Raw genomic sequence first — 1,153,433 nt, forward strand, 5'->3', positions numbered from 1 at the left:
TTTTCAACCGAGAATTTATTATTGTTTTAAAAATCGCCGTTTCTATGTGGTCAGTTACGACAGTTCGATTCTTTGTATCAATTAACTGCAGAAAATTGTGGTACTGTTTCAATAAATAAGTTACACTTCTAGTTTTAGCCCGATATTAAAAAGCTGATTACTTTCCTACGGCGTTTAGCTCAAGATTTCTTTAAAGTATCTACATTAAAATTTATATCAATGGCAAAATGGGTTAAATGTGTTTTTTAGGAAAAACCACGTAAGCTTAATAGTTTTGAATATATTGTTTCCAAAGCTTGTACTGAATTTTAACAAATCGTTTTATAACATATACGAATTCAAGAAAACCGTTTCAGAAACGTCAGCTCGTCAAATATTAGAATAAGGAGCCTGTAGAAATTAGATATGACTTGGTCTGTCAGATGTAATGATTCCCGTGCAATGTAAGCATCGCTGAAGTGAATTCAATGAATGCTTTTATCACGCGATGTTATGTTGTTGAGTAGTAATCCATTACCACAATTTAGTCGCAAACAAAACTTGACTGAGTTAGTTACTTAGTAGATAACTCTGTCATATGGACGAGGCGTGCCGAGTGACAGCCACAGCGTCAGCAGCGGGCCATAGTTGCGATTATAGTGAGGTGACTCGAACTGAATGTTGTCCCACCGACTGAGCAGTGAGGGGAGACGGTAGTTCACTTCACAGCTGCCTGGGAGCGCCACAGCGGGCCACAGTTGCGATTATAGTGAGGTGACTCGAACTGAATGTTGTCCCACCGACTGAGCAGTGAGGGGAGACGGTAGTTCACTTCACAGCTGCCTGGGAGCGCCACAGCGTCAGCAGCGGGCCATAGTTGCGATTATAGTGAGGTGACTCGAACTGAATGTTGTCCCACCGACTGAGCAGTGAGGGGAGACGGTAGTTCACTTCACAGCTGCCTGGGAGCGCCACAGCGTCAGCAGCGGGCCATAGTTGCGATTATAGTGAGGTGACTCGAACTGAATGTTGTCCCACCGACTGAGCAGTGAGGGGAGACGGTAGTTCACTTCACAGCTGCCTGGGAGCGCCACAGCGGGCCATAGTTGCGATTATAGTGAGGTGACTCGAACTGAATGTTGTCCCACCGACTGAGCAGTGAGGGGAGACGGTAGTTCACTTCACAGCTGCCTGGGAGCGCCACAGCGGGCCATAGTTGCGATTATAGTGAGGTGACTCGAACTGAATGTTGTCCCACCGACTGAGCAGTGAGGGGAGACGGTAGTTCACTTCACAGCTGCCTGGGAGCGCCACAGCGTCAGCAGCGGGCCATAGTTGTGATTATAGTGAGGTGACTCGAACTGAATGTTGTCCCACCGACTGAGCAGTGAGGGGAGACGGTAGTTCACTTCACAGCTGCCTGGGAGCGCCACAGCGTCAGCAGCGGGCCATAGTTGCGATTATAGTGAGGTGACTCGAACTGAATGTTGTCCCACCGACTGAGCAGTGAGGGGAGACGGTAGTTCACTTCACAGCTGCCTGGGAGCGCCACAGCGTCAGCAGCGGGCCATAGTTGCGATTATAGTGAGGTGACTCGAACTGAATGTTGTCCCACCGACTGAGCAGTGAGGGGAGACGGTAGTTCACTTCACAGCTGCATGGGAGCGCCACAGCGTCAGCAGCGGGCCATAGTTGCGATTATAGTGAGGTGACTCGAACTGAATGTTGTCCCACCGACTGAGCAGTGAGGGGAGACGGTAGTTCACTTCACAGCTGCCTGGGAGCGCCACAGCGTCAGCAGCGGGCCATAGTTGCGATTATAGTGAGGTGACTCGAACTGAATGTTGTCCCACCGACTGAGCAGTGAGGGGAGACGGTAGTTCACTTCACAGCTGCCTGGGAGCGCCACAGCGTCAGAGCTTGTCGTGTGCCGTGCCTCGATTTGTAGCACTGGGCAGGTTACCTCTTGTGTTACCAGTACTATCATCATAGGTCACTTTCTCCCCCATGTGAAACACCATGTGTCATCTACGTGTTTGGGTTCCAACAAAAAACCATAGGTCGGAGAAAATAGTGGAAAACATTTTTTACCTAAGGTTGAGCGTTTTGCGTACAGAACGTGTAAAAAGTAGCATAAAAACGTAACAGTTGTGCATTCATCCTCTCCCTTAATGTTTTGTATCTTTAGCTATTCTTTGCAGTTTTAATCATCATTGATAATGTGTCAACATTTTATCTTTTTTTTCAGAAAATATTAAAGGAGTTTTACAGGACTTACTATTAGGAGACAAAATCAGTATAAAATAAATTGCCACGTAAGGCAGAAAGTAACACCCTACAATTCTTTGCCGCGCCTAGTCAATATTCTACCAATTTTCATTGCAAAAATTTGCAGATGCTTTCATTGCAATTTTTTTAAATGTTTTACGTAATAACATAAAAACAAAACAATTAGTAAGAATTTTAATTTTTAAATTTGGTAAAAATCGAAACAGAATTCATTTGGTACGTTGAAATTTCTATTATTAACGGTTCCTCTAACTTTGAAAATGTTTCATGCAAATATAACACATTATTCAATATTTAAAAAATGTACAATAAGAGGAGATGTTTGTTATAGTTTACTAAATAACTATTCAACTGCGGCAAGCCAGCAGATTTCTATATATTAAATTAATAACAGATGTTTGATAACCTCGTATATCTCGTATCTGACTATATGAAATGTAATTAGTGTAATCAATAACCGGAGGAAATATATACTTCAACTGAACTTAAATAATATTAAATTGTATTTCGCTAATCAAATAGTAACATCGTGTCTATATTGTTGCTAAAAGAAGTATATATTCATTAAATTAATTCTTATACATTGGCTCAAGGTATAAATAAATTATGGTTTGTGACATTATGACATAGTGAAGTAGAAAGAATTTTAATTATTTATTTATTATGAAAAAGACTTTGTACCCGCAACTTGTGTCATAGTTATTTTAATGATACAAATATCTTTTTTTAATTTTTAGCTATATATTTTGAATTTTCATGCATAAATGAATTTTTCTATTCGATTAGTGTCTAGTTGTTTACTTTCCAACTTTCCGAAATTCAACAAAGAAACAATGGGGAAACTGTTAAAGTATATTTTTATCAACATTATGTAATTGAACAAATATATGTGTTTTTAATTCTCCTGCTTCAAAGGTGTATCTCTCTTTTTTCTCTTCCATGGATTTCCACGATAAATTCGTCTTTTGTTGTGTCTGGCTAGAGTCAAGTACCTATCTACTCATAAAGAAGAATTTGTAAGTTAGACGATCCCATCCACATGAACGATCCGAGATCAAACTTAACCCGTGCAATATCTTATTGTGAAGTTGTGCAAAATCTACTACCACAAGTAATGTTACCACCTCCTCCACTGTAGATGTTTTTACTTGTAAAATTTTTCTTATTGTTGTACTAAATATCCACTCTATAACGACCACACCTGCTAACTCTTTTGTCAGGGAGTACATAATGTACATAATTTTAGTAATAAATGAATTTATATGACGCGTATAGTGCAAATTGGTTGTTGGATTAGACAATTTTTAATTTGTTCTGTTTTGAATAAAACACCCTAACAGATTAATGTGTAGGGTATTGTATTACGACATGGACGTCCTCCAGGTACAAGACAGACTTCTGAATACCCATATATGCCCTTTATGCTATATCACGAGTTTAGTAGTCGAGTTTAAAAACTATTATTTTAGATGTAATAAAAATAATCCGTAAATTCTTGTAATATTAAGTACATCTTTTGTGAGCCAATACTTGGGAAGTCCACTAACCTCACATAGACGTTTAATGCTGCACGATGTTCTTTTATTTGCAACATTATATCCTTTTAATCGATGACTGATAACAAACAAATACCATCCAAATATCAATTTTTAACAAGTTATTAATTCATACATTTATTTTGAATTTAGGCGTAATGTTGCACAATCATAAAAATGTATTGCCATAAATAATAACAGTATGTCTGAAATAACATAAACCATAAATGTCAAGAAAATATTGGCAAAATATCTGAAACATTTGAGTTTAAACTATAAATAAGCTACAATTATTAAATATGATTTATAAACACAACTGGTAGTAAAGCGGGAGCATTTAATTCTCACCTTTCGGCAGAGTGTTTGATTATATTATTATAGTAGAGATCTTTTGTAGAAATCTGCATTCTATAGATATCAGGGTCAAACCAACCAATTCTTCTATTGGCGATGTTACTCTAAAACAGTTTTCGATGATTTTCAGTATCGAGAACTCTTCTGAGATAACAGTGACAAGACAGGTAACAGCGACCCTAAGAGCTGTAAACAGGTTGAGAAGTTTTCTTGAAGAGAAGATGGCATTAAGTAAGTACCTTAACTCTTCCACTGGTCTTGACGAAAAGCCTTTTGACAAAATAGAGTCTAGACCCATCAGTTTGCTGTTTAGCTAGTTATCACCAATATCTGCATGATTTTGACCGGTATTTTAAATTTTAAAATTAGCTAAGATAATCAAAACTATTTCTTTTCTTCATTTTTCAAGTTTTAAATGAAATAAAAGAAGTCAACTCCAGTTCACCTTCATCTTAGTATGATATCCGAGATATGAAGTTGTCGCAAACTTGATTCCTATAATCTGGAACCATGTTTATCTGAAAAGATAAAAAATGACCCAACATTAACATTGAATCAATCCCACAAAGCTACTTTACGTGTAGAAAACTCGGTTACTCCACCGTGCTTACAGATCGTGTCTGTCACATCGTAGTGCACTCAACTGTGCACCTCTTGAGACAACGAGAATACCTCTTCGCCTAGATATATAAATAGTGTATAAATCTAGGTGTCTGATGTCGAAACGATGTGAAGAGTTAATTTTGAGCTTCTTCGTTGCTGACGTTGTACACTTTTTTTATCTCTTCAGACGAAAATGACATCTAATTCCAGAAGATAAACTGAATGAATCCTTCCCACCAAAGCTACTTTATTGTGGAAATCAACGATGTTGCTGTGACTTTGTAAACTTAGTGATACGTATTGTATTGGGCTCTTCAGCTTGCCAAAAAAACAGTTACATTTTGGAACTCTGTGTACATCTCCAAATTGCACTGTTCAAACAGTAATTTGCATTTTGAATCAAGAACTGTGCAGATGTTCCTATACGCTTATGACATGTTAATATTGACATGTCAGTGTTAACGTATATGTCAGTTAATACGACATGTTAACATATATATATATATATATATATATATATATATATATATATATATATATAATTTCAATAAACAATGAATCGAATTGAACTGAAAATTGAAACATTGATTTTATATATATATATATATTGAAGAGAATAATTCGTACACTGTAATGACCCCTGTTAACTTCCACACATTAATGCTTTGTAATTTTACAACATTTAATACTATTTCGGTAAAAAATTTATAACGTCCACACTAAAGTTTCCACACTATTTCTCCAGCTAAGTATTACTTGAGATGAAAATGTTTCGAAATAAAACTTTCAAGCAAAATAGGTACGTCTCCCTCTGTGCCAGTATTTCGTACAATTGTCAATTGTCACTTCTATGCTGTGTAAGTCCACAAATCTTCTCCTGAAAGAGTTCTCCATGGCGAAACATATTTAAAGTCACACATATTATAAAGTTATATATAATCAAATTGATGTCATGCTCAGTACTTTATTTTATAAGATTAACAAATAGAATATCTTAAGCTTGTGGGAGATATGTGGGAGATATTAATGAAAATAAATTAACATTGATTTACTAAACGTATTATCTTAATTTTAATACATAATATTTTATCACAGTAGATTTTTTTCAAGTTAGAATAGAAAAAGTTAACAAACTCTGGAATGGTCGCTTCATCCTTTGAAAATAAGATAGCCCCAGCAATCAAGAAGAGAGAGTTGTTCAGTAAGGATACATGGGATGGTTGAAGTACTTTTATACGGCCAAAACCCTCCCCCATCACTATTCTCAATCCAAAGGTTTGGAAGAACTTATCTTATGTTGTGCCACAATTGAAAATCACCTCCATTAAATCCACAGAGATGAGCCTCAGAAATCGGTTTAGAAGCTTCCTTTCAGATCCCAACTCTTTCAGGAGAAGATTTGTGGACTTACACATCATAAAAGTGACAATTGACAATTTTACAGAATACTGGAACAGAGGGACACTTACCTATTTTGCTTGAAAGTTTTATTTCGAAATTTTCATCTCAAGTAATACTTAGCTGGAGAAATAGTGGACGGAAACTTTAGTGTGGACGTTATAACCTTTTTACCGAAATAGTATTAAATGTTGGAAAATTATAAAGCACTCATGTGTGAAAATTAACTGCGGTCATTACAGTGTACGAATTATTCTCAGAATATTCTGCTCAATTTACATATGACGGCACAGTCAGACACAGAAATGTAAACTAATCGATGAAGAACTAAACATAACTAACCTAAACCAAACATTTACGATATACACCTATCTATGAAGATATATCAAATTATCACAGCAAAGTTCTTAGGTGTGTTTCAATATGAATTGGTTATTTCAGTTAGTCCCTTAATGCGTACATTGGAAAATGTGAAATAAATTTATAATCTAAAATACACCAAGAAAAAATTATTGATGATGTTGTCTTCAACAGTCGTTGAACTGTAAAGTACGGGCACTGAGTACTGATTACAGTATCTATGAAGAAAAATTGCTTACAAGTGATTGTAATAACAAAAATACGTGTTTCATTCAGAAGAACGTGTAGATGAGAACTAAAAATACTTCCAAAAAATTGCAACTCCAAAAATGTTCACTCCAAAATTTGTTATAAACCTCAATATTTGCAGTGAAATGCATCAGAGCGTACACATGTCTATTGTACTGCTATATGGGAGATTTGCAAGCGATAAGGAAGCACGAGGAGAGATGGTCACCTAGTGTCATACTCATCGTACAGGGGAGCATGAGAAACATGGAACTACGTCACGTGATGTCCTTTGAAAGCTTTATTGCACTGAAGAATTTCTCATAAACAAAGAATCTGGTTATTTGGCGAAAAGAGCGTTAGAAACATGAACAAATAATCGCGTAATCTGTCCTTCGCAAGGTTTGCATTATATTTGGTGAACAAAGGAATAAAAATTGTTCATAACTGTAACAAAATTGTCTAGACTTGAGCTCGTTTATAAAGTATACAACAGTTTAAAAAATAATTAAACTAATTTTCATAAATAAATCTATCAGAGAATGCATAACGCCTATCCGTGGGCAGTACGTCTTAGTATTTGGGATGAACGTATACTAAATTAGTCGCAATATAATAAATACGATATCTCTGCATATCAATTTTAATAAGCTGAATGTTAAATTAAATTGGTTAACTGTGGAAAAGAAAGGAAGTGAGGAAAATTAGGAAGAAAAAGAATACACTGTTTAGACTCCAGCCTCATTCCAATGTACTTTAACTACCACACTTGTAAGTTTGATACATGAAAGGCGACAATCGATATATTGTTTCTAAGTAGAAAGAGATTACAGCAATTTAAAATATATTTCTACCATAACGAAACCAACAATGCAAGAGAATATTCATATTAACTAAATCAGTAAAAAGATTTCATGAATACTATATTCACTATTTCAGTGATTCACAAAATGTTAAAAAACGGTAATTACTTGAGGGACTGTTAAATTCAAATTCTAATGAAGTATATTTGCTTATGTTAAGTTTATTTAGGAGCTTCATTTAATTAAAATGTGTACAAACATACGTCATGATGAAATGTCTCTAGACGTACCCTACAGCATTAGGGTTGCAATTACAGCAATACCTTATTGAAAGGATAATAGGATTTCGGACATTTTCCATCGGTATGTTACAAAATGTATAACATATTGTTTATTCAGGCATACATTTTCTAACATATAACGGTGGAAAGGCCCGAAATCCTAATATAGTTTCAAACCTTCGAACGCCAATAAAAAACGACACTAATAATATCCTATTAAGTAAAAAGAACAAAATAAATTGTGAACGATTTGAACACATACATTATCAAGAAGTTTGTTTATTGTACTGAGATCGATGGCAAATTACCTCGTTAGCAAAGAAATATTGGTTCGAATCGTTTTCGCAACATAAATCTAACAAAGAATCGATCATTCCGAACGACTCATGTATATTACACCATCTTCCGTGTCCAATATACATTTATTACTTATCAATCAATACCCAGAGATTCCGTGAACCTGGAATGTTTCTGTCTACCAGTATAACCAGAGGACGATGGTAGGTGACAGACCTGAAAGACAGCGTGGTGAGGGGTCGGTAGGACTTGTGACTACGAGGGTCGCTGAGCGCGGTGCCCCAGAAGTCGTTGGCCAGCAGTTGTCCCAGGCCGGAGCTGCCGAGTACGTCCGGGTTACGAGAGACTGCCACAACATCGTCGTGCACGAACTCGCCGTACAGGGAGTTGGAGTAGCACGCGATGGCCAGACCCACCACTGCGAGGTACGGTGCCACCATCACTGACTGAACGTCGCGACGGCACTGCACCGGCTCTGCCCGGCGTCGTGGCGCATGTGGGACCACCCCCGCCTCACCCCCTGACCTTGACACACAGCGGCTCTCGCTCCGATCCTGCACCGATAAATGCCGATAAATACTATTATCCATTTTCGGAAAACAGGAACGAAGAGAGAACAATACGGTGTGAGTTCACTAAAAGTATGAATACACTCTGTTTAGTTTTGGATAGATAAAGATGGAGGGATGAAATTCAGGAACACCTTTCTAGGAAATACAAGTGAACTTTTTAGTCACCGTTACAACTTTGCTCATTTCTCCAAAATATGTTGGCTCAAAATGTTTAATGTAAAGACCCATTAAGTGATACATCATTTGAAAGTTCTTTACAAAAAGAAGAGAACTCTTATTCTATTAGAATACTCAAATTACTATAGAATAAAGTGCTTGTAATATATACTATACTCGTATTAGTATATACTACAATATTTTTATAGTAATTTATAAAATTATGAGACTGTCATATTCGCATAATCATAAATAACAAATATTTAGCAAGTTTAACCTTACTAAAGTACAAGTATAACCAAAACACATAATGATGGAACGCAATATCAATAAGCCACTGATTTTGACAATTGGTTACAGATACAGCCACCGCCGCGTCACCCATCGCCCAGCTGCGACAGTAGCGTCGTATCTAATTCCCCTAGTACAGACTGTGTGTGCTCACCCCCTTCGCGCTTCCACCGGTCAAGCTATAACTGACGCACAGTACAGAAGAACTCTTTCTCGATATATCTTGCCACGCGATACATACACGTTTTTTTTCATTAATTTGTATATTTATTTATTATTCTATTTTATCGTTGCCATTACAGTTTCCCATAAGACCGATATCAAAATGTTCTCTTACGCTCAGCCAAATCCTATAGAGTGACTGCACCATAGTTGAACTCAGTATTCCCTCTTTAGAAATAAAACCTCATGCAACATTTCAAGACTCAAGTCAGCTCGTTTTTGAGACATCGTGTTAATAAACAGATAAACAGACAGACCGACAACAGAAATGATTGTCCAACCCTTCCAGAGACAGAATTCCAATAATTTCATTGAACAAAATATTACCTAGTACTAAAACAGTGCTAAACAGAATATGAGACTATAATATAAGAAAATTGGCGGTAAGTTTATTTATTAGCGCTGACCTCGAGTGTAGCGGTAGTCCTTCAATAACATCCTGCTTCAATGTTGGAGTTCCGCACAGGACCTAAGATAAGGCTTAACACTGTGAACCTCTTAAGCCACATGATATTGCAACATATGACTTTCCCCTGTGGGGATGTCATAAAAAGTTTTGTATTCCGCCTTTGCACATTATATCAATGAGCTTAAATGAGAATATCAGCTCCAGCTTTCGCGGAAGAAGACACCTTGCGAACAGTTTTGTAAGAAGTTAGGAATTGACTAGACGCCATCAACTGCTGGAGAATTTTAGTACATTTATGGTATACTGCGAAGTTAAAAGTATTTTCCGGATATTTTTCATCGTTCAGTGATGTCACACAATACGTTTCGATATCTACAATCTGATCTCTTCCTCGGGCGAATAAGTAACGTAACACAAAATTACAATGTAGATTAAAATAAATAAATCATACCAGAAAGTTGTGACATGCATAAGTGAGGAATCATAACAACCACGTTTTGTGTCAACTCCATGTAGACTAATACTAAAACATGCACTTAATAATTAAAAAAAAACACTAATTGTAACTAAACTACAGGCCACAGTATGTCTGCACTCACCGACCTACCACAAAGAACTAACCAGAGGCCAATAGTATATGGACATTGGCACAGTAGTAACGTATGATATACTGCTGAAACTTTATAACATTGTGTCAACTCCATGTAGACTAATACTAAAACATGCACTTAATAATTAAAAAAACACTAATTGTAACTAAACTACAGGTCACAGTATGTCTGCACTCACCGACCTACCACAAAGAACTAACCAGAGGCCAATAGTATATGGACATTGGCACAGTAGTAACGTATGATATACTGCTGAAACTTTATAACATTGTGTCAACTCCATGTAGACTAATACTAAAACATGCACTTAATAATTAAAAAAACACTAATTGTAACTAAACTACAGGTCACAGTAGGTCTGCACTCACCGACCTACCACAAAGAACTAACCAGAGGCCAATAGTATATGGACATTGGCACAGTAGTAACGTATGATATACTGCTGAAACTTTATAACTTTGTGTCAACTCCATGTAGACTAATACTAAAACATGCACTTAATAATTAAAAAAAAACACTAATTGTAACTAAACTACAGGTCACAGTAGGTCTGCACTCACCGACCTACCACAAAGAACTAACCAGAGGCCAATAGTATATGGACATTGGCACAGTAGTAACGTATGATATACTGCTGAAACTTTATAACTTTGTGTCAACTCCATGTAGACTAATACTAAAACATGCACTTAATAATTAAAAAAACACTAATTGTAACTAAACTACAGGTCACAGTAGGTCTGCACTCACCGACCTACCACAAAGAACTAACCAGAGGCCAATAGTATATGGACATTGGCACAGTAGTAACGTATGATATACTGCTGAAACTTTATAACTTTGTGTCAACTCCATGTAGACTAATACTAAAACATGCACTTAATAATTAAAAAAAACACTAATTGTAACTAAACTACAGGTCACAGTAGGTCTGCACTCACCGACCTACCACAAAGAACTAACCAGAGGCCAATAGTATATGGACATTGGCACAGTAGTAACGTATGATATACTGCTGAAACTTTATAACTTTGTGTCAACTCCATGTAGACTAATACTAAAACATGCACTTAATAATTAAAAAAACACTAATTGTAACTAAACTACAGGTCACAGTAGGTCTGCACTCACCGACCTACCACAAAGAACTAACCAGAGGCCAATAGTATATGGACATTGGCACAGTAGTAACGTATGATATACTGCTGAAACTATATAACTTTGTGTCAACTCCATGTAGACTAATACTAAAACATGCACTTAATAATTAAAAAAAAACACTAATTGTAACTAAACTACAGGTCACATTAGGTCTGCACTCACCGACCTACCACAAAGAACTAACCAGAGGCCAATAGTATATGGACATTGGCACAGTAGTAACGTATGATATACTGCTGAAACTTTATAACTTTGTGTCAACTCCATGTAGACTAATACTAAAACATGCACTTAATAATTAAAAAAAAACACTAATTGTAACTAAACTACAGGTCACAGTAGGTCTGCACTCACCGACCTACCACAAAGAACTAACCAGAGGCCAATAGTATATGGACATTGGCACAGTAATAACGTATGATATACTGCTGAAACTTTATAACTTTGTGTCAACTCCATGTAGACTAATACTAAAACATGCACTTAATAATTAAAAAAAACACTAATTGTAACTAAACTACAGGTCACAGTAGGTCTGCACTCACCGACCTACCACAAAGAACTAACCAGAGGCCAATAGTATATGGACATTGGCACAGTAGTAACGTATGATATACTGCTGAAACTTTATAACTTTGTGTCAACTCCATGTAGACTAATACTAAAACATGCACTTAATAATTAAAAAAAAAACACTAATTGTAACTAAACTACAGGTCACATTAGGTCTGCACTCACCGACCTACCACAAAGAACTAACCAGAGGCCAATAGTATATGGACATTGGCACAGTAGTAACGTATGATATACTGCTGAAACTTTATAACATTGTGAGTATTTCAAAGTTCATTACATTTATGTGAAACTATTTTAAAAATAAATATAGCAGTCTAAAAACCGCAACATGCATTTGAAAGATTCTACAGAACACCTTCGTGGATGCGCGTGCAATATTTTCAATAGTTATTTCTGTAATGAGTTACGTTCAGTGCCGCATTTCCCTATAGGCCCACTAGGCCCAGGCCTAGGGCGCAAAATTTTAGGGGGCGCATAAATTTTAAAATACACAAAAGAAAAAAGTTGCGGCGGCGGGTGGTGTTGGCGCTCGGCGGGGCGGGTGGCCAAGGTCAACTAGGTCCGGGGTGCGACGTTGACTCATTCATTGGTTTATTGCTTTTATTTATTCAAAACACTCCTATATATATATATATATATATATATATATATATATATATATATATACTATTGTAATTATCTTTCATCAAAATTACGTAATTAAGAAATTTACTGGATTTCTACGTCAGTGTAATCAGAGTCCTCTGGGGGGGGGGGGCGCTCTTTGGTCTGTAGGCCTAGGGGCGGCGAATTTGTAAATGCGGCCCTGGTTACGTTAGGGGATTTTGCAACACGAGAGAATAAGTTGCGTAACGAGGCGAGGTAGGGTTGCAGTAATTACTCTGAAGGTTTAACTCCAGGAGCTGAACCTCACCGCTGGAGTATATCGCAGACGTGTGGAAGATTAACGATCATGGCTGTGGGAGAATTGTCTTCAATTCACGTTCTATATACTGGTTATTCCTCAGCCTCACAATTTAAAAATATTGAGGAATGAATTATAGTAAACTACTTAAATTGGCAAGAAACCGGCGTTTTTTTGTAATATTAATGTTATAATACCCATATGACTAATACAAATAATACCTTTTTTACACCCCATTAATAACGAAGGATGATCTGGTAAAGATAAATGAGATCTGTTCTCATTTCCAGGTCCCTTGGATACTATTAAACGTGCAAGAATAATTTATAGGATGAATAATAAAAAAGCAATACTCCTAGCAAAATGTATTGTAACAATCAGATCCGTTTAACTCTTAAATGTTATCATTTTTAAACGTGTTTAGCCTTTAGCAATATATACGCTAGAGTTTGAAACGTGTAAGTACTAAAATGTATTTATATTTATATATTATTAAGTGTACAATAATATTCTGCCAAAACAGAATGCCATATATACTGGCGGTGTTAGATATTAAAACACTATTTATGTTGATGAAATACGACAGAATAGGGCTTGTATTTGGAAGTAGGCAAGGAAGTTTCCTTCCACAGCAACTATGGGGTAAATTACCCTGACTTGTTGCTCCAGGACGGATTTATTATACTTCCTCCAATAGAGACGTCATCCTGAAGCCAAATACGAAAACAGACGTGTCCTGACAGATCTAAGGTAAACTGTAGTAATTTTAAGAAAACTGCGTACTGCATCTGCAATTTACTTTAGCTTTATATATGAAAGCTCCAAATTGTTTTTCTTGGTTAAATACTTCGACTACTCGGGCCCACATTTAAAAATAGTACTTCGGAAATTTTTAATGTGCGAACATTTAGAACATAAACAAGTGGAATTAAAAAAAATCCTTCTTTTACATAAATATAGCCTAGTTTACAAATTCATTGTGTGAAGTAGATTCAAACTCGTATGAAATGTTCTGTTACTTGAACTTATCAAACTTATCTCTAGCAACCAAAGTAATACGTATCGAGTACAATACCGTCCAGGAGTTTATTCCAATTATAAATAAGAGCTCGTTTTAGTTTAATGACACAAGAAATATCTGCTAAAAGACAATTAATACTGATGAGAAGTTAAAAAATCATACTTTAGAGGCGGGAAGATTTTAAACTCAAAATAAATTTCCTCCTGTATTGTTTTGACAAAATTAACTTATTTACTCACATTTTTAGTCTTAACTTTAAAACATTTTTAGATCAATTCATCTTGAATACATTTTTTAAATATAAACATCTAAGCGATAGAGAGAGAAAATTAGCCTTATTCCATTATATATAATAAATATCAGTGTATTATATTATAAAATATTTTAAAAATACCATGTTGTTTTGCCATAATTGTTTTAAAAATAAAGTGATTTATCAAACGTATATGGAGGTTTTTGCCATAACCAATAACAAGCGCGCGCCTGGCCGCCTAGTACCCTGTTGATAACCAAAGTTACAGCCAATTTTATCGTTTCAAATCCGTTTTTCCTCGCGATCAATTACACGTTGGTGTTATTTGCTCGCCTAACCGCCCACCCTACCTCCTAGTACCCTGTTGATAACCAAAGTTACAGCCAATTTTATCGTTTCAAATCCGTTTTCCTCGCGATCAATTACACGTTGGTGTTATTTGCTCACCTAACCGACCACCCTACCTCCTAGTACCTTGTTGATAACCAGACTTACAGCCAATTTTATCGTTTCAAATCCGTTTTCCTCGCGATCAATTACACGTTGGTGTTATTTGCTCGCCTAACCGCCCACCCTACCTCCTGGTACCCTGTTGATAGCCAGAGTTACAGCCAATTTTATCGTTTCAAATCCGTTTTCCTCGCGATCAATTACACGTTGGTGTTATTTGCTCGCCTAACCGCCCACCCTACCTCCTAGTACCCTGTTGATAGCCAGAGTTACAGCCAATTTTATCGTTTCAAATCCGTTTTCCTCGCGATCAATTACACGTTGGTGTTATTTGCTCGCCTAACCGCCCACCCTACCTCCTAGTACCCTGTTGATAACCAAAGTAACAGCCAATTTTATCGTTTCAAACAGTTTTCCTCGCGATCAATTACACGTTGGTGTTATTTGCTCACCTAACCGACCACCCTACCTCCTAGTACCTTGTTGATAACCAGACTTACAGCCAATTTTATCGTTTCAAATCCGTTTTCCTCGCGATCAATTACACGTTGGTGTTATTTGCTCACCTAACCGACCACCCTACCTCCTAGTACCTTGTTGATAACCAGACTTACAGCCAATTTTATCGTTTCAAATCCGTTTTCCTCGCGATCAATTACACGTTGGTGTTATTTGCTCGCCTAACCGCCCACCCTACCTCCTGGTACCCTGTTGATAGCCAGAGTTACAGCCAATTTTATCGTTTCAAATCCGTTTTCCTCGCGATCAATTACACGTTGGTGTTATTTGCTCGCCTAACCGCCCACCCTACCTCCTAGTACCCTGTTGATAGCCAGAGTTACAGCCAATTTTATCGTTTCAAATCCGTTTTCCTCGCGATCAATTACACGTTGGTGTTATTTGCTCGCCTAACCGCCCACCCTACCTCCTAGTACCCTGTTGATAACCAAAGTAACAGCCAATTTTATCGTTTCAAACAGTTTTCCTCGCGATCAATTACACGTTGGTGTTATTTGCTCACCTAACCGACCACCCTACCTCCTAGTACCTTGTTGATAACCAGACTTACAGCCAATTTTATCGTTTCAAATCCGTTTTCCTCGCGATCAATTACACGTTGGTGTTATTTGCTCGCCTAACCGCCCACCCTACCTCCTAGTACCCTGTTGATAGCCAGAGTTAAAGCAAATTTTATCGTTTCAAATCCGTTTTCCTCACGATCAATTACACGTTGGTGTTATTTACTCGCCTAACCGCCCACCCTACCTCCTAGAACCCTGTTGATAACCAGACTTACAGCCAATTTTATCGTTTCAAATCCGTTTTCCTCGCGATCAATTACACGTTGGTGTTATTTGCTCGCCTAACCGCCAACCCTACCTCCTAGTACCCTGTTGATAACCAGACTTACAGCCAATTTTATCGTTTCAAATCCGTTTTCCTCGCGATCAATTACACGTTGGTGTTATTTACTCGCCTAACCGCCCACCCTATCTCCTAGTAACCTGTTGATAGCCAGAGTTACCGCCAATTTTATCGTTTCAAACAGTTTTTCCTCGCGATCAATTACACGTTGGTGTTATTTGCTCGCCTAACCGCCCACCCTACCTCCTAGAACCCTGTTGATAACCAGACTTACAGCCAATTTTATCGTTTCAAATCCGTTTTCCTCGCGATCAATTACACGTTGGTGTTATTTGCTCGAATAACCGCCCACCCTACCTCCTAGTACCCTGTTGATAGCCAGAGTTACAGCCAATTTTCTCGTTTCAAATCCGTTTTCCTCGCGATCAATTACACGTTGGTGTTATTTGCTCGCCTAACCGCCCACCCTACCTCCTAGTACCCTGTTGATAGCCAGAGTTACAGCCAATTTTATCGTTTCAAATCCGTTTTCCTCGCGATCAATTACACGTTGGTGTTATTTGCTCGCCTAACCGCCAACCCTACCTCCTAGTACCCTGTTGATAGCCAGAGTTACAGCCAATTTTATCGTTTCTAATCCGTTTTCCTCGCGATCAATTACACGTTGGTGTTATTTGCTCGCCTAACCGCCCACCCTACCTCCTAGTACCCTGTTGATAGCCAGAGTTACAGCCAATTTTATCGTTTCAAATCCGTTTTCCTCGCGATCAATTACACGTTGGTGTTATTTGCTCGCCTAACCGCCAACCCTACCTCCTAGTACCCTGTTGATAGCCAGAGTTAAAGCCAATTTTATCGTTTCAAATCCGTTTTCCTCGCGATCAATTACACGTTGGTGTTATTTGCTCGCCTAACCGCCCACCCTACCTCCTAGTACCCTGTTGATAGCCAGAGTTACAGCCAATTTTATCGTTTCAAATCCGTTTTCCTCGCGATCAATTACACGTTGGTGTTATTTCCTCGCCTAACCGCCCACCCTACCTCCTAGTACCCTGTTGATAGCCAGAGTTACAGCCAATTTTCTCGTTTCAAATCCGTTTTCCTCGCGATCAATTACACGTTGGTGTTATTTGCTCGCCTAACCGCCCACCCTACCTCCTAGTACCCTGTTGATAACCAGAGTTACAGCCAATTTTCTCGTTTCAAATCCGTTTTCCTCGCGATCAATTACACGTTGGTGTTATTTGCTCGCCTAACCGCCCACCCTACCTCCTAGTACCCTGTTGATAGCCAGAGTTACAGCCAATTTTATCGTTTCAAATCCGTTTTCCTCGCGATCAATTACACGTTGGTGTTATTTGCTCGAATAACCGCCCACCCTACCTCCTAGTACCCTGTTGATAGCCAGAGTTACAGCCAATTTTCTCGTTTCAAATCCGTTTTCCTCGCGATCAATTACACGTTGGTGTTATTTGCTCGCCTAACCGCCCACCCTACCTCCTAGTACCCTGTTGATAGCCAGAGTTACAGCCAATTTTATCGTTTCAAATCCGTTTTCCTCGCGATCAATTACACGTTGGTGTTATTTGCTCACCTAACCGCCCACCCTACCTCCTAGTACCCTGTTGATAGCCAGAGTTACAGCCAATTTTATCGTTTCAAATCCGTTTTCCTCGCGATCAATTACACGTTGGTGTTATTTCCTCGCCTAACCGCCCACCCTACCTCCTAGTACCCTGTTGATAGCCAGAGTTACAGCCAATTTTATCGTTTCAAATCCGTTTTCCTCGCGATCAATTACACGTTGGTGTTATTTGCTCACCTAACCGCCCACCCTACCTCCTAGTACCCTGTTGATAGCCAGAGTTACAGCCAATTTTATCGTTTCAAATCCGTTTTCCTCGCGATCAATTACACGTTGGTGTTATTTGCTCACCTAACCGCCCACCCTACCTCCTAGTACCCTGTTGATAGCCAGAGTTAAAGCAAATTTTATCGTTTCAAACAGTTTTCCTCGCGATCAATTACAAGTTGGTGTTATTTGCTCACCTAACCGACCACCCTACCTCCTAGTACCCTGTTGATAGCCAGAGTTAAAGCAAATTTTATCGTTTCAAACAGTTTTCCTCGCGATCAATTACACGTTGGTGTTATTTGCTCGCCTAACCGCCCACCCTACCTCCTATTACCCTGTTGATAACCAGACTTACAGCCAATTTCATCATTTTAAATGCGTTTTCTTCACGATCTAAATTACCTTGGTAAAAAATTACATTAAAAGTTTTGAGAAAATTTAGAATTTAGTACCTGTAGAATGCATGCTGAATCATTCGAGAATCATGTTGACTTTTGCTGTATCCTGTGAGATGTTCTGGATATAAATAATTTATTTTATATATTTTATATGTTTGTTAGTAGTTCCCAGCTTTAACCAAAGCATTAGTGGCATCTTGAAATAAGATAAATCTATAGTGTGTAATTTGTAACGGTGAGATTAATTATGATGCCCCATAGTACAAGACCAATACAGCGGAATTAATTTGACATTTTTACTCTAAAACAGAAAACCAATACAGTCCCTTCTTGAACAAAGAGAAACCAATGTGCCAAGTTTCAAGTCTCTAGGCAGACTTGTGAAACTGAGTAGTAATTGCACAGATAAACAGACGGACGGACGGACTGTCCTTGGATCTTTTGACTCCAAAGTCGTCTTGGACCAAGGTGAAACTAGTTTCCAGAGTTTGTCACCAGTTATCGCGTAAACGGGCGGACTGCCATCGGACCTTCAGATCTCAAACTCAATTCAGTTTTTCCTAGTCTTTAAAACCCGTGACTTTAAAACAATCTGTACTCGAGGTTATTATCGCTGATCACATTGCACTCTCCTAGCCCGGAAATTATTTTGATGGTGACTGCAGATGCTTATTTATCTTTTGGGAATTAATTGCTAATAATTCACAAAAAATAATGTAATTTGATTAGTTTATTATTTTTTTACACCCGATTCTAGAGGTTGTGATCGGTTTCCGATGTCATCCTGCGGGCTTCGATGCCATTTCAGAGGCACCCGCAGTAGCTCAGTTTTCATATGGGAATTAATTGCTAATAATTCACAAAAAATAATGTAATTTGATTAGTTTATTATTTTTTTACACCCGATTCTAGAGGTTATGATCGGTTTCCGATGTCATCCTGCGGGCTTCGATGCCATTTCAGAGGCACCCGCAGTAGCTCAGTTTTTCATATGGGAATTAATTGCTAATAATTCACAAAAAATAATGTAATTTGATTAGTTTATTATTTTTTTACACCCGATTCTAGAGGTTATGATCGGTTTCCGATGTCATCCTGCGGGCTTCGATGCCATTTCAGAGGCACCCGCAGTAGCTCAGTTTTCATATGGGAATTAATTGCTAATAATTCACAAAAAATAATGTAATTTGATTAGTTTATTATTTTTTTACACCCGATTCTAGAGGTTGTGATCGGTTTCCGATGTCATCCTGCGGGCTTCGATGCCATTTCAGAGGCACCCGCAGTAGCTCAGTTTTCATATGGGAATTAATTGCTAATAATTCACAAAAAATAATGTAATTTGATTAGTTTATTATTTTTTTACACCCGATTCTAGAGGTTGTGATCGGTTTCCGATGTCATCCTGCGGGCTTCGATGCCATTTCAGAGGCACCCGCAATAGCTCAGTTTTCATATGGGAATTAATTGCTAATAATTCACAAAAAATAATGTAATTTGATTAGTTTATTATTTTTTTACACCCGATTCTAGAGGTTATGATCGGTTTCCGATGTCATCCTGCGGGCTTCGATGCCATTTCAGAGGCACCCGCAGTAGCTCAGTTTTCATATGGGAATTAATCGCTAATTATGCGCAGAAATAATGCATTAATATTTAATTTCTACATGCAATAACAAATAGAAAATAAATAAAACTGACATCATGATGTAGACAGGAAATGTAGCCCAAGACATCGACACTACTGACTGTTTACCGTTTAATTAGAAATCTCTTTATCAACCCACTAATTGGTTCTCTATTTAAAGTTCGTTATTGAAGATGGTTAATTGAAAGGATGACAAGAATACGAATAAGCAAACTAATTAGAACTAAGCAAAGGAATCTGTACTTTGTTTAGTTAGAGTTGGGTTATTAAAGAGTATGAGGTACGATATTGGCATTGCACAGTTTGACAAAAGAGTCGTTTTATGAAACTCCTTTTACCCTGCCTTAAACATTTCAAAGACCGTATTATTATATTAAGTTATCGATTTTAATTACTATCCAATAAACTAATAACAACGTTCAAGTAATGATGCATATTAAAAGGAGATCGGTAAACAAAATATGACTGAATAATACGACTAACGCAATAAATATAGTTTCGTAGTTATTAAACTAGTAGATATGAATATGGGGGTTATAGCGCACTTTTGGAGCTGACCGAAAATCAATGTAAAGTCCGGTTCAATGTACCATAAAGGGAGCTGAGAAATGTCACAGCAAACCTCAATGAAAAATTAACCGAATCTACATCCGTTCATCTCCAAAAGCAATCCAGAACCGGCTTATATACATATCTACTGACCATAAAGGAATCTGTAAATCACGAATGAAAAATTAACCGAAACTATAGCTGTTTGCTTCTACTTTCTTAAGCTGTTTTAATGTAAAATCAACTTAGAATCATTGTAAAATCTATCGAAATCTTAATCGTTATTCTACAAAGATAATTTAACACATTCTTTGTCTTTTATTGTCTTTTTCCCAGTAACAATAAAGTGTAATTTATCACTTTTATTCAATTCTTTAATCTTTTGGTATCAATTTACAATAACGTGACCATGGAAAGGTATGTTCATTTTCTTTTCCTGAAAACTACAATTTTTCCTGAAAACAATAGTGAAGAAAAAATTCGTTGGCAACGAAAATCAAAGGAGTTACGATTTTTTGAAATCCTCTGAAAATTCCGTTTTTGACAGTACCTCTGGCAACACTATCCATATTTGACAGTTTGGTATTACTCCGCGGCTCTCTCAAATAAAGAATGGACGCCATTTTGAAATATTTTGTTCCTCCGTGTCTATTCTTAACCTCCTAGTTCAGTAGTGGATGTTCCTACCTTTGTGTTGGATGTTCATTAAGGTAAGTGATAAGTTACTGAAATGATGCTGACTAGTACGTTAATCCTGTCAACGATGCCTGCCCGCTGCGCAGTGCTGCGCACTGCTTGCTCTTTTAGAAAAAGAATTAACTCGAGCTTGAAAAAGTCGAATCCCAGATCACGTGATGCCCCTGCTCCTTAACGCAATAATGCCCGAAAGGCATCAATATAATACAATAATATACTTTCCTCCCCAGTTTATATGCACCTGTGATAATTATACTTGGCTATAAATGGCCAACCCATGAAAAAAGTCCATTTTCCATGGTCACGCTATTGTAAATAAATACCAATCTTTTTTCATCCAAAACAGTCAAAAATCTATTTGGCAAATGTACTTTGAAAGCTTCCAATTCTGCTATGATTGTAAGCCCGAATTTATCTTTCATTTTCTCCAATTTCAAAATTATATATTTCTGATTTTCTTCTAATTCCATTAATTTCTTATATTCTTTGAACTTCAAATCACCAACCTCATTTAATTCCTTTAGTAGCTCCATTTACATAAAAAAATATCTTATTTTATTTCAATTAATTTTTCGAGGCAAACTCACGAAGCTCTCGAAGCCAGCTCACGAAAAAATTCGTGCCATGAAGCAAGACCACGAAGCAAGCTCACGAAGCTAGACCACGAAGCAAGCTCGCGAAGCCAGCTCACGAAGATAGAGCACGAAGCAAGCTCTCACGAAGCCATGAACTATCTATTAAAAATTATGTAAAATCTGTTTGAAATCAATGTAAAATTTGTTTGGAAGAAATGTATTATCTTTTGGAAATATTGCCAAATCCGCTTCGAATCAATGTAACGTAAAATATTGATAACATGAACGTAAAATAAACGTGAATTTTGTGTTTTATGTTGTATTTAACGTGATTTGCATGTGAGTTCTTATTTTGAGCGCTCTACCTTCGTGAGCTTGCTTCGTGGTCTTGCTTCATGGTCTAGCTTCGTGGTCTTGCTTCGTGGTCTAGCTTCGTGAGCTGGCTTCGCGAGCTTGCTTCGTGGTCTTGCTTCATGGTCTAGCTTTGTGCTCTTGCTTCGTGGTCTTGCTTCGTTCTCTTGCTCACGAAGCAAGCTCTCACGAAGCCATGAACTATCTATTAAAAATGATGTAAAATCTGCTTGAAATCAATGTAAAATTTGTTTGGAATAAATGTATTATTTTTTGGAAATATTGTCAAATCCGCTTCGAATCAATGTAACGTATATTGTCAGTGTTCTTATATCTGCTTTGAGCTTATAAAATTGTGTCCATCAAAAATTTTGCTGTTTGTTTAGAATTTAAGATTTTATCTTATTCCACAACCGTATTTTGGTCTAAATCTAGTTAACTGTATTTCTTTAACCATTTTTGAACTGTATTTCTACAAGCTCTGGTTTAAATTTGTCATCTAGATGATTGTATATGTTTTTCTCAAATCCTTAAGGTTTGCTTCTGCATTTTGTATTAATTCCAAGATTTTTTAATTTATTTCTTCTTCTATTTTTTCTGTTTCGCTTTTTAATAATATTATTGCACTAGCCATTTATTTAAGAAATATATTGACAAATTTAGTGATCTATTTAAAATTTTAAGTTTCCTCTTATAAAATAACCTGATTCTCTATATTTTTTAACAGATTTATACCTTGATTGGTATGCAACTGTGCGCGTCTGCGATCAAGACTGTTATCGTTTTTATCATAAAATTCCAGGTCTTTGTTGTCATTTTTATTTTTATAATACCGATTTAATAGTTTTTTATTTATACATTTTTTACAAGATGATCTGATTTTTTCGAGTTGTTTTCCAAATTCTGCAATATCTTTTACTATGTTACAAGTAGAACATTTTTTAAACAGTTATCCATTTATTGATAACAAAGTTGACAACATGAACGTAAAATGAACGTGAATTTTGTGTTTTATGTTCTATTTAACGTGATTTTGCATGTGAGTTCTTATTCTGAGCGCTCTGGCTTCGTGAGCTTGCTTCGTGGTCTATCTTCGTGAGCTGGCTTCGCGAGCTTGCTTCGTGGTCTAGCTTCGTGAGCTGGCTTCGCGAGCTTCCTTCGTGGTCTAGCTTCGTGAGCTGGCTTCGCGAGCTTCCTTCGTGGTCTAGCTTCGTGAGCTGGCTTCGCGAGCTTCCTTCGTGGTCTAGCTTCGTGAGCTGGCTTCGTGGTCTAGCTTGGTGAGCTGGCTTCGAGAGCTTCCTTCGTGGTCTAGCTTCGTGAGCTTGCTTCGTGGTCTAGCTTCGTGAGCTGGCTTCGTGGTCTAGCTTCGCGAGCTTGCTTCGTGGTCTAGCTTCGCGAGCTTCCTTCGTGGTCTAGCTTCGCGAGCTTGCTTCGTGGTCTAGCTTCGCGAGCTTCCTTCGTGGTCTAGCTTCGTGAGCTTGCTTCGTGGTCTAGCTTCGTGAGCTGGCTTCGCGAGCTTCCTTCGTGGTCTAGCTTCGTGAGCTGGCTTCGTGGTCTAGCTTCGTGAGCTGGCTTCGCGAGCTTCCTTCGTGGTCTAGCTTCGTGAGCTGGCTTCGTGGTCTAGCTTCGTGAGCTGGCTTCGAGAGCTTCGTGAGTTTGCCTCGAAAAATTAATTGAAATAAAATAAGATATTTTTCTATGTAAATGAAGCTACTAAAGGAATTAAATGAGGTTGGTGATTTAAAGTTCAGATAATATAAGAAATTAATGGAATTAGAAGAAAATCAGAAATATAGAATTTTGAAATTGGAGAAAATGAAAGATAAATTCGGGCTTACAATCATAGCAGAATTGGAAGCTTTCAAAGTGCATTTGCCAAATATATTTTTGACTGTTTTGGATGAAAAAAGATTAAAAAATTGAATAAAAGTGATAAATTACACTTTATTGTTACTGGGAAAAAGACAATAAAAGACAAAGAATGTGTTACAATTAACTTTGTAGAATAAAGATTAAGATTTCGAAGATTTTACATTGATTCTAAGTTTATTTTACATTAAAACAGCTTAAGAAAGTAGAAGCAAACAGCTATAGTTTCGGTTAATTTTTCATTCGTGATTTACAGATTCGTTTATGGTCAGTAGATATGTATATAAGCCGGTTTTGGATTGCTTTTGGAGACGAACGGATGTAGATTCGGTTAATTTTTCATTGAGATTTGCTGTGATATTTCTCAGATTCCTTTATGGTACATTGAACCGGACTTTACATTGATTATCGGTCGGCTCCAAAATTGCGCTAGAACCCCCATATTCATATCTACTAACATATATTAACACATACAAAATTTAATCGCTTCATTAAATGTCATAACTGTCAGATGTAAGCGCACGATACGGAACACATATATATCCACCGTACGTGATCAGTGAGTGCCGTACATGTCACAACTTTGCAGTGAGTTGTAACGACGTCTGTAGATACAAACAGTCATACAAACTTTTATCGCTTCATTAAATGTCATAACTGTTAGATGTAAGCGCACGATACGGAACACATATATATCCACCGTACGTGATCAGTGAGTGCCGTACATGTCACAACTTTGCAGTGAGTTGTAACGCCGTCTGTAGATTCAAACAGTCATACAAACTTTTATCGCTTCATTAAATGTCATAACTGTCAGATGTAAGCGCACGATACGGAACACATATATATCCACCGTACGTGATCAGTGAGTGCCGTACATGCCACAACTTTGCAGTGAGTTGTAACGACGTCTGTAGATACAAACAGTCATACAAACTTTTATCGCTTCATTAAATGTCATAACTGTTAGATGTAAGCGCACGATACGGAACACATATATATCCACCGTACGTGATCAGTGAGTGCCGTACATGCCACAACTTTGCAGTGAGTTGTAACGACGTCTGTAGATACAAACAGTCATACAAACTTTTATCGCTTCATTAAATGTCATAACTGTTAGATGTAAGCGCACGATACGGAACACATATATATCCACCGTACGTGATCAGTGAGTGCCGTACATGTCACAACTTTGCAGTGAGTTGTAACGACGTCTGTAGATTCAAACAGTCATACAAACTTTTATCGCTTCATTAAATGTCATAACTGTCAGATGTAAGCGCACGATACGGAACACATATATATCCACCGTACGTGATCAGTGAGTGCCGTACATGTCACAACTTTGCAGTGAGTTGTAACGACGTCTGTAGATACAAACAGTCATACAAACTTTTATCGCTTCATTAAATGTCATAACTGTCAGATGTAAGCGCACGATACGGAACACATATATATCCACCGTACGTGATCAGTGAGTGCCGTACATGTCACAACTTTGCAGTGAGTTGTAACGACGTCTGTAGATTCAAACAGTCATACAAACTTTTATCGCTTCATTAAATGTCATAACTGTCAGATGTAAGCGCACGATACGGAACACATATATATCCACCGTACGTGATCAGTGAGTGCCGTACATGTCACAACTTTGCAGTGAGTTGTAACGACGTCTGTAGATTCAAACAGTCATACAAACTTTTATCGCTTCATTAAATGTCATAATAATAATAATAATAATAATAATAATCTCTTTATTGCATTCTTTTAACAATGTTTACATCGTATCGCAATCGTCAACAGTTTTTATAAGTCCATTTACACGAGATCATCCACACATTCACACAACCTCACACTCACAATTCTTGCAATCATTCAGGTCACAATCGCATTGACCTCAGATCCAGCAATCTTAAATATCCCAGCGGCTTGACATGAATTCATCAACAGAGTAGAAAGCCTTGGACTCCAAAAGGAGCTTTAGACGCGTTTTAAATTGATTTTGATTATTGGAAATTTTGATTTCTTCAGGGAGCCTGTTGATTAATCTGACACCAACTTCTTGCGGTAGATTTTGCGCTAATGTCAATCTGTGTTGATGCGTGCGAAAGTTGTCCCTGCCTCTAGTTTCATATTGATGAACGTCCCCGCCACGAATCAAAGTGCACCTTGATCTGCAGTACACGATCACCTCAAAAATATAGAGGCAAGGCAAAGTCAGCAATCTCAACTCCCCGAAAGATTCCCTACACGACTCTCTATAATTTAAATTTTTAATGATTCTGACAGCTTTTTTCTGGAGTCTAAAGACGCGCTCCATTTTGTTTTTTGCACAACTTCCCCAAAGTCTTATCCCATACGCAAAATGAGCATGGATTAGGCCATAGTAGGCCATTTTTAAAACTTCTGGGGAACAAAATTTTGCTACATTGCGCAGAGCATATATACCTGAGGTAGCTCTAGCACAGACCCTGTCAACATGATCGCTCCAGGTCAGTCCTTTGTCTAGAATCATTCCCAAAAAGTTTGTGGAGTTATTTTCTTCGAGAAGGTCGTCATCTATAAATACGGCCGGACGCACCACTCGATCATGCTGACGAAGGCCGAAATTTACTACGATTGTTTTTGACTGATTTGTTTTCAGATTCATTTCAGTGAAATACTGAATGCAAGTGTTCAGTTCCATGAATGAGGTGATTTCTAGTTCTTCTATTGATTTACTTTTAAAACAAAGAGTCGTGTCATCGGCATATTGAACCAGTTTTCCATGCTGGATAACTGAATTCAATCCGCCGACATAAATTAAAAACAGGAGAGGCCCAAGGATAGAACCCTGAGGAACACCGTGGGCTATTTTAATTTTATTTGAAATGACGCTCGAAATCTCCACGCACTGATGTCGATCCTTAAGGTAAGAACCGATCCATAAGTGCGGGACACCCCGAATGCCACATTTCTCCAACTGGTGCAACAGTGTCTCGTGGTGCACGCAGTCAAAGGCTTTGGACAAATCGAGAAATATACTAAGCACATGCTCTCGTCTATCCAAACCATCGACAACATTGTCCAAAAGGTTGTTCACAGCGTCAATTGTGGATTTGTTTTTTCTAAATCCAAATTGTTCTGGATTCAGAATTTCGAATTCTTCCAGAAAGCTTTCAAGCCTTTCGTAGAAAAGTTTTTCAAAAACTTTACTGAAAACTGGAAGAATTGATATTGGACGATAATTGCTTGTAAGACAAGGATCGTCCTTTTTGAAAATTGGGGTGATCTTGGCCGTCTTTAAAAGAGATGGAAAACTTCCAGTCTCCCATGAAAAATTGATCAATTTTGTTAGAGGACTCAAAATATGCTTGAAGCATCGTTTGAGTAGCCATACTGACATCCCGTTGGCGTCACCGGTCTTTTTTGATTTCAGTCTCTGTATGACACGTGCTACCTCCTCTTCACACACAGGAGCCAAAGCCATGGACGCAACTGGTCCCCCAGTCTCTTCTCCGTGAGACTGAGCATTCTTAAATGACGAATTCGTAAAAGCAACGGTTGAAAAGTATTTGTTGAACTCGTTTGCCACTTTTAATTTATCTTCAACAATTTCATTATTAATTTGGATTGCAATAGATTTGGAACACTTCTTGGAACCTCCATCTCGAGAAAAGTTATTAATTATTTTCCAAGCCGTTTTGGAAAAATTTTCACAGGTACCCAAGGCTCTATTGATGTCATAGGCTTTTGCAGCTCTTATGACCTTCTTATAGATTCTCCGAAACCTTCTAAAAAACATTTTGAAATCATAATTTTGAGTATTGGTGAAGATTTTATAGAAGAATTGGAGCCTTTCTCGAGATATAAGAATTCCTTTAGTTATCCATGAATTTTGCAGCTTTTTACTGTTTTTTGTTTTCCTGAACGGGCATGCAACATCCAGATAGTGACTGAAGGTGTCACTAAATGACTGATACATGTCATCGACATTTCCACACCCACTTAAAGACTCCCAAGACTCGGTTTTTAAACATCTATTCAGGTGGCAAATGTTTTGGGAAGTAATTGCCCTAGTAATTTTAAATTTTGGATTTTGATTTTCCAGTTTGCATCCATGAATCACGACTTCCTGCGCAAAGTGATCAGAGATCGCAGAACTTAATACAGAGACTGTTGTGTTAGGAATATTGGTGATAACATTGTCGATGGCAGTACGCGTCGTGGCTGTCACTCGTGTTGGCAAATTCACGGACCAATTTAGATTGAAAGAATTTAGAAGATCGCGAAGCCGCTGGGTAAGGGGGTCGGTGTGATCCAAAACATTAATGTTAAAATCGCCAATTATTACAAACCTTGTTGATTTAAAGGAGAGACCACTCAGAAGGTGTTCCAAGCTTTCGAAAAAAAGAATCTCTAGAGCCATTGGGGGATCTATAAAGCCCAATGATAGTTATTCTTGTGGAAGAGTTGGACAAGATTGTGATGCCTTCAGCTTCAAAATTCATGTCCGAACTGTTTTTAATTTTGAAATCTTCAAATTTAGAGGAATTTTTCATAAAAATCGCCACACCGCCCCCTTTACAGCTGGTTCGACAAAAATATTTAGCCAATTCAAAATTTTGAATCTTAAAAAGATGTATTGAATCGGATTTGAAACCGTGTTCTGAGACTATAAACACATCAGGTTTAAGCTCTTCACACATGATCTCTAGCTCTTCAACCTTGTTGGTTGCAATTTGGGCGTTTTGGTGAATCAATTTTATTGTTTCAGTTGCCAATTTAAAATTTTTGATGTTTTTTAAATGTTGATTTTGAATTTTGTTGCGTTTTGGAGCTGGATCTGAAGTCATCCCTAGGTCGGCTTCACACATGTCTGACCAGAACAGTTTTTTGACATAGGAGAGCCTTCTTTTCGAGAGTCTCTGTCAGGTGTAGTTGACGCCCTAGCTGCCTCCGCATATGAGACAAGCTGGAGCCTTGGAGACCGTTGAGAGACAGCAGCCGGCTCCCAGGGGGTTGCAGCAGGTGGCGGCACGACGGCTGGAGGGACGGCGGTCACTAGGAGTGGCTTCTCGGGTTCCGGAGGGACAGGTCTCAGCAGAGCGAGGCTCTCCACAATCATTCCAGCCAGTATCCGCTTTCCCCGCATTGATAGGTGCATACCGTGTCTTGTGAAATGCCTGCGACCGATCCTATTGAAGTTTAGGACCTTGATGTTGTGTCGGATTGCGAGCTCTTCAATGTAGGCATTTACAAGTGCGGTCTCATCGTGAATAGAGTGGTCCGGCTCCAGATCGTGTCGGTGTGGAAGGGTGACAAGAAACGATGTCAGTGTTGATTGGTCTGGCCGTGATGTAGGTCTCCAGGTGACTGTAGATTTTGTTCTGTTTTCCCACCGCCAGGTCGTTTGTGCCAGCCATCAGCACCTCGCAGCGGGTTCCGGACTCAGTTGACATCTGCCTTGGACCCACGACATCAAGCAGCCCGGCGCCAGGCAAGCACACACCGCCAACCGAGATCGTAGGGCCAGTTATGCTTCGTACAAGGCCCGCGATGTGACGGGCATGGCTGTCACCTCTAATAAAAATACTTGTGAAGTGGGCATTTTGAGGATATTGCTGGTTTTTAGGGAACTTCGTTTTTTTTCTTTTTTGTTTGGGGAAAGCTATATCCTTTAGGTTTACGTGCAGTCGGTGTTTTGAGATTAACCGACAGAGTCTGGAAACTATTTTTTGTAGATACTGGAGATGGGTGTTTTTTATTTTTAACTTCGGTCCATGGCTGACCAGAGTTCAAACTCGCGCTCTCACACGTATTTTGCTGCTTCAAACACTTATTTTCAGCCTCAAGAACCTCTATTGTTGTTTTGAAGCATCGAAGAAGCTCAGTGTTTTCCGCACACAGCTTACACTCCGAAGATTGTTCCCGCAGGTCACACTGCACACCAGAGTCTACAGTAGCGGGCGCGGGGTCCCCTGGTGGGCTGGGGTTAGGCTCGCACTGAACGCCGCAGTCCACTGTCGCGGATGCGCGGGCGATCTGGTTGACGCGGGATTTGTTTACTGGGAAGACTTGATCAGTGTACTCAAGTAAGCGTGTGTGTCCGACTCGATGGTATGGTCCAGCAGCTTCTGAAACTCGTTTTCCAAACGCTTGATCTCTTGTTTGAGTCTAGAGATCTCCGCTGACGGGTCCTCAGGTGTTTTAAAATTATAAATTGAAGCGGTGGACGAGGTCAGGTCTACACCGGGTGTCGAGCAAACTGGCGGTGCAGGGAGAGCAGAAGTTGTTGTGGGTGTAGACAGAATAGCGAATGCAGGCGGAGTAACGTGAGCAGGGGTTGCGGCGAGTGCAGGCGGTGTAGCGAGTGACGCGCCAGTCGCAGACACAGTTTTGGTCAGGGGTGATAAGAGCGAACGCATTGTCACAGGGTGTTCGCCACTGTGCTTCTGATTGCACGCAACCACTCTTGTCAAACTCGCATCAGTTTTAATTGACGCTCCACAGTTCTTCCCCAAACAGCGCCAAGACACCTCTCCATTTTTCAAAACTCGGTGTTGTCTATATTTAACATCGTCCAAAATGATGCAAGGTTTACCAGTCTTTGTTTTTGCAACAGTAAACGACATGTATGTAACGGTAAATAAATAATTAAATAAATAAATAAATAAGCTAAAATAAAATAAAAATGTCCCAATAGCGAGTTGCAAATGAGTAAAATTAAATAACAAGAAGTTTAAAAACACTTAGATTAAAACATTAAAATTATTTACAGAATTGTTAAAATATTAAACGAGGGATTTGTGTAATAAAAAGATAATGCGGGCATTTGTATTAGAACCAGCGATCTCTACTGTTGGAGATTGCGACGTTATCGACTACGCCACTGAATGCGATAAGAGATATAGATAGCTAACTGGTTGATAAGGCGCGGCGCTCTTGGTTACGTTAAACGTGGATTTTATTGCTGTATGCAAGTCTAACCTTGATTAGTCCGGTGGTTAGATATACAGCTAGTCATTACTTACGAAAGGAAAAAACTGCCAAATTACTGTAAGTTCACACTTTTGCAGGTTAAATTAATTCTATTCCAGAGTCAAAATCTGTTCTTGAAGTCACAAAACAGTGTAAAATTAAATTAAACCAGGGAGCGTCGCGGAGCGTGTGTTGATCAGATAGGATCAGTCCTACCAATCATAACTGTCAGATGTAAGCGCACGATACGGAACACATATATATCCACCGTACGTGATCAGTGAGTGCCGTACATGCCACAACTTTGCAGTGAGTTGTAACGACGTCTGTAGATTCAAACAGTCATACAAACTTTTATCGCTTCATTAAATGTCATAACTGTCACATGTAAGCGCACGATACGGAACACATATATATCCACCGTACGTGATCAGTGAGTGCCGTACATGTCACAACTTTGCAGTGAGTTGTAACGACGTCTGTAGATTCAAACAGTCATACAAACTTTTATCGCTTCATTAAATGTCATAACTGTCAGATGTAAGCGCACGATACGGAACACATATATATCCACCGTACGTGATCAGTGAGTGCCGTACATGTCACAACTTTGCAGTGAGTTGTAACGACGTCTGTAGATTCAAACAGTCATACAAACTTTTATCGCTTCATTAAATGTCATAACTGTCAGATGTAAGCGCACGATACGGAACACATATATATCCACCGTACGTGATCAGTGAGTGCCGTACATGTCACAACTTTGCAGTGAGTTGTAACGACGTCTGTAGATTCAAACAGTCATACAAACTTTTATCGCTTCATTAAATGTCATAACTGTCAGATGTAAGCGCACGATACGGAACACATATATATCCACCGTACGTGATCAGTGAGTGCCGTACATGTCACAACTTTGCAGTGAGTTGTAACGACGTCTGTAGATTCAAACAGTCATACAAACTTTTATCGCTTCATTAAATGTCATAACTGTCAGATGTAAGCGCACGATACGGAACACATATATATCCACCGTACGTGATCAGTGAGTGCCGTACATGTCACAACTTTGCAGTGAGTTGTAACGACGTCTGTAGATTCAAACAGTCATACAAACTTTTATCGCTTCATTAAATGTCATAACTGTCAGATGTAAGCGCACGATACGGAACACATATATATCCACCGTACGTGATCAGTGAGTGCCGTACATGTCACAACTTTGCAGTGAGTTGTAACGACGTCTGTAGATTCAAACAGTCATACAAACTTTTATCGCTTCATTAAATGTCATAACTGTCAGATGTAAGCGCACGATACGGAACACATATATATCCACCGTACGTGATCAGTGAGTGCCGTACATGTCACAACTTTGCAGTGAGTTGTAACGACGTCTGTAGATTCAAACAGTCATACAAACTTTTATCGCTTCATTAAATGTCATAACTGTCAGATGTAAGCGCACGATACGGAACACATATATATCCACCGTACGTGATCAGTGAGTGCCGTACATGTCACAACTTTGCAGTGAGTTGTAACGACGTCTGTAGATTCAAACAGTCATACAAACTTTTATCGCTTCATTAAATGTCATAACTGTCAGATGTAAGCGCACGATACGGAACACATATATATCCACCGTACGTGATCAGTGAGTGCCGTACATGTCACAACTTTGCAGTGAGTTGTAACGACGTCTGTAGATTCAAACAGTCATACAAACTTTTATCGCTTCATTAAATGTCATAACTGTCAGATGTAAGCGCACGATACGGAACACATATATATCCACCGTACGTGATCAGTGAGTGCCGTACATGTCACAACTTTGCTGCGAGTTGTAACGACGTCTGTAGATTCAAACAGTCACACAAACTTTTATCGCTTCATTAAATTTCTTAAATTGTCAGTGGTCTCAAACCAGCACGGGACCCAATCATACAAACAACAATCAGAAACACAAAGCCCTCAAACATTGCTCTTCTAAACTCTTTTCTTTCGAGAGAGAGTTGGAACTGCCTAAATTTTAGAGATCCCGTTGAATTACAATTCAAAAACTTTGAAGACACTTTTATTTTCCATCTGAACGTGAGCTGTCCCCTAAAAACAATCCATCAAAAGGCTACAATACAAAAATGTGAATGGATTACAAGAGGCATTTTGGTTTCAAGGGTGAAATTACGATTTTACTCTGAAATCAACAAGCACTCGAGTGACGAGGCGTTCAAAATTTTTTTTACAAATTACAAGCGGATTTATAAAAAGGTGATCAGAGCTGCAAAAGCATATGACGTCACCAAAAAATTGCTCACGTCAAACAATTTTTCAAAAACGGCATGGGCTATCATTAAAAATAAAAGTCCACCAACTGAAAGACAAATTGAGCTTCAGATTGGAAACGATCAAGTCAGCGATGCAGCCAAAGTCGCGGACGCTTTCAATAATTTTTTTGCCTCGGTTGGTGCTGACCAAGGATTCAGTCCAAAGCAGCATCAGCCACATTCCACTTTGGTACGGAGCCCAGCAGCTTCTATGGCTCTGGCTCCTACTACAGAAGAGGAAATTGCCAGAGTGATGAGAGATCTTCCTTCAAAAAAATCAAACGATTTAAATCATGTTTCAATGTGGCTTCTTAAGCAATGTGCACAGCACCTGTTCAGGCCGCTTGAACATTTGATAAATCTCTCTCTCCGCTCAGGAATATTTCCATCCTCTCTGAAAAAAGCCAAAATCACCCCGATATTCAAAAAAGGTGACCCCAAATTAGTTCAAAATTATCGTCCCATCTCAATTTTACCAGTTTTCAGTAAAGTTTTTGAAAAGATCTTCCTCAGTCGACTCTTGAATTTTTTGGAAAAACACAACTTACTATCATCAAACCAGTTCGGTTTCCGAAGTGGGAAGTCGACAATAGACGCAGTCGTTGGGCTGGTCGAGATGATAGTAGAAGGAATTGAAAGTCATAGAGACACACTTAGTGTGTTTCTTGACTTATCTAAAGCATTTGACTGCGTTGATCACAACACCCTAATTCACAGACTGGAGTATTACGGGATACGAGGAGTGCCACTCTTGTGGCTTGAATCGTATCTCAGTAATAGAACACAATTCGTAAAAATTTCTAACGTACGGTCGGAGGGGGGTGAGCTGGGTTGTGGTGTTCCTCAGGGCTCCATTCTCAGTCCGCTACTCTTCCTATTGTATGTCAACGATGCTGGCTCATCTTTGCACCAAGGACGAATAGTCCAGTATGCCGATGACACGACTCTCTGTTTCAAAGAAAAATCAAACACACAACTTGAAATGACAACATTCACTGAGCTCAACAACTTAATTCAACATTTCAATGAGCTCAATCTTAAAACAAACCCGTCAAAATCGGTGTTTGTTCAATTTCGTTTGCGGCCGACCGTCTCTGATCAAAGTCCTATAGTGATGTTGGAGGAGACTGAGATCGAAGAAGTCTACTCGACTAAATTCCTTGGAATACACCTTGATCGAGGGTTGACATGGGATAGTCATGTAGACAACGTTTGTTCAAAATTGTCCTCAGGCATTTATGTTTTGAGGCAGCTATCCAAATACTGCCCAACTCAGGTACTGATGACGGCGTACTATGGATTGATATACCCCCACCTGTCATACGGAGTGGTCTTGTGGGGAGGCTGTGCAAATACACATTTCTCTAGAGTGTTTACACTCCAAAAAAAAGCCGTTCGAACAATTGCAAAACTACAATGGAGAGAGTCGTGCAGACCAGCATTCAGAAAACTGAAACTGTTGACATTACCCTGCCTCTACATTCTAGAGACGTCTATGTTTTTCAAGTCAAAATGCAATCTCATCAGAGGTAGTGATATACACTCATATGAGACTAGAGGCAGGGACAACTACCGAACTGGGAGACACAGGACGGTAGTACATGAGCGCTTGCCTTCTCAGGCAGGAGCTCAGTTTGTCAACAAACTGCCAAATTTCATAAAAAGTGCCGCAATGCCTAAGGCATTTAAAACTCGTCTGAAAAGTGCATTGCTTTCAGAAGCTTTTTACAATACAGACGAGTTCATGGCACATGTTTGGGTGACCACATAATTAGCTGACTGACGCTGGTGCTAGAGTGGGAAATTCGAATAAATGAGCAGTAGGATGGATGTAATAAATTGTATGTACGAAAGTAACCTAGATGTAATGTATGAATCCAAAATTTTAGCTTATTTTCTTCTTTGACAATTGCTATAACATGTACATGTTCTAAAGCAATAAAATTATTATTATTATTATTATTAACTGCCACATGTAAGCGCACGATACGGAACACATATATATCCACCGTACGTGATCAGTGAGTGCCGTACATGTCACAACTTTGCAGTGAGTTGTAACGACGTCTGTAGATTCAAACAGTCATACAAATTTAATCGCTTCATTAAATTTCATAACTGTCACATGTAAGCGCACGATACGGAACACATATATATCCACCGTACGTGATCAGTGAGTGCCGTACATGTCACAACTTTGCAGTGAGTTGTAACGACGTCTGTAGATTCAAACAGTCATACAAACTTTTATCGCTTCATTAAATGTCATAACTGTCAGATGTAAGCGCACGATACGGAACACATATATATCCACCGTACGTGATCAGTGAGTGCCGTACATGTCACAACTTTGCAGTGAGTTGTAACGACGTCTGTAGATTCAAACAGTCATACAAATTTTATCGCTTCATTAAATTTCATAACTGTCACATGTAAGCGCACGATACGGAACACATATATATCCACCGTACGTGATCAGTGAGTGCCGTACATGTCACAACTTTGCAGTGAGTAGTAACGACGTCTGTAGATTCAAACAGTCATACAAACTTTTATCGCTTCATTAAATGTCATAACTGTCAGATGTAAGCGCACGATACGGAACACATATATCCACCGTACGTGATCAGTGAGTGCCGTACATGTCACAACTTTGCAGTGAGTTGTAACGACGTCTGTAGATTCAAACAGTCACACAAACTTTTATCGCTTCATTAAATGTCATAACTGTCAGATGTAAGCGCACGATACGGAACACATATATATCCACCGTACGTGATCAGTGAGTGCCGTACATGTCACAACTTTGCAGTGAGTTGTAACGACGTCTGTAGATTCAAACAGTCATACAAACTTTTATCGCTTCATTAAATGTCATAACTGTCACATGTAAGCGCACGATACGGAACACATATATATCCACCGTACGTGATCAGTGAGTGCCGTACATGTCACAACTTTGCAGTGAGTTGTAACGACGTCTGTAGATTCAAACAGTCACACAAACTTTTATCGCTTCATTAAATGTCATAACTGTCACATGTAAGCGCACGATACGGAACACATATATATCCACCGTACGTGATCAGTGAGTGCCGTACATGTCACAACTTTGCAGTGAGTTGTAACGACGTCTGTAGATTCAAACAGTCATACAAACTTTTATCGCTTCATTAAATGTCATAACTGTCAGATGTAAGCGCACGATACGGAACACATATATATCCACCGTACGTGATCAGTGAGTGCCGTACATGTCACAACTTTGCAGTGAGTTGTAACGACGTCTGTAGATTCAAACAGTCACACAAACTTTTATCGCTTCATTAAATGTCATAACTGTCACATGTAAGCGCACGATACGGAACACATATATATCCACCGTACGTGATCAGTGAGTGCCGTACATGTCACAACTTTGCAGTGAGTTGTAACGACGTCTGTAGATTCAAACAGTCATACAAACTTTTATCGCTTCATTAAATGTCATAACTGTCACATGTAAGCGCACGATACGGAACACATATATATCCACCGTACGTGATCAGTGAGTGCCGTACATGTCACAACTTTGCAGTGAGTTGTAACGACGTCTGTAGATTCAAACAGTCACACAAACTTTTATCGCTTCATTAAATGTCATAACTGTCACATGTAAGCGCACGATACGGAACACATATATATCCACCGTACGTGATCAGTGAGTGCCGTACATGTCACAACTTTGCAGTGAGTTGTAACGACGTCTGTAGATTCAAACAGTCACACAAACTTTTATCGCTTCATTAAATGTCATAACTGTCAGATGTAAGCGCACGATACGGAACACATATATATCCACCGTACGTGATCAGTGAGTGCCGTACATGTCACAACTTTGCAGTGAGTTGTAACGACGTCTGTAGATTCAAACAGTCACACAAACTTTTATCGCTTCATTAAATGTCATAACTGTCAGATGTAAGCGCACGATACGGAACACATATATATCCACCGTACGTGATCAGTGAGTGCCGTACATGTCACAACTTTGCAGTGAGTTGTAACGACGTCTGTAGATTAAAACAGTCACACAAACTTTTATCGCTTCATTAAATGTCATAACTGTCAGATGTAAGCGCACGATACGGAACACATATATATCCACCGTACGTGATCAGTGAGTGCCGTACATGTCACAACTTTGCAGTGAGTTGTAACGACGTCTGTAGATTCAAACAGTCACACAAACTTTTATCGCTTCATTAAATGTCATAACTGTCACATGTAAGCGCACGATACGGAACACATATATATCCACCGTACGTGATCAGTGAGTGCCGTACATGTCACAACTTTGCAGTGAGTTGTAACGACGTCTGTAGATTCAAACAGTCATACAAACTTTTATCGCTTCATTAAATGTCATAACTGTTACATGTAAGCGCACGATACGGAACACATATATATCCACCGTACGTGATCAGTGAGTGCCGTACATGTCACAACTTTGCAGTGAGTTGTAACGACGTCTGTAGATTCAAACAGTCATACAAACTTTTATCGCTTCATTAAATGTCATAACTGTTAGATGTAAGCGCACGATACGGAACACATATATATCCACCGTACGTGATCAGTGAGTGCCGTACATGTCACAACTTTGCAGCGAGTTGTAACGACGTCTGTAGATTCAAACAGTCACACAAACTTTTATCGCTTCATTAAATTTCTTAACTGCCACATGTAAGCGCACGATACGGAACACACACACACACACACACACACACACACACACACACACACACACACACACACACACACATATATCCACCGTACGTTATAATAATGATAATCTCTGTATAAAAAAGTAAAAGTAAAGAATGTCTTATTTTACCAGGCGAAGTTAGGGCTAAGAAGCCCTCTCTAACACTTAACCTGGGGACCAACGGCTTAAAGGTGACTTCCGAACCACCATCAATGGCCGGGCAGGCGGCCTGTTTGCAAGGACAGGATCGCTCAGCGGTCACCTATTCAAGCAGAGGCCACGCTCGACGTTGCTTGAACTAGTTATCTTGCGATAACCGCCGTACCCGCTACACTGCGCCATTGGCATTCTTGCATTCTTTTAACAATTTTTACATCGTATCGCAATCGTCAATAGTTTAAGTCAATTTACACGATTTCATCTACACATTCACACAACCTCATACTCGCAATTCATACAATCATTCAGATCACAATCGCATTGACCTCTGATCCAGCAATCTCACATATCCCAGCGCCTCGACATGAATTCATCAACAGAGTAGAAAGCCTTGGACTCCAAAAGGAGTTTGGCAATAACACAACAAACTAGTATGGCCATAGTGTCCCTGTGAACAAGTAAGAACTCATTGTGTTGTCGAGAGACGTTATAAACGTCTTCCCCATTGACTGGCGGTTAGCCCCCTGTCTCAGTACTTGGTGATGCTGATAACACAACTAAGTAGTATAGCCATAGTGTCCCTGTGAACAAGTAAGAACTCATTGTGTTGCCTTGAGACGTTATAAACGTCTTCCCCATTGACTGGCGGTTAGCCCCCTGTCTCAGTACTTGGTGATGCTGATAACACAACTAAGTAGTACGGCCATAGTGTCCCTGTGAACAAGTAAGAACTCATTGTTTTGCCTTGAGACGTTATAAACGTCTTCCCCATTGACTGGCGGTTAGCCCCCTGTCTCAGTACTTGGTGATGCTGATAACACAACTAAGTAGTATGGCCATAGTGTCCCTGTGAACAAGTAAGAACTCATTGTGTTGCCTTGAGACGTTATAAACGTCTTCCCCATTGACTGGCGGTTAGCCCCCTGTCTCAGTACTTGGTGATGCTGATAACACAACTAAGTAGTATGGCCATAGTGTCCCTGTGAACAAGTAAGAACTCATTGTGTTACCGAGAGACGTTATAAAAGTCTTCCCCATTGACTGGCGGTTAGCCCCCTGTCTCAGTACTTGGTGATGCTGATAACACAACTAAGTAGTATGGCCATAGTGTCCCTGTGAACAAGTAAGAACTCATTGTGTTGCCTTGAGACGTTATAAACGTCTTCCCCATTGACTGGCGGTTAGCCCCCTGTCTCAGTACTTGGTGATGCTGATAACACAACTAAGTAGTATGGCCATAGTGTCCCTGTGAACAAGTAAGAACTCATTGTGTTACCGAGAGACGTTATAAACGTCTTCCCCATTGACTGGCGGTTAGCCCCCTGTCTCAGTACTTGGTGATGCTGATAACACACAACTAAGTAGTATGGCCATAGTGTCCCTGTGAACAAGTAAGAACTCATTGTGTTACCGAGAGACGTTTATAAAAGTCTTCCCCATTGACTGGCGGTTAGCCCCCTGTCTCAGTACTTGGTGATGCTGATAACACAACTAAGTAGTATGGCCATAGTGTCCCTGTGAACAAGTAAGAACTCATTGTGTTACCGAGAGACGTTATAAACGTCTTCCCCATTGACTGGCGGTTAGCCCCCTGTCTCAGTACTTGGTGATGCTGATAACACAACTAAGTAGTATGGCCATAGTGTCCCTGTGAACAAGTAAGAACTCATTGTGTTACCGAGAGACGTTATAAAAGTCTTCCCCATTGACTGGCGGTTAGCCCCCTGTCTCAGTACTTGGTGATGCTGATAACACAACTAAGTAGTATGGCCATAGTGTCCCTGTGAACAAGTAAGAACTCATTGTGTTACCGAGAGACGTTATAAAAGTCTTCCCCATTGACTGGCGGTTAGCCCCCTGTCTCAGTACTTGGTGATGCTGATAACACAACTAAGTAGTATGGCCATAGTGTCCCTGTGAACAAGTAAGAACTCATTGTGTTACCGAGAGACGTTATAAACGTCTTCCCCATTGACTGGCGGTTAGCCCCCTGTCTCAGTACTTGGTGATGCTGATAACACAACTAAGTAGTATGGCCATAGTGTCCCTGTGAACAAGTAAGAACTCATTGTGTTACCGAGAGACGTTATAAACGTCTTCCCCATTGACTGGCGGTTAGCCCCCTGTCTCAGTACTTGGTGATGCTGATAACACAACTAAGTAGTATGGCCATAGTGTCCCTGTGAACAAGTAAGAACTCATTGTGTTACCGAGAGACGTTATAAAAGTCTTCCCCATTGACTGGCGGTTAGCCCCCTGTCTCAGTACTTGGTGATGCTGATAACACAACTAAGTAGTATGGCCATAGTGTCCCTGTGAACAAGTAAGAACTCATTGTGTTACCGAGAGACGTTATAAAAGTCTTCCCCATTGACTGGCGGTTAGCCCCCTGTCTCAGTACTTGGTGATGCTGATAACACAACTAAGTAGTATGGCCATAGTGTCCCTGTGAACAAGTAAGAACTCATTGTGTTACCGAGAGACGTTATAAACGTCTTCCCCATTGACTGGCGGTTAGCCCCCTGTCTCAGTACTTGGTGATGCTGATAACACAACTAAGTAGTATGGCCATAGTGTCCCTGTGAACAAGTAAGAACTCATTGTGTTACCGAGAGACGTTATAAAAGTCTTCCCCATTGACTGGCGGTTAGCCCCCTGTCTCAGTACTTGGTGATGCTGATAACACAACTAAGTAGTATGGCCATAGTGTCCCTGTGAACAAGTAAGAACTCATTGTGTTACCGAGAGACGTTATAAAAGTCTTCCCCATTGACTGGCGGTTAGCCCCCTGTCTCAGTACTTGGTGATGCTGATAACACAACTAAGTAGTATGGCCATAGTGTCCCTGTGAACAAGTAAGAACTCATTGTGTTACCGAGAGACGTTATAAAAGTCTTCCCCATTGACTGGCGGTTAGCCCCCTGTCTCAGTACTTGGTGATGCTGATAACACAACTAAGTAGTATGGCCATAGTGTCCCTGTGAACAAGTAAGAACTCATTGTGTTACCGAGAGACGTTATAAACGTCTTCCCCATTGACTGGCGGTTAGCCCCCTGTCTCAGTACTTGGTGATGCTGATAACACAACTAAGTAGTATGGCCATAGTGTCCCTGTGAACAAGTAAGAACTCATTGTGTTACCGAGAGACGTTATAAACGTCTTCCCCATTGACTGGCGGTTAGCCCCCTGTCTCAGTACTTGGTGATGCTGATAACACAACTAAGTAGTATGGCCATAGTGTCCCTGTGAACAAGTAAGAACTCATTGTGTTACCGAGAGACGTTATAAACGTCTTCCCCATTGACTGGCGGTTAGCCCCCTGTCTCAGTACTTGGTGATGCTGATAACACAACTAAGTAGTATGGCCATAGTGTCCCTGTGAACAAGTAAGAACTCATTGTGTTACCTTGAGACGTTATAAAAGTCTTCCCCATTGACTGGCGGTTAGCCCCCTGTCTCAGTACTTGGTGATGCTGATAACACAACTAAGTAGTATGGCCATAGTGTCCCTGTGAACAAGTAAGAACTCATTGTGTTACCGAGAGACGTTATAAAAGTCTTCCCCATTGACTGGCGGTTAGCCCCCTGTCTCAGTACTTGGTGATGCTGATAACACAACTAAGTAGTATGGCCATAGTGTCCCTGTGAACAAGTAAGAACTCATTGTGTTGCCTTGAGACGTTATAAACGTCTTCCCCATTGACTGGCGGTTAGCCCCCTGTCTCAGTACTTGGTGATGCTGATAACACAACTAAGTAGTATGGCCATAGTGTCCCTGTGAACAAGTAAGAACTCATTGTGTTACCGAGAGACGTTATAAAAGTCTTCCCCATTGACTGGCGGTTAGCCCCCTGTCTCAGTACTTGGTGATGCTGATAACACAACTAAGTAGTATGGCCATAGTGTCCCTGTGAACAAGTAAGAACTCATTGTGTTACCGAGAGACGTTATAAAAGTCTTCCCCATTGACTGGCGGTTAGCCCCCTGTCTCAGTACTTGGTGATGCTGATAACACAACTAAGTAGTATGGCCATAGTGTCCCTGTGAACAAGTAAGAACTCATTGTGTTGCCTTGAGACGTTATAAACGTCTTCCCCATTGACTGGCGGTTAGCCCCCTGTCTCAGTACTTGGTGATGCTGATAACACAACTAAGTAGTATGGCCATAGTGTCCCTGTGAACAAGTAAGAACTCATTGTGTTGCCTTGAGACGTTATAAACGTCTTCCCCATTGACTGGCGGTTAGCCCCCTGTCTCAGTACTTGGTGATGCTGATAACACAACTAAGTAGTATGGCCATAGTGTCCCTGTGAACAAGTAAGAACTCATTGTGTTGCCTTGAGACGTTATAAACGTCTTCCCCATTGACTGGCGGTTAGCCCCCTGTCTCAGTACTTGGTGATGCTGATAACACAACTAAGTAGTATGGCCATAGTGTCCCTGTGAACAAGTAAGAACTCATTGTGTTGCCTTGAGACGTTATAAACGTCTTCCCCATTGACTGGCGGTTAGCCCCCTGTCTCAGTACTTGGTGATGCTGATAACACAACTAAGTAGTATGGCCATAGTGTCCCTGTGAACAAGTAAGAACTCATTGTGTTGCCTTGAGACGTTATAAACGTCTTCCCCATTGACTGGCGGTTAGCCCCCTGTCTCATTACTTGGTGATGCTGATAACACAACTAAGTAGTATGGCCATAGTGTCCCTGTGAACAAGTAAGAACTCATTGTGTTGCCTTGAGACGTTATAAACGTCTTCCCCATTGACTGGCGGTTAGCCCCCTGTCTCAGTACTTGGTGATGCTGATAACACAACTAAGTAGTATGGCCATAGTGTCCCTGTGAACAAGTAAGAACTCATTGTGTTACCGAGAGACGTTATAAACGTCTTCCCCATTGACTGGCGGTTAGCCCCCTGTCTCAGTACTTGGTGATGCTGATAACACAACTAAGTAGTATGGCCATAGTGTCCCAGTGAATAAGTAAGAACTCATTGTGTTGCCGAGAGACGTTTTAAACTTGTGCTGAAACTTGGGGCCGCTGTTATTAGCGCCTTGAGCAATAACATCTTGTCTAATTATATTAAAAGTTTCTACCAAAACTTTTTTTGTACATGAGTCATCATCGTTGTATTGTGTTTCGAAAGAAATTAACTTCATTTAGTCAATCATATAAAACATGTCTTCGTTTCGGTTTTTTGTAGTCTATGTCTATAATTTTATAGGTTCTACTATAAAAACAAGTGGCCAGGTAAGGGACTTTGAAAATATTTCTTAATTATTCTATCAACATATCTGGGGAGATATTTTAAGCCTGTTTCACGTTAGTTTCTTTTGTTTGCGTCGTTAGATTCCTTCAAGAGTAAATCAACTAAGTTGTGTACAAGCCCTAATTTTGTTTAGTAGATGTTACGTTATTTTATAGTTATTCTGTTTCATACATTTTTATTTTTGTCTAGTTTTCATCCATTCTTGTCAGTGTTATTTAATTATAGTTTAAGTGCCATTTATTGTTATTTTTCGTTTATATTAAAAAATAATTGTTACCGCTGGAAGATAAAAAAAAAACATAATACAAGTGAAGATGTTAATATTTTCACAAATCACTTAAAGTCACTTCAATTTGTCGCATTAATTTTGTTCTTTTCATACAAAACATTTCACAGGATTGGTAAATAAAGGTTAATGCTCCTATTTGGGCGTTAAAAAGTAACATATATGTTGTAGGAATGTTTTACCTTATTCGATAGTCAAAGGAAGTCTTGTGTACTAATTTAATAAATAAATAAATAAGGTCTTCATTTAGCAAGCGTCCATCAGTACAAAAATTGTTTTTCATGAAAACTCTTGTCAGACATATAGAATACATGGAGAACAATAACGTAAACCATAAAATAAACGTAAAACACTAAACTAAAAAAAATATGCATGGGTCAGGCAAACACCACCTTCAACACTCCCCTTAAATTTCTTACAGCTATAACTTTTTAAAGTGGTTGGCAAAGCATTGTATTTCTTTGATCCAAAGTAACTAAAACCCTTTTTCCCCGTTTCCAGCTTTGTCTTTGGTAGGTGCAATAGGCTGTTCTGACGGGTACTACGCACATTAATTTCTTGCCTGAATACCAGCTTATTCCCTGAGGTATTCAGGTTTTCCCGTCTGAAAGAATTTTTGTGGACCAGATTGACGGTTTGCAAGTCGGAGACATCCATGATAGACAACACCTTAGCATTTAATCTGTACTCGCTGATGTGGTCGAATTTTTTCAGATTGTAAACGAATCTCAGTGCTCTGTTCTGCAGACGAGTAAGTATCATCAAGTTTTCCTGAGTCCCAGACAACAAGCAAAAGCTGGAAGAGCATAATGTATAGCAGGAAATATTGTTGACCGAACAATTTCCAGCTTGGAAGATTCTGGCAAAATTGTGCTTAATCTGTAAAGGGCCTTTAATCTCATTGTCACTGTTTTACATATATAGCTTTGACATGATTGGAAAAATCGAGTTGGGGGTCAATAGTAACACCAAGAATCTTTAGACTATTACTTGCCATCAAAAGCTTACCGTCCACAAATATACACCGTTCAGCGCAGCTATTCACAGACTGACTACTCGAAGATAACCGGTCTACAAAGCATCACAGAACATTTATTAGAATTCAATAGCAAACCATGATCGTCCTGACCATTTCTTTACACTCACTAAATCAGTATTGACATGACGGACAGCCTCAGCCGTTTCAGAGGTTTAAAAGAAATCAATAGCTGTGAATCATCCGCGTAGGAATGCAAAGAACAGTGACTTAAGTGATCTTTCAAATCTGCTGTGTATATAAGAAAGAGAATCGTCCTAAGCAACTGCCTTGAGGAACACCGACGAACCTAGGAAGTGCTGTCGATAACTTCCCCGTTTACCTTTGTACGTTGCGTACGCCCAGACAAATAAGATGAAAACCATCTAACTGAGATATCATCAAACTGGTAAAATCTTAGCTTTGCTAGCAACAAATCAAAATTCACCGAGTCAAAGGCTTGGCAGAAGTCAAGGGAAGTAATCACACTCTCTAGGCCCTTATCTTTAGCTGAAATAATTTCATCAATGACATTGAGAAGTGCTGAGCAAGTGCTAAAACCCTGCCTAAATCCTGACTGTGTTTCAGGAAGTAATCCTTCAGATTCTAAATATAAGACTAGTTGTTCTGCCACAACTTTTTCCAGTATTTTGGAGATAACAGGAAGGATTGAGATAGGTCGAAAGTCCTGAAACTAAGGTAGGAATTGAGATTCTTTGGCAGAGGAACCACCACGCTCTGCTTCCAACTAGAAGGGAAGTTGCCAGTTTTCAATGATACATTGAGACCAGGTGAGAAACTGCTCCAATGCAAAAGGGACTCAGGCCTCTAACCATTTTTATGGATATTCCATCCACACCAAATGCAGTCGGATACAGGAGAAAAAGTGAAAGTAGAATCTATCCCTGCACATTTGTTACTGTTAAAGAATTTCAGTTTTTCTGTGCTCACTGTCCCCGTTATAACCCATAGTTGAGAAGTAATGATGTAAATCTTCTAGTTCAACAGAATGGTCCTTTTCTTCAACTGACCTCATCAAACCACCATCTCTTAAAGTAGCCCAGAAAGTTTTAGAGTTTTTTGTATTCAAAGTATCAGTAAAATACTTCCTTTTCGCTGATCGTATGGCCACATTGAGTGCGTTACGAGCCCTGCAGTATGCATTCCTAGAAACCTGTGTTTTCAGAGACAAATAAGTATGTTTACAATTATTCTTCTTTTTTGTAAGGTATGCTATGTTTGAATCTCTCCAAGGAGCTTTCTTTCTTGTTATTCTTTTTCTCACCAAGGTGCACATTCATCAAACACTTGGTCTATTTTTTGTTGTTAACACATTAGCGATATCATCCACGTTTCGATGAGTCATTATGTTATCCCAGTGTATATTGGAAGCAACATCAATAAACGTATCACTGTCAAAATCTCTAAAATTCCTATATGTAATAAACTTTTCTTTGGATTTGGATTTTTTGCAAGGCACGTCACAGTAAGTCAACCTCCGTCTACCATTGTGAGTAAAAATTTTGGAGGTATCAACCATTCCTACGTCAAGGTAATGGGTCTTGTCTACAATTATCAAATCAATAAGAGAAAATGAACTTTCTGTGACACGTGTGGGCTCCTTAATAATCTGAGAAAGGCCCATTGATTGAAAAATTCTTTCGAGATATTTTACATCTGCCCTCTTTTGGTTCAGAAGATTCACATTCAAATCACCCAGCAAAATCACTGAATCAACATCTGGTGACTCGTCGATGTACAGAGCGTGGATTAAGGAGCTCAAGGTTGAATAAGGAACGTCTGGGGGCCTGTATGCAATGCAGATAAGTAGCTTCAAACCTTTAAGATTAACCACACCGCTGATGTATTCAATACGGTTGTCAACATTTTGAAGATAAAGACGAACAAACTTAATTTCTTGTTTTACATAGAGAACTATACCTCCACCACCATCTCCCAAACCAGTGGGTCTATCACAAAGATAGAGTGAATAGCAAGGGACATCAAAAACATGAGAGGGGTCTCCGAAGATAACCATGACTCTGTGATTCCCAACAGGTCAAACTGGAAGTCCTCAATCACCGAACACAGCTCCTCAAAGCCTGTATTCAGTGATCTAATATTAACTTGAGCTACTCTACAACTGTTGGTAAAGTCTCGGTGCCGTTTTCCCGACAGGTTACTAATTAAAGAAGGGGAAACTGAATCATCAGTATGGGATATCTGAGGGCTGGGACACACACCTTTTGGCTCAGCAGACACAGCCTCATAAATTATTTTCAATGAGTGAAAAATAAGATCACCAAAACAGTCATTTCCCTTCCGATTCAAGTGTGTCCCATCACGCGCTAGATGATGATATTTAACCACAGCGCTAGTGTCAAGGAACTCTTATTGATTGGAACTAATATTGTTTGAAGCATAGATAAATTTTCTGATAAGAAGTCAAACTCAACGATTTGTTGGTAAATGTTGTTTATTGAGCGTTTAATTCATCAATTTTAAATTTATCTGAGACAGAAAGTACGAATAAATACTAAGAGTTTTAGTAGACATTGTTTCAATAATTAACACGCGAGATAAAATCCTGAAATGTTAGAACTTGTAATAAACTGTAAATATAAAAACTCGCAACACCCAACCCTCGTACTCGTAACAAACGACGAGGTTTGAAAGACATTGTATTGTGTATGGCCCTCGGCTTTCGTCTTTCCGTTTTATGATATTTATTCCGGGATATTGCAATTTTCTTGGTGGCGGTATATTAGATATGAGGGTGCTACTCCAATAAAGGATACAAGTCGGACGTCAGAGAGAAGCAGAGATGTCTTTCTCTCAACGGTTTGGGATTTAGATCTGGTTATTGTTGTTAGAGTCGACTAAAAACGTTGTTTCTTTGTTTTGTTTTATTTCTTCCGTAATATACAGAATATACGATTGTTTATTTTAAAGAGGAGTTGGTGGAAATATATAAAACCTAATAAATAAATTAAATTAAATTTTACTCATATTTAACCCTAAGCAGGGAATAAACCTTCCGTTCTCGGATAAATTAACTAACGTCGTCAACATCAAATTAGTTGTTCCGAGTTTCTATTCGTAATGTCGGAATTAAAAAGCATCATAAACAGGGTGTTATGGATTCTGGATTAAAACCTTATTGATGTTTTTTTAATCCTAAAATTAATGATAGATTTTTTCTTGTATCACTTTGGTTGGGCATGAACACTTGTCTTTGTGTTTATAAGTACTGTATCAAGTAACAAACATCTTCGATAACACGCTTGACTATATAACGTTGAATATATAACGTTGGAGTTTTGCGTAATTGTTAATTAAAACCTTTGTACCGAATTACTTAAGAAATTACTGCAATATTGCGGTTCATTTTAAATATAAAATGTTTTGGAAATTACGCGCGCAAAAGATAACATCTGAAACGTCTAGTGATCAATATTTATAAAAAATATTCGTAATACTACTTAACGTACCAGTGTTAAATATATTGATGTATTATTCGTGAGATAAAACGTTCCATGTATAATTCTTTTGTGGTACGCCTGACTTGAAGTTCCAGAGAGACGAGAAATAGCAAGAGGATTCGGTGGAAAATTAGTGTTGCTCTTGCATTAAACTGTTTTTGTACAGCGTGGGAAAGAATTCCAAAGCTGTCATGTGGTAATAACAATCCATCATTGCTACATTGGGGTGTTTATAAAGGACTTCTGTTGCGTTTGTGTTCTTAAGCGTTTAAAGATTTGTGCAGTAGCCCTCTTAGCGCTAAAACTAAAATAAAATTTGTAAAATGTATCCATAATGAAATGAAAGGTTAGTCCATTAATTTTAATTTTTTCCTTTATTTGTTGTCCTAAAATATAAAAATTCTTAAGTACCCTTTTTTATAGCATAGCCAACTAAAACAAACGCTTATCACGTGTCTAATAAGCTCTTTACCAATTATTTTTATTTAGGTTTATTACAAATCCAACGTACATTTTGTAACCTTTGAAACTATATAAGAAGTCTCTTATAATGCAGTTTAATTATTGTTACAATATTTCCATCACATAAATTCCTTACTTAGCACATTTACTGCAGCGGACGCACAATGGTACTACCCCACCGTTCTATAATAATAATAAAATCTTTATCAGACAATATATCATTGTATCGCAATCATCAAAATATTACCGCAGTTAATCCAATACAACCATTTACACACATACATTTTCTACATTCAAGCAAATACAGCCACACTGACTTCAGATCCAACAATTTTAGTAATATAATCGTTTTAATATCCCAGCAACTCATCATGAATTCCTCGACAGAGTAAAACGCCTTTGACACCAATAAGCGTTTAAGACGAGCTTTGAATTGTTTTTGGTTGTTGAGATTTTTTTTTTTACACCAACATGAAGTGGGAGGTGTTGAGGTAGCGTCAGATTGTTGTTGTACTGATTTAATACATTGTGCAGCACACAAATGATTGTATGTTGAAGAGATTTAATACATTGTGCAGCACACAAATTATTGTATGATGAAGGGATTTAATACATTGTGCAGCACACAAATGATTGTATGATGAAGGGATTTCGTACATTGTGCAGCACACAAATGGTTGTTTGACGAATGGATTTAATACATTGTGCAGCACACGAACGTTTGATGAAGGGATTTAATACATTGTACAGCACACAAATGATTGTATGACAAAGAGATTGAATACATTGTGCAGCACACCAATGATTGTTTGACGAATGGATTTAATACATTGTGCAGCACACGAACGTTTGATGAAGGGATTTAATACATTGTACAGCACACAAATAATTGTATAATGAATGGATTTGATACATTGTACAGCACACAAATGATTGTATGACAAAGAGATTTGATACATTGTACAGCACACAAATGATTGTATGACAAAGAGATTGAATACATTGTGCAGCACACCAAGTACATTGTGCAGCACACAAATGGTTGTTTTACGAATGGATTTAATACATTGTGCAGCACACGTACGTTTGATGAAGGGATTTAATACATTGTGCAGCACACAAATAATTGTATAATGAAGGGATTTGATACATTGTGCAGCACACAAATGAATGTATGATGAAGGGATTTAATACATTGTGCAGCACACAAATGATTGTATGATGAAGGGATTTAATTAATTTTGAACCACACAAATGATTGTATGATGAAGGTACATAACTTAACGCTCGTGCCTCAGTTACTGAGACTTACAGTTAAAGTAAAGGAGTTGCTGACGGCTTTCTCGCTAACAAGGAGGTGAGTGCTGACTTGCCTACCTTTACTTTCTTTGGCTCTGTGTTGTCGTTGCTACGGTAATCAAATGTTGACGTAAAGGCAGTCCTTTCTACAAGTCGACAGAGGAGCATTCCGTGTCTTTTAGATTTACCTATTGTATTGTAACTATTGTAAATGAATAACCCTTATAGCTCAACCGTCGAAATTATGTCATCCTTAAGGCATTTTATAAAAAATTAAAATAAAATAAGTTACTAAACCTTGTTGAGGTTTTGATGAGGTTCGCTTGTAGTGGCTTCACCAAGGGTTGTTAATTGGAAGGGACATTTGACAAAATATGCATGGCGCCTAACAATTACGCATCGTGGTTGGCGGGGACTTACATGTCACATATTATAAAAATACCTATTTATCTCCTATGACGTTCAGAGTTTAACTTTTCTTAAAAAATCGTAACACAACTGTCACAATTATTTGGAATATTTTTACAAGAGTTATATTTGTAAAAGAACTACACACAATGTGTCCTTCGAAGAGGTTTACGCGATTAAGCTCCTATGCGAAGTGCTCATTAGCATACCTTATCTTCTTTATGATGTCTGAACCGTTTGTATTATTACTACGCCGGTTGTATATCTACTAAGTCCAACAATTAAAGATATATCGATCTGAATGTTTGGCAACTGCATTGTCTTTGATTCAAACGATCAAAGCTGTATTGCTTACTCACTCCAGCAATACTTCACACCCTCAACTTTGTAACAATACATTACACTATCCCTAACGATAATAACAATTAGTAGATAATTTAGAGCGTGATGCAATAATCAATCAGGTGTAGAGAGCGTAGCAGAGAGGGTCCGTGTAGAACGTGCCCCAACCCCTACATCCCGGCTAAGTGTGAACCGTCAGCTAGCAGATAGAGTAAACAATCAGGTGTAGAGTGTGTAGCGGAGAGGTTACATGTAGAACGTGCCCCGACCACTATATCCCGGCTAAGTGTGAACCGTCAGCTAGCAGATACAGTAAACAATCGAGTGTAGAGAATGTAGCAGAGAGGTTTACATGTAGAACGTGCCCCGACCACTATATCCCGGCTAAGTGTGAACCGTCAGCTAGCAGATACAGTAAACAATCGAGTGTAGAGAATGTAGCGGAGAGGTTACATGTAGAACGTACCCCGACCACTAGTACATCCCGGCTAAGTGTGAACCGTCAGCTAGCAGATACAGTAAACAATCGAGTGTAGAGAATGTAGCGGAAAGGTTACATGTAGAACGTACCCCGACCAGTACATCCCGGCTAAGTGTGAACCGTCAGCTAGCAGATACAGTAAACAATCGAGTGTAGAGAATGTAGCGGAAAGGTTACATGTAGAACGTACCCCGACCACTACATCCCGGCTAAGTGTGAACCGTCAGCTAGCAGATACAGTAAACAATCGAGTGTAGAGAATGTAGCGGAAAGGTTACATGTAGAACGTACCCCGACCAGTACATCCCGGCTAAGTGTGAACCGTCAGCTAGCAGATACAGTAAACAATCGAGTGTAGAGAATGTAGCGGAAAGGTTACATGTAGAACGTACCCCGACCAGTACATCCCGGCTAAGTGTGAACCGTCAGCTAGCAGATACAGTAAACAATCAGGTGTAGAGAATGTAGCGGAAAGGTTACATGTAGAACGTACCCCGACCAGTACATCCCGGCTAAGTGTGAACCGTCAGCTAGCAGATACAGTAAACAATCAGGTGTAGAGAGTGTAGCGGAAAGGTTACATGTAGAACGTACCCCGACCATTACATCCCGGCTAAGTGTGAAACCGTCAGCTGGCAGATACAGTAAACAATCAGGTGTAGAGAATGTAGCGGAAAGGTTACATGTAGAACGTACCCCGACCACTACATCCCGGCTAAGTGTGAACCGTCAGCTAGCGGATACAGTAAACAATCAGGTGTACAAAGTGTAGCGGAGAGGTTCCGTGTGGAACGTGCCCCGACCACTATATCCCGGCTAAGTGTGAACCGTCAGCTAGCGGATACAGTAAACAATCAGGTGTGTAAGTGTGTAGCGGAAAGGTTACATGTAGAACGTGCCCCGACCACTATATCTCGGCTAAGTGTGAACCGTCAGCTGGCAGATACAGTAAACAATCAGGTGTAGAGAATGTAGCGGAAAGGTTACATGTAGAACGTACCCCGACCACTACATCCCGGCTAAGTGTAAACCGTCAGCTAGCAGATACAGTAAACAATCAGGTGTAGAGAATGTAGCGGTAAGGTTACATGTAGAACGTGCCCCGACCACTACATCCCGGCTAAGTGTGAAACCGTCAGCTGGCAGATACAGTAAACAATCAGGTGTGTGTAGAGAGTGTAGCGGAGAGGTTCCGTATAGAACGTGCCCCGACCACTACATCCCGGCTAAGTGTGAACCGTCAGCTAGCGGATACAGTAAACAATCAGGTGTAGAGAGTGTAGCGGAAAGGTTAATGTAGAACGTACCCCGACCATTACATCCCGGCTAAGTGTGAACCGTCCACTGGCAGACACAGTAAACAATCAGGTGTAGAGAGTGTAGCGGGGAGGGTCCGTGTAGAACGTGCCCCGACCACTATATCCCGGCTAAGTGTGAACCGTCAGCTGGCAGATACAGTAAACAATCAGGTGTAGAGAATGTAGCAAGAAAGGTTACATGTAGAACGTACCCAGACCCACTACATCCCGGCTAAGTGTGAACCGTCAGCTGGCAGATACAGTAAACAATCAGGTGTAGAGAGTGTAGCGGAAAGGTTACATGTAGAACGTACCCGACCATTACATCCCGGCTAAGTGTGAAACCGTCAGCTGGCAGATACAGTAAACAATCAGGAGTAGAGAATGTAGCGGAAAGGTTACATGTAGAACGTACCCCGACCCACTACATCCCGGCTAAGTGTGAACCGTCAGCTAGCGGATACAGTTAACAATCAGGTTGTAGAGAGTGTAGCGGAGAGGTTCCGTGTGGAACGTGCCCCGACCACTATATCCCGGCTAAGTGTGAACCGTCAGCTAGCGGATACAGTAAACAATCAGGTGTAGAGAGTGTAGCGGAAAGGTTACATGTAGAACGTACCCCGACCACTACATCCCGGCTAAGTGTGAACCGTCAGCTGGCAGATACAGTAAACAATCAGGTTTGTAGAGAGTGTAGCGGAAAGGTTACATGTTGAACGTACCTACCCGACCATTACATCCCCGGCTAAGTGTGAACCGTCAGACTGGCAGATACAGTAAACAATCAGGTGTGTAGAGAATGTAGCGGAAAGGTTACATGTAGAACGTACCCCGACCACTACATCCCGGCTAAGTGTGAACCGTCAGCTAGCGGATACAGTAAACAATAAGGTGTAGAAAGTTGTAGCGGAGAGGTTCCGTGTGGAACGTGCCCCCCGGACCACTATATCCCGGCTAAGTGTGAACCGTCAGCTAGCGGATACAGTAAACAATCAGGTGTAGAGTGTGTAGCGGAAAGGTTACATGTAGAACGTGCCCCGACCACTATATCCCGGCTAAGTGTGAACCGTCAGCTGGCAGATACAGTAAACAATCAGGTGTAGAGAATGTAGCGGAAAGGTTACATGTAGAACGTACCCCGACCACTACATCCCGGCTAAGTGTGAACCGTCAGCTAGCAGATACAGTAAACAATCAGGTGTAGAGAATGTAGCGGTAAGGTTACATGTAGAACGTGCCCCGACCACTATATCCCGGCTAAGTGTGAACCGTCAGCTAGCGGATACAGTAAAACAATCAGGTGTTGTAGAGAATGTAGTGGAAAGGTTACATGTAGGAACGTACCCCCGACCACTATATCTCGGCTAAGTGTGAACCGTCAGCTAGCGGATACAGTAAACAATCAGGTGTAGAGAGTGTAGCGGAGAGGGTGGAAACCCGTGTAGAACGTGCCCCGACCACTAAAATCCTGGCTAAGTGTGAACCGTCAGCTAGCAGATGCAGCAAACCATCAGGTGTAGAGAGTGTAGCTTATAATGTTTACGATCTTTCATCCAACATATTAAACTTTTAATCTTACAGTTTCAATTTATAATATTGTAATCTTTTCGTTAACCAGTAGACATATTTTTACTATACATTTGTACAATTCTTAATAATATAGGTTTAAATATACATTTTTCATTTAATATTACATATTTTTATGTATAAAACATTATGGTATGGTCCTGTATATTATGTATATATATATATATATATATATATATATATATATATATATATATATATATATTCTCCTGAAAATTATTTAATTTTAATATCGGATTTTTTGAGAATTCGTTTAACACTTCCCATCAGTTTATCTCTTTATAATTCTTGTTTTTTTTTAAGAAAACTCCATCTTCTTCTTTGAGGAATTGTTTACGAGTATATATATTGTTTTCGATTTTTCATCCAACATAATACACTTTTAATTTGACAGTTTTAAACTTATAATTGTAATCTTTTTCTTAACCAGTAGATGTATTTAATATATATATATATATATATATATATATATATATATATATATATATATATATATATATATATATATTACAACATATATATTGTACAATTTTTAATAATATAATTATAAATATACATTTTTCACTTAATATTAAATTTGTTTACGTATAAAAAATTACGGTATGGTCCTGTATACAATGTATATATTTATGTTCCTGAAAATTATTTAATTTTAAGCTGATTTCTAGTTATATTGAACATGTAGATTTGTGGATGTGTATCATGCAATATAGATAAATTATTGCTTGGTCGCAAGCATTTTGAACCGCAACTGACAAGTACGGTATGAGATTATATTAATTATTTTATTTTATTATTTTAAACAAGGAAATTATTTTCTTGAATCTTTGATATCTATTAAAATAATAAGTTATATTTCCCAGGAAAGGGATACGTTTCTGGAATGTTCCAAAGAAGAAGACGGGTAAGGTCTATCAGAGTACTGATGTATTATGTGCTTCACTATGATAGTCTCAGAGTGCATGTTATTTGTTGGAATATCATTGTTTGATTGATTGATTATTAGGTAGTGATGAGTTGAAAAAAAAACAAAATATATATATACATATATATATAGTTTAAGGTAAATATTCTTTGGGAGTTTTATCTTAGTAAGTATTATAAGGGTTGTTTGAGTTTTTATTTACTTCAATTAGTATACTTCCATGTACTGTATTAACAGGTAATTGTGTGGATAAGAGTCAAGTTTGGTTTCTGATGTTTTTGGTAATGTTTTCAACACTTCCCATCAGTTTCATCTCTTGATAGTTATTGTTTTGTAAGAAAACTCCGCCTTATTCTGGGAGAAGTTATATACATGTATTTATAATGATTTTAATCTTTCATCTAACGTATTTAATTTCAAGTTTTCATTTTTAAATTTAGAATTTTAATATTTTCCTTAACCAGAAGACCTATTCACATTATAAATTTTGTACAAATTTTTAATAAATTTTCTTAATTTACACCCTTTATGTACGTGTTTTTAAAAAAACAAACCGAGCAGATTATGCTAAAGATGAAACTAAATACAACTCTAAACACAGATATACAAAGTTTCTTATGTTTCTACAAATTTGATTTGTATTTAGTTATAGTTTTTTTTTTTTAATTTTTAACTTCACCTTTACTACTTGACGCTTAAATAAAAGAACACACACTTTTTAAAACTCGTGTTTATAAAATTTAAAAATGTGACTTACGAAGACATTTGCAAAAGTTATTCTGACTAATAAAAAGAATAACATTTATAATTTCTTCATAAGCTAAATTTTGTACTTAGTTCATTAAAAACGTTTCACATTAAGCTCACTGCGTCTTACTGGTGTTCTCTTCTTTTGTGCTTGTCCTGTGTGAGATCACTCGGATGGTAGACTCTTCCGAACTCTCACTTCTCTTGGCTATAAACTCTCGACCTAAGGAATGAATCATTTGTTGGATGAATAATATTTATGAACAATGAATAAATGATAAATATTAACAATCGGCGATGGAAGTTTGTAAAGATCATATCATATTTGGCAATCATTCATCAAAAAAGTGAACTCCTTATTATCTGTACCTCGCTATAAACAATAATTATCAATCCTCCTAAATTCTGCACCAAAGGAATTACTCATCATCACTCAGTGGAAGTAAAACGAGTTATATGGATAATATATTTAGTTCCAGGAAACTAATTACAATTATGATAGAAACAGCGACATGATTGCCTGGCTGTACTCAACAGGTCTGCCATAGAATAAAGCACCACACATTTACCCGAACCTCAGCCATAACCAGGAGCGTTATTACAGCCCTGAGCGAGGTTATAAGTGCTGAGGTCAGTTATTTCAAGTAATTTAAATTGCCAATTTTGGTAATAGTTCAATGTGCGTGTTTCTCCATAATCACGGCCTATTCTGAGTTTTGATATCTACGCTACTGTTTCCGTTGTCCCAAACCGTTTCCGTTTGACGCCCTCGGTATCGATGTCAGCCGGTTCATGAACACACTCTCCGGAGTAGAGTTACCTGTTACGTAGTCTCTCGAGAGATAATTTCTGTTTGGCGCCCTCAGTATCGATGTCAGCCGGTCCATGAACACACTCTCCGGAGTAGAGTTACCTGTTACGTAGTCTCTCGAGAGATAATTTCCGTTTGGCGCCCTCAGTATCGATGTCAGCCGGTCCATGAACACACTCTCCGGAGTAGAGTTACCTGTTACGTAGTCTCTCGAGAGATAATTTCTGTTTGGCGCCCTCAGTATCGATGTCAGCCGGTCCATGAACACACTCTCCGGAGTAGAGTTACCTGTTACGTAGTCTCTCGAGAGATAATTTCTGTTTGGCGCCCTCAGTATCGATGTCAGCCGGTCCATGAACACACTCTCCGGAGTAGAGTTACCTGTTACGTAGTCTCTCGAGAGATAATTTCCGTTTGGCGCCCTCAGTATCGATGTCAGCCGGTCCATGAACACACTCTCCGGAGTAGAGTTACCTGTTACGTAGTCTCTCGAGAGATAATTTCTGTTTGGCGCCCTCAGTATCGATGTCAGCCGGTCCATGAACACACTCTCCGGAGTAGAGTTACCTGTTACGTAGTCTCTCGAGAGATAATTTCTGTTTGGCGCCCTCAGTATCGATGTCAGCCGGTTCATGAACACACTCTCCGGAGTAGAGTTACCTGTTACGTAGTCTCTCGAGAGATAATTTCTGTTTGGCGCCCTCAGTATCGATGTCAGCCGGTCCATGAACACACTCTCCGGAGTAGAGTTACCTGTTACGTAGTCTCTCGAGAGATAATTTCCGTTTGGCGCCCTCAGTATCGATGTCAGCCGGTCCATGAACACACTCTCCGGAGTAGAGTTACCTGTTACGTAGTCTCTCGAGAGATAATTTCCGTTTGGCGCCCTCAGTATCGATGTCAGCCGGTTCATGAACACACTCTCCGGAGTAGAGTTACCTGTTACGTAGTCTCTCGAGAGATAATTTCCGTTTGGCGCCCTCAGTATCGATGTCAGCCGGTTCATGAACACACTCTCCGGAGTAGAGTTACCTGTTACGTAGTCTCTCGAGAGATAATTTCCGTTTGGCGCCCTCAGTATCGATGTCAGCCGGTTCATGAACACACTCTCCGGAGTAGAGTTACCTGTTACGTAGTCTCTCGAGAGATAATTTCCGTTTGGCGCCCTCAGTATCGATGTCAGCCGGTTCATGAACACACTCTCCGGAGTAGAGTTACCTGTTACGTAGTCTCTCGAGAGATAATTTCCGTTTGGCGCCCTCAGTATCGATGTCAGCCGGTTCATGAACACACTCTCCGGAGTAGAGTTACCTGTTACGTAGTCTCTCGAGAGATAATTTCTGTTTGGCGCCCTCAGTATCGATGTCAGCCGGTTCGAAAACTAGAAAACGTGTTTTTTTTATAAACGATCAAAGACTGAGTTTCTTGATTTATATTTCGACTCATTTTTTTAAATTAGTAGAGAACAATATACAAGATTTGCTTCAGGTACTGTAAATAATGCTCAATAGGTGTCGTAGTTGACTCAGTCTATCTTGGCACTTAATTTTTTATAATTGATTAACATGACCGTTGCATATCGTTTTTGGCACTTGAAACGCCGGTGATGAGTATCTAGATGTATATTCCTTCACTAATTACATCGGATTATAGCAGATAATGAATGTGTTTTTCAGCGATTTTATCTTTGCAGGTGTGAACTGATAAGGTGTGCTTCTAGTTCATCTGATTTCACCTTAATGTCGAGAGTCATTAAGGTGGTCATCGTAGGTTTTAACTGCATCTAGGAAACGATAGATTAACTGTTTGAACTTATCAATTTGCCTGTAAGTTTTAAAAAGGCTGTAAGTAGTGTTGTATTTTGACTTTAAAAGTTGTAGATAAAACAATTAGCTCTATCTAAGACTATTATAATAGTTAATTAATATTAACAACTTGTTCTCGGAAACGTGCTACTACGATTTACAAAGTAACGTAAAAATTAGGAAGTTGTTGTACACGTACTTAAAACCTGCAACCTAACACTGTAAAATAAACTGATACAGTGAAATTGTAATTGTCACCTGATGCATATTTGTTTGAAGAGATTTGCTACCTTTTTTACAATCCTTTCAACTATCCAAACACTTGTTAAGAATTTGGAATTATGGAAAGTGTATAATCGTACGTGTGAAATCGTAGTAAAATTGTGAAATTTTCATACGAGATTATTGAGCATAACCAAGACGGTGGATGATTTTTGAACTGCAGAGAATGTCTACCTATCGCTTCCGGTTTTATAATTAAAATTGGCCGGCCGGCGTCGAAAATAGTTGTGCTACCATTGTATTAGAGGAGATGTCAAGGGTAAGGAGGTAAATGTATCTTAAGGTAATAACAATACTAAAGTAATGGTTTTAAGTACAAAGTGTTTTTAATGGTAGGATTGATTAAAATAGTTTTCAACATTTTTATGCGTATACCAAGCATTTGATACCTGACAGGTACACGTCACACCAATCGTAGCATAACAAAAGAGCGTATGAAAAATGTATAGTCTACAGCTCATTTTACAATGGTAGCCTACTACATGTGTTGCTGTTACATCTTAGAATGTCACATGATTGTACTCAGATTGTTTACACATTTATTTATTCTGCTATTATGTCGTTGCCATCATGGTTACCAATAAGACCAACGTAACAATATTTGTTAACACTCACTTAGATCCGCCATGAAGTGATATGTCACATGATGATTGTACTCAGTTTGTCGTACACATTTATTTATTCTGCTTATTTTGGGTCGTTGCCATCATGGTTACCAATAAGACCCAATCGTAACAATATTTGGTTTAACAACCCCTCACTTAGATCCCATGAAGTGAATATATTACATGATTGTACTCAGCTTTGTTTACACATTTATTTATTTCTGCTATTTTGTCGTTGCCATCATGGTTTACCAATAAGACCAACATAGAAATATTTGTTTTAATTAACGCTCCACTTACTAGATCCCATGAAGTGATATATTACATTGATCGTACTCAGTTGTTTACACATTTATTTATTTCTAGGCTATTTTGTCGTTGCCATCAATGAGTTAACACCAATAAGACCAACGTAACTACAAATATTTGTTACTAACACTCACTTTAGATCCCATGGAAGTGATATGTCACATGATTGTACTCAGTTTGTGTACACATTTATTTATTCTGCTATTTTTGTCGTTGCCATCATGGTTCCATTAGAGAATTGGGAAGACCAACGTAACAATATTTGTTAACACTCACTTAGATCCTCATGAAAGTGATATATTACATGATTGTACTCAGCTTGTTTACACATTTATTTAGTTTGCTATTTTGTCGTTGCCATCATGGTTTACCAATAAGACCAACATAGATAATATTTGTTATCACTAACTTAGAACAAACGCTCCCATGAAGTGATATACTCCTCTATAGGACTCATGATCGTACTCAGCCTTGTTTTGACACTCACGATTATTTATCTGCTATTTGTCGTTGCCATCATGGTTACCAATAAGACCAACCCCGTACCCTACATACAATATTTGTTAACACTCACTTAGATCCCATTGAAGTGTTATATTACATGATTGTACTCAGGCTTGTTTTACACATTTATTTATTCATGCTTATTTTGTCGTTGCCATCATGGTTACCAATAAGACCAACGTAACAATATTTGTTAACACTCACTTAGATTCTCCCATGAAGTGATATATTACATGATTGTGTGACTCAGCTTGTTTACACATTTATTTATTCTGTCTATTTTGTCGCGTTGCCAGCATGGTTACCATAAGACCAACGTAACAATATTTGTTAACACTCACTTAGAATCCCATGAAGTGATATTCACATGATTGTACTCTGACAGTTTGTGTACACAATTTATTTATTCTGCTATTTTGTCGTTGCCATCATGGTTACCAATAAGACCAACGTACAATTATTTGTTAACAACTCACTTAGATCCCATGAAGTGATATATTACATGATTGTTACTCAGCTTGTTTACACATTTATTTATTCTGCTATTTTGTCGTTGCCATCATGGTTATCCAATAAGACCAACATAGAAAAAATATTTGTTAACACTCACTTAGATCCCCATGAAGTGATATATTACATGATCGTACTTCAGCTTGTTTACACATTTATTTATTCTGCTATTTTTGTCGTTGCCATTCATGGTTACCAATAAGACCAACGTAACAATATTTGTTAACACTCCAATTAGATCCCATGAAGTGATATGTCCAACATGATTGTACTCAGTTTGTGTACACATTTATTATATTCTGCTATTTTGTCGTTGCCATCATGGTTACCAATAAGACCAACGTAACAATATTTGTTATCACATCACTTAGATCACCATGAAGTGATATATATTACATGATTTGTACTCAGCTTGTTACACATTTTTTTATTCTGCTATTTTGTCGTTGCCATCATGGTTACACAATAAGACCAACATAGAAATATTATCTGTTAAACACTCACGTTAGATCCCATGAAGATGATATATATTACATGATCGTACTCAGCTTGTTTACACATTTAGTTTATTCTGCTATTTTGTCGTTGCCATCATGGTTACCAATAAGACCAACGTAACAATATTTGTTAACAATCACTTAAGATCCCATGAAGTGATTTATTACCATGATTGTACTCAGCTTGTTTACACTCATTTATTTATTCTGCTTGTCTTATTTGTCGTTGCCATCATGGTTACACAATCAAGAAACCAACGTAACATTAATTTGTTAACACTCACTTAGATCCCATGAAGTGATATATTACATGATTGTACTCAGCTTGTTTACACATTGTTATTTATTCTGCTATTTTGTCGTTGCCATCATGGTTACCAATAAGGACCAACGTAACAATATTTGTTAACACTCACTTAGATCCCATGAAGTGATATATGAAATGATTGTACTTCAGCTTGTTTACACATTTATTTATTCTGCTATTTTGTCGTTTATCCATCATTGGTTTACCATATAAGACCAACGTAACAATTATTTGTTAAAACTCCACTTAGATCCCATGAAGTGATATATTACATGATTGTACTCAGCCTTGTTTACACATTTATTTATTCTGCTATTTTTGTCGTTGCCATTCATGGTTTCCAATAAGACAACATAGAAATATTTGTTAACACTCACTTAGATCCCATGAAGTGATATATTACATGATCGACCTCGGTGTTATTCATTTAGACATGAAGCGTCATGCAAAATTTCAAGTCTATGGAACGATTTGTTTACTACACATCGAGCACACAGACAGTCTGAAATTAAACTGTTCCAGCCCCTCATTTTTTAAGGCTTCGATAACGCTGAGCCAATTAGGGTCATCACCAAACATAATGTTTTTTATAAAATTATATAAAATATATGATTTTTTAACTATTACAATTTTATTCCTATATACAGAATTTACACATATCTGCCAGAATGAAGTAAAAGTCATAGAATTAATTAAAGTTAAAAATACAAATTGGAATTGTAAAATTAATGCTAGAAATATTTTACTCCGGTTGCAACGCGGTTTTTTTGATTTGCTACTTGACACAAGATTTGTATGGTAATGTATCATCTAGAAAGAGGAACAACGAAAGGGGATAACTTTGTATATTCTTTAGTTGGCCAATGAGAAGTCAGAACATGATGTAGCCGTGAAGGGGAGAGAGTATTTATATTAGGAAGAGAAACTACAAAACGTCGGGGGACCGCATTTTCGCCAGTTTATATTGTTTGTTTGAAGAGGGAGAGATCGTTGGGCAATAAACAAATTGTACCAGGAACTTTGCGTGAATGCTCTGTAGAACTAATTTGATGATTAAAATTCACTACTTTATTTGCAGAAACTTCAACAATATATTTGAATTGAAGATAAATATTTATTACGAATTGATAGAATTCATTTTAAGATTTCATGTTAAAGTACGAATACCTTTCGGTTGTATTGTTAATCTTAAGAAATTAAGAGTATTTTGAAGATTAAAGTTTGCAGCAATAACAGCAAAACATTACGCAAAGTTTTTCCTGCATAATGTACATAATTGTATACCTGAGAGTCACGCAAATAAACGGTATTTAATTTTCATTATGTAATGTTGTCGTTGTACATAAATATTTTGAATTTCGTTTGATACTCTATACGATATTTTCCGTAAAATATATTTTACGTGTAAAAACATGTCTGCGATTTTACAAACTTTATAATAAGATCTTATGAACTTAAAAAATTTCATACTCTGAAAATTGTACACTGTATTATTATAAGCAACTTTGAAGAGCATTGAAAACACGAGTAAAACAAACATTGATGATGTGATCCATTCATAAGAAAGTCACTCATATTACTTTTGACTTACCTATAAGCTTCATACTCTACAAGGCCTGCGAGACTCAATTTTTTATATCCTTCCCCACACAACGGTCTATAGGACTCTGCCCGTTTACGCCCGACGAGAGAACGAACTCACATTTCTGTAGAATAACAAGTTTTTCAAAGTTGGCGACGCTTGAGCATCCCCAGAACAATATCCTGTACCTCTACATGGATTTCAGCAGCAGGAAGTCAGCAAAGTACATGGTACAAATCAACATAGAGGCCCAGAAGTTTCTATGACGTAACCTGCTAAATTATATTACCCTCGAGTTTAATTTGACTATAAAGTTTTGTGGTTATTCTTTAATTTACACTGGTTTCTTTGTATTTAAGACAGTATGACTCCATCTGTAAAGGTCTTAAGACCACAGACGATTCGGATTCATCTGAAATAAGCAAGCTGCAATAGTCTGCAAACATGACTGTGTTACGAGAAACATTAGGCAGATCATTTATATATAAAATATATATATACGTGTGTGTGTGTGTGTGTGTGTGTGTGTGTTGTGGTTGCTGATATTTTTCTTCCGGTCTAAGACACTACTACTAGCCAAAACTGGACTCACGTTGATGTAAGGGATGCTCACTCATGGAGTGTCAGGAGGTGCGGTAGACCCAGCAGAGTCTGAAGACAGAAGTGTATGGTCCGAGTGCGTGTTGTAATATTCCTAACCGTAGTCTGTTACAGTATATAAACCGACCGATCCGTCACACAGAGAGCGATCATTCGGCTAATCTCTTCTTTGCTTGCTCTAAATAAAGGCCATGTCTTATAAAGAAGCATCTGCTAAATCAACTCAGGTCCACCACCTTGTAAACCTCCTTTCCACATTGCCTAATCTTGAAATTTACCGACCTTATCTGCTTGTTTATGTAACTGTCCCGTTGTAGGTCATGTCTATGCAGTACAGGCACTACGAGTACAATCCAGTTGGTGTGATTGCTTGCTCTGACAAAACTCGTTATTGCTCCAGGAAGAACTAAGGCCGGTCGATTGGTTCTCGGAGTGCAGATAGACAGGTAATTGTTCTCAACAAAAGTGACAGCGACATCACTCCGTGATAGCGTAGAAGCCATCTGATGAGCAATTTTAAATATATATTGAGAGTTAGTTGGAATTGAGTAAAAAGATTTCAGGAACTTTAGTAGTGCCCCAGAGTGCTTTTACAATTCCTTTAAGCGACTTTTTTTCTATCCGGAGGATGAAATCTGGGAACCGATCACAACCGATAATCGGGTTTAAAATAATAATTAATTAATTAAATTGCATTTTTTCTGAATGTTTTGAGCAATCAATTCCTACAAGATAAATAAACTTCTGCAGTGACCTTTTAAATAACGTCCAAGCTTGGAGGGTGAAATGTGACACCGATAACAACCTCGAGTACACGTTGTCGGGATTTTAAAGACAAGGAAAAACTGAATTGAGTTTGCGATCTGTAGGTCCGATGGCATAATGCGATAACTGGTGACAAAACTCTGGAAACTAGTTTCCCTTTGGTCCAAGACGACTTTGGAGTCAAAAAATCAAAGGACAATCCGTCCGTCTGTCTGTTTATCTGTACAATAACTACTCAGTTTCACGAGTCTGTCTAGAGACTTGAAACTTGACACAATGGTTTCTCTTTATTCGAGAAGGGACTGTATTAGTTTTGGGTTTAGGGTAAAATCGGCAAGGAGCTCCGCTGTATTGGTCTTTAATTATGAGTTTCATAATTACTTAATACTGTAATCATAGTAAATAAAAAAGGTAGATAACGGTAACAAATATCACTTTTTATTGCTGTTTAGAATATAATGCGGTATGCTGATGTGGATAAGTAGTCAACTGAGTATTGCTGTTATAAAAATAATTTCTTATTGCGCTCACTTAATAAATGCAACATATAAGTAGCGAGTTAAGGAACACCTTCAATACTTTTTCTATGTGTGTTTGTAAATTACAACCACTGGAAAACGAATACAGTTACATTATTGTAATAATGTATGTTATTTCATCGTTTACAGTTAGAAAATTTAGATTTATAAAATTTTTTGCTTAAAGTTACGAACTACTTATAATATATATTTAATCAATGGAAATGTTGAGTTTAGTTCCAGTTCACCTACCTCTTACGAAATAACCAAAAGAAAATTAGTTATTTATTGCCAGAAAATCTAAAATAATGCAAGAAAAGTCAACAAGATTCATATATTCCACAGGAAATCCCATTCAAACCTAAATATTCTCAAACATTTCAAGATGGGTGACACCTTAGTTGACCGATTATTTGAATAAATAATGTATTCCGCTGAACAAATTATATTTCCGTTCAAAGATGATTAATTTCTGCACAAGACATGAGGGGTCACTATCACCAAACCGTAACAAGAAGACGAATAGCGCGGCGCCATAACGCATCCTTGGGTTGTTGTAGGTTAAGTTACGTGAGATTATGGGAGGTTATGTTAAGTTCAGTAGTGTTCGTTTATGTTGGGTTAGACTCATTCAATTACGATTGTGAGACCGTCTCTCGGTTCAAACTGTCCAGGAATTTGAACGCATCATGCACTCACCTTAACTTCCTGACCTCTGGCTAACGAGTTTGGACTGCTTAAAATAGCGACGGGAGTTAAGCATTTGACATACGATTAGGAATTCAAAACCTGTGAATTAGTGGCTATCTGACTGAAAAACGTTTTGCATGTGGTATCTATCCACCTCCAAACTGATAAATACTTAAATAATACGCCAAAAAAGATTATTGGAGTGAATGACGTGATTTTTCTGGACATTTCTCATCATGTACTGATAAACCAGTAACACTACGTTTCGAGATTTGCAATCTGATGCTCTTCTTCAGGTGTATAACTAACCTGACATATAAATACTACCTAGGTTAAAATAAAATAATAATACTAGAACGTTGTGACACACATAAGTTAGGTATTTCAACCACCAAAAGTTGTGTATCAAGTCAATTGACTCTAAAAAATTAAATTAATAAAAACAAAACACTAATTATTAAAACTAAAATACAGAATACAGGCCACAATAACCTTAAACTTAACCTTGTTAGTAATTTTGTGGAGTAGTATAAGTGTTATTTGTCACGTGGATCTACTGAAGAAAACAAGATTTGCCATCCACTATCAATAACTTGTTGTTAATATGTTCACATTCGAATACTGGCATGATCAATCACCACTTACTACCGGCCTCTGGAATACCGTTATCGGCTATAATCCATTATGATGTATGTTATAATATTCATCTTGATATTGTCACAATCAGCTGAACTGCAGCATGATCAATCACCACTTACTACCGGCCTCTGGAATACCGTTATCGGCTATAATCCATTATGATGTATGTTATAATATTCATCTTGATATTGTCACAATCAGCTGAACTGCAGCATGATCAATCACCACTTACTATCGGCCTCTGGAATACCGTTATCGGCTATAATCCATTATGATGTATGTTATAATATTCATCTTGATATTGTCACAATCAGCTGAACTGCAGCATGATCAATCACCACTTACTACCGGCCTCTGGAATACCGTTATCGGCTATAATCCATTATGATGTATGTTATAATATTCATCTTGAAATTGTCACAATCAGCTGAACTATGAATTGTTTGTTTTATATTTTTTAACGAATTTCTTAAAACCATACCATATATTTAATTTGTTTTTTGAGAATTGGTAATCAAAGCTGCCTGCTTTCGACTGACGGTTGACCGATCGGTTGGTTTGCCAAATTAATGTATAAAACTTCGATTAGCACTGTAATAAGGAAATGGGGTTCCTGATTGCTCGAACAGATAGATTAGGCAATTAAAATAATTTTCTAAGGACTGGTATGGCACTACAATGGCGACCGCGATAACCAAACTTCCCGCAATACGATTAGAATCAACAGATATCAGGATAAATGCGTTAGATAATGATTGAGCTCTTCCAAGACTTGCCAGAAAGGGAAAGGTGTTTATTTTAACTCTACAGTTTGCAAGACTTGTTAATAATTAGTTTACAGCGGACCTCGGCCCTTTAACTATTCATCACGATTACGCCAGAGTTTGTCGGGCCCAACAATTACCTGCCTTGTATAACTATTAAAACAAATTACTAACTTCTGGCAGTTTGTTTTACTCGCGTTTTAAATACTTTTCAAAGTCGCTTAATAATAGAGTGCACAATTTTCGGATTCTGAAACTGTTTTAAAGTACATCAGACCTCATTGTAAAGTTTCAAATCTCACAGCCAAGTTTTTGCACTCATAAAATCTATTTTATTGAAGTTTTCGTGTTCAATATCAAATTAAATTTACAATAGTTCTGTAACAAGACTACACTATTCATAGGAAAGATTTCAATCTGATGATAAATGTGAAATACTGTTTACTTGAGACACTTTTAGGAACATAATTATATACACATTAAGCTGCAAAAACTTTGTTTAATTAATGTTCTGATGTTATTAACATAAAATTAATCTTCAAAATAACTTCGTAAGTAATTTTGAAGATCACTGCACCTCTTAGATATTATTACTTTGACATGAAATCTCAAAATGAATGCTATTAATTCTAAATAAATACTTATCTTCAATTAAAATATGTTGTTGAAGATCTCTACAAACAAACAAATGAATTTTAACCACCAGATTAGTTTTACAGAGCATTCATGCAAAGTTCTTCAAACAAACAATTTGAACTGGCGAAACTGCGGTCCCCCGACGTTTTTCAGTTCTCCTTCAATAAACATATACTCTCTACCCTTCACGGCTACATAATTTTCCTTGAGCAGCCATGTTGAAACGTGATTTTGAGTCGTTAGAAGGGAAGTCTCTTATCAATTTCCCTCTCTGAGACCGGAGCCAAAGCTATGGATCTTGGTACTAATGAAGGGGGTGGCTGACTCTGAGTTGCTGGGCGGAGCCCTTGGTCAATTCCTACCGAGGAAAAAAAATGTTGAATTCATCTGCAACCCTAGAAGGGTCATTGATAAGTTTGTTGTTGACGTTGAGTTTTATTTGTATGTCAGTTTGTGTCTAATTTGCGAAAAAAAGAACTATTTTTCTCTATAAATTAAGAAGCCTTTTGTTATCCAAGTGCACTTTTGTTTCGTCGGGTTTTGTTGCTCCTTAAAACAAGTTCAGGTGGCCATGATAGTCTGATATCGCGGTGTTGACGACCGTAACCTAACGATATTGTCAATAGCTGTCGTTGACTCGGTCGTTGCTCTCGTTGGCGAGTTAACTGACCACTCAAGGCCAAACGACCTTAACAGATCAGTGAGTCTTTTTTGGGGGGTTATCAACATCCAAAACGTCGATGTTAAAGTCCGCCATTACAATAAAATCGTGGGTTTCTTTATTAAATATGACAAAGTCTGTTCAAAACTTGAAAATCCTTTGTTGGCGTTGGGAGTTCATCGCATATGAGAGAAATTCCAACAATTTGTACATTTTATGAATTTTGATAATTGAAACTTAATTGATTGTCACCTCAACGAACTCTGCAGATCCACCCTGAGGCGCGTTACTACAGCTATGAGTGTTGTGGTTAGTTATTTCAGTTTGTGCAATAGTATAACATTACTGTTCTAAAGTTTTAATTACTTGTGTTCACGGTTTAGCAAACACATTAACACATTAGTAAGTCCAATGCTTGTTTTGTTTTCTTGAGTTTACTGAAATTGAAACCTCATCATAAGAAAGTCCTAGGGTTTCATTAAAAAGACTGGTTTTATCTACAAGATTGAATAAAAAGGAACAATTAGTACGACTGTACTTTCCATATATGAATTAATTAGTTCTGACTCCACAGTCGGTTAACGTATATCGAGCTTCCTGATAAGGATATGTATAAAAGCGTAAAAAAATTGATTCCAATATTATGTGTAATGTATTCTTCATTAAAATAATAAATTCTGGCTTGCAGTATGTGTATTTTATCACAATGAAGATAGAAAATATTCCTCATACTGACATATGACTATTAAAGAAATCGACATGTCTTTAGAATATGACATCGTCTAGTCTTTATTATGAGAATTACAGATTTTTCATCCCAAATATAATACCAAGTGATGAAAGCAAGAGGCGGAGGGTCAGTTAATCAAAACTCATGTCAGGATTTTTAATTACGTAAAATGAGCGGACTCTTATTTAGTCTGTGAATGCGAGAGTCCGCTGAATTAACGAGATTTATTTGCGCTGTGCTGTTTTAATGGCGTGTACAACACTACGTCTTCCTTGAGTTATTATCATTGTACTATCTTGTGTAGCAGTTAAACAGAATTAGGGAATTACACTCAGGCTCTAGTAGTAGTGATAGAAATTACAAATAAATGAACAAGATAATAAAGTAAAATTACGCAACATAAAAATGAATACAGAATATTCTTAGGAATCATCGGTTTGGTAAAACTATTCTCACCACTATATAAATTTATCAGTAATCCCTCTACATTTAAATAACAAAGCTATTGGCGCATGTTTCATAGTTATGTTACAAATATATAACAGTCAGTTTCGAGGAGTTGAATCTCTCCTCATCATTTAGTGCCAAAAAAATCTTAAGACTTCACAGTGTTAAGAATGCATAAAAGAAAATAAAAAATCTAGTAAATACGTGGCGGTATACTCACCGACGTCATGTATAACAATAGATATGAAATCATAATGACAGCGAAAGACCTAAATGCAAACTTTGTAGAAATATTTTTAAGCATCTACACATATTTATTCTAGAAATATTTTTATTTATACAGGGTGTTTACGAACTCTCTGGCAATCGTTTTGTGAATATGTTCTTCATGTTTATGCAAACGAAAAATTACGTATGAACATGTGTCAAAATTAGTCTGCTTGTATGTATTTGATTTAGTTTATTTCTTTTATTTCAGAGGCCAGTAAAGAGAAAAATCAATTTATATTAACATATCACGTTTGAAGAGTAGCGGTATAGATTTTTATAGCTTAATACAATGCAAACTAATAAAATTATGTAAATGTTTAAGAAATAATTAAGAATCGCCTAAAAATCAATGTAGATATTAGCTATTATCTTTTGTACTGCACTGAGTCATCAAAGGAAGAAGACGGGTTGATGACTCAGTATGATATCGTATCTCAGAGTGCATGTTAGTTGTTGGAATATCACTGCTAGATTGATCATCACACAGTGATGAGTTGAAAGACATGTTTAGTTTCAGGTAAATATTTTTAGGGTGTTTTTTTCTACGTGAGTATACGGATTGTTTGAGTTTTTATTTTCTTCCTTCTTCAAGTGGTGTACTGCCATGTACTGTATTAACAGGCCATTGGGTGGATAAGATTCAAAATTGGTTTTCTGATATATTTGGGGATTTGTTAATCTTCCAACTAGTTTCTTCTCTTGATAGTTCTTGTTTTGTAAGAAAACACCTTCTTCTGAAAGGAATTATTTACGTGTATTTATAATGTTTTAGGTCTTTCATCCAACATATAAAAGTTAAAACTTTTAACTTTACATTTTAAACTTATAATTGTAAATGTTTCATTAACCAGGAAACATTATATAAATTATTAGTCCATTCCAAATAGAGAACGTGGTGAAGATTTACCTTATTTTACACTTGTCTTTAATATTTAAATTATACAATGGAACTCGAGAATTAGACACTCTTGGAAATCACTTGAGTGCAGATCAACACAAAACAGCGACCTGTGGCTTATTATAAGAACAATTCCTGTTCCAATAAAAATATAATTTTATCGTAAAAATTAATTTCTTTTACCATTGAGCCTCTTAGAATTAGAGCAACGCTTACGAAGATTTATAGACAATGATAACGTCAATACTCTGTACGGCCTGGTCAGAACTTGACTACCGAATTGATTGTTGCCGTATTACCAGTGGGGCTTACACAGACTGTCTTTGTAATGCTGCTAATTGTTGAAGAATGAATCTGTTAGTATTAGTAGGTTTGAATATGTTGTTATGTTTTATGTAAAGATTTAATGTGTTAAGAATGTAGACACCAAAACATGTCAAAATATTATGATTCGAAAAATCCCCTCAACAGGAATCAGATAGACAAGGTGTTACGGATTTTCCAGAATTTAAAATAGAGTGACTGAATGAAGTCCTTGCGCAAACAATGGAAAGATAGTAGTAATACATATTTATTGTGTTTCCTTAGTATTCCGGAGTGCTAGTAATGGCACAAAGTATTGAAAATCGCAACTATGAACCATTGTGCCATATTTGACACAAAACCATATTTCTTAAACCGAAGTTATTAAAATTCATATTTTAATTCTTTGTGTCGGGCAATTGGAAGTTAACATGAAATCACTTCAGTATCCTTATTTTAACATGAATTCACTGCAGTATCCTTACTTGAATACAAAATACTATAGGGAATGCTAAGAATTGTCAATTAATATTTATCTTCAATGAAATTATATTGTTGAAGTTTTCTGCAAACAACGCAATGACTTTTAATCATCAAATTAGTTCTGCAGAGCATTCATGCAAAGTTCCTCGTAAAGCTTGTTTATTGCCCAACAACGATCCCTCCCTCTTCAAACAAACAATATAAACTGGCGAAAATGCGGTCCTCCGACGTTTTTCAGTTCCCCTTCCTTGTATAAATACTCTCTACCCTTCACGGGTACATCATTTTCCGAGTTCTCATTCGCCAATCAACAGAGAATATACCAAGTTATGTTTCTTTCAATGAATTCAGACTGGCACATCATTACAAACACCTTGTATCAAGTAGCGAATCAAGCAACGTAGAGACCAGGGTGCAATATTTCTTAGCACTCATTCGCCAATCAACAGAGAATATACCAAGTTCTGTTTCTTTCAATAAATTCAGACTGGCACATCATTACAAACACCTTGTATCAAGTATTCGCCAATCAACAGAGAATATACCAAGTTATGTTTCTTTCAATAAATTCAGACTGGTACATCATTACAAACACCTTGTATCCAGTATTCGCCAATCAACAGAGAATATACCGTTTCTTTCAATAAATTCAGACTGGTACATCATTACAAACACCTTGTATCAAGTATTCGCCAATCAACAGAGAATATACCAAGTTATGTTTCTTTCCATGAATTCAGACTGGCACATCATTACAAACACCTTGTATCAAGTAGCGAATCAAGCAACGTAGAGACCAGGGTGCAATATTTCTTAGCACTCATTCGCCAATCAACAGAGAATATACCAAGTTATGTTTCTTTCAATAAATTCAGACTGGCACATCATTACAAACACCTTGTATCAAGTATTCGCCAATCAACAGAGAATATACCAAGTTATGTTTCTTTCAATAAATTCAGACTGGCACATCATTACAAACACCTTGTATCAAGTATTCGCCAATCAACAGAGAATATACCAAGTTATGTTTCTTTCAATAAATTCAGACTGGCACATCATTACAAACACCTTGTATCAAGTAGCGAATCAAGCAACCACGTAGAGACCAGGGTGCAATATTTCTTAGCACTCATTCGCCAATCAACAGAGAATATACCAAGTTATGTTTCTTTCAATAAATTCAGACTGGTACATCATTACAAACACCTTGTATCAAGTATTCGCCAATCAACAGAGAATATACCAAGTTATGTTTCTTTCAATAAATTCAGACTGGTACATCATTACAAAACACCTTGTATCAAGTATTCGCCAATCAACAGAGAATATACCAAGTTATGTTTCTTTCAATAAATTCAGACTGGCACATCATTACAAACACCTTGTATCAAGTATTCGCCAATCAACAGAGAATATACCAAGTTATGTTTCTTTCAATAAATTCAGACTGGCACATCATTACAAACACCTTGTATCAAGTAGCGAATCAAGCAACCACGTAGAGACCAGGGTGCAATATTTCTTAGCACTCATTCGCCAATCAACAGAGAATATACCAAGTTATGTTTCTTTCAATAAATTCAGACTGGCACATCATTACAAACACCTTGTATCAAGTATTCGCCAATCAACAGAGAATATACCAAGTTATGTTTCTATCAATAAATTCAGACTGGAACATCATTACAAACACCTTGTATCAAGTATTCGCCAATCAACAGAGAATATACCAAGTTATGTTTCTTTCAATAAATTCAGACTGGTACATCATTACAAACACCTTGTATCAAGTATTCGCCAATCAACAGAGAATATACCAAGTTATGTTTCTTTCAATAAATTCAGACTGGCACATCATTACAAACACCTTGTATCAAGTATTCGCCAATCAACAGAGAATATACCAAGTTATGTTTCTTTCAATAAATTCAGACTGGCACATCATTACAAACACCTTGTATCAAGTAGCGAATCAAGCAACCACGTAGAGACCAGGGTGCAATATTTCTTAGCACTCATTCGCCAATCAACAGAGAATATACCAAGTTATGTTTCTTTCAATAAATTCAGACTGGAACATCATTACAAACACCTTGTATCAAGTATTCGCCAATCAACAGAGAATATACCAAGTTATGTTTCTTTCAATAAATTCAGACTGGCACATCATTACAAACACCTTGTATCAAGTATTCGCCAATCAACAGAGAATATACCAAGTTATGTTTCTATCAATAAATTCAGACTGGAACATCATTACAAACACCTTGTATCAAGTATTCGCCAATCAACAGAGAATATACCAAGTTATGTTTCTTTCAATAAATTCAGACTGGCACATCATTACAAACACCTTGTATCAAGTATTCGCCAATCAACAGAGAATATACCAAGTTATGTTTCTTTCAATAAATTCAGACTGGTACATCATTACAAACACCTTGTATCAAGTATTCGCCAATCAACAGAGAATATACCAAGTTATGTTTCTTTCAATAAATTCAGACTGGCACATCATTACAAACACCTTGTATCAAGTATTCGCCAATCAACAGAGAATATACCAAGTTATGTTTCTTTCAATAAATTCAGACTGGTACATCATTACAAACACCTTGTATCAAGTATTCGCCAATCAACAGAGAATATTCCAAGTTATGTTTCTTTCAATAAATTCAGACTGGCACATCATTACAAACACCTTGTATCAAGTAGTGAATCAAGCAACCACGTAGAGACCAGGGTGCAATATTTCTTAGCACTAATTTCACACTTACAATCTGTGTCTTCAAGTATACTTAATTCTATAGCTTTTGCTTAACTTGGGTAGCGGCAGATATGTAAAACTTCCGTGTATATCGGAAGATAAAAATAAATTGGAGCAGTTAAAAAAGTTGTATAATAATAATAATACTTTTTATTGTGTCAACAATTATAAAAATTGCATACAATCGTCAAATTAGATTATTTTGAAATATGTACATCTATTTTAAATTGCACTCATTCATACCCGTTCATATACAGTCCACATTCATTCCTAAGACTCATACTTACAGCCATACGTTTTAAAATCTTCTAAATTTTACCACCAGAAATAGAGGATGATCCAATTACTTTAAATTTCATCCCAGCGGCTCATCATGAACTCTTCCACTGAGTAAAACACCCTCGACACCAAAAAGTGTCTCAATCGAGCTTTAAATTTTGTTGGTTCATTCAAATTTTTGATTTCATCAGGGAGCTTGTTGATCAGCTTAACACCAACCTCGGATGGCAAACGTTTGAATGCGGTTGTTCTGTGAGGATGTAACCGAAGGTTGTCCCTGCCTCTTGTCCCGTATTGATGGACGTCCCTGCCCCGGACCAACTCGCACTTAAATCGGCAGTACAGGGCGACATCGAGGATGTAGAGACAGGGCAAAGTTAGCAATCCAAGCTCCCTAAAGGCATCTCTGCATGAATTTTGGGATTTCAATTTGAAATGATGCGGACAGCTTTCTTTTGACTTCTAAATACTCGCTCAAATTTGTATTTAGAACAGCTGCCCCATAGCCTCAACCCGTACGTTAGATGGGGGTGTACAAGGCCGAAGTAGGCCATTTTTAGTACATCCCGGGAGCAAAATTTTGAAAGGTTCCGTAGAGCATAAATGCCGGAAGAAACCTTTGAGCAGGTACTTTCAATGTGATCGTCCCAAGTCAGACCTCGATCAAGGTACATTCCGAGGAACTTGGTTGAATCAGTTTCCTCTATGAGGACATCATCCGCCATCACAGCAGCGCGATCCTCAATCTCTCTTTGCCGCAAACAGAAATTTAGTGCATTTGATTTGGAGTTGTTGGTCCTCAGATTTAATTTAGAAAAAAACTGAATGCACGAATTCAGTTCTAAAAAGGAAATTATTTCTAATTCATGTTTTGTTGGAGCTTTAATACAAAGCGTTGTATCGTCAGCATACTGGACCATTTTCCCTCTCAGGAGCGATGAGTTCAGCCTGTTGACGTACACAAGGAACAAGACTGGTCCAAGTATAGATCCCTGTGGGACTCCATAGGCCATTCTAACTTTTTCTGACAGGGAATTCGCAATCTGCACACACTGGCTTATATCCCTGAGGTAAGACGAGAGCCATTCATGTGGCAGACCTCGAATCCCGCACTTCTTCAACTGGTACAACAATGTATCATGATGTACACAGTCAAATGCTTTGGATAGGTCGAGAAATATGCTTAGCACATGTTCTCGCTTGTATAGTTTTTATGTAGAAAATATTCCTTCCCTTTAATTAGCTGAACGTTATCGAAGCCTTGTCTCTTAAACATTCCGTATAGATTTGAAATTGTGCATGAAGCTTAATTTCTAAATAAGCAACACTGAAGTCGATAATGGAGCATGTCATTTCCTGGGACCTTAGTAAGTGATAACCGTGATAGCAACGATAATATGGCAGAATGAATAAATTTGAAAATAAACTGAGGATAATTATATAGACATTTAACATGTTGAATAACATGTTAACATTAACACATTAACATGAATAATGGCTTAACATTAAAAGCCACAAAACTAAAATCGAAGTTGTTTTCAGATATGTGAGTCTGACGATGTTTCAATTGAAAACAAAAGGCCTTACACAAATAACATTTCAATATTATTGAAGTGTTTGTTTTCAGATATGTGAGACTGGACTATTTTCTAATTTAAACTACATACAAGCGGCATCGGTTTACGAGTTGTACGTCACCGCCCTTAGTAGCAATCCTTTGATAGGGGGCGTCCAAACTGTACTCTGGTGGTACATCTTCCCTTCGATTGTGAAGGAGAGGCCACTAGGATGCCGGTATATATGTTAGGACATTCCCTCGCCACAACACCACTTTCTTTTCTCCTTTTCTTCCTCAAACAGAGGTGTTTTGCAGTGAGAGCAGATAAGAACATTGTCATCCCAAAGACAAGTTTTCTTTAGTTTGTAAGCGTATATATAAAAAAGTAATACACCATTCCAATGCGCCATTGGTCCGTGCGCAACGATGAGTCGAGCAAGTGCAATTGACGAAGTTCAGCTAGTTTAAGATTATCTAAACGAAAACCTTGAAGTATGTTTTGCGACATGCGTCAGCATTGTGTATGACGTAGCGATGAACAGCTTCTGTGTGAGCCTCACGATGCGGTTGTTGGTAGCAAAGAACAGCAACTCCATAAACCTCAGGATGAAGTTTGTCGTATCCGCGAACATCATCTCTGTGGATTTGAGTATGCTTTTGGCTGTAACGACGGACAGACTCCCTGTAGACTTCGGGGTGTTGTTCAAGATCTGGCCAAGTGTGTCACGACTTATTTTGGGATTCCACTGAACTTATCTTATACTCGACTCTCTAACTTGCTCGTCTCTCGTTGTTTTGGGCGACCACAGCGTACTTTCTTCGGTCTTCCAAAAGCTTTGTCTTATTAGACTTTGTAAAGGGGATAACATTAATTTAGAACCTTTCCATACTCGGATCTTCAAAATCGTATTTTTTTTTTTTTATCTCTTGACAATGTATTACTTGTACGTGGCACAATTTCAAGTGAGGAATTGGTTTGGTCAAGTTCACTGTTATTAATGGCCGACAGACAAAGTCTCGGTATAGTAACAGTAAACTGTCTCACTGACCTGTCAAGAGCAGCGTTTGTCAACAATAACGAGGCCAGTGCAGAATAGTTCCCGCACTGATCAAGTTATTGTTGCCATCGGCTAAATCGTGAAGTCTGTTCCCGTTCACTGGATGAGGATCAAACAAGTACATCTGTTCCTGGGAGCGCCAGAAGGCAAGTGTCACTGTTCGTCCAGTTAAGAGAAACCCAATGTCTTGGACGTCTTCAGCCATCAAACACTCCAAAACATTAGAAAGAGACGTAATAGAGTCGCCCATTCTTCCTACTTCAAAAGGATATAAGGCGTCGTGCACAAAGTTATGTTCTACAACGAAATGCCCCTGAATAATAAAATCAATCGGGAGTTCGTCATAGCACAAATACCGGTTTCCACACATACTATTCTCATACCACAATGTATTGTAAATATGATCACCAGTGATGAGAATAGTTTCGGTGGCTGTAGAAAATTCCAACCCAAAGCCTTCCATACAAGGACACAATAAGATATTGCAGTGCTTTGAGCGTTTTTGCTTCTAGGAAACAGTTGCTCAATCCCCTGATGGAAAGAAACCTTAGCAACACGACAAAATGACATGGTTTGTTCCGTGTTCAATAAAAATTGATTTTTAAAAGTATCATATATTGACGATATATTTTACTAGAGAAAGAATACAACACTGCACAACAATGTAATGACTGGATCAGAAGGAATAATTGTTGTTTTATACGATCTAATATAATTCGTTATGTTCCGTACAAAGCTCGCCGGGTTCTGAATTCCACCAAAGTTTGAATCTGAACAACATACAATTTAATCCGTCCCTATCTACTAGTAACTTTTAAAGACAACTTCACTCCTTAAGAGGCTCTAAAAATATTTTTCAGTTTTAATCAATCGCTCAACAACTATCTTGCTAAAAAGCTAGAAACGAAGAAACCAAATGAAAAGACACAAAATAGTTAATAAAATCGTGTTTTACACGGCCTAAGGTACCTGGCTACGTACCGTACAGAGCTCGGCAGGCTGTGGATTTAATTAAAATCTATTCAGTCTCTATCTACTACATTTACATATTATACCGTGATTTGGCTTTGAAGGCATTTTGTCGCTTAACCGCTGGAGATGAAATAAAAAATGACTGGTCAAATTTTGTAGGAAATATAATTTACTTTGAAGGTTCTGCCCTCAGATTTTAGCTGTAACGTCTAGTTCGGCTACTATTATTTATTATTTACGAAAACTCTGCAAGGTATCAAATTGATTCTGTCCCTATCTACTATCCTTGTGAAATGAAATATGCCTTTATTCAAGAGGCGGAGTTAGGGCTATTTAGCCCTCTCTACCACTCAACCTCACATAATATACAGATATATATATATATATATATATATATATATATATATATATACACATATTTACATTTAATGACCTTAAAACTACAACAAATTCCATTTTAAATTTAAATTTAACCAAAATATATACTACTATGTAATAATTAAAAATCAAATTTATCAGCTGAATATGTAGAAAATTTTCAAACAAAGATAAATTAAAACTTAAATTAACAATTTACTTTTAAATAATTTCTTGTTATTGCTACATTCATTCTCTCAAACACACAGCCTGACCACAAGCACCGCCATCCGCCACCCCTACAGACCGCGCAGCAACAAGTCCCTGACCCCCGCCCCAAAACGAGCCCGACCTTCTATAACACGAATATCATCAGGAAGAGAGTTCCAGAGGCGACATGCCTGAACAGTGAACGACCTACTGAAGAAGTTCGATCGATGAACAGGAATAACGTGGATCCCCTTCTCGTAGGTGGCTCACTTATAATCGGAAATAAATTTGAAATTTTCGGACAGGTAAACAGGTGACTTGTTTCTGATAACTGAATGTAGAGTTGAAAGAATGTGAAGTTGGCGAAGTTGTTGAAGTTTCAGAAGCGATAGCTGTTTGAAAAATGGAGTCACATGCTCATAACGCCTGAGATTGAAAATAAATCTGATACAATAGTTTTGAGCACGTTGAAGCCTGTCCGAAAGCTCAACAGTCATGTCACTGATCACAGCGTCACAGTAGTTGAAGTGTTGGTAGTATGAGAGTTTTAACCAGCATAACCTTGACACTGAATGGTAGATATAAAGCAAAACGCTTTAAACTGTGAATGCCAGCAAATACTCTATTACACACACTTTGCACTCTATTGTGCACTGACTTTGAGAGCGTTTTGGCGGTTTTTGCGGGCAAACCAATGTAGATAGAGCAAAAAAGTCACTGGAGCTTTTTTGTAATTCACTTCATTCCTGACTAAATATTTTTCAGCAGATTTGATCTAGCTCTAACGGTTTCGCCCGCTATCGGCCTTACAAAAAAGGCTTGCAAGGGTTAAAATGCACGATGTTTTCTAAGGGGTTTAAAAGTAAACATTCCCGGTTTTTAGACTTTTCCTGTGGGTTATATTGCAAAAGGTACCAGCGTGCCAAATATCAAGTTTCTAGCACTTCTAGAAGTACGTTAGAATTTGTATCTATATATCAGTGAGTGAGTCAGTCAGTCAGTTTCACAGACGGTGTGTTTAGATAGAGATTTAAAAAGCTCGAGCTGATCATGGAATACTTGGTGATCTAATGCAACACGGACACATAAATTCCTGCCCTTATATTATCTACATATGTACTCGAAACGGAAATCTATGTTGAGGAGTTAGCCAAGCTAATTTTGCTGGATGTCGAAATGAGAGAGTAAAAAGAATGTATGGCATTGTTTCATCAGAATGCAGTTTTCTTACCCAGACATACTTCAGTAACTGTCAGATACTTAAATAAATCAAAGTTTCAGCGTCAACACCCACAGCATTAAAGTAAGACTTTCACTATCTTTTGTTTAGCTGCCAGACTGGGATATAATGTTGTTTGTGTTTTTGCCAATTTTGAAATCAAACAAAGTTAGCGCGACTGACGATCGATAGCTTACTTAGGGACAATTCCTCAGTCCCTTTCAAGAAACCCGTGTTGTGTGTTAACACTGTAATTGGCTAATTGGCTGCAAGCTCCTAGACTGCAAGGGTTTGTGGTGAAAAGTTTGGCACATCGGAAACAGTAGCGTAGATATCAAAACTCAGAATGGGCCGTCCGTGATTACGGAGAAACACGCACATTCATCTATTACCAAAATTTACAATTTAAAATTCTTGAAATAATTGACCTCAGCAACTTATAACCTCGCTCAGGGCTGTAATAACGCTCCTGGTTATGGCTGAGGTTCGGGTAAATGTGTGGTGCTTCATTCTATGGCAGACCTGTTGAGTACAGCCAGGCAATCATGTCGCTGTTTCTATCATAATTGTAATTAGTTTCCTGGAACTAAATATACTATCCATATAACTCGTTTTGCTTCCACTGAATGATGATGAGTAATTCCTTTGGTGCAGAATTTAGGAGGATTGATGATTAATGTTTATTAGAGTAGTACAGATTTTAAAGAGTTCACTTTTATGGAGAACGATTGCCAAAAATTATATTATTCTTTTTAAAAAAACACGTTCACTAAATACAAAGTCATATTTGTAGAAACAACAGAAACATTGTATATCTGTGTTTAGAGTAGTATTTCGTTTTATCTTTAGCATAATGTTTTGTGCTTGTTTTTTATACACTCGTAAAAACAAAAAATCTCAAACAGTATAAAGTTTGGTGAAGAATGTACATCAATCTGTTTGGAATATATCTAGGCGTATCACTACTTAATTTACATCCTGTACATTTGTAACACTATTGTTTCAATTACTATAACGTATTCTTAGTGAGTATTTTAAATATTTTTATCAGCGTATGGTACCTGAAGAAGAGGTAAGATATCTGACGAAACGTTACGTTAAGACTGTATTTTCATTATGTGAACAAATTAGTTCTAAATTTTTTTTGTGGGAAACTGATCCCCTTTTAAGCCTTAATCTGCCCGTCCTCTTGGACCACTGGCCTGTGCGAGGATCCTATCAAACATAATAACTGACACATGCCTATTAAAGGTTTTAATTTTATAGTCTTTAAAACGACCAAACTATGAGAATTACATATTTTTTCATCCCAAATATAATACCAAGTGATGAAAGCAAGAGGCGGAGGGTCAGTTAATCAAAATTCATGTCAGGATTTTTAATTACGTAAAATGAGCGGACTCTTATTTAGTCTGTGAATGCGAGAGTCCGCTGAATTAAAGAGATTTATTTACGCTGTGCTGTTTTAATGGCGTGTACAACACTACGTCTTCCTTGAGTTATTATAACTGTACTATCTTGTGTAGCTGTTAAACAGAATTAGGGAATTACATTCAGTCTCTGGTACTAGTGATCGAAATTACAAATAAATGAACAAGATAATAAATACAGGATATTCCTAGGTGTCGTCGTTATGTGAAATTATGCTTCCTACTACATAAATATATCAGTAATCTTTCAAATTTAAAGGATAAAAGGATTAGCATGTGTTTCATAGTTATATAATACAAAAATATAACACTAAGTTACGAGGATTGGAATCTATTTTTCCATTTAGTGTCAAAATAACTAAAGACCACAATGGAAATAATGCACAATAGAATTTTTTTGAATCTAGTGAATATGTGGCGATGAAATCACCGACGTCATGTATAACAATAGATATGAAATCATAATGACAGCGAAAGACCTAAATGCAAACTTTGTACAATTCTATGTAAGCATCTACATGTATTTATGTATACAGGGTGTTTACGAACTCTCTGGCAATCGTTTTGTGAATATATTCTTCACGTTTACATAAACGAAAAATGACGTATAAACATGGGTAGATGTATAGTTTCAGATAAAGTGAGTATAAGGGTTGTTTCAGTTTTCATTTTCTTCAAGTGGTATACTACCATGTACTGTATTAACAGGCCATTGGGCGGATAAGATTCAAGTTTGGTTTTCTGATGTTGTTGGGATTTGTTAAACTTCCTACCAGTTTCCTTTCTTGTTTATAATAAAGTTCAAATAATTTCGTCGGTTGAGCTATAAGGGTTATTCATTTACAATAGTTACAATACAATAGGTAAATGTAAAAGACACGGAATGCTCCTCTGTCGACTTGTAGAAAGGACTGACTTTACGTCAACATTTGATTACAGTAGCAACGACAACACAGAGCCAAAGAAAGTAAAGGTAGGCAAGTCAGCACTCACCTCCTTGTTAGCGAGAAAGCCGTCAGCAACTCCTTTACTTTAACTGTAAGTCTCAGTAGCTGAGGCACGAGCGTTAAGTCATGTACCTTCATCATACAATCATTCGTGTGCATCACAATATATTAAATCACTTCATCATACATTGATTTGTGTGCTGCACAATGCATCAAATCCCTTCATTATACAATTATTTGTGTGCATCACAATGTATTAAATCACTTCATCATACATTGATTTGTGTGCTGCACAATATATTAAATCCCTTCATCAAACATTCGTGTGTGCTGCACAATTTATGAAATCCCTTCATCATACAATCATTTGTGTGCTGCACAACGTATTAAATGCAATACACAACAATTTGGATTCTCTCTAATAATAATTAATCTATAATATTCAATTATTACTTTACACATCATAAATGTTATAGTATCCAACTATTGTGTAGTTTTTTAGGATTTAATTAGTTACTATTGTATGTTTCTACTTATACAAAATCACTACTTTCGGTTTAAATTAATGTTACAAACAAGACATATGTTGTTTGTTTTTTATTTAAAAAATATTTCTTGCTTATTCTAAAGACTTCTAAAAAATACCCAAATAGTTCGGGAAATACCGTATCAAAATAAATGTATACCAAGCTCTACGACAAATGTTCAACGTTCAAGTTAAAACATAAACTTGCTTTCAACCAAAGCCGAATACAAATCATCATTGAGCCTAAAGCTATGTTTAAAATTTGTACACAAACGTTCCAACATTTCGGATGTAAGACATTTGACAACCAATGGCAAATTATATAAGAAGCAACCTTGAAACAATTTTACAAAAAAATCTGTTGAGAATGTCGGACTTCGTTCATGAGTATTTAAAAGGGTATTCATTAAGCCATTCAGTTTTTAGCTTGTAACTTTCTCTTGTTCTTATTGTTTAGGACTGTCTGAGTTTTAAATAGTTATCGCTCGTTGATCTCGTCTTACGATAACAATTTTTTCCCCATTACAACAAATGTGTTACACAAATTTGTATGTATGTTGGATAGTCTTATATTATTACAATAAAGAGATCTAAATACAATTTTTATTTTAAATAAAGCACGAATCATGTAACGACTTTAGAACGGTGGGGTAGTACCATTGTGCGTCCGCTGCAGTAAATGTGCTTAGTAAGGAATTTATGTAATAGAGTTATCGTAAAAATAATTAAACTGCATTATAGGAGACTTCTTATACAGTTTTAAAATTAAAATTTGAATACTAGATTTATAATAATGTTGACCAAAATAATTGGTAAATAGTTATTAAAACACTTGATTTTGAATATTATTCGCACGTTGATTTTGATTGGCTATTCTACACAAAAAGGGTTAAGTAAGATTTTTATATTTTACGTCGATAAATAAAGGAACAAATTAAAATAAATGGATTAACCTTTCATTTAATTATGGATATATTAAACAAATTTCTCTGAGTTTTAGCACTGTGTTCGTGAATACACAAATCTTTAAACGCTTAAGAACACAAACGCAACAGAAGTCCTTTATAAACACCCCAATGTAGCAATGATGGATTGTTATTCCCACATGACAACTTTGGAATTCTTTCCCACGCTGTACAAAAACAGTTTAATGCAAGAGCAACACTAATTTTCCACCGAATCCTCTTGCTATTTCTCGTCTCTCTGGAACTTCAACAGACATTCAATTATTTTTCACGTCAGGCTAACCGCACATAAGGGAACTGTACTACATACAGAAAGTTATTCACAGAATAATACATTAAAACATTTAAGACTGGTAAATCAATTAACATTAATAATACTTTATTGACGTCTAAATAAAAAATTGCATCGGTTCAAAACTATAATACACTTTAACACAATGGTTTTAATATAGAAGTTTGTAACTAAAAGAAAAGTGTTTACTCTCTGAATTCTAGTATCCATTTAGGAACTTGGATATTTATTGGTTTATATTTTGTTTACCTGTTTGTTAAAATGGTACATTTACTTTTTGCTGTAAGTTTAACATTATGTATTATTATAAATATATCAATCTTCAATATTCTGTAAAGTAACAATTTCCTGTCTCAGTTGAGTAATTGTTATAATCTGTGTATTTAAATTGCAACAATTAAACCAAACTAGTTTTTATTTATAATATCTTTTCTGTTGTTAGGCCGAAATATTATGATGTGAGAGTTGGTTTGAATCTTTCAGGTGGTTATATTAAGTATTAAAAACATATTACATTCAATTAAAATAAAGTATTATTAAAAGGCGGAGTTAGATCTATGTAGCCTTCTCTACCACTCAACCTCATATCAATAGAGAAAATTAACAATATTTTAATACATTTTAGTAAAGTACAGTTATTAAAATATCACACTTTATAATCGGAAGTTAATAACATTACTTAATTTACTGTTAATTATGAACTTATTAGGCTAAAATATATTACTATATAAAGTATGAATATTTGTTATCATCAAGTTTGTTCAGGTCTTTGATCTATACTCGTATTATTATTATGACAAGTAATTATTCTAATTTGTGAATTTAAATTTTGTGATAAAATATTGTTAATTTGAATTTTTATAATTTACGATGTTTATTTCATTTAAGGCTTTTAAACTCATTACTCTACAAAATATAAGTAGTATGTATTTTAATACATACACACAAAAATCATTTGTTAAAACATTCACAGCGATACGAGTCACGTACCGTTTTTAGAACAGCCGGGATACTAGTAAATTGTATCGGTCGCAGTCTTTGTGTTAGACTATGATACATCTCTAGCTAAAGAACACGTTGTTATGAGTAACACATGCAGGAGGCATTCAACACATTACATCCGACTATGTAACACTGAGGGACCTACTACTTACACTACTTTGTGTTAGACTATGATACATCTCTAGCTAAAGAACACGTTGTTATGAGTAACACATGCAGGAGGCATTCAACACATTACATCCGACTATGTAACACTGAGGGACCTACTACTTACACTACTTTGTGTTAGACTATGATACATCTCTAGCTAAAGAACACGTTGTTATGAGTAACACATGCAGGAGGCATTCAACACATTACATCCGACTATGTAACACTGAGGGACCTACTACTTACACTACTTTGTGTTAGACTATGATACATCTCTAGCTAAAGAACACGTTGTTATGAGTAACACATGCAGGAGGCATTCAACACATTACATCCGACTATGTAACACTGAGGGACCTACTACTTACACTACTTTGTGTTAGACTATGATACATCTCTAGCTAAAGAACACGTTGTTATGAGTAACACATGCAGGAGGCATTCAACACATTACATCCGACTATGTAACACTGAGGGACCTACTACTTACACTACTTTGTGTTAGACTATGATACATCTCTAGCTAAAGAACACGTTGTTATGAGTAACACATGCAGGAGGCATTCAACACATTACATCCGACTATGTAACACTGAGGGACCTACTACTTACACTACTTTGTGTTAGACTATGATACATCTCTAGCTAAAGAACACGTTGTTATGAGTAACACATGCAGGAGGCATTCAACACATTACATCCGACTATGTAACACTGAGGGACCTACTACTTACACTACTTTGTGTTAGACTATGATACATCTCTAGCTAAAGAACACGTTGTTATGAGTAACACATGCAGGAGGCATTCAACACATTACATCCGACTATGTAACACTGAGGGACCTACTACTTACACTACTTTGTGTTAGACTATGATACATCTCTAGCTAAAGAACACGTTGTTATGAGTAACACATGTAGGAGGCATTCAACACATTACATCCGACTATGTAACACTGAGGGACCTACTACTTACACTACTTTGTGTTAGACTATGATACATCTCTAGCTAAAGAACACGTTGTTATGAGTAACACATGCAGGAGGCATTCAACACATTACATCCGACTATGTAACACTGAGGGACCTACTACTTACAACTACTTTGTGTTAGACTATGATACATCTCTAGCTAAAGAACACGTTGCTATGAGTAACACATGCACGAGGCACTCAACACATTACATCCGACTATGTAACACTGAGGGACCTACTACTTACACTACTTTGTGTTAGACTATGATACATCTCTAGCTAAAGAACACGTTGCTATGAGCAACACATGCAGGAGGCATTCAACACATTACATCCGACTATGTAACACTGAGGGACCTACTACTTACACTACTTTGTGTTAGACTATGATACATCTCTAGCTAAAGAACACGTTGTTATGAGTAACACATGCAGGAGGCATTCAACACATTACATCCGACTATGTAACACTGAGGGACCTACTACTTACACTACTTTGTGTTAGACTACGATACATCTCTAGCTAAAGAACACGTTGTTATGAGTAACACATGCAGGAGGCATTCAACACATTACATCCGACTATGTAACACTGAGGGACCTACTACTTACACTACTTTGTGTTAGACTATGATACATCTCTAGCTAAAGAACACGTTGTTATGAGTAACACATGCAGGAGGCATTCAACACATTACATCCGACTATGTTACACTGAGGGACCTACTACTTACGCTACTTTGTGTTAGACTATGATAAATCTCTAGCTAAAGAACACGTTGTTATGAGTAACACATGCAGGAGGCATTCAACACATTACATCCGACTATGTAACACTGAGGGACCTAATACTTACACTACTTTAAATTATGGGAATATTTAAGGGTCTTTGGATCGGCCGTTCCTTAGTTTTGCTCTACCAGAGACTATAAGGCTTCTGCACCGGCAGCAGGGTATGCGGAGGGGCTCAACTTCATGTTAGTTGCATATCCAAACTCTGGAAGATACAGCGCCTGCAGCAGGGTATGCGGAGGGGCTCAACTTCATGTTAGTTGCATATCCAAACTCTGGAAGATTCAGCGCCTGCAGCAGGGTATGCGGAGGGGCTCAACTTCATGTTAGTTGCATATCCAAACTCTGGAAGATTCAGCGCCTGCAGCAGGGTTTGCGGAGGGGCTCAACTTCATGTTGGAAGGTTAGGCCTGGTCCCTACATCGTGTACACGCTGTTCACGAACGATCCATATCAATCTTAAATTTAGGACCAGTCTTTTCAATTGATCGGGACGCATTTTGGTGTGAACACTAAATTTTACGATATCGACATAACCACAAAGCATTTTAGTGATGTAGAACACATTTTTAATTTTCTGAAGTAGTTTATAAAACAGTGTAACAGCTAACCCACCCTAACTAATTCGATGTTTTAACATGCAAACTGAAAAAGCAGGCACTTGTCGACGAAACAAGGAGTGAACGCGTCCTTATCAACAACAGATAAGCAACAAAGGTCAAGTCAGATAGCGTGGCTTCAATCGGTAGCAGTACCGCTTTCCCCAAGTTTCAGAGATCACCAGTTCGATCCGCAGAGACTATCAATATTGCATCTTTTTGCCCCAAAAAAAAAAAATCACCACGTTATACATAAAGTTGTTTATTATTTTACTTATCACAAATTTTATAAGTATCAACGCCTGTACCCAGTTTAATATTTAATATATATTTTAAAATTTTATCTGCTGTTTAATTATTTATTTATCCATTTATTAATTCTCTTATTTTGTTTAACAAACATGTCTATTGCAAATTGGAGAAAACGAAAACAGGGAAAGCCATGTATCGTTTATTAACAATGTAAAATACAGACACAGAGGAATTTTAAAAAAAATAAAGACGGTATCGTGTCGCTGTCTTGGGAAGAGATGTGGAGCATCAATCAAAACAGATGCGAAAATGCCACAAGTGACGGTGTGGCAAAAACCAAAAACACACTGGAGAGCAACCCAGTCACCAATGCGGTCGCTGGTCATCGGTTGCCGTGCTGACTAAGACTACACCGATCGTCCGGCGCCAATCCACGTCCACACTACCACTCGGCTTGCACCGCCGCCTGCGCCCGCACCACCGTGCACCTTCCACGTCTACGACCAGATCGGGAGCCATCTGCGGCCTGGAGACCTCGACAGCGGAGATTCTGCGGCTGAGGAGGGAGATTGAGCGCCTAAAAAAAGAGTATGACATCTGCTAAAACATACTATAGAGTCAGACAACCTATGCTGTTACAGTATACACAGATCAGATCCGTTCATCACGGCGAACACCACACGACAACATAAAACACCCCGCCCACGAACAAACCAACCCAACTCACCACTGGAAATACACACATCCGAACAAACCAACAAACACCCCCCTGCACAGGCATTAAACAAGCTAAACACGTACCGCGCGCCCAAACCGACCACATCAACCACCCACCGACCCAAACCGACTCAACCAGGCCGACAAAATCACACTCCACACCAACTACCCTAAGTCCAACACTTTCTACACCATCCCACAACCTCAGCCCTCTCACCCATGCCCCAACCCCCCCCCTCCCACGAACACCTCCCATCCCTCCGCGGCCACCCCCAGCGAACAAACGCCCAAACAATAACTCCGCATACAAACCCAACCCAAGTAACAGCCACAAGAACCAGCAAACACTATACCCAACGGCTCGTCACACGTGACCGCGAAAAAGAACCAGCACACCACCATACCACATTCAAAAGCACAATGTCAGCACAAACCTCAACTGCCCACCCACCCTCATTCCACCAACTATCAACCGAACACAGACCGCCACGCGTAAACACTGAAACTTCACTTTTGAATCGGAACAGCCCTGCGCCACCGACCTCCCACAACCCGCCCCCTTCCCCCCCTCCCCACCCCCCCCCCACCCCCCCCCACCTCCGCACGCCGGCAGCCCATCACCTTCGCACCTCAAATACACCTCCTCGTGCCTACCATCCACAATCAACCCCCCCACTCATACCCGGCCAAACCCTCACAACCCCCCCCCACCACACTCAGCACACTGCCACCAGCGGAGATGAGGTGCAAACAAATCGATTTCAGCACACAACGCCACTTCCCACCACCAAACAACAACAACACAACAAAACTAACACAGCAAACCCTGACCCCACAAGGGAAACAACACAACAACCCCTCCACTCAACAAACTCCAGCCACCCCCCATAACGACACCAACTCCGAGCATCAGACAACATGTAAACGAACCTACGCAAACAAACCCCCATCAACGCCAAACAAACAGCCAAACAACCTAAGAACCACAACAAAACACACAAACCCTCAGAACACACCACACGACCTACTAACCAACCGCTGCCACTAACACAAACGCAAAGCGCACAGTAGATACCAACTTAGGACAACTAACACAAAAACACAATCAACCACCAGATTTACCCCCAAAACTAAGCGGCACGACCCGAAGCCAACGATGTACACAACCCCTCCCTCACCCGAAGCACCACAGCCACACCTGAACAAAACCGAGCACCACCCTTACACACATGCCGCACCCCCCCTCTCTCTCATCCAACTCCCAAATAAGACCAGTCAAACACACCCCACCAAACATTCACAACCCCACACCTGCCGTACACCACGCAGATACAACACGCCCCGTCCGCACAAAAACCAACCTCACCCCACAACAACCCGCCCGGGCTCGATCAATAACGCGGTCAACCAGAAGGCCAACAGAACGTCCAGACCGAACACAACACAACAACAACCACAACCAAACCTACAAAACGCCCCAGGAAAAAAACCCAACAACGACAACAAAACCATACGTACCCTACAGACAACAAGCCTTCGACAGCAGCCCCCCCCCACACACACAACACAGCACCCACCACCAAAACAATGCGCCCAACCATATAGCACCTACAAACACACCAACAACACTGCCCACACACCCTCAACCACTACACCAAAGTGCAGCATACCAACAGCACGACACCCCACAAACCTCCCTGTCCGTCTACCAATCCTCCCCCCAACCAGAACGATACCCCCCATCAACGCGTCGACACAGAACGACCCGTGCTTCGTGATGGTGGACTGCGGGGTCCAGTGAGACCTACCTACAACAAACCACCATTTGATACAATGCATCTCGTGTACCGAACGCCTGAACTCTATAAAACTTAAAAACCACTTCGGAAGATCCCTTGAGCTGATCACCACATATCGTACGCTTTTAGTATGCTGTGTCAAGTATTGGGATGAACAGGCAATGGAACGGAAATTAAAAACAAAAATAAATATAAAAAAAACCAACTGGACAAACAACTATGAACCGACATCATAACGCCAACCAACCAAAACATTACATCCAAAACCCAAAGCTCCACACCATCCCAAGAAGTGAACGTCACCCCATAGAAAAAACAAAACAAAAAACATCCGTCCCAAAAATAACCGAAAACCCTTCCCAAACATCTATCCCCTTCATCCACAAAAGTCCACATCAATGGTGACAGCCACACTCGGAGCCGGCACAGCGCCGAGCTTGTAAGACCAACTGACCTTGGCCCTGCTACATCGGTTGGAGGGCAAGTGCAATGCCCGGGGCCCCGCCTGCTGGAATGTTTTTGAAAGCCGACCCCAACATTCCCTGAACCATGGCCTACGCTGCGAGTGCTCATCGCCGGCACCAATGACCTGGCCCGTTGGCACCAGCGAAACATCTACCGAACACTTAGCCCTACAATAACATCCAGAGCCAGCAACAACCGAGCCTCCTCTGCCATATTACCTGCACCGACGCACGAAACCATGCATCCAGCCCACCCCATCCATGACGAGAACGTGCTCGTGAAGCCTATATAGAAGAACTGGCCGTTCGGCACAACTTTTGGGAGCTGAGAGTTCCACGATTAAGACTGAGGTATTCACGAGGGCACGGTCAACACCTCTCCATGCGAGGTAAACGGGTGCTGGCTGAAATTATTGTGAAGAGCCTCACAGCCACTCAGATGGCCCCGTGAAGACTGGTGCCGCCCACCTTCGAGCCCACTCGGCAGCCACCAGACAACCAGCCATCAGAGGTCTACATCGAACCACCAGGACGGTCCTATGCAGAGGCTCTCAGTTGGAGCTGCTGCCTTCGGCCGACTACGCGAGACCCCTGCCATGCATCTCACCTGGATGAAAATTAACACTGGCAAGAATTTTATTTAGGGACCCCAATCATTAGCACCGCTCAAAATTTGACCGGAACAAAACAAAAAAATCAAAAATCCAATCTGAAAAGCCAATTATCCTCAAAGAATACACACTGGAGCACCAAAACGCAGCAAGTGGCTACAAATAAGGGAGACGAACCTGTCACTCATGTGTGAAGAACTGCAATCCCGACCTGCTGATTATAACCGATACACGGATTCCACAACAGCAACATTAGACAAGTTTCAAATTCAAAATTACCAATTGGCAAACTCTTTCAGCCGTCAACTCCTCCAAAGGAGTAGGTTGTAGCAATTTTTTTTGAGAAACAACTTTTCCTTTACCCCTCGCACGTTTTGGCACATCGTATATAAACATTTTTAAGTTACAGGGGTAAAGATAAGACAAGTCAATCACAATTTGATTGTGATTGGCTTGTACAGGGTCTCCCAACGGAAACGATGATCTTTTTTTTTCAAATTTCGAACAAATTTTGTCTGACGTGACGAAGAAAAAGCGCAATTTCATTGTCATGGGGGACTTTAACCATCACATTTTAGATGATAAAAGTTAAGTCCAAAGACAGAAAACTCTGCTTGACTTGTTTGGGGTCCGTTTTGGCCTTAACTGTCGATCACCCCTCCCCACGAGAGTTTACGACCACCACTTCGCGACTGCGATTGACAATGTCGTCCACAAATTTGTCCATACACCGAGGCTTTAGTGGTTCAACACAGCCATTTCCAGATCACTATGGCCAACAGGTCACAACAAATGGTCCAATGAACCCAGCAAGGACCATCAACAAAAAAACAATCAGAAACACAAACCCGCAAAATATAAAGCTCTTAATTTTTTCTAGCTCATAAGTGAAAATTGGAGCATTCCTAAATTTTGGAGATCCCCTTGAAACACAATTCAGTAGATTTTGAATCGACCTTAACTACCAACTTAAACGTGAGACTGTCCCTGATACAAATTACAACAAAAAACGAGGCAAAACAAAATGCACATGGATCAACCAAAGGTATTCTAATTTCGAGAGAAAAATTATTGTTTCTCTCAGAAATTAATAACACTCATTAGATGAAGAGTTTCAAAATCTTTTTTCAAATTACAAAAGAAATTACATAAAGGTTTATCAGAGCTGCGAAAGCTTATGATGTAAACAAAGCAATGCTCACGTCCAAAAATGTCTCAAAAAACCGCATGGGCCATAATTAACAGATAAATTCGCACTGATCGACCAAGAAAATCGATCTCCAAATTGAAAATGAACAAATTAGATGACCCAATGAGGATCGCTAAGGAGTTCAACAAATTTTTTGCCTCGGTTGGGACTGACCAAAGACTTAGTCCGCATCAGAACCAAAAATCCCCATCATTGATACCAAGTCCAGCAGCCTCATGGCTCCTGACCCCCGGTCACAGAGGAGGAGATCGCCAGAGTGATAAGAGAACTCCTCTTCGAAAAAATCGAATGATTTCAACTATGTCCAACGTGGGCTTACTAAAAAACTGTGCTCCAAGCATTTGTTTAGGCCACACGACAGCTGATTAATCTCTCTCTCTTTCACTCGGGAACGTTTCCACCCCTCCGTCAAATTCGAAAGTTACCCCAATATTTTAAGAGGGCGACCCCCTTTCACCTTTCAACTCAAAAATTATCGCCCATTTCATTCTGCCGGTCTTCATCAAAAAATTATTTGAAAAAGTATTTTTTACTCGAATGGTGGAATTTTTTTTGAAACACAACCAACTATCAGCAAACCAATTATTCGGTTCCGAAGTGGAAAGTCAACAACTGACGCATTCGTTTCGTCCTGGGGTCGACATGATAGTCAGAAGGAATGAAGATCGAGGAACACGTTGAGTGTATTTCACGACCCTATCGAAAGCATTTGACTGTGTTGACCACCATTTCCCTCATCTCTCAAATTTAGGAAACATTACGGTGTGGCGAGGAGAGTGCCACACACGTGGCTCGAATCGTACCTTAGTGATGAGAAAACAATTTGTTGGAATATCATAGAACGTTTGATCTGAAGGAAGGGCTTTATAATGGAGTTCCCAGGCACCATCCTGAGTCCTCTACTCTATTTGATTCTAAGTCAATGATGTTGGTTCATTCGGAAAGCCGCGTAACAACCTCCGTCCAGTATGCCGATGACACGACTCTATGCTTCAAATGCAAATTCAAGAAACAGAACTCGAAGAGATTACATCATTGAACTCAACAATGCGATCCAGCATTTCAATGATCTCAACCTCAGAACAAACCACAAACGAAATCAACATTCATTCAATTTTGCCTGAGACAAACGAACTTCAGGCTCTAGTCCCACAGTCATGTTGAATGAAGACTGAGATCGAAGAAGTCTACTCAACAAAATTCCTTGGAATACACCTCGATCAAGGGTTTGTACATGGGATTTTCATGTAAGACAGCGTTTGTTCAAGGTATCCTCAGGCATTTTATGTTTTGAGGAGACTGTCCGAGTATTGCCCCGACTCAGGTGCTGATGACGGCGTAAAATGGACCTAATCCTACCCACACCTCTCCTATGATTGGATTTGTGGGGGGTTGCTCAAAAACAAATGTTTCCAGAATCTCATACTGCAAAAAAGAGCAGTCAAATCCAATTGCCAAACAGCAAAGGAGAGAGTCGTGTAAGCAGCATTCAAAAATCCTGAACTGTTGACACTACCCCTGCCTCACGAAATAGAGACAATGGCCTTTTCTTCATGACAAAATGCGAAACCATAAGAGGTAGTTAACATACACTCTACGCAACAAGGGGCAGGGAGAACTACCGAACTGGAGACAGCAGAACGGCAGTTCATGAACGTTTACAGTCACAATAGGCGGAGTTCAATTCGTCAACAAATTGCCAAATTCAAATCCAAAATGCCCCAACGCTCAAAGCATTTAAAAACCCGTCTGAAAACTGCGTAGATTGCAAAAGCATTCTACAGCACAGAAGAGTTTCATGGCACACCATTGGGAGACCACCGAATTGGAAGACTGATTAAGGTGAAAGAGTGGGACAATTCGAATGATTGGGAATAATAATGTTGACAATGTATGTCTAAAAGGGATTGAGATTAAGAATGAGTGGAAAATTTTCAGTTTAAACAAATATAATGACGATTGCAATACAGTGTTATATTGTCTAACGCAATAAAACATTTATTTTATGTTAGTTGCATATCCAACCTCTGGAAGATTCAGCGCCTGCAGCAGGGTATGCGGAGGGGCTCAACTTCATGTTAGTTGCATATCCAAACTCTGGAAGATTCAGCGCCTGCAGCAGGGTATGCGGAGGGGCTCAACTTCATGTTTAGTTGCATATCCAAACTCTGGAAGATTCAGAGCCTGCAGCAGGGTATGCGGAGGGGCTCAACTTCATGTTAGTTGCATATCCAAACTCTGGAAGATTCAGCGCCTGCAGCAGGGTATGCGGAGGGTCTCAACTTCATGTTAGTTGCATATCCAAACTCTGGAAGATTCAGAGCCTGCAGCAGGGTATGCGGAGGGGCTCAACTTCATGTTAGTTGCATATCCAAACTCTGGAAGATTCAGCGCCTGCAGCAGGGTATGCGGAGGGGCTCAACTTCATGTTAGTTGCATATCCAAACTCTGGAAGATTCAGCGCCTGCAGCAGGGTATGCGGAGGGGCTCAACTTCATGTTTAGTTGCATATCCAAACTCTGGAAGATTCAGAGCCTGCAGCAGGGTATGCGGAGGGGCTCAACTTCATGTTAGTTGCATATCCAAACTCTGGAAGATTCAGCGCCTGCAGCAGGGTATGCGGAGGGGCTCAACTTCATGTTAGTTGCATATCCAAACTCTGGAAGATTCAGCGCCTGCAGCAGGGTATGCGGAGGGGCTCAACTTCATGTTAGTTGCATATCCAAACTCTGGAAGATTCAGCGCCTGCAGCAGGGTATGCGGAGGGGCTCAACTTCATGTTAGTTGCATATCCAAACTCTGGAAGATTTAGCGCCTGTATACTCTTAACAGGCATTACAATTTAATTTAACATGCTATGGTGTTATTTAAAATTTATCAATTGATACTTAATTTTTAATATTAATAATATAATACAGTAAATAATATAATTTAAGTGAAAAGTATTATTACTGCATTCTTTTAAGGAGCACGAAATCGTACAAAATAGTTTCTAATATTCAAATAGATAAAAAAATGTATGTATCAACTATTTCAGTTTAATGTTTCACACCAACACACGGCATTTAATCTATTTTTATTTTTATATTTTATTTTATTTTCAACGGATCAACCATTACAAAAGCGAGCATAATAATTTATAATTATAGTAATAAGTTAGCAATAATGACTAACACAAAACTAAAAAAGAAATGAGGCAACAATAATAAATATCAACAAAAGGCAACAAGGAACAGCCTTAAATACAAATAAAAACAACAAACAGAAACAGATAAACTATATGAGCAATATAAAAATGGTAAATTGGATATACTAACAACAATATAAATAAGTAATTAACAATAACAAAACAAAAATGCCCACTGCCAGGCAATAAAGCACTTATGGGTATGGCCCCCTAAAGGCACCATCAAAAACCAAACACGAGCACAGGTGTGCGTGCGCGTCCGCATGTGTGCGCGTGTGTGTTTTGAAATTCATAGTTGAGTGGTCAAGCACTGAGAAGCACATAGAGCTCTCTTGAAGGAAGCCAAGGAAGCGCAAAAAAAGTCCATGTGTTCTTGTAGCAAGCATCCAAGTCTCTGCATCCTAATCACAGGACTGTTGGCTGCATAGGAAGTTGTCACCGAACTTTTACTTAACTTTAATTATTTAAAAAATACAAACCTTTATGCAATCATCAGTATTCACTTGACCAGATTATTTAATTAATGTACTGAAACGCTTCAGTTAAGTCTCCAAATAGTTAAATGGCGTCCCTAGAGCGTACACAAGCGAGGGTTCGAGACATTGGAATGGCTGGATAAAGCGTAATTAATTAAGTGTGCGTTAATAACGAAACACAAGCAGGAAGTGGATTCCCTAACTAAGCCGATCTGCCTTTGTCTCATGTTTACTTGAGTGTGACAGTACACAGGAAGTGGGGAGGTCTCTCACAGTTGACCAGACTGTACAGGCGGTGGTTCTACAATAACAGGGTGTTCACATATTGTCCGATGAACATGTGCTCACGAGTTCATGCACAAACAGAACAGAACAAGATTATTTTATCCCTTACAGTATTTAGCACAATTATAAAATCAATCCCTTTTGTTACTGGGCAGTGATGTGGAAGGTCATCAATAATAAATTATATTCGGTGAGTTTCTAGTTATTCTTACACGAGTAACAATCATCAATTTAAGACAATTTCACATCCAACTATTTTAAGACGAACCTCACATAACCGAATACTGCCGCTATTAATGAACAGACCGAAATCCACAAGATATCCTTAAATACACCTTGCAACCTCATTTTTGATCAGACATATTTATAATTATCATCACTTCAGGAAAGGAATCTTATGGAATTATCAATAAACATTTCCTTTTGATAAAAATATTATTATAAATTCTACAAGGTGTATTTTAGCCCAACAAAGGAGCGAGCGTATTTTAAATACGCTGCAGGAGGGGTGGGATGATGAATAACATTTTGTATTCTGGATTTACGCTCAGGCGTGTTACAGCCTAAACGCAATCTCTTCCAAAATGTGATATATGACAATTTTATGATATCTAAACAAGTAAAATAAGCCAGTTTCATATCATTTAGGACTGTGACATTTTCAGCGCAGATTCCGTCAAAGTGAAGTTGACGTAAATTGATTACGTTCTCCTCCCGAAGACGCTGAGCCAAGATATTGTAGATCCGCTTGACGACTGCCGATGTGATTCCAATGGGCCGAAGGTCGGCTGACTTGAGTTTTTAAAATCCGCTTTATTTATAGTATAAGACTGTATTTGTATTTTTAAACGTATAGTTAAACGTTGTAGCTTGTTGTAAGGTGTAAGTTTATCTGTACGTGTTTTTATACAATATAACGCTAAAATATTATTGTTATACACAGTGGTCATTAAACGTTTTAGATACTGTCATTTCTCGCGTAAATCTATGAAAAATGTTATGTTTTAAATGAACCTCTATATTGAAATCAGTGATTTTATTAAGTAATTCAGTACCAAGGTTTTAATGAACGATTACGCAAAACTTCAACGTTTTATTGGCAAGCATGTTAGTTTCATTGTTTGATAGTTGACGTTTTCACACAAAGACAAGTGTTCATACCAAACCAATGTGATATAAGATAAAATAATACGTAATTAATTCATAGGTCCTCCCCTAAAACATCAATAAGGTTATATCCGTACCACCCTGACATATATTTTGTTAAATCCCGACATTATGGAGGAACAACTTACCCGATGTTCAGGACGTTGGTTAATTTATTTTCGAGAACGGAATGTTTATTTCCTGCTTGGGTAAAATATGAGTAAAATTTAATTTTATTTATTTATTAGGTTTTATCTATTTCCACCAACTCCTCTTTAAAATAAACAATCGTATATTCTGTGTATTACGGCAGAAATAAAACAAAACAAAGAAACAAAATGTTTAGTCGACTCTAACAACAATAACCAGATTTAAATCCCAAACCGTTGAGAGAAAGACATCTCTGCTTCTCTCTGACATCCGACTTGTATCCTTTATTGGAGTAGCACCCTCATATCTAATATACCGCCACCAAGAAAATTGCAATATCCCGGAATAAATATCATAAAACGGAAAGACGAAAGCCGAGGGCCATACACAATACAATGTCTTTCAAACCTCGTCGTTTGTTACGAGTACGAGGATTGGGTATTGCTGGGTTTTTATATTTATAGTTTATTACAAGCTTTAACTATTCAGGATTTTAACTCGCGTGTTAATTATTGAAACAATATCTCCTTAAACTCTTAGTATTTATTACACTTGACATTCTTCGACTATTGAATTAGGTAAAAGATACATACAACATAAAATATGTTACTTTTAACCGCCTAAATAGGAGCATCAGCCTTTCTTTACCAATCCTCTGAAATGTGTTGTATAAAAATAAAAAGAACAACAATGTCACACAATAAAGTTACATGGGGAACAACAGCGAATAGCCATTTAAAACCAAATACTAAATTTACAAAAAAGGATGTTTAAGGGCACTCTAACGGATATGAATTGGACCAGGATTATAGTTTAAAGGGACAAACTAACACCAAAAGGATTGCATAAATTTAAAATTTTAAGGATATATTATTAAAGCAAACAATTTAAAGAAACCCTGGACAGAAGCCATAATACTAGGCATTTGGCTAAGTACAAAATACACACCCCAAGGACAGACTATGGGCGCAGGCTACCAGAATATTTAGTACTCAATCTATTTAATCAACTTCCTAGTGAAATAGAACATTTACCAAATCTAAAAAAGTTTAAATCGGCAGCCTACATTTGGTTACGTACAACTAGACCTCTATATCAACTATAAAGACAAAACTTGCCATTTGTAGATGTCTTAGGAATAGGCCTAGCCTGGCCCAATCTCCACTAGCCTGCCCCGACATTCCACTACACTGCACCACGCTAAAAACTATTTTCATTACACAGATTTACTCTCAATGTACTAGGCTTTTGTTTATTCACACTACGTTATCCACTGACCACGAAAAAGCCACCAAATCTACTTCACTCAGTGAGCAAACATTACATAAACATAACCTAACTTCACACGATCAGCAGAAACTGTTTCGACCAGACGACACTACTGAACACAACTGGAGACAGACAAAGAGGAACAGAAACAGACATGTATGCACGTATTTCATAACACTGCACTCCTAGAAGAATATATTTATTATTATTAGAAGAAGAATTATTTTCAAATATCAAAACGTTATTTCAATTTATATTGTTTTCGTTATGTAATCGATATATTATTTTATTGTTATTGTAATTGTTATATTTCTAACCGTCTAAGTTCTAACCGTATTCATACAATAATTGCCAAATATAAATAGAAACATGATGCCTGCCCTAAACCGAAGATAAATAATCATTAGTATTTTCATTTATTGAATTGATTTAAGCAATACAACTTATTACACACATTATTACCAGTAGAAGTGGAACAGTAGAAGTAAGGAAATATCGCTGGACCTCGCCGACAAGTTTTTTATGTAACTTGGCGAGGCAAAAGCGTTAACAGTGGCCCAGGTTTCAGCACACCGAAAAGTACTTAGATTTATTACTATTTTTATTTTATTTTGTTCGCGTTATTTATTCTGTCTAATACCCAAATAAAATACATCGTTTGGAAGAGAACAAGTACGTACAAGAGGGTATTTGCGACAGTCATTACGCCTACGCCACAACCAGAACTTACGTATTTATTGATACTAGTTACTGGTAGTTTGACCACAATATCCATAAATATACAGCACATTTGTTTTTAATATATGGAAGGTTTGTTAGGTATAAAGTATTAATGAACTATATTTTGAATATATACTTATCAAGCTTACTTAAATAGCATTAGTTTTTAATTTGTAGGAAGTTTTAACTGTATTTTTTAATTGTAAAAAACCAAATTACATGTATACTCTGTCCGGAGAACGATGGACTATGAAATATTACGGAATGGCACAAACCCAGTCGCTCACACACGCACATACACAGCCTTAATCACCAGGTTGCCCTGTCAATCATCGATTGTGTTCCCATTGCTCATTACTTATTTGTATTTCACAACACAGCTATGGTGGGAAGGGACGATTATTTGTGAATTTTGTGGTTCGCTCAATTTAGCGTCCGCTTAGTGCAGCGTCTGAAATATGACACCGTTACAGAATTAACTCCTGGAGTCAGGTCCGTCTGGAGAGATGCAACCACACAGAAACAGTGGAACACTATGGCCATACTACTTAGTTGTGTTATCAGCATCACCAAGTACTGAGACAGGGGGCTAACCACCAGTCAATGGGGAAGACGTTTATAACGTCTCTCGGTAACACAATGAGTCCTTACTTGTTCACATGGACACTATGGCCATACTACTTAGTTGTGTTATCAGCATCACCAAGTACTGAGACAGGGGGCTAACCGCCAGTCAATGGGGAAGACGTTTATAACGTCTCTCGACAACACAATGAGTTCTTACTTGTTCACAGGGACACTATGGCCATACTACTTAGTTGTGTTATCAGCATCACCAAGTACTGAGACAGGGGGCTAACCGCCAGTCAATGGGGAAGACGTTTATAACGTCTCTCGACAACACAATGAGTCCTTACTTGTTCACAGGGACACTATGGCCATACTACTTAGTTGTGTTATCAGCATCACCAAGTACTGAGACAGGGGGCTAACCGCCAGTCAATGGGGAAGACGTTTATAACGTCTCTCGACAACACAATGAGTCCTTACTTGTTCACAGGGACACTATGGCCATACTACTTAGTTGTGTTATCAGCATCACCAAGTACTGAGACAGGGGGCTAACCGCCAGTCAATGGGGAAGACGTTTATAACGTCTCTCGGACAACACAATGAGTTCTTACTTGTTCACAGGGACACTATGGCCATACTACTTAGTTGTGTTATCAGCATCACCAAGTACTGAGACAGGGGGCTAACCGCCAGTCAATGGGGAAGACGTTTATAACGTCTCTCGGTAACACAATGAGTTCTTACTTGTTCACAGGGACACTATGGCCATACTACTTAGTTGTGTTATCAGCATCACCAAGTACTGAGACAGGGGGCTAACCGCCAGTCAATGGGGAAGACGTTTATAACGTCTCTCGGTAACACAATGAGTTCTTACTTGTTCACAGGGACACTATGGCCATACTACTTAGTTGTGTTATCAGCATCACCAAGTACTGAGACAGGGGGCTAACCGCCAGTCAATGGGGAAGACGTTTATAACGTCTCTCGGTAACACAATGAGTTCTTACTTGTTCACAGGGACACTATGGCCATACTACTTAGTTGTGTTATCAGCATCACCAAGTACTGAGACAGGGGGCTAACCGCCAGTCAATGGGGAAGACGTTTATAACGTCTCTCGGTAACACAATGAGTTCTTACTTGTTCACAGGGACACTATGGCCATACTACTTAGTTGTGTTATCAGCATCACCAAGTACTGAGACAGGGGGCTAACCGCCAGTCAATGGGGAAGACGTTTATAACGTCTCTCGGTAACACAATGAGTCCTTACTTGTTCACAGGGACACTATGGCCATACTACTTAGTTGTGTTATCAGCATCACCAAGTACTGAGACAGGGGGCTAACCGCCAGTCAATGGGGAAGACGTTTATAACGTCTCTCGGTAACACAATGAGTTCTTACTTGTTCACAGGGACACTATGGCCATACTACTTAGTTGTGTTATTAGCATCACCAAGTACTGAGACAGGGGGCTAACCGCCAGTCAATGGGGAAGACGTTTATAACGTCTCTCGACAACACAATGAGTCCTTACTTGTTCACAGGGACACTATGGCCATACTACTTAGTTGTGTTATCAGCATCACCAAGTACTGAGACAGGGGGCTAACCGCCAGTCAATGGGGAAGACGTTTATAACGTCTCTCGACAACACAATGAGTCCTTACTTGTTCACAGGGACACTATGGCCATACTACTTAGTTGTGTTATCAGCATCACCAAGTACTGAGACAGGGGGCTAACCGCCAGTCAATGGGGAAGACGTTTATAACGTCTCTCGGTAACACAATGAGTCCTTACTTGTTCACAGGGACATTATGGCCATACTACTTAGTTGTGTTATCAGCATCACCAAGTACTGAGACAGGGGGCTAACAGTCAGTCAATGGGGAAGACGTTTTATAACGTCTCTCGACAACACAATGAGTCCTTACTTGTTCACAGGGACACTATGGCCATACTACTTAGTTGTGTTATCAGCATCACCAAGTACTGAGACAGGGGGCTAACAGTCAGTCAATGGGGAACAGGTTTACAACGTCTCTCGGCAACACAATGAGTTCTTACTTGTTCACAGGGACACTATGGCCATACTACTTAGTTGTGTTATCAGCATCACCAAGTACTGAGACAGGGGGCTAACAGTCAGTCAATGGGGAACAGGTTTACAACGTCTCTCGGCAAACACAATGAGTTCTTACTTGTTCACAGGGACACTATGGCCATACTACTTAGTTGTGTTATCAGCATCACCAAGTACTGAGACAGGGGGCTAACAGTCAGTCAATGGGGAACAGGTTTACAACGTCTCTCGGCAACACAATGAGTTTCTTACTTGTTCACAGAGACACTATGGCCATTCTACTTAGTTGTGTTATCAGCATCACCAAGTACTGAGACAGGGGGCTAACAGTCAGTCAATGGGGAACAGGTTTACAACGTCTCTCGGCAACACAATGAGTTCTTACTTGTTCACAGAGACACTATGGCCATACTACTTAGTTGTGTTATCAGCATCACCAAGTACTGAGACAGGGGGCTAACAGTCAGTCAATGGGGAAGACGTTTATAACGTCTCTCGGTAACACAATGAGTCCTTACTTGTTCACAGGGACATTATGGCCATACTACTTAGTTGTGTTATCAGCATCACCAAGTACTGAGACAGGGGGCTAACAGTCAGTCAATGGGGAAACAGGTTTACAACGTCTCTCGGCAACACAATGAGTTCTTACTTGTTCACAGAGACACTATGGCCATTCTACTTAGTTGTGTTATCAGCATCACCAAGTACTGAGACAGGGGGCTAACAGTCAGTCAATGGGGAACAGGTTTACAACGTCTCTCGGCAACACAATGAGTTCTTACTTGTTCACAGAGACACTATGGCCATACTACTTAGTTGTGTTATCAGCATCACCAAGTACTGAGACAGGGGGTTAACAGTCAGTCAATGGGGAAGACGTTTATAACGTCTCTCGACAACACAATGAGTCCTTACTTGTTCACAGGGACACTATGGCCATACTACTTAGTTGTGTTATCAGCATCACCAAGTACTGAGACAGGGGGCTAACAGTCAGTCAATGGGGAAGACGTTTATATAACGTCTCTCGACAACACAATGAGTTCTTACTTGTTCACAGGGACACTATGGCCATACTCCTTAGTTGTGTTATCAGCATCACCAAGTACTGAGACAGGGGGCTAACCGTCAGTCAATGGGGAAGACGTTTATAACGTCTCTCGACAACACAATGAGTTCTTACTTGTTCACAGGGACACAATGGCCATACCACTTAGTTGTGTTATCAGCATCACCAAGTACTGAGACAGGGGGCTAACAGTCAGTCAATGGGGAAGACGTTTACAACGTCTCTCGGCAAACACAATGAGTCCTTACTTGTTCACAGGGACACTATGGCCATACTACTTAGTTGTGTTATCAGCATCACCAAGTACTGAGACAGGGGGCTAACAGTCAGTCAATGGGGAAGACGTTTACAACGTCTCTCGGCAACACAATGAGTTCTTACTTGTTCACAGGGACACTATGGCCATACTCCTTAGTTGTGTTATCAGCATCACCAAGTACTGAGACAGGGGGCTAACCGTCAGTCAATGGGGAAGACGTTTATAAAGTCTCTCGACAACACAATGAGTTCTTACTTGTTCACAGGGACACAATGGCCATACCACTTAGTAGTAGTAACATTACGAACACTTTCGCTATAGAAAATACCAAGTGATTTTGCAAATGTAAACGGGACTCGAGCAACTTATTTCTTACCTTTTAAGTAATGCTTGTACGTGAAGTTGACACTAACACAAGGTTCCACATGGTCACAGTATAACAACACGTTACTATTCTTTATCGCGGAGTGCCAAACCTTATCAACAAACTCTACATCTTCTTATCACAAACGCTGATAGCAGAACCGGTACAGTGGCAGCCTTATACCCTGGAGGTCATTAGATCAACTAACGTTCACGGAAAGTACTTTTTGCCTCAGATTAAAATTATAAATAGAAATAATTTTAATATATCTCTTCCTTTTTAGTTAATAGATTGTTATTTATTGTTGATATTTTAGAGCACTACTGTAATAATTAAAATTTAACGGTGTAGTGGCTTAGAATCAAACCGATTCTAACATAATAATTGTGACGGCGTGCAACGAAAAGCACAGTGGAAAGCACCCGGTTACTGTTTACATTCCACCTACATTCAGATATATTTTACTACAGGTTTACGAAATAACAACTTTTTATTTTGATAATATGGAAATGTCCTTACCCTCAGGAAAAATCAATTTCCAATTATTCATCGCGATTCACTCCCAATTCAATTCGGGATGACACGACGATTTTTAATCTCCCATTTTCGTCTGTACAATAAAACACTGCGGCGGTTAGCTCGGAATTAAAAAAAATTGGCGCCACGACAAAACTGGTGCTATCGGCGAGTACTGTGTGGTCTAAACTTTTGTTAGTACGCAACATTTACGTGCCCCGTTAGGTAGTTTTTAACTACATAATTACAACTGGCGTTCCTGCTCATCTTACCTCTTATAACTGGTGAAGTCGAGCTACACGTTCTGGATTAGTATTTCTTTTCAGTTCCTTCTGTTCATTTTCATGTCACGTTACCTTACTTTCAATACTATATTTGTATGCAGATTAACCGACTATTGAGTGAGATACTCACTTGCTCCAGAATTCGGACGAGATATTCCTCATGAATACAGCACCACGTGACAACCGGGTCTCCTGCGGTGTACAGTGCGAGTTGTTTCCTCTGCCCACCCATGTACAGTGTGCTTTGCCGGTGTAGACTACTGCTCCCATGACTCTCGATGTGACCATCAACCACCTGTCCAGACCCGAGTAGTTTGAGTAAATTTAATGAAGCAACTACAGTTTTGTGCTTGTTTTGTACAAAAAAGGTCACTAAAACTGTTTTACCAGGCACTAGGAATATTTTAGACAAATGTGCAGTGCTAGCAGCTAAACTTAACATACCTCTTCGGTTATAATTTTTTTTAAACGTTATAAGCAGAGTTTGTATTTTACAAGAATTATACGACCTATGACAAGGCAGTGTAACAAGAGTTTTATCAGATGAGATTTATGTCGAGGTGTACAACGCCCATGCCAAACGACTTACTCCTTAATAAACCATCGTCTAACTAAACATGTCTTTGTAAGATACTAATTAGTTTGTATTTTACAAGAATTATACGACCTATGACATGTTAAGGCAGTGTAACAAGAGTTTTATCAGATGAGATTTATGTCGAGGTGTACAACGCCCATGCCAAACGACTTACTCCTTAATAACCATCGTCTAACTAAACATAGTACAGATGTCTTTGTAAGATGCTAATTAGTTTGTATTTTACAAGAATTATACGACCTATGACATGTTAAGGCAGTGTAACAAGAGTTTTATCAGATGAGATTTATGTCGAGGTGTACAACGCCCATGCCAAACGACTTACTCCTTAATAACCATCGTCTAACTAAACATGTCTTTGTAAGATACTAATTAGTTTGTATTTTACAAGAATTATACGACCTATGACATGTTAAGGCAGTGTAACAAGAGTTTTATCAGATGAGATTTATGTCGAGGTGTACAACGCCCATGCCAAACGACTTACTCCTTAATAACCATCGTCTAACTAAACATAGTACAGATGTCTTTGTAAGATGCTAATTGGTTTGTATTTTACAAGAATTATACGACCTATGACATGTTAAGGCAGTGTAACAAGAGTTTTATCAGATGAGATTTATGTCGAGGTGTACAACGCCCATGCCAAACGACTTACTCCTTAATAACCATCGTCTAACTAAACATAGTACAGATGTCTTTGTAAGATACTAATTAGTTTGTATTTTACAAGAATTATACGACCTATGACATGTTAAGGCAGTGTAACAAGAGTTTTATCAGATGAGATTTATGTCGAGGTGTACAACGCCCATGCCCAAACGGACTTACTCCTTAATAACCATCGTCTAACTAAACATGTCTTTGTAAGATACTAATTAGTTTGTATTTTACAAGAATTATACGACCTATGACATGTTAAGGCAGTGTAACAAGAGTTTTATCAGATGAGATTTATGTCGAGGTGTACAACGCCCATGCCAAACGAACTTACTCCTTAATAACCATCGTCTAACTAAACATGTCTTTGTAAGATACTAATTAGTTTGTATTTTACAAGAATTATACTATCTATGACATGTTAGGCAGTGTAACAAGAGTTTTTATCAGATGAGATTTATGTCGAGGTGTTCAACGCCCATGCCAAACGACTTAGTCTTTAATAACCATCGTCTAACTAAACATAGTACAGATGTCTTTGTAAGATACTAATTAGTTTGTATTTTACAAGAATTATACGACCTGTGACATGTTAAGGCTGGGTAACAAGAGTTTTATCAGATGAGATTTATGTCGAGGTGTTTTCAACGCCCATGCCAAACGACTTACTCCTTAATAAACCATCGTCTAACTAAACATAGTACAGATGTCTTTGTAAGATACTAATTAGTTTGTATTTTACAAGAATTATACGACCTGTGACATGTTAAGGCAGTGTAAACAAGAGTTTTTATCAGATGAGATTTATGTGGAGGTGTTCAACGCCCATGCCAAACGACTTACTCCTTAATAACCATCGTCTAACTAAACACAGTACAGATGTCTTTGTAAGATACTAATTAGTTTGTATTTTTACAAGAATTATACGACCTGTAACATGTTAAGGCAGTGTAACAAGAGTTTTATCAGATGAGATTTATGTGGAGGTGTTCAACGCCCATGCCAAACGACTTACTCCTTAATAACCATCGTCTAACTAAACATAGTACAGATGTCTTTGTAAGATACTAATTAGTTTGTATGTTACAAGAATTATACGACCTGTGACATGTTAAGGCTGGGGTAACAAGAGTTTTATCAGATGAGATTTATGTCGAGGTGTTTTTCAACGCCCATGCCAAACGACTTACTCCTTAATAACCATCGTCTAACTAAACATAGTACAGATGTCTTTGTAAGATACTAATTAGTTTGCTATTCGTATTTTTGTCATCCTTTCAATTAACAATCTCCAATAACGAACTTTAAAGAGAGAACCAATTAGTGGGTTGGTAAAGAGATTTCTAATTAAACGGTAAGCAGTCAGTAGTGTCGATGTCTTGGGGTACATTTCCTGTCTACATTATGATGTCAGTTTTATTTTTTCTATCGTTGTTATTGTGAATATAAATTACATTTTTAATGCTTTATTGGCGATTAATTCCCATACGACAACGAGCTACTGCGAGTGCCTTCGAAACGACATTCAAGCCCGGAGAATGAAATCTGGCAACCGATCATAACTTCTACAACCCATAATCGGGTTTCGAATAACAATAAATAAATTAAATTGCATTATTTCTGAGAATTATTAGCAATTACTTCCCACATGATAAATAAGCTTCTGCAGTCACCTTTAAAATAACGTCCAAGCTTGGAGAGTGAAATGTGACACCGATAACAACCTCGAGTACACGTTGTCGGGATTTTAAAGACAAGAAACACTGAACTGAGTTTGCGATCTGTAGGTCCGATAGCAGTCCGTCCGTTTATGGGATAACTGGTGAGAAAACTCTTGAAACTAGTTCCCCTTGCTCCAAGGAAGAACTGTATTGACTTTGGGGTCAAAAGATCAAAAGGACAATCCGTCCGTCTGGCTGTTTATCTGTGCAATAGCTACTCAGTTTCACGAGTCTGCCTAGAGACTTAAAACTTGGCACATTGGTTTCTCTTTGTTCAAGAAGGGATTTTATTGGTTTTTTGGGTTTTAGAGTAAAAAAGGTCAAAGGAACTCCGCTGTATTGGTCTTTTATAATGAGATTTATAATTAATTATTGCTGTTGTCAGAGTAAATAAACAAATGTATATATCAGTGTCAAATATTGCTTTTATTGTTGTTTTGAAATAAATAAAATGTGCTGATGTTACGACGTAATGAACTGACTATATTGCTGTTACAAAATATGTTTTTATTGCGCCTTCTTAATATATTCAGCACATAAGCAGCGAGTTAAGAAACGCCTTCAGTTTTTTCTTTTTAGAATCTCGCCCAGTGTAAAAAATAAAATTATATTTTGTAATGATTTATGTTATCTAACCGTTCCACCAATAGATTTATTCCATTTCAAAATTCCGTTAATGCCTTGTTTAAAGCTAGGAACTACTTGAAGACTTTTAAATCAGTTATTTATATCCAGAAAATTTTACAGTACACTGAAAAAGTCATCATGTTTCTAGAATGATTCAGCGTGTATTCCAAAGATACTCCCATTCATTTCTAAATGTTCTCCAAACGTTTACTGTAATTGTAAATTTTATAATATCAAGTGGGTGGCACCTTAGTTAACTGATCATCAGGGCATTTCCCTTCACTGTTACAAAAACTAGATTGGATTTTGCGTTTTGAAATTTGCAATACGTTCTATTCCTTAAGTGAATAACTAACACATAACTATTATCGAGGTTAAATAAACAAATCATACCACAGCGTTGTGACACGCAAAATTCAGGAACCACAACCACCATGTTGTGTCAACTCCACTGATTCTAAAATATGAACTTAATAAAAATACGACAGTAATTATTAAAACTTATATACAGAATACAAGCTACAATAGGTCTGTTGCCGACCAACCATCTAAAACTGACTAGAGGCTAATCGTAAATGGCAATAGTTTCGGCAGAAACAGGATAACGGCGGAATGGAAGGAACGGGAGTGGGGTGGGTTCATTCTAGATATACTTCATAAAACTATAGAGTAAACTACCCATTGATTTATTACAAATCATTAGTCTGTTTTATATTTTAGGTTTCCTTGTTAGTCATTTTTTTGGAGAATTGGCAATTAAAGCGGTCTAATTCGACTAACGGTTGACTGATCAGTTATCTGCCAATTTAAAAAATGAACCCTCGATTAATTCATTTTTAAAGAAATGAGGTTCCCAATTACTCGGAAAAAACGATTATGTAGTTAAAATACTTTTCTGATTTTTGGGATGAAATTACAATGGTGTCGGCGATAGCTGAAGATCCATACTTTCCTGTAATACGATTAGAAGTAACAGAAATAAGGATAAATACACTCAAAGTCAAAATCTTGTATTGTCATCCGACTATATACATAGCATTGACAATAGTCCATTCAATATTATTTATCTATAAATATAATTGACATAAGAATCACACCATAAAGCACCTGCTTAAAGTGTAAATATATTAAATATCAGATATGATAATTATTTATTAAATATATTGATATACGAGTAGTATCACAGGGCATAATTACTCTCGGACACTAACATTCCGAAGTCCCCACCCCCCCCCCCCCCCACCCCCCCCCCCCCCCACCCCCCCCCCCCCCCACCCCCCCCCCCCCCCACCCCCCCCCCCCCCCACCCCCCCCCCCCCCAGCCGGGATCTGAAAGGATGTAAAGGACAGCTGTGACGACACAAGCCGCCATATCGGACTCCGGAATTGTGTCTTTTATGAATATTACAACTCATTTTGCGTTACAAAGGGTGCAATATTCCAAGCATTGGCATTTCATATTGAAAAAGCCTAATGTTATTAAAGATAAATCAAGCTACTTTATTGCCAAAAACTGCCTTATTAGCTTTTCTTATTTTCTTTAACTGTAACTATATTAAAGGTGGAATTCGTGTGTAAACAATATACCTGCTGGGAAAGTGACCAGATATCGACTACCATTAGAGCCGGTTCTGACTCAGGAGTATATCTTCTCGTCATGAATGATCATAGACGGGGGAATATATAGCCTCGGAGAGAGGTGTTCTTGGTCAGTGATTGGTCTGATATCTCAACTGCTTGACGAAAGGCGATTATACTATTAGAGCCGGTTCTGACTCAGGAGTATATCTTCTCGTCATGAACGGTCATAGACGGAGGAATATATAGCCTCGGAGAGAGGTGTTCTTGGTCAGTGTTGGTCTGATATCTCAACTGCTATGACGAAAGGCGATTATACTATTAGAGCCGGTTCTGACTCAGGAGTATATCTTCTCGTCATGAACGGTCATAGACGGAGGAATGTATAGCCTCGGAGAGAGGTGTTCTTGGTCAGTGTTGGTCTGATATCTCAACTGCTTGACGAAAGGCGATTATAACTATTAGAGCCGGTTCTGACTCAGGAGTATATCTTCTCGTCATGAACGGTCATAGAACGGAGGAATATATAGCCTCGGAGAGAGGTTGTTCTTGGTCAGTGTTTGGTCTGATATCTCAACTGCTTGACGAAAGGCGATTATAGTATTAGAGCCGGTTCTGACTCAGGAGTATATCTTCTCGTCATGAACGGTCATAGACGGGAGGAATATATAGCCTCGGAGAGAGGTGTTCTTGGTCAGTGTTGGTCTGATATCTCAACTGCTTGAGTGGCCTACTTTCATGACGTTTTGCGATCATGACAACGTAAGGATTATAAAAGTGATCATACGAAGGTGATGGCGCTATAATAGGGAACACATGAGGAGGAGAGCAGGGGGGTATGGGTATTAAGAGTGGTCACGAGGAGGTGAGAGCTGCAAGAGTGGTCATTACGAATGTGAGGGCTATAATCGCAATCATGAGAAGATAAGGCTTGTAAGATTGATTCATATGAAGGTTTAGAGCTACAATTGTGAACATGTAGAGGTGAGGGTTTTAAGAGTGATCATCCATCTCCTCCCTCTATTCCTAATAACCTATATCATTGTTTATTATTCTGTTGATGTGACGTACTCTTCCCTTACATTTTTTTCTGTGTTTTTAAAGTCAAGAAAATACAATTAAATAATTATATTTATTTATTCTTCTTAAAAACTCCAATGTCACTGAAATGTTTGTATAAAATTTGTTTGATTCCCTTTCATGATTTTTTCATCAGTAATACATGTTTCTTCCCAATCTGCGCCCCTACTGTACGCTAATTATGTTTAGCAGACGTAAAGTTATAGTAATATAATTATAATATATTATTATATATAATAAAATCATAATAAATAGCCTTTGCGTTATATAAGTTTTATAAGTAAGAAATTTACATACGGAAAATAAATTTATATAAATTTATTGATGTAAATAAAATTATATATGTGTCTGTGTGTGGGTGTTTTATAAAATAATAATAATACAATTTAATCGTATCCGCTTATTCTATTTTTAAAGTAAACGCTTTTAATGTTTCCTATTAATAAGGAAACATCTCTGAAATCATGAGAAGGAAGGACTAATGAAGCTGGTTGCTTTCATTTAAAACTATTTTATTTCTCGTCTTAAAAGGAAACAGCTGGTATCACGTTTTAATTTCTTTGGCTGAGAAAATATTCTCTAATGACGCATTGTTTAAGCTGCAGTTGTAAGCTATGGATAAGAATATAAATTGTATTAGGATTTTAAATGTTATTTTGATATATTTTTAATGCTTAACTATAGATATGTAAACATCATAAAAACTAACAAGTTGCGTAAAGCAGATATTTCGTGTATACTTCAGATTACAGAAAAATTATCATTTCTTAGCAGCATAAATTATGTATAGCATTACAGAATTCCAAATGTAATAAAAACAAGTTAGGGGTCTGCCACCAGGCTTCGCTGAGGATGCTTCCAAAATTGTAAATTGAATATTGTGAGTCTAGCGCTCATTTCATTAGGTCACGCATGTTAATACGTTATATGTTACATTGTTTCATGATTCAACTTAGTTTTATTTGAAATCTTATTTCTTCTGCTAGCTCAATGCTGCCTACATAGGATTGAAGCTTCATATAAACTTTTAAGTCTATAGACGTTAGTATTTTTAGATATTGCGTGAACAGACAGATATGAATTACAATTTCCCAGCTGTAGAGTGATTGCCAAGGCTTAGCATAAAGTGATCGGATGCATGCAAATATACAGTGTTTTCAGACCAGCCGCATCAAACGTATAATGACTACTTGCAGTGATTTAGTTTAAAACGATTTTCCCACTAAATTCACCCTAAAGAATGTGTTTGAAAATAATTTCAAATCTGTAAAAATACAGCTTGTCCCAAAAATAAAGGGTTCCATGTTCCAACACGTCATTTTGTACACACTTTCAAAAGCATTTGCATTCCTAAAATTTCAGCGAGGAAAAAGTTTTTTTTTTTTAATTAATAATACGCTTTAGACCGCTAGGAAACCAGTTTTCCCAAAATTCGTATCTCACATTAGTAGACCTCCCGCGCGTTGAGCGCTAACATGGGCTCTTATGGAGTTATTTTAACACGGGCTCTTATGGCGATATTTTAGCATTGTCTCTTATGGGAGATACATTTCGGTGTTTCCTAACCACAGACTTCCTGTTTCCGGCGACTTATCTCAACCTAGACTTCCTGTTTGTCACACACCTCTGACTTTCCGTACTGCTTAACCACCCGTCCACAGGTCCCGTGTCGACGCCTATTGACACTCACCTTTTTGAGTACCTGAGAGTCTTAACACCCGCACCCGCGTATCTGATGGCTCCTACCGGAGTCCGACACTATCCTACTACCCCCGTACTCGGAGCCTGGCGTAACGCCTATACCCGGATTTTGACCGCCTAACCTTTAACCGGCCATGCACGACATATTCCGTCACCCATCTTTTTTCGAGAGTACCGGAGTGTATGAAAAAACTGCACCCACATTTCTAAACGGCCCCTGCCCAAACATTTCAAATGCCTCCAATACTTAGGGCTCTTAACCACATATATTGCCCACACTGTTATTTATAACACTCCACTCCAGGACCTAGCCGCCCATCTATACCCCCCCCCCCGTCTCTTACAGACCCACACCTGAACAGTCCCTCACAGGGTTCCAACTTATACCCAAATCGGTACTCTGACCGCCTACCTCTTATCCTGAAATGTCTACATACAAAATTTTAACCGTGTGCTTTCACCCTGCCGAGACCCTACACCTTTCGATTGCCTCCAGTACTCCTAGCCGAGCGTATCGCTCTTACCCGAATTTTGACCAATTTACAGTCCAATTTACCACATAAGCCTGCAATCGCCCGTCTCCTGGACCTGCACCTGCATTTCTAATGGTCCGCTACAGAAACCTCACACTACCCTATTACCTCTCATACCTTGGCTCTTAACCACGGATATTGCACATACTACGATTTCTAACTCCCCGACCTTTACATGTGTATACGCCTACAGCCTCCCACCTCTCTCGTGTACCCAAGCGTCTTCGGCCCTCATCCGCACCCTGCCAGGGCCCCATACTTTCCACTCCTAGTCAGGCGTAAACGCCTATACCCAGATTTTTACCATTTTACCGACCAATGTATCGAGTAGGACTACAATCGTCCGTCTCCTGACCATGCTAAGACCTACGTTTCTAACGGATCCTGTAGAGGCTTCACACTTTCCTATTGTCTCCCATACCTCGGCTCTTAACCACGGATATTGCACATACTAAGATTTCTAACTCCCCGACCTTTACGCGTGTATACGCCTATAGCCTCCCACCTCTCTCGTGTACCCAAGCGTCTTCGGCCCTCATCTGCACCCTGCTGAGGCCCCACACTTTCCACTCCTAGTCAGGCATAAAGCCTATACCCAGATTTTGATCATCTACATTTTTTACCGACCAATGTACCACATAGGCCTGCAATAGCCCGTCTCCTGGACATGCTAAGACCTACTTTTCTAACGGATCCTGCAGAGGCTTCACACTTTCCTATTGTCTCCCATACCTCGGCTCTTAACTACGGATATTGCACATACTATGATTTCTAACTCCCCGACCTTTACGCGTGTATGCGCCTATAGCCTCCCATCTCTCTCGTGTACCCTAGCGTCTTCAGGCTCTCACCCTCACACTGACGGGACAACACTTTCCAATTGCCTCCCGTACTCCTACCCAGAGGTATCACCCATACCCAATTTAGACCACCTACACATTACCGACTAGTATCCACAAAGTCCAACAGGCATCCATATAATATGTCGTACACCACGTCTCTTAGCCCTTACACATACTCCACGACTCCACACTCACTAACGCGTAGCGTCACATTCGAAAATTGTCTTCCCACCATTAATACCCTGTACTGGTTCTCACACATATAGTTAACACCTTTACCGTATTAATCTCCATATACGAGTATTTACCGAGCATATCGCACAATCTTAGTTAGCCTTACCTTCGTAGGGTTTCAAACTTGCATTTCGTTCAATTTCTAACATACTGAGGTCCCCATTATAAAACACCAGGCCTAACACGGCACTCTCATTTTACTGACAAATATTCATACATTACCTGAAAGTGTAATGCAAATATTTACCGAGTACTTTCCCAACAGGATATTCTCATCCCGAGGTCCTAGTCTCAAGCTAACAGCTTATAACACGAGGCGTACCTTCTGAGCGACTACTATTTGCCGATCAATGCCCGTGCATATGTTTCAATACCTGGACACCTAATGTCTACGAAGTACTTCATATACTCTTATCCCACGCAACCCATCACGGGACCCTAATTTCTGTTACCTTTCACTTGGATGTCTATCACTTCATTCCGGGACCCAACTCTCAAGCAGACTTAACGGTAATTAAAAGAACCGTATTTCATTATTAACAAAGCACCATACATTTTATTTCAACTACTGCTTAGACATTTAGTTTCCATATTAATCAAGTATTTTGTTTTCACTTAACCCACGCCTCCCTTTACGGCACTCCAACTTTTTACCACATTAAATCCACCATCACTTTCTAACGGCCAGGTTCTCATTTTCATAATATCAAGCGAGCGTAGCTTAATACGGAGTACCATCCCATACAATTTAAGCTTTACCGTGTGTAAATTATATATGTCGCTTATACTTGGACATCTAAAGACCCATCATACCTCACTCTGGTTTCCTAGCTGTTCCCTTACTTTAATTTATTTATAAAGAGACGCATACAGAGGTATTAGTCCAATCGTCTCGAGACCGCGTTATACTAATGTTTATATTATAATCTATACTAGCACTTTATTAAATCTCGACCACAGTGACTTACCCATTGCACCGGCTCATGACACTGCTCGTAACGGACAGTTTGCGGTTTGCGGTTACCTGCATCCTCGGACTCTGATAATTCATTCTTCTACAACTAATAACTATTATAACATCTTCAGTACAGCACGGGATATCTGCCATCCTGAATACAGTCGGAATAATACATAGGTACTGCATTCGGTGTGTAATAAGTTTTAATTTTTCTCCCGAGTGTGATGTAAAGAGCTTTAACTTATTTATAGTCTATTTTCAAAAACGTATACCGCTTCGTATACTTTGAATTTAGTTAATCATACCGGACGCAATGATTGAGGTTTGCGGTTACATGTAAAAACCCAGACGAGTAACGGTACAGCTGCAACCGCAATTTTAAGAGACCTCATTGGTCGGAATAAACGCGTCTCTGATTGGTCTAAAATAGCCGCCAAGCACTCTGATTGGTCGGTGTTCTACACAGTCGGCAGAGATTTCCCGTCTCGTCAGTCTGGAGGTGGACGTCAAAGAGGTAAGACCTATGTCGCTCTGTTCCTTGATATTGCACAACATAATATCGATATCAAGACAAGAAAACCTCGCTAATTACTAATATAAAATAAATAAAACATTGCTTACCTACCTAGTTACCCAGATATTATTTTTTAATATATTACTGCTGCAATGGAATCTCAGCCTATTGAAGTCGGATGGTCCCAGAGCCTCTCATTGGACGGCTCCCTATAATAGCGGCAACATTCTTCTCTCTCGTTAGTTTTTCAGTGGACGTCAAAGAGGCAGGACGTGTGTTGAGTGCTCTGCTCAGTGTTATCGAGTGGTTGAATTTTAAATGCTATATTGACGCTTTCTTAGAGTGAGTCAGCGGTGTTAGTGTGTTTTATATTTATTAAGTGCTTTTTTACTATCATAGTAATTTTATAAAAGTAAATTAGCTTATAGGAGTTTATTACATTTTCAATTTATTAAGTGCTTGTACTTTATTTAGCGATCACAGACATTAAACTCCTTTACACTGTGTGTGTTTTTAAAGTGTTTTATAATATTGCTTCTTTAAATCTAATACAGTGTTATTGTGTTTTTCTGAAAGTGAACAAGTTGATTCGTTGTGTTACTGTGTTTGTATCGTAGTGACAAACCCAACATAGATTTCGTTCATTTATTTGTGTGTCGTATTTATAATCAAGTTTTGTGTAATTTATTTCGGTTATTACATCATACCACAGTGCACTGTAAAAAAAGTTTACTGCGCATGCGCAGCTCCTACACTTATTTAAGCGCGTAACGTTGTCATTCTTGTCATTCTTAGACGTGACGTTGAACAGTCAACAACCTATTCCAAAAGCTTGTATCAAAGCTGCTTGCTGGTATTATTTTAGAGCTAATTACATACAACATGGATCCCGTAAAAGTTTTGCATACCGGTGAAAACCTACTGTAGAAGGTTTAGAACATATGGGTCAGAAACAGTTTTCAAGTTTAACCCAGTACCCAAAGGAGTGTCCGAACTTGATTGGATTAAAAAAGGGTTTTGGGAGTATTGTCGAAAAGGCGAAAGCCGGTACTACCGAATATGACTACCTAGGCTTCACTTTAGATTCTCTGAATTTTAAAACCAAAGATTCCGGATATATCGCTTATAGACCTGCAAATCAAGTTCACGGGGATATAATTTGGGATATATTTGGGAAACTTATCCAAAGTAATACGGATTCGATTAAGTCCATGGACACATTTAGAGTTAAGTGCACCCGCACCAATATTCCAGTAGGCAGTGGTGGCCCCAGAAGACCTGGTTTTTATAATAACTTTGAAGAAGAATGTAAAGCACGTAGAGGTATCGTAGTCATTAAGAATAGCGATAATCTGTGTCTGCCCCGAGCTATAGTGGTAGCAAAAGCCTATGCCAAAAAAGATCCTCAATTCAAGGCTATACGTGAAGACAAGGGTAAGCGACAAACTCTTAGAGCCCAAAAATTGATGACCAAAGCCGGGGTCCAAATTTCAGAACAGGGAGCTGGGATCCCCGAACTTTCAAAATTTCAAGACCACCTCAAAAAGTACAACATTACAGTTTATAATTACGATAATAAGGGTCGAGATGTGTATTTTTCAGGTAGTAACGATGATGCTTTGTACAAAATTAACTTGCTGTATCATAACCATCACTACAACGTAATCACATCCCTCACCGCAGCCTTTTCATGCCATTTTTTCTGCGAAGCATGCCATGTCCCTTACGACCACAAAGGTGAACACAGGTGTTCAAATATCTGTCCTGCGTGTCAGACCCTATCTCCACCGTGTAAAGAGGAGCATGGGGGAATTTTGTGCCCTGACTGTAACATGACCATGAAAAATCAGAACTGTTTTTGCGGCTCATAAGAGTGAACGTTGTAAGTCCGTAAAAAAATGCTTACAGTGCCAAAGACTTGTGTTTTTGAACAACCGTAAATCAAAACATGTGTGCGGTGAAGTCTTTTGCAAAATCTGTAACGAATTCATGCCCCCAAACCATCAATGTTACATGCGGGTCGACACAAACAAACCAAAAACCAAAGACTTTCTTTTCATTTTCTTTGATTTAGAGACCCGTCAAGATGAAATTTTAACGGAAGAATCTAGAGTTCATAAAGTTAACCTTTGTGTTTCTCAACAATTTTGTTGGAAATGTATTGATGGTAAATCTTGTGAAATGTGCAAAGACCGAACAAAGATCTTTGATAGTGATCCTGTGAATCAATTTATGAATTACGTAATGGAGGAGAGAAAAAAATTCAGAAATATATGTGTAATGGCTCATAACGGTCAGGGTTTTGATTTTCAATTTCTGTTAAAGTACGTTCTCGAACAAACAAAATTCACTCCAGAGCTAATTATGCGTGGCACTAAAATCATTCTTATGGAACTGGATAACGTCAGATTTATCGATTCGCTAAATTATTTCCCCATGGCCCTCTCTACACTACCCAAAGCCTTTGATCTACCCCCAGAGAAGAAGAAGGGTTACTTCCCTCATCTTTTCAACACTTTGGCAAACCAAAATTATGTAGGCCCCATACCACCCAAGGAGTACTATTGCCCTGAATCAATGTTTGAAAAGACTTACAAAGATTTTGAAAATTGGCACAACGACCAACTTAACCAAAATGTAGTTTTTGACTTTCAAAAAGAGTTGGTCGAGTACTGTATCTCCGATGTGGAGATACTGGCGCAAGCGTGTATTAAGTTTAGAAACATGTTTTTGAAAGAATGTAATGTAGATCCGTTCATGGAAGCCGTCACCATTGCCAGCGCCTGTAATCTGGTGTTTAGACGGAATTTCTTAAAACCCAACACTATTGGCCTTGTTCCTAAAAACGGATACCGTATGGTTGATAACCAATCGCCTATTGCTTTACAATGGCTGAGCTGGGAGGAAGAACAGCGTAGTGTCCGCATTCAGCATGCGGGGAGGGACAGAGAAGTTAAAATCGAGGGATTAAAAGTAGACGGTTTTGACGGAGAACGAATCTATGAATTTCAGGGCTGTTATTTCCATGGGTGCCCAAAATGTTTTCCATTTAATAGAGAAGAACCACTCAAAGAGGACCCTTCCGACTCCCTGCACTTAAGGTTCGAGAGAACCAAAGCTAAAATGGCTCGTCTCCGAGCATCTGACTATGAAGTAATTGAAATGTGGGAGTGTAAATTCAATCATTTAAAGAAAGAACAAAAATTGGATTATCTAAATTTTCTCCCCATTCTAAGCACGCTCCCACTCAACCCCAGAGATGCCTTCTTCGGGGGAAGGACAGGCAATGCAAAATCTTATCACAAGTGCGGGGACGGGGAAACAATTCAGTATGTAGACGTTTGCTCCTTGTACCCGTTTGTCAATAAGTTTTCTCCTTATGTTTTATCCCATCCAAAAATATATGTAGGGGACAAGGAGTGTAGAGAAAGAGGCATGGAGGCCGAAGGTCTCATGAAATGTAAAGTATTGCCTCCACTAAATTTGTACCACCCCGTCCTTCCAGCACGCATGAACAATAAATTAATGTTTGTTTTATGCCGTACATGTGGTCTAGAAATGCTAAAAACAGACTGTAACCATAACATCGAAGAAAGAGCATTGACAGGGACATGGACAATGCAGGAAATGAGAAAGGCCGTAGAGAAGGGGTATACCATTTTAGAAATGTACGAACTTTGGGATTATAAAATTATTACTTACGAAGACGGTGGTCTTTTTACGGATTTTATTAACAAATTTCTCAAGATTAAACAGGAGGCATCGGGCTACCCCTCTTGGTGCCTCACTGAAGAGGACAAGGCTAAGTACGTTCAAAATTATTATGAACACGAAGGTGTCAGACTTGACCCTTTCAAAATTGAAAAGAACGGAGGTCTTCGCTCCCTTGCTAAATTGATGTTAAATTCCTTCTGGGGTAAATTTGGTCAAAGGGAAAATCAGACAAAAACATCAATCATAAGAGACCCTTTTGAATACTTTCAGTTGCTGTCCAACCCTGAAATAGATGTAAATACTACTCAAATTATTAACGATACTGTACTAATTGTCAACTGGCAGCATATTGAAGAAGCCGCAGAAGCCCTAAGGACAGTGAATGTTGTGGTTGCAGCATTTACAACGTCACATGCTCGATTAAAATTGTATGAACACTTAGAAAAGTTAGGGAGGCAAGTTCTTTACTATGATACAGACAGTGTCCTTTACGTACACAGGGAGAGTATGCACAAGGTCCCCACAGGGGACTACTTGGGCGAAATGACCGACGAGTTGGCTGACTACGGTCCAGGGTCATACATAGTAGAATTTGTTTCCGGAGGACCCAAGACCTACGCCTATCTTGTCTGGTCAACAAATAAAAACGCACTAGTTGAAGTTTGTAAAATAAAAGGCCTTACTCTAAATTTAAAAACTAGTGAAAAATTAAATTTCGAAACATTGAAAGCATTAGTTCTGAGTAATTCATTTGACTCAGTGGACATAGAAGAGAACAGAATAAGACGAACCAAGGACAAAGACATTGTTACAGTCAAAGAAACGAAGTCTTTTAAAATTACAGGACCCAAAAGGAGACTCGAAGGACCCTACGATACTGTACCGTTTGGGATTTAAGAAACAAAAATTAATACTCTAACATGTTTAAAAAACTACATGTTCACCAATCACAACGTTAAAATTTCATTACAAATCCTGAGACATACATAGAGAGAAATTAAATGTAATTATAACCCACCACATCCGTTGGTTGTGACCGAACGTTCGTTAAACCGCTTCCTTCAGATGTGTACTAGTATTGAATTATGTTATGAGAGCTGACCACGAGTAAAAATTTGAGATTATTTTATTATACAGGTATTTCAATTACGTACAAAAGAACTTTTTAAATACTAGATAATTGTACTGTATTATTACAGCCATTACATATAATTTTGCACTCCAGACCCTTCTTTGGGTGGTTGGCCGAAAGTGCAAAATACAAGTGTTTTGAGTGTATATCTGCCCCCGTCATCTTTACCTTCAAATGTCACGTTAGTGTGAATGTTTGATCACCCTCGCGTCAAGGGAGCGTCTGCTTGTAAGGCCGGCGTAAAACCCGTAAGTCCTGGAGCAGTTCGACCTCTTTCACGGCCGGCTTAAAACCCGTAAGTCCGGGAGAGGTTGACCCTTGGACAGTGTGGAGGGTGAGCCTGATTCGAAGGAGTGAATGTGGGAACTCAGTAGGATGCGTGGACTTGGGCATGGAGATGAACAAGTCTATGCTCTGAACGGCTCAGCATGAATGAGGTCTCTAAGGCAAGCCTAAACCCTGTAAGTCCTGGGACCGTGATTGTGTAATATAGTGACCACATTGAATGTGTACTGATGATGGAGCCGATATACGCTGATTCTCCTCTTCTTAAGCCCTCTGATGCAGCAAACTGTTAGATACGTCATTACATAGTTATTTGCTCGAATGTTAGCATTTTATATTATTTGTTTATTGTTTTTAATAACATAAATACCTTCCAGTCTATGGATAAAATCAATTATCACAAACATTTTACTATATCGATTTTTCTACCTCACTTAAATATGGTCTTATGTGTGATCTCAGGTCAACTTCAATACATACACGCTGACATATCCATCAAACAATATTCACTCTGTAATTTCACCGCAAAATCAGAATGTCTATGAGCTTTAAGTAATTATGTCCCTTATGATAGTTTCCAAATATTGTGTAATTAACAGTACTAGTACTAAAACAGACTCTGTCATAGCGCATACGCATGTACACACACGCAAACACCCACATGCACTACACAACCTTACAGGTGGATACCAACAGTTTTATTTATAAAATTTGTAGATGACTCGTCTCATGTTCATTCGCAAATGAGCACTCAGAGCGTTAACATGGCAACCTTCCTTAAGCTTGAATCTAGAAATGTGGTTAACAGAAGTGAGAGGTTTCGTACCACACGTGAAGAACTAACGTTTATACTGACCTCTCCCATTGACTCAATAGATTGGTCCCTGGCATTTTCAGAGTACATTGTCGATCATGTAAAAGATGGAGCCTCACCTACTGATCACTTTGGAATTACAATTAAACATCAAGGTATAGCCAAAGAAGGGATTATACCTTTTATGGCAGCATCTAAATTAACCTCTTACGTGTTTGATGATGCGTTTGAGAAGACATTCGTTAATGTGGAAACATTGATAGGGCCTTTAATTGTGACAGCAACTATAGTAAAAGTACCTGAGCAGTTTCTTCAGTAATAGGCATTTAGTATATCTCCTTGTATTATTAGTAAAGAGACAGAGAGAGGTTAGGCACTGAGTTGAGGATCACTTTGTGTTTGCTTTGAATAGGTACACGGAGGAGGAATAAAAATAAGTACAAAGACCCATTTTACGTTTTTTAGTAGAGTGAATTGAAAGACTTCTCCGAGTATAGTGAACTGTTGAACTTGCAATGGATAAAATTAAAAAAAAAAAAATAAAAAATAAAGTATAAAATGTATCTCACCGAGAGGTGAGGTACAAAAAAAAAAAAAATATGTTGGGAGGTAGCAGATTTGTCATGGAATGGCTACCACCGTAAAGAGCGATGGTTGGGGCTCTTTACACACGTGGATAGGCCTACTGGGGAAGGAGCCACGTAAAAAATCTCCTAACGCGCCATGGTCCTACGCCCTGGTCACGCGGCAAGCACGTGTGTACCTAGCGTGGTGGGGAAAACGTGACCACTCGCCACAACACGGTTGTTAAAACATATAGACCTTACCGAAACATACGAGTATTTCTAGGACGTCAGATGAACATATATAGCGACACCATTTAATATACATACCAATAGCATGTCTTGACTGGTTCATCCGAACCCTCATCTACACTCTGCGTCTAACATTGTTGGCAGTTTTACCTGTAGTGAAAATTATTGGTCTCTCTCAACATGTGTCGCAATAAACAAACGTTATCAGCTGTTACCGTAAACAAATAAATGTACATTTGATTTCACTCATCTATTTTACATTCATATACATCCAGCAGAGCCAGTATGTGACCATATCCAGGTCATAACGGGATCAGCTCGTGATCAGCATAGATATGGCAACATCATCTCAAATGTCATTTGACTATTTTAGTGCAGAATGTTTTAAATGCTTAAACAAATGGGTAAATAAAACAAACATTTCAGAAAATATTTTGACAGTAAGAGGTCCTTTACCCACAGGTTAGTGAGGCGGTAGAAGGCATCCAGCGAGACGGTGCAGTTGTTCATGTGCAGTTCCTAGAGTAGTTGCAACTGCTTCCGCTAAACCGTCTAAGCAACAAGGATGGGACAGTATTTGATCACCGGGCAACAACCAATCCAGAAGTAACTGGTTGTCGCCCGGTGATCAAATACTGTCCCATCCTTGTTGCTTAGACGGTTTAGCGGAAGCAGTTGCAACTACTCTAGGAACTGCACATGAACAACTGCACCGTCTCGCTGGATACCTTCTACCGCCTCACTAACCTGCGGGTAAAGGACCTCTTACTGTCAAAATATTTTCTGAAATGTTTGTTTTATTTACCCATTTGTTTAAGCATTTAAAACATTCTGCACTAAAATAGTCAAATGACATTTGAGATGATGTTGCCATATCTATGCTGATCACGAGCTGATCCCGTTATGACCTGGATATGGTCACATACTGGCTCTGCTGGATGTATATGAATGTAAAATAGATGAGTGAAATCAAATGTACATTTATTTGTTTACGGTAACAGCTGATAACGTTTGTTTATTGCGACACATGTTGAGAGAGACCAATAATTTTCACTACAGGTAAAACTGCCAACAATGTTAGACGCAGAGTGTAGATGAGGGTTCGGATGAACCAGTCAAGACATGCTATTGGTATGTATATTAAATGGTGTCGCTATATATGTTCATCTGACGTCCTAGAAATACTCGTATGTTTCGGTAAGGTCTATATGTTTTAACAACCGTGTTGTGGCGAGTGGTCACGTTTCCCCACCACGCTAGGTACACACGTGCTTGCCGCGTGACCAGGGCGTAGGACCATGGCGCGTTAGGAGATTTTTTACGTGGCTCCTTCCCCAGTAGGCCTATCCACGTGTGTAAAGAGCCCCAACCATCGCTCTTTACGGTGGTAGCCATTCCATGACAAATCTGCTACCTCCCAACATATTTTTTTTTTTTGTACCTCACCTCTCGGTGAGATACATTTTATACTTTATTTTTTATTTTTTTTTTTTTAATTTTATCCATTGCAAGTTCAACAGTTCACTATACTCGGAGAAGTCTTTCAATTCACTCTACTAAAAAACGTAAAATGGGTCTTTGTACTTATTTTTATTCCTCCTCCGTGTACCTATTCAAAGCAAACACAAAGTGATCCTCAACTCAGTGCCTAACCTCTCTCTGTCTCTTTACTAATAATACAAGGAGATATACTAAATGCCTATTACTGAAGAAACTGCTCAGGTACTTTTACTATAGTTGCTGTCACAATTAAAGGCCCTATCAATGTTTCCACATTAACGAATGTCTTCTCAAACGCATCATCAAACACGTAAGAGGTTAATTTAGATGCTGCCATAAAAGGTATAATCCCTTCTTTGGCTATACCTTGATGTTTAATTGTAATTCCAAAGTGATCAGTAGGTGAGGCTCCGTCTTTTACATGATCGACAATGTACTCTGAAAATGCCAGGGACCAATCTATTGAGTCAATGGGAGAGGTCAGTATAAACGTTAGTTCTTCACGTGTGGTACGAAACCTCTCACTTCTGTTAACCACATTTCTAGATTCAAGCTTAAGGAAGGTTGCCATGTTAACGCTCTGAGTGCTCATTTGCGAATGAACATGAGACGAGTCATCTACAAATTTATAAATAAAACTGTTGGTATCCACCTGTAAGGTTGTGTAGTGCATGTGGGTGTTTGCGTGTGTGTACATGCGTATGCGCTATGACAGAGTCTGTTTTAGTACTAGTACTGTTAATTACACAATATTTGGAAACTATCATAAGGGACATAATTACTTAAAGCTCATAGACCTTCTGATTTTGCGGTGAAATTACAGAGTGAATATTGTTTGATGGATATGTCAGCGTGTATGTATTGAAGTTGACCTGAGATCACACATAAGACCATATTTAAGTGAGGTAGAAAAATCGATATAGTAAAATGTTTGTGATAATTGATTTTATCCGTAGACTGGAAGGTATTTATGTTATTAAAAACAATAAACAAATAATATAAAATGCTAACATTCGAGCAAATAACTATGTAATGACGTATCTAACAGTTTTCTGCATCAGAGGGCTTAAGAAGAGGAGAATCAGCGTATATCGGCTCCATCATCAGTACACATTCAATGTGGTCACTATATTACACAATCACGGTCCCAGGACTTACAGGGTTTAGGCTTGCCTTAGAGACCTCATTCATGCTGAGCCGTTCAGAGCATAGACTTGTTCATCTCCATGCCCAAGTCCACGCATCCTACTGAGTTCCCACATTCACTCCTTCGAATCAGGCTCACCCTCCACACTGTCCAAGGGTCAACCTCTCCCGGACTTACGGGTTTTAAGCCGGCCGTGAAAGAGGTCGAACTGCTCCAGGACTTACGGGTTTTACGCCGGCCTTACAAGCAGACGCTCCCTTGACGCGAGGGTGATCAAACATTCACACTAACGTGACATTTGAAGGTAAAGATGACGGGGGCAGATATACACTCAAAACACTTGTATTTTGCACTTTCGGCCAACCACCCAAAGAAGGGTCTGGAGTGCAAAATTATATGTAATGGCTGTAATAATACAGTACAATTATCTAGTATTTAAAAAGTTCTTTTGTACGTAATTGAAATACCTGTATAATAAAATAATCTCAAAATTTTTACTCGTGGTCAGCTCTCATAACATAATTCAATACTAGTACACATCTGAAGGAAGCGGTTTAACGAACGTTCGGTCACAACCAACGGATGTGGTGGGTTATAATTACATTTAATTTCTCTCTATGTATGTCTCAGGATTTGTAATGAAATTTTAACGTTGTGATTGGTGAACATGTAGTTTTTTAAACATGTTAGAGTATTAATTTTTGTTTCTTAAACCCAAACGGTACAGTATCGTAGGGTCCTTCGAGTCTCCTTTTGGGTCCTGTAATTTTAAAAGACTTCGTTTCTTTGACTGTAACAATGTCTTTGTCCTTGGTTCGTCTGTAAGCCCTCCGATATTAGCCAGAGAGGCTCATGGTTAATAAAAGGGATAGCGTTTTGCTGCCACCACCCTAGCTCGTAGGGAAATTTAGAATAGTGGTTGAGAAGGGTCTTGAAATAATTACTCACGTTTCTCCTTTGTTTGAGTCCAATCTATATTCAAAATGCACTAAAACACTCGTAGGCGCACCCAAACTACTATATGTGTACCGGTGTGTTCGCATCTCACTCCACCAAAATAAACTTACTTCACCCACTCTACATTGCCAATCCCTCCGCCTACCTCCGAGCCCTCAACTCGACTGCCGACTCGTGCTGACGAGTGCTGACCCTTGCATTTCCTCAGCACGGCCAGTCACCTCACATCACGCGGTTAAAGGGACTTGGGTTAGTCCAGTTAATTTACACACTGTGTAATTACTAAAATACCATCTAAAAATTACTATATTAAAATAGTAGTGTGCGTGCGCGCTACATCACTCTCCCTTTCAGGAAAGATGGATCATACAGAATTTTCATGGTGATACATCTTAGATTCTCAGAATATAACAAACATTTACAATACTTCAAAAAAAAATGTATAGGATAACATTTTACATTACATCATTTTTTCACAACTTAAAAGGACAAAATAGTATTTTAGGCTGCGTAAGTTCTTATAATCTACAATTTAATTCTACTTGACATTGACAATCACTTAAGATATATGTCCTCCTAACTACATTACATTTCTTGAGCTTGGCAAGTCCCCACATATTTATAACAAATATAGTCTTTGCAACACTGACCTGACTGGTTCAGCACTACAATGAATTTCACAATACCGTACTTCAAGGCGGGCTTGGTGTATTGAATTGAACAAAGGAAGACTCCTGAATAATTTCTGCGAGCGGAGTTCCATGTTCTACTCGAATGGTTGGGGCTTGCCGCTCAGCAACTGAGGACATCCTCGCACAGGTTGGCATTTTCCTGTGACAAAACAAAACTACGCAAAGTACACTATTCAAAATGAACAAAATAAACATTGAAACTATGATAATGTAGAAATAGTTCAGTGGGGTTTCTATACTTTCTTTGATACTAGGGTACAAAACATGTGTATCATTTAAAAGCTTGTTAAGGTCTAGTTCTATGTGATTATCTTTAAGATTGTCCTTGACTTTTTGCATTGTTTTCAAATAACAAGCTACTGTTTTTAAAGATTAGATTTTCTTCGTGAGATAGCAACAGATTAATCTTTGGGATGTGCAAATGGTTAATGTCAAATTTATATTTTATATTTCCTTGAGTCCTCGAGAATAACTTATTATATTTACCAAAGATAGCGCAACTTGAAGCCTGTTTTAATATTCCAGACTTGTTTTAAAGTTAATTCTAAATAACCTAGATGTGGTGGAGAGATAACTGAGTTTTCTCCATCAGAACTCCTCATACAGTTAAGTATGACTTTATATGGTTCCTTTAGGCTATAGATCCAATCATTGCCGTTTTGGATCCATACAGGTGAAGTTACATTTATGGTTAAGGTTCGTGAACATTTTTCTGTGACTAGGTTAGATCCCATGAATAGAGCGAATATACAATCATTAACGCTATGATGCAATACATTTATAGAGTTAGGACACAAATAAAAATGACTTAGTCTACACTGACTTAGTGTGTTAAAATCGATAGGTGCATAATACTGTCTCTCTTTGGAGATCAACAAATAATCAACTTGTACATTCCATTTTAACCAATGTTGAAGGTTTGTTTGGTACAATGGAATAACTTCTACTTTATAAAGTTCAAGACGTCTGTCTTGCGAACTTAAAGGTACAGTTACGATCAATCTAATTCCTGTCTTGGTGGCTAAAGCATGAGCAGTGCAAAAGGTGTAATACATAAACACGTCCTCTTCATTAACTGGTATAATTAGTTTCAAATGACGAGGTATGACTTTTCCTATGTCAAGCAATATGTTTACAAACTCATGGGGTGGTAGTAATTTGCTGCTTATTCTACCTGTGTTTACTAATTCTAAAGCTTGCCTAAACTCAACAATTCTTAACTTTGCTTCATCTATGGTTTGACCTAAATGACGTGCTAGACTGACAGATTTTAAATGTTTTGTTAATGAACGATGTAGCATAATGTTTTCTTGTTCGAATCCTTGGAGTGAAGTGATTAACGTGCTATTTGAATGAGTAAGTTTAGTCATTATCTCTGATATGGCTTTAGTATTTGTTACCATCTTTTCATTCATGTCTTTCATTAAGGTGATTTGGTTTTCTCTAGAACTCAACAGTGATCCGCTAATCTTTTTTATCTCTTCAACTTTACTATTAACTTGTTCCATATCTTCGCTAGTGGGCACACCAAACAACCATTTCAATGCATATCCTCCTGCATCAACTAGTCCTCGCTTGGAGCGTTCTGTAGGTAGAAGTCTAAATAAGTCACTTACATCGGATTCATACTGGTCTATCCCGGTCTTAATTCTACTATATTCGAAAGCAAAGTCCTCATCCCACACATTTACACTAGTGTTCGTATAATAAACTAAGTCTGTGCACAATGTCTTAAGTGACTCAAGTTCGTCTCTTATTTCTATCATATTAAAATCTAATACAATCTTCCATTCATCCTCGGAAATAATTGTGTCATGAAGTTTCTTGAAAACGATTCCCTGTGTCATTTCATTCTCTGCCATTCCTGTCTCGACAAAGAGTACAAGTATTCCTGAAATCATCATTTAGATCCTAATAATTGTTTACTTCATGAATATCCTGACTTATTCGAATTTATTTTATTACGTACAGCTTGATCTTATGTTTCTTATCTTAACCTGCGTAGATATAACTTCTTTCCTTATAGTGTACTCAATCACACATTTGAATTGTTTGGATCCTTTAATTTGGCTTTTATTCACACACCTTGCATACCCATTCATCAACATTCGTTTCACAGTCATACAACATTCATACTCACGCATACAACCCATTCAATTCGGAGTAACTATTGCATTCTACTTTGTACGTGGTACTCTAAAACATCTTTTACTTACACATCAGACAAGAAGCATAACATACTAACGAGGAATATTTTAGTGTATCATATAACATCCTCAAATAACAAACAATACATAATTATTCAATACATTGCGTTTACTTTTAACTACTAAATAAACGATGCAATACACGTTCACTGTCATAACAATATGTATATACATTCCTATTATTTAATAAACTTCATAGTCTTTGAATCTACACGGTTTTCTTCTATCTCTTATGGATCTAAAAGGGCCTGGTCGCTCTTCTGCGGTTCCTGGGCTTGGTTCTCTCCTGTCTTGTTTCTTCATTTTGTCCGGCTACTCTATTGAATGCCTCTTCATGGTCTTCGGTCTCTTCAATGATTTCTTCCTGTTCTTCTTCTTCTGCTACCTGAGCAGCTTTTGGATCATTTTGGCTACTTCCTTGTTCTTGCAACTTAAACTCGGTGACAGGTTTTACTCGATTCACATGTACAGTTACATTCTTCCTTTTAATTCGGAGTACGACATTCAAATCTGATATAACCTTGACAATTGTGTATGGACCTTTCCATGGTCTAGACAACTTCTTCACTCTTCCTTTTTTCACTTGGGGCACGTGAAGGTATACTCGTTGGCCCTCTTCAAATTTATTTAGCTTAGAATTCTTGTCGTATTGTCTCTTTTGCTGGGTTCTTGCATGGTCTTGGCATTGTTGAGACAAATTCCTTACGGCATTCAACTTCATCTTAAGATCTTCGACATAATCAGGGTAACCATCATCTTCTTCTGTGATCAATAGATCATCTTCTAAGGGAGTCTTCATCTCTCTTCCAAAGACTAGCTCAAAAGGAGAAAATCCTGTTGAATCATGCACTTGAGAGTTATAAGCCATATTTACCATTGGTAGGAGCTCGTCCCAGTCTGTTTGATTTCGGTTGACATAATGACTTAGCATCTTGGGTATGGATCTATGAACTCTTTCTGTTCTACCATTGCTCATGGGATGATATGCGGTGGTTTGAAGTTTCTTTATTCTTAGTAGAGCACACATGCTTTTCATTATTTCGGATGTGAAATTTGAGCCTTGATCAGTAATTAATTCACAGGGTACTCCCATCTTCGTAATGACTCTCTGCACAAGTGCTCGGGCTATTGTTTCTGCAGTTTGGTCTGGCAATGCAATAAACTCTCCGTACCTTGTAAAATGATCTATAACTGTCAGTATGTATTTGTTTTTGGAGCTTGTTAGGGGTAATGGGCCAACAATGTCACACGAAATCCGGTATCCAAATTCTGTACTTTCTTGAAATTTACCTAAAGGTGCTTTAGTTTTTCCGTAATCCATTCTTTTATTGCATGGATCACATGCTCTGATAAAGGAGACAACATCTAATTTCATTTTCGGCCAATAAAACTTTTCTTGGATTCTTAACATCGTCTTCTTGATACCTCCATGACCTGCTGTCGGGATATCATGGTGTAAACGAATAACCTTCTCTCTTAACCGTCTTGGAACGACTATCAGTTGTCTGTCCTGCCTCTTTATATAGATGACTCCTTGTGGACTTGTTTTGAACTGAGGGTATTTTTTCAATCTCTGGCACTCTTCATCCTTACATTGATTTTCTTTAATGCTGTCCACATCCAATATAGGTAGACTTTCCACAGTATTCTTGCACACAATTCTGCTCAGACAATCAGCGTTTTGATTTTTTATCCCTGGTTTATGGAATACCTTGTAGTCATATTCAGCCAATTTCAGTGCCCATCTAGTGAGTCTACTCGAAGGATCTTTTAGCGACAGCAGCCATCTGATTGCGCTGTGATCAGTATACAAGGAGAATGATCGTCCGTACAGGTAGCATCGGAAATACTTTACTGCCCATACAACTGCTAAAAGTTCTTTTTCTGTTACTGTATAATTCTGCTCAGCAGAGTTTAACTGTCTTGACGCATAGGCGATAGGGTGTTCTATTCCATTAATCACTTGTCCTAATACTGCGCCAAGTGCAACATTACTTGCATCAGTGCTTAAGACGAATTCCTTGGAGAAATTTGGATACACTAATAAAGGTTCAGTTACAAGGATGGTCTTCAATTTTTCAAATGATGTTTCCGCTTCTTCGTTCCACTCAAACTTTTGGTCTTTTTTGGTTAATTTTGTCAGAGGTTTAGCGATGTCGGCAAATTTCGGTACATGCCTCCTATAGTAACTACATAGTCCTATAAATCCACGAAGTTCCTTTTCATTCTTGGGTCTTGGAAAATTTTTGACAGCTTCAATCTTATTCTGACATGGTTTGATTCCATCTCTCGATACAACATGGCCTAGGAAGTTAATTTCAGACTTTGCTATGTGGCATTTCTTCAACTGGATACTCAAATTTACCTCTTGAAATCTCTCTAGAACTTCACTAAGATCTTTAGCGTGCTGATCAATACTCGAACTGAAGATTAGGATATCATCCATGTAGGGCAAGCATGCTTTTCCTTTCAGACCTGTGAGAGTAGTATCAACCAATCGTTGAAATACAGAAGGAGAATTGATCAATCCCATTGGCATGCGTGTATATTCATAATGACCATCAGGAGTACTGAAGGCCGTCTTCTCTTGACTTTCAGGGTGCATTTTTTACCTGATAGAAACCTGAATTCAGATCCAGTGCCGAGAAGTACTGACTGCCTCCTAACATGTCTAAAGTTTCATGTATATCTGGAAGGGGATATATTTCCGGAACTGTAATTTTATTGAGTTCCCGATAGTCTACACATAGACGATAACTGATGGTACCATCAGAGCCTGCTTTCTTGGGGACAATGATTACCGGTGCTGACCATGGGGAAGTACTGGGTACAATTACACCTTTATCTAATTGTTCTTGTATCAAATTTTGTAGAGTACCTCTCTGTGATTGTGGCACTCTGTAAGGTTTCTTATTGATCGGAGGATGTTGGCTCGTGTTGATTTTGTGAGTAACTAAAGAAGTACACCCCAAATTCTCTATTCCTCCTAAGCTGAATAGACGCTTGTAGCGTTGGAGAACATTTTTTAATTTATTTTGGTCTTCAGTTGGGAGGTGCTTTAATTTTTCTTCAAGTTTTCCATTGAATTCCTCTGTCCTATTTTGTGTTAGATTTACTCGTTTCCATGCTCCTTTATTTGCTTCACTGTGTGGCTCTTCTATTTTGCAGAGCAGCGTATTCTTGTATATCACTAAATTTTCAGAGGTGATATTTATGATTTTGGTCCAACACATTCCTTTATTCACTTTTGAAAGGCTTCTAGCGACATTGATGCCATGAACTTTTACTAACGCTGGTTCTGTAATTACTGTTTTTCCTTCCATTTGTTCCATTTGATCCTTTTTGTTTTTGCTTAATTTTACTTGAATAAGCATTTCTGAACGGGCAGGCACGTTGATGTTTGTGCGACTATACGCTAAAATGTCAGGTATTTCTTCCTTCAGGATTTGTTTTGGTGGATTAAGGTTTGTTGAACTTGTTTCGTGGGAACATTGAACAATGCCAATGCCACTTCTCCTGCTTCGAGTTACAGGGGATTCTCTTTCATGGAAACTGCATGCTATCTTGTTTCCAATACTCAGAGACTTATTCTCAAGGTCAATCACAGCCTTTTTTCGTTTCAAAACATCGTATCCTAGGATAGCAATATAATCTTCAGGGAGATCTGTTGCTACGAAGTCACATTTTAAATCAAGTAACTCCAGTTGCAAGGTCTCTGTTACAGTGCCGTAAACGTTCATAACAGCACCAGTGATACCTCGTATTTGGATTTCAGTTGGAGTTAGCTTGTTCTGAGCCATTGTCCTATCGATCAGTGATACTTGTGCTCCTGTATCGATTACAATGAGACCGTTCACTCCTCCTATGCACCCTTGTACAATTAATTCACTCACATTTTCTTGTGTCAAAGTGGCAACAGCTTTGAAATTCAACTTCGCCTGTCTGAGTCCCGTGTGGTTCAGATTTAATGATTTCTGAGGTTCCCAGCGGCGTGCCTGGGTCCCTCGTTGTGGTTTAACGTGTTCGAAGCTGATCCACGTCCTCCATGCTGATACCCTCTGCTCCTGAAGGTTCCTCCTCTAGCTGCGCCTCTTCCTAATGCTGTATTTCTCATACCCCAACAATTGTTTGCTGTGTGTCCAGGTTTTCGGCAATTTTCACAATAATAGGTAGTTGTTTCACTTTTACTTCTACAATCCCTCTCTTTGTGACCTTTCTTCTTACATGTATAACATACAATATCTACTCGCCTGGATTGGCATTCTCTGGCTTTATGGCCTGGTTTCCCACAAGTGTAACACGTAGTATCGGTGATCGTTCCAAAAACTCGCCTTGTCTTCTCCTCAAATTCGGATGGTCTTTTCTCTAAGTTGTTTAGAGCTATCGCCGTGGTTACAGCTTCTCTGAATGTTTTAGGGAACTTGATCCTGGTCTGCCGTCCTATTTCACCATTTAATCCTCTTACAAAGGCATCCATGGCTCTTCTATCGGCCTCTTCTCTCAGAATTTGGTTTGCTTCAGCGTTGTTTGTAACTCTTAGAGTTTTATCACTGACCCTTTTTACTCGGTCAGAGAACTGCTCAATAGTTTCTCCTCTGTTTTGTCGTATGCTAGCCAATTGCTCGAAGTAGTAATGATCTGGTAGGCTATCGCCGAATCTTTCCATAAAAGCAGCTTTTATTTCTTCTAAAGTTGTTGAGTTTTTACATTTTTCGTCTGACTTTGCAAACTGTAGAGCACTGCCTGTTAGTTTAAGTTTTAAAACTTGAAGTTTTTGAGCTTCACTCCAATTGCTGAGCTCTCCAATTCCTTCGATGTTGTCAAAGAAGGGGCGACTAGATCTGCTTTCTCTCCATCGTAATGGGCTATACTTGAGACAAGCTCAAATGACGGCTTGCTGTCTGCAAGGGTCATGTCCATCGGGTACGGAGATGTTTCAGTTTTGTTCACCGCGGAGGTAGAAGCGTTGGCTAACGTTTCATCTAGTGTTACTCGAAGCGACCTCACTTTATTCGATATGGCATCAAAGGCGTCTTGGACCTCAACGGTCTTCCCTTCTAGGTGTACAGTGCCCATCGTTAATAATTTAAAAAAAAAATTTGGTTTTCCTCTTTGGAATACAGTAGCTATACAATTCTCTAGGTTATCAGTGATATTCAATAGTTAAACTTAAACGCTCTAAATGAAATCCCTAAAAGACATTGACAGCAACAATGTGAATAACTAGTTTCCCTATTTTTCAGTAAAATAACTTTCCCCTTTTTTTTTTCAATTTTCGATAATGGATCAATCAAACAATAAAGTTTTTCGATTTCCAAATGATACCAATCACTAATCGGTAGTATTGAGTTATCAATGGATCAATAGTCTAACAATGCCTCGATATACAAGTATATCAATACTGTAATGTGACTCAATACAGCTGCAATAATATTAAATAATCGTATTTGTTATATGATATACTATGTGCTATTACTTATATACTCTAATAGTTAATCACATTAACTGATATCACTTTGTTTTCAGTATAATTCGAAATTTACCCTTTTTATAAGTCAGCAACAAGTTACTTCCAACAATTATTGCTATTATACTCTTTTACACTTATATTAAAATTTCTACGGGTTTCTTTTTGTATACAGATATTAATGAATTATCAATCAAATTGAACAGTAAGCTAATATAGAATCATTGGCATATCCCTATTTCCGAGCAAATGATTTTAATCAACACGTTATTCTGCTTATATTTACGCTGAAAACATGATGGACTGAATGCCCTGGAGGTGACGACCTGACATGGAGGCTTTGGCAAAATAAAATACTAGGATGTTATCCTTTTAATTTCTCTTATTTAAATAATTCTGAATCTGTTTGTCAATAAAGAAGTTTAATGCTTAAAGCCTGGCCTCAATGCTGCATTCACCATTTATTTCCAAAGCATTTTGAACCATATTATTTAACCAACTATTTACTAATAATACGTAGTCTAATCTTAGGTTTCGCCAATGATTTAATTTAATTTAATTTAACAAAGTTCCCACTGCTCACCAAATAGTGACAGGGCTGCCATCTCGAAGGCTGTGGATGATCGTGACTGCGTTGACGGATATGACAACATCTGCGTAGACAGTGGTCGGCAGTTGGTAGTTCCGGTCTGGATCACTGGATGTCCGGTGACGTATGCCCTCCTTGTTCCTTTCTATGTTCTATGATGACGTATGATGATGGCGTCCAACTTCCGCTTCATAGTGTAATGGCGTTGCACATGGTGTAATAAGCACACAGAACTAATCCAAGTCCATCTTCGTTCATATAAGTTGAATTTACTCGAAATTTAGAAATATAACATTGCAATTAATTTGTAAATGAATTTAGAATAATAGTTATTTGGATAATGGAGTGTAAACTGAAATGTTCTAATAATTTTCTCAACCACGTGGTACACTTCTTTATTTCTTTTAGAGTTCTTTTAAAGTTTTGAAATCATTTTGAAATAATTTGCTGGTTTAATTATCGGATCCCACCGCTGGTCACCACTGTAAGCCCTCCGATATTAGCCAGAGAGGCTCATGGTTAATAAAAGGGATAGCGTTTTGCTGCCACCACCCTAGCTCGTAGGGAAATTTAGAATAGTGGTTGAGAAGGGTCTTGAAATAATTACTCACGTTTCTCCTTTGTTTGAGTCCAATCTATATTCAAAATGCACTAAAACACTCGTAGGCGCACCCAAACTACTATATGTGTACCGGTGTGTTCACATCTCACTCCACCAAAATAAACTTACTTCACCCACTCTACATTGCCAATCCCTCCGCCTACCTCCGAGCCCTCAACTCGACTGCCGACTCGTGCTGACGAGTGCTGACCCTTGCATTTCCTCAGCACGGCCAGTCACCTCACATCACGCGGTTAAAGGGACTTGGGTTAGTCCAGTTAATTTACACACTGTGTAATTACTAAAATACCATCTAAAAATTACTATATTAAAATAGTAGTGTGCGTGCGCGCTACACGTCTTATTCTGTTCTCTTCTATGTCCACTGAGTCAAATGAATTACTCAGAACTAATGCTTTCAATGTTTCGAAATTTAATTTTTCACTAGTTTTTAAATTTAGAGTAAGGCCTTTTATTTTACAAACTTCAACTAGTGCGTTTTTATTTGTTGACCAGACAAGATAGGCGTAGGTCTTGGGTCCTCCGGAAACAAATTCTACTATGTATGACCCTGGACCGTAGTCAGCCAACTCGTCGGTCATTTCGCCCAAGTAGTCCCCTGTGGGGACCTTGTGCATACTCTCCCTGTGTACGTAAAGGACACTGTCTGTATCATAGTAAAGAACTTGCCTCCCTAACTTTTCTAAGTGTTCATACAATTTTAATCGAGCATGTGACGTTGTAAATGCTGCAACCACAACATTCACTGTCCTTAGGGCCTCTGCGGCTTCTTCAATATGCTGCCAGTTGACAATTAGTACAGTATCGTTAATAATTTGAGTAGTATTTACATCTATTTCAGGGTTGGACAGCAACTGAAAGTATTCAAAAGGGTCTCTTATGATTGATGTTTTTGTCTGATTTTCCCTTTGACCAAATTTACCCCAGAAGGAATTTAACATCAATTTAGCAAGGGAGCGAAGACCTCCGTTCTTTTCAATTTTGAAAGGGTCAAGTCTGACACCTTCGTGTTCATAATAATTTTGAACGTACTTAGCCTTGTCCTCTTCAGTGAGGCACCAAGAGGGGTAGCCCGATGCCTCCTGTTTAATCTTGAGAAATTTGTTAATAAAATCCGTAAAAAGACCACCGTCTTCGTAAGTAATAATTTTATAATCCCAAAGTTCGTACATTTCTAAAATGGTATACCCCTTCTCTACGGCCTTTCTCATTTCCTGCATTGTCCATGTCCCTGTCAATGCTCTTTCTTCGATGTTATGGTTACAGTCTGTTTTTAGCATTTCTAGACCACATGTACGGCATAAAACAAACATTAATTTATTGTTCATGCGTGCTGGAAGGACGGGGTGGTACAAATTTAGTGGAGGCAATACTTTACATTTCATGAGACCTTCGGCCTCCATGCCTCTTTCTCTACACTCCTTGTCCCCTACATATATTTTTGGATGGGATAAAACATAAGGAGAAAACTTATTGACAAACGGGTACAAGGAGCAAACGTCTACATACTGAATTGTTTCCCCGTCCCCGCACTTGTGATAAGATTTTGCATTGCCTGTCCTTCCCCCGAAGAAGGCATCTCTGGGGTTGAGTGGGAGCGTGCTTAGAATGGGGAGAAAATTTAGATAATCCAATTTTTGTTCTTTCTTTAAATGATTGAATTTACACTCCCACATTTCAATTACTTCATAGTCAGATGCTCGGAGACGAGCCATTTTAGCTTTGGTTCTCTCGAACCTTAAGTGCAGGGAGTCGGAAGGGTCCTCTTTGAGTGGTTCTTCTCTATTAAATGGAAAACATTTTGGGCACCCATGGAAATAACAGCCCTGAAATTCATAGATTCGTTCTCCGTCAAAACCGTCTACTTTTAATCCCTCGATTTTAACTTCTCTGTCCCTCCCCGCATGCTGAATGCGGACACTACGCTGTTCTTCCTCCCAGCTCAGCCATTGTAAAGCAATAGGCGATTGGTTATCAACCATACGGTATCCGTTTTTAGGAACAAGGCCAATAGTGTTGGGTTTTAAGAAATTCCGTCTAAACACCAGATTACAGGCGCTGGCAATGGTGACGGCTTCCATGAACGGATCTACATTACATTCTTTCAAAAACATGTTTCTAAACTTAATACACGCTTGCGCCAGTATCTCCACATCGGAGATACAGTACTCGACCAACTCTTTTTGAAAGTCAAAAACTACATTTTGGTTAAGTTGGTCGTTGTGCCAATTTTCAAAATCTTTGTAAGTCTTTTCAAACATTGATTCAGGGCAATAGTACTCCTTGGGTGGTATGGGGCCTACATAATTTTGGTTTGCCAAAGTGTTGAAAAGATGAGGGAAGTAACCCTTCTTCTTCTCTGGGGGTAGATCAAAGGCTTTGGGTAGTGTAGAGAGGGCCATGGGGAAATAATTTAGCGAATCGATAAATCTGACGTTATCCAGTTCCATAAGAATGATTTTAGTGCCACGCATAATTAGCTCTGGAGTGAATTTTGTTTGTTCGAGAACGTACTTTAACAGAAATTGAAAATCAAAACCCTGACCGTTATGAGCCATTACACATATATTTCTGAATTTTTTTCTCTCCTCCATTACGTAATTCATAAATTGATTCACAGGATCACTATCAAAGATCTTTGTTCGGTCTTTGCACATTTCACAAGATTTACCATCAATACATTTCCAACAAAATTGTTGAGAAACACAAAGGTTAACTTTATGAACTCTAGATTCTTCCGTTAAAATTTCATCTTGACGGGTCTCTAAATCAAAGAAAATGAAAAGAAAGTCTTTGGTTTTTGGTTTGTTTGTGTCGACCCGCATGTAACATTGATGGTTTGGGGGCATGAATTCGTTACAGATTTTGCAAAAGACTTCACCGCACACATGTTTTGATTTACGGTTGTTCAAAAACACAAGTCTTTGGCACTGTAAGCATTTTTTTACGGACTTACAACGTTCACTCTTATGAGCCGCAAAACAGTTCTGATTTTTCATGGTCATGTTACAGTCAGGGCACAAAATTCCCCCATGCTCCTCTTTACACGGTGGAGATAGGGTCTGACACGCAGGACAGATATTTGAACACCTGTGTTCACCTTTGTGGTCGTAAGGGACATGGCATGCTTCGCAGAAAAAATGGCATGAAAAGGCTGCGGTGAGGGATGTGATTACGTTGTAGTGATGGTTATGATACAGCAAGTTAATTTTGTACAAAGCATCATCGTTACTACCTGAAAAATACACATCTCGACCCTTATTATCGTAATTATAAACTGTAATGTTGTACTTTTTGAGGTGGTCTTGAAATTTTGAAAGTTCGGGGATCCCAGCTCCCTGTTCTGAAATTTGGACCCCGGCTTTGGTCATCAATTTTTGGGCTCTAAGAGTTTGTCGCTTACCCTTGTCTTCACGTATAGCCTTGAATTGAGGATCTTTTTTGGCATAGGCTTTTGCTACCACTATAGCTCGGGGCAGACACAGATTATCGCTATTCTTAATGACTACGATACCTCTACGTGCTTTACATTCTTCTTCAAAGTTATTATAAAAACCAGGTCTTCTGGGGCCACCACTGCCTACTGGAATATTGGTGCGGGTGCACTTAACTCTAAATGTGTCCATGGACTTAATCGAATCCGTATTACTTTGGATAAGTTTCCCAAATATATCCCAAATTATATCCCCGTGAACTTGATTTGCAGGTCTATAAGCGATATATCCGGAATCTTTGGTTTTAAAATTCAGAGAATCTAAAGTGAAGCCTAGGTAGTCATATTCGGTAGTACCGGCTTTCGCCTTTTCGACAATACTCCCAAAACCCTTTTTAATCCAATCAAGTTCGGACACTCCTTTGGGTACTGGGTTAAACTTGAAAACTGTTTCTGACCCATATGTTCTAAACCTTCTACAGTAGGTTTCACCGGTATGCAAAACTTTTACGGGATCCATGTTGTATGTAATTAGCTCTAAAATAATACAGCAAGCAGCTTTGATACAAGCTTTTGGAATAGGTGTTGACTGTTCAACGTCACGTCTAAGAATGACAAGAATGACAACGTTACGCGCTTAAATAAGTGTAGGAGCTGCGCATGCGCAGTAAACTTTTTTTACAGTGCACTGTGGTATGATGTAATAACCGAAATAAATTACACAAAACTTGATTATAAATACGACACACAAATAAATGAACGAAATCTATGTTGGGTTTGTCACTACGATACAAACACAGTAACACAACGAATCAACTTGTTCACTTTCAGAAAAACACAATAACACTGTATTAGATTTAAAGAAGCAATATTATAAACACTTTAAAAACACACACAGTGTAAAGGAGTTTAATGTCTGTGATCGCTAAATAAAGTACAAGCACTTAATAAATTGAAAATGTAATAAAACTCCTATAAGCTAATTTACTTTTATAAAATTACTATGATAGTAAAAAAAGCACTTAATAAATATAAAAACACACTAACACCGCTGACTCACTCTAAGAAAGCGTCAATATAGCATTTAAAATTCAACCACTCGATAACACTGAGCAGAGCACTCAACACACGTCCTGCCTCTTTGACGTCCACTGAAAAACTAACGAGAGAGAAGAATGTTGCCGCTATTATAGGGAGCCGTCCAATGAGAGCTCTGGGACCACTTCAATAGGCTGAGATTCCATTGCAGCAGTAATATATTAAAAAATAATATCTGGGTAACTAGGTAGGTAAGCAATGTTTTATTTATTTTATATTAGTAATTAGCGAGGTTTTCTTGTCTTGATATCGATATTATGTTGTGCAATATCAAGGAACAGAGCGACATAGGTCTTACCTCTTTGACGTCCACCTCCAGACTGACGAGACGGGGAAATCTCTGCCGACTGTGTAGAACACCGACCAATCAGAGTGCTTGGCGGCTATTTTAGACCAATCAGAGACGCGTTTATTCCGACCAATGAGGTCTCTTAAAATTGCGGTTGCAGCTGTACCGTTACTCGTCTGGGTTTTTACATGTAACCGCAAACCTCAATCATTGCGTCCGGTATGATTAACTAAATTCAAAGTATACGAAGCGGTATACGTTTTTGAAAATAGACTATAAATAAGTTAAAGCTCTTTACATCACACTCGGGAGAAAAATTAAAACTTATTACACACCGAATGCAGTACCTATGTATTATTCCGACTGTATTCAGGATGGCAGATATCCCGTGCTGTACTGAAGATGTTATAATAGTTATTAGTTGTAGAGAATGAATTATCAGAGTCCGAGGATGCAGGTAACCGCAAACCGCAAACTGTCCGTTACGAGCAGTGTCATGAGCCGGTGCAATGGGTAAGTCACTGTGGTCGAGATTTAATAAAGTGCTAGTATAGATTATAATATAAACATTAGTATAACGCGGTCTCGAGACGATTGGACTAATACCTCTGTATGCGTCCTCTTTATAAATAAATTAAAGTAAGGGAACAGCTAGGAAACCAGAGTGAGGTATGATGGGTCTTTAGATGTCCAAGTATAAGCGACATATATAATTACACACGGTAAAGCTTAAATTGTATGGGATGGTACTCCGTATTAAGCTACGCTCGCTTGATATTATGAAAATGAGAGCCTGGCCGTTAGAAAGTGATGGTGGATTTAATGTGGTAAAAAGTTGGAGTGCCGTAAAGGGAGGCGTGGGTTAAGTGAAAACAAAATACTTGATTAATATGGAAACTAAATGTCTAAGCAGTAGTTGAAATAAATGTATGGTGCTTTGTTAATAATGAAATACGGTTCTTTTAATTACCGTTTAAGTCTGCTTGAGAGTTGGGTCCCGGAATGAAGTGATAGACATCCAAGTGAAAGGTAACAGAAATTAGGGTCCCGTGATGGGTTGCGTGGGATAAGAGTATATGAAGTACTTCGTAGACATTAGGTGTCCAGGTATTGAAACATATGCACGGGCATTGATCGGCAAATAGTAGTCGCTCAGAAGGTACGCCTCGTGTTATAAGCTGTTAGCTTGAGACTAGGACCTCGGGATGAGAATATCCTGTTGGGAAAGTACTCGGTAAATATTTGCATTACACTTTCAGGTAATGTATGAATATTTGTCAGTAAAATGAGAGTGCCGTGTTAGGCCTGGTGTTTTATAATGGGGACCTCAGTATGTTAGAAATTGAACGAAATGCAAGTTTGAACCCTACGAAGGTAAGGCTAACTAAGATTGTGCGATATGCTCGGTAAATACTCGTATATGGAGATTAATACGGTAAAGGTGTTAACTATATGTGTGAGAACCAGTACAGGGTATTAATGGTGGGAAGACAATTTTCGAATGTGACGCTACGCGTAGTGAGTGTGGAGTCGTGGAGTATGTGTAAGGGCTAAGAGACGTGGTGTACGACATATTATATGGATGCCTGTTGGACTTTGTGGATACTAGTCGGTAATGTGTAGGTGGTCTAAATTGGGTATGGGTGATACCTCTGGGTAGGAGTACGGGAGGCAATTGGAAAGTGTTGTCCCGTCAGTGTGAGGGTGAGAGCCTGAAGACGCTAGGGTACACGAGAGAGATGGGAGGCTATAGGCGCATACACGCGTAAAGGTCGGGGAGTTAGAAATCATAGTATGTGCAATATCCGTAGTTAAGAGCCGAGGTATGGGAGACAATAGGAAAGTGTGAAGCCTCTGCAGGATCCGTTAGAAAAGTAGGTCTTAGCATGTCCAGGAGACGGGCTATTGCAGGCCTATGTGGTACATTGGTCGGTAAAATGTAGATGATCAAAATCTGGGTATAGGCTTTATGCCTGACTAGGAGTGGAAAGTGTGGGGCCTCAGCAGGGTGCAGATGAGGGCCGAAGACGCTTGGGTACACGAGAGAGGTGGGAGGCTATAGGCGTATACACGCGTAAAGGTCGGGGAGTTAGAAATCTTAGTATGTGCAATATCCGTGGTTAAGAGCCGAGGTATGGGAGACAATAGGAAAGTGTGAAGCCTCTACAGGATCCGTTAGAAACGTAGGTCTTAGCATGGTCAGGAGACGGACGATTGTAGTCCTACTCGATACATTGGTCGGTAAAATGGTAAAAATCTGGGTATAGGCGTTACGCCTGACTAGGAGTGGAAAGTATGGGGCCCTGGCAGGGTGCGGATGAGGGCCGAAGACGCTTGGGTACACGAGAGAGGTGGGAGGCTGTAGGCGTATACACATGTAAAGGTCGGGGAGTTAGAAATCGTAGTATGTGCAATATCCGTGGTTAAGAGCCAAGGTATGAGAGGTAATAGGGTAGTGTGAGGTTTCTGTAGCGACCATTAGAAATGCAGGTGCAGGTCCAGGAGACGGGCGATTGCAGGCTTATGTGGTAAATTGGACTGTAAATTGGTCAAAATTCGGGTAAGAGCGATACGCTCGGCTAGGAGTACTGGAGGCAATCGAAAGGTGTAGGGTCTCGGCAGGGTGAAAGCACACGGTTAAAATTTTGTATGTAGACATTCAGGATAAGAGGTAGGCGGTCAGAGTACCGATTTGGGTATAAGTTGGAACCCTGTGAGGGACTGTTCAGGTGTGGGTCTGTAAGAGACGGGGGGGGGGTATAGATGGGCGGCTAGGTCCTGGAGTGGAGTGTTATAAATAACAGTGTGGGCAATATATGTGGTTAAGAGCCCTAAGTATTGGAGGCATTTGAAATGTTTGGGCAGGGGCCGTTAGAAATGTGGGTGCAGTTTTTCATACACTCCGGTACTCGAAAAGATGGGTGACGGAATATGTCGTGCATGGCCGGTAAAGGTTAGGCGGTCAAAATCCGGGTATAGGCGTTACGCCAGGCTCCGAGTACGGGGGTAGTAGGATAGTGTCGGACTCCGGTAGGAGCCATCAGATACGCGGGTGCGGGTGTTAAGACTCTCAGGTACTCAAAAAGGTGAGTGTCAATAGGCGTCGACACGGGACCTGTGGACGGGTGGTTAAGCAGTACGGAAAGTCAGAGGTGTGTGACAAACAGGAAGTCTAGGTTGAGATAAGTCGCCGGAAACAGGAAGTCTGTGGTTAGGAAACACCGAAATGTATCTCCCATAAGAGACAATGCTAAAATATCGCCATAAGAGCCCGTGTTAAAATAACTCCATAAGAGCCCATGTTAGCGCTCAACGCGCGGGAGGTCTACAGGTAATGTATGAATATTTGTCAGTAAAATGAGAGTGCCGTGTTAGGCCTGGTGTTTTATAATGGGGACCTCAGTATGTTAGAAATTGAACGAAATGCAAGTTTGAACCCTACGAAGGTAAGGCTAACTAAGATTGTGCGATATGCTCGGTAAATACTCGTATATGGAGATTAATACGGTAAAGGTGTTAACTATATGTGTGAGAACCAGTACAGGGTATTAATGGTGGGAAGACAATTTTCGAATGTGACGCTACGCGTAGTGAGTGTGGAGTCGTGGAGTATGTGTAAGGGCTAAGAGACGTGGTGTACGACATATTATATGGATGCCTGTTGGACTTTGTGGATACTAGTCGGTAATGTGTAGGTGGTCTAAATTGGGTATGGGTGATACCTCTGGGTAGGAGTACGGGAGGCAATTGGAAAGTGTTGTCCCGTCAGTGTGAGGGTGAGAGCCTGAAGACGCTAGGGTACACGAGAGAGATGGGAGGCTATAGGCGCATACACGCGTAAAGGTCGGGGAGTTAGAAATCATAGTATGTGTAATATCCGTAGTTAAGAGCCGAGGTATGGGAGACAATAGGAAAGTGTGAAGCCTCTGCAGGATCCGTTAGAAAAGTAGGTCTTAGCATGTCCAGGAGACGGGCTATTGCAGGCCTATGTGGTACATTGGTCGGTAAAATGTAGATGATCAAAATCTGGGTATAGGCTTTATGCCTGACTAGGAGTGGAAAGTGTGGGGCCTCAGCAGGGTGCAGATGAGGGCCGAAGACGCTTGGGTACACGAGAGAGGTGGGAGGCTATAGGCGTATACACGCGTAAAGGTCGGGGATTTAGAAATCTTAGTATGTGCAATATCCGTGGTTAAGAGCCGAGGTATGGGAGACAATAGAAAAATGTGAAGCCTCTACAGGATCCGTTAGAAACGTAGGTCTTAGCATGGTCAGGAGACGGACGATTGTAGTCCTACTCGATACATTGGTCGGTAAAATGGTAAAAATCTGGGTATAGGCGTTACGCCTGACTAGGAGTGGAAAGTATGGGGCCCTGGCAGGGTGCGGATGAGGGCCGAAGACGCTTGGGTACACGAGAGAGGTGGGAGGCTGTAGGCGTATACACATGTAAAGGTCGGGGAGTTAGAAATCGTAGTATGTGCAATATCCGTGGTTAAGAGCCAAGGTATGAGAGGTAATAGGGTAGTGTGAGGTTTCTGTAGCGACCATTAGAAATGCAGGTGCAGGTCCAGGAGACGGGCGATTGCAGGCTTATGTGGTAATTTGGACTGTAAATTGGTCAAAATTCGGGTAAGAGCGATACGCTCGGCTAGGAGTACTGGAGGCAATCGAAAGGTGTAGGGTCTCGGCAGGGTGAAAGCACACGGTTAAAATTTTGTATGTCGACATTCAGGATAAGAGGTAGGCGGTCAGAGTACCGATTTGGGTATAAGTTGGAACCCTGTGAGGGACTGTTCAGGTGTGGGTCTGTAAGAGACGGGGGGTATAGATGGGCGGCTAGGTCCTGGAGTGGAGTGTTATAAATAACAGTGTGGGCAATATATGTGGTTAAGAGTATTGGAGGCATTTGAAATGTTTGGGCAGGGGCCGTTAGAAATGTGGGTGCAGTTTTTCATACACTCCGGTACTCGAAAAGATGGGTGACGGAATATGTCGTGCATGGCCGGTAAAGGTTAGGCGGTCAAAATCCGGGTATAGGCGTTACGCCAGGCTCCGAGTACGGGGGTAGTAGGATAGTGTCGGACTCCGGTAGGAGCCATCAGATACGCGGGTGCGGGTGTTAAGACTCTCAGGTACTCAAAAAGGTGAGTGTCAATAGGCGTCGACACGGGACCTGTGGACGGGTGGTTAAGCAGTACGGAAAGTCAGAGGTGTGTGACAAACAGGAAGTCTAGGTTGAGATAAGTCGCCGGAAACAGGAAGTCTGTGGATAGGAAACACCGAAATGTATCTCCCATAAGAGACAATGCTAAAATATCGCCATAAGAGCCCGTGTTAAAATAACTCCATAAGAGCCCATGTTAGCGCTCAACGCGCGGGAGGTCTACTCACATTTTAACTATCCAATCTTAATCCTCAATAAATTATCAATGCAAGTTCACCATATCTCTTATAAAATTAAAATATAAAAATTTAAAGGTTTCATTTTGCATTTTAAAGAATGTATTTGAAATTGTTACAATCATCTTTCAAGAATATGTCCAAATGTTTTCAGTAAGATACAGACATTTTAATATAGCTTGATATACAGCTAAACTTATTTATATCTGTTAAACTGGTAAGAGTGGAGATGCTGATCATCATGTATTTCGACTTTTATTAACAGATTTGGTTAAGCATGATAATCAATGGATCCACAGGGTTGACATTATATCCATGTTCTCTGTCACTTAATATATATATATATATATGTTTATAATATTCTGTAACCTCTTATCTGGTGATATCTCAGGAGCTCGAGATCTTTACCACTCTTGTGAATGTTAAAAACTAAGTGGATTAAATTAACACTGATGTCGAAAGCAACATGCAAAATGTAACAATCCAGACCGCAGAGATCGATAATAGTTTTCTGACACCAAAAATAAATAATGAAATACTTTGTTTGGGATTGTATCCTATATACGCACTATTGCCAACGTTATCGTGGGTCTCTTTTGTCATCAGTAATTCAATTCCTTTCTTCTGAATGGAATGTACTTAATCTGCTGTGGAAATTGTGGTTATAAATAATAAATGGACTGGGTGAAATTGCCTCTGCAGTATAACTATTGCTCGTTCTGACGAGCAGGCGCCGGCTACTGTAAATTAACAAAACCAGTTCAATTAAATCAGTGTAAAAATTAAACTTTTTTAAATAGTGGATAAAAAATTACACGCCCGATAATAATAATTATACAGCTTCATAACTTGACATATGCCCTCTTTTCAAGAATAAAACTTAAGATTTAATAAAAATATTTTTGTCACATAGTCCTATACTTCAGTACTTACAATGAGTGCACACTTCTACTTTCTCGTATAAGGCATTTTATCATCAAGTCACAGTTTATATATGTTTAAAGTTTTAGTTTGGATGAGGAGCATCAATAACCGGTACTGTTTTACGTTGTTATCGTCATAAAGATTGGAATTTGTTGTTTAGAAATGATAAATTTATATGGCTAAACATAAAGAAACTACATTTTAATGTAAATCTCATTATTCTCGTTCTACTGGTTAATTTGTGGTCAATTTTCAAACTTTTTTTATTCTAAAGCAGATTTTAACTACTAAATTTCATCAGGAAAGTTTCCTACTGCGGAACACAAAAGAATAATTTGCCGATGCATAAAACAATGAAGGAAGCGAAGACACGAAATGGTAATGACAGGGTTAAGCGCTATCTTAATGTGACCATTGCAGCTCTCTCCTCTCCGCTCCAACTTTCTCAACTCGTTAAAGAAAGATCTTTGTCAACTCTTTGCCGTTCTATTGATTACGCTGTCACTAATTTCAAAGTGTTCTCAAAGCTGAAAAATTAATATTTTGCCAGATGATGAGTTATGAAAAAAATTTATAATGCCAGGATGAGGATAATTGACTGAGTGGTAGCGAAGCGTACATGGGGAAGGCGAAATTTCCCACGGTATCTCGAGAACAAATTGACCTACAGATTTGAAATTTTGCATGAACCTACTTTTCTATAAAGGCAAAAGCGAGTTTTTTATTGATAGTTCAATCATTTCATGGATATTGGCTGAGGGTTAGCAAATATTTTTATATTCATATTGTAATCTTGATAGGAGCTAGAACATCGTGAAGAAAATACAATCAAGTTGAGAAAGTATAATCAAGTTGAGCCATATAGAATTAGTACAAATGACATAGATAATACATTGAATAAGCGATAAACCTGAAATTTGCATTAAACTCTAGTAAAAGTCGTTTCGTAACATTTGGTGTGACAGTAATTTTCGTCATTATACGAAATATTTGTAAATAAAAAAAAGAACTCAAATTATTTTAATGACTTACATGAATATGCAGCTTTACAAAAACAAGTGTAACACAATTAAAATTAAATAAACTAATAAATACTGTCCTAATGTATGTCTATAACTAAAAATCTTTTATGACGTATATTTAGCTTATTACTTTTAACTTTATCCTAACTTAGATTGTTAACAAAATTTTAGTATAGGGAAATTAAAACCTATAAGTATGAAATTTTGTAAAGTATACTATTTCGTAATAATTATTTTCGTACTTGTTTCATATTTATTATAAGTAGTATCAATAGATTTTAACATCGTAATTAACTATGAAAATAACCTCTATTCCAGCCATCAAGTTTTCTAAATAAGAAGCTCAATTGAATGATTAATTGATATTGTATAATTAAATTGAAATATGAAAATTAGGCGTCACTAACGCTCAACCAATTAGTTTATTTTCAACTTAAAATATATTTATTGGTAAGTAAACATTTTTTAGCTATTAGCATACAAATTTCAATCACACGGCGGAAAAAACAGCAAGACCTGTGATCACCGAGGGCGCCAGTCAGTGAGTAAAAGGTTCCAGCATTGAGCATTTGGTGTCGGTTAGTTTTATCTTCGTCGGCGAGTGTGGAGTGCAACACAAACATCGGCCTTCGGTCAATAAAATACGAGCGAAACTCTTGACTTAAGTTGTCTCTTGGTCGCTTGGGCCCTTTTACTGTTCATATTTCCCTCTTTGTTTATAGGAGCTGCTAAATGTCGTTAAATATTTGAGATACATTAATTGGATATACACTAAGCGAAATGACAATTACTGACCACAGCTTCTATCGCAATGCACTTCCGTTTTAATTACATTTTAATGTAACCAATCAATTGTTCATTAGATTATTTGAAATCAATCGGTGGCAATTAACCCAGTGTGAAATGGTCATAAACAAAGTGTTAAGTATGTTCGCTCTTTTAAAGGGATGTAACGGTAATTGTAATAAATAATTAATAATACTAGTTTTTTACAACGAGTAGACTACTGTAATGTAAACAAGGCTTTTATTCACTACAAACAGGTCTGTAAAACTATTTTAAATTCATGGAATAATGTATAATTACTACTAGTTAGAGGTAAATGTTTTCAATTTCGAGTAAAAAAGGCAAGAAAAAAGAGTAAATTGTAACAATAATATAATTACTAGTTATGAAGTATAAGTAAATGAAAATACAATTTACAAAATTACAACACTGCTAAAACAAAAAAACTGGCAGTAATTGAAGAATGAACATATCACCTCTTATATTTATTAGCTATTAAAAACCTCAAGATGTCAAAATGTTTTAGTAATTTTAGAACGGATTTTAAAAAGTATTTTATCAGTGAAATACAAAAATAAGTTAATTAAACTAAACAATATTTGTACATTTACTTAGTTAATTATTTATTTAGATAGGCTACTTGTTATGTAGCCAACGATATCCGATCTTACATAGTTGTTCTATTTAAAGTCAGTTCTCTAAAATTTGAGTTTTACATTTGCCAATGGTGCCACTAATGACACGACTCATCATATTCACTTCAAACTTTAAAATTTATGAAATTCCTAAATAAATGTATTAACTAACTGTTTGTATTATTGGGTCTTTCGCTTCAAATGTTTATTTACAGTAATCAAGAGAAATATTATACTTTGGCCTGTTCTTTATAATTGATACTAGACTACATTGGTAGAGCTGTTGTCCTGTCACACGGCTGTTTGTTGCCGGGTATTCGGTTACACAGAGGAGACAAAGTTTAAATATGAAGTTCCAAGTACAATACTACGTACTTCGATTACAATAGTTAGTCTCATATGGAATATGAGAGATCTTAGTCACAATAATAAGAAAGATAACCTACCCTAGTGTTTCACAATCAATAACAATATATAGATACTTCAGTTAATTAGCAGTACATTACTCAGTCATTCTCTAATGTGTTTCTTTCTTAAGGGTAATCCTATATTGTCTTCACAAAAGCTGTGCCGTACAAAGTAAGCTTGTATCATGCAAGTCGGCTCTCAACTCGTGAACTATATACATCTTTAGTATAACCTTGAAATAAGAGCATTTGAAAAAGTCCGTGACTCCTTTAAACAGGGCTTTTACCGGCCCACGGTAGGAAGCAGTGGCCTGGTGAAATATTCAGGGAAAGGCCGCAATACAAACAACCGACTGCTGTCGTGGATACCGGGTCTATTGTGCGATGTCAGCTCAACAGTAATTACGTAGTTTCTTTCTATCCACCGGAAAATACATTTAATTTTGGATAGTATCTATAACTGTGACCAGAATATTCATATCTAGAATTATAATAACCTCTTTACATTGCAATATTTGCATTATAATCTGAATGTTCTTTGAATATCATAAAGACTAAAGAATATCATAAACTACGTACTAGTTGTTACAAGCGATTAAATTGGTAATTAAAAACGTGAAATATATAAATATCAATTCCTAGTGAAAAAAAACTGTGTGAATAGCGGACGAGGAATTGACGTTATTTGTACTTCAAATTTAGATGTATCCTAAACCCTATAAGCAAAATAAAATCTTCTTCTGAGGAGAATAAATATATCAGAAAATAAGAGAATGTAACTCCATTTCTTTAATAGCACAACCCTTATAAAAGGCATTGTGATGCAGACCAAGCAACTTGTTGAGAATAGAAATGATTCCATTACCCGGTGTAGAGCTCGGAGAAGAGCAGTGATTGATCGTCAATACTGACATGGAGTAATTGATGGAATGATTGATTGACGCTACATTCACGTGCATCTGTGCTACCTACTGCTGCATTCTGTGGATTGGACCTGCATTACCTGAAACTAACATCCTAATTCCTACGCCTTACACTTCTCTGTAACTGGCTCTCTCAGCATTTGAATTGAATTGAAGAGTAGATTTTAATTACGATATTTCATCAGGAAAGTTTCTTACTCCGGAACACAAAAGAATAATTTGTCGATGAATAAAACAATGAAGGAAGCGAAGACACGAAATGGTAATGACAGGGTTAAGCGCTATCTTAATGTGACCATTGCATCTCTCTCCTCTCCGCTCCATCTTTCTCAACTCGTTAAAGAAAGATCTTTGTCAACTCTTTGTCATTGTATTGATTACGCTGTCACTAATTTTATAAGTTTTCAAAAATTAAAATGTAGCCTAATTTATATTTAATCTCAGGACAAGTATATTTGACTGAATGGTAGCAAAGCCTATGACTCATGAGACTGGAAAAATGTAGTTTATCTTTGAATATCTGTCGCACGATATCTCGAGAGCAAATTGATTTACTAATTTTAAACTATGAACGAAGATTTATTTCTGTAAAGTCAACAGCGAGTTCAGTGAAGGTGCATATCACTTAATGGGAGTTGGTTGTGTGTGTTAGCGTACTGGTCTTATAGGTAATCATGATAACAGCAAGAACATCATAGAGGGAATATATTTGTAAACAAACCAAGTATACTCAAACCAAGTAACATATTAATGCTAAATAGTAAAATGAATTGGAAAAAATCTTAAACATTGTTACGTAACTCCAGCGAAGAACTTTACGTGACATTTGGTTTTACAGTAGTTATCGTGATCATATGAAATTGTAAGATTTTTCAGAAGATATATATATATATATATATATATATATATATATATATATATTACAATTCAACAGAACATATATATATACAGGGTGATTCATGAAGTTCTCCCCCCACTTCTACAGCACATTGTACTAGTAAAAATAATGAAAAAATGTTATATAAACATAGGTCCGAAAAACGCTTCGTTAGCGAGTTACAGCTAGCGAAAGATTTCGCCTGAATTCCTGGGTAAAGAGTAAAATAAAGCCATACTGAACTTTTGGAAAGGTTAATTAAGTAAGAAATATCGTGGATTCTTATGTATTTTTACCTAATAAAGCTAATAAAATAGGTTTCAGAACTGTACCTGTAGTAGTTTTTAAGGGATTCAGGGTTAAATGCAAAAAATTGGGGCACGAAACAATGTTTTTTTTTAAGTTTGATGTACAATAACTTTGTTAAATTGGTAATAAATACATAAAATCAACAAACATTAATTGTAGAGAATTTAATTCTGAGAAAATTGATATAATCAAAGTCTAAAATAAAACAGAAATAAGTACCAAAAAATCGATTTTATTCAGTATAATACATTACTAGCTGTAAAGAAATACCGTACGATATTTAGTTAAAATAAAACAAAAACAAAATGTTTGTTCCTTAATGGTAAAATGATAAATTGAGAAAACAAGATTAACTGTTAAATAAATTTGTTTGTAAATAAAAATATCATGTTTTATTACGTTGTATTTTTTTTTAAATAAAAATTTACATCAAATGTTCAAAAATAAATGAAGCAAACATTTTCCCATTATTGTTTACTAATCATCGAAATGCAGTTTTTTGTTTTATTAATTTCTAAGTTGGTAACGCACGAATAACAGCTGATTAACGATGGTATTCTGTACTGTTAAGTTAGAACTGTGTATTAGTGGTGTTTTGCAAGCTACAGCAGGAGATCGGGTTCTGTGAATCGTGTTATTAAATGCAATTTTTCTGTGAGTTATAATTCGATTGTTTATTCAGCGAAAAAATGCCTTACTTATTTACGTCAGAGGAATACGCTGATATGGTTTTTATTTTGGGTTACTGTAATGGTAATGCTAGAGCTGCTGTAGAAGAATATGAACTACGTTACCCTAATAGGAGGATTCCAGATACCAAAACAATTTCAGGAACTTTTCGTACTCTTCGGGAAACAGGATCACTACCAAGTACTAGAACCAATTATGAACGAGCTGTCCAAATTGATGATGATATTGTTATTAATGCTGTTCATCGCAGTCCAGGTGTAAGTACACGACGTATTTCTAGGTGGATAGGAGTTTCACAGTCAACGGTGTGGAGGTCACTTAATCGAAACAAATTTTATCCGTTTCATAAACAAAAGGTTCAACAACTACAGCTAGGGGATGGTCCGCTTCGCTTGGAGTTTTGCAACTTTTTGAATATTAATAATCAACTCTACAAGCGTATTTTGTTTACGGATGAGGCACAATTCACTCGGGATGGTGTCAATAATTTGCACAATGAACACTCATGGGCAGAAGAAAATCCACATGAGGTAGTGGAACAGAACTGTCAACACCGATTTAGCGTCAATGTCTGGTGTGGCCTTTTGCACAATCGGCTGATTGGACCTTTCATATTACCTGGACGCCTAAATGCTGAGTTCTATTTGCATTTCCTTCAAGAAGAGTTGCCGCAGCTGTTAGAGAATGTTCCTTTACATCTCAGACAAAATTTGTACTTCCAGCATGACGGAGCACCTCCCCACTTTTCACGTGCCGTTTCTGCTTACTTAAATCATCAATTTCCTGGACACTGGATTGGTCGTGGAGGGCCTCACCCTTGGCCACCAAGATCACCAGATCTATCTCCATTGGATTATTGCATCTGGGGATGGATGAAAGACATTGTATACAAGACAAAAGTGAATTCTCGTGATGAATTAATTGCCCTTATTATGGATTCGGCTGTGCAGATACAGAGAAGTCCTGAATAATTAAGAAACGCAACAAAAGCAATACACAAACGTGCTGCAAAATGTATTGATAATGATGGCCTCATTTTCGAACATCTATTATAAAAAGGTGCGTACGGTTGGCCCAACCTGATTAATTTCGCTTCTGTCTTATTTTAATACACAGGGTAATGTGAGAGGACAGCTGAAGTGTTCGCATTACAGACTCGGGTGAATCTTGTTTTCATTGCCAACCAGGGCTCCTCCTGCACTGGGTAATGTGAGAGGAACAGCTGATGTGTTCGCATTACAGACTCTGGTGAATCTTGTCTACAATGCCAACCGGGCTCCTCCTGCACTGGGTAATTGAGAGGACAGCTGATGTGTTCGCTTTACAGACTCTGGTGAATCTTGTCTACATTGCCAAGCGGGCTCCTCCTGCACTGGGTAATGTGAGAGGACAGCTGATGTGTTCGCATTACAGACTCTGGTGAATCTTGTCTACATTGCCAACCGGGGCTCCTCCTGCACTGGGTAATGTGAGAGGACAGCTGAAGTGTTCGCATTACAGACTCTGGTGAATCTTGTCTACAATGCCAAGCGGGGCTCCTCCTGCAATAAGTAATGTGAGGGGACAGCTGATGTGTTCGCATTACAGACTCTGGTGAATCTTGTGTACATTGCCAATCGGGGCTCCTCCTGCACTGGGTAAGGTGAGAGGACAGCTGATGTGTTCGCTTTACAGACTCTAGTGAATCTTGTCTACATTGCCAAGCAGAGCTCCTCCTGCACTGGGTAATGTGAGAGGACAGCTGATGTGTTCGCTTTACAGACGCTGGTGAATCTTGTCTACATTGCCAAGCGGGGCTCCTCCTGCACTGGGTAATGTGAGAGGACAGCTGATGTGTTCGCTTTACAGACGCTGGTGAATCTTGTCTACATTGCCAAGCGGGGCTCCTCCTGCACTGGGTAATGTGAGAAGACAGCTGTTGTGTTCGCTTTACAGACGCTGGTGAATCTTGTCAACATTGCCAACCAGGGCTCCTCCTGCACTGGGTAATGTGAGAGGACAGCTGATGTGTTCGCTTTACAGACGCTGGTGAATCTTGTCTACATTGCCAAGCTGGGCTCCTCCTGCACTGGGTTATGTGAGAAGACAGCTGTTGTGTTCGCTTTACAGACGCTGGTGAATCTTGTCAACATTGCCAACCGGGGCTCCTCCTGCACTGGGTAATGTGAGAGGACAGCTGATGTGTTCGCTTTACAGACGCTGGTGAATCTTGTCAACATTGCCAAGCTGGGCTCCTCCTGCACTGGGTAATGTGAGAGGACAGCTGATGTGTTCGCTTTACAGACGCTGGTGAATCTTGTCAACATTTCCAACCGGGGCTCCTCCTGCACTGGGTAATGTGAGAGGACAGCTGATGTGTTCGCTTTACAGACGCTGGTGAATCTTGTGTACATTGCCAACCGGGGCTCCTCCTGCACTGGGTAATGTGAGAGGACAGCTGATGTGTTCGCTTTACAGACGCTGGTAAATCTTGTCAACATTGCCAACCAGGGCTCCTCCTGCACTGGGTTATGTGAGAAGACAGCTCTTGTGTTCGCTTTACAGACGCTGGTGAATCTTGTCAACATTGCCAAGCTGGGCTCCTCCTGCACTGGGTAATGTGAGAGGACAGCTGATGTGTTCGCTTTACAGACGCTGGTGAATCTTGTCAACATTGCCAAGCTGGGCTCCTCCTGCACTGGGTTATGTGAGAAGACAGCTGTTGTGTTCGCTTTACAGACGCTGGTGAATCTTGTCAACATTGCCAACCGGGGCTCCTCCTGCACTGGGTAATGTGAGAAGACAGCTGATGTGTTCGCTTTACAGACGCTGGTGAATCTTGTCAACATTGCCAAGCTGGGCTCCTCCTGCACTGGGTAATGTGAGAAGACAGCTGTTGTGTTCGCTTTACAGACGCTGGTGAATCTTGTCAACATTGCCAACCGGGGCTCCTCCTGCACTGGGTAATGTGAAAAGACAGCTGATGTGTTCGCTTTACAGACGCTGGTGAATCTTGTCAACATTGCCAACCGGGGCTCCTCCTGCACTGGGTAATGTGAGAGGACAGCTGATGTGTTCGCTTTACAGACGCTGGTGAATCTTGTCAACATTGCCAACCGGGGATCCTCCTGCACTGGGTAATGTGAGAGGACAGCTGATGTGTTCGCTTTACAGACGCTGGTGAATCTTGTCTACATTGCCAACCAGGGCTCCTCCTGCACTGGGTAATGTGAGAGGACAGCTGATGTGTTCGCTTTACAGATGCTGGTGAATCTTGTGTACATTGCCAAACAGGGCTCCTCCTGCACTGGGTAATGTGAGAGGACAGCTGATGTGTTCGCGTTACAGACGCTGGTGAATCTTGTGTACATTGCCAACCGGGGCTCCTCCTGCACTGGGTAATGTGAGAGGACAGCTGATGTGTTCGCTTTACAGACGCTGGTGAATCTTGTCTACATTGCCAACCAGGGCTCCTCCTGCACTGGGTAATGTGAGAGGACAGCTGATGTGTTCGCTTTACAGACGCTGGTGAATCTTGTGTACATTGCCAACCGGGGCTCCTCCTGCACTGGGTAATGTGAGAGGACAGCTGATGTGTTCGCTTTACAGACGCTGGTGAATCTTGTCTACATTGGCAACCAGGGCTCCTCCTGCACTGGGTAATGTGAGAGGACAGCTGATGTGTTTGCTTTACAGACGCTGGTGAATCTTGTCTACATTGCCAACCAGGGCTCCTCCTGCACTGGGTAATGTGAGAGGACAGCTGATGTGTTCGCTTTACAGACGCTGGTGAATCTTGTGTACATTGCCAACCAGGGCTCCTCCTGCACTGGGTTATGTGAGAAGACAGCTGTTGTGTTCGCTTTACTAACTCTGGTTTATCTTGACTACATTGCCAACCGGGGATCCTCCTGCACTGGGTAATGTGAGAGGACAGCTGATGTGTTCGTTTTACAGACGCTGGTGAATCTTTTATACATTGTCAACCAGGGCTCCTTTTGCACTGGGTAATGTAGGAGGACAGCTGTTGTATTCGCTTTACTGGTGAATCTTGCCTAATATGTGCAGGAGGAGCCCTGGTTGGTGATGTAGACAAGATTCACCAGAGTCTGTAACGCTAACACATCAGCTGTCCTCTCACATTACACAGCGAAGCTCCGGTCGGCGCTTTTATTGCAGACCGTGGTTTGAATATTTTAGGCCTCCCTCTCGTTTGTCTCGTGTATCACGTCCTGCCCAGTACTAAAAGAAGATCCTTAATGAAACATGCTACCCTAAACGAGACGTTTGATCGTTTTTATTGTATTTAATTTTTTATCTAGTAATTTTAACCTGCTTTTTGGAGTCTTAACATGCAATTAACATATATCAAAATTATCGAGATTATTATGTTAAATTTAATTATGTGCAGCATAAAATGGTCTTGCTTAGAGTTAATGACCAATAATTTAATTGACAAAAAATCGTTCCAGCAGTCTCTCAGAATTTAATCAACAAAGAATTACTTATTTTTAATAATTTTGAATAATAAGTTTATTATTGTTTAAAGCCATTGATTGATCCCTATTATTCTAAACTAACAAGTTTCTGTTACTGGTGAACATGAGTAATTTTTAATGTAACATGAGTAAAATTTAACATTTCCGTTATAGGTCACCAATAATTTGAGTTAAAATTAAGGTAGCGTAAATGTTTGAAGCTCTTTTCTCAGAAGTAGATATTTTACACATCGGAACATATTCAAGCCATACAACTTGTATTTTTTTAAACTGCTATTTGACAGAGAGTAGCTATTGATGTTTACTTACATAAACAAGATCAATGATTAGTACGTGATAAGGACAGATGATAGAAGGTGAAAGAAATTAAAAATACGTAATAATGTTAATAATTGAACTATTTATAACAATTGTTATGTTATAGAATTATAGCTTTCCTCTTTCTGTTCACAATACTCATAGCTATAATGTGAATATGAAAAATTAAATAATAAATCAGTAGATGAATATACATATAACCATTCAGATGACTCAAACGTTGTGTAAAATTTCTTTTTAAAATAATGGTAGACTCTTTAAAGAAATATACATTCTAAAGTAGGCGAGTTTATCATGTTGACCCCTTACTATCATATACAACAACATATCATCATATGTTGTCCTGCATATATGACAGGTTACTCGCTCGATACATAATCCCACAGCCCACAACTGAAAAACTTGCACAGTTGCACAGCAACGAGCAATAACAATAATATTCCGAAATATTGAGTCTTCTCATCAGCTTTAATATAATTTTAACACGCAATGATAACCTATATTTTGTTACTTTTATATGATATGTATAATTTTTTGTTATTATTTCATCCAGCAACATTAATTTAACATAGAAATTAAGGGCAAATCTCATATAGTACAAACGTACATTTTGTATTCTACAAAATATTAAAAAATGTATAATTGCAACGTATATTAAAGTCTTCATTACACTTTTAGTACTACGAAATACATTCCAAACGTATTTCTGCTACAAACTAAATGAAATATGTATATAATCCCAGTTTGCCTGAATAAATAAGGGTTTCGAAATGGTTCAAAAATGAATTAATACGGTCAGCATTAAAAGAATAAATTAATTAGACTTACTGTAATTAACCGGATCATACAAAACTCCCGAAACTGATTTTATAGTGAATAGGATAGGATAAGCCTGTCAGGTAGCAGTTGACAGCCAATTACGGTAATCCTGCCGGCAACACGTTGTGTTGGCAGCCACAACAGCCGGGTTGTGTAGCACTAATCCCAGTCTCCAGTGTGTGATCGACATTTCTCTGTTTATATTGTCATCACTACACGCCGAAGCCCGCTGTCCACCACAGTGAGTGGCGTGTATAGCCACAACAGCCGGGTTGTGTAGCACTAATCCCAGTCTCTAGCATGTGATCGACATTTCTCTGTTTATATTGTCATCACTACACGCCGAAGCCCGCTGTCCACCACAGTGAGTGGCGTGTATAGCCACAACAGCCGGGTTGTGTAGCACTAATCCCAGTCTCTAGCATGTGATCGACATTTCTCTGTTTATATTGTCATCACTACACGCCGAAGCCCGCTGTCCACCACAGTGAGTGGCGTGTATAGCCACAACAGCCGGGTTGTGTAGCACTAATCCCAGTCTCTAGCATGTGATCGACATTTCTCTGTTTATATTGTCATCACTACACGCCGAAGCCCGCTGTCCACCACAGTGAGTGGCGTGTATAGCCACAACAGCCGGGTTGTGTAGCACTAATCCCAGTCTCTAGCATGTGATCGACATTTCTCTGTTTATATTGTCATCACTACACGCCGAAGCCCGCTGTCCACCACAGTGAGTGGCGTGTATAGCCACAACAGCCGGGTTGTGTAGCACTAATCCCAGTCTCTAGCATGTGATCGACATTTCTCTGTTTATATTGTCATCACTACACGCCGAAGCCCGCTGTCCACCACAGTGAGTGGCGTGTATAGCCACAACAGCCGGGTTGTGTAGCACTAATCCCAGTCTCTAGCATGTGATCGACATTTCTCTGTTTATATTGTCATCACTACACGCCGAAGCCCGCTGTCCACCACAGTGAGTGGCGTGTATAGCCACAACAGCCGGGTTGTGTAGCACTAATCCCAGTCTCTAGCATGTGATCGACATTTCTCTGTTTATATTGTCATCACTACACCCCGAAGCCCGCTGTCCACCACAGTGGCGTGTATAGCCACAACAGCCGGGTTGTGTAGCACTAATCCCAGTCTCTAGCATGTGATCGACATTTCTCTGTTTGTATTGTCATCACTACACCCCGAAGCCCGCTGTCCACCACAGTGGCGTGTATATACTTATGTTTGCGTCATTTATATATTTATAACTTAGTTTAACTTTTGATCTATACATTTGTATTCAAGTATCTTATTATTATTATAACATATTATTATTACTTTACATATTGAACATTTATTAACTTTCTACAACATTGTTTACATGAGGAAGCTTAATTATTTTGTCTTGTTCAATTTTTAATAGTGTGACCCTTTTTCCTTCCTGGGATTTATGTGAAAAGAATTTTTTATAAATTGTTACCTGTAAAATAAAACTAAAGGTACTCAAATATTAGTAAGCTACAGATAAGTAAACTGTGTCTATATATTTGTATTTATATAAATACAGTGTGACAACAAAACTGAAATAATCACTAACCTTTAATCAATTACGACAAAGTTTATAATTATTTTTCAAGGTGACAATTCGAATTATTGCAAGGATTTGAATATTTTTAAATACGTCAATACCTTGTAAAAAAGGAAAGTACCTCAAAATTTGGGCCAGTTCCATCAAAACTGTTTTACTAGTTCACTCTTCCCTTGTGCATAGTGATAGTTTAGATGACTATATGTGGAATTTTACTTTATTAATAACGAAACATACTCAAGTTAAATGTGTGAGATGAATAGGGATACTTGGGAAAGTGCAAAAGACTGAAGACATGTAATTAATCCAACTCCAAGCATATGATACAAATTGACTCTTGAAAGGCTTCTACAAGCCTCCCAAGAGGACTCATTTCTGACTCTTTTATACCTTCCAGTTGAACCTATAAACTTAAATCCGAGCAACCTTATGAATATCGAGGAGCGTCGCATCACTAACTGCACTTGAAAGGGTGGATTGTTAGGTCCAGACTGTTGCGTGGATGGCTGTTGGAGTTGGTCGGGCTCCCTTAGTGTTAAAGGCAGTAGCTAGACATGTCCTCTGCACTCTTTGTCTGGAGAGGCTGGAACAGTGCTGGCCTCTCGCTCTTCCAGAGAGACATGATTGAGGTTCTAAATTCTTCCTCATGGGCCTCGACAGGAAGCGGCCCCTACCCCCAACCTTACCCATCCAGTATATCCTATCACTCTAGAAGCAGCGCAAAGTATGTGCAATTTCTTACCCTGGCAACTTTCTTACCCTAAGAGAACAGAAAAGAGACTCCTAAAGCTACGATGGACATCTTGTTCAACATACTACACTTGGAACATCCTAGTTGTGAAGGTCAGCAGAGTTCACCCAGGCTGAGTGTGTTTAGTGTGGGGAATCTCTGAGTCAAAGCCCGTTCATAGAACTGTGTGGCTGTACACTTACACTAGAGGTACTTTATAAATAATTGCTCTCGACCATCGCTTACCAGTCGTAGCAATTTCAGGACATTCAAAATCTACCTCAATTTAATAAACATAACTGGCCAATAATGTCATGTAAACACGTTAGTACTATTTCTGTATTATATTTTATTTGGATCAATTATCTATACAGTGTCTAACGTGTTCACAACCGGCGTTGTATTAAACAGACAATTTGTGTTTGTTTGTTTAAATTTTAATGCCCTTTAAAGCATATTAGTACCGGATTAATCTTGTATATATGTGAAGGAGAATGTGTGCACTAGGCCACAAACAACCTCTAGTCCACCCACAAATAAATCAAGGGACAATGTGCGGACACCCCATTAATGTCCACATTTATCAGGTGAATAAAGAGTCGGGAAGCCGCCCATTTACTACATTTTATGCAACGATACATTCTCTTGTTTTCTGTCTCGAATTGTTTACACATTATGCAGCTATATGTTTTCATTTCAATAAATTCCCATTTTCCATAACCTGATGACGGAGAGTTAGATATACAGGGCGTTCAGAAATCATCACTATTTGATTTGTCAGGTAATAATAAGTATTAAAAGTCACATAAAGTATTGTGCTATCTTGCTGATTCTGTTTGTATGTTTTAGGAAAACAGGATATATTTAAATTGAGCAAGTTTTAAATTCAAACTCAAAATAATGTTAGTCCAATTAGACCTGGGGGTTTCAAGCTTTAAAAAATATCGTCTAAGGTTTAAAAATACAGGCAGCACACTTTTTTGTAACTGTATTAACTAGCAAAATAGGAATTTTCTGGGAAATGTATAAGAACGGTGAAAAAAGGTTACTTTTAAACGTGGTCAGTTTTATTACGCTACAGCAAAAATAGCGAGGAAGGAAAGGTTTTCCTCAGCGCCATACCTCACTTAAAATACACTAATCGATTTATTCATTTTGTTCAACTGCCAATCTAATTTTTAAATTTAAATTATTTTCTCATTGTTGTAATTCTATACACATCTTATAAACATTTGTTTGGAGGAAATTGCATGTTGTTCGAACGGCAAAGTTTAATAGAGTAATTTATGGACTTCCTCTATAAATGGGAAGTATCTCGTAATTTACGTGCCTACATTGATAAAATAATTAAACACTTTTCAGGACTTATCCTATATCTATACTGCAGCCCTAAAGAATAGGGTTATACATGTTGGAAATATGTTATCTATGTTAGTAGTTTAATTAAATAATTGCTTCCTCTATAAATGGGAAGTATCTCGTAATTTACGTGCCTACATTGATAAAATAATTAAACACTTTTCAGGACTTATCCTATATCTATACTGCAGCCCTAAAGAATAGGGTTATACATGTTGGAAATATGTTATCTATGTTAGTAGTTTAATTAAATAATTGCTTCCTCTATAAATGGGAAGTATCTCGTAATTTACGTGCCTACATTGATAAAATAATTAAACACTTTTTAGGACTTATCCTATATCTATACTGCAGCCCTAAAGAATAGGGTTATACATGTTGGAAATATGTTATCTATGTTAGTAGTTTAATTAAATAATTGCTTCCTCTATAAATGGGAAGTATCTCGTAATTTACGTGCCTACATTGATAAAATAATTAAACACTTTTCAGGACTTATCCTATATCTATACTGCAGCCCTAAAGAATAGGGTTATACATGTTGAAAATATGTTATCTATGTTAGTAGTTTAATTAAATAATTGCTTAGTCCTAATATTTATAATGAGATTGTAACATCGTCAAAACAACCGTCTATAATCCAACGATTTGAACCTAAAATATCCAATATTTCACGAGTAATAAAGTTGTAATACAAGAGCAGTACCAGAATGATTACAGTAGATACATAAAACATATAAATGAGTATTGAATAAGATTTACCCATTTACAGTATGGGTAGAACTATAAGTTTACCTATTTTGTTTTCGTGCCCTGCTACAAATCTAAGATTTGAGTTTGTACCCGCGATAGTTTTAATTCAACGGTTAGTAGTTTTAGTAGCTTTTGCAAGTTCCAAGTTTTTACAACGCCTGCGGGTGGAAGTTGTAGAACAGCATTCACAGGACGCCAGTTTACAGTTTGTTCTGGACATTGACAGCTCCCACGTGTATGTGTGCTGGCTCTTAAACAAACAAACATAATGACCACCAAAAGTAACCATTCCTCAAATTACATTGTTTTGAGTGCCGTTTTTACATAAGCTAAAATCTTGTAATAATTAGTACGCTTCAAAACTATTTTTAATACTTATAGCAATAATGGAGAAATACAATATTCTGAAAACTTTAAAGTTTATTAATACATAGTACACTCAAAAATAGTATGTATATGATAAAATTAAAACTATATTAGTTGGAACGTTACATAACATGTGTTTATGGTGTTTTATATATTGAGATTATAAACACAGTTGTAATTTAAAATAATTAAGTTTTAATTGAATATTTATTGGAAGCATACATAAACTGAATATGTAAAGCGCTTCATCCTATAAAATGCGTAAACAAGAGAGGATAATATACAACGTCCGACACGTACTGACCCTTGACATGCGTCCATCAACACTTCCTCCACAGTAAATCCTCTAAGCTCTCTCTAGACCTACAGCGTGATGCCACATAATTGTCATGCTACTCTATACACGTACTGACGCTTGACATGCGTCCATCAACACTTCCTCCACAGTAAATCCTCTAAGCTCTCTCTCTAGACCTACAGCGTGATGCCACATAATTGTCATGCTACTCTATACACGTACTGACGCTTGACATGCGTCCATCAACACTTCCTCCACAGTAAATCCTCTAAGCTCTCTCTAGATCTACAGCGTGATGTCACATAATTGTCATGCATGCTACTCTATACACGTACTGACGCTTGACATGCGTCCATCAACACTTCCTCCACAGTAAATCCTCTAAGCTCTCTCTAGACCTACAGCGTGATGCCACATAATTGTCATGCTACTCTATACACGTACTGACGCTTGACATGCGTCCATCAACACTTCCTCCACAGTAAATCCTCTAAGCTCTCTCTAGACCTACAGCGTGATGTCACATAATTGTCATGCTACTCTATACACGTACTGACGCTTGACATGCGTCCATCAACACTTCCTCCACAGTAAATCCTCTAAGCTCTCTCTAGATCTACAGCGTGATGTCACATAATTGTCATGCTACTCTATACACGTACTGACGCTTGACATGCGTCCATCAACACTTCCTCCACAGTAAATCCTCTAAGCTCTCTCTAGATCTACAGCGTGATGCCACATAATTGTCATGCTACTCTATACACGTACTGACGCTTGACATGCGTCCATCAACACTTCCTCCACAGTAAATCCTCTAAGCTCTCTCTAGACCTACAGCGTGATGCCACATAATTGTCATGCTACTCTATACACGTACTGACGCTTGACATGCGTCCATCAACACTTCCTCCACAGTAAATCCTCTAAGCTCTCTCTAGATCTACAGCGTGATGTCACATAATTGTCATACAAAACCTGCAAAAATATACACGTAATGACCCTTGACATGCATCCATCCACACTTCCTCCACAGTAAATCCTCTAAGCTCTCTCTAGATCTACAGCGTGATGTCACATAATTGTCATACAATACCTGCAAAAATATACACGTAATGACCCTTGACATGCATCCATCCACACTTCCTCCACAGTAAATCCTCTAAGCTCTCTCTAGATCTACAGCGTGATGTCACATAATTGTCATACAAAACCTGCAAAAATATACACGTAATGACCCTTGACATGCATCCATCCACACTTCCTCCACAGTAAATCCTCTAAGCTTTCTCTAGACCTACAGCGTGATGTCACATAATTGTCATACAAAACCTGCAAAAATATACACGTAATGACCCTTGACATGCATCCATCCACACCTCCTCCACAGTAAATCCTCTAAGCTTTCTCTAGACCTACAGCGTGATGTCACATAATTGTCATACAAAACCTGCAAAAATATACACGTAATGACCCTTGACATGCATCCATCCACACTTCCTCCACAGTAAATCCTCTAAGCTTTCTCTAGACCTACAGCGTGATGTCACATAATTGTCGTGCAAAACATGCTACACTATACACGCACGACACGTACTGACCTTGACATGCGTCCATTAACACTTCCTTCACTGTAAATCCTCTAAGCTCTCTCTAAACCTACAGCGTGATGTCACATAATTGTCATGCTACTCTATACACGTACTGACGCTTGACATGCGTCCATCAACACTTCCTTCACTGTAAATTCTCTAAGCTTTCTCTAGACCTACAGCGTGATGTCACATAATTGTCGTGCAAAACATGCTACACTATACACGCACGACACGTACTGACCTTGACATGCGTCCATCAACACTTCGTTCACTGCAAATTCTCTAAGCTTTCTCTAGACCTACAGCGTGATGTCACATAATTGTCGTGCAAAACATGCTACACTATACACGCACGACACGTACTGACGCTTGATATGCGTCCATCAACACTTCCTTCACTGTAAATTCTCTAAGCTTTCTCTAGACCTACAGCGTGATGTCACATAATTGTCGTGCAAAACATGCTACACTATACACGCACGACACGTACTGACGCTTGACATGCGTCCATCAACACTTCCTTCACTGTAAATCCTCTAAGCTCTCTAAACCTACAGCGTGATGTCACATAATTGTCATGCTACTCTATACACGTACTGACGCTTGACATGCGTCCATCAACACTTCCTTCACTGTAAATCCTCTAAGCTCTCTCTAAACCTACAGCGTGATGTCACATAATTGTCATGCTACTCTATACACGTACTGACGCTTGACATGCGTCCATCAACACTTCCTCCACAGTAAATCCTCTAAGCTCTCTCTAGACCTACAGCGTGATGTCACATAATTGTCATGCTACTCTATACACGTACTGACGCTTGACATGCGTCCATCAACACTTCCTCCACAGTAAATCCTCTAAGCTCTCTCTAGACCTACAGCGTGATGTCACATAGTCCAGCTCAGTCAGCCGAGCCGATAAGAGCTCTCCGTGTAGTGCTCGTACCGAGTCAAGGTCAAGTCACCGCGTGCACGTGTTCTGTACACTCCGTGCGTGTTTTAGTCTGCCGAACAGTAACTTTTATTCATTTTATTGTGAAAATGGCACTCTGTGGCGTCTGCGGTATTGTGTGTAGTGATGCTAGCAGCATTAAGTGCACCGCATGTGAAAATAGTTTTTCATCTTCATTGTGTGAAAACTGAGAGCGAGGAAAAAATCAAGCGGAATACCAAGGACTGGAAGTGTGCTTCGTGTAAAGGTAAATCATCAACCCTTGGAAGTGTGAAATCAAATATATCAACTTCTGATCCCCTTGACGAAGGGACTTCCTTATCAGTGTCATGGAGAGTTTCAAAAAAGAGGTTTTAGTGAAATAGCTGTTTTCAAAAATGAAGTAACCGAGCTTTCTACATCTGTGCAGTATGTTTCCAATATGTTAGACGCATCAAACCTATTGATGGAGGAGATTAAAAAGAAGCTGACAGAAGTTCAAAATGAAAACCAGGCGCTGAAGGCAAATAACCAGGCCTTGAACAATGAAGTTGTGGGACTGCGGGAGAGGATGCGAAACCTAGAGCAATACACCAGGGTGAACAACATAGAGATCAGCGGTGTGCCACAGTCGAGGGGTGAGAATATCACAGATCTGCTGACGGATGTGGGAGCAGCGCTTGGTGTGGAGGTGAAGGAGACAGATGTGGCCGCTGCGCACCGGGTGCCCTCCTACAGAACCGACCGGGAGCCCTCCGTCATCGTCCAGTTCACGGCCAGGAAGATTAAGGAGCAGTGGATGGCAGGGTTTCGGCAGAGGAAGAGTCTGACGGCTCGAGACATCAACCAGCACTTCCCAGTTCAACGTGTGTTTGTCAACGACCATCTCTCGCCGGAAAACAAGCAGTTCTCCTCTCCAAACTGAAGCAGAAGGGCCGAGAACTCGACTACAAGTTCATCTGGTGCCGAGACGGAAAATTTTTCGCCAGGAAAGCCGAGGGTCAGCCAGTGAAGAAGATCAACTCCTATGAGGACATGGACAGACTCAGTTAAACTTTTAAGTTGCACCTAAACGTACCGCATGTTCATAGATAAGTATTAACTAACTTAAGTAGTATGCATAACAACAACAAACTCAGATCAGATCGGCTTCAATAGTTTTTCTTTTCACATAATAATGTAAACAAGAATTTAATTTATGCCAATATACGAAGTATGAGGCAAAATTTTGATAGCTTTTTGTTAGTCCTAAACCAAATTAAGCAGCAAATAAGTTTTATTGTTCTTAGCGAAATTTGGATTGGCAGTGACGAGGTTGAACTTTACAACATCCCGGGTACAATGTATTCCACTGCTGCAATAATAACTTCCGGTCCGGAGGGATATTTATGTTATGTTTTATCTAACATCAATGTATACAATTAAACTTAAATTGTACAACAGCTGATACTTTACTTTTAAAAATTAAATTTGACGAATTATTTTTCAACATTTTTTGCATATATAGATTACATGGTTATTCTGAAAACGATTTTGTTGTTGAATTAGGCGATAAATTAGAGTCAGTCGCTAATTCTACTATTCTGATTGGTGACGTTAACATGAATATTTTTGATAATACGCCAAGTACAAATAATTATTTAAGTTTGCTGAGCAGTAATGGTTTTGTGCAGTTTATAGATTCCCCTACTAGAATAACAGCTAATTCCCAAACTTGTATTGACCACATTTTTTATTAGACACCGTTATATTTCTATGTTCAAGAGTAAAATTTTTGACGTAGGTTTGACAGATCATTGTATGTTAGGCTTAAGAATAGTTTTTCAGACTTTACAAAATCAGTATAGTCGTTTTAATGTAAACAATAACAATAACTTTCCAACCCTGGTAGATTTTTTGAACAGTTTTCGTTGAAGCTTGGTAATGTTGACTGGAATGTATGTTTTGCCTCACAAGATGTTGATGATAATTTTAATTGTTTTCTCGATATTATGAGTGATGTTATGGAAAACTGTACAACAATTCAAAACTCAAAAAAATTGTAAACTTAATAAGGCCAGGTTAAGAAGTCCTTGGATTAACTCTAATTTAATTAATAAAATTAACAGAAAAATTAAACTTTACAAAATGTTTAAGTCCAGGCCAGGCCATATGATAGGAATTTTTCTATTTTTTACAATAGGTTCTGTAATAATTTAAAATTGGAAATCAGTGAAACCAAAAATAGGTACTATTCTGCAAAAATTGGCGAAGCTAAGGGAGATACAGCCCGTCAATGGAAAATTGTAAACTCTCTGAGCGGGTCTAATGGTAAAACATCTGTTGATAGAATAGAACTAGATAACGGAGTAATCTTATCTGATCCTCGCATAGTAGCCGACACAATCAACAAATACCTAATCGAAGTACAGACGAGCAAATCGTCAAACGATGTCAAATGAAACTTAACTTAACTCCTAGACTTTCATCTTTTTTTTATTCTTCCAACAAATGAAAACGAAGTGTTGCTAATTATAAAAAATTTAAAAATAAAAAATCGTCAGGTCTTGATAACGTTACTGTAGCATTAATTAAACACATCGCCCATTTAATTTCTCATGTTCTTGCCACAATTATAAATTTAAGTTTCGTTACTGGTAAATTTCCAGAAAAATTAAAGTCCAGTGTAGTTTGTGCCAATTTATAAGAAGGGGCGCGTCTATAAAAATTGGACAACCTTCGCCCAATTAGTTTGCTTTCAGTATTTTCTAAGATTTTTGAAAAATTAATGAAAATAAGACTACTTAGTTATTTAAATAATATACATTTTTTTAGTGAGAACCAGTATGGTTTTAGGGAAGGTAGATCAACTGAAGATGCCCTTATTTATGTTACAAACATGATCTATTCTAGCTTGAACGAGGGTAAAAAAATCTACCGGCCTATTTATAGATTTTAAAAAGGCATTTGATTTAGTGGATCACAATATTTTACTATTAAAGCTGGAGTCGGTGGGAGTGCGGGGTGTAGCCTTGAGCTGGTTCCGTAGCTTCCTCAGCGGGCGGGAGCAGCGGGTTGCGAGTTGGCCAGTCGGGTCAGCTCTCCGCTACTGTCAAATCAGGTGTGCCACAAGGCAGTGTCATATCTGCCATTTTGTTCCTAATTTTTATTAATGATTTATTAGAGCTCAAATTCAACGGAAGGGCTAGCGCGTTTGCTGACGATATTGCAATCTTTTATTCTAAAAAAAATTCAAAATTTTTTGTGGGACGAAATTAATGAGGATCTTTTAATTTTAAGACGATGGTGTAAAGTAAATAGAATGTTTGTTAACGTTGATAAAACTAAATACGTAAATTTCGATTTTAATGAGTTTCAACTTTAATCATGATTTCAAATTTCACGAATTAAGCTGTACAGGGAGCATAGATAATCTATGTGATTGTAAGTGTATAAAGAAGGAAACTCAATTTAAATACCTTGGAGTAAATTTTTGATTCGAAATTAACTTGGGAAAAACATATTACTCTATTGCAAAACAAACTTAAATCGACTACTAGAAAATTTTATTTTTTGCGAAACTTCTGTGATGAAAGCTTATTAAAAACTCTTTATTTTGCTCTGGTAAATTCTAGACTTCAATATGGAATCGTTTGCTGGGGAGGGGCTTTTAAATATTTAATAGAGAGGCTAAGAGTAATACAGAAATCATTTTATGAGAAATTATAACATACAAACGAATACGGGGATAGCTCCTTTTCCCATTTTTTGTCAATTAAAGATAATGCCACTACAGCATTTATTTATTTTTAAGGTTCTGAGACTATTTTACATTAAAAGTGGTAACTTGGGAACAACGGACCTTAATTATGCCACCAGAAGCATAAACCGTCGAATGTTCAGAACACCAAAAGTTAATAAATCCATTTTTAAAAAGATCATTTCTTTTATAAGGGTCCGAGTTTTTTTCAACAAATTGCCTTTCGAAGTCAAATTATCTGTAGAATAGTAAAATTTTAGTAACAAGCTTAGAACTTTATTATTTTTAAATGAAAACTGTAACTCATTTTACGAATAGTATACTACATAATTAGGTATAGGCTATATTTATATAAATTTCCAATAATGTAGGTAATGTTTTATTTCACTATTCATATGTATATAGCTTCTGTAGTCTTTAGTATATATAAGTATAATAATTTGTTTATTAACCATTTGCTCTTGTAAATAATATTAAGCATAGCAGTTGTGTGCAGTGAAAAGTTTCTGTTGAAACCATATCTAGTGATTAGTGTTTAGACGCCACGGAGAGCAGCCAGGCTGATAACAACTTGTACTGTCTTTCTGGACTCAGATAACAATCATGTTTTGTATTGTTGTCCACTGACCACATTACTTGTAGAAGTGGTCAGTTAATTCCAAGTCAGTCTTATGTTTTGTACAATGTACTATTATGATGGAATAAAATTCATTTATCATTTATCATTTTATCATTTATCACATAATTGTCATACAAAACCTGCAAAAACATACACGTAATGACCCTTGACATGCATCCATCCACACTTCCTCCACAGTAAATCCTCTAAGCTCTCTCTAGATCTACAGAATGATGTCACATAATTGTCATACAAAACCTGCAAAAAATACACGTAATGACCCTTGACATGCATCCATCCACACTTCCTCCACAGTAAATCCTCTAAGCTCTCTCTAAACCTACAGCGTGATGTCACATAATTGTCATGCTACTCTATACACGTACTGACGCTTGACATGCGTCCATCAACACTTCCTTCACTGTAAATTCTCTAAGCTTTCTCTAGACCTACAGCGTGATGTCACATAATTGTCGTGCAAAACATGCTACACTATACACGCACGACACGTACTGACCTTGACATGCGTCCATCAACACTTCCTTCACTGTAAATCCTCTAAGCTCTCTAAACCTACAGCGTGATGTCACATAATTGTCATGCTACCTCTATACACGTACTGACGCTTGACATGCGTCCATCAACACTTCCTTCACTGTAAATCCTCTAAGCTCTCTCTAAACCTACAGCGTGATGTCACATAATTGTCATGCAAAACCTGCAAATATACACGTACTGACGCTTGACATGCGTCCATCAACACTTCCTCCACAGTAAATCCTCTAAGCTCTCTCTAGACCTACAGCGTGATGTCACATAATTGTCATACAAAACCTTGCAAAAATATACACGTAATGACCCTTGACATGCGTCCATCAACACTTCCTCCACAGTAAATCCTCTAAGCACTCTCTAGACCTACAGCGTGATGTCACATAATTGTCATACAAAACCTGCAAAAATATACACGTAATGACCCTTGACATGCATCCATCCACACTTCCTCCACAGTAAATCCTCTAAGCTCTCTCTAGATCTACAGCGTGATGTCACATAATTGTCATACAAAACCTGCAAAAATATACACGTAATGACCCTTGACATGCATCCATCCACACTTCCTCCACAGTAAATCCTCTAAGCTCTCTCTAGATCTACAGCGTGATGTCACATAATTGTCATACAAAACCTGCAAAAATATACACGTAATGACCCTTGACATGCATCCATCCACACTTCCTCCACAGTAAATCCTCTAAGCTTTCTCTAGACCTACAGCGTGATGTCACATAATTGTCATACAAAACCTGCAAAAATATACACGTAATGACCCTTGACATGCATCCATCCACACTTCCTCCACAGTAAATCCTCTAAGCTTTCTCTAGACCTACAGCGTGATGTCACATAATTGTCATACAAAACCTGCAAAAATATACACGTAATGACCCTTGACATGCATCCATCCACACTTCCTCCACAGTAAATCCTCTAAGCTTTCTCTAGACCTACAGCGTGATGTCACATAATTGTCGTGCAAAACATGCTACACTATACACGCACGACACGTACTGACCTTGACATGCGTCCATCAACACTTCCTTCACTGTAAATCCTCTAAGCTCTCTCTAAACCTACAGCGTGATGTCACATAATTGTCGTGCAAAACATGCTACTCTATACACGCACGACACGTACTGACGCTTGACATGCGTCCATCAACACTTCCTTCACTGTAAATCCTCTAAGCTCTCTCTAAACCTACAGCGTGATGTCACATAATTGTCATGCAAAACATGCTACTCTATACACGTACACGTACTGACGCTTGACATGCGTCCATCAACACTTCCTTCACAGTAAATCCTCTAAGCTTTCTCTAGACCTACAGCGTGATGTCACATAATTGTCATGCAAAACTGCACAAAATATACACGTAACTGACCCTTGACATGCGTCCATCAACACTTCCTTCACTGTAAATCCTCTAAGCTCTCTCTAGACCTACAGCGTGATGTCACATAATTGTCATACAAAACCTGCAAAAAATACACGTACTGACGCTTGACATGCGTCCATCAACACTTCCTTCACTGTAAATCCTCTAAGCTCTCTCTAAACCTACAGCGTGATGTCACATAATTGTCATGCTACTCTATACACGTACTGACGCTTGACATGCGTCCATCAACACTTCCTTCACTGTAAATCCTCTAAGCTCTCTCTAAACCTACAGCGTGATGTCACATAATTGTCATACAAAACCTGCTATACACGTAATGACCCTTGACATGCGTCCATCAACACTTCCTTCACAGTAAATCCTCTAAGCTCTCTCTAGACCTACAGCGTGATGTCACATAATTGTCATGCTAAAACCTGCTATACACGTACTGACGCTTGACATGCGTCCATCAACACTTCCTCCACAGTAAATCCTCTAAGCTCTCTCTAGACCTACAGCGTGATGTCACATAATTGTCATACAAAACCTGCAAAAATATACACGTAATGACCCTTGACATGCATCCATCAACACTTCCTCCACAGTAAATCCTCTAAGCTCTCTCTAGACCTACAGCGTGATGTCACATAATTGTCATACAAAACCTTGCAAAATATACACGTACTGACCCTTGACATGCGTCCATCAACACTTCCTCCACAGTAAATCCTCTAAGCTCTCTCTAGACCTACAGCGTGATGTCACATAATTGTCATACAAAACCTGCAAAAATATACACGTAATGACCCTTGACATGCATCCATCAACACTTCCTCCACAGTAAATCCTCTAAGCACTCTCTAGACCTACAGCGTGATGTCACATAATTGTCATACAAAACCTGCAAAAATATACACGTAATGACCCTTGACATGCATCCATCCACACTTCCTCCACAGTAAATCCTCTAAGCTCTCTCTAGATCTACAGCGTGATGTCACATAATTGTCATACAAAACCTGCAAAAATATACACGTAATGATCCTTGACATGCATCCATCCACACTTCCTCCACAGTAAATCCTCTAAGCTCTCTCTAGACCTACAGCGTGATGTCACATAATTGTCATACAAAACCTGCAAAAATATACACGTAATGACCCTTGACATGCATCCATCCACACTTCCTCCACAGTAAATCCTCTAAGCTTTCTCTAGACCTACAGCGTGATGTCACATAATTGTCATACAAAACCTGCAAAAATATACACGTAATGACCCTTGACATGCATCCATCCACACTTCCTCCACAGTAAATCCTCTAAGCTTTCTCTAGACCTACAGCGTGATGTCACATAATTGTCATACAAAACCTGCAAAAATATACACGTAATGACCCTTGACATGCATCCATCCACACTTCCTCCACAGTAAATCCTCTAAGCTTTCTCTAGACCTACAGCGTGATGTCACATAATTGTCGTGCAAAACATGCTACACTATACACGCACGACACGTACTGACCTTGACATGCGTCCATCAACACTTCCTTCACTGTAAATCCTCTAAGCTCTCTCTAAACCTACAGCGTGATGTCACATAATTGTCATGCTACTCTATACACGTACTGACGCTTGACATGCGTCCATCAACACTTCCTTCACTGTAAATTCTCTAAGCTTTCTCTAGACCTACAGCGTGATGTCACATAATTGTCGTGCAAAACATGCTACACTATACACGCACGACACGTACTGACCTTGACATGCGTCCATCAACACTTCCTTCACTGTAAATTCTCTAAGCTTTCTCTAGACCTACAGCGTGATGTCACATAATTGTCGTGCAAAACATGCTACACTATACACGCACGACACGTACTGACGCTTGATATGCGTCCATCAACACTTCCTTCACTGTAAATTCTCTAAGCTTTCTCTAGACCTACAGCGTGATGTCACATAATTGTCGTGCAAAACATGCTACACTATACACGCACGACACGTACTGACGCTTGACATGCGTCCATCAACACTTTCTTCACTGTAAATCCTCTAAGCTCTCTAAACCTACAGCGTGATGTCACATAATTGTCATGCTACTCTATACACGTACGTACTGACGCTTGACATGCGTCCATCAACACTTCCTTCACTGTAAATCCTCTAAGCTCTCTCTAAACCTACAGCGTGATGTCACATAATTGTCATGCTACTCTATACACGTACTGACGCTTGACATGCGTCCATCAACACTTCCTCCACAGTAAATCCTCTAAGCTCTCTCTAGACATACAGCGTGATGTCACATAATTGTCATGCTACTCTATACACGTACTGACGCTTGACATGCGTCCATCAACACTTCCTCCACAGTAAATCCTCTAAGCTCTCTCTAGACCTACAGCGTGATGTCACATAATTGTCATACAAAACCTGCAAAAACATACACGTAATGACCCTTGACATGCATCCATCCACACTTCCTCCACAGTAAATCCTCTAAGCTCTCTCTAGATCTACAGCGTGATGTCACATAATTGTCATACAAAACCTGCAAAAAATACACGTAATGACCCTTGACATGCATCCATCCACACTTCCTCCACAGTAAATCCTCTAAGCTCTCTCTAGATCTACAGCGTGATGTCACATAATTGTCATACAAAACCTGCAAAAAATACACGTAATGACCCTTGACATGCATCCATCCACACTTCCTCCACAGTAAATCCTCTAAGCTCTCTCTAGACCTACAGCGTGATGTTACATAATTGTCATACAAAACCTGCAAAAATATACACGTAATGACCCTTGACATGCATCCATCCACACTTCCTCCACAGTAAATCCTCTAAGCTCTCTCTAGACCTACAGCGTGATGTTACATAATTGTCATACAAAACCTGCAAAAATATACACGTAATGACCCTTGACATGCATCCATCCACACTTCCTCCACAGTAAATCCTCTAAGCTCTCTCTAGATCTACAGCGTGATGTCACATAATTGTCATACAAAACCTGCAAAAATATACACGTAATGACCCTTGACATGCATCCATCCACACTTCCTCCACAGTAAATCCTCTAAGCTTTCTCTAGACCTACAGCGTGATGTCACATAATTGTCATACAAAACCTGCAAAAATATACACGTAATGACCCTTGACATGCATCCATCCACACTTCCTCCACAGTAAATCCTCTAAGCTCTCTCTAGACCTACAGCGTGATGTCACATAATTGTCATACAAAACCTGCAAAAATATACACGTAATGACCCTTGACATGCATCCATCCACACTTCCTCCACAGTAAATCCTCTAAGCTTTCTCTAGACCTACAGCGTGATGTCACATAATTGTCATACAAAACCTGCAAAAATATACACGTAATGACCCTTGACATGCATCCATCCACACTTCCTCCACAGTAAATCCTCTAAGCTTTCTCTAGACCTACAGCGTGATGTCACATAATTGTCGTGCAATACATGCTACACTATACACGCACGACACGTACTGACCTTGACATGCGTCCATCAACACTTCCTTCACTGTAAATCCTCTAAGCTCTCTAAACCTACAGCGTGATGTCACATAATTGTCATGCTACTCTATACACGTACTGACGCTTGACATGCGTCCATCAACACTTCCTTCACTGTAAATCCTCTAAGCTCTCTCTAAACCTACAGCGTGATGTCACATAATTGTCATGCTACTCTATACACGTACTGACGCTTGACATGCGTCCATCAACACTTCCTTCACTGTAAATCCTCTAAGGTCTCTAAACCTACAGCGTGATGTCACATAATTGTCGTGCAAAACATGCTACACTATACACGCACGACACGTACTGACGCTTGACATGCGTCCATCAACACTTCCTTCACTGTAAATCCTCTAAGCTCTCTAAACCTACAGCGTGATGTCACATAATTGTCATGCTACTCTATACACGTACTGACGCTTGACATGCGTCCATCAACACTTCCTTCACTGTAAATCCTCTAAGCTCTCTCTAAACCTACAGCGTGATGTCACATAATTGTCATGCTACTCTATACACGTACTGACGCTTGACATGCGTCCATCAACACTTCCTTGACTGTAAATTCTCTAAGCTCTCTCTAAACCTACAGCGTGATGTCACATAATTGTCATGCTACTCTATACACGTACTGACCCTTGACATGCGTCCATCAACACTTCCTACACAGTAAATCCTCTAGACCTACAGCGTGATGTCACATAATTCTTATGCAAAACATGCTACTCCTTCTTGCGGTGGTAGCTCTACCTACCCGTTAGCTTGGCGCAGGGATATATTTGGTCGTCACTGACAAACTGACTCACTGATTAAAATATAATAAATTATATTCCGGGTTATAACTATTACAACAATTTAAATCACTTATACAAATATCGTCTTTAAAATATAACAACCTTGTTTCAAAAGTATTGTTTCGTTTGAAACACACACGTCGTGTTTTCATTCGTTATTCTATACGTTGCGTCGCTGTATCTCGCTTCAATTCTAATATATTAGACTTTCAAGCTCTCACTAGAAGAAGCCGGTTTGCTATCCAACACACCGGTATTTTATTCGTAGACATTAAACAATTGGAGACGTTTCCGTATAAGAGAATATGACCTCTTCTACTGTCAAATCTTGCATCAGGCGTTCTTCAAACAGTTTGAAATCTTTTGCCTGCATTACCTTTGCCATTCCAGTTCAAGCGAATCGATGAGTAAGACGTAGTAAATATAAGAAGTACAAGTAGGACCAATGTCACGTGACATGCTTCGTTGAGGTTGTATGCAAACAGTCTATAATACATTTGTTAGTAAATAACATGATAGAATTCGGTGTAATTATTCTGTGTTTTTGTTTTTACAAATTTATTTCATCTACAATTTCCTTTTTTCATCATAGATACCCATTAAATCGATGTATAAATATTTACTAAAGCTCAGCCAAATTCCATGGAGTGACATTCGTTATCTTCAAACTTGATTTTACTTATATAGAAATTAAGCTTCATGAAAACTTCTACGGGTCAATTCGTGCGTATAGACGGACACATATTTTTGAGACAGAAAGGAAATTTGTCTCGACTTTCAAGTGATAGGCTTCAATATCCTAGACAATAATGTTAAAATCGCGGTTACAGTTCTAAGGAAACACAAATTTACATCGTGAGAACTGTTAGTATTTAAGTCGGGTTAAAGATTTCTTTACTCTTCTATTGCCTAAAGACTTGAGTAAAACTCATTATTTAATATAATCATCATCAGCAAAACTGCGCTTATTAACGACTAATAACTGCAAATTATGGCTGTTTTAATATTTTAAAATTACTCAATTTTCTTACGAGCTTGTAGTGTCAGTGTAATAAATAGCATGATTGAAAACCTACAGGTTGAAATATAACTATTTTAATGTATAAGTAAACAATGCACTTTGAAAGTAGGTCATCCATTCCTATCTAGTAGCCACGTGTGGTTCTATCCGTCGTAAAAAAAGTAAAGTAATATGGATGAAGCAAAGTTTTAAGATCGAGACGTACGTTATATTATAATTTCACCGCCGTGTCTGACGGTAATAACTTTGCTGCGTTAGTTCCTGTAAATAACAAAGCTACCGTATACTGCGTGTTTGTTCTGCTCATTCTTCCACCTGTGCAAGAAAACCTCATAATTTGTTTTAAACATGGTAAATATTTCTACTTCTTTGTAGCTAAATTAAGTAATTTGCTTACTTTGCTTATTGATGGCTGCATTGTAAACAGAAGGAGGATAATTACTGCTTTTGACTCAGATTGGTCAATTACTACCTACAAAAAGTATTTATTAACTTTTGACGAACAACTCTAACTTAATGGAAACACTTCGTTTGCGAATTCCAAGAGAGTTCTAGGAAAAATTCAAACATAGGTGTAAGCTAAAGCCAACCTGATTGAAAGGTAGTAATTTAACAATTTAGAATTGTATCATATACAAGGATCATATAAATGTAAGAACATTTAAACTTGTATTCCATTAAAAGTCTAAGTAAACCGTAGTCGATATACTTGACATTTGACTTAAAATTTAGTTCCTTTACAGTTTCTGAGCATAATCTACCAGTGCTATTTCTGTAGGAGTTTGCAACATTGGTATTTTATAATAGTGTATACAATTTCATATAGTTTTTACTAGCTCACATATTTGACAATGTGGAATCTGATGTCAGGTTCCAAAAAATCCAGGAAATGTTAGTGACTAAGAACACTTTGGATTGCTTCGACATCAGAGACACCCAGCCTACAAATAGATGTATAATAATGTACGAGAATTTTCTGCCATTCTGATTGTCTCGTCAGGAGCACGATTGTATGCGTTACGATGTTGTAGACACGGCCCTAGAGCACAATTGCGTGCGTTACGATGTTGTGGACACGGCCCTAGAGCTCGATTGCGTGCGTTACGATGTTGTAGACACGGCCCTAGAGCACGATTGCAGTCTCCAAGAATCAAGTCTTTGACAGCAACATACTTCAGGCGCTTGCACCATGAGAAAGAATTCAGCATTTACAATAATGTGCTTTTAGATAAGTGTTCAAAGTAGTCACTATATGCAATAGTATCCTGTATGTAATTATTTTGAAGAGGCACATAGTAGAAGTATATTTCACGAGATAAATAATTTTTCAGTTTTAATGGTTTTATACTGTACACAACTTTTGTAATTAAACTTTTTGGTACGTCTTTTACAAATTAAATATTGAAAAAACTTTAATGATAAAAGTAGAGTAGCAATATATAAGGAATGAACAAAGATATTATCGCAAGATATCCGAGTCCAGCAGCTTCAAAACGAGGTTATGCTTGGATGAGTGACCGCTGAGTGATCCTGTCCTTGCAAGCGGGCCGGCCGCGGCCGGCCGTTGGTTTGAGGTCGGAAGTCATGTTTAAGCCGTTGACCCCCAGGTTAAGTATTGCAGAAGGGTTCTTAGTCCTAACTTCGCCTGATAAAATAAGACATTCTTTGACTTTGTATTTTAGATATTAAATTTCGGCTAAATATAATATTTAGCGGTGGTCCGGTGTATATTAAGAAATGTGAGAAGGAAGTATGAGGGAGGGGGTCATTAAAAATTCAACCTGTGCAATAAATCCACTTATACATTAAGATTAATAATAAGAATAAATACCGACAGTTTCAGTTTGTCGACAGTGAATCATTCTTCTGTAGGCGATTTTCTTATTTGAATTAACACTTAAAGGACAATACTGAACACTTGACGGCTGGGCTCTGCTCACCTTGGAGCTTAACTTTAGCGTAATGAGGCCGATGCACAGCTGCTTTGTGCAGTTTTAAGTTTCTAAGCAAAGGGTTAAATTTTGAAAATTTTATTTTGTACGAAATCCAAGCCAAATTTATTCTTGTGTAAAGTACAGAGATCTTATGCTGGCCTACTTTATTATTAACTTCTATAAAATAGTTTTATTTGAAAATTTAAAATTTCTGAATTATATATATATATATATGTTTATTTATTATATATATATTAACATATATTTATTATATATATATATATATTTATATATATAAATATATATATATATATATATATATTTATAAATAAATATATATAAACATATATATATACTCTCTTCATACAAAATAAAAAACCAAATATTGCTAACTTCTTTATGAATTTTCGTACGTCTCAGCGTACTTCTTCAGACGTAACATTGTATAAATATTTACAAAATTGAATTATTAAACTAACTAAAAATAAACAAGAAAATGAAAATGGATTTTTTCAAGTTTTTCACGATACTTTAACTTTTTGAATGTATTAATTAATTTGTTAAATCAAACTCTTTGCTACATAAATACTTAACTCGAATGACTAAATTTTTTGGAATACTTTTTTTACATGTTTAGGATCGAAGGTAGTATAATTTGGGTATTTGATAGTAATGATATCTTTAACATGAATTTTTGTTTTAAGAAAGCCTTCTTCGATAAACATCTAGGAAGGTAATGGTTGTGTGGGAAGTAACTTCCAAGTGAAATTTAATGTTGAACATTTGTTTAAGGAATTTGGAAAATCTTAAAGGAGATCTTCATTATGTTGCCATGTAAATAGAATATCATTAATGTAACGATACCAGATATCAGGAAGTTTATTTTGGGAATTTTCGTTCAAATAAGCACCTAAAAAGATTTGCATAAGAGGGTGCCATTCGTGTTCCCATGTAAATAGAAATTATCTTTGAATTTAAAACAGTTCATTGTTAGGATAAACTCTGTAAGTGTTAAAAGGAAAGGGGTAGAAGGCTTTGAATGTGCGGATCTGGTATCAAGGAAATGTTTAGTTGCGTTTATAACTTCATCATGTGGGATGTTGGTATACAGTGATGTGACTAAGTTTAAATTGTTTGGTAAAGGTTGGGTAATTTTAGAAAGTTTAACAGTAAAATAATTAACATAAGATGGAAGTAGTTTCACAAAAGGCAGCAGGTGGTCGTCAATATAACCTGATATTCTTTCAGCCGGGCTCCCATACCTAGCAACTATTGAACGTCCTGGTAGCGTTCTGACATTGTTGTAGTTCTGGGGAATTTTGGAGTTTAAAATAATTATTTTAAAAATAAATCTTTCTTTAAAATGATTAATAAAGAAATAAATAAATAAATAAATAAATATATATATATATATATATATATATATATATATATATAATATTAAAAGTGTACCATTGTAATGAATATATACACGTAATATTCAGATTCCATTTCCCAAGTTAATTAAGTTTTCAATTGGATTCCAATCTGCTACGTTCTGTGTGAATTTAATTGTGTGTGTTAATTTAATTATAGGTTTCCCAAAACAAACTAAAAATATTTACGAAATGTTCTCTACATCCTGGTTTAGCTCACAACAATGAAGGTTATAAATAAATAAATGTTATGGTTTGCGGCTAACGCCCCATTATGATCTAATAAAAATACCTCTAAAATTATATGCATATTTACTTAGACCCACATGTGTATCTGTTATAGTTTAAAAAAAACGTGTACATTGTCTGGAACATTGTTGCGCACTCTACCAACTAAAATCTACGGTTTTCCAAACAGTAGATGATATGTGATTCATTAGTAAGGGAAATACTGTCCATTAAGAAAGATGTGCTTGCCAACTACGTCTTCTATCCGTGCACTAACCAGAAGTACAGTTGTATTTTTCAACACATATCATTCATAAATTGGAATAACATTTCAACATTACCAAATCGAAGCAGATTCTGTTCAATGTAAGATGTAACATTACCTAGAGTCTTCGCCGCGGTTATTGTCTAATCTGTGCACAGATCCACCAGGCAATAAGGTGTCATGATGCAAGTTTTATCAGTACAGTATTATTTGGAAATAACGACCAATCCTAGAAGAACTCCAAATAGGAAAATAATTCTAGATGTTATATAATGCCAAAATTTCATTTTTTTAACCTCTGACACTTACTATAATAAAAGTTTGTGATTCCCTTCATGTAATTTTACATACATTAATTAGATTTTCAATGTATTAGGTTTTGCCAATGGTGCAGTCTTCCTTTTGGTGTGTATAGTAATTATCACAAACAAAAGTCAAGTAACGTCGAGCGTGGCGGCTACCTAGGCTATGTCTTACTAGAGCCTACGTATCGATATTCACTCATCGATCATCGATAATCGCGGTGCACTGCTTGTATGATTTGTTATGGCCTCATTTTGATGGACGCGACTTCTGTGAAGTCGCTAGCGTCGATCTCCGGCGGCTGGAGCTGGAGTTGTTTAAATCGCAGTCGCTGAGTAAATTGAACGAATTAGAAATTATTTATTAAATAAGCGTTTCTTCTTTTTATGCAATGACTCATTTACCTGAAGATTCGTAAAAATAAAGTTCAACTTCAATTACATAATTGTTTTATCCCAGGAGGGTTCACTTCCAGTTGAACGTACACTAGGTGCAGCAATTGTCACTTATATCTCGGCAATGCTATTGATGTCCAGGATGTCCAACATTACTAACCGAAAACCTAGACACATTTGGGTGGAAAGGTGGATCGGTAGATCTGGTCCTCTGTGGAGGGTGAGTGTTGTGATGTCGGAGGATCTCCCTGAGTGTTAAAGGTTGATGTAACTCGCTACCCCTCCTCACAGTATCTCGGCAGGAGGCGGTCAACCCGTCCTGAATATTTTTTGTCTCCGGAGGGAATAGCAAAGATCCTTTTAGAACTAAACGAAATGACAGGATTATCAACTTCTTCTAATAAGTGAAAAATTGTTTAGCAAAGTTTTAAAGTATCCTTTTTCTTATCTTCTCTTATAAATATTAATTCTTTTTGTAATTGTAATTTCATAGCATTTGAAACGTCTGTTTTTAATCCAATTTTACTAGCAAACATTTTAGTAATATATTGTACTCTTGCTTGTCACGGTACCAAAACACCATTTTTAGACACTTTCCTCACCATGGCTTCAGTAAAAATACCATAATCACGGTTATCGCCAAACAATTAGTGCCGCTGAACAATCTTAGTCCTAGCAAGCAGACTGCCTGGCTGTTGGCTGTAGTTTGGAAACAATCTTTAAGTTGGTTACTAGGATACATTTTGGCGAGGGCTTCTTAGCCTTTCTTAACGTATGTTTTTCTGTTCCAGGTAAGATTAATTACTACTGCTGCTTATTGCAGTAATGTAAGTACATAGTGTTTAACAAGAGTGCGTGTATAGCACAATTTAAATCTGCTGATATGTTGTAGATTTTCCAATGTTTATTATAAATCTACGACAAATTGAACTAGCAAATGCGTTCAATTCATTTCCTGAGCAATCGGTTAGGTGATTATTTTGTTATGTGGTTGATGGTTTGTGGAGAACCGCAGAGGTTTTACTGAACGATATTGCAAAGGTTTATTTGAATTGGTTTAACGATATTAAAGTCAGTAGATTTATTTACAAGATTCTAATAAACTCGTTTAGAAAAAAATAATTGGTTTTGAATTTATAAAATATTCTATTGCCATAGAAAAGGGTTATAATGCTTACGAAATATTTCGTTTGATCACAAATGTTGGATTACATAACTTGGATTCCATAACATTGTTGGAATACTTGGTTGATTTTAAATGATAAGTATTTGAAACAGCTGTCTAATCGAGAAAACCTGGAATCATGTTTATTATGATAAAAGGTACACAAAGAGCGATTATTTTCTATGCCATGACTCAACAATAACTGTAGGAAATTGAATTTTAGTTACTACATGTTAAAAATAGCTAAAAACTGCTCAACCTTTCAATATGTCAGAAAACGATTTGATTTTTTAAATGAGTTTGCACGCCTATAAGAAAATTCAAGCTATTAACTTGATTAAGTACGAGTTACCCAGTCGACACTCATTGAATTGATTACATTAAATTTGACTCGGAGAGGAGGTAAATAACCAATCTGTTGAAATGTTCAATTGCCTTTCTCAACCACAAACAGTGCACGGCTGTGGAGAAGGGGCGGAGATCAAGGACTTCCCTCTCCCCTCTTAGCTTCAGGACATACATCCTCTCCACCGGCAGCGCACACAGTCTTTGACTTGGAACTGGTAATTAATTTTCTTTACAATCAATTGGAGTTTCGGGAAAATTCTTTCGAGGATACTATCGGTATTCTATATCTTAATTATCCGGCCTCACTATCCACTTTACCCAAGAGAATTGTCTCGCAAAATAAGAGTAGGCACACAAGTTACTTATTGGCAGTAAATAATAATGGCATTCAAGAAGAGCATTTATTGTAATAAGTAATAATTAATAGTTATAAATATTTATTACATATAAATTTATAAATATATTTGTTTAGATAACTTTAAGTAATAAATATACAATCTGCTCCGTTATTGTATACAGTTTTGGTACTATTCGTACTGTTTGATTGGCATGTTTGCTGTACATATTGGATATTCAAACAAATATAACTTGTTGTACGAATATAACAACAAATAAAGACACACAGAGATTATCGAATTAATTTATTAAAATACGGGGAAAATTACAATAAGATTGTAATATAAGTTAAACTTACGGCATACATTCGTAAAAAGACGTAGATCTACAGCAATATAAAACAGCACCACTTGAACCAGTGAAGTTCCGCATGGACAGTAACAGCTCACGTGCTTCTTCTGTTTAGACGCTGTTTCATAATAAGACGTAGAACCACGGCAATAATCCCAGAACCACTTGAATCAGTGAAGTTCCGCATGGACAGTAACAGCTCACGTGCTTTTTCTGTTTAGACGCTGTTTCATAATAAGACGTATAACCACGGCAATAATCCCAGAACCACTTGAATCAGTGAAGCTCCGCATGGACAGTAACAGCTCACGTGCTTCTTCTGTTTAGACGCTGTTTCATAATAAGACGTAGAACCACGGCAATAATCCCAGAACCACTTGAATCAGTGAAGTTCCGCATGGGACAGTAACAGCTCACGTGCTTTTTTCTGTTTAGACGCTGTTTCATAATAAGACGTAGTAGAACCACGGCAATAATCCCAGAACCACTTGAATCAGTGAAGCTCCGCATGGACAGTAACAGCTCACGTGCTTCTTCTGTTTAGACGCTGTTTCATAATAAGACGTAGAACCACGGCAATAATCCCAGAACCACTTGAATCAGTGAAGCTCCGCATGGACAGTAACAGCTCACGTGCTTCTTCTGTTTAGACGCTGTTTCATAATAAGACGTAGAACCACGGCAATAATCCCAGAACCACTTGAATCAGTGAAGTTCCGCATGGACAGTAACAGCTCACGTGCTTTTTCTGTTTAGACGCTGTTTCATAATAAGACGTATAACCAGGCAATAATCCCAGAACCACTTGAATCAGTGAAGCTCCGCATGGACAGTAACAGCTCACGTGCTTCTTCTGTTTAGACGCTGTTTCATAATAAGACGTAGAACCACGGCAATAATCCCAGAACCACTTGAATCAGTGAAGTTCCGCAATGGACAGTAACAGCTCACGTGCTTTTTTGTTTAGACGCTGTTTTCATAATAAGACGTAGAACCACGGCAATAATCCCAGAACCACTTGAATCAGTGAAGCTCCGCATGGACAGTAACAGCTCACGTGCTTCTTCTGTTTAGACGCTGTTTCATAATAAGACGTAGAACCACGGCAATAATCCCAGAACCACTTGAATCAGTGAAGCTCCGCATGGACAGTAACAGCTCACGTGCTTCTTCTGTTTAGACGCTGTTTCATAATAAGACGTAGAACCACGGCAATAATCCCAGAACCACTTGAATCAGTGAAGTTCCGCATGGACAGTAACAGCTCACGTGCTTTTTCTGTTTAGACGCTGTTTCATAATAAGACGTATAACCACGGCAATAATCCCAGAACCACTTGAATCAGTGAAGCTCCGCATGGACAGTAACAGCTCACGTGCTTCTTCTGTTTAGACGCTGTTTCATAATAAGACGTAGAACCACGGCAATAATCCCAGAACCACTTGAATCAGTGAAGTTCCGCATGGACAGTAACAGCTCACGTGCTTTTTTCTGTTTAGACGCTGTTCATAATAAGACGTAGAACCACGGCAATAATCCCAGAACCACTTGAATCAGTGAAGCTCCGCATGGACAGTAACAGCTCACGTGCTTCTTCTGTTTAGACGCTGTTTCATAATAAGACGTAGAACCACGGCAATAATCCTAGAACCACTTGAATCAGTGAAGCTCCGCATGGACAGTAACAGCTCACGTGCTTCTTCTGTTTTTAGACGCTGTTTCATAATAAGACGTATAACCACGGCAATATTCCCAGAACCACTTGAATCAGTGAAGCTCCGCATGGACAGTAACAGCTCACGTGCTTCTTCTGTTTAGACGCTGTTTCATAATAAGACGTAGAACCACGGCAATAATCCCAGAACCACTTGAATCAGTGAAGCTCCGCATGGACAGTAACAGCTCACGTGCTTCTTCTGTTTAGACGCTGTTTTCATAATAAGACTTATAACCACGGCAATAATCCCAGAACCACTTGAATCAGTGAAGCTCCGCATGGACAGTAACAGCTCACGTGCTTCTTCTGTTTAGACGCTGTTTCATAATAAGACGTAGAACCACGGCAATAATCCCAGAACCACTTGAATCAGTGAAGCTCCGCATGGACAGTAACAGCTCACGTGCTTCTTCTGTTTAGACGCTGTTTCATAATAAGACGTATAACCACGGCAAATAATCCCCAGAACACTTGAATCAGTGAAGCTCCGCATGGACAGTAACAGATCACGTGCTTCTTCTGTTTAGACGCTGTTTCATAATAATACGTATATACCACGGCAATAATCCCAGAACCACTTGAATCAGTGAAGCTCCGCATGGACAGTAACAGATCACGTGCTTCTTCTGTTTAGACGCTGTTTCATAATAAGACGTAGAACCACGGCAATAATCCTAGAAACCACTTGAATCAGTGAAGCTCCGCATGGACAGTAACAGCTCACGTGCTTCTTCTGTTTAGACGCTGTTTCATAATAAGACGTATAACCACGGCAATAATCCCAGAACCACTTGAATCAGTGAAGCTCCGCATGGACAGTAACAGCTCACGTGCTTCTTCTGTTTAGACGCTGTTTCATAATAAGACGTAGAACCACGGCAATAATCCCAGAACCACTTGAATCAGTGAAGTTCCGCATGGACAGTAACAGCTCACGTGCTTCTTCTGTTTAGACGCTGTTTCATAATAAGGACGTATAACCACGGCAATAATCCAGAACCACTTGAATCAGTGAAGCTCCGCATGGACAGTAACAGCTCACGTGCTTCTTCTGTTTAGACGCTGTTTCATAATAAGACGTATAACCACGGCAATAATCCCAGAACCACTTGAATCAGTGAAGCTCCGCATGGACAGTAACAGATCACGTGCTTCTTCTGTTTAGACCGCTGTTTCATAATAAGACGTATAACCACGGCAATAATCCCAGAACCACTTGAATCAGTGAAGCTCCGCATGGACAGTAACAGATCACGTGCTTCTTCTGTTTAGACGCTGTTTCATAATAATAGTATAACCACGGCAATTAATCCCAGAACCACTTTAATCAGTGAAGCTCCGCATGGACAGTAACAGATCACGTGCTTCTTTGTTTAGACGCTGTTTCATAATAAGACGTAGAACCACGGCAATAATCCTAGAACCACTTGAATCAGTGAAGCTCCGCATGGACAGTAACAGCTCACGTGCTTCTTCTGTTTAGACGCTGTTTCATAATAAGACGTATAACCACACGGCAATAATCCCAGAACCACTTGAATCAGTGAAGCTCCGCATGGACAGTAACAGCTCACGTGCTTCTTCTGTTTAGACGCTGTTTCATAATAAGACGTAGAACCACGGCAATAATCCCAGAACCACTTGAATCAGTGAAGTTCCGCATGGACAGTAACAGCTCACGTGCTTCTTCTGTTTAGACGCTGTTTTCATAATAAGACGTATAACCACGGCAATAATCCCAGAACCACTTGAATCAGTGAAGCTCCGCATGGACAGTAACAGCTCACGTGCTTCTTCTGTTTAGACGCGCTGTTTCATAATAAGACGTATAACCACGGCAATAATCCCAGAACCACTTGAATCAGTGAAGCTCCGCATGGACAGTAACAGATCACGTGCTTCTTCTGTTTAGACGCTGTTTCATAATAAGACGTATAACCACGGCAATAATCCCAGAACCACTTGAATCAGTGAAGCTCCGCATGGACAGTAACAGCTCACGTGCTTCTTCTGTTTAGACGCTGTTTCGTAATAAGACGTATAACCACGGCAATAATCCCAGAACCACTTGAATCAGTGAAGCTCCCGCATGGACAGTAACAGATCACGTGCTTCTTCTGTTTAGACGCTGTTTCATAATAAGACGTATAACCACGGCAATAATCCCAGAACCACTTGAATCAGTGAAGCTCCGCATGGACAGTAAAAGATCACGTGCTTCTTCTGTTTAGACGCTGTTTCATAATAAGGACGTATAACCACGGCAATAATCCCAGAACCACTTGAATCAGTGAAGCTCCGCATGGACAGTAACAGCTCACGTGCTTCTTCTGTTTAGACGCTGTTTTCATAATAAGAACGTATAAACCACGGCAATAATCCCAGAAAACCACTTGAATCAGTGAAGCTCCGCATGGACAGTAACAGATCACGTGCTTCTTCTGTTTAGACGCTGTTTCATAATAAGACGTAGAACCACGGGCAATAATCCAGAACCACTTGAATCAGTGAAGCTCCGCATGGACAGTAACAGCTCACGTGCTTCTTCTGTTTTGACTCTGTTTCATAATAAGACGTAGAACCACGGCAATAATCCCAGAACCACTTGAATCAGTGAAGTTCCGCATGGACAGTAACAGCTCACGTGCTTCTTCTGTTTTGACTCTGTTTCATAATAAGACGTAGAACCACGGCAATAATCCCAGAACCTATTAAAAACCGTATTAAAACAACAAAGAGATAAATATTTTTATAATCTCTCATAGACAGGCAGACAAGCAGACAAAAAGTATGATATACATAATACAGTATACATTATAGGATAAAAAATGTTTGTAGCCTAATGAATTCCTGGTAAAATCTTGATCAGCAAAAACACGACACCCTGTGTATTTATCAACAATGCAGTATTCTTTACACATAAGTGACGTCAGAACTATGTAAACACAGCAATAACAGTATAAAATTTCAGCACTGGTACTTCTCTACTTTTTAATTGGAACGGAAACACTAAATATTCCTGTCCGATTATACAATATTGGTTAGACTGCAAAACACTAATAAATTAAAGACAGCTATTTGTACTATTTCTGTGCTACTTTCTTACTCATCGTTTTTTCCAAACATATACGGTTGATTCATTATTGGATAATAGGTAAATATATAAGGTTTGTTGTTTGGAAAATGTATGAATAAAATCTCACAAATAATACAGAGTTTTGTAAAGAGGTATCATTCCGTATAATAATTGCAGATGTTTTTAAATTGTAGAATTCCTGAATTTGTTTTTTTGTACTTAAATAGTTTAGACAGCAATTCATTTTTATGTAAAAAAACCGTAAAATGGTTTTGTTGGTTATCAGTTACTGAGTTGTTTTAATGACAAGAACCGAATTTAATGCATAGAAAAAAAGTTTATGACTCCTTCCTACTAATCCACGCCTTCTTTTGACATTTTGCGAAATGATGTGTAAAATTTTCAACATTATGTGCATGAGACAAAACGACTGGCGAATAAAGTAAAGCAATTTTACGAAAATTTAAAATACTTGCTATACTGAAATATGACTAAAATTATTAATTAGATGTTTAAATATAATGCCTGCCTGGTTAAAACTTACCGCAACTATACTGAAGAATAACATCATTAGCCAATTACTGTATCAAACTAAATTTCTGTAAATAAACTTTATTTAAAATCATTTTTGTCGACTGTTGCACATTTTCTGTATGTAGGTATTGCGCAGTTTTAGTTTTCACAGAGTTTTTTCAACTTTATTAGGAGTTAAATTTTTAAGTGACAGTGGAGGGATGAGCAGTAGGCAAAGTCGTATATCCCTTATTGGAATACTCTGCAAGTATACACTAGTGTTATAGATGTAGAGAGAGAAGCAGACTTGTGAGTACAACCCTATAAAAGTCGAGATAAGAAAGGCTCATGATGACCTCTGGTATGGAGCGTATGTTGGTAAGTGACGCCATCATCAAATCCGTCATCTTGGATTGCGGTAAATTGCGTTAAATGGAAAGGAACTCATGAGACACAACTGTTAACTGCACCGTTCTCAGGAACACAAATATGACATTTATTTAAACTATAAATCAAAAATGTAATTGCTAACAGTTTTTCTGTTTACATATAATTGTAGTTATTCCCATTTCCTGCAGTAGCTGATAACACAAGGATTGGGGTATATGTGAAAGACGAGAGATAAGGGAGTTTTACGTTAACACAGAAGACATTTCCGACACAATATTCTCTCGCGTCTCACATTTAGCACGTAAATATCTCCTTATAGACTCACAATGGCGGGAATATAACTGCGTGTCACGAACCATTCGCAACGATCTTTCACTATCAATTCATTCTCACAATATTCCCTCGCGTCTCACATTTAGCACGTAAATATCTCCTTATAGACTCACAATGGCGGGAATATAACTGCGTGTCACGAACCATTCGCAACGATCTTTCACTATCAATTCATTCCCACAATATTCCCTCGCGTCTCACATTTAGCACGTAAATATCTCCTTATAGACTCACAATGGCGGGAATATAACTGCGTGTCACGAACCATTCGCAACGATCTTTCACTATCAATTCATTCCCACAATATTCCCTCGCGTCTCACATTTAGCACGTAAATATCTCCTTATAGACTCACAATGGCGGGAATATAACTGCGTGTCACGAACCATTCGCAACGATCTTTCACTATCAATCCATTCCCACAATATTCCCTCGCGTCTCACATTTAGCACGTAAATATCTCCTTATATAGACTCACAATGGCGGGAATATAACTGCGTGTCACGAACCATTCGCAACGATCTTTCACTATCAATCCATTCCCACAATATTCCCTCGCGTCTCACATTTAGCACGTAAATATCTCCTTATAGACTCACAATGGCGGGAATATAACTGCGTGTCACGAACCATTCGCAACGATCTTTCACTATCAATTCATTCCCACAATATTCCCTCGCGTCTCACATTTAGCACGTAAATATCTCCTTATAGACTCACAATGGCGGGAATATAACTGCGAGTCACGACCCATTCGCAAAGATCTTTCACTATCAATTCATTCCCACAATATTCCCTCGCGTCTCACATTTAGCACGTAAATATCTCCTTATAGACTCACAATGGCGGAAATATAACTGCGAGTCACGACCCATTCGCAACGATCTTTCACTATCAATTCATTCCCACAATATTCCCTCGCGTCTCACATTTAGCACGTAAATATCTCCTTATAGACTCACAATGGCGGGAATATAACTGCGAGTCACGACCCATTCGCAACGATCTTTCACTATCAATCTATTATCTTCCATTCAACAGTAAAAGTTTAATTTTAACTTTAGTTTGGTTATTACAATTCTGAAAGAGAATACCTTGGTGATATCTTACAGTTATTTATTTGGAACTAAGGTAAAATATTATACTGAAATTATATAAATAAAAGAAAAGCAGTCCGGTTTCAGGATGTTTCAACACGTCTTTAACTGGCAATGAACTCAGATCTGCTTTTAAATACGAAACGTCCGTGGAGCTGATACTTTGAAAATAAAAGATTAGGCTTCCATTGAAGATTCGTTTTACCTGTGAATTACTTGCCCACAACTGCCAGATGGGAATCTACCATTTTGAATTGATCAAGCGTAACAATAAACATCGTCATCAGGACTGCCATAACCAAAGATCTCAATTCAAATATGTTATTTACTAATACGAGTCCATGAACTGATATAATGAGTAAACTCACTTTACAGATTATAACGCAAACCGTTTCAGGCAAGTTGTAAAGGTTTAACAAACTAAGTAATATTATATCTTTCTTATATATGATTGCAAACATTGCCTCATTAATTAAAACCTATAAATGTCTTTAAAATTCTAAAATATTGTTTACTTGTTAGTTCAATAAAAGAGTATTTTAATATCATACAGTTGCACGTTTGCACAAATTTAAATATAAATGGGTGGGGGATTGAATAAGTTACCCATTTATAATATGGGTAAGACAATACATTTACCTATTTTCCTTAAAAACAAAAAATTCCAAACAGATTTACTGTGTTTGTACCCGCGATAGTTTTGTTTCATCGGTTAGTAGTTGTATAGCTTTGCAAGTTCCAAGTTTTTACAACGCCTGCGGGTGGAAGTTGCAGAACAGCATTCACAGGACGCCAGTTTACAGTTTGTTCTGGACATTGACAGCTCCCACGTGTATGTGTGCTGGCTCTTAAACAAACAATAGAGAAATGACCACCAAAACTAAGTCTTCCTCAAGTAACAGAACTTGTTATGAATATCGATTTATATAAGTTATTGATATAATAGCTTCTATATAAGCTGATAATACAGAATACGTTTAAATTATTTATAGTATTTAAGGGAGTACTACGATATTTGGAAACTTTTACATTTTACTGATAAATAGTAAATTCGAAAATATTATATTTATTTGTACAAATTAAAACAATAATGGTTATAACGTTACATAAGAAGTAAGTATGTTTATGGTATTTTATAAATAATTTCCTTTAACAATTTTAATGTGAATTAAATAAATTTTAATAGGATTTTTATAGCAAGGATAAATAAACTAAATATCTTATAAAGCGCGCAAACAAGAAAGGATAACATACACGTACGTAACGTACTGACCCTTGACATGCGTCCATCAACACTTCCTCCACAGTAAATCCTCTAAGCTCTCCCTAGACCTGCAACTTGATGTCACTTAATTGTCATGCAAAACATGTTACACTATACACGTACATCACGTACTGACCCTTGACATACGTCCATCAACACTTCCTCCACAGTAAATCCTATAAGCTCTCTCTAGACCTACAACGCGATGTTACATAATTGTCATGCAAAACATGTTACACTATACACGTACATCACGTACTGACCCTTGACATGCGTCCATCAACACTTCCTCCACAGTAAATCCTATAAGCTCTCTCTAGACCTGCAAACTTGATGTCACATAATTGTCATGCAAAACATGTTACACTATACACGTACGTCACGTACTGACCCTTGACATGCGTCCATCAACACTTCCTCCACAGTAAATCCTCTAAGCTCTCTCTAGACCTACAGCGCGATGTCACATAATTGTCATGCAAAACATGTTACACTATACACGTACGTCATGTACTGACCCTTGACATGCGTCCATCAACACTTCCTCCACAGTAAATCCTCTAAGCTCTCTCTAGACCTACAGCGCGATGTTACATAATTGTCATGCAAAACCTGTTACACTATACACGTACGTCACGTACTGACCCTTGACATGGGTCCATCAACACTTCCTCCACAGTAAATCCTCTAAGCTCTCTCTAGACCTACAGCGCGGTGTTACATAATTGTCATGCAAAACATGTTACACTATAAACGTACGTCACGTACTGACCCTTGACATGCGTCCATCAACACTTCCTCCACAGTAAAACCTCTAAGCTCTTTCTAGACCTACAGCGTGATGTCACATAATTGTCATGCAAAACCTGTTACACTATACACGTACGTCACGTACTGACCCCTGACATGCGTCCATCAACACTTCCTCCACAGTAAATCCTCTAAGCTCTCTCTAGACCTACAGCGCGGTGTTACATAATTGTCATGCAAAACATGTTACACTATACACGTACGTCACGTACTAACCCTTGACCTGCGTCCATCAACACTTCCTCCACAGTACATCCTCTAAGCTCTCTCTAGACCTACAGCGCGGTGTTACATAATTGTCATGCAAAACATGTTACACTATACACGTACATCACGTACTGACCCTTGACATGCGTCCATCAACACTTCCTCCACAGTAAATCCTCTAAGCTCTCCCTAGACCTGCAACTTGATGTCACTTAATTGTCATGCAAAACATGTTACACTATACACGTACATCACGTACTGACCCTTGACATGCGTCCATCAACACTTCCTCCACAGTAAATCCTCTAAGCTCTCCCTAGACCTGCAACTTGATGTCACTTAATTGTCATGCAAAACATGTTACACTATACACGTACGTCACGTACTGACCCTTGACATGCGTCCATCAACACTTCCTCCACAGTAAATCCTCTAAGCTCTCTCTAGACCTGCAACTTGATGTCACTTAATTGTCATGCAAAACATGTTACACTATACACGTACATCACGTACTGACCCTTGACATGCGTCCATCAACACTTCCTCCACAGTAAATCCTCTAAGCTCTCTCTAGACCTACAGCGCGATGTTACATAATTGTCATGCAAAACCTGTTACACTATACACGTACGTCACGTACTGACCCTTGACATGCGTCCATCAACACTTCCTCCACAGTAAATCCTCTAAGCTCTCTCTAGACCTGCAACTTGATGTCACTTAATTGTCATGCAAAACATGTTACACTATACACGTACATCACGTACTGACCCTTGACCTGCGTCCATCAACACTTCCTCCACAGTAAATCCTCTAAGCTCTCTCTAGACCTGCAACTTGATGTCACTTAATTGTCATGCAAAACATGTTACACTATACACGTACATCACGTACTGACCCTTGACATGCGTCCATCAACACTTCCTCCACAGTAAATCCTCTAAGCTCTCTCTAGGACCTGCAAACTTGATGTCACATAATTGTCATGCAAAACATGTTACACTATACACGTACGTCACGTACTGACCCTTGACATGCGTCCATCAACACTTCCTCCACAGTAAATCCTCTAAGCTCTCTCTAGACCTACAGCGCGATGTTACATAATTGTCATGCAAAACATGTTACACTATACACGTACATCACGTACTGACCCTTGACATGCGTCCATCAACACTTCCTCCACAGTAAAATCTCTAAGCTCTTTCTAGACCTACAGCGTGATGTCACATAATTGTCATGCAAAACCTGTTACACTATACACGTACGTCACGTACTGACCCTTGACCTGCGTCCATCAACACTTCCTCCACAGTAAATCCTCTAAACTCTCTCTAGACCTACAGCGCGATGTTACATAATTGTCATGCAAAACATGTTACACTATACACGTACGTCACGTACTGACCCTTGACCTGCGTCCATCAACACTTCCTCCACAGTAAATCCTCTAAACTCTCTCTAGACCTACAGCGCGATGTTACATAATTGTCATGCAAAACCTGTTACACTATACACGTACGTCATGTACTGACCCTTGACATGCGTCCATCAACACTTCCTCCACAGTAAATCCTCTAAACTCTCTCTAGACCTACAGCGCGATGTTACATAATTGTCATGCAAAACATGTTACACTATACACGTACGTCACGTACTGACCCTTGACCTGCGTCCATCAACACTTCCTCCACAGTAAATCCTCTAAACTCTCTCTAGACCTACAGCGCGATGTTACATAATTGTCATGCAAAACCTGTTACACTATACACGTACGTCATGTACTGACCCTTGACATGCGTCCATCAACACTTCCTCCACAGTAAATCCTCTAAGCTCTCTCTAGACCTACAGCGTGATGTCACATAATTGTCATGCAAAACATGTTACGCCTTCTTAAGGTGGTGGCTCCACCTAGCCGTTAGCTTGGCGGAGGGAAATTTCTGGACTTTCTTCGTTTAAAATTATAGCGACTTACAGACTCACTGATAAAAATATATTAATAAATTATATTTCAGCTTATAACCGTTACAACAATTTAAATTACCTGACGGTAAAATAATTATAAATCGTTATTCAAAATTAAAAGATAAACAAGAATACTATTAAAAATACAATTAACATCGTTGGAGATTGTATTTTTTATCGTTTTGGTGACCGATTTTAAGTCTACACGCCACTTAGCTTGATATAACAATTTAATTCTACAATATTAGACACAGAAGATGGAGTGTGTTTGCTCTGCAATACACTTCCTATCTTTAATTAGATATTTAATAATTAGAGATGCTCCATAGAGGGAAATATGATTCCAAATATTCCAATATCAAAAACGTACGTCAGGTGTTCTTCGTATAAGTTTGAGATATTTTTCCTAAATTACTTTGGTGATTGCAGTTCAAGCGAATCTATGAGTAATACCTAGTACATATTAAAACAAGGTACGAATAAGTGCGCGTATAAGGATGTTCAAAGTATTTACCGACACCTTAACAGTAATATATCTTCTACACAAATGGCTTTACATCTTAAAGTGTTCTGAAGACACATACTCGTATAGTAGAAGTACTATATCTCACAAAACAAATAACTTTGTAACTATGAATTCTGTATGCCTTGGGCAATTTTTCCAATTAAAATGTATAGCACGTCTTTTGTAAATAAAGATATTTACAAACATTTCACATATGTAATGATTAAAGTACCAAGAATAAGGAAAAATATCAAAATTTGGATAAATATGAAATTCAGCAAATGCTTGAAGTTGACATGAAGAAATGTGGGAAATAGTATGAGGGGGAGGGCATTTCAAACTCACCCTGCATAATGAATCTACTTATATATTAAAGCTAATAATGAGGATAAGTACTGAGTTTCAGTTGTACGTCAATTAATCATTCTTGTATACGCAATGTACTTGTTGGCTGGACACAGTTCACCTTGGGGCTTAACTGTAGCGTAATGAGGCCGATGCACACTTCTTTGTGCAGTTATAAGGAATGGTTTATATTGTAAAAGTGTTCTTTATCTTTTATATATATATATATATATATATATATATATATATATATATATATATATATATATATAACGCGAGATTACTATATGAATTAGAACACTTCAACAATTTAATCTAACAGTAAACTTTTCGCAGTTCTGACCACACTTAGAATATGAGAGCAAAATTATACTCCAAACTGGAGAAATAAAACTTTAATGGAAAGATGTTTATAAAACCAAGAATAAACCCCTTTTATAACAACTTTCCTCAGGATAAACCAATTGAAGTGAATGGTGAATAAAATGAAAGGAATGTTCTTTCCCTGAGTGTTCTTGTACTAAGCATTTCATAATTAGAGTTCAGTTGTCAGAAATATAAATATCCAGAGTAACATATTTCGAGAAGAAGAGTTACGTTTATTATATTTTTTTACAGTTTTCAGCTATAAATTGGATAACAAAACAGACGCATCCGCTATCAAACATGAGAATGTAATATAAGTTAGAAGAACTTCAACAATGTGTTTCAAAAGTAAATTTTCCTCAGTTCTGACCATAATTTTTAAAAACAACTAGAATGAAAGAACAAACATTGTACCGTAGTGGAGAGATATTACCATACTGAATGGGAAAATATAAAAAAATATAAAAGACGTCGACCTTATTATCTTTCTTCGGAGTAAAAAATTTAAGTGAACAATGAATGAAATGAAAGGAGCGTTCTTTCACTGAGTGTTCTTGTACCAAGAATTTCATAATTACATTTCTGTGTTCAAAATATAAACATCCAGAATAAGATATTCCAAGGAAAAAGTTACGTTTGATATAATATCATCTATTTACCACTTCCTATGATTAATTAAATCATTAGGATTTACATTCAAGTACTTAAATGAATAAACAAAATTGAAGTATATCGTCTGAAAAACCTCGATTTATTTTGTATATTTTTCAATATACTACAATTTAATCATCAAATGTTCTTAAGATCTTAATATAGCTTGATTCCTAAGTTAGGCTTAGCGTGAGGTTTATGTGTAAGCTGTTGACATTTTACATCAATGTTGCACACTTCATCTAACTCCGCTATTTCCAGATTCGTTAAGTTCTTAGCTGTATAACGGTACGAAATGTTACGGTGAAATAAAATGATAAGCGACGCCTACTATTTTGAAAATTTAAATACATTCGAAGTACATTTGGTTTCGCTGATCGCTACCGAACGGCACTACATCTTACTTTTAGTAAAACCATGGGGGGGCCGCAGGTCGGGTCTTTTCTTCTTGATGTACGCTGTACGAGAGTCTAAAACGCGTAGGTGGTCGCAAAACCTTAGTCGTTACTTCGGTTATTTCTACTGACACTGCTTCCATAGAGCGCCGTAGGTGACTTGAGGTGGTTGATGATTGGGTTAATTCCTCTGACACTTCTCCGGCAGTGTCTGGAGCGTGTAGGTGGCTTGAGGTGGTTGATGATTCGGTTAATATCTCTGACACATCTCCGGCAGTGTCAGGGCGTGTAGGTGGCTTGAGGTGAACGATGATTTGGTTAATTTCTCTGACGATTCTCCGGCAGCGTTTAGAGCGTGTAGGTGGCTTGAGGTGGTTGATGATTCGGTTAATTCCTCTGACACTTCTCCGGCAGTGTCTGGAGCGTGTAGGTGGCTTGAGGTGGTTGATGATTCGGTTAATTCCTCTGACACTTCTCCGGCAGTGTCTGGAGCGTGTAGGTGGCTTGAGGTGGTCGATGATTCGGTTAATTTCTCTGATACTTCTCCGGCAGTGTCTGGAGCGTGTAGGTGGCTTGAGGTGGTTGATGATTCGGTTTATTCCTCTGACACTTCTTCGGCAGTGTCTGGCCGTGTAGGTGGCTTGAGGTGGTCCATGATTTGGTTTATTCCTCTGACACTTCTTCGGCAGTGTCTGGCCGTGTAGGTGGCTTGAGGTGGTCGATGATTCCGTTAATTTCTCTGACGATTCTCCGGCAGTGTTTAGAGCGCGAAGGTGGCTTTAGGTGGTTGATGATTCGGTTAATTCCTATGACACTTCTCTGGCAGTGTCTGGTCGTGTAGGTGGCTTGAGGTGGTCGATGATTCGGTTAATTTCTCTGATACTTCTCCGGCAGTGTCTGGAGCGTGTAGGTGGCTTGAGGTGGTTGATGATTCGGTTAATTTCTCTGATACTTCTCCGGCAGTGTCTGGAGCGTGTAGGTGGCTTGAGGTGGTTGATGATTCGGTTAATTTCTCTGACACTTCTCCGGCAGTGTCTGGTCGTGTAGGTGGCTTGAGGTGGTCGATGATTCGGTTAATTTCTCTGACACTTCTCCGGCAGTGTCTGGAGCGTGTAGGTGGCTTGAGGTGGTTGATGATTCGGTTAATTTCTCTGACACTTCTTCGGCAGTGTCTGGCCGTGTAGGTGGCTTGAGGTGGTCGATGATTCGGTTAATTTCTCTGACGATTCTCCGGCAGTGTCTGGAGCGTGTAGGTGGCTTGAGGTGGTTGATGATTCGGTTAATTTCTCTGACACTTCTCCGGCAGTGTCTGGAGCGTGTAGGTGGCTTGAGGTGGTTGATGATTTGGTTAATTTCTCTGACGATTCTCTGGCAGCGTTTAGAGCGTGTAGGTGGCTTGAGGTGGTCGATGATTCGGTTAATTTCTCTGACGATTCTCTGGCAGTGTTTAGAGCGCGAAGGTGGCTTTAGGTAGTTGATGATTCGGTTAATTCCTATGACACTTCTCCGGCAGTGTCTGGAGCGTGTAGGTGGCTTGAGGTGGTTGATGATCCGGTTAATTTCTCTGACACTTCTCCGGCAGTGTCTGGAGCGTGTAGGTGGCTTGAAGTGGTCGATGATTCCGTTAATTTCTCTGACGATTCTCCGGCAGTGTCTAGAGCGCGAAGGTGGCTTTAGGTGGTTGATGATTCGGTTAATTCATATGACACTTCTCTGGCAGTGTCTGGTCGTGTAGGTGGCTTGAGGTGGTCGATGATTTGGTTAATTTCTCTGACACTTCTCCGGCAGTGTCTGGAGCGTGTAGGTGGCTACAGATGGTTGATGATTCAGTTTATTCCTCTGACACTTCTTCGGCAGTTTCTGGCCGTATAGGTGGCTTGAGGTGGTCGATGATTCGGTTAATTTCTCTGACGATTCTCCGGCAGCGTTTTAAGCGCGAAGGGGGCTTCAGGTGGTTAATAATTCGGTTAATTCCTCTGACACATCTTCGGCAGTGTCTGGAGCGTGGAAGTGGCTTGAGGTGGTTGATAATTCGGTTAATTTCTCTGACACTTCTCCGGCAGTGTCTAGAGCGCGAAAGTGGCTTCAGGTGGTTGATGATTCGGTTAATTCCTCTGACACTTCTTCGGCATAGTTTGGCCGTGAAGGTGGCTTGAGGTGGTTGATGATTCGGTTAATTTCTCTGACACTTCTCCGGCAGTGTCTGGAGTGTGTAGGTAGCTTGAGGTGGTTGATGAGTCGGTTTATTCCTCAGACGACTCTCCGGCAGTGTTTAGAGCGCGAAGGTGGCTTCAGGTGGTTGATGATTCGGCTTATTCCTCTGACACTTCTCCGGCAGAGTCTGGAGCGTGTAGGTGGTTTGAGGTGGTTGATGATTCGGTTATGTTCTCTGATACTTCTCCGGCAGTGTCTGGAGCGTGTAGGTGGCTTGAGGTGGTTGATGACTCGGTTAAACCTCTGAGACTTCTTCGGCAGTGTCTGGCCGTGTAGGTGGCTTGAGGTGGTCGATGATTCGGTGAGTTTCTCTGACGATTATCCGGCAGTATTTAGAGCGCGAAGGAGGCTTGAGGTGGTTGATGATTCGGTTAATTTCTCTGACACTTCTCCGGCAGTGCCTGGAGCGTGGAGGTGGCTTGAGGTGGTTAATGATTCGGTTAATTTCTCTGACACTTCTCCGGCAGTGTCTGGAGCGTGTAGGTGGCTTGAGGTGGTTGATGATTCGGTTAATTCCTCTGACACTCCTCCGGCAGTGTCTGGAGCGTGTAGGTGGCTTGAGGCGGTCGATGATTTGGTTTATTCCTCTGACACTTCTCTGGCCGTGTCTGGAGCGCGTAGGAGGCTTGAGACAGTCGGCTATTCGGTAATTTACCCCAACACTGCTTTGGTTGTGTCATGTCGCGTACCTAAAATAGCGGCACTTCCTATATTTCTTAATCTTTAACTACCTCTGCTCGGGGTGTAGTACGTACATCGGAGGTGTAAAAGTTCAATTCACTAGAAAATGTACGCAAGCGACAATTGAAAGTCGGACTGTTACCATATATCGAAGCATATTGTTTCCTGCTTCTCTCTCCGGTAACGACGGCGATGTTTGTAGGTTCCTCAACGAATACCTTAGTTAGAACTCCAGGAGAGAACGATCCTCTTGTACGATGGATAAGAAGCACTGTAAAGACGTGCTGGTAGAAATAATGACACGTTATTAAATTCATAACTGTAGGAGACACGGAAAACGAGCTTCGTAAAACTTTTGTTGAGTAGGAGACCATCCGATACTCGACAAAAAGAGAAATACTGTGATACGTTGTAGGTTAGCGCGAAGCATTTCAATTCGACAAACGCACTTCTCGCTATCCCAGGAGAAACCACTTTACAAATTGTAGAGGAAATGTTGTCTCAAAAATGCTAGTAACGAGATTTTGCGATGCATGAACTCCTTCCGGCAGAGAGTAAAACGTGACCTCGCTGAACTGATAATTGCAGCATGGAGATGACAAACGGGAGCGATGGAGAGTAATAGATTACAATGATCCGACTACGGATTGTCCTAGAATGGTTTATAACCAGGCGTTGACGCCCCCTACTACCAACGCGAGGAAGGAGGAGTCAGGTCTACATTTACGATATTGATTGTGACCTAACCTTCCACGCAATTATTGGCAACATTTATCCTGCCCGTAATTTAAAGAGGAAGTGGAACCTTTCACTCTAGGAGTACATATTCAGACGTAATACACAATTCATCTCACCAGCTATAGTTGAACCGACGTGCTCGCGTGTTTAGCTCTGTGAGGGCAGCACAAACACGGAACACAAAAGCGGACTGTGGAGTGAAAGTCTGAGTTTAACGCTTAGCTATAACTTCCCTGTAATTTGATACTAATGAAACAGTGACTAGTACATATTCAGACGTAATGCACAATTCATCTCACCAGCTATAGTTGAACCGACGTGCTCGCGTGTTTAGCTCTGTGAGGGCAGCACAAACACGGAACACAAATGCGGACTGTGGAGTGAAAGTCTGAGTTTAACGCTTAGCTATAACTTCCCTGTAATTTGATACTAATGAAACAGTGACTAGTACATATTCAGACGTAATGCACAATTCATCTCACCAGCTATAGTTGAACCGACGTGGTTGCGTGTTTAGCTCTGTGAGGGCAGCACAAACACGGAACACAAAAGCGGACTGTGGAGTGAAAGTCTGAGTTTAACGCTTAGCTATAACTTCCCTGTAATTTGATACTAATGAAACAGTACCTGGTGCACATTCTTGCCCTTTACTGCTTTGTTAATGTGTGTGTTACCGTATAATACAACACAGCTAAGTTTAAAACTCTGTTACACGATTATAAAACAAAAGCCGTAAAGTTATTGTAAATAATATTCTCTTCTCTCGTATAACAAATAGAGATTGGAAAAGATGTCATGAAACTGACACCGTGATTTCCTTGCTTGCAGAGACCTAATGAGTATTAATTATTAAAAGGGTTCTGGTTATATTCTTACGCTCCATAAGAAGTTACAAGGGCATTGACATTTTTTCTATCAAACACTTATCTTATACTAACTATGAGTAAGCTTATTCTTATCCCGATACAAGAATTGTCAAATGAAATAATATGAGTCTGGTAACTACTACAAATTATTTGCACTTTTACGCGTATAAGACCAAGTGGATAGAATGAATTTTATTTTCGTTAAAATAATTCCGTTTCTTTTGTTGACCTGACCAAGAAAATAGATACGTACTACTTAGGGTTTAAACGTCTACTTCGGCTGCAGAGCGTCTACTGCCGGTCTAAGGACTGAACAAATATTTTACTTATTGCTTAAGCGTTAGAAAATTTAGCTTCATCTATGTATAGGGCAACTTTGAGTTCGATCAAGGTACATTTAAGTCTTATGAGTACCCATGATAGAAAGAAAATAGCGATCAGTAAATAAATTTGCAAACAGCATAAGTACAATCATATGCAACTTTAACACGTGACATGTTACAACATGTAATATAAATAGCACACCACATGCAAACTCTTTCAGTGACTTGGTGTGTAGTGTTTTGTTATTTAAACACTGCTACGAAACCAAATGTAGTCAAAAATATTATTGCATCTCGTGGCATATTATTTCAAAAATACGTTATTACTTGTAGAAGAAGCAGATAGAAGAGCGATATTACGGAGCATGTTCAAGCATGTAATGTGCTGAGAGTTACTGAAGTCTATCACTAAGTAGGCTCATACAATGTCTCTTTGTTAGCCAAGGGTGATGTACATTAAATTTTATATAATATTGTTAGTCTGCCTATCTACAAGACATCTCAACAATAACATTAACTGTTAACAAGAAGTGTTGCACCGCCCATCCTCAGAGAAGCCTGTTTGGTGACATATGGTGTGGGTACTCTTACCTTTTTTAGTTATAAAATAATTGTTAATTATTTATATTTAATATCCATCTCTTATTAAAGGTATATTTTTGTTTATAGTATTAGATTACTTACAAACATGTACGAACTTGTATCGTACGAGAACTAATGAATATATATTGAAGGAAAGTACAATATAGAACAGAAACTAATTAAATACACTGTACAAAGACACTGTTCTTGTCCCAAATGGCCGAAGTTATAGGGAAAAGGTGCGATCTCATTATTGCCATTGTCAACCCCCGAGCTCAGTTACCCTGTCACACCTGTCCCAGCCCAATTATACTTACATAATGTGATTTCTCCAAGGTCAGAGAATATTTTGATTGCTTTAATAAAGCATATTTCCAAAAAAAGTAAATTTTATAACGGTTTAGACCGTTTTATATTGTTATTTAGAAGGGTAAATTTTGTACTGAAATACTTGGAAAATCATACTACGCTCAGAACGTTACTATTAAGATTCATTAAAGTCCTTTACATAATTACCGTCCACATACTTTTTAACCAGACAAATTCTTTCTAAAATGCAATTAAAAAGAAATTAATAGAAGCCTTAAGATTTATTAAAGTTAATTTTTGCAATAAAAGAGTTAACTGTGTGGAGTAACGGCTTGATCCGTTTTTATTATGAGATCCATTATATTCAAGTTTCAGTTTCCTGTCATACAAATCATGAAAGTGTACTTTAATTCCTTTATCTATGTCCAACACTTTAACTGAAATAAAATTAAAAGCAAATCAAATCAAATTACTCTTTATTTTCAAATATGCAATGATTACAATGACATGATTATTATTATGAAAATACCGTCACATGGGCCGAGGCCTGTGCGTGACGGCAATAAGGCTTTATGAATGATAGTTTGAACGTGGTGGGAAATTATTTATATCTTTTATATCTACTATCTTAGAGAGGGATGCTGATGGCGGAAAACAAATTCCTTCGTCAAAACCCCGCATATCACGTGACAGGTACAATGATACACGATGTTGACTCGTAGTACTCAACATAAATGAATGTAAACATTTACAATTAAACATGATTCTTACATTATTTAATCATGTATATTTGGTAAATTCTTATTTTCTAGTTCCAGTTACAGTACAATTAATATTCAGTTTACATAAATTGCGTTATTCATTCACTGGGGATATACAAGGGAAAGTAGTTGAAAATTTGATAAAAATAATAAAGCAGATTTTCAATTTTATTTATTTCCCAACATTTCTACATTTAGTACTCGTCCTAAAATATAAAAGTATGGTATAACAAACAATATGTTAATATCAATTCGCATATAATATTAAGTAAGATTTCCCGAAATTTTTGAAAATTTTGAGGTTGAGTGAACGCGTCTACAACTCAATACTTTATTAAAAATTACGAATATAGAAATTTATCTGACTTGTATGTTACGGAGATACTGAACTTAAAACCTTTGTTGTTGCTATTGTACAATATTATCTATATTTCCACGCCGTCTATTTCCATTCAGTATTATGACGTTATCTGACTTTCATGTAGTTATTAGTCATCTACCGATGTTTTCTACCAAAATAACCAGAAATTGATTTGTTGGCAAAACAGCCATTTGAGTTTTAAATTGAAATCATTGCATTTTTAATAAGCAAATTCGGAGATTAAACAAATATTATAATCCATATATTGAGAACATCGGCTGAAAATAAATACGTTTTCGATATCTAGAACTTAAATAGAGGGTAAACTTGATTAACACACAATTGGAAGCTTGGAAAACGTTCCACTTTACTTTCTTATCAATACGTTATGTACAATATATACGTAATACAGTTATGTACTTTAGAATAAACTTGATTAACACACAATTGGAAGCTTGGAAAACGTTCCACTTTACTTTCTTGTCAATACGTTATGTACAATATATACGTAATACAGTTATGTACTTTAGAATAAACTCCTCTTTTAAAAGATAATTTCCAAAAACCGTAACCGATCTTGTAAGTGAATTAGATATTTTAGAATAAGCTATACATTGAATGTTGACCCAATAAATAAAAAATAAAAATGCAGTAGTCGCTTTAAACCCGTAGTGAATTTGACGCATTTAACACAATGAAATAATATGATAACAACCTCTGCTTACTTTACCCACTCGACCAAACTAACTGTCAGTTAACCTAAACTCTGGGATCGATAAACTCCCTTGTCTACTGAATCCTTTTATTAGTATAATCACCGTGTACAAAACTATATGGTCAATTGATCTAGGTGGTTGTAGTGTCTGTAGAGCTGAACTGGAGCTAAACTCCTAATTCAACTTTTACTAGTAAAAAAATCCCCAGACGACCAGAAAAACAATTTTGTTTGAAAGACGTAGGAAACCGAAAGTCAAAGAGACAAATATTATAAAATATTAAGAATCTTATGTCGTAGAAATTTCAATAATACAACTGCCACACAATGGCTACTGAGACAGCCTCACAATAGTGGCGGTCGATAGCTTTCTACAGCACAGCCCGGCTCTCTGCCACCGCTCTCTGTATCGGAGTAATTCCTGCTCTATTGTATACCGATAAATGGTCAAGTTAAGCTCTTTAACCATCATTACCACGGACAATAATACAACCGCTATATAATGGCTACTGAGACAGCCTCACAATAGTGGCGGTCGATAGCTTTCTACAGCACAGCCCGGCTCTCCGCCACCGCTCTCTGTATCGGAGTAATTCCTGCTCTATTGTATACCGATAAATGGTCAAGTTAAGCTCTTTAACCATCATTACCACGGACAATAATACAACCGCTATATAATGGCTACTGAGACAGCCTCACAATAGTGGCGGTCGATAGCTTTCTACAGCGCAGCCCGGCTCTCCGCCACCGCTCTCTGTATCGGAGTAATTCCTGCTCTATTGTATACCGATAAATGGTCAAGTTAAGCTCTTTAACCATCATTACCACGGACGATAATACAACCGCTATATAATGGCTACTGAGACAGCCTCACAATAGTGGCGGTCGATAGCTTTCTACAGCGCAGCCCGGCTCTCTGCCACCGCTCTCTGTATCGGAGTAATTCCTGCTCTATTGTATACCGATAAATGGTCAAGTTAAGCTCTTTAACCATCATTACCACGGACAATAATACAACCGCTATATAATGGCTACTGAGACAGCCTCACAATAGTGGCGGTCGATAGCTTTCTACAGCGCAGCCCGGCTCTCCGCCACCGCTCTCTGTATCGGAGTAATTCCTGCTCTATTGTATACCGATAAATGGTCAAGTTAAGCTCTTTAACCATCATTACCACGGACAATAATACAACCGCTATATAATGGCTACTGAGACAGCCTCACAATAGTGGCGGTCGATAGCTTTCTACAGCGCAGCCCGGCTCTCCGCCACCGCTCTCTGTATCGGAGTAATTCCTGCTCTATTGTATACCGATAAATGGTCAAGTTAAGCTCTTTAACCATCATTACCACGGACAATAATACAACCGCTATATAATGGCTACTGAGACAGCCTCACAATAGTGGCGGTCGATAGCTTTCTACAGCACAGCCCGGCTCTCCGCCACCGCTCTCTGTATCGGAGTAATTCCTGCTCTATTGTATACCGATAAATGGTCAAGTTAAGCTCTTTAACCATCATTACCACGGACAATAATACAACCGCTATATAATGGCTACTGAGACAGCCTCACAATAGTGGCGGTCGATAGCTTTCTACAGCGCAGCCCGGCTCTCTGCCACCGCTCTCTGTATCGGAGTAATTCCTGCTCTATTGTATACCGATAAATGGTCAAGTTAAGCTCTTTAACCATCATTACCACGGACAATAATACAACCGCTATATAATGGCTACTGAGACAGCCTCACAATAGTGGCGGTCGATAGCTTTCTACAGCGCAGCCCGGCTCTCTGCCACCGCTCTCTGTATCGGAGTAATTCCTGCTCTATTGTATACCGATAAATGGTCAAGTTAAGCTCTTTAACCATCATTACCACGGACAATAATACAACCGCTATATAATGGCTACTGAGACAGCCTCACAATAGTGGCGGTCGATAGCTTTCTACAGCGCAGCCCGGCTCTCCGCCACCGCTCTCTGTATCGGAGTAATTCCTGCTCTATTGTATACCGATAAATGGTCAAGTTAAGCTCTTTAACCATCATTACCACGGACGATAATACAACCGCTATATAATGGCTACTGAGACAGCCTCACAATAGTGGCGGTCGATAGCTTTCTACAGCGCAGCCCGGCTCTCTGCCACCGCTCTCTGTATCGGAGTAATTCCTGCTCTATTGTATACCGATAAATGGTCAAGTTAAGCTCTTTAACCATCATTACCACGGACAATAATACAACCGCTATATAATGGCTACTGAGACAGCCTCACAATAGTGGCGGTCGATAGCTTTCTACAGCACAGCCCGGCTCTCCGCCACCGCTCTCTGTATCGGAGTAATTCCTGCTCTATTGTATACCGATAAATGGTCAAGTTAAGCTCTTTAACCATCATTACCACGGACAATAATACAACCGCTATATAATGGCTACTGAGACAGCCTCACAATAGTGGCGGTCGATAGCTTTCTACAGCGCAGCCCGGCTCTCTGCCACCGCTCTCTGTATCGGAGTAATTCCTGCTCTATTGTATACCGATAAATGGTCAAGTTAAGCTCTTTAACCATCATTACCACGGACAATAATACAACCGCTATATAATGGCTACTGAGACAGCCTCACAATAGTGGCGGTCGATAGCTTTCTACAGCGCAGCCCGGCTCTCTGCCACCGCTCTCTGTATCGGAGTAATTCCTGCTCTATTGTATACCGATAAATGGTCAAGTTAAGCTCTTTAACCATCATTACCACGGACAATAATACAACCGCTATATAATGGCTACTGAGACAGCCTCACAATAGTGGCGGTCGATAGCTTTCTACAGCGCAGCCCGGCTCTCTGCCACCGCTCTCTGTATCGGAGTAATTCCTGCTCTATTGTATACCGATAAATGGTCAAGTTAAGCTCTTTAACCATCATTACCACGGACAATAATACAACCGCTATATAATGGCTACTGAGACAGCCTCACAATAGTGGCGGTCGATAGCTTTCTACAGCACAGCCCGGCTCTCTGCCACCGCTCTCTGTATCGGAGTAATTCCTGCTCTATTGTATACCGATAAATGGTCAAGTTAAGCTCTTTAACCATCATTACCACGGACAATAATACAACCGCTATATAATGGCTACTGAGACAGCCTCACAATAGTGGCGGTCGATAGCTTTCTACAGCGCAGCCCGGCTCTCTGCCACCGCTCTCTGTATCGGAGTAATTCCTGCTCTATTGTATACCGATAAATGGTCAAGTTAAGCTCTTTAACCATCATTACCACGGACAATAATACAACCGCTATATAATGGCTACTGAGACAGCCTCACAATAGTGGCGGTCGATAGCTTTCTACAGCGCAGCCCGGCTCTCTGCCACCGCTCTCTGTATCGGAGTAATTCCTGCTCTATTGTATACCGATAAATGGTCAAGTTAAGCTCTTTAACCATCATTACCACGGACAATAATACAACCGCTATATAATGGCTACTGAGACAGCCTCACAATAGTGGCGGTCGATAGCTTTCTACAGCGCAGCCCGGCTCTCTGCCACCGCTCTCTGTATCGGAGTAATTCCTGCTCTATTGTATACCGATAAATGGTCAAGTTAAGCTCTTTAACCATCATTACCACGGACAATAATACAACCGCTATATAATGGCTACTGAGACAGCCTCACAATAGTGGCGGTCGATAGCTTTCTACAGCGCAGCCCGGCTCTCTGCCACCGCTCTCTGTATCGGAGTAATTCCTGCTCTATTGTATACCGATAAATGGTCAAGTTAAGCTCTTTAACCATCATTACCACGGACAATAATACAACCGCTATATAATGGCTACTGAGACAGCCTCACAATAGTGGCGGTCGATAGCTTTCTACAGCGCAGCCCGGCTCTCTGCCACCGCTCTCTGTATCGGAGTAATTCCTGCTCTATTGTATACCGATAAATGGTCAAGTTAAGCTCTTTAACCATCATTATCACAGACAATAATACAACCGGCATGCCCAATATGCTTTACCCTCCACAAACCTATTATTGTTATTCTATTATGAAATAGTTTATAGAAAATACGTATGCAATATCAAAATATAACAGCATGTCAATAAAACATAGTTATCAGAATAAATTATTAGTTCAACTTTCAAAATCTGAATTCATCCTAATATAATACAGAAAATATCATTTGGATTACATTATGTTCAGTTTTAATGGGGTTTAAGATCGTAACTACCACAATAGAGAAAGAGCAATCGTACAAGTATTTAATTTTAACATTTGATTTTGAGCAACGTTTATATTGAAATTATTTAATAAATTCTAGACTTTATCACAAGACGCTTTTCATTTTTAATGGTCTGAGAAGCACAAGAAGAAACCCATTTCTTGCTTCTATTTGAATTTACTATTCCCCACATCGTCATGAAATCATTAGAAGAATTTTGTATTTCACAAGCATTTCGATAACCTAGTGACTAATACTGGCCCTATACTGCCGCTTTAAGCTTAAAGAATATGGTATTCTTGCGTCAAAAGTATCCAAACCTTTAGTTAAATAATACGACTGGACAACTTCCGTGAAACACAATTGCCTCAGATTAAGTTGAAGACTCCCTTCTGATTTGCGACAGCAGGATACGATGCTATTAAACAAGTTTAAGGATGTAATTTCAAATTTAGAATCTTTTAAATAGCGTTCTGTTACATACAATATCCTGATCCTCGGAGTCAATAAAAAGCTGTGAACTATCAATATTACTAGAAGGCCCTGCACCTTATGTCTGACCTTGTTTAGTTTGCATGGATAATTGCGAGTAGCTCTAGAAATTCTAGACTATTCAGATTGAATTGCTTGGTTATTGAACTCGGCTCTAATGGGTAAGACAGAGACATTGCTCTCATTGCTATAGGTTAAACTACCAATGTCACAAATCTGCTCTCGGCCAAGAATTGCAGCAATTTCATCCGATAATAACCTTATGTAATAACGTGTTCTCTGTTCCAGGTAAGATGAACTGCTGCTCATTGCAATATCGTAAGTGCATAGAATTCAGAGAGATTGCATGTATAGTATAATTCAAATCTGCTGATATGTTGTAGATTCCCAGTGTTTATTGTAAATCTATGACATACTGAACTGGCAAGTACGTTAAATCAATTTCCTGACCAATCAGTTAGGTGATTATTTTGCCATCTGGTTGATTGTTGGTGAAGAACCGCAGAGGTTTTACTGAACGATCTGCTGGTCAGTCTGCAAAGGTTCATTTGCAATGGTTTAACGAAATAAAAGCCAATACCTGTACTTATGAAATTCTAATAGACTCGTTTACAGAAAAGTTACTTGTTTTGATTTTTATCTTGTGAATGTTTTAATGTGTACCCAACAGATAGAATATGAATCAAATAATTCAATGCGTAAACCTAATATGTCGCATACAAAATTTATGTCTCATAATGAAGAACTAAATAAACTTTGTACCTGTTTATTGCCATAGAAATGGATAATAATGTCTTAAGAAATGTTTCGTTTCGTCACAAGTGTTGGTTCTTATTAAATGATTTTAAAGGATAAGTGTTTTAAACCACTGTCTAGTGTAGAAAAATTGGAAATATGGTTATTATGATGATAAGTAAACAAAAAAGCCATTATTTCATTGCAGTCACTACAAATTAAAAATAAATACAAGCAGCTCAATCTTTAGAAAATGTCATAAAGCGAATTAATTTGTAAAAAAATGTTTGTGCACCTATAAGAGTATTCAAGCTATTAACTTGATTAAGTACGAGTTACCCAGTCGACACTCATTGAATTGATTACATTAAATTTGACTCGGAGAGGAGGTAAATAACCAATCTGTTGAAATGATCAATTGCCTTTCTCAACCACAAACACTGCACGGCTGTGGGGAAGGGGCGGAGATCAAGGACTTCTCTCTCCCCTCTTAGCTTCAGGACATACGCGTACATCCTCTCCACCGGCAGCGCCCGCAGTCTTTGACTTGGAACTGGTAATTAATTTTCTTTACAATCAATTGGAGTTTCGGGCAAATTCCTTCGAGGGCACTATCGCTATCCTATCTCTTATTTTTCCGTCCTCGCTATTCACTTTACCATAAAGGTATATCTCGTGAAAGAAGAGAGGCACAGCAGTTATATAACGTCATTAAATTTCAGTCAAACTCAGTTATCCTGATAAAATCTTTTATATTCGATTAAAACTGAAGAAAAGTAATTACTCTATGTTTTGTATAGTAACTATTCAAAACTACCGAGTTATAGCATAAATTCCTTTCGGTTAAGTTTGATTTTCATGGTAAATGTACATAAGTAAGTTTTTTTACATCGCTAAAAATTATTATTTTTAGGACATCTATAAACAAAATGAATAAGAGATTAATTAATTGATTACAATACGGAGTAACTTATACTACAGTACCACAAAAGTAAAGTAGATTTCCAGCAATAATGCCAGTACCACTTTGTTCTTTTTAAATATGTTTTATAACAGCACAACCATATGTTTAATTAATTTAACCACTATTGTTTGATTTTTCTTACATTTGAGTCTTGTAAAAAGAGACCTATCAAGTTCATAGTAACAACACTTCTTATTTCAATTTTTTTATAGTTAATGAAGTCCCGCTCAGAAAGATGCCGTTTACGTGGTTCTTCTCCTTGACTCTGTTTCATCAAAGAATTTTAGATGGAACCACAGACTATACTATAACTTGTCTTTGGTTGAAACTTAGCACATAGCACTCTTTAATTAAATCCCGGAACGCTTAATATTATTTTAAACATTATAAATAGATTAAATACTCTTTTGTTTTTTTTTAGGACAAAACAAAACCTTTGAAACACGTCATTAGTAGATCGCTATGTCATAGGGAGTTCGTCAAGGAATAAGAAGAAAAGTTTTACTAAATGCATATATCCGTTTTTAACTTTTCAATCTTGAATTCGCCTCTGGAAGATGCATTCTTCATTATCTACTTGATGAGGTTTATTCAAATCAATCAATTTTTGTGGTGTTATCACGTTTAGAAGTAACATTTAAAAAATTCACACACAACCATACATACGTTAGTATTTATTTTGTATAAGCGATAACCACCACCATCCTGCAACTGTTTGTTAATTTGAACTGAATTACAAATGTAATGTCTGAAACCTAACGTAATTTCTAACACCACATCTCGTCTGGTAAGGATCAATCAAGGATAACGAAATCAATATGAATCGTGTAAACCTTTTAAGCTTATATTCTTTTAATTTTTAAACTCTTATATAACCATCTTACTGTCCGCAGGCTAAAAAGTAATAGCTTTACAGTTAATCATCTACAGTATATATTGTAATAGGGCAGTCATCGTCAATAAATTATAGTCCCAGATTACAGATGTGAATGTTTCACAGCTAAGCGTAATAAACAATTCGGTTGAGGGGAAGACACCGGAGTGTCCCTCACTGAGAACTTTATATTGAGGTGCTTCAAAGTCAGGCCCAGCCTGTAGTTATGTGCACGCAACGAAATACAGTAATTGTCCGGGGCAGGCTGAAATCTGTATTGATAAAAATAGTACAGTTTGGTAGGTTTTGTAACGGTGCTTTAGTGGCAGAAGTGCGTTACGTAGATTTATATGCAATTTTTTAACTGCACTGTAATCTAATAGAAACAAATCTTATTTTATATTTATAAGATCGACTACAAATCGACAAAGGTATGGTTTTAAAATGTTTAACTTTCTGTAAAAATAACTACTAGAAAAACCTTATTGTATTTATTATCTACTGTATATTCTACCAGCTACACGGGATCTTTACTGTCCTATTATTCTTACTTAATCAGTCATATATCCGTTTTGGGAGATCGAATTTTGTGTAGTGAATTCTATTAAAATTTGTTACACCATCATTCAATGATTTAGTGCGCCGATCAGAGAGAAGATATTGATGTATTGAACGAATGAGAATATCAAATACCGATAAAAACCAGACACCAATAACATATCTTGATCCTGATAAGACCTGCATACGCCAACATCCTGCAGAGCTACAAATATAAAGTAAGTACAATAGTAATATTTTGAGAACTGCGTATTATGTTTTTTAACTCATCCACAATTCTATTAGTTGCGTTATCCAGAATACTTCAATGTTAGAATTGTAAAATGTATCTCTGTTATAGTAGGAGTTACAAAGTACCATAGATATGGATTTTCTAACTTTCTTCTTTCTATGTTGCCTGTGTCAATGATTGTCTACAGGCAGGGGATATAGCCAATTATTGAGAGAAGTTGTTGGGAAAGCCGAAGGTCTCAGATTCTAAAATGTCTGATCTCGGATCTGAGTGAGAGAGAGAGCACAGTTTCATTAATTGATGAATATGTGTTGTCTACAGGCGGGGGATATAGCCAATTATTGAGAGAAGTTGTTGGAAAAGCCAAAGGTCTCAGATTCTAAGGTGTCTGATCTCGGATCTAAGTGAGAGAGAGCACAGTTTCATTAATTGATGAATATGTGTTGTCTACAGGCGGGGGATATAGCCAATTATTGAGAGAAGTTGTTGGAAAAGCCAAAGGTCTCAGATTCTAAGGTGTCTGATCTCGGATCTAAGTGAGAGAGAGCACAGTTTCATTAATTGATGAATATGTGTTGTCTACAGGCAGGGGATATAGCCAATTATTGAGAGAAGTTGTTGGGAAAGCCGAATGTCTCAGATTCTAAGGTGTCTGATCTCGGATCTAAGTGAGAGAGAGCACAGTTTCATTAATTGATGAATATGTGTTGTCTACAGGCAGGGGATATAGCCAATTATTGAGAGAAGTTGTTGGAAAAGCCGAAGGTCTCAGATTCTAAGGTGTCTGATCTCGGATCTAAGTGAGAGAGAGCACAGTTTCATTAATTGATGAATATGTGTTGTCTACAGGCAGGGGATATAGCCAATTATTGAGAGAAGTTGTTGGAAAAGCCGAAGGTCTCAGATTCTAAGGTGTCTGATCTCGGATCTAAGTGAGAGAGAGCACAGTTTCATTAATTGATGAATATGTGTTGTCTACAGGCAGGGGATATAGCCAATTATTGAGAGAAGTTGTTGGGAAAGCCGAAGGTCTCAGATTCTAAGGTGTCTGATCTCGGATCTAAGTGAGAGAGAGCACAGTTTCATTAATTGATGAATATGTGTTGTCTACAGGCAGGGGATATAGCCAATTATTGAGAGAAGTTGTTGGGAAAGCCGAAGGTCTCAGATTCTAAGGTGTCTGATCTCGGATCTAAGTGAGAGAGAGCACAGTTTCATTAATTGATGAATATGTGTTGTCTACAGGCAGGGGATATAGCCAATTATTGAGAGAAGTTGTTGGAAAAGCCGAAGGTCTCAGATTCTAAGGTGTCTGATCTCGGATCTAAGTGAGAGAGAGCACAGTTTCATTAATTGATGAATATGTGTTGTCTACAGGCAGGGGATATAGCCAATTATTGAGAGAAGTTGTTGGAAAAGCCGAAGGTCTCAGATTCTAAGGTGTCTGATCTCGGATCTAAGTGAGAGAGAGCACAGTTTCATTAATTGATGAATATGTGTTGTCTACAGGCAGGGGATATAGCCAATTATTGAGAGAAGTTGTTGGAAAAGCCGAAGGTCTCAGATTCTAAGGTGTCTGATCTCGGATCTAAGTGAGAGAGAGCACAGTTTCATTAATTGATGAATATGTGTTGTCTACAGGCAGGGGATATAGCCAATTATTGAGAGAAGTTGTTGGAAAAGCCGAAGGTCTCAGATTCTAAGGTGTCTGATCTCGGATCTAAGTGAGAGAGAGCACAGTTTCATTAATTGATGAATATGTGTTGTCTACAGGCAGGGGATATAGCCAATTATTGAGAGAAGTTGTTGGAAAAGCCGAAGGTCTCAGATTCTAAGGTGTCTGATCTCGGATCTAAGTGAGAGAGAGCACAGTTTCATTAATTGATGAATATGTGTTGTCTACAGGCGGGGGATATAGCCAATTATTGAGAGAAGTTGTTGGAAAAGCCGAAGGTCTCAGATTCTAAGGTGTCTGATCTCGGATCTAAGTGAGAGAGAGCACAGTTTCATTAATTGATGAATATGTGTTGTCTACAGGCGGGGGATATAGCCAATTATTGAGAGAAGTTGTTGGAAAAGCCGAAGGTCTCAGATTCTAAGGTGTCTGATCTCGGATCTAAGTGAGAGAGAGCACAGTTTCATTAATTGATGAATATGTGTTGTCTACAGGCAGGGGATATAGCCAATTATTGAGAGAAGTTGTTGGAAAAGCCGAAGGTCTCAGATTCTAAGGTGTCTGATCTCGGATCTAAGTGAGAGAGAGCACAGTTTCATTAATTGATGAATATGTGTTGTCTACAGGCGGGGGATATAGCCAATTATTGAGAGAAGTTGTTGGAAAAGCCGAAGGTCTCAGATTCTAAGGTGTCTGATCTCGGATCTAAGTGAGAGAGAGCACAGTTTCATTAATTGATGAATATGTGTTGTCTACAGGCAGGGGATATAGCCAATTATTGAGAGAAGTTGTTGGAAAAGCCGAAGGTCTCAGATTCTAAGGTGTCTGATCTCGGATCTAAGTGAGAGAGAGCACAGTTTCATTAATTGATGAATATGTGTTGTCTACAGGCGGGGGATATAGCCAATTATTGAGAGAAGTTGTTGGAAAAGCCGAAGGTCTCAGATTCTAAGGTGTCTGATCTCGGATCTAAGTGAGAGAGAGCACAGTTTCATTAATTGATGAATATGTGTTGTCTACAGGCAGGGGATATAGCCAATTATTGAGAGAAGTTGTTGGGAAAAGCCGAAGGTCTCAGATTCTAAGGTGTCTGATCTCGGATCTAAGTGAGAGAGAGCACAGTTTCATTAATTGATGAATATGTGTTGTCTACAGGCGGGGGATATAGCCAATTATTGAGAGAAGTTGTTGGAAAAGCCGAAGGTCTCAGATTCTAAGGTGTCTGATCTCGGATCTAAGTGAGAGAGAGCACAGTTTCAATTCTTGCCAGTGACCGTTACGTCACTAAAGTTTGATAAGATCCTTGCACAGGTCCATGATCCAGAAGATAAACAGAATATGACTATGATTATGAAACGGGTTCCCTCTGAAATATAACTCAAAAAGTTTATTTTTATTTTATAATTGTTATAACGCCACTAAAACTAACTATACTTATTGAGTTAAATCATTTATCCATACTGCATTTTATTTTTTTACATACACATTTGTACTGATTTGAAAGTAGAAAGTAGTAGCGTTGTGATTTGTTTTTTATTAAGGGCATGTTTTAGAGTTAGTGCAGTTGACACATAACATGTTTTGTATGTGTTTTATATCATGTACTTACTACTGGACCAATTTCACTGAAATTTCACACGGACATTCTTGGAGTCCCAAGTTAACATACAGATCTATTTCTATTTCGATAACTCTTCCAGGCTACGGTTCACTGATCTTTAAAGTTCCGAAAAATCCCACCTTGATCTCAAAAGTTGCGAAATATTAATGGAAAGAGCCTTTTAAATGTAATAAATTGTTCTTTTTAAATATGTTTTATAACAGCACAACCATATGTTTAATTAATTTAACCACTATTGTTTAATTTTTTCTTACATTTGAGTCTTGTAAAAAGAGACCTTGATAGGTTCATAGTAACAACACTTCTTATTTCAATTTTTTTATGGTTAATGTTGTGCATAAAGTATAAATGTATACAGATAAGAGAATTAAGTTTTTGTAAAAATAAAGTTGTAAATGTACTTATCAGAAAATATGAATTATGCAGTGCTTGGTCAGTACTATAATGCAGTTATTAAATAAAAATGTATTATATAACTTTGACTATATATTTAAAGGCAAAACACATCTTGGTTGTTTTTTAACGGACGTAGGCTTCTGAAAACTGCTTAGTATATTTTGTAGTATTCTATATTCCGTATTACTAGCTAAAAATTCGTTTGATTAGTAATAATTATTAGTATATATTTTACCTGTTGATTTTGCATTTTATATTTTAAATGTGGATCCTAAGGACCGTCATAACCATATGTACTATTTGGAAACGACACCTTATATAGGACTATAGTTTACCAAGTCTAGGGCTCAGACATGACGACGGTGTAAAGGGATGTCTGACATCAGAGATGTTTGTCGACATCTCAGCTCTCCTGTAGCTGTCCTGTTGGAGGCTGCCCTCCTTCTGTGTTACCGTACTCGTCTTTAACATGTACTCCAATACTTGTAATGGGAATGAACAAGCAGATAACATTTTGCAAATCTGATCATAGTTACAAATAGTTTTTGTGATAGCTATGAGCAGTTAAAGTGTAACCAGCATACATTTTTTTCATATAAAATATAGTACTATTTTGCTAAGTTTTCTGTCTGTCTGTCCAAGTAGGGTTGTAATAAATAATTTATATCCCAGTGCCGGTTTGTCACTACACTGATATCACTGAAGTGCATCTAGCATGGACCAATAATAAAGAAAGGTGACACGAATTCAGTAGTTCAGTTGTAATAATTAGTGTTGTGATTTTTATTAAGTGCATGATTTAGAGTTAGTGAAGTTGACACACAACATGTTGGTTGTGGTTTCTGACTTACGCGTGTCACAACGCTCTCGTATTATTGGTTTATTTAACCAAGATTGTAATTATGTGATAGGTCATTAACCTGAAGAAGAGATCAGATTTCAGTTCTAAAAACGTAGTGTTACTGATTGTTTGTATTACTGAACGTTGTTGCAAATGTCCGAAAACCCTTTTCCTTCACATCGTCATAAACCAATTTCAAACACACTGATTGTTTGTATTACTGAACGTTGTTGCAAATGTCCGAAAACCCTTTTCCTTCACATCGTCATAAACCAATTTCAAACACACTGATTGTTTGTATTACTGAACGTTGTTGCAAATGTCCGAAAACCCTTTTCCTTCACATCGTCATAAACCAATTTCAAACACACTGATTGTTTGGACATGGCGGGTATATAAAAATTACCAGTGAGAAATCGTTTCCCAAAACTTTGTACTGGTTAAACTGTTCAACGTTTTAGTTTGATACATCAACCCACCAAAAAGATAATTTTGTTTAATCCCATATGGACAGGCAGGCAGACAGAACAATAAGTAAGATAGAAGTATACATTTTATGACAAAAATAGTTTGTTACTATTGAATCTTTGGTCAAAGTTTGAGCAGTGATACCGGGGCACTCTGTATATTTATCAACAGAACAGTATTTGTTACCAAAGAATTGAATACGTAACACTCGCCTTCGGCTCGCTGGGGGCTACGCCCCCAGGCCCTTAAGTAGGGTGTTAGCAAATTCGAGGATAAGCGTGTTTCGGGAACAGGTTACGTCCGAGCATTCGATGAGGAATCTGGGCAACATTTTAAAAGAAATAATAATCTTGCCGGAATTTTGTTCCTTAATTATTTTTGATACGATTATGTCATAGTTATCTTGGGAATAAAATAAAGTGCAAAAATTTCATTTCCACAGGTCAATCAGTTCACGAGATATCGTGCGGCACTTAGTTTAAAGGGTTAACACCGATTAAGCTAATAAAGGGACAAGATTTTGCGTTTTTTGTTGTAGTTTTATGAAGAAAGAAAGTAAAGTTGATCTGAAGAAAAACTTACCAAATGAATTGTACAACAAGAAACTAAGATAAAGTGTCATTTGCACAGCAGGGGTTAATTTGACCAGATGTTTATTACTGTGTTCTAAATTGAGGCAAAAGATATATTGCAGATTCATTAACGTATATTAAAAAAATAGTTTGCCATAGATCATTTAATATAAGAGAAATTGTCTTGTAAGGCTATTGCAGTTTCAAAAACTACGTAAGTATGAGCATATATAGTTCGACATCGTGTACACACGTTACTGAGACTTTCCTAGAGATACACATATATCTAATTATTGAATAACATGTGCGTGGTTGTAAGGTTCATTCTTAATAACTGTAGGTGAGAAAACTTATTCGTACGTTGGTTAGCGGATGATGCATTTAAAGTCACACGAGGTTGGCCGCTTATTAGGAATTTGTGATTAAAATTATTCTATTTATGCGTTGGTAAAAACACGTATTTATTTAGTATCCTCTATTTGTTATCGTCACAGATAAGCAGGCAAATATAAAATAATATAATAAATAAATTAGAAGTAAGGCAATGCTGAGAAAGATGGAAATAATAGATGGTTTATCATGTCTCGCCTCAAGTTAAAAATATGGGCAATTAAAGAGAAACATATAGGCCGTTGGAATAAAAAAATCAGATAAAAAGCAATTTGAGGCAAAACTTTTGTTTTTGCACCGTGGTTGTCCAATGCTTCTTACAATAGTATATAGCCGGTCTCAATACAGAGAGTCCGGATAATACTTCAAAATATTTAAAAATTCGGTGGTTAAAGTTGATACCTCTTAGTGGAACAATTTCGTTGGCAATTAGAAATATTTAATGGTCTATTATTGTGTATGGATTGGTATTAAAAGTTGTTATAATTTTGATTGCGTGTTAGTTCTCCAATGGTTTCAATTTTTGCGTGGTTTATTCAGTCTCATTGAGACAATATATTATTACCACATTAACTAATATTGTTCTCGCATAACGTGTGCAAGTTCGTAGATTTAGCGGTACATATACTTGTGTCAAATTATTTGTTAGCAACTTATAGTCAATAAACTGTTGTTTGCCCGTTAGTTTGTCAATGCTTGAAATGCAAGCATAACGTATCCAGTCTCGCCACGGGGAGGCCAGCAAACACGGAGACCATATACTATTAACAGAATTACATCTATCGTTGGTTAATGATGTTCACTCATATCGTGTACAAATTTGCATATTTAGTTGTGTATATACTTGTGAAAAATGGTTTGGTAATAACTTATTGTTGTTGAAACTGTTATTTTCCCGTTAGTTTGTCAACTAATCGCGTCTGCTAGGTCACCGGGGCGGAAAAATACGTGTTGCCGCCCTTCAAGATGGACTGGTACACTCGACCGTGGGCTCAGATTTAGAGATTGGGAAGTCTAAGAGACGCCAACACGCATCGCTTGCACCTACCATTCTCTTCGTCACGTAGTGTTCTGCCTCGTCCTCTTGTTTTCCCAAAGATGTGACGGTGACATTTTGAAGAGATCCACCCTTCATCAGATATTTAAATAAGTATTTGATGACACGACGAGTAGACGCAAGCTCCAAGTTAATATGTGCCTCGTATTTAAGCAGAGCTGCATTATACGGTACCACCCAACCGTCATGGACCGTTATCGATTTGTTACGAGATGTAATAGTACCTGTGTTTTTATAATCCCGTCTGTATTGCACGTAGCCTCTGTCGTCAACGTGTGTGGTCTGCCAGGAAGGCTTTGGGAAATGTTTAGTGCAGTGACCTTTCGTGGAATCCCAGCAGGGGAAGTCGGTGCGATATTCTGTACCACAAGGGCCGTGAATCATGTGTTGCAGCACCAACTTCCTGAGTCTCCCACCAGCCTCTTCAACCGAGGGAATGTCTGCACGAATCACGGAATCGATTTCGGGGGCCTGAACGGGACCGTCTCCGTCAATCTTGAATACAATGTGGGCGTGGGGAAGGATCCTCATTTGCATCTCGATGACATAGACGATATAGATCGTTCGGCCAAACATCGCTCCGCTGCGCAGATCCCGCAGAAGCTCGAGGAGTTTGATCTGGAAGACTCTGCAGGCTGTACTTGGGTCACTGCGACCACTGCCGTGGGGACAGGCTCTCTTATTTTCCTCCCAAGTCGCGCTGTAAATGAATGTAAGAAAATACGTCGATGAGCCCAGACGTGTTACGAGAACCATTGCATTCTCGTAATGAATCTTCATGTATCTGGACCCACCGGTAAACGAACTTGGGAGATAAATTTTGTCAGGCTTTGCACCACCCTCGCCTTGTACGGTTTCATCACGCGTGAAGTCTTCCCTAACCTGTCTTCCTGCCGGAGCGTTGCGTTGAGCATTAAGAAGTTCGTTTAGTTGGCCGCATGGCATTTTGGACTGACGACCTTTACTGTGAGAATTCAATAAACCGCAGTCGCTCTTCTTCATACCTCGCAAACATCTCGACCTGCCAGGCCTGCGATAGACGGCCGAGATATGAAAAGCGAGGACTGGACAACAAGAGACAACGCGTGTAGTTGTACTGCGAAAGCTTTTTCCCGTTGTTATCAAGATGGCCAATTTGCCAACCCAAAGTGCCATGTGGATAGAGCAGTGGGTACTGGAAGGGCTCCATCAGAGGACTGAACAGATCAATCGTTGACGGCCTTCCAGCTTTCACTTTCCAGATGGTGAGTCGTCGTGGTTCGGTCACTGCTGAGCACAGCGTGCACCTCAACACCCCTATTCCTGTCGCCAAGAACATTACCATGAGTAGCTCGACTTGTTACCTGGAACTCCAAATGAGCGTTTACCGATGGCTCATTACCTAATCGCCGGAAATCACCGATGAAAGGATTGATCGAATCCAAGTAATTGGCAATGGTGTCAATAGTTCCAATATCAAGTGATCTACCCATGGCAATGTTCCTGCGCTCTTCGCCGTCGTCAATGTAGAGGCGGCACCGGTTAACAAATTGGACGTATCCTAACTCAGTAGCAAACCGTTGGCCGGGGGCGTCCAAACTGTACACCTGATGGTACATTCTTCCTTCGATCTTGAAGAAACAAAGTCCACTAGGATACCGGTACCCACCAGAAATTTCGAGGGCGCAAAAAGAAAATAGGTAGTTGTAGGCGCGCGCTCTGTTGCGGAAATGTTGATCTGAATAAAATGGTGCACTGAGAGGGGGCAAACGTGTTACGTTGTATGCACCTTCACTACAACACCATTTCTTCCTATCCTTTTCTTCCTCGGCAGACGTGCTTCGCAGTGTGGACATACAAATATATCATCTTCAAAAAGGCAGGTTTTTCCAGTTTGTATGCATTTATGTCACATAACAACTTTCCGCTCCAGTGTGCCATAGGCCCTTGTGTAACAATATTTCGAGCAAGTGAGTTAGGTAAATGTCGAAATTCGCTGATCTTTGGTTTCATCAGACGAAATACCTGAACCCTGTCCTGACCTGCGCCGGCATGTCGATCTTCGTAGCGCCGAACTGCGGCTCTGTTAACTTCGGGATGTTTTTCGGTATAACTACGAACAGTGTCACGATTGGTTTCAGGAGTTTGCTGAGAGTATCGCTTTTTCGCCTCTCTCACTTGCTCTTCTTTAGTAGTTTTCAGTATTTTCGGGCGTCCAGGTTTTATTTTTTTGGGTCTTCCAAAAGCTTTAGGTTTTGTTGCGGAATTGTTAGCGGTTTCGTGCATTGTGATGTTTTGTATATTTTCGCTGAATGTTGATGATCTAAATGTGAGTCTAGTAATAGAGTACTGTCTTACAGATCCATCAAGAGCAGCCGGCAGCGTTGGACAACAACAACGAAGCCAAAGCAGGAAAAGTATCACACTGAAAGAGCCGTGCCAGGTGGTTGATATCATTTTCCAAATCATTTGTTCGATTTTCGTTTACTGGATGTGGATCAAATAGGTACAGTTGTTCCTGAGAGCGCCAAAAAGCAACTGTCACTGTTTGTCCAGTAAACAAAAATCCAATGTTTTGACTTTCCACGGCCATCAGAGATTCTAAAACATTGGACAGAGAGATAACACTTTCGCTTACATCCTCCTCTGTCACAGGATATAAGGCATCGTGCACAAACACATTTTCATCAACGGCTACGGTTTGGCCCTGGATGGGGAATTTGCCTAAAAGTTCATCAGTGCACAAGTACCGATTTCCACCCATACGATTCTGATCCCTTAATGTTCTGTAAATACAGTCACCAGCGATAAGAACCGTATCGATGGCCGTTGAAGAAAACTCAAAGCCAAGAGCCTTCCATACAAGGGCACAAGAAGAATTCGAAGTGCACTGAGCGATTTTGCTCGTAGGAAATATCTGTTCGTCTCCCTGATGGAAGGAGCCCTTCACAACACAAGAGAAAGACAGTGTTATGTTAAATAAACTGTATTACAAAAAATTATGAAGAACTGTAGTGTTTGTAAAAAGCGAGAAAAGAAAACGGAAAGGAGGGCAAATATCGTACATGTATAGGTAAACCAAGAGGTTAATTGTCAAGTGAAAAGAGATTCAATCTGAAACCAATAAGAAAGTGAGAAAATTTAAACAAAAGACGATGTTCACTCTTTCCCTATCTACTAATGTTACTGTCACACACCTATTGCAACTGAACCGTTCAAGGTGGAATAAAAGTGATCGTGATAGTTATCAACTTAGCATAGTATAAACACCAATAAATAAAACGAATCAAAAACACGTGAAATAATATAAAGCTTTTCCTTTCCAGAGCCGGCCTATCTTGCTTTGTTACGTAACTTATATTTAAGTGTATTACAACTAAATAATTCAAAAATTAAAAGGAACTGTAGTGTTTGTAAAAAGCGAGAAAAGAAATCGGAAAGGAAAGAAACAATCGTATATGAACAGGTTGATCAGTTAATACATATTTAATACATAGATAAAAAGTTCATGAATTTACTACTTTCTCAACTCCTCCTCCAAACATTTTGAGTCAGATGTTCTGTAAAAATTGCAACGTTCTGATTTGCAAAGAGACAAAGCGACTGCCCAAACAAATTTGCTGTATTCCAAATTGATAAAAGATTACTGATTAGACATTGAAATATAATTTGTTTGATTAAAACTTAACGCAACCGCACGGAAATTTAAATTCATTAACTGATTCCTGTATCAAATTATATTTCCGTATAAAGTTAATTTTAGGCAAACTAACTTTATTTCAATTTTTTGGTAACTGTTATTAAACTGAGTTCTGTCTTCACGTATCACAGTTTTTACAACTTTATTAGGAGCTGTATTTTGAAGGGATAGTGGACGCATGAGCAATAGGCAAACGCGTATATCCCTTATTGGGACATTCTGTATGTATACACGAGTGGTATATATGTAGAGGGAGAGGCAGAGTTGTGGATTGAACCCTATACAAGTTGGGAGGAGAAAGAATTATGATGGCCATCTTGAAATCCGTCATCTAGGATTGCGGTAGAATGTTTTAAATGGAAAGGGACTCATGAGACACACAACTATTAACTGCACCGTTTTCAGGAACATGGATGTGATATTTATTTTAATTTGACTTTACAAGTAATGACGTAGAAATAAATGCAGTTAAAGTTAAATTATCAATACTATTATAAACACAAATTGAATTGCTAACGGTTCTCCCTTTACAAACCATTTTAGTTATTGCCATCTCCTGCAGTAGCTGATAACGCAAGGATTGAGGTATATGTGAAAGACGAAAGATAAGGGAGTTTTACGTTAACACAGAAGACATTTCCGACACAATATTCTCTTGCGTCTCACATTTAGCACGTAAATATCTCCTTATAGACTCACAATGGCGGGAATATAACTGCGAGTCACGTACCATTCGCAACGATCTTTCACTATCAATCTATTCTCACAATATTCTATCGCGTCTCACATTTAGCACGTAAATATCTCCTTATATAGACTCACAATGGCGGGAGTATAACTGCGAGTCACGAACCATTCGCAACGATCTTTCACTATCAATCCATTCTCACAATATTCTCTCGCGTCTCACATTTAGCACGTAAATATCTCCTTATATAGACTCACAATGGCGGGAATATAACTGCGAGTCACGAACCATTCGCAACGATCTTTCACTATCAATCCATTCTCACAATATTCTCTCGCGTCTCACATTTAGCACGTAAATATCTCCTTATATAGACTCACAATGGCGGGATATAACTGCGAGTCACGAACCATTCGCAACGATCTTTCACTATCAATCCATTCTCACAATATTCTCTCGCGTCTCACATTTAGCACGTAAATATCTCCTTTATAGGCTTACAATGGCGGAATATAACTGCGAGTCCCGAACCATTCGCAACGATCTTTCACTATCAATCCATTCTCACAATATTCCCTCGCGTCTCACATTTAGCACGTAAATATCTCCTTTATAGACTCGCAATGGCGGGAAATATAACTGCGAGTCACGAACCATTCGCAACGATCTTTCACTATCAATCCATTCTCACAATATTCCCTCGCGTCTCACATTTAGCACGTAAATATCTCCTTATATAGACTCGCAATGGCGGAAATATAACTGCGAGTCGCGAACCATTCTCAACGATCGTTCACTATCAATCCATTCTCTTCCATTCAAAGAACAGTATAATTGACATTTTGATTAACATTCTGAAAAGAACAAACCTGAGCTTTTTTACGGTAAAACGAGAACTAAAACAGACTTCTCGAAATCATCCTAAGGGAGTTTCAAACAGATTTTCAAAACAATATATTTTAGCTTAACTGCAGTCTAGGTTATTATTGACAACTGCTTTCATGTATTAAATATGCTCTTTGTTTATTTAATTTACTTCTTAGTTCATTTCAAAAACAATTATGCAATAAGACTCGCATTACACATTTTATTGCTGTTACTAAAAAAACCAATATGTTTCAACAAACAAAATCTGCAATATTATTGGATTTTTTTATGAAATAACTAAGAAATGTCTTTAATTGTAAATTCCCATAAGCAAAGAGGTGTGTACAATATTTTATTAAATCAAATTTTGACTAGTAATACTTAAAATTAAATGTAATTTTATCCATTTTTCCATTTATTAAAGATTTATATTTCAGCAGTTTATATTTCTTAGTTCCTATCCATTATATCATATTTGGAATAACTGAAGATTACTCTTGAATTTCATACTTTACTTCTCCGAATTTTTAATGTATAGAAAACCTTTAACTCGTACACTTACAAAAACAGATGAAAAGAATGACGTCTTTAATTATTGCTAGCGATTGTTATTGATATATGAATTGTTTCATATATCTGAGAAGTGTAGTCGATGAGAACAGATGCAGTTATATATCATCAGTATTCTGAGCACATGTCTCCGTGTTCAGCAGCACATGTGAAATGCTTACAAGATTTGTATTCAGCATTCTTCAACAAGACTATAACTGGTAATGGACTCAGATCGTCTCACATATCTGAGAAGTGTATTCGATGAGAACAGATGCAGTAACATATCATCAGTATTCTGAGCACATGTCTCCGTGTTCAGCAGCACATGTGAAATGCTGACAAGATTTGTATTCAGCATTCTTCAACAAGACTTTAACTGGTAATGGACTCAGATCGTCTCACATATCTGAGAAGTGTATTCGATGAGAACAGATGCAGTAACATATCATCAGTATTCTGAGCACGTGTTTCCGTGTTCAGCAGCACAAGTGAAATGCTGAAAAGATTTGTATTCAGCATTCTTCAACAAGACTATAACTGGTAATGGACTCAGATCGTCTCACATATCTGAGAAGTGTATTCGATGAGAACAGATGCAGTAACATATCATCAGTATTCTGAGCACATGTCTCCGTGTTCAGCAGCACATGTGAAATGCTGAAAAGATTTGTATTCAGCATTCTTCAACAAGACTTTAACTGGTAATGGACTCAGATCGTCTCACATATCTGAGAAGTGTATTCGATGAGAACAGATGCAGTAACATATCATCAGTATTCTGAGCACATGTCTCCGTGTTCAGCAGCACATGTGAAATGCTGACAAGATTTGTATTCAGCATTCTTCAACAAGACTTTAACTGGTAATGGACTCAGATCGTCTCACATATCTGAGAAGTGTATTCGATGAGAACAGATGCAGTTATATATCATCAGTATTCTGAGCACGTGTTTCCGTGTTCAGCAGCACATGTGAAATGCTGAAAAGATTTGTATTCAGCATTCTTCAACAAGACTTTAACTGGTAATGGACTCAGATGTTTCACATATCTGAGAAGTGTATTCGATGAGAACAGATGCAGTAACATATCATCAGTATTCTGAGCACATGTCTCCGTGTTCAGCAGCACATGTGAAATGCCTGACAAGATTTGTATTCGCATTCTTCAACAAGACTTGAACTGGTAATGGACTCAGATCGTCTCACATATCTGAGAAGTGTATTTGATGAGAACAGATGCAGTTATATATCATCAGTATTCTGAGCACATGTCTCCGTGTTCAGCAGCACATGTGAAATGCTGACAAGATTTGTATTCAGCATTCTTCAACAAGACTTTAACTGGTAATGGACTCAGATGTCTCACATATCTGAGAAGTGTATTCGATGAGAACAGATGCAGTAACATATCATCAGTATTCTGAGCACATGTCTCCGTGTTCAGCAGCACATGTGAAATGCTGAAAAGATTTGTATTCAGCATTCTTCAACAAGACTTTAACTGGTAATGGACTCAGATCGTCTCACATATCTGAGAAGTGTATTCGATGAGAACAGATGCAGTAACATATCATCAGTATTCTGAGCACGTGTTTCCGTGTTCAGCAGCACATGTGAAATGCTGAAAAGATTTGTATTCAGCATTCTTCAACAAGACTTTAACTGGTAATGGACTCAGATGTTTCACATATCTGAGAAGTGTATTCGATGAGAACAGATGCAGTAACATATCATCAGTATTCTGAGCACATGTCTCCGTGTTCAGCAGCACATGTGAAATGCTGACAAGATTTGTATTCAGCATTCTTCAACAAGACTATAACTGGTAATGGACTCAGATCGTCTCACATATCTGAGAAGTGTATTCGATGAGAACAGATGCAGTAACATATCATCAGTATTCTGAGCACGTGTTTCCGTGTTCAGCAGCACAAGTGAAATGCTGAAAAGATTAAATTTGTATTCAGCATTCTTCAACAAGACTTTAACTGGTAATGGACTCAGATGTTTCACATATCTGAGAAGTGTATTCGATGAGAACAGATGCAGTAACATATCATCAGTATTCTGAGCACATGTCTCCGTGTTCAGCAGCACATGTGAAATGCTGACAAGATTTGTATTCAGCATTCTTCAACAAGACTTTAACTGGTAATGGACTCAGATCGTCTCACATATCTGAGAAGTGTATTCGATGAGAACAGATGCAGTAACATATCATCAGTATTCTGAGCACATGTCTCCGTGTTCAGCAGCACATGTGAAATTCTGACAAGATTTGTATTCAGCATTCTTCAACAAGACTTTAACTGGTAATGGACTCAGATGTCTCACATATCTGAGAAGTGTATTCGATGAGAACAGATGCAGTAACATATCATCAGTATTCTGAGCACATGTCTCCGTGTTCAGCAGCATATAGGGAATGCTGACAAGATTCGTACTTAGCATTCAAAACAACTGTTTAACTGGTAATGGACTTAGATCGTACTAACTAACTATAGGCTACTGATTGTTTTTAAGTTGATTTTGCTTTTCAATTATTAATCAAAGTTCTTTGAGCTTTTAATATTTACTTATATTCTCTCTTTTTAATTTTAATTATTTTAAACGGAATATATTTATATCTAAGGCACAACGCGGGTCTGCGAGGCTTGTAATGGCCGGGTGTAGTTCCTTTTCCATTGTACACTGGTAATTAGTAGTCAGTGCCGCACAATACTAGTCGCCAGTAACTCTCTACGGCACAGCCCGGGCCTGTCAGGCTTTGCAATGGCCGGGTGTAGTTCCTGCTCTATTATACACTGGTAATTAGTAGTCAGTGCCGCACAATAACAGTAGCCAGTGGCTCTCTACGGCACAGCCCGGGCCTGTCAGGCTTTGCAATGGCCGGGTGTAGTTCCTGCTCTATTGTACACTGGTAATTAGTAGTCGGTGCCGCACAATAACAGTAGCCAGTGGCTCTCTACGGCACAGCCCGGGACTGTCAGGCTTTGCAATGGCCGGGTGTAGTTCCTGCTCTATTATACACTGGTAATTAGTAGTCGGTGCCGCACAATAACAGTAGCCAGTGGCTCTCTACGGCACAGCCCGGGCCTGTCAGGCTTTGCAATGGCCGGGTGTAGTTCCTGCTCTATTATACACTGGTAATTAGTAGTCGGTGCCGCACAATAACAGTAGCCAGTGGCTCTCTACGGCACAGCCCGGGACTGTCAGGCTTTGCAATGGCCGGGTGTAGTTCCTGCTCTATTATACACTGGTAATTAGTAGTCGGTGCCGCACAATAACAGTAGCCAGTGGCTCTCTACGGCACAGCCCGGGCCTGTCAGGCTTTGCAATGGCCGGGTGTAGTTCCTGCTCTATTATACACTGGTAATTAGTAGTCGGTGCCGCACAATAACAGTAGCCAGTGGCTCTCTACGGCACAGCCCGGGCCTGTCAGGCTTTGCAATGGCCGGGTGTAGTTCCTGCTCTATTATACACTGGTAATTAGTAGTCGGTGCCGCACAATAACAGTAGCCAGTGGCTCTCTACGGCACAGCCCGGGCCTGTCAGGCTTTGCAATGGCCGGGTGTAGTTCCTGCTCTATTATACACTGGTAATTAGTAGTCGGTGCCGCACAATAACAGTAGCCAGTGGCTCTCTACGGCACAGCCCGGGCCTGTCAGGCTTTGCAATGGCCGGGTGTAGTTCCTGCTCTATTATACACTGGTAATTAGTAGTCGGTGCCGCACAATAACAGTAGCCAGTGGCTCTCTACGGCACAGCCCGGGACTGTCAGGCTTTGCAATGGCCGGGTGTAGTTCCTGCTCTATTATACACTGGTAATTAGTAGTCGGTGCCGCACAATAACAGTAGCCAGTGGCTCTCTACGGCACAGCCCGGGACTGTCAGGCTTTGCAATGGCCGGGTGTAGTTCCTGCTCTATTATACACTGGTAATTAGTAGTCGGTGCCGCACAATAACAGTAGCCAGTGGCTCTCTACGGCACAGCCCGGGCCTGTCAGGCTTTGCAATGGCCGGGTGTAGTTCCTGCTCTATTATACACTGGTAATTAGTAGTCGGTGCCGCACAATAACAGTAGCCAGTGGCTCTCTACGGCACAGCCCGGGCCTGTCAGGCTTTGCAATGGCCGGGTGTAGTTCCTGCTCTATTATACACTGGTAATTAGTAGTCGGTGCCGCACAATAACAGTAGCCAGTGGCTCTCTACGGCACAGCCCGGGCCTGTCAGGCTTTGCAATGGCCGGGTGTAGTTCCTGCTCTATTATACACTGGTAATTAGTAGTCGGTGCCGCACAATAACAGTAGCCAGTGGCTCTCTACGGCACAGCCCGGGCCTGTCAGGCTTTGCAATGGCCGGGTGTAGTTCCTGCTCTATTATACACTGGTAATTAGTAGTCGGTGCCGCACAATAACAGTAGCCAGTGGCTCTCTACGGCACAGCCCGGGCCTGTCAGGCTTTGCAATGGCCGGGTGTAGTTCCTGCTCTATTATACACTGGTAATTAGTAGTCGGTGCCGCACAATAACAGTAGCCAGTGGCTCTCTACGGCACAGCCCGGGCCTGTCAGGCTTTGCAATGGCCGGGTGTAGTTCCTGCTCTATTATACACTGGTAATTAGTAGTCGGTGCCGCACAATAACAGTAGCCAGTGGCTCTCTACGGCACAGCCCGGGCCTGTCAGGCTTTGCAATGGCCGGGTGTAGTTCCTGCTCTATTATACACTGGTAATTAGTAGTCGGTGCCGCACAATAACAGTAGCCAGTGGCTCTCTACGGCACAGCCCGGGCCTGTCAGGCTTTGCAATGGCCGGGTGTAGTTCCTGCTCTATTATACACTGGTAATTAGTAGTCGGTGCCGCACAATAACAGTAGCCAGTGGCTCTCTACGGCACAGCCCGGGCCTGTCAGGCTTTGCAATGGCCGGGTGTAGTTCCTGCTCTATTATACACTGGTAATTAGTAGTCGGTGCCGCACAATAACAGTAGCCAGTGGCTCTCTACGGCACAGCCCGGGCCTGTCAGGCTTTGCAATGGCCGGGTGTAGTTCCTGCTCTATTATACACTGGTAATTAGTAGTCGGTGCCGCACAATAACAGTAGCCAGTGGCTCTCTACGGCACAGCCCGGGCCTGTCAGGCTTTGCAATGGCCGGGTGTAGTTCCTGCTCTATTGTACACTGGTAATTAGTAGTCGGTGCCGCACAATAACAGTAGCCAGTGGCTCTCTACGGCACAGCCCGGGCCTGTCAGGCTTTGCAATGGCCGGGTGTAGTTCCTGCTCTATTATACACTGGTAATTAGTAGTCGGTGCCGCACAATAACAGTAGCCAGTGGCTCTCTACGGCACAGCCCGGGCCTGTCAGGCTTTGCAATGGCCGGGTGTAGTTCCTGCTCTATTATACACTGGTAATTAGTAGTCGGTGCCGCACAATAACAGTAGCCAGTGGCTCTCTACGGCACAGCCCGGGCCTGTCAGGCTTTGCAATGGCCGGGTGTAGTTCCTGCTCTATTATACACTGGTAATTAGTAGTCGGTGCCGCACAATAACAGTAGCCAGTGGCTCTCTACGGCACAGCCCGGGCCTGTCAGGCTTTGCAATGGCCGGGTGTAGTTCCTGCTCTATTATACACTGGTAATTAGTAGTCGGTGCCGCACAATAACAGTAGCCAGTGGCTCTCTACGGCACAGCCCGGGCCTGTCAGGCTTTGCAATGGCCGGGTGTAGTTCCTGCTCTATTGTACACTGGTAATTAGTAGTCGGTGCCGCACAATAACAGTAGCCAGTGGCTCTCTACGGCACAGCCCGGGCCTGTCAGGCTTTGCAATGGCCGGGTGTAGTTCCTGCTCTATTGTACACTGGTAATTAGTAGTCGGTGCCGCACAATAACAGTAGCCAGTGGCTCTCTACGGCACAGCGCGGGACTGTCAGGCTTTGCAATGGCCGGGTGTAGTTCCTGCTCTATTATACACTGGTAATTAGTAGTCGGTGCCGCACAATAACAGTAGCCAGTGGCTCTCTACGGCACAGCCCGGGCCTGTCAGGCTTTGCAATGGCCGGGTGTAGTTCCTGCTCTATTATACACTGGTAATTAGTAGTCGGTGCCGCACAATAACAGTAGCCAGTGGCTCTCTACGGCACAGCCCGGGACTGTCAGGCTTTGCAATGGCCGGGTGTAGTTCCTGCTCTATTATACACTGGTAATTAGTAGTCGGTGCCGCACAATAACAGTAGCCAGTGGCTCTCTACGGCACAGCCCGGGCCTGTCAGGCTTTGCAATGGCCGGGTGTAGTTCCTGCTCTATTATACACTGGTAATTAGTAGTCGGTGCCGCACAATAACAGTAGCCAGTGGCTCTCTACGGCACAGCCCGGGCCTGTCAGGCTTTGCAATGGCCGGGTGTAGTTCCTGCTCTATTATACACTGGTAATTAGTAGTCGGTGCCGCACAATAACAGTAGCCAGTGGCTCTCTACGGCACAGCCCGGGCCTGTCAGGCTTTGCAATGGCCGGGTGTAGTTCCTGCTCTATTATACACTGGTAATTAGTAGTCGGTGCCGCACAATAACAGTAGCCAGTGGCTCTCTACGGCACAGCCCGGGCCTGTCAGGCTTTGCAATGGCCGGGTGTAGTTCCTGCTCTATTATACACTGGTAATTAGTAGTCGGTGCCGCACAATAACAGTAGCCAGTGGCTCTCTACGGCACAGCCCGGGCCTGTCAGGCTTTGCAATGGCCAGGTGTAGTTCCTGCTCTATTATACACTGGTAATTAGTAGTCGGTGCCGCACAATAACAGTAGCCAGTGGCTCTCTACGGCACAGCCCGGGCCTGTCAGGCTTTGCAATGGCCGGGTGTAGTTCCTGCTCTATTATACACTGGTAATTAGTAGTCGGTGCCGCACAATAACAGTAGCCAGTGGCTCTCTACGGCACAGCCCGGGCCTGTCAGGCTTTGCAATGGCCGGGTGTAGTTCCTGCTCTATTATACACTGGTAATTAGTAGTCGGTGCCGCACAATAACAGTAGCCAGTGGCTCTCTACGGCACAGCCCGGGCCTGTCAGGCTTTGCAATGGCCGGGTGTAGTTCCTGCTCTATTATACACTGGTAATTAGTAGTCGGTGCCGCACAATAACAGTAGCCAGTGGCTCTCTACGGCACAGCCCGGGCCTGTCAGGCTTTGCAATGGCCGGGTGTAGTTCCTGCTCTATTATACACTGGTAATTAGTAGTCGGTGCCGCACAATAACAGTAGCCAGTGGCTCTCTACGGCACAGCCCGGGCCTGTCAGGCTTTGCAATGGCCGGGTGTAGTTCCTGCTCTATTATACACTGGTAATTAGTAGTCGGTGCCGCACAATAACAGTAGCCAGTGGCTCTCTACGGCACAGCCCGGGCCTGTCAGGCTTTGCAATGGCCGGGTGTAGTTCCTGCTCTATTATACACTGGTAATTAGTAGTCGGTGCCGCACAATAACAGTAGCCAGTGGCTCTCTACGGCACAGCCCGGGCCTGTCAGGCTTTGCAATGGCCGGGTGTAGTTCCTGCTCTATTATACACTGGTAATTAGTAGTCGGTGCCGCACAATAACAGTAGCCAGTGGCTCTCTACGGCACAGCCCGGGCCTGTCAGGCTTTGCAATGGCCGGGTGTAGTTCCTGCTCTATTATACACTGGTAATTAGTAGTCGGTGCCGCACAATAACAGTAGCCAGTGGCTCTCTACGGCACAGCCCGGGCCTGTCAGGCTTTGCAATGGCCGGGTGTAGTTCCTGCTCTATTATACACTGGTAATTAGTAGTCGGTGCCGCACAATAACAGTAGCCAGTGGCTCTCTACGGCACAGCCCGGGCCTGTCAGGCTTTGCAATGGCCGGGTGTAGTTCCTGCTCTATTATACACTGGTAATTAGTAGTCAGTGCCGCACAATAACAGTAGCCAGTGGCTCTCTCTACGGCACAGCCCGCCTCAGGCAGGCTTTGCAATGGCCGGGTGTAGTTCCTGCTCTATTATACACTGGTAATTAGTAGTCAGTGCCGCACAATAACAGTAGCCAGTGGCTCTCTACGGCACAGCCCGGGCCTGTCAGGCTTTGCAATGGCCGGGTGTAGTTCCTGCTCTATTGTACACTGGTAATTAGTAGTCGGTGCCGCACAATAACAGTAGCCAGTGGCTCTCTACGGCACAGCCCGGGCCTGTCAGGCTTTGCAATGGCCGGGTGTAGTTCCTGCTCTATTATACACTGGTAATTAGTAGTCGGTGCCGCACAATAACAGTAGCCAGTGGCTCTCTACGGCACAGCCCGGGCCTGTCAGGCTTTGCAATGGCCGGGTGTAGTTCCTGCTCTATTGTACACTGGTAATTAGTAGTCGGTGCCGCACAATAACAGTAGCCAGTGGCTCTCTACGGCACAGCGCGGGCCTGTCAGGCTTTGCAATGGCCGGGTGTAGTTCCTGCTCTATTATACACTGGTAATTAGTAGTCGGTGCCGCACAATAACAGTAGCCAGTGGCTCTCTACGGCACAGCCCGGGCCTGTCAGGCTTTGCAATGGCCGGGTGTAGTTCCTGCTCTATTGTACACTGGTAATTAGTAGTCGGTGCCGCACAATAACAGTAGCCAGTGGCTCTCTACGGCACAGCCCGGGCCTGTCAGGCTTTGCAATGGCCGGGTGTAGTTCCTGCTCTATTGTACACTGGTAATTAGTAGTCGGTGCCGCACAATAACAGTAGCCAGTGGCTCTCTACGGCACAGCCCGGGCCTGTCAGGCTTTGCAATGGCCGGGTGTAGTTCCTGCTCTATTGTACACTGGTAATTAGTAGTCGGTGCCGCACAATAACAGTAGCCAGTGGCTCTCTACGGCACAGCCCGGGCCTGTCAGGCTTTGCAATGGCCGGGTGTAGTTCCTGCTCTATTATACACTGGTAATTAGTAGTCGGTGCCGCACAATAACAGTAGCCAGTGGCTCTCTACGGCACAGCGCGGGCCTGTCAGGCTTTGCAATGGCCGGGTGTAGTTCCTGCTCTATTATACACTGGTAATTAGTAGTCGGTGCCGCACAATAACAGTAGCCAGTGGCTCTCTACGGCACAGCCCGGGCCTGTCAGGCTTTGCAATGGCCGGGTGTAGTTCCTGCTCTATTGTACACTGGTAATTAGTAGTCGGTGCCGCACAATAACAGTAGCCAGTGGCTCTCTACGGCACAGCCCGGGCCTGTCAGGCTTTGCAATGGCCGGGTGTAGTTCCTGCTCTATTATACACTGGTAATTAGTAGTCGGTGCCGCACAATAACAGTAGCCAGTGGCTCTCTACGGCACAGCCCGGGCCTGTCAGGCTTTGCAATGGCCGGGTGTAGTTCCTGCTCTATTATACACTGGTAATTAGTAGTCGGTGCCGCACAATAACAGTAGCCAGTGGCTCTCTACGGCACAGCCCGGGCCTGTCAGGCTTTGCAATGGCCGGGTGTAGTTCCTGCTCTATTGTACACTGGTAATTAGTAGTCGGTGCCGCACAATAACAGTAGCCAGTGGCTCTCTACGGCACAGCCCGGGCCTGTCAGGCTTTGCAATGGCCGGGTGTAGTTCCTGCTCTATTGTACACTGGTAATTAGTAGTCGGTGCCGCACAATAACAGTAGCCAGTGGCTCTCTACGGCACAGCCCGGGACTGTCAGGCTTTGCAGTGGCCGGGTATAGTTCCTGTTCTTTGTACACTGGTAATTGGTTCTGTCCGCTACTTAACGATGATACCTCTGCTTGTCTCAGAAATATTGCCTGTGATTGTCATCTATTTACAGTGGTATAACAGTTTTAAAGTGTTATAGTGAATAAAATTGCCGTATCGAAACAGAGTATTTGAACTACAAATCGAATAAAATCTATATTTTATTGTCGGGCAATAAAACTCCAGTTTTGTCCAAGCTTTGTTCGGCCCTAATGATTGAAATATCTCATGTTCTAGTTTTATATTTGTGTTATACTCTTCAGAATATTGAATATAATCACTTATATTCAAAATAATTAATATAAAGCATATAATATAACATTATTTTATTAAAATATTTTTTCTTAACAAAGGTAAACCTCAAACACCGTCGATAGGTAACAGTTTTCAGGATTTTTTTGTATTAAATTTTAAATACATGAAAAACGCATTGGTTTTTGATGAGTAATAATCATAATCAATTGTCATAGATTGAAGTGTTGTGTTAATAGCGAATTGTACCGTTATTAAGATTGAATATTCAAGCATTCAAAATAAAATTGTGTATAGGAATGCCTATTTATGTAAATTTACAAGTTACTAACGTCTTATTATTACTTAATAAGATACCGAAAACTAAATTTCAAAATGAATATTGATTAATTTTAAATATAAATAATACAATTGTTGAACGTATACAAAGCTTTTTAACTTGGTCATGAACTTAATTTAAATGTTTATATTTTTGTTTGATTAGTCAAAGATAATAATACTTAGATATATAAAAATTGACATTTTCCCAAACTTTCAAGAGATGTGCCTCGCTATTGATCAGCCAATAAATTTCTCGGTCCGGAAAGAGTTAGTGTGGATTGGGCGAGAAATAGACTGTACATTAATATATTGCAATTGAAAAAGAACGTGTAAAATTAAATATTTAAAAAAATAAATGGTTGTTCTTAAAGTATTATTCAGCCTCTGAACCCGTTTCAAAACACGCCTTAAAATTAAATAAAAACAATACTTGTCATCAGTATCACTTCCAACGTTTTAATTAAACACATTCTTGCTTAGGATATGATGAAAATTTATAGTTTTATTAAGGACTAATAATTAGTTTCACATCTCAGACAGGGTTTTGTGAATAAATAACGAAGGAAAGGCCTAACGGTAAAACATGTGATATTGTCCAAGGAACTGATAAGGTTTAAAATATAAGATTAATCTTTTATTAAAGATTCATTATGCAGTGAAGTAATAGTCTACAGCTGCTGGAGGGAAAGAATTCCCGCTTTGAATTGATTAACCAAAACAATACCAATCGTTAGCAAGACTGCCATAATCAAACTTTTCAATTCATAAACAGTATGTATTCGTATGAGTTTATGATCTGATATAATTAGTAAATTCACTTTACAGGTTATAACGCAGAACATTTTAGTTTAATTTCAAAAGTGTATAAAACTACTTTAATCTGATAGTGAACTTTTTTTTATATTATTTTATTTATTATTTATAATTCCGATTTATACTGATACCTCTATGAACGGCAGTGAGCGAAAAGAAATGAGCGACCTTATTCACGATTCTTGTGACGTAGCAACAGTTTTGTAAACTGGTAGGCAGGCACACTCAGTTTCACATCCAGTAGAATTTCCGTGAATAAAATCACTATATCGCTAGTTTTACGTATCACCCAAGAAATATCATTGTTGATATTGTAGATTTAAATTACTAGATAAGCATTATTACAGTAAGAAAGAAACACAAAACACATTTTTGGAAATTCATATAAGGATATGTATATCATACATTATCAAAATATTACAACTTTTAAAATATAGAATATGAAGAAATTAAATCTAAACTTAGTAAGACGATGAATATTAGGATACCAAGTATCAACATAAGTTGGAGTTTGGTTTTGGACAGCATAACCGACTAATGCAGTAATTGAAAAGTTATTACGTAAACACATTTAAAAAATGATGTTGTTGGATACACAGACAATATCTAAACTGAGGTCTTTGAGAATAAAGTATTATTATACCTTTTCAAAATATAACTGTAAACATTGTCTCATTTATTATTACAACACACGAGTGTCTCTAATATCATAAAATATTTGTACTTGTCCGTTCATTAAAAGAGTACTTAAATATCATTCAGTTACACGTTTTGTACACATTTATAAAGCATTGTTTCAATGTGTTTGATTTTAGGAATAAACAGCGAATCATCATTAGCTTCATTACGTACTCATCTGAACTCTAATAATTCACTAAATAAATACCTAAAATTCCTAAAAAGGGCTTACAGATCCATAAGTGGGCCGTAATCTTAAAGCAATCACTTGGGGCCTCTCTGACAAAACAGACAACAGTTCCAAATCGGTTATCTAATAAACCTACGAGCATTCGAACGTAGAATGAATAAGCCATCATATCTGTGTGTACGTGTGAAATAACTACAAATATTTTATATAAAATATTATTCAGGAATTAAAGATGCAAAACGATTGGGTGGAATTATGTTGGAAATATACAGACCTTCTAAAATTAATTTTTACGTAAGTACGACTTTGGTAGAACCCTATTATTATAATCATTTCCAAAGACTACTTAACTTCGGGATTTCTTTTCCATTTTCACTTAGTATAATTACTGTTACTCAACTTCCACTGAAAGGCAATGATTACATTTACAGAGTACACAACTTTCAAATCGTCTGTGATGTCTAGGTTGCAGTTGATTTGACTCAAAGAGATTGTTGTATTGGAAATCTGTTGAAATGCTCAATTGCCTTTCTCAAGCACAAACACTGCACGTCTGTATGGCGTGGTAGGGAAGAGGGAGGGGGTTGGAGATCAAGGACTCCCTCTCAGCCCCGGGGCAAACATCCTCTCTGACAATCGACTTTGGCATCACTGGCAGTCTCTGACTGAACTAGTAATTAATTTTCTCTGCGATAGACTGGAGATTGTGGCCGGAACATTTACTGGGATTATCCATTATCTGTATATTTATTTTTTCTTTAATATTTTTACGTAGAAAAAATATTAATTTTGTAATATAAAGAGTGTCCCAGAACTTTCTACCAACCTTTTCAAATATTATTGACGAACCAAATACGAACCAGTTTAAACTTTCGAAAAATGCATAAGCACTCGTACAGCCGCCATTTTGTATTTTTCAGCTTGTGTATATTTTTATATTTCAATATTCTTTTAAGAAAGAAACTTAAATCTTAAAATAGATGAATATACTATGATTAAAATCCAAAAATGTAATGTAACACTTAGCTTATTAAGGCAGATAAAACGGAAACATCTAAATTATGTGGTTTATTTGGTTTGTGAATATGATCTATAAATATTGGTAGAATTCTGAGAGATCGTGTAGAAAAAGATTACCATTAGTAGTAAAATAGACAATTAAATTACATCAGACTGGATTTTTGTAAATTAGTACTCAATCATTGCATAATATAATCATAGTATAATAATTTTAAGACATTATTGGATTTTTTATAATATAGAATAACTCGCGTAACTCCGTGTTTTCATCAATAAAACTGGTGAGTTTTTAACAAAAAAGCTCCAAGATAAATTTGAACAAAACTTTGGTAATTCTGATCCAAAGAGCGCCGATTCACGTCGTTTAGAATTGTGTTTTAGTGACCAACAAACACGAAACCAACAATTAAAGCGGAAAGAATACAACACATTCACAATTTGTTATGATTATTATGTTTATCTACGATTATTATTAATGTTATCTACGACCAAAATCTTAACCTACATTATTATGTCACTGTATAGAATCTAACGTGTAAAATGAAGAATCCTAGAGATATGTGATAAAAAGACGAGGAGCGTGTCTCGCTGACAATCCTAGCACGTAGTTACAAAACTTACCTTTCCTCTCATTGTGAATGTGTTAGTGTATTAATTTATAGAATTCTAAGTAACGCTTAGATAATGAAGTACAGTGCCATCATCCTTAAATAACATCAAATTTCATTAATTTGTACTAATATAAAATGTATCCTAAAGATTGTAATATTAAGTTTTTCATTTTTATTTACTTATTTATTCTATACAATTTTTTACATACAATAGCATTATTGTGTAGTTACATTAGCTGCTTTTATACGAGGTATAAGTGAAATATACACAATAAGTAAACAATGAAATAAGTTATGTTTGGACAATATATCGGTAACTAAGTTTAAAGCAAGCGACGGATGAACAGTATATATACTGTATAGAGTATTACAAGATTCAACAACAAAATAACAGGATTACATAACATTAACCAACAACAAAACATGCAACAACGTTGTCATACTTTTAGCGATTTACATTGTAGATGATACCCGATAATTTGCTATAAACAAAGATAAAAATGTATAACGAGGTATAAGTGAAATATACACAATAAGTAAACAATGAAATAAGTTATGTTTGGACAATATATCGGTAACTAAGTTTAAAGCAAGCGACGGATGAACAGTATATATATACTGTATAGAGTATTACAAGATTCAACAAAATAACAGGTTTACATAACATTAACCAACAACAAAACATGCAACAACGATTTACATTGTAGAGGATACCCGATAATTTGCTATAAACAAAGATAAAAATGTATAGTCTGAATATAACATAGAATATACTGATCACCACGCCTCTACATTCCGTGCCAAGTGTAATAAGAAAATATTTTATTTTTAATTTAGTAACATATCTTTTCACGAATAAGATAACAGTGCAAATATGAAGACTTTAAGCTCCTTCAAATAAACTCAAGCAGAAATTTATAATTTTCTTTCAACTTATATTCACACCTATTGTATAACATGATAATTTTTCTAATGATAATAAGTTATTTACACTAGCTATCATATAAAACTAAAAGTAATTAACATTGAGATTGGCAGTCCCATAAAGACAACCGATGTTTATGGTAATAACGTTCACCTACAGCACATCTGTGAGCTTACCATGCTATGTCAGTTCATCATTACTTAATTTAATGCAATAAATATAAAAATAATAGGTTTCAGTCTCAAGTGGCTGGTGCCATGTTTTCAGGTTCATATTTACAGTGTTCCAGTAGTTGAACTGCGATCTCCAGATATTAGTTTGACGCAGTGTGCATCAGATAACGTAGACGATATTAAAGGACGGAAAATAATGAAATTAATAGAATAAACATTAAAATTAATCGGGCAGCGCAACCTGCCAAGAGCTCCCTACGTTTACTACAACATGCGTAAACTGGCGTTGTGCAGTGCGTTCTACGTTTATAACAAACATGTGACAGAAAGTGGAATATGAAGGCAAAATTCAAAGCAAGTGAAATAAATAGTGATATTATTGTTGAGTTGAAGGGGAATTGTTCCAGAAAATTCAAAGCCAATATAGGAGGCAAGACTACTTGTTGTAATTGTTAATGTTCAGCACTTTCTTGTTGATCCTAATATTGACTTCTTATATAAGCCAATTACTGATATAGGTCAATGAACTCTGACAAATTAGTAATTGAGAAAATAGATCAAGTTGAAATTAAAACATACATTTTTAAAAAGTGCACTGTGGGAGACGGACGTGGTCATTACGGTTCAGAATGCATGCATTACAGTTTAACTGCACTCGTAATATGGCTCTCAGTAACCAAGTGGACTGCACTGCTATTGTGACCATACTTGAGTTTTCTAGAGCGGAAGCGATTGTCTGGATAACATTACTACTTTGGGGCTGCACTGGTAGCGAATACTATTAATGTAATAGCGCCACAAAACTGGCTAAAGCTTCCTTACGTTCAATTCATAAATTTGTAAAAAACCCCTTTATTACAACCAATGAAGTGGAGAGTTTTTCGTGTGTCTGGCAAAAAGCCATTCTTGTAATAAAGAGATTACATATCTAGCAGAAATACTATAATGAGAAGCTTCGAACTGAGATTGTACAAGTAGATGAAGGATACATCACCTCGAAGCCTCAGTTCTACCCACCCACTCGTCACCTGCCGTGATGGATTACAGAGCCCTTTGAAATAACGAGACTGCTGCAGTTACATATCTAGCAGGACTACTATAACTAGGAGGTTCGAACTGAGATTGTACAAGTAGATGAAGGATACATCACCTCGAAGCCTCAGTTCTACCCACCCACTCGTCACCTGCCGTGATGGATTACAGAGCCCCTTGAAATAACGAGGCTGCTGCAGTTACATATCTAGCAGGAATACTATAACTAGGAGGTTCGAACTGAGATTGTACAAGTAGATGAAGGATACATCACCTCGAAGCCTCAGTTCTACCCACCCACTCGTCACCTGCCGTGATGGATTACAGAGCCCTTTGAAATAACGAGACTGCTGCAGTTACATATCTAGCAGGAATACTATAACTAGGAGGTTCGAACTGAGATTGTACAAGTAGATGAAGGATACATCACCTCGAAGCCTCAGTTCTACCCACCCACTCGTCACCTGCCGTGATGGATTACAGAGCCCCTTGAAATAACGAGGCTGCTGCAGTTACATATCTTGCAGGAATACTATAACTAGGAGGTTCGAACTGAGATTGTAGAAGTAGATGAAGGATACATCACCTCGAAGCCGCAGTTCTACCCACCCACTCGTCACCTGCCGTGATGGATTACAGAGCCCCTTGAAATAACGAGGCTGCTGCAGTTACATATCTAGCAGGAATACTATAACTAGGAGGTTCGAGCTGAGATTGTAGAAGTAGATGAAGGATACATCACCTCGAAGCCTCAGTTCTACCCACCCACTCGTCACCTGCCGTGATGGAATACAGAGCCCGTTGAAATAACGAGACTGCTGCAGTTATATATCTAGCAGGAATACTATAACTAGGAGGTTCGAGCTGAGATTGTAGAAGTAGATGAAGGTTACATCACCTCGAAGCCGCAGTTCTACCCACCCACTCGTCACCTGCCGTGATGGATTACAGAGCCCTTGAAATAACGAGACTGCTGCAGTTACATATCTAGCAGGAATACTATAACTAGGAGGTTCGAGCTGAGATTGTAGAAGTAGATGAAGGTTACATCACCTCGAAGCTTCAGTTCTACCCACCCACTCGTCACCTGCCGTGATGGATTACAGAGCCCCTTGAAATAACGAGACTGCTGCAGTTACATATCTAGCAGGAATACTATAACTAGGAGGTTCGAGCTGAGATTGTAGAAGTAGATGAAGGTTACATCACCTCGAAGCTTCAGTTCTACCCACCCACTCGTCACCTGCCGTGATGGATTACAGAGCCCTTTGAAATAACGAGACTGCTGCAGTTACATATCTAGCAGGAATACTATAACTAGGAGGTTCGAGCTGAGATTGTAGAAGTAGATGAAGGTTACATCACCTCGAAGCCTCAGTTCTACCCACCCACTCGTCACCTGCCGTGATGGATTACAGAGCCCCTTGAAATAACGAGGCTGCTGCAGTTAGATATCTAGCAGGAATACTATAACTAGGAGGTTCGAGCTGAGATTGTAGAAGTAGATGAAGGTTACATCACCTCGAAGCCTCAGTTCTACCCACCCACTCGTCACCTGCCGTGATGGATTACAGAGCCCTTTGAAATAACGAGACTGCTGCAGTTACATATCTAGCAGGAATACTATAACTAGGAGGTTCGAGCTGAGATTGTACAAGTAGATGAAGGTTACATCACCTCGAAGCCTCAGTTCTACCCACCCACTCGTCACCTGCCGTGATGGATTACAGAGCCCTTTGAAATAACGAGACTGCTGCAGTTACATATCTAGCAGGACTACTATAACTAGGAGGTTCGAACTGAGATTGTACAAGTAGATGAAGGATACATCACCTCGAAGCCTCAGTTCTACCCACCCACTCGTCACCTGCCGTGATGGATTACAAAGCCCCTTGAAATAACGAGACCTTGATAAAGCCAACTGAAAATCCAAGCTAATGTATAAAATAAGAACACGTTAGTTTGAATGTATCAACAAGGCGTTTTTATATCTAATTTTCAACGAATACAACAACCAACGAATATGTGGATAATTCGTAAAAACAGGAATCCCAGGATCACTTAGTCGATGTATCGGTTTCATTCCGGCAACATGTTACATATCTCAAAATAATTTTCAGCCGTTTAGAGAAATACAAAGTGCAAGGATTTCAGTGTGAGTTTAGATGAGCTGTTATTTCCAGAAAGGTAAATTCATAGAATGATTCTTTACTGTTTTTGATGCAGTCAAAGTTGTGGAGATCATACTTGGCTTATGATGAATTATATGGTCTCTGAATGGACATAACATTATCCTTACTCAAAAATGGAAAACTCAGAAAGTATTAAATTATCTTGCAATCTCCATGAGCTGTTTATATTTAAAATTTAAATTCTATGTAAAATAATATTTTTTAAAGGGAATAATTGTAAATACATACAAATCATAAATAAATTAACTTATCTTGCTTACATAATATAGTAAAGTAATGAAGTAAAAATGCTCTGTTATTTCTGATATTACTATGTAACAAACTAATTTTTTTTCAACCGTATATATGTCTTTACTTATAATATTCTTGTCTTCTGTCAGATGCTATGTAAACAATAAGATACTTATTTTATGTCTTTGACAAACTTCTGCCTTTTCATATCAGGAAATATAAATAATTTATTACTTGTTGTTTACTACATAGCTACGTTCTGATAATACAAACATCCTCGGAAAAATAAAATCATGTATCGTAACATTTTTATGAGTTAAGAACTCTTAAGCGAAATACAAAGTGACACAACAGAAACGAATTAGACATAGATGTTTTGTATTATATGTAACTGAAAAACTAAACCTCTAACTTGTACCTAGAAGTAAGTAACACGCGAATTGATGTAGAAAATAATTATCACCTTTTTATATGTAACGTTAATAACCTGTTAGTATGCAAATCTGATAGAATTCAAGTGTATTTTTTGTATGATTGTTCCTAGGTTGGACGCGGGTTACATTTGTAAAACTTGTAAGGATTAATTGTATTTAAGTATTATTATACTTACATATGTTTCAGGTATTCATACATGTTTACAGCAATAAAACGTAATGATTATATGATCACAATTACTGTTTATGTTTTATTTGACTTTGTCTATATTATCCTGAATCAATCAATTTAAATTGATTATATATATAAAATCAATTTATTATCTTTTTCCAAATAGTGTAGATTTAGAAAGGATAAAGATATAGAATTTAATTATAACGGTATTGTGTACCTAAATAGTTATAAATTTGTATTGTTTAATAGTTAATACTGTAAGTTATACACATACGAGTATATCTGAGGGGTGGTGCTGACGACGACAGCAGCTTCAATATATCATCAGTATTCCGAGCACGCGTCTCCGAGCTCAGCAGCATATGTGAAATGCTGACAAGATTTGTACTCAGCAACCCTCAACACGTCTTTAACTGGTAATGGACTCAGATCGTACTCTTTAGCTATATCAGTCTTTAACTGGTAATGGATTCAGATCGTACTCTTTAGCTATATCAGTCTTTAACTGGTAATGGACTCAGATCGTACTCTTTAGCTATATCAGTCTTTAACTGGTAATGGACTCAGATCGTACTCTTTAGCTATATCAGTCTTTAACTGGTAATGGACTCAGATCGTACTCTTTAGCTATATCAATCTTTAACTGGTAATGGACTCAGATCGTACTCTTTAGCTATATCAATCTTTAACTGGTAATGGACTCAGATCGTACTCTTTAGCTATATCAATCTTTAACTGGTAATGGACTCAGATCGTACTCTTTAGCTATATCAATCTTGTAATGTGGACGAACTGCGTCATATAATATACCTATTTGGAAAAACTCCTATAGGAAAATGAGGTATCACAGTCTCGCCCGAACAATTACCAGATGGGTGAACTGTGGACACATCAGGGTCTGAGTTTATAAAAATTGTATATGTTTATGTTGTTGTATTGTTTGTGTTGGGCTTGTTGTTGTATGACTTTTAATGGAAATACAAATCATGCTGAGATTTTTAAATTGGAAGTTTTCGAATCGCTTACTGTTTCTTGTAAATTTCTACTATTGTTGAGCCTATATTCAATGTAAAAACCATTATTAGTCAGATACTGTTCATAAATTATGTTACATGGCGCTTGAGAGGATATGGATATATTAAGATGCTGAGTTGTATGAGAATGATAAGTACCGTTAATGTTCCTCATGGGTAGTGTAAGTGAAAAGTTCAATAACTCTAAATACACTACTAATTTATGTTAACGTTTTTTACGTGTTTTCTATTTTGACAGTAAATAATACAGTGTATGGTCAGTATTCAAAGCGGTTAATGCTGAATCAAGGACAATTGTAACAGTGAAGGCCTTGAAGCTATTGTGTATAGAAGTCCGGACACACAATGGGTATTGAGACTGCGGCACAATTGTAGTGGACGATGATTTTCTACAGCACAGCCCGGCTTCCCGCCACGCCGCGCCGCTCTCTGTAGGGCTTTACTGTTCTTGTATCGGAGCAATTCCTGCTCTATTGTAGGCCGATAATGGCCGTGTTCAGCTCCACACCACGATTGTTCAAGGCTTTATAGATCACGGTTCTATGATTATCACGGTACTGAATATTGGTTGTAATTATAAAGTTAATAAACAGTGACTGCGTCTGTGGCCCAAGTAGTTTTACTCCAATACACGCGCAGACCTCACACACATAAGAGCGAGGGATTAGGACTGAGGGTATTTCGGCCCTAATAATTACCTAGTACACCAAACCAACCAAACAAAGATTTTAGTTATTTGTAATTTTATCCTAAACCTAAATTGATTTGATTAGTTTTAAAAGATGGTAAACATCACACCAGGAAAAATGATTTCAAACAATATATAATACAATGGAATTGTCACAGAGTATTTCTTAGCCTTATGTCTAGGATGTTACTGAATAAACCCGCACACGGCAGTTCCGGTGTTGGCCCCAACCCTCTGCGCTCGTGAGTGTGAGGGTGCGTGCGTGCAAGGCCACTACCTGGCACTTCAGCAACAATCCATAATTGGTAATATTGTAAAAATACATATAGTACACAAATCAGTTATAGTAGGTACAATAAGTTCGTTGAGATTCTTCCATAGTGCACTATAGTATAAAATAGGCAACATTAAGCAAACTGCTTTTGTATGCAATGTAACAACGTGTAACGTCCTCGTTAAATATATATATCGGGTTTGAACTTTGACAACGTAATTCAATATTATTTTTATAATCATAAAATATTTTTTCTTTTAGATCCTGTTTGTCTGATACATATTTTTAGTATTTATCCTATATAAAAGTGGTCCTTTTCATTCTGAATGAGCAGGAAAAGTCAATCCGATGATTCGTTAATAGTTTGGATATTTAACTAGAGTTATTAAAATTAATTATCTTGCTCTTTCATAATGAAAAGGACAAGTGGTCCTAATTGGGTTATAGAGTGAAACCAAATTAAAACTGTATTTTATAAGCTCTAAGACAAATATATATTTTTTTTAATTAACAGGATATATATACTTTCCTTTCATAAACATGTAAAAATAAACCAGCGCATTAAAATTTCTGTTAAATTATTAAATAACAGATACAGAACTATATTTATTCTAATATATTTTATGTGAACCTTCTAGTGTATAAGATAATAAATAATTACGTGCGAATAGAGATAATATATGTAGCTTAACTATAAAATTGTATGCATCAAATTCTATTTTATGAACACAGCGGTATTATCACCGTAAATAACTTCAGATGGCTTCCAAGACTTGGCAATAAAATAGGTATTGTGTTCCGAGATTGGCATTCTTCCTCTTTTACGCTTTGAACGTGAAATTTATTGCATAATATTGCTGATAAATTATAATTTTTGAAAGAAATGTATTTTTATAATAGATACGATAGTAACATTTTATACATATCAATCCAACCGATAAGTTTGAACATAATTTGTAACTACGCCGAATAGTTACATTAAATAGTACATTAAATTTAACAATCACATCTCTGAGTTCATGGCCTACCTTGTTTATCTAGCAACAGGTTGTTTGTGATTTGTCATTAAAACTAATTGCTTTAAGTTAAACATTGTAATTTTCCCTCTCCTTTAACTTAATTAACATAAAATGAAACAAATATTCGTTTCAATATTTTGATACATGGGAAGCACCCATGTTCTCAAATCAAAATCGATAAGCCAAGTTTGAGAAAACTATGAAAAACGAAATAACATAACTTAGCTTAGCACCGGGAGAGCCGATGGCCGAGCGGTCTAAGTCGTTGGACTTTGGGTCTGAGTTATACAGATAACGCAGGTTCAAATCCTGTCAGTGACCATTGCAATTTTTATCAGTACCATTGACCTTGTACTGTATCGACTCTCCCCCTTATTCGGTTTGATAAGATTCTCGCACAGGCCAGTGGCCCATGAGGACGGACGTAATAAGGCTTAAAAGGGGATCGGCCTCTCCTTTTTATAAAAAAAGCTACACCGTATAGAACATACCATAGTGTCACCTTACATTTTAAAGCTAATTATTTAAATTTGAAAATTAATATTTATAATAGATAGTGTTACCACTAAAGTTCATATATTAGGTTAGTAATAAATTTAGAAGGAGAATTAGGTTCAGAAATTTTTATTTTGAAAAATTTCAATACCTTTCCTATTTAATTTTTCCCCAACTTCGAATTTATAGCTATCCATTATGTTTAGGCTGATTCGTCAAACGGTATCCCACCGTAAGTTTTGAAGGAACTATAATAATTTTTGGAATAAGTATTGTTTCACATTAAAAAACATTGGAAAATTGGAAATGTTACGATAGTTGCTTTTTTAATGCCTATTATAAACACGGTGAGAGCATGCGTCGCCTCACGTCGGGGCTCAGGCTACAGCTACATGTTCTGTTATGTCACATGTTATAATTACGAGTACATATTATAACCAAATGACTTGGAGAGACAGGCACCGTAGTGAAACTCTATGTTTCCTGTATAGTAATGAAGATTCATGCAACTTGATTCTGTGATTTAGTTCACTCCGGAAATATAGTGCGACAAAATCTTTCCAGCCTTCGAGAAATAATATAGGCTAATAAAGAAATAAAATTTGGTTCTAAACAGAAAAACACTTCTTCGTGCATTTTAAAACAATATGATTTCTCTACCTAGGAAAGGTCATTATCATGTATACAAGTATGTGTTACTATTTTACTTATATTGGCTGGAATAATACGTTTCTGGCATATTGGGTTTTAATATAAATCGTAGCAATCCACTCATTGCCCCACTCAACTACATAAGAAAGGGATAAGAGAAATACATCGAGCAATTCACTCCATCACTTCCGCTCTAGAAAGCAGGAAGTACCGTCTCAATATCTGCAGTCTGAGCGCTATTTGGCGACAGCCATTGTATATTGTTTTCATCGCACTTTTAATGAAAATATTTATACATTTCATTCTCTTTGATTTCTAATCGTCTCATCAGAGCGTATAGTATTACGGCAATAAATATAGGAGTTTACGAAACTGAATATTTGTTATCAGAGGCCGATTCCCTTTGAAACCTCACTCTATCCGTCCTCATGGGTCACTGGCTTGGGTGAGGATCAGGATAATGGGAGAGTCTATTCAGTAAAAGATGGATGGTACTGATAAAAAGTTTAACGGCCATGTAAAGGATTTGAATCTTCGCTATATATGACTCTGATCTAGAGTCCGACGTGGAAGTGATTAAATATTGATCACTTTCTCCACTTTTGTGTTTGAATTATATAATTATTGACGATTCGTGAGTTTAAATTATGGCAGGATTCTGAGGATTTGTCACGGTTATATGTTAGACAAATAAAGCAGACGTGCTGGTTGCAAGGACAAGATCGCTCAGCGGTCACCAAAACAAATGGCAGCAACATTCGACGTTTGTACGATTCACTGTTAATAACAGTAAATTCTAATACTCTAAATAGCTCAAGAAACATCGTGTTTACAATGTTTAAACCTGAAAAAACATTGTTTCTGTGAAGTAAGTAAATATTTAACTATTTTCGTAAACAGTTAACAGTTAAACAGTACAACAGGAAGAGGAATATTTTTTAATATCCTACATGTACGCCGTACATTGGTTCTCTTAAGTTGAAGCATTATATAATTACAGGATTATTTCGTGATTTTCAGAGACGATCACTTTAAATTCTAACCAAACCGTTTCATAATGAAAATCGAAAGAATAAAAATAAAATGAATAAGATAAATGTGCGGTAAAAATAATCAGCAGGAACAGACTGAGTAACTGAACTTTTATAGCTACAGACGATTGACAAATTATATAAAAAGAGAGAGAATTGAAACGCCGCCGCACACCTTCTACATGGGAGAATGAAGGCTTTAAATTCCATTACACAGTAAAGACGTTTGTAAGGGAAAATACACTGAAACAATAGTAATCTCCACGTAAAAATATGCAATAATTAATTGGCTATATCCGTTACATAAAAACAAAACTTAAAATTACCTTAATTTGTCTTACATGCTTTAATCAATTACTTGTCGTTAACAAAAATAGAAATCTGCTACTCATACTAAATACCATTACCCAATTACAAAACTGTACTCCAAGTCATAGTACAAACAAAATGTGCTCTTGTGTTTATTCCATTGTACGTTGCTAAATTCTGTATTTTTAGCGTACGAATCTGGGTATCTGAGATTCGCAGCTGAGTTTGATTCGAATATTAATAACTTTGATACTAAATATATTATGTCACTGACACTCACATCTGTCTATGTTATTTGTCTGTAATTCAATTACTAAATCACACAATTGTTATAATACTTTTAATGAAAGTGGATAACAATAAACACTTCTGTCATGTACTTAATGAAATGATTTATCCTGATAAATTCACTCATGTCGCCGCATTATAGTTACGACCGTGTTAATGTTAAATCTTCGAAACCTAGATTATCAACCACAGGTTCCTGTACGGATGGTTTTTCCACCGGCACGATGTTGTCTTACCTAATCTACAACAAAATACAGCACGGGATGTTGAACATCAAGACCGTGTCTATGTTAAACCTTAGTCTGCTTCACAATGTCAACCACAGCGGTTTCCCTCGTGGATAGATTCTGTCATAACAATCAAATACTGACTTTCTTGTCTGAGCTAATCTACTCACTGGTGGTTACTCAATGACATGCCGCACAGGATACCTAAAATCAAGTTCGCGTGTATGTTAAACCCTAGTCTGCTTCACAATGTCAACCACAGCGGTTTTGCCTCGTGGATAGATTCTGTCGTAACGATCAAATACTGACTTTCTTGTCTGAGCTAATCTACTCACTGGTGGTTACTCAATGACATGCCGCACAGGATACCTAAAATCAAGTTCGCGTGTATGTTAAACCCTAGTCTGCTTCACAATGTCAACCACAGCGGTTTCCCTCGTGGATAGATTCTGTCATAATAATCAAATACTGACTTTCTTGTCTGAGCTAATCTACTCACTGGTGGTTACTCAATGACATGCCGCACAGGATACCTAAAATCAAGTTCGCGTGTATGTTAAACCATAGTCTACTTCACAATGTCAACCACAGCGGTTTCCCTCGTGGATAGATTCCTGTCATAACAATCAATACTGACTTTCTTGTCTGAGCTAATCTACTCACTGGTGGTTACTCAATGACATGCCGCACAGGATACCTAAAAATCAAGTTCGCGTGTATGTTAAAACCCTAGTCCTGCTTCAACAATGTCAACCACAGCGGTTTGCCTCGTGGATAGATTCTGTCGTAACGATCAAATACTGACTTTCTTGTCTGAGCTAATCTACTCACTGGTGGTTACTCAATGACATTGCCGCACAGGATACCTAAAATCAAGTTCGCGTGTATGTTAAACCCTAGTCTGCTTCACAATGTCAACCACAGCGGTTTCCCTCGTGGATAGATTCTGTCGTAACAATCAAATACTGACTTTCTTGTCTGAGCTAATATACTCACTGGTGGTTACTCAATGACATGCCGCACAGGATACCTAAAATCAAGTTCGCGTGTATGTTAAACCCTAGTCTGCTTCACAATTTCAACCACAGCGGTTTCCCTCGTGGATAGATTCTGTCGTAACAATCAAATACTGACTTTCTTGTCTGAGCTAATCTACTCACTGGTGGTTACTCAATGAGATGCCGCACAGGATACCTAAAATCAAGTTCGCGTGTATGTTAAACCCTAGTCTGCTTCACAATGTCAACCACAGCGTTTCCCTCGTGGATAGATTCTGTCATAATATCAAATACTGACTTTCTTGTCTGAGCTAATCTACTCACTGATGGTTACTCAATGACATGCCGCACAGGATACCTAAAATCAAGTTCGCGTGTATGTTTAAACCATAGTCTACTTCACAATGTCAACCACAGCGGTTTCCCTCGTGGATAGATTCTGTCGTAACGATCAAATACTGACTTTCTTGTCTGAGCTAATCTACTCACTGGTGGTTACTCAATGACATGCCGCACAGGATACCTAAAATCAAGTTCGCGTGTATGTTAAACCCTAGTCTACTTCACAATGTCAACCACAGCGGTTTCCCTCGTGGATAGATTCTGTCCGTAAACGATTAAATACTGACTTTCTTGTCTGAGCTAATCTACTCACTGGTGGTTACTCAATGACATGCCGCACAGGATACCTAAAATCAAGTTCGCGTATATGTTTTAAACCCTAGTCTGCTTCACAATGTCAAGTTCGCGTATATGTTAAACCCTATAGCGGTTCCCTCGTGGATAGATTCAATAAGCAATAGCCTTATTTAATTTCAATAAACATTGAATCACAAAAAGTACTTGCTCCGCCGGGAGTCGAACCCGGATCTCTCTGCTACCATTACACCACAGAGCGCTTACTTTTTCCGATTCAATTATTTTGTATTTGGCCGTATCTGTAAATATGGGTTTAAATAAGCAAACTAACATATGATCGGAAGACCAAATACCTGTCAAACGACATATATATATAAACACGTGTGTAAAATAGCAATAACCTTCATAAATCGCTTCTTGAACGTGACAAATCAGATCACACCTCTTTGTGTGACGTCTCCTACAATAAAGAAATTTTCTTCTGAAACCTGTATCCTTTATTTGCAGTAAAACACAGTTCACTAAGGATTCGCTAAGATTATGTTTGATAAGGACCACTTTTAAGAACTAAATCAAAAGCTCTCCATCGTCCGAGAGGAAATTAATTACTAGCTCTGGTCAAAGACCGAGAGTGATGCTGAAGTCGATTGTCAGAAGATATTTTCCCGAGGGACTATGAAGGCTGAGAGGGAGTGGGGGAGGAGAGGAGAGACAGAGAAGGTTTGATCTCCGCTCTCCAGTCTGTAGGCTTTCAATCTGCTAGTGTTTGAGTTATACCGAGCCAATTGGGCGATTTTACAAAGTTTCTCTGTACAGTTGATGTTCGAAAGACGAGTCTCAGTTACATATTATAGAGTTTTATTCAGAATGGTCAAAATTACATTGTTACCAATTTTCAGTTTATTAATTTTATTTAGCACTTAAAATGAACTTTTTTTAACTAATAAGGTACAAATTATTCTTTATTCTCTATTTTACACAGTGGTGTCATTTACATCGTATATTTTTTTAAGTTATTACAATTTAAGTAAAAAATTTCAATATTTAATTTATTTTACATCTCACGAAAACATAAAATTGTGATATTCACTTAAGGATACCATTACTAACGTAAAAACTGCCAATAATATATTAATACAACCCTCACACTTAAATACGAAAAACAAAATAATATATTCATTTATTTATTTTGGAATTTTTCTAACGACGACGTTCAAGGATAAACTGTTAAAGTTAAGATGATGATGTTTTTACAGCATTATATAAGACAGGAAATGACGACATGGTTTATTTAAATCTAATTTAAAGATTCGAATTCAGTGAATTCTATTTTTTATAACTAAATAGCATGTCACATTCTCTCATTATATTTCTTGAACTTGTGAATCTTATTTGCATAATCTTCTCTTTGCCGTTAATCAGTTCACCTGATTTGAGATAAACCAATTACTAATCAAAGTGAGCAATCAGCGATGAGCATGAACAATTAGTGATCAACATGAGCAATCATAAATCTAAATGAGCAATCAGTGATCAGCATAAGCAATCAGCGATCATGTAAGCAGTTAGAGATTAATATGGGCAACCGGCGATCAATATGAGCAATTTTAGATCAAAATGAGCAATAGGTGATCAAAGTGTGTAATCAGCGATCAATAAGAGCAATCAAAGGTCATGTAAGTAGTTATCGATCAGTATTGGCAATCACCGGTCAATATGAGTCATTGTAGATCAAAATCAGTAATCAGTGATCAATATGTCTAATCAGTGATCAGTACGAGCAATCAGAGATAAATATGATCAAGCAGAGGTCAATATGAGCAATCAGTGAATACTGTGAGCAATCGTACAGGGTGGCGCATAAATTGGGATATTTTGTTTCGATAGGTTGGTAACTATGTTAAGTTGGCCACAACACGGAGTTAGTTCATTGTTCTCTGTTCCAGTGACTATTGTAAAGTGACGCCCATTTGCATCTGTTATTTGTGTGTGTTTATTTTTAAAATGTTTACAACCCAACAATGAGTTTACATACTCCAGTTGTGGTGGAAGCATAATAAAAATATTGCTATCATAATTGAAGAATTTAGTGGTAAATATCCAGGTGTCGCGGTACCCACTCGACAGTATATGCGGAACACAGGAAGCGTTTTAAATGCCCCGAAGTGTGGTCGTTCACGATCAATTTGCAACGAAGAAAACCTGCAGGCAGTTGCTCATGCTTTAGTAGCCTATCCCGGTAAATCGACTTGTAAGGCATCTGCTGAACTAGAAATATCAAGAAGAAGTGTACAAAGAATGTTAAAGCAATTAAAATTTAAGCCATACCGTCCTTCTTCACTCCAAGTGCTTCACGAGGATGATTCAGATAGGCGATTGGATTTCTGTGAGACAATAATTATCCGTTCAGAGGCTGATCCAAATTTCTTGCGATCAACTATGCGGCATAATGAGGCATGTTTCAAATTAAATGGACGCGTTAATTGATATAACTGCATGTACTGGTCGGATGCAAATCCTCATAACGTAATCTAGGCAGAACCCATGTGCCTGGTGTTATGGTATGGGGAGGTATCGAAGTACAACACTGACTGGTCTTTATTTACTTCAAGGAAATGTTTACTCAGAAAGTTACTTACGGTTGCTGCAAAAAACTAATATTCCCAAGCTCAGACACAAACCTGTTTTCAATATTCATTCGCTAATCTGATATCAAGATGGTGTCCCAGCACATTTCGGTATCCAAGTTCGAGATTTTTTAAATAACACATTTAATGCAAGGATTTAGGCGCCGTGGTACGATCGACTGGCCTGCGCGCTTGCCACCCACGTGATTTTTCACTGTGGGGTGTTACAAAGGAGACTATGTATGCTTCAAAACAGTAAAATCTTGACGAATTCAGGAACCTAATTATAAATTCATTTGAACTTGTTTATAACGATTAAGCTTTATTGCTAAAAATGTATTATTCTGTTCTTAGTCGTTGAATGAAGTGTATACAAAATCATGGTGGACATTTCGAAAAACTGTTATAACATTATATGGTAATATGTGTCATTTCACATAATTAATTTGCTTTCTTGCCTAAAAGTGTTTTATTCGATTAACCTATAACGCCCTTAAGTTTTTCTACTGGGGAACCTGACATATGCGCTAACCTGTACATCAATATGAGAAAACAGAGATCAATAAAACGATTGCTATCTAATTTTTACTGTATTAAACATTAAATTTTAAGAAACATTTTATAAAATCCAGAATGTACGAGTTATTAAGAGTTAACTTTTTATGTGTTTGTTAGATCATCGTCAGACTCAGAATGTCAGCCAAAGATGAAACCCTAGCGGATGGGTTCCCCCGGAGCGAACAATAGCTAACATTCTTGCCTGATCTAATCTACTTACTTGGTATTTACTTAATGAAATGGCGCACAGCATCAATCTAGTGTCTACGTCAGAGCCAAGACCGGGTGTATGTTAAATCCTCGTCAACCCCCTAATGTCAACCACAGCTGTTCCCCTCGCGGGTTGATCTTCCGCAAAGATCGATACTGACATTCATGTGTGTGCTAATCTACTCACTTTGTGTTTATTTAATGAAATGGCGCAAAGGATAACTGCAGTGTCTACGTGACAGCCAAGACCGCGTGTATGTTAAATCCTCGTCAAACCCCCTAATGTCAACCACAGCTGTTCCCCTCGCGGATGGATCCAACGTTCAATACTGTCTTGTCTGAACTAATCTATTCACTTGGTGTTTGTTTAACGAAATAGCGCATATTATAAATACAGTCTCGACGGGACAGCCAAGACCGCGTGTATGTTAAATCCTCGTCAACCCCCTAAATGTCAACCACAGCTGTTCCCCTCGCGGATGGATCCCCCAGAAACGTTCAATACTGTCTTGTCTGAACTAATCTATTCACTTGGTGTTTGTTTAACGAAATAGCGCATATTATAAATACAGTCTCGATGGGACAGCCAAGGCCGCGTGTATGTTAAATCCTCGTCAACCCCCTAATGTCAACCACAGCTGTTCCCCTCGCGGATGGATCCTCCTGGAACGATCAATAACTGTCTTGTCTGAGCTAATCTATTCACTTGGTGTTTGTTTAACGAAATAGCGCATATTATAAATACAGTCTCGACGGGACAGCCAAGGCCGCGTGTATGTTAAACCCTCGTCAACCCCCTAATGTCAACCACAGCTGTTCCCCTCGCGGATGGATCCCCCTGGAACGATCAATAACTGTCGTGTCTGAGCTAATCTATTCACTTGGTTTTTGTTTAATGAAATGGCTCACAGTCTCGACGGGACAGCCAAGGCCGCGTGTAAATCCCCACGCCTGGAATGACAGCCACACCTGTTTCCCTCGTGGATATATGAGTCTGCCGTAAAGATCAATAACTAAATTATTGTATGTGCTAATCTACGCACTTTTTATTTTGCTCTAATGAAAATTTTGTCCATAAAATTAAAATTTAATCTAGGTAAGCAACTAAATTTTCTTATTACATATTCACCTTTTTCCTTGCAATTAAAATAGCATTAAATGTTTATGCACTGTTTAAATTTTACTTCAGAAATGTTAACCAATGATTGTATGTAGTAGAATTTCAATAATATCACCAAAGCATTTAATACACTCTTAGCTTTGTGCAAAACATATATCGATTACAACAGTTTAGTTTATTACTTGTTGAGTACATTCAGAATACACAGATAGTGAGACGGAGTGAGGAAAACTAACCCGTGTATAACTGTATATTATTAACACTCGCCTTCGGCTCGCTGGGGGCTACGCCCCCAGGCCCCCATTTGGGTATTGGCCAAATTCGGGGATAAGCGGAATTCGGGGACAGGAGCGATTTGGTTGTTGGTTCAATTCGGACTTGATGTTTTCAAGTTACGTGTCCCCTACTGTGTCATTTCTCGTGGTAAAAACACATTATTAAACAGTATTTAGTGTATAATGTTGTCTACAAAAAAACTAAAGTAGTATTTTGCCGTATCTACCTTGTTCAGGCACGTAAAACGCGATTACGTTTGAATTCTTGTAAAATTTACGTGAAAATTGAGATTTCGGGTCCGATAGCGGTCAAACCGTTACTAATAATGTTTACGCATCACGTGTGCAAGTTAGGAGATTTATCGGTACATATATTACTGTCAAATTAGTTGCAAGTAACTTTTAGCTCACAAAAATGTTGTTTGCCCGTTAGTACGTTGGTTAATGATGTTCACTCATATCGTGTACAAATTTAGTTGTTTATATTCTTGTGTCAAATGATTTGGTAATAAATTATTGAATATTGGTTACACATCACGTGTGCAAGTTGGGAGATTTATCGGTACATATATTTCTGTCAAATTAGTTGCAAGTAACTTTTAGTTAATAAAACTGTTGTTTGCCCGTTAGTATGTCATGTAAGCACGATGCATCCAGTCTTGCCTCGGGGAGGCCGGCAAACACTGAGGGACCATATATTATTAACAAAATCACAGCAATCGTTGGTTAATGATGTTCACTCATATCGTGTACAAATTTAGTTGTTTATATAATTGTGTCAAAATGATTTGGTAATAACTTATTGGTGTTGAAACTTTTGTTTTACCCGTTAGTTTGTGAAAGCTTTAACTGTGACCTTTCTCGTGGGAAACACATTATCAAACAATATTTAGTGTATAGTGTGGGTCTACAATAAAGATAAAATAATATTTTGCTGTATCTCCCTTGGGTAGGCCGTAAAACGCGATTACGTGCGAAATTCTTTTTAATTTTTACGTGAAAAATTGAGATTTCGGGGTCCGATAGCAGTCAAATCGTTACTAATAATGTTTACGCATCACGTGTGCAAGTTGGGAGATTTAGCGGTACATATGCTTGTGTCAAATTAGTTGCTAGTAACTTTTAGTTGATAAAACTGTTCTTTCTTTGCCTGTTAGTTTGGTCAATGCTCATATACGGAGACCAAAATAAATAAATAAGATAAATAACAATTTGAAGCAAAAATTTTGTTTTTGCACCGTGGTTGTCCAATGCTTCTTACAATAGTGTATAGCCGGTCTCAATACAGAGAGTCCGGATAATACTTCAAAATATTTACAAAATTTTTATTATTCGGTGATTAAAGTTGATACCTCTTAGTGGAAACAATTTCGTTTGCAATTAAGAAATATTTACTGGTCTGTAATTGTGTATTGATTGGTATTAAAAGTTATTATACTTTTGATTGCGTGTTTAGTTTCCAATGGCTTCAATTTTTTCATGGTTTATTCTGTCTCATTGAGACCATATATTATTACCACATTAATTAATATTGTTCTCGCATAACGTGTGCAAGTTCAGAGAATTAGCGGTACATACGAGTGTACTTGTGTCAAATTATGTGCTAGCAACTTATAATCTTTAAAACTGTTTTTTGCCCGTTAGTTTGTCAATGCTTGGAAATGTAAGCATGACGTATCCAGTCTCGCCACGGGGAGGCCGGCAAACACGGAGACCATATATTTACATATTTACAGGAAACCTATTTACATCGACGAGGAGTTTTGTTTTGGCAGACCCTCTAGGCCTACTGCCTTAGGAATCAGAACGGGGAGTTTTGTTTTGGCAGATCCCCTTGCCTACTGCCGTATCAATCAGAACGGGGAGTTTTATATATTCACAGAAAACTTATTTACAACGACGAGGAGTTTTGTTTTGGCAGGCCCTCTAGCCTACTGCCTTATCAATCAGAACGGGGAGTTTTGTTCTGGCAGGTCCCCTAGCCTACTGCCTAGTCAATAACGACGGGGAGTTTTGTTTAAGGCAGGCCCCCTAGCCTACTGCCAAGTGTTAATCACGACGGGGAGTTTTGTTTAGGCAGGCCCCCCCTAGCCTACTGCCAGTGTTAATCACGACGGGGAGTTTTGTTTCGGCAGGCCCCCTAGCCTACTGCCAGTGTTAATCACGACGGGGAGTTTTGTTTCGGCAGCTCCCTAGCCTACTGCCTAATCAATCACGACGGGGAGTTTTGTTTGGGGCAGGTCCCCTAGCCTACTGCCAGTGTCAATCAGGTTTACTAAAGAAGTTCGCTGTACACTATGTTCTTCGCGTAGGCGACTTCATCGCATACCCTATCTGGACGGACAAGGACCACGACGTCTTCTGGGCGTCGAACTCTACTTAACAGGACGTACAACTGGCCGTGGGTAAAACAGTCAGTGCGAAGATCGACTCCGACAAGATCGATTGTCTGACCTTGGCTCTTTGTGACCGGTCATCGAGTATGCCAGCATCAGAGGAAACTGACGTCGACGGACAAGTAACGGCGAACCTTCAACGATCGCGAACCTAAACATTATTCTAGGAATGCCGATAGGTTGCGCGTCGTGAGGGCGTCTGACGGTGACCAAACCGGTTGGTTATAGCCGTCACAATGACTTTAGTGCCGTTAACGAGTCCGTCGGCGATGTGAAGATTCCTAACGATGAGACACACTGAACCGATCTTTAGTCGCAGCAACGTGATCTGGAATACCCTTGCCTGTAGCCTGGTTTAGTAGAGGAACTTCGACGCCAAGATGATCATCGTTCTCAGTGTCCACAGAGTCGGCGCTTCTCAACTCATGAAGGGCGACCGTCAACGGAAGTCTAGGATGATTTCGTTGATTTCCTTGACATTCACATTCATGGTAGAGAGGATCGCGCGACGAGCACACTGATCGGGATCGCGGAGGACTTCGACAGGGAAGACTTTGGAGATTAGGGCTTGTAGAGAAGTAAACGTAATTTACTCCAGTCAGAGGAATAAGACTCTCTTTGCCCTCCCCGAAAGTTGTGGAGGGAACAGTGCCGTTGCCTAATGCAAGAAGGAAATCAGAATAGTCAACGGAACTGCTCGTCCTGTGCGGTGTGGTCAGAGAAAAAACGCGGAATAGTCGCCACAGACGCGAGTCCCGAAGAGAAACGCACGCAAACGGCAGCTGCCGTCCGTGCTTTTACAACAACGGGGTGCGATCTGCCGGAAGTCCCCAGAGCACAGAAAGATCTTTCCTCCGAATGGCTCATCGCGGTTCATGAGATCTCGAAGTGAGCGGTCGTCGAGGATCTCGAAGATGTAGCGATGGGCCATCGGGGCCTCGTCAAAGGACGATGAGCTGTGCGGCTCTGATCAGTTCCGCGCGCTGGGATCCGTTGGTTTATGTTCCACACGCCAGTTCCGTCGCCGAGATCGAGCGGAAGCCGGAACATGTTGAGCCACCCGGCATATTCCCGGCAGCAATGCCCGAACTGGCGACGGCTAGTGCAACCTGCCGACCACTACGCACGTGTGCCAGTAGGACACGAAGGAGGGACGTTTTTCCATATCCCCCGGGACCGTCGAGGAAGATGACCCTCGAAGTTCGGCGGTCACCGGGGTTGTCGAGAAGGGAACGAATGTGTTGTAGGAACGCGTCTCTGGTCTTGTGAGAGCTATGGTGGCATCAAGTGATCTACTCATGGCCATGTTCCTGCGTTCTTCTCCATCGTCTATATACAAGCGGCACCGGTTTACGAGTTGGACGTCACCGCCCTTAGTAAACAAACTTTTGACCGGGGGCATCCAAACTGTACACTTGGTGGTACATCCTCCCTTCGATTTTGAAGAAGGAGAGGCCACTAGGATGCCGATATCCGCCAGATATTTCGAGGGCACAGAGTTGCAAAGAGGTCGTTGTAGGCTCGTGCTCTGTCGAGGAAGCGTCGGTTAGAGTAGAATGGTGCATTAAGAGGTGGTAAACTGGTCACATTATACGCTCCCTCGCCGCAACACCATTTTCTTCTCTCCTCTTCTTCCTCAAACAGAGGTGCTTGGCAGTGAGAGCAGATAAGAACATCGTCATCCCAAAGACAAGTTTTCTTTAGTTTGTAAGCGTAAATATTAAAAAGTAATACACCATTCCAGTGTGCCATTGGTCCGTGCGCAACGATGAGTCGAGCAAGTGAAATTGGCAAGTGACGAAGTTCAGCTAGTTTAGGATTAACTAAACGAAAAACCTTGAAGTCTTTTGCGACTGGAGTTCGCATTTTGTGTGTCGTAGCGTTGAACAGCTTCTCTGTGAACCTCAGGATTTTGTAGGTTGGTAACGACAAATTAGGATCTAAAAATCTCTTCAAACAAACTGTGCTTCCACCAAATGTTTCCTTGATTTTCAAAATCTGTAGAAGGCTGCATGACGTAAATAAAACTACGCTCACAAAGGCTACAAAGCACACAAGCACGTAATCCTATACTCTTCAAAGTAAATATATAGGAAAACTTCCGACAAAATTATAGAACCTCTATGGAATTAGCCTTCCTACAATAAACTACTTTGCCTGCGAATTTCCTGAAAATGGAATCGTCTGATCGTCAGTTGAGAATTATCTGGGCAAATTAAGCCTTAAACATTTCTCGCATACACTATCATATAAATGGTGGTTACTTTTAAAGATAAAAAATTATGGTTGCCTGTAAAGTCGGTTTTACGGGCGAAGATTTTACGTGACAACGTATTTTTCTCGGTAGAATATTTATTGATATGAATATTATTAAATTGCACAATAGGAACAAGGAATTGAATGAAAATAAGAATTGCACAAATTTTAACTATAGAAATATATTTTGTTTACTAAAACATTGTACATAATTTGAAATTAATTAAAATTTGTTATTGTAAATGGTAAAGTTGAATAAAACATTTACTAAAATTGGAATTTGAAATTCTTGCTAAACACAGTTAAATTCTAACTCCGCGCGTGGTGATTGGTCGGTTTAGTTCGTTTGTTTGGTCGCACTGTTATGACAGGTTAGAGGTTATAATTTGTTATTTTAAATGTTTGACTAGCAATACGCGCTGTTTCTTCTCAATCGACTGAATTACGATTGATTGCAGAGTTATTTAAACTAATAATTTACTTAACACTATCAACATTTGTCAATAGTATGACATAACCTATAAACTCAGTTTCTCAACTTTTGTGTCAATCTAACAATTAATCAATCAATCATAGTTTACGATAATGAAATATCAGTGTACAATTATTTACCTTTATTGTTGTAGTTGTTGTAAATGACGAATCTAAGCACTCCACATTTTCACGAATAAACATAGTTATCTGCTTTATCCCATGCGGCGGACCCACAGTTATCTGCTTTATCCCGTGCGGATCCCGTGCGGCGGACCCACTGGACGGGCATCGTAACGTTACCGGGCGTTACACTTTTTCATGAGTGACTCCGAGCCGCAAACCTAATTTAAGACGTTGTCACGTCAAAAACATATTTGCAGACCGGAGGTTTCTTTAGAATTGTCTACCGAGTGGAAATTATTCCTTTTTTAAAAATACTGTTCTGGACATTTTGACAAGGAAAGTAATGACTCTAACACTTGAATCCCAAACACTCTGGACCTTGGATATTCTTTGATACTCAAGGCAACATGAAGGCCAAATACTGTTAATATTTCATCAATCCTGCAAGTCTTTAAAATTGACATTTCCATTTTGAATGGCATACATGTTAGTAAACTTGCAAGCGAATTCGAAAACAGACTGGAGTTGCACTTAGAAATATACTCAATAAGAGGTAAAATTTTATCAAGTTGGGGTTCAGGATACAGCAAATATGGAGGTATTCTAAAAAAAATTTTGCTTTCCACTGAGTTTAGTGTGGGTTTTATTACATCTTCATATCTATGTGTTCCGGTACGTTCTGTATCTCATGGCCAATTTCATTCTGTCATCATTATACATGGTGTGTAACTGGAAATTACACTCTATGGAATGAATTATCCATAACTGTTTCTTTCCCTACAACAACTACTCTACGAGCTTGAACAGACTCAATTACATACAATTCATCTTCACAATCGTTTTCAATTTCCGATAATTCCTTACCAGCATGAATTGTATCATCATCATCATCATCCTCGAGGATGTCATCTATTTTTAGGATATTAAAATAAAACCTGGTCAGTTCCTAACGTCATATTGTACACTGTACTGCACATTTAAATAATAACTGCTCTCAAAGTTTATTTATTGGTAAAAACAAATGACAACACAATTCTTAACCTCCCTAGAGTTTACATGTTCAAAATATGTCGAAGTACGTTGAAACAAATACTCGTAAATAACTGCAATAACATAAACAAATACTGCTGTCTTAGGCATGCTGAACGGCAGTTTTGAGGGTTATAAACGAACAGGGCAACTAGTTCCAGAACTCTCCACCAGGGAGAAGCACTAAATACAACTTATGTCACTACCATGCACACCAACGTTTCTTAAAAAATAAATACTGCCATAACTGTAGAAAAATTTGGTTTTTTTCTGTAAAATATAGTGCAATATCTTGAAATATTTAATCAAAATATTTGGAAAAGTCAGGTCGGAATAGAGTAAGACTCAGGTCATGATAACGTAGTAGATTCGACAATGATTCATCAATATGATAATTTTATTTTAATGTTATGATAAGAATTAATTTTGATACATTTAAAATCAGGATTTAACATGACAGTATAATTAACTAAGGACAGATTACCAACACTACAACTGCACTTACTTGAGCTTAACAGCTGACTGAACACCTGAGACTTTTTCACATAGTACAAACTTATATATTAGCATTCGTTTAACTAAGATACTTGTTTTCATAACTTCAAACTCTAACTTCTCATCCCTGGTTACTTCAATCCAATTATAAAACTATAGTTAGTCTTCTATCAGTACTCCTGTGAAATTCCTGGATGTATTTGAATCAATTATCCTTAACAAATAAACCAGACAGTAAACAACTGGGCAGAGCTTGTGTATTGCACAGTATTACTAAATATGCATAACTTGAATCAACACTGATTTACTATGCTCAAACACGATCAAAACAAACAAACATTACATCAAATGGCTACTAGTTGAACTCATTCATAAACAATGAAAAGTACAGAAATACGGTGGTAATTTGAAATGATGCAGAATCTATTCAATCGATGCTAAAAATACAAAATAATTTTATTTTTTGTTGCCGTTTTATTTAAAACAAAAAAGATTTGTATAGTTGACAACACTTTATTTTTATATGATTCACTTTTATTACGCGTTAGTTTATTAAATTCATTCTTTGTAGTTTATGGATGATTGATCGCGATGGCCAATCATCCATATTTGAGAGAACCGTCAATTGAGATGTAACTGTCACAGGGTCGTTTGTAAACTGTTCTAGATTGCTCGATATTATCGATTGTCCAGTTAAAATTACAAAGTCCTCTCTGCTCTGAACTTCTCGTTTTACTACCACTCACTTTCACTGAATGTTGAGAGAACCGTCAATTGAGATGTAACTGTCACAGGGTCGTTTGTAAACTGGTTAAGTCAGGTGAAAATATGAAAGCAATGTTATAGAAAGTATTTTTTATCTTGCTTTATTTATCGTCTGCCTGACTTTTATGGTAATAAGAATATTATATCTTTAAATTTAATAAAGTCATAAAGTTAAAATTTTCAAACTATTTTGCCTAATTAAAGCGCGGTTTGAAAAAGGTTAAAGAAACATTTCATTTTAGGCTTTAAAATGATACCAATAGAAAAATTTTAATCTGTAATAACTTAAAAACTGGAGATTTTATGTAAAGTTTATAAGAATAGTGAAGTATGAGTTATTTTCATGAACATGTAAACGCCAAATTTATTTCAGTATGACAAATAATAAATCAATATTAAATGCATTACTTATCGCCATCGCCTTAAAACACACTAACTGAGTTATTGTAACTTTTGTTCCAAAGGTTTTATTACCTGAACTTTATTTTTTATAGTATATAAGAAATTATATACAATTTTGCAACAATTTACAACAATCTTCTTCTGTTATGGTTCATTAAAAGGGGGTTGTACAGAGCTTTCCTTGTACAGAGCTTTTAGGAGTCTTACAACAATCAGCCAGCACTCTAGAACTCCATTCCTCATGATATGTTTTAACATACTTAAAATATCGCGATGGAAAAGTTTTCCCTGGTAAATGTTAGTTTAGCATGTATTTTCCGAAATTAATTAAAAGTTACGTTTAAACTATTAGATTAGTTTAACCTTGCGTGTTAGGATGATTACGATCAAAAATTTTTAATTCTACTCATAAAAATACATAACGTTTTATGACAATAATACATGGGAAAGTACAACATGTGTTGTTTAGTGTATGCAGCTGATTTAATCAATGGAAATTCGTTAATCTTAAAACACTAATTCGTTTATTTGTTAATGTAAGGATTGGGCAGTAAAGGACTCCTGATCTGAAGATATTACCATTCATTAATTATTTATTAAAGGCAATAGTAATAGTATTGGTACTTGATCTGCAGATAGTGATTTGTTAATATGTTACTTTAAGCTAGTGGTAGTTGTCATTATTTTGTTACCCAAACACTGTAATTCGTTAATTTATTAATTTCTAATAATGGTAGCAACAATTGGTTCTTGGTAAGAAGACAGTGGAGTGGGCAAGCTACGAACCTCGGTCTTGCGGCCGACTTGAAGGAATATTTGGGGAACAAGTACGTGTACTAAGAACACCACTTTAGGCTCTTATGTCCAATTATTTGTGGAGCAGATTCAATATATCATCAATATTCTGCGCACGCATCTCTGAACTTAGCAGCATACGTGAAACGCAGACGAGAATTGTATTCAGCAAACCTCAACACATATTTAACTACTGATAATACGATAATACCTACTTTAACTACCGTCTATTCCGTTAGTATTTATAAACTGTACAAATATTTAACTTTTTGTGTATTACATCAAATTTAATCTGCTTTTTTTTAAAAATTTCATCACAAAAAGTGTCATAACTGTCGCTCCTATAGTAAACTGTATAAGGTGTGCTTAAGTCTTGTGTGTGTTTTAAGTGTTATCGAACGTATTTTAGTTTGAAATTTCCAATAACAAGTGGATAAGGATATCTATTATACCGGGAAAAAACTCGGTTCTGATTACAATAAATTTAAATATTTCTTTTTCTAGTTATAGATAGTTTCAGCCATGAATAGAATAGTTTTATCAGTTGAATATTTGTTATTATTTACTGAAGTCTCATAAACTACAGAACTTACTGACATGAACTACACACTAAGATTAGTACAAGGTTACGGAGCACACACCGTGACTGTTCCAATAGCAAATCCTGTAATCTTAGCTTTAGCTTAACAAATGTCATGTTATCTTGCATACTCATCAGGTGGTCATTACAAACGTATTAGCTTTCCTACTTCAGAGCACTTACCCACCATTATCGCTCGGTGACTCAAAAGGGGTTTTGAATATTAGAAAACATCCCAATTATTTTCTGTTCACTTCAGACGAACATGCCTCCAGATTCCAGGAGTCAAGTATGTAACAGCGTCAGATTCCAGACGCTCCATTATGAGGAAGATGAACTGGAGCTAAACTCAACATTCACATTAAAGCAATCCTTTCTCACCATATCTACCTCACGGGGTTTCTTGATACACAACATTATTTTCTTAACATCGTGTTTAAATGCTATCCCCGTTTTAATTTTAAATGTGTTTTATTACATCAGAGGAATAGTTGAATTGTTACAACCGACTATAGAATTGATAGATTTCTGGATAGTTTTGACGTGTAGTCAATTCTTCTTTACTATTGTAAGGTTTTGTAGTTTGGTTTACTTTAAGATTAAGTTTGTGACATATTGTGAGCAAGAGTTGCTGTGAGAGGATTTAATAATAGGTTAGATTGGCAGTACAATACCCTCACATGAACCAACACATATTTTATTTTGTGACAACATCTTATTGAATTGATTAAAAATTTTTATTAACAATTGATTGGGTCAACCGATATATTAAGCACAAATTTTAATACCTTAATACTTTGAAGACATATTTAATATTAAATTACTCATTACAATGTATTTTAAATTTAATTCATTATAACATTTACTAGTAATTTTGTAGTGTTACAATAATTATGAGTTCATGGACTAACGTGAGAAACTTTCTTTTAAATAGCTAAACATTTACATGAATTTACATTTTCGAAATTGTAAACATTTAAATAGATATGGAATTGAAAATGATTAATGAACCCTAAAATATACTAAGTTCTTAAAATTACTTACATTTTATTCCACTTCACACTTATTACGCCTAGAGATATTTTTCCGCACACGAACACCAACACTAGCACTCCCGAACCTCGCTTTTCGACTTCCCGTCCTCGACTTCCTCCTCTCCTCCTTGTTCTTCAGTTTTGATGTTGTTCTTCTCCCGCCAGCTCATTGACCACGCCTCTGCCAAATCTCTCCATCATAATTGGTGAGTAACAATTTTTCATATCAGCATGGCTGTCCCTTACATTGTCGCACGGTTTTTTTTATAAATAAGCATTTCCGCTGCTTGAACAAGCATTTCCTGTTTGTTCACCATCGGTGTCTGGGCGGATGTGCGTATCCACTTACATCCGGAGGATGTTTGTCTCGAATTGTAATACAAGACTTCCTTTCCAGCAACTATCTGTACATTGATTCTATGAATTTTATTTTACTAATAATTACATATGTCTTACACTATCAACTATCAAAGTGTATAGTCTGTATTCAAAGCGGTTAATGCTGAATCAAGGACAATTGTAACAGTGAAGGCCTTGAAGCTATTGTGTATAGAAGTCCGGACACACAATGGGTATTGAGACTGCGGCACAATTGTAGTGGACGATGATTTTCTACAGCACAGCCCGGCTTCCCGCCACGCCGGGCCGCTCTCTGTAGGGCTTTACTGTTCTTGTATCGGAGCAATTCCTGCTCTATTGTAGGCCGATAATGGCCGTGTTCAGCTCCACACCACGATTGTTCAAGGCTTTATAGAACATGGTTTTGTGATTTATAGAGAACTTAAATTGAATTTAGTTAAACATATATGTGCGTGTACAAAACAATAAAATAAATAGTAATAGGTACTTTGAATTTCTACCATGGTGTACAATGAGATCGAAAAAATTGAGGAAATCTATTATGTATCTTGTATTTTTTACATCCACATAGAGTTGAGGATTAACTATTTCCTTAATTGGTATTATAGCTAAAAGATACACATCCATTTCTATTGGCCAAGAATGAAAAACATAATTAAAAAATAATACCACGTTAGCAATCGCATTATAAACAGAAACATTAAATCGGTTGCAAGCTAAGCAGCTACATGCAAATATTCATGTGATGTTGTATATTTGTATTACTTTCAAATTACTAATTGATGTTGTAACTTAGCATCTGATAACAATCATTCCATATTATTTCACAGTCTTTTTTTAATTCAGGTTACAAAAGTTTCCTTTAAGTGTGTACATTGCTGCAGCTATATATAAAAATTTCCACATAACATATTAAAAAATGTATTAAAATTAATCGTAACTCTGTAATTATGTTGAAATATACGTCAAAATATTCAAGCAAACAATTTAATTTAAATGTGTAAATTATTACTGAGTCTACGGAATGGATTTGAGTTCTTCCGATAAAAAAGCTATTTAGAAAATGAAAACAAAATAGAACTAATTTGTTAGGCCTTGAAAGAAAAAAAATCTTAGTATTAAACAAAATAAGTTTGGGTCCTACGCGCAGCAGAATCAAAGAATAAAATAAGCGACCGAAGTAAATCAACCGTTAATTTAACCTGTGATAGATGGAGAGAATTGTTTATACTATTGAGTTAAAACCCTTTGGTTACTTAAATACACATACACTTTAAATCTGTTACAAAAAATAATAAATACGTTTGTGAAAATTCACTATTACTCAAGAATTTCAAATTAATATGTAAATCTAGATGAAATATTCAACTTTACCATAAATTTTATGCAATAAAATATTTACATAGAAACTTGACAGTAATGTCACCGTAAATAAGTTCAGATGGGAATCGATACTTGGTAATAAACTATTTACAAGAGTTATGTCTCCCAGGTTTGGTATTTTAGTTCCTCAGTATTTACACAACGAATCGACGTAAAGTTTGTCGCTTAACTTGTCAATTAATATTAGTTTCTTAAGGAAATTTCATTCAATGAATTATACTGTCATTATATTGATATAAAATAATTATAATTATTAATTAGATTCCATTGTTTTAAAACAATATTGAACTTGGGAAAAATCATTAAATCAATTAAAAACTGTTAGTTAGAGTACGTGTCCCACCGTGATTTGAATAGATTTTTAAATTTATTGCGCACGATTTGTTATAAAAGTTGTTAACTCATTAAAGGTTTAAGTTACAAAATATTTCATGTGACAACATTTGCCCTCTCCAATAGAGATAAAAAGTTACGTGTATATTATTAGTATAAGATACGGCCCTCTCCAATGTGTCATTTTCATAATTGATTTAACGGTTTTTCTGAAATTCAACCTGGAGAATATAGATTTTTACGAATATAATACTCCATATCGTAATTGAACCATTCTCAATAAGAAGCGTACCTTTGAAATGGTCGTGGTCGCTTATGCGTTACGGATTTCGTTAAAAGATGTACCGTTGGAATTTGTAAAAAAATACCAATTAATTTGGTATTTAGTCAGTTTCTTATAACTAAACTGGGCTTTTGTTATTTTAAATTAAAAATGTTCAAGATGCTCCAATTTTTTGATATTGAAACAAATCACACAACTATTTGTTGGATTTTCCCTCTTGTGTGTCATAACCTATTTGCAAAGTTTTGTATCTGTAGCTTGATGAGCTCTTTATCACTTATAACCTATTTCTTTAATTAGTAAGAATTATGTATGTGTATATATATATATATATATATATATATATATATATATATATATATATATAATTTCAATAAACATTGAATCACAAAAAGTACTTGCTCCGCCGGGACTTTATATATATATATATATATATATATATATATATATATATATATATATATAAAGAATATTTGTACTGATTATTCTTAAAACGCAACGTAAGAATTTAAGAAGGAAATACATCGAGCAATTCATTCCATCACTTCCGCTCCAGAAAACCGGAAGTGCCGTCTCAATAACTGCAGTCTAAGCGCCACTGGATGCAATTACATGACACTAATTGTATATTAACGAACAATTGTGTTTTAAAACGAATTTCAGATGAAAATAATAATTAATTCAATTAAAAATAACAAGCTGTCTCACTACGATCGTGAACGTTCTAGTATTAAGATCCTCCTGCCATACAACTTATAGTTACCATTAAACCACAGTATTGCAGTTTGTATTGCTTTGTATTCTGAATGGTCATGTATATTAAACGGTATATCAATGTAGTCACAACATAGTGTCCCGGGATATCATGTTTGAATAACATGCACAAACATACCTAAAGAGAATATGTTTTAACCAGAGTGGCAGAGTAAACAGATCTCAGTCGAACTCTAAAAACTTTGATGTATATGACTTTTTGCTTTAAATAGGTAAGCTCCATTTTATTTTTACATTGGTTTGATAAAAAATTTAAATTTTACATGAATAATAATATTAAACGTGTTCTTCATTTAAAATGCTCATTTTTGTAGCACATATACAAGAATTTCTAATAATTTTCAGTGTTTGTTGAAAAAAAAAAACATATTTAGACTTATATTTCTGACTTATTGCTTGAAGCCATCCTTTGATCATCAGAAGACTAATCAGTAATCCAGTAACCGGACCAAGATAGAAACAATCCACAGTTGCATTTAGACTGTATATAGATCTTCCTTAACATGCATTAGGTTTAAGAAAATGAGTCAAGTGCTCTCCTCGTTCAATAGAAAATTAATTACTGTCTCTGGTCAAAGACTGAGAGTAATGGTGAAGTCGATTGTCAGAAGATATTTGCTCCGGGGACTATGGAGGGGTGGAGGGGTGGAGAGAGGGAAGGTTTGATCTCCGCTCTCTAGTCTGTAGGCTCTTCATCTGCCAGTGTTTGAGTTGTACCGAGCCAATTGGGTGATTTTATCCCTCTCCAGTTATTTTTGAAAAATCAATTCCTTCTTAAATATATATTTAACTAATTCCAAACTGTTACCTATAAATCCAGACCACGAGACGTTTCTTTGTTCTAGCACTCAATATAAATATGAGGCATTAATAAAAGGATCTCATAAAAATCTACAATGTTTCACGAAGTGGTGGTACTATGAGTAATATATCTCTTTGCAAAACTGTAATATTAAAAAATTAAATAAATTGTTATAAAATTTATTTTAATCCTTTTAATGACAGTGGATAACAATAAACACTTCTGTTATGTACTTAATGGAATGGTTTATCCTGATACATTCACTCATGTCGCCGCATTATAGTTACGACCGTGTGAATGTTAAATCTTCAAAACCTAGATTATCAACCACAGGTTCCTGTACGGATGGTTTCCACCGGAACGATGTTGTCTTACCTAATCTACAACAAAGTACCGCACGGGATATTGAGTATCAAGACCGCGTCTATGTTAAAACCTAGTCTACTTCACAATGTCAACCACAGCGGTTTCCCTCGTGGATATATTCTGTCGTAACAATCAAATACTGACTTTCTTGTCTGAGCTAATCTACTCACTGGTGGTTACTCAATGACATGCCGCACAGGATACCTAAAATCAAGTTCGCGTGTATGTTAAACCCTAGTCTGCTTCACAATGTCAACCACAGCGGTTTCCCTCGTGGATAGATTCTGTCATAACCATCAAATACTGACTTTCTTGTCTGAGCTAATCTACTCACTGGTGGTTACTCAATGACATGCCGCACAGGATACCTAAAATCAAGTTCGCGTGTATGTTAAACCCTAGTCTGCTTCACAATGTCAACCACAGCGGTTTCCCTCGTGGATAGATTCTGTCGTAACAATCAAATACTGACTTTCTTGTCTGAGCTAATCTACTCACTGGTGGTTACTCAATGACATGGCGCACAGGATACCTAAAATCAAGTTCACGTGTATGTTAAACCCTAGTCTAACTTCACAATGTCAACCACAGCGGTTCCCCTCGTGGATAGATTCTGTCGTAACAATCAAATACTGACTTTCTTGTCTGAGCTAATCTACTCACTGGTGGTTACTCAATGACATGGCGCACAGGATACCTAAAATCAAGTTCGCGTGTATGTTAAACCCTAGTCTACTTCACAATGTCAACCACAGCGGTTTTCCCCTCGTGGATAGATTCTGTCGTAACAATCAAATACTGACTTTCTTGTCTGAGCTAATCTACTCATTGGTGGTTACTCAATGACATGGCGCACAGGATACCTAAAATCAAGTTCGCGTGTATGTTAAACCCTAGTCTACTTCACAATGTCAACCACAGCGGTTTCCCTCGTGGATAGATTCTGTCATAACCATCAAATACTGACTTTCTTGTCTGAGCTAAATCTACTCACTGGTGGTTACTCAATGACATGGCGCACAGGATAACCTAAAATCAAGTTCGCGTGTATGTTAAACCCTAGTCTACTTCACAATGTCAACCATCACAGCGGTTTCCCCCTCGTGGATAGATTCTGTCGTAACAATCAAATACTGACTTTCTTGTCTGAGCTAATCTACTCACTGGTGGTTACTCAATGACATGGCGCACAGGATACCTAAAATCAAGTTCGCGTGTATGTTAAACCCTAGTCTGCTTCACAATGTCAACCACAGCGGTTCCCCTCGTGGATAGATTCTGTCGTAACAATCAAATACTGACTTCTTGTCTGAGCTAATCTACTCACTGGTGGTTACTCAATGACATGGCGCACAGGATACTAAAATCAAGTTCACGTGTATGTTAAACCCTAGTCTACTTCACAATGTCAACCACAGCGGTTTCCCTCGTGGATAGATTCTGTCGTAACAATCAAATACTGACTTTCTTGTCTGAGCTAATCTACTCACTGGTGGTTACTCAATGACATGGCGCACAGGATACCCTAAAATCAAGTTCGCGTGTATTTTAAACCCTAGTCTACTTCACAATGTCAACCACAGCGGTTTCCCTCGTGGATATATTCTGTCGTAACAATCAAAATACTGACTTTCTTGTCTGAGCTAATCTACTCACTGGTGGTTACTCAATGACATGGCGCACAGGATACCTAAAATCAAGTTCGCGTGTATGTTAAACCCTAGTCTGCTTCACAATGTCAACCACAAAGCGGTTTCCATCGTGGATATATTCTGTCGTAACAATCAAATACTGACTTTCTTGTCTGAGCTAATCTACTCACTGGTGGTTACTCAATGACATGGCGCACAGGATACCTAAAATCAAGTTCCGCGTGTATGTTAAACCCTAGTCTACTTCACAATGTCAACCACAGCGGTTCCCCTCGTGGATAGATTCTCTTCGTAACAATCAAATACTGACTTTCTTGTCTGAGCTAATCTACTCACTGGTGGTTACTCAATGACATGGCGCACGATACCTAAAATCAAGTTCGCGTGTATGTTAAACCCTAGTCTACTTCACAATGTCAACCACAGCGGTTCCCTCGTGGATAGATTCTGTCGTAACAATCAAATACTGACTTTCTTGTCTGAGCTAATCTACTCACTTGGTGTTACTCAATGACAAGGCGCACAGGATACCTAAAATCAAGTTCGCGTGTATGTTAAACCCTAGTCTACTTTCACAATGTCAACCACAGCGGTTCCCCTCGTGGATAGATTCTGTCGTAACAATCAAATACTGACTTTCTTGTCTGAGCTAATCTATCTACTCTCTGGTGGTTACTCCAATGACATGCCGCACAGGATACCTAAAATCAAGTTCGCGTGTATGTTAAACCCTAGTCTACTTCACAATGTCAACCACAGCGGTTCCCCTCGTGGATAGATTCTGTCGTAACAATCAAATACTGGACTTTCTTGTCTGAGCTAATCTACTCACTGGTGGTTACTCAATGACATGGCGCACAGGATACCTAAAAAATCAAGTTCGCGTGTATGTTAAACCCTAGTCTACTTCACAAGTCAACCACAGCGGTTTCCCTCGTGGATAGATTCTGTCATAACCATCAAATACTGACTTTCTTGTCTGAGCTAATCTACTCACTGGTGGTTACTCAATGACATGGCGCACAGGATACTTAAAATCAAGTTCGCGTGTATTTTAAACCCTAGTCTACTTCACAATGTCAACCACAGCGGTTCCCCTCGGGATTCTGTCGTAACAATCAATAAATAAGTGACATTCTTCTCAGTGTTGATCTCCTCACTTAGTGTTTACGGACCCCCCCCCCCCCGGAAAGATCAATAACTGACATTATTTTCAGAATTAACTTTGTCACTTAGTGTTTACTCAATGAAATGTCAAAGTGAATAATTTAAATAAATACCGCGGGTATGATAAGTCCTAGTCAGCCACAGAATGCCAACCCCAGCTGTTCCCCTCGCGAACGGACCCCCCCACCGGAAAGATCAATAACTGACATTCTTGTCAGAGTTAATCTACCCACTTATAGAGTGTACTCAACGAAATGTCGCAAACGATAACAATAGTTTCGATGCGACAGCTCAAGCCACGTGTATGTTAAATACTCTTAGGCCCACAACGTCAACCACAGCTGTTCCCCTCGCGGATGGATACCCTCGGAAAGATCAATAACTGTCATTCTTGTCAGAGTTAATCTACCCACTTATAGAGTGTACTCAACGAAATGTCGCAAACGATGACAATAGTTTCGATACGACAGCTCAAGCCACGTGTATGTTAAATACTCTTAGGCCCACAACGTCAACCACAGCTGATCCCCTCGCGAACGGATCCCCCTGATGGATCAATAACTGACATTCTTGTCAGAGTTAATCTACCCACTTACAGTGCACTCAACGAAATGTCGCAGACGATAACAATAGTTTTGATGCAACAGCTGAGGCCGCGTGTATTTTAAATACTCTTAGGCCCACAACCTCAGCCACAGCTATTAGTTCCCCTCCAGAGGAACATTCAATATCTTACATTCTTCTTTGAGCGAGGCTGACATGTTGCTTTTACACAGTTTCGAATTTTATTAATGAACATGTAATTTCACTTTAAAAATTAACAGCTCTGAGTTTTTTTGGCAAATTTTCGATATTTCGATAATATTTGAAGAGATATAAACAGTTGTTCCAAAATAATTAAAATAATTGTTTATATTTAGATGTGAAACGTTGATATTTTTTACGATAGCCGTAAATAGTCATGTTTCATTGCATTACGCAGTGTTCTGGAAAGAACAGAGCAATTGACATTCGGATTCGTAAAAATAAATCATTACTAATTATTAAAAAGTAGTACACGAGTATACGCAGATTTTCCTAAGCTACATAACCCTGTAATTTTTAAAACGTTATAAAAATCGAGAATACTTCAATTTTGAACTTTGCCTTCCATCTAAAAATCATGATAAAATGTTAAATTCACAAGTAATCGGATTTTATAGGTTGGATTAACTACGTATATTTCACTCTGGTGATGGAAAACTATCTCCAGTATAGCTTTAATCGTATTTAACACGAATCATACCAGATTAACATGGGATATCATTGCGTTTTAAATTTAAAATATTTGACGAAACAAAGGGTCTTATTTCATAGTTTCATTTTAAAACTCTATTACTCAACAATATTTACGAGTATTTCATTCCAGTGATTAAATTATCTAAACAGTCCCCTGCATTTATGGCAAAACAATCCTGAATGTAGATCCATGATTTTTCTTAGTCTAATAATAGATTTAACTAGGAAGTTAGCAATAGTGCAAAGCTCATGTATTATATGTACTAAATATACATAACTTGAATCAACACCAATCAGGTTCCAATACTCAAACATGAGAACAACACACAAGTATAATCACATACGACTACTAACCCAGCTTGCTCTAAACAACGTATATTACATAAATGTACTGATAGTTCCAAAACATGAGCAGTTTATTTAATAGTTTCAAAACTAGAACAAATATCTATTCCTGCTCCTCCCACTATTAAAACTAAAGTGACATTTTTATTGTTCACGTTTTATTTTGTATGATCGAAACACTCCTAAATCAACCAATCATTATATACAAGAATTAAAATTGTATAGAGTCAGCCTGTTCAAGTTAATAAGGACGGCCGATCTTTGTAGCAATCATCCATCATTGAGAGAACCATCAATTTAGATGTAACTGTCTAGTTAGAGAACGCCAAAGGGTCGTTAGTAAACTGTTCTACACTCCTTGATAACATTGATCGTCCAGTTGAAAATTTCTCTAGTATGAAGTTTCTCGACTTTTACTTCTGATGTTTAGATTAATCCTTAGTAAATGTATTAGGGTTGTTCTGGAGAGAATTTGAATAACAAAAATATCATTTACACGTTAAACATTACGTTTCAAAAAACATTACTTGTTACATTTAAGATTACTCGTATAGCGACTGAAATGCTTTGGAAGAAACATATGTAGTAAGTGAAAAGCACCTAAAGCAAACAGTTATCTACCAACGGCAGGCTTAATATAGACAATCTCTAGCCTCTCGCTTGCAAAATTCCAGTTGATTGGCATTGTAACAAAAGTTATTTTGTTATACTGAGTACAAATGTTAAAGGATAACGGTTAAGTGCGTTTTTACTATTCAATGGTAGTGATATTGATAGTGATATGAGAACCCAATAACTCATTTCCCATCCATTTCATTGCATTACATTTTGAAAAATCATTTGAAAGAGTATTTCCATCAGTCCATACAAATTTATTACAAAGCTTCGTAATGCCATTTATTTTAAAGAGACTTTGACAGTGTACAAAACCGAATCAAGTTACAATGGTGTAATGTTCTCCTGAAGATACAATCGGTAGAAGCTGAATCTAAGTTGGAAGTCTGTGGAAGTAAACGTCTACTTATTGTATGCGGTATGGGTACAATATGTCCTTATGCAATACCACCGTACAGTAGAACGTTCAACTTGAAGTATAAATGTTATTTGCTGAGTACTTACGTGTTACATCGATTCAGAATATTGTCGTCGCAATCAATTATTTGCCTCTGTCTTCCTGATGGTCTAACTTTATGTTGAAAGACTTAGTCTATGGAATATGAAGTGAGTATATCATGAGTCGGTTTTTGTTACTCTGGGAATATTTTCTTGCATAGGCTTTGCTGACATTGATGAATATATATTCCTTCATGACCGCCTTGAGTTGTATCAACGACCACAGTTTGCTGTTATATTCGTGGAAACCTTATCCACAAAGTTCACTAAATAAAGTCTGTGTCATTTTATACCACAATTAAAAATACAACTTGGGTGCCTTCAATTCCTTCGATATTGTGCGCAAAGAACAGTTGGTTGTAACTTGACTCTGGACTGTAAATATCATTAAGTGTTTGTTATAACAGCCGCTGTTATGTAATTGGTTTTTAATGAGAGAAATAAAATAGCGTACATTATTGTGTTGTTAAATTAAAAGAACGGTGCCATTTAACTATGTTTCAATCCTGAATTACAGTTAAAATGTTAAAAAATTAAATAACGTACTTGTGTCATGTCGAGAAGTTTGGTGGCCTGTTTTAGAAAATGATTTTAACTTTGTGACGCTTTGTTAATTGACAATTTTCCGTGTAACAAGTTCCAGAAAGATGTTATAACTTTTTAAAACTTTTGGCTATTTCCTGAATAATAATATGGTTTAACATTATATTTATAAAACGTTTTAGTTTATAAGATTCCGTCGTTTAGACAAGATCAAAATGTTTTCTTATTTCAGTAGTAAGCCGTTAAAGTATAGCACGCGTAGAGGTTTACCGATACCTTTTTAAAGCATTATAAATTAAATAACTAAAAAAGACAGACATAGTAAAAACAAAGTATTTTGAGAATTAATTTATAGGAATTTTTCTAAACTTTAATGTATTTAACTGTTTGTATGTTTATATGCTTGATTGGGAATCGAACTACAGGTGTAAAAATATAATTATAATATTTTTTAACTAATTTGCTTGATAAAGAATATTTTTAAGATTCACACATACTATTATGCTCGTAATTTCATTCAGAATAACAGCTGCCATTGTATCATTAGATGTCTAACGTTATTATTTTTTGGCTTAAAATATTATTAAAATTGTTTATGTTACAAAATAATAAAAGTTTGGATGGTTACGAATTACAAAAAAGCCTAACTTCGCTTAACTAACATTAACACGAACCCCTTATTCCATAAACTACATTTTTGTACCTTATCTTTAATATGAGATAGAATTAGATGAACAGTGGATTTAATTGTTTCTTTTTTTCAAACGCAAAGTTACGCTTTGTTAGCTATTTTCGATCTGAACTTAATAATTAAGACTCGCGTTCAGCTGGCGGGATGTCACTCACTCAGGCGCCGAGTGGGGTGTGATGTGTGATGGAGAGTAAGCTAAGGAGCTCGTCAGCATAAACAAGTTTCAAGATTTTCAACTTATAAATATGAAAAAACTTAAATGCAAGAAAAAATGTTCACATGCGTAAGTGAGCTAACTTTTAAACACAATAACTGTTATTTTCTTTAAAAGTTAGTTAACAAATCTTTATAATGTAGCAGAGTATGTGCATTGTCTGAAGGATGTGTTAATAGAATGTTACATATTATCTTCAAAGACGTAGACCATAAGGGTAGGGATAGAAACCATAATTCCTAAATAGCCGATGACACTTTATCTTTATCTTTATTCAGGAATAACACACAATACATTTTTCTATAGTTCCCATGCAACTCATAGGTTGCGCGTGGGATTGAAGTAATTATTATACATGTACTATATAAACTATTAATTTATACAATGTCCTTACGACAGTAATGGCGTGATTTACAACAGCTATAGCATGATATACAAATAATTATTATATTATATAAAAAATATAACATGGTAACAGCAATTATAAACTTCATAATCGATAACAAATAACCATAAGGTTACACAACAAATATATCTTTATCAATAGTGTAACAATAAACTTCCTCAAGTAGCCTACACAAAAATATATATTATATATTTTTAAAAAATATCTGTAATAAATAACAGTATAACAAACAAAACAACAACGCCAGAGTGAACAACTCAAAAGAAGGGTAACAGTTTTCCTTCTTCCCAGGCTTTGTTTCTTTTTGATCAGACGCACTGATCATCAAGTTGAGAAGAACTGGTGTTCTGTCTATCTTTCTGACTGCCCTATTAGCCTGGCCTATTGACGTAGAATCGTACAGGGAAGCCATCACCCTGGGATGGCATAGAACTAATAAAAATAAGAGATTGGAGAGCCCAGTCTGTGAGAATTCTGACTGAATCGGACGTTGTTTAAACAATACTTATTAATTTCTTTTAATTCGATTTTTTTGAATGTTATTTTTGGTTTTAGCAAATATGGAGGACTTGAACAATCATCGTATCGCTGTTAATTATACCATTTGTAAGTTGTGAATTTTAAATAAACTCCCCCTTTCCAGTTTAATGTAAGGAAAAACACTTTCAGAGTTTTTGTGATATTTTGTTTTTAATTCTGTTCAATTACCAATCTCCTAAAGTATCTGACTAGAATTCTTAAATGCAGTCCAAATTGTACTTTTGTGTAGTTTATTATATTAGTTATAAAACGCTGGTGAAATAAAATAGCCCAATGTGTCTAAAATGGACCGTTACTAATTTTAACGAGGTGATGCAGCTCACGAGCAATAAATCTCCTTCGTATGTTTTGAGTAGTTTCCAGAGAGAGTTCATGTGTATGGGAGGCAAGCCGGCCATCAATCATAAGTTCTTCAGTCGAGAGTCTCGGGTAAGCCAGGAGAATATACTGTACTCAGGGTTCCCTTCGCAGCACAGATTTATTCCTTCTCTAAATATTCCAGCTACGACAAATAATTATAGAGTTTACTGCTTTTTAAAATGATTTTTACAATAAATACTGGTATATCTAACTCATTTGGTTTTTATTCTTACGTAAACACCACGTAGCGATACATACTTATATACATGCTTATTCAGGTTGTTGTGTACCAGCCTTACAAGATAAACTGTTATCGATAGACAGATTAAACAGTCTACTGAACGTGTAAAAACTCACACTTTTCAAACGGTATAAATATATACTAGCAGTTGCCCACGGCTTTGCACGGAATATCCGATTGAATAATAGGGACTCCTTGCATATTCTTTATAAATCCCTCAGTAAACGCTTCTGAGATAAATTATGGTCACTGGAAGATTTTCCATTCTCATGAACCATTCCAGAATAATTGAATTTAGTTTAAAGTACTGTGATTTTTGGATCTAGATTCACAGAGTGTAACGGGTTTCATAAGTACCAATAGTATTTTGGTATAAATTAAATACAATTCCACTATAATATTCCATAACATTTTATAGAATAACTCTAACGACTTCTATAATACTTTAACTATTGTAGGTAAAGGTCAGAACCCGCCGTTTTACTATTGAAATAATGATGTAATATTCTGACGGCTATGATAATTTGGAATCGGAAGTAGGCATATGTAAGGAACATACTATCTCAGTGTTCATAATTAAGAAAATCAACGTTACAATACAATTTCTGCTGGCTGTTATTTCATATTTTGCGATTTTGCTCTTCTGTTTCAAATGAATTATATTATATTAAATCAATTATATCATATTATCTCTCTTTGTGATAGTAGAATTTCCCTTGTTCTGGCGATGCTCTCACGATAAAATGGATATGTAGATGTGAGAAGTTAAATGAACAAGTTTTAACTTTAGATCGTCGTAATAAATATGTCCAGAAACATCCAGTCTTAGGTGATTTCGATTCCACCGTAATATTAACACTTATCAAGAAAGCGTACATGAGTACGTCTGAAAAGTTTAAATCGGTGAAACAGTATCTACTTCCTTATATATCATAATAATTTCATTATATATTTATTCATCCTTCATGATACAGGTAAAATTATAAACATTGATCAATTAATCAATATCATACGAATGTTGAAAACAAAGACAACGATAGCTCTTCATGAAAATCCTTGACTTTGATGAGGGAATAAGGCACAACTGAACCAAATTCCATCTTTCTAGGACATATGGAAGTTGAAAATTACAAATATAGTTATTTTATGGGTTGCATCCTCTTTGAACCCGTACACACGAGCGGACTTCATGGTAACGATTCTTTCTCTGTACAGGTCATACGGCATACGAGTGCTAAATTTTAAGTTATTGAGTTTTTGGGAAGTTTGAGAAATTGAGGAGTAAGGAAGTTTTCCCTATAATTTATATGTATGACTACTCACTAGTTAACTACTCAGAATTTTAAAAATCTTTATAACCATTTATGGTTATAGATTTGCAGTCCTTTTATTTATTTGCTTTTAACTTAGTCTTTAATAGTAATAGTCAGTCGAATTAAGATTTAAATCAAGTTTCTCTACGTAACAAATATCAGTGTGCACGTAGAGTTAAGCGCACGCTCAGTTTTACTAATGGATTTTCGTCGAAAAAATACAATCGTCTGTGAAAGAAGGAACGGTCTTGTAGAAATATCTGAGACATAAATCACTCACTTGCTACTTGACATTTTAATGACAGACACAGCTGTACCAGTTGGCAATATAAGATTATAAAACGATTTGCCTTAAATCAAAGGTCAGGGCAGAACCTAAGGACGCCCCACGACCGACATTACCGCTGATAGTATCTGAGTGCGCCGCTTGTCGGCCTCCCTCCCTCTTGATTCCTTCCGACACGGCACGAGTCCGCAGCACGACACGCCACTCTGTCGTCACGGCATCTCACCATGACATCGTATAAATCCATCACGCACATCGGTGACGTCCTGTCATCGCGAAACTTGGACCACCTTTGACCGACCGAACACGGAATGCTGTTTGATCAAAGCGAGGCCGACAGGCAATTTAACCGTATGAAAGCCCTCTACACAGACACTCGACTCTGTGTAACAGCATTAATGGCCTTCAAGTGACCTACAAAGCAGAGTACAACAGATCAGTCAGTCGCCGTGATTACTCTGTAATAAACTGTTGTGACAGCGATTTTGTTTTACTTAAAACTCTAAAGAGAAATGTATGCATTCAGTATACATTCTGTGTATGTTGCGATTTAAAATAATATCGCCTTTTTTTATTCAAAAAACATTTTATAATATAACTATAGAAATTCCACCCAAGATCCATTAATTTAATTATTTTTATAATATGAATTGTTTGCTTAAAAACTGTTTTAGTACAATTTTAGTTTTCTAAAAATTTGTAAATTTTTGAGCAAAATAAAAGTGCTTAACAGCTGCAGTACCATAAATAATACCAAATAAATAGAGTTTTTAATTTAATATCCTTGAGAAATATTCTTTCTTTTATATCATTGTTATTCTTTGCGACTATGAACAGCTTCTTCACATTATTAGCTGAGCCTCAGCGAAGCCTGTCACTCGTGGAGATAAAATTGTTACATTTTTAACAGTTTTTGTCAATGCCTGTTGAGATTTTAATATTATGCACTTTCTAAATGTTTGGAAGTGTTATAATTACATTAACATGCCAACATAGAAAATTATTGTCCCATCAGTGTTTTGCGAATCAAACGTGTAAACTAGTAATGAATCTTCAGATTGATATTTCGAGAGCCAGCTTCATGTGAAATCTACCTTTCTTCTGAGTGAGGCAGGAAGGATATTTTGTAATTGAGAGTGGTCATTTACCATACAATATGGCTTTAATTTAAACTTGCTTAAATTAGTTTTCAGATGGACACTTTCCTTAGTAATCCTATTCAGCCAACATAAAAATTGAAGAATCAAGTAGTTCAGAACGTCTTTTCCATTTTTTGCTCGTGAAGGTTGTTTTCCAATACGCCATTTCTATATTCAATTCAAAGTTTGATAAGCAGTATTAGTCATTTAACGTTTTAGTAAAGCACTGATGCCGATTTTCAGTTCACCAAAGTTTAAATTAGGACAGTTTGCTCATAGCCTTTTTAAGTGACAACAAACATGTATGTGAGATTCCACACTCAGATGGATCGTGCAGACTAGTCGCGTCACCAGAGCAGCATTTATCACTAACAGTTCTACAGCAGCAGTAGAAGGAGATTCCACACTCAGATGGATCGTGCAGACTAGTCGCGTCACCAGAGCAGCATTTATCACTAACAGTTCTACAGCTGCAGTAGAAGGAGATTCCACACTCAGATGGATCGTGCAGACTAGTCGCGTCACCAGAGCAGCATTTATCACTAACAGTTCTATTGCTGCAGTAGAAGGAGATTGCACACTCAGATGGATCGTGCAGACCAGTCGCGTCACCAGAGCAGCATTTATCACTAACTGTTCTATTGCTGCAGTAGAAGGAGATTGCACACTCAGATGGATCGTGCAGACCAGTCGCGTCACCAGAGCAGCATTTATCACTAACAGTTCTATTGCTGCAGTAGAAGGAGATTGCACACTCAGATGGATCGTGCAGACCAGTCGCGTCACCAGAGCAGCATTTATCACTAACAGTTCTATTGCTGCAGTAGAAGGAGATTGCACAACCAATTGACTCGACCCTTGAATGGGAGTGAGCTCAAAACCAAGAGGTTAATGCGAAAATTTACTTCATTCAACTATCAGACTGATAGGTGAATCCAAAGGAAGGAGTTATGATAGAATTTTAATTCCAAACAGGTAACCTAGCCAATCATATAGATTGTAAAATGCATCGCTTTCCTTATATTTAATACCTCTATATTTATGTCAATTACGGCATTGCAATGTCAACAAATCATGGAAGATTTGTTAAATGGACTATCGCAGAACTTGGTATATATCAAATAAATACGAAATGTTCTGATGACTTGAAAGTTATATGTTGTGTTAACAACCAAACTTTATCTAATGTTATACAAGCATAACAGACGTTATTTAAACAAATTGTAGCAAAACTTATTAAATATATGTGATTGGGTTCAAACTGAAGTTACTTATACACTGAATTACAATTATAAAAGCATTTATAGTAAGAGAACTTGCCAATTAAAAATAACATAGACATCAGTATTAATCTAAATGAATAGATTTGACGAAGAAAAATATTTGTAAAAGCCCGACAGGGCTATGTGAGTTCGTCTGTACCCATAACAGGTTCCGTCGTCAACCCAAACCCTAAGGGGAACGTTAAAGTGTTTACTTTTATACGTTTAACCATAAAACATTTACTACTCGTTTGTTACTTTAGAGCACAATTCTATTCCTCAAACGGCGCGGCAGTTCAAGTATTAAAATGTTTATCGAAGCGTGAACTTTTCTCTCATCTGTCCAGGAACATTTAACTAAATAACGTTTCTAATACAAATAATAAAAACATAAGACTACGCCACACCTCTTGTCGCGTAACAGGTTTTGCTGAGGTTGCATGAAAAATTTCAAATCTATATCTCACTGCATTCTGGTGATATCCTGCGAACACAGACAGGTCTCTCACACAGAACAGAAACTTGTACATTCCCCGGCAGACAAAAGGAAACGTATCCCAGCCTACTGGCTGATAGGCTTGAACTTAACTCATTTCTAATTCTTGTCTATGTAGAAATGTGTTAAAAAAGATTCATAAATAATTTAAAGTGTACAGATGAAATTTTTCTAAAATTACATTGCCAAAGAATACGTTTACATTTTTATTCATTAAGTTACGTTTCATAGCACTTTTCATGTAGTGAAAGTTCCTTAGAATTAGGTAAGGTATTACAACGCAAGAATGTGCTATAATAAAATCTTGTTGCCAACTTTATCATTGATGTTTCAAACTATTCTGTTTTCTTATGAATAAAAATGTAACATATTAAAGCCTCTTATGACTGTACTCAGTTTGTGTACACATTTGTTTATTCGGTTATTCTCACTTTTTCGTCATAATTTCTCATAAAATCAACGTAGAGATGTTAGCAAATGCTCGAAAAAATCCCCTGGAGAGTTATCCACCATGATCTACCTCGATGTTGCCTTTATAAAAAGCTTCATGCAAACTTTTAAGTCTATAGGTTAGCTCTTCATCAAGATATCGTACGGATATAAACACAGAGAGACAGCAGAAATAACAGACACTAGACTGGTAAGGTTTCGCTAAAGCTCAGCCAGTTATTATGTCTCTATCTTTGTACACTGTCTCTATATATTCAAGTGTTTACCATTTGTTAGGTTGTTAAAGCAGTCATCTTGTTTACAGCACACAGACCCCACTGGTAGAAGACACGGTTATCACCAAGTATGTGGCAAGTATTATACAAATAGGGGTAGTCATGACGTAAATTGACGACAGCAAAACGAGCAATTCGCCCTAAATGCTACAATGTCGGTGGGTGGATAGGGAAGGGGAGGTGATGATGGTTGGAGGCGGGGAGGCGGAAGTTCTGATAGCATCTTACACCGAGCTTGCTGCAGAGCTTTAATCGCTTCTGGGCTCAATAAACACATTTCCGGAATGTACTTTCCTTCTTTACCTCCGTTGTAGCTTTGAATGTTCTATATTATACTTCATTGAACGTGTTTAATGAAATTATTTACTTATGATAACTTCCGCACTCTCATATTCAAGTTTTTCGGGTTTTCAAGATCGTAACTCTAAGTTACGATAGATCTTAGTTTTAAAATACTTAACATAAAGCACATTTTATATACATACAAGTTTTCAACTGCGTATTTTATAACCAAAACCTTTTATGACATTGATCTTTTAGATACTAATTGCATTATAAAAAAATCATTTGTTAAAAATGTTTCGTGTAAGTTGGATAGCACCATATTTACACTTAACTATGCAGCATGCTGGATTTATTAATATAAATTTGGTTAATGGTTTTGGTTGTTTGATACAATATTCTGTTGATTACAAATTTAGTATAATGTACATTTTGGAATTTGTCTCAAATTTGCTGTGAAGAATAAATAAGATTATACACATGTTTATTAGGATCTAAATTATTTCACAATACAAGGGTTAGTAGAATTAATAGGGAACAACAAAACATTTTTATTCCAATTGAGTTGCAGTAATAAACATTTATACATAACATGTATGAAGCTATATATTTGTATATTAATATTATAGCTAACCAAGATGGCAACGGGGAAATAAGTGAATAAATAAATGTGTAAAAATAACGAGTACAATTATGAGAGATTTTAAAATATGACATTTTTTAGTCATATTGGAAAATAAAACAAATTAAACAGGAAAATTAATGCTAAAAGTTGGTGAAAATGTAATCAATTGACGGCACCTCACTTGATTCAACTGAACTTCAATTATTTGAACACTGCTACGGAACGTAACATGAGGAGTGGAACAGTATAGGTCCAAGATAACTTCCCTGAGGCACACCTTACCATGTGACAAGTAAAGTTGACGTCTCACTTCCCATTTTTATAACCTGACAATTTTACTCACTCGATTGAATTATCACTAAAGTCAAACAAATCCATCTTAGCGCGTAACAGTTCATGGCTGGCGGAACCAAATGCTTGAGAGTAGCCCAGCATTACCAGTGAACTACAGAGCCTTTTATTTCATATCAATTAAGTTAATGCACAGATTTAATTATGCCACCTTATAGTACTTATCTAAAAGAAAACCCAAAATGTTTATAATCTGGCAATCATTAATTCATAAGTTTATATTTTATTGTTACAGTAGGGCCCTACTTATATTTTCAATGTATAACGAAACCGCTCATACTTGCAAAAATACCTATAATATGAAAGAAAGAATATTCGTGTAACATGATAGTTTAACAAAAGCTTCATTATTATGAATGTTTATTTTAACACATACATTTTTCGCTATTGCGTTTGCAACCACGTTTCTTTGCTCTAACACGTAATCAATTTTATTAATGCTAAAAATTTGTCAAAATATTGTTATATCAGGCAAACTAAAAGAAATAAAAATAATTAATGAATGAATTTTATGCTAGATTCCACAGTTAAAGTTTGAAGTTAGAATCCTTAAAAAATTATAACTTATATCATGATTTTTTTTTAAACAAAAGATATGAATTAAATTTTTGAATCGCAACATACTCACGATTTACACTGTAAGTACATAGGCGTTCAAGTAAAAAGATATCGTCATTACAACAGTTCATTATAGAGTAATCACGGAGCTTAGAATGTTCGCTGGATAGGGCGACTGACTGATCTGTTGTACTCTGCTTTGTAGGTCACTTGAAGGCCATTAATGCTGTTACACAGAGTCGAGTGTCTGTGTAGAGGGCTTTCATACGGTTAAATTGCCTGTCGGCCTCGCTTTGATCAAACAGCATTCCGTGTTCGGTCGGTCAAAGGTGGTCCAAGTTTCGCGATGACAGGACGTCACCGATGTGCGTGATGGATTTATACGATGTCATGGTGAGATGCCGTGACGACAGAGTGGCGTGTCGTGCTGCGGACTCGTGCCGTGTCGGAAGGAAACAAGAGGGAGGGAGGCCGACAAGCGGCGCACTCAGATACTATCAGCGGTAATGTCGGTCGTGGGGCGTCCTTAGGTTCTGCCCTGACCTTTGATTTAAGGCAAATCGTTTTATAATCTTATATTGCCAACTGGTACAGCTGTCTCTGTCATTAAAATGTCAAGTAGCAAGTGAGTGATTTATGTCTCAGATATTTCTACAAGACCGTTCCTTCTTTCACAGACGATTGTATTTTTTCGACCAAATCGATTGATTGGTAACTTAACGAACGTCTAACTCTACATGCACACTGAGGATTGTAATTTAAAGACAGTTGTTTCAATTATAATCCGTGTGATTAATTACGAGTTCGTAAAGTTTAAATTTGACATTTTGTGACACTATGTATGGAACGAATCCTATGAAAAACTCTCTCGTGGTCATAAATTAAACGTAAATAACTAAACATATCTACAATCTATAATAATATATGTCTATGAGATGTTTAGGATTCTTATTAGTGAATGGTGTTATGGCATGCCCAGATCCATTTCTAAATACATAAATCAAAGACCTCACAAAGATCGATCACTCGTCACTAATTCTCAGACTTCCCAATAACTCACAAAGTTGAAATTTGGGTCGCGTATTCCTTGTCACCTAAATAGGAAAAGAAAAAACGTTTTCACGAAGACCACTCATCTATCGGGTAATGATGGGTTTATAGCGCTTACAAGAACTATATAATATGTACTTTCCATATGCACATTAGTTGTCTCGTCCTAATAACTAATGTTATTGAGGAACTTTAAATTTTGATTACTGGTTCGTTTATACAGTGAAATTTATATTTATCTGTACGCAGAGATTAGTTAAAATCTTTCTTTAACCCCAAATTTGGTGGCAATCAACCAACACACGGCATAAGTGTAATCATCGTTTTAGCTACACTTCAACAAAATCTTAAAAACTAAAATAATTTTCGAAAACATAAAATATTTTATTCTAATTTTAATATTAAATTAATTTTTGACATTGAACGTAAATTCAAGTTCATATTACGTGGGCAATCGTTAACTTGTTATATTTACAGTAGGTGCGTATGTATTGGCCTACTTATATAGCCTAACAACAATAGTAGATGGGCCAGAGTGGCCTCTCTCGCCTTCATCGCTTCCTTTGGGAGGCAGAACATACGGCTATCTAATCACTATAATGACATGTAATTTTTACAGCAAGTCTGTTGTTTTTTATGATCGGGGTAAGAAAAACGTTTCCAAAATATTGGATTTGTTATTGTTTGAACATTATATACTGTAGCTCTGGGGTGATTTTAACATTTAAGTGCTCAACATATTTAGCCAATTTAAGTTTATATATACGGATAGTGCATGCGCTTAAACCACTCACATCTTGAATTTGTTCAAAATTTGGTAGTTGTTGACAAAACAAGTGCAATTTTAAAACAAGTTGTAAATATATTGTTTTGCCTTTTTAATGTGTGGAGGCCATTCCTAACAAGCCTTGCGTGGCTTCATGTGCCAAGTTTTTGTTAAAGAAAAAAATAAAATAAAAAAAATACTATACTAGACACGTTTATTAATAAAAAGCGAAATTAAGATATCCAAAATTGATTTGCGTCTCCCTTGCATACAGGCCATCATTCCCCCAAGTATGTCTCAGTTTTAGCTTGGTTATTATCCGGGCAAGAAGGGAATCGGATTTTGTAAGAGCAGCTTCAGGATAAAGTAAAAACAGTAATCCAAAAAATACCCAATCCATCAGTTTTCTAAATCCCTAAACTTGAGGATTTGCAATAGTAGTTTAACGCATGGTACACCAAGTAATTTCTAGGTAAATATGATAGTGGAGTCAAAAGAGATGAGAAGAAAGCCAACAAAGTCTTTATACGTCTTACACATCGCTGAATATTCCATCTCCGACCGAGATTGACTGACGTCGGCTGTGGGCGCATGGAGGCGAACATACAACACTTGAAATGTCGCGTACTGTATTATAAGTCACTCTTTGCATCACAAGCGACGCAAAGTAGAGCTGTAAGTACATTTCAACATAGAAATCTTGTTTGGTTTAACATTTCGTTTTTTACACTTTCTGTAGTGTATTCAAACAAATTCACTTGTAGTATAAAATTATGGGAAACACAATATCTACTTGTAAATTGCTTGCATATGGCTTTGCAGGGTTTTGGTAAAGAATAAAACAATAAGTACATATCCTTTCTCGAACTGAAAAAATTAATAATGACAGTTGATTAATAATAGTAATAGACGTCATACGTAACGTACTCGCGTGTGATGTACGTTAGTACGGATCAAAAGCATAACTATACAATTTGAATTATTCAAAAATGTTTTGATTGAAAAGTAAAATAGCGTGTTTAATCAAATGAAGGTGACTATCCTGACTTGTCTTTCCATTTCCTTTTGAAATAAAAAAAACAACAATCATATTTTTCAATTCTTTTTTAAGTTTGTTATTGACGATGGAAAATTTCACAGGATTACAGGATTTCGGACATTTTCCATCGTTAAATGTTACAAAAGGTATAACAAAACGGTGTTATACCTTTTGTAACATATAACGATGGCAAAAGTCTAAAATCCTGTTATATTTTTTTTCAATTCAGCACATGGTAATTTTGTAAAGATAACCTGGTTTCCTTAATTTTTATATTTTCTCTTTTAAAAATGAAAATAGTCCCTCTTTGTAAAAGTGCTTTTAAAGTTGAAAATTCGTATATCGATATTTTATTTTTTTCCTACCTGTTCAAACGAAGTTTATAATGTTAAAATATAGTGTTGACATCAATAACGATTCTCAATATGTCCGAAACAAATGAAGGCCAAGACCTCTGGATTACACAAAAATTTTATTTTTTTTTCGTAACATCACAATCACAAAGTGGGGGTTTTCAATTTGAAAACTTTGAGTTGGTAGCGCCTCACCTCTCCCCCCTAACCAAGGAAAATTTTTAAATGCTCAAAAATAGTTTATATTAGTTCAGCAACATTCCATGAGTTTCATCTCTCTATCTTAAACCGTTTAAAAATTATTAGGGGCGAACTTCGTCATCACTACGTATGGATTATATTCTATACTCATGAGAAACTTCCATGCAGTGCCATAAAGCTTACATTTATTAAACTATTTAATCCTACATTAAATATATAGTCAGCTAGCAATATCAATAGAAGTGGGGTTAGCTCAGTCATAAATAATCTTTATAATGAAATTGTAAAATTTTGAGGACAATAATTATTATTATATTTTATGTCAAACATTTTTATTGGGGTAGTACTTGTAGTCGTTTTCGGAAGAGTCATATCCCATGATAGCACATTTTAGAGAAATTCTTTCTTTCGACCCGAATATGAAACTGGCCGCTTTTTCTAAAGATATATGATAATAGTTATTTATGGATCCGAAGGGAAGGAGACTCTTTCTCTCGGAATGAACAGTTCGACCGCAAGAGGAGGAGCCGGGAACAATATGTTTCTTGATAATGGCAAGGAATTTTTGTTATATGATACAAAAATAACTCGTCTCTCAGATACATGTTTAGTAAATACACTTAATAATTATACCTTTGCTCTGAATCACTGCCCATAACAAAATATCAATGACACTCCTATCTACAATATATTCTATACGTAAAAGTTATTTATTTTTAAGTTAGTTATTTTTCGCAATACCATAACTAGAGCAACAATAAACGGCTGGAGACAAATTAACTCAGTCTCTCTCGGGTGAAAAGCACGCCTTTACTTCCTATTTAGAGAGACTGAATGGTACTTTGCATAGAAAGTGGAGGAAACCTTTATTCTTGTTTGATGGGAATAAATAGCTACTTTGCAAGTAGAGGAAACTTTACAAGTAAACTGCGTCAACTTTTACATTTTCGTTCCGTTATTTAATGAATCACAAGTTTATAATTGGAATTTGATCATTTTTATAGTTTCTGACACCTTTAGTTAGTTTAAAAGGGTAAAGCAAAAAGATTATGAAATAGTCATTTCGGTTGAGCGGGAAAGGAGTAGGTAGATGTTATGGCTGAAATAAGTTATTATGAAATACAAGATGTCAACTTCGTTACAATAATAATTGCTCTCTGGGCCCGCCAATACTGGAGTTGGTACATTCTTAGTTTTAAATTTATTGGAACTAAATGGCGTACCAACGAACTAAGCCGATATATTTATTATATCAATTTTTGTACAAAGTTTCAATTTTTTGGCCTTTTTTGGGATTGTTATAGAGTTTATAAACCGATTAATATAACAGAAATATTCATAGACAGATGTATAAACTTACTTATGGAGCTGTACGTGGTGTAATTTATAGGCCTTTTGTACAAAATCTACCTAATATAATTATTATAATTCAACTTTCATTATTAAGGAATTTAAAAGAGGAATGGGGTTATTTAATTTCCATTCTTTTGGAGAGCGACGTATACTAATGTTTTGAGGGGTTTTTTGGGATTGCGTTAAATTTAATTGAATGTGTATGATCTAAAATAATGTTGAGAACATTGCGTCTGTATAATATAAACAGTTAAATAGGTTACGGTGCCTAATCTTAAAAATAAGACTTATGTAGGAGGCAGTGTTGGCAACGTTTGTAACGTTCGAGAAATTTGCTTAGACATCTGAACTAAGAACTAAACTTCTTTTTCCCATTGTTACCGAAGTTTGTTGCCAAGACAAGTTTTAACAATGCCGAACAGAAATTGTAAGATAAGAAATCTGTCATGGCCCGGGAAATCCGGTGGGTTGTGTACGAAACTTCACTAAATCATTCCAAACTTATACGCTCTCGTTAACGTGCATAGTTTAGACTTTTACCTGGGTTTTGTCCTAAACGACAGCTAATTTCGATAACAGTTTTAATTAATTAGAGAATGAAGACGTCTCTAATATTTTCGTAAATAAACAGCCATTAATCACTTAAATATAAACCCTGGTTTAGTTTAGGTGGTTTTAAATATTCTATGAAAATATTCAATTCGATTTATTTACTCTTTTCTCGTATTAGTATTCATTAGGATGAATGATAGGATTTATCAAATAGGAAATAAAATACTAAAAAAAACATATTTCATAAACAGACTCTAACATTGGCGCTTCTTTGGTTTTGGTATCGTAGGATTGCAGGAACGCTGATTATCAATCAATTACTTTATATTTGTTGAAGGAATTTACTTACCCTATTTCAAGCCCTATTCTGCCCATCTGCTTAGTCACTGGCCGGTGAGAGGATCGAATCACATAAAATAAGGGAAGATTCTATCCTTAGGTCAATCGTACTGATAAAATGTGTTACGGTCACATACATGAGTCTAACTTGCACTATCTCTAGCCCAGATATCAAAATATCTGTAAATATATCTGTCTATCAAAGTCCCACGTGTTACATCGCTCTGCAATTGGCTACCCCATACGACATCATAGTCTTGAGGTTGAGTGGTAGAGAGGGCTAAATAGCCCTAACTCTGCCTCTTAAATAAAGGCACATTTCATTTCATAGTTCATTCATGCCAGTTTTACAACTCATTCTCTTCATTCATGAAATCATGAATTTTGGAAATAATGTGTCTGTTTTACAAAAATACACAACACTAAGCAGGAATTTACCTACAATAATTATACAACGATTAACTGTTATTATGTTCATTTTAAGGTTTTCCAAATAGAGTTTGTTTTAGATTTTTTTGCAGTGACCTACTGATCGATTGAGAGGAAATATGTCGACTAATTTGTTGTCCTACAAGCTCATCAAGAACATTTAACAAGATACTGTGCAGCCCGAGATTAAGCAATGAATATATTGGTATTCTATCAATGTATGTTTGATTTTATCTTGATTAAGTTCAAAGCACGTGTATTTATTTAGTACTAATGGTTTCATTATTAATATTAAAATTGAATTAAAAAATAGATTTCGCTACGATGAATTAGCTAATTATGATTTCTATGGAGGTTCGGGATGAAAACGAGGTAAAGTTCAGTTTACAATGTAATTGTGAACGACTCGTGTGAGTTTACACAATTGGGCTAAAACAAAACTGATTGCGGTTACACGGTAATGTAGGCCATCGTTTAATTAAGACTGTGCGAGATTACAATGTAATTGTGAACGACTCGTGTGAGTTTACACAATTGGGCTAAAACAAAACTGATTGCGGTTACACGGTAATGTACGCCATCGTTTAATTAAGACTGTGCGAGATTACAATGTAATTGTGAACGACTCGTGTGAGTTTACACAATTGGGCTAAAACAAAACTGATTGCGGTTACACGGTAATGTAGGCCATCGTTTAATTAAGACTGTGCGAGATTACAATGTAATTGTGAACGACTCGTGTGAGTTTACACAATTGGGCTAAAACAAAACTGATTGCGGTTACACGGTAATGTAGGCCATCGTTTAATTAAGACTGTGCGAGATTACAATGTAATTGTGAACGACTCGTGTGAGTTTACACAATTGGGCTAAAACAAAACTGATTGCGGTTACACGGTAATGTAGGCCATCGTTTAATTAAGACTGTGCGAGATTACAATGTAATTGTGAACGACTCGTGTGAGTTTACACAATTGGGCTAAAACAAAACTGATTGCGGTTACACGGTAATGTAGGCCATCGTTTAATTAAGACTGTGCGAGATTACAATGTAATTGTGAACGACTCGTGTGAGTTTACACAATTGCGCTAAAACAAAACTGATTGCGGTTACACGGTAATGTAGGCCATCGTTTAATTAAGACTGTGCGAGATTACAATGTAATTGTGAACGACTCGTGTGAGTTTACACAATTGGGCTAAAACAAAACTGATTGCGGTTACACGGTAATGTACGCCATCGTTTAATTAAGACTGTGCGAGTGGTCGGTCCTGGGCGAGATTAAATGGGCTGTAGAGGCCAATAATGGAACCAGTCAATTGGATAAAGTGGCTCGGCTGATGATGAAACACCGTGTCCGAAAACATTAACAAATAATAGTCAATTTGATCTGTAAATGAAAACAGTGATATTTCACAACACAGTTATGATTAAGTTCACAATTTTAGGAATAATAAACAAACATGCCAAATACCTCGTTAGATCGGATAGTCCAAGTGTTGCTCTTTATTATCAATATTATTAAATAAAATTAAAATTTACATTAACATACAACTGTACCAAAATTTTTCTTTTTTTCAACCAATTGAGTAAGTTGCAAAAATGAAGTCTATAAGAAAGACATGTATAAACCATAACTTAAATCATCATCATCAAAATGTTGTTAGAATAACGTGTAGGCAGACATACATACAGAGAGGATGTTTAGGTCACTCATGTTTGTTGAAGCTGAATCAATAATGTATCATATACACTTTTGCGCAGGATTGTGACCAAAGGTAAATGGCCGAAAAAGGACAAAATATTTTGTATTCCCGTACAAGAATTTTTGGAACTTGATTGCAATATTTAATATAAACACAATTAGCTAATATATATGAAGCTTTCAAGTGTGATACTATGACGTTAAATAAATTAATATCTCGTGGAACCTAAATTTAGTGTTTCATCTTTTCCGTAAGAAATGCATTGTGTTACTTCAACGCGGCTAACGCTCGGGATCCAATAAAACCTTAATCTGCAATTTTCATTTCATTTCATTGTAAATAAGTCTGTCATTATTAGTTAGTTGTATTGTTGTCATTCTTTACCTGTTAAATGTGTAACAATCCTCCAAGATATAGAATTCTTGGGTCCTCATAATTCCTAGAATTTTTAATATCGTTTCAAAACAAAATCAGTTTTGATATGAAACATAAAAAAGGTAAGTGATGGACGTACTAGATCTGCAATCACAAATAAGAATTAAATAGTAGATTTGGTCTCAAGCTAAGTTCATAATTATTTTGTTTACAAAGAAACATATTTAAAAAGTTAAGTGTCAAAAGATCCATTGCCCACTTCTGGAAGTCAATACAGATAGACAGTATGTTATATTCAAGAATCAAAAGTCACTGCTACAAATACCGCTATGAATTATAAAGCTAATTTTCTTGATGCAGTGTTACTTTTGAAATAAAGTTTGTAAACTGTACGGAAAACACAAACACAATTTATAATTATATAAATAAAACTCTACCACAAGTTGGAATTTGGTTAAAAATTATAATATATTTAAGAACCTTGTCAGATAGTATTTTCCAGACAAAATGTTGATGAACTCCAGCTGAGGAAAGGAATAAACACAGAAATAGCGATAACTGATTCACTTGTGATGAAAAATGTAGGGCAATAAATCTTGCAGACTGTATGAGTCTTGGGTTCTCGATGGAGGACTAAACGACATCAGTCAATACGAGGAGAATGCCAGTATTTGAAAGACAGCCCAGTTCGAATAACAACTAACAAGATATTGTGCCGTGCCAAATTAAAACTTGACGAATAATTATAAAAATCATCACAAGGGACCGGTGAAATTCTTCCGGAGTCAAACTACAGTTGGAATTAACCATTTAGAATAATCTAACTCATTGTTTCTGTGAAGGGGCTAGAAGAAGAGATACATGATTGTGTATCAAGGTAAGATGTCGTTTTTATAACAATTTCGTAAAATTAGACTTACATATCTGCAAAAGTATTCACAGATGAAGCAATAATATTCTGGAAAGAAAAAGATTTGTTAGGATACAAACATTATAAAAATGATTTAGCATATTTTTAGTTTGAGGTTAGTTTATTAATCTACCTAGCTTCAAAGTATACTGTACAAGAATTATCAGAAATAGCAATGAGGAGTAAGTTAGCATTCTATTTATCACATGCAGTCTATGTGTATGTCTGGGAGAGCGGGTTGCCGGGCGATCTAGGTTGTCTGATTTTGGGCCTAAGTTTCAGATGGCGCAGGTTCAATTCCAGTTCCACTTTCTGTCAGTACTAATGAGGTTGTACTGAACCGATTCTGGGTAGAGTGCGATAGGCGGAGTTTTGGTATCGATAATGCCAAATGGTATTTCATAATTGTACCAATCAATATAACCAATCGATACTGATTATTAATCTGAACAACTTAAATCATCTTTCTGTAAACACATCTTCAGATTATTCACAAATATTGGACTTTTTAGTAAGTGACCATCGAATTCTAAACGGAAGTTATATTTATAAAACTTAATGAATTTGTTTTATTAGACGATAAAACGCATTTTCTTGGCTTCATCTGGTGCCGAAATATATAAAATTTGCGGGAGAGATACAAAGTCAGTTGTGAGGGGAGCGAATAGGGTCTACGGACAAGTTCAGGTGCACACACAAGGTAATGGTGGATATTATTTTAGTAAAAACGCACTGGAGAACTCTTTATCGAAGATTCTAACTTTGGACTATGCAACATTAAATGGTGTACTTTTCTTCAACAAATCTGAATTTTGTTTATTTTAATTACCTGCCTGGATGTCGTTTTGTGACGTCTGCCACTTTTATTTTGTTGGCCGGTGGTCGGGCCGGCAGCCACGTGGTTATAGGTGGTCTTGTCGTCTGCCCAGTCTAGTTTTTTAAACTACTTTCTGGATGTTTCTTTTAGACTTACCTGTCTCTACTTGATTGTTGCTAGGATCACGAAATTAAACATTTCAAATGAACTACTCATTAAACCTTATCGTTTCAACGAAACACAGTTAAATATACGGTAATATAACATTAACAGCAATTATTAAGTGACACTATAAGCGAATACACAGCTATATATATATGAGTAAGTCCACTCCTGTGGCAAGTGACTGCGGGTTCTGCCCAATATCAAGGTAACAGTTGATCAATATGTTGCCTTCGTGTATGATTGGATTTCTCGGCTAGTTGACTGTCCGGGGTTTCATCGTCTCTTTAGTTGTGACCACTGACTTCAGCCACACTTCGGTTTCTTGTGTAAATCACGATTATGATTGTAGAAGAATTCATCATTACAACTGGAGTTCGGTTCTACGTAAGAACAGGTATTTCGTTAATCATTTCACGTTGGAAGATAGATGAATTGAGTTTGTGAACTTCATATTTCTCAACATATATACGGAAGGTGTTGGATGGTTTTTATTCCTCAAGTGGACCTCAAGTTTTCTTCTTACAGATGAGACAAGTACAATACACATTTTGCAAAACAAAGATCGGATTTCTTCAGCACATGCAACTTTTTGGAAGCTTTTAATATCATGGTTTATAGGTTTTACCATCTTCCCATATCTATGATAAGTTTTATATCACCAGTTGTCCCACACTTTCACCAATTTTATATCCCAATTTTTCATTATTTCATTGTTATTTGCCTTGATTATAAATCTTACTATTAGGGCAATATATCTTTTAATGTTTTCTGTTAAACTTGTCGGATAGCATGCTTATATGTCCATCCATGCCTTAGGCTCAGGAGCAGGAGTGCCTGAACTGTGGTAGGCTTAGAACTGCGCGCCTTGATGTACTCGAATATAATGCTTCTATGTGATCTGCGAGTATTAAAAATTCGTGTATTTATATTATAATGATAGTTTTACAAGAATATTTGCAACAATAAAACAAAACAACAAAATTTTGGATGGAGGAACTCCTCTGCGTATCTGTACAATATCCAGACAGCGAGTGTTGAGTTCCGCTCACTCTGCAGCGGAAGGTGAACTGGAGCTCAACTCAACATTCACATTGAATCCCTTTCCATCACAGCTACGTTATGGGAATTACTTCAGGTGTTGTACGCTCATAATGTGCAAAGCTGGAAACTAATATTTACTTTGATAAATAATAGGTATTTTAAAAATTAAGGATAGGCTTATACTTTTCCTAGATAAATATTGATAGAAATTAGTTTTTTACGTTTTAAGGGTCGCAAATATATACGGAAGATTTATAATTTTTCACCATATTAAAACATATAACTTTCGGACTTGACCTTAACTTAAAACAGTGAACTCCGTTAGTCTGCAATAATATCACTGATATTTGGAAGATACAAATTTAATTATTGATATTTTTATGAATGTTTAATATTACATGTAATATTTTCAAAAAATATTACATTTGACAGTTTATTTTATTGCTACTTTTATAAAGTGTTAAAGATTGCGTTTGAGGTTTCAAATTTTTACTATATTTATAACAGACGAAGTCCTCACAGGTCATTATCAGTTATTGGTAGGTGGTTAGCTGTAGTATGTATTGTTAATATTTTATGATTTTAACCAACCATAAAATAGTCATTTTCTTCAAAGAGCTCATTTTTGCTGGGATTAAGAACCGAATGTTTGATGACAGACCATCGCGTCAGACCCGGACTTTAGTCCAGTAATCAGTAATCAATTACCTAGGAAACTAAATATCAAACTGGATTAGTTAAACTCAAAAATTTTGGAAAAGTGAATAAATCTAATACTTATTATTCGCCTTATTGAGTACACTTGTACACAAACTTTCTGTAAATATTCAAACTTGCTGACTTTATTAAATCTTCATCAGGGGATATTTTCAATGGTAACGATGGTCACGTGTAAAACTATTCGTTATGAAGTGAACTTACCTATTATGTGAGGTCATGAATATTAGAAATAAGCAAATAAGAGGATAAATAATTTGTATAGTAAAATTCAAAATACTGCATAAAGTCTAATAGGCGATTTTCAAAGATTAAAAGTCACCAAACTTAAGATGAATTATCTAAAACCATTTGTTTTGTAATTAAAAAGTTAGATGCAATAAATTTCACAAAATAACAAAAATCAAAGCATTTTTTCTTTGTAAATATCTTCAAACGTGATTATAATAAATCTTTTACAAGTGCGATTATCTCATAATAACAATACAAACTGAACTCTACCATCTGAACTGCCTCTCAATCTACAAGTTTTATATTAAAATGACGACTTTTGACTTTGAAATGATATTCCATAAATAAGTTCTATAATGTTCGGATATCTTGTATGTTACAAGACAGTATTTACGGCTCTCGCAGACACTGAACTATGTTTCTTCTGGCCAAGTTCCAAAACAGGACAATTCTTCAGTTTTTATGGAAACATTAATCTTCTTAATGATGGCTAATCTTGCTGATTGCACTGCCATGTGGCAAAACACCAAATATTGTTTTACGATATTCTCCTCCTTCTATTAAAGTTTTGTGAGAAAACTATAAACAGATTTGAACTATGAACAGATTTTGTTTTACATTTTTTAGTTGATGACTTACGTGTATAATTTTGGAAGGAGTTCATAAGTATCACAATTTATGAAAAAGTAAAAAGAATCTGGCAAGGAATATATATGTTAAAGGCCTAACATATAGATTTTATGGTATTTTGGTTCTAATGTGACCACATAATAAATGAATAACTATTTTTATTGATGTATGTATCTAATTTGGAAAACGTTCGGCCTACTTTTCAAGTAGGAATGCCAATTTTATATAATGTTTGTATTTGATATAAATCTTTATAAATGAAACTGCGTTAAAATTAAATTCTGAAATTAATTTTTAAATTGACATGACATGACATGCGATTTGAAATATTAAATATAAATATAGTGTACTACTTCCATTTCTTGTTGGATATGTAAGAAAATACCAACTGACTTCTAATTGATCGAATTCCAGATTATGTCGTAGTACGCAATTATTTCAAACCAAAGTGTGGATCGTAATCTTAAAATAAGAATCTAAAGCCTAAAAACGCATTATGATACAATAGTATGACGAATTGCTTAGAAAATACTTTAAAACTTACCAAATAACGAATTTAATATGGTTGAAAGTATGTACCATTTTAATAATCTAATTTGTGGGGGAAGGGGAATGTAAATGTTTCAAAATAGTAAGAAATTTAACAGGACAGATTTTGTACATTTCTTTATCCTATACGATGGTTATGAAAATACCTTATTTTAGCTATTATAGAATTTCTGATTAAATATTTAAAACACCTGAAGTGAAGGCATGTATATTTTAGGAATCCGTGCGCTAAGGATAACATATATAAACAAAAAATTATATTCTATTGCGTTTATTTATTTCAAAAAAGTTTAGAAATTTAAGCTATTAATTTTAAAAGGGTTATATTGCGCCTGAATATAGCACAGTTTGAATAATTTTTCATTGTTATTTATAAACTTAGCCTAAGTTTGATACGTCCCTTAAGTGTACAAAGCTTTTTTAACTTAACACTTCGTCACTTAGTTAATCAAGGTCGCAATACTTGAGATCTACACTACAAGCAGTCGTTGTTTGAGGTCAGGACGGTCCATCTAATAGCCTAGGAATGTGGTGCATACCAATCTTTAAATTCTTAAGGACAACTTTGGACTTGTTCCTCATATTGTACAAATATAAGGGTGTCCATGTCGAATAAGCTGATAATCAATGTTTGCAATGTTGAGATATATGCTCACAGAGGTAGAGGGCCTACATCATGTGATAATGTCGTACAACTCTTAACCTTCAATGATCTATACAGTAAACGTATCTAAGAAAATTTCCCCACAACAACAGTTGGGACACCTTACAAAGCTATGTATGTAAAACCCTGTTTCTTCAAACTTTACGTTGTTTTTGAGAGAATTTATACAATTTATCTACACTCCAAACGAAGCAGCTATTTTGGAAAGTAGGAATCTCATAAGAAATATTCTGTTGGAATTCAGTGAATTCAAAATATTTTACACCCGACAACCGAATCAAAAGAAATGTGTTCAAACTGAAATTTTGACCATCGTGCCAAGCACCACTGTACATTTTATGAATATCAAGCTTATAAAAATATAATAACAAATATGCTCATTAAGAACAAGCAATCCGGCCCTATAAGCCAAAACGACAAATATTATAACAATCCTGTTTATTCGGTAACACTATCATATTTGTAACAGGTTTGTATTCGGTTTCCGTAGTCAGCAGCAATAAAAGTGTTGAAATACCAATTGAGTATCATAATATATAATTAAAGGTGTCATATAAATATTTGTTTCTTTAAGAACATTATACATGTCATTTCTAGCAAGAATTTGAGATAGCAAAATTGTTTGTGCAACACGTGTACGAGTACGTCTATTACGTTATGTGATGCTTCTTAAGTCGATTTAAGATGAGGCACTATTATCTCAAACACCACACAACTTGTGATATATTAACTTTGATCAGAGATTATGAGTTGCAAGATGTTGCAATCTCTCTCCACCTATTGACTCATAGAACTCACACACGATGTGAAATCATTATGTATTGAGGGTGGTTAATGATGTGACTTTACAAATTAATATATACATGCACATACTCACGCTGATCGCAAATAGGGCGGCAGCTTGACTTTGGTTGTGCATTAGGAGTTGAATATGTATTTAACCTCCTCTATCTATAAGGAATTAATACAGAAAACCTGTAGTGTTACAGTGTAAACCCTGGAGAGTGTATTAATTGAACGTTACTATTAAATACGAGAGCGGTTTGATAAGTCAGTGACCTTTTGAATTTCCCGCGCAATTATTTTAAATGCAACAGTGATATATCAGAGGACTACCTTCTAATTTTGAGAAAGCTGCGTCGTGCAGTTGGTGTTTGATAGCTGTTCGAACCTCGTGAATTTTCACGAAAATGGAAAAAAGTGAATTTTGTGTGTTGATTAAACATTACTTTTTACGTAAAAACTCCATCGCTAAGACAAAGGAAAGGGTTGATAAATACTACGGGGACTCGGAACCTTCAATTCTAATGATTAAGAAGTGGTTTACAGAGTTCCGTTGTGGTCGTACCAGCACTAGTGATGCTGAACGTTCAAGTCACCCAGAGGTAGTGATCACGCCGGAAATCGTAGATAAAATCCACTGAATCCTATTGGACCATCAGAGAATGAAAGTGCGTGAGTTGGCTCATGCTGTAGGTGTATCAACTGAATGGGTATATAACATTTCCCACGAATATTGGACATGATAACACTCTCAGCGAGATAGGTACCGCAATTGCTCACACTCGACCATAAGCGCAACCGCGTCACTACTTCAAGTTTTGGCGCAGTTTTGTAACTGTGGACGACACATGGATCCATCATAACACGCTAGGAACCAAGGAACAGTCAAAACAGTGGATTGCTCGGGGTGAACGTGGACCAAAGAATGCAAATTGAGTCTGTCAGACAACAAGGCCGTAGCCACAGTTTTTTTGGGATGCACGCGGTGTCATTCACATCCATTAGCGTCGCATTTGACAAAGAAGAAAGTGCAGCTCCGTCAAGACAAAGTACGCTGTCTAGTCACGATGGCACAAATCCATGAATTGGGCTACGAACTGCTACCCCATCCAGCATACTCTCCAGATCTTGTCCCCTGCGATTATTTCCTGTTTCCAAAACCTACAGAAATGGCTGGGCGGCAGAAGATTTGGATCGGATGAAGAAGTCATTACTGAAAGAAACACCTATTTTGAGAGCCTTGAGAAAACCTATTACCTGGAATGAATAAGAAAAATTTTAAAAAACTATGGATTATTTTTACAAAGATAAAAAGTATTAAATCAAAAAAATGCTTATTTTCCAAAAAATCTTTTTAGTTCATAGCTAAATATTCGGGCTTATAGTAAAACATGAGGAAGCTTACCTTGGTTGGACTTAAGTTCAGTTGCTGTGCCTGATATTCAAGATATAATAAATTCTTTTAACGAAAAATGCTCTAATTTTGAGAATGTTAGTTAGTACCACACTTCAAGCTCTATGAAGTCTCAATATAACCAACCATTTGCATCAAAATTGACAAACAACGCGAAGCTCTCCCCCAGAAAATGGCACTCAGGGAACAAACATGTAGCTCAACATTCTACACCCACTTGTTCTAAACACCCATGTTTTGTCTGTGGGGATAATGACCACAAAATCTATAATTGTCAAGCGTTTAAGACCAAAACTCCTGAAAAACGACAACAACTTGTAAAAATATATCAACGCTGTGTCTTGTGTTCAGGAAATTATAATCTTAAACAGTGTAAATTCTAGTTAACGTGTTCAACTTGTGACAACATCACCACAGTTCGTTACATTTTCAAACAAAGCCGTCTCAAGAGACTAGGCCCTCTAATGCCACCAACAAAAATACATCCTTGGTATTAGCGTCTCAATCTCAATCTCAGCCCTCTACTGGTCACTCTAATGTTCTTCTAGGCACGAGTCATCTGTTGGTCCGCCGTGTCAACATCATGTTGACCTCTCTGTCTTTAATCTCGAAAGTGCTTTTGAATTAATGTTTGTACCGTTAGTTAGTTCCATTTTATATAATGTAACATTTCACAACCTAGTTAGCCAGTACAACTTAATATTATTTTTATCCAATGTTCCGGAACTATATTATCGACGGACTAACTACCTAATTGGCACGCGTATGAATATTTTATTGTAACCCTTCGTAGCAGCCCAACTACGTGACCGTTTTCACCTCGCGCGCTATGTCCGCGAGCTCACGTATTATTTGAGTAGATGGCTACCACTTTCATAACTTCTACTCCTCTTCTAGTAATTACCGACTAGAAATAACCGTTCTTAGACTACAGCTTCAATGTCTCGTGCCAAGACGCCGACGCCCGGGTTGTGAGTCTACATATTGCGAAGGGAAGTTAAATCTTTAAGTTTTAAAGATAAAGTAAAATATCGTAGGCATAATTCCATAGAACATTGGATATTTTAGGCCCACCTATCAGATATACATTTTTAGTTCGTGTACTCTAATTGGCAGCAACGTGGCAAGGTATACATTTAATTTACCAACTAAAAGTGGTGCTTGTAAGTTTCTTTAATTAAATTGAACTTATAAGTAAACTTTGCAATTCGAGTATTTATTACTACGACCTCAGAAGTCACCACCCCCTTGTGTTATCGTCATTCGGTACATGTTCTACTAACTCCTAAACTCTAAATGTTCTAAAATACTACCACCATTTTTTGAGTTTATGAAGGAAAAACACGAGAATACTCGCAGTGTCATTGTTAATGTACTTTTCACTGTACGTTTTAAGCAAATATTATGTATTAGATATAAAATACGAAGTAACTATCTAAATTTTACTATACATTTAAAGACTGTTTAAAACCCCATCTTAGTTTTCTTTTAAAAGAAGTAGGGTTTTCTAATCTGTTTCCTAATATTTTCTTGATTGGAACACAAGGAAAAATACTTTGGAACAAAAAATACTAATACATTTAAATGGCCATAAATATACACTTTTGATGTATGTTCTTGATCGTGGCACATTGGCGTCAGAAACCACTGTCACATGTCACTCGAACCAGGAGTACTCGTACAGGTGCAAAACCTACGAAATTGCGTGCAAAAGCTCCAGGTGGCTGGTAGTGCGTATATATAGTAAGTCTACTCGTTGTATAACCATATTTAAATGTATATATATATATATATATATATATATATATATATATATATATATATATATATATATACATTTGTATAGTAATAATATGGGAATCTGTGAGTTCCAACTTTACGATCGATTGTAAGCATGTCTGTCCCGAGAGCGAGAGCCGCTGTGTGTCAAGGTCAGGGGGTGAGGCGGGGGTGGTCCCACATGCGCCACGACGCCGGGCAGAGCCGGTGCAGTGCCGTCGCGACGCTCAGTCAGTGATGGTGGCACCGTACCTCGCAGTGGTGGGTCTGGCCATCGCGTGCTACTCCAACTCCCTGTACGGCGAGTTCGTGCACGACGATGTTGTGGCAGTCTCTCGTAACCCGGACGTACTCGGCAGCTCCGGCCTGGGACAACTGCTGGCCAACGACTTCTGGGGCACCGCGCTCAGCGACCCTCGTAGTCACAAGTCCTACCGACCCCTCACCACGCTGTCTTTCAGGTCTGTCACCTCTACATAACAGGTCCTAATCCATGCTGCAGACCTTTATCCTGCTACATTATAATTATGTTATACTCGCCAAATAGAAATATTTTAAATCTTCAAGAAAAAAATAGTAAATTTGATTCAAATCCTCGTTTTGATCAGTCAATTAACATCATATCGTAAGAAATAAGCTTATCCATTAACCCTGTAGGAACGTGATAAATGATTTCGGGCTAGAGTTCTAGATTATAAACGTTGTGTGTTTATTTATTACTATCAGTAAGGTTTACCGGTTTACAACACTCAGAAACATAACAAATACCATTTAATTCTTTAAATATATCAGCCACGCTGTAAAGTCAACAAACTCTTTTTGTCCAACATATGTTGTCTGAGCACGGCAGTTCACAGAGAGGGCAACATATTTCAATACTTTAATTGTGTTCGATGAGTTTGAATCGGAAACTTCTGATAATAGTCATGATATAGGTCGCGTAATCCTAAAGAATTAACATTGTTTATGTTGCAGCCACGGATAGTCGAAGTAAAGCTACTTCTAAAATATTTATTTGTCTGATACGATTATTTCCCAGTTAGAACATGAAACATGGAATATTAAGAAGATGAAAAGGCTTCAAATTTATAAATGTACATAGTTTTTTTATGTAACGTTTTTGTACAACATTGCGAGAGTTACTATCGTAATTTTGATCGAACAGGGTAGCGGGACTGGATTTAGAAACAAACTCCGCCCTAACAATTTTGAATACATGAAATATTTTCATTAAAACTGTAGAGGCTGGGGGCGAGGCAACCGCGGGCTCGACTGCACATTTCATGAATATTCAATCGTTTGTTTTTGTAAAACTCATAATTAAAGCAATACATTACGAGATGAAACCCATCGTGGGTCTACATACGCGATGCGGATATATAACGGGGGGCGATAAAACTACGCAGAGGTTGGAAAGTTTAAAAGCTTGAACAGTTTCATAAATTAAAAAATTGTCCTGTAATAATACTGATATCTACTCATTAGGAGATAATTATGTAAATTAAAGAATAGTCCTGTAGTAATACTGATATACTCATTGTGAGATAATTTTGTAAATTAATTAAAAAATAGTCCGTTAATAATACCGGTTTCTACTCATTGTGAGATAATTATGTAAATATTGACCGCTGAAAAGTTTAGTTTTCCTTACATAAAATCCAAATAAATTTATACTAATTAGCAAGTTTTACTGGCGCGCACATTTATACAAGATGCAATAGTCTATCTTGAATGTAAAAAAGTGATAGAACAAAGATAACAATTTATAATACAGTAGTCCAAAAATAAACCGAGGTAAACAGATAAAATTGCGCGCAGTTATCTTCTGAAAGACTTGAGACATGAAAATCTACATAGAAGAGGAGAAACGGTTCGTCTTGAACATTGTTCTCAGAGAGAAACTAATGTTGTATTTAGATTGTTTAAGACTGTCTAAAGTTTAACAAAAGACAAGAAAATTTAGAGAGGAATATCTGCGGTTAATATTGTAACACTGTACAGGATGATATTTTACACTGTAATTATTCGAATAACAGTTATTTTTAAGCATAGAATTAAAATATAGAGAAGACGATTCAACAATTCCACATAACGTCTGAAAGTTACAGAATGACACTATGACAAATATAAGGATAAATGTCAAGTTGATTAAAAAGTTAGAATAATTTTAAAGTACAATTTTACTTGTTTACTGATATGATGGTATTTGGCAAATGACAGTTAGTTTTGAACTGAACGAATGAATGGAAACACAAATATTATGAAAGGCGAAAAACCTTTCCTACACAGTTTCTTAAATTGAATAAATATTTTAAACTTTTATAAAGAAACACGTTTGTTAGGGAAAATTGTATTATATTACGCACGATAGTAATTATTTATGGCTTTTCACAATGTAAAAGCCATTGTGAAAGACAAACTACCTCACACAGCTTTTCTTAATGTACGTAGTGTTGAAACAAATATGTTTGTTGTTATTTTGGTTTATTACAATTTTAATCTCGTACAGTATTACAATTCTCCACACATACACACCCGATGGACGACTGACAGTTAATATTGAACTATAGAAGGGAAAGGGGAAAATTGATTGTGGAGTACGAGTCAAACACTCTATGAGCTCTAGTAAATATATTGTCTCTTACTAAAAGTTTAAATATGGAATTAGGAAAAATACTCAGCTGATTATCATATCCGGTAATATTACAGTTTTCTACGGATATGATATATTAGCGATAGTATTTGAAACGATTGTAAAAGACGAATAAATTAATCTAAAGAGCCAAGTAAATTTACAAAACGTTATAAAATTTATGACAAAAAAGTGTTTGGATTAGTTTACTTTTTGAACAATTACCCGCATATTATTATCTGCCACTTGTCGATCTTACAAGTGACAATTAATTTGGAACAGTACAGTGAAAATAAAACACAACTGTGCGTAAAGTATGATAAAACTAACCTTATAAATTTATTTTTGTATGAGATATATAATTGTATGCCAGGCTGTATTATTTATAATAATGTAAATTTATATCAATTAATAATTTTAATACTAATTGTATCGCAAGAAAGTTATCTTCCATACCGATGAGAAGTTTAAACAGTATGTCTCAGGCCTAAATACATTAAATCAGTTTTTGTAACAACCCAGGCTCGAAATCGTACGTAATAAAAATATAGAAAATGTGATACAAAGACTTAATTTATTACAATTTTAATGTTACATGGCATTTAAGTTCTCCGCCAACGGTAAACAAGTGACAGTATTGAATTGTACAAGTGAAAGTAGAGGCAATTGTGGAACACGATTATAGCAGCCCCACAGTCTCTTAATGTTCACTTAAGGGACTGCAGTAGGAAGCTGGGGTTAATATTAGAGGTCCCAAGTGGGCGAAAGAAACGTCTCTGGCATACAGATAGATGGGCGGGCCTAGTACAGGGGCACGCCAACCTGCCCCAGCCCCTGCCCCAGCGCCTGCCCCAGCGCTACTTTCTCGATACACTCTCGGGGCTTTGAGCTGCGGAAATGTGTTAACCTTACTGCCGGCTGGCACGCGAGGCACCGCACTGTAACACAGCTGATTCTCAACTAGGCGGTGGGTTCCTCAATCATCCGAGATCTTTGGCATCAGTACTGTGGTAAGAAGTAATAACTGAATAGGCGATTTACAAACATACTCGTAAACTACTTTATCTCACTCAGTAAGGTTTTGTATAAGATGTAGTTCCAAGAAATTATAATATAGTAAAATATTTATTCTAATTTACATATCCCACAGTATTTTTGCCTCATTCCGTAGATCCGTTATGTCTTTAAAATGCAATTGCAATTAAATACAGTGTAGTTTCAAATACACATTCAAATAGTACTGTTTGCTCAACTTAATCTAGAATGCAACTCTATGTCAACTTTTCAAATTAATCCAAGTTTAAATCTTATAAGCAAGTCAACTCGGAAATTGCTTCAAAGTAGAAATCAGCTGATTAAATTTACCCGGCTTCTGTATGTTTCAGTTAATGTCTTATTTGTAGCTGCGAATCAGACGGTTTTCCTCATTCATTAATATTAACTTTGTATCCTTTCCTGTTATATGAAGGAATTTCTGGTTTCAAATCAGTTTTATTTCTCTGTTTTCATAAAGCAGATTGCAGTCAGCTCTTTAGTGAACTTAAACTCCGACAATATGCTGCTCTTAGATCCATTAATGTAAATTATAATTGTACAAATTATGTATATTTGTCAGCTCTCGTAGATACAGCGTGTACGGTAATAATATCCAAATAGCAACCAAAATGATGTTTGTACTTCAACAAAACAAATTTAAGAATTTGCAAACATCTTTTATAAAAAATCCAAAGTGTTTAAATCTCGTACAATAACTCCTTAGTTTAACATTCTCGCCCAGGTTGCAAAAAACCATTACTCACCCGACATCCAGCAACACAAAACGCTGTACTTAAAGTTATGAAATGTTTTTTATAATATTTTCAAAATAAATAAATCAGAGAATAACTTATTCGCTCCAAACCAAACTTTAATAAATGAGATGACATAATCGAGATATTTTGCATAAAACAGAACATCAAAGGCAAATCGCCCTAAGTACATTTCACTGAAGGTAAAAGATTCCGTTTGTGAGCTTCAACATAAAATATTCATTACATTTACTTTACCAGCACTTTTAAAACATCCGGCGAAAGTTTTATTTCAAGAATTCGAATTAGAGCTTTTTGCTATGAAATGTGTCCTTGCTACAATTGAGTAATATTAAAACGAAGCGTATGTATGAACAAGTTTGAACCTTTATTAATTAACAATACGTGAAGTTCTGTACAACAGCTTGTTTAAAAAATGTCTCATGCTGCATACAAACATTGTCTATAATAACAGCTTATCGACGTTAGAAAAACATATAAACCCATAATACTTTCTGATGAATATAAAGGACTGGTTTACATAACCTTCATTAAATCCATCCACAAAACCACCTTCCCCTCTTTGGTAAATTTAAATGTTTAATGTAAATAACCTATTTTGTAAACGTAAATCCATAGCTGCCCGATTTTTCTTAGTCAACCCAACACATCGGTCAACTTTGATTTGATAATTTTATAAACTTAAACTAAATACCGCAGTTAAATACTTTAGTGAACTAAACAAATGGATAACATACTGATATATCTTATCTACTAATAATCCTCTGATAAATTTTATAAAAACCCTTGTAGACACGACCCTGAAAGATATGCAACTCCTTGTCAATGTAACACTTTTTTAACTTAACCCTTTGATCAGATTTACGTAATTTTCAGCCAACTAATATGGAACTGTATGATCCTTATAATTTTAACACCTGATTGATTAAAGCCTCAATTTAACCACCCGGTCAATTAAATGCCTCAATGTAACCACCCGGTCAATTAAATGCTTCAATTTAACCACCCGGTCAATTAAATGTCTCAATTTAACCACCTTGTCAATTAAATGTCTCAATTTAACCACCTAATCAAATAAATATCTCAACGTAAACACCTGGTCAATGAAATTCGCTCAACTTAACCACCTGGTCAATTAAATGTCTCAATTTAACCACCTGGTCAATTAAATGTCTCAATTTAACCGCCTGGTCGATTAAATGTCTCAATTTAGCCATCCGGTCAATTAAATGTCTCAATTTAACTACCTGGTCAATTAAATGTCCTAATTTAACCACCTGGTCAATTAAATGCCTCAACGTAACCTCGTGCCAAACTTATCCTCTCACTAACTTTACTCGCATGTTCCCTCAACTCTCTAATAATTTGAGTTTCCTGGTAAGCCAGGACCAGTTGACCAGAGTAGTTCCTCAGTCAATTTGTACTAAGTTAAACGTAATGCCTTGGTTAACCAAATATTCTGTTAATTTAACCTGGTCAAATTTACCCTTTGTCAAATGTTATCCCTTAGTTAACTGAACTTTTAGGTCAGGTGAGAGATTCGGGTTCGAGTCCCGGCACAGTAAATATGATTCATTCTTTATTGAAATTATATTTATTACAATACAAGCGTTTGTTTATACGTTTTCCTTGCCTGTAACAATTAATTAGTTCATTTTTGGCATAATTAAACGAGACAAGGCTATCTAGTGTTGAACCAAACATAGAAATGTATAACTTATGTTATGTACTAATTTCAACGACAATATAACAAAAAGGACTTTAACATAGCTCAAGCATGGTTTTATTGAGCTTAAATTCGATGTGCAATACAGCACGGGTTTTATACGAACTTGTTGACTTGTTAATCTTCACAAATTGTCCTGTTCTGGAACGCGGGAAAATGTATATTATTGTTTAAAAAAAGAATTGTTAGGAGTTATAGAATAAAATAGTATCTTTAGTATATATGTATTAGTAACAATAAATATAGTGTAAATCAGTATATTTTTACATTTTGGTACTTTTTAAAGTCGGTTGGTCGTAATTAAAACAAAGTTTTTAGCGAGTCAGAAATACCATCTCCAACGACATAACTCTTGTTAAGAAATTGAGATAGTACAATTGAGTAATACGACGCAGTTATCAGAGAGCACTGCAATGTTAATGAGTTGCTGAGATTTTACAGAGAAGAACAAACTGAAATAGGTTCGAGCCAGAGAACAACAAACCCAGCCAGGGGTGTACTGGTATAAGTGGCTCAATTAAGTAAGTACTCACCGCGCTGTAGGACGACGGTGAGTGAAAGGCGATGTGAGGGGGGTGGTGAGGGGGAGGGGGTGTTTTGACAAGCTTCTCACCCGTAGCTGCCATTCAGGACCCACTCATCTGGGAATCTTATTACTTCTTAAGAATATTACTCGTTCCTCAAGAAATTTTCTTTTTCATAGAATTTTTATTAATCCTTGAATCTAAGCTAAATGTGATTACAGTAATACAAAATAAATGCTGAAACCGACAATTGAAACTCTTCCACAGACTGTAAAATTATAAAATAATATTTTTATTAAGAACCGGACAGGGCCTTTTTAAAATAGTGCAGTGGTCCATGTATATGTCCGCTTATGCGATAACCCTTGATATAGCTGAGTAACTTAAATACTTGTAGATTAAGTCTGGGCACAAAGTTTATTTTGAAGTGAAAAGATAGCCCGTCTGTCTGACTGTCTGTACGTCTGCAATATAACTCTTGATAGAAGAGCACTAGAGACTTGAAACTTGATTCATAACTCTCTTGGAAGAACTGAAGAGATTTTGGGGTGAAAGGTCAAAGGGTAGTCCGTTTATCAGACTGTGTGTCTGTCTGCAATATAACTCTTGATAGAAGGGCACTAGAGACTTGAAACTTGATTCATAACTCTCTTGGAAGAACTGAAGAGATTTTGGGGTGAAAGGTCAAAGGGTAGTCCGTTTATCAGACTGTGTGTCTGTCTGCAATATAACTCTTGATAGAAGGGCACTAGAGACTTGTAACTTGATTCATAACTCTCTTGGAAGAACTGAAGAGATTTTGGGGTGAAAGGTCAAAGGGTAGTCCGTTTATCAGACTGTGTGTCTGTCTGCAATATAACTCTTGATAGAAGGGCACTAGAGACTTGAAACTTGATTCTTAACTCTCTTGGAATAACTGAAGAGATTTTGGGGTGAAAGGTCAAAGGGTAGTCCGTTTATCAGACTGTGTGTCTGTCTGCAATATAAATCTTGATAGAAGGGCACTAGAGACTTGAAACTTGATTCATAACTCTCTTGGAATAACTGAAGAGATTTTGGGGTGAAAGGTCAAAGGGTAGTCCGTTTATCAGACTGTGTGTCTGTCTGCAATATAACTCTTGATAGAAGAGCACTAGAGACTTGAAACTTGATTCTTAACTCTCTTGGAATAACTGAAGAGATTTTGGGGTGAAAGGTCAAAGGGTAGTCCGTTTATCAGACTGTGTGTCTGTCTGCAATATAACTCTTGATAGAAGGGCACTAGAGACTTGAAACTTGATTCATAACTCTCTTGGAAGAACTGAAGAGATTTTGGGGTCAAAGGTCAAAGGGTAGTCCGTGTATCAGACTGTGTGTCTGTCTGCAATATAACTCTTGATAGTAGGGCACTAGAGACTTGAAACTTGATTCATAACTCTCTGGGAAGAACTGAAGAGATTTTGGGGTCAAAGGGTAGTCCGTTTATCAGACTGTGTGTCTGTCTGCAATATAACTCTTGATAGAAGGGTACTAGAGACTTGAAACCTTGACTCATAACTCTCTTGGAAGAACTGCAGTCCGTGCTTCTCTTTGATAACACACCCGTTAAGTTCTGTCAGGTCCTTGAATAATTGGTTGTATCAGTTTATTAAAGTACATGCAAAAAGGATAATATTTTAATGAGTATAAACGCTTATTTACATACAAATATATTTCTTTATTACTGGCTTCACTCTGGATATAACATGACCATAATAATCTAAGTATTTTTGTTTAAATTTATGATGTGCACTGCAATTTCTATTTGTAAAATAATCTGAAATGCTACATGTAGTCATGTTCATTTCAAAATGTTTAGTATTTGAACAAAGAAATCAATATTTTTCGTAACTTAATTAATTTTCAATTAGATGGTTTTCACTAATAATTTACCTAAACTATCAATCTACTACAATAGTGTCATGGGGAATTCTCGTGTCCCTGACTGTTAGTACAAATTTTGACAATGAAATTACTTATTCGATTATATTGAAGTACGAGTTGGATTGAAATTAGCTCAGTTATATTTATAATTATATAATATTTTATTAAATTGTGGGAAAATGAAAAGAATGTGAAATTAATAAAACTATGGCTTCGCTAGATATATCAGGTTTATAAATTTTAATTAGAAACAAAAATATTAAATAATTTGTTTCGAGATATTTATGCAGCGTAATGAGATTTTTGTGAGTGTTTTGTAATTTTATTAGCTGTGGCTACGTCAAACATCGCCTCTATTTCGTAACACATCACTAGGTTCATTCATTCAGCTGAAGGTCCTACTTGTAAACGATTTATGCAATTACGCAGTGCTGATATTGCGTAACATAACACTAGCCTCAATCATTCAGAAGTAAGTTATATTTGAAAAACGGTTTATGCAAGAATGCAGTGCTGATATTGCGTAACACATCTCTAGCCTCATTCATTCAGAAGTAAGTTATATTTGTAAACGATTTATGCAAGTATGCAGTGCTGATATTGCGCAACACAGCACTAGCCTCATTCATTTAGATGGAGGTGATATTTGTAAACGATTTATGCAATTATGCAGCGCTGATATTGCGTAACACATCACTAGGTTCATTGATTTATGAGTAGGTGATATTTGTAAACGATTTATGAAAGTACGCAGTGCTGATATTGCGTAACACATCACTAGCCTCATTCATTCAGCTGAAGGTCCTACTTGTAAACGATTTATGCAAGTATGCAGTGCTGATATTGCGTAACACATCACTAGCCTCATTCATTCAGCTGAAGGTCCTACTTGTAAACGATTTATGAAAGTATGCAGTGCTGATATTGCGTAACACATCACTAGCCTCATTCATTCAGCTGAAGGTCCTACTTGTAAACGATTTATGAAAGTATGCAGTGCTGATATTGCGTAACACAGCACTAGCCTCATTCATTCAGCTGAAGGTCCTACTTGTAAACGATTTATGAAAGTACGCAGTGCTGATATTGCGTAACACATCACTAGCCTCATTCATTCAGCTGAAGGTCCTACTTGTAAACGATTTATGAAAGTATGCAGTGCTGATATTGCGTAACACAGCACTAGCCTCATTCATTCAGCTGAAGGTCCTACTTGTAAACCGATTTATGAAAGTATGCAGTGCTGATATTGCGTAACACATCACTAGCCTCATTCATTCAGCTGAAGGTCCTACTTGTAAACGATTTATGAAAGTATGCAGTGCTGATATTGCGTAACACATCACTAGCCTCATTCATTCAGCTGAAGGTCCTACTTGTAAACGATTTATGAAAGTATGCAGTGCTGATATTGCGTAACACATCACTAGCCTCATTCATTCAGCTGAAGGTCCTACTTGTAAACGATTTATGAAAGTATGCAGTGCTGATATTGCGTAACACAGCACTAGCCTCATTCATTCAGCTGAAGGTCCTATTTGTAAACGATTTATGCAAGTATGCAGTGCTGATATTGCGTAACACATCACTAGCCTCATTCATTCAGCTGAAGGTCCTATTTGTAAACGATTTATGCAAGTATGCAGTGCTGATATTGCGTAACACATCACTAGCCTCATTCATTCAGCTGAAGGTCCTTATTTGTAAACGATTTATGCAAGTATGCAGTGCTGATATTGCGTAACACAGCACTAGCCTCATTCATTCAGATGGAGGTGATATTTGTAAGATATTTATCTGCCCGCTGTAAATGACCGCATTCCTTGTGTAGCGGATTCTGTCCCCACGCACGACGATATAGATCACCACATATTCCAGGTTGGTGTGAGAGCGGTTGCGTGGAATGTCACCGCGCCCTGGACTGCGGAAGAATATTAATGCACCATTAAATCGTGTGTAACAAATCGATCTAAAATTAAAACTGTTTGAATAAATTTATGTAATTCAAAATTTAATTTCATTGCTATTATTTCAAAATCTATACTAAACCGTGAAATTCATGATATAAAATGAACTATTTTTTCATTTATATATGGTTCGCATAAGTTTGTAATTAAATATTTCATTCTGAAATTGATAGCTGAAAAAAGTGGTATTGAGTAAAGTATTTATTTATTAATAGATTCTGAATTTCTGAATCTTCCCAAATCACGCCAATAAAACACGTTATTGAAGAAACTCAACTAAGAATATTATAAATGATCTCTTGCAGATCTAAAATGACTTCTCATGGTATTTCTAGGAGTATTATTTGTAATCCAATTTTTAAGGAAACTTAATTGGTTTTAATAATTGTGACATTATGAATAATTAACTACCAACAAAGCCTGTCCAGACAGAATTTACACGTTTCTAAGGTAAATTAAACTTACTAAAAACTCCACACGGTACTTTATTCTTTAAACTTTAATATTCAGTGAGAACTCTAGTTTATACGCAATTTGAACCGTGACAAAGACGGCTTCCTATTTGGAAATAAAGCCTTTTGGCCGAGACGCAGTCACTGTCTCTGTAAGTTGACATACGCAGTCACCCATACTCCTGATGATGAGTTTGAGAAGCAATTTTCGTGGGATAACCCAACAAAATGTATAAGTTTCCAAAAGAGACTGTATTGATTTAATAAAACTCCTTAAGATATAATTTTAGCCTCTAAGAATGAGATGATATTTTCTCACTCCTTTTACCAGTTAGAATTAGTTAAGTTAACTATTTATATATAAAACTGTTTACATTCTTTACAAGAAACCGCAAAAATTTTAGCACAATAAAAATGTACTGAAAGCATTTAGTACGCGGTTTAAATTCCGTTTCAGTAATCGCTCCTACACTCCCAACATCGTGTGTTACATTGTTCTCGAATTGCAAGATAAATCGTGCACTGCAACTCTGTTTACCTTACGTGATATGCACATTAGGTTAAAATGCCAAACAAATAGATTTAAGTAAATGACATAACAACCTACGAGTTTTCACCATTTGGAAGAAGATGCCTTTAAATTGATGAAAGCACTTCCAATGCACCTCACTTTACTTTACTTTATTCTTCGCTCATGCTTAATAAACTCAGTGTATTAGAATATTTAAGCCTTATTCAAATTACCGTATGGTAGTAATATTGTGTTACAAAATAATATTTAGTTAGTATAATGTATGATTTTATAAGTATATAATGGATATTAATGTATTAGTATTGTTACTTAATTGCTGCTTGTGTTTAAAAAAAATTACATATCAATTTAACAGTCAAACAAACGTATGGTGGGTTGATTTTATCTAATCATAATCTTATTCCTGTATGGTAGATTTATTTATGACATTAAAATCATATTTTGAACTTGAACAATAGATTTTCTTCCTGTAAAAGGCGGATTCTCTTCAGACATTCTTAAAGAATTTAACTCAATCAATAAACACTGATAATTTTTAAAATACTATGTATTGTTAATGTTTTTAAGGCACATCAATATCTGTTAGTCATCAACACCAACTCACTACAACATGATGAAGTGACAATTCTAATGGTATTTTACACTTTTAGTCTAGATATGATGTTCTAATTACATCATTTATTCGCTTATGATCAAACGCAACATTGACGCTTCAAGCAGCACATTCTGCTAAATTATTCAATAACCAAGACTACCACAATAAACTTTATATACGTCTTTAATACTCAAAGTTAAATTGTGTTTTTTGGTAGAAATCAAGAATTCCCCAAGAACACCCAAATCAAGGTTTGAGATTGATAACTTTTTTTAAATTATCACTCTATCTTACCAAGGTTAGTATAAACTTTCGAAAAAAAAACATATATAAGCTATACCATCGATGATTTCCTTTTCAATTCCCAAGACTAAACCAAGACTAATTCAAAGCTTTATTATGTGAATATGAACCGTGCTTTTGAAAGTGACTATACATTTTTTTTACTAAATATTTCCAGAACCTCTACTAGAAGGGGTTTTTATAGTAAAAAAATAGTATCCTTAAGTGGTTTATTTAAATGTTGTTCAAAGGTTCTACTAACAACTTCTATTCGTCAATGCAGTACTACACCGTCATCGGCATACAACTGTGTTCAAGGTTCTCACTGCACTGGGAGAGTGGGAGGGCTCTCAGAAGCCAGCAAAGGTACATACATTTGTTCATATATTCAGTACACAGAGTGGATTTTTTAACGGGCCACCAAAGTTTTCATCGTTTACATGTTTACGGCACCATTAGTCGTCACTACAACCTGTTACAAGCTTACAGGTATATCTACATTATTTACTTACCGATTGTTATGACTTAGTAGTCAACATGTTGTTCATTAGATTTAGCAACATTTATTATTCTGTAAAAATGTTCACAATCTCATTAGTTTTTACGGTATTAAACCTTAGAGAATTCAATCATCAGCCATCGTGAAACGTGGTATGGTAATATAAATTAACGTTTCTCTTCATTTGAGTCTGCAAGAAAAATAACTGCATCAAGTAATAGTTTCCATCTTTTCTAATTTATGAAAGGAGTTACACATTTAATTTAAATTTATTAATTAAAAAGTAAATTTAATCAGGTAATTTCTACTCTGAGCCAATTTCCAAGTTGACTTAGTTATTAGATTTAAACTTTGATTAATTTGAAAAGTTGGGACAGAATTGCATTCTAGATTAACTTGAGCAAAGAGTAATATTTGAGTGATTTGGATTTGTAACTAAACTGTATTTAATTGCAAATGGATTTCAAGGATATTATAGAATTATGTACCGAGACAAAACGTTGTAGGATAAATAAATTATTGTAAAGTCATCGTGCTTTATTACATAGTCGTACTGTCTTTTAAGACGTTTAAACAAGATTTTTAACTGTATATTGTTATAGAGACAGTAAATGTATCCTAGAATGCGTAATTGATTTTCAGTTCTGAAAATATACTGGCATTAACTGCAAACATCTTCCTTTTATAACAAGGCAAAGCTTCTTACCCGCTCGCATTTTCCCCAAGTATCAGCGGCTTTTTTCGTTTGAAACAATAATAAAAAACCTTGAAACTTTGTTATTCTTTCTGTAAAAATCTTATTAAATGGACAAGACTGCGTGTTATGTTACATCTGTTATAACGCTTTATTGCTCCATTGACCAAGAGGAGCTAACACCTAAATGCAAGAAATGCTCTATCTGTATTCATTCACCGTCTGTCTGTATGTATTTCCTTTACTTTTTATTTCAGTTTATTGCATATTGTATTATCATTCACGTTTCAACATAGCCCACACTTCAAGTCTCTAAAACCTAAAACAATAATAAAAAGCCTTGAAACTTTGTTATTCTTTCTGTAAAAATCTTATTAAATGGACAAGACTGCGTGTTATGTTATATGTTATAACGCTTTATTGCTCCATTGACCAAGAGGAGCTAACACCTAAATGCAAGAAATGCTCTATCTGTATTCATTCACCGTCTGTCTGTATGTATTTCCTTTACTTTTTATTTCAGTTTATTGCATATTGTATTATCATTCACGTTTCAACATAGCCCACACTTCAAGTCTCTAAAGCCTAAAACAATAATAAAAAGCCTTGAAACTTTGTTATTCTTTCTGTAAAAATCTTATTAAATGGACAAGACTGCGTGTTATGTTATATGTTATAAACGCTTTATTGCTCCATTGACCAAGAGGAGCTAACACCTAAATGCAACAAATGCTCTATCTGTATTCATTCACCGTCTGTCTGTATGTATTTGGTTTACTTTTTATTTCAGTTTATTGCATATTGTATTATCATTCACGTTTCAACATAGCCCACACTTCAAGTCTCTAAAGCCTAATACTGTAAAAACTAATAAGATTATAAACATTTTAACGAAATAATTAAAGTTGAACAATTTAATGTAAAATATTCATAAAACTCGGTTTGTAAATAATGTAGAAGTAAGCTTATAACGGTTGTAATGCATAGTTAATGTTGCCGTAAAAATATAAATGAAAACTTTGGTGGCCTATTAAAAAGCCACTCTGTACACGGAATAATGAACAAATGTGAAAGAATAATAAAATACTTCATCGTTAACTGTGCTGGCTTCTGAGAGCCCCCCTTTCTCACAGCCACTATAGCATTGAAGTATTGTATTGGCGATGGAAATACCAGAAGTTATTTGTAGTACCTCTAAATAGTATTTCAATTGAACTGCTTAAGCAAACTAAATTGTACTAAAATAAATCCATTATAGAAGAGGTTCTGCAAATCTGTAATAACACAATTTTATAGTTATCTTCAAAAGCACGATTCATATTCAGATAGGCTAATAAACCTTGAATTATTCTTGGTTAAAGATCTAATGTGGATTGAAAAGGAAATCATCGGTAGCATTAAAAAAAATTGACTAATTTTGGAAAGATAGGATGTTAATTTCTAAGAAGGTTATCCATAGATTTGTAAGAGAAGCCTCCATTTTCGGTGAATTCTTGTATTTCTGCTCAATGAATTAGTTTACTTTTCAACATTTCAATATAAATTTTATTTCGAAAATCATGATTATTGCATAACATGCGCCATAAGTAGAGCCAAAGTTTTTTAATCAGCGAATACATAGTTTAATAAGATTAGCATAACTTAATTGTTAGGTGAATATTTTCCGCCTATATAAAAGGGGCACTTACCGTGTTACCATTATCATGTTTTAGTTGAGGGTGATAAAACACAACATATATTGGTATGCATTGACACCATTCACATACATACTATTTCTTTTAAGTCAGCAATGTTTAGTGATTTCGTTACATTTTTTGAAATTCTTGAAGAGAATCTGCCACTAAGACAACAGAGGTTGCCAATTCGATAGGAAAAATAAATGTCTATTTTTAAAGTTCCAAAATATGGATTTTATTGACATAGTAAATCCACTCCACTATGCGTGGATAATATCAACTAATCTTTCGTTTTTCGACTGTGAAATAATAAGTTATTAAAAAGTACAAGCAGTTATTATTTAATAGAGTTATAAATACTGATATCTCAATTTTCCTAAATTTATTAAAACATACATCACATTCACTACAGATTATTCATATACAATATTTGAATCACAAGTTGGAATACATATTGCAATGCACCGAAGAGTTTTCTAAACATGAATGTAAAACTTATGCAGATAGGCAACACAAAGTGGGGATTATGGAAAGTAAAGTGAGGTGCATTTGAAGTGCTTTCACCATTTGAAAGTAATTTTCTTGCCAAGTGACAAAAACTCGTGGTTTTAAGTTATCAAAAACAATTGTATAACTTGTAAAGTACTTCGCTTGATTTTCGTGTTATATTATTAAATCTCTTTGTTTGCCTGGCTAACCTTATGTATCTATAATGAATTAATAACAGCTTAAGTGCACAATTTATATTTAAATTCATGAAGAATGTAACATGCAATTATAGGAGGATATTGTAGCGATTATTAAAACTCAACTTAGATAGAGTAATAAATATTTTCAGTACATTTTTAATCTGTTTGCCTACTTACTATTATTTCATATTTATAATTATATACTGAGGAATGTTATTAAATAGGTGAAGCCTCAAAATGTTGTTGGTTATCTCACGAAAAAGGCTTCTCAAACTCATCACCAGGAGTACGGGTGGCCGGGTATGCAAACTTCAGTCTTTAATAAAGTGACTGTGTCTCATTGTAAGGCTGTGTCCAAACAGCAAACCGTGTTTGTGTAAAGCAGTTCACAGTCCGTATAAACAAGGGGTTTCACTCAAATTTAAAGTTTTCACCTTGTACGTTTTAGAGGTACTCAATGATAAAGTACGGAATCGAATTATCAGAAAGTTTGATTTACCTTTGGCAGATGGCATACATTTTGTGCGGAACAGAGTTGGTTAGTTCTTAACGACTCATTACGTAAGATAAACTGTAAACCTATATCGGGTCAATGATGATTTTATCCTATCATCTGTATGTTATACTCTAAACCTATCAAGATGACTTAAAAACTGGATTTGCAAGAAATGCATCTGGAAATAAAATGAAAACTTATTTAAGATATAAAATAAATTAAATATGATATTCTCAAATGAGTTTTGTTTTCAAAGTGTTTTATTGGTATGATTTGGGAAGATTCTGAATTTATGATTAAATAAATACTCAATACCACTTTGAAAATCCTCAGATTTCAAATCTCAAAACGTAGTGTTACTGATTTCTAGTATCAAAATATCGAAATAAGTCCAGTTATCTTTACAATCAACGAGTAAAAAACGAACTCTAAAGAAATAAAAGTAAAGGAGTTGAGTAAAAGTTAAATTACAATAGTGGTTTTTCTTTTAATAAGCACGACATTATCAGTCTACCTTGGACTCGGACTTGGTACTCAAAGTACAAAGGTTTCCGATCTATTCAGCCAGATGATGAGGAATTATAAGTGCATATTTCACCATTCTGCTGTTCTCTGTGAGCACAAGAACTTGCTTGTTTGAATTATGTTACACAGCACAGCGTATTTCCTATCTCTTGCTGATATTTCAGGGTTTGTTCCCTGGTATTGAAACACCGGAAATTTCATACAAGCACTTCTTAAAAAAAACTGTTGTTTTATAGTTCTGTACATCTGTACTCAGAAACTATTTTGAAAGAGGAAGTATTAATTAACAAATATTTAGAAAAAATATATGTCATAAGCACATTCCGTGTTAATAAGAAAAATATCCGTTAAAATAAATATGAACCGTGTCTTAAGATTCAGAAAAGAAATATTCAGGTATGTAGTAATATACTTAATATTCTATATTCTATAACACCCTTCAGAGGAAGAAGTGTTACATTTCCGGCATTCTAGAATAAACAATGTAAAAATTTAAAAGCAGTTTTTTTACCACTGTAGGTCTCCATAATTTATAATTTTTACTATGGCGAACCTTACCAATCCAGTCACATCAGCACAGCGATAGATTTCGCTCTTAGGGGATTTTCAGGATTTAATATTTCAACAACATCAATATAATCTTATCATAGTACTGACAAAATAACATCGACACCTAGTAAGATTCTTAAGAGGCGATGACTACTACTCTCATTGATTAGATTTGTAAAGTAAAAGAAGCGATAATACAAATTATATAAGGATGATTAACTTTTATGACATTTTAAAAGTTGTATACATCCGTTTAGCTTAACTCTCTGGCAAACATAACCTTCGCGTTACGAATTAATTAGAGGTGCTGGAAACTTGAAATTTGGCACGGATTTAATCCAGACGTGTATTTCTGAAATTTGAACACTTTCATTGCTGATTTTTTGTATAAAAAAAACAAATTAGATAAAATTGATGAGTAAATTATAAAATAAATTACTCAAATAGAAGTATTTATAGAAGAAACTGACATAAATTTTAAATTAAAAATTGATGAATATGCTATAATTTTTTGAATAGATGATTGATTTAATGCAAATAAGGAACCTTCCTCCAAAAAACCAATTATCAGACTGTAGTCTCGTCTTCCATGCGTTACAGTCTGCTCGAATTCGAATTCTTTACAGATTTTAATATAATACACTAAAAATTTTAGCAACCTTTTGTAATATCTGTAACGGTTAAACCAAAAATTATTCTCAATGTCAAACATTTCAAAAATTCTGATTAAAAAAGTGGCGGTCCCTGCAGATGATTGAATTGTCTCAATTCAGTCATTCAGAAATTTTCGCTTTGTCTGAATTAAGCAAACACGCCACGGGCTCAAGGGGCGTAGCAGAGAGCGAGTTACTGATCTACGGACCTAAAACTTTATGCAGATCGTAATGTAGAACAAACACTTCAACTGCGAAATGCATCACTTATACTTATATGGCAAATAATATCACACTGTTCAACAGTAATTAAGTTTTGGCTTGCAGATGCCAAACTTCATTTTCACACAGTAGGCCTACTAATAAATAAATTAATCGTATCTCGTGAATAATCGTCTAGTTATCCTAAAATATTACAAATGTCTCTTCAATTGACAAATGAGACTTTCGTTAGTAGTAGAATTTTAATATTCCAATAATCATTTTAGGTTTATTTTCATTTAAAATCTTTTTAGAAATCCGCCAATACACTCCTCCTTAAATTTGATTACCTGCAAAAAGTTTACATATTTTTTCTGATATTTAAATGGAGTCAGATTATAATTATCATTTTTGTTTTAGTTTATATATCGACTGGTAAAAAACAACCAGTATTTTTAATATTGGTCATAAATATAAAATTTTTTATACAAACGTCACATTTCTTAATCATTTAATGGGCATAAAATATGTATACTTATTAGTCAGAAAATTTTCAGAATTCAATTTTTGTCTAGCTCGAACTGTTAATGTGACTAATGTACATCACGGGTTCTCTCAAGCTGGAGTTCAACTCTATGTTAAGTTTGGAAATCAATCCAAGTTTAGACGTTATAAGTAACCCAACCTGGAAGTAGCTGCCAAGTAGAACTTCACTGATTTAAATTTACTTCGGCTCCTTGCGTTGTTTTGTGTAAAGAAAAATTACCTCTAAACTCTAGCAGAGAGATCTCTTTGCTTCATTTCAGGTATAGTTTGTTACATTTCTTTTACTTATACCTTTTATAAACAAAATATACCTAATACTGAAATTCTAATTCGCCGGTGGTAATATTTAAGAATATCCTCAGATAGGGATGCATAGTCATAAACATAAAATTTTACGTTTTGAATATAAATGAAAGTATTTTTATAAAAAAGTAGTATGGTTAATTTAGAAACTCGTTTAACAACATCAGCTACTCATGTCTATGTTTGATGTGTAGGAAATTGTATACCAGATATTCCACACTCTTTGATGTTCTAGTGTGCAATCACCTTGTTCACATACAATCAAACAGATTGTATTCTCTCATGTTTTGTAGAAAAGTGTTCACAGTGTGTTTACAATCTCGTTAGTGATATTTTCAATCATATTGCTTAGTTACGATCATATATATCATTATATGGTTTTATGTACAGGAAAGTGTACACATTGTGTTTGTAATCACGTTATTTATATTTTCAATCTCGTTAGTGATATTTTCAATCATATTGCTTAGTTACGATCATATATATATATATATATATATATCGTTATATGGTTTTATGTACAGGAAAGTGTACGCATTGTGTTTGTAATCACGTTATTTATATTTTCAATCTCGTTAGTGATATTTTCAATCATATTGCTTAGTTACGATCATATATATATATATATATATATATATATATATATATATATCGTTATATGGTTTTATGTACAGGAAAGTGTACACATTGTGTTTGTAATCACGTTATTTATATTTTCAATCTCGTTAGTGATATTTTCAATCATATTGCTTAGTTACGATCATATATATATATATATATATATATCGTTATATGGTTTTATGTGCAGGAAAGTGTACGCATTGTGTTTGTAATCACGTTATTTATATTTTCAATCTCGTTAGTGATATTTTCAATCATATTGCTTAGTTACGATCATATATATATATCGTTATATGGTTTTATGTACAGGAAAGTGTATGCATTGTGTTTGTAATCACGTTATTTATATTTTCAATCTCGTTAGTGATATTTTCAATCATATTGCTTAGTTACGATCATATATATATCGTTATATGGTTTTATGTGCAGGAAAGTGTATGCATTGTGTTTGTAATCACGTTATTTATATTTTCAATCTCGTTAGTGATATTTTCAATCATATTGCTTAGTTACGATCATATATATCATTATATGGTTTTATGTACAGGAAAGTGTATGCATTGTGTTTGTAATCACGTTATTTATATTTTCAATCTCGTTAGTGATATTTTCAATCATATTGCTTAGTTACGATCATATATATCGTTATATGGTTTTATGTGCAGGAAAGTGTACGCATTGTGTTTGTAATCACGTTATTGATATTGTCAATCATATTGCTTAGTTACGATCATATATATCGTTATATGGTTTTATGTACAGGAAAGTGTATGCATTGTGTTTGTAATCACGTTATTTATATTTTCAATCTCGTTAGTGATATTGGCAATCACCTTGTTTAGTTACAATCAAATAGACCATTCTCAGATTTTATTTATATTAAAGTGTACACAGTGTGTTTACAATCTCGTTAGTGATATTTGCAATCACCTTGTCATGTTACACTCACATGATTACCCTGAAGATTGTTGTATAAGAGATATTGTCATATATAAGCTTTTTTAGGTAGTTGACTTTTGCTGCAGCTCAAAAAACTATAAGGTATAATGACTATTAAAATCTGATTTGGCACATAAATATTTACCATTTTTACAAAAATCCATTTCATGAATGTTCGGTAGAATCACAAACATACCTCATTGTGATGAAAATACGATGGTAACACCAACCTGAGTAGCTCAATAACGCTAGTATTTCCTTATTATAGTTACAGAGCTATACAATTTTCCAGGTTCATTGGTCTAGTCTCCTCTGTAAAATTAGGTTTAACCTTTGAAAGAAAATGAGATTTTTCTTCGAACAAGATTTAATTGTTATCAGTTGATTGTTTTTCTACATCATTGTGGTGTGTCCCCGCTTTGTTAGTTTCTGCTCTACCGTCACATATGTGGGGAACAGACTGTATTTCTACATCATTGTGGTGTGTCCCCGCTTTGTTAGTTTCTGCTCTACCGTCACATATGTGGGGAACAGACTGTATTTCTACATCATTGTGGTGTGTCCCCGCTTTGTTAGTTTCTGCTCTACCGTCACATATGTGGGGAACAGACTATATTTCTACATCATTGTGGTGTGTCCCCGCTTTGTTAGTTTCTGCTCTACCGTCACATATGTGGGGAACAGACTATATTTCTACATCATTGTGGTGTGTCCCCGCTTTGTTAGTTTCTGCTCTACCGTCACATATGTGGGGAACAGACTATATTTCTACATCATTGTGGTGTGTCCCCGCTTTGTTAGTTTCTGCTCTACCGTCACATATGTGGGGAACAGACTATATTTCTACATCATTGTGGTGTGTCCCCGCTTTGTTAGTTTCTGCTCTACCGTCACATATGTGGGGAACAGACTGTACCTTATAAATGACAATAACAGTGACAAAGGGGAGGAGAATACGTAAGGGGAAGCGTATCTGATTACATTTAGGTAATAAATAGGCAACCATCGATATCATTAGGGAAATTGAAGGTTCTAAAGTATTTAATGCGTTACTTAAAACGATAGTAACAACCGGCGCAGAAGCATACGGTACACATATTCAGTACGTACTCAAAATAATGAAGCTGTTAACGGGCGGACTCGAGCGTAAAAATATCTCACCATCCTATGCTGATAGGTCTTTTGTATTAGCCATTATGAATCAATTCCGGACTGATCAGTGCTTTACACTGAAATACAAAGGTTACAAAAGAGGTCTTGTTACCATATTAATCAAAAATAATTTAAATATGTTTCCTAAAATGTATAACTGCATGTGTACGATTAAGTTAATTCCTTTCCAACAAACATTATTATACAGGGCCAGCAGCTGCCTGGCAGAGTGCCGCGAGAGGAGGATCCTCTCAATCATCAATTACCTCTCCCCTCCCACATTCGTATTTAACGGCCAGTAAATATTTGTGAATTAAAGCGTTAAGTCAAGTTTTGGTCTATTGAAACACAGTAAAGCGATGTTGAAATCTACCTTTGGAAACTATGGTGTATTTCCACAGCGATGGCTATATTATAAATGTACTGTAATGTTATATTTAGCATTCTTTCATCGAGCATTTTTATTTTTGTATTCCAAAATACAACACTTAAGTGAAAAGAACCGTGTGTACCGTAACACTCATTTCATTCGTTTACAATGCCGACACATGTTTTCAGAACATCAAAGCATTGAGTAAAGTCATGTTTTCAAAATTGTCAAAGGGAATATAAACCTTCCTACATCCCTAATTACAAAAAATAGTCTTCCTGCGACTTTGTGGCCTAATCTCCCTTGATCCTCTCAGACCCGATTTCTAAAGTTCAAAGGAATGTTACACTCGGCAGCTGGTAGATTCATATTTAATACTCTCCACAAGAATAATACATGAGTTACTTAAAACACAGTGTTTAAATGAATGACTTTTAATGATTAATCAACCGAGTAACAATTGTTTAACCATCCTTACAGGAGGTAGTTTTATCTGGAACACAAAGTTCGTTGATGAGGCCATGAGAAACTGAACCTCCAAGTAAGTTATCCAAGCACTTAAGTTTCTAAATATCGATAACTAGGTTCTGGTGCCTTTCCAGTTAGTTTCTAACTTGATATTGCCTCAGTGTGCCTTCTCTCTAACTTGAAGAATGGGCATGGCAAATATATTGCCAATTAGCACCAATGCTCTGCTATTGGTAAATATAGTAACATTTATAATTTTGAGTAAAAATAAAATTTTAAAATATGATGGATCAACAACTCAACACAATTTTATAAAATGTATAATTTTAATGCTTTAAGCTTACTCAAGATCAGTTTTAATAAAAAGTGTAATAAACTCAAGATAAAAGTAACGAAAGAACTTGTAAAGTCGGGCTAAACATACAAAAATAAATAATTATCAGAGTATATAAATAGTAGAGGCTAATATTATTGACTCAATCATATGCTTTCCATCTACTAGTTGGTATTTTATGGGGACATATAAGTATACTTATGAGTATACTTTTGTCTAAATATTGTAATCTTGAATCTAAATGAACAAGAAAAGTCAAAATTATTTAAATTGAAAATTACTTTTATGTTATGGAAACACACTAACAATAACTGTACATTTTACATCACTGTTAAGATTTTTCACATACTTTACGGACCAATGTACATTTGCTTCAATGTCAGTAATAACAAGTAAACTTTTAGAAGAGAAGAGGCAGACTTTGATCTCGGAATATCCCAGGCACTTGAGTGAACACAAAGCTACCGCCACTTGAGCTTATCACCGAACCACATCGCTGACACAACCTTCCTTACCTCTCCACCAGCAGTTCGGTCGAAGACTGGGGGAAAACTACAGCCACTTGAGATTATCTCTGCATTGTATCGCTGATTCTACTTACCCTACAGCTTAGCCAGTGAAGTCCAACCATCAGATTTTGAGGGTTTTTGGTTTAGTGCACGAAATAAAGATTGTCTCTCCTCTGATAATTATTAACTAGGCACTAAATGATCTTGAAAGAAGTATATTTTACCATAAGAGCGTGAGATTAATCTCCGTCTCTTGTTTACTATAACATCAAGTCTACCGTTTCCCTATAGAAAATTCTATTATTGTTAACATTCAATGATAATAGAAATGTGTATGTATGCCTGCATGAAAAGATCTGTATACGCGAATTAAGAAAAACAAGCGAAACATAGGTAGTATTAGGATGCATTAAATACATAAAATATGATAGCCAAAATAACTTAGTTGTTCCTCTTAAAAAAAGGATGGCAACCGAGTATTTTATATCAGTAAAACCTATCCAGCATTTATAGCGTCTTACGGTATTTGGAGTTATTGCGTTAATGCATATTTGATAAGGACTTACTCGCAGATTACCAGATAGATTTATCTGAGTATTCTGGTGTATCTCCGTGTTGTTTCCAAAGACCAAATGTATTCATTTTGCACTATTGTTGACACTTGCCTTCCATAAAGAAATCACATTGATTTAGGTTTTTGTACTTTAATTTGATCATTTAACATAAAAAATAATTAAATATAAATAAAAATTGAAAAAATGGATAATTTCAAATACGAAACAAGCATAAGAGTTTTTAATATATTGTTTAAAATTATTTTCCTGGAAAGATCGGTTAATCTGCAAGACTGTTAGCAGGGAGTCTACTGTACCTCAATATTCAGAAGTGCCACTTGCTCTGAGGACATTTCTTTATAATTATTGTTTCCCTATCCCCAGTACCCAATGTTCTTTATAAAATTTAAATATCACTGAAGTAAATAAAATTAATAATTTGGCAGGGTCAATTCTCATTTTACTCTTGGTAATGTATTATAGAATTCACCCAATAAGAACATTTATAACTATAAAATGAATTAATTTGTATCACACTTGTAATGTCATTTCACTTTTTTTCTATACGACATTTAATATAATAGTAAAATTCCTCTCCGTAAAATCGGGAGAAATGTTCAACTGAGGAAAATAAATCAGATATTCCTTGTTTCGAAACATTGATGAAAATAAGATAAACATATTTTCTTTTCTCTGTAAAGGCGGGCTTGTTTTTCTTTATATTCTAAACTTTTATATTCGAAAAGTTTCAACGAGTCGTATATAAAAGGACTATATCTACCACTATTAAAAACAATTAACACGTCATAGTTTTTCCTACTAACAAAAAAAGTAATATTGAATAAAGATACATTGGTAAAAAGACCACAGGAACAAATATCAAGTGTACAAAGTCTCGTGTATTTCGGCTACCTTGAACACGAAATGTTCCTGTATTAAATAAGTAAGCAAACTAATAAAAGTTCCCTTCCCATAACGTAGGATGACTCACAACATTTGTCATCAAACGGTTTACACTGAAAATAGCTACTGAATCCTGACAAGGCAAATCAAAGACACGCATTGGTACGAGCTTAAGCTACACGGGTTAATAAAGCTGTACACGTGGGTATTTAACGTAATGATATAACATATTTCTTAAATCATACTTATTTATGAATATAATTGCTGCAAAGTTCCTTTTGGAAAGTTTGTACCTTAAACAATTAATGAACTAGGGGTTTTGTTAGAAGTAGTAATTTTTAAATCTTACACAAAGGTATAAAATCATGTTAGTACGACTAAGTATTAAGAAATTGTAACACAATGTTACTACATATTGTACATCGGTTTGACAGGAACCACGGGGTTATTGTGACTTCAAGTCTGCTGGGTAATGACGTGCTATTAATCTCAACTCTAGCGTACTAAGTAAAGTCCATTTACACAATGTTACTACATATTGTACATCGCTTTGACGGGAACCACGGGGTTATTGTGACTTCAAGTCTGCTGGGTAATGACGTGCTATTAATCTCAACTCTAGCGAACTAAGAAAAGTCCATTTACACAATGTTACTACATATTGTACATCGGTTTGACGGGAACCACGGGGTTATTGTGACTTCAAGTCTGCTGGGTAATGACGTGCTATTAATCTCAACTCTAGCGTACTAAGTAAAGTCCATTTACACAATGTTACTACATATTGTACATCGGTGACTTCAAGTCTGCTGGGTAATGACGTGCTACTGATCGCAACTCTGGCGTACTAATTAAAGTCCATTTACACAATGTTACTACATATTGTAGAACGGTTTTACGGGAACCACGGGGTTATTGTGACTTCAAGTCTGCTGGGTAATGTCGTGCTATTAATCTCAATTCCTGTCGTATTAATTAAAGTTTATTTACACAACGTTACTACATATTGTAGAACGGTTTTACGGGAACCACGGGGTTATTGTGACTTCAAGTCTGCTGGGTAATGACGTGCTATTAATCTCAACTCTAGCGTACTAATTAAAGTCCATTTACACAATGTTACTACATATTGTACATCGGTTTGACGGGAACCACGGGGTTATTGTGACTTCAAGTCTGCTGGGTAATGACGTGCTATTAATCTCAACTCTAGCGTACTAACTAAAGTCCATTTACACAATGTTACTACATATTGTACATCGGTGACTTCAAGTCTGCTGGGTAATGACGTGCTATTAATCTCAACTCTAGCGTACTAATTAAAGTCCATTTACACAATGTTACTACATATTGTACATCGGTGACTTCAAGTCTGCTGGGTAATGACGTGCTACTGATCGCAACTCTGGCGTACTAATTAAAGTCCATTTACACAATGTTACTACATATTGTACATCGGTGACTTCAAGTCTGCTGGGTAATGACGTGCTACTGATCGCAACTCTGGCGTACTAATTAAAGTCCATTTACACAATGTTACTACATATTGTACATCGGTTTGACGGGAACCACGGGGTTATTGTGACTTCAAGTCTGCTGGGTAATGACGTGCTAATTAATCTCAACTCTAACGTACTAAGTAAAGTCCATTTACACAATGTTACTACATATTGTACATCGGTGACTTCAAGTCTGCTGGGTAATGACGTGCTACTGATCGCAACTCTGGCGTACTAATTAAAGTCCATTTACACAATGTTACTACATATTGTACATCGGTTTGACGGGAACCACGGGGTTATTGTGACTTCAAGTCTGCTGGGTAATGACGTGCTACTGCTCGCAACTCTGGCGTACTAATTAAAGTCCATTTACACAATGTTACTACATATTGTACATCGGTGACTTCATGTCTGCTGGGTAATGACGTGCTATTAATCTCAACCCTAGCGTACTAACTAAAGTCCATTTACACAATGTTACTACATATTGTACATCGGTGACTTCAAGTCTGCTGGGTAATGACGTGCTATTAATCTCAACTCTAGCGTACTAAGTAAAGTCCATTTACACAATGTTACTACATATTGTACATCGGTTTGACGGGAACCACGGGGTTATTGTGACTTCAAGTCTGCTGGGTAATGACGTGCTATTAATCTCAACTCTAGCGTACTAATTAAAGTCCATTTACACAATGTTACTACATATTGTACATCGGTGACTTCAAGTCAGCTGGGTAATGACGTGCTATTAATCTCAACTCTAGCGTACTAAGTAAAGTCCATTTACACAATGTTACTACATATTGTACATAGGTGACTTCAAGTCAGCTGGGTAATGACGTGCTATTAATCTCAACTCTAGCTTACTAATTAAAGTCCATTTACACAATGTTACTACATACTGTACATCGGTTTGACGGGAACCACGGGGTGATTGTGCCAGAGTCTGCTGGGTAATGACGTGCTATTAATCTCAACTCTGGCGTACTAATTAAAGTCCATTTACACAATGTTACTACATATTGTACATCGGTGACTTCAAGTCTGCTGGGTAATGACGTGCTACTGATCGCAACTCTGGCGTACTAATTAAAGTCCATTTACACAATGTTACTACATATTGTAGAACGGTTTTACGGGAACCACGGGGTTATTGTGACTTCAAGTCTGCTGGGTAATGTCGTGCTATTAATCTCATTCCTGTCGTATTAATTAAAGTTTATTTACACAATGTTACTAGATATTGTACACGGTGACTTCAAGTCAGCTGGGTAATGACGTGCTAATAATCTCAACTCTAGCGTACTAAGTAAAGTCCATTTACACAATTTTACTACATATTGTACATCGGTGACTTCAAGTCTGCTGGGTTAATGACGTGCTATTGATCTCAACTCTGGCGTACTAATTAAAGTCCATTTACACAATGAGGTGGGTTACCTTGAACAAAACCACTACAACCACAACCACCAGGCGCCCTACCGCAGTGTTCACATAGTAGTGAAACAAAGGGCCTGGCATTTTCAATACGCTTGGGACTTTGTAAGTAGTTTGAGTCAGTTGCTTCATGTTATTATATCTTAAACCGATCTAAATGTGTTAGTGGTTTATAAAAGCAACGACATATGCCAAATGGAAGCCAGTTCCAATCAACGTGGCTCACCTAACCCTACTTCTGATACAAATTCAATTTGTCCTTTATAGCGAACTTCATCTTTCAATCTAAGAAATTTTAATAACGTAGAATAAGGCAATAAAAGTAATATTAACCGTACAATTATAAATCAAGTAAGAAATATTTAAAAACTGTTAAATTACTGTGTTTAGTTTCTATGTTATTCAAGTAATAGATATGGCGAAGAAAATAAGGAAATGTAAAGAATATTTCAGAATGCATCATATACAAGAATGCATAATACTTATAACACGAGAAATAAAGATGATTGTATTATTGAATTCCATAGAAACGAGTCAATACAAATTTTGGATTACACAGCACCTAAAACTTCAAATTAAATGCCAGAAATTAAAACACAAAAATAATTAAAAGCCTGTAACACATTTAGTAAAAGAGTAAGGTTGCAAAAATGAATAATTTATTTCCCACTTTGTGAGAATCTTATACTGAGCTTTCAATGTTCGTCAGATCAGATAGTAAAATAAACATTAGCTTCAGATATGATCAGCGAGTTCACACAAGTTGGCGGCAAATCCTGATAGAGACTTTGAAAGCAGCAAGTCAAACGTTGAAAGGTAAACATAGCATGAACGCCGACAACTTTGCTCTCGACCCCACATTCATGCTGTATCTCGTGTTATAATCTCAGTTCCTAAATTGCAGGATCAGATCGTTTCTGATTAAAGCTGAGCATTAAGAAATTCTGTATTTTCCGTTCACGCGACTATAATTTATGTCGGAATAAACTCTGGTGACAAAGAATACATCCGATGTAGCTTATATTCACTTTGTGCAGTTGTCAAGCGAGAAATGCTTTTTAAAAGCATTATTTATAAAAGCAGATTTTACTTTTCAGTGGGTTATTCGTTCACTGAAGGATCGCGCTTGTCTTTGATATACAGGATGCTATTAACATGTTAAGCTGGATATTAGAATTCAAAACTTAACATCGACGAAGTAATATTTTTACGTATTTAACAGATTGACTGCGGTGGACGTACATTACCCTTCACTCGCTTCTAAATATATAATTATATATTCAAATATTTTAGAAACTCCTGCGCGTGTAGAACCACTAGACAAAAGTTAGTTGTCAAGAGCGACTGAAGTATCAGACATTATTATTAATTTATTATTACTCACGGAGTCCTTACATGAATGCGCTCTGGATGATTTACCCCACCTTACACCTCTACCAGTGGAGTGGAATTGTGGGGTGCCAGTGCAAACAACCAGTTGATGAAAGTGTTCAAGATGCAAAGTGAGCGATACGAATAATCGCTCATTTGAATTTCAGAAAGTCTTGTAGAGAAATTTTAAAAAATTGCAGCTGTTGACTCTGCCAAGTTTCTACATTTTCGAAACAACTCTGTTCTGTATGTCTAGATGTGCTACGAGTACTGGCCAAGACGTTCATTCGTATGAGAACAGAGGCAGGGAAACTACTGAACTGGTAGACACAGATCTGTAGTTTACGAACATGTGCCCTCACAAGCAGGTGTTCACTTCATCGGCAAGCTGCCCAATTGGATAAAGAATGCCGTATCATCCAAGGTGCTCAAAATTCATCAGAAACGCTTTCAGCTTCGCAAGCTTTTTACAATGTTACCGAGTTTCTGGCACTCCTGTACCTATCTTTTTAGCCATTAACACGCCTGTTAGTTTTGTTTCCAGGTATTGGATATGAAGTACTTCCAACACTAGAGGGACATCATCTCGAATCAAGAAATTGGCAAAACCAGAGTGTACTTTTCAATCTAGTTGCAACTCTTTTAGTGACAGGTCTTATTTTTTGTGAATTTCAAGAACAACTATAAGTTATAAACATCCAGAAGCGGTAAGTTCTTCGTCCGAAACTGTACTGCAGATATAAGACAGGATGGAGGGAGAGTATTTATATATACATCCTGTATTAAACTTAAAACATTGTACATGGAAACTAACTGTAGAACACCAAAATGTTGAAATAAAAAATATATTAAGAATTAAAGTAAAGAATGTCTCTTCCTTGCATTCAACCTGAAGACCGACGGCTTAAAGGTGTGTGACTTCCGAGCCACAACCAATGACTGGGCAGGCGGACTGCTTGATAGCTCAGTAGTCACCCATTGATAAGTACCATTTGCGACACGATAACGTTAAAGCCAAAGTGCTTAGTGCCTTATCTCTCATTATCTCTCATTCGTGGCTATTCAAATATGAAGTTCAGTTAGAACTGAGGCGGATGCGAAAAAACTGTCTATTACAAATGGAAGCAGTTCGTGGGATAGAATGTCTGTACGTTAACGTGCGAAGTTATAAGACTCGTGAATATATCAGGTTGTTCAAGGTCTTGTGATGTAGACTTCGTGGCCATTTATCGTAGCATAGAAATTTAAATTAATTAAATATCTCAAAAACGACAGCCTAAACATGAGCCCTAGCCTTGCGGACTAACTAATCGGACTTTGGCTATGAGTAGACGTAGCGCATCTTAACGTCCTGTCTGGGACCGTTGCTCTTATTGTCATTATCGCCGACCTTGTAATTTACCGACTCTCTACACCTTATTCTGGCTCATGAGGACATGCAGAGTTTGACTATAAAGAGGATTTCTTAAAGAAGAATAAATTGTTATGGCTTTTGGTCATTTGTTAGGCGCTAGCAGTCAGTGTCTCATACGCATGACACTGTTCAGCTACACTTTTAGGAGAGAATTTGGTTCATCAACTGTTTAGACCCTATCTTAAATGATACAAGAAACTACACTACTAAGTATAATTTATTATATCTAGTAAGTAGGCTGTAACTTCTTCAAATATAATAATCCAACATTCACGTTCACCGCCAGATACGAATATAAGTGTGCCAGCGTACGTGACATCAAATATAGTCAAATATCTAACTTTATATTGGTTATATAAAGGTAATAACAAAAGTAATAAATAATTAACCAACATTCACGTTCACCGCCAGATACGAATATAAGTGTGCCAGCGTACGTGACATCAAATATAGTCATATATCTAACTTTATATTGGTTATATAAAGGTAATAACAAAAGTAATGAATAATTAACCAACATTCACGTTCACCGCCAGATACGAATATAAGTGTGCCAGCGTACGTGACATCAAATCTAGTCAAAATCTCTAACTTTATATTGGTTATATAAAGGTAATAACAAAAGTAATAAATAATTAACCAGCATTCACGTTCACCGCCAGATACGAATATAAGTGTGCCAGCGTACGTTGACATCAAATATAGTCAAATCTCTAACTTTATATTGGTTATTATATAAAGGTAATAACAAAAGTAATAAAATAATTAACCAACATTCACGTTCACCGCCAGATACGAATATAAGTGTGCCAGCGTAAACGTGACATCAAATATAGTCAAATCTCTAACTTTATATTGGGTTATATAAAGGTAATAACAAAAGTAATAAATAATTAACCAACATTCACGTTCACCGCCAGATACGAATATAAGTGTGCCAGCGTACGTGACAATCAAATATAGTCAAATCTCTAACTTTATATTGGTTATTATATAAAGGTAATAACTGAAAAGTAATAAATAATTAACCAACATTCACGTTCACCGCCAGATACGAATATAAGTGTGCCAGCGTAACGTGACATCAAATATAGTCAAATCTCTAACTTTATATTGGTTTATATAAAGGTAATAACAAAAGTAATAAATAATTAACCAACATTCACGTTCACCGCCAGATACGAATATAAGTGTGCCAGCGTACGTGGACATCAAATATAGTCAAATCTCTAACTTTATATTGGTTATTATATAAAGGTAATAACAAAAGTAATAAATAATTAACCAACATTCACGTTCACCGCCAGATACGAATATAAGTGTGCCAGCGTACGTGACATCAAATATAGTCAAATCTCTAACTTTATATTGGTTATAATAAAGGTAATAACAAAAGTAATAAATAATTAACCAACATTCACGTTCACCGCCAGATACGAATATAAGTGTGCCAGCGTACGTGGCATCAAATATAGTATAAAATCTCTAACTTTATATTGGTTATATAAAGGTAATAACAAAAGTAATAAATAATTAACCAACATTCACGTTCACCGCCAGATACGAATATAAGTGTGCCAGCGTACGTGACATCAAATATAGTCAAATCTCTAACTTTATACTGAAGGAATAATTATAATTAACCAAACATTTCACGCTTATATATAAGGTAATAACAAAAGTCAAATCTCTAAATAATTAACCAAACATCAAATCAATTAACCACGTTCACCGCCAGATACGAATATAAAGTGTGCCCAGCGTACGTGACATCAAATATCAAATATATCAAATCTCTAACTTTATATTGGTTTATAAAGGTAATAACAAAAGTAATAAATAAGTAACCAACATTCACGTTCACCGAACAATACTGGAATTAATAAGTTGTGCCAGCGTACGTGACATCAATATTATAGTCAAAAATAATAATTAACTATTCTATATGTTATAAGTAAAGGTAATAGTGTGCAGCAGACTAGAATAAAAATATGCAGTAAAATCTAACATTCTATAATAACGTAACCAACATTTACGTCACACACCGCCAGATACGAATATAAGTGTGCCAGCGTACGTGACATCAAATATAGTCAAATCTCTAACTTTATATTGGTTATATAAAGGTAATAACAAAAGTAATAAATAATTAACCAACATTCACGTTCACCGCCAGATACGAATATAAGTGTGCCAGCGTACGTGACATCAAATATAGTCAAATCTCTAACTTTATATTGGTTATATGAAGGTAATAACTGAAGGAATAAATAATTAACCAACGTACACGTGAACAATCTCTACTAAGGATTTCCTAAAGGGTATAAAAGTAGAAAATCGTATTACGTAAGTATAATTGGGTTGTGTCAGGTGTGTCTGGGGTACGGGAGCCTCAGGGTTGACAATGACAATAATGAGTTTACTCCCCCTCCCACCCTCTCTCCCAACTTTGCCCGAGCCTTACCCAAACTCTATGGCTACAACCGGCGTTCCTTTGGGACATACGACTAGACCTGACCCTTTACATTCCATACAATGTGGCTTCCGCTGTCGCACCCCTTTTCGTTCATCCTACTTTGATACGCCCCAGGCATCCTACTTCGGTTGGAAAGTGGAGTAGTAAAATTATCATTTTATGTTTGTTAATATTTTATTTCAAATACTGATGGTGTGATTGCATGTATACAATGTGAAGAAATTTAATATATATTACACGATATATTACTGAGGATGCTTTGGTCTATTTTACAATGATACAAATTGTAGAAATATATTTTGTCCAATTCTATAAAACAACAGGATGACCACTAACATTAAAATTTCTTTCTTACGGTATTTCCTGAACCTGAAGTTACATCTATCTTCTCTTTTTGTAATATAGAGATAACATAGTTTGACCTTTTGTGGACCTGTTCTTTGAATCAAGACAAGCACGGTATTTAGTGTGACAATAGGTCAAACAATCTTCATTTACAGTATGAATAAGTTGTTTTAGACCATAGTCCTCCGGTTATCACTGTAAGTGTAGGATTGTAACTTTACATTCCTGCTGAGTTCGTCTCGGAGAAATATTTTGCAGACAACAGAATACAAATCAATCATTTTTTAAAAAACGCTGCATTTAAAAATTTACAGTTTCCGTTATCAGTAACAAGGTAATAGCAAAACAAAATGGCCAGAAAAATCTTCTGTTTTTTTAAACAATAGATGAAATACTTATGATACAATGCCCATTTTATCAATACAGGTTTTATCACCAGGCAAGCATTACTTACACAACGCATTCTCGAAGTACCTTGTCAATATACAACGACAAATTAATTGGAGTTTGTAGAAATCGGTGAATCAAGATCAATAATTTACTGAACAGTTCACTATGGCGACTAACGTGGCGAGTAACGTGGCGAGTAATGTGGCGAGTAACGTGGCGAGTAACGTGGGAGTTCTATAATATCACTGCCCAAGTTAAATGTTGGCTATAAATTTGTTGCTGGTCAAGATAGAACTTTCTGAATTTTATTGACTATCCATCATGCCATGTATTGAAATAAGGATTACCAGAAAGATGCAACTAAAACCTTGCTAGCAGTGTCTTCACGGAATTTAAAGTAATCCCTATACGCAAAAGTTTTGCCTAACGGAGGCAGATCAGGTAACAAGGAAGAGTAACTCGGTTTGCTGCACTATGTTTTAATATTCATGAGATAATCAATGGGAGAGAGGGGCGGGGAGAGCAGGGGAGAGAGACAGAGAGAAGGAGGGAGAGTCACTACTGGCACAGCAGCCTAATCCCTGGATAACGAGATACTCTCTCAACATTTCTAACAGCTTCATTATGGCCTTATTTCAGCATTGTTTATGCGACAATCGCTGTATTATTTTTATATTCGGAAGTGAATGTCTTGCAGAATAATTGAGAGCATTATTCAAGACGGAATTACGACAGGAAAAGCTAGACATATAACCACACAAGTACGAGGTTATTGCATATGGGTAATACTCACGTATAAAATATATACACCTGAAATCCGAATAAACTACTTCAGTTCCGATTGACTGAAGATGCTTGTTTACAGCGAGGTACGAGTGTTTGTACAATTTAATCTTTTAAACCATATTTCGGCTCGGTGTGAACAGGAAATATGATCTTATTAATGCAGATTTAGCAGTACAAAATAATACATAAAACACATACATTATGATATTTATTAGGCTTTTAGACTTTTTATAATATTTGTTATCACACATAAAAAGATTTTGTCGCCAAATTTTGTAAATTGTATTGTAATAAATATTTTACTAAAATAATTCGCTATTAGATAAATTCAGCCATCGATTTTGAATGCTATAACATAAAACCTTCCTTTTCATAATAAATGGAAATAGCATTGTTGAGTGCACCACTGGTGGTACACCGGGCATACACAAACTAAGAATGGTTGAGTGCATCATCGGTGGTACAATAGGCCTACGTCATATAGGAAAAGTTGAGTGCATCATCAGTGGTACACTTGGCCTACGCTAATCAGGAAAAGTCCAGTGTACGCTTGCTAGTACATGTACAAGTGCTTTTGAAAGTCAGCGTGTATCACCTGTAGAGCGTTACGTCATAAACGTGTTTTAAGCCTCTTATGGCACGGGAAGAGACATCTACTGTATTAAAAAAAACTTTTAGTGAAACTAAATATTAAAAAAATGCACCTGTTGTCATATTATTAGAAGGAATTAGGATGTTGACTTTATCCAGAAAGCCAAACTAGCACGGTGGCTGTGACATTATCGTATGCCTTGTATGTAGTAACTGGTCCGATACAGCCCGTCTGCTTCATCAATACGTAACACTCAAAGGGGATAACATTCAACCTAACATGAACATAATATTGCTGTATCATACCAGGCTGAGCTGCCGTGACACGTTTCCTGTAAGCTCAGTCTACGCTAGCGGAACCTGAACACAGCGTCCTTATTATCTTATGAACCGTAACAGATTCGTTCATAACTACCTGATACCGACTACACTCAAATGATCGTGCAGTGCAAAATAAATTTAAATAGACTCGGCCATTTGCTTTATAGTGAGATTAGATAACAAATAGTTTCCTTGTATGCACAAAATAATAAAATATTATAGTAGTCCCACTTTGTTCACCAGATTGTCTAAACCACACGTTACAAGGATATTTGTGTAATTCTCACATTGGTTCATTATCAGTAAAAATGCATTACTTGCCTTTCACACAAAACTGCATGGTAATAACATTGCAACTACGTAATTAAACCAGAGCTAATACTTGTACTCCGGTTGACTTGTCATCGTGTCGTCCTAGATGTGTTTGTTCTGTTGTATATAGAAACTAAATTTCCACACACTGTTGGTAAGTGGTTCACTGACATAAGAGGTACATTAATATTGTATTGTCTGTTTCAGGTAAGCACCGAATGATCTACTTGGCGCAACCAAATTCGTAAGTTAACCGTAGTGAGTTATACATATATGGTTCCTATCTACAGTTTACTATGTCTAGTTTACACGGTTTATTCAAGAAATATCAGGTCTGAAGTTAGAAGAAATGCAGACTTTGAACGAGCAAATTTGATGCTAATTAACTCTACAAAATAACTCTCTATTGATGCTACACGATTTCCCCAGGCTCTATCTTCGCCAAAGAAAATAAAATATGAAGTTACCTTTAGAAAAAAACAAAATCATCCCCCATTGTCATCACTTCGCCTCTATAAATAAAGGAATTTTCCATTTAATTTTTTCATTATATCTCTATAATCTCCGCTGTCTTGAAAATTTGAAAACCAAAATAACCTTTTCATTTTTAATAATAATATTATAGGAGATAATATTTGTGCTGAAAAATATTGATTTTGTAGTATTATTAAAGATACTAATAAGAATACACCTAAACGTAATAAATATCAATTTGAATCATTATCTCATTTTATTTTTACTGTCACAAATATAATTAATTTTCTGTATTCTTCAAAATCTGACGTGATTGCACCATAAATTTTAATACATTTTAAATGAAAATGATAGTACACACGAGACATGAAAGATATTTTTTGCTCCTCTTTATTTGATATCTTTTTTTAATACAATTTATATAGTATAATTTATTACGACCGTGATTTTCACATATTTTAGAGCTTAATCAACAATTAATTAGAAAAATGCAACGTAATACAATTTTAATTGGCTTTAGCGAAACCTGTCACTCGGGGGGATAGAACAAATTAATGTCTCTCTGTCTGTCCGCACGGTATATCGAACACTAACTGACGTATGGACTTGAAATTGTGCATGACGTTCCAGCATCGAGTTCGATGAAAGTCTATGTTAATCCATATTATTTGTTTGAGCGTTAGCGAACATCTTTACAGTTGTCTTACAGACGATTTATGAGGGCTAAGAGAAATCAAAGAATAAATAAATTTGCACACTAACAAAACATTTTAACAAGTGAAATATTATTACATGTAGCCTAAATATCCTAAAACACACACAAAAATATCATTTTATGGTGACTTGATGTGTAGGCGTTTATTATTTAAGCAGTGTTATTAAACTAAATTTAGTGAATAAATTCGAACGCACCAGGTGGCAAAATATATCAACTTAACTGGCAAGGTTCCATTTTTAGACTTAAAATTTTGCATGAAACTTAATTTCTAAGTAGAAATTAAGTTTCATGAAGACAAACAATTAATTTAATTAATTGTTTTCATTAATTGTTTTGTTAATTAATGAAAACAATTAAGTTTCTAAGTAGACAATACTTCATGTTACAACATGTCCGACCGTGGAATTTGACTGATCGTCGTTCCACATTTCATACAATTTCTCTTTAGGTTACCCCAGGAAAGAGAGGGGAGTAAAACTTTCCTTTCAGTATTATTGTCTATTGCTCTAACTGTCAATAATGAAATCAGCTACAGACTTGAAATTTTGCATCTAACCTGAGCTAAGTCTGTTACGCGACACGTAATCCTACCTTGTTCAAAATGTTAGAACACAGATATTCTGTGATAAACGGCAGAGGCGTGAATATTTCGATAATCAAGAGTGTTTTTAACAAGTTGATAACTAACTATCGGCACCTCCCGCTAACTATATTGTATTGTGAGGCACATTCCACGGAGCATGAACTTCAATGGAACAGTTCCCCGTCTCTCGGCATAACTTCGCCAAACCTGACAACAAAGCCAATTGAGTTGACTAGAATTTAGCAAGTTTCACGGCTATCCCCGAGTCCGAGAACAATTAGTCTGCAACAGACAAAGTATTCGATCAATATACATCCGATCCGAGATCAGAGCCTATCCGACGCCTTTGATAGTGATAGCCAAAATTAACGGTTTATTGAAATGTGCGATTGTAAGAATAATTATAAAATTAGCACAATCGGGGAACTTATAATTGGTAAATATTGAAAAGATAAATCTTGTAACAACACGTCCGGAATATTGTAATCTATCCTCTCCTTCAGGTATCAGAAACATAATACATATGGTTAAATAGACACAAGCCAATATATGGTGATGAATTGGCAATGTGAAAAAAAACAAGTTGTGCTACTAATAAAATTACATACATTTGATTTATTTTACATTATAATGACGGTAAATGTTCAAGATCCAGTTATTCCTTCAAATAGTACATCATCAGTTAAATCTTTAAATGGTTTTAACTGATAAGAACTACGATATTATAAAAATTAAACAACATTTACTAACAATAATATTGTAAACTACGATATATGATTCTTATTATGTAAAATCGGTCTATTTATGTAATATAAGTTAATTCTTATGGAATAATAGATTTTTACATAATTATAAATGTAATATACTGTAGCGTATAGATAATTAAAGATATTAACATAAAAATATCTGCAATACGCTATATTGCTAATGTTACCTTATCTTACTGAAAATCTAAACAAATATGATAGCAATATGATGTTTACGTAAGTCCCAACGTTAGCTCTGGCGTTGTTCAATATTGGCTATTACGTTACTTAGACTACAATAGAAGTTTCTCGTTGCTGAGATCGTTTTACTTGTTGGACCTATGCTTTTCGATGATAGGGTTACACATGGTAATACACATTTTCGATGATAGGGTTACACATGGTAATACACAGTTTTGAATTACTGGTATACTTTTAATATTACTTTATTCCTGTATTTCTCAACAATCAATATAATGACGATCAATAAAAATCAATGAGATTATGCAATCACAATAATAAGATCTGTATTATCGTGGTGAAAACTAAATCTGATTGTCGTCCTGACGTCCTCAGAGGGTGCCTGAATGTGTTATTGTTCTAGACAATCCAGATTAACAGAATAACATTTCTCAGTCAAAATATAATAACAGTTCCTACTCGAAGTTTAAAGCACTTACGTTCGAAGTTCAGATCCTTTCTGACACTCCTGTTATCGAAGCTCAAATACATGGCACTGTAACTCCACTAGGCAATAACTCTCAACGTTGGACAACTGTAGAAGGATGAAGATCTATAAGCCATAGCTAGCACCCCTTGCAAATACATGGCACTGTAACTCCACTAGGCAATAACTCTCAACGTTGGACAACTGTAGAAGGATGAAGACCTATAAGCCATAGCTAGCACCCCTTGCAAATACATGGCACTGTAACTCCACTAGGCAATAACTCTCAACGTTGGACAACGGTAGAAGGATGAAGACCTATAAGCCATAGCTAGCACCCCTTGCAAATACATGGCACTGTAACTCCACTAGGCAATAACTCTCAACGTTGGACAACTGTAGAAGGATGAAGACCTCTGAAGCCATAGCTAGCACCCCTTGCAAATACATGGCACTGTAACTCCACTAGGCAATAACTCTCAACGTTGGACAACTGTAGAAGGATGAAGACCTCTGAAGCCATAGCTAGCACCCCTTGCAAATACATGGCACTGTAACTCCACTAGGCAATAACTCTCAACGTTGGACAACTGTAGAAGGATGAAGACCTCTGAAGCCATAGCTAGCACCCCTTGCAAATACATGGCACTGTAACTCCACTAGGCAATAACTCTCAACGTTGGACAACGGTAGAAGGATGAAGACCTATAAGCCATAGCTAGCACCCTTTCAAATACATGGCACTGTAACTCCACTAGGCAATAACTCTCAACGTTGGACAACGGTAGAAGGATGAAGACCTATAAGCCATAGCTAGCACCCCTTGCAAATACATGGCACTGTAACTCCACTAGGCAATAACTCTCAACGTTGGACAACGGTAGAAGGATGAAGACCTCTGAAGCCATAGCTAGCACCCCTTGCAAATACATGGCACTGTAACTCCACTAGGCAATAACTCTCAACGTTGGACAACTGTAGAAGGATGAAGACCTCTGAAGCCATAGCTAGCACCCCTTGCAAATACATGGCACTGTAACTCCACTAGGCAATAACTCTCAACGTTGGACAACTGTAGAAGGATGAAGACCTCTGAAGCCATAGCTAGCACCCCTTGCAAATACATGGCACTGTAACTCCACTAGGCAATAACTCTCAACGTTGGACAACGGTAGAAGGATGAAGACCTATAAGCCATAGCTAGCACCCCTTGCAAATACATGGCACTGTAACTCCACTAGGCAATAACTCTCAACGTTGGACAACGGTAGAAGGATGAAGACCTATAAGCCATAGCTAGCACCCTTTCAAATACATGGCACTGTAACTCCACTAGGCAATAACTCTCAACGTTGGACAACGGTAGAAGGATGAAGACCTCTGAAGCCATAGCGTGCACCCCTTGCAAATAAATGGCACCGTAACTCCACTAGGCAATAACTCTCAACGTTGGACAACGGTAGAAGGATGAAGACCTCTGAAGCCATAGCGTAGCACCCCTTGCAAATAAATGGCACCGTAACTCCACTAGGCAATAACTCTCAACGTTGGACAACGGTAGAAGGATGAAGACCTCTGAAGCCATAGCTAGCACCCCTTGCAAATACATGGCACTGTAACTCCACTAGGCAATAACTCTCAACGTTGGACAACGGTAGAAGGATGAAGACCTCTGAAGCCATAGCTAGCACCCCTTGCAAATACATGGCACTGTAACTCCACTAGGCAATAACTCTCAACGTTGGACAACTGTAGAAGGATGAAGACCTCTGAAGCCATAGCTAGCACCCCTTGCAAATACATGGCACTGTAACTCCACTAGGCAATAACTCTCAACGTTGGACAACGGTAGAAGGATGAAGACCTCTGAAGCCATAGCTAGCACCCCTTGCAAATACATGGCACTGACACTCCACTAGGCAATAACTCTCATCGTTGGACAACTGTAGAAGGATGAAGACCTCTGAAGCCATAGCTAGCACCCCTTGCAAATACATGGCACTGTAACTCCACTAGGCAATAACTCTCAACGTTGGACAACGGTAGAAGGATGAAGACCTATAAGCCATAGCTAGCACCCTTTCAAATACATGGCACTGTAACTCCACTAGGCAATAACTCTCAACGTTGGACAACGGTAGAAGGATGAAGACCTCTGAAGCCATAGCTAGCACCCCTTGCAAATAAATGGCACCGTAACTCCACTAGGCAATAACTCTCAACGTTGGACAACGGTAGAAGGATGAAGACCTCTGAAGCCATAGCGTGCACCCCTTGCAAATAAATGGCACCGTAACTCCACTAGGCAATAACTCTCAACGTTGGACAACGGTAGAAGGATGAAGACCTCTGAAGCCATAGCGTGCACCCCTTGCAAATAAATGGCACCGTAACTCCACTAGGCAATAACTCTCAACGTTGGACAACGGTAGAAGGATGAAGACCTCTGAAGCCATAGCTAGCACCCTTTGCAAATACATGGCACTGTAACTCCACTAGGCAATAACTCTCAACGTTGGACAACGGTAGAAGGATGAAGACCTCTGAAGCCATAGCTAGCACCCCTTGCAAATAAATGGCACCGTAACTCCACTAGGCAATAACTCTCAACGTTGGACAACGGTAGAAGGATGAAGACCTCTGAAGCCATAGCTAGCACCCCTTGCAAATACATGGCACTGTAACTCCACTAGGCAATAACTCTCAACGTTGGACAACGGTAGAAGGATGAAGACCTCTGAAGCCATAGCGTGCACCCCTTGCAAATAAATGGCACCGTAACTCCACTAGGCAATAACTCTCAACGTTGGACAACTGTAGAAGGATGAAGACCTCTGAAGCCATAGCTAGCACCCCTTGCAAATAAATGGCACCGTAACTCCACTAGGCAATAACTCTCAACGTTGGACAACTGTAGAAGGATGAAGATCTCTGAAGCCATAGCGTGCACCCCTTGTAAAAACAACCAGAGTGTAAGTTTTTATAAGTAAAAAAGACTAAGTTTCCAAACTATTTTCATGTTGTGTAAGATTTAGTTAGTTATGGAATGATCCTATTTTAAACACATTTGCAAAACCAATCGCGTTATAGCTTGTCGGTTCACCAAATTACTAACAAACGTGTCTCTCATGTGTTCGTATAACTGTTCTAAGTAACGACGATCTTCTCATTGCAGCTACGGATGGTATAAATATCATTTGCACTATGCTAATTATTACAAACTATTCCAAATATATAGTTTTAATGCTGTAAAACACTCCAATAATAATTCAATGTTATTCTTGTGAGCTGGTTCTACTCGTATTTATTATGTGGAACTGATAATGTTTTTACAAAAAAAAGGCCTCAAATAAATCAAAGTGATTTATTAGTGAAGTGTTTGTTTATAAACTAAGTATTTACGTTTTATTAATTTCAAGTATAATTTAATAATGTTGGTTTGTGAAAACACAAAGTTTTGCATAGTGTCGGACAAATTGTAGAGGAATTATTCTTGTCTTCAAGCAATGATATAACTTATGATAATATGTTGACAGTGTACTCGTAGTATGTTACGATTTTGTTAAATCGCTTGTAATGCATTGAACTCCGCAACTGAAATACTTCCCGATTTATCTCCAACACCTGTATTCAAGTGAGAAATATTTAAGGTTACAAAGTGTGAATTAAAACGCAAATATAATGCAAGAGGGGTTGAAACATTTTGTGATCTTTTTGTGTATGCAAATTCCACACGGAGAGAAATTCGTTATCCGAGTTACAGCGACTCTGTGACAGTCATGAATATTGATGTTATTGGCACGGCTCTGTGACCTGTCTGGTAAATCAGCCTTCTGCTACCACCGAGACTCATCTTTCTGGCACCAATAAAAACCGAGAAATGTTGGACAAAATCTGTGAGGAATATTCCTTTTTTATTTATTTACGGGTGAAAATCAAGAATTTCAAAATTCACCTGTAAGGAAATAAAAATCAAACCAATAGTACATGTACAGTAGTGACATACATTAGTACTCAAATTTAAGCAGTTTAATGTTATTAAAGTTTCCCAGAATCTCACATCAATGGTAGGTATATCTGCTACCCGATGTATGTCATGTAGAATTAAGCAATTAAAAGGAAAATATATAATTAAAATTCCTCTGAAAGTCCAATCTCAGACCAATGTTAAACTCCATTAGCCAGGGGCTTCTTGTTCAACCTCTCGACATCTCTGCCAGGAAGAGGGTTTTTTTCAAATGGCGATCGTTCACCTAGACAATGTTTGCAAACTCTTGGCATATTTTTGAGTTGGAAAATTTACTTGTTTTTACAACCATGAAAATAAAACCTAGTGCACCGAGATAGAATACAATGCCAGGATGAATATTATTTTAAATAATAAATAAATAATACTGTCTACTAACCTCTAGGTATTTATGATAACTAGGCCATTTAATATCTAAAAATGTAAATGGATATGACTTAAAGAATAGAATAATGAGATATTAACTAGTGGAGAAGTTTTCAGTTTCACTCATCACGTGGAATATGTGTAGTAGTGCGATAAATAGCTATCAATATCACTTTATTGATTATGAGATGGAATTCATTCAAAGTTTTCAGTTTCACTCATCACGTGGAATATGTGTAGTAGTGCGATAAATAGCTATCAATATCACTTTATTGATTATGAGATGGAATTCATTCAAAGTTTTCAGTTTCACTCATCACGTGGAATATGTGTAGTAGTGCGATAAATAGCTATCAATATCACTTTATTGATTATGAGATGGAATTCATTCAAAGTTTTCAGTTTCACTCATCACGTGGAATATGTGTAGTAGTGCGATAAATAGCTATCAATATCACTTTATTGATTATGAGATGGAATTCATTCAAAGTTTTCAGTTTCACTCATCACGTGGAATATGTGTAGTAGTGCGATAAATAGCTATCAATATCACTTTATTGATTATGAGATGGAATTCATTCAAAGTTTTCAGTTTCACTCATCACGTGGAATATGTGTAGTAGTGCGATAAATAGCTATCAATATCACTTTATTGATTATGAGATGGAATTCATTCAAAGTTTTCAGTTTCACTCATCACGTGGAATATGTGTAGTAGTGCGATAAATAGCTATCAATATCATTTTATTGATTATGAGATGGAATTCATTCAAAAGTTTTCATTTCATCAATCAGAATGAAGTAAACCAATATGTTGTGTTTAATACTCCTGATATTTGCAGCCAATATACATAAATCTTATTATTACCGATAATTAAATTTGACTTTGTTAACCACGCTTGTTTACTTCAAAAATATATTGAAGAAGCCAAGGTTAAACAGTTATTAGGATGTATTTAAGTGCCGCCAAAAGAACCGTATTAGCCAAAAGATATGTATACTTTTAAAGCCAGTTTTTTTTTTTAGTTTTATTACTACCAAATAAATAAGCATATACAAAATTTCTACATGTTTTGAACTGTTGCTCATTTTTAGCAAGCTTCCGAATAAAAAAATACCAAATTAAAAAAACATATATCAACTTATATTTTACGTTTTAAAAATTAAAGTATTTTTCTTACATTGTCATTAACAAAATACGGTTTGTTCTGGTTACGTATAACGAGCGAGTAAAAATAATTTAATGAAATACTTAAAAATGGTGTAGCTAACTCAAACAATTTTTGAAATTAAACTCGCCCTGCGTAAATTGTACAGTACTTTCCAAGATTACTGTATGAAAATAACTACAAGAACGTGTTGTGTACCTGCTTTGTCCGTGTTAATTAATAAGCCAATTGTGTTGACAAGCAAGCGTTAATCTCCGGCTTAGTGGCGAGGCCCAAGCCAGATTAGGAGCAAGACGTCATCAACCATTAGACATCCCTTGTGGCACCATTAGCCCGATGCTATTACAGGCTTCTTGACCAATGGCGGTGACATGTTAGCGTTAACCTACGTCACAGTAGAGAAGTTCAAGCCAGATTAGGAGCAAGACGTCATCAACCATTAGACGTCCCTTGTTGCACCATTAGCCCGATGCTATTACAGGCTTCTTGACCAATGGCGGTGACATGTTAGCGTTAACCTACGTCACAGTAGAGAAGTTCAAGCCAGATTAGGAGCAAGACGTCATCAACCATTAGACGTCCCTTGTTGCACCATTAGCCCGATGCTATTACAGGCTTCTTGACCAATGGCGGTGACATGTTAGCGTTAACCTACGTCACAGTAGAGAAGTTCAAGCCAGATTAGGAGCAAGACGTCATCAACCATTAGACGTCCCTTGTTGCACCATTAGCCCGATGCTATTACAGGCTTCTTGACCAATGGCGGTGACATGTTAGCGTTAAAATCCGGCTTAGTAGAGAAGTTCAAGCCAGATTAGGAGCAAGACGTCATCAACCATTAGACGTCCCTTGTTGCACCATTAGCCCGATGCTATTACAGGCTTCTTGACCAATGGCGGTGACGTGTTAGCGTTAAACTCCGGCTTAGTAGAGAAGTTCAAGCCAGATTAGGAGCAAGACGTCATCAACCATTAGACGTCCCTTGTTGCACCATTAGGCCGATGCTATTACAGGCTTCTTGACCAATGGCGGTGACGTGTTAGCGTTAAACTCCGGCTTAGTAGAGAAGTTCAAGCCAGATTAGGAGTAAGACGTCATCAACCATTAGAGATCCCTTGTGGTACCATTAGCCTGATGCTATCACAGGCTTCTTGACCAATGGTGGTGACATGTTAGTGTTAACCTACGTCACAGTAGAGAAGTTCAAGCCAGATTAGGAGCAAGACGTCATCAACCATTAGACATTCCTTGTGGTACCATTAGCCCGATGCTATCACAGGCTTCATGACCAATGGTGGTGACATGTTAGCGTTAACCTACGTCACAGTAGAGAAGTTCAAGCCAGATTAGGAGCAAGACGTCATTCAACCATTAGACATCCCTTGTGGTACCATTAGCCCGATGCTATTACAGGCTTCTTGACCAATGGCGGTGACATGTTAGCGTTAACCTCCGGCTTAGTAGAGAAGTTCAAGCCAGATTAGGAGTAAGACGTCAGCAACCATTAGACATCCCTTGTGGTACCATTAGCCCGATGCTATCACAGGCTTCATGACCAATGGTGGTGACATGTTAGCGTTAACCTACGTCACAGTAGAGAAGTTCAAGCCAGATTAGGAGCAAGACGTCATCAACCATTAGACATCCCTTGTGGTACCATCAGCCCGATGCTATCACAGGCTTCATGACCAATGGTGGTGACATGTTAGCGTTAACCTACGTCACAGTAGAGAAGTTCAAGCCAGATTAGGAGCAAGACGTCATCAACCATTAGACACCCCTTGTGGTACCATTAGCCCGATGCTATCACAGGCTTCTTGACCAATGGTGGTGACATGTTAGCGTTAACCTCCGGCTTAGTAGAGAAGTTCAAGCCAGATTAGGAGCAAGACGTCATGAACCATTAGACATCCCTTGTGGTACCATTAGCCCGATGCTATCACAGGCTTCATGACCAATGGTGGTGACATGTTAGCGTTAACCTACGTCACAGTAGAGAACTTCAAGCCAGATTAGGAGCAAGACGTCATCAACCATTAGACATCCCTTGTGGTACCATCAGCCCGATGCTATCACAGGCTTCATGACCAATGGTGGTGACATGTTAGTGTTAACCTACGTCACAGTAGAGAAGTTCAAGCCAGATTAGGAGCAAGACGTCATCAACCATTAGACACCCCTTGTGGTACCATTAGCCCGATGCTATCACAGGCTTAATGACCAATGGAGGTGACATGTTAGCGTTAACCTACGTCACAGTAGAGAAGTTCAAGCCAGATCAGGAGCAAGACGTCATCAACCATTAGACATCCCTTGTGGCCCCATTAGCTCGATGCTATCACAGGCTTTTTAATCAATGGCGGTGACATGTTAGCGTTAACCTCCGGCTTAGTACAGAAGTTCAAGCCAGATTAGAGGAGCAAGACGTCATCATCCATTAGACATCCCTTGTGCCACCATTAGCCCGATGCTATTACAGGCTTCTTGCGCAATGGTGGTGAGTTGACAAATTTGCTCACTAAATATTCAAATAACTTAAATATATTAGTGCAAGTTGTCTTTGACAAATATAATACACCAGAGTTAGAACAGTATATAAATTAGGTAAACATGTAACGACTTTCTAAAGTGATAAATTTCATTCCTGGAATAATTATCAAGTATAACTTCCTGCATAAACCTATGTATCAGAACTACGAACTGACATGGATGATATATTAAAACAGAGCGTAAAAGGCCATTCTACCATTGTTACATTAAGATACCATTTGGTCTTTTTCGATATTCTTCGTTCAGCTTTCATTAACCTACTGGTACCTATATATTATCTTACCTTGGTGTCGTATATGAACTCTTTTTATATATCATAATTGCAATACTCTACAGTAAGATGTGAGTTTTAGTAGTGCATGTGAACAATGTTATAGCTTAAGAATTTAAAAATACCTTTTCGAAAGACAAGTAAAATAATTTTTGAACAATTATTCTAGGAAATGTACAAATTTGAGGTGGTTCTTTGTCTATATTTGTAACCAGTCTTTGCGAGTAAACAACTGAATATCACTTTTTTACTTTGGCTATGAATTATAGGACGCTTTCCAACGAAATATGATTTAGGAAAACAATGGTTTATATAACATGTTAGCGTTAATTTAAGATAATAATTAATAATTTAAGATAATTTATTAATTATCTTAAATTAATTAATTAATATTTTCAGTATTAAAATCTTTTGTATAAGTAAGCCTTCAGAATAAGCTTTGTTGCCGTGAAAAGTAATAAAACATTGAGTGTGAGTGTCGATTTAATTTTTCTTTTGGTGTAAAACTACATCATTAATTAATTATCTTAAAAGTAGAAGCTAAACTTACATGATAAAACAAAACATTTAATATCCATACTGCATGGTGAATACATTATGCACATTAAAAAGGAGACAGAACAAAGCTATATCAAAGTAAATACAAAACCAGTAATTCAACAGGATGCAGGAAAAAACTCGGGGAATATTTGAAAATGTGCCCAAAAATCGTCTAATTAAAATAGAAATCGCTTTAAAAATAGACAGAGTTACATATTGGATAAGGAAAAAAGTCGGATAAGGAATCATATTGATAACTAAATGGACATATTAATCGCTGATTGTTTGAGCTTCAACCAATGAAGATTCGGCTGTATTTACGTTATAAGCTTATGACACTACTGGCTCTACCAATTTAAGTTTAACATCCACAAACTTAGATCGAATGACAAATATTTAAAAAGTTTAATAATTGTATTATCAACGTACGTAACTGTATTTAAATATGTATTTCCTTATCTACTCTAATATATAAAATCTTAACCTGAAACGTAACTCAAATAGTTGCTCTCAAGCAAAAAAACCGCAAGTTTTAGCTAGTCAATGTGTAATATTATATAGGCCATATCACTAACAGTTCAAATAAATAACGCATTTAATTAGTCGCGTTACTTTAGTCGTGGATGAGAGTCTAGCATATTTTATTAATTTCCTTTCTCTATACATGCACTTCATAATTTTTCATTACATTCATTTTCAGTATTAAAATCTTTTGTGTAAGTAAGCCTTCAGAATAAGCTTTGTTGCCGTGAAAAGTAATAAAACATTGAGTGTGAGTGTCGATTTAATTTTTCTTTTGGTGTAAAACTACATTATTGACAGTTTTTATTAATTCTGTATATGTGTAAGTATGACATTGTAACATATGAATACCGCAGACTCTACAGTATCTTGTGAAGAACTTACTGGTTATGGAGTCAACCTTTCTACTATTGAAAAACTACCTCACCTAATTTTTAACCTCGTAGAACAGTGTTAAATGAATAGTGAATAGAATAATATGAATAGAATACTGAAACGAAGACCTAAACTTATGATACATAATTCTCTAAGCCTGATGAAAACTATTTTTCATTGTAAGTCGTAAAGTCGTATTATAACTAATAATTAAACTGACAAAACATTAATTTCGTAGTCTTTGAATATATAAAGACATGATGACATAATGGCCGGTGCTCTTAAATAAAGAATGCAAAAACGTAAAGGCCCTAAATGAGACTTATTCGAAAAATTAAAAGTTAAAGATATGAAAAAGCAGATCATTTTAAACTCTCCATGTACGTAAATGTGATACAAGAATGATAATCTGCAACTAATATAATTGTTTGTACCTAAAGAAACCTTATAAATAGCACTTTATTTTTTTATCATAACTCCTGGGAATCAAAAGCTTTATTTTCTGAAACTAACAAATACTGTGGTTTAAAATACATATTTAAAATTTAAGAGGATCGGCAAGACGAAAATGGGGAAACTTATACAATAAGAGTTACCGGAATGATGTAGCACTCACTGCTGCAGATTTATATGTACCTCGGTGTCAAGTAGTGCCTGTAGTCCGTGATTTATATGCTGGAAGACTTCTCTTACTGTATTTTGCACTTTGGCTTTGCAGAAAAATTGCACCGCACAGTCGGTGATTTATCAGCTGAACTCTGTTCTTGCGTAGCAGATGTACAGAGTGTGGCTCCGCATTCCCTGACAAATGACGGGTTTTTGTAATTCTCCTACTCGTGTTCGTCCTACTCGCTGCACCATTTCCTGTTCGAAGTATCATAACTTATATCAACGAAGCAGATGTACAGAGTGTGGCTCCGCATTCCCTGACAAATGACGGGTTTTTGTAATTCTCCTACTCGTGTTCGTCCTACTCGCTGCACCATTTCCTGTTCGAAGTATCATAACTTATATCAACGTAGCAGATGTACAGAGTGTGGCTCCGCATTCCCTGACAAATGACGAATGATGTTGTACTCTCCTGACAAATGACGATCCTACTCGCGTGTTCGCTCTCCTGCACCGTATCGATATCATATCTGATATAACAACAAGTACAGATGTACAGAGTGTGGCTCCGCATTCCCTGACAAATGACGGGTTTTTGTAATTCTCCTACTCGTGTTCGTCCTACTCGCTGCACCATTTCCTGTTCGAAGTATCATAACTTATATCAACGAAGCCGATCAGAAAGCTCATTCTCCGTTTTCAATACTCACTGAAATATTATCCTCAAGCTCCACAAACAGTACTCAGTACAATGTACAAATGGAAATGATTTGATTAGCACAATGTTACATGTTAAATATCGGGCATCCGTAATACAATACTATTAGTTTCCTAACAATGGATATCGCAAGTAGTGTATCATAAATAGTGTAAATATTTAAGGAATATTATTTAACAAATAACTGAGAAACATCATTGAAATAAAACATATGAAAAACACTTTAAAATGTTTGCAGGTTTCGAGAAACCATAGCTGTTTTAGAGTAAACATTATTAATATTTTAAACAATTAAAAAATCTTTTTCTAACTTACTGATTGTTATAATGTAAATTAAAAATATGCAAATTTATGCGATTTTTCAATGTGTTCAAATTGAGTAAAAATAATTTTCAAAATGTTAGATTTCAGAGTTTGTAATACATTGGCCAAGTTTCATAGTTTCAAAATGGTGTATTACTGCCAAACTAAGTCAAAGTCGTAAAAACATGTCACTGAAACTTTTCGACCCTTTGCCACCTGTATATGATTCTGGATAAGTTTTTGAGACACCCTGTATAGATCATGATATTATGATTTGCAAAATTCTTAGCTATTCGTTTACATCAGAAACCAAGTAAATTGCTTTAGAAATGTATGACTCCCATCCTTCATCTAATATAGTATACATTTTTGCACTATCACAAAAACGTGAGTGTTTGAACAGTTTGACGCTTCAGTTTCAGATAGGTGTTTTACGGGTGTTTAGGAAGTCTTTACGCAAGAGATTTCTCTATAACCGAAGGACTTATAACATACGTTTGGAAGGATTGCAGGATTTAATACACTTACCATCGTAATATATTACATAAGAGAACTCTTAACTTTCAAGGACTACAGTATATACTTTTCTTCAGTTGTTAAAGAAACCGACCCTTTGAAAAGAGATGTTGTATTTCGTAACATATAACGATGGGAAATACCAAATTCCTGATATCCTTTCAAATAATCCATTTCCGGTAACAAAATTAAACAGAAGAAATTACTCCGGATTGTGAAACGTTTTCTACATCACGTACGCAATATATAATGGTGTTGGATTTAGTATTATTCTATGTGATATTTTAATCTGGAATTTTGATTAAATATAAATGTCATTTAATTACGAAAATTTATATAACTCATCCAAAAAATATTATAAATATTATTGCTTGGAGGCATGATTTATTTTGTTAATCAGCGCTACTACTGTCGGGAAATAATAAATCTCTCAGAGTAAAATGTACCTCGCGGCCTACAATGCAACGCGGAAACTTAGTTTCTCATTTAATATTGGTAAAAGTTTGCAAAAGTTACTTTCTTTTGTAAGTGAATAATTTGTTTTGTTACACTTTACTTTCCATATGTGTGTGTGTGTGTGTGTGTGTGTGTGTGTGTGTGTGTGTGTGTGTGTGTGTGTGTGTGTGTGTGTGTGTGTGTGTGTGTGTGTGTGTGTGTGTGTGTGTGTGTGTGTGTGTGTGTGTGTGTGTGTGTGTGTGTGTGTAAATTTCTATAAGCTTATATTTATACAAACTACTATAATTATAGTTCTGAAATATTTGACTTTTATTATCTGAACACTTCAAGTAGTGTTAGCTCACTGTGCTATAATTTTAGCAGTATCGCACGTTTCTTTATAGTTCGTTAATTATTTTAATTTGAAAATTTACTAAATAGTTTCCTCCTAACATATTCACTACGACACAATCCACTTAGTTCGTAATAAACACATTTTAACAGAAATAAAATAAGATTAAGTAATATGGCGATTAATTTATACATTACAGTAATTAGTTTGAATTACACATTCTTATACTTTGCTATGAAAAACTATTACGTAGAATCAAGTCATAAATGAGATGAAAATTCTCAAGGGATGCTCATTAAAAGTTGCAGTATTTAATTAAAATGAGCTGGAAGAAATAGCTAACTTATTTAGTTATTAATTTGCAAGTGTTCTAATTAACTCGGGGATTATACATTTATTAATTTCTTTACTTATCTTTACAAATAAACATAAATAAAATAAGCTTAGTTGTTTTAAGCTTACGGCAAATAGTTTAACATTATGTAATTATGAAATAATTATTCATATGGCTGTGATGCGAAATTTATAAAATAGTAGCTAAAGGCATTTAGTTTAACATACCTTACATGAATAATTTCGACCTCTACCCCTAACCTTACTTATTCCGAATGTCCTGTCACTCCGGAAACAGCGCAACGGTCCTTATAGGACTAGGTGTAATCTAAGCTCCTTGTCCTGAGAGAAAAAGAACTTTCAATACATTTATAGATATTACATAAAATTGTTTTAAACAACCATACCCGATCTTAAATCTTACAACTAAGAATTTTAATACTAATACTGGTATAATTATAATCAATTGTATTAAGGATGGAAATAACCTTAACGGTTTTTCAAACATTGTTTATGAAGCTTGGCTACTTTAGTGTGGACTAATTGAGGATAAACTGAAATTCATTAATACTTTCTGCTTTTGAAGCTATGGAAAATAATATTTCGTGTATGTACTTTATATGATAAGTACGATATTATATCTATCTTCCTGTAAAAATATAGGGTTTTAAGTTAATTAGTTGCTGCAATGTATAACATTGTACTTTTATTGTTAAATTGGTTGAGTTTAATTCTCTATTTAATTTATTGATGAAACATCATGTGCGCAAGAACTCCTCGACGGCGGTAATGGCGCGTGGAGGTAATGGATAGGTAATGGGGCGTAAGAGAACACACACACTACAGTGCGCGCTCGCGCGTGTGTAAAGAAATAATTGATTTAACCGGATCCATCTCAACACGCCACAGTGTACACCACATGTCACGTGCACGATCTGCAACACACACACACACACACACACACACTGCGGTGCGCGCTCGCGCGCGTGTGTAAAGAAATAATTGATTTAACCGGATCCATCTCAACACGCCACAGTGTACACCACATGTCACGTGCACGATCTGCAACACACACACTACGGTGCGCGCTCGCGCGTGTGTAAAGAAATAATTGATTTAACTGGATCCATCTCAACACGCCACAGTGTACACCACATGTCACGTGCACGATCTGCAACACACACACACACACTGCGGTGCGCGCTCGCGCGTGTGTAAAGAAATAATTGATTTAACCGGATCCATCTCAACACGCCACAGTGTACACCACATGTCACGTGCACGATCTGCAACACACACACACACACACACACTGCGGTGCGCGCTCGCGCGTGTGTAAAGAAATAATTGATTTAACCGGATCCATCTCAACACGCCACAGTGTACACCACACGTCACGTGCACGATCTGCAACACACACACTACGGTGCGCGCTCGCGCGTGTGTAAAGAAATAATTGATTTAACTGGATCCATCTCAACACGCCACAGTGTACACCACCAGTGTACCATTAAATCATTATCCAAAATTCAAAATTACTAGGGCAACTACTTCCCAAAACATTTGCCACCTGAATAGATGTTTAAAAACCGAGTCTTGGACGTTTTTGAGCGGGTGTGGAAATGTCGACGACATGTACCAGTCATTTAGTGATACCTTCAGTCACTATCTGGATGTTGCATGCCCGCTCAGGAAAACAAAAAACAGTAAAAAGCTGCAAGGTTCATGGATAACTAAAGGAATTCTTGTATCTCGAGAAAGGCTCCAATTCTTCTATACAATTTTTACCTAATACTCAAAATAATGATTTCAAAATGTTTTTTAGAAGGTATCAGAGAATCTATAAGAAGGTCATAAGAGCTGCAAAAGCCTATGACATCAATAGAGCCTTGGGTACCTGTGAAACTTTTTCCAAAACGGCTTGGAAAATAATTAATAACTTTTCTCGAGATGGAAGTTCCAACAAGTGTTCCAAATCTATTGCAATCCAAATTAATAATGAAATCGTTGAAGATAAATTAAAAGTGGCAAATGAGTTTAATAAATACTTTTCAACCGTTGCTTTTACGAATTCGTCATTTAAGAATCCTCAGTCTAAATGTTGCGTTCATGGCTTTGGCTCCTGTGTGTGAGGAGGAGGTAGCACGTGTCATAAAGAGACTAAAATAAAAAAAGACCAGTGACGCCAATGGGTTGTCAGTGTGGCTACTCAAACGCTGGTTCAAGCATATTTTGAGTCCTCTAACAAAATTGATCAATTTTTCATGGGGGACTGGAAGTTTTACATCTATTTTAAAGACGGCCAAGATCACACAAATTTTAAAAGGACGATCCTTGTCTCACAAGCAATTATCGTCCAATCTCAATTCTTCCAGTTTTCAGCAAAATTTTTGAAAAACTTTTCTACCAAAGGCTTGAAAACTTTCTGGAAAAATTCGAAATTCTGAATCCAGAGCAGTTTGGATTTAGAAAAAACATCACAATTGACGCTGTGAACAATCTTTTGGACAATGTTGTCTGGATAGGCGAGAACATGTGCTTAGCATATTTCTCGATCTGTCCAAAGCCTTTGACTGCGTGCACCACGAGACACTGATGCACCAGTTGGAGAAATGTGGCATTCGAGGTCTCCCGCATTTATGGATCGGTTCTTACCTTAAGGATCGACATCAGTGCGTGGAGATTTCGAACGTCATTTCATACAAAATTAAAATAGCCCACGCTGTTCCTCAGGGTTCTATCCTCGGGCCTTTCCTGTTTTTGATTTAAGTCGACGGATTGAATTCAGTTATCCAGCATGGAAAACTGGTTCAATATGCCGATGACAAGACACTTTGTTTTAAAAGTAAATTAATACAAGAATTGGAAATCACCTCTTTCATGGAATTGAACACATGCATTCAGTATTTCACTGAAATGAATCTAAAAACAAATCAGTCAAAAACGATCGTAGTAAATTTCGGCCTTCGTCAGCATGATCGAGTCGTGCGTCCGGCCGTATTTCTGAACGACAACCTTCTCGAAGAAAATAATTCCACAAAGTTTTTGGGAATGATTCTGAACGAAGGACTGACCTGGAGCGATCATGTTGACAGGGTATGTGCTAGAGTTACCTCAGATATTTATGCTCTGCGCAATCTAGCAAAATTTTGTTCCTCCGATGTTTTAAGAATGGCCAACTATGGCCTAATCCATCCTCATTTTGCGTATGGAATAAGACTTTGTAGAAGTTGTGCAAAAAACAAAATGGAGCGCGTCTTTAGACTCCAGAAAAAAGCTGTCAGAATCATTACAAAATTTTAATTACAGAGAGTCGTGTATGGAATCTTTCAGGCAGTTGAGATTGCTGACTTTGCCCTGTCTCTATATTTTTGAGGTGATCATGTACTGCAGATCAAGGTGCACCTTGATTCGTGGCAGGAACGTTCATCAATTTGAAACTAGAGGCAGGGACAACTTTCGAACTCATCAACGCAGATTGACATTAGCGCAACAACTACCGCAAGAAGTTGTCAGATTAATCAACAGGCTCCTTGAAGAAATCAAAATTTCCAATAATCAAAATCAATTTAAAACGCGTCTCAAACTCCTTTTGGTGTCCAAGGCTTGCTACTCTGTTGATGAATTCATGATAAGCCGCTGGGAATATTTTAGAGAGCTGGATCTGAGGTCAATGCGATTGTGTCTTGTATGATTGTATAAATTGTGAGTATGAGGTTGTGTGAATGTGAAAATAATATCGTGTAAATTGACAAACTATTCACGATTGCGATACGATGTAAAAAATTGTTAAAAGAATGCAATAGAGTGATTATTATTATTATTATTACTACACGTCACGTGCACGATCTGCAACACACACACTACGGTCCGTGCTCGCGCGTGTGTAAAGAAATAATTGATTTAACTGGTTATCTCAACACGCCACAGTGTAAACCACACGTCACGTGCACGATCTGCAACACACACACTACGGTGCGCCTCGCGCGTGTGTAAAGATATAATTGATTTAACTGGATCCATCTCAACACGCCACAGTGTACACCACACGTCACGTGCACGCTCTGCAACACGCAAGCTAAGTCAGAGATATACCTGTACTGTGTAGATTGCGAGATCCTTGACATGTCTTGTTTAGACTGTTTTATAATGACCATTTGCACAGATTATTTCTACTTTTCACTAAAGCTGTCCCCGTATTTTCTCCATGGTAAGTACGAGTAATTACTTGAATCACTGTTCAATGAAAGTGAGTAATAGGTTACTAATGTCTCTTTTTATGATAATTGAAAAGCTTTACATTAATGGCATAACGGACGTAAAGTGTTCCATTTTATATTAGCGACGTTTATGGCGGACATACAAGATATGTCTACAGCAACACACTTATAGCGTAAGTTCCTTCCCAAAAAATAATCAAATTAAAAACATATTTAATTTCAAATACTCTGACTCCTGTACTAAACAAAGGAGTCTTTGAACTGCAAATCACTGTGCAGTTCACCAAGGATGCACATATTTATAACCGATAACACATCGTTATTGCAAAATAATGCTAGCCCTAGACTATACACATGTCCCAGATATCAATATCAATAAGTTGTAATTATACATTATTTATTCGTGTAGTAAATGGTAATAGAATTTTTATTCTTAAGGGTAAAAATTACGGTTTTACTGTTTGCTGACTAATTTATATTCCTTTTGTAAATTTAACTGAACCTCTTATAAAGCTAATAATGACTTAAAGGTACTATATTTGTCAAATTCTTTTACTGAAATTTTTTGTTTTGCTTTTTGGATTCACAAACTTATCTAAAGAAGCTATACTTGTTTTTAGTAAATGTTTATTATTAATAGATTATGTTAAAAATAGTCAAGTTCTGTTCAATTTCAATTTTAGCAAACCACCAAACGAATGGAAACCGTAAATCTATTAGCAACCATTTTTACGTAATTTCTAAGTTTGTTTGTTACGTAAGTAATCTGTGTGAGGTTTGGGATACTAACGTCTGTAAAATGTTACTTTTATTAACCTATACAGAACAATAGATTTACCCCATTCCATATAGTGCTATTTTTTCGTCATTTTATACCTTAAGACTTAAATGGATTTTAAACTTATACAAGAGTAACTACAACAATGATATTGTAACACCTGTCACGTGATATATATATATATATATATATATATATATATATATATATATATATATATATAGACTAATACTTGATGTTTAATTAGGTTGAATTGAAAAAAGTTAAATTTTTTAATTGTATGGGCACAGATGTTCTTATTGAAAATTAAAAACAAAAATCAACATCAATAATACTAACACACAATAATTACATTGAGATAGTCGTAATCCACATGTAAAAATGATTTACGATATAGTAAAGTAAATTGTCTTGTTTCCCAATCCATTTTTACTGCACTGTACTATTTCTCCAGCCCAGTCTAAAATTGTGTCAGTATCTACATAACTAATCAGTATCGTACACCTTATCACTATCACTAGTGAGAAATGGAGAAAGTGGAGCAATGTCCCCAGACGATATTCTGTCATAAAAAATGCATTTAGTGTCTCGTGTATTGTTTTGTGATTCCACTTGCTGTAATCAGACTCACTGCGCTCATTTCCCCTCAAATCGCAGTCACAGAGGTAATGGTTTGTTGTATCAAGCTAATCCCCGGCCCCTCTGTGTTTGTTCCCTCAGTTACTGTAAATATGTCGTCCCACAATATCTAAGGAAACCAAATTAAATTCCTTACATGTACACATTACCAATTAGTTCATGAGGTAAAACCCAGACTATATTGACTAGTTTACCTTGTTTCCACGATTTAGAAATAAAAAGTGTTGTTATTTTTGTTATGCTTTAATTCTATAAATTTAAACCAATTTAAAATAGTGGTTAAATTAATTAAAAGTATGGTCGTGCTGTACAATACAACGTTTACACAGAATCACAGGGATGTTCGAAATGTGAATAAGCCTATATGCTTTCAAGGAACCCTAATTATTATGCAATACAATACGATATTTAAAATATCCAGACTAAACTTGGTTCAAAGTTAGTAAGTAAACAAGGCCTGGATGAATTCCTTAGTCCTACTTAATTAGTTTCAAGATGGCGGCTATTTGCATTGGAACAAAATGTTACTCGACTAATTTCTAACAGGGACCCAAAAGTGTACTTTTTGAAAATATATTTATTAATTATGAATAACGTTTATTTCTTAACTTTGTTCTGTATCTCTTAAAGTTTAAGTTAGCGACCATGTAATGTTTGAAAAAGGAATGTTTATATATATATATATATAGTTTATAGTTTTATATATATATATATATAGTTTATAGTTTTATATATATATATATAGTTTATAGTTTTATATATATATATAGTTTATAGTTTTATATATATATATATATATATATATATATATATATATATATATAACTTATTATACATTATAGATCAAAATAAAATAGCATATAGCTTATAACTAACTTTACATTTAAGGGTTCAAGTTTCTAGAGTTTCTAAATGATTTTCATCCATGACAAAATTGAAAGTTATTGTCCCATCAATGTTGTGCAAATTACAAATCTTATTTTATAACATATTTTCAGTTTTAAATTTAGAGATGACGGATAAAAATGAAATCTACCTTTGTTTCGTGTGAGATATTTTAGTTATTTTGAATGATCTGAAATATGTATAACAACCCTGCCCATTAGCAATGCTAAGGGCTTAGTTATCCATTAAAACAATCTTACCATCGAAAAGGACATTGAAACTAGATATTCTCGCAAGATTGTGAAGGCCAAAGGACAACATTAGAGGTACCGGTAGACTTTATTCTGATATAATCTCTACACAAACCCACCCACAGCACGTTTATTTAAATTACTTGTGTATTTCAGCGTTATCTTACCGTATGAAACTCTCATGAATTTTTCAAACACATTTAAAACTGCAATTAAAAGTCAACTGTTTATCGCCTGTAGTTGTTGTGAGGGTCTGTCCTTGACTGTGTACAGCCGTACAGTATAATCCCTTGACTGTGTACAGCCGTACAGTAGTATCCCTTGACGGTGTACAACCTTACATTAGTATTCCTTGACTGTGTACAGCCGTACAGTAGTATCCCTTGACTGTGTACAGCCGTACAGAAGTATCCCTTGACTGTGTACAGCCGTACAGTAGTATCCCTTGACTTTGTACAGCCGTGCAGTAGTATCCCTTGACGGTGTACAACCGTGAAGTAGTATCCCTTGACTGTGTACAGCCGTACAGTAGTATCCCTTGACGGTGTACAACCGTACAGTAGTATCCCTTGACTGTGTACAGCCGTACAGTAGTATCCCTTGACTTTGTACAGCCGTACAGTAGTATCCCTTGACTGTGTACAGCCGTATAGTAGTATCCCTTGTCTGTGTACAGCCGTACAGTAGTATCCCTTGACTGTGTACAGCAGTACAGTAGTAACCCTTGCATGTGTACAGACGTACAGTAGTATCCCTTAACTGTGTACGGCCGTACAGTAGTATCCCTTGACTGTGTACAGCAGTACAGTAGTATCCCTTGACTGTGTACAGCAGTACAGTAGTATCCCTTGACTGTGTACAGCCGTACAGTAGTATCCCTTGACTACATCATTCATAAACCCGAGCGTGTATGCCTGTATCCTCTCAGGTATACGTACATTACGTGTGTAGAACTCATTATAGAATAACGTGATGAATATTAATTATGAATAGGTGGAGAGAAGATATGACAATACAGTGAGGTAAGTAGAGCCGATCTCGACCGAAGAGTAGTTCTGAAAGCGAGGTAATATTTAGTTCTTGAATATCGTTCTACTGGAGCTATCTCTAGGTGGGACATATTACTCGTGCATATGTAATACCAAAGGAAAACTTAATTTTTAAACGAAACATATCAACTTATTATTACTGACGTACACATAATGTGGTTTTGCTACTTACAATCTAATTAGGTATATTAGCCTGGTAAAACAAATATTCAGTGGTCTTTTCCGAGCCCTACAGAACATTGATTTAAGTACATTACAAACAACAAAAATAATTAAATTTTGAAATCTTAACTTAATCGCCGCAGGATGTATTCGGTGAAATAGAGCAAAGAGGCACTAGAGTTAAAAGTTGACTCCGTGATCTGACAAGCAGTATGCACGATGGCATCCGAAATCGACTCAGGCTCAATGGTAGTGATCGCATTGTCAATACAGGAACCACCGTTAACCGAACGGCGAGTTATTCGTTTAAAGATGATCCTCAAAGAGAAACTATTAATAATCTAATTTATAAAAAAGGAATTTTCCATCTAACTTCTCCCATTGGACATTTAAATCACCACAAACAATGGTTTGCTGGTGATAAAGATGTGAAAAGCGTCCTCTAATGTGTCAAAGAACAGCTCAGAGTTCCCATCCGGTGGTGTATAAACAGTCATGACATACAGGTCCAGAGCAGGAACAGATTTCACTGAAGAGTCGGAGTGCTACAGATCAATCGGGAAATGACTTCGCGTGCCGTTACAGGATAAGAGGAGTCCTCATTGACAATAACACATACGAGGATACCACCACCTCTCGTCCTTCTCGACCTGCACTATGTGGCAGCAGTCTCGTAGCCCTCAACACACAGTCCGTCACTAGAATCTGGGGTGAGCCAATGCTCAGACAGGCAAGCCATGTCAATACCGAGACTGTGTAGTACTGCTTCAATTGGGCCGATTTTATTTGTAACTAACTGCACATTTTAATTAAATATATTTATTCATATATTCCAGTTGATAACTTTGGGAGCATTCATTGCAGACCACTTCTCACAAAATGTTTTTATGTAAGAAAATTATTTAGAAACAAAAAACGAGTTGAGCTGTTGACTGACAGAGAAAATATACTGTTATATGCACTGTTCTCAAACCGCTTCAATGACGTTAGCTTCCATAAAAAGGTACTTCTGTTCATACGATTTTGCATGTCCATTCTTGCATTTTGCGATCCAGACCCTGCAGTATTGTAGCTCCAGGGTAACAGTGTTCCAGAACCTCGTGATTGCACAAATGTACGTGGCTACATCAGGACTTCCTAGTCTCTTGCACGACTATCATCACCACACAACACCAGTTTATGTTTGAGCATGACTTGAGTATCTTCCGCTGTGTTCCCGATACGTGGTAGATTCACTAGCGAGGAAACAGATTTAGTTTGCTATTTAAAAGGGTACAATTTTTTTGAACTATTGCATTTTGTATTACCTCATACCCAAAACTGAATCTATCTGATTGCTGGTTACATGTTTTGGAGCGCAGGTAGAGTTTATTGAACTTCAATATGCTATTCATGTATAATTTATATTTAGCGATGTATAAATCATTTAGTAGGATTAAATAAAAAATATAAATATTGTTAGTTTTTATGTTATATTTTACATGTTTACAATTCACCATAACAATTATTTCAAGAATTGTAAATTCCTTTAAAATAAAACATGCCAGTACGATACACGGCCGTATTACGGTCTGCCCAAGGGTCTTCCTGGTGGCCGGACAGTGTATATGTATATACAGGTTGTGTCGCGATAGGTTGGCACAACGTCCGGATGTGATATTAGACACAAAAGCAAACAAAAAAGTTGATATGAACATGTATCATACCTCCCTTAGTTTAGTATATGTATGTCCATAATTTTTTTATTTTTAAAAGCCATATCTCAGAATCCGTTAGAGAAAATAACATGAAACTTGGCATGTATGTGAAGGAAATTAAAGGGAAACTAACAAAAGTAAATACGAGCATTGCCAGTTTCTATTTTTAAATTAAAACATTAATAAAAGTGAAAAGTTTAAAAATTTCGATATTTCAAAAACTGGCAATCCTACGTAACAATTTAAAGAATAATTATTTATTGAAAACCTAATTACAAAACTAACAATACTAAATTTGTTAAAATCTGTTGAGAAATAAAATAATTACATTAATTTTAGTTGGTGTGTTCATGTTTTCTTATACAAGAAAAGTATATTCTTAAGTACAAGTCCTAATTGTTTGTCATTTAAGGTTTCGTATGAAATCTACCCAACACACACACACACACACACACACACACACACACACACACACACACACACACACACACGTATATACATTAATCAAATTTGTGTAAATGGCGAAGTTTTCCGGTACACTCCACTCGAAATACTACTTATACAGTTAAACCCTGAAGTATTTAGGCCTCGGTGTCGATAGGAGAACTATGTTCAGTCGAAAAAATATTAAACAGAAAATTCCAACAATAGAAACTCGTCTGCAAAGGAGAATTGAAAGGTTCTCATCCTTATTGTAATTAGCTGAAGACCAACAACTGATTGGTTTTATCAGTGATTTTGATTATGATTCCCTTATTACAGACTACCAACTTTTTAAAACTTTCACACTATCTTTATTGTTGAATTATTCCCTTTCTTGATTATCCTAGAACTTCCTTTCCTAGAAAGAGTTTCTTTTGTTACCCTTGGTACTTGAAATACGCAATTAGACAAAGCACAAACGATTGCGTCACAAGCAAATACCTAAATCCACTCTGGACATCCAATTACGGCAGGTGCTGTAATTGGACGAAGCGGCCTAACGCGATAAGTCAATCGCCGCGGTACGATAAATCAAAATACGCACGGCCTCAACACGATCGCAGTCCCATTATAAGACAAAAGTTACTGCTCTTTGCTAATCGTTGCATTGTGCTTTAGGTTTTATTAAAATGTTAAAATGATCACTATTTTTTCTAAAATTGTTAGAGATTATACCAGTAACAGTACTAGAGTAAAACATAACCAGCCTGCAGACCAAATGCTTGCATATACATCATGTGATCTAAATGTATAAAGTGTGAGTAGGAGCCGCGTCACAGAGTGAGAAGCAGGAAAGATGTGACAGGAAGATTTGGAGAGACTTTTGCAAATGGCGGACTCATGTACACAAACATTGACATCATTTCCGCTTAGGGAAATCCTACCCACGGCATCGACGTGACTGCAAGGTTAAGGCAGTCTTGCGTACACCCTATCATTTTCGCTGAATATACAAATAACAAAAGTCATAATGTTTGCGTTTAAACAATGTACTCGTATGTTCGCAATATTAACAATATTTTGACTGTATAATACGCCATTATAAATTAAAGTTAATAACTATAAATCGCCATATAGGTTTATTAGAACACAATTACTTGAAATCATTTTGAAAATATCATTTTTTAATTCTTATTCACATTTTAAACCTTCAGGCTATTTGAATACCCCACCAACTAATGATAAACCAACACGTAATAATTATTCAAAGCAATATGTCAACTTCTTTAGTTTGATCCGTGATTAACTTTAACTGGAGTTCAGTTACAAGATTAATGTAACTGTGTTAAATAACATTTTTTTGCACAATACTTTATAAATAAGCTGCAAATGTAACAGTTGATCGACTCTTCATTGCTTAAGTAACTGTCACACTTGTCCCAACACCAGTAACAAAAAGCTTGTACAGATTGTGTTTATTTAAAGTAACAACCATGAAGTGTGTGGTTTCCGTTAATTTAAAGTAACAACCATGAAGTGTGTGGTTTCCATTTATTTAAAGTAACAACCATGAAGTGTGTGGTTTCCATTTATTTAAAGTAACAACCATGAAGTGTGTGGTTTCCATTTATTATGTTTTAAAATTCAAAGAACATCCGCCACACAAAGTAATTATCTGAGTAATTTCCTTGGGGATCTTGTAACAGTCCGCGTTACCTCAGCGACACTTTCATTGTCTGTAGAGATTTCTCCTCGCTCATACCGATCCTTAATTGTTTGTATCTCTTCAATGCTTTCTGCGTTTGAGTGTCTAAAAGATCCTGCAATTCTTATGTTTACATAACTCATATAATTTCATCTCTTGCACATTGTACGTCATTCAGTAATAATTATAGTTATTGATATAATGAAGTATAATAAATACTATTTGTGCTCAACATTAATAACCAAAAGTGAAAAAAAAACAAACATAATATTTACGTTTAGGCTTTTACCATGACATACAGCGATATAAAATTGTTGAGCGATTCTTGGTAATTTTGTATACCGTACGTTAATGTGATGCACATCTCGTCATAAGTAGATCCGATAATACAAAAGATATTTTAATAATAACTCTATTTATATTTCCCTTCCACTTGTCACATTGTTTGAACGATTTTAGTTGCACATGAAATATTTAATTTAACTTATTTAATTTAATCGCTTAATCACACTATTCAGTGACAAAAATAACAAATAATTCCAATAGATGCTAATAATAATTATTATAATTATGATTAGACGTGCTAGAACAAATAATATTGTATCACAATTATTACAAAACAGGGGGAAATTCTGTTTTATTATAATGCATAAATAAGAGTTGTTTTTATTGAAGTTCGCCCATAAAGTAATTGTTCTGTGTTGGCATACAATGTACGTATGTTTAGTACGCTAAAATAATTCTTTGTTTTTTATTTAATACGAATAAATGCAAAATAATGATATATTTTTATATGCAAACATGACAGCTGAGTTATTATGAAAAAAAAATTAAATAGAAGGTGTAAGTTTAAATTTATTACTGTATGATCAAAACCGTTATTTATCACGCGAAGCGATAGTGTCTTTGGACCCTTCATCTTATGTCCGACATCGTCTTCGCCTTGTTCGCAAAACACAATTACGCTTCAAAACAACAACTTTTGCACATAGTGAAGGAAAGTGCTATTTCGGTATTGAATTCAGCCTCATAAAAAGACGCGCTGCGTTGAGTGCTTATTCTCTAGAGTGTTCATTTATTACAATACATTTGGTAGTGGAGTGTGGCACATAGAAGAGATCAACTAGGCACTCTCAAGGCTAATCATTGACAATACATAAATCATGTACTATGTTGTACATTCTGGGTGTATAACGTTATCGAACAGTCAAATTGTAATTGATCCATCCGTATTTTTGTGTTAACTAACAGAGTGAAACTAGCATGGGTTGATTAACATATGTAGAAGTTTAATTAAACGTCAACTTGTTGTTCCCTTTGATGTGTGGATTTTCCTAGATTGTTATTTTCATCAATTTTTTGTTGTCGCGTTATTTCTATGTCGTTCTCTATCTTGACGCCTTTAATTTTTTACTTGAAAATGGTAATGTTTTCATAGTTTTTAGATTGATCACGCGTAATATCGTTAAAATTCTATTGTTCTTTTAAAATTCTAACAATGCCAGTGCATTTAATTTTTAGAAATCCTCTGTCTTTGTAAAACAACTTTAAGCATATTTTCTTTTTTTTGTCTGTCTTAACTGAAATACATTGAAATTCTTAAACAATTAATATTTTCAAATTTCTGCCTTCATTAGACGCATGGCAATAATGAATGCAATTTACCTAATATTTTATACAAAGAATGATTTCAAAATACAAGAATATATAAATGTATCTAGAATATGTTGATACTCTACAAAATGTTTCACCATCGTACCTCTTCCGTTCCTCTTGGAATATCCAGTTTTGTGTCTAAAAACGTATAAAAAACTAATTTACGGATGCTTTATTTATAAAAATAAATCGCGATTTTTGTATGATCTTAAATTAAATTGAAGTGTTATTAAATATTTAAACATTCTAAAATTACGTACGTGTATCATCCTATGCTATCTTATATATGTAAGTCTACAACGTTTTAAATACGAGAAAATACTTAGAAGTTTACTTCGATGACCATAAAAGACAATATTATTAACGTGTGGGAAAATTCCTTTCATCATCTAAACTGTTCCTCAAAAGTAAACATGAAACAATTTAATCGGCTCAGCGGGGATTTCCTTCCTTCTTTGTTTTATTATCAAAGCGCTCTTTATTAATTACGTTTTAATCCCATGATTTGTTACACAACCCCAACCCCCCAACCCCAACCCTTCAGCCCACTTGAATTATTTACAATCCAGAGCATTCCAAGGGTCTGTATTAGCTGAACTATGCGTACACATACACAAATGATATTTTAACGTTATTTTACGTTAAAAAAGGAATATATTGTGATTGTATAGTATTGACAGTGTGTTCTAGAGAAATATTTATTCTCAGTTTAATGGACAGATTAAGGTATCAATATTAATTGTAAAAATATATATAGGAGAGCCCATGAAACTTTTAAATGGGAAGCTCAGAAGAGTATGCCAAGGATATACTTAAAAGGCTAAATTATTTTTCAGGTTGGAGAGAGCATGATGCAACAGCCACTAAGCTGCAGTAGATATAGAACGTATTAACCAGTGAAATATCTTAGCCAGCCTCAAAACTGTATAGTTATAGACAAGCTTCACCGGTGACAATATCTCTTCGGCCTCATAATGGTATTGGGTATAGATCGGCTATAGCGGTTACATTAACTCTGGCTTTAGTAAAAACGCAATCTTTCCAACTTATAAAGTGATAAGAGGTCGGTCGGTATTACTGGTGACATCAAAGAGGCATAGTGTAAACATGAAATTATTACCGGTTACACTATATTGTTTAAAACACTTTAGGATATTACTGTTTCACGAACGAAGAGGAGCAAAAACAAAATTCTGATTATCTCTTTTAACCGTACCTTTTAGCTAATACTAAGTATTACATATAGATAAAACACATATTAGTTGTTTTTTGACAGAAGTAGGATTATCAGACCTGTGTTATTCATATACACATATTTTTCTTGATAGAACTGGCCTAAACTACAATGACCATAAATGTACACTATTGACATATTTTCCTGATTGTGGCAACAATGCAAACTAAAGATAGGTGTCGGAAATGTAACTCATTCCTACCAGTGTTCATACACGAGTGAAGAGTACGAAATTGCGTGCCAAGCCGCAGGTAACTGTCAGTACAAAATAAAAATTAAGTATGAGAAAATTTTCTTCACGTGAGGAATTTCTTTGGTGTCTGGATGGGTGATAGTCAAATAATACCACACCAAGGAAAATCAACCTTGTCATCCTGATTTGTATCGCCTTATCTGACAATGGATGCAGATCTCTCGACTTATAGTAGCAGCCGTCCCAAATGTCCCAACCTTCCATTGCTTTTTAAACAGAAATATATTTTATTCGTGTTATATGAACTATATAAGACTAAAAATCACGGTTTTGGGATAAATGACAACTTCAACTCAAACCCTAAATGGGCTATTAGGCAGTATATTAAACTTTATAAATTTAGACCTCCCCTTGAGGGTACACTCTCGAGCGAGTACTACGTACATACTCTCCGACACATAAAACCTATATTTTTCAATACTATTGTTTTTATTTATTCCATATTTCAGTATGTATGTATTGGCAGGTACTCTATAAACCTTTAATTTTGTACAGGATGATCAATGTTTTATTGGTGAAGATTTCATTGCATTGTCACAAGAAATCAAAACTCAAAACTCAAAGTATTCCGTTTATACGTGTTGTTGAAGAATAAAATCTGTTTAACACTATTAGGAAATGTAAGCATGTTAAGTACTTGAGGAGTAAATATTTCTGGGATAAAGAACTAAAACAATTCTGACCTCGGAAATATAAAGTTCCACACACAATTTAGACAGGCAATCTCCACACACAAGAACGAACGTCAAACATTCATTTCGCTTTACCTGTCACAACAATAAAAGATGTAATCATCAAACGATGTCTTTTTAAAATACAATGCATTTCAAACCATTCAATATTAAACATGTAGAGGTTAACTTTACTTCACTTGCTCATGTGTCGACAAAAGCTTTAGACAGCAAAAAAAAAAAAAAAAAAAAAAAAAAAAAAAAAAAAAAAAAAAAAAAAAAAAAAAAAAAAAAAAAACATAGTTCAACTTACGGCATAACACTCGTATATTTACTTTCCAAATTTGTTCACATTGTACTTTCAATTGTTTACTTTCGTAAACGTGCATAAACATTTAACAATTGATGTTTACATTACTTACACATTTTATTACTGATTATTTCTTCAAACGTTCTTTAACAACTTTTTAAAATTTATAAAATGAATTTTTAGAAATTATAAATTGAAGGGAAAGTTTTAACAAGCATCATTGGCATGCATCTCATCAACATCAGAAGTGAAGTACAGAGGGTCCATTATAGGTTTATATTCGAGAGAAATGTATTATTTTCGTGGGAATATAATTCTAAATTCGCGTATGCAGTCTTTGACTTACGTTCTCAACTCCTGCAGAAATATTTAACAATAATCACATTTTTATTATGATGTTGAAAATCCTTTGATATTATAAACCTAACCTATGAGAACGTGGTGAAAATAACTGTTTAGCAGTTTAATCTGTACAAGAACCAAGGAAAGAGAAGAGAACCCTACAGCTCTTGTCTAACACGCAGAGCACAGCTGTTCTGCGACATCTGGTGTTGTTAATTGGAACAATGTAATTAGAGAACAATTCAACAATGATTGCTTGTTGCCGGACCCTGTTACCACAAATCCCTCCTGTTCCAATACTTCACTTCTCTTAGTTCAAAAATAACATTATTTTAGAAAAACAAGCAGCAGTATTGCAGTGTATACATGTACTGCTACTGTTTCTATTCGATTACAGAATTAAATAACGAGTACCTGTCATTCAGTACAACTCCATATATTTTAGAAATACAAGCAGCAGTATTGCAGTGTATACATGTACTGCTACTGTTTCTATTCGATTACAGAATTAAATAACGAGTACCTGTCATTCAGTACAACTCCATATATTTTAGAAATACAAGCAGCAGTATTGCAGTGTATACATGTACTGCTACTGTTTCTATTCGATTACCGAATTAAATAACGAGTACCTGTCATTCAGTACAACTCCATATATTTTAGAAATACAAGCAGCAGTATTGCAGTGTATACATGTACTGCTACTGTTTCTATTCGATTACCGAATTAAATAACGAGTACCTGTCATTCAGTACAACTCCATATATTTTAGAAATACAAGCAGCAGTATTGCAGTGTATACATGTACTGCTACTGTTTCTATTCGATTACCGAATTAAATAATGAGTACCTGTCATTCAGTACAACTCCATATATTTTAGAAAAACAAGCAGCAGTATTGCAGTGTATACATGTACTGCTACTGTTTCTATTCGATTACCGAATTAAATAACGAGTACCTGTCATTCAGTACAACTCCATATATTTTAGAAAAACAAGCAGCAGTATTGCAGTGTATACATGTACTGCTACTGTTTCTATTCGATTACCGAATTAAATAATGAGTACCTGTCATTCAGTACAACTCCATATATTTTAGAAAAACAAGCAGCAGTATTGCAGTGTATACATGTACTGCTACTGTTTCTATTCGATTGCTACTGATTCTAAATGTTTAACGATAACGAGTACCTGTCATTCAGTACAACTCCATATATTTTAGAAATACAAGCAGCAGTATTGCAGTGTATACATGTACTGCTACTGTTTCTATTCGATTACCGAATTAAATAACGAGTACCTGTCATTCAGTACAACTCCATATATTTTAGAAATACAAGCAGCAGTATTGCAGTGTATACATGTACTGCTACTGTTTCTATTCGATTACCGAATTAAATAACGAGTACCTGTCATTCAGTACAACTCCATATATTTTAGAAAAACAAGCAGCAGTATTGCAGTGTATACATGTACTGCTACTGTTTCTATTCGATTACCGAATTAAATAACGAGTACCTGTCATTCAGTACAACTCCATATATTTTAGAAAAACAAGCAGCAGTATTGCAGTGTATACATGTACTGCTACTGTTTCTATTCGATTACCGAATTAAATAATGAGTACCTGTCATTCAGTACAACTCCATATATTTTAGAAATACAAGCAGCAGTATTGCAGTGTATACATGTACTGCTACTGTTTCTATTCGATTACCGAATTAAATAATGAGTACCTGTCATTCAGTACAACTCCATATATTTTAGAAAAACAAGCAGCAGTATTGCAGTGTATACATGTACTGCTACTGTTTCTATTCGATTACCGAATTAAATAATGAGTACCTGTCATTCAGTACAACTCCATATATTTTAGAAATACAAGCAGCAGTATTGCAGTGTATACATGTACTGCTACTGTTTCTATTCGATTACCGAATTAAATAATGAGTACCTGTCATTCAGTACAACTCCATATATTTTAGAAATACAAGCAGCAGTATTGCAGTGTATACATGTACTGCTACTGTTTCTATTCGATTACCGAATTAAATAACGAGTACCTGTCATTCAGTACAACTCCATATATTTTAGAAATACAAGCAGCAGTATTGCAGTGTATACATGTACTGCTACTGTTTCTATTCGATTACCGAATTAAATAATGAGTACCTGTCATTCAGTACAACTCCATATATTTTAGAAATACAAGCAGCAGTATTGCAGTGTATACATGTACTGCTACTGTTTCTATTCGATTACCGAATTAAATAATGAGTACCTGTCATTCAGTACAACTCCATATATTTTAGAAAAACAAGCAGCAGTATTGCAGTGTATACATGTACTGCTACTGTTTCTATTCGATTACCGAATTAAATAATGAGTACCTGTCATTCAGTACAACTCCATATATTTTAGAAAAACAAGCAGCAGTATTGCAGTGTATACATGTACTGCTACTGTTTCTATTCGATTACCGAATTAAATAATGAGTACCTGTCATTCAGTACAACTCCATATATTTTAGAAATACAAGCAGCAGTATTGCAGTGTATACATGTACTGCTACTGTTTCTATTCGATTACCGAATTAAATAATGAGTACCTGTCATTCAGTACAACTCCATATATTTTAGAAATACAAGCAGCAGTATTGCAGTGTATACATGTACTGCTACTGTTTCTATTCGATTACCGAATTAAATAATGAGTACCTGTCATTCAGTACAACTCCATATATTTTAGAAAATACAAGCAGCAGTATTGCAGTGTATACATGTACTGCTACTGTTTCTATTCGATTACCGAATTAAATAATGAGTACCTGTCATTCAGTACAACTCCATATATTTTAGAAAAACAAGCAGCAGTATTGCAGTGTCTACATGTACTGCTACTGTTTCTATTCGATTACCGAATTAAATAATGAGTACCTGTCATTCAGTACAACTCCATATATTTTAGAAAAACAAGCGGCAGTATTGCAGTGTATACATGTACTGCTACTGTTTCTATTCGATTACCGAATTAAATAATGAGTACCTGTCATTCAGTACAACTCCATATATTTTAGAAAAACAAGCAGCAGTATTGCAGTGTATACATGTACTGCTACTGTTTCTATTCGATTACCGAATTAAATAATGAGTACCTGTCATTCAGTACAACTCCATATATTTTAGAAAAACAAGCGGCAGTATTGCAGTGTATACATGTACTGCTACTGTTTCTATTCGATTACCGAATTAAATAATGAGTAATGAGTCATTCAGTACAACTCCATATATTTTAGAAAAACAAGCAGCAGTATTGCAGTGTATACATGTACTGCTACTGTTTCTATTCGATTACCGAATTAAATAATGAGTACCTGTCATTCAGTACAACTCCATATATTTTAGAAAAAACAAGCAGCAGTATTACAGTGTATACATGTACTGTACTGCTACTGTTTCTATTCGATTACAGAATTAAATAACGAGTACCTGTCATTCAGTACAACTCCATATAATTTTTTAAATCACCATAACATTTTGAGCAATAAAATTTCATTAGTGTTTAGAAAATCATTCATAATTATAACCTTGTGTAAATTTGTATGAGCCAAATCCGCTTGAAAATTAAATCTGAAACAGACTTTAGAATTTTCATAAGCCATGTGCCTAAATGGAAACCAATTTTTACTTCATTTTTGGATCGATAATTAAAATTTTTTTAAACCAACAAAGTGACATACGCCCTCCCCCCCTCTAGATACGGTTTTCCTCCTTGTAGTTTGTTTATACAATTAATTTTTTTAATGGTTTAGTTTTTAAACAACCAATTTTATTCATGACGAATAGGTTAACGTTTAATATATTAGTACATTTCAAATATTATATCATATAATTATTTTCAAATCAATTTGTTTGGATATAATTATGGATGTTGGTGATATGGAGAGAGTATGATATATGCTGCGGGTAAAACCGGGTTGTACTTTCAAACACACCATTAAGCTGATGAGGTGCTTATCTCTATGTGAATATGACGAGATAGGACTGTTCGTGAAGCCTGCGTATTTCCAATCGCTCTTTGAGGATGGAGAGATAATATTGGTGAGGTAAAGCCGATCTATATCCAATATAGCTTCGAAGTGAGGTAATGGTTATTAATAACGATGCATATATATATATATATATATATATATATATATATATATATATTTTCTGAAATTTGTAATCGTCAAGTGGTGGGATCTATCGTCTTATTCAGATGTCAAAAATACATTAAAGGATATGGTTTAGTATACAGTACATTATAATTGATTACTGTATGGAGATTTATTACCTAAATCGATGTTACAACAAATTAAAGCATACTTATTAGAATAAGTATTAATTTCACTGGAAATTGACCAAGGTAGTTTTTTCGGAAAATTTATCTGACTAAGATTACTTTGATAAAACATAACGATGCTGCATCGTGTATCATTATTATAAATACGTTAAAAGGTATAATACGTCAAAATCGGACTAAGATTACTTTGATAAAATATAACGATGCTGCATCGTGCATCTTTATTATAAATACGTTAAAAGGTATAATACGTCAAAATCGGACTAAGATTACTTTGATCAAATATAACGATGCTGCATCGTGCATCTTTATTATAAATACGTTAAAAGGTATAATACGTCAAAATCGGACTAAGATTACTTTGATCAAATATAACGATGCTGCATAGTGCATCTTTATTATAAATACGTTAAAAGGTATAATACGTCAAAATCGGACTAAGATTACTTTGATCAAATATAACCATGCATCGCTAAATACGTTAAAAGGTATAATACGTCAAAATCGGACTAAGATTACTTTGATCAAATATAACCATGCTGCATCGTGCATCTTTATTATAAATACGTTAAAAGGTATAATACGTCAAAATCGGACTAAGATTACTTTGATCAAATATAACCATGCTGCATCGTGCATCTTTATTATAAATACGTTAAAAGGTATAATACGTCAAAATCGGACTAAGATTACTTTGATCAAATATAACCATGCTGCATCGTGTATCATTATTATAAATACGTTAAAAAGTATAATACGTCAACATCTGAATAAGATTACTTTGATAAAATATAACGATGCTGCATCGTGCATCTTTATTATAAATACGTTAAAAGGTATAATACGTCAACATCTGACTAAGATTACTTTGATAAAATATAACGATGCTGCATCGTGCATCTTTATTATAAATACGTTAGAAAGGTATAATACGTCAAAATCTGACTAAGATTACTTTGATCAAATATAACCATGCTGCATCGTGCATCTTTATTATAAATACGTTAAAAGGTATAATACGTCAACATCTGAATAAGATTACTTTGATAAAATATAACGATGCTGCATCGTGCATCTTTATTATAAATACGTTAAAAGGTATAATACGTCAACATCTGACTAAGATTACTTTGATAATACATATCGATGCTGCATCGTGTATCATTATTATAAATACGTTAAAAGGTATAATACGTCAACATAACTGTCGAGCTCCACACAAGTTGTAATATGAGAAGAATGTAATCGAAGTGCAGCGTCCAACAGTGAACCTGAGAGGAAATACTTTGTCTTGTCTCGAGGTTCAAATTCCAACTGATCGACAATCTTGGGTGCTTTTGGCATTACGAATTGAACAAAATACTGTGCAAATTAGGGAACAAAAAAATAATAGCACGATCAGAAGTCAACCACCAACTAATAGAATACTGGGATCTAGAATATAAAACTTAACAGTCGTCAACAAGGCAAGCGTATTCTCTACAGTGTACAGTATTAAAGGTGATTAGTTGACAAGTCAATGATACACAATGAGTCAGCTGATACTGATACTGACGGCGTAACCGAAAACAAAAGTATTGAAAAATAAAGGTTTCATATATCAGAGAGTATGTTGCACTCCACAGTAGACCCTCAAGGGGGTGGGTTTACATTACAAAATATTAAAAGTTCTCATATATCCCTAAAACCACGATTTTCAGTCTTACGCAATCCTCTTATAGATATTAGTTGAAATATTTCTGTTTAAAAGTTAATGGAGGGTTGGGACTTTTGAGACGGCTGGTACCTATGAATCGAGAGATATGCTGCATCCATTATCGGATGACGTCACAATAAATTATCTAGATGACAAGAATGATTTTCCTTGTTGTGGTATTAATTTGCTATAAACACCCAGACAGACAACAGAGCAATTCCTAACCATGCTAGGCTATTATACTATAAATAAAAAGAAGCAAATTTCAAGAGGAAAATTTATTTAATGATAGATTTTGTTACTTTGACGACATAACAATTGAAAAAATCGTAAGATTCTGCGATCCGACAGAGTACACAATTAAGAAGGATACTCAAATAAAAATGTGTTCTTTTATCTTTGCCGATGATAGTTATATATCTATAATGTACTGTGTGTGTTATTAAATGCATGTACATGCATTGTGTAATAGTGAATTTGTTTAAATAGCACTTTGATATTTCTATGACAGAAGTTATTTATATGTTTGTAATGTTGATTTGTTTTTAATGTACTATGTTTGCTGCTATGTTTTATAATTTGTTTGTTGTTTTTTTCTTAATTCGAATTTTATAAAGAGGATACTAATTGTTATTTTGTTTTTACTGTTAATATTGGATAATATTTTATTCTGACATTATATGGAAAAGTAGATAGAATTATCCTTATATTGGTAATGTTTTTTTGTATTCTTATTTTTCGTTCATTTTGTAGTTTCAGACACCTAAGAGAGTGGTCAGCATTTAATTTAATGTAACTGAACTCAAAAAGTACTGTATTAAGTTTATTTTATTTTGTTAAACCTAATAAAACTACTGGACATGTGATTAGGCTATTCCTAAGATTTTATTTTTGTAATGTTTTTGTAATTTTTTTAAGGAATAAATAATTATTCTCATTATTCTCAGTTAGATGTGTATAACTCAATTCTAGCACACGGGACTATATAATGTTAGGTGTCAAGGAATCGTAACTGCATGTTTCATTTTTTTAAAGTATTACACTGATGGGTTACTATTGTATTAGCAAACAGTGAGTGCGGCTGGATGCTAGATATACGCCTCGCACGCACGCACTCCCACATTCACGAGCGCAGTGTGTTGTAGCAAGCCCAGCACATGGGGTTTACCGTCCCGGGGGTTTCAGTGATATGTTAGATTCAACAGATAAGCAACAATACCCTGTAACAATTCCACTCTGCTACATGTTGTTTGGTACCACTTACCTCTAATTCCATTCTCTAATTAATAATACTACATTGACCAATGCATGCAGCCTCAAGGCGCCTCTCTTCAATCAGCACTCAATTCTGGGATTTCTTAGAACACTTATCAGAGTTTCAAAACTTTCTGACTGACATCGTTTAACGAAATAAGAGTTGAAAACAGATCTTAATTGAAGCTTTTTTATATACATGAATCTTAATCTTTCTATCTTTTAAGTAATGATACTGCAGGCTCGAAAGTTGTTTGAAGATAACGCAGAAGTTTTCCAACAATAAAATACAATTAATACAAACAATCGTTGATATGTAAATGTCAAAATAAGGAGTAATAAGAAAATATTATGACAGATAATGCGAATGACTGAAGAAGCTTTACAAAGGTTATAAATAGAAGTTCACAAATTCTTGGTGAGGACGATGATCTTTCACCGTGATGTACGGGACCATTTAACCGCTGTTGTACTACTGAACCGACATCAATATCTTGTGATAATGAAACAACCCACACGTGAATTTAGATGTATATTTTTCTTTTTCAAGTCACCAACAATATTGAAGCGACCACTGTGACGCAAACGAGATCTGTGAAATCGACTGAATGCAATGATGAACCAAGCTTTTATCTACTCAGTTTACAATATATACAAGATAATATGACGATTGGTGTACAGTGTGATTTAAAACTATGGATGCACTCAATTTAGAATGGATTACATTTAAAATTTTTAAACTGGCTCCCAGAAAACCCACTTTGGGGAAATGGTTTGCTTTTGTTTCCTAGAGGGGTGTACTGAGTTTCATTTTTATATCTTTGTCCACTGAAGGTTGGTTGAGCAGTTAGCTGCCATTTTGTACTGGGTCGAGATATAAAGCTCTAGTTTCCACTGGTATTCTTCTTTTATCAAGTCCTTTCAAGAGGTGAAACTTTATGGGTATTTACATTTTAAAATGTTGAGACTTCCCCCTCCCAAAATCCCATTTTGGGGAAACGGTTAAAGTTGTATTAGTGACTAAATAGTTCACTTGTATTTCCTAGAAAGGTGTCCGAGTTTATCTTACAGTTAATCTAACACTGCATGTTAGATTAGGTTTCGTCTGTATTATATTTTTGATAAGTACTTTTAATTATATCAAAAGATACTGGAAATCACAAAATTTTATTTTAGAAATAACTCTAACTCGTGATGCTGTATATCGTAAGTTCCTTGTAAATCATATCAATTATGGATAGAGCAGTGTCGTTCGAGACCATCGGAACCACAAGACGGCTCAGTGTATGGTGTTACCGTTTGTTAAGAGCCAACAGTAGTCAAGCGATTTTGAGTTTTATTCCCGTAAAAACATTGTTAAACCTCATGAAATTTTACGTCCTTATTTTAGGTCGTAGCGTTATGTAAGATACTTCATTTTAAAGATATAATTAATACGCATCCTAAATATCTTTTTTATTTCTTTTGTAATATTTTTGCAAAGAAGTACATCAAAATTGGATGTTTTTGTTGGATAACCTATAATAATATCGACAAAACTAAAAACATTGTAGATGTTTATTAATTATATCTTTAAAATGACACATCCCGCGTATTCTACGACAAAAATAAAGTCATAAAAATGTTCTATTTTTAACATTGTTTCTATGGTCCAAATTTCAAGATCGTCAAATTATCATTTACGAAATTTCAAGATCGACGATTAAATTATCAATTTACACATATGAGGGGCCAGAGAGGCTAAAAACGCAGATAAGGTTTAATTTCCTTAAACATCATTAACATCTAATTTTCCTCGTGTGTGAAAAATGTATCTAAACCTTGGCAGTTATCAATTTTTTAAATAAAATAAAATGGTATAATAAAACGTTTATACGGTTACAACTGTTGAAGGGCCACAGTAGTTGAACTATAAAGCTCCCTATTTAATAAGCGAAACTGTTGTGTACATTGCAGTGTTATTTCACTGGACATACAAGTCCCAGTGAATTATTTATTATCCATCTCATGCTCTTGAGATAAGGTAGAATAAATTTTTACGCTTTACTCCTAATTTAGATTACTTAGTATACTTAAACGTGGTTTTTACATACTTAAGAATATTCATTCTCATTTATGACAGTAGCATGATGATAGAATACTCTTAAAAACTTTTCAACTATGAATCTTGATTATTATTTAATTAAACACAAATCGTTTCTTTGATTAAACAGCATCCACGTTATGTAGTGGCAGAGCAGCGGAAGTGCTGTGATTGGTGAAGGAACAATAAAACAGCAGCAAAGGAAGATTTCATCTACGTTGTGTAGTGGCAGAGCAGCGGAAGTACTGTTATTGGTGAGGGAACGATAAAACAGCAGCGGAGGAAGATTTCATCTACGTTGTGTAGTGACAGAGCAGCGGAAGTGCTGTTATTGGTGAGGGAACAATAAAAAGCAGCGGAGGAAGATTTCATCTACGTTGTGTGGTGACAGAGCAGCGGAAGTGCTGTTATTGGTGAGGAAACAATAAAACAGCAGCGGAGGAAGATTTCATCTACGTTGTGTAGTGCCAGAGCAGCGGAAGTGCTGTTATTGGTGAGGGAACGATAAAACAGCAGCAAAGGAAGATTTCATCTACGTTGTGTGGTGAAAGAGCAGCGGAAGTGCTGTTATTGGTGAGGAAACAATAAAACAGCAGCGGAGGAAGATTTCATATACGTTGTGTAGTGACAGAGCAGCGGAAGTGCTGTTATTGGTGAGGGAACAATAAAACAGCAGCAAAGGAAGATTTCATCTACGTTGTGTAGTGGCAGAGAAGCGGAAGTGCTGTTATTTATGAGGGAACATTAAAAAGCAGCGGAGGAAGATTTCATCTACGTTGTGTAGTGGCAGAGCAGCGGAAGTGCTGTTATTGGTGAGGGAACAGTATTCCAGCAGTGGAGGAAGATTTCATCTACGTTGTGTAGTGGCAGAGCAGCGGAAGTGCTGTTATTGGTGAGGGAACAGTATTACAGCAGTGGAGGAAGGTTTCATCTACGTTGTGTAGTGGCAGAGCAGCGGAAGTGCTGTTATTGGTGAGGGAACAGTATTACAGCAGTGGATGAAGATTTCATCTACGTTGTGTAGTGGCAGAGCTGCGGAAGTGATGTTATTGGTGAGGGAACAGTATTACAGCAGTGGAGGAAGATTTCATCTATGTTGTGTAGTGGCAGAGCAGCGGAAGTGATGTTATTGGTGAGGGAACAGTATTACAGCACTGGAGGAAGATTTCATCTTTGTGTAGTTGTAGAGCAGCGGAAGTGCTGTTATTGGTGAGGGAACAATAAAAGAGCAGCGTGTAACGGGATCATCAATAGAGAGACAGCGCGCGGCTGTGGATTGGCGCACAGCTCATGGGCGGCTTTATTGTTGTATATATTGTTCATGCGTTTTAGTTTGGCCCTTACATAACATACATTCTTTTATTAGAGCATATCACCATTGTTGTACTAAAGAACAAATGGCAGCTTTCTGGTCAGAATACTGCAGTATTTTATTTATTCCGTACACTGGTTCCTAAATGAGCCAACAAAAACAAGAATAACCACCAACAGTAAATTCTTAGGCGAGTTTTTGTACATTAACACAACAATCCCTTTTTGGGTCGATCTAAATATAATTATGTGTCATTTACACTTGTAGCGCGATCTGTATTAAACAAATGTAACTTTAAAATATTCACATTACACAGAGCGCATTTGAGCTTCTGTTAGTCTCTTGATTAAAACCAATGTGAATAAGAGTACCTGATTTATGCGTTCAGATATGACAAAGTTGCAATTCTACAAAACTATTTGTAGAAATAAAATATTATTTACCGTTATTAATAATAAAATATCATCCGAAAATGAGGAGAAATACACATTCATAAAAATATCTGACGAATCTAGTAAAGTCAAGTGCTAAGTAAAAGTGCAGAGTAAAATGTAATACTCTGTTATATTACAGGAGATTTATACCTTTATTTCCTAAGTTCGAGTAATATATCAGAAAAATGAATCTTTACTGTTAAAATAAACATAAATAAAATTATATGTAATATAACTGTACAATACAGGTAAATTTAACCCTTTTGGTTATGTTGTACCTGATCATAAAGAAATAATACAATAGTATTTAAATTTCGCGAAAATGTGTCCTCTTTTGTTATTTGTTGTCAAATTTGACGAAAACCTAAACAGGGCTAGTATTTTAAAACTATCATAGCTTTACAAATATTTTACTAATAATATATTTAGACCAATAGTTCGCATAAAAGGTAAAATGTAACATGATGAAATTTTAATTACTAAAATCTGTTCCATTGGCAAAAATTTCTCTCAATTTCGAGTTTAATGAATAATAAAACTTTCTAATTTAATTTGTGGAAATTAATTAATACTTGTGGAAAGTTTTATTCAATTGTTTACTAAATATGACAAACAACTCCGTATCCACGAAATCAGTTCAAATGATTATATAACGCTTAATAGTGATTGTCCTTGTCCTGTGAGCAATAATGTGGCTGTTGTGACTGCTAGACACATATTACAGCAGCTGACTTAATTACCTCTGTCACAGTAACACAGTCACCGTGTGTTTGTCCTTGTTGTCCAGTCCTGTGAGCGACAATGTGGCTGTTGTGACTGCTAGACACTTATTACAGCAGCTGACTTAATTACCTCTGTCACAGTAACACAGTCACCGTGTGTTTGTCCTTGTCCTGTGAGCGACAATGTAGCTGTTGTGAATGCTAGACACTTATTACAGCAGTTGACTTAATTACCTCTGTCACAGTAACACAGTCACCGTGTGTTTGTCCTTGTCCTGTGAGCAACAATGTGGCTGTTGTGACTGCTAGACACTTATTACAGCAGCTGACTTAATTACCTCTGTCACAGTAACACAGTCACCGTGTGTTTGTCCTTGTCCTGTGAGCAACAATGTGGCTGTTGTGATTGCTACACACTTATTACAGCAGTTGACTTAATTACCTCTGTCACAGTCACACAGTCACCGTGTGTTTGTCCTTGTCCTGTGAGCAACAATGTGGCTGTTGTGACTGCTACACACTTATTACAGCAGCTGACTTAATTACCTCTGTCACAGTCACACAGTCATCGTGTGTTTGTCCTTGTCCTGTGAGAGGCAATGTGGCTGATGTGACTGCTAGACACTTATTACAGCAGCTGACTTAATTACCTCTGTCACAGTCACACAGTCATCGTGTGGTTGTCCTTGTCCTGTGAGAGACAATGTGGCTGATGTGACTGCTAGACACTTATTACAGCAGCTGACTTAATTACCTCTGTCACAGTCACACAGTCATCGTGTGGTTGTCCTTGTCCTGTGAGCGACAATGTGGCTGTTGTGACTGCTAGACACATATTACAGCTGCTGACTTAACCCTAATTAGTGCCCAGTGCCCACTTTTGTGGGCGCTGCATTTTAAAATACGTTCACAATACACCTAAAAAATTTATCGGAGGGAAATTTGGTGCTGGACATATGTCTGGTTGGCCACTCTGCACCTCAACTAAAGCAACCTGCGTGAACTGTAGTCTGGCAGTTATTACAAATGAACATGCTCTTGTTTTGTTGAGAATTCTAACCTCAATGGATAAAAACAACTGGGTAAGTAATTACTATAATATTTTCAAATTACAAATTCTTATTAAAACTCATAAGGTTATGTTTGCTTTTACATAGACTTAAAAACCTAATATGTTTTTATAATTTTAGCCCTTAAATTCAAATAATTGTGAAGGAATAATTTGTTAGTTAAAGTGAACTGCCCACTTTTGTTGGCAGTGGGCACAAGAGAGTAGGGGTATTTTTTCATCAATCTGTCAACATATGTTGGCACTGGGGCCATAAATGCTGTGGGTGTTTTGATTATTATTTTTTTTAAGAATGGTATATAATAACATGAATCACAAACTGGTAAAATTTAATGATTCACTGCCCCCTCCGGGTAGTAAAAAATAGAGGCCTATGTAAACTGGTAAAAATGTGACTAATTTTATTTTTTTTAATACGTAAAAAAACTAAGATTGATCAGTGGGATTTTGAGTTTCTTTGAATTCAAGATCTAATTGTTTTATGCCATGGATATCAATTTATGGTTGATATGTAATTATGTTTTGCTCCTTTACAGGTTAAAACGGTTTGAAGAAGTCACTGCCTTATTCCGATGAAGTAGACTTTCTGGAGGCTGATGTTTTTATTCAACCGCCTGAAAACCCTCCTTATTGATTGAAAGGTTATTTTTGACGATGGAAAGGATTGTGAAGGAAACAGGATTTTTCCGGACATTTGCCATCGTTAAGTGGAAAACAAGAATAACAGTAACACTACCATGACTTCCGACGTTTCGAGATCTGCAATCGGATCTCTTCCATTCAGGTTAAAGAACTAACCTAATACACATAATTAACAAACCTAGGGTTAAAATAAACAAATTCTTACTAAAGCGTTGGTGGCACCCTAAGTCAGGGAAATCACAACCTACAAGTTGTATGTCAACTTGCACTAACACTAAAGTTAACATGCACTTAATACAAAAACTATACAAAAAACACCTAATCATTAAAAACTAAACTACGGAATAACCGGGTCGTAGATGGTTAGTAGACGAGTGAAGACGTATTGTGACCTGTATTCCGTAGTGTTAGTTTTAATGATTAGTTTTTTGGTATACGTTATGTATTAATTTAGTGCATGTCTTTTGTGTTAGAGAAGTTGACATACAACATGTAGGTTGTGATTCCTGACTTAAGGTGTGCCACAACGGCTTTAGTAAGATTTGTTTATTTAACCTAGGTTTTGTAATTAATGTATTAGGTTAGTTCTTTACACTGAAGAAGAGATTCGATTGCAGATCTCGAATAAACGTAGTGTTTACTGTTTTCTTGTTTCACTTAACGATGGCAAATGTCCGGGAAAAATCCTGTTTCCTTCACCCTCTGATTGAGGTTTATGAGGAATAGCTGTGACGATGCGACACCGACTTCACTCACTTCACAGAAATCAACTGTCGTGGATCCGCAGAGTTTAAAGGCATAACAGTTCACAAATTGATGGTAATTGTACAAGTAGATGTAATGTACAGAACAAGACAAAGTTTGATTAACAATCTAAGCGGCGATTCTTTCCATTACATATAACTGTTAATTCCGAAAGCAAAAACCTGGGTGTCCTAACATTTTAAATCGGTACAATCCAGACTCTTATACAAAGAACAATTACATACCTACAGAACCAAGCACTTCTCCAATCTTTTACAAAGGTGAACAATATAAATCAATCACAATACCTTCCCATCTCAGTCCGCTCCCAAGTTTGAAAAGAAAAATTAAAACAAAACCGGAGGGGGGGGGGGTGGGGGGGAAAAGTTCCACAAGTCAAGATGCAAGAAAAAAAGACTCCAAAAACCAGATAAACAAAGAAACATGGAATAATGTTGAACATTCCTAATAAGCCTGAGAGGGAATTTGAAAGGCCTTCGTGGCTCTAGAAAAATAGATTTCACTCCAACAGAAAAATTGTTTGAAAAACTTTTAAACTAATGAGATTATCGAAACATGTTGTTGGAGAGATACCTAATATTTATGCCTTGCAAAGTGGGTAATGAATCTTTTAATGGTTTTCAATAGAAGAAATGGGGGGCGCCATTATTTCATGGCAATTATGTGTTTCTGAGTGGATATTGGTATCTGTACCACGGGAAGAGGATCTTGTTACTGGGAATTATTCTCCGGACACTCATCATGACACTGTGTCAAAAGCGTATGAGCAGAAAACTTGAAGTCCTGAAGAGATTCTTCGATATTTTTCATGTCTGTGATAATTGCAAATTTAGATGTCCTCCGATAAATTTTGCCAAAAATACGTCACTTTGTGGAATATGTTCTAGAATGAACGATGGCTGTTCAAGCTTACCCTTGGCGATGCAAATTATAGGAGCATCGAAGATATTCAATGGTTTCCATACTTTGGGACGACCAAGGTGCTAAAACCAGCAATATACACGGGATACCTATTACGGATTGGGTACAAATTTTTGGTGTGTATGTACCCAGCCTGGGGGTATTTGATTCAGGCTGAACCATTACCCAAGGGTAAGAAAACAGGTAAACACCATCCCCTGAAATTGGAGTGGGTGGTTCAGTTGTAATAGAATATCCTTAGTGAGCTGCCTCAACAACAAGACCATAACAGTATTTATATGGAATAACATTTTTTACCTCTTTAAAACTACTAGATTAATTTGTCAGAAAAGGGGCACGATGCTACAGGCACAATAAAGGCTAACCGAGTTGCAAATATGCCCCTACTCAGGAAGTAACTGTTTTGAAAAAGGAATCACGAGGTTCATGACGAATCAACTTCCTGAACACAAAAAAAACAGGTATCACCCTTGGTAAGGTATAATGAACCAACAATGGTTGTAACTGTTTTCTTCAAACAAGATGTGGCGCTAACAGCCCATGGGTAAAGGGCCAAGAGTATGGTTGTCGTGTGGTCAAAGCGTCCAAGTTGATGTTCAGACAGCCTACCTGTATCATAAATTTACAACACTTTACATGGGTGGGGTTGATCCAACTTGACCAAATTATATCAACCTATAGAATTGGCCATTAGAAATCGGAAATGGTATTGGGCACTTCTAGCGTACCTTTTAGATTGCTACAATGAATAATGCTTCGGCAATTATACAGGCTTCACCCCAAAAGGAAGAGAAGATCCCAAAGACCTACTGTCCTTTATAATGACATTATTGTGCAGGACATACTTCCAGAAATAATACCCACAACGTCATAGAAGCTTCCCGTGATGTCTGTCACTGGAAAAAGACACGGAGTTTTTGAAGAAAGTGTTGCGGCTTATACAAACAGTCTTCATGTCCTTTGGAAATAAACTAACCCGACACAAATACGATGTGGCCTCTGTAGAAAGAAACACATGGAATAACGTCGTAAACAGGGTCTTGTTGGATGTCATAAAAAAATGCTTTGAAAAACTTTCACTCCTTTGAACTTGACAACATGTAATGTAAATAGTCCTGACATTTTGTAAACATTTTTTAATTTTTCTTAATCCTTAATGGTTTTTATATAATTTTGTAATAAAATAAACAGGAATTATATTGATACAATTGTAGTGGGTTATTTACCTAACCTAAACCACTAACTCTGTATTTTTTTAACAATGTGCTTAATAACTATTGACCCTACCCATGTATAGCCCAGTGCCCACATTTGTTGGCAACCTTCATAATTATAGCATTTAAGTATAGACTGAGCCTAATACACATATATTTTGGTGTTTTATAGGACTTAATGTGTTACAATATTTAAAGAAAAATCTAAATTCAGAGAAAAAAAGTTCCTGGGCAACTAATGGGTTAATTACCTCTGTCACAGTCACAACAGTCACCGCGTGGTTGTCCTTGTCCTGTGAGAGGCAACATGGCTGTTGTGACTGCTAGACACTTATTACAGCAGCTGACTTAATTACCTCTGTCACAGTCACACAGTCACCGTGTGGTTGTCCTTGTCCTGTGAGAGACAATGTGGCTGTTGTGACTGCTAGACACTTATTACAGCAGCTGACTTAATTACCTCTGTCATAGTCACACAGTCACCGTGTGGTTGTCCTTGTCCTGTGAGCGATAATGTGGCTGTTGTGACTGCTAGACACTTATTACAGCAGCTGACTTAATTACCTCTGTCACAGTCACACGGTTGCCCTTGTCCTGTGAGAGACAATGTGGCTGTTGTGACTGCTAGACACTTATTACAGCAGCTGACTTAATTACCTCTGTCAAAGTCACACAGTCACCGTGTGGTTGTCCTTGTCCTGTGAGCGACAATGTGGCTGTTGTGACTGCTCGACACTTATTACAGCAGCTGACTTAATTACCTCTGTCACAGTCACACAGTCACCGTGTGGTTGTCCTTGTCCTGTGAGCAACAATGTGGCTGTTGTGACTGCTCGACACTTATTACAGCAGCTGACTTAATTACCTCTGTCACAGTCACACAGTCACCATGTGGTTGTCCTTGTCCTGTGAGTGACAATGTGGCTGTTGTGACTGCTCGACACTTATTACAGCAGCTGACTTAATTACCTCTGTCACAGTCACACAGTCACCGTGTGGTTGTCCTTGTCCTGTGAGCGACAATGTGGCTGTTGTGACTGCTCGACACTTATTACAGCAGCTGACTTAATTACCTCTGTCACAGTCACACAGTCACTGTGTGGTTGTCCTTGTCCTGTGAGCGACAATGTGGCTGTTGTGACTGCTCGACACTTATTACAGCAGCTGACTTAATTACCTCTGTCACAGTCACACAGTCACCGTGTGGTTGTCCTTGTCCTGTGAGTGACAATGTGGCTGTTGTGACTGCTAGACACTTATTACAGCAGCTGACTTAATTACCTCTGTCACAGTCACACAGTCACCGTGTGGTTGTCCTTGTCCTGTGAGTGACAATGTGGCTGTTGTGACTGCTAGACACTTATTACAGCAGCTGACTTAATTACCTCTGTCACAGTCACACAGTCATGTGGTTGTCCTTGTCCTGTGAGCAACAATGTGGCTGTTGTGACTGCTAGACACTTATTACAGCAGCTGACTTAATTACCTCTGTCACAGTCACACAGTCACCATGTGGTTGTCCTTGTCCTGTGAGCAACAATGTGGCTGTTGTGACTGCTAGACACTTATTACAGCAGCTGACTTAATTACCTCTGTCACAGTCACACAGTCATCATGTGGTTGTCCTTGTCCTGTGAGCGACAATGTGGCTGTTGTGACTGCTAGACACTTATTACAGCAGCTGACTTAATTACCTCTGTCACAGTCACACAGTCACCGTGTGGTTGTCCTTGTCCTGTGAGCGACAATGTGGCTGTTGTGACTGCTAGACACTTATTACAGCAGCTGACTTAATTACCTCTGTCACAGTCACACAGTCACCGTGTGGTTGTCCTTGTCCTGTGAGAGACAATGTGGCTGTTGTGACTGCTAGACACTTATTACAGCATCTGACTTAATTACCTCTGTCACAGTCACACAGTCACCGTGTGGTTGTCCTTGTCCTGTGAGCGACAATGTGGCTGTTGTGACTGCTAGACACTTATTACAGCAGCTGACTTAATTACCTCTGTCACAGTCACACAGTCATCATGTGGTTGTCCTTGTCCTGTGAGAGACAATGTGGCTGTTGTGACTGCTAGACACTTATTACAGCAGCTGACTTAATTACCTCTGTCACAGTCACCGACGTGACGTAACGAACCCTTTACTGCAGATGTACGGAAGTTAATTAATGGCCACTGTTACAGAAGTCGTTTATAACGTCTAAGCTTGTTTGATGTTTTGGATTACAAACATTAATACGTAAATTTTAACCCATCAAATAAAGTATTATTGCGGTGCAGATCTAAAGTATGTTTTTTAGATGAGCATAATTTGTTACGATAATTGAATTAATTATTTGTCAAACAAAACATTTTATGTCTAATGAACCACTTTAGAATAACATTTTAATAGTTTCATTCGGCTTCAAATCAAGCTCAGTAATAATAATCGGTTTTGTTCTTTACAAATTAAAATTAAAATACAGCGCACATATATATTTTTAAATAAGATAAACTATTAATCAGTTTACAATTTGTATGTGATTATTTGCATTATGAATACTTAAAAAACTCCTTACACGTACATCATATCTGAGTAGACTATCACATACTTGGTAATATAAGGCTCACTAGATACAAAGTTATAATATTGCCAGTGTTAAGATGCATATACATACACTTCTGTGATAAAGATGCGTTTCCAATTTAACAAAGTATACTAAAAAAGACCTTGAAGAACTAAAGCGTGCCATTCTTACCTAGGGTAGGTAAAATTGTTGTTGTACACACGTAATTTATCTTATTAATGAGGTGTGATAATATAAACAACGGATATTGTTACTTTAACAGTTCTTTTTATATTTTTTGCTGGAGCTACAAATATTTAACCTCTAGAAATGTGTCGCTTTTTCAGTCCATACCACAAAACATTCTCACGTGCAACTCTACGAATTTAATTCAAAATTATATATTATACTTACAAGTATTGCACATCGCCCAGTATTGGTTAAAGTTTGAGTGTGTTTTGATTTATTGTATAAACGTATACAAACATTTTTTTCGAATACCAGTAAAATCTATACTGAATTGCTTTTATGTACACAACTTTCCTTCAAATTAAAACCGTAGAATTATATTACTATTAGTTTCTTAAAATATAGTTAAAAACTGTATTATTGATTCATATTATTAAAAAAGGGAAAGTTATCATTTCTCTTCATAGTGTGCAGTTGAGATAACATCCTACCAAATAATTCTCTTAGAGCATAAATTAAAAATAAGACATTTGTTATTTTATGTACTGATGGACCAAACGAACTATAAATAAAATCCATAGAAATAAACAAGGCGGTTTTACGTCATTCTTGGCATTTGTTTAAAACAAAAGTGAGTAAGGACGGTTAATAGTACTTTAAAAAGATAAAAAGTTAATTTCATAAAATTTTTATGAGTATTTAACATTGCACATTCTTCAAATTTTTAGTGATAAACATAATATAGGCATAGAAACTCTGTAAGATAATTCATATAAAAGAGATACTTGAATGTGAGTTCACAAAGTCCGTTGATTACAGCAGCTAACTTAATTATCTCGTTCACAGTCGCACTCTACTGCCCCTGAAGTAACGAGCTCTTCACTGAAGCACCGTGGTCTAATTTTCCCCAATGACATGTTACGTGTACGATGAGATGAAACACTTGCCAATGTTACAGTCACAGTCGCACTCTACTGCCCCTGAAGTAACGAGCTCTTCACTGAAGCACCGTGGTCTGATTTTCTTCCCCAATGACATGTTAAGTGTACGATGAGATGAAACACTTGCCAATGTTACAGTCACAGTCGCACTCTACTGCCCCTGAAGTAACGAGCTCTTCACTGAAGCACCGTGGTCTGATTTTCCCCAATGACATGTTACGTGTACGATGAGATGAAACACTTGCCAATGTTACAGTCACAGTCGCACTCTACTGCCCCTGAAGTAACGAGCTCTTCACTGAAGCACCGTGGTCTGATTTTCCCCAATGACATGTTACGTGTACGATGAGATGAAGCACTTGCCCCATACTACATCAGTAGTACAGCTAGATGAAATGCATGCAGCTTTAAGACCTTAAGAGATATTGACGCAGAAACATTTATAAATATTGAAACCTTACGCCCTAAGACCAAAGCGTTAAATTATATACAAAGTACTAATTATTTAAAAGGATCTCTTTTTCAATTTTACTGCCCATTGATCACTATGATTTCCAGTACTGTTATAAAAAAGAACGTAGTCGTATGATTCAAAAGATAGTACGAAATATTCTTTGTTAAAATTTGTTCCAAAAGACGACTACAAAGATTTTTGGTTTGAATATAGTTACTTATGCGAAGCAAATTTTGGATCCAGAAGCGTTTTTCTAACTCTTCAAACGTCTCTAATTTATTATCAAGCAATCATGAAAATTTAAGTTAAAATCTATAAATTCTTCTAAGGGAAATAGTTGTTTTATATAGTACGGTCTTGACTCTGGGGCTTCGCCATATGACTAAAGCCAAGCATTATCGTCGATTACTATTTATTCCATGTTACACACGTTTGTCGATTTGATATAACACGTGTAATAACGAAGCGTTTATAGGAGAGCAGCAAATGGTTTTGTTTTCGTTGTTTCGCTCTCCTTGACCCGATTCATCCCAATAACGACCTTGATCGTGCCAATTTCCATACCGATCCTCAAGAGTTATGAGCTTTATTGTGATTATATCTTGTGGTTAAAGGTTTTTGCACTCACACAAGCAAGCGCTAAATTAGATAAGTACCTGACACTAGTATTACAATCAAATTGTAAACTAGTTCGATACTCCTAAATTATTCACTTTCAAATAAAATATTTTCACTAAGACGTGCGGAGGATTCGAGTACCTTTTTTCCTTTAATAATAAATGTTTTGTATTTAAATATGTATAAGAAACATATCGCAGTAGAGGAATGTAGCTTGGCAGGGGATTAATCTCTTCTACGGATACTAAACTTCAAGAAAGGTTCTATATCTAACGAAACATAATATCGCAGTAGAGGAATGTAGCTTGGCAGGGGATTAATCTCTTCTACGGATACTAAACTTCAAGAAAGGTTCTATATCTAACGAAACATAATATCGCAGTAGAGGAATGTAGCTTGGCAGGGGATTAATCTCTTCTACGGATACTAAACTTCAAGAAAGGTTCTATATCTAACGAAACATAATATCGCAGTAGAGGAATGTAGCTTGGCAGGGGATTAATCTCTTCTACGGATACTAAACTTCAAGAAAGGTTCTATATCTAACGAAACATAATATCGCAGTAGAGGAATGTAGCTTGGCAGGGATTAATCTCTTCTACGGATACTAAACTTCAAGAAAGGTTCTATATCTAACGAAACATAATATCGCAGTAGAGGAATGTAGCTTGGCAGGGGATTAATCTCTTCTACGGATACTAAACTTCAAGAAAGGTTCTATATCTAACGAAACATAATATCGCAGTAGAGGAATGTAGCTTGGCAGGGGATTAATCTCTTCTACGGATACTAAACTTCAAGAAAGGTTCTATATCTAACGAAACATAATATCGCAGTAGAGGAATGTAGCTTGGCAGGGGATTAATCTCTTCTACGGATACTAAACTTCAAGAAAGGTTCTATATCTAACGAAACATAATATCGCAGTAGAGGAATGTAGCTTGGCAGGGGATTAATCTCTTCTACGGATACTAAACTTCAAGAAAGGTTCTATATCTAACGAAACATAATATCGCAGTAGAGGAATGTAGCTTGGCAGGGGATTAATCTCTTCTACGGATACTAAACTTCAAGAAAGGTTCTATATCTAACGAAACATAATATCGCAGTAGAGGAATGTAGCTTGGCAGGGGATTAATCTCTTCTACGGATACTAAACTTCAAGAAAGGTTCTATATCTAACGAAACATAATATCGCAGTAGAGGAATGTAGCTTGGCAGGGGATTAATCTCTTCTACGGATACTAAACTTCAAGAAAGGTTCTATATCTAACGAAACATAATATCGCAGTAGAGGAATGTAGCTTGGCAGGGGATTAATCTCTTCTACGGATACTAAACTTCAAGAAAGGTTCTATATCTAACGAAACATAATATCGCAGTAGAGGAATGTAGCTTGGCAGGGGGGATTAATCTCTTCTAACGGATACTATAAACTTCAAGAAAGGTTCTATATCTAACGAAAACATAATATCGCAGTAGAGGAATGTAGCATGGCAGGGGATTAATCTCATCTACGGATACTAAAACTTCAAGAAAGGATCTATATCTAACGAAACATAATATCGCAGTAAGGAATGTAGCTTGGCACAGGGATTTAATCTCTTCTACGGATACTAAACTTCAAGAAAGGTTCTATATCTAAACGATAACAATAATATCGCAGTAGAGGAATGTTAGCTTGGCAGGGGATTAATCTCTTCTACGGATTACTAAACTTCAAGAAAGGTTCTATATCTAACGAAACATAATATCGCAGTAGAGGAAATGTAGCTTGGCAGGGGATTAATCTCTTCTACGGATACTAAACTTCAAGACAAGGTTCTATATCTACGAACGAAACATAATATCGCAGTAGAGGAATGTAGCTTGGCAGGGGATTAATCTCTTCTACGGATACTAAACTTCAAGAAAGGTTCTATATCTAACGAAACATAATATCGCAGTAGAGGAATGTAGCTTGGCAGTGGAATTAATCTCTTCTCCAACGGATACTAAACTTCAAGAAAGGTTCTATATCTATACGAAAACATAATATCGCAGTAGAGGAATGTAGCTTGCTGGCAGGGATTAATCTCTAACGAAACATTCTATCGACAGTAGAGGAATGTACTAGAAGGGGATTGATCTCTTCAAGAAAGGGATTCTATATCTAACGAAACATAATATCGCAGTAGAGGAATGTAGCTTGGCAGGGGATTAATCTCTTCTAACGGATTACTAAAACTTCAAGAAAGGTTTCTATATCTAACGAAACATAATATCGCAGTAGAGGAATGTAGCTTGGCAGGGATTAATCTCTTCTACGGATACTAAACTTCAAGAAAAAGGTTTCTATATCTAACGAAACATAATAATCCGCAGTAGAGGAATGTGGTAGCATTTATTTTGGGCAGGGATTAATCTCTTCTAACGGATACTAAACTTCAAGAAAGGTTCTCGATATCTAACGAAACATATCGCAGTAGAGGGATAGAGGAATGTAGCTTGGCAGGGGATTTAATCTCTTCTACGGATACTAAACTTCATGAAAGGTTTCTATAGTCTAACGAAATCATAATTATCGAAAGTAGAGGAATGTAGCTTGGTCAGGATTAATCTTTTCTACGGAATACTAAAACTTTCAATGGAAAGGTTCTATTATCTAACGAAACATAATATGCAGTAAGAGGATGTAGCTTTGGCAGGGGATTTAATCTCTTCTTCAACGGATAACTAACTTCAAGAAAAGGTTCTTATATCTAACGAAATACATAATATCGCAGTAGAGGAAATGTAGCTTGGCAGGGATTAAATTCTCTTCTAAGGATACTAAACTTTCAAGAAAGGATTCTATCAATTCTAACGAAACATAATATCGCAGTAGAGGAATGTAGCTTGGCAGGGGAATTAATCTCTTCTAACGGATTACTAAAACTTCAAGAAAGGTTCTATATCTAACGAAACATAACATCGCAGTAGAGTGGAATGTAGCTTGGCAGGGGATTAATCTCTTCTACGGATTACTAAACTTCAAGTGAAAGGTCTATTTCTAACGATTAACATAATTTCGCAGTAGAGGAATGTAGCTAGGCAGGGGGATTAATCTCTTTCCTACGGGATATAACTTTCAAGAAAGGTTCTATATTACATAATACAGTAGAGGAGAATCGCAGTAAGAGGAATAGTAATGTAGCTTGGCAGGGGATTAATCTCTTCTACGGATACCTAAAACTTCAAGAAAGGTTTCAATATCTAACGAAACATAATACGCATAGAGGAATGTACTTGGCAGGGGATTAATTCTCTTCTAACGGATTTACTAAACTTCAAGAAAGTTCTATATCTAACGAATACATAATATCGCAGTAGAGGAATGTAGCTTGGCAGGGAAATTAATCTCTTTCTACGGAATACATAAACTTCAAGGAAAAGGTTCTATATCTAACGAAACATAAACATTGCAGATAGAGGAATGTAGCTTGGCAGGGGATTCATCTCTTCTACGGATACTAAACTTTCAGGGGATCTATATCTAACGGAAAACTTCGCAGTAGAGGAATGTAAGCTTGGAGGGGGATTATCTCTACTTCAAGAAAAGGTCTATATCCTAACGAAAACATAATATCGCAGTAGAGGAATGTACTGGCCAGGGGGATTAATCTCTTCTACGGATACTAAACTTCAAGGAAAGGTTCTATATCCTAACGAAACATAATATCGCAGTAGAGGAATGTAGGCTTGGAGGATCTCTTCTTACGGATACTAAACTTCAAGGAAAGGTTATAAATCTAACAAACATATTTCGCAGTTAGAGGAATGTAGCTTGGCAGGGGATTAATCTCTTCTACTGGATACTAACTTTAAGAAAGGGTATTGAATATCTCAGGGGATTAATCTCTTACGGATACTAAACTTCAAGAAAGGTTCTATATCTAACGAAACATAATATCGCAGTAGAGGAATGTAGCTTGGCAGGGGATTAATCTCTTCTACGGATACTAAACTTCAAGAAAGGTTCTATATCTAACGAAACATAATATCGCAGTAGAGGAATGTAGCTTGGCAGGGGATTAATCTCTTCTACGGATACTAAACTTCAAGAAAGGTTCTATATCTAACGAAACATAATATCGCAGTAGAGGAATGTAGCTTGGCAGGGGATTAATCTTCTTCTACGGATACTAAGTAACTTCAAGAAAGGTTCTATATCTAACGAAAATCAATAATATCACAGCTAGAGGAATGTAGCTTGGCAGGGAATTTAATCTCTTCATACGGATACTAAACTTTAAGAAATGTTCCTATATCTAACGACGAAACAATACATATCGCGCAGGTAGAGGAATGTAGCTCTGCATGGGATTAATCTCTTCTACGGATTACTAAAATTCACCGAAAGGGTTCTTATCTAAACGAAAACATTATTATCGCAGTACCGAGGAACATGTAGCTTGGCAGGGGTTAATTCCTCTTCTAAGGGATACTAAAACTTCAAGGAACAGGTTTCGATATCTACGAAACATAATATAGCAGTAGAGGAATGTAGCTTGGACAGGGGATTTAATCTCTTCTCCGGATTTACTACAACTTCAAGAAAGGTCTCTATATCTAAACGAAACCATAATTTCGCAGTAGAGGAATGTAGGCTTGGCAGGGGATTGATCTCTTCTACGGATACTAAACTTTAAGAAAGGTCCTATATCTAACAAAACATAATTATCGCAGTCTAGAGGAATGTAGCGTGGCAGGCGGATTAATCCTCTTATACGGATACTAAACTTCAAGAATGGTTCTATATCTAACGAAACTAATATCGACAGTATAGAGGAATGTAGCTTGGCAGGGGGATTAATCTCTTCTACGTGGTTTACTAAACACTTCACCGAAAGGTTCTATATTAACGTAACATAAGAATCGGCAGTAGAGGAAATGTAGCTTTGGCAGGGGAAATTAATCTCTGTCTACGGATACTAAACTTCAAGAATGGTTCTATATCTAACGATACATAATTATCGCAAGTAGCTCTCAGGTATGTAGACTTGGCAGGGGATTAATCTCTTTCAACGTATTACTAACTTCAAGAGAAGGTTCTATATCTAATCGGAAACATATTATCGCTGTAGAGGAATGTAGCTTGGCAAGGGGGATTTAATCTCTTCTACGGATATAAACTTCAAGAAAGGTTCTATATCTCTATCGAAACATATAATCGCAGTAGAGGAATGTAGCTTGGCAGGGGATTAATCTCTTCTCGGATACTAAACTTCAGAAAGGTTCTATAATCTTAACGAAACATAACATCGGCAGCTAGAGGAATGTAGCTTGCAGGGGGATTAATCTCTTCCTACGGCTACTTAAACTTCAAGAAAATGGTTCTATATCTATACACCGAAACAAATATCGTCAGTAGAGAATATAGCTTGGCAGGGGATTAATCTCTTCACGGATACTAAACTTCAAGAAAGGTTCTATATCTAAACGAAACATTCATATCGCAGTAGAGGATGTAGCCTTGGCAGGGATTTTTTAATCTCTTCTAAGGATAACTAAACTTCAACGAATGGTTTCTATATCTAACGAAACATAATATCGCATTAGGGAATGTAGTTTTGGCAGAGGGATTAATCTCTTCTACGGATACTAAACTTCAAGAATGGTTCTATATCTAAACGAATACATAAGAGCGCAGTTAGAGGAATGTAGCTTGGCAGGGATTAATCTCTTCTACGGGATACTAAACTTCAAGAAAGAAAGGTTCTATAATCTAACAAAAATAATATCGCAGTTTGGGAATGTAGCTTGGCAGGGGTTAATCTCTTCTTCGGATACTAACTTCAAGAAAGGTTATATATCTAACGAATACATAATATCGCCATTAGAGGAATATAGCTTGGCAGGGGGATTAATTTTATACGGATTACTAAACTTCAAAGAAAGGTTCTATATCTAACGAAACATAATATCGCTGTAGAGGAAATGTAGCTTGGCAAGGGGATTAATCTCTTCTACGGATACTAAAACTTCAAGAAAGGTTCTATATCTAACGAAACTTAATAATCGCTGTAGAGGAATGTAGCTTGGCAGGGGATTAATCTATTTATACGGTTACTAAAACTTCAAGCAAGGTTCTATATCTAACGAGACATAATATCGCAGTAGAGGTATGTAGATTGGCAGGGGGGGTAGTAATCTCTTCTACGGATACTAAACTTCATGAAAGGTTCTATATCTAACGAAACATAATATCGCTGTTAGAGGAATGTTAGTTTGGCCAGGGGATTAATCTCTTCTACGGATACAAACTTCAAGAAAGGTTCTATATCTAACGAAACATAATATCGCAGTTGAGGAATGTAGCTTGGCAGCGGGATTAGATCTCTCTGACGGATACTAAACTTTAATGAAAGGTTCTATATCTAACAAAACATATATCGCAGTAGAGGAATTGTAGCCTTGGCAGGGGGGGGATTTTATCTCTTCTACGGATACTAAACTTCAAAGAAAGGTTCTATATCTAACGAAAAACATTATATCGCAGTTAGAGGAATGTAGCGTGGACAGGGGATTATCTCTTCTACGGATACTAAACTTCATAAGAATGGTTCTATATCTAACGAACATTAATATGCAGTAGAGAGAGGAATGAAGCTAGGCAGGATTTAATCTCTTTACGGATACTAAACTTCAGAAGGTTCTATATCTAACGAAATACATTTACAATGGTGCAGTAGTGGAATGTAGCTTGGGGTCAGGGGATTATTCTCTCTACGGGATACTATACTTCAAGAATGGGTTCTATATCTAACGAATACATAATATGCAGTAGAGGAATGTAGCTTGGCAGGGGATTAAATCTCTTCTACGGATACTAAATACTTCAAGAAAGGTTCATATATCTAATCGAAAACATAATATCGCAGTAAGAGGAATGAGCTTGGCAGGGGATTAATCTCTTCTACGGATATAAAACTTCAAGAAAGGTTCTATATCTAACGAAACATAATATTGCAGTAGAGGAATGTAAGCTTGGCAGGGGATTTAATCTTTCTACGGTGGAGACTAAACTTCATAGAAAGGTTCTATATCTAACATAATATTAATATCGCAGTAGGAGGAATGTAGCGTGGCAGGGGATTTAATCTCTTCTACGGATAATAAACTTTTAGAAAGGTTCTATATCTAACGATACATAATATCGCTGTAGCGGAATGTAGCGCTTGGCTGGGGATGATTTCTCTTTACGGATTACTAAACTTCACGAATGGTTCCTCATATCTAACAGATATACTTAATATCGCAGTATAGTGGGATTGTTGCTGGGAGGGGGATTAATCTCTTCTACGGATACTATAACTTCAAGAGAAAGGCTTCTATATCATAACGAAACCATTTATTTTTGCAGTAGAGGGAATGTAAGTTTGGCAGGGGATTACTCTCTTCTACGGTATACTAAACTTCAAGAAGGTTTCTCTATTATTCAAACGAAAACATATATTGCAGTAGAGAGAATGTAGCTTGGCAGGGAATTTAATCTCTTCTACGGATACTTAACGCTTCAGAAGAAAAGGTTCTTTATCTAACGCAAAACATAATATCGCAGTAGGAGGAATTGTAGCTTGGAGGGATTAATCTCTTCTTACGGATACTTAACTTCAAGAAAGGTATTCTATATCTAACGAAACTTAACATCGCAGTAGAGGAATGTAGCTTGGCAGGGGGATTTAATCCTCTTCTCACGGCATACTAAACTTCAAGGAAAGGTTCTATATCTAACGAAACATAATATCGCAGTAGAGGAATGTAGCTTGGCAGCGGGATTTAATCTCGTCTACGGATACTAACTTTCCAAGAAAGGTTCTATATCTAACGAAAAACATAATATGCAGTTAGTGGAATGTAGCTTGGCAGAGGGATTAATCTCTTTACGGATACTAAAACTTCAAGAAAGGGTTCTATATCTAACGCGAAAACATAATATCGCAGTAAAAGGAATGTAGATTGGCAGGGGATTAATCTCTTCTTACGGTTAACTAAACTTCAAGATAAGGTTCTATATCTAACGAAACATAATATCGCAGTAGAGGAATGTAGTTGGCAGGGGTTTAATTCTCTTTCTACGGATACTAAACTTTAAAGAATGGTTCTATATATAACGAAACATAATATCGCAGTAGAGGGAATGTATGCTTGGCAGGGGATTACATCTCTTCTACGGGATAATTAAAATTCACGAAAGGTTCTATATCTAACGAAACATAAATATTCGCAGTAGTGGGAAAGTGCTTGGACGGGGATTAATCTCTTCTACGGGATTCTAAACTTCAAGAAAGGTTCTCATATCTAACGAAACATAATTATCGCCAGTAGAGGAATGTAGCTTGGGCAGGGGTTAATCTCTTCTACGGTACTAAACTTCAAGAAAGTAAAGGTTCTATATCTAACCGAAAACATAATATCGCAGTAGAGGAATGTAGCTATGGCAGCGGATTGATCTCTTCTATCGGATACTTAACTTATGAAAGGTCCTTTATCTAACATAAAACATAATATCGGCAGTTATATAGTGGGAATGTAGCTTGGCAGGGGAATTAATCTCTTTCTACGGATTACTAAACTTCTAGAAAAGGTTCTATATCTATCGAAAACCTAATATCGCTCAATTGGAGGAATGTAGCTTGGCAGGGGATTAATCTCTTCTACGGATACTAAACTTCACGAAAGCCGTTCTAATCTAACGAAACATAATATCGCAGTAGTGGAATGTTGTTGGCAGGCGGTTTAATCTCTTTCTACGGATACTAAAAACTTCAGAAAGGTTCTAATATCTAACGAAAACATAATATGCAGTTAGAGGATTGTAGCTTGGCAGGGGGATTTATCTCTTCAACGGGATACTAAACTTCACAAGAAGAAAGGTTCTATATCTAACGAAAACATAATATCGCAGAGAGGAAATGTAGCTTGGCAGCGGGATTAATCACTCTACGGATACTAAACTTCAAGAAAGGTTCGATATCTATCGAAAACATAATATAGCAAGTAGAGGAATGTAGCTTGGGCAGGGGATTAATCTTTCTACGGATACTAACTTCAAGAAGGGTATATATCTAACGATAAACATAAAATCGCAGCTAGCTAGTGGATTGTAGCTTTGGCAGGGGATTAATCTCTTCTACGGATTACTAACTTCAAGAAAGGTTTTTACCATCTAACGACAAATAATTTTCGCAGTCGTGGAATGTAGCTTGGCAGCGGGATTTAATCTATTTACGGATACTAAACTTCAAAGTAAAGGTTCTATATCTAAACGAGACATAATATCGGCAGTAGAGGAATGTAGCTTGGCAGGGGGGAGTAATCCTTCTACGGATTACTAAGACTTCAAGGAAAGGTTCTATATCTAAACGAAACATAATATCGCAGTAGAGGAATGTAGTTTGGCAGTCTGGAGATTAATCTCTTCTACGGATACTAAACTTCAAGAAAGGTTCTTTATCTAAACGAAACATAATTATCGCAGTAAGCAGGATGTAGCTTGGCCAAGGGGATTGATCTCTTCTACGGATACTAAAACTTTAAGAAAAGGTTCTATATCTAACAAAAATAATTATCGCAGTTTAGGAGGAATGTAGCTTGCAGGGGATTTAATCTCTTCTACGGATTACTAAACTTCAAGAACGGTTCTATATCTAACGAAACATAATATCGCAGTAGAGGAATGTAGCTTGGTTCAGGGGGTTAATCGCTTCTAGGTACTAAACTTAAAAAAAGGTTCTATATCTATACGAATCATAATATCGCTGTTAGAGGATATGTAGCTAGGCAGGGAATTTAATCTCTCTCTACGGATACTAAAATTCGCAAGAGAATGGGTTCTATATCTAACGAAACACTAACATTGCAGTAGAGGAATGTCGCTTGGCAGGGGATTTTTAATCTCTTCTACGGTTACTATACTTCAAGAAAGGTTCTATATCTAACGAAACTAATATCGCAGTAGAGGAATGATAGTTGGCCAGGGGATTAATCTCTTCTACGGGATACTAAACTTCAAGAAAGGTTCTCTATTCTAACGAAAACATAATATCGCAGTTAGTAGAGGAATGTAGTTTGGGCAGGGGATATTTAATCTCTTCTACGGATACTAAAACCTTCAAGAAAGGTTCTATATCTAACGATAAACATTATATCGCAGTAGAGGAATGTAGTAACTTGGCAGGGGATTAATCTCTTCTACGGATACTAAACTTCAAGAAAGGTTCTATATCATAACAAAACCATAATAATCGCAGTTAGAGGAATGTAGCTTGGGCTAGGGGATTAATCTCTTCTACGCGGATACTAAACTTTCAAGAAAGGTTCTATATCTAACGAACACATAATATTCGCAGTAGAGGATATAGTTGGGCAGGGATTAATCTTCATTCTACAGGATACTAAACTCTCAAGAAAGGTTCTATATCTAACGAAACATAATTATCGCAGTAGAGGAAATGTAGCTTGGCAGGGGATTTCAATTCTCTTCTACGGATACTAAACTTCAAGAAAGGTTCTATATCTAACGAAACATACAAATCGCAGTATTTAGAGGATGTAGTTTGGCAGGGGACTAATTAATCTCTTCTACGGATACTAAACTTTCAAGAAAGGTTCTATATTTAACGAAACATATATCCAGTAGAGGAATGTAGCTTGGCAGGGGGATTTAATCTCTTCTCACGGGATACCTAAACTTCAAGAAAAGGTTCTATATCTAAAAAACATAATATCGCAGTTAGAGGAATGTAGCCTTGGCAGGGGATTAATCTCTTCTGACGGTATACTAAATTCAAAGAAAGGTTATATCTAACGAAACATAATATCGCGTAAGGAATATAGCTTGGCAGGGGTTTAATCTCTTCTAAGGATTACTAAACTTCAAAGAAAAAGGTTCTTATCTAACGAAACATATATCGCAGTAGAGGAATGTAGCCTTGGCAGGGGATTAATCTCTTCATCGGATATACTAAACTTCAAGAAAATGTTTTTATCTAACGAATCATATGATCGCAGTAGAGGAATGTAGCTTGGCATGGGGATTAATCTATTCTACGGATACTAAACTTCAAGAAAGGTTTCTTATCTAACGTGACATAATATTCGCTGTTAGAGGAATGTAGCTTGGCAGGGGAGTAATCTCTTCTACGGATTACTAAAACTTTCAAGAAGGGTCTATATCTAACGAAACATAATATCGCAGTTTAAGGAGGGAATGTAGTTTGGAAGGGGAATAATCCTCTTCTACGGATACTAAATTCAAGAAAAGTTCTATAGATCTAATTACGAAACCATAAATATCGCAGTAGAGGAATGTAGCTTTGCAGGGGATTGATCTCTTCTACGGATACTAACTTTAAGAAAGGTTCTATATCTAACAAAACATAATTGCAGTAGAGGAATGTAGCCTTTTGGGGGGGGGCAGGAGGCATTAAATCTCTTTCTACGGATACTATACTTCAAGGAAAGGTTCTATATCTAACGAAAACTTAATATCGCAGTATGAGAATTTAGCTTGGCAGGGGATTAATCTCTTCTACGGATACTAAACTTCAAAGGAGAGGTTTCTATATCTAACGAAACATAATATCGCAGTAGAGGGAATGTTGCTTAGGCAGGGAATTAATTCTTCTACGGATATAAACTTCAGAATAGGGTTCTTATATCTACGAATACATAACTTGCAAGTAGGGAATGTAGCTTGGCAGGGGATAATCTCTTCTACGGTACTAAACTTCAAGAAAAGGTTCTATATCTAACGAAAACATTAATTATCGCAGTAGAGAATGTAAGCTTGAGCAGGGGGATTAAATCTCTTCTACAGGATACTAAACTTCAAGAAAGGTTCTATTATCTAACGAAACATAATATCGCAGTAGAGGAATGTAGTTTGGCAGGGGATTAATCTCTTCTACGGATACTAAACTTCAAGAAAGGTTTATATCTACGAAACATAATTTAGCAGTGAGGAATGTAGCTTGGCAGGGGATTAATATCTCTTCTACGGATACAAAACTTCATGAATAGGTTCTTTCTATATCTAACAAAACATAATATACGCAGTAGAGGAATGTAGCTTGGCAGGGGAATTAATCTCTTCTACGGAACTAAACCTTTAAGAAAGGTTCTATATCTAACGAAACATATAATATTGCAGTAGAGGGAATGTAGCTTGGCAGGGGATTAATCTTCTTTACGTACGATACTAAACTTCTCGAAAGGTTCTATATCTAACGAAACATAATATTCCAGTAGGAGGAATGGGGTAGCTTGGCAGGGATTAATCTCTTTACGGTACTAAACTTCTCAAGAAAGGTTCCTATATCTAACGAAAACATAATATCTGCAGTAGTGGGGAATAGAATGTAGCTTGGCAGGGAATTAATCTCTTCTACGGTGATACTTAAACTTCAAGTAAAGGTTCTATAACTAACGGAACATAATATCGCAGTAGAGGATGTAGCTTCGGCAGGGGATTAAATCTCTTCTACCGGATATAAACTTCAAGAAGGTTTCTATATCTAACGAAACATAAATCGCAGTTAGAGGAATGTAGCTTGGCAGGGGATTAATCTCTACGGATACTAACTTCATGAAGGTTCTATATCTAACGAAACATAATATCGCAGTAGAGGAATGTAGCTTGGCAGGGGATTAATCTCTTCTCTACGGATTACTAAACTTCTAGAAAAAGGTTTTCTCTATCTAACGAAACATAATTATCGCACGTAGTTAGAGGAATGTTGCTTGGCAGGGGATTAATCTCTTTCTTACGGGATACTAAACTTCAAGAAAGGTTCCTATATCGAACGAAACATTAAATATCGTAAAGTTTAGAGGAATGTAGCTTGGCAGGGGATTAATCTCTTCTACGGATACTAAACTTCAAGAAAGGTTCTATATCTAACGAAACATAATATCGCAGTAGAGGAATGTAGCTTGGCAGGGGATTAATCTCTTCTACGGATACTAAACTTCAAGAAAGGTTCTATATCTAACGAAACATAATATCGCAGTAGAGGAATGTAGCTTGGCAGGGGATTAATCTCTTCTACGGATACTAAACTTCAAGAAAGGTTCTATATCTAACGAAACATAATATCGCAGTAGAGGAATGTAGCTTGGCAGGGGATTAATCTCTTCTACGGATACTAAACTTCAAGAAAGGTTCTATATCTAACGAAACATAATATCGCAGTAGAGGAATGTAGCTTGGCAGGGGATTAATCTCTTCTACGGATACTAAACTTCAAGAAAGGTTCTATATCTAACGAAACATAATATCGCAGTAGAGGAATGTAGCTTGGCAGGGGATTAATCTCTTCTACGGATACTAAACTTCAAGAAAGGTTCTATATCTAACGAAACATAATATCGCAGTAGAGGAATGTAGCTTGGCAGGGGATTAATCTCTTCTACGGATATACTAAACTTCAAGAAAGGTTCTATATCTAACGAAACATAATATCGCAGTAGAGGAATGTAGCTTGGCAGGGGATTAATCTCTTCTACGGATACTAAACTTCAAGAAAGGTTCTATATCTAACGAAACATAATATCGCAGTAGAGGAATGTAGCTTGGCAGGGGATTAATCTCTTCTACGGATACTAAACTTCAAGAAAGGTTCTATATCTAACGAAACATAATATCGCAGTAGAGGAATGTAGCTTGGCAGGGGATTAATCTCTTCTACGGATACTAAACTTCAAGAAAGGTTCTATATCTAACGAAACATAATATCGCAGTAGAGGAATGTAGCTTGGCAGGGGATTAATCTCTTCTACGGATACTAAACTTCAAGAAAGGTTCTATATCTAACGAAACATAATATCGCAGTAGAGGAATGTAGCTTGGCAGGGGATTAATCTCTTCTACGGATACTAAACTTCAAGAAAGGTTCTATATCTAACGAAACATAATATCGCAGTAGAGGAATGTAGCTTGGCAGGGGATTAATCTCTTCTACGGATACTAAACTTCAAGAAAGGTTCTATATCTAACGAAACATAATATCGCAGTAGAGGAATGTAGCTTGGCAGGGGATTAATCTCTTCTACGGATACTAAACTTCAAGAAAGGTTCTATATCTAACGAAACATAATATCGCAGTAGAGGAATGTAGCTTGGCAGGGGATTAATCTCTTCTACGGATACTAAACTTCAAGAAAGGTTCTATATCTAACGAAACATAATATCGCAGTAGAGGAATGTAGCTTGGCAGGGGATTAATCTCTTCTACGGATACTAAACTTCAAGAAAGGTTCTATATCTAACGAAACATAATATCGCAGTAGAGGAATGTAGCTTGGCAGGGGATTAATCTCTTCTACGGATACTAAACTTCAAGAAAGGTTCTATATCTAACGAAACATAATATCGCAGTAGAGGAATGTAGCTTGGCAGGGGATTAATCTCTTCTACGGATACTAAACTTCAAGAAAGGTTCTATATCTAACGAAACAACATAATATCGCAGTAGAGGAATGTAGCTTGGCAGGGGATTAATCTCTTCTACGGATACTAAACTTCAAGAAAGGGGGACTTTACGATTAATCTCTTCTACGGATACTAAACTTCAAGAAAGGTTCTATATCTAACGAAACATAATATCGCAGTAGAGGAATGTAGCTTGGCAGGGGATTAATCTCTTCTACGGATACTAAACTTCAAGAAAGGTTCTATATCTAACAAAACATAATATCGCAGTAGAGGAATGTAGCTTGGCAGGGGATTAATCTCTTCTACGGATACTAAACTTCAAGAAAGGTTCTATATCTAACGAAACATAATATCGCAGTAGAGGAATGTAGCTTGGCAGGGGATTAATCTCTTCTACGGATACTAAACTTCAAGAAAGGTTCTATATCTAACGAAACATAATATCGCAGTAGAGGAATGTAGCTTGGCAGGGGATTAATCTCTTCTACGGATACTAAACTTCAAGAAAGGTTCTATATCTAACGAAACATAATATCGCAGTAGAGGAATGTAGCTTGGCAGGGGATTAATCTCTTCTACGGATACTAAACTTCAAGAAAGGTTTCTATATCTAACGAAACATAATATCGCAGTAGAGGAATGTAGCTTGGCAGGGGATTAATCTCTTCTACGGATACTAAACTTCAAGAAAGGTTCTATATCTAACGAAACATAATATCGCAGTAGAGGAATGTAGCTTGGCAGGGGATTAATCTCTTCTACGGATACTAAACTTCAAGAAAGGTTCTATATCTAACGAAACATAATATCGCAGTAGAGGAACTTGTAGTTTGGCAGGGATCTACTATACGGATACTAAACTTCAAGAAAGGTTCTATATCTAACGAAACATAATATCGCAGTAGAGGAATGTAGCTTGGCAGGGGATTAATCTCTTCTACGGATACTAAACTTCAAGAAAGGTTCTATATCTAACGAAACATAATATCGCAGTAGAGAATGTAGCTTGGCAGGGGATTAATCGTAGTAGAGGAATGTAGCTTGGCAGGGGATTAATCTCTTCTACGGATACTAAACTTCAAGAAAGGTTCTATATCTAACGAAACATAATATCGCAGTAGAGGAATGTAGCTTGGCAGGGGATTAATCTCTTCTACGGATACTAAACTTCAAGAAAGGTTCTATATCTAACGAAACATAATATCGCAGTAGAGGAATGTAGCTTGGCAGGGGATTAATCTCTTCTACGGATACTAAACTTCAAGAAAGGTTCTATATCTAACGAAACATTCTCGGCTCAGGGAAGATGAATGATCTTATTAATTCATTAGAGGATATTGTTCCAAGAAGGAAATACAAGTATTGAGTCCAATTACGTACAGACTAATTATTCCGGTGTGCAGCAGAATTTGATGCTTTAATGAAGCCATGAAATTAAAACTCAATTCTATTGCCAACTTGTAAACGGAAAATTGCATTAAACAAATTAAATCAATATCTTAAGGATTTCAATAAAGTTCATTTATAGGCATGCACAATAGATTAGCTTTAATTTGAATTTTTAATTTATTTTAAACACGTGTGACACAAGGCTCATTGTGAAATGTATGCAAGTTGTTTTTAAGTTACGAGTCTAAACAATAAGACGTGAATTTTTTATATTCCATTGGATTTGATGTAAGTGGCCGCGGTGGTTTGAAGTATGAAAATGAGGGTTAAATAGAAGTAAAACTATCCTTTTTTTTAACCGAATTAGAAATAAAAGGTCTAATAAGGTGTTTTAATGTTTTATATTATCAATGTATCCAAAAAATAAATTGATAATAATTTGTTCGTAACTTCGAGAAATTAAATATACGTATATGTAAACAACTGTTAACCTGTCAGTAACTTTAAAATCTGATGGATCAGTAGCGAATGTAAGAATGAAATTAGTAATTAAACTTTCTTGTGTCATATATTACGATACTACAAAATAAGAACTGTCAATGACATTCATAATAAACTTACGAATTGAGCAAAGCTGTGTGTATTGACACGTGCTACCACAGCCTGCCGGGGTTGTCGTGTGGAGCAGTTCTAGCTGTCCTATAATGACAACTATACCTTCAAATATGTTTAATCACTTCTCATCAATAGCAAAATTTTGGTTCTTTAACTACTCCCCTTACTGTATTATTAAAACATTGCAATTTCGTTAATAAGGAAATATTCACTTTATAGTAAATAATGTTGGTCTAGCACGTAGTTATCTTTAATCGTGGTTGTGTAATAATAAGTATGTTTCGTGGTTGAATAATGAATTTCGTGGTTGTACTGACCCGAATATATAGTTTAATAGCGTTAAAAATGAGCAAATCGCTTGAAAAAATTCGAGAAGTGTGAGTAAGAGAAAAATACTTTTAAGATTTCAGTTACTTCTGTTAAAATATCTTAAAAATAAACTCTACAATATTGACAAACTATTGAGTTTAATTATAACATGTAAATATTTTAAGTGAACAAAGCACTTCCTATGTTTAAAATAAACTCTAATTTACATTGCTAACACCCGCGGGTTGATTTATCTGCAAACAAGAAGGATTTATCTTCTCTCTGCTGAAAATTTAATTAATTTCCTCTTGAAATGTCAATAACATTCGTCCTGGCTGTAACTTCTTTACATTTCCAAAAACATTTTTATTGTCTGGCCTATCACGTTTATTATATATTATGGAAATATAACAAGCCATACAATATTATGCGATATAATAAGCATATTTTCACTAAACTAACGCGTAATGATAAAATAATAGACTGTACACGATGTGACCAATAAAATGCAACTAACCTAAGTCATCTACAGGATACCAATTTCAATAGATTTTATGTACTGTATGTGAAGGCTCAAAACTTAAAATGTCCAATTATTACAATTACCTGGATAAGTAGTACATAGTTTCAGGCTCTGGACAAAAGAAACATTTTCATTCTATATTTTTCGTGGTTTTAATATAATAAACTAGCATATACCCGCGGCTTCGCCCACAATTTCTATGCAACAACTCCTTGTTTTGATTGAATAGCTCCCACGATTTCAGCAACACTTGCAACTATTTTAGACCAATGTAGAGAGGCTCCCAAGTCGAAATTCATAGCTGTCTTACTGGAAGTGCTTGTGATGTGACATGACAGAGTCGCATGAATTAATAAGGAGTTAGTCATATATCATGCATAACTTGTCAGTGTTCATGATTACTAGGACCGAGCTTAAGCACAATTGTGAGTAATACTTATTTCAGGTTATAACTTGTCAGTGTTCATGATTACTAGGACCGAGCTTAAGCACAATTGTGAGTAATACTTATTTCAGGTTATAACTTGTCAGTGTTCATGATTACTAGGACCGAGCTTAAGCACAATTGTGAGTAATACTTATTTCAGGTTATAACTTGTCAGTGTTCATATTACTAGGACCGAGCTTAAGCACAATTGTGAGTAATACTTATTTCAGGTTATAACTTGTCAGTGTTCATGATTACTAGGACCGAGCTTAAGCACAATTGTGAGTAATACTTATTTTCAGGTTATAACTTGTCAGTGTTCATGATTACTAGGACCGAGCTTAAGCACAATTGTGAGTAATACTTATTTCAGGTTATAACTTGTCAGTGTTCATGATTACTAGGACCGAGCTTAAGCACAATTGTGAGTGTATAATGTCAGTGTTCATGATTACTAGGACCGAGAGCACTACTTGTCAGCTTAAGCACAATTGTGAGTAATACTTATTTCAGGTTATAACTTGTCAGTGTTCATGATTACTAGGACCGAGCTTAAGCACAATTGTGAGTAATACTTATTTCAGGTTATAACTTGTCAGTGTTCATGATTACTAGGACCGAGCTTAAGCACAATTGTGAGTAATACTTATTTCAGGTTATGCACTTCTAATTCAAATTTAATATATTTCCAACACATAATTGAATATTTTAATTTTTCCCTGATATACAATTTATATAGACCCACATATAAAATTGTGAAATGAGGTTGAATTTAAAACAGTACAGTTTTCTAAATTATATAGATATTGTTATTGAAAACTAAAATCAACATCAATAATAATTACATTAAGAGATTTGTCATCTATATTCACAGGTGATATATTATACAGTAAACCATATGTTCTTGCTTCCAAACCCATGTTCCCAAAATCGTACTATTTCCTCGGTCCAGACGTGGAATTATATCAGTATTTATATATCTAATCAGTATCGTATAACTTATCATTTAGATATGGATGCGATGTTCTCTCGATGATTTTCTGTCATAAAAATTGCATTTAGTGTTTCATGTAAGCAATACATGTGATTCCACTTGCTATAATCACAGACTCACTGCGCTCGCTTGATTCCTATAATTGTAGTCAGAACGCATGTTTTTTTAATCATAATAACGCCGGGTATGAAGTTGTGTTACTATTTTTATTTCACTGTAAACGTGTGAAAAAACGTGTACACAGAAAAGTTGATTAAGGTTTACAGTCTCTTTCCATTAATATTTATCAACTTTCGATACCAAGATTAATTTTCAACTGCTTTAGAGACCAGTTAGGTAGACCAGAAGTATTAAAAGCAATAAGAGTAGGTCTATATTCATCTAAAAGAATATTCATGTCAAATTTTACTACAATCGGTTGAATATTTTACGTGTGAAAGCACAAAAACAAACAAAGGCATTTTCGCATTTATAATATAATTAGGATATATATTTTATATACAGGTAGAGATATTTAGTTTACAATTAAGCACAGCATAATACCTTCCATTTACACTTTTAAAGTTACAGGATCTCTATTTGAACTTTTTCAAAAGAGTAATTTTTAGTAGCACATATTTTACATACTTTTATGTGGCATAACATTTACAGCGCTTTCATTGCAGGTTTAGAATGTTCTTGTTTCGCTATTTTGTTATTACAGCAAAAAGAAACATCGGGGATTTAGTAAAATCCAAATTTTGCTACGTCTTGACTATCATTTTGAAACTGGTAAACAGTTTTATAAATTAAACAAAATAAGCTTTGTAATTATGTACCACGGGTCACAGTTTTCATTGGATAACTATAATCAGTTCATCTATAAGCTACCTAATTGATTTTATTAGATGGTACTTTTATTATTTATTTATCAAGAGAATTCGAAACTTCTAAATACTTCTATTTTTATTTCATCTTATTTCAACGACACGTACAGAGGTCGATTCGTTGGCACACAAACATAGTTTACTGTTAAAATTCTGTACGCTATAAAATTTCATATGAAAACTGAGGCAATGGATTGTTACTAACAATATTACAATATATACGAGAGAAGTCATGTAATGTAATCTCCTGCATTCCTGATACAAAGTTAAATCTCATTCGGTATAGTTTATAACTATGTATGAGTAAGTAAGTATAAGTACGTTTTGTAAATATATACGAGAGAAGTCATGTAATGTAATCTCCTGCATTCCTGATACAAAGTTAAATCTAATTCGGTATAGTTTATAACTATGTATGAGTAAGTAAGTATAAGTACGTTTTGTAAATATATACGAGAGAAGTCATTTAATGTAATCTCCTGCATTCCTGATACAAAGTTAAACCTCATTCGGTATAGTTTATAACTATGTATGAGTAAGTAAGTATAAGTACGTTTTGTGAATATATACGAGAGAAGTCATGTAATGTAATCTCCTGCATTCCTGATACAAAGTTAAATCTCATTCGGTATAGTTTATAACTATGTATGAGTAAGTAAGTATAAGTACGTTTTGTAAATATATACGAGAGAAGTCATTTAATGTAATCTCCTGCATTCCTGATACAAAGTTAAATCTCATTCGTTATAGTTTATAACTATGTATGAGTAAGTAAGTATAAGTACGTTTTGTGAATATATACGAGAGAAGTCATGTAATGTAATCTCCTGCATTCCTGATACAAAGTTAAATCTCATTCGGTATAGTTTATAACTATGTATGAGTAAGTAAGTATAAGTACGTTTTGTGAATATATACGAGAGAAGTCATGTAATGTAATCTCCTGCATTCCTGATACAAAGTTAAATCTAATTCGGTATAGTTTATAACTATGTATGAGTAAGTAAGTATAAGTACGTTTTTGTGAATATATACGAGAGAAGTCATGTAATGTAATCTCCTGCATTCCTGATACAAAGTTAAATCTAATTCGGTATAGTTTATAACTATGTATGAGTAAGTAAGTATAAGTACGTTTTGTAAATATATACGAGAGAAGTCATTTAATGTAATCTCCTGCATTCCTGATACAAAGTTAAATCTCATTCGGTATAGTTTATAACTATGTATGAGTAAGTAAGTATAAGTACGTTTTGTAAATATATACGAGAGAAGTCATTTAATGTAATCTCCTGCATTCCTGATACAAAGTTAAATCTCATTTGGTATAGTTTATAACTATGTATGAGTAAGTAAGTATAAGTACGTTTTGTAAATATATACGAGAAAAGTCATTTAATGCAATCTCCTGCATTCCTGATACAAAGTTAAATCTAATTCGGTATAATTTGTAAACACAATAAAAATAAGTGAAATGCCGTGTTTATAGCTTATGTACAAACGCAATAATAGAAATATAGAGTTGCAAAGAAACTAACTTTATATACAGGGAGTCCCGTAACTATCTGGGTAAAGGTATATGACAGGTATTATTTATCAGGTCAAACATATTTCACCGTATGAAGATGGGTCTCAGATGTTAAGTTTTTCGTATGTGTGTTTGTTTGTAAGCGTTTTTACAAAACCATTATTATTTTAAAAACTAATAAAGTAAATACAACTAAATTTGAAATAAAATTTTTGATGTATTCAAAATTTCAAGATATTACGGAGCTCTCATTTGTTTCTTTTTGTTATTGTTGCCTATTCGCCGAGAACATCCGTATGCCGTTTGTTTAGTCACACTAAATGTGATAAATCAGTTTTTATTCTTCAATTTCAATAATTTTGATATTATACATGTACAATATAATATGATTGTAATTATTTTGTGAATTCTAGGTTTTTAAGATAATTAGATAATTAACAAAGTTAACAGTCCTTACTGGCCACAATTTAGAAAGATAATGCCATTATATAATTTAAGTACCCATTTTTGTACAATACACATTTGACTTGATGTTTTTAGAATATATTTATTAATTTTCAAGATAATAATGTTTTAGTCTACAACTTGAGCAATCATGTTATACACAGAGTTACAGACACCCTGAAAAGCTTATAAAGTACATTACAAACATTATTATTTTGGATGGATTCCATTATTTGCCTAAAATATTTTTCCTGCGATATTATGTTTCGGTGAGTTAATATTTGTTTCTCAGGTTTCCGTGATCATGCGCTCTGGAACTTTGACCTCTTACGTGACAAGTACGTATTTCAAAGACAGTAGGTAGAGTGCCCGCAGTCTGTGGGCCTGAGTGCATTCTCCCAAGGCATCGGTATTTGTCAGTTCGCAAACTTGAAATAATTGTAATCTTTTATAAACTATCGTAAAAACTTGTTCTTCTTGGTTTCCATTTTTATTTTTATAGTTGATTAAGATAATACAACGTTTAAGCTTTGAAAGTACGTAGCATTATTTAATAGTTATTGTTATAATAAAGTCATACTGAGTTGCTCGGACGACGCTTTTTATTTCATTGCAAAATACAACTTATACAACCGGGTGCTGGGCATTTTGTGGACAAGGGAGGGTGAGTGGGATGAACTGTCTGATTTGCCCTTTTTAATAAAACAGCCTCCACCTTTGTTACTAGGTTTTACTGTTTATATGGGTTCAGTAACCTACGACAACTCTGTCCTGGTATTTGTTATTTATTTGGTACCCAATTCCGAACGTTATTTGTATGCATACTATAATGTTCTGTCAAATATAAGAAGGTAGCTCTAACAGGAAGGTTTGCTAGTTTCACTTATTTCATGGTATTTCATCAACCATTAAAATAAAATATTTATCACACATTTATTAGTTGTCGTTTAGATCTATATAATCCATATATTTAATCCAGCCCAGATAACAAACGATAGTTTGCGAAATTTCAAACTGTAATTTATTTTCAATTCAAATTTATCAAAATCGAGCTCATGTTATCCTCGGTATAAGATGCGAACAGACAAACAGCCATACACTCGTACAGGACAGAAATTGTAAATGCCCCGTCACACAAAAATGAAATTGTGTCATCCTACTGAGTGATAGGCTTCAATGACGCTCAGGTTTCATAGCAGTACAGTATTGAAATAATACAAATTTCAATGATTTAGGAATGGGCACTAAAACATAAGTGTGCGCCGAAATAAAATCTTGACAACAACTTTAAAATTATTGATTGATTGATTTTCCACTCTATTACGTTTTTACTTTTACTCTATGTGCAAATTATATTCATATAAAGTCCTACCGCCAGTTGCTTGCAGCTCGCCTGTTCCATCCGATTCCAGAAATTGGTTGAATAAAATTATGTACAACAATTGTTAATTTTAAAAATGTTTTACAAAGATTTAACAATAATTATATAATACTGAATATCTTTAAACTTTCAACAAATAACAACATCTCCAACAACAAATTTAATTAATTATACAAAAATAAATTTTATATGTTCCATAACAACAATAATGTTATTACAAATAACAGCATATCAAATTTAACGTAGTGAATAACGAAAACAGAGTAACAGTACTTAAAATTTACAAACAGAAACTCTGTGTGTGTGTTTTTTTTGTAAAGTAGAATCGAATTTAATAAATAAATTTCAGTACCTTCTATCGTATATTTAAAAAACACACAGTGCTAAATACAGTTATTTACACATATAGATAAGAACTTTCACCCCTATTTTATCTACGTAGTACGAATTTCTGAGTTATCTAAACCTGTAACGTAACGCACAGTACGTTCCCTAATACAAGTCAAGTACTCATATAATGGCTGTAATGAAACAGTTAAATTTTCAAAAATAATAAACAGTGTTCTGTTACTTAAATATTATTTGTAACCCAGTTATAAAATGATCAGTCCACAAGTCCCTGTACTTCCAAGCATATTTCGACAATGTTAAGTGATATAAATTCTAAATTCAATTTCATAAGGAAGTTTTATTGAAAGAACCCACAAAAGAAGAGAAGACGAGATATTTACGAGGCCGAGGAAAACTTTGCCAAATGGAATTTCCATGTATTCAAACATCTCTCGGCCCAGCCCCTGCAATCACAATCGTATGAGACTTTGATTTGATTTACGTTACGTTTACTCTGTCGTGAACGCAATACTATGACGATCTAGACGATTGTTGTTACAACACGTTTAGACATGTTTACAACACAACGAAATACCAGCTTTCTCTATAAATAGACAGAGCAAAATCTTAACGATTGGGTTATTATTAAAAGTTACAATTCAAGATAAAAATGTAAAATTTTCCACTAACGACAAAAACTAATTTCTTATATTATGACAGGGTATTATTATATTACTTTTGGATTACCGAGTACGCTCTTGGATGTTTTGGTTGATTATTATTTTACCAGGCAGTAGTAGTTTGGACACCTATCTGACTACAAAACTAACAGTTTTCGCTGTTTCCCGGACGGCAGAATGTCTTAGTCGGGATGTAAAGGTGGATGTGGATGTAATTTTTTCTGAACACCTCTTGCATATGATGCATACTCGGGTATCCCAAAGACCTGGGAAGATATGCAAGCACATGACGTATAGCAAAAAAAGTTCTAGAATACTCATGTCTAAGCTTCTTAATAGGCTTTGCTTTTGAGGGAAGTCGTGCTATCCTAACATAGCAACTTATTTGTAAGTGAAAATCCCTCCCCCCTGGACATTAAATTGGTTCTCCATAAATACAAAACACCGTGAATTTTGTCGCACCAATATACAGGGTAGAGAAAAATATAACTATTTTATCTGTTTAACTGAAAGATTGAAAGAGCTTTAACCTACGACAAGGTTTTCATAAAACGCTGTATACAATTTCAGTGTATGATTTGTTAAGCCAAAATAAATAAGAAATGTAATTTAGAGTCCCGTATTGCTTAGTTTACCGTACGTCTGTGTGTTTATTACAAAACATATTTTGAAATAAATAATTCATACTTTTAGTCTATTAAAACTTGAATAACGTTAGAATTATCAAAATAATAGTACCCTATTGGTTACCCTTAGACATACATTGAATATACCAGGTAAAATATAATATAACAGGGTATTGTATAGTATAGGCAATGTTTTACACACTTTTTGTGTTCAAATGGAAACCTTGTCATTAATTCGTAGGTAATGATAATTTAGTTCGAAATGGAAGGATTTTCAGCTGTAACAGACATTTTACGACGTTTCAATGGTTAAATACATTACTATGGATGAGAATAAAAATTGAAGAATATTTACACAATTTAGTAAAATATTATATCAATTACAATTTAAAGTGTTCATAAAATATGCAGGTTATCTCGTAAAATAAAATCAATGTTATCAAAGTATTAGTTAATATATAGGGTTAAAGTAGAAGGAACCTGTAAACTATCTCAAAAATGTATTACTGTAATGTGTTAAAATGAATATTAATGTTCTGAAATGTATTGGTTTATGAGAAGCATATCAAATTTATACGTCTAAAGCTTTTTGTAACACGAGGAAGAGTAAGTTTGCACATTTTCCCGTAAACGTGCATGCTAAATTTAGGCTAAAGCTCATTTTATTACGCTACAAGAGTTAATACTTAACATGATATAATTTCACATGATTGTACTCAGTTTCTTTAGATTTTCTCGTTGCCATCATGGTTACTTATAAGAACAATGATAAAATATTCGCTAACGCTCAGGAAAATACCAATAATTAATAAGCAATAATATCGAACTCGATTTGTTTATACAGGGTGGTTCAGAAATCTTGTCGTATAGTTAAGTGGATCGTTCCCTTGGTAATAGTAAACTTATTTTTAACAACAGTTGGATTTCTTAGTTTTTGGAAGTCATTCTGTATCTATACAATTTTTTATTAAAAGCTATTTCCTCTAAAGCCCTTACACATGCATCTGTGCATGGATGTTAACACTAAAAACATTCTATCAAACTATTCACAATGAAAATTTCAAATTTATACGTTTTAATGTGGCGGCAATTTATAAAGTTTAACCTTAAATTGCCAAATCAAGCATTTCAAAAATATTTCACAAGAAAAACTTTTTTACGAAATGTTATATAAATACATCGACAACTCGTTTACATAAATCGAGAGATAAACAACCTACTTGGGAGCAACCAAAACTTTAAAATATAACTGTAATGTATTTACTAAGTCTGACAATAGTTCTGAAATACACTGAAAAGAAATGAAGCTTCACACGAAATTTTAAACTTGTTCCTAGAGTCAAACAGGAAGTAAATGTTTCCATCACCTAAAGTGAGATTTATTGTTAATATTATTTATATTGGTTTATAAAAATAAATATTTTGCAGTCTCACGAAAATAAATCTATCACTGCACCTATGAATAACACAGGTAAAGAATCTTTTCTTTAAACACCTCTTTAAGTGACCTATTTATTGGAGAAAGTTATGTGTATTTCATTAAAAATAAAAAAGCTTTTTTATAATGTTCAGGATTCTGTACATTGCCTTGGACGTGTTCGTGTTGCCTTATGGTCGTATACAGTATGTGAGGCTAACACTTGAAAGATACAGCGTTTTCAAGTTTCTACTACAAGTCGACACAATATAATATTCTACTCTGCCATGCTCTGTACATTCTGCTGAACAGGTTTTAAACCAGACGGATCTAATAATTACTAGGAAACCTACTTAATGTTACTTACTCTTCACTAAACGCCGATAATATCATAATAGCGTTACACTAATGCGCTAAGTGTTCTTGTTATTTTTATCGTTAAGAAGCGCTCAATGGCTGAACGTCGATTCTAAGAAACAGTTGTGATCATGTTTACCCCGGATTTTATACTTTTTAACAAAGTTATATTTATGTTTTTAAAGTTATATTACTAATAAAATACAAATTGTACAAATAGGCCTATAAACTAATATATTTTTTTCAATGTCTAAAATTAATTCTTTACATTAAACTAAATATTATTGATACTATATTGCAATAGAAGGAAAGGTTATACTACGGGTTATACTAAAATATAGTAATAAGTAATGTTTTAACCACCAATACATTAACTTACATTGCAAAGAGTAACTATATTGTAGTGCAGTAAGCTAGTAAATCATTATTGTTTTAATGGTTGAACCATTTTAATACTTAGATAGGTTAAAACTACTAACTGTTAGTAAAAACGATAAAACACTTGAAAATATGCTTTAGCTGTTTCTGAAAATGGAATCGTGATTTATTTTAGATGTAATCCGTGAAAACATCAATATTAATGTAGAATATCTTTGTTTCCAAGGATTATTCTTTTTTACTTAAACAAAACTGGAAACAACTACAATGTTATTGTTACATTACTACGACGAACATAACACAAACGATTAAATACTTGGAAATAAGCTTTAGCGGTTTCTAGCAAAGGAATCGTGCATTTTTTTAGATGTAATCAGTGGAAACGTTAATATTAATGTAGAACATCTTTGTTTCCAAGGATTATTCTTTTTTACTTAAACAAAACTAGAAACCACTACAATGTTATTATTACATTACTACGACGAACATAACACAAACGATTAAATGCTTGGAAATATGCTTTAGCTGTTTCTAGCAAAGGAATCGTGCATTATTTTAGATGTAATCAGTGGAAACGTTAATATTAATGTAGAACATCTTTGTTTCCAAGGATTATTCTTTTTTACTTAAACAAAACTAGAAACCACTACAATGTTATTATTACATTACTACGACAAACATAACACAAACGATTAAATGCTTGGAAATATGCTTTAGCGGTTTCTAGCAAAGGAATCGTGCATTATTTTAGATGTAATCAGTGGAAACGTTAATATTAATGTAGAACATCTTTTTTTCCAAGGATTATTCTTTTTTATTTTAAGCGAACTGCACATAACGGCATACTACATTAACATTTTTACGTCAAATATCGGTAAAAACGATCAAATACTTGAATATATGCTGTAGCTATTCCAAAATTGGAATTGTGTACTATTTTATATTTATTACACGAAAACGCCAATAGTAATGTGAAGAATCTTGGTTTCTGAGCAGTATTCTTTTTTCTTAATGTGAGATAGTACACAAATATATAGTGTCATACTACATTACCATTACTACGTCAAATGTCGATACAAACCATAAAATACTTGAATATATGCTGTAGCTATTCCAAAATTGGAATTGTGTACTATTTTATATTTATTACACGAAAACGCCAATAGTAATGTGAAGAATCTTGGTTTCTGAGCAGTATTCTTTTTTCTTAATGTGAGATAGTACACAAATATATAGTGTCATACTACATTACCATTACTACGTCAAATGTCGATACAAACCATAAAATACTTGAATATATGCTGTAGCTATTCCAAAATTGGAATTGTGTACTATTTTATATTTATTACACGAAAACGCCAATAGTAATGTGAAGAATCTTGGTTTCTGAGCAGTATTCTTTTTTCTTAATGTGAGATAGTACACAAATATATAGTGTCATACTACATTACCATTACTACGTCAAACGGCGATACAAACCATAAAACACTTGAAAATATGCTGTAGCTATCCCAAAAAAATGGAATCGTGTATCATTTTAGATTTAGTCCGTGTAAACGTAAAAGATGATAAAGAACATATTTATTTCCAACGATTATTCTTTTTTATTTTGAGCGATCTGCAAGCAAGTATTGCGTTATTACTAAGGGATATTACCACATCGAATATAAATAAAAACACAATATTGGATTAGGATGAACCATTAGATTGAAGCCAGCATGTTTCATCTTGGTTTTAAAATAGCAGAGTACAATTCATTTTCAAAAGATTTTCTGTTAATAAGATCTCATTAAGGTATGAGTGGAAATAACGTCAAGGAACCGTAGTACAGAAGGTTAGAGTAACTGTTCAATGTGTGTGTCAAAAGCCAGTCTACTCTTATATGAGATCGATCGTGCTATTCCCCTGAGAAAGTAATCGATTATCAGTTGCGTAAACAAAACAAATTATAATTCTTTTCACAAGCATTATTTTGTTTTACAACATTTAAAACTAACTGTCAGATACACGAACAGTTTAATCAGCGTCATTCAATCGTATGAAGACCGATTATTTTACTGAAAACAGCATTCAATTGTTTTATCTCTTTGGCTAACGATGGTGAAAATAATATTTGTGTAACTGACGTTTGATTTAAACCGTGTCAAGTTAAAAACGTAACCCGGGGAAATACAGTATATTGTTTCAAAAATGTTTACCCTTTCAATATTTTCCTATTTCTAGGAGAAACCGGTTTCTCGGGAAAAAATATGACATGTGACGAGTGTTCAAGACTATTGTGATCATTACAATCGAATAGTGAGAATATTCCATCTCTTGTTTTATAATAATGCACAAAATTAATTATATTCGGTGATAGTAACGTTCAGTATTTAAGTGACTAGTAATTACAAAAGGTAGTTAATTACAAACTTTCCCGGTTATTTATATGCAAGAGACACTTGATAACTTGAATTTGACTTTACAAAGTCAGTTAATTACAGCAGCTGACTTAATTACCTCTGTCGCTGTCACAGACGCACTAAAGCAACGAGCTCTCTGCAGCAGAACCGCTGTCTGATTTTTCGCCCAGTGGCAGTAATTTTCGCATACGCCGGTACAATGTTGAAGTATGCTGACACTGTAGGAGGAGAACACGGGTAGCTTTTCATGGAAATTTACATGAAAAACTTTATTTTTACTGTGGAAAATCTGTTATTGCACCATTCGGTATCGAATTTAATATAAATTATTATTATCATTTACTTCAAATTTCTAGAACATAAATTACAGTCTAGTTGAGCTACTATTACTCACCTTTCTGTAATACCAAGATTATTTATTTTTGAGTAAACTAAACAAAAATAGCACAAAATACCGGGAACTGATTATATTAGTGAAACGATAGTGTCCCACGCAGTTTTGAGGTCAGTTTCTGCTACTTTTTACCATATTATATTAGTTGTGGAACGATAGTGTCCCACGCAGTTTTGAGGTCAGTTTCTGCTACTTTTTACCATATTATATTAGTTGTGGAACGATAGTGTCCCACGCAGTTTTGAGGTCAGTTTCTGCTACTTTTTACCATATTATATTAGTTGTGGAACGATAGTGTCCCACGCAGTTTTGAGGTCAGTTTCTGCTACTTTTTACCATATTATATTAGTTGTGGAACGATAGTGTCCCACGCAGTTTTGAGGTCAGTTTCTGCCACTTTTTCAGCATATTATATTAGTTGTGGAACGATAGTGTCCCACGCAGTTTTGAGGTCAGTTTCTGCTACTTTTCACCATATTATATTAGTTGTGGAACGATAGTGTCCCACGCAGTTTTGAGGACAGTTTCTGCCACTTTGCATCAAGGTGAGTTCATTGTTGCTCTTCGAAACGTACTTAGGACTTAGGCAAATGTTTGTGCGCCCTCCTACTAATGTTGTGTAGTGCTTGCGTATTCAATTCAATTGCGTTTATTATTTATCAATTGTTTTGTCATGATCTTTAACTAGTCACGCAGGCTTAAGGAATACTATTTAATACTTATTAATACTTATTTTGTCTGTGTTAACCACTGATACTACCATCAACACGAATGTAGAGAAAAAAGAGAATTAATTTTGTGTAATTTATTAGGTACGAAAGAATAAATGTTTGAAACAGTTCAGTTTTTTTATACCGGCCCAAATTATATTCATTCATTATATTTGTTGGTCAATTTGAGATTTTGTAACCAGTAACTTTGTAAAAAGCTATTAGTATGTGTAACAAACATGTAAACATATACGTGAAACGTATTATAATACTGTTTATATCAATCTATTAAATGCAATTATTACCTTATAAATAAATTCATATTTCAAATATTTAACTCTTAGCTAAAACAATTTGTATGATAAAATTAACCCTTTTCTGTTTCAATTCACTATGAGTGATGGGGCTTTTTTGTAAACATAACAGGATTTCAGACATTCTAGATGGTTATGTTTTGTATGAATATAAAGCTATGTTTCAATTCACTATGAGTGATGGGCTTTTTTGGAAACATAACAGGATTTCAGACATTCTAGATGGTTATGTTTTGTATGAATATAAAGCTATGTTTCAATTCACTATTAGTGATGGGGCTTTTTTGGAAACATAACAGGATTTCAGACATTCTAGATGGTTATGTTTTGTATGAATATAAAGCTATGTTTCAATTCACTATGAGTGATGGGGCTTTTTTGGAAACATAACAGGATTTCAGACATTCTAGATGGTTATGTTTTGTATGAATATAAAGCTATGTTTCAATTCACTATGAGTGATGGGGCTTTTTCGGAAACATAACAGGATTTCAGACATTCTAGATGGTTATGTTTTGTATGAATATAAAGCTATGTTTCAATTCACTATTAGTGATGGGGCTTTTTTGGAAACAACAGGATTTCAGACATTCTAGATGGTTATGTTTTGTATGGATATAAAGCTATGTTTTGAGGATTGGAATCTTTCCTATTCGTCAGGTGTTGTAAAAACTTATATTATAAGATACCAAAAATCAATATTTGGCGATGAACTCACTAAGTGAGAACTGTGAAAACCCAGTAAGTTTCAAGAAAACATTCCTCAAAACTCCTCAAAAATAGAAGTTGTTATACCTAAAATGCATTGTAGATAAAGCCATGGATAAAAACATATAAATTGAATTCTAAATGTTTTGGTAATAACTCGTCTAATCACGATCTAATAACTAGTCTTATCTACTATGGCTGAGCGTTAGAAGCTTGATCCTTTATTTATCCAGCACAGCTAAGAGGACGTCACTTAGCTACAGCATTGGGCAAGTCTTATCACGGTCTTGCTGCTCATCACTAATCTTCTACGACTGAGAGTTAGAAGCTTCATCCTTTATTTATCCAGCACAGCTAAGAGAACGTCACTTAGCTACAGTATTGGGCAAGTCTTAACACGGTATCTTGCTGCTCATCACTAGTCGACTACGACTGAGCGTTAGAAGCTTGATCCTTTATTTATCCAGCACAGCTAATAGAACGTCACTTAGCTACAGTATTGGGCAAGTCTTATCACGGTATCTTGCTGCTCATCACTAATCGACTTCTACGACTGAGCGTTAGAAGCTTGATCCTTTATTTATCCAGCACAGCTAAGAGAACGTCACTTAGCTACAGTATTGGGCAAGTCTGAACACGGTATCTGGCTGCTCATCACTTATCTTCTACGGCTGAGCGTTAGAGGCTTGATCCTTTATTTATCCATCACGGCTAAGAGGACGTCACTTAGCTACAGTATTGGGCAAGTCTGAACACGGTATCTGGCTGCTCATCACTTATCTAATACGGCTGAGCGTTAGAGGCTTGATCCTTTATTTATCCAGCACAGCTAAGAGGACGTTGTTCTGGCTAAATACATTGTGTAGCTATGATAACCGCGCCAACAATTGGAATTGTTATTGAAAACCCATGTGCCTGTAATGATTGAAACTGTTATTTTAGACGTACTCTTGTGATATTATTTTATAACAATTAATACAACATTGCACATTAAATAAAATTCTTACAACTTTTCTAAGCAATACTAGGAGCGTTGTAAATGATATTTCTTTTATATCTTGATATGATGACAGTTTATATTTTTTGGAATAAATAAATACTGTGCTCCGTTACGAAAAATAAATACAAATAAAATACTATCTATAAAAATGGACTAAGCAAATTACATAATTGCAATTTTCTAAACGTATTTGCTGAGGATTAAAGCGAGTAATACAAGAACTATCTGAATCAGTTAACTGTTTTCATCTGTGTAACTTCTGACCGGATATCAGTAGGAAGGGATTTATTTCAGCGTGTACGTATTATTAGCGTAGTAGTGAAGCTGTAAGAGTTTATACCTTTAATGGTGTCTGATCCGATCTATAAAAAGTAGTAAAACAATAAAACCATCCATGGACTGCCAGACCGTCAACAGTCACTGCCTGTTTTATTGATGACACTGTTACACGCTCCTATTTTATTGTTTTGTGACCAATAACAGCATTGCCGCTACACTGGCTCTAAATTATGGTCGATAAAACCCTTAACCGCCGCCTTCTCAAATTTAGGAACATTTTGTGCGAAGTACTCGAATAAAACCTTTTATAACATTTTACATTTTATGTATCGTGTCATATGTACAATTACAAACTTTAAAACTGGTTGATAAAACTATACTTCAACCTAATATGGAATTAAACAATCAGTTTTAGTAATACAAGTTTATATCTTGATGTGTTATAGTAAATCATAAAGTTTATAATTAAAAATCATTATTTAACATTACAAAACAAAAGAAAAGATATATGTAACGTTTAAAATAACGGGTATTTAATGTTTTTAGAATATTTTTGGCACAGAAAACACTATACGTAGTATATTTACTGGGTAAAAAATGTATACCACGTTCAAATTTTATTTTATGCTATTTTAAGATAACATAAATTAAATTATTTAAAATCCACAAACATTTGTAATATTCAAGTATAATATAACGGGCTTTTTTATTTCGGTGTAAAAATAACTGTTTAGAAAGACTCCATAAAGTTAAGAGAAACTCTGTTGACATTTAGGTTCCAGTCAATGTATGAGTTATCAGTTTATTCATTGTCAGTCGATTGCCACAATAATACATAACGCCAATAAGTAAGAGGGATTAGAGACGGCCTTCTGTAACACGATATTGGATTAAAACGTAATTAATGAAGCACCCGTTAATAATAAAGTAAAATAAAGGAGGAAAGTTCTAAGAGAGCCAACTGGATTAATTTATGTTTATTAGTCTGGGAACTGTTTATATACGAGGATAGAGATGTTCGTACAAGACAGGAAGTATCCTTAGTTGAAGACCCAGAGCTTAGCTCTCTCTTCAAGTACAATCCCGGCGGGTGTTGGAGACTAAACACAACAACTAACACAGGAAGATTACGTATTACAATGATCCATTGCCCTTAGTCGTTTATTTCATTGACAAAATAGACATATATATGTGTAATAGGTTATTTTCTAAGTATAGTTCATTTATTCTTTTTTATATCCTTTCAAATTTTCCTTTATATATCCTTATTACATAATTACTGTTGCGACTTTCAAGTGAGGTTTTTTCCTCCATCAAGTTCAGAATCAGGGACAACTTATTGTGCAGTCAGTAATGTAAATCTGAATAGTATATAGTACTAATATTGATGGGGATTGTAAACGACAAATTGTTAATTACCTCATGACATTACCCATATATACTCAGAATAAGGATATCAATCAGCTAGTTAACATAACTCTGTACTACTAGATGATACTAATATTGATGGGGATTGTAAACGACAAATTGTTAATTACCTTATGACATACCCTTATATACTCAGAATAAGGATATCAATCAGCTAGTTAACATAACTCTGTACTAGTAGATGATACTAATATTGATGGGGATTGTAAACGACAAATTGTTAATTACCTTATGACATACCCATATATACTCAGAATAAGGATATCAATCAGCTAGTTAACATAACTCTGTACTAGTAGATGATACTAATATTGATGGGGATTGTAAACGACAAATTGTTAATTACCTCATGACATTACCCATATATACTCAGAATAAGGATATCAATCAGCTAGTTAACATAACTCTGTACTAGTAGATGATACTAATATTGATGGGGATTGTAAACGACAAATTGTTAATTACCTCATGACATTACCCATATATACTCAGAATAAGGATATCAATCAGCTAGTTAACATAACTCTGTACTAGTAGATGATACTAATATTGATGGGGATTGTAAACGACAAATTGTTAATTACCTCATGACATTACCCATATATACTCAGAATAAGGATATCAATCAGCTAGTTAACATAACTCTGTACTAGTAGATGATACTAATATTGATGGGGATTGTAAACGACAAATTGTTATTTACCTTATGACATACCCATATATACTCAGAATAAGGATATCAATCAGCTAGTTAACATAACTCTGTACTAGTAGATGATACTAATATTGATGGGGATTGTAAACGACAAATTGTTAATTACCTTATGACATACCCATATATACTCAGAATAAGGATATCAATCAGCTAGTTAACATAACTCTGTACTAGTAGATGATACTAATATTGATGGGGATTGCAAACGACAAATTGTTAATTACCTCATGACATTACCCATATATACTCAGAATAAGGATATCAATCAGCTAGTTAACATAACTCTGCACTAGTAGATGATACTAATGCCTTGAGGTAATCTGTCCCAGGAGTGTTTACTTGTGGCTGGTTTAAACCATCCAGTTGAACCTACACTGGGTATAACAAATACCATTGAGTTACTTAAAGCTATGCAACTCTATGATACATCATTAACTGAAAATGTAAAGATGTTTTAAGGCAAGGGTAGATCGATATATCTACTGTAGAAGATGACTGTTGGAATTGGTGAGGTACCCTAAGTGTTAAGGGATGTTTCTAGCCTAACCACAAGGGCGTGCCAACCCCTGCACGCTACTATCGGAGAGGCTGGTACAGACCTGACTTCCCCTTCTTCCAAGGAGACATGGCTGAGATTTATGACCAAAATCCTTCCTCATGGATCTTGAAAGGATCTACCCCCAAATTCTATCCAGAATATCCTGTCACTCAGGAAGCAGAGTAAAGGTCTTTTTACGGCAAAGTTCAATGTCTAAGCTTCTAATCCTAAGAGAACAAAAACCTCTGTGGGCTTGTACAGGTTAAGGGTTATTGGCAAGGAGAGCATAAATTCCAATCATCGAAACATACAAGTACAAATGTTTGAAATTCTGCTGCCCTTTTAAAGCAGATAATATTGTTGTTAAAATTAAATTTATAATTTATACTTTATTTATATGTAAATGATATATTTCATAAACAAGAAACCTAAATAAATACATAACTGGTATTAAGTTGTCTAAGTTTAATTAATATAGAGTATTAATTAACCCTTTAATTATGCGATTTAGTAACACTAGTTTTAGTTTCAGTTAATAAGTGAGAATAATTGTAATTTTAAGGTACTACAAATTTAGTGTTGAGAAAGGAGATTTTTATTTATGTAGTAAACATTTTAACACTTTTATTTCCCTCGTAATTAGCGATTGAACACTAAAATTACTATATAATCATGAAATACATCAAAAGTTCAAAATATATGAAAATAAAAAAAACAGTATTGATTTTATTTAAATCAAAGCGCATAATTTACACAGTAGAACACTTTAAAACAGTAGAGAATACATATAACATCCTTTTCGACTTCACTCAAGTAAACAGAATATACTAGCATCAGTTCTGGAAAACCTTCCATTGGTATAAAATTTCTTATGAAGGTGAAATAGCCGTAATTACAGAGAACGCACTACGGGAGATCACAAAGGGAACAGAGCTGTGATTAGCGCTGTGGAGTTTTGTAGGTAATCACAAGACACGCTGGACCTCTGCTTGCTGGCGTCAGATTACTTCAATACGACACTTTTAGGTTAGCTATCGTGCGCACTTTCCAACAATAACTTTAAGTACAAACTACAAAACAATTTTATTAATTTTTCTTATTAAGTAAACATTTAAAATGTTATATATACGAAACCTAACATATATTCTGTATTAAAGAAATCATATATTTACTATCAACATTTGGTTCTAGAGATATATTTTTATCTACATCTTCCCAACATATATTGCATGATAAGATTCTAATCAATAATCATTACCTAAAAAATGTATTGCTCAAGTTTGCAAGAAGAAATACGGGTAGAAAAAATTGTTTCACATTTAAACACATGTAGCAATGTAAAACTTAGTACTTTAACGATTATTTGGATGATCGTGGAGTACTAAAGTAAATTTCTGGGATTAACTGTGATGCACTACGCATTAGTGTACTCTGACATCTGAGCTGCATCTTTGTTTGTTCTCTTAGGACAAGAAGCTTATAAATTGCGCTTAGTCCTGTAAGAAACTTTGCGCTGCTTCCGGAGTGACAGGATATTCAGGATGGTAAGGTTAGGGGGTAGGGGCCGCCTCCTATCGATATCCATGAGGGAGAATTAGGGCACTAATCTCAAAGTCGTGTCTCCCCGGAAGAAGGGGAGGCCGGCTCTGAACCAGCCTCTCCAGTCAAAGCAGGCAGGGGGTGTCACACCCTTGTTGAGGTTAGCAAGAACCTCTGATAGTTAGGGGGGCAAACCCCACCAACTCCAACAGTCATTTCCCGCAGTAGACTAGACGTATCGAATTATGCTTGTACCCAGAATTTCGAGATTTGCGGTTAGTGATGTGCCGCTCCTGGACATTCATAAGGTTCCCCAGATTTAAGTGACACATCGGTTTTTGCTGTGTAAAGTGGTAAATTCGAATGGAAGGTATAAACTAGCCAGAAGTGATCCCTGCTGGATTGATCTACATCCTTCTGTATATAAGGAATGTACAATAATTGTGAGAATCTTGGTTACACATATTACCAACAGAATCTATTCAAATTTTATATTAAGCATAATAAGTTAGTTTTCCAATAGGGTACAAAATGGATTTGATAGATAAGGCTTTCGATTCTACCCTTTCATTACGATACAAAAAGGAACAATATAGTTTGCAGCAAAATTATTCAAATTGTTGAAAAGGAGGGGTATTTTATTTTCGCCTCAAAAGAAAAACGTAATTCTATGTTTTTATTTCATTCAATAAACCACACTTGCAGCTAGGGTATTGAAAAAAGTTTTAGTAAGTAAAGAATATAAATTATAATTTTAATTAAACTTGTATTGGATACAGTTAATTATTCTTGGTTAACAATAGTGTTCATTACATATTACAGTTTATCTTAGGACATTTAAATTAGCTTGTCTTGAACAATACAGAACAGATGTTACAGGATGGTACCACAGTATTACATGTGCGTGTTGTACCACAGTTAACCTCCACAGGTTTACCTTAAACTCTACAGCCACTGAAACGGTCCCGACAAATCGTTAGCGTACCGAGATTCTCACAGCTATTTTACAATCTGAATATACAGAAGGATACAGAACAGATGTTACAGGATGGTACCACAGTATTACATGTGCGTGTTGTACCACAGTTAACCTCAGCAAGTTTACCTTAAACTCTACAGCCACTGAAACGGTCCCGACAAATCGTTAGCGTACCAAGATTTTCACAACTATTGTACAATCTCTATATACAGAAGGATACAGAACAGATGTTACAGGATGGTACCACAGTATTACATGTGCGTGTTGTACCACAGTTAACCTCAGCAAGTTTACCTTAAACTCTACAGCCACTGAAACGGTCCCGACAAATCGTTAGCGTACCGAGATTCTCACAACTATTGTACAATCTCTATATACAGAAGGATACAGAACAGATGTTACAGGATGGTACCACAGTATTACATGTGCGTGTTGTACCACAGTTAACCTCAGCAAGTTTACCTTAAACTCTACAGCCACTGAAACGGTCCCGACAAATCGTTAGCGTACCGAGATTCTCACAACTATTGTACAATCTCTATATACAGAAGGATACAGAACATATGTTACAGGATGGTACCACAGTATTACATGTGCGTGTTGTTACCACAGTTAACCTCAGCAAGTATACCTTAAACTATACCAGCCACTGAAACGGTCCCGACAAATCGTTAGCAGATCACCCGATATTCTCACAGCTAGTGTACCAATTCCTCTATATACACAGAAGGATACTAGAAAACTATATGTTAACAGGATGGTACCACAGTTTTACATTGTGCTTGTTGTATAACAGTTAACCTTAGGCAAATGATTTTACCTTAAACTCTTACAGCCACTGAGAACGATCCCGACAAATCGTTAGCCGTACGCAGATTCTCCACAACTATTGTACAATCTCTTATATACCGATGGATACAGAAAAGATTGATTACAGGATGGTACCACATATATTTACATGTGCGTGTTGTTACCAATTAGTTAGCCTCAGCAAGCGTTTACCTTAAACTTTGCAGCCACTTAAACTGTCCCGACAATAATCGTTAGCGTGCCGAGAATTCTCACATGCTATTGTACAATCTCTATATACCGCCCCCCTGAAGGATACAGAACATATGTTACAGGATGGTACCCACAGTATTACATGTGCTTGTGTGTACACACAGTTAATCATTAGCAAGGTATACTTAAACGCTACAGCACACTGAAACGATTCCCGACAAACAAATCGTTATGCGTACCGAGATTTCTCAACAAACTATTGTACATATCTCTATATATACATGAAGGACTAACAGAACATATGTTACTCAGGAATGGTACCACAGTTATTATAATGTACGTGTTTGTACCACAGTTTAACCTCTGTAAGTAAATTTCACCTTATAACTCTACAGCCACCTGTAAATCGATCCCGACAAATCGTTAGCGATACCGTGATTCTTACAAACTATTTGTACAGTCTCTAGTAATACAGAATGTGATTACAGAACAGATGTTCTACATGATGGTACACAGTTATTACATGTGCGTGTTTGTAACCACAGTTAACTCTCAGCAAGTGTTACCTTAAACCTGCTACAGCCAACTGAAAAATACAGTCCCGACAAATCGTTAGGCGTACCAAGATTTTCAAAACTATTGTACAATCTCTATATACAGAAGGGGATACAGAAAATATGTCTATACAGGATGGTACCACAGTATTATCATGTGCGTGTTGTACCCTCAGTTAACCTCTAGCTAAAAAATAACAAAGGGTATTACCTTAAACTCTACCAGCCACTGAATAACGGTCCCGACCAAAATCGTTAGCGATACCCCGAGATTCTCACAGCTATTGTACAATCTCTATATACAGGAAGGTATTACAGAAATATAGTTACAGGATGGTACCACAGTAGTACATGAGCTTGTTTGTATCACAGTTAAACCTTAGCAAGTTTACCTTTAAACTTCTACAGCCACTGTGAAAAGCGATCCCGACAAAATCGTTTTAGCGTACCGAAGATTCTCACAACTATTGTACAATCTCTATATACAGAACGAATACTGAACAATATGTTACAGGATTGGTTACACCAGTCCAGTATTACATGTGCGTGTTGTACCACAGTTATAACCTCCTAGCAAGTAATACCTTAAACTCTACAGCCACTGAAAACGGTCCCGACAAATCGGTTAGGGGTGGCCAATTACCGAGATTCTCACAAGCTATTGGTAACAATCTCTACTATACAGAAGGATACAGATAAGGATGTTACAGAATAGGTACCACAGGTATTACATGTGCGTGTTGTACCGACAGTTAACCTCAGCAAGTTATACCTTTAACCTCTACTGCCACTGAAAACGGTCCCGACAATCGTTATGCATACGGAGATTTCCTCATCAGCTATTGTACAATTCTCTACATACAGGAAGGATACAGGAAAATGGATGTTTACAGATATGGTACCACAGTTTTACCTTTGTGCGTTGGTTGTACCACAGTTTAACCTCAGCTAGTTAACCTTAAACTCTAAAGCCACTGAAACGGTCCTGGTACATAATCGTTTAGCGTACCAAGCTTTTCACAACTATCTGTACAATTCTTCAATATACAGAAGGCATAGAGTAACAGACTGTTACAGGATGGGTACCACGAGTATTTACATGTGGCGTGTTTGTACCACAGGTTACCTCAGCAAGTAATACCTTGTTAAACTCTACAGGCCACTGAAACGGTCCGACAAATCGTCTAGCGTACCGAGATTCTCATCAGCTAGTGTACATATCTCTATATAACAGATAGGATACTGATAAGATGTTTACAGGATGGTACCACAGTATTACATGTGCGTGTTGTAACACCAGGTTAACCTCAGGAAAGTTTTACCCTTAAAACTCTACAGCCACTGATAACGGTCCCGACAAATCGTTTAGCTTACCGTTCATTCTTCTTAAACTTGGTTGTCCAATTCTACTATTACAAGAAGGGATACAGACAGATGTTACAGGGATGGTACCACTGTTATTACATGTGCGTGTTGGCGATTGTTACCAATTGTTAGCCTCAGCAAGTGAATTTATAAACTCTGCAGCCACTGAAACTGTCCCGAACAAAATCGTTAGCGTAGCCGAGATTCTCATCAACTAGTGTATACAATCTCTATATACAGAAGGTTACTGAATAAAGATGTTGCTTAACAGGGGTAAGGTATGTAATCGGGTTGCGGTTTAATCGTCCCCAGTAGATGGGTTCCACATTTTTACATGTGGCGTGTGTGTACCGCAATTGTTAGCCTCAGCAAGTTAACTTAAACTCTGTGCAGCCACTTGAAATCGGTTCCCGACAAATCGTTAGCGTTACCGGGATTTCACAAACAAAAAAAAAAACAACTTATTGTACAATCTCTATATATACAGAAGGTTACAGAAACATAGTGTTACAGGATGGTACCACAGTATTACTTGTGCCGTTGTTGTACCACAGTTAACCTCAGTAAGTTTACTTTAATAACTCTGCAGCCTCACTGAAACTGAATCCCGACAAAATCGTTAGCTTATCACCGTCATTCCTTCTCTAACAATGTCTCGTCCTAATCTCTATATTACAGAAGGATACAGAAACAGATGTTTTACTGGATGGTACCCACAGTTTTACTTGTGCGTGTTGTGTTACCACAGTTACCCTCATCAAGTATACCTTTAAAAAACTCTACAGGCCACTGAAACGGTCCCGACTAATCGTTAGCGTACCGAGATTTCTCACAGCTATTGTTAACAATCTCTATAACAGAAGGATAACAAGAAACCTTATGTTACCGGATGGTACCACAGTAGTACGATGTGCGTGCTGTAACCACCATTTAACCATCGGCAAAGTTTTACCATTATTCTCTACAGCCCACTGAAAAACGATCCGGCAAACAATGGTTAGCGTTACCGTGTGATTCTCACAAACAACTATTGGTACAAATCTCCCTTTATACAGAAGGATACAGAATCAGGAATTTACAGGATGGTACCACAGTAGTACATGTGCTTGTTGGTCTCACAGTTAACGCTTAGCAAAGTTTACCTTAAACTCTCACAGGCACTGAAACGGTCCCGATCAATCGTTTAGCGGTACCAAGATTTTCACAACTTTTTGTACTATCTCTATGATACAGAAGGATTACTGATACCAATTTTTTGTTTTTTTTATTTTTTTTTTTTTTTGTTTAAAAACCAGGATGGTACCACAGTAGTACATGTGCGTGCTGTACCCACAGTTAACCTATCTCAGCTAAGTTTACCATTAAACTCTAAACAGCCACTGAAACGATCCCGGACTCATAATGGTTAAGCGTACCAAGATTATCACAAACTAATTGTACAATCTCTATATACATAAGGATACAGAAAAGATGTTACAGGATGGGTATACCAACAGTATTAAATGTGCGTGTTGTACTCCACAGTATAACCTCGAGCCAAGTTTACCATTAACTCTACAGCCCACTGTAAACGATCCCGACAAATGGTTAGCGTTTACCGTTGACTTCTCACAACTATTGTGTACAATCTCGATATACAGAAGGATATAATTTGAACAGATGTTTATTAGGATGGTACCACAGTATTACATGTGCTGTGTTGTTACCCACAGTTAAAACCTTCAGCAAGTTTTAACCATTAACTCTACAGCTACTGAAAAGGAATCCCAGACAAATGGTTAGCGTACCGTGATTTCTCTTCAACTAATTGTACAATCTCTATATTTTATAGGAAGGATACAGAACAGAATTTACAGGATTGGTTACCAACAGTTATTACATGTGCCTTGTTTTCACCACAGTTAACATCAGGAGTTTACCATTAACTCTACAGCCACTGAAACGATCCCGACAAACGGTTAGCGTACCGTGATTCTCACAACTATTGTACAATCTCTCTATATAGAAGGATACAGAACAGAATTTACAGGATGGTACCACAGTAGTACATGTGCGTGTTGTACCACAGTTAACCTCAGCAAGTTTACCATTAACTCTACAGCCACTGAAACGATCCCGACAAATGGTTAGCGTACCGTGATTTTCACAACTATTGTACAATCTCTATATACAGAAGGATATAGAACATATGTTACAGGATGGTACCACAGTATTACATGTGCTTGTTGTACCACAGTTAACCTCAGCAAGTTTACCATTAACTCTGCAGCCACTGAAACGGTCCCGACAAATCGTTAGCGTACCGAGATTCTCACAGCTATTGTACAATCTCTATATACAGAAGGATACAGAACAGATGTTACAGGATGGTACCACAGTATTACATGTGCTTGTTGTACCACAGTTAACCTCAGCAAGTTTACCATTAACTCTACAGCCACTGAAACGATCCCGACAAATGGTTAGCGTACCGTGATTCTCACAACTATTGTACAATCTCTATATACAGAAGGATACAGAACAGATGTAACAGGATGGTACCACAGTAGTACATGTGCGTGTTGTACCACAGTTAACCTCAGCAAGTTTACCATTAACTCTACAGCCACTGAAACGATCCCGACAAATGGTTAGCGTACCGTGATTCTCACAACTATTGTACAATCTCTATATACAGAAGGATACAGAACAGATGTTACAGGATGGTACCACAGTATTGAATAATTGCTAAAGGTGTTTTGTTTTTTTTTCAAGATGTATGCAATTTAGGGTTACCAATTTGCACATCCTGAAACCACTGTACCTTCAGGTCATCATAATAAGGCATTTATAGCTCAGTGGTAGAAGTGGGAGTGCAGACATCAGTGTACTGAGATCGATTCTTTAGGACTACGAATTCTGTTGAGGCTGCACTTATTCTGGTTTAAATCAATTAATGTTGTTGTTTTAATTGTTGTTTATTTTTATTGCTTGTTGTTATATAATTTTATTGTTGTTGTTTAATTTATTATATTTATTATTTAACCACCATACGAGTTCGTTTTAATACATTAATTTATTTACACCGACTGTACTATTTTATATTTATTTTTTCGTTTAGAGTCAATACATTAGTCAAGTTATACTAAGTATATTAATTTACTTTAGGTATTTAATTTAATAATTTCTCGACAATATATTATTTATACGATATAATGGCTCCTGTCACTCGCTAAATTGAAATGTTTTGTACAAAACTTTATTGATGGCATATTTTTATTGACAATAAGGTGATCGAGCTAGCCTCTAGGTTCCTTACCTAACTACGCTCAATTGTGGCCATAGAACATTATAGGAAAAATTGCTACGCATATAATTGCCCTTATGACTAAGTTAAATGACTTACAAAAAGAAAATTCTGACTGTAGGCTAGAGCTAGAAAAACTTAGTCATAAACTAACCACTGCTGTGCATAAGTGTGCCGACTTAAACAGCAGCTTTAAAGAGAAAAGTTTAGAATGTGATGAGCTTGAGGATAGGTACTGTGACTGTGATCTCAAGTCTCAGTTACAACAACTTAAATGTGAGAACCAGAAACTGCAACAATCTGTTAGTCAAGATGTAAATTCAGAACTAGTCAGACTGCGAGAAGAAAGTGAGGACATATGTTAGCTACCTTGACTGTTGAACGGAAGTGTCTTTTAATCACTATTGAGGTGCTGGAGGCTGAAGTGAAGTGTCTGAAGGAGGAGATGGTGCAACTGGAGTCGAAAGCGAGGGAAAGTCAGGAATCTGCAGACAAATGCACTGCTACTGTACTGTTGATGGCGGCCGATGTGCGACATACTGCATCGATCCTACATGCCGACCAGACTACTATCCCTATTGAACAGGACTACCATCGTTCGGTCAACAGTAGCATCAGCTTGCCAGCGTCTCAAACCGCTGCTGATTTATCCCATACATTCTTACCTTCTTTCCCAAAGAAAACCGATCTGGAAAACGCTTTATTAATCGGAGACTCACATTTTCGCTACGCGAGTAGAATCTGTGTGGATGGGAGGGGGGGGGTTAATGTGCAGTTTCTACCAGGGGGGGAATAATAGATATTAAGAACAGGTTATTGCAGTGTATTGGGACCAGCCCATCAGATTTTCATGTAGGGACAAACAATCTAAGTATACGGTACATGAGGGTCCTGGATACAATGGAGGGCACAGTAAGAAATAGGCCCTTCACAGCATGGCGGACTTGCTCTATACTGCAAAAACAAAATTTTAAAATTCCAAAATAATTTTGAACTATGTCTTAATTCGGCGTGATATTGGTTAAAAAGCCCTCTTTGACTTTCCCAGTTGGTGTTAATGTGTAACACTTTTGATATTACTTACGTAGAGGTAAGCTGTTCTGTTTGCAGGAGGAATCTCTCCCGAGATGGCATCCATTTGGACCGTAAAGGGGTTTCTCGCCTCAGCAAGCTATTCCAAGACGTTCTATATACTGTCTTGCGGAGTCTGGATGCTACAGACCTGTCCGCTCAGGATAAGACCACGTCAGGCTCCAGTTTTCTTCCTGAGAATGAGGATGAGGTCTCCATCCCCGTTCTTTGTGTGAGCCCAAGCTCTCCTCATCCCTCGGGAAACTGTCTGCACTCGGGGGGAATAAAAGCCATCTGAGAGTCGCTCACCTAAATGTACGATCGCTCAATACGGAGTTTTATGAACTGACTGCATTGGTGAGTGACTTTCAGTTGGATATTTTTGGTGTAACTGAAACGTGGCTGCATCCTGACACTCCTTCTTTGCGGTGCGATCGCAATTACCGGGCTGGTTGTGACGGCGGTGTTCTGTTTACGCGACATTCCTTATCAGTCGATATTGGACCCTGGTATGGAGTATATCTGTGTTTTCTCAAACTTTAGAGGAGTAAAGGTCGGCGTTTGTGTGGGCTATCGACCACCGAAGTAAGGTATACATTCCTTGCGGCCTTTTTTCACTCCATTTTTGTTGATCTTACTGTCGAGGTGAACAATGTCTTGTTTTTAGTTGACACTAATATATATATATGCTCTCAAGGTCAGACATCAAGACTAAGTTTTTAAGCCGATTCTTGAGAGAATCAAATGCAATTCAATTAATAAATGAGCCCACAAGAGTCTCAGTTTATTCGGCCACTTTGTTAGACCACATTATAGTGGACAGGTAGGTTTAAATGGAGATGAACGGCATTATTGATGCATCAGACATTACTGACCTCAGAGGTCCAAGATAACGGACTATAACCTAGTATATTGTGTAGTGAACATAAGGAAAGATAAGATTGGTCCTAAATTGATTTCTTACAGAGATTTCTCCAGGTTTGATGTTAACAAAGCGATATCTCAAATAAAAGAAATACAGTGGAGCAGTGACGGGCAGATGCAGGTTGTAGATGACTTAGAAACATTTATTACTTTAAATATAAATAAGATTTTTGACGAACATGCTCCAATCGTTTGACAAAAAGAAAAGCACCTAGGAGAAACAGTGAAATTGTAAACCTGACCAAATTGAAAAATGAATTACGAAACAAATATGAGAAAATAAGAGATGTTATGATTGAGAAAAATACAAGCGCACTAGAAACGAGTTGAATGGAGTGATAAGTAAAACAAAAAGACATACTTTGCGAAGAATTTGGCTTCTTATAAAAACCTCCGACACTTCTGGAAGTGTTTCAAAGAATGTGATATCGTTGGCAATAATAATGGAAGTTTCCTATCTCCTGATATAACGGTTGATAAAATATTTGTTGGAATGGGGAATAATGGTGAAGTCAGCAAAGAAACAATGGATTTGTACATGACAACTAAAATGGATAATATTGACAAAGAAGACAAGCTGTGACGGACAATTAAGTTAAATTAGCAATGAATGAGATAAAATCTAGTGCGGTCGGTATTGATGGTATCTCAATAAATATGTTAAAAGCTGGGAGTCCTTTAATTCTTGAAGCTGTGACCCATTTAATTAATACGTCTCTTAAAACTGGGAATTGGGGAACTGGAAAGGACACGTATTATATTATTATTAATGAATGAAAATAATTACAATACACCAATAATTATTTGTTTATGAACTTATTTATGTTGTTAAACACAAATAAGTAATACATACTGCTCGTGATGCTCGTTTAAACGATCGTAAACTGTGTGTGATTTGTGTCTGATTCATTGATCAGTTCACTTTTTATCGTTTAGAAGGACATAGGTAATTTTTCCTTCTCATAATATAGATGATTGTTTTTCAACTTGTCGCAAAAAAGCAAAAGTGCCTGTAAACGTCGAAGATATGTTGCAGATAAATTGTTCAATGGTAATATTTACAAGGTAGGTGATATTGACGACATATTGGGAGATTAAGTGCTTAAATATTACTTTTGTATAAGGTACTGATTGAACCTATATGGCTAAGTATAATCCCAACCGAGGTCGAGATTGTGTAACAAATCTTGAGATTAAAGATTAATTACCATAGAGCTTGTTAATATTATAACAAAACGAGAGGATACCTACTGATCATATTAGACTAATTCATGTTTAATGGCACGGGAATAGTTTACTCGTGGATAGTTCCAAACTGCGGTTAAATAACGGTGTATTAAATCCAATTGCAACTATACATAAAATGTAAATAAATAGTTCTTCCGGCTCAGTCGATAGAAATAGGTCAATTATGTGACAAATGTAATGTTATTCATTTATTCTTATGGAATTTACATCTCTATTGAATATCTCTAAAACCGTTCCTAATAACAAAAATTTGTTTTTATAAAATGCTTAGTAAATCGTATACGCATTCCAGAACATTTTTTCTCTTGGTTAATAGATAACAGAGTTGTGAATTGTATTAAAACAACAGACGCGATATTGACATATTGAAACGAATTTCCGTACAGACCTGGCCAACAAAGGTAGTAAAAATATTTAAAATTGTAATTTATGTAACAAGTTTGAGCTTATATTAGTATTCCTATTGCCAGTTCTTGGCGATAGAAAAGTTCTTATAGGATGTATATGTGATCAATATCTTGAAAATCTTAAGGATAAAAAAAATGATTATTATAAAACTTGTATTAAATCTTATAAATATTCCAGAACACTTTTGATTTTTTTCTCTGGGTTCTTAAGTAAAGAATTTTAAAATTTTTGAAGTTTAAAATTCCACCATATTGAACCGAATTGTCGTACCAAGAAGGCCAACGAACTTAGACGAGTCACATTAGTCACAATTAGTCACATTAGTGTTTACAATATTGGTCTGTATAAGTTTTACCTTGTTTAGGTTTTTATAGAATAATTATCATTACTGTTCCCAAAACAATTTTTAGTGTTGTTTCTACATAGGCATAGTTGTAACACTTTTTATTCACACCAGGACGTTGTGGACACTGCATTGTCCAAACAAACTTTCACTATAGTAATTATTTATTTTGTTCGAATGAAAGAAACCCCAACTCCCAAGATCCTTAATTTTATATAGTATAAATTATTATTTCATTAACCTAAAGTAAACTCAACGTCATAAACTATAGTGACTGTTATTCCTCAAAACTCGAAAGACAGAGGCTTTATGAAGCACACTGGAGCTAATAAGAAAAGGAACTGGACCTACATAACATACATTGATATAAGTAATAAGTTTGTTACGTCAACTAATAAGATATTTTAGCTGTATGTTTTGTGCAAGTATAATAATAGGAAAATATGTATCATATGTATTGTGTTCTAACCGTCTTGGTCCGATATTTCTATTGTTGTGTTGCATATCATTCATTCTAATTTGACCGTTGAAAAATATTGGCAATATCAAATACATATCATTACGTAATACATTAATGTTTTAGTCACTCAGCTTGAGGAGCTGTCACGTCTAGTTGAATCAACTGTGTGTAACGTAATAAAAACACATGTCACTTACTGCTGGTAAGTGTGACACTTTACTAACCACAAATGTCATTGGAGTGAAATGGTCATCGGCAGGTCTACAGGATTGTTGGAGTGAGAGGAGCTCCTCATGTGTTAAGGCTGGTGGTACCCATACGTGAGGGAGCACCATCCCCTATCAACTTTGACAATAAATAGTCTGGAACAGAGATAGTCTCCTCTCCTCTCAGGTGACATGATTGAGATATACAGAGTGTAATCAAACTCTCTACAAAAGTTTTAAGATATGTTTCAATGAACCAAAAGTACCTAAAAACTAAATGCAAATTTGTTTCTTATATCGTCTGTCAGTATGTGTGTGTTTATTTAGAAACCACTAAAGATAAAGAGCTGAAATTTTCTACAATCATTTTTCTTGCAGCCTAAAATCAAGAAAAATTAATATTATCATTTTATGTTTCATGGTCGAGGGTTAAAATAGTCAAACGTTTCCCACACATAACGCACAGGTAGCTGCGATATGAAGTGATGATTCAATTTTAATTTTGAATTTAGCTCCTGTTCACATGTATTTTATTGCAGTGTCTGAGACCTAACGATGTCTCAGACTTGTCTTCTGAAAAAAGGAATGTAAATTTCAAAATTGAATTAACTTTTCCCACCATAGCAACCACCGTGCTTAGAGCTCATGTGAAAAATATCGTAGTCCACTCTAGTGTGCACCTGATGAGTAAGATTAGTTTTTTTTTATTACAATCATTTTGAAACCTAATTCAAGTAAATCGGCCATTAGCAATGTTTTTAAAGGTTGTAATGACGTAAATATGTAAACAATGAAAATTTTCCCTGTCGTTAAAACAGCCAAAAGTTTACATCTACATTATTCTGTGACAGACTTTAATGTTTTAGGTGCCAATGGTGGCCCACGAAACAATACCCAAAAGTTTACATCTACATTATTCTGTGACAGACTTTAATGTTTTAGGTGCCAATGGTGGCCCACGAAACAATACCCAAAAGTTTACATCTACATTATTCTGTGACAGACTTTAATGTTTTAGGTGCCAATGGTGGCCCACGAAACAATACCCAAAAGTTTACATCTACATTATTCTGTGACAGACTTTAATGTTTTAGGTGCCAATGGTGGCCCACGAAACAATACCCAAAAGTTTACATCTACATTATTCTGTGACAGACTTTAATGTTTTAGGTGCCAATGGTGGCCCACGAAACAATACCCAAAAGTTTACATCTACATTATTCTGTGACAGACTTTAATGTTTTAGGTGCCAATGGTGGCCCACGAAACAATACCCAAAAGTTTACATCTACATTATTCTGTGACAGACTTTAATGTTTTAGGTGCCAATGGTGGCCCACGAAACAATACCCAAAAGTTTACATCTACATTATTCTGTGACAGACTTTAATGTTTTAGGTGCCAATGGTGGCCCACGAAACAATACCCAAAAGTTTGTACATAAAGCTTTATTTTTATCTTCTTTTTCTTCACTCTCTGATCTATTACATTAGTTCAGCTCAAATTTATACAAGAAATGCAACTTACATATTTTAACAAAGGGTCTTATACAGCTTAGTCTAATATACTAATACAGCCGCATGTGTAACTGACTCACTGACTGATATATAGATACAAATTCTAACATAGTTCTAGAAGTGCTGGAAACTTGAAATTTGGCATGCAGGTACCTTTTTGCAATATGACCCCGGAGGAAAAGTCTGAAAACCGGACTTTTTTACTTTTAAAACCCCTCAAAAAAATTCCCAAAAAATCGCGCATTTTTCGCCTCTGCAGGCCTTTTTTGTAAGCCCGATAGCGGGCGAACCGTATAGAGCTAGCTCGGATCTGACGAAAAATTCATGGTCAGGAATGAAGTGAACTACAAAAAAGGTCCAGTGACTTTTTGCTGTATCTTCCATGGTTAAGCGACAAAACGCTCGAACATTGAAATTCCAGAGATTTTTTCGATAAAAATAATGTTTCGAGCCCGATAGCGCCGAACCGTTGGTCGTAGCTCAAATCTGATTGACCCATCAAATTAGCAAATTGCGCGATCTACAGAAAAGGTCCAGTGACCTTTTTGCCCTATCTCCATTGGTTTGGCCGAAAAAAACGTGATTATGTGCAATTTTTTTGTAATATTTACGTGAAAAGTTTGTTTTTGAGGTCGATAGCGGCGAAACCATTGGTCGGAGGTCAAAATAAATCAAAGGTTGGATTTAGGAAATAATGTGATCTACAAAAAAGGTCAAGTGACATTTTACTCTATCTCCATTGGTTTGTCCACAAAACGCTAGTAAGTGAAAATATTTGGAAATTTTCGCCTACAAATTTACATTCCGGGCTTGATAGCGGCTAAACGGTTGGTCGTAGCTCAAAACATGTAATTTAATAAGTTTTAGTAAACGACGTGTTTCTACAAAAAAACGGTCCAGTAAACTTTTGGCCCTATCCTAAATGGTCTGGCCAAAAAAACCTGTTTAAAAGGAAATATTTTATACTTTTTTAGGTGAAAACTTTGTTTTTTCTGGAGGCGGTAGCAACCGACCATTGGTCATAACTTAAATCCATAACTAGACAATCTAGAGATCTAAAAAAAGGTTCAGTAGCATTCTGTCGTTTATCTATCCGTAAGCCTGATAAATGCACTAAATGACAAATTCTTTGTCATCATTTTTTAGATGTATGCAACTATAATTAGTGCGATTCATGTTGGCTAGAGATTGACCTTGTATTTCTACGTTAACGAGTGACTAAAACCCCCTTCCACATCGGCAGTTGGCTGAGCGTTAGTGAAGCTTCAATAATAGATAGGGACAGAGTGTTTTTTATTATGTTCACATACACAACACTCTCTAAAATAGGGCCCACGTGTGTCATTAACCCCTTGTAACATTAACCCCCCCCCCCCCCCCGGAATTTATTCATATGACCAGAAAATATCCTGACTAAATTAAACCCCCTGATATCTTAACCCCCTTTAACATTAATCTCCCCCCCCGGGAATTTCCTGGCATGACAAGATAAACCTCTGAGCAAATTAAACCCCCTAAACAACTTAAAAATAATGACTCAGGGTTGGGTTTTTGTTATATTTACACTAAACAATTCACAAAAGCCCACCAGTGCAGTCTTTTCTCCACAGCTCCGTACTGGCTAAACCAGACGTCGTACTAAAATCGGACACCAGAATCGAAAGATAAAATTAAATTTCCGACAAGAAAGGTCCAGTCCACTTTTTCACGTATCTCTAACGGTTTAAGCCGCAAAACGCCCTCAAAGTCAAACGTTTGGGTAAATCCGGAAAAATTAAACTATGGTATACATACGTCCTCTGACTTTGGTTAAAACCAAATTCTTCTTGTCTCCAAATTTCACGAACACATAACTTAACTCTTCTACCACATCAATTGATTAATATTATACACCACACATCTTTTGGCTGAGCTTTAGCGAAGCATTACGACCCCGTAAGATTCTCGAGAACGGATTCATAAAAATTTGGGAAACTTCACGTCTGAATTTTAACCAATCAATTTAGCCAACACCCAAATGGGGGCCTGGGGGCGTAGCCCCCAGCGAGCCGAAGGCGAGTAGAGTTTATAGTGGTGCTTACCTGAAACATACAAACGAACTTAATATAACAGTTTATTTTTTTGTTATATGTCATATGAATGTCAATCTTTATCGTTTACTGAAATGAGACATAAGAACTAAACAACACATACGTACATAAATACAGTAAATTAACTCCTGAAATAGTTCATGAAATAGTTTCCTAAAATTTTGTGTATGGATTATTTGTACACCCTGTATAATGTCTCCTTATAGAGTCTCGACAGGAGGAGGAACATTCTCTAACCAATCTTGAATAATCAGTCAGTTCGGAAGCAAGCGAAAGGTTATTTTTATGACTGAGTGCAAATAGAGGTTTCTCCAGCTGCTTATCTTAAATGAGTGAAAAATTTGTATGTTAAATAACTTTAAACATGCAAACACAAAAGAATGCTTTAATAGTTTGCTTTGATTGTGATTAAGAATATCTAATTCAGATGTACAATACATATGTATACAAATTTGAAAGTAGCTAATGTAAAGGTGATTAACTTATCTGATGTCAGAAAGCCAGGGGCACATACTCTCTTGTGATTACCGACAAAACTCCGCGATAGTAATCACACCTCTCGGCCTTCTGTGAACTCTCTCAGTGGATTCTCTGTCATTACGAGAAATTCGGCTTTGTAGCGAACGTAACGCAAGAGGGAAAGGTAGCGACAACTGTCACATTGTATTAGGAGAATTTTACTTCAAATTTACTCTCTCTGTTACCGACAATAAAACTGGTTCTATCGTTATCAGTTTTAAATTCCTGACCTACTCAGTCACACAAGTACCTTTAATGTATGAACATTGTTATTTTAGTAGCAATTATCCTGTCAAAATATATGATAATATTGCTATTTACCAACCTTATCTATTAGAATTCCACTTATTATAGTACTGATATCTTATTCTTATCAGTAAGTATGCGTTTATTTATATCATTTCCTGCATTACAATCGAAATGCGTTAAGCAATAATCTTTTTAAAAAAAGTTGTAAAAACTTTATTTGTGAATTTTTATTTAACTTGTTTTTGTCTGTTGTAATTGAAGCACAAAGCTAATATCAAAGCTAGCTTATTTAGTGCAAACTTGCTAAATGAACGGCTTCAATCTATGAGGACTGTTTATGTATGTATCATGTAGAGCCGAACCTTTAATGTTTGGATCTATGACAGTAACTAAACAATATTATACATAAAACTGTAAATGTTGTAAAAACAACACTTTTCCAATGTAATTAATTTTTTGCACGAGGTCTTTTGAAACAAAAGGTTTCATCGTAAGGCGGCTCCACAAAAGATAACTTCTGTATGGCTATTTATGTGCAATAATAGTAAGGAAGTGCTGAATAGTATACGATTATCTCAACATAGACTACAAGTGACGATTATGTCGTAATTTAATGCCATCTTTGATGTAGTAATTTTATGCCATCTTTGATGTAGTAATGTTATGTCATAATTTGAAGCCATAGCTTGTTGCAAACTAAAATCACACTTTGTGATAATTGCATTTAAAGCATTTATTCATTTATTTTACATTGATGAAAAACAACAGATTAGATAAAAAATAGGATATCAACAACAGCAATATCAATAACAACAACGAATGCATATCATACACAAACAATTGAATAATTTAACCAAACAATAACAAATATATAACATAAGTTATACTGTATAAATATACGTTCGTTTCCAGTGCATGAAAGAAAACAAATTGGTTAGTAACAAATGTACGAGCGTATTAAGCGATACACCATTTTAATTAAATTGGCGAACTATACCTTGTCTATATTTGTAATTCTAACTTTCAAATATTCAATCATGTTGTGTTCTGAACAACTTGTAATTAAATTAAAATAAGTAAAACAACTTTCATGATCTGGTCATTTTATGAAAAAAGTTTAAAAAAAAAACTTATAAGGTATACTATTTTTCTATAAAAGATGGCGTCCGAGTGGTCTGTGCTATTTTTCATGTTTATTATAATACTATTACTTTTGGAAATAGAAATATTTTATCATGGAATACTAACATTGCTTTACAAACAGCTAAATACATAAATGGAAACTAAAAATTGAAAAATATATATTTTTAGCACAAAATGCAATTGAGTAATTGAAAAGTTTGTAAAACGGTAGGACGTGTGAAGGAAACACAAAACGTTCCTGTAACTGAGACGGCTGTGGTTGTAGGTTTTATCGGCCATTATTTAGAGCCAGTGTAGCGGAAATGCCGTTATTGGTTAGAAAACAATAAAATAACGGAATGTAACAGCGTCATATATAACAGAGGCAGCGGCTGTGGACGGCCCGCCAGTACGTGGACTGTTTTATTGTAAATTACTTTTCTAGACAACAGAACAGCCGCCATTCAAGATATAAACTTTAAACTGCCAAATATAATACGGTAAAAGGATGGGAATGGACGGATAATATTATTTTGTAATAAATATACACCTTGTCCCATAATATTACGGTTTAAAATGTTACCAGATTGTTATATAGGTCAAAACAAATAATATTTGTATAGTCATATCTTGCGTGTTTTATCGTCTGTTTTGTTGTGTGGGAATACATTTTATCTATAAACTGAATTTTGACCATCTTCATACATTTGTCACAACATCTATTCTTTAGTTATTAAAGTTTTAAAATTCTGTATGGCCGCCATTTAAAAACTTGAGGCGATATTGTTCTGACTTTTAAGGGTCTTAAATATAATAAAAATGTAAAAAAGTTTGTACTTTACAATTTTATTCAGTTTAAATATATTTATTGTTTTCCATGCAAGCAGACGATAAACTAAGTAAGATAAGACCGTCTTTCATATGACAAACCTTATTTGAGTTTACTTGTAGAGAAATTGTATACAATTTTGGGCACTAATTACGGGAAAAACTGTATAAACTTATGGATAAATCTTATACATAGTAACTTCCTAATGTTATTAGATACAAATTGATAAAATGAAAAAAAGAATAAAACATTTTTGAGACACATGTGTCTCTACCTATAACCATCTATATTGGAATATTATAACTGAATTTAAACTGATGTTTAAATTTAAGAGCAGATTGAATCTGAATCATCTACTGAACAATAAAGTATAAATTGATTATTTGAACTAACTGAGTTGCATATATTAGCCAACATAACACTTCATAAGAAAAATTTTTGTACCTGATTTTTTTTGTGACGAATAATAAAAATTAACTGGTTTGAAATAGTCGCCAGTGGTCGTAGTTCGGAGTTGTACGTAATTCGAGGATACCCACATTTTCCACATACATGTATTGTGTTTTATGAATATAATGGAATATAACTAGCAACTAATGTCTGGAATGTAAGCAACCGCTCAGACGTCAGTACACGCAGCGCCACATGTATTGTGTTTCTATGAATATAATGGAATATAACTATCAACTAATGTCTGGAATGTAAACTCCCGCTCAGACGTCAGTACACGCAGCGCCACATACATGTATTGTGTTTTATGAATATAATAGAATATAATTATCAACTAATGTCTGGAATGTAAGCTCCCGCTCAGACGTCAGTACACGCAGCGCCAAATACATGTATTGTGTTTTATGTATATACTGGAATATAACTAGCAACTAATGTCTGGAATGTAAGCTCCCGCTCAGACGTCAGTACACGCAGCGCCACATACATGTATTGTGTTTTATGAATATAATGGAATATAACTAGCAACTAATGTCTGGAATGTAAGCTCCCGCTCAGACGTCAGTACACGCAGCGCCACATACGTGTATTGTGTTTTATGTATATAATGGAATATAACTAGCAACTAATGTCTGGAATGTAAGCTCCCGCTCAGACGTTAGTACACGTAGCGCCACATACATGTATTGTGTTTTATGTATATAATGGAATATAACTAGCAACTAATGTCTGGAATGTAAGATCCCGCTCAGATGTTAGTACACGCAGCGCCACATACATGTATTGTGTTGTATGTATATAATGGAATATAACTAGCAACTAATGTCTGGAATGTAAGCTCCCGCTCAGACGTTAGTACACGCAGCACCACAAACAGTCTGCCGACACGAACCTGGTCGTAATTGGTCTGTGAGCGACAATGTGGCCGTTTTGACTTTACTAAGACAATTAATTACAGCAGCTGACTTAATTACCTCTGTCGCTGTCACACAGTCACTGAAGTAACGAGCCCTTTACTGCAGATGTGCAGAACCTAATTTATGGCTTCTGTTACGGAAGTACTTCTTACAACTCCAGTCTGACGTGCGTAATGAAACTAAGTTTTATTGTTTGTTTCTTTACTCGTACTTTAACTTAATATGTGAATGCGATGCGAGCGCAATTTCATTTTTATTGGTTAAGCAACACATTTAGAATGTTAAAGTGTTTAATAATAAATTTGTAAAATCTTAAAATGTTAAAACATTAAATTTTTTGGATCTCCCTCTCCCCCCTCTCTCTCTCTCTCTCTCTCTCTCTATTTTGGTCTTCCAATACTGAAATTTGACTTCATAATGATTAAGGTACAAGCGGTGTTTATAATTTGCTAAATTGTATGTTGAATCTCGAGCATTTGGTTGGTGAACGAATCAGAAAACAAGGTAAAATAGGAAAAAAGTGAAGAAGAACGACTTATGCCATAAAACGTAGTTAAAGACTTATCAAGCCCTTCGGTAGGACATCTCTACCTAACGCAGTATATGCTTTCCGTTATTCGTTTCTGGGTTGCCATTTTAACCACAGTTTTAGACTGATAATGTGAAAAATAGCATTTACAATGTACCTAGAGCACTTTAATATTGACGTATAGATGTAGCGTTAGTAAACAGGAGTAAGTATTGGTTTAGTGCGAACAGGTTTAGTGCAAAACAATAGTAAATGTTAAAAACATCAATCATTTGAAAAATCCGGTTAAAATTATGAGATAATATTGAACTAAGTAGATCTCATGAAGGTAGGAATGTAAACCTTGCAAGTTATAAATTAATAAATACATTTATTTATTATTTATTACGCATTTGAGTTATACGACAATCATTAATGAATGGCTGTAATGTCTGGACGAAAAAACAAGCCTAGGTTTTGGAAGACAACTACTAGAAGTGTTTTTTCTTATAGATATACAACAGAAGCTTTTAAATGCTAGATTTGGGATAGAACTTCGACAAGGAAACCGAGAATAAATCTTCAGTTAGCAGCCCAGAGCTATACTCCTGCGCTCCATAACAACCCAATAAAACCAATAATGGTAACAGAAGTAAGTAAAAAATATCACATAATAGTAAATCAGGAATAACATCCTGTCTTCTACCAAAAGAAAAACATGTGGATAGCAGCTCAGCTCAGAATGAGAGGTGACAGTGAATAAGATCACGTAATGATCACGTCGTATTAACCCACAGATAAGAGCTGTAGAACACAGCAGTGCATTATCAGAGGCCGAGTGCAGTGCATACCTATAGTGATTCTCGCAGCTCACGGACTCACCATTTTACTATCACGTTTTATATAATTTAAATTTAAATGTATATACTTTTTAACTGATTAAGACATCGAACAACAGGTTTTACTATAGGAATCAGATTAGAAATAGAACATTAAATTATATGGCAGATGCCCCTATTCTTATTTGAAACGATAAACATCGCTTACAGATGGTGAATTCAAAATGGCCGCTAATCCCATTTGGCAGGACTGAATGTAACTTTCATTTTAAAGGATTAAATCCTAAGTTATCTTCAAGATTTTTCTATATTTCACACTTTAAGGACAAACTGTATATCTTGGGTGCACAAAGAGTGAAGTTTGTGCACACTTAGTTAGTCAGCTGAAAGACGTTACAGAAGTAAAGTAAAGTTTTCATAAAATATTTATCACAGCACTGACAGTGAAGACTATATTTAAAACGTTATAACTATAAATTGTTTCTCATTTCATATTAACACATTTTATATATCATAAATAATTAATAATTACCTTATGAACAACGAAGTAGAATCAGATTTACAGTATCCTAAAGTACATGGTAAAATGTATTCCATAGATCCTGCATTTAAAATTGTCTCTGTACTTTCCTTCTTCGAGAAATATTTCATAAAACATGTTCTGACGTAAATGTAATCGCGTTTTGACTAGGTAAATAAAGGTGTGCACGGTGCTAAATCTATTTTAAGAACAAAAAGAGAAAATAAATAGATTGTTATAAAACAATTACTTAATGAATAAAACTCTTATACGTTTAGTAAATCATAGTTTTATATAGATTCCAATTTTCGTGGCGTAGATAAATTTGCAATCTCAGCCTAGAACTTAAATACTATACATAATTTAATTTATTGTTTGAAATTGTTACGAGAAAGTTGAATTGAGAAGACTTACCTTGGTTCGAACTTGCTACACATTAGTATTAGTAAATGTTTTGTTAGTGAATTATAAATATAATATATTTCTAAAAGTGCAAAAAGCATACACTACAAGTAATAGTAATATTCTTAAACACCCTCATTGTATACTAAGTGTTTGTTTCACGATTATTTAAAGGGTTTGTATCTTACGTTCCTTTGAAATCTACACAAACAATGGAACAATTGACATGTTAATTATGTTTCACGCGTATAGTTTATGTTATTTTTATATGTCTATACATTTTGAAGTTTTTTTTTATCTCTGAAACTATATACGGATTTATAAAATGTATGTAATGTAATAAATTTTTGCACGTTATTTACTCCAAGATAACTATGACATAATCGTATAAAAAATAATTAAGGAAAAAAATGCCTGCAAGATTAATATTTCTTTTAAAAGCTCGCCCACATTCCTCATCGAATGCTCGGACTTAACCTGTTCCCGAAATACGCTTATCCTCGAATTTGCGAACACCCTACTTAGGGGCCTGGGGGACGTAGCCCCCAGCGAGCCGAAGGCGAGTCAACATGCATACTAACAGGAATCTTTAAACGTTCGCTGTCCAATATTACATGGACTAGGGCCGCAGTTATGCAGTACAGTGTTCTACATTGCATAGTCTTATACAGTATTCTTAGTACTAAGCATTGTATCGCATGGTAGCAAAATATTAATTCAACGTTCACCATGGCATTTAACATTATCAAGTAAGTATTGAATACTTCTGACCTCAACCAGACCGTTTTAAACAATAATTTCTATTGATATAAATATTCTTTCACGATAATTTATTTTAACCTATCATATAATACAATATACAAGCTTTAAAAAACTGTATGAGGCATCCATAAAAATATTCATTTCAATTCATTCAATTACAAATAAAATTAAAACAAGGGCGAGGGAGCTTTGTGGTGCCAGCGTCCGACAACAAGCAATCAGCGCTGAATGGTGCTCTAATTAGATTGTACCAATTAACAACACCAGATGTCGCAGAACAGCTGAGCTCTCATGTCGGAACAAAGCCATTGTGTCGCCTATAAACCTTATAATACTATGTTTATGGTAAAACTATGAATTGATGTAGTTAGTGTTGCACTGTATACAATTTTGACATTTAATAAACTTTTACTAAAATATAAATACTTATTCAAAATTATACTGCTTATTTCCTTCATAGTCAATCAATAAGAAAACATAGTTCCATAAACGAAAATATAAATACCCATTCAATATGTTATTCATTGTTACTCAATCAACTCTAAAACATAGTATATAAACGAAAACATAACTACCAGTTGAAAACATACGTACTATACTTGTTCCCTTGTTAGTGAACCAAACAGAATATATATTCCATAAACGAAAATATAAGGTTGCGAAATATTGCACAATGTTTATATTACGAGTATATGGTGAAGGATGGTGTAACATCTACTAACAAGTCATCTATAAAATTAGTTTAATTTTGATTTCGTGTAAAAATGCAAGAGCCTAAAAACGTCTAACCCTTGTACTTTCAGAGCTCTGGACAAAAGACAAGGCAAAGTATATTATTATTTAAGCCTGATAGGCCTATACGAACTTAATGGGTAGGTTGTGCAGGGATTTGGCGTAAATATGCCGATTTAAGACTGCATTTTAGGTTTATATTATATAAGAAATGAATGAAACCTGTTGCTAAGCAATAATATCGAGAATGGTTGGACCAATTGGACTAATTTTTTTTATTTGTTGAAGTTCGAAGAAGGTTTTGATGAGGAGTAAAATAAGGAAATTCTCCCGAATTCTAAAAGAATCAAACAAATTAAAGTTGACACAGCTGAAGTTCACCAAAACGGCAGAAACAGTTGTTTACATTTAAACTTAGAAAATAAATATGCAGTGCTTGATCAGTAAACTGATCAGATTGAAAAGACGTAGTTACTTCTTTAACTGTAACTAGTACTGAACCCGTAACGAATACAATCATTTAATGTATTGGAAATGCTAAACGTTGGCTACACGAAACTGGCTCCATTAACATGGCGCACTCTTCTCCTTATACCGTAAGGATAACATAAGCAACAGAAGTAGGTGCTTTTTGATCGAAGTAGTCTAAGCTTACATACTAGTATGCATATATTTTCATAACCGGGTTAAAAAAAGTTGGTTTCAGGAACTCAGATATTTATTTATTTGATTAGAGTACAACATAAATTCAACTATAGAACCTTAATAATAAACGGGTTCCATAAGAATAAACGGGACCACGAGTTAATTTAAACGGACAGAATTGACAGTTTTTGACCACAGTAACTTTTAACTATGACGATTGAAATATGTTGGATCGGAAGTAAATTAACAGAACTGGTGCAGACGCTTTTTGACCCAAGTTTGTGTTGAAAACTAACATATGTTTTTATCAGGGCAACATCAACTGTAAAACCGTAAAATAAATTGGACCGGAAGTAAATTAACAGAACTGGTGCAAGACGCTTTTTGACCCAAGTTTGTGTTGAAAACTAACATATGTTTTTACCGGGGCAACATCAACTGTAAAACCGTAAATAAATTGGACTGGAAGTAAATTAACAGAACTGGTGCAGACGCTTTTTGACCCAAGTTTGTGATGAAAACTAACATATGTTTTTACCGGGGCAATACAACTGTAAAACCGTAAATAAATTGACCGGAAGTAATTCAAACTACCAGAACTGGTTCTTTTTAACCGCATTTAGTTGGCTTTCATTGAAACACATTTTCCTGACATTTTGGGTACAAGGTAAACTCAACTAAGGCACTGAAAATACATTATAAAGAAAGTGACGAAAGTTGACGGTTTCCAGAAATTTGTTTTCAGAGAACTGTATTTTCAGAGAACTGTATGTCTAACTTCTATACAACAAAACCTTAATTAGAACCAGTCAAAATTTTCTAATATCGTATCCATGGATACTGACATAATATGGACCTTATATATGTATACTTCCGTTTGAAAAAATATCATAGGACTCTAGAATATTAATTAATATTGCTTTCACTAAGAAGGCTATGACCCTTTGATAATGGGGAAATCCGCGGATAACTGCTAGTGTGAAGATATGTACGATTGAGGCCAATGATATTGTTTTATAGATGTAGGATAGGGTAAAAGACTGTCCTGAAGTGCTAAAAAAATATTAATATGCGAGAATTATACAATTACTCTAAAACTATACTGTGTTCCTAAGTTTATTGTATGTGTTTTTGGCCCGTATTATATAAACTCCACCTCCATACAAAACTAAAAAAAAAAACAAATCCTAATGTAGTATTTCATATATAATACCTAATAAACTTGAATGATGTTTGTATACTATTTAAAACTATGAAAATTCTGAAACATGAATAATTAACATTAACCACTTAACAATAAGTTATTGATGAATGAATAACTATTTTATACTGTAATAACTCACTGAAAAGATGTACTCAGGGCAATGTTAAAAATACCTATATCAAACTAAATTGAAAAATAATTACAGCGAAAATATATAAATTAAAATACATTATTGTAAATCGTAACTATAAAATAGTAAGAGGAGCGTTTAAAAATTAATGCCTTGTTTGGGTCAATTGCATTTCAGATTATTAGATTATTTTTAAAACGTAGAAAATAGCTTTACAGAAGCACATTTACAAAACGTGCGAGAACATATCGTGTTCACCATTAAAACTACCACAACCAAGAAATATATGTCAAACATCAAAGTATACTCCTAAATAACCAGCTGTGGTACTCTGTGACCAACTACACAGAGTAGAGTATATGGTCAGTTAGTTACCAACTACTTCAGAGACTGTTATATAGCTTTACAGAAGCACATTTACAAAACGTGCGAGAACATATCGTGTTCACCATTAAAACTACCACAACCAAGAAATATATGTCAAACATCAAAGTATACTCCTAAATAACCAGCTGTGGTACTCTGTGACCAACTACACAGAGTAGAGTATATGGTCAGTTAGTTACCAACTACTTCAGAGACTGTTATATAGCTTTACAGAAGCACATTTACAAAACGTGCGAGAACATATCGTGTTCACCATTAAAACTACCACAACCAAGAAATATATGTCAAACATCAAAGTATACTCCTAAATAACCAGCTGTGGTACTCTGTGACCAACTTACACAGAGCAGAGTATATGGTCAGTTAGTTACCAACTACTTCAGAGACTGTTATATAGCTTTACAGAAGCACATTTACAAAACGTGCGAGAACATATCGTGTTCACCATTAAAACTACCACAACCAAGAAATATATGTCAAACATCAAAGTATACTCCTAAATAACCAGCTGTGGTACTCTGTGACCAACTACACAGAGTAGAGTATATGGTCAGTTAGTTACCAACTACTTCAGAGACTGTTATATAGCTTTACAGAAGCACATTTACAAAACGTGCGAGAACATATCGTGTTCAACCTTAAAACTACCACAACCAAGAAATATATGTCAAACATCAAAGTATACTCCTAAATCCACATATCTAACAAAACGACCACTTCTACCCCCACCCCTGCATAAACATACCACCGCCCACGAAAGTCCCCCGCACACCCTCTCACCCATAACTGATATGTAAGTAGCCGTTTCATGCCCCTGCTGTATCCCACTACACTCCTGAACGCACAAAATACCCAACAGGAAACTTCCCTTTCTTGATCCTTAATAAATTAACCACCCCCAGCCGAAGAAACCCAAAAAGATGTGAACACCAAATACAACTACCCAACACCTAGGTAAATGTTCCAATGCGCTAATTACTATGTATGCAACCGCAGGACTATCTGTTTACATTGTCCGTCTGTCTGTCTAATTTTTGTTTTCAATTTTAATATTATTATTTACGCATACAGAAAAAAAACCAGAAAATTAATATTATAGTTGGCATAATCACGTTTTCAATATGATGGGCGGACATTTGACGATATTAAAAGCTTAATACCGTAAAAACCGACAAAATGAAGAAACTTGAATAATATAATTTGATCATATCCTAAATCAGACAAACATGTGTATACTTGAAACAAAAATCTGATCAAGGAACAATGTACATATAAGCTTTTGTCACTGTAACACCTTCCCTTGCATCATTAGACGATGTATTACAAATGTAAAGCATATATCTAAGTTATTTTGTGATCGCGTTCTGAACAGCAAGACGAAGAGGTGTAGTACTGTAGATACAAGAAACTAAAGTTTCCCGTACACTCACCAAGGACAAAGAGGAGGATGAGTGTTAGTGGAAAACCAACACAAAATCTAAAAGTAACAGTATAGCGGGGAACAGTCCCCCCTTTCTGTCCCAGATGGAACAATTAAACCTTAAGCTAACCTTTGTTTTCGGACGTTGATTGTTTTACAGAATCCGCTGCCACTTTACTGATAGCACATTTGTTTTCCCTTTAACTAAAATCGCACTTAAATTAAACAGATAAAACACATATTTACTTTACCGTTTTAAAGAGCTCAATTTGAGTTTACCACCTCACCAGGTGGAACTTCAACGCTAATCTTGTACTTGTAAGGAAACACCTCGAGGTTATATATACTTTACTCGTTTAAAGAACTCTATTTGTGTTTACCACTTCTCACGAGGTGGAACTCAACTCTAATCATGTACTTGTAAGGAACACATCGAGGTTATATTTACTTTACACGGTTAAAAAAGCTCAGTTTGTGTTAACCAATCTAACGAGGTGGAAAACTGCTAATCTTGTTCTTGTAAAGGAACACATCGAGGTTATATTTTTACTTTAATCGTTTAAAAGAGCTCAGTTTGTGTTAAACCAATCTCACAAGGTGGAAAACGCTAATCTTGTACTTGAAAGGAACACATCGAGGTTATATTTACTTTAACTCGTTTAAAGAAGCTCAGTTTTGTGTTAACCAATCTCACAGGTGGAAAACGCTAATCTTTTACTTAGTAAGGAACACATCGAGGATATATTTATACTTTACTCGTTTAAAGGAGCCTCAGTTTGTGTTAACCAAATCTCACAGGTGGAAAACGCTAATCTTGTACTTGTAAAGGAACACATCGGGTTATATTTACTTTAATCCGTTTAAAGTGCTCTATTGTGTGATTACCAATCTCACAGGTGAACTACACAACGCCAATCTTGTACTTGTAAGGAACACATCGAGGTTATATTTAGCTTTACTCGTTTAAAGAGCTCAGTTTTGTGTTAACCAATCTCACCAGTGGAAAACGCCTGAATCTTGTACTTGTAAGGAACACAATCGAGTTTATATTTGACTTTACACTCGTTTAAAGAGCTCAGTTTTGTGTTAACCGATCTCACAGGGTGGAAAACGCTACTCTTGTACTTGTAAGGAATTGCCACTTCGAGGTTATATTTACTTTACCTCGTTAAAGATCTCAGTTTGTGGTAACCAATCTCACAGGTGGAAAACGCTAATCTTGTACTTGTAAGGAACACATCGAGGATATATTTTACTTTAACACTTTTAAAGAGCTCAGTTTGTGTTTAACCAATCTCACAGGTGGAAAACGCTAATCTTGTACTTGTAAGGAACCACATCCGTGGTTAATTACTTTTACTCGTTTAAATAGCTCAGTTTGTGTTAACACAATCTTCACAGGGTGGAAAAAACGCCTAATCTTGTACTTGGTAAGGAACACATCGAGTTATATTAATTTACTCTTTTGCTGATATCCAATATTTTGAAGTAAGGCATAATTCAACTAGTATAGATAAAGTGTGTGACTAAAAGTTTGATAGTGGATGAATTGCTAATTTAATAAATACAAGAGTAATTTATTTGTTAAAAGTTTGATAAAACTTTAAAGAATGATTTTATCTTAGAGAACCAAATTTTCTTCTATATAAACATATAATTTATACATTACTCAAATTAAATTAAAAACAGTATTTTATTAAAAAGAGGCAGGGTTAGAACTGTTCAATCCCTCTATACGCTCACAAGCACATATCATATAACAGGAAAATCACTATACTTGAATACTGCAACTGCACTCTCTTCAATTTCAAATAATTTAAATTGTAATAACCTTTAAAATAGAATTTCTTTATTTTGCATAACATAACTCATTTGCTTTGATAGTTATAATTTTTAGTAGATAGTCGACAGAAAAAGATTTATCAAAATAAAGGAGAAAATCACAATAACAAATAACACATTCAACCGCTCCAAACACACTGTCTGACCCACACCGCCCTCATCCCACCCCCCCCATCCATAACAAGTCCCTGACCATCGCCCCGAAATATCAACTGAGTAATCACACCGGGAATTAAATACCTGTAAACAATGCTTGGGTAAAGTGATACGTTCGAATGATGTATTTATTCAACAGATGGTCGGCCAATTGAGGAGCGCTGTATATCTAAACTACTTTACTGATCTCTTCCCGCTTCAAACTATCTATCGAGTTTGGCACGTCTTCTTCGCGAAATGCGGTATGTTTAATTTAAGAGACGTTTATTTTGTAAAACAGGTTTATAAATTATATAAACTTCCCTATATTTGAACAGTACTTATTTGAGGACTTAGTTCTTACCTTCTTACAAAAAGAATAAAGAGCATCATTTAAAAGCAACTATTGTGAGAAATTTACTTAGAAGTCAGTTACAGAAAGGAAAAATGACAGTTTAATACAGCAGTAATACCAGGAATAATGAGGTTATTATTTTACATAATATTTAATAAACTGTCACAAAATTATATTTCATACAATACTTATTTACAAAGTACATGTTTTGACTAGGAATTTGCTAAAACCATTGCACTTAAATCGTTAAATTTTAAGTGTTTACAAGAATTTTCAGAAGTTATGTCATAAACTATGGGATATAAAGTCAATTCATTGATTCCATTTTTAGGCTGTAAAATTATATAAATTTAAAGAATTGTACGGTCCATTTAGATTTTTTTAAGTGCGTGATGAGGAAATGTCAACCAATCTTGTGAGCTGGTTTGACAGTTTGCTATATCTGAACAGGCTGCCAGTATTAAATATAATGTTAAGTTAAAGTTTTGTAAAATTTTCAAAAGAGATACATGGGATCTATTATTTTACAAATCAATTAGTTTATTGTTTATTTTACCTTACTATATATGCATACATTTATTACCACTGTTCATTTTCATATTTTTTTAAAGTCACTCAATAAAGTATAGAAACCAATAGGGTTCCCTGCAGGACCACCAAATATTTACAGCCAAATTGCAGTCCAGAAAACAAATGGGGGAGGATGACTCTTACACTTAAAATATTCAGGCCAATATGGCTGGGTGAGAGGAGTGGGTCGGGTACAGGAAACTTCCACCATTGGGGAAACAGCATCCGTCTCCTGTACGTAAATTATTTGTACATACAGTACTGTATATCAATATTCATAGCACCACTAGTAAATTAGTACAATTACGATGTTATATAAGTTATAAATTTCAAAGTTTAATTATTTCTGGTATAATGCATCTTTAGTTCAGAGGCAGACATTTCATTGGTGTTTTCAGATAAAATACAGGTTGAAATTAGAATTTATTTTTCGGATGTATTTCTATACAACAAAATTATATGAATAAAACGAATTTAATAGGACACAGTATTGATGTAGTTTCCTATTGTTTCCTATTCCTTCAGTTTCTCTATTGACTTTAATAAGGTATCATTGTTAAATATTTAAATAATCACAATGCAAAGTATTTAAATTCAATTTCCCCAAGATAATATATTTTATTTCTGGAACTGTCTGAAATGTTGTATTTCAATGCTTATATTCCAGGCCACACCGAACATGCAAATCCAAACATGTGACAGGGCTAGGTTGTCTGATCTGTCAGACCAGCTGTTACGTCGGTTATACATATCATTTGTGACTCCCATGCCTATCTCTCCCAACATCACTGAACACCGACTATTAGTGTGATACCAGTTCGTGTAGTTACTACAAAAATAAAAGTATTTGGTTAAAGTAGAATTGTCCAATAAATTTAAATTATTTCAATTAGCCCTTTCGACATCAATGAGGAGCAGTTGCTTTATTCACATCTAATTCCTCATTTTCGATGGTCAAAGACTTATGGAATGAACATAAAGCTATTGGACAATTGTGTAATATCTTTTTCTAATACAAGGGAAAGGACGACACACTTCGTGTCGTGTAGCCGGTGTGCTGAAGTCCCATGCAGGGTTTTACGTCGACAACCTACTTCATACTGTGGACAAACAAAGAATCAGATTTAAAATAAATGTTTACTGCTCCGAGGCAGACGAGAACATCCGCCAGTCCACTGAGTGACACGACTCAATGACGCTCGGTCAGATCCCACGGAGGGACTCGCACCTTCATCGAACTTATTAATATCTGTACGAAATTCAAGTTTCATGACAAGTTTTAATCTGCAGATGAAATCTTTGTTGAGATATATTTCGGATAGGTAGGCTAACTGGAGATTCTGCCAAACTCTGTAGATGAACTTGCCATCCATCAAACACGACGTTGCCTAAGTACAAACTAAGTTATATGCTACATGTTGTACCCACAGATCAGTTATATCAGCGGTAGACACATAGGCAGAAAGGAATGTTGCCATAACTCTTAGTTATAGCTAAATTAAGTATACAAGATTTCAAGTTTACAGTTCAATTCTCGTTTTATCACTCTGAACTATAGGATTGCCTGACGCTTAGCCAAACCCCACGGAGGGAGTTTCACCGCCATCGAATTGATATATTGATCGAAAATGTATTGTCTGTATAGGAATAAACCAAAACAAAGGAGTATCGTAGGAATCATATGAGTAAATTTAAGTATCTTAACAAATTTGTTTATTCTATGATTTTCCCGTTGCCATCGTGGTAACAAATGAGATCAATATAACACTGTTAAATCCCATTGAGTCACATGCGCCATCAGCGAAGCCTATGTTCCTTATGTAGAAACGAAGATTCATACAAAACTTCAAATATAGATAAGTTCGTTTTCGAGATATCGTAAGGACATACTGAGAGAAATTTCCCCTTGCAACCCGTACACTTATAGGTAATATAAAAAAACATTCAATTAAAAAAGCCTGGTTTAGATACTCGTTACATGACTGCCAATATCGATTAATGCTATTAGTTAATTAATTTTGTTGGAAAATAAATATAAGCTAGTAAGATAGAAATCTAAGTTGTTCTATTTAATTACAATTTATTCATGTTCCTTAAAATATTTGTTAAGCCTATCGACGTCCCAAATTGGTAGTGAATAAAACTCCAGGTAGTTAATAATACCACATATCATGAGCTGTGTTAATACTGTTTACATATATAAAATGTCTATCATAAATATATCGAGTGTGTGTATGATTAGCAAACTGACAGCTAATGTGTCCGAGAATATTTGAAACTGACAAACGCATATTTACATGAGGAATATTTCCGTGGTGTTGGTTCAGTAATTGGAAGGCCTGACACTAATTGTGTATACATCGAGATTCATTACACGAGAACTGTAACTAGCTTCGACGTGCAGCTTTTAGCGTAACGAACGTTTCCCGATCCTAACATCAAAATGTATTTTAACTCTTTTAATAATGAAACTTTCATAGTTTGCAGTTTCCTTGCATTAAAAGTAGATTAGCACGGAATATAAAACACAAATATAAATGGTAAAATCTTTAAAAAATGCTTAACAAATATTCACTTTAAATGAATAAATGAAAACATGACTAATTAAACAGATTTTCACAATTTAACATGCATTATGCATTACTAGGAATGATCCATTACCACAGCTACCAGTAATACTAGTAGTTATTTCTAATGTTTACAGACAAAATATAATTAATCTGAGTCCAGTATTATGACAAGCACGGTAAACAGAACTGCGGTCCGCTACAATGGTCTTGGGAACTTGCCTATTACTAACATAAGCTGATAATTATCAAAATAGGACTGTAGACTCAATTAATTATTAATGTTAGGTTTTATAACATATCAGAAAGAAACAGCACAGAAAAGCTTATTGAACACATACCAGACTATTATGATGGTGACTTGTGCAAGGTATAATATAGGTCCAACAAGTTTATTCGGTACTGAGGATTAAACAATTATTAATTTTCAGAAGTATAATTTTAATAACGAAAAGAATTTTATCAAATTGCAACATTTCTGATTTTAGAGGTGGTTTATTTAAAAAGCATGGTACAAGAGAGAAATGAGTGTTTACGTTTTAATAAATTCACTTTAGACTTGATAACCATTCAATTTGTATTACTACGTGTGTTATAGTTTACTCGTAAATCACCTCTACTTCAATCATGGTGTAAAACAGATAAAAATTTTTGAAAACAAAGAGATGCTAAATTAAAAATATGCTAAATTGTATTGTAAAAATATTTTTCATTCCTTTGTAGTTAAATTTATACTGATATGGTAGAAAATTATTTAATAAACAGTAAATTACTTATTTAAATACAAATTTATGTTTGCACGTAAGGCTAAGAGCTAAATTAATGTTCACGAATTTGCACTGTGAACTGAAAAACAAAATGATTTATGTAGCTGGAGATTCCAAATTGTCTGATTGCAAATTACCTCTACACCAAAGCCTTTCTAGTTCTGTACAAAGATGGTAATACACGCTTCTGGCACGGAATATATGTATATGTATATATATGTGTATATATATATATATATATATATATATATATATATAGCACGAATCGCAAAAATTCATACAGATTACGGCATACTCATCAGAACACACTTCAACTCTTTTACCAGTAACTAGATCATAGATATCTACCTGTTTTATGAATTATGTGGTTATGCATTTGTCAGTTCTCAGAATAAATATAGCTCAATGTATTCTAAATAAACATATGAGCAACTTGTGACAGACCAATCTGTGATTGAACCATCTGATTGAACTAATATCAAGCTGGACTTTTAGACTCTAAATATAAACGAACCTCGAATAAAACTCGTTTAGAACTTTTACTTTCGAACATTAGCTTTTCTTTTCAATAATTACAGAACATAAATATATGCTACTGTGCGGCAATGACAAGTGATCAATTTTAAATCACGTAGAGAGAGGATATTGTGACAGTTTAGATCCATACAGTAGATCCACTGATGCTAATGTGTGTAGCAGTAACAAGTGATCCATTTTAAATCACGTAGAGAGAGATATTGTGACAGTTTAGATCTATACAGTAGATCCACTGATGCTAATGTATAGCAGTAACAAGTGATCCATTTTAAATCACGTAGAGATATATTGTGACAGTTTAGAGCCATACAGTAGATCCACTGATGCTAATGTGTAGCAGTAACAAGTGATCCATTTTAAATCACGTACAGAGAGATATTGTGACAGTTTTAGATCCATACAGTAGATCAACTGATTATACTGTGTGTAGCAGTAACAAGTAATCCATTTTAAATCACGTAGAGAGAGATATTGTGACAGTTTACATCCATACAGTAGATCCACTGATGCTACTGTGTAGCAGTAACAAGTGATCCATTTTAAATCACGTAGAGAGAGATATTGTGTCAGTTTACATCCATACAGTAGATCCACTGATGCTAATGTGTAGCAGTAACAAGTGATCCATTTTAAATCACGTAGAGATATATTGTGACAGTTTAGATCCATACAGTAGATCCACTGATGATACTGTGTAGCAGTAACAAGTGATCCATTTTAAACTCACGTAGAGAGAGATATTGTGACAGTTTAGATCCATACAGTAGATCCACTGATAATACTGTGTAGCAGTAACAAGTGATCCATTTTAAATCACGTAGAGAGAGATATTGTGACAGTTTAGATCCATACAGTAGATCCACTGATGATACTGTGTAGCAGTAAAAAGTGATCCATTTTAAATCACGTAGAGGGAGATATTGTGACAGTTTACATCCATACAGTAGATCCACTGATGCTAATGTGTAGCAGTAACAAGTGATCCATTTTAAATCAAGTAGAGAGAGATATTGTGACAGTTTAGATCCATACAGTAGATCCACTGATGATACTGTGTAGCAGTAACAAGTGATCCATTTTAAATCACGTAGAGGGAGATATTGTGACAGTTTACATCCATACAGTAGATCCACTGATGCTAATGTGTAGCAGTAACAAGTGATCCATTTTAAATCAAGTAGAGAGAGATATTGTGACAGTTTAGATCCATGCAGTAGATCCACTGATGCTACTGTGTGGCAATGACAAGTGATCCATTTTAAATCACGTAGAGAGAGATATTGTGACAGTTTAGATCCATACAGTAGATCCTCTGATGATACTGTGTAGCAGTAACAAGTGATCCATTTTAAATCACGTAGAGGGAGATATTGTGACAGTTTACATCCATACAGTAGATCCACTGATGCTAATGTGTAGCAAGTAACAAGTGATCCATTTTAAATCAAGTAGAGAGAGATATTGTGACAGTTTAGATCCATACAGTAGATCCACTGATGCTACTGTGCGGCAATGACAAGTGATCCATTTTAAATCACGTAGAGAGAGATATTGTGACAGTTTAGATCCATACAGTAGATCCACTGATGCTACTGTGTAGCAGTAACAAGCACTCTTATATTGCTACATTTTATGGCAGTCAACCATTTATTGCAATCGTGATATACCCACATAACAAATTCTTTATTGATTTTATTTTTCATAACTCTTCGTTGGTCCATAATTGTAGTTCCGATCATTGAGTAGCTGTATTTACAAGATGGCGGAAAATATAACGGAAAATTGTCATTACGGAAAGAGAAAATGACTTTGATAAGGTCTTCTGAGAATGATTAAAACGAAATACACGATGATAATCTCATTGTGATATGAAATGTAAATCTAGAAAACAATGGATTCAATTCTTTTAAACTTTTAGCTACTATACTTTATAATGTTTCGAAATCATCCGTATCGTTGGATAATAATAAACTCTGAGATATTAAGAGAAATAACATTGCTTTAAATATACATTAAATGGGTATAGAACACATTATTTTACTATCCATCTATAAATTATCTTCAAACAAAGTTAGCAAACTGACTTTAAGTAAATCACTTCAGGCAGAACTGGAATATAATTACGAGTGCTACTGTACATAACAGAGTGCCTATTGTTATTTTAGTTAATCAAATATTTTCATTGTTTGTGATCTATTCTGGACGTCATTTATAGTCCTTTCAATATTTGCTACAACAAACTGACATATTAAAATTGGTTGAATTTCCCACAATATGCTCAAAACAGAGATTAAAAATTTACGAAACTAAAAAAAGACAAACGGTAGGAGATGTATGAAGATTTAGTTAGTTTCCAGGAACTTATTAAATACAACATGGCAGGTCGTTTCTTGTTATAAGAACATACATGTTCATTGAATTGACTGTATCATACTCTCCCAATGTGAAGTATAAAGTACTCTACGTTCAAGAGGTAGCAAAGTGGTGGATATCACACACGATTGAACAGCATTTTACGTGCCGTTTTGTGAAAATATCGTTTAAACTGTGAGTGCATAGAGCTTTCTTCGTTGAAGCTTTCTTTATTCAAATGGAGGTTTACTAATAAAAATGTGCAAACGCGGTCGAGTGCATGATCTAATGGTGTCGCACATGAGAGACTTTGCTCTGTACTAAAACCGAAATCTCCTAATCGATTATTATAGGAACATAAATACAAAATCTAGCCGCTGTTTGACCTTTCATTTCATAATCACTTTGGCTTTCTAACCATCGAAGTCAAATTAGTTGTAATGGTCAATAACGTTTTCCTGGAGAAAAAAAAAGGCCGATCTCTCTTTAAGTCTTATTCTGCCAAATGGGCCACTGGCCTGTTTAAGGATCTTATTGAACAATGCGAAGGGTAGACCATAGACTATAAAGTCGATGGAACTGATAAAAAGTACAAGAGTCTCAGACAGGATTTGAATTGCTACGGTCGTAGGCATGATTTAAACCTAATTTTAACCTCTGATCCGAAGTTCGTCGTCCTAGAGCGTGGGACCATCGGCTGTCTATTTCCTTATATGGCGTTACGAGCACTCTACTGAGTTCTTCTGTTTTGATGCAAGGTGAGCTTTTTTCTAGCAAATTAATTGCTGGGTACTGAAAACAACCTAGAGAGCAACCAGTGCATAAAACATGGCAATCTTCACTTAAGCAGAGTTTTTAAGGCTCATAAAAAATGACATTTTTAACAAAATGAACTACATTTAATTTGATTTTCATTCTAAATAGTTTTCATGGTGTATTTGAATTATTCACTAACCTTATATATGTCATATTTTACTAGTTACTTCAGCCAATATTTGAGAAAATATAAGCGTTAAATGATTATGAGAGGTAAACTACAACACAGAGATTTGAACTTTAGTACTACTTACTCTACATTAAGATAATCAGACAATATCTTACATATTTACAAACACGCTGTGATTAAGCGGTGTATTGCACGTGGTAGAACTCATGAGTTTGGGTATGAAATGAGTTGTGAGTATAAATTGTAAAGAGAGAAGGTTCCCATGTCCTGTCTATATTCACGAGTCTGTGAAGCTATGAAAATACCGGCGTTCGTTGAATGAAGTTCAATCAATTAGTGCTTCAGCCGTTGATTATCAGTACGCTCAGCTTATGTAGATTTATGGTTAATTACGCTCACACTTAGATCCCGGTGTTGCAGGTCGACCCATAACTAATTTGGTCGTGTTCCTCTAGGCTTAAAGAGCACTGCCTGGTTAATCAACCATTTCTGATATTAAACAATGCATTGTGTCAAAAAAAGTTATAAGTACCTACTTTAATCTTTTACAGTGTTAAAGTGAACAATTTGTATTGCTGGAGATGAACGACCTTTAATGAAAAGCCTCATCACACCAAAAGTTGAAAGTATAAACCATTCAGAGTACTGAATTAATGAGTGACGCAACACTAACTAGACACTTGGAAACCCCCGTAGTTCTAGTCATTTGGTAAAAAATATTTATAATTAATCCTGTACCATTTATCACAAATATAAATACTTTCTGTAACAATATAAATACAAGTATTCATTCCTAATCAATGTAAAGGTTTCATTTGAAATGTCTTGAAATGTTTTCCCTCGTAAAAATTATAAATCACTAGACTAGGATTATTTGTATTTGAAAATTTTTAATCCGTCCTTTTTTGGTGAATTCCAAAATTTACAAAAACGAGAATTATAGATTTCACCATCTAATAATATTAATTTAAATATGGTAAAACATGAGAGGGAGTCTGCACTTCATGAAGTAGTGTGAACTTTAACTACCAAATTCTTCTAATGTCAAAACTAATGGAAATATCAATATACTCGTAAATGAATTTATGACGCCACGGACTGCCGACCCGATCAGTATCTTTTATGTGAATCTGGACTCTTTGATTTAGTGTATTATATTTTACTTACGTATATTTAAACTGTTAATACTTATTAATATTTTTTTTCTCTTCTTTCTGTCAGTATACTGGATAGTTGGGCAGTATTTTTTTAAATATATTGCAACCTTATAAACCTAGAAAGGAAAAAAATAATGATTTCATATTTCAAAACTTTAACATTCCAAAACTACCATCATTTATTAAACTACCAATAATATTTTTATTCGTATTATAGGACAGATCGCATGTCCGGTAAGAAGGTAAATGGCTGTCTCAATATACAATATATATCAATTCATTCCTGACACGCCGCGTTTTCCGTTATTGAACATTGAACACGAACTAATAAGCAACGAGTACAGTACAGTAACAGTAACGCGAATGGTATATGTAGTAATGTATGAAGTCGACCGAACGTTGAATCTGTAAAGAGGATGGCTTTAGGCAATAATATACGAACTGAAAATCAGTGACCGAAAGTCACCGGGTGAATAGCTGAGGCTTTTATGATTTACCTACTTACGGTACAACTTTACAAACAGAATTTCCTTGCTAACAAATGCTTTAACAATACACTAATTTAGTGTAGTTACGACAAGTCATTTGGCCTCTCCCGGGTCTGTAGTAGTAGTTCGGCGCTCCTCACCGTACACTTCTCTAACGTAGAAATATACTACGATATGGGGTAATATTTTAAGAGATGTCAAACGGCAAGAATGTTATTAGTACTCTTTGAAGCCAGAAACGTTATATTAGAGCTTTTTAAAGCTTAATTCTATGTTAAATCTCTTACAATTCGGACCCTTGCGGCTTGGAGAATTATTAGTGTTGAATTTGTGTGAGATCCTGAAAATTTGACGTGTGTTGACTGAATGTATGTTATTTATTTAAATGTAGTCACAGTATATGACTGCTGATCATGTTCCATGTAAAAGATCTATTGCAGAAGATAGTTGCTATGTCCACAATAAGATTCATTATTCGCGTCACTCCAAATTGCATTGTGCTGAATATTTGAGATATGGACAACATGCCATATGTTTTCGGAACTCAACAGTACAGCATACCAAGTGTACAAGAATATTCATTATTCGCGTCACTCCACGCAACCAATTGCATTGTGCTGAATATTTGAGATATGGACAACATGCCATATGTTTTCGGAACTCACCAGTACAGCATACCAAGTGTACAAGAATATTTCATTACTCGCGTCACTCCAAACAACCAATTGCATTGTGCTGAATATTTGAGATATGGACAACATGCCATATGTTTTCGGAACTCAACAGTACAGCATACCAAGTGTACAAGAATATTTATTACTCGCGTCACTCCACGCAAACCAATTGCATTGTGCTGAATATTTGAGATATGGACAACATGCCATATGTTTTCGGAACTCAACAGTACAGCATACCAAGTGTACAAGAATATTTCATTATTCGCGTCACTCCACGCAAACCAATTGCATTGTGCTGAATATTTGAGATATGGAAAAACATGCCATTTGTTTTCGGAACTCAACAGTACAGCATACCAAGTGTACAAGAATATTTATTACTCGCGTCACTCCACGCAACCAATTGCATTGTGCTGAATATTTGAGATATGGACAACATGCCATTATGTTTTCGGAACTCAACAGTACAGCATACCAAGTGTACAAGAATATTTATTACTCGCGTCACTCCAAGCAACCAATTGCATTGTGCTGAATATTTGAGATATGGACAACATGCCATATGTTTTCGGAACTCAACAGTACAGCATACCAAGTGTACAAGAATATTTATTACTCGCGTCACTCCACGCAACCAATTGCATTGTGCTGAATATTTGAGATATGGACAACATGCCATATGTTTTCGGAACTCAACAGTACAGCATACCAAGTGTACAAGAATATTTATTATTCGCGTCACTCCACGCAACCAATTGCATTGTGCTGAATATTTGAGATATGGACAACATGCCATTTGTTTTCGGAACTCAACAGTACAGCATACCAAGTGTACAAGAATATTCATTACTCGCGTCACTCCACGCAACCAATTGCATTGTGCTGAATATTTGAGATATGGACAACATGCCATATGTTTTCGGAACTCAACAGTACAGCATACCAAGTGTACAAGAATATTTATTACTCGCGTCACTCCACGCAAACAATTGCATTGTGCTGAATATTTGAGATATGGACAACATGCCATATGTTTTCGGAACTCAACAGTACAGCATACCAAGTGTACAAGAATATTTATTACTCGCGTCACTCCACGCAACCAATTGCATTGTGCTGAATATTTGAGATATGGACAACATGCCATATGTTTTCGGAACTCAACAGTACAGCATACCAAGTGTACAAGAATATTCATTATTCGCGTCACTCCAAGCAACCAATTGCATTGTGCTGAATATTTGAGATATGGACAACATGCCATATGTTTTCGGAACTCAACAGTACAGCATACCAAGTGTACAAGAATATTTATTACTCGCGTCACTCCACGCAACCAATTGCATTGTGCTGAATATTTGAGATATGGACAACATGCCATATGTTTTCGGAACTCAACAGTACAGCATACCAAGTGTACAAGAATATTTATTACTCGCGTCACTCCACGCAAACAATTGCATTGTGCTGAATATTTGAGATATGGACAACATGCCATATGTTTTCGGAACTCAACAGTACAGCATACCAAGTGTACAAGAATATTTATTACTCGCGTCACTCCACGCAACCAATTGCATTGTGCTGAATATTTGAGATATGGACAACATGCCATTATGTTTTCGGAACTCAACAGTACAGCATACCAAGTGTACAAGAATATTTATTACTCGCGTCACTCCACGCAAACAATTGCATTGTGCTGAATATTTGAGATATGGACAACATGCCATTTGTTTTCGGAACTCAACAGTACAGCATACCAAGTCTACAAGAATATTTATTACTCGCGTCACTCCACGCAACCAATTGCATTGTGCTGAATATTTGAGATATGGACAACATGCCATTTGTTTTCGGAACTCAACAGTACAGCATACCAAGTGTACAAGAATATTTATTAGCTATATCATTGTTGACAGAATAATAAACACAAACAGTATAGACCCATATATCACACGTGTAGCCAAATATTACAAAGATAAAGATGATCTTTCATTTGAAATTAGGAATTTCTCCATGCGCTTTGGAACACCGAAATGGTTCTAAAGAGCATGGGTAAAACTAAAAGAAATAAAACCTATGTATATTTTTCAAGAACATAAAATTAATCATTAAAAAAAACAACAGTAAAACAATTACTTATATAATACTGCCAGTTTGTTAAAGACTTCAAGACTTCAAATTGAGTTTTAAAAGCCTGTATAGTTATATAACGTGAAATAATACAAATGTCACATTTTGAGCCTTTTGTGTATGAAAATTAGTCAAACAAGGCAATTTCATTAAGAAGTTATGTGAAAGATGTATACTTATTTATATAAATCATCAATGTATATAAAATATCTATATCTATAATAAAAACATTTAGAGCAGCACAGGGAAATATACATATATCCCCTCAGTAATCACACAAATGACAGTGTTCGCGGCACGGTTCCACTACCACGCGTAGTGAGCAGGATTGACTGAGCATGAAACATACTCAGAATATGTTTATGTGTATTTATTTACGGGTCTCTCGCTGCTATTTTGCAGTTTATGTAATGTTATAAGCTTTTTTTATGTCTTATGGAAACTTGAAGCCTGCACAACCATAGTAACAAAGAAAAGAATTCCAATAATATTATTAAAAATTAAATTTATAGTAGGTGATAAAAACTGTTATTTAAAATTACCATTACCACAATCATCGTGTTTTCTTGTATCAGACCTTAAATGCTGTGTTAACAGATGTGTACGCCCATACAGGTATATAATCAAAAGGTATGATAGATATACTAAATCACATCTAAAGACGAGTATAACTCTTTAATTACAAGAAATAAACTTTAACTTTATCAATGTTCGAATTATGCATAGCATTTACAAATGAAAGGCCTCCGCCGAAAGAAGTTTCATAGTTATACATGGACGCCATTATAATGCCAAGTCTGCGTGAGATATTTAAGGGAAATCGCCTTTCTGGGCCCTTATCCATTTCGTAACAAAGGCTTCTTACGTAGAGATCTCCAACAGTGGGGCTTTTAGAAATCATTACTTAATAACAACCCCAATTTGTCTAGAGATTTGAGATGAAACTGGAAATCTAGGGATTCTGTATTTGGTGCATTGAAATGAGATGGAATTCGAAGGCCTCCCATAACGAATAGTGGCCTCCAGTATAGAGATAACTCGTTATTGAGATAAGGCCACTTGATGATAACCAAGGGATAGTTCCTTCATTGGCCTCAGTGGCTTAGGACGGTTCATTGTCAGAGTGAGGGTTCTCAATAAACTCTGGGGATTCAGGAAGTGTCAGGTCTCGTGCAGAAAAGTACGATGATCAGTATGATCAGAAAGGATTTTTCACTATTAATATTACCGCCTTTACATATGATCATATAATGTTGAAACGTATGCGTATTATTGGTGAGTATAAAACTAACACAACGTCTGACTGACTATATGTCGCGTAATAAGCTACGATGAAATAATATGCAATATTTTAAGTCTATTTCTAATTCATTTACGAGATATTCCTCCTCGAGTTACAGCCTTCGACAACGCTCAGAAACATTTAATGGGTGTGGCGCTCAGTATAATCCAAATCAATGTTTGTGTGTAGAAATTAATTTCCATGCATAAATTAAAGTCTAGATGTGTGAGATGTTCTATGGACGACATACTCGTGTAACGCTAACGCTCAGCCCAATCCCATTGAGAGACACGAGGTACCACCCAGTGTATGTTGCCTATATAGACATCAAGTTGTATGCCAAATATCGAATCAATAGAAAAGTTCTCAAAGCCACGACTGATGTAATAATATTTTAACTCGCTTTGTCATGAGAAATCTACTTGTAATTTAAATTGCTACGCATGACAGATAAGGATTGTAAGATTAGAATAGATATATTTATAAAAGAGATACTGTTATTAATTCAAATGTGTGGTTAATTAAATACTTCGTGTGACAATCACATGTGGAGTAGGAAGAGTGACATTTACGTTTAATTTGCAGATGATTGGTTTACTATCCTACAACATGATTGAAATTACCAATTCATTAACAGAAATTCAATATCAAATAAGGTAGTTTAGGTAATGGCAAACATATATTTGTACTCAGCATATTTACAGTATTAAATGTTTGCCTGTGTTTATACTCGGTGGTCAGAACACTTCACATAATTATGTTTACGCAAGCTTTCACCACTTGACGTCAAAAATTAATTTTGATTTTAGCAGTTAGTTCACTTGGCTTACTACAAACTACAGGACGGATTTGAGACATGAATAACTGTATAGTGTTTCTGTTACTTCGTCATAAAAATAACATAATTTATTATAATGGTACTTCTACCGCTCATTTTTTATGGAGATAAATATTCAATTGTCGAAATTTACTGTACAATTTGAAACCGTTTAGCAAAGTACAAAATTTTTATTTGAACAAATTTTAAAGCCTTTACCACTGTTACTAAGAAATCCTGTGATGTATCTTTCTAACTACCAACTCTAACTACCAACTCTAACATGGAAACTTATGTTAATACCAAATATTTATTTGTTAAACCCCGAGTAGATATTGAAGATCATAACAACAATATCAAGTTGCAAGTACTAAGAAGACGTACCTATTACTAATTACTGAATATGATCGTCAAATATAAATGTATCTACCGGCGTTAGATGTGTGTAACAAACAGCACACCACCACATTTATGTTTACAAAACTATTATTGTTTACTTAGCAACTGAACACAATTTCACGTACAGATCAGAACCGTATTATAAGCTGAATATGATCGTCAAATATAAATGTATCTACCGGCGTTAGATGTGTGTATAACAACAGCACACCACCCACATTTATTTTTACAAAACTATTATTGTTTACTTAGCAACTGAACACAATTTCACGTACAGATCAGAACCGTATTATAAGCTGAATATGATCGTCAAATATAAATGTATCTACCGGCGTTAGATGTGTGTAACAACAGCACACCACCACATTTATTTTTACAAAACTATTATTGTTTACTTAGCAACTGAACACAATTTCACGTACAGATCGGAACCGTATTATAAGCTGAATATGATCGTCAAATATAAATGTATCTACCGGCGTTAGATGTGTGTAACAAACAACAGCACACCACCACATTTATTTTTACAAAACTATTATTGTTTACTTAGCAACTGAACACAATTTCACGTACAGATCAGAACCGTATTATAAGCTGAATATGATCGTCAAATATAAATGTATCTACCGGCGTTAGATGTGTGTAACAAACAGCACACCACCACATTTATTTTTACAAAACTATTATTGTTTACTTAGCAACTGAACACAATTTCACGTACAGATCAGAACCGTATTATAAGCTGAATATGATCGTCAAATATAAATGTATCTACCGGCGTTAGATGTGTGTAACAAACAGCACACCACCACATTTATGTTTACAAAACTATTATTGTTTACTTAGCAACTGAACACAATTTCACGTACAGATCAGAAACCGTATTATAAGCTGAATATGATCGTCAAATATAAATGTATCTACCGGCGTTAGATGTGTGTAACAACAGCACACCACCACATTTATGTTTACAAAACTATTATTGTTTACTTAGCAACTGAACACAATTTCACGTACAGATCGGAACCGTATTATAAGCTGAATATGATCGTCAAATATAAACGTATCTACCGGCGTTAGATGTGTGTAACAACAGCACACCACCACATTTATTTTTACAAAACTATTATTGTTTACTTAGCAACTGAACACAATTTCACGTACAGATCGGAACCGTATTATAAGCTGAATATGATCGTCAAATATAAATGTATCTACCGGCGTTAGATGTGTGTAACAACAGCACACCACCACATTTATTTTTACAAAACTATTATTGTTTACTTAGCAACTGAACACAATTTCACGTACAGATCGGAACCGTATTATAAGCTGAATATGATCGTCAAATATAAATGTATCTACCGGCGTTAGATGTGTGTAACAAACAGCACACCACCACATTTATGTTTACAAAACTATTATTGTTTACTTAGCAACTGAACACAATTTCACGTACAGATCAGAACCGTATTATAAGCTGAATATGATCGTCAAATATAAATGTATCTACCGGCGTTAGATGTGTGTAACAACAGCACACCACCACATTTATGTTTACAAAACTATTATTGTTTACTTAGCAACTGAACACAATTTCACGTACAGATCAGAACCGTATTATAAGCTGAATATGATCGTCAAATATAAATGTATCTACCGGCGTTAGATGTGTGTAACAAACAGCACACCACCACATTTATGTTTACAAAACTATTATTGTTTACTTAGCAACTGAACACAATTTCACGTACAGATCAGAACCGTATTATAAGCTGAATATGATCGTCAAATATAAATGTATCTACCGGCGTTAGTTGTGTGTAACAACAGCACACCACCACATTTATGTTTACAAAACTATTATTGTTTACTTAGCAACTGAACACAATTTCACGTACAGATCAGAACCGTATTATAAGCTGAATATGATCGTCAAATATAAATGTATCTACCGGCGTTAGTTGTGTGTAACAACAGCACACCACCACATTTATGTTTACAAAACTATTATTGTTTACTTAGCAACTGAACACAATTTCACGTACAGATCAGAACCGTATTATAAGCTGAATATGATCGTCAAATATAAATGTATCTACCGGCGTTAGATGTGTGTAACAACAGCACACCACCACATTTATGTTTACAAAACTATTATTGTTTACTTAGCAACTGAACACAATTTCACGTACAGATCAGAACCGTATTATAAGCTGAATATGATCGTCAAATATAAATGTATCTACCGGCGTTAGTTGTGTGTAACAACAGCACACCACCACATTTATGTTTACAAAACTATTATTGTTTACTTAGCAACTGAACACAATTTCACGTACAGATCAGAACCGTATTATAAGCTGAATATGATCGTCAAATATAAATGTATCTACCGGCGTTAGTTGTGTGTAACAACAGCACACCACCACATTTATGTTTACAAAACTATTATTGTTTACTTAGCAACTGAACACAATTTCACGTACAGATCAGAACCGTATTATAAGCTGAATATGATCGTCAAATATAAATGTATCTACCGGCGTTAGTTGTGTGTAACAACAGCACACCACCACATTTATGTTTACAAAACTATTATTGTTTACTTAGCAACTGAACACAATTTCACGTACAGATCAGAAACCGTATTATAAGCTGAATATGATCGTCAAATATAAATGTATCTACCGGCGTTAGATGTGTGTAACAACAGCACACCACCACATTTATGTTTACAAAACTATTATTGTTTACTTAGCAACTGAACACAATTTCACGTACAGATCAGAACCGTATTATAAGCTGAATATGATCGTCAAATATACATGTATCTACCGGCGTTAGTTGTGTGTAACAACAGCACACCACCACATTTATGTTTACAAAACTATTATTGTTTACTTAGCAACTGAACACAATTTCACGTACAGATCAGAACCGTATTATAAGCTGAATATGATCGTCAAATATAAATGTATCTACCGGCGTTAGATGTGTGTGTAACAACAGCACACCACCACATTTATGTTTACAAAACTATTATTGTTTACTTAGCAACTGAACACAATTTCACGTACAGATCAGAACCGTATTATAAGCTGAATATGATCGTCAAATATAAATGTATCTACCGGCGTTAGATGTGTGTAACAACAGCACACCACCACATTTATGTTTACAAAACTATTATTGTTTACTTAGCAACTAAACACAATTTCACGTACAGATCAGAACCGTATTATAAGCTGAATATGATCGTCAAATATAAATGTATCTACCGGCGTTAGTTGTGTGTAACAACAGCACACCACCACATTTATGTTTACAAAACTATTATTGTTTACTTAGCAACTGAACACAATTTCACGTACAGATCAGAACCGTATTATAAGCTGAATATGATCGTCAAATATAAATGTATCTACCGGCGTTAGATGTGTGTAACAACAGCACACCACATTTATGTTTACAAAACTATTATTGTTTACTTAGCAACTAAACACAATTTCACGTACAGATCAGAACCGTATTATAAGCTGAATATGATCGTCAAATATAAATGTATCTACCGGCGTTAGTTGTGTTTAACAACAGCACACCACCACATTTATGTTTTCAAAACTATTATTGTTTACTTAGCAACTGAACACAATTTCACGTACAGATCAGAACCGAGCTGAGATCAAATATAAAAATAACAACAGCATGCTATTATTGTTTACTTAGCAACTGAACACAATTTCACGTACAGATCAGAACCGTATTATAAGCTGAATATGATCGTCAAATATAAATGTATCTACCGGCGTTAGTTGTGTGTAACAACAGCACACCACCACATTTATGTTTACAAAACTATTATTGTTTACTTAGCAACTGAACACAATTTCACGTACAGATCAGAACCGTATTATAAGCTGAATATGATCGTCAAATATACATGTATCTACCGGCGTTAGTTGTGTGTAACAACAGCACACCACCACATTTATGTTTACAAAACTATTATTGTTTACTTAGCAACTAAACACAATTTCACGTACAGATCAGAACCGTATTATAAGCTGAATATGATCGTCAAATATAAATGTATCTACCGGCGTTAGTTGTGTGTAACAACAGCACACCACCACATTTATGTTTACAAAACTATTATTGTTTACTTAGCAACTAAACACAATTTCACGTACAGATCAGAACCGTATTATAAGCTATACAGATTCTTTTGGGAATTATAATGGTTACAAGCTTATCATGCATAGCTTTTTAATTTTTCCATTTACTCAATTAATAAACTTGTTACAGCAGTTGTGTTGATATTGCTCTGCAATTGGTTATTTATTTTTAAAATGTGAATAGCATATAAATTGGACCTTCTAAGAATTTGTGAGTAATTATTAAAAAAAAATACTAAAAAATAATCATTTAAATTACTGACGGACTAAATGTGTTTTCTTTTACACCCTGGTCAAAATTATAGTTCAAGTTTAGAAAAATAATTTTACCAAAAAATTACATTTTTACTACATTACCAACCCAATTCAACTAACAAGGTATACGTACGAATACGATTAAAGAGTATGAAATTATTTAATAGTTTTTAATTTAAACTTTATCCTACAAAATAATGAACTGTAATTAACAACATAAAGTTACGTAGCACAACTCATAGCCTGCATAATCAGCAACTTATAGCCTGTATAATCACTAATAACATCACGGAAAACATAAATACAAGTAAATCAATTACTACAAATACAGCTATATAATAATTACCGCTCATATATTTGCATAAGTTGGGATTTAACTCAATCAATCTGTCTCTATAGACAGATATAGATTCATAAAGAAAACAATTGTATCCACATGTGATTGTTATTTATGCTAATAAGTCTGTATCTTTATCAGGTAAAAACGATTTATGCAAAATAAGATTTGTTATCATAAAGCAACCGTTCCTTTATAAAACTTCCAGCAAAACTCTTAGCTATTTAATTCCGCCTTACATATTACAGATGTAAGGCGAATGAGGAACATTATACATTTTCATCTGTTATGTAAACTGTTACAACTGAATGTCTTAGACTACAGTACAAAGCCTCAAAGTTTTAAAATAGTAAACAATGAATAAACAGAAAATGTCAATTCTTACTTCTATCGTACTTGTGCTGATTTCGCTAATGCTGCAACTACCCTAATATTTTACGCTATTGACAAACATATTATACCGAGTGATGTGCTCTAAGGAAAATTCCATTGTTCTTCACCCCCTCCCCTATTGTGAAAATTCCATTTAGCCTAAAACAACTGACGTGCACTAGCTTTTCAATTATGTAAAGGTTATCAATAGATTACTTGGTTTTGTGCCAATATTTTTCGTTATTTATATAGTATTTAATTTAGTATTTTAAAATAAATTATTAATGTTTTTTTTTTGTTAGTTATGATTATTATAATGGTATATAATTTTAAATTAAAATAATGAATATTTAGTCCGTACTATATATGTTAACTGAGGCGCGCCTGACAATAAAGGAATTATTATCCAAGTGGTCCACATTGACCAAGATTTGAACTTATCGTTTTTAATTATTTCATTGTAGCTTATTTGAAATTAAAATTAAAATTTGATTACAACACGATGACAAAGCAATATAAAGTGACCCCTTTAAAGGTGTAATTTCCTTTGGCTGTGTTATCCCGGTATCAGATATTACGTGTTGAATTTGACACCAGCTGTTGTCTCCTCCTACTTCACATCCTCGCTGCGCCATCACATGACTTTATTACAAGTCCACTACTCGAGGATTTTTAATATAAGTTTCTGATAAATTCACATTTTTTACATTATAGCTTAATTTCGTTTTCATTTAATATAAAAACAATTTTAATTAATTTCTTTGGAATGATTTAATCCTACGTTACAGATACCATTGTGTAGTCTTCCAATTAAAGTCTCCGAGGACTAAAATTGGTTGATTATACTTGATAATACATAAATTGAGATATTTGACTGTGTTTTGATCTTTGAGAGACAAGATAATCACTGTTTCCACCGTCAAAACTTAGACCTTAGTTACAGATAACTCAGATTAAGATCTTCTCTGTTAAAATTTTACCACTTTTGTTTGATTAAATCCTTCTATATCTGTGACTCATAATATTTTATTAATGTAGTTTTTCTTATTTCATTATTGAAACAGATTGTCCGTTTGCATTTTAACTTATACCCCAAATAGAGGATTGGGGTTCGAGTTCTCATATATCCCAAGCCACAATGTATATTGGTTGATATATTTCTGTTCTCAAAATTTTATTAGTGGTGGGAGGTAAAACTTGGGACACATTATATGTGCTTAATTATTTATATATGGCTAAAAGTGAAATTTAATGTGATTAAAGGCAACGCAGCTATTTATGGCATTGGAGAAAGGAGAAGAACTGGCAGTGATGATTTTCCGTCTTCAATAGGAGTATTAAGACAAATTGCTTCAATGATGTTGTTTAATTTTTACTTAATTATTATTTTACTAAACATTATTTTTACACTGTTAACAAAAATAATGAGGCGTATAAATCCAAATAAAAGTTCCTACACTGGTATAATCTAGCTGCAATGTAGGACATTTCCACTAAATCTAAATGTATTCGTCAGATGAACCTATTCTTGAACTATGTTGGCTGTAAACATTCAGACAAACAATTTATGTATAACCACTTACACAGGATATCGCGTTTAGTGTTCGAGTTAAATCAGTCAAGAACATGGGTAAAAGAATCCGATTGATATGGAAGCAATTCATCATAAAAATATTGATTGTCATGTAGTAAACATATTATAGACCAGCATCTAGCTCATGCAGTCTAATTCGCAAACGAGTCATCTCTAGTTCTATCTAAATTAAAAATATCAGTACATTGAATGGTACAGTAGATAGACTACATAATATTACGTTAAAAACGATGGATTGTTCACTGAACTGGAGATGTAGAAAAATTCCAATAGAACTATGCAGTAGAACTGTAGACCCAACATTTTATTGCTGGCTCGACCAGAAGGTTCTCCCAAACTTACTTATTTATTTACAACCAGCAGGGTACCTACTCCTCCCTTCTAAGTAATGACTAGTTTCGAATTCATGGAAGATCGTTATTTTTCACTATAGCGCAATAAATAAACTACTAAATACTAAACGATACTACTTGACCTACTCAAGGGTATTTGGGGATTTGGACGAAATTGTGTAATATATAAATTGCAGAGCACAATACAAGCGAGTTCTAGTACACATTCCTTGCATGGTTTGAAAGATTCTGGTTAACAAAGATAGAAAATAAAGAATTTAAATAAAATAACGCCACTTACGAAACTGAGACTTTTAAACTAAATAGCACAGTAATTGTATAACATAACTAGGCTATATGTACCTGTCAACCTTATGTTGTTTAATAAACAAATCCTCTCAAACTTGCGGTCCTCTTTATAACCGCCCAGGTTACAGACTAAAGATGCACAAGATGTCTTTTGTGTTTACACAAGACGTGATCGTAGAGCTTTCTGTGATCTAGTATACTGACCTAAATGCTGTGTTCGTTATTGAAATATTAATTCTAGTGTCAACCAATTGGCAGGATGTAGCTCATCTTATTCAGGTATATAAAAAAATCACATCATTTTAGGTGATTTTAATATTGATGAAGTAGTAACAGGGTGTTTTGTGACAAAACCCAGTTCTTGGGTTGTGTTAATAACTTGAGCCTAAATGTGTTCCTCCTACAGACAACGTATCATTTACCAACATCGGACACGTTACTCGATTTAATCCTGTGTAATGATTTGTCTAAAGTTACTAATTATGGTCAATTATCTATGCAGGGCATTCATATCATGACATTATATGGGGAGTTAAACTTAAAATTTAAGCGATGAAATGAAAAAAAGCTGTTTATTCTTAAGAGATTTAAAAAATATTGATAAGGATAAGCTAAAAGATGAATTTTAAAAGCAATTTAAAAACATTACAATGAGAGGATCTTTATAATAACGATTCAATTGAAGATAAAGTTAATATTTTGTTTGAAATTATATAAGAGGCATATTCCAGAACGGCGTATTTGTACAAAGAGAAACCCACGTCCATGGATTGATGGGAATTTAAAAACACTAATAAACCAACGAAACTCTCTGTACAAGCGCTATGTACGTACTAAAGATCCTATTACATGGGAGAATTGTAGAGTGTTACGAAATAGTATTAAAAGACAAGTCAGAGACGCTCGAAATAAACACTTTGATGAGTTTTTCAAAACAGACTTTTCAAGTAGATTTTTGTGAAAAACAATTAGAGATAAAGTTGCGGGTAAAGAGTCTAAGAAATTGAAAGATCCCGTTGTTGATATTAATGAATTAAATTTATTTTTTGTGGAATTAATAATGATGTTGATGTTGATATGATTGGTTATGATAATGTTGTAAGAGAATTTGATATGAGAATTAATGATTATTGTAGTTTTAGTAAAGTTAACACAAATGTTATATGTGCGGTTATTTCACAAATATCTTCATATGCTATTGGCAGTGATGGGGTACACTTGAAGTTTTAAACTTTATTTTTAACGAAGTTAAAAGTGTCATGTTCATGTGTTTAACTTCTCTTTAATGAATAGTGCATATCCTCAGCAATGGAAGGTTTTTTTATATTACCTTTGCCTAAGATACCTGATCCAAGAGAATTTAACAACTATAGGGTTATAAATATCCTTTGTGTATTTAGAAAAATAATTGATAACATAATAGATAAGACAAGAGTTAAGTATAACTTACTGGCAAGAAGTAGTAGATTTACTTTACATGTAAGTATGTATTTGTTAGTATTTCGTTGACTTAATGTCTTAGTTTCCTGTTTGTTAACATAAAACCATAAATATAAGCATAAATTAATCCATAGTCAAACATGTATTTGTTAGTATTTCGTTGACTTAATGTCTTAGTTTCCTGTTTGTTAGCATAAAACCATAAATATAAGCATAAATTAATCCATAGTCAAACATGTATTTGTTAGTATTTCGTTGACTTAATGTCTTAGTTTCCTGTTTGTTAGCATAAAACCATAAATATAAGCATAAATTAATCCATAGTCAAACATGTATTTGTTAGTATTTCGTTGACTTAATGTCTTAGTTTCCTGTTTGTTAACATAAAACCATAAATATAAGCATAAATTAATCCATAGTCAAACATGTATTTGTTAGTATTTCGTTGACTTAATGTCTTAGTTTCCTGTTTGTTAACATAAAACCATAAATATAAGCATAAATTAATCCATAGTCAAACATGTATTTGTTAGTATTTCGTTGACTTAATGTCTTAGTTTCCTGTTTGTTAGCATAAAACCATAAATATAAGCATAAATTAATCCATAGTCAAACATGTATTTGTTAGTATTTCGTTGACTTAATGTCTTAGTTTCCTGTTTGTTAGCATAAAACCATAAATATAAGCATAAATTAATCCATAGTCAAACATGTATTTGTTAGTATTTCGTTGACTTAATGTCTTAGTTTCCTGTTTGTTAGCATAAAACCATAAATATAAGCATAAATTAATCCATAGTCAAACATGTATTTGTTAGTATTTCGTTGACTTAATGTCTTAGTTTCCTGTTTGTTAGCATAAAACCATAAATATAAGCATAAATTAATCCATAGTCAAACATGTTTTTGTTAGTATTTCGTTGACTTAATGTCTTAGTTTCCTGTTTGTTAGCATAAAACCATAAATATAAGCATAAATTAATCCATAGTCAAACATGTATTTGTTAGTATTTCGTTGACTTAATGTCTTAGTTTCCTGTTTGTTAGCATAAAACCATAAATATAAGCATAAATTAATCCATAGTCAAACATGTATTTGTTAGTATTTCGTTGACTTAATGTCTTAGTTTCCTGTTTGTTAAGCATAAAACCATAAATATAAGCATAAATTAATCCATAGTCAAACATGTATTTGTTAGTATTTCGTTGACTTAATGTCTTAGTTTCCTGTTTGTTAACATAAAACCATAAATATAAGCATAAATTAATCCATAGTCAAACATGTATTTGTTAGTATTTCGTTGACTTAATGTCTTAGTTTCCTGTGTGTTAACATAAAACCATAAATATAAGCATAAATTAATCCATAGTCAAACATGTATTTGTTAGTATTTCGTTGACTTAATGTCTTAGTTTCCTGTTTGTTAACATAAAACCATAAATATAAGCATAAATTAATCCATAATCAAACATGTTATTGTTAGTAAAATATAATAACTCATTTATAAATGTATAACCACAACTCTAAAGTAAAACTGATTGTATTTGTTTGATACCTTTACCGGTGGAAGAGTGGACCTCTGCTCTAAACCGGTGCAGGTAAAATAAAGAAAATGTCTCTTTCCCTACCTCTCTCCCTCCCACTCTCCCACCCTCTCTCCCTACCGCCCTCCCCCCTGCTCATGGTGTCCCTGTTTTTCAAAATTAAATTGCGGGCGAAGCTGTGGGTCACTGATATTATATATAGTATATTATATTTGTTTGGAAATATGTCTAAATAATATTAAATCGAATAGTAATAATTAACCCTATTTGAAAACAATAAACAGTAAAACTTTCGTAATTAAAATTAATTAATGAATTGTGATTACTAGTTACCAAACAGTAGTGAATACGTAATTTTAAAACACATTATGCAACTAAAGTTTGTTTCTCTACATTGCTCAATTTAGTGAATTGTTTTAAGCAAAGATTGGTAATTTCAGTAGTGTGAAATTGGATAGTCATAAATATGTTGCCCGTTAAATAGATTACTGTGGTTAATTTAAATCGTATAATTGGACACATTTCTATGCAATACGCATTCGTTATTATGACAATAACGGTTATACAGGGTTAGCCAGTGAAACAGGAAGATTTAAATAAGTAACTAATTCTTTAAGAAAATAAATTTTATTATTTAAATGTTATAAATATAAAGAAAAAGATAGCCATTTACTGTACAACAAGTGAAAACATTATTTTTCGAATATAACACTTGTCATATGTCCTCCATTGGAATCTATGCACTGCTGCAGCCGGGCCTGGAAGTTTCTCATGACATTTTGCAGTATATTGACTGGAATTCCTTCGATTTCGTCCCGAATTCGTTTTTTTAGGGCAGAGATAGTTCTATTTGGATTTTATGGGTGAAAATTTAAATCTTGATGAAGAATTCTTCTCGCCGAAGTGTTACTTATTCCAAGGCGTAGAGCATGTTGTTTGGCAGATCGGCGTGGTCTTGTGAGCATTACCTGTTGAACAGTAGTGACATTTTGAGGGGTTCGAACTCCCACCTATTTTTTTAGACGTTGATCCAATTTGTTCAAGGTTGTTTATCTACGAACGAATTGCGTTATCCGAAGGAAGAGACCAGTTGCGCGGTATGTTGAAATGGCGTAGAAAAGCATGTCGCTTTTTCACTAAACTCTCACCATTCGTATAATACGCTTTAACCGCGTAGCCGCGATGTTCACCCGTCCAACGGATCTATCTCAACTAAATGGCGGGACACGCAGGTAGAAAGGAGCCGGCCACTAGTACCCCCACCACTCACATTCCAACTGTCAAGGCCATCTCCAATCTTCCCGTTTCATTGGCTAACTCTGTATAACTTATATTAAAAATTTAATTTTTGGAATCAATTAAAGGTTACGGTTCCAAGTTATAAGCGGATCTTGAAAGCCAGGCTGTATATTTCTTCTCGCTTTGAAGGTAATTTTAAACTTATAATTTACTCATCCGCGTTTTTGCTGTATGTGTTTTTTCTCTCTCTTAGGACAAGGAGCATAGAAAATTGCAATTATAAGGACTTTGCTTCCGGAGTGACAAAATTTTCTGGATGGGTAAGGTCAAGGGCCTTCTTTCAAGATCCATGAGGAACAATTAGGTCACTAATTTCAGTCATGTCCCCCCGGAAGAAGAGGAGGCCAGCTCTGAATCAGGCTCTCCAGTCAAAGCAGACAGGAGGTGGCACGCTCTTGTCTAGACTAGCAAGAACCTTGATACCTTGGGAACGAACCCCACCAACTCCAACAGCAGATTATGAACCCTGGACTCCAGAATCTCGAACTTTGTGGTTAGTGATGTACCGCTCCTGGATATCCATAAGGTTGCCCAAATTTAAGCGACACATCGGTTTTTTATGTACCCAGTTTGGGTTCAACTGGAAGATATAATCCAGCCAGACTTAAACCCTCCTGAGAATACAGTATGTGTTAATAATTTAAATTAAGTGATGTGCTGATCCAGGACACACAAGCGGCACATCAAGACACGCGCATCTTCTATTCAAGACAAACAATGTTATATAAAAATGCACCAGAATGTTTATTAATTTTTATTTAAGAAAAATTTAATGATAAAACCCTTAAATTTGGCATAAAATTATCATTCTAGTATACTCAATTAGAAATAAACATTTAGATAATTTTATCACATCAAGTTTTATGATGGAAGACATTAGAATTTTTAAAGGTTAAACACCATAAACAATAATAAGATCATGAAATAGTATAAGTTGTTAAATTTAAATACAAAGACATTTTGAAACCGATAACACAAAAATCGCCCAATAAAATATAGATATAAACTTTTAACTGTTATTACGGAAGAATAATAATGCCGATAATTTCCGTGCACTTCAAATCTTAAATGTTTACATCTAAATTATTACTAGGCCGATTTTTCGTCTGAAAGGTTGTTTTGAAAAGTTTTGTTGCAAATTAAATATATCAAAGTTTATTACACCCCCTGTGTTTTAATACACTTATTAGTTGTTATGTTAAGCTTTAAAAGCTTCAACCATCCGTCGTCTGGAAACGCGATGACGTAGTAATAATAATATTAATTTATATCTTGATCTCTTGAAGGACCCATACTCACAACATTACCGGAGGGTTTTTAACTCGCTGTTTATAAGTAAATAACTTTTGTAAATCTTCAAAAACCAACTACAGTAGACTCTGAGATCTATGTATAGCAACATCCATGGCAATATCAACGTATCTTTATACAAGTCGATCTTTATACTACCTCAGATCTGAGTTATTACTTGTAAAATTCAAGTGAGTGTATTGCATTGTGTGCAATTTAATCACACAATGGGTTGCTAAACTACTTATAGTGACTACGAAATAGACATTAGTAGCTATTAAAATCACTAGACACATTATGATATTTTGTATAATTATGATCTTTGTTTTACCCGACTTTTTTATTACTTACTCCAGCAAGCTTCCGGTTACGTAAGAACCGTTTAGCAGGGATTCTATTGTAACCAATCTAATATGAGAAGTGTTCTGCATACCTATAGCGAAGGATTGTGAATTTAAACGTGAAAATACAAGAAAGTTTCAATTTCATTTCATTTAAAACTACTGCTTGTATAACTAAAATTTCGATTTCGTAGAAGACTTCTTATGCATCTTTTGTATATGAAAGGTTTTACAATAATATCTATAACCCAGGGACCATTAAATAAAATATAGTAATACTATAGCGTGCCAATAATGTGCAGGCCCTTAGAGTATAATAGGCAAAGGTACAAAGAGCATACGAGACCATTATAAGTGTACAAGTAATGAAAGGTTGATGTGTTGATTGATAACATAAGAATGTCACGATACTATAGTGGTAGACAGTTATTCTGGTGTGACAATGAAATAAAGTTGAGTGCGGTTCACTACAAAGTATAAAAAAGAAAATTAGTATTAACTATTTTTGTACCTATCACTTTAATATAAATGTTCTCAAACTAAACTATTTAAGATAAAGAACTATTTCTCAACTATTTCAAGAGAACTATCTCAAACTATTTAAGATAAAGAAGATTATCCAGAAAGGTGGGCTTTTTCTTTTCAAGAGCCTTTATATTATTTTTGTTTATTAGCCACGGATGTTGATGATTGAACAAACTAAAACGTCGGATTATGGATCTGAGTTAGAGATAGCGCAGGTTCAAATCCTGTCTGTGACCGTAGCACTGTTTATCAGTACCATCGACCTGTTTGACTAGATCATCACACAGGCCAGAGAACCATGAGGATGGGCAGAATAAGGCTTAAAAGGGATTCGACTTCTTCTAAAAAAAGGATTTACACTTTGAAAATACAACATATAATTAGATTGTTTCGTTCCCAACGACGTTTTCTCGCGGTGAAATTTATTCAATTGTATATATGCACATTGTTTCCAAGAAAATTAGTACTTAAAATATTACTTATGTCGTACAGCACCGACATTAAACCATATTTTGTAAAATTATTCAATCAAGAGCTGTACATTTTTTTTAGCGGTTGAACTTTGCAAATGTTTACATCGAATGCTACCCAGAGGTAAAGGAATTTTTTATGGCGTAAACAAAATGGAGTAGACAAAAAAAAAACATCTGTTCAAACTAATACTTGCTACCGTTATACATATATATTTATTTGTGTAGTTTCATACGCATGTGTTCTATTGTGTGTTTGTTTAAGTGGAATGGTCTAGAAATGACGCATCTTTGCCATAGGCTGTCGCCTTTAAACTAAGAATTCGGTTGGATATAAGATGCAATAGTTCTGTGGATATTGATGTATCACAACTGCAATGAATACAAGCTCTATATTCATGTAGCAACTAAAGCCATAAGAAGAACTAACCATATTACGAAACAAAAGTATATAAAAAATATTCTCTACATATAGAGAAAAACCCAAAAATTATTATTTGCCTTTAGTGATTGCATGGAGATAATATCCATAATCACTGTCTCACACGTTTCGTTTAGTAAACGTAATATATCTAAATAATGGAATGCTACACTTGGGAGTTGCAGTTTAGAAAACACTGAGGGAGGGCTGTGACAATACAGTTGGGCGATTAGAGAGTCCACGGTGAACTGTCCACATGTGGGGTCAGGCAGCGTTAGCTGTGTAAGTTCTTTTTATGCTTATGAACGTTACAACGTATAATCTTCATAGAAAAAACAATGTTATTCTTTTAATTTGTACACTCTAGTTAAACAGTCTCCTACTACTGAGATATTAAGGGGCGAGATTGTATTTATGCGCGAGGTGATGTCGGGCGTAGAAAATGCTATCGAGTCCGCAATAAAACTTTTGGGAATTTACTTAAAATTTTAATTGTTAGGAAAAAGGACAAGAAATCATTTACAAGATTTTTAGACGTTTTATAGTGTAGTGATAATACTTTTATACAGAAACTTCAAACTATTTTATAATCCATTTTAATATTAAAATCAGCTGTTTGAGCATTGGACTGACAAAGCAAATAAAGATTTCAATGTTTATAAAGCGAAAAGGGTGTTTGGATAGTGAAAGAATTATGTACATATGGAAACTTGGAAACATATGGCAACATATGGAAACATTGGAAACATAATGGAAACTAATGTTTGAGAGACGTAAAATTTGCTACTTAGAAAGGGGGAAACGATGAGTTTTGCAGATTTTAACTGTATCGGAAAATCGCCAATTTCCATCGAGAATAAAGTAAAAATATTATTGTTTTACATAAGCACTTTAGATTTTGAATTAATTTTGTTTTAGCAGCTTGAGAATTAAAAAACGAAAGTGTTCCAAATTAGCTGTAAGCATTATAATATCTTTACGGTTTCAAGAAATAGTACATTTAATATTTCTCGAAAAAAGGACAATACTTGATTAAGAAAAGTATGTAAAGTTTCTTAAGCATATAACGTTTTAGTAAAACTTTTCTGAAAAGATTAAATATTTTTTATCTTTACGCTTCAGAGTTGTAATCACTTACAAATATACAAACACATTAAATAAAAAATCGCAAAAACATAATTTTACTCTTTTGGCCAGTGAAGTCAAACTTTTGCATCAAATTAGAAAATCTACAAGAAAAATTTGATGTACACATATCGAAACCCCCATTTAACATCTATAGTTAAGAGCAATGAAAATTATATCAATGCTAGATGTTAATGTGATACGTGACAGGATGAAGATGACAGTTTGCCAACAGCTGTTGGGTCGAGTCCTACATCTGCTGGTAGTGCCATGTCAACATCTCTCTACACCGCCTAACACTGTATGTTGACATTCAAACTGTAGGGTGCAACAATAATTATGAATGCATTAGGTCGTGTTTATGCATGAAAATGTTGTGTTTTATTGTGTAACATCTTTCTAGGAATCGTGGAAATAATCTAATAATAATGAGTGACTGACTGTCAGCGAACGAGCTGGAAAAACTCACTTCTGTCCGTCAGAATCAAAGAAATATGGACACGAATTAATCTACAAACCTGAAATTCCGCATGAAGCTTTATTTATATATAAGCAACATCGAAATCGACGATGGTACTTGTCACTTATGGGATTAGGCTTAACTTTAGCAAAATTGTTTACATTGTCTTATGAGTAATTATAATGTAAACGAGAAAGTCGCAGAGTAAACACATGTTTATACAAACTGAGTACAATGATACAACACTGAAATATGACGTAGTAACAAATGTAGTCTAATGAAGCTAATGATGCAAGACGTGGTGTGACGTAGTCCTGCTTTGTAATCTATCTAATAACAAATATAGTCTAATGAAGATAATGATGCAAGACGTGGTGTGACGTACTCCTGCTTTGTAATCTATCTAATAACAAATGTAGTCTAATGAAGATAATGATGCAAGACGTGGTGTGACGTAGTCCTGCTTTGTAATCTATCTAATAACAAATGTAGTCTAATGAAGCTAATGATGCAAGACGTGGTGTGACGTAGTCCTGCTTTGTAATCTATCTAATAACAAATGTAGTCTAATGAAGATAATGATGCAAGACGTGGTGTGACGTAGTCCTGCTTTGTAATCTATCTAATAACAAATGTAGTCTAATGAAGATAATGATGCAAGACGTGGTGTGACGTACTCCTGCTTTGTAATCTATCTAATAACAAATGTAGTCTAATGAAGCTAATGATGCAAGACGTGGTGTGACAAAGTCCTGCTTTGTAATCTATCTAATAACAAATGTAGTCTAATGAAGCTAATGATGCAAGACGTGGTGTGACGTACTCCTGCTTTGTAATCTATCTAATAACAAATGTAGTCTAATGAAGATAATGATGCAAGACGTGGTGTGACGTAGTCCTGCTTTGTAATCTATCTAATAACAAATGTAGTCTAATGAAGATAATGATGCAAGACGTGGTGTGACGTACTCCTGCTTTGTAATCTATCTAATAACAAATGTAGTCTAATGAAGCTAATGATGCAAGACGTGGTGTGACGTAGTCCTGCTTTGTAATCTATCTAATAACAAATGTAGTCTAATGAAGATAATGATGCAAGACGTGGTGTGACGTACTCCTGCTTTGTAATCTATCTAATAACAAATGTAGTCTAATGAAGATAATGATGCAAGACGTGGTGTGACGTAGTCCTGCTTTGTAATCTATCTAATAACAAATATAGTCTAATGAAGATAATGATGCAAGACGTGGTGTGACGTAGTCCTGCTTTGTAATCTATCTAATAACAAATGTAGTCTAATGAAGATAATGATGCAAGACGTGGTGTGACGTACTCCTGCTTTGTAATCTATCTAATAACAAATGTAGTCTAATGAAGCTAATGATGCAAGACGTGGTGTGACGTACTCCTGCTTTGTAATCTATCTAATAACAAATGTAGTCTAATGAAGATAATGATGCAAGACGTGGTGTGACGTACTCCTGCTTTGTAATCTATCTAATAACAAATGTAGTATAATGAAGATAATGATGCAAGACGTGGTGTGACGTAGTCCTACTTTGTAATCTATCTAATAACAAATGTAGTCTAATGGAGCTAATGATGCAAGACGTGGTGTGACGTACTCCTGCTTTGTAATCTATCTAATAACAAATGTATTCTAATGAAGATAATGATGCAAGACGTGGTGTGACGTACTCCTGCTTTGTAATCTATCTAATAACAAATGTAGTCTAATGAAGATAATGATGCAAGACGTGGTGTGACGTACTCCTGCTTTGTAATCTATCTAATAACAAATGTAGTCTAATGAAGATAATGATGCAAGACGTGGTGTGACGTACTCCTGCTTTGTAATCTATCTAATAACAAATATAGTCTAATGAAGATAATGATGCAAGACGTGGTGTGACGTAGTCCTGCTTTGTAATCTATCTAATAACAAAGTATTAAATAGTATAAAGTTATAAAGTCCTTGATAATAAAAAAATAAGTCCATCAATGAGTCTCCAAGGCCATTGTGGTGGATAGCGTCTCTTTGGTTCTTGCCCACCGCGTTATTGTAACTTTATATCGTTATATAACGCTTTATTTCATTTTTGGCCGAATTAAATGGTATTAAATTATTTAATAATTAATTTTCAATTAATACTATTGTAATTAAACACTTTATTTAATCAAAAACTTTAGTAAACCAGTAGTTTATAGCATAAATGTAACGTTCTATGTCTCATAAGTATTACTTAACAGAGAAACTGTTAAGTAATAAGTTAAAATAACTGTTAGTCCCATTCACAGTGCAGCGATCATTCCAAAATTTCAGATAAACAAGACTGTAATCAAATTGCTATACAAACCCCTAACCCTCATTGTTATGTTGAAATACAAAACTTTATTTTTTAACAAATAAGTGTAGTAATATAATTGTACTTATTACTACATAATACCTCTAACAGTGATTAAGAAGGGCTTTAAATCTAAGAAACATGTATTATAATAATTTTAACACACACACACACACACACACACACACACACAGATAATGTATATACATAGAGGAGTACGATTGAAGTATACTTTTTCAATTAAATGTTGTTTCTCGTACGGGAGTAATAAACAAACATTTTCTGGATAAGTCTTTTGTCTGTATAAATCGAAGAAAACGTTGTTTTAGTAAACGTATTTGTAGTTGATCTTACTAAACAAGGCTATTATACAGGTAACGTTTCCTAATGGAGACCGATCCTCTCGAACCTTCCAAGTTCCAAGAGCTTCCGCCATATCAAAGCTAGCTGACTACGACAGCTCTCAATCTCTAGAAATTACTGAATTAGAACTCTCATCTTCTTTAAGTTTCCAGTTTCCAGAAGACGTGAAACTTACGGCTTACAGAATATGGCTTTGGAAATGTCAAGCCTACTGCAGCTGAAGTGTGAGAGAACTCCCAACCTAAGTGATCCCTCAATCTCAAGAAAACCTACTCACATAGTTATCATACTGATAAAACTTACATACTCAGTGGGAGCTTCCATAACAAGTATATTACCTGATTCCGTGGTCCATTCCACTTTCTCATGGCGTTCAAAAGTCATTTGTCTTCAAATCTAGGAAGCTTAAGTGTCCTTTACTAAACTATTTTAACTCCGAAACACAATACCTTCAAGTCTAAAGATTCGTATACCAAGGTTACCTGTTCCTGTACTTAGACAGCATGGTTGGTTAGACATTTATATGACTCTTTTCGCCCTAGGGATAGTTTAAATGGAATTATCATACCAATATCATTTAATAGACACTATACCGATGACATACAAAATTAAAAATATACTATCCTCCGTCGTTAAATATATCTAAGTTCAACAACTTAAATTTGAGTTAATATTTGTTTGTTATAGTTTTTTTTTTGTTATAATTCAATATCCCGCGAATTGCTACGCTACTCTGTCTAAGCAGGCAGTTCACGAGACGTTAGAGTTAAGATATTTTGAGGTTAGTGTTGGGGCGAGTTGCTACGCTACTCTGTCTAAGCATGCAGTTCACGAGACGTTAGAGTTAAGATATTTTGAGGTTAGTGTTGGGGCGAGTTGCTACGCTACTCTGTCTAAGCAGGCAGTTCACGAGACGTTAGAGTTAAGATATTTTGAGGTTAGTGTTGGGGCGAGTTGCTACGCTACTCTGTCTAAGCAGGCAGTTCACGAGACGTTAGAGTTAAGATATTTTGAGGTTAGTGTTGGGGCGAGTTGCTACGCTACTCTGTCTAAGCAGGCAGTTCACGAGACGTTAGAGTTAAGATATTTTGAGGTTAGTGTTGGGGCGAATGCTACGCTACTCTGTCTAAGCAGGCAGTTCACGAGACGTTAGAGTTAAGATATTTTGAGGTTAGTGTCGGGAAATGTTCATTACGCTAAGAGCTACACGTCAGGCGTAGTTAGAGTTCGATATATAATGAACTCTGATGTAAACACAATTACTGTTAGGCGTTCCAATTACAGAACAACGCCACGGTAAATATTCCTGGTGTTGGGAGTAAATATACTCTTGTCGGTTATGAGGATTCTTTGTTCCATTTCGCTTAGTGTCCACGGATTGTTCAATATTTTTATTTCATTAACAGGTAAGTTAATTCGAGATCGATAAGTATGATCTGTTTATTTCAGTATCTATGATATAAATACGAAATCAATGAATCAGAAGTAAGTATTATGTAGAATGAATACTGACATAAGATACAGAGATGACAAGCAAAGGTTGCACCGAGCTAGACGGAACACTTTCGACAGATTATTGATAAAAACTCTTGAATCAGAGAGCTCAACTCTTGTTCTTAGAGAGGTCAAATATTTATCCAGCATACTTTCTACGGAAATCACGAGGAACGGTTATACTGAGCAAGTCTTGACGTTTTCAGTGTATCGATTTCAGGCTTACTTTTACAAAATATAAAATACAAAATTTTCCGATCATCTTAAATTTACTGCCAAATATTATGTAAACAGAAGTTTGTTGTGTTTTGAAGCGATTGTTCACCTTCGGAACGAATTATTCTCACGGCTTCTTACTTACTGTGAGATCCCAACCTAAAAGAGTGAATTGTCTACGAGTAATATTTTATATGTAACAAATAATAATTGTATGTATTAATGTAACTTCCATTAAAAATAAACTACGGACAGTACTGTATATAAATAATTATAAAGAACATTATCAGACATAAAATTACTTGAACAAATTAATTTTTTGTTTACATTCCTGTACTAAAGAGATTTCCAAACGTCGAATTCCACTTTATGGTATAATTTTGACATTTACAAACGATGTCTAAATACGTTATATTATACTTTTGTTACTATTGTTAGTTTTCCTTTTAAACACAGAAGATTTCCGTTTCTATGATAATGTACTCGTATAGTGAGATATATAGTGGCCATTAAAGTGTCTTATAGAACATTTAGTTGTGTGGATCCGAGTGGCTAATATTAAAACAAATGGGGATCTACACTACAAGCTTGCAATACTCAGAGCTGCGAGACTGTACAGTTGGAGAGTCCCATTGACAGCGAAACTTGTCCTGAGTAGTTTTCTTTGTAAAAGCTGTATAAACATAGTAAACTGTATACACACCAACCATAGACACAGTATTGCTACTTATGGAATGTCATGAGGACTGTATAAGAATGAATTATTAATCGTTATTTAGATTTCAAACATATTTTATTTTAATCTGAAAATATTCCTTGAAAACCATTAACTACAGTGTTTGTTTGTTTTATTTACATAAAATTTGACTTTTTTTGCTGTTTATCATATTTTGTAGTTTTAATTCAGTACCTTAATTTCATTGGACTTTGATAATGAGATTCAACTTGTATTTTTCTAACAGATCCAACATTAATTTTCTTTCATACAGTCATCCCCTGAGCGTAGTACAACATAATTTAATAAACAATATGAATTTATTTTTCTTAAACCAATAATAATTGTTATTTGGCTATTATTATTTAGGTGCTAAAGGTTGTGCCTCCAGTGACAGACTTATAGCCTACCACACTTATATCTGACTACGAGTATACTAGACGTTATTACGATTCCTTGCACAGTCAATATTTATAGGATTACATCCAGACTCTTGATCACCCTGTAACTAAAAATGTATTAAGTATCAATATTTTCAAACAAATTTTAAGAATTTAGCTAAGTTATTTTTATTTATTTGTAGTCGTAGTAAAGTGTTGTATAGCAAGGGGAGAGGGCGTCCAGTAAGGGGAGACATCTGGTGTCAAACGCAACGCATAATCAGATATCGGGAGGATAAAACTAAAGGAAATGTCACCTCTCGCTTGACATTGATCTGTGATTTCTTATTTTTATTTTGCTCTATAATAGATATAATAGTAAACATATAATAGTTACAATGTAATTATAATCATTTACAACTTATCTTACAATCTTATTTTGTATCACGTATATTTACTAAACCGTGTTAGTTCTAAATATAAAATAAAATCAAAATCACATTTATTTCCGCTAATGTATATATATATATATATATATATATATATATATATATATATATATATTAAAAGCTAATACCGTAAAAAACAAATATTTACGAAACGGTGGACTAAAACATGTTTTTCAGCAAAACCACAAGTTTGGTATGTTTTATCTGCCAATTTAGAACGACGCAAATGATGTAAATACACTACAACGTCTCTATTGTGCCATTTATAGCATTTCATTGCATGGAATGTATTCCCTGTTGTTGCAGGTTTACATTGAGAAATGTAGATTTTCAAAAACGGGAAATCCAGTTTTGGCGCACACAGTAAAGTATGATTATAAAACTATTTGAATGAATTCCTTGTATATTGTTTATTTGGTAGCACGTTTAAGATCGGACTCACTCTGTATATGAATATAAATAGACCTCAAATATTTAATTAAGTATAAAAGCGAAGACTTCACATTCAGTACAAACCATTCAATTTGAACGAGGTATATCAAAATATTTGTACGATATGAAAATATAAAACAATTACTTCAGGACAGACTTATTACAACTATGAACGTCCATAGCAATGAGCTACAATACATAATTTATTTTCATTAAAATAGCCTAATAATATAACAAAATAGTTAACTTGATGGTAAATGCATATTGAACAGATTAGCTTTGATGGATTCCCTTAAATTAAATTCTCCTGTTTGAACTGAATTGTTCTACAAAGTGATCTCCAAACAGTTAGATAGATATATACTTAAACTTAAACATATAATTACAAATGTGTAATTGCTAAACACGGTGATGTTTTACAGAAAACTTTGAGAAATGTAATTTTGTATCGTAAAACCGCGAGTGAGTGTCAGTAGTAATCACACTAACTTGCTTGTTGATATTGTCCTCGAATTGTTATCTTCAGGTTTGCCGGTATATACAATCAAGAAGTTATTACATGTATGACTCATTTTACTTCCCGATATGTTTGCATTACTATTTATAAACAGTGAACTAATTAGCCCGAATCAAAACTCAATAATGACGATAAATTATGAAAGCTTGCTGAAACACAATTAAGCCGAGTGTTCTGACCTCCGGGTCCAAACAGAGACAAACAAGCAATATTGTGAATATGCGAAATGCAAATAAATGTTTGCCATTACCTAGAATACCTAATTTCACTTTGGTGAATTGCCATTAATGAGTTGGTGATTTCAATAATGTTGGATACTAACAAATCGTTCCTAAATTAAACACCATATGACTGAAACATGATTCTATAGACTTGCAAGCAGGATAATTCTAAATTGATGCCGGTTACATTTTAAATATGTTTACAATAATCTTTTTCTATTTTCTGCTTCAGAACCTCTTAGGACCGACACAAATTAATGCTTGTATCAGAATGTTATAAGAGCCTGAGTATATAATGTCTATTTATGACTTTCATTATTTAACAGTTAATTTTAGACTCCTGATCTAAATAATATACTACTGCAGTTCTATATCTGTCTGTGTTGGGTGAACTTCCACTTAATTGCATTAATAGCATTAAATCCTTTGTTGGATTAATAAGAAGACCCGTATTTAAATTGTGTATTCAGTTTATGTAGTTCTGTAAAATAAGTTGCAGGATACACATTTTCAACTTGATAATTTGTGCCTTAAGTAATTTCCTCAAACATAAATATTATACAGAAGAATCTGATGAACTTAACAGCCGTGTGAAATATCGCGTGTGAAAATGCGTTAAAAGTTACGACACTCTCAAGACTTGCTGTAACACTTCTTTATGTTCTTCTCTCCCACATAAACTATATATTGTTCGCGTTGGATTCCAAACTCCAAAATGGCTGGGTTGAATGAGGATACCATTTCAGTGCATGTTCAAGCAGAAGCAAAACCTAACATTTCCAGACTCTCAAATGATAGGCTTTGTTAACGCTCAGCCAATACTTAGACTCTTCGTAAGATTGGATAAAATAATCTACACTTAGAGAATGAAATTAGTTTATCCGTATATTCGGGATTGGCAGACACATAAGTTACGATACTCGACCTCGTGCATGCTCATTACATTACATGTATGATGATGAAATATTAATTTCATCCCAGATTGACTCTAAAATATAGCAAGTTCAAAAGTAATATTATTGCCAAAAGTTACTTTTCAAAGAAATTGTGTTTTTTAATTATCATATCGAGAATATCAGTTTGTACAAATTTAATTTTAATGACAGGGTTTAATAATTAGATAGATTCATTCTTCCTAATCTGGCTCAGATTCTGGCTTTTTTATACATTTATATACAGAGGTTATACGGGTTATTCAAGATTAAATTTGAATTTAATTCGCCTCAGTCGAAACCCCATGTCGATTCACATGAAACGCACCACCATAATAAGTACATGAAAAGATTGTTAGTAACAAATTTCTGTATGAAAAACCATTACGATAAATTGCAATTTACTCTTGGTTCACAGTTTTAGATACATTAAAATAAGCTACTTATTATTTTTTATTTCAGTAAGTTGTCTTTAGTTTTTACAATAAACGAGAGCGCTTACGTAGACACAATCGAATACGAAAATGTAATATTATAAAAACAAACAGACACAATATGAAAATATACTGGCGCAATTATCTACAGTGGCTAAATTTAAAAGTAGTGATTTGGATTCAGTAATATATAATTCTGTAGATAAATACATATGGCAAATATATTCGGTAAAAACAAAGAGCTATTAATTACATGTTCGATTGCTCCATTATAACATTTATTACGAAGACCACATTTGTATAACAATCCTACAAAAACCATAATAATTTTAACCTTGGAATTGTTATTAATAAAACAAAATTACTTGCACAATAATAATTGAGGGGGTGTTTCCTGAAAAACTAAAAATTGCCAAAATTGTGCCTGTGTTTAAGAAAGGACAAAGTACGTCCATCGAAAACTATAGGCCAATATCATTACTTTCAGTTTTCTCAAAATTATTAGAAAAAATCGTTAAATCAAGACTTATGCCATTTTTAGACCATTATAACTTTATAGCTTCAACACAATTTGGTTTTAGAGAGGGAATGAACACGGAAATGGCTCTACAAAATTTTATATCGCAAATTCAATTAAATTTGAATAATCCAAAAAGTTCCAAAGCATCGGGTTTGTTTTTGGATATCAGCAAGGCCTTTGACACAGTCAACCATGAGCTGTTACTAAAAAAGCTGGATAGGGCGGGAGTGCGTGGTGTAGCTCATGAGTGGTTCAGATCATACCTCCGTGAGCGGAAACAGTTTGTTTGTATTGGTGGCTATGAAAGCTCGACTAGCACAGTTATGTGCGGTGTGCCACAAGGATCTGTTTTGGGTCCCATATTGTTTTTAATTTTTATTAATGATCTTTATAGAGGCCCCTTTTATGGTAAACTAACTGGGTTCGCTGATGATACAGCTTTATCTTATAGTGCCCCAACTGAACTACTTCTATGGAATTATATACAACAAGATCTATACTATCTTCGATTATGGTTTAGTAACAATGGACTTGCATTAAATGCTCAGAAATCACTATATATAAATTTTTCATTAACTCAAACTTTCAATTATGATGAACCTTTGAAGTACCATAATTTGAGTTGTCAACAGAATCAATGTGATTGTGTCACCCTTACTCAGGGCAACACTGTGAAGTACTTGGGACTCCACATTGATGAAAACCTTCTTTGGAAAGTACATATAAAAACAATTAGAACATATTTACTTGTATTTCTTAGAAAGTTTTATTTTATTAGACAACTTTGTCATGACAATGTATTAATAAAAATGTATTTTGCATTTGTTCATTCTAAATTAAACTATGGTCTGTCATGCTGGGGCAGTACATTTAAATCACATTTAAAGAAAATTACAAGTATTCAAAAATCATTCATTAGAATTATTTTTCGGAAAAATAGATGTGAACATGCTTTTCCATTGTTTTTTAGGCTAAGAATACTTCCACTGCGGCATCTATATGTTTTTAAAGTGCTATGGTTATTTTTCCAAATTAGTGGTAATCCAGGAGTCACTGTTGATCTGCAAACAACTCTTGGAGGTTATATTACCAGGCAGATCGGCATGATCAGGCCACCGAGAGTTAATAGCTCTTTGCTACAGAAGTCTTTTATATACCTCGGACCCAAGTTTTACAACAGTTTACCTGTTTATATTAAAAACTCACCCACAATGAATACCTTAAAAATCCGTGTCAAGGATTGGCTCTTGAATCATGATACTAATCAATTGGAACAATTGTTTGTTGTATTAAACTAGTTAATAACTACACTTTTCTTAAACAATACTATAATAACCAAACAGGTAAGATAATATGTCCCTCTAAAGAATAAGTAAAAAATCTATTTAAAAAAATAAAGTTATAAACAAATTTACTTTTGGGTAAATTATTTTTGCCTCAAATGTACAGTAGTTGCCTCAAGACAGATAATAGATACAGTAATGATATTGCATGTGATAGCTTATGTTTTCATATTGGATGTGTGGATATGTGTGTTTTGTGTGTGTGTGTGTGTGTGTGTGTTTGGTTAACAGGAGACAACAGTAAAATTCCAAATTGAAAATATAAAATACTGGTAACTCCCACGCAAAATCAGAAGAGTTTATCTTCTCTTGCGTGTGTATTTATTCTCTCAGCAGTTCTGCATCAGCTTATATTTCTGTTTTGTTTAATAATTTCTATTATAACATTTATTTTCAATAATAGAAAAACACATCCTAAGTAGTTAACACGTTATTTGATCAAACACTAAGTATAGAAGTATAATATTGTTGTTGTTTTGTTACAATTAATTGATTGTGAAGAGAGAATAAACGTTTCATTTCATTTCATTTTTTTGATAAATATTGCAAAGACACCAATTTTATCTTTGGTACTATTTAAGTGTTAAAAAATTAACTTTACAAAAATATCGTCACACATAAAACAAGTTGTAAACTATTATTCTATATTTACAATGGCATGAATATAAAGAGGTACTTCTAAATTTGTGACAATATTGGAGATGTATGAGAAATGTTGAAATTAAACATCAATTATAATTGAAATGACACAGGACAGTTAAAGTTTCCCATCGTCAACATTCAATATTCCAGAACACAAATGACACTTCAGAAAACAAATTGTGGAGGGATAAAGCAATGCAGCTGAAATGTTTAGAGCAATACGGTCGTGCGAGAGGAGGGGCCGAACCTCAGTAAACTTTCCACACGGAGAGATACAGCAACGCACCTGAAATGTTTAGAGCAATACGGTCGTGCGAGAGGAGGGGCCGAACCTCAGTAAACTTTCCACACGGAGAGATACAGCAACGCACCTGAAATGTTTAGAGCAATACGGTCGTGCGAGAGGAGGGGCCGAACCTCAGTAAACTTTCCACACGGAGAGATACAGCAACGCACCTGAAATGTTTAGAGCAATACGGTCGTGCGAGAGGAGGGGCCGAACCTCAGTAAACTTTCCACACGGAAAGATACAGCAACGCACCTGAAATGTTTAGAGCAATACGGTCGTGCGAGAGGAGGGTCCGAACCTCAGTAAACTTTCCACACGGAGAGATACAGCAACGCACCTGAAATGTTTAGAGCAATACGGTCGTGCGAGAGGAGGGGCCGAACCTCAGTAAACTTTCCACACGGCGAGATACAGCAACGCACCTGAAATGTTTAGAGCAATACGGTCTGCGAGAGGAGGGGCCGAACCTCAGTAAACATTCCACACAGAGAGATACAGCAAAGGAACAGGTATATTTAGAGTGTTACGTTCGTGCGAAAAGAGGGGCCGAATCTCGGTAAGTTTTCCACACGAGGAGAAACAGCAACACAGCTGAAATATTTAGAGAAAAAACGGTTGTGCAGGAAGAGGGGCCGAATCTCTGTAAGCTTTCCACACAAGGAGATACAGCAACACAGTTGAAATATTTAGAGAAAAAAACGGTCGTGCAGGAAGAGGGGCCGAACCTCGGTAAGCTTTCCACACGGAGAGATACAGTAAAGCAACTGGTATATTTAGAGTGTTACAGTCGTGCAGGAAGAGGGGCCGAACCTTGGCGAACTTTCCACACGGAGAGATACAGCAACGCACCTGAAATGTTTAGAGCAATACGGTCGTGCGGGAAGAGGGGCCGAACCTCGGCGAACTTTCCACACGGAGAGATACAGCAACGCATCTGAAATGTTTAGAGCAATACGGTCGTGCGAGAGGAGGGTCCGAACCTCAGTAAACTTTCCACACGGCGAGATACAGCAACGCACCTGAAATGTTTAGAGCAATACGGTCGTGCGAGAGGAGGGGCCGAACCTCAGTAAACATTCCACACAGAGAGATACAGCAAAGCAACAGGTATATTTAGAGTGTTACGGTCGTGCGGAAAGAGGGGCCGAATCTCGGTAAGCTTTCCACACGAGGAGATACAGCAACACAGCTGAAATATTTAGAGAAAAAACGGTCGTGCAGGAAGGAGGGGCCGAACCTCGGTAAGCTTTCCACACGGAGAGATACAGCAACGCACCTTAAATGTTTAGAGCAATACGGTCGTGCGATAGGAGGGGCCGAACCTCCAGTAAACTTTCCACACGGAGAGATACAGCAACGCACCTGAAATGTTTAAAGCAATACGGTCGTGCGATAGGAGGGGCCGACCCTCCAGTAAACTTTCCACACGGAGAGATACAGCAACGCACCTGAAATGTTTAGAGCAATACGGTCGTGCGAGAGGAGGGGCCAACCCTCAGTAAACTTTCCACACGGAGAGATACAGCAACGCACCTGAAATGTTTAAAGCAATACGGTCGTGCGATAGGAGGGGCCGAACCTCCAGTAAACTTTCCACACGGAGAGATACAGCAACGCACCTGAAATATTTAGCTGATACGTCGTGTTACACATCTGCTGCTACAAGCAAGTCGCCTAAATCTCACCGCATCATGTTAATCTTAACATGAGAAAGGGCGAACTTGTCGGATCTGTCACAACAGTTTGACAACAGCTGTTACGTCGTGTGTGTTACATCTGCTGCTACAAGCATGTCGTCTACAACTCACCGCATCATGTTAATCTTAACATGAGAAAGGGCGAACTTGTCGGATCTGTCACAACAGTTTGACAACAGCTGTTACGTCGTGTGTGAACATCTGCTGCTACAAGCATGTCGTCTACAACTCACCACAACATGTTAAACTTAACATGAGAAAGGGCGAACTTGTCGGATCCGTCACAACAGTTTGACAACAGCTGTTACGTCGTGTGTGTACATCTGCTGCTACAAGCATGTCGTCTACATCTCACCGCATCATGTTAATCTTAACATGAGAAAGGGCGAACTTGTCGGATCTGTCACAACAGTTTGACAACAGCTGTTACGTCGTGTGTGTACATCTGCTGCTACAAGCATGTCGTCCTAAATCTCACCGCATCATGTTAATCTTAACATGAGAAAGGGCGAACTTGTCGGATCTGTCACAACAGTTTGACAACAGCTGTTACGTCGTGTGTGTACATCTGCTGCTACAAGCATGTCGTCTAAAACTCACCGCATCATGTTAATCTTAACATGAGAAAGGGCGAACTTGTCGGATCTGTCACAACAGTTTGACCAAAGCTGTTACGTCGTGTGTGTACATCTGCTGCTACAAGCATGTCGTCTAAATCTCACCGCATCATGTTAATCTTAACATGAGAAAGGGCGAACTTGTCGGATCTGTCACAACAGTTTGACCAAAGCTGTTACGTCGTGTGTGTACATCTGCTGCTACAAGCATGTCGTCTAAATCTCACCGCATCATGTTAATCTTAACATGAGAAAGGGCGAACTTGTCGGATCTGACAACAGTTTGACCAAAGCTGTTACGTCGTGTGTGTACATCTGCTGCTACAAGCATGTCGTCTAAAACTCACCGCATCATGTTAATCTTAACATGAGAAAGGGCGAACTTTTCGGATCTGTCACAACAGTTTGACAACAGCTGTTACGTCGTGTGTGTACATCTTCTGCTACAAGCATGTCGTCTACATCTCACCACAACACACGAGACTATTGGCATTTAACTGTTTCGTGTACTAACTTATATATTTTATCATGAAAAAGTAACATAATGTAAAACAATAAGAGAAATTAAAAAAAACACACACAGACCGGGACGAAAATGTAGCTCGAACCCCGGACAGATATAAGGACAAAGAGATGTTTTTCAGATTATAATCAATAGTGAGAGTTCTTGTTTGAAACAAGATTATGTACAAGGTTTCAAGTTTGTATCGTTATTACGTAGACGGCAAAGCAGGCGGACGGACTGTTATGTTACCCGTCTGAACCATAAAATAAGAGGTTAAACTGGAGGTGAACACAAAGTTCACATAAAATAGGAGGTTAAACTGGAGCTGAACACAAAGTTCACATAAAATAGGAGGTTAAACTGGAGCTGAACACAAAGTTCACATAAAATAGGAGGTTAAACTGGAGCTGAACACAAAGTTCACATAAAGTAGGAGGTTATACTGGAGCTGAACACAAAGTTCACATAAAATAGGAGGTTAAACTGGAGCTGAACACAAAGTTCACATAAAATAGGAGGTTAAACTGGAGCTGAACACAAAGTTCACATAAAATAGGAGGTTAAACTGGAGCTGAACACAAAGTTCACATAAAATAGGAGGTTAAACTGGAGCTGAACACAAAGTTCACATAAAATTGGAGGTTAAACTGGAGCTGAACATAAAGTTCACATAAAATAGGAGGTTAAACTGGAGCTGAACACAAAGTTCACATAAAATAGGAGGTTAAACTGGAGCTGAACACAAAGTTCACATAAAATAGGAGGTTAAACTGGAGCTGAACACTAAGTTCACATAAAATAGGAGGTTAAACTGGAGCTGAACACAAAGTTCACATAAAAAAGGGTTCTTCCCTGGACCTAAGTTTGAGTTATCACACAGAGAGGCAGATGAAAATTAACACAGACAGATGGGTGGACGGAAAACGATACTATTTTACTAGGGCCCAGTTGAGACCTTAAATCACATTATTCTACTGGTTTACACACGTATAAAGAGAGGATACCCGGTATTATATTAACTGTTCTTATACCACACAAGCTGATGTAATGTAATAAGCTATAAACTAATGTGAATAAACTCTATAACAACGGATAATGTCAGATTTATTAAAAACAAAATACTTGGATATTAGATGTAGTTGATACACAATAACCGGAACAGTATTACGAGATATAGGCCACGACTGAGTGCACGCCGCGGGCAGTGTGGAAGCTAGCGTATCTATTGATCCCGGACGCCGCAATATCATCCATCCTCTTGGCACATTTAACTTTCGCCCGATATCGCTGCTACATGACTTTTTTCAGTTGATCGACATTTTTGTTTTAATTTCAAAAAATAAATCGGAATGAGTGGGAAAGGGTCTTCACTAGCATTAACATATCTGGAAGATCCATTACCGAACGCGCATAGTAGGAATGTAACAACCGGTGTTACGGTTGCCATTAAGTAAAGAGCGGAAATATTATGATTCTTGATACTTGTTAGTGATTAGTCATGCCTAATTGTTGTATTTTTAATAAAAATATGATTTGGATGAAACGTGTGATTACCATTTATAAAAACAGATGTATTAACATGGATTACGGTTCACCAAGGTTACAACCAATCTTACCCGTTCAACGCGCTATCACCGTGGCGGGCGCATAACCTCAAATATAACATAATCATATTATAAAGGACGCAATATAAATATATAAACATATATTTACCAACCTATTCCTAAGAAATTGAAAATATATGGAAGTGCGATTAAGTATGGTATAAAATATATGGTAAACCCTGGTGTAAACACAATTAGAGAAAGTAGTGACAGTTAGTGAACCGAAACAGCGTAAATATTCTTGAATGAATGTGTAAATAAGAATTTGTAAGGTGCAAAAGTTCTCCGCGTTTCTCGATATAATAGTTTTCAATTAATTGCTCAACGTTTAACTAAAATATAAATACATTTTCGTGTAATAATGCTTTTGGACATATATTAAGTATATTACCATATCTTTCACACACAAAATGTATTTAATAAGGATCCGACAGACATTTTTAAAATACGTAACGTTGTTTGTTAGAGGAAAAAATACTTATTGGAGGTTCGAATCTCTCTAGGTTGAAACTCTCTAGTTGAAACTTGGTACATAGGTTCCTCTTACTTTACAAATAACCCTTTGGAGTAAAAAGGACAAACTTGAAACTATCTTGATCAAACATTTTCACATTGGTCTTAGAGGTAGCCAAATTGGTTACGAAAACAATCATAGCATAAACATATTTTTAAATATACTCGGCCCATTTGATCATATACGATTGTATAAAATACGGCAGTAGTATATGATGTACAGTAAAGTTAACTAATCGACGCTCTGGATTGCAAGACCCAAGTGACACTTCAGAAAACAAATTGGAACTGGCGACTACAACACGCCTGTAATATTTAGAGCAACACAGTTGGGTGAGTGGAGTGTCCGGACCACCGTGAACTTTCCACACGACAGAACACAGCAACCTCTCCTGTAATATGTTCGTACTCTGTGTTATATGGGACAGTCTAAGTAATCGGAAATGAAAGCTATTACATAAACTCCCTTGACAAATAAAATAATTCTCTTCTCATCGAAACATAAAAACTGCAAGTATAATATTTATACTTTTAGCTGCAATTTGTATATTACTGCACTTTTTCTAAAATATTTCTAAATATCAGTACTCTCAAACAACAGTTCCAGTGTTATAGAATGTTAGTAGAATGAGTTTTCACAAAACTATTTAGTTAATTTTCTTCTTATTTCCAAATGAAACTACATTCAGTTACATAAAAGGCACACATTTCTTTCTAGTTAATGTAAGGTAACTAAAAGAATTGCTAGAAATTAACTATATACACTTATATAATTATAAATATTTCAATAAAAAGCTTTATAATTTAATATTTTTTTGTATATATTTTATTACAAAATAACACTTACATACTTCAAGTGATTTGATAAGACTCAAAGTTGGGACCTCCTATAAGCCGCAAGCTGTCTTTCTTTTAGAAATCTGGAATAAATACTTTTTTTATTATTTACCATATTTTTATAATAACAGTAATTAGCATTCAGTTAACTCTGTATATTACAAAATATCAGATAAACAAGACTGTTGGCAACTTCCCATACATAATAATCATATCAGTGTTCAAGAAGTAATATCACCCTAGAATCATACACAAATATTCTTTTTACGTGTTTAGCGAAGTTTGGTATAAGAATTTCAATCGCCTTACCCTACTCCTTGGCAACAATATTTTGGTACTATTCGTGTGTAACTAGCCTAATTAAAGGATAATTGACGAAGAGCGACTTTGACAATAAGGAAACAAAAACATTAATTACAATACCCATAAATACTTGAAGGCAAAAGCTTAAAACGAAACATTCCAATCTGTGAGATTATAGAAAGGAAGTGGTTATTAAAAACAAATAGGTTTATGTCAGAGAACGATTTTGACAATAAGGAAACAAAAACATTAATTACAATACCCATAAATACTTGAAGGCAAAAGCTTAAAACGAAACATTCCAATCTGTGAGATTATAGAAAGGAAGTGGTTATTAAAAACAAATAGGTTTATGTCAGAGAACGATTTTGACAATAGGGAAACAAAAACATTAATTACAATACCCATAAATACTTGAAGGCAAAAGCTTTAAAACGAAACATTCCAATCTGTGAGATTATAGAAAGGAAGTGGTTATTAAAAACAAATAGGTTTATGTCAGAGAACGATTTTGACAATAGGGAAACAAAAACATTAATTACAATACCCATAAATACTTGAAGGCAAAAGCTTAAAACGAAACATTCCAATCTGTGAGATTATAGAAAGGAAGTGGTTATTAAAAACAAATAGGTTTATGTCAGAGAACGATTTTGACAATTGGGAAACAAAAACATTAATTACAATACCCATAAATACTTGAAGGCAAAAGCTTAAAACGAAACATTCTAATCTGTGAGATTATAGAAAGGAAGTGGTTATTAAAAACAAATAGGTTTATGTCAGAGAACGATTTTGACAATAGGGAAACAAAAACATTAATTACAATACCCATAAATACTTGAAGGCAAAAGCTTAAAACGAAACATTCCAATCTGTGAGATTATAGAAAGGAAGTGGTTATTAAAAACAAATAGGTTTATGTCAGAGAACGATTTTGACAATAAGGAAACAAAAACATTAATTACAATACCCATAAATACTTGAAGGCAAAAGCTTAAAACGAAACATTCCAATCTGTGAGATTATAGAAAGGAAGTGGTTATTAAAAACAAATAGGTTTATGTCAGAGAACGATTTTGACAATTGGGAAACAAAAACATTAATTACAATACCCATAAATACTTGAAGGCAAAAGCTTAAAACGAAACATTCCAATCTGTGAGATTATAGAAAGGAAGTGGTTATTAAAAACAAATAGGTTTATGTCAGAGAACGATTTTGACAATAGGGAAACAAAAACATTAATTACAATACCCATAAATACTTGAAGGCAAAAGCTTAAAACGAAACATTCCAATCTGTGAGATTATAGAAAGGAAGTGGTTATTAAAAACAAATAGGTTTATGTCAGAGAACGATTTTGACAATAGGGAAACAAAAACATTAATTACAATACCCATAAATACTTGAAGGCAAAAGCTTAAAACGAAACATTCCAATCTGTGAGATTATAGAAAGGAAGTGGTTATTAAAAACAAATAGGTTTATGTCAGAGAACGATTTAAATATGGTTTTACAATTAAAAGTATTTCTCGTATGAAATCAATAATAATAAACATACCATCGCTTGTCTACATAAATCAAAGAAAACGACAATTCCTGTAAATTTATGTGTAATTGGTCATAATGAACCAGAATAGTATACAGATGGTGTTTTCTAATGAAGATTGAGCCTCTCGAACTAGATGGGTTCCAAATTCCGAGAGGTTCGATCGAATCTAAGCTCGTAAGCTACCAAACTTCTCATTTCTGCTAACTATTTAATTATCAGTTCAGTATCACTAATTAGTGTCGTGTTTTAATATTGAGTGCATCTTTTAGAGTTAGTAACGTTGACACACACAATGGTGGTTGTGATTCCTGATGTATTCGCGTCACAGCGATATGGTATGAATTGTTTCATTTAACCTAGATTGCAATTATGTTTTATTGTAGATCTCGAAACGTAGTGTTACTTTTTTTTGTATCACTGAACAATGGCAAATGTCCGGAAAATTTTGTTTCCTTTACCCTTCCATCGTCAATACTAAACTCCAAACTAGAAAAACTGTATAGTTCAATTAATACTTATTGTTATACAATTCACAGATAATCATTCTAATTAATTTTAAGGTGCTACGCTATAAAATCATGCAACAGACGATTCAAGAGACGTTAGAGTTAAGATATTTTGAGGTTAGTGTCGGGAAATGTTCATTACGCTAAGAGCTACACGTCAGGCGTAGTTAGAGTTCGATATATAATGAACTCTGATGTAAACACAATTACTGTTAGGCGTTCCAATTACAGAACAACGCCACGGTAAATATTCCTGGTGTTGAGAGTAAATATACTCTTGTCGGTTATGAGGATTCTTTGTTCCATTTCGCTAAGTGTCCACTGATATATTCTTATTTAATAAAAATGAGCATTAAGTCAAGATCGATAAGTATGATCTGTTTATTTCAGTTATTATGATATGAATACGAAATCAATTGATCAGATATTATTATCAAGCTGAATGGATACTGAAATAAGATACGGAAATCACGAAGAGAGGTTACACTGAGCTAGACGGGACATTGTTGACAGATTATCGATAACATGTCATGGCTCAGAGAGCTCAACTCTTGTTCTAAGAGAGGTCAAATACTTCTACAGCATAACTTTTACGGAAATCACGAGGAACGGTTACACTGAGCTAGGCGGGACATTGTTGACAGATTATCGATAACATGTCATGGCTCAGAGAGCTCAACTCTTGTTCTAAGAGAGGTCAAATACTTCTACAGCATAACTTTTACGGAAATCACGAGGAACGGTTACACTGAGCTAGGCGGGACATTGTTGACAGATTATCGATAACATGTCATGGCTCAGAGAGCTCAACTCTTGTTCTAAGAGAGGTCAAATACTTCTACAGCATAACTTTTACGGAAATCACGAGGAACGGTTACACTGAGCTAGGCGGGACATTGTTGACAGATTATCGATAACATGTCATGGCTCAGAGAGCTCAACTCTTGTTCTAAGAGAGGTCAAATACTTCTACAGCATAACTTTTACGGAAATCACGAGGAACGGTTACACTGAGCTAGGCGGGACATTGTTGACAGATTATCGATAACATGTCATGGCTCAGAGAGCTCAACTCTTGTTCTAAGAGAGGTCAAATACTTCTACAGCATAACTTTTACGGAAATCACGAGGAACGGTTACACTGAGCTAGACGGGACATTGTTGACAGATTATCGATAACATGTCATGGCTCAGAGAGCTCAACTCTTGTTCTAAGAGAGGTCAAATACTTCTACAGCATAACTTTTACGGAAATCACGAGGAACGGTTACACTGAGCTAGGCGGGACATTGTTGACAGATTATCGATAACATGTCATGGCTCAGAGAGCTCAACTCTTGTTCTAAGAGAGGTCTACAATACTTTTACAGCATAACTTTTACGAATACGAGCTGTCACGAGCTCAATTGTTCGAGTCGATAACTTTTACAGACAGAGCTACATGGCTCAGAGCTGAACTCTTGTTCTAAGAGAGGTCAAATACTTCTACAGCATAACTTTTACGGAAATCACGAGGAACGGTTACACTGAGCTAGGCGGGACATTGTTGACAGATTATCGATAACATGTCATGGCTCACAGAGCTCAACTCTTGTTCTAAGAGAGGTCAAATACTTCTACAGCATAACTTTTACGGAAATCACGAGGAACGGTTTACACTGAGCTAGGCGGGACATTGTTGACAGATTATCGATAACATGTCATGGCTCACAGAGCTCAACTCTTGTTCTAAGAGAGGTCAAATACTTCTACAGCATAACTTTTACGGAAATCACGAGGAACGGTTACACTGAGCTAGGCGGGACATTGTTGACAGATTATCGATAACATGTCATGGCTCAGAGAGCTCAACTCTTGTTCTAAGAGAGGTCAAATACTTCTACAGCATAACTTTTACGGAAATCTCGAGGAACGGTTACACTGAGCTAGGCGGGACATTGTTGACAGATTATCGATAACATGTCATGGCTCACAGAGCTGAACTCTTGTTCTAAGAGAGGTCAAATACTTCTTACAGCATAACTTTTACGGAAATCACGAGGAGAGGTTACACTGAGCTAGACGGGACATTGTTGACAGATTATCGATAACATATCATGGCTCAGAGAGCTCAACTCTTGTTCTAAGAGAGGTCAAATACTTCTACAGCATAACTTTTACGGAAATCACGAGGAACGGTTACACTGAGCTAGGACGGACATTGTTGACAGATTATCGATAACATGTCATGGCTCACAGAGCTGAACTCTTGTTCTAAGAGAGGTCAAATACTTCTACAGCATAACTTTTACGGAAATCTCGAGGAACGGTTACACTGAGCTAGGCGGGACATTGTTGACAGATTATCGATAACATATCATGGCTCAGAGAGCTCAACTCTTGTTCTAAGAGAGGTCAATACTTCTACAGCATAACTTTTACGGAAATCACGAGGAGAGGTTACACTGAGCTAGACGGGACATTGTTGACAGATTATCGATAAACATATCATGGCTCAGAGATGCTCAACTCTTGTTCTAAGAGAGGTCAAATACTTCTACAGCATAACTTTTACGGAAATCACGAGGAGAGGTTACACTGAGCTAGGCGGGACATTGTTGACAGATTATCGATAAACATGTCATGGCTCACAGAGCTGAACTCTTGTTCTAAGAGAGGTTAAATACTTCTACAGCATAACTTTTACGGAAATCACGAGGAACGGTTACACTGAGCTAGGCGGGACATTGTTGACAGATTATCGATAACATGTCATGGCTCACAGAGCTGAACTCTTGTTCTAGAGAGAGGTCAAATACTTCTACAGCATAACTTTTACGGAAATCTCGAGGAGACGGTTACACTGAGCTAGGTGGGACATTGTTGACAGATTATCGATAACATGTCATGGCTCACAGAGCTGAACTCTTGTTCTAAGAGAGGTCAAATACTTCTACAGCATAACTTTACGGAAATCTCGAGGAACGGTTACACTGAGCTAGGCGGGACATTGTTGACAGATTATCGATAACATATCATGGCTCAGAGAGCTGAACTCTTGTTCTAAGAGAGGTCAAATACTTCTACAGCATAACTTTTACGGAAATCACGAGGAACTGTTACACTGAGCTAGGCGGGAACTTGTTGACAGATTATCGATAACATGTCATGGCTCACAGAGCTCAACTCTTGTTCTAAGAGAGGTCAATACTTCTACAGCATAACTTTTACGGAAATCACGAGGAACGGTTACACTGAGCTAGCGGGACATTGTTGACAGATTATCGATAACATGTCATGGCTCAGAGAGCTCAACTCTTGTTCTAAGAGAGGTCAAATACTTCTACAGCATAACTTTTACGGAAATCACGAGGAACGGTTACACTGAGCTAGGCGGGACATTGTTGACAGATTATCGATAACATGTCATGGCTCAGAGAGCTCAACTCTTGTTCTAAGAGAGGTCAAATACTTCTACAGCATAACTTTTACGGAAATCACGAGGAACGGTTACACTGAGCTAGGCGGGACATTGTTGACAGATTATCGATATAAATGTCATGGCTCAGAGAGCTCAACTCTTGTTCTAAGAGAGGGTCAAATACTTCTACAGCATAACTTTTACGGAAAATCACGAGGAACGGTTACACTGAGCTAGGCGGGACATTGTTGACAGATTATCGATAACATGTCATGGCTCAGAGAGCTCAACTCTTGTTCTAAGAGAGGTCAAATACTTCTACAGCATAACTTTTTACGGAAATCACGAGGAACGGTTACACTGAGCTAGGCGGGACATTGTTGACAGATTATCGATAACATGTCATGGCTCAGAGAGCTCAACTCTTGTTCTAAGAGAGGTCAAATACTTCTACAGCATAACTTTTACGGAAATCTCGAGGAACGGTTACACTGAGCTAGGGCGGGACATTGTTGACAGATTATCGATAACATGTCATGGCTCAGAGAGCTCAACTCTTGTTCTAAGAGAGGGTCAAATACTTCTACCAGCATAACTTTTACGGAAATCACGAGGAACGGTTACACTGAGCTAGACGGGACATTGTTGAAAGATTATCGATAACATGTCATGGCTCAGAGAGCTCAACTCTTGTTCTAAGAGAGGTCAAATACTTCTACAGCATAACTTTTACGGAAATCACGAGGAAACGGTTACACTGAGCTAGGCGGGGACATTGTTGACAGATTATCGATAACATGTCATGGCTCAGAGAGCTCAAACTCTTGTTCTAAGAGAGGTCAAATACTTCTACAGCATAACTTTTACGGAAATCTCGAGGAACGGTTACACTGAGCTAGGCGGGACATTGTTGACAGATTATCGATACATGTCATGGCTTAAGAGAGCTGAACTCTTGTTCTAAGAGAGGTCAAATACTTCTACAGCATAACTTTTTACGGAAATCACGAGGAAACGGTTACACTGAGCTAGGCGGGACATTGTTGACAGATTATCGATAACATGTCATGGCTCACAGAGCTGAACTCTTGTTCTAAGAGAGGTCAAATACTTCTACAGCATAACTTTTACGGAAATCACGAGGAACGGTTACACTGAGCTAGACGGGACATTGTTGACAGATTATCGATAACATATCATGGCTCACAGAGCTGAACTCTTGTTCTAAGAGAGGTCAAATACTTCTACAGCATAACTTTTACGGAAATCACGAGGAGAGGTTACACTGAGCTAGGCGGGACATTGTTGACAGATTATCGATAACATGTCATGGCTCACAGAGCTGAACTCTTGTTCTAAGAGAGGTCAAATACTTCTACAGCATAACTTTTACGGAAATCACGAGGAAAACGGTTACACTGAGCTAGGCGGGACATTGTTGACAGATTATCGATAACATGTCATGGCTCAGAGAGCTCAACTCTTGTTCTAAGAGAGGTCAAATACTTCTACAGCATAACTTTTACGGAAATCTCGAGGAACGGTTACCACTGAGCTAGGCGGGACATTGTTGACAGATTATCGATAACATGTCATGGCTCACAGAGCTGAAACTCTTGTTCTAAGAGAGGTCACAATACTTCTACAGCATAACTTTTACGGAAATCACGAGGAGAGGTTACACTGAGCTAGACGGGACATTGTTGACAGATTATCGATAACATATCATGGCTCACAGAGCTGAACTCTTGTTCTAAGAGAGGTCAAATACTTCTACAGCATAACTTTTACGGAAATCACGAGAGGAAACGGTTACACTGAGCTAGGCGGGACATTGTTGACAGATTATCGATAACATGTTCATGGCTCACAGAGCTGAACTCTTGTTCTAAGAGAGGTCAAATACTTCTACAGCATAACTTTTACGGAAATCTCGAGGAACGGTTTACACTGAGCTAGGCGGGACATTGTTGACAGATTATCGATAACATATCATGGACTCACAGAGCTCAACTCTTGTTCTAAGAGAGGTCAAATACTTCTACAGCATAACTTTTACGGAAATCACGAGGAGAGGTTACACTGAGCTAGACGGGACATTGTTGACCAGATTATCGATAACATATCATGGCTCAGAGAGCTCAACTCTTGTTCTAAGAGAGGTCATAATACTTCTAACAGCATAACTTTTACGGAAATCACGAGGAGAGAGGTTACACTGAGCTAGGCGGGACATTGTTGACAGATTATCGATAACATGTCATGGCCTCACAGAGCTGAACTCTTGTTCTAAGAGAGGTTAAATACTTCTACAGCATAACTTTTTACGGAAATCACGAGGAACGGTTACACTGAGCTAGGCGGGACATTTGTTGACAGATTATCGATAACATGTCATGGCTCACAGAGCTGAACTCTTGTTCTAAGAGAGGTCAAATACTTCTACAGCATAACTTTTACGGAAATCACGAGGATACGGTTACACTGGGTAGACGGGACATTGTTGACAGATTATCGATAAACATGTCATGGCTCACAGAGCTGAACTCTTGTTCTAAGAGAGGTCAAAATACTTTACAGCATAACTTTTACGGAAATCACGAGGAAACTACACGTGGACATGACAGCGATAACATGTCATGGCTCACAGAGCTGAACTCTTGCGAGCATAACTTTTACGAGGAACGGTTACACTGAGCTAGGTCGAGGACATTGTTGACAGATTATCGATAACATATCATGGCTCATGGCTCACAGAGCTGAACTCTTGTTCTAAGAGAGGTCAAATACTTCTACAGCATAACTTTTACGGAAATCTCGAGGAACGGTTACACTGAGCTAGGCGGGACATTGTTGACAGATTATCGATAACATGTCATGGCTCACAGAGCTCAACTCTTGTTCTAAGAGAGGTCAAATACTTCTACAGCATAACTTTTACGGAAATCTCGAGGAACGGTTACACTGAGCTAGGCGGGACATTGTTGACAGATTATCGATAACATGTCATGGCTCACAGAGCTCAACTCTTGTTCTAAGAGAGGTCAAATACTTCTACAGCATAACTTTTACGGAAATCACGAGGAACTGTTACACTGAGCTAGGCGGGACATTGTTGACAGATTATCGATAAAATGTCATGGCTCAGAGAGCTCAACTCTTCTCCTTGTTCTTAGAGAGGTCAAATACTTCTCCAGCATACTTTTTAATTACAGGAATAACGTTTAGCTACAAGTATGTTGTTAATGCAGAAAGTACGATTATCGATTTTAGCCCTACTTTTATACAAAAGAAGAGACACTTTCCGACCATCTTAACTGAACTGTACATAGTTTTATCAATAGTTTTTCTGGAAGTTTATTGAGCCTTGGGAATAAGTCGAGCTCGTCGCAAATTAAAGATCCCAAACCAAACATATACATTTCCTGCAATCAATATTTTACATCTGGCAGATCTGGAAAAGTAATTTTTAAGATTAAGGCATTTAAAATGCAAAGAAACTACGGATAACAGTGTAGATTCAGTCGAACGCTTCTAGTTACAATAAACATTTATCAGTTATTAAGATAATAAAATTACTCTAACACATTAATTTTGTTTGCAATCTTGTACTGAAAAAAATTGCAAACAATTAATATACTTTGTGGTATGATTGTAAACACGATGTAATATTTCATGTGTTATTTGCGTCTTCGTTATTATTGTTTGTTTAAATTTACTCCCTGATAACTGTATAGAATATTTAGTGGCCATTGCTTCATGTAAAACATTAGGATCTGTGGACCCGAGTGGCTAATCTTGAAACAAATGGGGACTGGCTACACAACACACCTGCAATATTCAGCGCTACGAGACTGTACAGTTCGGGAAGTGGAGTGGCCATTGCTTCATGTAAAACATTAGGATCTGTGGACCCGAGTGGCTAATCTTCAAACAAATGGGGACTGGCTACACAACACACCTGCAATATTCAGCGCTACGAGACTGTACAGTTCGGGAAGTGGAGTGGCCATTGCTTCATGTAAAACATTAGGATCTGTGGACCCGAGTGGCTAATCTTCAAACAAATGGGGACTGGCTACACAACACACCTGCAATATTCAGCGCTACGAGACTGTACAGTTCGGGAAGTGGAGTGGCCATTGCTTCATGTAAAACATTAGGATCTGTGGACCCGAGTGGCTAATCTTCAAACAAATGGTGACTGGCTACACAACACACCTGTAATATTCAGCGCTACGAGACTGTACAGTTCGGGAAGTGGAGTGGCCATTGCTTCATGTAAAACATTAGGATCTGTGGACCCGAGTGGCTAATCTTCAAACAAATGGGGACTGGCTACACAACACACCTGCAATATTCAGCGCTACGAGACTGTACAGTTCGGGAAGTGGAGTGGCCATTGCTTCATGTAAAACATTAGGATCTGTGGACCCGAGTGGCTAATCTTCAAACAAATGGGGACTGGCTACACAACACACCTGCAATATTCAGCGCTACGAGACTGTACAGTTCGGGAAGTGGATGGCCATTGCTTCATGTAAAACATTAGGATCTGTGGACCCGAGTGGCTAATCTTCAAACAAATGGGGACTGGCTACACAACACACCTGCAATATTCAGCGCTACGAGACTGTACAGTTCGGGAAGTGGAGTGGCCATTGCTTCATGTAAAACATTAGGATCTGTGGACCCGAGTGGCTAATCTTGAAACAAATGGGGACTGGCTACACAACACACCTGCAATATTCAGCGCTACGAGACTGTACAGTTCGGGAAGTGGAGTGGCCATTGCTTCATGTAAAACATTAGGATCTGTGGACCCGAGTGGCTAATCTTGAAACAAATGGGACTGGCTACACAACACACCTGCAATATTCAGCGCTACGAGACTGTACAGTTCGGGAAGTGGAGTGGCCATTGCTTCATGTAAAACATTAGGATCTGTGGACCCGAGTGGCTAATCTTCAAACAAATGGGGACTGGCTACACAACACACCTGCAATATTCAGCGCTACGAGACTGTACAGTTCGGGAAGTGGAGTGGCCATTGCTTCATGTAAAACATTAGGATCTGTGGACCCGAGTGGCTAATCTTGAAACAAATGGTGACTGGCTACACAACACACCTGCAATATTCAGCGCTACGAGACTGTACAGTTCCGGAAGTGGAATGGTCATTGCTTCATGTCAAACATTAGGATCTGTGGACCCGAGTGGCTAATCTTCAAACAAATGGGGACTGGCTACACAACACACCTGCAATATTCAGCGCTACGAGACTGTACAGTTCCGGAAGTGGAATGGCCATTGCTTCATTTAAAACATTAGGATCTGTGGACCCGAGTGGCTAATCTTGAAACAAATGGGGACTGGCTACACAACACACCTGCAATATTCAGCGCTACGAGACTGTACAGTTCGGGAAGTGGAGTGGCCATTGCTTCATGTAAAACATTAGGATCTGTGGACCCGAGTGGCTAATCTTCAAACAAATGGGGACTGGCTACACAACACACCTGCAATATTCAGCGCTACGAGACTGTACAGTTCGGGAAGTGGAGTGGCCATTGCTTCATGTAAAACATTAGGATCTGTGGACCCGAGTGGCTAATCTTCAAACAAATGGGGACTGGCTACACAACACACCTGCAATATTCAGCGCTACGAGACTGTACAGTTCGGGAAGTGGAGTGGCCATTGCTTCATGTAAAACATTAGGATCTGTGGACCCGAGTGGCTAATCTTGAAACAAATGGGGACTGGCTACACAACACACCTGCAATATTCAGCGCTACGAGACTGTACAGTTCGGGAAGTGGAGTGTGGCCGTATCACCGTGAAACTTGAACTGATATTCAATGAGCAGCCATCTCTGTAATAGCTCTATAATCACTGTAAATTGTATGGAACATCAACCTCAGTCAAAATATTATTGCTATTACCGTATTCCCAAGAGATCATATCAAAGCATTTTTAGTCGTTCCCTGGGTTATTTTCAAAATAATGCACCTCAAGCTAAAATATTCATTGAAACCATTGATATGAAATGGTTGATTTAGTTGACAGAGTGTTAGTTAAGTCTATCACTCAAAGTTCTGAATAATTTTAATTTCTGTCTGTCTGTCTGTATGCCCGCACGATTCTCAAGGAAGAAAAGACACGTAACCTTCAGATTTGGCATGAACCTTCATTTCAATAAAATCATTATCTATTTCGATGATAGCGCCTGTTTGGCTGAGCGTTAGTGAAAATGTTTACATTGGTCTTAAGGATAACAATTATTTATATGAACAATAACATTTCAGAATAACTTAATTAGAAAATATAGTACAATCATGTCATTTTATCGTATGCCTGTCAACACAATATGCGCCTGTTAAGCTACAAGTGGCGTTGCGTAATTATAACTTATAAACATATAACGTAATTTTTCTATCTTCCCTAAACGCATCCTGTAATGTGTATTCAGAAAGTGTAAGTAGTACTTTTTCCACTAGATAATTTTGATATTGAGCTACAACTTTGACTTTATTCTAACAGACTCACCCACATTTTCTCTCATTAAGTTCTTACCAACCCAAAATATTTTTATCGTGCAACAATAATTTGTATTAATTTAAAAATTATACTAGTTACAAAAGTAATAATAGAAATAATTGTGTATTATGAATGAAATAAAATATGAGTAGAGATAAATCCTACATTTTATCTCATGTAGTCTTTAACAACCAAAGCAGCTGGTGTCAAACGCAACAGTTATATCAGATAAGTTGAGGGTAACACTAAAGGAAATGACATGTTTCAATTTATATCGATCTGTGATTCCAGATTTCAATTTTGCACTTAGGTACAGCTCGGAAATTAATCATTGAAACCAATGATCGAGTGTTTTGTTTTTGTGTGAGCTTCAATTTCAACTTTGTCAATTTCATACAGATTAATATTGTCTCCCATGTAGTAAATTAAAAATAATACATTTATTTTATCTAGCTATTATTATTTAGCACCTAAAGTTGTGTCATCGGCTACACTTACCTTGTACCAGACGCTACTGTGATACCTTGCACCTTTCTCCTTTTATAGGAGGACTATAAAAGTAACACTGTAGATTACTTACTAACTACAAATTTAGTAAGTGAATTCGATAAGTATCGAATTTGAATAAGAACTTAGTCGTACATATTCGTAGGAAAGTGTTGTATGACAAAGAGAGAAGGCGCAAAGTAAGGGCAGTGAGCAGCTGATGTCAAACTCAACACGTAATATCAGATATCAGGAGGATAACACTAAAGGCAATGACACCTCTCACTTTATATTGATCTGTGATTCCTAGTTTTAGTTTTGCTTTAAGGTCCGACGGTAAACAACGTAATAGTCACAAATAAATAATAATCATTAAATATATTTGAATTCGTATCAAATATTTTTAACAAGCCTTTATAAATAATGTTTAATTCTTTTTTCTTCTTTTTTTTCTTTTCTTTATTTTCAAATACATTAAGTATTGAAATGGCGTCAAATAAAATCATCACAAACAGTTGTTACAATTTCAAAAATAAGTTTTTCAAATGGCAATGTTCATTGTCTTCTTTCAATAAACTCGTTAAGTGAGTAAATTCCAATGATTCCATGGAATATCTAGGAGGGACTAAACTATACTTGCATACATTTTGTACATCTCTAGAAAATGTTCAAGAACTCAAGACCACAAATTCATCTGATAATTTTTACTTTACAAGTTAATATCTTGCTGTCTAAAGTATCCTATTCAATAAAAAATATAAAGCAAGAAAAATCAGTTAAAACTATGCAATAAGCTTTGAGCTAATATCATTATCGGAGGCATTACTTCGATTTACAAACCACTCAATTTGAACACGCGGTTTATCAAATATTATTATGATATAAAAAAAGTTTTCCAATTTCTTCAAAACTTCGAAAAAATATACAAGTGAATAAAAACATCCGCTAATCCCAAAGTAAGAGCTCAAATACATAACAAAATACATTTGTAAATAAGCAGGTTTATAATTTTTTTAATAGATAATTTGCTAATACATTGATGAGAATAGACTTTGCGTAAAAACTTGTTTCCTCCAATTTCAATTCCTCTGTTAGAATTGTATAAATTATTGCGATTCCTATCAAATATTTTACTTTCTAAATGCAGTCATATTTTACTGAAAACACCATTGAAATTTATTTTCTTTGTCATATAAATATGAGTAGGTGTTTGAAAAATTACATACTGCAACAAATTGCTATTGAAGTTATTATGAATCCCTGTTTTTATATCCAGGATTGCCTGTATGTACAATACAGTATTTACTACAAATATAAATCATTTTTCATCCCGGTATGTTTCCCCTACTTTCCAAACTAATTAACCCGAATCAAAACTCAATAGTGACGATAAATTATGAAAGCTTGCGTAAACACAATTAGGCGAACAGGGTCCGAACAGAGGCAAACAAGCAATATTGTGAATATGTGAAATACAAATATATGTTTGCCATTACCTAGAATACCTAATTCCACTTTGGTGAATTGCCATTAATGATTCAATAATGTTGGATACTAACAAATCGTTCCTATATTAAACACTTTCATAGTTCGCTGTACTTATGACTGAAACACAATACTACAGACATTCAAGCACGATAATTCTGAATTGATGCTGGTTACATTAAACATATGTTTAATATATTTTTTGTACTTTCTGCTTTAGCTCCTTTTTGGACCAAAACAAATTAATAACGAAGATTTTGAGTTCAATGATGTATAGTAATGTATGTATGTATAGTAATGTATGTTTGTATAGTAATGTATGTATGTATAGTAATGTATGTTTGTATAGTAATTTATGCATGTATAGTAATGTATGTGTGTATAGTAATGTATAGTTAGTATCGTGGCTAGTGCTTGTATCAGAAAGTTTTGGGAGCCTGAATATATGATGTCTATTTTTTACTTTCATTATCTAACAGCTAATTTAGTCTTCTGCTTACAATTATATACTACTGCAGTTCTAGATTTGTCTGTGATGGGTGAACTTACATTTACTTTCAGTAATAGCATTACCTTCTTTGTCGGATTAAGAAGACAATCTGTATCTAAATTAAGTAAACAGTGCCTCTAGTTTCGTTACATGATTTATATTTACAAGGTGATAGAATATGTTGTTTAATGACCTGCGCCTTGGATATCCCCGCAAAGAGGAACATTATACAGAAGAATCTGATGAGCTCGACAGCCGTGAAATATCGCGTGAGAAAATGCGTTAAAAGTTACGACACTTTCAAGACTTGCTGTAGCACATCTTTACGTTCACCTGATACTCCTCGCTCGCACATAAACTCCACATTGTTCGCTTTGGATACCCAACTGCTCCAATATTTCTCGGTTGAAAAGGGGTAGAACCTTAATGGGAATTGATTTATTAAACGGATGTGGATCGATTACAATTATAATAGTATATTTAAACAAAACATTTTGTTACTTAACTCTATTATCAATTTGCATTACATTAACACTACAATTTTTACAGTTGGTTTAAAACCTACAAAAAAATTTAATCCATTACTCTGTCCATAAAATTGGTAGTTCTTCATTACTGTTTTTTAGAGCCCCAAGGTAGGTAGAGGACAAAACCAGCCACCCTACTGAATGACTTCAACGAAACTCAGTCAAATCCTATAGATAGACATGCACCTTCACCGAACTAAGTCTAGATAATTTATAAACTATGTTGTATGCAAAATTACAAATTCATAGCTCAATTCTCCTGGAGATATCCAGTTGGGTGTCTAAAGTTATTATGCTAGAGACATAGTGTTAGCTAATCAAATTTGACAAAATTTCAACCTTAGAGTACAATTTATTTTCTAGGTATGACCCCGAAATATAGGCTTTGATATCTCTAAATCACGTCCTTTGGAGTGACATTAACCATTATCAAACTCGATATTCCTTGTATAGAGTTGGTCTTCATGGCAAATGTCAAGTCTGAAGGTTTGTTAGTTTTAGAGATACCGTACTGAATGGCAGAAAGACAGAAATTATATTTCTCCAGCCTCTTAAGTGATATGCTTCGCTAATGCTTATAAAACAAAATTTTTTTAAGATTTGATAAAGCAAAATATATATTGCTTTAAATATTTGAATTAAATAATTTTTTCGTATATTTAAAGTTATAACAGAGATTAGGAGAGACAGGAGCGACGGTACTGGACCTCGCTCACGCTTAATGCGTTTATGATGATGAAATATTAACTTTATCCCAGATTTACTGTGAAATATAGCTTGTTTTAACGCAGCATTTATTATCAAAAGTGTATTTCTACACTTAAAATTAATATTGTTTTTAATTTTTATATAAAAAATATTAATGTAAAACAAATTCATTTTGTATACATATTGTTATTGATATTTTGGATTATTTTGCATAATCACCCACAATTTTTAGGTCTTTTTTACTAATTTCTCAACATAAAGCTGTAAGTAATACATTAGTGAATCTTACTTGCTTAAACATCTTTAGTCCCATTTACAGTATCTAATAATATAAAATTTGTATATTAAATGCAACTTAAATATATAATTATAATTCGTTATAAAAGTGACAATCCACATTCCAAGTACATCTCGCAAGCCTCCTCGGATTACTGTAACAAACATGTAGAACTCTAACACATTCTAAGTACTTTAAATAAAGGAAAGCAAAAACTTTCAAACATATGTTTCCGTAAAGTAATTCTTTTTTGTCCTTTCACAGAAGGTTACCACCATTATAACTAAACTACAATATAAAGCAGCTATAGTGGGAAGGGCTGATTCGATGCGAATTTTGAGATTAGCAATTAGAGGTTAGCATCTCCCTCACACAATTGTGCACCTAATGAGACAATGAGAATACCTCTTCACATATATTGCGTTATTTTTTGTAGTCTGGGTTGTCTCTGATGTCGAAACGATGCGGGGGGGGGAGTTCGTTTTCAACTTCTTCGTTCTTCGTCGCCGCCTGGTTTTGGATCCCTTCAGACGAACATGACTTTAAGATTTCAAGAGTCAAGTCTGCAACAGCATCAAATTTCAGAAATGCTGCACATAAGAGGGAGGTGAACTGGAGCTAAACCCAACACTCGCATTAAACTAAAATAGTTATTAATAATACAGTTGCTGTACTTATAACTAATTAAATGCACAATATAAGGTTTAAATTTGAATTAAATTTAGTTTATATTTTTTCCCATTGAAGCATGCTACTCATTTTGTTTACTAATATTTAATGAATGTAAAAACTACGTAACAAAATTGAATACAAACATTTAGTATCATAATACACAATATGTAAACATACTCGTGTAATATACAATATGCAAATACACTCGTGTAATTAAGTACAATGGTGGAACTGGTGAAATAGATTTAGTAATTGATAATTCAGTAGATGAAAGCGGATAGGGCTAAATTTATTGGCCGTAAAACTAACAGCCATTTGGTAAATTAAACTTCGATTGTGCCATTATAAAATTTATTAAGCAGGAAACATCGATTCTAATTCTTATACATCAACTGCATCAAAGTTCACATTGGAATTGTAATGCGGTAAAAGAATTAATAGAGTACACACACAGTAGTGTTACATGTTAGGCTGTATATCACAAGGGGGTAAGTACAGATATATCTGTCAAGAATAAAAACAGTGTGGGAGTATATGTAGTAGTGTGTTCTGTAAGAAAGTTTAATGTTGGCCGCCATATTGGAACATGTGAGGGTGCTGATGGTAGAGCGGTCTGATACCGCGCCAATTTTTGGTCTGAGCTGAGAGTGATCGCAGTGAGTGAAAAATTTTATGGGTCTGATAGACTGAAGTTTAATTACCTAACACGTGTACAACGAGTGTAAACGGAATAAATTAATTTAAATAGTATTGTATTACTACCTGAACCACCCATTATTAAATATCTACCTAGATTGTTAATTCGAGTAGTTGTAACTCTAGTAGGGTTTAGACTGATGTACTAAGCGGTTCCGTCGCCATATTAGGACCCCGAGAGTAGGGTAAGGTGCCGGGAAAGGTAATTTAATCCAAATCCTTATTTCAAGCTAATGTACATAGTTTACTAAAACTTTATATAAATTGTTGATTTGAGTAGAAGTAACTGTGGATTGGTGTACAAATCGGTTCGTACGTTTATAAGGATTCCAAGAGTAGGCTGGAGTCCGTGTAAGGTGGTTTTGTATAAATTAATGTTCTTAGAAATCTTTATACGCGGCTCATAATTCTATTCTTAAATTAGCCTACTCGTAAATCAGTATCCCAGTATCCCGTGGTCTATTAGGATTCCGTAATATTGATGTTTAGATGCTCTTTGATTAAGATTTCCAGGGGGCATTTAACTGAATCCGTGTTTAGATGGTTTACTTTTGAAGTAGAGAAGTCGAACGAGAGGAAACTATAGTTCTGTTGGTCGTTCAGCTGTAGAAATATGTTTTTACTCTTTTCGACATTCCAACATTCGGGTTGGCAAGAATAATTAGTATTGTCGCCCGATGACAATTTTTCAGCACATCTCATATATATTCAAAGATTCGAGTCAATAGAAACGTTTTAATATATTCATTTTGAGAACTCTGAGTCACTATTCTATTTTTATATATGGCCGAAGGTGACTGAACTTATCCGCAGGGACGTATAAGAGGTACAACGGTTGGAACAGAAAATTGTTCCAGTTAATGTATAACTTGACATGTGGTGACATCGAAGATAGTACAGAATCAGATCTTATCTGTGACGCACTCTCTATCAGTACCACAATAATGTTTGATAAGATCCTCTAACAGGCCAATTATCCATAAGAACAGGCGAAATAAGGCGTAAAGAAATAAATTAAATAAATATTGTAGGACCGAGTGACACTTGGGGCGGGCTACAGCTGTACACCTGCAGTATTTAGGGCGACACGGTCGGGTGAGTGGAGTGGTCGGGCCACGGTGAACTTTCCACACGGGGAGACACGGCAACCACCTCTTTATTTCTTCGGGCACACAGTATTTATATGGGACAACGTAACTAAATACTACAGCTGTACACCTGCAGTATTTAGGGCGACACGGTCGAGTGAGTGGTGTGGTCGGGTCACGGTGAACTTTCCACACGGGGAGACACGGCAACCACCTCTTTATTTCTTTGAGCACACAGTATTTATACAGGACAACCTCACTAAATACTACAGCTGTACACCTGCAGTATTTAGGGCGACACGGTCGAGTGAGTGGTGTGGTCGGGTCACGGTGAACTTTCCACACGGGGAGACACGGCAACCACCTCTTTATTTCTTTGAGCACACAGTATTTATACAGGACAACCTCACTAAATACTACAGCTGTACACCTGCAGTATTTAGGGCGACACGGTCGAGTGAGTGGTGTGGTCGGGCCACGGTGAACTTTCCACACGGGGAGACACGGCAACCACCTCTTTATTTCTTTGAGCACACAGTATTTATACAGGACAACCTCACTAAATACTACAGCTGTACACCTGCAGTATTTAGGGCGACACGGTCGAGTGAGTGGTGTGGTCGGGTCACGGTGAACTTTCCACACGGGGAGACACGGCAACCACCTCTTTATTTCTTTGAGCACACAGTATTTATACAGGACAACCTCACTAAATACTACAGCTGTACACCTGCAGTATTTAGGGCGACACGGTCGAGTGAGTGGTGTGGTCGGGTCACGGTGAACTTTCCACACGGGGAGACATGGCAACCACCTCTTTATTTCTTTGAGCACACAGTATTTATACAGGACAACCTCACTAAATACTACAGCTGTACACCTGCAGTATTTAGGGCGACACGGTCGAGTGAGTGGTGTGGTCGGGTCACGGTGAACTTTCCACACGGGGAGACATGGCAACCACCTCTTTATTTCTTTGAGCACACAGTATTTATACAGGACAACCTCACTAAATACTACAGCTGTACACCTGCAGTATTTAGGGCGACACGGTCGAGTGAGTGGTGTGGTCGGGTCACGGTGAACTTTCCACACGGGGAGACACGGCAACCACCTCTTTATTTCTTTGAGCACACAGTATTTATACAGGACAACTCACTAAATACTACAGCTGTACACCTGCAGTATTTAGGGCGACACGGTCGAGTGAGTGGTGTGGTCGGGTCACGGTGAACTTTCCACACGGGGAGACACGGCAACCACCTCTTTATTTCTTTGAGCACACAGTATTTGTTTGTGACAACGTAACTAAATACTTATATTAAACAATGTTTATTATTTTTATTTTGACACAAATTAAAAATCCAAATATTATTTTTTTCAGACAACCTTACATACATTACAATCTTTGTAATGATCCTATTATTTAGTACAAATAAATAACTACATTTTGTACCAAACTACTGTATCGTGAACTGTCGGGGTAAAATAATCTAAGATTACTTGTATACAACATTTTAAAGATCTAGAGAATAATCGAATGATCTATACATTGAATTTAAAAGTTTTAGTACATTGGTTACGGTAATTATTGCATTTTATTTTTTTAACATTTTTTACAGAGATGGCTATTCCTTCTTAATCGTTATTCAATATTTCCTATACAGTCTCATATGCCAATGTGAGGATTTGATAAAATTTACTCTGAGGATTTTATCTAACTTAACGAGGTTAAGAGTCGATACAGTACAAGGAAATTATCTGTGTACGCAACTTAGAGTTCATGGGATTTTTAGCGTTAGTAAATATTTTTTGTGCGTCTCATGGATAAACATGACGTCAGCTGGAACATTTTCCAGGATAAATGAGTTTGTAAACATACTAAATACACTCATATGAGAATTCGGTGACAAGATTTGATTTCAGCGGAAGCTTGCGTTGAGGTACCTCAGCTGTTTGTGACAGGAAATTTTATTACTCTATAAATTGCTATGAAACCTAACTTAATAAAGAAAAATGTTAATGTATCATGTGGCAAGATATCCCAAAACATTTACCCCTTTGACATTGAAACTTTTGCATATTTCTATATAGACAAGATTATGTTCTATAATAAGTGTTCAAACATATCATTTGGTTGAGTGTATTTTTTCTGTCAATTTCTTTTCTGTATTATGGGCTGTCTGTCTATCTGCCCACAAAAGAGAGTGAAATGAGGGATACATTTAAAGTTTTTGCATGCAACTCCGCCAAAACCTGTTACACGTTATGGGGTGTGGCGTACTCCGGCAACGTGTAAACTATATTAGTAAGTTAAAATACATCGCACAAAATAAAACCAATTATATAATGTCTATGTTCACCGACTATAGAAAACATATCTATCTCAGACCACCACAACATGTTAATCCTAACATGAGAAAGGGCGAACTTGTCGGATCTGTCACAACAGTTTGACAACAGCTGTTACGTCGTGTGTGTACATCTGCTGCTACAACCATGTCTACGTGTCGTGACAAAGTAATGCTATCTGTTGTCATGCGTAATGTTCGTGGGATATATTTAGAAATATAATTTAGTTTGTAATTGTTATAAATTACAATAAACCTACATGCCGTTAAAACCGGCACCAACTTACCGAATAAGTTAGCATACAGACTAGATGTACCGACTGATCTTTTACTATTTAACTCTAAATTCAATACAGCTCTTCATCAGGCCAAGAGAAACGGGAAGACGGAGAGACTGGGGCTTTACTATCAAAATTTACTGCACACTATCAATTGAACAAACAGATAGACGGACTGCCATTTCGACGTTCTTCATTGAACCCAGCCTAATAATACAATTTCAATAAGATCTTGTCGGTCCTTAATAAACTAATAAACAATTTCCAAGGCGGTTTGAAGACACAATACTTGGAAATAGCATATGTAGGTGATACACAATAGCCGCTACAGTATTATGTATACTGTATACCGATCGTTGAGTGTCCGCCGCGGGCAGTGAGGTATCTAGCTAGTGTAGTCCCTATTGATTTCGGATACCGCAATATCACCCTCTTGTCAGATTTAACTTTGCCAGGTATCACTGCTACACTCATGTCTAGTGATAATACATATAGATGTAGGTGATACACAATAGCCGCTACAGTATTATGTATACTGTATACCGATCGTTGAGTGTCCGCCGCGGGCAGTGAGGTATCTAGCTAGTGTAGTCCCTATTGATTTCGGATACCGCAATATCACCCTCTTGTCAGATTTAACTTTGCCAGGTATCTCTGCTACACACATGTCTAGTGATAGTAATGTAGTATAGTGTAATTTTTGTTGTAATGAGGAAACCTTTTGAACACTTCCACGGTACGCTTTATCTAATAACAACCGGTGTTGTTCGGTTGTCATTACATAACAAGCGGAAATATTATAATTTTTCACTAATTTTTGATAATTGATTGCTCTTGATTGCTGTATCTTTAGAAAATGTTATTTGGATAAATGATGTGGTTACTGTTCATAAAAAGAAATATTTAAACACAAACTACTGTTATTATTCATAGCGGTTAAACTATAAACACATTTTATATTTTACTGACTACATTTACCTTACATATCTATATTGTTTTAACACCATTGTTTACGTCGTTGATGCATTTCTCTAATTAACTATGCAGTTTATTAATATTTTTATAACATTTACCAACAATGATCGGTGGTTTAAACAACTGAAATTAATTTATGCAATCATCAGATAAGTGCAATATGTCTCATTCGACGAAGTATCGTAAACTTTAAATAGCGCATTAAGTTTCGAAAAATTATAACTACCGGAAAGAAAGGTCCGATTACTTATAAAAAATTAACAATAACGTATTTTTACTAAAATCTAGTTTTTTGATTCTTGACATATTTAAAAATTGTTTAACATATATTACATTTGAAATAACGCTCTACGCGGTTTCGAATGCCGATGTTAGAGAAGTCTGCTACCTGTGACGATAACCAATATTTAACAGCTTCTTACAACTTGTCACCAGTGTTGAAGTTCTTACCGCCGGGGAAACTCCTTTAGGTAGCAAAATAAGTGAAAGTTGCTGGACGCCAAGTTTTTTATCAACGACATTGACACTGACCAAGTCTTCCGTGATCACTGATGGCCGACCGGATCACCGCGGTTAATCATGGACACTTTACCGCCCATGTATGAAAGCTTTCGCCTACTTCCGGACTTTACTGTCACTCAGCGCATTAGAGTCGTACACTTCACTTGTTTGTCAAATGTCTGCTCCTGGAACGTTCCTTGCGGTATAAACCGGAAAGCTGATCGTATTTCGTAGTCGGAGGGTTGATCCATTGTTTTGAACATCTTAAATTCGCACAGTAAACAGCACTCTACAAAATTTATAATTTTGTACGCAAGGTATGCTGGGACCCGGCGCGCATGCGCATTGCGCTGTTCGCTTTCCATTCAAGTAGTTACCGCGAAACAGACCTTAATTTCCTGATGGACTCATTTAGAGTTCATGCCTTGATTACGTTCTGAACACAATTATTTATCCGTTTCTTGTCAAATATACCACAATTTAAATTATTACTGGAGTAAAAGAGCTGGTCGATCGGTATAGTTTACTGCGGAGTACTATTGGAGTGGGAGGACTCCCTGTATGTTTAAGGCGTTTTCAAGACTAAACATGCTGGTGTATCGTTTACTGCGGAGTACTATTGGAGTGGGAGGACTCCCTGTATGTTTAAGGCGTTTTCAAGACTAAACATGCTGGTGTATCGTTTATCCCGGCCTTTCAATGTGACCTGACTAAGACGCTATATTTTATCATGAAATCTTTACAGAAGGCGATTTGAGATAAAATCCTCCGGAAGGACTAAATGCAATGGAGGTTTTACTCAACTTCTTTTCTTAAATGAAAAAAAAGGATAAACGCAACCATTAGCAAAAAGAGTTAAAAATGAAAGAAGATAAAATAAAGTGGTAGGCTACTCTCTGTAACGGATACATAACCTCAAATATAACATGGTCATAAGCCTTCATATAGAAAGCAAATCATTACCGTGCGTAGGGGAGTTGACGTTCAGTGGATATTGATAGATATATATCAATGAAAAATAAAAAGTAAATTTTTGACAACACAGCCATTTTAATTCATCAATCCACATCAATGAAACATCTTCTTCAATAAAAGAATCATATATTCATAAAAACATTTAGTTAGCTAAATAATATGTATTAAATTTATTCAAAGTTTCATCCTACTTGGTTTATCCTAAAATCAGCCAAATACGTGCTTTGTACTTAGAAAGGTCAATATTTAGGTACATTAAAGTACTCCCAATTATTATTGGGCAATATTCATTACGCTAAAAGCTACACATCAAAACCAATTACAATTGTCTACAATACACGGTAAACCCTTATGTGGACACAATTAGTGATATGGGTAACTGCTACTGAACCAAAACTACGTGATTATACTTAAATATATGAGTAAATATGGATTTTTACGGTGCAAAGAGTCTTCAATTCTCTCAATTAAAATAGTTTCCAATATATTGGTCACAAAGTTACTAAAAGATAGGTAAGTAAATTTTTCTATAATACTCCTAATAATTATTTGACTTTTATAATTAGTAGTTTATAATCCTACTGAATAATCGAATACGTACTCCATTTAATAAGGATCCGACAGGCGCTTATGAAAATCTTGATGTTGTAAACCCGTCTGCGCGATAAATGTTGAAAGTAAAGTCATAGACTGGAAATATTGGTACATAGGGTCCTCGTGGTTTACAGAAGAACTCTTTTAAGGACAAACATGAAAATAAAAATGCATTGTTTTAGAAACTGGTCTTGCGGTTACTCAAAATGGAAACGAAAGAATTGCAGAAAAACACATGTATATTACTGAGCCCATTCATATTATATGCCTGTATTAAATCAGACATTTGTATAGTATTGAACAAAATGACGTAATGGAATTTCTGGATTGCAAGACCCAAGTGACACTTAAGAAAACAAATTGGAACTGGTGACTACAACACGCCTGAAATATTTAGAGCAACACAGTTGGGTGAGTGGAGTGGCCGGACCACCGTGAACTTTCCACAAGAGAAAACACAACAACCCCTTCCTATAATAGCTCTGTTCGTACTCTGTGTTATATGGAACTGGCGACTACAACTCGCCTGAAATATTTAGAGCAACACAGTTGGGTGAGTGGAGTGGCCGGACCACCGTGAACTTTCCACACGACAGAACACAGCAACCCCCTCCTGTAATAGCTCTGTTCGTACTCTGTGTTATATGGAACTGGTGACTACAACACGCCTGAAATATTTAGAGCAACACAGTTGGGTGAGTGGAGTGGCCGGACCACCGTGAACTTTCCACACGACAGAACACAGCAACCTCTCCTGTAATAGCTCTGTTCGTACTCTGTTATATGGGACAATCTAAATAATAAAAATACATTTATATAACATGTACACCTTCGGCAATCAAAACAGGTCCCTTTTTAAACATCATTGAAACAGTCCATATAATCTTTCAAGTTATAGTTATCAATTTGTATTTTAAATTATACATTTGTGTTAAACTATTATAAAATGTCAGTACTTCAAAATAATTCCAGTTCCATAGAATCTTTTAGTAATGCAAGGAGCATTCATACAATACTGTTTAATTAAATTCACATCTTTATGTACAAATATAACAACAATGACATTTGAAAACACACAACCTTCTAACTAGCTAGTTCCTTCTAGCTATTATATAATAACTGAAAAATAACTGATCATATTAATACTTTACTTGAAAATGAAACCAATTAAGAACTAAATATTTTGCTATATATCATATTAGGCGAGAAAAGTGCTTTTATAATCAAACTTTTTAAATGAAAAACATGTAAGCCCATGTCCATTATTACAAAACACACAATGAAAGGAATGAAAATTGTTTAATGCCAGAGTCAACTCTTGTTTTAAGAGAGGTCAAATACTTCTCCAGGATACTTTCTACGGAAATCACGAGGAGAGGTTACACTGAGCTAGCCGGGACATTGTTGACAGATTATCGATAACATGTCATGGCTCAGAGAGCTCAACTCTTCTTCTAAGAGAGGTCAAATACTTCTACAGCATAACTTTTACGGAAATCACGAGGAACGGTTACACTGAGCTAGGCGGGACATTGTTGACAGATTATCGATAACATGTCATGGCTCAGAGAGCTCAACTCTTGTTCTAAGAGAGGTCAAATACTTCTACAGCATAACTTTTACGGAAATCACGAGGAACGGTTACACTGAGCTAGGCGGGACATTGTTGACAGATTATCGATAACATGTCATGGCTCAGAGAGCTCAAATCTTGTTCTAAGAGAGGTCAAATACTTCTACAGCATAACTTTTACGGAAATCACGAGGAACGGTTACACTGAGCTAGACGGGACATTGTTGACAGATTATCGATAAAATTTCATGGTTCAGAGACCTCAACTCTTGTTCTAAGAGAGGTCAAATACTTCTACAGCATAACTTTTACGGACATCACGAGGAAAGATTACACTGAGCTAGGCGGGACATTGTTGACAGATTATCGATAACATGTCATGGCTCAGAGAGCTCAACTCTTGTTCTAAGAGAGGTCAAATACTTCTACAGCATAACTTTTACGGAAATCACGAGGAACGGTTACACTGAGCTAGGCGGGACATTGTTGACAGATTATCGATAACATGTCATGGCTCAGAGAGCTCAACTCTTGTTCTAAGAGAGGTCAAATACTTCTACAGCATAACTTTTACGGAAATCACGAGGAACGGTTACACTGAGCTAGACGGGACATTGTTGACAGATTATCGATAACATGTCATGGCTCAGAGAGCTCAACTCTTGTTCTAAGAGAGGTCAAATACTTCTACAGCATAACTTTTACGGAAATCACGAGGAACGGTTACACTGAGCTAGACGGGACATTGTTGACAGATTATCGATAACATGTCATGGCTCAGAGAGCTCAACTCTTGTTCTAAGAGAGGTCAAATACTTCTACAGCATAACTTTTACGGAAATAACGAGGAACGGTTACACTGAGCTAGACGGGACATTGTTGACAGATTATCGATAACATGTCATGGCTCAGAGAGCTCAACTCTTGTTCTAAGAGAGGTCAAATACTTCTACAGCATAACTTTTACGGAAATCACGAGGAAAGATTACACTGAGCTAGGCGGGACATTGTTGACAGATTATCGATAACATATCATGGCTCAGAGAGCTCAACTCTTGTTCTAAGAGAGGTCAAATAATTCTACAGCATAACTTTTACGGAAATCACGAGGAACGGTTACACTGAGCTAGACGGGACATTGTTGAAAGATTATCGATAACATGTCATGGCTCAGAGAGCTCAACTCTTGTTCTAAGAGAGGTCAAATACTTCTACAGCATAACTTTTACGGAAATCTCGAGGAACGGTTACACTGAGCTAGGCGGGACATTGTTGACAGATTATCGATAACATGTCATGGCTCAGAGAGCTCAACTCTTGTTCTAAGAGAGGTCAAATACTTCTACAGCATAACTTTTACGGAAATCACGAGGAAAGATTACACTGAGCTAGGCGGGACATTGTTGACAGATTATCGATAACATGTCATGGCTCAGAGAGCTCAACTCTTGTTCTAAGAGAGGTCAAATACTTCTACAGCATAACTTTTACGGAAATCACGAAGAACGGTTACACTGAGCTAGGCGGGACATTGTTGACAGATTATCGATAACATGTCATGGCTCAGAGAGCTCAACTCTTGTTCTAAGAGAGGTCAAATTTTTCTACAGCATAACTTTTACGGAAATAACGAGGAACGGTTACACTGAGCTAGACGGGACATTGTTGACAGATTATCGATAACATGTCATGGCTCAGAGAGCTCAACTCTTGTTCTAAGAGAGGTCAAATACTTCTACAGCATAACTTTTACGGAAATAACGAGGAACGGTTACACTGAGCTAGACGGGAAATTGTTGACAGATTATCGATAACATGTCATGGCTCAGAGAGCTCAACTCTTGTTCTAAGAGAGGTCAAATACTTCTACAGCATAACTTATACGGAAATAACGAGGAACGGTTACACTGAGCTAGGCGGGACATTGTTGACAGATTATCGATAACATTTGATGGGTCAGAGAGCTCAGCTCTTGTTCTAAGAGAGGTCAGATACTTCTTCAGCATAGTTTTAACAGAAATAAGCACTGCTTATTTTTAGCTACAATAATTTGTTGCTAAAATAAGTTGTTTATTACACTGGTAATTGTTTAACATTGCTGAAACATCGGGAGTCAACTCTGTATAATCATTATGGAATGCAGAATATTAAATGTATACGTATATTAGGCGAGAAAAGTGCTTTTATAATCAAACTTTTTAAATGAAAAACATGTAAGCCCATGTCCATTATTACAAAACACACAATGAAAGGAATGAAAATTGTTCAATGCCAGAGTCAACTCTTGTTTTAAGAGAGGTCAAATACTTCTCCAGGATACTTTCTACGGAAATCACGAGGAGAGGTTACACTGAGCTAGGCGGGACATTGTTGACAGATTATCGATAACATGTCATGGCTCAGAGAGCTCAACTCTTGTTCTAAGAGAGGTCAAATACTTCTACAGCATAACTTTTACGGAAATCACGAGGAGAGGTTACACTGAGCTAGGCGGGACATTGTTGACAGATTATCGATAACATGTCATGGCTCAGAGAGCTCAACTCTTGTTCTAAGAGAGGTCAAATACTTCTACAGCATAACTTTTATGGAAATCACGAGGAACGGTTACACTGAGCTAGGCGGGACATTGTTGACAGATTATCGATAACATGTCATGGCTCACAGAGCTGAACTCTTGTTCTAAGAGAGGTCAAATACTTCTACAGCATAACTTATACGGAAATCACGAGAGACGGTTACACTGAGCTAGGCGGGACATTGTTGACAGATTATCGATAACATTTGATGGGTCAGAGAGCTCAGCTCTTGTTCTAAGAGAGGTCAGATACTTCTTCAGCATAGTTTTAACAGGAATAAGCACTGCTTATTTTTAGCTACAATAATTTGTTGCTAAAATAAGTTGTTTATTACACTGGTAATTGTTTAACATTGCTGAAACATCGGGAGTCAACTCTGTATAATCATTATGGAAATGCAGAATATAAAATGTATACGTATCAGGTTAGTAATTTCATACCATAATCTATTATAATTTGTATGGAAACCTATCAAATTACCTATATAAGAATTATTTCTATTTTAAATTTTGCAAACAATATGGCATGCATGACCTGCTAAATACCGATACATAATATGGTAATTATAAAAGTATGGTAGTTATAAAAAGATAGTATAACCAAGAATGTAATTTACACCTTTATTTTAAAATAAACATGCCAAGTTTTTAGCGTATAAAAGGTTGACAAATTTTGGATTGCTCTCCAATTTTTTAAACGTAATGAATGTAAATCTACAACGTTCGTTTAGTATGGGCAAAGCCATAGATCACATCTTTCATAATATTTGTATTGCAAGGAGTGTTTTATATATAGTGGTATATAGAATCCTTGCTCCTCCAATATTTTGGGGACAAATAAGTGTAACCTCTAAATCCCTAGTGTTATAAATGAAAAACCATTGTCTGTATTTTGTTAATTATCTCTTTTACTTGATTATTGCATTACATTTATTTACCTTGCAGTTTATTAACAGTCTACAAAAAGTAACCAATGAATAGTTTGTTACACATTTATACCAATACAAATGAGGTTTCAACAAACAAAATTAATTTATGATGGCCATAATACACAGCATGGCTCGAAAATAACAATCTACGTAGTTGGTAACGTAGGAAAATCGTAGTAGTGTTTAACGTGCAATATTTTGTTGATTAGTTGGCGTTTTTTCATTATATCGAGCGCTTCTTTACTCCATTGTAACACGTTATTTGCCTACAGGTTAGATAAGAATTCGATGATAGTGCATATCCCACCTTAGGATTTGAACGAGAATTGGCACAGCTTAACTCAGTGTATTATCTCGAGAATGGATTCAGCTTAACTCAGTGTATTATCTCGAGAATGGGTTCAGCTTAACTCAGTGTATTATCTCGAGAATGGGTTCAGCTTAACTCAGTGTATTATCTCGTAATCTCGAGAATGGATTCAACTAAAACATGAAGTTTTGTATATTTTGCTTAGCTATCACTTAAGGTCTTGACAAATTCTCTTTTATCGGCCTGTGTGCTTAAGCTGGATATGTCAAGAATGAATTGAGCTATGGACTTGGAATGTTTCGTGTAACTAAATTCTACATAAGGAACGTCACGTTAGATAACGTGCATGTAAATGAGCCTTTATATAGCCTAAATGTCCGCACGATATCTCAATAACCATGCCAAATGTTACATAAAAACTCATATCTACAGGGCCAATAATTAGTTTAAGGAAGATTTATGTCTGCAATGGGATTTGACTGAGCGTCAGAGAAGTCTATCACTCTGAAGACTGGCGGATTTTCTCTTCTGTATGTCTGTATATCTGTCCATAAGATAACTCGAGAATTATCTATAAACTTGAGCGATGCCTGTTGTGACGTACTCATACCTTATGCGACATTTATATTATATAATATGGCAACAAATGGTATACATTCTCATAAGGATGATTACTATTACATGCTTCAATGAAAGTAGTTGAACACTATAATCGTAAATATAAATGAGTATATAAAAACAGCATTATACTCGTATACTGTTCAGAAATCGTAAGATCACTTGTAACATAATCCTAAGGATACAGGCTACTAATTGTTAGCCATGACCACCCATGGATTTTTTTCTCATTATTAAGGGTGTGATAAACGAGCATTTGTAAAGGGCATGTTAGGCTCTAAGAATTGTGAAGATCATCGCAGTCAATTTTGAAAGTTCCAGCTGGACACAACGGAGACAAATGTTTGGTTATTTGTGACTATATAATTACGACCCACAAGGATACAATGATATCATGGATTTCTCGTGTTTCTATCAGACAAGTAATTTAGTGTATAGATTCGTGAGGTTAGTTCTGGAACCTGGAGCCACTGCTCTTAAATATTTCGGATAAATAATTCTTATATTACAGATCTGTAGAATTCATGTTTTGTTACTATTTAACAAAATGCTACAGCTTGAATTAAAAAGTACTATACTATGAAGTACTTATTCAACATTGAAAGATTCCGACAAGGTCAACTAAAAGCTTAAGGTCAAAATTACCTTATATGAAAAGTTCTCACATTCCACAGTATGATTTAAATGCAATTTGAGAGACGTTTGCAAAGTTTAAAACAAAAAAACTACTTACACAGGGTCAAAGGAAATGTAATCATTAGAATTCAATGAAATAACGTGTAGGAGTGAGCTATATCACGAGACTGCGCTAAGGTTTAATGCAAATTTAAAGTCTATAGCTTACTTCATTACGCTACATATTGAAGGGTGATATGACTGTACTCAGTTTATTTATTAATTATCCAACTTTGTAATTGCCATAGTGGTTACCCTTAACACCAATGTAAAGTTGTACGCTTAAGCTCAGTCAAACAACATTTGAGTGACACACGTCAATAAACTCGATAGTTATTATACAGACTTGAGGCATAACTTCGTGCATAAGTTCTTGTCGTGCGGACAAACAATCCGACTTACAGAAAGGATAATTTTCAGCCCCTCGTGAGATAGTATTCGTTATTCTCAGCTAATTACATGCTTACGGCAGATTTTTTACTGTTATTACTTAACTGTTTGATAAGTATTGCTTAACTAAACCAGAAATAAAATATACAACAGAATAAATCGTCATACCACTGGAACGGTTTTGTCAAACAAGAATAACAGTAAAACTTTACTACTTTTAGTATTTAAACTCGGAATAAAGAATGCCGACTGGGTGTGATTGGTAGGATGGGGGAAGAGATCACGAAGAAAGATGTGAATGATGTCAGACTTTTAAGTGTATAACACCTCCAAAAAGGTTCATTTGGATTCATTTGTGGTAATACTGTTTTATAATTTCTATGTGGTCCATAAATAAGCTGTAATCTTACAGAAACCTAGAGTATACAAATAACACATCTTATATTAAATATATTTTAAGATATTTTAAAACTAATGTTGATGCAATTGTTTTTATTTTTGTATAAAAATAAAACAAATGCCAAAATTATAAAATTGTAGAGTTACATGACAATCAGTACTAGCATAGGGTGACTACAACATTACTCATCGATCCTCACCCTGTCGTCGGTAGCTAACGTTATTATTTTATTAATAAAACATTAGTCAAGGTAAAAATCAAGATGTGATAAAGTCGTGTTTTTCTCTCAAATTTACACAGAAATTAATATATTTTACTCTAAATCCGTAATATCGTAATAAAAACATGTTTAAAATTAAGCATAAAATAAAACAATAAATTTAACGAAATATATTTACGTTGCCCTGTATTTTATAATAAATCACGTACTGTCCGATTTATTTTATCACAATTTCAAACGGTAACGTAATTTAAATTGCCTGAAAGCAAAAAATAAAAACCAATTACAGAAAAAAAATTAAAAAACTCCGTTAACACAATTAGGTGAAGAGTTGACCACTACCGGGACGTCCAAATTGAAGCGAATATTCAATATTGCGTACATTCACATGCAAATACATTATCAACAGAACATAATTTCCCTTCGGCGAATAGCTTTTAATAAATCGATAATTGGATATGGTTGCAAATCGAATACAGTCACAGTTGTTCCTAAAATTAAAAATATACCCTTTAAACTTTTTTTCCGGAAATAAAACAGTGATTTTTGCAGAGGCATATTGATATGCAGTACTTTAAATAACAAAGAGTTTCGACAATTTTGTGGAATATCGCATAGCATTTGAACATTTTGAACAACGGGTAAAATAGGGTTTGCAAATTGGAAATTATGGAATGCAGCTTGTTGATTGACTTACGGTAACGAAAGCTTAACCCTCGGCACAGGTTTTGTCCACGATACAGCACCTGGTACTCTTGGATAACACAATATCAAGGTATCAGACACTTTTACTTCCATCACGGTTCCTCGGTTCGTTCACAGCTTCAGGGGAAACAGGTAGAGGGATGCCAATGAAAACACAGCTTAACTATGGGGGAGGAGCTCTTACTGAAACTAGATTGACACACATAAGTAACTCGGTGAGCAGCACTAGAGCCAACAATGCCATGAGGGTCGATGGTGTACGCTACCTAAAGAAACAGGCCACACGAAGAGAGAGTACAGAGTGACATGTCAACGAGATATATAAAAGAGGTTTTACGGCAATATATTTGTAAGTGAACGGGAACCGAAGCAAGGGGATTAATTCTACGACGAGCGCATCGGGACGCTGGCACTACATAATTTGGTTCTTTCCGAACCCATAGAAGACAAGAGAAGAGATCGGGTCAATCAGCCAGTGAAAATAGTTCATAGGAGTTATAGAAAAAGGTACACATTAACAAAGGTAATATAAATTAATATTTCACTGAAAATTACGTTAGGAACGATGTCATAAATACTAATACTTATATTAAGATTGAGTTGTGGAGAATATATTTGTAAATAACTTTCAAAGTGGAACTAATGAAAAGTGAATCAGAATTCTAAGCCATCCTGAGAGGTTGGTCTGAAACTGACGGCGTATCAGGACTTGTATGACGTACCAGTGATAGTTTGTCATCTTTTCTTTTCTTCAGACCCTTGCATGTCCTGTCGTCCTGATCCTGTCTGCGATAATATGTTACGTTTTACACTAATCTCTTTTGGCTGTAGTAATTAACTAGACTCTTTAACCTTCCAATTAATGTTATTTTTTTACTGTCATGTAATCAATATTGGGTTTAAACGATCCTGCTCACTAAACAAGATAGCGGAACCGCCCCTCGAACACTGTAATTTGTGTGATTAGTGAGCGGATACTGGCAAGGCGGAATTCCTGATAGCCCCTTACATTGTACTGCGCTACTTTAATCCTCTCAGCTTACTGGTTTAATTTCACCATGTTAAAAATCTTTTATTTGAACACAATTGTAATGTGTTGATGCTAGTTCGTTAATAATAACAAGCAGTTTACAGAATTGTTAATCTCCTATAAATAAAGTTAATTTATAATAGTTTTTATACAAGTCTTTCATACATAAGAGACCATTGAACCTACAGAATTGAAGACCAGGAATTAAACCTAGAGATAAGGTTACGTGATGTAATGAATAAATACATTCTTTATTTCTTCAGACAAAATTTAGGACCACATGATCCTAATAAAACCGTATTTTGATAAAGGATTAATAAAAGATTAGGTTTCAAATTAAATTAAAAATAATAATGTTAAGTTTAACTCCAGTTTACGTTCCTCTTAGCGCAGCGTCTGGAGTCTGACGCTATCAAAGAGCTATAACCGGAACTAAACTCAACATTCACTTGAATCAACCCTTCCCATCATAGCTACCATACCATAGCGGTGTAGAAAACACGGTTACTCCACCGTGCTGAGAGATCGCGTTTAGAACATCGTAGTGCACTCAACTGTGTACCCGATGAGACAATGAGAATACCTCTTCACCCAGATTACGCTTTATATTGTAGTCTACGTGCCTCTGATGTGAAATGATGTAAAATGTTCAATTTGATCTTCTTCGACACCAAATTGTTTGGATCTCCAGACGAGCATGACTCCAGAGTCCAGGGATCAAGTAAGTGACAGCGTTATGTTTCACTGCACTAAGAGGAAGGTGAACTGGAGCTGAACTCATCATTCACACAGAATAAATATTACTACGATATCTAGGTAATGTGGAGAATTTAATGCTTATATGAAAATATAGAAAGTGACTAAACTCATTCTTCCCTCGCGCGTTTTAAATATTAATTATATGTATTTATTTTAAAATTCATTCGTTTCCATTATGGTCTCCTATTAGAGCAAAAGTTCCCCAAGTCAAATTCCATGGAGTTGCATTCACCCACATCGAACTCAATGTTACCTTTATAGAAAATAGGTTTTAGTGAAATTTGAAGTTTATAGTCCAGTTCTTCCCCCAGATATCGTTGGGACAGAAAGACAATCAGTCAGACAGAAATGCAAATTTTCCAGCCCTTCGCAGACGCTCAGACAGTTAAGGACGGATGCTGTATATTATGATGTAAACTTTTAAATGTTACAAAAATATAATTATTAAACGTCATATATTTGTTCAATTTTATATTAAATACGTTTAAAAGTGACGGATGTTCAAAAATTATATCCGGACTGTAACTGAACTAACAAAAATATCAAACCTTGCAACTCATATTAGTATTCATAACTTATTCGATTGAACATTAATTTCTGCACTTCTACGTTAATTAAAAAACAAATAGAGGACGACAGTAACACACGGTTCGGTGCGTACAGCTGCGTGCCGGCGACCGTGAAACAGGAGAGGTGCAGCAGTCCTGGCCAGTAATACCTCTGTACATAGTGTACTGGACCCTTTCGGCAATGAAAATATTGCTACTTCTCTCAAACAGTTTGAATGGATGTAGCATTTCTGGAATGTGTTTTAATATAAGGGTTGAACATAGCAAATATACACTAGAAACATAATGTCAAATAATGCAAACATCTCGTATTACAAAAATATTTATAATAAACATCTCGTATTTTATATACCATTTCTATTTATTTATTTTTTTAAAGTTTTAAATCTTCGTAAAATCATCTTAACAAGATTACAGAACTTGAAATGTGCAAATAAAAAGTCATATTTTGGAAGCTCTCACGTGTCGCGTAAAAAGCTTCACTGAAGCTGACTGCAAAATTTCAATATTTAATAACGCTCGGCTGAATCCTTTATAGTTACATGCATCAACATCGAAATCGATGTTGCCCATGTAGAAAAGAAGGTTCATGCTAAACTTTAAGGTTAGTTCGTACTTCAGATATTTGCAGACAGGCATACAATCAGTAAGAGACAAATTAATGAAGTTTCTCCTCCCCCTTAGATGACAGGCTTCGCTAATGCTAACCAAAATAGTGCTCACAAACTTATATAAATACTTCAAATTACTTTTTACAGTGATTGAATTGTGTCCTGTAACACGCTTGTTGTACGAGGAATGTTTATGCAGAAGATCAGACGAACGTGAGCTCAATATATGCCGTATTTAATGATGTATTTGTTAAACACGTACTTTCCTGACAAAACACGAAATTTCTCTTGTTTTCTCCACTCCAGTTAGTCCATGTCGACTTGAACGTATGCGGTATCAAACATTGTGTTATTTGTCAATGTAGTGATATAAACTCACGATTCCAGTAGCCATATTGTTTCAAACCAAAATCATATACATGCGTAAAATTACATGACTCAATAAGATGTGTTAAATATTAGTACAGCTAACCTGGATAGTACTGTACAGCTGGAGAAGTCTTGTTAGTTAAGTATAGGTTGTAGTAGATGCAATTAGTTTCCATACGCTAAAAGTTTGCACGGTGTATAAGAACTCTGATGTAAACGCTACAAACGCGAGATGTACCGGCTACTGAATTCACAACGCGCACATTTTCTTCATTATATATGTAAATATGCACCTGCCAGATACAGGCGGTCTTCACCTCACTCGAGACAGTACCTTGCTACTTTACTGCTCTACAGTTAAATTAAAATACAGTAGACTTTTTTATAAATTCTGCTGGCACCTTACTGCTGATTGCTTGTAAACTGGTTCATGTTTTAATAGTTATAGTACTTAATGAACGTGAATATTGTGTTTATAAATCACTAATAAAACAGATTAACAGATAAGAGTTCAAATATTAATATGCTTTGGTTTTAGATGCAAACACGAGTTACTTATTTTAAACAAGGACTAAGTGCATTTAATAGATTTCCTACAAAATCCACGCATCCACACATCAGTAAGGAACACACAAATACATGACCGCTACTAAATATATTGTTTTCACAGTTACCAGTTTCATCGAGGAAGTATTATATGTAATTATTAAATGCAATATTAAATTTATTAGTTACAGAGCGCTTACTTTTTCCGATTCAATTATTTTGTATTTGGCCGTATCTGTCACATATGCGTTTAAATAACCAAACTAACACATGATCGGAAGACCAAATACCTGTCAAACGACTTTTATTTACATTAAACTGTATAAATGGCAATAGCCTTATTTAATTTCAATAAACATTGAATCGCAAAAAGTACTTACTCTCGGCGGAGCAAGTACTTTTTGCGATTCAATGTTTATTGAAATTAAATAAGGCTATTGCCATTTATACAGTGTAATGTAAATTTATTAGTTAACAATACATATAACTTGGAGTGCATTAGCCTCGCTTTGGACAGCCAATGATGAGCATCCGTCTGTAAAGGCGAGTTAAACAAGACTCCGCCGTGTCAGTGGTATTGGTCTAAGCGTAACCAACAACGTTCAATATGACCAACAATGACTAATGCCTGCTTTTCAAAAATTTGACACAATCTGCTCTGTTTAAGTTACTTCCTATTATAATTATATTTATAGTTTCTTTTATCACCCTTGTATAAAACTAAACAGTATTGGAAGTAATATTGTTTTATCGACTTCTAAGGTACGTTTGGTGATGGTTTAAAACTTCATATTTTCACAGCAAATATGCGTTGTCCAGTCTTCCCTCTACCATATGACCACATAATCTGGTAGTAGTATATTAACTATGTACACGAGCTGTGAGATCCGTCTTATCCGTCTTAGACCACCACAACATGTTAATCCTAACATGTGAAAGGGCGAACTTGTCGGATCTGTCACAACAGTTTGACAACAGCTGTTACGTCGTGAGTGTACATCTGCTGCTACAAGCATGTAGTCTACATCTCACCACAACATGTTAATCCTAACATGTGAAAGGGCGAACTTGTCGGATCTGTCACAACAGCTTGACAACAGCTGTTACTTCGTGTGTGTACATCTGCTGCTACAAGCATGTAGTCTACATCTCACCACAACATGTTAATCCTAACATGTGAAAGGGCGAACTTGTCGGATCTGTCACAACAGTTTGACAACAGCTGTTACTTCGTGTGTGTACTTCTGCTGCTACAAGCATGTAGTCTACCTCTCACCACAACATGTTAATCCTAACATGTGAAAGGGCGAACTTGTCGGATCTGTCACAACAGTTTGACAACAGCTGTTACTTCGTGTGTGTACATCTGCTGCTACAAGCATGTAGTCTACATCTCACCAAAACATGTTAATCCTAACATGTGAAAGGGCGAACTTGTCGGATCTGTCACAACAGTTTGACAACAGCTGTTACGTCGTGTGTGTACATCTGCTGCTACAAGCATGTAGTCTACATCTCACCACAACATGTTAATCCTAACATGTGAAAGGGCGAACTTGTCGGATCTGTCACAACAGTTTGACAACAGCTGTTACGTCGTGTGTGTACATCTGCTGCTACAAGCATGTAGTCTACATCTCACCACAACATGTTAATCCTAACATGTGAAAGGGCGAACTTGTCGGATCTGTCACAACAGTTTGACAACAGCTGTTACTTCGTGTGTGTACATCTGCTGCTACAAGCATGTAGTCTACATCTCCCACAAACATGTTAATCCTAACATTGTGAAAGGGCAAAATACTTGTCGGATCTGGTCACAACAGTTTGACCAACAGCTGTTACGTAGTGTGTGTACATCTGCTGACTACATGCTGTAGTCTACCTCTCAACTAACATGTTAATCCTAAATGTGAAAGGGCGAAACTTGTCGGATCTGTCACAACAGTTTGACATCAGCTGTTAAGTCGTGTGTGTTCCATATGCTGCTAAAGCATGTAGTCCACATCTCACAAATGTTAATCCTAACATGTGACTAAGGGCGAACTTGTGGATCTGTCACAACAGTTTTGACATCAGCTGTTACTTCGGTGTGCTGAACTTCTGATGCTACAAGCATTGTAGTATACATCCCTCACCAAAACATGTTAATTCCTAAACATGTGAAAGGGCGAACTTGTCGGATCTGTCACACAGTTTCACAACAGCTGTTACTTCAGGTGAATGTACATCTGCTGCTTACACGCATGCTAGTCTACCTCTCACCACAACATGTTAATCCAACATGTGACAGGGCGAACTTGTCGGATATGTCACAACAGATTGACAACAGCGGTGAACTTCGTGTGCGTACATCTGGCTGTACAAGCATGTAGTCTACATTCTACCACAACATGTTAAAATCCTAACATGGGACAAGGCGCGGCTGATTGTCGGATCTGTCCACAACAGTTTGACAACAGCTGTTACTTCGTGTAATCGTGTAAATTACTGCTGCTACAAGCATGTAGTTAACATCTCACCACAACATGTTAATCCTAAATTGGTGATAAGGAGCGGCGGCAACTTGTCGCGATCTGTCACAACAGTTTGACACAGCTGTAACTTCGTGTGTGTACAATCTGCTCTGCTACAAGCATGTAGTCTACATCTCTCCACAACATGTCAATTCCTTCATGTGAAAGGGCGAACTTGTCGGATCTGTCACAACAGCTGTTACGTCAGTGTGTGTACATCTGCTGCTACAAGATGTAGTCTACTCTCACCACAAACATGTTAATTCCTAACATGGGTCAGGCGCGAACTTGTCAGATCTGTCACAAACAGTTTGGACAACAGCTGTTACTTCGTGTGTGTACTTCTGCGTGCTAAAAAAGATGTAGTTCTAATCTCAACCACAAACATGTTAATCCTAACATGTTGAAAGGGCGAACTTGTCGGTATCTGTCCACAACAGCTGTTACGTTGTGTGTGTACATCGGCTGCTACAAGCATGTAGGTCTACCTCTCACCACCAACATTGTTTAATCCTAACATGTGACAGGGCAGAACTTGTCGAGATCTGTACAAAACAGTTTGACAAACTGCTGTTACTTCGTGTGTGTACTCATCTGCTGCTACAAGCAATGTAGTCTATACTATTCACCACAACATGTTAATTCCTTAACATGTGAAAAGGGCGAACTTGGTGGATCTGTCTCTCAACAGCTTGACTAACAGCTGTTACTTGTTATGTGTACATCTGCTTGCTACATGCATGTAGTCTACTTTCACCACAACATGTTAATGCCTATCATGTGAATAGGGCGTAACTTTGTCGGGTATCTGTCACACAGTTTGACAAAACATGCTGTTTACTTCGTGTGTGTACTTCTGCTGCTACAAGCATGTAGTCTACCTCTCACCACAAACATTTGTTAATCCTACATGTGAAAGCGGCGCGAATTGTGGATCTGTCACAACAGCTTTGACAATACAGCTTGTTTATTGTGTGGTGTACATCTGCTGCTACTAGCTTGTAGTTACATCTCACCAAAACATGTTTAATCCTAAATGTGAAAAAGGGGCGAACTTGTCGGATTCTGTACAACAGTTTGACAACAGCTGTTACTTACGTGTGTGTACATCTGCTGCTCACAAGCATGTAGTCTAATCTCACCACAACATGTTAATTTCATAACATGTGAAAGGCGAACTTTTTGTCGGTCTGTCACAACAGTTTGACAACAGCTGTTACGTAGAGTGTGTACAATCTGCGCTACAAGCATGTAGTCTACAATCTCACCACAACATGTAATCTAACATGTGAAAGGGCGAACTCTGTCGGGATCTGTCACAAAACAGTTTGACAACAGCTCTGTTACTTCGTGTGTGTACATCTGCGGCTACAAAGCATGTTAGCTACATTCACCACAACAGGTTAATTCCTAACATGTGAAAGGGCAAAACTTGTCGGATCTGTCACAACGTTTGACAACAGATGTTACGTTCGTGTGTGTACATCTGCTGCTACAAGCATGTAGTCTACCTCTCACCACATACATGTTAAATCCTAACATGTGAAGGGGGAACTTGTCGGATCTAGTCACAGAAACAGTTTGACAACAAGCTGTTACGTCGTGTGTGTTGTCATCTGCTGCTACAAGCATGTAGTCACATTCACCAGCAATACATGTTAATCCTAACATGTGGAAAGGGCGAAAATTTGTCGGAATCTGTCATCAAACTGTTTCTGACATACAGCTGTAAATTCGTGTGTGTACATCTGCTGGCTACAAGCATGTAGTCCTACTTCTCTCCAAAAACATGTTAATCCTAACATGTGAAAGGGCGAAACTTGTCGGAATCTGTACAACGGTTACAACAGCTGTTACGTTCGTGACAATGTACATCTGCTGCTACATGCTGGTTGTCTACTTCAGCCCACAACATCGTTAAATCCTAACATGTGACAGGGCGAACTTGTCGGATCTGTACAACTTTGACAAAACAAAAGGGCTGTTTACTTGTGTGTGTACATCTGCTGCTACAAGCATGTAGTCTACATCTCACCACACATGTTAATTCCTAACATGTGAAAGGGCGAACTTGTCGGATCTGTCACAAACAGCTTTGACAACAGCTGTTAACTTCGTGTGTGTAAATCTGCTGTGCTACAAAGCATTTAGTACTACATCTCACCCACAACATGTCAATCCTAACATGTGAAAAGGGCGACTCTTGTAGGATCTGTTCACAAAACAGCTGTTAGTCGTGTGTGTACATCTGCTGCTACAAGCATTAGTCTACCTCTCACCACACAGTTAATCCTAACATGTGAAGGGCGAACTTGTCAGATCAGTCACAACAGTTTGGAACACAGCTGTTCTTCGTGTGTGTACTTCTGCTGCTACTAGCATTGTAGTTAATTCTCACCACAACATGTTAATCCTAACATGTGAAAAGGGCGAACTTTGTCGGATCTGTCACAACAGCTGTTACGATGGTTCGTCCCATGTGTGTACTTCTGCTGCTACAAGCATGTAGTCTTACCTCTCACCACATACATGTCTAATCCTTTAACATGTGACAGGGCGAACTTGTCGGATCTGTCACAACAGTTTGACAACAGTCTGTTACGTCGTGTTCTGGTGGTACATTGATGCTACAAAGCATTTATGTCTACATCTCACCACAACATGTTAATCCTAACATGTGAAAGGGGCGGAACTTGTCGGATCTGTCACAACAGTTTGACAACAGCTGTTACGTCGTGTGTGTACATCTGCTGCTACAAGCATGTAGTCTACATCTCACCACAACATGTTAATCCTAACATGTGAAAGGGCGAACTTGTCGGATCTGTCACAACAGTTTGACAACAGCTGTTACTTCGTGTGTGTACATCTGCTGCTACAAGCATGTAGTCTACATCTCACCACAACATGTTAATCCTAACATGTGAAAGGGCGAACTTGTCGGATCTGTCACAACAGTTTGACAACAGCTGTTACGTCGTGTGTGTACATCTGCTGCTACAAGCATGTAGTCTACCTCTCACCACAACATGTTAATCCTAACATGTGAAAGGGCGAACTTGTCGGATCTGTCACAACAGTTTGACAACAGCTGTTACGTCGTGTGTGTACATCTGCTGCTACAAGCATGTAGTCTACATCTCACCACAACATGTTAATCCTAACATGTGAAAGGGCGAACTTGTCGGATCTGTCACAACAGTTTGACAACAGCTGTTACTTCGTGTGTGTACATCTGCTGCTACAAGCATGTAGTCTACATCTCACCACAACATGTTAATCCTAACATGTGAAAGGGCGAACTTGTCGGATCTGTCACAACAGTTTGACAACAGCTGTTACGTCGTGTGTGTACATCTGCTGCTACAAGCATGTAGTCTACATCTCACCACAACATGTTAATCCTAACATGTGAAAGGGCGAACTTGTCGGATCTGTCACAACAGTTTGACAACAGCTGTTACTTCGTGTGTGTACATCTGCTGCTACAAGCATGTAGTCTACATCTCACCACAACATGTTAATCCTAACATGTGAAAGGGCGAACTTGTCGGATCTGTCACAACAGTTTGACAACAGCTGTTACGTCGTGTGTGTACATCTGCTGCTACAAGCATGTAGTCTACCTCTCACCACAACATGTTAATCCTAACATGTGAAAGGGCGAACTTGTCGGATCTGTCACAACAGTTTGACAACAGCTGTTACTTCGTGTGTGTACATCTGCTGCTACAAGCATGTAGTCTACATCTCACCACAACATGTTAATCCTAACATGTGAAAGGGCGAACTTGTCGGATCTGTCACAACAGTTTGACAACAGCTGTTACGTCGTGTGTGTACATCTGCTGCTACAAGCATGTAGTCTACATCTCACCACAACATGTTAATCCTAACATGTGAAAGGGCGAACTTGTCGGATCTGTCACAACAGTTTGACAACAGCTGTTACTTCGTGTGTGTACATCTGCTGCTACAAGCATGTAGTCTACATCTCACCACAACATGTTAATCCTAACATGTGAAAGGGCGAACTTGTCGGATCTGTCACAACAGTTTGACAACAGCTGTTACGTCGTGTGTGTACATCTGCTGCTACAAGCATGTAGTCTACATCTCACCACAACATGTTAATCCTAACATGTGAAAGGGCGAACTTGTCGGATCTGTCACAACAGTTTGACAACAGCTGTTACGTCGTGTGTGTACATCTGCTGCTACAAGCATGTAGTCTACATCTCACCACAACATGTTAATCCTAACATGTGAAAGGGCGAACTTGTCGGATCTGTCACAACAGTTTGACAACAGCTGTTACGTCGTGTGTGTACATCTGCTGCTACAAGCATGTAGTCTACATCTCACCACAACATGTTAATCCTAACATGTGAAAGGGCGAACTTGTCGGATCTGTCACAACAGTTTGACAACAGCTGTTACTTCGTGTGTGTACATCTGCTGCTACAAGCATGTAGTCTACATCTCACCACAACATGTTAATCCTAACATGTGAAAGGGCGAACTTGTCGGATCTGTCACAACAGTTTGACAACAGCTGTTACTTCGTGTGTGTACATCTGCTGCTACAAGCATGTAGTCTACATCTCACCACAACATGTTAATCCTAACATGTGAAAGGGCGAACTTGTCGGATCTGTCACAACAGTTTGACAACAGCTGTTACTTCGTGTGTGTACATCTGCTGCTACAAGCATGTAGTCTACATCTCACCACAACATGTTAATCCTAACATGTGAAAGGGCGAACTTGTCGGATCTGTCACAACAGTTTGACAACAGCTGTTACTTCGTGTGTGTACATCTGCTGCTACAAGCATGTAGTCTACATCTCACCACAACATGTCAATCCTAACATGTGAAAGGGCGAACTTGTCGGATCTGTCACAACAGCTGTTACGTCGTGTGTGTACATCTGCTGCTACAAGCATGTAGTCTACCTCTCACCACAACATGTTAATCCTAACATGTGACAGGGCGAACTTGTCGGATCTGTCACAACAGTTTGACAACAGCTGTTACTTCGTGTGTGTACATGCTACAAGCATGTCATGTTAACCATGTACAACATGTCACAACATTACACCTACAAGCATGTAGTCTACATGTGACAGGGCGAACTTGTCGGATCTGTCACAACAGTTTGACAACAGCTGTTACTTCGTGTGTGTACATCTGCTGCTACAAGCATGTAGTCTACATCTCACCACAACATGTTAATCCTAACATGTGAAACGAACTTGTCGGATCTGTGTTACGTCATGTGTGTGTACATCTGCTGCTCAGCAGTACATGCTGCTACAAGCATGTCTCTCACCACAACATGTTAATCCTAACATGTGAAAGGGCGAACTTGTCGGATCTGTCACAACAGTTTGACAACAGCTGTTACTTCGTGTGTGTACATCTGCTGCTACAAGCATGTAGTCTACATCTCACCACAACATGTTAATCCTAACATGTGAAAGGGCGAACTTGTCGGATCTGTCACAACAGTTTGACAACAGCTGTTACGTCGTGTGTGTACATCTGCTGCTACAAGCATGTAGTCTACATCTCACCACAACATGTTAATCCTAACATGTGAAAGGGCGAACTTGTCGGATCTGTCACAACAGTTTGACAACAGCTGTTACTTCGTGTGTGTACATCTGCTGCTACAAGCAAGTCGCCTACATCTCACCGTATCATGTTAATCTTAATATGAGAAAGGGCGAACTTGTCGGATCTGTCACAACAGTTTGACAACAGCTGTTACGTCGTGTGTGTAGCCTACATCTGCTGCTACAAGCATGTCGTCTACATCGCACCACAACACATGAGACTATTGGCATTTAAACTGTTTCGTGTACTAACCAATATTTTCTCTAACGCCAATGGCTAAATGTTATCAATAGATGTATTATAGTTTAAAATATTCTCAAAAATGAATAACCAACATTTATTTACTCATTTACTCACGGTGTCCGCCAATATAAAAAATTTTATGAAAATATAGATTCATGATTAACATTATTTTTGACAAAAACACATAGTTTAGTACAATTGGTACTAATACAAAATGATATATCAATAACAATAACACAATTCATTCAGTACTAATATAAATAGCAACAGGTATATATAAATGTTACCATACAGTAAATAATTCTAGACAACAGAATAGTACTTCTATAATAACCACATTACAATTTATTTCTTAAAATGGAATAAATATAATCGTTACATAACAATAAATAATAGTTTAAAAACTAACAAAACACGCTTTTATAGCTAACCGAACTAAAAAATATAAAATAATTTTTAATTACAAAGAGTTTATATTATGGTAGTAGAAGGCAAAACAATCATTCATAGTCAATCACCTAAAATAAAATTATAATAAAATTTAAGTTATTAACAGAATAAATTAATTCAGAGTAAAAAGCGTGGGGTGCTTGATATATTAAATATTACAATCATTCTATCGGTAATTATCTTTGAGAGGAGACTTATAAAATGTAGTAAAACGCTTTTTACTCTGAATTAATTTATTCTGTTAATAACTTAAATGTTATTATAATTTTATTTTGAGGTGATTGACTATGAATGATTGTTTTGCCTTCTACTACCATAGTATAAACTCTTTGTAATTAAACGTTATTTTATATTTTTTAGTTCGGTTAGCTATAAAAGCGTGTTTTTTTAGTTTTTTAAACTATTATTTATTTTTTCATTTTTTAGTTCGATGTATCAATTAGTTTCTTGTGGAAATGTGGTATTTCTTACGAATCATTCCGCAATTACATCATTTCATTTAAAGCTTCACTAAAGCTTAACTAATCCTGTTAACTTATAGCAATCAAGTTCTTCAATCCTAATACCGTCTAAAGATCTTACACGACTAAGTGCTACATTCGTTGTCCAGCAGCAAACAATCGCGAGCCTAGATAAGGATGTCGGGTCGGACAGGTTTTTGCCCGCTTGATGCGTTTCTGTCATCGGTGCCCCATTAAAGGTTCTGTCCTATTAATAGCTACCAACGGGGAAATAGCAACCTGCATCGCCTCAATATGACTCCTCGAGCTTGCACTTAAGATGTCGGCTCTGATACCTGGATACTCGGAGCTTCGCAGTTCCCTTCAGATAAATTATTGCCGTAAAAATCGAAGGCTGGCATCTAAGCTACCAAGGAACTGTGGCTGCTTTAAACACCTTTGCCGGACTTGAGGGTTAGGTATATGAAGTATTTAATACACGTAATGTTGGCTAGTATATATAATTTATCATTCTTACTGAGCCGTATTAAAGCTATTACTTATTTGAGATACACTATTATAAAATTTTACACCCCTAACTAAGTTGAATTTTTCGTATCGTAAATCATTTTATATTTTTATCATACAATTGCTATATTCTGAGATATATACATATATATATATATATATCTAATTTCAACAAACATTGAATCGCAAAAAATACTTGCTCCGCCGGGACTCGAACCCGGATCTCTCACTTGCCGGGTGAATGTGCTACCATTACGCCACAGAGCCCTCATTTTTTTTTTTATATATATCAAACATACACATACATAATAACACTAATGGTTATTGTAGTTCAGACTTGAATATACCCATATTTTGGTACTTATATTATTTAATTTATTAGCTATACGTCTTCGGTAATGTGTAAAATAACTAAACTGTATTTGTTCAACTATATTTTATAGTAAATAAAATTGAAAATGCAAGAAAAATTTGGAATATTGTTGAAATGGAATTAGTTAAAAAACTGTAAAGGCTTTGTCTGATAAAAATACTATGTATGTTTCTGTAAAGCAACAACTCAAATTAGTATTATGTAATGTATACTAAACAAAGAACATGCGTGGTTCGTGTACTTAGAGATCTGGCTGTCAAGGAAACCACTAGAAATGGCAGAGACTGGATGACTACTATAATATTACTATGTTAAGAGAGTCAAGCACATCCGAGAATACCGAGACGAATGGAGACTTGAACGCTGGGTTAGCTCAGATCGCGCGCTAGCTCTATCACAGAGGATCTATAAAATAATTTATTAATCCTGGCGGTCCTTATAAGGGTAATGGAAAACTATGATCAAATTATTGCATTGTCATCGGTCCTTGATACGTATGCAAAGTTTCACATTAATCAGACTTCTGAAAATTGGTGAAAATTATGCTCAAAGATTCCGTTACATAGATACAACCGAAGCTTATAAAAGCGTGTTAAAAATACAACTACAGTAGTAAGTTTTCTAGAACGAGTGGATAGAAAACTCTGGGACAGCCACATATCTGAAGTAGCTACGTTTCTTATGCAACCATTCCAGCCTCACAAAACCATCATAAAGCAGATCTACATGTGAGTGGGCTGTCCCCATACTGGTGAGACCAATCAATGGAGTGATAGAACCTCAAGTGATAACACATTCGTAGATCTAGTTTCCGCAGGCACCAAGAACAATATGCAAGAAAGAAGTTTAGGAAAATCACTTTACAAGTTTGACCCTGAGTGAGCGAACGTTCCAATAACTTTGCAACCTCCAGTGCGAGGATCAAGAAAAATCACTATTGTATAGTTAGGAAATCAGAATAATGTAACTTCTTGTCAAATGCCTTCTAGGGATCTAGATATATGCTATCGACCTTAAAGCTTCTACTGCCGTAATTGGAATCAACTATAAGGTTGTTTAGTGTAGATTTGCCCTTGACAAATCCATGATGATGAGGAATAATGATGCCATTATGGCCATTAGTTATGAAATCGAGAACAGGTCCTACAATCACTATTGCTAGATCAATAAAGCTAGGTTTTATTGTTGTAAATATACCATTGATGAAAGGTCTATTAATCTGGAAGGCCAGCAGCAATGCTAGTCGAGCATTAAACTTTTTGAGCATAAAAGAAGGAATTAGGTCAGAAAAACATCTCTTATTGGTGTTTAGAGAGGCAAACATACGTTTTACTTCTTCCACAGCAACCTAAAAATTCCCGGTGTTCAAATTGCTTCTTAAAAAAATCCGCCTTAGTTTCATCCAGAGCACTGAAAGTAGAAACAATGAGGTCGGAAAAAACTATAAATCATTAAATGAGAGGCGGGTTGGGACAGACGAGGAATTCTACATTCCCTTTGTATAACTCCCAACAGATTGAATGTTGGTTGATATACAACTTTCAACGTGCTCCAGATGTTCCAGCAAGTTCCAGCCTAGAACAGTTTACAGAAGTCTCTCGTACTTAGGGTGAGAAGAATCCACAATTTAACAATAGCTCGAAGAAGGTCCATAATTCAAACAACTAAATGCTTTTAACTGCAGTATCATCAATAGCTAGTAGTCATGAGATGTTAAAAATTCTTGACTCTCGATGATTTGTTTAAAAGGATAATATGATTGCTATCGTAATACGATAAAAAAATAACACTACGTTTCAAGGATTTAAATCCATACCGCCTTTCTCAGGTGTAAAAGAACTTTATACATAAACATGCACTTACAACCTAAAGAGTGTGACAATGGATTGTTGGAGAGGCAGTCTACTGCCGCACTGCTGCTTGGAGAAGGACTATAGTTTATACTGGCAAGTACAATATACACTTGAGGTGACGAATACACACACGTAATACGCGTTATGCATCTTACGACTAGCAATTTATACTTTTATTTTATAAAAATAAAAATATAAAATAATAAATATAAAACTTATACTTCAATTTAAAAATTTTTTACATCTTCTTATAACCAAGCTACATAACGTTCTTTTAAGAACAATAGAGGAAAAAACAGATCTTTTCACTGCAAAGTAATAATATCTTTAAACAAATGTCCTAAAAATGAGTAATAACAAACGTTAGTGGTAATTACTTTTTGCAAATTATGAAAGCAATTAACACCTTGGATATTAGTGAGCTGAACCTCGCCATGCAAGCTGTCCCCTGTGATTTATAGTGTAAAATAGTTATCCTTAACTTTAGACACCATTTAAAGCCAAATATTAAAATCTTTTATCATTCCGAGAGAACAAATAAAAACCTTAATTTGAAAGTATTAATATAATAAACTGTAACAAATGTGTTTTTTTTTTTGGAATCGTTTAAGTATTAAGTATTATGTTTTGTTCTGATAAACATTGCATAAATATGAATTTATTAGCATAATTTCACAATGTTAGTCTAGATAATAAATCACTCCTGGACCGTTTCGCTGTAACGGTTCTCTAAGCCCCAATGGTAAAATGGGGAATACTCTACAGTGCTACCTCAAGGCTTCTGGAATCTCTCGGTCTATCGCAATCTCTCACTTTTTGACGTTTCGAATTAGGGGAGTCGTAACCCAACAGCAGTTTATAGCTTCTGGAATATTCCAACCACGGGAAATTCTTGGAGGTTCGTAACTTTCTGAAAGTGTTCGCCTATAAAAGGTCTTGCCCTCTATTACCTCTCAGCCAGCTAAAACATGTAGGCCTCTCCTCACTTTTACTTAAAGGAATTAGTTTTCCTCCTCGGGAAAGGGTTTTATAATTTCTACGCGCCAAGTTTATCTAAAATTCATAAATAGTTTAGACAAATAATTTGTCCCTAGAGGTTCAGCGATTCCTTAAAAACAGCCTCATTTACCTTTAGATCTCAAGAGTCTTCACGCCAAATCTATAACCAACCATAGATCGTACAGATGATATATTATGCTGGCTAGATTTTACTTCCTTAAGAATAAGCCACTTTCTACTAAATAAAGCTATAAAGTTTAGAATACCAATGGTTTTTAGAATATGGATTCTAAAGGCTTAAACAATACGTACTTTCTATAGGTCAGAGAGATCAACTATTGTTCTTGTTATAAGAGAAGTCAAGTATTTCGCCGACACTTTCTACGTAAATCAGGCGGACTAGACGGGACATCTCTAGACGGATTATAAATACTATTCCATGGGTCAGAGAGATCAACTATTGTTCTTGTTATAAGAGAAGACAAGTATTTCCCCGACACTTTCTACGTAAATCACGCGGTCTATACGGGACATCTCTAGACGAATTATAAATACTATTCCATGGGTCAGAGAGATCAACTATTGTTCTTGTTATAAGAGAAGACAAGTATTTCCCCGACACTTTCTACGTAAATCACGCGGACTAGACGGGACATCTCTAGACGGATTATAAATACTATTCCATGGGTCAGAGAGATCAACTATTGTTCTTGTTATAAGAGAAGACAAGTATTTCCCCGACACTTTCTACGTAAATCACGCGGACTAGACGGGACATCTCTAGACGGATTATAAATACTATTCCATGGGTCAGAGAGATCAACTATTGTTCTTGTTATAAGAGAAGACAAGTATTTCCCCGACACTTTCTACGTAAATCACGCGGTCTATACGGGACATCTCTAGACGGAATTATAAATACTATTCCATGGGTCAGAGAGATCAACTATTGTTCTTGTTATAAGAGAAGTCAAGTATTTCCCCGACACTTTCTACGTAAATCACGCGGTCTATACGGGACATCTCTAGACGAATTATAAATACTATTCCATGGGTCAGAGAGATCAACTATTGTTCTTGTTATAAGAGAAGTCAAGTATTTCCCCGACACTTTCTACGTAAATCACGCGGACTAGACGGAACATCTCTAGACGGATTATAAATACTATTCCATGGGTCAGAGAGATCAACTATTGTTCTTGTTATAAGAGAAGACAAGTATTTCCCCGGTACTTTCTACGTAAATCACGCGGAGAGATTACACTGAGCTAGACGGAACATCTCTAGACGGATTATAAATACTATTCCATGGGTCAGAGAGATCAACTATTGTTCTTGTTATAAGAGAAGTCAAGTATTTCGCCGACACTTTCTACGTAAATCAGGCGGACTAGACGGGACATCTCTAGACGGATTATAAATACTATTCCATGGGTCAGAGAGATCAACTATTGTTCTTGTTATAAGAGAAGACAAGTATTTCCCCGACACTTTCTACGTAAATCACGCGGTCTATACGGGACATCTCTAGACGAATTATAAATACTATTCCATGGGTCAGAGAGATCAACTATTGTTCTTGTTATAAGAGAAGACAAGTATTTCCCCGACACTTTCTACGTAAATCACGCGGACTAGACGGGACATCTCTAGACGGATTATAAATACTATTCCATGGGTCAGAGAGATCAACTATTGTTCTTGTTATAAGAGAAGACAAGTATTTCCCCGACACTTTCTACGTAAATCACGCGGTCTATACGGGACATCTCTAGACGAATTATAAATACTATTCCATGGGTCAGAGAGATCAACTATTGTTCTTGTTATAAGAGAAGTCAAGTATTTCCCCGACACTTTCTACGTAAATCACGCGGTCTATACGGGACATCTCTAGACGAATTATAAATACTATTCCATGGGTCAGAGAGATCAACTATTGTTCTTGTTATAAGAGAAGTCAAGTATTTCCCCGACACTTTCTACGTAAATCACGCGGACTAGACGGAACATCTCTAGACGGATTATAAATACTATTCCATGGGTCAGAGAGATCAACTATTGTTCTTGTTATAAGAGAAGACAAGTATTTCCCCGACACTTTCTACGTAAATCACGCGGAGAGATTACACTGAGCTAGACGGAACATCTCTAGACGGATTATAAATACTATTCCATGGGTCAGAGAGATCAACTATTGTTCTTGTTATAAGAGAAGACAAGTATTTCCCCGGTACTTTCTACGTAAATCACGCGGAGAGATTACACTGAGCTAGACGGAACATCTCTAGACGGATTATAAATACTATTCCATGGGTCAGAGAGATCAACTATTGTTCTTGTCATAAGAGAAGACAAGTATTTCCCCGACACTTTCTACGTAAATCACGCGGACTAGACGGGACATCTCTAGACGGATTATAAATACTATTCCATGGGTCAGAGAGATCAACTATTGTTCTTGTTATAAGAGAAGTCAAGTATTTCCCCGACACTTTCTACGTAAATCAGGCGGACTAGACGGGACATCTCTAGACGGATTATAAATACTATTCCATGGGTCAGAGAGATCAACTATTGTTCTTGTTATAAGAGAAGACAAGTATTTCCCCGACACTTTCTACGTAAATCAGGCGGACTAGACGGGACATCTCTAGACGGATTATAAATACTATTCCATGGGTCAGAGAGATCAACTATTGTTCTTGTTATAAGAGAAGACAAGTATTTCCCCGACACTTTCTACGTAAATCACGCGGACTAGACGGGACATCTCTAGACGGATTATAAATACTATTCCATGGGTCAGAGAGATCAACTATTGTTCTTGTTATAAGAGAAGTCAAGTATTTCCCCGACACTTTCTACGTAAATCACGCGGACTAGACGGGACATCTCTAGACGGATTATAAATACTATTCCATGGGTCAGAGAGATCAACTATTGTTCTTGTTATAAGAGAAGACAAGTATTTCCCCGACACTTTCTACGTAAATCACGCGGACTAGACGGGACATCTCTAGACGGATTATAAATACTATTCCATGGGTCAGAGAGATCAACTATTGTTCTTGTTATAAGAGAAGACAAGTATTTCCCCGGTACTTTCTACGTAAATCACGCGGAGAGATTACACTGAGCTAGACGGGACATCTCTAGACGGATTATAAATACTATTCCATGGGTCAGAGAGATCAACTATTGTTCTTGTTATAAGAGAAGTCAAGTATTTCCCCGACACTTTCTACGTAAATAACGCGGACTAGACGGGACATCTCTAGACGGATTATAAATACTATTCCATGGGTCAGAGAGATCAACTATTGTTCTTGTTATAAGAGAAGACAAGTATTTCCCCGACACTTTCTACGTAAATCACGCGGACTAGACGGGACATCTCTAGACGGATTATAAATACTATTCCATGGGTCAGAGAGATCAACTATTGTTCTTGTTATAAGAGAAGACAAGTATTTCCCCGGTACTTTCTACGTAAATCACGCGGAGAGATTACACTGAGCTAGACGGGACATCTCTAGACGGATTATAAATACTATTCCATGGGTCAGAGAGATCAACTATTGTTCTTGTTATAAGAGAAGACAAGTATTTCCCCGACACTTTCTACGTAAATCACGCGGATTACACTGAGCTAGACGGGACATCTCTAGACGGATTATAAATACTATTCCATGGGTCAGAGAGATCAACTATTGTTCTTGTTATAAGAGAAGACAAGTATTTCCCCGACACTTTCTACGTAAATCACGCGGACTAGACGGGACATCTCTAGACGGATTATAAATACTATTCCATGGGTCAGAGAGATCAACTATTGTTCTTGTTATAAGAGAAGACAAGTATTTCCCCGACACTTTCTACGTAAATCACGCGGACTAGACGGGACATCTCTAGACGGATTATAAATACTATTCCATGGGTCAGAGAGATCAACTATTGTTCTTGTTATAAGAGAAGACAAGTATTTCCCCGACACTTTCTACGTAAATCACGCGGACTAGACGGGACATCTCTAGACGGATTATAAATACTATTCCATGGGTCAGAGAGATCAACTATTGTTCTTGTTATAAGAGAAGACAAGTATTTCCCCGACACTTTCTACGTAAATCACGCGGTCTATACGGGACATCTCTAGACGAATTATAAATACTATTCCATGGGTCAGAGAGATCAACTATTGTTCTTGTTATAAGAGAAGTCAAGTATTTCCCCGACACTTTCTACGTAAATCACGCGGACTAGACGGGACATCTCTAGACGGATTATAAATACTATTCCATGGGTCAGAGAGATCAACTATTGTTCTTGTTATAAGAGAAGACAAGTATTTCCCCGACACTTTCTACGTAAATCACGCGGACTAGACGGGACATCTCTAGACGGATTATAAATAATATTCCATGGGTCAGAGAGATCAACTATTGTTCTTGTTATAAGAGAAGACAAGTATTTCCCCGACACTTTCTACGTAAATCACGCGGACTAGACGGGACATCTCTAGACGGATTATAAATACTATTCCATGGGTCAGAGAGATCAACTATTGTTCTTGTTATAAGAGAAGACAAGTATTTCCCCGGTACTTTCTACGTAAATCACGCGTAGAGATTACACTGAGCTAGACGGGACATCTCTAGACGGAGGTGATTGTGTAACATGTATACATTTATATATAGCATGTCTAACGCTTATTTAAGGACGTGTAAATACGATAAATATAGCTTAGGGTCCTGTTATGTGGTCTCAAAGTAATGGTTATATATATATATATATATATATATATATATATATATATATATAATTTCAATAAACATTGAATCGCAAAAAGTACTTGCTCCGCCGGGAGTCGAACCCGGATCTCTCACTTGCCGGGTGAATGTGCTACCATTACATGTTTATTGAAATTAAATAAGGCTATTGCCATTTATACAATTTAATGTATATATATATATATATATAATATATATAAATATATATATTTATTATATATATATATATATATATATATTTATTTATTTATTATATATATAAAATTAAAAATTCATCTTAAGAGCTGATATACACAGGGCATATTACCAAGGATACAGGATTCCACTTGTTTGCGATAGTTACGAACATATATCAGTGAAGGCTTCTAGTGAAACTTCGCCTAGTGAAATAAATCCTTCTATAGCTTTTATCATAGTTAGATAAAATACTAAATACTTATGGAGTGAGATTGTTTTACAAAGAGAGATGAGACAATAGCTGATGTCAGTCTCAGCATGTAATACCCGAGACTCTAATAACACAAACAGGTCAAGTGTGTAACACCTGTGGAGGCGTTCATTTAGATCAAGTTGCGCTCATATTGCTTCCTCAATTCTATTTTGGAGCAATAGTATGTACAGTTTCAATTATAATACTAGTACACATTCAGTGAAACAATATTAATAAACAAAATGTGGATAAACAAAGTAATTCCTGAGTTTGCACAGATTGGTGGATTATATGCACGGTTGGGGTGAAGCAGTAGTTACAGCTACTAGAGAAGTTATATATTAGAGCTGAGGGATAGAATAACTTGTCCACCACCAACAACAAAACGTCTATCAGTGATATGATCAAGACTATTACAAAGAAACAGCAGATATACTTAGATTGGGCATCTATCACCAGGAGAGGACACAGAGTTTTGGGTTATATACTGAGTTGGTGCCTCCACTACCGTGGTGCACCCCGGGGGTCCTGAGTCTCTGACTGGCTAGAGGGCCCAGCCCGTGAATGGCCTCTACGGCTCCTTGTTTAGGGTGTCAGGTAATAATTTTGAATTTAATAATATATGAACTCCCAGGACGGATTTGGACCCAACAGCGGTCCATTAGTGGTAAGCTAATATCCCGGGGGATACGTTTTGTCAGGTTATTTGTTTCCTCCTCTTAATTATCTGAATTTCCAGTACGTTTTCATGTAAAACCCGAACTCATGTGAACACCAAAATCCCTAAATCCTTTTTAGGCCTACCCTTATATGGATTCCAGACCTGTCTTACGCTAAGCACCGTATGCACTTGTAGGGCCTGAGAAAGGATACTAATTTGGCTGTTGCTGAACATAGATATCCTTATCTCTGTCTGCTTCTTAAATTTCACTTAGAATTCAAAGTAAACTCAAATATAACACTCGGCCCCGCTTACGTGTTAGAACATATTATATGTGGTAGGAATATATTATAAAAAAGTTCTTTTTTACCTATGTATACATTTAGCATGAGAATTGACTAAACTGTCTGAGAGAGCTTCTGTATTGCTGGATCAAGTTTAAAAGTAGCGTAAAGTAGAGGACGGCGGTAACACGGTCGGGAGAGTACAACAGAGTGCTCCTCCCCCCCCCCCCACCAGAAGGAGGAGCAGCAGAAGTGTCCTTTAATAACCTCTGTTCGCTGTCAGTTTGGCACATTAGTAATAAACACTACTATTATCCTCAAACAAGTTACAACTGGGTGACTATGATGATCCTTGACGAAAACACAATTTGCGAGAGGTGAACTACTTACTGAATTTACACCGCAGAAATATTCCTGATTATAGTAGTGTGTGTAATATGCATCTACCATTTACAGGGCATTTTTTTAAATTTCACTTAATAAAATACATTTTCATTTATTGCTTAAGTGGAAGTAAATAGAAATAATTTTTCATAAACTTTGCGACTGACATAACTATCATTGAATGATTATCAAAATAAATAAATTGTAACCTGAAACCTTTTAATGTATTAATTATTTATTTTACTTAATTGAGTCCAGCTCCGTCAGCCGAGCAGATAAGAGCTTGCGTCTTATCTCTCCGTAGTACAAAGTCGCTTCCTGCATCGACGAGTTTCGACTCGTTTAGCAAATTAATATTCAACGAGTATTCTTGTTTAAAAAATTTTAATAATGCCTGCAATCTGCAGCATCTGTAGTGTGACGTGCGAAAGTGACAGTAGTGAAGTGAAGTGTTGTGCTAACTGCAAACGGTGCTACCATTTGCAGTGTATTAAAGACGACGTAGATGTTAAGAAAACAAGATCTGCAAGTAAGGAATGGCTCTGCAAAGAGTGTAGAAAGTCTGCCTCAGCAACCAGCAGTATCAGCTCGTCAGCATCTTCGAATCTAACCAAGGAATTCCTCATCCAAGTGTTAGATGAATTTAAGAAGGAGGTGTTTGGAGAGATCCAGATCTTCAGAAAAGAAGTAAGTGATATTAAGACTTCAATTGAGTTTTTATCTGATGCTGTGGACAAGTCCAGCATAGTAATGAAGGCCATCCAAACAGACCTGACGGCTATGAAGAAAGAGAACCTAGAATTGAAGAAACAAAACAACATGCTACAGAGTGAGGTAGACGGGCTTAAGGAGCGTCTCAGGTCCCTTGAGCAGTATACAAGAAGAACAAACATTGAGGTGAGTGGAATCCCTGAAACTCCTAAAGAAGACATCATCCAGATCGTCCAAGACTTGGGAGCAACGCTGGGCGTGGCAGTGGAGGAGAGCCAGGTGATGGCGGCGCACAGAATACCGTCGTACAAGCGCGACAGAGTCCCGTCACTGGTCGTCCAGTTCCAGAGCAAGATCACCAGGGACGCCTGGATCTGCAAGTACAAGGAGAAGAGGACCATCACTGCCAAAGACGTCAACGCAGCCTACCCTGCCAACAAGATCTACGTGAACGAACATCTTTCTCCAGAGAACAAGCTCATCCTATCCAACCTGAAGAAGAAGTGCAAAGACATTGGCTACAAGTATGCGTGGTGTCGGGATGGAAAATTTTTCGCAAGGAAAACTGACGGAGAAAAATGCACGAGAATCCACAGCTACAGTGACATTGACAATCTCAAGTAAGTTGTAAAGTGAAGCCACAACAAAGGACAGAAGCTTTCTTTAAATGTAGTCTAAGATTATTATCTTTTAAATAGTACCATATAAATTTACTGGAAAAAGTTTAGTTTTATCCTATATTTTTGGCTCCCCTTATGAGTACTGAAAACACACAAATTTTTAATTCTCTAAAATGCGATTTCTTTTCGTCTCACAGTAATGAAGATAACCTATTTTTCATATATGCCAACATTAGAAGCATGAGAAAAATTTTTAACAACTTCTTATTAGAATTATGCCAATTAGAAAATAAAATTGATTTTATAGTATTAAGTGAAGTATGGATCAGTAGTAATGAAACTAGTTTATACACAATTGAGGGCTACGACATGTTTTATCACTGCAATGACAATTACAGGGCTGGAGGCGTTGTCTGTTTTGTAAAAAATAATATTAATGTTACACAAATTTACAACGTAAATATGCAAACGGCTGACGTACTTTTACTTGAAATAAAACTTAACAAAATATACTTCAATTTATTATGTATGTATAGGTTACATGAATTCTCAGAAAATACTTTTAACACGGAACTAGAAGTCATATTGTCAAATATAAACAAAAACGCTATTATTATTGGAGATATTAACATTAACTTGTTAGACTTATCATCCACACACACACAACACTATTTAAGTTTAATGAATAATAACGGTTTTGCATCTATAATTAACACTCCGACTAGAATTACGCAAACAACACAGTCTTGTATTGACCACATTTTTATAAAACACAGAAATATAAACACATTTAAATATGCAACTTTTGATATAAATATCACAGATCACTACATTATAGGACTAATCATGGAACAAAAAGAAGTTAGCTTATTGAAAACAAATAAAAATCTCAGCTTGCAAACAAAAACAGTAGTTGACTATGATAGTATTAGCCTTCAGTTAAAAAATGTTAATTGGGATGAGTTTTACACAATGAATAATGTTAATGAATGTTACGATAAGTTTCACGAAACACTAAGCAATATTGTTAACAATAATACAAAGTCTCAAAGTAAATGTGAAAAGATAGATAAAGCTAGAACTAGAAGTCCTTGGATAACTAACAATTTGTTAAAAAACATAGAAAAAAGAAGAAAGTTGTATAAAATATCAAAAAAAAGGCCATACGATACACATTTTTTAACTTACTATAGTACATTTTGTAAAGATTTAAAAAACAAAATTGATTTAACAAAAAATGAATATTATTCTAATAAACTCTCCAATTGTAATGGAGACGCTTCACAACAATGGAAAATAATAAACAACTTAACTGGAGGCCGGGTGGTAAAAACCGTGGACAAGCTAATACTTGAAGACGGTACAATTCTTGTAAATCCGGAAATGATTGCTGAAGAGGCTAATAAACATTTTGTAAACATACAATCACAAATAGGCACAAACAATATCGTTCCACGTACACAATATAAGTATCCCCAATCCAGTTTGAACTCTTTATTTTTAAGCCCAGTAACAACAAATGAAGTAAGAAATATAATTAGCAGTTTAAAGAATAAAAAATCCTCGGGATATGATAGCTTCAATATAGTTTTAGTCAAACGTATTGCAGATGAAATTGCTCCATTACTCTCCTATATTATCAACTTGAGCTTTACCACAGGAGTATTTCCAAACAAATTAAAGCTTAGTATAGTTGTGCCATTATTAAAAAAGGAAAATGTTCACAATGTAAATAATCTAAGACCCATAAGCCTGTTATCAGTATTTTCTAAAATAATTGAAAAAGCCATGAGAATCAGATTAATTAATTACATAAGCAAAAATTCATTATTAAGTAACAACCAATTTGGTTTCATAAAAGGAAAATCCACGGAGGACGCACTAATAAAAGTAACTGATAGCATTTATAGTAGTATTAATCAAAATAATAAAATAACAGGTGTTTTTATTGATTTCAAAAAAGCATTTGATTTAGTAAGCCATGACACTTTATTAGAAATGATGAGAGCGATGGGTGTAAGAGGTGTGGCTTTGGACTGGTTTCGAAGTTACCTTACAGGCCGCACTCAGAGGGTGAAGGTCGGCAACAGCCTTAGCCCGCCACTACCGGTCACTGTAGGTGTGCCTCAAGGAGCTGTACTTTCAGCAAATCTGTTCCTGATCTTTATAAATGATCTCATCTCTCAAAATTTTCTTGGACAAGTAAACGCTTTTGCGGATGACATTGCGCTATTCTATTCGCATAGCAACATTAATGTAATTTGGGAAAATATAAACACAGACTTGAAAACTTTGAGAAATTGGTGTACATTAAATAAAATGGAATTAAATGTCAGCAAAACAAAGTATGTAAATTTCGATTTAAGAGGCTTTGACTTTGAAAAAAATATTTTATATCACGATTACACATGTACAAATCGATTAATCGATTGTAACTGTCAATCTATAGAAAAAGTCAAATTTGTCAAATATTTGGGAATAACTTTAGATGAAAAAATAACTTGGCAACATCATATTATTGCATTACATAAATCTATTTCCATCGATCGCGCGCTAGCTCTATGGCAGAGGATCTATAAAAGAATGTATTAATCCTGGCGGTCCTTATAAGGATAATGGAAAACTATGATCAAATTATTGCATTGTCGGTCCTTGATACGTATGCAAAGTTTCACATTTTATCAGACTTCTGTAAATTGGTGAAAATTATGCTCAAAGATTCCGTTACATAGATACAACCGAAGCTTATAAAAGCGTGTTAAAAATACAACTACAGTAGTAAGTTTTCTAGAACGAGTGGATAGAAAACTCTGGGGAAGCCACATATCTGAAGTAGCTACGTTTCTGATGCACCATTCCAGCCTCACAAAACCATCATAAAGCAGATCTACATGTGAGTGGGCTGTCCCGATACTGGTGAGACCAAGCCAATGGAGTGATAGAACCTCAAGTGATAACAACATTCGTAGATCTAGTTTCCGCAGGCACCAAGAACAATATGCAAGAAAGAAGTTCAGAAAAGTCACTTTACAAGTTTGATCCTGAGTGAGCGAACGTTCCAATAACTTTGCAACCTCCAGTGCGAAGATCAAGAAAAATCACTATTTGTATAGTTAGGAAATCAGAATAATGTAACTTCTTGTCAAATGCCTTCTAGGGATCTAGATATATGCTATCGACCTTAAAGCTTCTACTGCCGTAATTGGAATCAACTATAAGGTTGTTTTAGTGTAGATTTGCCCTTGACAAATCCATGATGATGAGGAATAATGATGCTGTTTTATGGCCATTACCTATGAACAGGTCCTACAATAGCTAGGCAGCAGGTCCTACAATAGGCTTGCAGCAATGCTAGTCGAGCATTAAACTTTTTGAGCATAAAAGAAGGATTTAGGTCAGAAAAAACATCTCTTATTGGTGTTTAGAGAGGCAAACGTACGTTTTACTTCTTCCACAGCAACCTACAAATTCCAGATGTTCAAATTGCTTGTTAAAAAAATCCGCCTTAGTTTCATCCAGAGCTCTAAAAGTAGAAACAATGAGGTCGAAAAAAACTATATACCATTGAATGAGAGGCGGGTTGGGACAGACGAGGAATTCTACATTCCCTTTGTATAAACTCCCAACAGATTGAATGTTGGTTGATATACAACTTTCAACGTGCTCCAGATGTTCCAGCAAGTTCCAGCCTAGAACAATTTACAGAAGTCTCTCGTACTTAGGGTGAGAAGAATCCCACAATTTAACAATAGCTCGAAGAAGGTCCATAATTCAAACAACTAAATGCTTTCAACTGCAGTATCATCCAATAGCTAGTAGTCATGAGATGTTAACAATTCTTGACTCTCGGATAATATGATTGCTATCGTAATACGATACAAAAAATAACACTAAGTTTCAAGGATTTAAATCCATACCGCCTTTCTCAGGTGTAAAAGAACTTTATACATAAACATGCACTTACAACCTAAAGAGTGTGACAATGGATTGTTGGAGAGGCAGTCTACTGCCGCACTGCTGCTTGGAGAAGGACTATAGTTTATACTGGCAAGTACAATATACACTTGAGGGTGACGAGTACACACACATAATACGCGTTATGCATCTTACTACTAGCAATTTATACTTTTATTTTATAAAAATAAAAGTATAAAATAATAAGTATAAAATGTATACTTCAATTTTATAAAATTTTACATCTTCTTATAACCAAGCTACTTAACGTTCTTTTAAGAACAATAGAGGAAAAAACTGATCTTTTCACTGCAAAGTAATAATATCTTTAAACAAATGTCCTAAAAATGAGTAATAACAAACGTATTAGTGGTAATTACTTTTTGCAAATTATGAAAGCAATTAACACCTTGGATATTAGTGAGATGAACCTCGCCATGCAAGTTGTCCCCGGTGATTTATAGTGTAAAATAGTTATCCTTTACTTTAGACACCATTTAAAAGCCAAATATTAAAACTTTTATCGTTCCGAGAGAACAAATAAACACCTTAATTTGAAAGTATTAATATAATAAACTGTAACAAATGTGTTTTTTTTTAATAGTTTAAGTATTATAGTATTATGTTTTGTTCTGATAAACATTGCATAAATATGAAATTTATGAACATAATTTCACAATGTTTTCTAGATAATAAATCACTCCTGGACCGTTTCGCTTTGATGGTTCTCTAAGCCACAAAGGTAAGATGGGGAATACTCTACAGTGTTACCTTAAGGCTTCTGGAATCTCTCGGTCTATCGGAATCTCTCACTTTTTGACGTTTCGGATTAGGGGAGTCGTAACCCAAAAGCAGTTTATAGCTTCTGGAATATTCCAACCACGGGAAATTCTTGGAGGTTCGTAACTTTCTGGAAGTGTTCGCCTATGAAAGGTCTTGCCCTCTATTACCTCTAAGCCAGCTAAAACATGTACGCCTATCCTCACTTTTACTTAAAAGGAATTAGTTTTCCTCCTCGAAAAGTGTTTTATAGTTTCTACGCGCCAAGTTTGTCTAAAATTCATAAATAGTTTAGACAAATAATTTGTTCCTAGAGGTTCAACGATTCCTTAAAAACAGGCCTCATTTACCTTTAGTCTTCACGCCAAATCTATAACCACCCATAGATCGTACAGATGATATATAATGCTGGCTTGATTTTACTTCCTTAAGAATAAGCCACTTTCTACTAAATAAAGCTATAAAGTTTAGAATACCAATGGTTTTTAGAATATTGATTCTAAAGGCTTAAACAATACGTACTTTCTATGGGTCAGAAAGCTTCAACTATTGTTCCTGCTCTAAGAGAAGTCAAGTATTTCCCCGACACTTTCTACGTAAACCACGCGGAGAGATTACACTGAGCTAGACGGGACATCTCTAGACGGATTATAAATACTATTCCATGGGTCAGAGAGCTCAACTATTGTACTTGTTACAAGAGAAGTCAAGTATTTCCCCGACACTTTCTACGTAAACCACGCGGAGAGATTACACTGAGCTAGACGGACATCTCTAGACGGATTATAAATACTATTCCATGGTCAGAGAGCTCAACTATTGTACTTGTTACAAGAGAAGTCAAGTATTTCCCCGACACTTTCTACGTAAACCACGCGGGAGAGATTACACTGAGCTAGACGGGACATCTCTAGACGGATTATAAATACTATTCCATGGGTCAGAGAGCTCAACTATTGTACTTGTTACAAGAGAATTCAAGTATTTCCCCGACACTTTCTACGTAAACCACGCGGAGAGATTTACACTGAGCTAGAACGGGACATCTCTAGACGGATTATAAATACTATTCCATGGGTCAGAGAGCTCAACTATTGTACTTGTTACAAGAGAAGTCAAGTATTTCCCCGACACTTTCTACGTAAACCACGCGGAGAGATTACACTGAGCTAGTCGGGACATCTCTAGACGCGATTATAAATACTATTTCCAAATGGGTCAGAGAGCTCAACTATTGTACTTGTTACAAGAGAAGTCAAGTATTTCCCCGACACTTTCTACGTAAACCACGCGGAGAGATTACACTGAGCTAGACGGGACATCTCTAGACGGATTATAAATACTATTCCATGGGTCAGAGAACTCAACTATTGTACTTGTTACAAGAGAAGTCAAGTATTTCCCCGACACTTTCTACGTAAAACACGCGGAGAGATTACAATGAGCTAGACGGGACATCTCTAGACGGATTATAAATACTATTCCATGGGTCAGAGAACTCTAACTAAGGTACTTGTTACAAGAGAAGTCAAGTATTTCCCCGACACTTTCTACGTAAACCACGCGGAGAGATTACACTGAGCTAGACGGGACATCTCTCTAGACGGATTATTAAATACTATTCCATGGGTCAGAGAGCTCAACTATTGTACTTGTTACAAGAGAAGTCAAGTATTTCCCCGACACTTTCTACGTAAACCACGCGGAGAGATTACACTGAGCTAGACGGGACATCTCTAGACGGATTATAAATACTATTCCATGGGTCAGAGAACTCAACTATTGTACTTGTTACAAGAGAAGTCAAGTATTTCCCCGACACTTTCTACGTAAACCACGCGGAGAGATTACACTGAGCTAGACGGGACATCTCTAGACGGATTATAAATACTATTCCAGGGTCAGAGAGCTCAAACTATTGTACTTGTTACAAGAGAAGTCAAGTATTTCCCCGACCACTTTCTACGTAAACCACGCGGAGAGATTACACTGAGCTAGACGGGACATCTCTAGACGGAGGTGATTGTGTAACATGTGTACATTTATATATGCATGTCTAACGCTTATTTAAGTACGTGTAAATACGATAAATATAGCTTAGGGTCCTGTTATGTGGTCTCAAAGTAATGGTTTTATATATATATATATAAAATCAAAAACTCATCTTAAGAGCTGATATACACAGGGCATATTACCATAATAGAGGGTTCCACTTGTTTGCGATAGTTACGAACATATAATCAGTGAAGGCTTCTAATGAAACTTAGCCTAGTGAAATACATCCTTCTTTAGCTTTTATCATAGTTAGATAAAATACTAAATACTTATGGAGTGGATTGTTTTACAACAAAGAGAGATGAGACAATAGCTGATGTCAGTCTCAACATGTAATACCCGAGACTCTAATAACACAAACAGGTCAAGTGTGTAACACACCTGTGGAGGCGTTCATTTAGATCAAGTTGCGCTCATATTGCTTCCTCAATTCTATTTTGGAGCAATGTATGTACAGTTTCAATTATAATACTAGTTACACATTCAGTGAAACAATATTAATAAACAAAATGTGGATACACAAAGTAATTCCTAAGTTTGCACAGATTGGTGGATTATATGCACGGTTGGGGTGAAGCAGTAGTTACAGCTACTAGAGAAGTTATATTATTAGAGCTGAGGGATAGCATAACGTACCCACCCACCAACAACAAAACGTCTATCAGTGATATGACCAAGACTATTACAAAGAGACAGCAGATATACTTAGATTGGGCATCTAACACCAGGAGAGGACACAGAGTTTTGGGTTATATACTGAGTTGGTGCCTCCAATACCGTGGTGCACCCGGGGGTCCTGAGTCTCTGACTGGCTAGAGGGCCCCAGCCCGTGAATGGCTCCTTGTTCAGAGTGTCAGGTAATAATTTTGAATTTAATAATATATGAACTCCCAGGACGGAGTTGGACCCAACAGCGGTCCATTAGTGGCAAGCTAATATCCCGGGGGATACGTTTTGTCAGGTTATTTTTTTCCTCCTCTTAATAATCTGAATTTCCAGTACGTTTTCATGTAAAACCCGAAACTCATGTGAACCCCAAAATCCCCTTTTTAGGCCTACCCTTATATGGATGCCAGACCTGTCTTACGCTAAGCACCGTATGCATTCCCGCACACTTGTAGGGCCTGAGAAAGGATACTAATTTGGCTGTTGCTGAACATAGATATCCTTATCTCTGTCTGCTTCCTAAATTTCACTTAGAATTCAAAGTAAACTAAAAATATAACACTCGGCCCCGTTTTACGTGTTAGAAACATATTATATTTGGTAGGAATATATTATAAAAAAGTTCTTTTTTACCTATGTATACATTTAGCATGAGAATTGACTAAACTGTCTGAGAGAGCTTCTGTATTGCTGGATCAAGTTTAAAAGTAGCGTAAACTAGAGGACGGCGGTAACACGGTCGGGAGAGTACAACAGAGTGCTCCTCCCCCCCCCCCCCACCAGAAGGAGGAGCAGCAGAAGTGTCCTTTAATAACCTCTGTTCGCTGTCAGTTTGGCACATAGTAAATAAACACTACTATTATCCTCAAACAAGTTACAACTGGGCGACTATGATGATCCTTGACGTAAACAACAATTTTGCGAGAGGTGAACTAGTTACTGAATTTTACACCGCAGAAATATTCTTGATTATAGTAGTGTGTGTAATATGCATCTGCCATTTACAGGGACACTACTTTACTTTTTTATTTCACTTAATAAAATACAACATTTTCATTTATTGCTTAAGTGGAAGTAAATAGAAATAATTTTTCATAAACTTTGCGACTGACATAACTATCATTGAATAATTATCAAAATAAATAAATTGTAACCTGAAACTTTTTAATGTATTAATTATTTATTTTACTTAATTAATATTAATAATGCGTTTCTAAATTACTTGAATAGGCTGAACTAAGTGGCTTTGCTTTATAAATGGTAAGTTCTCATGGTAAATCTTGTTTTAAAAAAGGTTAATTAGTTCTCCACGTGCAGAAGGAATGATGTTAAATACCGGCTTAGGATTTGTTTCCAGTTAGATTTCTAGAGATTCGCACCATTGCAGTACCATTATTATTTTAATATAACTGAAAAGATACGTTTATCTCGTGATTTCACCAAAAACAAAGCATAAACAAGTGTCAAAAATTAGTAAACACTACAGATTAGTAAAATTATGTGCAATTTAACCTTTTACATGTACGAGTATAAGGGAGATGAAGAGAATGAATGCTATAGGCCTTTGAGACTCGACATATTTGATATAATACCAGAGAGACGCAGCCCAAGGAAAGTTACACCACTAGAGATCTGGATGTTCATCGTTCTGTAGTTTTTATAAGCTCAAAAACTAAGCTTAATTGTAGATGATGTGTTTAGATGCTATAGGCCTTTGAGACTCGACATATTTGATATAATACCAGAGAGACGCAGCCCAAGGAAAGTTACACAACTAGAGATCTGGTATGTTCATCGTTCTGTAGTTTTTATAAGGTCAAAACTAAGCTTAATTGTAGATGAAGTGTTAGATGCTATAGGCCTTTGAGACTCGACATATTTGATATAATACCAGAGAGATGCAGCCCAAGGAAAGTTACACCACTAGAGATCTGGATGTTCATCGTTCTGTAGTTTTTATAAGCTCAAAACTAGCTTAATTGTAGATGATGTGTTAGATGCTATAGGCCTTTGAGACTCGACATATTTGATATAATACCAGAGAGATGCAGCCCAAGGAAAGTTACACCACTAGAGTTCTGGATGTTCATCGTTCTGTAGTTTTTTATAAGCTCAAAACTAAGCTTAATTGTAGATGATGTGTTAGATGCTATAGGCCTTTGAGACTCGATATATTTGATATAATACCAGAGAGACGCAGCCCAAGGAAAGTTACACCACTAGAGTTCTGGATGTTCATCGTTCTGTAGTTTTTATAAGCTCAAAACTAAGCTTAATTGTAGATGATGTGTTAGATGCTATAGGCCTTTGAGACTCGACATATTTGATATAATACCAGAGAGGACGCAGCCCAAGGAAAGTTACACCACTAGAGATCTGGATGTTCATCGTTCTGTAGTTTTTATAAGCTCAAAACTAAAGCTTAATTGTAGATGATATGTTAGATGCTATAGGCCCTTTGAGACTCGACATATTTGATATAATACCAGAGAGACGCAGCCCAAGGAAAGTTACACCACTAGAGATCAGGATGTTCATCGTTCTGTAGTTTTTATAAGCTCAAAACTAAGCTTAATTGTAGATGATGTGTTAGATGCTATAGGCCTTTGAGACTTGACATATTTGATATAATACCAGAGAGACGCAGCCCAAGGAAAGTTACACCACTAGAGATCTGGATGTTCATCGTTCTGTAGTTTTTATAAGCTCAAAACTAAGCTTAATTGTAGATGAAGTGTTAGATGCTATAGGCCTTTGAGACTCGACATATTTGATATAATACCAGAGAGATGCAGCCAAGGAAAGTTACACCACTAGAGATCTGGATGTTCATCGTTCTGTAGTTTTTATAAGCTCAAAACTAAGCTTAATTGTAGATGATGTGTTAGATGCTATAGGCCTTTGAGACTCGACATATTTGATATAATACCAGAGAGAGATGCAGCCCAAGGAAAGTTACACCACTAGAGTTCTGGATGTTTCATCGTTCTGTAGTTTTTATAAGCTCAAAACTAAGCTTAATTGCTAGATGATGTGTTAGATGCTATAGGCCTTTGAGACTCGACATATTTGATATAATACCAGAGAGATGCAGCCCCAAGGAAAGTTACACCACTAGAGATTCTGGATGTTCATCGTTCTGTAGTTTTTATAAGCTCAAAACTAAGCTTAATTGTAGATGATGTGTTAGATGCTATAGGCCTTTGAGACTCGACATATTTGATATAATACCAGAGACACGCAGCCCAAGGAAAGTTACACCACTAGAGATCTGGATGTTCATCGTTCTTTAGTTTTTATAAGCTCAAAACTAAGCTTAATTGTAGATGATGTGTTAGATGCTATAGGCCTTTGAGACTCGATATATTTGATATAATACCAGAGAGACGCAGCCCAAGGAAAGTTACACCACTAGAGATCTGGATGTTCATCGTTCTGTAGTTTTTATAAGCTCAAACTAAGCTTAATTGTAGATGAAAGTGTTAGATGCTATAGGCCTTTGAGACTCGACATATTTAATATAATACCAGAGAGACGCAGCCCAAGGAAAGTTACACCACTAGAGATCTGGATGTTCATCGTTCTGTAGTTTTTATAAGCTCAAAACTAACTTAATTGTAGATGATATGTTAGATGCTATAGACCTTTGAGACTCGACATATTTGATATAATACCAGAGAGACGCAGCTCAAAACTAACTTAATTGTAGATGATGGAAAGAAGACCTTTGAGACTCACTAGAGATCTAGAGTTCTGGATGTTCATCGTTCTGTAGTTTTTATAAGCTCAAAACTAAGCTTAATTGCAGATGATGTGTTAGATGCTATAGGCCTTTGAGACTCGACATATTTGATATAATACCAGAGAGACGCAGCCCAAGGAAAGTTACACCACTAGAGATCTGGATGTTCATCGTTCTGTAGTTTTTATAAGCTCAAAACTAAGCTTAATTGTAGATGATGTGTTAGATGCTATAGGCCTTTGAGACTCGACATATTTGATATAATACCAGAGAGACGCAGCCCAAGGAAAGTTACACCACTAGAGATCTGGATGTTCATCGTTCTGTAGTTTTTATAAGCTCAAAACTAAGCTTAATTGCAGATGATGTGTTAGATGTGTGGTATTTACTAATATCACACTAATAATCTCCTTCCAACAATATCGCCAATAGAACAAATGTGGAAACTACTTCTGTTCTTTATGATAAACGATATCAACTCCCAAGAGACAAAGTTGTGGAGCTCTATCTGACAGCCAGTCTTGGTACTTTGTTCCCGTCACCGTACACAGTATCCAGAGAGGCTCCAGCTCTTCACATTACATTTTTGTGTCATGTATGATTACAGAATTATTTTACTGCTTAAATACCAAATAGACCTAATGCAATTATGAAACCCCAATAATAAATAGTATGGAATCAGTTTAGTTACATTAATAATTTAGAATAGCAACATATAATGTTCGATGTAACAATGATAATAATCTTGAAATAGTTTAGGCATTTTTAAGAACAATTAAGTAATCCTACCTTGCATGTCGGCTAGTTACAGGGTTTGTAACGTTAATATGCTAAAATTGTGGATTATAACTATTCCTAATGATGGTATTAAAAAAATAAAAATAAAATAAAATGTCTCGTTTCAATAGGCACTGAAGTACGCTCTCACTACTACCATAACCATAAAGACCAATAGGTTGATACAATCTCCGAGACATTCCCAATAGCTACTCGGGCTATTTGTGACATTTCGATCGCTCAGTGCTCACATATTCAAAGAATAACTACAGGTATCATTGATTGTCTCGGTTGGTCTAAAAGATATTTTACCCACTTTAAGTTCGGTTTATATTTCAATTTATCAGTGAAAACATGCGTTGTCGATCCTTTATTAGTCTAACCTAGTTTCAAATTCCGTATCAAGAAATAATCATAATACTTTTCAATGTTTTAGTCTGTACTATCTTTACTTTACCCTCCAACCACAATGGGTGAAAATATTTCATTAATAAAGCATACGGTCATGGGCGGGTGTTAATGCTTCGGTATTGATTTACTGATGAGTTTTTATCCGATAATGCTTTATAAATAATAGTCATGAGCGAATTAAACAACCTGTTACATAAATCTTCGACTAAATTAATGCGTGTAGTTTTTAAATACTGAAAAAAGCATCTTCTACATACTTTAATACTTCTTTTATTATTAATTCAAGACCTCAATATTGAAAACATGAGGTCTTCAAGTATACGGTTAAACACATTGTAATAAAAGAAGTAGACAATTGTTGCCTATGTGTTTTAGGGAGTCTACAACCTCGACATAGGAGACAGCGCGACAAACCCTGTCTCAAGCCGAGCGCGATTATCGCGGGATTAAATCTCAGACAGACGAACGTTTATCTTTATAAAAGGGTCGCAGTGATTAATAAAATTACCGATGTTGCCGGTTGTTATACAAATTTACTGGACCATTAATTTTTATTCCAGCTTTCAGCAGAGAAAGAGCGTAAACAAACTAAAAGCTAACAAAATCCAATTAGGGCAGTTAAATTATGAAAGTCAGTGCAAACGCAATTAGGTAAAATACAGAGTTCACAACGTGGCGAGCAATCAATGTGTGCATGTGTAGCAAGCGAGTAAACATTTGTCATGTTCCATTTTGATTTTATTTATTAAGATAATTACAATTACAATTGTTCAACATCGCCTGGAATACCATAGGAGTTAATTTTAAAATAAATACTATTGTTGATAATTAAAAATTGGATTAGAACGAGAAAAAGAATAACGCCAAAAAACTTTGTAAATAAGACCCATAGTATAATTAGTAGTCTTCTTATTCAGCATTTTTGATCATTCTGAAAGTTTCAGCCTGGAGCAAGAACAAAGCTTGAAAGTCAGGACATGATGACATATTATTGATAATGTGTCAGCTTTTCGTTGCTCCTGTCTCAAGCTGCGTTTTTTCTCAGTTTTACGTTATTTCTGAAATTATCAGTTTCATTTTTATGAATGTTTTTAAGCTTTCGAGGTAAGCTTAAAATGTAGGGCTCCACTGCACATCTGATATGTTACTATGTTGTATCCTTCATGATATGAAAGCGCCATAAATTACACGTACAGAGTTATTTCTTACAGGGCAGGTATTTTTCATCACTTTGAAAGTTTCAGCCTGGAGTCTTGAAAGTGAGGTCTTGTTGACACGTGTCATCCATCGATAATATTTCATATTTTCGTCGCTTCATTCGCGGTTGTGACCTTTTCCTCGTGTTTTAAGACATGTATAACTTTATGAGTTTGTATTATATAATTATTTTTCAAGTTTTTTTAGTTATGATTAAAATTTAATGATTCATTAAACACATGATATGTTTTTATGTAGAGTCATCCATGCTATGAACGTGAACAGTTCAATACAATCCATCAAATCAGACGTAGGGTGCTATGCAGAACCTTGAGATTGGAGGTGTGTGCGTGCGGGTGTCGGTAAAATGGGAAAAAGAGACCTTGTCAGATAAAAATAACTAAATACAGAAATAGGTCGAATGCAAATTTTGGAATTTAATAGCAGACAGCTCCCTGTGTCACCTTTCAGTTCTGTAATAGGCCAGGTAAACAAGAGGCCAGGATAAAGGTCATAAAGTTCCAGTTTAAAAAATTACTTTAAAGTGTCATACATAACCTCCCAGAGAACATCGTACATACATTGTTTTACAGTTAATAAAATTGTACAGTTTAACTGAAACCTGTGGCCATGAAACACCTCATATATAAGGCATTTTAAATAACACTTTTACAATCGTAAATTAAATAAATATTTTTAGTAATTTCGTACATTGCAAACAGCAGTACAACCGGAGAAATGAATGAAAGTCTCAATAGCCGGAATATTTAATTTTGGGTTACACTAAATCAGTTGTTTGCACTTTCTACCACTGCACTTGCATAAACTCCCGTACAGTTAAATATTAAAATGTAAGCATCAACTATATTCAGCTTACTATCTGTGCAAAAATTATTTAATGCACATGCTTCTAGGGACACCAATGTTTATGATCATTTTTAACTTTTCCGTCTCGTTTTCCATATTTTCCCCTTTATAAAAACAACATAAAATTTAGCGCTTGATACCAGAAACAAATCAATATGTACAGATATCTCTATTATGTGGTTGATGTGCAATCAGTAAAGGCTTAATCGATCCTGCTCACTATGCAAGATAGCGGAACCGCCCCTCGAACACTGTAATTTGTGTGATTAGTGAGCGGATACTGGCAAGGCGGAATTCCTGATAGCCCTTACATTGTACTGCGCTACTTTAATCGTCTAAGCTTAATGGTCTCGTTTAATTCAACCGTTTATTTTCCTTTTAATTTGACATAAATGAACTTTACAAGTATAATTTCGTATCTGTGTAACAGCTATGCGCGTTTTAAGTAACATTACAGCTGATTCTTCGTCGCATGATTGTCGAATAAATAAATAATAAAACTAATACTAATTGTGGAATTAGGTATAATTATGTAATTCATTTTAAGAACGTTAGGTTTATTTTATACAAAACACTGTAAAAGGAGTTGTTACATGGTAGTAACGCCATATAATCAGGTTGAGCCAAACATGGAGTACATCATTATTGTATCTGCTTGGTTACTGTGGTACATATGCATTATAACATAATTTGATGTACAGCAAACAGATGAAAACAAAACTGCGGGCAATATACAAAGAATTAACAAGAAAAGCTATATTTTTTATGGTAATAGCTTATTAACAATGATTTCAATGGTGAACAATTTTTCACCTGTATTCTTTATCAATACAGTTACATACCCATTTCCATAATAGTTCCGTTCGTCATTGTAGACATTGTTATTATTGTAGGTATTGTTGATATAATACAAAGCGTTTGCGAACACAACATATTAAAATTATTATATTCGTTGATAATCAGAAATCAGAAAACTTTATTCAATTTCATCAAGAAAAGAGTAGGTGTCAAAGTATTACAATATGAAATAATTTACATTACATGTAATGTTTTAATGAAAATTGTTTATTGAAGTCTTGAACTCGTCAAGGGTGTAGATGGATCTGTCTTTGAGCCAATTTAGCAGTCTTCTTTTTAAGGTTTTGGAGTCACAATTTTTGAAGTCTTGAGGAAGTAAGTTGAACAGCTTTGCCCCAGCGTAGCAAGGTTTCTTGGAGAAAAGTGCTGTCCTGTGTATCGGTAGGGAGAAGTCATTACCATGTCGCGTGTGATGATCATGGACAGCACTCATTCTGGGCAAGTTCCCACTTGAGGCTGCGTGATTGATGACCTCGATGATGTAGATGGACACCACTGTGAGAATTCCAAGAGACTTGAAGGCTTCTCTACAGCTATCCCGAGGTTGAAGACCAGCCATGACCCGAACAGCACGCTTCTGCGCAATAAGGACTCGTTCAAGGTTGTCCATTGTAGAGCCTCCCCAGAGGATTATCCCATAACGAAGGTGGGATTCAAAGATGGCATGATATGCAGTTTTTGTTGCAGTTGATGTGGCTACTGCCTTGATTCTCTTCAATGCAAAAACTGCAGAATTGAGTCTAGAGTACTTACTAAAAAGGGTTTTCGTTTTACAGAAACGAATTGTGCGTGTTGTGGCTGGCATATCTCGCAGAAGTTCATGCAGAAATGCATTTAAAGAGCACAGCATTTTGACCTTTCCATCTTTGTATATCTACGAGACCATTATCTATGCCAGGTTTCATTGTGCAAATGTAGTAGATGGAGCTGCTATACATGACCACAACACGCGAGCCCGAGTAGACCTGCGACAAACCCAACATCGCTCGGCTCTGGCGGGTGGACTGCCTCAAAATTCAGGGGCTAGGTTTTTTTGGAAGCTCCCTAGTCATTTAAAAAATATAATTGAAAAAACAATTTTTAAAAAACAACTAAAAGAATACCTATTAGAGGGTTGTTTTTATTCGGTTGGGGAGTTCCTAGCCTAAACTCTATTTTAATAATAATTTGTATTCTTTTATTATTTAATGTACAATTAGTTCCTACTCAGCTTGACTTTCATACAAATATTGTATTTTTATATGTTAATTATTAATAATGTGTACTACTGACTTTTGTCATACATGTAATACATGTCTACGACAATAAAAAGATTGAAATTGAGAGCATAACTGATCTACATGATCTTTCCAGGAAAGACATTCGTCCAGTATAACACCCAAATGTTTGGTTGTCCCAACCCTTTGTAAGTCTGGAGGCTCAGTCAACTCATCTTTCAGCCTTCCCAGTGCTAGGAGTTTTGTCTTAGAGGAGTTAAAAACAAGATCATTGCTATCACAATACTGTTGTGCCATTCTCACTGAAATATAGGTGTTAATATCTAAAAGCTCAGAAGAGTTACTGCCAGTCAACAGGACAGTGTCGTCAGCAAACATGATTGGATAACATTGATTTTCGAGGTATTTTGGCAAATCTGAAGTGAAAAAGTACAAACAAGACCGGGCCCAAAACCGAATCTTGAGGGACACCTCGTTTGACCATTTGTGGTTTGGACCTTACAGTTCTCTCAAATCCACACTGCACTTGTTTTATCTCGACTATCTGGCATCTCTCGCTGAGATAACTTTGAAACCACCTCAGTGTGCTTCCCTCAAAGCCCACAGATTCGATCTTTTGAATTATTAATCTGTGGTCTAGGGAGTCAAACGCTTTGCTGAGGTCAAGAAGAACACTTGTAACAGTGATTCCTTTCTCAAGGTTGTCTATAATTTGTTCTACTAGGTCAATTAGTGCACTTGTGGTTGATTTTCCGGATATGAAACCGTGTTGTCTTTCAGGTAGAAGGTTGTTGATATTTAAGTGATCCAAGAGCCTTACCAATATTATTTTTTCAATAATTTTAGAAATAGTTGGAACAAGAGATATGAGTCTGTAATTTTGAACCTCCTGTTTGCTTCCATTTTTGTGGAGAGGATACACTTTAGATGTTTTTAATTTTGTAGGAAATTCACCCTGAGACAGAGACTTATTAATTATGTTGGTAAGAGGCTTGCTAATCTCATTTTAACAAAACTTTATCATCTTAGAGTTAATACCATCAACCCCCGCAGACGATGTTGATTTCAGCGAAGAAACAATATTTAAGACCTCCTCATGTGACGCAAGCGGCCAGTTGGCAAGTGTTTCTCCTTGAAAAGAGCTATTCAACTGAGCAACATGTGATCTTCGAGTGTTAGTATTGTGTAACAAATTCTCAGCTGCAGTGGCAAAAAATGTATTGAAGTGTTCAGTTACTTTGTCAAGATCACTGTCCACCTCTCCTGAAATTTCCAGCCGCCAAGTGGTCACTGGGGTTTCCGTAGAGTATGATCTCTCGTGGTTGATGATGCTCCAGATGGCTTTTGATTTGTTGTCGGATCTAGTGATGAAGGTCTCATTTGCCTCTTGTCTTAAAGTCCTCAGTTTCAGGTCGTAATCCTTCTTCCTTTGAAAGGCAATTACTTTATCCTCTTCTCTTCCGCTTGACATAAAGCTTTCTTGAGCCTCAATGAAGCTTTTCCTGAGCTCTATAGCATCTGGATGGTAGGTTACTTGAGGCTTGGTTCCGGTTGGTTTTCTTCGAGACGTCTTAAGAGGACAGGCAATGTCCAGAGCAGCTGAAAAAGTGGCTATAAAGTTAGAATAGGCACGTTCTGCACTGTTTTCTTGGTAGACTCTTTCCCATGATTGCAGTGCAAGCAGGCTTTTCAGATGTGAAAGATTGTCTTCATTTAAGTGCCTTCTAATTGAGGTTGAAGACTTTTTAAGGCGAGATGGAACTTCCAAGAAACACAGCTGTCCAGTATGATCAGAAATGCCTGTATTTGTTACTTGAACTCTTACTTCATGAGGCTTTAGGTTGGTGCATACAAGATCGATGGAGGTGGCAGAGGTACTAGTTATTCTGGTAGGGGGTAGTGGGCGTAAATTATGCTTAGCAATATTCCATTACCGAACAGGTAAGTGCAATAATGGCATTCTGTTATCAAACAATGTAGAAGATAAGAACTTCACCATTCCACGAAGCTGGTAGCAAAAATAGCCAGTAACATCGTACAGAACCTCAGGACGGCTGTTCCCTAGTAGCTGTTCAGAAAAACATGGGGGGCGGATGTCAAGAGCTTAGCTGAAATATTCAGGCCAATACGGTTGGCTGAGTAGAGAGGGTCGACCGCAGTGATACAGGAGAGGGATAGTGACCATCTCTGTAATAGCTCTGTACATATTACATGTTATATCGGCCACCCTCTACAATCAAGATATTGCAATGCATTAAAGATAAATGTACTAATTTGTTTTGTCATGAATTTGTAACTGATGTATTGAATTTTATCCAGAACAATGGAGTACAGTACTTAACAAATTCAGTTACTGAAGAAATATAATATTTAACTTGTCAAATTTTTATACGTTAGTAAGGATGACACGATCTATGCACGAATTTCCAATGAATTCACACCAAACGTTATTTAGACGTTTGAAATAATTTGAATGACCTACACTAAACTTAAATAATTCTTTATTTCATGCCTCTTTCCTGTGTGATTGTCTACTACAACACGATTATTGGACAAGGTTTCGAATAAAGAATTTATATGCCTACATATGTGGTTAATTGTCGGTTAAATCTCTTCTCGTATATACCACGGGCCTGTGTTACATAAATATCTACATTTGTCGATGCATTGATTTGAGATTGCAGTTCTAGGAGCTTCATTTCTTAAAAATACAAAATAACACACTCTTATTCGGTTGGCAAATCTAGAACTCTAACTCCTTCGGAATTTCATAACATTCAACTGTCAGTGATATTGTGGTGGAAGAATGGCTCGATAGGTCTGGTCTACTGCGGAGGATGAACCTTCTCCGTCCCTTCTTTCATAATGACCCGACTGAGTTGTAGCCCACTCACTATCCCTCCTCAGGGATAACATTAAACTGTCAGTGATATTGTGGTGGAAGGATGGCTCGATAGGTCTGGTCAACTGCGGAGGATGAACCTTCTCCGTCCCTTCTTTCATAATGACCCGACTGAGTTGTAGCCCACTCACTATCCCTCCTCAGGGATAACATTAACTGTCAGTGATAATGGCTCGATAGGTCAACTGCGGAGGATGAACCTTCTCCGTCCCTTCGCCCACTCACTATCCCTCCTCAGGGATAACATTAACTGTCAGTGATATTGTGGTGGAAGGATGGCTCGATAGGTCTGGTCAACTGCGGAGGATGAACCTTCTCCGTCCCTTCTTTCATAATGACCCGACTGAGTTCTAGCCCACTCACTATCCCTCCTCAGGATATTTGATTAGATGCGGACCCTACTCCCAACCTTACTCTTCCTGAATATCCTGTCATTGCTTAGTAAAACCCAACGGTCCTTTATGGTTCCTCAGCTTCTTGTTCTAAGAAAGCAAAATTATACAGACTGCACAAACAAGAGGTTTTATATACAAAATGTTTATTACGTAGTTTTTAAATATTACATAGGGCTTATTAACGTTTCGTTACTACATGCTGAACAACAACTCCTCGGCTACAGTTTTATAAAGTTTTATAAAGCATGCCGTGTAGTATAAAGCATGATGGCTTTTGATGAGAGCATGAGATTCACGAGTTCGGTGCCAGTCTTAAATAAAGGAGCAGCGGCGTCATACTCAGCATCCACATTTATAAATGTCTGCCTCTTTTCATACTGAACAAGGCACGATTCTAAAATGTGAAAACGATTGCGGTGACCAGATATCATATTACGATGACCAGAGGATACTGCATCACTACCTCATTATTGTAATTGAATTATCTTATTCCCGGTTTAAAAAAATAAATATTCTTTATAAAAACCAAATCACTTAAAGGTTCAGGGTGGTTTTCATAAACATGGTACATCTAGAGCATCGTGCTTTAGTCGAGCTACGGGAACACGAGCTTATGTTAATTAACTTGTGTTCGTTTTGTGATGTATTTGTGAAAGCAGATAATATATTATTGCTTGTTGAGACCATCCAGCTATTTATTCAGACTCACCGTCCGTACATTAATCATCAGTAAATTATTTATTATCCACTTAAAATAATCATAAAATACTCATTAAAAATTAAATGAACAAATTATGTAGAAGAGGGAGGTTCTGACTACTTCTGAATAGTTTTTATTAGTTTACAAATATTATAAATAAACTAAAAACCTAAATATAGAACAAAACCAGAGGTTAGGTGCAAAGATTGACCATGCGAAATCTGATCTAATACCCCAGTTAAACAACACATGTTACACAGGTTGCATTTATCAGCCGTTATTCGCATGCCTTCACTGTAGTACACCAATCACTCACTGTTACATTTACGAGCAGTAGTAATTTCCTCTCGCGACAAATTAATATGAGTCATTCACACACTGATCGCCTGAGCGGAGGTGCTAACAATGAACCTCAAGTGTCTTACACACGATAGTCGAGCAGTTCAATCGTCAACTACACGTAAGTCATTCATGAAAAATACAGGGCAATATAACCAGGTAAAATAGGGGATAACGCATCATCCTTGAGGTATTCACACAACAAATTCATGACAGGATAAATCAGGAGGCTTGGTTACTCGTACTTAATATTTTTAAGATTTAATTTTTATGACAAGTATGTCTCATTTGGCACATTTACTCATACAAAACAAAGTTTTCCAACTTTTTTCAAAATTTTTCCAAAATTTGAAGTCAACAGCTGTAATGTCTTGAAAGTTTCCCTGCACGACCCTCTAAATTTTATTTTGGTGATTATTCGAATTGCTTTTTTGGAGTCTGAATGCTCTTTGAAACTATGTTTTTGCGCAAGCTCCCCTGTAAGCCGGATGGGGGTAAATCCGTCCATAATATGCCGTAATCAATACCTGACGGGCAGTATTTGATACAAACATAGCCAATATGCTCATTCCAAGTCAGCCCTCGATCAAGGTGAATTCATAGGAATTTTGAAGATAGTCCATTCATGATTAAAATCACGAGCAAAGGGGTGGTCTTCCACAGAATTGTCCAACTTTATAATTATTTATAGTAATAGATAATTATAAAGTTGGACAATTCTTAAATGGGCGGTTCCCACTGTAGAGTCTACCATTGAGTGCGGGCCTTGGACAGTTCAGTGGCTAGCATTACTAGCGATCCCGACTCACTCACTAAATTTCACTTATTTGATCCATCATGTCAGTAATATTGGGCAATATCACACAATTGCTGTTTGGTATTTTTGGTTTAAATTTAAAATTCGATATTTTTTGTAAATATTGAATTAAATAAATAGTTACGTATGTAATGAATTAATGTACAAATTATTTACTTCAGGGAAATGAATGGGCATGCTTAATAAACCGTGAGCAACACAAACTTATTGGTTATATAACTCACAATGTGAATCAGAGGCATAATTTGAGGCATAATAAGGTTTCTGAAATATTCAGAAACATTGGTGATATTCCGCTTATTCCATTTCTAAAGTTGGGGACAAAGGATATGTCACAGATAAGAGAGACGTTTTCATCACAGAGCCAGCGCAGAATAACATCTCTCTTCAAGGAGAAAACTCTCTAGGCTGTGACAAATAGAAAAGTAAAGATCCGTGAAAATCAAATCAAGGAGGTTTCTATAGTAATTAGGAGTAGCATTCAGCAGTCTGAAATCTGGAGCAGTCGGCTCTAAATTTGTCTGAGCAGAGGATGTATTGTTCAGTACAAATGTGTATTAATTGCTAATGTCTAGGTATTGCGCGGGGTATATGACATTTAAGCAAACAATGTTGATGTATTACTTTCATCTTGAAATAGAAATCTCAAAGAAATATATTAATTTAACCTAATGGGATTTCTTACGTGATACTACCAGTCCAGACACCAGCATATAATTTGTAAAGACCCACATAAAAACACATTTTCATTTTGTAATTATATATTTTACAAGAAAAATTCACGTTATTAAAATTCAAAATAATTAAAGTACAAAAAATATTTACCTAATAATTGTAACCTGATTCAATGTAAGTTTAATTATTTACTGAAATACACATTACGACAACATTTTTAGTTTCTAAATGACAAGGCAGGTTAAACTAAATGGCTCTGAACTAAGTGTCGACAGCAGCCAGGACTCTAAGTTCTCAACTCCAGTTCTAAAAGAGGTTAAATATTTCTCTACGTTTGGAAGGAAGGAATCATGTTAAATAACGACTTAGAGTTTGTTTCTAAGCGATAGTATTTATAATGTTACTATAATACGTAAATATATGAGTTTGAAATAGTTCTAAATGCAGAAAGTTATATGTAGGCAATTCGCACTATTACAGTATAACCATTATTTTTTGTGCGGTTTGAAAATTGTATTTTTATAATGTAATTGATTATCTAAGTTGATCTAATTATTTTGACTACATACACAAATATTAGATGAGTCCCAAAATAATTTAACTAAAAAGTAACATTTTGTGAAAAAATTAAATTTTTAAATACAGAATGAAGACGACATGCTCTGTCAGACTAGACATACAGAATGTTAGAGAGACGTAGCTGGAAGAAAGGTACAATTCTAGAAAAATGTATTTACATCGATCAGTTTTTATTGATATTACCAAAACTAAGCTTAAATATGTTATGTCCGGTATCTGCTATTAGCGTTATATACTAATAGTCTCCATCTGTCAAACTAATGTCAAAACAAATGTGGAAACTACTTCTGTTCTTTATGATAAACGATATCAACTCCCAAGAGACAAAGTTGTGGAGCTCTATCTGACAGCCAGTCTTGGTACTTTGTTCCCGTCACCGTACACAGTATCTAGAGAGGCTCCAGCTCTTCACATTACATTTTTGTCATATATGATTGCAAGCCAGTTATTAGTCCTCGAAGTTAAATTTACAATTTTATTAAATAATTTCAAATAAAATTTGCCAACTATTCCAAACATTTCTAAAGAAATAACTCAATGGATGTTCATTTTAGTACGTAAATATTGAAACTATCACACTACTATTATGAATGGTATAATCGTTATAAAATTTGTTACATGATTTTATACGAAGGCTGCAAATAATGAAAAGTGTTGAAAATGAAAGAATTTAACATGCCACTAAGTTTAGAATTAGAACGTTTGTCTTGTACATTTCCATTACATTTTGGGTTAGCACTATTCGTTAATGGCGAAATTGAAAATTGATAAAGCCGAACCATGGTACGCAAAGCAGATAACTACGTTCACCGTAAGGATCAATAGGTCAATACAACCTACGAAATACTTCTCACAATGGTCGTGTAGTCAGGTTTGTTGGCGACAGTGATCAGCTATCCAGGCTACAGGTATTTTTGATTGAATGCAAATCTATTTATTCTCAAATAGACGATGTATCCGCATTAAGAGGGACTTGCCTATTGTTGTAACATTATTTCGTTATGAACTTCGACTCTACAGCGAGAAAAGTGCGTTGTGAACACTGCATTAGTCTCAACTGGCATCTAATTTGGGGTTTAAGGGAATTTGTACATAAAATTGTGTTGTCGGATTGTACTTTACTTTTCTATCTGTCTCTACCTGATTGGGTGAAAATAGTTTATTAATATATCATGCTATCTGTAATGTTACCGGGTGGTTATCTGAGGTACATAACTTGTATCTGCGAATAGTTTAAGTGTTTTAGTACTGTGAGTTCTCATTAATAGAAATGTTGTGTTGTCGGATTGTACTGTACGTACTTTTCTATCTGTCTCTACCTGATTGGGTGAAAATAGTTTATTAATAATCATGCTATCTGTAATGGTACCGGGTGGTTATCTGAGGTACATAACTTGTATCTGCGAATAGTTTAAGTGTTTTAGTACTGTGAGTTCTCATTAATAGAAATGTTGTGTTGTCGGATTGTACTGTACTTTTCTATCTGTCTCTACCTGATTGGGTGAAAATAGTTTATTAATATATCATGCTATCTGTAATGTTACCGGGTGGTTATCTGAGGTACATAACTTGTATCTGCGAATAGTTTAAGTGTTTTAGTACTGTGAGTTCTCATTAATAGAAATGTTGTGTTGTCGGATTGTACTGTACTTTTCTATCTGTCTCTACCTGATTGGGTGAAAATAGTTTATTAATATATCATGCTATCTGTAATGGTACCGGGTGGTTATCTGAGGTACATAACTTGTATCTGCGAATAGTTTAAGTGTTTTAGTACTGTGAGTTCTCATTAATAGAAATGTTGTGTTGTCGGATTGTACTGTACTTTTCTATCTGTCTCTACCTGATTGGGTGAAAATAGTTTATTAATATATCATGCTATCTGTAATGTTACGGGTGGTTATCTGAGGTACATAACTTGTATCTGCGAATAGTTTAAGTGTTTTAGTACTGTGAGTTCTCATTAATAGAAATGTTGTGTTGTCGGATTGTACTGTACTTTTCTATCTGTCTCTACCTGATTGGGTGAAAATAGTTTATTAATATATCATGCTATCTGTAATGTTACCGGGTGGTTATCTGAGGTACATAACTTGTATCTGCGAATAGTTTAAGTGTTTTAGTACTGTGAGTTCTCATTAATAGAAATGTTGTGTTGTCGGATTGTACTGTACTTTTCTATCTGTCTCTACCTGATTGGGTGAAAATAGTTTATTAATATATCATGCTATCTGTAATGGTACCGGGTGGTTATCTGAGGTACATAACTTGTATCTGCGAATAGTTTAAGTGTTTTAGTACTGTGAGTTCTCATTAATAGAAATGTTGTGTTGTCGGATTGTACTGTACTTTTCTATCTGTCTCTACCTGATTGGGTGAAAATAGTTTATTAATATATCATGCTATCTGTAATGTTACCGGGTGGTTATCTGAGGTACATAACTTGTATCTGCGAATAGTTTAAGTGTTTTAGTACTGTGAGTTCTCATTAATAGAAATGTTGTGTTGTCGGATTGTACTGTACTTTTCTATCTGTCTCTACCTGATTGGGTGAAAATAGTTTATTAATATATCATGCTATCTGTAATGGTACCGGGTGGTTATCTGAGGTACATAACTTGTATCTGCGAATAGTTTAAGTGTTTTAGTACTGTGAGTTCTCATTAATAGAAATGTTGTGTTGTCGGATTGTACTGTACTTTTCTATCTGTCTCTACCTGATTGGGTGAAAATAGTTTATTAATATATCATGCTATCTGTAATGTTACCGGGTGGTTATCTGAGGTACATAACTTGTATCTGCGAATAGTTTAAGTGTTTTAGTACTGTGAGTTCTCATTAATAGAAATGTTGTGTTGTCGGATTGTACTGTACTTTTCTATCTGTCTCTACCTGATTGGGGTGAAAATAGTTTATTAATATATCATGCTATCTGTAATGTTACCGGGTGGTTATCTGAGGTACATAACTTGTATCTGCGAATAGTTTAAGTGTTTTAGTACTGTGAGTTCTCATTAATAGAAATGTTGTGTTGTCGGATTGTACTGTACTTTTCTATCTGTCTCTACCTGATTGGGTGAAAATAGTTTATTAATATATCATGCTATCTGTGCGGGGGGTGGTTATCTGAGGTACATAACTTGTATCTGCGAATAGTTTAAGTGTTTTAGTACTGTGAGTTCTCATTAATAGAAATGTTGTGTTGTCGGATTGTACTGTACTTTTCTATCTGTCTCTACCTGATTGGGTGAAAATAGTTTATTAATATATCATGCTATCTGTAATGGTACCGGGTGGTTATCTGAGGTACATAACTTGTATCTGCGAATAGTTTAAGTGTTTTAGTACTGTGAGTTCTCATTAATAGAAATGTTGTGTTGTCGGATTGTACTGTACTTTTCTATCTGTCTCTACCTGATTGGGTGAAAATAGTTTATTAATATATCATGCTATCTGTAATGGTACCGGGTGGTTATCTGAGGTACATAACTTGTATCTGCGAATAGTTTAAGTGTTTTAGTACTGTGAGTTCTCATTAATAGAAATGTTGTGTTGTCGGATTGTACTGTACTTTTCTATCTGTCTCTACCTGATTGGGTGAAAATAGTTTATTAATAATCATGCTATCTGTAATGGTACCGGGTGGTTATCTGAGGTACATAACTTGTATCTGCGAATAGTTTAAGTGTTTTAGTACTGTGAGTTCTCATTAATAGAAATGTTGTGTTGTCGGATTGTACTGTACGTACTTTTCTATCTGTCTCTACCTGATTGGGTGAAAATAGTTTATTAATATATCATGCTATCTGTAATGGTACCGGGTGGTTATCTGAGGTACATAACTTGTATCTGCGAATAGTTTAAGTGTTTTAGTACTGTGAGTTCTCATTAATAGAAATGTTGTGTTGTCGGATTGTACTGTACTTTTCTATCTGTCTCTACCTGATTGGGTGAAAATAGTTTATTAATAATCATGCTATCTGTAATGGTACCGGGTGGTTATCTGAGGTACATAACTTGTATCTGCGAATAGTTTAAGTGTTTTAGTACTGTGAGTTCTCATTAATAGAAATGTTGTGTTGTCGGATTGTACTGTACTTTTCTATCTGTCTCTACCTGATTGGGTGAAAATAGTTTATTAATAATCATGCTATCTGTAATGGTACCGGGTGGTTATCTGAGGTACATAACTTGTATCTGCGAATAGTTTAAGTGTTTTAGTACTGTGAGTTCTCATTAATAGAAATGTTGTGTTGTCGGATTGTACTGTACTTTTCTATCTGTCTCTACCTGATTGGGTGAAAATAGTTTATTAATATATCATGCTATCTGTAATGTTACCGGGTGGTTATCTGAGGTACATAACTTGTATCTGCGAATAGTTTAAGTGTTTTAGTACTGTGAGTTCTCATTAATAGAAATGTTGTGTTGTCGGATTGTACTGTACTTTTCTATCTGTCTCTACCTGATTGGGTGAAAATAGTTTATTAATAATCATGCTATCTGTAATGGTACCGGGTGGTTATCTGAGGTACATAACTTGTATCTGCGAATAGTTTAAGTGTTTTAGTACTGTGAGTTCTCATTAATAGAAATGTTGTGTTGTCGGATTGTACTGTACTTTTCTATCTGTCTCTACCTGATTGGGTGAAAATAGTTTATTAATAATCATGCTATCTGTAATGGTACCGGGTGGTTATCTGAGGTACATAACTTGTATCTGCGAATAGTTTAAGTGTTTTAGTACTGTGAGTTCTCATTAATAGAAATGTTGTGTTGTCGGATTGTACTGTACGTACTTTTCTATCTGTCTCTACCTGATTGGGTGAAAATAGTTTATTAATATATCATGCTATCTGTAATGTTACCGGGTGGTTATCTGAGGTACATAACTTGTATCTGCGAATAGTTTAAGTGTTTTAGTACTGTGAGTTCTCATTAATAGAAATGTTGTGTTGTCGGATTGTACTGTACGTACTTTTCTATCTGTCTCTACCTGATTGGGTGAAAATAGTTTATTAATATATCATGCTATCTGTAATGTTACCGGGTGGTTATCTGAGGTACATAACTTGTATCTGCGAATAGTTTAAGTGTTTTAGTACTGTGAGTTCTCATTAATAGAAATGTTGTGTTGTCGGATTGTACTGTACGTACTTTTCTATCTGTCTCTACCTGATTGGGTGAAAATAGTTTATTAATATATCATGCTATCTGTAATGTTACCGGGTGGTTATCTGAGGTACATAACTTGTATCTGCGAATAGTTTAAGTGTTTTAGTACTGTGAGTTCTCATTAATAGAAATATTGTGTTGTCGGATTGTACTGTACGTACTTTTCTATCTGTCTCTACCTGATTGGGTGAAAATAGTTTATTAATATATCATGCTATCTGTAATGTTACCGGGTGGTTATCTGAGGTACATAACTTGTATCTGCGAATAGTTTAAGTGTTTTAGTACTGTGAGTTCTCATTAATAGAATCGTTGTGTTTTGAATAATAATACTTTTGTCAATTATAAAAAATTGATTAGTTCCTACTGTAAACAATGCAATACTCTATAATGAATGATGTACACAATTGATACCTGTGTTTCCCAGGAAATATTCGAGCTCGGTTACTCAACAAACCGTGTCTCAAGCCGAGCGCGATTATCGCGGGATTAAACCTCAGACAGACGAACGTTTATCTTTATAAAAGGGGCGCAGTGATTAATAAAATTACCGATGTTGCCGGTTGTTATACAAATTTATTGGACCATGAATTTTTATTACAGCTTTCAGCAGAGAAAGAGCGTAAACAAACTAAAAGCTAACAAAATCCAATTAGGGTCGTTAAATTATGAAACTCAGTGCAAATACAATTAGGTAAAATACAGAGTTCACAACGTGGCGAGCAATCAATGTGTGCATGTGTAGCAAGCGAGTAAACATTTGTCATGTTCCATTTTGATTTTATTTATTAAGATAATTACAATTGTAATTGTTCAGCATTACGTGAAATAGCACAGGAGCTTAGTAAAATAATCTTTGTATAAAATAAATACTTGTGTTGTTAATGAAAGATTGGATTAGAATAGATAAGACGAAAAATAACGCTTATACGATAATTAATAGTCTGCAGAGCAAGAATTTTGATCATTGTAAGGTTTCAGGCTGGAGCAGGGACGAAGCTTGAAAGTTAGGCAGGACTTGTTGACATATTATCGGTAATATGTCACCTTCTCGTCGCTCTACTTGCAGACCGAAGTTTTGTACAAAGTTATCAGTCTTCTTTTTAAAAATATTTCTCAAGCTTTTGATATATATACATTAAATTGTATAAATGACAATAGCCTTATTTATTTTCAATAAACATTGAATCACAAAAAGTACTTGCTCCGCCGGGAGTCGAACCCGGATCTCTCACTTGCCGGGTGAATGTGCTACCATTACACCACAGAGCGCTTACTTTTTCCGATTCAATTATTTTGTATTTGGCCGTATCTGTCACATATGCGTTTAAATAAACAAACTAACATATGATCGGAAGACCAAATACCTGTCAAACGACTTTTATTTACATTAAATTATATAAATGGCAATAGCCTTATTTAATTTCAATAAACATTGAATCACAAAAAGTACTTGCTCCGCCGGGAGTCGAACCCGGATCTCTCACTTGCCGGGTGAATGTGCTACCATTACACCACAGAGCGCTTACTTTTTCCGATTCAATTATTTTGTATTTGGTTCGGTAATATATAAATACCGTGTGTGTGTGTGTGTGTGTGTGTGTGTGTGTGTGTGTGTGTGTCTTTGTTGAGTCATTTATCCAAAGAACGTGAACAATTATCAATATAATCAACTGTTGAGTGCGACGCAGACATATAACGCTATGAAGAATCTTGGAGGTAGATGTGGGTGTGTGAGGCTGTTAGGGTTCTGAAAGGGTTATTAAAGAGCCAAGTGTTCCTAAAGTGAATCAGTGATTTCTAACAACATAACTGTCACTTGTCAGTGAAATGTTGGAAAGGAACTTTGTAAGAGACAAAATAAAACAATAAATAGATAAAGGAATGGCAATGCTAATTTTACCATCTAAATTTAAAGCTAAGACGGTCAAAATCCCAATTATTAGCAGTTAGCGCCAAATGAGATGAACCAGTGCGATTATGTCAGTAAGAAAGAGCAAAACATTGGATAAACTGTGGATTACGAATAACTTCCTTAAAACCCCTACAAAACAGGTAAATCAATTTGTTAATCGCAACAAATAGTCATCATTTGAATGAGTACTTCAAGCTCAAAGAGCTCGTGGTCGATGCAAGGAAGGAACGGGCACGGGCATATGGATTCTCTTGTGCCTGAATTTATTTTCGTCATCTGTTTAGTAGTCAATGTTTATAGTACTCATAAATATGACAAATAATATCAGAAAATGGATTGCTATTTTGTTGGGCCTATCATGAATATGTTTAGAGGTTGAGAAATGTTAATAGAAAGCAACACCGTCATAGCTCAAAGTGATTAATTAAATATCAACTTGCACCCCCTGTTTTATAGAATGCGTAAAATAACATAGTATAAAGTATATGTAAGAGTATGTCGTCTACATTAGAAGGAATACCCTACTATTGTGTTAAAGTGAAATCTAGGGCGATGGGAAAAAATAGGACGATATTTAAACATCAAATTGTCTTATTTCAATTGATATCAAGATATTTTCCACTACGACACAGTTGTGTTTAGGCTACCTGGAAAAACCAGGATAAAGGACAAGGAAGGGTCAAAAGTCCAGTTTCCTTATATTATCTTGAATCTGAAACCTTTTACTTTATATAATAATCACCACTAAGAGAACTCTACGTTGTTGTAATGTGAATTATCATAAATTAAACTCATATCTTTAGTGAACACATGCACTAAAAATATGAGTAAAAGCAGAGAAGAAAAAACTCAATAGCAGGATTGTTTGTAAATCTATAACTGAATCCAAATCATGGATGAATAAAACTATTGTTCTTGTTAGTGAAATCCATTTATTATTTAAGTACTTTTTAATTATCAAAACGTAAGCATTAAGCGTATACAGCATGAAATCTTAGTAAAAGTATTTAACGCACATGCGTAGAGCATGCATGTTTATAATGATTACTATTCTTTTAGTTTCATTTTTAATAAAACGAAATACAGTTCGGAGTGTAATATCGGAAAGAAATCAATCTGTACAGACATCTCTATTGTTTGCTTGATGTGCACTCAGTGACGTCAATCCTGTACACAGTGCAAGGTAGCGGAATCAGCACTCGTTAAAAAACAATGAAAACTGTGTAATAATTAGCAACATTCAATAACGTACAGAAGCTCTGGACGGCTGTTCCCTAGTAGCTGTTCAGTCAAACATGGAGCGGATGTCAGCAGCTCACCTGAAATATTCAGGCCAATACGGTTGGCTGAGTAGAGAGGGTCGACCGCAGTGATACAGGAGAGGGATAGTGACCATCTCTGTAATAGCTCTGTACATATTACATGTTATATCGGCCACGCTCTACAATCTAAATATTGCTACGCGTTAAAGATAAATGTAAACAATTTGTTGAAGTGTTAAATTCATAACCGATGTCATACCGAAGTGTATGTACTACATGAAAAAGGACTTCAATAATTAAGTTTAATACAATGTAAAATTTGTCCAATTTTGGTACATATGTTAGCAAAAGGTTGACAATCTATGATCGGAAATAAATGCTGAAAGTTGATGGTCTCTTACAATTTCCCATAAATTCCATTCGCCAACACTTTTGTATATGTTTGACATCACTGAATAACTTATACGACTTGTTGGTTTGATTACTGTTTACTCTGCAACTGTTTTTACTACATTTTTACTGAACAACAAGTGAGGTAATATTTTTAAAGCATATATCACACTTAAAGTTCTTGTCGTATTTCCTGTGGTTCTGTGCTGTATAAAAGCGTATCTTGTGGATACACTGATTTGAGTTGAAGTCTTAGGAACAGAATTAATTAAAACCAAAATATTGAAACATGGTTCTCATGTTGATAACATTATAGGCTGATCTGGAGTTGGCTTCAAGGGATGTCAACAGAAGACGTTCCCTAACTCCGAACTTATACATCCTGTCAATCCGTAAGCAAGCACAAAGTTCCTTTTAGAACTAAGTGCATTGAGAGTTTTGTTAAATTTGGTCTTACAATACACAAGAATACCCCTATAGCACAGACTTGGATAGACAAACATACAGAACAAATCATACTTTGTTTTTCATACATACGTCATTTTTTGTAATAATAAGTGTCTCCTACAGTAAATTTGTTTATTGATTAGTATTATATGTAATTTTATTTATTTTATCGAAATGTTCAGTATTTGGCGATATGATTTTAAATGCAACAGAACTTCCAAAACTAGAAATAATCAAAATAAAAAATTTAGTTTGAATAAGGATAGGTGTGAACCCATATTCAAGTATCAATCCAGGAGGCAAAAGAAGTAAAAACAAATCTAGGACAAGATCCTGCAGGTACGAGACTTGTCGAGGTCTGATCTGTTACAGCAGTTTGTCAACACATGTTACGACAGGTTACATGTATCAGTCACTCGCATGTTTACATCTTACTACACCAAATATACAATAAGATCATGCAACTACGTGACATGTCTAGGTCTGATCTGTTACAGCAGTTTGTCAACACATGTTACGACAGGATACATGTATCAGTCACTTGAATGTCTGCATCTTACTACACCAAATCTAGAACAAGATCATGCAGCTACGTGAAATTTAGAGGTCTGATCTGTTACAGCAGTTTGTCAACACATGTTACGACAGGATACATGTATCAGTCACTTGAATGTCTACATCTTACTACACCAAATCTAGAACAAGATCATGCAGCTACGTGACATGTCTAGGTCTGATCTGTTACAGCAGTTTGTCAACACATGTTACGACAGGATACATGTATCAGTCACTCGCATGTCTACATCTTACTACACCAAATATACAACAGACAAATTATCATGAGCCATTCACAAATTTATCGTATAATAAGGAAACTTAAGTGTCTTACATAAAATAGTCGTGCAATGAAATTGTCAACTTTACAATACCGTTAATTACTATACAGTTAATTGGCAATGGTTTAACAGAAAGACTGCATTAGTAACATAAAATAGTAAAAAGTAAGGGATCTAAGCGTTACCCTTAAAGTATTCCCACTTCAAAATTCAGAATAGGATGCCAAGATTTAGTTATATGCTTTAACATCGAGATTTAAATTAATAGTACGTGAAGCAATAAGCATTTATTAAAACTAATCAACATTAAATCCAACAGATTGGTGCAGTATATTTTACAGAATGTTACATCTTTATAAATATCTAGTCTTTATATTTCATTTGAAGGGAGCGGTACCAACCTACCACTGAGAGCTGACCGCGGGCAGTCTAGTTGCTGGCGCTAATATTGATTCCAACCCACGAACTAAATTTATGGTGCCTGATAGAACATTTCAGTAATATTTTGTACTATCTTAAAATAAGTTTTTCATATTTCAGTTTAAATATAAAATCCGATATTTTTTTGAAATCCCAACTTACAAAAAGTAACTAACTTACATATTGCAATTTCATGAAGAGCACAACTAATTTAATTTAGGAAATAAATGGGCATGCTTATTAACCATCTGCAACAAAACCTGATTAGTTAAAACTCACCGTGTGAATCAGAGATGTATGGTAGACAAAAGTAATCGCAGTCACAAAATCTCCATATAACGAGGTTACAAACTATGAATATGTAAAATTAATTACACTTTGATATTTTCATGTTTGAACCAGATGTAACTAGAAAATTAAAGACAATATCCTTATATTTAAGTGCTAATGGTGGTGATTTGTATTAAAGCACAGGACAGGAGAGGTGGGAACAGAGAGACAACAGCTGGTGTCGGACACAACATGTAATAACAGGGACTGGAACGACACTGCTGAAGGAAATTACACCTCTGGAGAGGAGCTCTCTTTATATCGGTTTGTGCTGATGTTTCCTAATTATTGTTACTTGGTGCTTAACAAAGCTCGGTTTTATCACAAAATTAAAATCACATCATTATCCACAACAATTTTTTAGAAACTTCTTCTCTCTCTCTTGATACTTCGGTGAAATACTGCTATAGAACCTATAAATAGTAATTTAGTTAATACCTTAAGGGTTACATTATTCATTAAATTAATTTTGTATATTCATAAATAATGCTGAGAATTTTGAGAAGTGGCAAATATTTCTAAACTACTTTCATAAATAGTATATGTTTTTATTTATAAACAATCTTTCATTCAAAGCTTAAAAGATTTCTAAAGCATTATGTTTGAAAATGCATTAACTAATAATTAAAAGTATTATAATATTTACACAGCAAGAAGCAATAATAAACCTTTGCTGTAGAAGTATTTCCAAAGGCAAATTCATTATAATTATCCATCAACACTAATTCTATTGTATTTTATCTCAGTTACTAAATAACAAGATTGAATTACTGGACTGTCATTTAAGTTAATTAGAGTTGTTCTATAATGGAAGCTCGTGTAAACACAATTATGTGAAATATTCTGGCCACCGGGTCCAAACAGTATGACCTCAAAATGCTACAAATATACAAAAAGCCAAATATGCATATGTGATTGCCTAGAATATCCAATTAAAAGTTGGCGAAACATTTAATGAATTACCGATTTCACTAGGTTCAAATTGGTCAGAATGGCCAATTAACGTAGTACAATATCCACTATACAATATAATTATGCAGTTCATTAATGACGCGATTTATTTAGACTGCAATAATTTAATTATTTACATTGTGTTAGTAATAAAATCAACGAACACACAAAATCTAAATTCCGTTACGCAATTGCCATCCGGAAAATATTTGCTTTATTCAAAGGAATAATATAATTAAGTTATCAAGTATTAGAGTTAATATGAGACGAATAAATCTGCAAAAACTAGAATCGACTTATATAAACCACGGATTGTGTGACGTACACCCAATTTGTGTTAAGATTAAGTTACTAAGAAAAATCTTGGTTGGCTGTGCGTTATAAAACGTACTGGGTTGATCACTGGGGACACGTCGCGACAAGACGAATAGGTTTTGAATAGAAATGTGTGTAGGATTAAAGGTGATCATATGTTTACTAGTATTATAACAAAGTTAAAACGTGACTAAGGTGATTTAAGATAAAAGTGACAAGACAATCACTTCATTTTGAATTTAAATCTTGTTTAGGAAATAAAGATGATCGTATGATTAAAATATTATAACACTAAGTTAAAAGTGACTTACGTTTAGGTACGGTAAGGATATCTTAACAACTATTACCAATTAAAATAACTTACAAAGTTGTTTGTTTCAGGTGAGGAAGAATAAAAAGTTTGGATCTGTTATAGCCGAAAATAATCGGTAAGCAGAAGGAATTCAAGCGAGTAGTAATCTTTCGTGCCATGTTTCAAAGTTACAAAATTAAGTAATAAAGTTGTGCAAACCCTTTAATGGATTTAAATGCATTAGGTTCCAAAAACTAAAAAAATACTTAAATTACTTCTTACTTTGCTGGTTCATAAGCAACTTCTAAACCCGAATGATTTCAAATAAAGTGCGCCAACGACACTATAATTAAAAGCAAATACGAGTATAAAGAGATGAATATTTCTTTCATCAACTAAAAGGACTTTCTGTGAACTCCACCATTAAGAAATTAAAGTACACATAAATGTAACATTTGTTTTTCTCATGTGTCAACGAATACGTCATATGACATTGTAATCTAGCTGATGACGTTTCGTGCTTTACTTCAATGAATATCAAATATAAGATGTAATTAATATTTAAAGCCATGTTAAATATTAAACGATATTAAAATGAATCCTATATAATATACAGCCACATGTGTAACTCAATCACTGACTGATGTATAGATACAAATTCTAACAGAGGTACCTTTTGCCGTATAACCAACAGGAAAAGTCTGAAAACCGGGAATTTTTAATTTTAAACCCCTAAACAAAATTCGCAAAAAACGCGCATTTTTTACCCTTGCAAGCCTTTTTTGTAAGCCCGATAGCGGGCGAACCGTTAGAGCTAGCTGGGATCTGACGAAAAATCGTTAGTCAGGAATGAAGTGAACTACAAAAAAGGTTTAGTGACTTTTTGCTCTATATTCCATGGTTAAAAAAATGCTCGAATATTTGACATTCCAGAGATTTTTTTCGGTAAAAATAATGTTTCGAGCCCGATAGCGGCCGAACACTTGGTCGTAGCTCAAATCTGATTGACCCATCAAATTAGCAAATTGCGCGATCTACAAAAAAGGTCCAGTGACTTTTTGCTCTAACTCCATCGGTTAAGCGACAAAACGCCCTCAAAGTGAAATCTTTGATTCACAGTGTGAAGTATAAAGCCTGGCGAACTCTGTACGGTACGTAACAAAGTACCTTAGGCCGTGTCAAACACCGTTTCAATAGGCAGGCCTGCCTGCCTGCCTGTTTCAATAATTATATTGTTTCTGATTCATAATAGCTTAAATATATTCTCAGGACCTCTTATTAAATAAAGTGATATGCAAAAGTCGGATAGTGGATAGGGACAGAGTAAATTTTATACAGTTTATGTTCACAAATTAAATCCATTCTTTACTATGCAGGCTTTCCGTAAATAAGTAATACCGACCGAACTAGTTGTTATAGCTACTATAATATTTGAGGGCAGAACGTTCAAAGTAATTTATATTTACTTACAAAAATCGGTTAAGCGACAAAACGCCCTCATGGTGAAATCTTTAGTTCACGGTGTGTAGTAGATAGAGCCTGGCGAGCTCTGTACGGTACGTAACAAAGTACCTTACGCCATATCAAACAGTGTTGCAATAATTATATTTTGTTGGCTTTGTTTTTACTCGCTCTTTGGAGAAATCTTCATTTGTCTTCAAAAAGACTACGAATAGATTTACAAACTTTTATCACATTGTTTCTACAACTGTTACGGTTTTTACAACCACCTATACTGATTACTGTAGAAACAATTTCTTTTAGTTGTGTTGCTAAGGGCTCTTTCCATCAAGGGAACGAGCAACTGTTTCCGACGAGTAAAAAGTCTCAATGCACTGCGATTTCTGCTTGTCCCCTTGCCTGGAAGACCCTTAGATTAGAATTTTCTACTGCGGCCATCGATACGATTCTCATCACTGGTGATCTTATTTATTGTACATTGCGGGATCAGAATCGCATGGGTGGAAACCAATACCTGTGCCCTGGTGAACTTCCTAGCAACTTTGTCATTCACGGACAGGCCGTCACAGTTACAAAAGATTCAATTGTACACGATGCCCTATATCCTAATGCAGAACAAGATATGGTTGATAGCATTGTGTCTCTGTCCAATGTTCTTGAATGTCTGATGGCAGGAGATCTTCAGGACATTGGTTTCTTATTCACTGGACAAACAGTGACAGTGCCTTTCTCGTGCTCTCAGGATCAGCTGTACCTGTTTGATCCTCATCCAGTGGATGAGTTCAGAAAGCATGATTTGGATAATAACAATAACAACCTGGCACGGCCCTTCCAGTGTGAGAGTTATTCTGCAATGGCCTCATTGTTACTGTCAAATGCTGCGCGTCGTGAATTGGCTGAGCGTTAGAGAAGGTGACATTAAACCCCCCTGGAATTTCATGGTATGACCAGATAACCTCCTGAGTTAATTAAACCCCCTGATGTGTTAACCCCCCGGTAACATTAAACCTCCCTGGAATTTCCTGGTATGACCAGATAACCTCTTGATGATATTAAACCAACTGTTCAACTTAAAATACTGCCTTAAGGTCGGTTTTTATTATGTTTTTACTAAACAATTCAAGATAGCTGACTAGTGCAGACTTTTCTCCCGAGCTCAGTCCTGGCTAAACCAAAGCTCGCAGCTAAAATCTAAAGACGGAATCGAAAATTAAATTTCCGGCAAGAAAGGTCCAGTCACTTTTTGTCGTATCTCTAACGGTTAAGCCACAAAGTGGCCTTAAAGTCAAAAGTTTGAATTAATCTGGAAAATTCGATAAAATTGGTCAACTTTTCACTCCCAAACCAGTTATATTAAGCTCGGACATAACATTTCCCCGGTAACATTAACCCCCCCTGGGAATTTCCTGGCATGGCTATATTAACACTTGAGCAAATTAAACCTCGTAAACAACTTAAAAATACTGACTTAAGATCATTATTTATTATATTTATACTAAAAAAATCACCATAGCTGACCAGTGCAGACTATCCTTCCATGCTCTGTACTGGCTAAACCAGACGTCGTAGCTCAGATCTGAGGCTAGAATCGAAATAAAATCAAATTTCCGACAAGAAAGGTTAGTGAATTTTTCTTGTATCTCTAACGGTTAAGCCACAAAACGCCCTCAAACTCTAAAGTTTGGTTAAAAACACTCCATTTTCCACTTCCTCGCAAATGTAATCACGGACTGTAGTTATCACAAAAATCTTCATATCTCATAATTTTGCTAAAACATCATCACTTAATTTTCTACGAAATCCATTGATTATTTTATACATCACTCATAAATTGGCTAAGCGTTAGCAAAGCACCCACACATTCTCGAGAACGGATACAACTGTGAACATGAAACTTGGAAACCTCACGTCCGAATTTAACCAATCACCAAATCGCTGTTATCCCCTAATTTGGCCAACACTCAAAAGGGGGCCTAGGGGCGAAGCCCCCAGGGAGCCGAAGGCGAGTTAACTTATATAGCAATAAGGCGTGTTCATATAAATCTTAATTGGTATCAACAAGGTTAACACTTCATAACAACAAATGTTTCGCATTCACATGAAAATTGTAAAACATAATAATATTGCGCCAAGTAAACGCTTATCATAATACTAAGACTAATTTTTAATACCATACTGTATGGACCGGAATGGAGCTATAAAGTAAAAACCAAGTCGTATTGATATTTATTAACGTACATTTTATTTAGCTTCATATGTATTTTCCCACCTGTATAAACTATAAAATAGATTTTAAACACTACTACAACATGAAACCACATTTATTGCAGTATTCATTACAGTTATTCCATATTAACATATTATGATTTATTTTAATTACCTGTGATACACATGACATTTTTAACACATGTTTTGCCCATATCTTACAAGGAAACTGCAAACTTTTTCAGTATTACTAAATAGTTTTACTGTGTCAAGTAAAGTACAATATGGTTTGAAACCAAATGTATTCATTTAATACAAAATAAGCCAGATTCTATCCAAAACTAGATTGATTAGAATATTTAACTGTCACTCAAAATATACAGAAAGTGCAATTCCTGCAGAATATTTTACACTGGTTAGGAACAACACGGGAGCTCAGCTTTTTACGATTCCACAGAAACTGTTGTTAATTACTGCGCTACGTAATTATGTTAATTGTTATAAACTTGATGTATATTAATTGCCAGGTACATTGCAGATACTTTCATCAAGCCGCACAGTTCATAACAAGGCTTCATGCTCGGTGACACTCGCATCTCTGGATACGGTTCAGGCAGTACTGTGGTCTACTGGTGTTATAAACTTGATGGATATTAAATACAGCCACATTGGAGTACAATGCTGATACTTTCATCAAGCCGCACAGGCTGATATGATGTCAGTGAGTTCATAACAAGGCTTCATGCTCGGTGACACTCGCATCTCTGGATACGGTTCAGACAGTACTGTGGTCTACTGATGTTATAAACTTGATGGATATTAAATACAGCCACATTGGAGTACAATGCAGATACATTCATCAAGCCGCACAAGCTGATATGATTTCAGTGCGTTCATAACAAGGCTTCATGCTCGGTGACACTCGCATCTCTTGATACGGTTCAGGCGGTACCGTGCTCTACTGATGTTATAGACTTGATGGATATTAATTACAGCCACATTGGAGTACAATGCAGATACTTTCATCAAGCCGCGCAGGCTGATGGGATGTCAGTGAGTTCATAACAAGGCTTCTTGCTCGGTGACACTCGCATCTCTGGATACGGTTCAGACAGTACTGTGGTCTACTGATGTTATAAACTTGATGGATATTAAATACAGCCACATTGGAGTACAATGCTGATACATTCATCAAGCCGCACAAGCTGATATGATGTCAGTGCGTTCATAACAAGGCTTCATGCTCGGTGACACTCGCATCTCTGGATACGGTTCAGACAGTACTGTGGTCTACTGATGTTATAAACTTGATGGATATTAAATACAGCCACATTGGAGTTCAGTGCAGATACATTCATCAAGCCGCACAGGCTGATATGATGTCAGTGCGTTCATAACAAGGCTTCATGCTCGGTGACACTCGCATCTCTGGATACGGTTCAGACAGTACTGTGGTCTACTGATGTTATAAACTTGATGGATATTAAATACAGCCACATTGGAGTACAATGCTGATACATTCATCAAGCCGCACAGGCTGATATGATGTCAGTGCGTTCATAACAAGGCTTCATGCTCGGTGACACTCGCATCTCTGGATACGGTTCAGGCAGTACTGTGGTCTACTGGTGTTATAAACTTGATGGATATTAAATACAGCCACATTGGAGTACAATGCAGATACTTTCATCAAGCCGCACAGGCTGATATGATGTCAGTGCGTTCATAACAAGGCTTCATGCTCGGTGACACTCGCATCTCTGGATACGGTTCAGGCGGTACCGTGCTCTACTGATGTTATAAACTTGATTGATATTAATTAGTACAATATCAGTACAATGCATATATGCATTTATCAAGCCACACAGACTGATAGGATGTCAGTGCGTTCATAACATCGCTTCATGCTCGGTGATATGTCAACTAGACTAAAAATATGGGTATGGCAAGGATCTGCTGAAGTAAATCTGTACGTCGGGATTGACGAGTGCTGTACTCTTCGTGACTTAACTAAGTGGACAATAGAAATTTTGCGGTTTCTATAAGTGGCTTGTAACACCACTTAAACAGGGATATTTTATTATTTTATGATGGAATTATAATTTTGTTTTTAGATCAGTGTATTGATTTACCACGTTCACTGCAATTAGTTCAATAATTTTGAATGTGAGGCGAGAAGGACCACCTGTGTTCCTCACAGTCTCTCACCTACTACTCCTAAACACACGCTGCAGGAAGTTGGGGATCAGAAAAGATTGTGACCGAGTGTGGCAAAAAAAGCATTTGCAAAAGATTATTGCAAAGAAATCAATAATCAAACATAACAATTTGTCCTCTTATTACTTCGTTTCAGTACAACACATAATAAGTAATGTGCCGGTATTATGTTGTATTTTTAAAAATTTAGTCTTACTAGACACTCAAATTTCTATTTGTACACTGACAATTTAGAAATTTACCGCCACTTTTTACGTGATAAGATAGATACTTGTTTACAGCTACAGTAGACTCCCTCTCGTTCGGCTTCGTTTAGTTCGGCCGCCGGATGGTTCGGCCGGCCACCTGAGTATGACTCACGTGCGCATCTGCTGTGTTCGCCGACGCCGCGACTAGCGACAGGTCGTGACAAGTTTATCTAGCTCATTCGCTCATTCCTTTGTTTAAATAGGTCAGTTGTCTTCTGTATTTAATCGAGTTGAGATGTATAGTACATCTAGAGTTGTATTCTTTCCTTGAGTGAACGTTTGTGTGTGTAGTGTATTGTTGCGTGTGTGCTGCTGTTTTGGATTTATTTTCGTGATGAGTGTTAAACGTAAGCGTACTTTTGTGACAATAGAACAACGGTTGAAAGCACTAGAGCGTTTAGACAAAGGTGAATCGGTTCAAAATATTTGTAGGGAACTTGGAGTAGGTAAAAGCACGGTAAACGATTGGCGTCGAAACAGAAAATCAATTGAGACGTTTTGTACCCAGATTGAAACAGATAAAGTTCTTGCATCTCGTTGCACTTTAAAGAAACCTAACAATGAGTTAGTTGATGATGCTCTTTGGTTGTGGTTTTTGCAAGAACGTAGAAGAGGAACGCCAATGAGTGGCCCCATTTTACAAGAAAAAGCTGTTATCCTACACAATAAACTTCAAGAGAAAGGAACATTTTTGGCAAGTGATGGTTGGCTTTCACGCTGGAAACATAGGCACGGCGTTCATTTTCTTGGAGTGTACGGTAAAAAGCTATCAGCAGACCCGGCAGCCGCAAGTGAGTTTACAAAAAAACTAGAAAAAGTTATTGCCGACAATAACTCAAGCCCAGAACAAGTATACAATATGGATGAAACTGGGTTAAACTTCAAACTTTTACATCGAAAAACATTGGCTACGGCGAAAGAAAAGTCTGCTCTTGGCTTTAAAGTAAGCAAGGAAAGAATCACAGTGGCTCTTTGTTCCAATGCTTCAGGCACCCACAAACTACCTCTGTTTGTCATCGGTAAGTCAGCAAAACACAGGGCATTTAAAAACTTGGACATGTCAAAGCTACCAGTGTACTACCGGTCACAGAAATCGGCTTGGATGGATTCTCATTTATTCAAAGAGTCGTTTATTTGTGAGTTCGTGCCTAAAGTAAAAAGTCATTTGTTGAGTTTGAAACTTCCTGTAAGCGCACTTCTTCTTCTCGACAATGCGCCTACCCACCCAGATGAACTGACATGTGAGGGTGAGACTGGAATAAAACTGTATTTTCTGCCCCCCAATGTGACAAGTCTCCAACAGCCAATGGATCAGGGTGTCATTGAATGTGTTAAAAGGACATACCGGAGAAAGCTCCTTTCTGAAGTTCTATTCAAGCTAGAAAACGATGAACAAACAGACCTAATCCAAGTGTTAAAAGCAATCAACGTGAAGGACGTCATTTTCATGGTGGCTAAGGCCTATGATGAAGTAACAGCCTTGACAATAACAAAGTCATGGAGAAAAGTCTGGCCAGACATTGAAAAAGCCTTTGAAAAGGATGGAAATAATCTTGGTGTACCCGACCTTGAACATGAAACAGAGGAACGGGTAGAAATCCTAAGTGACTTAATGCGACTGCCTCACACTGAAGACATTGTGGAACAAGATGTTTTGGAGTGGTTGACCGCTGAAAAGGAGCTCGATAATGAAGTTTTGAATGATGAAGAAATAGCTCAGTCGGTTTTACAGCGTCAAGATACCCAAGACGTAGAAGAAGAAGACGATGTTGACGGTGAGGTAGACGACGAGGGTCAAATGAGTCACGCAGAGGGGGTGGCAGCCCTGCAACTGGCTACAACCTATATTGAGCAACAGACGACTTCTACAACAGTCGACGTCATGTTTTTGAGGAAGTGGCATGAATATGCAAGGAAGAAAGCTATTGAAGAAAAAGTGCAACGAAAAATTACTGATTTCTTTTAAACCCTTTTATACAGTAGAAAATTTTACTTTTATAACCATGTACATACTGTAAATTTGTGTTTGTAAATCTTTAGTTTTGAGAGGTTTTATTTTCGTTATTTTGTGTGTGATAAATAGAAACTTTGAGTTTCGAATACAGTACGTGTTTACAACTCCAACTGCCAGTGGTAAGTTATAAGTTAGCACTTACCCTAGGCCTAGTTTAGTTTATTTGCTACATAAAACTCTTAAAATACTATTTGCACATGTTTCACAAATATTTACAGACTGCATGACGATCGAAAGTACGTTTTAGAAGTTAAAACGGTCTTATTTTTGCTAACTTCGGATAGTTCGGCCATTCTTTAGTTCGGCCGGGGGTCCGGTCCCGAGGTGGCCGAACGAGAGGGAGTCTACTGTAATGAACTCTGATATTCACTCAATAGCTAACTGAATTTTCAGACATGGACTAAAACTAAATGAAACCAAAACTAACTGTATTTTATTAGGCTATCAAATGCTTATTAATAAAATAATAGTTAGTAATACCGTTCCAAAACTGATACTAGACAACAAAGAATTAATTTACCACGAAAATATTTAAAAAAAACCTGGGAATAATTATCAACAAATACCTATGATTGGTTGATCAGGTGTCGCTAATGTATAACAGGGTTTTGTTGGAATAAATAGACTCAAGCGCTTTCCTCAATACTTGCCGTTAGATGTCAGAGGGTTGCCGGTGAAGAAGTTTTGCCTCACTTCAATTTTTGTGACGTGGTGATCAATGACATGACTGTTGAGCTTTCTAATAAAATTCAGTGAGCGATTCTTGTATTCGGTTCATTTTTTACTTAAGACGTAATGATTTTATCCTATTAAAATCCAAAGAACTTAAAGATTTTCATTTATTTAGTCTGTTGCACGAAATAATCCATGATGGTTGTCCAAGTTATTTGGCCCAACATTTTGTTTCTATGTCTGATATCAGTGCTCTGAGAACTCGTAAGGGAGCATCTTTGTTATCAATTCCAATTCATCGGATAGCCTTATATAACAATAAGTCTTTCACCGTTTCAGCACGTCGATTGTACAACGCTCTCCCAAATAATATCAGAATTATTGACAAACGCAATCGCTTTGTGGCCGAAGTTAGGGCCTTCCTGCTGCGGACTCGACGGGAGTGACGGTCGGTGGTTCTTGTGGTCCCACTTGGGCTAACTGCATGCAAGCTGAGTGAATGGAGAATTAAAGCTGATAACGATGTGATAATTCTATTAGTTGAATCTATTAGTAGAGTTCAATAAATACACTGCATTTTTAATTTTAAAATGTAAATTTTATGTTGTATCGTAATTAATTATTAGATTTTATTTTATATTCTCTATTTATTTTTAGAGGTTAAGTGGAAGAGAGGACTTCTTGGTCCTAACTTCGCCTTAATAAATGAAGACATTTTAAATTTAATTTCGCATGTGTAATCGTTAAGCCAAAGCAAAGCAGTAGGTTGTGGGTTGGGGTTGGGGGGAGGAGAGGACAACAGCTGGTGTGAGACTCGACATGTAATATCTGAGACCGTAATGACACCGCTCAAGGAAATTACACCTCTACAGGGGTCCATTTACATCCATTTGTGTTGATACAAGTTATCAGGTATGGGACTTGAATTGAATGCATGACACGAGTTCTTCTTCTATTTCTTTTTTATGTTTCACCACATCTAATAAACATAAAAAAGTAAATAATTAAACTTTAGTTGTAGTTTCGTAAATTTTTAACAACGAAGGAAATAAAACAATAAATTAAAAATAATTTTTGGTATTTTCATATGTTTAGTATTTAAAATTTGGTTGGTAGACTAGTCGTTTTACTAAATTTTCATCCTAGGAATTTGGAATTCATAGAACACAATTTATTGTATTCAATAACATCAGTACCGTAATTAGTAAGCTCGGTACCGCCTGAACCATATCCAGAGATGCGAGTGTCACCGAGCATGAAGCCTTGTTATGAACGCACTGACATCCCATCAGCCTGTGCGGCTTGATAAATGTATCTGCAATGTGCCCGTTAATTAATATCCATCAAGTTTATAACATCAGTAGAGCTCGGTAACGCCTGAACCGTATCCAGAGATGCGAGTGTCGCCGAGCATGAAGCCTTGTTATGAACGCACTGACATCCCATCAGCCTGTGCGGCTTGATAAATGTATCTGCAATGTGCTCGTTAATTAATATCCATCAAGTTTATAACATCAGTAGAGCTCGGTACCGCCTGAACCGTATCCAGAGATGCGAGTGTCACCGAGCATGAAGCCTTGTTATGAACGCACTGACATCCCATCAGCTTGTGCGGCTTGATGAATGTATCTGCACTGAACTGCAATATGTCTGTAATTAATATCTATCAAGTTTATAACAATTCGCATAGTTATGTAGCGCAGTAATTAACGGCAACAGTTTCTGTGGAATCTTGATTAATAGCTGTGCAATCGTGTTGTTCCTAACCAGTGTAAAATAATCCGAGGAAATTGGCGCTTCAATTTGCAGTTGTCGTATTTTCAGAATGACAGGTAATTATTCTAATTAATCTGGTTTTGGTTATAGATTGCCTAATTATGTATTAAATGATTACATTAATTTCAAAATCCACATTGTGCCTAAATGCGTTGCTTCTTATTAAGTTATGAGTAGAACATGTTTACAAATGTCATGGGCATAACATGTAATTAAAATTAAATATAATGTTTCAATATGAACTAATTAGAATAAATAATGTTTTATGTGTGCTAAGTTTTAATATGACTTTTCAGCTATTTTACAGTTTATAAATGTAGAAAAATACCAACGAAACTATATAAATAGTTAGTTAATAATTAGCTATATAAATACCTTTTTAAAATATAGTTCCATTTGTGCATGTAATGTATAATATTAAAAATGTGTTTTAATATTATTATAATCTTTTTCTCCTCGATATATTACTATAGAACGTATTATAATGTTCGTGCGAATCACAGGTATTTAAAGATGTGTTTTTATGAACGATTGTTTTACCCTACATCGTATCAAATGAGATTTATACTAACGCGTCTTTATTTATTTAGCTGTATAATTTAATTCAAATCCATATGGTTTGATATTTAAAGGACTTTTCTTTATATTTTATAGACATTATATATTTTTTGTTTTCGTCACGGTTACCTATAATACCAACGTAAAAATGGTACAATTTTACTTCTCCCTGTTATTTTATCGTTTACGCCCTTACATATCATTGTAAATCATAGTTAGCCATTCTTATCTTTGATTCGCTCCCTTGCTTAAGTCCTTTAAAAAAGCAGAGTTCACCCTTGGACAGAGAGGAACCTATGTATTAGGTAGAAAGTCCAAGTTTAGTGCTACTTAAAAGATTAGATCTGGTATTGGTGTACAATAACCATTGCTGAACACTGATGTAACTAAGGACATGTCATTATTTATAAAAAGATTTTCAGTCTTTTGTTACCCAGGCAGTGAAGACCACAGGCTTCTGCAACTGATAACTAAATAAATGAGGTACGTGACTGGATAATTTCCTCTAGTATTCTAACTGACTTCAGGAGCGTATTAAAGATTTCTATAACTGTGTTCCATAACGGATCTTTATGATTAATGGACTAAAGAACATATTTTATATAATGGAACAAATGTATTAGAGACACTGAGGTTACCTCATAACATACAAAACGCAGTTTCTACTTGCATGTGTTATGTACAGTATAATAGGATCACCCTTAACATGTTCTATGTTAGTATTTGATAAATTGGCATGGAACTTCTAGAGAGAGTGAATAAGACAACCAATTTGTAATAAATATGTAATTGTTGAAAAGTAACCTTTTTATTTTTCTTAATTGGTACGTTTCTTAGCAACATTTTATTTACTGCATTATATAAACAAAATATTTTTATTATTAATATTTTCAATAAACCACTAATTGGACCTTAAATGATAACGAGCAGAATTATTTTTTAAACAGTTATAAACAGTGGGCTTGCTAAACTTCCTATATGAATTCTTTCAACTGTAATTTTCCTGTGGTGACGTCAGCCAGATATTTCAGAGGTACTAATATTTTGTGCATGGAGAAATCATTTCAAAATACTGTACACCAAATCCTAACGTTGGTTTACAGATCGTTGATTGAACACGAATCCTTTGTACCCGATGAATGTGAAATTGCTTGGAATTACATGTTTCAATTGGTCCCACGACTACATGGGGACCTTTCAGAGTAATTAATTGATTTATTCGGATCAATGTTATAACTGTACTCCTTATTAATGTTTTTATAGTAAATAGTAGTCGTTACCCGCAGTTCCGTAGGAGTGCACGTGTATGAGCACTTCAGGTTCGAGTGAGTTATATGTCCGATGCCAATGTGGAGTTAGTATATATGCCAATAAGTGTATCGCAGTATTTTTGTGTCATAGGTGACACTTCGCCCGATCATCAAAAAAATGCATAATTTTACATGTCGGAAGCCTAATTTTTTCCAAAATACATTTGAGATCGAATTTACGAGTATAACAGGCTTTAACTTTACAATAAGAAATGGTAACTTTGTCTTTTATACCTGCATTGAAATACTGACCAAACACTTTGTACTTAATATTTCTTAAAATATACAGTAAAAAGTATGTTTTCAATTAATTCCTTAACGGTGTCTTCTGGATATTTAATCACTCTGTGCTCAACGGTAGTTGCAGAAAAGGTTGAAAGAAGAAATATTGTTTTATCAAGCTTACTCTATTATTTCAAAACTATAAATGTTATAGGTAGACCGCTTACAAAAAGATACTGGGCGATTTTAGTTCACGCAGGGTGGGGTAAATACCCCTCCGCCGCTGTGATGCCGCCCTCTCCCAGTATCCCCATCACTGCTCGGCACTCGCCCGCTTGCTCTATCCCCTGACCTGGCCACAGCCACTTAGCGGCTAACCGCACATCAAAAGCTACCTGGGTACGTCTATGGCTACATTGGTCTTTTCAATTAATATTTTTCGTTTGTATAGGTCTACACACAAGAATATAATATACTTATAGAATAGGTAAGTAGCTGTGTAAAGGAAATGGCGTGAGCGAGGCACTATCCACACAGCTGATAAAACAGAGACGAGACGGGGAGATGCTTGTCCCACTCCCCACCACTGAAGGGGGCCCCTCCTGCGCGTCGCTGCTCAGATATTTGCTTCTGCGCAGGTTTCTTTGCGAACATTTTATCTATAACATATTGAACGTAGTGGTTGTATTAATTAAACATATGGTTGTGCTGTCATCGAACATTGTTTACACAGAACAGTTGATTACTCTTAACAAACCCTAACTGTGTTTACCGTTATGTGACCTTAGACACGAAGATGGGATTTTGGATACTTTATAGGAGACCAGTGAGCGTAGACTGGAGAGTTTTGCGAAGTGACAATAGGCTTATATGTTAACCAGGGATCCTAAGAATGTGTATATGACATTTTAAAACAATTGGTCTAGTAGTTTTCTGTGATTAAGTAAAAAAAAAACACAAACACACACACAAAGACACTATGAGATATTTATATCGAAGATGGAAATGTCATAATATTTATAATCTCCGAGCTCACTGTTTTGGATCAGGTGTTTTTCAGAACAGTTCAAATGTTTTAAAGGAGAGGCCGATCCACTTTTAAGCCATGTTCTACCCGTCCTCTTGGGCTACTGGTCTGAGTGGGGACTTTATCAAACAGAATGAGGTAGAAGTTCAATAAGAGTTAGAGTTCAGTGATAGTGACAAAACGTGTTACGGTCACAGACAGGATTTTAACCTGCGCTATCTCTTACTCAGATCCAAAGTCCGCCGTCTTAGACCTCTAGGCCACTGGCAAAGAGTTACTTCTCATTGTAACAGTAACAGAAACAATGTTAGTAGTCCTCTACTTCTCATTGTAACAGTAACAGAAACAGTGCCAGTAGCCCTCTACTTCTCATTCTAACAGTAACAGAAACAGTGCCAGTAGTCCTCTACTTCTCATTCTAACTATAAAAGAAACAGTGACAGTAGTCCTCTACTTCTCATTGTAACAGTAACAGAAACAGTGACAGTAGTCCTCTACTTCTCTTTGTAACAGTAACAGAAACAGTGACAGTAGTTCTCTACTTTTCATTGTAACAGAAACAGTGACAGTAGTCCTCTACTTCTCATTGTAACAGAAACAGTGACAGTAGTCCTCTACTTCTCATTGTAACAGTAACAGAAACAGTGACAGTAGTCCTCTACTTCTCATTGTAACAATAACAGAAACAGTGATAGTAGTCCTCTACTTCTCATTGTAACAGTAACAGAAACAGTGACAGTAGTCCTCTAGTCAGCATTAGACGTTACATCCCTGTTCTGTATCTTAACGTAACAGTTTTGACAAATCACTTCGCCTATTTGCATGTCTCTGATATCGTTTCGAAAACGTGTAAAGGTTCGTTTTGAGCTTCTCGTCTTTGGATCTCTTCAGACGAACATGACTCCAGATTTCAGGAGTCAAGTCTGAGACAGCATCAGATATCAGTCGCTGCAGTAAAAGGAAGGTGAATTTAATCTAAATTCAACATTCAAATACCGGGCATGCTGTAACGTCTGGTGATTTCTACCCTTACGTTTTCTTAATCGTATTATTTCCTGTAGTATTGTAATTTATCTAACCTCAAGCACGTATTTAATTCCTAGGGATATCTCCATTCAAAAAATAATGTCTGGTTGTGATTGACAGATCAGTCAACTTAATTACTTCATAAAATAAAAATCTTAATCGTATTATCATCTTTCATCCCTATACAATAGTTCTATTCAAAACCTACTCGTCTTATCACTTGTCTTTTAAAGTAATTACTAGGTTACTAGTGGAATAATGGTGCAATAATACTTGTAATTATATGATCATCTTTAATCCTAGGAAGATTCTTTATCAAATAACCATTCTTCTTCTTTGTAGGTTCTTTTTTTCATTACGCCACTGAGTTGCGCCGCTAGCGTCCGTCCTACTGTATTTTAATGTAATTGTTTTGACCTTATTACACGTAGCGCTACTGACTCAACTGAAAGGTGTAGTGCTGTATCCTTCTTGTGCGTTGTTTTAAATGAAGATCGTTATTGAAGAACGCGATATGATATTGTCTAAAGAAATGGTTGCGACGCTAGCCATCGTAGTGTCTTGTTTGGGAATTAAATTGTTTATAGGCTCATAAGTCTATAGGCAATTTCATTCTCGAAAAGTCCGTACATTCCCTAGTATATAGAATAAATTGAATAGTCAAGAACTTAATTACATTATTCATTTGAATAAAACAAATGTTCTCCGAATGACGATTGAGTAACTGAATTTATTATAATAGGTGTTTATTGATTTTATTACTAATACAATGGAAATAATTAAAATATTGTAGTCTATATAAATCGCATGATTAATGAACTGCACAAGTATTTATTGTTACGGTAATTGGTCATTCTGTCCGATTTGAACCAAGTGGAATTGGTCATTCATTAAATGTTTCGTCAACTTTTAACTATACATTCTACGCAATGGCACATGCATATTTATATTGTATATTCGTAGCATTTTGAGGTCATACTGTTTGGACCCGGTGGCCAGAACATTTCACCTAATTGTGTTTACACGAGCTTCCATTATAGAACAACTCTAATTAGCTTTAATTGCAGGGTCCAGTAATTCAATCTTGTTATTGTAACTGAGATAGAATGTAACAAAATACGTGTCGATGGAAAATTATAATGAATTTGCATTTCGAAATTCTCCTACAGCAAAAGTGTTTTATAGTCTCTTGCTGTGTAGCTACTTAATATTGAATGAAGATAATTATGAATGTACATATTATAATACTATTAAGTAATAATGCTTAAAATTTTAATCATAATCCTTTAGAAACCTTTTAAACCTTATATGAAAGATTGTTTAAAAATAAAACCCATACTATTATTTTATAAACGTAGTTTAGAAATAGTTGCACTTTCAAAATTTGCAGCGTTGTTAATAAATATACCTAAGGTATACAAAAAGGATTTTATTAATTACTCTGAAGGAATTAACTTAGAGTTCTACAGTCGTATGTCACCGAAGACGTACTGGTGTGTTTTTAATTTTGTGATAAAACCCAAGATTGGTTAAGCACCAAGTAACAATAATTAGGAAACATCAGCACAAACCGATATAAAGAGAGCTCCTCTCCAGAGGTGTAATTTCCTTCAGCAGTGTCGTTCCAGTCCCTGTTATTACATGTTGTGTCCGACACCAGCTGTTGTCTCTCTGTTCCCACCTCTCCTGTCCTGTACTTTATGACAAGCCTCTCCCATTAGTACTTTGATGACATGGAGATTTTCTTGATTGTGTACCAATATTTAATTTCATTTTATATAATACATATTTTCAAACCCTGTTACTTGTTACTGGTTAGCATTAGTTTAATTCGAACTTTGTAACTGAACATCTTGCCGCTGGCAACACCTCGCGCGCCTTGCCCGTAAGTAAATATATATCATTTATATTTTAGTATTATGAGTTAGCCCTTTCATGCGAGACATCTCATTTTAAATGTAATATAAAGTAAAGTTGTAAATATTTAAGTGGCTTACCTTGGATGATGTTTTATTTGGCAGATTAATATGGATATTAGTATGCTGGTGTCCTTCTGACGAGACCACGTAGTCATGAATGTTAAGTCGCCTCGATAAATGGCTAATACCGTCGTGATTTTGTTATAGGCGAGTTCAAATTCGAGTCCCTCAGTGTAATTTACACTATGAGTACAACTTCTAATCTACTAATCTTCACTTTTTCCGACTACATCTGCAATGTCGAGTCAAAATCACAAAAAGTAATTGATCAGCCAGGACTCGAACCCGGGGGTCCCTCACGAACCGGGCGACACGTTATCACTACACCATAGAGCCCGTTCTTTTTAGTATTTACTTATTTTGTACTTCACCGACTATGTCGCATGTGTTTAAATAAGCAAACATATAATCGGAAGACCAAAATCCGGTCAAACTACTTTTAACATTCATTAAATTAAATTGGCAATGCTTGATTTAATTTCCAATCAAGATTAAATCACAAAACGTACTTCCTCCGTTGGCACTCGAACCCGGGGCCTCTCATGTGCCGGGCAAACATATGACAATCAACGTAATAACATTCATAAGTTAGGTGCAATAATCGTTTGCACAGATAAATTATTAATAATTAAAATCATTGGGTTTTACAGGAGATTTAGTTGCCTAGATTTACTACTCGACTCTTTCCTCCTTGATTTGTACCAAATTAACAACCCATACACGATACCAGCGACTAATCGAGTCAAATGTGCTTCAAGCATGAAAGTACGTCAAGTGTAATTAATGTTTCATATTCACAGTTTGTAACCTCATTATATGAAGATAATGTAACCACGATTAATTATGTCTACCCTACGATCTCTGTTTCACATGTTGAGTTATAACTAATCAGGTTATGTTGCCTACGGTTTAATGAGCATGCCCATTCATTTTCCTGAATTAAATTATTTGTACCTTTCACAACATCGAAATATGTAGCTGTTGTTACTTCCGTTTAGAATTCAGTATTTACAAAAAATATGTATTTTATATAAAAACTAAAATACCAAACACCAATTGTGTAATATTGCCCAATATGACCTAAATGTAGAATCAGACAACGAATAAGTATTCAGTGCGAGGGGGATCGCTAGTAGTGCTAGCCACTGAACTGCCCCCGGCTAACGCTCAGTGGCGGACTGTACAGTGGGAGACCGCTTATTTCATGAACTGTACCTATTAGGATAATCATAAGGTTGGACAATTTTTTACAATAAAGTGGCCTTATTCTGTTGGTTTTAACCTTAATTATTTTTAATAAATGCTTATTGTTCCACACAATACTCATTCAAATATAAGTAATAAAAATGTAAGTTACGTGTAACTAAGCCTCCTGACATTACATTTTGATTTTTGAAGTCGGATTACCTTATGGAAATGCTTAGATCCCCTATTTCAACTTATTTATTCTCCATGTATCTTACTACTGCAGTTTTTGTATTAAACTAGTATAAACTAACGGTCTAGTAATTAACGGTATTGCAAAGACGTGTAGTTGACAATTTAACTACGCGATTATTTTGAGTAAGCCACTTGAGGTTTACTATTAGACGATAAATTTGTGAATGGCTTATATATATATATATATATATATATATATATATATATATATTATTTGCTCACTAAGAGCAAGTGTTATAACACATGTTATAAAACTGCTGCAATAGATCCTACCCCGCCTTGTGACGTAGTTGTGTGGTCCTAGATTAGGTTCATACATAAATTGCCTCCTGGAATGATATTTCGTTATGAATAAGTAAGGTTACACACCTATCCGTTATCAATTAAACTTTTTTTATTTCGATAATTATTAGTTTTTAAAATACTGTTTCACTGTCGAATAACAAGAACAAATCGTTTAAAACTGAACATGTTACACTAATTAAACTATATTTGGAAGGAGGTTAACATGATTTTTGCGTTCGTTGTATCAACAGTGCTGGACTCCCGCAGGCTCATTGTCCCACAGACTACGGGTTAAAAACTCCCTAAACACCGAGGACACTACTTCGGGCTAGGCCTGAGCTAGGTCGACCTCTTTCGCAATTCCAGGTGTCCATAGCTCCAACGATGTCTCAGGAGTGACCGCGAAGTCTGCAGTGAGCAGAGAGGGAAGCTCGCCGCACATGCTGTGTGCTGCGCCTTGTCTGCAGTGTCAGGACAGAACAGACAGGCCGAGCTGGCGACTTTGCCCATCTTGAACAAAGAGGCACAAAAATATCCGGAACCTGAGGAAAATGGAGAGTAGTAAATGTATTGAAAGTCAATAAAACATCAGTTATTTACCAAAAACTCTTAATCCACAGCTTCTTGATCTCTCTGTATTGCCTTTTTGTTTCCTACATAACATTATCAAATTAAGATACATAGAATTTATTTGTCTGAGTTTTGACTCAAGTAAAACAAAGCAGCAAGTGAAGCACTTAAGTGCAATATGGTGACCAAGGATTTCTCAGCAAGGTCAGATAATATAACAAATAATTAACTATAAGAAATACTGTTATTCTTATTACGAGGAGTTAAAACAGAATTGTTTACGGATAGTTAGCGTCTTATTCTAACATGTTCGTTATTATGTTGTCTATGATCACCATTACATACAAGTATATTACGGCACCTCACTTCCAGTAAGAAATCTAATGCCATTTGTTTATTATAAACAACTCCCTTCACATTAGTAAATAACTGCTACTATTTAACCACAACTCCGTGGCTAGTTTATACTGGTAGATTAGCTAACTAAATACGTGCCCTTAATTGCAACGTAGGGAGTATGTAAAACATTAAATTTACATGCAAAGTCAGCGTCTTGATTTAACATCATTATAGCTGCAGGTCGTGCCTATCATTACATACAATTGCATTACAGTACATTTCATCCAGTAAGATTTACTTATCGTATTTGTTAATTTAAACATTTCATCATACTTCACATTAGTAAGTAACTGCAACTATTAAACCACAACTCCGTGGCTAGTTTATACTGGTAGATTAGCTAACTAAATACGTGCCCTCAATTGCAACGTAGGGAGTATGTAAAACATTAAATTTACATGCAAAGTCAGCGTCTTGATTTAACATCATTATAGCTGCAGGTCGTGCCTATCATTACATACAATTGCATTACAGTACATTTCATCCAGTAAGATTACTTATCGTATTTGTTAATTTAAACATTTCATCATACTTCACATTAGTAAATAACTGCAACTATTAAACCACAACTCCGTGACTAGTTTATACTGGTAGATTAGCAAACTAAATACGTGCCCTCAATTGCAACGTAGGGAGTATGTAAAACATTAAATTTACATGCAAAGTCAGCGTCTTGATTTAACATCATTATAGCTGCAGGTCGTGCCTATCATTACATACAATTGCATTACAGTACCTTTCATCCAGTAAGATTTCTTATCGTATTCGTTAATTTAAACATTTCATCATACTTCACATTAGTAAGTAACTGCTACTATTAAACCACAACTCCGTGACTAGTTTATACTGGTAGATTAGCAAACTAAATACGTGCCCTCAATTGCAACGTAGGGAGTATGTAAAACATTAAATTTACATGCAAAGTCAGCGTCTTGATTTAACATCATTATAGCTGCAGGTCGTGCCTATCATTACATACAATTGCATTACAGTACCTTTCATTTCATCCAGTAAGATTTCTTATCGTATTCGTTAATTTAAACATTTCATCATACTTCACATTAGTAAGTAACTGCTACTATTAAACCACAACTCCGTGACTAGTTTATACTGGTAGATTAGCAAACTAAATACGTGCCCTCAATTGCAACGTAGGGAGTATGTAAAACATTAAATTTACATGCAAAGTCAGCGTCTTAATTTAACATCATTATAGCTGCAGGTCGTGCCTATCATTACATACAATTGCATTACAGTACCTTTCATTTCATCCAGTAACATTTCTTATCGTATTCGTTAATTTAAACATTTCATCATACTTCACATTACTAATTAACCACCACTCTCAAACCGTAATTTTATGACTAATCTATATTGCAAGATTGATAAACTTTATTTGTGTGTATATACTCAACATTGAAAGGTCTTAAAAAATATGATATTATATTAAAGATTAGCTATTACATTAACATGTATTTCGTCCAGTAAGAAATGTAATCTAATTGACAGTTTTATGCAATTTAATATTACTCTATTGGCACTGTATTGGCCCATTACTGATAAATATACTTCGAGAAAAAAAATAAACGTCGATACACACTATTTGTTTGTTTTTCTTTATTCAAGTTCAATTAAGAAACTTTATATTGAATTTTAAAGTAAAACCGCATCACAAAACCACAAATTTGGAATTAGATTGTGTATAATTGTTTGTTCAGATTGCATAAATATGGAAAATCGGAGTTATAATAATACGTATTTAACCATTTGAATTAACTATTTTAAATATATTATATATTCATAAAATATATTAAACCCATTGTGATTATTTCATTGCTTTCTCTTGTTAAATTATTACAGGTTTTACATTCGTAATCGAATGTAAATTGAAAACTAAAATTAAGTCGAGTCTTGAAAATTATTTATTTGCTTTGACTTTTTACTTCATACGTAATTGTTCATTAAACCGGTCGCATTATACAGGAATGATGTAGCAAGTTGCATTATTGAAACAGATAATGAGTCCTAATGCCTATGTTTTACAGAATACAGAAGTTTAAAACAATATTAAATTGCCAAATTGATTTTAGAAATTACATAAACAGTTCTTTTATAAATGTAGAAGATCATTTACAGACTGACATTATTGTATTCAGTAAAACCCTGACCCAGTCTGCTTGCACAATCCGTAAAACATGGAGCAGCCCAGTAAATTGACAAGCGGAGCCAGAGTTCCAGTATCCAGGAGCCAGGTCGGAGAGGATTATAGACTTGTTGGCTGCCACATTAATAATTCATGTTACCGCTCTATCTTGAGCTCCGCACCAGAGAGAGAGAGAGAGAGAGAGAGAGAGAGAGAGAGAGAGAGGAGAGAGAGAGAGGGGGGGGGGGAGAGAGAGAGAGAGAGAAAGGTGTATGCGTGAATGCAAAATTTACGGAAGGTATTTTTTATCTGTAAAGCATATGTTACTCGCATAATAGCTCTAAAATCGCTCTCAAGCTCAATCGAAATAGGTAGGTCGATATTTTACAGCTATAGCCATGTACACAGCATGTGATCAATACCTTGAAAACAGTTGTAGAAATACTTAAAAGTGTTGATTACAAACACTGTGAAACTGCGACATGCACTGCAAAACACTTGCATGACTACACCATGAATACTGGAAGTACTTGATAGTTAAAGAGTACTCGTAAACCCGCCTAAAACAAAATCACGACGGTTTTTGCCGTTTATCAAGACATCACCGAAACTATTATCTGAATTAATCTTCCAAGTAATACACCATCAAAGGTAAGTTACGTTATTATTTACAATTTTACTTTTGTGTTGCATTCTAATTATGTCTCGCATGAAAGGGTTAATTTATAATACGAAGTACAACAAATACTTCTGAAGTTCATTAATGATGCGATTTATTTAGACTGCGATATTTTAATTATTTCCATTGTGTTAGTAATAGTCATTGAAGACATATAACGATAAATTCCGTCACGCAATCGGAATCCGGAGAAAATTTGTTTTATTCAAACGAACAATGGAAATAAGTTCTCGACTATTCAATATATTCAACTAAAGAAAATTGGAAAGGAATGAATTTTCCACAGCTAGAACATACTAATGAATGTACGAACTGTTCGAGAATTAAATTGCCTGTAGATTATAAGTCTATAAACAGTTTATTTCTCAAATAATAAACTAAAATAGAAATATGTGGCGTACTTCTACTTTGTATTACGATTTCATCAAGGACTGCGTGTTATATAAATCACTGCGGGTTAATGAGTGAGACACATTACCAAAGGCCCCTACTACACTACACCGTTGCTGAGTGGCGCAGCTGATTGGTGAGTAGTACCGGCAAAAGTTAGACTACGATGGCTAGCGTCGCAACCACTTCTATCTCAATTTCAAACAATGTCATATCTCGTTCTTTAATAACTACCTCCATTTAAAACAATGCACAAGAACACATCACCACACCTTTCAGTTGAGCCAGTAGCGTTATCGTGTAATAAGGTCAAAACAATCTCATTTTGAAATACAGTAGGAGGGACGCTAACGGCGCAAGTAAGCGGCGTCATGAAAAAAGGACCTAAAATATACTGACATTCGCGGCAGAGCGAGGTCTGATCTGTGACAGCAGTTTGTCAACACATGTTACGACAGGTTACATGTATCAGTCACTCGCATGTCTACATCTTACTAACCCTTTTATACAATAAGACATTCGCGGCAGAGCGAGGTCTGATCTATTACAGCAGTTTGTCAACACATGTTACGACAGGTTACATGTATCAGTCACTCGCATGTCTACGTCTTACTAACCCATTTATACAATAAGACATTCGCGGCAGAGCGAGGTCTGATCTGTTACAGCAGTTTGTCAACACATGTTACGACAGGTTACATGTATCAGTCACTCGCATGTCTACATCTTACTACACAAAATATACAACAATACATTCGCGGCACAGCGAGGACTGATCTATTACAGCAGTTTGTCAACACATGTTACGACAGGTTACATGTATCAGTCACTCGTATGTCTACATCTTACTACACCAAATATACAACAATACATTCGCGGCACAGCGAGGACTGATCTATTACAGCAGTTTGTCAACACATGTTACGACAGGTTACATGTATCAGTCACTCGCGTGTCTACATCTTACTAAACCTAATATAAAACAATACATTCGTGGCACAGCGAGGTCTGATCTATTACAGCAGTTTGTCAACACATGTTACGACAGGTTACATGTATCAGTCACTCGCATGTCTACATCTTACTACACCAAATATACAACAAGACATTCGCGGCACAGCGAGGTCTGATCTATTACAGCAGTTTTATCAACACATGGTACGACAGGTTACATGTATCAGTCACTCGCATGTCTACATCTTACTAACCCATTTATACAATAAGACATTCGCAACACAGCGAGGTCTGATCTATTACAGCAGTTTGTCAACACATGTTACGACAGTTTACGTGTATCAGTCACTCGCATGTCTACATCTTACTACACCAAATATACAACAAGACATTCGCGGCACAGCGAGGTCTGATCTATTACAGCAGTTTGTCAACACATGTTACGACAGGATACATGTATCAGTCACTCCCATGTCTACATCTTACTACACCAAATATACAACAAGACATTCGCGGCACAGCGAGGTCTGATCTATTACAGCAGTTTGTCAACACATGTTACGACAGGTTACATGTATCAGTCACTCGTATGTCTACATCTTACTACACCAAATATACAACAAGACATTCGCGGCACAGCGAGGTCTGATCTATTACAGCAGTTTGTCAACACATGTTACGACAGGTTACATGTATCAGTCACTCGTATGTCTACATCTTACTACACCAAATATACAACAAGACATTCGCGGCACAGCGAGGTCTGATCTATTACAGCAGTTTGTCAACACATGTTACGACAGGTTACATGTATCAGTCACTCGCATGTCTACATCTTACTACACCAAATATACAACAAGACATTCGCGGCACAGCGAGGTCTGATCTATTACAGCAGTTTGTCAACACATGTTACGACAGGTTACATGTATCAGTCACTCGCATGTCTACATCTTACTACACCAAATATACAACAAGACATTCGCGGCACAGCGAGGTCTGATCTATTACAGCAGTTTGTCAACACATGTTACGACAGGTTACATGTATCAGTCACTCGCATGTCTACATCTTACTACACCAAATATACAACAAGACATTCGCGGCACAGCGAGGTCTGATCTATTACAGCAGTTTGTCAACACATGTTACGACAGGTTACATGTATCAGTCACTCGCATGTCTACATCTTACTACATCAAATATACAACAAGACATTCGCGGCACAGCGAGGTCTGATCTATTACAGCAGTTTGTCAACACATGTTACGACAGGTTACATGTATCAGTCACTCGCATGTCTACATCTTACTACACCAAATATACAACAAGACATTCGCGACACAGCGAGGTCTGATCTATTACAGCAGTTTGTCAACACATGTTACGACAGGTTACATGTATCAGTCACTCGTATGTCTACATCTTACTACACCAAATATACAACAAGACATTCGCGGCACAGCGAGGTCTGATCTATTACAGCAGTTTGTCAACACATGTTACGACAGGTTACATTTGTATCAGTCACTCGCATGTCTACATCTTACTACATCAAATATACAACAAGACATTCGCGGCACAGCGAGGTCTGATCTATTACAGCAGTTTGTCAACACATGTTACGACAGGATACATGTATCAGTCACTCCCATGTCTACATCTTACTACACCAAATATACAACAATACATTCGCGGCACAGCGAGGTCTGATCTATTACAGCAGTTTGTCAACACATGTTACAACAGGTTACATGTATCAGTCACTCGTATGTCTACATCTTACTAAACCAAATATACGACAAGACATTCGCGGCACTGCGTGGTCTGATCTATTACAGCAGTTTGTCAACACATGTTACGAAAGGATACATGTATCAGTCACTCGTATGTCTACATCTTACTACACCAAATATACGACAAGACATTCGCGGCACAGCGAGGTCTGATCTATTACAGCAGTTTGTCAACACATGTTACGACAGGTTACATGTATCAGTCACTTGCATGTCTACATCCTACTACAACAAATCTAGAGACAAATTGTCTTGAGCCATTCACAAATTTATCGCCTAATATTTCCCTCAATTAAACTTACACTACTTTAAGATTCCATTAATTACCAGACCGTCAATTTACAATATTAATACAAAAACTGCAGTAGTAAGGTTCAGGGAACATATAACACTAAAACAGGGTGTCAAGGCATTGCTGGTAATCCAATTTGAAAAATTCAAAATAGGATTTCCATAAGTTTAGTTAAATGTAAATTAAAATTTTTAAGTTCTATATTTGAATGAACAGTACTTAAGACAATAAGCGTTTACTAAAACTAATCAAGATTAAAGCAATTAGAATAAGGGCGCTTAATTCTACAGAGTTCATGAAATAAGCGGTCCCCCACAGTACAGTCCGCCATTGAGAGTTGGCCGCGGGCAGTTCAGTAGCTATATTTACGTACTACAACGTATGTTTTCTGATTCTAAATTTCGGTAATATTGGGCAATATCACACAATTGCTGTTTTGTATTTTAGTTTTAATATAAAATTCTATGTTTGCTGCAAATACTAGTTTGGAAGTCAGGTAACAAAGGTTCCATACATCATGGACAATTGTAACGTAAAATTATTTACATCAGGAAAATTAATAGACATGCTTCTTATACCTTGATTAATACAACCTGAGTAGTTCTAAATCAACAAGTGAAACAGAGGTCGTATAGTAAACATAATGAATCGTGGTTTCAACATCAACATGTAAAGGAGGTTTATAAGCTATGAATATATAACATTAATTAGACATTAATATTTTCATGTTTGAACCAGATGTAAGTAGAAAATTAAAGAAAATATCCATATAATAAATGCTAATAGTGGTGATTTTGTATTAAAGCACAGAACAGGAGATGTGGGAACAGATAGACAACAGCTGGTGTCGGACACAACATGTAATAACAGGGACTGGAACGACACTGCTGAAGGAAATTACACCTCTGGAGAGGAGCTCTCTTTATATAGACTTGTGCTGATGTTTTCAATTTATTGTTACTTAGTGCTTAACTATGTTTAGGTCTTATCACAATATTAAAATCACATTAATATGTACAGAACTTTTTTATGAAGTTTTTAAATCTCGTGATACTTTAGTAAAATACGAGGATGAAACTTATTTAATGCTTATTGTAATATTTTCATAGAAAATAATACAATTCTTTTACTGCATCATGGTATATAAATTTATAAATGATGCTGTAAATCTTTAAAGGTGGAAACTATTTCTTAAATATCTTTTAAAATAGTCTTTTTTATTTATAAACAAACTTTTATTTTATTTTCCATTTAAAAGATTTCTGAACAATACAAATATAGGAATAAAAGTAATAACTATTATAAAATCTACATTTATAATAAATATGCATTTAGTCTAAGGTAGCTACAAAGCAAGAGTCTATGATAGAAGTGTGCTGTAGAATTATTTCCAAATATAATTTATTATAATTTTCCAACAACGCTTATTTCATTACATTGCATATCAGGTTATAAAATAACACGATTTAATTAACTGGTCGCTAAAATCAAAGTTAATTAGAGTTGTTCTATAATGGAAGCTCGTGTAAACACAATTTGGTGAAATGTTCTGGCCACCGGGTCCAAACAGTGGTGAACTCTTAATGCTGCAAATGTAATATTTCCAAATATGCATAATTCATTGCATAGAATAACTAATAAAACCTTGGCGAACCTTTATAATAAAATAACATGAACGATAAGCTTAAATCGGGCAGAATAACCAATTAACGTAGTAAAATAAATGGTTATTCAGTTAAATAAGCATGTGGTTTATTTAGAGACACAATTTTAATTATTTCTAGCGTGTTTGCAATAAAACAATGAACACATAAACGATAAATTCCGTGACGTAATCGCAATCCGCAGAACATTTGTTTTATTGCAACGAACTAATGTAATTTAGTTTTAGAGTATTCGATATATTTGAATAAAACAGTAGTAATAGGAAAGTAATAAATTTACCAAAATTAGATAGGACTAGGACACCTATTGAAACCATAAACTCATTTGACATGACCTACATTATCTCCGATCTCTAGCTTCCTTACATACTTGCAAACAAAACTAAGTACTATTAAACGTAATGTGAGACCTTCCCCGGGATTTCTGTTGAACATTTTATTTCCATAGAAACTATGAAATAATATTATTGCCCATTAAAATGGTAAGGAGGTGTATGAGACATCTGTTATATACAAAACTCAACATATAGGATAATTAACGGCGGTATAGCTTTAAAAAACAAAGCTTTAACTGATTGTTTATTTTAATATTATTGGATTGACTTATTTTTTCACTTTCATAACCTACATTATTTAAGACATATTTTTTCATATTTTTTCTTCTGGTTATAAATATCAAACACACACAGAAACTTCCCTATACGAAATTAGAAACAAGTTTCATTTATTACCTGTACGAGTTACTTTTATCTTGTTTAGCAACTATTTGTAATCGTTTACCCACATTAAGCAGGAAAGCGGTATGTTGCAAGAGGTAGGAGGGAGGAGGAGAGGACAACAGCTGGTGTGAGACTCGACATGTAATATCTGAGACCGTAATGACACCGCTCAAGGAAATTACACCTCTACAGGGATCCATTCACATCCATTTGTGTTGATACAAGTTTCCATCTATGGAGCTTGATATGAAAGCGGTATGTTGTAAGAGGTAGAAGGGGGGAGGAGAGGACAACAGCTGGTGTGAGACTCGACATATAATATATCTGAGACCGTAATGACACCGCTCAAGGAAATTACACCTCTACAGGGATCCATTCACATCCATTTGTGTTGATACAAGTTTCCATCTATGGAGCTTGATATGAAAGCGGTATGTTGTAAGAGGCAGGAGTGGGGAGGAGAGGACAACAGCTGGTGTGAGACTCGACATGTAATATCTGAGACCGTAATGACACCGCTCAAGGAAATTACACCTCTACAGGGGTCCATTCACATCCATTTGTGTTGATACAAGTTTCCATCTATGGAGCTTGATATGAAAGCGGTATGTTGTAAGAGGCAGGAGTGGGGAGGAGAGGACAACAGCTGGTGTGAGACTCGACATGTAATATCTGAGACCGTAATGACACCGCTCAAGGAAATTACACCTCTACAGGGATCCATTCACATCCATTTGTGTTGATACAAGTTTCCATCTATGGAGCTTGATATGAAAGCGGTATGTTGTAAGAGGCAGGAGTGGGGAGGAGAGGACAACAGCTGGTGTGAGACTCGACATGTAATATCTGAGACCGCAATGACGCCGCTCAAGTAAATTACACCTCTACAGGGGTCCATTTACATCGATTTGTGTTGATACAAGTTGTCATGTATGGAGTAAATGTAGTTATACGTCCATTTGTCCGTCTAACTGTGCGATAACCCTTGATAGAAAGGTGGAGACTCAAACCTTGGTTCATATATTTCTCATGGAACAAAGGAAGTATGATTGATTTCAAGGTGGTCAAATTTTTTATGTCAATTATTTTGATCCCTTGTGCTATATGTCTTGATATAACTGTCATAAGGGACTTTAAACGGGTGATTTTTTTTATATAAATAAAAACACCTGATATTTAGAGGCACTTATAGGTAAGAATAGTATGCAAGTCTCCTATCTGAGTTTTTACAATTCTGGATCTTATCCCTTAGTCAATTGAATAAAATCTCTTGTTTTCTGTTAATTCAGAATTCGAAATCCACTAAACCGGTTTTGAGTGCAAAATATAAAATACAAATTGGTGCTTTTAACTTATTCTAGTAAAATTATTTTCTTTTTTACAAACTTTACAAAACTGTGACTAAATATTATATTTTACTTTCAATGTTTGTCAGAATGGGAAACCAAAAAAAGAAATAAAAGTACTCTAGTCATACGTCCGTTTATTAGTCATAGATAACATTTTCTAGAAATACAAAAACAAAGCAAAAAATGTATATCACTCCACGAAGAATTACGTTTACTTAACTATAATATAATTTTTTAAACTTTCTTTCACAATTTCAAAAAAATAATATCTTTATCTTCAACTGCTTTCATCAAGTGGGATTATAAGATGCACCTGAATTACGTTTTAAGTAAATATTTTCCCCGAGTGATGATAAAAGATTGAATTATCATCTTTATAAAGAGTAGACCTAGCTTAAATATTTTCAACTAAAAATTGTTTTTGTCATTTATTCAAATTGAACACCAACTGAACAACCTTAATACACAAATAATAGTAAAAAAGAATATAAAATCTGAATACCTACCTGCAACCAGAAAGATTTACGTCATCGAAGAACCAGAAGTGAGTATCGAATTATGAATGAGTGCGCTTCGTCTAACGCCATAACTTACAACTAACAGCCTCGATACTGGTAAAATATCACCTCTGCGGGCTCGCCCTCTGTCCGTGCACCATCTCGGTATCATATCGTAACTTTAAATATTCCATGAATATTATTTATCCGAAAATATACTCACTTGCACTTTCAAACAGTATAACAAATATTTTATTCAGAAATGTAAAGCCTTTTTTATAACGGTTTCAAAGATTTGCAGAAATCACCAACATGTCTGGAAGTAACCCAAATTCTGCGTAGTCAACTTTTATAATTTTAGCTTATACTCTTTATCTCCAAGTCGTCAAGATAGCAATAAACGGTCCTCATCGGCGAGTGATCAAAAATATGTTTCTCCTATACAACGCGTTATCTAAGAATTTACAATTCTATACAATACGAAATGACTGAAACAGTTGGTTTTGAAACTATTAGTGTTGTTAAAGTTTTTGGAACTCTTTAGGCGGACGTGGACCCCTATTCCAGGAATATCAGACAATGTCACATTTCAGACTGCGCATTGAGCGGAAGGTGAATTGGAGCAATAATCATTTCAAATAATCAACAGTTATTGAAAGGCATAATTAGAAAAATTGTCAAATTGAAGGCAAACAAAACAGGTTAACTTTATGACCATATGTTATCTGTCATGTGTAATTATAGCAACTAACAAAGTTCAAAATTGATTTTAGTATTTAATACATATAGAGGGCATTTGTACTTTAGATTGAAACAGTTGTAGTGTTCGTCTTACATAGGAGATGATTCGTTTTAAGATGTTATTGATATGTATCTACAATCAGCTTATTTTCTCGACACTGCTGTTTCTCAGAAATAAATTTAGAATGTTTTTATTTCATAGTTGTTTGGATTGTTAGCTAAGATTTCAACGCATGCCGTCGAGTCCTCCCGTACTCCACTGCATCGGTTTGTTGATTTAGCTTTGTACATTGTGTAGCACTAACTCCACGAAGTAATTACACTAATTGAAAATCATGTGTAATTATAACTTTGCTTGTTTCAGGTGAGGAGAAAAAACCTTTGACAGTGCGTACGTTCTGGAAGAATGTGTGAGTAGGTCTAGTTGCGTCTATTTAGCCGATCAGCATTTATTGCAGTTTATTCAATGCATACTAACATTAGAATTTGTGCAATGCCTTAGAGATAAAACTGGAGTACAAAAGACTGAACATTCCCTTTAATAAAATAAATTGCATCAAACTGCGAAAATAATAAAACAACATTTTTAAGTCCATAGTTCCTGAACATCGTCCACAGGTAAATGAAATTAAAGTAACTTTGGTTATGACGGTTGAAAAACTCCCTTGAAAAGTTGAATATTTTATTACGTCAAATAGAAGGACCTTTGCCGTTATTCTGTGAACTTTACCATTAATAAATTAATTAAACATAAATTTAACCTTTTTTACCCATACTTCCATTAATTTTCTATACAACTTTTAAATGTACATGGTAATATGAACTGCTTGCCTTAATTATTAAAATTAAGGCATGTATTAATCTGTAAAACCCATATTATATTCTAAGCTAATATCTAGTATAAGTATTAAACCATATTTATACTAAGACTCTTTCTCGTAATAAGATTTAGTTCATTTCCATAACAGTAACGTACATCATGGATTTGGAACTGAATGTAACCATTCAATACACAATTAAGCAAAGTTAACCCAAAACGAGATTAATTGACATAATTAACTGTCATTCTGAAAATACAGCAAATGCAAATTAAAGAGGCAATTTCCTGCAGATTATTTTACACTAGTTAGGAACAACACGATTGCACAGATTTTAATCACGACACAGCAACTGTAGCCGTTAATTACTGCGCTACATAATTATGTGAATTTTTATAAACTTGGATATTAATTACAGACATATTGCAGTACAATGCAGATACATTCATCAAGCCGCACAGGCTGATGGGATGTCAGTGCGTTCATAACAAGGCTTCATGCTCGGTGACACTCGCATCTCTGGATACGGCTCAGGCGGTACCGTGCTCTACTGATGTTATAAACTTGATGGATATTAATTACAGCCACATTGCAGTACAATGCAGATACATTCATCAAGTCACACAGGCTGATGGGATGTCAGTGCGTTCATAACAAGGCTTCATGCTCGGTGACACTCGCATCTCTGGATACGGTTCAGGCGGTACCGTGCTCTACTGATGTTATAAACTTGATGGATATTAATTACAGACATATTGAAGTACAATGCAGATACATTCATCAAGTCACACAGGCTGATGGGATGTCAGTGCGTTCATAACAAGGCTTAATGCTCGGTGACACTCGCATCTCTGGATACGGTTCAGGCGGTACCGTGCTCTACTGATGTTATAAACTTGATGGATATTAATTACAGCCACATTGAAGTACAATGCAGATACATTCATCAAGCCGCACAGGCTGATGGGATGTCAGTGCGTTCATAACAAGGCTTCATGCTCGGTGACACTCGCATCTCTGGATACGGTTCAGGCGGTACCGTGCTCTACTGATGTTATAAACTTGATGGATATTAATTACAGCCACATTGCAGTACAATGCAGATACATTCATCAAGTCACACAGGCTGATGGGATGTCAGTGCGTTCATAACAAGGCTTAATGCTCGGTGACACTCGCATCTCTGGATACGGTTCAGGCGGTACCGTGCTCTACTGATGTTATAAACTTGATGGATATTAATTACAGCCACATTGCAGTACAATGCAGATACATTCATCAAGTCACACAGGCTGATGGGATGTCAGTGCGTTCATAACAAGGCTTAATGCTCGGTGACACTCGCATCTCTGGATACGGTTCAGGCGGTACCGTGCTCTACTGATGTTATAAACTTGATGGATATTAATTACAGCCACATTGCAGTACAATGCAGATACATTCATCAAGTCACACAGGCTGATGGGATGTCAGTGCGTTCATAACAAGGCTTAATGCTCGGTGACACTCGCATCTCTGGATACGGTTCAGGCGGTACCGTGCTCTACTGATGTTATAAACTTGATGGATATTAATTACAGCCACATTGCAGTACAATGCAGATACATTCATCAAGTCACACAGGCTGATGGGATGTCAGTGCGTTCGTAACAAGGCTTCATGCTCGGTGACACTCGCATCTCTGGATACGGTTCGGGCGGTACCGTGAACTAACGTTGACAGTTATATTTTATAATTAATTATAATTGTAATACATCATTATTCAGAAAATATAGAAAAATTAATGTAAAAAAGCAAACCCAGATTAGAGAGAACGCAAAAGTCAAGTCTATCTCCTCATGAATTCATTCATAACTAAATTTACATAACCTGTTAGCTTTTAGTTTGTTTACATTCTGTCTCTGCTAAAACCTGGGATATAAATTAATGGACAAGTAAATTTGTATAGCAACCGGCAACATCGGTAATTTTATTAATCGCTGTGATCCTTTTATAAAGATAAACGTTCGTCTGTCGTAGGTTTGATACCGCGATAACCGCGCTCGGCTTGAGACAGGGTTTGTTGAGTACACCGAGCTCGAATATTTCCGGGGAAACACCGGTACCAATTGTGTACATCATTCATCATAAAATTTTGAATAGGAGAAAGTATTCAATTATTTTAAATTTATCAAAGCATTATATTGGTAAAATATTAAAAACACAATATTTTTATTAATTCCAACTCATAGTACTAAAAGACTATTAGCAGATACAAGTGATAAACATCAGAAAATCAGCAGGGAACCCAAACAGAACCCGTCTACTGACAGCATCATTTATTAGTAATTTTATTTCTTTTCTCATTTGTCATTATTTTGCAGTCTTCATATACAACTATGTTACAAAATTACAACGATTATGCATTCATGATTGCAGTATGATAGGTGCAATATTTAATAGTGTGACAGTATGATAGGTGCAATATTTGATAGTGTGACAGTATGATAGGTGCAATATTTGATAGTGTGACAGTATGGTAGGTGCAATATTTGTATTCAGTATTGACGTAATAAAATATCAAATATCCATTGAGTTGTTTCTTTAGAATTATTTAAATAATTAGTAAATTTTATTAAACCCTATATTATAAACTATTTTTTAAATTGGACATTTCGACTTTACATGCCAATAATTGGCCTGCAGTCATATATGACTCACAATAATGTATATGACATTATTGTGAGTCATATACACGGGAGCCTCTCTGGAAATAGTGTGCGGTGACGGGAACAAAGTACCAAGACTGGCTGTCAGATAGAGCTCCACAACTTTGTCTCTTGGGAGTTGATATCGTTTATCAAAGAAAAAAGAAATACTTTCTACATTTGTTTTATTAGCATGTTTGTCAGAAAGATTTTTTGTACAGGAGTGTATACTATACGTAAAAATACTTGTTTTCATATTATAAAATATCGATGTAACTAAATTTCTTCAAAGGTGTACCTTTCCTACAGATTCGTCTCTTCGTATTATATATGTTGAGTCTGACAGTACATACCGTTTTCACAATCTCGCTCATACTTCTACATACCTAAATTAAAATCTATTCCATATAATTTAATGAATGGTTAGTAAAAATTGTTTTTGGAAAGCGTCTACTACTTTCTATATTTAGTCGACATAATTAGAACAACTTAGATTATCAATTACATTACAAACACCCTTAATCCTGCATTATATATATTTAAACCGCAGGAAAAGTAATGTTTATAATGTAATTATGCGAATCACCTACATACTAGATCCTGAATTTAGAACATTTTCCAATCACATACCTTTTCCCATTATACTATGAATGATTTTGTTTGGAATCGAAGTCAAAGTTCATACCGGAATGAAATCAATACGTAGAGAAATCTGTATTATGTCGTTGATGTGCAATCAGTAAAGGCTTAATCGATCCTGCTCACTATGGAAGATTGCAGAACCGCCCCTCTAACACTAAAATTTGTGTGATTAGTGAGCGGATACTGGCAAGGCGGAATTCCTGATAGCCCTTACATTGACTGCGCTACTTTAGTCCTCTCAGCTTAATCCTGCTCACTATGCAAGATAGCGGAACCGCCCCTCGAACACTGTAATTTGTGTGATTAGTGAGCGGATACTGGCAAGGCGGAATTCCTGATAGCCCTTACATTGTACTGCGCTACTTTAGTCCTCTCAGCTTAATCCTGCTCACTATGCAAGATAGCGGAACCGCTCCTTAAACACTGTAATTTGTGTGATTAGTGAGCGGATACTGGCAAGACGGAATTCATGATAGCCCTTACATTGTACTGCGCTAATTTAATCTTCTCAGCTTAATCCTGCTCACTATGCAAGATAGCGGAACCGCTCCTTAAACACTGTAATTTGTGTGATTAGTGAGCGGATACTGGCAAGGCGGAATTCCTGATAGCCCTTACATTGTACTGCGCTACTTTAATCCTCTCAGCTTAATCCTGCTCACTATGCAAGATAGCGGAACCGCTCCTTAAACACTGTAATTTGTGTGATTAGTGAGCGGATACTGGCAAGGCGGAATTCCTGATAGCCCTTACATTGTACTGCGCTACTTTAATCCTCTCAGCTTAATCCTGATCACTATGCAAGATATACGGATTTTATAGTGGAATGGCCAAGTTTAATTCAAACATTTATTCTAGTTTTAATTTTACATAGACCTTTAATTATCTATATTTTTTATTTAATAGCCATGCAAAGTTTAGGTTACATTACACTAGATTCCCCCAAAACTTAAAACAGCTGGTATAGTCTTATTCTCACGAGACCTTAAATAGTTCAGTCAATAGAAAGAATCTATTTATAATCCAATAAACTTTTTATTTCAATTTATAACGTAATAGACATCATATGGATTTTAAAAGTTTTGAATTTATACGTTGGTTAAGGTTATTTATTGCAGCATATGATAGGATTGTACGATATTGAATCTTATAGTAATTATTATGTGATCACAATATATTTTTGATGATACTCAATTATTAAATTAAAGAATATTTAAACACCGAGTGTTTTTGCTCCATTTATGCTTAAAAATATTCCATTACCGCATAAATAAGGAATTTGTTGGCGCCTTTGTGTTATCAAGTAATAAATACGATAAGGAGTTAACTACATACTTAATAGACACATAGATATTAAACTAGAAACTGTTTACCTAGAGTCAAGTCGATGGAAACGTTCTGCGACATGTTGAACGGTGACGGCTGCTCCCTAGTAGCTGTTCAGTCAAACATGGAGCGGATGTCAGCAGCTCACCTGAAATATTCAGGCCAATAGTAGAGAGGAGTCGACTGCAGTGATACAGGAGAGGGTTAGTGGTCATCTCCTGTAATAGACACATTGATATTAAACTAGAAACTGTTTACCTAGAGTCAAGTCGATGGAAACGTTCTGCGACATGTTGAACGGTGACGGCTGCTCCCTAGTAGCTGTTCAGTCAAACATGGAGCGGATGTCAGCAGCTCACCTGAAATATTCAGGCCAATAGTAGAGAGGGTCGACTGCAGTGATACAGGAGAGGGTTAGTGGTCATCTCCTGTAATAGACACATTGATATTACTGTTACACAACTAGAAACTGTTTACCTAGAGTCAAGTCGATGGAAACGTTCTGCGACATGTTGAACGGTGACGGCTGCTCCCTAGTAGCTGTTCAGTCAAACATGGAGCGGATGTCAGCAGCTCACCTGAAATATTCAGGCCAATAGTAGAGAGGGTCGACCGCAGTGATACAGGAGAGGGTTAGTGGTCATCTCCTGTAATAGACACATTGATATTAAACTAGAAACTGTTTACCTAGAGTCAAGTCGATGGAAACGTTCTGCGACATGTTGAACGGTGACGGCTGCTCCCTAGTAGCTGTTCAGTCAAACATGGAGCGGATGTCAGCAGCTCACCTGAAATATTCAGGCCAATAGTAGAGAGGGTCGACTGCAGTGATACAGGAGAGGGTTAGTGGTCATCTCCTGTAATAGACACATTGATATTACTGTTACACAACTAGAAACTGTTTACCTAGATTCAAGTCGATGGAAACGTTCTGCGACATGTTGAACGGTGACGGCTGCTCCCTAGTAGCTGTTCAGTCAAACATGGAGCGGATGTCAGCAGCTCACCTGAAATATTCAGGCCAATAGTAGAGAGGGTCGACTGCAGTGATACAGGAGAGGGTTAGTGGTCATCTCCTGTAATAGACACATTGATATTAAACTAGAAACTGTTTACCTAGATTCAAGTCGATGGAAACGTTCTGCGACATGTTGAACGGTGACGGCTGCTCCCTAGTAGCTGTTCAGTCAAACATGGAGCGGATGTCAGCAGCTCACCTGAAATATTCAGGCCAATAGTAGAGAGGGTCGACTGCAGTGATACAGGAGAGGGTTAGTGGTCATCTCCTGTAATAGACACATTGATATTAAACTAGAAACTGTTTACCTAGATTCAAGTCGATGGAAACGTTCTGCGACATGTTGAACGGTGACGGCTGCTCCCTAGTAGCTGTTCAGTCAAACATGGAGCGGATGTCAGCAGCTCACCTGAAATATTCAGGCCAATAGTAGAGAGGGTCGACCGCAGTGATACAGGAGAGGGTTAGTGGTCATCTCCTGTAATAGACACATTGATATTACTGTTACACAACTAGAAACTGTTTACCTAGAGTCAAGTCGATGGAAACGTTCTGCGACATGTTGAACGGTGACGGCTGCTCCCTAGTAGCTGTTCAGTCAAACATGGAGCGGATGTCAGCAGCTCACCTGAAATATTCAGGCCAATAGTAGAGAGAGGGTCGACTGCAGTGATACAGGAGAGGGTTAGTGGTCATCTCCTGTAATAGACACATTGATATTAAACTAGAAACTGTTTACCTAGAGTCAAGTCGATGGAAAACGTTCTGCGACATGTTGAACGGTGACGGCTGCTCCCTAGTAGCTGTTCAGTCAAACATGGAGCGGATGTCAGCAGCTCACCTGAAATATTCAGGCCAATAGTAGAGAGGGTCGACTGCAGTGATACAGGAGAGGGTTAGTGGTCATCTCCTGTAATAGACACATTGATATTACTGTTACACAACTAGAAACTGTTTACCTAGATTCAAGTCGATGGAAACATTCTGCGACATGTTGAACGGTGACGGCTGCTCCCTAGTAGCTGTTCAGTCAAACATGGAGCGGATGTCAGCAGCTCACCTGAAATATTCAGGCCAATAGTAGAGAGGGTCGACGCAGTGATACAGGAGAGGGTTAGTGGTCATCTCCTGTAATAGACACATTGATATTACTGTTACACAACTAGAAACTGTTTACCTAGAGTCAAGTCGATGGAAACGTTCTGCGACATGTTGAACGGTGACGGCTGCTCCCTAGTAGCTGTTCAGTCAAACATGGAGCGGATGTCAGCAGCTCACCTGAAATATTCAGGCCAATAGTAGAGAGAGGGTCGACTGCAGTGATACAGGAGAGGGTTAGTGGTCATCTCCTGTAATAGACACATTGATATTAAACTAGAAACTGTTTACCTAGAGTCAAGTCGATGGAAACATTCTGCGACATGTTGAACGGTGACGGCTGCTCCCTAGTAGCTGTTCAGTCAAACATGGAGCGGATGTCAGCAGCTCACCTGAAATATTCAGGCCAATAGTAGAGAGGGTCGACCGCAGTGATACAGGAGAGGGTTAGTGGTCATCTCCTGTAATAGACACATTGATATTACTGTTACACAACTAGAAACTGTTTACCTAGAGTCAAGTCGATGGAAACGTTCTGCGACATGTTGAACGGTGACGGCTGCTCCCTAGTAGCTGTTCAGTCAAACATGGAGCGGATGTCAGCAGCTCACCTGAAATATTCAGGCCAATAGTAGAGAGGGTCGACCGCAGTGATACAGGAGAGGGTTAGTGGTCATCTCCTGTAATAGACACATTGATATTACTGTTACACAACTAGAAACTGTTTACCTAGAGTCAAGTCGATGGAAACGTTCTGCGACATGTTGAACGGTGACGGCTGCTCCCTAGTAGCTGTTCAGTCAAACATGGAGCGGATGTCAGCAGCTCACCTGAAATATTCAGGCCAATAGTAGAGAGGGTCGACCGCAGTGATACAGGAGAGGGTTAGTGGTCATCTCTGTAATAGACACATAGATATTAAACTAGAAACTGTTTACCTAGAGTCAAGTCGATGGAAACGTTCTGCGACATGTTGAACGGTGACGGCTGCTCCCTAGTAGCTGTTCAGTCAAACATGGAGCGGATGTCAGCAGCTCACCTGAAATATTCAGGCCAATAGTAGAGAGGGTCGACTGCAGTGATACAGGAGAGGGTTAGTGGTCATCTCCTGTAATAGACACATTGATATTACTGTTACACAACTAGAAACTGTTTACCTAGAGTCAAGTCGATGGAAACGTTCTGCGACATGTTGAACGGTGACGGCTGCTCCCTAGTAGCTGTTCAGTCAAACATGGAGCGGATGTCAGCAGCTCACCTGAAATATTCAGGCCAATAGTAGAGAGGGTCGACTGCAGTGATACAGGAGAGGGTTAGTGGTCATCTCCTGTAATAGACACATAGATATTAAACTAGAAACTGTTTACCTAGAGTCAAGTCGATGGAAACGTTCTGCGACATGTTGAACGGTGACGGCTGCTCCCTAGTAGCTGTTCAGTCAAACATGGAGCGGATGTCAGCAGCTCACCTGAAATATTCAGGCCAATAGTAGAGAGAGTCGACTGCAGTGATACAGGAGAGGGTTAGTGGTCATCTCCTGTAATAGACACATAGATATTAAACTAGAAACTGTTTACCTAGAGTCAAGTCGATGGAAACGTTCTGCGACATGTTGAACGGTGACGGCTGCTCCCTAGTAGCTGTTCAGTCAAACATGGAGCGGATGTCAGCAGCTCACCTGAAATATTCAGGCCAATAGTAGAGAGGGTCGACCGCAGTGATACAGGAGAGGGTTAGTGGTCATCTCCTGTAATAGACACATTGATATTAAACTAGAAACTGTTTACCTAGAGTCAAGTCGATGGAAACGTTCTGCGACATGTTGAACGGTGACGGCTGCTCCCTAGTAGCTGTTCAGTCAAACATGGAGCGGATGTCAGCAGCTCACCTGAAATATTCAGGCCAATAGTAGAGAGGGTCGACCGCAGTGATACAGGAGAGGGTTAGTGGTCATCTCCTGTAATAGCTATGTACATATTACATGTTATATCGGCCACCCTCTACAATCAAAATACAAGCGAACAAAAATAAATGTACACGATTTGGTAACGTCTAAAATTTGTAACTGATGTCATAACAAAGTGTACTAAAAGACAAAGGACTTTAATAATTCACTTTATACTAAATATAATTTGCCTAATGTTGATAGTTATGTAAGAAAAAAGGTTCCCAATCTATGAACGGAAATAAATGCTCATGAAAGTCGATAGTCTCTCATCATGTCCTTTAAATTCAAGCCGAAATTTTGATAAATAATTTCCATCAGTTAATAATGAATAACTTATACAACTTCTAGATTTTGTTTACCCTTTACTTTACATACTAACGTCATAGATATTCTTTGTTTAAAGTCTGTTATTGACAATGAAAGGTTTGAAAGGGTAACAGGCTCTCGGATATTTACCATTGTTATAGGTTATAGAAGGTAAAACACAACGCATCGAGGGTTGGAATCTATCCTCTTCGTCAGGTGGGGGAGGCGTTAATACATAAAAAAATAACGAACAGAAAGAAGTAAAGAAGGGGAAGATAAGGTTCAAACATACCCAAAAGCTGCTTGGGGTCCAGCCAGGCTTTGTCACTGCACAGGATGCAAGTCCCGAGCACAAATCACAAGTACGAGGATAACAGTCATACATCACACAAACACAGGCTACAGTGGGATTATAGCTATATGCGACCGGCATTGTCAATTCTAAATATTGAGATATTGGCGTGGAAGGGTGTATCTACTCTTACGAGCATTAATAATATTCTCTAGAGACAAATTACTATCAGTCCATCATACATACATAGATCGTATGAAGGCAGCGCTAACAATGAACCCTCAAGTGTCAAGAATAGTCAATAGTAGTTGGCAATTATACATCGTACAGCTAGAAATTTAATTTAAAGTAGTTGAACACAAACACTACTTTAGATATATACAGAACAAAATAAAAATCTAAAAAATGGACAAAGCATCATCCTTGAGGTATTCCCATTTGAAGAAATCAAAATGAGATAAGTCAGGAGGTTAGTTTGAACTAACTTACATTTTTTAAAGATCTAGGTTTGAATGAATAGTACAGCATTTATAAGCATATGGATCCGATAGAGGGCAGCGATAATGATCTAATTGAAATTAACTCATGCATACAAATCCCAGATTTTTCACTTCTCAATAAGTTTTTTAGTAGCAACAATGGTCACGACAAACTAAAAATATATCACTGTAATATTAGGAGTTATTCAAAAAACATAGATGAACTGATGATTTATTTAAGCCATTTGAACTTTAATCTGGATATATTAGTTATGACTGAGTGTTGGCTGAGTGATGGGGTGGAGGGGGTGAGCATTGATGGCTTTGACATTTACTTTACAGATAAGCAACGGAACCGGAATGACGGGACAATACTTTATGTAAACAAGCGATTGACTGCCACTGCCACGCAGATTACGTTGGGGGAGGTGTTTGGAATTAGTTTAGATTTTATTTATTTAGGAGAACAGTTCAACTTACTTGCACTTTACAGAACTTTTGATAGCAATTTACACTTATTTATAGATGAGTTAGAAAATTATTATTCGAGAACGTTTAGAAACAAAATGTGTGTATTGATAGGAGACATAAACATAGACTTGCTTAAGAACGAAGTGCTGACGGATAAATAAATGAATTGTTTACTTGGAACGGGACTTGTGAAATGTGTAGACAAACCTACTAGAGTAACTGAAAACACTCAGTCTTGTCTCGATCACATTTTTGTACGATATAGAGATATGAGTAGAGTTAGAGCAGCTGTGGTCGAGACAAGCCTCACAGATCATTACAGCACTGTTTTGACAATAACCGTACCTACGGCCACTAACAAGACACAGACTGATACAGCTACGTACGTAGACCGAATGTTACTTGCTGACAACCTGACACGCGCCCACTGGGAACCCGTACTTGAGTCCTTGGAGGCCAATACTTGTTCCACACTATTTAACGATATAGTACAGAAATCAATCGAGAATGCCACAAAGTTAAGTAATAAAATATCTACTAGATCTAAGAAACTTAAGCCTTGGATATCTGCGGGATTGATTTGTTCAATAAGAGCGAGGGATAAGTTAAGTAAAATAATTAAAAAACAACCTTTTAATGTGTCATTAAAACATTATTACCACAATTATAGACAAACTCTAAGCACATCATTAAAACACGCTAAGAGAGAATATTATCGTTCTAAAATTACTGAAAACAGAAAAGACCCTAAAATGTTTTGGGGAATAGTAAACGAATTGGCGGGTAGGGTGCAAACCAGGGATATATTTCCAATACGAAAGTTTCTGCCGACAAATTCAAACATTACTAACGATAAAATTACTCAAGTAGCAAATGATTTCAATAATTATTTTGCGTCTGTTGGGAAAACGTTAGCCGATACAATTAACCCGGTAGGGGACCCAGTGGTGAGCGATAGCGACTATAGACTGGATGCGACATTTACGTTACGTACGGTGACAGAACTGGACATAATACGGCACGTGACAAATTTACGTGGAGGCTCTGCCCCGGGTCATGATGGCGTTTCTGCACGGGTCCTCAAGGACAATTTAAGCACTTTTATGAAACCACTGCTATACTTGATCAATTTAAGTATAACCCAGGGAATACTCCCTGACAATTTTAAGTTGGCTAAAGTGTACCCTTTGCACAAGTCAAACAGCTTTACTGACAAAAACAACTTCCGTCCGATATCCCTCTTGAGTGTCTTTGCTAAGGTACTGGAGAAGGTAGTTAAGGAACAGCTCGTACATTTTCTCCAGGTAAATAATGTACTTTCTCAGTGTCAGTATGGGTTTAGGGACGACAGGAGTATTTCGGATGCATTGTTTGATTTAAATAAAGAATTAAATAGTGCAATCTCAGAAAACAAAAAATCAATGCTAATCTTTTTAGACCTCAAAAAAGCCTTTGACTCTGTTGATAGAAATAAGTTAATGAATAAATTAGAACAATTAGGTGTTAGGGGCAATGCCCTTACCTGGTTTCAAAGTTATTTTACCAATAGAAAACAATATGTCTCAATTTGTAATGTTAGTAGCGATGCAATTAATGTAGACTACGGTGTAGTTCAAGGGAGTACACTTGGGCCAATTCTGTTCTTATTATATATAAATAATATTGCCAAGCTAAATTTAAACGGAAAAATAACATTATTTGCCGACGACACACTTATTTTTCTGAAAGGAAATACATGGGCGGATGTGAGACGAGAAGCATTAAGTGATTTAATGTTATTGAAAAAGTGGTTTGATCAGAATGTCCTTTCCCTAAATATAACTAAAACAAAATTTATGCCAATTTCTTTGAATCCTCAGTCGGATTATGTCTTAGGAAATCTGATCATACATAATTGTGGAAATCACAGTAACAGTACCTGTATTTGTGAAGCAATCGAAAAAATAAACTCGTATAAATATCTTGGCGTTATTTTAGATTTCCGTTTGAAATGGTCAGACCATATTGAATATCTCAAACAAAAGACCCGAAAGTATATCTTTGCCTTTAAGAACCTTAGGGATATTCTTACTGTTCAAGAAATGAAAATGGTATATTATGCATACGTGCAATCTCTTTTTGCATTTGGGATAATTTCTTGGGGGGCAGCTTATAAATCAAATCTTGATCCTCTTTTTACGGTTCAGAAAACAATTTTGAAAGTAGCTTTTAAAAAATGTCATAGGTTTTCAACATCCATTTTATTTCAAGAAACTAAAATGTTTACAATAAGACAACTTTTTATAAAATCTCTTTTAATACACATGTATAAAAATTTAGATGATTTATTTGTAAGAACTCAACACACCCATAACACACGTTATTCTAGATCAACAGGAATTCTACCATTGCAATTAACTAAATCTTATTCTAACACCAACTCATACTATCTTGCTCACGTGCTTTTTATAAATATGAGTAAACAGTTTCCAAATTTTAGTTTTTTCAGTGAAATTTCTACAATTACTTTTAAAAGGAAGGTTAACCAGTGGTTATTATCATTGTCTATTGAGGAGGCCGAGGCAGTGCTGTCTACGAACTACAGACGGACAGTTTGACATGTAAACAGCCACCACTCCTATCCCATCGTCATTCATTATCAATAACCTATTATAATCTGCGGTGACCCTGCTTAATTACCATTGTTGCTAATATGTATATGTTTTGGAATTAATAATATTTAATGCTTTAAAACAGGTACAAAGCAAAATTACGCGGTTTTTTTCCTTTTAATATATTCATTGCATATTCGCATGTGTATGTGCATGCATATATGTATGTGTATATATGTATGTGTGTGTGTATGTATGTGTGTGTGTATGTATGTGTGTGGTGTGTAATGGTGTATTATTTTGTACTATATTTATATTCATTTTTTTTATTAATCCAGTCCGTTATTTCTTCAGGCGTGAACAACTCGAGACTGCGCACAGGCATCATAGCCCATGCAGGCTCATTTCCCGAGGACAATGTTTTTATACATGATGCTATTTTTATGATGTTTATTTTATGTTGTTTATTCTATGATGATTATTTCTTATTCTTTCTTCACATTTCAAAATTGTTCGGTATTGTAACAATCTAGAAATTAACTGTACAGATTGTATTATAATATTGTACATATTTTTGGGAAATAAAAAAAATCAATTCATTCATTCAAAAATCAATTCATTCATTCAAAAATCAATTCATTCATTCATTCATTTATAAATACTAATCAAAATAAAACTAACAGAAGAAGGGGTCTTTGTCCCACAGAATGTTCGAACATTATTCATGAAATAAGCGGTCTCTCACTGTACAGTCCGCCACTGAGTGTTACAGTGGCTAGCACTACTAGCGATCCCGCCCCACGCACTGAATATTCGTTGTCTGATTCTACACTTCAGTAATATTGGGCAATATTACACAATTGTTGTTTAGTATTTTACTTTTAATATGATATACATATTTTTTCTAAATACTAGTTTGGAACTGAAGTAAAATAGTGCATATCAAGGACTATTGTACGATACAGATTATTTATTACAGGGAAATAAATATACATGCTTATTAAACCGCGGGAAACGTAACTTGATTTAAAAATCAACATGTGAAACAGAGATCGTAGAGTAGATATACTTAATCATGGTTACATTACCTCCATATGAGATTTTAAGCTGTATATGACATAAATTAAACATTAATATTTTCATGTTTTGAACTAGATCCAACTAGAACACATCTAGAAAATTATAGAAAATCTCCATATAATTAAAGAACTAATAAGGGAGACTTGTAATAAAGTACAGGACAGGAGAGGTGGGAAAAGAGAGACAACAGCTGGTGTCGGACACAACATGTAATAACAGGGACTGGAACGACACTGCTGAAGGAAATTACACCTCTGGAGAGGAGCTCTCTTTATATCGATTTGTGCTGATGTTTCCTAATTATTGTTACTTGGTGCTTAACACAGCTTAGGTTTTATCAAACAGTTAATATCACATCAATAATTACGGAACTTTTCTACGAAGTTTTTAAATCTCGAGATACTATGAAGAAATACGAGGATAAAACTCTTATATGCATAATTATTTACGAATGTCATGATATATAAATTCATAATTAATTTGCATTAAATCTTAAGTACTTAGAAAGCGAGGAGCTGTAATAAAGTATTGCTGTAGAAGGATTTCCTAATGTAAATTCATTTTAATATTCTAGCGATACGTATTTCATTACATTACATCTCAGTTATGACATAAAAACAGGATTACATTAACCGGACGCAAAAATCAAAGTTAATTAGAGTTGTTCCATAATGGATATTTGTGTAAACACAATTAGCTGCAATGTTCTGGCCACCGGGTCCAAACAGCGGTGAACTCTTAAAGCTGGGAATATACGATTTCCAAATATGCATATATCATCGCGTATAAAATTAAACATGGAGCAACGTTTTTAATGAATTATGAACTCCAATATGTTGGAGTAGGACAAATTAAAATCAACATAAATACTAAGTTCATAAATCATGCGATTTATATTTGAACTATAACCTTCAAATTATTTACATTGTATCAGCAATAATGTCAATAAATACATAACAAAATAAATTGCGTTATGTAATCGCAAACCGCTGAACTTTTTTTTAAATAAAATGAATAATTTAATGTAGTTATTGTATTCGATTTATTAGACTAATCAACAGTAATTAGAAAAGTTCACGAAGTTCAAAAATGAGAGCTCATATTATTAGATCACCGATATTATGTCACCTGTCGGCACTCTAAATTCCAATATATAAATCTAATGTTGGCTAGAAGATTTGTTGCAATGACAATCATAGGAACTATTCTGAATGTCACGAAGTTCCAAACTAGGAGCTCGCCTTGTTAGATTACCGATATTATGTCACCTGTCGGCACTCTAAATTCCAATATATAAATCTAATGTTGGCTAGAAGATGTGTTGCAATGACAATCATAGGAACTATTCTGAATGTCACGACGTTCCAAACTAGGAGCTCGCCTTGTTAGATTACCGATATTATGTCACCTGTCGGCACTCTAGACTCCAATATATAAATCTAATGTTGGCTAGAAGATGTGTTGCAATGACAATCATAGGAACTATTCTGAATGTCACGAAGTTCCAAACTAGGAGCTCGCCTTGTTAGATTACCGATATTATGTCACCTGTCGGCACTCTAGACTCCAATATATAAATCTAATGTTGGCTAGAAGATGTGTTGCAATGACAATCATAGGAACTATTATGAATGTCACGAAGTTCCAAACTAGGAGCTCGCCTTGTTAGATTACCGATATTATGTCACCTGTCGGCACTCTAGACTCCAATATATAAATCTAATGTTGGCTAGAAGATGTGTTGCAATGACAATCATAGGAACTATTCTGAATGTCACGAAGTTCCAAACTAGGAGCTCGCCTTGTTAGATTACCGATATTATGTCACTTGTCGGCACTCTAAATTCCAATATATAAATCTAATGTTGGCTAGAAGATGTGTTGCAATGACAATCATAGGAACTATTCTGAATGTCACGAAGTTCCAAACTAGGAGCTCGCCTTGTTAGATTACCGATATTATGTCACCTGTCGGCACTCTAGACTCCAATATATAAATCTAATGTTGGCTAGAAGATGTGTTGCAATGACAATCATAGGAACTATTCTGAATGTCACGACGTTCCAAACTAGGAGCTCGCCTTGTTAGATTACCGATATTATGTCACCTGTCGGCACTCTAGACTCCAATATATAAATCTAATGTTGGCTAGAAGATGTATTGCAATGACACTCATAGGAACTATTCTGAATGTCACGAAGTTCCAAACTAGGAGCTCGCCTTGTTAGATTACCGATATTATGTCACTTGTCGGCACTCTAGACTCCAATATATAAATCTAATGTTGGCTAGAAGATGTGTTGCAATGACAATCATAGGAACTATTCTGAATGTCACGAAGTTCCAAACTAGGAGCTCGCCTTGTTAGATTACCGATATTATGTCACCTGTCGGCACTCTAAATTCCAATATATAAATCTAATGTTGGCTAGAAGATGTGTTGCAATGACAATCATAGGAACTATTCTGAATGTCACGACGTTCCAAACTAGGAGCTCGCCTTGTTAGATTACCGATATTATGTCACCTGTCGGCACTCTAGACTCCAATATATAAATCTAATGTTGGCTAGAAGATGTGTTGCAATGACAATCATAGGAACTATTCTGAATGTCACGAAGTTCCAAACTAGGAGCTCGCCTTGTTAGATTACCGATATTATGTCACCTGTCGGCACTCTAAATTCCAATATATAAATCTAATGTTGGCTAGAAGATGTGTTGCAATGACAATCATAGGAACTATTCTGAATGTCACGAAGTTCCAAACTAGGAGCTCGCCTTGTTAGATTACCGATATTATGTCACCTGTCGGCACTCTAGACTCCAATATATAAATCTAATGTTGGCTAGAAGATGTGTTGCAATGACAATCATAGGAACTATTCTGAATGTCACGAAGTTCCAAACTAGGAGCTCGCCTTGTTAGATTACCGATATTATGTCACCTGTCGGCACTCTAGACTCCAATATATAAATCTAATGTTGGCTAGAAGATGTGTTGCAATGACAATCATAGGAACTATTCTGAATGTCACGAAGTTCCAAACTAGGAGCTCGCCTTGTTAGATTACCGATATTATGTCACCTGTCGGCACTCTAAATTCCAATATATAAATCTAATGTTGGCTAGAAGATGTGTTGCAATGACAATCATAGGAACTATTCTGAATGTCACGAAGTTCCAAACTAGGAGCTCGCCTTGTTAGATTACCGATATTATGTCACCTGTCGGCACTCTAGACTCCAATATATAAATCTAATGTTGGCTAGAAGATGTGTTGCAATGACAATCATAGGAACTATTCTGAATGTCACGAAGTTCCAAACTAGGAGCTCGCCTTGTTAGATTACCGATATTATGTCACCTGTCGGCACTCTAAATTCCAATATATAAATCTAATGTTGGCTAGAAGAAGTGTTGCAATGACAATCATAGGAACTATTCTGAATGTCACGAAGTTCCAAACTAGGAGCTCGCCTTGTTAGATTACCGATATTATGTCACCTGTCGGCACTCTAGACTCCAATATATAAATCTAATGTTGGCTAGAAGATGTGTTGCAATGACAATCATAGGAACTATTCTGAATGTCACGAAGTTCCAAACTAGGAGCTCGCCTTGTTAGATTACCGATATTATGTCACCTGTCGGCACTCTAAATTCCAATATATAAATCTAATGTTGGCTAGAAGATGTGTTGCAATGACAATCATAGGAACTATTCTGAATGTCACGACGTTCCAAACTAGGAGCTCGCCTTGTTAGATTACCGATATTATGTCACCTGTCGGCACTCTAGACTCCAATATATAAATCTAATGTTGGCTAGAAGATGTGTTGCAATGACAATCATAGGAACTATTCTGAATGTCACGAAGTTCCAAACTAGGAGCTCGCCTTGTTAGATTACCGATATTATGTCACCTGTCGGCACTCTAGACTCCAATATATAAATCTAATGTTGGCTAGAAGATGTGTTGCAATGACAATCATAGGAACTATTCTGAATGTCACGAAGTTCCAAACTAGGAGCTCGCCTTGTTAGATTACCGATATTATGTCACCTGTCGGCACTCTAGACTCCAATATATAAATCTAATGTTGGCTAGAAGATGTGTTGCAATGACAATCATAGGAACTATTCTGAATGTCACGAAGTTCCAAACTAGGAGCTCGCCTTGTTAGATTACCGATATTATGTCACCTGTCGGCACTCTAGACTCCAATATATAAATCTAATGTTGGCTAGAAGATGTGTTGCAATGACAATCATAGGAACTATTCTGAATGTCACGAAGTTCCAAACTAGGAGCTCGCCTTGTTAGATTACCGATATTATGTCACCTGTCGGCACTCTAGACTCCAATATATAAATCTAATGTTGGCTAGAAGATGTGTTGCAATGACAATCATAGGAACTATTCTGAATGTCACGAAGTTCCAAACTAGGAGCTCGCCTTGTTAGATTACCGATATTATGTCACCTGTCGGCACTCTAGACTCCAATATATAAATCTAATGTTGGCTAGAAGATGTGTTGCAATGACAATCATAGGAACTATTCTGAATGTCACGAAGTTCCAAACTAGGAGCTCGCCTTGTTAGATTACCGATATTATGTCACCTGTCGGCACTCTAGACTCCAATATATAAATCTAATGTTGGCTAGAAGATGTGTTGCAATGACAATCATAGGAACTATTCTGAATGTCACGACGTTCCAAACTAGGAGCTCGCCTTGTTAGATTTCCGATATTATGTCACCTGTCGGCACTCTAGACTCCAATATATAAATCTAATGTTGGCTAGAAGATTTGTTGCAATGACAATCATAGGAACTATTCTGAATGTCACGAAGTTCCAAACTAGGAGCTCGCCTTGTTAGATTACCGATATTATGTCACTTGTCGGCACTCTAGACTCCAATATATAAATCTAATAATGTTGACTGTGTATGTGCGTGTGTGTGTGTGTTTATTTTACTAAATTACGTAAAAATTGCTGTACCGATTGTCTGAAACTTTTCCTGGACGTTGTTACGGTAGCTGGTTAACAAATAAGCCTATTTTTATTTAGAAAACCCAAACAGTACACCTCCAATGGCCCATTAAATACCAAAATCCCACCTTGTTGTCAAAGTTGCATTAAAACAAACAAAACGTTTTTATTGAAAGCTTACGATAAATGTAATAAACTGTTCTGTGTAAACAATATTTGATGATAGCACAACCACCGTTTTGAATTTGTTAACATTTATACGCTTGATAGTAACAACGCTTCTGATTTCAACCTTTCCTGCAACCATTGTTGAGCACATAATAAGAAATTAGCTAGATAACAAAAATTAAAAGTTATAGTAAAAATATTATTTTGACTGTACATTTCAACAAATATTAAGTATGGTGTGCTTGAACTGTACTGTAATGCAGATATCAAAGACAAAGTTACTGACGTTACTATCTAACTTTCAATATAAATTTAAAGACTATTATTCAATCGATCTAAGATGTCTTTTGACAGACGTAGGTTTCTCAGATCTATGTGTGTAAATATATATCATTAATATTTCTTTCTATATTCTTAATCAAGAATAATAAAAAAATTACTATAACACAACAAATACTAAAACCGTAGCAATTACAATGGTCATAAATATACAAACTTTTGGCAAACAAGAAAATAAATATATATGAAAACATATATTTTATCTAAACATTATCGCCGAGAATATGATTCACTTCAACTACAGGTAGAATTGCTCTTACACTGGAAAAACCTGCACGATTGCTTGCGAAGTCACGGGTAAACTCTTAATATTCACAACGTAAACATAACTAGCAATATAGTCATAACATTATTCCAACCAACTGAATAGATGACTCTGAAAGGTCCCCATATAGTCGTGAAACCAATTGAAACATGTAATTCCAAGCAATTTCACATTCATCTTGTAAAACAGGTTCATGTTCAATCAACGATCTGTAAATATACGCAACGCTTTAGAGTACAGTATTTTGATATGATTTTTCCATACACAAAATATTACTACCTCTGAAAAATCTGCCTGATGTCACCGTTGGAAAATTACAGTTGATAGGAGTTATACCTGAAGTTCAGCATACAAACTGTTTGTAACAGTTTTAAAACATAATTCTGCTTGTTATCATCTAAAGCCCAATTAATGGCTTATTGAAAATAATGATTAGCAAAAGTTGCTATATTGCTCTCATTGTACCGCATTATTAATTAATTACGATATACAGCAGTTTGAATTTAATTTAAGGCCTATTTAATTTATTTAAGATGGGTGGAAATGAAAGTAAAACTAAAGTCACTTTAGGTAAGTAGATTTATTCTATGTATAGAATTAAAAAAAGTTGAATATACAAGTGTTTTACCATTCATCTTATTTTGAATGCAACATTAATTCACACAAAACAATTAAATAAAGAGATAGCTTCAAAAATTAAAAATACTTCTTGTAAAAAAATTCTACTGAAAATTCTTCAAAAATGCTTATTAATATTCTTTAGAAATAAATCATGATCAAAAACTGTAATACTGAATATTAAAATTAAATTCTTTTAAAAATTGCATATCTTAAAATATATCAAAACTATAACATTTACACAAAAAGTCAATCTTTCAATACTAAAACATCCTAAAAGTTAAAAATCCAAAAGGTTAAGCTTTACTCCGAAAGTGTTAACCGATAACTGTTGGAAAATCTACCTTAATGATTAGCGCATTTTTTACACAATAGGAACACTTCACCGGTTAATCAAACTCTGAGCCAGATCATCAGCTTGGGCCAGGAGGGATGGGTAGGCGATGGTATGGAGGGGGTGAAATCGGTCAGGTTTGACTGACGAACAAGAAACAAAGAATTGAGGAGGTTTGTCCACAGGGATTGGCTACGGTTATAGTTGCCTGATTCCCACAAAGGGGCAGTTCATGGGCCAATTGTCACCAAAGAATTTACTCTACGTCAAATTACAATGCAGGAAATATAAATATTGCCAATAACATAACCAATGTTTTATCGAGAAATAACAAGGCTTAACAATTCCCAATGAATTGTATTCGAATATTCCATCGATCACTCTTATCTTGTTCGCTCACTCTATAAATGTTGTTCCTCAAACAATTACAAGAAACATTATAGAGAATTTACCATTCATGTACCACAGTTATCTAGCTCTATATGCAGAAGGTTGTGTCCTTCAATGCCTGGGTAATAATAAACCGAAAATCTTTTTCTAAACAATTACGTCTTTAGTTAACTCAGTGCTCGGCAACGGTTATTAGGAAAATCACAACTCCAAATCCTACCTTTTTAACAGCACCAAACTTGGAAGACCGTCTGTTTTTTACTTTGATAGAAATATAAATAATATATTTCTAATCGATCTATTTTTGAAAGATTATTTGGAAATAACTTTATTTCTTAGAAGGGTATAGTAACTGAAACAAAAATTAAAGGCATAATTTAAAAAAGCATCAACATGACAACGTAACAAAACAAGTAACTAGGTTAAATGATCATCCATCATTTCAAATCACGTATGAGTATTACAAACTGGTATTTCACTGGTCAAACTAGTCATTAGCTGTCACACGTAAATTAAATATCATTTACAGGGGGTTGGAAAATTGGAATTACTACAGTGAGTCGAAAATAAATTTTCACTAGTTTTTATAAAATTTTTGGCGAGTAAAACACTGCGTAAATTAGGTCAAACTGTGTCAAAAAATAACTGTAGTTTTAAAAATGATTGTTTTGAAGAAAGTGCGTTATCTCGTAGGAATTATTGCGTGATTATTGTTGTGATCTTATCGGGAACAATAGGTTTAGCTTTCATGACATTAATTTTCATACATAAAGTGATAGATACTTCTTCCAATCGTTTCTTTATCTGTTTGTTTTGCGATATCTCTAGAGAGATTACAATTCTTTAAAGTTAAAACTTTGTTTCTCTCGGTCCAAGGGTAAGCTGTACTTATTTAAGTGCGAAAATAAAGTTAAGAATTGCTAATTATAATGGCAAAAAATATGAAAGAGTAACAAAATTTGTAAGGGAACTGAATACAGTAACACGACATTTATTATGTGATGATAGTAACGTGTGTGATGAACTTAGTCATATAATATAACAAAATTTGTAAGGGAACTGAATACAGTTACACGACATTTATTATGTGATGATAGTAACGTGTGTGATGAACTTAGTCATATAACATAACAAAATTTGTAAGGGAACTGAATACAGTTACACTACACTTATTATGTGATGATAGTAACGTGTGTGATGAACTTAGTCATATAATATAACAAAATGTGTAAGGGAACTGAATACAGTTACACGACATTTATTATGTGCTGATAGTAACGTGTGTGATGAACTTAGTCATATAATATAACAAAATTTGTAAGGGAACTGAATACAGTTACACGACATTTATTATGTGATGATAGTAACGTGTGTGATGAACTTAGTCATATAATATAACAAAATTTGTAAGGGACTGAATACAGTTACACGACATTTATTATGTGATGATAGTAACGTGTGTGATGAACTTAGTCATATAATATAACAAAATTTGTAAGGGACTGAATACAGTTACACGACATTTATTATGTGATTATAGTAACGTGTGTGATGAACTTAGTCATATAATATAACAAAATTTGTAAGGGAACTGAATACAGTTACACGACAATTATTATGTGATGATAGTAACGTGTGTGATGAACTTAGTCATATAATATAACAAAATTTGTAAGGGAACTGAATACAGTTACACGACATTTATTATGTGTTGATAGTAACGTGTGTGATTAACTTAGTCATATAATATAACAAAATTTGTAAGGGAACTGAATACGGTTACACGACATTTATTATGTGATGATAGTAACGTGTGGTGATGAACATTAGTCATATAATATAACAAAATTTGTAAGGGAACTGAATACAGTTGAACACACGACATTTATTACGTGATGATAGTAACGTGGTGTGAGATGAACTTAGTCATAAAATTATAACAACCAAATTTTGAAAGGGAACTGAATACGGTTACACGACATTTATTATGTGATGATAGTAACGTGTGTGATGAACTTAGTCATATAAGATATAACAAAGATTTGTAAGGGAAACTGAAATACAGTTACACGACATTTATTATTGATGATAGTAAACGTGTGTTGATGAACTTAGTCATATAAATATAACAAAATTTGTAAGGGAACTGAATACAGTTACACGACAATTATTATGTGATGATAGTAACGTGGTGTGATGAACTTAGTCATATAATATAACAAAATTGTAAGGGAACTGAATACAGTTACACGACATTTATTATGTGCTGATAGTAACGTTGTGTGATTAACTTAGTCATATAATATAACAAAATTTGTAAGGGAACCTGAATAACAGTTACACACGACCATTGATTATGTGCTGATAGTAACGTGTGTGATGAACTTAGTCATATAATATAACAAAATTTTGTAAGGGAAACTGAAATACAGTTACACGACATTTATTATGTGATGAATAGTAACGTGTGTGTGATGAACTTAGTCATATAATAAAACAAAATTTGTAAGGGACTGAATACAGTTACACGACATTTATTATGAGTGCTGATAACGTAACGTATTTGATGAACGTAGTCATATAATATAACAAAATTTGTAAGGGGGACTGAATACAGTTACACGACATTATTATGCTTGATAGTAACGTGTGTGATGAACCTTAGTCATATAATATAACAAAATTTTGTAAGGGAACTGAATACAGTTACTATAACTACTGACGACATTTTATTATGTGATGATAGTAACGTGGTGATGATTAACTTTAGTCCATATAATATAACAAAATTTGTAAGGGAACTGAATACAGTTACACAACGACATTTTATTATGTGAATGATAGTAACGTGTGTGTATGAACTTAGTCATATAATATAACAAAATTTGTAAGGAAAAACTGAATACAGTTTACACGACATTTATTATGTGCTGATAGTAACGTGTGTGATGAACTTAGTCATATAATAATAATCAAAAATTAGTAAGGGAACTAAAACACAGTTACACGACATTTATTATGTGCTGATAGTAACGTGTGTGATGAAACTTAGTCATATAATATAACAAAAATTTGTAAGGGAACTGAATAACAGTTACACGACATTTATTATGTGATGATAGTAACGTGTAGTGATGAAACTTAGTCATATATTATACACACAAAATTTGTAAGGAACTGAATACAGAGTTACACGACAATTTATTATGTGATGATAGTAACGTGTGTGATGAACTTAGTCATATAATATAAACAAAATTTGTAAGGAACTGAATACAGTTTACACGACATTTATTATGTGCTATAGTAACGTGTGTGATTAACTTAGTCATATAATATAACAAAATTTGTAAGGGAACTGAATACGGTTACACGACATTTATTATGTGAATGATAGTAACGTGTGTGATGAACATTAGTCATATAATATAACAAAATTTGTAAGGGAAACTGAATACAGTTACACGACATTTATTACGTGATGATAGTAACGTGTGTGATGAACTTAAGTCATATAATATAACAAAATTTGTAAGGGAACTGAATACAGTTACACGACATTTATTATGTGATGATAGTAACGTGTGTGATGAACTTAGTCATATAATATAACAAAATATTGGTAAGGGAACTGAATACAGTTACACGACATTTATTATGTGATGATAGTAACGTGTGTGATGAACTTAGTCCATACAAAATATAACAAAATTTGTAAGGAACTGAATACAGTTACACGACATTTATTATGTGATGATAGTAACGTGTGTGATGAACTTAGTCATTATATAACATAACAAAATTTGTAAGGGAACTGAATACAGTTACACTACACTTATTATGTGATGATAGTAACGTGTGTGAATGAACTTAGCCGTACATAATATGCATTAACAAAATGTGTAAGGGACCTGGGACTGAATACAGTTACACGACATTTATAATGTGCTGATAGTAACGTGGTGTGATGAACTTAAGTCATATAATATAACAAAATTTGTAAGGGAACTGAATACAGTTACACGACATTTATTATGTGATGATGAGTAACGTGTGTGATGAACTTAGTCATATATTATATAACAAAATTTGTAAGGGACTGAATACATTTACAACGACATTTAGTATGTGATGATAGTAACGTGTGGTGATGAACTTAGTCATAATAATATAAACAAAATTTGTAAGGGAACTGAATACAGTTACACGACATTTATTATGTGAGATTATAGTAACTGTGTGTGATGAACTTAGTCATATAATATAACAAAATTTGTAAGGGAACTGAATACAGTTACACGACAATTATTATGTGATGATAGTAACAGTGTGTGATGAACTTAGTCATATAATATAACAAAATTTGTAAGCGGAACTGAATACAGTTTACCACGATCATTTATTATGTGGAGTGATAGTAAAACGTGTGTGATTTAACTTAGGTCTTAGTCTTATAATAATAACAGCCAAAAACATAATCCTCCAACAAGAGTGTTAGTTAGAGGAGAACTGAATACGGTTACACGACATTTATTATGTGGTTGATAGTAAACGTGTGTGATGAACTTAGTCATATAATATAAACAAAATTTGTAAGGGGGAACTGAATACAGTTACACGACATTTTATTACGTGATGATAGTAACTGTGTGTGATGAACTTAGTCATATAATATAACTAAAATTTGATAAGGGAACTGGAATACGGTTACACGACATTTATTATGTGAATGATAGTAACGTGTGCGTGATGAACTTAGACATATAATATAACAAAATTTGTTAAGGGAACTGAATACAGTTACAACGACATTTATTATGTGAAGAATAGTTAACGTGTGTGATGAACTTAACAAATAATATAACAAAATTTGGTAAGGAAACTGAATACAGTTACACTACAATTTATTATGTGATGATAGTAACGTGTGGTGTGACTTAGTCATATAATATTAACAAAATTTGTAAGGGAACTGAATACGAGTTAACGACATTTATTATGTGCTGATAGTAAACGTGTGTGATTACCTTAACAAGTCATATAATAATACAAAATTTGTAAGGGAACTGAATACAGTTACACGACATTGATTAATGTGCTGATAGTAACGTGTGTGATGAACTTAGTCATATAATATAACAAAATTTGTAAAGGGAACTGAATACAGTTACAACGACATTTAATTATGTGATGATAGTAACGTGTATGGTGAATGAACTTAGTCATATAATATAACAAAATTGGTAAGGGACTGAATACAGTTACACGACAGTTTATTATGTGCTGATAGTAACGTATGTGATGAACGTAGTCATATAATATAACAAAATTTGTAAGGGACTGGAAATACAGTTACACGACATTTATTATGTGCTGATATAACGTGTGTGTTGAACTTAGTCATATAATACAACAAAAATATGTAAGGGAACTGAATACAGTTACACGACATTTATTATGTGATGATAGTAACGTGTGTGATGAACTTAGTCATATAATATAACAAAATTTGTAAGGGAACTGAATACAGTTACACGACATTTATTATGTGATTGATAGTAACGTGTGTGATGAACTTAGAAAAAATCATATAATTTAACAAAATTTGTTAAGGGAAAAAAAAACTGAATACAGTTACACGACATTTATTATGTGCTTGATAGTAACGTGTGTGATGAACTTAGTCATATAATATAGACAAAATTTGTAAGGGAACTAAATACAGTTTACACGACATTTATATGTGCTGATAGTAACGTGGTGTGATGAACTTAGTCATATAATATAACAAAATTTGTAAGGGAACAGAATACAGTTACACGACATTTATTATGTGATGATAGTAACGTGTGTGGATGAACTTAGTCATATAATATAACAAATAATTTGTAAGGGAACTGAATACAGTTTACACGAACAATTATTATGTGATGATAGTAACGTGTGTGATGAAACTATGTCATACATAAATATAACAAAATTTGTAAGGGAACTGAATACAGTTTACACGACATTTATTTATGTGCTGATAGTAACGTGTGTGATTAACTTTAGTCATATAAAATAACAAAATTTGTAAGGGAACTGAATACGGTTTACACGACATTTATTATGTGATGATAGTTAACCGTGTGTGATGAACTTAGTCATATAATATAACAAAATTTGTAAGGGAACTGAAAACAGTTACACACGACATTTTATTACGTGATGATAGTAACGTGTGTGATGAACTTAGTCATATAATATAACGATAATTTGTAAGGGAACTGAATACAGTTACACGACGATTTTATTATGTGATGATAGTAACGTGTGTGATGACATTAGTCCATATAATATCACAAAATTTTGTAAGGTAACTGAATACAGATACACGACATTTATTATGTGATGATAGTAAACGTGTGTGATGAACTTAGTCATATAATATAATCAAAAATTTGTAAGGGGAACTGAATACAGTTACACGACAATTATTATGTGATGATAGTAACGTGTGTGATGAACTTAGATCATATAATATAACAAAATTTGTAAGGGAACTGAAATACAGTTACACAGACATTTATTATGTGCTGATAGTAACGTGTGTGATTATACTTAGTCATATAATATAACAAAATTTGTAAGGGAACTGGAATACAGTTACACGACATTTATTATGTGCTTGATAGTAACTTGTGTGAGTGAACTTAGTCATATACATTATACACAAAATTTGTTAAGGGAACTTGAATACAGTTACACGACATATTATTATGTGCTGATAGTAACGTGTGTGATGAAACTTTAGTCATTAAATCATATAACAAAAATTTGTGAGGGTGACGGGAACTGAATACAGGTTACACGACATTTATTATGTGATGATAGTAAACGTGTGTGATGAACTTAGTCATATAATATAACCCAAAATTTTGTAAGGGACTGAATACAGTTACACGACATTTATTATGTGCTGATAGTAACGTATGTGATGAAACGTAGTCGTATAATATAACAAAATTTGTAAGTGACTGAATACAGTTACACGACATTTATTATGTGCTGATAGTAACGTGTGTGAATGAAACTTAGTCATATAATATAACAAAATTTGTAAGGAACTGAATACAGTTACACGACATTTATTATGTGATGATAGTAACGTGTGTGATGTTACTTTAGGAGTCATATAATATCCACAAAATATTTGTAAGGGAACTGAATACATTTTTACACGACATTTATTATGTGATGATAGTAACGTGTGTGATGAACTTAGTCATATAATATAACTAAAAATTTGTAAGGAGAACTGAATACAGTTACACGACAATTATTATGTGATGATAGTAACGTGTGTGATGAACTTAGTCATATAATATAAACAAAATTTGTAAGGGACTGAATACAGTTACACGACATTTATTATGTGATGATAGTAACGTGTGTGATGAACTTAGTCATATAATATAACAAAATTTGTAAGGGAACTGAATACAGTTACACGACAATTATTATGTGATGATAGTAACGTGTGTGATGAACTTAGTCATATAATATAACAAAATTTGTAAGGGAACTGAATACAGTTACACGACATTTATTATGTGCTGATAGTAACGTGTGTGATTAACTTAGTCATATAATATAACAAAATTTGTAAGGGAACTGAATACAGTTACACTACATTTATTATGTGATGATAGTAACGTGTGTGATGAACTTAGTCATATAATATAACAAAATTTGTAAGGGAACTGAATACAGTTACACGACATTTATTATGTGATGATAGTAACGTGTGTGATGAACTTAGTCATATAATATAACAAAATTTGTCCTGTCAGATACCTCACTAATATGTAAATACCGTTGAAAAACTACTAGTGGAAAATTTATGTGTTTACAAATACTACTAATTTAAAATCATTTACAATGTTGCTTGTTTCAAGGTGAGGAGGAAACTAATTTCGATCTGTTATAGCTGGAAAAAAGATGAGTGGGAGGAAGTATGTATCTAGCTAATACAATTTTCTAAATTTAATTTATTCTGCGTGTCATATTCTGTCCGTGCAATTTTTCATATTTAAAAATGTAAATAAGAATGATATGCATAACTTTTAGTAAAAAAATAACATAAATTTGCAAAAATAATGAAAATTTATTTCTTACTTTTACAAGCCAACGATTTCAAAGAGAGTGCGCCTACGACAGTTGCAAAACACTATAATTAAAAGCAAATACGAGTATAAAGAGAGGAATATTTCTTTCATCAACTAAAAAGGATTTTCGGCGTTGTTCTGTGAACTCCACCATTAAGAAATTACAGTACACATAAATGTAACATTTGTTTTCCTCATGTGTCAACAAATACGTCATATGACTTTTTATACAAGCTGGTTGTGTTTTATGCTTTACGTCAATGAATATCAAATAATAATATCAAATGAAAATGTAAATGATTTTTTAAGACTTTTTAATATAAAGCGATGTGGACGGGAATCACAGAATTGGAAAAAAAACTGTTATATCAATTCTAATTGATATGATTTAGGTTAAAGTAATTGTTCATTAAGACACATTTTTAAATACCTGTGCTTGGCATGAACAGTATAAAACATCCAACATTAATATATCGACAATAAAATGCTTATAATAGCATTACAACTACTTTTTCACTTCAAAAGATACGGAAAGGAATGGAACTATGTATTAAAAAAATTTCATACAGCTATTTATTTACAAACGATTTAATGTAGCTTCATATATATTTTTCCACATCTATATATATAAAAATTAATGTTTGTGTGTTTGTCCTTTATGGAATCGTAAACTATGTGACCGATCATTATGAAAATTTGTATGTATATGTAGTTTTCCATGGAGAAGGTTTATATGCTATGCCCATTGATGTAACTCGTGGCCACCAGGCGGCACTTTAAAAGAAAAGTTTTCGAAGCGCCTGCACATTATAAACTGCAATTACGAGATAGATACGTAAACAGTGAAACACTATTTGAAGGCGCTAAGTTATGATGTATAATTGTCTTTAAACTAAATTTTTGGTTGAACTTAAAGCTTGAGTGGTAGACCACTTTGTAATAAAGTACATATGCATGTACAATACATTTTTGACAGATTTTCTTGATCGTGACATCAAGGTAAAATCTACATCGGCATTGGAAATATAATTTACTTCAACCAGAAGTGCTCATAGGCGGGCAAAACTTACGAAAAGCGTGCGAAGCCGCGGGAAACAGCTAGTTCTACTATAAAATAGCTGAAAAGTCATATTAAGCCTTATATGTTTAAGACCTTTTCAACAATACTACACATGAAACAGTATGTATTATAATTCATTCATATTAAGAAATTAATTTAACTTAAATTACCTGTGATAACCATGCTATTTATAAAACATTCTTCTCATATCTTAATAAGAAACAACAAATTATTTACAACGCATTAAGGCAAAATGTGGTTATTGAAAACAATGTAATCATTTAACACAGAATTACGCAATCTATAACGAAAACCGTATTAATTGGAATAATTACCTGCCATTTTGAGAATAGAGCAAATGCAAAATTGAGCGCCAATTTCCTGCTTATTATTTTACATTGGTTAGGAACAACACGAGAGCTCAGCTTTTACTCTCGATTCCACAGAAACTGTTGCCGTTAATTACTGCGCTACATAATTATGCGAATTGTTATAAACTTGATGGATATTAATTACAGCCACATTGCAGTACAATGCAGATATATTCATCAAGCCGCACAGGCTGATGGGATGTCAGTGCGTTCATAACAAGGCGTCATGCTCGGTGACACTCGCATCTCTGGATACGGTTCAGGCGGTACCGTGATCTACTGATGTTTTAAACTTGATGGATATTAATTAACTGATGACAGTCTATTTTTATAAACACAACTAGAACTACAATGCATCATTATTCCGACAAATAATAAAAACTGGATTAAAACTAAACTACTACGGAGTACGTGAGAGTCGATCTGCGCGCGGACATTTGTTAGTTAAGCTGTGCTTACATCACACTGACGTCGATTTGTCTTTGTCATAGTCGTGCTTTCCTTCCTGGAGGATCAATTAGAGATCAGTTACTTTACCTATAAATACAAATATACATGCAGCATGTGCCTGAATTAAACACTACGTCGGAATTGACAATATTAAAATATCCACAGCGTTGTAACTGAGAGCGTCAAACACCGTTTCAATAATTATTTTGCTTCTGTTTACCTGGTTATTCTTTTCTGACATCTAGTGCCGAACTATAAGAACCCTGCTTGGTACAATTAAATTTTACTTCATATTTGTATGTAAAAACAATATTTTATTAACATTTTTTGGGATAAGTCTGCTTCTTCTGTCATTTGTGACTTACCCAGCAATAGAAAAAGTCTCTCAGAATGAACAGAAGTTGCTGGCAAACATAAGTATTTTTTTTTTTTTTTTTGCAAATAATAAATTTCTTGAATTACAGATTTGTATTTTTCACAAAAAAGGAGAGGGCTTTTTGATCTCTCAGCTAAAGGTAGTTCCAAATGGTGCTGAACTATAAGAGCACTGCTTGCTACAACTGAGATGTAAAAGACATTCCCGTTTCTTCCAACCTACAATCAACCCATTCCCACAATTTCTTTCGCGCCTACACTTTCTTACCAAGATTTTTAACATGAAGAGATTGATTTATTTCATCGTTATCTTCAATCACTGGAATTTCTGTATTCAATCTGTTGGATTTCTTTTTACCACATTCTATTTCCTCTGTAACAAGTTTTTCTGCTTTTTCAGCATTTTCTTTGAGGCCAAATGAAGTTTTCATAAATCTGGGATCCAAGAATGTTGCTTTTGATGCAACTGTCGTAGTTTCCCATCCAGAAAACCTTCTTGATATAACTTCTACTAGTGAGGTTTTCAAAAACAAGCCTATACCTGTATCAGTTTGAATTGATTTTAATACATACTGGATGCTTCTTAGCAATGGGATAACCATAGACAGAGTTGGATAATTTTCTCCTGACAATTCCTCTGTCATTGTGTGTAGAGGTTGAAGAACTTGTGCACAATCATTTAACGACTGCCACTCAGAAGCATCAAGTGGTTCGGGAGCTTTAGGCATGCAAGACATTGCTGCTGATAATGGCTCTCTTATTTACAACAAACGTTCAATCATGATCAAACTGGAAGTCCATCTAGTGCTAACGTCTTGCTTGACTTTCAATAAGGGTAGACTCATTTGTGATTGCAAATCTCTAAGTTTGTCTGCAGCCAAATTACTGGTCTTGAAATAAGTGACTATAGATTTACATTTTCTTTTAATTTCCTTAAAAATACTGTTTTGTTCAATTGCATCAGTTACACACAAGTTTAATGTGTGAGCAACACATGGAATGTGGGTCTTTCTTAAATGCTCGGTCACAGCATTTTTAATGTTGGATCCATTGTCAGTAACAATGGCTGTTATCTTATAAGAAATATTCCAACTGGAATATGTTTCACGAAGAGAGTCTGCTATTGCTGCTCCTGTGTGACTCCCTGGAATTTCCTTTGTGTCGAGGACAAAATTTTTCTGTTCGCAACTATGTATAAAATAGCAAGTAATAGTTATGAAGAATTGATTGGAGTCAGAGCACCATATGTCCGTTGTTATTCCTACATGGTCAGTTTCATCTAGCATTGATCTCATATTTGTAGAAATTTCGTTACATATTTCAGGTATCAGTTTTTTTGTCAGTGTTTTTCTTGATGGTAGTATGTACTGTGGCTGAAGAACTACTCCTTGAATCCTTCATTTTCCACTACGGACAAAGGTTGTAAATCCCTACCTATCATTTTAACAAGTGCCCTGTCAATAAACAGTTTGTCACGGTCAGTAAGGTCTGAGTTTTTCTTAACAGTTTTAGTCGCCTAGATCGTTTTCTTGGAGGCCCATCTGATTTAGTACCATTTGAGTCTTTATTTCCAATTTGTTCCATAATATTATGTAAACTACAGCTCTTATCAGAGGACGATTGAAGTACAATCACCGGGGTGGCAGACTCTTATCCAGTTTTAGGTGTAACGTTTTCCACAATATCAGCACTGTCATGAGAACTCTCACCACATAACACTGTAGAGTGCCTACTCTTAAGGTGTAACATCATGTTATTTGTATTATTAACACACTTAAGAATGTTTTTACATAATCCACAAACAACACAGTCCTTGTCTTTTCTCTCAAAATAGTTCCAAACTATTGATCTCTTCGGAGGCATTTTACTAATTTAAACTACAAACAATACAATAACACAATCCCTACCTATTCTAAACGTATACAATGTGTAACAAAAACACGTATGTAATTCCTTACACAAATAATTCATATAATGTCAGTACTCCACACACAACAAACTCAAATAGCTAGTGATAGCGTACCGAACCGACTAGTCAACTACTGACGATTGGCTGTTTTGTTTTATTCGCGACAGCAGAATTCTTACAAAATATTTCATGTCAAGACACGAAAAACGAGTCTAGTCGTTACGACTAGTCTAGTAGATTTTTGAAAGTAGTCGATAGTCCCATCACTAGTCGGTGAGACAGTTTACTGTAACTCGACTAAAATTTTGTCCTTCGACTCTCAGGGCCAATGAACCAGTCCCACTCCCTACACTAACTCCATCGCTATTAACATCTGTGGTAAAACGTAAAGCCATTGGGAGACCAAAGAAAATACGAGAGACGAGCAAGTTAGAGGGGCGAACAGATGATACGTTCAGCGTAATCCCAAAATAAGTCGTGACGCCGGTATAGATCGTTACAGCCAACAGCATCCTCAAATCCACAGAGATGCTGGCCGTCGTTACAGCCAACAATATCCTCAAATACATAGGAAGGCTGTCAGTCGTTACAGCCAAAAGCATCCTCAAATACATAGGAAGGCTGTCACTCGTTACAGCCAACATCATCCTCAAATTCACAGAGATGCTGTCCGTCGTTACAGCCAACAACATCCTCAAATACATAGGAAGGCTGTCAGTGGTTACAGCCAACATTATCCTCAAATCCACAGAGATGCTGTCCGTCGTTACAGCCAACAACATCCTCAAATACATAGGAAGGCTGTCAGTGGTTACAGCCAACATTATCCTCAAATTCACAGAGATGCTGTCCGTCGTTACAGCCAACAACATCCTCAAATACATAGGAAGGCTGTCAGTGGTTACAGCCAACATCATCCTCAAATTCACAGAGATGCTGTCCGTCGTTACAGCCAACAACATCCTCAAATACATAGGAAGGCTGTCAGTAGTTACAGCCAACATCATCCTCAAATCCACAGAGATGCTGTCCGTCGTTACACCCAAAAGCATCCTGAAATACATAGGAAGGCTGTCACTCGTTACAGCCAACATTATCCTGAAATCCACAGAGATGCTGTCCGTCGTTACAGCCAACATTATCCTCAAATCCACAGAGATGCTGTCCGTCGTTACACCCAAAAGCATCCTGAAATACATAGGAAGGCTGTCACTCGTTACAGCCAACATTATCCTGAAATCCACAGAGATGCTGTCCGTCGTTACAGCCAAGAGCATTCTCAAATACATAGGGAGGCTGTCAATCGTTACAGCCAACAGCATCCTCAAATACATAGGAAGGCTGTCAGTAGTTACAGCCAACATCATCCTCAAATCCACAGAGATGCTGTCCGTCGTTACACCCAAAAGCATCCTGAAATACATAGGAAGGCTGTCACTCGTTACAGCCAACATTATCCTGAAATCCACAGAGATGCTGTCCGTCGTTACAGCCAAGAGCATTCTCAAATACATAGGGAGGCTGTCAATCGTTACAGCCAACAGCATCCTCAAATACATAGGAAGGCTGTCGTCGTTACAGCCAACATTATCCTGAAATCCACAGAGATGATGTCCGTCGTAACAGCCAACAGCATCCTCAAATACATAGGGAGGCTGTCAATCGTTACAGCCAACATCATCCTCAAATCCACAGAGATGCTGTCCGTCCTTACAACCAACACCATCCTGAGATTCGCAGAGATGCTGTTCATCGCTACGACACACAAAATGCGGATGCAAGTCGCAAAAGACATTAAGGTTTTCGTTTAGTTAATCCTAAACTAGCTGAACTTCCTTACTTGCTCGACTCATCATTGCGCACGGACGAATGGCGCATTGGAATGGTGTATTACTTTTTAATATAAATGCCTACAAACTAAAGAAAACCTCCCTTTGGAACGATGACGTATTTATCTGCTCTCACTGCTAAGCACCTCTGTTTGAGGAAGAAGACCAGAGACGATAATGGTGTTGTGGCGAGAGAGCGTACAATGTGACCAATTTACCACCTCTCAATGCACCATTCTACTCTAACCGACGCTTCCTTGACAGAGCTCAGGCCTACAAAGACCTCTTTGCACTCTGTGCCCTCGAAATATCTGGCGGATACCGGCATCCTAGTGGCATCTCCTTTTTCAAAATCGAAGGGAGGATGTACCACCAAGTGTACAGTTCGGACGCCCCCGGTCAAAAGTTCGTTACTAAGGGCGGTGACGTCCAACTCGTAAACCGATGCCGCTTGTATATAGACGATAGAAAAGAATGCATAGCCATGAGTAGATCATTTGATGCCACCATAGATGATGACATTAAAAATTATCCAGATTCACTGAACCCTTATGTCTATGAATTTCGGCGGTTGAGTGATGAGCCCTCGGTCAACGCTCACTTGGATTTCCAGATAACAAGTCGAGCTACTCATGGCCGTGCTCTTGGCGACAGGCAAAGAGGCGTTTAAGTGCATGCCGTGCTTAGCACTGAAGACACATTTGTTGAACCTCAAAAAATTACTGTCTGGAAGGTGGGCGCCGGAAGGTCATCAACAATTGACATCTTTAGTTCTTTGATGGAGCCCTTGCAGTACCCACTGCTCTATCCGCAGTTTAGACAATTTAGGTTGGCGTATCGGCATTCTGGAGAACAACGGGAAAAAGCTTCCCCAGTAATGTTATGCTCGTTGTCTTTTGCTCTCCAATCCTCGTTTTTTTATCTTGGCTATCTTTCTCAACTTTGGCAGGTCGAGATGTTTGCGAGGTTGAAAGACTTCGTTTTATAAGATTTTCACAGACTAAGTCCTCAGCCCAAAATGCCCTGCGGATAAGACAACTAAACGAGCTTCTTAACGCTCAACGCAGTGGTCCGGCTGGAAGGCACGTTAGATATGACATCGCTCGGGATGAAACAGTCCAAGGCGAGGGTTGGGCATAGCCTGGAAAGATTTACCTCCCAAGTACGTTAACTGGTGGGCCCAGATACATGAAGATGCACTACAAGAACGCGATCGCTCTCGTACCACGTCTGGGTTCACCAACGTACTTTCTTACGTTTACGTATAGCGCTACTTGCGAAAAGAACGAGAGAGCGTGTCCCCACCGCAGTGACCCTAGCACGGCTTGCAGAGTGTTCTCTATCTCCGATCTCTAGCTTCCTACAGTACTTGTAAACAAAAATATGTAATATTAAACGTAATGGGAGATCTTCCCCGGAATTTCTGTTGAACTCTTCATGTCCATAAAAATATGAAATAATATTACTGCTCATTAAAATGGTAAAAAGGTGTATGAGACATATATATATATATATGTCTTTTTGTGTTTTGTATATATATATATATATATATATATATATATATATATATATACAAAACACATATAAATATCAAACGTCCTTAAAATAAATTAAAAACAAGTTTCGTTTATTACCTGTAAGAGTAATTTTATCTTGTTTTGCATTGATTTGTAATCGTCTAGCCAAAGTCAAGCAGGAAAGCAGTATGTTGTAAGATACAGGAGGAGGGATGAGAGGACAACAGCTGGTGTGAGACTCGACATGTAATATCTGAGACCGTAATGACACCGCTCAAGGAAATTACACCTCTACAGGGATCCATTCACATCCATTTGTGTTGATACAAGTTTCCATCTATGGAGCTTGATATGAAAGCGGTATGTTGTAAGAGGCAGGAGTGGGGAGGAGAGGACAACAGCTGGTGTGAGACTCGACAAGTAATATCTGAGACCGTAATGACACCGCTCAAGGAAATTACACCTCTACAGGGGTCCATTTACATCCATTTGTGTTGATACAAGTTGCCATGTATGGAGCTTGATATGAATGCATGACTCGAGTTCTTTTACTTATTTTTTATGGTTACACCTCCTCTTATAAACATTGACAGTAAAACACACACACACACACACACACACACACAATGTATATATGTATATCTTTATGTATGTATATCTTCTTCCATTAATTTTCTTTTTCACAAAAAAGAATGAATTATAGAATTAGTAATAAAATTTTAATTGGTATTTTACTATTATTATTGTATTTGTTATTAAAAAAGTGGTTAGATTTTCACTTTTAATAAAGCCTAACGTTTTCGTCATTGAAATTACAAATTAACAAAACAAAAGAAATTGTATTCAATCGGCAAAGGGATAAGTGTTATGTAAAGGTATTTTCGTACAATTCTTACCTATAAAATCTCTTATATTTTATGTTTCTATGTGTATTAAGGAAACTATCCTCGTGGAAAGTAGGATTAATGTTCACCAACTGAGGCCTAAGTATGCAAGTTTCAAGGGTTTTTCTATCAAGCGAAATCGTACAGACGGTCAAACAGATGAACATAGGAACTACCCTTTGTATTTTTTTGGTCCTACAATCTGTCTTTGGACTGCGTGGATTCTATCTACCCGTGTATCAGGTCTTTTGGATCTTTTTGTCGAGAATGTCGCACAGGCAGGTAGACAGACAGACGGAACTGCGGGTTGACCTTTTAGCCCTAACATTAACATCGTTCTTCGACTATGAGGGATTTGTGTACCAAGGTTCAAGTTTCAGAGTTTGCTCTATCGTACAGGCGGACGGACAAAAGGTTGAACACGACACGATTGTAACAAGGCCCTCTTAGGTCGTGTATAATACTCCAGTTAACGATGTTGTAATTGTATATTTTTTTTAAAGCCGCAGATAACTTTTCTGGATATACAAAAATTGAAGAAGACTTTTCTATCAATCTACGAAGAATTACTGGCATTTTAAGTAGGAAATTTAAGCAGTTATGTAACCAGACCAAAATAAAAACAGGTTAAGAAAGCAGATTTTTTAAATATATGTCATACTTATAACTTGTTTGAGTAACTTACTTTTTAAGGAAATTACTTTACTTAACTATAATTTAAGAAAATAGTTTAAAACACAATTTTCTTCCTTCATATTTTAATTGATCTATAATGTTATCTATATTTAAAAAAGTCATATTCTTACCTTCAATAATTTTCATTGAACCTGATTATAAGATATACCTAAATTGTGTGTCAAGTGCCTAACATATCCCGTGTGATAAGAAAATACTCAAGGATACCTTCATAAAAAGCAGACCTATCTCAAACGACTGCTATTAAAATTTGGTTTTACAATTTATTCAAACCAAAAACCAACTGCACAATCTTAAATACACAAACAAGAGTAAAAATGAATTTATAATCTGAATGTCTACCTGCCACTAGAAAAGTTTACGTCATCGAAGAACCAGAAGTGAGTATCGAATTATGAAAGAGTGCGCTTCGCCTAACGCCATAACTTACAACTAACAGCCTCGATACTGGTAAAATATCACCTCTGCGGGCTCGCCCTCTGTCCGTGCACCATCTCGGTATCGTATCGTAACTTTAAATATTCCATGAATATTATTTATCCGAAAATATACTCACTTGCACTTTCAAACAGTATAACAAATATTTTATTGAGAACTATTCCATAGATTTGCATACATCGCCAAACATGTATGGATGTAATCCAAACTAAATATAGTCAACTATAATCTTTTTATTTTATATTCTTTATCCTACGTCGTCAAGATAGTAATAAACCTTTCTCGACATTTAAAAGTTAAATCAAAATCCATAGGTTGCGTATTACATAGTAAATATTCTCACTCATAATAACACAGTAACAATTAAAGTTGGTAATTCCAGTAGCTCATGTACAGGAATCTTAAAACATTTAATGGAAAACCTAAGTAACTTTCGATGAAAGAAATAAAACACCAGACTTTATTTTTCATTACAGTTTCAGTAATAATAACGTTTATTTTAAATATGAATGAAATACTAAACAAACTCACGCGCTTCAGAAGCACCTACTGGTTAAGAACATATAATTTATACATTGCAGTAGCTTTGTATAATCCTTGAGTGCACAACGGTAATAATAAATCAGTTAACGCTTTGTAAATATGAGGTACAAAACCAATGACAACTTTTCATATATTAATTTAGCTCTCTATGGAGTTTATTAATGTAATCCAAATTTAAATGTATATAAAATAACGCAATGCATTTTTTCCATTCACGCACACACTTAACTTATTTTCACTGTTGCGGGGCTCAAGTTAGAGCGGTAACATGAATTATTAATGTGGCAGCCAACAAGTCTATAATCCTCTCCGACCTGGCTCCTGGAACTCTGGCTCCGCTTGTCAATTTACTGGGCTGCTCCATGTTTTAAAGATTGTGCAAGCAGACTGGGTCAGGGTTCTCTTGCATAATATATTATAACAACGTTAGTTTATACGTACATTACCTTCATTAAAAAATGGGCAGTTTGTTATGGTTTCAAACTTTCACGAAAGTATAATCATTAGAACTCATTACTTTTTATAATAATGTGCACTATCATGCTTAATTCAAATAAATGGTTAAGAAATAAAATTATTTACGAATTAGAAAGTTACAATAAAAAGGTAATTATCAAAATTTTAAAATTGTTGTTGTCAATTTTAGATTAACGAATTTGAAGAAATTAATAATGTGATAAAAGAATTTAATAAAATAATCACAAGGGGTTTGTAAGAGTATACAAACAAATCTTAATTATACAAATGTTCTTATATTAATTTAAATTATTTTTCCTCGAGCAGTTTTTTAAAATTTTATTTTACAAATTTTTTTGTTAGTCGATAAAGAATTTATATTTTAAATCAGAATTTTTTTCTCATATTGTCACTAATTTCATTTTGCATTCAACTGACAATATACACAAACATACAGAAAAACGCTAAAAACTTTGGAATGCAGGATATCCACATCCTTGATTTATCTGTTCTGAGAACATTAGCATTGAGGGAGGATAATATAAATTGTTAAAAACTGAAATTAAAATTTAAACCAAAGAAAAAATTACACAAGAAACATGATCTATCCAGGGAAACCACGTACTTATTTCGCGTCCAAGCTTTAAAGACGACATGTCTGTATGAACTCGTATTCATTAAGAGAGTAGACGAAATTTATCTGAACTCGCTAATAACACCGGCAGGAAACTCACCACGTCACACCCAGTCCTGTGTAGTTACACCTACTTTGGACAGAGTAAATGACATTTTCCTGCCTGAGTAGTGAGTTACCGAAGTGTCCTCAGGTACCTCAGAACTCGCTAATAACACCGACAGGAAACTCACCACGTCACACCCAGTCGTTTGTAGTTACACCTATTATGGCCAGAGTGAATGACATTTTCCTGCCTGGGTAGTGAGTTACCGAAGTGTCCTCAGGTACCTCAGAACTTGCTAATAACACCGGCAGGAAACTCACCACGTCACACCCAGTCGTTTGTAGTTACACCTATTATGGACAGAGTAAATGACATTTTCCTGCCTGGGTAGTGAGTTACCGAAGTGTCCTCAGGTACCTCAGAACTTGCTAATAACACCGGCAGGAAACACCACATCACACCCAGTCCTGTGTAGTTACACCTACTTTGGCCAGAGTAAATGACATTTTCCTGCCTGGGTAGTGAGTTACCGAAGTGTCCTCAGGTACCTCAGAACTTGCTAATAACACCGGCAGGAAACTCACCACATCACACCCAGTCCTGTGTAGTTACACCTACTTTGGCCAGAGTAAATGACATTTTCCTGCCTGGGTAGTGAGTTACCGAAGTGTCCTCAGGTACCTCAGAACTCGCTAATAACACCGGCAGGAAACTCACCACGTCACACCCAGTCGTTTGTAGTTACACCTATTATGGCCAGAGTAAATGACATTTTCCTGCCTGGGTAGTGAGTTACCGAAGTGTCCTCAGGTACCTCAGAACTTGCTAATAACACCGGCAGGAAACTCAACACGTCACACCCAGTCCTGTGTAGTTACACCTACTTATGGCCAGAGTAAATGACATTTTCCTGCCTGGGTAGTGAGTTACCGAAGTGTCCTCAGGTACCTCAGAACTTGCTAATAACACCGGCAGGAAACTCAACACGTCACACCCAGTCCTGTGTAGTTACACCTACTTATGGCCAGAGTAAATGACATTTTCCTGCCTGGGTAGTGAGTTACCGAAGTGTCCTCAGGTACCTCAGAACTTGCTAATAACACCGGCAGGAAACTCACCACGTCACACCCAGTCCTGTGTAGTTACACCTACTTTGGCCAGAGTAAATGACATTTTCCTGCCTGGGTAGTGAGTTACCGAAGTGTCCTCAGGTACCTCAGAACTTGCTAATAACACCGGCAGGAAACTCACCACATCACACCCAGTCCTGTGTAGTTACACCTACTTTGGCCAGAGTAAATGACATTTTCCTGCCTGGGTAGTGAGTTACCGAAGTGTCCTCAGGTACCTCAGAACTTGCTAATAACACCGGCAGGAAACTCACCACGTCACAACTAATCCTGTGTAGTTACACCTACTTTGTCCAGAGTAAATAACATTTTCCTGCCTGGGTAGTGAGTTACGTAAGTGTCCTCAGATATCTCAGAACTCGCTAATAACACCGGCAGGAAACTCACCACGTCACACCCAGTCTTTTGTAGTGACACCTACTTAGTCCAGAGTAAATTACATTTTTACCAGGTTTTATTGAAACTTATGATTTACTTTTATCGATATCAATTGCAGTGTTAAATATACCCGAATGAAAAAGTTCAAAACTTACATTAAACTCAATTAAAAGTGATTCTAATATTTATTACATTTGGCCATCATTTTTGGCTTAAAAAAATTTAGCCCTTAATTAAATCGTGCAATCATAGGAGATGTCTTATTTAAAAGCTTTTTTTCAACGTTGCTATAAGTTATTTAGGAAAGAAATCCTGAAATTTTATTGTTTTACAGTTTAAATATAAAGAAGTATACGGTTTACAATAAATAAACAATAAAGAAAGTTTATATGTGTACCAGTCATACAACTCCATACTTTTGTGCCAAATATAAGTGCGTAAGTGTTTTACGTTTTACATTACTTATATGGAGTAAAGCAAAAGGTAACTTTACTACTGCCACCTCATAAGCAGATATCGGTTACAATGTAGTACAGGACTTTGAGGAACACCACAATTCTTTTAGGAACTGTTGAAGAGGAACAGTGCTGTGTGTTGCTGATACTCAGATATTGAGGGTTGATATCATACACAATATATAGTTTTATTTTATTGTGTCATTAGGTGCACAAGTGACTGTATTATGATACTTTTAAAACGATCTCTCAGCACAGAACAAAGCTATGGTAAGAAGGGTTGATGTAACAACTCTTGACGTAATAAGTTTTGAGTCTATCTCCGTTTCACCTTTCTCTCAGTACAGAGTCTGGAATCTGACACAGTTCCAGAATTTACTCAAGGGATCTGGAAATCAGATGAATAGAATCAACCTTATCCACCATACCTACATTATGTATAAGAAGTTAGTTCTTGTACAGAGTCGATATTGCAAACTAAGAAACTGTCATTACATAGATCGGTTATTGAGGATGCCACAGATAAATCTTTTTCTGTCCGCATTTCCTTGTTTGCGATAGCTCCTTACTTTTGGTTTTTTCTTGGTCGAAGGAAATTTTTTAACATCAAAAGGTCGTAATTAAAGGTAAAAATGAGCTCCCAAAATCTTTACATTAGCCTTGTATTACCATGATGGCTACCAGGAAACCAGAATAAACAGATTCGTTACCAAACTAATATAAGTAATTATGTTCAATACGTTTCCAATACATATAATAAAGCTAGCTAGTTAGTTGGTAAAACTTTCCTCGCATTTTGTCGAGTCTTCTAATACTTCGGTAATTACATTAATTGAAAATCATTCGTAATTATAATATTACTTGTTAAAAGTGAAGAGAAAAAAACTTTACCAGCCTCGAACGTTGTAGGAAAAAATGTGAGTATGTTATTCCATGTATATTAATATTAGATTTTGTGCAACACTTTAGAGATAAAAACTGGAATATATAAAGTTAGGCATTCTCTTTAATAAATTAAATAACATAAAACTTCGAAAATAATAAAATATTTTTAAGTTCATAGTTTATAAGCATCTCCCAGAGACAAATGACATCAAAGTAACTTTAGCTATGACAGTTGCAAAAAGCTGCAGTAATCTAAAGCGAATATGAAGAGATAAATATTTTATTTCATCAAATAAAAGGACTTTCGACGGTATTCTGTGAACTTTACTATTAAGAATTAAAGTAAATATAAATGTAACATTTGTTTTCTCATACGTCCACTAATTGGTTATGTGACTATTCAGTCTAGCTGGTGACATGTACTGCTTGCTTTGAATATGAAAAGTTGACAATTTTATATAGTTCTCATTTTTTTAAACTAAATCAATACACTACAGCTGTGATAAAATTTAGTTCAACTTCACAATACGTAATGCTCAATATGGATTTGAAAAGGGAAATAATATTTAATACAATATTGGGCACTTTAAAACTAAAACCAGATTAATTGGGATAGTTGTCTTTGAAAATACGACAACTGCAAATTGAAGCGCCAATTTCCTCGGATTATTTTACACTGGTTAGGAACAACACGAGAGCTCAGCTTTTAATCTCAAGTCCACAGAAACTGTTGCCGTTAATTACTGCGCTACATAATTATATGAATTGTTATAAAATTGATGGAGATTAATTAACGGGCAAACTGCAGAACAATGCAGATACATTCATCAAGCCGCACGGGCTGATGGGATGTCAGTGCGTTCATAACAAGGCTTCATGCTCAGTGACACTCGCATCTCTGGATACGGTTCAAGAGGTACCGAGCTCTACCGAAGATAGTGTATTATTACAAACACAACTAAATTATCGTACTTGTATGTCATTATTCTAAAATTGTAAAAAGTTGGATTTGAAATTTCAGAACAGATTAGAGAGTACGTGACAGGCAAGTTAATCTCTTCATGAATCAAGTACGGGCGTTTGCCAAATGAAATACCACATCATGAGTAATAACAGGAATCTGGATACCTGCCCGAATAAAACACTATCTCGTAAATACTAGACATAAAGTACGGGCGTTTGCCAAATGAAATACCCCGTCATGAGTACTAAACCAGAATCTGGATACCTGCACAAATAAAATACTATCTCATGAATACTAGACATGAAGTACGAGCGTTTGCCAAATGAAATACCACATCATGAGTAATAACAGGAATCTGGATACCTGCCCGAATAAAACACTATCTCGTAAATACTAGACATAAAGTACGGGCGTTTGCCAAATGAAATACCCCGTCATGACTATTAAACCAGAATCTGGATACCTGCCCAAATAAAATACTATCTCATGAATACTAGACTTAAAGTACGGGCGTTTGCCAAATGAAATACCCCGTCATGACTATTAAACCAGAATCTGGATACCTGCCCAAATAAAACACTATCTCATGAATACTAGACATGAAATGTGATAAATAAAAGTCATGTACATACATTATTTCATTAGCTTTGATCTTTTTTCAGAATATTAAGAAGTCGACATATTTGAAATATTTTCAACATTATCTCATAATGATGTAACTGTTAATTCTATATTTACGGGTATTTAAAAATGTCAAATGTATTTTACAATAGTTTTTAGATATATAACTTAGAAAAATTTTATATATTATAAACATATAATAGCGATTACCAGTCATTGTATAACATTAAATATAATTCATTATTATAATTAGGTATCTTTTTAAGGGAAGATAAAATTTTCATGAAGACTTATGTCTTATATTTTAAAACTATATACGCCCGATGTAATTAAACTCAGTGCCCCTAAAACAGTGACCTCCAACCCGCAACCCGAGCCGCTTGCGGTCCGCCGCGTACATTTTAGCGGCCCGCAGAACGATTTGAGTTTTCGAACGAAGAGCTCAGAACATTGCATTTATTATTTTTAAACTTATTTACATTTCAAACTACGATAACAAATGGTGATTAGTTCGCAACTTGACGTGAGTAAACCGTAGTAGTGTCGGTAGTATACCACTGCAGTGTGCAGTGCGTCAGTCAGTATATCAGTATAGTATGATCTCTCGTACCGAGTGTACTTTAGATTTATGTTTCGTGAACAATGGCTACGAGTAGTGAGAAACGGAAAAGAGCCGATGAGTGTCGAATGTTTAAAACAAAGTGGACTAATCTTCACTGTTTCGTAAATATACCAGTTTGCTTAGGTTGTAACGAGTCTCCGCTATAAAAAAGTACAACTTAAAGCGTCATTATGACACCAAACACGCAACACAAGGTCAGTTTAGATTTTATACGTTACGAGATTTAAATACACAACTAGAGAATTAACAACTCTCGTTCACTCCACGCAGTGGATTAAGTGTTAAAGTTTGCTATATCATTTCTGAGCTAATTGCCAAGAAATCTAAGCCATTTACAGATGGCGAGTTTGTAAAACAGTGCATGGAACCGACATCTGAAATTCAATGACCGAAACAAAAGCACTTGTTTTCAAAGATTAGCTTATCTGGGGTTACTGCGGCCAGAACAATTGACAAATTATCTCAGAATATTGAAAACACACTACAAAACCTTGCTTGAAATGTTTTTTTTTATTCTGTGGCGCTTGGCGAGAGGACTGATGTTAGAGATAAAGCTCAGTTCCATTTTATAAGATGATCGACGTGAATTTTTCAATTACTGAGGAAATGGCCGTTCTCGTTCCAATGAAAGGCAATACTAAAGGCAGTGATATTCACAAAGCTTTATATTTAACTTTTAAACTGATTTGGTCTAGAGGTAAACAATCTGCACGTGTTGTTACTGATGGTGCCCGGGCAATAACAGGATAACATGGAGGTGCTGTGGCTCTGATTCAGAATATGCATTTGAAAATAAACAATTCATGCAGTACCAGTTTGCTTCAAGGATGTCATGAAAAATGAGACAAGAATCGTAAATTACATCAGATCACAAGGATCGAACCATAGGGAATTCCCGACCTTCCTTAAGCAGGTGGGTGCGTACTATGGTGATATAGTATATTCCAGTCAGAATGTGTAGGCACAGATGTTTGACAGAGTCCACACTATATTAGATTACACTACAAAGTGACACTGGGGTTCTTGGAACAGCACTACCAACATTCCGGACAGAAAGTGTAGGAACAGTTGCTTGATATAGGCCATGATAAATACAAACGGTGTATACATGCATTTGTTGTCAATTGTCGAAAGCAGTTACTATAAGATATGTATTAGATATATGGTATAAAACTGATAATGAGTAATTCAATTGAAATTTGTCTTTGAGTTAAACTCCACTTATTCACGAATTTTCCGGATTGCAGTGGTCTAGAGTATATTGAGCAGGAATGCATTATGTTGTAAGAGGTAGGAGGGGGAGGAGAGGACAACAGCTGGTGTGAGACTCGACATGTAATATCTGAGACCGTAATGACACCGCTCAAGGAAATTGCACCTCTACAGGGGTCCATTTACATAGATTTGTGTTGATACAAGTTGCCATGTATGGAGCTTGATATGAAAGCGGTATGTTGTAAGAGGCAGGAGTGGGGAGGAGAGGACAACAGCTGGTGTGAGACTCGACATGTAATATCTGAGACCGTAATGACACCGCTCAAGGAAATTACACCTCTACAGGGGTCCATTTACATAGATTTGTGTTGATTCAAGTTGCCATGTATGGAGCTTGATATGAAAGCGGTATGTTGTAAGAGGCAGGAGTGGGGAGGAGAGGACAACAGCTGGTGTGAGACTCGACATGTAATATCTGAGACCGTAATGACACCGCTCAAGGAAATTACACCTCTACAGGGGTCCATTTACATAGATTTGTGTTGATACAAGTTTCCATCTATGGAGCTTGATATGAAAGCGGTATGTTGTAAGAGGCAGGAGTGGGGAGGAGAGGACAACAGCTGGTGTGAGACTCGAAATGTAATATCTGAGACCGTAATGACACCGCTCAAGGAAATTACACCTCTACAGGGGTCCATTTACATCGATTTGTGTTGATACAAGTTTCCATGTATGGAGCTTGATATGAAAGCTTTACTCGAATTCTTTTTTTAGGCTTCAACTCCTTTACAAATTGTAAACGTAGACTATTTATTTCAATAGTTCAGTAAATTTTTCAACAAAGCGAAGAGTAGTGTAGAATTAAATATAACTATAAATTATTATTTTAATGTATCATATTCCACATGTTATAAAGAACGATAAAAGAAGCATTGTATTTGAATTTACATAATAGAAAATATAAACTGTATTTAACTGTCAATAAACAAGAAGTATTGTACAAGTCTAACTTAGGACCAAGTATACAAATCTGAAACACCGACAATCGATTAATATAGATATGGCTTGAGTTCAGAAAGAAGCTTGAGTAGAATTATTGGCTATTTAATGCTCGTCATATTATAGCTATTATATGTTCACCCAACTTTTGATCTCCCGTACAATCGAAATAAGTTCATATTTACGTTCATATTTACGTTCATATTTACTCAAAGAATGAACGTGTTTACAACACCTCATTTTATGTTAAACGTAAGACCAAGTCATGTGCCATCGGTTAATATAATGGGCAATAATATATAGGGTTTTCCACTTTTATTTTAATCTGGGTACTACAAATGTATTCGAAAACAACTAGAGCTACTATAACAAAAATCCAAATATTGCTAAACAAATTTTTAACCAAATTATATTCTAGTTTAAAGCTCTGAAATCAGTTTTTGGCTTCAGTATTTTAGAGATACAGGCTTCTAAGACAGAAATAGAATAAAAAACTGCAGTACGTCACGAGGGTCTAGAGCACTTAAAGAAGTCAATTAAGGCCTTTTCCTATTCAAACTTAAATAAATACAGGTGGCGATAAAAATATGAGTTTTAAAGATACGTCTTCAAATAATAATAGATTCATGTAAATAAAAAGATTTGTTGAGATAGATGGTTTAAAGGGAGTCGTCCAAGTCTATCTTGCTATTATAATTAAGGTATATAGTATATCTCATAAAGTAATACAGATATAGCCCTGAGTTTTTTATTGCAAACTTCCAAATTTGAGTATCGAATTGTGATCGAGTGGTCTTCGTCTAACGCCATAACTTACAACTAACAGCCTCGATACTGGTAAAATATCACCTCGGCGGGCTCGCCCTCCGTCCTTGCTCTCAATATCGTATCGCACCTTAATTATTTTATGAATATTACCTTTAGAAAATATTAAAAATTTTCTAAGAAAACTGAATTAATTAAAATTAAATTACAATACAATTAAAGTTTTCGCCGACAATTTTAACTTTGTCATAATTATTATAACAGAAGAACTTTTATCAATGTAAAAGAATTTATAATAATAAAATATCTATAAATAAACATTTTTGTAGAACTAATTTTCACCCAAAATTGAAGCTCCTTATACTTGAATTACAATTTTTTAATTATCTCAAAAAATGAAGTCCTTTAACGTTTGATCAAGATATTAATCGCTGGTTATAACAACATGTTTGTTTTCACACAAAATTGAAGCTCCTTATACTTGAATTACAATTTATTATTATCTCAAAAAATGAAGTCCTTTAACGTTTGATCAAGATATTATTCGCTGGTTATAACAACATGTTTGTTTTCACACAAAATTGAAGCTCCTTATACTTGAATTACAATTTATTATTATCTCAAAAAATGAAGTCCTTTAACGTTTGATCAAGATATTAATCGCTGGTTATAACAACATGTTTGTTTTCACACAAAATTGAAGCTCCTTTTACTTGAATTACAATTTATTATTATCACAAAAAATGAAGTCCTTTAACGTTTGATCAAGATATTAATCGCTGGTTATAACAACATGTTTATTTTCACACAAAATTGAAGCTCCTTATACTTGAATTACAATTTATTATTATCTCAAAAAATGAAGTCCTTTAACGTTTGATCAAGATATTAATCGCTGGTTATAACAACATGTTTGTTTTCACACAAAATTGAAGCTCCTTATACTTGAATTACAATTTATTATTATCTCAAAAAATGAAGTCCTTTAACGTTTGATCAAGATATTAATCGCTGGTTATAACAACGTGTTTGTTTTCACACAAAATTGAAGCTCCTTATACTTGATTACAATTTATTATTATCTCAAAAAATGAAGTCCTTTAACGTTTGATCAAGATATTAATCGCTGGTTATAACAACATGTTTGTTTTCACACAGAAGTATGTTGCATTCCAAAATATTGGAAAGTACGAGTGCGCGCGCGCGCGCGTATGTGTGTGTGTGTGTGTGAATACGTATTAAATAATAAAGCACATTTTAATACTCCAAATGTGTCATATAAAATGATGTACCTAATAATATTCTAGTATAAATTGTTGCAAATGGTTTTTGTTTAAGATATTTTATATTATATAAACATAGCCTTAAAAATACAAAAATGTTTAAGACAATTTTGTTTTCTTCTCCACGAGGCATGTTATGTAAATTTGTGACCAGTTTCTTATAAATACGACTGAAAATATTAATTATTTAAATTATTTAAAGTTTAGTTTATGGGTATACAAATATTTTTTGTGATTGTCCTTAGAGAAATTATTTGCATGAACTTTAACATAGATGAGAATTAGACCTATAACTAGGTACGTCCAACTATGGAATGTGACTGAGGATCAAATACACATATTAATGCGTCATAAAAATATGTAAGTAATAAAACCCCTGTTAAAACAAATACAACACCATACCATCGATTTGTAATTATATATTGTAATAAATCGGTTTTTTTTGTAAATTGAGGTACAAAATCAATTACAACTTTTCATATATTAATTTAGCTCTCTATGTAGTTTATTAATGTAATCCAGATTTAAATGTATATAAAATAACGCAATGCATTTTTTCCATTCACGCACACACTTAACTTATTTTCAATGGTGCGGGGCTCAAGTTAGAGCGGTAACATGAATTATTAATGTGGCAGCCAACAAGTCTATAATCCTCTCCGACCTGGCTCCTGGATACTGGAACTCTGGCTCCGCTTGTCAGTTTACTGGGCTGCTCCATGTTGGACAGCAGACTCGATCAGAATTATATTACAAATAAACAATCACAATTTATCTGTATGTTCATTATGAAACATGTTCAGCTGATTCTCTTTATTCATGTAGAATTAAAATGTAAAGAAAATGATTATACAATGCGTAAATTATGATTTATTAAATGACTGACACGTTAATATTAATTTACGATAGAGAGTAATTAAGAATTGTCTGTTATCGATGGTGGACAAAATTGTTATTGTCAATTTCAATTTCTTTATATTTAAAGAAAAGTCACAATAACTTAAAAGCAAAGCAAAGAAATAATTAAGAGGAACTTTTGATTATTTGTAAACCAAAATAAATTACCAATATTTTATATAGTTCGGACTTTGTTCCTTGTCCTTATGTTTACTATAATGAAACGTAATATTTAATATTAAATCTTTGATGTTGTGATATTTAAATTACTTTGATTTAAAAGTATATTTTATTTTAATTCAAGTTCAAAGCGAAACTTGTTTATTTCGTACTTTAATAAAGAATTTTATTTTATTTTATACGTGGTTTTCTAACCTTTTAGATTGATATTCCAATTTAATTGGTAATTTTTTATATTATATTATATTATTAAATTTATTTATTTATAATTTATCCAAACTAATTATCTAAATTAAATGCTTTTCTATATTGAAATTTGTATGTACAACTACTTTATTATTCATACAGAATTTTCTTATCGTCCTTCGAAGGATTTGTTTATTTAACCGACATTGGACAGACTCTGTTAGTTCCCACTGCTTACTGAAACGAACACTGATATGGATATCATAATGAATCTAAGGTGCAAGCGATGCTTACTGATATGGATATCATAATGAATCTAAGGTGCAGGCGATGCTTACTGATATGGATATCATAATGAATCTAAGGTGCAGGCGATGCTTACTGATATGGATATCATTATGAATCTAAGGTGCAGGCGATGCTTACTGATATGGATATCATAATGAATCTAAGGTGCAGGCGATGCTTACTGATATGGATATCATAATGAATCTAAGGTGCAGGCGATGCTTACTGATATGGTTATCATAATGAATCTAAGGTGCAGGCGATGCTTACTGATATGGTTATCATAATGAATCTAAGGTGCAGGCGATGCTTACTGATATGGTTATCATAATGAATCTAAGGTGCAGGCGATGCTTACTGATATGGTTATCATAATGAATCTAAGGTGCAGGCGATGCTTACTGATATGGATATCATAATGAATCTAAGGTGCAGGCGATGCTTACTGATATGGATATCATAATGAATCTAAGGTGCAGGCGATGCTTACTGATATGGATATCATAATGAATCTAAGGTGCAGGCGATGCTTACTGATATGGATATCATAATGAATCTAAGGTGCAGGCGATGCTTACTGATATGGATATCATAATGAATCTAAGGTGCAGGCGATGCTTACTGATATGGATATCATAATGAATCTAAGGTGCAGGCGATGCTTACTGATATGGATATCATAATGAATCTAAGGTGCAGGCGATGCTTACTGATATGGATATCATAATGAATCTAAGGTGCAGGCGATGCTTACTGATATGGATATCATAATGAATCTAAGGTGCAGGCGATGCTTACTGATATGGTTATCATAATGAATCTAAGGTGCAGGCGATGCTTACTGATATGGTTATCATAATGAATCTAAGGTGCAGGCGATGCTTACTGATATGGTTATCATAATGAATCTAAGGTGCAGGCGATGCTTACTGATATGGTTATCATAATGAATCTAAGGTGCAGGCGATGCTTACTGATATGGTTATCATAATGAATCTAAGGTGCAGGCGATGCTTACTGATATGGATATCATAATGAATCTAAGGTGCAGGCGATGCTTACTGATATGGATATCATAATGAATCTAAGGTGCAGGCGATGCTTACTGATATGGATATCATAATGAATCTAAGGTGCAGGCGATGCTTACTGATATGGATATCATAATGAATCTAAGGTGCAGGCGATGCTTACTAAACACTTCTCATTCCGAACTTCCAAAAACAATTAGCAGCGGTTGTGATTTCTCAATATACAGTATTTTCCAAAATTGGATATTGATTTTTGTATAGGCAAGAACTTACATTTAGAAAAATAATTTAATGTTATCAACCATAAGTTTGATTATATTATATTCAAAATTATGTAAAATGGCAACGATGTAGGTAAGTATGATTAGGAGTAATAGTAACAACGCCTACATTCAAGTAAATCAACTTATTAGAGGATTTCGATTTAGAAGAGGATAAAAATTATTTAAACTGTAAGCTAAATAATATACTTTCAAAATCTATGTAAAGTACAACACTGTAACAAAGTACGCTTATGATTAACAATAATGGGATTTGGAAGAGGATTGTAATATTTTGAATCGTAAGTTATAGAAAGTAAATTCTAGATCTAAGTAAAATACAACACAATATGTAAGTATGCTTAAGAGTTATATTATGATATGCACATTAAAACGTGGGCTTTATTTAAATATTAAAACACATTCGATAAACCAATGACCGACGAAACAAACTTTAATAATCTCAAACAAAAATTCATAAAAAAATTTTAACTGACCCAATTAAACTGAAGCAAAGTTCAAAAATTAAATAGTTAGAAGCAAAAGTGGTTATTACAGTGTCAACGTTCTCCAAAGAATTTAGAAGTCAAAACCTACACTTTAGTGTATTAATTTCTGGATACGAATGTTTGATTTAAGAGATGTAGGAGAGAAAGATTTCAAAATAAATGTACATTCAATAGCTTGAACCATCTATTCTTTCTAAATTGTCTTTCTGCATTGTACTTGAGACCTGCACATGCAAAAACAGACAAGTATCTTCTATGTAGTGTAATTTGGTTTTGTGATCTTTCAATATCAGCTTGTCACAAGTTTGTTGTTAAAGAGCTGTGGAACGATATGCAATTAAACATAATGGTTTAAATCCCATCTATGTTGCTGGTAGTAAAGCACATCTATGTTGCTGGTAGTAAAGCACATCTATGTTGCTGGTAGTAATGCACATCTATGTTGCTGGTAGTAAAGCACATCTATGTTGCTGGTAGTAAAGCACATGTATGTTGCTGGTAGTAAAGCACATCTATGTTGCTGGTAGTAAAGCACATGTATGTTGCTGGTAGTAAAGCACATCTATGTTGCTGGTAGTAAAGCACATCTATGTTGCTGGTAGTAAAGCACATTTATGTTGCTGGTAGTAAATCCCATCTATGTTGCTGGTAGTAAAGCACATCTATGTTGCTGGTAGTAAAGCACATCTATGTTGCTGGTAGTAAAGCACATCTATGTTGCTGGTAGTAAAGCACATCTATGTTGCTGGTAGTAAAGCACATCTATGTTGCTGGTAGTAAAGCACATCTATGTTGCCGGTAGTAAAGCACATCTATGTTGCTGTTAGTAAAGCACATCTATGTTGCTGGTAGTAAAGCACATCTATGTTGCTGGTAGTAAAGCACATTTATGTTGCTGGTAGTAAAGCACATTTATGTTGCTGGTAGTAAAGCACATCTACGTTGCTGGTAGTAAAGCACATCTATGTTGCTGGTAGTAAAGCACATCTATGTTGCTGGTAGTAAAGCACATCTATGTTGCTGGTAGTAAAGCACATCTATGTTGCTGGTAGTAAAGCACATCTATGTTGCTGGTAGTAAAGCACATCTATGTTGCTGGTAGTAAAGCACATCTATGTTGCTGGTAGTAAAGCACATTTATGTTGCTGGTAGTAAAGCACATCTATGTTGCTGGTAGTAAAGCACATCTATGTTGCTGGTAGTAAAGCACATCTATGTTGCTGGTAGTAATGCACATCTATGTTGCTGGTAGTAAAGCACATCTATGTTGCTGGTAGTAAAGCACATCTATGTTGCTGGTAGTAAAGCACATCTATGTTGCTGGTAGTAATGCACATCTATGTTGCTGGTAGTAAAGCACATCTACGTTGCTGGTAGTAAAGCACATCTATGTTGCTGGTAGTAAAGCACATCTATGTTGCTGGTAGTAAAGCACATCTATGTTGCTGGTAGTAAAGCACATCTATGTTGCTGGTAGTAAAGCACATCTATGTTGCTGGTAGTAAAGCACATCTATGTTGCTGGTAGTAAAGCACATCTATGTTGCTGGTAGTAAAGCACATTTATGTTGCCGGTAGTAAAGCACATCTATGTTGCCGGTAGTAAAGCACATCTATGTTGCCGGTAGTAAAGCACATCAATGTTGCTGGTAGTAAAGCACATCTATGTTGCTGGTAGTAAAGCACATCAATGTTGCTGGTAGTAAAGCACATCTATGTTGCTGGTAGTAAAGTACATCTATGTTGCTGGTAGTAAAGCACATCTATGTTGCTGGTAGTAAAGCACATCTATGTTGCTGGTAGTAAAGCACATTTATGTTGCTGGTAGTAAAGCACATCTATGTTGCCGGTAGTAAAGCACATCTATGTTGCTGGTAGTAAAGCACATCTATGTTGCTGGTAGTAAAGCACATCTATGTTGCTGGTAGTAAAGCACATCTATGTTGCTGGTAGTAAAGCACATCTATGTTGCCGGTAGTAAAGCACATCTATGTTGCCGGTAGTAAAGCACATCTATGTTGCTGGTAGTAAAGCACATTTATGTTGCTGGTAGTAAAGCACATCTATGTTGCCGGTAGTAAAGCACATCTATGTTGCTGTTAGTAAAGCACATCTATGTTGCTGGTAGTAAAGCACATTTATGTTGCTGGTAGTAAAGCACATCTATGTTGCTGGTAGTAAAGCACATTTATGAACTCAGAATTCGGACTAAAATCTCTGTACACACTGCTTGTATTACAAAGATACAAGGCATTCGTTTTTTACTCTTAAGAAACCACTGTGGAAGTGAATTTGATAGATTCCTGCGAAATAGTTTGTGGTATTGATGTTTCAAAAACCGGCTATATAGAAATTAATTTAATGTTAAAGAGTTTCTGAAACGATATACATAAAAACCGAAGAGTTTAACTCCTCTCTTTGGTACGAGGATTACATTTCATGATCTTTATAGAATCTGAATGTCATAATTACTTAAGTTCTTTGGAAACAGTTCTCGGTTTTCTGTGTGTGAAATATCCCATGAAATGCTAAATAGGTTGGAATAAATTCAATTCATATCAAAATGAAAAAGTCATATCCACGCCGAGTACTGGTGTGTCTGTTTTATTACATTTTGACTGTTCAAAATTAAAATTAAAATCAATGATAGTATCTCACAGCAGTCTTATCAGAACGGTAAACTCATATAAAATATAGTGATGACGTTTGTGTCATAGAAACTTGCTTGTATCACAGTAAGCCATGTTTTATATTTTAAGTACCATTACATAATTTGGATTTTAAAATGTAATTGAATAATTTTTTGTAATTGATTATGTGTTATATATAAGAAACACGAAAATCACGCATATCCTTTAACACCAACGCATGACCTTAGCCTTCTATGATAACGAGTTGTCCGTCAAATAAATAAATAAAATAAATGTGAGAACTATGTAATAGATCACATGACTGATGATTAAGGTAAGAAATGAAAATTCCAAAGATTTTCTGAATACAACGTGTGTTCAAAGATCTTTAAAACAATCACATAAAATCGTTACATAAGATATATAAACAGAATTGGTGTTTTAGAGTGCGTGCATTAAAATTTAAAACAAGTCCAATGAACTTATCATGCACGATTTTACACGATTTTGAATATGCATTCGGCGGTTATTTTAGTAAATGCACTTACAAATACAATTTACATTAATTTATATGTTATTCATTTGCTCACAATTCCATGTTGAGGCACATAACTGTTGTTTTTCACAATGTCAGAATAATAAAGAGACCGTCTTGCCTGCAGCACTGTTTTGGCAAACGCAATTTCACTTCATGTGTCAGGCCGTGGGACTTGACATTTCATGCTTGCGTTTAAACCATTTACTGAAATTGAGCCGAGACTTGACAGCGATGTTACGACATCAACCGTGCTTTTCAAATTTCATACGCAATTGTTTATACTAGCTTGACTTCATTTCAAGAATGACATACAGAATAAATATTAAACGTATTTGACTTCGGTCTTTGTAAATACATTTCGCATTTCATATTTTGAAAACAACGTCAAATATGACGAAAAGTGATATATTATATACGTTGGTTATTACAGGTATAACAGCTGTGCAGTTTACACAAATTGCTGCTCCGCGTGGTCAAGTTAGCGTTAATTGATTTCCTCTCGACTAGCGGCATATTACACATTACATTACACATTAATATCTCTAGAGCACAAACATAACACTCTCCTCCATATACGTTGGTTATTACAGGTATAATGGCTGTGTAGTTTACACAAATTGCTGCTCCGCGTGGTCAAGTTAGCGTTAATTGATTTCCTCTCTACTAGCGGCATATTACACATTACATTACACATTAATATCTCTAGAGTGCAAACACAACACTCTCCTCCATATACGTTGGTTATTACAGGTATAATGGCTGTGTAGTTTTACACAAATTGCTGCTCCGCGTGGTCAAGTTAGCGTTAATTGATTTCCTCTCTACTAGCGGCATATTACACATTACATTACACATTAATATCTCTAGAGCACAAACATAAACACTCTCCTCCATATACGTTGGTTATTACAGGTATAATGGCTGTGTAGTTTACACAAATTGCTGCTCCGCGTGGTCAAGTTAGCGTTAATTGATTTCCTCTCGACTAGCGGCATATTACACATTACATTACACATTAATATCTCTAGAGTGCAAACACAACACTCTCCTCCATATACGTTGGTTATTACAGGTATAATAGCTGTGTAGTTTACACAAATTGCTGCTCCGCGTGGTCAAGTTAGCGTTAATTGATTTCCTCTCGACTAGCGGCATATTACACATTACATTACACATTAATATCTCTAGAGTGCAAACACAACACTCTCCTCCATATACGTTGGTTATTACAGGTATAATGGCTGTGTAGTTTACACAAATTGCTGCTCCGCGTGGTCAAGTTAGCGTTAATTGATTTCCTCTCTACTAGCGGCATATTACACATTACATTACACATTAATATCTCTAGAGTGCAAACACAACACTCTCCTCCATATACGTTGGTTATTACAGGTATAATGGCTGTGTAGTTTACACAAATTGCTGCTCCGCGTGGTCAAGTTAGCGTTAATTGATTTCCTCTCTACTAGCGGCATAACATTATAAGCGTGACTGTTAACAGACTGCAAATACAATTGTACAGAGAGGAGACCCTGTACAATTCATGCATTTCCCTTTAAAAAAGATAGCTTGTTCATAAATAAGTTTAATACAGAATTAATTGAGAAATAATTTTAAAAATTGTAAAAGTTGTTATTGGGCGTCGTTAAATTCAGGGTCGGTTACAGATAGAGATTTGCAGTCCCTCCTTTTATTTCACCAAGAACTTGAAATAGAGGGATCACTAGATGATGCTTTCGATTTCATATTTTCAGCTGCTCTCAAAGTTTTTCTATTTTCGCAGTGTTCACATAAATTTCACAGTATAAATCTTCTTTTTCTAATCCATCATTTAACAAGGTATCTGGTTGTCTCCTTAATTTTAATTAATCCTGCTTTTAATGGCGAGATTTAAAATAAACGTTGTGGGCCTAGTCGTAATTAGTTATGATGTAACCACAAAAACTAGGATAGTAATGCACATTTATTAAGAAGAGCTACATACCCTAATCCCTACAAATTTTGTATATTATAACACAAAACGATGAATGATACTAATAGCTGTTGTGTTGTGATTGTTCAGTTCCTATGTCCCTCTTGTTTTAATACTTGACAGTTAATATGTCTGAAGATCTCAAACTAACGTCAAGAAGGCGCTGCCGACTCGTGAAGTCACCGACACAAAGCCTCTCTAAGGCTTGAGATACTATCTCGTATATTATCTTTGCTTGTTCTCACACGCCTGTCAACACTGCATCAGCCATACTCAGGAGGACACTATTATTCGTTTATCATTGTACAAACCTACTACTGTGAAACCTTCAACGTATTGCTATTAGTATTTAACACGCAAATATTACTTCCATATAAGTAATCACGATTATTTTCGTGTCAAATGTATTTGTTTCAATATAATATGCCTATATTATATGCATAATACCTCAAAGAACATATACATAACATGCAGAACATGCATAAGAATATGCATTACTGAAAGATATGTACCTTGAGCGGTTAGCTGGGGCAGTTCCGGTCTGAGATGCTGTGGGCGTGACACTGGCAGAGGGATGAATGTGAGATTGTGTGTGAAAAAGTTCATTTAGCAATAAATACTTTAATTTATTTGTATATTAAAAATATAAATTTATATTATGTTTTAAGAATAGTAGAGATGGTTAATTTATTATTGTGTTAAATTTTAATTATTACACGTTAAAATATTGCATTAATTTCACCACTTTGAGTAAATGTAATTATTTCTTTATTTTATTATCTTTATTATGTTTTGTTTTATTCTTAAATAATATTTATTTAATGTTTTAAATATTACATTGCAACAGGCTAAGTGTAAGAAAGGGCCATGCGGCCCTAACTTTGCCTGTGAAAATAACGAATTTTTTTTTTTTTTTTTTTTTTTTTTTTTTTATATATATTGGAATACGGTTACTATAGTTTTCTTTCTATCTGCCTCCATGTGTTTTGCTAATTTGTTTATTTTTACTTCACCGACTACAATAAAACATCAAACTTGGAGCGTCAATTAAGAAAATGATTAAATTTTTGTCATAAAGTAAAACATATAATTGAATACCACAAACCTGAATTTAGGAACTTAATTGGTTCCTTACCATGTACAAGGTAGAGAGCGTAACAAGATTCGCTGAAATTGCAAGCCAAATATATCGCTCAAATTTTATGTAACATGTCACATGTTAAAATGTCAAATTACTGTTTTCAGTTCGTTTACGACTTTGTTAATTCTACAATTCTTTCGTTGACATCATGATAAATCTCCACTAACGATTGACGAAAGCCCATGGCTGTACTCGCAAATATATAAGTTTCGTGGAAAATTTGCATGACATTAAGTGCGATCATACAAACAGTAAGAAGTTATTATTTCCAGCCCTCGAGTTATACACTGAGCAAATGCACTACCAATTAGATATTAAGTAAAATCAATATATAAATGTACAGATGATCAAGATACAGTATGTCACATAGTACAAACTAAGAGAAGGTAAGAACATTTTACTACGTATCTTAATGTTTATTCGTGTATAAACATTTTTTAACTATATTTAACTCGCCTTTAACATTTTATTTAATAAACTGCCGTCGTATTGGCAGAATGTAAATCAGAAAATGTGCTGAATAAACTTTAAATACTGTAATAGGAAAGCTATTAAGGGGTAAAGGCAGATTGTAAATGTCCGCATCCATTATCAACTTAATTCCATCAACCATCTGGTGTACCTGACGTACAGTCCCAGAATAATGCTTAAAGTCCAAAATCAAACTCCAATCAATTTTTAAGTTTTATCGTAAAGGCATTTGAAGGTGAATTACGAATTAATTTTTTCGTGCATTAAGTTTCCTTCACTAGCTCAATGTTAAAATTGAGTTCAAAATCTATGTAAGTGTACTTGTTGAAGTCTACTCATTGTGTTTGAAGTCTACTATGGGATTGTTACTACAAAGCGGCGAAGATACCAGATCAATATTGCTCCAAAACTATAAATGGTTCATTTTCCAAATATCCTAATTGCATTAGATTGCGTCGTCTCGTAACTAAATCCAACCGCACCAGAAACAGAAGTTGGGCGTTCGTCACCATTTAACCGATGGGTGTCGGTGGATAAACCTGCCATTACAACTGTTACTAGAAATATTAATAACAATACCAATCAATACATATCTTTCAATGTTATACCAACTATCATCACCACGAGCAATGTCAGAAAAACCGAATTCCGGAATAATCAATACTTGCTAAGTAAACAGTAAAACACGAAGATCTGAATATATAATAAATTATTAACAGTTTTGAATTACGTTATTAAACCCCATCTTGTCATTCACCGTCCGTCTGTGCGATAAAGAGACCCGAACTCTTTATAGATAGTTCCTGGAGACTTGACAAAGGTTCCTGTTGGTCAAAGAAAGAACGCGTATCATTTTGGAGTTAACAGGACAAAGTAAGGTCCTTCTCTTTGTCCGGCAGTGCTTGCACGATTACTCATAACAGAAAAATCCTACTGACTTTAGAATTGATACATATATTTCTGTTAGCCCAAGAATGACACCTACTAATGTTGGGATAAAGTGATGAATGACCCCGTCACTCCATCCGTCTACGCGATACTTTTTTATAAAAAGGTCCCGGAGACTTGAAACCCGAAAAATGAGAACATTGGTCTTTCTTGGCCCAAGAAATAAGCCCAATGTACTTTGGGTCAAAGGCCAAAGGGCAACCCATCCTTCTGTGCGATAACGTTTAATAAAAAGCAATAGAGACTTGAAACTTGATAAATGTTTCTTTTAGTCCGAGGAACATCTCTATTTACTCTATTGTAAAAGGCAATATATGTCCATCCAATATAGGTCCATCATCGGTTTATTACGGTATATGTGCATAAACTTAATTTGTAGTGAATTACTTGTTTTATACCACCACATTATTGCATAATTATTGCCTATCAAGAAAGGTGGTTGGAATTCCATCGAATACTTACTGTAACTAATTTTATAGTTAAAAAAATAAGTCACATTGATATTAATGGAGTTAAAATATCGCCAAAATAAATATTATGAAATTTAAAACCCAGCAATATAAGTGTAAATATCAGACTTAAGATCTAAATCTTTCGTCGCCATAAAACGAAAACACCAGTACTGAAAATACTTCTGATAGACGTTAAATTACTTTGAGATTTATTTTATTGTGCAAATTTGGATCAGAAGACCATTAATAACAAATTTATATCTTATACAGTTTTGAATACTGGTGATTATAACATTTTTATGAAATTCATTGAAGATTTGAGTAAATGGATAAGACAAATCTATGACATTTATTGGGTTCTGCTTAGGTACTACAGGGAATACAGGGAAAGAAGCAGTGCCAGGCAGCGACCCCGCGTGATCACGAGGTATTACCTCCCTGGCCGCTTACTGTTGCGGTTATAAGAGTAATATAAAGTAAACACAAGGACAATAACATCCATTACTCGTCCGCCCCTCCGCTGTTATCCATCAATATGATTTAAGGCTCAAACCGCTCACAGCCGTATTCTGCGCAATAAATACGGTTTGATATGGATGTGCCCATGGACTGTTCCCAGAGCGCACATGCAACCCGGAGACTGAACACAAACTTGTTTCTCTTACAAACCGGTAGGAGTGTCAAAGGATTAAGGTAAATTAAACTTATTGTTTATTTTTTAATACTGTAAACAAATTACATGTATACGTATTAATGAAAGAAATATTTTTCAAGAACTGGCCATCGATCATTACTACACATTATTTTCTTCTATACATTTAAACAAAACATATTTAGAGAATATGTTGTTAATTATCATTAATGCATTTAAAATAAACAATAATGAACAAAGTTTTGTTTTAACAATGACCACACGTCACGAGTACGAGAATAACAATAACACGTCACACCAGCACAGGCTAAAGTGGGATACTGAAAAGAAAGACAATGACAAATGTTCGAAATCCAGTTATTTTTTCAAACCTTCTATCGTCAATAACAAACTTTAAACAAAATATGTCATATAGATTTTCCGACTAAGAAGGACATAATTAATACAAAATAGTTAGTGACATAACTATTGGGTTAGTTGTAAAATTGTATTACATTATCAAAACACACAAGCAAAAAATATTTATTATTTGTTATGTGTTTGACAACTGTCCTAATATGCCAATTACTTTAGTGAAATAAAATTGTTATAGCATAATTTTATTATTGTAATTAGGTAAAAATAAAAAATTTAATGAGCAAACTTCTTTAGAAAGCACGTAAATATAATGAAAGTGACTTAAATCTCACTTTACAAAAGTCTCATCAAATTTCTGTTTTAAGTTAATTTGAATAGAGTTATGTATTTTGCAAGGAGACGGTGAACTACTTGACTAGTTTTGGAGACCAAGATATTTGTGGCCTAATTAAAATGTTATAATAAGCCCTCACATTCAGTTATAATGTTACTTTATGTGAGAACTGGTACAAAATATGGATTCATTTATAGAAAAAAAAAAATAAAAGAAATAACATTTCAAGTTGAAAAATAGGACAAATTAAAAGTTTAAGGTAAAAGAATTTGAAATGGTGAAATGATAAAATAATTGGATGTCAGTATAAAAGTTGCAGCGGTTACTCAGCTCGGGTGACAGTCTGTTGTAGCTCCGAGGCTCGGGAAATTGGTTTTGCATTTACAACAATGTTATTTCCTAAGTAAAGAAAACGTCGCGGAAACATCCAGGCCTCGGTCACTACACTGAAAGGGTAAACTAACCAGGCTCTGTAAATAGCCGGAGGAAAATTGCCGAACAACAAACTTAAATTTGGGGAGAAACACAATAGAGGTTTCTTGACAAACGTCCCGATTTATTTGTGAAAAGCGGAATGGAAACTGAATATTTACAAACCATTTGAAATCTGAGTTTCCCGAGCAAAGATGAGCGCCTCGATCCCGTTTGTCAAGATCCCCAGTTCCGGTCGCTATTATTTGTCTCCGGATCTTTGTTGATTTGTTACAGGAAGGAAGTACTTTTCTTCTTCTATACTTCCTGGCAAACATTCACCGCTCCTCATACGAGCACATCTCTTAGTTTGTTTCCCCGTCTTATATAATCAATTGTATATCAACAATAATAAGATTTATTTTGTCATCTTTTGCCCTCATTTTGATAAAACCCGCTGCTTTTAGTCTGGTTTCGCCTTGCTAAACTAGTCCATACGCGATAATAATACTACGATTACCATGTATGTTTTCTATACATTTAAAATTTATATTGAATTTAGCATGTATTAAATTTCAAAATTGGATTACTACTCGTGTAAATTTAAGTGACCAAATCTTTTATTAGTATTTCAATTTTATAATTCAACATTACAGACATTTTACAATTGAGTTGACATTTTTGTGAAAGCCCAAAAAAAAAAAAAATAAACAATACGTAAATATGTGCTGTAGTTATATGTTTCAAAATGTATACAACTACGTTTCGAGATTTGCAACCAGATCTTTTCCACAGGTGAATTACTAACGTAACACATAACTGTACCCTAGGTTAAAATAAACTAATTATTCCAAACTGTTTGTAGTCTAGTCCAGGCGTTGTCACTGCTCAGGATGCAAGTCGCGAGCACAAGTCACAAGGACGATGGTTTTGTAAATACTTTTATAATTTCATGCACCTAAAAAACAGCATAATTTCTTAATGCTTTACATTTTTAAATTTCAAAAGTTAATATTTTACTCAAGCAATGTTTATCAACGAATTTTATTCCTATAAAACATATTACATAGAACTCCCCTCAAAGGTTATCACAAATTTCATTCCATTGTTATGCATGTTTATTTCACCATAACATAGCAGCTCTAGGAACTGTTATCTACATGGATCATTATATTCCTTACTTCATCTTAGATAATCAAATCTATATTTACCCAGAGTTCTGTTTTTGTTTTGTTTTTAACGATCCACATATGCACGAGTATATGAACTGCTTTGCTGATTTTGATCTATCATAAATCGATGGATTTCTTAACTCTCCGGAAATGAAGGCAATATTTATTCGGAATTTTATATTCTGGGTTTGACTAGATGTAAATATTGGCAGAACGGAGTTACATCTACCATAAATGGTTAAATTCCTCACTTCTCCGAAAATTATGAATGCTATATTTATAAAGAATTACATTTACGGATTTGACTGGATGTCAATATTTATGATCATTTTTCTTTACTCACACTCATTCATAACACAGTGCAGTACAAATTGTGCGTAGGTTCTAAACGAACGAAAATTCCCTAACACGTCCACTCATAGGCTGATCCTATAGCTGAATATTACAAACTAGCCACTGTGCCACATTGAAGTCAAGTTCTATACTATAACTAGAGATTTTGATTTGCCGAGTAAAGCCACTGTGTTATTTCCAGGATTTCTAGGATAGAGATTTTGGTGATGTTCCATTAACATGAAAGGCTATTGAATTGAGTAAGCAATGAGGCCCCAAGCTGCAACAAATCTGGATATATTTAGATTCGTTAACAACTGGCAGTACCCACACAATTGTTACACACGTAAGTAAGATGACACAGTAGTGTACGTCAGCTGCTGCTGCTGAGGCCACATTGTAACCTGTCTCAACAGCTGAAGTGGCGCAAGAGTCACGTATTAGCGCTTGCGGTCGTTCCTAGCATTCAATCACACAATATTGTTGTACCGTGTTTCACATGAGTTGTATCAAATCTTGTGTGAGAGACGGTAAACTTGGAATAGTTCTGTAACCAGTTTCCCTCACAACAGCTGAAGTGGCGCAGGAGTCACGTATTAGCGCTTGCGGTCGTTCCTAGCATTCAATCACACAATATTGTTGTATCGTGTTTCACATGAGTTGTATCAAATCTTGTGTGAGAGACGGTAAACTTGGAATAGTTCTGTAACCTGTCTAAACAGCTGAAGTGGCGCAAGAGTCACGTATTAGCGCTTGCGGTCGTTCCTGACATTCAATCACACAATATTGTTGTATCGTGTTTCACATGAGTTGTATCAAATCTTGTGTGAGAGACGGTAAACTTGGAATAGTTCTGTAACCTGTCTCAACAGCTGAAGTGGCGCAAGAGTCACGTATTAGCGCTTGCGGTCGTTCCTAGCATTCAATCACACAATATTGTTGTATCGTGTTTCACATGAGTTGTATCAAATCTTGTGTGAGAGACGGTAAACTTGGAATAGTTCTGTAACCTGTCTCAACAGCTGAAGTGGCGCAAGAGTCACGTATTAGCGCTTGCGGTCGTTCCTAGCATTCAATCACACAATATTGTTGTATCGTGTTTCACATGAGTTGTATCAAATCTTGTGTGAGAGACGGTAAACTTGGAATAGTTCTGTAACCAGATTCCCTCACAACAGCTGAAGTGGCGCAAGAGTCACGTATTAGCGCTTGCGGTCGTTCCTAGCATTCAATCACACAATATTGTTGTATCGTGTTTCACATGAGTTGTATCAAATCTTGTGTGAGAGACGGTAAACTTGGAATAGTTCTGTAACCAGATTCCCTCACAACAGCTGAAGTGGCGCAAGAGTCACGTATTAGCGCTTGCGGTCGTTCCTAGCATTCAATCACACAATATTGTTGTATCGTGTTTCACATGAGTTGTATCAAATCTTGTGTGAGAGACGGTAAACTTGGAATAGTTCTGTAACCAGTTTCCCTCACAACAGCTGAAGTGGCGCAAGAGTCACGTATTAGCGCTTGCGGTCGTTCCTAGCATTCAATCACACAATATTGTTGTATCGTGTTTCACATGAGTTGTATCAAATCTTGTGTGAGAGACGGTAAACTTGGAATAGTTCTGTAACCAGTTTCCCTCACAACAGCTGAAGTGGGCGCAAGAGTCACGTATTAGCGCTTGCGGTCGTTCCTAGCATTCAAATCACACAATATTGTTGTACCGTGTTTCACATGAGTTGTATCAAATCTTGTGTGAGAGACGGTAAACTTGGAATAGTTCTGTAACCTGTCTCAACAGCTGAAGTGGCGCAGGAGTCACGTATTAGCGCTTGCGGGTCGTTCCTAGCATTCAATCACACAATATTGTTGTAACCGTGTTTTCACATGAGTTGTATCAAATCTTGTGTGAGAGACGGTAAACTTGGAATAGTTCTGTAAACCTGTCTCAACAGCTGAAGTGCGCAAGAGTCACGTATTAGCGCTTGCGGTCGTTCCTAGCATTCAATCACACAATATTGTTTGTACCGTGTTTCACATGAGTTGTATCAAATCTTGTTTGAGAGACGGTAAACTTGGAATAGTACTGTAACACTGTCTCAACAGCTGAAGTTGCGCAAGAGTCACGTATTAGCGCTTGCGGTCGTTCCTAGCATTCAATCACACAATATTGTTGTACCGTGTTTCACATGAGTTGTATCAAATCTTGTGTGAGAGACGGTAAACTTGGAATAGTTCTGTAACCAGTTTCCCTCACAACAGCTGAAGTGGCGCAAGAGTCACGTATTAGCGCTTGCGGTCGTTCCTAGCATTCAATCACACAATATTGTTGTACCGTGTTTCACATGAGTTGTATCAAATCTTGTGTGAGAGACGGTAAACTTGGAATAGTTCTGTAACCTGTATCACAACAGCTGAAGTGGCGCAAGAGTCACGTATTAGCGCTTGCGGTCGTTCCTGACATTCAATCACACAATATTGTTGTACCGTGTTTCACATGAGTTGTATCAAATCTTGTGTGAGAGACGGTAAACTTGGAATAGTTCTGTAACCAGTTTCCCTCACAACAGCTGAAGTGGCGCAAGAGTCACGTATTAGCGCTTGCGGTCGTTCCTGACATTCAATCACACAATATTGTTGTACCGTGTTTCACATGAGTTGTATCAAATCTTGTGTGAGAGACGGTAAACTTGGAATAGTTCTGTAACCAGTTTCCCTCACAACAGCTGAAGTGGCGCAAGAGTCACGTATTAGCGCTTGCGGTCGTTCCTAGCATTCAATCACACAATATTGTTGTACCGTGTTTCACATGAGTTGTATCAAATCTTGTGTGAGAGACGGTAAACTTGGAATAGTTCTGTAACCAGTTTCCCTCACAACAGCTGAAGTGGCGCAAGAGTCACGTATTAGCGCTTGCGGTCGTTCCTAGCATTCAATCACACAATATTGTTGTACCGTGTTTCACATGAGTTGTATCAAATCTTGTGTGAGAGACGGTAAACTTGGAATAGTTCTGTAACCAGTTTCCCTCACAACAGCTGACGTGGCGCAGGAGTCACGTATTAGCGCTTGCGGTCGTTCCTGACATTCAATCACACAATATTGTTGTACCGTGTTTCACATGAGTTGTATCAAATCTTGTGTGAGAGACGGTAAACTTGGAATAGTTCTGTAACCAGTTTCCCTCAGAACAGTTGTAAGTGTATCAACGGCTGATGTGGCTCAAGAGTCACGTATTAGCGCTTGCGGTCGTTCCTAGCATTCAATCACACAATATTGTTGTACCGTGTTTCACATGAGTTGTATCAAATCGTGTGTGAGAGACGGTAAACTTGGAATAGTTCTGTAACCAGTTTCCCTCAGAACAGTTGTAAGTGTATCAACGGCTGATGTGGCTCAAGAGTCACGTATTAGCGCTTGCGGTCGTTCCTAGCATTCAATCACACAATATTGTTGTACCGTGTTTCACATGAGTTGTATCAAATCTTGTGTGAGAGACGGTAAACTTGGAATAGTTCTGTAACCAGTTTCCCTCACAACAGCTGAAGTGGCGCAAGAGTCACGTATTAGCGCTTGCGGTCGTTCCTAGCATTCAATCACACAATATTGTTGTATCGTGTTTCACATGAGTTGTATCAAATCGTGTGTGAGAGACGGTAAACTTGGAATAGTTCTGTAACCAGTTTCCCTCACAACAGCTGAAGTGGCGCAAGAGTCACGTATTAGCGCTTGCGGTCGTTCCTAGCATTCAATCGCACAATATTGTTGTACCGTGTTTCACATGAGTTGTATCAAATCTTGTGTGAGAGACGGTAAACTTGGAATAGTTCTGTAACCTGTCTCAACAGCTGAAGTGGCGCAAGAGTCACGTATTAGCGCTTGCGGTCGTTCCTAGCATTCAATCACACAATATTGTTGTATCGTGTTTCACATGAGTTGTATCAAATCTTGTGTGAGAGACGGTAAACTTGGAATAGTTCTGTAACCTGTCTCACAACAGCTGAAGTGGCGCAAGAGTCACGTATTAGCGCTTGCGGTCGTTCCTAGCATTCAATCACACAATATTGTTGTATCGTGTTTCACATGAGTTGTATCAAATCGTGTGTGAGAGACGGTAAACTTGGAATAGTTCTGTAACCAGTTTCCCTCAGAACAGTTGTAAGACTGTCCTCCATCTGAGTTGTATGACTGAGAATTTAAGAAATTTACGTAACTGAGATATTATGTAAATAAAATGAAGATGAATGTAAAAAATACAAAATCTATGATTTTTATTTAAAGAATTTAAGATTTAATGCACAGGTGAAATAAAAAGGAAAATATTGTACGGATGAAATTGTAATTGCTTTTCTATAGAACAGATATACAATTTTGAATACATGGTGTTATTTTTAACAAAAAGTTTATTTGGGAAAACCCAAGTCTTGCATAAGAAATTGTATTTCCTAAAACATTTTTGTAATAAAAAATTCCTGAAAGCCCTGTACATTGCTATGATACATTCTAGACTGCAAACACGCAATCTATTGTTCGAGCGGAATTTTAATAGTATATAAACAGAGTAAGAATTTATACAAAATAATTTTTGTGGATTATATCAAATAAAAATATAATTTCTGTTTCGTTTTCTGAAAATTGAACATTATGTCTTGTATTTAACAAAAATCTGAAACATCTGTATAACACAATTAATGACTTAAGAATTTTATTTTAGTTTTTCATCTTATAAAATATGAGCAAATAAATGTTAGGATTCCCAAAGGTAATAAATCGTCATTTAGACATTCTTCTAACTACCTTGGACGAAAGGGTTTTAATAAATTGCCGCTACAGTTGAAATTTTGTTCATCTGAAAATTAAATTACTTCTTTCTCAAAAACTGATTATTTGCTTATGAGTACCTAACCATATCTAACCTATGTTTATTTAACATGACTCGAAGAACAAGGTGCCAAACAATTTCCGAAGAGTTCTTAAACAAACTGTATATTTAATGTTTTTTATTCGTAAGTACTTAATACTTAATATTTTGGCACATGATCAATTCTTTGGAGAAATTCCGACGAGGTGGACTGTTAAATTTACTATGTTACGAAGGAGATAACATTTTCGGTGACCTTATAAAGTGTATGATTCGACTTAAAAGTAAGTCTGCTATTTTGCTGTCTTACTCTGTTGTTATTTAGTATCTGTGTCACTATTTTGTTAAGGCACCTGGCCCAAAAGCGGCAGACCGGCGAATCTCCAGCAGTAAAGGATACGTCAGGACGTATGTACCGTATTTACAAGACAGACAGGAGAGAGATGTGACAAGATATATAGTTCCGGCTGGAGACAGGGTCGGGGAACATGTGGCAGGTGCTGTGTGTATGATCATAGATCTCTGGCTCCGAGCCGGTAAAACAGCTTTATAAAAAAGTACATTAAAAGGAATAGTGATTGATATCCAGGTAGGGGAAGCCCCTGAGCTTGACAAATGACAGCATTAACTGTCGCTTCCGTAGCCAGCCAACTGTGACAGAGAATAGGCTATTTAAATTTACGTCGGATAACCTTTAAAACACTGACATTTTAATTTGACTTTTACTTTATTTTACAGGAGCTTTTGCTTTAAACAGAATATAAAACATAACAATGTATTATACTATACACCCTTAATGAATTTGAGAGGATATTTATAAATATTTGTATTACATTATATAATTCTTATAAACCTGGTATTCTTTAAGCACAAGGAAATTTAATGAAATATTACATAATAATCTGCTCCATTATAATTTTAATATAAATACATGAGTTTTAATTTTAATATAAATACTCCAAGCACTTTTTACAATTTGTAAAGACTTTATAAATAAAAAGAAGCTAGCAGATATTATCTATACTGGTTTTAAAATAATAGCTTATTTCTGTAACTTTTAAAATACGTTCATATAAAAAGAATTGTTTTCCAAACACAAATTAATGTTCAAATTTATCAAATTAAAATAATTTTAGTTGATAAACCTTGATCTTATATGAAAGATAACGCATAATAAACTTATCATGCATTATATATGTATGGAGTATATGTTTATGTATGACACAGTATTGTGGACGCTCAATTTTAGCGCTTTTTGTAGTGTTAATTTTATGCTATAAAATGTGTCATAGGATAGTAAAGACTAAAAATCAGTAAATTTCCATATAAAAAATTAATTTACGCAACTCTCCTGCTCTGCCAGTTAACTGGATCAACCGATGCGTAGTAGATGGTCAGAGAGAGAAAGGTTCAGGTATTTTAACAAGGTGCGATATCAAAGACACTCGTGCGAAGAAACTATCAAATTCACACTAAGAGAAGTTATATTGACAACACTCAAAAATGATAAGTTGGTAAGATGCGTCAATGACGACGATATTCAAAACACTAAGTGTCATATAACTAAAGTACTATGTATGTACTAAATATGCCTAAAGTACTGTAGAGATGAGAACTGATAAAGTGATTGCAATTACGGTACTGGTTATTTCAGATAAATACGAGAAATTTATAAATCACCTTAGCTGCATACTGCTTAACCCTGGAGAATACACAGTCCATATTGCTAACTATTTCGACGACCAGACGCTGGGATTTCAAGAAAAATAAAAAAAATACCAAGCCATTGAGAAGAAAGAACAGAGTTTCTATGATACAATATGAAGAAAGAATACAAGAAAGAGAAGGTGTACCTTATGGAGCTAAATTTTAGATCGTGTCCTACAGTAGCTACTAAAATTCAGATTTATATTGTACTCTGAATTAAGTATATAGTTTGAACCATGTCGTGCTACATAGTAACTGTGTGATTCAGGTGTTCCACAATACACGTTACGATTCATGGCTCTGTACGATGAAGCTAGGTCTAACTAGACCGCGAAACATAGTAAATGATGCAATTCAGGTTATGTTCCACAATAAATGTTACGATTCCTGTCTTTGTACGATGAAGCTATGTCTAACTAGACCGCGAAACATAGTAAATGATGCAATTCAGGTTATGTTCCACAATACATGTTACGATTCCTGTCTGTGTACGATGAAGCTATGTCTTACTAGACCGCGAAACATAGTAAATGATGCAATTCAGGTTATGTTCCACAATACATGTTACGATTCCTGTCCTGTCTGTGTACGATGAAGCTATGTCTAACTAGACCGCGAAACATAGTAAATGATGCAATTCAGGTTATGTTCCACAATACATGTTACGATTCCTGTCTTTGTACGATGAAGCTATGTCTAACTAGACCGCGAAAACATAGTAAATGATGCAATTCAGGTTATGTTCCACAATACATGTTACGATTCCTGTCTGTGTACGATGAAGCTATGTCTAACTAGACCGCGAAACATAGTAAATGATGCTATTCAGGTTATGTTCCACAATACATGTTACGATTCCTCTCTGTGTACGATGAAGCTATGTCTAACTAGACCGCGAAACATAGTAAATGATGCAATTCAGGTTATGTTCCACAATACATGTTACGATTCCTGTCTGTGTACGATGAAGCTATGTCTAACTAGACCGCGAAACATAGTAAATGATGCAATTCAATGAATCATCAATTACTTACATGTTGTTACGACTTTGTACGATGAAGCTAGGTCTAACTAGACCGCGAAACATAGTAAATGATGCAATTCAGGTTATGTTCCACAATACATGTTACGATTCCTGTCTTTGTACGATGTAGCTAGGTCTAACTAGACCGCGAAACATAGTAAATGATGCAATTCAGGTTATGTTCCACAATACATGTTACGATTCCTGTCTTTGTACGATGTAGCTAGGTCTAACTAGACCGCGAAACATAGTAAATGATGCAATTCAGGTTATGTTCCACAATACATGTTACGATTCCTGTCTTTGTACGATGTAGCTAGGTCTAACTAGACCGCGAAACATAGTAAATGATGCAATTCAGGTTATGTTCCACAATACATGTTACGATTCCTGTCTTTGTACGATGAAGCTAGGTCTAACTAGACCGCGAAACATAGTAAATGATGCAATTCAGGTTATGTTCCACAATACATGTTACGATTCATGGCTCTTTGTACGATGTAGCTAGGTCTAACTAGACCGCGAAACATAGTAAATTATGCAATTCAGGTTATGTTCCACAATACATGTTACGATTCCTGTCTTTGTACGATGTAGCTAGGTCTAACTAGACCGGGAAACATAGTAAATGATGCAATTCAGGTTATGTTCCACAATACATGTTACGATTCCTGTCTTTGTACGATGAAGCTAGGTCTAACTAGACCGCGAAACATAGTAAATGATGCAATTCAGGTTATGTTCCACAATACATGTTACGATTCCTGTCTTTGTACGATGAAGCTAGGTCTAACTAGACCGCGAAACATAGTAAACTGATGCAATTCAGGTTATGTTCCACAATACATGTTACGATTCATGGCTATGTCTAACTAGACCGCGAAACATAGTAAATGATGCAATTCAGATTATGTTCCACAATACATGTTACGATTCCTGTCTTTGTACGATGTAGCTAGATCTAACTAGACCGCGAAACATAGTAAATGATGCAATTCAGGTTATGTTCCACAATACATGTTACGATTCCTGTCTTTGTACGATGAAGCTAGGTCTAACTAGACCGCGAAACATAGTAAATGATGTAATTCAGGTTATGTTCCACCATACATGTTACGATTCCTGTCTTTGTACGATGTAACTAGGTCTAACTAGACCGCGAAACATACTAAATAATGCAATTCAGGTTATGTTTCCACAGTACATGTTACAATTCTGTCTTTGTACGATGTAGCTGGGTCTAACTAGACCGCGAAAAATAGTAAATGATGCAATTCAGGTTATGTTCCACCATACATGTTACGATTCCTGTCTTTGTACGATGTAGCTAGGTCTAACTAGACCGCGAAACATACTAAATAATGTAATTCAGGTTATGTTCCAGAATACATGTTTAGATTCCTGTCTTTGTACGATGCAGCTAGGTCTAATTAGACCGCGAAACGTAGTAAATTATGCAATTCAGGTTATGTTCCACAATACATGTTACGATTCCTGTCTTTGTACGATGAAGCTAGGTCTAACTAGACCGGGAAACATAGTAAATGATGCAATTCAGGTTATGTTCCACAATACATGTTATGATTCCTGTCTTTGAACGATGTAGCTAGGTCTAATTAGACCGCGAAACGTAGTAAATTATGCAATTCAGGTTATGTTCCACAATACATGTTACGATTCCTGTCTTTGTACGATGTAGCTAGATCTAACTAGACCGCGAAACATAGTAAATGATGCAATTCAGGTTATGTTCCACAATACATGTTATGATTCCTGTCTTTGTACGATGCAGCTAGGTCTAATTAGACCGCGAAACGTAGTAAATTATGCAATTCAGGTTATGTTCCACAATACATGTTACGATTCCTGTCTTTGTACGATGTAGCTAGATCTAACTAGACCGCGAAACATAGTAAATGATGCAATTCAGGTTATGTTCCACAATACATGTTATGATTCCTGTCTTTGAACGATGTAGCTAGGTCTAACTAGACCGAAACGAAACATAGTAAATGATGCAATTCAGGTTATGTTCCACAATACATGTTATGATTCCTGTCTTTGAACGATGTAGCTAGGTCTAACTAGACCGCGAAACATAGTAAATGATGCAATTCAGGTTATGTTCCACAATACATGTTACGATTCCTGTCTTTGTACGATGAAGCTAGGTCTAACTAGACCACGGAACATAGTAACTGATGCGGTTCAGGTTATGTTCCACAATACATGTTATGATTCCTGTCTTTGAACGATGTAGCTAGGTCTAACTAGACCGCGAAACATAGTAAATGATGCAATTCAGGTTATGTTCACAATACATGTTACGATTCCTGTCTTTGTACGATGAAGCTAGGTCTAACTAGACCGCGAAACATAGTAAATTATGCAATTCAGGTTATGTTCCACAATACATGTTACGATTCCTGTCTTTGTACGATGAAGCTAGGTCTAACTAGACCGCGAAACATAGTAAATGATGCAATTCAGGTTATGTTCCACAAGACATGTTACGATTCCTGTCTTTGTACGATGAAGCTAGGTCTAACTAGACCGCGGAACATAGTAAATGATGCAATTCAGGTTATGTTCCACAATACATGTTACGATTCATGAAGCTGTCTAACTAGACCGCGGAACATAGTAAACTATGCAATTCAGATTATGTTCCACAATACATGTTACGATTCATGGCTATGTCTAACTAGACCGCGGAACATAGTAAATGATGCAATTCAGATTATGTTCCACAATACATGTTACGATTCCTGTCTTTGTACGATGTAGCTAGATCTAACTAGACCGCGAAACATAGTAAATGATGCAATTCAGGTTATGTTCCACAATACATGTTACGATTCCTGTCTTTGTACGATGAAGCTAGGTCTAACTAGACCGCGAAAACATAGTAAATGATGTAATTCAGGTTATGTTCCACCATACATGTTACGATTCCTGTCTTTGTACGATGTAACTAGGTCTAACTAGACCGCGAAACATACTAAATAATGCAATTCAGGTTATGTTCCACAGTACATGTTACGATTCTGTCTTTGTACGATGTAGCTGGGTCTAACTAGACCGCGAAACGTAGTAAATGATGCAATTCAGGTTATGTTCCACAATACATGTTTACGATTCCTGTCTTTGTACGATGTAGCTAGATCTATAACTAGACCACGCGAAACATAGTAAATGATGCAATTCAGGTTATGTTCCACAATACATGTTATGATTCCTGTCTTTGTACGATGCAGCTAGGTCTAATTAGACCGCGAAAACGTAGTAAATTATGCAATTCAGGTTATGTTCCACAATACATGTTACGATTCCTGTCTTTGTACGATGTAGCTAGATCTAACTAGACCGCGAAACATAGTAAATGATGCAATTCAGGTTTATGTTCCACAATACATGTTATGATTCCTGTTTTTGAAACGATGTAGCTAGGTCTAACTAGACCGCGAAACATAGTTTAATGATGCAATTCAGGTTATGTTCCACAATACATGTTACGATTCCTGTCTTTGTACGATGAAGCTAGGTCTAACTAGACCACGGAACATAGTAACTGATGCGGTTCAGGTTATGTTCCACAATACATGTTATGATTCCTGTCTTTGAACGATGTAGCTAGGTCTAACTAGACCGCGAAACATAGTAAATGATGCAATTAAGGTTATGTTCACAATACATGTTACGATTCCTGTCTTTGTACGATGAAGCAAGGTCTAACTAGACCGCGAAACATAGTAAATGATGCAATTCAGGTTATGTTCCACAATACATGTTATGATTCCTGTCTTTGAACGATGTAGCTAGGTCTAACTAGACCGCGAAACATAGTAAATGATGCAATTCAGGTTATGTTCCACAATACATGTTACGATTTCCTGTCTTTGTACGATGTAGCTAGATCTAACTAGACCGCGAAACATAGTAAATGATGCAATTCAGGTTATGTTCCACAATACATGTTATGATTCCTGTCTTTGTACGATGCAGCTAGGTCTAATTAGACCGCGAAACGTAGTAAATTATGCAATTCAGGTTATGTTCCACAATACATGTTACGATTCCTGTCTTTGTACGATGTAGCTAGATCTAACTAGACCGCGAAACATAGTAAATGATGCAATTCAGGTTATGTTCCACAATACATGTTATGATTCCTGTCTTTGTACGATGAAGCTAGGTCTAACTAGACCACGGAACATAGTAACTGATGCGGTTCAGGTTATGTTCCACAATACATGTTATGATTCCTGTCTTTGAACGATGTAGCTAGGTCTAACTAGACCGCGAAACATAGTAAATGATGCAATTTCAGGTTATGTTCACAATACATGTTTACGATTCCTGTCTTTGTACGATGAAAGCTAGGTCTAACTAGACCACGGAACATAGTAACTGATGCGGTTCAGGTTATGTTCCACAATACATGTTATGATTCCTGTCTTTGAACGATGTAGCTAGGTCTAACTAGACCGCGAAACATAGTAAATGATGCAATTCAGGTTATGTTCACAATACGTGTTACGATTCCTGTCTTTGTACGATGAAGCTAGGTCTAACTAGACCGCGAAACATAGTAAATTATGCAATTCAGGTTATGTTCCACAATACATGTTATGATTCCTGTCTTTGAACGATGTAGCTAGGTCTAACTAGACCGCGAAACATAGTAAATGATGCAATTCAGGTTATGTTCCACAATACATGTTACGATTCCTGTCTTTGTACGATGAAGCTAGGTCTAACTAGACCGCGAAACATACTAAATGATGCAATTCAGGTTATGTTTCCACAATACATGTTACGATTCCTGTCTTTGTACGATGTAGCTAGATCTAACTAGACCGCGGAAACATAGTAAATGATGCAATTCAGGTTATGTTCCACAATACATGTTATGATTCCTGTCTTTGTACGATGGCCAGCTAGGTCTAATTAGACCGCGAAAACGTAGTAAATTATGCAATTCAGGTTATGTTCCACAATACATGTTACGATTCCTGTCTTTGTACGATGTAGCTAGATCTAACTAGACCGCGAAACATAGTAAATGATGCAATTCAGGTTATGTTCCACAATACATGTTATGATTCCTGTTTTTGAACGATGTAGCTAGGTCTAACTAGACCGCGAAACATAGTAAATGATGCAATTCAGATTATGTTCCACAATACATGTTACGATTCATGAAGCTAGGTCTAACTAGACCACGGAACATAGTAACTGATGCGATTCAGGTTATGTTCCACAATACATGTTATGATTCCTGTCTTTGAACGATGTAGCTAGGTCTAACTAGACCGCGAAACATAGTAAATGATGCAATTCAGGTTATGTTCACAATACATGTTACGATTCCTGTCTTTGTACGATGAAGCTAGGTCTAACTAGACCGCGAAACATAGTAAGTGAAGCAATTCAGGTTATGTTCCACAATACATGTTATGATTCCTGTCTTTGAACGATGTAGCTAGGTCTAACTAGACCGCGAAACATAGTAAATGATGCAATTCAGGTTATGTTCCACAATACATGTTACGATTCCTGTCTTTGTACGATGAAGCTAGGTCTAACTAGACCGCGAAACATACTAAATGATGCAATTCAGGTTATGTTCCACAATACATGTTACGATTCCTGTCTTTGTACGATGAAGCTAGGTCTAACTAGACCACGGAACATAGTAACTGATGCGATTCAGGTTATGTTCCAACAATACATATTACGATTCAGGTTGCTATATGTGAACCTAGAAGTAATTAGAACGCAATACATAATATCTGATAGAATTCAGGTCGTGTTCCACAATACATGTTATTATTCGGATCGTTGTATGATGAAACTAGAACTAATCAGACCACAGTACGTAGTACCTGGTGCGATTCAAGTTGTACTTCAAGGAACTTTGTGTTATTTAGGTCGTACTCAATAGTACCTAGTAAAGTTAATGTGGTGTTTCACAGCATTTACAAGAATAGTGACAGAGAATAACCCGAAATAGAATTCTCACTGTGTCTATTGTGTACATCTACAAACATTTTATTTCAGACAGTTATTGAAGTCATGGTATTTACTGACGAGTGGGTGATTGAGTAAATGGGAGTTTTTATTTGTAAAAATGTAGCCAAATTAAGAGGTTTCCCGGGTATCCAATGGCTCGGCCAAATTTAATCTTTCCACCGATCTCGCCAACAGCTGTCCGATATATTGGCCCGTTGTCGACAGGCCACGAGATAAAACACCGCACCTCCAATTTGTCACTTGAAGGCGGCTAAATGACGTTTATGTTCGTGCACACGTACATGTTTCATCCTTCATCGAGACATCATCGAGAATATTTGCATCATGCAGGAAACATATTAAAATGTGTTCACCAGAGAGAGAAAAGTTAGTCTTGTGTACAGATACTATAAATGAATAACTTCGGAATATGTCAAGTAAGTGATACCAACACGTTAGCATTGTTCACTCAAGGCTACTCTTCTACATAGCTATAAAAATAGATGTATTTGTTAAAATTATTCAAATATAACGTGTTTGGATAGTTTTTTACTCCAAAATTAAATACTTGCCAAACTACATATAAATTTTAAATGTATAGAAAACATACATGGTAATCGTAGAATTATTATCGCGCACTGACTAGTTTAGCAAGGCAAAACCAGACTAAAACCAAAGGGTTTTATAAAAATGACAAGACAGAAAAAGACAAAATAAATCTTATTATTGTTGTTATACAATTGATTATATAAGACGGGAAAAATATATACTAAGAGATGTGCTCGTATGAGAAGCGGTGAATGTTTGCCAGGAAGTATAGAAGAAGAAAAGTACTTCCTTCCTGTAACAAATCAACAAAGATCCGGAGACAAATAATAGCGACCGGAACTGGGGATCTTGACAAACGAGATCGAGGCGCTCATCTTTCATCGGGAAACTCAGATTTCAAATGGTTTGTAAATATTCAGTTTCCATTCCGCTTTTCACAAATAAATCGGGACGTTTGTCAAGAAACCTCTATTGTGTTTCTCCCTAAATTTAAGTTTGTTGTTCGGCAATTTTCCTCCGGCTATTTACAGAGCCTGGTTAGTTTACCCTTTCAGTGGTGAGACCGAGGCCTGGATGTTTCCGCGACGTTTTCTTTACTTAGGAAATAACATTGTTGTAAATGCAAAACCAATTTCCCGAGCCTCGGAGCTACAACAGACTGTCACCCGGGCTGAGTAACCGCTGCAACTTTTATACTGACATCCAATTATTTTATCATTTCATCATTTCAAATTATTTTACCTTAAACTTTTAATTTGTCCTATTTTTCAACTTGAAATGTTATTTCTTTTATTTTTTTTCTATAAATGAATCCATATTTTGTACCAGTTCTCACATAAAGTAACATTATAACGAATGTGAGGGCTTATTATAACATTTTAATTAGGCCACAAATATCTTGGTCTTCAAAACTAGTCAAGTAGTTCACCGTCTCCTTGCAAAATACATAACTCTATTCAAATTAACTTAAAACAGAAATTTGACGAGACTTTTGTAAAGTGAGATTTAAGTAAATTTTGATTATATTTACGTGCTTTCTAAAGAAGTTTTCTCATTAAATTTTTTTATTTTTACCTAATTACAATAATAAAATTATGCTATAACAATGATATTTCTCTAAAGTATTTGGCACATTAGGACAGTTTTCAAACACGTAACAAATAATAAATATTTTTTGCTTTTGTGTTTTGATAATGTAATACAATTTTACAACTAATCCAATAGTTATGTCACTAACTATTGTATTAATTATGTCCTTCTTAGTCGGAAAATCTATATGACATATTTTGTTTAAAGTTTGTTATTGACGATGGAAGGTTTGAAAAAATAACTGGATTTCGAACATTTGTCATTGTCTTTCTTTTCAGTATCCCACTTTAGCCTGTGCTGGTGTGACGTGTTATTGTTATTCTCGTACTCGTGACGTGTGGTCATTGTTAAAACAAAACTTTGTTCATTATTGTTTATTTTAAATGCATTAATGATAATTAACAACATATTCTCTAAATATGTTTTGTTTAAATGTATAGAAGAAAATAATTTGTAGTAATGATCGATTGCCAGTTCATTAACAACGTTTCTTTCATTAATAGGTAGACAATCTGTATACAGTATTAATGAATAAACAATAAGTTTAATTTACCTTAATTCTATGACACTCCTACCGGTTTGTAAGAGAAACAAGTTTGTGTTCAGTCTCCGGGTTGCATGTGCGCTCTGGGAACAGTCCATGGGCACATCCATATCAAACCGTATTTATTGCGCAGAATACGGCTGTGAGCGGTTTGAGCCTTAAATCATATTGATGGATAACCACGGGAGAGTGGACGAGTAATGGATGTTATTGATCATATTCTAATTTTTGAAAATATAAACAGGCTAGACTCATATTTGTAAATAGGAAAGCACACTGCATATAAGAAATTACCGCATTGCAGTATGTAATTTATACACTAAAGTGTTAGTTTATAAATTTTCGAGATAACCTAAAATTGTAATGAGAAACAGCAGTCATTATACAGATACATGTTATTGTCAGTTGTTCTATAAGGGTTTAAAATTTTTCCTGTTAGACATTCATCCTGTGCCACAGATAAGGACTTACTGATTTATTATCTTCTTAAGACCACGCGACTGCCTTTTGTTATTGGTCCTCATGTTTCTTTTCTACTCGTAGTATAGATCAGCTTTGCCTGATATTTTTTCTAGTTCTTAAGAAGCATTTTCAATTTTAGTATGCGTTCTTCATCTGGTCGTTTCATGGCAACAAAACAATGTTTAAACATTTTCAATAAAAAATAGTCAATAATTATCCCCGTGACTTTGGAGGGGTTAAATTACATAACTTGAAAACCACATCATATCTGTGGGCAAGGAATAGAGGAATAGATCTGAATAAGTCTAATTTTAAACAATACCGTTAAATCTAGTTCAAAGTGAAACATTTCAGTGAGTACTCACACAAGTTGGACTGTGTTTTACTAATATTTTTAAAATTGTTTGGAAATTTAGACAGATTTATTTTTTCATCACAGCCCCTACGATACAAAGTTTTCAATGTTCAATCCCAACTCCTCAAACATTGCGTCTACTTAAGTAGCCATCACTGAATGACAATACAGCACCTTAGAACCCAATTTAAAAATATCTATGCTTGCGAAGGATGTTTAGGAAAGAGTGGCCAAATAAGTGTTATAATTTTATTTTTGTGTCGGACATATAACAACACAGGGTCATCAAGGTCTATAATTATTAAAGGTTTTCGGCTAAATATTTAGTACTATGAAAAGTGAAGTGTGGTAGTAATTATATCCATTGTTTACAATCAAGGCGATACTTTAGACGTATTAATTTTAGCCGTATAGGCGATGAATAACTAATATTGATGTGCTAGCATTATTTAAAAGTATTATTTCATAACCTTATTGTTTTAAATATATGTAAAAAGGAATTTCTGAATAATATTTTGCCACCAAAATCTCGAAAAAATAAAATAAAACTTTCATTTAGCATATAATATTCTCATGTATCAATTAGTGAATAATATTCTTTTTAATATAAAACCCAATTATATTACTCCTTGGTTCCGGTGTGAATCACATTCATAACATTCTAAGAATAAAAAAAATAGTAAATTAAAACTTGATTGTGACAATAAAAAATGTAAAATGTAATTTATACGGAAATTACAAAAGTATAAAAATACTAATAATGGTTGAAATAAATTAAATCTACAAAGAGTCCGTACCAGGCAGCGAAGCTGCGTGATCACTCTGAATAACTTTTCAATCTCTCTACCGTTTGCGGTTCAATACTTTACAATATTCGCTTAAGCTGTAATATTTATTTTATGGCCCTTCTTTGTATTTCAGTGTCTATTTATCATTGGAAACTACGGATATATATTTTTCACGTATATATTTTTAGAAATAGTAAGGGTATCCTTCTGTTGACATCAAAGTTTACGTAAACTTCAAGTATTTTATTAGTAGAACCGTAACAGAAACATATAAATGTATTTCTTTAAAGACTAATCGTGTTAAGACTACATGTTTTGTGTATTTCGACCTACAACATATATCGGCATACATCATTGCGCTATGTGTTTTATTAAGTAATATTCTCTGAGATATTTATGATTTCTGAAATGTTATGTATTGTATAAATTATTACGGGTGACTACCGTCACCCATAATATGTTGGTATGTTACATAACTAGTTGATATGTTACATAACTAGTTGATATGGTACATAACTAGTTGATATGTTACATAACTAGTTGGTATGTTACATAACTAGTTGGTATGTTACATAACTAGTTGGTATGTTACATAACTAGTTGGTATGTTACATAACTAGTTGGTATGTTACATAACTAGTTGATATGTTACATAACTAGTTGATATGTTACATAACTAGTTGGTATGTTACATAACTAGTTGGTATGTTACATAACTAGTTGGTATGTTACATAACTAGTTGGTATGTTACATAACTAGTTGGTATGTTACATAACTAGTTGGTATGTTACATAACTAGTTGGTATGTTACATAACTAGTTGGTATGTTACATAACTAGTTGGTATGTTACATAACTAGTTGGTATGTTACATAACTAGTTGGTATGTTACATAACTAGTTGGTATGTTACATAACTAGTTGGTATGTTACATAACTAGTTGGTATGTTACATAACTAGTTGGTATGTTACATAACTAGTTGGTATGTTACATAACTAGTTGGTATGTTACATAACTAGTTGGTATGTTACATAACTAGTTGATATGTTACATAACTAGTTGGTATGTTACATAACTAGTTGGTATGTTACATAACTAGTTGGTATGTTACATAACTAGTTGGTATGTTACATAACTAGTTGGTATGTTACATAACTAGTTGGTATGTTACATAACTAGTTGGTATGTTACATAACTAGTTGGTATGTTACATAACTAGTTGGTATGTTACATAACTAGTTGGTATGTTACATAACTAGTTGGTATGTTACATAACTAGTTGGTATGTTACATAACTAGTTGGTATGTTACATAACTAGTTGGTATGTTACATAACTAGTTGGTATGTTACATAACTAGTTGGTATGTTACATAACTAGTTGGTATGTTACATAACTAGTTGATATGTTACATAACTAGTTGGTATGTTACATAACTAGTTGGTATGTTACATAACTAGTTGGTATGTTACATAACTAGTTGGTATGTTACATAACTAGTTTGTATGTTACATAACTAGTTGGTATGTTACATAACTAGTTGGTATGTTACATAACTAGTTGGTATGTTACATAACTAGTTGGTATGTTACATAACTAGTTGGTATGTTACATAACTAGTTGGTATGTTACATAACTAGTTGATATGTTACATAACTAGTTGGTATGTTACATAACTAGTTGATATGTTACATAACTAGTTGGTATGTTACATAACTAGTTGGTATGTTACATAACTAGTTGGTATGTTACATAACTAGTTGGTATGTTACATAACTAGTTGGTATGTTACATAACTAGTTGGTATGTTACATAACTAGTTGATATGTTACATAACTAGTTGATATGTTACATAACTAGTTGATATGGTACATAACTAGTTGGTATGTTACATAACTAGTTGGTATGTTACATAACTAGTTGGTATGTTACATAACTAGTTGGTATGTTACATAACAGTTGGTATGTTACATAACTAGTTGGTATGTTACATAACTAGTTGGTATGTTACATAACTAGTTGGTATGTTACATAACTAGTTGGTATGTTACATAACTAGTTGGTATGTTACATAACTAGTTGGTATGTTACATAACTAGTTGGTATGTTACATAACTAGTTGGTATGTTACATAACTAGTTGGTATGTTACATAACTAGTTGGTATGTTACATAACTAGTTGATATGTTACATAACTAGTTGGTATGTTACATAACTAGTTGGTATGTTACATAACTAGTTGGTATGTTACATAACTAGTTGGTATGTTACATAACTAGTTGATATGTTACATAACTAGTTGATATGTTACATAACTAGTTGATATGTTACATAACTAGTTGATATGTTACATAACTAGTTTATATGTTGTCAACTGATATAAATTTCACATTGCATGCAGCTCAATGATTTAAACCAATAAAGTTATATTATTTTATACAGGATTTTTTTTTTTTAAATTCCTTTGAACAAATGCTGACTCAATATTTTTCTAGCTGAGTCTTGCGAATACCAATAAATCATGTACAATATTCCATACGACACAAGACACAGGGTTAAAACACATTTAAGTCTTAGAATGTTCAGGAAATAATAGCGTGGTCTGGGCAATTTTTAACAATTTTTCTCGGTATAATCGTAAACATTGTATATAAAAAGTTATATTTATTTGAACTCCCGCAATTTCTTCCTCAGAATGGCACATAAGGTACGTAACGTTCCTAAAACACTGTTCCTTATTTAATGAGTAAATTAAAATTTTAAATACAGGCTGTAACAACACTTTTGGGCTACGGATTTTCAGATTCCTTGTGTGAGTCTAAGCTAAGAATGAAGACTTTATTTACCAATTTCCACTTCTTTTAGCGGCTATACACCATTATAAAAACTTTTATTAACTTGTAATAAATGTAAACATAGCCAAATCAACACGTTTATAAGAATAGTTTGCAATTAGTAGTGTTATGGGAAATAAGTATATACAAGATAGTACAGGTTCAATGGACAGTTCTAGTGTTAAATTTTAATTAAAGTAACAGCTAATTTAAATAACAAATAAATTTATGCTATTTATTTTGCATGTGTAATATAAAATCTTCCATAAAATAGTCAATTCGTAACAGATTTTAACAAATGAGGTATCCTTCGAAAAGAAAAGTTATTTTAAAGTGTTTTGTATCTTATAAACATTTTCATAAAAGCAGCGGTTTAAAAGTAATTGTAAAAACAAAAGTTAAGTTGCGTTATTAAAAAAACAAATTTTTTCTATTAAAATGCAACTCTCAACACAATAACTCAGATTTGAATTCTTTCTTTGACTTTTAATTAATAACTTAGGGAAACATTTATCATTGTATATAATAATAAATGCCATTTTTCACGTACAGATATAGATAAAAAATAAAATGAATGATGAAATGTAACTAATAGTTATTATGCTTTTTTTCTAGGTGAGACGAGACTTGCGAAGGACTCAATAGTGAGTATTTTCATGAGTAAATTAAATAGTAATATGTAACTTTTCAAAATCTAGTAAACTAGTATTTATGACAAATATATTTAAAATTAATAGATTTACTAACTCAACAGAATTTTTAAAACATGTATCGTAAAGTATGTATAGTCTATAATTGTTAATGCTTTCCTTTTTTTATTTTCATATAGATACCTTTTAATATTACTGTACCCCTTTCAAAGCATGAGGGGTTATTGTTTTTTTAGTCATGTATTAAATGAGGTAATAAATGTGTTTGATAATCTCGTATGGTCTAGTTAAAAGTTTTGTACGTAGCAATTATGTGGTATTTCATTACATATAAATGTGCACTATACAGGGTGTCCCACAACTCTCTCGACAAAGGTATATCACATTATTGCTCAGGTTAACAAACATATTTCACCACGTGAACATGGGTCTCCGATGCTTAGTTTATATCCGTCTGTCTGTATGAGTTTTTTTATAAAAATTAATGTCTTAGTGAAAATTGCGACCATAAAAACTTTTAAACTACGAATATCTAAAAAAAACCATTGTCCAGAAAGTTACGGGACAACCTGTATATCATGTATATGAGATTTTTAATAGTATGGTAATTTGTTTAAAGGGAAAATGGGTCTTTAGTCATTATTGAGAAAGATCAATAAGATGCGATAGGAAGTAGTCTTAACAGAGTTTCTCGTGAGACAGAAAGTTTTCATTAGCCGCCAAAGATGTGGCGGAGGTCGAATTGGGAGAGAATCAAAGGGATTAAAATATAAAATGATATTTTATCTCAGATATTTTTCCTAACCTCGCACACTAAAAACCGTCACGCAGGTAAAAAACTGTCACACCAGAGTCAGCTAACCTCAAATATACAGAACCTCAAAGTGGGGAAACTCTACCACTGTAATAGATAATATAACGATGATACAATATTATGTGATAGGAGAAATAATTGTGTTGTAATCCCTTGGACAACCTCCCACATCGGTCTCCGTAAAAACGTTGTTGATGATCGATAAATTCCTTAAGAAAAATCCTCTATCGATTTCAAGGAAATTCCATGTTGTATGCTTATACAATAAAAATAAGCAATCTTCTCCTAGACTAGTATTTTTAGGCACTTATCATATGACATTAGCATGTTGTAACAACACGAATATAAGCTGAAATATACAGGTGGGAGTTGGTTTGTGCTCTTTCATGGGTCATTACTGAAGTAGTTGCTCAGTAAAAACACCATAACACCCGTATCTTACGCTGCCGCCGCTATTCTACACCGTGACAGAGCGACGCATTTCCTACCTGAACTGGAAGTGTTTTCAATACCTTGGTTCGTGTTTATGGCTAAACTTATCGCCCGTTAAAACGTTCATTCCAGCGAGTATCCGGTAAACACACTCCACCGCGACTCTGTTCCTGCAGCACATTATCCACATAGTCTCTACACACTGGATTTCAATCGAATGTATCTGTTTAAGAATATTCATAATGTTATTGTAATTATCTTCATACTCTAAAAGAGTAGTTATTCCCCATATGTACCACGATTAACTATTCCGATTCTAAGAAACCCTTTGCATTGAGGATTCTTTTCTAAAAGTCTTAGATAAGAGTATAAAATGTTTAATCTCATTATTTGGATATTCCAGATTTATTTTTATAAATGTAGAATAAAAATAGTAAAATTTCTAAAATATATGTTATCTGTTCAATAGATTTTTAGAGATACAAATATTTGATTGGATATTTTTCTGAGTTTAATTCCAAATAAACTTCCTTTTTTGTAGCTTCTCAGACTTGACTGCTGGAATCTGGAGTTATGTTCATCTAAAGAGATCGAAAGAAAATCGACGACGAAGAAGGTCAAAACGAAACATTTACATCGTTTCGACATCAGAGACACCTATAAATAGGTGAAGCGATAGTCACATTGTCTGATCAGGTACAAAACTGAGTGCACTACGATGTGATAGACACGATCTCTAGGCACGGTGAAGCAATCGAGTTTTCTACAAATAACGTAGCTATGGCAGAAAGGTTTATTCAATAAAATTCTGAGTTTAGCTCCAGTTCAGATACCAGACGCTGCAATAAAAGGAATAATAAATGGAGCTAAACTCAAAATTCTGTTGAATCAACGTTTCCAGCTATCTACGTTATCTGTGGATATTCTTGTTTGCACATATTTAAACCAGGATAAAACCAGTAATTAAATTAGTTGTAGGGAAGTCTATCACTTGAGGGGCTGTAAAACTTAATTTTTCTCTGTATGTCTAAGCACAGCATATCTTGAGTGCGAACTAATCTACAGACTTCAAATTTTGATTACCCATCGTTTATATATAAGTTAGATCGAGTTCGATAATGGTTAATGTCATTTCCATGGAATTATGCTGGCAAGTTTTCCAACACGATGGAAAAGAAATCGCAGAACTAAAGAAGTTATCACAGTGAGTGTTTCAGCAAAACCTGTTGAGTGTACTTTTTACGCACTCTGAGGTGCGATTGTCAGAAGACGTAACGCTATAACTTGTTCAGTGTCGAGGTAGCAGTTAGAAAATAATGAAAATTCCAATAAATAATTTTATATTCGAAATACAAAGATACTGTAAATGAACGTACTGCTCTTTAAAATAATACACCTGTACTTTATAAAAACTGGAATTATCATCGAGACACTATTGACTACTTTGACGTGTGTGATGAAACCCCGCATCCATGCCGCAGATTGCACAAAAGGGTCTAGGGGTATAACATCGACAATGTGCTCTGAATGTGAGCCAGTTAATCATTTTGTATGGCGGTATTAAGCGCAATAATCCAGCAGCAATTGCTGGTGACATAACTTAGCTGCGGTGCGGCGAACAACTGCAGCTGCTAGAACTCGCTAATGTCTCTTATCCGTTTTAATGGTTTCACAAACATGTATGCGGTTACATATTTAAACGTTTATAAACTCCTAATGGTTAATGGAGGGGTTCTTTAAAACAATTGTAACACGGGGGAAGCTTATTACGTACAATATATTCGGCGACCATTCTTATGTTTAATAAGATTGTTGTTAATTGAAACAGTTATAAGTACTGAACGGCTCGTGATCCACAGACAATTGTTAAGCGCTAATTACAAGAAACTATGATTATTAAATGGGCGAGCAGTGTAGCACTGCAGAGAGAAATTAAACGTTGAGGCAGACCACCTCATTGTTGCCTGAGGGAAATCACTGGTGAATGGCGGCCTAATTATATTGTCCCAATTAACACCAGATGTCGCGGTGCTGAGCATGTCCCTTGTGCGACACCATCGACGCGACGTTAGCATTGGGGTTAAATGGGCGAGTACTGTAGCACTGCAGAGAGAAATTATACGTTGAGGCAGACCACCTCATTGTTGCCTGAGGGACATCACTGGTGAATGGCGGCCTAATTACATTGTCCCAATTAACACCAGATGTCGCGGTGCTGAGCATGTCCCTTGTGCGACACCATCGACGCGACGTTAGCATTGGGGTTAAATGGGCGAGTACTGTAGCACTGCAGAGAGAAATTAAACGTTGAGGCAGACCACCTCATTGTTGCCTGAGGGAAATCACTGGTGAATGGCGGCCTAATTACATTGTCCCAATTAACACCAGATGTCGCGGTGCTGAGCATGTCCCTTGTGCGACACCATCGACGCGACGTTAGCATTGGGGTTAAATGGGCGAGTACTGTAGCACTGCAGAGAGAAATTAAACGTTGAGGCGGACCACCTCATTGTTGCCTGAGGGAAATCACTGGTGAATGGCGGCCTAATTACATTGTCCCAATTAACACCAGATGTCGCGGTGCTGAGCATGTCCTTTGTGCGACACCATCGACGCGACGTTAAAATTGGGGTTAAATGCTGTTTAGTATAATTTATTTAGTTAAAATTTGTATTACTTAACAAACTCTACAAAATCTTACATAATTATATACGACTTTCAAATTCATGTACATTTTTGAAGTAAGCGACCTGAAGTAACTTAAATTAGAAGCAACTTAAATGGCGTAAACTAATACTTGTGTGTAGTTGGTTTCTAATCTTTGACGATTTCACATTTTTTTGTTTTGAAATCTGACTCTCTCTCAGACATAACTTCTAGAATCTGGAACCAAACTTAACGTTCGGATTGAATCAAATCATAACTACAAACACTTTTTTAACTTCTTTGTCACCGGCTTTATTTGGATCTCTTCAGACGGGTGCGTACTCCAGACAAAGTCTTGTCTGCGACAGCGTTAGGTTTAAGACGCTGCTAAGCGACATTAATACTTAGAGATACTCCCTTTGAACCTTGGTCAAAAGAAAATCAAAATCGTTGTACAGGTCAAATTATGCCTGTATCCGTTGCCTGTATCGGACTGCTATTTATAACTATTATATCTAGTTTGTGCTGATTTTGCGCGTTATTCTGTTTAATCAATATAACACTGGTCTACAGTCCACCAAACTCTAAAACATACAGAGAAGGTAATGTGTCTCTACTGCATATCGCATATGCGATTAATAATGCATCAAAACATTTAATTGCGAAAATCCTTAGTATAATTTGTATGTTTAGAATTTGTCAATAAGTCAATAACTCAGGTTATAATATTATTTTATAACTATAAATTTAAAACAAAATTGGATTCAAGGTACAATATTTGTGTTTAAATAGAGGCAGTATGGACATTACAAGGAAAGAAATTACAACCATGGCTTTGTTTCCTGAAATTTATAGTTCAAGTATAAAATAGATAATTAATTTTTATACTAAAAAGCTAACTTTTATAACCATATAATTTATTTTGCTGAACTGAACATCAAAAAACATTTATTAATATCGAGTCGAGTGATGGAATTAAATAATGACTATTAATTATTGTTTGCTGCACAGACAAATAAAAAGTTGGTAATGACCAGCCTAGTTGAATAACTTGTCAGAGCCTAGTTGAATAACTTGTCAGAGCCTAGTTGAATAACTTGTCACAGCCTAGTTGAATAACTTGTCAGAGCCTAGTTGAATAACTTGTCAGAGCCTAGTTGAATAACTTGTCAGAGCCTAGTTGAATAACTTGTCAGAGCCTAGTTGAATAACTTGTCAGACAGTTTTAGGCTCTAGTGGTGTGAAACAGCATTCAATCTTTCGTTACTGCCGCGTTAACACTGAACATTCTTTATGGAGGCTAAATAAATATTTTCTTTATGAACATCTAAGAACTACTGATACGTCTTTTTTGTAAATGTACGTAATTTATATATTACTTATGCTCGAGTTTTGACTTAAATGGCCCAAGCGTATGGATCACCTTCAATATTAAATCAAATTTAATTTAAAATAATTATGTACATGTACAAATTGAATAAGTCATAAAATTTATAAGTAATAAAATATAGAATGCCTGTACAAAAGTGTTTACTACTATTCGATATAGCACATATTTATTAGTTTAAAAGTTTCATATGATTTTCAACCCTTAATTGTCCAAGAGAAAATTATTTTTAAACGAGAACATAATATTTCACAACAAAATTCTAGTCAAGTTTCACTACCGATCTATAACAATTCCTGCACCTATTTGAGATGGTAAAGGGAACTAAGTTACAAACATTAATAACGTGTGTGCATTTTTATTGTTGCGTAATATACTGTTCAATATGTCGGCCCTATATTTTAATAACTTAATACCAAACTGTAAAGCAAACTACAAATAAAGAGGTTCTCCGCTCGACAACTATACGTAATCCACAGTAACACGACCAGTAAATAAATGTCCCCAGAATGAGGACACGGGTACGAGGGATTGTAACTAACGGCACATGTACGGGGGCGGGCTAGTGTAATGTGGGGTAATGAAACATAATGACGGATATTGTAGCAGTACTCCACTGGTTGGGACACTGAATGTAAATGAAGCACTACAACGTCCCTATGGGTTAATCCCAGCCCACAGACCCGTCAAATGGCTATAGTTTTTAACTTAGGGCAACCGTAAATATACTTTAATAGGTACATTTCCCTACAAGAAAGAAACTGTTATACATTTTATTATATATTGTCTCTTAGACATTACTGCCGTAGTGTAAAAATAGTTACTTTTCGTACGAACCCATCTTTCTAATACAACATTAATTTCTACTCAAACGCTTACAGATTACATTTAAACTTTAGTTGGAAACTGTTATACATTTTAAATATGTACTATATATGTTACTTTTCGTACGAAACCGTCTTTCAAGTACAACATTTTTTACTAAAACGCTTACAGTTTACATTTAAACTTCAGTTAGAAACTGTTATACATTTTAAAGATGTACTATATATATATATATATAGATGTAGTATATATATATATATATATATATATATATACTTTTCGTACGAAACCATCTTTCAAATACAACTTTAATTTCTACTAAAACACTTAATGTTTACATTTAAACTTTAGTTAGTGTAAATATCCAAAGGGTTTTGTTGATTGTAAATATTGAAACAAATAAACGTTTCTTAATAATTTAACTTCTAAAAGAAATCAACCACAAAATAAGTTAGATCCAAGACAACTGTATTTTGGAAGACAAAGACACTAATAAAATTAAACATTAATTACTTACTTAATTAAGTAGTAAATCTACTACATCCTATTCATAAGCGTAACTCACTCCAATAAAACAAATTGGCGTTAAAAATATTATCCTACTATTATCCTATTAATGATTTTTGAATTTGGTAGTTTTTAATAACGTTAAAAAATTATTTATAACGTGTTTTGGCTGGTTTTACATACTTCAGAGCGATTTAATTAGTTATTTAAAAACTAAGCTACAACAAACAAAACTGCACTCCTGGACTATATTAGGAACCTGCTGTGGTAAAATATAACCTTGACTTTTGCCCCATCAAAACAATGAACAATGTCATTCAGCTTTACGGCCTTTATGATTTACCGTAAAATTATGGAAGATAATATATAATTTTAAATATATAACAATTGCCCATTCAAACGCATTTTATTTTATTCGATAATTTTATGATTTATTAAGAAAATACTGAAAGTTTGTTGTACTTTATTTTCTATACATTCATAAAGTATAAACTTTACACAATGTACAAAACTAAAATTCTTTTGATACGTATTTGTTATATCTTTAAAATGAGACATCTCTCATAACTCTAAAATAACAAACAAGAGGCGAGCTTACAATTGGTGTCGGAAACATAATACACTCGAAACAGAAGTGCTCATACACGTGAAAAGGCTACGAAATTGTGTGAGATGGAGCTGGTAACTGCTAGTTGTTGTTATGCAGGGCTAGTACACATAATGATCACAATTTTACGTGTATGTAATTCTGGTTTTATTTATTATACAAATAGCAATATTAATTACAATAACCAAATAACTAAAAATACTAGTTTATAAATGACCAATGTAGTAACCCCTTGTGGCATGACCAATATAAAGTCTGTGATCGAGTTCTTACCACACTTTTACCAGAGCGTCTCAGTCAATTGGTTCAATGGCTGTTGTAACCGTCTTACACACGCACACATCTGTTTTGTCAGTCAAGTACCACTTGTGAATGGAGTGATCTTCATTGAATTGACTTATAACAATACGTTTAACACACATCTGATTGGTTCAATGGCTGTTGTAACCGTCTTACACACGCACACGTCTGTTTTGTCAGTCAAGTACCGCTTGTGAATGGAGTGATCTTCATTGAATTTACTTTTAAAACTTACATCTGATTGGTTCAATGGCTGTTGTAACCGTCTTACACACGCACACATCTGTTTTGTCAGTCAAGTACCACTTGTGAATGGAGTGATCTTCATTGAATTTACTTTTAAAACTTACATCTGATTGGTTCAATGGCTGTTGTAACCGTCTTACACACGCACACATCTGTTTTGTCAGTCAAGTACCACTTGTGAATGGAGTGATCTTCATTGAATTTACTTTTAAAACTTACATCTGATTGGTTCAATGGCTGTTGTAACCGTCTTACACACGCACACGTCTGTTTTGTCAGTCAAGTACCACTTGTGAATGGAGTGATCTTCATTGAATTTACTTTTAAAACTTACATCTGATTGGTTCAATGGCTGTTGTAACCGTCTTACACACGCACACGTCTGTTTTGTCAGTCAAGTACCGCTTGTGAATGGAGTGATCTTCATTGAATTTACTTTTAAAACTTACATCTGATTGGTTCAATGGCTGTTGTAACCGTCTTACACACGCACACGTCTGTTTTGTCAGTCAAGTACCGCTTGTGAATGGAGTGATCTTCATTGAATTTACTTTTAACACTTACATCTCATTGGTTGATGCGATAAATTAACACACAAATCCTTTCTTTTCTTCAAGTTTGTCCATTATGAAATTTGATGACATAACCGAGCAGCTGAAAACAACCTAGCATTATCTCTTTCCAGTGGTGGCAACTTAAATAGTCAGGATTTATGAGTATAGCAGTAAAGAGGATTAATATCGTAAACATCATTTTTATTAGTGATGTACATATGAAAGAAGAATGTTTTTTTTTTTTTGAAGAAAATAAGACCCAACACAATCGCAGTGACGAGTTGGAAAAATCAAAGTTAAATTAGCATATGAAGCGAGGCACTCTCTGACACTTGACAACAATAACTTCCAAGCTGACACTTTTATTAAGGCCAAAGTGGAGACAGGCAGACAAAAGAACGGAGTCTCTTATTCACATTTTAGAAAATAAACAAAGTCAAGCATCAAAATAAAACCTACCTACCAAAATACCTACCAAAACCTGTCAGAATAAAAGACACTTCTCTATAACATCATAAACAAAATTGTTTACTCTGGGTTATTATACCCCTGGGTTTAAACTATATAAACGATACTTACTCAGCCAATATAATTATAACCACAGTAATTATAGGTTATAGGGCCTTACAGTAGTATTGAGAGTATTCCGTCCTTACCATACACCCCAACTTCTCAGAGTCGTAGTGGTGTTAGGAATTTACCAAATTTACCCACAACATTATCGCTACAGCCTTAATGTAATATTGACAGTATTACATCTTTACTATAAATCTTCAATTGCCAGAATCATGGTGGAATCAGGAAAGAGTTGATGGACAGTTGTAATTTACTACTGAGGATGACTGATCGAATTAGCGGATCTCCCTTAGTGTATGGATTTGTATGTCTGAACATGAGGGTATACCGCCCCTTGCCTATGTTAGCTTTAAGGGGTTAGAACAGATATACCGTACCCTTCTTCGAGAGTTAGATGACTGGGGGTAGAACGCACCAATCTAACCAATCTGGTTAATCGTGTCACTCTTGATGCAGAATATAAGTCTTTTCATATCTAAGTTTAACATGAGTAAAAACGAAAAAAAGTAACGAAATAAAACAAATTTATCAAGTGTTTGAACAACCAATCAACTTGCATGACGATAGAGGTAGCAAGGGAGGTTGTCAGCCTCAGCTGCACGGAGCCACACAGTGTTGCCACAACAGCTCGTGCCTCATCAGCAACTGTCAACTCAGACGGGAATTAAAGGCAAATATAATCCACCCCCGCTGTTGATTCAATATTTAACTGCATAAACACTACACGATTGCTTTCAGTTCTACAAACCGTCTAGCGCTTGCAATGGCTGCTGTGTCTCTGTTTATCTCGAAAAGTAATTAACAAAGTTTATGATGTAAAATCCATTGTAACTAACGCTTATTAATATAATTATTGTTGATATGTACATAATACCAGGTAAGGTCTGTACTTCCCCTACTTCGAGCTGGCTGGGGCCGGCTCTGCTTAGCGCTCTTAAGCCTGAACATTTCTTATCACGTGACAGGATATCTTCAGTATTATCAGTCTGAAGGAAAACCTCTTCAATGTTTAAGATCGTATACCTTAAGGATCGTTAATTAAACTCTTGTGTGAAGAGGCTTTACTCCTACTCAAATTTAAAACTAATTTGATGAAGTCTACGGACATTGCTGTCCTTTATATTTTATAGTATTAGAACGGACGAAAATATTCAGTTTAGGGAGTAAACGTCTAGAGGATGACCCAGGTTCTGGGCGCCCGGTGAGAGCAGTACTTCTGAAACAAACCAACTTGTGGAAGCAAAAAGACGAGAGAAGAAAATTTGTACATGAATAAGGTGAGGGCAAGATGACTGCAGAAAATTTGTACATGAATAAGGTGAGGGCAAGATGACTGCAGAAAATTTGTACATGAATAAGGTGAGGGCAAGATGACTGCAGAAAATTTTTACATGAATAAGGTGAGGGCAAGATGACCGCAGAAAATTTGTACATGAATAAGGTGAGGGCAAGATGACTGCAGAAAATTTGTACATGAATAAGGTGAGGGCAAGATGACTGCAGAAAATTTGTACATGAATAAGGTGAGGGCAAGATGACTGCAGAAAATTTGTACATGAATAAGGTGAGGGCAAGATGACTGCAGAAAATTTGTACATGAATAAGGTGAGGGCAAGATGACTGCAGAAACTTTGTACATGAATAAGGTGAGGGCAAGATGACTGCAGAAATTTTGTACATAAATAAGGTGAGGGCAAGATGACTGCAGAAAATTTGTACATGAATAAGGTGAGGGCAAGATGACTGCAGAAAATTTCTTTCGGCTGCTTAAAAGAGGAGTGTGTAGACTGCTCTAATAAAATTATAAATTAATACAGAGCTAACCACTAAGACACCTCTAAAGAGGGTAGAACATAGAAAGACAATAATATTTTAAAACTATAAAATAATTATTTTATACAAACTATTCTACTTTTCCAGCCTGGAAACGTACCTTTACCCTTGTACTTCTTAAATCTAATCTTTATTGAATTCTTTTTACATTAATTGAATATATTTTCAAAGCTGAAATTACCGACATTATGTACAAAAATAAACATCTTTTACTTAATTTATACTGTATATTTTGAAATCCTACATTTAAAACTATTCTTAATTGTTTTAACAAGAAAGTAACGTAGTCGAAAATAAAGCTACATCCCACTGCACATGTAATACATTTGCTACCGAAGGACAGAGTGTGTGATTACACCAGTATCTAGTATTTGCTATCTAGTTTACGACTTGAGATTTATGTATACTTATGATTATTTATAAAAACTGCGAATAATAACGGGTAGTTAGAAAAAATTTAGAAGCAGGCAGCATTATGTGTTACACTTGTAGACACTTCTCGGCGCCAAACACAAAGCCACAAAACAATAATTGCAAGAGCCATACTCAGCACGTACACCCACTCCCTAGTGTAATGGTTCCTAAACGTCGGATGTAAATAACTCATGAGTGAGGCTATTTTACCTCGGCGGCACGCACTCTGTGTCGAGTTCACAGACATACGATCGTTATGTGTATTACACATTTATATGTTTATTATCTCTCTCGCACTTTGTTGCAGAATTTATGTTATCTCTGTATTGACCATCGACAATAACACAATTCTGTCACACCACGCTTCCACCTGTCATCTAGTAATCTAATAGGAACAATGTTTTGCACTATTAACTGAACAAACAAACTAAACTTGCAAGGATATAACATTTTAAATATCACTTACATTTAATTTAATCCATAATCTGATTACTTTTACGGTATTAGGCATTAAAAAGTTTAACAATCCGATGTATAAAATATAAAAACACGTACAGAAGTACAAATGGTAAACTAAGCATTTCTGACCCTTATTATAACGTTTTCGGTTTACCTTGACACGAATAACAATTTTAATTTGTTACCGGAGAGTTCTTTAATGGTCTGCATACGCTTCATATACTGTTGTCCAGTTGACTTAACGAGTTCATCATCATATCATGGTTTGTGTAGTCTACAGTATTGACACGTATAACAATTTTAATTTGTTACCGGAGAGTTCTTTAATAGTCTGCATACGCTTCATATACTGTTGTCCAGTTGACTTAACGAGTTCATCATCATATCATGGTTTGTGTAGTCTACAGTATTGACACGTATAACAATTTTAATTTGTTACCGGAGAGTTCTTTAATAGTCTGCATACGCTTCATATACTGTTGTCCAGTTGACTTAACGAGTTCATCATCATATCATGGTTTGTGTAGTCTACAGTATTGACACGTATAACAATTTTAATTTGTTACCGGAGAGTTCTTTAATAGTCTGCATACGCTTCATATACTGTTGTCCAGTTGACTTAACGAGTTCATCATCATATCATGGTTTGTGTAGTCTACAGTATTGACACGTATAACAATTTTAATTTGTTACCGGAGAGTTCTTTAATAGTCTGCATACGCTTCATATACTGTTGTCCAGTTGACTTAACGAGTTCATCATCATATCATGGTTTGTGTAGTCTACAGTATTGACACGTTGAGGAAGATAATAGATCCCTGTCATCAAAAAAATGTTCTATTGCTTGATGGCCAATATCGGAAAGCCTTATATACTTTTTTTAAACACATCTTTAAATATAATTTAAGAAAGGTACAAATAAAAGTAAAAAATGGTATTACCAGAACATCATAAAATGTATAACAATCATCAAAATACAATTTAAAATTATTGAATTTTTAAATAAATATACAATATGTAAACCCGATGAATCCTGAAGTACTGTCAGTTTACTAATTGTGCAAGTCACTCATTCATATGCCATGAAATCGTCAGCACTATAAAATGCTTGTGACCATAAAATGCGTTTCAAATGGTTTTCATCGTTTTGGGTGTCGAGGAATTAGTAATTAATGAAACTAAAATATCGTTATAAATCGTCTAACTATTGATAAGAAAAACGGTTCATATTATGTAAAATAAATACAAATAAGGTAACTACAAATATAATATAAACTTTATATTACCATCAGTAAAAATATGTTTATTGCACTGAAAAATAACAGTTTTTTATATTAAGGATAAAGAAGTGATCGTTTTGAAGGGAGTCGGATGGCAAAAAACCTTATTTTTATCAAAAAGATGTTTAATATCAATTATTATTTTCCATTAGCTGTACTTTCAAAAAAATACCACATTTATAAAAATTACGATATACAGAAGTAGTTTTATGGCAATTTGAAAACCATGTTGTCAAACATTATTACTTTTCATCGCCTACCACAGTTCAGCGGCGCTCTATTTATTTCATATAGTATAAGTTGTCTATAAAGTTTTGTGCTTACTCTGTGGATCTACTGATCTTTCACTGCACATGGCTATTACATTTACAAAGCTTTGATAAACAGTTGTTTGTGTTTACGTATGTTTTGTTTACTTTTAGAACAGTGTTTTGTTCTGAAGTGAGTAAAGAGTTTATAGCGAAGTGTTTCATATTTGATTATTTTTTTTAAATGCTACGTAGTTCGAAAGTGTTTCAGAAGAGACCAAAACAATTTTTTTGGGTCGAGAAAACGTAAGTTATCTGAGAATAAAGTGTAAATTTAGTGAGTGAGCCTGGTCCATCTAGGCCTAGTCCTATTCCTTCCACTCCAGATTTTGCTAGTCCTAGTTTAAATAAAAATGAAAGTTCTTCTAAGAAAAAATTAGGACCAAGTCAGAATATTTATGATTCATTTATTGAGGAACCAGATCAGTGCTATGACATTCTAAATATCAAACATCTTGAGGACTTACTCAAACAAATAGCAGTTTGCTCAAAATGTGGAGAAAGTTTGGCTTTCAGTTCATCTAATAGGCTAGTCCTAAGTGTAAAGTTACTAATTAAATCTACTGGATGTAGATTTGAAGTATCTGAGCATAATGATATTTTAAAAGGAAAAACACTGAACCATCAGAGCTAAACACTAGGCTAGTATATGGGTTTAGATGTATTGGTAAAGGGAAAGGAGGCAGCAAAAACAGTTTGTGGTGTCATGAATTTGCTCCCCGGCATTTATATGTTAAAGCAAAAGGCTTTGTAAAGCAGTCAAAGAAGTTTGTACACAGAGTTTTAAAAATGCTGTGGAAGAAGCTGTTATTGACAATAAAGATGAAAGAGATACTCTTTGTGTGGCGTTGGATGGTACGTGGCAGAAACGCGGTCACACATCACTGAATGGTGTTTTAAGGCAGTAAATATCAACACAGGCAAAGTTCTAGATATGAAGATATTCAGTAAATATTGTAGATACAAGGCCAGGCTTGAAAGGCAACATGATGAAAATTGCATTTCAAACTATAAAGGAGTTAGTGTTGGGATGGAAATACAAAGAGTAACAGAGATTTTTTCGGAATTATAAGAAAAGTACGGGGTAAAGAATAAATATTATTTGGGAGCAGTACAAAAACAAGAATGTGTAGGGTATGTAAAAAAGAGAATGGGGGCACGCTTGAAAAAACTAAAATCAAAATTGTAAGGCAAAAAGCTTGCGGATGGTAAGACAGTTGGAGGTCGTGGTCGGTTGACGGATATTGCCATAATGGACATCCAGAAATACTATGGGCTGGCCATTCGCAGGAACACCTCTAATGAAGAAGAAATGAGACGTGCTGTATGGGCAGAATTCTTTCACCTGTGTTCAAAAAATTTGACCCCCTTTGCATCTTTGCCCTAAAGGCCATGACAGCTGATGCAAATACTAGAGGGCGAAGGCCAATAATGAGTTGTACGATCATGAAGGACACTTTCGTCTTACTAACGAGGTCAATCCTGCATATGCTTCTTGTCACTAGTAAATGTAAGTTAGTACCACTTATTTAGATACCATACTTTAAATGCGATTTCAGAAAGAAATTTATCACAAATTAATAAATTTTAACAAAGGGGTCAAATTTCTTGAACACAGATGAAAGAAACTACACATTTATATTCAGTTTAATGTATTCAATATGTGCAGATTTATCCACTTAACAATTTAAAAAAAAAAAAGTGTGTGACATTATCTATTATAGTTCCTGAGAAAAAAGTACATTTAGACACAAAATCATTTTTGTTTTTTTTAAAAACGTATTTAAAGTATGGTATTTAAATAAGTGGTACTAACTTACATTTACTAGTGACAAGAAGCATATGCAGGGTTGTCTGCTCTCTCCTCCTCTTCAAACTGCCCCTCTAACCTCAGCTTGGCCATTGCTGTCTACTGCCGACACTTTTTTTCAAATTCTTCGATGGCCTTTTCCCCTTTTTGGCTCATCTTGATTTTTCGCCAACATGACCAAATTGTTGCCAGGTTTGTACCCTAACTGTTTTAGAACTTGACACCTTACAATGTTTCCCGTATTAAAACATGCCACAGATTCATAGACACCAAATTCCAGTGTTGACTTCAAAACAAATGTATTTTTAGGTACCCGCGACCATATCATGTTGTTCATTGATTCATTGGGATTTTGTGTGCCCCCATGTAGGCATTTCATTAAGAGATCTGGTGAAGCCAATTCCCTAAAAATGGGTTTTATTTCACCCATGACCTCTTTAGGAAGATGAAAGTGTCCTACATGATCGTACAACTCATTATTGGCCTTCGCCCTCTAGTATTTGCACCAGCTGTCATGGCCTTTAGGGCAAAGATTGTGCAAAGGGGTCAAATTTGTTGAACACAGGTGAAAGAATTCTGCCCATACAGCACGTCTCATTTCTTCTTCATTAGACGTGTTCCTTCGAATGGCCAGCCCATAGTATTTCTGGATGTCCATTATGGCAATATCCGTCAACCGACCAAAACCTCCAACTGTCTTAACATCTGCAAGCTTTTTGCCTGACAATTTTTATTTTAGTTTTTTCAAGCGTGCCTCCATTCTCTTTTGTACATGCCCTACACATTCTAGTTTTTTTACTGCTTCCAAATAATATTTATTCTTTACCCCGTACTTTTCTTATAATTCCGAAAAATCAACACCGTTCAGAGATCTGTGACCGCGTTTCTGCCACGTACCATCCAACGCCACACAAAGAGTATCCCTTTCACCTTCATTGTCAATAACAATGTATATATCACGTATCCTTTTTTTAGGATTAATCGAGTGGGATAGAGCACACCAATCTAACCAATAATATATATTAATTAAACTAACTACTGTGGCTAACTATTTAAAGTCATCTTGTGGGGATTGGTACACTATTTTCCGGACATCCTGTACAAATAATAACTGTATGCAAACAATATGTGGATTTCTCTTGATATATGGAACATTTTTATATGAGGAGATCTACCTCAGTGGACTTGTTCACCACCGCGACATCTACAGTTGATTGGGACAATGTCATTACCTCGACAACGATCTAATAGCGATAACTTGGTCACAGACTAATAGAACTGTCGATATCGACGTCTTGGCGGTGATTGGAGCCGCTCAAGGGACGTGTTCACCACCGCGACATCTACAGTTGATTGGGACAATGTCATTACCTCGACAACGATCTAATAGCGATACTTTGGTACCAGACTAATAGGACTGTCGATATCGACGTCTTGGCGGTGATTGGAGCCGCTCAAGGGACGTGTTCACCACCGCGACATCTACAGTTGATTGGGACAATGTCATTACCTCGACAACGATCTAATAGCGATACTTTGGTACCAGACTAATAGAACTGTCGATATCGACGTCTTGGCGGTGATTTGGAGCCGCTCAAGGGACGTGTTCACCACCGCGACATCTACAGTTGATTGGGACAATGTCATTACCTCGACAACGATTTAATAGCGATACTTTGGTACCAGACTAATAGAACTGTCGATATCGACGTCTTGGCGGTGATTGGAGCCGCTCAAGGGACGTGTTCACCACCGCGACATCTACAGTTGATTGGGACAATGTCATTACCTCGACAACGATCTAATAGCGATACCTTGGTCACAGGCTAATATAGAACTGTCCAACTGTGATGTCGTTGGCGGTGATTGGAGCCGCTCAAGGGACGTGTTCACCACCGCGACATCTACAGTTAATTGCGACAATGTCATTAGGCTGCCAGTCAGCGCTAATGTTCTCCTGAACTTACCTCTAGGGTGTCTTTGCAAAACCATATTTGTTCACAATTCCCTCCATTGAAAAACTACCATTGACTCCGTTGACTTGAGTTGTTTGAGATTGTAACTCAGTAGTTACATAATTATATTGATAATGAAATAAATTTAAAATTTGAAGTAGTAACGACATTGTAGAGGTTATTAAAATTGAATTTCTTTTCATTTAATCAGTGTTTTAATCATCAAACCGATTTTATTTCCAACATTTTAATTTAAAAGATATGAATTGTTATAGATACAAAATGTTACACTGCATAATAACACATCCTGTCTTATAAGTCAAAACAAAAATGCATATACAATGCTTCATTCCACGATGCTTTATTTCAATATTAGCAAAACAGTTCTATGATGGTGCATGTCACTTCGTGGAATGTGGCTGAGGGTTAGTACATATATTTACATTGTTGTTTTGGGTAACAACAAATGTGATATGGCAAAATAAATACAGTTTTAAGCAGGATGAGTTCAATCGTATGATATTTTAACATGTAACACATTGAAATGTAGTAAAAAGAAAAAACTAGAGTAAAATTCGATGTTAAAAATTAACTTGCTACCTCACCAGGACGTTTATTATTTAACCATTGCTATGAGACTTACATTAATCAATTAATACGGTTTCATGTGGCTATATATCTTAATAAGATTATCTACAGGCTTTAAATTTCGCATGAAACATTTCTAAATATACAAGAGTAAGTTCTAACGTGTTGCATGTCCAACCATGGAGTTTGGCTAAGCGTTACAGGTGTCTAAATTTAGTAGGCTGACGCAATTTCTCTTTCTCTGCCGTAGGAATGTAAAAATGTATTTTCTGTAAAACTCTGTCAATCCTATTGCAGTATATCTCGAAAATAAAGTGAACTAAAAGCTTTGCAAGCAGCCTTAGGGAAGTGTGTTACGCGACACGTCGTGTATCGTACTCTTAACTTGAATCTGTATACTACAAGATGAAATCTTACATACTAGAATGTAGACATACAGAAATGTTAAAGTTCTTATAAATAATATTCATACTAATAAATAGTACAATTTACCTTAAATAAAACGCCGTTTATGTATCTAGGGGCAAAATATAAAACACTCCTGAGAGTTACGCAGCACACATAAGGCAGCTTCAAGACATCCTCCTGCCAAATATGACGAGACCTCAGCTCATACAACTCCGTGGACGAAGGAGCATAAACGAATCTCATATCTCACATAAGTAGGCATCTCTAGTAATACAGTACCTTCCTTGCGATTCATACGCGAACATATTTCCTTATTCCAGACACGTGTTTAACACAAGTACTCTCTGATTTATTTCCATGTCTCCAGCCGATACGATATGACTGTTCACATGAGCTATTCAGAGAATTTTCCCTCTCACACTATAACGACTTGGATTGTAGATATTAATATTCCAGAGTAGTAATATTTAAATTATCAATGAGACATCCAAGGCGATATAAAATATATTGATTAGTAAGCTCCGAGTGAATATTCAGTACAATTTATTACTAAATTGTTAACTATTAAATATTATCTGGTTTGTCTTAAATACAAAATCACAGTTCTAAATAAAAATAATGGATTTATTTTACACTGGCAAATTAATAAATTCAAAGTTTCAGAGTTTTCATCACTCTGTTTTCCACAAAGAATGGACAAACCGTTTAGTAATTTCAAAAGTTCCTTTGGTAAGAAATAAAAATATTAATCAAATATATCAAACTAAAAATCAGAGCTCTCTTCTGAAATAAAATAATAAAGTTTTCAAATACAAATCAAATACCACTTGGAAATAACTAAAATAAAAATGTTCACTTCTTAGTTCACTCAACTAATCACTCAAAATTCAAAATAAAAAATCAAACTTCTCTTTCCACTAGTTGTACCTTAACTTTCAAGTCTTTGCAAATCAGATACAACTCTCTCAAACAGTAATTAATGTTCAATTAATTTCTAATTAATAATTCACAATAAAACAGTTCCAACTAAATATTAATAAATTCTAAATCTCAATTAAAGTTATTACCAAAGTTCAATTTTAATGCACTTTTCTTGCAAGTTGGATCCAAATGTAACTTGTATGATTCTATTGTGCTCTATTGCTCATCGAGAATCAGTTATTCAGATTGCTCTGTAGTTCTATGAATTTAATTTTTCCTATAAAAAGACAACAAAATTAATTTAATATCAGATCTGGAAGACTATTTTAATATAACGTACAATAAATTTGGTGCTTACCTAAAAATCCCTCGCGGAAAAAATTTAGACATTTTTTGATCGATTATACGGGGCGCATTGTAATCAACTTAAATCACGAAAATTACCAAAAAGAAAGGCGAAAATTATGAGCTGGCGGTGTTCTCTCATTGACCCAGCCGAATCCAACTAGGAGAACAATAGCCTTTTAAGATCTAACGTAACTGCAGAACAAGACAAGTTCTGATACATTCAAGGCAATGAACCGCCTTCCTAATAATTTAAAATTACCAGTAGTAACTTGCCAAAGGATTACATATTCGTTTTTATCCTAACCTCTCACAATCTAATTTAAAATTAAATCCCAATATTTCATTCCCAAAATTTTGATTTAATTTAAGTTTTAGTTAAAAAATTAGCCAATTTAGCTTTAAAAACGCTACATTACTCCCCCTCCTTTACTTCTTAATACGGCCCGGCGGTTGATAAAAAAAAATTTTAACACCAATTACCAATTCAAAATGTTTTTAAAACGTACATCATTTAGTTACCCACCAATGTTTTTGGAACAGACAGAACAGTTAAACAAATAGAGATTGACCGTTATAAAAGGAATGAAGTTCAATGACTCGAGATAATGAAGCCTAATACCCTGACAATTCTAATTTTACTATATCTACAGCCGGTCAGTCGTTCCCAGTGCAAGGTATTTTGTCCCTTCCGGCCTCCTCTTGTCGACGTTTATGTTTGGAAGACTCCTCAGTTGGTTCGTGCGCGTCTTCCCGGCCTGTCGTACCTTGAGTCCGTCGCGTAGCTCGACAACCCTCGCTGTTGGAACCGCCGTCCGCGGTATGTGACCAGTGTTAGTGAGTGTTGTTCCACATCTCACCTCCACAGTACTCCACACATAAACAGAACATAATCTATGACATACTATGACATAAGTCCCCTTTGTTACCATTTATGTCGGAATTTCAGAGCTTGTCTCGTGTTGTTTTCAAAAAATTTAATTTTTATCCAACTCGAAGATTGCTCATTCTTTCCTTCATAAACTTTATTAAACTATTTAAGACCCTTTATTTTATTACTAACAAGTTGTTAAATCCGATTACAGGGGGGGTGTTGACATAAATTTCTTTCTCCCATTCATTCACTATAAACAAATAACAACTTGAAATTGGACACACAAGAAGGAATGTTAGTACATCAATAATATAATGTCTACTAATATCAGACAATATAATGGTTGTAGACACTATTATTAAATACAACATTTCTACATTTTTAAAGTGCTGAGGCCATGTACTTCTCCTCTTCATGTAATGTTTATTTATGTCATAAAAATCCACTTTTTTCTTTTAATACCTGAAAGAAAACTCAAAATCTTGTCTTGGCCTATGGTTACTCAATTATGATATTTTACTATAGGTTTTTTTTAATTTTTTGCTGAAAGAAGAAATTGTCCAATTGTTCTTAATTGTCAAAATGTTCCAATTAATTTTCACTTAAGCGGGTCACAAATCTTGTAGATGCACCCTTTTCAAAATTTTTAAGTCCTTGGTGTGCTGAATTATATAACTGTTCTCTGAGATAATAATCACATTCCGTCAAATTTCCTATCCAATTTTTTTTCTGTATCCAGGTATTTTACAAGACACTTCATCATTAATTTAACATTTCGGTGGTTTCTATTATAGGGCCTTAACTTCGAATGTTTAATAAACTGTTTATTTACATTTTCCAACTCCTCGGCATATTTTTAACATTTTTTCCTTTGGAACTAAATTTTCAAAAATTGAGTTCAAGTTTCACTTTAAATCCAACTCATTGTTAGGTTTAAAATTAAAAATTAAAGAATTTGCGCTATACCCGTTACTGCCATTCACACATGAGTTAACTGCTTGTTGAATTTTACTTAAATCAGCGTCCCAGTTCTTTTTGCAATCACTATACAAGCATGTCAAAATTGAATTTAAATTTCTTAAATATCTTTCAGATTTGTTACCCTGGGGGTTGTACTGGATTGTAGTGATTAATTTCACACCGCATTTGAAAAGATTTGCCCTTAATTCCTCGCTGGTAAAGTAAGTAGCGTTGTCGCTTACAATAACTTCCGGCAAACCAAAGTTTTTAAAAATATTACTCTCTAAAGTTTACAACACCATACCTGAATTCACTTTCCTGAGAGGCACGACCCAATTGCACCTTGTGAAGTCGTCCACCATGATTAGGATGAATTCAACAGGCCTTAAAAATCCAAGCAGAGATCCAAATACATCCATGTAGACTGTCTGTAGTGGACGTGGCGTAATGCCTGTATGCGGCTCACCACGGTCTCGCCAAAAAATATTATGTTTTGATAGGAATAATCGCAATAGTAAGAGTTAGAGATATCTCTCTCAAGGATATTATGTTTGTAAACTACTTCTAGCGTTAGCGCTTATGTAGCTAACAAGAATAAAGTATTTTTCTCTTCCAAATGATACATTTGAGTTCGTACAGTCATGAAGAAAAGAATATATTTCGCAAGTTTTCCATCGTTCAGTAATACACGTATCTAAGTTAAAACAAACAAATTATACCAGAGTGTAATGGACACGCATATGTCACTAATCAGAACAAACGAGTTTTGTGTCAACTCCATGCAATATATATTTAAAACTAAATAGAAAACACTAATTACTACTACCCAACTAAAAAAGGTCACAATAGGTCCGCACCAATCACCCACTGAAAACTGACCGGAAAACAATAAACAGCGATCGTTACGGTAAAAATAAGAGGGTGGAAAATCAGGAAACAAGACGTGACATTTCCTAGTTCATGCTAGGTGAATTACAGTAATCATAGAGGAGAATTTCCAGAATATTAAAATACGTAAAAATCAAACTCTTGACTTTTTATTTATTAACACACATTGAAACTAGTCACTTTTTAAACCTATCATAAACACATAAAACCCGTAAAAGGAACATTAGCGAGCTCTGACAACAGCAGTTGATTGCTACACCACAGCTAAGTTATGTCGCCAGTAATTCCTGCACGATTACAGCCTCTAACCCCGGACACGTGAATAACTATCACCCACAATTGTAACATGCTCGTGTTTCACAGTGTCAATAACCTCTACACATGCTACACCACAGCTAAGTTATGTCGCCAGTAATTCCTACACGATTACAGCCTGTAAACTCAGACACGTAAATAACTATCACACATTATTGCAGCACAGTTTTTGTTTCACAATGTCAATAACCTCTACACATGCTACACCACAGCTAAGTTATGTCGCCAGTAATTCCTACACGATTACAGCCTGTAAACTCAGACACGTGAATAACTATCACACATTATTGCAGCACAGTTGTTGTTTCACAATGTCAATAACCTCTACACATGCTACACCACAGCTAAGTTATGTCACCAGTAATTCCTACACGATTACAGCCTGTAACCTCAGACACGTGAATAACTATCACACATTATTGCAGCACAGTTGTTGTTTCACAATGTCAATAACCTCTACACATGCTACACCACAGCTAAGTTATGTCACCAGTAATTCCTACACGATTACAGCCTGTAACCTCAGACACGTGAATAACTATCACACATTATTGCAGCACAGTTGTTGTTTCACAATATCAATAACCTCTACACATGCTACACCACAGCTAAGTTATGTCACCAGTAATTCCTACACGATTACAGCCTCTAACCTCAGACACGTGAATAACTATCACACATTATTGCAGCACAGTTGTTGTTTCAAAATGTCAATAACCTCTACACATGCTACACCACAGCTAAGTTATGTCACCAGTAATTCCTACACGATTACAGCCTGTAACCTCAGACACGTGAATAACTATCACACATTATTGCAGCACAGTTGTTGTTTCACAATGTCAATAACCTCTACACATGCTACACCACAGCTAAGTTATGTCACCAGTAATTCCTACACGATTACAGCCTCTAACCTCAGACACGTGAATAACTATCACACATTATTGCAGCACAGTTGTTGTTTCACAATGTCAATAACCTCTACACATGCTACACCACAGCTAAGTTATGTCACCAGTAATTCCTACACGATTACAGCCTGTAACCTCAGACACGTGAATAACTATCACACATTATTGCAGCACAGTTGTTGTTTCAAAATGTCAATAACCTCTACACATGCTACACCACAGCTAAGTTATGTCACCAGTAATTCCTACACGATTACAGCCTGTAACCTCAGACACGTGAATAACTATCACACATTATTGCAGCACAGTTGTTGTTTCAACAATGTCAATAACCTCTACACATGCTACACCACAGCTAAGTTATGTCACCAGTAATTCCTACACGATTACAGCCTGTAACCTCAGACACGTGAATAACTATCACACATTATTGCAGCACAGTTGTTGTTTCACAATGTCAATAACCTCTACACATGCTACACCACAGCTAAGTTATGTCACCAGTAATTCCTACACGATTACAGCCTGTAACCTCAGACACGTGAATAACTATCACACATTATTGCAGCACAGTTGTTGTTTCAAAATGTCAATAACCTCTACACATGCTACACCACAGCTAAGTTATGTCACCAGTAATTCCTACACGATTACAGCCTGTAACCTCAGACACGTGAATAACTATCACACATTATTGCAGCACAGTTGTTGTTTCACAATGTCAATAACCTCTACACATGCTACACCACAGCTAAGTTATGTCACCAGTAATTCCTACACGATTACAGCCTGTAACCTCAGACACGTGAATAACTATCACACATTATTGCAGCAAAGTGGTTGTTTCACAAATGTCAATAACCTCTACACATGCTACACCACAGCTAAGTTATATCACCAGTAACTCCTACACGATTACAGCCTCGTGTAGGAATTATTACAGCCGTTTCATATATATATGAAACCGGTCCTTTATTTTTCGAATTTTCAGAAATAAAGATCTTGTGGAATGTGTAAAGGAAACTCCAGCATTCTTCTTGTATGAGAACGTTTCGACTATGGCTACAAACCATAAAGGCATGAGATACAGCCAATTTGCGTGGATTTGCAAAATGTATCTCCAATAAAGAGGACAAGATTATTTTGGTGAAATATTCCTGGAATGGCTCATGTGCCGCAAAGGCTGGAAAGGACAAGCTGCAGGATCATTTGACACCAAACTTCGAAAGAGAGGCATGTGTCGAAAAAGCTCGTACAGTTACCACCAACAGAAAATCTCTAACAAAGAGTGACGGTTCATCACAAGTTACAATAAAAGGACAAGATAGTACTCTCACGGTAAATGAAATAGAGAAGTTTTTTGGGTTTCCAGAATATTACACAGATATCATGAATTTCAACGCAAGCATTCGTCAGAAGCTCCTTGGCAAGGCCTGGAGTGTTGAAGTGGTTTCGGTTTTGCTGGAACCACTAACTCAACACTTCAGGGTGTCTGAAGTCATAGAAGAATAGTAAACTTTGTAATGATTGTACCTCTACACATGCTACGTGAATTGACGTCATTGAACATTTAAAATGAACGTTGCAATGAACTTAGTAAGGTGGTTAACAAAAGAAAAGGAATATTTGATATAAATGGAACAGGTTCTTTATTTTTCTAATTTTAGAGAATAAAGATCTTGTGGAATGTGTAAAGAAAACTCCAGCATTCTTCTGTATGAGAACGTTTCGACTATGGCTACACACCATAAAGACACGAGATAGAGCCAAATTCCGTGGATTCACCAAATGTATCTGCAATGAAGAGGACAAGATTATTTTTGTGATATTCCTGGAATGGCTCAGGTGCCGCAAAGGCTGGAAAGGATAAGCTGCAGGATCATTTCACACCAAACCTGGAAAGAGAGACTTGTGTCGAAAAAGCTCGTACAGTTACCACCAACAAAAACTCTCTAACAAAGAGTGACGGTTCATCGCAAGTTACAATGAAAGGTCAAGATAGTACTCTCACAGTCAATGAAATAGAGAAGATGTTTGGGTTTCCAGAACATTACACAGATGTCATGAATTTCAACGCAAGCATTCGTCAGAAGCTCCTTGGCAAGGCCTGAAGTATTAAAGTAGTTTCAGTTCTGCTGGAACCACTAATTCAACACTTCAGAGTGTCTGAAGTCATAGAAGAATATTAAATTGTGTAATGATTGTAAATTTGTAAATGTTGTAAGTATTTGAAGATAAATAAATTTGAAGTTTATAGTGTAAAAAGAATAATTTTCAAAACATATATGGCCCTAGGTTATTACTTTTGATACAGAAAAATAATACAAAAATAGACGTGCGTTTTAATTTAAATGTTATCCAAATTTAATATCATTTTCATTACGTTATTTGGATTTATATTAATTTTTATAATGAAGAAATGGTTAAATATTTATGCGATAATTCAAGTTTTATACTTATGAAGGGTATGTACTATATACTCTAAATAATACTAGTAATATTTATTATATCTAGCCAAGTACGTACGACAAATTATGATCGTCCGCCACTTTGTTCTAGTTATAGTTATGATAAAAATAACTCTGTAAATAAAAAATAACTTAATTATTTTAACTGTTATAATATTATAAAACAATTATTTTCATTTTTTTATATTTTTTTATTGTTTATTTATTTCCAACGGACAAATACATTCATACTATATTACAGCCCAAACTAAAAAAATAATCATTATTTAATCATTATTTATAATCCCCAATAATGAAATATACGAAGACACAAACTCCTGTAAGCAATACGTAATTATTAGTATAACAAAACTCATAGAATCAATGTACAGGTAGTTGCTGGAAAGGAAGTCTTGCCTTACAATGTGAAACAAACATCCTCCGGATGTAAGTGAATACGCACATCCGCCCAGACACTGATGATGAATAAACAGGAAATGTTTTTTTAAGCCACGGAAATGCTTTTTTATAAAAGTTATGCGACTATGTAAGAGACAACCATACTGATATATAAAAATATTGGTAATCACCAATTACGATGGAGAGATTTGGCAGAGGCGTGGTCAGGAGAGCTGGCGGGGACAACATCAAAAATCAGGAACAACGAGGAGGACGAAAAAAAGGTCTGGGAGTGAATTCGGAAGGCGACGATCGGGAGTGCGAGTGCGAGTGTTTGTGTGCGGCAAAAATCTTTTAGGCGAAATACAGTAGTGTCAAATGCAAACAAAACGTAAGTTCAGAAAATGTTGTATTTAATTTTAGGAACGTAATACCAGGGTTTCCTTAATCATTTTAATATGTTTCATTTAAAATTCCAAGGTACCTCTACCGGTACCTGAAGTGATTAAAAGAAAAAGATTATCATGTGTAGAAACCAAATTAATAGTTTGATATTGAAATTCATATTTTCCTATTCCATATATTTTATGCAAATGTTCTCAATTTGGAAAAGTCACTCATTTGTTTTAATCATGTAAATTTATGTAAATATTTAGATATTTTAAAAGAAAGTTTTCTCACGTTTAGTTCATGAATACATATTTATTGAAACACTACAAAATTTACTATGATGTTTAACTAATAAATTTTATAAGAAAATAAATAAAACATAACTTGTAATAAATAATTCAATGTTAAACATAATTCATGATTGGTATTAAAGTTTTGTGTTCAATATGTATGTTGATGATATCCATTGTTATTTAAGAATTAAATCAAGATAATGAGATGCTACTATAAAAAAAATGTGTTGGTTCATTTGAGTGTGTTGTATTGCCAATCGAACCTACTATTTAAAGCCTCTCACAACAATCCTTGCTCATAATACATTTTAATATTTCACAACCTTACAATTTAAATATTTATCTAACCACAAAACCTTAAACTCCTTAGAAAAAAAGTTTGTTACAATCTACTTGATCATGTGCTCTCAATAACGCAATATGGTTTATTATTTACAACAATCGAAATTACCAATTTGTACCAACAGTTATAAATATTTTGTATTATTTGCAAAATGATTACAAAAAATACCGTGCATGAGGATATTAACAACAAAATTTACCAAAATACACTATATATATAAAATTTCAAGTGCAAAGCTAATTTCATTTCCGACATGTCCTGTGGAAAATAAGACATCCGGATAATCATGCAGAAATAACTCAGTAAAATAAGGCAAAATAAGGATGCAACCTCGGAATAAAAGATAATAAGCTAAAAATTTGCATACGTCCTCCATTTTATGGTATAAAACTTACCTCAAAAGTCTCATATAATCACGTGTACGCGACTTAAGATATTTAAGGTCAAATTTTACGAAAATCAGATTTTTGCAAATATCTCGTTTCCCTTACGCTAAATGACTTTGAAAGTGGTTAGAGAAATTGTAGAACAGAAAGTTCTCTTCAACTTTTATTTGAAGTAATTTTATATACGTTCAACCCTTTTTGAGACACAGCGCAAAGAGTAGGAGACCGCTTACCTGTATATACGATAATGCGAGGTCAGCCAGTAGAATACTATAAATAAATGAGTTATACTGTTAATTATTATTCACTTAATATTATTATTATTACTTAATACTATTATCATTGTTATTATTATTATTCAATTTTTATTATTATTTAATATACCATATTTATAGATATTAATTATAAATTATATATTCTCTAAATAACACTTATTTTATTTTTACCAAACATACAATATTAAAAGAAATATTTCAAATGAATTTGTTGCCACAACAGCAAATGTCAACTTATACAGGAATTAAAGACAAATACAATCCGGCTCCGCTGTTGATTCCACGTTGATGTCTGCTTAACACATCATGATTGTTCTTAGTTCTGCAAGCCGCTTATCATTTGTTCGATGGCTGATTTGTCTATAATATTGGATATTATCATGATAGTTATTATTTTGTTTTCAAAGCTAGAAATGGGGATTTGTAACTATCATATATGCAAATCTATTTTTAATATTGATGTGTTACAGATAAAACGTAAATAATTTATGAAGGTGCGCGATTCTATCTATCACACCATCTGTAAAACTGTTTCCCTGCGCAAATATTTTTTTCAGCTCTGAAGTACATAGCTTGATACGATTATGTTCGTTTACTAGTTAAAAAAGGACACGTTTTAAAACGACAGGAGGGATCTAAGAAGGTAGAGTCGGTTTAAATTATGAATAACACATCGCTTCATATGTTAATAGTTATGATAACTCTTAACGCCAAACATGAAGTCACTAAGCCGTAGTGCGAGTGTAAAGTTATCGTTGCCGGAGCCATACTCAGCACGTATACCTATTGGCTACGTAATGGCACCTAAACGCTAAGGATGAATAACTCATGAGTAAGGTTATTTTACCGCGGCGGCACGCGCTCTTTGTCGAGCTTCACAAACATATGGTCGTTATGTGTACTGCACACTTATATATCTTTGCCGGAGCCATACTCAGCACGTATACCTATTGGCTACGTAATGGCACCTAAACGCTAAGGATGAATAACTCATGAGTAAGGCTATTTTACCTCGGCGGCACGCGCTCTGTGTCGAGATTCACAAACATATGGTCGTTATGTGTATTGCACACTTATATATCTTTGCCGGAGCCATACTCAGCACGTATGACCTAATACCTATTGGCTACCGAAATGGACCTAAACGCTAAGGATGAATAACTAACTCATGAGTAAGGCTATTTTACCTCGGCGGCACGCGCTCTGGGGTGTCGAGATTCACAAACATATGGTCGTTATGTGTATTGGCACACTTATGCTATCTTTGGCCGGAGCCATACTCAGCAGGTAATACCTATTGGCTACCGTAATGGAACCTAAACGCTAAAGGATGAATAACTCATGATTAAGGCTATTTTACCTCGGCGGACAACGCGCATTTTTTCTGTAGTCGAGATTTCACAAACTATCTGGTCGTTTATGTGTGTACATGCACATTATAATATCTTTGCCGGAGCCATACTCAGCAGGTATACCTATTGGCTACCGTAATGGACCTAAAACGCTAAGGATGAATAACTCAATGAGTAAGGCTATTTTACCTCGGCGGCACGCGTTCCTGTGTCGAAGATTCACAAACATATGGTCGTTATGTGTACCTGCACACTTAATATATATCTTTGCCGGAGCCATACTCAGCAGGTATACCTATTGGCTACCGTAATGGACCTAAACGCTAAGGATGAATAATAACTCATGAGTAAGGCTATTTTACCTCGGCGGCACACGCTCTTTGTCAAACTTCACACACAATTACGGTCGTTATGTGTAACTATTGCACCACTTATATATCTTTTGGCCGAGCCATACTCAGCACGTATACCTATTGGCTACCGTAATCACCTAAACGCAAAGAGATGAAAAACTCATGAGTAAAGGCTATTTTGACCTCAGCGGCCCACACGCCTCTTTGTCTGAGCTTTCACCCTACGTCGTTTAAAAAAAAATAATAATATGTAATAATAAATTTTATGGGTCGAGGGGGGGCGGGATGTGGGGGGTGGGGGGGGGGGGGTGGGGGGGGGCGGGCGGGGGGGGTGGGGGGGGGGTATGTCAATGCGGGGGGGGGCCGGGGGGGGGGGGGGGGGGGATGGGGGTGGGGGGGGTGGGATAAATGGGGGCGGGATGGGGGGGGGGGTGCCGGGGGGGGCCATGGGGGTCAGTCACTTGGGGATGGGGGTGGGGGGGGGGGGGGGGGGGGGGGGGGGGGGTGGGGGGGGGGGATGGGGGGGTGGGGGGCTACGGGGGGGGGGGGTTGGGGGGGGTGGGGCGGGGGGGATGGGGGGGGGGGGGGGGGAAGGGGGGGGGGGGGTAGAGGATGGGGGGGGGGGGGGGGGGGGGGGGGGGGGGGGGGGGGGGGTGAGGGGGGGGGGGATGGGGCATGGGGTGGGGGGGGGGTGGGGGGGGTAAAGGCTGGGGGGGGGATTTTAAACGGGGGGGGGGGGGGGGGGGGGGGTGGGGGGCGGGGGTGGGCACGCGCCTCTGTGTCGGGGGGGGGGGGGGGGGGGGGATGGGGGGGGGGGGGGGGGGATGGGTCACAAACATGGGGGTGGGGGGTCTTATTGTACTGCACACTTATATATCTTTGCCGGATCCATACTCAGCACACACCGTATACCTATTGGCTACGGTAATGGCACCTAAAAACGCTAAGGATGCATAACTCATGAGTAAAGGCTATTTTACCCTCGGCGGCACGCGCTCTGTGTCGGAGGATTCACAAACATAAGGTACGTTATGTGTACTGCACACTATATATATCGTTTGCCGGAAAGGCCATACTCCAGCCCACGTAATTACCTATTGGCTACCGTAATGGACCTAAACGCTAAGGTATGAATAACTTCATGAGTAAGGCTATTTTAACCTCGCGGCACGCGCTCTGTGTCGAGATTCACAAACATATGGTCGTTATGTGTCATTGGCAAACACTTATATATCTTTGCCGAGCCATACTCAGCACGTATAAACCTACTTGGGCCTAAACCGTAATGGACCCCTAAACGCTAAGGATGAATAACTCATGAGTAAAGGCCTAATTTTACCTACGGCGGCACGCGTTCTGTGTCGAGATTCATCAACAAACAATTAATGGGTCGTTAAGTGTGTACTGCACACTTTAATATCTTTGCCGGAGCCTTACTCAGCACGTATACCTAATTGGCTACCGTAATGGACCTAAACGCTAAGGATTAATAACTCATGAGTAAGGCTAATTTTACCTCGGCCCCGCACGCGCTCTGGTCCGAATTCAAAACCATATGGCCGTTATGTTATTTGCACACTTATATATCTGTGCCGGAGCCATACTCAGCAGGTTATACCTATTGGCTCGTAGATGGACCAAACGCTAAAGATGAATAACTCATGAGTAAGCTATTTATTTACCTCGGCGCACGCGTTCTGTGTCGAGATTCACAAACATATGGTCCCGTATGTGTACTGGCACATTTATATATCTTTGCCGGACCATACTCAGCAGGTATCCTATTGGCTTACCGAAATGGAACCTAAACCGCTAAGATGTACTCAATGAGAACGCTATTTTACCTCGGCGGCACCGCTCTGTGTCGAATACACAAACATCAGGTCTTATGTGTACTGCACACTTATATATATCTTTGCCGGAGCCATACTCAGCAGGTATACCTATTGGCTACCGTAATGGACCTAAACGCTAAGGATGAATAACTCATGAGTAAGGCTATTTTACCTCGGCGGCACACGCTCTTTGTCAAACTTCACACACATACGGTCGTTATGTGTATTGCACACTTATATGTCTTTGCCGGAGCGAAGGCGTCCAATCGCTTTCATTTAGTTAGAAGTAGATGGTTAAATTTTTCGCACTTTTTATATAAAATTTTGTTTCCTAAATGTAACTATGTTATTTCACGTAAATATAACGGTAATACATTTTTAATTATAAATAGTTTTTTGTGACTACTCTGCGTAAACGTACACAAAGACCTGATTTTCAACTGAGCAATAAAAATTAAAGTTAACTAGATAATTTACATATTACAAATCATAGGCTTACATGTAATTGCTACGTTATAAATACGTCACCAAATGGATGCTATTGTAATGAAGAAACATTCAGATGACGGAGTCTGGCCTCATTATTCACGAACGGACGGTAGTCCGATCTCAGCTCTACTCGACTATAAATACGTTACCAAATGGATGCTGTTGTAATGAAGAAACATTCAGATGACGGAGTCTGGCCTCATTATTCACGAACGGACGGTAGTCCGATCTCAGCTCTACTCGACTATAAATACGTCACCAAATGGATGCTATTGTAATGAAGAAACATTCAGATGACGGAGTCTGGCCTCATTATTCACGAACTGACAGTAGTCCGATCTCAGCTCTACTCGACTATAAATACGTCACCAAATGGATGCTATTGTAATGAAGAACCCTTCAGATGACGGAGTCTAGCCTCATTATTCACGAACTGACGGTAGTCCGATCTCAGCTCTACTCGACTATAAATACGTCACCAAATTGATGCTATTGTAATGAAGAAACCTTCAGATGACGGAGTCTGGCCTCATTTTTCACGAACTGACGGTAGCCCGGTCTAAGCTCTACTCGACTATAAATACGTCACCAAATGGATGCTATTGTAATGAAGAAACCTTCAGATGACGGAGTCTAGCCTCATTATTCACGAACTGACGGTAGTCCGATCTCAGCTCTACTCGACTATAAATCTGTCAACAAACAGAAGCCTCCGCAATGCTTCAATGTTGCAGTGACTTGTGTCTGCGGCTGATTACAGGGACATCGCGGATTCCATATCAATTCTCTGAGTGTTCCAAAATGAATATATCAGGTTTTGTTACGTTTATGGACTATATACTAAAACAGTATATAGTCCATCAAAAGGATTGCTTTGAATGTATTCTTCTTGTAGTCGGCTATTCTACCCTACTCGTTTATAAAATATTCTTTGAAAAAGTTATTTGATTGATTAGTTACTGAAATAACGTTGGGGGTACGATGTATTTATTGCTTACCATTGATTTTTTTTTAAGGCGCGAACTATTTGACCATGTCCAGTATCAAGGCACCAAGAGCGACAAGAAAATATTGTAATCACTTTGGGCAGAGGGATTTAATATTTTGGAAACATTTATGATTATAAGTCAATTGGTGTTTTTGGCTATCTATTCAGTTTATGGTGAAGTAAATCATAGTTGTATGATGTTTGCATGTGTCTGTACGAGCTATAACCACTGAACAAGTTGACAAATAGGGTTAAAATTTATGGTGAAACTACTTTTGCCACTTGTAAGTCGGCATTAAGATTTGTACACTTGGTATGTTGAAAATCTCAATGTAGGTATGCCAAATTGTTACTGGTTAGTCGGTCTTATGTAGGCAATGAGATTAACATACAGAGTTTGGTGAAAGTTAACCATAAAATATATTACAGTAACACGTGAGATTAAGTAAATTTATTGGATTGACTGATTTCTTACAAAGCTTGGATATTGAGCTTAATATGCAACATCATCTTCACAGCAAGCTAAAAAGTAAACGGTGATACGTTGACTGTTATCATTGATTACAAATTCAGTTCACTGAGATAAACGGACCACGGATGTTATTAAATTAGTTCAGAAATCTGTGTGAAATCATTTTCCTTCTGTTGACTAATAATCAATAATAATTCCACGCTGATCCGGAGATTGACGTGCGTTTATCACTGTTGATATCGCTGTTAATAAATGTGACGGTGGTTTTGAAAATTTAGACAACTTACGTCTAAATAGTATAACACTTATTGAAATAACAAAATAAATAAAATTTTAATATTGTTTACTATGTAATACTTCATCAATAGAAAATCCATGTTATTTTTGTTTCTCAACAATAGTACGTGAGAACAAACGGTTGTATAAGATAATGTACTCAATACCATGGTTTGTCTACTACAGTAGCATTTACAGAAATACCTAATAATTGATATTGTTACTAAATATTATTGTTTCATCCGAGCAGCATTGTTTGTTGTAAAACTACATACCTCAAAGGGGCGAATGTGTTCAGTTCGAATAGATTTCACCAACAAACCGCGTTGTTGTGACAGTACAAATATCTGATTGATAATCCGCTGCTGGCTTAGGGCTGACATCTTTCATAGTTATACAAGTTATTTTAAAACTATTTACCTCACGTGTAATCAGATCAAAGAGTTTAACAATAATCCTCCATTCTCAATCGCATAAAATTTGTAAGAACAGAAATATTTATAATTAATATCTTGTAGGACTTACATGTCTATCTCGAGAACAGTTTGGATAAAAACAAGTATAAGCTATTTAACGATAAGTTTAGGAAAATGTGATATTCTGTCAATAAAAACTTTTTATATTGTCTAAGTTTATAAATAATGATTATTTTTAATTTGGGGACTGTCGTATATGATCCAAAATGATCAATGACCTTAATCAAAATATTGTTGAAATAAATGTTTGTACCAGGTTTGACGAGTCTGAACTTGTTTCAAACAATTTCATTTCATTGTTACCGGTAATAGAAGATGTTTTTAGGATTTACATGTAATCGACACCTCAAGCCACGAAATAGTTCAGGGCAGAATTGAACGTATTTGTGCCGTATCCTTAAGGAGAGTTATCCGATGTTTTGCTCCACTGCTACTGTAGTCGACTCTGTAGTTCTGGAACAATGGATACAATTCCAAAAACTTACCATGTAATCGACACCTCAAGCCACGAAATAGTTCAGGGCAGAATAGAACGTATTTGTGCCGTATCCTTAAGGAGAGTTATCCGATGTTTTGCTCCACTGCTACTTAGTCGACTCTGTAGTTCTGGAACAATGGATACAACTCCAAAAACTTACCATGGAATTAACACCCTCATAGAAACTTTCTTATAGAAGAACTCAAGTCAGCAATATCCTTACATTAATACTAAAACATCTAATAATTATAATAAATCCTTAATTAAGTTTTAAGTAAATTAAATAACATCTAGTTTCTTATTTACAATCCGTGTAACTAAAAATCCACAAAACCTTATAAGCTAACGCCTTAACCAAGTTAATTATCTACAATGACAATATAGTTTTAATTTAAATTAAGTACAACTGAGGCTAGGTAGAGGCATAAAGGTAGGTGTACAAATGTGGCCCTAGATACTGAGTCGTAGGTGGATAGTAGACGAATGCAGACGTATTGTGACATGTATTCAGTAGTTCAGTTTTAATGATTCGTATTGTGTATAGTTTTTTATTAAGTGCATGTTTTTAGAGTTAGTGAAGTTGACAAACAACATGGTGGTTGTGATTCCTGACTTAGGCATGCCACAATGCTTTGGTATGATTTGTTTATTTTAACCTAGTTTTTAATTACGTATTATGTTAGTTATTTACGTGAAGAAGAGATCACATTGCATATCTCTAAACGTAGTGTTACTGATTTCTTGTTTCACTGAACGATGGAAATATCCGGAAAAATCCTGTTTCCTTCACAATGTCTGCACAGTAAAGTGCCAAATACTAAATGCTAACTCCCTCTGTGCTCATTGATATTACCCATCTTAATTACAGCAACTACACCACGTTCTTTATGAAATTTAGGAAATTATCTGACCTTAATAATATGAAGGCCTTTTTTATTCTTTTAGTGAATTTAACAGTACAATCCTTAGATCTCATCGGTGGATGGTACGAGGAAACGACATGGAACTTAGTGTCTACAAATGTAAAGTGAATACCTTCAAACGTCGATCCTTTTTGAATTTTATTGACTATCTAAAAAATGGAACTAGACTGAGAAGAGTGAACACTATAAAGGAACTAGGAAATGATTATGTCTTCTTCACATAGCTACAATTAACATATCATCTACATCACTGCAAGAGCATGTCTTCTTGGATTCATTATGAGATCTACCAAGGATTGTAAACCTTCTCTTTTTCTTGTCATCCTCTACAAATCCCTCGTTAGACCTACTCTGGAATACGGCTCAGTCGTATGGTGGCCAAATGAACTTGGATATTTCAGCACGTTAAACAAGATCCAGCTTCGCTTTACCGCTGGGAACAAGACTTGGCTTTACTTTCCTCGGAACTCCCGGGGATGCTGTTGCGACTCAGTTCCGGCTGCTGCCTCTGAGTCAGAGACGCCAGTGTTGTGGCCTTGTGGCAATCTTCAAGTTAGTCAATGTCGTACTTGACTGTCCAGACTTTCTGTGTGTCGTTTCTATCGTGTCCACTTGAGGAGCCCGACCGAATACCATCTTCTGAGGAGATTTGAGGAGACTAACTGTGCCTACAATAGCAGCATCTTGAGAATACTGAGGTTGGGCAGCGGCGCGGCCACCCATGTTGATAATTTTGGAGTTAATATAGCAGCATTCAGGAGTGCCATAGAGAGATAGTAACTCCAAGATATTTAACCATTAGTAATGCTTGCTGTCTTTCTCTCCTCTTCAGTACTGATTTTGCTGCTCTTTTGTTGGACGTTATTCTGTAAACATTGAGAACTTTTGGATGCTGAAGCTATTATTACCATTTTTATTTACTGTTACCGTTATTTTCAAGTTATTTAGTGTTATTTTCTGTTGATACTTCATTTATATATAATTGGTTTTGTTTTTCATATTTTTGATCTTGATGTTGTGGTTTGCCTCTATCGCTGCTATTGACTATTCACTATTGCCTATCTACGTGATCTTGCTTTATAACTTAAACCTAACAACCTAATCTACCTAATCTAACCCAACTAAACCAAACCTAACCTAAACTAACCGACAAACCTTCTATTTACTGCCTACACATGTTAATCCCTGTCTTTTCTCTACTTATTCTGCCATACTGGTATGAATTTATATTTAAAAAATGTGTGATTTATGTAATTGGTGGTGTACCGTTGGTGAATTAATAAATATATCAGCCTGCGGTCCGATATCTATACTTCTCTCAGGTCCAAAAGTCTTGGTGTATTGATGACATCGGTTTTTTCAGTATGATCGGATCTGTCCACAATTACCTCTAACAACATGGCTCAGGTTGCAGTCACCCGCGTTGGCTCATTTATAAGTTTTATTACGTTGTATTCCTTCAAAAGTAGAGTTAAGAATCCAGCTGCACCGCAAGTCTTCGACACTAAATCACTATTAAAATCCCTGAATATATACAGTGTTTACTTCCATCACCAGGCCCTCAAAGAAAAGACGTTACAATGTTATAATGAAGTGTGACCTGTGAACCACACATGCACAATGGCTAACTTCAGCGACTTGTGTCATAATACAGTTTCAATACCAGGGTCCACATAATCATTTTGAACTCATAGTTCACAAGCAATGCCCGCCTTAACATACAGGGCAACACCCTATAACCTATAGTTTGAATGGATCCTCTAAAATATTGTGAAGGTAACTTTATAGCAGAGTTTACCCTTAATATGACTCTCTCTCTCTCTCTCTTTATTGAGAATTTTAATGGGCAAAAACAATATTAGGGTTGAAATTGAATTCAAATTGAACCGTATATATTTAAGACATAATCAACTAGGACCAAAAATATAATTAAAAATTATCCATGATATAATATTATTTCACAAATACAAATGTTTTTTCAAGATCATAAAAATTGTATAATTTTGATATGTATAAGTAACATGATTTTAGGCAATTAAATACTTCTTACAAATACGGATATTTTTCTTCCACGCAAATATTGTATAATAATCCTCTCCAAATACAATACCAAAGGTGGACAGCAACTTGATAATGTTCTTTCCAGAATATCTAACTTCTAGTGGATCGTACTTTACGTGAATGGAAGGAAGCCGTTACGTCTTGTAACTAAACCGATGCTTGCTTACATTCCACAAACACATTTACAACTCAACGCAGGAACTTGTTCAGTCTTGTAACTAAACCTTATATTCTACAAGACATTTGGCTGTGTAATGTTGCCTGAACGTTCAATATGAATAAGTCATGAGTCAATGACTCTACCCACGTTTTACAGCACGCAGATCTGTTCTTGATACGCTGAAATTTAATGTTAGAGTTGTTTTAAGTTTGTAATAGTATGGACTTAAAACATAATTTATTGTTTAGAGATTAGTTTTTTCAAAACTAACCTTTTACAACATGTCAATAAAAAAACCGACAAAAATTTATCAAATTTGTTATAATACGCAGTTATAATAAAATGAAACAATATAACTAGGAAGTGAATAAAAGGTTAAGCTAAGGTTAATGAATAATTTCAGATAAAAATATCATTTCCCACTAATTGTTAGAAGGTTTTTGACAAGGTGAGTCGGTCTCGGTAACTCATTTAAAGTTTACAGAACTCGGCTCCGGCTCTGCTCGTAACTTAGTTTAAACTCATGCATTACAACTTCTACATCACGGCAGATCTTAAAATTATTATTTCTCATAATATTTATGTTACGTTTTGCTGTTAAACTTACGTATTGAACTGTCGTATGAAAAGTCAAAATTTCATATTATTAAGATTTTTAACGATTTTTCATTCAATTTCTGAAAACTTTCATGTTTTTTGACGTGACAACGTCTTAAATTAGGTTGCGGCTCGGAGTCACTCATGAAAAAGTTTAACGCCCGGTAACGTTACGATGCCCGTCCAGTGGGTCCGCCGCACGGGATCCGCACGGGATAAAGCAGATAACTGTGGGTCCGCCGCACGGGATAAAGCAGATAACTATGTTTATTCGTGAAAATGTGGAGTGCTTAGATTCGTCATTTACAACAACTACAACAATAAAGGTAAATAATTGTACACTGATATTTCATTATCGTAAACTATGATTGATTGATTAATTGTTAGATTGACACAAAAGTTGAGAAACTGAGTTTATAGGTTATGTCATACTATTGACAAATGTTGATAGTGTTAAGTAAATTATTAGTTTAAATCACTCTGCAATCAATCGTAATTCAGTCGATTGAGAAGAAACAGCACGTATTGCTAGTCAAAACATTTAAAATAACAAATTATAACCTCTAACCTGTCATAACAGTGAGACCAAACAAACGAACTAAACCGACCAATCACCACGCGCGGAGTTAGAATTTAACTGTGTTTAGCAAGAATTTCAAATTCCAATTTTAGTAAATGTTTTATTCAACTTTACCATTTACAATAACAAATTTTAATTAATTTCAAATTATGTACAATGTTTTAGTAAACAAAATATATTTCTATAGTTAAAATTTGTGCAATTCTTATTTTCATTCAATTCCTTGTTCCTATTGTGCAATTTAATAATATTCATATCAATAAATATTCTACCGAGAAAAAGACGTTGTCACGTAAAATCTTCGCCCGTAATACCGACTTTACAGGCAACCATAATTTTTTTTTTATTATTTTTCATTCGATTTTAGAGATTTTACATTAAAACAGCTTAAGAAAGTAGAAGCGAACAGCTATAGATTCGGTTATTTTTCATTCGTAATTTACAGATCCGTTAATTGTTCTTTAAACAGTATTTTCCATTGATTTTCGGTCGGCTCCAAAAGTGAGCCAAAACCGCCAGATAGATTCGGTTATTTTTCATTCGTGATTCCTCAGATTCATTTATGGTTCATTAGACAGAGTACACACACACACATATATATATATATATATATATATATATATATATATATATATATATATATATATAATATACTAGGAGTACTAGGAACACTAAAAGCGGTGAATTATGACCTGCTACTCAATGTTATCACGCTAACAGCTAAAGCCAACAGGATTTCTGTTAACAGCTATCAACTCGGACAGAAATTAAAAGCAAACATTAATCGACTACAGTCGGTTGGTTGATTATCTTTAGTGTTGACTTTATATTTTACTATTAAATGTATATATTCCTATGAGATCTTTATGGTTTTTGTTTTAAATATGTACGCTCAAGGGGCGTGTTCACCACCGCGACATCTTCAGTTAATTGGGACATTGTAATTACCTTGACAACGATCTAATAACGATAACTTGGTCACAGGCTAATAGGACTGTCGATATCGACGTCTTGGCGGTGATTGGAGCCGCTCAAGGGACGTGTTCACCACCACGACATCTTCAGTTAATTGGGACATTGTAATTACCTTGACAACGATTTAATAACGATAACTTGGTCACAGGCTAATAGGACTGTCGATATCGACGTCTTGGCGGTGATTGGAGCCGCTCAAGGGACGTGTTCACCACCGCGACATCTTCAGTTAATTGGGACATTGTAATTACCTTGACAACGATCTAATAACGATAACTTGGTCACAGGCTAATAGGACTGTCGATATCGACGTCTTGGCGGTGATTGGAGCCGCTCAAGGGACGTGTTCATTACCAAACCATACAAGTTGTTTTGATGTTTAATATTCTTCTCGCATTTTGTAATTATGTGAACAGAGTGAAGTAATATGGATGGTTTTAAGAATTGATTTTAAGACTATGATTGTGAGAAAACAATTGTTCCACAACAAAACCTTACTAGCACAATATCTCCTATAAAATTAGTAATTTACATGCCGGATTTACATAACTATATTTATATGGGTAAATAAATACATATTGGCATAATGAAACAATATGTCAGACAAACGTTGCTATACTCTGAGAAATGGCGACGTTTAATAAGACCTGACAAACATGTAATTCAGCTGAAAAAGCATACATGTACAGCAATAAAAAGGTTTTCATCAACCAAATAATTTTGAATTGGTTTTGTTCCTGGAAATATCATAATTGTAGACTAATCGAATACCAATAATGTAGTTGTGGTGGGAAGGGTCAATTCAATGGAAATATTGAGTTGCAATAGAATTGTGCAACTGATGAGACAACAAGAGCACCTCTTCATATAGATGAGGGTAAAGCTGCTGCTGGATGAACCACACTGACCTCTTTCGTAGTCTCAGTGTCTATCATGTTGAAACTTTGCAGAGTTGTTTGAAAATATTCGTTACTAAGTATTTGGCTCTATTCAGACGAAAGTGGACTTCACATTTCAGGAGACAACTTTGTGACAGTGTCAGATTCCATAAGCTGCATTAATCGGAACGCAAAATTGGGCTAAACTCAACGTTCGCATCCATGAATGGTGGGACAATTATGGAGTCCAGTTGGTACTCCGTACATAACAACGTTCGCATCCATGAATGGTGGGACAATTATGAAGTCCAGTTGGTACTCCGTAGATAACAACGTTCGCATCCATGAATGGTGGGACAATTATGGAGTCTAGTTGGTATTCCGCAGATAACAACGTTCGCATCCATGAATGGTGGGACAATGATGGAGTCCAGTTGGTACTCCGTAGATAACAACGTTCGCATCCATGACTGGTTGGACAATTATGGAGTCCAGTTGGTACTCCGTAGATAACAACGTTCGTATCCATGAATGGTGGGGCAATTATGGAGTCCAGTTGGTACTCCGTAGATAACAACGTTCGTATCCATGAATGGTGGGACAATTATGGAGTCTAGTTGGTATTCCGCAGATAACAACGTTCGCATCCATGAATGGTGGGGACAATGATGGAGTCTAGTTGGTACTCCGTAGATAACAACGTTCGCATCCATGACTGGTTGGACAATTATGGAGTCCAGTTGGTACTCCGTAGATAACAACGTTCGTATCCATGAATGGTGGGGCAATTATGGAGTCCAGTTGGTACTCCGTAGATAACAACGTTCGTATCCATGAATGGTGGGGCAATTATGGAGTCCAGTTGGTACTCCGTAGATAACAACGTTTGTATCCATGAATGGTGGGGCAATTATGGAGTCCAGTTGGTACTCCGTAGATATCAAAAATATGAATCAACCAAAGTTAAAACCTAATACCGCAAGACATACAACCTAAAGGAAGAATGGACTTTTTTGCTTATATAGTAATATTAGACTTTAAACTAGCTACAGTTTCAAAATCGCAATGACAATAATGATCATGACTAAATCTTGAGGGTAGAAAATCGGAACGAAATATCGATTATATAACAACGACTGTATTTATGTATTGGGATGATACAGAAACGCATAAAATGTGTGATAACGAAGTTTTTATATGCGCAAGTTGTAAGTTATTCACGACACAGTGTAAACCCCCCCCCCCCGACACCCTCACATCACACACTACCTGGTGCACGACTTCAGCTCAGTCTCGTCTCTCCCCACGTATCTCGCGACACTCCCGGAATACCAAACAGGTTCTTATTCTAATATTAACAGCATACGCCTTACCTTACCAAACAGCTTTTAACATCATGTGCCATATTACATCATGTAAGAAGCACATTAGTAACACATCCGGCACTCAGTCCTCAGGAGCCAATAAACATTTCGGAACTTTCCCTTGGTTACATATTATATTCTATTGATAAAGCGAACACCTAGTTTTAAACACAAAGTGCCTGGTACTTTATGCGTATTGCTGACACCACTTGTAATCATATTTTCTATCAATTCTGTTTCTATCAAGATTTACGTAACGATATCTACGATCTAATATTTTAGTAAACTTCAAGGTTCCATGAGAACTACAAACCCATACTGTAAAAAGATTATAGTATCCGAGCGTCCTATAGATAATACAGCTATACAGACATAGATAAATAACTTGTAATACAGTACATGTAATATGTGATAGCCAGTTTGACATGTTACAGACTAAACCACTGGATGGGAGGCATGCAGCCTGTGTGGTTCCATGGCGTCAACACCGTGCTTCACGCCACCTGCTGTGTGCTGCTCACCAGGGTGGCGCTGGTGGTGGCCAGCCTGGACACCAGGTTTGCCACCTTAGCCGGCATGCTGTTCGCCGCTCATCCTATCCATACAGAGGCGGTATGTTGTTTACGTGTACATGTATGTTCATAACAAATCAGGAGTACAGTATTAAACAAGCATTTTTACTTAAACAACTTATATCACATATACTTAGTTTAATTTTTAAGACACATCATGTGTAGATAAAAAAGTAAAATTATGTGAATAGCTACATTTTCGTTATAATTTTCAGTGGTTTGTTTCTATGTTTAGACTCAAAAAAACTGCTGAGCTTAATTAATGAAGCATTTTGTTAAATGTGGTCATTAGCTACTTCAACTATGACTTAATATACCACATGTAGCTTATTGCTTTGTATTGATATTTACCAAGTTTATTTTCTTTAACGAATATTCCCTCAAATTATGTTAATTAAATCTATCACTGTAGAAGAGGCGAATTTAGAAGTGTTACGTAAAATATTATCGTTATTCTACGTAAGACACATCTGATTCGAGAATAACAGAAATAATGACTGTAATTGGCAGGTTGCCGGTGTAGTGGGCCGAGCGGATGTCTTAGCCTGTCTTCTGTTTCTACTGTCGTTCCTAACGTACCACGAGTAAGTATAGATAACACGACTGTTAGTATACTTAGTCTTACATACTTACGTATTACATAAAATGTACGATGTCATATTCTTGGTTTTTCCGGATCACACTGCGTGGAAATGAAGATGAAACAATCAGAATTTGGTTTTGGATCACTCTCTGTTGACTTAAGACAACTCTCAGTGAGGAAATATCTCAAGATTTTAATCCTGTTACCTACTCTCAGACTTAGTTCTCGACTTGGTATGAAGTCGAAAATTTAAATACTAGTCAAAACAACAACTTTAGAACTAAGCTTACTAGACTTCATACGAAGGAAATATACTAAAATAGTCCTTCCGGCTGAGTCGGGAGAGTTAAGTAAATTTTGCGACAGCTGATATATTATGTATTTATAGTATGTTTTAAACAAACTATATAAAATTTAGTCAGAAATACAAAAAATTATTTGTATGAAAAATGTAGAAAATGTTATATCATACTGAAACTCCGTTTTCATTTTGAATAGGTCCGTATTCCAGTTTGGAATGTTTATATTAGAAATACCACTGCATAGAAACAAAATCGTGTAACAAGAAGGCCACTAATTTTAGTTGGCTATTTATAAGAGCAATATATGCTACAAGTTTAAACTTGTTTGGGCAGATGTTCGGACAGTTGTCGTTTCCAAAAGACGCGTTGTGTAGCATAGATATTCATAAAATTTGGCACGGGAGTTGGTTTTGGCTCCGGGAGTCGCTTTCTGTCAAATTACTTCCAGTAAAAGCTAGTATGAGGACAATTGCAACCACAAATTATACTTAAAAGTGATAAAAATGTGAACTTTAAAGGTTGAGCACCAATAGATTGTTATTTTTCCACTGACTTCTCTACACTAACAGACTGCAACTCGATAATGTAATGTGTACTATAAGTGTATAAGTATGTATCAGCCTGACTCAGTGTATGTCTGACAGTGAAGGTTGGCGGCTGACCAAAGGCAGCAGGTTATTGTGCAGTTGTTTACTTGCCGCACTCTCCATGCTGGCCAAGGAGACCGGCATCACCGTGCTGATAGTGAACCTCTTGTACGACCTCTACAAGAACTGGCCGCACGTCAAAAGGTCAGTCATCTTCAGGATCGATAACGAACATGGAAAATGTAAAAGTGGTTTAGATCTTTAATTAGTATTTGTACAATATCAAAAACAACATGATTGAAACAGACATGTTGTCAAGCAGTCTTCGCTGAGCTTGCTTTTCTATTACTCATTTCATTCTTATACAAAAAGGAATTGTGCCGACCAAATCTTTTCACAGATATTTTGCAAATAATTTCGCTCCATAAGTAACGACGTCACTAGTACTCAGTTTTAAACACTTGTATTTATTCCGCTATTTCCTTGTCAGCATATTTACTCACATTAACAATGTAAAAATGTCCAGCAAGTTCCACCGGTGACATACATCTACAACGAACTCGATTTTGCTTAAATAGGAATGAAGGGTCGTGCACAATTTCAAGTCATTTAAAGACAGAAGTAAAATTTTTCCACACCCTCAAGCAATAAGCTTCGCTAACGCTCAGCCAATACGCGAAACCATTGATCTCTCTGACAAAATGTATTTAATGTCTGCATAGATCATGTATTTAATTGAATAATACTCGTACAATGTTTACCTGTTTCTGATATGCCCAAAAAGATGCTTTCATATGCAATTTCTGACTCACATTTTTTATAAACTTGTTTTCGTCCTAAACCTTTACTTTAGTTATTACAATTATAAGAAAGTTCATTCCCAAACAAAGTTAGGCACTTTAGCTATTCATGCTGAACCAATATAGTATAACTTTAGCCTTACTATTGACCTAGTTGCCACTGCAGAACAAATAAACTTTCCCTAAAACGATCTCAATATTCAAAAAGCAATACTCAAGAGATGTTTGTAAATTTAATTTAAATTTAAATTTTAATAATAAAAGTCAAACACTTCTTACATTTTTGGCCTGGGTGGTCTATAAAATGTACTTAAAGTTTAATTAAAGTATTTTTTGATTAAACACTCTTTAAATAATGTTTGTGTTCTTGATATATTAACAACAAACGATAATGTTCTTTTATAATCCATTAATGTGAAATATTAGGAAACTAACAACGAGTTTAAAATTAATATTGCCAATAAATATGAGAAAGAATGCAGATAACTAAATTCAATACTTGCAAAAAGGAAATAATTATATCTAAACGAGATTTCAAGTTTAGTGAGTTAAAATTTGATGATTGGCATACATTTAGTGTCAACCTTTTTGTCAGTTAGGTAACAAATATATTTATATACAAGTTTTTTTTAATTTTTTTTTCAGAGTGATAGTAGAAGTTCGCTGGAACGAAGAAAGTCTGCAATTTGCCAGAAGAACTGCAAAGATACTCATGGCGGTAAGATATTTTGCTACGAGTTCTTTTACATAAATTGTTATGGAAATTATATTTTAATACAATTATAATTATTTGCTGAACTTAAATAAATGTAAATGCTGGTAGAACTTCTCATATTTTTAACATAAATTTCTTTTACCTTAATAGGCCAACAAACTGTGTGTATATAAACTGAAGACCGCAGGGAAATCTCAAGATAGGCACGCTTCAAGTTGTGTTTATGTTCCCACACCGAGGGGAATTGGTATATAACAGCAAACGTCCCTCAGTCAACGCGGCAAATGGAGTTTGAGAACAAATTCACTATTTCACTGCTCTCTCCAGTGACCGTTCCACCAAGTTTCTTTTTCAATATTAACCCACATTCGTTCATAAACAAGGCCATATTTATCTCTAGAACGACTAAATATTTGTACATCCCAAACATTAAACGCACATATATTCATACAAATATTCATTTATCTCTAGTGATCTATTTTCATATAACAATAAAATATATATTGAAACTGTAAAGATAGTGTTCAGTTGACATGGCAACAAATATTGTCATATAGCAATGTCAAATAAACTAGGGAAACAATACCAATTCAATGTGATACCCTGCTTACAGCTTAAGTTTAAAAAAATATGTATGAAAACAGTACTTCCGACTAAGTTGGAAGAAGTATATAAACAGATTTTGGGACAAATTAAATAATAGTTTTATTTTGGGATTTAGATGTAATAAATGTATCGGAAACGTTCCTAGATACAAACAGATTGACTACAAAATGTTTAGGAAATGTTAGCTCTATTCCAGAATACTTTTTTCATAACAATAACTGATTTGTATTTTTTTAGTTTTAATGGTCGCCATATTGAAATGAAATGGCATACCAAGCTACTCAATGAACGCTGCCGAGATATTTATAAGATCTATTCTTGTACCAAGTTTCAATTGCTCATTGTTTGGGTTTCAGGTCAATTGTACATGAGTGTTTGTGTTTGTATAGCAATTTATAAAAGCTGATCGTTCGTATTATTTTTAATAAATTAATCTCAATTAATACAATTAATTGTTTGCTATACATTGAGTAGAGGGCCCTAAAATTGCGGTTGCATTCACAAGAACCAAAAATACTCTTAAATAGTAGAAAATACTGTTTTATGTAACTTAAAGTAAAAGACTCAATGATTATCAGCATTAGTAACAGTGAAGATCTGACTTTTAACAATAATTTATATGGCCATTAATTATGGTATATTGTCACACGATATGAGACGTCGGACTTTGGATCTGAATTAGAGATAGCGCAGGTTCAAATTCTGTCTGTGACCTTGTACATTTTATCAGTTCAATTGACCCTGTACTGTATCGACTCTCCTTATTTTGTTTTATAAAATCTTTGCACAGACCAGTGGATAATGAGGACGATAGAAAAAGCCTTAAAATGGAATCGACCTATCCTTAAAAAAATATGAATGACATTTTTTACATAAAAAAGGTACATTCTGCTTAAGGAATCACTCATTTAGACAGTATGTAGCTTATTGTTGAACTGAAGCGTTTCGATATGTTGACAGACCAGCATGCTCCTGGCGTTCCGCCTTGCGATGCTGCAGGGATCGTTGCCCAAGTTCTCCAGTCAGGACAACCCGGCAGCCTTCCATCCTTGTCCTCACGTCCGGTGAGTCAGCTGTGTGCTTGGAAATAGAATTATAATTGTTATAAAACGCTGCAGTGGTTATAAATATGGCAACTTCACTTTCAGCCTTATACAGTTAAAACTCTTAAGTATCTTTACACCTTTACAAAGTACCTCTTCTTTGAATCACGAATCAATAAAATATAAAAATGGAATTTATATAAAAACAAATATTGCAGAAGGATTATAAATAGAGAGATGAACTGTGTGAGACGTAAATATTGACATCAATAAGGTCGGTTTGTATAATACATTATAATGTTATTTGTATGTGGAACATATATTTTTTGTATATATTGAAGTATTAACTAATCGCTTATAGATGGTTATAGGCAATACCTAAGTTTAAAGAAAGATATAAAAAGAATTTAGAAAAGAAATTATATAAAGAAAATAAATACTAAAAATACTATTAGTGTAATACACCGAGTATGACAGAATGTACATTATGAGCGGCTGTAGGAAGGTTATGTGAAATATTATTGTATGTCGATATACAAGTTGTGTGTTCCACTGCAAGCAGTAACAGTAACACAGTGGCAGGTGGATACAGTACACGACGTGTACACCGAGTATGACAGAAAGGACATTATGAGCGGCTGTAGGAAGGTTATGTGAAATATTATTGTATGTCGATATACAAGTAGTGTGTTCCACTGCAAGCAGTAACAGTAACACAGTGGCAGGTGGATGTAGTACACGACGTGCACACCGAGTATGACAGAATGTACATTATGAGCGGCTGTAGGAAGGTTATGTGAAATATTATTGTATGTCGATATACAAGTAGTGTGTTCCACTGCAAGCAGTAACAGTAACACAGTGGCAGGTGGATGTAGTACACGACGTGTACACCGAGTATGACAGAATGTACATTATGAGCGGCTGTAGGAAGGTTATGTGAAATATTATTGTATGTCGATATACAAGTAGTGTGTTCCACTGCAAGCAGTAACAGTAACACAGTGGCAGGTGGATGCAGTACACGACGTGCACACCGAGTATGACAGAATGTACATTATGAGCGGCTGTAGGAAGGTTATGTGAAATATTATTGTATGTCGATATACAAGTAGTGTGTTCCACTGCAAGCAGTAACAGTAACACAGTGGCAGGTGGATACAGTACACGACGTGCACACCGAGTATGACAGAATGTACATTATGAGCGGCTGTAGGAAGGTTATGTGAAATATTATTGTATGTCGATATACAAGTAGTGTGTTCCACTGCAAGCAGTAACAGTAACACAGTGGCAGGTGGATACAGTACACGACGTGCACACCGAGTATGACAGAATGTACATTATGAGCGGCTGTAGGAAGGTTATGTGAAATATTATTGTATGTCGATATACAAGTAGTGTGTTCCACTGCAAGCAGTAACAGTAACACAGTGGCAGGTGGATACAGTACACGACGTGCACACCGAGTATGACAGAATGTACATTATGAGCGGCTGTAGGAAGGTTATGTGAAATATTATTGTATGTCGATATACAAGTAGTGTGTTCCACTGCAAGCAGTAACAGTAACACAGTGGTAAGTGGATGCAGTACACGACGTGTACACCGAGTATGACAGAAAGCACATTATGAGCGGCTGTAGGAAGGTTATGTGAAATATTATTGTATGTCGATATACAAGTAGTGTGTTCCACTGCAAGCAGTAACAGTAACACAGTGGCAGGTGGATGCAGTACACGACGTGTACACCGAGTATGACAGAATGTACATTATGAGCGGCTGTAGGAAGGTTATGTGAAATATTATTGTATGTCGATATACAAGTAGTGTGTTCCACTGCAAGCAGTAACAGTAACACAGTGGCAGGTGGATACAGTACACGACGTGTACACCGAGTATGACAGAATGTACATTATGAGCGGCTGTAGGAAGGTTATGTGAAATATTATTGTATGTCGATATACAAGTAGTGTGTTCCACTGCAAGCAGTAACAGTAACACAGTGGCAGGTGGATGTAGTACACGACGTGTACACCGAGTATGACAGAATGTACATTATGAGCGGCTGTAGGAAGGTTATGTGAAATATTATTGTATGTCGATATACAAGTAGTGTGTTCCACTGCAAGCAGTAACAGTAACACAGTGGCATGTGGATGCAGTACACGACGTGTACACCGAGTATGACAGAATGTACATTATGAGCGGCTGTAGGAAGGTTATGTGAAATATTATTGTATGTCGATATACAAGTAGTGTGTTCCACTGCAAGCAGTAACAGTAACACAGTGGCATGTGGATGCAGTACACGACGTGTACACCGAGTATGACAGAAAGCACATTATGAGCGGCTGTAGGAAGGTTATGTGAAATATTATTGTATGTCGATATACAAGTAGTGTGTTCCACTGCAAGCAGTAACAGTAACACAGTGGCAGGTGGATGTAGTACACGACGTGCACACCGAGTATGACAGAATGTACATTATGAGCGGCTGTAGGAAGGTTATGTGAAATATTATTGTATGTCGATATACAAGTTGTGTGTTCCACTGCAAGCAGTAACAGTAACACAGTGGCAGGTGGATGCAGTACACGACGTGTACACCGAGTATGACAGAAAGCACATTATGAGCGGCTGTAGGAAGGTTATGTGAAATATTATTGTATGTCGATATACAAGTAGTGTGTTCCACTGCAAGCAGTAACAGTAACACAGTGGCATGTGGATGCAGTACACGACGTGTACACCGAGTATGACAGAAAGCACATTATGAGCGGCTGTAGGAAGGTTATGTGAAATATTATTGTATGTCGATATACAAGTAGTGTGTTCCACTGCAAGCAGTAACAGTAACACAGTGGTAAGTGGATGCAGTACACGACGTGTACACCGAGTATGACAGAATGTACATTATGAGCGGCTGTAGGAAGGTTATGTGAAATATTATTGTATGTCGATATACAAGTAGTGTGTTCCACTGCAAGCAGTAACAGTAACACAGTGGCATGTGGATACAGTACACGACGTGTACACCGAGTATGACAGAATGTACATTATGAGCGGCTGTAGGAAGGTTATGTGAAATATTATTGTATGTCGATATACAAGTAGTGTGTTCCACTGCAAGCAGTAACAGTAACACAGTGGCAGGTGGATGTAGTACACGACGTGTACACCGAGTATGACAGAATGTACATTATGAGCGGCTGTAGGAAGGTTATGTGAAATATTATTGTATGTCGATATACAAGTAGTGTGTTCCACTGCAAGCAGTAACAGTAACACAGTGGCAGGTGGATGTAGTACACGACGTGTACACCGAGTATGACAGAATGTACATTATGAGCGGCTGTAGGAAGGTTATGTGAAATATTATTGTATGTCGATATACAAGTAGTGTGTTCCACTGCAAGCAGTAACAGTAACACAGTGGTAAGTGGATACAGTACACGACGTGTACACCGAGTATGACAGAATGTACATTATGAGCGGCTGTAGGAAGGTTATGTGAAATATTATTGTATGTCGATATACAAGTAGTGTGTTCCACTGCAAGCAGTAACAGTAACACAGTGGTAAGTGGATGTAGTACACGACGTGTACACCGAGTATGACAGAAATGTACATTATGAGCGGCTGTAGGAAGGTTATGTGAAATATTATTGTATGTCGATATACAAGTAGTGTGTTCCACTGCAAGCAGTAACAGTAACACAGTGGTAAGTGGATGCAGTACACGACGTGTACACCGAGTATGACAGAATGTACATTATGAGCGGCTGTAGGAAGGTTATGTGAAATATTATTGTATGTCGATATACAAGTAGTGTGTTCCACTGCAAGCAGTAACAGTAACACAGTGGCATGTGGATACAGTACACGACGTGTACACCGAGTATGACAGAATGTACATTATGAGCGGCTGTAGGAAGGTTATGTGAAATATTATTGTATGCCGATATACAAGTAGTGTGTTCCACTGCAAGCAGTAACAGTAACACAGTGGTAAGTGGATGCAGTACACGACGTGTACACCGAGTATGACAGAAAGCACATTATGAGCGGCTGTAGGAAGGTTATGTGAAATATTATTGTATGTCGATATACAAGTAGTGTGTTCCACTGCAAGCAGTAACAGTAACACAGTGGCATGTGGATGCAGTACACGACGTGTACACCGAGTATGACAGAAAGCACATTATGAGCGGCTGTAGGAAGGTTATGTGAAATATTATTGTATGTCGATATACAAGTAGTGTGTTCCACTGCAAGCAGTAACAGTAACACAGTGGCAGGTGGATGCAGTACACGACGTGTACACCGAGTATGACAGAAAGTACATTATGAGCGGCTGTAGGAAGGTTATGTGAAATATTATTGTATGTCGATATACAAGTAGTGTGTTCCACTGCAAGCAGTAACAGTAACACAGTGGCAGGTGGATGCACTACACGACGTGTACACCGAGTATGACAGAATGTACATTATGAGCGGCTGTAGGAAGGTTATGTGAAATATTATTGTATGTCGATATACAAGTTGTGTGTTCCACTGCAAGCAGTAACAGTAACACAGTGGCAGGTGGATGCAGTACACGACGTGTACACCGAGTATGACAGAAAGCACATTATGAGCGGCTGTAGGAAGGTTATGTGAAATATTATTGTATGTCGATATACAAGTAGTGTGTTCCACTGCAAGCAGTAACAGTAACACAGTGGCATGTGGATGCAGTACACGACGTGTACACCGAGTATGACAGAAAGCACATTATGAGCGGCTGTAGGAAGGTTATGTGAAATATTATTGTATGTCGATATACAAGTAGTGTGTTCCACTGCAAGCAGTAACAGTAACACAGTGGCAGGTGGATGCAGTACACGACGTGTACACCGAGTATGACAGAATGTACATTATGAGCGGCTGTAGGAAGGTTATGTGAAATATTATTGTATGTCGATATACAAGTAGTGTGTTCCACTGCAAGCAGTAACAGTAACACAGTGGCAGGTGGATGTAGTACACGACGTGTACACCGAGTATGACAGAATGTACATTATGAGCGGCTGTAGGAAGGTTATGTGAAATATTATTGTATGTCGATATACAAGTAGTGTGTTCCACTGCAAGCAGTAACAGTAACACAGTGGCAGGTGGATGCAGTACACGACGTGTACACCGAGTATGACAGAATGTACATTATGAGCGGCTGTAGGAAGGTTATGTGAAATATTATTGTATGTCGATATACAAGTAGTGTGTTCCACTGCAAGCAGTAACAGTAACACAGTGGCAGGTGGATGCAGTACACGACGTGTACACCGAGTATGACAGAAAGCACATTATGAGCGGCTGTAGGAAGGTTATGTGAAATATTATTGTATGTCGATATACAAGTAGTGTGTTCCACTGCAAGCAGTAACAGTAACACAGTGGCAGGTGGATACAGTACACGACGTGTACACCGAGTATGACAGAATGTACATTATGAGCGGCTGTAGGAAGGTTATGTGAAATATTATTGTATGTCGATATACAAGTAGTGTGTTCCACTGCAAGCAGTAACAGTAACACAGTGGCAGGTGGATGTAGTACACGACGTGTACACCGAGTATGACAGAATGTACATTATGAGCGGCTGTAGGAAGGTTATGTGAAATATTATTGTATGTCGATATACAAGTAGTGTGTTCCACTGCAAGCAGTAACAGTAACACAGTGGCAGGTGGATGCAGTACACGACGTGTACACCGAGTATGACAGAATGTACATTATGAGCGGCTGTAGGAAGGTTATGTGAAATATTATTGTATGTCGATATACAAGTAGTGTGTTCCACTGCAAGCAGTAACAGTAACACAGTGGTAAGTGGATGCAGTACACGACGTGTACACCGAGTATGACAGAAAGCACATTATGAGCGGCTGTAGGAAGGTTATGTGAAATATTATTGTATGTCGATATACAAGTAGTGTGTTCCACTGCAAGCAGTAACAGTAACACAGTGGTAAGTGGATGCAGTACACGACGTGTACACCGAGTATGACAGAAAGCACATTATGAGCGGCTGTAGGAAGGTTATGTGAAATATTATTGTATGTCGATATACAAGTAGTGTGTTCCACTGCAAGCAGTAACAGTAACAGAGCGGCAGGTGGACGGGAGGTGTGAGGACGTCTGAAAGCACTTGTCCAGTTCCAGTAATGAACTCGCATTGTTATCCTCTAAACTCGTCACAGAACCTCGGACCATTGTGTTGTATAAGTGCTCTTCTCATTCTAAACTAAAGACACTTAGAGCAGATTTAATTTTATTTTCCTCTTAGATAAAATTGCTTGTACGAGTCCACATTTCATTTTCCTGATCGAAAATGAGAAATTTAGATTCTGTACAAGAAGAGCATAGCTTCCATATATAAAAAATTTTGATTAAAAAAATTTTGATTGCAAGTATTTTAATACAATTTGGAAAGTGTATTGTATTTTAAGTCTAGATGTTGCTTAACATTTTTCTTTTTTTTAATTTCCAAATTAAATTAAAACTACAAATCTTTACGTGAGTAAAATGGTGAATTTATGGATACATGCATTGTATTTTTATGTCTTTTATCTTGATGTTGACTTAATAATTCACTTACAGATTTTCAAGGGTTTACGTCGTTAATGAAACTAGTATATAAGTGTGTATCCGTAATGGTGAAAACTATTACATATGAGAGAAAAATGTCTAATTAACCCTTTGAGTGACAAGATTCCGAGGCACATAAAATTTAATATTTCGTATATTAATATTAAAGTGATAAAATCTGAAACCACAAATAAACTGTAGTTTTAAAAATATTTTACTGTTTTTAAGGATATTTAGGGTGTAAAATTGTTATCAAATTGTTTCTTTGAGAAATGTGTACTCGTAATCTTACTTGTCTTGTATTAATTAGGATAATATATTCCCACTTTAAAGGGTTTATAAATAAATAAACATAAATGTAGAGTTCATTAAAAAAGTCCTCATTATTAGTGAAATTAATTAATTAATTGTTGAAAACGTATGAAACTGTAGTGAGGAACAAAAAGATCGTAGTCAGACTGCCCATCCAAGAGGAAACGACCACAGCCAAGTAACTAGGTATATGTCTTGACGCCTTCTAGCCTGGCTTGACCATATAAACTTATAGTCGCGATCCGATAAGGGATTGTAGTCTGGGATGGCACAACAGGAGTTACCTTATATAGACTCCTAATCCACAACAAATTGGAGTTACAATTTTCATGAACGCCCAATTAAGAGAATCATGTAGACAGGCCTTTGCAGAAACACAAAATCTTCAATGTTGAAAACCCTAAATTCTAGAAACTGTCTCCTTCCTTCATCTGAAGTGACCTGAAGCAGCAGTAATCGGCATAGGACATCACACCTGATACACCAGGCACGCCAGCAGTCACCACGGTCTCTGTGGGTAGTTGTACAACGTCCTTCCAGGGGTCTTACAGATGCGTGTCAGGGTCTATTGTAGAACAAAATTGAAAGTTAGCTGATGGAACATCCTTTTTACAAATTTATGAATTTTATGAACGGACTATACTATTTGGTTTTAACATTTTAATAATGAAAACATTTCAAATAAAAATAAGAGACAAAAATGTGTTAATACTCTTTTATAAACATTACAGTGAGAAAATCTTCTACAATGTACTTACATTTCAATATAAAATATATCGTCTCATTTAAAAATCTCAATCACAGAATATTTTTAATGATTATTAGGAACTATTGCATTCGAAAATATACTCATACTATATAAAGTGGAGTAGAAACGATGCAACGGTATAAAACATTCACAGACAATGCTAATGTTCCAAACTACAGACGCAAATATCAGAGCTACTGAAGCAAGTACTTGTGCCTGAGTCCACAGCACAAATGTAAACAGTCGAAACGGTAGACAATGTGCTGAGTGGCAAACGTGTTTAAGTTCACGTAGAATTTAATAAAGAGGTTTACCTGGTGAAAACAGCTCGGAGCCAATTGAGCTTCCCTGATAGTCTAGCGACCTGCTTACAACAATGTTGAGACACCACCCGTGGTGGGAGGGGGGGAGGATAATCCTCTCGATACAATCGTCACTTCTGACTAATCGGTTGTTGAAAGTACACAAAAAACAACCCACTGCTTTAACTGTTCAACTATTACTCATGAGTATCCTGAGTATCCAAATATAGGCGCGTACATAGAGCAGGTGACAAATGTCATAAGTTAAAATACTGCGCTAAAGTATCGCAGAATAGAGGAGGATAATAATTCCATTTACCTCCATTTTACAAGATAATGTGTTTTTACTTCAACCAATACCACATTCAGTGGTTAGTTTTACATTCAGGAGATCAATAATTAGTTCTAAATATGCAGGAGTTTTATTATTGTATAGGACTATGAATGAACCAAGAAGAACATTCGGGCTATCCAAAATTCAAAAATACAAAGTGATAAAATTATTTAAATTCGACTGTAATATATATGTTATAGAGGCTCCCTACTAATAAACTTGTTACGTTATTTACAGAGATTGTATAAATTTTAAAACCCTTGAGAATTACGATATACATGCTACAAATAAGTATTTAAATTATCAATCAGATATTGTGATTTGATTCCATAAAACAAAATGTTATAGCCTGCTAACGTTCTGCTACCTTGCGGCGTTCAACTGGTGGCTGTTGCTGTGCCCTTCTACGCTGAGTCACGACTGGCAGATGGGGTCCATCCCACTGGTCACCTCCTTAGCTGACTGTCGTAACCTCACCACTGCACTCTTCGTCACCTGCTGTCTGGTGCTTGCGTACCGCTGTGCTGCTGAGTTCGAGGTATGTAAGTCATCACCAGACAAAGAAACTAAGTACCATGGTTCAACACACTGAGTCACGACTGACAGATGAGGTCCATCCCACTGGTCACCTCCTTAGCTGACTGTCGTAACCTCACCACTGCACTCTTCGTCACCTGCTGTCTGGTGCTGGCGTACCGATGTGCTGCTGAGTTCGAGGTATGTAAGTCATCACCTGACAAAGAAACTAAGTACCATGGTTCAACACACTGAGTCACGACTGACAGATGAGGTCCATCCCACTGGTCACCTCCTTAGCTGACTGACGTAACCTCACCACTGCACTCTTCGTCACCTGCTGTCTGGTGCTTGCGTACCGCTGTGCTGCTGAGTTCGAGGTATGTAAGTCATCACCTGACAAAGAAACTAAGTACCATGGTTCAAGACACTGAGTCACGACTGACAGATGAGGTCCATCCCACTGGTCACCTCCTTAGCTGACTGACGTAACCTCACCACTGCACTCTTCGTCACCTGCTGTCTGGTGCTTGCGTACCGCTGTGCTGCTGAGTTCGAGGTATGTAAGTCATCACTTGAAAAAGAAACTAAGTACCATGGTTCAAGACACTGAGTCACGACTGACAGATGAGGTACATCCCACTGGTCACCTCCTTAGCTGACTGACGTAACCTCACCACTGCACTCTTCGTCACCTGCTGTCTGGTGCCTGCGTACCGCTGTGCTGCTGAGTTTGAGGTATGTTTGTCTTCAGCTGACATAGATACTAAAACCACTAAAACAGCAATGATGATTTGTTATTTTTTCATCCAAAAACCGACAACTAATACAGGTTACTGTGAAGAAACTCTATGAGAGGAGGTGTATTAAGCCATCTAGGCCACCACTCGAAGTTGTCACTCAACGATGTCACATGCCACCATACGATGTACGATATATAATCACATGAACTGGTTACAAGGAAATTGTCCTTCTTTATGGAGGAAACAAAGCTCTTGAACGTGACTTCATCCACAGCACAAATGTTTCCATTGATACGCCACTGCCATTTCTTAGCTATGACATGGCCATTTAGTAAGGCGCTGAAACATTATTCATTTAAGGATTAACGTGTACCGTTAGTTAATTCCATTTTATATAATGCAACATTTCACAACCTAGTTAGCCAGTACAACTTAATAGTATTTTTTTTATCCAATATTCCGGAACTAATTTATCGACGGACTAACTACCTAATTGGCACGCGTATGAATATTTTATTGTAACCCTTCGTAGCAGCCCAACTACGTGATCGATTTCACCTCGCGCGCCATGTCCGCGAGCTTACGTATTATTTGAGTAGATGGCTACCACTTTCATAACTTCTACTCCTCTTCTAGTAATTACCTACTAGAAATAACCCTTCTCAGACTACAGCTTTAATGCCTCGTGCCTAGACGCCGACGCCCGGGTTGTGAGTCTACATATTGCGAAGGGAAGTTGTAACATGTCATTTTTATAGGGGGTTTAAATAAGGCATTTTTATTATGGTTTTGAGAGGAGACTATTTTTTAGTTAATGACATGTTATGATTTTATTTCTTCCACCTACAATTATACTCCAGTAGCTCAACACCATCGCGGGAGACGTCAGCTGGCGGGGTCCGGCTCGACCGGGGTAAGACGCGGAGTTTCAGGATACATCCGCCGGAGTTCGCTTCAAGGGCTGAAGCCGCCTTACAGCGGACGACTCCAGTACTACAGTACGTAAGTACGCTGTGCCTGGCTTCCTCGCTCTCTCGGTCGCTGTCTGTCTCTCGGTCGCTGTCTTTCGGTCGGTGATTGCAGTCGAAGTCGTCGAGTCGGAGTCCGCCGCCCCCACACACGCCACGATAAGGTGCAAGTAAGTACGTACTTATTTACCTGCCAAAACACGCTTTTACCTGAACTTTGCCTAGTCACTAACGATAGGATAAGTACATGACATTACGTACTTAAGTGCTAACAGAATATAATTATAGATATAAAGTGTAGCAAGAAAATAGATCGGTACGAATAGGATTAGATTCTATTATAGTAAAGAAGAGTTTAATTTAGTTTATCGTTTCTTTTCGAGGCCACTGGGTTGCTTGACGTACGTTGGCACCAGTGTTCCTGAACTTCGGGCTAGGCGTAATTTAATTTAGTTTTACTCAATTTATCGTTTCTTTTCGAGGCCGCTGGGTCGCTTGACGTACGTTGGCACCAGTGTTCCTGAACTTAGGGGCTAGGCGTAATTTAATTTAGTTTTTACTTAATTATCGTTTCTTTTCGAGGTCGCTGGGTCGCTTGACGTACGTACGTTGGCACCAGCGTTCCTGAATTTTGGACTAGGATTGAACGTAGTTTAATTTAGTTTATCGTTTCTTTTCGAGGCCACTGGGTTGCTTGACGTACGTTGGCACCAGCGTTCCTGAGCTTCGGGCTAGGTAAATTTAGTTTAATTTTATTTAGTTTATCGTTTCTTTTCGAGGCCGCTGGGTCGCTTGACGTACGTTGGCACCAGCGTTCCTGAGCTTCGGGCTAGGCGTAATTTAATTTAGTTTTACTTAGTTATCGTTTCTTTTCGAGGCCACTGGGTTGCTTGACGTACGTTTGGCACCAGCGTTCCTGAGCTTCGGGCTAGGTTAAATTTAGTTTTAATTTTAATTTTATTTAGTTTATCGTATCTTTTCGAGGCCGCTGGGTCGCTTGACCGTACGTTGGCACCGGCGTTCCTTAGCATCGGGCAGGACGTAATTTAGTTAAGCTTTGAATTAGTTTATCGTTTCTTTTCGAGGCCGCTGGGTCGCTTGACGTACGTTGGCACCAGCGTTCCTTAGTTTCGAGCTCTAGGCGAGCTAGGCGCGATTTCGAGCGAGCTAGTGTTTACATTTAGCATTTATTTAGTTTATCGTTTCTGTTCGAGGCCGCTGGGTCGCTTGACGTAACGTTGGCACCAGCGTTCCATAGTTTCGAGCTCCAGGCGAGCTAGGCGCGATTTCGAGCGAGCAAGTGTTTACATTTAGTTTTTTATTTAGTTTATCGTTTCTTTTCGAGGGGCGCTGGGTCGCTTGACGTACGTTGGCACCAGCGGTTCCTTAGTTTCGAGCTCGAGTCGAGCTAGGCGCGAATTTGAGTGAACTAGTGTTCGCATTTAATTTTTATTTAGTTTATCGTTTCTGTTCGAGGCCGCTGGGTCGCTTGACGTACGTTGGCACCAGCGTTCCTTAGTTTCGAGCTCCAGGCGAGCTAGGCGCGAATTTGAGTGAATTAGTGTTTACATTTAGCCTTTATTTAGTTTTATCGTTTCTTTTCGAGGCCGCTGGGTCGCTTGACGTACGTTGGCACCAGTGTTCCTTAAGTTTCGAGCTCGAGTCGAGAGCTAGGTGCGAATTTGATAGTGAATTAGTGTTTACATTTAGTTTTTATTTAGTTCATCGATTCTTTTCGAGGCCGCTGGGTCGCTTGACGTACGTTGGCACCAGCGTTCCTTACTTTCGAGCACTAGTCGAGCTACTATGTGTGATTTCGAGCGAACTAGTGTTCGCATTTAGATTTATTTAGCTGTCATTTCTTTTTTTGGCCGCTGGGTCGCTTGACGTAAGTTGGCTCCAGCGTTCCTCGTTTTCGAGCTTCAGTTGAACTAACAACTGTCGTATTAGGGGACGTTTAGGTGGTGGAACAGTCATCCTAAAGCAAATGCTGACGCCTTCCCCTTTATTCCCTTTCGTTTCCGAGTCTGCGATGATGAAAGCATGTTGATCCGTTGATCATCGGTGCTGTATTTGCTTCGGCTTTTGGTTTTACATTAATTCGGTTCTGAGCTGAACTTGGAAACTACCTCTCCCTTTCGAACCCTGGATTTTACCCCTCTCGACTGTTCTATCCGGTGTCTTAGGGTTATATAATTTTATAAAACTATCCCTGACCCGATTAAACGTTATAAAGTAAAATCTTAAAGTTTTATAAAGTAAAATATCGTAGGCATGATTCCATAGAATATTGGATATTTTAGGCCCACCTAACAGATATACATTTTTAGTTCTTGTACTCTAATTGGCAGCAACGTGGCAAGGCATGCATTTAATTTACAAACTAAAAGTGGTGCTTTTAAGTTTCATTAATTAAATTGAACTTATAAGTAAACTTTGCAATTCGAGTATTTATTACTACGACCTCAGAAGTCACCAACCCCATTTGTTATCGTCATTCGGTAGAAAACAGATGACGTAATTTTACGTTCAGTGCAAGGGGTTTTTTACCAGTAAGCGCCGTTTTAACGAACCTAGAAACAAGTTCTAATACGAAGATGTGGTTACATTTGCAAGCTGAACAAAATACAAGTCTATGTTATCGCTCTTCGCCAACGTTAACTGTTGTTGCCAGTGTGTGCTGCGAACACTAGAACCAAGAATTGTCATGACATAATAAGAGCAATCCACACAGCAAGTTATGGTGAGTAGTCCGGGTCCATAAAGGATTACCACCTCGTCATAGACACAAGTGTTTCATAACGGTGCAGAGTTTTCTAGCTGTTTCGATTGCATTATGGTCACATCAGATGAGTATAGGACGCAGTCTCCCGATGGCTTCAAGACTTACGTGGAGCTCAAGAGGAAGAAGTAAAGGACTAACAATCTCCAAAACATTGATTTAAACTTCCCACCAAAGAACTAAGCTATCTTCACTTCGTGAGATGCTATCTTGGTAAAATACGTTATTCGGAGACAAAAAACAAAACAGTGTAAGAATTAATTATGACTATAAAGTAATTGGGGAGTACTAAATTCGAAATTTATGTGCTTTTTTGGTACATAAAAATTGGTTAAAATTACACTGATAGTAAAAAAAGTAATAAAGTTAAGACGCACTACGACTGGAAGTACTTCAATTTACCTAAGTATCATATATTCAGTCACACTTCTATGTTCATAAAATGTAAAAGGTGCATAAAATACACAAGCAAGTAATCAGTTGGTTTAAGGGTCTCCACATATAAATTATAACAAATAGGTTAAAACCAGATGGATGTCTACATGAGAACCTAAATTACGTATTCTACACCAGTACTATTGTTGCAGCTGCAGCGTCAGGCGCCCCTGGTCCTGGGTTCTCTCCTGCTAGCAGTGCCGTTCTTGCCTGCCACCAACATTATCTTCACTGTCGGGTTTGTCGTAGCCGAGAGAGTTCTCTATATTCCCAGGTACTTTGGTTGTTTACTTAGAATAAGGACCCGAATACTCCTAAACTGAACTAGGCGCTTGCATATGCGATATTTTCAGGATGGGAGGGACCACCTCCTATTGAAACTATGTGCACAATTGGTATCGAGCTTAATATTTAAGTTGTTTCACCTTGAAAGAATAGGAGGCCAAGTTTGTTCCAGCCTCGAACCTGTCTAGTAACAGACAGCATATACGACCAGGGCATAATTCCCTGACTAGAACAGTCAACCTTAGTACTGCAGATCTATCGATCAAGCATTTTAACCTAAACCTCGAGATTTTGACGTGTCTGTCCAGGACACACATGAGGTTGGCTAAATTTTACACATTCACTTTTGCCGCACACAGTGTTAGTTCATCTAGAGTGTATAAGCCAGCCAGAAGTGAGGCTTTGCTTGTGGCTTCTCAGGTACATAGCGATACGAAGCTCGTGAAATCTATCTATTTAAGGCGTACAATATATCGTTAATCGAGTTCAACGAAAAAGAAGAGGTTCCTACTTGTTATTGTACTCTAGTTATGGTTATACTTATCAGTTAGGTTCCGATTGTTACTTTTTCCGACTTTAAATAACAATAGCAAACTGTTGTTAGAGATAAGTTAAAAATTATTTACTGAGCAACAATGATAAATGTATTACATTCATAATGGAATACAAAATATTTATCCTAATTAAATTAACGAAACCATTTAGACGTAAAGCGTTAAATTTCAAACAAATTTACAGAAAAAAACAATTTGATATCAATGAAAGATACCACAAATCTTAATTTAGTAGGATATTCATTCTTGGACATCCATAGTTTGTGTCTAATAAGTAATATAAGAAAAGAATGCTAATTCTGTCTAATTTTAATACTTTGATTGAACAACTATTTTAACCAGTCAAGTGTCTACAAATCCAGATTGTATTTCTATAGATTTTACAAATACTGAATTTTAGTACTAACAAAATAACCGCTGAAAAAGTTAACATGATCCTTAATTTAACTCTTTCGTGAAATGTGGTCATGTACCTAGGAAGTAACATAGAGACCATTTAAATTAGAACACAAAATGAAAAAGTAACGATCCTCAACTAAAAATACAAACCTTTTCTTTCTGAAATATTATGTAAAACCACCTATGGTAAAATTTTAATAAACTATTTAAAGTCAAGCAAACAAAATCATACCATATATTTACGGCTTCCAATGGTCATGTGAATGTACTATTGTATCAAGGGAGCTGTATTGCTGGTAACCTGTAGAGCTCAGATACTTCACAAGTCCTGCTGCTGGACCCCCCCAAAGTCACTCCGATAACCACCACGTTAATGTATTGTTATAGCTTGGGAGCTGTATTGCTGGTGGCCTATGGAGCTCAGATACTTCACAAGACCTACTGCTGGACCCCACGAAGTCACTCTGATAACCACCACGTTAATGTATTGTTGTAGCTTGGGAGCTGTATTGCTGGTGGCCTATGGAGCTCAGATAATTCACAAGACCTGCTGCTGGACCCCACGAACTCGTCACTCTGATAACCACCACATTAATGTATTGTTGTAGCTTGGGACCTGTATTGCTGGTGGCCTTTGGAGCTCAGATAATTCACAAGACCTGCTCCTGGACCCCACGGAGTCACTGTGCTAATCATCACGTGAATGTATTGTTGTAGCTTGGGAGCTGTATTGCTAGTGGCCTATGGAGCTCAGATACTTCACAAGTCCTGCTGCTGGACCCCACGGAGTCGCTGTGCTAATCATCACGTTAATGTGTTGTTGTAGCTTGGGAGCTGTATTGCTGGTGGCCTATGGAGCTCAGATACTTCACAAGTCCAGCTGCTGGACCCCACGAAGTCACTGTGCTAATCATCACGTGAATGTGTTGTTGTAGCTTGGGAGCTGTATTGCTGGTGGCTTATGGAGCTCAGATACTTCACAAGTCCTGCTGCTGGACCCCACGAAGTCACTCTGCTAACCACCACGTTAATGTATTGTTGTAGCTTGGGAGCTGTATTGCTGGTGGCCTATGGAGCTCAGATACTTCACAAGACCTGCTGCTGGACCCCAACGAAGTCAATCTGATAACCACCACGTTAATGTATTGTTGTAGCTTGGGAACTGTATTGCTGGTGGCCTTTGGAGCTCAGATAATTCACAAGACCTGCTCCTGGACCCCACGGAGTCGATGTGCTAATCATCACGTGAATGTGTTGTTGTAGCTTGTGAGCTGTATTGCTGGTGGCCTATGGAGCTCAGATACTTCACAAGTCCTGCTGCTGGACCCCACGAAGTCACTCTGATAACCACCACGTGAATGTGTTGTTGTAGCTTGGGAGCTGTATTGCTGGTGGCCTATGGAGCTCAGATACTTCACAAGACCTACTGCTGGACCCCACGAAGTCACTCTAAAACCACCACGTTAATGTATTGTTGTAGCTTGGGAGCTGTATTGCTGGTGGCCTTTGGAGCTCAGATACTTCACAAGACATACTGCTGGACCCCACGAAGTCACTCTAATAACCACCACGTTAATGTATTGTTGTAGCTTGGGAGCTGTATTGCAGGTGGCCTTATGGAGCTCAGATACTTCACAAGTCCTGCTGCTGGACCCCACGAAGTCACTCTGAAAACCACCACGTTAATGTATTGTTGTAGCTTGGAGCTGTATTGCTGGCTTATGGAGCTCAGATACTTCACAAGTCCTGCTGCTGGACCCCACGAAGTCACTCTGAAAACCACCACGTTAATGTATTGTTGTAGCTTGGGAGCTGTATTGCTGGTGGCCTTTGGAGCTCAGATACTTCACAAGACATGCTGCTGGACCCCACGAAGTCACTCTGAAAACCACCACGTTAATGTATTGTTGTAGCTTGGGAGCTGTATTGCTGGTGGCCTATGGAGCTCAGATACTTCACAAGTCCTGCTGCTGGACCCCACGGAGTCGCTGTGCTAATCATCACGTAAATGTGTTGTTGTAGCTTGGGAGCTGTATTGCTGGTGGCCTATGGAGCTCAGATACTTCACAAGTCCAGCTGCTGGACCCCACGAAGTCGCTCCGCCATCCTGACATGTCTCCTCCTGATACTCGCCTCCTTCTCATTTAAGACTTTGGACAGGAATAGGGACTGGTCAACACGAGAAGCACTTATTCGGTAAAATAATGTTGTGTTTCTGTATTTAATTGAAGTCGAACTGAATTTTAATTGTACGATTAACTACGGTGGATCTTGCTCCATTAAAACGTAAATGGAATTTTATTTTTTAAATAAAATTTTATTTAAATAGGAATTGGAACACAAATAAAGCTCGCTTTGCTATTTGTAATGTCTGGATTTTAATGCGAAGTTTGTTTGGATTCACTTTGTCAAAGCACTTTATATTAAAAAAACTGTTTCTCGAAATGCAGTGTCATTTTTCATTAAGACGTAGAGAGCTAAAAAACAGACCAGACCATGTTAGCTGTAAACATATTCTGTAATAAATAAGAATTTCCGGTATAACTAATTTTTTAAATTAATTCTACTATTACCTACATATTGTAAACTCAGTGTAATTCCAAATTTACCAAAAAGTAAACCAAATTAAAACAATCCATAATTTAAAGGTTAATTCTTTTTAAACTGGGCTATGTGTAGTTTACTATACTGGCTAACTCGCTGACTATTTAGCTAAAAGTATTTTACATATATTTTAGGATATCATATTTTTTATTTTATAGGTTTATTATGAAATAAAATTAAACATTAAATTCGATATTAGATTTTAGTAGTAAATACATATTTTTTTTATTTTTCAGAGCGGGAATAAAAACGCTTCCTCACAACGCCAAGATGCACTACAACCTGGCCAACTATCTGAGGGACACCAACAGTGCAGACTTGGCCATCACACACTACAGGGAGGCGCTTAGGTAACTAATATTGAACACAATTAAAACAGCAAACTACAATAGTAAGGGTGGCAACACGATCATTCTCATTATTCCACTTAAATAACACAGGTTATTTTGCAACTTTCTATGCATTTTAATGAAAAGAGAACGAATAGATATGAAATTTTGTAACGAACAAACCTAAGTAACCGGTAATCATTTATCTTAGAACCAAATTCTAATATATGACCATAACCTGATCAGTAACTCCGCATTTATTTGCTTTGTAACAAGATGTTGATAAGGCATATAATAAGACATGCAGTTAAATACATTTCATACGTTCGTAATTTTTTCATAGTTTTATATATATATATATATATATATATATATATATATATATATATATATAAAATATCTTGTATATATTTGTAATATATATACAATCAGTAAATACAATAAACTGCAGATCATGAAATGCATTTCTAAACTACAAACGTTTAAAAATATCTAACAAATATCATGGCATGACAAAGTCGGAATTCTTTATACATCCATAGCGATGAGGGTTAAGCTGAGGATAACTCAAGATAGCAAACACAATATATTGAGGATGATGATGATGATGACGTAGGTTGTGGCCCGGGTACGCGAGTGCACACAACAATCTCGGCACACTGATGAGCTCAGCAAGTGAGGCAGAGGCACACTTCCGGTCCGCCATCACGATCTCGCCATCACACGTCAACGCCCACTACAATCTGGGCCAAGTGTACAGGTCAGTAGAGTTTGTCTGTGCACTTACATACAATAGTCGGATATGTGTTGCAATGTGGGCCAAGTGTACAGGTCAGTAGAGTTTGTCTGTGTACTTACATACAATACTCGGATATGTGTTGCAATGTGGGCCAAGTGTACAGGTCAGTAGAGTTTGTCTGTGTGCTTACATACAATACTCGGATATGTGTTGCAATGTGGGCCAAGTGTACAGGTCAGTAGAGTTTGTATGTGTGCTTACATACAATAGTCGGATATGTGTTGCAATGTGGGCCAAGTGTACAGGTAAGTAGAGTTTGTCTGTGTACTTACATACAATACTCGGATATGTGTTGCAATGTGGGCCAAGTGTACAGGTCAGTAGAGTTTGTCTGTGTACTTACATACAATACTCGGATATGTGTTGCAATGTGGGCCAAGTGTACAGGTCAGTATAGTTTGTCTGTGTATTTACATACAATAGTCGGATATTTGTTGCAATGTGAAGAAAATAGCTTATGTTTCAGTAAAAAAACTAAATGGTTCTCGATTACTATGTCTCAAGTAATAACATGGCATGTATAAAATAAACAATATTTTTCAACTCCTAGACATATAAAAACCTTAATTTCTATAACTTAAGTACTTTCAAGAATATTTGGAAAACATGCTTTATAAATGTCATTGATTCTGGTTCATTTTGTACATACCGTACTCACATTCTCTGATTTCATCACACTTATAAAAAGCAAAATATTCCAAAAATACACTCAGAAACCTCACCAAAGTGCAACACGGAAGTGTAGAAGAACAGCAAAAATTCGACTGCAGATTATTAAAACCTAGTACATCCATTACCTAAAACAAAAAATATAGAAATACAGAGTAGAGTATCTGGTTCATTTCATACGTCACTCTCAGTTGTTTATTGCTGTTTCTGTATTATCAACAGGAAGATGAACCGGACACTGGAGGCCGTGACTATGCTGGAGCGATGTCTACGTCTGGATACATCCTATACTCCAGCATACCTTGTCCTGGCCAAGCTGCACTCTCCGCCAGTGGCAGCGAGGCTCCTGTATCACGTGACCCGGCTACTACCGAACTCTCCAGACTATCAGGCGTACTTCGCTTCCTGGTTACATGACAGAGGTTACCTTTTAGCCGACTAATTATAATTGTACAGATGACTCCATACGTTTGTTGTTTTAATTATATTACATTAGAGTAATCTCCATTTGAAGAATTGTCTCTAGAGGTCTCTTATTGACTTTATAGGTAAATTTTATAAAACAGGAAAATCATATTTTAAAAAATACGTGCAAAATATATAGATAGATATACAAATGGTAGTATGATATAAAACCTACAGTTAATATATCAATATTCTAAGACAGCCAATGGATGAATTAATTATGTTAAAAAATCAAACATATTTAATGTTATAAAATTAAAACAGCCAAACCTAACAACATTGTTTTAGAATTAACCATACAATACATTTTAGGAGAACGACTCAGAAGTAGGGAGATTTGCTTAACATCTTGGTTTCATAATCTCAATTAAAAATGATTTTTTTAACATAACTTTTTCATACAAAGCTAATAAGGGTTTCGTGAAATCTTCAAACAACAATAAGGGAGACCCACTTTCACCCATTTCCATCACATTACACAGCGGATTACACCCAGTTTAATGTTCAACTGCATTGTTGTGTTGTCTAGATTTTCATTTTCTTTGTAACGAAACCAAAACTTATTACTTCGTGTTAATTATAAACAAGAGTCAACCTCTTTTATCTCTCCGCTATAAATTTAACACAACAAGGATAACGGTGTCTTGCGATTAGCTTGCAAATAATTAAATATATCATAGAAATAAAAAGTGTTCACTTTTCTAGAACAATTACGTAGATTTCGTGAAGTATGTAATAAAATATATTTAATAAATAAAAATGAAATGGACTATAGCTACACCATTGTATAGCACAACAAAAGCGAGATGTTTTTATTCATTATTTATAATGGTGTAGCATTTTTAAAGATACATTGGCAAATTTTTTAATTAAAACTTAAATTAAAAGAAAATTTTGGGAAAGAAATATTGGGATTTAATTTTAAATTAGATTGTGAGAAGTTAGGATAAAAACGAATATGTAACCCTTTGGCAAGTTAGTACTGGTAGTTTTAAATTATTAGAAAGGCGGTTCACTGCCTTGAATGTATCAGAACTTGTCTTGTTAAGCAGTTACGTTAGATCTGACAAGGCTATTGTTCTTGAGTTGGATTCGGCTGGGCCAACGAGAGAACGCCGCGGATGTCCATCAGAATTGGTGGGAAGGCTCATAAAAGAGTCAGCTCATAATTTTCGCCCTTCTTTTGGTAATTTTCCTGAATTAAGTTGATTACAGTGCGGCGTGTTTCTAAATTTTTTTCCCACGAGGGATTTTGAGGTAAGCACCAAATTTATTGCACGCTATATTGCAATAGTCTTCCAGATCTGATATTAAATTAATTTTGTTGTCTTTTTTACAGGAAAAATTAAATTCATGGAAACTACAGAGCAATCTGAATAACTGATTCTTAATGGAAAGTAGAGCACAATATATCTAAATAGAATCATACAAGTTACATTTGGTTCAAACTTGCAATAAAAGTCAATTAAAATTGAAATTTGTTAATAACCTTAAATTGAAATTTGGAAATTTAGTAATTTATTAATATTTAATTGGAACTGTTTTATTGTGAATTATTAATTGGTAATTAATTGAACTTTAGTAATTGTTTGAGAGAGTTGTAATCTGAATTGCAAAGACTTGAAAGTTAAGGTTCAACTAGTGGAAAGAGAAGTTTAAATTGTTATTTTTTAATTTTGAGTGAACTTAGAAGTAAACATTTTTATTTTAGTTATTACCAAGTGGTATTTGATTTTTATTTGATAACTTTATTATTTCATTTCAGAAGAGAGCTCTGATTTTTAGTTTGATATATTTGAGTAATATACTGATTTCTTGCCAAAGGACCTTTTAAAATTACTAAACGGTTTGTCAATTCTTGGTGGAAAATAGAGTGATGGAAATTCTGAAACTTTGAACTTATTAATTTTCCAGTGTAAAATAAATCCAATATTTATTTAGAATTGTGATTTTTATTTTAGACAAAACAGATAATATTTAATAGTTAACAATTTAGTAATAAATTGTACTGAATATTCACTCGGAGCTTACTAATAAAAAAATATTTTATATAGTCTTGGATGTCTCATTGATAATTTAAATCTTAATATTCTGGAATATTAAAAATCTAAAATCCAAGTCGTTATAAATGGATCGTCTAAACGGGTACAACATTTATCAACTTTAAATATTTGAAATAAAGACTAACAAATGCAGTATAATTCAAAATAACTAGACAAATTCTAATTCAAAATGTATTTCTCAATACTCTTTCTTTCAGCAATATGGAATACGAAAGTAGCGTTCGATTAGACAGAACTGAGCAAGTTTTGTCTGTTTAGAAGACAAGTGAAGTAGTGAAGTGATCGGTAAACGCATTTTCTATGTTTATTTTTATTTATTTTATGAGTCGTAAATTCCATACATGAACGACACGTAGCTGTAAATAACTATCCTGTGAAATTTGTTTTCGGTTGAAAGAGGACGATGGTTGGATTTAATAGTTTCCGTTATTGAAGAAATTAATTAGAAAGAGATGGGATCATTTCTGTCTACCTATTATAACAATTATTTAAATGACTATGATTAATCGTTACCAGTGATTGTTTAACAGAAACAATGGAATAATTGCTTGTTTAGGTGTTACAAGGTTGGCACTGAAATTCTACCTCAGAGCACTCGGACTACAGAACGACCACCTAGCGTCCACGCTGGGCGTAGCGAGATGTCTGAGGGCACAAGGATAGATAGCCAGGTTCCAGCTGTTTCCAGTGATTATTTAACACGAACACTAGAACAATTTGACTTGTTTAGGTGTTACAAGGTTGGCACTGAAGTTCTATCTTAGAGCGCTCGGACTACAGAACGACCACCTAGCCTCCACGCTGGGCGTAGCGAGATGTCTGAGGGCACAAGGATAGATAGCCAGGTTCCAGCTGTTTCCAGTGATTATTTAACACGAACACTAGAACAATTTGACTTGTTTAGGTGTTACAAGGTTGGCACTGAAGTTCTATCTTAGAGCGCTCGGACTACAGAACGACCACCTAGCCTCCACGCTGGGCGTAGCGAGATGTCTGAGGGCACAAGGATAGATAGCCAGGCTCCACCAGTTTCCAGTGATTATTTAACACGAACACTAGAACAATTTGACTTGTTTAGGTGTTACAAGGTTGGCACTGAAGTTCTACCTTAGAGCGCTCGGACTACAGAACGACCACCTAGCCTCCACGCTGGGCGTAGCGAGATGTCTGAGGGCACAAGGACAGATAGCCAGGCTCCACCAGTTCCTTATAAGGTGATGAATATGTGTTCGCACACTGTCTATACATTCTTATACTTATAAAAATAATAGGTTGCCCTAATAAAACGGCTGATTTTTTAGGATAGTAGCAGTTGTATAGAAGAAACTTTTTGTATTACCAATAGTACTCTTTTTATTACCAATAAATTGTTATCAAAACATAGCGATACGCTAGTGTGATGGCTAAATATCTCTACGCCTGATATTTATACGTTGTTATCACATCTCAACGAGTTTAAGTAAAGTCTATATCCATTCTGTGTTTCATTGTTAGTGCTTTTGTTTTGCATATGTTATGGTTCTGCAGACTTCGAGTTCTGTCATTGCCTATCCTTTTTGTCGTGCTTAGAGATCGATAGTTCATGAAGACCCAATTGATGCAGGGTTTCCTCGACTAGCACAACGGTATCCAAGACAAACATTAGGGAAAATATAGTCCCATCCACTGGCCTGCAATATTACCCCGACTGACGTTCTCTCTTAGAGCTACTTAAACTACTTAGTGTCCGAAACTAACACTAGACAATGTAGAAATACTTTACAGTATCAAAAGTGTTGGAAAACTACAAATCCTTGGCAATAAATGTTAGACAGAGCTCGGCTTTGCTTCAGTGCAAACTGGTTGGTTATGTGTTGTCTAAGAGAAAACGAACATTCTCAAGTATCTTGAAAATGTTACATTGTTGACTTCAAGTTCGATAGTGAATAATATCTCAATCATGTTCAATATCGCAAGCAGAATCTGTCCTGTCTGGATATTGTTAAATTACTTTATAATTTACCAAGATCACGTAGTATTAATATGAACCGAACTGACTCTTAAGAACAGTCAAGGAAGATATCAGTAGGATGAAGACAGTAACTCCATCTGTACTCAGAACACCACATGTCCCGCAAGCAGAATCTGTCCTGTCTGGATATTGTTAAATTACTTTATAATTTACCATGATCACGTAGTATTAATATGTACCGAACTGACACTTAAGAACAGTCAAGGAAGATGTCAGTGGGATGAAGACAGTAACTCCATCTGTACTCAGAACACCACACGTCCCGCAAGCAGAATCTGTCAGCTCGGCGCCGCCGATGTTTAACCAAATTTCTCAACCACCGTTAATTGAACTGTCTTGCGGAATTGGTTTGAGAATTTATGTTCTACCTTAAGACCTCTGAAGAGATAAATAATGAAACTGTTGAGTATATACGTCTTGATGGTTAATTAAGTTATCTAATTGATGTTACAAGTCACAACTTTAGTTTTACTCATGAAATTATAATTGAGACAGTCGTTATTGATAATTATTGAGTTTTTGGACAATAGTATTTATAACATTCCTGCAAGTTGATATGAGTGTCAATACAACTATTATTAATTGTATTCTTACACAAGTAAATGCATTAATCCTGATATGAGATGCATTCGCACGATTAAATTCATATTAATTAAAAATCAAAGTAGTAGAATAGCCATCTATAACTAATTAAGACTGTCATGTACCTGTAGTGGTACCTGTTGCACCGCGGACACAGTGGGAGAGACCCAGTATTATACACTATTGAGGACCATGGACCTGTACAGCCATACCATGTAACCATGACTAGCAGTGTCAGTGCTGTCTATAACTGTGTGTTATTGGTAGGTGGTACCTGATGCACCGCGGACACAGTGGGAGAGACCCAGTATTATACACTATTGAGGACCATGGACCTGTACAGCCATACCATGTAACCATGACTAGCAGTGTCAGTGCTGTCTATAACTGTGTGTTATTGGTAGGTGGTACCTGATGCACCGCGGACACAGTGGGAGAGACCCAGTATTATACACTATTGAGGACCATGGACCTGTACAGCCATACCATGTAACCATGACTAGCAGTGTCAGTGCTGTCTATAACTGTGTGTTATTGGTAGGTGGTACCTGATGCACCGCGGACACAGTGGGAGAGACCCAGTATTATACACTATTGAGGACCATCGACCTGTACAGCCACACCATGTAACCATGACTAGCAGTGTCAGTGCTGTCTATAACTGTGTGTTATTGATAGGTAGTACCTGACGCACCGCGGACACAGTGGGAGAGACCCAGTATTATACACTATTGAGGACCATGGACCTGTACAGCCACACCATGTAACCATGACTAGCAGTGTCAGTGCTGTCTATAACTGTGTGTTATTGGTAGGTGGTACCTGATGCACCGCGGACACAGTGGGAGAGACCCAGTATTATACACTATTGAGGACCATGGACCTGTACAGCCACACCATGTAACCATGACTAGCAGTGTCAGTGCTGTCTATAACTGTGTGTTATTGGTAGGTGGTACCTGATGCACCGCGGACACAGTGGGAGAGACCCCGTATTATACACTATTGAGGACCATGGACCTGTACAGCCACACCATGTAACCATGACTAGCAGTGTCAGTGCTGTCTATAACTGTGTGTTATTGGTAGGTGGTACCTGATGCACCGCGGACACAGTGGGAGAGACCCCGTATTATACACTATTGAGGACCATGGACCTGTACAGCCACACCATGTAACCATGACTAGCAGTGTCAGTGCTGTCTATAACTGTGTGTTATTGGTAGGTGGTACCTGATGCACCGCGGACACAGTGGGAGAGACCCCGTATTATACACTATTGAGGACCATGGACCTGTACAGCCACACCATGTAACCATGACTAGCAGTGTCAGTGCTGTCTATAACTGTGTGTTATTGGTAGGTGGTACCTGATGCACCGCGGACACAGTGGGAGAGACCCAGTATTATACACTATTGAGGACCATGGACCTGTACAGCCACACCATGTAACCATGACTAGCAGTGTCAGTGCTGTCTATAACTGTGTGTTATTGGTAGGTGGTACCTGATGCACCGCGGACACAGCGGGAGAGACCCCGTATTATACACTATTGAGGACCATGGACCTGTACAGCCACACCATGTAACCATGACTAGCAGTGTCAGTGCTCTCTATAACTGTGTGTTATTGGTAGGTGGTACCTGATGCACCGCGGACACAGCGGGAGAGGCCGACTTGTCTACGTTGCCGAACTCTATGTGCGGACTCTGGACCTCTACAAACCCAGCCAGTCTACCTACAGCCACCCTCCTACCGTTGTGAGTGCTCTCTGTTCGTTGTGAAGTAAAGTTACTACATTTATTAATAATTTAGTAAACAGTTTTGGGAAATCTTGCTAAATATCATATTATAAATAACATTGACTTTGTCACGCAACAGTTTAAATTCTCTTAAAAAAACTAATAGTAATATAATGTCCCATAAATACTAATGTTACAAAATTTGTATTGCACCATACAAAATATTGCCTATAATGTGAGCATTATATTTGTGCAGGAATGCGGTACAAGAGACACAAACAGATCTCGCTGGTGGCGCAGCGTAGGTATGATCAACCATACCAAGAACTCCTGCCGAAACCAGAAAGCAAACCAAAACGAACAGGTAAGAAAATTATCATATAGTAACAAACACCTTGATTCTAGCCGTGGACAACTTTTTCATAGTTTGCTTAAGCGTTTACTGGTCGTCTGATAAAATGCACCGACAAAGATAGAAAATGACTCAAGAAAGAATATTAAAAACAATCCTATAGTTTAAATAAAGCTTTCTCTTTTGATAGCAACACAAGTTTCTTATGTTGTTTGTTTTTTAATGGGTACTTTGGCCAACTAGTTTGCGTTAATTCAGAGGAAATATTTTTTTTTACCGGCCTTACAGTGAACTAATTTTTGTAATTATAAAACACAAATAAAATGAGAGACAAAATTTTCTCTACTCTTTAATTTTTATATTTGAGGCAAAAACTCATTTCTTTCATTTCGAAGGGAATTAAATATAATTTAATAAGTATTTTTCACTCAACATAATAAATTATTTTTCATGTGAAAAATCTTAAGTATTAATATTTTTCATAGTTTGTTATGGTCAGTTTACTATAAAAATTAACTTTGAGAAGTCTACCTTCAGGTTTTTCTTAAATGCTTCGGTTTAATCCAAAACTGAATTAAGATTATATTTCTTAACAGAGTCGAATAGAACAGTTTTACAATGCAATTACAATGTTTTACAATGCAATGTTATACGCGTAAATGTAAAGTCATGATTTTTGTTTAATTAAGCTGTACACGTACATGCCATGCTAGTATTGAGTGGATAAGCACTTATTGCACATCATTGCGTATTATCTAAGGCAATATTAAAACATGACGCAGTATACCATACTTTCAATAAGATACACAATGAATTTACAAAGCAATGGAATATTGTCTAAAAGAATTTATTTAAATATAGTTTCTTGCAATATAAATATGTAAACATGAGCAGACAATAAAGCAATTAAATATAATATATTCAGAACTGGATTAATGTTTTATACGGAAATATATAATACATAGAGAAATGCTTGACCTCAATGAAAAGCTCTATTGTTTACATTATAATATATTTGTATTTTAATGGAAATTGTTAAGTTTTGAATTCCCTCAATATATAACCGAGCAGTGATAATATAGAACAACGCTGTAATTTACTCCTGTGAGAGCCACTCATCCCATCAAAGTGAAGTGTTCGCTATGCATAAATTAATACATAGCTCACGTCCCATCCAAGTCGAGTGGACGAGGTCCATTAATAACCACCGCTTTTGAAATTGTTCATTAATTAACGAGCGTATATGAAATTTGCATGGATACTATTTTAAATTTTCTAATAAGAACAAGAAAACATAGAATTGTTTTTATAAGAAAAAAAAACAGAAAACAGTAAACATAAAACTAACTAGTATGTTTTTATCAAGTATACACAACCTTACACCTGGTGTGTACTGCTCACGTAATATTTCATGTTACAGGAGGCTTACATGGAAGGTGACGCCCAACGTCTAGACCCATCCAGAATATGTTTGGATCAGACAGGCCAGTCTACGCGACCTTGCAGCTAGTCTGTAACCCCTGCCTAACCGTATCTGAGCTTATTTTATACGAAATTCGGTTCAAGTGCACTGTAGTAAAGTTACTTACGTTTTTCACATAAAAATATCGTTTATAAAAGAATGCATTTTTCATTGGCATCATTTTCGTAAAGAATGTTTGTATTTGGAATACAAAATCTAATATCATAAATGTATCAATTGTCAAATTATGGTTTAGTTCTTTTCTATTTTATAAAAGCTCTAGTATCAGTAATAAAATTGTGCGTTCTTAGAAAAATAGTCTTAAAATCATTTAACAAAATTGCCATCTGATATTTCATTAAAATATATAATTATGTTCTTCTAATAATACATAAGGCGTTACATAAAAAATATTTCACTTTATTATTTACATTTTATTACACAATTAACATTATATTATAAATCATAAAATGTTTAAAATATACAAAACGAATTCAACTTTTACAACGCCTCACGCACTAACTATTTTTAGTTCTCTTAAAAGTACACACACACACACATATATATATATATATATATATATATATATATATATATATTTATATTTTGTATTTATGTGCACATAAAAATATGGACATTATTATTTTTTTTTTGTTATACAACACACAAAAAATAATAATGTCCATATTTTTATATGCACATAAATGCAAAATGTATATTTATAAACATTTCCAACACTGTAGGCAAGATAGTTATTTTCCAGTTTTATAACAACTTGTTTATTTACTGTAATACAATTTAGGTATATTTTGTAGTTAATAAAATGTATCAAGAAAAAACTAAAATAAACATAACTTACTTTTAAGCTGGTTTGACTGAGTGATTTGTAATTGCACTCTATATGTAAATATGTCAAGTTATGTGTATATAAAACTATCTTTGTAAGTGTCCGCTGCAAAATATAACTTTTTTATTACTAAAAAAACCTTTTTTAAGAGTGTGCTGTAACTTTATTTAAGCTCTGATTGTTTGTACGGTGAGATTTATCACATCAGTGACGTAGACTAGAAAAACAGTGGGACTCAAGCAAATGAAAACAATAATAGTGTATTCAAAACAATAATAGTGTATTCAAAACAATAATAGTGTATTCAAAACAAGAACTATATTCTGCGATTGTTGAGTCTTAATGTTTATAAATTATTTTATTTTTAGTAGCAGTATGAAACATGTTTTCAACCCCTACGCCCAGGCCCCTCAATGTAATATTTAAGACCAAATTTGTATACTAAATAGTTTTACAAAGCGACTGTACACATTTTGAATAAATTAATCTTGACAATAATTATGTTTTTCACTATAAATTTATTCTCCTCCATATTTGATCCAGGAAGTTAACTGCATACTTAACCTAGTGCATTATTTAATCAGTACTCGTAATTTAGGAATTATTGAACTCACGCAACTCCACTCGTGTGCTCCGTACCGTATGCACCAAGGGCAGTGAAAAGTGATTGACAGGGAGTTCTGACAGCCGAAAATTCCGCCCGCTACTCTACTCGTGAGCTTCGTACCGTATGCACCAAGGGCAGTGAAAAGTGATTGACAGGGAGTTCTGACAGCCGAAAATTCCGCCCGCTACTCCACTCGTGAGCTCCGTACCGTATGTACCAAGGGCAGTGAAAAGTGATTGACACGGAGTTCTGACAGCCGAAAATTCCGCCCGCTACTCCACTCGTGAGCTCCTTATAGTATGTACCAAGGAGCAGTGAAAAGTGATTGACAGGGAGTTCTGACAGATGGAGATTCCTCACGCTACTCCACTCGTGAGCTCCTTACAGTATGTACCAGGGGCAGTGAAAAGTGATTGACAGGGAGTTCTGACAGATGGAGATTCCTCACGCTACTCCACTCGTGAGCTCCGTACAGTATGTACCAGGGGCAGTGAAAAGTGATTGACAGGGAGTTCTGACAGCCGAAAATTCCGCCCGCTACTCCACTCGTGAGATCCGTACAGTATGTACCAGGGGCAGTGAAAAGTGATTGACAGGGAGTTCTGACAGCCGAAAATTCCGCCCGCTACTCCACTCGTGAGCTCCTTACAGCATGTACCAGGGGCAGTGAAAAGTGATTGACAGGGAGTTCTGACAGCCGAAAATTCCGCCCGCTACTCCACTCGTGAGCTCCGTACCGTATGTACCAAGGGCAGTGAAAAGTGATTGACACGGAGTTCTGACAGCCGAAAATTCCGCCCGCTACTCCACTCGTGAGCTCCTTATAGTATGTACCAAGGAGCAGTGAAAAGTGATTGACAGGGAGTTCTGACAGATGGAGATTCCTCACGCTACTCCACTCGTGAGCTCCGTACAGTATGTACCAGGGGCAGTGAAAAGTGATTGACAGGGAGTTCTGACAGATGGAGATTCCGCACGCTACTCCACTCGTGAGCTCCGTACAGTATGTACCAGGGGCAGTGAAAAGTGATTGACACGGAGTTCTGACAGCCGAAAATTCCGCCCCGCTACTCCACTCGTGAGATCCGTACAGTATGTACCAGGGCAGTGAAAAGTGATTGACAGGGAGTTCTGACAGCCGAAAATTCCGCCCGCTACTCCACTCGTGAGCTCCGTACCGTAGCATGTACCAGGAGCAGTGAAAAGTGATTGACAGGGAGTTCTGACAGCCGAAAATTCCGCCCGCTACTCCACTCGTGAGCTCCGTACCGTATGTACCAAGGGCAGGGAGTTCTGACAGCCGAAAATTCCGCCGCTACTCCACTCGTGAGCTCCGTACCGTATGTACCAAGGGCAGTGAAAAGTGATTGACACGGAGTTCTGACAGCCGAAAATTCCGCCCGCTACTCCACTCGTGAGATCCTTATAGTATGTACCAGGAGCAGTGAAAAGTGATTGACAGGGAGTTCTGACAGATGGAGATTCCTCACGCTACTCCACTCGTGAGCTCCGTACAGTATGTACCAGGGGCAGTGAAAAGTGATTGACAGGGAGTTCTGACAGATGGAGATTCCTCACGCTACTCCACTCGTGAGCTCCGTACAGTATGTACCAGGGGCAGTGAAAAGTGATTGACACGGAGTTCTGACAGCCGAAAATTCCGCCCGCTACTCCACTCGTGAGATCCGTACAGTATGTACCAGGGGCAGTGAAAAGTGATTGACAGGGAGTTCTGACAGCCGAAAATTCCGCCCGCTACTCCACTCGTGAGCTCCTTATAGCATGTACCAGGAGCAGTGAAAAGTGATTGACAGGGAGTTCTGACAGCCGAAAATTCCGCCCGCTACTCTACTCGTGAGCTCCGTACGGTATGTACCAGGGGCAGTGAAAAGTGATTGACAGGGAGTTCTGACAGACGGAGATTCCTCCCGCTACTCCACTCGTGAGCTCCGTACAGTATTTTACTGAGGGCAGTGAAAAGAACAATTTGTAAACTATTCGAATTTCTTCATCAATTCAGCTTTATTTCATTGTTCTATAATACTGAAGTAGGACTTTTAGTTTTTATGATTGACCTGAGAAATAGAATTGTGAACAAATGTTAAAGACATAATGCAATACAAACTAGAGAAATCAAAATAGATTATACAACAGTTTCCACTACAACAAGTGGTTAATATATGAACCGCTCGATAAATAGTATTTTCAGTCACTTTCGTGTTTATTACGGAGTGTGATTTAACTAACAATAAACATTGTGTAACACTGACAGATGTCAACACTAAGCCGGCAGCATACAAACAGTCACCGATTCCATTGTCAATACCTGGCGGCTTGGGGGTAAAATCATCTCATCTAATGTAATACGGGGTGTGATTTAACTAACAATAAACATTGTGTACCACTGACAGATGTCAACACTAACTAAGCCGGCAGCATACACACAGTCACCGATTCCATTGTCAATACCTGGCGGCTTGGGGGTAAAATCATCTCATCTAATGTAATACGGGGTGTGATTTAACTAACAATAAACATTGCTACCACTGACAGATGTCAACACTAACTAAGCCGGCAGCATACACACAGTCACCGATTCCATTGTCAATACCTGGCGGTAATTTATCATTTTGATTAACAAAGATTTTTATCAAATCACTCGAAATTATTGTTTAAAGATAAAATCACATGTCTGCAACCGTTGATTTCGAAAGGCCTCGTACAGTATAAACTAATATTATTGTTAGTTGTATAAAATAATAAGTTTTTCTCAGTGATGCTAATATGGGCAAAACAGCGTTAATTTATTATTATTTTCATTAAACTAAGCTTTATAAGCAATCTTGCTACCATAAAGTAAGGCTATAGTAATATTTTCTCTGCCCATTTACTTACTACCGACTATAAATGAACTAGATAGTGTAAAATAACTTAGTTTTTATAATTTTCCATTATCAACATTTGTTTTTGAGGGTGCATGTTGATAAGATTCGACTGATTTTTAGGTAAATGTGTTTAAAAGTAAAAATCACAAAATTTAATTATTTTTAAACTAAATATTTTTTAAAGGATATTTACAATACAATTTTACAAATTAAAACAGTTTTCCTATTAGTAACGATTAAGTTATTGCATTTTTGTTAATTGATGAAGTTAATTGTTTATGTTGTCCATGAAAGGTTGGGAAATATCTAAATTTTGACACTTTTAAGTTATGAGATTACGAAATCCTAATTAATTCATCAAATTATATTATTAAACAAAGTAAAGAATTTGCGCACTAATAATGTTTCTTATTGCTAAGTAAACGCTGACACTGAGAAAGATTAGAGGAGTAAGACTATGTAAAACCTCTTTCTTTCATAAACGACGCTGTGGAGTAACGCTAGACTTTCAAAATATAACCGTTAATATTTATTTATCGTTTGTATTCTTTCTGTGATGAACGTGTTAAATTGAGTCGTTTAAGTGTGCAATAGTGCTATTCGTACTCATAGCAAGATTTAAATAAGATAAAAATAACTATGACTACAATCATAACCATTGCTCATTTATAGGTATTATATAGTAAAGAGGCTGTCGTTTTCATATTGCCTAAACATTGCAAGGAAAAGACAAACAAATTAGACATCCTACTGATTAATAGCAGAAAAACAACACAGAAACACAGTTTTGCTTATTAATTAAGAAAGGTTTATTAGCATTTATACCAGCATCACGTGGTATGTTTGTGTACTGTGACGTGACAGCAACAGTAAGTAGAATCGTGTTTTTAGAAACCGGTTGATTAATATGTAATAATTTGGAAATGAAGTCATCATTTTCAAGTCACTGGTATGTATTCGATTCAGGTAACTGTCGTTCCGCTTCGGTGACATCATCTTGAAATGTTTTGAATAACCACCTTATCATCTTTATCAGCCGGAGCTATTATAATATATTGGTTACTTTAGAGTGACTTTATGGATTTTACTTTAATAGTCTTTAATTTGTTTCTTACTCTTGAGGAATCTTGAAATGAAGGATTGGATAATTTTAACAATATGACGTCGATGAAATATTCAACTGGATGATCGGAGGCTAATGGTGGAGGTTCCCAGTAACATTCTTCTTTAAATATATTTAAATATGGAAGAATAATAGAAGAAAATGAGCTGTTTGTAGAAAAATAGTGTTTTATGTGAAACTTGCGTGCAAATGATAATGCATCAACCACTAAATTAATTTGGTAAAATTTGGGGGTAGAGCCGAAGGTGAGGCTTTTTCAATACACGTATTTCCTTTTCTTTATAGACGTAATTAGACAGATTTTCAATGCTTTTTGGATCGCTTCAAAAGAAGGGTGCGGGTCAATATGATATTTAAAATTATAAATAGGTTTTGATTGATTAGAGAGATCTCCTTTGGTATTTTCATCTTCGTTTAAAGTGGGATTTTGAGATCAGATAAAATTAAATCAGATATAATGTCTTAAATAATTTTGCGTCTAAGAACGTTGACGGAATTTGAGGATTTTGCGGTAAACCAAATATAGCTTAATATTTTTGGACAGGTTGTTGATTTGTATTTGTTCACGTCAAAGTCAATGTCAATAAGGAAAGGCTTATTTCCGACAATGGATTTGTCCATATTTATGTTATAATCTTATGATATAAACATCTCAGCTCATTACCATGTCTTGCTCAATATTTTTTATGATTGTAACACTCACTTTGACACCATAAAGCTTGTTTTAAGAGGTAGGAAGTTAATATGATCAAGCAAAACAGACCACCCGGAGTAGGCAGTTCTGTAGCAAAACCTTTTGGACATAAGCCTAAAAGTAGACATGTACTTATATACAATATAACAATTCAGTTTAGTAAATTTCATAGAATGAATTTTGAATTGTTTCATTAAGAAGTGGTAACTGTCTGATCTGTTGACATTCAAAATGAAGAATACCAACACACTTTCTTTTTCTTTCTAGATGTTGTAAATATTTATGCAGTTTATATTTATCTAAACAAATTTACTTAGATACTTGAAAAATTATGAAAGTTTTTAAACCATTATACAACGGCTTGTTCTTGATTTGTTGAAGAGGATAATCTGTTTCTGTGGATAGATATATGCTATATGGCACCTAACCTGTCTTTGAAGATCGAAAATGCATAAGTTATATTCGCAAAAACAAGCTTCAAGGATGAGAGAGTATAGTCTTGTAGGCAGCAACTATTGGAAGAATCTGAGGGGTCCGATGTCTCACATAACCCACTGTCATGCAAGGCAGTATGTCTGACACTTATGGTCATGTAGGCAGTAACTGCTGTAAGGATTTGAGGGGTCCGATGTCTCACATAACCCACTGTCGTGCAAGGCAGTATGTCTGACACTTATGGTCATGTAGGCAGTAATTGCTGGAAGGATCTGAGGGGTCCGATGTCTCACATAACCCACTGTCGTGCAAGGCAGTATGTCTGACACTTATGGTCATGTAGGCGGTAACTGCTGGAAGGATCTGAGGGGTCCGATGTCTCACATAACCCACTGTCGTGCAAGGCAGTATGTCTGACACTTATGGTCATGTAGGCAGTAACTGCTGGAAGGATCTGAGGGGTCCGATGTCTCACATAACCCACTGTCGTGCAAGGCAGTATGTCTGACACTTATGGTCATGTAGGCAGTAATTGCTGGAAGGATTTGAGGGGTCCGATGTCTCACATAACCCACTGTCGTGCAAGGCAGTATGTCTGACACTTATGGTCATGTAGGCAGTAACTGCTGTAAGGATCTGAGGGGTCCGATGTCTCACATAACCCACTGTCGTGCAAGGCAGTATGTCTGACACTTATGGTCATGTAGGCAGTAACTGCTGGAAGGATCTGAGGGGTCCGATGTCTCACATAACCCACTGTCGTGCAAGGCAGTATGTCTGACACTTATGGTCATGTAGGCAGTAATTGCTGGAAGGATTTGAGGGGTCCGATGTCTCACATAACCCACTGTCGTGCAAGGCAGTATGTCTGACACTTATGGTCATGTAGGCAGTAACTGCTGTAAGGATCTGAGGGGTCCGATGTCTCACATAACCCACTGTCGTGCAAGGCAGTATGTCTGACACTTATGGTCATGTAGGCAGTAATTGCTGGAAGGATCTGAGGGGTCCGATGTCTCACATAACCCACTGTCGTGCAAGGCAGTATGTCTGACACTTATGGTCATGTAGGCAGTAATTGCTGGAAGGATCTGAGGGGTCCGATGTCTCACATAACCCACTGTCGTGCAAGGCAGTATGTCTGACACTTATGGTCATGTAGGCAGTAATTGCTGGAAGGATCTGAGGGGTCCGATGTCTCACATAACCCACTGTCGTGCAAGGCAGTATGTCTGACACTTATGGTCATGTAGGCAGTAACTGCTGGAAGGATCTGAGGGGTCCGATGTCTCACATAACCCACTGTCGTGCAAGGCAGTATGTCTGACACTTATGGTCATGTAGGCAGTAACTGCTGGAAGGATCTGAGGGGTCCGATGTCTCACATAACCCACTGTCGTGCAAGGCAGTATGTCTGACACTTATGGTCTTGTAGGCAGTAACTGCTGGAAGGATCTGAGGGGTCCGATGTCTCACATAACCCACTGTCGTGCAAGGCAGTATGTCTGACACTTATGGTCTTGTAGGCAGTAACTGCTGGAAGGATCTGAGGGGTCCGATGTCTCACATAACCCACTGTCGTGCAAGGCAGTATGTCTGAGACTGGATTCTTGAACAAACCTTTTATACTAAAAACATATATTAAATAAATGATATAATTCTATAAACTTAAAACGGTTATCATACAAACCTACCATGCTTTTAATGAATTCATTACAATATTATTAAGTCTCAGATTCTCGGTAGCCAAACTCTGAAAGCGGTGAATTATGTATGATCCGCTATACAGTGTTATCACGCCAACAGCTAAAGCCACCAGGGATTTCTGTTTACAACTGTCAACTCGGACAGGAATTAAAAGCAAACATTAATCGGTCACAGTTGCTACATCTTTATTATTGATTAAATCATTCACTTTTACACTTATTCCTATGGGATGTTTATAGATTTTGTTCTGAATATAGTACGAATCAACGAATTACCATACAAAATATAACTAGAGTTCGAAGAACACATACAATAACTGTAGCTTCCACAATGTCTGTATAATTTACACAAATTGCAACTGCGCGTGGTCAAGTAAATGTCTTGACTATCGGCGTAATATTATAAACGTGAATGTCCCTAGAGGGGACAGTGGTTGACTTTCATCAACCGAGTACGTTCATATTATTTGTTGTTATTTATATTCTCATAATGACAACTTATAAGTTACTAAAGTCCTAAATTAGTATCCCACTCTCACCTACGCTTGTGTAATATGTGAGTGTGATTCTCGTACTCGTGAGTTTGAAACCTTTTCTTTTCTGTACTTTATTTTTGTATATATTTATACCTCGCCCCTACGTGGCGAAGACGATAGATTCCAATGCTCGAAATTGTGTGTTATATCTTGTTACAATATAACGATGGTAAATTTCCCAAATTCTGTTTTCCTTTCAAATCTTCCATCTTCAATAAAAATACTTTAATCAAATAACTAAAACACATTTCAAGTTGTTTATTGGTCGTCATTAAATTTAGGATAGGCTGCAAAAAGAAATTTCTAATTTGCGCCATTCGTTTGATTGAACAAAGACATTGAAAAACGAGGAGGGGGGGTTCATTTGATGGGTGCTATCACTTCAAAAAATTGAGTTACCTTCAAAGATTCCTATTTTATTAGTGCATGTATGTATCCCTCATTAATAAAAGTATAGATTTGGGGTTTCTAATCCATCATAGTTATAAAGAATCTCTTCTCACCTGATCCTGCATTTACCGACCATATTTTAAGTAAACATCGTAGGCAAAATCGCAAATTATTAGTTTTTCAGTTACTACAGAAATTGCGATCGTGGTGTACCTTATTTAAGAAAAACTACATACCCTAATCATTTCAAATGTTGTATATTATAACACAAAACTATGAATAATACTAACAGCTGTTGTTAGTGATTGTTCACTTCCGATGTCACTCGTGTTTTAATACTTAACAGTTAATATGTCTGAAGATCTCAAACTGACAAGTCAAGATGGCGCTGCCGACTCGTGAAGTAGGCTTTGAAGTCACCGGAACAAAGCCTCTCTAAGTCTTGAGATACTACCTTGTATATTATCTTGACGCGTTCTTACACGTCTGTCAACACTGCATCAGCTATATACTAAGTCAACATGACAAGTTAAATATTTTGAAAATATCACTTCTAAGACAATTTTGGAGTCAAACTTACATCATACGCTTATATAGTGGTATATGCTTATATTTATATTTTTATATACAACGTGTCCCAACTCTTTAAAAAAGCATACCATGTCATTGCTCAGATCAAGACACATAAATATAGCCATATGAATGTAGGTCTTCAGTGCTTAAATCCGTATCTGCCTGTTTTTATGTTTTTTATAACATTATAACAGATCTTTAAAAGTCGAATTTAAATCCTACTAAATATGAGATAAAAGTTTATGATAACAAAGCCAGTACAAAGACGATGATATGCATTTAATACATTCAACATAGCAGCCATTAACACTCTTTAACTTTGAATCTCTTAAACACAAGTAAATGTAAATGTATGAAAAATAAAGTATGTTTCAAAGCACCCTTTAACAGAAGGTAAGAATGTTTTACAAGGTGGGAACAATTAATCACGAAGTATTACCTCCCATACCACTTACATTCATTGTGGTCTAATAATGTACTAAGATATAGAAAAAGAAGCAGTGCCAGGCAGTGGCCCCCGCGTGATCACGAGGTATTACCTCCCTGACCGCTTATATTCATTGGGGTTCTAATAATGTACTACTATATAGAGAAATAAGCAGTGCCAGGCAGTGGCCCCCGCGTGATCACGAGGTATTAGCTCCCTGACCGCTTATATTCATTGGGGTTCTAATAATGTACTACTATATGGAGAAATAAGCAGTGCCAGGCAGTGGCCCCCGCGTGATCACGAGGTATTACCTCCCTGACCGCTTATATTCATTGGGGTTCTAATAATGTACTACTATATAGAGAAATCAGCAGTGCCAGGCAGTGGCCCCCGCGTGATCACGAGTTATTACCTCCCTGACCGCTTATATTCATTGGGGTTCTAATAATGTACTACTATATAGAGAAATAAGCAGTGCCAGGCAGTGGCCCCCGCGTGATCACGAGGTATTACCTCCCTGACCGCTTATATTCATTGGGGTTCTAATAATGTACTACTATATAGAGAAATAAGCAGTGCCAGGCAGTGGCCCCCGCGTGATCACGAGGTATTACCTCCCTGACCGCTTATATTCATTGGGGTTCTAATAATGTACTACTATATAAAGAAAAAGCAGTGCCAGGCAGTGGCCCCCGCGTGATCAAGAGGTATTACCTCCCTGACCGCTTATATTCATTGGGGTTCTAATAATGTACTACTATATAAAGAAAAAGCAGTGCCAGACAGCGACCTCCGCGTGATCACGAGGTATTACCTCCCTGGCCGCTTACTGTTGCGGTTATAAGAGTAATATAAAGTAAACACAAGGACAATAACATCCATTACTCGTCCGCCCCTCCGCTGTTATCCATCAATATGATTTAAGGATCAAACCGCTCACAGCCGTATTCTGCGCAATAAATACGGTTTGATATGGATGTGCCCATGGACTGTTCCCAGAGCGCACATGCAACCCGGAGACTGAACACAAACTTGTTTCTCTTACAAATCGGTAGGAGTGTCATAGAATTAAGGTAAATTAAACTTATTGTTTATTCATTAATACTTTATACAGATTGTCTACCTATTAATGAAAGAAACGTTGTTAATGAACTGGCAATCGATCATTATTATTCTTTATTTTCTTCAATAAATTTAAACTAAACATATTCAGAGAATATGTTAGATATTATGTTAGTTATCATTACTTTCTTATAAATTTAAAATAAAAAATAATGAACTAAATTTTTTTAACAATGAGCACAAGTCACGAGTACGAGAATCACAATCACGCATCACACCAGCACATGCAAAAGTGGGATACTAACAAGGTCGACGTTGCAAATGTCCGAAATCCAGTTATTTTTTCAAACCTTTAATCGTCAATAACAAACTTTAAATAAAGTATTTCATACCGATTTTCCAACTAAGAAGGACACAATTAATACAATAGTTAGTGGCATAACTATTGGATTACTTGTACTATTTTATTACATTATCGAAACACACACGCAATAGCAAGTATACAATTATTGTTTGATATATGTTTGGTAACTGTATTAATATGCCATAACTAATCCGTTAGTGAAATGACGTAGTTGTAGCATAATGTTTTCATCGTAATTATGAATAAATATAAAAAACATAATGAGCAAACTTCTTTAGAAAGCACGAAAATGTAGTAACAATTGCCATAGATCTCAATTTTACAAAAATCTCATCAAATCTTAACTTTCCAAACCTTTGTTATTAGATAATTTAAATAGGATTATGTATTTTTCAAGGAGACGGTGAACTACTTGACTAGTTTTGAAGACCAAAATATTTGTGACCTAATACAAATATTATAATAAGCCTTAACTTTCAGTTTTATTGTTGCTTTATGTGAGAACAGCTACACAATATGGAATTATTTGTAGAAAAAAATATTAAAGAAACAACATTTCAAGTTGAAAAATAGAACAAATTAAAAGTCTAAGGTAAGATCATTTGAAATGATGAAATGATAAAATAATTGGATGTCAGTATAAAAGTTGCATCGGTTACTCAGCTCGGGTGACAGACTGTTGTAGCTCCGAGGCTCGGGAAATTGGTTTTGCATTTACAACAATGTTATTTCCTAAGTAAAGAAAACGTCGCGGAAACATCCAGGCCTCGGTCTCACCACTGAAAGGGTAAACTAACCAGGCTCTGTAAATAGCCGGAGGAAAATTGCCGAACAACAAACTTAAATTTAGGGAGAAACACAATAGAGGTTTCTTGACAAACGTCCCGATTTATTTGTGAAAAGCGGAATGGAAACTGAATATTTACAAACCATTTGAAATCTGAGTTTCCCGAGCAAAGATGAGCGCCTCGATCCCGTTTGTCAAGATCCCCAGTTCCGGTCGCTATTATTTGTCTCCGGATCTTTGTTGATTTGTTACAGGAAGGAAGTACTTTTCTTCTTCTATACTTCCTGGCAAACATTCACCGCTTCTCATACGAGCACATCTCTTAGTTTACGTTTTCCCCGTCTTATATAATCAATTGTATATCAACAATAATGAGATTCATTTTGTCTTCATCTGCCTTCACTTTTTTTATAAAATACATTGTGTTTAGTTTATTTGTACCTTACTAAAGTAGTCAATACGCCATACGAATAGTAAGGATTACCATGTATGTTTTACTGTACATTTAAAATTATATTGAATTTGGCATGTATTAAATTTAAAAATTGGATTATTAATTGTACAAATATACGTGAACAAATGTTTTAGTAATTCAGAACTAATCCTACATTTTAGAAAGTTTAGAATTGAGCTGAAATTTTTGTGAAAGCCCAAAAATAAAAAAATCTATAGGTAAATGTAAGCATAGTTGATTTTCGTACATTTACTATCGATGTTTCAAAATGTATAAAACTACGTTTCGAAATATGCAACCTGATCTCTTCCACAGGTGAATTACAAGTAACACATAACTACAATATGGGTTAAAATAAACTAATCATACCAGCACTGCCTGGAGTCTCTTGTACTTGGGGATACGCCAGGACGTATGTACCGTATTTACAAGACAGACAGGAGAGAGATTAGACAAGATATATAGTTCCGGCTGGAGACAGGATCGGGGAACATGTGGCAGGTGCTGTGTGTATGATCATAGATCTCTGGCTCCGAGCCGGTAAAACAGCCTTATAAAAAAGTACATTAAAAGGAGTAGTGATTGATATCCAGGTAGGGTGTAACATGCTTTCTACTTGATTTAGTATATGGTTCCAAATGAGCCTGATCACCTCATTTAGAATATCTAGTTAAAGAGCTAGCCTTTTAACGTTTGGACGAAATACTCAAGCCTGGAAGTGTTGCATTTTGCCTAACCTACCATAAGGGGCGCAGGAGAATTCATTTTAGCGAGTGAAGGACATCGGCTACTGCTAACAGTAGATCAACAGCTGTTTACCGGTAGGGCAGGCTGTTGATAGTGATATTGACATTGGTAGATTGATAGCGGCATCCCTGTTTAGACATGCTTACCAGTAAGGAACATTCTAGTGGCTTCTGGGGCATTGATGATACGACATCGGACACTAGATGAACCCTCTACACTACGGTGGATTACTTTGGTTTTCAGAAGAACATTTTAGAGGTAAGCAGGTGTCCTTATTAATAATATGTATAATCATGGACAGAATATCCATTACCGATTTTATAAATTCAAGCCCCAACCATAATTAAAGTATCAGTAATATTTTGAGGTAAAGGGTCGATTGGCCGTAGTAGGCGGAAGCGTCACCTCGTGGCGTTGCCGAAAATATTTTCATGTCTGGAAAAGATAACTAAATATTTCACAAAATATATCCCAATAATTTCATAAAGGTGAAAAAAAATTCATTTTATATAAATAGAATTGTTGATTTCTGTATGTAAATTATTAATGATTATGTACGTTGCCTTGTTAATTATGGATGTTATAATATTTTCCCATTGTGGCCTAAGCAATTTAAAGCCCAATAAATATTAGATAATTTTATCTTGATCGCCAAAAATGTAGAAAAGATTAGTTTCTGTTCATATAATTTTTATTATTTTACTGAAAAGCCTCCCATTACTTCATGTAAACTGCCCTACTTCAGTAGGTTAAAAATAATTCATCATGGTTGTAATAATTCATTTTACTTCTAGTATAAAATCCATTTCAAATGTTATAAAGAAATCATAATGAATACAATTAATCAGTCATGATAATTACAAAAAATGTTTGTCTAACCTAATTAATTATATAGTAATTACAAATAAATAAATAAAACTAAATCTGTTTTATGTTTAGTATACATGCCATCTAAATTAGTAGTATACAATAGCACTCTTATTTAACAATACATTTAAAGTATAGTCATGTCCAAGTACAGTGTGCAACTTAGGTAAATGCTCAGATGAAAGTAGACATATAGTTCACTACTTGTTTCAAATATAGAGAACTTTCATTAAGTTATCATTGGTTGAGATAAATTAATTAAGTAATTTTTAGTTATACGATCGTTTGTAACAGGAGGATTAGGAACCTATTCAGAGTGTTGTTGTGTTAATGTAATGTATTTAACGGTTGTCGTACAGTAGATGTTAAACAAGATAAACTATAAAACACTTTGAATGAAAGCTTAAATTAATTAAATAATTATTAATGCTAATTTGATTAAACCAATTTATTAATTTTTATGTCTTGTAAAATCAATGTCGTCATGTCACAAGGCTATGTGTCACCATGAAAAATATTTGTAAATAATAATTTATTGTGTATTCTAAGCTTATTTTCTATGTCACTAAATTTAAAGTTTGCTCGCTCAGTAACATAGGTAATTTCCTCTAAAATAATATATATACCTATATTATCTTTAGTATCTAGTATTGGTATTGCACTGTGCAATGTGTGATTGATTAGTATTTTAATAATACTGTTTTCTTTGAAAATAATTAATAATACAGGCAGTAATAGTGCTAAACTTAGTAAATACTAAAAGCAATTTAGTCCAAAAGCACTCCATTTTTAGTCACAAAACTATTTCCGCTCTGATTACTTGTACCTTTTAGTAACTGTAATTGATGTTGCAATCCGTAAAGATGCTGTGACTGTTACTTATAAAATATGTATTTTACTGTTGTCTTGAATTATTATTCGTTATGGTGCTTTCGTTATTGTATTTAATATTCAGTGTAGTTAAAAACTTTGAATACGTTGTGTTGTAAGTAATTTTAACGAGCTGGGGCTATCATCTTTTTACATTGTGCAGGGTTTTATTCCCTGGAGTCTGATCGTGGCTGCTGGACTGAGGATAATCTGTTAGTCCCACTGTTGCTGCGCTCTCCGAGTTGCTGTTGCCGGCACCCGCCTGTTTGTCTGCCGTGCCGTACCGACCGACACTGCCGTACCGCACATCCGGTTCACCCGCGGTCGTGTGCTTCCTCTCGGTTCGGTCGACTTCGTTGAAGTTACCGGGCGTGGACTTGTCGTCTTCTGGTGAGTGACTTACAAATTTTTTGGTGATCTCTCAGGTTATACTGTATTCCTCTTCGAGACGGGGACCATTCCTCTCGATATACCTCTCGAAGGATACTCAGCGCTGGGACTCCACAAATAAGAGTTGCATCAATTATTACTCTTTTACTGTCTTTTAGGGTAGTTAAGTTGGTTTATGTTAAATGTTTAATTATATATCTGTATTGTAAGAAGGGTTTAATTATCTTAAGGTATCTTATCTAAGTCTGTGTGGTTATATCAGTAATAGTCTTGGTTATATATATGGAGTTGTTTTTTTTTTTGTTTCACTGTAGCGCAGATTAGAGGCAATACTGTCTGTAACTGTTATAAAATGATATAGGATACGTTTTTGCCCTTTACGGGAATTATTGCAATAAAATCGAGTCTGTAAAGTTCTGTAGTCTTGCGTTTTCCCGTCTTCACAGCTTAAATTTATAGTTATATTAATATAGTTGGAGTCACACCAAAACATTTTCCTAGTTACTAAATTTATAAATATATTCGTATTCTCACAATTAAATTTAACTTTTATTGTAAACGGTTCATCCGACCTTTGGTAATTCTCTTGGGTCCCTACACCTGCTTACCCTGGTGAAGTCCCGGAACCTGGAAAGGACTGGTTCCCTTGTTACAGTCCCTGGAGTCTCCTTCCAAAACAAGGTGGCGCCCCAAAATAAATATTGAACATTTTTCGTCGTTGTTGTGGACTTCGCCTAGGACTTGGAACAACTTATCCCCCTTTCCCCTGAGCTAGCCAGCATCAGTAACAGAGACTGGTGTGGACTGTTACAAATGGCGCCCAACGTGGGGCCTGTGTTCCTTTTTTTAAAATAGTGTAGAAATTAGAGTGTTTTAAGAAAAACGTGTCCGGAACTTTGAAGACATCCGTTAAATATTTCTAGGATTGCTTGGGAATTATGTTTTGATCCAAGTACTGAAATTTAAAAGTAACTTACTGGTAAAAACCTTGCTTAAAAGATTCTTTATATGATGTTTTGAACTTTTTTGTAAATATTTGTGTTGAATTTTAAGTACGTGTCCGTGATGTAAAAATTTGTTTGTTTGTGTTCCTTGATCGTTTTGGCTATTGTTTATGAACATTTTTGAACTGGGTGGATGAACTTGTCTGTTTCGCTGTTTAACTTGGTTTTCTTGCATCACGATGAGTGCGTACCACTTAAGAAAATCTGAGGTGGAATATGAACTGAAAATCAGGGGTGTTTCTTCAGAAGGTTCGGCAGGAGGAGTTAAGGAAGCGCTTGTCACATTGTCTATCTACGAATGTTCCAGCGGATGCGGTAGTTGTAAATAATTTGGATGTGGAGACGGAATTAGAAGAGTGTGAGGCTAAGTTGTCTGACTTGTCATCTTTGGTTTCTGATTATGATGGAAATCGCACGGACAATGAGTTCCAACGGCTTTCTGCAAGGTTGTGGCATCTGTACTACCGTGTTGAGAGAATTCCTGATACAGCCTCTACTGATATTGAACCGGGACAGCGGAAATCTGAGTTGCCTGTGAAAACAAAAACTTTTATTGATTCTTTTATCAGTATGGTCCCTCAGAACATTCCTTCTACCTACCCAGGACTCATCAAGATTAACACAGGAGACTACGAAATCTGTTGAGACATTCTGAGGTTGGAAAAATCATTGCCTCAGCTGATATGAATGTTCGAAAAACACAATATCTTCCATTAGGCCTACTTCCCGAGACAGTGATAGATCGAAGCAGGGATGGGGTATTCAACTGATCAAGTTCCTTTTCAGGAGTCTCGTGATATCAGTAGTAGTTCTCGAAGCAAGTCCAGTTCCTGTGTATAAATGGGGTGTTACAGTTTGACAACTCATCAGGGCAGAGTATTGGAGCATTTTTAGAAAGAGTCGAGAAGCTCAGGAGAGCTAGAGGAGTTACACCTCAGGAGTTGTTTTAATTCTGCAGTGGACCTATTCAGTGGTTCTGCACTGATTTGGTATAGATCAACTCAGTCAAGAATTTTCATCTTGGGAGGAGCTATGCAAAGAAATGCGTATTGTATTCCAGGCCCCTGATTATGACTTTCAGTTACAACAGGAAATTTTTACTAGAGTGCAAGGGGATAACGAGTCCATAGATCTGTTTATTGCTGCCATGGAAGGTCTGTATGGTAGGTTGGCTTCCAGTGTTCCAGAACCAACCAGGCTTAAGTTAATAATGCACAATCTACATCCTCAACTTCAAGACCGTCTGGCCTTATTTGACATAAAGTCTTTGGAGGATCTTCGATGTTTAGGAAGAAAGCGGAAGCGGGCCGTTTAAGATCTCTTCGTAGACCACCTCCACACCAAAATGTAGCTTTGGAACCAGATTTAGCGTATTTTGAGCCTCATAGGAAAACGATCTCTTCCACTTGTAAAAGTCGCAAGCGCCCAGTTCAGAAATTCCTCACCCACTTCTTCTGTTTCTTGTTGGAATTGCGGAGAATCTGGCCACAGATTTTCTAATTGTCGTAAAGAACGTAAACGTTTTTGTTTTGGCTGTGGTGCTCCTGAGATGTTGAAGACTAACTGTCCCAAAGTGTGGGCCAAAAAAACGGGCAGCGCAGGGAGTCAAGTGCACCAAAGTAACTGACTCCCTGAACATTGGTTTTGCTAATTTCGAGACTAAACATTCAAAATTTAGACTGCAGGCCTGTATCCTATGTACTTGACCGCTCTGTGAGCGACCCAAGACCTTACCTAAACCGTCCGAGTGTTCGGAAAAGAAATTAAGGCTTTGTTGGATTCAGGTGCATCCCAAACAATTTTGGGGAAAGAAGGTCTATGGATATTAGACAAATTTCCGGCTAGACTACGTAGCAGTGATGGCAGATGTGTTGAGGACAGCTGATTCAAAGCGACATAAAGTTGATGGCATTCTTAATCTTCCTATTACATTGAAAGGAAAAAACGGAAACTTTGAATGTTTTAGTGGTTTCTTCGCTGCAGCAAGCTTTGATTCTGGGTATTGATTTTTGGGACTGTATGCACATTGTAGCTGATGTTCATCACCAGAAATGGGATTTTGCCCCGAAAAATTCCCGAGTCCATTGCTGTTCTATTGAGGGTATCAAATCAGAGGAGCATTTGACGCATGAAGAAAAACTAAAACTTCATAATTTGATCGACCAACATTTCCAGGATGAACTTAATACTCTAGGACGTACAGACAAAGTGAAGCACGTGATAGATACTGGTAATGCTCCTGCAATTAAGCAGCGGATACTACCCAATATCTCCCGCTCGACAGAAAATTAGTGGATGAGGAGCTAGATAGAATGTTAGAGCTTGGAGTCATCGAGCCTTCACATAGTGAATGGTCTTCACCAATCCTTCTCCTAGATAAGCCAGATGGTACCAAAAGGTTTTGTGTAGATTTTCGGAGAGTCAATATGGTGACCAAGAAGGATGCTTACCCACTCCCCCACGTTACTAGTATTCTCGACCGGCTTAGAGACGCCCGGTATCTTTCAAGTTTGGATATAAAGAGCGCATATTGGCAAATTCCATTGGATCCTGCCAGTAAGGAGAAAACCGCGTTTACTATTCCTGGACGGGGTTTGTTTCAAATTTGTAACCATGCCTTTTGGATTGAGTAACGCTCCAGCTACTTGGCAGCGATTTTGTTGATGGTGTCTTGGGACCAGATTTGGAGCCTCATGTGTTTGTTTACCTTGATGATGTGATTGTGGTTACGTCCAATTTTCAGAAGCATATCGAGGTTACTGTCAGAGATTTTTCGTAGAATTAAGGCCGCAAAATTGACTCTTAACAGAGAAGAAGTGCAAATTTCTGCATTCCGGAGCTACGGTATCTAGGCTACATGGTAAGCGAGAAAGGACTCCGTGTGGACCCCTGATAAGGTCAAGGCTATTGTGGACATTCCTGTTCCGCGCAATCAAAAAAGAGGTGAGAGACGCTTTTGCGGCACTGCGTCATGGTATCGACGTTTTTATACCAGATTTTGCGACAAGACTCTATCCTTTGACCTCTCTGATGATCAAGAAACGGAAATCATTTGAATGGACTCAGGAAGCTCAAGAGGCTTTCCAGGAGATTAAAGTCATGTTTAGTTACCGCCCCTATTTCTGTCATGCCAGGACTTCACCAAAAGCCATTCACAATTTCGTGTGACGCTTCAGGAATTGGTTTTAGGTGCAGTTTTGAGTCAGTCAGATGAGAGAGGTGAAGTTGTTATTGCGTATGGTTAGTCGGACACTTTCACAGCAAGAACAAAAGTACTCAGCCACTGAACGAGAGTGCTTAGCCGTCATTTGGGCAGTTGAACGGTATAGACCATACATTGAAGGCACTAAATTTACCGTAATCACGGACCATCATAGTCTTCTGTGGTTGAATAACCTTAAAGACCCTCAAGGACGCTTGGCAAGGTGGTGGCTCTTCGTTTACAAGTATATGACTTCCAATTGGTCCATCGGAAAGGAAAGGAAAATGTTGTTCCCGATTTGCTGTCTCGTTCTACAGGTTTGAATATGGAAAATACGGCGACTTGTGCAACGATAATTCCAGTAGATATTAGCGATCGGTGGTATCTTAACCTGAGGAAAAAAAGGTGATTAAGAACCCTGCGGCCTACAGCCAGTGGAGTGTTCAAGAGAACCAGCTGTGGAAGAAGATTGATGACCTATCAGCCTTATCTACAGAAGAATCCAAGTGGAAATTGGTATTACCCAAGGATATTCGACGTCGAGCTATAGAAGAATGCCATGATGCCCCAACCTCAGGACATCAGGGAGTTTTGAAGACGTACAAGAGAATGCAGCAGAAATATTATTGGCCAAAAAATGAGGAAGGATGTGGCGTCGTATATTTCAAAATGTAAAATTTGTCAAAGTACAAAAATATGATAACCAAAAAACCGGCAGGGTTAATGGGAGAATATCGTGGGATGCAAGAACCGCGGAAGATGATTTCGGGCAGATTTGATGGGCCCTTTTCCCCGTTCGCTAAAAGGAAATAAGTATCTTCTCGTTGTCACTGATTCATTTACAAATGTTTGCTGTGTTGAAACCTTTAAGAGCTGGCTACCGCCGCGTCAGTTGCCAGACATTTAGAGGAAGATGTCTTTTTTAGTTTTTGGGAGTGCCAAAATATATAATATGTGACAACGGTTCCGAATTTTATCGGGAGTCCCAGTCAAGAAACTTGCACAGCAGTATAAGGTGAAAAATCCTGTTTAATGCTAGTCGCCATCCCCAAGCCAATCCTACGGAGAGAACCAATAAGACAGTTATCACTATGATTCGGGCTTATGTAGGAGACCATCATAGGAATTGGGACCAGAATATAGCTCAATTGGGATTTGCTCTGAGATCTTCAGTCCATGAGTCTACTGGTTTACCCCAAATCTTCTCGTCTTTGGACGTGAACTCACGGTTGCTGGCTCCGGATTTGATGTTCTACAATCTGAGGACCAACTGCCTTCGGTTGGAGATTGCCAAGAGTACAGTGATAAACTGAAAGAACTTCAGGCGATACATCGAGAAGTGTCTGAGAAGCTGAAAGAGGTGCACCGTACCAATGCCGTCACTACAATCTTAGAAGACGCCCCCAGACCTACCGAATTAATAGCCTAGTATGGAAGAAGAACTTTTCTCAGTCTGATGCGGTTAACTTCATTTCTGCCAAATTAACACCAAGATTTGTAGGCCCATATGTCATTGCACAAAAGATTTCTCCTTTGGTTTACAATCTGCAAGATCTTCACGGAAAGTCCATCGGCAATTGGCATGTAGCCGACCTTAAGCCCTACAACAACTAGTTCGGAGAAAAATTTGGGGAAATTTTCTTCTGGTGGGGGGGTATTTGTAACATGCTTTCTACTTGATTTAGTATATGTTCCCAAATGAGCCTGATCACCTCATTAGAATATCTAGTTAAAGAAGCTAGCCTTTAACGTTTGGACGAAATACTCAAGCCTGGAAGTGTTGCATTTTGCCTAACCTACCATAAGGGCGCAGGAGGAAATTCATTTTAGCGAGTGAAGGACATCGGCTACTGCTAACAGTAGATCAACAGCTGTTTACCGGTAGGGCAGGCTGTTGATAGTGATATTGACATTGGTAGAGATTGATAGCGGCATCCCTGTTTAGACATGCTTACCAGTAAGGAACATTCTAGTGGCTTCTGGGCATTGATGATACGACATCGGACACTAGATGAACCCTCTACACTACGGTGGATTACTTTGGTTTTCAGAAGAACATTTTAGAGGTAAGCAGGTGTCCTTATTAATAATATGTATAAATCATGGACAGAATATCCATTACCGATTTTATAAATTCAAGCCCCAACCATAATTAAAGTATCAGTAATATTTTGAGTAAAGGGGTCGATTGGCCGTAGTAGGCGGAAGCGTCACCTCGTGGCGTTGCCGAAAATATTTTCATGTCTGGAAAAGATAACTATATATTCACAAAATAATATCCCAATAATTTCATAAAGGTGAAAAAAAATTCATTTATATAATAGAATTGTTGATTTCTGTATGTAAATTATTAATGATTATGTACGTTGCCTTGTTAATTATGGATGTTATAATATTTTCCCATTGTGGCCTAAGCAATTTAAAGCCCAATAAATATTAGATAATTTTATCTTGATCGCCAAAAATGTAGAAAAGATTAGTTTCTGTTCATATAATTTTATTATTTTACTGAAAGCCTCCCATTACTTCATGTAACTGCCCTACTTCAGTAGGTTAAAAATAATTTCATCATGGTTGTAATAATTCATTTTACTTCTAGTATAAAATCCATTTCAAATGTTATAAAGAAATCATAATGAATTCAATTAATCAGTCATGATAATTACAAAAATGTTTGTCTAACCTAATTAATTATATAGTAATTTACAAATAAATTAAATAAAACTAAATCTGTTTTATGTTTAGTATACATTGCCATCTAAATTAGTAGTATACAATAGCACTCTTATTTAACAATACATTTAAAGTATAGTCATGTCCAAGTACAGTGTGCAACTTAGGTAAATGCTCAGAATGAAAGTAGACATATAGTTCACTACTTGTTTCAAAATATAGAGAACTTTCATTAAGTTATCATTGGTTGAGATAAATTAATTAAGTAATTTTAGTTATACGATCGTTGTAACAGGAGGATTAGGAAACCTATTCAGAGTTGTTGTGTTAATGTAATGTATTTAACGGTTGTCGTACAGTAGATGTTAAACAAGATAAACTATAAAACCACTTTGAATGAAAGCTTAATTAAATTAAATAATTATTAATGCTAATTTGATTAAACCAATTTATAATTTTTATGTCTTGTAAATCAATGGTCGTCGTCATGTCACAAGGCTATGTGTCACCATGAAAAATATTTGTAAATAATAATTTATTGTGTATTCTAAGCTTATTTTCTATGTCACTAAATTTAAAAAAGTTTGCTCGCTCAGTAACATAGTAATTTCCTCTAAAATAATATTATATACCTATATTATCTTTAGTATCTAGTATTGGTATTGCACTGTGCAATGTGTGATTGATTAGTATTTTAATAATACTGTTTCTTTGAAAATAATTAATAATACAGGCAGTAATAGTGCTAAACTTAGTAAATACTAAAAGCAATTTAGTCCAAAAGCACTCCATTTTTAGTCACAAAACTATTTCCGCTCTGATACTTGTACCTTTTAGTAACTGTAATTGATGTTGCAATCCCGTAAAGATGCTGTGACTGTTACTTATAAAATATGTATTTTACTGTTGTCTTGAATTATTATTCGTTATGGTGCTTTCGTTATTGTATTTAATATTCAGTGTAGTTTAAAAACTTTGAATTACGTTGTGTTGTAAGTAATTTAACGAGCTGGGCTATCATCTTTTTACATTGTGCAGGGTTTTATTCCCTGGAGTCTGATCGTGGCTGCTGGACTGAGGATAATCTGTTAGTCCCACTGTTGCTGCGCTCTCCGAGTTGCTGTTGCCGGCACCCGCCTGTTTGTCTGCCGTGCCGTACCGACCGACACTGCCGTACCGCACATCCGGTTCACCCGCGGTCGTGTGCTTCCTCTCGGTTCGGTCGACTTCGTTGAAGTTACCGGGCGTGGACTTGTCGTCTTCTGGTGAGTGACTTACAAATTTTTTGGTGATCTCTCAGGTTATACTGTATTCCTCTTCGAGACGGGGACCATTCCTCTCGATATACCTCTCGAAGGATACTCAGCGCCTGGGACCTCCACAAATAAGAGTTGCATCAATTATTACTCTTTTACTGTCTTTAGGTAGTTAAGTTGGTTTATGTTAAATGTTTAATTATATATCTGTATTGTAAGAAGGGTTTAATTATCTTAAGGTATCTTATCTAAGTCTGTGTGGTTATATCTGTAATAGTCTTGGTTATATATATGGAGTTGTTTTTTTTTGTTTCACTGTAGCGCAGATTAGAGGCAATACTGTCTGTAACTGTTATAAAATGATATAGGATACGTTTTTGCCCTTTACGGGAATTATTGCAATAAAACTCGAGTCTGTAAAGTTCTGTAGTCTTGCGTTTTCCCGTCTTCACAGCTTAAATTTATAGTTATATTTAATATAGTTGGAGTCACACCAAACATTTTCCTAGTTACTAAATTTATAAATATATTCGTATTCTTCACAATTAAATTTAACTTTTATTGTAAACGGTTCATCGACCTTTGGTAATTCTCTTGGGTCCCTACACCTGCTTACCTGGTGAAGTCCCGGAACCTGGAAAGGGACTGGTTCCTTGTTACAGTCCCTGGAGTCTCCTTCCAAAACAAGGTGGCGCCCCAAAATAAATATTGAACATTTTTCGTCGTTGTTGTGGACTTCGCCTAGGGACTTGGAACAACTTATCCCCCCTTTCCCCTGAGCTAGCCAGCATCAGTAACAGAGACTGGTGTGGACTGTTACAAGGGGAAGCCCCTGAGCTTGACAAATGACAGCATTAACTATCGCTTCCGTAGCTAACCAACTGTGACAGAGAATAGGCTATTTAAATTTACGTCGGATAAGCTTTAAAACACTGACATTTTAATTTTACCTTTACTTAATTGTACAAGAGCATTTGATTTAAACAGAATATATACAAAACAACAGTGTATTATGCGCCCATAAATAATTTAGACACACCTAATGAGAGTATTTATTTATTTAGCAGTATTTAAATTACATATGATATATTTTAATAAATCTAGAATTCTTTAAATACAAGTAAACAGCAATTTATGTATCTTGGTTCTTTATTTATTAAAATATTAGTAAATAAACTGCTCATGTATCATGTTTATATCAATAACTAAATTTCATTATTTTAATATAAATATTCCATAATTGTGACAATACTTTTTATATATTTTATTAATAAAAATAAATCAGTAGACATTATTTTATTGAGAAATAATTTTAATAATTTAATAATAATTGAAGGGCTAAGTGGAAGAAGAAGGTATGTAACATTTTTTCAAGATTTGAGTTTTCATCATGGATGAAAGTGTTATGTGTTAAACTAACATATGGCACTGACACTAGCGCTCCTAGACGCTTTGCAAAGGAAATAAACACTTGATGAAGGAGGTATGTTACACACTGAACTCTGAAGTATAATGGAAGAAGAATTTATGTTACAAAATTAATCCAAGCCTTGGAGGAAGAAAGAGGTATGAAACAATTTTTGTTCACATACCTCCTTCTTGCAGTGTAGTACCTCTATGTCTTGGAACATAGCTCCTTCATCCATTAAAAACCTGATGAAATATTACCAAGGCAGCAAGAGGTATGAAACACTCATATGCACATACCTCCATCTTCCATTACAATGTTGAACAAGTCTGTAACATACCTCCTTCATGCACTAAAACAAAGAAGCTTCATTTAAATATGGTATTACTCTTGAAGGTAAGCAAACTGTTGTTTGCAAAAATGCATTTGCTTCGCTGTTTTGTGTGAGCAAAAAGAAAATTGATCTTGGTCAAAAGTCCATTAAAGACGGGAACTGTGGTGCCAATCCAGACAGAAGAGGCCAGCACAATAACAGACCTAACAAGACACCTGATACAGTTAGGGAATACATTAAGCAGCATATTGAAAAGTTCCCTGCTGAAGAATCGCATTATTCACGAACATCAAACATCTATAAGAAATATCTCTCTCCACTACTTTCAGTTTCAAAGATGCATAAACTTTATCTTGAACAGTGCTCTGAAGAAGACTTGGATGATGCTTTCCGCGTTAAGGAATGTACTTACCGTAAAGTGTTTGAAACATAATACAATCTCTCTTTTGGTCACCCTAAGAGTGATACGTGTAGTACCTGTGATGCTAATTCAGCAGATGAAGAGCATGTTATTAACTATCATGCTGCATTTTATGCATTGAGATCTGATAGAGATAAGGCTAAAAACTTGGAGAATATAGCATTTCTCACCATTGACTTGCAACAGACCATGCCGCTTCCCCGACTCAGTACATCTAAGGCGTTTATTTGCGACAAATGTGGCTGTACAACTTTGGCCTACATATAGTAACCAAAGAGATTGACAAAGCCCTCTTCTGTACATGGACAGAAGACCAAGCACTAAGAGGCAGCAGTAAGATACTAAGCTGTCTACTAACAGCTCTGGAAGTCGAAGAGTCTCTAAGAAACAAAGACCATCTGGTTATACGGTCAGACTCTTGTTCAGGTCAAAACAAGAATTTCCTCTTAATTTGTCTTTACCAATATCTAGTACACAAGCGTCAATTTAAAACAATTGACCACAAATTCCCAGAGGTAGGTCATACATACCTAGATTCTGACAGATATTTCGGCCGTATTGAGAAAAATTTAAGAAAACATCAGAACATATACTCTCCTGAGGAGTACAGGGAAATTATTGTAAAATCCAGTAGGAAGAATAAAGTCATTGACATGACATATCATTTTAGAGATACTAATACCTTGATGACCAATATGAAACTATACAACAGAAAAAAAGATATGGGGAACAGCCAAGTACATTTCAGAGATCATATAAAGTGGCTCCGTGTTGATGAGTACGGCTATTACCAGTTCAAGACTTGTTATGATGAATTAACTCCATTCAGAAAAGTAAACATTTCTCATTCCTTGAAAAGTGTGCCTAAACTGGAAGAAGAAGTCTCTATTCGTAGGCTGCAAAGAAAAACAGGCTCGATCAAGGAAGCCAAACTTGAAAACCTGAGGGAGCAACTCCAATTTATCCCTGAGCATCACCGGTGGTGGTACATTCAAATTCTAAATGAATTGCAATAAAACTCTTAAAAACAAAGATTTTGTACAGAAATTTGTAATTTTTAATACATTTTTTATTAAATTTATTAGTAGTTTAAATTTTAATACCTCTAACATCATTTGAAAATATCTAAGAATAATTCCATTGTTAATAGAAGAACGAGGTATGTACAAAAAAAAATTATTTTTTTAATACTAAATATAGTCAGATTAACACAGTTTTAATAGAAAAGACCCAAAATACCCATAGTAGTATACTTACATCAAAGTAAATGGAATAATTTCATACAAAAAAAAGTAGTAAGGTAAAATCTTTGAGAGCTCATATCTTCTAAACTTGTTTTTGTTACATACCTCCTTCATCAACTTAGCCCTTAAATTTTTTTTAATAATAACTTACTTTTGTAACTTTGTAACTGCAGTTTACATTAAAAAACATATCTAATAAACGTTAATTTTTATTTTTGAATTTCTTTATATATCAATCCTTGACCTTTTACGAACACAAAAGCAGCATAATTTAGTAGTGTTAGTGTGCGTGTGTGTGCGCGCGCGTGTGCGTGTTAGTGTGCGTGTGTGTGCGCGCGTGTGCGTGTTAGTGTGCGTGTTAGTGTGCGTGCGTGCGTGTGCGTGTGCGTGTGCGTGTGCGTGTGTGTGTGTGTGTGTGTGTGTGTGTGTGTGTGTGTGTGTGTGTGTGTGTGTGTGTGTGTGTGTGTGTGTGTGTGTGTGTGTGTGTGCGCGCGTGTGTACAACTTACAGTATCGTGAACGCTCAATTGTGGAGCTGTTTGTGTTGTTCATATTCATATTCATAATCTCTTTATTGCGTATTTGACAATATATAACATTGTATTGCAATAGTCAAATGCATCATAAAATATATCCTAACTACACATTCACTCACAGTCATACTTACATCTCAGAATTCTCACGACACAATCACACAGACTTCGGATCCATGATTTTCAATCATCCCAACGGCTCGTCATGAATTCATCAACCGAGTAAAACGCTTTAGACACCAACAGGCGTCTGAGACGAGTTTTGAATTGATTGAGGTTGTTGGAGTTTTTTATATCCTTAGGGAGCTTGTTGATTAGTCTGACACCCACCTGCTGAGGGAGGTGTTGCGATAATGTCAGTCTGCGTTGATGAGTTCGCATGTTGTCCCTGCCTCTAGTTTCATATTGGTGAACGTCCCTGCCACTTATCAAGGCACATCTCGATCTGCAGTACACGATCACCTCAAAAACGTAAAGGCAGGGCAATGTCATCAATCCCAACTCCCCGAAAGATGCCCTGCACGACTCTATAATTCAGTTTTAAAATTATCCTGACTGCTTTTTTTTTGGAGCCTGAAAACCCGTTCCATTTTGTTTTTGGCACATCCTCCCCAGAGTCTTAATCCATACACAAGATGTGGATGGATTAGGCCGTAATAGGCCGTTTTTAGAACCTCTAGGGTACAGAACTTTGCTAGGTGCCATAGGGCAAATATGCCTGTGGTAACTCTAGCACAGATGCTATCAACATGATCATTCCAGGTCAGTCCTCTGTCAAGGAACATCCCCAGAAACTTTGTGGAATCTGTATCCTCTAAAAGGGCATCATCCGCAAAGACAGAAGGTCGCATCGCATGATCATTCTGACGAAGACAAAAATTGATGACGCTTGATTTTGACTGGTTTGTTGTCAAGTTCAATTCTGTGAAATATTGAATGCATGCGTTCAATCCCACAAAAGATTTGATTTCCAGGTCTTGTTTTGAATTGCTTTTGAAACAGAGAGTCGTGTCGTCAGCATATTGAACCAGTGCCCCAAGTTGGATTACTGAGTTCAATCTACAGACATATATCAGGAAAAGGAGAGGTCCAAGGATAGATCTCTGAGGGACACCATGAGCCATTTTTATTTTGCTGGAAACGACGCTCGAGATCATCACACGCTGATCTCGATCTTTTAGATAAGACGTGAGCCATAAGTGGGGGAGACCCCGGACGCCACATTTTTCTAATTGTTGCAACAGTGTCCCGTGATGCACACAGTCAAAGGCTTTGGAAAGATCGAGGAATATGCTTAGCACATGTTCACGACCTTCCAGTCCATCGACAACATTGTCCAGAAGGCTGTTCACCGCGTCAATAGTGGATTTGTTTTTTCGGAATCCAAATTGTTCTGGATTCAGAATTTTGTTTTTTTCTAGAAAGCTTTCCAGTCTTTCATAGAATAATTTTTCAAAAATTTTGCTGAACACAGGAAGAATTGAGATTGGACGATAGTTGCTTGCGAGGCAAGGATCGTCTTTTTTGAAAATCGGAATGACTTTGGCAGTCTTTAAAGAAGATGGAAAATTTCCAGTTTCAAATGAGAAATTGATCAATTTTGTGAGCGGTCTCAAAATGTGCTTATAGCAACGTTTGAGTAGCCATACTGACATCCCATTGGCGTCACTGGTTTTTTTTTTGTGTTCAGCCTCTGTATGACATTTGCTACCTCCCCCTCCCACACAGGGGCCAAGGCCATGGATGCAACCGGATCATTGACTTCTCTTCCGTGTGACTGAGATTCTTTAAATGACGAGTTCATTGTAGCCACGGTAGAGAAGTATTTATTGAATTGGTTAGCCACTTGAAATTGATCTTCGTAAATTTTGTTTTCAATTTTGATTGCAATCGGTTGGGAAGACTTTTTTGAGTTTATATCTCGAGAAAGGTTGTTAATAATTTTCCAGGCAGTTTTTGAGAAATTTTCACAATTACCTAAGGCTCTATTGATGTCATAGGCTTTGGCGGCTCGTATGACTTTTCTATAGATCCTGCGGTATGTTCTAAAGAAAGTTTTGAAATCTTCGTTTTGGGTTCGAATAAAAATGTTGTGGTAGAATTTAAGCTTGTCTCGAGATATAAGAATTCCTTTAGTCAACCAGCCATTTTTCCGTGGTTTTTTTATTTTGTTTAGTTTTTTTAAACGGACAAGCAACATCCAAATAATAATTGAAACTATTACTGAAAGCTTGAAACCTATCCTCAACATTCTCAAACTCATTTAAAAATGCCCAAGACTCGCGCTCCAGCAATTTATTCAGTCGGCAAATGTTTTGAAAATTGACAGATCTTGCAATTTTATATTTTGGGTTTTGATTTTCCAGCTTGCATCCATGAACCAGGACCTCCTGCGCAAAGTGGTCAGAGATCGCAGTGTTTAAAACAGAGACCGTGATGCCATGAATGTTGGTGATCACATTGTCGATGGCTGTGCTCGTCGTAGCGGTCACCCGTGTTGGTGAATTCACAGACCAATTTAGGTTGAAGGAGTTCAGAATATCGCGCAGAGCCGCTGGGTGAGGGGGTCGGTGAGGTCCATTACATTAATGTTGAGGTCGCCGATTATGAGAAACTTCATTGAGTTTGAAAAAATAAGATTCATGAGCTGTTCTAGTTTTTCAAAAAAGGAGTTAATACAGCCATTGGGGGATCTGTACACCCCAATGACTGTTATTTTACCGAAATAATTGGAATTGATTTTGATGCCATCGGCTTCAAAATCCATGTCAGCACTGCAGTTAATTTTGAAAGGTTCAAATTTGGAAAATTCTTTCAAAAAGATTGCCACACCACCCCCTTTGAAGCTTGTTCGACAGAAATATTTTGCCAAAAAATAATTTGGAATTTTGAAAAGGTGGATTTTTGAAACATTCAGGGGAAAATCCGTGCTCAGAGACTATAAACACATCTGGTGTTTGCTCTTCGCACATTAAAGCCAATTCATCAATTTTGTTTGTTGCAATCTGAGCGTTTTGGTGAACCAATTTAATATTTTGGGTTGAATTTGAATTTTGAATTTTTTGAGGTTTTTGAAAATTTTGATTTCGGTCATTTTTTTGCTGCAAGACGGGATCCGAAGTCATGCCTAGGTCTGCTTCGTACAGTGTGACATTGTCAAGTTTTTTGAAGCCGGAGAGCGTCCCTTTTGCACATCACTGCCTAACGTGGGCGATCCCCTAGCTGCTTCCGCGTAGGTGATATGCTGATGGTTCAGTCTCTGTTGAGGGGCGACAGCCGACTCTCCATTGGTCGCAGCAGACATGGGGATGGCAGCGGGCGGAGCGGAGGTGGCTGGGCCAGTCATATGGTCGGGCGGCGGCGCAGGCATCCTGGATGTTGTCCGAGCGGGTTTCTGCGATGCAAGGCTCTTCACAATCAACCCCGCCAGTAGTCGCTTGCCCCGCATTGATAGATGTTGACCGTGCTTCGTGAAGTGCCTACGGCCGATCTCATTGAAGTTAATCACCCGGGCGTTGTACCGAGCCGCCAGTTATTCAATGTAGGCAATGTTCAATGTTACATTTTAAAATACACAATTTGATAGTAAAGAGTTGAAAATAAGTAAATTTACATGAAAAAGTCACTTATGCGACTCTCTTGCACTACCAATAAACTCATTCAAACCTATTAAATGCTCAGAGGGAGAAGAGTCTTAATCTAGGTGTTTTACCGAGAAGCGATGGTAAAGATTGCCTCTACTTAAAATGAAACCTATGAAAAACAATATTACAAGTTACGCTGGATTTTTCACAGTTGATAACAAATATAACTCAAACCTATTCTTTTGGTTTTTTCCTGCAGTTGAAAAGAACAAAACTGCTCCTGTAGTTCTTTGGCTTCAAGGAGGACCTGGAGCAATATCCTTGTTAGGTCTTTTTACTGAGAATGGCCCTTTCTACATAAAGAAAAAAACATGGTTTGAAATTAAGACAGTACTTAGTCACATCCGCGAGAAAAACTATCAAAATCTTACTAAGAGAAGTTATAGTGACAAAACTTTGAAATTTTAGGTTGGCAAGATGCGTCAATGACAACGATATTCATAACGCTATGGAGTGTATGGCATACTCTGATCAAAGTGGCCCAAAACAAGGTTTGCTTTCAAAAGTAATTTGTAAATGAGATTTTCTTGATGATTTGAATTAGAGTACTGATTATTTTTAATGTGTTGCATACTGCTTAGCCCTATAAGAGAAAGAAACAACAATCCGGTGAAAAATGGCATGTTATATTAGAAATAATCCATTATTTCTAATATAACACATGCCCAGAACATAATAATCAGATTATAAAGACAGTTACTGTGGTTTTCGGAGCTCAGTGGGGTGAAGAAAGAAAAGGAAAGGTTGTACGAGTAGATATGCTTGCGGCCCATGCTGATCGTGTATGCCGTTGTCAGGGAGGTAATATCACGACTTCAAAGGGCATGTCTTACAGTCAACCCAGAAAAAAATCACTATTGCCTCAACCCGCATTCAGGTTTTGGGTCACACTTTCAGCAACCAAACAAGTTCCATCCACTCTGATCGGGCAAAACCAATAGACGGATTCCTATTACCAAAAAACATTAAACAGTTGTCGTGATTTCTAGGCATGTGTGCCTTTTATGCTAGCTTCATTAAACTGTTTGCTGAGATTTCACAATCTTTGATCCAGTTAAAGCGAAAGGGAGTGAAGTTTGTCTGGGGTCCTGAACATCAAAAGGCACTTGAGAGCCTTAAGAGATGTTTGGCATCCGGACCAGTGCTTAAAACCCCAGATTTCTCTGAGCCGTTCATCTTACACAACGATGCCTCGGGGTCGGCGGTCGGCGCGGTCTTGTCTCAAGACCACAATGGGTCTCTCCTTGCAGTTGCAGTAGCATTTCCTTCTAGGGCCCTAAATAGACATGAGCTAAACTAAACTACCTTGCAATTGGAATGCCTTGCCGTGGTATTTGCCTTCACTAAGTTTCAGTTGCAGTTGCACAGACTGTACAGCACTGTCATGGATGCTAAACCATTCTCGACAGCAAACTGGTAAGATTTCGAGATGGGTATCTTTGATTAATTCTTTCAGATTCGTGGTCCCGCATATTAAAGGCAGTGAAATGTGGCCGCAGACTGTTTATCCCGACTTTTTGAGAATGCGGAAACAACCAACGTTCATCAGGACACAGGGTAACTGGTAGCTGCTCCGCGGAGGGTAGTTTGGTGTCGGGTGGTCAAATGGATGTTACTATGACCTTATTTGCCATACCCGAAGCGTTTAATGATATTGCACAGCACCAAAGAAGGATTCTGAGTTTGCAAATATTATCAAAACTCCGGTTAAGTATCCGAACAACAGCATTGAGCAGGATGTCCTTCTATGTAGGCCACCAGGAAAGGCTAAACCGCAAGTAGTTTTATCACAAAGATTAATAAATCTTGTTTTTAGGTACTACCATGAGACACCAACTTCTGCTTATTTAGGAATCAAGAAATGGAATAGATCTGAATAAATCTAAATGAAATAAACTGAGTAGGCCTAAATTAAAAGTAAAACATTTAAATGAAAGTCGGACTGTTTTTTGCGTAACATTTTCAAATATTTTACAGCTCTAGAGAGTGTTATATCCCCTCATCAACCTCATAGTTGTGACAGAGAATTGTGCAATTTACAACACAATGTTTCCAATTCCCAATCCCAATCACTCACAATTTTGCGATGACTTCAATAGCCACAACTGAAAGATGATACAACAACTCAAGCAACCAATTTGAGAATATTTAGGCTCATGATGGTTCTTTTAAGAATGAGATATTAAATTAGAGTTACGAGTTTTTGTCCCAGGCAATTTTTCAACAAATAAGGGTCATCAAGATTCTTAAATAAAGATAAATGTCTAATATATCGTATTTTTGGAAGTGGAAGTGATGATAACGATCATATTCTTTGTTTTCAATCAACGTTTACTACAGACATATGAATTTTGCCGTATAAATCAGCGAAAAAATACTAAAAAATGTTCTGCAAGCATAATTTTAAAGCATTATTTCACAGCATTAGAATCTTTTTGAAATGTAATGTAATATATCAAAGTAAAGAGAAATTCGTGGAGAATATGATGCAAAATATTCTAAAACTTGTTATAAATTAAAATAATTGGATTTAAACTTAATATAGCATAGTAAAATATCCCCTCATTGTATTCCCTTGTGTCATTTAGTCATTAATATAAGAAAGCAATTTTATTATACCTTAGAACCGGCGTAAATGGCATTAATAACATGTAAATAATAACAAGAGTCGTAATTTATACAGAAATTGCAAAAATATAAAATTACTAATAATAAGTTGAGGAAATAAATTAAACTACAAAGAGCCCGTACCAGGCAGCGAAGCTGCGTGATCGCGCCGAATAACTTTTCAATCTCTCTACCATTTGCGGTTCAATACTTACAATATTCGCTTAAGCTGTAAGATTTATTTTATAGCCCTGTCTTGTGTGTATCAGGATCCGTTTATCATTGAAAACAGCGGATATATTTTTCACTTGTACATTTTTAGAAATAATAAAGGAATCCTTCTGTCAAAACGTCATAAGTACACGTTAAATTCAAGCGTTTTTCTTATATAAGAAATGTAACAGAAAAATATAAATGTATTTCTCTAACGTATTTATAAAGAGAGACTCTAACAAAACTTTACGCGTATTGTGTATTTAGAGCTGAAGAGGTATTCTCTAACGTATTTAAGTTCCTTTAAAGAAATTTTGACTTGATCTTTTTGTAGCCTCTTGCGAATACCAGTAAAACATGTACAACTCCATACGACAGTAGAAACAGGATTAGAACACATTTAAGTCAGTATGTTCAGAGGTAATAGCCTGGTTAGAGGGTTTTGAAAGATTTTTATTTTTCCCCAATATATTCTTAAAAATTGTATTGAAAATGTTATATTTATATGTAATCCTACATTTTCCTCTTTAAAATTATAAATAATGTAAATATGTAAACAAATGAACACATACAACTTAATATGTGTACATAAAGCTTAGAAGAATTGAGCAGAAAAATATAAATGTGTATATATAAAATATAAATATAATTCTCTAAAATAATTAGATATAATTCTAAGACAGCTGTAGTGTCGTTATCGTCCATAGTTTCACGTGAAAGAAATCTTGTTTCTATACGCGGCCAGACGACGTAAGTTAGATGACAGCGGTGAATAAGGTATAGACATTTGGTGTTGTGGCTCCTTCTACTAACCAACATAACCCTTTATAGGAGACATGTCATGTGCCGTGTTATAGTCCAGACTAGAAACTGATGTCACTCAAAGAAACCGATAAATGGAAAAATCCAGAACCACGCTCGAGCGCTAGCTGCGTATTAAAACAACGGCGCTTGAGCGTGTCTGGAGTATAGACTCCCAAATATTTCCAGATTCTGGGAAGTCCATACAATTTAAGATAATTTATATTTATCAAGCCTAATAATGCATTTCGTTAGTGGTATATACGGAAAATATCGGTTCGGTTAGTTTATGTAGTAAAGAATTGAGGTTTCCATGACTTATAATGTATTTAATTTAGTATTTCGAGTACTTATCAGTACAAATATGTGTAAACATCCAAAAAAGGTTTGTATAAAAAGTATGATTCCATTTTCAATAACATTCGTTAAACATTGCTCATTATTTAGTAAGTAAATTGCAATTTTAACACTATAACAACGTGACTCCCAACACAGTGATTCAGAACTGATCCTTCCCTCAGCTATGGTTAATTACTGAGGTGAACAATGATCAATATTTAGTAAGTAAATTGCAATGTTAACACTATAACGACGTGATTCAGAACTGATCCCTCCCTCAGCTATGGTTAATTACTGAGGTGAACAATGATCAATATTTAGTAAGTAAATTGCAATGTTAACACTATAACAACGTGATTCAGAACTGATCCTTCCCTCAGCTATGGTTAATTACTGAGGTGAACAATGATCAATATTTAGTAAGTAAATTGCAATGTTAACACTATAACAACGTGATTCAGAACTGATCCTTCCCTCAGCTATGGTTAATTACTGAGGTGAACAATGATCAATATTTAGTAAGTAAATTGCAATGTTAACACTATAACGACGTGATTCAGAACTGATCCTTCCCTCAGCTATGGTTAATTACTGAGGTGAACAATGATCAATATTTAGTAAGTAAATTGCAATGTTAACACTATAACAACGTGATTCAGAACTGATCCTTCCCTCAGCTGTGGTTAATTACTGAGGTGAACAATGATCAATATTTAGTAAGTAAATTGCAATTTTAACACTATAACAACGTGATTCAGAACTGATCCTTCCCTCAGCTATGGTTAATTACTGAGGCGAACAATGATCAATATTTAGTAAGTAAATTGCAATGTTAACACTATAACACGGTGATTCAGAACTGATCCTTCCCTCAGCTACGGTTAATTACTGAGGCGAACAATGATCAATGAATATAATACTAAATGTCCTGTTCCACGTACAGTTATAGATCAAATTGAAATGAATTATGAAATATACCCAATAGTTATTATTTACTTTCTTCTACGTGTGCCGAGACATTTGGAGACCAAATAATAAATAGTTTTCACGAGTAAATTAAATAGTAAGATGTAATTTAGCATTCATATAATCTAACAGACTAGTATTTATAAAAATATATTTAAAGTTAATAAAATAACTACCTCAACAGAATGTTTTGAACGTGTATCGTATGTATAGTCCTATAAATTGTTCACTTTTCCTTTTAATTTTCGTATAGATTTTTCAATCATTTAAAAATGATTGTACACCTTCCAGAGCATTGTGGGACTATTGTTTTGTTCTTCATGCATTAAAATAGGTAATATATATATATATATATATATATATATATATATATATATATATATATATAATATATAATATATATATTTCACAAAGTTGTATTACCTAGTTAAACGTGTATACGTTGATATTACATTGTATTTCATTACATATAAACATACGCTCTATGTCATATACATCACATATTTAATATATGGAAATTAAGATGTATTTCATCACGTATAAATATGCACTACAGGGTGGGCCCTTAAGTCAGTTGTCAAAAATGCATTTGGTGCAATAATATACCAAACAAGCGAAAATACAAATACATTTATTTTACTATGTAGTACAAATACAATTTATTAATACAGGAAAACATGTAGTATTCAATAAACCTACAAAAGATGCTCAAAGTGGTCTCCATGCTGTTCTAAGCAAAGATTGCATCTTTTTAACACAGATTTACAAATTTTGTCGCAAATGTTCCTGGACTGTAAGTTTTCAAATTCTGATTGGATTCGTTCCTTCAAATGCTCAACATTACGAATCTTGACTGTATAAACCTCATTTTTTAGTATACCCCAGACTGAAAAATCCATCGGTGTTATATCTGGGGACCGTGGAGGCCATTCAATAGTACCCCGTCTGCCAATCCATTCATTAAAGTTATTATTTAGAAAGTCTCTCACAATAAGTCCATAATGGGGGGGGGGTGCTCCATCTTGTTGCCATATCAACTTTTCCTTAACCGGCCGCAGGAAAAGTTGTGTTTGACTTAGTCAAGTTCACAACTACTACGCTAGGAAAAACAAAGTCTAAGGATTGCTAGTGACAACTGACTTATGGCCCACCCCGTATATATGTTATACAGCTGATGTTTAATACATGGATAGTAGATTGTATTTCATTATATATAAAATTGTGCTATATATCGTATACATCAAACCTTCAATAATATGGTATTCAGTTTAAAGAAAAAAATGATCTTTAGTGATTAATGAAAAAGATTAAGACAGAAATTTATCATTAGCCACCAAAGATGTGGCGGAGGTCGAAGTGGGAAAGAATCAAAAGTGTTAAAATGTAAAATAATACTTTTTCTCGCATATTTCTCCTAACCTCACACAATTACACCGTGAGGCAGGTAAATAATTGTTACACCAGCGTCAGCAAACCTCAAATATGCAGAACCTCAAAGTGAGGAATAGGAATAACAGATAATATAATGGTGATACAATATAATGTGTCTGACGCTACGTTTTACATTTATACATAGTACTCGTATGTTTAGACATTTCTCATATGACATTAGCATGTTGTAATAACACGAATATAAGCTGAAATATACAGGTGGGAGTGAGTTTGTGCTTCTTTCATGGGTCATTACTGAAGTAGTTGCTCAGTAAAAACACCATAACACCGTATCTTACGCTGCCGCCGCCATTCTACACCGTGACAGAGCGACGCATTTCCTACCTCAACTGGAAGTGTTTTCAATACCTTGGTTCGTGTTTATGGCTAAACTTATCGCCCGTTAAAACGTTCATTCCAGCGAGTATCCGGTAAACCCAATCCGCCGACACGATTCTGTTCCTGCAGCGCATTATCCACAGATTCTTTATATAACTGGATTTCTATCGAATGTATCTGTTTAAAGATTGTTCATAGTGTTATTTTAATTATGTTATTAGTCCATAACAGTAGTTATGCCCCATATATAAAAAATATCTAAAAAGATGTTGTATTTTACGTTATTTTATAAACTTTTAGATAAGTAGAGTATAACATGTGTCATCCCATCGCTTAGGTTTTCCAGGTTTATTTGTATAATTTTAACATTAAAATCACCGTTTCTCAAATATATTTTGTGCTTTCTATAGAGGTTTAGAGATTCAAATGTTTAATTGATATTCCTGGTTGTACAAAGTGAATCTAGAATAACCATAGTAATTGTCTGAGCGGTAGCAAAGTATATCACTTGAGGGTCATACTGTCTGTATGTCTGGCACATGATTCTTGAGAACGACTAACTACAAACTTGAAATATTGATTATGCATCATTTATGTATAAACAACATCGAGTTCGATGATGGCCCACGTCACGTTCATGGGAGTTGGCTGAGCGGTAGCAAAGTATATCACTTGAGGGTCATACTGTCTGTATGTCTGGCACATGATTCTTGAGAATGACTAACTACAAAACTTGAAATATTGATTATGCATCATTTATGTATAAACAACATCGAGTTCGATGATGGCCCACGTCACGTTCATGGGAGTTGGCTGAGCGTTAGCAAAGTATATCACTTGAGGGTCATACTGTCTGTATGTCTGGCACATGATTCTTGAGAACGACTAACTACAAACTTGAAATATTGATTATGCATCATTTATGTATAAACAACATCGAGTTCAATGATGGCCCACATCACGTTCATGGTAGTTGGCTGAGCGTTAGCAAAGTATATCACTTGAGGGTCATACTGTCTGTATGTCTGGCACATGATTCTTGAGAACGACTAACTACAAACTTGAAATATTGATTATGCATCATTTATGTATAAACAACATCGAGTTCGATGATGGCCCACGTCACGTTCATGGGAGTTGGCTGAGCGTTAGCAAAGTATATCACTTGAGGGTCATACTGTCTGTATGTCTGGCACATGATTCTTGAGAACGACTAACTACAAACTTGAAATATTGATTATGCATCATTTATGTATAAACAACATCGAGTTCGATGATGGCCCACGTCACATTCATGGGAGTTGGCTGAGCGTTAGCAAAGTATATCACTTGAGGGTCATACTGTCTGTATGTCTGGCACATGATTCTTGAGAACGACTAACTACAAACTTGAAATATTGATTATGCATCATTTATGTATATAAACAACATCGAGTTCGATGATGGCCCACGTCACGTTCATGGAGTTGGCTGAGCGTTAGTCAACACTTTTACAATTGATCATATGAATATTGATCATGATGATAGCAAGAAAACTGCAGATAACTAAAGTAGTAATCACAGTGAGTATTTCAGCTAAGCCATGTTAAGTGTACTCTCTAAGCACTCTGCAGTGTGATAACAGTGGGCGTAACGTTCTAACTTGTTGATTGTAGAGCGTAGTTGGTACTAAAAAAAACACAGTAAAAATCCCCATAAAAAATTTTATATTTTCAAACTACACAGATGCTGTAAGTGAACGTAGTACTCTTTAAAAGAATATACTGTCGTACTTTATAAAAACTGGAATTATCATCGAGACAATTTCGAACTTTGACGTGTGTGATAAAACTTCGCATCCGTGCCGCAGATTGCACAAAAAGGTCTAGGGGTATAACATCGACAATGTGCTCTGAATGTGAGCCTGTTAATCATTTTGTATGGCGGTATTAAGCGCAATAATCCAGCAGCAATTGCTGGCGACATAACTTAGCTGCGGTGCGGCGAACAACTGCAGCTGCTAGAACTCGCTAATGTCTCTTATCCGTTTTAATGGTTTCACAAACATGTATGCGGTTACGTATTAACCCGTTTATAAACTCTTAATAGTTAGCGGTGACGTGAAGGTGTTTAAAACAATTGTAACATGGGGGAAGCATATTACGTACAATATATTCGGCGACAATTCATATGTTTAATAAGCTTATATTAATATACCAAAGCCAATTGAAACAGTTGTAAGTATTGAACGGCTCGTGATTCACAGACAATTGTTAAGCACGCTAATTACAACAAACTATGATTATTAAAATGGGCGAGTACTGTAGCACTGCAGAGAGAAATTAAACGTTGAGGCAGACCACCTCATTGTTGCCTGAGGGAAATCACTGGTGAATGGCGGCCTAATTACATTGTCCCAATTAACACCAGATGTCGCGGTGCTGAGCATGTCCCTTGTGCGACACCATCGACGCGACGTTAGCATTGGGGTTAAATGCCGTTTAGTATTTTATCAAACTGTTTAACACATTTTATTACTTAAAAACCTTTACAACATCTTATATAATTATTTAGGTCATTTAAATTCATGTAAATTTTCGAAGTAAGCGACCTAAAGTAACTTAAATTCGAAGCAACTTAAATGGCCTAAACTAAGACTTTGTGTATAGTTGGTTTCTATTCTTTGACGATTTCACATTTTTTCGTTTTGAAATCTGACTCTCTCTTAGACATAACTTCAAGAATCTGGAACTAAACTTAACGTTCGGTTTAAATCAAACCTTCCATCATAACTACATTATGCGAAGGACAATCTGCCGTACTTCAGGATCGTGTCTAATACATTCAACTATAATACTTTTGACCTATTTTACTGGGAGACCGACCTATTAGACGACTGATCGGCTGCTGTGTAAAGAGAGTTAAATTAGCCAACATAAAAGGAGCATGATTGTAAAACCGTAAGTGTGAATGAGTATTTTGTGCTATGAACATAAGAAATTTAACATTGATGACGTTCAATATATAACGTACAATTTTCGCTGCATTAAAAATTATTTGTTTTGACTTAGGAGTGACCGCGAGGGAACCATTTCTCCTCCAACGATACACGACACACTCTGGTAACTAGTACGACAAAATGGATCATCGAGACCCAGGACGGCACTACTCTGGCGAGAGAAAACAAGGAGTGAGACTGGGAGTGATCGCCTCGGGACCATTTCTCCTCCAACGATACACGACACACTCTGGTAACTAGTACGACAAAATGGATCATCGAGACCCAGGACGGCACTACTCTGGCGAGAGAAAACAAGGAGTGAGACTGGGAGTGATCGCCTCGGGACCATTTCTCCTCCAACGATACACGACACACTCTGGTAACTAGTACGACAAAATGGATCATCGAGACCCAAGACGGCACTACTCTGGCGAGAGAAAACAAGGAGTGAGACTGGGAGTGATCGCCTCGGGACCATTTCTCCTCCAACGATACACGACACACTCTGGTAACTAGTACGACAAAATGGATCATCGAGACCCAGGACGGCACTACTCTGGCGAGAGAAAACAAGGAGTGAGACTGGGAGTGATCGCCTCGGACCATTTCTCCTCCAACGATACACGACACACTCTGGTAACTAGTACGACAAAATGGATCATCGAGACCCAGGACGGCACTACTCTGGCGAGAGAAAACAAGGAGTGAGACTGGGAGTGATCGCCTCGGGACCATTTCTCCTCCAACGATACACGACACACTCTGGTAACTAGTACGACAAAATGGATCATCGAGACCCAGGACGGCACTACTCTGGCGAGAGAAAACAAGGAGTGAGACTGGGAGTGATCGCCTCGGGACCATTTCTCCTCCAACGATACACGACACACTCTGGTAACTAGTACGACAAAATGGATCATCGAGACCCAGGACGGCACTACTCTGGCGATAGAAAACAAGGAGTGAGACTGGGAGTGATCGCCTCGGGACCATTTCTCCTCCAACGATACACGACACACTCTGGTAACTAGTACGACAAAATGGATCATCGAGACCCAGGTCGGCACTACTCTGGCGAGAGAAAACAAGGAGTGAGACTGGGAGTGATCGCCTCGGGACCATTTCTCCTCCAACGATACACGACACACTCTGGTAACTAGTACGACAAAATGGATCATCGAGACCCAGGACGGCACTACTCTGGCGAGAGAAAACAAGGAGTGAGACTGGGAGTGATCGCCTCGGGACCATTTCTCCTCCAACGATACACGACACACTCTGGTAACTAGTACGACAAAATGGATCATCGAGACCCAGGACGGCACTACTCTGGCGAGAGAAAACAAGGAGTGAGACTGGGAGTGATCGCCTCGGGACCATTTCTCCTCCAACGATACACGACACACTCTGGTAACTAGTACGACAAAATGGATCATCGAGACCCAGGTCGGCACTACTCTGGCGAGAGAAAACAAGGAGTGAGACTGGGAGTGATCGCCTCGGGACCATTTCTCCTCCAACGATACACGACACACTCTGGTAACTAGTACGACAAAATGGATCATCGAGACCCAGGACGGCACTACTCTGGCGAGAGAAAACAAGGAGTGAGACTAGAGTGATCGCCTCGGGACCATTTCTCCTCCAACGATACACGACACACTCTGGTAACTAGTACGACAAAATGGATCATCGAGACCCAGGTCGGCACTACTCTGGCGATAGAAAACAAGGAGTGAGACTGGGAGTGATCGCCTCGGGACCATTTCTCCTCCAACGATACACGACACACTCTGGTAACTAGTACGACAAAATGGATCATCGAGACCCAGGACGGCACTACTCTGGCGAGAGAAAACAAGGAGTGAGACTAGAGTGATCGCCTCGGGACCATTTCTCCTCCAACGATACACGACACACTCTGGTAACTAGTACGACAAAATGGATCATCGAGACCCAGGACGGCACTACTCTGGCGAGAGAAAACAAGGAGTGAGACTGGGAGTGATCGCCTCGGGACCATTTCTCCTCCAACGATACACGACACACTCTGGTAACTAGTACGACAAAATGGATCATCGAGACCCAGGTCGGCACTACTCTGGCGATAGAAAACAAGGAGTGAGACTAGAGTGATCGCCTCGGGACCATTTCTCCTCCAACGATACACGACACACTCTGGTAACTAGTACGACAAAATGGATCATCGAGACCCAGGACGGCACTACTCTGGCGAGAGAAAACAAGGAGTGAGACTGGGAGTGATCGCCTCGGGACCATTTCTCCTCCAACGATACACGACACACTCTGGTAACTAGTACGACAAAATGGATCATCGAGACCCAGGTCGGCACTACTCTGGCGAGAGAAAACAAGGAGTGAGACTGGGAGTGATCGCCTCGGGACCATTTCTCCTCCAACGATACACGACACGACAAGGAGGTGGACAGACAGACACACGGACGATAGATATCGCGGCCGCTGATCAGCTCACCGGTATTGGTATTACTCTGAACTATTCCAAAGATAGCAAGAAGTCTTATGCTGAATATTAAAAACTAAAACCTACTCGACTAGATACATGGCAAATATTGTACATATTTTTTATTCGGTGATGTGCTACTCTTGTATATCGATTGACAGTGTATAACATTCTGTTTTAAGAAAACTAAATTACTTTTAATTAAATTCAGTGTTTCGCGGCAAGCTATTCATGACGTTTAATTATGCTCATTCCTGGAATAATGAATTGAATTTAATACCACTTAGCTGCTTAAATTATACTATAGAATAATAATTACTTGTACTAAATGCAGACAGATGGTAAGAATAAATGTGATGTTTTAATACGATATATTTTCCCTCAACACAGCATTTAATTTTCGAATCTTGTAACATTCAATTTTTATAATATATAAAATTGTGAAATTTATTGTATTTGAAGTCTACCTCTCGTTTGTTTTTGAATTTGAAAACTAAACCAAAACTATTAAATCTTACTCGAGTTAAATTACAAGTTTATGAACACATACATTGTAGTTTTATGTCTCTAATCTTATTGTTGACCGTTGTGTGACTGTAATTAATCCACTTACAGATTTTCTAGGGTTTATATCGTTAATGAAAAGAAACTATTATAAGTTTGTATCCATATAAGTAAAAATGATTAAACTATTATATGAGATGAACCTTTTTTTGTGGGCGAAAAACACTTAGGTCATCATCGCCCGCTTGCATAAATGATACCTACTCATAGTTGGTGGTGTCAATTTACAATACACATATTAAACGAGAACATACAAGTAGGTAAATAAAATATTTCATATCAGGAATAAATAAGTAACAATTAAATCAACAACTTGGGAGAGACTGGTAACTCATTAAACTATAAAACACAAATAACGATAACGATAACAGGAGGAACTTAATAGCACAAGTTAAGGACTAGAGATACATTACAACGTTTGCCTGCCACCAAGATGGCTGTAAAGAGGCCAATCCGGTAGCAGTAAATAAAATCTATACAAAGATATAACAAAAGGCTACGTACTAAGTAACAATAATAATAAATAGAATATAAAATACAGTTCAGCTCAGATTCGTGACGTTAGCGACGTGTCATTCAGGAATCCGAAGAGCTTGGCCAACACGTCTCAATTATCTCCTAGCAACTCTGGGAGAGTTGAAGGGAGGAGATATTTACGTCTCTGTTGAGAATAGTGGTTGCATTCCAACAGGATATGCCTTACTGTTACAACCTCGTTACAAAAAGGGCACAAAAGGGGATCATCGCGATTCATAAGAAAGCCATGCGTCAGGAGCGTGTGTCCTATCCGAAGACGGCACAGCACTACTTCCTCACAACGACTGGTGCGAAGCGAACTAGACCAAGGCGAGATACTATTTTTAATTGTGCTTAATTTATTATTTTCTATGGCTTGCCAAGATTCATTCCACTGAAGTTTTATTTTGGTTTTAACCTGAGGTTTAATGTCTGCGCTTTTTTTATGTAGGCGCTGGAGGAAAATAAACACAGCATATAGTAAGATGAATAGGGATGGAGATAGTTACACTCATAGCCTGAAGATCAGTTAGAAGAGCACATTCTGCAGCGGGTCGGATGATTCAACGAGAATCGCGACTCCTCCACAGGCGTGACCACGTGGGATAATATCACGGCGAAAAGTTTCCTATCCAGGAAAGAAAAACCCACACATGGGGTTAAGCTTAGTCTCCTGAATACAAATGACATGGGGTCTATGCTCTGTTGTAAGTAGTTTTAGATCTTCAAGGTGACTCCGTACACCATTTATATTCCATTTTATTATAAACATTTTTTTTTAATTTAAATATATATATTTATTTTATTTCAATTAAATTTCGGTAAATTTGTATATATATTTAACTCATTGTGATTCTGTTTTTTATTTTCCCTTGGGTTTGGCGGGTCTTAAATTCGGGTTGCAGGCGAGGGTCTTCCATTTCTTCATCGATAATGGAGATCTGAGAGGACTGGGAAGAGGATGTTGAGTGGGCCTTAGTTCTAAGGTCCGTTTTATTTTTAATGTTTGCCCGTAGTTTTTGGGCAGGAGCATTCCTTTCATTAGCTAATAGGTCTGATTTGTTGTCTGTAGCGTTTTTTTGTTTGAAAAAGGAAGCAGCTGTTGGATTTTTGTTTGTGTCTGCTTCTTTAGGTTTTGTAGAGCAAGTAGCGATCAAAGCGTAGGTAGAAGCCGATTTACTGGGAGCAACTAGAATGGAGGGTGTACTTGCCAAGGGGGCGGATGTCGAACTCAGTTGCTTGACCAGTGCAGCAACTTGTTATGTTCACCACACCTTCAAGGACTGAGCAAGAAGAACATTGAGATGGTTGTACTGGGATAGAGACTGCCTTGGAATAAGAAGTGTTATTTTAGGAGTTTGAGATTTTCTCCTTTTAAACTCCTTCCGTGCCTCTGCGAATGAAATTTTCTCCAGTGTAACTATTTTCAAGATTTCTTTTTCTTCTAAGTACATTTTGCAGTTTCTTGAGCTGGAGGAGTGCTTTCCTTTACAGTTCACGCAATGTTCTTCAACACTAGAGCAGTCTTGTTGTTGTGATCGTCTTTACCGCAATTGCTAAACACTTCCAGGTTCTTACACATTTTGCTTGAATGTCCAAATTTCTGGCACCTAAAACATCTATGAGGATTTGTGTAGTAGGGCCGGACAGGAAGCGAAAGGTAGCCTGCTTTTATTTTGAATGGCGGATGAGGGACAGAGAAAGTCAGGATGAGTCCAAGAGTCAGTGTTTGGACTCCCCTTTCGGTCTTCATTATTCGTATGACATCAGTCATTTGGGAGTCGCATAATACTGACTTTAGTTCATCTACTGTAACGTCAAGTAAATCTAGGCTAAACACAATACCTTTAAATGGTTGTATGGGCTTCAACGGTTATTGGTATCTGATTTAAAAGAGTGTTCATCTTTAATATGTTTAGGGCTTGTTTCTCGTTTCCAGCTTTGACCAATAGTGTCCCATTTAGAATCTTCTTAACGGATATCTGTTGACCACCACCTAAAACCAGAGCCTTATTCATCAGGAAAGGACTCACTTTTGTTAAAATTTTATCCACTTCCCTGTGCTTTATATTTAAATATCTTGGGATTGGCTTGCTTTCAATTTCATTTTCTTTATTAGAAGTAACTTTTTTCACATTGTTTTCATCATCTTCAGAATCCGAAGAATGACTTCGTTTCCTTAGATCACTAGGATCTCTAATTACAGCACTTGTTTGCCCTGTGGGGGGGGGGGGTTTGGTTCCATAAATAGGTTTACCAGCGCATCGTGTTGAGCAGAGCCATGTACTGGAACGGTCGAAAGGTGAAGGTACTAATAAGACCCTGGAGGGGGATTGGGTAGAAATTGGGAAATGGTTAGGTGGGAGTGGGCAGTTTAACGTCATACCCAGGACGATGAGATGAACCCTTTAAATGAAAGAATCACAAATAAATAATAATAACTTTCTTTATTACATGAAACAATTACAATATTGCATGGAATGTGTCAACGTAACTATACATCAACTACATAACTACATCAGTTAAATGATGTTCGTAAAGAGAAATAAATACAATGCAATATCATTCTTGTATATATCAGAACCGGGGGTTTCTAAAACTAACGGGGGAAACTAACTACCACTGTTCTACACGCTGAGTCGCGACTAGCAGATGGGGTCCATCCCACTGGTCATCTCTTTAGCTGACTGTCGTAACCTCACCACTGCACTCCTCGTCATCTGCTGTCGGGTGCTGAGTTCGTGTAGTTATTGTAACACATTAGCTTGTAGCAGACACCTACCTGATCAGGTACAGTTTGGTGCTGTAGAATAAAGAGCGCAATTTGTAACTAATGAAGTCCATAGGAGTGTTGAGATAAAGAGGAAGTCTGGGTTAAGATAAGTCGCTGGTAAGCAGGAAGTCTGTGGTTAGGAAGTACCTAAATGTACCTAAGACACATTGCTAATTTATCGCTATAAGAGCTCATGTTAAAATAACTCTGTCAGATCCTGTGTACGGCTCGATGCGGGCCATGTCTACTTAAATTGGTGAAGATTCCAGTCCAATATTTAAATTACTTAATACCAAACTGTAAAGCAAACTACAAATACAGAGGTTTTCCGCCTCGACAACGAAACGGAATCCACGTTAAAGTAAATAAATGTCCCCAGAATGAGGACACGGGTTCGAGGGGTTGTAACTAACGGCACATGTACGGGGGCGGGCTAGTGTAATGTGGGGTAATGAAACATAATGACGGATATTGTAGCAGTACTCCACTGGTTGGGACACTGAATGTAAATGAAGCACTACAACGTCCCTATGGGTTAATCCCAGCCCACAGACCCGTCAAATGGCTATAGTTTTTAACTTAGAGCAACCATAAAAATACTTGAATACTTATTTTAATACGTACTTTTCCCCAGAAGAAAGTATCAGTTATACATTTTATAGTTGTATTATATGTTTTGTCTGCTGACTGTAGTGTAAAAATACTTGCTTTTCGTACTCGACCATCTTAAATGCAACTTTACCAAACCTTTAAACGCTCACAGTTTAAATCACAACAAAATAATATAAATATGCAAAGTTATTTAATGATTGTAAGTAATAAAATAACTAGACATTCTTTAATAATTTAACTTCTAATAGAAATCAACAAAAACGGTAAGATAAGATGAAAACAAATGTATTAGGGAAGAAAAAGAGAGTAACTAAATTATGTAGTAATTCTACTCACTTCCATGAAATAAAACAGTATTACGAAATATTTAACTACGAAGGTTATATTATCAATGAGTTTTAATTTGGTAGTAATAACTTTCATTTCATAAACAAAAACAAAACAAAATATTTAAAACGTGGCTTAGCTGGTTTTACATACTTCAGGGCGAGTTAACATATTACTTGAAGATGGGCTACAACAAACAAAACTGCATTCCTGGACAATATTAAGAACAGACATTATCCTTGACTTGTGCCCCGTCAAAACAATCAAAACAATGACAAATTAAAATACAGTTTTATGCCTTCTTTTGGCTGCACTATTATAGGAGGTATAATAATTTACAGATATAATTAATACACATTGAAACACGAGATTTAGGCTAGTTTGTTCGATATTTGTATGGGTTATTCAGAAAAATCTCAAATATTGTTGTATTTTATTGTTTACATATTCATAAAGTATAAACTTTACAAAAATATACAAGACCAAAAAGCGTGTTGATACGCATCAATTATATAATCAAAATGATATATCCATCACACCCCTTTATTAAATTAGGAGCGTATCAGAGCATGTAGTTTAACATTATTATTGTAAGAAAAACTCGACTATATCCGGTTCTTAATGCACCAAAATTGTATTTTTGTATTTCGTGGGATTGATCAAAACATTCGGCGGCTTATCTTATCTGACTACGTTAAGAGGGAATTTTAAGATCTAATATATAACCCAACTGCATATATATATATATATATATATATATATATATATATATGTACTGATAATATATATATCATTAAAACGTATCTAGTTTTCTACATATAGTTGTCAAAAAAGATAAGAAAATCTACTCTTTTCAGATAAGGAATTAATCTTAATTGAAAAATCAACCAGCAAAGTACAATGATTGAGGTGCATGTAGGCAAAATCCGAAAGCTAACCCAATAAGGATGGTCAGATACACATCTGGCTAGAATACTCATGGCTAGATTTCAAGAAGCCGCATGTTGTACAACGATTGACCCAGACAGGGACAGAAAGTAGAATACGTGAGCAGGGTCATCCGAAGTCTTCACGTGAGAGGGGCGCAATCCAGACAGGGACAGAAAGTAGAATACGTGAGCAGGGTCATCCGAAGTCTACACGTGAGAGGGGCGCAATCCAGGCAGGGACAGAAAGTAGAATACGTGAGCAGGGTCATCCGGTCTACACGTGAGAGGGGCGCAATCCAGACAGGGACAGAAAGTAGAATACGTGAGCAGGGTCCAGACAGGGACAGCAAGAATATCCGAAGTTTACACGGGAGAAAGGCGCAATCCAGACAGGGACAGAAAGTAGAATACGTGAGCAGGGTCATCCGAAGTCTACACGTGAGAGGGGCGCAATCCAGACAGGGAGAGCAAGTAGAAAACGTGAGCAGGGTCATCCGAAGTCTACACGAGCGAGGGGCGCAATCCAGACAGGGACAGAAAGTATAAAACGTGAGCAGGGTCACCCGAACTCTATACGTGTGAGGGGCGCAATCCAGACAGGGACAGAAAGTAGAAAACGTGAGCAGGGTCACCCGAAGTCTATACGTGTGAGGGGCGCAATCCAAACAGGGACAGCAAGTAGAATACGTGAGCAGGGTCATCCGGTCTACACGTGAGAGGAGCGATCGATTTGGAAAATACAAATGTTGCGGGAAACAGCAATGTGTTCAGATTATAAAATACTCTCAGAATGGTTGATATCTCCGAGTTTTAAGTACATCAGTGAAAATACATCTTTTTGAATAGGACAGCAGTAGTAAGCCTACTACTGGACCAATTTTCCATGGATCTGGTGAAGAAGATAGGGGGATATGCAAAAGTCTTTATCTCTAAAAAGAGACCCTTTTTGGCGAAGGTTTCATAATGTGTGAGTAGCGATTAATTATGAAGACCGCCCAGAATAACAGAGTGTGCGTGCTCCACGTCTGACAGGTCGAAAGTAGGTGTAAGAACGCCTAGAAGAACATGGTGTAATATTCTGTTCCTTCACATGTCCCGAAAACAATGCGCATCCACACGCAATGCGCATCCACACGACGCTCGTGCTCTTACGGACTATTCAGTAAAGTTAGCGCACGTCTATCCATGAGATCAAATGACTCAACGTTATTTAAGTGTTACCATCAGTGGGCTTGCAAATCTTCTCTTGTGTCTGTCTGGGAGCTATACAAATTCCTTGATGAACTCAGCTATGGACTTTAAACTTCATATGTAACTTCAGTAAAGTCTGTAACACGATACGAGAAGCGGCGTATCAACAATTTGTTTAATAATATCGCAAGTTAATGCTTTATTTTATTTTTCTTAATCTCATCAGTTCTTTTCAGTGCGGCTTTTTATAGCATCACTATCACGTATTACTAGTTGTAAAGAATAGTATTTTAAAACTAAAATGAAATGAAACAGTGATCGATTGCACGTTGAAAATGTCTTTGACAAATCTTTTACTTAAAAGTGCCACTCAATCTCTAATGGGAATAATGTAATTATTCTAAAGCATTATTTCAATTTCATAATTCATAATATACATTAATTACGTTACAAAGCAATTTTTTAAGAAAGAATTGTTTTTGACATCGACCGATGGGAGAGAAACGAAACAGACCAACTGATGTTGACACTCAAAATGATGGGCTGTTTACTGGGCGGCGACTTGATGTTGACAACTGCTGATACCACTGATGTTGACAGAGGCCAAGTAATGTTGATCTTCGTAAATTAATCTACGAAGTCAAATTATTTACAGATCACTTATGTATTCGGCATGTTAGATATTATTTTCGATTTATAAATTGTTGCTGTACTAATTTAGATTCAATATTTGGTATTTAAGGAATTTTCTAAGATATTCCCCGTGTATGAAACACATCAATAAAACAAATTAGAGTCCTTAGTTAAGAGCTTCAAATAAGTAATATTGTACGATATTTCCAATTATTTACTACTAATCAGACTAAATGGTTGTTAAGTGGCATATACCCAATATAGCAATTTTAATTTTAATTTATGCCAAGCAATCTCTCGGAAGTGGTTTCGGTATGCAAATGTAATTAATATTCAGGAAGCGGTCCGTCTTGGCGGAAGTAGAGCAGTGACTCCTTGGCTTGGCTAATAATAGATAGTAACAGGTCACTAGTTTGTAGTTTTGTAACACCGGGTTTAACACCATTCTGTGCTAATTGAAATTGGTTATCTTTTTCTTCATCCAAATGTGCCGTCAATATGTAGAATGACGCAGTTAGTCAACAACGAACTTGTATTTATTTATATAATGTATTTATAAACGGTAATTACATCCTAACTAATATTGTAAAAATAGAGTTACTGTATTTGTTAGGCTTTCATACACGTGAACTACTTAACCGATTGTACTGTAATATACATAGACATTCTTAGGGTCCCTGGTTAACATAAAGGTCTATTCTTATTTCTAAAACCTCTCCAGTCTACGCCCTACTGGTTTATAAAGTTACGACAAATCTATCTTGGTGTCTCAAGTTTCATTACAACACAAACATTATTAAATGAAAGAGAAATTTACATGTAATCATATATTACATACATAAACATATGTTTACTTAATTTAAGCACTATTTTCAATATGTTTACATCTATAGTATTGAAAATAGAGAGTAAGCTAGATAGTAATGACACTTCTTATTTAAACCTTTTCTCAGCAACCACATAAGAAAATTAAACGTTGTACTAAACATAAACTTTATGTGTACATTTGAGCAAACATTAAGTATGCGGTGCACTCTCAGTACCGTAATGCAAATATAAAATGCTAAAGATACTATCTTACTTTTACTAGACTTTAAAAACTGTTATAAAACCCGTATTAGTCTCAAACCTGTAGGTACGAACATTATTTTTTATCAGGAAAAAGGCAAATCAACTATGGAACAAAATATATTAAGACCTCAGTAAAGTACACCGGTATAAATACACACTTTTAGACAGATTTCCTTGACCGTGCCAACAATACACGTCCAAAACCTACGATATTGCAAGCGATGAAGCTGGTAACTGCTAGTTGTAGTTATGCAGGGCTAGTACACATAAAGATCACAATTTTACGTGTATGTAATTCTGTAATTAATTTATTATACAAATAGCAATATTAATTACAATAACCAAATAACTAAAAATACTAGTTTATAAATGACCAATGTAGTAACCCCTTGTGGCATGACCAATATAAAGTCTGTGATCGAGTTCTTACCACACTTTTACCAGAGTGTCTCGGTCGATGGGTTCAAAGGCTGTTGTAACCGTCTTACACATGCACACATCTGTCTTTTCAGTCAAGTACCACTTGTGAATGGAGTGATCTTCATTGAATTAACTTTTAACACTTACATCTGATTGGTTCAAAGCCTCAATCTCACAACAAACACCTTAAAATCCAACGTTTTAAATTTTGCTTTGCGCGATGTAGGCAACCATTGTGGATCTGCCGTCTTGTTAGCTGATTCCACACTCAAAGAAGTCCTCTCTTCAAAATTCCTAGGAATACACCTTGATCGAGGGTTGAATTGGAATGAACACATCACATCATCTTTGCGCAAAAATCTCCTCAGGCTCCTAAGGTCTTGAGATTCTTAGCAAAATACTTCCCAAGTCAAGTACTGATAACGGCGTATTATGGCTTAATTAACCCCCATTTGTCTTACGGAGTGGTCCTGTGGGGAGCGTGCGCAAGCTCTCAGTTTCAGAGAGCATTCAAACTCCAAAAAAGCTATTCAAATAATCGCAAAAATAAAATTCAGAGAGTCGTGCAAGCAAGCTTTTGAGGAATTGCAGCTGTTAACTCTTCCGTGTCTGTAAATATTGGAAGCCACTTTGTTTTGTATGTATAAGTGTGCCTTAACCAGAGGCCGGGACATACATACGCATGAGACACGAGGTAGAGAATTACTACGAACTGCAAGCCACAGAACAGTGGTTTTTGAACACAATTTTATTAACAGACTGCCAAATTCAATAAAAAATTCCCTAAGACCCAAGGCGTTAAAAATGCGCCTTTAACACCTCTTGGTGTCACAAGCATTTTATAATGCAGGGGAGTTTTTAGCATTTAACTGGGAGACCGCCCAATTACACGACTGATTCTGCTGTTTAAAGTGGGATATATTGGCAATTGGCAGTTGTTGCAATTAATCCTATGTTTGTCTCCCGTCTGTTATACTAGATAGGCACTCAAGGATAAGTACGTAAACCACAATACGTGTAGCAGTTGGTGCAATTGGTCCTATGTTTGTCTCCCGGCTGTTACACTAGATAGACACTCAAGGATAAGCACGTAAACCACAATACGTGTAGCAGTTGGTGCAATTGGTCCTATGTTTGTCTCCCGGCTGTTACACTGGATAGGCACTCAAGGATAAGCACGTAAACCACAATACGTGTAGCATTTGGTGCAATTGGTCCTATGTTTGTCTCCCGGCTGTTACACTAGATAGACACTCAAGGATAAGCACGTAAACCACAATACGTGTAGCAGTTGGTGCAATTGGTCCTATGTTTGTCTCCCGGCTGTTACACTAGATAGGCACTCAAGGATAAGCACGTAAACCACAATACGTGTAGCATTTGGTGCAATTGGTCCTATGTTTGTCTCCCGGCTGTTACACTAGATAGGCACTCAAGGATAAGCACGTAAACCACAATACGTGTAGCATTTGGTGCAATTGGTCCTATGTTTGTCTCCCGGCTGTTACACTGGATAGGCACTCAAGGATAAGCACGTAAACCACAATACGTGTAGCATTTGGTGCAATTGGTCCTATGTTTGTCTCCCGGCTGTTACACTAGATAGGCACTCAAGGATAAGCACGTAAACCACAATACGTGTAGCATTTGGTGCAATTGGTCCTATGTTTGTCTCCCGGCTGTTACACTAGATAGGCACTCAAGGATAAGCACGTAAACCACAATACGTGTAGCATTTGGTGCAATTGGTCCTTTGTTTGTCTCCCGGCTGTTACACTAGATAGGCACTCAAGGATAAGCACGTAAACCACAATACGTGTAGCATTTGGTGCAATTGGTCCTATGTTTGTCTCCCGGCTGTTACACTAGATAGGCACTCAAGGATAAGCACGTAAACCACAATACGTGTAGCATTTGGTGCAATTGGTCCTATGTTTGTCTCCCGGCTGTTACACTGGATAGGCACTCAAGGACAGACAGGTAAACCACCATAGGTGTAACATTTTGTGAGATTAGGCCTACGTTCGTATCCTGTCTGTTACACATGGGGTAGAGTTCGGGCGCTGAAGCTTATAGGACGTGTCGCTTGCAGTTCGTTATTCCAGTGGATAAAGCTTGTGTCGCGGATAAAGGTGCACTCAACAAACCTCAACTCGCAACCTACATCGTAACGATATCCATGTGGCAAGGAGACAAGGTTTCCATAACTAATCTATAACCTATACTGTATTTGTTACAACCACACCTTTAAAAATAGAAACTAAATTATTCGTCATTACGGTTGTCATCCCATTGAGCTATTATTACCACAATTGCTACCGAAGGGCAGAGTGATGGATTACGATGACTATCGAGATTTTCAATGCACCGCTTGGAATTCAACGGGTTAAAAGTGTTGTCTTTGTGATATTTTTATGTACGTATGTTTGATTATTAAAAAGTGAACTATAATGAAAAAGAGGACAGATGTATTAGAAGTTAGAAGCAGGCAGCATTATGTGTTACACTTGTAGACACTTCTCGGCGCCAAACACAAAGCCACAAAACAATAATTGCAAGAGCCATACTCAGCACGTACACCCACTCCCTAGTGTAATGGTTCCTAAACGTCGGATGTAAATAACTCATGAGTGAGGCTATTTTACCTCGGCGGCACGCACACTGTGTCGAGTTCACAGACATACGATCGTTATGTGTATTACACATTTATATGTTTATTATCTCTCTCGCACTTTGTTGCAGAAATTATGTTATCTCTGTATTAACCATCGACAATAACACAATTCTGTCACACCACACTTCCACCTGTCAACTAGTAATCTAATAGGAACAATGTTTTGTACTTTTAACTGAACAAATAAAATAAACTTGCAAGGATATAACATTTTAAATATCACTTACATTTAATTTAATCCATAATCTGATTACTTTTACGGTATTAGGCATTAAAAAGTTTCCATTGATTTGTGAAACATTTTTATATGAGGAGATGGCAAAGTCAGCGCTATGTGGATTGTACCAGTCCATTAAATGTTGTTGAATTTCATGTTCTCGTAAAAAGATCATTTTTCAAGCTTGCGACAAATTTATCAATTTAAAAAAACATTATTTTAATGGTGAATGCAAATAGGATACAATGATATATTTAAACGTTAAAAGTAATATACATGTTCTGAACATGTCTAAATGCACTGTAAAGAACCAACCTACGTCATTACATGCATAACGATCTAATAACGATAACTCGACACAGGTTAATAGAGATGCCAACTGTGATGTCGTGGCGGTGATTGGAGCCGCTCAGGGGACGTGTTCACCATCGCGACATCTACAGTTAATTGGAATATTGTCATTAGCTGGACAACGATCTAATAACGATAACTCGACACAGGTTAATAGAGATGCCAACTGTGATGTCGTGGCGGTGATTGGAGCCGCTCAGGGGACGTGTTCACCACCGCGACATCTACAGTTAATTGGAATATTGTCATTAGCTGGACAACGATCTAATAACGATAACTCGACACAGGTTAATAGAGATGCCAACTGTGATGTCGTGGCGGTGATTGGAGCCGCTCAGGGGACGTGTTCACCACCGCGACATCTACAGTTAATTGGAATATTGTCATTAGCTGGACAACGATCTAATAACGATAACTCGACACAGGTTAATAGAGATGCCAACTGTGATGTCGTGGCGGTGATTGGAGCCGCTCAGGGGACGTGTTCACCACCGCGACATCTACAGTTAATTGGAATATTGTCATTAGCTGGACAACGATCTAATAACGATAACTCGACACAGGTTAATAGAGATGCCAACTGTGATGTCGTGGCGGTGATTGGAGCCGCTCAGGGGACGTGTTCACCACCGCGACATCTACAGTTAATTGGGATATTGTCATTAGCTGGACAACGATCTAATAACGATAACTCGACACAGGTTAATAGAGATGCCAACTGTGATGTCGTGGCGGTGATTGGAGCCGCTCAGGGGACGTGTTCACCACCGCGACATCTACAGTTAATTGGAATATTGTCATTAGCTGGACAACGATCTAATAACGATAACTCGACACAGGTTAATAGAGATGCCGACTGTGATGTCGTGGCGGTGATTGGAGCCGCTCAGGGGACGTGTTCACCACCGCGACATCTACAGTTAATTGGGATATTGTCATTAGCTGGACAACGATCTAATAACGATAACTCGACACAGGTTAATAGAGATGCCGACTGTGATGTCGTGGCGGTGATTGGAGCCGCTCAGGGGACGTGTTCACCACCGCGACATCTACAGTTAATTGGGATATTGTCATTAGCTGGACAACGATCTAATAACGATAACTCGACACAGGTTAATAGAGATGCCGACTGTGATGTCGTGGCGGTGATTGGAGCCGCTCAGGGGACGTGTTCACCACCGCGACATCTACAGTTAATTGGAATATTGTCATTAGCTGGACAACGATCTAATAACGATAACTCGACACAGGTTAATAGAGATGCCAACTGTGATGTCGTGGCGGTGATTGGAGCCGCTCAGGGGACGTGTTCACCACCGCGACATCTACAGTTAATTGGGATATTATCATTAGCTGGACAACGATCTAATAACGATAACTCAACACAGGTTAATAGAGATGCCGACTGTGATGTCGTGGCGGTGATTGGAGCCGCTCAGGGGACGTGTTCACCACCGCGACATCTACAGTTAATTGGGATATTGTCATTAGCTGGACAACGATCTAATAACGATAACTCGACACAGGTTAATAGAGATGCCGACTGTGATATCGTGGCGGTGATTGGAGCCGCTCAGGGGACGTGTTCACCACCGCGACATCTACAGTTAATTGGGATATTGTCATTAGCTGGGCAACGATCTAATAACGATAACTCGACACAGGTTAATAGAAATGCCGACTGTGATATCGTGGCGGTGATTGGAGCCGCTCAGGGGACGTGTTCACCACCGCGACATCTACAGTTAATTGGGATATTGTCATTAGCTGGACAACGATCTAATAACGATAACTCGACACAGGTTAATAGAGATGCCGACTGTGATATCGTGGCGGTGATTGGAGCCGCTCAGGGGACGTGTTTCACCACCGCGACATCTACAGTTAATTGGGTGTGGGCAACATATAACTCGACAACAGGTTAATAGAAATAACTGTGATATCGTGGCGGTGATTGGACGTGTTTGCCTGCCAACTGTGATGTCGTGGCGGTGATTGGAGCCGCTCAGGGGACGTGTTCACCACCGCGACATCTACAGTTAATTGGAACAATGTCATTAGGCTGCCAGTCAGCGCTGATTTTCTCCTGGACTTACCTCTACCGTGGCTTTGCAAAACCACATTGTTCATAATGTCCTCTATTATATCATATAATCAGTATTATATGTCATTAGTTATATAATCTTATTGTCAACGAAGTAAATTAAAAATTTCGGGTACTACCTAGATTTTACAGTACAAAAAATTGTATTTATTTAATTTAATTACTGTAACTGTATTCAAGTATAGGTTGTACAAAATGTAAAAAAAAGAACTTATACCAGGTATCAGTAATAATAAAGGGCCAAAATCTAAAAGAAATTTATAAAAAAATATTATTTCTTCAAAAGTTAGTAACATGGTTTCCTTTCATGACACATCACACATCACACATAGAATGTTGAGTGAGGTTCTGGTCATCTCATGGTCGGAGAGTGGACAAATGTTTAGTTTATTACTGTACTTCATTTATAGCTCGATTGATCCAGAAATACCGCTAAATTTCTCTATGAACAAAATTTTGTGAGCGAGGCTGTTATAAATAAATAATAGATAATCTAGTTTTATTTCAATCTTTATTTAAACATGTTTTAAAATCAATTGTTATAAATGGAATGAAGTTAATCTTCAAACATGATTAACATAAGTGCCTCCATGTCTGCAATTGATACGATATGACAGTTCACATGAGCTGCTCAGTGAATGTTTCCTCTTACATTGGAAACTCGCACGTATTGAAAGGGATAATCTCAATAGTACGAGCAGGATATACCAAACTCAGGGTTATTATATTTGTACATTATTTCTAGCGTTAGCAATTATGTTACTGAAAACGACTAAATTAAATTTAGTTTTTCTCTTCCAGATGATACAGTTGAGTCCACACTATTCTAGTTGAGTTCAACTTCTGTTAATCCAGTAAGACACGATTAAAACCTTACAAAATTAAAGCATTATCACTCTGAGGTAGTCCTCTTTCGTTAAAACGTATTAATTAAAACAGTTACGGAAAATCGATATACATACACAAAAAAGTGATTAAGATTCTTTTTTAGTTATCTTTACCTTTAGTTTATTAGTTAATATTCTTATTTTATAAGACGCTTAAAAATGTATTTTCAACAAAGAAAATCAAACAATGTTTTAAAATACGTATAAGGAAAAACATATATAAAACAATGAATCAACATGAGATATGAGATAGCTAGTCCCTTCCCATGGGTTAATAATTTTTCACCAGATCCTTTCGTCCAGCTCATGATCAAAAAAACTCACTGAAGCTTTAAATCCCGATTAAGAACGGTAGGAGTACGCTAAACCAGAACAATGTTTCGCTGAGGCTTCATGTACAATTTCAAGTGTACAGCTTATTTCATTCCCGAAGTGTCATGCGGACAGACTGACAGATAATCCCACAGAAAGACATTTTTACATTCCTCCGACAGACTAGAGATCTAGTATCGTACAGATAAGTATCGTACATATACTTATCAATTGGGCTCAACCAAATTCCATGTTTTAAAATACATAAAAATTTATCCTTTTCTGGGTAACAAGGAAATTTCACGGATATCTTGTGAAATGATACACTCACATGTTTATTTATAGGTCGTGTTGCTATGGTAGCATTCTTGAAATATCAAGTCTACATATCAAGTTACAAAATGATGATGTACGTATTGGGTGTTAAGTATTATTGCGTTAAATAACTTGTTTTTTATTGCCTAATATGAAAAGGCTACTTTTATTGAACAATAATTATGTATATATTTTTTGTGCAATTTATACTCTATATTCGCCTTTATTTTACTAAACTGTATATACTGCATTAATTCTATATCTCTTTCTGCGGCCTAGTGCCTACAATACCATTCCTTACTGAATTAAAATATTCACGTACAGTGACAGACCAATGAACCATTGTTTCACGAATCAGCTGTTTACTGTACACTCACCAACCAATCACAACGGTTGACTTATCAAGGCTCCGTGTTGTTGCCCACCTTGCAAGCGACGGCACGCTTGCTTAGTACACTAAAAATCCCGCCTGGGGCACGTACACTCTCAGCCACTGCTGACCATACTTACTCAACACGTGACTTTATGCCCCATGTGTTACTCTCTCATTTAAATATTAGTTTTTATCTCTATTTGTTGCACATTTACGTTAACATTAAAGTCAGTGCTCTGGATTGGCAATCTCTACCAGAACGTCTCTGTTCCCGGACACCCGCGTCTACCGTGCTCTACAGGACTGGCCACAGTGTTATGAACTATTCGTTTGCGGTCGTATTGTGCGTGAGTGAATCCGTGAAGGACACCTTCCGTCTTCACGCCTGCCTACACACACACTAAAAAATAAATCTCAGCACCCTATCTGGTGTGGGTCTTCAGCAGCCTATTTCCACACTTCCTGATCACAACCTGGCCCTCAACAACAGCAGACTACGGTTACCGCTCATGAAAACAAAGGTAACTGTTTATTTTCTGCACTTATAATAATAATAATAATAATAAACTTTATTGTGAACAGACAATGCACACATTGTATCACAATCGTCCTACCTAACCTAATCATTCACACTGACAATACACCATTCAGACATACATTGTGTCACTCACGCCTCTTTCACACGATTTACAGGCCCGGCAAATTTATTTGTTTTTATGGTCTTTGAGAATTTTAGGTTTTAATCATCCCAGCGACCCATCATAAACTCACCAACTGAGTAAAATGCCCTCGAAATTAAAAGAGTTTTCAACTGAGTTTTGAAATGTTTTCAACTTTATTTGAATATGCCCTGTTCATAAACTCATTATGTGTAACCTGGTGAACTCTTGTTAAAATCAGGGAGCTCGGCGTCTTTACTGCCTAGTGTGAAGTGGTCCTTCTTAATCGAGCCTCTAAAATCTTATTTCACGGTTCTCATAACCAAAATTCATTCTTTTCATTGGGTTTACTAGGCTAATAATTTTAAAATCTTACATGATTGTAATAAGTTTCGTTATAAATTTATTTTCTGTTGTGTTTTATTTCATCATAGTTATCCACAAGACCAATGCAAAATGTTTGCAAACGTTCAGGAAAACCGTATAAAGTGACAATCACCAAATGCAGTGTTAGCAATATAGAAATGAAGCTTTGTGCAAAATTTTAAGTCAAAGGGTCTGAGCGTTGTCAAGATATTGTGCGGATACAGAGGCTTCGAAAGACAGCCAAAAACAAATCAAATGTTTCCGGTCCATCTAGTGAAAGGCTTCGCTAAACCTTAGAATTAAAGGAACAAAGAACTTTTTATCAGAGACTTTAAATCAGAGTCACACAGTGTTACCACAGCAGTAAATGTCAACTCAGACAGGAATTAGAGACACATACAATCCGGCTCCGCTGTTGATTCCACGTTGATGTCTGCTTAATACATCATGATTGTTCTTAGTTCTGCAAACCGCTTATCATTTGTTCGATATCATTATCTGATGTCTGCTCTGGCGTACATAGCTTGTTTATTATCATTATGTTTGTTTAATAGTTTAAAAAGGAGACATAGTAAAACGACAGGGAGGATCTGAGAAGATAAAATCAGATTAAATTATGGATAACACTTCCTGTTCTAGACACTCTCAACGTCTAAAATGAAGTTACTAAGCGATAATGCGGGTATACAGTTATCTTCTTTGCCGGAGCCATACTCAGCACGTATACCTATTGGCTACCGTAATGGCACCTAAACGCTAAGGATGAATAACTCATGAGTGAGGCTATTTTACCTCGGCGGCACGCGCTCTTTGTCAAGATTCACAAACATATGATCGTTATATCTATGTCTAGTACAGTTTCAATACCAACGACTACATCATTACCTAGAACTCATATCTCATAAGCAATGCTCGCCTTAACATACAGGGCGACACCCTAACCTGTCCTTTAAATGGATTCTCTAAAATATTGTGAAGGTAACATCGTAGCAGAGTTTACCCTTAATTTTAGTATTTGTTGAGAATTTTAATTAAGGGGTTTTAAAAGAAATATATGGGTTGAAATTGAATTTACAAATACAATACCAAAGGTGGACAGCAACTTGATAATGTTGAATATCTAACTTCTAGTAGGTCGTACTTTACATCGAAGGAAGGAAACCGTTACGTCTTGTAACTAAACCGATGCTTGCTTACATTCCACAAACACATTTACAACTCAACGCAGGAACTTGTTCAGTCTTGTAACTAAACCTTATATTCTACAAGGACATTTGGCTGTGTAATGTTGCCTGAACGTTCAATATGAATAAGTCATGAGTCACTTTGACTACCCACGTTTTACAGCACGCAGATCTGTTGTCCTTGATACGCTGAAATCGAATGTTAGAGTTGTTTTAAGTTTGTAATAGTATGGACTTAAAACATAATTTATTGTTTAGTTTATTAAAAGCTAACCTTTTACAACACGTCAATAAAAAAACCGACAAAAATGTATCAAATTTGTTCTAATACGCAGTTATAATAAAATGAAACAATATACTAGGAAATTATCTAAAACGTTAAGGTTAGCGAATAATTTCAGACAAAAATATCATTTCCCACTAATTGTTAGAAGGTTTTTGACAAGGTGAGTCAGTCTCGGTAACTCATTTAAAGTTTACAGAAGTCGGCTCCGGCTCTGCTCGTAACTTAGTTTAAACTCATGCATTACAACTTCTACATCAAGGCAGTTCTTAAAATTATTATTAATATAATATTGATGTAAGGTTTGACTGTTAAGAATACTTGTACGAATACAGCTGTTGTACTAAAAGTCACATGGAAATAGAAGTTGATTAATCTTCAAACAAAGAAAAGTATGTAACACTTATATACGTATTAAGTACAATCTCAATTATATGTGCATTAAACATAATTTCCTTGTTAGATTAATTTGTTTTTTATTACGATTATTTATTTATAATATCAAGTTGAGCTAGCGATTGCTCCTCATTGGCCGCGTCAATTAAACATATAATCTCCTCCCAAGCGATACATCATAAACTCTAATTTGTTAAATGACATGATATCTGTTCATGTGTACAGCATGATGATGAACCTGGCAGAAGAGGTGGGAATCCACCTGACCAGCGAGTGTCTTCTGTAACCCAGGGGTCTGCCTGAGACATCTGGAGCTGAGTGACGATGAATATCTCAGTTTCTACTCTGGAGCTGGACACGTCTGGGGGTACGACATCACCAAGGTGTTAAACCTGCCGGGACAATCAGTCATCGCATTCTACACCAGGAAATGAGATTTTGAAACATCAGTTCTTAATCAGGTTACCTATTCTTAAAAAAAGCAATAACATTTACATTATTAAAAAAAATAATGTTCGAGGACGATTTGATAAGTCAGTGACATTTTTACCGTTGATAAAAAAGAGTTTATGTTTCAATACAATCACCTTTTTAAATCGATACATTTAGTCCAGCGTTATTCTATCTTTTTTTATCAGCTCCATATAATAGGTTTTTTCAAGGCTCTCAAAATACGTGTTTGTTTCAGAAATGATTTCTTCATTCGACCCAAATCTTCTATCGCCCAGCCATTTCTTTAGGTTTGAAAACAGAAATTAGTCGCAGTGGGCTCGATCTGGAGAATAATCTGGATGATTTAGTATTTCGTAGCCCAAGTCATGGAGTTTAGCCATCGTGACTACACAAGTACGTACACGTGCATTGTCTAAATAAAACAGCACTTTCTTCTTCGCTAAATGCGGCCATTTTTTGCTTGAAACCAACGTCGAATCTGTCCAAAAGCTCTGAATAATATTCAACGGTAATTCTTTTACCCTTATAATGGTAATCAATGTGAATGGCTCCCCGTGCAACTAAAAAAAACTGTAGCCATGACCTTGTTGGCTGACAGACACCATCTTCTTGACCTTCTTTGGTCCACGTTCACCCAGAGCAACCCACTGTTTCGATTATTCCTTGGTTCCTGGTGTGTTGTGATGGATGCATGTTCGTCCACCGTTACAAAACGGCGCCAAACCTTGTCTGGATTACGAGTGAACATCGCTAAACACTCTTTTGAAGTGGTCACGCGGTTGCGCTTATGGTCGAGTGTAAATAATCGCGGCACATATCTCATAGAGAGTTTTTTTCATGTCCAAAATTCGTGTAAAATGTAATGTATCTGTTCAGTTGGGATACCTACAGCATGAGCAAACTCACTCACTTTCATTTTCCGGTCGTCTAATATCATATCAAGAATTTTATCTACGATTTCCTGCGTAATCACTTCTGGGTGACCTGCACGTTCAGCATCACTAGTGCTGGTACGACCACAACGGAACTCTGTAAACCACTTCTTAATCATTAGAATTGAAGGTTCCGAGTCCCCGTAGTATTTATCAAGTCTTCCCTTAGTTTCAATGATGGATCTTTTACGTAAAAATTAATGCTTAATCAGCACACGAAATTTACTTTTTTCAATTTTCTTGAAAATGCACGAGGTTATCTGCTTTGAACAGGTATCAAACGCCAACCGCACGACGCAACTTGCTCAAAATTAGAAAGTTGCCCACTGATACAAGATAGTTGACTGCAGCACTGTGGAATTTTAAGTTACTGCACAGGAAATTCAAAAATACACTATAAAATAAAAATTTACGAATAACTTAAAACAAGAGAAAATTCCCAAATTTAAAATGTAAAAAAATTATTGATTCGAATATTTAGATTGATGGCTATCTAAAATGGTGATCCTTTTTACTTCTTGACCATGAAAAGGTTTACGTCCGTTGTTAAATGGCTACTGAAAATAGCAATTTCAATTTTAATCGAAGATCAATCTCTTGGAGGAGGTTTTGGTATGCAAATGTGATTAATATGCAGAAGGCGGTCTATCTGGTTACATGTAGAGCAGACTGTACTTGTAGCAGCTTTGCGACAGGCTGTAATGGGCGTTAGTTAGTAGTCACGGTGATTTTATCCATTCCAACCGTTTACATTACGCTATCGTACCTTTAAATTAATCACTAACAAGTAGTTCATTGTCAAAAAGTGACGATTGTAACAATACAGTTTTAGCCTTTATAAATACTGACATTGTTTCATTCTGGTAATAATCATTTGAATAGAAACGAATGTTTAATGGGATAAAATATCTTCCAATCAGAAAAATGTCCTACCTGTCTGGAATAGAATTTATTTATTTAAACGGCAATGCATCATTTACGTGTATATAGACTGATCACACAAAAGAATAATTACAATAATTTGCAACAAAAAAGAAACTATAAAAGTTTGTTTATAAATAATTGGTGGTAGAGAACTGATAGTGTACCTTTAATTTAATTTATCTGAGAAACTAAGTAACATATAAAATAGATCAATAATTATAAAATGTAAACAACAATAATATAACTACAATACTATTATTAAATGTAACAGACTGATCAACTATGACAAACTATAAAACGGTGAATGTATAACTTATAACATCTTAGAATTAAACAATGCAATGACTAAAGAATAATCTTGATAAAAGGAAAAAAAAACAACAAATCTAACTAGTAGTCTCACAGGGAAAACCAAGATCAACAGACCATCGGCCCTTTCAAAATGTTACAAGAGTCGAACCAAAGAATTCAATGTCGGCACTCACTTCACGTCCAGTCCTGCTCAGCCTGGGTATGGTGCTGTAGTACTAACCTAAAGTTAGCTGTGAGTGTTGTCTGACAATGTGTTTAACGAGAGTGCAGATTGTATATCAGATACACTGTGGGTATATACAACGTCGGCACTCACTTCACGTCCAGTCCTGCTCAGCCTGGGTATGGTGCTGTAGTACTAACCTAAAGTTAGCTGTGAGTGTTGTTTGACAATGTGTTTAACGAGAGTGCAGATTGTATATCAGATACACTGTGGGTATATACAACGTCGGCACTCACTTCACGTCCAGTCCTGCTCAGCCTGGGTATGGTGCTGTAGTACTAACCTAAAGTTAGCTGTGAGTGTTGTCTGACAATGTGTTTAACGAGAGTGCAGACCGTATATCAGATACACTGTGGGTATATACAACGTCGGCACTCACTTCACGTCCAGTCCTGCTCAGCCTGGGTATGGTGCTGTAGTACTAACCTGAAAGTTAGCTGTGAGTGTTGTTTGACAATGTGTTTAACGAGAGTGCAGACCGTATATCAGATACACTGTGGGTATATACAACGTCGGCACTCACTTCACGTCCAGTCCTGCTCAGCCTGGGTATGGTGCTGTAGTACTAACCTAAAGTTAGCTGTGAGTGTTGTCTGACAATGTGTTTAACGAGAGTGCAGATTGTATATCAGATACACTGTGGGTATATACAACGTCGGCACTCACTTCACGTCCAGTCCTGCTCAGCCTGGGTATGGTGCTGTAGTACTAACCTAAAGTTAGCTGTGAGTGTTGTTTGACAATGTGTTTAACGAGAGTGCAGACCGTATATCAGATACACTGTGGGTATATACAACGTCGGCACTCACTTCACGTCCAGTCCTGCTCAGCCTGGGTATGGTGCTGTAGTACTAACCTAAAGTTAGCTGTGAGTGTTGTTTGACAATGTGTTTAACGAGAGTGCAGATTGTATATCAGATACACTGTGGGTGTATACAACGTCGGCACTCACTTCACGTCCAGTCCTGCTCAGCCTGGGTATGGTGCTGTAGTACTAACCTAAAGTTAGCTGTGAGTGTTGTCTGACAATGTGTTTAACGAGAGTGCAGATTGTATATCAGATACACTGTGGTATATACAACGTCGGCACTCACTTCACGTCCAGTCCTGCTCAGCCTGGGTATGGTGCTGTAGTACTAACTACTACATTTGGTGTTTATTTGGTCTCGTTATTTTATTGGGTTTTAAACTGTTCGTACTAGCTGTACAGTGTTTTGGCCATTGGCAACGCTATTTACGGGTACTGACGTTCAAACGGTTGTATCTCGCTCTGTGAAGCACGAACTGTAAGTAAATTAATGTGCTGTGCTAACCTGCTGTGGAGATCGACCTCGTGTTGAGGTTCTGATATCTGGGACTGACGGACGAGCTCCGACGTCACAGATCTGCAGGCTGCCAATCTGTCCGGTTGAGCCATAAATTTACCTGTTTGGGTTGCGGGTACTGACTCTGAAGGCGCTTGCCGTTTTCGGCGAACACCAGATCGTCGTTTGCCGCTTTTCGCCTGCAATTCTCCTGCTGCTATTTGCACTACACACAAGTCACAGCGGTATCACTGGAGCTGCAGGCGCCGCGCGATATCTGCAACTGCTGCTGCCCGCTACAGAGGTGGACTGCAACTGGCTCATCGGGATTGTTTCATCGCTTCGACTGCTTATGGAGATTTCGGCTCTGGACTTTTTATTATGCTGTTGTATATGTTGTAATATAAATTAATGTACTTGTAAATAATTTCCTGTCCTGTTCTGTGTATATAAGATTGTTAAATTAAATACTGTTTTTATTCGTATTTATAGTATCACAATGGTAATGACAAGAAGTCAGTATCAATGCAATGCCCTACATGATGATAGCATGGAAGGGTTGATTATAAATCTTAGTTCCCAAATTAATTCTTTGACAGCAAATTATCCTGATCTAGACTTAAATGATCTGGTATCTACTATTGGGCTGCTAATGCAAAGGACTGATCATCTAAATTCAGAAATTGTTTCTCAGCGTGAAGTGTTAGAATCTTCTCATTGTGAAATTACAGTCATTAAAGACAAAACTTGAAATTCAACAGGAACTAACGGCTAAAGAAATAAAAATAATTCATTCAAAATTCAGGATGAAGTGGATGAAGAAGTTGTTAGTTTTAAAAATAAAATAAGTAACTTGGAATAAAGGCTTCAAGATTATGTAAATCAATGTCGAGACGCTGAAATCAGCAACGAATTTAGCTTTAAGTGATTTAAAAAATGCAAGAGAAAGAAATTTTCAGCTGTCAGAAAAAAACATTAACTTAAGTAATGCCGTAGCTCTTGCAAATAGTAAAATTGTTGTTCTTAGTGATAAGGTAGCATGTTTGGAGAGCAATACAGAAACATCGTGGTGGAACAGGAACTTGTTGGACTGATGACAACACCTTAAACTCATATTTCGATGCTATGTCATCAAGTGTAAACAAATAAGGATGAGATAATATTTTTAGGACCCTCTCAAAACACATCTGTTAAAACTCTGCGATCCAGTGGATGCTCCTGCCATCTTTGAACAAATTTGCCCTCCCATGTTTAAAGTTTGCATTTTGTTGTTTGAGTAACTCTGTAAGCCCAAATCAGGACTCTGGTTCTCATTGGAGCCTGTTATTTTGTGACCTGGAGGAATGTAAGCTTTCCATTTTGACTCGCTAGCAGGCTCAAATGCTCTTTCTGCTCAGACGATGGCCAAAGTGTTCAATATTGGTAAAGACAAAGTTCTGGAAAATGCCATGTTTCCAACAGAGCAACTCATTTGAGTGTGGACTTAACGTTTTAGTTAATGCTAAGCAGATTTTACAATTTTTATTGCCTAGACAACTCACATTTATGTAAATTTGAAGAGTGGTGGGGGGTTACGCAGGCACACTCGTCTGACCTGCCCTGAAAATGAATCAGTTCCTAGTGTTCCTTCTGAACAAATGAGTGACTCAAAAAAATTTGTCAAGAAACTCACAAAACAAGTTTCAGGAAATAAAAAGTTAGTGAAAATTGGACCTCTGTTAGGTCTAAGAAACGCGGTAAAAGGCGGGTGTGGTTGGGTACTCCGAATGTAGTTTGTAGGAATAGGTTTCAAGTACTTAGTACAACTGTGAACAATACCGTTACGGAACCATCTTTCGGAAAAAATGAAAATGTGCAAGCATGTGAAGTGTCTGACTTGCAGAACAACTCTAATCTAAGAAAGCGTAAGACTAGAAATAGAAAAACATTTGACACGCTTAAATGCTGGGGCCGCTGGCTGCTCCTGGGGGTGTTCGTGACAGCATGGGTACTGAAGTTGGCAGTAAGAAAGAGAAATGTAACGCTACAGATATTGTTACCCCACTAGAAACTAATAATGTCGTGACTACTGACCAGTTAAGTTTAAAGAATGTTCTAGTTGTGGGTGACTCAATGATCCGTCATGTAGGACCTGGTTTGTTAGAGAAAGGAGCCTTTCTGGAATGTTATCCAGGCGCTCGAATCCGTGACTTAAAGAGAGTATTGTTAAGCTATGTTAGCTACAGTCTTGATATAATTCATATCCATGTTGGCACGAACGACCTGGGATGGGGTTACAGGGGAGGTCCAGGATACAACGGTGGCCATGGTAAGCGCCGAGGCCCTCCATGACATGGCTGATTTGCTGTTTACTGCAAAAAACTCATTTTCCAAATTCCAAAATATATGTAAACAGCATAATAATTCGCTCTGACATTGGTTATAAAGCTCTCTACGATTTTCAAACACACAACTTGATCTGATGTGTAACAATTTTGGGGTCATGTTCGTGGAGGCCAACTGTTGGGTGGCGCGGAGACATCTCGCCCGCGATGGGAGGCATCTCAATCGAAAGGGTGTGGCGCGTCTGGCTTCCTTGTTTGGAGCGGTGATCCGGCGGCACTGCGTTTGATGGGGAGGTCGGCGGCTACGACTTCCCAGGTGGATCCTCTGACCCTGGGGTTGGATCCGGAAACTGAGCCCTCTACCATCCCAGGAGGGAGGTTTGGGACCGGCTTCCCCGGGGGGGTGTCGGGGAAAAACGGACTGGTGAGAACCTGTGTGTTGCGCATTTGAATATGCGCTCACTTAATACGGGTTTTGATGGAGATGTCTGCACTGACAAACTGATTTCGGTTTTGATATTTTCGGCGTCACAGAGTCTTGGCTTAGTCCAAGTACCCCCTCTGACCATTACGAGATACCTGGTTACACTCTCCTGAGAGCTGACCGAGCAGTTGGCACTGGAGGTGGCGTCGCTCTCTACATTAAACAGGGGGATGGTCTTTGAGCGGATCCAAATAAACGAGTGTTGATCCAGGCATAGAAACTGATTTCCTTGATAACTCAAGATTAGAGGGGTTAAACTCTGTGTAGCCGTAGTGTACAGACCACCGCATGTGAGCTACACTTGTCTCGGCTCTTTGTTTCAGACACTTTTTGTAGACATTGCAATTGAGGTTGACTCAGTTGTATGCTTAGGAGAGACCTCAATATAGATTTGTTGTCAAATTCCTGCCATGAAACCAAATATCTCCGTCGCCTCCTAAAACTCTATAACAGCGTGCAACACATAACAGAACCGTCACGAGTAACTGCCAGATCTGCTACGTTGATTGATCACATAATAACTAATAAAGCAATGCAGTTAGAGAGGTGTGACGTTATTGATGCTACAACTATATCGGATTACAGAAAAATGAACATCACTGATCATAAACTCATTTACTGTACATTGAAACTGAAGAGAGAGAAATGTATCGCGCAGATTTGTGACATACAGAGATTTTTCAAAGTTTAATATAACTGACGCAATTGCAATGCTACAGAATGTTAAATGGGAAGCAGCCAAAGATATGAATAATACGGAGGAACATAAACGCTTTTGTAACCTCCAAGATCATAGATATTTATGATGCACAGGCACCTCTTGTTACAAAAAGAGTGACAAAGAAAAAAGCCCCCTGGAGAAATGAGGAAGTGATCATGTTAACAAAATTGAAGAATAAACTAAGGAGCAAATTTGCAAAGAGTAGGCAGGAGTTTGAGTGGACGGAGTATAAAAAAGCGAGAAATAGATTGAATGGGGCTATAAGAAACGCAAAAAAGAACTTCTTCGCAGATAAACTGGCAGACTGTAAGGATCCAAGAGCTTTTTGGAGGTGTCTGAAGCAAAGCGATATTGTTGGTAAAAAGAATAATAATCTCCCCCCAAAAGCATTTAAGGTCAGTGAAATGAATGAGTACTTTGTAAATATGGGATCATTCTATCAAGTGAACGAAGATCTGATAAGTTCATACAACCAAGAGATATACAATGGCGAAAAAAAGAGTTTTGAATTCAAAGAAGGTATCAGAGTATGAAGTAAGATCGGTAATAAATGAAATAACCTCTAGAGCCGTTGGAGTGGACAAGTTAAGCATTGCAATGATAAAAGCCGTCAGTCCATATGCCATCGAAGCTATAACTCACTTAATGAATACGTCATTGAAAAAAAGGTGAGTTCCCACAGTCATGGAAAAAAAAGTATAGTTCATCCATTGTCTAAAAAACATAATCCCTCAAATGTCAGTGAACTAAGACCAATTTCAGTCTTGCCAGCAATGTCCAAGGTACTCGAAAAAATTAGCAATTCGCCAGATTGTTGAATACCTTAATTATGGAAAAATTTGCTTCCAAAATTGCAATCAGGGTTCAGAAAGAACCACAGCACTTGCACTGCATTGCTGAATATGTTTGCAGATGTTTTTGGGTCGAGGGACGCCGGCAGGTGTAGCTCTATAATCATGCTTGATTATTCGCAGGCATTTTGATTCCATAAGCCATAGTTTGCTCCTTGCGAAATTGAAGCACTTCGGCTTCCATGAGAGTGCAATTGTCTGGTTCAAGTCTTACTTGGAAAAAAGACTGCAGGTGACGAAGCTGGGTACCGATATCTCACCTCCCCTTGAGAAATTAAGGGGAGTGCCGCAGGGGAGCTGCCTGGGGCCCATTTTGTTCACCCTTTACACTGCAGATCTGTCCAACTGTGTAAATCACTGCAAGGTGCATGCCTATGCTGATGACTGTCAATTGCATTTTTCTTATGAGTCAGATTCCATTAACCAAGTTTTCGCAGGGGTAAACTCTGATCTGGAGAGAATAGATGATTGGTCACGGAAGCATGGTCTCAAGTTGAACGCTGAAAAATGCATTGATTCTTCATATTGCCCCGCCAACTGTCTGTCAAAAAATCCTGCTTGGAGATATGCACGTTAAACTTGGTGACAAAAATGTTGATGGTGAGTGATACTGTCAGGACTTTGGGAGTGGTGCTTGACAGGGGCCTCCCATTCTCAGATCACATCACTCATGTTTCCCAGTTGGCTTTAGGAAGGCTGCGAGGTCTGTACAGGTACCGATCAATACTGCCAGAATCTGCTAAGCTGCAGCTGGTCCAGTCATTAGTTTTGTCAGTGCTCTATTACTGTTTTCCTGCATACGGCAACAGGCATTACCAGGGAGGAAATGTCCCGATTGCAGAGGCTGCAGAACACCGCGCAGTGCGCTTCGTTTACAACATTCGTAGACGGGAGCGTATATCTGCCTATCGTGAGGCTGCCGGTCTTTTGCCAACTGATGCCGTGTGTTAGGATTGCAGACTTGCAACCTCATCCACCGGGTCTTGGTACAGCAGGAGCCTCAGTACCTGGTGGAAAGACTCGTTGCTCGTGGGGGGGTTGGCTCTGCGAAGCACCCGGCAGGATGCGCTACTCCATTTTCCAAAGGTCAGACTAGAGGTGGGTAGAAAAGGGTTTTCTTATTTTGGCCCTACTCTTTATAATGACCTCCCTTGGGACCTCAAACAAATGGGCATCCTAGCATTTAAGTCTAGAGTAAAATCTCATTTTATGAATACGTCCTTAATTATATTTTTTGTTTACCATTTATGTGCACCATGAAAATAATGTGTAGTTTTTAATTTTAAGTTTGACTTGAGTTACTCAGTAAAAACAGTTGTACACTGAGAGACGCTTGAAAATAAAGGCATTTTTATTTATTTATTTATTTATTTATTTACTAACCTAAAGTTAGCTGTGAGTGTTGTTTGACAATGTGTTTAACGAGAGTGCAGATTGTATATCAGATACACTGTGGTATATACAACGTCGGCACTCACTTCACGTCCAGTCCTGCTCAGCCTGGGTATGGTGCTGTAGTACTAACCTAAAGTTAGCTGTGAGTGTTGTTTGACAATGTGTTTAACGAGAGTGCAGATTGTATATCAGATACACTGTGGGTATATACAACGTCGGCACTCACTTCACGTCCAGTACTGCTCAGCCTGGGTATGGTGCTGTAGTACTAACCTAAAGTTAGCTGTGAGTGTTGTTTGACAATGTGTTTAACGAGAGTGCAGATTGTATATCAGATACACTGTGGGTATATACAACGTCGGCACTCACTTCACGTCCAGTACTGCTCAGCCTGGGTATGGTGCTGTAGTACTAACCTGATAGTTAGCTTGGAGTGTTGTTTGACAATGTGTTTAACGAGAGTGCAGATTGTATATCAGATACACTGTGGGTATATACAACGTCGGCACTCACTTCACGTCCAGTCCTGCTCAGCCTGGGTATGGTGCTGTAGTACTAACCTAAAGTTAGCTGTGAGTGTTGTTTGACAATGTGTTTAACGAGAGTGCAGATTGTATATCAGATACACTGTGGGTATATACAACGTCGGCACTCACTTCACGTCCAGTCCTGCTCAGCCTGGGTATGGTGCTGTAGTACTAACCTAAAGTTAGCTGTGAGTGTTGTTTGACAATGTGTTTAACGAGAGTGCAGATTGTATATCAGATACACTGTGGGTATATACAACGTCGGCACTCACTTCACGTCCAGTCCTGCTCAGCCTGGGTATGGTGCTGTAGTACTAACCTAAAGTTAGCTGTGAGTGTTGTTTGACAATGTGTTTAACGAGAGTGCAGATTGTATATCAGATACACTATGGGTATATACAACGTCGGCACTCACTTCACGTCCAGTCCTGCTCAGCCTGGGTATGGTGCTGTAGTACTAACCTAAAGTTAGCTGTGAGTGTTGTTTGACAATGTGTTTAACGAGAGTGCAGATTGTATATCAGATACACTGTGGGTATATACAACGTCGGCACTCACTTCACGTCCAGTCCTGCTCAGCCTGGGTATGGTGCTGTAGTACTAACCTGAAAGTTAGCTGTGAGTGTTGTTTGACAATGTGTTTAACGAGAGTGCAGATTGTATATCAGATACACTGTGGGTATATACAACGTCGGCACTCACTTCACGTCCAGTCCTGCTCAGCCTGGGTATGGTGCTGTAGTACTAACCTAAAGTTAGCTGTGAGTGTTGTTTGACAATGTGTTTAACGATAGTGCAGATTGTATATCAGATACACTGTGGGTATATACAACGTCGGCACTCACTTCACGTCCAGTCCTGCTCAGCCTGGGTATGGTGCTGTAGTACTAACCTGAAAGTTAGCTGTGAGTGTTGTTTGACAATGTGTTTAACGAGAGTGCAGATTGTATATCAGATACACTGTGGGTATATACAACGTCGGCACTCACTTCACGTCCAGTCCTGCTCAGCCTGGGTATGGTGCTGTAGTACTAACCTAAAGTTAGCTGTGAGTGTTGTTTGACAATGTGTTTAACGAGAGTGCAGATTGTATATCAGATACACTGTGGGTATATACAACGTCGGCACTCACTTCACGTCCAGTCCTGCTCAGCCTGGGTATGGTGCTGTAGTACTAACCTGAAAGTTAGCTTGGAGTGTTGTTTGACAATGTGTTTAACGAGAGTGCAGATTGTATATCAGATACACTGTGGGTATATACAATGTCGGCACTCACTTCACGTCCAGTCCTGCTCAGCCTGGGTATGGTGCTGTAGTACTAACCTAAAGTTAGCTGTGAGTGTTGTTTGACAATGTGTTTAACGAGAGTGCAGACCGTATATCAGATACACTGTGGGTGTATACAACGTCGGCACTCACTTCACGTCCAGTCCTGCTCAGCCTGGGTATGGTGCTGTAGTACTAACCTAAAGTTAGCTGTGAGTGTTGTTTGACAATGTGTTTAACGAGAGTGCAGACCGTATATCAGATAAACTGTGGTATATAAAACTCCAGATTGTTTCTAAATGTAAATTGGAAAGGGATTAATGTTAGCCTCGATTGGTTTATCTTATATTTGTAATTAAAACTTGGAAACATATATCACTATATCACGATATTGATATATCGCTATATCAATAATGGGTAGTCGCGTTAAGACACACTCTGATAAAAAGACTAAAGATCTATTATGAAGCTTTAGTACTCTCTCCATTTATAATTGTAGGTTTTCTCCATAATTTGAATCCACCAACAAGCTATGAGTATATTCGAAATCAACCAACTTTAACCTAGCTTCAGGAAGATAGAACCACATACATTTTAACGCGTAGGCCGCAGCGACAAGCTGACAAAATCAAAGTTAAATTAGAATACGGGGCGAGCCTACTCTAACACTTGAGAGCAACTTCCAATATGACACTTTTATTAACAAAAATAGTTGTTTCATATTTCATATTTTGTAAAGTAAGGGCTGACAAATAACATTATTAATTTTAATACGACATTTGATTTTACTAACAGGAAATATATGAAAAATAATATTAGACATCATAAAATAAACGGAAAATGACTTGAAGATTCTCTTGTTATTTACATGAAATGTAGCATCTATGGCTTTTTAATAGTTCGTAAGGTTTCAATGTGTATGTGTACATAGTTTGGCTAATTATACAACAATATCAAAGCAGTTTTACTTTCTATTTTCTTTTATTTAAGGAGATGCAGATTTCCTTTAAAGCCTTAATCTGTCCGTCCTCATGGCCCACTGGCCTGTGTTAAGAAATAAAACTTAATAATTTTATTACAGTAAATTCCAATTGCTTACAAGCAACCAGGTTTACATTTGCAAAAAGAACTGGTAAGCTAAATCTATTTTAATTTATAGGATTTCGAGATTATAAAATGTATTAATTTAGCACAGATTAGTATTTGAACTATTAAAGTGAGGTTAGGACCTCAGTGTTGTACTTGTTAACCTTCAAAACTAATAACGCATCTTCAATAACATATTTCCCGATACCAATTATATTTCCAAATAAAATATTTTGCAAATAGGTATAGCAATATTAAAATATATAAAAATGAGACTTGCTTTAATGTTAACATAACGGCGGCTGTTAAAAGTAAAATAACAACAAATCTGTATTGTTATAAAAAGATTTACAATATAACAACTAATTGCAATTTCTTTTTTATAACAATTCCAAAGGCACTTCTTTCAACGGAATCAATCAACGCATAAGCGAACACGACCACTTTCAGCTGCCACAACTCTGGAGCTACGAACATTTTGTCAGTTGAAAGCCATCAGCTGTTTAGACGTATTTGTTGCTCATTTTTAAATATCCTCTTATGTACTTATGACCTAAGTTTGGTGTCCGTAGCTTTATTAGTATTAAAGATATTTTTAAAATAAAAATGGCGGCTAACCGAAACATTTATTGACATGTTCATAGGACATTTTTTGTTTAATGATAATTATTCAAACAATTAATATCAGCCACTTTTGAACGCTCTGTATCTCGTACATAGCAATTTAAAAATTTTATTTACTTATATTTATCAACATTAATTGCCAACTTTAAAAAGATTTATCTTTTTCTCATTAGAATGATAAATAAATTCATATATATAATTCATTTGAAAACTAACATAGAGATTATGCCTATCCCAAACGGTTGAATACATTAGTATGATGTATTGCATGGCACTCAAGAATATGTACGCAAACCACAGTAAGCGCGGCAGTTGGTGCAAATGTCTGTGCTATGTTTGTCTCTTAGCTATTATACAAGATTGCGTCACTGGCTGTTCCTTTCTGTAATTGTTTTGTTAGTAATGAAAGTATTTCTAACTCTCGCGGAGCTGTCCCATAAATAGTAAGAGAAACTGCTAATAACCAAAACAAATAGTGAAATTTAAACTGAATTTTAACTTGAACATTTACAATTTCTTATTAATAATTTATATTAGAATGACAACAACGCCCCTTCAATTAAATTACACTGCATTAACCAGGCAGAACTCAAATGTAATCTAGAGGTCTCCAATGTCGAAGTGATGCAGCCTTCGTTTTGAATCTTTTTGTTGACTACTCTTTATTTGGATCCCTTCCAACGGACGTACACTCCAGATTGCAGAAGTTAACTAAGAAACATAATACTAAACTGTTAAAGAAGCAAAGGACTGTAAAGTTGCAGAGTTTACACACTAATTATTATAAAAGAAGTTGTTTCCAACAACCTTTATTATAACGAGTACAGTGAATGGAAACAAAGTGATGTCAAACACAATTCCAACCGCCAGCTGTGGACGGCGATAATGCAACTGCAAAATAACAACGAGTCGTAACAAGATTTATCTCGAAGTTTGACATGTAGTAGGTCAGCGTATGCTTTGTGTTGTTAGATTAGATCTCGTTGCCACATAACAGAAATCAAATGTCGATAAATGTACCCAGGTGATTACAGTCACCCGTAATGCAGCACATAAATGTCCCGCATAATTAGTAAACTGCAGTCAAACGATTTATTTTCAAAATTACATTCTGAGTTACAATACATTTCCTTACAGACCCAGATTATAATATTTCAACCTGAGCTTCAAACTTCACAACGAGGTAGCGAATGACGGAAAAGTATTCCCTACAGTTGTGAGATTACCAGTACACTTACTTTCAGGACGTGCCTCGTATAGTAGCAAATATTTTAGTCATTAATTATTTTATTACTAATATTTAGGTTTTCCGGTTCACGCCTCGTCGAATCATTCCTTTTACAATTTAATTCTTATAATATTTCATCTCGCTGAGGAAAGCCTACTTCAACAAATTATAAACTGAAAATGCCACACTAATACACATCTTGCTTATCATGATTAGCTTATCCAACCAACGATTACAATATGCTACAAGGATAATAATTTGAGGCTATCTTCTTTATTAGGTTCTTAGGTTTCTTCACAACGATCCACGAATAATGTGGGGAATTATTGGAAATACTTATGTTATAAAACAATGTTCAGTTTAGAAACTGTATTCTAACACAGTTTGTAACTAAATTACACATTTTAATATACTTAAAATTAAAATATTCCTTAACTTTAAGGCCTTTGAAGTTTGACTTTTTAAAACTATAAAAGTGCAAACTAAACTGATTTGTAATTACAAAATAATATAGTGTAGTTTTTTCCTTCTTCAATATTTTACATACATTTTTCACACCATTAATTACTTGGACAGTAATACTCGTATTCTTGGTGGAACTATTGGATAAGCCACAACACTCACGAAATAGGTTTCGCAAAGATTTCCTATAAAATGTCATGGCCATCAAATCTAACTCTTATTTCATTCTCTAGATGTCATGACAGACAAAAAATGTTTACATCCCCCTGGAAGAGAAAAGATATATTTTTGTCAGCACTGCCCATACGCTTCAATGAAGATGATACTATTTGACGGAGTACCATTCATCATGATAAAACACATTATTTGCTATCTAGAAATTAAGTTTTACGCAAAATTAAAGTCTGCAGATGAGATGATCCTCGAATGATTTTGCCACATGATACATTCAGATGATTGTTCATTAAATTCGTTAAGTTCTATTTCATAAATAGAGTTTGAATAATAAAAGTGCTTCTAAACTAGAGAGAGTACCAAAACGCAAGAGTGTGCAGAAAACAAACTTTAAAATTTACTTACGGCTCTATTATTTTTTTTTTTACTGTACGAATCAGCTACATGTGATAATATGTCATATGTTAATATCGCATATGTTTGAAATCGTCTTTTTTATTTATTTATTTACTCTGCTATTTTCTCGTTGTCGTCATGGTTACCCACAATAATACTAAAACAATATTAGCTAACGCACACCAAATTTCCATGGAAACACATTCACCATTATCGAACTCAGTATTGTCCATGCAGATAGTCAAAGAGAAATGGCTTCATTTTTTTGGCCCTCGAGTGAAAGGCTTCGCTAATGCTGAGGTAATAAAAAAGTAGATGTAAATAAGTTTACGCTAAAAACGAAGGCACTCACATCAGAAAATATAAATGAGTAAAATATGGATTACACTTCTTTTCAACAAACTCCCCAACGCTAGATATGCCCAGTAAGCTAAAAATGAGGTCACAGACACAGCACGTATACCTAGTAGCTAATTTAATGGTTTCTAAACGTCGCAGATGAATAACTCATGACTGAGGTTACTTTAACATCCTCTCTGTGTCGAGCTTGACAGACACTCCCCAACACTAGATATGTCCAGTAAGCTACAAATGAGGTCACAGACACAGCACGTATACCTAGTAGCTAATTTAATGGTTTCTAAACGTCGCAGATGAATAACTCATAACTAAGGTTACTTTAACATCCTCTCTGTGTCGAGCTTGACAGACACTCCCCAACACTAGATATGTCCAGTAAGCTACAAATGAGGTCACAGACACATCACGTATACCTAGTAGCTAATTTAATGGTTTCTAAACATCGCAGATGAATAACTCATAACTAAGGTTACTTTAACATCCTCTCTGTGTCGAGCTTGACAGACACTCCCCAACACTAGATATGTCCAGTAAGCTACAAATGAGGTCACAGACACATCAATATACCTAGTAGCTAATGTAATGGATTCTAAACGTCGCAGATGAATAATTCATGACAGACTACTTTACTATCCTCTCTGTGTCGAGCTTGACAGACACTCCCCAACGCTAGATATGCTCAGTAAGCTACAAATGGGGTCACAGACACATCACGTATACCTAGTGGCTAATGTAATGGTTTCTAAACATCGCAGATGAATAACTCATAACTAAGGTTACTTTAACATCCTCTCTGTGTCGAGCTTGACAGACACTCCCCAACACTAGATATGCCCAGTAAGCTACAAATGAGGTCACAGACACAGCACGTATACCTAGTAGCTAATTTAATGGTTTCTAAACATCGCAGATGAATAACTCATAACTAAGGTTACTTTAACATCCTCTCTGTGTCGAGCTTGACAGACACTCCCCAACACTAGATATGCCCAGTAAGCTACAAATGAGGTCACAGACACAGCACGTATACCTAGTAGCTAATTTAATGGTTTCTAAACATCGCAGATGAATAACTCATGACTACGGTTACTTTAATATCCTCTCTGTGTCGAGCTTGAAAGACACTCCCCAACTCTAGATATGTCCAGTAAGCTACAAATGAGGTCACAGACACAGCACGTATACCTAGTAGCTAATGTAATGGATTCTAAACGTCGCAGATGAATAACTCATGACTGAGGCTACTTTACCATCCTCTCTGTGTCGAGCTTGACAGACACTCCCCAACGCTAGATATGCTCAGTAAGCTACAAATGAGGTCACAGACACAGCACGTATACCTAGTAGCTAATGTAATGGATTCTAAACGTCGCAGATGAACAACTCATGACTGCGGCTACTTTACCATCCTCTCTGTGTCGAGCTTGGCAGACACTCCCCAACGCTAGATATATTCAGTAAGCTACAAATGAGGTCACAGACACAGCACGTATACCTAGTAGCTACTGTAATGGTTTCTAAACATCGCAGATGAATAACTCATGAAAGAGGATACTTTACCATCCTCTCTGTGTCGAGCTTGACAGACACTCCCCAACACTAGATATGCCCAGTAAGCTACAAATGAGGTCACAGACACAGCACGTATACCTAGTAGCTAATGTAATGGTTTCTAAACATCGCAGATGAATAACTCATGACTAAGGTTATTTTAACATCCTCTCTGTGTCGAGCTTGACAGACACTCCCCAACGCTAGATATGCTCAGTAAGCTACAAATGAGGTCACAGACACAGCACGTATACCTAGTAGCTAATGTAATGGATTCTAAACGTCGCAGATGAATAATTCATGACAGACTACTTTACTATCCTCTCTGTGTCGAGCTTGACAGACACTCCCCAACGCTAGATATGCTCAGTAAGCTACAAATGAGGTCACAGACACAGCACGTATACCTAGTAGCTAATGTAATGGATTCTAAACGTCGCAGATGAATAATTCATGACAGACTACTTTACTATCCTCTCTGTGTCGAGCTTGACAGACACTCCCCAACGCTAGATATGCTCAGTAAGCTACAAATGAGGTCACAGACACAGCACGTATACCTAGTAGCTAATGTAATGGATTCCAAACGTCGCAGATGAATAATTCATGACAGACTACTTTACTATCCTCTCTGTGTCGAGCTTGACAGACACTCCCCAACGCTAGATATGCTCAGTAAGCTACAAATGAGGTCACAGACACATCACGTATACCTAGTAGCTAATGTAATGGTTTCTAAACATCGCAGATGAATAACTCATGACTACGGTTACTTTAATATCCTCTCTGTGTCGAGCTTGACAGACACTCCCCAACGCTAGATATGCTCAGTAAGCTACAAATGAGGTCACAGACACATCACGTATACCTAGTAGCTAATGTAATGGTTTCTAAACATCGCAGATGAATAACTCATGACTACGGTTACTTTAATATCCTCTCTGTGTCGAGCTTGACAGACACTCCCCAACGCTAGATATGCTCAGTAAGCTACAAATGAGGTCACAGACACATCACGTATACCTAGTAGCTAATGTAATGGTTTCTAAACATCGCAGATGAATAACTCATGACTACGGTTACTTTAATATCCTCTCTGTGTCGAGCTTGACAGACACTCCCCAACGCTAGATATGCTCAGTAAGCTACAAATGAGGTCACAGACACATCACGTATACCTAGTAGCTAATGTAATGGATTCTAAACGTCGCAGATGAATAACTCATGACTACGGTTACTTTAATATCCTCTCTGTGTCGAGCTTGACAGACACTCCCCAACGCTAGATATGCTCAGTAAGCTACAAATGAGGTCACAGACACATCACGTATACCTAGTAGCTAATGTAATGGTTTCTAAACGTCGCAGATGAATAACTCATGACTACGGTTACTTTAACATTATCTCTGTGTCGAGTTTTACAGGTATACGATTATTATGTGTACTTTATATTTATATGTTTAGTATTATTTGAATTTTGTTGTACAATTAGTCTGTCTTAGTACCTTTACCCTGTCACTATTCTAATATAAAAAAGCCAATGATTATTATTTTAGGTGGTTTTACAATCATCCCCACCATAAAAATGTGGTTAAAATAAATAGTACAAGACCTACAAAATTGATATGTTTTATATTTCTCGCAAAATGAAAATAAAAATTTTTTACTAACGATTTGGTTAATTGTATATATAAATATCGTAATATTTGACTTAATCAAATTATTAAAATGGTAAACTAACAGTTTTAAACAGAAAATGTATATGGTGATTGAAATTTAACCAATATCCCAGCAACAATACTATTTCTAACGCGTTGTAAAATATTTAAACAACTCTTTCCAATTAAAGAATTCGCTCCTCCCATCAGACATTTTGAAACTATTAAGGCGAAATTAAACAAAACACAACAGCATTTACATTTCTGAGTGACAAAACTTATCATACAGCCAAATAAATCTTCACAGTTCATTCCTAAGGAAATGGAAACTAAGGAAGCTACGGTGTTTCACAACTAGTGGACTATATTTTATTAATGAAATTGCAATGTGAAATCATAACCAAAAGAGAAACGGGGAAGTACATTTCTAGGATAAGTAAATGTCTCTATATAAACTATGATTCCAAAAAGTATCTTGTATTGTGAAAATAAAAACTATCGATATAAAAGATTCACATGCACTTGCAACATCACTAAATATCATGTAGATCATCAACCAATAATGTTGAAGTTAATATTTATTATATTTTAAAAAGAACCAGTTATTGTTTAAGATGACATCTGGAGGTTATTGCAGAATATATTAATTCCTGAGGTCTTCATGAATATATAAACACCACCAGAATGTAGAATAGTCTAATACTGAGCCACTGGAGTAAACATTGAAGGAATGTTAGCATTCATTTTTTAAACTGGTTCTATAGAGTATAGATTGTTTCTTGTTTTTTTAAAAATTAGGTCCACCTGGCTATAAGGCAATTTTAGTAAGTACCGATTCAAATCTAGTTTTATAAATACCAGAAGTAGCATGAACGCTAAAAGCAGTGAATACCCGTTATACAATGTTATCACGCTAACAGCCAAAGCCAACAGGGATTTCTGTTAACAACTGTCAACTTGGACAGGAATTAAAAGCAAACATTAATCGACTACAGTCGGTTGGTTGATCAACTTTGTTGTTGACTTTATCATTTACTGTTGTTATATGTATACCTATGGGATCTTTATTGCTTTTGTTTAAAATATGTATAGCGAAAAACATATTTAAACTGGTAAGAACAATACTTTTTACGTAACAAAAATTAAAATAATTAATTATAATTTCTTTTTTACAATGTGTATTAATGATACTGTAAACAAGCACATATAGTTGGGGCAATGTCATTAACCTAGACAACGATCTAATAACGATAACTTGGTCACAAACTAATAGAGATGTCGATGTCGCGGCGGTGATTGGAGCCGCTAAGGGACGTGTTCACCGCCGCGACATTCACAGTTACTTGGGACAATGTCATTAACCTAGACAACGATCTAATAACGATAACTTGGTCACAAGCTAATAGAGATGTCGATGTCGCGGCGGTGATTGGAGCCGCTAAGAACGTGTTCACAATCGCGACATTCACAGTTACTTGGGACAATGTCATTACCTGGACAACGATCTAATAACGATAACTTGGTCACAAACTGATAGAGATGTCGATGTCGCGGCGGTGAGTGGAGCCGCTAAGAACGTGTTCACCACCGCGACATTCACAGTTACTTGGGACAATGTCATTACCTGGACAACGATCTAATAACTATAACTTGGTCACAAACTAATAGAGATATCGATGTCACGGCGGTGATTGGAGCCGCTAAGAACGTGTTCACAATCGCGACATTCACAGTTACTTGGGACAATGTCATTAACCTAGACAACGATCTCACAACGATAACTTCGTCACAAACTGATAGAGATGCAGATGTCGCGGCGGTGATTGGAGCCGCTAAGGGACGTGTTCACCACCGCGACATCTACAGTTACTTGGGACAATGTCTTTAACCTAGATAAAGATCTAATAACGATAACTTGGTCACAAACTAATAGAGATGCAGATGTCGCGGCGGTGATTGGAGCCGCTAAGGGACGTGTTCACCACCGCGACATCTACAGTTACTTGGGACAATGTCTTTAACCTAGACAACGATCTAATAACGATAACTTGGTCACAAACTAATAGAGATGTCGATGTCGCGGCGGTGATTGGAGCCGCTAAGGGACGTGTTCACCACCGCGACATCTACAGTTACTTGGGACAATGTCTTTAACCTAGACAACGATCTAATAACGATAACTTGGTCACAAACTAATAGAGATGTCGATGTCGCGGCGGTGATTGGAGCCGCTAAGGGACGTGTTCACCACCGCGACATCTACAGTTACTTGGGACAATGTCTTTAACCTAGACATCGATCTAATAACGATAACTTGGTCACAAGCTAATAGAGATGCAGATGTCGCGGCGGTGATTGGAGCCGCTAAGGGACGTGTTCACCACCGCGACATCTACAGTTACTTGGGACAATGTCTTTAACCTAGACAACGATCTAATAACGATAACTTGGTCACAAACTAATAGAGATGTCGATGTCGCGGCGGTGATTGGAGCCGCTAAGGGACGTGTTCACCACCGCGACATCTACAGTTACTTGGGACAATGTTATTACCCTGGGCAACGATCTAATAACGATAACTTGATCACAAACTGATAGAGATGTCGATGTCGCGGTGGTGAGTGGAGCCGCTAAGGGACGTGTTCACCACCGCGACATTCACAGTTACTTGGGACAATGTCATTAACCTAGACAACGATCTAATAACGATAACTTGGTCACAAGCTAATAGAGATGTCGATGTCGCGGCGGTGATTGGAGCCGCTAAGGGACATGTTCACCACCGCGACATTCACAGTTACTTGGGACAATGTCATTAACCTAGACAACGATCTAATAACGATAACTTGGTCACAAGCTAATAGAGATGTCGATGTCGCGGCGGTGATTGGAGCCGCTAAGGGACGTGTTCACCACCGCGACATCTACAGTTACTTGGGACAATGTCATTACCTCGACAACGATCTAATAACGATAACTTGGTCACAAGCTAATAGAGATGTCCATGTCGCGGCGGTGATTGGAGCCGCTAAGGGACGTGTTCACCACCGCGACATCTACAGTTACTTGGGACAATGTCATTAACCTAGACAACGATCTAATAACGATAACTTGGTCACAAGCTAATAGAGATGTCGATGTCGCGGCGGTGATTGGAGCCGCTAAGGGACGTGTTCACCACCGCGACATTCACAGTTACTTGGGACAATGTCATTAACCTAGACAACGATCTAATAACGATAACTTGGTCACAAGCTAATAGAGATGTCGATGTCGCGGCGGTGATTGGAGCCGCTAAGGGACGTGTTCACCACCGCGACATTCACAGTTACTTGGGACAATGTCATTAACCTAGACAACGATCTAATAACTATAACTTGGTCACAAGCTAATAGAGATGTCGATGTCGCGGCGGTGATTGGAGCCGCTAAGGGACGTGTTCACCACCGCGACATTCACAGTTACTTGGGACAATGTCATTAACCTAGACAACGAACTAATAACGATAACTTGGTCACAAGCTAATAGAGATGTCGATGTCGCGGCGGTGATTGGAGCCGCTAAGGGACGTGTTCACCACCGCGACATTCACAGTTACTTGGGACAATGTCATTAACCTAGACAACGATCTAATAACGATAACTTGGTCACAAGCTAATAGAGATGTCGATGTCACGGCGGTGATTGGAGCCGCTAAGAACGTGTTCACAATCGCGACATTCACAGTTACTTGGGACAATGTCATTAACCTAGACAACGATCTCACAACGATAACTTCGTCACAAACTGATAGAGATGCAGATGTCGCGGCGGTGATTGGAGCCGCTAAGGGACGTGTTCACCACCGCGACATCTACAGTTACTTGGGACAATGTCTTTAACCTAGATAAAGATCTAATAACGATAACTTGGTCACAAACTAATAGAGATGCAGATGTCGCGGCGGTGATTGGAGCCGCTAAGGGACGTGTTCACCACCGCGACATCTACAGTTACTTGGGACAATGTCTTTAACCTAGACAACGATCTAATAACGATAACTTGGTCACAAACTAATAGAGATGTCGATGTCGCGGCGGTGATTGGAGCCGCTAAGGGACGTGTTCACCACCGCGACATCTACAGTTACTTGGGACAATGTCTTTAACCTAGACAACGATCTAATAACGATAACTTGGTCACAAACTAATAGAGATGTCGATGTCGCGGCGGTGATTGGAGCCGCTAAGGGACGTGTTCACCACCGCGACATCTACAGTTACTTGGGACAATGTCTTTAACCTAGACATCGATCTAATAACGATAACTTGGTCACAAGCTAATAGAGATGCAGATGTCGCGGCGGTGATTGGAGCCGCTAAGGGACGTGTTCACCACCGCGACATCTACAGTTACTTGGGACAATGTCTTTAACCTAGACAACGATCTAATAACGATAACTTGGTCACAAACTAATAGAGATGTCGATGTCGCGGCGGTGATTGGAGCCGCTAAGGGACGTGTTCACCACCGCGACATCTACAGTTACTTGGGACAATGTTATTACCCTGGGCAACGATCTAATAACGATAACTTGATCACAAACTGATAGAGATGTCGATGTCGCGGTGGTGAGTGGAGCCGCTAAGGGACGTGTTCACCACCGCGACATTCACAGTTACTTGGGACAATGTCATTAACCTAGACAACGATCTAATAACGATAACTTGGTCACAAGCTAATAGAGATGTCGATGTCGCGGCGGTGATTGGAGCCGCTAAGGGACATGTTCACCACCGCGACATTCACAGTTACTTGGGACAATGTCATTAACCTAGACAACGATCTAATAACGATAACTTGGTCACAAGCTAATAGAGATGTCGATGTCGCGGCGGTGATTGGAGCCGCTAAGGGACGTGTTCACCACCGCGACATCTACAGTTACTTGGGACAATGTCATTACCTCGACAACGATCTAATAACGATAACTTAGTCACAAGCTAATAGAGATGTCCATGTCGCGGCGGTGATTGGAGCCGCTAAGGGACGTGTTCACCACCGCGACATCTACAGTTACTTGGGACAATGTCATTAACCTAGACAACGATCTAATAACGATAACTTGGTCACAAGCTAATAGAGATGTCGATGTCGCGGCGGTGATTGGAGCCGCTAAGGGACGTGTTCACCACCGCGACATTCACAGTTACTTGGGACAATGTCATTAACCTAGACAACGATCTAATAACGATAACTTGGTCACAAGCTAATAGAGATGTCGATGTCGCGGCGGTGATTGGAGCCGCTAAGGGACGTGTTCACCACCGCGACATTCACAGTTACTTGGGACAATGTCATTAACCTAGACAACGATCTAATAACGATAACTTGGTCACAAGCTAATAGAGATGTCGATGTCGCGGCGGTGATTGGAGCCGCTAAGGGACGTGTTCACCACCGCGACATTCACAGTTACTTGGGACAATGTCATTAACCTAGACAACGATCTAATAACGATAACTTGGTCACAAGCTAATAGAGATGTCGATGTCGCGGCGGTGATTGGAGCCGCTAAGGGACGTGTTCACCACCGCGACATTCACAGTTACTTGGGACAATGTCATTAACCTAGACAACGATCTAATAACGATAACTTGGTCACAAGCTAATAGAGATGTCGATGTCGCGGCGGTGATTGGAGCCGCTAAGGGACGTGTTCACCACCGCGACATCTACAGTTACTTGGGACAATGTCATTAACCTAGACAAACGATATCTTGGTCACAAGCTAATAGAGATGCAGATGTCTCAGTGGTGATTGGAGCCGCTAAGGGACGTGTTCACCACCGCGACATCTACAGTTTACTTCGGACATTGTCATTAACTAGACAACGATATCTTGGTCACAAGCTAAATAGAGATGCAGATGTCTCAGTGGTGATGGAGCCGCTAAGTGTTCACACATCTACAGTTACTTCGGACATTGGTCATTGGGCAACGATCTAATAACGATAACTTGGTCACAAGCTAATAGAGATGTCGATGTCGCGGCGGTGAGTGGAGCCGCTAAGGGACGTGTTCACCACCGCGACATCTACAGTTACTTGGGACATTGTCATTACCCTGGGCAACGATCTAATAACGATAACTTGGTCACAAGCTAATAGAGATGTCGATGTCGCGGCGGTGAGTGGAGCCGCTAAGGGACGTGTTCACCACCGAGACATCTACAGTTACTTGGGACATTGTCATTACCCTGGGCAACGATCTAATAACGATAACTTGGTCACAAGCTAATAGAGATGCAGATGTCGCGGCGGTGATTGGAGCCGCTAAGGGACGTGTTCACCACCGCGACATCTACAGTTACTTGGGACATTGTCATTACCCTGGGCAACGATCTAATAACGATAACTTGGTCACAAGCTAATAGAGATGTCGATGTCGCGGCGGTGAGTGGAGCCGCTAAGGGACGTGTTCACCACCGCGACATTCACAGTTACTTGGGACAATGTCATTAACCTAGACAACGATCTAATAACGATATCTTGGTCACAAGCTAATAGAGATGTCGATGTCGCGGCGGTGAGTGGAGCCGCTAAGGGACGTGTTCACCACCGCGACATTCACAGTTACTTGGGACAATGTCATTAACCTAGACAACGATATCTTGGTCACAAGCTAATAGAGATGTCGATGTCGCGGCGGTGAGTGGAGCCGCTAAGGGACGTGTTCACCACCGCGACATCTACAGTTACTTGGGACATTGTCATTAACCTAGACAACGATATCTTGGTCACAAGCTAATAGAGATGCAGATGTCTCAGTGGTGAGTGGAGCCGCTAAGGGACGTGTTCACCAACGCGACATCTACAGTTACTTGGGACATTGTCATTAACCTAGACAACGATATCTTGGTCACAAGCTAATAGAGATGCAGATGTCTCAGTGGTGATTGGAGCCGCTAAGGGACGTGTTCACCACCGCGACATCTACAGTTACTTGGGACATTGTCATTACCCTGGGCAACGATCTAATAACGATAACTTGGTCACAAGCTAATAGAGATGTCGATGTCGCGGCGGTGAGTGGAGCCGCTAAGGGACGTGTTCACCACCGCGACATCTACAGTTACTTGGGACATTGTCATTACCCTAGGCAACGATCTAATAACGATAACTTGATCACAAGCTAATAGAATTGTCGGTGTTGCGGCGGTGATTGGAGGCGCTAAGGGACTCGTTCACCACCGCGACATCTACAGTCACTTGGGACAATGTCATTACCCTGAGCAATGATTTAGTAATGATAACTTGGTCACAAGCTAATAGAGATGTCGGTGTCGCAGTGGTGATTGGAGCCGCTAAGGGACGTGTTCACCACCGCGACATCTACAGTTACTTAGGACAATATCATTACCCTGGGCAACGATCTAATAACGATAACTTGGTCACAAGCTAATAGAGATGCCGGTGTCGCGGCGGTGATTGGAGCCGCTAAGGGACGTGTTCACCACCGCGACATCTACAGTTACTTGGGACAATGTCATTACCCTGGGCAAAGATCTAATAACGATAACTTGGTCACAAGCTAATAGAGATGTCGGTGTCGCGGCGGTGATTGGAGCCGCTAAGGGACGTGTTCACCACCGCGACAAAACTTGGTCACAAGCTAATAGAATTATTGATGTCGCGGCGGTTATTGGAGTCGCTAAGGGGCGTGTTCACCACCGCGACATTCACAGTTACTTGGGAGAATATCATTACCCTGGGCAACGATCTAATAACGATAACTTGGTCACAAGATAATAAAACTACCTTTATGCTCTAAAACCCGACTTACTTACAACAAAATCAATTTATCGAGGGTATGAATGGCGTGGAATTTTGCAGCCAGTTAATTATGATCAATCTAATGGGCGCAGGATTGGTTTAATAACTTTTTTTGATCGAAATAGCACTAGTCAACATCCATTGCGTCGCTAGAGCAATGAACAAACTGATTTTATTTCTGAAATTCTGTTTTATCATTGAGCATTATGCCACTTCCCTTAATATGTGAGTATTTATTAAACGGTAAGATGAAATCAATCTATCACTTACTTTTGTACTTACTGATTAGTCCCTTTCAGATTTGATGAACGGTAAGACTTGGTAAATAGCATTCGCATAAAAAACAATCAGTTTCTACAAAGCAATAATGAGCATTACATAGATATTTAGACACTTAAAACCCGTAGAAGGAATATTGGAGAGCTCTGCAAACAGCAGTTGTTTGCTACAACACAGCTAAGTTATGTCGTCAGTAATTCCTGCACGATTACAGTCTCTAAACCCAGACACGTGTATAACTATCACACGTTATTGTAACATGCTCGTGTTTCACAGTGTCAATAACCTCTACACATGCTACACCACAGCTAAGTTATGTCACCAGTAATTCCTGCACGATTACAGCCTCTAAAGCCAGACACGTGTATAACTATCACACGTTATTGTAACATGCTCGTGTTTCACAGTGTCAATAACCTCTACACATGCTACACCACAGCTAAGTTATGTCACCAGTAATTCCTGCACGATTACAGCCTCTAAACCCAGACACGTGTATAACTATCACACGTTATTGTAAAATGCTCGTGTTTCACAGTGTCAATAACCTCTACACATGCTACACCACAGCTAAGTTATGTCACCAGTAATTCCTGCACGATTACAGCCTCTAAACCCAGACACGTGTATAACTATCACACGTTATTGTAACATGCTCGTGTTTCAAATTGTCAATAACCTCTACACATGCTACACCACAGCTAAGTTATGTCACCAGTAATTCCTGCACGATTACAGCCTCTAAACCCAGACACCTGTATAACTATCACACGTTATTGTAACATGCTCGTGTTTCAAATTGTCAATAACCTCTACACATGCTACACCACAGCTAAGTTATGTCACCAGTAATTCCTGCACGATTACAGCCTCTAAACCCAGACACGTGTATAACTATCACACGTTATTGTAACATGCTCGTGTTTCACAGTGTCAATAACCTCTACACATGCTACACCACAGCTAAGTTATGTCACCAGTAATTCCTGCACGATTACAGCCTCTAAACCCAGACACGTGTATAACTATCACACGTTATTGTAACATGCTCGTGTTTCACAGTGTCAATAACCTCTACACATGCTACACCACAGCTAAGTTATGTCACCAGTAATTCCTGCACGATTACAGCCTCTAAACCCAGACACGTGTATAACTATCACACGTTATTGTAACATGCTCGTGTTTCACAGTGTCAATAACCTCTACACATGCTACACCACAGCTAAGTTATGTCACCAGTAATTCCTGCACGATTACAGCCTCTAAACCCAGACACGTGTATAACTATCACACGTTATTGTAACATGCTCGTGTTTCACAGTGTCAATAACCTCTACACATGCTACACCACAGCTCAGTTATGTCACCAGTAATTCCTGCACGATTACAGCCTCTAAACCCAGACACGTGTACAACTATCACACGTTATTGTAACATGCTCGTGTTTCAAATTGTCAATAACCTCTACACATGCTACACCACAGCTAAGTTATGTCACCAGTAATTCCTGCACGATTACAGCCTCTAAACCCAGACACGTGTATAACTATCACACGTTATTGTAACATGCTCGTGTTTCAAATTGTCAATAACCTCTACACATGCTACACCACAGCTAAGTTATGTCACCATTAATTCCTGCACGATTACAGCCTCTAAACCCACACACGTGTATAACTATCACACGTTATTGTAACATGCTCGTGTTTCGAATTGTCAATAACCTCTACACATGCTACACCACAGCTAAGTTATGTCACCAGTAATTCCTGCACGATTACAGCCTCTAAACCCAGACACGTGTATAACTATCACACGTTATTGTAACATGCTCGTGTTTCACAGTGTCAATAACCTCTACACATGCTACACCACAGCTCAGTTATGTCACCAGTAATTCCTGCACGATTACAGCCTCTAAACCCAGACACGTGTATAACTATCACACGTTATTGTAACATGCTCGTGTTTCACAGTGTCAATAACCTCTACACATGCTACACCACAGCTCAGTTATGTCACCAGTAATTCCTGCACGATTACAGCCTCTAAACCCAGACACGTGTATAACTATCACACGTTATTGTAACATGCTCGTGTTTCACAGTGTCAATAATCTCTACACATGCTACACCACAGCTAAGTTATGTCACCAGTAATTCCTGCACGATTACAGCCTCTAAACCCAGACACGTGTATAACTATCACACGTTATTGTAACATGCTCGTTTTTCAAATTGTCAATAACCTCTACACATGCTACACCACAGCTAAGTTATGTCACCAGTAATTCCTGCACGATTACAGCCTCTAAACCCAGACACCTGTATAACTATCACACGTTATTGTAACATGCTCGTGTTTCACAGTGTCAATAACCTCTACACATGCTACACCACAGCTAAGTTATGTCACCAGTAATTCCTGCACGATTAAAGCCTCTAAACCCAGACACGTGTATAACTATCACACGTTATTGTAACATGCTCGTGTTTCACAGTGTCAATAACCTCTACACATGCTACACCACAGCTAAGTTATGTCACCAGTAATTCCTGCACGATTACAGCCTCTAAACCCAGACACGTGTATAACTATCACACGTTATTGTAACATGCTCGTGTTTCAAATTGTCAATAACCTCTACACATGCTACACCACAGCTAAGTTATGTCACCAGTAATTCCTGCACGATTACAGCCTCTAAACCCAGACACGTGTATAACTATCACACGTTATTGTAACATGCTCGTGTTTCAAATTGTCAATAACCTCTACACATGCTACACCACAGCTAAGTTATGTCACCAGTAATTCCTGCACGATTACAGCCTCTAAACCCAGACACGTGAGTAACTATCACACGTTATTGTAACATGCTCGTGTTTCACAGTGTCAATAACCTCTACACCTTGTACACCACAGCTAAGTTATGTTGCCAGTAATTCCTGCACGATTACAGACTCTAAACCCGGACACGTGAGTAAGTATCACACGTTATTGTAACATGCTCCTGTTTCACAGTGTCAATAACCTATACACATTGTACACCACAGCTAAGTTATGTCACCAGTAATTCCTGCACGATAACAGCCTCTAAACCCAGACACGTGTATAACTATCACACGTTATTGTAACATGCTCGTGTTTCACAGTGTCAATAACCTCTACACATGCTACACCACAGCTAAGTTATGTCACCAGTAATTCCTGCACGATTAAAGCCTCTAAACCCAGACACGTGTATAACTATCACACGTTATTGTAACATGCTCGTGTTTCACAGTGTCAATAATCTCTACACATGCTACACCACAGCTAAGTTATGTCACCAGTAATTCCTGCACGATTACAGCCTCTAAACCCAGACACGTGTATAACTATCACACGTTATTGTAACATGCTCGTTTTTCAAATTGTCAATAACCTCTACACATGCTACACCACAGCTAAGTTATGTCACCAGTAATTCCTGCACGATTACAGCCTCTAAACCCAGACACCTGTATAACTATCACACGTTATTGTAACATGCTCGTGTTTCACAGTGTCAATAACCTCTACACATGCTACACCACAGCTAAGTTATGTCACCAGTAATTCCTGCACGATTAAAGCCTCTAAACCCAGACACGTGTATAACTATCACACGTTATTGTAACATGCTCGTGTTTCACAGTGTCAATAATCTCTACACATGCTACACCACAGCTAAGTTATGTCACCAGTAATTCCTGCACGATTACAGCCTCTAAACCCAGACACGTGTATAACTATCACACGTTATTGTAACATGCTCGTGTTTCAAATTGTCAATAACCTCTACACATGCTACACCACAGCTAAGTTATGTCACCAGTAATTCCTGCACGATTACAGCCTCTAAACCCAGACACGTGTATAACTATCACACGTTATTGTAACATGCTCGTGTTACAAATTGTCAATAACCTCTAAACATGCTACACCACAGCTAAGTTATGTCACCAGTAATTCCTGCACGATTAAAGCCTCTAAACCCAGACACGTGTATAACTATCACACGTTATTGTAACATGCTCGTGTTTCACAGTGTCAATAACCTCTACACATGCTACACCACAGCTAAGTTATGTCACCAGTAATTCCTGCACGATTACAGCCTCTAAACCCAGACACGTGTATAACTATCACACGTTATTGTAACATGCTCGTGTTTCACAGTGTCAATAACCTCTACACATGCTACACCACAGCCAAGTTATGTCACCAGTAATTCCTGCACGATTACAGCCTCTAAACCCTGACACGTGTATAACTATCACACGTTATTGTAACATGCTCGTGTTTCACAGTGTCAATAACCTCTACACATGCTACACCACAGCTAAGTTATGTCACCGGTAATTCCTGCACGATTACAGCCTCTAAACCCGGACACGTGAGTAAACTATCACACGTTATTGTAACATGCTCGTGTTTCACAGTGTCAATAACCTCTACACCTTGTACACCACAGCTAAGTTATGTTGCCAGTAATTCCTGCACGATTACAGACTCTAAACCCGGACACGTGAGTAAGTATCACACGTTATTGTAACATGCTCCTGTTTCACAGTGTCAATAACCTATACACATTGTACACCACAGCTAAGTTATGTCGCCAGTAATTCCTGCACGATTACAGCCTCTAAACCCGGACACGTGAGTAACTATCACACGTTATTGTAACATGTTCGTGTTTCCTAGTATCAAAAACATCAATATGTTGAGCATATTATATTCAATCATTGTCATACCTGACAGTTTTTTTACTACAGAAAATATCATAGTGACTGACTAAGATGTCCACTTTAATACACGTGGACCTAAAAAATGGACGTAAACATTTAATTACTTTTTAACTACATTATTTACATACCTTTGATCAATCTTACTTCATAAATTATAATATGACCTGATGCTAAAGTTTGTATTATTAACTTAAAACCTAGGCAGGCGAGCCGTTTGAAAAGACAGGATCGCTCACCCAACCAAGCAGCAGCCACGCTCGGATGTCACTAATGTGAAGTTTCCAAGAGGATAAAAAGAATTATACAGCATTTCCAGTGCCTAATATACTTATCATTAAAGTACAAAACTCTAACAATGAAAATTCACTATCTGAAGTTTCGTATAATGCTTGCCTCATATGCATCACGGTTACTCTCCATTTCTGTCCCAATCCTTTGTTTTTTGTACTTAAATTCCCAGCCACTCTACAATATGTTTGACAGAAATAAAGAAGAATCCAGGCAATAATATCCATCAAAAGTGTACATATCAGTGTCAATTATTGTGTGTAAATTATTAATTGAATAAACTATTCTAGAATATACTAACTCGGAAATCCTAAAATCTAATTCTACACTTGAGAAATATGTTATAATTATCACCAAGTCTATCCCAGGTATACGGTTCCAGACAGGACTTAGAAGGTTCCACTGTATTGTGTTAATTGTAAAAGTGACGTGGGTTCACAAAAAAACTTTTATTGTTGCTATGGATATATTTTGAAAGGAAAAAAAACGCTTTATAGCTTATAATTGGTTTGTTAAAACACCTTTAAAGTAGTGAGTATTACAACGGGTGTGATTTAACTAACAATAAACATTGTGTAACACTGACAGATGTCAACACTAAGCCGGCAGCATACAAACAGTCACCGATTCCATTGTCAATACCTGGCGGCTTGTTGCTGAAATCCATTTTATACTGAAAACATTTTTTCGTTTCAATTATTTACGAGCTCCATACAGATACGAAGTTCAGTATAAAGGCCAATCTAATATAGAAATTCATGTGTTTCAACGTAATGAATTAAAACTTTGATACTTTTTAGTTAATTATAACTTTGTTTGTTTAGTAAACTAGTAGGCTACAGTAATTCGAATAATAACCGACTTCAGTAGCTGATATTGGAAAATATTCAAAACTTGTATTACTTAAATATAGTGTATTCGCAGAAAATATAAAACTACCGCTAGAAAATCTACATTTATTTAACTTTTTATTTGCACTTCGATGCTTTAAGAAACATGTAGTTTCCGTCTCGATACTTTGTAGCTATATATACAATAAATAAAAGTTGTGTTCAATGAATAAAGCAATGCCTCTGATGTTTATGAAGTAACTGGTTGATGAATTAAAATATTTTATGTTTCATTAAACCATTTAACAACCAAATAAAACCATGTTAATTAAAACCCAACTGTTTGGAATCCCTGCCAATCACATTTAGTTGTTCTTAACATTATACAAAGCTTTTCGATATTTAAATTTTTATTCCTGAAATGTACAATATAACTTCCAATATATTGAGATTATTTCGTAGAATACGAGTATATTGGAATATGTCTACAAGATATCTTGCATATGTTGATCAGTTCTGAAATAAAGAACTGTAAGACACAGGCGAAGTGTACCAGAACGTTTCGCAATACTGAATTAATGTCTGGTTCGTAACTTCGTCAAGAGTTCAAGATTAACACATGTTATTAGAAGGACGCGAGCGGAAAGAGATCGAACATCGTTGTAAAGACATGCGACTTCTTTAACTAACAAAACCTGCTAGAACTCGTAGGGGTGGACATATAAATCTTGGCGTCAGAACTAATTCATTCTGAAAATGAAATAATCCGTATGTCATCATAATTACTCTGTTTCTTAACTAGAGTCCTACATCTAAATTTGTTATTGTTGTAAAATATGAAACACCATTAGAAGTGTTGGGTTCATCGTTACTAAAAAGAACAGTCCAAGACTTTCGGTACTAAGTAGCAGCATAAAAGTAGAACAGGAAACTCAACGTTCTCTATTTTTAATTTGCGAAGGTAATTTGTTTTTAAGACAAAGATAAACTCATTAAAACAAATTTTCTATATTACTAATTTACTTATTACTATATTACCTACAAATGTTTTAACCCCTTAGTTATACCAAGTAATAATTATCGATTAAAATTCGAGGCTATGGTTTTATAGTACTGAAAAAACCATGGCAGAATTTTCCATTTGAAAGTTAGTTTCAATACTGTTAATTGATATACATTTTGGAAACATCACGAGCTTAGAAAAGAATATTGCATAATCAAAGCTTAATTCCATAAATCTCCTTACACTGTCTAACGCTTATACAAAAAACACCATAGTCATGTGTGGAACTTTTTAAATAATTTTAAATTAAATCTATGAATAAGATTCTACAGTAAACTCTAAACAAGTTGTTAAGACTGGTTACACAATGTGGTCACAGCCAAAACCAATGGGGATTTGTGTTAACAAACGTCAATTCGGACAGGAATTAAAAGCAAACATTACTCGGGAAACACTAAACAGTTGATCAACTTTATTGTTTACGTAATACGAGTATTTACTTAGAATGTGATTGTATAGCTCAACTCAACATGGTTTTTCATTTGGGAGAGTGGTTATACAATAAAACAACTTAGTCATAGACTAATAGGACTCTCGATGTTGATGTTGTGGACAATGCCATTAACTCAACAACTATCTAACTATGACAACTTAGTCATAGCTAATAGAATTGACGATGTTAATGTCGTGGCGGTGATTGGAGCTGAAGAAAGGACGTGTTCACCACCACGACATCTACAGTTAGTCCAGGACCATGACATTAGGCTGCCACTCACAAGTGGTTTTCTCTTGGGCCATACTTGGCCCCATTTTGTTACCAAACTACAAGAGTTGTTTGGATATTTAATATTTTCTTGTGTTGTATAGTTATGTTAACACAGTTAAGTAACATATTTTTAAAAAGCAAGTTCAATAAATTTAATGATGAATGGTTGTCAGAACAGATCGTTCTACAATAAAATCTGTACTAATAATATTAGTCTAGTTGGATGGGCATCAGGGATGTCTATCACTTCAGGAGCTGGATCAACTTTCTTTTGCTATTTCAAAACATACAGACTTACAAACTATAAATTTAGTATGAATATTATTTTCTACATAAAATATAAAAGTGATATTATTGTGTAAGTCCGTGTAAGGGATTTAGCTGAGCGTCATACATGTGTATATCTAGTTGGCTGGTTCTGCTGGAGGGATCTAAACCTTACTTGATGAAAGTCTATTTGCCTGTCTGAAGGACATCTCGAATATGACAAACATGTTATGCGACGACAGATAGTCTATATGAAAAGTTTGACCAGCAAAATATATTTTTCAAATCTTCGTAGTCCGGACTGAAGTCGTATTCCTTACCTCAAGACCGAACGCTGGGACTGGTCCAGTTGTGTAACTGAACCTTACACTCTACAAGCACATTTGGCTGTGTAACGTTGCCTGAATGTCGAATATGAATAAGTCATGAGTCACTTAGGATGGTCTGCCTTTATGACACCAAGCAAATTGTGCTGAGCTTGACAAATCGACATTAAATCGGCGTCAATCAACGTTTAGTTGGTGTGTACGGAATAAGGAACCTTTTTAGGACTAGGCCGATCTTCTTTTCAATATTTTTTTTTCTTCTTATCCTCATAAGCCAATGCCCTGCGCGAGGATCTTTTCAAACAGAGAAAGGTAGAAAATCGATAAAGAACAAGAAAGTTCTACTGATAAAAAAGTGTAACAGTAACAAACAAGATTTGAACCTGCTTTGGTTGACCAACCAGCCATCGGCACTACCACCCATGTATATATAAATTCACCCGGCAAGTGAGAGATCCGGGTTCGAGTCCCGGCGGAGCAAGTACTTTTTGCGATTCAATGTTTATTGATAAGCATTAGCAAAATTTTACAATGGACCTGTGAGTAATGCAACAATGATGCACTTGAACCAAACATTGAACATAGTGATTCAGACATATTTATGATAGTAATGTTTGTGCAATTTTTAACTAATGTCCATACGGAATTCATATATTTTATCTAATCTCTAGAGTTAAACCGTGATTCAGATTACATTACTGTTGTAATTAATACACCTTCCAATACATATAATTAGTGAGTTACAGTATGTCAAGAAGTAATATAATACCTATTGGCATAATTAAACAGTACCTCAGAATAATGATGTTAAAATTCAAATAAATACCGACGGGTAATATACACAGTACCTAAAAAAATGCAATTAAGCTGAAAAACCACACATGTACAGCAATAAGACAGTTCAACCAAGTAATTGTTAATTGGTATTATTTCTGCAAATATGATTAACTTAGACTGATCGAATAATACGTAATAGATGTGGGTGTTATGGGAATGGTTAATTCAATGCAAATATCGAGTTGCAATGCAATTGTGCACCTGATGAGTCAATGAGAACACCACTTCACTTATATTAAACTGGATGGGTGCAGGGTAAATTAGAACGGCCTCTATTGTAGAATGGGGGTCTCGATGCCGAAAGAATAACGAAGTTCATTTTTAACGTCTTCGTCACCGACATGGAGACACACGTGGACTCCAGATTTCAGGAGTCAAGTCTGTGACAGATTCCAGAAGCTGCATTAAACGAAAGGTAACATGGAGTAAAACGCAAAATTCTAATCCGTACATGTTTGAGAAAATTATAGAATACAGTTTGTACTGCATACATTCCTAACTGTTTATATATAAATAGAAACTTGTAGGCAACTATTGCAATGTATACTTTCATGATGAAAGTACGAGACTTTCTTAGCTTATATAATAACATTACGCTTTATTACATTGATATCTGGTTATTAGTGGAAACTAGCTAAAACTTTAACATTAATTCTCATGAGAAAATCCAAACGAAATGTCAATCATATAACAACCAATGTACTTATGTATTGGGATGATACAGAAACGCATAAGATGTGTGATAAGGAAGTTGTTATATGCGCAAGTTGTAAATTATTCACGACACAGTGTAAACCCCCCCCCCCAGCTTCCTCACATGACGCACTACCTGGTGCACGACTTCAGCTCAGTCTCGTCTATCGCCACGTATCTAGCGACACTCCCGGAATACCAAACAGGTTCTTACTCTAATATTGACAACCCCGCCCCCCTCACACAACACACTGCCTGGTGCACTATTTCAGCTCAGTCTCGTCTCTCCCCACGTATCTCGCGATACTCCCGGAATACTAAACAGGTTCTTATTCTAATATTAACACCCCCACCCCGTCACATGACACACTACCTGGTGCACGACTTCAGCTCAGTCTCGTCTCTCCCCACGTATCTCGGGACACTCCCGGAATACCAAACAGGTTCTTATTCTAATATTAACACCCCCACCCCGTCACATGACACACTACCTGGTGCACGACTTCAGCTCAGTCTCGTCTCTCCCCACGTATCTCGGGACACTACCGGAATACCAAACAGGTTCTTATTCTAATATTAACACCCCCACCCCGTCACGTGACACACTACCTGGTGCACGACTTCAGCTCAGTCTCGTCTCTCCCCACGTATCTCGCGACACTCCCGGAATACCAAACAGGTTCTTATTCTAATATTAACACGCCCACCCCGTCACATGACACACTACCTGGTGCACGACTTCAGCTCAGTCTCGTCTCTCCCCACGTATCTCGGGACACTACCGGAATACCAAACAGGTTCTTATTCTAATATTAACACGCCCACCCCGTCACATGACACACTACCTGGTGCACGACTTCAGCTCAGTCTCGTCTCTCCCCACGTATCTCGCGTCACTCCCGGAATATATATATATATATATATATATATATATATATATTTACATCCTTACAATATAAGACCCCTCATTTTAGGGGTTTGATAGTCCTTAAAATATTTACAATTAGAATACAATTACAAAACACTCACGCAAACCATCTTAATGTTATATTTATTTATGTCGCTAATTTAAATTTTTATTTTTGATAAATTTTAATCACGTAAATGGTAGGTATTACAGTAATTAAGTAAGTTATTATAACACTATAACATGTTTAAAATCTTTATAAACATACATTTTTTACATAGATTTATAATGTTTAGTACTTTTTATAGGTAGCAAAATAATTAATGCCAGAGTTTCGTTGTAAAATTAGAATTGGGCGTCACCTTGCATGTAAGCCTCCTGTAAAATGAAATATTGCGTGAGTACGTAAGACTATCTGCAAGGTCACGTGGATTGGTCTGACAGATCCAAACATATTCTGGATGGGTCTAGACGTTGGGCGTTACCTTCCATGTAATCTTCCTGTAACATGAAATATTACATGAGCAGGTAAGACTAGCTGCAAGGTCACGTGGATTGGTCTGACAGATCCAAACATATTCTGGATGGGTCTAGACGTTGGGCGTCACCTTCCATGTAAGCTTCCTGTAACATGAAATATTACATGAGCAGGTAAGACTAGCTGCAAGGTCACGTGGATTGGTCTGACAGATCCAAACATATTCTGAATGGGTCTAGACGTTGGGCGTCACCTTCCATGTAAGCTTCCTGTACATGAAATATTACATGAGCAGGTAAGACTAGCTGCAAGGTCACGTGGACTGGTCTGTCCGATCCCAAATATATTCTGAATGGGTCGAGATGTTGGGCGTCACCTTCCATGTAAGCCTCCTGTAACATGAAATATTACATGAGGAGTACACACCAGGTGTAAAGGTTGTGAATCCTTGATAAAAAAATACCAGTTAGTTTTCTCTTTACTTTTTTCGGTTTTTTCTTTCAAAAACAATTTTATGTACTCTTGTTCTTATTGGTAAATGTAAAACAATATGTAAACAAAATTTCATATCCGCTCGTGATTAAATTAACAATTTCAAAAGCGGTGGTTATTAATGGACCCCGTCCACTCGACTTGGATGGGACGTGAGCTATGTATTAATTTATGCATAGCGAACACTTCACTTTGATGGGATGAGTGGCTCTCACAGGAGTACATTACAGCGTTGTTCAATATTATCACTGCTCCGTTATATATTGAGGGAATTCTCTAATTTATAAATTCAATTAAAATGCACATATGTTAGAGTTTTTAATCGAGGGAAAACATTTCTATATGTATTCCACAATTCCGCAAAAAACATTAAACCAGTTGTGAATATATAGAGTTAGATTGCTTTGTTACGTGTTCGTGTTTTACATATTTATACTATAACAAACTATGTTAAAATGATCATTTGTTTTTGACAACATTGAACTGTATAGTAAAGCTATTCAAAAAATTGCATATCTAATCGTTCTTTGCTTATTAAAATGTGCTGCTCACAAGGGAGACTTGTTTGGTATAACGAGTGTCGCGAGATACGTGGCGAGAGACGAGACTGAGCTGAAGTCGTGCACCAGGTAGTGCGTCATGTGACGGGGAGGGGGGGGTGTTAATATTAGAATAAGAATCTTTTTGGTATTCCGGGAGTGTCGCGAGATACGTGGGGAGAGACGAGACTGAGCTGAAGTCGTGCACCAGGTAGTGCGTCATGTGACGGGGTGGGGTTGTTAATATTAGAATAAGAATCTTTTTGGTATTCCGGGAGTGTCGCGAGATACGTGGGGAGAGACGAGACTGAGCTGAAGTCGTGCACCAGGTAGTGCGTCATGTGACGGGGTGGGGTTGTTAATATTAGAATAAGAATCTTTTTGGTATTCCGGGAGTGTCGCGAGATACGTGGGGAGAGACGAGACTGAGCTGAAGTCGTGCACCAGGTAGTGCGTCATGTGACGGGGTGGGGTTGTTAATATTAGAATAAGAATCTTTTTTGGTATTCCGGGAGTGTCGCGAGATACGTGGGGAGAGACGAGACTGAGCTGAAGTCGTGCACCAGGTAGTGCGTCATGTGACGGGGTGGGGTTGTTAATATTAGAATAAGAATCTTTTTGGTATTCCGGGAGTGTCGCGAGATACGTGGGGAGAGACGAGACTGAGCTGAAGTCGTGCACCAGGTAGTGCGTCATGTGACGGGGTGGGGTTGTTAATATTAGAATAAGAATCTTTTTTGGTATTCCGGGAGTGTCGCGAGATACGTGGGGAGAGACGAGACTGAGCTGAAGTCGTGCACCAGGTAGTGCGTCATGTGACGGGGTGGGGTTGTTAATATTAGAATAAGAATCTTTTTGGTATTCCGGGAGTGTCGCGAGATACGTGGGGAGAGACGAGACTGAGCTGAAGTCGTGCACCAGGTAGTGCGTCATGTGACGGGGTGGGGTTGTTAATATTAGAATAAGAATCTTTTTGGTATTCCGGGAGTGTCGCGAGATACGTGGGGAGAGACGAGACTGAGCTGAAGTCGTGCACCAGGTAGTGCGTCATGTGACGGGGTGGGGTTGTTAATATTAGAATAAGAATCTTTTTGGTATTCCGGGAGTGTCGCGAGATACGTGGGGAGAGACGAGACTGAGCTGAAGTCATGCACCAGGTAGTGTGTCACGTGACGGGGTGGGGTTGTTAATATTAGAATAAGAATCTTTTTGGTATTCCGGGAGTGTCGCGAGATACGTGGGGAGAGACGAGACTGAGCTGAAGTCGTGCACCAGGTAGTGCGTCATGTGACGGGGTGGGGTTGTTAATATTAGAATAAGAATCTTTTTGGTATTCCGGGAGTGTCGCGAGATACGTGGGGAGAGACGAGACTGAGCTGAAGTCGTGCACCAGGTAGTGCGTCATGTGACGGGGTGGGGTTGTTAATATTAGAATAAGAATCTTTTTGGTATTCCGGGAGTGTCGCGAGATACGTGGGGAGAGACGAGACTGAGCTGAAGTCGTGCACCAGGTAGTGCGTCATGTGACGGGGTGGGGTTGTTAATATTAGAATAAGAATCTTTTTGGTATTCCGGGAGTGTCGCGAGATACGTGGGGAGAGACGAGACTGAGCTGAAGTCGTGCACCAGGTAGTGCGTCATGTGACGGGGTGGGGTTGTTAATATTAGAATAAGAATCTTTTTGGTATTCCGGGAGTGTCGCGAGATACGTGGGGAGAGACGAGACTGAGCTGAAGTCGTGCACCAGGTAGTGCGTCATGTGACGGGGTGGGGTTGTTAATATTAGAATAAGAATCTTTTTGGTATTCCGGGAGTGTCGCGAGATACGTGGGGAGAGACGAGACTGAGCTGAAGTCGTGCACCAGGTAGTGCGTCATGTGACGGGGTGGGGTTGTTAATATTAGAATAAGAATCTTTTTGGTATTCCGGGAGTGTCGCGAGATACGTGGGGAGAGACGAGACTGAGCTGAAGTCGTGCACCAGGTAGTGTGTCACGTGACGGGGTGGGGTTGTTAATATTAGAATAAGAATCTTTTTGGTATTCCGGGAGTGTCGCGAGATACGTGGGGAGAGACGAGACTGAGCTGAAGTCGTGCACCAGGTAGTGTGTCACGTGACGGGGTGGGGTTGTTAATATTAGAATAAGAATCTTTTTGGTATTCCGGGAGTGTCGCGAGATACGTGGGGAGAGACGAGACTGAGCTGAAGTCGTGCACCAGGTAGTGCGTCATGTGACGGGGTGGGGTTGTTAATATTAGAATAAGAATCTTTTTGGTATTCCGGGGAGCGTCGCGAGATACGTGGGGAGAGACGAGACTGAGCTGAAGTCGTGCACCAGGTAGTGCGTCATGTGACGGGGTGGGGTTGTTAATATTAGAATAAGAATCTTTTTGGTATTCCGGGAGCGTCGCGAGATACGTGGGGAGAGACGAGACTGAGCTGAAGTCGTGCACCAGGTAGTGTGTCATGTGACGGGGTGGGCGTGTTAATATTAGAATAAGAACCTGTTTGGTATTCCGGAAGTGTCGCGAGATACGTGGGGAGAGACGAGACTGAGCTGAAGTCGTGCACCAGGTAGTGTGTCATGTGACGGGGTGGGGTTGTTAATATTAAAATAAGAATATTTTTGGTATTCCGGAAGTGTCCCGAGATACGTGGGGAGAGACGAGACTGAGCTGAAGTCGTGCACCAGGTAGTGCGTCATGTGACGGGGTGGGGGGGTTGTTAATATTAGAATAAGAACCTGTTTGGTATTCCGGGAGTGTCGCGAGATACGTGGGGAGAGACGAGACTGAGCTGAAGTCGTGCACCAGGTAGTGTGTCACGTGACGGGGTGGGGGTGTTAATATTAGAATAAGAACCTGTTTGATATTCCGGGAGTGTCATGTGGTTGTCGTGTGGTGTGTCAAACAGGTTCTTATTCTAATATTAACACCCACGACCCCCTCACACCCCCACCCCGTATATGTATATATATATATATATATATATATATATATATATATATATATATATAAAACACTCTTTGTAAGTTTAACCTACACTAAATTAATTTGTTTTATTATTTACACCCTTTTTAAGAGTGTGCTGTAACTTTGTTTATGCTCTGATTATTTATAAGGTGAGAATTATCACATCAGTAACGTAGACTAGAAAACAATGGGGCTGAAGCAAAAGAAAACAATAATAATGTATTCAAAACAAAAATGAATTATGCGATTGTTTAGTATTTGTGTTTATACATTATTTTAATTTCTAGTAGCACTATTGAATATGGCCAGTCAACTAGACCGCCCAGCCCCTCAATGTCATATTTAAGACCAAATTTGTAAACTAAATCATTTTACAAAGCGACTGTAAAATAATTTTGAATAAATTACAGTTAACAATATATATGTGTTTCGCTTTACATTTATTTGCTTCAATATTTTTCGGATTATCAAGAAAACTTTTTGTAACAATTTAAATTTTAAATGAAATCCCACACTTGTATCTACTGTTTTTTCATAACTACTATATAATTATATATTAAAACATTTATCATATCTAAACAACCTTTTGTATACTGTTGTATACTGCCGCCTTATACAGAACAGCGACTGCCACGCTGTTATCGCTGTGATGCTGACCTTCAAAACGTTTGTTCTAATTATAAAAACAATAACGGTCGCTACGCGCTAAATTGCGGCTGTTTGGGGGATTATTGGGCGAATTGTTCCTATAAACTTCAGAGATGAGATCTTAAGTTTGTTCGGCCGCAAATGGACAAACATTTACATAGATAAAAAACGTTTCTCGACAGTTTAAACATTCTTTAAATGTTATAGAAATCACTTATTGAATATCTAGGAAACTGCTCTCATAACAAATAAATCGGGAAAGTTCTGATAATTTTCACTTTACGAAACAAATCGTTGGTGATAATTGGGGTCCGTCCACTCAGTTTCTTACCATCTTTTAAAGTTCTCCCCAAATGGAACACCATTTCCATTCATGTTTTATTCGAACACTTTTTTTACAGTTAATTTCAACTTCTTCATGTCTTTATCAAAATGAAAATAAAAAAGAGCAAGTTCTTTACATTCGCAGAATTCTCAATTAACGGGAGCATAAGATATATTCCTTAACAGTGCTGTAAAACTATCTGTAATTTGCTTTCTGTGACTTGCTAACAGTTGTAGGTACAAACGGGCCAAGCTATCTCGGATTTCTAAAAGGAAACTCAAAATGTTTATCCAGAGTGATCGATGAACAGGTAGACGAGACCTGTCTGATGACCAGCATTTTTATTACGTGTGACTACTTGGTTTGGGATTATGTTTGACGACGTGTGTTTATAAAACAAAACAACGAAATATTATTGATCTCGGATATCGAATAGTCCAGGATATCCAATTAATTCTTAAGATCATATTTTACACAGGCTAGCACATTTTCAGGAGACTCAGGGAAAGTAATTCAACCATCTGTGAGACAAATAATACTTGGTTCATAAATAGTTTTTATAAGAAATAAAATTGGGAAATCCAATATATTTAAAGATGTTTATTGGGCTTTATTCAATTCAGGATAGGCTAAGATAGAAATTTCTAGTGTGCGCTGTTCCGCTTATTTCACCTTGACCTTGAAAAGGAGGAATTATAAGTTGGGTGATTTCCTTTTAAAATTTTGAGGTGCCCTTGATGTTTTATATTTTGGCAGTATGTGCACATAAAGCCATGCACAGAAGGTACATAGTTATCTCTTATTAATACAATATAAATGTAGTTTTTTCTAATCCATCATAGTAATAAAATATCTGGTTATCTCTCTTTTACAATATTTAAAATAGTCGTTGTGAGCATAACGTAATCATTTTGCTGTAACCACAAAAGTTTAGACAGTGGTTCGTCTTTTTAAGAAGAGCTAATCCCTACAAAATTCGCATATTATAACACGAAGCCATGAAATTATACTAATAACAGCTGTTGTATGTTGCTAGTGACGTTTCTTTTTAATGTCCCTCCTATATTATTACTTGACTTTTAATACTCGTATGTCTGAAGATCTCGAACTGACAAATCAAGATGGCGCTGCCGACTCGTGAAGTAGGCTTTGAAGTCACCGACACAAAGCCTCTCTAAGGCTTGAGATACTATCTCGTATATTATCTTGGCTTGTTCTCACACGTCTGTCAACACTGCATCAGGCATACTCAGGGGGACGCTACGCTACTATTCGCTTATCAAGGTCCAAACCTGCAAAGTTGACAATATACGAATATGACTTATTGCTTACAAATGACGACCATTTGGCGTCAAATTTCGCGCTCAGAGCTCATGAGAACTCGTTAAGATTTTATGATTATAATACATACGAATGTATTTAAATCCGTATAAAGCCAAATAACAAATAGTAGATTGGAATATAGGGGCCTGTGCGCCGACTTCGCTTCTTTTTGGAAGGAATAAAACAAGAACCTATAGTCATAATTACATGTATTCACAGTAAGGCTCAAAACGCTCACAGCCGTATTCTGCGCAATAAATACGATTTGATATGGATGTGCCCATGGACTGTTCCCAGAGCGCACATTTCTCAAGTGTAATATTTGGAGAGACTAAATTATTTCTACATCTTGTGTCATAATCATGAAGAGTACTGTGAGTCTCTAATTTGTTTATGTTTTCTTTTACATAGACTAGATTTTGACAAATTATGAAAACAGGCAAGAGTAAAAATTTAGAACCTAGCAAAACAATGTCTACAAAATGAATGGGTACAGAGTACAGCAATTAATCTAATGGTCTTTTTTTGCAAAACAAAGACTATCTTTGCAGCGCTTGAATTTCCCTAAGACGAACCCCATAACACAGATCTATATTAACCCCATCTGCTTAGTATTAATTAAAGTATTCTACTTCAATCAGTAGTAAGCAGTTTCCACAGACTCAAATTTTTTTCTTTTAAGAACTCATTGCATTCTTCTCTGTTTTATTTTCTCTGTTTTAACCATTTATTATTAATAAATAGTTATTTATTTAATTATTTCAGTGATTAAAAGGATTCATATTTTATATTACACTTCTACAAAGGTTTATATTCCTACAGATAAAACGAAATACATAACTGTTAAGGTAAGATAATTTGAAATGGTGAAATGATAAAATAATTGGATGTCAGTATAAAAGTTGCAGCGGTTACTCAGCCCGGGTGACAGTCTGTTTTAGCTCCGAGGCTCGGGAAATTGGTTTTGCATTTACAACAATGTTATTTCCTAAGTAAAGAAAAACGTCGCGGAAACATCCAGGCCTCGGTCTCACCACTGAAAGGGTAAACTAACCAGGCTCTGTAAATAGCCGGAGGAAAATTGCCGAACAACAAACTTAAATTTAGGGAGAAACACAATAGAGGTTTCTTGACAAACGTCCCGATTTATTTGTGAAAAGCGGAATGGAAACTGAATATTTACAAACCATTTGAAATCTGAGTTTCCCGAGAAAAGATGAGCGCCTCGATCTCGTTTGTCAAGATCCCCAGTTCCGGTCGCTATTATTTGTCTCCGGATCTTTGTTGATTTGTTACAGGAAGGAAGTACTTTTCTTCTTCTATACTTCCTGGCAAACATTCACCGCTTCTCATACGAGCACATCTCTTAGTTTGTGTTTTCCTCGTCTTATTGAATCAATTGTAAACCAACAATAATGAGATTCATTTTCTCTTATTTCTTTACGCTTTTATAAAACCCGATGTATTTAGTCTGGTTTTGCCTGCACGATCATAACAGTACGATTATCATGAGATTTGGAAATTTTGTTACACTTTTAATATTTACATAGAATTAACATCTATAAAATTAAAATAATATACAAAAATAAAAAATGGATAACTGATCATACAAAAAAAGTTGTATAAGTACTTCAAAATTTTTCATTCCACATCACAGATATTTTAAAAATTGAGTAAACGTTTTTGTGAAACCCCTAAAATAAAAAATAGTATGTAAATGTTGTAGTACTAAATAAAAGTAATTATAATATAATTTGTTTGTTCATAATTATCATCTGATCATGTGAGAATTACTTACAACTTAGATAGTGGATAGCAACTTTCCAGGTGCAATTATCCCATTTAAAGGATAGTACACGTGGGATAGTACAACTTGCACTATATTTAAATAAAATGTTACATTAGAAGTCGAGATAATAAAACGCGCTAAATGTACTCCCCAGTTTGTGCAATATTTATGTTGCAAAATATAAAATACTCCTATAGTGTAGGACTTGGTTTTAATTTATTCCTAAAACCTCAAACGAATCAAAAATTTGTTCTTTTAATGTTAAAACCATACCAAACTAAAGGAAACAATGAAATCAAAGTATTGGGTTTTTAATTCTTCCTTACAATACTCAGAATTACCGCAAATACTCGTGACAACTAGAACAGGTAAGAACTGACAGAGCATTGGTGAAGCCTATCACTTGTGGGACTATAAATGTTCATTTTCTGTCTGTCAGTCTGTATGTCTGTCCGCACGATACCTCTAAAACGAACTACCCTACAGACTCGAAGTTATGCACTAAGCTTTATTTCCATATGAAAACACTGAGTTAGATTATAGTGAACATCCCTCCTAGAGATTAGGCTGATCGTTAGCGAATGTGTTTAAATTGGTCTTATGGGTACAAGGGGAAAATAGGAGGCCAAAATAGACTTGTAAAACAAACCCAGTTTACTCATTAGAGGTTTTAACACACCAACCTAATGATCCACACACATCCATTATAAAGCGGATCCTACAAGAACACTATCTTACTGTTTACAATAACAGCTTACCGATTTCTATAACTAATCGGAAACAAAATTCAAGGAAATAATTCTTAAACTGATTTATTCTTTAAGTTTGTTACGTTTTTACGGGTTATTTTCTTTCTCTGTCCCTTTAAATTTTAATTGCTATTAACACCTGTGTAATTACATAAAATACCGTAACGCAATTTTTGAATCATAATAAAAATACGATATATTTATAATATGGTCCAGACCAAGTATCCAGACATGTGTGTTTTATACCAAGTTGTGTACTGATATGTAATTTCAACCATATAATGTTTTACCACTTATTTTTGCGTGTAGCTTAAAAATGAAACTAGATACTTTGTATCTTAATCAACTATTAGAAAGATGACGATTCTATAAAAATACAGGATTGTACGCTTTCGAAATCATTATTCTAAGTTATTTTTACTAACCCCAAAACGACCTTTAATGTTTAGACAAAGCCATCGCATTTTTAAACTACATTTTTAACTCTCTGCTGTTATCTCTGCACGATAATAATTTCCGTACAGCCTCGTGGTTCAGACTCAAATTAAATAATAAAGTTTGATTCTTGAATCTTACCACTATTAAGTAAGCTTTTATGGACCTTTAAAACTAAAATTGTACAATAGGTTTAAAACATCAAAGAATGTTGTAATTTGTTTTTTAAACATTTATTATTAATTTAAAGATGTTTAATTGATAGAATATCAGGATTTAGAACATCTATAATTTGTTTTTAAATAGAAGAGTATATAGATTATAAATAGTAAATAGTTATAAATTTAAAAATATTTAAGAAATTTTAGAGTTTCACATTAACAAAATAGAGTGAACGAACTGTAAGATGTCAGACAAAACTGGAAGTGGCATCAAAGCTTCCGTAGTTAAAAACGTATCTCAAGCGACATTGACAGATCCCTCGGGCAAGACTCTCTTTGAATTGGTGCATAAATATTACAATGAACTGAATTTAATTTTTTCGTATTATTCTATAATGTAAAATTTCTATTACGAAATATTAAACTATAAAGATTATGTCTGAATATTACAAACTAGGAGCCACTGTACCACATTGAAGTCAAGTTCTATAATATACCTAGAGATTGCGATTTGCCAAAGCCACTGTAATATTTTCAGGACTTTAAGGATTTTAGCTGTTGGTGATGTTCTATTTACAGAGATACTTTAAGGCTGCCAAATTTAGTAAGACAGTAAGGCCCAATGGTGCATCTAATCTGGATATATTTATATTCGTTAACAACTGCCAGTACCCACACAATTGTTACACCCGTAAGTAAAGGTGACACAGTAGTGTACGTCAGCTGCTGCTGCTGAGGCCACATTGTAACCTGTCTCAACAGCTGAAGTGGCGCAGGAGTCACGTATTAGCGCTTGCGGTCGTTCCTAGCATTCAATTCACACACAATATTGTTGTACCGTGTTTCACATGAGTTGTATCAAATCTTGTGTGAGAGACGGTAAACTTGGAATAGTTCTGTAACCAGTTTCCCTCAGAACAGCTGAAGTGGCGCAAGAGTCACATATTAGCGCTTGCGGTCGTTCCTAGCATTCAATCACACAATATTGTTGTATCGTGTTTCACATGAGTTTGTATCAAATCGTGTGTGAGAGACGGTAAACTTGGAATAGTTCTGTAACCAGTTTCCCTCACAACAGCTGAAGTGGCGCAAGAGTCACATATTAGCGCTTGCGGTCGTTCCTAGCATTCAATCACACAATATTGTTGTACCGTGTTTCACATGAGTTGTATCAAATCTTGTGTGAGAGACGGTAAAACTTGGAATAGTTCTGTAACCAGTTTCCCTCACAACAGCTGAAGTGGCGCAGGAGTCACGTATTAGCGCTTGCGGTCGTTCCTAGCATTCAATCACACAATATTGTTGTATCGTGTTTCACATGAGTTGTATCAAATCTTGTGTGAGAGACGGTAAACTTGGAATAGTTCTGTAACCAGTTTCCCTCACAACAGCTGAAGTGGCGCAAGAGTCACATATTAGCGCTTGCGGTCGTTCCTAGCATTCAATCACACAATATTGTTGTATCGTGTTTCACATGAGTTGTATCAAATCTTGTGTGAGAGACGGTAAACTTGGAATAGTTCTGTAACCAGTTTCCCTCACAACAGCTGAAGTGGCGCAAGAGTCACATATTAGCGCTTGCGGTCGTTTCCTAGCATTCAATCACACAATATTGTTGTACCGTGTTTCACATGAGTTGTATCAAATCTTGTGTGAGAGACGGTAAACTTGGAATAGTTCTGTAACCAGTTTCCCTCACAACAGCTGAAGTGGCGCAAGAGTCACGTATTAGCGCTTGCGGTCGTTCCTAGCATTCAATCACACAATATTGTTGTACCGTGTTTCACATGAGTTGTATCAAATCTTGTGTGAGAGACGGTAAACTTGGAATAGTTCTGTAACCAGTTTCCCTCACAAACAGCTGAAGTGGCGCAAGAGTCACATATTAGCGCTTGCGGTCGTTTCCTAGCATTCAATCACACAATATTGTTGTACCGTGTTTCACATGAGTTGTATCAAATCTTGTGTGAGAGACGGTAAACTTGGAATAGTTCTGTAACCAGTTTTCCCTCACAAACAGCTGAAGTGGCGCAAGAGTCACATATTAGCGCTTGCGGTCGTTCCTAGCATTCAATCACACAATATTGTTGTACCGTGTTTCACATGAGTTGTATCAAATCTTGTGTGAGAGAGACGGTAAACTTGGAATAGTTCTGTAACCAGTTTCCCTCACAACAGCTGAAGTGGCGCAAGAGTCACGTATTAGCGCTTGCGGTCGTTCCTAGCATTCAATCACACAATATTGTTGTATCGTGTTTCACATGAGTTGTATCAAATCTTGTGTGAGAGACGGTAAACTTGGAATAGTTCTGTAACCAGTTTCCCTCACAACAGCTGAAGTGGCGCAAGAGTCACATATTAGCGCTTGCGGTCGTTCCTAGCATTCAATCACACAATATTGTTGTACCGTGTTTCACATGAGTTGTATCAAATCTTGTGTGAGAGACGGTAAACTTGGAATAGTTCTGTAACCAGTTTCCCTCACAACAGCTGAAGTGGCGCAAGAGTCACGTATTAGCGCTTGCGGTCGTTTCCTAGCATTCAATCACACAATATTGTTGTATCGTGTTTCACATGAGTTGTATCAAATCTTGTGTGAGAGACGGTAAACTTGGAATAGTTCTGTAACCAGTTTCCCTCAGAACAGCTGAAGTGGCGCAAGAGTCACGTATTAGCGCTTGCGGTCGTTCCTAGCATTCAATCACACAATATTGTTGTATCGTGTTTCACATGAGTTGTATCAAATCTTGTGTGAGAGACGGTAAACTTGGAATAGTTCTGTAACCAGTTTCCCTCACAACAGCTGAAGTGGCGCAAGAGTCACATATTAGCGCTTGCGGTCGTTCCTAGCATTCAATCACACAATATTGTTGTACCGTGTTTCACATGAGTTGTATCAAATCTTGTGTGAGAGACGGTAAACTTGGAATAGTTCTGTAACCAGTTTCCCTCACAACAGCTGAAGTGGCGCAAGAGTCACGTATTAGCGCTTGCGGTCGATCCTAGCATTCAATCACACAATATTGTTGTACCGTGTTTCACATGAGTTGTATCAAATCTTGTGTGAGAGACGGTAAACTTGGAATAGTTCTGTAACCAGTTTCCCTCACAACAGCTGAAGTGGCGCAAGAGTCACATATTAGCGCTTGCGCTCGTTCCTAGCATTCAATCACACAATATTGTTGTACCGTGTTTCACATGAGTTGTATCAAATCTTGTGTGAGAGACGGTAAACTTGGAATAGTTCTGTAACCAATTTCCCTCACAACAGCTGAAGTGGCCGCAAGAGTCACGTATGCGCGGTTGCGGTCGTTCCTAGCATTCAATCACACAATATTGTTGTATCGTGTTTCACATGAGTTGTATCAAATCTTGTGTGAGAGGACGGTAAACTTGGAATAGTTCTGTAACCAGTTTCCCTCACAACAGCTGAAGTGGCGCAAGAGTCACACGTATGCGCGGTTGCGGTTGTTCCTAGCATTCAATCACACAATATTGTTGTATCGTGTTTCACATGAGTTGTATCAAATCTTGTGTGAGAGACGGTAAACTTGGAATAGTTCTGTAACCAGATTCCCTCACAACAGCTGAAGTGGCGCAAGAGTCACGTATTAGCGCTTGCGGTCGTTCCTAGCATTCAATCACACAATATTGTTGTATCGTGTTTCACATGAGTTGTATCAAATCGTGTGTGAGAGGCGATCAACCAGGTATATTACTGTGTACGATTTTCCCACAAAATCACACCTCAGACCTGTTGGATGATTGTCCTCCTTCAGAGTATCTGGACTTGTGACTGACGAATTAATAAATCTAACTAACTGGGGTTTTATGGAAATAACAAGAAAGTAAGTAAAACATTCAAGTTCAATGAACCGTATAAATAGTGCAAAACATATTGTACTGATAAAAATTGTTAATGCTTACCTGTAGAACAGGTAAACACTTACATATACAAATATTCTGATATTATGTTTGACGGAAGGATTATTTGTGAAAGAGATACATTTTATACACTACAAATTATTTTGATATTAGGTCATTTTATTTTCTAAACTTGTACAACTGCCTTTATACAATATAGGTTGAAATACACAAGCCAGTGTGGGGCAGAACTTTTGAATATTGTAAGGTTGGTTTTGTTTAGAGTACGGTTGAAAAATATTATAATCTATTATGAGCAAGGGCTCTTGCAATAGGTTCGATTGGCAATACAAAACCCTCAAATGAACCAACACATATTATAATGATTAAAATTTTAAATAACAATGGATATCATCAACCGGACATATTGAACACAACGTTCATACCAATTGTGTTGAATATTATTCATTACAATTATGTTGTGTTGCAATAAATGTGTGTTCATCAACTAACGTGAGAAAACTTTCTTATAAAAAGATTATAATTATATTATTTCGATATAAAAAGATAAGAATTTAAGAAAATTACTTTTTTGCGGATTATTTTAAATAAGAATATTAGTTCATTTCTTCTTTTCTGGAAATTTAAATTTTTATCAGTGCTACTACCTTTTGAATTGCACATTTCAGAAATTTTATAAATTTAAAGAAAACCAAAATAAAAATATTTAGCTATTTCTTCCTCATCAAATCACTCACGTCACAAAAAAAATGCTCGTAAGACATAAATGCATGAGTTAACTCTGGAGCAAACCCTGTCAATGTGTTCATGCCAAGTACACCCCCTGTCGAAGTGTATTCAAGAAAACTTTGTAGAATTTGTTTCCTATATGGGTTTATCACATTTATGTTTTATTGTTCATAACGTTGCAGAAGGCAAAATGTTATGAATATTGAATTCTGAATTGCTTACTTGCAATCTCATTGCATTAAAATGTTTGCGTGTATTCATTTAAATTGACAAATGATTTTATTTTTAATTTAACTGCTGATTTGTTCTTTACGAAAGTAGTCGTTTCGTCAGCGTATTGAATTACTTTACCATGATACAAATAGATAGTTTCAGTCCGTGAACATAGAGAGTCCTACCAATGCCTCGTCTCATCTAACTTTTTTTTTAATTATAGCGAGTTGGTATATTTTTAAAAATTATTTTTATTTTATCTATAACAGTACGGTGACACATGAAATTTATTATTATATACATAGGTTAAGTTATTTACAATGAGTCGAAGGAAGGAATCCGAACTGAAGTAATTTGTTGAAAGTTACTTTGTAATATTTTTTAAATTACAAATTATTAACTAAACAATGAGCATATGAAAGGAATTTTATTGAAAAAGGAATCATAGTTTATATACAAGCCTTTGTTTGGTTAACAGTTATTTGTGTTGACTCGTAATACTAAATCATACTAAGTATTAATTGGTGAAATACGTTATATGTCGGTGAAAAATTCAGTTCCTTACTGAATAAAGTAAACGAAGTCTCATAATGATATTCCATTAGGAGAAACGCAATATTAAGCTTAATAGATATAATATAAATTATGCGGACATCCCAGAATCGGGAGTTGAGAGACATTTGGGAGTCTATGCTCCAATCACGCTCGAGCGTGGTTCTAGGCTGGATTTTCCCATATATTGGTTTCCTTGAGTGACATCAGTTTCTAGTCTGGGCTATAACACGGCACATGACATGTCTCCTATAAAGGGTTGTGTTGTTTAGTAGAAGGAGCCACAACACCAGATGTTTTCAGTCTATACATTGCCGACTGTTGTCATCTAACGTCGTTTTTGCCTCTTACACTAAAAAGATAGGTACTACAGCTGCCTTAGATTAGATTTGAACTCTAGTATAATTTTAGATTAGGATCTAGATATGAGTGCATTAATTATATTATTAAAGGTTATCAATTATTACATCAAAATATTTTTTTTGTAAATATTGAAATGATATATTGTAAATTTGTGTGGAATATATGGCTAGTTAAATATCAATATAGAATTATAAACCGACAAGAAAGATTTATATTTATTAGTTGTAATGGAATAAAGCAGGACATCTATACAACACGCGGAAGACTTCCTTACAAAGCTGTATTTTTAACATATTTCAATTGTGTATAATTTTAAAGAGGAAATTGTAGGATGACATAAATATAAAAGTCGTTAAAAAGGTTCTAACCAGGCTATTATTTCTGAACATGCTGACTTAAATGTGTTCTAATCCCCCGTCTATTGTCGTATGGAGTTGTACATGATTTACTGGTATTCGCAAGAGGCTACAAAAAGATCAAGTCAAAATTTCTTTAAAGGAACTTATATACGTTAGAGAATACATCTTCAGCTCTAAATATACAATACGCGTAAAGTTTTGTTAAGAGTCTCTCTTTAAAAAATCTGTTAGATAAATACATTTATATTTTTACTGCTACAGTTCCCATAGTGAAATGCTTGAAGTTACCGTACGCTTATGGCGTTGATAGAAGGATATTGTTACTATTTCTAAAACTACACAAAGGCAACGACGATCACGCAGCTTCGCTGCCTGGTACGGCGGTATTCCTATTATATTTTGGAAGTGTGTCTCAGAGGTACTGGAATCCTGATGTTTTACCAAGCAGCGATAGCAAAGATCTCCTCTTAGCCAAATTCGCAAGGAAATTATCACGATCTTATTAAGAAAAGATGTAGTAATGAAACGTAAAAATAATAGGTTGGCAAGCTGCCTCAGTTTCGGCAATATTCACTACTAAATATACTGCAAACAGTTTTGAGAACCGCTGAGACTTTGAAGAAAAATAAAGAATAACAATATCATAGTACATGTTCGATTCAGGATGTGTTCCACAATTCACGATAGAGATCGCTGTATGATGAAACTATAAATATTGTACATTATATATAAATAAAATTTACGTACTCATATAAAATTAATAATATAGCAGATAATTTGTAAGATTTCATTAAATTTCTTCCTATTTTAAGAATACCAAGTTTATTAGAAATATATAATACAAATATTTCTAAATAACACATAAAAATCCACTCCCTACATCTATATTCATTATGGTTGAATAATACACTGTTATTTGTTATATTCCGTTTAAATTTTAAAAAAATCTTGTACGATAAAGTTAAAGTAAAATGGTCAGTGTTTTTAAAGGTTATCCGACGTAAATTTAAATAGCCTATTCTCTGTCACAGTTGGCTGGCTACGGAAGAAGCGACAGTTAATGCTGTCATTTGTCAAGCTCAGGGGCTTCCCCTACCTGGATAATCAATCACAACTCCTTTTAATGTACTGTTTTATAAGACTGTTTTACCGGCTCGGAGCCAGAGATCTATGATCATACACACATCACCTGCCACATGTTCCCCCAACCTGTCTCCAGCTGGAACTATATATCTTGTCTCTCTCCTGTCTTGTCTTGTAAATAGGGTACATACGTTCTGACGTATCCTTTACTGCTGGAGATTCGCCGTTCTGGCCGCTTTTGGGCCAGGTGCCTTAACAAAATAGTGACACAGATACTAAATAACAACAGGAGCAAGACAGCAAAAATAGCAGACTTAATTTTAAGTCGCATCCACAACTATGTAAGGTCACAGACAATATAAGATCCTCCGTAACATACGAACTATAACAGTCCACATCGCAGGCTTTTGTTCAGAGTTGATCGTGTGCCATAATAGAGTAGAATACACTACGGCAGTAATGTCTAAGAGACAACACATATAATACAACTATAAAATGTATAACAGTTTCTTCCTTTCTAGGGAATAATACCTATTAACATAAGTATTAAAGTATTTTTACGGTTGCCCTAAGTTAAAACTATAGCCATTTGACGGGTCTGTGGGCTGGGATTAACCCATAGGGACGTTGTAGTGCTTCATTTACATTCAGTGTCCCAACCAGTGGAGTACTGCTACAATATCCGTCATTATGTTTCATTACCCCACATTACACTAGCCCGCCCCCGTACCATGTGCCGTTAGTTACAACCCCTCGTACCCGTGTCCTCATTCTGGGGACATTTATTTACTGGTCGTGTTACTGTGGATAACGTATAGTTGTCGAGGTGGAGGACCTCTGTATTTGTAGTTTGCTTTACAGTTTGGTATTAAATAATTAAAATATTGGGCTGACATATTGAACAGTATATTACGCAAAATAACATTGCACACACAGTATTATTATATTTTAAGTTAAAATACTATATAAACGCAGACAATTGCAGAACATATTAGAGATTACTAGCCAAAATTGGTTTGGAATTTGTTCTATATATTTATTATGTTCTTGCTTTAAAATAAGTTTCTCTGGGAAAAATAGACGTTAAGAAACCAAATAATAACTTTTAGAACTAAATTATTATTTCATAAAATAACCGTATAAGCACTTATGAAAGGACTTCTATCATTTTGTACATGTAACTTTTTAATTTAAATTTTATTTATTATTGAAGTTGATCAATACGCGTTAGCAAATTAAGTAAAATCTTGAAACATAATTAGTTTATAGGACTACAAAACTGACATAACAGTGGTTCTTATGGGTTTCGTATACAAAATATGTACATGGAGAAAGTTCAGTTTTTATTATAGAAATAACAGAAGATTTAATACAGGTTTTTCACACAACATATTGTGTTCAAACAAATGAGTGTAAATTGGTGTAATAAGGCCATTCCCGGGTAAACAGCGCTGCACATAGTTGGAAACTTTATTCAACTAGGATGGTCATTGCGAATTTTAATTTACTTAGGCAGCAAAGAACCTGTGTATAAATCATAACGTGTAAATCAGGAGGAATGGTCTCAATGTCTCATCAGGTGCACAATTGAGTGCAAGTTGTTTTAGACCCGATCTTTGAGAACAGTGGAGTAATCGATTTCCTGGATTACTTTCCGTTGCCTACGTTATAGGTGCGATGAAAAGAGTTGATTCAATGCGAACGTTAAGTTTAGTTCTAGATTCCAGGGGTGTTGAAACAATGCAAAAATTATGGTTTAAGCTTTCTTCGTCACCAACGTATTTGGATCTCATCTGACGGGCGCGGACTTAAGACAGAGTTAAGTCTGTGACAGCGCCAGACATCAGACAGAGTTAAGTCTGTGACAGCGCCAGACTTCAGACAGAGTTAAGTCTGTGACAGCGCCAGACTTCAGACAGAGTTAAGTCTGTGGACAGCGCCAGACTTCAGACAGAGTTAAGTCTGTGACAGCGCCAGACTTCAGACAGAGTTAAGTCTGTGACAGCGCCAGACTTCAGACCAGAGTTAAGTCTGTGACAGCGCCAGACTTCAGGACAGAGTTAAGTCTGTGACAGCGCCAGACTTCAGACAGAGTTAGGTCTGTGACAGCGCCAGACTTCAGACAGAGTTAAGTCTGTTGACAGCGCCAGACTTCAGACAGAGTTAAGTCTGTGACAGCGCCAGACTTCAGACAGAGTTAAGTCTGTGACAGCGCCAGACTTCAGACAGAGTTAAGTCTGTGACAAGCGACAGACTTCAGACAGAATTAAGTCTGTGACAGCGCCAGACTTCAGACGGTACACCAAAAGGAAGGTGGCGCCAATGATTTCAAAACAAAAGTGTGATAACTTTTGACGTGTTCACCACCGCGACATTCACAGTTACTTGGGACAATGTCATTAACCTAGACAACGATCTAATAACGATAACTTGATCACAAGCTAATAGAATTGTCGGTGTCGCGGCGGTGATTGGAGCCGCTAAGGAACTTGTTCACCACCGCGACATCTACAGTTACTTGGGACCAATGGCATTACCCTGAGCAATGATTTAATAACGATAACTTGGTCACAAGCTAATAGAGAGGTCGGTGTCGCAGTGGTGATTGGAGCCGCTAAGGGACGTGTTCACCACCGCGACATCTACAGTTACTTGGGACAATGTCATTACCCTGGGCAACGATCTAATAACGATAACTTTGTTACAAGCTAATAGAGATGCCGGTGTCGCGGCGGTGATTGGAGCCGCTAAGGGACGTGTTCACCACCGCGACATCTACAGTTACTTGGGACAATGTCATTACCCTGGGCAACGATCTAATAACGATAACTTGGTCACAAGCTAATAGAGATTGCCGGTGTCGCGGCGGTGATTGGAGCCGCTAAGGGACGTGTTCACCACCGCGACATCTACAGTTACTTGGGACAATGTCATTACCCTGGGCAACGATCTAATAAACGATAACTTGGTCACAAAACTAATAGAGATGTCGATGTCGCGGCGGTGATTGGAGCCGCTAAGGGACGTGTTCACCACCGCGACAAAACTTGGTCACAAGCTAATAGAATTATCGATGTCGCGGCGGTTTATTGGAGTCGCTAAGGGGCGTGTTCACCACCGCGACATTCACAGTTACTTGGGACAATGTCATTACCCTGGGCAACGATCTAATAACGATAACTTGGTCACAAGCTAATAGAGATGTCGGTGTCGCGGCGGTGATTGGAGCCGCTAAGGGACGTGTTCCACCACCGCGACAAAACTTGGTCACAAGCTAATAGAATTATCGATGTCGCGGCGGTTATTGGAGTCGCTAAGGGGCGTGTTCACCACCGCGACATTCACAGTTACTTGGGACAATGTCATTACCCTGGGCAAACGATCTAATAACGATAACTTGGTCACAAGCTAATAGAGATGTCGGTGTCGTCGCGGCGGTGATTGGAGCCGCTAAGGGACGTGTTCACCACCGCGACAAAACTTGGTCACAAGCTAATAGAATTATCGATGTCGCGGCGGTTATTGGAGTCGCTAAGGGGCGTGTTCACACCACCGCGACATTCACAGTTACTTGGGACAATGTCATTACCCTGGGCAACGATCTAATAACGATAACTTGGTCACAAGATAATAAAACTACCTTTTATGCTCTTAAAACCCGACTTACTTACAACAAGATCAATTTACCGAGGGTATGAATGGCGTGGAATTTGCAGCCAGTTAATTATGATCAATCTAATGGGCGCAGGATTGGTTTAATAACTTTTTTGATCGAAATAGCACTAGTCAACATCCATTGCGTCGCTGATTTTATTTCTGAAAATTCTGTTTTATCATTGAGCATTATGCCACTTCCCTTAATATGTGAGTATTTATTAAAAGGTAAGATGAAATCAATCTATCACTTACTTTTGTACTTACGGATTAGTCCCTTTCAGATTTGGTGAACGGTAAGACTTGGTAAATAGCATTCGCATAAAAAACAATCAGTTTCTACAAAGCAATAATGAGCATTACATAGATATTAAAACCCGTTAGAAGGAATTATTGGAGAGCTCTGCCAAAAGCAGTTGTTTGCTACACCACAGCTAAGTTATGTCGTCAGTAATTCCTGCACGATTACAGCCTCTAAACCCAGACACGTGTATAACTATCACACGTTATTGTAACATGCTCGTGTTTCACAGTGTCAATAATCTCTACACATGCTACACCACAGCTAAGTTATGTCACCAGTAATTCCTGCACGATTACAGCCTCTAAACCCAGACACGTGTATAACTATCACACGTTATTGTAACATGCTCGTGTTTCACAGTGTCAATAATCTCTACACATGCTACACCACAGCTAAGTTATGTCACCAGTAATTCCTGCACGATTACAGCCTCTAAACCCAGACACGTGTATAACTATCACACGTTATTGTAACAAGCTCGTGTTTCACAGTGTCAATAACCTCTACACATGCTACACCACAGCTAAGTTATGTCACCAGTAATTCCTGCACGATTACAGCCTCTAAACCCAGACACGTGTATAACTATCACACGTTATTGTAACATGCTCGTGTTTCACAGTGTCAATAATCTCTACACATGCTACAACACAGCTAAGTTATGTCGTCAGTAATTCCTGCACGATTACAGCCTCTAAACCCAGACACGTGTATAACTATCACACGTTATTGTAACATGCTCGTGTTTCACAGTGTCAATAATCTCTACACATGCTACACCACAGCTAAGTTATGTCGTCAGTAATTCCTGCACCGATTACAGCCTCTAAACCCAGACACGTGTATAAACTATCACACGTTATTGTAACAAGCTCGAGTTTCACAGTGTCAATAATCTCTACACATGCTAACACCACAGCTAAGTTATGTCACCAGTAATTCCTGCACGATTACAGCCTCTAAACCCAGACACGTGTATAACTATCACACGTTATTGTAACATGCTCGTGTTTCACAGTGTCAATAACCTCTACACATGCTACACCACAGCTAAGTTATGTCACCAGTAATTCCTGCACGATTACAGCCTCTAAACCCAGACACGTGTATAACTATCACACGTTTATTGTAACAAAGCTCGTGTTTCACAGTGTCAATAACCTCTACACATGCTACACCACAGCTAAGTTATGTCACCAGTAATTCCTGCACGATTACAGCCTCTAAACCCAGACACGTGTATAACTATCACACGTTATTGTAAACAAGCTCGTGTTTCACAGTGTCAATAACCTCTACACATGCTACACCACAGCTAAGTTTATGTCACCAGTAATTCCTGCACGATTACAGCCTCTAAACCCAACACGTGTATAAACTATCACACGTTATTGTAACATGCTCGTGTTTCACAGTGTCAATAATCTCTACACATGCTACAACACAGCTAAGTTATGTTCGTCAGTAATTCCTGCAACGATTACAGCCTCTAAACCCAGACACGTGTATAACTATCACACGTTATTGTAACATGCTCGTGTTTCACAGTGTCAAATAATCTCTACACATGCTACAACACAGCTAAGTTATGTCGTCAGTAATTCCTGCACGATTACAGCCTCTAAACCCAGACACGTGTATAACTATCACACGTTATTGTAACATGCTCGGGTTTCACAGTGTCAATAATCTCTACACATGCTACAACACAGCTAAGTTATGTCGTCAGTAATTCCTGCACGATTACAGCCTCTAAACCCAGACACGTGTATAACTATCACACGTTATTGTAACATGCTCGGGTTTCACAGTGTCAATAATCTCTACACATGCTACAACACAGCTAAGTTATGTCGTCAGTAATTCCTGCACGATTACAGCCTCTAAACCCAGACACGTGTATAACTATCACACGTTATTGTAACATGCTCGTGTTTCACAGTGTCAATAACCTCTACACATGCTACACCACAGCTAAGTTATGTCACCAGTAATTCCTGCACGATTACAGCCTCTAAACCCAGACACGTGTATAACTATCACACGTTATTGTAACATGCTCGTGTTTCACAGTGTCAATAACCTCTACACATGCTACACCACAGCTAAGTTATGTCACCAGTAATTCCTGCACGATTACAGCCTCTAAACCCAGACACGTGTATAACTATCACACGTTATTGTAACATGCTCGTGTTACGAATTGTCAATAACCTCTACACATGCTACACCACAGCTAAGTTATGTCACCAGTAATTCCTGCACGATTACAGCCTCTAAACCCAGACACGTGTATAACTATCACACGTTTTTGTAACATGCTCGTGTTTCAAATTGTCAATAACCTCTACACATGCTACACCACAGCTAAGTTATGTCACCATTAATTCCTGCACGATTACAGCCTCTAAACCCACACACGTGTATAACTATCACACGTTATTGTAACATGCTCGTGTTTCGAATTGTCAATAACCTCTACACATGCTACACCACAGCTAAGTTATGTCACCAGTAATTCCTGCACGATTACAGCCTCTAAACCCAGACACGTGTATAACTATCACACGTTATTGTAACATGCTCGTGTTTCACAGTGTCAATAACCTCTACACATGCTACACCACAGCTAAGTTATGTCACCAGTAATTTCCTGCACGATTACAGCCTCTAAACACAGACACGTGTATAACTATCACACGTTATTGTAACATGCTCGTGTTACGAATTGCCAATAACCTCTACACATGCTACACCACAGCTAAGTTATGTCACCAGTAATTCCTGCACGATTACAGCCTCTAAACCCAGACACGTGTATAACTATCACACGTTATTGTAACATGCTCGTGTTTCACAGTGTCAATAATCTCTACACATGCTACACCACAGCTAAGTTATGTCACCAGTAATTCCTGCACGATTACAGCCTCTAAACCCAGACACGTGTATAACTATCACACGTTATTGTAACATGCTCGTGTTTCGAATTGTCAATAACCTCTACACATGCTACACCACAGCTAAGTTATGTCACCAGTTAATTCCTGCACGATTACAGCCTCTAAACCCAGACACGTGTATAACTATCACACGTTATTGTAACATGCTCGTGTTTCACAGTGTCAATAACCTCTACACATGCTACACCACAGCTAAGTTATGTCACCAGTAATTCCTGCACGATTACAGCCTCTAAACCCAGACACGTGAGTAACTATCACACGTTATTGTAACATGTTCGTGTTTCCTAGTATCAAAAACATCAATATGTTGAGCATATTTAATATTCAATCATTGACATACCTGACAGTTTTTTTACTACAGAAAATATCATAGTGACTGACTAAGATGTCCACTTTAATACAAGTGGACCTAAAATGGACCGTAAACATTTAATTACTTTTTAAATACATTATTTACCATACCTTTGATCAATCTTACTTCATAAATTATAATATGACCTGATGCTAAAGTTTGTATTATTAACTTAAAACCTAGGCAGGCGAGCTGTTTGAAAAGACAGGATCGCTCACCCAACCAAGCAGCAGCCACGCTCGGATGTCACTAATGTAAAGATTCCAAGAGGATAAAAAGAATTATACAGCATTTCCAGTGCCTAATATACTTATCATTAAAGTACAAAACTCTAACAATGAAAATTCACTATCTGAAGTTTCGTATAATGCTTGCCTTATATGCATCACGGTTACTCTCCATTTCTGTCCCAATCCTTTGTTTTTTTGTACTTAAATTCCCAGCCACTCTACAATATGTTTGACAGAAATAAAGAAGAATCCAGGCAATAATATCCATCAAAAGTGTACATATCAGTGTCAATTATTGTGTGTAAATTATTAATTGAATAAACTATTCGAGAATATACTAACTCGGAAATCCTAAAATCTAATTCTACACTTGAGAAAATATGTTATAATTATCACCAAGTCTATCCCAGGTATACGGTTCCAGACAGGACTTAGAAGGTTCCACTGTATTGTGTTAATTGTAAAAGTGACGTGGGTTTCACAAAAAAACTTTTATTGTTGCTATGGATATATTTTTGAAAGGAAAAAACGCTTTATAGCTTATAATTGGTTTGTTAAAACACCTTTAAAGTAGTGGAGTATTACAACGGGTGTGATTTAACTAACAATAAACATTGTGTAACACTGACAGATGTCAACACTAAGCCGGCAGCATACAAACAGTCACCGATTCCATTGTCAATACCTGGCGGCTTGTTGCTGAAATCCATTTTATACTGAAAACATTTTTTTCGTTTCAATTATTTACGAGCTCCATACAGATACGAAGTTCAGTATAAAGGCCAATCTAATATAGAAATTCATGTGTTTCAACGTAATGAATTAAAACTTTGATACTTTTTAGTTAATTATAACTTTGTTTGTTTAGTAAACTAGTAGGCTACAGTAATTCGAATAATAACCGACTTCAGTAGGTGATATTGGAAAATATTCAAAACTTGTATTACTTAAATATAGTGTATTCGCAGAAAATATAAAACTACCGCTAGAAAATCTACATTTATTTAACTTTTTATTTGCACTTCGATGCTTTAAGAAACATGTAGTTTCCGTTCTCGATACTTTTGTAGCTATATATACAATAAATAAAACTTGTCTTCAATGGATAAAGAAATGCCTCTGATGTATATGAAGTAACTGGTTGATGAATTAAAATATTTTATGTTTCATTAAACCATTTAATAACCAAATAAAACCATGATAATTAAAACCCAACTGTTTGGAATCCCTGCCAATCACATTTAGTTGTTCTTAACATTATACAAAGCTTTTCGATATTTAAATTTTTATTCCTGAAATGTACAATATAACACCCAACATACTGAGATTATTTCGTAGAATACGAGTATATTGGGATATGTCTACAAGATATATTGCATATGTTGCTCAGTTCTGAAATAAAGAACTGTCAGACACAGGCGAAGTGTACCAGAACGTTTCGCAATACTGAATTAATGTCTGGTTCGTAACTTCGTCAAGAGTTCAAGTTTAACACATGTTATTAGAAGGATGCGAGCGGAAAGAGATCTAACATCGTTGTAAAGGCATGCCACTTCTATAACTAACAAAACCTGCCAGAACTCGTAGGGGTGGACATATAATTCTTGGCGTCAGAACTAATTCATTCTGAAAATGAAATAATCCGTATGTCATCATAATTACTCTGTTCCTTAACTAGAGTCCTACATCTAAATCTGTTTATTGTTGTAAAATATGAAACACCATTAGAAGTGTTGGGTTCGTAGTTACTAAAAAGAACAGTCCAAGACTTTCGATACTAAGTAGTAGCATAAAAGTAGAACAGGTAACTCAACGTTCTCTATTTTTAATTTTCGAAGGTAATTTGTTTTTAAGACAAAGATAAACTCATTAAAACAAATTTACTATATTACTAATTTACTTACTACTATATTACCTACAAATGTTTTAACCCCTTAGTTATACCAAATAATAATTATCGATTAAAATTCGAGGCTATGGTTTTATAGTGCTGAAAAAACCATGGCAGAATTTTCCATTTGAAAGTTAGTTTCAATACTGTTTATTGATATACATTTTGGAAACATCACGAGCTTAGAAAATAATTGCAAAATCAAAGCTTAATTCCATAAATCTCCTTACACTGTCTAACGTTTATACAAAAACACCATAGTCATGTGTGGAAATTTTAAATAATTTTAAATTAAATCTATGAATAAGATTCTACAGTAAACTCTAAACAAGTTGTTAAGACTGGTTACACAATGTGGTCACAGCCAAAACCAATGGGGATTTGTGTTAACAAACGTCAATTCGGACAGGAATTAAAAGCAAACATTACTCGGGAAACACTAAACAGTTGATCAACTTTATTGTTTACGTAATACGAGTATTTACTTAGAATGTGATTGTATAGCTCAACTCAACATGGTTTTTCATTTGGGAGAGTGGTTATACAATAAAACAACTTAATCATAGACTAATAGGACACTCGATGTTGATGTTGTGGACAATGCCATTAACTCAACAACTATCTAACTGTGACAACTTAGTCATAGCTAATAGAATTGACGATGTTAATGTCGTGGCGGTGATTGGAGCTGAAGAAAGGACGTGTTCACCACCCGCGACATCTACAGTTAGTCCAGGACCATGTCATTAGGCTGCCACTCATAAGTGGTTTTCTCTTGGGCCTTACTTGGCCCATTTTGTTACCAAACTACAAGAGTTGTTTGGATATTTAATATTTTCTTGTGTTGTATAGTTATGTTAACACAGTTAAGTAACATATTTTTAAGAAGCAAGTTCAATAAATTTTATGATGAATGGTTGTCAGAACAGATCGTTGTACAATAAAACCTGTACTGATAATATTTGTCTAGTTGGATGGGCATCAGGGATGTCTATCACTTCAGGAGCTGGATCAACTTTCTTTTGCTATTTCAAAACATACAGACTTAAAAACTATAAATTTAGTATGAATATTATTTTCTACATAAAATATAAAAGTGATATTATTGTGTAAGTCCGTGTAAGGGATTTAGCTGAGCGTCATACATGTGTATATCTAGTTGGCTGGTTCTGCTGGAGGGATCTAAACCTTACTTGATGAAAGTCTATTTGCCTGTCTGAAGGACATCTCGAATATGAGAAACATGTTATGCGACAGATAGTCTATATGAAAAGTTTGACCAGCAAAATATATTTTTCAAATCTTCGTAGTCCGGACTGAAGTCGTATTCCTTACCTCAAGACTGAACGCTGGGACTGGTCCAGTTTTGTAACTGAACCTTACACTCTACAAGCACATTTGGCTGTGTAACGTTGCCTGCTGAATGTCGAATATGAATAAGTCATGAGTCACTTAGGATGGTCTGCCTTTATGACACCAAGCAAATTGTGCTGAGCTTGACAAATCGACATTAAATCGGCGTCAATCAACGTTTAGTTGGTGTACGGAATTAGGAATCTTTTTTAGGACTAGGCCGATCTTCTTTTCAATATTTTTTTTCTTCTTATCCTCATAAGCCAATGCCCTGCGCGAGGATCTTTTCAAACAGAGAAAGGTAGAAAATCGATAAAGAACAAGAAAGTTCTACTGATAAAAAAGTGTAACGGTAACAAACAAGATTTGAACCTGCTTTGGTTGACCAACCAACCATCGGCACTACCACCCATGTATATATAAATTCACCCGGCAAGTGAAAGATCCGGGTTCGAGTCCCGGCGGAGCACGTACTTTTTGTGATTCAATGTTTATTGATAAGCATTAGCAAAATTTTACAATGGACCTGTGGGTAATGCAACAATGATGCACTTGAACCAAACATTGAACATAGTGATTCAGACATAATTAGGATAGTAATGTTTGTGCAATTTTTAATTAATGTCCATACGGAATTCATATATCTTATCTAATCTCTATAGTTAAACCGTGATTCAGATGACATTACTGTTGTAATTAATACACCTTCCAATACATATAATTAGTGAGTTACAGTATGTCAAGAAGTAATATAATACCTATTGGCATAATTATTAAACAGTACCTCAGAATAATGATGTTAAAAATTCAAATAAATACCGACGGGTAATATACACAGTACTTAAAAAAAATGTAATTAAGCTGAAAAACCACACATGTACAGCAATAAGACAGTTCAACCAAGTAATTGTTAATTGGTATTATTTCTGCAAATATGATTAACTTAGACTGATCGAATAATACGTCATAGATGTGGGTGTTATGGGAATGGTTAATTCAATGCAAATATCGAGTTGCAATGCAATTGTGCACCTGATGAGTCAATAAGAACACCACTTCACTTAAATTAAACTGGATGGGTGCAGGGTAAATTAGAACGGCCACTATTGTAGAATGGGGGTCTCGATGCCGAAAGAATAACGAAGTTCATTTTTAAAGTCTTCGTCACCGACATGGAGACACACGTGGACTCCAGATTTCAGGAGTCAAGTCTGTGACAGATTCCAGAAGCTGCATTAAACGAAAGGTAACATGGAGTCAAACGCAAAATTCTAATCCGTACATGTTTGAGAAAATTATAGAATACAGTTTGTACTGCATACATTCCTAACCGTTCATATATAAATAAAAACTTGTAGGCTACTATCGCAAGGTATACTTTCATGATGAAAGTACGAGACTTTCTTAGCTTATATAATAACATTACGCTTTATTACATTGATATCTGGTTATTAGTGGAAACTAGCTAAAACTTTAACATTAATTCTCATGAGAAAATCCAAATGAAATATCGATCATATAACAACCAATGTACTTATGTATTGGGATGATACAGAAACGCATAAGATGTGTGATAAGGAAGTTGTTATATGCGCAAGTTGTAAATTATTCACGACACAGTGTAAACCCCCCCCCCCCCCCAGCTTCCTCACATGACACACTACCTGGTGCACGACTTCAGCTCAGTCTCGTCTCTCCCCACGTATCTCGCGAGACTCCCGGAATACCAAACAGGTTCTTATTCTAATATTAACACCCCCACCCCGTCACATGACGCACTACCTGGTGCACGACTTCAGCTCAGTCTCGTCTCTCCCCACGTATCTCGCGACACTCTCGGAATACCAAACAGGTTCTTATTCTAATATTAACAGCCCCCACACCCTTCACATCACACACTACCTGGTGCACGACTTCAGCTCAGTCTCGTCTCTCCCCACGTATCTCGCGACACTTCCGGAATACGAAACAGGTTCTTATTCTAATATTAACAGCCCCCACACCTTTCACATCACACACTACCTGGTGCACGACTTCAGCTCAGTCTCGTCTCTCCCCACGTATCTCGCGACACTTCCGGAATACCAAACAGGTTCTTATTCTAATATTAACAGCCCCCACACCCTTCACATCACACACTACCTGGTGCACGACTTCAGCTCAGTCTCGTCTCTCCCCACGTATCTCGCGACACTCTCGGAATACCAAACAGGTTCTTATTCTAATATTAACAACCCCACCCCGTCACATGACGCACTACCTGGTGCACGACTTCAGCTCAGTCTCGTCTCTCCCCACGTATCTCGCGACACTCTCGGAATACCAAACAGGTTCTTATTCTAATATTAACAGCCCCCACACCCTTCACATCACACACTACCTGGTGCACGAATTCAGCTCAGTCTCGTCTCTCCCCACGTATCTCGCGACACTTCCGGAATACCAAACAGGTTCTTATTCTAATATTAACAGCCCCCACACCCCGTCACATGACACACTACCTGGTGCACGACTTCAGCTCAGTCTCGTCTCTCGCCACGTATCTCGCGACACTCCCGGAATATATATATAAAATATTTACATCCTTACAATATAAGACCCCTCATTTTAAGGGGTTTGATAGTCCTTAAAATATTTACAATTAGAATACAATTACAAAACACTCAGGCAAACCATCTTAAAGTTATATTTATGTCGCTAATTTAAATTTTTATTTTTAGATAAATTTTAATAACGTAAATTGTAGGTATTACAGTAATTAAGTAAGTTACTATAACACTATAACATGTTTAAAATCTTTATAAACATACATTTTTTTACATAGATTTATAATTTTTAGTACTTTTTATAGGTAGCAAAATAATTAATGCCAGTTTCGTTGTAAAATTGGAATTGGGCGTCACCTTGCATGTAAGCCTCCTGTAAAATGAAATATTGCGTGAGTACGTAAGACTAGCTGCAAGGTCACGTGGACTGGTCTGTCTGATCCAAACATATTCTGGATGGGTCGAGACGTTGGGCGTCACCTTCCATGTAAGCTTCCTGTAACGTGAAATATTACATGAGCAGGTAAGACTAGCTGCAAGGTCACGTGGACTGGTCTGTCTGATCCAAATATATTCTGAATGGGTCGAGATGATGGGCGTCACCTTCCATGTAAGCCTCCTTTAACACCAAATATTACATGAGCAGGTAAGACTAGCTGCAAGGTCACGTGGACTGGTCTGTCTGATCCAAATATATTCTGAATGGGTCGAGATGATGGGCGTCACCTTCCATGTAAGCCTCCTTTAACACCAAATATTACATGAGCAGGTAAGACTAGCTGCAAGGTCACGTGGACTGGTCTGTCTGATCCAAACATATTCTGGATGGGTCGAGATGTTGGGCGTCACCTTCCATGTAAGCCTCCTTTAACACCAAATATTACATGAGCAGGTAAGACTAGCTGCAAGGTCACGTGGACTGGTCTGTCTGATCCAAATATATTCTGAATGGGTCGAGATGTTGGGCGTCACCTTCCATGTAAGCCTCCTTTAACACCAAATATTACATGAGCAGGTAAGACTAGCTGCAAGGTCACGTGGACTGGTCTGTCTGATCCAAACATATTCTGGATGGGTCGAGACGTTGGGCGTCACCTTCCATGTAAGCCTCCTGTAACATGAAATATTAAATGAGCAGTACACACTAGGTGTAAGGTTGTGAATACTTGATAAAAAAATACCAGTTAGTTTTCTCTTTACTTTTTTTCGGTTTTTTCTTTCAAAAACAATTTTATGTACTCTTGTTGTTATTGGTAAATTTAAAACAATATGTAAACAAATTTCATATCTGCTCGTGATTAAATTAACAATTTCAAAAGCGGTGGCTATTAATGGACCCCGTACACTCGACTTGGATGGGACGTGAGCTATGTATTAATTTATGCATCGCGAACACTTCACTTTGATGGGATGAGTGGCTCTCACAGGAGTACATTACAGCGTTGTTCAATATTATCACTGCTCCGTTATATATTGAGGGAATTCTCTAATTTATAAATTCAATTAAAATGCACATATATTAGAGTTTTTAATCGAGGGAAAACATTTCTCTATGTATTCCACAATTCCGCAAAAAACATTAAACCAGTTGTGAATATATAGAGTTAGATTGCTTTGTTACATGTTCGTGTTTTACATATTCATACTATAACAAACTATGTTAAAATGATCATTTGTTTTTGACAACATTGAACTGTATAGTAAAGCGATTCAAAAATTGCATATCTAATCGTTCTTTGCTTATTAAAATGTGCTGCTCACAAGGGAGACTTGTTTGGTATATCGGGTGTCGCGAGATACGTGGGGAGAGACGAGACTGAGCTGAAGTCGTGCACCAGGTAGTGTGTCATGTGACGGGGTAGGGGTGTAGTGTTAGAATAAGAACCTGTTTGGTATTCCGGAAGTGTCGCGAGATACGTGGGGAGAGACGAGACTGAGCTGAAGTCGTGCACCAGGTAGTGTGTGATGTGAAGGGTGTGGGGGCTGTTAATATTAGAATAAGAACCTGTTTTGGTATTCCGAGAGTGTCGCGAGATACGTGGGGAGAGATGAGACTGAGCTGAAGTCGTGCACCAGGTAGTGTGTGATGTGAAGGGTGTGGGGGGCTGTTAATATTAGAATAAGAACCTGTTTGGTATTCCGAGAGTGTCGCGAGATACGTGGGGAGAGACGAGACTGAGCTGAAGTCGTGCACCAGGTAGTGCGTCATGTGACGGGGTGGGGTTGTTAATATTAGAATAAGAACCTGTTTGGTATTCCGAGAGTGTCGCGAGATACGTGGGGAGAGACGAGACTGAGCTGAAGTCGTGCACCAGGTAGTGTGTGATGTGAAGGGTGTGGGGGCTGTTAATATTAGAATAAGAACCTGTTTGGTATTCCGAGAGTGTCGCGAGATACGTGGGGAGAGACGAGACTGAGCTGAAGTCGTGCACCAGGTAGTGTGTGATGTGAAGGGTGTGGGGGCTGTTAATATTAGAATAAGAACCTGTTTGGTATTCCGAGAGTGTCGCGAGATACGTGGGGAGAGACGAGACTGAGCTGAAGTCGTGCACCAGGTAGTGTGTGATGTGAAGGGTGTGGGGGCTGTTAATATTAGAATAAGAACCTGTTTGGTATTCCGAGAGTGTCGCGAGATACGTGGGGAGAGACGAGACTGAGCTGAAGTCGTGCACCAGGTAGTGTGTGATGTGAAGGGTGTGGGGGCTGTTAATATTAGAATAAGAACCTGTTTGGTATTCCGAGAGTGTCGCGAGATACGTGGGGAGAGACGAGACTGAGCTGAAGTCGTGCACCAGGTAGTGTGTGATGTGAAGGGTTGTGGGGGCTGTTAATATTAGAATAAGAACCTGTTTGGTATTCCGGAAGTGTCGCGAGATACGTGGGGAGAGACGAGACTGAGCTGAAGTCGTGCACCAGGTAGTGCGTCATGTGACGGGGTAGGGGTGTAATGTTAGAATAAGAACCTGTTTGGTATTCCGGAAGTGTCGCGAGATACGTGGGGAGAGACGAGACTGAGCTGAAGTCGTGCACCAGGTAGTGCGTCATGTGACGGGGTGGGGTTGTTAATATTAGAATAAGAACCTGTTTGGTATTCCGAGAGTGTCGCGAGATACGTGGGGAGAGACGAGACTGAGCTGAAGTCGTGCACCAGGTAGTGTGTGATGTGAAGGGTGTGGGGGCTGTTAATATTAGAATAAGAACCTGTTTGGTATTCCGGAAGTGTCGCGAGATACGTGGGGAGAGACGAGACTGAGCTGAAGTCGTGCACCAGGTAGTGCGTCATGTGACGGGGTAGGGGTGTTGTAATGTTAGAATAAGAACCTGTTTGGTATTCCGGAAGTGTCGCGAGATACGTGGGGAGAGACGAGACTGAGCTGAAGTCGTGCACCAGGTAGTGCGTCATGTGACGGGGAGGGGGTGTTAATTTTAGAATAAGAACCTGTTTGGTATTCCGGGAGTGTCGCGAGATACGTGGGGAGAGACGAGACTGAGCTGAAGTCGTGCACCAGGTAGTGCGTCATGTGACGGGGTGGGGTTGTTAATATTAAAATAAGAATATTTTTTTGTATTCCGGAAGTGTTCGCGAGATACGTGGGGAGAGACGAGACTGAGCTGAAGTCGTGCACCAGGTAGTGCGTCATGTGACGGGGTGGGGTTGTTAATATTAAAATAAGAATATTTTTGGTATTCCGGGAGTGTCGCGAGATACGTGGGGAGAGACGAGACTGAGCTGAAGTCGTGCACCAGGTAGTGCGTCATGTGACGGGGAGGGGGTGTTAATTTTAGAATAAGAACCTGTTTGGTATTCCGGGAGTGTCGCGAGATACGTGGGGAGAGACGAGACTGAGCTGAAGTCGTGCACCAGGTAGTGCGGCATGTGACGGGGTGGGGTTGTTAATATTAAAATAAGAATATTTTTGGTATTCCGGAAGTGTCGCGAGATACGTGGGGAGAGACGAGACTGAGCTGAAGTCGTGCACCAGGTAGTGTGTCATGTGGTTGTCGTGTGGTGTGTCAAACAGGTTCTTATTCTAATATTAACATCCACGACCCCCTCACACCCCCACCCCGTATATGTATATGTGTGTGTATATATATATATATATATATATATATATATAAATATAAAACTCTTTGTAAGTTTAAGCTACACTAAATTAATTTGTTTTTATTATTTACACCCTTTTTAGAGTGTGCTGTAACTTTGTTTATGCTCTGATTATTTGTAAGGTGAGAATTATCACATCAGTAACGTAGACTAGAAAAACAATGGGGCTGAAGCAAAGGAAAACAATAATAATGTATTCAAAACACAAAAAATGAATTATGCGATTGTTCAGTATTTGTGTTTATACATTATTTTAATTTCTAGTAGCACTATTGAATATGGGCAGTCAACTAGACCGCCCAGCCCCTGAATGTCATATTTAAGACCAAATTTGTAAACTAAATCTTTTTACAAAGCGACTGTAAAATAATTTTGAATAAATTACAGTTAACAATATATATGTGTTTCGCTTTACATTTATTTGCCTCAATATTTTTCGGACTATAAAGAAAACTGTTTGTAACAATTTAAATTTTAAATGAAATCCCACACTTGTATCTACTGTTTTTTTCATAACTACTATATATATTAAAACATTTATCATATCTAAACAACCTTTTTGTATACTGTTGTATACTGCGCCTTATACAGAACAGCGACTGCCACGCTGTTATCGCTGTGATGCTGACCTTCAAAACGTTTGTTCTAATGATAAAAACAATAACGGTCGCTACTACGCGCTAAATTGCGGCTGTTTGGGGGATTATTGGGCGAATTGTTCCTATAAACTTCAGAGATGAGATCTTAAGTTTGTTTGGCCGCAAATGGACAAACATTGACATAGATAAAAAAAACGTTTTCTCGACAGTTTAAACATTCATTAAATGTTATAGAAATCACTTATTGAATATCTAGGAAACTGCTCTCATAACAAATAAATCGGGAAAGTTCTGATAATTTTCACTTTACGAATCAAATCGTTGGTGATAATTGGGGTCCGTCCACTCAGTTTTTTACCATCTTTTAAAGTTCTCCCCAAATTGGAACACCATTTCCATTCATGTTTTATTCGAACACTATTTTACAGTTAATTTCAACTTCTTCATGTCTTTATCAAAATGAAAATAAAAAAGAGCAAGTTCTTTACATTTGCAGAATTCTCAATTAACGGGAGCATAAGATATATTCCTTAACAGTGCTGTAAAACTATCTGTAATTGCTTCTGTGACTTGCTAACAGTTGTAGGTACAAACGGGCCAAGCTATCTCGGATTTCTAAAAGGAAACTCTCAAAATGTTTATCCAGAGTGATCGATGAATAGGTAGACGAGACCTGCCTGATCACCAGCATTTTTATTACGTGTGACTACTTGGTTTGGGATTATGTTGACGACGTGTTTATAAAAACAAAACAACGAAATATTATTGATCTCGGATATCGAATAGTCCAGGATATCCAATTAATTCTTCATTATATGTTTTACATTGCAAGATCATATTTTACATCAGGCTAGCACATTTTCAGGAGACTCAGGGAAAGTAATTCAACCATCTGCTGTGAGACAAATAATACTTGGTTCATAAATAGTTTTTATAAGAAATAAAATTGGGAAATCCAATATATTTAAAGATGTTTTATTGGGCTTTATTCAATTCAGGATAGGCTAAGATAGAAATTTCTAGTGTGCGCTGTTCCGCTTATTTCACCTTGACCTTGAAAAGGAGGAATTATAAGTTGGGTGATTTCCTTTTAAAATTTTGAGCTGCCCTTGATGTTTTATATTTTGGCAATATGTGCACATAAAGCCATGCACAGAAGGTACATAGTTATCTCTTATTAATACAATATAAATGTAGTTTTTCTAATCCATCATAGTAATAAAATATCTGGTTATCTCTTTTACAATATTTAAAATAGTCGTTGTGAGCATAACGTAATCATTTTGCTGTAACCACAAAAGTTTAGACAGTGGTTCGTCTTTTTAAGAAGAGCTAATCCCTACAAAATTCGCATATTATAACACGAAGCCATGAATTATACTAATAACAGCTGTTGTATGTTGCTAGTGACGTTTCTTTTTAATGTCCCTCCTATATTATTACTTGACTTTTAATACTCGTATGTCTGAAGATCTCGAACTGACAAATCAAGATGGCGCTGCCGACTCGTGAAGTAGGCTTTGAAGTCACCGACACAAAGCCTCTCTAAGGCTTGAGATACTATCTCGTATATTATCTTGGCTTGTTCTCACACGTCTGTCAACACTGCATCAGGCATACTCAGGGGGACGCTACTATTCGCTTATCAAGGTCCAAACCTGCAAAGTTGACAATATACGAATATGACTTATTGCTTACAAATGACGACCATTTGGCGTCAAATTTCGCGCTCAGAGCTCATGAGAACTCGTTAAGATTTTATGATTATAATACATACGAATGTATTTAAATCCGTATAAAGCCAAATAACAAATAGTAGATTGGAATATAGGGGCCTGTGCGCCGACTTCGCTTCTTTTTGGAAGGAATAAAACAAGAACCTATAGTCATAATTACATGTATTCACAGTAAGGCTCAAAACGCTCACAGCCGTATTCTGCGCAATAAATACGATTTGATATGGATGTGCCCATGGACTGTTCCCAGAGCGCACATTTCTCAAGTGTAATATTTGGAGAGACTAAATTATTTCTACATCTTGTGTCATAATCATGAAGAGTACTGTGAGTCTCTAATTTGTTTATGTTTTCTTTTACATAGACTAGATTTTGACAAATTATGAAAACAGGCAAGAGTAAAAATTTAGAACCTAGCAAAACAATGTCTACAAAATGAATGGGTACAGAGTACAGCAATTAATCTAATGGTCTTTTTTTGCAAAACAAAGACTATCTTTGCAGCGCTTGAATTTCCCTAAGACGAACCCCATAACACAGATCTATATTAACCCCATCTGCTTAGTATTAATTAAAGTATTCTACTTCAATCAGTAGTAAGCAGTTTCCACAGACTCAAATTTTTTTCTTTTAAGAACTCATTGCATTCTTCCAAGCTTAGATCATGTACACAGAACAGTTTTTGCTACATAATAAAACTTTGCTACATTTACTTACATTTTTATTACATACATTACAGGGATATTTTATTTTCTCTGTTTTAACCATTTATTATTAATAAATAGTTATTTATTTAATTATTTCAGTGATTAAAAGGATTCATATTTTATATTACACTTCTACAAAGGTTTATATTCCTACAGATAAAACGAAATACATAACTGTTAAGGTAAGATAATTTGAAATGGTGAAATGATAAAATAATTGGATGTCAGTATAAAAGTTGCAGCGGTTACTCAGCCCGGGTGACAGTCTGTTTTAGCTCCGAGGCTCGGGAAATTGGTTTTGCATTTACAACAATGTTATTTCCTAAGTAAAGAAAACGTCGCGGAAACATCCAGGCCTCGGTCTCACCACTGAAAGGGTAAACTAACCAGGCTCTGTAAATAGCCGGAGGAAAATTGCCGAACAACAAACTTAAATTTAGGGAGAAACACAATAGAGGTTTCTTGACAAACGTCCCGATTTATTTGTGAAAAAGCGGAATGGAAACTGAATATTTACAAACCATTTGAAATCTGAGTTTCCCGAGAAAAGATGAGCGCCTCGATCTCGTTTGTCAAGATCCCCAGTTCCGGTCGCTATTATTTTGTCTCCGGATCTTTGTTGATTTGTTACAGGAAGGAAGTACTTTTCTTCTTCTATACTTCCTGGCAAACATTCACCGCTTCTCATACGAGCACATCTCTTAGTTTGTGTTTTCCTCGTCTTATTGAATCAATTGTAAACCAACAATAATGAGATTCATTTTCTCTTATTTCTTTACGCTTTTATAAAACCCGATGTATTTAGTCTGGTTTTGCCTGCACGATCATAACAGTACGATTATCATGAGATTTGGAAATTTTGTTACACTTTTAATATTTACATAGAATTTACATCTATAAAATTAAAATAATATACAAAAATAAAAAATGGATAACTGATCATACAAAAAAAGTTGTATAAGTACTTCAAATTTTTCATTCCACATCACAGATATTTAAAAATTGAGTAAACGTTTTTGTGAAACTCCTAAAATAAAAAATAGTATGTAAATGTTGTAGTACTAAATAAAAGTAATTATAATATAATTTGTTTGTTCATAATTATCATCTGATCATGTGAGAATTACTTACAACTTAGATAGTGGATAGCAACTTTCCAGATGCAATTATCCCATTTAAAGGATAGTACACGTGGGATAGTACAACTTGCACTATATTTAAATAAAATGTTACATTAGAAGTCGAGATAATAAAACGCGCTAAATGTACTCCCCAGTTTGTGCAATATTTATGTTGCAAAATATAAAATACTCCTATAGTGTAGGACTTGGTTTTAATTTATTCCTAAAACCTCAAACGAATCAAAAATGTGTTCTTTTAATGTTAAAACCATACCAAACTAAAGGAAACAATGAAATCAAAGTATTGGGTTTTTAATTCTTCCTTACAATACTCAGAATTACCGCAAATACTCGTGACAACTAGAACAGGTAAGAACTGACAGAGCATTGGTGAAGCCTATCACTTGTGGGACTATAAATGTTCATTTCTGTCTGTCAGTCTGTATGTCTGTCCGCACGATACCTCTAAACGAACTACCCTACAGACTCGAAGTTATGCACTAAGCTTTATTTCCATATGAAAACACTGAGTTAGATTATAGTGAACATCCCTCCTAGAGATTAGGCTGATCGTTAGCGAATGTGTTTAAATTGGTCTTATGGGTACAAGGGGAAAATAGGAGGCCAAAATAGACTTGTAAACAAACCCAGTTTACTCATTAGAGGTTTTAACACACCAACCTAATGATCCACACACATCCATTATAAAGCGGATCCTACAAGAACACTATCTTACTGTTTACAGTAACAGCTTACCGATTTCTATAACTAATCGGAAACAAAATTCAAGGAAATAATTCTTAAACTGATTTATTCTTTAAGTTTGTTACGTTTTACGGGTATTTTCTTTCTCTGTCCCTTTAAATTTTAATTGCTATTAACACCTGTGTAATTACATAAAATACCGTAACGCAATTTTTGAATTATAATAAAAATACGATATATTTATAATATGGTCCAGACCATGTATCCAGACATGTGTGTTTTATACCAAGTTGTGTACTGATATGTAATTTCAACCATATAATGTTTTACCACTTATTTTTGCGTGTAGCTTAAAAATGAAACTAGATACTTCAAAGGGATTTTTCTATATTTTTTGTATCTTAATCAACTATTAGAAAGATGACGATTCTATAAAAATACAGGATTGTACGCTTTCGAAATCATTATTCTAAGTTATTTTAATAACCCCAAAACGACCTTTAATGTTTAGACAAAGCCATCGCATTTTTAAACTACATTTTTAACTCTCTGCTGTTATCTCTGCACGATAATAATTTCCGTACAGCCTCGTGGTTCAGGCTCAAATTAAATAATAAAGTTTGATTCTTGAATCTTACCACTATTAAGTCAGCTTTTATGGACCTTTATAGCTAAAATTGTACAATAGGTTTAAAACATCAAAGAATATTGTAATTTGTTTTTTAACATTTATTATTAATTTAAAGATGGTTTAATTGATAGAATATCAGGATTTAGAACATTTATAATTTTTTTAATAGAAGAGTATATAGATTAAAAATAGTAAATAGTTTTAAATTTAACAAATATTTAAGAATTTTAGAGTTTCACATTAACAAAATAGAGTGAACGAACTGTAAGATGACAGACAAAACTGGAAGTGGCATCAAAGCTTCCGTAGTAAAACGTATCTCAAGCGACATTGACAGATCCCTCGGGGAAGACTCTCTTTGAATTGGTGCATAAATATTACAATGAACTGAATTTAATTTTGACGTGACAACGTCTTAAATTAGGTTGCGGCTCGGAGTCACTCATGAAAAAGTGTAACGCCCGGTAACGTTACGATGCCCGTCCAGTGGGTCCGCCGCACGGGATCCGCACGGGATAAAGCAGATAACTGTGGGTCCGCCGCACGGGATAAAGCAGATAACTATGTTTATTCGTGAAAATGTGGAGTGCTTAGATTCGTCATTTACAACAACTACAACAATAAAGGTAAATAATTGTACACTGATATTTCATTATCGTAAACTATGATTGATTGATTAATTGTTAGATTGACACAAAAGTTGAGAAACTGAGTTTATAGGTTATGTCCATACTATTGACAAATGTTGATAGTGTTAAGTAAATTATTAGTTTAAATCACTCTGCAATCAATCGTAATTCAGTCGATTGAGAAGAAACAGCGCGTATTGCTAGTCAAACATTTAAAATAACAAATTATAACCTCTAACCTGTCATAACAGTGCGACCAAACAAACGAACTAAACCGGAACCAATCACCACGCGCGAAGTTAGAATTTAACTGTGTTTAGCAAGAATTTCAAATTCCAATTTTAGTAAATGTTTTATTCAAACTTTACCATTTACAATAAACAAATTTTAATTAATTTCAAATTATGTACAATGTTTTAGTAAACAAAATATATTTCTATAGTTAAAACTTGTGCAATTCTTATTTTTCATTCAATTCCTTGTTCCTATTGTGCAATTTAATAATATTCATATCAATAAATATTCTACCGAGAAAAAGACGTTGTCACGTAAAATCTTCGCCCGTAAAACCGACTTTACAGGCAACCATAATTTTTTTTCGTATTATTCTATAATGTAAAATTTCTATTACGAAATAGCAAACTATAAATATTATGTCTGAATATTACAAACTAGCCACTGTGCCACATTGAAGTCAAGTTCTATAATATACCTAGAGATTGCGATTTGCCAAAGCCACTGTACTATTTTCAGGACTTTAAGGATTTTAGCTGTTGGTGATGTTCCATTTACAGAGATACTTTAAGGCTGCCAAATTTAGTAAGACAGTAAGGCCCAATGCTGCATCTAATCTGGATATATTTAGATTCGTTAACAACTGCCAGTACCCACACAATTGTTACACCCGTAAGTAAGATGACACAGTAGTGTACGTCAGCTGCTGCTGCTGAGGCCACATTGTAACCTGTCTAAACAGCTGAAGTGGCGCAGGAGTCACGTATTAGCGCTTGCGGTCGTTCCTAGCATTCAATCACACAATATTGTTGTATCGTGTTTTCACATGAGTTGTATCAAATCTTGTGTGAGAGACGGTAAACTTGGAATAGTTCTTTCTGTAACCAGTTTCCCTCAGAACAGCTGAAGTGGCGCAAGAGTCACGTATTAGCGCTTGCGGTCGTTCCTAGCATTCAATCGCACAATATTGTTGTATCGTGTTTCACATGAGTTGTATCAAATCTTGTGTGAGAGACGGTAAACTTGGAATAGTTCTGTAACCTGTCTCAACAGCTGAAGTGGCGCAAGAGTCACGTATTAGCGCTTGCGGTCGTTCCTAGCATTCAATCACACAATATTGTTGTACCGTGTTTCACATGAGTTGTATCAAATCTTGTGTGAGAGACGGTAAACTTGGAATAGTTCTGTAACCAGTTTCCCTCACAACAGCTGAAGTGGCGCAAGAGTCACGTATTAGCGCTTGCGGTCGTTCCTAGCATTCAATCACACAATATTGTTGTATCGTGTTTCACATGAGTTGTATCAAATCTTGTGTGAGAGACGGTAAACTTGGAATAGTTTCTGTAACCAGTTTCCCTCACAACAGCTGAAGTGGCGCAAGAGTCACGTATTAGCGCTTGCGGTCGTTCCTAGCATTCAATCACACAATATTGTTGTATCGTGTTTCACATGAGTTGTATCAAATCTTGTGTGAGAGACGGTAAACTTGGAATAGTTCTGTAACCAGTTTCCCTCAGAACAGCTGATGTGGCGCAAGAGTCACGTATTAGCGCTTGCGGTCGTTCCTAGCATTCAATCACACAATATTGTTGTATCGTGTTTCACATGAGTTGTATCAAATCTTGTGTGAGAGACGGTAAACTTGGAATAGTTCTGTAACCAGATTCCCTCAGAACAGCTGAAGTGGCGCAAGAGTCACGTATTAGCGCTTGCGGTCGTTCCTAGCATTCAATCACACAATATTGTTGTATCGTGTTTCACATGAGTTGTATCAAATCGTGTGTGAGAGACGGTAAACTTGGAATAGTTCTGTAACCTGATTCCCTCAGAACAGCTGAAGTGGCGCAAGAGTCACTTATTAGCGCTTGCGGTCGTTCCTAGCATTCAATCACACAATATTGTTGTATCGTGTTTTCACATGAGTTGTATCAAATCTTGTGTGAGAGACGGTAAACTTGGAATAGTTCTGTAACCAGTTTCCCTCAGAACAGCTGAAGTGGCGCAAGAGTCACGTATTAGCGCTTGCGGTCGTTCCTAGCATTCAATCACACAATATTGTTGTATCGTGTTTCACATGAGTTGTATCAAATCGTGTGTGAGAGACGGTAAACTTGGAATAGTTCTGTAACCAGTTTCCCTCAGAAACAGCTGAAGTGGCGCAAGAGTCACATATTAGCGCTTGCGGTCGTTCCTAGCATTCAATCACACAATATTGTTGTATCGTGTTTCACATGAGTTGTATCAAATCGTGTGTGAGAGACGGTAAACTTGGAATAGTTCTGTAACCAGTTTCCCTCAACAGCTGAAGTGGCGCAAGAGTCACGTATTAGCGCTTGCGGTCGTTCCTAGCATTCAATCACACAATATTGTTGTATCGTGTTTCACATGAGTTGTATCAAATCTTGTGTGTGAGAGACGGTAAAACTTGGAATAGTTCTGTAACCAGTTTCCCTCAGAACAGCTGAAGTGGCGCAAGAGTCACGTATTAGCGCTTGCGGTCGTTCCTAGCATTCAATCACACAATATTGTTGTACCGTGTTTCACATGAGTTGTATCAAATCGTGTGTGAGAGACGGTAAACTTGGAATAGTTCTGTAACCAGTTTCCCTCAGAACAGCTGAAGTGGCGCAAGAGTCACGTATTAGCGCTTGCGGTCGTTCCTAGCATTCAATCACACAATATTGTTGTATCGTGTTTCACATGAGTTGTATCAAATCGTGTGTGAGAGACGGTAAACTTGGAATAGTTCTGTAACCAGTTTCCCTCAGAACAGCTGAAGTGGCGCAAGAGTCACGTATTAGCGCTTGCGGTCGTTCCTAGCATTCAATCACACAATATTGTTGTACCGTGTTTCACATGAGTTGTATCAAATCTTGTGTGAGAGACGGTAAACTTGGAATAGTTCTGTAACCAGTCTCACAACAGCTGAAGTGGCGCAAGAGTCACGTATTAGCGCTTGCGGTCGTTCCTAGCATTCAATCACACAATATTGTTGTATCGTGTTTCACATGAGTTGTATCAAATCTTGTGTGAGAGACGGTAAACTTGGAATAGTTCTGTAACCAGTTTCCCTCAGAACAGCTGAAGTGGCGCAAGAGTCACGTATTAGCGCTTGCGGTCGTTCCTAGCATTCAATCACACAATATTGTTGTATCGTGTTTCACATGAGTTGTATCAAATCGTGTGTGAGAGACGGTAAACTTGGAATAGTTCTGTAACCAGTTTCCCTCAGAACAGCTGAAGTGGCGCAAGAGTCACGTATTAGCGCTTGCGGTCGTTCCTAGCATTCAATCACACAATATTGTTGTACCGTGTTTCACATGAGTTGTATCAAATCGTGTGTGAGAGACGGTAAACTTGGAATAGTTCTGTAACCAGTTTCCCTCACAACAGCTGAAGTGGCGCAAGAGTCACATATTAGCGCTTGCGGTCGTTTCCTAGCATTCAATCACACAATATTGTTGTACCGTGTTTCACATGAGTTGTATCAAATCGTGTGTGAGAGACGGTAAACTTGGAATAGTTCTGTAACCAGTTTCCCTCAGAACAGCTGAAGTGGCGCAAGAGTCACTTATTAGCGCTTGCGGTCGTTCCTAGCATTCAATCACACAATATTGTTGTACCGTGTTTCACATGAGTTGTATCAAATCGTGTGTGAGAGACGGTAAACTTGGAATAGTTCTGTAACCAGTTTCCCTCAGAACAGCCTGAAGTGGCGCAAGAGTCACGTATTAGCGCTTGCGGTCGTTCCTAGCATTCAATCACACAATATTGTTGTATCGTGTTTCACATGAGTTGTATCAAATCGTTGTGTGAGAGACGGTAAACTTGGAATAGTTCTGTAACCTGTCTCAGAACAGCTGAAGTGGCGCAAGAGTCACGTATTAGCGCTTGCGGTCGTTCCTAGCATTCAATCACACAATATTGTTGTATCGTGTTTCACATGAGTTGTATCAAATCGTGTGTGAGAGACGGTAAACTTGGAATAGTTCTGTAACCAGTTTCCCTCAGAACAGCTGAAGTGGCGCAAGAGTCACGTATTAGCGCTTGCGGTCGTTCCTAGCATTCAATCACACAATATTGTTGTATCGTGTTTCACATGAGTTGTATCAAATCGTGTGTGAGAGACGGTAAACTTGGAATAGTTCTGTAACCAGTTTCCCTCAGAACAGCTGAAGTGGCGCAAGAGTCACGTATTAGCGCTTGCGGTCGTTCCTAGCATTCAATCACACAATATTGTTGTACCGTGTTTCACATGAGTTGTATCAAATCGTGTGTGAGAGACGGTAAACTTGGAATAGTTCTGTAACCAGTTTCCCTCAGAACAGCTGAAGTGGCGCAAGAGTCACGTATTAGCGCTTGCGGTCGTTCCTAGCATTCAATCACACAATATTGTTGTATCGTGTTTCACATGAGTTGTATCAAATCTTGTGTGAGAGACGGTAAACTTGGAATAGTTCTGTAACCCAGTTTCCCTCAGAACAGCTGAAGTGGCGCAAGAGTCACGTATTAGCGCTTGCGGTCGTTCCTAGCATTCAATCACACAATATTGTTGTACCGTGTTTCCACATGAGTTGTATCAAATCTTGTGTGAGAGACGGTAAACTTGGAATAGTTCTGTAACCTGTCTCAATCTCAGAACAGCTGAAGTGGCGCAAGAGTCACGTACTTATTAGCGCTTGCGGTCGTTCCTAGCATTCAATCACACAATATTGTTGTATCGTGTTTCACATGAGTTGTATCAAATCTTGTGTGAGAGACGGTAAACTTGGAATAGTTCTGTAACCAGTTTCCCTCAGAACAGCTGAAGTGGCGCAAGAGTCACGTATTAGCGCTTGCGGTCGTTCCTAGCATTCAATCACACAATATTGTTGTACCGTGTTTCACATGAGTTGTATCAAATCGTGTGTGAGAGACGGTAAACTTGGAATAGTTCTGTAACCAGTTTCCCTCAGAACAGCTGAAGTGGCGCAAGAGTCACGTATTAGCGCTTGCGGTCGTTCCTAGCATTCAATCACACAATATTGTTGTATCGTGTTTCACATGAGTTGTATCAAATCGTGTGTGAGAGACGGTAAACTTGGAATAGTTCTGTAACCAGTTTCCCTCAGAACAGCTGAAGTGGCGCAAGAGTCACGTATTAGCGCTTGCGGTCGTTCCTAGCATTCAATCACACAATATTGTTGTATCGTGTTTCACATGAGTTGTATCAAATCGTGTGTGAGAGACGGTAAACTTGGAATAGTTCTGTAACCAGTTTCCCTCAGAACAGCTGAAGTGGCGCAAGAGTCACGTATTAGCGCTTGCGGTCGTTCCTAGCATTCAATCACACAATATTGTTGTACCGTGTTTCACATGAGTTGTATCAAATCGTGTGTGAGAGACGGTAAACTTGGAATAGTTCTGTAACCAGTTTTCCCTCAGAACAGCTGAAGTGGCGCAAGAGTCACGTATTAAGCGCTTGCGGTCGTTCCTAGCATTCAATCACACAATATTGTTGTACCGTGTTTTCACATGAGTTGTATCAAATCGTGTGTGAGAGACGGTAAACTTGGAATAGTTCTGTAACCAGTTTCCCTCAGAACAGCTGAAGTGGCGCAAGAGTCACGTATTAGCGCTTGCGGTCGTTCCTAGCATTCAATCACACAATATTGTTGTATCGTGTTTCACATGAGTTGTATCAAATCGTGTGTGAGAGACGGTAAACTTGGAATAGTTCTGTAACCAGTTTCCCTCAGAACAGCTGAAGTGGCGCAAGAGTCACGTATTAGCGCTTGCGGTCGTTCCTAGCATTCAATCACACAATATTGTTGTACCGTGTTTCACATGAGTTGTATCAAATCGTGTGTGAGAGACGGTAAACTTGGAATAGTTCTGTAACCAGTTTTCCCTCAGAACAGCTGAAGTGGCGCAAGAGTCACGTATTAGCGCTTGCGGTCGTTCCTAGCATTCAATCACACAATATTGTTGTACCGTGTTTCACATGAGTTGTATCAAATCTTGTGTGAGAGACGGTAAACTTGGAATAGTTCTGTAACCAGTTTCCCTCAGAACAGCTGAAGTGGCGCAAGAGTCACGTATTAGCGCTTGCGGTCGTTCCTAGCATTCAATCACACAATATTGTTGTATCGTGTTTTCACATGAGTTGTATCAAATCTTGTGTGAGAGACGGTAAACTTGGAATAGTTCTGTAACCAGTTTCCCTCAGAACAGCTGAAGTGGCGCAAGAGTCACGTATTAGCGCTTGCGGTCGTTCCTAGCATTCAATCACACAATATTGTTGTATCGTGTTTCACATGAGTTGTATCAAATCGTGTGTGAGAGACGGTAAACTTGGAATAGTTCTGTAACCAGTTTCCCTCAGAACAGCTGAAGTGGCGCAAGAGTCACGTATTAGCGCTTGCGGTCGTTCCTAGCATTCAATCACACAATATTGTTGTACCGTGTTTCACATGAGTTGTATCAAATCTTGTGTGAGAGACGGTAAACTTGGAATAGTTCTGTAACCAGTTTCCCTCAGAACAGCTGAAGTGGCGCAAGAGTCACGTATTAGCGCTTGCGGTCGTTCCTAGCATTCAATCACACAATATTGTTGTATCGTGTTTCACATGAGTTGTATCAAATCTTGTGTGAGAGACGGTAAACTTGGAATAGTTCTGTAACCAGTTTCCCTCACAACAGCTGAAGTGGCGCAAGAGTCACGTATTAGCGCTTGCGGTCGTTCCTAGCATTCAATCGCACAATATTGTTGTATCGTGTTTCACATGAGTTGTATCAAATCGTGTGTTGAGAGACGGTAAACTTGGAATAGTTCTGTAACCAGTTTCCCTCAGAACAGCTGAAGTGGCGCAAGAGTCACGTATTAGCGCTTGCGGTCGTTCCTAGCATTCAATCACACAATATTGTTGTATCGTGTTTCACATGAGTTGTATCAAATCGTGTGTGAGAGACGGTAAACTTGGAATAGTTCTGTAACCAGTTTCCCTCACAACAGCTGAAGTGGCGCAAGAGTCACGTATTAGCGCTTGCGGTCGTTCCTAGCATTCAATCACACAATATTGTTGTACCGTGTTTCACATGAGTTGTATCAAATCTTGTGTGAGAGACGGTAAACTTGGAATAGTTCTGTAACCAGTTTCCCTCACAACAGCTGAAGTGGCGCAAGAGTCACGTATTAGCGCTTGCGGTCGTTCCTAGCATTCAATCACACAATATTGTTGTACCGTGTTTCACATGAGTTGTATCAAATCGTGTGTGAGAGACGATCAACCAGGTATATTACTGTGTACGATTTCCCACAAAATCACACCTCAGAACTGTTGTATGATTGTCCTCCTTCAGAGTATCTGGAGTGGTGACTGAAGATTTAACAAATCCAACTAACTGGGGTTTTATGGAAATAACAAGAAAGTAAGTAAAAAATTTAAGTTCAATGAACCGTATAAATACCGTCAAAATATTGTACTGATAAAAATTGATAATGCTTACCTGTAGAACAGGTAAACACTTAAATATACAAATATTCTGGTATTATTTTTAACGAAAGCATTATTTGTGAAAGAGATACATTTTATACACTACAAATTATTTTGATATTAGGTCATTTTATTTTCTAAACTTGTACAACTGCCTTTATACAATATAGGTTGAAATACACAAGCCAGTGTGGGGGCAGAACTTTAGAATATTGTAAGGTTGGTTTTGTTTAGAGTAAGGTTGAGAAATATTATAATTTATTATGAGCAAGGGCTCTTGCAATAGGTTCGATTGGCAATACAAAACCTTCAAATGAACCAACACATATTATAATGATTAAAATTTTAAAATAACAATGGATATCATCAACCGACATATTGAACACAACGTTTCATACCAATTGTGTTGAATATTATTCATTACAATTTATGTTGTGTTGCAATAAATGTGTGTTCATCAACTAACGTTAGAAAACTTTCTTATAAAAAGATTATAATTATATTATTTCGATATAAAAAGATAAGAATTTAAGAAAATTACTTTTTGCGGATTATTTTAAATAAGAATATAAGTTCATTTCTCCTTTTCTGGAAATTTAAATTTTTGTCAGTGCTACAACCTTTTGAATTGCACATTTCAGAAATTTTATAAATTTAAAGAAAACCAAAATAAAAATATTTAGCTATTTCTTCCTCATCAAATCACTCACGTCACACAAAAAATGCTCGTAAGACATAAATGCATGAGTTAACTCTGGAGCAAACCCTGTCAATGTGTTCATGCCAAGTACACCCCCTGTCGAAGTGTATTCAAGAAACTTTGTAGAATTTGTTTCCTATATGGGTTTATCACATTTATGTTTTATTGTTCATAACGTTGCAGAAGGCAAAATGTTATGAAGATTGATTCTGAATTGCTTACTTGCAATCTCATTGCATTAAAATGTTGCGTGTATTCATTTAAATTGACAAATGATTTTATTTTTAATTTAACTGCTGATTTGTTCTTTACACAAGTAGTCGTTTCGTCAGCGTATTGAATTACTTTACCATGATACAATAGATAGTTTCAGTCCTTGAACATAGGAGTCCTACCAATGCCTCGTCTCATCTAACTTTTTTTTAAATATAGCGAGTTGGTATATTTTTAAAATTATTTTTATTTTATCTATAACAGTACGTGACACATGAAATTTATTATTATATACATAGGTTAAGTTATTACAATGAGTCGAAGGAAGGAATCCGAACTGAAGTAATTTGTTGAAAGTTACTTTGTAATATTTTTTAAATTACAAATTATTAACTAAACAATGAGCATATGAAAGGAATTTTATTGAAAAAGGAATCATAGTTTATATACAAGCCTTTGTTTGGTTAACAGTTATTTGTGTTGACTCGTAATACTAAATCATACTAAGTATTAATTGGTGAAATACGTTATATGTCGGTGAAAACTTCAGTTCCTTACTGAATAAAGTAAACGAAGTCTCATAATGATATTCCATTAGAGAAACGCAATATTAAGCTTAATATATATAAAATTATGTCAAATTATGCGGACATCCCAGAATCGGGAGTTGAGAGACATTTGGGAGTCTATGCTCCAATCACGCTCGAGCGTGGTTCTAGGCTGGATTTTCCCATATATTGGTTTCCTTGAGTGACATCAGTTTCTAGTCTGGGCTATAACACGGCACATGACATGTCTCCTATAAAGGGTTGTGTTGCTTAGTAGAAGGAGCCACAACATCAGATGTTTTCAGTCTATACATTGCCGACCGTTGTCATCTAACGTCGTTTTGCCTCTTACACTAAAAAGATAGGTACTACTAACAGCTGCCTTAGATTAGATTTGAACTCTAGTATAATTTTAGATTAGGATCTAGATATGAGTGCATTAATTATATTATTAAAGGTTATCAATTATTACATCAAAATATTTTTTTGTAAATATTGAAATGATATATTGTAAATTTGTGTGGAATATATGGCTAGTTAAATATCAATATAGAATTATAAACCGACAAGAAAGATTTATATTTATTAGTTGTAATGGAATAAAGCAGGACATCCTATACACACGCGGAAGACTTCCTTACAAAGCTGTAATTTTTAACATATTTCAATTATGTATAATTTTAAAGAGGAAATTGTAGGATGACATAAATATAAAAGTCGTTAAAAAGGTTCTAACCAGGCTATTATTTCTGAACATGCTGACTTAAATGTGTTCTAATTCCCCGTCTATTGTCGTATGGAGTTGTACATGATTTACTGGTATTCGCAAGAGGCTACAAAAAGATCAAGTCAAAATTTCTTTAAAGGAACTTAATATACGTTAGAGAATACATCTTCAGCTCTAAATATACAATACGCGTAAAGTTTTGTTAATAGTCTCTCTTTAAAAATCTGTTAGATAAATACATTTATATTTTACTGCTACAGTTCCCATAGTGAAATGCTTGAAGTTACCGTACGCTTATGGCGTTGATAGAAGGATATTGTTACTATTTCTAAAACTACACAAAGGCAACGACGATCACGCAGCTTCGCTGCCTGGTACGGCGGTATCCTATTATATTTTGGAAGTGTGTCTCAGAGGTACTGGAATCCTGATGTTTTACCAAGCAGCGATAGCAAAGATAGTCTCCTCTTAGCCAAATTCGCAAGGAAATTATCACGATCTTATTAAGAAAAGATGTAGTAATGAAACGTAAAAATAATAGGTTGGCAAGCTGCCTCAGTTTCGGCAATATTCACTACTAAATATACTGCAAACAGTTTTGAGAACCGCTGAGACTTTGAAGAAAAATAAAGAATAACAATATCATAGTACATGTTCGATTCAGGATGTGTTCCACAATTCAGGTTACGATGGAGATCGCTGTATGATGAAACTATAAATATTGTACATTATATATAAATAAAATTTACGTACTCATATAAAATTAATAATATAGCAGATAATTTGTAAGATTTCATTAAATTTCTTCCTATTTTAAGAATACCAAGTTTATAGAAATATATAATACAAATATTTCTAAATAACACATAAAAATCCACTCCCTACATCTATATTCATTATGGTTGAATAATACACTGTTATTTGTTATATTCCGTTTAAATTATTTTATAAGGGGCAAAAACGCTGAGGTTATCATTGCCCTCAAGAAAGAATTGACACCTACTCGTATTTGGTAGTGTCAATTAGGTACATAAAAGATTACATTTGAATATAACAAAAAATAGGAATTTACGACAAGTAGGTGAGTAAATAATTAATACTTAAAACTAGGTAACAATAAATATAACAAGGGAAAGACTGTAGAGAGGTCTTAACCTATATAAGGACTAAAAGATAAATAGAACATAAATAAGGACAAGGTACTTAACATTAATTAAATAAAACTGTGCAAACTTAACAAATTTTACTGCTACCAAGAAAGCTGTAAAGGGGCTAATTTGGCAGCTGTCATTATAAAGATAAATACACATAAATAATAAAACTTATAAATATAAACACAACAATCAATAATCGGAATAAATAAGTTTAAACATAATACTATATTTTATTCATCAGCGACGTTGCATTCAGAAAACACAACAGTCTTTGAGTTGCCCGTCTCGTCATCACAGAGAATACGTTCAACGAAGCCGGCAGATTCGAGTTGCGCCTATGTATCAAGTAGCGAGGGCAGTCAACAAGCACATGTTCAACTGTGATGACAGTCTCACATGTGTCGCAGACCGGAGGATCATCTCTACTCATGAGGAAGCCATGTGTGTGAGAAGCGTGTGGCCTAACCGCAGGCGACACAGCACAACCTCCTCACGACGGCTCGGGCGGTTTGCTGTCCTCCCAGAGTCCAACGCAGTCTTTAAATACGTCGTAACTTGTTGTTAACGACTGCCTGCCACTCGGTATTCCCATTTGGCTTTCAGTTTGCCCTTCACCACCGGGATAATATCGGAAGAAAACCATCCGTGCGGTGTAAGGCTGGAGTTCCAATGCTTCTTTGGCTCCTCTATCTGCCAGCTCGTTTCCGGATATTCCAATGTGTCCCAGGTACCCCAGACAAAGAAAGACAGCAACCTTCGGACTGAAGGGAAGACAAAGAGTGCCATATTTCGCGGATGATTATGTGTTTAGAATACATATCGCTGATGGCTTGCATACCACTAAGGGAGTTCGCTGCAGATAACCAATTTATTTGTCATGGCACACGTTATATTTAAGGCCTTTTTGATGGCTGTTAATTCGGCCGTGAAAATGGAAGAGTCATTTGGGGAGACGAAAACCCGTATCGTCTAACCCCAGTGACGAAAGCACATCCAGTTCTACAACGTTCCTTTGACCCGTCAGTATAGACAACATCGCAAGGTGCGAGGCTGCCTAGTATTTGACGGAGTTCTTGTTGTTGGTAGACTGTTTCTGGAGTGGAGTCTTTTTTAAACCTAGAGAGATTTAAAATGATTTTTGGCATTGAGACGCTCCAGGGTGGAATATCACATTGATGGACGACTTTGAACTCGTAATCGTTTAGGCCTATTTCATTAAGCGTAGGTTTTGGTCCTAACGCCTAGGGGTGAAGGATGATTTGGTTTTAGCTAGGAAAGAATTTTGGAGTGGATTTCGCAGGACCGGTTCAAATGCAGGTTGTCTGGCTTACCCTGAAAGAGCATTGAACATAGTTTAGGGACAGATGTTGCCGTCTATGCGAAAGAGGAGGTTCTCCCGTTTCTGCAAGAAGACTTTTAATAGGAGAAGATCGAAAAGCTCCAGTGGCCAGTCTTAAAGCAGAATTATGGACTGGGTCAAGCATTTTGAGAGCACTGGTCTTGCGGACCCATATGCTTGACATCCATAATCTAGACAGGAACGGATGGTGGCTTTGTAGAATCTGAGTATGATGTCCTGTCCGCCCCCCATTTTGTTCCGCTTAAAGCTCTCAGTAATGTTCAAGCGCTTCACGCATCGATCTTTTAGGTCTTTCAGATGAGGCACCCAAGTTAACCGGGTATCAAATGTGAGACCCAGGAATCTGATATTGTCACACAAGTAGTGATTCTCTGACCCAGCAAAGAGAGCGTTGGCTGCTCAACAGTACGCATTCTGGAGAAAACAATGGCTTTTGTTTTAGGTGGAGAAAAAAAGAAAAACCCCGTAACCTCCGCACCACTGCTCCAAGCCTGTTGATGGTAAGCTGTAAAGCTCTCTCCCCCACCGCTAGCCTTCTTTGTAGAGATGTAAATAGAGAAATCAAAAGTTAAAGTAAAATGTCAGTGTTTTAAAGGATATCCGACGTAAATTTAAATAGCCTATTCTCTGTCACAGTTGGCTGGCTACGGAAGCGACAGTTAATGCTGTCATTTGTCAAGCTCAGGGGCTTCCCCTACCTGGATATCAATCACTACTCCTTTTAATGTACTGTTTTATAAGACTGTTTTACCGGCTCGGAGCCAGATATCTATGATCATACACACATCACCTGCCACATGTTCCCCCAACCTGTCTCCAGCTGGAACTATATATCTTGTCTCTCTCCTGTCTTGTCTTGTAAATAGGGTACATACGTTCTGACGTATTCTTTACTGCTGGAGATTCGCCGGTCTGCCGCTTTTGGGCCAGGTGCCTTAACAAAATAGTGACACAGATACTAAATAACAACAGAGCAAGACAGCAAAATAGCATACTTACTTTTAAGTCGCATCCACAACTATGTAAGGTCACAGACAATATAAGATCCTCCGTAACATACGAACTATAACAGTCCACATCGCAGGCTTTTGTTCAGAGTTGATCGTGTTGTGCCAGAATAGAGTAGAATACACTACGGCAGTAATGTCTAAGAGACAACACATATAATAAAACTATAAAATGTATAACAGTTTCTTCCTTCTAGGGAATAATACCTATTAACATAAGTATTAAAGTATTTTTACGGTTACCCTAAGTTAAAACTATAGCCATTTGACGGGTCTGTGGGCTGGGATTAACCCATAGGGACGTTGTAGTGCTTCATTTACATTCAGTGTCCCAACCAGTGGAGTACTGCTACAATATCCGTCATTATGTTTCATTACCCCACATTACACTAGCCCGCCCCCGTACATGTGCCGTTAGTTACAACCCCTCGTACCCGTGTCCTCATTCTGGGGACATTTATTTACTGGTCGTGTTACTGTGGATTACGTTTAGTTGTCGAGGTGGAGGACCTCTGTATTTGTAGTTTGCTTTAGAACTTTGTATTAAGTAATTAAAATATTGGGCTGACATATTGAACAGTATATTACGCAAAATAACATTGCACACACAGTATTATTATATTTTAAGTTAAAATACTATATAAACGCAGACAATTGCAGAACATATTAGAGATTACTAGCCAAAATTGGTTTGGAATTTGTTCTAAATTATTATGTTCTTGCTTTAAAATAAGTTTCTCTGGGAAAAATAGACGTTAAGAACAAAATAATAACTTTAGAACTAAATTATTTCATAAAATAACCGTAGGAAGCACTTTTGAAAGGACTTCTATAATTTTGTACATGTACCTTTTTAATTTAAATTTTATTTATTATTGAAGTTGATCAATACGCGTTAGCAAATTAAGTAAAATCTTGAACATAATTAGTTCATAGGACTACAAAACTGACATAAACAGTGGTTCTATGGGTTTTCGTATAGAAAAATATTTACATGGAGAAAGTTCAGTTTTATTATAGCAATAACAGAAGATTTAATACAGGTTTTCACACAACATATTGTGTTCAAAACAAATGAGTGTAAATTGGTGTAATAAGGCCATTCCCGGGTAAACAGCGCTTCACACAGTTGGAAACTTTATTTAACTAGGATGGTCATTGCGAATTTTAATTTACTTAGGCAGCAAAGAACCTGTGTAAAATCATAGCGTGTAAATCAGGAGGAATGGCCTCAATGTCTCATCAGGTGCATCATTGAGTGCAAGTTGTTTTAGACCCGATCTTTGAGAACAGTGGAGTAATCGATTTCCTTGATTACTTTCCGTTTCCTACGTTATAGGTGCGATGAAAGAGTTGATTCAATGCGAACGTTAAGTTTAGTTCTAGATTCCAGGGGTGTTGAAACAATGCAAAAATTATGGTTTAAGCTTCTTCGTCACCAACGTTTTTGGATCTCATCTGACGGGCGCGGACTTAAGACAGAGTTAAGTCTGTGACAGCGCCAGACTTCAGACAGAGTTAAGTCTGTGACAGCGCCAGACTTCAGACAGAGTTAAGTCTGTGACAGCGCCAGACTTCAGACAGAGTTAAGTCTGTGACAGCGCCAGACTTCAGACAGAGTTAAGTCTGTGACAGCGCCAGACTTCAGACAGAGTTAAGTCTGTGACAGCGCCAGACTTCAGACAGAGTTAAGTCTGTGACAGCGCCAGACTTCAGACAGAGTTAAGTCTGTGACAGCGCCAGACTTCAGACAGAGTTAAGTCTGTGACAGCGCCAGACTTCAGACAGAGTTAAGTCTGTGGACAGCGCCAGACTTCAGACAGAGTTAAGTCTGTGACAGCGCCAGACTTCAGACAGAGTTAAGTTTGTGACAGCGCCAGACTTCAGACAGAGTTAAGTCTGTGACAGCGCCAGACTTCAGACAGAGTTAAGTCTGTGACAGCGCCAGACTTCAGACAGAGTTAAGTCTGTGAAAGCGCCAGACTTCAGACAGAGTTAAAGTCTTTGACAGCGCCAGACTTCAGACAGAGTTAAGTCTGTGACAGCGCCAGACTTCAGACAGAGTTAAGTCTGTGACAGCGCCAGACTTCAGACAGAGTTAAGTCTGTGACAGCGCCAGACTTCAGACAGAGTTAAGTCTGTGACAGCGACAGACTTCAGACAGAGTTAAGTCTGTGACAGCGCCAGACTTCAGACGGTACACCAAAAGGAAGGTGACGCCAATGATTTCAAAACAAAAGTGTGAAATCGCGACAGTTTAAAAATTTAATTTCACGAAGTATTAATGCCAGCTCATTGAGACGCCTTACCTCAAAAATGTACATTATTTTGAATGACGGAAATCATTATAAAAGATGGTATACAGTTTGTTAAGTAATAAACATTGTTAAACAGCATTTAACCCCAATGCTAACGTCGCGTCGATGGTGTCGCACAAGGGAGGTGCTCAGCACCGCGACATCTGGTGTTAATTGGGACAATGTAATTAGGCCGCCATTCACCAGTGATTTCCCTCAGGCAACAATGAGGTGGTCTGCCTCAACGTTTAATTTCTCTCTGCAGTGTGCTACAGTACTCGCCCATTTAACCCCAATGCTAACATCGCGTCGATGGGGTCACACAAGGGACATGCTCAGCACCGCGACATCTGGTGTTAATTGGGACAATGTAATTAGGCCGCCATTCACCAGTGATTTCCCTCAGGCAACAATGAGGTGGTCTGCCTCAACGTTTAATTTCTCTCTGCAGTGCTACAGCACTCGCCCATTTAACCTTAATGCTAACGTCGCGTCGATGGTGTCGCACAAGGGACATGCTCAGCACCGCGACATCTGGTATTAATTGGGACAATGTAATTAGGCCGCCATTCACCAGTGATTTCCCTCAGGCAACAATGAGGTGGTCTGCCTCAACGTTTAATTTCCCTCTGCAGTGCTACACTGCTCGCCCATTTAATAATCATAATTTCTTGTAATTAGCATGCCAATTGTAATTAATAACGGCCAATTGGCTGTGGAACATGAGGTATTTAATACTTATAACTATTTAAAAAATGGCTGGGGTACTTGAAAGAATATGACATTATGAAACCAAGTTGTCACCGAACATATTGTATGTAATATGCTTCCCCCGTGTTACAATTATTTTAAACACCTTCACGTCACCGCTAACTATTAAGAGTTTATAAACGGGTTAATACGCAACCGCATACATGTTTGTGAAACCATTAAAACGGATAAGAGACATTAGCGAGTTCTAGCAGCTGCAGTTGTTCGCCGCACCGCAGCTAAGTTATGTCCCCAGCAATTGCTGCTGGATTATTGCGCTTAATACCGCCATACAAAATGATTAACTGGCTCACATTCAGAACACATTGTCGATGTTATACCCCTAGACCCTTTTGTGCAATCTGCGGCACGGATGCGGGGTTTCATCACACACGTCAAAGTAGTCGAAATTGTCTCTATGATTATTCCAGTTTTTATAAAATAGGAGTATATTCTTTTAAAGAGTACTACGTTCACTATTACAGTATCTGTGTAGTCTGAAAATATTATTCATGGAAATTTTCACAGTTTATTTTACTACGAACTACTACGCTCTACAATCAACAAGTTAGAACGTTACGCTAACGGTATCACGCTGCAGAGTGCATAGAGAGTACACGCAACATGGCTTAGGTGAAATACTCACTGTGATTACTACTTTAGTTATCTGCGGGTTTCTTGTTACCATCATGATCATAGGATCAATTGTAAAAATAATAAACACTAACGCTCAGCCAACTCCCCATGGGCCGTGACTTGGGCCATCATCGAACTCGATGTTGTTTAAATATAAATGATGCATAATCAAAATTTCAAGTTTGTAGTTAGTCGTTCTCAAGAATCATGTGCCAGACATACAGACAAAAATGAAATATTTTCAGCCCTTCAAGTGATACGACATTGCTATCGCTCAGGGATTACTGACGTTTATCCCGGTTTAAATATGAATAACCAAGAATATCTAATCAACATTTCTATATCTAAACATCTATTGAAAACACAAAGTATATTTGATAAATCTCGGTTTTAATTTTAAATGTATAAAAATAAACCTTGAAAACCTAAACGACGTGATAACTATGTTCTATTTTACTCACCTCAGAATTTTACAAAAAAACCGCTAAATACAAATGTTTTTTGGAATATGAATAATGCATCTAGGTATATATGGGGCATAACCAATAACACAATTACAATAACACTATGAACACCATTAATCTGATACACTAAAATCCAGTGTGTAGAGAATCTCCGGGTAATGTGCTGCAGGAACAGAGTCGTGTCGGCGGAGTGTGTTTACCGGATAATCGCTGGAAAGAACATTTTAAACGGGCGATAAGTTTAGCCATAAACACGACCCAAGGTATTGAAAACACTTCCAGTGTGTAGAGACTATGTGGATAATGTGCTGCAGGAACAGAATCGTGTCGGCGGAGTGTGTTTACCGGATAATCGCTGGAAAGAACGTTTTAACGGGCGATAAGTTTAGCCATAAACACGACCCAAGGTATTGAAAACACTTCCAGTGTGTAGAGACTATGTGGATAATGTGCTGCAGGAACAGAATCGTGTCGGCGGAGTGTGTTTACCGGATACTCGCTGGAAAGAACGTTTTAAACGGGCGATAAGTTTAGCCATAAACACGACCCAAGGTATTGAAAAACACTTCCAGTGTGTGTAGAGACTATGTGGATAATGTGCTGCAGGAACAGAGTCGTGTCGGCGGAGTGTGTTTACCGGATAATCGCTGGAAAGAACATTTAACGGGCGATAAGTTTAGCCATAAACACGACCCAAGGTATTGAAAACACTTCCAGTGTGTAGAGACTATGTTGGATAATGTGCTGCAGGAACAGAGTCGTGTCGGCGGAGTGTGTTTACCGGATAATCGCTGGAAAGAACGTTTTAACGGACGATAAGTTTAAGCCATAAACACGACCCAAGGTATTGAAAACACTTCCAGTGTGTAGAGGACTATGTGGATAATGTTAAAATTAAGGAACAGAATAGTGTCGGCGGAGTTTTACCGGATACTCGCTGGAATGAACGTTTTAACGGGCGATAAGTTTAGCCATAAACACGAACCAAGGTCATTGAAAACACTTCCAGTTCAGGTAGGAAATGCGTCAGCTCTGTCACGGTGTAGAATATCGGCGGCAATATTATACGGTGTTATGGTGTTTTTACTGAGCAACCAGTTCAGTAATGAGCCATGAAAGAGCAACAAACCAACTCCCATAGTAATATTATATCATCGTCATATAGTCCCTAAAATGAATAAAATATCGTAATATTATATCATCGTCATATAACCAGTTAAACTGAATAAATATCGTAAATATTATATCATCGTCATATAACCAGTTAAACTGAATAAATATAGTAATATTATATCATAGTCATATAACCAGTTAAAACTGAATAAATATCGTAATATTATATCATCGTCTAACCAGTTAAACTGAATAAATATCGTAATATTATATCATAGTCATATAACCAGTTAAACTGAATAAATATCGTTAATATTATATCATCGTCATATAACCAGTTAAACTGAAATAAATATCGTAATATTAAGGTTCTGTGTACGGTTAACGGTCTAATTTACATTTATTTATGTGCCTGGCGGCTGAAGTTAGTTAGTGGATTTAGGAAAAATATCGAAAAAAAATATATATTTTTAACCCTTTTTATCCCCTCTAACTGCGACCATCCACTTAAACTATGGCGGCGAACGTTACATTTATTTCTTTATGAGAAAATTCGGTTTTAAAACAATTTCCTATCGCATCTTCGATATTTTTTTAATAATCACTAAAGCCCCCCCCCCACCCCCCCCCCCCCCCACCCCCCCCCCCCCCCACCCCCCCCCCCCCCCACCCCCCCCCCCCCCCACCCCCCCCCCCCCCCACCCCCCCCCACAGCGCCTGCAGCAGGGTATTGCGGAGGGCTTCATGTTAGTTGCATATCCAAACTCTGGAAGATACAGCGCCTGCAGCAGGGTATGCGGAGGGGCTCAACTTCATGTTAGTTGCCATATTCCAAACTCTGGAAGATACAGCGCCTGCAGCAGGGTATGCGGAGCATTGTACTTAGCAGGTCCAAAATATCTAAAACGCTTTTTTCCCCGTCTCCAATCTTGTCCTTGGCAGGTTGCAAGTAGGCCATCCTGTCGAGTACTGCGCTTATTGACTTCATGTCTAAAAAACCAGTTTTTTTCTTAGATATTCAGGTTTTCCCGTCTGAATAGTTTTGTGCACCAGCTTGACCGTCTGCAGATTATAGTAATCTGTTACTGATAGTACCTTAGCACTTAATCTATGTTCGCTGATATGATCAAATTTTTTTAGTCCGTAAACAACATCTTCAGAGCCCTATTCTGCAGACGGGTAAGAACCATCACATTCTCTCTGCTTAAGCAACTAGCAAAAGTTGGAAGAGCATAATTTATTGAAGGGAAAATAACTGATCTGACGATTTCTAATTTTGAAGCAACCGGCAAAATTGTACACAGCTTAGACAGACACTTCAGTTTGAATATAACACTTTTGCATATGGATTCTACATGGTAAGAAAAATCGAGTTGGGAGTCAAAAGTGACACCAAGAATCCTTAGAGTACTGCATGCAGTCAAAACCCTACCGTTAACGAATATTCTATTATTTTACACCACTACCTCTCAACTGACCATTCAAAGACGAGCTATTTAGATGCAAAAAAAGAACATTTATCAGAGTTCAGTAGAAGGCCATGATCATCAGACCATATCTTAACACTGTCTAAGTCATTATTGACTTTTTGAACCGCTTCGGCTATCTCAGGATGGGCGGAAAAAGACAACAACAGCTGCGAATCGTCAGCATAAGAATTCAATAAGCAGTGTCTCAACTGATCCTTCAAGTCTGCGGTGTATAAAAGGAAGAGAATCGGTCCCAGGCAGCTGCCCTGGGGAACTCCAACAGATCTAGGAAGAGCAGATGACAGCTGCCCGTTGACCTTAGTTCGCTTGAGTTCGTCCAGACAAATACGATGAGAACCATCCAACTGAAGCTTCACTAAATCTATAAAACTGTAGCTTTGCCAGGAGCAACCCAAAGTTTACCGAGTCAAAGGCCTGCGAGAAATCCAGCGCAGTCATCAAGCTCTCCAAACCCTTATCTTTAGCTGAAAGTATATCATCAGCCACATTGAGTAGGGCTGAACAAGTGCTAAACCCTTGCCGAAAACCTGACTGAGACTCCGGCAGCAATCCCTCATGCTCCAAAAACGAAACTAACTGTTCTGAAACGGACTTTTTCCAAAATTTTGGAGATGACAGGTAGGATTGATATTGGCCGGAAATTTGAGGTTGAAGAAGGATTCTGGGTTTTTGGAAGAGGAATAACAATGCTCTGCTTCCAGCCTGTTGGAAAAAGTGGCCAGTTCTCAACGACACATTAATCAGGTGAGTAATAGCACCAATGCAATAAGGACCAAGACCACGAACCATATTTATAGAGATTCCATCAACGCCAAATGCGGCACTTGTCACGCCATTCATCAACTCCTTGACTTTACCTTCTGACACAGGTGAGAAAACTAAAGGGAGAACTTATTCCTCTGCATGTATTACTCTTGAAAAATTCGAGTTTATCTGTGCTTACTTTCATGCTACCACCCATAGATGAAAAGTAGTTATTCAAATCTTCAGGCCCAAAAGAATGATTCTTTACTTCTTGTGGACCGATGACACCACCAGCTTTCAATGTATCCCAGATTTTTTTAGGATTTTTCATATCTAAATTATCTCTAAAATACTTTCTCTTCGCTGCTCTTATCGCCACATTTAGTTCATTACGAGCCTTGCAGTAAGCGTTTCTAGAGGTAGGAGTTTTGAAAGAGAGATAATCATTTCTGAGTTTGTTCTTTCTTCGTGTCAAGTGTTCAACATGTAAGTCCCTCCAAGGAGATTTCTTTTTTGTAAGCCTTTTCCTTACCATAGGCGCACATTCATCAAAGACATGGAGTATGTTAGCTGTTAATATATTGTTAATATCATCCACGTCATGGTGCATGACTACAGCATCCCAAGGTATATTTGAAGCGACCTTTATAAATTTCTCGCTGTCGAAATTCCTAAAATTTCTATACGAGATGAACTTTGCCTTTGCTTTTGGTTTTTCAATTGGCACATCACAGAAAGTAAGTTTGTGGTCAGTTATACCCTTTCCTTTATGATTGAGAATATTACAAGTATCAATTAGTCCAACCTCAAGATCCTGAGTTTTGTCCACAACAATGACATCTATGAGAGAAGATGTACTCTCAGTGATACGTGTAGGTTCTTGAATGATCTGTACAAGCCCAATTGACTGAAGAATTCTTTTAAAATATCTCACATCTGTCCTTTCTTGTTCTAACAGATTAACATTCAGGTCGCCGAGTAAAATCGCAGTGTCCACTTTCGGCGACTCGTCAATGAATAAAGCTTGTATTAAGGAGCTTAGGATGGAATAGGGAACATCGGGAGGCCTATAAGCGATGCAGACAAGCAACTTATATCCCCTTAGGTTGGCGACGCCGCAGATGTACTCAATACGACTATCAACATTGAGAAGATGAAGACGAACAAACCTAATCTCGTCCTTAACATACAGAGCAACGCCACCTCCACTCCTTCCCAGCTCCACAGGTCTGTCGCAACGAACAAGTGAATATGAGGGCACATTAAAAACTTGTGATGGAATATCTGGAGTGAGCCAAGATTCTGTGACTCCAATCAAGTCAAACTGGAAATCTCCTATAACAGAACACAGCTCCTCAAATCCAGTATTCAGTGATCTAAAAATTCACATGTGCTACCCTACAACTTCCGGCAATACGTTGATCTCGTTTCCCGACTTATTATGAATTGCAAGAACAACTCGATAAATTTAGCAACTGCGCTAACTGAGGACCAGGGCCATTGGCATTTGACTCCTCCGACAACTGAAGCCTAGGACTCACATTTGGTTCCTCTGTCACCCCCAGAGTGGGAAAAACGACACTTGACTCTCCCAGCGCCTTGGAACATGGGCTCACAACAGCTGATTCCTCAGAAACCTGGAAAAACTGGGGCACATAGCATTTGACACAGCCTCATTAATTATTCTCAATGAATGAAAAATAAGATTTCCAAACCACTCATTACCCTTTCGGTTCAAATGTGTCCCGTCTCGTGCAAGATGATAATGCCGTATTACGTCAGTGGTATCAAGAAATTCAGCGCTAAAGTTGTTACACATTAACATTAATTGTTCATTAAAATGAAAAAGAGCTTCCTTACTTATATCCTGCCTTGTGATAACACTATTTACAACTATAACAGAGTTTGGGAAGATCTTCTTTGCCGTACTCAACAAGTCAGCCATAACTGTGAAGCGCCTCCCGCTTCCCCCAACCCCGTTATATCCAGGACCACCGTTGTAACCACGGACAAGATTGTTAGTACCAACAAGAAGGTATATTATGTCCGGCTGGGCAGATTCCATAATTGCTTTTTAGTTTGTCCTTAATGTGACAAATTTTTGCCCCCGGGTTTACGTCTACGACAGCTCCGCTTTTTTCCACTCTTTTTCCAGAGTGACGCAAGAGTGAGTCTCCAATTAACAAGACATTCGACATCGAACTTGTCTGTGGTTCATTCAAAGACTGCTTCAGACACTTTGGACCGCTTTTGCCATTAGAAACCCTTCCTCTAACATTTGAATGCAACACATTGCTGTGAGAACGGGTTTCCTTGGCTTCCCTTGAGTCCCTTTGACCTGATATATTTACATTAGATCTAGGTCTGTTTGTTGAACGTTTGCATAACTTACTTTGCCATTTCCCTGATGCATTACATATAACTGCATCATTTACACAGCTACTAGTCTCTTCAAGAGCTTGAAAGCGATTTGAACAACTAACTGTAGTTTTGTTTTGGAATGAATAAACAGTTTTTTTGGATTTGTTCAAACGCTTAATTTTACTATTTACATTTTCCCATTTTTCAAAAGGTTTCATTGGTGCAACATGACACTTAATACTATTAGACATCAAATCCTTATCACTATTACTATTACTAATATGTACAATTGTTGGTTGCAACTTTAGAGTCGCTACAAGGAACCTCAGTTGTGCTTGTTGGCACCACAGGCTGACTGCTGGAACAAGGTAGAGCATGAAGCCCCTGGTACCACTCCAAGAAAGCCATACTAGCTGGTGCATTCCCTTTACAGTAACCTTCATTTACCAGTTTTGCAATTGACTAAGACATTAAGCCCACACTCAAAATTGTTTTTCTGCTGGGCACAGTCTACTTCAGTGAAACTAAAATCAAATCTCCCAGCAACTAATCTGGCATGCCTACCATTAGCACCGGTTAGAGAGTCAAAATGAAAGACTGCCTTTGAGCCAATGTCCACAAACAATAAGGTCCAATGACTACCTGTGTCCTCTTTCAGAACTGCAGGGTTGTCGCTAACACATTAAAAAAGCGTAGTCTGAAGAAGCAAAAGCAAGATCATTCAAGGTGGCAGCCACCTCCCCATCACTACCATGCTTTATCAGTTGAGAGATAGTGGGACCAATAAACAGAGTTTTTCTAAATGAGTTATTAACACTTTCAGAAAATGTGTCAAAATAGGAGTCAAGAATTTTGTCATCCAACCACCTGTTGCTGTTCCATGACTTACTATCTAGTTCGTGAAACCTTGGATTTTAGTCCACTTATAGTACTAAGTAAATCTGAGTTACGCTTATTACATGCATTCAAATTGTTGTTTAAGACCAGAAATAACAGTGTCTTTGTCTGATACCAACAGTTTTAGAGAACTACATTCCTCTGTCAATAGTTTTAAATTAGTCTTAATCATAACTAGTTTACAAGACAACTCAGAATTTTCCTTTATAATATTGTCCTTTTCTTGTAATAAACTGTCTTGAGCATTAAAAGATTCATTTAAGTCAAGGCGCCTTTTCTGAACTTCCTGCTCGATCCTAGCTTCTAGGGCAATTTTTTCCAGTTGAAGTTCACTATTTGCAATCTCAAGTTCTTTAGAGGACGCCAAGGATTCATCTAAGGCTTTAACCAAACAGGCTATGTTCACTTCAAGGTCGCTAAAATTAACAACCTGAGTGATTAGCTACAAGTTTATTTAAGTCTGTAACATAATGACATTATAAGACTTTCTGACGATTCTTCCATATTTTTTGTGTCTTGGAGAATTTTTTCTGTTTAAAGGCATTACCACAGTGGATTTTGCACGAGTCACTACCATACTGAGTCAGCATGCAAATGCACAAAACCAAAATAATAATTATAATATATTATAGCAATAACAAAGCCTTCAATTCATGCAATGCAAACTTGACACACCAATGCATGCACAAGGTATCCACTAAAAATGCAGGCGCTAGTTTAAATCCGCAAGCGGGCAGTGTTAGTTCACTGGCAGTGAGCAGAGTCTAGAAAGTTATCAAGGTTGCAAGCCTGCCGAGTCCAGAGCGCGTGCGCGGGCACAGCCAATAGACAGCGCGTCGTCTGCACATGAACACGACCGTCCGCTCCAATTGTCAAATATCAACCATCAACTGCCAGGCAGTAAGGGTTAGCGTCGTTATAAAAATCAGCGTCGTACTTACAATATTACAAGTCCAGTCAATTTACATGCTTCACTGACACTGACGAACTAATCAAAATACACAGACTACTTAATTAAGAGTTAAACTTTCATTTAACGTTGAAAAATACAATAAAATAGATACACAGAATTCACTTGCAACAATCAAGGCAGGACAGTTCTGCCAACATGAGTTAGCAACATATGTTAGTTGCATATCCAAACTCTGGAAGATACAGAGCCTGCAGCAGGGTATGCGGAGGGGCTCAACTTCATGTTAGTTGCATATCCAAACTCTGGAAGATTCAGCGCCTGCAGCAGGGTATGCGGAGGGGCTCAACTTCATGTTAGTTGCATATCCAAACTCTGGAAGATTCAGAGCCTGCAGCAGAGTATGCGGAGGGGCTCAACTTCATGTTAGTTGCATATCCAAACTCTGGAAGATACAGAGCCTGCAGCAGAGTATGCGGAGGGGCTCAACTTCATGTTAGTTGCATATCCAAACTCTGGAAGATACAGAGCCTGCAGCAGAGTATGCGGAGGGGCTCAACTTCATGTTAGTTGCATATCCAAACTCTGGAAGATACAGTGCCTGCAGCAGGGTATGCGGAGGGGCTCAACTTCATGTTAGTTGCATATCCAAACTCTGGAAGATACAGAGCCTGCAGCAGGGTATGCGGAGGGGCTCAACTTCATGTTAGTTGCATATCCAAACTCTGGAAGATACAGAGCCTGCAGCAGAGTATGCGGAGGGGCTCAACTTCATGTTAGTTGCATATCCAAAACTCTGGAAGATACAGAGCCTGCAGCAGGGTATGCGGAGGGGCTCAACTTCATGTTAGTTGCATATCCAAACTCTGGAAGATACAGAGCCTGCAGCAGAGTATGCGGAGGGGCTCAACTTCATGTTAGTTGCATATCCAAACTCTGGAAGATACAGAGCCTTGCAGCAGGGTTATGAGGAGGGGCTCAACTTCATGTTAGTTTCATATCCAAACTCTGGAAGATACAGAGCCTGCAGCAGAGTATGCGGAGGGGCTCAACTTCATGTTAGTTGCATATCCAAACTCTGGAAGATACAGAGCCTGCAGCAGAGTATGCGGAGGGGCTCAACTTCATGTTAGTTGCATATCCAAACTCTGGAAGATACAGCGCCTGCAGCAGGGTATGCGGAGGGGCTCAACTTCATGTTAGTTGCATAATCCAAACTCTGGAAGATACAGCGCCTGCAGCAGGGTATGCGGAGGGGCTCAACTTCATGTTAGTTGCATATCCAAACTCTGGAAGATACAGCGCCTGCAGCAGGGTATGCGGAGGGGCTCAACTTCATGTTAGTTGCATATCCAAACTCTGGAAGATACAGCGCCTGCAGCAGGGTATGCGGAGGGGCTCAACTTCATGTTAGTTGCATATCCAAACTCTGGAAGATACAGCGCCTGCAGCAGGGTATGCGGAGGGGCTCAACTTCATGTTAGTTGCATATCCAAACTCTGGAAGATACAGCGCCTGCAGCAGGGTATGCGGAGGGGCTCAACTTCATGTTAGTTGCATATCCAAACTCTGGAAGATTTTGAGCCTGCAGCAGAGTATGCGGAGGAGGGCTCAACTTCATGTCAGTTGCATACCCAAACTCTGGAAGATACAGCGCCTGCAGCAGGGTATGCGGAGGGGCTCAACTTCATGTTAGTTGCATATCCAAACTCTGGAAGATTCAGAGCCTGCAGCAGAGTATGCGGAGGGGCTCAACTTCATGTTAGTTGCATATCCAAACTCTGGAAGATTCAGCGCCTGCAGCAGGGTATGCGGAGGGGCTCAACTTCATGTTAGTTGCATATCCAAACTCTGGAAGATTCACCGCCTGCAGCAGGGTATGCGGAGGGGCTCAACTTCATGTTAGTTGCATATCCAAACTCTGGAAGATTCAGCGCCTGCAGCAGGGTATGCGGAGGGGCTCAACTTCATGTTAGCTGCATATCCAAACTCTGGAAGATACAGCGCCTGCAGCAGGGTATGCGGAGGGGCTCAACTTCATGTTAGTTGCATATCCAAACTCTGGAAGATTCAGCGCCTGCAGCAGGGTATGCGGAGGGGCTCAACTTCATGTTAGTTGCATATCCAAACTCTGGAAGATTCAGCGCCTGCAGCAGGGTATGCGGAGGGGCTCAACTTCATGTTAGTTGCATATCCAAACTCTGGAAGATTCAGAGCCTGCAGCAGAGTATGCGGAGGGGCTCAACTTCATGTTAGTTGCATATCCAAACTCTGGAAGATTTAGCGCCTGTATACTCTTAACAGGCATTACAATTTAATTTAACATGCTATGTTGTTATTTAAAATTTATCAATTGATACTTAATTTTTAATATTAATAATATAATACAGTAAATAATATAATTTAAGTGAAAAGTATTATTACTGCATTCTTTTAAGGAGCACGAAATCGTACAAAATAGTTTCTAATATTCAAAATATATATAAAAAAATGTATGTAACAACTATTTTAGTTTAATGTTTCACACCAACACACGGCATTTAATTTATTTTTATTTTATATTTTATTTTATTTTCAACGGATCAACCATTACAAAAGCGAGCATAATAATTTATAATTATAGTAATAAGTTAGCAATAATGACTAACACAAAACTAAAAAACAAATGAGGCAACAATAATAAATATCAACAAAAGGCAACAAGGAACAGCCTCAAATACAATTAAAACCAACAAACAGAAACAGATAAACTATATGAGCAATATAAAAATGGTAAATTGGATATACTAACAAAAATATAAATAAGTAAATAACAAGAACAAAACAAAAATGCCCACTGCCAGGCAATAAAAGCACTTATGGGTATGGCCCCCTAAAGGCACCATCAAAAACCAAACACGAGCACAGGTGTGCGTGCGCGTCCGCATGTGTGCGCGTGTGTGTTTTGAAATTCATAGTGCACTGAGAAGCACATAGAGCTCTCTTGAAGGAAGCCAAGGAAGCGCAAAAAAAGTTCATGTGTTCTGGTAGCAAGCATCCAAGTCTCTGCATCCTAATCACAGGACTGTTGGCTGCATAGGAAGTTGTCACCGAACTTTTACTTAACTTTAATTATTTAAAAAATACAAACCTTTATGCAATCATCAGTATTCACTTGACCAGATCATTTAATTAATGTACTGAAACGCTTCAGTCAAGTCTCCAAATAGTTAAATGGCGTCCCTAGAGCGTACACAAGCGACGGTTCGAGACATTGGAATGGCTGGATAAAGCGTAATTAATTAAGTGTGCGTTAATAACGAAACACAAGCAGGAAGTGGATTCCCTAACTAAGCCGATCTGCCTTTGTCTCATGTTTACTTGAGTGTGACAGTACACAGGAAGTGGGGGGGTCTCTCACAGTTGACCAGACTGTACAGGTGGTGGTTCTACAATAACAGGGTCTTCACATATTGTCCGATGAACATGTGCTCACGAGTTCATGCACAAAGAGAACAGAACAAGATTATTTTATCCCTTACAGTATTTAGCACAATTATAAAATCAATCCCTTTTGTTACTGGGCAGTGATGTGGAAGGTCATCAATAATAAATTATATTCGGTGAGTTTCTAGTTATTCTTACACGAGTACCAATCATCAATTTAAGTTCCACATCCAACTATTTTAAGACGAACCTTACATAACCGAATACTGCCGCTATTAATGAACAGACCGAAATCCACAAGATATCCCTAAATACACCTTGCAACCTCATTTTTGATCAGACATATTTATAATTATCATCACTTCAGGATAGGAATCTTATGGAATTATCAATAAACATTTGCTTTTGATAAAAATATTATTATAAATTCTACAAGGTGTATTTTTAGCCCAACAAAGGAGCGAGCGTATTTTAAATACGCTGCAGGAGGGGTGGGATGATGAATAACATTTTGTATTCTGGATTTACGCTCAGGCGTGTTACAGCCTAAACGCAATCTCTGGCAAAATGTGATCTATGACAATTTTATGTTATCTAAAACATTAAGTAAAATTAGCCCAGTTTCATGACATTTAGGACTGTGACATTTTCAGCGCAGATTCCGTCAAAGTGAAGTCGACGTAAATTGATTACGTTCTCCTCCCGAAGACGCTGAGCCAAGATATTGTAGATCCGCTTGACGACTGCCGATGTGATTCCAATGGGCCGAAGGTCGGCTGACTTGACTTTTTAAAATCCGCTTTATTTATAGTATAGGTCTGATTTGTATTTTTAAACGTAACTTATAGTTAAACGTAATTTCATTGTTTGTTACTTGACGTTTTCACGCAAAGACAAGTGTTCATACCAAACCAATGTGATATAAGATAAAATAATACGTAATTAATTCATAGGTCCTCCCCTAAAAACATCAATAAGGTTATATCCGTACCACCCTGACATATATTTTGTTAAATCCCGACATTATGAAGGAACGACTTACCTGATGTTCAGGCCGTTGGTTAATTTATTTTCGAGAACGGAATGTTTATTTCCTGCTTGGGTAAAATATGAGTAAAATTTAATTTTATTTATTTATTAGGTTTTATCTATTTCCACCAACTCCTCTTTAAAATAAACAATCGTATATTCTGTATATTACGACAGAAATAACACAAAACAAAGAAACAAAATGTTTAGTCAACTCTAACAACAATAACCAGATCTAAATCCCAAACCGTTGAGAGAAAGACATCTCTGCTTCTCTCTGACATCCGACTAGTATCCTTTATTGGAGTAGCACCCTCATATCTAATATACCGCCACCAAGAAAATTGCAATATCCCGGAATAAATATCATAAAACGGAAAGACGAAAGCCGGGGGCCATACACAATACAATGTCTTTCAAACCTCGTCGTTTGTTACGAGTACGAGGATTGGGTGTTGCGAGTTTTTATATTTACAGTTTATTACAAGTTCTAACATTTCAGGATTTTATCTCTCGTGTTGAGTATTGAAACAATATCCCCTTAAACTCTTAGTATTTATTCGTACATTCATCTTATCTCTCTGAGATATATTTAAAAGTAATAAATTATACGTTGTCACTAACAGAGCAAATTACACTTAGCAAAAATCGTTGAGTCTGACTTCTCATCAGAAAATGTATCTATGATGCCTCAAAAAATCTTTAATTAGTACACTCGACTTTCTTTGACTATTGAATAAGGTAAAAAATTCATACAACATATACTCGCATGTTACTTTTAACCGCCCAAATAGGAGCATCAGCCTTTCTTAACCAATCCTTTGAAATGTGTTGTATAAAAATAAAAAGAACAATAATGTGACACAATAAAGTGATTTTAAAACAAGAAAAAATATTGTTGAGTTCAGACAAAACCATCTACACTTCTACTTTAATGTTTAATCGTCCAGCGGTAACGCCGGATTCTAATATGATTGAAAACATAACAATAAATGGCAATGAAACGGATATTGACAAGAATGTATGAAAAGTAAAATAAAAATGCAGGAAACAAAATGAAATGAAGACAATAAGTTCAATTTTATCCAAACACAATATAATGATGTTGACTCGTGTACAAGAAATCCTGGCAGAATGTTTGTGAGTATTAGCTGAGATAAGTTTATTAGACAAGAGGACGTTGTCGGTGTCATTGTTAAATTGTGATTTTGTGATTGTGTGTTGATTGTGATTGCATGGTCATAAGCAATGCCAATGTGAGAGTATTGAATTGGTTGAAACTGTGAGATATCTGGGCATAACTGTTGACAATAGGCTAACATGGAAACCTCATGTAACTTTATTACAGAGAAAACTCGGCCCCTGTATTGCCATAATGCATAAACTGAAAAATAAACTTACTGAACCAGCAAAGATAGCAGTTTATAAGGCACTATTTCAATCAATAATCACATATGGAATAACTACCTGGGGAACAACAGCGAATAGCCTTTTAAACCAAATACTAAATTTACAAAAAAGATGTTTAAGGGCACTCTACGGATATGAATTGGACCAGGACTATAGTTTAAAGGGACAACTAACACCAAAAGGATCGTATATATTTAAAAAATTTTTAGATATATTATGAAAACAAACAATTTTAAAAAAACCCTGAACAGAAGCCATAACTCTAGACATTTGGCCAAGTACAAAATACACACCCTAAGGACAGACTATGGGCGCCGGCTACCAGAATGTATAGTACCCAATCTATTTAATCAACTGCCTAGTGAAATAGAACATTTACCAAATCTAAAAAAGTTTAAATCGGCAGCCTACATTTGGTTAAGTACAACTAGACCTCTATATCAACTATAGAGACAAAAACTTGCCATTTGTAGATGTCTTAGGAATAGGCCTAGCCTGGCCCAATCTCCACTAGTCTGCACTGACATTCCACTACACTGCACCACGCTCAAAACTATTTTCATTACACAGATTCACTCTCACTGTACTAGATTGTTGTTTATTCACACTACTTTATCCACTGACCACGCAAAAGCCACCAAATCTACTTTACTCAGTGAGCAAACATTACATAAACATAACCTAACTACACACGATTAACAGAAACTGTTTCGACCAGACATGTATGCACGTATTTCATAATACTGGACTCCTAGAAGAATATATTATTATTATTAGAAGAAGAAGAATTATATTCAAATATCATAACATGTTATTGTAATTTATATTGTTTTCGTTATGTAATCGTTATTATTTTATTGTTATTGTTATATTAAGATCTAACCGTATTCATACAATAATTGCCAAATATAAATAGAAACATGAAGTGGAACAGTAGAAGTAAGGAAATATCGCTGGACCTCGCCGACAAGTTTTTTATGTAACTTGGCGAGGCAAAAGTGTTAAAAGTGGCCCAGGTTTCAGCACACCGAAAAATACTTAGATTTATTACTATTTTTATTTTATTTTGTTCACGTTATTTATTCTGTCTAATACCCAAATAAAACACATCGTTTGGAAGAGAACAAGTACGTACAAGAGGGTATTTGCGACAGTCATTACGCCTACGCCACAACCAGAGCTTACGTATTTATTGATACTAGTTACTGGTAGTTTGACCACAATATCCATAAATATACAGCACATTTGTTTTTAATATATGGAAGGTTTGTTATGTATAAAGTATTAATGAACTATATTTTGAATATATACTTTTCAAGCTTACTTAAATAGCATTAGTTTTTAATTTTTTAACCGTATTTTTTAATTTAAAAAAAAAACCAAATTACATGTATACTCTGTCCGGAGAACGATGGACAACGATATATACGGAACGTCACAAACCTAGTCGCTCACACACGCGCATACACAGCCTTAATCACAAGGTTGCCCTGTCAATCATCGATTGTGTTCCCATTGCTCATTACTTATTTGTATTTCACAACACAGGTATGGTGGGAAGGGACGATTCTTTGTGAATTTTGTGGTTCGCTCAAATTAGCTTCCGCTTAATGCAGCGTCTGAAATCTGACACCGTTACAGAATTGACTCCTGGAATCTGGAGTCACGTCCGTCTGGAGAGATCCAACCACACAGAAACAGTAGAACACCGTAGCCATACTACTTCGTGTGTTAACAGCATCACCAAGTACTGAGACAGGGGGCTAACCGTCAGCCAATGGGGAAGACGTTTATAACGTCTCTCGGCAACACAATGAGTTCTTACTTGTTCACAGGGACACTATGGCCATACTACTTCGTGTGTTAACAGCATCACTAAGTACTGAGACAGGGGGCTAACCGTCAGCCAATGGGGAAGACGTTTATAACGTCTCTCGGCAACACAATGAGTTCTTACTTGTTCACAGGGACACTATGGCCATACTACTTAGTTGTGTTATCAGCATCACCAAGTAATGAGACAGGGGGCTAACCGTCAGTCAATGGGGAAGACGTTTATAACGTCTCTCGGCAACACAATGAGTTCTTACTTGTTCACAGGGACACTATGGCCATACTACTTAGTTGTGTTATCAGCATCACCAAGTAATGAGACAGGGGGCTAACCGCCAGCCAATGGGGAAGACGTAACGTCTCTCGACAACACAATGAGTTCTTACTTGTTCACAGGGACACTATGGCCATACTACTTAGTTGTGTTATCAGCATCACCAAGTAATGAGACAGGGGGCTAACCGCCAGTCAATGGGGAAGACGTTTATAACGTCTCTCGGCAACACAATGAGTTCTTACTTGTTCACAGGGACACTATGGCCATACTACTTAGTTCTGTTATCAGCATCACCAAGTTCTGAGACAGGGGGCTAACCGTCAGCCAATGGGGAAGACGTTTATAACGTCTCTCGACAACACAATGAGTTCTTACTTGTTCACAGGGACACTATGGCCATACTACTTAGTTGTGTTATCAGCATCACCAAGTTCTGAGACAGGGGGCTAACCGTCAGCCAATGGGGAAGACGTTTATAACGTCTCTCGACAACACAATGAGTTCTTACTTGTTCACAGGGACACTATGGCCATACTACTTAGTTCTGTTATCAGCATCACCAAGTAATGAGACAGGGGGCTAACCGCCAGTCAATGGGGAAGACGTTTATAACGTCTCTCGGCAACACAATGAGTTCTTACTTGTTCACAGGGACACTATGGCCATACTACTTAGTTGTGTTATCAGCATCACCAAGTTCTGAGACAGGGGGCTAACCGTCAGCCAATGGGGAAGACGTTTATAACGTCTCTCGACAACACAATGAGTTCTTACTTGTTCACAGGGACACTATGGCCATACTACTTAGTTGTGTTATCAGCATCACCAAGTACTGAGACAGGGGGCTAACCGCCAGTCAATGGGGAAGACGTTTATAACGTCTCTCGACAACACAATGAGTTCTTACTTGTTCACAGGGACACTATGGCCATACTACTTAGTTGTGTTATCAGCATCACCAAGTTCTGAGACAGGGGGCTAACCGTCAGCCAATGGGGAAGACGTTTATAACGTCTCTCGACAACACAATGAGTTCTTACTTGTTCACAGGGACACTATGGCCATACTACTTAGTTGTGTTATCAGCATCACCAAGTACTGAGACAGGGGGCTAACCGCCAGTCAATGGGGAAGACATTTATAACGTCTCAAGGCAACACAATGAGTTCTTACTTGTTCACAGGGACACTATGGCCATACTACTTAGTTGTGTTATCAGCATCACCAAGTACTGAGACAGGGGGCTAACCGCCAGTCAATGGGGAAGACGTTTATAACGTCTCTCGGCAACACAATGAGTTCTTACTTGTTCACAGGGACACTATGGCCATACTACTTAGTTGTGTTATCAGCATCACCAAGTACTGAGACAGGGGGCTAACCGCCAGTCAATGGGGAAGACATTTATAACGTCTCAAGGCAACACAATGAGTTCTTACTTGTTCACAGGGACACTATGGCCATACTACTTAGTTGTGTTATCAGCATCACCAAGTACTGAGACAGGGGGCTAACCGCCAGTCAATGGGGAAGACGTTTATAACGTCTCTCGGCAACACAATGAGTTCTTACTTGTTCACAGGGACACTATGGCCATACTACTTAGTTGTGTTATCAGCATCACCAAGTACTGAGACAGGGGCTAACCGCCAGTCAATGGGGAAGACGTTTATAACGTCTCTCGGCAACACAATGAGTTCTTACTTGTTCACAGGGACACTATGGCCATACTACTTAGTTGTGTTATCAGCATCACCAAGTACTGAGACAGGGGGCTAACCGCCAGTCAATGGGGAAGACGTTTATAACGTCTCTCGGCAACACAATGAGTTCTTACTTGTTCACAGGGACACTATGGCCATACTACTTAGTTGTGTTATCAGCATCACCAAGTACTGAGACAGGGGGCTAACCGCCAGTCAATGGGGAAGACGTTTATAACGTCTCTCGACAACACAATGAGTTCTTACTTGTTCACAGGGACACTATGGCCATACTACTTAGTTGTGTTATCAGCATCACCAAGTACTGAGACAGGGGGCTAACCGTCAGTCAATGGGGAAGACGTTTATAACGTCTCTCGGCAACACAATGAGTTCTTACTTGTTCACAGGGACACTATGGCCATACTACTTAGTTGTGTTATCAGCATCACCAAGTACTGAGACAGGGGGCTAACCGCCAGTCAATGGGGAAGACGTTTATAACGTCTCTCGACAACACAATGAGTTCTTACTTGTTCACAGGGACACTATGGCCATACTACTTAGTTGTGTTATCAGCATCACCAAGTACTGAGACAGGGGGCTAACCGCCAGTCAATGGGGAAGACGTTTATAACGTCTCTCGGCAACACAATGAGTTCTTACTTGTTCACAGGGACACTATGGCCATACTACTTAGTTGTGTTATCAGCATCACCAAGTACTGAGACAGGGGGCTAACCGCCAGTCAATGGGGAAGACGTTTTATAACGTCTCTCGGCAACACAATGAGTTCTTACTTGTTTCACAGGGACACTATGGCCATACTACTTAGTTGTGTTATCAGCATCACCAAGTACTGAGACAGGGGGCTAACCGCCAGTCAATGGGGAAGACGTTTATAACGTCTCTCGACAACACAATGAGTTCTTACTTGTTCACAGGGACACTATGGCCATACTACTTAGTTGTGTTATCAGCATCACCAAGTACTGAGACAGGGGGCTAACCGTCAGTCAATGGGGAAGACGTTTATAACGTCTCTCGGCAACACAATGAGTTCTTACTTGTTCACAGGGACACTATGGCCATACTACTTAGTTGTGTTATCAGCATCACCAAGTACTGAGACAGGGGCTAACCGTCAGTCAATGGGGAAGACGTTTATAACGTCTCTCGGCAACACAATGAGTTCTTACTTGTTCACAGGGACACTATGGCCATACTACTTAGTTGTGTTATCAGCATCACCAGGTACTGAGACAGGGGGCTAACCGTCAGTCAATGGGGAAGACGGCAATGAAGACTGTTTACAACGCTCTCGTCAGCATCACCAAGTACTGAGACAGGGGGCTAACAACGTCTCTCGGAGTTCTTACTTGTTCACAGGGACACTATGGCCATACTACTTAGTTGTGTTATCAGCATCACCAAGTACTGAGACAGGGGGCTAACCGCCAGTCAATGGGGAAGACGTAACGTCTCTCGACAACACAATGAGTTCTTACTTGTTCACAGGGACACTATGGCCATACTACTTAGTTGTGTTATCAGCATCACCAAGTACTGAGACAGGGGGCTAACCGCCAGTCAATGGGGAAGACGTTTATAACGTCTCTCGGCAACACAATGAGTTCTTACTTGTTCACAGGGACACTATGGCCATACTACTTAGTTGTGTTATCAGCATCACCAAGTTCTGAGACAGGGGGCTAACCGTCAGCCAATGGGGAAGACGTTTATAACGTCTCTCGACAACACAATGAGTTCTTACTTGTTCACAGGGACACTATGGCCATACTACTTAGTTGTGTTATCAGCATCACCAAGTTCTGAGACAGGGGGCTAACCGCCAGTCAATGGGGAAGACGTTTATAACGTCTCTCGACAACACAATGAGTTCTTACTTGTTCACAGGGACACTATGGCCATACTACATAGTTGTGTTAACAGCATCACCAAGTACTGAGACAGGGGGCTAACCGTCAGTCAATGGGGAAGACGTTTATAACGTCTCTCGACAACACAATGAGTTCTTACTTGTTCACAGGGACACTATGGCCATACTACTTAGTTGTGTTATCAGCATCACCAAGTACTGAGACAGGGGGCTAACCGCCAGTCAATGGGGAAGACGTTTATAACGTCTCTCGACAACACAATGAGTTCTTACTTGTTCACAGGGACACTATGGCCATACTACTTAGTTGTGTTATCAGCATCACCAAGTAATGAGACAGGGGGCTAACCGTCAGCCAATGGGGAAGACGTTTATAACGTCTCTCGACAACACAATGAGTTCTTACTTGTTCACAGGGACACTATGGCCATACTACTTAGTTGTGTTATCAGCATCACCAAGTACTGAGACAGGGGGCTAACCGCCAGTCAATGGGGAAGACGTTTATAACGTCTCTCGGCAACACAACGATTTGTTACTTGTTTTAGTATTGCATCGTTTCTATATAAAAACAACTGAGGTACAAAATTTATCTGTGTGTTGCCCTGACAACTAACAGATTCTCATTGTCTCACACAGCGCAGCACAACCAGGTGATATTCATACATGTGAATACTAGCAGTTACCCGTGACTTCGCACACAGGGACATGTGAGCATATTACTTTTTAAACACATTCTAAACACTCATGAGTTGTCATTGTTTCTGGACGTTTAAAGAACAGTGTTTTGGGACCATGGAGTCGGAGGAGTTTTTGCTTATTAAGGAACATTTGTCCAAAAAAGTCCTGATTAACATCAGCTTAGTGTATATGGCTTAGTTGGATCTCGATTAAGATATGGACTAGCTAGCTGGGGAGACACTTACGTCAGCACATTATATCCTATCATAATCCTCCAAAAGTCCTTCCTCAGAATCATAACAATTTCCCGTTTTACTGATCATACCTGATCATTTATGGAGTTAAAAATTCTTCCCTTTCGTAATTTGTATATTTATAAAGTTCTAAAAATATTTTTTATCAGAAGTTCAAAACATATTAACGAACGTATTTACCTTATACATTAAGAAGCAATTCTGTTTTTATTCCTAAATCAAATCTAACTATGGTTCAAAAATTGTTTCGTGGAGTGCACCGAGGATATTTAATTTAATTTCCAAATATATTGATGAAAATGTCTCCTTAAACGTATATCTTAAAAAGTTAAAATCGTTCCTTTTAAATTTATCAGATTGTGAAACCTCTCTCAGGGTAATTTCCTAAGAGAAATGTCCATAAACTGGCATAGGGTACTCTAGGAGCTGCTAGGCTGTTAGTCTGTAAGACACGACGATTTTTGATGTCCCATTTTCGTCTGTACAATAAACACTGCGGCGGTTACCTCGGAATTTAAAAATTGCCGCCACGACAAACTGGTGCTATCGGCGAGTACAGTGTGGTCTAAAATTTTGTTAGTACGCAACATTTATGTGCCCCGTTAGTTAGTTTTAACTTTATTACATAACTACAATTAATTGGCGTTCCTGCTCATCTTACCTCGTATACCTGGTGAAGTCGAGCTACACGTTCTGGATTGGTATTTCTGTTCAGTTCCTTCTGTTCATTTTCATGTCACGTGACCTTACTTTCAAAACTATATTTGTATGTAGATTAACCGACTGAAGCAGTCAATGCCTCTCTTAGGATTGAGTTTGAGAGGTTGCTGAACCGTACTATTGAGTGAGATACTCACTTGCTCCAGAATTCGGACGAGATATTCCTCATGAATACAGCACCACGTGACAACCGGGTCTCCTGCGGTGTACAGTGCGAGTTGTTCCTCTGCCCACCCATGTACAGTGTGCTTTGCCGGTGTAGGCTACTGCTCCCATGACTCTCGATGTGACCATCAACCACCTGTCCAGACCCGAGCTGAACTGGAATGTGGAGAGAAAGCCAAAGGGGGAGAGTGACAGGGATATAAGTAAAGAGGGGTGGGTGGTAGTTAAGAAATATAAAAAACAAACACAACACTACTTACAATGTTCTAAGTAATCTAAAATCAAACTCTCTCAATCATACACTTGAATTAAAATCAATAAAAACGCCTAAAAAAGAATAATAAAAATTAATGTCCAACTATAAAAGTGAAATGGAAAAAACACCAGCAACTCCTTCGTCGGATAACCGAGTAACACACATCAACTGCGATTCAAGGTGATTGACATCGCCGAGGGTAGCCACTTCGTCTCCTTACTGGCTTGGTTCTACATCGAATAGCGGCAAAGACGAGGGTAAGTGGTATCTGTAAGCCAGGGCCGCACTGCGTTGCTACCACAGGCGCACTGCTACCACCCCAGGCTACCACAAATACAATTTAGCGACCCACCTACTCCAGACAGCTGCAGCGTCTTGATTTTGGACCGAACGACATTGCGGCTGGTGACAACAGCAGCATTTATGAGCTCTTGGAGCAGCACATCGATGCTATTCGATGTAGAACCAAGCCAGTAAGGAGACGAAGTGGCTACCCTCGGCGATGTCAATCACCTTGAATCGCAGTTGATGTGTGTTACTCGGTTATCCGACGAAGGAGTTGCTGGTGTTTTTTCCATTTCACTTTTATAGTTGGACATTAATTTTTATTATTCTTTTTAGGCGTTTTTATTGATTTTAATTCAAGTGTATGATTGAGAGAGTTTGATTTTAGATTACTTAGAACATTGTAAGTAGTGTTGTGTTTGTTTTTTATATTTCTTAACTACCACCCATCCCTCTTTACTCATATCCCTGTCACTCTTCCCCTTTGGCTTTCTCTCCACATTCCAGTTCAGCTCGGGTCTGGACAGGTGGTTGATGGTCACATCGAGAGTCATGGGAGCAGTAGCCTACACCGGCAAAGCACACTGTACATGGGTGGGCAGAGGAACAACTCGCACTGTACACCGCAGGAGACCCGGTTGTCACGTGGTGCTGTATTCATGAGGAATATCTCGTCCGAATTCTGGAGCAAGTGAGTATCTCACTCAATAGTACGGTTCAGCAACCTCTCAAACTCAATCCTAAGAGAGGCATTTATTTATTTATTTCCAACGGCAGCAGCCAATTTACAAAGACAAGCATATATGGTAGAATACAGCGGAAAAAATTAATACAATCAGATGAAAAATCTACATAAAGTAACAAAATAGGTAAACAAACATTTGATAATAAATAATAAGTATCCAAAGATATAACAAGTTATAAATACCCAAAACATAAAGAAAATAAAAATATAGATTAACAAACAACAATAATTACTCAAGTATGGAAACAACTCAGAAAATTGATTTAAATAAATTGTACTTTACATAAAAAACAACTAAAGTATAGGTAGATATCAACAAAAGTAGAATAATAAATAATTACGTAAAGGAAAAAGTATTTATAAAAACTTTTTGTGCAACAGGAACAAGCAATCAACTAGCTAACGAAATTATAAGATTGATAAGAGCGAACATAAATAAATAGTGCTAATAAATTAAAATATAATATATAACATTTAACAAATAACAGTAGAAATTAAATAAATACAACATATAATACAATGCACATGCACTTAACACAGCTTAAAGCTAACTAGGTCTTAATTTCTAGTCCTTCACAGAAAGAAGAAGAGAGGAGGCCTGCCGACGAACCTGGTGAAGTCCATCGAAGAACAGGTCACACCCAGACGCAACCCGATTTCCCAGGCGAATAAACCTAGCGAAAGGACTGTTGAAGTCGAAGTTGGTTGAGTGGTATCTTCGACCCAGCAGATCTCGAGATCTTGTGTTTGCAGGAACTCTGAGGTCGATTTCAGCTAGGAGATCTGGACAGTTCATGTGACCATTCACTATCTTCCAGAGAAGAACAACATCAGCCACGTCACGTCGCAGGGCAAGAGGTGACAAGTTCAGATTGCTGGACAGTTCTTCCACAGGCACATCAAGATAGGCAAAACCCAGCCGGACACCAATCAAGCGAAGAAAACGCCTTTGTAGAGCCTCCAGTCTCGTCCTATTGCCAACAGTGTAAGGCGACCACACGGGACTTGCATATTCCACAAGCTGTCTCACAAGGGAACAATAAAGAGAGCGAAGAGCAGAAGGGTTGTCGATGCCTCTGGAGAATCTTGCTATGAAACCAAGCATCTTGTTTGCTTTGCTACTGATGTGGTCTATATGTCCAGAAAATCCCATGTCGCTGGCAAATATAACGCCTAGGTCTTTTATATTCTGGGACCGTGGAATGGATGTACCAGAAATGGAGTATACGTATATGACTGGGGATTTGATGCGGTGATAGGTTATACAAGAGCACTTACTGGGATTTACAGACATGTTATTCCTGACACACCACCAATCCTCAATTTCGGAAAGGCTATTTTGAATTTCTTGAGAGTCTTCTGGTGTAGACACAGTAATGAAAATCTTCAGGTCGTCAGCAAATTGTAAGGCCTTTACAGTTAACTTGTCTAGTAGGTCATTGAAAAAGACATTGAAGAGGCAAGGTCCCAGCAAAGAACCTTGTGGAACTCCTGAAGAAGGTGAGAACTGAGTGGAAGTGGCGGAACCAATCCTCACGACAAGAGATCGTTTTTGAAGATAACTAGAAATCCATGACAAAAGAGGTTCAGCCACTCCGTAACCCAGCAACTTAGACACAAGAATTGTGTGGTCGACCTTGTCGAAGGCCTTTGCCATATCGATGTAGGCTGTATCAACTTGGTAGTTCTTGCGAAAAGCAGACAAAACATATTCTTGAAAGAGCAGGAGGTTGGAGACAGTAGACTTTCCCTTCATAAAACCATGTTGGGAAGGATGGATTATTTTGGATAGAAAAGGATTCAGTCTATCTACCGCGATACTTTCAAAAACTTTGCCAATTGCCGGCAGAATAGTGATTGGACGGTAGTTCCGTATGTCGCTGGGATCATTTGCTTTATGTAAAGGAATGATGAAGCCCGACTTTAAAGAGCTAGGGAAGATTCATTTGTTAAGTGATTCATTGAACAACACTGTGAGGGGTTCAGCTAAGAGAGATCGGCAGTGATGAAGCATAGATGGCGGTATATTGTCAATTCCGGCTTCCTTTGTAGTGTCCAGATTCTTAAGCTTGCTGAGAACTTCTTCTGTTGAGGTTGTTATGACACAAAGAGAATCGAAGACGGGATAGCTAAAGCTAGGTGAAACTCGTGACGAGGGAGAGTAGACTGAGTTGAAATAACTGGAGAACAGCTGACATATGCTTGTTGTGTCACTGGCTACTTCATCATCTAAATGCAGACTAGACGGCATATCAGGAGTATTTCTTTGAGCTTTAACTAGTCCCCAGAAAGCTCGTGGATTAGAAGATATGTTTGATTGAACATTGGACAAATATCGAATGTGGCATTCACGAGACAGCGACCTACAAGTATCCCTCAGCCTTGAGAACTCATAATAATGGGCAAGATTGAAACTTCTCTTGAAACGTGCATGCGCAGCTTTCTTTTCGATAATGCATTTTTTTAGGTCATTATTAAACCACCTAGGGAAGCGTGAGATGTCAAATTTCTTCAACGGACTTGCATTTTTGACGATTTTCTCTAAGGAACTTTCCAGAAGATCAAACTTATCATCAACTGAGATCGGCTGGTGAATAAATCCCAAATCTGCTTCCTGTAGGGCTGTAAAAAGCAGCTGGGAGGTCACATTTCCCCATGTTGTAGCCGCTGTAGCTGTTGTCACAAGTAGAAGGCATATAGCACTCAAGAGTAAGGGACAGAGGAGGGTGATGAATTTCAGTTTAATCAACCAATCATTAGCCCTGCTAACTTGCACCTCACTATAAGAATGAAAGACCAAGTCCAATGTTACTCCTCTATGGTTTTGAACATGATTTATCTGGAAGAGAGAGTGCATAGAAGACATGTCACGGAGGTATTCGCTGCAATGTTGAGGGAGGCCAGATACAGGTAAATTGACATCGAAGTGAGGCAAGTTGAAGTCTCCAAAAATGAGTGTCTTCTTTGGGAAATTTTCCAATTCGACTGTCTCAGTAACCGCATAACAGAATTCACGGTAAACAGAAAGAGGACTTGAAGGAGGAATGTAGACACAAGCCAGAAGAAGATCAAAACCAAATCCTAATTTCACAAGGGCAAAGACACTTTCAATGTTGAACCCAGAGTATAGTCGCTTAGACATAAGCTTCTTACGAACTGCAAGTAGGGTTCCTCCACCAGAACTTTTGTGACTTGTAGCAGCAGACCTATCACATCTATGAACAATGAAGTCAGTATCACCAACAACTTCGGAGTCGGGGATATCAGGAGAGAGATTTGTTTCACATAGTAGAATAACATCATCAAGGCATGCAGATAAACTATTTTTTAACTCAATAAGCTTCGAACGAAGACCATTTACATTTTGGCAGTAAACATTCAGAGAAACATGCTGCTGCTTACCGTTGGAATTTATTCGTTTTTTGGCACAATAGAAGGCGTTCCATTCTTATATCTAATCGTTAGGGAAGTATCACCGGCATCCTGTTTGGACTTTAAGGTGGCACGAAGAGTCTCCAGATGCCTTTTCTCTCGAGGAGTGCGGTCATGAGAGATTGATATTCCACGCATGCTATTAGGAACATCATTTTCCTTGAAGTTTTTGAAAATATGAATAGCAGTGCCTTCAGATGGCATACAAAGCATGAGAGGACGATTTGTCCTTTTTTCCCCAATCTAAAATGACGAAAATCTGAATACTGAACATTAGATTTCAAATGAGCTAGAAAATCCTGGACAAAAACGGCATCCGCAGTTTTTGAGACTGTGTTTGAATCGGGGATGTTATATACAATGACATTTTTGGCACGTCGATTACGATCGTAGCATTCGGATAAAACGTCTTCAAAAAGCTGATCACTACCCGCTACCTGTTTATCCTTGATAGTGCTTATTTCAGATTCAACACAGGCCAAGCGAGGCTCAAGTTCCTGTAATTTGGAGGTCACTAATTCCAGGTCTTGTTTTATAAGTTGTAGTCCTTCTGAGAGTTCTGTTTTAGTGGCAAGGGAGGACAATTTAGAGAGAATGGTATCCAGCTTGGCATCTATTGGGCTTGCCAGCGTCTTTTTACAGTCAGTTCTATGATAATACCATTTTAAATTGTTGTCGTTGCTAAATCGTTGGTATTCAGATTTAGACATTTTCACACATTCTCTGTGAAACCATCTCTCACACTCGGCATCACAGCACAAGCCTTCTTCTGTATCTAAGACTTCTTTTACGCAAAACAGGGCAGGAAGTAGACATAATATATAGAATGTACTGTATTTTATATCTCAAAAATATACTTTGTGAAATGCAACAACGAGAAGGCAAACAGCTCACAAATCAGTAGCTACTCAGTTCACCACTGAAAGTGTGCTTTTTATATCACCTAAATTGAATAATGTTGAAATAATGACTGGCAACACTAAGCAATAATTTCTAAAATAAGTAAACTATGTATCATAAATGCAAAAGTAAGTTGATATTTGTCACGTTGACTGACAACTCACGGGCTATGTTCTAAAGCAGCGAGGAGCAACAAGAAACGAGATAATACACTCGTCAAACAACCATACTAAGCGAAGCGAAGCGAAATTAAAATATACAGGCTACATGCATAAATAACATGCCAAGCTATTGGGATTCAGTTGATTGAATTTTAGTGTCTATGACTTGCTGAGTGATGATGACAGCTGAAGATCGCTTGCACTCTCAACGGTAAGTGAAATAGGGTTGAAAAATTAATTAAATTACGCAAAGATTAAACAATAGAATTTAAGAACTAATAGGTAAATGCACTCACTCTGTTTCAATTGATGATATAAATATAGTGTAAATACACCTGAGCACCAATAACAAAGTATAGACAGTAAAATAAATTGCACTAGTAAAATACGTTAGATTCAAACTGCTATCCAAAGACCAAAAAAGTCCATTGACTGCTTCAGTCGGTTAATCTACATACAAATATAGTTTTGAAAGTAAGGTCACGTGACATGAAAATGAACAGAAGGAACTGAACAGAAATACCAATCCAGAACGTGTAGCTCGACTTCACCAGGTATACGAGGTAAGATGAGCAGGAACGCCAATTAATTGTAGTTATGTAATAAAGTTAAAACTAACTAACGGGGCACGTAAATGTTGCGTACTAACAAAATTTTAGACCACACTGTACTCGCCGATAGCACCAGTTTGTCGTGGCGGCAATTTTTAAATTCCGAGCTAACCGCCGCAGTGTTTATTGTACAGACGAAAATGGGAGATCAAAAATCATCGTGTCATCCCGAATTGAATTGGGAGTGAATCGCGATGAATAATTGGAAATTGATTTTTCCTGAGGGTAAGGACATTTCCATATTATCAAAATAAGAAATTGTTATTTCGTAACCTGCATTAAAATATGTCTGAATATAGGAAACATTAAAAGGTTTATCTGTTGTTTTTTGTGTGAAAAAATAGAAGAGAAACTTTTTAGACAATTATGCCATTGTACCATAACTGGTTGATCCTGGTAGAATCTTCGGTAGTTTGGGTAAATTTAATGAAGCAACTACAGTTTTGTGCTTGTTTTGTACAAAAAAGGTCACTAAAACTGTTTTACCAGGCACTAGGAATATTTTAGACAAACGTGCAGTGCTAGCAGTTAAACTTAACATACCTCTTCGGTTATAATTTTTTTTTTAAACGTTATAAGCAGAGTTTGTATTTTACAAGAATTATACGACCTATGACAAGGCAGTGTAACAAGAGTTTTATCAGATGAGATTTATGTCGAGGTGTTCAACGCCCATGCCAAATGACTTACTCCTTAATAACCATCGTCTAACTAAACATGTCTTTGTAAGATACTAATTAGTTTGTATTTTACAAGAATTATACGACCTATGACATGTTAAGGCAGTGTAACAAGAGTTTTATCAGATGAGATTTATGTCGAGGTGTACAACGCCCATGCCAAACGACTTACTCCTTAATAACCATCGTCTAACTAAACATAGGACAGATGTCTTTGTGAGATACTAATTAGTTTGTATTTTACAAGAATTATACGACCTGTGACATGTTAAGGCAGTGTAACAAGAGTTTTATCAGATGAGATTTATGTCGACGTGTACAACGCCCATGCCAAACGACTTACTCCTTAATAACCATCGTCTAACTAAACATAGGACAGATGTCTTTGTGAGATACTAATTAGTTTGTATTTTACAAGAATTATACGACCTGTGACATGTTAAGGCAGTGTAACAAGAGTTTTATCAGATGAGATTTATGTCGAGGTGTACAACGCCCATGCCAAACGACTTACTCCTTAATAACCATCGTCTAACTAAACATAGTACAGATGTCTTTGTAAGATACTAATTAGTTTGTATTTTACAAGAATTATACGACCTGTGACATGTTAAGGCAGTGTAACAAGAGTTTTATCAGATGAGATTTATGTCGAGGTGTACAACGCCCATGCCAAACGACTTACTCCTTAATAACCATCGTCTAACTAAACATAGGACAGATGTCTTTGTAAGATACTAATTAGTTTGTATTTTACAAGAATTATACGACCTGTGACATGTTAAGGCAGTGTAACAAGAGTTTTATCAGATGAGATTTATGTCGACGTGTACAACGCCCATGCCAAACGACTTACTCCTTAATAACCATCGTCTAACTAAACATAGTACAGATGTCTTTGTAAGATACTAATTAGTTTGTATTTTACAAGAATTATACGACCTGTGACATGTTAAGGCAGTGTAACAAGAGTTTTATCAGATGAGATTTATGTCGAGGTGTACAACGCCCATGCCAAACGACTTACTCCTTAATAACCATCGTCTAACTAAACATAGGACAGATGTCTTTGTGAGATACTAATTAGTTTGTATTTTACAAGAATTATACGACCTGTGACATGTTAAGGCAGTGTAACAAGAGTTTTATCAGATGAGATTTATGTCGAGGTGTACAACGCCCATGCCAAACGACTTACTCCTTAATAACCATCGTCTAACTAAACATAGGACAGATGTCTTTGTGAGATACTAATTAGTTTGTATTTTACAAGAATTATACGACCTGTGACATGTTAAGGCAGTGTAACAAGAGTTTTATCAGATGAGATTTATGTCGAGGTGTACAACGCCCATGCCAAACGACTTACTCCTTAATAACCATCGTCTAACTAAACATAGGACAGATGTCTTTGTGAGATACTAATTAGTTTGTATTTTACAAGAATTATACGACCTGTGACATGTTAAGGCAGTGTAACAAGAGTTTTATCAGATGAGATTTATGTCGAGGTGTACAACGCCCATGCCAAACGACTTACTCCTTAATAACCATCGTCTAACTAAACATAGTGCAGATGTCTTTGTGAGATACTAATTAGTTTGTATTTTACAAGAATTATACGACCTGTGACATGTTAAGGCAGTGTAACAAGAGTTTTATCAGATGAGATTTATGTCGAGGTGTTCAACGCCCATGCCAAACGACTTACTCCTTAATAACCATCGTCTAACTAAACATAGTACAGATGTCTTTGTAAGATACTAATTAGTTTGCTATTCGTATTTTTGTCATCCTTTCAAATAACAATCTCCAATAACGAACTTTAAATAGAGAACCAATTAGTGGGTTGGTAAAGAGATTTCTAATTAAACGGTAAGCAGTCAGTAGTGTCGATGTCTTGGGGTACATTTCCTGTCTACATTATGATGTCAGTTTTATTTTTTCTATCGTTGTTATTGTGAATATAAATTACATTTTAATGCTTTATTAGCGATTAATTTCCATACGACAACGAGCTACTGCGAGTGCCTTCGAAACGACATTCAAGCCCGGAGGATGAAATCTGGCAACCGATCATAACTTCTACAACCCATAATCGGGTTTCGAATAACAATAAATAAATTAAATTGCATTATTTCTGAGAATTATTAGCAATTACTTCCCACAAGATAAATAAGCTTCTGCAGTCACCTTTAAAATAACGTCCAAGCTTGGAGAGTGAAATGTGACACCGATAACAACCTCGAGTACACGTTGTCGGGGTTTTAAAGACAAGAAAAACTGAATTGAGTTTGCGATCTGTAGGTCCGATAGCAGTCCGTCCGTTTATGGGATAACTGGTGAGAAAACTCTTGAAACTAGTTCCCCTTGCTCCAAGGAAGAACTGTATTGACTTTGGGGTCAAAAGATCAAAAGGACAGTCCGTCCGTCTGGCTGTTTATCTGTGCAATAGCTACTCAGTTTCACGAGTCTGCCTAGAGACTTGAAACTTGGCACATTGGTTTCTCTTTGTTCAAGAAGGGATTGTATTGGTTTTTTGGGTTTTAGAGTAAAAAGGTCAAAGGAACTCCGCTGTATTGTTCTTTTATAATGAGATTTATAATTAATTATTGCTGTTGTCAGAGTAAATAAACAAATGTATATATCGATGTCAAATATTGCTTTTATTGTTGTTTTGAAATAAATAAAATGTGCTGATGTTACGACGTAATGAACTGACTATATTGCTGTTACAAAATATGCTTTTATTGCGCCTTCTTAATATATTCAGCACATAAGCAGCGAGTTAAGAAACGCCTTCAGTTTTTTTCTTTTTAGAATCTCGCCCAGTGTAAAAAATAAAATTATATTTTGTAATGATTTATGTTATCTTACCGTTCCACCAATAGATTTATTCCATTTCAAAATTCCGTTAATGCCTTGTTTAAAGCTAGGAACTACTTGAAGACTTTTAAATCAGTTATTTATATCCAGAAAATTTTACAGTACACTGAAAAAGTCAACATGTTTCTAGAATGATTCAGCGTGTATTCCACAGATACTCCCATTCATTTCTAAATGTTCTCCAAACGTTCACTGTAATTATAAATTTTATAATATCAAGTGGGTGGCACCTTAGTTAACTGATCATCAGGGCATTTCCCTTCACTGTTACAAAAACTAGATTGGATTTTGCGTTTTGAAATTTGCAATATGTTCTATTCCTTAAGTGAATAACTAACACATAACTATTATCGAGGTTAAATAAACAAATCATACCAGAGCGTTGTGACACGCAAAATTCAGGAACCACAACCACCATGTTGTGTGTCAACTCCACTGATTCTAAAACATGAACTTAATAAAAATACGACAGTAATTATTAAAACTGATATACAGAATACAAGCTACAATAGGTCTGTTGCCGACCAACCATCTAAAACTGACTAGAGGCTAATCGTAAATGGCAATAGTTTCGGCAGAAACAGGATAACGGCGGAATGGAAGGAACGGGAGTGGGCTTTTTTATTATTGGTTCATTCTTGATATACTTCATAAAACTATAGAGTAAACTACCCGTTGATTTATTACAAATCATTAGTCTGTTTTATATTTTAGGTTTCCTTGTTAGTCATTTTTTTGGAGAATTGGCAATTAAAGCGGTCTAATTCGACTTACGGTTGACTGAATCAGTTATCTGCCAATTTAAAAAATGAACCCTCGATTAATTCATTTTTAAAGAAATGAGGTTCCCAATTACTCGGAAAAACGATTATGTAGTTAAAATACTTTTCTGACCTTTGGGATGAAATTACAATGGTGTCGGCGATAGCTGAAGATCCATACTTTCCTGTAATACGATTAGAAGTAACAGAAATCAGGATAAATACAGTCAAAGTCAAAATCTTGTATTGTCATCCGACTATATACATAGCATTGACAATAGTCCATTCAATATTATTTATCTATAAATATAATTGACATAAGAATCACACCATAAAGCACCTGCTTAAAGTGTAAATGATATTAAATATCAGATATGATAATTATTTATTAAATATATTGATATACGAGTAGTATCACAGGGCATAATACTCTCGGACACTAACATTCCGAAGGGACTACAAAAGTTCTAAGCCTCCTCCGAAACAAAACCACACCCGACTCTGACCTAAGCTGTGGAGGAAGAGCATTAAATAATTTAATTGCAGAGTGATGTGTATGTCTTTCAAAAAATGTAGTCTTGTGTTTTTGGTATAATTAAAGAACTGGAGTTTTGAAGATTTTATCTGTTAGTATTAGTAGGTTTGATTATGTTCTCATGTTTCATGTAAAGAGTTCGGCTGTTAAGAATGTAGACACCAAAACATGTCAAAATATTATGATTCGAAAAATCCCCTCTACAGAAATCAGAGGGGACAAGGTAGACAAGGTGTTACGGATTTGCCAGAATTGAATGAAGTCCTTATGCAAACAAGGGAAAGATGTAAGTAAGGGAAGGCGGCCTTCGACCTCTGCATCATCAGTTAATCATGAGTACGAAGAAGAGGAGCACAGCGAGCCAAACCGATTCCTACACCATTAGTGCGTCGTGATAGTACTGGAGACTGGCCAACGTTCGCAGAGGATAGATAACGTTGTAGACACCCTTCTGGTACACATAAATCATATATTAAATGTGAAAAATGTTATGTACATTTATGTATTATGAAATAGAAAAACTGTTTTGTTGATTTCCACAAGTAAGTTTGCTAAACTAAACAATAAGTAGTAATACATATTTATTGCATGTTTCCTTATTATTCCAGAGTTCCAATAATGGCACAAAGTATTTTAATGAAATTCGCCACTATGGATCGTCGCGCCATATTTAACACGAAGGCATATTTTTTAAACCGGTTATTAAAACTAGTATTTAAATTATTTCTAGTTTCGGGCATTAAGAAGTTAACATAAAATCTCGGTTAACTTCGAGTTGGTAGCAAAGCTTAAATTGTATCTATTATTTTGATGACAATTCAGTATTTATTGGGGAGAACTCAGCGAGCAAAGGTTAGTGATCGGCTGTCTCCCGTGCTGCCCAGATCCGTGGGTGTCCCTCAGGGTAGTTGCCTGGGGCCAATACTCTTTCTTGTAAACACCGCAGATTTTATAGAACAGTTGAAATTCTGGTCTCTTCACTCTTATGCAGATGATTTCCAACTGTGTTTGTCTTACATCTCATTAGGAATAGCTGACGCTCTGCGAAACATCAATTGGGATCTGGAGAGGGTTGAAGTCATGGTCGGACGATCATGGGCTTCTATTTAACTCAGACAAATGTTCTGTTTTGCAGGTGAACGGGTCATCTTCGAAATGTCAAACATGTTATATTAATCAGTTCGTCACTTTAGATGGCAAACCTTTGGTTATGGACAGTTCTCTAAAAATCCTTGTATTCAAATCTTGAGTCATTTAAAATCTATATATATATATATATATATAAAAGCGTCGTGATCAAATTGAAGACGTTATATAGATGTGTAAAAATACTGCCAGTGTCTATTCGTTTAATAATACATATTGTTGGTTAATTTGTTGTATAAACCTATAGACTTGAAATTGTGCATGAGGCTTAAATAAGCTTTCTAAATAAGCAACACTGAAGTCGATAATGGAGCATGTCATTCCATGGGATCTTACAGACGATATGGCAGAATAAATAAGTTTGAAAAAAAACTGAGAATAATTATATAGGAATTTAACATGTGAAATAATATATTGTACAATCTTATTTCTTATTAGATATTATTAATTAATTTTAAAACAAATACTCCAATAATTATTATATTTTATTTGTATGAGGCCTGTCGCTTTCAATTAAAACATAGTTGGACCTACAAAACTGAAATCGAAATGGTTGTTTTCAGATATGTGACTCTGACAATGTTTTTTATTGAAAACAAAAAGCCAAATAACATTGAAATTTTATTGACATAATAAAATTTTAAAATTAATTAATGTGACAGTAAAAAAATGTGGTCTGACAACCCCAAACACATACAGTGTCATCTTGTCGTGAAAATCTCTATGTTAAACTGGGACACAAGGCTCTAGAATAAGCTTTAAAATATAACATCGTCTACCGGGGCTTCACTGCTGAAGAGACTGCGACAGCTGGCGGCCAGAAATCGCCCAACATATGGAAACAAAATATAATCACAAACTCTACTTTACTGTAATTATGTACAAAATATATACTTTCTCTCCTGTAGGTGCGGTCTGATGCATTAGTTCGTGATATCTGTTCCTTTATTACACACAGATTTAAACTTTTCATCAAATTATAACATTTAAAACGTTTTCCATATTCCGTGTAACCTGAACATGCCAAGGCCGGTTAAGAACGAATAATCGAGAGTTTACTATAATTTATCGGTAGACAAGTCCATAGTTAAATGAAGCAAACAATTATTGGATATCGTGTTAGACGGAAGAGGGAAGTTGTAAAAGCAATTAATTAACCAATTTATTATTAGATACCGGAACGCAGTGTTCTAAATTCCAAAAAAGGCAGGTGAAGTTTCATAATTTTAAGTTGATAACCCATGGATAGATATGAATTTTTCAGTAATTTAAAAACTTCCGCTCAGTGAGCTACAGCAGGGTTCAACACACAATTCAGTTTATTTGTCGTTAGAGTGCTTATTTAGTAGTGAAACTCTCATTTCCAGTATAATTAATTGTTTGTTGAGGGTAAATAAACACAGATTGTTGTCCCACGCTAGACCAAGAGTTGCTGATTTCGTTGTTGTTCTCACCTGATTGCAGGCACCAAGCACAATAATAACTGTTTTCACAGCGCCACAATAATTAACTGAACGTCCACGTCCGACCTCCCGAGGCGCTGTTGTCACAAAGGGAATATAACCATCTGTATTGTAAATAAACACAGATTGTTGTCCCATGCTAGACCAAGAGTTGCTGATTTCGTTGTTGTTCTCAACTGATTGCAGGTACCAAGCACAATAATAACTGTTTTCACAGCGCCACAATAATTAACTGAACGTCCACGTCCGACCTCCCGAGGCGCTGTTGTCACAAAGGGAATATAACCATCTGTATTGTAAATAAACACAGATTGTTGTCCCATGCTAGACCAAGAGTTGCTGATTTCATTGTTGTTCTCACCTGATTGCAGGTACCAAGCACAATAATAACTGTTTTCACAGCGCCACAATAATTAACTGAACGTCCACGTCCGACCTCCCGAGGCGCTGTTGTCACAAAGGGAATATAACCATCTGTATTGTAAATAAACACAGATTGTTGTCCCATGCTAGACCAAGAGTTGCTGATTTCGTTGTTGTTCTCAACTGATTGCAGGTACCAAGCACAATAATAACTGTTTTCACAGCGCCACAATAATTAACTGAACGTCCACGTCCGACCTCCCGAGGCGCTGTTGTCACAAAGGGAATATAACCATCTGTATTGTAAATAAACACAGATTGTTGTCCCATGCTAGACCAAGAGTTGCTGATTTCGTTGTTGTTCTCACCTGATTGCAGGTACCAAGCACAATAATAACTGTTTTCACAGCGCCACAATAATTAACTGAACGTCCACGTCCGACCTCCCGAGGCGCTGTTGTCACAAAGGGAATATAACCATCTGTATTGTAAATAAACACAGATTGTTGTCCCATGCTAGACCAAGAGTTGCTGATTTCGTTGTTGTTCTCACCTGATTGCAGGTACCAAGCACAATAATAACTGTTTTCACAGCGCCACAATAATTAACTGAACGTCCACGTCCGACCTCCCGAGGCGCTGTTGTCACAAAGGGAATATAACCATCTGTATTGTAAATAAACACAGATTGTTGTCCCATGCTAGACCAAGAGTTGCTGATTTCGTTGTTGTTCTCAACTGATTGCAGGTACCAAGCACAATAATAACTGTTTTCACAGCGCCACAATAATTAACTGAACGTCCACGTCCGACCTCCCGAGGCGCTGTTGTCACAAAGGGAATATAACCATCTGTATTGTAAATAAACACAGATTGTTGTCCCATGCTAGACCAAGAGTTGCTGATTTCGTTGTTGTTCTCAACTGATTGCAGGTACCAAGCACAATAATAACTGTTTTCACAGCGCCACAATAATTAACTGAATTTCCACGTCCGACCTCCCGAGGCGCTGTTGTCACAAAGGGAATATAACCATCTGTATTGTAAATAAACACAGATTGTTGTCCCATGCTAGACCAAGAGTTGCTGATTTCGTTGTTGTTCTCACCTGATTGCAGGTACCAAGCACAATAATAACTGTTTTCACAGCGCCACAATAATTAACTGAATTTCCACGTCCGACCTCCCGAGGCGCTGTTGTCACAAAGGGAATATAACCATCTGTATTGTAAATAAACACAGATTGTTGTCCCACGCTAGACCAAGAGTTGCTGATTTCGTTGTTGTTCTCACCTGATTGCAGGTACCAAGCACAATAATAACTGTTTTCACAGCGCCACAATAATTAACTGAACGTCCACGTCCGACCTCCCGAGGCGCTGTTGTCACAAAGGGAATATAACCATCTGTATTGTAAATAAACACAGATTGTTGTCCCATGCTAGAACAAGAGTTGCTGATTTCGTTGTTGTTCTCAACTGATTGCAGGTACCAAGCACAATAATAACTGTTTTCACAGCGCCACAATAATTAACTGAACGTCCACGTCCGACCTCCCGAGGCGCTGTTGTCACAAAGGGAATATAACCATCTGTATTGTAAATAAACACAGATTGTTGTCCCATGCTAGTCAAAGAGTTGCTGATTTCGTTGTTGTTCTCACCTGATTGCAGGTACCAAGCACAATAATAACTGTTTTCACAGCGCCACAATAATTAACTGAACATCCACGTCCGACCTCCTGAGGCGCTGTTGTCACAAAGGGAATATAACCCTCTGTATTTTGCTTTTTTGTAACGTTACAATTACAATCTCGTTGTATTTGACCCTCAAAAAGACACCAATTAAATTGATCGTCACGATATAATATATTACAATATGTAACCAGGATATAATTATGATCTGCTACTATAATTTTATAAATATATCAAGTTGGATAGATGTTTGTCATTCAGGAACGTAAAAGGTACTGAACTAACTGAAATATTGTATGAAAGAATATTTTATGTCATTTTAGGGTCTCGAAACATTCTATTTTGTCTATCTAAACATAGAAGTTAACACGTATGTTATTTCTATATAAAAAAACTTGGACTTCGATGATAGTGCATGTCATTTCATCGGATGTTGCTAAGTGTTAACGACAATTTTTATATTGGACTTATGGGTGACCATGTAAATACAAAATCGCAGGATTAGTAAATTTGTTAACAAACTGGGTACAATTATATGACATTTTTACGTATACCATCATAAATTGAGCTCTAGACTAATAATGTTTGCATAAAAACTACTTTTTTTAAACGACCCGGCAAATGAGGACTTATTCTGTGAAAATCTTATAAAACGAAGTCTCTCCTATTCAAACCTCGCAAAAATCTCTACCAGCCAAGCTTGAGAAAGACGTCCAAGATAAGAAAAACGAGGATTGGGGAGCAAAAGACAACTAGCATAACAGTACTGGGAAAGCTTTTTCTCTTTATTGTACAGCATGCCGATATGCCAACCCAAATTGCGGATAGAGCAGTGGGTACTGAAAGGGCTCCATAAAAGGACTGAAGAGGTCAATTGTTGATGGCCTTCCAGCGCCCACCTTCCAAATAGTAAGTTTCAGTAAGTAAGGTTCAATAAATGTGTCTTCAGTACTAAGCACGGCGGCGTGCACTTCAACGCCTCTTTGTCTGTCGCCTTGAGCAGGGCCATGAGTAGCTCGACTTGTTATCTGGAAATCCAAGTGAGCGTTGACCGAGGGCTCATCACTCAACCGCAGAAATTCATGTACATAAGGGTTCAATAAATCTAAGTAATTTTTGATCCACTATGGCGGCATCAAGTGATCTACTCATGGCTATGTTCCTCCGTTCATGTTCATCGTCTATATGCAGGCGGAACCGGTTTATGAGTTGGACGTTCACCACCCTTAGTAATGAACCTGGAGCCGTCCAAATTGTACACTTGGTAGTACATCCTCCCTTCGATTGTGAAGAAGTAGAGGCCACTAGGATGCCGGTATCCGCCAGATATTTCGAAGGCACAGAGTGCGAAGAGGTCTTTGTAGGCCCGTGCTCTGTCGAGGAAGCGTCGGTTAGAGTAGAATGGTGCATTGAGAGGTGGTAAACTGGTCACATTATACGCTCTTTCGCCACAACGCCACTTTCTTCTCTCCTCGTCTTCCTCAAACAGAGGTGCTTGGCAGTGAGAGCAGATAAGAACATCGTCATCCCAAAGACAAGTTTTCTTTAGTTTGTAAGCGTTTATATGAAAAAGTAATACACCATTCCAATGTGCCATTGGTCCGTGCACAACGATGAGTCGAGTAATGAAATTGGCAAATGACGAAGTTCATCTAAACGGAAATTGGAGTCTTTTGCGACGTGCGTCAACTCCGCAAACGTCATCTCTGTGGATTTGAGGATGCTGTCGGATGTAACGACGAAGAGATTCCCTGTGGACTCCGGGGTGTTGTTCAAGATACCGGCCAAGTGAGTCACGACTTATTTTGGGATTCCACTGAACGTATCTTCTATGCGCCTCTATCGCTTGCTCATCTCTTTTTGGGCGTCCACGGCGTACTTTCTTCGGTCTTCCAACAGCGTTAGGTTTTATTACACTTTGTAAAGGAAATAACATTAAGTTAGGAATCTTCAAAATAGTTTTCTTTGTGATCTCTTGACAGTGTGTTACATGTACGTGGCTTAGTTTCAAATGAGAAGTTGGTTTGTTTAGGTTCACTGTTATTAATGGCCGGCAGACAAAGGCTCAGTCTAGTAACAGCGAAGTGTCTCACTGACCCGTCCAGAGCAGCGTTTGTCAACAATAACGAGGCCAGTGCATAACAATTCCCGCACTGGAAGAGCCGGGCCAGGTTATTGCTGTCATCGGCTAAATCGTACACTCTGTTCCCGTTCACTGGATGAGGATCAAACAAGTAAACGTAAAGCTGTTCCTGGGAGCGCCAGAAGGCAACTGTCACTGTCCACTTAAGAGGAACCCAATGTTTTGGAGGTATTTGGCCATCAAACACTTCAAAACATTAGAAAGAGACGTAATAGAGTCGCCCATTCTTCCTACTGCCAAAGGATATAGGGCGTCGTGCACAAAGAAATTTCTACAACGGATAAGGAATGCCCCTGAATAATAAAATCAATCGGGAGTTCGTCATAGCACAAATACCGGTTTCCAACCCATTCGATTCTCATCCCGCAATATATTGTAAATATGATCACCAGTGATGAGAACAGTTTCGGTGGCTGTAGAAAATTCCAACCCAACAGCCTTCCATACAAGGGCACGATAAGATATTGCAGTGATTTGAGCGTTTTTGCTCCTCGAAAACAGCTGCTCATTCCCCTGATGGAAAGAAATCTTAGCAACACAACAGAATGACATGGTTTGTACCGTTTTCAATAAAAATTTAATTTTAAAAGTATCCCATATTGACGATATAGTTTACTAGAGAAAGAATAGAAAAACGGGCGAAGATTTTGATGAGATGAAATAAGTTATGTACTTCGTTATGTTTCATACAGAGCTCGCCGGGCTCTGAATTCAACCAAAATTTGAATCTGCACAGTATACAATTTAATACGTCCCTATCTACTAGTGACTTTTAAACATCCACTTTTAACTTCAATTCCTGAGAGGCGCTGAAAATATTTTTCAGCTTTACTCATCCACTATCTTGCTATAAAGCCAGAAAAAAAACTAAATCAAAAGACACAAAATAATTATTAAAATCATGTTTTACACAGCCTAAGGTACGTGGCTACGTACCGTACAGAACTCGGCAGACTCTGGATTTAATAAAAATCTATTCTATTCATATCTACTACTATTACATATAACACCGCGGTTTGGCTTTGAGGGCGTTTTGTCGCTTAACCGCTCGAAATAAAATTAAAAGTGACTCGACAAATTTTATAGGAAATATAATTTACTTTGAACTTTCTGCCCTCAAATTTCAGTTATAACATCTAGTTCGGCCACTATTTATTATTTACGAAAACTCTGCAAGGTATAAAATTGATTCTGTCCCTATCCACTATCCTTGTGCACTGTCTTTGAGAGCGTTTTGGCGGTTTTGCGGGCAAACCAATAGAGATAGAGCAAAAAGTCTTTTCTGTAACTTACGTAATTTGCTAAATTAGATTTGAGCTACGACCAACCGTTCGGCTGTTATTGGGCTCCAAACAATATTTTAAACGAAAAAATGTCTGGAATTTCAAATATGTAAGCGTTTTGTCGCTTACCCACAAGAGATAGGACAAAAATTTACTGGACCTTTTTTCTAGTTCACTTCATTCCTGACTAACGATTTTTCTTACTATTGTAAGAAATAATTTTTCTTACTATTGTGTATTTTATTACTATACAGATATAAAGTATTCCTCATAGAGACACATGACTATTAAAGGTTTTGATTTTCTACAGTAGTCTTTGAAACGAACACATTATAAGGATTACAGATTTTTCATCCCACATGTAATACGAAGTGATGAAAGCAACTCAGAAAACACTAGCAAGAGGCGGAGGGTCAGTTAATCAAAATTCATGTCAGGATTTTTAATTACGTAAAATGAGCGGACTCTTATTTAGTCTGTGAATGCGAGAGTCCGCTGAATTAAAGAGATTTATTTGCGCTGTGCTGTTTTAATGGCGTGTACAACACTACGTCTTCCTTGAGTTATTATAACTGTACTATCTTGTGTAGCAGTTAAACAGAATGAGGGAATTACACTCAGGCTCTAGTGATCGAAATTGATCGAAATTACAAATAAATGAACAAGATAATAAAGCAAAATTACGTAACATAAAAATCAATGCAGGATATTCTTAGGTATCGTCGGTTAGTTGAAAATATTCTCATCACTACAAACATTTATCAGTAATCTCTCTAAGTTTAAAGGATAAAAGGATTAACATATGTTTTATAGTTATATGTTGCAAAAACATAACACTACGTTTCGAGGAATGGAATCAATTGATTAGGTTTCAAAACAAACCTTAAGACTGCACAATTTTAAGAATACACAAAACGTTTTAAAAAATCTAGTCAATATATGGCGATGAACTCGTCGAAATCATGTATAACAATAAACAATATCAAATTATAATGATAGTAAAAGGCCGAAAATGCTACTATCCTACAAGCCGAAATTATGCATCGTCAATAACAAACTTTCAAAACCTTTTTATGTAAACATCTACATGTAGGTATTTATTTATTTTTATTAACGTCAATACCCTGTACAGTCTGGTCAGAACTTGACTACCGAATTGATGTTGCTAATTTTTGTTTCAAGATTATTAAACCTTTTTCAATATACTTATCCCAAATTGTCCATTTCTATTTGAACTCTGTAATATAATCATCTCATAAAAATATGTTGTGACTAGAATATTATATAAAAATTCTCTGTACAAAACACAGTCGGCACCTTGGACAGTGCATAGAATGAGTAGGTGTACTATTAAGTCCTATTACCCAAATTGTAGTTAACTTGTACCCATCTTAAGGGTTAAAACTAAAAAGCGTGCATGTCACAAAGAAAAATGCGTAATGAAAATAGAGGAACGATTTAGCAACACATTGCTGCCTAACAGGTCTAAAAAAACGACAACGTATTGACGAATTGTGCTTACAGAGCCTTTTAGGTCGAGGTCTGTCAAGTGGAAAATGGTCATAAACGTCATGCCTCTAAATCTGGGTGAATAACGATAGCTTATTTTACTAGTTACTTGTATCGTCATCGTAAAGTACAACACTATAACATTGTAATGCCATATCGTTGCCGCCTGTGCAAGTTCCGATATCTCAGGTTACTGCTGCAAGTTAGTGCCGCGTGCTGTATCTGCTAGCTAACGGTTCACACTTAGCCGGGATATAGTGGTCGGGGCACGTTCCACACGGAACCTCTCCGCTACACTCTCTACACCTGATTGTTTGCTGTATCTGCTAGCTGACGGTTCACACTTAGCCGGGATATAGTGGTCGGGGCACGTTCCACACGGAACCTCTCCGCTACACTCTCTACACCTGATTGTTTGCTGTATCTGCTAGCTGACGGTTCACACTTAGCCGGGATATAGTGATCGGGGCACGTTCCACACGGAACCTCTCCGCTACACTCTCTACACCTGATTGTTTACTGTATATGCTAGCTGACGGTTCACACTTAGCCGGGATATAGTGGTCGGGGCACGTTCTACACGTAACCTCTCCGCTACACTCTCTACACCTGATTGTTTACTGTATCTGCTAGCTGACGGTTCACACTTAGCCGGGATATAGTGATCGGGGCACGTTCTACACGTAACCTCTCCGCTACACTCTCTACACCTGATTGTTTACTGTATCTGCTAGCTGACGGTTCACACTTAGCCGGGATATAGTGATCGGGGCACGTTCTACACGTAACCTCTCCGCTACACTCACTACACCTGATTGTTTACTGTATATGCTAGCTGACAATTCACACTTAGCCGGGATATAGTGATCGGGGCACGTTCTACACGTAACCTCTCCGCTACACTCTCTACACCTGATTGTTTACTGTATATGCTAGCTGACAATTCACACTTAGCCGGGATATAGTGATCGGGGCACGTTCTACACGTAACCTCTCCGCTACACTCTCTACACCTGATTGTTTACTGTATATGCTAGCTGACAATTCACACTTAGCCGGGATGTAGTGGTCGGGGCACGTTCTACACGTAACCTCTCCGCTACACTCTCTACACCTGATTGTTTACTGTATATGCTAGCTGACAATTCACACTTAGCCGGGATATAGTGGTCGGGGCACGTTCTACACGTAACCTCTCCGCTACACTCTCTACACCTGATTGTTTGCTGTATCTGCTAGCTGACGGTTCACACTTAGCCGGGATATAGTGGTCGGGGCACGTTCTACACGTAACCTCTCCGCTACACTCTCTACACCTGATTGTTTACTGTATATGCTAGCTGACAATTCACACTTAGCCGGGATGTAGTGGTCGGGGCACGTTCTACACGTAACCTCTCCGCTACACTCTCTACACCTGATTGTTTACTGTATATGATAGCTGACAATTCACACTTAGCCGGGATGTAGTGGTCGGGGCACGTTCTACACGTAACCTCTCCGCTACACTCTCTACACCTGATTGTTTGCTGTATCTGCTAGCTGACGGTTCATACTTAGCCGGGATATAGTGGTCGGGGCACGTTCTACACGGAACCTCTCCGCTACACTCTCTACACCTGATTGTTTGTTGTATCACGCTGTATAATATTATAAGGACAATGCAAATGGTAAAATTACAGATATATCCAACTTTTTTACTTGCTGGACTTACAGTAATAGTAAAACAAAGGATTATGTAATTTTTACGAAGAAAAGCTGTGCTTGTCAGCTTTGATATCTTGTTGGACGAACAGTTATAGCAACTGAAGCTATTTAAATTTGTTTTCTTTTAATGGAAGAGTATTGAAAGTATTTCGCTATGAATTGGTTTCATTATCATACAATTGTGATCTATCACAATTTTATGTTATCTAAAAATTTAAGTAAAATTAGCCCAGTTTCATGACATTTAGGAATGTGATATTTTCAGGGCAGATTCTGTCAAAGTGAAGTTGACATAAATTGATACGTTCTCCTCCCGAATATTGTATATTGGCTCTCCTGAGCCAAGATATTGTAGATCCGCTTGACGACTGCCGATGTTATTCCAATGGGCCAAAGGTCGGCCGACTTGAATTTTGAACTCGGCTCTATTTATAGTATGAGTCATTTTAGCTTTTCATACAGTGTAGTGTAATGTCTGTCTGTGTTTGTGTTAAATAATACAATTATATTTATAGTGACTTCTTAAATAATTCAGTACCAAGGTTTCAATTAACGATTTCACAAAAATTAAACGTTATTACTTGTATTAGCAATCGTTTTAACTTCATTATTTGTTATTTGAGATTTTTTAACAGACATTTATACGTAAAAAAGTGAAAAGAAATAATTTTAATATCAATATAAATGTTTTTTATATTAATACGGTTTTCAATTAGAATCCTTAAAGACCCTGTATATGACAATATTTTTAAAATTCCACGATTACTAAACAAAATCTAGGAACACTTTGATATTGACGGTGGTTAATTTGTAACCGACAACGAAAGGTTTATTTCCCGCCGGGGGTTAGATATGAGTATAACGTAATTTTATATATTAATTAGGTTTGAACTATTTCCACTACCTCCACCTTAAAATAAAAATGTTACGAATAAAATACAAAGAAAAAACAAAGGAAAAATATGTTCAGTCAACTCTAACAACAATAATCAGATCTAAATCCCAAACCGTTGAGAGAAAGACATCTCTGCTTCTTTCTGATATCTGACTTGTATCCTTTATTGAAGGAGCACCCTCATATTTAATATACCGCCACCAAGAAAATTGCAATATCCCGGAATAAATATCATAAAACGGAAAGACGAAAGCCGGGGGCCATACACAATACAATGTCTTTCAAACCTCGTCGTTTGTTACGAGTACGAGAATTGGGTGTTGCGAGTTTTCATATTTATAGTTTATTACCAGTTCTAACATTTCAGGATTTTACCTCACGTGTTAATTATTCAAACAATATCTCCTTAAATTCCTTAAATTCTTACTACTTACTAGTATATTAGTCTTTTCTCACTGAAATGAATTTATAATTTATAAATAAAACGCTCTTACTAACACAAAAAACAACATATAGTTGTGAACTTCAATTTCACATCATAAAATTTATACATGCCTCAAACAATTACTAGCCAATAATTCTTCTCTTCAGACGAAAATGACTCCAGATTCCAGGAGTCAAGTCTGAGATAGCGTCAGATACCAAACGCTGCAATAAAAGGAAGGTGAACTTGTGCAAAAGTCAAAATTCAAACAAACAGGAACATTAGCCTTAACTTACTACACGTGTAGAATGTATTGTGTATGCACTATAATAACAATAATGTAACACGATGAAGTAACTTTAAATCATCTACATTTCCACTTTATTTTTATAATCTTACACTGGTAATAACCAATTTGTAATATATTGCGGCCCTCGTGACGACACACAAGAAGTGTCATCCACGTGGTATAAAAGTATCAGAAGCGTTTGCTTAAGTGACCTTACAATCTTTGGTGAGTCTAGTATAAAAATATTCCTTAGTATATTCGAGCTACGGCAGCCTGCGGCCCTCGTGACGACACACAAGAAGTGTTATCCACGTGGTATAGAAATTGCAGAAGAGTTTGCTTAAGAGACTTTACAATCTTTGGTGAGTCTACTATAAAAATATTCCTTAGTATATTCGAGCTACGGTAGCCTGCGGCCCTCGTGACGGCACACAAGAAGTGTTATCCACGTGGTATAGAAATTGCAGAAGAGTTTGCTTAAGTGACTTTACAATCTTTGGTAAGTCTACTATAAAAATATTCCTCAGGATATTCGAGCTACGGTAGCCTGCGGCCCTCGTGACGGCACACAAGAAGTGTTATCCACGTGGTATAGAAATTGCAGAAGAGTTTGCTTAAGAGACTTTACAATCTTTGGTGAGTCTACTATAAAAATATTCCTTAGTATATTCGAGCTACGGTAGCCTGCGGCCCTCGTGACGACACACAAGAAGTGTTATCCACGTGGTATAGAAATTGCAGAAGAGTTTGCTTAAGAGACTTTACAATCTTTGGTGAGTCTACTATAAAAATATTCCTCAGGATATTCGAGCTACGGTAGCCTGCGGCCCTCGTGACGACACACAAGAAGTGTTATCCACGTGGTATAGAAATTGCAGAAGAGTTTGCTTAAGAGACTTTACAATCTTTGGTAAGTCTACTATAAAAATATTCCTCAGGATATTCGAGCTACGGTAGCCTGCGGCCCTCGTGACGGCACACAAGAAGTGTTATCCACGTGGTATAGAAATTGCAGAAGAGTTTGCTTAAGTGACTTTACAATCTTTGGTAAGTCTACTATAAAAATATTCCTCAGGATATTCGAGCTACGGTAGCCTGCGGCCCTCGTGACGGCACACAAGAAGTGTTATCCACGTGGTATAGAAATTGCAGAAGAGTTTGCTTAAGAGACTTTACAATCTTTGGTGAGTCTACTATAAAAATATTCCTCAGGATATTCGAGCTACGGTAGCCTGCGGCCCTCGTGACGGCACACAAGAAGTGTTATCCACGTGGTATAGAAATTGCAGAAGAGTTTGCTTAAGAGACTTTACAATCTTTGGTGAGTCTACTATAAAAATATTCCTCAGGATATTCGAGCTACGGTAGCCTGCGGCCCTCGTGACGGCACACAAGAAGTGTTATCCACGTGGTATAGAAATTGCAGAAGAGTTTGCTTAAGTGACTTTACAATCTTTGGTAAGTCTACTATAAAAATATTCCTCAGGATATTCGAGCTACGGTAGCCTGCGGCCCTCGTGACGGCACACAAGAAGTGTTATCCACGTGGTATAGAAATATCAGAAGAGTTTGCTTAAGTGACTTTACAATCTTTGGTGAGTCTACTATAAAAATATTCCTCAGGATATTCGAGCTACGGTAGCCTGCGGCCCTCGTGACGGCACACAAGAAGTGTTATCCACGTGGTATAGAAATTGCAGAAGAGTTTGCTTAAGAGACTTTACAATCTTTGGTGAGTCTACTATAAAAATATTCCTCAGGATATTCGAGCTACGGTAGCCTGCGGCCCTCGTGACGGCACACAAGAAGTGTTATCCACGTGGTATAGAAATTGCAGAAGCGTTTGCTTAAGTGACTTTACAATCTTTGGTGAGTCTACTATAAAAATATTCCTCAGGATATTCGAGCTACGGTAGCCTGCGGCCCTCGTGACGGCACACAAGAAGTGTTATCCACGTGGTATAGAAATATCAGAAGAGTTTGCTTAAGTGACTTTACAATCTTTGGTGAGTCTACTATAAAAATATTCCTCAGGATATTCGAGCTACGGTAGCCTGCGGCCCTCGTGACGGCACACAAGAAGTGTTATCCACGTGGTATAGAAATTGCAGAAGAGTTTGCTTAAGAGACTTTACAATCTTTGGTGAGTCTACTATAAAAATATTCCTCAGGATATTCGAGCTACGGTAGCCTGCGGCCCTCGTGACGGCACACAAGAAGTGTTATCCACGTGGTATAGAAATATCAGAAGAGTTTGCTTAAGAGACTTTACAATCTTTGGTGAGTCTACTATAAAAATATTCCTCAGGATATTCGAGCTACGGTAGCCTGCGGCCCTCGTGACGGCACACAAGAAGTGTTATCCACGTGGTATAGAAATTGCAGAAGAGTTTGCTTAAGAGACTTTACAATCTTTGGTAAGTCTACTATAAAAATATTCCTTAGGATATTCGAGCTACGGTAGCCTGCGGCCCTCGTGACGGCACACAAGAAGTGTTATCCACGTGGTATAGAAATTGCAGAAGAGTTTGCTTAAGAGACTTTACAATCTTTGGTAAGTCTACTATAAAAATATTCCTCAGGATATTCGAGCTACGGTAGCCTGCGGCCCTCGTGACGGCACACAAGAAGTGTTATCCACGTGGTATAGAAATTGCAGAAGAGTTTGCTTAAGAGACTTTACAATCTTTGGTGAGTCTACTATAAAAATATTCCTTAGGATATTCGAGCTACGGTAGCCTGCGGCCCTCGTGACGGCACACAAGAAGTGTTATCCACGTGGTATAGAAAATATGCAGAAGAGTTTGCTTAAGTGACTTTACAATCTTTGGTGAGTCTACTATAAAAATATTCCTCAGGATATTCGAGCTGCGGTAGCCTGCGGCCCTCGTGACGGCACACAAGAAGTGTTATCCACGTGGTATAGAAATATGCAGAAGAGTTTGCTTAAGAGACTTTACAATCTTTGGTAAGTCTACTATAAAAATATTCCTTAGTATATTCGAGCTACGGTAGCCTGCGGCCCTCGTGACGGCACACAAGAAGTGTTATCCACGTGGTATAGAAATTGCAGAAGAGTTTGCTTAAGAGACTTTACAATCTTTGGTGAGTCTACTATAAAAATATTCCTTAGTATATTCGAGCTACGGTAGCCTGCGGCCCTCGTGACGGCACACAAGAAGTGTTATCCACGTGGTATAGAAATTGCAGAAGAGTTTGCTTAAGAGACTTTACAATCTTTGGTAAGTCTACTATAAAAATATTCCTTAGTATATTCGAGCTACGGTAGCCTGCGGCCCTCGTGACGGCACACAAGAAGTGTTATCCACGTGGTATAGAAATTGCAGAAGAGTTTGCTTAAGAGACTTTACAATCTTTGGTAAGTCTACTATAAAAATATTCCTCAGGTATATTCGAGCTACGGTAGCCTGCGGCCCTCGTGACGGCACACAAGAAGTGTTATCCACGTGGTATAGAAATTGCAGAAGAGTTTGCTTAAGAGACTTTACAATCTTTGGTGAGTCTACTATAAAAATATTCCTCAGTATATTCGAGCTACGGTAGCCTGCGGCCCTCGTGACGGCACACAAGAAGTGTTATCCACGTGGTATAGAAATATGCAGAAGAGTTTGCTTAAGAGACTTTACAATCTTTGGTGAGTCTACTATAAAAATATTCCTCAGGATATTCGAGCTACGGTAGCCTGCGGCCCTCGTGACGGCACACAAGAAGTGTTATCCACGTGGTATAGAAATTGCAGAAGAGTTTGCTTAAGAGACTTTACAATCTTTGGTGAGTCTACTATAAAAATATTCCTCAGGATATTCGAGCTACGGTAGCCTGCGGCCCTCGTGACGGCACACAAGAAGTGTTATCCACGTGGTATAGAAATTGCAGAAGAGTTTGCTTAAGTGACTTTACAATCTTTGGTAAGTCTACTATAAAAATATTCCTCAGGTATATTCGAGCTACGGTAGCCTGCGGCCCTCGTGACGGCACACAAGAAGTGTTATCCACGTGGTATAGAAATATCAGAAGCGTTTGCTTAAGTGACTTTACAATCTTTGGTAAGTCTACTATAAAAATATTCCTCAGGATATTCGAGCTACGGTAGCCTGCGGCCCTCGTGACGGCACACAAGAAGTGTTATCCACGTGGTATAGAAATAGCAGAAGCGTTTGCTTAAGTGACTTTACAATCTTTGGTAAGTCTACTATAAAACATATTCCTCAGGATATCCGACCTGCGGTAGCCTGCGGCCCTCGTGACGGCACACAAGAAGTGTTATCCACGTGGTATAGAAATATCAGAAGCGTTTGCTTAAGTGACTTTACAATCTTTGGTAAGTCTGCTATATAAAAATATTCCTCAGGATATCCGAGCTACGGTAGCCTGCGGCCCTCGTGACGGCACACAAGAAGTGTTATCCACGTGGTGAAATGTTATCAGAAGCGTTTGCTTAAGTGACTTTACAGATTATCGGATTACCTGATAAAAAACTACATGAAACAATATTGCAGGCGGTGTTATCAGCTTATCAGCATGTTAGAAGCGATGATCGGATTACCTCGAGACGACATGAAACAATACAGGAGCAGGCGGTGTTATCAGCTTATGAGTGTTAAAAGATATAGAAACAGAATTGTTATCAGCTTAGAGAATAGCAGTTACACGAGATTATCGGATACTACTTGTTATAAAAATACATGAACTACATGAAACAATACAGGTGTGCAGGCGGTGTTATCAGCTTATGAGAATGTTGAAGCAGATAAACCTCGCAAACACGAGATTATCGGATACTACTTGTTTATAAAATACATGAAACAGTGAAGGTGTGCAGCCGTTGTTATCAGCTTATGAGAATGTTGAAGCAGATAACCTCGCAAACACGAGATTATCGGATACTACTTGTTAAAAAATACATGAAACAGTGAAGGTGTGTGCGGCCGTTGTTATCAGCTTATGAGCATGTTGAAGCAGATAAGCCTCGCAAACACGAGATTATCGGATACTACTTGTTATAAAATACATGAAACAGTGAAGGTGTGCGGCCATTGTTATCAGCTTATGAACATGTTAAAGCAGATAAGCCTCGCAAACACGAGATTATCGGATACTACTTGTTATAAAATACATGAAACAGTGAAGGTGTGCAGCCGTTGTTATCAGCTTATGAGCATGTTGAAGCAGATAAGCCTCGCAAACACGAGATTATCGGATACTACTTGTTAAATACATGAAACAGTGAAGGTGTGCGGCCATTGTTATCAGCTTATGAGCATGTTGAAGCAGATAAGCCTCGCAAACACGAGATTATCGGATACTACTTGTTATAAAATACATGAAACAGTGAAGGTGTGCAGCCGTTGTTATCAGCTTATGAGAATGTTGAAGCAGATAAACCTCGCAAACACGAGATTATCGGATACTACTTGTTAAAAAATACATGAAACAGTGAAGGTGTGCGGCCATTGTTATCAGCTTATGAACATGTTAAAGCAGATAAGCCTCGCAAACACGAGATTATCGGATACTACTTGTTAAAAAATACATGAAACAGTGAAGGTGTGCAGCCGTTGTTATCAGCTTATGAGAATGTTGAAGCAGATAAACCTCGCAAACACGAGATTATCGGATACTACTTGTTCAAAAATACATGAAACAGTGAAGGTGTGCAGCCGTTGTTATCAGCTTATGAGAATGTTGAAGCAGATAAACCTCGCAAACACGAGATTATCGGATACTACTTGTTCAAAAATACATGAAACAGTGAAGGTGTGCAGCCGTTGTTATCAGCTTATGAGCATGTTGAAGCAGATAAGCCTCGCAAACACGAGATTATCGGATACTACTTGTTAAAAAATACATGAAACAGTGAAGGTGTGTAGCCGTTGTTATCAGCTTATGAGCATGTTGAAGCAGATAAGCCTCGCAAACACGAGATTATCGGATACTACTTGTTAAAAAATACATGAAACAGTGAAGGTGTGCAGCCGTTGTTATCAGCTTATGAGAATGTTGAAGCAGATAAACCTCGCAAACACGAGATTATCGGATACTACTTGTTAAAAAATACATGAAACAGTGAAGGCGTGCAGCCGTTGTTATCAGCTTATGAGCATGTTGAAGCAGATAAGCCTCGCAAACACGAGATTATCGGATACTACTTGTTATAAAATACATGAAACAGTGAAGGTGTGCGGCCGTTGTTATCAGCTTATGAGAATGTTGAAGCAGATAAGCCTCGCAAACACGAGATTATCGGATACTACTTGTTATAAAATACATGAAACAGTGAAGGTGTGCGGCCGTTGTTATCAGCTTATGAGCATGTTGAAGCAGATAAGCCTCGCAAACACGAGATTATCGGATACTACTTGTTAAAAAATACATGAAACAGTGAAGGTGTGCAGCCGTTGTTATCAGCTTATGAGAATGTTGAAGCAGATAAACCTCGCAAACACGAGATTATCGGATACTACTTGTTATAAAATACATGAAACAGTGAAGGTGTGCGGCCGTTGTTATCAGCTTATGAGAATGTTGAAGCAGATAAGCCTCGCAAACACGAGATTATCGGATACTACTTGTTCAAAAATACATGAAACAGTGAAGGTGTGCAGCCGTTGTTATCAGCTTATGAGAATGTTGAAGCAGATAAGCCTCGCAAACACGAGATTATCGGATACTACTTGTTAAAAAATACATGAAACAGTGAAGGTGTGTAGCCGTTGTTATCAGCTTATGAGAATGTTGTAGCAGATAAACCTCGCAAACACGAGATTATCGCATTACCTATTTGAATACTTGGACACTTATCTACTATTCCTGCTAATAGATGTACTATTTCATATTTACTGTAAAGGTACGATTATTCATCCCTAAAGCAGTGATTTATAATTGAATTATTGTGTTGCAGTAAACACGAAAAAAGTTGGTAGAAATTTAAGCTAAACTGAAAAATAATAATTTTTTAAAGTGGAGTTCCTGTTTATCATTTGATTTATTTGATGTCTTCATGATAAGTCAAATGTATTAGGGAAAATATTTTTTCTTATCAATCTTCAGACGTAACGATTTGTATAAACTAGTAAAACTGCAACAGATATACAATTTAATTTTATTGTTAATGTATCAGGTAAAGTGAATCCAGCCAAAATATGTGTGGCCTAGGACACTACCAACTACTTCAGGTCTTATTCTCCGACTAAAACGAATAAAAGTGTCTCATTTAAGTATTCAAAACAAATTTTTTTCCGTCTAGCCAAACAATTTTTCATTAAACAGTGTTGATTTCAGAATGTGTCGGTGAAATAAATTGATATTTGGTATACATTTACGCCATGAATACCTAACTACAGAATAAATATAAATATTTTGCAAGGGTTACTTTTAAAATGTAACGTAAATATCTTCAAAACGACAAATAGCAAAATATTTCGAGAATTTAATTACCAATCTAACGATGCCTGATTTGAGTAAAATCGGGTCATAAAAAGGGAGACAATCCGTTTGTTTATAAACTGAGTACTTAACGACATCATCTCACATTATTCGACAACACAGCCAGAGTCAACAGTTTTAATTTTGGTTGCTCCAATCAGCTGAAGGTTCTGAGACATACTGTATAACATTATACCCTTAATAAGAAGAGCATAATTCAATGAAGATTATCATGTCAAAGTTACATAGAATAAAATACACCTTCAGTTACTCGTATAACAATACATTTCCTCAGTATTAGTTCCGTACATGTTGCCAATAATTCATCCATAAGCTATTTTATAAAGTGGAACATTTGGAATTTGTCCTTACATTGAATTTTTACTCATAAGTTTGTTAATAACTTTTAACAATGGAACCTTCAATTATTCAAGTTTTTTTCAAAACTGACACTTTCTATGTATGCAACATATGCCGAGAAAAGTGTAGTGTCTGTGCGTAAAGTCTCACTTGTTCATTTGGTTTTTCACTTAAGCAAACTTATTCCTCTTGTCAACCGCTGTTGTAGTGTGAAACATGAATATAGTTAACCAACCCAGGAATTGGGAGACACTCCAACCGAAAGGGAATCCCCTCTTAAGAGCCAGCTGCAATAAATGACATTGAGTTTTACGCTATAAGAACAATGTTAAACCTCATGCAGTGTATGCCCTTATATTCGATCGTAGCATAGTAGGATATGTTTAATTTTAATGCTATAACTATACGCATCCAAACGCTTTTTTAGTTTTTTTTTCAAGTATATTTTTTATTTTTAAACGATATACTACAACAAACTTTGAGAACTTTTTGTAATAACCTATCGATATATGATGAAAACTTAAAAGAGTTTGCATTTGTATTAGTTATATATTTAAATATAAACATTTCCCATAATTTTACCACTACAAATAAGATAGTAACAGTTCAGCATCGGTTTAACACTGTTTTTATGGACCGACGAGATGGCAACGAGCTCTTAATTCGGCAACCATGTTTAATAATACTGCCAGTTATATTAGATACGAAAATCGTATTGCAAAAGTATTTCCGATCTCCGGCCTAATTATACTGGGATGTGACGTATCACCAAAAATAGACACAGCAATCTCAAAATATATTTTACTAGCCAAACTATTTAGGTATTCATAAACAGTAGAATAATTATTGAGGATAAAAGAGATATACATCTGATACTACGAAAACCGCTTATGGTCGAAACTTGGAAATCTCCAAAGCGTCAATATTGTGTTTGGGAGCAACAAAAGACTACTACTACAAAAGTTTCTGATCCAGAGAGTCGACCAATCCCCGATATTGAGCAAGTTGCGGGTTCCCGGGGATTTTCCTGAGCCCTCTTATTGTATAATAGAGTAACCTACCCATTCAACTGTGATTATAACTCCACTCCTCTCTGGTGAAGCTGTTCTTTGAGTCTCTAATGTTCCGTTCCTTTACACACATCAACATGCATTTACTGCTTGCTTTCATTTCACTGCCTAGTGTTTTGTAAACATGCCGTAGTAAAAACTAACGCTTTCGACACATTATTAGCAATAATTACTATGCTTACTTTTCCTCTTTATAGTTCATCGTAAAGCCAAATGGGCCAAAGGTATTCGGTAAACCAATAACAAAACTCGACTTATTGTATGTTGTCGTTTACTTGAACGCGATAGTATAACAAAGAAACGAGAAAAATCCCAGAAGATATTTGTTATTTATTAAGACTGTATGACAAAAACGTTGTTTATCACCTAGAGAAAATGTGGCTTCGCCTCGTTGCGCGGCAAACACTCAGTTTTGCTTCTGGCGATAAAAATTACTTTTTACTACCAGTCTTGTAAATAACTACGAGTTGGGAATTGAGTCGAGTAAATAAAAATTCGGATAACATTTTGTATTTTCTAACATGATCAATCAACAACCTATATTTATTGTAATCATAAATAAATTTAATGGACTTTGGATTTGATACCTACAAACAGTTTACATAACCTCAATAAGAAAAGCTTGTACACATATAAAGTATAAAGGTAAATTAAGTCCTGATACGCTTTGATATATTCCAAACGGATTTTGATATCGATGTAAAAACTTCACCATACCTTTTATGAACGTTTTGCAGGATAAAAATATCCCCCCTTTCGAAGGGGAGTAGAGGGGGAGTGGCGAAATTTTCAAAATGCAACCCCTATTTTGAGACATATCATTTGAAAGGTAAATTTAAAAGAAACACAATGACACGAATAAAACATCTCTACGATGATTCTAGCAAACGTTATGGGCAAACAACCCCTTACATCCAAGGATGGAAATTAAGTCCTGATACGCCTGGATATATTCCAAACGGATTGATATATCAATGTACAACCTACACCAGATTTATTCAATTTCTTTTTTGACTGTTTTGAGGGTAACAAGAATTTCGCCCTCCTTTTCAAAGGGGGTAACTTTAAAATTTCAAATTGCAATCCCTATCTTGTGATATATTACATTAAAGATCTATTCAATAGAAACACAATGACAATAAGAAAACACCTATACGCCGTTCCTAGCAAAAGTTATGGGCAAATGCAAGAAAGATCTATAGTGACAATGCAAATGTATTGCGCTTATTAACACAATGCATGCATGATATCTTTTAGTAAGACTTTGAGGGGCTCGGCTTATTTCTTTACGTACTATGTAATGTTTCTAGTGTGTATAGTTTTGGTAAGAGGTGTCTTTTTCATATATGGCATTACAATTTAAGGGATTGTTTACCAATAACTTTTACCAGGATTGAGCGTCACTCTCTTTGCCCTCCCCGACAGTTGTGGACACAACAGTGCTGTTGCCTACTGCGAGAAGGAAGTCGGAGTAGTCAACGGAACTGCTCGTCCTGTGTGGTTTGGTAAGAGAGAAGATGCGGAACAGTCGCCACAGACGCGAGGCCCGAAGAGAAACGCACGCAACAGCAGCTGCCGTCCGTGCTTTTACAACAACGGGTGCGATCTGCCTGGAGTCTGCAGAGCACAGAAAGCAACCATGAATAGAGGCTTCGCTCATAGCAGCACGATACTCGTGTCCGTGTTCTACCAGGCCGAGCTGACGACAAACCTCCTGGAACGTGCGATCAGGACCACCGCGCGACAGGAGGTCAGAGTATCCTCGGCAATGTATCGACATGAGGAGCATACGAAGGTAATAGAGCTCTCCACGGTTGGGCGAGGTCCAAAATCTATCTTCCCTCCGTGACGAAATTATTGCTAGGTTGTTCGGCATAAAAAAAACATATTTCATGTAAAGACAGATGCGTACGTACTCGAAGATTGCATGAGCACGTCTATTGAGGAATAATATTAACTTTGAGCTTGCTCTACTACTCGCGTCTGCAAGGTCACCGGGGCGGAAAAAGACGTGTTGCCGCCCTTCAAGATGGACTGGTAGACACTCGACCGTGGGCTCAGATTGAGAGATGGAAGTGTAACAGACGCCGACACGCATCGCCTGCACCTACCATTCTCTTCGTCACGTAGTGACTTCATAAGATAACCAAACAAGTGTTTTATGACGCGTCGAGTAGACGCAAGCTCCAAGTTGATAAGTGCCTCGTATTTAAACAACAGAGCGACTTAACACGGGACCACACGACCGTCATGGACCGTTATCGATTTGTTACGAGATGTAATAGTACCTGTGTTTTTATAATCCCGTCTGTATTGCACGAAGCCTCTGTCGTCGATGTGTGTCGTCTGGCAGATACGTTCGGGAAAACCTAGTGCATTAACACTTCGCAGAATCCCACCACAGAAGTCAGTGCGATATTATGTAACGCAAGAGCCGTGAAGCATGAGTTGCAGGACCACTTGAGTATTCCATTGATTTTTATAATCCCGTCTGGCAGATACGTTCGGGAAAACCTAGTGCATTAACACTTCGCAGAATCCCACCACAGAAGTCAGTGCGATATTATGTAACGCAAGAGCCGTGAAGCATGAGTTGCAGGACCACTTGAGTATTCCATTGATTTTTATAATCCCGTCTGGCAGATACGTTCGGGAAAACCTAGTGCATTAACACTTCGCAGAATCCCACCACAGAAGTCAGTGCGATATTATGTAACGCAAGAGCCGTGAAGCATGAGTTGCAGCACCACTTGAGTATTCCATTGATTTTTATAATCCCGTCTGGCAGATACGTTCGGGAAAACCTAGTGCATTAACACTTCGCAGAATCCCACCACAGAAGTCAGTGCGATATTATGTAACACAAGAGCCGTGAAGCATGAGTTGCAGGACCACTTGAGTATTCCATTGATTTTTATAATCCCGTCTGGCAGATACGTTCGGGAAAACCTAGTGCATTAACACTTCGCAGAATCCCACCACAGAAGTCAGTGCGATATTATGTAACACAAGAGCCGTGAAGCATGAGTTGCAGGACCACTTGAGTATTCCATTGATTTTTATAATCCCGTCTGGCAGATACGTTCGGGAAAACCTAGTGCATTAACACTTCGCAGAATCCCACCACAGAAGTCAGTGCGATATTATGTAACGCAAGAGCCGTGAAGCATGAGTTGCAGGACCACTTGAGTATTCCATTGATTTTTATAATCCCGTCTGGCAGATACGTTCGGGAAAACCTAGTGCATTAACACTTCGCAGAATCCCACCACAGAAGTCAGTGCGATATTATGTAACGCAAGAGCCGTGAAGCATGAGTTGCAGGACCACTTGAGTATTCCATTGATTTTTATAATCCCGTCTGGCAGATACGTTCGGGAAAACCTAGTGCATTAACACTTCGCAGAATCCCACCACAGAAGTCAGTGCGATATTATGTAACGCAAGAGCCGTGAAGCATGAGTTGCAGGACCACTTGAGTATTCCATTGATTTTTATAATCCCGTCTGGCAGATACGTTCGGGAAAACCTAGTGCATTAACACTTCGCAGAATCCCACCACAGAAGTCAGTGCGATATTATGTAACACAAGAGCCGTGAAGCATGAGTTGCAGGACCACTTGAGTATTCCATTGATTTTTATAATCCCGTCTGGCAGATACGTTCGGGAAAACCTAGTGCATTAACACTTCGCAGAATCCCACCACAGAAGTCAGTGCGATATTATGTAACGCAAGAGCCGTGAAGCATGAGTTGCAGCACCACTTGAGTATTCCATTGATTTTTATAATCCCGTCTGGCAGATACGTTCGGGAAAACCTAGTGCATTAACACTTCGCAGAATCCCACCACAGAAGTCAGTGCGATATTATGTAACGCAAGAGCCGTGAAGCATGAGTTGCAGGACCACTTGAGTATTCCATTGATTTTTATAATCCCGTCTGGCAGATACGTTCGGGAAAACCTAGTGCATTAACACTTCGCAGAATCCCACCACAGAAGTCAGTGCGATATTATGTAACGCAAGAGCCGTGAAGCATGAGTTGCAGGACCACTTGAGTATTCCATTGATTTTTATAATCCCGTCTGGCAGATACGTTCGGGAAAACCTAGTGCATTAACACTTCGCAGAATCCCACCACAGAAGTCAGTGCGATATTATGTAACGCAAGAGCCGTGAAGCATGAGTTGCAGCACCACTTGAGTATTCCATTGATTTTTATAATCCCGTCTGGCAGATACGTTCGGGAAAACCTAGTGCATTAACACTTCGCAGAATCCCACCACAGAAGTCAGTGCGATATTATGTAACGCAAGAGCCGTGAAGCATGAGTTGCAGGACCACTTGAGTATTCCATTGATTTTTATAATCCCGTCTGGCAGATACGTTCGGGAAAACCTAGTGCATTAACACTTCGCAGAATCCCACCACAGAAGTCAGTGCGATATTATGTAACGCAAGAGCCGTGAAGCATGAGTTGCAGCACCACTTGAGTATTCCATTGATTTTTTATAATCCCGTCTGGCAGATACGTTCGGGAAAACCTAGTGCATTAACACTTCGCAGAATCCCACCACAGAAGTCAGTGCGATATTATGTAACACAAGAGCCGTGAAGCATGAGTTGCAGGACCACTTGAGTATTCCATTGATTTTTATAATCCCGTCTGGCAGATACGTTCGGGAAAACCTAGTGCATTAACACTTCGCAGAATCCCACCACAGAAGTCAGTGCGATATTATGTAAACGCAAGAGCCGTGAAGCATGAGTTGCAGCACCACTTGAGTATTCCATTGATTTTTACCAAGGGAATGCCTGCGCGAGTCACGGAATCGATTTGGGGTACCTGAACGGGACCGTCTCCGTCAATCTTGAATACAATGTGGGCGTGGGGAAGGTCCCTCATTTGCATCTCTCCCTCAAACATCGCTCCGCTGCGCAGATCCCGCAGAAGCTCAAGGAGTTTGATCTGGAAGACTCTGCAGGCTGTGCTGGGGTCACTGCGACCACTGCCGTGGGGACAGGCTCTCTTATTTTCCTCCCAAGTCGCGCTGTAAGTAATGTGAGAAAATACGTCGGTGAGCCCAGACGTGTTATGAGAGCCATTGCATTCTCGTAATGAATCTTCATGTATCTGGGCTCACCGGTAAACGAACTCGGGAGGTAAATTTTTCCGGCAATGCTCCAACCTCGCCTTGTAAAGTCTCAAAGTAATAATAATAATAATAAATCTTTATCGTGTTCACAATTTAAGCAAATTGTATACAATCGTCAATATACATGTATTAAAATGAATTAAACTAATTAAAATAAATCAATTTAAATGCAAGTCAATTCAGTCATTAAAAAGTTTTCAGGTATGCTGATTACAATTTAGAACAGAACTAAAGGACTAGCCAATTTATTTCAATTAACTTCAAATTTAATTTAATCCCAGCGGCTCATCATAAACTCTTCAACAGAGTAGAACACCCTAGACACCAATAGGTTTCTCAATCGAGCTTTGAATTTTTTAGGATCATTTAAATTTTTTATCTCATCAGGGAGCTTATTTATGAACCTTACGCCAACCTCGGATGGTAGACGTTCGAACATGGCAGTTCTGTGCTGTTGAATACGGAAATTGTCCCGGCCTCTAGTCCCGTATTGGTGAACGTCCCTGCCTTGGACCAACTCACATTTGAATCGGCAGTACAGAGCAACCTCAAGGATATAGAGACAGGGCAAAGTCAGCAATTCAAGCTCCCTAAAAGAATTTTTACATGAATCTCTGAATTTCAATTTTGAAATTAGTCGGACCGCTTTCTTTTGAATTCTAAATACTCTTTCAAATTTGTATTTAGAACAGCTGCCCCACAGTCTCAGCCCGTATGTTATATGAGGATATACAAGGCCAAAATAGGCCGTTCTTAGTAAATCCAAGGAGCAAAACTTGGAGAGATTTCGTAAAGCATAAATGCCCGAAGAAACCTTTGAACAGATGCTTTCTATGTGATCGTCCCATGTCAGGCCTCGATCAAGGCACATCCCTAGGAACTTGGTAGAATCACTTTCCTCTAGGAGGACATCATCCACCATCATAGCAACGCAATCCTCGGGTCATATTGCCGAAGGCAAAAATTTAACACATTTGATTTGGAACTGTTTGCTCTCAGATTCAAAGTTGAGAAATACTGAATACATGAATTCAGTTCTAAAAAAGTATTGATTTCTAATTGGTTCTTTGTTTTAGCTTTGAAACAGAGCGTTGTATCGTCAGCGTATTGAACCATTTTACCTGTTAGGAGCGACGAATTCAACCCGTTGACGTACACAAGAAATAGTACTGGTCCAAGGACAGATTCTTGCGGGACACCATAGGCCATTTTTACTTTTTTTGACAGGGAATTCGCAATCTGCACACACTGGCTCCTATCTCTAAGATAAGACGAAAGCCATTCGTGCGGCAGACCTCGAACACCACATGTCTTCAACTGGCACAACAATGTCTCATGATGTACACAGTCGAATGCTTTGGACAGATCAAGGAATATGCTTAGTACATGTTCCCGTCTCTCCAGTCCATCGACAACGGTTTCGATTAAATTTGTGACGGCATCGATAGTGGATTTGTTTTTTCTGAAGCCGCATTGATGAGAACAAAGAACATCAAAACGCTCAAAGAACCCTTCTAATCTCGACAGAAAAAGCTTTTCAAAAATTTTGCTTATGACTGGAAGGATTGAAATAGGACGATAGTTGCTTGCAGGGCAAGGATCGTCTTTTTTGAAAATTGGCGTGACTTTCGCTGTTTTCAGGGTGGAAGGAAAAATGCCTTGAGCGAAAGACATGTTGATCAAATTTTTCAGTGGAGTCAAAATGTGCTTAAAGCAGCGTTTGAGCAGCCACATAGACATGCCGTTAATGTCACATGAATGTTTTGGTTTGCATCTCTGAATCAGACGAGACACCTCCTCCTCACTCACTGGAGACAGTGCCATGGAAGAGACCGGTCCCACCAATGACACTTGGTTGGAGCATTTGAAAGATGGATCGGATAACGCAACCGACGAAAAAAGCGTTGAATTCACCTGCTACTTTTAATGGATCTGTAATTAATTCATTCTGTATTAAGAGTTTTGGAATTTTATACTGTTTTGATTCATTGGGCTGTGTCGTTAAATTTTTTATGATGGTCCAAGCAGTTTTGGAAAAATTTTCAGAATTTGATAGCTTCTTTTCGATTTCACTTGCTTTTGCTGTTTTTATTGCTTTTCGATAATTGGTCTTGAAAGTTCTATAAAAAGCTTTGAATTGTTCGTTTTTTGTTTGCACGTAGATGGAATTGTAAAATTTCAAACTTTCACGTAATTTCAAAATATCTTGAGTCATCCACGAATTAGATTTTGTCTTTTTTCGCTCTCTAAAGTGTTTAAACGGGCAAGCTATGTTCAAAAGAAAAACAAAACGTTCGTGGAACGCGGTAAAAGCTTTATCAACATTTTCAATTTTATCTAAAAACGTCCATGACTCATTTTTTTTAAAATGAATTCATAAGGGCGATGTTTTCCGAACTCAAGTCCCTTTTCATTTTGGCTGAAAGAGTTATAATTTTGGGCCTGAAATTATTAATTATGGTCTCCTGAGCATAGTGGTCAGATATGGCTACATCCAGTACAGAGATTGTGGCGTTTGGAATGTTTGTGATGACGTTGTCGATGGCTGTGCTCGATGTGGTGGTCACTCGTGTTGGCGTGTTTACTGACCAGATTATACCAAAAGAATTAAGAATATCACGTAGCCGCTGGGTTAAGGGGTTAGTGTGGTCCAAAACATCGATATTGAAATCGCCAGTTATAATAAAAAATATAAAGTCTCAGAAAGTGCTGGTTTTAAAATTTCCAATAATAATCTATGAGAGTATTTTTGTTAGTATAAAAGGGCTGATTATTAACACACATCTCTTGATCGGACAGGTTATCCTCAATCCACTAACCAACTTAACAGTTAATTTGAACATCCGCTACTGTAACCCGCACGAAAGTAGTCCGATGTCACTTTAGGGGTGTTGCCAAATCACTGCTGCCCTCATCCTGTACCCTGGTCTGTATGACGTGGCTACGGTCACATACAGATAGTAGCAGCTTACGACGTTTTTTACTGCATCAAATGTTCAAAAGGATCAGTTGCTGATTCCATGCAGGCAAAACTGGCAACAATGTTGAACCCGGGATACCAAACACTATCGGAGTAACTGTAATAACAGGAAAGATAGACAACTCATTTTTTCCATGTAGCCCCTGCTTAAATAAGCTATTTATTGGTGAATAAGATCTAAGAGTTTTTATTAAAAATGACATCCTTTGTATTGATTGCGTGGAAATTTTATTTTGTTTATTGACATCAAAAATAAATACCGCATTGAACTGCCGCTTGTTCATGCCTATACAAGTAGGCTACTATAAGCCAATAACATAGTTATATTTCATATTTTGCCCACAAAATAAAATATAATTAAAATTTAAATAATTTATTTTGTTGACATTCTGAGAAACCTAATAACATTTTTTTCTCTTCTCTAAACGACAAGTAATGGTAAATGAAGCTATACAGTAAGTGTCTTTACAATTTTAGTACTGTATATTAAAATTAAAATAATGTGGTGGTCATAATGTAGGGTGATTTGAATGTAGATTTTTTTTACCCACAAAATTATCAATTTTCTACAAATCAAAGGATGTAAAAGGGACATCCATTTTATTCAAATAAACGTTTGATTTATTTTGGAAAACCGTATTCCTAATTGCCTAATTGAAATCTAGAACCAATCTCTATGTTTAAAATTGTTTTGGCACTTGAAAATCCGAAACAGTTGGTGACTAATAATATTATAATAAATTAGTACTTGAACCTGCAATCACCGAACATCCATTATTTTAAAGGCAAGAATATTAGGTCCATTTTGAAAGTATAAAAAATAATAAATACGTTTTCCCAAGACATATTTTAGAGAAATTTGAGTTAATACGTTAACATAACAATATTAAATAGAAACTTAAAAAGTAAACAGATTTGGGGCCGCAGAATGTTCGACTATAAAAGGAAATGTTATAAACACAAATAAATAGCAAAGTTTGGAGCCCGTTCCCAAACGACTTGGTGGGTGGGGGGTTGGGGGGGTAGGCAGTTTCTCCGGGTCTCCTGCGTAATTGCCCTCAGTCTCCGTGTTTCCCAGCGTACGTTTATTAATTTTCCATTACCTCTGCACTGTTTGTTTTGTGCCTTTTAGATTCTATCTGACAACAAAGAGATAAGTAGCTGCTGTAGTTTCAGGTAATGTTTACTTTCGGGGTAATAGCAGTCAGAACAATTGCTTAACGAGACGCAATCGGTTCTTTATTTTTATTCCATAGTCACAAGATAACTTTTCTGAACAAACAATAAAAAATAATTGTTTATTAGTCTATGAAAAATCATACGCATTTAACAGAATACCCATCAAGGTTATATAGACTCTGTAAAACATAATACATTGAACAGTTTTCCTTGTGGCTGATTTTAACGTGTCCCTGAATACTAGTCTAACAGTCTTTGTTTAAACTAACAAAGGTTCCCCGGCTGTATTGAAAAGACCCCCCCCCCTTTATAACAAAGGTTCCCCCTGTATTGAAAAGACCCCCCTCCCCCCCCTTTATAACAAAGCTAAACTACGCACTTATACGCCTCTATTTTTAATAGTAACGTTAGGGGAGGTGTCTCATTTTTAATAAATAATTTATACGCAACCAAAAAAGGTTTTTTGTAATGTATACACTTTTTTTACTTAAACGAGTAACGTACCTACAAATTGAGGTTATTTCTGCATGGCCGAAAATAATATAAAAAAGATAAAAAGCGTTTCGATGTGTATTTTTTGGTATATTTAAAAACAGTTATATTCCGTATATCTTCCATAATTCTAGAACTAAAAATGAGGTCGTAAAAGTGCATGAGGTCTGACACTGATGTAATAGAGATAGCAGCTAGTACATGTTTCACCTGCGCTTCACGTATTCTGTCACCTGTATTCTTCTGTAAGTCTATGGGATGGATCCAACTCAGTAGGAAGCACTTTACCCAACTAACACACAATGCACACCATAACATCACCTGCGCTTCACGTATTCTGTCACCTGTATTCTTCTGTAAGTCTATGGAATGGATCCAACTCAGTAGGAAGCACTTTACCCAACTAACACACAATGCACACCATAAGATCACCTGCGCTTCACGTATTCTGTCACCTGTATTCTTCTGTAAGTCTATGGGATGGATCCAACTCAGTAGGAAGCACTTTACCCAACTAACACACAATGCACACCATAAGATCACCTGCGCTTCACGTATTCTGTCACCTGTATTCTTCTGTAAGTCTATGGGATGGATCCAACTCAGTAGGAAGCACTTTACCCAACTAACACACAATGCACACCATAAGATCACCTGCGCTTCACGTATTCTGTCACCTGTATTCTTCTGTAAGTCTATGGGATGGATCCAACTCAGTAGGAAGCACTTTACCCAACTAACACACAATGCACACCATAAGATCACCTGCGCTTCACGTATTCTGTCACCTGTATTCTTCTGTAAGTCTATGGATGGATCCAACTCAGTAGGAAGCACTTTACCCAACTAACACACAATGCACACCATAACATCACCTGCGCTTCAACGTATTCTGTCACCTGTATTCTTCTGTAAGTCTATGGGATGGATCCAACTCAGTAGGAAGCACTTTACCCAACTAACACACAATGCACACCATAAGATCACCTGCGCTTCACGTATTCTGTCACCTGTATTCTTCTGTAAGTCTGTGGGAATGGATCCAACTCAGTAGGAAGCACTTTACCCAACTAACACACAATGCACACCATAAGATCACCTGCGCTTCACGTATTCTGTCACCTGTATTCTTCTGTAAGTCTATGGGATGGGATCCAACTCAGTAGGAAGCACTTTACCCAACTAACACACAATGCACCATAAGATCACCTGCGCTTCACGTATTCTGTCACCTGTATTCTTCTGTAAGTCTATGGGATCCAACTCAGTAGGAAGCACTTTACCCAACTAACACACAATGCACACCATAAGATCACCTGCGCTTCACGTATTCTGTCACAGTATTCTTCTGTAAGTCTATGGGATGGATCCAACTCAGTAGGAAGCAACTTACACAAACTAAGACACCATGCACACCATAAGATCACCTGCGCTTCACGTATTCTGTCACCTGTATTCTTCTGTAAGTCTATGGGATGGATCCAACTCAGTAGGAAGCATTCTCTCACGTAACTGTATTCTTCTGTAAGTCTATGGGCTCAGTAGGAAGTACACTCAGTAGGTAAGCACACACCAACTAACACACAATGCACACCATAAGATCACCTGCGCTTCACGTATTCTGTCACCTGTATTCTTCTGTAAGTCTATGGGATGGATCCAACTCAGTAGGAAGCACTTTACCCAACTAACACACAATGCACACCATAAGATCACCTGCGCTTCACGTATTCTGTCACCTGTATTCTTCTGTAAGTCTATGGGATGGATCCAACTCAGTAGGAAGCACTTTACCCAACTAACACACAATGCACACCATAAGATCACCTGCGCTTCACGTATTCTGTCACCTGTATTCTTCTGTAAGTCTATGGGATGGATCCAACTCAGTAGGAAGCACTTTGCTCTCATGGTTCAAAAAGAAAATTCGTTGTAAATCACAGCAATGCCCCATTGTTAAGACTTACTCTGTTTATCCTATTTTAACTTTTAGAAATCAAAGGTGAACTCCTAAAATGTAATACTGATATAGTTGATAAATTAACATTAGCTGTAGTAGAGCGCTATTTTGAGCAGCACAGATAACGAAAGCAATTTGGAGCCAACAAATGAAAGGTAAACACCGCGTCGACCGCAGCGCGAGACGAAGTGCCTCTGAACACTGCGGACATGGACGGTAGGGAAGTATCTGCATTGTTATGTAAATTTTAATTGCCTTTTGGATAATTCATTAAGGACTCCTTTGCTGCTAAGCCCGTACGAGATAAAGCACGGTGTGGCGCCAACATTACCGTAAACAAAAGTGCTATTATTTGGGAATGCTTATCTCGTAATTATTTCAGTTTATTGCCCTGAGAGGTCAAAAGTAAGAATGAGTTATCGTACCGCAACGATGATTCTGACGATTGTCTCATCGTACAGAAGTTCTGTTGTAAGTAAAAGGTAAACAACCGATGGTGGCATTCATAGCTCTGTTACAACGTGCGTACGTATTGTTATGAGATAAAAGATAACATTGTTGGTGGAATACAGTATACGTTTTAATATTTTAAACATACAAATCACATTTAGATAGTTTATTCTGAAAAGGCTTGATTATTAGTTAGCATTCATTTGTGCATTACGAGAGGGTAAAAGCTTTTCTCTATACTTGAATTTGTTTACAGACATTGCATTGTTTAGGCGTATTAAATTATATATTTTCTTCCTCAAGAATGTGTTTTAGATCAGGCATTGGCTCGGTTGCTCCTAGGAACATCTTAATCATGAGAGGTATTCGATTGACGTTTCTTCCACCAAACTATCTATCTTGTTTTATATAAAAAATTAACCTTATTTTTATGTTCTTCTTTTTATAGACATATCGGGAGATTAGTATGAAAAATTCAAACAACAAATTTAATTTAGCTAATAAAATTATAATTTGTAAAGCAGTATAAATATAAATTTTGTACCTCTATACATTTATACTGACGAAAGTATAATTATAATTAGTCACGTTGAATTTCAAACATCTGCATTTCTGTCTTTCAAAAAATTATTCTGTTCCAATATTTTCTTTCGAGTGAATTTGTGCAATTTTATAAATCACTTTTCAGAAACCAAAATAAATTCATATACGGGGAAGATATGAATTAATTCGACGTTCTTGATATACTTTTTTCGACTATTTTAAAAGTTGTCACGGCCCAAAATGTAAAGCTCTTCAGATTCAACTTATATCAGTTAAGACAACTCAGCGTAAGTAAGGAGGTTGCGAGTTCGAGTCAATGAGTCATGCGGAGGTTTGCTAATACTTTTATTATTATTTCCATTTGAAATTGTTTTATAAAGTACAGTAGTATATTTGACAATTTTCAGAGGAAATTTGGCCAGCAATCCTGACACTACAGAACTGTTATAAAATTGTATATTATCTTGTTAATAAATCAACAAAGCTATATGACCATATACTCGGTTGAGTTCAACAGTACCTTTAAAAAAATCTCTCATAAACATTTATTACTAGTATTCTTAATTCAATAAAGCGCACCAATCTATAATCTACTTCTGTCTCGAGTTGGTAATGATACCCACCAGTTGTCCCATTCCATCGCACATGGACGGAACGATGAGTGTTGCGTGGGAGTGAAGTTCGGTACACGTCATTATCTTCACAAGTTTGGGTGCAAATAGTCGTTATTTAGTCTTTAGTTTTGTTATTATTTTCTCTTGCCCCATCGTTCAGTGTTGCGTGGGAGTGAAGTTTGGTACACGTCATTATCTTCACAAGTTTGGGTGCAAATAGTCGTTATTTAGTCTTTAGTTTTGTTATTATTTTCTCTTGCCCCATCGTTCAGTGTTGCGTGGGAGTGAAGTTTGGTACACGTCATTATCTTCACAAGTTTAGGTGCAAATAGTCGTTATTTAGTCTTTAGTTTTGTTATTATTTTCTCTTGCCCCATCGTTCAGTGTTGCGTGGGAGTGAAGTTTGGTACACGTCATCTTCACAAGTTTGGGTGCAAATAGTCGTTATTTAGTCTTTAGTTTTGTTATTATTTTCTCTTGCCCCATCGTTCAGTGTTGCGTGGGAGTGAAGTTTGGTACACGTCATTATGTTCACAAGTTTGGGTGCAAATAGTCGTTATTTAGTCTTTAGTTTTGTTATTATTTTCTCTTGCCCCATCGTTCAGTGTTGCGTGGGAGTGAAGTTTGGTACACGTCAATCTTCACAAGATTTGGTACAAATAGTCGTTATTTAGTCTTTAGTTTTGTTATTATTTTCTCTTGCCCCATCGTTCAGTGTTGCGTGGGAGTGAAGTTTGGTACACGTCATTATCTTCACAAGTTTGGGTGCAAATAGTCCTTATTTAGTCTTTAGTTTGTTATTATTTTCTCTTGCCCCATCGTTCAGTGTTGCGTGGGAGTGAAGTTTGGTACACGTCATTATCTTCACAAGTTTGGGTGCAAATAGTCGTTATTTAGTCTTTAGTTTGTTATTATTTTTTCTTGCCCCATCGTTCAGTGTTGCGTGGGAGTGAAGTTTGGTACACGTCATTATCTTCACAGGTTTGGATGCAAATAGTCGTTATTTAGTCTTTAGTTTGTTATTTTTTTCTCTTGCCCCATCGTTCAGCGTTGCGTGGGAGTGAAGTTTGGTACACGTCATTATCTTCACAAGTTTGGGTGCAAATAGTCGTTATTTAGTCTTTAGTTTGTTATTATTTTCTCTTGCCCCATCGTTCAGTGTTGCGTGGGAGTGAAGTTTGGTACACGTCATTATCTTCACAGGTTTGGATGCAAATAGTCGTTATTTAGTCTTTAGTTTTGTTATTATTTTCTCTTGCCCCATCGTTCAGTGTTGCGTGGGAGTGAAGTTTGGTACACGTCATTATCTTCACAAGATTTGGTACAAATAGTCGTTATTTAGTCTTTAGTTTGTTATTATTTTACTCTTGAACTGTGCTTACTGTTATTTATTTGTCGTTGATCCATATTATAGTCTCCGGCTGCCTTGTTATTGTTAAATAACGTACATGCATTTCTTATTGTTCTATGCTTATCCTTTCTTTTATTATATCAAATTATGTGACTCATATTGTATGTACCTATTCAAATGCATGTTATCTAATTTACGGCTAGTTTCAGCGTACATGGTATCTGTCTATAAGAGTCTGCTCCTCTTGTCGGTGTTACTGTAGGTGATAAAATCAACTGATCTAAACATATTGGTGCCCTGTGAACAAAGCTTTCAATTACTTTCGCTTTTCGAGTATTAATGCCAGTAGGCTATTTGGTACAGAAATTACAAATTACTTTACATTTACTATGGTATGTTATGTATTATGTAGGTTAAAATATACTCGTACTAACGGAATCTGGAGGTCTTCTTGTGAAATTCTAAGAGTATTTAGACGCAAACAGAGGACTGTTCGCATTATGTCAGGATCTAGTCATCGTGTTCACGTAAACACTTTCAGCAACTCAATCTCGTTACTCTTCCAAGTCTACATACTTGAAGTTTAATCTTTTTAAGTAACCTCCATTTTTTGCATAAAATACCTTTAACCATCAGTACAATACCCGCCATAAGGTTAACATGGTCTACCCGATCCATAGATTGACGCTGTTGAAAAGGCCATTCACTCAGAGCTCTGCGGCTCTATAACTCGCTACCATATCATATACCTGAAAACCATATCCAACACAAATCATTTTCCAAAAAAGGTTTGCTAGACAGATGACTATATTCCGTACAAGAATTGATGTCAGATTTTATCAATACGTAAATAATATTAAGTGGCCTTATTTGATTGTTATTTGAGTGTTATAAGTTTGTGAATGATTTCAAATAACATTTTTTACTACCGAAATCAATAACTGATTCTGATATCATATACATGTTACATCCTGAATGTAAATGGTTCATACAACCGTGTGTGTGTCAAATAAAATAAAATCTATAATTTATAACATCTAATCTGGTCTTGGATTTATCAAGCGGCTACGGTTGTTTTTCCACTTTCACCTTCCTTCTTTGAAGGGTTTATTTCGTTATTGTACACAATATCTGTTAGGGTTGTGTACAGCAACTTCCAGAGCAAGAAGACTCTAAATTACAGCATTTCAAAGCAAACTAAATCAAGAATTAGGTAGTTGTGTTAACACTTTTACTTCTCAAAAATTGTCCATAATTTAACTGTCTGCAGTTTTTATGTCCGATTTCGCCTTCATTTAGCACAAAATGTGTACTTGTGAATACAATACCTTAGTTCGCTATTCAGTCTAATGTACAACACAGGTGCCAGAGCCCGTATACACATTTTCGGCATCTAAGGATCATTGTGCTAGGATCATTGTGCTAGGATCATTGTGAGGCATCATCAACAAATGTTCACTTATGATTTTATGGCAAGCCTCGATTTCAATCAAACATGAAGAACGAAGTTCTAAGATGCAGCAGTGTATCAAGTAACTGCTCTCGGTCACCATGAAGAACGAAGTTCTAAGATGCAGCAGTGTATCAAGTAACTGCTCTCGGTCACCATGAAGAACGAAGTTCTAAGATGCAGCAGTGTATCAAGTAACTGCTCTCGGTCACCATGAAGAACGAAGTTCTAAGATGCAGCAGTGTATCAAGTAACTGCTCTCGGTCACCATGAAGAACGAAGTTCTAAGATGCAGCAGTGTATCAAGTAACTGCTCTCGGTCACCATGAAGAACGAAGTTCTAAGATGCAGCAGTGTATCAAGTAACTGCTCTCGGTCACCATGAAGAACGAAGTTCTAAGATGCAGCAGTGTATCAAGTAACTGCTCTCGGTCACCAGAGGCTGGGTGTTATCCATAATTTTCATAGACACTGGACAGTGGACACATTTTGAGCCAAGGGGTCATAGACTCACTGGGAATATTTTACTCAAAGGTCCAGCTAGGCAAGTCCATCTCGCATATATCTAAACTTTAAGTTATTAATCCAAGAGTTAGGAGCTAAGAGACTGCGCGCCGGTTTGGAAACTAACCAACTGTAATCATAACACAAACACTGATCTGATATCATTGGTGAATGGATGTGTAATATAAGGTCAATACAACTGTGATCAAAGGTGAAGAAGCCTTTGGTCTTCGTTCGTCCTATGGCCGCATTTCCATACAGGCCCAACAAAATAACCGACTTTAAATATCTATTGAAAATAGCTATTTCGGTTTCTTCTTTTACTCTTTACTCGATATCATCATTACAATTTTTATATTCTGCTAATTTGATTTTTCAATGCAAACAATCAAAATTTAAACTTACGGAAATACCAAAATTAGGTCTTAATCAATATTTCCTAAAAATATGATTGGACAGTTTTTTCCAGCCTCATACAGAAGTTTAATTTAGCCTATTACGCGTTTTAGAAAGCTAACAAAGCTTAGAGCAATTACTTACTTACTTCGTACCGTTGAGTAAAATTATGTTAGCGTCAATAGGCCCATGACTAGGCCCCTTTGTTGGACTCAGCTAAGGTCTTGTGTCTAGCTTCTTCAGGACCACGGCCTCGATTCTTTCGTTTAATGTTTACTCAGTGAGGCCTCTTCTCACCTACTCCTCAATTCTCATGTTTCACAAATATTTAATTTACAAGCAATATTAGTTTTATTTTTTTTAAGCTGTATACTATGGACAATTTGTAGTTGAATCTTTATTATAATTATTTTTTATTTTTTAAGATATTCAGACCATTTAGTGTTTTGTGTGTGAATAAATTGTAAGTTAATAACAAGAAGAATAGTAAACATCAACAACACAAACAGTTAAAAATAATTCCGAAGGTTTTAAACAATATATTAATACGTATGTATTATAAAATTCCGTATTTGCGTGTAAGAAAGATTGTGTTTCAGAAACACTAAAATTAAAATTACATCTCGTAACATGACTTTCTGTAGTTATTTAGTTGTTGAGCGAAGTTTACAATTATTGCAAATTCTAGATTGTTAAAACTGTTTGGTTCTAGTCCTGCGTAAATATGTTCATTACCAAGACTTCGCATAAAACAAACATTAATTTTATTGCACAATGGAAGATTGTAAACCAACTCTAAATACAAAAAACGTTCAATGTTCTTGTTCTTAATGAAATTGTACTTTTAGATAAGCAAGTTTTCCAAAAAGGTAAGTGTAAAAAAGACTTAAAACGTTCACAAAAACATTACAAAATACAGGATTGTCAAACTTTACGACAGATTATGGAGTACCGAAAATGTCTCAAATATTGAAAAAAAATACAAAAACCCTAAGTTTGATATGTTTTAACAGGTTATATGAAATTCGATTAATACTAAGTTCTGATTCTACGATATAAGTATCAAAGAAAAGTTTCTGAGGTGTAACTAAGTCACCAGATGTGTGCAAGTTCCGCACACACCCAAGACCTGAAGGACTTTACACACAAGACACCAGTACTTGCTGCCCCAATATTGGAACTGTGGGCACATATGAGTTAAGATCACAAACATTTGATTTGTGCTCGATTTAAATTCAATTTACAAAGTGAAAAATTTATAATTTGATGTTTTTAAAATCTCCATATTATAAACATGACGCCTAACAATGAAACTGAAACTCTCATAAACATAAAATAGAAATATGTTCTGAGATAATAGAGCAGCAGAATTAACGTTTCGTGTGGCCGCAGACAGCACATAAACTGGAACAGTGTGGAGAGGCGGGAGAGTGTGAGAGTACAGTTGAGACAAGGAGAGGCGGGAGAGTGTGAGAGTACAGTTGAGACAAGGTGAGGCGGGAGAGTGTGGGAGTACAGTTGAGACAAGGTGAGGCGGGAGAGTGTGAGAGTACAGTTGAGACAAGGAGAGGCGGGAGAGTGTGAGAGTACAGTTGAGACAAGGAGAGGCGGGAGAGTGTGAGAGTACAGTTGAGAAAAGGAGAGGCGGGAGAGTGTGAGAGTACAGTTGAGACAAGGAGAGGCGGGAGAGTGTGAGAGTACAGTTGAGACAAGGAGAGGCGGGAGAGTGTGAGAGTACAGTTGAGACAAGGAGAGGCGGGAGAGTGTGAGAGTACAGTTGAGACAAGGAGAGGCGGGAAGAGTGTGAGAGTACAGTTGAGACAAGGGAGAGGCGGGAGAGTGTGAGAGTACAGTTGAGACAAGGAGAGGCGGGAGAGTGTGAGAGTACAGTTGAGACAAGGAGAGGCGGGAGAGTGTGTGAGAGTACAGTTGAGACAAGGAGAGGCGGGAGAGTGTGAGAGTACAGTTGAGACAAATGATCCAGGTCTCCGCCGCCATTAAACAATACACGAGTACACATTTCATCCCGCTCTACCGCATTCTTTTTACCGCATATTTCTTTTTATAACAATCACTAGTTATTTAGGTTCTAAATTGAAAAAAGCCAAGCGACTATTATTGTAAACCCACATTGTATAATACGCTTTAGTGAAATATATGTTGTCAAGGTCTCTCTTATTCTGTCTGTCTGTCATAGCGATATTGAACTTGGTATATAAGTTCCTCTTGGGCCGTAGAAGATCTATCGGTGTTAGGGTAAACAGGTCAGAAGACGGCCTTTTACTTTTATGAATTAATGTTAACATTGCCGCTTGTGTATCAGGCAGATTTTAGGGAAGCCTGAGAGGTTCACGTTTACCTCCCGGACCTGTTTAATGTTTAAACTTACACTTACTTCATCCTCTGCACTATGTAATTGTGTATCAAGAATTAAAGAAACCACCGGTTTACTGCCACGTTTTTATACAACACTAGTTGACTCATCGAATACACGTGCGGATGTCCTCGGGTACAACCTCTATACGCTTCTGTGTGTTTGATCATTTACATCAATTCTATATTTTTATTTAATAAAATATGAGTTTACAAATTAAGTTAACTACTTAAGTTTGGTCCTTATCATTCAAGTCTCTCGATACTTGGTCCCTAAGGCGCGCCTTTCGTTGCTGTTAAGTTGGTTACAGTTTTGTATTGAAGCAACGTTTACGGTTCGTAATTTACAACATGCTCCCTTTACATAATTCCGGGCTCTTTATAAACATAGTTCCCTGTTTTGAGTAATCTTAAAACTACAGTAGTCCTTATGTCAAAAATACACAGTGCAAGGAACAGTCCTTAAGAACTAAAAGCTACGAATGTTAAGTCTTATCATAGCTTTTACGTATATTGAATCAACCCTTCCCTCCATTGCTCTACGTTATGTGTAACTCAAAACTGTTGGTAATGAATGTAGAAATACTGACAATTATAAGAAAACGTACTTTTCGACTATCTCTGGTAGGAAGGGATTCAGCAATGAATGAAGTCTGTATATCAAAAGTTGGTATTATATAGTTTTTTAGGTCCAGTAAGACTTGTGTTGTTCGATAGAATGTCAGTGATCTGGTAGAGTGAATTCTTAAAATCCTTTGGCAGCGATTTAAAACTTTGAAGTCCCAAAGTTAATTTTGTTCTTACATCGTAATAAACTCACCTATTTAAGTAAGACACGGTAATATTATAAAATAACTTGAACTAATGTATATATTTCCATGTCATAATTAATATTTTTATTTTAAAATTTCCACAAAGATAATTTACTTTTAAAATAAGAATTGTTTTTCTCATTTGGTAAAATGTACAGTTAGTAATTAAATACCTATATTTATTATTACTTTCACAATTGTACATTAAACCATATAAAAACTCTTATTCCATTATGATAATGAGAAACGTGGAAACTAAAATACGAGCGAAAGGCACATGGGAATTTTTGTAGCAGGAGAAATGATCCCAAAGGCTGTTTTCTCACTTTAACAAATGAATTCAATTTTCGACTCCATAAAACAGTGTTTGCAATTCCCACCAGAGAGTTCGCTGTTCAAACAGAGAGGGAAGCCGGGCTGTTTTGAGGTAAACGATTCTGGGAATTTCCCTTACTGAAACAGTACGCTACTATTTCAGTGCTTTAGCTACGTACTGATAAATATTTTGAAAAGGCTGTATTTTTAACGAAAATTTTCATTACATAAACGTAGGGCTAACTATCAATACAAAGTAGCAATAACACACATTTCTTTAATAAAAACGAACAATAACCATTTAAGAAATATTTATAAATTCTCTCAACTGTATACTCGGCGAAAACATTTTTTTAACTACCTAGAAAATTTCAATAAGTCACCTAATCAAATAAAAAAGTACACCTTATCCGCATTAGAACCTACATCAAAACAAAATCTGTGACGGAACATTTGTGAAACATTTCATTCTGAGGCATGAGGATCTTCTATAACAGACTGTAAAACGTCAAATAACAATGCTTCGTTTCTTGCCGATTTAGGTTGTCTAGATTAGGAGCGGTATTTGATGATGTCTATTTCCTGGAAATGATGTATTGTTTTCTAAACTCCTGATTTAGATACAGGGTTTCGATTGGGATAAGTGCCATTAAAAAAATCCCAAATTCATCATAAGAACTCAGCCGGTCTCCGTAGCCTCACATCATCAGGATAATAATACGCTCTTGTTCACTTAAACACTCCATTTCAACGTAAACTATCACAAAACACGTCTTAACTTTATTAATTCCAACCAGAAACTGAACACGATACTGGACTTCATCAATTTGTTTAATATAAGAGAAGCCTGCCCTGCAGCAGGTAATAACTGTAAAACAGGTTTGAGTTTGTAAGGAAAGTGGTTGTATATTGAAGTTATTTACCTTCTGAATGTGGATGTTCATGTTTTGCCTCAATTAATTTTTAATTAACTTCAATAAGCTGCAATTTTGTACTGGGTTGAAATAGATAGCTCTAGTTTCTACTGTTCTACCTTTATCAAGATCTTTCAAATGAGGTGTAACTTAATGGTTTTTATATTTAAAACTTAAGAGTCGCCCTCTCAAAATCCCATTTTGGGAAAACGGGAAAAAATTGTAACAGTGACTAAAAGGTTCACTTCTATTTCCTACAAAAGTGTCCCGAGTCTCACTCCTCTTAATCCATATGGAAATTTTAATCCATAAAAAACTAAACTGAGTGTATCCATACTTTTAACTCACACTGTATAGTTAAGAAAACATGGGGAAATAGCTTAAATGGGCCTTAATGGCCTTTGCGATGAGAATATTAGGTATAAGATTTTTATCTCGAGCCATGTTTGGATTAAATTTTAATTGAAAATTAATCTGGAGTAGAATAAATTATGGATATAATTTAAGAATTCTGATAATTAGCAATATTGTGGAGATAATAAACAATCCAAATAAATGTAATGAATGAACAAGGATTAATTACAGTACGATAGTTACTTAGTGAAAATGGGGTTTTCTATCTTTAGTTTGAAGAGGGGACAATCCCGGCAGTCAGTTGTCAGTTAGTCTATGTCCGTCTGTAGTCAACAGAGATGTGACTCGGCCTTCTCACTGCTGACGAGAATCAAAAACTCCTTGATATTTTTCTTAGAAACCTCAGAAGAAGAAGAATCGAACAGCTTGAAATTTCTAAAACGACTAGAATAATTACGGTATAAAATATGTGCTAGATAACAATTTTTTGTTGCAGGAAATGATTTTTATTGGTGAATAGTGTTAATTCCGACTATATTTTTATATCTTGTGTTATAAAAAAGGTTAGATTATAGAAAGAATCAGCCAAAATGTTTGTAAATATAAATAAATAAAACTCTAATAAGGTTTTAAAGGCAGAACTACTGTTTCTTGAAACAATAAATCAAAGGTATGTATTTTTTCTAAACTAGCTAAACTTTTATTATATGAAGAAAAAGCACTCCCCCTCCAAGCTAGAATGCCTTAATATATATACATATTATTGATTATACCAACACAATTTATTATGAATGATCTCTTTTCACGTGATAATAAATGTACTTGTAAACTTATACTGGGTTAATATTTCAGAATTAACAACCATAACATTAAAACAAGTGTAAAAGAAGCTGAAAACTTTAATAAAAAATTGGAGGAAATAATACCCGAACATGCCATATTTCTTTACAAAAGCATTGCCCTTCCCAATTACACTTCTTTCTCCTAGTGATACGCTATCAATAATTTAGTTACTATTTGAATAGCTGATTAAGCTATTGAAGATGTCTGTCAGAAACGTAATTTAAATTTCAAAAGCCCCGGAGGAAAATCTTTGCCGAGAGACGGCGTTCCGTAAACATCGTTTTATGGGGTTGAAAATTGAATTCATTCGTCAGCGTAATGTTGCGCTCTCGTCTCTCTGTGTTCCTTCTCGGGAATTGCCACAACAAGCTCGGTTGAAAATTGAATTCATTCGTCAGCGTAATGTTGCGCTCTCGTCTCTCTGTGTTCCTTCTCGGGAATTGCCACAACAAGCTCAGTTGAAAATTGAATTCATTCGTCAGCGTAATGTTGCGCTCTCGTCTCTCTGTGTTCCTTCTCGGGAATTGCCACAACAAGCTCAGTTGAAAATTGAATTCATTCGTCAGCGTAATGTTGCGCTCTCGTCTCTCTGTGTTCCTTCTCTGGAATTGCCACAACAAGCTCAGTTGAAAATTGAATTCATTCGTCAGCGTAATGTTGCGCTCTCGTCTCTCTGTGTTCCTTCTCGGGAATTGCCACAACAAGCTCAGTTGAAAATTGAATTCATTCGTCAGCGTAATGTTGCGCTCTCGTCTCTCTGTGTTCCTTCTCGGGAATTGCCACAACAAGCTCAGTTGAAAATTGAATTCATTCGTCAGCGTAATGTTGCGCTCTCGTCTCTCTGTGTTCCTTCTCGGGAATTGCCACAACAAGCTCAGTTGAAAATTGAATTCATTCGTCAGCGTAATGTTGCGCTCTCGTCTCTCTGTGTTCCTTCTCGGGAATTGCCACAACAAGCTCAGTTGAAAATTGAATTCATTCGTCAGCGTAATGTTGCGCTCTCGTCTCTCTGTGTTCCTTCTCGGGAATTGCCACAACAAGCTCAGTTGAAAATTGAATTCATTCGTCAGCGTAATGTTGCGCTCTCGTCTCTCTGTGTTCCTTCTCGGGAATTGCCACAACAAGCTCAGTTGAAAATTGAATTCATTCGTCAGCGTAATGTTGCGCTCTCGTCTCTCTGTGTTCCTTCTCGGGAATTGCCACAACAAGCTCAGTTGAAAATTGAATTCATTCGTCAGCGTAATGTTGCGCTCTCGTCTCTCTGTGTTCCTTCTCGGGAACTGCCACAACAAGCTCGGTTGAAAACGCATAAATCTTGCATAACTCTGGTATGCTTTATATTCAATTATTTGGCTAAAACTTTTACCATCCCTGAAATACTTTAGTGTAATCCAATTTAAGTATATTTTCCTCAAATGTATTCGTTTAGAACAATGCACATAAAAAAAACATGTGTAATAATTAAAATGACATTTCTGTACTCATTAATTTGTTAAATAAATAAATAAATAAATAAATAAGGCCTTTATTCTTGAGCGGATTTCAGTTTACAATCTGTTTTACAAATCGACTCACGTCAAACTAATCATAACAGTACAATTCGTATTTTAAAACTGTGACACCCAAATATTGCGTGCTGGTAATTTACATAGAAAATTCATACTTAAACAACAATACATCGTTAAGGTACATATACAGTTTTAACTTCCTTTTTGAAAGTTTTAACAGACAAAGTCTTTATAACTGGTGGTAAGGCATTGTACTCCTGGGGTCCAAAGTACGAGAAGGACCTTTTTGTAGCCTCCAACCGCACACGCGGCAGTTGCAGCTTGTCGTCCTGTCGAGTGTGCCGTTCTCTTAGAGTCGCTCGCGCCACTAGTTTCCGTCTCAGGTAAGAGGGTTCACCAGTTACCAAAACCTTATGCACCAATGTCACAGTTTGGAGCCTACAAATATCTTGAACAGAGTGTAAATTTGCTCTTTTGCGATAAGGTGAGATGTGGTCAAATTTTTTTAGATTATAAACAAACCTCAGCGCACTGTTCTGTATCCGTGCAAGGATGACATTTGCCCCTTGAGTTAAGCAGCTACCAAACACTGGAAGGGCGTAATATATTGATGGAAATACCAGAGAATTTACAATATGCAGCTTTGAAAGCATTGGAATTAACGCTCTGTATCTATTCAAAACTCTCAATTTACACATTGCACGTTGAGAAATCAATTCAACATGTTTAAGAAAGTTTAGCTGATTGTCAATTATAACTCCCAGGACTTTAACAAAAACACGATCTTCCAAACAAATACCCTCAACAGAAACAGAGAGAATACTCATGTTCATGGTCTCTTTAATGGATGGTGAGCAAAAATGCACCACAGAACACTTATCTGCATTCAACTTTAGGCCATGTCTCTCCGACCACTCTTTAACCCTACGCAGATCAGCATTGAAACACTGCACCGCTTCATGGACACCTGGAGGGGGATACGTTAGAAGCATCTGAGAGTCATCCGCAAAGGAGTAGAGTGAACACGAGGACAATGCAAGTTCAAGATCAGCAGTATATAAAATGAACATAACAGGCCCTAAACACACATTAAAGATAGAAACACGGTTTGAATTTACTCTTCCTTTTATGGTATAATTACGGTTAATATAACACATTATTCTAAAGGAAAGTTTTTTTAATTAAAGATAATCTGTTTGTTTTAAAAATTAGTTTAAAATTACTTTTTTTTAATCTGTAGTGTATAAATAACTGGTTTTATGAAAAGAAACCAGCAATTTTACAATTTTTGATCCACCATTATAAACGGTATAATTTTGAAAAATATTAGCACATTTTCTGTTTGAAAGAGCTTTAAAACACCATAACGTGTCAGATGTTTACGTTGCAAGAGTTTGTCATTCGAACCCATGACCTGATATTGTACACCTTGTCCATAAAATTTAATGAAACTAATTGGAATCATTTCGTTCATGTGATTTGATAGGGTAACAGTTTGATTTTTTATGAAGATCCAAAAACACGTTAAGGACACATTACCTGAGTCACACATACAAATAGTACAGGTATAAAGTAGGATGGTGACTTATTGATATGCGTTGTAGTAAGAGGTAGGAGTGACAAAATAGGCTGCTGCTGACACCATCAATAATCGGACGACATGGCACTACATCTTCATTATCTGACTCTCACGGTATAAACCGTACAGCTATAAAGGAAGAGTGGTGACTTATTGATATGCGTTGTAGTAAGAGGTAGGAGTGACAAAATAGGCTGCTGCTGACACCACCAATAATCGGAAGACATGGCACTACATCTTCATTATCTGACTCTCACGGTATAAACCGTACAGCTATAAAGGAAGAGTGGTGACTTATTTATATGCGTTGTAGTAAGAGGTAGGAGTGACAAAATAGGCTGCTGCTGACACCATCAATAATCGGACGACATGGCACTACATCTTCATTATCTGACTCTCACGGTATAAACCGTACAGCTATAAAGGAAGAGTGGTGACTTATTGATATGCGTTGTAGTAAGAGGTAGGAGTGACAAAATAGGCTGCTGCTGACACCATCAATAATCGGACGACATGGCACTTCTTCATTATCTGACACTCACGGTATAAACCGTACAGCTATAAAGGAAGAGTGGTGACTTATTCATATGCGTTGTAGTAAGAGGTAGGAGTGACAAAATAGGCTGCTGCTGACACCACCAATAATCGGACGACATGGCACTACATCTTCATTATCTGACTCTCACGGTATAAACCGTACAGCTATAAAGGAAGAGTGGTGACTTATTCATATGCGTTGTAGTAAGAGATAGGAGTGAGAAAATAGGCTGCTGCTGACACCATCAATAATCGGAAGACATGGCACTACATCTTCATTATCTGACTCTCACGGTATAAACCGTACAGCTATAAAGGAAGAGTGGTGACTTATTCATATGCGTTGTAGTAAGAGATAGGAGTGACAAAATAGGCTGCTGCTGACACCATCAATAATCGGACGACATGGCACTACATCTTCATTATCTGACTCTCACGGTATAAAACCGTACAGCTATAAAGGAAGAGTGGTGACTTATTCATATGCGTTGTAGTAAGAGATAGGAGTGAGAAAATAGGCTGCTGCTGACACCATCAATAATCGGAAGACATGGCACTACATCTTCATTATCTGACTCTCACGGTATAAACCGTACAGCTATAAAGGAAGAGTGGTGACTTATTGATATGCGTTGTAGTAAGAGGTAGGAGTGAGAAAATAGGCTGCTGCTGACACCATCAATAATCGGAAGACATGGCACTACATCTTCATTATTCGACACCTGGAGTTCGGCAAATGATATACCTCTGGTTGGTTAAAAAATATTGTCTTCACCTGCTTCGCAGCGTAATGCCTTGATTTGCGTATTTTAACAGAAAACCATACACGGCTAGTGGATACATGACTACGAATTGTTCTGGAAAAAAAACACCAGAAGTAAGAAGTTTTTAGAAGCAATGCCTGTTTTTTCTCCAGATAAGATCCTATAAAATAAAGTAAAACTGTGAATATGTTGTATAGGAGATGATAGAAATATTTAGTATTATCTAAAGTCTTGAATATATTAAGACTTTGCTTCCGTTACAGTTAACCTGTTTGTCTAACAATTGTCACTTATTTATAGTGATTGAACTTATACAAAAATATATCCTTGAATGACAGTTCGCACATTGAGACGAATAAAAAAGATTTATTTACAGTAGTTTTTACTAACACGTTACAACGAATGCGCTGATTCAATTAAAACTATTTGTGTTATAGCACATGAATGTTGAATTGGAGAATTGAATGGAATAGTTTATGTGACAAAATTATGGGATAACGTTGGTTTTCTTTGATAAAAATCTTAAATTTGAGACATTTTCTAGATAGTTTTCCGTTAAAATGTGTTATTTACTCTGAAACTAATATGTTTGTACGTTTGACGAGTTTATTAATTTGAACAGAGATTTAATTTTTAAAACCTTAAAAAATCAATTTTGAATCATGTACTTATACGTTCTGAAACGATTATACGATTGGAAAGTCCATGACAAAATTAATTCAGAAAACTTACGTTTTTGTCATATTAGAAAGGTGTTTTATATAAGGTGTTGCAATTCGAAAGTGAGAGAATTGATTGTCCTAAAATAGTGAATGGCACGGTTTCTCACAAAACCAACCTTTACTTGTAAACTCCAAACTATCGGATTTTAGACAACTTTAAGCTTGATTGATTACAAGATATGTTTGCAGGGACCGTTTATTCTCAATACTAAGATAACCGGTCGTCTCACAATCGACTTTATAGACTTTTTATTCGTAAAAATATAAAACCACTGAAAGGATTTTTCACCGACTTAAATAATAACTTTGTTCCGCCTAATATCACTTCAAAGCATTCATTCGCTCTTTGGCTTCGATATCTTCCTACAGTCTCATATCACTTCCTGAGCTCTCGGTATCATGTAATGAAGACGGAGTGGTTGCCATCAGAATATCGATGCTGCAGGAACAGCTTACATTCACTCTTTCGCTTCGATATCTTCCTACAGTCTCATATCACTTCCTGAGCTCTCGGTATCATGTAATGAAGACGGAGTGGTTGCCATCAGAATATCGATGCTGCAGGAACAGCTTACATTCACTCTTTCGCTTCGATATCTTCCTACAGTCTCATATCACTTCCTGAGCTCTCGGTATCATGTAATGAAGACGGAGTGGTTGCCATCAGAATATCGATGCTGCAGGAACAGCTTACATTCACTCTTTCGCTTCGATATCTTCCTACAGTCTCATATCACTTCCTGAGCTCTCGGTATCATGTAATGAAGACGGAGTGGTTGCCATCAGAATATCGATGCTGCAGGAACAGCTTACATTCACTCTTTCGCTTCGATATCTTCCTACAGTCTCATATCACTTCCTGAGCTCTCGGTATCATGTAATGAAGACGGAGTGGTTGCCATCAGAATATCGATGCTGCAGGAACAGCTTATATTCACTCTTTCGCTTCGATATCTTCCTACAGTCTCATATCACTTCCTGAGCTCTCGGTATCATGTAATGAAGACGGAGTGGTTGCCATCAGAATATCGATGCTGCAGGAACAGCTTATATTCACTTTTTCGCTTCGATATCTTCCTACAGTCTCATATCACTTCCTGAGCTCTCGGTATCAAGTTATGAAGGAGTTTTGTTTTATATCGATCAGTATCTGCTTATTTGTTACGTAAAGGCGACTGAGCACAGTGTTTAATATTCAGCTGTAAAGTAACTCTTGGATATTTGATGTTACGTGTTTTAATCATCGTCTACAGATTACTCCAGTTATTAAGCTTAAACATTTTACATTTTTTATCGTATTTAGCGGTTTGCCTATAAACTAATAATGCATTTGAAACGATATTGTGGATATCTGTTACCGAAAGTAAAGTGCTTGATTGAATTTTAGGTGAAAACTAGTAACCAGAGCTATGAAATGAAGAGCCGTGCAAAAATTCAAGATGGTTGGCTCAAATATTGTTCTTGATATGTTCTGTGGATAGGTATGCTTCACTTTGACTAAGTCTACCCCAACGCAAGGACATCAATGAACTCTTTATGATCTATGTAGAAATGAAGTTTCATAATAAACGTAAAATATGTAGCAAATTTCGTTCTATTTATTATCTTGCAGAAGAAAGGCAGGCAGATGGAAAAACATTGCTGACTACCTGAGTGAGGCTTCGCTACACCAAGTCAATAGTTCAAATATTATTCTCACAATTACTTTAAAATTATCATTTTATAGTATTATTGACAATTATAAATGGTAATATTATTATCCATTTGCAATTTCAATAACAAATATTAATCGTGTTTCTAAATGTACTAACTCGATACTTTTCCCAAATTTATTTGTTGATTACAAAAAATATTGCGATTCTTTGATTAACAGGTGTCAAAACGTGCCATTAATAAAGTAAAATTAGTGCAACAGATGTGTATGTTACGGACATATAGAATAAAAGTTTCCCGGTTGCAACCGATAGTCTCCGGATTTATTTTTTTCTTCGGACAAGAAGCTGAGAAATCGCACTTAGTTATAAAAGGCCTTTGAACTGCTTCCGGAGTGAAAAGATATTCTGGATGGGTAAGATTGGGATAGGGGCCGCCTCCTGTCATGATCCATGAGGATGGATTTTGGGGCATTAATCTCTACACTTGTAGTTATTAATGTGTCGCTCCTGGACATCCATACGGTTGCCCATAATGGTTTTTGCTGTACCCAGTGGAGGTTCTACTAGAAGCTATAAACCAGCCAGAAATGATCGCTCCTGATCATACACTTTGCAACAATGAAATTACATATGAACCTAAATTATGGCATTTTGTTAGTATCTACTGTGCTGCGTTAATGTCTTTGTAGATAAAAAATATATGAAAACAGTAACATTTCTGACTGTATCCCAATGTTTTGTATTTAGAGTAATGGCACACACAAGGAAGGGCCATGAGGTATACAACACAGCGTGCCTCATAACATCTCATATGGGTACCCAAAATAACAATCGACAAAATATTTGAAACACTAATTGGCGCTATACACAGGCTATACACAGGGTATACACAGGCGTCAATCCGTTAATACGTGCCAGACATGACTTACAGCGAGGATATCTGTATCTGTATCTTGCATCCATGGCTTTGGCTCCTGTGTGTGAGGGGGAGGTAGCACGTGTGATACAAGGGCTGAACTAAAAAAAAACCTGTGATGCCAGCGGGATGTCAGTGTGGCTTCTCAAACGTTGCTGCAGGCACATAGTGAGACCACTCACAAAACTGATAAACTTTTCTTTGGAAAAGGGAACTTTTCCGTCTCTCCTGAAGACGGCCAAAGTCATCCCGATCTTCAAAAAGGACGATCCTTGCCTTGCAAGCAACTATCGCCCAATCTCAATTCTGCCTGTGTTTAGCAAAATTTTTGAAAAGATTTTTTATGAAAGACTTGCAAGCTTTTTAGAAAATAACAAAATTCTGAATCCAGAACAATTTGGATTTAGGAAAAACAGATCTACAGTGGATGCTGTGAACAACCTCTTGGACAATGTTGTCGATGGAATGGAAGGACGAGAACATGTGCTTAGCATATTCCTCGACCTATCCAAAGCTTTTGACTGTGTGCATCATGAGACACTGTTGCACCAGTTGGAGAAATGCGGCGTGCGGGGTCTCTCGCACTTGTGGCTCGCTTCTTACCTCAAGGATCGAGACCAGTGCGTGGAGATCTCGAACGTTGCTTCAAACAAAATTAAAATGACCCACGGTGTCCCTCAGGGCTCCATCCTTGGGCCTCTCTTGTTTCTAGTTTACGTCTGTAGATTGAAATCAGTGATCCAGCATGGAACGCTGGTTCAGTATGCTGACGACACTACTCTCTGTCTCAAAAACAAATCAACCCAAGATCTGGAAATCAATTCTTTCATAGAATTGAATGCATGCATTCAGTATTTTGCTGAAAGAATCCTGAAAACAAATCAGTCAAAAACAAATGTCATACATTTTAGCCTTCGACAAAATGATCACACAGCGCACCCTGCTGTGTTTGTGGATGATGTTCGTTTAGAGGAAACTAATTCCACAAAGTTTTTGGGAATGTTCCTAGATAGTGGACTGACCTGGGCTGATCATGTGGACAATGTATGTGCTAGAGTAGCCTCAGGCATATATGCCTTGCGGCGTTTAGCAAAGTTTTGTTCCCTCAGAGTTTTAAAAATGGCCTATTTCGGCTTAATCCACCCACACTTTGCGTATGGAGTGAGACTCTGGGGAGGTTGTGCCAGAAACAAAATGGAAAGAGTTTTCAAGCTCCAATAAAAAGCAATCAGAATCATTGCAAAGCTGAATTATAGAGTCGTGTAGGGAATCTTTCAGGGAGTTGGGGTTGCTGACTCTGCCCTGCCTCTACATTCTTGAGGTGGTCACATACTGCAAATCAAAGTGTGATTTGGTTCGTGGCGGTGACGTTCACCAATATGGGACAAGAGGCAGGGACAATTTTCGAACTAGCCAATACAGATTGACGTTATCACAACACCTCCCGCAACAAGTTGGTGTCAGACTCATCAACAAGCTCCCTGAGAGTGTAAAAAATTCCATCAATCAAAATCAATTAAAAACTCGTCTCAAATGCCTTTTGGTGTCAAAAGCGTTTTATTCTGTCGATGAATTCATGACGAGCCGCTGGGAGGTCTAAATTTGCACTGTATTTAAATAATCAGTTTGTATGTGTTTGCTCTCGATCTGGAGTCGGTATGTGTATGTTTGCTTTGGATCTGGAGTCAGTTTGAATGTGTCTGAGCGAATGTATGAATTGTAAGTGTGAATGTGTATGAAGGTATAGTTAGGACTATTTATTTTTGCTTATGACGATTGCGATACAATGTTATATTGTTTAAAAAATGCAATAAAGAGATTATTATTATTATTATTATCTGTATGTCAACGTTATACGTGTGTACAAACTCTAAATGGCGCTATACACAGGCGTCAATCCGTTAATACGTGCCAGACATGACTTACAGCGAGGATATCTGTATCTGTATGTCAACGTTATACGTGTGTACAAACTCTAAATGGCGCTATACACAGGCGTCAATCCGTTAATACGTGCCAGACATGACTTACAGCGAGGATATCTGTATCTGTATGTCAACGTTATACGTGTGTACAAACTCTAAATGGCGCTATACACAGGCGTCAATCCGTTAATACGTGCCAGACATGACTTACAGCGAGGATATCTGTATCTGTATGTCAACGTTATACGTGTGTACAAACTCTAAATGGCGCTATACACAGGCGTCAATCCGTTAATACGTGCCAGACATGACTTACAGCGAGGATATCTGTATCTGTATGTCAACGTTATACGTGTGTACAAACTCTAAATGGCGCTATACACAGGCGTCAATCCGTTAATACGTGCCAGACATGACTTACAGCGAGGATATCTGTATCTGTATGTCAACGTTATACGTGTGTACAAACTCTAAATGGCGCTATACACAGGCGTCAATCCGTTAATACGTGCCAGACATGACTTACAGCGAGGATATCTGTATCTGTATGTCAACGTTATACGTGTGTACAAACTCTAAATGGCGCTATACACAGGCGTCAATCCGTTAATACGTGCCAGACATGACTTACAGCGAGGATATCTGTATCTGTATGTCAACGTTATACGTGTGTACAAACTCTAAATGGGCGCTATACACAGGCGTCAATCCGTTAATACGTGCCAGACATGACTTACAGCGAGGATATCTGTATCTGTATGTCAACGTTATACGTGTGTACAAACTCTAAATGGCGCTATACACAGGCGTCAATCCGTTAATACGTGCCAGACATGACTTACAGCGAGGATATCTGTATCTGTATGTCAACGTTATACGTGTGTACAAACTCTAAATGGCGCTATACACAGGCTATACACAGGCGTCAATCCGTTAATACGTGCCAGACATGACTTACAGCGAGGATATCTGTATCTGTATGTCAACGTTATACGTGTGTACAAACTCTAAATGGCGCTATACACAGGCGTCAATCCGTTAATACGTGCCAGACATGACTTACAGCGAGGATATCTGTATCTGTATGTCAACGTTATACGTGTGTACAAACTCTAAATGGCGCTATACACAGGCGTCAATCCGTTAATACGTGCCAGACATGACTTACAGCGAGGATATCTGTATCTGTATGTCAACGTTATACGTGTGTACAAACTCTAAATGGCGCTATACACAGGCGTCAATCCGTTAATACGTGCCAGACAAATGACTTACAGCGAGGATATCTGTATCTGTATGTCAACGTTATAACGTGGTGTACAAACTCTAAATTGGCGCTATACAAAGGCGTCAATCCGTTAATACGTGCCAGACATGACTTACAGCGAGGATATCTGTATCTGTATGTCAACGTTATACGTGTGTACAAACTCTAAATGGCGCTATACACAGGCTATACACAGGCGTCAATCCGTTAATACGTGCCAGACATGACTTACAGCGAGGATATCTGTATCTGTATGTCAACGTTATACGTGTGTACAAACTCTAAATGGCGCTATACACAGGCGTCAATCCGTTAATACGTGCCAGACATGACTTACAGCGAGGATATCTGTATCTGTATGTCAACGTTATACGTGTGTACAAACTCTAAATTGGCGCTATACACAGGCGTCAATCCGTTAATACGTGCCAGACATGACTTACAGCGAGGATATCTGTATCTGTATGTCAACGTTATACGTGTGTACAAACTCTAAATGGCGCTATACACAGGCGTCAATCCGTTAATACGTGCCAGACATGACTTACAGCGAGGATATCTGTATCTGTATGTCAACGTTATACGTGTGTACAAACTCTAAATGGCGCTATACACAGGTACACAGGCGTCAATCCGTTAATACGTGCCAGACATGACTTACAGCGAGGATATCTGTATCTGTATGTCAACGTTATACGTGTGTACAAACAATCCTAAAATCTGTATGTCAACGTTATACTCTAAATGGCGCTATACACAGGCGTCAATCCGTTAATACGTGCCAGACATGACTTACAGCGAGGATATCTGTATCTGTATGTCAACGTTATACGTGTGTACAAACTCTAAATGGCGCTATACACAGGCTATACACAGGCGTCAATCCGTTAATACGTGCCAGACATGACTTACAGCGAGGATATCTGTATCTGTATGTCAACGTTATACGTGTGTACAAACTCTAAATGGCGCTATACACAGGCGTCAATCCGTTAATACGTGCCAGACATGACTTACAGCGAGGATATCTGTATCTGTATGTCAACGTTATACGTGTGTACAAACTCTAAATTGGCGCTATACACAGGCGTCAATCCGTTAATACGTGCCAGACATGACTTACAGCGAGGATATCTGTATCTGTATGTCAACGTTATACGTGTGTACAAACTCTAAATGGCGCTATACACAGGCGTCAATCCGTTAATACGTGCCAGACATGACTTACAGCGAGGATATCTGTATCTGTATGTCAACGTTATACGTGTGTACAAACTCTAAATGGCGCTATACACAGGCGTCAATCCGTTAATACGTGCCAGACATGACTTACAGCGAGGATATCTGTATCTGTATGTCAACGTTATACGTGTGTACAAACTCTAAATGGCGCTATACACAGGCTATACACAGGCGTCAATCCGTTAATACGTGCCAGACATGACTTACAGCGAGGATATCTGTATCTGTATGTCAACGTTATACGTGTGTACAAACTCTAAATGGCGCTATACACAGGCGTCAATCCGTTAATACGTGCCAGACATGACTTACAGCGAGGATATCTGTATCTGTATGTCAACGTTATACGTGTGTACAAACTCTAAATGGCGCTATACACAGGCTATACACAGGCGTCAATCCGTTAATACGTGCCAGACATGACTTACAGCGAGGATATCTGTATCTGTATGTCAACGTTATACGTGTGTACAAACTCTAAATGGCGCTATACACAGGCGTCAATCCGTTAATACGTGCCAGACATGACTTACAGCGAGGATATCTGTATCTGTATGTCAACGTTATACGTGTGTACAAACTCTAAATGGCGCTATACACAGGCGTCAATCCGTTAATACGTGCCAGACATGACTTACAGCGAGGATATCTGTATCTGTATGTCAACGTTATACGTGTGTACAAACTCTAACTATGACATCAGACATGACTTACAGCGAGGATATCTGATATGTGTCGTATGTCAACGTTATACGTGTGTACAAACTCTAAATGGCGCTATACACAGGCGTCAATCCGTTAATACGTGCCAGACATGACTTACAGCGAGGATATCTGTATCTGTATGTCAACGTTATACGTGTGTACAAACTCTAAATGGCGCTATACACAGGCGTCAATCCGTTAATACGTGCCAGACATGACTTACAGCGAGGATATCTGTATCTGTATGTCAACGTTATACGTGTGTACAAACTCTAAATGGCGCTATACACAGGCGTCAATCCGTTAATACGTGCCAGACATGACTTACAGCGAGGATATCTGTATCTGTATGTCAACGTTATACGTGTGTACAAACTCTAAATGTCGCTATACACAGGCGTCAATCCGTTAATACGTGCCAGACATGACTTACAGCGAGGATATCTGTATCTGTATGTCAACGTTATACGTGTGTACAAACTCTAAATTATACTCCTCCTGACTACGCTACTGATTTAGAATAACAACGTTGACACTTTAGACCCGTTAAATACGTGTCGTTACTTAAACTCAAGCCATTTTTAATAATATTTTATCCAAGAACTAGGTTTACAACTATTAAATTCAGGTTAACCATAATTATTGTTTGCGTAAAATTCAACTGTATAGGAGCGTCAGAAACAGATTCAGCCGGGTATGTACGCTCTCAGTTTTACAAATAATCTTGAATCCACCTACGTAACTATGATATGATGTGATAAAACGGAGTATCCAAAGAAAAGGCTGAAGAGTTTGATTTTCCCTATTCCCTCCAATACAACAGGATATAACGGAGGGACTCGTGCATTGTATAATGCTGTAATCTGGGTGTCGAAGGGATTAGCTGGTAGTTTACACACGTGTGGACAACACTGCCACCGTCATACCAGTCTGGTATTCCGTACCAGCAAACATTGTAAGTGTAAGCGATACATTAAATATAAGTATCATTAACCCTATACAAGAATTTGCACCATCTCCGCAAAATTAAAAAAATACCTTGGCGTGGATGAAAAGTGAGATAAACAATCCTATCCTCAGATATACAACTAGTTTATGTGTTATAGTTTACTAATCATAACTAACTACAACTAGTCCAAGGTTTAAGTGTTCGGGTAGATTTGTGCAGTAGAAAAGTCCGGGCACAATTCTTAATCTGATTTACCTTTTAACTAACACATCAACAAATTCGTACATCGTCATAAAAACCAACTCTTTTTGCCTACGAACAAATTCGTACTTTCTACCCTCTCAGAGGGAACGGCCTGCAAGGAGTCAGTACAAAATTTCAATGTAAGCATATCTCGATATGTACATCATTTTAAAGATCTTAATTAACAGAAACAATGCCGCAAGGCATATTTTAAATGATTTACCCTAGTTACACAATATACATATTGTAAAATACAGTATAAGCACAATCTCGTATAAACACAACCTCGTATAAGCACAACATCGTATAAGCACAACATCGTATAAGCACAACATCGTATAAGCACAACATCGTATAAGCACAGCCTCGTATAAGCACAACCTCGTATAAGCACAACCTCGTATAAGCACAGCATCGTATAAGCACAGCCTCGTATAAGCACAGCCTCGTATAAGCACAACATCGTATAAGCACAACATCGTATAAGCACAACATCGTATAAGCACAACATCGTATAAGCACAACATCGTATAAACACAACATCGTATAAGCACAACATCGTATAAGCACAACATCGTATAAGCACAACATCGTATAAGCACAACATCGTATAAGCACAACCTCGTATAAGCACAACATCGTATAAGCACAACATCGTATAAGCACAACATCGTATAAGCACAACATCGTATAAGCACAACATCGTATAAGCACAACATCGTATAAGCACAACATCGTATAAGCACAACATCGTATAAGCACAACATCGTATAAGCACAACATCGTATAAGCACAAACTCGTATAAGCACAACATCGTATAAGCACAACATCGTATAAGCACAACCTCGTATAAGCACAACATCGTATAAGCACAACATCGTATAAGCACAACCTCGTATAAGCACAGCCTCGTATAAGCACAACCTCGTATAAGCACAGCCTCGTATAAGCACAGCCTCGTATAAGCACAACATCGTATAAGCACAACCTCGTATAAGCACAGCCTCGTATAAGCACAGCCTCGTATAAGCACAGCCTCGTATAAGCACAACCTCGTATAAGCACAACATCGTATAAGCACAGCCTCGTATAAGCACAGCCTCGTATAAGCACAACATCGTATAAGCACAACATCGTATAAGCACAACATCGTATAAGCACAGCCTCGTATAAGCACAACATCGTATAAGCACAACATCGTATAAGCACAACATCGTATAAGCACAACCTCGTATAAGCACAGCATCGTATAAGCACAACATCGTATAAGCACAACATCGTATAAGCACAACCTCGTATAAGCACAACATCGTATAAGCACAACATCGTATAAGCACAAACTCGTATAAGCACAGCCCAGTATAAGCACAACCTCGTATAATCACAATCTCGTATAAGCACATCCTCGTATAAGCACAATCTCGTATAAGCACAATCTCGTATAAGCACAACCTCGTATAAGCACAGCCTCGTATAAGCACAACATCATATAAGCACAACCTCGTATAAGCACAACCTCGTATAATCACACCTTCGTATAAGCACAACCTTAGCGTCAGCTAACCTTTATACAGACCGAAATTCGATTGAAACCGAGACTTCCTGTTCAAGTTCAAATTAAACCAAATTTTATTCAGAATATTTGGAACAATTACAATTTTTTTACATATCCGATGCAACTCGCAAGTTGGGTGTGGCAATAGTTTTAATAACAAGTGACAATGGTTTAAATTTATTCTGGCGGTCAATCACAGGCAGTTCACGCTCATCGTCCTTGTATATTTTACTTTTAAACTTCAACAGGCACTTTTACTAACAAGTAACAATGGTTTAAGTCTATTCTGGCGGTCAATCGCAGGCAGTTCACGCTCATCGTCCTTGCATATTGTACATTTAAACTTCAGCAGGTACTTTTACTAACAAGTAACAATGGTTTAAGTTTATTCTGGCGGTCAATCGCAGGCAGTTCACGCTCATCGTCATTGTATATTGTACATTTAAACTTCAGCAGGTACTTTTACTAACAAGTAACAATGGTTTAAGTTTATTCTGGCGGTCAATCGCAGGCAGTTCACGCTCATCGTCCTTGTATATTGTACATTTAAACTTCAGCAGGTACTTTTACTAACAAGTAACAACGCTTTAAGTTTATTCTGGCGGTCAATCGCAGGCAGTTCACGCTCATCGTCCTTGTATATTGTACATTTAAACTTCAGCACACGCAAGGGAGAAGCTACTGCTCTGTACACTCCCCAAACTAGCGCGGCTGACGGGTTAGACTAAGAGATGAGCGACAAGTAGAGTAGGTCCACACGCAAGGGAGAAGCTACTGCTCTGTACACTCACCAAACTAGCGCGGCTGACGGGTTAGACTAAGAGATGAACGACAAGTAGAGTAGGCCCACACGCAAGGGAGAAGCTACTGCTCTGTAAACTCACCAAACTAGCGCGGCTGACGGGTTGGACTAAGAGATGAACGACAAGTAGAGTAGGCCCACACGCAAGGGAGAAGCTACTGCTCTGTAAACTCACCAAACTAGCGCGGCTGACGGGTTGGACTAAGAGATGAACGACAAGTAGAGTAGGCCCACACGCAAGGGAGAAGCTACTGCTCTGTAAACTAACCAAACTAGCGCGGCTGACGGGTTGGACTAAGAGATGAACGACAAGTAGAGTAGGCCCACACGCAAGGGAGAAGCTACTGCTCTGTAAACTCACCAAACTAGCGCGGCTGACGGGTTGGACTAAGAGATGAACGACAAGTAGAGTAGGCCCACACGCAAGGGAGAAGCTACTGCTCTGTAAACTCACCAAACTAGCGCGGCTGACGGGTTGGACTAAGAGATGAACGACAAGTAGAGTAGGCCCACACGCAAGGGAGAAGCTACTGCTCTGTAAACTCACCAAACTAGCGCGGCTGACGGGTTGGACTAAGAGATGAACGACAAGTAGAGTAGGCCCACACGCAAGGGAGAAGCTACTGCTCTGTAAACTCACCAAACTAGCGCGGCTGACGGGTTGGACTAAGAGATGAACGACAAGTAGAGTAGGCCCACACGCAAGGGAGAAGCTACTGCTCTGTAAACTCACCAAACTAGCGCGGCTGACGGGTTTGGACTAAGAGATGAACGACAAGTAGAGTAGGTCCACACGCAAGGGAGAAGCTACTGCTCTGTAAACTCACCAAACTAGCGCGGCTGACGGGTTGGACTAAGAGATGAACGACAAGTAGAGTAGGCCCACACGCAAGGGAGAAGCTACTGCTCTGTAAACTCACCAAACTAGCGCGGCTGACGGGTTAGACTAAGAGATGAACGACAAGTAGAGTAGGCCCACACGCAAGGGAGAAGCTACTGCTCTGTAAACTCACCAAACTAGCGCGGCTGACGGGTTAGACTAATAGATGAACGACAAGTAGAGTAGGCCCACACGCAAGGGAGAAGCTACTGCTCTGTAAACTCACCAAACTAGCGCGGCTGACGGGTTTGGACTAAGAGATGAACGACAAGTAGAGTAGGCCCACACGCAAGGGAGAAGCTACTGCTCTGTAAACTCACCAAACTAGCGCGGCTGACGGGTTGGACTAAGAGATGAACGACAAGTAGAGTAGGCCCACACGCAAGGGAGAAGCTACTGCTCTGTAAACTCACCAAACTAGCGCGGCTGACGGGTTAGACTAAGAGATGAACGACAAGTAGAGTAGGTCCACACGCAAGGGAGAAGCTACTGCTCTGCACACACTCCGACTAAGCGCGGCTGACGGGTTGGACTAATAGATGAGCGAGAAGTAGAGTAGGTCACACGCGGAAGAAGCTACTGCTCTGTAAACTCACCAAACTAGCGCGGCTGACGGGTTGGACTAAGAGATGAGCGAGAAGTAGAGTGGGTCCACACGCAAGGGAGAAGCTACTGCTCTGTACACTCCCCAAACTAGCGCGGCTGACGGGTTAGACTAAGAGATGAGCGACAAGTAGAGTAGGTCCACACGCAAGGGAGAAGCTACTGCTCTGTACACTCACCAAACTAGCGCGGCTGACGGGTTGGACTAAGAGATGAGCGACAAGTAGAGTAGGTCCACACGCAAGGGAGAAGCTACTGCTCTGTACACTCCCCAAACTAGCGCGGCTGACGGGTTGGACTAAGAGATGAGCGACAAGTAGAGTAGGTCCACACGCAAGGGAGAAGCTACTGCTCTGTAAACTCACCAAACTAGCGCGGCTGACGGGTTGGACTAAGAGATGAGCGACAAGTAGAGTAGGTCCACACGCAAGGGAGAAGCTACTGCTCTGTAAACTCACCAAACTAGCGCGGCTGACGGGTTGGACTAAGAGATGAGCGAGAAGTAGAGTGGGTCCACACGCAAGGGAGAAGCTACTGCTCTGCACACTCCCCGAACTAGCGCGGCTGACGGGTTGGACTAAGAGATGAGCGAGAAGTAGAGTAGGTCCACACGCAAGGGAGAAGCTACTGCTCTGTAAACTCACCAAACTAGCGCGGCTGACCGGTTGGACTAATAGATGAGCGAGAAGTAGAGTAGGTCCACACGCAAGGGAGAAGCTACTGCTCTGTACACTCCCCAAACTAGCGCGGCTGACGGGTTGGACTAAGAGATGAGCGACAAGTAGAGTAGGTCCACACGCAAGGGAGAAGCTACTGCTCTGTACACTCCCCAAACTAGCGCGGCTGACGGGTTGGACTAAGAGATGAGCGACAAGTAGAGTAGGTCCACACGCAAGGGAGAAGCTACTGCTCTGTACACTCACCAAACTAGCGCGGCTGACGGGTTGGACTAAGAGATGAACGACAAGTAGAGTAGGCCCACACGCAAGGGAGAAGCTACTGCTCTGTACACTCCCCAAACTAGCGCGGCTGACGGGTTGGACTAAGAGATGAGCGACAAGTAGAGTAGGTCCACACGCAAGGGAGAAGCTACTGCTCTGTACACTCCCCAAACTAGCGCGGCTGACGGGTTGGACTAAGAGATGAGCGACAAGTAGAGTAGGTCCACACGCAAGGGAGAAGCTACTGCTCTGTACACTCCCCAAACTAGCGCGGCTGACGGGTTGGACTAAGAGATGAACGACAAGTAGAGTAGGTCCACACGCAAGGGAGAAGCTACTGCTCTGTACACTCCCCAAACTAGCGCGGCTGACGGGTTGGACTAAGAGATGAGCGACAAGTAGAGTAGGTCCACACGCAAGGGAGAAGCTACTGCTCTGTACACTCCCCAAACTAGCGCGGCTGACGGGTTGGACTAAGAGATGAGCGACAAGTAGAGTAGGTCCACACGCAAGGGAGAAGCTACTGCTCTGTACACTCCCCAAACTAGCGCGGCTGACGGGTTGGACTAAGAGATGAGCGACAAGTAGAGTAGGTCCACACGCAAGGGAGAAGCTACTGCTCTGTACACTCCCCAAACTAGCGCGGCTGACGGGTTGGACTAAGAGATGAGCGAGAAGTAGAGTAGGTCCACACGCAAGGGAGAAGCTACTGCTCTGTACACTCCCCAAACTAGCGCGGCTGACGGGTTGGACTAAGAGATGAGCGACAAGTAGAGTAGGTCCACAAGCAAGGGAGAAGCTATTGCTCTGTACACTCCCCAAACTAGCGCGGCTGACGGGTCGGGACTAAGAGATGAGCGACAAGTAGAGTAGGTCCACACGCAAGGGAGAAGCTATTGCTCTGTACACTCACCAAACTAGCGCGGCTGACGGGTTGGACTAAGAGATGAGCGACAAGTAGAGTAGGTCCACACGCAAGGGAGAAGCTACTGCTCTGTACACTCCCCAACTTTACAATATCGGACCGCCCATAAATTGTCAACTGTGGGTTTAGCCGCCCGAGGTTAATTATTACCCTCAACATATTTCATGTCCCGAACAAACCAATATCCGCTCCACCCCTATGTGGTAGAACATCATTTTCGTAATCACTAAGTTAGGAGGGGGAATTTGTTTTCATAATCAACTTGAGAGAATAACAATTAACTCTGCGCATGTAATAACAATTGTGCTTGCCCATTAAGGTTTCAATTATTTGATTGAATTCGACGACGTACAATTTGTATAAATCTCACATATAAAAGATTCTGTTTCCAAATTTTAATAAAACTTGCCCGTGGAACTTAATCTCATAAAGATCCATATATTTCGATGTGGTAACTCCCGTCGAAACGTCAAACATGAAAAACTTGCATCAAACATCTAACTATGTTGACAGGGACTTTAAAACATTATAATTACTATCCGGTGACATATTATTAATGATGTAATAAATTTACCTAGTAATTTTTTGCACTCTTAAAATACCAAAATATTTAAAAATATAATACACTCTCTTGTAAATAAATTCACAATTAAAAGAAAATGTTTATAACAAGATGTGAACTATTCAAACAAAATAATTTGCATTCTTTCCTTAACAACTAGAACAAAATGCAACCATTGGAATTTTCAGTTGAACATTTAAAACTTAATCACGTCTGTCTTACAGGTCTTGGTTATTGTATCTGGCGCTATACAGATCACGTTCCAAGAGGAGTACATAATATTATCGCATTATGAGATGGATAGAAGTGAATAAATCTAAACCTTGTCTAACTGAATCTTAATTATAATCATGATTATTCCTCGTTGTAATTAATAGTGAATTTACAACAAATAAATATAAACAGTTTCATTATAATTTTGGTATTTGTCACATCAACAATACGAGTGTTTTTTACTCGTCGTTTTAGTTCTGCCTATGGAATTTCAGGTACGTTTACAGGAAATCCTCTTTCACATAAGTTTCACATAAGTAAAAAAATAAGTTTCTGCTTTATAAAATCAAATATTATGATATGCTCAAAATTATAATCGCATGTTTTAGTTTTAAACAGAAACTCAAAGAAGAACATTAAACTAAAAATACTAATAATAAATTAATCTGCTCCTCGTTTATATACTGTAAATACCATTTATAAACTTATTAATTTTATAAAACTTAAGTTACTCTGATTTAGTACAATCCCATTAGGTAGAGAGAATGAACGCTAAGACAGGCGGAAAGAAAATACACACCTGCATGCACAAGTACTCCGCATTAGGCCTGGAGAGAGATGGGTTACGAAAGGATGTTTTAACAAAACACTTTAATCAGGGAAAATGGAAGCCTCGGCGTAGGTATCGTGGTTATGGCGAGCTGTTAATACTCCATCTGCAAGGCGCTTATAAAAATGCCTTTGAGAATTTCGGACATGATTATAAATCACGTCTTTTACCCGAGATCTGCCGTTGTAACGTTATATTTTGTCCAATATAAATACAATTATTTATCAGTTATGTTATTTATGAAGGAAAGTTTTCTTACATTTTTTATTATTCTTCTAAAATGTATATGATCGCGTTATATTCGAATTTAAATTTGACCATGTAATAAAATAGAACAATATTGTTGTATCTAAATTAGTGGCCAAATTCAAAGTCAACGCTCAAGCATAAATTAGGTAGTCCTTATGAAATGTGAATAAAAATAGATAACATGATATACTAGATAGCCATCATAGTACCGAGAACACGTGTTATACAAGGGGCGGCTCAGAGAAGTTTCTGGAAGTACATCAATAAGCTGTAGAAGTGAACGATAACGTTGCTGTGTATGATAGGACAATTTGGTTATTGTCCACCTCCCTTTATTTTATTTAGTAATTTACTCTTCTTAACAAGCTGACACGGATGTATCAACAAAACAAACCGAAAGGTAAGTGCAATACAGTTGTAACTCCACTTAGGTTTTCCTAAAATGTGCATGGTACGATATTTTACCCGAAAGTACGATAGTTTGTCGATGTTGGTACGGTAATCGGTTTGATTGTAACTGAAGTTCCGGAGTGCTAACCGATGTGCATGGTACGATATTTTATCCGAAAGTACGATAGTTTGTCGATGTTGGTACGGTAATCGGTTTGATTGTAACTGAAGTTCCGGAGTGCTAACCGATGTGCATGGTACGATATTTTATCCGAAAGTACAATAGTTTGTCGATGTTGGTACGGTAATCGGTTTGATTGTAACTGAAGTTCCGGAGTGCTAACCGATGTGCATGGTACGATATTTTATCCGAAAGTACAATAGTTTGTCGACGTTGGTACGGTAATCGGTTTGATTGTAACTGAAGTTCCGGAGTGCTAACCGATGTGCATGGTACGATATTTTATCCGAAAGTACATAGTTTGTCGATGTTGGTACGGTAATCGGTTTGATTGTAACTGAAGTTCCGGAGTGCTAACCGATGTGCATGGTACGATATTTTTACCGAAAGTACGATAGTTTGTCGATGTTGGTACGGTAATCGGTTTGATTGTAACTGAAGTTCCGGAGTGCTAACCGATGTGCATGGTACGATATTTTATCCGAAAGTACAATAGTTTGTCGATGTTGGTACGGTAATCGGTTTGATTGTAACTGAAGTTCCGGAGTGCTAACCGATGTGCATGGTACGATATTTTATACATAGTTTGTCGATGTTGGTACGGTAATCGGTTTGATTGTAACTGAAGTTCCGGAGTGTCGATGTGCATGGTACGGTACAATAGTTTGTCGATGTTGGTACGGTAATCGGTTTGATGATGTAATCGGAGTTCCGGAATGCTAACCGAATTCACGATACTTTGTATTATTTAGTCGCTCTGCCCTTTGTAAAGACCACCCGATCGCTCTCTATTTGATTGAGCTTTATTGTGTACACACGCAGTTATTGTCGAATTGGTTTTATTTAATTTATATTAGATAAATAAGTTTGGTTAGTAGAATGGATAATGGAATGTAATAGTGTTATCTCTAATCAAACAGTTTCTTATTCAATTCTTTAAAAGAAACCTATCATATTTTCTCTCATTAAATGTCACATAGATACAGGAATACAATAATAGTGTTACAGAAACGATTACTCTGTTAGCAGAATAAGGTTTCACTCAATTAAAACTCAACACAGGAAATAATCAACTAATCAACTCAGGAAACAACTGAGAAGAGATCGGCTCACGATATAACAAACATCCGGCCTCCCCCCTCCACCCCCAACAATCCCCTCAATCCGAGAATCAGTGCTTCCTTTATTTTCGTAATCTCACCCGTATACCGTATCTCACTACTCTTGACGTCTCTAGAAAACGGAATTCTCGTACATTTTATTAGTAATTTTTATTTAACAATAAATTGAAAAATGTTATTTTATTTTTACGGTTTTCTAAAAATTGTATGAAATGTGTGAAACTCAAGTAATAATAGTATTTACATTTCACTTTGACTATAGAATATAGTGTCAATATTATTGTTTTTCTTTTTCATTAATAAAAAATCTATTCCCTTCTAATTGCCGTATATATTGTCTTTTCAAGTTCTCTTTATTTATTTATCTTGATGCGACACAACAATGTAATACATCCATAGTTGAACAGCGTTCCTAACTAACACGTATTCAGTTTCAATGATGAATGCAGCGGACAGGTTATAAAAATACGGCAACATTACACGTAATGGCCCTGCAGCTGAAAGTCAATTTGAAATTGCATAAACAAACAACCTAGCTTTTCTTTAAAATCGGAAGGAAAACATTCCTTACTAAGAAAATCGACCACTTTAAACGGCGGTTGAAATGCAAAGGTATTAAAAGGGTTAAGTATATAAAAAGCTACATTTAGACTAACAGACTAACTAACAGTTAGACACCTAAATCAGAGATAAAGACTGGCTAATTAGTTGACAATAGAAACTCAGTATTTATATTTCTTCACTGACGCGGATACAGCCAATCTATAAGTAGGCTATCTGTCTGACGGTAATGCACTCATGTAAACCTACAGAACTACATATTTCCAAAACATTATCAAAAACTTCATTTATTTATTATCAGAAAAATATTGAATGCATTACAGTAGGCTATAGGTGTAACAATATCTAACCCTCTGGCATTACTAATCGAAGGAAAAACTTACTAACTCGATTAAAAAAACGTGTTTTTATTATTATAAACATACTTTACATGCATATTATTTAACATAAATACACATTTAACATTAAATTCAGCAACAAAAAATTCAGTAATGATACTGGTATGGATATGGTGAACAAGTTACAATAATTTATAGATATTACAACATATTCCTTCTTACAATAAAAAGATATAGAAATTCTTTTTGTTTTCAAACTAAGAAAATATTTTGAGGCGTAGAATGATACAAAAGAAATCTATAAAAGTATTAGAAATGTAAATTGACCTTTTCTTATTTGATCGAGTGGAAATTCGTTCTCAAAACCATTGTGAGTGACTGCCTTTACAATGAAAGAGAAAGCTGCCGAAAATGTAACTGTAATGGAATGTATATAAGAGAATGAGAAGTTAATGTGATGGGTCATAAATCTGAATTGGAAGATATTGTTATGCCTTGTATATTGTTCCTTCTTGAATTTATCGTTTGGTGTTTTTAACAGTTTTGATACTCTCCCGTTATGAACTTCACTAAAACTAGCGCTGCTAACGTTTAGTTTCTATAACAGGAGAAATTCTCCGAGAAACTAAGTTGTGAGCTTACCCAATGTAGACTGGCTCTCAGCTCCTTGACTGTAGCAGATAGCGATCTACCTCCTATGCGTCAGGCGGAGAATTGTTCTAGGATCTATATTTTGTACCGTAGGGACAGCAATCTATTAGTAGCACATTTTAACTCTTAGGTATTACTCATGTTATTCTTTTGTGGGTCTTTATTAATTTGACTACGACCGCGAAGCAATTTAACAATTAACCAGATATTACGCTCAGCCTGAACAAGAACGAGTGTCCACAGTACAATTACTTAACGTTAAACACAATGCCAATTACAATTACACGAATAAGTGAAATATAACTGACGACCAGTTAGCTATGACACAATCAGAGCACAAACAAACACAGACCACTAAGTCTGTAAGATAACAATGGCACAGTTCAGTGTGACGTGTGTGCGGCCAATAGCGCTAACGTGCAAAGCCCGGGGATCAAGCCGGCTGCAGTCACTCGTACACGCCTGTACATCGATTCCCCGACTATAAATCTGCGACTAATGAACGCGATTGAAGTTTACATTATTGCGTGAATTTTTACTTGTTTTTTTCTTTTAGTCTGCTTAAAATTTAAATCACTTATTTCAACATATATTTCAGGTTATGCAATTGATTTTGGGCTTGGAAAATGCTTATGTTAAAATTCATAGCTATTCAAGTTAACTTCTCTCATTTCAAATAAAGTAGAAACCTGTTATTAACCATCTCCAGTACTAGAGTACGTATTATGTAATCAGCCCAAATAAAAACTGCTGCAGATGACAATTTGAGTATGTAAGTCCAGTGAGTGACGTTTTTATTTATTTAAGGCATAAAGACATTGTACTTAAAATAAAAAAATAAAATTTTAAAAATTACACATTTAGAAGTTTTTCCTAATTGTTTTCAAATGAAAAACATGTCATTATTAGAAGACTTATCTTAAGTACAGTATATAAACAGTTTTTACATTTTATCTTCTGCCGTTTTTATTTGGGCCTGATAAATAAAATGCTTACACTGCGTACTTAATGTCTGTAATTTCACGAGGAGTGGTTAATAACATGTGTCTACTTTTTCTGTTTTCATAAAAGTTATCTTGTAGGAGCTGTGAATTTAACATAAAAAATATTTTTAAACCCAAAATCATACTTTACATCTCAACTTAACGTACTAAAACAAAATACAACCAACTAATAATAATCCATCCCCGAAAAAAAGCCCAAATATTAACTGAGTGAAAAACTCCACAACACTAAATTTAGCTTGAATGATTAATTCGGAATTAAAAAATAGGATTCCGGCAGGACTATACAGGAACAAGTAAAGGTTTATAAATATTCACGGTTTTATCTACGGAACGTGTTAAGAGGCTTCTCTACCATAATAACGGCAATCCTCTTAAGTATTGTGCAGGCAGTTCGGGAAGGCTCTCTTTAAGTATTGTGCAGGCAGTTCGGGAAGGCTCTCTTAAGTATTGTGCAGGCAGTTCGGGAAGGCTCTCTTAAGTATTGTGCAGGCAGTTCGGGAAGGCTCTCTTAAGTATTGTGCAGGCAGTTCGGGAAGGCTCTCTTAAGTATTGTGCAGGCAGTTCGGGAAGGCTCTCTTAAGTATTGTGCAGGCAGTTCGGGAAGGCTCTCTTAAGTATTGTGCAGGCAGTTCGGGAAGGCTCTCTTAAGTATTGTGCAGGCAGTTCGGGAAGGCTCTCTTAAGTATTGTGCAGGCAGTTCGGGAAGGCTCTCTTAAGTATTGTGCAGGCAGTTCGGGAAGGCTCTCTTAAGTATTGTGCAGGCAGTTCGGGAAGGCTCTCTTAAGAAGATCTTTCTTTATGACATCGTGATGTTTACTTATAGTATATCAAATATCGTTCATCTAATGCTAGTTAATGCTAGTTAAATAAAATATTTATGAGATGCTACAGACTTTTTCTAGCTAATTTTACTAGTATTTCTCGGATGAATTGTATATATTTTCATTTCTATAAACTAAACGTTAAAGTGTATCAGTTGTAAACACTACTACTTTAACAAAAATAGTAAATATAGAAGAACAGTTGTGCGAATACCAAATTGCTGAAAATATCAATTTTGAGACGTATCGAGTGTTTGAAGAACCAAATTTCGTCACGAATCTTAGTACAACGGAACCTCGATATACCGAACCTCTAAATATATAGAATTGCTTGATAACTCTAAGTTTTGACATTCCCCTTGAATGTGGCGTTTACTTTAATGCTAATGTTACCTCATCATATCTGTAAATTGCTGAAGATAGCAACTTTGAGACATATCGAGTGTATGAAGAACCAAATTTCGTCACGAATCTTAGTACAACGGAACCTCGATATACCGAACCTCTAAATATATAGAATTGCTTGATAACTCTAAGTTTTGACATTCCCCTTGAATGTGGCGTTTACTTCAATGCTAATTTTACCTCATAGAGAGCTGAAGCTCTAACACGGACGTGCCTTTGTTTTCTATTGCCACTAGTGGTGAATCACTATTCACCCTCGGGTTTATTTGGACATTACCGTGATTCGAGCAAATTGAAGTTAACTCAATAAACTGCCTGTGTTAGATTTTCAACTGTGACAGTATTTCGTGCAAAGATCCGACGGAAAACAAAAAATTATATCTTGCCACAAAACAAAACTTTTTAACTTCTACATATCAAAGTCCGCCCCAATATTCAAATCAGAAAATATTTCCGAAAAGCATAGTATAAAATAGAAAAAATAGTAACTGTTTCAATTGTTAAGAAACACACCATGCAGTTTATCCAAGCACATATTTTTATACTAGATAGATATGTGTAGAACTGGACATAATAACTACATCGGACACTTTACTATTATAATAAACCGATGCAACTTATATCGAATGACCCGAAAGGGCAACAAAACGAATAACAGAGATGGACAACCAGACGGATAGATAAGACTGCCCTTAGATCTTTTGACCTTGAAATAGATGCTGGTCTTCCTTGGTCATAAAAAGAACATAGGTACCAGAAACTTATACAAAGGTTCCTCTTGATCAAAGATAAAAATTATTGAGTTTATCATTAAAAAATCAAAGGACACTCTGTCCATCTATGCGATAAGGTATTACTTACATCCGCATACGCGATAACTTATTAGTTACGTCCATCTGTCTGCCCATTTATGCGATAACGTATTACTTACATACCCATATGCGATAACGTATTACTTACATCCACATATGCAATAACTTATTAGTTACGTCCATCTGTCTGTCCATCTATGCGATAACGTATTACTTACATCCACATATGCAATAACTTATTAGTTACGTCCATCTGTCTGCCCATTTATGCGATAACGTATTACTTACATCCACATATGCAATAACTTATTAGTTACGTCCATCTGTCTGCCCATTTATGCGATAACGTATTACTTACATCCACATATGCAATAACTTATTAGTTACGTCCATCTGTCTGCCCATTTATGCGATAACGTATTACTTACATACCCATATGCGATAACTTATTAGTTACGTCCATCTGTCTGCCCATTTATGTGATAACGTATTACTTACATCCACATATGCAATAACTTATTAGTTACGTCCATCTGTCTGCCCATTTATGTGATAACGTATTACTTACATCCACATATGCAATAACTTATTAGTTACGTCCATCTGTCTGCCCATTTATGTGATAACGTATTACTTACATCCACATATGCAATAACTTATTAGTTACGTCCATCTGTCTGTCCATCTATGCGATAACGTATTACTTACATACCCATATGCGATAACTTATTAGTTACGTCCATCTGTCTGCCCATTTATGTGATAACGTATTACTTACATCCACATATGCAATAACTTATTAGTTACGTCCATCTGTCTGTCCATCTATGCGATAACGTATTACTTACATACCCATATGCGATAACTTATTAGTTACGTCCATCTGTCTGCCCATTTATGCGATAACGTATTACTTACATCCACATATGCGATAACTTATTAGTTACGTCCATCTGTCTGCCCATTTATGCGATAACGTATTACTTACATCCACATATGCAATAACTTATTAGTTACGTCCATCTGTCTGCCCATTTATGCGATAACGTATTACTTACATACCCATATGCGATAACGTATTAGTTACGTCCATCTGTCGCATATGTGATAACGTATTACTTACATCACATATGCAATAACTTATTAGTTACGTCCATCTGTCTGTCCATCTATGCGATAACGTATTACTTACATCCACATATGCGATAACTTATTAGTTACGTCCATCTGTCTGTCCATCTATGCGATAACGTATTACTTACATCCACATATGCGATAACTTATTAGTTACGTCCATCTGTCTGCCCATTTATGTGATAACGTATTACTTACATCCACATATGCAATAACTTATTAGTTACGTCCATCTGTCTGCCCATTTATGCGATAACGTATTACTTACATACCCATATGCGATAACTTATTAGTTACGTCATCTGTCTGCCCATTTATGCGATAACGTATTACTTACATACCCATATGCGATAACTTATTAGTTACGTCCATCTGTCTGTCCATCTATGCGATAACGTATTACTTACATCCACATATGCAATAACTTATTAGTTACGTCCATCTGTCTGCCCATTTATGCGATAACGTATTACTTACATACCCATATGCGATAACTTATTACTTACATCCCATTTATGCGATAACGTATTACTTACATCCCATATGCGATAACTTATTAGTTACGTCCATCTGTCTGCCCATTTATGCGATAACGTATTACTTACATCCACATATGCAATAACTTATTAGTTACGTCCATCTGTCTGCCCATTTATGCGATAACGTATTACTTACATACCCATATCATATGCGATGCGATAACGTATTACTTACATCCACATATGCGATAACTTATTAGTTACGTCCATCTGTCTGTCCATCTATGCGATAACGTATTACTTACATCCACATATGCAATAACTTATTAGTTACGTCCATCTGTCTGTCCATCTATGCGATAACGTATTACTTACATACCCATATGCGATAACTTATTAGTTACGTCCATCTGTCTGTCCATCTATGCGATAACGTATTACTTACATCCACATATGCAATAACTTATTAGTTACGTCCATCTGTCTGTCCATCTATGCGATAACGTATTACTTACATACCCATATGCGATAACTTATTAGTTACGTCCATCTGTCTGTCCATCTATGCGATAACGTATTACTTACATACCCATATGCGATAACTTATTAGTTACGTCCATCTGTCTGTCCATCTATGCGATAACGTATTACTTACATCCGCATATGCGATAACTTATTAGTTACGTCCATCTGTATGTCCATCTATGCGATAACGTATTACTTATGTCTATATGTCTGTCCATATATGCGATAATTTATTAGTTACGCCCATGTAAGCGATAGCTTAACAGTTAATAGCTGTTTTGATACTCCATTATATCGGTTTATTAGGTAATGAAGTAGTCGATGAATGTTTACAATTTCTATTATACAACATTACATTAGTCCACCTGTACTATGCAACAAGTTGATTAAACTTATCGTTCATCAAAACAGTAGTAAGTTTATTATTTTTATAATTAACCCTTTAATATTTGTTACAGACTTAATACGTACATTCTTACTCTATCGAAATGTATGTCACATTGCAATCCAGAAAAGATGGATTTTGAATATTCTCTAGTATCTTTATGTCGAGACGAATGTACGGTGTGCTGTAAGGGACAGAGCTGGCAACGATGCTGCTGCAATGTTCGAATCATCAGTATTCAGGACACAGCCTCGATCTCGGCAGCATATGTGAAATGCTGACGAGATTTGTACTCAGCATTCCTCAGCACGTCTTTAACTGGTAATATCTACTACGGAATATAAACTCTCTCGTAATATGGTTATGCTACGTGTTATAAACTTGTAATTATGTATAGATCCTATTTCATGTTTTAATAGAGAAGTGGATCTAAATTGATCTAATTGTTTCACACGAATGTATCAATCCTCCATACAAGGTATGCGCCTCTTCATATAGTTCACCTTTCTACACATGAGCGTACATGTGTGACTGTTTAACTTTTCTCATATTTCAATAATTAATTAATTTGTTTATATAACGAAAAATCAGTACTGCTCGTAAATTTCATATTTTCATAACCATTTTATAATTAATTTGGATCTATAAGGTTATTTTTATCAATTAATTATATTGAACGTAAAACATCGTTTTATTTAAAAACATTTAGGCAATTTGTTATTGTGTTATTTTATTAGCACGGATTTTATTAGATGTTTACAAAATAAGTATATGCTCTAAAACTGAAATTAATTTCGGAATAACATCAATTTGTGGATTTTTATAAATTCTCCTCTAAAACTAAGATATTAACTGGTATGCAAATAAAAGCGATCTTAGGCCACAAGAACATTCCGTTCCATTTATGGTTATACGTTAAATAAGTTGTTTCATCTTACATCTTTAACTAATATAATGGTTTATTATAATTGTTTGTTAATAGCATAGTTCCAAATACAGGAAAGGAGCTAAATTCAACATTCCCATTTTGGTCAGATTCTGACAGTACTTGTTCGCATAAAGAAGCAAAATTCCTCAGCCTAGTTTTGATTCAGATGTTTGGTTTTATATTTCAGCAAACAAACACAAATCTTCCATGACAGTCGGTTATTTGAATTTGACTATTGATTCTTTGTGAATTTTTAAGTCACCTTGGAAATATCCATTGACTAAAAGCATACTTTGTTTTACCAGTTTCTTGACACGTCCTCAAAAAAAGATATAAATACTTTGCTTTTGTAATTACCTGGTTTTAAAACAAAACAATATACGAGGTGTTGGACAGATAGAGATGAACTGAAGATATGTTCAAATGTCACTAGTGGTGTGAATTACGGTTATTGAGACATGTCTAAGAAAAACAAGTTTTGGCTGCTTCCATTTGACAGGAAAAGTTTCGGGTAAACTTAAAACCCGGTGAAATCTCTGTTTTGTTCAAGTGCTGCCTAAAGTCAGCTTGAAGAGGAACTATTCCAAGAATTATAGCGGCCAGTCCAGAGTTGCTGAAGCGACTGTTCTGTATGACTGTCCACAATACTATTTTCATTCTGTCTTTATGAATAATTCAATTTTAATATGTAATATTTCAATAAGATGGGATCGGTAGACACAGAAAGTAATGCTACTTGCAATAAAATTGTGTGTAATGAAATTCTTGGAAAGACCCATACTCTCCCTCGATTCTGTTCAACATCTAGTGAAAAATGGATTTCATTCAAACGTACTGTTAAAAACGAGCAACTACACTAAATGTCTATAATAATTATCTTCTCTCTTGATGATCAATGCAATCAAAATATTATCTTATCTACAAATTCCAACTAAGGTACCCTGGGTTCAGTAATCCTTGTGTTACCATTTACAAAACATGTCTATCTCACTTTTATGTTTTAAGATTAATATTGTTATGTATGTTTAATGTCAAAAAAATTGTTTAAATCTAAGGTGCACTTCCCCACGCTCCCATACAGAGAAAAAAGTTTTTATTCGGTTTCTTTAGAAACAAGAAGAACTTTTACTGTTAATTATAGTGATTCTAGATCACAAGGGCTGATTACAAATTCCTGAATGAATTGTAAACATTACAATGTTTCAGACAAACGGTTAAAGAGGTTTGGTGTGAACAAACGGGACCTGCATACTCTGTTGTTTGGTGGTCAGTTGATACGTTGAATTTATTAATAGACTGAATTATTAAATGAACTCCACCATGTATAGTCAACCCTCGACTTTGTCTACTTAAGGAGAATGGTTACAACTAGCCCCATAACAATTAAGAAATGGTTGTCTTATGATTTCAGCAGATCAGCAGAGAGGAAAAGGAATGTTTCTGTACCGTGTTCCAAACCGCACTGATAAATGCTGATCTGCTTCCCATTACTATTCTTGAGTGTATTGTGACACGAACCATCATAATATAAAACTGTTGGTACACAACAAATGTTTCTGTACCGTGTTCCAAACTGCACTGCTGAAAGCTGATCTACTTCCCATTACTATTCTTGAGTGTATTTTGACAGGAACCATCATAATGTCAAACTGTTGATAAACAACGAATGTTTCTGTACCGTGTTCCAAACTGCACTGCTGAAAGCTGATCTACTTCCCATTACTATTCTTGAGTGTATCTGGACAGGAACCATCATAATGTCAAACTTTTGGTACACAAGCAATGTTTCTGTACCGTGTTCCAAACTGCACTGCTGAAAGCTGATCTACTTCCCATTACTATTCTTGAGTGTATTTAAACAGGAACCATCATAATGTCAAACTTTTGGTACACAACGAATGTTTCTGTACCGTGTTCCAAACTGCACTGCTGAAAGCTGATCTACTTCCCATTACTATTCTTGAGTGTATTTAAACAGGAACCATCATAATGTCAAACTTTTGGTACACAAGCAATGTTTCTGTACCGTGTTCCAAACTGCACTGCTGAAAGCTGATCTACTTCCCATTACTATTCTTGAGTGTATTTAAACAGGAACCATCATAATGTCAAACTTTTGGTACACAAGCAATGTTTCTGTACCGTGTTCCAAACTGCACTGCTGAAAGCTGATCTACTTCCCATTACTATTCTTGAGTGTATTTAAACAGGAACCATCATAATGTCAAACTTTTGTTACCCAACGAATGTTTCTGTACCGTGTTCCAAACTGCACTGCTGAAAGCTGATCTACTTCCAATTTTATTCTTGTGTGCATTTTTATAGGAACCATCATAAAGTTAAACTTCTGGAAGTCAGATGTTGGCATCATAAACATTCTTGGTATGAACATTTTCTGACAGTAAATCATTCTGTCAATTTTTTAAACCCAGAGACGAACGAAACTCTGTGAGTGAAATCTGTGCGGCTGGAAAGTAATAGAACAGATCAACTCTAGATTGCTATCTTTGTGAGTCTATTTGGAGAAACATCTTCATCATATAAGGATATAGTTTCTTTTTGCCTTCAGAAAAATAAATCACTTCTTATACTTAGTCCAAGTAAATAAGTTCATGTTTTATACCAATTTCACATGGTATTTTTATTTGTTAACTTTACTTAAACCACAATTCATACTAGAAGTACTAGAACATTATTCATTATTTCGTTTTGATAGCTACAGAAATAATAGTCCGAATGAAGAAAAACAGTCTTTATAAATGTTTTAACAAAATTAGAAAGTATTTCTAGTTTTTGTTGGTGCAGAATGTGACAAATGAAAAACACTACGTAACAGAACAGCATACAAATTCCTGAAAGAGCAGTAAAATATTAGACTGAAACTGTATTTGTAAAGAGAGGTTATAAGAATTAGCATAATGTAATGGCACAATTTCTGTGGCTATAAAGGCATAAACTTTGTTTCTATTCGAGTAAATCCCCGGGAGTGGGGAAATAAAATAAACATTGACTTCGGATGTTATCACCAAGTTGGCAAGTCGTGATAAAGACTTCCAAAGCTGCAAGTCAAACATTGAAGTGTAAACAGAGAGTGAAAGCCGAAAACTTTGCTCTTTACTCTTTTAAGTAATGGGTGAAGTACTGAAAGAAACTGTTTTGGTGCTGTTTATATTCGCCTTAGTCACCAAATGTAAAGTACCTTAAACTGGTTATTAAAATACTGTGTTCTTATGAAATCATAAGATGACCATTCTTGTCAGATTCTAGTTATAACAATTCTCTAAGTAGGGCTGAGTCGACTGGATGAGGAGAAATCCATCTACTAACGTTAATATAAAAGTAATGATTTTTTACTGTAACATAATCTCATTCTTCTCAGACTGACTATTTCAGACAGTTAACAATTTCACTGTGTCAACAGACCACCAAACAACAGATATGCGACTCATTTTTATTTACCAAAACCAAACCACACTAACATTTCTGTCTATCTCAAACATTCAATATTGACTGCTCTTTCAGGAATTTCTAATCAGACCTTATAATATCAAATCAATATCTTTTACAGGAAACCTTTTTAAATAATTTTGTAAGACTTCCAAATAAAATCTCTCGGAAAGATTCGGCCACTTTAGAAAAACACTACTCATTAATTTCAAATACCTTATTTACACCACCAATTTTCAAAGTAATTTTTAAAGCCAGTAGAAAAAACTTTATGGAGTAATTTTTTCAATCGGACTTTAGTAGAGTACTCGTGTTCAGTAAGTTGGAACAAAACTGGACCAATAATACTTGCTAAAATTAACAGTTAAATAAAATTAAATTTTAACTAAACCTTTTACTTTTCTTATCTGAATATTTTCTTACTCTGTGCTCAACTGCAGGTGCAGATAAGGTTGAAATAAAAAGTTTTATTATTATCAAGCTTACTCTGTGTTTTCAATAGTATAAATTTAATATAGTGGTTAAATTAATTTAAAATATGGCTATGCTATCACAAAACTTTGTTAAATGGAAAAAAGTTGTTTACATTTAACAAGCACTTTCAAATTATAACATTTTTTTAATGTGAAGCAACTTTAGAGACCAAGACTGGATTTTCCCAACTTTATAAACCAGTGGGGGATGTTCGGAAAAAAATAGGCCTTTATATTAACCTGAGACCCTAAGAATGTCCACGTAAAATTTCAGTACAATGCATCCAGTAGTTTACATTATTGACTAACACAAACGAACACACAGACAGTCACCATTATATTTTTATATATTAGTATAGATAAAGGTGGGGAACAAAATAACACTGCAGATTGTAGATTCATTATAGACAGAAAAAAATATTTTGTGTTTCCAAAGAAACCAAATAAAACCTATCTCTCCCCTCTATGAGTGCATGGAAAAGTGCAATGAGGAATTTTACGAGTGTTCAACCTAAAACATGCATACCAAGTATTACTGTTACACAAAATTGACAGAGAAATGTTTTGTAAACAGTCACACAAGGATTACTAACAGTAATCACCAGTACCAGTATAAGAGATAAGATTTTGACCCAATCATTATCTGACTTACATTCTTATAAAACAAAATAAATTATACTCCTGCATAATATAAAACCTCCTTAATAATCACCACAATGTGATTTATTCCATATAAGACTACAATATTTGGCGTTGGCTAACAAAAAAGACTCTACAATTATGTCTAGCAAGAGATTTAATTTTGAAAAGTTTCATACATTTACATTAAAAGTGTCTGACATTTACCATCAGAGTCTCTAATACCAGTATTGTCAAGCTGGTATACGATGACTGGAGTGCATAAAACAAGAACTCTATCGTGTTCTTAAACAGTTTTTACATATTTCCTCGAAAAGTACACAAAGAAATTGTGGATGTGTTAAACATACCAATATTAAATTTATGGAGGCATCATTTAAAGGGTTGAAGAAAAATGTAGCTGACGTCTTGAACGTTTCTTTCGTTAAAGAAAAACATGCGTGTTATTGGTTATACATATGACAACAAAGAGTCCTTTTATTTTAATACAATCAAAGTTGTAAAACTATTCCAAAACAGTTGTTCTTTGAGTTCACTTCTCTGAGATTATTAGATAGAACGTGTTCTTCGCAACTCTCTTCCATCAGCCTGGAAACTTATGGCCTCCGAGAGATTCAACAAGCATATTTGCCTGGATGACGTTATGGTCTACAACATTCCCAACTACAGTAATGGTTATTTGAAGAAACTCTTGAATAATGAAGGAATTTTTTATGCTGCTATTAACCTGGTTGACGAGATATCTACTAGCATGTTAGATATTTGATTCTTTACACTTACACTCCTTCTTACGTAAACCGTCAAGTGGAACAAAAAAGGTGTTCAAAGGGAAGGGTTGACAAACATTGGTTAAGATTAAAAACTATGATTTATTACAACTAGATGCAAGTACACCACATTACATACTCCAAGGACACAAAAGAAAAATTGTGTCCACCAACTGAGTGATGAACTTCAATGATGCTCATTCATCATTAAACTCATTCTTGCCTAAATAGACATTGAGATTCTTATAAAAACTTAAAGCCTACGGATGATCTTTGTCGAGATATCTTACCACACGATACATTCAGATTTTTTTCATCGAGTTGGGTTTATTAGCAGTTTTTAAATAATAAAGTTTTGATGATTTAGGAAGGGTACTACAACGCAAGAGCGTGCTGAAATCAAATCACCAACTTTTGACATTGACTTTTCAAATCTCATACAATCGTACCCAGCTCGTTTGATAATTTATTTATTCTCTTATTTTCTCATTTCCAATGATGGTTACCCATCGGACCAATGTAAAGATATTTTCTAACATCATAGAACTCAGTATTATCCATATAATACAAAGCTTCATGCAACATTTCAAGTCTATAGGTCCATTCAGACAGACGTGACATTACATTGTCCAGCCCATGAGTGATAGGCTTCACTAACACTCAGCCAAATCCCATGGAGTGAGTTTGCAGTCATAGAACTCAGTATTATCCATATAATACAAAGCTTCATGCAACATTTCAAGTCTATAGGTCCATTCAGACTGACTGACATGACATTACATTGTCCAGCCCATGAGTGATAGGCTTCACTAACACTCAGCCAAATCCCATGGAGTGAGTTTGCAGTCATAGAACTCAGTGAAGGAAACAGGATTTTTCCGGACATTTGCCATCGTTCAGTGAAACAAGAAAACAGTAACACTACGTTTCGAGATCTGCAATCTGATCTCTTCTTCAGGTAAAGAACTAACCTAATACATAATTACAAACTAAGTTAAAATAAACAAATCTTACTAAAGCGTTGTGGCACGCCTAAGTCAGGAATCACAACCTACATGTTGTTGTCAACTTCACTAACACTAAAGACATGCACTCAATACAAAACTATACAAAACACTAATCACTAAAAGTAAAACTACGGAAACAGGTCACAATGCGTCTTCACTCGTCTACTGACCACCTACGACTGACCAGAGGGAGATCCCTCTGGTCAGTCGTAGATGGTCAGTAGACGAGTGAAGACGCATTGTGACCTGTTTCCGTAGTTTACTTTTAATGATTAGTGTTTTGTATAGTTTTTGTATTGAGTGCATGTCTTTAGTGTTAGTGAAGTTGACAACAACATGTAGGTTGTGATTCCTGACTTAGGCGTGCCACAACGCTTTAGTAAGATTTGTTTATTTTAACTTAGTTTGTAATTATGTATTAGGTTAGTTCTTTACCTGAAGAAGAGATCAGATTGCAGATCTCGAAACGTAGTGTTACTGTTTTCTTGTTTCACTGAACGATGGCAAATGTCCGGAAAAATCCTGTTTCCTTCACAATCCTTCCATCGTCAAAAATAACCTTTAAACAAAGAATAGAACTCAGTATTATCCATATAATACAGAGTTTCATGCAACATTTCAAGTCTATAGGTCCATTCAGACAGACGTGACATTACATTGTCCAGCCCATGAGTGATAGGCTTCACTAACACTCAGCCAAATCCCATGGAGTGAGTTTGCAGTCATAGAACTCAGTATTATCTATATAATACAAAGCTTCATGCAACATTTCAAGTCTATAGGTCCATTCAGACTGACATGACATTACATTGTCCAGCCCATGAGTGATAGGCTACCACTTCACTAACACTCAGCCACTGGGTCATATGCTCAGAACAAAGAGAAAGCTATAAGCCCAAAAAACTCAATCACAGTTGACTTCCCAAATATTCTGACTCAGTTAGGAGGAAGGAGACTTACATAGAAGGAATGATTTTTAAGTTTCTACTAAATGAAACCACGAAGATTGTTCTCAGAGTTTCTTGACTATTGTTGTATGTTTCTATATTAAGATGTCAATAACCAACAGAGTAACACAGACTGCACTTTGTGACTGCTAAGTTAGACAAGCAACAATTGACACCACACTAACTCAACTGTTCCGTACTGCTCCGCCACACCGAGTCAACCCGAGTTCGTGCAACTTAAGTTTACTCAATTATGTAGCTTTGCCGTTCAGCTTGTTACCAGTTCCTTGACACGGTTTAAGTACTTGCTCAAACACAAACACTTTTAAAATTTGATAATTCATCTTCCAGATGCAACTTTGTTAGTTTGATTGTATAAAATAATACGAAATAGTCATCATACGTTCTCAATTTTTAGGAAGATGTATTAGTAAACATCTAGATAAGATTCAAAACTGGATACTAAGCCATTTGTTATTTCTAGTTCTCACTGGTATGAGCCATGGTATATTATTTATGGCAGAGCCTGTGGTTACACAGCCTAATACACCGGACTTTACATCTCAGTTAGAGACAGTGCCGGTTGAAATCCTGTCTTCTTTTATCCTGAAGATTTAGTGTTTTACCGACTCTTTCCTTCATCCTGTGATTGAATTTATTGACAAGATCTTTAGACAAGATACATAGCACTAGACCTTACTTAACATGGCGATGGATAGAATAACAATAAAAAGGAATGTACCAGGAAAAAGATGGAAACAACCAACATACGTGTGGTGTAGATGCATAAGGGGACATTTCCAGTTTTTTGTTAAATGAAGGTAAGCATTGCTTCCAATTATGTTGGTTAACTATAATTGACTGACAAACCCCAAATACAAACAAAAATAAAAATTTCCCTCATATGTTTACCCCAAATCTTCCATATATTCCCATTACACAATAAATATGAAATTCTATCAAGGAAGAAATCTGAAGTATGTATAAACTGTACAGAAGGCAACAAAATTAAGTAGTGCATTACAAAAAAAAAAATGGTGCTAAACAAAATAAAAATTCTGTCACTAAAACTAGCGCAAAACATACTAAATTTGTTCTACAAAAGGAAAATAAGAGTGAGAACCTTATACTGAGAAAATACATATTTTTTCTGATAGTCATGGCAGAAAAATGAGCCAACCCTTGAAGATGGAGAGTGGAGGATAAAACATAATGTAGAGTTGAGGCAACTATATATGGACATAGTGGCCGAGGTGAGAAGTAGGAGAATGAGATGGGCTGGCCATTTACTAAGGAAGGAGGACAACTCCTTAGTCAAGAACGTCCTTGTAAACAATCCGGAGGGCAGAAGACCACCAGGAAGGCCCAAGTTGAGATGGCGAAACCAGATCAGAAGAGACATAAGAAAACTGGGAAGAAGAGGCAATGGATAGAGAGATCTGGAGGCAGTGTGTTGGCGAGGCAAAGTACCACCTTGGGTACCAAGAGCCACGGCAGTAAGTAAGTCATGGCAGAGATCTCTATGAAATTGTACAACCACTTGTTCCAAAATCTGATGTGTTTGTTAATGTCTGTCCTGGAGCTCCAATCACTTACTTCATGAAGAATGCTGCTGACATCTGTGCAGACCTGACTCACAAGGATGTGGCTGTTATAATCGGAGGGGCGAATGATATGAACTGAGTTGCCTACAAACTCTGGAGAAATACTGCAGGGTTGTGATGTATGCTGATGACACTGCCCTTATTATTACTGAGAAAGACAAAGAACGACTTGACATCAATTCGTATATAGCTTTTGATATGGCAAAGCAATACTGCCATATCAATGATCTGGTACTAAATGAGAAGAAAACACAGCAGCTGATTTTCACTGCCTCCCGAAACCATCACAGGGGTCTCCCAGAGCTAGAGGTAACAACATCAACAAAATACCTAGGTCTGACTCTAGACAACAAACTATCCTGGGAGCCTCATGTGGATAAACTTAGCTCCTGCCTTTATGTAGTACGACGAATTAAACAAATTAGCAATATAGATACGGGTAAATCACCCTACCATTCTCTCTTTGAGTCCCATCTTAGATGAGATTGTAGATGAGAATCATAATAACCATATTAACAATTATTTTGGTATATTTTTATATGTTCGAGGGCTTAGAAACAAAACATTACTGTTAGAGATCTCTTTAACTAATGTTCCAAATGTAATTTTCATTTGTTTATCAGAGCATTGGCTTAACCCTGCTGAATTGCCATCATCATTCTCAAGTGGATTTAGTTGCATCTCGGCTTATTGCTGGAATTTTCATAGTAGAGGTGGTTGCCTGATATTTGTAAATGATCAAGTTCAGTTAAGACCATGTGATGTAAGTGGTTTCTGAATAGAGTCTAATTTTGAATGCTGTGCAGTTTTTATAGATGAATTTAAAGTTTTAATAATATCTGTACCACTCCACAGCAGGCCATTACAATATTTTTCTTGAAACCCTGGAAAATATGCTCTCTTGTACATCTAAGTGGCCAAATTATACTGTCATAGTTGGTGGGGATATAAATATTAATTTTGATATCAACATAAAAACAAATCTGTTAAAAGTTTGCTTCACATCTTTCTACAACATAATTTATATCACTTGAACAACAATTCTACATGAGGTCATAACTGCTTAGAGAATAATTTAATTAACTGTCATAGAAAATGTGGTTTGTCATGTAATGTTCATTTTATTTACTCAGACCATCATGCAATTTTCATTAATCTCACAAATAAAATTTATGACAAATATGAGGACACTGTAGTTGTTAAATTTGACTCCAACTATAAAACAGTCTCTTTTCCAAAAACTGCAATCAGTGATTTAGCCATTAGATCAGCTTCCATGATTGACTAAGCCTAATCTTTCATTGTATTTCAGATAAAGTGTGGAGTTAGTATTTGAAGTGATCTTTCTATTTTAGTTAATAATATCAAATTTCTACAAAAAATTAATGTTACGTTCAGCAAAACTTATGCACAAATAAAAAATAAGTGGTTCAACAATGAATTGTCTTCCATGAGGGATAGACTTTTCTTTTTAAAGTCACTGAATGGAGATACTACCAGCAACGAGCTTCAGCAACATATTAAGACCTTACAAAGAGAATATAGACAAGCAATAGTAGATGCCAAAATGTTGTACAATTCTAAACTTATAGAGTCCAGTAATAATAAGTGTAAGTCAGGATGGAAAATAATAAATAATAACATAGAAAATGGTAGTAAAGTAACAAGTGGTATACCTCCTGATGACTTTAATGATTTCTTTATAAATTCTGTGAAAAATACTAAACAAAAAATAAACATGTCTAACCAAACTCCAAGCACTGAAGAACTTGTTCAGAAACATTTCATTCCATCTATCTTTTACTTGGAAACATATACATCCCCATGATATAGTAAATGCTGCCAAGTGTCTGAGTAACTCAAGTAGCTGTGATATTTAAGATAAGTCAAATTTTCTTATAAAACAACAGGTGATAACAAATTTAGTCGAACCTTTCTCATACGTTTGAACCTCTACTTGAGGGAGTTTACCCAAATAAAACTTAAAATACAGCTCGTACTTGTCCTATTTATAAGAAGGAGTCCAAGAACAAGCCAAATAGTTACCACCCAGTATCTGTTTTACCAATACTGTCAACATTATTTGAAATTTTGGTATAATCGAATTAGCATTTTTTTTAAACTAGGAAGAAGGTATTAATTGTACAGTTTTCAAATTTAGTGTGTTTTCAGTCTATGTTTACTCAGGATTATTACATTTGACATTGATGTAACTGTCTCTATAAAGCGTATTAATCCGTTTGTTTTGTAGGAAACTTCTTGTATGTTTTGGTGAAGTATTATTACTCAATGGTTAGATCTGATCTTTATTCCTTGGTTCTTTTCTTGGAAATTGTTTCTAAAACAAGACCTTGAGTCCTGTGTTCGATTTTCTTTAGAGTTTGTTTCTTTCAGAGTCCATATAGGTACTCAAATGATTTTTCAACAAATTCTTCGATGGTTTAATATTTATAGCCGTTATTTTAGGGGATATTGTAACCTTAAATTTGCAATAGCCACTTTTGTTCTCAGATTCAATGTTCATTTGGTTGTTGTGTCAATAGGTCCTGTTTACTATTTTGTTCTTCATTTTCTTCTTTGCGCCTTAGGATTTTTGCTACCAGGTAGGAGACACAAGAAATTATTTTTACTTATAATTAGTGATTTAATTTGTATGTGTTTTGTATTCTGAAATTTTGAATTTCAGAGATTTAGTTCTTCCTTTTTACCTGATAGGTTGTTGAGCTTAAAAACATCTTACGCCCTATTTCTCTCTATCATATTTTCTTCAATGTTTTCCTGTTTTTATCTTTTAAGGTCTTGTTCAAAGAAAACACCTCATTTATTTGATCTGAGAAGATGTGCGTTTCAGAATCTGCTTTTCTGATGAAGTCTTCTCTTAGTGGGCGCTCTTGTTCAATGTTGTTTTGCAAGGATAATATATTTATAATATTTCATAACGTAAGTTCTCTAAGGTTATTTCCTACTACCCCATTTACTAGGTTAAGGTTGTCTTCAAGTTTAAGTTCGTGGTGTGATTTTTCTTGTTTGATTTACGTAGCTGCTCTTTAAGATAATTCTCATTTAATAGTGCATTTCCAAGTTCAGCAGCTTAATGTTAGTGATTTCTCTGGGTAAAATTCTTCTTCTTATGACAAATCTTGAATTTTTGTTTACAAATTTTCAATATTTGTTACATTGTCATTTGCTGATGTCACATAACCATGCTTTTACATCTTCATTTGGTTTTTGAATTTTCTTTATATCCGTGTTAAACATCTTGAGTAGAACCACCCTTTACAGTTAATTGTGTGTCTAATTATTTAACTCCCAATCTCACAAGGAAATTTGGACATTTTGTTAGTCCTTAAAGAATAAAACTGTAGTATAATAGTGTTTTCATGAAGCTTTAACTGGTAGCTTCGGTCTGTTGTTGATGAAAATTAAATGAAAAGATGGGTGTTGTCATGAAGAATAAAAGGTATATGGTTTTTATTCTAGCTGTGAATGATTGCTGATGTCCATATAAATGAAAAGTTGCTTCTTACGTTAGGGATTTTAAAAGTTGAATCTTGACTAGTTGATTTTGTCAAGTGATAACAGTGTAGACCAGTAGTTCCCAAACTTAATTTTCTCGTGGACCATTTTCAAAATTTTACTGGTTTCAGTGGACCCCTGCTGATACATTTCTACCACATTCTTAAAGTCGCTGAAAAATAAAAATTGTGTCGCTTCTGAGATCTGTCCCTATATTCCGATAGGTAAAATAAAAACGAAAAATGGTACATTTTATAACACTTTATTTATTAAAAGAATAGAATTACAAGAAATTAATAAGGTAATATAGGTTCAGGTCATAATTTTAATTAATAGGAAGGATGTATTTTAGGAAGTGTCAGCAAATGATCAATGTTTGGCTTTATTTTTCTGAGCAATAATCGCAAATCCCCCCGCTCTGTGATGTTTAATTTGCTTCTTTTTTTGTTAAGAGGTTTGTAACGGCACTAAAAATCCTTTCAACAAGGTATGACGAGGGAAAGGCTATTAAAAATTTCGTTGCGATTTCCCACAGTCCAGGATATTTTTCGGGTATTTCTGCTTGCAGCCAATTCTAAATTTCACCTTCAGCTCCTCATTGGTGCTTAGTTCGAGCAGCTCCTCTTGTAATACAACATTGGCCACTTCCGTTTCATCAAATTCAAATGGATTTATGATCCATGGTGGTATATCCATCGTCAGCATATCTTCAAACCTGGTTTTGAAGTCATCATGCAGGGCACTTAAATGTTGACTGTTGGTATGGATATCCTCATCAATACATTCTACCTGCGACAAGTTTGGAAATTAAGAGAATTCGCGCCGACTAATGTTTTGCTTCATAAATTTCAATTTCCCAAGAAAAGCTGAAATTATCCCCTTTGTTTTTATTAAATTCAGGCTGTCCCCTTGTAACTGCAAGTTGATATCATTAAATTTTTTAAACAAATCTGTCAAATACACAATGTCTGCTTTGAATTCGATCAAGTTTTCTTTTAAATCTGGATCTCTACTTTCTAGGAACTCTAATTCGGAATCGAAAACAGAGTAAAATCTCGTTAAGCATGCACCTTTCGACAACCAGCGTACTTCAGTATGTAAGAGCAGTCGTTGGAAGTCTTCATCGTTTTCATCGCACAATTGAGGAAATAAACGCGTATTTAATGCATTGCTTTTGTTGGCAGCTTTTATTACAAAATGAAGAGATCGGTTCAACCTGTCACTTAAATGTTTTGCCACAACATGTTGTCGGTGGATTACGCAATGAATAGCTGTAAGTCCTGGTATAATTCTTTTGAGATGACTTATAAACCCACGATATCGCCCGACCATTGCCACTGAAATAATGTTTGTAAATGGAATCGATTTTTCCGTAAAAAAATTACTCAGAACATTAAATATTGATTCGCCTTTAGTGTCAGTCTCCAAAGTTCTGGCAAATAGCAATTCTTCGTGAATTTCTTCCTTCATAATAAATCGGACATATGCCAATAATAATGCTTCATTACCGGGTAACGTTGACTCGTCCAGTTGTATAGAAAAATTAGTTTTTTGCAGATGATCGCACAAAAAACTTTTGATATCAGAGCTCATTTCATCAATGCGTCTTTGAACAGTATTGTTACTTAACGGAATTCTTTTTAGTACGTCAAATGGAGATTTGTGCAAAACAGTTTTTAAAACCTCTTCAACAGCGGGTAAAATTAGTTGTTCTCTGATAGTGTGCGGTTTTCCAGATTTTGCTATAAGTAATGAGATACAAGCCAACTAATAAACTGCTAAGACAAATACAGACGTTTTCACAAAACTGTATCAATTTTAAAGTACCTAATTTACCACTAATTTTTAATAGTACAAATAAAAATTGGTGTACTCAATATCGAATACTGACCATATTGTGTAGGAAAAAATAAAAGTCGAAATCCCAAAATTGTCCATAAAATAATAACTATCATTCCATCAAATCAATGAGTTCACGTGCTCCGTGTATTTGCGTATTTTTTGTCTGCGGCTTCATTGTTAAAACATGACAACCTGGCATCAAAGCTCTAGCCCCGTCCTTTTCCCGTCGCCCGCGCACTGCTCGCTCTTTCCGAAAAGGAATAGTTTTAATAAAATAGTTACTTCAAAATGATTGTGAATTTACTGTTTTATAAAATTAGTAGTTATTTACAAGAAAAATTACAAAATTAATTGCTATTGCTTATTTGGCCTTTTTAGAGAGGCAGTCCTTCTCTCACGAAAAAACAATTGAATAAAACGTGCTGTGTTTGTCTTCAGATCGAAAGAGGACAATTAAAATATCTGTAAGTTCTTAAGTTACCTATCTATAACAAAACAGTTAAGTACTATAACAAAAAAAAGGTATGTACTTACTTTTCTCCGGCACTAGCAAAGACTGATATAAATTTTCTCACACCTTTTTTACGAAATTCCGGAAACAAATGAATGAGTTTGCCTTTGGCATCAACTATTTATAGTGGTGATCAAGTTCATGTCCGAACAAGCATTAAACATTGTCGGGCGGATAGCGCTTTGCAAGTCTGTACATGTACACGAAATTGTAATAATATATAATACACAAGTTTGGACAAGTAACAGTCGCTTGCCTTATTAAAATATTATCTACTTAGTTAGGTACTTAAAACAATGTAGGTAGGCCCTTATAAAAACTATGCTTACATTTTTGCTCTTTACTATCAAAAGCAGATAATTTTTCGTGGACCCCCATTTTTTGTTCACGCCTACGTAGACCCCCAGCAAGTCTCCTGTGGACCCCTGGGGGTCCACCTGGACCACTTTGGGAATCACTGGTGTAGACAGTTTATATAAATAGGGATTTTTTCAATTTGTTCAAGTAGTAGCTACAGTAACATACTGTATGCCTTAGGATAAAAAATACAGTTTTTTGGTTACCTGTCAAATGACTTTTATTTACATTTATTAAATTTGTATAAATGGCAATAGCCTAATTTAATTTCAATAAACATTGCATCATAAAAAGTACTTGCTCTGCCAAGACTTGAATCCGGTATTTGGTCTATCATATGTTAGTTTGGTTATTTAAATACATATGTGAAAGAAACGGCCAAATACAAAATAATAGAATTGTAAAAAGTAAGAGCTCTGTAGTGTAACGGTAGCACATTTACCCGACAAGTGAAAGATCCGGGTTCGAGTCCCGGCGGGGCAAGTACTTTTTGTGATTCAATGTTTATTGAAATTATATATATATATATATTTCTCTATAATAAGAGTAAAAAACCCCTAAGTGTGTATACAGCTAAGGCAGGATATCCAAAATTATACAAGAAATAAGGGTATGTTAGATCTTCCAAAAGTTAGACTAGAAAAAACCAAGAAGAGCCATATTGGTATGGAAACAAGTTTTTTAATTAATTGCCTAAAAAGGCATGATTGGTTACTTTGGTTAAGTTTACAAGTACTTTCACTAAAAAGTAAAATATTTTATTTCGTAGACCAGTATCTGAAAAGCAATACTAGTGATATGATATTTTTAAATAGTTTTATAGTAAAAGTGTTTTAATACTGTTAGTTTAAATATTATATAATTATATTAAAATTCATGCACAATCCACACTTTTGCAGATTCTCATTTTCAGTGGCAGCCCTGCTTGCAGTCCCACAAAGTATTGTGGCTCCAAATATATCTCAATGCCGGCCAATATATGAAGAATGCATCAGAAAGTTATCAACTAGAAATTACCGAAGTGCGGTTAATTCACGATAAGTAGACACCATTACAGAACAGTATCTTCAATAGTTGCCCCCACAGTACAAGTACAATTAACATTATCGATGACGGGCTCTTAAATATTTTGTGTTTGCCTTTGAGACAATGCAAGAATAGAATCACACCATCACAACACAACTACAAAGTATAGGGTGTTTGAAAAGTATGGGTACGGCTTAATATTTTAAAAACCATAGTTCTGAATTCTCAGTGTGTGTTTCATTACAAACAGTTGCTTTGTGTACACACTCAGACAGGCAGTGTTGGGTGGGCTGATATTATATATTTATAACACAATAAATACCGATGTTTTTTAGTTTTATTTATTGTGTTATAAATTTATGACATAATTTGCTAATTAAAAAAAGTCAGTGAAAACACATTGGTTAGTAGAGTGAAACGCCGCCAACCGCATCAGAATACGACGATCCAGTCAGAAATGGCAGCGCATAATGTACTTCACAATGTGTACCTAAAACAACCCGCCATTTCTGATTGGATAAACCTTTTGAGATGCGGTTTGCGGCATTCAACTCTACTAAGTGAGCTCTTTCAAATGAGGTATCACTCGACCCATGCTTCAATTTAAGATTTCCATGTTTTCCTCTGTGGGCCGTCCCCCCATGGTTTGCATGTCATGGTAATAGCAAGGAAAAATAGTTTACATAGCCATATGACACTGTGCAAAGTTTATAGATGTTATCTGCTATGGTTTTTAAAATATTAAGCCGTACCCATACTTTTCAAACACCCTGTATAAACACAAGAACAAAATGCTGAGGTTCAAGTCACAACGGTCATTAGATTATAATCATGGAGTATGAAACAACATGACATAAGACTCCTCACAAACGTTGGCCTATTTGTTTAAACAGGTAGAATTGTCCAACAGCTCGTCACATGCGTGTGGAAGTCGCTTATAAATAGTAGATCAGAGATATAACTGATGGGATTTCCTCCGGCCCATACTACTCTGATGATGAAAACTGACATGTGTGACAGACTGGCGACAACATTAAGCTGCGTTCAAGTTGTGAGAGAATTTGTGCAACTACTGTGCATAATGTGAACAAGATAAGCAATGATACTAACAAAAACTGTAGCTAGTACTTACTACAGCTGTATCGCTGGTTGTTGTGAGAATCAATACTAAGTCTGTTCACACTGGCAAGTAAAGTTGTGAGAGAATTTGTGCAACTACTGTGCATAATGTGAACAAGATAAGCAATGATACTAACAAAAACTGTAGCTAGTACTTACTACAGCTGTATCGCTGGTTGTTGTGAGAATCAATACTAAGTCTGTTCACACTGGCAAGTAAAGTTGTGAGAGAATTTGTGCAACTACTGTGCATAATGTGAACAAGATAAGCAATGATACTAACAAAAACTGTAGCTAGTACTTACTACAGCTGTATCGCTGGTTGTTGTGGGAATCAATACTAAGTCTGTTCACACTGGCAAGTAAAGTTGTGAGAGAATTTGTGCAACTACTGTGCATAATGTGAACAAGATAAGCAATGATACTAACAAAAACTGTAGCTAGTACTTACTACAGCTGTATCGCTGGTTGTTGTGGGAATCAATACTAAGTCTGTTCACACTGGCAAGTAAAGTTGTGAGAGAATTTGTGCAACTACTGTGCATAATGTGAACAAGATAAGCAATGATACTAACAAAAACTGTAGCTAGTACTTACTACAGCTGTATCGCTGGTTGTTGTGGGAATCAATACTAAGTCTGTTCACACTGGCAAGTAAAGTTGTGAGAGAATTTGTGCAACTACTGTGCATAATGTGAACAAGATAAGCAATGATACTAACAAAAACTGTAGCTAGTACTTACTACAGCTGTATCGCTGGTTGTTGTGGGAATCAATACTAACTCTGTTCATACACCACAATGTTTATAATTGAAATTTTAATGACAGACACTGCTCTCCAGATCTTGCACACAACTGTCCAACACTGGTTGCAGCAGCGCTAGCGAGAGCTCTTGCGCCCGTTTAGACACTGTTTTTACTGTAGCGATTAATCAGATCTAATTCAAGGAGCTGTCAGATTATTTTTTGATATCATAAGTTCTTAGGGACAGAAAAATGTGGTTTAACAGGAATGTTCCAGGCTTATTCCAGGTTGAGGTCACTCTGCTTGAATTATAAAGATAAAACAGTCCTTTTTTCCACTACTGAGGACCCCAATAGACCCTTACACCCTAAGTAAGTATCCAATGACCAGTATCAAATAATAAGGCTAAATGAGAGTGTGCAAGATATCTGAGAGAACACATGCATCGACTCAAGCCTTATCACCATAGCCGTGTGTTAAGTGCAGAAAACTCGGTTGCTCCACCGTACTTCAGGATTGTGTCTTAAAAACATCGTAGTGATCTCAATTATCCATCTGATGAGACAATTAAAGCGTCTCTTCATCTGGACTAAACTGGATGGTTGATGGGTAAAACAGACAGAGCTCTTTTGTTATCTAGGTTTATCTGATGTGGAAACGATGCAGAGTTTGTGTTGAACATCTTCATCCCCGACTTTTTTTCATCTGTTCAGATGGACTTGGATTCCAGATTCCAGGAGTCAAGTCTGCGACAGTGTCAGATTTCAGGCCCTTGACTGAGGGGAAGGTGAACTGTGGCAAAACTCGACATTTGCATCTGAGAAAAGTTTTAAGAGATGGGAATAAAATACTTGTCTGTATAAATATTTTATTTCGTGATACGTTTCATTTTGTTCAGAACTTTTACATTATAAAATTACTAAAACTATTAAGTAACGAAAGTAAAACAAAGTCAAGAACTGGTGAAATCAACTATATACAAATGTTGAATGACTTTGTTTCCTGACGCTACCCTCCAATAAACTGATGCACCAGTTCGAGGTCAGTGGGTCGAACCCATCAGAAATACAATGTTTATACATTTCAACACAATACATATATACAAAAAAAAACAAACATTAAAATAATGATTATTATCAACATTTTGTACATTACGTAAGAATGTTTTATTAAAAACTATTTGCAAGCATTTAAAAAGTCTTCCTAAAGATGATCCTAATATTTCAACACACTTCAAACTGACATCTAAGGAGCCTGCACAGTAAATCTAATATTTTACTTAACCACATGTTTGTTCATTTGAATGGAAAATATTTATACTAATACAATGATAGTGACTATCTCAGTTGTTCTTTAATATCAAACTTGGCACAAACCATTCCATTACAAAAAACTTTTCCCACAATGAGATCATACTGTTGACATTTGCAACCTTATGCTAAACATGTAACACAAGTTATCACCAAAGTAACTGTTAAGATTCTGCATTTATTATGTGATGGGATATTTTTACATTACAGTAAAATTCAGATGTGGTGTTATGTCAGTTTGACTTCAACGATTAGTAAGGTATTCCTTGATCATTCGGAAGAAGAGATAACAAATTTATATAAAAGTAAAAATGGATAATATCCAAACTTCAACAATGATAAATGTGTGAAAATGTCATTTTGAATATGTTTTCCTAGAATATATATATTTACTGTAGATGACCTAAATACTCACTCACATATACAAGGACACAACCAAACAAAATGTCTAGCTCTGTTTTCACAATAATATATGTGGTTTGTGCAGTAATCAAGCACAATTTCTTATCACTCTTGCTCTAAGACATACAAATACTTAAATTTGAGAATATAATGTGAAATAACTAAGGAATAGGCAAGTATATTTTAACTTTTGAATTCAAATCTACCAGTAAGTTGTGATATAAAATTAAATATACATAATTCCTAAAAATTATACTTGTAAATAAAAACATATTTAAAATTTAGATACTATATAAAACATGAATTTATAAGTTTTATTTATTGAATAGAGACAAATACTAGAAACAACGTTAAATAACAATAATTTAATTTCAGAATATGTTATGGAGCTCAGAAAAAAACCAATTAAACTCAGGCTTCATAAAAAAAACACACACACACAAAAAGAGGAATTAGTATGTTTGAAGTCTTTCTTTGGGGTCAACCTTTTCTACTTTATTTTAGCATTCATAGCTCAACAATATCATGCATTTTTTAGTTTGGCATTTTCTGTTAGTTTACTTCTTTAACAGCATTAATTTGTACTGCATAATTATTCTGTATCAAACTTTTGCCTGTTTTCTTGTGTACTACAAATAGTGGCTGCAACTACAGAAATTGATCAATCCATCATTTTGCTTATAACATAAATTTTATTTACACAGAATAATTATTATTTCAAACTTGAGATAAATGTTACAGAAGGTAGTATTTAACAGTGAGAGCCAAAACAATTACATTTCTGTTTATTTACCTAGTTGGATCATGCCAGATTTGCTTATTGACCCATTTAATAATGTTGCATTCCAGTAAATGTTATATTCTCTTGTATGGAAAATAGCCATTCTTTCAGTTATGTTAAACACAAAGACAGCTGATCAGACATTATCAGTGATAACAGTTCACAATCAAAATAATTAACAGTTAGGCTAAAAAAAAGGTGAGTGGATTCTTTAAAATAGAAAAGACTACGGACATTTTAAAACTGATGTGATGCCAGATTTGCTTATTGACCCATTTAATAATGTTGCATTCCAGTAAATGTTGTATTCTCTTGTATGGAAAATAGCCATTCTTTCAGTTATGTTAAACACAAAGACAGCTGATCAGACATTATCAGTGATAACAGTTCACAATCAAAATAATTAACAGTTAGGATAAAAAAAGGTGAGTGGATTCTTTAAAATAGAAAAGACTACGGACATTTTAAAACTGATGTGATCCTTTGAACTTAAAGTAGTGAACCACACTAAGGTAAACACAAAGAACATTTCTCACAGAAATTAAGATCGAAATTAACTCCTCACCATCTGACAATCAATAATCCCAGCTTTTCTATCTGCCCAATGATGAGCTCTCGTAATCGATTCACCTTGCAGGGAATTGCTTAGTGTTTTAGGACATTTTAACACTACTTGTAGGGAAGTCAAAATGCCTGAAGTTGCCAAACTGATAGGCTAGTAATTTTTACGCTGAAAGTCTACTCACAGAGTATATGCCAGTTCCAGACACTTACAGGATCAGGATCATTGCTTCTTAAAATTGAGGTAGAAGCTGGAAGTGCATATTTAAAAATAGTTTGACTTGCCGTCCTGCTCTCCTTCTCCAAATTGTAAAGTCATCATTCGAAGTGGAAATCAGCACAAGTAATGAAACACACACTGAGAATACAGAACTTCCAGAAGGTTTAGATGTGGTGATTCCTTGTGTTACAAATATCAGCCCACCCAACACTGCCTGCCTGAGTGTGTACACAAGCAACTGTTTGTAATGAAACACACACTGAGAATTCAGAACTTCCAGAAGGTTTAGATGTGGTGATTCCTTGTGTTACAAATATCAGCCCACCCAACACTGCCTGTCTGAGTGTGTACACAAGCAACTGTTTGTAATGAAACACACACTGAGAATTCAGAACTTCCAGAAGGTTTAGATGTGGTGATTCCTTGTGTTACAAATATCAGCCCACCCAACACTGCCTGTCTGAGTGTGTACACAAGCAACTGTTTGTAATGAAACACACACTGAGAATTCAGACAGAACTTCCAGAAGGTTTAGATGTGGTGATTCCTTGTGTTACAAATATCAGCCCACCCAACACACACTGCCTGTCTGAGTGTGTACACAAGCAACTGTTTGTAATGAAACACACACTGAGAATTCAGAACTTCCAGAAGGTTTAGATGTGGTGATTCCTTGTGTTACAAATATCAGCCCACCCAACACTGCCTGCCTGAGTGTGTACACAAGCAACTGTTTGTAATGAAACACACACTGAGAATTCAGAACTTCCAGAAGGTTTAGATGTGGTGATTCCTTGTGTTACAAATATCAGCCCACCCAACACTGCCTGCCTGAGTGTGTACACAAGCAACTGTTTGTAATGAAACACACACTGAGAATTCAGAACTTCCAGAAGAAGGTTTAGATGTGGTGATTCCTTGTGTTACAAATATCAGCCCACCCAACACTGCCTGTCTGAGTGTGTACACAAGCAACTGTTTGTAATGAAACACACACTGAGAATTCAGAACTTCCAGAAGGTTTAGATGTGGTGATTCCTTGTGTTACAAATATCAGCCCACCCAACACTGCCTGTCTGAGTGTGTACACAAGCAACTGTTTGTAATGAAACACACACTGAGAATTCAGAACTTCCAGAAGGTTTAGATGTGGTGATTCCTTGTGTTACAAATATCAGCCCACCCAACACTGCCTGTCTGAGTGTGTACACAAGCAACTGTTTGTAATGAAACACACACTGAGAATTCAGAACTTCCAGAAGGTTTAGATGTGGTGATTCCTTGTGTTACAAATATCAGCCCACCCAACACTGCCTGCCTGAGTGTGTACACAAGCAACTGTTTGTAATGAAACACACACTGAGAATTCAGAACTTCCAGAAGGTTTAGATGTGGTGATTCCTTGTGTTACAAATATCAGCCCACCCAACACTGCCTGTCTGAGTGTGTACACAAGCAACTGTTTGTAATGAAACACACACTGAGAATTCAGAACTTCCAGAAGGTTTAGATGTGGTGATTCCTTGTGTTACAAATATCAGCCCACCCAACACACACTGCCTGTCTGAGTGTGTACACAAGCAACTGTTTGTAATGAAACACACACTGAGAATTCAGAACTTCCAGAAGGTTTAGATGTGGTGATTCCTTGTGTTACAAATATCAGCCCACCCAACACACACTGCCTGTCTGAGTGTGTACACAAGCAACTGTTTGTAATGAAACACACACTGAGAATTCAGAACTTCCAGAAGGTTTAGATGTGGTGATTCCTTGTGTTACAAATATCAGCCCACCCAACACTGCCTGTCTGAGTGTGTACACAAGCAACTGTTTGTAATGAAACACACACTGAGAATTCAGAACTTCCAGAAGGTTTAGATGTGGTGATTCCTTGTGTTACAAATATCAGCCCACCCAACACTGCCTGTCTGAGTGTGTACACAAGCAACTGTTTGTAATGAAACACACACTGAGAATTCAGAACTTCCAGAAGGTTTAGATGTGGTGATTCCTTGTGTTACAAATATCAGCCCACCCAACACTGCCTGTCTGAGTGTGTACACAAGCAACTGTTTGTAATGAAACACACACTGAGAATTCAGAACTTCCAGAAGGTTTAGATGTGGTGATTCCTTGTGTTACAAATATCAGCCCACCCAACACTGCCTGTCTGAGTGTGTACACAAGCAACTGTTTGTAATGAAACACACACTGAGAATTCAGAACTTCCAGAAGGTTTAGATGTGGTGATTCCTTGTGTTACAAATATCAGCCCACCCAACACACACTGCCTGTCTGAGTGTGTACACAAGCAACTGTTTGTAATGAAACACACACTGAGAATTCAGAACTTCCAGAAGGTTTAGATGTGGTGATTCCTTGTGTTACAAATATCAGCCCACCCAACACTGCCTGTCTGAGTGTGTACACAAGCAACTGTTTGTAATGAAACACACACTGAGAATTCAGAACTTCCAGAAGGTTTAGATGTGGTGATTCCTTGTGTTACAAATATCAGCCCACCCAACACACACTGCCTGTCTGAGTGTGTACACAAGCAACTGTTTGTAATGAAACACACACTGAGAATTCAGAACTTCCAGAAGGTTTAGATGTGGTGATTCCTTGTGTTACAAATATCAGCCCACCCAACACTGCCTGCCTGAGTGTGTACACATGTCGGTACAACTCTAATAAATAACAATATTAATATTTTATGTTTGGGGGTGATTGTTATTTCTTTTGAGAGAAAAAAAACTAAGAAAGCAATAAAAAATAACATTGACCACAATTTTAAATCAGTCTTTTTATTATTAGACGGTAAAAAGTGGCTCCATTCACAAAAAATATACTTTAAAATAGAAACACAGTTTCTAATAATTTACTTAATAGTAAACGTTTATAATCATAAACGTATAATTATGTATAATAAACATAACATAAAACACTGAAGCATCAATTCTTTTCTAAAGAAAAAATGTCTTTGGTAAAATTGGCGTGGGATAATGTGATAATACTTTGACAATAACTGTGTGGTGGAATTTACATGAACTCGCACATTCAAATGGACTTGCAAGAACATTTTTTAAATGAAAATATCAAAAATTTTGAAATTGTAACAGTACAAATGTCTAACTTTCTGCACTAATTTTACACTTGACTAAATATTGTGTTATCAATGCAATCACTAACAATAAAGTCCTAACAACAACACATAAGTTAATAACGTTTTATACAAATTTCATTGAGAATATTTTAATGTCATTTTATAATATTCCTAATGAACCAACTCTATACACAAGAAATACTTAAATAAATAAAATACAATAGTTGATTGATGTCACTAGAGTTTGCGTGTACCACTGGCACTCAACTGTACACGTGGGTGGCCGACTGCTAACACAGTTTAGCGGCACATAAACTCCGCTGGGGCAGACACACTTCCGTCCCTGAAACAGTGAATAACGAGACTTGTGATTGATGTCACTAGAGTTTGTGTGTACCACTGGCACTCAACTGTACATGTGGGTGGCCGACTGCTAACGCAGTTTAGCGGCACATAAACTCCGCTGGGGCAGACACACTTCCGTCCCTGAAACAGTGAATAACGAGACTTGTGATTGATGTCACTAGAGTTTGTGTGTACCACTGGCACTCAACAGTACATGTGGGTGGCCGACTGCTAACGCAGTTTAGCGGCACATAAACTCCGCTGGGGCAGACACACTTCCGTCCCTGAAACAGTGAATAACGAGACTTGTGATTGATGTCACTAGAGTTTGTGTGTACCACTGGCACTCAACTGTACACGTGGGTGGCCGACTGCTAACACAGTTTAGCGGCACATAAACTCCGCTGGGGCAGACACACTTCCGTCCCTGAAACAGTGAATAACGAGACTTGTGATTGATGTCACTAGAGTTTGTGTGTACCACTGGCACTCAACTGTACACGTGGGTGGCCGACTGCTAACACAGTTTAGCGGCACATAAACTCCGCTGGGGCAGACACACTTCCGTCCCTGAAACAGTGAATAACGAGACTTGTGATTGATGTCACTAGAGTTTGTGTGTACCACTGGCACTCAACTGTACACGTGGGTGGCCGACTGCTAACGCAGTTTGGGGCACATAAACTCCGCTGGGGCAGACACACTTCCGTCCCTGAAACAGTGAATAACGAGACTTGTGATTGGTGTCACTAGAGTTTGTGTGTACCACTGGCACTCAACTGTACATGTGGGTGGCCGACTGCTAACGCAGTTTGGCGGCACATAAACTCCGCTGGGGCAGACACACTTCCGTCCCTGAAACAGTGAATAACGAGACTTTTGATTGATGTCACTAGAGTTTGCGTGTACCACTGGCACTCAACTGTACATGTGGGTGGCCGACTGCTAACGCAGTTTGGGGCACATAAACTCCACTAAGGCAGACACACTTCCGTCCCTGAAACAGTGAATAACGAAACTTGTGATTGATGTCACTAGAGTTTGCGTGTACCACTGGCACTCAACTGTACACGTGGGTGGCCGACTGCTAACGCAGTTTAGCGGCACATAAACTCCGCTGGGGCAGACACACTTCCATCCCTGAAACAGTGAATAACGAGACTTGTGATTGATGTCACTAGAGTTTGCGTGTACCACTGGCACTCAACTGTACATTTGGGTGGCTGACTGCTAACGCAGTTTAGCGGCACATAAACTCCGCTGGGGCAGACACACTTCCATCCCTGAAACAGTGAATAACGAGACTTGTGATTGATGTCACTAGAGTTTGCGTGTACAACTGGCACTCAACACTGAAAAATTTGGGTGTTTGCCCGATTAGCAATGCTCAGAAAGTGAATATGTAATAGACAGCTGAAAACGTGTAACAATTGTTTGAGCAACAATATGGCTAAAGGCCAAAACGTTACTTAGAGAATTACCACATTGGATTCACATAGTGTCATGTATGTATTTATGGAGAACTACTGGAAAAAGCATAAAGCATTTACAAATACAACTACTACTCAAGTTCATATTTTATATTTTTTATTCTGTGCTATTTTGTTATTACATGAGTAGTATAAAGTCGTAATAATTGATTAAGTTTTACAGAAAAGGAAAGGGACATTATTCTTTGAGTTCCGCTCTGCTAGTATCTCAAGAGTGTGCAACGTTTTATCAAGAAGTAAGATTGTTGTGAGTACTGGTAGTATGTTCTCTCACAATAGCCAACACCACTTGCATCCAGTAACTGCACCACACTCTCCACAGCTTGGAGATTTGGTTCAGTATCTTATCATGTGATTTGATGATTTTATTATGTGCATATTCAGTGGATTACTTTAAAATTAAGGATAGATAAAAATATGAATGATTTATCAATAAACCAAAATGCCTTTATGCATGATCATAACCGGCCAGGACTGTTTTACAGAATAACTCAAATCAGCAACACTGTTAAGGTTCCGCAGAAGGTAATTAATTGTCTAAAGGAATTTTCTCCTCCTTTTTTACCGAGTACTGCCGGTCTCTCCACCATGTACTGTGGCTCCTATCTTACAACAAATAACAGATGAGGGAACAAGTTTGCATCCAGCATACGGTAACCATTAGAGAATCTAGGACAGTATCACGAAAGGCAGATACAAGGTCATGTCAACAAAGATTATACGCAGCAGAAATCTAACCATTGGAGAATCTAAGACAGTTTCACGAAAGGCAGATACAAGGTCAAGTCAACAAAGATTATACGCAGCAGAAATCTAACCATTGGAGAATCTAAGACAGTATCACAAAAGGCAGATACAAGGTCAAGTCAACAAAGATTATACGCTGCAGCTATCTATCATTGTTGGATTGTTATATGCTATTGCTGTATGTAAGAAAGCATTAGTAAATCACTGAAAACCTTAATAACACGACCAGCTGCAGTTTTGCTACCACTGATAAAATAGACCTCTACAAGCCACGAAAACTTCCCTAAGTCAACCATGGATTGTGAAACATGAGTAATGTGGTCAAAGAATGTGAGATTATTGACAAATAACATGCACAACACTTTGCGGAACCTCACTCTCAGTGAACAGTGCGCTCTCCAATGTTGAAACTTGAAACCATGTCTTATTGACCACTTGTTTGTACTCAAAAGATCAGAGTTTACCCTGTCACGAGCTCATATGGTACATGCAACTGGCAGTTACCAGCATTTGTGGGCATATTACAGGTCGGTGGTATCCTGTATATGGTAAACAATACGGGGCCAGACAACTCTCCGTGGCGCTCTCTCAGTTTCCTGAGAGAGGAGGTGAGATATCAGTATCCCACCTGCTCCCTTTCTTCCATGTAAATAAATCTGGAAGTTACACCATCATGGATGTATGTATATTTAAAATATTTATTGCAATTCGGGACATCACCACATGATAACATATGGTTGCAGCATCTACAGTCTGGCAAGAAAAAACACTCAGCTGTCATAAATGGTGTTTAAAATATATATCGTAGTGGGTGCATTAATTTCAGCTAAATTACTCACCACAGTGGGTGTGTCAGTTGCTGAGGCAGTTCTCCTGGCTGTCCAGCACGCCAGAGTGTCCCCAGTGGGCAGGAGAGGGCGAGGGAGTGCTGGGCGGTGGAGAGGGGTTGAAGGCTGAGGCCAGCGGAAAACGTTGATGACAGCGAATCATGTACTCACTGGCAGCATCTCCACAATCGCCAAACTCTCCTTTTCGCAGTGAGTTCAGTACGGCTGTACATATCTGTAGCAGAAATAACAGAGTCGCTATTTTGACCTTAACTGCTGACAAATAATGTGGTGCAGTATTAATACTTCAAAATTACATAAAGACAGTTTATTTAATGTTTCAACATCTGTGAATTTCTAGCTGTAGCTAATTTTCTGAATAAACTATATTCAATTATTTTGTTCTTGTTTCTATTACATGCACATAGGTCTTTAAACTAAACTAAACAATACTCTACAAAACATTAAATTATTAATATACATATTATTATTTACATAATACATATGGTAATGAAAATTAATAAAGAGTATGTACATCATATGTCTATTTAATTACTGTGTTTTTATATTTTTTGAGAAAATATTGCTAATAATACCTTTCAATAAGTATAATAATTTACATAAGTCTCTATTTACTACAAAGTTCTGAACCATCATGTTTTTACAGGATTCTATTTTTGATACTGTTCAACTATTGACGGTTTGTACTGTTCTCCATGAATATGTCAAATAAAGGAATTGTATTGTATTGTATTTGTCAGAATTTACCATATTATTATGGTAAAAGTTATCATATTAGCCATGTCATGCTTTCCTTGTTCACATACCATTTGCTATCAGAATTTATAGCCTCATTGCATTAGTTGTTCCTTGCTTCAAGGTTCCTTTTTTATTACTCTATGGTGTGTGTGTGCAATGAACGGATGACTGAACAAACATTCCCAACTGCTTCCCACTCACAGCCGATACGTCGCGTAGTTCGCGCCAATTTATGTAACCTCACTTGCACTCGTTGCTTTCATTGTGTTTATTCGTTACATAGTTGTATGGTTGTTTATGTTAGTCTAAGCTTTATTAAATATCAGAGATGAGTGGAAACTTGGAAGAAAGTGATAGAGAGATGTTTTTGGATGAATCGATAAGTAGTGAACGAGATAATGGTGAATTATCTCTAATTATCAATAATTATGGTGAATTTGAAAATTAGAGTGGATCTGAGTTACAGATTTGGAAGACATTGTCGATGCGCTGGTACCACACAATATTGCAGAAGAACTGCTTCTTGGAACAGCTGTTGTCAATGCGTGGCTAGCGTACAAGAATGATGTAGAAGTTACAGCTCAACATAGAAGAAATCATGTGTATTCCATCAAAACATTCAGAGAAACATTAGTGTATTCACTCTTGGGTCTAGAAGACGAAATTCTGTCAGCAGTGCGTACAACGGGCCATCACTACATATCTCAGTCAACGACTTTCGTTGGCGAGAGAAAAAACAAACGGAGATCAAGGAAAAACTGCAAGGTTTGCTCCAACAAGGCTATGCATGAGGGTCATCAAGCATCAAAAAATCTAAAGAAAGCGACAACTTCTCTGAGCTGTGCCCACCACAGTCCTACCACTCCAAACACAGTTTTAAGAAAATCCACAAGTAGACCTTAATCTGTATTACAGATGTATTAATCCTCTTTTATGTATCCAATTGAAAATAAACTTTGTTTTAATACATATTGAAATATTATATATTGTTTTATATCCAATATTTCCAATATAAATGCTCCCAAAATAGTTTTTCTAATTTCATTCGCAATGATAATGAGGTAAATGAAATGAGAATAATTAATAAAACAATATAATCACATAATAAAATTATTTAACGAAAGTATAGAAGAAAAATATATCAAGAATTGGTAAAAAATAAATTTTCCAACCCGATCGGGAGATAAAAGTTCATAATATTCCGCGGTGTTTTAGTGAACCTAAAAAATAACGAAACAACTTCAAACAATGTTCTCTGTTAATTCTTGTATCTATTTAGAACATTTAGTCCACTGGTTTGCCACCAGAGCCAAACGCAATGCTCGTAGCTGCAATTAAGTAAAACTATATTATCGTCATGGTGAGGCCTATGGATCGGGTCGGCAAGGCAGTTAATGTGTTAAGTAATGTGCTGATACTACTAGCTTACCGGGATGGACACTCCGCTCAGGGAAGGATCCAGGTCGGTTGCGAGTTTTATGGCTGTAGCTTGACTCGTCGGGTCCAGCAAATACATCATACGAGCACCTGAAACATACTTATTAATTTAATTTAATATTGGAATATGTGTTATTATTTACTATTGATATTAAATGTAACTTATGTTTATGACAGTTCAGCCAAACACTTTTAATCAAAGACGTAGATAATTTCTTTTAATTTTACATACATATGGAAAACATGGTATACTGTAGTGACAGTACAGTACAGTCAGTAGAGTGTCTCAACCAACCGGAGACATACTCAGGACAATCCCCAGTCCTGCCGTACACGTGCTATTGAACCAAAACTATAACTTTTATAGTTTATTTTGGTTTTGGGAAGTTTCCTCTAGATCATACGGACTCACTGTATCCTAGACTGGTAAGAGTTTAGCAGCATTTGTGTGAATGTGATTCACACCTTCACAGACCGCCCACCCTCCACTTTTATTTTATATCATGTGATTGTTACAGCAAGTTGTCATTGCAATTATTATTACGCAATTTTATAATCAACCAGACCGATCTAAAAAACTACAGACAATCTTACGTTTCTCATCCATAAAATTAAGTGATTTCCAAAATGCACACTCATAAACACATTTAGCAGCATGCTGAGAAGAAATGTCATCAAAATATTGTGCAAAACGTTTGAATGTGGACAAACTTTATCTGCTATCATAGAGCTATGGATTATACACACTAAACCTAAAATGGTACAGCAAGCATACCAGAAATTTATGGATCAATTTTACTAACTGCACAAATAGGCATAGGTTATAGATTTCTAAAAGACATATTTATTAACATTGTAATTATCCATCAAATAGAATTATAACAGACCACCTGAATGGCCCAGAATATGTAATTGCAATCCTCTTGGGTCTTAGACTACAGCCATTTGATTGTTCTAGGTCCAGATCATAATCATCCAGAAGCTAACAAAGTTCAAGCTTAACAGAAAGCAAGTAATTTGATGGATAGTTGCTTTCAAATAGATCACAAGTTGTGGAGACTCAACAGGATGAAATAGGAGTGTTATACCCACAGATCAAGAATCAAGGCTTTCAAATAGATCACAAGTCGTGGAGACTCAACAGGATGAAATAGGAGTATGTTACAGCCACAGATCAAGAATCAAGGCTTTCAAATAGATCACAAGTCGTGGAGACTCAACAGGATGAAATAGGAGTATGTTACAGCCACAGATCAAGAATCAAGGCTTTCAAATAGATCACAAGTCGTGGAGACTCAACAGGATGAAATAGGAGTATGTTACAGCCACAGATCAAGAATCAAGGCTTTCAAATAGATCACAAGTCGTGGAGACTCAACAGGATAAAATAGGAGTATGTTACAGCCACAGATCAAAAATCAAGGCTTTCAAATAGATCACAAGTCGTGGAGACTCAACAGGATGAAATAGGAGTATGTTACAGCCACAGATCAAGAATCAAGGCTTTCAAATAGATCACAAGTCGTGGAGACTCAACAGGATGAAATAGGAGTATGTTACAGCCACAGATCAAGAATCAAGGCTTTCAAATAGATCACAAGTCGTGGAGACTCAACAGGATGAAATAGGAGTATGTTACAGCCACAGATCAAGAATCAAGGCTTTCAAATAGATCACAAGTCGTGGAGACTCAACAGGATGAAATAGGAGTATGTTACAGCCACAGATCAAGAATCAAGGCTTTCAAATAGATCACAAGTCGTGGAGACTCAACAGGATGAAATAGGAGTATGTTACAGCCACAGATCAAGAATCAAGGCTTTCAAATAGATCACAAGTCGTGGAGACTCAACAGGATGAAATAGGAGTATGTTACAGCCACAGATCAAGAATCAAGGCTTTCAAATAGATCACAAGTCGTGGAGACTCAACAGGATGAAATAGGAGTATGTTACAGCCACATATCAAGAATCAAGGCTTTCAAATAGATCACAAGTCGTGGAGACTCAACAGGATGAAATAGGAGTATGTTACAGCCACAGATCAAGATCAAGGCTTTCAAATAGATCACAAGTCATGGAGACTCAACAGGATGAAATAGGAGTATGTTACAGCCACAGATCAAGAATCAAGGCTTCCAAATAGATCACAAGTCGTGGAGACTCAACAGGATGAAATAGGAGTATGTTACAGCCACAGATCAAGAATAAGGGCTTTCAAATAGATCACAAGTCGTGGAGACTCAACAGGATGAAATAGGAGTATGTTACAGCCACAGATCAAGAATCAAGGCTTTCAAATAGATCACAAGTCGTGGAGACTCAACAGGATGAAATAGGAGTATGTTATACCCACAGATCAAGAATCAAGTATTGCCTTTAAGCATTTATTTATTAAGCAACAATGCCATGGACGTCACTCTTTCTTTTAAATACAGTGGCCTAGTGATTTAAAAATGTTAATATCTTAAAGAAATGTAAACTGAAAAAAAGTATATTGTGCATAAAAACATATAACATTCCTCCAACATTATATACAACATAAATTGAAAGGTATTTAATTAACAATATAACCAATATATAAATAACACTAAAATTGGGTCTTCTTTCCAGTGAAGTTTTCCAAAAGAATCAGTACTCGGCTCAATTTAATATATGTTCTTTACCAATGCTTTCCAAAACATGATTGATAAGCATTTGAACAACAAACTATGTTGAGGATACTACTATACTGATACTGATATGTAGCAATACAGACAAGAAAATATATGAGAAGGAACCTCTAAAGCTAAAATCCATAATTCTGCAAAAGTAAGCCAACTGGAAAATGGGGCCAATGGAAAACTGCAGGGAATCCTTAAAGACACTGAGAATTATTAGTTACTATGTATATTCAAGCATTCATACTTACAATAACAAAAAACAGACTTACCCTAAAGTAAAGATCCCTACAGCATAACACCAGACATCAGTACAATTTTGCCCTTCTGTATATTGGTATAACTCAACATAGCAAAACAATTTGTATGTTTGCTATAAGCTGTACAAGTGTTGCCACAGAATCCATCTTTTAAGGATTCAGAGGAAAGGACCTCCGAAGAAGGCTCATAAACAGGTTAATGGATCATTCGTTCTATACTCTACAGGAGTACTGTAACTAAGTACAGAAATGAAAAACTGCATGATAAAATTTCCTACATTCATTAATGTAAAATTTTAACCCCTGTAATGCTCTTTCAGCAAAACTACTCCTAACTCTTGTAACTTTATCTTGTATTTTTGATAGATGTACTGATAGACTGTACTTGGTAGATGTCATGTCACTAAAGAAAGTAAAAATAGTTTTGATAAATTAATAGAGCTCAGTAATTAATTATTTTTATAGCATTAGAAGAGTTATTTAACACATTCACTGCGGCTCTGTCTACAATGAGTGAGATCAACTCGTATGAATCTGATCTGATATTATACTATTAACTAAATGGGCTGTCAGGACAGCCTGTCAAATAGTGATTACATGATAATCTCACTGTCTTTAATTATGTGTTTATGTGTAATGTGCTTCCTTTATGTTTTGTGTTATTTTAGTCCCATAATGATTTGAGAAGGCCAGCTGATTAAAATTGTTAACAACTACTTGACCAGGGCGTAAAAAACTTAATTTATAATAAAACACTACATATTATGTCCAATAACTTCAGGAGCAAAAACCAGACTTAACAAACTAAAGTAGACTAGATTAATTCTGGAATAGATTGATTGACCCTTACTTTGGTTAATTTTCAAAAACAAATCAAAATTTATATTATTAGAGTATCTTTCCAATATCTCAAATACACAGTATAAATCTCTGAAGACAATTCTGACTATTACACTTAGATTGTGGCAAGACATATAACAACAAACCTTGGAAGACAGCGGGGAGGTAGTTGGTGTATTTGTCTAGGAACTGTTGGTTGATGGTTAGTGGGGAGCGGTCACCAGTGATAGGCTCCATGCATTGTGCCAGGACTTGTCGACACGGTGCCGGTAGTCGGGCCTGTGCCAGCCACTCCTGGTATCTCAGACTATTATATACTTAGATTGTGGCAAGACATATAACAACAAACCTTGGAAGACAGCGGGGAGGTAGTTGGTGTATTTGTCTAGGAACTGTTGGTTGATGGTTAGTGGGGAGCGGTCACCAGTGATAGGCTCCATGCATTGTGCCAGGACTTGTCGACACGGTGCCGGTAGTCGGGCCTGTGCCAGCCACTCCTGGTATCTCAGACTATTATATACTTAGATTGTGGCAAGACATATAACAACAAACCTTGGAAAGACAGCGGGGAGGTAGTTGGTGTATTTGTCTAGGAACTGTTGGTTGATGGTCAATGGGGGGCGGTCACCAGTGATAGGCTCCATGCACTGTGCCAGGACTTGTCGACACGGTGCCGGTAGTCGGCCCTGTGCCAGCCACTCCTGGTACCTCAGGCTCAGTTGGATCACACAGGCATGGACGGCTGGATCCTCTGGTGCCAGTCGGTGCATGCGACGCACACTTTGCAGCATCAGCAGAGGCTTGTCTATGGAAATAATACACACTGTGAATAAAATTAATAAGAACGTTAAAGATAAAATTTAAGTTCATATACATTGTGTTTTATGTCATTTGTTTTCAAAGTAATATAGAAAAATGTTTAGCTAAAAAAGGTATTTTGTGTTGAAAGTCTAGGACACTTTCATATACAATGGAGAATGTGTACACACTTTGGGATAAGAACAATATAGTAAGATTAATCCTCCAGGTAACAAGAAATGCTGGTGGTGAACCATGACTCCTTGACTAGATCAATTAATTAGAGATTTAGAGTCTTGGCCAGATCTAACTGATATATATATATATATATATTTTGGTCCTGGTTGATTAGGTATCAAAACCGTATGTGGGATTATGTAATTATGGGATTAACCCTTTCCGGTCGTATGGCGCAGTACGGCCGCCAATAAAATATTTCAACATCGCGCGGTATGGCGCGGTACCGCGCCATTATGCAAGCCCGTGAACTGTTGCGCTCTAGTGGCCGTTTTTCGAACTTCTAGAGGTTTTCTTTTTCTGTTGACAGCTGTTTCCGGCGTGACTCACGGCCACGTGCGTCTGTTGCTATGCGAATGCTAGCCAGTGTTTACTTCTCACTGAGTTCGATCGTGAGTGTTGTTGAGGTTAACGTAATGTTTTAGATATTTGTTTTATAAATGAGTAGGTGTTGTTAGAAGTAGTATAAGTAATAATGTGTTCAGGAATGTGTCTTTTTATGTAAATAAATTATTCGTGTGCAATAAGGAGTTTGAAGACAAGTGTATAGTTTGTAAGTTTTGAGCTACTAGCCTCAGCTGAAAAAATTAGTTTTTTATTTAGTTACAGACTAAACAATATTATCTTTTAGTTTTTTCAATGAACAGTTATATTTTTATGACATTTATCCAGTGATTATAATAAAATGGATAACCCAAGGCCTTCTACAAGTGCTCTTAGTGACACTTGCAATTGCAATGATGAACTAGGCCTAGATGAAGAACTATCAGGATTCAGTAGTGAGAAATGTATGCATGGCTAAAATCACTAAAAAACAGTCGCGACCTGGCTGAAATCAAGGATAAAAAATTTGCGACCTGAAAGGGTTAAGGAGGAAATCAAATAAAAAGTTATGTATTTTCTAAACCCATAAGGTTATGTTTTTTAAAAAAACGTAATGATCATATTTTTCATTTCTTTGTTGATCCTGTGAATACTGCCTTTGTTGCCAGAGCCCCCAGAGGAGGAAAATTTTATTGATTCATCCGACATTTTGTCTGTTTTACAGTACAACACTATTCCAAAGTTAATGATGGATAGTTAATGTTGGTCAAAATGACACAGAATCCCTAAATCTGATATGAACAAAACAAGTTAAGGTGTAATATAGTGTATACTGAGAGAAAAGTTGGTATATTTGTACCTTACAGAATTTGTTTAATAATTTAACCTTAATTCACATTTTAGTGTCACGGTTGTTAAACAGTGATAGTTGACTCACCTTTCCTGGAGTAAATCTCATATGCCATCAGATGAGTCTCCAGCAGGTTTGAACTCAGCAACTGCAGTGGCTGTAGGAACTTGATGGCCTGATCCAGCGGATCATCAACCTGCAATAACAATCTGTAGTATAGTAGGGATGTCACATTTAATTTGTCTTAAAATTAAGTTTCTAATAATGAATGACAGAAACTGTAATAATGTTATGAACCTAAGAACGTTTGTTTTCAAGAACCTATAAAAAATGAAGAGTAAAATACGGCAAAAGGTGTGTTTGTTCAATATCTTATACTTATACCTGCTGGCTAAGCATTAATGAAACCTATCACTCAAGGGGCTGTCTGTGTATCTGTCGGCGTGATATCTTAAAAACAAACTGACTCGTTGATTTAAAATTTACCTTGAAGCTTCATTTCTATATGCATCACTAAGTTCTATGATAATGTCACTCAATATGATTTGGCTAAGCGTTAACAAATATTTTTACAATTTCAATTCTGCATGTCAGTGTATCTGTCAGCATGATATCTTAAAAACAAACTGACTCGTTGATTTAAAATTTACCTTGAAGCTTCATTTCTATATGCATCACTAAGTTCTATGATAATGTCACTCAATATGATTTGGCTAAGCGTTAACAAATAATCTTTTTACAATTTCAATTCTGCATGTCAGTGTAATCTGTCAGCATGATATCTTAAAAAACAAACTGACTCGTTGATTTAAAATTTACCTTGAAGCTTTCATTTCTATATGCATCACTAAGTTCTATGATAATGTCACTAAATATGATTTGGCTAAGCGTTAACAAATATTTTTACAATTTCAATTCTGCATGTCAGTGTATCTGTCAGCATGATATCTTAAAAACAAACTGAACTCGTTGATTTAAAATTTACCTTGAAGCTTCATTTCTATATGCATCACTAAGTTCTATGATAATGTCACTCAATATGATTTGGCTAAGCGTTAACAAATATTTTTACAATTTCAATTCTGCATGTCAGTGTATCTGTCAGCATGATATCTTAAAAAACAAACTGACTCGTTGATTTAAAAATTTACCTTGAAGCTTCATTTCTATATGCATCACTAAGTTCCTATGATAATGTCACTCAATATGATTTGGCTAAGCGTTAACAAATATTTTTACAATTTCAATTCTGCATGTCAGTGTATCTGTTGGCGTGATATCTTTAAAAACAAAACTGACTCGTTGATTTAAAATTTTAACCGTGAAGCTTCATTTCCTATATGCATCACTAAGTTCTATGTTAATGTCACTCCATATAATTTGGCTAAACGTTAACAAAATATTTTTTAATAAGTGTTAAAAAAATACTACTAATAGTCAATTTAATAAACACACATCAGATTTAAATATGACATATTAACATGTGGCCCGTTATTATTTAAACGTTGACATGAACCCAATTTTAGGAAGAAAAGTAGAAATATATCATGTGGCAAGATATCTTAAGAAAGATTTTATCTAGAGACTGAAACCTTCTACTAGACAAGAATGACTTCTATGATGGTGCAGTCCAACCAAGGAATTTAGCTGTGTGTCGTTGAAGACTGTCACTTCAGTAGACTGGCAACAATTTGTCTGCCTATCTCAGCGAAGTCTGCTACACGACACATGGTATGACATACTGCTACATCGTTAGTTGGATCCTGTCCCTCAGTAGACTGGCACAATTTGTCTGCCTATCTCAGCGAAGCCTGCTACACGGACACATGGTATGACATACTGCTACATCGTTAGTTGGATCCTGTCCCTCAGTAGACTGGCACAATTTGTCTGCCTATCTCAAGCGAAGTCTGCTACACGACACATGGTATGACATACTTGCTACAATCGTTAGTTTGGATCCTGTCCCTCAGTAGACTGGCACAATTTGGTCTGCCTATCTCAGCGAAAGTCCTGCTACAACGACACATGGTATGACATACTGCTACATCGTTAGTTGGATCCTGTCCCTCAGTAGACTGGCACAATTTGTCTGCCTATCCCCCCACCCCCCCCCCCCCCCACCCCCCCCCCCCCCCACCCCCCCCCCCCCCCACCCCCCCCCCCCCCCACCCCCCCCCCCCCCCACCCCCCCCCCCCCATCGCTTCGGCTCGCTGGGGGCTACGCCCCCAGGCCCCCAAAGTAAACGCTTGCAAATTCGGGGAATAAGCGGAATTCGGTTGACTGGTTAAGTCCGGACATTAAGTAAAAATGACAAGGGATTTTTAAAAAATTGACCTTTTCATAGATTTTTTTTATCCGGATTTCGTAAAAAACTTTTGACTTTGAAGGGCAATTTTGCGGTTTTAATACCGTTAGAGATACGACAAAAAGTGGACTGGACCTTTGCCTTGTTGGAAATTTAATTTTGTCCTTTCGATTGTCGCCCTACAGATACTGAATCTACGACCCTATGGTTTAAGAAGCCAGAAGATGAGCTCGGGAGAGAAATAAGTCTCTGCACGGGGTCAGCTAATCTTGAAATTGTTTAGTGATAAACATAATAAAAACCGGACCTCAATGGCAGTATTTTAGAGTCGAACAGGGGGTTTAATATCCACCAGGAGACTATCTAGTCAAGGCGAGAAATTCCCTGGGTGGGTGATTAAATGTTTAAGGAAGGTTAAGACAAGAGGGGGTTTAATTTCGTCAGGATATTGTTCTGGTCCATATGATGACAAATTCCCAGGGGGGGTGGTTAACGTTTTACCGGTGGGGATAAGTCTCCAGGGGGTTATCCATGGTCATGCACCAGGGATCTTCCCAGGGAGGGGGGGGGTTTTTTTAAAGAGCATTTTGGTGACTGGATAAAATTCGGACATGAGGTCATGGCAGGAAATATCCCTGGGTGGGGGTTTAATGTTACCAGGGGGGTTAAACACGCGATCAGGCAGGGTGGGGGGTTTGGTTGAGGTTGGTTGGTTGGGGTTGTTTGGGGTGGGTGGGTTGAAGGGTGTGGGGGTTGAGGGGGTGGGTTTTAGGGGTGGGGGGGGTTGGGGTTTTTTCGGGGGTTGGGGTTGGGGGTGTGGGTGCGTGGTTGAGGTTTTGGGGGGGGTTTGGTGTGGTTTTGGTTGTGAGCGGTGGGGGCCCGGGTTTGCGGGGGGAGGGGGTTGAATGTATACAGGAGGTTAATCAGGTCATAACCAGGAAATCCTCCCCGGGGGGGGGGTTTAATATTACCGGGGTTAATGACACACTTGGGCCTTTTTTTTAGAGGGATATTGTGTCTGTGAACATAGATAATTATTCCTCTAGTCCCTATCTACTATTGACGCTGTAGCTAACGCTCAGGCCGAACATCCCCGAAGTCAGCTGAAGCCTTATTCTGTAGATCACGTTGATGTTCCTTAAAATCCCATTTTAAAAAATTTGTTTTGAGTTACGACCAACCGTTTTAGAGCCGCTATCAAGGCCCGGAACTGTAAATTTTTTATGGCGCAAAATGATCCAATATTTTTCACTTAATCCGCGTATTTTTGCGGTCAAACATAAGGGAAATATAGTTAAAAAGTTCACTGGAGCTTTTTTTTTGTAAGGTCATCCTTAATTTTCCTAAATAAAACGTTAGTCTTATTTTGACCTCCGACCAATGGTTTCGGCCGCTATCGACCCCAAAATACAAGAAGTTTGCGCGTAAAAGTTACAACAAAATTGTACAATAATATCCACGTTTTTTTTTTCTCGGCCAAACCAATCGATGATAGGGCAAAAGATTATTACTGGACCTTTTCTGTAGATACGCGCAATTTTTGCTAATTTGATGGGTCAATCAGGGGATTTGAGGCTATACGACCAACGGTGTCGGCCGCTATCGCGGGCTTGAAACATTATTTTTAATTCGAAAAAAAATCTCTGGATATTTCAAATGTTGCAGCGAGCGTTTTTGTCGCTTAACCATGGAAGATAGAGCAAAAAGTCATTAGACCTTTTTTGTTAGTTCACTTCATTCCTGGACCATGAATTTTTCCGGTCCAGATCCGAGCTAGCTCCAACCGGTTCGCCCGGCTATCGTGTGGCTTTACACAAAAAATGCCTGCAGGGGGTGAAGAAATGCAGCCGATTTTTTGGGAATTTTTTTGAGGGGTGTTGTTGAAAAATGAAATAAATTCATCCACTTTTTCGGGATTTTCCTGGTGGTTACACGTTGGAAAGCTATCTGTGTACCAAATTTCAAGTCTCTAACTCATCTGGAAGTAGGTTAGAATTAGTATACGTGAGTGAGTGAGTCAGTCAGTCAGTTACACATGCGGTTGTATATATATAGGACTCGCCTTCGGCTCGCTGGGGGCTACGCCCCCAGGCCCCCTTTTGGGTGTTAGCTAAATTCGGGGATAAGCGGTATTTGGGGAAAGGTTATGTTTGAGCTTATTAGTTAGGGCTTTGGGAGTTAAAAGTTTACCCATTTTATCGAATTTTCCAGATTCATTTAAAGTTTTGACTTCAAAGGCCTTTTGTGGCTTAACCGTTAAAGATACGATAAAAATTGACTGAACCTTTCTTGTCGGAAATTTGATTTTGTGTTTCGATTCCGTCGTCAGATTTTAGCTGCGAGCTTTGGTTTAGCCAGGAATGAGCTCGGGAGAAAAGTCTGCACTGGTCAGCTATCTTGAATTGCTAAATACGACCAAGATTTTGCCATTAAGAGAGATTTTAGGGCTTACGTAAGGATATACGACAAAAAGCTACCCAACCTTTTTTTTAGATCTCTAGATTGTCTAGTTAATTGAACATTTAGAATTTAAGTTATGACCAATGGTTCGGCTGCTACCGCCTCCCAGAAACAAAATTTTCATCTAAAAATTATAAAATATTTCCTTTTAAACAGGTTTTTCGGCCAGACCACTTAGGATAGGGCAAAAAGTTACTGGACTTTTTTTGTTGAAACACGGTCGTTTACTAAAACTTGTTAAATGACGTGTTTTGAGCTACGACCAAACGTTTAGCCGCTATCAAGCCTGGAATGTAAATTTGTAGGCGAAAATTTCCAATATTTTCACTTAATCGCGTTTTGCGGTCAAAATAATGGAGATATAGTAAATAGTAACTGAACCTTTTTTGTAGATCATATTATTTACTAAAGTTAACCTTTCTTTTATTTTGACCTCCGACCAATTGTTTCGCCGCTATCGACCCCAAAAACAAAAGTTTTCACGTGAAAATTACAAAAAAAATTGCACATAATCCACGTTTTTTCGGGCCAAACCAATCGAGATAGGGCAAAAAGTTACTGGACCTTTTCTGTAGATTCGCGCGATTTGCTAATTTGATGGGTCAATCAGATTTGAGCTACGACTTACCGGTTTCGGCCGGCCGCTATCGGGCTCGAAACATTATTTTTATTGAAAAAATCTCTGGAATGTCAAATACTTCGAGAGTTTTGTCGCTTAACCATGGAAGATAGAGCAAAAAGTCACTGGACCCTTTTTGTAGTTTCACTTCATTCCTGACCATGAATTTTTCGTCAGATTTGAGCTAGCTCCAACGGTTCGCCCGCTATCGGGACTTTTACAAAAAAAAAAGGCCTGCAAGGGTAAAAAAATGCGCTTTTTTCTCGAATTTTTTTTAGGTGTTTAAAATGAAAAAATCCCGGTTTTCAGAATTTTCCTGTTGGTTACACGGCAAAAGGTACCTGTGTGCCAAATTTCAAGTTTCTAGCATTTCTAGAAGTAGGTTAGAATTTGTATACATTAGTCAGTGAGTGAGTGGTTTCACATGCGGCTGTATAGTATATTAGACTCGCCTTCGGCTCGCTGGGGGCTACGCCCCCAGGCCCCAAAAGTAAACGCTTGCAAATTCGGGGAATAAGCGGAATTCGGTGACTGGTTAAGGTCCGGACATTAAGTAAATGACAAGGGATTTAAAAATTGACCTTTTTCATAGATTTTTTTCCGGATTCGTAAAAACTTTTGACTTTGAGGGCATTTTGCGGTTAAACCGTTAGAGATACGACAAAAAGTGACTGGACCTTTCTTGTTGGAAATTTAATTTTGTCTTTCGATTGTGCCCTCAGATCTGATCTACGACCTATGGTTTAGCCAGAAATGAGCTCGGGAGAAAAGTCTGCACGGGTCAGCTATCTTGAATTGTTTAGTATAAACATAATAAAAACCGACCTCAAGGCAGTATTTTAAGTCGAACAGGGGGTTTAATATCACCAGGAGACTATCTAGTCAAGGCGAGAAATTCCCTGGGTGGGTGATTAATGTTAAGGAGGTTAAGACAAGAGGGGGTTTAATTTCGTCAGGATATTGTCTGGTCATATGAACAAATTCCCAGGGGGGGTTAACGTTACCGGGGGATAAGTCTCCAGGGGGTTATCTGGTCATACCAGGATCTTCCCAGGGGGGGGGTTAAGAGATTTGGTGACTGGTAAAATTCGGACATGAGGTCATGGCAGGAAATTCCCTGGGGGGTTTAATGTTACCAGGGGGGTTAACACATCAGGGGGTTGAATGTACAGGAGGTTATCAGGTCATACCAGGAAATCCCCGGGGGGGGGTTAATATTACCGGGGGTTAATGACACACTTGGGCCTTTTTTAGAGGGTATTGTGTCTGTGAACATAATAAATATTCCTCTGTCCCTATCTACTATTGACGCTTAGCTAACGCTCAGCCAACTCCCGAAGTCACTGAACCTTTTCTGTAGATCACGTGATTTCCTAAATCCCGTTTAAAATTTGTTTTGAGTTACGAACCAACCGTTAGTAGCCGCTATCAAGCCCGGAATGTAAATTTTTTAGGCGAAAATGTCCAATATTTTCACTTAATCGCGTTTTGCGGTCAAACTAAGGGAAATATAGTAAAAAGTCCACTGGACCTTTTTTTGTAGGTCATCTTATTTCCTAAATAAAACGTTAGTCTTATTTTGACCTCCGACCAATGGTTTCGCCGCTATCGACCCCAAAAACAAAAGTTTCGCGTAAAAGTTACAACAAAATTGTACATAATCACGTTTTTTCGGCCAAACCAATCGAGATAGGGCAAAAGATTACTGGACCTTTTCTGTAGATCGCGCAATTTGCTAATTTGATGGGTCAATCAGATTTGAGCTACGACCAACGGTTCGGCCGCTATCGGGCTTGAAACATTATTTTTATCGAAAAAATCTCTGGAATTTCAAATGTTCGAGCGTTTTGTCGCTTAACCATGGAAGATAGAGCAAAAAGTCATTAGACCTTTTTTGTAGTTCACTTCATTCCTGACCATGAATTTTCCGTCAGATCCGAGCTAGCTCCAACGGTTCGCCCGCTATCGGGCTTACAAAAAATGCCTGCAGGGGTGAAGAATGCGCGATTTTTTGGGAATTTTTTTGAGGGGTTGAAAATGAAAAATTCTCACTTTTCGGGATTTTCCTGGTGGTTACACGTGGAAAGCTATCTGTGTACCAAATTTCAAGTCTCTAACTCATCTGGAAGTAGGTTAGAATTAGTATATACGTGAGTGAGTGAGTCAGTCAGTCATCAGTTACACATGCGGTTGTATATATATATTAGGACTCGCCTTCGGCTCGCTGGGGGCTACGCCCCCAGGCCCCCAAAGTAAACGCTTGCAAATTCGGGGATAAGCGGAATTCGGTGACTGGTTAAGTCCGGACATTAAGTAAATGACAAGGGATTTAAAAATTGACCTTTTTTCATAGATTTTTTTCCGGATTCGTAAAAACTTTTGACTTTGAGGGCATTTTGCGGTTAAACCGTTAGAGATACGACAAAAAGTGACTGGACCTTTCTTGTTGGAAATTTAATTTTGTCTTTCGATTGTGCCCTCAGATCTGATCTACGACCTATGGTTTAGCCAGAAATGAGCTCGGGAGAAAAGTCTGCACGGGTCAGCTATCTTGAATTGTTTAGTATAAACATAATAAAAACCGACCTCAAGGCAGTATTTTAAGTCGAACAGGGGTTTAATATCACCAGGAGACTATCTAGTCAAGGCGAGAAATTCCCTGGGTGGGTGATTAATGTTAAGGAGGTTAAGACAAGAGGGGTTTAATTTCGTCAGGATATTGTCTGGTCATATGAACAAATTCCCAGGGGGGGTTAACGTTACCGGGGGATAAGTCTCCAGGGGGTTATCTGGTCATACCAGGATCTTCCCAGGGGGGGGGGTTAAGAGATTTGGTGACTGGTAAAATTCGGACATGAGGTCATGGCAGGAAATTCCCTGGGGGGGTTTAATGTTACCAGGGGGGTTAACACATCAGGGGGTTGAATGTACAGGAGGTTATCAGGTCATACCAGGAAATCCCCGGGGGGGGGGGGGTTAATATTACCGGGGGTTAATGACACACTTGGGCCTTTTTTAGAGGGTATTGTGTCTGTGAACATAATAAATATTCCTCTGTCCCTATCTACTATTGACGCTTAGCTAACGCTCAGCCAACTCCCGAAGTCACTGAACCTTTTCTGTAGATCACGTGATTTCCTAAATCCCGTTTAAAATTTGTTTTGAGTTACGACCAACCGTTTAGCCGCTATCAAGCCCGGAATGTAAATTTTTAGGCGAAAATGTCCAATATTTTCACTTAATCGCGTTTTGCGGTCAAACTAAGGGAAATATAGTAAAAAGTCACTGGACCTTTTTTGTAGGTCATCTTATTTCCTAAATAAAACGTTAGTCTTATTTTGACCTCCGACCAATGGTTTTCGCCGCTATCGACCCCAAAAACAAAAGTTTCGCGTAAAAGTTACAACAAAATTGTACATAATCACGTTTTTTCGGCCAAACCAATCGAGATAGGGCAAAAGATTACTGGACCTTTTCTGTAGATCGCGCAATTTGCTAATTTGATGGGTCAATCAGATTTGAGCTACGACCAACGGTTCGGCCGCTATCGGGCTTGAAACATTATTTTTATCGAAAAAAATCTCTGGAATTTCAAATGTTCGAGCGTTTTGTCGCTTAACCATGGAAGATAGAGCAAAAAGTCATTAGACCTTTTTTGTAGTTCACTTCATTCCTGACCATGAATTTTCCGTCAGATCCGAGCTAGCTCCAACGGTTCGCCCGCTATCGGGCTTACAAAAAATGCCTGCAGGGGTGAAGAATGCGCGATTTTTTGGGAATTTTTTTGAGGGGTTGAAAATGAAAAATTCTCACTTTTCGGGATTTTCCTGGTGGTTACACGTGGAAAGCTATCTGTGTACCAAATTTCAAGTCTCTAACTCATCTGGAAGTAGGTTAGAATTAGTATACGTGAGTGAGTGAGTGAGTCAGTCAGTCAGTCAGTTACACATGCGGTTGTATATATATTAGACTCGCCTTCGGCTCGCTGGGGGCTACGCCCCCAGGCCCCCAAAGTAAACGCTTGCAAATTCGGGGATAAGCGGAATTCGGTGACTGGTTAAGTCCGGACATTAAGTAAATGACAAGGGATTTAAAAATTGACCTTTTTCATAGATTTTTTTCCGGATTCGTAAAAACTTTTGACTTTGAGGGCATTTTGCGGTTAAACCGTTAGAGATACGACAAAAAGTGACTGGACCTTTCTTGTTGGAAATTTAATTTTGTCTTTCGATTGTGCCCTCAGATCTGATCTACGACCTATGGTTTAGCCAGAAATGAGCTCGGGAGAAAAGTCTGCACGGTCAGCTATCTTGAATTGTTTTAGTATAAACATAATAAAAACCGACCTCAAGGCAGTATTTTAAGTCGAACAGGGGGTTTAATATCACCAGGAGACTATCTAGTCAAGGCGAGAAATTCCCTGGGTGGGTGATTAATGTTAAGGAGGTTAAGACAAGAGGGGGTTTAATTTCGTCAGGATATTGTCTGGTCATATGAACAAATTCCCAGGGGGGGTTAACGTTACCGGGGGATAAGTCTCCAGGGGGTTATCTGGTCATACCAGGATCTTCCCAGGGGGGGGGGTTAAGAGATTTGGTGACTGGTAAAATTCGGACATGAGGTCATGGCAGGAAATTCCCTGGGGGGTTTAATGTTACCAGGGGGGTTAACACATCAGGGGGTTGAATGTACAGGAGGTTATCAGGTCATACCAGGAAATCCCCGGGGGGGGGGGTTAATATTACCGGGGGTTAATGACACACTTGGGCCTTTTTTAGAGGGTATTGTGTCTGTGAACATAATAAATATTCCTCTGTCCCTATCTACTATTGACGCTTAGCTAACGCTCAGCCAACTCCCGAAGTCACTGAACCTTTTCTGTAGATCACGTGATTTCCTAAATCCCGTTTAAAATTTGTTTTGAGTTACGACCAACCGTTTAGGCCGCTATCAAGCCCGGAATGTAAATTTTTAGGCGAAAATGTCCAATATTTTCACTTAATCGCGTTTTGCGGTCAAACTAAGGGAAATATAGTAAAAAGTCACTGGACCTTTTTTGTAGGTCATCTTATTTCCTAAATAAAACGTTAGTCTTATTTTGACCTCCGACCAATGGTTTTCGCCGCTATCGACCCCAAAAACAAAAGTTTCGCGTAAAAGTTACAACAAAATTGTACATAATCACGTTTTTTCGGCCAAACCAATCGAGATAGGGCAAAAGATTACTGGACCTTTTTCTGTAGATCGCGCAATTTGCTAATTTGATGGGTCAATCAGATTTGAGCTACGACCAACGGTTCGGCCGCTATCGGGCTTGAAACATTATTTTTATCGAAAAAATCTCTGGAATTTCAAATGTTCGAGCGTTTTTGTCGCTTAACCATGGAAGATAGAGCAAAAAGTCATTAGACCTTTTTTGTAGTTCACTTCATTCCTGACCATGAATTTTCCGTCAGATCCGAGCTAGCTCCAACGGTTCGCCCGCTATCGGGCTTACAAAAAATGCCTGCAGGGGTGAAGAATGCGCGATTTTTTGGGAATTTTTTTGAGGGGTTGAAAATGAAAAATTCTCACTTTTCGGGATTTTCCTGGTGGTTACACGTGGAAAGCTATCTGTGTACCAAATTTCAAGTCTCTAACTCATCTGGAAGTAGGTTAGAATTAGTATACGTGAGTGAGTCAGTCAGTCAGTCAGTTACACATGCGGTTGTATATATATTAGACTCGCCTTCGGCTCGCTGGGGGCTACGCCCCCAGGCCCCCAAAGTAAACGCTTGCAAATTCGGGGATAAGCGGAATTCGGTGACTGGTTAAGTCCGGACATTAAGTAAATGACAAGGGATTTAAAAATTGACCTTTTTCATAGATTTTTTTCCGGATTCGTAAAAACTTTTGACTTTGAGGGCATTTTGCGGTTAAACCGTTAGAGATACGACAAAAAGTGACTGGACCTTTCTTGTTGGAAATTTAATTTTGTCTTTCGATTGTGCCCTCAGATCTGATCTACGACCTATGGTTTAGCCAGAAATGAGCTCGGGAGAAAAGTCTGCACGGGTCAGCTATCTTGAATTGTTTAGTATAAACATAATAAAAACCGACCTCAAGGCAGTATTTTAAGTCGAACAGGGGGTTTAATATCACCAGGAGACTATCTAGTCAAGGCGAGAAATTCCCTGGGTGGGTGATTAATGTTAAGGAGGTTAAGACAAGAGGGGGTTTAATTTCGTCAGGATATTGTCTGGTCATATGAACAAATTCCCAGGGGGGGTTAACGTTACCGGGGGATAAGTCTCCAGGGGGTTATCTGGTCATACCAGGATCTTCCCAGGGGGGGGGGGTTAAGAGATTTGGTGACTGGTAAAATTCGGACATGAGGTCATGGCAGGAAATTCCCTGGGGGGGTTTTAATGTTACCAGGGGGGTTAACACATCAGGGGGTTGAATGTACAGGAGGTTATCAGGTCATACCAGGAAATCCCCGGGGGGGGGGTTAATATTACCGGGGGTTAATGACACACTTGGGCCTTTTTTAGAGGGTATTGTGTCTGTGAACATAATAAATATTCCTCTGTCCCTATCTACTATTGACGCTTAGCTAACGCTCAGCCAACTCCCGAAGTCACTGAACCTTTTCTGTAGATCACGTGATTTCCTAAATCCCGTTTAAAATTTGTTTTGAGTTACGACCAACCGTTTTAGCCGCTATCAAGCCCGGAATGTAAATTTTTAGGCGAAAATGTCCAATATTTTCACTTAATCGCGTTTTGCGGTCAAACTAAGGGAAATATAGTAAAAAGTCCACTGGACCTTTTTTGTAGGTCATCTTATTTCCTAAATAAAACGTTAGTCTTAATTTTGACCTCCGACCAATGGTTTCGCCGCTATCGACCCCAAAAACAAAAGTTTTCGCGTAAAAGTTACAACAAAATTGTACATAATCACGTTTTTCGGCCAAACCAATCGAGATAGGGCAAAAGATTACTGGACCTTTTCTGTAGATCGCGCAATTTGCTAATTTGATGGGTCAATCAGATTTGAGCTACGACCAACGGTTCGGCCGCTATCGGGCTTGAAACATTATTTTTATCGAAAAAATCTCTGGAATTTTCAAATGTTCGAGCGTTTTGTCGCTTAAACCATGGAAGATAGAGCAAAAAGTCATTAGACCTTTTTTGTAGTTCACTTCATTCCTGACCATGAATTTTCCGTCAGATCCGAGCTAGCTCCAACGGTTCGCGCCCGCTATCGGGCTTACAAAAAATGCCTGCAGGGGTGAAGAATGCGCGATTTTTTTGGGAATTTTTTTGAGGGGTTGAAAATGAAAAATTCTCACTTTTCGGGATTTTCCTGGTGGTTACACGTGGAAAGCTATCTGTGTACCAAATTTCAAGTCTCTAACTCATCTGGAAGTAGGTTAGAATTAGTATACGTGAGTGAGTGAGTCAGTCAGTCAGTTACACATGCGGTTGTATATATATTTAGACTCGCCTTCGGCTCGCTGGGGGCTACGCCCCCAGGCCCCCAAAGTAAACGCTTGCAAATTCGGGATAAGCGGAATTCGGTGGACTGGTTAAGTCCGGACATTATTAGTAAATGACAAGGGAATTAAAAAGATTGACCTTTTTTCATAGATTTTTTTTCCGGATTCGTAAAAACTTTTGACTTTGAGGCATTTTGTGCGGTTAAAACCGTTAGAGATACGACAAAAAGTGACTGGACCTTTCTTGTCGGAATTTAATGTTTGTCTTTCGATTTATGCCATCTAGATTCTGAGCTAAGACTCTATAATTTAGGCAGTAAGTATCAGAAGCCATAGGACAAAAGATCTGCATCTAGCTGTGATTTTAAATGTAATTCTTCCAGGGGGTTTAATTTACATACAGGGGGATTACCTGGTTTCACATCAAAATTATACTAAATATTTGCAACATTTTATTAACCGAACCGATGGGAGGTAGAGCAAAAGCTCACTGGACTTTTTTGCAAGAACGCCTGATTTTGTATTAAATTAAATTTTAAAATGTACTATAGTTAAGGGTTTGTCCACAGTAAAGCTCAGAAAACAAAATCTCACGTATAACTTAAAAAATCAATACTTTAAAACACGTTATGCGGCCAAACGTTTGAGGATAGGGCAAAAATGTTACTAACCTTTTTTTGTAGATGACGCAATTTCCTAAATCTCATTGAAAATTTGTTTTGAGCTACGACCAACCGTTTAGCCGCTATCGAGCCCGAAATGTTAATTTTTAGGCGAAAATTTCAAAAAAAAATTCCCTTTAATTGCGTTTTGCGGCCAAACCCAATCGAGATAGAGTTAAAAAGTCACTGGACACCTTTTTTGTAGAGCACTTCATTCCCACTAACGATTTTTCATCAGATCCGAGCTACAACCTACGGTTTTTTTTAGACACTACAGAGCCTCAAAAAAAATCTACAAGAAAATCGTCAAAATTTGACAAAATTTTCTAATTTGAGAGCATGTTTCGGGTGGACCGGTAGAGATGCAGGGAAAGTATAATGTGCCCATTCTGTAGATCATAAAATTTGCTAAAACCTCCTTAAAAATTAAATTAGCTACTGCCAACGGTTTAGTCGCTAGACGGGTCGAAGCAAAAAAAAAACTACAACAGTTTTTAACCGTTTCAACCGGTTTTTAATTTTTTTGAGGGGTTTAAAATTAAAAATTCCGTTTTCAGACTTTTCCTATTGGTTATACGGCAAAAAGGTACCTGCGTGCCAAATTTCAAGTTTCTAGCACTTCTAGAACTATGTTAGATTTTGTATCTATTATATCAGTGAGTCAGTCAGTCAAGTTTCACATGCAGCTGTATAGTATATTAGACTCGCCTTTCGGCTCGCTGGGGGCTTTCGCCCAGGCCCCCATGATGTAGGCTTGCAAATTCGGAGATTAGCGGATAAATTAGCTCTTGCAAATTCGGAGATTAGCGGATAAATTTACGCTTGCAAAATTCGGAGATTAGCGGATAAATTTACGCTTGCAAATTCAGAGATTTATCGGATAAATTTTCCGCTTGCAAATTCGGGGGTCAGCGGTTAGTTCCGAGGATTATAATTAGAATCTGTTTATTTGATTTTATCCTTGGACTTCAGCTACGACTTCTCGTTTAGCCAGGGAATACCATTGAAGAAGAGTCTGCACTGGTTAGCTATTGTGAAATGTTTAGTGTAAATATAATAAAAACACCGACCCTAAGTCAGTATTATAAAATTGCTTAGGGGAGTATATATTTTCTCAGGAGTGTATCTAGCCATGCCAGGAATTCTCTAGGGAGGGTTTTAATGTTACCGGTGATTAAGTCATCAGGGGATTTGATTTACTCAGAAGAGTATCTGGTCATACCTGGTAATTCCAGGGGGTTTAGTGTTAAGACACTTGGGCCGCTTTTGGAGGGTGTTTGTTCTGTAAACATTCAGGAGTTAATCTAGTCATGCCAGGAAATTCCCAGGGGTGATAATGTTACCGGGGGTTAAGACATCAGGGGGTTTAATTTCCTCAGGAGGTTATCTGGTCAAACAAGAAAATTTCACGGGGGTTGGTTAGTGTTACCGGGGGGTTAAGACAACAGAGGGTTTAATTTACTCAGGAGGTTTTCTGGTCAGACCAGAAAATTTCAGGGGGGGGTTAATGTTACCGGGGGTTAAGACATCAGGGGGTTTAATTTCCTCAGGAGGTTATCTGGTCAAAACAAGAAAATTCCAGGGAGGGTTAGTGTTACCGGGGGTTAAGACAACAAAGGAATTTAATTTACTCAGGAGGGTTTCTGGTCAGACCAGAAAATTCCAGGGGGGTTAATGTTACCGGGGGGTTAAGACATCAAGGGGTTTAGTTTATCCTGGAGGTTATCTGGTCATACCAGGAAATTTCGGGGGGATAATATTACCTGGGGTTAATGACACATGGGCCTATTTTAGAAGATGTTGAGTCTGTGAACATAGTAAAAATTCATTTTATCCCTATCTACTATTGACGCTTAGCTAACGTTCTGCCAATTTGTAATGTGGGGTATATTTCACTCGTTAACTGGATTAGCGGTATTCAGGGAAAGTTTATGTCCGAGCATTAGATTAGGGATCTTGGAGTTAAAAGAATACCTATTTTATCGAATTATCCAGATTTAACCAAAGTTTTGAATTTTAAAGGCATTTTGCGGCTAAACCGTTTAGAGATACAAGAAAAAAGTGACTGCACATTTCTTGTCAGAAATTTAATTTTGTCTTTCGATTATGCCATCAGATTTAAGCTACTATAATTTAGGCAGTGCAGAGGTTAGGACAAAATACTGCACTGGGCACTTTAAAAATATCACGTAAAACTTAAAAAATCAATACTTTTAAAACGCGTTATGCGGCCAAACCGTTGAGGATAGGGCAAAAATGTAACTGAAACCTTTTTTGTAGATCACGCAATTTCCTAAATCCTAATGAACGTTTGATTTCGAGCTACGACCAAACCGTTTAGCCGTTATCGAGCCCAAATGTACATTTTTAGGCGGAAAATTTCAAAATAATTTCACTTGATCGCATTTTACGGCCAACCAATGAAGATAGAGTAAAAGGGTACCCAACCTTTTTTGTAGATAATCTTATTTCCTAAATCAAACGTTCGTCAATTTTTGAGAGCTACGACCAAACAGTTTAGCCGCTATCGAGCCCGAAAACAAAAGTTTCACGTAAAAATTACTAAAAAATTGCACATAATCACGTTTTTCGGCCGAACCACTGGAGGTTAGAGCAAAAAGTCACTAGGGACCCTTTCTGTAGATCGCGCAATTTTGCTAATTTGATGGGTCAATCAGATTTGAGCTACGACCTACCGTTCGGCCACTATCAGGCTCGAAACTTTATTTTAAGCAGAAAAATCTCTGGAATGTCAAACATTCCCGCGTTTTGTCGCTTAACCACACGAAATAGGACAAAAAGTCACTGGACCTTTTTTGTAGTTCACTTCATTCCTGACTAACGATTTTTCGTCAGATCGAAGCTAGCTCCAACGGTTCACCCGCTATCAGGCTTACAAGAAATGCCTGCAGGGGTAAAGAATGCGCGATTTTTTAGGAATTTTTTTGAGGGGTTTAAAAGTAAAAAGTCCGGTTTTCAGACTTTTCCTCCGGGTCATATTGTGAAAGGTACCTGCGTGCCAAATTTCAAGTTTCCAGCACTTCTAGAACTATGTTAGAATTTGTATACATATATCAGTCAGTCAGTTTCACATGCGGCTGTATAAGTATTTAGATAAACCGTTAGATACGAGAAAAAGTGACTGGACCTTTCTTGTCGAAAATTTAATTTTCTCTTTCGATTGTGCCCTCAGATCTGATCTACGACCTATGGTTTAGCCAGAAATGAGCTCGGGAGAAAAGTCTGCACGGGTCAGCTATCTTGAATTGTTTAGTATAAACATAATAAAAACCGACCTCAAGGCAGTATTTTAAGTCGAACAGGGGGTTTAATATCACCAGGAGACTATCTAGTCAAGGCGAGAAATTCCCTGGGTGGGTGATTAATGTTAAGGAGGTTAAGACAAGAGGGGGTTTAATTTCGTCAGGATATTGTCTTGTCATATGAACAAATTCCCAGGGGGGGTTAACGTTACCGGGGGATAAGTCTCCAGGGGGTTATCTGGTCACACCAGGATCTTCCCAGGGGGGGGGGTTAAGAGATTTGGTGACTGGTAAAATTCGGACATGAGGTCATGGCAGGAAATTCCCTGGGGGGTTAATGTTACCAGGGGGGTTTAACACATCAGGGGGTTGAATGTACAGGAGGTTATCAGGTCATACCAGGAAATCCCCGGGGGGGGGTTAATATTTACCGGGGGTTAATGACACACTTGGGCCTTTTTTAGAGGGTATTGTGTCTGTGAAACATAATAAATATTCCTCTGTCCCTATCTACTATTGACGCTTAGCTAACGCTCAGCCAACTCCCGAAGTCACTGAACCTTTTCTGTAGATCCACGTGATTTCCTAAATCCCGTTTAAAATTTGTTTTGAGTTACGACCAACCGTTTAGCCGCTATCAAGCCCGGAATGTAAATTTTTAGGCGAAAAATGTCCAATATTTTCACTTAATCGCGTTTTGCGGTCAAACTAAGGGAAATATAGTAAAAAGTCACTGGACCTTTTTTGTAGGTCATCTTATTTCCTAAATAAAAACGTTAGTCTTATTTTGACCTCCGACCAATGGTTTCGCCGCTATCGACCCCAAAAACAAAAGTTTCGCGTAAAAAGTTACAAACAAATTGTACATAATCACGTTTTTTCGGCCAAACCAATCGAGATAGGGCAAAAGATTACTGGACCTTTTCTGTAGATCGCGCAATTTGCTAATTTGATGGGTCAATCAGATTTGAGCTACGACCAACGGTTCGGCCGCTATCGGGCTTGAAACAATTAACCTTTTTTTATCGAAAAAAATCTCTGGAATTTCAAATGTTCGAGCGTTTTGTCGCTTAACCATGGAAGATAGAGCAAAAAGTCATTAGACCTTTTTTGTAGTTCACTTCATTCCTGACCATGAATTTTCCGTCAGATCCGAGCTAGCTCCAACGGTTCGCCCGCTATCGGGCTTACAAAAAAATGCCTGCAGGGGTGAAGAATGCGCGATTTTTTTGGGAATTTTTTTGAGGGGTTGAAAATGAAAAAATTCTCACTTTTCGGGATTTTCCTGGTGGTTACACGTGGAAAGCTATCTGTGTACCAAATTTCAAGTCTCTAACTCATCTGGAAGTAGGTTAGAATTAGTATACGTGACTGGCTTTTTGTAGATCACGTGATTTTCCTAAATCCCGTTTAAAATTTGTTTTGAGTTACGACCAACCGTTTAGCCGCTATCAAGCCCGGAATGTAAATTTTTAGGCGAAAATGTCCAATATTTTCACTTAATCGCGTTTTGCGGTCAAACTAAGGGAAATATAGTAAAAAGTCACTGGACCTTTTTTGTAGGTCACTCTTATTTCCTAAATAAAACGTTAGTCTTATTTTGACCTCCGACCAATGGTTTCGCCGCTATCGACCCCAAAAAAACAAAAGTTTCGCGTAAAAGTTACAACAAAATTGTACATAATCACGTTTTTCGGCCAAACCAATCGAGATAGGGCAAAAGATTACTGGACCTTTTCTGTAGATCGCGCAATTTGCTAATTTGATGGGTCAATCAGATTTGAGCTACGACCAACGGTTCGGCCGCTATCGGGCTTGAAACATTATTTTTATCGAAAAAATCTCTGGAATTTCAAATGTTCGAGCGTTTTGTCGCTTAACCATGGAAGATAGAGCAAAAAGTCATTAGACCTTTTTTGTAGTTCACTTCATTCCTGACCATGAATTTTCCGTCAGATCCGAGCTAGCTCCAACGGTTCGCCCGCTATCGGGCTTACAAAAAATGCCTGCAGGGGTGAAGAATGCGCGATTTTTTGGGAATTTTTTTGAGGGGTTTGAAAATGAAAAATTCTCACTTTTCGGGATTTTCCTGGTGGTTACACGTGGAAAGCTATCTGTGTACCAAATTTCAAGTCTCTAACTCATCTGGAAGTAGGTTAGAATTAGTATACGTGAGTGAGTGAGTGAGTCAGTCAGTCAGTCAGTCAGTTACACATGCGGTTGTATATATATATTAGACTCGCCTTCGGCTCGCTGGGGGCTACGCCCCCAGGCCCCTAACCCCCAAGGTAGATGCTTAAAATTCGGGGATAAGCGGAATTCGGTGACTGGTTAAGTCCGGACATTAGGTAAATGACAAGGGATTTAAAAATTGACCTTTTTATTGATTTTTTTCCGGATTCGTCCAAACTTTTGACTTTGAGGGCATTTTGCGGCTAAACCGTTAGAGATACGACAAAAAGTGACCGGACCTTTCTTGTCGGAAATTTAATTTTTGTGTTTCGATTTTGCCATCAGATTTGAGCTACGAGCTCTGGTTTAGGAAGTACAGAGTGTGGTAGTAAAGTCTGCACCTGTCAACTATTGTAAATTGTTGAGTGGAAATATAGTAAAACACCTACCCTAAGTCAACATTTTTAAGTTGCTTAGGGGGTTTTATTTGCTCAGGAGTGTATATAGTCATGCCAGGAAATTCCCCAGGGGGGAAGTTAATCTTACCGAGGTTAAGCCATCAGGGGGTTTAATTTACTCAGGAGGTTATCTAGTCATAACAGGAAATTCCCGGGGGGTGGTTTTAAAGGATTTGGTGATTGGTAGATCTGATGTACGCTAGCAAAAATCGGGGGAATGAGAGGGATTTGGTGATTGGTAAAATTCGGGACATGAGGTCATGCCGAGAAATTCCCTGGGGGGGTTTAATGTTATCGGGGGTTAAGACATCAGGGGGTTTATTTTTACTCAGGAGGTTATCTGGTCTTACCAAGTAAATTCCCGGGGGGGGTTAATGTTACCGGGGGTAAATGACACACTGGGGTCTATTTTTGAGGGTGTTGTGTCTGTGAACAAAACAAAAACTTCACTCTGTCCATATCTACTACTGACGCTTAGCTAACGCTCAGCTAATTTCTAATGTGGGGTTGTATTCACTCGTTAACCTAGCAAAGCAAGTGCAGTCTGAATCTGGAATGAATTACACAAATATTTATCGCACATAAATTTAAAACTCAAAAAATTGCCAATCCCACGACAAATATTTTTACCATTTATAGAGTTTTCCAGGCTTATTAAAGGATGTAAAACTAGGGTGTTTGCCTAATTAAGGGATAAGAGTGGTTTATTGATAGGTAAAATTCGGACATGAGGTCATACAAGGAATTCCCAGGGGGGGAGGGGTTAACGTTACCAAGGGTTAAGACATCAGGGGGTTATCTGGTCATCCTGGGAACTTCCCAAAGGGGGGTTAAGAGATTTGGTGATTGGTAAAATTCTGTCTAGTTATTGAACATTTAGGATTTAAGTTATGACCAATGGTTCGGCTGCTACTGCTCCAGAAACAAAATGTTCATCTAAAAATAATAAAACATTTCCTTTTAAACAGGTTTTTAGGCCAGACCACTTAGGATAAGGCAAAAAGTTACTGGACTTTTTTTATAGAACACGTCGTTTACTAAAAGTTGTTAAATGACGTGTTTTGAGCTACGACCAACCGTTAGTTTAGCCGCTATCAAGGCTGGAATGAAAATTTTTAGGCGAAAATTTCCAAATATTTTCACTTAATCGCGTTTTGCGGTCAAAATAATGGAGATATAGTAAAAAGTAACTGAACCTTTTTTGTAGATCATATTATTTACTAAAATCTAACCTTTGTTTTATTTTGACCTCCGACCAATTGTTTCGCCGCTATCGACCCCAAAAACAAAGTTTTCACGTAAAAATTACATAAATTTTGCACATAATCGCGTATTGCGGTCATACCGATGGAGATAGGGCAAAAAGTCACTAGACCATTTCTGTAGATCACGTAATTTGCTAATTTGATGGGTCAATCAGATTTGAGCTACGACCAACGGTTCGGCCGCTATCGGGCTCGAAACATTATTTTTATCAAAAAAATCTCTGGAATGTCCAAATGTTCGAGCGTTTTGTCGCTTAACCATGGAAGATAGAGCAAAAAGTCCACTGGACCTTTTTTGTTGTTCACTTCATTCCTGACTAACGATTTTTCGTCAGATCGAAGCTAGCTCCAACGGTTCGCCCGCTATCGGGCTTACAAGAAAGGCTTGCAAGGGTAAAGAATGCGCGATTTTTCGGGAATTTTTTTGAGGGGTTTAAAAGTAAAAATTTCCCGGTTTTCAGACTTTTCCTGTTGGTTATACGGCAAAAGGTACCTGCGTGCAAAATTTCAAGTTTCTAGCACTTCTAGAAGTAGGTTAGAATTTGTATACATATATCAGTCAGTCAGTTTCACATGCGGCTGTATATATAATAGGACTCGCCTTCGGCTCGCTGGGGGCTACGCCCCCAGGCCCCCTATGATGTACGCTTGCAAATTCGGGGATAAGCGGGAATTCGGGGACAGGAGGGATTCGGTTGTTGGTTAAAATCGGACTTGAGGTTTTTAAATTTACGTGTCCCCAACTGTGTCCTTTCTCGTGGGAAACACATTATCAAACAATATTTAGTGTATAATGTGGTATACAATAAAGTTCAAGTAATATATTGCTGTATCTCCCCTGGGTAGGGCCGTAAACGCCATTACGTGCGAAATTCTTTTAATTTTTCGTGAAAATTGAGATTTCGGGTCCGATAGCGGTCAAACCGTTACTAATATTGTTTACGCATCACGGCTGCAAGTTGGGAGATTGAGCGCTACATATGTTTGTGTCAAATTAGTTGCTAGTAACTTTAAGTTGATAAAACTGTTCTTTGCCCGTTAGTTTGTCAATGCTCAAATACGGAGACCATATATTATTAACAAAAATTACAGCTATTACAGCAAAATTACAGTCAATGATATTCTCTGATGTCGTGTGGAAATTTGCATATTTGGTTGTGTATATACATGTGTCAAATGATTTGGTAATAACTTATTGTTGTTGTTGAAACTGTTGTTTGCCCGTTTGTTTGTCAATGCTTTAAATGCAAGCATGACGTATCCAGTCTCGCCACGGGGAGGCCGGCAAACGTGGAGACCATATTATAATATTAACAAAATTACATCAATCGTTGGTTAATGTTGATCTTCAATGTCGTGTACATCTTTGCATATTTAGTTGTGTATATACTTGTGTAAAATTTATTGGGTAATAATGTTTTTTTTATTGAAACTGTTGTTTGCCCGTTAGTTTGTCGATGCTTTAAATGCAAGCATGACGTATCCAGTCTCGCCACGGGGAGGGCGGCAAACGTGGAGACCATATATTATTAACAAAATTACATAAATCGTTGGTTAATGTTAATCTTCAATGTCGTGTTCATATTTGCATATTTAGTTGTGTATGTACTTGTGTCAAATTATTTTAGTAATAATGTATTGTTGAAATTGTTGTTTGCCCGTTAGTTTGTCAATGCTTTAAATGCAAGCATGACGTATCCAGTCTCGCCACGGGGAGGCTGGCAAACATAGAGACCATATATTTACATATATACAGAAAACTATTTACATCGACGAGGAGTTTTGTTTTGGCAGGGCCCTCTAGCCTACTGCCGCATCAATCAGAATGGGGAGTTTTGTTGTGGCAGGTTCCCATTGCCTACTGCCTAATCAGTCACTACGGGGAGTTTTGTTTTGGCAGGTCCCCCTAGCCTACTGCCTAGTCAATCGCGACGGGGAGTTTTTTGTTTGGGCAGGTCCCCTAGCCTACTGCCAGTGTCAATCACGGACGGGGAGTTTTGTTTGGGCAGGCCCCCTAGCCTACTACTGCCAGTGTCAATCTCGACGGGGAGTTTTGTTTGGGCAGGCCCCCTAGCCTACTGCCAGTGTCAATCACGACGGGGAGTTTTGTTTGGGCAGGCCCCCTAGCCTACTGCCAATCTCAATCCGGTTCACTGAAGAAGTTCGCCGTACACGATGTTCTTCGCGTAGGCGACTTCATTGGTGTACCCTTTCGGGGGCGGACGAGGACAACGATGTCTTCCGGACATCGAACTCTACTGAGCAGGACGTACAGCTGGCATGAGTGAAACAATCAGTGCGAAGATCGACTCCGACCTGATCTATCGTCTGACCTTGGCTCTTGTGGCCGGTCATATCGCGTATGCTAGCATCAGAGGAAACTGACGTCGAACGGACAAGTAACGGCGAACCTTCAACGATCGCGAACCTAAAGATTATTCTAGGAATACCGATAGGTTGCGCGTCGCGTGAGGGCGTCTGACGGTAAATCAACCGATTGGTTATAGCCGTCACAATGACCTTAGTGCCGTTTACAAGGCCGTCAGCGATATTTAGATTTCCTCATGATGAGGCACACTGAGCCGATCTTAAGTCGCAGAGCACGTGATCAGGAACACCCTTGCCTGTAGCCTGGTTCAGTAGAGGGACTTCAACAGCCAGGTTGTCATCGTTTTCCCTGTCCACAGTGTCGGCGCTTCGCAGCTCATGAAGGCGACCGTCAACGGAGTTCAATATTATGTCGTTGATCTCCCTGACGTTCACGTTCAGGAGTCGAGAGGATCGCACGACGAGCACACTGATCTGGATCGCGGAGTACGTCGGCAGGAAAGACTGTAGAGATGAGGACTTCTAATGCTGTGACATATCTCACCTCGGCCAAGGGAATAAGTGTGTCACTCTCTCTACCCTCCCCCGATAGTTGTGGACGGAACAGTGCCGTTGCCTACTGCGAGAAGGAATTCAGAGTAGTCAACGGAACTGCTCGTCCTGTGCGGTGTCGTCAGAGAGAAGACGTGGAACAGTCGCCACAGACGCGAAGACCGAAGAGAAACGCACGCGACGGCATCTGCCGTTCGTGCCTTTACAACAACGGGAGCGATCTGCCGGAAAATCTCCAGAGCACAGAAAGATCCTTGCCACCGAATGGCTCATCGCGGTTCATGAGATCTCGTAGCGAGCGGTCGAGGATCTCAAAGATGTAGCGATGGGCCATCGGGGCCTCGTCGAAGACGATGAGCTGAGCAGCTCTGATCAATTCTGCGCGCTGGGACCCGTTGGTAATGTTCCAAACGCCAGACCCGTCGCCCAGATCGAGCGGAAGCCGGAACATGCTGTGTGCCGTTGACACCACCAGGCATGTTTTCCTGCAGCGATGCCCGAGCTGGCGACGGCCAGTGCAATCTGACGACAACTACGCACGTGTGCCAGTATGACACGAAGAAGTGACGTTTTGCCATATCCCCCCTCCCCCGGGACCATCGAGGAAGATTTACTCTTGAAGATCGGCGGTCACCGGGGTTGTCGAGAAGGAACGCAACGTGTTGCAGAACGCGTTTCTGGTCTTCTGAGAGCTTTTGTTCCCATTCCTCGACAATGGCCGCTGTTGGTTCTCGCCATAGTCCATACAGCTCCCTTCCCACTTCCGTCGTGTCATCCTGCACGTCGGGGAGACCACAATCCCACTAATGTCAATCCCTGCCGACGACGTAGACTGCGATCGATATCGATCAAGGAGAGTGTATACGCTCTTTCCGGGTCAAGTGGGCTCCTTTCCAAGTTGGTCCTCGCAAAGGGTGTCACGGAAGGGAATCCCACAGAATTGCTGCAGGAGCACCCATATTGCAAAGGAGCACGAAGAATGAACGAAGCCTCGAAGCGACCATGAACCCAGAAGCCTCTCGCAGCGCTTCGCGGTACTCATCCTCGTCTTCAATCAAGCCGAGCTGACGACAAACCCTCCTGGAACGTACGGCACTCAGGACCACCGCGTGACAGGAGGTCGGTTGTAGCCGCGACAAGGTGTTGATAAGAGAAAGCATCCGAAGGTAGTAGAGTTCTCCACGATTAGGCGAGACCCAAAAGACCCTACATACCTTCCCTCCACGCTGGCGAGGTTGTGATGAAGTGTTTCCCGTCTTGATGTTCATATATCGGTTCTGTTTTTGGTCTTTTGTCATGAATAATTGTAGTTCTCCAAAAAATGTCAGGTAAGTTAAAATTGTCAATAGTTTTATCAACAGGTCTGTTAAAATTACAATATTAACTTGGAGCTTGATCTAGTTATCGCGGAGGTGAGATCACCGGGACGAAAACAGACGTGCTGTTTACCCTCAAGATGGACGGGTAGACACTCAACTGTTGGCTCTGACTTTGAGATTGGGAAGTCCAAGAGGCGCCAGCATGCGTCGCTTGCACCAAACCATTCTCTTAGTTACATAAGTGTTCTACCTCGTCCTCTTGTTGCCACAAAGGAGTGACGGTGACATTTTGAAGTGATCCACCCTTCATCAGGTATTTGAATAGATACTTGATGACGCGACGGGTAGACGCAAGCTCCAAGTTAATGTGTGCTTCATACTTAAGCAATAGTGGCGGCGTTATATGGAACCACCCATCCATCATGAACAGTAACAGACCTGTTGAGTGACTTGATTTGACCGGTATTTCTATAGTCCCGCCTGTACTGAACAAATCCTCTATCATCCACGTGAGTTGTCTGGCATGAAGGCTTAGGATAGAAACTTTGTGCAGTGACCCTTCACAGCGTCCCAGCACAGGAAGTCGGTGCGATGATCAGTGCCACAAGGACCGTGGATCATGGTGCTGCAACACCAACTTCCTTGAGTCTTCCACCGGCTTCTTCTTCTGAGGGGATGTCAGCGCGGATTACAGAGTCGATTTCGTCTGCTTGTACTGGACCGTCTCCGTCAATCTTAAACAACAATGTGGGCGTGAGGAAGGCCCCTCATTTGCATTTCGATGACGTAGGACGATATAGTTCGTGCAGCCGAACATCGCCCCGCTCCGCAGATCTCGAAGAAGCTCGAGGAGTTTGATCTGGAAGACTCTGCAAGCCGTGCTAGGGTCACTGCGTCCACTGCCGTGAGGACACGCTCTCTTGTTTTCCTCCCAAGTCGCACTGTAACGTGAATGTTAGGAAGTACGTTGGTGAACCCAGGCGTGTGACGACGAGAGCCATCGCGTTCTCGTAATGAATTTTTCATGTACCTAGGCCACCAGTGAACGTACTTGGGAGGTAAACTTTGCCAGGCTGTTGCCCCACCCTCACCTTGGACGGTCTCGTCTCCTGCTATGTCATCCCGAACCTGCCTTTCCTGCCAGACAATCACGTTGAGCATCAATAAGTTCATTCAGCTGTCCTATCCGCATGGCATTTTGGGCTGAAGACCTTGACTGGGAATATTTTATGAAACGAAGTCTCTCCTCTTCAAACCTCGCAAACATTTCGACCTGCCAAGCTTGAGGAAAGACGGCCAAGATAAGAAAAACGAGGATTGGAGAGCAAGAGACAACGTGAATAGTTATATTGGGAAAGTTTTTTCCGTTATTATCCAGCATGCCGATGTGCCAACCCAAAGTGCCTTGCGGATAGAGGAAGTGGGTAACTGGAAGGGCTCCATCAGAGGACTAAAGAGATCGATGGTAGAAGGTCTTCCAGCCCCCACTTTCCAGACGGTGAGCCTACGAGGCTCAGTGACTTGCGTCATCACAACTAAGCACGGCGTGCACTTCAATACCTCTTTGCCTGTCACCAAGAACATTGCCATGAGTAGCTCGACTTGTAATCTGGAATTCTAAGTGAGCGTTTTACCAAGGGCTCATCACTTAACCGCCGGAAGTCATGGACATAAGGGTTTAACGAATCTAAATAATTTTTAATTTCGTCCACTGTGGCGGCATCAAGTGATCTACTAATGGCATATGTTCCTGCGTTCTTCGCCATCGTCGATGTAAAAGGCGGCACCGATTTTACGAATTGGACGTCACCGCCCGCAGTAACAAACCTTTGGCCGGGGGCGTCCAAAGCTGTACACCTGGTGATACATCCTCCCTTCGATTTTGAAGAATGAGAGGCCACTTGGGTGCCGGTATCCGCCAGAAATTTCGAGGGCACAGAGAGCAAAGAGGTCATTGTAAGCACGCGCTCTGTCGAGGAAGCGTCGGTTAGAGTAGAATGGTGCATTGAGGAGGTGGTATTTTGTTCACATTGTATGCTCCCTCTCCACACAACACCACTTCTTTCTATCTTCTTCTTCGCGCGAACAGAGGTGCTTGGCAGTGAGGGCAGATAAATACGTCATCATTCCAAAGGCAGGTTTTCTTTAGCTTGTAGCTGTTAACATCGTAAAGCAATGCACCACTCCAATGTGCCATTGGTCACATGGGCAACGATGAGCCGAGCAAGTGAAATTGGCAAGTGACGAAGTTCGGCTAGCTTAGGATTTAACAAACGGAACCCCTTAACTCTTCCCCGACATGTTTCCACATTTTGTTTTGTAGTAGCGCTGAACAGCTTCTCTGTTGACTTCAGGATGCTTTTGACTGTAACGGTGGACAGCATCTCTGTTGACTTCAGATGCTGTTGACTGTAACGGTGTACAGCATCTCTATTGACCTCAGGGCGCTGTTGACTATAACGGCGGACAGCATCTCTGTTGACTTCAGGATGCTGCGCGTCGTCATCGGCGAACAGATTCTCTGTGGACTTCAGGATGCTGTTTGGCTATAAATACGGACTGCTTTCCTGTGGACTTCGGGGTTTTTGTGCTAGATATTTACGATTTGTGTCACGAGTTTATTTTAGGATTCCGTCTGAACGTATCTTTTGCTCGCCTCTCTCACTTGCTCGTCTCTCGTTGTTTGTGAGTGTTTTAGGGCGTCCACGACGTATTTTCTTCGGTCTTCCAATGGTTTTTTACATTTAATCACACTTTTTAATGGGGATAAAATTACCTTAGGGATATTTTTAACTGTGGTATATTCAAAATCATTTTCATTGTGGCGTTAGGACCGTGTATTAACATGCTAGTGGTTTAATTTCGAATGTGTCTGGAAATTTATCTGTACCGGTTCACTGTAACTAAGGGCCGCGGCATAGAAAAATCTTAATCTAGTTACACTGAACTGTCTCACTGACCCATCCAGAGCAGCATTTGACAACAATAACGCGGCCAGTGCTGAATAGTTCTCGCACTGGAAGAGGCGGGGCAAGGTTATTTTGGTCATCAGCCAAATCGTACACCTCTATCCTCGTTCACTGGATGAGGAATCAAACAAGTACAGCTGTCCCTGGGAGCGCCAAAAAGCAACTGTAACCGTTTTGTCCCGTGAAGAGAAACCCAGTGTTTTCTAAAATCCTCGGCCATCAAACCCTCCAAAACATTAGACAGAGATAAAATACAGTCACCCATATCTCCCATCTTGCCAAAGGATACAGAGCGTCGTGCACAAAGGAATTTTCTACAACGGATACGGAACTGTTTCATGAATGATAAAATCGGTAGGAAGTTCATCAGGAGACAAATTACCGGTTTCCACCCATGCGATTCTCATCTCGCAATGTATTGTAAATACGATCACCAGTGATGAGAATCGTATCGATAGCCGCTGTAGGAAAATTCCAATCTAAGAGTCTTCCAGGCAAGGGCACAAGCAGACACAAGCAGAAATCGCAGTGCACTGGGAGTTTTTGCTCGTCGGAAACAACTGCTCATTCCCTTGATGGAAAGAGCCCTTAGCAACGCAATTAAAAGGACATAGTACCGTAAACAAGCGAATAATCACAAAGAGTTAGAAGAAAAATTTAACTTAGAAGACTAATGTAGAGATGTTTCCAACAATTCAAAGCCAAAGAATGTTTTAGTATCCGAAAATTCCTCCGTCCCTATCTACGAATTTACGAAAGGGATCAGCCTCTGTTTCACACGGCCTAAGGTACTCTGTTACGTTACCGTACAGAGCTAGGCGAACCCTGCATTTCAAGTATAGTAGATAGGGATAGACTCAGTTTTACAAACGTGAACCAAAACTTTTAACTTTGATGACGTATTGTCGCTTAACCGTTGAAGATATAGTAAAAAGTGACTGGACATTTCTTGTAGGAAATATAATTTGTTTTGGGTGTTCTGCCCTCAGAATTTTGATATAACCTCTAGTTAGGCCGCTATTTAATTATTTACTAAAAGTCTGTTCAGTAAAAAACAGCATTCCGTCCCTATCTATTAATTTTATATTTATTCTGATTTTCAGGTTAACCGGTTAAAGATACGGGAAACGTACAAAAGGACCTTTTTTGTAGATCTACTCATTTCTAACCAGACAATGGAAACACATTTGAGCTATTGATGATCGTTCGGTCGCGACCGGATCAGAAGTAAGATGTTGTTGAAAAATCGAACAAATATTTTTGTTTCAATAGCGTTTTTCGGCCAAACCAATGGAGATAGAGCAAAAAGTCACTTGACCTTTTTTAGTAGATCGTGTCAATTAGTATTAAAATAAAATTTTTATTTGTGTGCTTGCAATTTAAAAGTTTGGCCGCAATAAAGCCCAGAAAACAAAATCTCAGGTAAAACTTAAAAAATCAATACTTTAAAATGCGTGATGCGGCCAAACCAATCGAGGATAGGGTAAATTGCAAATTTGGGGATAAGAGGGATTTGGTGATTGGTAAAATTCGGACATGAGGTCATGCCAGGAAATTTCCTGGGGGTGGGGGAGATAATGTTACCAGGGGTTAAGACATCAGGGGGTTTAATTTACTCTGGATGTTATGTGGTCTCTTACCAGGTAATTCCCGAAGGAGGGGGCGTTTAAGAGATTTGGTGATTGGTAAAATTTGGACATGAGGTCATGACAGGAAATTCCCTGGGGGGGGGGGTTTAATATTACCAGGGTCAAGACATCAGGGAGTTTTATTTACTGAGAAGGCCATCTGTTCATACCAGGTAATTCCCGGGGGGGGAAACGTTAAGATATTTGGTGATTGGGTAAAATTTGGACGTGAGGTCATGCCAGGAAACTCCCTGGGGGGGGGGTTTAATGTTACCAAAGGTTAAGACATCAGGGGGTTTAATTTGCTCAGGAGGTTATCTGGTCATACCAGGACATTCAGGGAGTGGGGTTAATGTTACAAGGTATTTAATGACACATTTGGGTTTATTTTAGAGGGTGTTTTGTCTGTGAACGTAATAAAAATTCACTTTATCCCCTTCTACTATTGACGCTTAGCATAACGCTCAGCCAATTTCCAATGTGGAGTTGTATTCACCCCTTAACCTAGCAAAGCAAGTGCAATCTGAATCTGGAATGAATTACACAAATATCGGCCACATATAAATGAAACATCTCCAAAAATTGCTAATTCACGATAAATAATTTGCTTTTAAGAGAGTTTTTTCAGGCTTACGGAAGGACACACAAAAAAGGTGCGTGGGCTTTTTTGTAAAATTTAATCATTTTCTGGTTATCAAAAATTTAATATTCAAGCTACAACCAATAGTTCGACCGCTACCGCCTCCAGAAACAGAAAAATCTCATGTAAAAATGGACAAAATGTTTGCATTTAAACACGTTTTGCAGCCAAAACCATTGACGATAGGGCAAAAAGTAACTACAGCCTTTTTGTACATCACGTGATTTCCTAATACCGTCTTCAATCTGTTTTGGGCTACGATCAACGGTTTGGCCGCAAATGGATAACTGAAACTAAATTTCCACGTAAAATTTACAAAAATGTTGCACATAATCACATTTTTTGCCGAATTAATAAAGATAGGGCCAAAAGTGACTGGAACTTTTTTTAGATCACATAATTTTATAAGTTGCTCTTTTGTTTTGTTTTGAGCTGTTGCCTAATCGATTGGCCGTTTATCGGGCCCTAAATCTAATTTTGCATAGGAAAATTACTACAAATTTTGCACATAATCGCGTATTGCGGTCATAACCGATAGAGATAGGGTTAAAAAGTCACTGGGACATTTTCTGTAGATCTCGCAATTTGCTATTTGATGGGTCAATCAGATTTGAAGCTACGACCTACCGTTCGGCCGCTATCGGGGCTCGAAACTTTATTTCAAGCGAAAAAAATCTCTGGAATGTCAAATGTTCGAGCGTTTTTGTCGCTTAACCATGGAAGATAGAGCAAAAAGTCACTGGACCTTTTTTATAGTTCACTTCATTCCTGACCATGAATTTTTCGTCAGATTTGAGCTAGCTCCAACGGTTCGCCCGCTATCGGGCTTAAAAATAAAGGCCAGCAATGGTAAAAAATGCGCGTTTTTTTAAATAATTTTTTTGAGGGGTTTAAAAGTAAAAATGTCCAGTTTTCAGACTTTTCCTCCGGTGTCATATTGCAAAAGGTACCTGCATGCCAAATTTCAAGTTTCTAGCACTTCTAGAAACTATGTTAGAATTTGTATATATCTGTCAGTCAGTGAGTGAAGTGAGTGGTTTTCACATGCGGCTGTATATTATATGGGACTCGCCTTCGGCTCGCTGGGGGCTACGCCCCCAGGCCCCCATGATGTAGGCTTGCAAATTCGGAGATTAGCGGATAAATTTACGCTTGCAAATTCGGAGATTAGCGGATAAATTTACGCTTGCAAATTCGGAGATTAGCGGATAAATTTACGCTTTGCAAATTCAGAGATTAGCGGGATAAATTTACGCTTGCAAAATTCGGGGATCAGCGGTTAGTTCGAGGATTATAATTAGAATCTGTTTATTTTGATTTTATCCTTGGACTTCAGCTACGACTTCTCGTTTAGGCCAGGACATACCATTGAAGAAGAGTCTGCACTGGTTTAGCTATTGTGAAATGTTTAGTGTAAATATAATAAAACACCGACCCCTAAGTCAGTATTATAAAATTGCTTAGGGAGTATAATTTTCTCAGGGAGTGTATCTAGCCATGCCAGGAAATTCTCTAGGGAGGGTTTAATGTTACCGGTGATTAAGTCATCAGGGGGATTTGATTTACTCAGAAGAGTATCTGGTCATACCTGGTAATTCCAGGGGTGTTTAGTGTTAAGACACTTGGGCCGCTTTTGGAGGGTGTTTGTTCTGTAAACATTCAGGAGTTAATCTAGTCATGCCAGGAAAATTCCCAGGGGTGATAATGTTACCGGGGGTTAAGACATCAGGGGGTTTAATTTTCCTCAGGAGGTTATCTGGTCAAACAAGGAAAATTCAACGGGGGTGGTTAGTGTTACCGGGGGTTAAGACAACAGAGGGTTTAATTTACTCAGGAGGTTTTCTGGTCAGACCAGAAAATTTCAGGGGGGGGTTAATGTTACCGGGGGTTAAGACATCAGGGGGTTTAATTTCCTCAGGAGGTTATCTGGTCATAACAAGAAAATTCCAGGGAGGGTTAGTGTTACCGGGGGTTTAAGACAACAAAGGATTTAATTTACTCAGGAGGGTTTCTGGTCAGACCAGAAAATTCCAGGGGGGTTAATGTTACCGGGGGTTAAGACATCAAGGGGTTTAGTTTATCCTGGAGGTTATCTGGTCATACCAGGAAATTTCCGGGGGGATAATATTACCTGGGGTTAATGACACATGGGCCTATTTTTAGAAGATGTTGAGTCTGTGAACATAGTAAAAATTCATTTTATCCCTATCTACTATTGACGCTTAGCTAACGTTCTGCCAATTTGTAATGTGGGGTATATTCACTCGTTAACTGGATTAGCGGTATTCAGGGAAAGTTTTATGTCCCGAGCATTAGATTAGGGATCTTGGAGTTAAAAGAATACCTATTTTATCGAATTATCCAGATTTAACCAAAGTTTTGAATTTAAAGGCATTTTGCGGCTAAACCGTTTAGAGATACAAGAAAAAGTGACTGCACATTTCTTGTCAGAAATTTAATTTTGTCTTTCGATTATGCCATCAGATTTAAGCTACTAATTTAGGCAGTGCAGAGGTTAGGACAAAATACTGCACTGGGCACTTTAAAAATATCACGTAAAACTTAAAAAATCAATACTTAAAACGCGTTTATGCGGCCAAAACCGTTGAGGATAGGGCAAAATGTAACTGAACCTTTTTTGTAGATCACGCAATTTCCTAAATCCTAATGAACGTTTGTTTCGAGCTACGACGACCAACCGTTTAGCCGTTATCGAGCCCAAATGTACATTTTTAGGCGAAAATTTCAAAATAATTTCACTTGATCGCATTTTACGGCCAAACCAATGAAGATAGAGTAAAAGGGTAACCCAACCTTTTTTTGTAGATAATCTTATTTTCCTAAATCAAACGTTCGTCAATTTTTGAGCTACGACCAACAGTTTAGCCGCTATCGAGCCCGAAAACAAAAGTTTCACGTAAAAATTACTAAAAAATTGCACATAATCACGTTTTTTCGGCCGAACCACTGGAGGTAGAGCAAAAAGTCACTAGACCCTTTCTGTAGATCGCGCAATTTGCTAATTTGATGGGTCAATCAGATTTGAGCTACGACCTACCGTTCGGCCACTATCAGGCTCGAAACTTTATTTTTAAGCAGAAAAATCTCTGGAATGTCAAACATTTCCCGCGTTTTGTCGCTTAAACCACACGAAATAGGACAAAAAGTCACTGGACCTTTTTTGTAGTTCACTTCATTCCTGACTAACGATTTTTCGTCAGATCGAAGCTAGCTCCAACGGTTCACACCCGCTATCAGGCTTACAAGAAATGCCTGCATGGTGTAAAGAATGCGCGATTTTTTAGGAATTTTTTTGAGGGGTTTTAAAAAGTAAAAAAGTCCGGTTTTCAGACTTTTCCTCCGGGTCATATTGTGAAAGGTACCTGCGTGCCAAATTTCAAGTTTCCAGCACTTCTAGAACTATGTTTAGAATTTGTATTACATATATCAGTCAGTCAGTTTCCACATTGCGGCTGTATAAGTATTTAGATAACCGTTAGATACGAGAAAAAAGTGACTGGACCTTTCTTGTCGAAAATTTTAAATTTTCTCTTTCGATTGTGCCCTCAGATCTGATCTACGACCTATGGTTTTAGCCAGAAATGAGCTCGGGAGAAAAGTCTGCACGGGTCAGCTATCTTGAATTGTTTAGTATAAACATAATAAAAACCGAACCTCAAGGCAGTTATTTTAAGTCGAACAGGGGGTTTTAATATCACCAGGAGACTATCTAGTCAAGGCGAGAAATTCCCTGGGTGGGTGATTAATGTTAAGGAGGTTAAGACAAGAGGGGGTTTAATTTCGTCAGGATATTGTCTTGTCATATGAACAAATTCCCAGGGGGGGGTTAACGTTACCGGGGATAAGTCTCCAGGGGGTTATCTGGTCACACCAGGATCTTCCCAGGGGGGGGGGTTAAGAGATTTGGTGACTGGTAAAATTCGGACATGAGGTCATGGCAGGAAATTCCCTGGGGGGGTTTAATGTTACCAGGGGGGTTAACACATCAGGGGGTTGAATGTACAGGAGGTTATCAGGTCATACCAGGGAAATCCCCGGGGGGGGTTAATATTACCGGGGGTTAATGACACACTTGGGCCTTTTTTAGAGGGTATTGTGTCTGTGAACATAATAAATATTCCTCTGTCCCTATCTACTATTGACGCTTAGCTAACGCTCAGCCAACTCCCGAAGTCACTGAACCTTTTCTGTAGATCACGTGATTTCCTAAATCCCGTTTAAAATTTGTTTTGAGTTACGACCAACCGTTTAGCCGCTATCAAGCCCGGAATGTAAATTTTTAGGCGAAAATGTCCAATATTTTCACTTAATCGCGTTTTGCGGTCAAACTAAGGGAAATATAGTAAAAAGTCACTGGACCTTTTTTGTAGGTCATCTTATTTCCCTAAATAAAACGTTAGTCTTTATTTTGACCTCCGACCAATGGTTTCGCCGCTATCGACCCCAAAAACAAAAGTTTTCGCGTAAAAGTTACAACAAAATTGTACATAATCACGTTTTTTCGGCCAAACCAATCGAGATAGGGCAAAAGATTACTGGACCTTTTCTGTAGATCGCGCAATTTGCTAATTTGACATAATCACGTTTTTCGGCCGAACCACTGGATACAGCAAAAAGTTACTGGACCTTTTTCTGTAGATCGCGCAATTTGCTAATTTGATGGTCAATCAGATTTGAGCTACGACCTACCGTTCGGCCGCTATCGGGCTCGAAACTTTATTTTAAGCGAAAAAATCTCTGGAATTTCAAATGTTCGAGCGTTTTGTCGCTTAACCATGGAAGATAGAGCAAAAGGTCACTAGACCTTTTTTGTAGTTCACTTCATTCCTGATTATGAATTTTTCGTCAGATCCGAGCTAGCTATAACGGTTCGCCCGCTAGCGGGCTTACAAGAAATGCCTGCAGGGGTAAAAAATGCGCGTTTTTTTAATATTTTTTTTGAGGGGTTTAAAAGTAAAAAATGTCCAGTTTTCAGACTTTTCCTCGGGGTCATATTGCAAAAGGTACCTGCATGCCAAATTTCAAGTTTCCAGCACTTCTAGAACTATGTTAGAATTTGTATCTATATATCAGTGAGTCAGTCAGTCAGTTTCACATGCGGCTGTATAGTATATTAGACTCGCCTTCGGCTCGCTGGGGGCTACGCCCCCAGGCCCCCATGATGTAGGCTTGCAAATTCGGAGATTAGCGGATAAATTTACGCTTGCAAATTCGGAGATTAGCGGATAAATTTACGCTTGCAAATTCGGAGATTAGCGGATAAATTTACGCTTGCAAATTCAGAGATTAGCGGATAAATTTACGCTTGCAAATTCGGGGATCAGCGGTTAGTTCCGAGGATTATAATTAGAATCTGTTTATTTTGATTTTATCCTTGGACTTCAGCTACGACTTCTCGTTTAGCCAGGACATACCATTGAAGAAGAGTCTGCACTGGTTAGCTATTGTGAAATGTTTAGTGTAAATATAATAAAACACCGACCCTAAGTCAGTATTATAAAATTGCTTAGGGAGTATAATTTTCTCAGGAGTGTATCTAGCCATGCCAGGAAATTCTCTAGGGAGGGTTTAATGTTACCGGTGATTAAGTCATCAGGGGATTTGATTTACTCAGAAGAGTATCTGGTCATACCTGGTAATTCCAGGGGGTTTAGTGTTAAGACACTTGGGCCGCTTTTGGAGGGTGTTTGTTCTGTAAACATTCAGGAGTTAATCTAGTCATGCCAGGAAATTCCCAGGGGTGATAATGTTACCGGGGGTTAAGACATCAGGGGGTTTAATTTCCTCAGGAGGTTATCTGGTCAAACAAGAAAATTCAACGGGGGTGGTTAGTGTTTACCGGGGTTAAGACAACAGAGGGTTTAATTTACTCAGGAGGTTTTCTGGTCAGACCAGAAAATTTCAGGGGGGGGTTAATGTTTACCGGGGGTTAAGACATCAGGGGGTTTAATTTCCTCAGGAGGTTATCTGGTCAAACAAGAAAATTCCAGGAGGGTTAGTGTTACCGGGGGTTAAGACAACAAAGGATTTAATTTACTCAGGAGGGTTTCTGGTCAGACCAGAAAATTCCAGGGGGGTTAATGTTACCGGGGTTAAGACATCAAGGGGTTTAGTTTATCCTGGAGGTTATCTGGTCATACCAGGAAATTTCCGGGGGATAATATTACCTGGGGTTAATGACACATGGGCCTATTTTAGAAGATGTTGAGTCTGTGAACATAGTAAAAATTCATTTTATCCCTATCTACTATTGACGCTTAGCTAACGTTCTGCCAATTTGTAATGTGGGGTATATTCACTCGTTAACTGGATTAGCGGTATTCAGGGAAAGTTTATGTCCGAGCATTAGATTAGGATCTTGGAGTTAAAAGAATACCTATTTTATCGAATTATCCAGATTTAACCAAAGTTTTGAATTTAAAGGCATTTTGCGGCTAAACCGTTAGAGATACAAGAAAAAGTGACTGCACATTTCTTGTCAGAAATTTAATTTTGTCTTTCGATTATGCCATCAGATTTAAGCTACTAATTTAGGCAGTGCAGAGGTTAGGACAAAATACTGCACTGGGCACTTTAAAAATATCACGTAAAACTTAAAAAATCAATACTTAAAACGCGTTATGCGGCCAAACCGTTGAGGATAGGGCAAAATGTAACTGAACCTTTTTTGTAGATCACGCAATTTCCTAAATCCTAATGAACGTTTGTTTCGAGCTACGACCAACCGTTTAGCCGTTATCGAGCCCAAATGTACATTTTTTAGGCGAAAATTTCAAAATAATTTCACTTGATCGCATTTTACGGCCAAACCAATGAAGATAGAGTAAAAGGGTACCCAACCTTTTTTGTAGATAATCTTATTTCCTAAATCAAACGTTCGTCAATTTTTGAGCTACGACCAACAGTTTAGGCCGCTATCGAGCCCGAAAACAAAAGTTTCACGTAAAAAATTACTAAAAAATTGCACATAATCACGTTTTTCGGCCGAACCACTGGAGGTAGAGCAAAAAGTCACTAGACCCTTTCTGTAGATCGCGCAATTTGCTAATTTGATGGGTCAATCAGATTTGAGCTACGACCTACCGTTCGGCCACTATCAGGCTCGAAACTTTATTTTAAGCAGAAAAATCTCTGGAATGTCAAACATTCCCGCGTTTTGTCGCTTAACCACACGAAATAGGACAAAAAGTCACTGGACCTTTTTTGTAGTTCACTTCATTCCTGACTAACGATTTTTCGTCAGATCGAAGCTAGCTCCAACGGTTCACCCGCTATCAGGCTTACAAGAAATGCCTGCAGGGGTAAAGAATGCGCGATTTTTTAGGAATTTTTTTGAGGGGTTTAAAAGTAAAAAAGTCCGGTTTTCAGACTTTTCCTCCGGGTCATATTGTGAAAGGTACCTGCGTGCCAAATTTCAAGTTTCCAGCACTTCTAGAACTATGTTAGAATTTGTATACATATATCAGTCAGTCAGTTTCACATGCGGCTGTATAAGTATTTAGATAACCGTTAGATACGAGAAAAAGTGACTGGACCTTTCTTGTCGAAAATTTAATTTTCTCTTTCGATTGTGCCCTCAGATCTGATCTACGACCTATGGTTTAGCCAGAAATGAGCTCGGGAGAAAAGTCTGCACGGGTCAGCTATCTTGAATTGTTTAGTATAAACATAATAAAAACCGACCTCAAGGCAGTATTTTAAGTCGAACAGGGGGTTTAATATCACCAGGAGACTATCTAGTCAAGGCGAGAAATTCCCTGGGTGGGTGATTAATGTTAAGGAGGTTAAGACAAGAGGGGGTTTAATTTCGTCAGGATATTGTCTTGTCATATGAACAAATTCCCAGGGGGGGTTAACGTTACCGGGGGATAAGTCTCCAGGGGGTTATCTGGTCACACCAGGATCTTCCCAGGGGGGGGGGTTAAGAGATTTGGTGACTGGTAAAATTCGGACATGAGGTCATGGCAGGAAATTCCCTGGGGGGGTTAATGTTACCAGGGGGTTTAAACACATCAGGGGGTTGAATGTACAGGAGGTTATCAGGTCATACCAGGAAATCCCCGGGGGGGGGTTAATATTACCGGGGTTAATGACACACTTGGGCCTTTTTTAGAGGGTATTGTGTCTGTGAACATAATAAATATTCCTCTGTCCCTATCTACTATTGACGCTTAGCTAACGCTCAGCCAACTCCCGAAGTCACTGAACCTTTTCTGTAGATCACGTGATTTCCTAAATCCCGTTTAAAATTTGTTTTGAGTTACGACCAACCGTTTTAGCCGCTATCAAGCCCGGAATGTAAATTTTTAGGCGAAAATGTCCAATATTTTCACTTAATCGCGTTTTGCGGTCAAACTAAGGGAAATATAGTAAAAAGTCACTGGACCTTTTTTGTAGGTCATCTTATTTCCTAAATAAAACGTTAGTCTTATTTTGACCTCCGACCAATGGTTTCGCCGCTATCGACCCCAAAAACAAAAGTTTCGCGTAAAAGTTACAACAAAAATTGTACATAATCACGTTTTTTCGGCCAAACCAATCGAGATAGGGCAAAAGATTACTGGACCTTTTCTGTAGATCGCGCAATTTGCTAATTTGATGGGTCAATCAGATTTGAGCTACGACCAACGGTTCGGCCGCTATCGGGCTTGAAACATTATTTTTATCGAAAAAATCTCTGGAATTTCAAATGTTCGAGCGTTTTGTCGCTTAACCATGGAAGATAGAGCAAAAAGTCATTAGACCTTTTTTGTAGTTCACTTCATTCCTGACCATGAATTTTCCGTCAGATCCGAGCTAGCTCCAACGGTTCGCCCGCTATCGGGCTTACAAAAAATGCCTGCAGGGGTGAAGAATGCGCGATTTTTTGGGAATTTTTTTGAGGGGTTGAAAATGAAAAATTCTCACTTTTCGGGATTTTCCTGGTGGTTACACGTGGAAAGCTATCTGTGTACCAAATTTCAAGTCTCTAACTCATCTGGAAGTAGGTTAGAATTAGTATACGTGACTGTAGATCACGTGATTTCCTAAATCCCGTTTAAAATTTGTTTTGAGTTACGACCAACCGTTTAGCCGCTATCAAGCCCGGAATGTAAATTTTTAGGCGAAAATGTCCAATATTTTCACTTAATCGCGTTTTGCGGTCAAACTAAGGGAAATATAGTAAAAAGTCACTGGACCTTTTTTGTAGGTCATCTTATTTCCTAAATAAAACGTTAGTCTTATTTTGACCTCCGACCAATGGTTTCGCCGCTATCGACCCCAAAAACAAAAGTTTCGCGTAAAAGTTACAACAAAATTGTACATAATCACGTTTTTCGGCCAAACCAATCGAGATAGGGCAAAAGATTACTGGACCTTTTCTGTAGATCGCGCAATTTGCTAATTTGATGGGTCAATCAGATTTGAGCTACGACCAACGGTTCGGCCGCTATCGGGCTTGAAACATTATTTTTATCGAAAAAATCTCTGGAATTTCAAATGTTCGAGCGTTTTGTCGCTTAACCATGGAAGATAGAGCAAAAAGTCATTAGACCTTTTTTGTAGTTCACTTCATTCCTGACCATGAATTTTCCGTCAGATCCGAGCTAGCTCCAACGGTTCGCCCGCTATCGGGCTTACAAAAAATGCCTGCAGGGGTGAAGAATGCGCGATTTTTTTTTGGGAATTTTTTTGAGGGGTTGAAAATGAAAAATTCTCACTTTTCGGGATTTTCCTGGTGGTTACACGTGGAAAGCTATCTGTGTACCAAATTTCAAGTCTCTAACTCATCTGGAAGTAGGTTAGAATTAGTATACGTGAGTGAGTGAGTGAGTCAGTCAGTCAGTCAGTTACACATGCGGTTGTATATATATTAGACTCGCCTTCGGCTCGCTGGGGGCTACGCCCCCAGGCCCCCATGATGTACGCTTGCAAATTCGGGGATAAGAGCAATTTGGTGATTGGTAAAATTCGGACACGAGGTCGTGCCAGGAAATTCCCTGGGGGGTTTAACGTTACCAGGGGTTAAGACATCAGGGGGTTATCTGGTTATACCAGGAACTTCCCAAGGGGGGTTAAGAGATATGGTGAGTGGTAAAATTCAGACATGAGGAAATTCCCTGGGGGGGGGGGTTTAAAGTTACCAGGGGGGTTAACACATCAGGGCGTTTAATTTACTCAGGAGGTTATCTGGTCATACCAGGAAATCCCGGGGGGGGTAATGTTATCGGGGGTTAATGAAACACACCATGCCCCCTTTCGGGTGTTGGCCAGATTCGGGGATAAGCGGAATTCGAAATTATCTTGGACCTATGTTATTTAATTTTTCAGTTTTAATCAAAATTTTGACTTTAATGGCGTTTTAACGGGTTAACCGTTAGAGATACGAGAAAAAGTAACTGGACCTTTCCTGTCGGAAATTTAATTTTATCTTTCGAGTATATTAGATAACCGTTAGAGATACAACAAAAAGTGACTGGACCTTTCTTGTCGGAAATTTAATGTTGGTCTTTCGATTATGCCATCATATTTTGAGCTACGACCTATAATTTAGGCAGTACAGAGCATAGGACAAAAGACTGCACTAGGCTGTTTTTATGAATTTTCCGGGGGTTTAATTTACTCAGGGGATTACCTGGTCATACAAATTACTAAATATTGACATTTATTAACCGAACCGATGGAGGTAGAGCAAAAGCTCACTGGACCTTTTTTGCAGAACGCCTGATTTTGTATTAAAATTAAATTTTAAAAATGTACTATAGTTAAGGGTTTGTCCACAGTAAAGCTCAGAAAACAAAATCTCACGTATAACTTAAAAAAATCAATACTTTAAAACACGTTATGCGGCCAAACCGTTGAGGATAGGGCAAAATGTTACTAACCTTTTTTTGTAGATGACGCAATTTCCTAAATCTCATTGAAAATTTGTTTTGAGCTACGACCAACCGTTTAGCCGCTATCGAGCCCGAAATGTTAATTTTTAGGCGAAAATTTCAAAAAAAAATTCACTTAATTGCGTTTTTTTGCGGCCAAACCAATCGAGATAGAGTAAAAAGTCACTGGACCTTTTTTGTAGAGCACTTCATTCCCCACTAACGATTTTTCATCAGATCCGAGCTACAACCTACGGTTTAGACACTACAGAGCCTCAAAAAAAAATCTACAAGCGAAAATCGTCAAAATTTGACAAAATTTTCCAATTTGAGAGCATGTTTCGGGTGGACCGGTAGAGATGCAGGGAAGTATAATGTGCCCATTCTGTAGATCATAAAATTTGCTAAAACCCCTTAAAAATTAAATTTGAGCTACTGCCAAACGGTTTTAGTCGCTAGACGGCTCGAAAGCAAAAAACTACAACAGTTTTTAACCAGTTTCAACCGGTTTTTAATTTTTTTGAGGGGTTTAAAATTAAAAATTCCCGGTTTTCAGACTTTTCCTATTGGTTATACGGCAAAAGGTACCTGCGTGCCAAATTTCAAGTTTCTAGCACTTCTAGAACTATGTTAGAATTTGTATCTATATATCAGTGAGTCAGTCAGTCAGTTTCACATGCAGCTGTATAGTATATTAGATAACCGTTAGAGATACAACAAAAAGTGACTGGACCTTTCTTGTCGGAAATTTAATGTTGTCTTTCGATTATGCCATCAGATTTGAGCTACGACCTATAATTTAGGCAGTACAGAGCATAGGACAAAAGACTGCACTAGGCTGTTTTTATGAATTTTCCGGGGGTTTAATTTACTCAGGGGATTACCTGGTCATACAAATTACTAAATATTGACATTTATTAACCGAACCGATGGAGGGTAGAGCAAAAGCTCACTGGACCTTTTTTGCAGAACGCCTGATTTTGTATTAAAATTAAATTTTAAAAATGTACTATAGTTAAGGGTTTGTCCACAGTAAAGCTCAGAAAACAAAATCTCACGTATAACTTAAAAAATCAATACTTTAAAACACGTTATGCGGCCAAACCGTTGAGGATAGGGCAAAATGTTACTAACCTTTTTTTGTAGATGACGCAATTTCCTAAATCTCATTGAAAATTTGTTTTGAGCTACGACCAACCGTTTAGGCCGCTATCGAGCCCGAAATGTTAATTTTTAGGCGAAAATTTCAAAAAAAAAATTCACTTAATTGTGTTTTGCGGGCCAAACCAATCGAGATAGAGTAAAAAGTCACTGGACCTTTTTTGTAGAGCACTTCATTCCCCACTAACGATTTTTCATCAGATCCGAGCTACAACCTACGGTTTAGACACTACAGAGCCTCAAAAAAAAATCTACAAGCGAAAATCGTCAAAATTTGACAAAATTTTCCTAATTTGAGAGCATGTTTCGGGTGGACCGGTAGAGATGCAGGGAAGTATAATGTGCCCATTCTGTAGATCATAAAATTTGCTAAAACCCCTTAAAAATTAAATTTGAGCTACTGCCAACGGTTTAGTCGCTAGACGGCTCGAAAGCAAAAAACTACAACAGTTTTTAAACCAGTTTCAACCGGTTTTTAATTTTTTTGAGGGGTTTAAAATTAAAAATTCCCGGTTTTCAGACTTTTCCTATTGGTTATACGGCAAAAGGTACCTGCGTGCCAAATTTCAAGTTTCTAGCACTTCTAGAACTATGTTAGAATTTGTATCTATATATCAGTGAGTCAGTCAGTCAGTTTCACATGCAGCTGTATAGTATATTAGACTCGCCTTCGGCTCGCTGGGGGCTACGCCCCCAGGCCCCCATGATGTAGGCTTGCAAATTCGGAGATTAGCGGATAAATTTACGCTTGCAAATTCGGAGATTAGCGGATAAATTTACGCTTGCAAATTCGGAGATTAGCGGATAAATTTACGCTTGCAAATTCAGAGATTAGCGGATAAATTTACGCTTGCAAATTCGGGGATCAGCGGTTAGTTCCGAGGATTATAATTAGAATCTGTTTATTTTGATTTTATCCTTGGACTTCAGCTACGACTTCTCGTTTAGCCAGGACATACCATTGAAGAAGAGTCTGCACTGGTTAGCTATTGTGAAATGTTTAGTGTAAATATAATAAAACACCGACCCTAAGTCAGTATTATAAAATTGCTTAGGGAGTATAATTTTCTCAGGAGTGTATCTAGCCATGCCAGGAAATTCTCTAGGGAGGGTTTAATGTTACCGGTGATTAAGTCATCAGGGGATTTGATTTACTCAGAAGAGTATCTGGTCATACCTGGTAATTCCAGGGGGTTTAGTGTTAAGACACTTGGGCCGCTTTTGGAGGGTGTTTGTTCTGTAAACATTCAGGAGTTAATCTAGTCATGCCAGGAAATTCCCAGGGGTGATAATGTTACCGGGGGTTAAGACATCAGGGGGTTTAATTTCCTCAGGAGGTTATCTGGTCAAACAAGAAAATTCAACGGGGGTGGTTAGTGTTACCGGGGGTTAAGACAACAGAGGGTTTAATTTACTCAGGAGGTTTTCTGGTCAGACCAGAAAATTTCAGGGGGGGGTTAATGTTACCGGGGGTTAAGACATCAGGGGGTTTAATTTCCTCAGGAGGTTATCTGGTCAAACAAGAAAATTCCAGGGAGGGTTAGTGTTACCCGGGGGTTAAGACAACAAAGGATTTAATTTACTCAGGAGGGTTTCTGGTCAGACCAGAAAATTCCAGGGGGGTTTAATGTTACCGGGGGTTAAGACATCAAGGGGTTTAGTTTATCCTGGAGGTTATCTGGTCATACCAGGAAATTTCCGGGGGGATAATATTACCTGGGGTTAATGACACATGGGCCTATTTTAGAAGATGTTGAGTCTGTGAACATAGTAAAAATTCATTTTATCCCTATCTACTATTGACGCTTAGCTAACGTTCTGCCAATTTGTAATGTGGGGTATATTCACTCGTTAACTGGATTAGCGGTATTCAGGGAAAGTTTATGTCCGAGCATTAGATTAGGGATCTTGGAGTTAAAAGAATACCTATTTTATCGAATTATCCAGATTTAACCAAAGTTTTGAATTTAAAGGCATTTTGCGGCTAAACCGTTAGAGATACAAGAAAAAGTGACTGCACATTTCTTGTCAGAAATTTAATTTTGTCTTTCGATTATGCCATCAGATTTAAGCTACTAATTTAGGCAGTGCAGAGGTTAGGACAAAATACTGCACTGGGCACTTTAAAAATATCACGTAAAACTTAAAAAATCAATACTTAAAACGCGTTATGCGGCCAAACCGTTGAGGATAGGGCAAAATGTAACTGAACCTTTTTTGTAGATCACGCAATTTCCTAAATCCTAATGAACGTTTGTTTCGAGCTACGACCAACCGTTTAGCCGTTATCGAGCCCAAATGTACATTTTTAGGCGAAAATTTCAAAATAATTTCACTTGATCGCATTTTACGGCCAAACCAATGAAGATAGAGTAAAAGGGTACCCAACCTTTTTTGTAGATAATCTTATTTCCTAAATCAAACGTTCGTCAATTTTTGAGCTACGACCAACAGTTTAGCCGCTATCGAGCCCGAAAAACAAAAGTTTCACGTAAAAATTACTAAAAAATTGCACATAATCACGTTTTTCGGCCGAACCACTGGAGGTAGAGCAAAAAGTCACTAGACCCTTTCTGTAGATCGCGCAATTTGCTAATTTGATGGGTCAATCAGATTTGAGCTACGACCTACCGTTCGGCCACTATCAGGCTCGAAACTTTATTTTAAGCAGAAAAATCTCTGGAATGTCAAACATTCCCGCGTTTTGTCGCTTAAACCACACGAAATAGGACAAAAAGTCACTGGACCTTTTTTTGTAGTTCACTTCATTCCTGACTAACGATTTTTCGTCAGATCGAAGCTAGCTCCAACGGTTCACCCCGCTATCAGGCTTACAAGAAATGCCTGCAGGGGTAAAGAATGCGCGATTTTTTAGGAATTTTTTTGAGGGGTTTAAAAGTAAAAAAGTCCGGTTTTTCAGACTTTTCCTCCGGGTCATATTGTGAAAGGTACCTGCGTGCCAAATTTCAAGTTTCCAGCACTTCTAGAACTATGTTAGAATTTGTATACATATATCAGTCAGTCAGTTTCACATGCGGCTGTATAAGTATTTAGATAACCGTTAGATACGAGAAAAAGTGACTGGACCTTTCTTGTCGAAAATTTAATTTTCTCTTTCGATTGTGCCCTCAGATCTGATCTACGACCTATGGTTTAGCCAGAAATGAGCTCGGGAGAAAAGTCTGCACGGGTCAGCTATCTTGAATTGTTTAGTATAAACATAATAAAAAACCGACCTCAAGGCAGTATTTTAAGTCGAACAGGGGGTTTAATATCACCAGGAGACTATCTAGTCAAGGCGAGAAATTCCCTGGGTGGGTTGATTAATGTTAAGGAGGTTAAGACAAGAGGGGGTTTAATTTCGTCAGGATATTGTCTTGTCATATGAAACAAATTCCCAGGGGGGGTTAACGTTACCGGGGGATAAGTCTCCAGGGGGTTATCTGGTCACACCAGGATCTTCCCAGGGGGGGGGGGTTTAAGAGATTTGGTGACTGGTAAAATTCGGACATGAGGTCATGGCAGGAAATTCCCTGGGGGGGTTAATGTTACCAGGGGGTTTAACACATCAGGGGGTTGAATGTACAGGAGGTTATCAGGTCATACCAGGAAAATCCCCCGGGGGGGGGTTAATATTACCGGGGTTAATGACACACTTGGGCCTTTTTTAGAGGGTATTGTGTCTGTGAACATAATAAATATTCCTCTGTCCCTATCTACTATTGACGCTTAGCTAACGCTCAGCCAACTCCCGAAGTCACTGAACCTTTTCTGTAGATCACGTGATTTCCTAAATCCCGTTTAAAATTTGTTTTGAGTTACGACCAACCGTTTAGCCGCTATCAAGCCCGGAATGTAAATTTTTAGGCGAAAATGTCCAATATTTTCACTTAATCGCGTTTTGCGGTCAAACTAAGGGAAATATAGTAAAAAGTCACTGGACCTTTTTTGTAGGTCATCTTATTTCCTAAATAAAACGTTAGTCTTATTTTGACCTCCGACCAATGGTTTCGCCGCTATCGACCCCAAAAACAAAAGTTTCGCGTAAAAGTTACAACAAAATTGTACATAATCACGTTTTTCGGCCAAACCAATCGAGATAGGGCAAAAGATTACTGGACCTTTTCTGTAGATCGCGCAATTTGCTAATTTGATGGGTCAATCAGATTTGAGCTACGACCAACGGTTCGGCCGCTATCGGGCTTGAAACATTATTTTTATCGAAAAAATCTCTGGAATTTCCAAATGTTCGAGCGTTTTGTCGCTTAACCATGGAAGATAGAGCAAAAAGTCATTAGACCTTTTTTGTAGTTCACTTCATTCCTGACCATGAATTTTCCGTCAGATCCGAGCTAGCTCCAACGGTTCGCCCGCTATCGGGCTTACAAAAAAATGCCTGCAGGGGTGAAGAATGCGCGATTTTTTGGGAATTTTTTTGAGGGGTTGAAAATGAAAAATTCTCACTTTTCGGGATTTTTCCTGGTGGTTACACGTGGAAAGCTATCTGTGTACCAAATTTCAAGTCTCTAACTCATCTGGAAGTAGGTTAGAATTAGTATACGTGACTGTAGATCACGTGATTTCCTAAATCCCGTTTAAAATTTGTTTTGAGTTACGACCAACCGTTTTAGCCGCTATCAAGCCCGGAATGTAAATTTTTAGGCGAAAATGTCCAATATTTTCACTTAATCGCGTTTTGCGGTCAAACTAAGGGAAATATAGTAAAAAGTCACTGGACCTTTTTTGTAGGTCATCTTATTTCCTAAATAAAACGTTAGTCTTATTTTGACCTCCGACCAATGGTTTCGCCGCTATCGACCCCAAAAACAAAAGTTTCGCGTAAAAGTTACAACAAAATTGTACATAATCACGTTTTTCGGCCAAACCAATCGAGATAGGGCAAAAGATTACTGGACCTTTTCTGTAGATCGCGCAATTTGCTAATTTGATGGGTCAATCAGATTTGAGCTAACGACCAACGGTTCGGCCGCTATCGGGCTTGAAACATTATTTTTATCGAAAAAATCTCTGGAATTTCAAATGTTCGAGCGTTTTGTCGCTTAACCATGGAAGATAGAGCAAAAAGTCATTAGACCTTTTTTGTAGTTCACTTCATTCCTGACCATGAATTTTCCGTCAGATCCGAGCTAGCTCCAACGGTTCGCCCGCTATCGGGCTTACAAAAAATGCCTGCAGGGGTGAAGAATGCGCGATTTTTTGGGAATTTTTTTGAGGGGTTGAAAATGAAAAAATTCTCACTTTTCGGGATTTTCCTGGTGGTTACACGTGGAAAGCTATCTGTGTACCAAATTTCAAGTCTCTAACTCATCTGGAAGTAGGTTAGAATTAGTATACGTGAGTGAGTGAGTGAGTCAGTCAGTCAGTCAGTTACACATGCGGTTGTATATATATTAGACTCGCCTTCGGCTCGCTGGGGGCTACGCCCCCAGGCCCCCAAGGTAGATGCTTAAAATTCGGGGATAAGCGGAATTCGGTGACTGGTTAAGTCCGGACATTAGGTAAATGACAAGGGATTTAAAAATTGACCTTTTTTATTGATTTTTTTCCGGATTCGTCCAAACTTTTGACTTTGAGGGCATTTTGCGGCTAAACCGTTAGAGATACGACAAAAAGTGACCGGACCTTTCTTGTCGGAAATTTAATTTTGTGTTTCGATTTTGCCATCAGATTTGAGCTACGAGCTCTGGTTTAGGAAGTACAGAGTGTGGTAGTAAAGTCTGCACCTGTCAACTATTGTAAATTGTTGAGTGGAAATATAGTAAAACACCTACCCTAAGTCAACATTTTTAAGTTGCTTAGGGGGTTTTATTTGCTCAGGAGTGTATATAGTCATGCCAGGAAATTCCCAGGGGGGAAGTTAATCTTACCGAGGTTAAGCCATCAGGGGGTTTAATTTACTCAGGAGGTTATCTAGTCATAACAGGAAATTCCCGGGGGTGGTTAAAGGATTTGGTGATTGGTAGATCTGATGTACGCTAGCAAAATCGGGGATGAGAGGGATTTGGTGATTGGTAAAATTCGGACATGAGGTCATGCCGAGAAATTCCCTGGGGGGGTTTAATGTTATCGGGGGTTAAGACATCAGGGGGTTTATTTTACTCAGGAGGTTATCTGGTCTTACCAGTAAATTCCCGGGGGGGGGGGTTAATGTTACCGGGGGTAAATGACACACTGGGGTCTATTTTTGAGGGTGTTGTGTCTGTGAACAAAACAAAACTTCACTCTGTCCATATCTACTACTGACGCTTAGCTAACGCTCAGCTAATTTCTAATGTGGGGTTGTATTCACTCGTTAACCTAGCAAAGCAAGTGCAGTCTGAATCTGGAATGAATTACACAAATATTTATCGCACATAAATTTAAAACTCAAAAAATTGCCAATCCCACGACAAATATTTTACCATTTATAGAGTTTTCCAGGCTTATTAAAGGATGTAAAACTAGGGTGTTTGCCTAATTAAGGGATAAGAGTGGTTTATTGATAGGTAAAATTCGGACATGAGGTCATACAAGGAATTCCAGGGGGGGAGGGGTTAACGTTACCAAGGGTTAAGACATCAGGGGGTTATCTGGTCATCCTGGGAACTTCCCAAAGGGGGGTTAAGAGATTTGGTGATTGGTAAAATTCTGTCTAGTTATTGAACATTTAGGATTTAAGTTATGACCAATGGTTCGGCTGCTACTGCCTCCAGAAACAAAATGTTCATCTAAAAATAATAAAACATTTCCTTTTAAACAGGTTTTTAGGCCAGACCACTTAGGATAAGGCAAAAAGTTACTGGACTTTTTTTATAGAACACGTCGTTTACTAAAAGTTGTTAAATGACGTGTTTTGAGCTACGACCAACCGTTTAGCCGCTATCAAGGCTGGAATGAAAATTTTTAGGCGAAAATTTCCAAATATTTTCACTTAATCGCGTTTTGCGGTCAAACTAATGGAGATATATAGTAAAAAGTCACTGGACCTTTTTTGTAGATCATATTATTTCCTAAATCTAACCTTTGTTTTATTTTGACCTCCGACCAATTGTTTCGCCGCTATCGACCCCAAAAACAAAGTTTTCACGTAAAAGTTACATAAAAAATTGCACATAATCACGTTTTTCGGCCAAACCAATCGAGATAGGGCAAAAAGTCACTGGACCTTTTCTGTAGATCGCGCAATTTGCTAATTTGATGGGTCAATCAGATTTGAGCTACGACCAACGGTTCGGCCGCTATCGGGCTCGAAACATTATTTTTATCGAAAAAAATCTCTGGAATGTCAAATGTTCGAGCGTTTTGTCGCTTAACCATGGAAGATAGAGCAAAAAGTCACTGGACCTTTTTTGTAGTTCACTTCATTCCTGACTAACGAATTTTTCGTCAGATCGAAGCTAGCTCCAACGGTTCGCCCGCTATCGGGCTTACAAGAAAGGCCTGCAGGGGTGAAGAATGCGCGATTTTTCGGGAATTTTTTTGAGGGGGTTTAAAATGAAAAATTCTCGGTTTTCAGGATTTTCCTGGTGGTTACACGTGGAAAGGTATCTGTGTACCAAATTTCAAGTTTCTAGCACTTCTAGAAGTAGGTTAGAATTTGTATACGTATGAGTCAGTCAGTCAGTCAGTTACACATGCGGCTGTATATATATTAGGACTCGCCTTCGGCTCGCTGGGGGCTACGCCCCCAGGCCCCCATGATGTACGCTTGCAAATTCGGGGATAAGCGGAATTCGGGGACAGGAGGGATTCGGTTGTTGGTTAAATTCGGACTTGAGGTTTTAAATTTACGTGTCCCCAACTGTGTCCTTTCTCGTGGGAAACACATTATCAAACAATATTTAGTGTATAATGTGGTCTACAATAAAGTTCAAGTAATATATTGCTGTATCTCCCTTGGGTAGGCCGTAAAACGCCATTACGTGCGAAATTCTTTTAATTTTTACGTGAAAATTGAGATTTCGGGTCCGATAGCGGTCAAACCGTTACTAATATTGTTTACGCATCACGGCTGCAAGTTGGGAGATTTAGCGCTACATATGTTTGTGTCAAATTAGTTGCTAGTAACTTTAAGTTGATAAAACTGTTCTTTGCCCGTTAGTTTGTCAATGCTCAAATACGGAGATCATATATTATTAACAAAATTACAGCTATTACAGCAAAATTACAGTCAATGATATTCTCTGATGTCGTGTGGAAATTTGCATATTTGGTTGTGTATATACATGTGTCAAATGATTTGGTAATAACTTATTGTTGTTGAAACTGTTGTTTGCCCGTTAGTTTGTCAAAAATACGGAGACCATATATTATTAACAAAATTACAGCTATTACAGCAAAATTACAGTCAATGATATTCTCTGATGTCGTGTGGAAATTTCCATATTTGGTTGTGTATATACATGTGTCGAATGATTTGATAATAACTTATTATTGTTGAAACTGTTGTTTGCCCGTTAGTTTGTCAATGCTTTAAATGCAAGCATGACGTATCCAGTCTCGCCACGGGGAGGCCGGCAAACGTGGAGACCATATATTATTAACAAAATTACATCAATCGTTGGTTAATGTTGATCTTCAATGTCGTGTACATCTTTGCATATTTAGTTGTGTATATACTTGTGTAAAATTATTGGGTAATAATGTTTTTTTATTGAAACTGTTGTTTGCCCGTTAGTTTGTCAATGCTTTAAATGCAAGCATGACGTATCCAGTCTCGCCACGGGGAGGCCGGCAAACGTGGAGACCATATATTATTAACAAAATTACATCAATCGTTGGTTAATGTTAATCTTCAATGTCGTGTACATCTTTGTATATTTAGTTGTGTATGTACTTGTGTCAAATTATTTAGTAATAATGTATTGTTGTTTAAATTGTTGTTTGCCCGTTAGTTTGTCAATGCTTTAAATGCAAGCATGACGTATCCAGTCTCGCCACGGGGAGGCCGGCAAACATAGAGACCATATATTTACATATATACAGAAAACTTATTTACATCGACGAGGAGTTTTGTTTTGGCAGGCCCTCTAGCCTACTGCCGCATCAATCAGAATGGGGAGTTTTGTTCTGGCAGGTCCCATTGCCTACTGCCTAATCAGTCACTACGGGGAGTTTTGTTTTGGCAGGTCCCCTAGCCTACTGCCTAGTCAATCACGACGGGGAGTTTTGTTTGGGCAGGTCCCCTAGCCTACTGCCAGTGTCAATCACGACGGGGAGTTTTGTTTGGGCAGGCCCCCTAGCCTACTGCCTAGTGTCAATCACGACGGGGAGTTTTGTTTGGGCAGGCCCCCTAGCCTACTGCCAGTGTCAATCTCGACGGGGAGTTTTGTTTGGGCAGGCCCCCTAGCCTACTGCCAATCTCAATCCGGTTCACTGAAGAAGTTCGCCGTACACGATGTTCTTCGCGTAGGCGACTTCATTGTGTACCCTTTCGGGGCGGACGAGGACAACTATGTCTTCCGGACATCGAACTCTACTGAGCAGGACGTACAGCTGGCCATGAGTGAAACAATCAGTGCGAAGATCGACTCCGACCTGATCTATTGTCTGACCTTGGCTCTTGTGGCCGGTCATCGCGTATGCTAGCATCAGAGGAAACTGACGTCGACGGACAAGTAACGGCGAACCTTCAACGATCGCGAACCTAAAGATTATTCTAGGAATACCGATAGGTTGCGCGTCGTGAGGGCGTCTGACGGTAATCAACCGATTGGTTATAGCCGTCACAATGACCTTAGTGCCGTTTACAAGGCCGTCAGCGATATTTAGATTCCTCATGATGAGGCACACTGAGCCGATCTTAAGTCGCAGCACGTGATCAGGAACACCCTTGCCTGTAGCCTGGTTCAGTAGAGGGACTTCAACAGCCAGATTGTCATCGTTTTCACGGTCCACAGTGTCGGCGCTTCGCAGCTCATGAAGGCGACCGTCTACGGAGTTCAATATTATGTCGTTGATCTCCCTGACGTTCACGTTCAGAGTCGAGAGGATCGCACGACGAGCACACTGATCGGGATCGCGGAGTACGTCGGCAGGAAAGACTGTAGAGATGAGGACTTCTAATGCTGTGACATATCTCACCTCGGCCAAGGGAATAAGTGTGTCACTCTCTCTACCCTCCCCGAAAGTTGTGGACGGAACAGTGCCGTTGCCTACTGCGAGAAGGAATTCAGAGTAGTCAACGGAACTGCTCGTCCTGTGCGGTGTCGTCAGAGAGAAGACGCGGAACAGTCGCCACAGACGCGAGGCCCGAAGAGAAACGCACGCGACGGCATCTGCCGTTCGTGCCTTTACAACAACGGGTGCGATCTGCCGGAAATCTCCAGAGCACAGAAAGATCTTGCCACCGAATGGCTCATCGCGGTTCATGAGATCTCGTAGCGAGCGGTCGAGGATCTCAAAGATGTAGCGATGGGCCATCGGGGCCTCGTCGAAGACGATGAGCTGAGCAGCTCTGATCAGTTCTGCGCGCTGGGACCCGTTGGTAATGTTCCAAACGCCAGACCCGTCGCCCAGATCGAGCGGAAGCCGGAACATGCTGTGAGCCGTTGAACCACCAGGCATGTTTCCTGCAGCGATGCCCGAGCTGGCGACGGCCAGTGCAATCTGACGACAACTACGCACGTGTGCCAGTATGACACGAAGAAGTGACGTTTTGCCATATCCCCCGGGACCATCGAGGAAGATTACTCTTGAAGATCGGCGGTCACCGGGGTTGTCGAGAAGGGAACGCACGTGTTGCAGAACGCGTCTCTGGTCTTCTGAGAGCTTTTGTTCCCATTCCTCGACAATGGCCCGCTGTTGGTTCTCGCCATAGTCCAACAGCTCCCTTCCCACTTCTGTCGTGTCATCCTGCACGTCGGGGAGACCACAATCCACTAATGTCAATCCCTGCCGACGTAGACTGCGATCGATATCGATCAAGGAGAGTGTATACGCTCTTTCCGGGTCAAGTGGGCTCCTTTCCAAGTGGTCCTCGCAAAGGGTGTCACGGAAGGAATCCCACAGAATTGCTGCAGGAGCACCCATATTGCAAAGGAGCACGAAGAAGGAACGAAGCCTCGAAGCGACCATGAACCCAGAAGCCTCTCGCAGCGCTTCGCGGTACTCATCCTCGTCTTCAATCAAGCCGAGCTGACGACAAACCTCCTGGAACGTACGGCAATCAGGACCACCGCGTGACAGGAGGTCGGAGTAGCCGCGACAAGGTGTTGACAAGAGAAGCATCCGAAGGTAGTAGAGTTCTCCACGATTAGGCGAGACCCAAAAGACCCTACATACCTTCCCTCCACGCTGGCGAGGTGTGATGAAGTGTTTCCCGTCTTGATGTTCATATATCGGTTCTGTTTTTCGGTCTTTTGTCATGAATAATGTAGTTTTCAAAAAATGTCAGGTAAGTTAAACTGTCAAAAGTTTTATCAACAGGTCTGTTAAAATACAATATTAACTTGGAGCTTGATCTAGTTATCGCGGAGGTGAGATCACCGGGACGAAAACAGACGTGCTGTTTACCCTCAAGATGGACGGGTAGACACTCAACTGTAGGTTCTGACTTTGAGATTGGGAAGTCCAAGAGACGCCAGCATGCGTCGCTTGCACCAACCATTCTCTTAGTCACATAGTGTTCTACCTCGTCCTCTTGTTGCCACAAAGGAGTGACGGTGACGTTTTGAAGTGATCCACCCTTCATCAGGTATTTGAATAGATACTTGATGACGCGACGAGTAGACGCAAGCTCCAAGTTAATGTGTGCTTCATACTTTAGCAGTAGTGCGGCGTTATATGGAACAACCCATCCATCGTGAACAGTAACAGACCTGTTGCGTGACTTGATTTGACCAGTATTACTATAGTCCCGCCTGTACTGAACGAATCCTCTATCATCTACGTGGGTTGTCTGGCATGAAGGCTTAGGATAGAACTTTGTGCAGTAACCCTTCACAGCGTCCCAGCACAGGAAGTCGGTGCGATGATCAGTGCCACAAGGACCGTGGATCATGTGCTGCAACACCAACTTCCTGAGTCTTCCACCGGCTTCTGCTTCCGAGGGGATGTCCGCGCGGATTACAGAGTCGATTTCGTCTGCTTGTACTGGACCGTCTCCGTCAATCTTAAACACAATGTGGGCGTGAGGAAGGCCCCTCATTTGCATTTCGATGACGTAGACGATATAGTTCGTGCAGCCGAACATCGCTCCGCTCCGCAGATCTCGTAGAAGCTCGAGGAGTTTGATCTGGAAGACTCTGCAAGCCGTGCTAGGGTCACTGCGTCCACTGCCGTGAGGACACGCTCTCTTGTTTTCCTCCCAAGTCGCGCTGTACGTGAATGTGAGGAAGTACGTTGGTGAACCCAGGCGTGTGACGAGAGCCATCGCGTTCTCGTAATGGATCTTCATGTACCTGGGCCCACCAGTGAACGTACTTGGGAGGTAAATCTTTGCCAGGCTGTGCCCCACCCTCACCTTGGACTGTTTCGTCCCCTGCTATGTCATCGCTAACCTGCCTTCCTGCCAGACAACTGCGTTGAGCGTCAAGAAGTTCATTCAGCTGTCCTATCCGCATGGCATTTTGGGCTGAAGACCTTGACTGTGAAAATTTTATGAAACGAAGTCTCTCCTCTTCAAACCTAGCAAACATTTCGACCTGCCACGCTTGAGAAAGACGGCCAAGATAAGAAAAACGAGGATTGGAGAGCAAGAGACAACGTGAATAGTTATATTGGGAAAGTTTTTTCCCGTTATTATCCAGCATGCCGATGTGCCAACCCAAAGTGCCTTGCGGATAGAGAAGTGGGTACTGGAAGGGCTCCATCAGAGGACTAAAGAGATCGATGGTAGAAGGTCTTCCAGCTCCCACTTTCCAGACGGTGAGCCGACGAGGCTCAGTGACTGCATCTTCGGAACTAAGCACGGCGTGCACTTCAATACCTCTTTGCCTGTCACCAAGAACATTGCCATGAGTAGCTCGACTTGTAATCTGGAATTCTAAGTGAGCGTTGACCGAGGGCTCATCACTCAGCCGGCGAAATTCATGGACATATGGGTTCAATGAAACCAAGTAGTTTTTAATGTCGTCCACTATGTCGCCATCAAGTGATCTACTCATGGCCATGTTCCTGCGTTCTTCGCCGTCGTCGATATACAGGCGGCACCGGTTTACGAATTGGACGTCACCGCCCGCAGTAACAAACCTTTGGCCGGGGGCGTCCAAGCTGTACACCTGGTGGTACATCCTCCCTTCAATTTTGAAGAATGATAGGCCACTTGGGTGCCGGTATCCGCCAGAAATTTCGAGGGCACATAGAGCAAAGAGGTCATTGTAGGCCCGCGCTCTATCGAGGAAGCGGCGATTAGAATAGAACGGTGCATTAAGGGGCGGTAACTTTGTCACATTATATGCGCCCACTCCACAGCACCACTTTTTTCTGCTCTCCTCTTCCTCGAACAGAGGTGCTTGGCAGTGAGGACAAATGAAAACGTCATCACACCAAAGACTTGTTTTTTTCAGTTTGTACAAGTTTATGTCATAGAGTAGTACACCGCTCCAATATGCCATTGGTCCGTGGGCAACGATGAGACGAGCAAGTGAGATAGGTAAGTAACGAAGTTCGGCTAGTTTTGGATTATTAAGACGAAACAATCTAACTCTGTCGTGACATGCGTCAAGGTGTCGTTCCTCATACCGATGAACGGCCTCCCTGTGGACCTCAGGATGTTGTTTGTCGTAACGACGGACGGCGTCTCTGTGGACCTCAGGATGAAGCT

General features: G+C 37.2%; 4 protein-coding genes across 4 annotated transcripts; 2 read left to right on the top strand and 2 right to left on the bottom strand.

The window, feature by feature from the left end:
- Positions 1 to 7,473: 7,473 nt before the first annotated feature.
- On the bottom strand, positions 7,474 to 8,717 carry LOC124358561 (protein O-mannosyl-transferase TMTC1-like). Its single transcript, XM_046810864.1, has one exon. It carries the CDS (start codon positions 8,715 to 8,717, stop codon positions 8,256 to 8,258), a length of 462 nt encoding a protein of 153 aa, XP_046666820.1. The 3' UTR covers positions 7,474 to 8,255.
- Positions 8,718 to 89,701: 80,984 nt separating this feature from the next.
- Positions 89,702 to 90,346, top strand: LOC124358563 (mucin-2-like). The gene has a single exon (XM_046810865.1). The coding sequence runs from the start codon at positions 89,702 to 89,704 to the stop codon at positions 90,344 to 90,346; it is 645 nt and encodes a 214-aa protein (XP_046666821.1).
- A 212,806-nt stretch (positions 90,347 to 303,152) lies between these two features.
- On the top strand, positions 303,153 to 795,331 carry LOC124358564 (protein O-mannosyl-transferase TMTC1-like). The gene is made up of 18 exons (XM_046810866.1): positions 303,153 to 303,230; positions 305,951 to 306,282; positions 761,917 to 762,094; positions 762,565 to 762,638; positions 763,584 to 763,730; positions 764,972 to 765,044; positions 766,608 to 766,711; positions 775,368 to 775,589; positions 776,031 to 776,094; positions 780,616 to 780,737; positions 783,724 to 783,897; positions 784,542 to 784,655; positions 785,251 to 785,394; positions 786,325 to 786,524; positions 789,709 to 789,844; positions 792,861 to 792,984; positions 793,223 to 793,330; positions 794,739 to 795,331. Exons 1-18 carry the CDS (start codon positions 303,153 to 303,155, stop codon positions 794,826 to 794,828), a joined length of 2,484 nt encoding a protein of 827 aa, XP_046666822.1. The 3' UTR covers positions 794,829 to 795,331.
- A 291,768-nt stretch (positions 795,332 to 1,087,099) lies between these two features.
- On the bottom strand, positions 1,087,100 to 1,124,159 carry LOC124358565 (N-alpha-acetyltransferase 16, NatA auxiliary subunit-like). The gene is made up of 7 exons (XM_046810867.1): positions 1,124,028 to 1,124,159; positions 1,123,485 to 1,123,530; positions 1,097,594 to 1,097,749; positions 1,095,850 to 1,096,102; positions 1,091,531 to 1,091,628; positions 1,089,355 to 1,089,577; positions 1,087,100 to 1,087,133 (listed from the first exon to the last, which is right to left on the bottom strand). The coding sequence occupies exons 1-6, from the start codon at positions 1,124,157 to 1,124,159 to the stop codon at positions 1,089,510 to 1,089,512; spliced, it is 753 nt and encodes a 250-aa protein (XP_046666823.1). The 3' UTR covers positions 1,087,100 to 1,087,133; positions 1,089,355 to 1,089,509.
- Positions 1,124,160 to 1,153,433: the final 29,274 nt, after the last annotated feature.

Source organism: Homalodisca vitripennis, chromosome 3 (assembly GCF_021130785.1).
Source record: "Homalodisca vitripennis isolate AUS2020 chromosome 3, UT_GWSS_2.1, whole genome shotgun sequence".
Classification (NCBI taxonomy): Eukaryota; Metazoa; Arthropoda; class Insecta; order Hemiptera; family Cicadellidae; genus Homalodisca; species Homalodisca vitripennis.

Excerpts from the sequence above, each read along its gene's own strand:
- LOC124358563 (XM_046810865.1), top strand. The coding sequence starts at position 89,702 with ATGTACACAACCCCTCCCTCACCCGAAGCACCACAGCCACACCTGAAC.
- LOC124358561 (XM_046810864.1), bottom strand. The coding sequence starts at position 8,717 with ATGGATAATAGTATTTATCGGCATTTATCGGTGCAGGATCGGAGCGAG.
- LOC124358564 (XM_046810866.1), top strand. The coding sequence starts at position 303,153 with ATGATTAAGAAGTGGTTTACAGAGTTCCGTTGTGGTCGTACCAGCACT. Across the intron at positions 775,590-776,030 it reads TCACCAGACAAAGAAACTAA|CACCACTGCACTCTTCGTCA; the intron begins GTACCATGGTTC and ends CTGACGTAACCT. Across the intron at positions 789,845-792,860 it reads CTCCACCAGTTCCTTATAAG|GTGGTACCTGATGCACCGCG; the intron begins GTGATGAATATG and ends TGTTATTGGTAG.
- LOC124358565 (XM_046810867.1), bottom strand. The coding sequence starts at position 1,124,159 with ATGGCGAAGAACGCAGGAACATATGCCATTAGTAGATCACTTGATGCC. Across the intron at positions 1,123,531-1,124,027 it reads GGTTAAGTGATGAGCCCTTG|GAAAGGCAGGTTCGGGATGA; the intron begins GTAAAACGCTCA and ends ATTGTCTGGCAG. Across the intron at positions 1,097,750-1,123,484 it reads AGGAGACGAGACCGTCCAAG|ACAAATTAAATGTGACATCC; the intron begins GTGAGGGTGGGG and ends CTTAATTTTAAG.